This window comes from Rhipicephalus microplus, chromosome 5, assembly GCF_043290135.1.
Source record: "Rhipicephalus microplus isolate Deutch F79 chromosome 5, USDA_Rmic, whole genome shotgun sequence".
NCBI classification, from domain to species: Eukaryota; Metazoa; Arthropoda; class Arachnida; order Ixodida; family Ixodidae; genus Rhipicephalus; species Rhipicephalus microplus.
In genome coordinates, this window is record NC_134704.1 from 187,040,602 (window position 1) to 188,194,034 (window position 1,153,433).

Here is a 1,153,433-nt window from a genome sequence, read left to right on the forward strand (position 1 = left end):
TTGCTTGAACTACTCAGAAATGCAGCTACCACCCGCAGGCGTTGTGTGGCGCGTGACGATGCATACCCGTATAAGCTTGTGAATAATAATAATGGCAACGTCGATTAATTCGCAGCACGTTTCGTAACAGCCCACTACGGGGATTTTCGTGTGGTAGGGGAACTGTCGAGGTATTTGCCGCAAACGTAGCTCCCTCTTACATTTCATTACGCAATCTCCACGTAAACCGGATGTCATAGTTCGCTAGGAACTATTAGCAGTAATTTTTTTACCAGGAAATACAACCCACAGTGCTCCGAACATCCCCCCCCCCCCCAAAAAAAAACATGTTTGAAACTGCACACGTTACGTACCGAATCATGGCCTTAACGCTAGATCAGACCATCCGTTGTGCAGGTACCTGTTGACTAATTGAAGAATGACAAAGAGAGCATTTTCTTAAAATGTAGATTGTTGTGACAGTGCGACATAGGCATCATGAATACTTATCGCCAACCTAATTCGAAAATGTGCCGTAGCCAATGGAATGCACGTTTTCAAGTAATTTGAAAAATCGGATTGGCTATGGACAGGTGACTTTAATAGCATTCATACCTACTGGGGTTACCATGCATGCTCGGAGACCCAAATGACCCTTATCAGTTTGGCCTGCAGACACTAACTCTCTCTTCTCAATTATGTCAACATGCCCACTACAACCGGTAATTCCGTGCAACGTGGCACAAATCCCGGTTTGGCATGGAGCAGGATCATGAAGACACCGGACTAGTGCAATTGAGGTGAAACATTCGGCAGTGATCACTGCATATTTGAAGTGACAATTTCCTTACCTAATCGACAAAAAGGTCTCAGGTGGGGGTACAGCAACACAATACCGTTAGAGCTCACAGACTGGGACGCATTTCACGGGGCCACTGCAGAAGTAAAAACGCCTACACTTGACATTGAAACCGTTTTCTACTTACATCACTTAGAGAAACTACCAAAACAGTTCAGCGCAATGTTGACAGCACACAGATGGATCAACACCTTGTAGCCCGCTGGGACAGAAGGCATGTGATAGTTAGGAGATGGAAATGGAACAGATTAAACAACGTCTGAAGTCCCACATAGAAGAGATCACGCGACAAGCGCAGAAGTATGCGGAAAAGTTAGCCACCGACATTTGGCTGGATATTTGTGAGCGCGTAGACACGTGAGCTCACAGACCATCAGAGCATGGTATCTTTTTCGCACTTTGCTGGGGCATACCAAATGAAAGAACAACCTAAAAGCAATACAGCTCAAAAATGGAATTGACTTGCAAACGTTGGCAGAAGAAATTGCCGAACATTTCATTCCAACAGCTACGACAATTCTTGTGCTCATTCTCTTTCGGCATCAGCTGACAACACCTCTTCAGATCTCGGCCCATCTTTTCTGACGGGAGAGCTGCGAATGGCTATCGACGCCCGTGAAAGCCAGTCCTGCATAGGCCGGGACGAGAGAAGCAATAAGATGGTGAGGAATTTTCCCGAAACACAACTGACGTTTGTTCTCTACACCATCAACTAAGCTTGGGAAGCAGGATATATACCCCCAGGGTGAAAAAGGACCACTGTATATTCCGAAGCCCATTAAGGCACCAAACAAAATGGGGAATCTTCACCCAATTTTATTGGCGTCGTATCCAGGAAAACGTCTGGAGCGCATTGCGTCAAGGAAGACAGGGCTTGTACCGTCGACCAGCGCGCCATTGGTTTCCGAAAACACACGTCTGCGCAAGATGCGATGCTTGCTTTGCAGGATGCGTACACCAAACACAGCATCTCTCAACTGCGCGCTGTATCAGGGGTGCGTTTCACTACGTAACCCACGTAGCGGTTCGTGAGGGCCTCTGGAAAATTTGACCGGGGCAGAAGCTATACAACTACGTCAAAAATTTTCTTACCGACCGCACAGTTGCTGTGCTGGTAAACGAAGTAAAAGCACGCATGTGGTACTTCCAACTAGGCGTACCGCAAGGGTCAATTTTGTCACAGACCCTCTTTTGCATCGCTTTCAATGGTCTGACGAGGTAAGTGAGGTGCTTACTATACCTTCATTTTACAATATATGCGGATGACATCAACCTCTTGACCGGAAGGGGTTCCCCTTCAGAACTACAACGCACTCTACAATCGGCCATTGATGCTTTTGGTTGATACCTTGAAAAAAGAGGGCGACTGTATCCAGTCTCAAATCTGGCATTGTCACAAACGGAAAACTTCCAAATGCTCAGGAAGAGCAGCCACTCGTTACGCTCCTTAAATAGAATCACCGTATTCCCCGGAAGTCCTGCATAAAAGTGCTGAGCTTCTTTTTGCAGGACAACGGTAAGTCAAAGGAGTGGCTCCGACATAGAACAGGTGTACCAAGTACACCGTCTTGTGAAACACACAATGCGAAAGCTGAGCGGAATCAAAGAACACCAACTCAGGCGCATGACTAACTTCAGCTATTCCCCGCGTCATGCATGAATTTCCTTACATTGACCTCACCAAGACCCGAAAATCGAAGCTTCAGACCTTGCTTCATCAAATTTTTTGCACGATACTGGGTACCCCTCATTCTGCAAAGTCTGGTAGGGTTCAAGGAACAGCGATCCTACCAAACCTCGACAAGTTGGCTCGAATTCACCACGAAGCACAATTGACGCGCTTTAAACATTCATTTCAAGGACGCGCCCTGCTTCGTGAATTAGGCTACGACATTTGAAGCAAACTGGCCTCCATGGGTAACGCTCGACCAGATCGCCGTCGAATCAGTACCACGGCACATGGATCGAGATATTCAAACAGGACGACGCCAATCATGAGTGCAACATCTCCAAGAAACCACAGGAGAGTGAATCTTGTACATGGATGAATATCTGCGAGGGCTTTCGAACGGCTTCCGATTGACTGTCATAGGGCTTCCATTACCGCATGAGTACGCAATGCATTGCAGAAATTACGACCATAGTAGAAGCAGCTACCATGCCCAACACAAATGCTCGTTTTTACTGATGCTCACAGATAGCCAAGCTGGCTGTCGAGCACTCGTCACAGGTGATATTCAAGACGCCCATTAGAGCCAACTTGTGAAGCACTTAGCTGAAAAAATATCGCTACGTGTTCGTACACAGTGGATACCTGGTAACTCGGGTATCAGAGAGAATGAAGTGACACACGCCACGTCTTGCATAACTCTCCCAGGCCCTTCTCTGTGGTGGCCGGATTCACTGAAGCGCACCGAATTATTTGCTATGGCTTTTTCAGAGAGACGCGAACGATTAGATGAGATGCGTAACAATTGCAGGGTTTATCCCGAAACCCCTCACTTCATAATGAGAAGCGAAGCAGCCAGAGTAAGGCGTGCCCAAGCTCACTATTTGGCGACACCTCACATTCGCACTTCAAAGGCGCGTTGCCAGAATTTTTTTTTTTGGTGGGGAGGGGCACCACCTTGATTTCGGTAAGGGCACTATTTTAAAATGACCATATTTGGCTCTTTATGCAGGCGAAAAAAATATCACTGCATTTCAAGCTGCTTGAAGATAATTATGGGGCGAAGCTTTCGGAGGTTATTATTGTAATTAAAGTTGAGATAGTACTGAGACTGATTGTGGTTGTGATACTCATTTCTTTTTTATTCAAAGAGATATTGCTGAGACCAATTGTGATATATTGGTGATTCTTCTTTATTGCTGATATGAGGTTACGAGTTCCGGGTTACGTTTTGACTTCATAATCAAAGCTTCATTAGCTAATGTCTCTGGTGTAGAACTTTCTTGTCCGTATTACCGTCTTGCAACCGCTTCAAGTTGTCTCAACTGTGCGTCAGCTTGGCGTTTTTGCCGCTTAGCCTTTGCTTCCCTAGCCCTAGTCTGTGGTGTAGAACTTTGTTGTCGCCGTCGCCGCTTTGCATCCGCTTCCTTTGATACTCAGCACGTCGGGTTTTCCTGCGTTCGTCTTCGTTCATGTGAGAGAAGAGAATGTGGGGTATGGAACGTGGTTTTATATATATATATATATATATATATATATATATATATATATATATATATATATATATATATATATATATATATATATATATATATATATGTATATATATATATATATATATTGCCACCATTGATGAACGAGTCGCTGTGGCTCATACCCGTTTTGGGGCTACGAAGAAAAAGATAACGTTTTCGCTGCTCTGGTTCGGGTGAACTCCTGGCTGCAGGTCTTGTTTTTGCTCGCGACAATACTGGTGGAGACTCTGGGTACGTGTACTTCGGCTGTGTCGGCCATCGTGGAGACAGCTACACCTCCCAGAGCAAGAAGCAGCCGCCGCCTGCGTGGGTTACCCCCTGAATTTGGTCCCTTGACATCGACACCCAGAAAGATGGCAACTCCGATGACAAACGAGGCGGCCCAAACCAGCGATGCCCATGGTTCACTTCTCGCCCATGTTTTTCATGCACCACAGACACCAAAGCCGTTCCATGAAGATATCTTCGAGGATGTTGATGACTGGCTCGACCACTTTGATCGGGTTGCCTGTATCAACGAATGGGACGAGGTTCGCAAGCTGCGCCGAGTTTACTTTTACTTGGAGGATTCTGCGAAGACGTGGTACGAGAACCACGAGGGCTCCTTTGCAACCTGGCAAGAGTTAAGCCGTCAGCTCCATAACGCCTTCCTGAACACCGAGAGGAAGGAGAGGGCAGAACAAGCCATAACCTGCAGAAACCAGCGGCCGAACGAACGAGTATGCATGTTTGTTGAGGACATGCTTCGGCTCTTCAAGCGAGCGGACCCTGCCACGCCCGAGGAAAAGAAGGTGAGGCATTTGATGCGTGGAGTAAAAGAACAGCTTTTCGCTGGGCTCGTGCGCAATCCACCAACGACAGTCACCCAGTTCATCAGTGAGGCGACCACTATGGAACGTACGCTGCAGCAGCGGTCATCACAATACGAACGCGAGATCCCGGTCACCGCATGCTCTATTGGCTCTCACAGCGAGAGACAGGCCCTCGCAGACTTCATTCGAAGTATTGTTCGGGACGAACTGCGACAGCTTCAGGTGGTGGGATCCCATTAACCTGTGTCTTCCCTCGTGCATGTAATCAGACAAGAAGTCCAGCAGGCCGTCACACCCCTGACCCCAATCACACCACCGATTCCCGAGGCGCCAGTCCTGACATACGCAGCGGCATTGCGATCCCCTGCGCCACCGGCTACAGATCCTGCTATGCGGCCCAGGTACCAGGCTATGCAGTCATTCCACACCACTGCTTCGAGCCCGCCTCACGGCTCAAGGTTCCCGAGCACACCCACCTATCTGCAGTCTACCTCAAGACAAAGTGGTAGCAAGGCAAGCACGTGGCGCACCTCGGATAACCGTCCGCTCTGCTGTCACTGCAGCGAAGTGGGTCACATATACAGAAACTGTCAATACCGGCCTCCTGTCAAACTGTCAATTAGGTCTCCGCGGCTTTCATCCTGATGCTCGATGCCTGCGCTACGGTGAGCGCCCCCGCGAAATTGAAGCCTATCTCACGGGCCAGCGAACACCTTCGACTGTTCAGCACCACCAGTTGAGATCACCGTCACCTCGCCGGTCTACGTCACCCAGTTTGCCCTCATCGTCTTCCGCTAATTTGAGGAGCCGGTCACAAAGTCCCCGCAGGGGAAACTAGGAACGGCGACTTCTGGGGGTGAAGTCGCGACCCGGTTTTGTAGTGTTCTCTGACAGCAGAAAGATCGTTTCTGCCGAAATCGCCGTCTTCGTCGACAATCATGCTGTCAACGCCCTCGTCGACACCGGCGCCGACTATTCCGTAATGAGCGCCGCACTGGCATCTGAACTGAGGAAGGTTACCACACCATGGCAAGGACCTCAGTTGCGCACGGCAGGGGGCCATCGGGTGATGCCTAGCGGTATGTGCACGGCGCGCATTCGTATACGTACGTCGACATTTGCAGGCTCTTTCCTCGTATTGCGCGTGTGCTCTCGGCCAGTCATTCTTGGAATGGACTTCTTTCGTGAATACGGCGCCGTCATCGACCTCCGTGAATTACTTGTGTCGTTCGAGGATCCTTTTTACGCTGCAACTGACAGTACACAATTCCGGAAAAGAGCACTTCGTGTTACCAACGATTCTCTGACTCTCCCACCTCGAAGCAGCCTCTTTGTCGAAGTAGAATTGGGGCAGGACATGTCTGACGCGGTAATTGCAGAGGCCAATTTGTCTCTCCTTATTTAACGACAAATCTGTGTTGCGCGAGGAATCATTCAGCCTAGCAATCGGCATGTTCACCTGCTGGTCACGAACTTCAGCGACGAATATCACCACCCAACGAGACACACTGCCATTGCATATTGTGGAGAATTTGCCAATGCCGATGGTTCGCCCACGTTAGCTTTATTTTCATCGAGTGGCCACCCTGAATAGGCGTTCGCGAGCACTCTCGACGTAGACGAGAGACTACCTTCGTCTCAACGTGAAAGCCTTTTGCGTTTACTCGGCTCATTTCAAGACTGCTTTACCACTACGTCAAAGGTTAAAAAGACACCACTTGCTCAGCACCGTATCATCACGGAACCCACCGAGAGACCCATCCGACAACACGCCTATAGGGTGTCGCAAAAAGAGCAAGACGCTATACGTGACCAAGTCCAGCAGATGCTTCAGGACGACGTCATCCAGCCATCAACCAGTCCCTGGGCTTCGGCAGTTGTGCTAGTATAGAAGAAGGACGGTACGTTGCGTTTTTGCGTTGATTACCGTAAACTGAACAAGGTCACCAAAAAGGACGTTTATCCTCTACCCAAGATAGATGACTCGTCGGACCGTATACGCAACGCTAAATATTTTTTTCCATGGATTTACGTAGCGGCTTCTGGCAAATCGCAGTGGATGAGCGCGACCGCGAAAAGACTGCGTTTATTACTCCCGACGGCCTGTACGAGTTTAAAGTGTTGCCTTTCGGTCTATGCTCAGCGCCAGCTACTTTCCAAAGAATGATGGATACGGTTCTCACAGGGCTCAAATGGTAATCATGTCTTGTTTACCTTGATGACGTCGTGGTCTTTGCAGACACGTTTGAACAACACGTCCTACGCCTTCGTGTAGTACTTCAGGCAATCAGAACAGCGGGGCTTTCTCTCAAACCCGAGAAATGTCACTTTGGATATGAAGAACTGAAGTTTTTTGGTCACGTTGTGAGCCAAGACGGCATCCGCCCAGATCCGGAGAAAACCCGTGCTGTTGCCGCCTTTCCCGTGCCCATAAATAGGTGAGACCTACGCCGATTTTTGGGCTATGTGCGTATTACTGGCGCTTTGTCAAAAACTTTTCGATGATTGCTGAACCCCTCAACAAGCTTAGAAAAGACGATGCCTCGTTTTTTTTGGGGTCCCGATCAGTGCAATGCGTTCGACACCCTCCGGAACCTCCTCCGGGCTCCGCCTGTACTGTGTCATTTTGGCGAAAGCACCGACACGGAATTACACACTGACTCCAGCAACGTTAGACTAGGAGCGGTATTAGTTCAGTGGCATAATGGCATAGAGCGCGTGATCGCTTATGCGACCAGAACGTTATCTTCAGCAGAGAAAAACTATTATGCAACCGAAAAGGAATCCTCACTGTTGTTTGCGCCATAACAACGTTCCACCCATACTTGTATGACTGCCAATTCAGGGTAGTTAGTGACCACCATTCCCTTTGTTGGCTCGCAAATCTCAAAAATCCCTCAGGTCGTCTAGCACGATGGAGCCTTCGGCTACAAGATTTTGATGTCACCATCGTCCACAAACCTGGGCGGAAACACACCGACGCCGACTGTCTCTCACGAGCACCAGGCGAAAATGCCAACACTGAACTTGAAGACGACGACGCTTTTCTTTCTGCCGTATCAGCAACCCGCTTGGCTGAGCAACAGTGTCACGACTCGGAGCTCATTCCGCTCATTGACTACCTGGAAGGACGCAATTCCCACACTCCTCGAAGCTATGCACGCTCGCTATCCTCCTTTTGTTTCCGCGATGCAGTGCTTTACAAAAAGAACTTTCATCCTACACAAGCTATGTATCTGCTTGTTGCGCCAACTACGCTTCGTGGTGACATTTTACGTGCGTGTCATGATGAGCCATCGTCCGGACATTTCGGCTATACGCGCACGCTGCAACGGATTCAACGCTCCTACTATTGGCCACGTCTCGCAAAGACTGTGAAGCATTACGTTCGCACATGTCGTGACTGTCAGCGACGTAATGTTCCACCTTTACGACCAGCGGGACTACTGCAACCAATAGGCCCACCAAAGGCGCCATTTCATCAGATTGGCATGGACTTGCTGGGGTCAATCCCCACGTCTTCGTCTGGAAACCGGTGGATTGTTGTCGCTACCGACTTCTTAACACGCTATTGTGAAACGAAGGCGCTTCCAAAAGCAACCGCAGCAGATGTCGCCCAAGTTTTTTGAACAGCATCGTCTTACGTCACGGTGCTCCAGCTGTCGTCATAACTGATCGTGGGACAGCTTTCACCGCAGAGATGCTGCAGGAAGTCTTGCGATTAAGTGGAACGGAACAACGTAAAACAACGGCTTACCACCCGCAAGCAAACGGGCTGACTGAACGACTCAATTAGACAATTTCAGAAATGCTGTCAATGTATGTGGACATCGATCACAAGAACTATGACGCCATACTTCCTTATGTAACTTTTGTGTATAACACTGCTGTGCAAGAAAGTACCGGTTTCACACCTTTTCGCTTATTCCACGGTCGCGAGGTCACGACGATGCTCGACGCCATGCTCCTGCCCGACAACTTAGGAACATACCGCACCGATGCCGCCAAATTCGCGCAGTGTGCAGAAGAGGCCCGTCAAATTGCTCGTCACCGTATTCAACATCACCAAATCGCAGACGCACGCCGCTACAATCTTCGTCACCGTGAAGTTATTTTCAAACCCGGTGATGAAGTCTGGGTGTGGACCCCTATCCGACAATGTGGCCGTTCAGAAAAGCTTCTTCGCCGCTACTTCGGCCCTTACAAGGCCGTACGACGTCTCAGCGACGTCACATACGAGGTTCTCCCAGAAGGCACTTCGAGACATTCCCGTTTCACCCCGCGAACTGAAGTCGTTCACGTTTCACGGCTGAAACCATACTTTTCGCGCTGTGAATCGCCAGTGAGTGACTGACTTTATTCGTCTCTCCCTTACATTCTTTCCTATTTTTCTTATTTCTCATTTAACTCTTGGCTCCACAACCAACTATGTTATTCCGCCTTACGCCATTCATTTTGCTTGCGTGGTAATTTTCATCTCATTTTCTTTTTTTTGCCTTCATGTACAGCATCGAGACGATGCTTCTTGGGAGAGGGGGTAATGCCACCATTGATGAACGAGCCGCTGTGGCTCATACCCGTTTTGGGTTATGAAGAAGAAGAGAACGTTTTCGCTGCTCTGGTTCGGGTGAACTCCTGGCTGCAGGTCTTGTTTTGCTCGCGACAATATATATATATATATATATATATATATATATATATATATATATATATATATATATATATATATATATATATATATATATATATATATATATATATATATGTTCCTTATAAGTTGAAGGTTACATGCATAACGGTTACCTCCAACGCTCTCTGTTGCTTATAAGCTGAAGATTACATGATGTTAAGGACAGACGGGAGACGGCGGGCATCGTGAGGTCCTAAGGAGCTTCACCCCTAAATAATTGAGGGGAGGGGGCACGTACACAGTGTTTCACCCTCTGGCCACGCCCCTAGAACTACATACAAGGCATGAAGAGGTATCTTGCTTGCATGGCCTGCGGTGGCTTCCCAGAAAACGCTTACGTTCTGTGGGACTGTCTGGATGGTCATGCGGCTAGGTGCGAGCGGTTCAAGCACATATCTTTAAACCTAAGACCTGCTACTCTGGAGGAGTGGCTGGCGGACTTCTTTCTAGATATCATGAAGACACTGCTTGAAAAGTTGAAACTTCTAGGTTTTTCTGTTGGCTAGGCCTTTATTTAGTTGTTCCGGACTGAAGTTCACTTATTTTTAATAAAGTTGCTCTCTCTCCTCTGCAAAAACTCAGTCCTCTCTATATTACTGTACCATGGTGCGACTGAACATTAGTTACATACAGCAACATACCCACTCGTTGGCTCCACATGGTAAGCTGAAACTCCAAATTATGGCCTTGAAACGGCGAGGTGCTTTTAGTGGAAACCATAATTGCCTTCTAAAACAGCCTCCTGCCACTGTAGTACTTATTGTGCGCGTCTCTACGATATTGACACGCAGGTTCGATGTCGAGTTACTGCGAGGGCAATGGTGAATAGTTCGTAAAAAAAAAGGCAGATCCCACGTACTGTGGGAAAAGATGCTATGCGAAGCACGATTGACGAATGTATATATGCCACCTAAAGTCAGCACAACGTTACGAAGGGGAGGGGGGGCGTAAATGATGCCATACATGACTTCCATGCCCCGATTTTCATGTTTTTATGTGATTTGCCTTCGTCGTCTATTCACACCACGTGATGCCAAATTTAGTATTCCGTGAAACGATATGTGAAGGTAGCGAAACGGCCGTAAGCATGCTGTGAGCCCAGCATGTAGTCATGCTTTACATTCATCGCATGTCATGACTATTATGTTTGAACGTGTTATTTAATTTACCTTCGTCATCCATTCCCATCACCTAATACTAAATCTCGTGTGTGCAGAGATAGCAAAACGGCTGCGAGCGCGCTATGAGCGTAGCATGTAGTTATCTTTTACATGACACGCATATCAAGATTAATATGTTTGGACGTGTAATTTACTTTCGTCGTCCATTCAGGCCATGTAATACGAAATTTAGCGAATTTGGTATATGTAGAGCTAGAGAAACGTCCCTGAGCACGCTGTGAGCATAGAATGTAGTCATGTTTTACATGACACCCATATAATGAATATGTTTTAACGTGTCATTTACCTTCGTCGTCTATTCATGTCACCTGATACCTAAATTAGTATAGGTGGAGCTAGCAAAACGGCTGCGAGCACGCTATGAGTGCAGCATGTACTCATGTTTCACATGACACGAGCGTTATGATTATCATGTTTAGACATGTTATTTACTTTCGTCATCAATTCACGTCCCATATTACCAATTTTGGTACAAGTGAAGCTAGCGAAACGGCCGCGAACGCACCGTGAGAGTGCCGTGTAGTCATGACTAGTCATAACATGATAATCATGACAAGCACGTCCCAATTTTCATGTCAAGGTCAGTCGCTTGTGCTCGCCCTGCAATCATGTCATATCATATCAGCTTTGCAAAATGTCATGTGAAGGAAACCACGGCAAGAGCAGCAACACCTTAAAATGTAAATCATGACATTCATGACATATATACAATGATTTTCATGTTTTGACTAGACAATCATGTTCTACATACAATCATGTTATGCCATAGCGATTTTAATATTGATACCATTATCGAGACGGCCAGGAGAGATAAAAGTTGTGGGTGGCCAGATAGATAAATACGCTCTAAGTCGCCGAATTACGCTAAAAAATGCTGCGCATTTCTGAAGTTGACATTCCTTTCTCATTACGTACACACGCACGCACACGCGCTCGTGCGCGCACGCAACGTGGCAGTGTATTGCGTTGGCAGATTTCATTCAATTTTGTTAGTCAGGCGTCAAGTTATAAAGGAGAGGTTGTGAGTGATGCACGTGATACTGTTGAACTATTTTTCTTCAGAGATGTGTACAGCACTCAAAGGAACCCGCTGTGGGAAAGCATACTGAGAGTGTCGAGCACCGGATACGCCGGTGTAGATTGTCCGCGCTGCTTTTTTGTACATGTCCTTATTTGGCGGATATGTCCTTGCTGTAAATGGCATGATCTATTCGTAGACTTGTTAGTTTTTTACGCTTCACATAGCCCGTTGCGCGGCTCATCGGTGGTGCATTACTAATCAAAATATTGTAGCGCTATTTTTTACGAGGACAGTAAAGAGAAAATCTTGACAGGGCTGTCCTCGTCAAAAGTAGAGCTACAATACAAGGAGATTTTTTATGCTTGTTGTAGGCGGCCTCAGTCCTCAAAAATTCACAAGGTGTTGCTAGCATAAGATCTAGCTGTCTAGAGGCCTTGGTTGTCCACATAAATACTAATTCACGAGTTAATCAAACGTCTGATGCTATCATTGCGAAATATAACCGAAGTACGGCTTATAAAAATCATTTGATAGCTGTCAGTTTTACGTTATATTTACGTTAAAGATTGCTGAAAGTTTTTTTAGTAATCGAACTTGGTTTGGTCTTATACATGGGTTCTGTATTTTGCCGCTCATTCGGCGCTCAGATAGCACAGTGCTCTTAGCTTTTTTTTTCTTAGGCGACAGTGTCCTAGGCGTGTCACATTCACTTTTATCGCCTACTCAGTGCCATGCCCCCGTAGCTTTTTGGACGTGAACATTTTTGAAACTATTGTCCAAGTAATGCACCGAATTGAAAAAAAAAGTTTGAAAGTTTTTTAACATAAGACAGGTATTTATTACAAAAACATACGTTTGGGAGTTAGCAGATTTCTCGAAGGGTCCCTATGAAAGTATCTATTGTAGCAAACATCTATAGCTGCTGTTAATATACACACTGTAATCAGATCGAACCGAAACAGAAGTGTCTAAGTTATGCAGAACAAACATGTAGAATACAAATAAAAATGCCAGCAAGTTAAAAAAAAAATTCCAACAATACCTTGTATAAAACGCGTCTTCAAAAAGAAAGAAGTAAGAAAAGAAAAAGAAAATTGCAAGCAAGCGCGCTATACATTGTCAATGAGCAAGTGCTTTGGGTTTTTTAGAAATGCTCTCAACTGCGTTGTACTGGTTAGGTTGAAATCAAGCTTATTCGAAAAAAACGTACCCGTAAAATTTAGCGTAGAATGACCCTAATTAGCAGTTATCTTAGGCAGGATAAAATGGCGGCGTGATACGTCATAGTAGTGCGAGGCGAGTGGTGAAGCGAGACTGTTATCATAAGGAGTTCTTCATTGATTAATTGATGCATGAATGACGCAATCAAAATATGCACTGCAGGTTTAACAGTCTTTAAGTCCACCATGATTATAGGCCAATTTTTATTGTATGAAAGAAAAAAAATACGAATTGAGAAAATGTAATTGTAGTGGGTTCTAGAGCGACGTATTCGTTTTCAATATACGTGCAGTGAGATGCTTAAGAAGACTGTTCAAGCGAGAGACGCATGGCGTGCTTGTGCCTCACATCGACGGTAGTGTTGCGCAGTCACGCAAGACATTGCGGATTCCTTACATCGTTTGCTAGGCTGTTCACAGTCAGCCAAAAGTATGTCCAATCTTACGTTAAAGAAATGGCACAATACTAGGTCAGCGATGCATCTTGAATATTACCGGCGCTTCCCATTCACGTATACAGGAGAGGGAGGTTGAAGTTTCTTACGAAAACTTTAATTTTTCATTTTATATGTATGTGCACGCACACACGAATACGCACACGAACATACATAAAGTACATGGTTGATCCCGACGTCTTAGGATTTGGTTCAACACAAAGGTAAAACGTCTCGTTACAGAAGTAGCCTAATGCATACTGTAAAACGATATAAGAAAAGTTATGCATTGTCTGTTTGAGTTTGACAGCTGAACTTTCGCACTGTTTTTCGTAAACGCGTTCGTTGACGCTTAAAGATACATCTTCTCGACGACTAATGTGCATGTTTAATGACTGAATAATGATTAAGGCAGGTCGCCACCTTCAAACACCCAATTTTATAAAGAAATGAGCCTTTCGAACATAACATTTTCGCATTCCTGGACTGTTCTTGAACATTTAGGAAGAATAATTATAAAATTTTCTTGAGCCGTTCAAAAGTTATGACCGTTTTTTTATCCCCCCCCCCCCCCTTGAATGCACTCTAAACCGAAACCGGATGTTTCAGACTGCACAACGCCTTCAATATGGTCATTAATGTTCTTTGTGAAATTGATATGTATGTGGGGTTTAACATCTCAAAACCTACATATGGTTATGAAAGATGCCGTATTAGAACGCTCCGGAAATTTCGACCACCAGGGGTTCTTTAACGTGCACCAAAATCTGAGCACACGGGCCTCCAACATTTTCGCCTACATCGAAAATGCAGCTGCCACAGCCGGGATTTGATCCCGCTACTTGCGAGTCAGCAGCCGAGCACCTTAGCCACTAAACCACCGTGGCGGGGCAGTGTTTTTTTTTGTTATGCATATTGGTAGTGCTAAGTTGCCGAGGTAAATTTTTTTAAACCCTGTGGCACATGACATTGCCGATTTGTTTGAAAATGTCTACTATACGTCTAATAGACTTTGTTGTTTAGGTTGCACTCGTTCTTGCACGATTTTCTGTGCTTCTTTGTACACTACATCCACCTCTTGGACTTAGTTATGGCCTTTAAGAGAGAAAGTTGTAGTACTCCGCAAAATATGGCGAAGTATAGGACAAAAAAAAAAAACAAGCATCAACGCAAGATATAAAATTATTATATGAAGCCTGGACCTGCTCTGACGCACGTGAATGAGTGTCAGCTACAGACACAACTCGAGCTTGAAAAAACGTATATGCTCGAGAGAACTGAAGTGGAGATTATGACCCTTCAATGTTTGCCCGAAGCAATGATCCTGGCAAATTTTATAGATATTGACCATTTTTTTTTATTGTGAACATTCTATTCAAATCTTTAGAGCCAAGTTTCTCAAAACCTCAGTTTTTGGCATCCTACACTTCCGCGAAGAGTGATAAATCTTTTAGGGGCGAAGCTCCGTATCACGTGGGTCTGTCGTTCCTCCACCTCCGTATGTATGTATGTATGTATGTATGTATGTATGTATGTATGTATGTATGTATGTATGTATGTATGTATGTATGTATGTATGTATGTATGTATGTATGTATGTATGTATGTATGTATGTATGTATGTATGTATGTATGTATGTATGTATGTATGTATGTATGTATGTATGTATGTATGTATGTATGTATGTATGTATGTATGTATGTATGTATGTATGTATGTATGTATGTATGTGTATGTATGTATGTATGTAGTCACCGGTCGCACGTACCCGCTCTAGAGCCGGTATTTGCCACAGGTGTTGCGAGATGTGAGATGGTGGTACTTGGAGTGTTCACTAGATGAACGCACGGATGGATGGATGAACAGACTAGCAGACAGACGTACGGATGGATGGACGCACGAACGGACGGACACCCGGATGGACGAACTCATGGACGGACGCATGGACAGACGGACGCATGCATGGATTGACGCACGAATGGTCGCGCGGACGGATAGAAGCAAGAACGCACGGACGGATGGAGGGAAGCACGGAACATATGGCTTCTACAAATGTGTTCAGGTGTATATTGTTTGACCATATGAAACGAACCACGATCCGAGCAACCTGCATAGACGTAGTATTTGCAAATTGTTCACTGCAACCTATACAGGAGCCGCTCACCCTGCATTTCACGGACCATGAAGCTGTCATAATGGAGGGACATCGCAAGCCATCCATCGTCTTTAAAACAATTAAAATTTGCTTTGTATATACACACACAGAGTTTCTCATGTATTTACAGGATGATCGACTGGGTGAATTAAACATGGGAGATTCACGGTTTTACCTATGATTCTCTCCGGAGCTTCATCCACTTCTCATTATTCACCCCGTGGATATGCTGTGATTTATTGAATTATTATATTTCATGAAACTTTCTTACTGTTTTTTATAAGTAGAACTGTGCATTCAAGCAGACTTACTGAAATTCAAGCCGTAATTTTTTGTACACTGGCTAATTGTATAAAAAACAACATGGCCAAATACCACCTTTTTCAGTCTCTTCGCGATAACATGCCATAGCTTAGAGATGTGGTGATTGTTGAGGTTAGATGGTCAGAGTACTGTCTTCTCTACAAACATGCCAGGTCGCGTTTGAATTAGACCAACCCTTTTGCAGTTATGACTGTTGGGGCAGCATGCTCATTTTGGCATAGTTTAATTTTTAAATTTTATTTTTTTAAATTTTGCAGTTTCATCATGAAAAGTTCAGTTTACCTATGTCTTGCAAGTCAAAACCCTAGTTTTAATACGGAAACTGTAAGACGTTTTTTCTGACGGTGGTGACCTACCTTAAAGAACACTTGGGGTTGTGAATGGCGTTGGTAGCTCTAGTAGTTAATGGTAAAATTTGAAAAAAAATCGGTGTGACTACCAGAAGAACGCGACTATTTGTGTGCCAAACATGGACTAAGGTCACCTACACTCGATGTTACAGTTAATGAACGCCACACTGCCCGATTAAAGGGAAACGCAACGCGCCTCACGTCTACCCTCTTGGCCAGCCACGATGGCGAAAGTAAGCGGGGAACGCGAAGTTAAATCCAGGCAAAGCAAGCGCGGAGCTTTATGCATTCCAGAATTATTGTTAGTATGGGTGAATGCTATCAACCGTGCCACTATTTGGGTAAGGTCGTCACCTGGCAATGTTAAATGCGAAGCATTTTTCTGCGAACTTGGGCGACTCTGAGCGTATCTATTGATCTATCTAGCCGCCTACAACTTTTGCTCTCCTGGCCGTTTCGATAATGGTAACAATACTAAACTTGATATGGCATAACATGACTGTATGCACAACATATTTGAGTAGCCGTGACATCAAAATCATGGCATGTATGCCATGAATGCCATGATGTACGTTTCTCGGTCCTGCAGCTCTTGCGGTGGTTTCATTCACATGGCATGCTGCCAAACCCGGTATGGTATGACATGATTGCATGCTGAACACAAGCGACCGACCGTAACATGAAATTCATGACATGCGTGTCATGTAACAACATGACTACATGCCACGCTCATAATGCGCTAGCGGCCGTTTTGCTAGCTTCAGGTATACCAAATTGGGTGTTACGTGACGTCAGTGGATGACGAAACATATGACTGGTACAAACATGATAATCCTGACACGCGTGTCATGTAAGAACATGAAAACGTACCACGCTTATAGCATGCTCGCGGCCGTTTCGCTAGCTCCACATATACTAAACTTGGTATCACGTGACGTGAATAGATGACGAAGGTAAACGACACATCCAAACATGATAATCATGACACGGATGTCATGTACGGCTTTATTTACCTCTACTTCGTAATGTTGTGCTTATTTTAAAGTGACATATCAACATTTCTCATTCGTGCTTCGCATATCACCGATTGTGCGCGGGATCTGCCAATTTTTTTTAGGCGTTGACAAAGCTGCAGTTCTTCTGAGAAGGCATTGAATGGAACAGACGCGTAGAAAAAACGCGTTGGAGGAAATAATCGTGCATTCCACGGTCTTGATGCACTATTATACTTAACCAAGAGAATTGTAAAACGGCAGTGGTAGATTTAAAAGGCGTGTTTTTAAATCGTACAAAGATTGCTACTACGGCTCAGTTGATAGCGTGTTCAGCAGCTGTTGTCGCTTACCAAGAGGTCTTGGGTTCAACTTCCGTCGACAGAACGTTTTATTTCCCTTTGAAAGTTAATTTTTCAACGTCATTTACGTGGAGGAAATACGTCAGTCAACTTTGGTGGACCCGCCATAAAACACTTTCATGTTGAAAGTAGTTGAATCATGGCTTATCACAAAGTATTTGTAGCTATGCGCCAGTGCTTTCATACAAGGTCGTCGAACTTCACAAGCGCACAGCAGCATACACAAAAAGGAGAGACAGGACAGGTGTTTACCGTATACGGTCGTCATCACTTATGCCTAGTTCACACTGAAACATCCGCTTTCTACAGCGACCGAAATTCCCCTGCCGCCGAAACGCAGCGTCGTTCGCACTGGACGCGCCCCGCGCCGCCGAATATGCCATCTACTACGGGGTGAACGCGGGATGGATGCGCTGTCACCCGGTTGTTGTCGCGGCTCGCAAACGCCACTACGCTATACGGTGGTGTATACTTCGACGATTCTCGCACGCAAGAAGCAAGAAAAGACAGTACTGCTTACTTTGCTGGCAAGTGGCTGTCTTGTAATGCACGAAGAGCAGAAAAACCACCAACGGTAGCGGCGTTGGTGGGTTTTATTTGCTCTGCAAGACCGCAACAAGCTCGGTCACACCAACAGCAAGCTCGGTCACCTCTTTCACAAAATATGGAGGTGAAGTAGGCACAGAGTAGGTTAAACTCCCGTTGGTTTCAACAATCAGTTACGTGCACTGTGGCATAACAAGTGAGTAGGGCTTGGCCGTCATTTTTCAAAATTCCTTGACTAGCGCTCCTATTGGTCTGCGGTGACCGATTCGGCGGCAGACGCCCTAAAAATCGGTCCGAGAGTGTTCGGCGCGGAGAGGGCCCTTTCGGCGGATCTCGCCGCTGCCGAACCGGATTCGGAGCACTTTCGGCGGCCGGAATGCTCAGTGTGAACGCGGCCTTATAGAGGGCACACCGAGCCATGCCTTTTGTGAACCGAAGACATGAGCTACTCACGTGATGTGTACATGTTGTAAGCTTTGCTACCTTTTCTTCAATATCTGTATATGAGTTTAAATGCTGCGATACATATCAAATTCTCATTTGATATTGAGGTATTACTGCCTAGAGGAGAGCGCTGCACGTAGACGCATGCTGCAACATACGCTTCCTTCCACGAACGCTGTGGTGGTGGTGAAAAACATTTATTGAAACTATGTACTACTGAGAAATAAAAGTGGCTTCAAGGGCCAGCCCTGTGTAAACTCTATTGGAGGAGTCCCTTGGTAGAGACCCCTGTTGTTTCGCAGCGGCGTGGGCCCTGGTCACGAAGGCTCTTTGACCCTCTGTGGCCGAGCAGCCTCCCAGCTCTCTCGGGTAGGGGGTGAAGGGGAAGTGATTTTGGGGACTTCCGGGTTACATGGTCGTTCCCACACCATGTCAAAACTATCCGTAAGCGCATGATCACAGTGCGGCCGTTCCCCGGAGAAGGCTTGATTGAAATGCCTAAATAATGCCAGACTGGGCTCGTGCATTTGTAACTTCTAGGTACCGTGGCGCCACTGAGCGGTGGCGACCGGAAGCTCTGTTGAGGTGAAGCTTTGAACCTGCTTCAAAACGCAGACGCTTCTGCTTGTTTTCACGCGTTTGTGGTCATTTTTTAACGTTGTGAATGGTCTCGGTACTGCTGTAACCCTTACAGTTTCTCAAGTTAAAATGAAAATAGAAAGATAAAGAGCCGTCTGATTTCACTGCGAGCCTTGATGCTCAGGGAGGAAAATTAGGCCTACCGTTCTTATTAGCGCCCCAAAAAGCGAGCAGGGTTGAAGAGGGATAAATGTAGCGAGCAAATAACCAAGACCCATGAATTTATGCAGCACCCGATTTCTGCCCGAGTACAGCAACATCCAGGTTTGCAGTTCTTGCGCTTAGTTATTCTGCTCAATACGATACAATTTTGCACATATATATCTTCCCAATATGCTACGCGGCATTTATTTACTTAGTAAAAGATGTAATTGCTCTCTACTTTCTCAAAAAACTTAAAACTAAGGGTCACCGAAGCGTGAAGTATTTGCCGAAAGCGTACTTTCCGGTATCGTCTCTGGCGGGGCGATCATCTCAACGGTCGTATAGTCGTTGAGATGTATAGTTGCATCCCCATTAGGTCGTGAAAAATGTGAATAGGCATAGAAGCCAGCTTATCCGGCTTATTCGGGCCCTTTGCCGGGGCCGGGAATCTGATCCTGTAACATTTGTACATCGCTGTGATCTTGCGAAAGAAGGTGAGCGGTTTAGGTTCTGGATTGTCAGGCGATGGAGGACGAGGAGGTGCCCCGTAATCAAGTACGCTAGCTGAGGCATCGCCAGCCTCGTTACCAACAAGTCATGCGTGAGCTGGGATACAGATGACTAAACGTGTGTTCGCGTGGTCCGGATAATAACACGCGTTCAAGATTCGAGCAGCGCGACTGAGGATGCGATCTTTTGTAAGATTTTGGAACGCACTCTTCGAATGAATAATTGTGTCTTAGATGCAGGGTCCACTATGGCAGGAGTTATGGCGACTTCTTCCGCGTGAGTAATGTCTGGGGCTCGAAAAGTGAGCCCTTGACAGGGACGTTTTTATGGACTGTGGCAGGCGTGTACCAGACACCTTGGTGAGGGCTAGATGCGTCCGTGAAGACAGCAAAATCACACCCACAGCGTCCTTGCAAGGCTGTAACTCGTGCAATTCGCCTGCCTTTGTGAGTTTACCTAGTCATGTTTTGGGGTAGAAGCTGAATAACCAATGCACCATGCCAGTCCTCTGGAGTCATGGTCCACTCTTCTACCTGATAGGCGTAGGATATATGAAGGTGGCGTAAGCGACGTATTCCAGTGTGTTACCTCGTACGCCGCTGGTAGTGGTTGTTGAGATGGTCCTTTTTTTACTTCCCCGTACGTGTTGGTCTTGCCCAAATCTGCAAGGCGCTGGTTTTACGTCGAGATCGGGAGGTCGAGGGCGCGCTTGTATATCTTGCGGAGAATGGATTCGAGTGTGCTCTCATCCCATTGGTGCGAACGTAGGTAGGGTCTCGAATAAAGGATTCGGCTAGTCACAAAAGCGTTGTCGAGGCGCAGGGCATTGCGGCTTCTGAGACCCCCTCGCTTGTTCGAGACCTGGAGAACCGTGCGGGCTACCTGATCCCCGACCGTACCTAATTCCTGACCGGACGGATGTGTCGGCTTTTCGGCTCTTGTGTATAAAGAGCGCCAAGACGCGAATTTTTTCGCGTTCCTGGATTGGCCCGGTGCGTAAAAAATTACCATTTTTTTAAATCAATCAATCAATCAATCAATCTTTATTTATTAGCATAAAAATGTACATTGTGAGTAAGTATGCAGGAGGAGGTCTCAAGGTAGTAAACCGCAGGCGGGACCTCCTATGTTAATACAATGAAAAAGCTAAAGGACGAATAACAAAACAGCAAGCCACAGTACATTTCGAACTTTCTTTTTACAAAGCACGATATAGAAAATTAACAAAATGCAGCTCTTATACGTTCAATAGAGACATTTTCAATTTTCTCTTAAAAACATGAATGTACATTAATCTTTCACATTATGTACTAAGAAATTCCATAATGAAATTGATGAAAAAACAATGCTCATTTTCCCATAATTAGTGTGAACTTTATGTAATAACAGGTTATGGGCGACCGCGAATCTAGTATTATAAGAATTATCCAACAAGGTAATAGGAAATATGTCGATAGTGAGGGTGCGGTGGAAAATTTTGAAAAACAAAAAAAAACACACTATAAACGCATATTTCGGAGAAAGGTAATATGTTAAGCTGGCGAAAAATCGCATGTGATGGCGCTTGACGTGAAGCCAAAGAGAGGTCTGACGTGTTTTTGGAGAGCTCCGGAATGACAGCTACAGATAAGTGTTTTTGCATGTTTCCAGCTTGCCTCTATATGTAGCGTTATGAGAACGTAAGGCGCTAGCGTAAGGCTTGATTAGGTCTAGTACGGTGTACGGTTTTTTTTTTATTGGTATTTTGTACTGTGTCTTTTTTTCTCCAGCCACCACGTGGCTGAAGCCTGCGCGTAGACCGACCACGTGCATGCGCAGGTGCTGTGAAGTGTAGCGTATTTATTTATTATTGTGGTTCTTTTTGGCTTAGACCAGTGTATTTTAGTACAGTTTTCTAACACGTGGGCATCGGTAAACTGAGCTAGCCATGGTCAAAAAGACCGTAAAGTGTTCCGAGTGCGGGGTAGGGCGGAAGGTGGAAATTAGTGCGGAGGAGAAAGCAGAAGATGACGCCAAGTGTAGACAGTGCGAGTTCGAGGAGAAAATGAAAAATATGATGGCGGTCCAGAGTGGGCTCATGGAGAAAATCGCAGCGCTGGAGAATGCATTGGCGAAGGAGCGAGAGAAAACGTCAGCCATGGAAGAAAGGCTCCGGGCAGCCGAGAAGGGCCTATCGAAGGTCGTGAAAGGGAACGAAGACGCAGGTGACGGCGGAAGCATTATGGCGACGACCCCCCGTGCGGGAGAGATGAAGGAAACAGGCATGACAAAGGCAGATACATTGGCCACAGGGCCCAGCTACCGGGAAGTAGTTTTGAGGGAGGGAGGGAGCAAACCAGCAGCCGTGACTCACGCTAGTCACCTAGTCAGCAGCCAGGTGCAGGTTTCAGAAGGAATGTCTGAACAGGTCATCATCGCCGGTGACTCAAATTTGGTCCGATGCGCAGCGGCAATCAAAGAAAGGGTGAAAGGCGACAAGAGAGTTGCGATAGGGACGTTCCCAGGACAAACGCTGGGGACAGTAATGAGTCAAGCGGGTGAACAACTCGCAGCTAAGGCTGGCAATCGTAACCTCGTTGTAATTGCGGGAGGGTTAAATGACGTCCTGAAAAAAGAATCGTCAGGACTAGCGACGGCCTTGGCGAGAGGGGTGGATGACATGCACACCGTGTCCCCCCAGGTGCAAATTGTAGTATGCACAGTCCCGGAAGTACCGGTGCGCAACGTCAACCTGCGAAGAGCGGTTGTCGACGCAAACAAGGAGATATGGCGGATTAGTCGAGAGAAGGGTTTCGAGGTAGTGGATTTAAACAGGGAAGTGCACAGGTGGGGTGGATTCCAAAGAGACAGGATTCATTTCGATAAGAGGCTTGGACACGAGGTGGGCTGGCGACTGGCAGGACGCGCAGTAGCTTTTTTGGGGGGCTCACGGGCCCTTCGGAGTCCGGGGTAGCTCGTAACAGGGAAAGCAACCAGGAGGACGCTTTGACAGGTAGAATTGCGAAAAACCAGAAAAAAGGTAAAAGAAAAAGGAAAAAGGCGCGTGTTGCAATTAGTTACATAAACATGCAGGGTGGCAGAAAGAAGGCAAAATGGTTAGAGATTGAGGAGCAGTTAAACAAAGAACAGATAGGCGTGTATGCGGTTACAGAAACACACCTTAGAGACTTGGAAGAGCCACCACATATTAAAAATTATGTTTGGGAAGGGTGTAACAGGACCATATCGGAAAGGAAAGGTGGGGGTGTAGGAATGCTAATTCACCGCGGAGCCAAATGGGTTAGAGTGAAACAGACGTGTTCAGAGCACCTCTGGGTTCGGGGCACAGTAGGTGGAAAGGAAACGTGGCTAGGGGTAGCCTACTTGTGGACGGGGAATAACTGCAGAGAAAAGAATCAGGAGATAGTGGATTGCATGAGTGCGGATATTAAGGAATTTGGTAATGGGGCCGAAATCATCCTTCTAGGGGACATGAATGCCCACATACATGACCTTGACGGATATTCAGACACCAATGGGAAGTTATTACTAGATCTTTGCGAGCAACATAGTCTGGAGATAGTTAACACGGGGCCTAAATGTGACGGCCAGATCACATGGGAAGTCGGAAACAAGCAATCAAGTATTGATTATTGTCTCATGACTGAAGGAATTTACCACAAACTGACAGAAATGAGGATAGACGAGGAAGGCATTAACAGCTTGGGTAGTGATCATAAACGAATAACATTACAAATGGGATACGAAACTGAAAATATGAGCATGGAATCAAAGTCTGGCAGCTCGTATTTAAATGACAAACAAATAATAAATATAGCCGCAAGAGTCGAGGAAGAAGTAGGCGAAATACCAGGCAAGGACTGGGAGTATAGTGAGCTGTTACATCTAATGACGAAGGAGATAGGGAAAGAGAAGAAAACTGTTTGCTGGAAAGGAAAAAGGAAGCCAAAAAGTTGGTGGAACAAGGAAATCCGGGAGGCGATCGAGAAGCGACGCGAAGCCTCACGGGAGCATAGAAAGGCAAAAAAGGAGAAGCGGCCGCAGGACGAAGTCAAAAAAATATGGGAAATATATTTAGAGAAAAAACCCCTTGTACAGAAATTGGTAGAGCCAAAAATTAAAGGTGAAAGTGAACGCTGGATGACAGAGATACACGAAAAAAAGGAGGCCGCGCCTAGGATTTTTTGGAGCCACATAAAGGCGCTAGGTAGGAAGTCTGTCACAACGCAACAACATATTCTAGATGAAGGAGGAAATCAATTGGAAGGGTACGAAGCGCTAGGTTACATCCAAAAGGTAACAGCCGATTCGTTTCAAAAGAGCGTCCAGGGGATCTCCCCGGTGAGTAAAAGTGTGGCGGAGAAAGCAACAGAGGAAGAGCTAGTACTTGATAATTTCAACTGGAAAAAGGCCGAAGGAAAAATTCCAAAGCGCACTGCCGCGGGTTTAGATGGGATTCCCGTTAGCCTCATTAACGAACTAGGACATAACACTAAAGAAGCATTGTTAAAAGCAGTAGAAAAAAGCTTAAAGGACGGACAAATACCGGACAGTTGGCGACAAAGTAGAATGAACTTAATCTATAAAGGCAAGGGAGAAAAGGACAAGATTCGCTCGTATAGACCACTAACCATTACATCGGTACTATACAGGATGGCGATGCAAGCAGTAAAAATGAAAATAGAAACATGGGCCGAACATAACGATATTTTGGGAGAACTTCAGAACGGATTTCGAGTCGACAGGCGGTTAGACGATAACCTGTTTGTTCTCACTCAGTGTATAGAAATATCCAAAATAGAGAATAGGCCCTTGTACGTGGCTTTTCTAGACATCACTGGGGCATACGACAACGTTAATCAGGAAATTTTGTGGGATATATTGAAAGGAATGGGCATGGGCGACGACTGTATACAGCTTTTGAGGGAGATATACCGAGAAAATACAGTTTGCATAGAGTGGGAAGGAATGCGTAGCAAAGAGAACGTTGAGGTTAGCAGGGGTCTGAGACAGGGATGTCCTTTGTCCCCGCTGTTATTCATGCTGTACATGGTGAGTATGGAAAAAGCGCTAGAAGGTAGCAACATTGGTTTTAATCTGTCACACAAACAGGGCGGCATGATGATTGAGCAGAAGCTTCCAGGTTTATTTTATGCGGACGATATCGTCTTATTTGCGGACAGTCGAGATGATATACAGCAGCTGGCGAATATATGCGGAAGGGAAGGTGAAGCTCTTGGACTAGGATTCAGTGTAACGAAGTGTGGATTGATGGTATTCAATGATCCCTGTGATCAGACGGTGTCCATACAAGGCCAAGAAATACCGAGGGTAAGTGAATACAAGTACCTTGGAGTATGGGTAAATGAGAGTGATAGATACATGGAGGTACAGGAAAAAGCCTCGGCAGCAAAAGGAAAGAGGAATGCGGCAATAATGAAGCACAGAGCATTGTGGGGATACAATAGGTATGAGGTGCTTCGAGGTCTGTGGAAGGGTGTAATGGTTCCAGGGCTTACTTTTGGGAACTCAGTGGTGTGCATGAGGGCAGAGGTGCAAGCGGGAATGGATGTAAATCAAAGGACTGTGGGACGCCTCGCGTTGGGTGCTCACGGGAAGACGACAAACGAGGCTGTAAAGGGCGATATGGGGTGGGCAGGTTTTGAGGCGAGGGAAGCGCAGAGCAAAATAAGGTTCGAAGAAAGGCTAAGAAATATGAAGGAGAGTAGATGGGCAGAGAAGGTGTTCCGTTATTTGTATAGGAAGAGCGTGGACACACAGTGGAGAAAAAGAACTAGAAGACTCACTAGTAAGTATACGGCTGGTATTGTAAGCCGTATGTCAACAAAGAGCGTTAAGGGAAAAGTCAGGGAGGCGGAGAGGATTTACTGGATGGCAGCTATGGAGAAAAAACCGGCTTTGAGTAACTACCGAAAGGGCAAAAATGAAATAAGGAGGGAGGCATTGTACGATAATTCAAGGGGAAGCGCTTTACTGTTTGAAGCGAGATCGGGTTGCCTTAGAACGCGTAGTTATAAAGCAAGATTCAGTAAAGAAGAAGAACAATGCACATGCTGCGGGAAAGATAAGGAAACGGCGGAGCATGTTCTGATTGAATGTGGAGATATCCACCCAGGTGTACGTTTGGGCACGAGCCTACAGGAAGCCTTGGGTTTTAGGGACAACAATGGAAAGCTGAACACACCCGCGATTGAAATAAGTAAGAGACGGTTAGAGTATTGGTGGCAGAAAATTAGAGAGAAAGGACAAAAATAAATATTGGAAAAATAAAATATGGACAGTGTGCCGTAAATGGCAGAGAACTTAAGCTGAAAATTTACCTTTTTTTCCATTAAGATAGAATTTATCGAAGTAGAGGCATTAGGCCAACATAAAAAAAAAGGTTTTTTTTTTTTTGTCGAGCCTGGTGGCATACTTGTCACCACCCCGTTATAAAGGGGACGCTCATAGCATCCATCCATCCAAGTTATGAGTCAAATTGCTTGTTTTTGCAATACCTTTAACGGTCAAATGTACACTGAATATGAATTACCCCATGATGTAATGCAATAACTGAGATGATTGTGTATGAATGCATGATACAATGCCTTCAGAGTTTTGATGTTGAAACACATTCGTGACTTGACCAATGCCCTGATACCGTGCGAAATCTTTTTACAAAGAGAATTGATATGTTGCTGGAATTTCAGATGTGTGTCCAATATAACTCCTAAAAAATGACGTATGATCACTTAAAGAAATCACTACTGAGTTCACATAAAAATAAGGAATGAATGTTAGTTTTTTGTTTTGTGAATGAAAAAGGATAAAACAGGTTTTGGAAGGATTAATCAGCAATCTATTATAGTTGCACCAGTCAACAAGACAATTAGGGTCAGCTTGAAGTCTTGACAAAAGAGTCGCTGAATCTAAGTAATGAGAAAAGAAAGTCGTGTCATCAGCGTAAAGTAAACAAGAAGAATAATTAAGGCAGCATGGTAAATCATTTATGAATATTAAAAATAACAACGGACCCAAAATTGAATCTTGCGGAACACCTCTTGTAATGGGGTTGGGACTGAATGTAAAATTTTCGACCGAGACCACCTGAAACCTATTAAGAAGAAAGCTCTGTAATAGCGTTAATGCGGGACCAGTTATGCCATAGTACTGCAGTTTGCGAAATAGGATCAAATGATCAATACTGTCAAATGCTTTAGTAAAGTCGACGAAGACAGATCCTGCGACGTCACCATTATCAATGAATGATCTGATTTTGTCAGTAAAACAAGCAATTGCAGTATCAGTGGAAAGACCAGCCCTAAAAACAAACTGACAAGAAGAAAGTATGTTAAGTTTGCTTAAATACTTAGATATTCTAATTTCAATTAGTTTTTCCAAAATTTTATCTAGGAAGGGAAGGACAGATATGGGCCTGTAATTGCACATGGTGAGGGGATCACCTTTTTTAAATACTGGCACTACCTTCGCAACTTTTAATTCATCTGGGAAAACACCGTTCTTCAAAGAGCGGTTAAAAACGTGGCTTAATATAGGCGCTGCAAGAGATCTTACAAGTTCAATGTGCTTTGAATGGAAGTTGTCTAACCCAGCTCCGGTAGCTTTTAATTCAGAAATAATTGAGGAAATTTTAGAAGTACATGTAGGAAAAAGAAACATTGACTGAGGACTGTGAGAAAACGGAGGTACATAGTCTGAGGAGACTGCAAGGCTAGTTGAAAAGTGTACATTAAAGGCGTTGGCCACGTCACTTGTTGCAGTGAGGGTGACGTTGTCGACACGAATAGAGGTCACTTTTATGCGCGACTGAGTGGAATTTGAAAATTCATTTAAATGCTGCCATTTTTTCCGAGTTATGTCCACAATTATGTAGTTCCCGCTCATAATAACTTTGGTTAACCTTTTTCAAAAATGTAGGTAATGTGCTGGAGTAAGTTTTATAGCGTGATTTCAAGCATGAAATAAATGGCTGACGCTTCGTCTTTTTATATAGGTTCTCTTTTTTGCGAAGAGATCGTATCAGTGATTGTGATAGCCAAGGGCACCGTGGAGCAAAGTAGCGCCTGTTAGATGATTGCAATGTAGTTGAACGCTCAACTGCTGAATAAATAGCGTCGTAGAACCTGGTCAAGGCCTCTTCAGGATCATTCGCGGCATATACACTGGACCAATCTTCATCGGCAATGAGCATGCAATACTTGTCTGAATGAAAGCGATACTTTTGACGTATTATGTTGCTACGAGTGATGACCTGTTCAAAATATAGGAATACAGGAAAGTGATCTGAGATGTCACTCTCAATGACACTAGCATGACTAACATCATCAATGTTTGTGAGGATGTGATCGATTGATGACTGTGAGCCGTTATCAGAACAGCGTGCTGGTACAGATATTAGCGATTTAAACCCAACAATTTAAAAACAAGTCTTACACTCGAGAGCAGAATGGTTAGACGAATCAAGTAAATCAAAGTTCATATCGCCCATAATTATTATATTCCTGCGCACAGCAGTAAGTTTATCAAGCAAGTGATGAAGCGCATTACAAAAAGCAGAGGGGTCACTGGAAGGGGATCGATAGACAGTAGCAAGAATAGTTTTTCGTTGATTCTGACAAAGAACCAGCAGATCAATTTGCAACCAAAGAGATTCACATTTCGCCATATTTAGGTTTAAATCATTCCGACTTTTACACAGAATGTTGTTTGATATAAAAATCGCGGAGCCATCATGACGATCATCAGTTCGGTGAGGATATTTGCTTACATAACCGGGAAAGCCATAAAAGTCCCCATGACGAGGTGATAACAAAGTTCCGGAGCAACATATAGCCGAGAACTGATGATTAAGGGAAGCTAGTAGAGCGGTAATACTGTCATGATTTTCAGGAAGGCTACAAGCATTGAAATGAATCAAAGAAAAACCCCAGTTCTGCAAAGAAATGTTAGTAAAGTCGCCCGGAAGAAAATAAGCCATTGCGTTTTCTTTTTTTCCAAGCTTACGTTATTTCACGCCTATGTGTTGAACACATGTAGATCAACATCACTGACTATTCTGTGCACCACACTATCGAGAGTTTGTCTCGCCTTAATAACACAATTGTCAGTCCACAGAAAAGCCCACTTCATTTGTTTCTTGAGTGCAAGTGCTATAGAAAACAGCCGCTTATTTTCAGACGTCAGGTACATTAACGTATATTGGCTTTCCTGCGCTGCCGAAAAACCGAGCAAGTCTGTTTTTGGGCGGAACTTCGGAGCTTTCTTCAGAAACTTTGTGCGCATGTCGCTTGAGCAGAAGCACACAATGATGCTTTTGTTATTTATGTCGTGCGTTAGTACTCTGTGTACAGTATCGATGTCCTTAGGTTTGATAGGACAACCGACCTTTTCGCCGAGAAGCTCGACAATGTTTCTGCAGTTCTCGCCTTGCGTTGTTGGAACACCTCTTATTTCCAAATTATTGAGGCGAGAGTACTGTTCCATATGTCTAATCTTTTGCAGCAGCATCTGATTATTTTCTTTTACGTGCTTATTGTCAGATATGAGACTGCTTTTTTCCGACTTCGCAGCCTCAAATTTGCTGCTCATGAAATACATGGCTTTCTTGATGTCGTCGATCTCAGATTGCAGTTTGTTCACACTTTCAGAGTGACACCCAGTCACTGCATATTTTACAGATTCCAACGTGTTATGAACGGTAGCTAATTTTCTTTCAATTGACACATTAAGGTCTTCAAACTCTTTGGAATGCAATGCAATGGTAGGAGCCATTTCAAAACGAGCGATCAGAACACTGATGTCACGGGGGAAAATAAAATAAAATAAAACGTAGAAATGAAGCACTCGAATCACCTGTGTAGGAAAGGTAGACGGATTTGATGATCGGAATACAGCAGTACGCAGGCTCTGATTGCTCGCTCAAATGATGCGGCTGGATGGCCACGGGGCGGCTTAAGTATCCTGAATACAGGCACAGCAGCGGCACCAGTGGCGGAGACAGCAGATAGCAGTAGTTGATAGAATCTATTTGCTTACGTAACACGTGTTGAGGTTGCCGGATTGCCGGTTCACCAGGAGGGCTATATAAAACCGACCCGTAGATACAGCAGCGCGGCGAAACACGTGTTGAAGTTGCCGGATCGCCGGTTGACCAGGAGGGCGATATGTAACCGACCCGTAGATACAGCAGCGTGGCCTGTGTAGGAAAGGTAGACGAATTAGATGACCGAAATACAGCAGTCCGCAGGCTCTGATCACTCGCTCAAATGATTTCGGTCGTGTGTTTGGGTTTGGAGCGGAAACATACATACTCCTATTTTGTTGGAGAACACTCAAGGCCGCAGCGATGGGCGTAGTCCTTCACGACTGATACTGCTTGCTGCAGGCAACAGCATCGGTGCTCAATGCAGCATCGGGTGCTCAATGTAGCCAAGAGAATCCTGCATTGCCCAGGGTTCGTCAGCGTGCAGAGCATACCACACACAGCAGTGGGGGGAGATGAGCCGTGACGAAGGCGAATAAAGGAGAAGAGAGAACCGCTTCTTGTGTTGTTCCTGGAGTATCCAGATGATATGGGCCTTGCTGCTTGTCTAAGATGTGGAGGCGCGTGTACAGTTCTGTCAGGACCTAATGAATATACCAGATTGCATTATGCTCAATATCTGTTTGGAGCAGATGGGCAAGAATGATTTTGTGGGTAGCGTTGCTTAATCCCACTTAGAGATTCAAAGCGAAGACTACCTGATCATTACTTGGATGATCAATCATCTCAATAGTGTCACGATGGAGTTGCGGGGGTATGTACTTAGCAGAGCTATGTGGACGAAAACCGTACGTAGTGTCGGCAAAGGTGCGCTCGGCCTCGATATAATTGGAAAGCTGATTCCTAACCATTGTTTCCAAAAGCTTTCCCATCCACGAGGTTAAGAAAATGGGTTGTAGACTTTCAATGTTTATAGACTTGTTTGGTTTGGATTTAAACGTTACCAAAGCCGTTTTCCCATCAATTGGTAGGGGTTCGTGTACCTTACCGAGTTTGATTGAAGTAGTCAAGGAGGTGATGGGAGACTGGGTTTGGGAGGTTGGCTAAAAGCTTCACCCCCACTAAATCCCGACCCGACGCTGTTCCTAGCTTCATTTTGGACAGTCACACCTTCAGATCGTGGATTGAAAGCAACGAATAAATTCTGTGTACTCCGAGTCTGAAAACTCTGGTTCGATGGGGTACGGCCGGTGACAGAGATATTCATCCATAACGGCCTGTGCCATTTTATACACGTCACCCGCGTAGGTGTGAAGCGCGCATTGAAGATGTTTTTTTTGCGTGCCTGTGTGCATGTGGTTAGAGTCGCATAGGAACCTGAAGAAACGCCACGTGTTGCTGTTTGAATATGCTTGGTGGCATTGTTGCAGCACTCAGTGCAATCGGAGTCACTGAGCTGGGCCTCGTACTAGGCTGCGTCCTGAGTGCGGGGGCGGCTATGCGAATTTCGAGCGGATGGTTATGCTTTTCTCGGTGCATTCGGCGGGCTGGGCTATGCCGAGCCTCCGAGAGGTGCATGAGATAGGTATCCACCACCCGAGGGTCTTCTCGGAGCTCAACCCTCTGCTTGGTTTGGCGAAGCGACGTTATAAGGAAGTGGGACCAAGAGGCGTAGCCTTGTTGAGCTATGGGTTCTGGAGTCATGCATTCCGAACGCAATTTGTCCCTCTCCGGAAGTTTTGCCTGTTGGTGGGGACGGGTAAGGATCTATGTCCACATTGTAGTGAGAAGAATGCAGTGGTCACTGCTGAGCGCTTCCTCACTGTTGAATGAACCATTCTGCATGCTTGACGTGCTTGATAAGTGTGAGACATGTGCCTCGAGTTACAGAGCTACTAATGCCAGTTGGGTATTCAGGGTCTGTTAGAATAGTGAGGCTCGGGGCCAAACTAAGTTCTGCCAAATTTCTGCTACGGCGATCCTCCTTATGGTAACCCCAGTGAAGACTACGGGCATAAAAGCCGCCTACAATGTTAAGTGGCTACATACCTGCCGTGGTAAGAGCTTCGAGAACTGTAGATGTTTAGAATATGTAAAGGCGGGCCCTGCTTCCGAAGCGAGAGGCGAATCATTATAACATAGGTGTAATGCGGATTGCAATTGATATCTACAAAGGGGGCGGGGTAATTTCTGTTCACACAGAGTGCGGTTTTCGCATCCCTTTGGTACCCGGTGTAATTTATAGGGACAGGGGCTTGCCGGACTCCTTAGGGGCCACAACCGCACGCAAATGCTACATGTTTCTAGGTTGAGCCCGAGAGTAGCCCACTAAGCGTGGGCCTCAAGTTTCCGACAATTACATTGCCAGATTGTGAAAGAATCCGAATTGGCATGGACGCCGCGTCAACTACCAGAGTGCAGGTATACTACCTCAGTCATCTGAAAAAGAGGTCGGGGCACTTGAGAATGAGAAACCCGCTTAAGCTTAGGATGGTGAGCGCAACCAGGTAGTTGGGTCGTCTGGGCAACTATCATGCCCGGAATGCGGTTGAAAACGGTTAGAGTGAGGCAGCCAATTTATACTAGATCGAGGTCGCTATGAACGCCACCTTGGCCTCTAAGCTGCCCTGACGCGCCACAAGAGGGTTGAGGTGCTCCGCAATGTCCCTGCGTTCGTAGGGGGCACTATCCATGGCCTCTGGTGCCTGCCTGTGATTGGTGGAGTGCACGTTTGAAGTACATACGCGCGTTGGAGAAAGCGTGAGTAATTAGGAGCAAGACCATATGGAGTGCACAGGTGGTGCCGCTTAAACGAGAACGACGACGCTGAAGAGCATCAGGTACGAGACGCGCCACGAAGTGAATAAAAGAACCAATAAGTATAGACAACAGAGATTCCAGGGGCAAATCACTGGGCACCACACAACTCCAGCATCGCCAATTAGGACCGGACAAGTGGGCCAGAGCTCGAGAGAGATAGTAAGTCGGTGAGGAGCAGGGGAGCTTGAAGAGGACGTAGTGAGTGGAAGGTTGTCACCGGACCGGGCGCTGAAGATGGGCCGTCGGGTGTCGGACCCGAGCATCGGTGCTCGGGTCCTCCTGCCATTGTGTTTCTGCTCGACGGGGTCCTGACCCTCTGGTCTTGAACTCCAGCGTAGGGCCTGAAGACTTTGATGCCAACAGGCGAGCAACAGCCGTCGGGCTATGGGCCCGAACTGGACGTCCAGCCGCCTCGCCAGGTTGCGCCTGGTTTTTCGACGCATCGCCAGCAGCAGGCGCCTTGAAGCTGGAGTGACCGCGTTCCAGTTTGCTTATCGTCTTTGAACTTCAAGTGCTAGTTAGATTTCGCTGATATTTCGCTGATATAGATTTCGCTGCTCAAGTAACTAGGCTGTCTGACCGGATTAGCGACATGGAAGGTAGATCCCGAAGGAGTAACCTGATCTTTTATGGGCTTAGTGATGTGCAAAACCAGGGGTGTCATGGTAATGAAAAGCTGATCGTTGAACTCTGTCACGAGAGTCTGGGCATGAATAATAAAAGTCGTGGCACCGAACGTCGAGAGGGGAAATGGCGACCGATAATAGTGAAATTCGCACTCTTCAAGGATAAAGAAGCGCTCCTTTTGTCTAGAAGTAAGATGAAAGGCACAGGTTACGGCATCACTGAAGTCTTCGCCCCGGAAATTCGCTCAGCCAGAAGACACCTTATGGAATTTTGTAAAGCGCAGTACTCCGCGTATAAGCTCATTTATGACAAGCTCATCTGTGGCCGTAAAACACACGTTTATGATAAGGCTAAGCAGTTGGTTGTCGAACGTCAGACCTAGCAACGAGTGCAGAAGCAACCAAGGCCAAATCAGGGTATTAAGGAAGAGCTCTCGCTTCTTTACACTAACATTTGCAGCCTGATGCCTAAACTGGATCCGTTATGGACCTTGATCTCTTCATCTTCTAGCAACGTTGTTCTATTGACGGAAACAACGCTAACCTCTAACACACTTGATTCCGAGATTATTCCTGTTCTACCAGATTTAGACATCTTTCGCAAGGAATGCTTTGGTGATAACCGGGGCGGGAGGTAGTGGGGCTATTGCCTTACATCATTGTAAGGCAATTGTCGGCTCACTAATTCAACGCCACAAGAATTTTAAGAATCCGTCCAGTACGAGCGTTGTTACAAATATTTGTCACACACTGCAATCGCATTTTCCCTTCTCTCGTCCCGACGAAAGCGCTGGAAGCTAAGCAGGGAGAGATGGAAGGGCCACAGAGAAACGTTACGCGCACGCCATGACCTTTAGCACATTTTCTTTTTTTTTTTTCGAATGCGTTGTTTTATTCAGTGTGATCGCGCACGCGCACGCGTGGACAAGTAGCGGCCTCTCACGGCGATCTTTGTAAGGAAGAGCGCGCCATGTTCAAATCAGCCAATGGGCTTGCTACGCGTGATTTTCAGGTAAATTGCGTGATTTGTCGATAGGAGAGAAAACAATGTTCAGCTGATTTTGATTATATATTGTGAGTTCCAGGCCGCACGCTGCGCTATAATATTTAGCTCGCGTGTTGTCGGGAGACTCTACTACCGATCGGCAGGGTTTTCTGACCATGCTGAAAAATTATTGCAGGGCCCCTTTAAGTGCTCTTTTTTGAATGTATAAACTTCTCCGAAAATGGTTTGTACGGGCTGCCACGCCACTTAACCGCGCATGTTAATCGGCTGTTGCTGTTGTCCGCCAAGCGCCGATAGCTCCTTTCTCTCGCGTTTTGACGAATCATTGTTAGAACTAAGAACAACGTATCCCAACAGCACCGACGAAGATTTCGAGGATTTGAATTTTCTTGCAACAGATTGGAGTAATGTTGCGTTATGTCTTGCACAAAATAACATGGCTAGCGAATTTGTAAACACATGTTTGCTTTTTGGCCTCTCAAAGCTGGTCACTAAATCCACCCGAATAACCCAACTTTCGTCAACCATCTTAGATCTCATTTTGACGTAACACCCCGATAAAGTGCCTCCTTACCTATATCAGTGGTTTTAGCGACCACAACGTCATCCATGCACCATTCTCTCGCAACATTTTAAGAGCAGAAAATCCAAAAAGTACTTATGCCGTATGACAAGGCCAATAATTACAGCATTAACCGCGAACTTTCTGTTATTCACGAGAAACTTGCCCTTACGTATCGGCAGCAATCAGCTGAGAGCATTTGGATTCTATTCAAATCCGAAATGCCGCGTTTAATGAATCTTTATATCCCAACCACCATTATAAATAAAAAAGCGCGTTCACTCTAGTTTAACAAGTGTCTAAAGGGCCTAAATAATGAGAAAAAGCGATTATTTTGAGTTGCTAAATGAACTGATTCTCCTTCGGCCTGGCAAAAACATAATGAAGCCTTTGAAAAGTAAACTATTTAAAAGCACGCGCAACGCGTGACCGCTATTCCACTACCATACCAAATATGCTGCGGTCTAACCCGCGGCGTTTTTGGAAAGTGATTAAGCCTGATAATAAAAAGTGCCATTTTTCTATGTGATAACACGGGGACAGCTATTGCCGATTCCGAAGTTCCCGATGCACTGAAACTAGTGTTTTGTTCAGTGTTCACAAAAAAGTACAAATGCATTACCACAATTTCCATATTTCAATTTTCCTTCACTGTAGTGTAATTATTTCAGGGCAGAGGGCATTGTTAAGGTCACGAACTTCTTAAGGTGCTCTTAATCATGTGGTATAGACAAAATCCACGCGAAAGTGCTAAAAAGTATGACGTATGTGTGCAGCTTCATTCTCGGTATCGTTTTCTAGCACTCACTTGACACAGGTACAGTGCCAAATGACTGGAGGATTAGGAAAGTCATTCCAGTGTTCAAAAAAGGTGACCAGTCTTCCCCTGCTTACTACCGTCCCGTTTCCGTCACCAGCATATGATCCAAGATCATGGACTACGTCATCTACTCTCACGTTGCTCATTTCCCCAGCTCGGTTTACTTCTCTCATCCAAATCAACATGGTTTCAGGAGAGCTCAATTATGCGAATCATCTACACTAGCTCTATTCACTCATGACATTCATTCGAACTTAGCAACATTCCAACCGGCTCTCTGTTCTTAGATTTTGAAACGCCTTTGATAAGCTTCCTCATTGTCGTCTTTTGTTGAATTTATTGCGCCTAAACATTCATCTGCTTTTTTTTGCAACTGGATTGAGCGTTTCTTATTCAGCCGGATACAGTTCGTATATGCTAACAACCACACATAATCCACTTTGCCCGTTATGTCAGGCGTGCCCCAAGGCACTGTCCCTCGGCCGCTCCTCTTCCTAATCTACATCAACGACGTACCACCTACTGTAACCTCTTTATACATCTTTTTGCTGATGATTGTGTCATGTACTGCCCTATCAACAACTTCTCCGACGTTTGTACTCTTCAGGAAGACTTCTTTTGTATTAGAGACTGGTGCTCCACATTGCTCATGTCACTGAACACCAGTAAGACCGTGCACATTTCATTCCATCGTCCATCCAACTTTGCACCCTTTGTGTACAAGAATATAACTAATGTAGAATAATATTATTAACGAATCATTTTATTAGCTAATAACTAGTACAGCTTTTTATGTAATGTGCCTTGTGTAATGTGCAGCTTTTATGTAATGTGCCTGTGCTAATGTACCTAGGACTTCACCTGTCTCAAGGTGTGTCTTGCACGGATAATGTAACCCAAATTATTGATTGAGCTAACAAAATGTTTGGGTACCTTCGCCACAATGTTTTCATGGCACAGTCACATGTAAAATTACTTGCCTATAAAACGCCCGAGCGACCTAAAATTGAATATGTCTGTGCTATCTTTGACCCCACACCAATCTTATCTCACAAAAGCTCTCCAATCGGTTCACAACCATTCCGCTAGATTTACTCTTTCCGTGCACTCGCATCACACAAGCGTTTCGTCTCTAACGTCTAAACGGAAGCTAGTACCTCTTGCCTCTCGTCCCCGCATCTCACGCAAACGCCTCTATCGCAAATTTTTTCAAACCATGCCTGTGGAAAGCCGGTTGATTCCACTGACTCATCGTACACCCCGAACAGGCCACGTAAACGCAGTAGTTCCACCCCATACCCACACCGCTAGATGCCATAAGTCGTTCTTCGTCCAAACTGCCCGAGACTGGAATGGCCTTCCAGAAGATGTTGCACTTGTTCGTGATGCAGTGCGATTTTGAATTACTATCGAACACATAATCTTATATATGCATAAGAAACTGCTGTCTTTGGACTTATCTTTGTAACATAGAATATCTTTTTTTTGTTGCCCCAATCGGTATTGGCATTTGTGTTCGTATTTGTATTTACAATTCGCGTTTTCTTATTGTTCTTCATTGTTAATTGTGTTTTTTTCTTGTTTTTACATCTCTTTACTTCTGATGCCCACTTCTCATGTAATGTCCCTAGGAAGCCTTGAGAAATAAATGAATGAGTAAATAAATAAATAAATACTTATAAATAGAACCGGCATTATGATTTGGCATGCGCAGTGAGTGACAGGGCTAAGCTGTTCGTTTTTTATGTAGATTTTTGAGCGCGGTGCGAAGCGTGACTAGCACGTGAGAGATATTAGCATTGGCCGACCGCATGGGTTTGAAGGGAGAGGAGTGTAGAGTATAATATGAGGAGCGGATGGAGCGAGAATGGGAGGAGTGGGCTGCACAGGGAAAGGCAAAGAAGGATAGGTTCAAAATGAAGGCTCAGGAACAGCTGTTCGAGCTGAAATAAAGGCTAAGACTGAAAAGTTCGAATCAGAGCTCAGGATTGGGAGGCAAGAACTCGAGTTAGAAAGGAGAGTGGTTGAGCGGCCACTTGTACTTCTGAAGGCTAGGAAAACGTTAGTTGAGTGAAACTGTGAGCACGTATTGAATGTTAGACTTACTTAACAGGCTGTTGATACTGGCTCAAAAAGCAGTTCATTTCGAAGCGAGTAAGATTATTGCGGTGAGGTTGACCCTAAACGTCATAAGAGCCTTTCGCTCAGGTGGAGGAGTACCTGGGCATGGGCAACCGAAAAGCTTTGAACAATGTTGTGGAGCAGGACGAAGTGAAGCAAAGCTTCGGGAGCCAGCAACCAAAAAGTTCCGTTCAGAATGCGGTGTGTCTCAGAAACTTTCAGCGGCTGAGCACATTCCAGAATGTGTTAAAGCTACCTTTCAATAGCTTCATTGCAGGAACGCTAGAACGTCACTAGGATGATGGCAGCAAATGCCATAAAGGCTCCCAAATGGTGACCACTGATTAATTTTTTTCAGGAAAGGTAGCAACAGACATCACGTACATTGTCCAAGATCATACGTATTACTCGCTCATAGACAGAGATAATTTCAGTTCACATCTTTGTGCCACATTCCCTCCTCAAGTTTTCATATCGCACTGTTTCACTGTCAGCCATTGTCAGCGCAAACCACACTTCCAGCGTTAGAGAAAGTTCAGGACTGCAGTAGATCATTTTCATAAAATTGCGCAAACTTCATGAACAAGGTAGATTATCCTGGAACCTACGTCACCGCTATAAATAACGCTAGAATATTCAATTTCAAGTGTATAAATGCCGACGCGCTTCGCCACTTGCCAGTTGATTGATGACCGACGCTCTGTTCACCGCTATCAGTACCAGTGGGCATCGCTGTATTCAGACCATCAGCCGATCAAGCAGTTTCATATTGTTATGTCCAACCCGATCCAGCAAATCGGGTTGGACCTCTTGGAGCTGGTCCCAACGCCGACTTGAGAAAATAAGTGGATTGTCGTAGCTACTGACTATCTCACCCTCTACGGCGAAACAAGAGCCCTGCCCAAAGGGAGGGCCGCTGAGGTAGCCAAAGTCATCGTTGAGAACATCGTCCTTCAACATGGCGCCCCTGGCGTTTTCATCACCGACAGAGGTACGACGTTCACTACTTACCTGACTCAGGCAATCCTGATATACAGTCAGACAAGCCACCGCCGTACAGCCACATACCACCCACAAATCAGTAGCCACACCGAGCGTCTAAATAAGACCATCGCCGACTTGCGGGCCATAAATGTTGGCGTCGAACACTATACAAGGGATGCCATTCTTCCGTACGCGACCTTCGCATAAAACACCGCAGCGCAGGAGACGACGCAGATGACGCCTGAAAGTTGGTTTACGGAAGGTAGCCCGCAACGACGCTTGATGCCATGCTACCAAATTTCGCTGACGGAAAAAAACATCGACGTCAACGTCTACCTTCAGCGCGCTGCAGAAGCTCGTCAACTCACCCACCTGCGCATGAATAATTAGCACACAACGGACAGTCGCTGTTATGACCTTGGGCGAAGCTTCGTGAAGTACCAACCCGGTGACCGAGTTTGTGTGTGGACGCTGATGCACCGAAATGGAGCCGGAAAAAAACTGTGATGGTACTTCAAACCGTACAGAGTAGCCCAATGTCTCGGCTCCCTCGACAACTAAGTTATTCTCGACGGCACTACGACCTCTCAACGGCACCGCACAGAACACCTACCAGTTTAGAGAACGGAAACTGTACCTTTGGGCTGTTGTATCAAAGTAACATGCAAATACGTAGCGGCGGCGTACTAAACTGCAATACCGCGAGGCGAGATGGCGCTAGCAGTACTATCATCATCAATAAACAGACGTGTATTTTTTTTTGCTGCAGGTGGGGGGTCCGCGGCTGGTTCGCGCTGCTCGCTTCCTCTGTTTTTTTTTGTTGCCCAATCGCGTTTGGCGTCTGTAATTATCGCCAGGGGACTTAGCTGGCCTCGACTGGCAAAAACAACGTCAATCAAGTAAGGTTTGCATCGTTTATTGCGAGTGTTCAAGCCGGTACAATCAATGTATACGGTCGGGTCCGAACAAAACAAGTCACTCATACATATCGAAAGCTTTCAACCCATGTGTAAAGACTCTTGAAAGCTGACAAGCATATGCATATAACTGAACATCGAAATCGCTGAATGAACGTCGCTCTCATTGTGTTGCAGCGCTCGAGTTTAATAGCGTGGCTTCAGGACATGGGGGCCATTCTGCCGTCAGATGCGGCGCTTGCCCCATAGTGTTGATTTTAAGTGGATGCATGATGTGGAATCGGAAAGGAAACTTGTACGTTGCCGATAGATAGCTCACGCAGTTAGAGCAATTTAGTTTTGCTAAATTTGTTAAATAAGCAATTGCAGATGCGTGCATTTCTGAATCTTTCTCACTCTGCAATGCTACATTGAGTACTTCACAATTCTGCAATGTCGCGTCGTGTCGAGAGCGTAGGCACTAGTTTTAATACTCAGTCGTGAGCCCATATCATAGGTAATGTATATTTAGGGGATGGGCCTAAAAATATTTCAGGCTTGCTACATTTATTGTTAGGGTTAAGTTACAAAGTTACCTCAGCTAGAATTTCTCGTCGCAGGTAATGACTAGTCTGCTGAGTATGCAGCGAACATGTATGCTAAATGGACACTTATGAGGTGTGTGCTCACAGATCGAAAAGACCCAATTCTAAGAAAATAAGCTTCAAGTATGCATTGCACAATTTTGTTATCTGTACATATTTGTTGGTAGTATTACATCACACTATCTGCTCAGCCTTGAGCACAATCTCTTTTTTTGCATAGACATATTCGTAGAACTTCAGTACTCTACTCTCTTACGAAGGCTGACGAGGTGGTCGAGAGGTTAAGGTCAGTACTCTCTTACAAGCAAGCACTCCTGAAATCAATTGGTGCTACATGATGTGAATCTGTTCGAATACTGGATCAATAAAGGTCACATTTATTACACACTTGTTATTGTGTTTACTTTTTCAGTATACTTGTGGTTGAAAATGAAGTTGTTTTCTCCCTGCTACTTTTAGAGGTTAAGACTTGAAATACGTACTATCTTGCAGTGTGGCTGTAGATAAGTGAAGATCATGTATGTTTCAACTACCTGTGCCATTTCCTTGAATTTTTTCATGACCATAGTGCACAGAATTTCCCTTCTTAGTGGTAGACACTATAGTTATGACAACTTAATTTAAACAGAAGCAGATGTGCACAAAGAAATCTGGAACGTTTTTCTGAAAACAAAAACAGTACCACATGCAATGAACACAATCTTGCTCCTCATGACAGCATTCACGTCTTTGAGGAAGCTGTGCTGCAACTGCTCATCACCTTTATGATTTATTATTTTAGGAGCCCATTGAACATTTGTGCAAAGCTAAAGCAATTGAGTGCAGTCTTATGAGCTTTGCTGCATCGTTTTGCAAACTTGTATGAGCTCAACACAGTTAATTAAGACAAAACAGTTCTGGGTGTTGTTGGTAAACTGTCACAAGGCACAAGTAAATGTCGGAAAGCCTGTTAATGCCCATCACTGTGGGTGTGTTCTTTATGTAGTGCAATTAATAATTTCCGACAATTCACATGCCAACTATGAAGTGATCCTGAGTCCTACAGTAGTGGGCAAATTAAGTTGATTCTGGCTTCCAGGGGTTCAAACAAATGACACTGTAGCCTCACAGGAGACAAGACTGCTTGTCGAAACATTTGCTTTGACCCCTTATGTTAACATATTTTTCATATTTTTCAGCTTCTATCTTTTAAGGGTCAGTTTAGTCCACCTGCACCAATCCGAACTGGTTCACAGCTGTGCACGAGAAGTTCAGAACTTGTGCGGCAGGAGTTCAGCGGTGCGGCATCACAAGTGAATGACAAGGTGCCGACAAGGTGGAATCCTTATTTTTGTTTGCTTAATTTAATGAGGTGCAAACATCTTGGCAGAACACGAAGCATTTATAGGGGTGGGTACAGCACCTACGTCTAATGCTATGTTGTTTGTTAAGCTGTGCGAGCGGCTGCACAAAACCAGCGCCGTCAGAGCAGAAGGTACCGGAAAGTCATGAAATAGTTTTGGTGCTGTACCTCTCCTGTGCTTTTTGAAATGAATGGCAATACTTAGAAGATGCCGTTGGTGCACCACTGAAACGAATGGCGAGGTGCAGCCCTTTGTAAAATAGATCATGTGGTACTGGTGAATCGAACAAACCCTTAAGCACACAAGCGTCTTAGCGTTTCACCCCCATCGAAATATGGCTACAGTGGCTGGCATCAAACGGTGTGTTGTTGAGCTGAGCAGCGCCACACAATCTAACTAATAGTGTTACAGTTTCAGCATTATTGAAGTGTAGATTCGATGCCATGGTAGGCAGGCAATGCTTGTAGCCAATCTAAAGCCCGTCTCCACGATATGCGCGGTAAAACATTCACAAATACAGCATTACATGTGTGAGGTTAGAGATGACCTGTTGTAGTGGACATTCAGATGTTTCAACGTGCTTGCACAGTGGACATTCGGGGGTAGTCATCCTGCCATTGCATGGCAGTCTGGAAAAACAAGTAACATCAACCGATATCAATGCATGTAATTTTCCAAAGTAAAGAAATAAACTCAGTTAATTAGTAAACAGCAGTATTTTATACATATATGTTGTGGTACCTCATAACACGTATATCACTCAGAGCTGCTTCTTCACAAGGCATGTCACGTAGCAGGTTCCTTGCTCATTGTACACATTTGCTTCCATGTCAGGTGGGCCAGGAGGCTGTGGCAAAAAAAGAAGTATTTCTCATTTATGTGACGCTTCCTTTGTCACACTATAGCAAAACCAGACCCATAATTATGTGATGTTTCTCAAACGCGACTGCAGTAAATTATTAACTAGTAGGTTTTTGCACTAATATATGGGCTAGCTAAGAAGACGCATGCGAGGCGACAGTGATTTATTTGCCTTCTTTTATTGCAACGGCCTAGTTGGTGTTACCTGGTGATAGAATTTCAGAATTAACTATTGAGTTAGCGACTCGTTCCCACGTGAAGCCATGCACGCCGCAAGTAACGCACGTTTTTCCGGTTACAGATTCAGACGTTGAACATTTTTAAAATTTAATACTTCAATGCGCTACCACCGTGTGACGCCTACGCAGTCATTGGCAAAAAAAAAACTACATATGTTGAAATGAACCAACTAGCCCCGCAAGCAACAATCCTTAAAAAACTAAAGTGGTTTCTACTCACCGGCCCGGGCTTGCAACGAATGTTCATCCGATGAAAGCTTCAACGGTTGCTTCATTCCCCAAAAGTCACTCGAATTCCCTTCGCGAAAGCATTTGAACGAGTCAAATAAAGAGAATGAGAAGGAATGTGTCGGTCGGCAGAGGCTCGAAATATTTACAGCGAAACGAAACAGTCTGAGACACATCCGAACGTACCACGAGCCGTTACCTGCCGTCGCAACCGTTGGCCGCCGCAAACTTTGAAATGAGGATAATGATGTCGATAGGCTCCTACTGGCATCGAGTCAGCTGGATCAAAAATTATTACAAAAAGTTCATGACGCAGCACATGTTTAAGAAAAACTACTTGCGAGAAAAACAAAATGTTTTTTATGTGTAGCGGTACGCAAACATGTAGTATTTGATCATTTTAAAATAAAACTTGGCCCCGACGAAGGCGCCTCTACAAGAAAGTGCAATAGCGCGAGTGGCGAGAGAGGTTTATAGATCCACTCTGGGTGTTTGAAGCAGAAACGCGCCGCGGTTGATTTTTTCGCCCCTTACAGGTGAGCACTTGAACTTGAGAGTTTCCGGGGCCTGGGCACCGTGCTTGACCTGAAGTTGTCCATGTCGTGCGCCTGAAGCCATTTCATGTGCGAACAAGGGGACTGTATTTTGTTGTCGTTGCTGTTTTTTATTGCTTGTACCTATTAGGGTCAAAACTCCCAAAGGCGTGGGTCATGCGTCTCTTGTACGCAGTAGCCATTTCTTATTTTAATCTTTGAATGTCCGCTTGATGGCAGTAATTTTATATAAGGAAAATATTGTAGCAATGCTGAGGCAGACAGGCTAAAAAAAAACAAGCAACTTTATTAGGGCTAACTTGTGCCCACAAGTCTAATGATTATGGTCGTCGAGTCCGAGTAGCCGAGAGGCACAGATTCAACTAACTTCCTCTTCCTCGTTGTTGGAGCGCACGAACGCGTGACGCATGCCAGCCGGGTCTCGCTGGTGCTCTTGCCATGATGATTGCGGCGGCTACTTGAACGTGGCCAACCTGTCGCGGCATTATCCCCCTCCTCAGACGCATTGCCCCGATGCTTGAGAAAGTGAAATGATGCATGCGCCCTCTCACTCGTTTTCTGACGATCTGTCATGATAGGGCTTCATGCGGACTACGTGTAGCACTTCCGTGGTATTGCGGCGTCTTGAGCTCACGTGTCCCGCGGATCTGACTTGATAAGTGACGTCGCTGATACGGTTGAGTACTTCATAAGGGCCGAAGTATCGACAAAGAAGCTTTTCAGAGGGTCCGCGGCGGCGCACTGGGATCCATATCCACACTTTGTCACCGGGATGATAAAGTGCGTCACTGCGTCGCTTGTTGTACCGACCAGAGTCGACGCGCTGTTGACGGCGTATTGGGTATCTTGCCATTTGTCGTGCTTCTTCGGCTTTTTGCAAGAAGTCATCTAAGTCAGGTGGATAGCTGTTTTCGTCCTGTAGTGGTAACATGGCATCCAGTGGGGTGGTCACTCTTCGGCCGAATACTAGTTCGAAAGGGGCAACGTGGGTTGTTTCTTGAACGGCTGTATTATATGCGAATGTTACGTAGGGTAATATTTCATCCCACTGTTTATGTTCAACATCGACATACATTGATAGGATGTCGGTCAGAGTTCTGTTGAGGCGTTCGGTTAAGCCATTTGACTGAGGGTGATACGCCGTTGTTCTTCTGTGATCGGTATTTGTCATGCGCATCAGACATTTCATGAGGTCTGCAGTAAATGCTGTGCCCCGATTCGTAATAACGACGATGGGCGCACCATGTCTGAGCACTATGTTGTTCACAAAGAACTTGGCGACTTCGGCAGCTGTCGCACTGTACAGAGAGTCAGTCTCAGCATAACGGGTCAGATAGTCTGTAGCTACGACAATCCATTTCTTGCCGGCACATGATGTCGGGAAAGGTACTAGGAAGTCCATGCCGACTTGTTGGAATGGGGCATCCGGAGGGCCAATTGGATGGAAAAGGCCGGCTAGTTTTACGGCTGGAGTTTTGCGCCGTTGACATTGACGACAAGTTTTCACGTAGCGCTGCACTGATGCGAGCAACTTAGGCCAATAAAACTTCAGGCGAATCCTGGCGATTGTTCGGCCCACACCCATGTGGCCGGATGTTGGCTCGTCGTGGCATGCATGCAGAATTTCCTGTCGCATGGCTGTGGGCACGACTAGTAAAAACGTTTCGCCATTAGGTTCAAAGTTACCCCTGTAAAGGGCACTTCCTCGAAGGCAGAACGTGGAGAGCCCTTTGGAGAATATGCGAGGAACTTGAACGTCGAGACCCTGCAGGTGTTGTATAAGCGCCAGCAAATCCGGGTCATCTCGTTGTTGTTGAGCGATTTCGGATGCGTCGACAACGCCTAGAAACGGGAAGTCTTCCTCTTCAGGTACACTTGGATCGACGGGAGAGCGTGACAGGCAGTCGGCATCACTGTGTTTCCTTCCAGATTTGTATACGACCGTAATGTCATACTCCTGCAGCCTAAGGCTCCATCTGGCTAGTCGACCTGACGGATCCTTGAGATTTGTTAGCCAGCATAGAGCATGGTGGTCACTGACAGCTCTGAACGGTCTACCATAAAGGTAGGGTTGAAACTTATTTATTGCCCAGATGACTGCGAGGCACTCTTTTTCAGTAGCAGAGTAGTTTGCCTCAGCTTTTGAGAGTTTGCGGCTGGCATAGGCTAAGACTTTCTCTTGACCATTTTGCCACTAGACCAGGATGGCGCCGAGGCCGACATTGCTGGCATCGGTATGGACTTCAGTGTCGGCTGTCTCATCAAAATGGGCAAGTATTGGTGAACCCTGTAGCCGTTTTCTTAATTCATCAAAAGCTTTCTGTTGTTCGCTTTCCCATGTGAAGGGCACGTCGTCTTTCGTTAGTTTTGTAAGAGGTTCCGCAATCTTTGAGTAGTTTTCCACAAATCGCTTATAGTAGGCACACAAACCCAAAAATCGACGCACTGACTTTTTGTCTTTGGGTGTAGGGAACCTCTGAACAGCGGCTGTTTTTTCTGGATCAGGACGAACACCGTCAGAACTAATGACATCAAATCAAATCAAATCATTTTATTTTCCCAGAAAGAAACAGGTTCTGGAGAGGTTCACTGGCTAAAAGCTGTTTATGGACAGCTTGACGAGGCCATGAACATGTCCCATGGACATGTCCATGGGACATGTCCATGGACATGTCCAAGAAATCTCAGCTCTTCGAAGCAGAAGTGGCATTTTTCGGGTTTGATTGTCAAGTTTGGTGACCGGATGGCTTGTAATACAGTGCACAGTCGCTCTAGATGTTTGTCGAACGTTGCAGAGAATACCACCACGTCATCCAAATACACTAGGCATGACTGCCATTTCAATCCCGCGAGGACAGTGCCCATCATTCGCTGGAACCTCGCTGGCGCGGAACAGAGGCCGAATGGAAGCGCTTTAAATTCGTAGAGGCCATCTGGTGTTACGAATGCCGTTTTTTCACGGTCCCGCTCGTCTACCTCTATTTGCCAATATCCGCTTTTCAGATCCAAGGAGGAGAAAAACTTTGCGGATCGCAGCCGATCTAGTGTATCGTCAATACGTGGCAAGGGGTAGACATCTCGTTTAGTTACCCTGTTGAGTTTTCGGTAGTCGACACAGAATCTAAGCGTGTTGTCTTTCTTCTTAACGAGCACTACGGGGGATGCCCATGGACTATTCGAAGGCTGGATAACATCATCCGAAAGCATTTCCTCCACTTGCTTCTTAATGATTTCCCGTTCGTTCTGTGACACTCGATATGGATGCTGGCATATAGGCCTCGTGTCGTCTTGCATTATAATTCTGTGTTTCCTAATTGACGTGCGCTGGACCTTCGAGGCAATTGAAAAGCAATCAGAGAATTTTTTTACTAAGGCGTAAATCTGTTTCTTTTGACTGTCCGGAAGGCTCTGGTTGACGGTCACGGATGTGTCGATGTTGCAGGCCACTGGTTGAGTGGTTGACGTGGTTAAGCTGCATAGTTCTGTCGCCATACAGAAGTCGTGTAAATAGGCAATAGCCGTACCTTGAGCGATGTGTTGAAGTTCATTGGAGAAATTCGTAAGTAGGACATCTGCACGGCCATTCGTCAAGTGAACAAGACCCCGAGATACGCAGACACCTTTTTCAAAAACAGCCCTACATTTGTATCCGCTATGCCTTCGCGGTTGTAAAATGCGTCATTCTCTACGAGCACCATTATACTGCAGCGTGGCGGCACAGTTACGTCATCATGAACAACGCGTATAGCAGTTAGGCGTCGCTCCTCAGATTCCTCTACAGGTATAGCTCGTTCAGTCGAAAACGACACGCTGGACCTACGCAGGTTAATTACGGCGCCATTAGCTCGCAAAAAATCCAGTCCTATAGTGAGGTCTCTTGAACATTCTGGTAGCACAATGAAATCAGCAACGTAAATAAAGCCCCGTATTTCAAGTCTTGCGGTGCATCTGCCAAGGGGCGTAATAATGTGACCACCTGCCGTGCGTATCTGCGATCCACTCCACTGTGTGACAACTTTGTTTAGCTTCTTCACCATCTTGTGACTTATCACTGAATAATCAGCACCGGTGTCGACTAAGGCATTCAGCTCCCATCCTTCTATTCTCAACCGCAAATCTGAAGTAACGCTTTCGTGGTTGCACCCATTTACCGGAAATACACCGTCGTCGCCCTCAAGCCATATTGGAGGATCTTCGTAATTGATGTTATCAGCGGCCTCACCTCCACAGGTCGCTTGCTTCAGTTTTCCGGGAGTAGACTTGGAGAGCGATGACCAGGCTGCCTTGAAGGTGCACGTGGGCTGGATGACCGGTAGCGCATAGGCGATGGTGACCGTGACCGACGTTGGTGTAGAGGTGGCGAGTTCTGGCGCGTGGACAAGTACTCCTTAATTTCCGCTGGTCGTTCGCCGTTTCGGGGGCACGGTGCATACGACGGGAAGCCTCTAATTACAGCCTGTCGGTAAGGGCAGAATCTGTACAAATGACCCGCTTCGCCACAATAGAAACAAAGAGGCCTACGCTCGTGATCACGCCAGACGTCACTTTTCCTGGGCCTAGGCTCCACATAGCGATGCGTGCTACGTGCTCCTGGGGGCAGATAGGTAGCCGTTGGTTCCCGTGGACGAGGTGCGCTGCGTGCTGTAGATGGGAGAGGAGTCGCCGCCATCGCAACTGCTGCATTGTTGTGTACTGTGGGTTGTCGGAGAACTTCAGAGTACGTTCGGATAGGTCGAACCGGCTGCAGCTCACGCTCTGGTTCTCGTATGACCTGCCTTAGTTCGTCACGAACAACGTCTGTAACAGATAGTGCAGTTGGAGTCTGGGGCATTTGCAGTCTGCTCAGTTCTTCCCTAATAACTGATCTAATCAGCTCTCGCAGGGCTTCAACTTCGTTTCGCACGCCTCCAGAGAATACTTGTGCAGATGCACAGTTAAGATTCCGGTTGTACTGCCGAGCGCGCTGTTCTAGTGTTTTTTCGATGGCCGTCGCTTCCGAATAAAACTCAGCAACAGTGCTTGGAGGGTTGCGGACGAGAACGGCGAACAGCTCTTGCTTCACTCCGCGCATTATATGGCGCACCTTCTTATCTTCAGCCATGTTGTAATCCGCACGCTTGAACAGACAGACCATGTCCTCAATGTACATGGCAGCACTCTCGTTTGTCAGCTGGTTCCTGGGATGAAGAGCAGCGTCCGCTTTTCCTTTTCGGTCTATGTTCGCGAACGTAGCCACCGCTTGTCGTCGAAATACCTCCCAGGTAGACAACGAGGTTTCATGGTTCTCAAACCATGTCTTTGCGAAGTCTTCCAGGGCGAAGTATACGTGATGGAGCTTCTCTCTTTCGTCCCATCCATTCAAGCTTGCCACTCTCTCGAACAGGTCCAGCCAATCTTCAACATCCTCGTATGAGTCACCGTGGAATACTGGCGGCTGGTGCGGTTGGCTAATGAACACTTGTGCCGGTGTTACCTGGGTAGTCATAGTGGTGGCATCCATAGTTTGAATTCCCCTTAGTGTGAAGTGAAGAGGACCAAACTCAGGTGAGTCACCTCGAAGACGGCGACTTGCCCTCTGGTGTACAGGAGTCACTTCCACGGGGTTGATACGCTGGTCGTCGGGGCTACGCTGTCTTGAGCTCGCGGGGCTTCGATTCATACCCCAGAAACTCCACCAGAAATGTAGCGATGCTGAGGCAGACAGGCTTAAAAAACAAGCAACTTCATTAGGGCGAACTTGTGCCCACAAGTCTAATGACTATGGTCGTCAAGTCCGAGTAGCCGAGAGGCACAGATTCAACTAACTTCCTCTTCCTCGTTGTTAGAGCGCATGAACGCGTGACGCATGCCAGCCGGGTCTTGCTGGTGCTCTTGCCATGATGATTGCGGCGGCTACTTGAACGTGGCCAACTTGTCGCGGCAATATGATAAAAAGTTGTGAGACGGTGGTACTTAGTGTGTTCGCCGATAGTCGGTCGCTGGGCAATACTAAATAAAAGGAACACCCAAGAGTTTAGCCTCGTCGCTGTTCTTGTTCAACCTCGCTTTGATTGAAATACCACCGAGGCTAGAGGAGATACCGGGCCTGAGACACTCATTTAATGCGGGTAATATTACTCTATGGGTAACCAGGGGTAGTCACGCCCATCTGGAAGAAACACTTCGACAGTCAGTGAATATTATCAAAGAATTGGCAGGCGAGGCGGGACTTTCATGCTTTCAGCCCTAGTCTGAGCTGTTTGTGGTTCGTAACAAACCCAGAAGGCTACATGCGAGGCACTGTATTCCGCCACAGCCATTGGAGGTAAAAGTGGGGTGTAGGTGAGTAACTGAAGTTGAAGCGATTAGAATTCTGGGCCTATATTTGCAAACTAACAGGAAGAATAGGGTGGTTTTAGAAAAACTTCAGACCACGGTCAATGCTAAGCAGGACAACCGCTAACCGTAAGAGCGTGGTTAACGAAAAAGATCGCTGTAAGCAGGTACAGGCGTTTGTTCTAAGCAAGATTACTTACGCGACGCCTTATAGAAATTTGGATTCTACAGAAAAAGACATGGTCGAGGTTATGATCCGGCAAGTTTGCAAAGCAGCGCTTGGGTTGTCTAACAATGTGCCTACAGAAATGCTGTTTGAACTGGGAGTGCACAACACCCTGAAAGAACTACAGGAGACGCACATGCAGCACGCTTGGCTTTCGACAACCGTAACAGGCACGATTATATTTGAAGTGATAGGCATTGGGGCTAATGCTTCTGCTGGGGACAGTAAAAGTCAGGTGCGGCGAGAATTACAAAAGGCCCTGTGCGAAAATCTTTGCCCAAAAATATGCATCTAATTCCCCATAAGCAACGCAGGCAGGCAAGAGCCATAGCTTTACATGTTGAGTACGGCGAGCCCAAAGAGGCAGTCTGTATAGATGTCGCGGAATACAGGAAAAAAGACACTTTTGTGATAGTGATCGCGGACAGATGAGAACGCTTTATCGCCTTTGGATTGGTGAAGACCCACTCCTCAGAAACTGCACAAAAAGCGGAAATAGCGTTAGCTCTAATTTTTAGTCGATCTTGATTCTCAGTGATTTGAAGACAGCCATCCGAAATCTGGCGAGAGGCAGAATATTGGTAACCACCGCACGATTGCTACACGGGGCCTTGAGACAAGGAATTTGAGAAATAGAACCTGTCTTCGTAGTGGCACACTCTGGGAATCTTGGAAACCAGGTGGCTCACCGAAATGCTTGAGGTTTCGTCAGATAGACAGGTGAGCCGCACGTTCCGGGAAGGTCTGCGATAGATAAGCTGGTGTCCTTTGATGACATTACGAATTATTATAAACTAGGACGAAGGCTTTGTCCACCCTCGCACAAGCGGCTGACTAAGGTGCAAGAATCTGTCTGGAGAAAACTGCAGGCACGATCTTTTCCCAATCCTTACGAGTTGAACAAAGTAAACTCAGAGGCGACAAAGCATCAATGCAAATGGTGCCGGGGAGTTGCAGCATATGATTACAAACTTTGAGAAGGTAGCATGGTGCCAACGCTATCAGATATTATGCGTGATCCCTCTCTTGAGCGCTGATAGGCCGTTTTGACCAGCTGAGACTCAGTCGTCCAGGCAAAGGTCGTGGAGTGGGGCCCACAGGTCGCCATCAGCATTGGCCTGAAGGCCATCTAAAATAGAATCGTCCGCAGTTGCTTTCTAAGAAAATGAAGTTTGACCATCCATCCATGGAGTGTTAACTAGATAGAACAATGAATGAACGGACATACAGATAGATGGACATGCAGACGGACGGATGGAAGGACAGACATACAGACAGGTGGACATGCGTTCGGACGGACAAATAAACATACAAACATACAGGCACACAGACAGACAGACAGACAGACAGACAGACAGACAGACAAATAGACAGACAGACAGACAGACAGACATACAGACAGACAGACAGACAGACAGACAGACAGACAGACAGACAGACAGACAGACAGACAGACAGACAGACAGATGAACGGGCGGACGTGGTACCAGCGGGTGATTCACGGTTTGCCGTTAAATTCCTTCGATGCTTCGCCGCACTCATCATATTCAATCGGTGGATATCGTGTGATTTTTTACATGTGGAGCATGCTATACTAGGGGCTAGTCATGCGCCATCACCGTCCGCAGCCTCCTCTCCCCCTCCGCCAGCCATCTGTGCATCCCTTCTTCCTCTCAACACAGCGCGCGCTGCGCTCGCTTCTCCCTTACGCTCGCCGCGAGACCTTTATTTTTACGTGCGCCAGCTGTATGCTAACGCGTGCATGCGCAGGCCGGGGCCGGCGCTCGCTATAAATAACCGAGTGTCGGGGCATGCCGCCCTTCGTCGGTTGGCTTGTGCAGCCGCTCCACGTCCGATGTCGCTGGTGAAAATGTATGCTAACGAATCCGCACACACACTTACTGACGTCCCTTCCAATAGCGTCAGGCAATGTGTCGGTGACACCGCTAACGAATCCGCACACACACTTACTGACATCCCTTCCAATAGCGTCAGCCAATGTGTTGGTGGAACCGCAAGCGATTCCGAGGACACTTCGTCAGGGGACAAGACCGCACTGAGAAGAGCTCGCGGTGCGGAATGCAAACGTCGGCATCGAGCGGAAGATCCCCAGCTCCGAGAACGTGAAGCAGCTGCGAGACGTCAGCGTCGAGCGGAGGATCCCCAACGCGAAGCAGCTGCGATACGTCAACGTCGAACGGAAGATTCCCAGCTCCGAGAACGCGAAGCCGCTGCGAGGCGTAAGCATCGGCAAGAGAATCCGGATGAAAAAGTCACGTGCAAGCGTCGACGCCGCGAGGCCGATCTCGATGCCGCCCGCGAGTACGAGCGCGCCGCGATAGCGGCGTGGCGAGCCAAGCAGTACGCCACGCCCAAAGCTAGCTCCAAGCGCGACTTCTTCGACCGGAGCTTCGGTCACAGCTGTAAGGTGTGTGATCGACTTTCGACAACAACTTGACGCGGATCAGCAACATTCAGAATGAACTGCATCGTTCCAAAGCGTTGTTGGTTCTTTGCGATGCGTTTTGAAGCAACGCTGACAAATTTGCCGACTACCTCGCGTGTGCGACGTGCAAGCAGTCGCTAATTACCGGTAGAATTTCATCGCTCAGCGTGAGACCTTCGACCGCTGTAACCAGACCCACTCACCCTTCACTTTACGGACCATAAAGTCATCTTTCTCAAAATACCCAAAGCGCCTCATCAATAAACATCGTCTTTCGCAGCATACGTGCGTGCGTGTTCACTCGTGTTCACTCATAACACACACGCATGTCGTAAATTACAAACCACATTTATCGCAGTTCAACATATATGCTGCGCATGCTAACCAGTGTTCCCACTCGAGAAACTGTGGTCATTTTTGTTTATTTTTATTATTGTTCTTTCATGTTTTGCTAATGCATCGGGACGATGTATTTTCAGAGGAGGGAAACGCCGCATTCCCTCGTCAAGTTTTGTTGTCACCCCAATTCACTGTCAGTAATTCTCGGCGCCAACTGCGTCTACAGTGCTCGTGAAGCTTCCGGACGGCAAGAGATAATTTTCTTAATATTACACCAACTTCCTGAACATTGCAGATTACTCTGTAATGTACGTCACTACTAGCGATACCACTAGAATATTCGACACAGGACAGGACAAACAACTTTATTTGGTCCCGAGAGGCAAGGCAGCGGGCCAACTATGTAGGTCCCCACCCAGCCGTTGGCTAGTCCCATGTCGGAACAGAGAGGCCATACCTCTACGCTCGTTCACGGGCCCTCTGGACAGCCTGAAGCTGGACGTCTTGTCTGGGGTCTGTGATTGCCGTCGTCCAGTCTTCTTCTGTTTTAAAATCCTGTAACGCAGGGCACTGCCAGAGCATGTGACTCAAAGAGCAAAATTCACCACAATCTGGGCAAAGTGGATCAATATCCGGATGAAGCATGCTCAGAAAGCCCCTAGAGGGGTAAGACCCCGTCTGGAGCATGCGGAGCGTGCTTGCTTGTGATCTGTGGAGCTTATGATGGGGAAAGGGAAAAGTCTGTCGCTCTCCTCTGTAATGAGATGTTATCTCGTGAAAAGTAACGAGAGGATCACTGTGGACGAGCTCTCCCGAACCCACCCACCACCCCGTCGCGGCTTGTGAAACCTCGCGCACAGTCGTGGGCTATCTCGTTTGGGTTCAGGTGACCCGGCAGTACGTCTGGTCCCATGTGAGCGGGAAACCAGACTATGTGATGAATAACGTCTGAGGGGGGTTTGCTGTGGAGAATTCTGGCTGCCTCTGTGGCTATCAATCCCGATGCGAACGCCCTAACGGCCACTCGGGAATCGGTGTACACCGTGGTGCGTTTCGTGTCCAGTAATGCCAGCGCTACAGCAGCCTGTTCTGCTACATCGACCAAGGAGGTCTTCACTGAAGCTGCCGAGACAAGTTCTCCCCTGTCATTGACTACTGCCACGGAAAACCCGCTGCCGCCGGCGTGGCGCGCCGCGTCCACAAATGTCTCTATTCCGGAGAGGTTCTTTATGAAAGCCCTAGCCCTCGCCAACCTACGACCTTTATTGTGTTGGGGATGGATGTTTCGTGGAAGAGGGTCAACAATAAAGGAATTCCTTGTTTGATAATCAAGCTGCGTAGTTTCTCCCTGATTGAAGATAGGACGGAGGCCTGCCGCATCGGGCAGTTTTCTTCCTGTTTTGAAACTCGATAACCGACTTATTTGTGCTGACCTTTGCGCTTCAATTAATTCCGATGTGGTGTTGTGCACTCCCAACTTCATGAGTTTTTCTGTGCTAGTCGTGATTGGGACGCCGAGCACCTTTTTGACACTTTTGCGCATGAGCGTGTCCAATTTATCCCTTTCCGTTTTGGTCCAATTGAGAGCCGCCACTTTGTATATGATATGGCTCATGAGGAAAGCGTGGTGGGCCTTAAGGAGGATATCCTCGCCTATGCCGCCCTTCTTGTTGGACACCCGCATAATTAATCTCAGAATGTTCTCTGTTTTTGTGGTGAGATGGGCTATAGTCTTTGCGTTGCATTCCTTAGAGTCTAATAAAAGCCCCAGAATTTTCATAGAATTGACTCTAGGAATTGTGCGACCATCCTTGGTGCAAACGCTAATGGGCACCTGATCGAGAGGGGTGAGTCCCCTAACACCTCGTCTAGCCTGTCTGTACAGCAGGAGTTCCGACTTTTCCGGCGAAAGTGCCAGTCCCGTACCTTCCAGGAAAGACTCTGTAACGTCCAGAGCCTCCTGTAGAGCTTGTTCAACCGCCGCCTCCGATCCTCCGGGACACCAGATTGTAATGTCGTCAGCATATAAAGCGTGTCCGACATTAGGAACTTTAGAAAGGCTTGCCGACAGCTTGCGCATGGCTATGTTGAATAGAAGGGGGGAGATAACTGCCCCTTGGGGAGTACCCCTTCGTCCGAGTTTGAAAGGCTCCGAGACTGATTGTCCCAGTTTTATTGCCGCCGTCCGACTCTCGAGGAAAGATTCAACGAAGGAGAAGAATTTAACTCCCAGGTTCAAAGCTGATATCTCCTTAAGAATATAGTCGTGTTTGACAGTATCGAATGCTTTAGTGAGGTCCAGTGTGAGGACCCCTTTTACATCTTTGCTTGGAAAGTCAATTATTTGTGTTTTGAGGAGGAGCATGACATCTTGCGTGGAAAGTGAGGGCCTGAAACCTACCATATTATATGGAAATAGGTCATTCCTCTCGATGTAGCGCGATATCATGTTGTGTACTGCATGTTCTGCTACTTTGCTAAGGCAAGAAGTAAGGGAGATCGGGCGGAGGTGATCTAAGCTGGGTGATTTACCTGGCTTGGGGATTAAGACCACTGTGGCCCTCTTCCAAGTTTCTGGTACGACGCCCTCCTACCATACCCTGTTTATCTCCTTCACTAAGGCCTGAATGGCTTTATCATCCAAATGTCTTAAGAGCCGATTCGTAACTCCATCGGGACCTGGGGCAGACCTTCCGTTTAGGCTATGGAGCACTTCCCTGATCTCAGCTTCCGAGAAGGGAGCGTCCAACTCTGGGGAAGGCACACCCTCATACCGGTGGGGGACAGAAGTTGAGCTCTGGCTAAGCGGGAGGTACTTGTTGGCAAGTATCTGAAATTGGGAAGCTTCTGAGATGCCTGCCATTTTCTCCTTATTAATAAGTCGGTCTATGGCTAGTTTCTGATTGCCTTTGGATTGTCCATCATCTAGGAGGTGTTTGAAGAGGGTCCATTTGCCTCCTTTGCGCATTTTCCCGTCCGCAGCCGAGCAGGCGTCCCTCCATTGTTGTTTATAAAGTTCGGAGCAGTGCTCCTCAATATGCCGATTGAGCTCCGCAATCTTTTTCCGTAGCCTGCGATTTAGCCTTTGTTTTTTCCATCTCGCGATGAGAGAGCGTTTGGCGTCCAGGAGGTGCGCTAACCTTGCATCCATCTCCGGAGCATCAAATTCTGTTACTATTTCTTTGGTGGCCTTCTCGACATCCTTCTGGATTTGTACAAAAAGTTCACTGAAGGTGTCATGTAGTGACTCATCTTCACCTCTGATTTGCCTAAAAAGGTCCCAATCTGTATATTTATAGGTTCTTGGGGGTGGTGCTCTTATTTCCATCCGGAGTTCTATGATGCTGTGGTCGCTTCCCAAGTTCTCCTGTAAGTTGGACCACTCGACCACCGCATTTCTAGTGAAGCTGAGATCAGGCATCGTGTCTCTGGCGACCGAGTTTCCCAGCCTCGTGGGAAAACGCGGGTCGGAGATAAGCGTTAGGTTTAAGTCTATACTGGCTGCAACTAGATTGGGCCCTTTCTTTGTCGTCGTAACATAGCCCCAAGACGGATGGGGAGCGTTGAAATCCCCAGCTACTATTAAAGGGTGCGATCTGGCGGCAGTCGCGACCCTATGAAGGAGTGAGCGGATATTATGTTTATAAGCCGAAGGAGGGCTATACAGGTTAAAAACGAATTGTTGCTTCGGATTTTGCCATTGGAGATGATTTCAATTAATTGTGCCTCGAGACCGGATCTCTTATCCGAGTCGCAAATTTTGACTTCGTGCTGCTCAAAGGAGGTATCTTTCCTGACCAACGTGGCGATACCTCTGCCATTTGCGCCTTTTTGGCTAATCGAACGGTAGCCCGAGAGGACTACCTTCTCGCTAAGTGTTTCCTGCAAGAGCAGGACGTGCGGCATTGACGCTAGAATATTCGATGTAAAGTGTATAAATGCCGATGCGCTTCGCCACTTGTCAATTTATCGACGGCTGACGCTCTGCTCACCGCTATCAATGCTAGCGGCCATTGCTGTAGTCTGACCTTCGGTAACAAGTTCGGTCGAATAAAAGTTTCATCTTGTAATTACAGTCTCCTTCTTTCGTGCACGTCACGACCCCGTAACAATAGTGTAAGCGGTACTAAATGCAAAGCATTTCATGGGTATCTATCTATCTATCTATCTATCTATCTATCTATCTATCTATCTATCTATCTATCTATCTATCTATCTATCTATCTATCTATCTATCTATCTATCTATCTATCTATCTATCTATCTATCTATCTATCTATCTATCTATCTATCTATCTATCTATCTATCTATCTATCTATCTATCTATCTATCTATCTAGTCGCCTAAGACCTTTAGCTCTCCTGGCCATTTCGATAATGGTATTGATACCAAACTTGGTGTGGCATAACATGACTGTATGAACTCTTCGGCGTCCGTCTCATTGCCATCATTTTTTTTGCGGGAGCATTGCGTCTAACGTTGCCGCAACCTCGCGTTCGTAAAGGAGAGTGAAGGGTGTCTTCCGAGTGGTCTCCTAACGAGCCGTATTGTACGCGAACGTGACGTAGGGCAAAATGACGTTCCAGTTCTTGTGCTCTACATCTACGTACATGCTTATCATATCAGCCAGGGTCTTGTTGAGGCGTTCGGTGAGACCGTTGGTCTGGGGATGATACGCCGTTGTCTTTCTGTGAGCGGTACCACTTAGCCGGGAAATTGTGTCCAAAAGCTCAGCCATGAACGCAGTACCTCTGTCAGTGATGACTACTGTGAGAGCACCATGTCTTAAGACGATGGCTTCGATGAAAAATTGCGCCGCTTAAACTGCCGTTGCCCATGGCATAGCGCCTGTCTGCATATATCGGGTCAGGTAATCCGTGGCGGCGATTATCCACCTGTTTTCAGTGGCAGACTTTGGCAAGGGGCCCAGGAAATCCATGCCAATTTGTGCGAAAAGTGTTGCCGGCACTCGGACAGGCTGCACCTGGCCAGCCGGTTTGATGGATGGTGACCTGCGACGCTTGCAACCTAGACATGTCTGCACGCACGTTTTGACAACTTCGACAAGTCTTGGCCAGTAATAGTTCTTGCCTTATCCTCACCAAAGTTTTAGGGGCGAAGCTCCTTATAGCGGCACCCGTTCGTCCCGCATCCCGTCGTAGTATGTAACCAGTCTTACGCTTTCACCTGCAAGGTGGTGCTGGTGGGAAATTTTTGACCTCCAAAGTGGTTCCGGTGAGAGATTTCTTCTATGCGTTGTTGAACAATAAACGATAGTGCTCAATGCACATGTTAATGGCTGCTAAGGGGGAATGAGAGACAGGACCATTCGGCCTTTAGGTAATGCGCACGCTGCGATCTCCATTAGCAACTATTGGCATGTACATTGAGCACGATCTGACAAGAAAGGGTTGCTACGTTATACTCGCTGGGTGTAAGCTCCTTGGTTTTAGAAAGGTTTAGCGAGCGTTGGGCCGCATAGCCATGAATAGAGTGAACTAGTATATACCATGAACTCGAGGTGTTTAAAGGTGGGAAGTAAACCCGAAGCGCAAGCCGGAAGAAAGTGTGCATGTGCCACCTCCCGTTTAGTCCTTGAAATGTCCGTTGGATGGCGGTGCTTCTATAGGGAGAATATATGATGAAACGATGCGAGATGGTGGTACTTGTAGTGCTGAATAGATGAACGAACGGACACACAGACAGATGCATGGATGGACGCATGAACAGACGCAGGCGCGGATGCATGGACGAACGCAGGGACGGACGCACGAACAGACGCACGCACGGACGGGTGGATGGACGCATGGACGGACGGAAGCAAGAACGAATGGACGGAGGAATGCTTCGCCCCATTCCCCATCATTCACTCCGTGGATATGCTGCAATTTTTTTTTTGCGTAACCCAAGTGACCAGCGGTAGGTTCGTCGTGGCAGGCTTGCAGTATCTTGTGGCGAAGCGAAGAAGTAACGACGAGCAAGTAGCTGCTGCCGGCGGGTGAAAAGTTCCTCTTATATAGAACGTCATTTCGTAAGCAGTACGACGGCAGCCCTCTCGCAAATAACTTCGGCACGGTATTAGTTCACCCTTGCAGGTAATTTATGAGTGGTAGCACTTAGGAACGTCACGCTGGTGTTGAGAAAAGGCGGCAGTGTCCACAATTTCCAGAAAGACCGTGCAGTCATTGTAGTTGTCTGGGGATGCCGTCTCAACAGGAGACCGAGAAAGACAGTCGGCATCGGTGTGTCGTTTTCCCAACTTGTAGGCAACAGTGAAGTCAAATTCTTGGAGCTGAAGACTCCATCGTGCAAGACGGCCAGACGGATCTTTCAAGTTGACTAACCAACAGAGAGAGTGGTGATCGCTGATAACTGTGAATGGGCGGCCGTACAAATACGGACGAAACTTCAAGACTGCCCATCCCATTGCAAGACATTCTTTCTCCGTCGTAGTGTAGTTAGCTTCCGCTCGTGACAGCGTCCTGCTGACGTAGGCGATCACTTTTTTGTTGTTCTCCTTCGGCTGTACGAGCACTGCTCCAAGACCCACATTACTAGCGTCTGTATGAAGTAATGTTGGCGCGTCTTCATCGAAGTTGGCCAGCACAGAGGGTGTTTGCGTGCGCTGACAAAGGTCGTGAAACGCCTGCTGTTGGTCTTCGCCCCATATGAAGGGGGTATCTTTCCGAGTAAGCTTTGTCAATGGCCATGCGATGCGTGAAAACTTAGCAATAAACCACTGGTAATAGGCACATGGTCCCAAAAAAACGTCGCACTGATTTTTTGTCTGATGGTGTCGGGAAGTTCACCACGGCGGCAATTTCAACCGGGTCGGGTCGAATACCTTAGCTGCTCACGACGTGACTGAGGAATTGAAGTTCGTGGAAGCCGAAGTGGCACTTTTCAGGTTTTAGAATAAGACCGGCCAAGCGTATTGCTTCAAAAACTGCTTCGAGGCTTCGTAAGTGTTCCTCGAAAGTCGCCGAAAAGACAATCACGTCGTCGAGGTACACCAAGCAGGTTTGCCACTTAAGCCCCGACAGGACCGTGTCCATGAGATGCTGGAATGTTGCTGGCATCAAACACAAACAGAAAGGAAGTACCGGAAATTCATAAAGTCCATCGGGCGTAACAAAGGCGGTCTTCTCACGATCTCTCTCATCCACTTCAATTTGCCAGTAGGCGCTTTTCAGGTCCATGGACGAAAAGTAGCGTGCGTTGCGTAGTCTATCCAATGAATCATCAATACGTGGCAGAAGGTAGACGTCCTTCTTTGTGATCTGATTGCGCTTCCGGTAGTCGACGCAGAAACGCAAGCTGCCGTCCATCGTTTTGACGAGTACTACAGGTGATGCCTAAGGACTGTTAGATGGCCGAATAACACCATCTTCTAGCATCGTTTTCACCTGTTCTTGATTTGCCTCACGCTCCTTTGGGGCGACTCGATAAGGATTTTGCCGGATGAGTCTGGCGTCAGAATCCGTGATGATGCAGTGTTTCGTCAGTGCCGCTTGACCAACTCTTGATGTGGATGAGAAGCAGCCATGGAACTTGTTGATGAGCGTAAGAAGGCGGTCTCGCTCAATGGGAGATAACGTTGGACCAACGTCGACAGGTTTCGGTGTAGTAATAGTAGGCACTGCTGCTTCCTCCACTAAATGACAATCTTCTGTTTGAGAGAGCTCGTCAAAATAAGCAATAGCCGTGCCTTTAACTATGTGTCGGCGTTTTCTACTGAAATTTGTCAATAAGAGTTCAGCGCATTCGTCAATAACAGTGATGATAGCCCTGACAACAGAAATACCGCTAGTGAATGCGAGCTCCTTGTTGTGTTCAGCGATGTCAGTACTGTTTTGTAAGATGCCACAGTGCACGGATACGAGGGAACAACTTCATGGCGGCAGTATGATGTCGTCTTCGGCAATACGGAAACGAGGTGGCTAGTGTTACTCATCTGTAGCAGTCTCCGAGCTTGTAGCGAACGTTACGCTTCTGTCACGAATGTAAATCACAGCCCCGTATTCGCGCGATAAATCCAGTCCCAATATGAGCTGTTTACAGCACTCGTGAAGAATGACGAGCGTGGCGACAAAGGTGGAACTAGCGATGAAGAGTCAGGCCGTGCACTTTCCAACCGGTGTCATCAACTGACCTCATGCAGTTCTTATACTGGGTCCGCGCCATGGCATCTTCACCTTCCTCAGTCTGTCGGCTAGCTGCAGGCTTATTATAGAAAAGTGGCAGCCGGTGTCCACAAGAGCTGTACCTTGGTGGCCGTCAATGTGAACGACGAGGTCAGCGCTGATAACGTCGGTTACGTCGGCAGTTGTTCTATTCCTCGTATTAGTCGTTGCTGTAGTTGTCTTCGGCATCGGTAGCTTCGAGCTGTCATATGTCTGTAATGGGGGCTGTTCGGAGGTCCGATTATTGGCAACCCTACTCTCCAAGGTCACTGCGTCTAGTTTCCCTGTCGCGGGCTAGGGGACCTGCCCCTGGTGACGTCGGCAAAACTGCGACGATTAGGTGAAGTGCCCCGTGCAGGAGATGGAGAACGTGACCCAAGTCTCATCTGATTCTGCGGTGGTGTGTTCATAGGAGTGTCGTTGTACGTGTGTCAGTCGTCGCACGTTGGGTAATCATGTTAGTGCGGAAACATCGAGTACTGAGCGCCGCAATAACGGCAAACTCTGTAAACGTGCCCAGCTTCGCCACAATGAAAGCATACCGGTCGACGGTCAGCGGTACGCCACAAATTGGTTTTCCTTCGCTGGTAGGTAAGGGGGGACCCACTATTGATCCACGTTGTGGGCTTCACATTTTGGCTAAACAGCATTCGTCTTGTCGGCGAGATCGCTGCGTTTGGGAAAGTCGTCGGCGCTGAGAGTGGCTGTGTTTTCAAGGTTGGTAGTGGCCTAGTCATTGGAGTCCACTGTGCCGAAGGCGCAACGACGGGGCGTTGGACTGCATCAGCATAAGTCAAATGTCGTCGCACATTATCATAGCCGGGTGAAGAAAGAGCCTGACGGACCTCATGCCGGACAGCATTAGCGACAAAGAACAATGCCGGCGTCGGTTCAGTTGCTGGAATTAAACCAAGCTGCCGAAGCCTCTCCCTCAAAATCTCCTGAATGACTTCCCACAGAGAGGCCTGTCGTTGTCGCAGAGGTTCGCTGCAGTCGTAAAGGGACTACTCACTCGAAAGTTGACCGGGTTCTGCTGGTGGTACCGTTCCTGTAGGGCCTGTTCCATAGCTGTGGCTTCTCTTGTGAACTCAGCTACTGTGGTTGGTGGATTTCTCACTAGCCCAGCAAACAGTTGCTCCTTCACGCCTCGCATTAGATACCGCAGCTTCCTGTCTTACGGCATCTCGAGATCCGCCCTGCCGAAAAGACGGGTCATGTCCTCGGTTTGGTTTTTGGAAAAGCCATCATAGCTATCCAAGCAATCAGGCGCTGCTGTCTGCTACGACTCTCAATGTTGCGCGCCCGCCACACCGCAAGTGGCGCTGTGCGCCCCTTTCATGGCGCCCCTTTCTTGTACCTACAAGAATAAGAGGCCAAATTAGAGGGAAGTGGACTGGGCTTCAACCTCTCTTTAGTCAAACGAGGAAAACTTATTGATCAGGCACTGCCAGCATAAATGTACGCAGATGATATAGTGCTAATGGCCAACAACAAGGAAGATTTGCAGAGATTGATGGACATCTGCGGTAATGAGGGAGATAGGTTAGATTTTAGATTCAGTAAAGAAAAATCAGCAGTCATGATTTTTGAATGAAAACGAAGGTAGTGAGCTTAGAATACAGGAGGTCACGCTAGAGATAACAGATAAATACAAATATCTGGGTGTATGGATAAGCAATGGGACCGAGTACGTGAGGAACACGAAATATACGTGACGACTAAAGGTAACAGGAATGCAGCAGTGATGAAAAATAGGGCACTGTGGAATTACAATAGGTATGATGTTGTGAGAGGAATATGGAAAGGGGTCATGGTTCCTGGGCTGACGTTCGGCACTGCGGTCTTGTGCATGAGGTCAGAAATTCAAGCAAGATTGAAAGTTAAGCAACGTGGAATAGGTAGGCTTGCTTTAGGAGCTCACGGGAATACACCAAATCAGGGAGTACAAGGTGATATGGGATGGACATCATTTGAGGGCAGGGAAGCTAGCAGCAAGATAAAATTTGAGAAGCGATTGAGAGAAATGGGGGAGGAGCGTTGGGCTAGGAAGGTTTTCAGCTACTTGTACATGAAGAATGTCGATACAAAATGGAGGAAGCGAATTAGGAAGTTGACGGGTAAATACTTAGAAAACAGCAGGTGGCCAAACCAAAAAGAACTATCGGTTAAGAAGAACGTGAAGGAAACGGAGACTGACATGTGGAGAATGGGCATGATTAAGAAATCCGCACTAGAGATCTATCGAACTTTTAAGCAGGAAATTGCCGAGGAAAGGATCTATGATAATACGCGGGGTAGTTCTCTACTGTTTTAGGCCAGGACGGGAGTATTGCGAACCAAGACATATCGGGCCGAATACGAAGGGGTAGACACAGTATGCAGCGCGTGTGGAGAGGAAGAAGAAACTGCCGAACACTTGATAATGTTCTGTAAAGGGCTTCACCCTATAGTTCAGGATGATGGCGCAGAGTTTTTCACGGCACTGGGGTTTAGGGACCGGGAGGGCAAAATAGACTTTAAGCGGGTAGACTTAACTAGAAGGAGGTTATCTGATTGGTGGTTAAAGTCAAGGCACGAGTGAAAATTAAACTCTTTACTGCAAAGTACGAATCCTTGAACTCACTTTTTAAGGGGAAAAATAAATATAGTTTTTGGTTCATTAAATATTACGGCTTGGTGGCGCAAGCCACTGCCCGATCTAAAGGGTACAGCCATATCCATCCATCCATCCATCCATCCATCCATCCATCCATCCATCCATCCATCCATCCATGGCACCCCCAATAGGTCCCGCACGGTGTGTATAGAGTGCTCGCGTTTTGCAAACGTAGCGTCGATGTGTGCAGCGTGCGTGCGCGTCAACGCTACATGGAGTATATTTGGCCCTTCATAATGCGCTCGCGGCCATTTTGCTAGCTCCACATATACCAAATTTGGTGTTACATGACGTCAATGAATGACAAACTATATTACTGGTGCAAACATGATAATCCTGACCCGCGTGTCATCTAGGAACATGACTATATACCACGCTAATATCGTGCTCGTGGCCGTTTCGCTAGCTCCACATATACTAAATTTGGTATCACGTGACGTGAATAGATGACGAAGGTAAAAGGCATATCCAAACATGATAATTATGACATGGAAGTCATATACGACATCAATTAGCTCCACCTCGTAACATTGGGCTGAATTTAGAGTGACATATATCAACCTTCCTGGCTCGTGCTTCGCATATTATGGATTCCCACTGTACGTGGGATCTGCTAATTTTTTTTTGTCTGAAAAACCAGGTTGGGATTGTAGAAGCACTCGTCCAAATAAGCAGTATCGAGTCAGAGGTGAGCTCGCTTGAAGATTGCGATGCGGCCAGACAAAATGTTCATTCTGAGAAGGTGAACAGGGTTGTCCACCGTGCAAGATTGGCTGTAGCTGAACTGAAGATGATAACCAATTGCAAGGGCATCCAACTTTAGGAAGCAAAGGAATCGCTGCGTTGCCCTGAGCGCCTCGGTTTGCAGAAGGCACTCAGAATGTGTGTTGGTTAGTTTGTAAGACAAACGAAGACGTACGGGTGAAGGAAGATGTTTAGAGATTTTTGTCGCGATGTGAGCGGAGGAACGCCTCGTGCTTGGATTGCATAATCACAGCCTTGCGGCTAGGAATACGGCTGAGCATCCATGTGGTCGGCGGCGGTGCAGACATGCATTCCAGCAAACGCACTTGAAACCATATTTCTCGCAGGTGTTTTCGCAATTGTGGCAGCAAAAACAACTGTGGCTGTGCGCCTGGTTTGGAACGTAATAACTTTAGCGTTGAGTTCCAAACCGGTGACTCTTTGAGGACTTTCGTCTTTCTAAAACAGACGTAAACATTTTGTACACATCTGAGTTTGTTGTGGACTTGTGTCTGAAATGTAAAATAAGGTGATCGATAGTAACCGAATGCTATGTGTGATATGATACTAATAGAGTTTGGGCAGATTAATTTGGTACATCTAGTATTGGGAATTATGGACATTTGGACAAATGTGTAGTGGGGCACATCTATGTGGTGAATTTGAGGTGTAGGTCAAAACGCGCCCGTAAGGGCAGTTTCTTTTTAGCAACGCGAAGCAGTTCTATGCGAACGTCGGCGACTTTAAGCATATCTATCTAGCGATCTATCTAGCCGCTTACGTTTGGGTGCTCTTGTGGTCACCCCCTTGGCGGGAAACAAAATTAGCATAAGAGGGTAGATGGTTTGATGAATATGACGCGCGGATGAAGACATGAATAATGTCACAATCCCGCCTCGTAAGTCGTCAAACATTTCCCGCCAGATAATGACACATACCCACGGGAGGGTATGTGTTGCTGCTATGCGGGTATGTGCCACAGGTAATTGACACTTATTATCTACCCAGGAACGACGAGAACACGCATGGGCATTTTTAACGTGCGAGCATTAAGAAATACCCGACATTGGTAGCATCGCTGCAACGAATGCAAATAAATGTCAGGGTCCCAGATGGAATTGAACGCAAGCATTCTGCGTGGCAATGAAGCGTCTTACCACATAGCTACGTCAGGTCTCGAAACCACTTTTCACATAGACGTTAATGTTCGTGGAACGTCAATAATGGTTTCAGTGCGGCCTACGAAATTTTGTAATGATTACATAGGTACTCCTTTGATATAACCGTCACGTCGGGTTACCGTCAAGTGTGGTTAGTTGCCATGCGCTGAAGCTAATTTATGTACCAGTGTCGAGGCCCAGCATCCTTGTGAGCGTCACCACTTCATATCAGCTTCTGGTGTGGCTTATACGCATGTTCCGGTTGGCATCGTCGCGCAAGTGCGAACAAGTGGTCATATAAACATCTGCAACTCTTCAACATATGTCTGTGCGTGGAACATTTGTACATATATTTAGCGTCGTTTTTCGACGTGTCGTCCAATAAAAATGCAACACGGGCACCTTCCCTCCGCATGCTTCGCATAAGGTCGATTGCCAGGTACGTGGGATCTGCTGAATTGAAAAAAAAACTAAATTTAATTGAAAAGTGAACCTGTGTGATGAGTGCCGTGCACGTTTGAAGTACGCGTCTTTGAGAAAGCGCGCGTCATTGTGAGCAAGACTATATGAAGTGGACGCCTGGTGCCGCTCAAACGAGAACGACGACGTTGAAAAGTGTTCGGCACGAGGACACGTGGCACGAAGTGAAATAAAAAAAAACGATAAGAGAACCAATGAGCACAGATCACGGAAATTATAGAGGCCAATGGCTGGGCACTACACAACTCCAGCGTCGCCAATTAGGACCGGACAAGTGGGCCAGAGTTCGAGAGAGATCATAAGTCGACGAAGGGTAGTTCGAAGAGGACGTGGCGAGTGGAAGGTCGTCACCAGACCGGGCACTGAAGATGGGGTGCCGGGTGTCAGACCCGAGCCTAGAAGACTTCAACCGGCCGAGACCTCCTGCCGTTGTGTTCCTGCTGGACGGGACCATGGCCACAGACTCACTTTCGGACCTTAATCAATCAGTTGGTGAAACCTTTCTTAAAATAAGGAGTTAAAGATATATACTTCGCAGTCGGCTGGCTTTATCTGCTTTTAATGCAGTCAGGGGTAATACAGGGGCTATGGCTGTGCCTGAGAAAAGCCACTTTAGATACTTATTTATTGATAGAGGATTATTTATGAGTGTAAAGACAGACGCTCTCCAAGGGTTAATTCACAGTAATCCAAATCATTCTATTCTTTGCATCATTGCGAGAAAACGTGATTGTTTACCTATCTTTTGCTGCACACTAGATTGTTTGTTCATGGAAAATAAAGCCTACGAACTTTCAATATTGTCACAAAGTGCAAAGGTTTTCGTTAAATCCACCACAAAAAAAAAATTATATCACAACCTGGCAGCCATCGTTTTTTAGACTTTAGTTAGATAAGTGGGCTCCTAACATTATTGGGCGTCAAACATGAGCCTGCAGAAACAACTAATTTATCTCTCACATTGACAAACGGGCACACGTGAAAAGTCACACCACCAAGGCGTAGACTAGCACCGGCTGGCGGTAGGAGCCCGGACGTCGGCTGTGATCCGTGGCTTCCCGAAAGAATGATGCCCGCCCCCCGCTTCTGAGCGAAAGGAATGCGCACGTGGTCTTCAACTGAAGGATGTCCACTGCCTTGCTCGAGCCAAATGATTGATTGAAAATCATTAGTGGTCCGTAGACAGCGAAGCCCGTGAGGAACCAATGAGAGGTCGTGGACACCCGTTTTCTGTCATGTCTGCTTGTCATTCGGGATGGGCCGACGGTCGTCGAGGTTTATTATTGTCAGCCATGTCTGCTGAGCTGTTTTGTTTTCTTTTATTGTGGCGCAGTCACTTGCTCACGCACAGCTGTGTTTCTGGCGGTAATGTTTGTGCGCTCGTACCTGTAATTGCACGACGTTGTGACGTTGCGCATTCCTGACTGCCAGCTTTTGTTGTGCAATCTAAAGTAGAATTGTGGGCATCGCATGTGACTAAAAGTTGATTGGACGGGTAGTAGTCTATTATAAAGAGCCCACAATAGTCGGCGCACCCTGCAGTGCCACGCACAGGGAACTTTCATGTGCTAAAGAATTCGAGAATCTACTTCTGCTACCATTGGCGTACACTCTGCAGTGCGAACGTTTTCGGTATTCGCCAATTCATTAGGTAAGGACAATTTCGTTATTTTTACAAGGTATTACGAGCAGCCACGCTGTTATGATCGGTACTTGTAATACGATCATCCACTGAAGCGGCGCAGTGGTTACGGCGCTCGGTTACTAAAGCGAAGGTCGCGAGTTGAATTCCAGCTGTGGCCGTCGCAGAGGCGAAGGGGCAGAGGCCCTCATACCTCCCTATATTAGCTTACCTTAAAGAACACCGCATAGTGCAAATATCTGAAGTCCTTCACTATGGCTTCTATTAAATCCTGTCAGCGTTCTGAGATGCATAAAAAGCCCTAGGTACTATTTCCTAAATTGCGAATGCCTTCAAAAGCCCTAATAAAGAAAAAAAGAAAGGACGGGAGCAAAACACAGTGTGGTCATGTACATACAAGGTGACATACTTTAGAGGAGCAAAGCAAAAATGGCGCGTGACCCATGAGTATGCCTTATTCCATCTCCTATCACGTGCGCAGTTCTTAAATATCGTTCATTGCGACACTAATTTCGCAGCACTGCCACTACACTTCGTGACAGAACGTTCCTTGTAGCTCAAGTGCAGTGCTTTGTGGAAATCTAGGTAGGTTTGTTTATTCAACACCGAAACTGCTTGAAAACTAAAATTATATCCATGACGAAGAATTAAGGAGAGTTTCAGGTTAGCTTAAAGGCCTCTGCGACACTTATAGAGAATGGTAGGAAAACACTGCTGATCGGTAGTCGAGTCTCCAGAAAATACGCGAGCCTTGCATAATTGGGCCAAACAATACAGCATGGCATGTCGTTCAGAATTTGCAGTTAATTCTCTGTCTGCTGAAAATAACTCCTTCTTCTCTTTACAAATGATACAATAAAAGCCTATCCAGATTTCTGGGCCCTATACACACGTCCATGGATCACCAGAGTCAGTCATCAATGGATTAAATCACAACCACTCAGAATAAAATCATACCGTCTCAGTTTGAGTTAGCCCGGGTGAGTAATATTGATTATTTGGAGTCTGAGTGAGTCAGCTTGACAAATATAATAGTGAGCTGGTGTCCGGGTGAGTTTGCATGAGAAAAACTTTTGCTAGTCTGAGTCCGAGTGAGCAATAAGCTCAAAGTGTATATCCTGACTCAGCTCTACACTGTTGTGCCGATCTGTGGTACTATTGCTCAAACTAGGCATTACTATAAGCTTTACGTAGGGTCACGTGTATACTCACGCCGACTCGCGCGTACTTTAACGCCCCAGCGTTCATAGGTCAGCTAAAGGTTGATTGATCAAATGCGCGATTTAGTGGGAAAAAAGCAGCCACGACCTCCTTCCCGCCTCACCGGAAAATATTTTCCGGAATTCCGGAAAAAAATCTCATATGAATTATCTTTTTAAATAAAATTTAGTTACTGAATTGCAACTAATCCAACCTCATTATAAAAGGTACGAGATCAAAAGGTGGAAACAGAGCACCGAGTACACAGATATTGATGTTTAAAAACATCGACAGCATGTTAGAGGAAGCGAAGTGTTTTCAAACGGACTCATAATACGCGCGCACTAAGACTCACTCTCACTCAGATAGAGCTGTGAATGTCAGTGAATCCAAGTGAGTAATATCTTAACGAGTCCGAGTCCTAGCGAGTCCCGCTGAGATTGTGGTGTACTGACGTCACATCTTCATTTTGTCGCTTGTCGCCCACACAAGTAGAGGTGGCTTTAAAACAAGTTAACAGCCAATAAATAAAAGGACTAAGCGTCAATAGTCCTACGTTCATTTTACCAGCGCGGCGTCCGACTGATTTACAATTCAATTAAAATGAATTTGAGTAAGTATAATTCATGAAAATTTGGGCGAATCTGTGTCCAAGAGAGTCCTTAAAGCAAAATATATTTGATGACATAGGCTGAGTGGGTGCCCCGTTTTTCGCTGCCCTGCGGATGGAGGCGGAAATGTTGTAGGCCTGTGTGCCCTGATTCAGGTGCACGTTAAAGAAACCCAGGTGGTATAATTTTTTGGAGCTCTCCACTGCGGCGTCTCTCATAATCATATGTTGGTTTTCGTACGTTAAACCCCCCATATTCTATCCACCTTTTGCCGTCATATGCCCATATCTATGGCTGTTGGTCAATTTTCTGTGTAGTTACCGCTGCCGCAGAATGCCGCCACATACTCCCCCGTGACAACAGTGAGAGTAATCGGCGCGTTCAGAGAAAAACAAGGACTAAAGGTGGTGACGCGCATTGTGAAAGATCTTGCTCTGGCTCGTACGAAAGGAAAGAGCAAGCGTTTGAAGCGTGTAACAAGCACCTTCACAGTAGAACAGCGCCGGAGAAAACGACCGACCAGACAAAAAGATCAAGTACGCTAAGCACACTAACAACTTAAAGCAATGTTTGCACGAAAAAACACTGCCTTCGAATAAATCGAAATGTGCAAGGCAGTCAAAACTATGACAGTACATCACGTGTTGACTCGTACAGTGCGAGCGCAATAGTTCCAGCAAGAAATCTGACATTGTTATTTGAAAGAACAACCGAAGGCAGGCTGACACAAGATTTCTGCCCTTTATCTCTAGGGCTTCAACAACCTCCCCTGTTAATCTGTCAATTGATTTGTGCATAACATGAGTGTTTTCGAATCGAAGTGCGCAACGGTGGTGTACAGTGGGTACATATTTGCACCGATAACAGTTTGTGTTGTATTTGTGCTCTTTTTATCTATGTTAAGAAAGCTTCTGACGCCCTAGAAGGCAAAGAGATCACATAAAATACATTTTTCATTGCTTTGTACATATTTGTAGCTTCTTTGTGCCCACAAATGTCTTTCTTCCTTCGGTAACCGGCCGATAAATTTTCGCCAGCTTATCGGGAGCGGTGAACACCTATTTTCCTCCCGCCCTTTTCGCCACGTTTTTCAAGTTGTGCAAAGCGAATTCACGTAAGAAATAACAGAGACGTACTTTGTGACGTGGTCTTTTGCTGCTCAATGGTTGGCGTTAGTGCCTTGCGTCTTAGCAATAAGCATTTTTTCCGCAATGGTAGACATAATTTGTCGCGTTTTCTCTACATTCGTTGGACTACAAACAAGGTCGGCACAAGTACTTCATAAGAGGTGAAGGCATGATCTTGCTATGAATTTTCGAATATTAAATGAAAGATGCTGCGCTTGACAAGCCTAAAATGCGACTAATAAAGCTACAAAGCTGTTTTTTTTTCTTCGATGAAAGGCCCAGCAGATGTATTTAGCTCAAAAACGAAGCCATAAATCAAGGAAACGCTAAATTTCGGCAGAGGACAGGAACCTTTACAATCGACGTTATGTGAAGCATGCGGAGGAAAGGTGACTGGGTAGTAATTTTTGATTGCGCGAGAAGTAACGAAATGACGCTAAAGAAATGTACAAATCTAGTACACACAGAGATATGTTGAACAGCCGCGTATGTTTTGTGTAAGTTACACTGGCTATGGTGAAGCAGTTTCGCGTGGCTTACGGTGAGCAGTTCTGTGCAAGTGCAAGGTTCAGTCACGTCACACGCCTCACAGCTGTTGTACCATAAACCTGGGAGTTGGTGGAGTGACTTATCAGAAGTGGCCTGGTGCTTCACTTGTGTAAGACGTCATTGAAATGATAATAACGTGATTCCTATTACTCGGCCAAGAGCACTGACTACTACTGACTCACGCGAATCATCATGCCTATCACCTAGCCGCGCAGTCATAACCTGCTGATACGGATATAAAATGAAACGCCTTTCAACGAAATGAAACTTGACACCCATTACTTGACCAATTATTTGGCCAAATGATCACAAGTGACCATAGCGTTACATCACCATGGTTCTCCCTTATTGGTAAGGTCTCTCGTTAGCGGCTCACATTCATGTCCGATGAAACGGCATTCCAAGTTTATCATTTCGATCAGCATTGACGCAAATAAAGCCACAATGTTTGATACGCTTTGCTACATTGATGGTGTTCATCAGAAAATAAGTGAATTTGAGAACGGCTACATACGCACATTTGGGCCAACGTTTTTCATTGAAGGAATATGACGCACCATTAACGGCTGTTGACCTGGAGGTCATCGTGTGAGTGGGGGATATTTTGTTGATTGCCATAGCTCAAATGAATAGAAGTCACAAAACGCAAACCAGCCTAACTGCCCATAAAGTAGTGCTGTTTTATCGATTAGCTCAAGGAGTGACTACCTAAATGTGGCTTGATGATTATCGTGACTCGTTTCATGAGATGAGTCCCTCGACACTATGGACGCACAAAAAAAGGGTGATGTCTCGTGAGTGAAAACACCTATATTATTTGGCTTTACAAGACACGAGGGCGATTTCGAGATGGGTTTGTACTATAAACAACGTCAACATGTTCTCCATCCTTAGTGCCGTATTGGCGCAGAAAAAGTGGCGCCTGTCAATGCCGCGCAATCTAAGCGCTTGACAGTGGCACTGCACAGTGTGCCACGTTCACCAGCAGCGAGCGCCTGTGCTCTTTTTCCGTGACCCTTTGCGGGATCAGCAGCACTGCATAGCGCAGCTCGGTGATGTACTTGTTCACAATGCTTCTAAAGTTTTAGCACACTTTCTTGCGGAATAAAGGAAGAGGTGTATAGCGGCAGCTACTTGTTGAATGTTTAGAGCTGGTTAGAGCTGCTTATAGTGTGCGCGGTCATGGGCAAGAACACTGTCGAAAAAGAAAAACAGCCTCTGTTTTTCTGGCTTCTCAGACTCAACCAGGTTGGCCACGTTCATGCAAAAGAGACACGAAACACTACAGTGGCTTCATTAATCATTCTCCATGGCAGAACGCTGTTGGCCGACATGCAGGCGAAGATGTTGATACTAACTCCTTTCACCTTTCTCGTTTTGTGGTGTGCTGACACGCCTGCTTTAGCACAGACGGATTATCTCGAACATCATATATTGTAGTTGGTTTCGTCGATGTACTATTGTGAGCAATATTAGCTCGAACACGCGAGTGTGTGGCCAATAGTCTTCAAACTGAAATATCCTCATACGAGGACGGTACTGCTGGAACAGGAAGGGAAAGGAGGGTGCTCTTCCGGTGACTGTTGGCACTCCCGCGAACGACAGCTGATAGCATGCCTTTGACCGCTAGCAATAATAAGAGGAAGAGAAAATGCACCAAAAATTAAGTGAAAGTAGACCATGAAAAGGCTACGTCACAGACATATTTTTCATAGCTGCATAGCCTGCTGGGTCATTGGTTGTGGCTGTGCAAGGTGATGTTAGCTCATATCGCTGCTAGAAGCCACTGACATGCTATCAGCTGCGTTTTTCAGCAACTATGTCGAAGCTGGAGTGTCAACAGCAACAGAAGCGCGCTTTCCTTTTCCATTTTGTTTCTGAAAGCGACGGCTAAAATTCAACCGATGTATAGGAATCGAGGCTATTCGGCCCACGATCGCGTGCTACCTTCGTATTTACAAGTGCTCCTCGACTAGAATTTTGTCCTTTACTTGACTGAGTTGAGCGCTGCGCCGCTGATCAACCAAAATTTGCGCTGCTCATCTCATGAATAGCTGCAGATTATGACCTATGTACAGTGACTAGGTCTGCCTAAAGACGGCGCTCCCATTGACTTTTTCAAGTAAAAGTGAAGCGTTGAGTGAAAGTATACGTTCTAGAATACGGTGTTTAGAGCTCGTATTGCTCACGATTGAAGGTGGATGACAAGATGGTGCTGAGAGGTTTCTTCGTTTTTCTTCAACGGCTTTTTGATCTATTTCAGCGCAAAGGTTGGATTCTCATGTACAGTTCTCTTCATGCCAGTGACAAAAATAGTATGAAAATGTCTGAGTGAGCCTCTGTTTCTAAGGAGGCTTCCTGGTCTGTTGGCCAAATTGATGTCAGTTTTGACATTTTTACCGAGCGTTTCGACGAGTAGTATCACATCTCCACGTTTCCTGCTGGCATCGATGAATCTAGCTTAGTCTGATCTCACAAACCCTCCTTCTTCTTCTTCTTCTTCTTCTTCTTCTTCTTCTTCTTCTTCTTCTTCTTCTTCTTCTTCTTCTTCTTCTTCTTCTTCTTCTTCTTCTTCTTCTTCTTCTTCTTCTTCTTCTTCTTCTTCTTCTTCTTCTTCTTTGCGGCTCATCGGCATCTATGAAGAGAGGACCCTGCTTTCAGGGGACACTCGCGTGTTTGTTTGCCAAAGACACTTCTTGTTCTGCTTGCTCTCTTTCTTGATCTCCAGATCGACAGCCGCTATTGGTGCTTCATATCATTTCAATGGAAAACGTGGGCCCAAATATGCGCATGTAGAATTTCTAAAATCCCTTACTTTCTTATGGACATCATCAGTGTAGCAAAGTGCATGAAGCATAGCGCTTTCATTTAAATCATTGCTGATCCGAATATTATACTTTGAACGCCGTTTCATTGTGCATGAATGCGAGCCGCTGATGAGAGCTTACCGATGAGTGAGAGTTATGTAGATGTCATGCTAGTCACTAGTAATCAATTCGCTCAACTGAGTAATATGTGACAGAATTCTACTCTTTAAATAGTAGGTTTCCGAACCATGTAATGATAAAAGAAAGCATGAGAATGAACTCTGATGGTATCGTCGTTCTCAAGAAGTGTAAGCCTCGCTATTCCATATCACCGGATAAAAGATTTGCTTCACTGCAAATATTCTTACAGCCATAAGGGTGCATTTTTTGAGCCATGGGCAACACCTTTTTAGGGTGTTTAGAAACACCCTGAAAACGTACGGTGTAAAGAAACGTTACACCCTATGTCTAGAGGTGTTAATGAACACCCCTAAACTATGGGTGTTAGATGAAGTTACACCCGTGCGAGTGGGGTGTAACACTCAAATCACCCTTGAAAGGATGGCAGCTACATGAATAAGCATACTTGATCAAATGAAGCGCAATTGGTGGGACAACAAAAGGAGAGACACAGGGGGTGACTCTTCGTCTTGTGTGTTGGGGAGAGCCGTTCATAGCACTTCACTCCATAAATTATGCATCACCAACTGGCCCAAGGCTCAACTGTTTTAAGGGAGAAGCATATACGAACCTTCTTTGTGACTGAAAGGGAAGGAAGAAGATACTAGTGTCACCTACTGTATTTATTATACCTGCATGCATTCAGCTGATAAATTAAGGTGCCGTGGTCTTGAATTAGCTGCATAACACCAGTGTATATATGTGTAGGTAGACGGGGCCAAAAACGACAAAGTGGGATGCAGCAGCCACATACACACACTTACATTCACACGCACACACACACGCACGCACCAAACCACAGTAGTGCAAGCAGTAAGCTGTAGCGTAAGGTTCAACCGAACATATCGGCGAAGCAAAAAACAATTTAGCCCATATGTTCACACCTGCCTTTAATTATAGAAAAACTGCAAGAAGTCTGACAAACAGAACTCTGACGGCATTCTGCAAAATTTGGAAATGTCTCACGTGACCAAGTATTTATTTCCATACTAGAAGTTCATTGTTTTTAATACAATAATTCCCCACAACTTTCAAAAACATTTGCCCTAGTCGGGCAAATGACAGAAGTATGGCGCTGAATGACACCTATACAATAGAAAAAAAACACGTAGAAAGAGTAAGGGAGTGATATTATATACCCATTATTATACCGGGTGTTCAAAATTAAGCTTTATGATTTTTTTAAAATTAGGCGCTCGAAGGCACGTGAGAACCACTTGTGCAAATAAGTTAAGCGGCCAGGGGGACAGAAAGTTAGATGATAATTATCGCTGTCAGCAGCCCAATTAACTAAAATTTAATAATTAACTTTTTACTGGCTGCGGTAAGTTGGCATGTTTATATTGAAAAAATGTAGGCAGTGGTGTTTGTACACAGTTTCAGTTGGAAGATTTTTTCTAGCACGCCTGTGTTCCGAGATATCCGGCTCCAAAGTTTAATTGTCTTTCGCACGATTACGCATGCAAGAGGGTGAGGGTCCGCGCAAAGCTCCTCCCTAAAGTGACGCATCTGTTGCGTGTGGTGTTTAGTGTGTGAAGAGGGTGGAAGCGTAGGCATAGGTGATAGCAATTACCCTTGCCCTCTTCGGCCGTCGAAATCAAAAATCGAAGAACGCTTGCAACCAGTGTCGTAACACGCAACTGCAGAGCCTCTAACGATAGTGGCAGATACCATGCCGAGATAATGGTGCGAGCGGAGAATCTGGATGCCAGTGCGCGTGCGTAATAATCACTAGAGAAGCATGCGTGGTCGTTGCCTGGGCTACGCGAATAGCGTGACTGCTGATGTCCGAGTACTGTAACTTTTATTGAAACAAGAGCAACAACTCCACCAATAATAACTGAAACAGTTTTATCCTTGCTAACGCATATTTCCTGCTGCTACATAAGCATATTTCGGTCATGCACAAATCTCATCGAAACTCTTCACCTCTCAAGACGTCAATGCCCCAAAAAGTGTTCAAAATGCCTGCCTTCGGCAGCAACGCAAAGCATGAACCGCTGTCGCGTCGACTCGATGACTCGGCGCAGTACTTCTGCAGGAATACTCGCACAGGCAGATGTTATCCTGTCCTTCATGTCATTAACATCGCTGGGCTCTGTTACGTAAACTCGATCTTTAACGTAGCCCCAAAGGAAAAAGTCGAGCGGAGAAAGGTCAGGTGATCTTGGTGGCCAAAACATCGCTCCTGCGCGCCCAATCCACTGTTGTGGAAAACGTCTGTCCAACCAGTTCTTCGCCCTGGTAGAAAAATGTGGTGGTGCTCCATCGTGCTGAAACCATACTTGGCGCAGGTCATTCAGGGAAAGACTGCAGACAAGATCATCAATGACAACACCTAATATTTCTTCTGTGTACATCTTTCCGTTCAAGTTGTCCTCAAAAAAGTGAGGTCCGATGATCCTGTCCCCGAGTATGCCGCACCACACATTCACACTCCAGCGAACTTGATGCTTGTGCTGCCTCAGCCAGTGTGGGTTTTCTTGTGCCCAATAATGGGCGTTGTGAAGATTAACACTTCCATTTCGGCAAAACCGAGCTTCATCAGTCCAAATTATTCTGTGCAAAAAGTCATTTTCTTGATCAGTTTTGATGAGGCCCCAATTGCAGAAGTCAACTCGCCTTTCAAAGTCCGCCTCATTTAGGTCCTGATGAAGGTAAACGTGATATGGATGGAACTTGTGCTTTCTTAAAACATTTGTGACTGTTCCGATGCTGCGACCGCACTGATCGGCAATCTGTCGGATGCTGAGCTCTGGCATCGAGGTTACGCACGCGACAACGTCGATTTCAAAGTCTTCATCGACGATTGCCTTCCTGGTCCGTCTCGGAAGGTGGACAGAGCCTGTTGTGCAGAAGCGTCGAAACAGGTTTGTGAAAGTGGGCCTTGTTGGAAGGGGACGGTGTGGGTGGCGAGACGCGTAAAGCTCCATTGCTAACGAAGCGTTGCCATTCATTTCAGCCATTGCAAGCACCACGTCTACTTTTACTTTGGTAGAATACCTCACGCCAGAAGCAGCCATATTAGCTCGAAAGGACTCCACGTGGATTTCCTTGGTAGACCTTCAATGCAGAGACGCTGTGCTCTAACCGGAGGCACCCTAGTGCAGGACGGTCCTGCTAACGCGTTCACAAGAAGATGTCTCAGTGTGATCTAAAGTCACGAAAAAACGTCGCGAAAAATGGTCTCCTGTTATCGCGTTCATCAGGATCATGCGTAAGGCTCATGGCGCACCGCGCTGTCACATTTTGATTTCGCCGGCCGAAGAGGGCAAGGGTAATTGCTATCACCTATGCCTACGCTTCCACCCTCTTCACACACTAAACACCACACGCAACAGATGCGTCACTTTAGGGAGGAGCTTTGCGCGGACCCTCACCCTCTTGCATGCGTAATCGTGCGAAAGACAATTAAACTTTGGAGCCGGATATCTCGGAACACAGGCGTGCTAGAAAAAATCTTCCAACTGAAACTGTGTACAAACACCACTGCCTACATTTTTTCAATATAAACATGCCAACTTACCGCAGCCAGTAAAAAGTTAATTATTAAATTTTAGTTAATTGGGCTGCTGACAGCGATAATTATCATCTAACTTTCTGTCCCCCTGGCCGCTTAACTTATTTGCACAAGTGGTTCTCACGTGCCTTCGAGCGCCTAATTTTAAAAAAATCATAAAGCTTAATTTTGAACACCCGGTATACGTATTATATGTCACAGTGTAAATTTTGACATTAAAAATGAGAACATTTGACAAGGTAGTGTAATTGTGGTCGGATTATTGTAATGTCAGTGTTGGTATATTTCTAATTGCAAAACCACAGCTCGTCACTGCTGCTTGCACAATCATCTTCAGCTGCTGAGCTGAGATGACTGGTGCCTTCAAGAGAAGTGGGGCGCAGCTGTTTTTTCTGTACAGGAAATTCAATTCCGGAAGCCTAAAATACATACACAAGGAACAGGGACCAACATTTCACAAAAAGTGCAACATACAGTACACTGAGAAGAAATTTACACCATAAAAAGTGTAAAATGGGTGTACGCATTCATAAACCCATATGAACACCCTTTTTACACTCCATTTTTAAAGTTTGAGGTTTTATGAACAAAGCACCTTCAAAACACCTTATTTACAGCCTTATATTTGAGGCGTTATGAACAAGGCTACAAATGATTGAATGAAAAGCGGAGTTTAACGTTACAAAACCACCATATTGCTACGTGCCAGTGCATGGAGTTGAAGAAGACAAAGCAAATAGACTGGCGCGAGCTAATCTGTGTGCTGGCGCTGCTCGCCTAACCGGCTGTAAATACATCGGTGACTACCCCTCTAAGTCAGTCTGATTCTCGTAACATATTTGGTGGAGTTGTGCGATCCCCGTCCTCGCCACGGAACTCCGAAGTGGACGCTCATTCGCGGCTTACAACATGACCACTCAAGACTCGGCTACATCCTCTCTGGTCGCCCGCCCTTCTGCCCAACCTGTCAACCCAGCGCCCGCAACAACTTTCGTGACGCTTCCCGCGCTCAAAGACCCCAGCGTGTTCTCGGGCAGCGAGGGTTCTGACGTCGACCAGTGGCTACGCCTCTACGAATGCGTCAGCGCCACTTACAGGTGGCATCCCACTACTATGCTCGCAAACGTCTTCTTTTATCTCGACAGAACCCCTCGAGTTTGTTTTGACAACCACGAGCATGACATAACAAGCTGGGACAGCTTCAAGGCAAAGATCCGTGAGCTCTTTAGCAACATCTCTGGTCGTCGTGAAGCTGCGAAAAATGAGTTGTAGACTCGCGCACAATCTTCCACAGAGCTCTACATAGTTACATTCAGGCTGTCCTTTCACTATGCCACCAAGCAGACGAAAATATGTCCGAACCGGAAAAAGTTGCGTATATCCTAAAGGGTATCGCCGACTATATGTTCAACTTGTTGATATTCAACAATGTGTCATCTGTTGATGCGATCATTCAAGAATGCCGCCGGTTCTAACAAGCTAAAAGCAGACGCATCTCCCATCAGTTCCAGTGCCTCCCGAACACCACTAAGACGTCCTCGTGTCTCGACACATATCATCCACCAGACACCTGTGACAACTTGACGCGAATCGTCAGGCGGGAGCTTGAAGCGGCTGCTCCAGCTAAGGTGGGACCAACGTCCCCTGACCCCTCTCCGCCAATTACGTTGCCTCTCATTCAAGCAGTCGTCCGGCAGGAAATCGCCAGATTGGGAATTCACTCTATCTCAACGCCTCCCCGTACCGACTACCAGCCCCGATACATTCCTGCACGTCCTTTCCCAACCGGCTCTCCCTCAACGTTCCATAATCCGTCCGCATGGCGAACACACGATTACAAGCCGATCTGCTTCTCGTGTCACAGAATCGGGCACATTTCTCGCCATTGCAGAAGTCGCTGGGGTCCTCCTGCACAACCTTCCTCTCGTTCCTTCTATGCACGTCCTGCCTATTGCCATGAGACCAGCCGCGACCATTTTACCCAGGAACCTGCTTCTGAACAGCGATACTTTCGCTCACCATCCCCCCAACGTCGCCAGTCTCGTTCTCCACAGCCCCGCTGACCATCTTACCCCGCCATCCCACGAGGTTCCCCGACAGAAAACTAAGCGTTACAGCCCCCGGAGCTGGCGTTGCATCGCTCGGACTGACCGAAAATCCTCTTTTGACAATACCGACAAAACGGAACCTCATAGACGTACAAGTAGACAGCGTACATGTCACTGCTCTTGTCGACACCGGCGCCCAACTTTCCGTGATGATGAGTGAATTTCGCCGCAAGCTCAAGAAGGTTCTCACACCTGCGACCATTCAGTTCGTCCGTATTGCGGATGGTGGGATAGCATCTATCGTTGCAATGTGCTCCACTCGTGTGAGCATTGCGGATCGACACACAGTTGCTCTCTTCACCGTCTTTGATAAATGCCCCTACGACGTAATCTTAGGTCTCGACTTCCTGTCCGCGCATTCTGCCCTCATACACTGTTCGACCAGTATGCTCCGTCTACACTTGCCCGCAATAGAACCTCTTGCACAACGGCCGAGTCGCCTCTGCACAGCTGCACACGCGCGCCTCCCTCCACAGACACTGACCCACATAGAGCTTGTCTCAATACCATGCCCGTGTGCTCAGATTTGGGTGCACGTTAAAGAACCGCAGGTGGTCAAAATTTCCGGAGCCCTCCACTACGGCGTCTCTCATAATCATATGATGGTTTTGGGACGTTAAACCCACATATCAATACCATCAGTTCCCGACGGTGACTATGTTCTGACCCCTATCACCGATGTCCTCATAAGCCGTGGCATTACATTACCGCACACCATTCTGTTCGTCGCAAGAAATTCTACGTGCCTCCCAGTTGTGAACTTTAGCTTGACACCTCAAGTTCTGCCACAAGAGATCTCTTTGGCATTGCTCTGCACGTTAGAAGACAATGCGGTAGATGTTTTCGCGATGTCCGCTCCTTCTGACCCCCACGCTCAACATCAATCTGCCACTTGCTCCGACAGCACTATTACTTCGATGATCGCTTCCAACTTAACGCCGCAGCAGACTGATGAGCTCCACCGCGTTCTGCTGTCATGCATCGACGTTTTTGACATCAGCGGCCGTCCGTTGGGGAAAGCTAGTGGTATGAGCCACCACATAAACACTGGTAATGATCATCATAGGCGTCCATATTGGGTGTCAGCGGCCGAGCGTCAAATAATCCAAAGTGAGGTCGACAAAATGCTCGTCAAGGACATCATTGAGCCATCCTGCAGTCCTTGGGCTTCTCGTGTACTGCTTGTCCGCAAGAAAGACGGTGCATGGTGTTTCTGCGTGGATTATCGACACCTAAACAAAATTACCAAAAACGACGTCTACCTTCTGCCACGAATAGATGATGCGCTCGATTGCCTCTATGGGTCCCACTATTTTTCCTCCATAGACCTTCGTTCCGGCTACTGGCAGATAGAGGTAGATGAAATGGACAGTAAAAAGACGGCATTCATCACCCCCGATGGCCTATATTAGTTCAAGTTCATGCTCTTCGGCCTTTGTAACGCTCCAGCCACCTTCGAACGAATGATGGACTCTCTGCTCCGAGGATTCAAATGGTCCACCTGTTTGTGCTACTTGGACGACGTCATCGTCTTTTCACCAACATTTGAAATTCATATAGAGCGCCTCTTAGCCATCCTGGGAACCTTCCGTCACGCTAGACTGCAGCTAAACTCATCCAAATGTAACTTTGGACGCCATCAAATCACAGTGCTTGGCCATTTAATAGACGCCAACGGTGTACAACCAGACCCGGCCAAAATCAGCGCTGTCAAAAACTTTCCTGTACCACAATCTGCGAAGGATGTACGCAGCTTTATCGTACTATGCTCCTACTTCCGACGCTTCGTGAAAAATTTTGCGCAGATAGCTAGGCCGCTTACGCAGCTCCTCAAGAAAGAAGTCCCGTTTTCATGGGGCTCCGAAGAGGCTTCTGCGTTCTCGACTCTCGTCGCTCTTCTCACTACTCCTCCGATTCTGGCTCACTTCAACCCTGCTGCCCCTACAGAAATTCGTACAGATGCAAGTGGGCATGGCATTGGTGCAGTGCTGGCTCAGAAACAACATGGCCATGATTGCGTTATTGCATATGCCAGCCGCCTCCTGTCCGCCCCTGAACGTAACTATTCAATAACAGAGCGTGAGTGCTTGGCTCTTGTATGAGCGGTGGCGAAATTTCGACCTTATCTATACGAACGCCCATTTTCGGTAGTTACTGACCACCACGCACTCTGCTGTTTCAACTCTCTGAAAGATCCATCAGGCCGCCTTGGTCACTGGGCTTTGCGCCTGTAAGAGTTTTCCTATTCGGTGGTCTACAAATCTGGCCACCTACACCATGATGCTGATTGCCTCTCCCGGTACGCTGTCGACGATCCCGAGGACACTGACGAGCCCACAGAGAACTCTATCTTGTCAGTGTCCGACTTCCTTAATATTGGGGAAGAACAGAAGCGCGATCCAGAGCTGCTTGACATCATCAGCCGTATGGAATCCTCCACAAATGATGCTTCCGTCCGCTACTTTGTCATACAAAAGGGTGTGCTATACCGTTGCAATTTCCGACCAGACGGGCCCGACCTTCTCATTGTTGTGCCTAAGCATTTGCGCCGCTGTGTTCTCATCGAACTTCACGATGCTCTCACGGCTGGACACCTTGGCGTATCCCGAACGTACGAGCGCGTCCGGCGCCGTTTTTTCTGGCCAGGCCTTGCTCGTTCGGTACGCCGATACGTCGCCACGTGTGACCTATGCCAACGTCGTAAAACACCGTCGCTGCTACCCGCTGGCCATCTTCAACCAATTTACATACCCGCGGAACCATTTTAACGTATTGGGTTAGACCTGCTTGGTCCTTTTCCCACATCAACACTGGGTAACAAATGGATAGCCGTTATTACAGACTACGCTACACGCTACGCTATTACGCGAGCTCTACCGACCAGCTGTGCAACAGACGTCACTGACTTCTTGTTACGGGACGTTATATTGATTCACAGTGCTCCAAGACAGCTTCTCACAGACCATGGCCGTACATTTCTATCCCAAGTCATCGCCGACATTCTGCTTTTTTGTTCCACGCAACACACACTGACAACCGCTTACCACCCTCAAACAAACGGCCTCACGGAATGATTTAACCGCTCTTTAACAAATATGTTCGCTATGTACGTGTCGCCCGACCACCGAGACTGGGACCTTGCTTTACCATACGCAACTTTCGCGTATAATTCATCCCGTCACGACACAGCGGGTTTTCGCCGTTCTACTTATTGTACGGAAGAGAGCCGACTTTACCACTAGACACAGTCATCTCAGCTCACACCTCGTCCACCAGTGAGTATGCCCGCGACGCGATTGCGCGAGCCGATCATGCCCGTCAGCTCGTTCGCACTCGGCTGATGGCGTCGCAAACCAACCAATGCCGTCGGTACGATGCGGAACATAGAGACGTACATTTCGCTCCCGGTACCCTCATTTTATTGTGGTCCCTTCATCGTCGGCTGGGCCTATCCGAAAAATCTCTGTCTCATTACACGGGACCCTACCGTATATTGCGTCAAGTAACACCTGTAACCTACGAGGTCAGCCCCATCTGTCCATCATCATCTACTATGCGGCCCTGTGATATTGTACACGGCTCGCGGATCAAGCCCTACAAGAATGCGTCAGATAACAACCTTTAGAGCACCGGGATGGTGCCTCTGCCGCCGGGGGTCATGCTACGTGCCAGTTCATGGAGTTGAAGAAGACAAAGCAGATAGACTGGCGCGAGCTAATCTGTGTGCTGGCGCTGCTCGCCTAACCGGCTGTAAATACATCGGTGACTACCCCTCTAAGTCAGTCTCCTTCTCGTAACGATATGATTATGAGAGACGCTGTAGTAGAGGGCTCCGGAAATTTCGACCACCTGGGGTTCTTTAACGTGCACCCAAATCTGAGCAAACGTGCCCACAATGCTACAAATGCGCAACATTTTCGGGCAGTTTTGCTTATACTGTTAGTATACATTAACCATCTTGATACTAGCAAGGCTCTTACTACTAGCTGCTTGCGGGTCTAGTAATGTTCGAAGCAGGAAGTGATGTGACAGAAACGTAGTTTTCATAAAGCACGCAAACTACTATAAGACGGAAGATAAAATAGGAGCGCCACTTGTCCAATAGAGTAAGGCCCAATTCTCCTGTATCTGTTTCTTTCATCCATGTCATATGCGTGATTAGTCAACACTCACAAAGTGCACTGATTTGCCTGAACAAGGTAATGTTGCGCACATTGGTGTAGCCATGCATAGAACACAACCCCTCCCTCCGTTCCCTATAAGATAGAAGCTTTTAGAGCTTCTCGTGCTCACGATGTTAACAAAGCGCTAAACGGAACAACGTGAGAGCGGTACTCACTATTTCACTTGGAGTGCTCCACAATATGAATCCGCAGGTCCAGTTTTCAGGATGGTGCACCTTCTCAATAATCAGCACTGGCAGAACACACAGGTCAAACACAGAGCGCAGGCACATTTCAAACTATACAACGACTCATAAACTCTAACGATTGAGAAGCCACGCGCACCACACGCACACGCACACACAGGAAAGGATATTTCGCCAGCACACGCAGTGACATGCAACACGACGCCGTTCCCTTTCCCGCGTTATGCGCCCACTGCGCGCGCACAGCAATGCCGGGCAGCCGATGTTGCCTAGGCGAGGAGACTTCATGGCACTAGTGACGCTCTCCCACCGGCTAGATGCGGTTTAACGCTGGCTCCGGTCAACTACTGATTGTGCGGGTGCCGTTTTTTTTTCGGCAGCGATCTGTTGTGCTATAGTCGTTCTTTTCCAGTGAATCTGAATCGCAGTGAACAATGTGACGGTGCAGAGCAGCCAGCACGAGCTGCTAGTCGAAGCGCGCATTTATAGGATTCAGGAGCAACATTTAGCACACCGTCACCGAGCTAATGTGGTGAATACCGGTAAAAAAGCGAAGCTGATGGCTTTTGCTTAGCTCCATGAGTCTTTAGGGAATGCGCTTTTATGGTCACGCAGGCAATATTTTATCAGCACTTTCATTTCGATAAAGACATTGCTCCTCGCAACATTGCATGCATCGGCCGTCACACTATTCGATGAGAACATATTGCCACGTGCTTGCTGCGAGGAAGACGAAGAACACAGCGCATACCGGCATCGCACTCTTTGCTGCTGACTGTGGTATTTATTCATTACAATTTAAATTACAAAGATATATTAACATGTTAGAAATTTGGTTTCAGTCGATTTCGTTATCGTTAAATGTCAACAAAAGCGCGCTCATGGCGTTTCCGCTTGCAGAACCAATTTCAATTTCAATTCTATATAAACAAAAACCCATCCAGCAAGTAGACTCTATAAAATATTTGGGAATCATTTATAATGACAAACTTAACTGGAGTCCACATATAGAGTATATAACTACCAAAGCACAGCGGGCTTCAGGCTTACTACACAAGCTAAGTAACCGGAAATATGGGTTACGGAGGCACACCTTGATAACGTTGTACAAGATGTACATGTGCCCCATCATGGAATTCGGCTGCATATTATTCTCGGGTGGCCCTGCTTATAAAACGAAACCTCTGGTTCTCTTGGAGCGAGAAGCACTGCGAATGTGTCTGGGACTCCCTAGATTTGTGGCTATCAACGTACTGTACCAGGAAGCGCGCCTGCCTACACTACTTTGTCGATTTCGAATTTTGACCGTACAAGCATATTTAAATTTTATAGCTTACCGGCAAGAAGATCTCAATATGCTTTTATCGCAAACCCAGACGCCTTCTTTCTTGCTCATTGGCCACGGTTTCACACACCTCAGATAATGTTTGTACAAAAAAATCTACAAAGTATAAATGTGAACATTAGAAATGTAATTGAGACTAATGACTCGAATTGTCATGTTATTATTGAGTATGATGATATATTCCCCCGAAACGCCAAATTACAATCCCTCAAATTTTTAAATAGCATATTATTAGATTACTTGGAGCATGCAAAAACTAAAAATATAATAGCCACAGATGCTTCCGTAAATAATCAAAAGGCAGGTGTAGGCATTGCCTCTGATTTGCTTGACTGGTTCTTTTCAGTGAGACTGCCCGATTTTACTCCAGTTTTTGAAGCGGAGCTCTTGGCGATTACTTTAGCTCTTCGAAAACTTCCATCAAATCAAAACAATGCAATAATAATGACGGATTCTCTTTCAGTTTGTGCAGCTCTGACAGCTTCAGAGAACTCTCGAATTCTAAGCACATTCAAAACATTAGTACCGCCGCAGTTGAGACTCCTGAGATTACTATGGGTTCCGGGTCACTTTGGATTAAGATTAAATGAATTGGCCGATTCCTTAGCACGAGCCGCACTTGATGGGCCAGTTTTGTCCATACTGCCAGATGTAGAATATATCACGGCTATAAGATATCGAAAATCAGCAATCTCCACTGATACGATAGAAAAAGTAATTACATGGACAGACTATAACCACCTCATGTTTCCATGGCAACCCCGCTGGAGTCAGTCCAGAAAGCTCGAAGTCTTAATTACTAAATTTCGATGTCGTGTCCCCCCCCTAAACCTGCATCTACACAGAGCTGGTCAGACAACATCACCCCTCTGCGCATTCTGCGGAAAAATGGAATCACTAGATCATTATTTTTTGTATTGTCGCCGCTACGAGATACTTAGAAAAAGGTTACTAGTTATGCCATTTCGGAAAATAGGCCTTAGATTGACGGCGGAAACGGCGCTAAGCTTTGGAGCCTCAGCTTTGGGACATTGCCACAGGGATGCTTTCAATGCCGTTTGCGATTATATCCAGGCAACCAAGCGTATACCTTTGTGATCTTCAATCAAAAAAAAATATTTATTACTCTCAAGGGCAGAGTGAAGTAAACGCAGCTGAGTGGTAAACATAACACCACAAATCTCAAAATTGCTCAACTTGATTTTTTTATTAGTCTTATTATAATACCAATTCATTGCACATAGTTAAAATGATCACAGAAAAACTGCACTACACTTTCTTGGCCAATCCCCCTGAGTGGGTATGAGCCAACTTCCCAGGGAAACAAAAACAAAACAAATACCGGCATCACACAATGGACAGATTATCAGCACCTCAAATTTCCATGGAAAGCCCAGTAGAGTCCGTCAAAAAAACTTGAAACTATAATCTCCAGATTCCGGTGCCGTGTTCCCCCATTAAATTTTTACTTACACAGAGCTGGTCTGACACTTTCCCGCCTTTGTCCGTTCTGCGAAGAATCAGAAACTATTGAACATTATTTTGGCTCATGTCATAACTATGCATTAATTAGGAAACGACTTTTAGATATTCCATTTGCGAAGCTAGGTTTAAATTTAACCACAGAAAATGTTCTAAGTTTTGGTGCCTCTGTTTTGGGAAATCGCCACGGAGATGCATTCGATGCGGTGTGTAATTTTATTCAAGACTCTAAACGTTTTTCAACATAAAGCCCACGTTAACAGATACTCAAAAAAAAAACCGGGTTGAAAAGTAATTTTCAATTCTGGATAAATCCGTGACATACCAAATAAATCGCGTTTGGCAAAACCAGCTGTCTGGTCGGCTCCCAAAATCATGTTGTAGCTATTAGTGTCTACTTTGTTGTTGATTTTTTTCTCTCACTATCTAAATCTTTGGTTTCTTTCTTTTTTTAAGATACTGTCTTCACTATACGACTCCCCCCCCTTTTTTTTTCGTTGTAAGCAATAATGAAGTTATCGTTCATATGAGACTATATGTTTTCTTGGCCGATCCCCCAGAGTGGGTACGAGACATGGATTAGAGGATACAAACAAACAAACAAAAAACAAATACGGGCATCTGCAAGCTTTTATGCAGAAAGCAATAACGAGAAAGAAAAGGAACGCTCTGATGCACAGTACATAAAACAACCAACCAGCTGGTACTTTCTGAACCTGTTGAATACTGCTTCTGTTTGCATGTCGCGCCAATATATTTGTACTTAGTTTGCAGTGCTCGGAACAAGACCGCGGCTGAAAATATTTCACCAATGTTGATTTCTCACTACCATCAAAATCAAGGCTTTTACCGAAGCATGGCTTCTCGGAAAGTAACATATATTTAAAAGAAGCGGATACACAAGAAAGAGAGAGAGAGAAAGAACTGGAGAATGCGTTTTGGCTCCCCTGGGGAAAGCTTTGTTCACAATTTAGTCGACAAGGCTCCCGTCATTCTGAGCAAGGGTGCGGTCACCAAAATATCTTCATTTAGCAATTTTCTTTATGGTCGGTGTCCTCTTCCTAATTTTCCTGACGCGCTTTTAAGGACACAAGAACAAGAATGTTCGTTACAGTAATTAAATAAAACGTACCAGCTAAAATACATCACGTCGATGTTCGTTTTTAAGAGACTTGATGGCCCGTTGACGTGGTGGCTATGGCAAACAACTGGGCAGATGTTTTTTTTTTGCAGGCGGCGCGCGTTTTACCTCAAGCTTTAAAAGCTTCGATCTTATGGGGTACGGGGGAGGGGGGAGTGTTCCATGCATGACTAAGCCATTGCACGCAACGTTACCTTGTTCAGGCAAGTTAGTGCACTTTGTTAGTGTTGACTAATCACGCAAATGACACAGATGAGAGGAACAGATACAAGAAGATTGGCCCTTACTTTACTGAAGAGGCGGCACTACTGTTGTATCTTCCGTCTTATAGAAGTTTGCGTGCTTTACCAAAGAAAACTGCGTTTCGGTACACTACTTCCTGCTTCGATTCATCACTTGACCCGCAAGCCGCGAGAAGTAGGAGCCTTGCTGGTATCAAGAGGGTTAACGTATCCTTAAAGTATAAGCAGAAGTGCCCGAAAATGTCGTGCATTTGTATATCGTTGTTCATAACACTCCAAATAAAGGGGTGTAAACGGGGTGTTTTGAGAGTGTTTTGTTCACGAACACCTCAAATTTTAAATCACGAGAGCAAAAAGAGGGTAAATATGGGTGCTTTTAATGCGTACACCAGTTTTACACCCTTTAAGGTGTAAAAGTTTTGCTGTGTTGTCAAAGACATTTTGTCAGGAGTACCAGCAGATAAAAAAGTGGTATTAGCAGTGTTATTATGTGCTGTGTACGAGGAAAAAAGCTAGTAATGCCATAAATGATGTGTTCTATGAACACTAACCAACTTCGTTGGCAAAAAATAAGAGCCGAGCTGTCTCGTTGTGCCATGACAACAATCTAAGTGGCGAACGAATAGGAGTGGTAAAACGTAGAACTACCAGACAGGATGTATTTTTTAATGCCAGGACGCATAAAGAAGCGAGTTGTTCCATTCAGGGTAGCTGTGTCAGAGAAGGGCATCTGGCAACAGGCTCTTGCAAGTTATTTTCTAGACAAGCTGACCCTGCTGGAGATAATTGATGCTTTCATAAAGAAAGATTGCAACGAACGTGTTACATTCGTAGAAGTCAACTCTGTTAAAAGATTTATGAAGTCTCGCCTGATGTAAAGTCTTGTAATACTCTTTGCCGCAAAATAAGTTTTCAAGTTGCGTTCACTGATGCATTGATACATTTGGGGACGTAGGATTTAGCGCGGAAGCAGGCACTACCACTGAACATCTTTTTAGAATCTCTAAACTTGCACGTACCTGCCTTCCACCTTTGTTGAAAGAAAGAACGTTTCGTATCTCAAACGAAGGGTTTTGAATACGATCTTCTTTAGTGCCAGTTTTGAGCAACTTATATATATATATATAACTATATATATACGACTAAAAAGTATTGGCGCGTCATAAACTCAAGTAGTGAACAAACGATAACCCTTATCAATGACTCTGGAGACGCTGTAGCCCCTGAGCAGTGCGCTTCATCTCTCAACATCTCTTTCACTGGCAATTTCTGTCGCACTACTAATGTTCCTCTGCCACCTAAGACATGCTATAACTACCCAATCATATTCCCAATTATGATAGATTCTGTTGGTGTAGAAAACATAATTAAGTCCCTCAAACTTTCATCCGCCCCGGGCTGCGACCTGATTACCACCAAATTTTTTAAAGGTACCTGTGCCTACTCATCCATTATTCTTACTAAAATTTTTCAACAGTCTCTTCACGAAGGCGTATTACCAATCGAATGGAAGATTGGCAAAATTGTGCTATTTCACAAGTCCGGGGACAAGCATTCCCCATTAAACTATAGCCCCATCTCACTTACTAGCATTCCATGCAAAATACTGGAGCACATTTTGTACTCTAACCTTGCAACCTTCCCTGAGTCTAACTCGTTTTTTACGCGTCACCAACATGGCTTTAGGAAAACATTCTCGTGCGAAACCCAGCTTGTAGCTTTTACACACAAATCAAACGTTATTCTCGACCAAACTAGCTCTGCCGACTGCATATTCATAGATTTCTCCAAAGCTTTTGATAAAGTCTGTCACAACTTGCTGTTGCACAAACCAAATGAACTTAATATAGATCGCAGGCTTCTAACATGGCTCGAATGTTTTCTAAAAAATCGTTCTCAATTTCTTTCAGTTAATAATGTAAGCTCTGAACCAAGTGCCGTTCATTCCAGCGTACCACAAGGTTCCGTACTAGGCCCACTGCTCTTCCTTATATACATTAATGATTTACCGTCCTGTATTACCTCCAATATTCATTTATTTGCGGATGACTGCGTAATCTTCCGAGAGATAACTCGTGATGGCGATATTACCTCTCTTCAACATGATCTTAACTACATTTCTCTTTGGTGTAAAACATGGCTCATGGAATTAAACAATAAGAAATGCCAATTTTTACGTGTTTCGAAAGCGAACCATCAACTTCCAAACTATTACCTTGATAACACCCCTCTTCAATCCGTGACAAATTATAAATACCTTGGGGTGCATAGAACAACTGATCTGACCTGGACTGTTCACTGTAATTACGTCATTGAAAATGCTAACCGAATGTTAGGTTACCTCCACCGCAACTTTTCAACGGCCCCTTCTTTCTTGAAACTTCTTCTTTACACTACACTAATACGACCTAAACTCGAATATTCCGCTGCAGTATGGGAACCTAGTCATGCCAACCTAATACACTCTCTTGAAATGGTACAAAATAACTCAATTCGTTTTATACTTTCTAATTACAACAGGACAGCTAGCATAACAGCCATGAAATCTAGCCTCAACTTACCTTCACTTTCATCCCGTCGTAATATGTTTCGTCTTCACTTGTTTCACAAGCTGTTTCATCACACATCGCTGCGGGACGGTGTTATCTTGCCTCCTAGTTATATCTCACCCCGGCTGGATCATTCCCATAAGGTCGGGTTGCCTTCTTGCAGGACTCGCGCCTTTTCTCAGTCTTTCATACCTCGCACCTCTGAGGACTGGGACCGGCTTCCCGCATCAGCGGCAACCATTGTAAATCACCATCATTTCAAAAGTGTCTTAGCTAGTTATGCGTAATTACAGCCAACAAAGTATTGTATTACCCGATGCTTTGTTGTTCCTGTACAGTATTTATTTTCTTGTCGTTTTTCCTGTCTTGATGTAATTCTCATCATTCCCGGGTTTTTGTTTGCCATAAAGGCTGTTAGCTAACCTGTATAATTAAGATCTTCTGCTCGATGTAAGATTCGCCGCTGCATTTTGTAAAACTTTTTGTCTTTTCTTTCTCAACCACTCCCCTCTGTAATGCCGTTTGGCCCTGAGGGTATTGCAAATAAATAAAAAAATTATATATATATATATATATATATATATTGTTAAGGCGTTTATTAGCCGGCAACGAGCGAGAATATACAATGGCGACAGTCACAGCCAAGCACGGGCTCTTAGCGCGAGCGGCGTCTTTGTTGGGTAGCCCCACTAGAAGGTACTCAAGAGTTCGACCCATTTCCGAGTTCGGAGGCTTCGCTACAATTACCCCGGGGTCGAAGAGGGAGCCACCTGGCGACCTAACAGCTCGTTACTATGAGCGGGTCATAATAAGCCTTCAGGCGCTCCACGTTGACGATGTCGCGCCCACGGCGGCGCATGTCCGAAGATTGTTCAACGGGTTCGATCAGATAGTTGACGGGTGAGGTGCGCTCGATGAATCGGTAGGGGCCTTCGTATTTGGGACGTAGCTTGGAAGAGAGGCCATCTGCAGAGGTCGGGATTGAGAGCCATACAAGCGCACCAGGAAGGAACGTGGGCTCAGAAGTGGTGGAGCCATCATGAATACTCTTCTGCCGCTCTTGCTCTTGCGTCGTAAAAGTCTTGGCAAGCTCGCGACACTGTTCAGCAAGCCTGGCTGTCTCGGAAATAGGTGTACACTCAGATAGATCCGGCATGTACGCAAGTATGGTGTCCATGGTGTGCGACGGGTGCCTTCCGTACAGTCGTGCTCCGAGGGGCGGTGTCGTGCTCTGAGGGGCGGTGTTGTAGGCGTAGGTGACGAAGGGCAGTATATTATCCCAATTAGTGTGGTTGGCAGCGACGTACATAGAAAGCATGTCGCCGAGGGTGCGGTTAAAGCGTTCGGTGAGGCCATTCGTCTGTGGGTGGTAAGCAGTAGTTTTGCGGTGAACAGAATGGCACTCCGTCAGAATGGTTTCGACGACTTCCGACAAGAAGACACAGCCTCGATCGCTGAGAAGCTCTTGGGGTGGTCCGTGGCGCAGTATAAATTGATGCAGCAGAAAGGACGCAACATCGCGCGCAGTAGCTGCAGGGAGAGCGGCGGTTTCGGCGTATCGCGTTAAATGGTCAACGGCAACGATGGCCCAGCGGTTACCAGCCGACGTCAGAGGAAGTGGTCCATACAAATCGATACCTACGCGCCCAAAGGGACGGTCAGAGCAAGGTAACGGTTGCAGACCGGCGTGCGACATGTGGGCTGACGATTTACGGCGTTGGCAAGTGAGGCAAGAGCGAACGAACTGCTGCACATAGCGGTACATCCCGCGCCAGAAGTAGCGTTGTCGAATGCGATGGTAGGTTTTGAATACCCCAGAGTGCGTGCATTGCGGATCAGAATGAAAGGATTTACATATCTCTGACCGCAGACTGCGGGGTATCACTAGTAACCACTGCCGGCCGTCGGCGTCGTAATTGCGTCGGTGTAGAAGGCCGTCACGGATGGCGAAATGGCGAGCTTGACGACGCAAGGTACGCGTGGATGGCGTTGCGGATGGATCAGAGAGCATGTTGATGAGCGGGCCGATCCAATTATCCTTTCGCTGTTCGGTAGCGATGATGTCAACATCAATGGCAGAAACAGCAGCCGAGGATACTGAGCAGAGCACATCACCTTCAGGCAGAGGGGAGCGCGAGAGGGCGTCGCCGTCAGCATGCTGGCGTCCGTTGCGGTACAGCACGCGGATGTCGTAGTCTTGTAAGCGAAGAGCCCAACGGGCGAGACGGCCTGAGGGATCCTTCAATGATGAAAGCTAGCATAGTGCATGATGGTCGGTGACGACATCGAATGGGCGACCATACAAATAAGGTCAAAACTTTGTAAGAGCCCAGACGATCGCCAGGCACTCTTTTTCCGTGACGGTGTAATTTTTCTCGGCTTTCGTGAGCGGACGGCTTGCATATGCTACGACATATTCAGGGAATCCGGGTTTTCGCTGCGCCAGGACAGCGCCGAAGCCTACACCGCTGGCGTCCGTGTGCACCTTCGTTGGGGCTGTGGGGTCGTAGTGGCGTAGAATGGGAGGCGACGTCAACAAATGGCGGAGCTTCGCGAACGCGTCGTCGCACTCGGATGACCACGAATTGAAGGGCCCGTTACTTCCAAGGAGCTTCGTCAGCGGTGAAATGATCGCGGCAACATTTCGTATGAAGCGTCGGAAGTATGAGCACAGGCCCACGAAACTACGCAGTTCTTTGACAGATGCAGGTTTAGGGAATTCGGCCACAGCCTGAAGCTTGGCAGGATCAGAAAGAATGCCGTCTTTGGACACGACGTACCCCAGTATGGTGAGTCGTCGTGCTGCAAAGCGGCACTTTTTCAGATTTAGTTGCAAGGCGGCATTGCTCACACGTGCGAAAACTTCTTTCAGACGTTGGAGATGCGTGGAAAAATCCGGAGCAAAGACAATGACATCGTCGAGGTAACACAAGCACGTGTACCATTTCACGTTGCGCAGAACGGTGTCCATCATGCGCTCAAGTGTCGCAGGTGCATTACATAAACCAAACGGCATTACGTTGAACTTGTACAAGCCGTCTGGCGTGACGAAGGCGGTCTTTGGTCGAGCGTCGTCAGCCATGGGTACTGCCAGTACCCCGAGCACAGATCGAGAGAAGAAAAAAAAATCGGCTCCATGAAGGCTGTCAATCGCGTCATCGATGCGTGGCAGTGGATAAACATCCTTGCGAGTGGTCTTATTGAGCCGTCTGTAGTCCACACAGAACCGCACAGAACCGTCTTTCTTCGCAACAAGAACAACAGCAGACGCCCATGGACTGTCCGAGGGCCGAATAACGTCACGTCGGAGCATATCGTCAACCTGATCATTAATTACTCGACGTTCAGCAGGCGACACGCGATATGAACGTTGCCGTAAAGGTGGATGGGCACCAGTGTCGATGCGATGCGTAACAACGGACGTGCGACCGAGAGAACTTCGCCCGACATCGAAAGAAGAACGATATTCTTGCAACAGGTCCAGAAGTTGGGAACGCTGTACGGCCATAAGGTTGTCAGCGATGGAAGGGCCAAATACATCAGCAGATGACGAATCAGAAGTAGAAACAGCATTGATGGTACACGACCTGGGACCGCGCGTGTCATCGGGTACGTCCAGGTCTTGTGCGTCGTCGACTGGTTCCTCTCTGCCGAGACATTCCCCTCGAAGCAAGGTAACAGCGTACGGGGACGGGTTGGTTACAAAAATAGCAGTGTTACCCTGGCTGACCTGCACGGTCGCGAAAGGTACTAGCAACCATTTCCTGCTGCAAGCGTGGTCAGATGGCGAAACAAGTCCAATGGTGTCGGAAAGGCAAGCGCAGTAGACAGACGCAGCCGTCGTCGAGTTTGGAGGCACTGTTGTATCGTCTTTCGTTAGAATCTTGCTCAGTGTCGGGGCACTGTCTTCTGGCGTCAAATGCGAGAAGGGTGAGAGCTCCATTTCGGCGGCGGCACAATGGATGACGGCGTCATGGCGGGAGAGAAAGTCCCATCCCAGGATGACGTCATGAGAGCATGCCTGAATGATGATGAACTGGGCGACATACAGAACGTCCTGGATGACAACGCGAGCTGTGCACCCTGCTGTAGGATGAATGCCGTGCAAACTTGCAGTACGGAGGGATAACCCAGAAAGTGGCATCGTCACTTTTCAAAGTAAGCGGCAGAGTTTTTCGTCCATAACTGATACGGTAGCTCCAGTGTCAATAAGAGTCGATGCACAAACACCGTCCACAAGCACGTCAATGACATTCGAGGGGCTGCTCTGAGGGCTTTCGCATTGCGATAGCATCGCAGTCCTTGCCTCGTGGACTGCGACGACTAGTTTTCCCGCTCATGAGCTGCCGCACTTGGCCGCATGGGAGACAGGGAACGCCGTCGTGGAGACGGCGATTTTTTAGATGGACCTGGGCGAGATCGAGGTGGCATAGACGGCGGTTCTTCGCGATAAGGACGGCTGAGTTGGCCAGCAACAGGTGAAGAAATTGGAGCCGGCTGTACGCGATGGCAATAACGGGCCACGTGACCGGCGTAACCGCAGGCAAAGCAGACGGGCCGGTTGTCGGGTGTGCGCCATCTGTTCACCGCGGTAGGTCTCACCCATGTCGCAAGGGCTGATGGACGGAACGGTGGCTGCATGGTGAACTGAAGCTGAGGCTGAGGGGTTACATCAACATACGTATCGGGCACACCCGCTGCAAAGGACGGAGGTTGAGCGGTAGCTTCGGCGTAAGTCAGAGGGGTGGTTGCTGGAACGACTTGGGGCGGCCTGGTGACCACTTGCGCATAACTCAGGGGCGCAGGCGCCGGAGGCTGTGGAGGGTGGTACGCAGGCATTACCTCCGCTATTTCCTGTTCAATCGCTCGACGGATGGGAGGAAGAAGGGTAGTAGGCGATTGTAGAACAGTCGGTTGGTGGGCAAAGGGCAGGAGCGAGAACTGATGCGCGATTTCCTCACGGATGAAGGACTTTAGGTCTGCCATCAACGCCACTTGGTCACAACTGGCCTCCAAGCCAGCAAGCGTTGCAGATCGTGGTGGGGAGCGTCGGGTCATCGAACGCTGCCGGCGGAGCTCCTCGTAGCTCTGGCACAGTGTTATGACCTCAGCCACTGTGCCGGGGTTTTCGGCGAGCAGCATCGTGAAGGCGTCATCGTCAATGCCTTTCATGATGTTTCGGATCTTGTCAGACTCGGATATGGTGGGATTAGATTTGTTGCATAGGTCCAGGACGTCTTCAGTATAGCTGGTCAATGACTCACCAGCCTCCTGAGCACGTTCACGTAAGCGCTGCTCGGCTTGCAGCTTGCGAACAGCAGGGCGGCCAAAGACGTTGATGATTGCGGTCTTAAAATCGGACCAGGTGGCAAAATCGGACGCGTGGTTGTTGTACCACAAACTGGCAACACCCGTAAGGTAGAATACCAAGTTGGTCAGGTTGCCGTCCTCGTCCCATTTGTTGGGGACGCTCACGCACTCGTAAATGGCGAGCCAGTCCTCCATGTCAGTGCCATCAGCACCAGTGAAGATGGGTGGATCGTGCATTCTGGGGACACCGACAAGGGGGTGGCATTGGAGGAGGCGTTTGCTGGGAAGCGACGTGGTACATAGTAGATAGCAGGGTACGTGATCATAGCTCCAAAGGCATAGACAGGGATCGCAGCACCTCCACCAAATTGTTAAGGCGTTTATTAGCCGGCAACGAGCGAGAATATACAATGGCGACAGTCACAGCCAAGCACGGGCTCTTAGCGCGAGCGGCGTCTGTGTTGGGTAGCCCCACTAGAAGGTACTCAAGAGTTCGACCCATTTCCGAGTCGGGAGGCTTCGCTACATTATATATATATATATATATATATATATATATATATATATATATATATATATATATATATATATATATATATATATATATATATATAAGTTGTTGAAAGTTGTTTAAGTTTAAAGTTGTTGAAATCTTTATACTTGCTCATGAATTTTTAGTATTTGTTAATTGTTCATCACACGACTTTGATGCGAAGTGTTTCAATGTTTTCGCGGTCGTACAGGAGTGCTTTTGTCCGCTAGAAGTAACATTCGAGGTTCCCGTGCAGGAAAGTATTAGGTTTTTAGACGTTACTTTTACCTTCAGTGATGACTTACAATGCTGGTGCTACAGACTCAGGGCAAATAAACCATTGTTGTCATATGGCTCATGCCCTTCAAAATTATTTAAAAGAGGTTTTGTAAAAATGTGTTTCACCAACGCACATAAGAATTATGCGTTCACTCTACTGACAAAACGTTCAGCCAACAGGCTTTGCGTTTTCAGAATGCTGATTATCAGCTTTTGGTGTCAGTTGCTGAGGGTGCTATTGAGGGAAGTGTGAAAAGGTAGTAACCCTGAAAAGATGCAAGAAACTTATGAACGGGAAAAAAAGTCACACCTTTTTTAAGAGGGCGAAACAATGAGTGCCATTGCAACATATTGGAATGCTCTACGAAGCAAGGCTAGCATATTGCAATGTTACACGATGTGATACTGGCAGTTAACTAATTTAGATTCGATCTCACGTAACTCTACAAAACACTGGTGTAAGAGAACACGGCTGCCTGATGTACTATCGTGAGTATTATGAGCTCGAACACGCGAGTGCGCGGCACATAGCCGCAAAACAGAGATTACGCGATGCGTAGATGGCGGTGCCAAAACAGTAGAGGGAGAGGAGGGCGCTCTTCCAACGACTGCCGGCTCTCGCACTGGATATTTGCTGTGAAATGGCAGCTGATCGCGTGCCATCGGCCGCTAGCAATGATAACACTAAAATGCACCGATAGTAAAAGTTAAAGATGCGCATGAAAATGTTGAGCGAACACCATCTAGATGCAATAAACGCATGACCTTTGCATCACGGCAAGCTACGTCACAGCTGACATCTTTGTATCTGCGCAGCCTGATTAGATGTGGCTGTGTACATTGATGTGAGCTCATGACAGCACTAGCAGCCACAGACATGATATAAGCTGTATATCGCAAGAACAATATCGAGGAGAGTGTGTCAACAGCAAGGGGAAGTGCGCCACCCTTTCCACTTTGTTTCTTAGAGCGGCCGTTGCGAATTAGCGGATGTAGAGTTCGAGGCTATTCGCAACGCGCTCGTGTGTTCAGGCTCATATTGATCACGATTTTACACTTTTGGCCCTGTTTTTCAGTATATGCCTTATCGCGGCAACCATAAACAACCGCCCCCCCCCCCCCCAGTCCTCTTTCACTCACGAGTTAAGTGCGCACACAGACAACCTCGGCCGGAAAGGCTATTCGCTGCGCAGAAAGAGAAGACTAGCGCGTCCTTCCCCATGTAAAGAGAGTTTATAAAAATGTGTCCAATTTCTGTAAAAATCGGTGATAGGTGCTATTTCCTCGCTCTGGTCGCAGTTGCTTTTTCTGTAACGGCAGGCATCTGAACAGGGATGAACAAAACATTGCGAATAGTAATTACCTAAATGATAATTCACTTTTTAATTAGTAGAGGTAGGCAGATAAGTAAAGGAGAGCATGAAGTCTTTCATGCGGAGAACCCATTACCGCTTAGACATTTCGGAAAAGTGTCCTCTAGTAATAACTGCGAATGAATTAAATTTTCCTAAATTCTGTGGTAAACCAAAATGCGTAAGAGCGCTACTGCCATATTCGTCAAGACGTCTAAAATGAGGAAGCGTATATGAACCTTCAAACGCCTTCATTGTGAGGATGTGTGTGCTGCGCCTGCAAAACAGTACGGATGATGCACATACGTTATTGAAATGAGAAGGACTGCAGCTATGTAACGACTGTTTTGAACAATGACGTCATTGTAGTCGTCTGCTTGTTGCGCTCATTCGTAATTTTTTTTCAGTTTCGCCGCAGAAATAAAGACAATTTCATTAGTTCGCAATTATTGCTAGTGGCCGCTAGTGGCAATGGATCCTTCGCACGAACGACTTCAATTCTCCTTTTTGACTTGGCATCCTAACTCCGCAAATTTAAAAGCTAATAATTTAACTTTTCTGATTACTGTTCTACGGAACGTCTTGAGCCATCCTAAAATGTCCTCCATTACAAAAAAAAGCAACTGCAAATAGAGTGCGCAAATAGCGCCTGTTGCTGTTTTTTAAAGAATATTGGACACATTTCTTGAAACACCCTGTATACATACATATACATATACGTGAATGATGGCGGTGTCAGTGGCAGCGGAGACGACAACGGCAAAAGCCAGCCGAGACTGTCCACATATTTGCTACGTAATAAAACGAAAATTCCTTCCTTATATTCACCGGTTGTCGTGATACCTCACGATAATAGCATCACGTAGTAAAACTGGTGTTGTTTCTCAATGCCTGATATGCTGATCAGTCTTTGCAGACCGTCCAAACCTGGACGGTCTGCAAAGACTGGAAAGGTCCAAACCTGGAAAGAAAATTGTTGCGGACTGCCAAGTAAAACACATGAATAAGTTTGTTGAATGAGTGACATGACAAATTTATGGCATTCTCTTATCTTGCGAAAAATAGTACTTAGGGCAATCAGAGAGATGGATCAACGATATGTTGACAGAAATAAATTTGGAAAAATGCTGGTAATGCTTTTCTCGTGCCACATTGTAAACAACATCAATGTTCTCCTATCTTGAAAAGACCAGGATAATATCTAGAAGCAAATGTGAAATCACTCGTCTTATAATAGATGCTGAACAGATTGATGCACTTGAAGATGAGTATCAGCCAGCCGTCGATAGCACATTCAGAAAAATAAAGTACGGTATCTGCGCAAGTTTTGAGAATATATCAGTGTATGTGTTCGTATGTATTCATTTTTATGTTGTTCCTTTATTCACGTGCTCACATGAGTGTGATTTGTCAGACAAGTGTAAAACCTTTCCTGGTTTCCTAGAATAAACTATGTTGGCAGTTAGCGCTCTGTCTGTCTATATGTGCTTTCATTTGTTCCCGTCTTTTACGTGCGCTACAAAGAAACTGACTGAAAATGAAGTACCGACAATCCCGCATTAAATCTCTTGTGGACTTTTCAAGGCGTCTTATTTGATATGCATGTCAGCCGGCCAATACTGTGCGTGTGTGATCATTTCAGGCAAGTCACTAGGGATGAAATCGCTTGGCCGAGTGATAAGTATCACGCTATTACCGTTTCAAAGACATCGAGTTTGATATATACGTCGCTAGGTTTAAGCAGTGCGTGTGTGGTTGATACACGTGACAACGTTGAGTGAGTCGCTAGTGATCAAGCCATTAGGTCATGTGGTAAATGTAAGGAGCTAGAAGAATACGCCTTAATGGGCTATATCTTTAGCCAGGAGCGCCGAGTGCGAGCTGTTGGCCTCAGCGCTATGGTTCCTGTGTCAGTTGTCGCTGACTGCTTTCAGTATCGATAGACCGGCTGTTCAAGTTCTACTTACGCCAATCAACCCGGTTTCACAGAGTGGAGGTGCCGGATAACAGCCTGAAACACCACAAAAGGAAACTACCTGCCACCCCAGAAATGGCTGAAGGAAACACCCAGAAAGATATGTTCCAGTCACCGATGGTCATCATGCCCACTGCGCGATGCGTGCGCGATCCACCTTTTTTTTTGACGCTACTGATGCACAAGACGTTGAAGATTGGTTGCAGGCATTTCAAAAAGTAGGCGCGAGCAACACGCGTGATGATCCTTCGAAGCTGCGATATGTTCCCTTCTACCTTTAAGACGTAGTGAGTCTCTGGTTTAACAATCACCACTCAGAATTCGCCACTTGGGGTGCTTTTATATTACGCATTGCCGAGGTGTTCGGTCGGTCTAAGGTACGCAAGCTCCATGCCGAACAGCGTCTACGGGGACGCGCAAAGCTTCATGGGGAAGGCTTCACAAGCTGCATGAAGGACCTGCTCGACTTGTCAAAGCGCCTTCACCCGTCATTTACAGTAGCAGACAACATCAAACACATATTGAAGGGGATAGACGATGACGCTTTTCAGATGCTGCTGACCCGTGGACCGTGTCCGAACTTGGCACTATTTGCCAGAGCTTCGAGGAGTTGCGTAAATATCATGCCATGTCAAGGCGGCCAGCGGTTACCGACGAAATTCTCGCGGCGTTGACCCTCGTTGGAAACCACAATGCAACAAAGTCAGAAATGAAATCATATGTGCGCGGGCAGGTGGCACGACAACTTTCGCGCCTGCCGTATATATCGACACATAACCACCTTCTGAGTGTCACGGGCCCTCCATGAGGCAGCTAATTCCGGCGCAGGTCTTTGAGGCACTGCCATCCACCTTTCAGACAACACATGTCACTGCACCATGAACTTACACTGCTGTTGCTTCAAATACACCGCAACCTCTACCCTTGTTGACTTCTCCACCGGTGTGAGTGCCTTCAATACCCAGTACACTACAGGGCTACGGCAACACATAGCGCACAGCTGATAACCATCCCAGCATGACATGGTACCCAGGCCATGTCACGCGCTTCTGTCGAGGGTGCGATCCAGCTGGCACAAATATACTTCGACTACTGCATCCGCACCCAGCACGACGCTTGACCAGACCAACCGTCACAACATGAACGACTACCAGGTGAGCGTGACCCACTACCAGAAAAACAAAACGGCCAACCTGCTCCCGACTACCACATATTTCCTTATCACGCCGCCATTCTCTGTCACCTCTGCCTCACCAACCAAGAACGAAAAACGTTCTGCCGCCCCTCCGAAGGCATGAGCTGCTTCGTCGCCTCAATGCGTTCTCAAAGTGCTGGTCGAAGGCTAACGAACTCTCGCACTTTTTGATACCGGAGCTGCCATTTCTGTCATGAGCCGAAAACTGTGCCGCTCTATACTAAAGCTCAAAACGCCGCCATTCTTGTTTTACCTTCGCACAGCGAGCGCGCAACGAATTTGATCTGTTGGAGTATGTACGGCTAGAGTCACCCCTCAGAAAATATTTTACGAAACAGAGTTTAGAGTGTTGGCCACGTGTTCGCAACTTCCTATCGTGCCACCATGCCGCTATTGACTGCAGTGCTCAGGTAGAAATTTCTGTGTTCGCCATTGCCCCGTCTGCCGACACCGACGACTTAGCATCGACAAGCTTCGTGTGGCCACTGAGACTGACTTCCTCCTGTTAGTGCCGTCATTGTCCCTGTCGGCCATGCTGACGTTTCCAGTACTGCTGTTATATTCAGAGCATCTACCGTTTTCGGTCGTCGCCACGTCATGTCTGTGCCATGTGCAATCTACCGCCCAGACAAGCTGCGACTGCAATACTTGTTTGTAATTCCCGCTATTGCCCTTTCACCTTACACCATCACGAGACACTTCTTGATGTTCACCTTGTAGACAAACGTTCTATCGAGCCTATTGAATCCCATGACACTAGCCCAAAACATCAGTTGGATGCAGTAACTCCTATTTTTCATCGGAATCACGTCTCTCTGGATGTATTCAACCGTTCCATTGAAAGCGAACTCCCCAAGATCAAGGGGCACAAGTTATAGAGCTTCTTCATGAGTTTAGACATTAATTCAACTTCTGCAGACGCCACTGGATCAAACCAACACTATCACTCACAGTATGACACGCGAACGCACACTCGCTTGTGACAACGCACATACCGTGAATGAGTGTAGTAAAAATGTTTCTAACAACCAAAATCGAAATTGTAAGTAAAACAGACAGCGAAAAACAACCGACAAAGACCAAGATGTGCGTAGCGTTAGACGAACGTGAGCGCGTGAGCTTCGAACCAGCGACAGGCAGATGAAGAACGCGGCCAGCTAACAAGAGCGCTAGGCGTTTGTCCCCAGGGGACCGAACGGACGGGCCGTTGTCTCCAACCCAGTCGGGACAAGCGTGGTGTGATTCTGGGGCGAGTGGCGGCACCGGGCTTGACCTGACATGCTGTCTTGCTAGGAAGCGCAGCCACTATTACACAGAACACACAACACAAGCGCTTAACCTGGGACCTCGTCTTAACGTCTCTTTCACATATTCAGGAAGAACGACATCACCCGTGGAGTTTTATTTATTTATTTATTTATTTATTCATACTGCAATCCCTATTACAGAGATTTTAGCAGGGTGGTTACAGATATAATTTTCACAATGTTGGCACTCAAGATTGCATAAACCAAACAAACAAACAAAAAAAGTCAAGACGTGGTCCCACGTTAAGCGCTTGTGTTGTGTGTTCTGTGTAATAGTGGCTGTGCTTCCTAGAAAGATGGATCCATACCAACTGGCCCGATACAATTGTTTACTGACATGCTGTTCCTGTAGCGGGCGAGCACGCACGCCCGGGTGAGTGGCTTATCCTGTCCAGACTAGGGTCCGGCCCAACCAGTCATAGAGATTGTGGCCACGGTACCACGTCGGAGCCGGCCCGGCACAGCCGCCAATTGAAGGTGCCACCTCGGTGTTGCGTCGGCTGCAGCGTTGGGCCACCTGGTTCATCACGAGCAGCTGATAGTCTGATCGTGAGCTCCCGTGCACTTGGCAACCTTCCCGTGGTGAGGATGTGTCGTCGACGCCATTGTGTTCAGCGGGAGCGTGAGGAGCACCTGACGAAGTCAAACTTCCGAGTAGTGAGGACGCGTGGGTTGCTCGCGTGCGCGTAGACATAAGGACTGTAGGACTGAGTTACGAAGACAGTGTGTTGTACAAATATCCACAAAATTGTGATTGTTTCATGTGTGAAGTTGATAAATGTTTTTGCTGTCCTTGTCTTCGGTTTCTTGGTCTGAGGGAACAAGAACCATCACACTTGGCGAGCCTATGTCAGAATGGCCTATTAAAATTTAAAGCCATTGCTCAGACAGAGCCTTTGTCATAGACAGGAAAAAATGTATTGCACTTGGCCGACATGTATGGTTGGAGAACGAGGAGCTCAGATAGTGGGTTGAGTGACGGTGCGATGAAGCTCGAAATCAGCGTGCTGAGGAGCGCGAGATCGCGAAAGAAAAGGCTGTGCGGCAGCAGAAGCTGTTAGAGCAGCAGCAAAAGGTGCAGGAACAAGAGCTGGAGATCCTCAAGCTGAAGCTTCTACTTCAGGAGAGCGCAAGCAGGGTACAGCAAATGGTGGCTGATGAACAAGGAGGATCCATCATGTGCACCAGAGGAATACGAGAGGTCTGCAGTCCTCATAAACTGATTGCACAATTCAATGAAGCTCGGGACGACATCGACATGTACCTGCAGCGATTTGAACGGGTCGCAACGTGTCAAGGGTCGCCGCGTGAAAATTGGGCTTTTTCGCTTAGCCTATGCATGAGAAGAGAAGCGGTAATAGTCATAAGCCGGTTAGATTCAACAGCTTCGCTGAATAATGATCAGCTAGAAGCGGCGCTTCTTCAGAGGTTCCGCTATGCTGCGGAAGGCTACCGCGAAAAATTTCGTAAAGCGAAGCCCGAAGAAAACGAGACTGCTCTGCAGTATGCTGCAAGACTCTCCGGCTACTTTGACCCTTGGGTTGAAATAGGAAAAAGGTAGACAAGCTTCGATAGCTTACAAGACTCGATGATAAGTGAGGAATTCACGAAGGGTTGTTCTCCGGCACTAAAGATCTTCCTCAAGGAAAGAAGTTGCAAAGCCCCCAGTTCGCTGTGCGAGAGCGCCGACAACTTCATGGAAGAACAGGCGCTCACAAACTTAGAAAGAGAACGCATTCCCAAAAATCCGGGGCAATCTGTGTCCAAGCCGGAGTCCACGAAGAAGACGGACAAGCCGGCAAGTCACTGTTTTCTGTGTGACAAAGCAGGTCATTGCGCAGCTGACTGCTGGTACCGAACGAAAGAAAATACTTCCAGCCGATGTTGAGTTTGTAAACAAAAAGGACAAGACAGTGACAGATGTTCGGGTAGAAAACTCTGAAAGAAACAGGCATCATGTATGCTGTCGAAAAAACGTGAATATTTGACACCTGGGTAGCATAAGAGTGGCTACATTGTTCTCAAAGGCGGCGCAACAATATCCATTTTCAATGCGACATCAAGTCGACGATCCGCGAACGTTGGAGCCGCTGACATGCCTGCTGTGGAGGGGTGTCTAGAAAACAGACCAGTTCATGTACTTGCACTGCACTATGGTGGTGCATGACAGCAGCTGCAACACGGTCGTCTTGAAGCAATTCTTGGTTCCGAAGGAGAAGTTCACGGGAATGACGAGCCCAGCCTTCTTACTTGAGCACACCTTGCGATACCACCCAGAGGCAAAAGTCCTTTTGCAATGTACTTTGTTCACTGGGAAAGTACCCTTTAAGTGAATGACCGACCCATTATACGATGTATTTTTGGGCAACATCAAGGGTGCGGCATTGCTGGATGCGTTACCTATGAAGGAGTCAGCAACACAGTATGACCATGGCGATGTGGAAACAAGGCATGCACCATGCACTCTAGCTAAGGGAATGCGGTTAATGGTGAGCAGAATGTATCTGGAAATTTGCAAGCAACCATACAAAGAATAATTGCGGAGGAAGCATATGAACCACCAAATGAAGACATAGAAAAATGGCCCCAACCTGTAGAAGTTCTCGTGGGAAAAACAGGAGAAACAAAGAGGCATACTTCTTTACCTGTAATGACACTGCGTGCTTTACAAGTGGGAAGTGAGGCGCTTAAAATATCAAGTGGATGACGAAACTTTGCGAAAGTGTGTCGAGGTGGTTGGCAAGAAAATCGTGTCGAATGATTGAGAAACAGTGTTTTTCATTTGGGACGGCCCCTTATTATGTAAGCACAACTTGCAAGATGGAACTGATTTGGAGCAACTTGTTTTACCACGATAGTTGTGTGAGGTGGTGCTGAAACTAGCCCACGAAGGAATCTTAGCCGGCCATCAAGGTATCGCAAAGAGAGTAAGCAGGGTCACTGGAGACTTCTGCTGGACTGGTGTCCCATTCGACATAACTCGTTTCGTGAAACCTTGTGACATCTGTCAACGAACGGTTCCATGCTACCAGGTGGGACTCGCTCCCTTGGGCACCATTCCTATCATTGGGACACCGTTTACGAGAGTTGGCATTGATATTATCGGCCCATTGTAACGAACATCTGAAAAGGGCAATCGCTACGTACTGCAATAATAGATTTTGCGACGCGATACCACGACGCAGTAGTACTTCCCTCCATTGAATCTAGGCAGGTTGCGGATGGTCGCCTGTAAATGATTGATTTGTGGGGTTTAACGTCCCAAAACCACCGTATGATTATGAGAGACGCCGTAGTGGAGGGCTCCGGAAATTTCGACCACCTGGGCTTTTTAACGTGCACTGAAATCTGAGCACACGGGCCTACAACATTTCCGCCTCCATCGGAAATGCAGCCGCCGCAGCCGGGAATCGAAACCGCGACCTGCGGGTCAGCAGTCGAGTACCTTAGCCACTAGACCACCGCGGCGGGGCAGGTCTCCTGTAAATGTTCCCTCGCCTTGGCATACCTGAAAAGATCATCAGTGATCGCGGCATGTCAGCAGTTCTGAAGGATTTAGGCCGATAACTTTCATTCAAAGAACTCCTTACTACGCCATACCATCCGATGGCCAATGCTTTAATTGAACGTTATAATGGGACATTAAAACGCATGATAGGGCGCATGTGTCTAGAGCGTCCGAGAACCTGGGACCATTACATTGGTTCGTTACTGTTCGCCTACCGAGAGCTTCCACAATGTAGCACTGGATTCTCTCCATTTTAAATAATAAATGGGAGATACGAGCGAGAGCCAACGGCTGTTCTCAAGGAGCTCCAGACGAACGCTCGGCTCGTTGAAGAGACCAAGACGACATACACGCATATGGTGGAGCTGCGGCAACATTTAGAATGCACCTGTGCGCTGGCAGACAAAGAATTGAAGACGGCGTAAAAGTTGCAGAAAGGGTACCATGACAAGAAAGCGAGAAAGTGCGAACTTGCCCCGGCCTGGTGACCAGGTGCTGGTGTTGCTACCAGCCGATGCTAACAAGCTGGTGCTTTCCTGGAAAGCTCTTTTCCTGTCATTGAAAAATGCAGCAAACTGGATTACCTCGTAAACCTGGGACAACAGGTTACGCTCTTTCATATAAACATGTTGAAGAAGTATGACAAGCGCAAGCCACTAAGCCGACGTACGGTTGCAGGCGTCACCACGACGCTGCCAAGTGACAAAGATGAGGTCCGGTCCGACGAACTGCCCTATTTCACACTAAAACAGACACAGGACTGGACGAATGTTCCCATAGTCGTCGAGCTCAATGCTGATGCGCGGCAATAAGCCAGAGCAATTCCTAAAGAATTAAGAGACGTTTTCTCTGATGCACCTGGAAAGACTGACATTGTTCAATATGAGTAGAAGCTTACATCAAAGGCTCACATACAGGTGCGGCAGTACCCGCTACCTTTTGCTGTCAAAAATGGAGTAAAAAAGGAAGTGAAAGACATGCTGCAGTTAGGTGTCATTGAAAAGACAACGTCAGCCTATCACTCGTTCATAGTTATCGTCAAGAAGAAAGATGGCACCATACGTTTGTGTATTGACTTTCGACAAATGAACAAGGTCATACTTCCCTACTGTTGGCCCTTTCCTCGCACAGATACCATGTTCGCTAAGCTTAGAGGTTACAACTACGTCTCGCGCTCTGATTTTATTAAAGTATATTGGCGATTACCTATGGTCAGTCAGTCGAAAGAGCTCATGAGCTTCTCATATGAATCTGGCTTGTAGCACTTCATTTTCCAACTTTACGCTCTTCGGCATCAAGACAGCGCGGGCAGTATTAATCGGTTAATGCGAGTAGTCCCCGAGAGGATTGCCAATGGGCTAAATTACTTTGAAGATGTGCTCGTCACTGCTGAAACTTAGAAAGAACACTTGGTAACCCTAAAGAGCTTGCTTGAGCATGACAGAGTGGCTCGTGTAACTATAAAACCAGCGAAATGTGAGGTCAGCTGTCCGGCTATTACTTTTCGGGGCCACATTGCTGGGCAAGGTATGGTGCAGACAAGTAACAGCATTACTGATAAGATCGAAGCAGCTGGGCCGCCAAACACCAACAAGGAGTTGAAAGCCTTTCTCAGTCTCTCAGGTTATTACCACGTGTTCTTCCCCTATTTCGCTGAGTTGACATTTTCACTCGCGGAAGTTACAAAGAAAGGCCACCCCAATAAGTTATTAAAGGGTGAAGAACAAGAGAGAGCATTTCGACACGTGCAAAATCTATTGTCCACGCAGCCTGTGAGTAAATCACCCGAGTTGCATAAGCCATTTTTTTGCGCACCGATGTGTCTTCGCGGAGATTAGGAGCAGTATTGCTCAAGGAACACCAAGGCCTTCGGCATCCAGTTTTCTACGCGAGGAGTAAACTACTACCCGGCGAAGCAGCCTACTCCACAAGTGAAAGAGAAGGCCTTGCCGTAGTCTTGGATGTTCACAAATACCACATTTTTCTTTATAACCAGCCAATCACGTTGTAATGTGACCCCCAACCAGTGACTTATATTCAGTAAGCTAAGCACCTAAATAATCCAGTCCTGTGGTGGAGACTTCTTCCCATGAAATGTGACCTTCACGAAGAACACATTCGTGGTGTGGACAACGTTGGTGCTGACTATACGAGTCGTGCGGCTTCTACCAAGCAATGCATTATTGCCATTGTACACATCTTTTATATGGTTGTCGTCACAGTGCAGTTCGTTTTTTATATGTCTTGCAATTGAAATTGTGTTGAAGTTTTGTTATATTCGGCGACTGTGTGTTACGTATATATTAAGAGTGTACAACGCACTGGAAGTTGGAAGGAGTGCAGTAAGAGTGCTTCCCACAACCAAAATCAAAACTGGAAGTAAAACCGACAGCGAAAACCAACCGACGAAGACGAAGGTGTGCGCGGGGTCAGACGAACTTGAGTGCGTGATGTTCGGAACAGCGAAGGGCAAAGGAAGAACGCGGCCTGCTACCAAGAGCGCGAGGCGTTGGGCCTCAGGACACCGAATGGACAAGACTGTGTCACCAAACCAACCGGGACGAGTGTGACGTGTTCCTGAGGCGAGTGGCTGTTCCGAGCAAGGCCTGACATGCTGTTCCTGTGGCGGACGAGCATGCGGGCCAGGGCGAGCGGCTGATCTTGTCCAGACTCAGGTCCGGCAAAACCAGCACCGAGATCGGTGCAACGGTGCCACGTTGGAGCCAGTCCGGCACAACTACCAATTGAAGCTGCGACCTCGGTGTTGCGTCGGCCGCCGCGTGGGGTCACCTGGGTCATCAGCACGAGCAGCTGATGGTCTGCTCGTGAGCTTCCGTGCACTTGACAACCTCGACGTGGTGAGCTTGCGTCGTCGACGCCATTGTCTTCTGCGGGAGCGTGAGTGGCACCTGACGAAATCAGACTTTCAGTAGTGAGGACGCGTGGGTTACTCGCGTGCGCGTAGACATAAGGGCTGTAGGACTGAGTTATGAAGCCAGTGTGTTGTAAAAATAGCCACAGTGTTGTTATTGTTTCGTGTGTGAAGCCCATAAATGTTTCTCTTGTCCTTGTGATGGGTTTCTGTGCCTGAAGGCCCAAGAACTACAATTAGCAACAGAACGCAATATTATTGAGGAACAAGTGACTGACATGCTTCGCCACGGTGTTATGACAATCTCCTCAAGTCTCTGGTCTTCGCCTGTAGTGCTCGTCAGGAAAAAAGATGGTTCAAATAGATTTTGTGTGAATTACAGACGCGTCAACAAGAATACGTGGGAAGATGTCTACCCTCTTTCTCAAATCGACTACGCCATCGATTGCCTGCGAGAGGCCGAATACTTTCTTCATTAGATTAGCGTTCAGAATATTGGCAGGTTCAAATGCCAGTATGTTACCCTCCTTAAACAGCGTTTGTCACGTCATATGGCCAGTAAAAATTTTCAGTATTGCCATTATGTCTGTGCAATGCGCTTGGTAGATTTGAATGAATGATGGGAGGCAATCTACGCCGCCTGAAGTGGCAAATATTTCAATGGTAGCCGGATAACATAGTATGGTTCTCTGCAGATATCCATACGGGCGTGGACCATTTCCGCACGATACTTCAGTGCCTCACCAAAGCAAACCTTCAGCATAACATGAAGAAATAGCACTTCGTGACGTGCCAACTCTTTAAACTTGGCCATGTGGTCTCAAAGGATGAAATACTTCCAGACCCGAAAAAAACGTCGTGTGGTTTCCGAGTTTTCCTTTCAAAGAACTTCGTAGTTTCGTTGGCTTGTACTCTTATTTTTGTCGTTTCGTCCATAACTTTGTATTGGTCATAGCACTGTTCACGAAATAACTTGGTCAGCCTGTTAACCTTTTCAATTGACCCAGGCATGAAATAGCGCTTCCACCACATCACGCTGCCTGCTCTCACCACCACCTATTGAACGCCATTATGACTATAACTCCCCAACCAAAGAGCACACGACGTATTCGTGCAACGTAAGCCTGCTATTCCAAAATACGTCGTCGCAATATTCTAGCTGCGCACTCGCAAAAGTGGAAACTGACTACTCAGTCACCGAGAAAGAGTGCCACGCGATTGCGTGGGCGTTAAGCAAGTTTCGGGCTCTGTGGCACCGTCAGGAGTGCCATGAAAAACCACTTTCTTCTTTTCGCACAGGTCAGAAAAGACTGATTTTTTAAGGCGCACAAAAGTGACGCTCTTTGCTTTGTAGTGCTGCCAAGCCCTCAGTGTATTTTGCGTTGCATTTGTGAATTCTTTAAAATTCCTCGCGCACTGCATGCTGTTGCTTAGCGGTGATACCACAAAAAATCCAGGCGCTCACACGCTCGACGGGATCTTAAAGGGGGCTAAAAAATAAAGTTTCAAACGAACAATAAAATAAGGATAACGACAGTTGAATCCAGGCTGGTAGAGATAGAAGGTGCACTAGCATCGCTAAAACAGCACCGTCAAAAAGTGGAGCAGTGTGAACAGAATGTCGCCACATTGAGTAAGGACATCAGGAATTTGAGCAAAAAACAAAAACAAAGAAAAGCTAGGAAACATGGAGAACAGAAGCCGCAGGATTAATCTTATCATTTATGGTTTGGAAGAAGACAGCGAAGCAGAAATCTAGAATGAGTGGTAGCAAAGGTGCGTTCGCACACAAATTCGGAGTCTAAACAAGATAGGTCGAGTGTGTACAGTAAATCGTGCTCAAAAGAAAAGGGCAAACAGCACAAGGCCTGTGATTATAAGGTTTCGCAACTTCACAGAAAAGATCACCATTTTACGTAATTGGAAGGAGCTTCAGAACAGTTTCAGATCTATATACGAAGACTTCTAGGCCTCAGTGCGTGACGTACGCAATAAACTTTGTCAGTCCTCCAATGCAAATCGCGACGGCGGCAATAAAATAAACTTGATGATGAACATAAAGCAAGCTCCATTCAATTAGGTCGCGAAGGCTCGAGCGAGAAGCGGTTGAGAATCTACTGCCATGAACATCAGCATGGGAAGTTATGGGATCTGCGTTTGAAGCAATATGTGTGGAGGAAACAAACACTTATAGTGAAAAAAGAAGTTTGATTCAAAGCCGAAGCAATTGATCGGTTTTAAAAATGAGATTTCTTTTTCTCAACAGTGTTATGTATGTGTAATGAAAAAGGACTTTATGCCGTTTTTTATCTCGAAAAATATTTTTTCTAGCGCCGCCTGCCCATGCTAATATGACTGAGCGCAGCCCTTGCACTGCATGGTTATTCGTGGTAAAGCTGGCTCGTAAAATTCGTCTGCTAAGACACACCCCCTCGCCCGTTCTAGTTTTCTGTGCTTGCTTGCGTTCTCCGTTGTGCGCCAAATTGATAGGTGCACTTTATCGTGGGGGAACGTCTTCAGTGCAGTGTCCAACGGGCAGTGGAACGATGCGAATTATATTGACGCTAAGCGCTTTCGTCGGTAGATGCGGAAAAGATGTGCTGTGCAAGGATGCACTAGCCACAAAGGTATGGCAAGTAACCCATGTCTGCTAGATAAGAAACAAGGACGATGGTTGGGAATGCACTGCTCGCTGGACTTTCATCCATCAGTATTCCTGCAGGACGGTTTCTTTCTTGAGCATCTGGTGCCTACCATTCGCGTTATCGGTTAGCAGATTGCCAAGTTGTCTATCGCGGTACAATCCGCATGAATTCATTGGCATGCGTAGCGGTAATTCATGAGAGCATAATGCAAATAAAAGGAAAATCTAACGCAGGGAATGATTGATTGATTGATTTGTGGGGCTTAACGTCCCAAAACCACTATTTGATTATGAGAGACGCCGTAGTGGAGGGCTCCGTAAATTTTGACCACCTGGGGTTCTTTAACGTGCTAACGCAAGGAATGTCCGCAAATTTCTTGTTCTTATTACCATTTTGTGAAGTGTAATAAGTATCAGTTATTGTGGCCATTGAACAAAACTAAAACGCCATCGTTTTAGCGTGAATCGGCATTTCGTCCTGTTAAGCCACAAGATCACAAACATTAAGCATGATAAAACATTCACTTGTGTGTGAAACAAATAAGCCATGTGCACTCTGCAGATATCGTATGTATACGCTGTAGCGCTATCGGTTGCCTTCTTCCATCGGCGGAAGATGCCACGAACGGCTGATACCAGTTCAAAGATTAGGTATCCTCGTAAACGGGAGGCAAAGTGAACGGTAGTACATTTAAACATCACTATTTGGTCATGAGTTCGTATTAGATTAGCTGGCCTGCACGAGTGCACTTGAAGTGTACTCGCGCATGGCTGACTTGCCGACGATCGCCTTAGCGCGAGTCCTTAGGGATCAGGGGCCCATTAAAAGTAACTTGAGAGCGAATTTCGCGCTAGTACTTGCAAAATGACGTCACTTGTTTGCCAGCTATTGCATCACATCTACTTTATTTGAAAAAAAGAAACTCTCATCGGCAAGTAGAATTGGTAACATCAACAGCGAAATACTAAAGAATACACAATTGATTATTAGCGCAGAATTTCAGCTGCTCTTCTCTCAATCACTTTCACAGGGACAGGTGCCAAGTTATTGGAAACTCGGTAAAATCACTTCATTGTTCAAAAATGGCAGCAAATAATCCCCCTTTAACTACCGGCTCATATGGCTTACAAGTTGCCCATCCAAAATTATGGCGCACATTTTATTTACCGACATCATTAATCACCTCGAACAGCACAACTTCCTTCACCCTTCCCAACATGGTTTTTGAAAGGACATGTCGTGTGAAACGCAACTTTCTGCCTTCACCCATGACTTCCACACAAATCTTGACCGGAACATTCAAACTGACATTATATTTCTTGACTTTGAAAAGGCTTTTGATAAAGCTCCTCACCACCTCCTTATGATCAAACTTTCTTTGCCTAATCTCTAATATATTAGTGAGCTGGTGTCCGGGTGAGTTTGCATGAAAAAAACTTTTGCTAAACTCAGTCCGAGTGAGCACTAAGCTCAAAGTGTACATCCTGACTGAGCTATACACTTTTGTGCCGATATGTGGTTCTGTTTGCTCAAACTAGGCATTACTATAAGCTTTACGTAGGGTCACGTGTATATTCACGCCGACTCGCGCATACTTCAATGCCCCAGCGTTCATAGGCTAGCTAGAGGTTGATTGATCAAAGGCGCGATTTAGTAGGAAAAAGGCAGCCACGACCCCCTACCCCTTCGCGCCTCACCGGAAAATATTTTCCGGAATTTTCGGAAAAAAATCTCATATGAATTATCTTTTTAAATAAAATTTAGTTACTGAATTGCAACCAATCTAACCTCATAATAAAAGGTACGAGATCAAAAGGTGGAAACAGAGCAATAGTACACAGATATTAATGTTTAAAAACATCGACAGCATGTTAGAGGAAGCCAAGTGTTCTCGAACGGACTCATAATACGCGCGCACTAAGACTCCCTCTCACTCAAATAGAGCTGTGAATCTCAGTGAATCCAAGTGAGTAATATCTTGGTGAGTCCGAGTCCTAGCGAGTCCCGCTGAGAATGTGGTGTACTGACGTCACATGTTCATTTTATCGCTTGTCGCCCACTAAGTAGAGGTGGCTTCAAAACAAGTTAACAGCCAACATATAAAAGGCCTGGGCGTTAATAGCCCTACGTTCATTTTCCCAGCGCGGCGTCCGAATGATTTAAAATTCAATCAAAATTAATTTGAGTAAGTATAGTTCATGAAAATTTGGGCGAATCTGTGTCCAAGAGAGTCATTAGAGCAAAATATATTTGATGACAGAGGCTGAGTGGGTGCCCCGTTGTTCGCCGCCCTGCTGCAGTGGTGTAGTGGTTAAGGTACTTGGCTGCTGACCCGCATGTCGTGGGATCGAATCCCTGCTGCGGCGGCTGCATTTCGGATGGAGGCGGAAATGTTGTAGGCCCGTGTGCCCAGATTCAGGTGCACGTTAAAGAAACCCAGGTGGTATAATTTTTTTTTGAGCCCTTCACTGCGGCGTCTCTCATAATCATATGTTGGTTTTCGTACGTTAAACCCCCCATATTCTATTCACTTTTTGCCGTCATATGCCCATATCTATGGCTGTTGGTCAATTTTCTGTGTAGTTACCGCTGCCGCAGAATGCCGCCACATACTCCCTCGTGACAACAGTGAGAGTAATCGGCGCGTTCAAGAGAAAAACAAGGACTAAAGGTGGTGACGCGAATTGTGGAAGATCTTGCTCTGGCTCGTACGAAAGGAAAGAGCAGGCGTTTGAAGCGTGTGACAAGCGCCTTCACAGTAGAACAGCGCCGGAGAAAACGACCGACCAGACAAAAAGATCAAGTACGCTAAGCACACTAACAACTTAAAGCAGTGTTTGCACGAAAAAACACTGCCTTCGAATACATCAAAAGGTGCAAGGCAATCAAAACTATGACAGTACATCACGTGGTGACTCGTACAGTGCGAGCGCGACAGTTCCTGCAAGAAATCTGACATTGTTATCAGAAAGGACAACCGAAGGCAGGCTGACACAAGATTTCCGCCCTTTATCTCTAGGGCTTGAACAACCTCCCCTGTTAATCTGTCAATTGATTTGTGCATAACATGAGTGTTTTCGAATCGAAGTGCGCAACGGTGGTGTACAGTGGGTACATATTTGCACTGATAATAGTTTGTGTTGTATTTGTGCTCTTTTTATCTATGTTAAGAAAGCTTCTTCTTTGGCATATGCCTGACGCCCTAGAAAGCAAAGGGATCACATAAACTACATTTTTGTTGCTTTGTACATATTTGTAGCTTCTTTGTGCACACAGATCTTTTTCTTCCTTCGGTAACCGGCCGATACATTTCCGCCAGCTCATTGGGTGCGGTGAACACCTATTTTTTTCCCGCCCTTTTCGTCACATTTTTCAAGTTGTGCGAAGCGAATGCATGTAAGAAATAGCAGAGACGTACTTTGTGACGTGGTCTTTTGCTGCTCAATGGTTGGTGTTAGTGCCTTGCTTGTTAACAATAAGCATTTTTTCAGGCATAGTAGACATAATTTCTTGCGTTTTCTCTACATTGGTTAGACTACAAACAAGGTCGGCAAAAGTACTTCATAGGAGGTGAAGGCATGATCTTGCTATAAATTTTCGAATGGTAAATGAAAGATGCTGCGCTTGACAAGCTTAAAATGCTACTAATAAAGCTACAAATCTGTTTTTTCTCTTCGATGAAATGCCCAGCAGATGCATTTAGATGAAAAACGAAGCCATAAATCAAGGAAACGCTAAATTTCGGCAGAGGACAGGAACCTTTGCAATCGACGTTATGTGAAGCATGCGGAGGAAAGGTGACTGAGTAGTAATTTTCTATTGCGCGAGACGTAACGAAATGACGCTAAAGAAATGTACAAATCTAGTACACACAGAGATATGTTGAACAGCCGCGTATGTTTTGTGTAAGTTACACTGGCTGTGGTGAAGCAGTTTCGCGTGGCTTACGGTGAGCAGTTCTGTGCAAGCGCAAGGATCAGTCACGTCACACGCCTCACAGCAGGCGCACCAAAAATCTGGGAGCTGGTGGAGTGACTTGTCAGAAGTGACCTGGCACTTTACTCGTGTGAGACGTCATTGAAATGATAATAATGACACGTGCGGTTCTTTTGGTTTACGAAGGAAGACGCTATCACTTTCTGTTAAGCGCAACGCAGGCCGCGTTTATCTTGTATGCCACTTTGGAACGCGTTACGACGCGTGTATAAAAAGCCGGCGCAGTGCGCCACTGGGGGTCTTTTTTTTTTCCGTCGGCCGACGACTGTTCACGCCGCTGTTGCTGTGAGTTGTGTTTGGCCCTGTTTTGCTGGGCACAAGTTCGCCCAATAAACAGTTCGCCTGACACCGCCCTGACTCCTGCGTGCTTCCTCTCAAGTGCTGCGTGTATCACAACCTCGTGACATCTGGTGGAGGTGCTTCTCTGTCCATGTACCGTACGCCCCCGTCCAGCCGTGAGCCAAGCCCAAGCCGCCAAGAGGACGACGCCGACCCGGTCGTTCGAGTGAGCCGAAGACAACAAGGACTACCGCCCGAATACCTGCCGCTCCCCGACAAGGACAAGAAAACAAAGGCTGCTACGAAGCCGGCATCCACGATGACGGAAGCAAGGTCTTCGGCAACCGTGGTCGTCAACCAGCCCAAAAGAACCGCACGAACTTTCCCGACGTAGTCGCAGTACGCCACCTGAGCAGAGTTTTTACGACAAAGCCTCGCCGCCGACGCGACATAGCAGCACCGGACCAAGCCGACGCAGCCGTGATCCGACGCCCCGACCTAACCGGAACGCCAGACGACGAACCACCGACCTCGACGTGATCATCGACGGCCACAGCGTCACCGCCCTAGTCGATACCGGCGCCGACTACTCTATCATCAGTGGTCTCTTCGCCGCTAAGCTCAAGAAGGTAAAGACTGCATGGGAAGGACCGGATATCCGAACAGCAGGGGGCCACCTTATAACACCGACTGGAACCTGCACGGCAAGAGTCACGATTCACAGCCAGACGTATTCTGTGAATTTTGTGGTCCTGCAGCAATGCTCGCGAGACGTCATTTTAGGCATGGATTTCTTGGACCAGCAAGGCGCAGTAATCGACCTAAGATCCAGGTCAATCACGCTGTCCACGGATAATGCAACGGCGTCAGACTGCAACGTCGCTCACAATGCCTTGAATGTGACAGAAGAGCAGGTAACCATCCCGCCACTGTCGAGCGTTATCATTTCCGTCGGCACCAAAGCGTCTACCAACTTACAAGGTGTCATTGAAGGCGACCAGCACCTGCTCCTAAACCGTCTGACGTGCGTTGCAAGAGGCATAGCGAAGCTTCATAACGGCGAAGCCAAGGTAATGGTGACGAACTTCAGCAACGAATATAGGCACTTCAATAGGGGCACGACGGTAGCACATCTAAGCGAATTTGTGGAAGCGAGCAATGCCTTCGCCCTCACTGATTCTCAGGGAGCCGCAACGTCGACAGCAGTGTCCGCGCCCGCCTTCGACGTCAATCAAAGCCTTTCCAGGCAGCAACAAAAGGAGCTCAAAGCCTTACTCCACCAATACAAGGACTGCTTCTCGTCATCGTCGAGGCTTCGTCAGACCCCTCTCGCGAAACATCGCGTCATAACCGACGAATATGCCCGTCCGCTCCGTCAGAGCCCCTACCGAGTTTCTGCACGGGAACGCGAGGCCATCAAGCAACAAGTCGACGAAATGCTGCGTGACGACATCATTCAGCCGTCTACGAGTCCGTGGGCATCACCCGTGGTGTTGGTGAAGAAGAAGGACGGAACCCTACGTTTTTGCGTCGATTATCGTCGCCTGAACAACATCACGAAGAAAGACGTGTATCCCCTCCCACGGATAGACGATGCTCTGGACAGACTCTACAACGCCAAGTATTTTTCGTCGATGGATCTCAAAACCGGCTACTGGCAAATCGAAGTAGACGAGAGAGACCGAGAGAAGACTGCCTTCATAACACCAGACGGCCTATTCGAGTTTAAGGTCATGCCCTTTGGTCTTTGCTCGGCGTCTGCGACGTTCCAACGGGTTATGGACACAGTACTCGCAGGCTTGAAGTGGCAGACTTGCCTCGTCTACTTGGACGACGTAGTCGTATTTTCTTCCAACTTCGACGAGCACCTCCGGCGCCTTGAAGCTGTTCTTCGGGTAATCAAAGCCTCGGGACTTACCCTGAAGCCAGAAAAGTGCCGCTTCGCCTACGAGGAACTATTGTTCCTTGGCCACGTTATCAGCAAGTTGGGAGTGCTCCCTGATCCACAGAAAACAGCTGCGATCGCCGACTTTCCTGCACCCACCGACAAGAAAGCAGTACGCCGATTTCTTGGCCTCTGCGCTTATTACAGGCGCTTCGTGAAGAACTTTTCGCGGATCGCCGAGCCACTGACGTACCTCACGAAGGCCGACGTCGACTTCAAATGGGAAACGCCGCAAGTCGAGGCATTTCAAGAATTAAAGCGACGCCTGCAAACGCCGCCAATACTGGCGCACTTCGACGAAGAAGCTGACACCGAAATTCACACGGACGCAAGCAGCACAGGGCTCGGCGCCGTGATCGTGCAGAGGACCGACGGACTTGAAAGGGTCATCAGTTACGCTAGCCGGTCACTTTCGAAGGCAGAAGCCAATTATTCCACGACAGAAAAGGAATGCCTTGCCATCATCTGGGCTACATCAAAGTTCCGCCCCTACCTGTACGGCAGGCCTTTCAAAGTCGTGAGTGACCACCACGCCTTGTGTTGGCTAGCTAACTTGAAGGATCCATCAGGGCGCCTCGCACGGTGGAGTCTCAGACTACAAGAATTTGACATCACCGTCGTCTACAAGAGCGGACGAAAGCACTCCGACGCCGACTGCTTGTCTCGCGCCCCTGTCGATCCGCCGCCCCAGGATGACCAGGACGACGACTCTTTCCTGGGACCCATAAGTACCGACGACTACGCGGAACGCCAACGAGCTGACCCGGAGCTCAAGATCCTCATGGACTACCTGCAAGGCAAGACCGCCGACGTGCCGAAAGTATTCCGCCGAGGAGTGGCTTCGTTTTTCCTGCGAAACAACGTCCTCCTGAAGAAAAACTTCTCGCCGCTCCGCGCCGACCACCTCCTCGTGGTACCTTCAGCGTTACGTCCAGAGGTTCTGGAAGCATTACACGACGACCCGACAGCCGGACATCTTGGTGTTTCCCGCACACTGTCACGAATACAAGAGAAGTACTATTGGCCTCGCCTCGCTGCCGACGTCGCCCACTACGTAAAAACATGCAGAGACTGTCAGCGACGCAAGACGCCGACAACTAGGCCAGCCGGACTTCTGCAACCCGTCGAACCACCTCAACGGCCATTCCAACAAATCGGCATGGACTTACTGGGGCCGTTCCCGACGTCAACTTCTGGCAACAAATGGATTGTCGTAGCGACTGACTACCTCACCCGCTATGCCGAAACAAGGGCCTTGCCCAAGGGCACTGCCGCCGAGGTCGCCATGTTCTTCATTGAGAACATCGTCCTCCGCCACGGAGCCCCCGAGGTCCTCATCACCGACAGAGGTACGGCCTTTACGGCTGACCTAACGCAAGCGATCTTGAGGTACAGTCAGACAAGCCACCGCCGAACCACCGCGTACCACCCACAGACGAATGGCCTCACCGAGCGTCTAAATAAGACCATCGCCGACATGCTGGCCATGTACGTGGACGTCGAGCACAAGATGTGGGACGCCATACTCCCGTATGTAACCTTCGCGTACAACACGGCCGTGCAGGAAACGACGCAGTTTGCTCCATACAAGCTCGTCTACGGACGGAGCCCAACAACGACGCTTGACGCCATGCTACCGGTCGGCACCGACGAAGAAGACCTCGATGTCGCCAGCTACCTGGATCGCGCTGAAGAAGCTCGACAGCTAGCCCGCCTGCGTATCAAGAGCCAACAGACGGTCGACAGGCGCCACTACAACCTTCGACGACACCACACCGAATACCAACCAGGTGACCTTGTCTGGGTCTGGACGCCGATACGACGACGGGGATTGTCTGAGAAGCTCCTGCGACGCTACTTTGGACCCTACAAGGTAGTCCGACGTCGTGGTGAACTGGACTATGAGGTCGTGCCCGATGGCTTAACGTCATCCCAGCGACGCCGTGCACGACCCGAAGTCGTACACGTGGTGCGACTTAAACCTTATTACACGCGCTGATTAGCTGTGACGCATTGTTAATGTAATTTATTGCATGTACTCTCTCTTATGTTCTGTCTCTAGCATCGGGACGATGCTTTTTCAGAGGGGGGTAGTGACACGTGCGGTTCTTTTGGTTTACGAAGGAAGACGCTATCACTTTCTGTTAAGCGCAACGCAGGCCGCGTTTATCTTGTATGCCACTTTGGAACGCGTTACGACGCGTGTATAAAAAGCCGGCGCAGTGCGCCACTGGGGGTCTTTTTTTTTCCGTCGGCCGACGACTGTTCACGCCGCTGTTGCTGTGAGTTGTGTTTGGCCCTGTTTTGCTGGGCACAAGTTCGCCCAATAAACAGTTCGCCTGACACCGCCCTGACTCCTGCGTGCTTCCTCTCAAGTGCTGCGTGTATCACAACCTCGTGACAATAACGTGATTCCTATTACTCGGCCAAGAGCACTGACTACTATTGACTCACGCAAATCATCATGCCTATCATCTAGCCACGCACAGTCATAACCTGCTGATACGCATATAAAATGAAACGCCTTTCAACGAGTTTAAACTTGACACCAATTACTTGGCCAATTATTTGGCCAAATGATCACAAGTGACTATAGCGTTACATCACCATGGTTCTCCTAAGCTACCTCGTTAGCGGCTCACATTCATGTCCGATGAAACGGCATTCCAAGTGTATTATTTGGATCAGCATTGACGCAAATAAAGCCACAATGTTTGATACGCTTTGCTAAATTGATGGTGTCCACAAGAAAATAAGTGATTTCGAGAACGGCTACATACGCATATTTGGGCCCAGGTTTTTCATTGAAGTGATATGACGCACCATTACGGCTGTTGACCTGGAGGTCAACGTGTGAGTGGGGGATATTTTGTTGATTGCCATAGCTCAAATGAATAGAAGTCACAAAACGCAAACCAGCCTAACTGCCCATGAAGTAGTGCTGTTTTATCGAATAGCTCAAGCAGTGACTACCAGAATGTGGCTTGATGATTATCGTGACGCATTTCATGAGATGAGTCCCTCGACACTATGGACGCACAGAAAAAGGGCGATGTCTCGTGAGTGAAAACACCTATATTATTTGGCTTTACAAGACACGAGGGCGATTTCCAGATGGGTTTGTACTATAAACAACGTCAACATGTTCTCCATCCTTAGTGCCGTATCAACGCGATAAAAGTAGCGCTTGTCAATGCCGCGCAATCTAAGCGCTTGACAGTGGCACTGCACAGTGTGCCACGTTCACCAGCAGCGAGCGCCTGTGCTCTTTTTCCGTGACCCTTTGCGGGATCAGCAGCACTGCATAGCGCAGCTCGGTGATGTACTTGTTCACAATGCTTCTAAAGTTTTAGCACACTTCCTTACGGAATAAAGGAAGAGGTGTATAGCGGCAGCCACTTGTTGAATGTTTATAGCTGGTTAAAACTGCTTATAGTGTGCGCGGTCATGGGCAAGAACACTGTCGAAAAAGAAAAACAGCCTCTGTTTCTGGCTTCTCAGACTCAACCAGGGTGGCCGCGTTCACGCAAAAGAGACACGAAACACTACAGTGGCTTCTTTCAATCATTCTCCATGGCAGAACGCTGTTGGCCAACATGCAGGCGAAGATGTTGATACTAACTCCTTTCCCCTTTCTCGTTTTGTGGAGTGCTGACACGCCTGGTTTAGCACAGACGAATTCTCACGAACATCATATATTGTAGTTGGTTTCGTCGATGTACTATTGTGAACAATATGAGCTCGAACACGTGAGTGCGCCCCGCCGCGGTGGTCTAGTGGCTAAGGTACTCGGCTGCTGACCCGCAGGGCGCGGGTTCGAATCCCGGCTGCGGCGGCTGCATTTCCGATGGAGGCGGAAATGTTGTAGGCCCGTGTGCTCAGATTTGGGTGCACGTTAAAGAACCTCAGGTGGTTTAAATTTCTGGAGCCCTCCACTACGGCGTCTCTCATAATCATATAGTGGTTTTGGGACGTTAAACCCCACATATCAATCAAAACACGTGAGTGCGTGGCCAATAGTCTTCAAACTGAAATATCCTCATACGAGGGTGGTACTGCTGGAACAGGAAGGAAAAGGAGGGAGCTCTTCCAGTGACTCTGGGAACTCCCGCGAACGACAGCTGATAGCATGCCGTTGACCGCTAGCAATGTTAAGATGATGAAAAAATGCACCAAAAATTAAGTGAAAGATTACCATCAAAAGGCTACGTCACAGCCATACTTTTATAGCTGCATAGCGTGCTGGGTCATTGGTTGTGGCTGTGCTCGGTGATGTTAGCCCATATCGCCGCTAGAAGGCACTTACATGCTATCAGCTGCGTTTTGCAGCAACTATGTTGAAGCTGGAGTGTCAACAGCTAACATAAGCGCGCTTTCCTTTTCCATTTTGTTTCCGAAAGCGACGGCTAAATTTCAACCGATGTATAGGAATCGAGGCTATTTGGCCCACGATCGCGTGCTACCTTCGTATTTACAAATGCTCCTCGACTCGAATTTCGTCATTTACTTGACTGAGTTGAGCACTGCGCCGCTGATCGACCAAAATTGGCGCTGCTCATCTGATGAATAGCTGCAGATTATGGCCGATATGCAGTGACTAGGCCTGCCTAAAGAGGGCGCTCCCATTGACTTTTTCAAGTCAAAGCGAAGGGTTAGTGAAAGTATACGTTCTAGAATACGGTGTTTAGAGCTCGTATTGCTCACGATAGGAGGTGGATGACAAGCTGGTGCTGAGAGGTTTCTTCGTTGTTCTTCAACGGCTTTTTGATCTATTTCAGCGCGAACGTTGGATTCTCATGGACAGTTCTTTTCATGCCATGACAAAAATAGTGTCGAAATATCTGAGTGAGCCTCTGTTTCTGAGGAGGCTTCCTGGTCTGTTGGCCAAATTGATGTCCGTTTTGACATTTTTACGGAGCGTTTCAGCGAGTAGTCTCACATTTCCACGTTTCCTGCTGGCATCGATGAATCTAGCTTGGTCTGATCTCACAAACACTTCTTCTTCTTCTTCTTTTTTGCGGCTCATCGGCATGTATGAAGGGAGGACCCTGCTTTCAGGTGACACTTGCGTGTTTGCCTGCCACAGACACTTCTGGTTCTTCTTGCTCTCTTTCTTGATCTCCAGATCGACAGCCGCTAATGGTGCTTCATATGATTTCAATGGAAAACGTGGGCCCAAATATGCGCATGTAGCCGTTTCTAAAATCCCTTACTTTCTTATGGACATCATCAGTGTAGCAAAATGCGTGATGCATAGCGCTTTCATTTAAGTCATTGCTGATCCGAATATTATACTTTGAACGCCGTTTCATTGTGCATTAATGCGAGCCGCTAATGAGAGCTTACCGATGAGTGAGAAGTATGTGGATGTCATGCTAGTCACTAGTAATCAATTCGCTGAACTGAGTAATATGTGTCAGGATACTACTCTTGCAATAGTAGGCTTCCGAACCATGTAATGATAAAATAAAGCATGAGAATGAACTCTGACGGTACCGTCGATCTCAAGAAGTGTAAGCCTCGCTATTCCATATCACCGGATAAAAGATTTGCTTCACACCTTCACTGCAAATATTCTTACAGCCATAAGAATGCATTTTTTGAGCCATGGGCAACACCCTTTTAGGGTGTTTAGAAACACCCTGAAAACGTACGGTGTAAAGAAACGTTACACCCTATGTCTAGAGGTGTTAATGAACACCCCTAAACTATGAATGTTAGATGAATTTACACCCGTGCGAGTGGGGTGTAACACTAAAATCACCTATGAAACGATGGCAGTTACATGAATAAGCATACTTGATCAAATGACGCGCAATTAGTGGGGCAACAAAAGAAGGGACACAGGAGGTGACGCTTCGTCTTGTGTGTTGGGGAGAGTTGTTCATAGCACTTCACTCTATCAAATATGCATCACCAACTGGCCCAAGGCTCTACTGTTTTAAGGGAGAAGCATATACGAACCTTCTTTGTGGCTGAAAGGGAAGGAGGAAGATACTGGTGTCACCTACTACATTTATTATACCTGCATGCATGCAGCTGATAAAATAAGGTGCCGTGGTCTTGAATTAGCTGATAACATCAGTGTATATATGTGTAGGTACACGGGGCCAAAAACGACAAAGTGGGATGCAGCAGCCACATACACACACCTACATACCCACGCAAACACACACGCACGCACCACACCAAAGTAGTGCAAGCAGTAAGCTGTAGCGTAAGGTTCCACCGAACAAATCGGCGAAGCAAAAAACAATTTAGCCCATATGTTCACATCTGCCTTTAATTATAGAAAAACCGCAAGAAGTCTGACAAACAGAACTCTGACGGCATTCTGCAAAATTTGGAAATGTCTCACGTGACTAAGTTTTTCTTTCCATACTAGAAGTTCATTGTTTTCAATACAATAAATCCCCACAAATTTCAAAAACATTTGCCCAATTCGGGCAAATGACAAAAGTATGGCGCTGAATGACACCTATACAAAAGAAAAAAACACATAGAAAGAGTAAGCGAGTTATATTATATACCTATTATATATCTATTATATGTCGCAGTGTAAATTTCGACATTAAAGTGAGAATATTTGACAAAAAGTGTAATTGTGGTCGGATTAATGTAATGTCAGTGTTGGTGTACTTCTAATTGCAAGCCCCGCCGCGGTGGTCTAGTGGCTAAGGTACTCGGCTGCTGACCCGCAGGTCGCGAATTCGCATCCCGGCTGCGGCGGCTGCATTTCCGATGGAGGCGGAAATGTTGTAGGCCCGTGTGCTCAAATTTGGGTGCACGTTAAAGAACCCCAGGTGGTCGAAATTTCCAGAGCCCTCCACTACCACGTCTCTCATAATCATAAGGTGGTTTTGGGACGTTAAACCCCACATATCAATCAATTCTAATTGCAAAACCACAGCTCGTCACTGCTGCTTGCACAATCATCATCGGCTGCTGAGCTGAGATGACTGGTGCCTTCAAGAGAAGTGGGGCGAAGCTGTTTTTTCTGTACAGGAAATTCAATCCCGGAACCCTAAAATATTGCACAAGGAACAGGGACCAACATTTCACAAAGAGTGCAACATACAGTACACTGAAAAGAAATTTACACCATAGAAAGTGTAAAATGGGTGTACGCATTCATAGAACCCATATTAACACCCTTTTTACACTCCGTTTTGAAAGTTTGAGGTTTTGTGAACAAAACACCCTGAAAACACACTATATACACACTTATACATGAGGTGTTATGAACAACGCTACAAATGATTGAATGAAAAGTGGGGTTTAACGTTCCAAACCATATGATTATGAGAGACGCTGTAGTAGAGGGCTCCGGAAATTTCGATCACCTGGGGTTCTTTAACGTGCACCCAAATCTGAGCTCACGTGCCTACAAGGCTACAAACGCGCAACATTTTCGGGCAGTTTTGTTTATACTGTCAGTATACATTAACCATCTTGATACCAGCAAGGCTCTTACTACTAGCTGCTCGCGGGTCTAGTAATGCTCGAAGCAGGAAGTGACGTGACAGAAACGTAGTCCAATAGAGTAAGGCCCGATTCTCCTGTATCTGTTTCTTTCATCTGGGTCATATGCGCGATTAGTCAACACTCACAATGTGCACTGATTTGCCTGAACAAGGTAATGTTGTGCACACTGGTGTAGCTATGCATAGAACACAACCCCTCCCCCCGTCCCCTATAAGGTGGAAGCTTGTAGAGCTTCTCGTGCTCACGCTGTTAAGAAAGCGCTAAACGAAACAACGTGAGACCGGTACTCACTATTTCACTTGGAGTGCTCCACAATATGAATCCGTAGGTGCAGTCTTCAGGATGGCGCACCTTCTCAATTATCAGCAGTGGCAGAACAAACAGGTCGAGCACAGAGCGCAGGCACATTTCAAACTATACAACAACTCATAAACTCTAACGATTGAGAAACCACGCGCACCACACGCACACGCACACACAGGAAAGGATATTTCGCCAGCGCACGCAGCGACATGCAACACGACGCCGTTCCCTTTCCCGCGTTATGCGCCCACTGCGCGCGCACAGCAATCCCGTGCAGCCGATGTTGCCTAGGCGAGGAGACTTCATGGCACTAGTGACGCTCTCACACCGGCTAGATGCGGTTTAACGCTAGCTCCGGTCAACTACTGATTGTGCGGGTGCCGTTTTTTTTTTTGCGGCAGCGATTTGTTGCGCTATACTTGTTCTTTACCAGTGAATCTGAATCGCAGTGAACAATGTGACGATGCAGAGCAGCCAGCACGAGCTGCTAGTCGAAGCGCGCATTTATAGGATTAAGGAGCAACATTTAGCACACCGTCACCGAGCTAATGTAGTGAATACCGGTAAAAAAGCGAAGCCGATGGCTTTTGCTTAGCTCCATGAGTCTTTAGGGAATGCGCATTTATGGTCACGCAGGCAATATTTTATCAGCACTTTAATTTCAATAAAGACATTTCTCCTCACAACGTTGCATGCATCGGCCGTCACACTATTTGATGAGAACATATTGCCACGTGCTTGCTGCGAGGAAGACGAAGAACACAGCGCCTACGTGCATCTGCAAGCTTTTATGCAGAAAGCAATAACGAGAAAGAAGAGGAACGCTCTGGTGCACAGTAAATAAAACAACCAACCAACTGCTACTTTCTCAACCTGTTAAATACTGCTTCTGTTTGCACGTCGGGCCAATATATTTGTACTTAGCATACAGTACTCGGAACAAGACCACTGCTGAAAATATTTAACCAATGTTGATTTATCACTACCATCAAAGTCAAGGCTTTGACCGAAGCATGGCTGCTCGGAAAGTAACAAAAAATTGGAGGAAGAGGATCCACAAATGAGAGAGAGAGAGAGAGAGAGAAAGAACTAGAGAATGCGTTTGGCTGCCCTGAGGAGAGCTTAGTTCACAATTTAGTCAACAAGGCTCCCGTCATTGTGAGCAAGGGTGCGTCAAGGTCACCGAAATATATTTATTTAGCATTTTCTTTATGGTCGGTGTCCTCTTCCTAATTTTCATGACGCACGTTTAAGGACACAAGAAGAAGAATGTTCGTTACAGTAATTAAATAAAACGTACCTGCTAAAATACATCTCGTCGATATTCTTTTTTAAGAGACTTGATGGCCCGTTGACGTGGTGGCTATGACAAACAACTGCGCAGATGTTTTTTTTTTTGCAGGCGGAACGCGTTTTGCCTCAAGTTTTAAAAGCTCCGATCTTATGGGGTACGGGGAGGTGGGAGTGTTCCATGCATGACTAAGGCAATGTGCGCAACGTTACCTTTTTCAGGCAAGTTAGTGCACTTTGTTAGAGTTGACTAATCACGCAAATGACACAGATGAGAGCACCAGATACAAGAGGATTGGCCCTTACTCTACTGGACAAGCGGCACTCCTGTTGTATCTTCCATCTTATAGTAGTTTGCGTGCTTTATCAAAGAAAACTGCGTTTCGGTCACACTACTTCCTGCTTCAATTCATTACTTGACCCGCAAGCCGCTAGAAGTAGGAGCATTGCTGGTATCAAGATGGTTAATGTATACTTAAAGTATCAGCAGGAGTGCCCATAAACGTCGTGCATTTGTATACTCTTGTTCATAACACCCCAAATATAAAGGTGTAAATGGGGTGTTTTGAGAGTGTTTTGTTCACGAACACCTCAAATTTTAAATTTGGAGTGCAAAAAGGGTGTTAATATGAGTGCTTTTAATGCGTACACCAGTTGTACACCTTTTCAGGTGTAAAATTTTTGCTGTGTTGTTAAAGACATTTTGTCAGGAGTACCAGCAGATAAAAAAGTGGTATTCGTAGAGTTTTCATGTGCTGTGCACGAGGAAAAAGCTAGTAATGCCATAAATGATGTGTTCTATGAACTTTAAGCAACTTCGTTGGCAAAATTTAAGAGCCGAGCTGTCTTGTTGTGCCATGACATGACTCTAAGTGGCGTACGAATAGGAATGGTAAAAAGTAGAACTACCAGACTGGATGTATTTTTAATACCGGGACGCATAAAGAAGCGAGTTGTTCCATTCAGGGTAGCTGTGTCATAGAAGGGCATCTGGCAGCAGGCTCTTCCAAGTTATTTTCTAGACAAGCTGACCGTGCCAGAGATAATTGATGCTTTCATAAAAAAAGATTACAACGAACGTATTACAATCCTAGAAGCCAACCCTGTTAAAAGATTTACGACGTCTCGGCTGATGTAAAGTACTTGTAATACTCTTTGCTGCAAAATAAGTTTTCAATTTGCGTTCACTCATGCATTGATACATTTGGGGACGTAGGATTTAGCGCGGAAGCAGGCACTACCACTGAACATCTTTTTAGAACCTTTAAGCTTGTACGTACCTGCCTTCCACCTTTGTTGAAAGAAATACCATTTTGTATCACAAACAAAGGATTTTGAATAGGATCTTCTTTAGTCTCAATTTAAAGCAACCTATATATATATATATATATATATATATATATATATATATATATATATATATATATATATATATATATATATAATATATATATATATATATATATATATATATATATATATATATATATATATATATATATATAGCCAAGCTAGGGAGAAAGTTGTAGAAATCTTTAGACTTGTTCATGAATTTTTAGTATTTGTTATTTGTTCATCACACGACTTTGATGCGAAGTGTTTCAATGTTTTCGCTGTCGTACAAGAGGGCTTTTGTCCACTAGAAGTAACATTCGAGGTTTTCGTGCAGGGAAGTATTAGGTTTTTAGATGTTAATTTTACCTTCAGTGATAACCTGCAATGCTGGTGCTACAGCCTCAGGGCAAATAAATCGTTGTTGTCATATGGCTCAGCCTCTTCAAAATTACTTAAAAAAGGTATTGGAAAAATGTGTTTCACAAACGCACTTAAGGATTATGCGTTCTATCTACTGACAAAACGTTCAGCCAGCAGGCTTTGCGTTTTAAGAATGCTGGTTATCAGATTTTGGTGTCAGTTGCTGAGGGTGCTATTGAAGGTAGTATGAAAAGGTAGTAACCTTGAAAAGACGCAGGAAACTTGTGAACGGGAAAAAAAGTCACACCTTTGTTAAGAGGACGAAACAATGAGTGCGATTGCAACATATAGGAATGCTCTACGAAGCAAGGCTAGCAAAACGCAATGTTACACGATGTGATACTGGCAGTTAACTAATTTAGATTCGATCTCACGTAACTTTTCAAAACACTGGTGTAAGAGAACACGGCTGCCTGATGTACTATCGTGAGCATTATGAGCTCGAACACGCGAGTGCGTGGCACATAGCCGCAAAACAGAGATTACGCGATGCGTAGATGGCGATGCCAAAACAGTAGAGAAGAGGAGGGCGCTCTTACACCGACTGCCGGCTCTCGCACTGGATATTTGCTGTGAAATGGCAGCTGATCTCCTGCCATCGGCCGCTAGCAATGATAACACTAAAATGCACCGATAGTAAAAGTTAAAGATGCGCATGAAAATGTTGAGCGAACACCATCTAGATGCAATAAAAGCATGACCTTTGCATCACGGCAAGCTACGTCACAGCTGACATATTTGTATCTGCGCAGCTTGATTAGTTGTGGCTGTGTACATTGATGTGAGCTCATGACAGCACTAGCAGCCACAGACATGATATAAGCTGTATATCGCAAGAACAATATCGAGGAGAGTGTGTCAACAGCAAGGGGAAGAGCGCCACGCTTTCCACTTTGATTCTGAGAGTGGCCGTGTGAATTAGCAGATGTAGGGTTCGAGGCTATTCGCAACGCGCTCGTGTGTTCAGGCTCATATTGATCATGATAGTACAATTTTGGCCCTGTTTTCAGTATATGCTTTATCGCGGCAACTACAAACGAGCCCCCCCCCCCCCCCCCGCCTATCCTCTTTCGCTCACGAGTTAAGCGCGCACACAGACAACCTCGGCCGGAAAGGCTATTCGCTCTTTAGAGAGAGGAGGCCAGCGCATCCTTCGCCATAAATAGAGAGTGTTTAAAAAAATGTGTCCAATTTCAATAAAAAACAGTGATAGGCGCTATTTCCTCGCTGTTGTCACAGTTGCTTTTTCTGTAACGGCAGGCATCTGAACAGGGATGAAAAAAACACTGCGAATAGTAATTACCTAAATCAATAATTCACTTTTTAATTAGTAGAGGTAGGCAGTTAAGTAAATGAGAGCATGAAGTCTTTCATGCGGAGAACCCATTACCACTTAGACATTTCGGAAAAGTGTCCTCTAGTAATAACTGCGAATGAATTGAATTTTCCTAAATTCTGGGGTAAACCAAAACGCGTAAGAGCGCTACTGCCATATTTGTCAAGACGTCTAAAATGAGGAAGCGTATATGAACCTTCAAACGCCTTCGTTGTGAGGATGTGTGTGCTGCGCCTGCAAAACAGTACGGATGATGCACATACGTTATTGAAATGAGAAGGACTGCAGCTATGTAACAACTGTTTTGAACAATGACGTCATTGTAGTCGTCTGCTTGTTGCGCTCATTCGTCATTTTTTTTCAGTTTCGCCCCAGAAATAAAGACAATTTCATTAGTTCGCAATTATTGCTAGTGGCCGCTAGTGGCAATGGATCCTTCGCACGAACGACTTCAATTCTCCTTTTTGACTTGGCTTCTTAACTCGGCAAATTTAAAAGCTAATAATTTAACTTTTCTAATTACTGTTCTACGGAACGTCTCGAGCCATCCTAAAATGTCCGCTGTTACAAAAAAAAAAAAAGCAACTGCGAATAGAGCGCGCAAATAGCGCCTGTTGCTGTTTTTTAAAGTATATCGGACACATTTCTTGAAACACCCTGTATACATACATATACATATGCGTGAATGATGGTGGTGTCAGTGGCGGTGGAGACGACAACGGCAAAAACTAGCCGAGACTGTCCACATATTTGCTACGTAGTAAAACGAAAATTCCTTCCTTATATTCACCGGTTGTCGCGATACCTCATGATAATAGCATGACGTAGTAAAACTGGTGTTGTTTTCTCAATGCCTAATATGCTGATCAGTCTTTGCAGACCGTCCAAACCTGGAAAGAAAATTTTTGCGGACTGCCAAGTAAAATACAGGAATAAGTTTGTTGAATGAGTGACATCTATCACAAGGCTTTGCCACGTGCCGAGTCGGAGATGTTTTAGCAGTGTTGGCCTCGGACGCGCGTAGCTTAAGCAAGGGCGTAGCTTCTGAGGTCATGCTTTCGGCCCCATTTTCAGCTGCTTTGACAGACAGTGCCAATGATTTGGCCTCTTCTAGCGCTAAATCCCCTTTTTCCAACATCTGTTTCTTCAAAGCCACGGAGCGTACTCCACAGACGATGCGATTCCGCAGCATGCGGTCAAGAGACGTTCCGAAATTGCAGTTGTCTGCTATTCGACGAATAGCAACGAGAAACGCGCTAATGCTTTCGCCTGGAAGTCGCGAGCGATCGAAGAACTTGTAGCTTTCTGTTATCTCGTGCTTCTTAGGGTCATAATATTCATTCAACCTATGAACGACTTCCTTGTATGTCAGTTCATTTGGTACACGCGGGGCTACCCTGCTAGCTAGCACCTCGATTGTCTTGCTAGACAATGCCGAAACTAGGAGTGCTCTCTTATTAGCCGGGTACGTTACACTGTTCGCCTCGAAATACGCTTCTGCTCTGACGAGTTAAGGCTTCCACTCATCTTTCGTTTCGTCGTAATACGGCAACTGCAGGGAGGCCATCATGGTCGTTCCTCGTCCGTCTACACCAGGACTTGTAGTCCGTCAAGTACCGTGGGTAGCGAAAACCGACTTCGTCGCCACTGTTACATAGCTACCCCGCTCAGCCACGGCAAGCATACGCAGACAACCGCAGACTAGGGCAACGAGATGAACCTCTAGTGTTTCTTGCTAGCTTCTTTTGCAGCTTCACCTACGAAGCCGGGAGAGGGGGGAAAGAAGGGTGGGAACGGCAATCGATTCAGCCATCGACAGAAACATGAAGGGGGAAAAGAAGGGACGTATTAATGGGAGAGTTCAGTTCGCAACAGTAAGAATGACTGTAAAGTATAGTTTAGACATCCTTGAGCCTAAATCAACCATTTCTTCACGTGTGCGGTGCCCGCACAAGGAGCGGTGACGATCAATGTGTCATGCTTTCAGCAGCGCAGGTTGTCACCGTAAGCTCCCTTCGGAGCGCAGGAGCTGGTACATCTCTGACTCGTATGTAAGAACACGCAATTTTGAATTGTTAATTTGGTATGCGTTAGTGAACTAACACACTGCCATACTTTTTTCAGCGGATTGCATTAGTAATTTCTTCGGCGGTTTTTTAGTTCCAGGTGTCGATATAAGCGATTGCCCCGCCGCGGTGGTCTAGTGGCTAAGGTACTCGGCTGCTGACCCGCAGGTCACGGGATGGAATCCCGGCTGCGCCTGCTGCATTTCCGATGGAGGCGGAATTGTTGCAGGCCCGTGCGCTCAGATTTGGATGCACGTTAAAGAAACCCAGGTGGTCGAAATTCCTGGAGCCCTCCGCTACGGCGTTTCCTTAATCATATGGTGGTTTTGGGATATTAAACCTCACACATCAATCAACTTCTTCAGTGGTTTCTTATTTGCACATATTGATATATCTACAAATATGTGATCTGGCACGCCGGATGTGTATTGCTACATCGTCGTTGCACGAAAGAAAGTACTAAATATTCACTCGTGTGCGCGGATATCTACCGAGCAAGATATTTTAAATCATTTGTACATGTTGACCAGTAGCAAGTGCGAGAACCGACTATAAAAGGAAAAAAAAAAAGCTATCGGCAGCAACAGCCGACAATCTGTGGCTGCTCCTCCAGTCAATTTCAGACTTTTCAGAGTTAAGATGTGGATGCTTCGAAAAACATTGCGCTCTTAGTAATATCCGCAAGTCATTCGGTGCCTAGAAGCCGTTCGTCACCATCGATTGAAGATGTAATTGTTCTTTGGAAAGGAATATTGCGTCAATCTTGACTGTGCAACATGCAAACATGAAGTTGAATGGTGCGTTCTTCGGATAAATAGTCATTTTTAAACCCAAAACCTACGTTCGGGCGTGGCGTAGTGGGTAGTGTACTCAATAAGGAAGCGTTTTACTTTTTTTATTGTGAATGTGTGCTAGTTTACTTATATATTTATATATATTGGCGAATGGGTACCCCCGTTTAAACCCTGTGAAGCAATTTTGCGCAGACCGCTCCAGCGTCCCAGTACCTGTTGGGGGAGGTGCTGGTACCAGCGCCATACTGGGCTTTAATCAGGCATGGCGCTGGACGCTGGTACCCAGTGGCGCTAGTTTTTGCAATAGGGACGTGTCTAAGTGTCCTCACTCGTAATCTACTCACTCATTCACTTTAAATCTTGAAATACATTTTTATCATTAAGCAGCGACGTCGTACATAACGGCGCAGCTGTTCGCTGAATGTACTTCTTTGAATATATGCCGTCCATAGTTTTCATTTGTAGAGTTGTATTATGTGTGTTTTTGCCTGTTAGTCTCTGTTTTTTTGTATTTTGAAATATGATGTCTTATTTAGTCATCAGTGCAGTTATCCTTTATTGCAAAAGCAATCATATGGACAAACTCGGCTGTACATTGTCGTCTGCGTAGATGTCATGCACCGTATATGTATACGTATTCATATATGTGAGAACGTAAAGAAAGAAACTCCAGCGCGCGCAATCGAACGTGGGACAACTGCGTCCTGAAAACGAGGCGATGACAATTGAGCCACCCCGCAAATTTTGCTTCCTTCATTGCACTGAGCTACCCCGTAAACGTCGTTCACCGTTGAGGCGGCAAGCCATTTATATCTACCACTCACCGCTGCTGTGTTTTCGGCACTACAAGAAAGATGGCGCAATCAGCGCACGTCGCCACATCGTTCAGCGGCGCTCGCTTTAATCTCTTACGCGTAGTTTGCCCGGCCTAGAGAAAGAGAGCTACGCTCCTCGTGTGCCCTTATCTCGCGGTGGCGAGGAGGGGAGGATCGTACGCCTTGGCTGGTTTCGGGCTTTACGTGGAACAATTGTGCTTTAGTTGACGGGCACACAAAGGTAACTGCAATCATTGCAGTCTCCGTTCGCGAAAAGCGCGCGCTTTTCAGACTTAGTGAAGTAACAAATGAGACGCGTATTCGCGTGCATCAATGTCTGTGAGTATGTTTCTTGCGTAGTTTGTGCACGAGAAACGCGGGACACGTTTCGATCTGCTTTCCATTCTGCGCATGACCTTTCAAATTGTTGCTATGGCGCTCAATTCTTCGCCTTTCCGGCAAAGCTGTTACACTTTTGTTATAATTTTTATTACTTTTATTTTTTTTGCTTCAGTAGAAGTGTACATACGTAGTAACCAATCTGTATCCTTTTCAACCCACGCCTTTGAGAACCTGTTAGGGCTTACATTATGAATATATAAATAAAGTAAAACTTGTAAAACAGATTTCCGACGTTGTCACCGTCCATCACGCCTTCTATTGTTTAGCTTCTCTGACGGAGCCTTCTGGCTGTCTTGGACGTTGCACTCTGGGCCTCTAAAAATATGTCATTCGTGTCGTCTGCCGATCTGGCCGAAACGATTCTGACGTGGACGCGCCTTCTAGATCACCAGTACAGTCCAGCGAAAACCTGCACCCGGAATGTAACGTTCCTATCACTGCCACTCCCATCACGACCATGTTATCTTCGCATTTCATCGATTCCCACTGTACGTGGCATCTGCCGAAAATGGCAGATGCCCCGTACAGTGGGAATCGATGAAATGCCAAGCACGAATGAGAACGGTTGATATGCCGTTTTAAAATACACAACGTTACGAGGTGGAGAGAAATGATTTTTTACAAGCACCCCGTGTCATGATTTTAATGTTTAGACATGTCGTTTACTTTCGTCCTCTATTCACATCACGTGATACCAAATGCATTATAAGTGGAGCTAGCGAAACGACCGCGAACACGCTATCTGCGTGGTATGTTTTCGTGTTCTTACATGATACGAGCATCAGTATTAGAATGTTTGCACCAGTCATATATTTGTCATTCATTGACGTCACGTTACACCAAACTTGGTATAAGTGGAGCAAGCAAAACGGCCGCGAGCGCATCACGAAGGGCCCAATATACTCCAATGTAGCGTTGACGTACGCGCACGCTGGGCACAGCGACGCTACGTTAGCAAAACGCGAGCCCTCTATAGTCTGACACCAGATGTGACCGGTGCGACCAGAGTCGGTCGGCGCGTCCCGAACGGCAACCGGTGCAAAATGCGACATGCTGCATTTAGCGCCGATGCATTACCCAGACAACACTGCGTCTATGTACTTCATTTCGTGACAGAGGAACGCTAGACGCACTGAAACACGCATGCGTCAAAGCAACGCAGCGCGGCGCGGGCCTGCGAGTATATGGCAGGACCGGTGACTGGCGTGGCATTGCCGGCGTGACCTGACGAAATGAACACCGGTGAGCACGCGCACCGCGTCACGTAGAAATGCATCGACGCCTTGACTGTGGCATGTAGCCCCACCGCGGTGGTCTAGTGGCTAAAGTGCTCGGCTGCTGACCCGTAGGTCAGGGGATTGAATCCCAGCTGCGGCGGCTGCATTTCCGATGGAGGCGGAAATGTAGGTCCGTGTGCTCAGATTTGGTGCACGTTAAAGAACCCCAGGTGGCCCACTTTCCGGAGCCCTCCACTCCAGCGTATTTCATGATCATATGGTGGTTTTGGGACGTAAAACTCTACATATCAGTCAATCCATCATTCAATCACTGTGGCATGTAGTCACGTTCTCACATCACGCATTTCATGATTATCATGTTTGCACCAGTCACATACCTTCGTCATCCATTGACGTTACGTAGTACCGAATTTGGCATATGTAAAGATAGTGAAACGGCTGCGAGCGCACTATGAGTGTGGAATGTAGTCATGTTGTTACATGACACGCATGTGGTGATTATCGTATTTGCATGTGTCATTTACCGATGTCGTTCGTTTGCTGCGCGTAATACCGAGTTTGGTACATGTGAACCAATCGAAACGGCCGCGAGTGCATCTTGAGCGTAGTATGTAGTCATGTTGTTATATGACAAGCATCTCATGTTTATCATGTTTGCACCAGTATACTACCTTCGTCATTCGTTCACGTCCCGTAATACCAAATTTGGTATAAGTGAAGCTAGCGAAACGGCCACCAGCGCACCATGAGCGTGGCATGTAGTTATGTTGTTACATGACAAGCATCTTATGATTATCATGTTTACACCAGTCATATTCCTTCGTCACTCATTCATGTACAGTAATACCGAATTTGGTATGTGTGACGCTAGGGAAACGCCCGCCAGCGCATCATAAGCTTAGCATGTAGTCATGTTGTTACATGACACGCATGTCATGATTTTCATTTAGGGTCTATCGCTTGTGTTCGCCGTGCAATCATGTCATGCCATACCAGTTTTGCAACATGCTATGCGAATGAAACCACAACAAGAGCTGCAGGACAATGAAATGTAAATTATGACTTTTATGGCATCTATGTCATAATTTTCATGTTATTGCTAGCCAAACACGTTTTTCATACAGTCATGTTATGCCATACCAAGTTTTGTGTCGATACTACTATTGAAAAGGCCAGGAGAGCTAAATGCCGTAGACGGCTAGATAGATAGATAGATACGCGCAAAGTCACTGAAGTTCGCTAAGAAATGCTGCGCATTTAAATTATATCCAATCATCTTCGTTTTGTCAGCAACGGAAGTCGTTTGTCCAATTACCCGGACTACCGTGGCTTACAAAATGTCCCGTACGCCCTTCTGACAGTGTAGGCATGGATCTATATGGACCACGTCCTACACCAGGGCTGGCAATCGATGGATAATTGTCCCCAGGGACAATCTTACGAGATACGCAGAAACAGCTCTGCTACCTTCAGATGCTGCTTGGGACGTACCCAACTTTATGTTACAACGATGCGTCCTGCGTCATGGTGTACCACGCCAACGTTAATCAGCGATAGACGGCGAGTGTTCTTGCCCGAGGTTCTTCACAAACTCCTTCGTGCAAGTCGTACGGTTCACTGCACCTCTACAGCCTACCACTCGCAGACCAACGGTCTAACGAAACGTTTCTGTCGAAACCTGGGAGACACGCTCGCTATGCATGCATGCCCATTCTGACCACTCAAATGGTACTTTGGTGCTACCGTGTGTAAGCGGCGGATAAAATACCGCGATGCAGTCAACAGTAGGCTTTTCACATTTATTTCTCCTATAGGGCCGTGAACAATGCGTCCCTCTAGACACCATTTTGCCGTATCGCCCGGACGATTTCGAATTAAGTCCTGTTTCTGACATTTTGTGGCATGCTGAAGAGTGTTGTGAAAGGGCCCACTCCTTCACATGGGACAGACAAGCTCCCGAAAATGAATATCATGACAACGACCAGCAAGTCCAGAGTTTCGCCGTAGGCGTGCTCGTCTAGCTATAACTGTCTTTCCTCTCTTCTGCCCTGTCCTCTCAATTGGCCCCAAAGTGTCACGGTCGTGGAACGTCGCAGTCATGTAACATATGTGATCGATCCAGTCAAAACATCCACACACAGGCGCCGCATCGGTCGCGAGACAGTTCACGTCAGTCGCCTTGAACCATATCACGAGCCCTTCTTTCTGACATCACCTTGACACGCCAAGATGGCTTTCCTTTGACGCCGGGGTATTGTAAGGAGGTAGATAAACAACACGACGCACTGGGTCACATAATTAGCCGAGCACGAACTGTTGGCCCCATAGCTGTAATTCGCTTGTCGGTTGTCACCGCCCGCTTTCAGCATCGGTAGACCTGCTGTGAAAGTACTACTTACGTCAATAAACGTGGTTTCATACACGTCACGCTATTATTCTTTCAAGGACTTTCATTTATTATGCATGTCGGCAGGTATAGGTATACGTGCGTGGATGATAGGCGTGATGACGTCACGCAAGTCACTAGTGATCAAGCCAATAGGCCGTGGTATAGGCATCACGTCTTCACTATTTCAATGAAATTTTATTTGATATGCATTTCTGCAGGTTAGGAAAGTGCGTGCTTGAATAATTAATAGGCTTGATGTCGTCGCTCGAGTCACTAGTGGTCAAGCCATTAGGCCAAGGTATATGTGTCAGGTTCTTACCCTATCAAAGACTTTTCATTTGATTTGCTTGTTCGTGTCGGCAGGTTATGACCATGAGCGCGTGAGTGAAATAGATGACGCCAGAAGAGTCACTAGTGGTCCAGCCACTAGGCTGAGTGATAGGGGTTAGGTTATTGCCTTTTCAATGGCGTTTTGATGATATCCATATCGGCAGGTTCAGACAGTGCTTGCGTGGGTGATCGCCGTGATAACGTCATGTGAGTCACTAGTCATCAGCTTAATAGGCCGAGTGATAGAATTACGTTATTACTCTTTCAAAGACGTTTGATTTGATATGCATGTCGGCAGGTTCAGACAGTGCGTGCGTGGGTCTTATGAGTGATGACGTCAGAAGAGTCTCAGTGATCAAGCCACTAGGCCGAGTGATAGGTGTCAGGTGGTCGCACTTTAATAGATGTTTCGTATTATATGCATGTCGGCTTGTTTAGACAGTGCGTGTTTGGGTGATAGACGTGATGCCTAGCACCAGGGCTTGATGTGCCCAGATGTCTGATGTGTCCAGTGTGCGCTGTGTCCAGGTGTCTTCCTTTTGTACTTCAATGTTTTCGCGCAACTCAGTTAGGATGAATCACCAACTCGCCCAGCAGTCCGTGCTTATCAATACTATGTGCGTAAAATGTTCGAACTTGCTATGCACCCACTACGCAGTCTTGTGAGAACTGAAATCACTTGATGTTCAACCTTTATGAAGTTTCATCAAAAGCCATGGGTACTCAAGCTTATCATGCGTAAGTATCGTGGCTAGGAATGATCTATAGTGTGACTGCTAAAATTGGTGTCTATACAATTGCGATATTTCTGGCAAACCGGACATTCGAAAATTGTCTATTGTAAACGTAACCCACTTTTCATTCTACAACTATTGCATTTTTATTAACGCAATAGTTCCGATGGAGGCGGAAATGTTGTAGGCCCGTGTGCTCAGATTTGGGTGCACGTTAAAGAACCCCAGGTGGTCTAAATTTCCGGAGCCCTCCACTACGGCGTCTCTCATAATCATAGAGTGGTTTTGGGACGCTAAACCCCACACATCAATCAATCAATATTAACGCAATAGCGTTAAAGAGCTTTTTCCGCAAAATATTCGGCATCAGTGTCTTTTGTTGTGAGTGAAAAAGGATCATCTTGCCAGTGACCAAAAATTGTGAAATATGCGATTAAAGCAAACGATAAAACTTTTTCGCTTCGACTTAGGTTTGAAACCAGGCCATTTGCGTGGCAAGCAAGTGTTCTACCACACAGCCACGCGTATGGTATAAAGTAAAGTGAGAATAACTTCCTCTGGTAAAATGCAAGGAAAATAACTTTCATATGCTTAGCAAACACACGCATTCTGTATAGGGGCTTTACACCACAACATGTAATATCGCAGTAATATTTCATGGTGCTAGTGTACATTTTCATCAGACATCACAATATGTGATTACCAGTGCTACTTCATGGTTTAAAACCAGCCAACCATTACAAAAGGCACACAGGTTATTGCACGTATTCCCTGAAGACTACGCAGCTGGTGCATAGCAAGTTTGAAACCATTTCACGCACAATATTGCTCGTGGTTTAAAGTTTGATACCTTTTTTAAACAGAATGAAGCCATGTGTGAAAGCTTCCCTGAGGCTAGATACTTTCAATTTTCTCAATTATATTGTAGCATTTCATAATTACATCCTTAAGAAACATTCTACAATAAAAAGTAGGCACTAAGTCGTTGAAGTACGCACAAAGTAGAGAATATCGCTTTCGCGTTCAACTCTGAAAAGCTGAACTTTATGGTCCCTCAGTTTTTTAAACACTAAATCCTTAATGTATTAGACGAGTTTAATATGTCGGCTTGCGTAAAGGTATCCACAGTGCTTACGGAATAAAACATGACCTCACATTATTTTGTCTAAATACGTGTATGTGCAGTTCATCGACATAACCACGCGATGTGGCGACATCTGTAAAGTAATGTGGGCTCTGATGCCTGCCTTCCAGTCGAAATTACACATGTATCACCTGAATTGTAGGTGGTGGAAAAAAATTGTGGCCTATTTGTAAATTTTCCCGTTTCAATCCGTGAGCAGTGCACTCTGCCTTCAGGAACTGAACTAGGAAAAAAAATAGACTTCGTGTCCTTATAAAGACACACGTAATTATAAAAACAAAAGGAAAGTAGGCAAAGACACGCAAATTAAAACGCGGGTTCATAGATCTCACAACATCCTTGGAGATGGAGATATCCAAGTGTTTTTCATTTGGTAATTGCGCAACTTGTACATATTTTGGGGTGATTCCTAGAGTGTTAAAGCTAAAAAAAACACAAAAAAGATACAATTAAATCAGTCCTTAGTTTAGAATAACTAAAATAGCATGAAAGCCATGGTGTATAGTTTATTTCCACCTAAAACGCCTGGAAGAAATAGAAAAAAATGAAGGGCTGTCTTATCGCCTAAACAAAATACCTTAATCACGTAACCAAGATTACTATGAAGTTATTTAGAAACAAAGCGTGCAATGTGCTATGTTTTGTCCGTTATAATATTCGTGAATGACTTGCACAGATAATGAAAGTGATAAACTTGCCTTAAAATTTAACCGAGATTTCTATTTCATAGAGCCTGTTATTACAGATAACCTCCACCACGTGCATTCGTACTGTTTTTGAGAGAAGGAGGTGTGAGGGAAAGTTTGCCCGGAATCTGAGGTGTCCATATTTTTGCTCACGCAAAGATAACAATGGCTAATCTAGCGGCCTCAACATGCCCACACCTACCCAAAAACCACTGCCATGTTGGTACACAGTTGTACGCCATACCCTAACGACGATTCCTGAGAGCTGCATCAATATTTAGTGTAAATAGCAGCTGTAGTTGAAAACAAAATAGAAGTAACAGTAATGAAAAGTGACGAAAATGATTCACACCCATGGCCCCAGCGAGCGCAGAAGCAACAATAGTGCAGACGGATACAATGCAGACTTGACAGTGTATCATACATTACCCATGAGATCAAGGATTTACGCGCTTCGCACTGCAACTAAATTTTCCCAAGCTTATTGGCGAACAAAATCTCGTTTGCCCAGAATGAATGGCGCAATATCATTATTTTACGACTGAATCATTTTGCGAACTATATTCTTCGTCGTCAATTGAAATGGACCGCGGCGCTTTTGTGTCTGCTGTGTCGAAGAACTGCTGCGTGCAGAAAATGTTCCCCGAATTTTTCACCCCTCCGACTGGCACTCTTTTACACGTTTTGCCATGTGCACCCCTTGCGAACGACAGCGTGTTGTCAGGTGGGTTTTCAGGACAATGTAGCTCAACTTGTCTCTTGGGGACAGGAAAGCTGCAAGTGCATGACCTTTTCGAGAGGCATACGGTGAAGCTGCAATCACGGCTTCGTGTACAATGGCTAGCTACTGCGACACGTTCAAGCCGGATTTTAAACTCACTTCTGAAGTATTTGCAATAATAATAATAATAATAATAATAATAATAATAATAATAATAATAATAATAATAATAATAATAATAATAATAATAATAATAATAATAATAATAATAATAATAATAATAATAATAATAATAATAATAATAATAATAATAATAATAATAATAATAATATTAATGATAATAATAATCAATGAATCAATCATTTATTTGAAGCGTCCAGGAACTACCATAAGGTATTTCATGCTTTCAGAGCTTTTTCAAACAGTCATTGGGTAACTGCTGCAAGTACGCTTCCTTGATACCATCTACGGCATTATTAATAAAAGATTTGGGGCAGTAGGCTGGCTGGAAAGAATAAATCTGCTTGGCCGATTATTTTTTCTTCGCAGGCGACACCCTCCTACCGTGCTCCTACCGTATACGACTGGCGCTTGGACTGTTTGGACCTCGGTACGCAGCTTCCCTATATTGTCGCTAGGTGCTGCATAAATTGCTGGAGTCGCGAATATTACGAGCAGAAAAAAATCTGCATGCTATCAAAAAGAACGCCAAGATCAGTGATCTCATAAACCTTCCTTAACGATACAGGATATATGGCCAGTATGGAAATGACACGTTTGTAGTTTAGCGATATAATAATAATAATAATAATAATAATAATAATAATAATAATAATAATAATAATAATAATAATAATAATAATAATAATAATAATAATAATAATAATAATAATAATAATAATAATAATAATAATAATAATCCAAATAAAAGTATGATAGAACAATGAATCACTCATATTATTTTGACATGGTCGACAATATTTGGCCACACTGAAGCAACTGGTAGTGTCCTGGTATAGACGGTTTCGCCAGAGCCTGCCGGTCTCTGGCAACATTGTGCGTTCACCAGAAAACCATCCCAGGAAACATCCGGTTTAGCTTGTTCTTGCGTTGTTTTAGCCTTTGTTGATGGCCGTGGCTGCTTGTGTTCCGATATTTTATGCAGATAGAATTATTCTGACGAAGCATTCGCAACTCGTGCACAGCTTTGTCAAGCCAGGATGCAGTCTGCAAGCCTGAACAAGTTTTACTTGCTAGTCTAAAGGTTCTGTTTTGATCACGCCAGAAAACTGGATACCCGTTAAGAGAGCGTACGCTTAATTGTGCTTCACACTTCATTAAAGGCAATGTAAAGCTCAGCGCACACAATTGGCACAGAGACGACACTCGGACTATAGATTAGTTTAAGGTCCCGGACCGGGATTACATCAGTCGCTGTCGCCTCTCACTTGTGGCAGATACGCGTACCGACGCGTGAAATGGGTAACAAAACGTGAAAGCGAACGCTGAAAATGTAATGCAAAGGTGTTTCCGGTATACTTTGAACGATAATAACGATACGTACTGTTTGAAACAACATGGGTCACAAAGTGACCATGCTCTACATGAATCGCTGCACAGTGTACGTCGTGGTGTCCACGTTTCGTTGTCATTGCATTTGATTTTCCCTTTTTTTAAAGTGACGCCGGCAAGTCGGCACTCATCTGTGCGAGGAAATGAATCATCACCTGTCTTTCTGCCGCTATTTAATATCACTACATTCTAGCTCTTTTATTTTTTGGTGTGAACATGGCTTAGTTGGGTTCAACTTGAAAGTTTGATTCATGAATAGGTTACTCGTGAGTAAACGATAATAGTTCGCGTGACCAACCCTTAGTAGATGTCATCGCATAACCAGTACATTTTGTATTTTCTCGGTCACACGAACTCTTCGGATCGCGAGCAATTCCGAACACCAATGATCTCTACAAAGAGTGCCCGGTGTGACACAGGCGCACAAATAAGCGTTTCCTCTTAAGGTTGTGTGCTTAGACGAAAACACAAATACGTTCGGGGTTTGACAGCAGGAAGGCTTTCCGTTGTAGTCGAAAAACTGAATTGAACAACTTCACTCTGGATCGGGCAACTCTTCTCCTGCATGTCGACGATGTGAGGGCGCTTTGAAGACGCGGAAAAAGAAAGCACAGGTGTGCGCTGTCTATCCTCTGTCCACTTCTTGAAAGCGCATCCACATCGACATGCAGAACCAACTGGCTCAATTAAGTTCGCTGACAGGCTTCCCTGCAGGCACGGCCACTGCCAGAGGTAACACGAAGGAGGGGGCTGCGCTCGTCGGAACGTCATGGCAGATATTTTGTGCGGCAACCGTCGGCCACGCGAGTCGTGTTAGCGGCAGCAGTGGTCGCACCTGCAACTGCCATGCACTACATCGAGCCCCTTCATGTAGCCGCTAGACGTGGAATCAAATACATTTTATGAAATGCGCCAGAAATAATAGAGCAGCACACAAAAACACACCGCGAAAACACCACCGGGACCATTGAATAAGCATTACCGGAAAGGTCCCACCGGAAGTCTGCTGGGGTAGCCGTTCTGCGCGAGCCAGTTTGTTTACTAACACCGAAGCCGTCAATTTATCAACCGCTATACCCGGATGTCTCATTGCGCATTTTTGAGCGTATGTACGGGTATCCACATTTTGGAAGCAAACGCACTACAGTCCTATTGTTCAAAAGATATGCTCGCAAGCAATTTTGTTTAATAAGTGGCTGCTCCACAGAGGGCTGTATACGTAGTGTACAGTAGAGCTTATCATTATGCCAGCCCTTATTCGCAAAAACACCACAGTCTAAATGCATGTATTTACGAGGTAATGTTTAAGGTGATCCTTATGAGGCACTTTCGCATTAGCGATGTCGTGCAAGGAAAGACACGGCCACCTTTGTGTACGAATCATTATATATGACAATCCTCATAAAAGTGAGAGAGCGCGGTCCTATATGTATTGATAATTCCATATAAGGGAGTACTTTCAAACATAAAGATCTACTTGATATGTTACATATGTTTTGGTCATAAGGCCAGATTTGACTTTTTATATGGACCAAACGTGCTATATATGGCTGTACTTGGCTCCTAATATAGATCAACCTTACTATATATGGCCGTATTTGACTCCATTATGGACCTACCACGCCAGATACACATCCATGTAATGTAAATAGAAGATACAAATGCTAACATATATAGCTTTATGTGGCCATATATGAGATTTCTGTAAGGAATGTAATTCTTTTGATGGTGCCACAAAGGGACGGGAGGGGGGGGGGTTTGTTCAGACATTTACTGGATGACATCAATTGCTAAGTCCAATAAGAGGACGCTGATACGTAAGCTGGTCCGTGAGGTGTGGCGAGACTCAATAGAGGAGGAGGTGCTGAAAGATTTCGTTGAGAGATACCTGCTGCTGCAGACCTGCTAGGATACATCTGATGTTATTTTGAAATATAGTGGGGATGAGAATAGATATATAGATTAGAAATTTGCTGAAAATGATATAAAGATAGGGCTGCAGAATGTCTGTTAATTACATGTGATACAATCTTTAGATTAAGTTGTTTTGAACATTTTCGCTCATTTTTTATTTGTTTTGGATACAAATATTGTATATATTGAAATATACTAGCTGGTGTGCTATCTTTAAAATTGTTTTTCATCATCATGAGCTTGACTACGTCCACTGCAGGACAAAGGCCTCTGCCATGTTCCGCCAGTCAACTTGGTCCTGTGCTTTCTGCTGCTATTTATATATGCGCAAATTTCTTAGGCTCATGTGCCCAACTAACTCTCAGTCTCCCCCTATTCCGCTGGCCTTCTGTGGGAATCCAGTCAGTTACCCTTATTCACCAGCTGTTATCTTGCCTACGCGCTACATTCCCAGCCCATGTCCAATTTCTCTTCTTGATTTCAACTACGATATCCTAAACCTGGTTTGTTCCCTGATCCACTCTCCTCTTGTCTCTTAAGGTGACAGCTACCATTTTTTCTCTATTTCTCGCGGCACTGTCCTCAACTGAAGCTGAACCCTCTTTGTAAGTTTCCAGGTTTTTGCTCCGTAGCTAAGTATTGGCAAGACGCAGCTGTTATATGCCTTCCTCTTGAGGGATTGTGGCAATCTAGCTGTAACAATTTAAGAGTGCTTGCCAAATGTTCTCCACCCCACTCTTATTGTTATAGTTACTTTTGTCTCATGGTTCGGCTCCATTGTTATTATCTGCACTGAGTAGACAGTCTTTTACAACTTCAAGTGCACCACAACCCATTTCGAAACACTTTTCTCTTCCGGCATTGTTGTAAATTACTTTCTTTCTTTTCAGATTAATTTTAAGACCTATCTTCCTGATCTCCTTGCCTAATTCCATAATCATGAGTTGCAATTCATCCCCTGAATTACTCAGTGATGCAATGTCATCGGCGAAACGCAGGTTACTAAGGTACTCTCCATTAACTCTTATTCTTAACTATTCCCATTCTAGGCCTCTGAAAACGTCCTGTAAACACACGCAAAACAGCTTTGAGGAGACTGTTATCCCCCTGCCTTACACCCTTCTTGAGTAGTATTCTGTTGCTTTCTTTATGAAGCACTATGGTAGCAGTTCATACCCTGTAGATTTCTTGGAGGATATTTTTATGTGCTTCATCGACGCCCTGATTCCGCAGTTTCTGCATGACTGCTCTTATTTCTACAGAACCAAACGCCTTCTTTTAATCTATGAAGGCTCACTCTAATATAAGAATTCCTCTATTACCTGATTGATAGTATGAATATGGTCGATTGTTGAGTAGCCTGTTCACACTACTTCTTGTTTATTTGAATGATTGAATTGTAATGTTGTCTCAATTCTGTTGGCAATTACCTTAGCAAATAGCTTGTATACGACGAAGAGCAAGCTGGTCGGACTGTTATTCTTGAAGTCCTTGTCATCTTCTTTCTTATGTATTAAGATAATGTTAGCATTCTTCCGAGATTCTGGTACTCTTCCCGTCAGGAGACACCTCGTAAAAAGGATGGCTAGCTTTTCTAACACAATTCGTCCTCCATCTTTCAGCAGATCTGAGGTTACCTGATCCTCACCCGAAGCTTTGCCTTTTCAAATGTACTCCAAGGCTTTTCTGACTTCTATCACTACTGATGGGGTGTCACCTGGGTTACTGCTAGTTCTTATATTAAGGTCGTGGTTGTCCTGGCTATTCTACAGATCTCTGCTAAACTCCTCCCCTATTTTAACTATCCTATCCATATTGGTAGTTTTTTTACCTTCCTTGTCTCTTAGTGCATACATGTGATTTTGCCTATTTCAAGTTTCTCAGAGCATTCTATTTCTCCTTCGTTTCTTCGTTTTTCAGAGCGTGTTCTATTTTCTTCATGTTATACCTTTTTACATCAAATACCTTGAGCTTAATGTTTAACTTCAAAAGCTCTACCGACTCCATTTTGTCTGTTGCACTTGATGCTTTCATGCTTTGACCCTTCTTAACAAGGTTCTTCGTTTTCTGGGACAGCTTGTCAGTGTCCTTTCTTACCACCGTACTTGTAGCTTCTCTTGTACACTCCATAATAATACTCGTCAGAATATATTTGATTGCGTCAGCGCTAAGGCTAGCTTCCTCGATTACAGCCGAGTAGCTGTTCTGAAGGGCGATTCTAAATTCATGTACTTTCCCTCTCTGTGCTAGGTCATTGAGTAGTTAGTTTCTTGCGTATCTGTTTCTGGCGTTCCTTATTGAGGTCTAGGCCAATTCGAGACCGCACCATTCTATGGCGAGTGCACCGTACCTTGAAAAGCATTTCCACATCTTGCATGATGCCTGGGTGTGCACTCAGTATAAAGTCTATTTCGTTCTTACTTTCGCCAATCAGGCTCCTCCTTGTCCACATACGGTTCCCTCGTTTTCAGTAGAAGGTATTCAAGATCCGTAAATTATTTCATTCTGCCAATTATACTAATAGCTCCCCTCTGACACTTTCAGTACCGACGCCAAATCTCCTACTGCCTAGTCTCCCGCCTGCTTCTTTTGCTACGTTGGTATTGAAGTATCCCATCAGTATAGTATACTGTGTTTTTACTTCATTCATTGCCAGTTCCGCGTCTTCATGGAAGCTTTCAACTGACGCGTCATCATGGCGGGATGTAGGTGCAAAAGCCTGTACCACCTTCATCGTGTATCTCTTAGTAAGGTTAATTACTATACTTATTACCCATTCATTATTGCTATAGTATTCCTCTATGTTGCAAGATATGTTTTTTGTGAATAAAGAATCCCACTCCGACTTTTCTTTTATCAGCTAATGAACGTGCCCTTTCTGTAGCACTGTATAGGCCTCATCAGTCCTTCTAACCGCACTGACCTCTATACAACCCATTTAACGCCCTCTAGCTCTTTGAATAGGACAGCTAGACTCGCTTTACTAGGTAAAGTTCTAGCGTTAAACGTTGCCAAGTTCAAGTATTAATGGCGACCTGTCCAAACCCAGAGATTTTTAGCACCCCCTGCTGTGTTGCAGATCTGACCGCCGGCGTGGTCGTTTGGTTCGCAACCGCTGAGGACTGAGTGCCGTGACTTATTTCACGTATGCATGATGAAGGTACAAGCGACCTTTTTTGTTTGGTCACTTGGTATTGTCAATTGTGTTTATGTCACTGTTTTTCAATCTGCACTGTTAAAAAACGCATGCTACAAACAATTTTTTTCTCTAATTGCTCTTTATTATTTTTGTAAAACCGCCACACTGGCCTTTCGTCTATTATTGCTATGCTTTTAGCCTGTGTACCTTTCTTGTGGTTTTTCAAGAAAAATGAAGAATTTGATTATGAAATTGTCGATCGGCATCAGTGCCGATGGCGTTTTAAGTAAAATGGTAAAGGGGTACGGCAGGTTTAACACCCCAACAAAATCGAATTTGCAATATGGACACCGAAAATCCACTGTGCTTTGAGGAACAAACCCGTGGAAGCCGAACGTCGAGCGGCCACACCAGGCAGTTTAAATGCCGGGCTGAAGTTCGCTGTGCGCCCTCTGGCAAAAGCAGTGTGCGCAAGTAAAACAGAGTTTTTTCTCATATTGCGTTTTCTGTAAATTTTTCAACTTCACTGTACCTTTTCTCAAAAAATTTTCAATCGATTACGATGGAACTTTCTATGCATGATCTCCAAGTTAGAAACAATCTACACTAAAACAATCGCTAACTTCATAAAAATTGAAGCAGTAAAATTTACCTGTCAATACACGCCCCCATGGCGTTGTTCAAGCAGTATTTCTTTATTTTATTACAAAAAACTTCATGAGAATGTATAATTTTTTTGATTCAGATGTAACCTATGAGTCTCTAAAACAAAACGGCAAAATAAGGTTAGACTCTCTTCGGTAGTTGCCCAGAGAAGGTACTTTGAATAAGTGAACGCTCTTTAAAATTTGAAAGTGGGTTATAGGACGGATAAGCAACCTAGGCATAAAAAAGTGTCACTCGATACCCATGGCATTTTTCTGAACGCGTCATATTTTATGGGAATTCTTGCAGCTATTTATAAAATATTACGCTAAAATGACATATGCGAATTCAGATTAGCGTTGTATTGATTTCTTTACGACGAAAAAAAAAAAGAGCCGATACAAGGAAGGATTTTTCCAAGAAGAGTTGATACTTGGAACTACTCTTCTCATGCCAAAAACAGGGCGATATCGTAGGGCTCGAAAATCACAAATTTCGCTAACACCGTGTTTTGGGAGCATCACTGAGCCTGTCACCTTAATTAGGTTAACGCATTATGCTGAGGTACGGTCTTTTTGCACTCGGTGATAGGATTTTGTCCTGGCCTCTCTATTCAAGATACTATGTTCGAGATTGAGCATCACCTACGTCGTCGGCGAAAAAAGGTCACTAACATTAAACGAGACAACCGAGAATTAATAATCAGGGCATGGGGCATTCCCCTTGCAACAATCTAGACTTCCCAAGCCTCCGGCCGTTACATTAGGACTGCTGCAGACGCGAACGTACCCTAACTCAGTGGTCATGAGTAAAATCAATTCGCACAGCGGGATTTTATTCTGTTATAGTAAGTATGGGGCTTCCTCGATTTTCATCAGATACTTAAAGTGTAACAGCGCTTAAAAATTAAATGGCGGATAAAAAAAGGGCGGGACAAGCGGTGACTTCCAACAACATTTGTCTCGTTCTTTTTTGTGCACCATGTATATTTTGGCGCTGGTAGACCTTGAGTATGCTAAACCAACTAGATCAGCCTCAGTAGCACTTTGTAATTCACAACATGCTATGGTGCTGCTCGGTGTTGGTCGAAGATGCTTCTGCCGGTGAACAGGGCGGGCAGCGAATGCCGCAGAGTGGCGTGCTGGCCGACCAACGCTCTTCAGAGGGCCCGTGTGGCGGCATAGGAGCTTGGCCACTCTATTCCAAGGTGGGAGCTGCCAGCGTCAGTAGTCCACTAATGTTCAGGACGTAAATAAAATTATGCATACTCTACCAATCGGTATGTCGCTTATAATGGATTGAAAGATTTGGTTTTTCGTTCCATGCGCGCGTAGTTTAAAAATTTTTCGTAAGATTTTTTTTCCGCTGTAGCCGGTCTCTGTGCTACACTTCTGAATGGCCACGGTGACTTCTTTTTATCATAAGCATCACGAGCACACACAAGACATTGTGACAAATTATCAGGAGCCGTCATTGCAGCTGCCCTCTAATCAACGCTCAATTACTCAATTACTGTAAATAGTCAGAAAAAAAGCTAAAAAACAGTACAGACTATAATATTTGAATGCATCATGCCCTCTTTGGTTTAAGGCACAAAAAAGCATACAGTGGTTTTTCGCAAGCGAAGCGTTGCTGCACTGTCAGCAGAAAAAAAAAAGAGAAATTGCATCATCTCAACAATCGGGTTGCACGAAAAAAGGTAAAGCCATTTAATGCGCTCAATTTTACACTATCGCAACTATCTTTGCGAGAATTGCGTTATGATGGCTTTTCTATGTTCTCCTGATATAAAGAGTTACATTACACAACCTTTTTATTATGCGCCTTCAAACTCACGAGAATGCGTGTATAAGTTGCGACATCCAACATAAAATGCCACGTACAGTCACATCCGACACATAATCACAGATAAAAACTTTTTATAGCCACTCTAAATAAATGCAGAAAAGTTTTTCGATGTTAGCGTAGCAAGATTTTTCGCGCCCGTGCAAGTTAACTTCTGCTAGCGACTAAACGCGAGCGATGCGCGTTTTCACTTGATCGCTTCAACCGCTCATTGCGCGTCGACCCAATTGTCCGCTTTTCTCGACAAACTATTGTTATGTGAAACACGAGTGCCAAAATAAATGCTGTTCTGGTGAATATGAATATCATCACGAACTTTCGTAAGCTTAAATGCAAGCACTCAATTGCTAGCTACGGCGCAGTTACAACTATTCTTTGCGCCCTAGGCCTAATTATGAATTTGCAGCGTTGAACTTCGGGGAACAAAAAGGTGATGGTTCTAAACTTGCTGTCGTTATTTGCAGCAGACGTCACAGTATTGCCGTGCTGGAAAACGCCACTGTCGCACATAATACCGCTCAATACCCCACCTCTTCATTCAGAATAAGCAAAAACTGATGCCGCCGAAATACGCATGATAGCTGCCGATTTGAGTACACTCTAAAAACTGCTAGGAGTATCGCAGGAGTAAAAAAAAATGCACATCCCACGTACAGTGGGAATCGATGATATGCGAAGCACGAAAGAGAAATGTTGATATGTCCCTTTAAAATCAGCACAACGTTACGAGGTAGAGGTAAAAGATGCCGTACATGACTTCCGTGTCATGATTATCATGTTTGGATGTGTCGTTTACCTTCGTCGTCTATTCATGTCACATGATATCAAATTTACTATATGTGAAGCTAGCGAAACGCCTGCAAACGCGTTATGAGCGTGGTATGTTGCCATGTTCTTACATGACACGCGTGTCAGGATTATCATGTTTGCACCAGTCATATATTTTGTCATTCATTGACGCCACGTAACACCAAATTTGGCATATGTGGAGCGAGCAAAATGGTAGCGAGCGCATCATGAAGGGCCTGATATACTCCAATGTATAGCGTTGACACGCGCGCAGGGTGGGCACAACGGCGCTATGTTAGCAAACGAAAGCACTCTATAGTCCGACTTCAAGGGCGATCAGCGCACGTCGGCGCGGTCCGACGGCAACCGATGCGAAATGTGACATGCTGTATTTCGCGCCTATGCGTTACCGAGACAACCATTCGTATCTCTCTTTTCGTGATGGAGGGACGCTGGACGCGCTAGAACGCGCATGCGTCAAAGCAACACAGCGCTCCGCGTGCCTGCAATCATATGGCAGGACTGATGCCTGGCGTGGCAAGGCCGGCGTCACCCGACGAAATGAACGCCAGCTAGCACGCGCACCGCATTACGTTAAAATGTATTGGCGCCTTGAGTGTGGCATGTAATCATGTTCTTATATGACACATACTCATTATTATTATGTTTGAACCAGTCAAATACCTCGGTCATCCATTGACGTCACATAACACCAAACTTGGCATATGTAAAGCTAGCGAAACGGCCGCGAGCGCATCATGAGTGTAGCATGTAGTCATGCTATTACATGACAAGCAGATCATGACTGTCATGTTTGTATGTGTCATTTGCCTATGCCGTCCGTTTGCGTCGCGTAATACCAAGTTCGGTACATGTGAAGCTGTCAAAACCACCGCGGGTGCATCAAGAGCGTAGCATGTAGTCATGTTGTTACATGACTCGCATCTCATGTTTATCATCTTTACACCTGTAACTTACCTTCGTCATCCATTAACGTCCCGTATTATCAAATTTGGTATACGTGAAGCTAATGGAACGGCCGCCAGCACATCATGAGCACAGCATGTAGTCATGTTGTTACATGACACGCATCTTATGATTATCATAGTTGCACCAGTCACATGCTTTCGTCATTCATTAACGTACCGTAATACTAAATTAGGTATATGCGACGATAGCAAAACGCCCGCGAGCGCATCTTGAGCTCGGCATGTAGTGGTGTTGTTACATGACACGCAAGTCATAATTTTCAAGTTCGGGTCTGTCGCTTTTGTTCGCCCCGCAATCGTGTCATACCATACTAGTTTTACAATATGTCATGTGAACGAAACCACCGCAATATCTGCAAGACTATGAAATGTAAATCGTGACATTAAAGACACCCACGTCATAATTTTCATGTTTTGATTACTCAAATATGTTCTTCATACAGTCATGATATGCCATACCAAGTTCGGTATTATTATCATATTGGAAACGGCCAGGAGAGCTAAATGTCGTAGGCGGCTAGATAGATAGATAGATAGATAGATAGATAGATAGATAGATAGATAGATAGATAGATAGATAGATAGATAGATAGATAGATAGATACGCGCAATGTCGGCGAAGTTCGCTAAAGAATGCTTCGCATTTAAAAGTCCTAGAGTGTTCTACTCTCCCAAAGCACCAGATAGCGTGAAATTCATTTTCACTCTCCATGAAACGAGAGATTAAAACAACTTTCCGCTCTTCCTCTTTTTGAGAGAATGAAATGTTCATATACTCTTCTTGAATGAGAGAGTAAAACGCGGTTATATTCTTGCTTTTGATTACTTCTAGATGTGTCGACACACCGTGACTGATTAGCACTACATAATAACCACACATATATGAAGTGAAACTTACTGCATTTGTTTCTTGAGATGTTAGAGATGCTTAACAAATAGAACAGCGTTCAAGCGTGCGCCGGTGGATTTCAGTGCACTAGAAGGCACTGAGAACTCTTGATATCCAAGTTTTAGTCTTCGATCTCTGTAGTGAAATAAGCGAATACTATCTCACTTTTAATAGGTAACGATCGAAACTCAACACAAACTGCTATGAGGTTCTCCTTATATTAATATTGATATTTTCCATTACGACCATCACACACGGGCGATAATGCAGTTAGCCCAACGTATGGTATACAGCTACGGTGAAGTATGGTGGCTTGAGTCGTAGAACGTGAACAAGAATGACCAAATATACGTCAAAGGGGGTAAAATAAAAACTCAATTGTTCATTATACAGTTCAGATGCGTGATGTTTTGTAGACAGAAATGACTAACTACTTAGCGAGTCAGCGCAAATGAAATTCATATAATATTGCCACCATTGATGAACGAGCCGCTGTGGCTCACACTCGTTTTGGACGGCGAAAAAGAAAACATTTTCGTTGCTCTGACTCCCAGATTATACCCCGGTATTGGATTGGATAAACTTTTATTTGGTCCTCCAAAACACAGATCACTGTGTTGCGGGCAGCTCCCACATGGGGACTGAGATGCCAAGCTCCTTAGCCGCCTCGCGTGCTTGGTGGACAGCCCAGAGCTGATCTGCCAAGGACGAGCTGCGGATTGCCGCCTCCCATCTGGCAGAGGTGATGTGCGATAAATGAGCGAATTTGGTGCACTGCCAGAGCATGTGTTCTAATGAAGCTATTTCCCCACAATGTGGACAAAGATTACTTCGGTATAGGTCAGGGTACATGATGTGTAACATTTTCAAAGTAGGGTACGTCCGCGTTTGCAAAAGCCTTAATGTATGTGCTTGGGGCCGGGTTAGATTTTTGTGAGGTGGAGGGAAAATCCTTCTAGACAGGTAGAAATGTTTAGTGAGCTCGTTATATGTTGTAAGAATTTCCCGGTTATCCCCTTCACCGGTAGAACGCATCCCCAGGGAGGCGCGGTTGGAGAGTTCTCGCTCCGCCTCGTGTGCTGCTTCGTTGAGATTGGGAGGGGAATCATTGATTTGTCCAAGGTGAGCTGGGAACCAACTCAGAAGATGATGGGTTATGTTGTTGCCTTGCAGTATTTTCAGCGTTTGTTCACAGACCGTCCTTTTGGCGAACGCCCGTAGTGCTGCCATGGAATCACTGTAGACGATTTCAATGTTATCCATCTTGAGTGCTAAGGCGATGGCCACTTGTTCCGCAATGATTGGGTCTTTCGTCCTGACCGTCGCTGAGTTGATGACATGACCAGCCCCATCGACTACCACTGCCACAAACGCTTTCCCATTGGCGTAGGAAGCCGCGTCAACAAATACGACCCCTCGTTCCTCGTTTGAGACTTGACGAAGTATAGTCCTGGCCCTCACTACTCTTCTTCCGACGTTGTGTTCTGGATGCATGTTTCTCGGTATAGGAGATACCGTGATAGCCTCCCTGATGTTGTCAGGGATATCATTGTAATTGCGTCTGATTGCTATTGGGTGTTGGCCCAGCTCCTGCAGGATCATTCTCCCCGACCTTGTAGTAGATAACCTTGCAAACTGTGCTCTCTCTTGGGCTTCTGCTATTTCTTCGAGCGTGTTGTGTATGCCAAGCTCAAGCAGACGCTCGGTGCTGGTATGTATGGGCAGGCCCAGGACCTTCTTGATAACTTTCCTGAGGAGCACATTCAGTGTCTCGGACTCTGCTCTTGACCAGTTGTGCATTGCTGCCTCGTATGTGAAGTGACTTAGAACAAACGCATGCATCAACCTGATGAGGTTGTCTTCCTTGATCCCATTTCTTTTGTTGGCCACTCTGCGTATTAGGTGCACCGCACTGTCTGTTTTCCGAGTTAACTTGGCTATAGATTTGCTGTTGGCGCCGGTAGACTCTATCAGCATTCCCAGGACTTTGATGGAGTCGACCCTCTGGATGGCATTCCCTTTATTTGTATGGAGGTGGATGTCTATCTGGTTTAATGGCTTCCATCCCCTGGGCTTCGGTCCCCGGCGTGCAGTCCGATAAAGCAAAAGTTCTGACTTACTCGAGGAGCACTTGAGCCCGGAAGGGCGAAGGTAGTCTTCTACGGTGTCAATCACCTCTTGCAGAGCGCTCTCAATCTGCCCCTCGCTTCCACCTGTGCACCAGATGGTAATGTCATCTGCGTAGATGCTGTGCTTCAATCCTTCAATGCTCGATAATTTCTTTGACAGTCCAATCATGGCAATTTTGAACAGCATTGGTAAAATCACTGCCCCTTGTGGCGTGCCCCTTGCTTCTAGTTCGATTGCTGCGGTCTCGATATCTGCAATCTTCATCACGGCTTTCCGATCTGTAAGAAAGGACCATACGTAGTCATAGAAGGCTTTCCTTAGACCAAGCTTGGAAATTGCTTCGAGTATGAATGAGTGGTGGATGTTGTCAAACGCTTTTTCTAGATCTAGGCACAGAATGGCTCTCACGTCTCTGGTTTCATTGTCAATGACCTGGTGTTTGGTAAGCTTCAATGCATCTTGTGTGGATAGCCCTGCCCTGAAAGTCATTGCAGAATTATTGGCCATTGTTCTTGCCCTACGCAAATTGCCCTCAAGCGAATCATTAGCAGTTATCATTACAGATTCGTCATCAGTTTGTAATGCACTTTCTGCGGCAGTAAATTCAGAGCTGATGAATACGTTTCGGCATTTAGCACCGAAAAACGTAAAAAAACTGCATTTGCTATGAGTACCAGGCCACCGCGGAATATATTTGAACGAAATGGCGGGCTCTTTAGAAGCAGTATCCCTGGGTGGGCCCACCATCCCAGTTTTGCTAGATACGGCTTACGTAACAGCGCTAAGGTTCCGAAAAGCTTGCCTGCAATGGGGAAAAGGTAATTCGGATACATTCAAAGATTTAGAGCATTAGAGGTATTGCTGGAATAAACAGTGGTGTGTATCTCGCCAGTTAGAGGTCCCTTATACCAGATTGCGCTGTGCAGTTCCACAACTAAATTATTACCTTAACAAAGCTCGGCTCAAGGCGTCACCGCTATGCCTTTGGTGCAACGAAATTGAAACAATTGAACATTTCTTTTTATTCTGTCATCGTTATTCTTATCAGAGAAAAAGATTTTTAGTAGCCCCAATACAAAAGCTAGGAATACAAGTAAATGTGCCAGTAATTTTATCACTTGGCGGAACTTCATGTTGTTACTGCCACAAGGATGTATGCTCCGCTGTGTTTGATTACATCAACTTAACTAAAAGATTACCGTGCTAGTGAACCCCTACCTTTTCAGATCTTAAGTTTATAATTCGTAGTTATGTCTTTCAAAAACAAAAGATGGTTTGACCGCTTGCTCAGAAAACATTTTTGTTTTTTGGTAGTATTATTTTAAGCTACTTCTTAGATTGGCTTTATTTTTATTTTAGTTTCATTTAAGTATCCTGCCGCCCAGTTCTTGGCCCACCCCCTTTGTGGGTAAGCGCCATTCATCAGAGGTCATCAGGATCAGCATCAGCATCAGCATCTCGCTCAGGTGAACTCCTGGCTGCAGGTCTTGTTTTTGCTCGCGACAATACTGGTGGAGACGCTGGGTACGTGTACTTCGGCTGTGTCGGCCATCGTGGAGACAGCTACATCTCCCAGAGCAAGAAGCAGCCGCCGCCTGCGTGGGTTACCCCCTGAATTTGGTCCCTTGACATCGACACCCAGAAAGATGGCAACTCCGATGACAAGTGAGGCGGCCCAAACCAGCGATGCCCATGGTTTTCTTTTGGCGCATGTTTTTCATTCGCCACAGACATCAAAGCCGTTCCATGGAGATATCTTCGAGCATGTTGATGACTGGCTCGACCACTTTGATCGGGTTGCCAGTATCAGCGAATGGGACGATGCTGGCAAGCTGCGCCAAGTTTACTTCTACTGAAGATTCTGCGAAGACGTGGTACGAAAACCACGAGGGCTCGTTTGCAACCTGGCAAGAATTTAGCCGACAGCTCCGTGACGCCTATCGCAACACCGAGAGGAAGGAAAGGGCTGAAGAAGCCACATGCTTCAAAAACCAGAGCCAAACGAATGAGTATCCATGTTTGTCGAGGACATGCTTCGGCTCTTCAAGCGCGTGGACCCTGCCGTGCCAGAAGAAAAAAAAAGGTGTGGCATTCGATGCGCGAAGTGAAAGAACAGCTTTTTGCTGGGGTCGTGCACAATCCACCGACGACAGTCACCCAGATTATGAGTGAGGCAACCACGATGGAGCCTACTCTGCAGTAGCGGTCGTCACAATACGAACGCAAGATCCCGGCTCCTACATGCTCTATCGGCTCTGGCAGTGAGAGACAGGCCCTCGCAGACTTCATTCGAAGTATCGTTCTGGACGAATTGCGACAGCTTCAGGCAGTGAGATCCCATCCACCTGTGTCAGCCCCCGCAGATGTAATCAGACAAGAAGTCCGGCAGGCCATCACACCCCTGTCCCCAATAACACCGCCGATTGCCGACGCCCCCGTCCTGACATATGCAGCGGCATTGCGATTCCCAGCGCCACCGGCTACAGATCCTGCTATGTGGCCAAGGTACCAGGCTATGCAGCCATTCCACGACACTGCTTCGAGCCCAACTCTCAGCTCAAGGTTTCCGAGCACACCTACCTATCTGCCGTCTGCCTCAAGACAAAGTGGTAGTAAGGCAAGCACGTGGCACATCTCGGATAAGCGTCCGCTCAGCTATCGCTGCGGCGAAGCGGGTCACGTATAGAGGAACTGCCAATACCGGCAACTATGTCTCCGCAGCTTCCACCCACATGCTCGATGCCCGCGCTACGGTGAGTGCCCTCACGAAATCGAAGCCTGTCTTACGGGCCAGCGAACTCCTTCAGCTATTCAGCTTCACCAGTCGAGATAACCATCGCTTCGCCGGTCTACGTCACCCAGTTTGCCCTCATCGTCTTCCGCTCCTTTCAGGAGCCGGTCACCAAGTCCCCGCAGGGGGAACTAGGAATGACGACTTCTGGGGGTGAAATCGCGGCCCGGCAAACTGTAAAAGACCCTCCTTCGATGCAATGACCGGACGAGGACCAGTCCGGTTTTGCTGTGTTCCCCGACCGCAGAAAGATCGTTTTTGCCGAAATCACCGTCTTCGTCGACAATCATGCTGTCGATGACCTGGTCGACACCGGTGCCGACTATTCCGTAATGAGTGCCACACTGGAATCTGAACTGAGGATTGTTACTCCAGCGTGGCAAAGACCCCAGTTGTGCATGGCAGGTGGCCATCTGAAGATGCCTACTGGTATGTGCACGGCACGCATTCGAATACGTACGTCAACATTTGCGGGCTCTTTTCTCGTATTGCGTGTGTGCTTTCGCCAGTCAATCTAAGAATGGACTTACTTCGTAAATACGGCGCCGTAATTGACCTCTGTGAATTACTTGTGTCGTCTGTGGATCTTCTTTGCGCTGCAACTGACAGTACACAATTCCAGAAAAGAGCACTCCATGTTACCGACGTTTCTGTGACCTTCCCTCCTCGAAGCAGCCTCTTTGTCAAAGTAGAATTGGGACAGGACGTGTCTGACGCGATAATTGCAGAGGCCAATTTGTCTCTCCTTATTTCACGACAAATCAGTGTTGCCCGAGGAATCATTCAGCCTAGCAACAGCCACGTTCACCTGCTGGTCACGAACTTCAGCAACGAATATCACCACCTAACGAGACACACTGCCATTGCATATTGTGAAAAACTTGCCGATGCCGATGGTTTGTCCCACGTTAGCTTCATTTTCATCGAATGGCCACCGATCACGGGGCCTTCGCGAGCACTCTCGACGCAAACGATAGACACCCTCGGCTCAACAATAAAGCCTTTTACGTATACTTGGCTCATTTCAAGACTGCTTTGCCACTACGTCAAAAGTTAAACAGACGGCTCTTACTGAGCATTGTATCATCACGGAAACCACCAAGAGACCCATTCGACAACATGCCCATAGGGTGGCACAAAAAGAGCAAGACGCTATACGTGACGAAGTCCAGCACATGCTTCAGGACGACGTCATCAAGCCATCGACCAGTCCCTGTGCTTCGCCCGTTGTGCTAGTGAAGAAGGACGGTACGTTGCGTTTTTGCGTTGATTGCCGCAAACTGAACAAGGTTATCAAAAAGGACGTTTATCTTCTACCCCGGACAGATGACTCGTTGGACCGTATACGCAGTGCTAAGTATTTTTCCTACATAGATTTGCGTAGCGGCTACTGGCAAATCGCAGTAGATGAGCGCGACCACGAAAAAAACGGCGTTTATTACTCCTGATGGGCTGTACGAGTTTAAAGAGCTGCCTTTCGGTCTATGCTCAGCACCAGCTCCTTTGCAAAGAATGATGGATACGGTTCTCACGGGGCTCAAATGGCAATAATGTCTTGTTTACCTTGATGAAGTTGTGGTCTTTGCAGACACGTCTGCATGACACGCCCAACGCCTTCAGGCAGTTCTTCAGGCAATCAGAACAGCGGAGCTTTACCTCAAACCCAAGAAATGTCATTTTGCATATGATGAACTGAAGTTCCTTGGTCGCGTTGTGAGCCAAGCCGGCATCCGCCCAGATCCGGAAAAAACCGGCGCCGTTGCCGCTTTTTCGCGCCCATAAATAGGTGAGACCTACGCCGATTTTTGGGCTATGTGCGTATTACTGGCGCTTTGTCAAAAACTTTTCGATGATTGCTGAACCCCTCAACAAGCTTAGAAAAGACGATGCCTCGTTTTTTTGGGGGTCCCGATCAGTGCAATGCGTTCGACACCCTCCGGAATCTCCTCCGGGCTCCGCCTGTACTGTGTCATTTTGGCGAAAGCACCGACACGGAATTACACACTGACTCCAGCAACGTTAGACTAGGAGCGGTATTAGTTCAGTGGCATAATGGCATAGAGCGCGTGATCGCTTATGCGACCAGAACGTTATCTTCAGCAGAGAAAAACTATTATGCAACCGAAAAGGAATCCTCACTGTTGTTTGCGCCATAACAACGTTCCACCCATACTTGTATGACTGCCAATTCAGGGTAGTTAGTGACCACCATTCCCTTTGTTGGCTCGCAAATCTCAAAGATCCCTCAGGTCGTCTAGCACGATGGAGCCTTCGGCTACAAGATTTTGATGTCACCATCATCCACCAATCTGGGCGGAAACACACCGGCGCCCACTGTCTCTCACGTGCACCGGTCGAAAATGCCAACACTGACCTTGAAGACGACGACACTTTCCTTTCTGTCGTATCAGTGACCCGCTTGGCTGAGCAACAGCGTCATGATTCGGAGCTCATCCCACTCATTTACTTCCAAGAAGGACGCGATTTCCACCCTCCTCGAAGCTTTGCACGCTCGCTATCCTCCTTTTGTTTCCGCGATGGAGTGCTTTATAAAAAGAACTTTCATCCTACACAAGCTATGTATCTGCTTTTTGCGCCAACTACGCTTCGTGGTGACATTTTAGGTGCGTGTCATGATGAGCCATCGTCCGGACACCTCGGCTATACGCGCACGCTGCAACGGATTCAACGCTCCTACTACTGGCCACGTCTCGCAGAGACTGTGAAGCACTACGTTCACACATGTCGTGACTGTCAGCGACGTAGGATTCCACCTTTACGACCAGCGGGACTACTGCAACCAATAGGCCCACCAAAGGCGCCCTTTCATCAGATTGGCATGGACTTTCTGGGGTGATTCCCTACGTCTTCGTCTGGATACCGGTGGGTTTTGGTCACTACGAACTACTTAAACGATACTGTAAAACCAAGGCACTTCCAAAAGCCACAGCAGCAGATGTCGGCCAATTTTTTGTTAACAGCATCGTCTTACGTCACGGTGCTTCAGCTGTTGTCATAACTGATCATGGGACAGCTTTCACCGCAGAGATACTGCAGGAAGTCTTGCTTGAGTGGCACGGAACATCGTAAAACAGCGGCTTACCACTTGCAAGCTAACAGGCTGACTGAACGACTCAATAAGACAATTGCCGAAGTGCTGTCAATGTATGTGGACATCAATCACAAGAACTGGGACGCCATACTTCCTTATGTAACTTTTGCGTATAACACTGATGTGCAAGAAAGTACCGGTTTCACGCCTTTTCGCTTATTCCACGGTCGCGAGGTCACGACGATGCTCGACGCCATGCTCCTGCCCGACAACTTAGGAATATACCACACGGATGCCGCCAAATTCGCGCAGTGCGCAGAAGAAGCCCATCAACTTGCTCGTCACTGTATTGAACATCACCAAACCGCAGACGCGCGCCGCTACAATCTTCATCACCGTGAAGTTATTTTCAGGCATGGTGTTGAAGTCTGGGTGTGGACCCCTATTCGACATCGTGACCGTTCAGAAAAGCTTCTTCTGGCCCTTACAAGTTCTTACGACGTCTCAGCGAGGTCACTTACGAGGTTCTCCCAGAAGGCACTTCGAGGCGTTTCCGTTTCACCCCGCAAACTGAAGTCATTGACGTTCCACGGCTCAAACCATACTTTTCGCGCTGTGAATCCCCAGTGAGTTACTGACTTTATCGGTAACTTCGCTTATTTTTAGGGGCGAAGCTCCTTAGAGCGTGGGCTGTGCGTCCCCTGTATGTAGCCACCTCTAGTTTAGTTCTTGCAGTGTTCACTAGATGGCGGTACCGTCCCCTGTATGTAGCCACCTCTAGTTTAGTTCTTGCAGTGTTCACTAGATGGCGGTACCGTCTCCTGTATGTAGCCACCTCTCGTTTAGTTCTTGTAGTGTTTTCTAGATGGTGGTACTTGTAGCTGATGATGAAAAGATGCAAGTTGTTATAAACTAGAAAGCGGTACTTGTAGTTGATGAAAGACGCGAGATCTTATAAAATAAGAATGATGTCACATATGGCGCGTGTTATTGGTTGAAGGTAATCGTTCAATTTAGTGCGGCGACGTACGCTAGGGGGAGCGATGTAATAAAATCGAGTGGGCAAAATGTACAGAGGATTCATGGTTTACCAGGTTTACCTCCGGAGCTTCGCCCACTCATCATCATTCACTTCGTGGATATGGCGGCACCTTTTTTTTGTTCCATCTTTTCCTTACATTCTTTTCAATTTTTCTTATTTCTCATTTAAGTCTTGTTTCTACAACCAACTACGCCTCACGCCATTCATTTTGCTTTCATGGTAATTTTCATCTCATTTCCTTTTTTTGCCTTCATGTACAGCATCGAGACGATGCTTCTTGGGAGAGGCGGTAATGCCACCGTTGATGAACGAGTTGCTGTGGATCATACTCGTTTTGGACGGCGAAGAAGAATAGAACATTTTCGTTGGTCTGGTTCAGGTGAACTCCTGGCTGTAGAGTTAGTTTTTTTTTGTTTTCGCTAGCAACATTACGTGAAGATCACTGTGAGCCCGACGTAACGACCTCTTTCCACATCCTTGTGAAGGTAATAGCGGGACTTCCGACCGCCGCCACCTGAGTATGGTGGTGGCGGTTGGAAGTCCCGCTATTGCATGGTGGTACAACACCGAGTAAAGTTTAAATAACTAAGAGGGTCTTGCCTGGCCTCGCATGAGTATCGCTATTTTAACAGTCTCAATGGTGAGCGTTTGTGTGGCCGTATTCACACAGACGAAGTTGAAGTTTTTCGCCGTAAGTACAGACTCCCTGTCCGTATGTACGTCACTGACAGTTTCATTTCAATCAGATGCCTTAAGGACATTCCTTACGCTAATTCCTACACTGCTTAAGCCCCTAAAATTCTTATGGGTACCTGGGCATTGCGGGTTAGAGTTAAATAAAATGGTAGACTAATTAGCTCGAATGGCATTAAATGGCCCAATACTTTCTGTGCTTCCAGTGCTGTCCAGTATAACGGCGATAAGATAGCGAAAATTTGCACTCAGGGCTGATGCCATAGAATCAGTAACACCATGCACTGAATTTAGACATTTGATATATCGATGGAAATCCAGCTGGTGTCATACTAGACAGCTGGGAGCCACGCTAACAAGACTGTGATGTCATGTGCCCCCTTTGAATCTATATCCACACAGGGCTAGTCTGGGAATATCTCCCCTATGCAGCTTTTGTACAGACCTGAAATCAATAGACCATTGTTTTTTGTCATGTTGCCGTTACAGTCTATTAAGAAAACGTCTCCTTGTCATCCCATTTGCTAATCTTGGACTGCCCTTCACCATTGAGAATATACTCTCCTTTGGTCTTCGGTTCTTGGCTACAGCCCCAGAAATGCCTTTAATGCCGTTTGTAGTTGTCTTCCTGAAACAAAACAAATGCGCCTCTAAATTCCTATTTGCATATTTGTTATTGTAATAATATTAGGCAAATTCTAAACATTCATTTTAAACGTGTTCAAAATTACTGCAAGTTCAATTCGAGATATATATTACTCTGTGTGGTCAAAATGGCAAAAACAAAAATATTGCACACTTTCTGCATTTACGTGTGCTTATCTTCCTTCTGTTAAGATTAGGTATTATTCGCAAGGCCTTAAATTTCATACACTCAATTCTTGGCTAATGCCTCTGAGTGTGCAAGAGCCATAGTAGAGGCATAATCACCAACATCATTATCATCATCATCATCATCATCATCATCATCATGAAATATTTAAAAATCTTTGCCCTTTGGCTGTGTCCTTGACGAAGCTTGATTAGCGCATGAACGAGGTTGTTTGATGGAAGCGTATTTTGCTTCGAATAAAAGTCCGCGGTATCGTGTGCTGTGAACATTTAGTGAAAATAACTATAGAGGAATACGTTTGCAGCGTTCCGGGGAAAAGACAAAGGGGGAGTGTAGAAGGAGAAGCAGGGGGACGTACCTTCACTGACCGAGTGAGAGGTTCATTATTAAATATGCATTGAGAATGCCATGCGTGAAATAACATTGTTACGAAAATTTCAAAGCACATGCAAGGCCGAGGTCCATGCTTTGCTACATACTTACAGGGACAGAGAATTAACACCTTTATTTGTGACTGGCCACCCATCGTTTCAATATTAACTCATCCCGGCTCTCACTCACCTACATTGCGAGACATCTGTAACTTTTTCTTGGAAATGTTCGGCTTACAACAAACAAGTGCGTGTAATACCTTAAGGCAGGGTGCGATTTTATAAGTGAGTTTCATTTGGCTCTGGTGCTTTGGCAATAAAAGCGATGGCTGTAAAGTTTGCAAGAGATTTCAAAGATAGACATTCTGCATTGTGTTTGCAGTGAAATGATACGAACTCCGCAGTTTTCGTCGCAAACGTTACTAGCAGTAATTGCTTGTTATCGCGGTCCGGTAGTAAAAGGTATCCACTATAATCCTCGCTTGTGATTTTCACCAATTGTCAGAATAAACGTGGCAGACAACCACCTCGGCACATAGGAGCTGAGTTTCGCGCCAGTGCCCGCTGTCTGTCATGTATAATTATGTAAACCACATTCAAAATTTTGAGCTGGATACCTTACAGGACACACATGTTATAACAACTATTTCAAATATATCCGTGAAAAAACGCCGTAACATCAAACCTTTCAATGCAAACATGCCCGCTTGCAGCAGTAACCAGAAGTTAACTATTATATTCCAGTTAGTTAAGCGACAGGAGGAATAGATTTGTCCCTTTGCTTCCCTCTGGGTGTATAACTTATATAAAAGCGTGGATTGCACGTTCTTCACGGTTATAAATTTTAATATAGTCATGAAGCCCACTTCGATCACACGGTACTGAATACTATGCACGAATTTCCTTCTGCTATACTTGAAAATCTGTACTTCATACGTTATTTCTAACAACTACATAAAACTCCACCCCTTTTCGTCACCTTATTTTTGACAGAGCAATTCTTTGGCCTAGCGGAATCACGACTGTTCAGCAAAAGCGGCTCACGTGGCCCGCGCTATAGAACCTCTTCGACTTGAATACTTGCCTGAAATAAAAAATACGGGCTTATTGGTCATGTCTGTTCACACAGTTGAAGTGATTTTGATGTGTGTACAATTGACAAACGTATTTACAAACTTACACCATGGCGAAAGGGTGTTTTCACATCAAAAGAGTTTTTTTATATTCTCTGGGGTTTGGAATGATGGATACACTCTACTCACTGAAAATAAAAGTTTGTGGGAGGGAAAAAAGCGAGGAGGCGGAATAAGTTGCAGGCCCCTCCGCAACAGGCACCTAAGATCAATAACCATTAGGTGACATATAAATGCGAAATCCGTCGCAATATTTGTGAAAAGGCGTGAATAGAAACGTTGAGCCTATGCATGGCTCATAGTACTGCTGAGGATGAGAAGATAGGACTACAGAGCAGCAACGAAGGGAGGTCATTAGACTCACTACACAAATATACTTGGCGCTTCGGTGTAACTTGGACCCAGACTCGGCAAAATATCACGCAACTATACTCAGCGAGACTCACTCTCTCTGTTTGTTCTCAACGAGACTCGGTTGGACTTAAGCTCACCAAACAATAAAAAGCTCAACTCGCTCGGACTCACGGCTTGATCTGAGTCAGAATTAGCTGTCTCATAAATGTGTGTGTAAATCGACGTGTGCAAATAGATGCGTCTATTCGCGTATGAATTCATCACTACAAAACTTGGGGGACGCTTGTGCCCTGCCTTGGAACGCGTTGTGAAGTCGGGCCTCGAGAGCATCGCCACCAACCATGCTTTAGGGAAACCTGCTTGCCATGCACAATACCTTGAAGAAGTTGTTTGAATATGTTTATTATTTAGTCAATGTTATATATAAGACACTATCGCTAGCGGTCAACGCCATTTGTCGCTCACGAGTCCCCAGAAGCCTGTGCAATGTTGCTGACACTGGATTTTTTATGAAACGAGCTCCTTAAACCTACCACTTTAAACTATAACATCAATCGTTTTTACAGTGGTGCTCTTTATTGTCAAAGTTTCCTCAGAACGATTGGCGTAATGGGGATCACGTCTATAACCAGGCGTGTGCCACAGATAGCGGCCGAGGCGAACTACTAATCTCCCTTCCACTCAAAATGAAGAAGTTGGGAAATTGTGGAACATAACTTATTGGATACACCGGTACTCTAGAAATGAAGAAGTAGCCTGTCGCAGGCTCGAACGTCTTGCGTGCCACTTACTTTGCAATCAGAGTGACATGAGCATTTCGCTCCTGGTTTTAGGCAAAAATATGCCACCTGGAAGCACAGTGGGCTATCTAGAATGTTTACGATTGGCAAAGTCATGCTCTCTACGCAGGCAGCTCATCGGGAGCTCAAACGAAATTGGCGGTGTGAACGTCCACGTCGACGTCGTTCCAATCCAGAAGCCTGTGCAAGCGGCATCGAAGCACAGCGCAAGCGGAAAACACAAGAACCAAAGCTTTCATTCAGAGAAGCTAAGGTGAGACCTGAAAGTGTTGAATTGGTACCTGAGTTTAAAACAATGGATTATGAAACAATGGAAAATATTTCGCTGTTACGTAAGCCTTCGTGACATAAAGTCAGCAAATCGGGGCTATAATATTTAAACTTAAAATTGACGAAGGTGCCCCGCCACGGTGATCTAGTGGCTAAGGTACTCGGCTGCTAACCCGCAGGGCGCTGGCTCGAATCCCGGTGGCGGCGGCTGCGTTTCCGACGGAGGCGAAAATGTTGTAGGCCCGTGTGCTCAGATTCGGGTGCACGTTAAAGAAGCCCAGGTGGTTTAAATTTCCGGAGCCCTCCACTACGGCGTCTCTCATAATCATATAGTGGTTTTGGGACGTTAAACCCCACATATCAATCCAATTTGACGAAGGTCTCTAATTGATACCATTAACACGCGTGCAAGTGCCCACATGGTCGTATTGATAAGTAAAGTTAAATGAATTGAGCCACTGTCTGCGTCGCGCGTTCAAATGTGCGGTTGGGAGTCTCAGTTTTTCGATGAAGTGGTCATGGTGTCTGCATCTAAAGTCTGCCACGAAGCAGTTATACTGTGTGTACTTCGTGTGAAAATTTTGCCAGCTATGGGTCGAAACAAAGTTTTGTGCTATCATCTATCAGTTATTCAGCGGTTGGATTGCATAACTCTGTGCACGTGGTGATATTCTTGATACTATTGCTCGTAAATATACTGGCCAAGCAAGGGCTTTTGATGAAGCCTCGTTCAATATACTACAGCGTGGTTTTGCATTAACTATTGTTATTTCTAAAAAAGAAAACAAACTTAGCTAAGTGCTTACACAGCCAGAAAGTAGGGCACGATGAAAAGGTTCTCAAGTGCGCTTATCGTCCAGTACATCCAGAAAGACAACAAAGCTTTCAGCTATCGTTATCGAGGCCCCTGTCGCAGGGCCCTCCACGCCGTAGTCTCAGCGAATTCCGCCACTCCACTCTGCTTCAGGACGACGGCCGTTGCCGCGGCAGTAATGGGATTCCTGACAGCGCTGCTTGCTCGGTGGTACGGGGTTCGGGCCTGTTGCCACCTCGCCGGTGCCTCGCACCCGCCGCTGCGTCATGCCACTTTGGGGCAAGTCGCCTCGGAAGCAGCCGAAAAATGGGGACACAGAACAGCCGCACATTTCCCTGTCGAGAACGTTTCGCTCGGCTATGCAGAGTTCCATGAACAGGTGTGTTATGTGTTCATTTCTAATTAATTAGTTCCTGACAGGCTCTTACAAATATTTTTGTAGCCATACCGTTTCACTTGCCCTGAACAAGAAGAATTGTAAGGGCAAGATTTAAGACTAGCTCTCGACATCCACATTGAAGTGCTCCCATGTCATTATAATAATTACACGTTCTTAGGTTATAGGCATATGCTCCATTAATTTGTCTTATATGTTTGTGGGATGCTTGCGGTAGTATACGGCATTAGTGGAGTGGCCTACCAAACGTTTTATTAGCGACTGAACAGACTGATTCAATGGACATACAAAATCATTTACTGAATCAGCATAGGCATAGAAAACGAAACAGAGAGCATTAACCGAAAAAAAAAACGCTTTCGGAAATGATGAAAGTAGTAAAATCAATTTCCTACTTTATGTTTGTGTATTTTCATGATATCAAAACGTGAACAGCACGGCTTTAGGGAAGAATTAAATAGCGCTACTAAACGACGTTTTATCTTCAGCATTTCAGTAGTGTTTGCTATGTAAGAGTAGCTAGTTGGCCTTGTGGGTGTAACATGTTCCCTAAGCTAGGCATGACACTGAATTGATGAGGGCATCGTCAATTAGGTACCTTACTTAACTTCACGAAGTTTGCTATGTGAACGTGGAACGCAAGGGTTATACACCTACGAAAAGGAGATGCTGTAGTTCGCAGAACATTTTGCGACAAAAATACGAGCAATGGCTTGGTGAAGTTCTCGTATAGTGGGCATTGTAACCCTTCCCAAAAATGTGCTGCTGACTATCGAATGTGCCTGCAAATCGCTCACCACCTTATGCTGTTTCATGGTTAAATTATTTCACTATATGATTCGTCATCTAGGAAAAAATTTGCTTTGTTTGTGAATGCTTACGTAAATACAAGAAATTGAGAACTCACTTACCTTGCCAAGCGTGTTTGCAATTTGCATTATTGTGCTACCATTCGGAAGGAAAACAATTTTCAATGACTGCCAACACCACCTTTTCATTTTGTACATAAATATTTCTAGACAATTTTGAGTATTGAAAAACGTTAAAGAAAGCACTACGTTTTTCAACTTGATCACTGAACAAGAAAAAAAAGCACTCAGAATTTCGGTTAAAGTTACATAATCAAGCCAAACCCAGAGTTTATGTCAAATTGATCACTTGAAAACATTAGCCAAGGAAGTGAGCAAAATATTTATCACAGATGTCGTAATACCTACAACAATTTTATGCACAATTATAACTATGTTCGAATTTTCTGCTTTTTTATCTAATATGTAATGCTAAAAACCCTAGGATATATGCGTAGATTAAGCGCAAATACTTGCAAACTTATCTTGCATTTGTGACCCAAAAAACTTGTGCTGTGCTTCCAGTACAATGTGTGGTTTAATTTTAGCACGTTACACTATTAAATTACTGTTTTCCATTGAGAAGCTACTAAATTTGCCTTTTTTTTCAAGTGCGACACATTTAAATCAACTCGATGCAGCGGTTACTCACTAGAGATATGTCCACGCTTGATATGTGTTTGAACACTTGAGCTAAAGCTTATCAGTACCATCAAAGTCAGCCACTAAATTTTCCACTAAAAAGTGAAAGAACTTGAGGGCATTAAGACGCAAAGGAAAAGAAAAAGTGGTGACTGAGGTATTTCCATAATACGAACAAATATATGCAAAAATACGCTATTCGGGAGAGGGCAATGCAGCCCCATCAAATCACACATCTCTATTGTGGAATGTCCCCGAAGGCTGCGCTTGCCTAGGGATGCATTGTGACTATTCCAATTTTAATTTATTTTGTTCTACCCCGCCGCGGTGGTCTAATGGCTAAGGTACCCGGCTGCTGACCGGCAGGTCGCGGGTTTGAATCCCGACTGTTTCGGCTGCATTTCCGATGGAGGCGGAAATGTTGTAGGCCCATGTGCTCAGATTTGAGTGCACGTTAAAGAACCCCAGGTGGTCGAAATTCCCGGAGCCTTCCACTACGGCGTCTCTAATAATCATATGGTGGTTTGGGGACATTAAACCACACATAGCAATCAATCAATTTAGTTTGTTTGTCGTCCAAGAAAATAACTGGGCAATTAATTTGACAAATTTCAGATATCTGTAACTAGGTTACAGTAATATCATTTTTTTCAAACAGACTTGCAGAGTAGTAGCCATTATATTTGTTCTGCAGCGCACACACTGAAGTTCGGAAGTACATTAGGTGCTGACGTTGTTTTCACGACTATAACCTGCGCCATTTTGAAGAAGAGGCGAACAGGTGAGGAATAAAAAAATAAGATATCCACGGGGTGAATGATGGAGAGTGGAGTGAAGCTGCGTCCGCAGGCCGCTGCCGCACCACTTCGGCTTCTCGTCCTCATACGCCGAGATCTTGTCGGCGAAACCACGCAGCTTCACGGCACGCTTCTGCCTCGCGCGCTCGCATATCGAGGTTTTGTCTTCGAGCGCGAGCTGTCGCCGCTTTGCGCGCACGACGTTCTGCAGCCATGTCCATCCACCGACCTTCTGAACGCGTGCGTGCGCCAAAAAGTGTTTTAATTTTACTACACCGCCCCCCCCCCCCTAGCATACGGCGCCGCCGACGAAGATGCGATCGCTAATGTCTTCCAGTGACGTCATTCCTATTTTCTCGCACGCTCGCACATTGGCGTTTCGTCTTGGAGCACCAGCCACTACCGTCTTGCGCGTATCATACTTTTTATCGGCAAACCGTGAATCATGCGCTGGCCGCGTCTGTCCATCGTCTGTTTGTCGGTCTGTTTGACGCACAGACGGACGAATGCATGAACAGATGAATGGACGAACGCAAGGACGAACGAACGCATGGTTGAACGCCGGGAAGGACGCATGGACGGTCGGACGGGTGGACGCATGCACAAACGCAGGGACGGGCGCATTGACGAACTCATGGACGGACGCTCAGATGGACGCACGAGTAGACGCACGAGTAGACGGAAGGATGCACGGACGAATGCAGGGACGAACACATGGATGGGTGCACGGATGGATAGATGGACGCACGGATGAACGCATGGAAGGGCGCTCTAATGGATGGACGCAAAGATGGACGGAAGCAAGAACGAACGGATGGCCAGAAGCACTGACGCAGTGACGGGTGCTTAGCCCCACTCATCATTATTCACTCCTTTAATGTGCTGTGATTTTTGTTGTTTATCATACTACAAGTAACGTTTTCTAGTATCATACCGTTTCCATTTTTCTGCGTAGATGCATTTCGTTCTATATACAAGTACTGCCCTCTACGGCAAGTTCAAGAACTAACGGAAGGTGGCTACATTTAATTACAACGAGACGCTCAGCCCACGCCATAAGGCGCTTCGCTCCTTACAAAGGACACTAGTTTGTACTGAAAAAAATCAACAAATGCTATGCCTTGTGGGTGTCAGTTTCATGCAAAGCATCCGGCGAGTAGTCACCTACGCAGTAACACAGCTGTTTTGAGCGTGCAAGCAGGTCATACGGCACTTTTAGAGCACACAAAGAAAACATGGGGAGAAAAAGACATGGCACAAGCGCGGAGGTGCAATCATGATTATTTTGAAAACAGGTGATAACACGCTACTTTTCAACCATAATGCTTACACGTTCTTTGCAAATTTAACAATATTCACGTATGTAGTGTGACTCCTTAGAGAACAATGCAGTGAATGGTTTGGAAATACAATTAATGGTCAGTATATTGCTCAGTTCAGCCTCGTTCATTTTACATATTAGCTTACCTCTCTCCGTGTTTTTTTCGTGCGCAAAACTTCAGTTTGTCTATGCAGCATTCTTGGCTTTGAAACAAGCTTCGCGAGATGAATAGACCTATGTTTATGAGTTTAAGTAGTTGTTTGCACAGCATGGGCTTACCAGGAACGTTGGCGATAGTGCCGTTTAAAGGGTTACTTATGGTCTGGCGTAATGCCAGAATTCCCGTTAGAGCAGAGGCGTCAGTGTAATTGGAACAGAGGAGACATTGTGTTGCCACGATACGAATATCACACGTAACTTTTTCCGGAGCCCTCCACTACGGCGTCTCTCAATCATATGGTGATTTTCAGACGTTATACCCCACATATCAATCAATCAACACGTAACTTTCATAAGCGTATTCGTGTGGGTCGAGCGCCACTTGAAGATATCTTGGTGAATCGCAGAAACAAGAATTTAATTTTTGGTATATTGCTGGAAAAGCGGAAGCGATATTGGAACCATGGCTGACAGGAACCCGACATCACGCCCATACCATCAATATAGAAGTATGTATGTACTGTTTGTTGCTTTGTTAGAAGATTCGGTGCAGCGCACTGCAATGAGCAAGAACGTTACGCTGCTATTACGCCTGGATTGCTTCTTTTAAAGCAGTTTTAAGACCTCGCGTTGCACTGTGTTAGAATGCCTGACTGCCACGCAGATCCGTAGGTTCAGTTTCTGCTAAAGTTGTCTAGTTTATTCCTTACATTCGTCGGCTCAGCGATGCCGATGTTGGTATCTTCTAATGCTATCTTATTTAAACTATTAATATTTGCTCTTGCCGTCGTGGGAACACAAATAATGAATCACTTGGGGCGCATACCAGCACACCGTAGCCCGCGGTGTGAGGGTACGTGCCACTCGTGTCTGGAGGAAAGCGTTGAATCGCGTACGGGACAATCTTTTCACGCCATTCACATCAAGACAAGACAGTAGAACTTTTCAAACTATTTCACCCTCCTATAATACCAATATCAGTCTACAGCAGGCTGAGGAGGAGATCACCAGAGAACCTAGACGTATGCGAATAGATAGATAGATAGATAGTTAGATAGATAGATAGATAGACAGATTGATTGATAGATAGAAAAAAAGAAAGATAGATAGATATATAGACAGATAGATAGATAGATAGATAAGTAGGTAGGTAGGTAGGTAGGTAGGTAGGTAGGTAGGTAGGTAGGTAGGTAGGTAGGTAGGTAGAACAAATGCTTCGCACTTGGAACACATCAACAGACCCACACAAAATTTATTTGAGTTGTGCTATCTTCAAAGTATGGCTGAAGGGCAGTTCAGTTATTTAGAGACTAATCAAGCAGGAAAGGTCACGATCTGGGTCATAACTTTCTAGTCATTCTTCTGACTACCAATATTGTAAATGGCCACATAAATTTGATAAATGAGCCAATTCATAGAGATAAAAAAACGTAGAAATACGTGAGATGGGGATGAATGGTTGTCCTTGTGTGTATGAGTGAGCTGTCAATTAATCTCCACAGAGAAAAGAAACGCCGAGGTCTTCCAAGAAAATTAAGGACCTGTAAACTTAGCCTTTAGGAGTTGAACGCAATAGCCATATACTGTTCCGGGTGTCTACTTAGTGCATACTTTTTATTGCACAATGTTGTTGTTGAAGCTTAAATTGAAGATAACTTGAATGTATTCGATTAAGTTTAAGTTGCTTGGGTCAGTGAAGCTTTCGGATATGTTTAATGTGTAGCACGCTTTAACCACGAGCACGTATGCACGTGAATTCCTCTCAAACGTCCACCAACTACGAACGATCACCTACTACATGGTCTTATGCCTAGTTCACACTGAAACATCCGCTTTCTACAGCGACTGAAGTTCCCCTGCCGCTAAAACGCAGCGTCGTTCGCACTGGACGCGTTTCGCGCCGCCGAATATGCCATCTACTACGGGGCGAACACGGGATGGATGCGCTGTCACACGGTTGTTGTCGCGGCTAGCAAACGCTACTACGCTATACGGTGGTGTATACTTCGATGATTCTCGTACGCAAGAAGCAAAAAAAGACAGTACTGCTTACTTTGCTGGCAAGTGGCTGTCTTGTAATGCACGAAGAGCAGAAAAACCACCGACGCCAGCGGCGTTGGTGGGTTCGTTTTGCTTTGGTAGACCGCAACAAGCTCGGTAACGCCAACAGCAAGCTCAGTCACCTCTTTCACGAAATAGGGAGGCGAAGTAGGCACAGAGTAGGTTAAACTCCCGTTGGTTTCAACATTAAGTTACGTGCACTGCAGCATAACAAGTGAGTAGGGCTTGGCCGCCATTTTTCAAAATTCCTTGACTAGCGCTCCTATTGGTCCGCGGTGACCGATTCGGCGGCAGACGCCGCAAAAATCGGTCCGAGAGCGATCGGCGCGGAGAGGGCCTTTTCGACGGATCTCGCCGCCACCGAACCGGATTCGGAGCACTTTCGGCGGCCGGATTGCTCAGTGTGAACGCGGCCTTAAGGGAATACGCGTAATGACGCCTGTACCTTTGTAAAAAGTGGCCGGCTAAACCACGTAGTTGTTTTGATGATAGCGTGTGCTGATGTCCGACGGCAATGTGCGCTTGTACCACGCAATATTACTGCGATAATACATATTGTATTGTGAAGCCTGCATGCAGCACACGTAGGTTTGTAAAGCAAGAACGTTATTTTCACTGCATTTCCAAGCACAGGAAGTTTTCTTCTTGTGTTTCTAAGCAGTGACGAGGCTGTGTGGTAAAACAACTGCTTGCCGATTGAACGGCCTGGGTTGAATTCTCGCTCGGAACCGGAAATAATTGTTGTTCGTTTTCATTTATTTTGCATATCGTTTCTTTATTTTTCCGTCACACGCGAGATGAAGATTTTTCATTCACAACCAGTGATGCCCATGCTGACACCGACGCCAACATGGTAATTTTTGCAAAACAAACTCGTTAATCTCACCGCGTTAATAGTGCTCGTCTGGTGGTTCATAGCTGGTTCGGACTATCTGATCTTTCGAAGATAAATACCTGCCATTGTGCGCGTTTGCGTTTGTGCGCCCTTGTTCTTTTTTACCGTGCCACTGACTTTTCGCCGACCGTCTTTTGTCACGCATAATTATCAAGTATTTTATTTTGTGGTAGTTTGAAGACCTACACAAATGATGGGCTGAGGAGATCGACTGAATCTGTTCTGAATGTTGAAGGTGTTCATCATTATTTCGTCACTGTGGCGAAAATGGCCACATTTCATAGGTTTTAATGATTCCTTTTTGTTTTAAGTAACGTTATCGAGGCAATGTAACATAGGTTGATATGTATAGGGCTTAACGTTCCGAAAACAACATATGATTATGAGAGACGTCGTAGGGAAGGACTCCGGAAATTTCGACCACCTGGAGCTCCTTAACCTGCACCAAAATCTGAGCACACGGGTCTACAGCATTCTCACGCCCATCAAAACTGCAGCCGCCCCGGCAGGGGTTCCATCCCGCGACCTGTGGGTCAGCAGCCGAGTACCTTAGCCACTAGATCATCCTGGTGGGGCAGCCAATGTGACATTATCATTTCATTTCATTCCATTTCATTTATTTATACTGTTAGCCCAGAAGTGGGCCGTTACAGGGTGGAAGTACAAACAATTATTTGCGAAAAAGAAGTACCGTACAGGTCTCGAGATAATTTCTCGGTATTATTGTGAGCAGCAACTCGAAGTTATACATAACAAGAAATGGAACACACATGCGATGCAATACATACGCGCAGAACAGCACATGACGCATTTGAGGCGGCACTTTTGCACCGCGCTGAAGATTTGAAAGACAACTACTACAGTCTCATACAACCAACAAAAAGTACACACGCAAACCACTGTTATTCAGAAAATAAACGTTTTAGATTCTGTTCAAACGATGTAAGCGAGGAACAACCAATTATAGACTCTGGCAGCATATTCCAATCTTCAATAGCACGTGGAAAGTAACTAAACTTAAAGCAATTGTTACGTGGGACTAGGGGTGGTATGTACATATTATGGCGATGTCTGGAATGTTCTTGTGTGTTGACCTGGAAGCAATCTTAACAGTTTAGTTTAAAATGATTATGAATTAACTGGAAGAGGAATTTCAGACGCTCAATCCTCGTCCTAAGTTCAAGACTATCCTGTCCAGCTTTTTTACAAAGTTCAGTAGGTGAATGATGTTGGCGATATTTATTAAAAATAAATCTAGCACCAAGTCGCTGTATTTTTGCTATTTTATTGCAGTTTGTCTTTGTGTAAGGGTGCCAGACAATTTTAGAATATTCGATAATAGGTCTGACAAGGGTTTTGTAAGCAAGACACTTTATATCAGATGGGGCGGTATAAAGGTTACGTCTAAGGCTATACAGTGCCTTGGTAGCCCTGGAGCATACATTATCAATATGAGTGTTCCACCGGAGGTCAGGCGTGAACCATAACCCAAGATATTTATAGTTTTGTACACGCTTAAGGAAAGCATTGCCAATCTGGTAGTTGTAATCTAGAGGTGCTTTCTTTCTAGTTATAGTCATAAAGACTGTTTTTTCTGTGTTCAAACTCATTTGCCATTCTTCGCACCAATCCTTTATTCTTTGAAGATTGTTGTTTAGATTACCTTGGTCATGTTCAGTCTCGATTCTGCTATAAACAACACAGTCGTCGGCAAACAACCTTATCGGGACCGTAACCCGGTTTGGTAGGTCATTTATATATAACAAAAATAAAAGGGGACCCAGCACGCTCCCCTGGGGAACTCCGGAAATAACTGCAACTGCTCTAGACTGTTTATTTTTTATTTGAACAAACTGCTGACGGCAGCTGAGGTAGGATGAAAACCATTTTGTCAAGTTGTTATTTTGAAACGTTTTGTCAATTTTAAACAGGAGCTTTGTGTGCGATACTTTATCAAATGCTTTTGCGAAATCCAAATATACCACATCAGTTTGACCACGCAAATTGATAGTTTTTGAAAGATCATGAACAAATTCGATTAACTGTGTAGTTGTAGATAAGCCTCGGCGGAAGCCATGCTGCTTCGAAAATAATAAGTTGTGCGTATCAAGATAGGACATCAGGTGTTTGTTAATAATGTGCTCGAGTATCTTTGAACAAGTATTGATAAGCGAAATAGGACGGTAGTTGCGCTCGTCCCGTGAGGAGCCACTTTTGTGAACAGCGGTAATTTTAGCCCGCTTCCACGCTAGTGGAAAAGAGCCACTGCGCAGGGACGACTGAAATATTTTTGCAAGGAAGCGAGCCGCCCATTCAGCGTATCGGTACAGAAATTCGTTTGGTATACCATCAGGGCCGGGGATTTTTCGTGTATTTATATTAAGTAAAAGATTTAGGACACCCTCTTCGCTAATTACCACATCATTGATCGGCCGCTGCAATGATGACGTAGAAAACTCGGGCAAAATGCCATTATCATGAGTAAACACAGAAGCAAAAAAAGAATTGAAATCATCAACACGTTGTTGAATAATTTCAGGTGGCCTCGGGGAGCTTGCTGGGGTAGTTATAAAGCGCCAAAACCTTGAGGGGGCTTCCTTCAAGTATTTCGTCAATGTCACATTGAAAAACCGATCCCAGGATTGTTTAATCAGACGTTTCAGTTCTTGTCTCATTGAAGAAATGCAAGCTGTTCCTTCAGGGGTACAATTTTTTGCACAAGATTTTTGTTTCCGTTTTAGTTTTCTTTTTGTCTGAATGATTTCTCTGGTAATCCAGGGATCGGTTTTACAAATGCGTTTTCTAATCCTGGGTACATAGCTCTCTATGCACTTCCCTACAACAATTGAAAAGAAATGCCATAGCCTATCAGTGCTGCAGTCAGTGTTGTAAAGGACCTGAAATTCATCAAAGGACCTTTCAAGATAGTCCAAAATAGACACATCATCTGCCGCCATAAAATTCAATAGAGTGCTCAATACATTTCAATACATTACAGTACAATTCAATACATTATATATTCATATAAAGCTGAGTGATAGTACCTTGCAATGGTATGACAACATACTATACCAGGGTGAAATATGAAAGAATAATTTTGAAAGGCGTAATTTATTGAACATTGCATGGAATATTTGTGTGGTTTTGTAAAGTAGTGCAGCCAGCATGCATAAAAAAAAGAAAAAGTAAACCAAAATATGAAAATTGGCCCTGTACCTTCATGTTTTAATGCAAATGTCGTCGAAAGACGATAGTTTTGCACCTGGAGAGAGTGACTAAAACGTTTATTTTGTGTTCTGCGCGACGAACTTGGTTAATTGTATTGTGGAGGCGCTGCATTATAGCGCCTCGATCCGTGCAGTGAAGGACAACGAGGACATCGAGGTACGTGAGACTCGAGGGCCATCTGGCAGTTATCTTCAAAAACAAAGGAAGGCATGCGTGCTTGACTCGGAGGCATTAAGGTGTAGAACGCAAAGTGACGGGCAGGTGCCGCCATAGTGTCGTCTTAGCAAAGCATTGGAAGCACTAGCCTTTTTGTGCACAGCGTCGCATTGTCAGCGCAGCGTGAAAAACGCTACGGTTCTTAGAATTACTTATCTTTTTCTTTTCTAGTATTAAAACACACATACAGAATATTGACAAGTTCTTATTGTGTCTCAGATATGCGCAATGATTACTTTTTAACTGACAATCACACAAGTATGAAGGCTGAAACTTGAGCAATATTGGTGGGCGATCCGGATGGGGCTAGATTTAGTCGTTTGGGGTATCGTTTTGACGGGCAAACAGACAAACAGACAAGAATAGGTTTTTTCTTTACGCATAAGTAGAGTGCCTCGAGGCGCTCGTCTGCCTCCATTTCGTTCAGAGTGGCGACAAGTGCGTCGTCTGCTACAGCGGTCGCCATTATTTGGCCCAATCCTCAATGCGCGATCCTAGCGCGCGTCTTCACGGCCTGTTGCTCTCTAGTAATGACACCTTGTGCTTGAACTGCCTTAAAAATGCAAAATCGTTCAGGAATATTGCTAGTTGCGAGTTTTAAGGAACGCACCTCAACAAGTAAACGAAAGTTTCACGCCCGAACGTGTTGCAGAACGTGTCGATCCTGACTGGCGGCCGGCCACTCGGCTGCTGGCTGCGCCTGACTGGGGCACAGCTGCAGACCTCACTATTCACGTTTGTACCATGTGGGTTGATACGTTCATGCGCTTTTTTTTAAGCACTACAGGCTAGCTTTATGAAGCAAGCTAGAGATGCATAACACTGTGCATTGGACAACAGTAAGGAAAAGGTATAATTGCGTTAACTATAGGAAGGATAAGCGGTGAAACAATACACCTACCTGTAAGGCACAGAATATGTGCTTTTATAAATGTCTGATGTCGGTCCAGCTCGAATTCTCGAGGTCAGTGGCGCAGTAATTAGACGCGCATTATCAAATCCCCGCATTTCTTAATGTGAGCGCGCAATGCATATAGTGAAGCGTTGACTAGCAAGAAACGTTAGAACATTAAGAAACCATAGAATATCCACAAAGTGGATGATGATGAGTGGGGCGAGGCGTTGTCCGCCTGTCCAATCCGTCTTTGCGTCCGTCCGTCGATCCATCTGTCCATGTGTCCGTCCGTGTGTCTGTCTGCCTGTCTATATGCGGTGCTGGCTACGCCGGAGGGACGCGGGGCTGCCCTAGAACATAAGGAGCTTTGTCAATAAAACGTGAAGACAGCGCCCCAAGATTCCCTGCAGCGGTGGTCTCGTGGCTACGGTACTCGGCTGTTGACCCGCAGGTCACGAGAATGAATACCGCCTGTGGTGACTGCATTTTAGATGTATGCAAAATTTCTCTAGGCCCATGTGCTCAGATTTGGGTGCACGGTAAAGAACCCCAGCTGTTAAAACTTTCGGAGCTTTCGACTATTGCGTCTCTCGTAATCATATGGTGCTTTTGACACGTTAAGCCATTGGCTCCCACATATTGGACGTTTAGATGAGATATGGAGCGGGAATAAACTAAAATGAAATATATTGGAGCACGAAAGCTCTGTTCCTTTCCTAGTTTCAAACTCCCTCAGACAGGTTTTCATTTGTACCTGCGAACTGCGCTATTAGCACCAATTATAATCAAAATAGTTTTAGGTCAGCTTGGATGTAACTATACATATGCAAATGAGGTTCTGTGCAGATGTAGGCAGGCGATGTATGGTCATGTTGGCGCAATAGATAATTTTAAAGCAATCACAGAACCGTACGCGGGTGTGCGACACTATGGGAAAACCCTGTATGGTGAGTGTTCTGGCTTTTCCATCGCCTTCTTCGTGTTGTTGCCGTGGGATCGAATGAAAGAAAAGCAACCAGTAAAATAAAATGTCGCCGCTTTCACTGCAAATAAATTTAAATACCACAAATGTCGGAATGCACTTGCACGTATCTCTACGCATCAAACGCGAAAAGTATCGGTGTATATTATTTAGTGCATCATATTGAGTCAGTGTATATATACATATACACCAACTGTTGTGTTGGTGGGGCCCTTGTGTTGGACTAACTGTGGCATACAGTCAATTGACGACCACATTGTTCTATTGTACAACCAGATTCCGGAAGTAATTGAATATGCCAGGATGGCTAATAACGATAGAGAATTTCGGAAGCGAATAACGATTGTAACAATCTAAACACACTTGTAGGGTGCATGTGTTGAAGATGGGCTTGGTATGAATAATATCTTTTGTAATCATTGTTTTTAAATGCGAAGCATATCTTAGCGAACTTCAGCGACTTTCAGCGTATCTATCTATCTATCTATCTATCTATCTATCTATCTAGCCGCTTATGTTTCGATGCTCTCGTGGTCACCCCTTTTACTTGGTGGTAATTAAAATTATCATGGGAGGCTAATATGGTTTCACAAATATGACGCACTTGTCAAGACATGGATTATGTCACAATCGCCGAACTCTTCCCGTCAGACAGTGACACATATCCATTGGCGGGTATGCGCCACTGCTATGCCGGTATGTGTCACAGGTGATTGATTGATTTGTGGGGTTTAACGTTCCAAAACCACTATTTGATTATGAGAGACGCCGTAGTGGAGGGCTCCGGAAATTTCGACCACCTGGGGTTCTTTAACGTGCGCCCAAATCTGAGCACACGGGCCTACAACATTTCTGCCTTCATCGGAAATGCAGCCGCCGCAGCCGGGAATCGAACCCGCGACCTGCGGGTCAGCAGCCGAGTACCTTAGCCACTAGACCACCGCGGCGGGGCCTGTGTCACAGGTGATTGACGCTTAGTATCTACCTAGGAACAACGAGAACACGCAAGGGCAATTTTATCGTGCGAGCGTTAACCGCCACCGGTAGCATTGACCAGACGAATGCAAAGATTAAATATCAGGGTCCCATATGTAATCTGATTCAACTGTTCTGCGTAGCAATAAAGTATTTTATAACATAGCTACGCAAGGTCTTGGAACTACTTTTCAAATAGACGCTAATCTTCGTGAAACGTCAATTGCAGTTGGAGTTATGCCTACCCAAGTTTATATACATTACATATGTACTTCTTTGATAAAGCTGTCACGTTGAATTAACGTCAATTGTGGTTAGTTGCCATGCGCTGAAGTTTATTCATGTAGCAGTGTACATGGTCAGCATCCTGAAGCAGCCCTTCATTTCCGCTTCTAGGGTTGCTGATACGCATGTTCCAGTTGGCATTGTTGCGCAAGTGCAAACAACTGGCTATATAAACTTCTGCTACTTTTCAACATTTGTCTGTGCGTGCAACATTTTATATATATTTAGCATAAATTCATGACGTGTCACTCAATGAAATAATTTCAACACGGTAACCTTCCCTCCGCATGCTTCACATAACGTGGATTCCCAGTCACGGGGGATCTGCTCAAGTTCTACACTTGTTTTTCATATTGCACTCAATTTGTATGAATTTTCATATGTTCATAGTGCTGATATTACCTTTTGTATTCATTGCTAAAGAACAGCTTTGTTTTAATATTTAACAGATTTTTTTGCTGTTGTTGTAATGTTTCTGGTTTATTTATTATTTATATGTATGTCTTTGAATATATCTATGTAGTGTTTTGCTGTACCTGCCCGAGGTGCCTCACGAAGAGTGGGCCAGTCAGGAGACACTCTCTCCTTTTGTTGTTCATAAAAATTTTGTGAAAATGCCCCAAATAACTAAGTAAGTAAATAAATAGGTAAACAAACATTACTGGGGGGTTGTAAACGGCATGTAGCAGTTAAGCGGTATGCGAGTTATCTCGGGCCGACACATGCAATCAGAACCTACTATCGGGAGCAATGTGAACTTGAACAGCGAACTTACTATTTGTAGTTATTTCTCCGCAAAAAAAGTACAACTCGAAGCAAATCGTTGCGGTTAATTATAGACGTGACAATTTCATAATAACATCTTCATGAACAAAACTAAACAAAGTTAGGTGTCAGGAACAGCGAAAGTACTATTTCCAAGCATAGCCCAAAAAGAACACCACATTTTTGATAATGATTCAAATAGCATGAGAACACTTGAGGTTACCAGTTATTTTAACGTTCGATCATGTTAAGAAGCAACAAGTACGCGCACAAACACAAAGTCAAAACCGCGCACATAACTAGTAATAGTCTAATCTGTGACTGTGTTACTAGCAATATACATGGCATTTCGAAAATTGCCCTCAAGTACCCAGCGTAGCAAAAGAAAGATTATAGGAAAAGCCACAAAGTTTGCAATATTCACGCTAAGTACACGAGAGGCATTCGACGGCTGCAACCTGTCCCTCTTTAATCTCATTGTCAATAAAGGTTCTCTTTTAGGATCGCTTGGAAAAAGAAACACCTTCCATTCAATTCTAGAATGGTTCGTGCACTGTGTGGCACACAGCATGCAGTTGCGGCATTTGCGGTATTTGCGACAAATTAGACGAGCGAAAACGCATGCATGAGGCACCGCGTGCACGTTTAAACAAGCGCGGCGTGAGCCAAAACAAGGTGGACGTGCGCCACGAGGTGACGTCGGTCCTTTCAAAGAATGACCAGACTTCGAACACTGGCGTGTGCATCGAGACATTCTACCCATAAGCATTTTAGGAAATGATGTAAATAGCAGCACAGAAAAGATTCACCAACCAAAAGGTAATAATGAACATAGTATAGAAACCTTTTAGGGGCGAAGCTTCTTATGGCGTGGCTCGTGCGTCCTTCGTTGTCATTGTGCGTAACCCCCTCTCGATGGACGCACGGACTGACAGACAGACAAGCAGACAGGCGGACGAACGGACGGACGTACGGATGGAAGCATGGACAGCCACACAGATGAACGAACGGACGGACGGATGGACGTACGATTGGACGCTCGGACGCATGGACGAACAGAAGCAAGAACGAACGTACGGATGGAAGCACGGATGACGCTTCACCACACTCATCATCATTCACTACGTGTATATGCTGTGATTTCTTTAACTGTCGCATTAACGCGCACAATAAAATTTACTTCGTCTAAACTAGAGTGAAGCCCTCACATCCTAATATCTCATGCTATCCGAATAAGTGGAAGCAAACCTTACAGCTTTAGGAGTTAAAAAGCATTGTTTTTTTTTGTCCTTAAACATTGGTACTTCACTGGACAATACGGGCGTTAGAAGTGACATTTGTCTGTTTAGTACGCTTTTCTATCACCTACGCTTCGTCAGTGAGTAGAAGTTGTTCGTAGGTTGAATTAAAATAGCAGATCCAGATCAAGTTTTTCCCCTCTGCGCGGAGCAATCTCATTCCAATGGCGGATTGGGAGAGTGAATTGTGTGTTCCAATAGTAGATTGAGAGCAACCGCAGATCAGGGATTGCTCCGTGAAGCAATATTTCTTGCTCCGTCGAAATTAGTGGATTTAACCAGAAGTTCAAGTGACGTATTCTGTGCGCCCGCCTTTCATCAAATCACCGGTGGATGTCCGGAAACGCTTTGCACTCTCTCGCAACCTCTTGTGCTCCCTCGCTAGATTTTCGCTCACCAATAGCTCCCGTCGAGACGCTCGGGTTCCAATCGCCGATTTAGCGAGAGCAATCCCACTCAGATCTGTGCGCTTCATTCGCAATCCGGTCCAACGCTCGGGTATACCATTGGAATTCAACATGAATGTACTCGTCCTTGGGAGGTGCACTCGTGGAAGCTGGCCAGGCACACCTACGTGGCAAATAAAATTCACTATTTCGGCAGCTCCCAACAACCACAATTCTCGGCATTGGACTGCTTCTGCAGAATTTGCAACCGCGGATACTCATGTATTTTAACGCAAATCATTTTTATTACTTTCGCTGTGAAAAAAAAAATACGCCAAACCCCAATTTGACTTGTCTCGCATATCACCTCACTACGCGACCCTGCTCTAATGTCACGGCCGAATGCCTTTCTTGGTATTAGGATCACACGCATTCAGCTAAGAGAAGATAATGGGACCAAAGTTTGATAACACATTGTTTAGATAATACAAATGAAAAATAAGGAAGTGCTAAAAGCCTCACATATCATTGGGCCCCGAAATTGATATGTGAGGAACGTAGAAGGACTCACTAAAATTTACTAAATGTCATAAACACAACGTTCAAATCCCCGTTAGTATTCTCGGCAGCGCTCACCTGGGATCAGCTTGTATGATATCTTGATTAACCAAAACAACACCTTACGAAAACGTTTGCTCAGCGCGACTCACAGAGACAGAGTTTGCTCTACACGAGAGCAAGTCAGTGTGAGTCGACTCGGGAAAGAGTTCACTGACCTTTTCTCAGAATTATCTACGCTGTAAACACATACTGCAAGAGGGAACTACAGCGCGAAAAACTAGGACGCAGAAAAGAGCAGAACCAACACGTGTTCTGAACTAACAATTGTCTCTTTATTGCCAAGGCAATATATCTACAAGAAAGCAGCCCTCCCGCTTGCGTGAAATCTCACAGTCAGAGCGAAGGCGAGGGAAGCATCTATTTAGTTGTGATATACTGGCGATAGCAAACAGCGCCTTCCAAATACGTGATCTTCATTCTTTTGAGGAATGATGATTGCAGCTTTTACCTGCAGCTGTCCTTCATCAAACTATTGATGAAAAAAATATTAATATTATTATGCTTACACACGATAAATCTTTTTTTTTTTGTTGGTAGCGAAAGCTTTTTCTATCAAGCGTACGTTTCTTCCCGATGCCTGCTCAAAATGCAGCAAGCGCAAAAGATTGGAGAGCGATCGCTAGCTGCACAATGCAGAGCCAAATCGCTCCCTTGCTTCGGGCGAATATTTTTGTTGTGCTTCCCGGGGTGAGTTTGGAGGCACCGACAAGTCTGTCCGATGTACGTACTTAGGCTGGAAAAAAAGATACGTGGTGTAAAACACCTTCAATGCATTATACAAACTGATGGGTGTGTTTTGTGCTGCACAGGGCTTGTTTGGGTCCTTCAATATGAGCAACTCTGTTCATTTGGTCCAGCATATTAGTGGCCGAAAATGTCGCAGATTGTGCAAACTTGTGCATAATAAAGACTAAACAATACCCTGTCCAACACAAAACAACGTCACCAGCTTTTAAAGTGAACTGCGGGTGTTGTGTGCTAGGTCCCTTTCCCTGCAGAAGTACGTACATTTGCAAGAATGGTCGATGCCTCTAAACTCATCGCAGCGAGCACGACAACGAAAATCGTAAGAAGCAAGAGAGCAAAGTGATTTGGCACTGTGCAGCAAGCGATTGCTCTCCAACATTTTGCGCTTGCAGCATTTTGAGTAGGCATCGGGAGGAAACTGTTCGCTTGATAGAAAAAGCTTTTGCTACCAACAAAAAAAGAAAGATTTATCGCGTGTAAAGATGCCGTTCTCCCTCCTCAAATGAATGGAGATTATTTCTGCAGGGCGCTCATTATTATGACGAGTTTCAACCCTATAAAATACAGGCTCTCATCGTCTTTGCTTTGATTGTGAGGTTTTGTGCCAGCGAAGAAGGCTAAATTTTGTTTATTTATTGACTTCAGGCAAAAATAATGCGGTGCTTAGCTGAGCGCTCACCTTGGCTTTGTTCCTTTCTGCGTTATTCTTTTTTGCGTCCCCCCAATTTAGGTATGCTAACACCAAGTTGTCCCACGTCGTGCTTCCTTGCGTACTATAAGATCTATACAAATTTTATTTATCACACCAGGCTGAGTGTTCATACACGACCTCCTTTTAAATGTCAAGCATTTCTTAGCGATCTTCGGCGACATCTATCTATCTATCTATCTATCTATCTATCTATCTATCTATCTATCTATCTATCTATCTATCTATCTATCTATCTATCTATCTATCTATCTATCTATCTATCTATCTATCTATCTATCTATCTATCTATCTATCTATCTATCTATCTATCTATCTATCTATCTATCTATCTATCTATCTATCTATCTATCTATCTATCTAGACGCCTAGGACTTTTAGCTCTTCTGCCCGTTTCGATAATGGTATCAATACCAAATTTAGTGTGGATTAACATGACTGCATAAAGAACATGTGCGACTAGTCATCACATGAATATCATAATATGTATGTCATGAATGTTATGATTCACATTTCATGGTCTTGCTGCTCTTGCGGTGAATTCATTCACATGACATGTTGCGAAACTGGTACGGTATGACATGACTGCATAGCGAACACAAGTGGCAGACCCTAACGTGGAAAAGATGGCATGGATGTCATGTGTGACGTCCGCGCAAACACGGACTGAACTCTGGTCCTTTCAAGACTTTTTCGCTCGTTTCTTAAACCCACGCATAAAAAAAAGGAAAAGAAAACCTTCGGTGTAACGAATGGGCATTCCGGAGTGGAGCACCGGAAGGAATAATTCTAGTGTTCTCGCCCCCCCCTCCCTGCAAACACGAGGACCAGGCGGCGCGTTGTCGTCTACGGACAGTGTGACAGTGTACGGTGGAGGTAATCCGCGCGCACCCTTCAGATTTGTGGCGTGGGGGAACAGGAAGGGAGGTGGCAAATTGAGACTTTGCGCGGTTTTATTAATGATTGACTGTATCATTTGTGTCGTCGTGTGTTTACTCTGTATTGAGGCACCCTTGTATTGTCACAGTTACTTCGCTTATGTATCCTGTTCCGCGTGTCGCGAGTATTTGCTGATGTGTTACAATGTCGTGTAATAGAGATGTCGTTCACGGACAGTATGTGTGTACGCCATTTGCACTTGCTAATAAATTAAATGAATCAGTAAACTGAAACAGGTCGCAGCGTCGCTTACTCCCCGGCCCCAGCACGAATCCCTGTTTGTGAGAAGTGATTGAGACACATAGCCAAGAGGGAACCAGAAAGACAAGGGGTTGAGTGGTCTTCCCTCTCTTTGGTAAACGGTGGCTTAGCGGGGGACGTCTCAAGTGGTGGCAGCGGTGGGATTACTGCTGGGGCAACGGTACGAGACTTCACCCTCGTACTAGGGAAGGAGAGGCGGCAAAATGAACGAACAGGCTACCAAGATGACCGACAGAGGCGACCCACTAGAAATGAACGCGGTAATTTTAGCGGGCTTGGTTCCATCATTTACGGGAGGTGATACGGGCCGGGATATTGGGGTCTTCTTGAAAATTTTGGAGCAGGTTGGTCGCTTGGGTAGATGGCGGGATAGTGAGCTGGTCTGCATAGCACGATGCAAGATGGTAGGCGCGGCGCACGATTTTGCGTGGTGGGATGATGGCGTCGCTGCGGCTTCGACTTTTTCTGAGTTTAAATATTTGGCCCTCAAAAGGTTCGATACGGAGCCACTTATCTTTAAAACGGAACGGTTTTTAAACGCGAGGCAGAAGGAAGATGAGGAGGTGAGGTCATTTGCAAGTCGCTTGCGCATCCTCGGCACCGCCACCCTGGCGAGCTCCGATAGTCAGGATCCGGTGAAAGCTTCACTGCGCCGCGTAATTGTAGCCGAACAATTGCCCTCGCAATTTTTATTAGGCCTGAGGGATCCGGTCCGCAGATTTGTTCTCTCCCGAGACCCAAAAACGTTTGACGAGGCCATTGCCATAGCGGTCAAGGAGGAACAGAATGAGAAAGTGTCGAGGAACCATTCGTTACCCATTCGATACGTAGAAGAGGACACGGATGTTCATGAGATGCATAGCCGCCTTGACCGCTTCGAAAAACTTGTGGAGGGCTTGGCAGTACGCAATAAGGTGAAACAGAATTGGCAGGAAATCCCGAAGCAGCTGCCTTATCCCAGCGGGTGCTATAACTGTGGCAGGTTTGGTCACTTTTGGCGAGAATGCTATCGGTAGTGGCGACGAAAGTTGAATTCGACGGGTGGCAGCCGCATTCACAAAGACAAGGAGATGGTGACAAAATTCGAATCTGGAATTCTAGACGCAACTCCTCCTCACGATGGTGACGCGCAGAGGTCAATCGCGATCGTAATTATTGGTGAGGAAACAAGCTCCGTAAAAACGAGTCGCGGCTCGCCGTGTGTGGATGTGGTTAATGTAATTTCCGTGATCGAGGAGGATGTTCCGCCATTGGGCGAGTGTGTGTTTGGGGGGAACGCTGGCACGCCGGTGCCACTGGGTGAAACAAAAGTTGTCGAGGTTGCAAGAACGGACAGAGACGGTTTAGCTGCGGTTTCTATCTCGAAGGTCCCACGAGACCATGAGGCATTACCAGTAGGAGTAACAGAGATGGAGTTGGACGAGAATGAATTTTCTGAGGATGCAGTTGTCGGAGTCTTGGCCGACAAGGTTGTAGGCCGTACGTTAGAGGGAGTATATGAGATTGAGGAATGCCTAGATCACAACGGGGTAGTTTTTGTGGGGCCAAAAAAGAACTGCAGCACACTTGATGTACACCGCAGCAGACCTCGGCATGCGCAGTGGTGGTCTTGTCAGCTAGCTTCGCACATGACTCACTTCGCGACTGAGTTGAGTAGGGGGAAGTTCGGACCATCCAACGAGGGTCCGGGACTCGGAGTCGGGGAAGAGGTCTGCATAGGGGTAGACGCTGAGTGCTCGGGGATCGGCTAGGGTCATAAGAGTCCGCAATGTTGTATGCCATTTTATGTCCTATAATTTCTACTCGGTCATTGTGCATGTGTGGAATGAAAGCGTATTGAAATGTGTGTATCCTCTGTTTGGTTGTGCCGAGAGTGGACAGTGCAAGCAAAGTGTGTGTTGTGCTCGCATGGTAGTGAACCTTCCGCACACATGACTGAACGCTGCGTGCCAAACCATCCGACGAGCAGCCGTGACCGGTGTGCGTCTTGTCCACGCGTCATCCACGAGTTTCTGCGGTGATTCTGAAGGTTTCAAGTGTGTTGTGCGCGGTAGAAACACGGAATCAAACGGCTTCGTGGTGGGTGATGATTCAGCGACAATCACAGATTGGTTCCTTTCGGCGACGAGCTGCCGCCAGGGCTGAATCACAAGTGTGCTGTGTTCGCTTACCGTATTCCTAGGACTGCCGCAATGTCTCAATTTCGCTGCGCAACCCGAAGGTGCTATGCGCCCGCGTTTCTCGGGTTTGCATTTCCCCGCTGGGAAAATTCTTCTGCAAGATGAAGGGATTGTGACGTCCCCGCAAACACGGACTGAACCCTGGTCCTTTCAAGATTTTTTCGCTCGTTTCTTAAACCCACGCAAAAAAAGGAAAAGAAAACCTTCGATGTAACGAATGGGCATTCCGGAGTGGAGTATCGGAAGGATTATTTCTACTGTTCTCACCCCCCCCCCGCGCGCAAGCACGAGGACCGGGCGGCGCCTTGTCGTCTACGGACAGTGTGACAGTGTACGGTGGAGGTAATCCGCGCGCACCCTTCAGATTTGTGGCATGGGGGAGCAGTAGAGCACCTTTTGTTGGTTCGGGGAATGCGACCCTGCCGCAGCGCCTGTGCCGGGTCCGGTCTGACTTCTGTCAGCCTCCGTGGCTCCAGGACTCATTACTGCGTTCTGCGCGGATGGCCATCCGCGGCGTTGAATGACGAATAAGCGGCGGCTACGGAGAATTTCGCGGGAGACACCGAGCTGCATGGAAACGTTGAGACTTGGTCTGGACATCGGCTCATCAAGTACCGGAAGCATCGGGACCATTGTTCGCCCCTAATTAAAGTGTCTTCGGACGGCTCGCCCATCTCTCTCCCGGAGGCTTGAGTTTGAACATTGTTACTTGCTCGGCTTTGCTAGGGAGAGGGTTTTCCACTAGTGCGGGCCGCGGGGGCGGCCGTCGAAGATGATACACTCCGACTGACAAGAAAACATGCCGCGTCGATAGTGGCGATTGGTTTGGTGCCCTGGTAGGGCGGAGTCGGGTCCTACAAAAAGGGACTACGAGACGATACGAGGGAGTCAGAGAGACGATGCGATGAGCTCGTGATGGTAGAGAGACGAAATCGAAAAGGAAGATAACGGTGTAAAGAGATAGCGATGAGAGGTGATGAGATGACGTCTCAAAGGCAAGGACGGTACGATGAGGAATGAAAGTTAGGGATAGGAGGCGAGTGAATGGAACGTTACGAAAGAGGGCTATGATGGAAATCACTGAGAGGCACGACGAAGGCGACGATGACGAAGACTATGAAGACGCTGACGAAGTGGACAATGACCCCAGGAAGAAGCCCTGAGCCCCGACTCGAAGAACCAGCTCCGAGGCCCCCGTCAACATGGACCTTTCGTGAGACGGACTTTATACACCTTATCTAGATTAGCTTTGCGGGAAGGGAGGTGGCGAATTGAGACATTGCGCGGTTTTATTATTAATGATTTTGTCATTTGTGTCGTCGTGTGTTTACTCTGTATTAAGGCACCCTTGTATTGTCACAGTTACTTCGCGTGTCACGAGTATTTGCTGATGTGTTACAATTTCGTGTAACAGAGATGTCGTTCACGGACAGTATGTGTGTACGCCATTTGCACTTGCTAATAAATTAAATGAATCAGTAAACAGAAACAGGTCGCAGCGCCTCTTACTTCCCGGCCCCAGCGCGAATCCCTGTATGTGAGAAGTGATTGAGACACATAGCCAAGAGGGAACCAGATAGACAAGGGGTTTAGTGGTCTTCCCTCTCTTTGGTAAACGGTGGCTTAGTGGGGGACGTCTCACATGTAACCACGTGACTACATGTCGCGCTAATGCTGCGCGTATGGCCGTCTCGCTAGCTTGACATATACAAAATTTGGTGTTACGGGACGTGAATGGATCCCGGAGGTATGTGGCTGGTGCAATCATTATTACCATGAGATGCATGGCTTGTTACAACATGACTACATCCCACACTCATTATATGCTCGCGGCCGTTTAGCTGGCTTCACATATACAGATTTTGGTGTTACGTGACGTTAATGAATGAAGAAGGTATGTGACTGGTGCAAACATGATAATCTTTACATTCTTGTCATTTAAAAATATGACCACAAACCACGCTCATGATGCTCTCGCGCCCGTTTCGCTGGCTTTACATAAACCAAATTTGATATTGCGTGCCGTGAACGGACACCGAAGGCAAACGACATGTTCTAACATGATAGTCATGATATGCGTGCCTTGTAAGAGGACTGCATGCTACGCTCATAGCCTGGCCGAGATCGTTTCCCTAGATCCTTATATAGCAAATCTTGTATCATGTGACTTCAATACACGACGAAGGTAAATAATACCTCCAAACATTATAATCATGATATGCGTGTTATGTCAAACATGACTACATGGTACGCTCTTAGCGCGCTCATGGACGTTTCTGTCCCCTGCGTATACCGGTCATATTCGCATGATCCGCGTATTGCCGTAACGATTCCAAGTTGCAGTGTTTGTAAGCCTTGAGCTGCACGCCGCTCCTAACAGAAACAGGAAATTGTTTTTGGCGCAAAGTTGAGGAAACGTAAATGAGCTCTCTCGATCGCTTCGCAAGGTTTACCAGCGGAGGCGAGAAAAAAAGCTGTCGTTCAATTCCGCCACACCGCATAAATGTATGTCTGGTCATGCTTATCCTTCTACTTACTTCAGGTAAGAGTTGGAATTGTTCCGAAGCTGAAATGCATAACCTCCAACCATACCAACTCAACGCGTCGAGAGCGGTCTCACCCAGGGCCCGGCCCAGCCTGTCGTGCCGGCCGTTTTGGTATATATGTCACCGGCGCTTCTTACTTCGTGTACACACGGCTTTAAAGTATGAAAATACCTGTAAAGTATAGTTTAGACATTCATAAACCTAAATAAACTGTTTTGTCTTGTGTCGATGTTCGCACAAGGAGCGCAGACGATCGAACGTCACGCTTTCAGCTACGCAGGTTGTCACCAAAAGCTACCGGCCGCACTTAGCGGGTACTTCTCTGACTGATATGTAACAACACACAATTTTCAGTTGGTAATTTGGTTCGCCTTCGTGAACTGTTTCCTATAGCATACGTTTTCAGCGGATTGCATTGGTATTTCCGTGGTTGTTTTTTTAATTGTTGGTATTGATGTACTTGAATATATCCGTACACTGGCACGCCAGCTATCTATCTATCTATCTATCTATCTATCTATCTATCTATCTATCTATCTATCTATCTATCTATCTATCTATCTATCTATCTATCTATCTATCTATCTATCTATCTATCTATCTATCTATCTATCTATCTATCTATCTATCTATCTATCTATCTATCTATCTATCTATCTATCTATCTATCTATCTATCTATCTATCTATCTATCTATCTATCTATCTATCTATCTATCTATCTATCTATCTATCTATCTATCTATCTATCTATCTATCTATCTATCTATCTATCTATCTATTTATCTATCTATCTATCTATCTATCTATCTATCTATCTATCTATCTATCTATCTATCTATCTATCTATCTATCTATCTATCTATCTATCTATCTATCTATCTATCTATCTATCTATCTATCTATCTATCTATCTATCTATCTATCTATCTATCTATCTATCTATCTATCTATCTATCTATCTATCTATCTATCTATCTATCTATTTATCTATCTATCTATCTATCTATCTATCTATCTATCTATCTATCTATCTATCTATCTATCTATCTATCTATCTATCTATCTATCTATCTATCTATCTATCTATCAGCCTACGCTTTTAAACTCCCCTGGCCGTTTGAATAATGGTATCAATACTGAACTTGGTATGACATAACATGGCTGTACGTAGAACATAATAAACTTTTCATAAGGTAAAAATAATGACATGTATGTCATGAATGTCATGATTTACATTTCATGGTCTTGTGGCTTTTGCGGTGATTGTGTTCACATGACATGTTGCGAAACTGGCTTCGTATGTCATGATTGCGTGGAAAAAACAAGCGACAGACCCTAACACGAAAATTATGGCATGCGTGTCATGTAGCAACATGACTACATGCCACGCTCATGATGCGCTCGCAGCCGTTTCGCTAGCGTCACTTCTACCAAATTTGGTATTACGGTACGCGAATGGATGACGAAGGTATGTGACTGGTGCAAACACAATAATCAAGAGATGCGTGTCATGTAACAACATGACTACATGCTACGCTCATGATGCGCTCGCGGCTGTTTCGCTAGCTTCACATGTACCAAACCCGGTATTACGAGACGTGAACAGATGACAGGTAAATGACACATCATAGAATGATAATCAAGGCATGCATGTCATGTAACAACATGACTATATGCCAAACTCATGATGCACTCGCGGCCATTTCGCTAGCTTCACATATGCCAAATCTGGTATTATGTGACGCCAATGGATTCCGAATGTATGTGACTGGTGCAAACATAATAATCATGAGATGCGTGTCATGTGAGAACATGACTACATGCCGCAGCAAAGGCGCCGCTATATTTCAACATGACGTGGTGCGTGTGCTCGCCGGCGTTCATTTCGTCGCGTCACACCAGCGTTGCCACGGCAGGCGGCGGTCCTGCCATATACTCACAGGCGCGGGCCGCGCTGTGTTGCTCTGATGCATGTTCGTTTCAGCACGTCCGGCATCCCTCCGCCACGAAAAGAGGGAGACGCAGTGTTGCCTGGGTAATGAATCGGCACGAAATGCAGCATGTCGCATTTTGCGCCGGTCGCCCTCTGGCCGTGCCGACGGGTGCTGGACGCGCTCAGCGTCAGACTATAAGTGTTCGCGTTTTTCTGACGTATCGTCGCTGTGCTCAGCGTGCGCGCGCGTCAACGCTACATTGGTGTATAATGGGCCCTTCTTGATGCACTCGCAGCCCTTTTTCTAGCTCCACACATACCAAATTTGGTGTTACGTGCCGTCAATGGATGACAAAATATATGAATGATGCAAACATGTTAATTCTGACACGCGTGTCATGCAGGAACATGACTACATAGCACGCTCATAGCGTGCTCGCAGCCGTTTCACTAGCTGCACATATACTAAATTTGATATCACTTGACGTGAATAGATGACGAAGGTAAACGACACATCCAAAGACAATTGTCATGACACGGAAATCATGTACGGCATTATGTACTTCCACCTCATGACGATGTGCCGATTTCAAATTTACACATACGTCTTTCTCATTAATGCTTTGCATGTCATCGATTCCCACTGTACTTGGGATCTGCCAATTTTTTAGCTTCTGATTTTTGTGGTAGAAGGCGGAAACATCACCACACATGGGTCAGTTATGATCAAAATAACATTTTAACGGCTATTAGACTCTTTCTAACTGAATATATACGATCTTCACAACGACCTCGGCACACGAAGTACGGCCGTAAGCCTAATGGCCGTTTCGGCTACTGCTTCGGCTGTCGTACGCGGAATGTCAACGAGCAGGACCGTGAATACTTTCAAACGAGTGACGAAATCTACAGTGCTCTGTGAGCAATTCAGATGCACGCTGTTTTCTACATGGGTATTAATAATGGTATAGCGAGTCACTGTGATTGCCGTAACAGATCTGTGAATACGCTAACAAGATTTGCTGCAAAACGTGCCAGATAGATGGATCCAAGGGAAGCCCTAAGTAATTATATGCTAGCATTCGCCTCTAAGGCCAGGGCGAGCACGAAGAAATAAAACTCTGCGTTTTTAAACCACGATAGTAAAATTTCGGATACGTGAATTTGTTTTAATATCAAGAAAAATACATTTACTCTTGTCTTTTAGGTATGTTGGAGCGGGTAGCATGTCACACTCGGGATGTGAAATGAATTGAAGTAGTGGGTTCAAAAATTTAAAAAAAAGTAAGTGCGCTGAAGTCAACTCCGGCGCACTTATTTTTGCTTCAATTTTTGCTATTTTCTTGTTTTCACTGGGCTCTTGTTTGAGCCTTAAATACGATGTGTGCATGACTGAAATTTTTAATAACAGTTTGAAAGCTAGATTTCGCGCGATCTGGGGGGGTGACAGTGTGTGGCCCCACACTAGTCCAGTAATTAGGTATGACGCATGGACAGTGCCACTGGGTTTTGCGATAGGGCATGATAAGCAAAACTGCTCTGCCACTACACTGTCTGCTTGAGCTAGTCCTTATCCACTCGCGCTTTACTCTTTCAGAGGAGTCACATCAGCACAAACCCGCGCAGTCATATTCTTTCGCTTGACGAGTGAGTTTCTCGCATGGCATTTGGACCATGCTTGTGACCACGGTTTCTGCGTTCAGCGGTAAAGATCAGCCGGCGGCCACTACCTCCAATTACTCAGGGCAGTCACCGTCATCACACAGGTGATTTTTCAATGCTGCTTCGGTGGAGAAGTCAAGAGACCGTGCTACCTCTTTGTAAGTGCTTGGCCTCTCAGAGCTTCCAAAGCATACCTTGTTGTAAACGGAACTACTACGATCCATGATTGACAATAAATCTTCCGCTTCAAGCTTCGCGAGACTTCTGCTTTTATAGCTGCCCACCTCTCTGCCTTCTTCTAACTGAGCTCATGGCTCTAAAGTAAAGCTATCGCGAGTCCCGAAGCTAACCTTGCAGTAATTTATTTCCTTCAGCAAGCACTACTATCCGAGCAAATACTCATCACTTGCTCGACCCTCTGCATGTTCAACTGCCCCTTTTCGCTACCGCAAACTTTAGTCGCCACTCGAGTTCCACCTTCTCTAATTTAAGCTGCCGCTTCTTATCGCGAGTCTCACGATCTAGCAGTTTTTTTTGCGTGTCTCTCGCTCGAGCTGCTCTACCCTATTCATAACCATTTCGAACATTTCTTTGTTTGCGTTCCGCTCTGCAGTCCATTGCTCTCGCTCTCACTCCATCCACTCCTCATACCATGCTGTGAACTCCACTCCCTTCAGTACCATTCTATACGCCATTTGCAGTAACTTCCACGTGTTCAACATGGTTTTCACCACGTCTAAAGATCAACCAGAAAAATAAACGGCTGTGTCCTGTCGCGGATGCCAATATGTCATGCAGGGAGCTTCTTTTTAATGTTTTAGTAAGACCTCTCTCGGTTCAAACCTCCGAGAGTCTTCATGATGGACAAACGCGTTTGTAACAACAGAAGCCACACAAAATATTTTTTAGAAAAGTAAAAACACAAAATGCCCCACAACACCGAAACACTTAATAGATAGTTGACTGGACGTGGTAGAACCTCCTTAATTAAAAACAAAACACCAATTCAGTTAATACCACTAAACTAAAGAGTCTAAATGCGGGTGAGCAGCGGATTGCTGAAAGATGACAGTTCGGTCTCACCAACTCGTTGACGGCTGGGTGACGCTTAGCAAGCCGGATCGCGGTAGCTCCGAATTTAGGTCGTGGGCTGGCTGGTGATGAGACAACGCTGGCTGCTTGCGATGCGTACTGAAACCAGACCGAAACGTGGTGGTTCTGGCTTTACGAGTGGGCACGGGCTGGTGGTTGGCGATGCGCGAACGCTTGCTGGTGGCGACGCATCGAGGAACCAGGGTCAACCTGGCCAGGCAGCTGGACGCACAGCTGCGACCCGTAGCCCAACAGCTGTTGCTCGCCTGTCGGAACTGAAGTTCGCAGGCCCTGGGCAGGAGCTCAGAACCGCATGGATAGGGTCCGCTCGAACGGGAACGTGACGGTAGGAGGCCCCGGCCGGTTGAAATCTTGGAGGCTTAGATACGGCACTCAACGCCCCATCTTCAGCGCCAGGTCTAGTGAAGACCTTGCTGTGCCAACGTCCCGTTCGAACTCACCTGCTCTTCGCTGCTTAGGCTTCCGCTGTCCCCGAAGTTCATTAATCGGCTTCAGTTCAGTTCAGTTCAGTTTATTTACCTTAAATGCCCTGTTTATAGGAGTTTTACTTGAAGGGTGGGGTTATGATACAATGAAAACACTACTTGAAAAATAAACATACTAGAAACAAAAACACGCTGTGAGTCATCAGGTCGTACCAACAATATCAACCGATTTGGCGAAATAGGGGACACTGCGGTATTGAACATATGGTTGTTATTTGTAGATACAACACGGTGGGGAAGGGTATTCCAATCTGACGCTGTTCGGCACTGAAAAAATGAGGTGGAGAATGTAGTTGTGTGTGAACGTGGTTTTAAAACCTGAAGCGGATGACCAGTGCGTTGTGATATCCTTGCGGGTGAAGCGATGTACGGTATGCTATTCAGCGAACTATAAAACAATTTATGGAAGAGACCAAGACTGTACAATGCCCGAGTGATTGTAATTCGGATTTTTCATTCTAGGCGGATATGCTTGCGTCATATGAGTACGAATAATGAATGTATCTTGCTGCACGATTCTGGAAAGATGTAAGTTGTTAACGAGGTATGCCTGATGCGCGTCCCAGATTGGTGAAGCATATTAAACTTTTGGTTTATGTAAAGATGTGTACGTTAACAGTCTAACCTTCTGTGGGGCTTGATGTAAATGACGCCGCAAAAAGCCCAGTAAACAATTAGCTGACGATAATATATGGTTGATGTGTGTGCCCAAGTTAAGGTCAAAATAAATTAAAGCATTTAAGTACTTGAATGATGTGACCGTTTAAATTTGGCCGTTAACTATTGTGTAAGAAAAAGAGATGGGGTTGTGACTACGGGTGGATGACATGTGTTTAAATTTTTTTTTATTGAGAGTCATTAACTCCGGTAATAAGGGCTGCAGCGCGAGCACGAAGGTGCTAGAAGAAACGTGAAACGAAAGGCGAGGCAAGGAAAGCGAAGAGGACAACATGAGCGCTCGTGTTGTCCTCTTTGCTTTCCTTGCCTCGCCTTTCGTTTCACGTTTCTTCTAGCACCTTCGTGCTCGCGCTGCAGCTCTTATTACCATGAATTCAAACCAACTAGCCCAAATAGCCGTTCTTCGTCATTAACCACCGGGCACACAAAGACTGCACATGGTTAAGGTTCTATTGCAAGGTATCTGCATCAGTAATATTGATGGTATGATAAATATCGCAATCACTTGCAAACATCCTAATTTTACAAGTTGCATTAGAGGGTAAGTTGTTATAAATTAAAAAAGAAGCGGGCCAAAGACAGACCCTTGGGGAACACCTGAAGAGACTGGAAGGAGGACGGAGGCTTGATCGTTCACACTTGCGAACTGCGACCGGTTGATTAGGAATGCCTTGAGCCATTTAGGTTTGTTAGTATTTAGGTTTACAAAGAAAAAATTATGTAATAAGTGTCGGTAGGAAAGTTTGTCAAAAGCCTTTTCATAGTCGACAATAATAGCGTCTGGTTGTTTGTTGCAGTCGATTCGTATGCAGGTCGTGAATGAAGAGAGCCAGTTGTTTTTCACAAGAAAGGCCCTTGCGAAATCCGTGTTGTGCAGGATGGAAAAAATGATTAGCATCTAAATGGTCCATAATGAGAGAGTGATTGACATGTTTCATGATTTTGCTTGGAAGAGTCGTAGGGAGATGGGGCGATAATTTAAAGAGTGAATGAAGCCTGTCCCTTGCTCTGTAAAAGGGAATGACCTTCCTCACTTTCCAGTCATGAGGTAAGCAGCCTTCGAAAATTGACTGAGTAAACAAAAGACGCAAAAATGCAGCAGCTATACCTTTAGTATTTTTTACAGCTTTCAGTTAATACCAACAATACCGGCCCAGGAGGAAAGTTTTAAGCTATCAATCACATTTGAAATATCATCTTAGCTGAACGTGATGGCTGTCATGCCAGATGATATGTCGCCAGGCAGTAATGACAAAGGAGTAGTAGTATCAATAGTAAAAACTGAAACGAACGCGCTGGTAAAAGTTACGGCACAGACAGCATCAGACGTAATGTCGCCCGAATCGTGAGCAAGTGTCGCGGTGCAAACATGACGTGAATTTATTACTCGCCAAAAATATTTGGGGTTTTCTCTAAGTTTTTTGGGTAAGTTATTGTTAAAGAAATCGTGCTTGGATTTTAGAAAAGTAGATCAGTAAATTTTTTCAGCAGAATAATACTTTTCCCAGGCGTCAGCATTCGTGCACTGTTTAGCAGCTCGGGAAAGCCTTTTTCTTCTTATTTTTTAGACGCTTCAAATGGTTAGTGAACCACGGGCTCTGACAATTTTCATGGATGGAAGTTTTTGGTATGTGTTTGTCTGCCAAATTAATAATTTTACATTAGAGAACTCCCGATATTCTGCAATGCATTTTTCATGAAGTCGAGACTCTAAATAAGATAGAAAGGTAGTTAATTCGTCTTTAATGGCTTGGAAGTTTCCTCTGTCGTATAAACAAAATATTTTGCTACATGTTGCACGTGAAGGTGCAGAAAATGAAAATGGGGCGTGAAGAACTTTGTAGTCACTGATAGGTGGGAAAAAGGTTAACGATAATTAGCTTTCTAGATGATCAGTTAGTATAAAGTGTAAGATGCGTGAACAATCATGCGCAATACGACTAGGTAAAAAAATAAGCTGTGAAAGATTAAAGTTCAAACGGACATTCATGAAATCTCTAGTTTCTACGTTAAGTGTTTCTCCAGAAAGTGGATCTTGACAGTTGATACCAAAGAAGTCAAAACCGTCAAATAAAAGAATATGAGCATTAGGATGCGCGGCTGTCACCTGGCACAAAATGCTGTTGAACTTACGAGTAAAATTGGGACTGTTAGCAGGGGTTTATAACAGACGCCCAGTGGGACTGCCTATGGGAATGAGCGGAGAAGAAGCCAGGCTATCTCGAGGTCGGAAAGAGGCGTGATTTTTGTGTAAGGTATTTGTTTGCTAAATGGTATTAATACTTCCCCACGTCGTTTATCTAGAAAGCGACGACGATGAACTTTAAATGTTAACATGTCTGATAACACTTCATTTCCACTGCATGTCACCCGTGAGGCATTGTTCTGTTAAAACGAGTGAATTACTGCTAGATGAAGAAACTAGGCTTGATATAACTTGACGCTTTGGAAGGAAGCTACGGGCGTTACTGAAAATAAGAGACAAGGAGAGGTTATTCGTAGTGGCAATATGACGAGGGTTGTGTGGACCTTTGCGGTTCTTTGATTGTTACTGAATTTCTTTTACGCTGCTGGTCAATATATCATATTCATATAGCTTGGACGCTATGACAAGTGTCTTTAAGCGTAGTTTGAAAGGCGTTTCTTTATTTTCGATGAAAGCAGTAAGATGTTTGCGAGCATTTCGGACGTCTGGTGAAAAATCTTCACCAATTGTGCGATTACTCCCCTTTAGCAAACTACCGTCCACCAGTACTTGTACCTTAGTTTTCTATGGCACTAATTTGGCAATTATTCATTCGTTACGGCCAGGCGAGTGCCGTCCGAGCCGGCGCACACGCTCAATTTCAATAGAATGAATGTTTATGTTCTTATGCTCCCGGACGCTAATAATGCATGAAAAGCTTTTCGGACTGTGTAAAAGTTTCATAATGGTTGGAATCGAGAATTCCGTACAGTACTAAGTTATTTCTATGTGATCGGTTGTCAGCATCATCTATGCGGCTTTCGATATTAGATACTACGCGACCAGTTTCGGTCGTAGCAGCATGCACCACTTCTAATTCAGTTTTTAAGGGTATAGGTACCTGGTAGTGTTGCTTAAGTTCTGTTATTCGCATATTTAGTTGCGTTAAAGTTTTATTGGGGCTTAAATCTCAATTATTTAGGCCTTGCAACTCCGAGATTAGTTTGTTTTGTCTAGCTGTCAGCTTTTGCACCTCAGCGAGAACGTCGTTCTTATTAGGCCCTGGTTTGATTTCCACTTCTGACAGCAATAGCAAGAACGGGATGAAATGCACACATTCACCAAACAGAGCAAGGCAGCACTGAAGGCTCGGAAGCTGCACCAAAGTGTAATAGCTGGATTTCTTACCGAAAATACTGTGTTTTGCACTAACCTGCACGGCCAAAACGAGCATGTTAGATGTCAGTGTTGTGGCGCAGCTACCGAGCCCACAAAACAGCCGCAGCGGTCTCTGCTCTTTTATAGTTGGCGGGTTCGATAGTGTTCCTTTCGATGCGGTATTCTACGATGGCTGGTGTATCCAATAGTTGGGTGTCGATCTAGAATCTTCCGGCGTTTTTAAGACAAGTGGAGCGGCATTCTGATTTGGGCAGTGGTAGAGTGATCGTGCATGCTCCATCGGTGCCACAGAAGATGCAGTATACACTGTAGGCAGTGATGCGCGGCAAAAAGGGACGACGATTATCTGCACGGCAAATCCTAGCATGTTAGATGTCAGTGTTTTGGCGCAGCAGGGTTGTCGCGTTAACCACTGATTGGCCCTTGGAATCTCCGTGTCTGCTGCCCATTGGTGGTGTTTTTGTTTATTTTGTTCACGTGATGCTATGCGTCCTCGTGCACGCGACGTCTTCACTACCATCGTCGTTGTTGTCTACGCAGCCCTGCCTGAGCATTGCGCCATTTCTACGTGACGCACACTTTTCAAAGACGTGCACTACACGCGCTTACCACACGTCACAGTAGCTTATGTCAAATTGTATGAAACATTAGATGCATGTGCTGACGTCTCATTTACTGTACTGTGTGGTCAGCGTGCTGTGGCCGTTCTCTCTATTGCGCCGCTGCGCATTTTGCCGTTCCGCACAGTTCAGACGAAGTTCTTCTTCAATTTTTATCCCACCTTTTCTCGTAGCTTTCAGAAGTTTACCTTCAAAATTCAAGTTCAGCGAGGTTGGCTCATGTTGAGTAAGCCTTCCACTTTTATCTGGAAGACACAGTAAGAACGTGGTTCGAGAATAGGGAGTCTGTGCTTCAAGCGTGAAAACTTTTCTGTGGCGCATTCCTGCAAACGTTCGCGAGTGTCTCTAGCGAAGAGAAGGCCGCTGGGTGGCTAGATGCCTGGGCGCAGCTACTCAATAAAAATGACACCATTTTGACGGGAGAAAGGGACCGGCTCTTTCCCCACGCTGTTCTCGACAAGTCCGAGGAGAGGGTCCTTCTGCTTATGCTAGGAGTGAAGCAAGAACTCGTCGCCGAGCTGATCATAAACCCCTCAAAAATGGCCGCGGAATTCATTTCGGATGCATCTACGATAGAGAGGACGCTCGAATAGAGGACGCGGCAGTACAACCGTAGTTTCTCCTCTACAAGCTATGCCAAGAATGGAGCGCATAGGAACTGCCTACCTGCATGCGACGCTCCAAGCGATCGTGCAAGAAGAGCTGCGAAAGTTGCCTCCTTTAGCGCAGCTTTGCGTGAACTCAATCACGAACGTCGGACTCCAGAAGATCCAGCAATCGCTCGGTGTTCGCTCGGTGAAGATCCAGCAATCACTCGGTGCCTTCAGAGCAGCAGCTGCAAGTCATGAGCTATGCTGTTGCAGAACGCCGACACATCCCTTCTCCACACCCACGTCATGACGCCACCCCGTCGCACTCCCGTCGCCAGACGCTATTGCCGCCACCACCACCAACATGGTACCCTTCGCCAGCGGGCCAGCACAGCGCGCCGAGGAAAACCGACGTTTGGCGTGCCCCTGACAACCGCCTGCTCTGCTACCATTGCGGCCAGGCCATGCGCACCAACCGCCATTGCCAGTACCGACAGATGAATCTGCGGGGCTTCGACTTCAACGCTCCGTGTTCCCAAAGTAGCGAATGACCGCATGACATTGCCGACCACCTCGCGAGAGCACAGTCGACGCCCCGAAGATCTTATTGTTCTCAGTCACCAGGCCGCTACGCCTCACCGCACCGCAGGCCTGCTTGGGGCCGATCTCCGAGCCCTTACCCGCAAAACTAAGGGCAGCGACCAGTGGAGGTGCGATTGCTGCCGGACCAGCACCGCAACTAAATCAAAAGCATCCGCCGCAAGACGAAAAAGGTCTTGACACCAAACCTTCGCAACGAGAAGACGTAACGACGCGACGTGGAAGCATCGGAACAAATAGGCGTAGCCGTGATTCGACGCCACGACCCAACCGCCACGAACGACGACGAACCAGCGACCTCAACGTATTATTCGAGGACCACCTCGTCACAGCTGGAGCTGAATATTCTGTCATCAGTGGGCCTTTCGTGACGAAGTTGAAAAAAAGTAAGGACTGCATGGCAAGCCCCAGAAATACGGACCACTGGAGGTCACCTAATAACGCCGACTAGTGTCGGCCAGCAAGAGTCACCATCATTACCAATACTTATCCTACGAGCTTTGTACTCTTACAAAATTACTCCAGAGATGTGTTACTTGCGATGATTTTTCTATATCAACATGACGCTGTCATCAACCTGAGGTCTTAGTCAATCACACCTCAGAAAACATGCTACGCACCCCAAAATGCCAAAGAATCGCGCATTGCGTTTTCTAGAAGAGCAGATCACCTTGCCGCCTTTCTCCAGCGTCGTCATTTCTGTTGTCACTAAAAAAGCCGTAAACCTTAAAGGCGTCATTGAGGGATATCAGCACTTTTTTTCTAAACTGTCAGATTTGCGTCGCAAGAGGCTTAGTTGAGCTGCGTGATGGCAAAGCAAAGATGGTGCCGACAAACTTCAGTCACGAATACAGGCACCTCAACCGTGGTACGAATGTCGCCTACATCAACAAATTTGCGGAGGCCAGAATTCATTCGCCCTTTTCGGTGCTGCCGACGCTACCTCGAGGAATGAAGGTTTCGAACCAAGTTTTGACGTCAACCCAAGTCTTTCAAATTGCAAGCATGACCAGCTCAATTTCCTGTTCTTGCCATTCAAGGACTGCTTCTCGTCATCATCGAGAATTCGACAAACCCTGTAGTCGCGAAACATCGCATCATAACAGAAGAAAGTGCCCGACCAGTTCGACAAAGCCCGTACCAGTTCTCGATGTGTAAACGTGGCGCCATGAAAAAACACGCCGACGAAATGCTACGCGAAGACATCATTCAGCCACCCAAAAGACCACGGGAGTCACCCGTGGTATTAGTGAAAAAGAAAGACGGAACCCTACGTTTTTGCGTCGTTTACCACCCCCTGAACAAAATCACAAAAAAGGACGTGAACTCTCTTCCACGTAGAGACGATGCTCTGGACCAACATCATAGCACTAAATACTTTTCCTTGATGGACGTCAAAACGGGCTACTCACAAATTGATATTGATGAGAGAGATCGACCGACGACCTTTATTACATTAGACGACATCTTCGAGTTCAAGGTCATGTGATTTGTTTTTTGCTCAGCGCCTGCGACGTTCCAGCGCGTTATGGACACTGTGCTCGCTAAATTGAAATTGCAGACTAGCGTCGCGTACTTGGGTGACATCATCGCGTTTTCCTCGAGCTTCGACGAGCATCAGCGGTGCCTTGAAGCGGTACTTCAAGCTATCGACACTTCTGGACTCAGCCGGAAGCCATACAAGTGCCGCTATGCATACGAGACGCTGTTGTTTTTGGGGCACGTGATTAGCAAGTCTAGAGTCTGCCCGGACTCGCGGAAAACAGCCGCCATCGCTGATTTCCTGCAGCCCTCTGTCAATGCACTTATTACAGGCAGTTGGTGAAACGTTTTTCGCAGATCGCCGAGCCGCTGACTCACCTCACAAAAAGTAACGTTGAAATCAGGTGGGAATCAGCACAAGAGGAAGCATTTCAAGAACTTATACGACACCTCCAGACGCTACCAATATTTGCGCATTTCGATGAACATGCCGAAACAGAAGCACACACCGACGCAATCAGCATAGGACTCAGCGTCATCCTTGTGAAGAGGACTGACGGCGTAGAAAGGGCTATAAGTTATGCCCGCCGGTCGCTATGCAAGGGCGAAGCGAACTATTCCAAAGCAGAAAAGGAGTGTCTTGCCATCTTCTGGGCAGCGTTAAAGTTTCGCCTCAATCTCTGTTGCAGGACTTGAAAGTTGTGAGCGACCACCACACCCTGTGTTGGCTATCTAACTTGAAATATTGTTCGTGTCACCTCGCAGTGTGGAGCCTCTGACTTTAAAAATTCGACATGAGCGTCGTTTACAAGTCTGGATGAAAACATTCTGACGCCGACTCCTTGTCTCGTGCCCCCGTCGAACTACCACAGCCCGACGGCCTGGATGAGGAGAGCTTTTTAGGGAGCTTTATAGAAATCGCGCAGAAATCTTTGTCTCTGAAATATTTCAAAAATTATATCAAAGCTTACCTTTTATCCTGTCCTCAAGATTGATAAGTTCTGCATATAGCAGTCATATGTTTCTCTGGTTTAGTTATTTGTAGTGTTATGACTCCTTCTTTATTCCTTTACAAGTTTGTACTCCATTTACTCTGTACAAAAACAATGTAACGCATGCATTATTAGTGTGTTATCTTGCATTTCTTCGACCATGCTCTGAGTGGTGCTTACGGGTACTTGGGTCAGGCAGAGGATATCTGCCTTTTTCCCTTGTATCCGAGACATACATTTGTCTGAAATAAAGACAACAACAACAACAACAACAACAACAACAACAACAACAACTACTACTACTACTACCGACGACTTCGCCAAGCAACGACGAGCCGACCGCGAACTCAGAAGTCTTGTAGAATACCTCGAGGTGACAGCACGACCGTTCCAAATGTTTTCAAGAGAGGACTTGAGTTGTTCTTTTTTGGAAACGGAGTTCACCCCCTCTCCAAAAAAAAAGACTTCTCGCCCCTTCGAGCCAGGCACCTCCTCGCTGTTCCTTCAGCAGTGAGACCAGAAATATTGGAGGCCCTACACAACGACCCGATGGCAGGACACCTTGATGTTTCTCGCACGCTCGCGAGGATACAAGAAAGGCACTGCTGGCCACGCCTTACGCCGATGTCCAACGCAACACTCCACCCACAAGTCCAGCACGCTCTCTTCAGACGACCGAACCACCTCGCAGATCGTTCCAACAAATCAAGATGGACCTACCGCAGCCGTTTCCGACGTTGACTTTGGTAAACAAATGAATCGTCGCAGCTACCGACTACCTTGATTGATTGATATGTAGGGTTTAACATCCCAAAACCACGATATGATTAAGAGAGACGCCGTAGTGGAGGGCTCCGGAAATTTTGACCACTAGGGGTTCTTTTACGTGCACCCAAATCTGAGCACGCGGGCCTACAACATTTCCGCCTCCGTCGGAAATGCAGCAGCCGCAGCCGGGCTTCGAACCAGCAACCTGCGAGTCAGCAGCCGAGTACTTTAGCCACTAGACCACCGCGGCGGGGCCTACCGACTACCTTACCCGCTACGCCGAGACAAAAGCCTTTCTCAAAGGTAGTGCATCTGAATTAACCAAATTCTTCATCAAATAGAGCGTCCTGCGTCACGGCCCTCTGGAGGTCCTCATCACCGACAGAGGCATGGTGGTTACTACCACCCACACACTAATGACTTCACCGAGCGCCTAAACAAAACTATCGCCGACATGCTGGCCATGTACGTCGACGTGAAACACAAAACGTGAGATGCCATTCTTCCATTCGTGACGTTCGCATACAACACCGCCGTAAAAGAAACGACGCAGATGACGCCGTACAAGTTGGTGTACGGAAGGACCCCGGCAACGACGCTCGAAGCCTTGTTACCCAACGTCACCGATGAAGAAAACTTCGATGGGAGCGAGTGTCTTCAGCGCGCGGAAGAAGCTCGAGAACTCGCCCACCTCCGTATAAAGAACCAACAGACGACGGTTTGCTGCTGTTAAAATCTTCAACGACACTTCGTTGAATACCAGCACGGTTAACGTGTTCGGGCTTGGACGCCTAAACGCCAACGTGGACTCAGTGAAAAACTATTGCGACGGTATTTTGGACCATACAGGGTAACTCCAAGGCTTGGTCCACTCGACTACGAGGTTGTTCCCGACAGCGTTAATAACTTTTAACGACGCCGATCGCGACCTGAAGTTGTCCATGTCATGCGCCTCAAGCGGTTTCGTGCGCGTTAACAAACTTAAATAGTGTATTTTGTTGTTGTTCTTGATGCTGCACCGTTATTTATTGCTTGTTCTTTCTTGCATTAGTTTTTGTACACTCATCATCTGTTAAAGCATCGCGACGATGCCTTTTTCAGAGAGCGGCAATGCTATGTTCCTTTCTTCAAATGTTGTTATTGCCCTGTTACATCATGTTCAGCGCAAACTACACCTATAGGGTGTCAGAGAGTCTTCGAGGCTGTAGTAGATCGTTTTGTCAAGGTTGCGCCCTCTTCGTGAAACTTTGTGATTATTCTTAAACCTATGTCACCACCTGCGATAACACTAGAATGTTCGATGGCAAGTGTATAAATGCCGACACATTTCGCTGCTTCTCAGTTGATCGAAGGGTGGCACTGCGTTCGCCGCTATCTGTAATATGACGTTCCTTTTACGGGGCCACAAGTTAGGCCCGAATGAACATTTCTTATTTGGCGAACAGTCTGCTCCTTTCGTTCACGTCACGACCCCGTCACAATATAGCCACGTTAGTATAAAATTGCATGGCCGAAGTGTTCAGTTAGACCATGCATGAAATAACCTCGGAACACGCTTCGTTTCCGATGTCAAAAGCAGTACACAATCGCATAATCTTGTCCCGCGCCTTCTCAATCGCTAGCCAAGCTTTCATTTTTTGTGTATGCGTTCCATATGTCGCAAGAGAACACACACGTGTGTGTGTTGGACAGTTTTCAGCTATTTTATAATGTCTACTATAAGTACACTGGTTAGGTGCCCACTACACCACCATTTGTTTTGCGAATCAGCGAAGGACCCAGTATGCGTCCGTAAAGAAACATGTAGACCTATGCAGCTGCTCACTTTTTTGACGCTTTTGCAGGTAATGATGCTTAAGTTTGTCTGAGCGCTTTCTAGTAGTGGGGCCTCTAAAACATCTATTTACTAGTTCTGCACCTGGCGTAATTTTACTCTTTTGCCTCGCAACATTACGTGCTTTTGTGTTAGTCCTCACACTTCAGGACATTCATATAACGTTTTTGCCGAAACAGTTTCAAGCTATGAGGTACCTCTGTGGTTGAACACCTGGTTATCATGAAGCGCGTTTGGGCTAAATTGCACGCAAACTGCACATTTTTATATACATCTTATTTTCATCCTCTTTGATTTGTCGCTAACAAACGATGACTGCGACCACGAAATTTCGGGGAAATGGCATCTCGTTAACACCTGCATTGAGCAACTAATGGCAGATATGACGGTCCATCCATTACAGAGTGCTCAGATATAATTTAAATCTTGTCGGAAGTTTTCAACGTAAAAACAATATCTGTAGAAACACCGTTACGAATTCTTGGATTACATTTACGACACCAAATTTACTAAGCCTGGGGGCACAATACCCTTGGGAACAGCAACTGGAAAGTTTGCTTGGCCACGCAAGACTTTGCCCAACAGTTGAATAGATTTGCTCAAACCCCTAAGTACCGAAGACTCTCAGATAACCAATGTTGCCAACAGGAAAATTTCCTTTCATATCATTTATTGCTAGTTGGGTAGGAACTTATTTCAATCAATCAATCAATCAATCAATGAAGCTTTATTTTCATAAATAGATATATGCAATTACAGGGATTATTTGGACCGATAGCCTAAAGTGGCTAGTGGACGGTCCAATACAATGTGCAACATAAAAAAGTGTACAGGTCAGCTCTGAGGTAACAACAACAACACAGTAATACATTTTTTCTTGCAGATATGCATACTTATTAGCTTGCAGCTAGTTTCTATACATAGGCACTTATTAAAAAAATACAATGAAAATCGAATCACACACACATGCTTACATGTCTTGACTCCACAGAAAAAATGATTTACATGCCATGCTGAAATTACGTGCCGTTTTAATCTCTAGGGGGACCGTGTTCCATATTTTTGTTCCACTAAACTGTATCAGTCTTTCTCCGTAAACATTAAAACATTTGGGCAGATTGAAATTACCATTCGAAGCATGTCGCGTATTGCGTTTAGGAATTGAAAAAAGATCAGCAGGCAAAGGTGAATTTCTATTAATTATGTTATTTACTGAAACAGCAATTTTGTAGTCACGCAACATCGGAACCGAGAGAATGCGTTGTGATTGGAAAATATTACTTACTGATTCACCTTGGCTTATGATTTATCTACTTTTTTCTCAAAAATAATTTACAAACAAATCAACATTTGTGCTGTGGTGAAAGAGAAATTATTCTCCCATCTAGGATTCGCTATATATATTCTCTTTTTTAAGCTACCCGATTCTTGGCCACTCTCGAAGGGTAGGTGTGAGCCAAAAAATTTAGGATGTACCTATACATCTACGTCTAATTGATCAGCATCAGCAGACCGGCATTGGCAAAATGTGTCAGAGCCCGTGGTGCCTTAAGAATGCGTAGTGGGTGCTGAGAAATTGGGGAAGGAGAAAAACTTGTCGCAAAGTGGTGGGCGTCTTTTCAAAAGATGCTAAACTAATGTCATAAAAATTTTCAAACTGTATTTTGAACGTTTATTGGGCACTTACGCCAACTAAGAAAGCCATGGTGACTGATGCTTTCTGAGGTGAGCAAAAATTTGGAATTAGTATTTTCACTCTTACTCTAGATTGGTCTTTTTCCCTTCGCCTTCCAGATTTTGTGCCCACTTTTGTAGAAGAACATTTGGCGATCACTTCATTGCTCTGGAAATTAACAGTATTAATATGTCCTGCAGTAACAATGACGCATTTCTTATCGGCGCATACTTGCCTTTAGGTAAACGAGAACTCACATATTCTCAGTGCATTGAAATACATTATTCGTCTTCGTATAAATTTAATCAAGTTTGTTTGGCTTGCTGGACAGGAGGGTTGATTGGTGGTTGAAATAGAGAATGTGCTAGCAAAGACATATCTGAATGGTTTGGTTACTGATGTTTTGTCATACCCATTTATAATTGGTGCTGGAATAAGAACAAAAAAGATGCTAGAATCAATTTCTGCTTTATTATTAACGACTGCATTATAATTTCACCACATCACACATCGTTGGAACAGTAGAATATGTCAAACAAGAGACCTCAAACAAGTTGCTATGAATAAGCTACGTTGTCAGACTCAATATCTTAATTTTAGTTTACACAGAGCTAGTTTGGCAGCTGCTCCTAACTGTTGTTTTTGCAGAGTACATGAGACAAGAGCACCTTATGTCATTTCCTGCAACAGATACTCGACTTTGTGAAAAACTACTTTAGGAGCCATGTGCCGAGTCCTTAGACTAGGTCCAAATGCATCAAATGTGCTTTCATTCGGGGCTTTGCGCCTTAGCCACAGTGATGGGAAGGTTATCAATGCCTCGGAGGAGTTAATCAAAAGTTGAAAAAAGTTTTATATCGTAGAACCAACTGATACTCCTGTTTTCCTATTTTGCGTTTTTTAAACTCCTGACGATCTTTCCCTGAATTACCCACCTCACCGTTACTGTCGGTGTTTTTATTATTACTTTTTCAGTGTTTTCAATTTTGCTGGAAACCAGTTAATCAATAAACAGACGTTATCTATTCAAATAATTAAAACTTTATATTTAAAAATGCCTGATTCTTGATGAATGCCCAGCGTTGGTGTGTGCCAATGTACTCTACTCTACACTAAGGAAAGTGCACTTCCAGTAGGCATTCGAGGATAGCTCAGTTTACATGCATAAAGCTACATTTCCTTGTGCCATGGTTGTGACGCTGTCCACCGAAAAGCAAAACCAGGTTAGCAAAGGAGGTGCCGAGGTGAACGGGGGCCAATTAAAATAACGAACGAGTGGTGCTGAAATCGGAACAAACTGGACATGTTTTACTGGATGTGAATAATTCTAGTGTGCCTCGTTTATTTTATCCCATGTTGTGGGAGCAAGCAATTTTCCTAATGAAAACAACTGTTATGATTTGGGATTCAATTTTCGTCTCAAAGTGTTTCTTGCCAGAGTGACCAACTTTTAAGTGCTAAGCATAAAAGACGGCCAAGCTGTCGTCACTTGGTGTAACACAGGCAAACTCACGCATGAAAATGTAAGAGAGGAAGCAAGCGAGAATGATAAAGAGTCAAAGAAAAAAGAAGTATGCATGAGATCAGAAATCAACAATTAAACTAAGAAACCGGAAGCAAAAAAAAAGAACAGCTCCACACTTCTTTCAGTCTTGGCACCAGTAGTCGTAATTTTTGTAATAATGCAAGCGTCTGAATGCAATAAGTGTTTATTTGTTCTGCCAGTTCGCAACCGACAGTAGGGCATCTCAACTCTTCTACCCAGGTTGAGCGCGTGGCTCAAGGTCTGCTCTCGTTGGAAGTGGAGTCGGGCTCACGAGTTGCCATTCTTTCCCCCACTTGCCACCGGTACATCGTGTGCCAGTTCGCCGCGGCCAAGGCAGGACTCACTCTGGTAGGAATTTAAGCAGCGTGGCAAAATGAAGATATCCGTAAATCACGCGCACGCGTACAAGTCTTCCATCAAGTTCTCTAGGTTGTAAATTATTATGTGTGTTTCCAAATGTCTCGCTATCTGTATTTATCCACAATAATGGGGAGAGTTTTATACGACCGAAAAAGTCCCGAACAGGACGTTCTTTTCTGAAAAAAATAACCAAGGCAATGCAGTAAGAATGACAGTGAATTTGGTAGAGTGATAAAAATAAGAAATTTGTGAAAAACAAGAAGAATCAACGTGCACAGGGCAGGGTGTACTGGAGGTAACTGAGAGAGGCATCGGACGCAAACATCTTGGTACAATGATAATGATGATGAATAAAGGAAGTAGCTTGTAATGACACTTGAGGGGAACGAGACATTTATTTTCAAGGCAAGGTGTCTACAATAGTATTAGCTAGCACGAGTGAATTGTTTGGACTGGTGGCGTTTTATGACGGCCACTTTAACAAAATTCTAAATCATCGTTGCATGTGCTGGCATGCATTCTGCAACAAATTTCACTGACTGGTTTAAAATTCAGTCAGAGTCACGTGCGGTGGTATTTTATGCGTTTCACTTTTACACGAGTTCTATTAGCCGACTCCATGGAGTCATATTTTAAACATCAAAGCTGTACGTGGCTGGGTTCAAGAAGATAACAGTAGAGCAGGTTTCGTGGCATCTCAACACCAGAACGCCTCACCCCGCCTAAGCGTCTTTCAAATACTGGGTGGTGGCGGCACATAGTTGCCTCCTCGGGAACTGTGCTAGCACTGTTATCAGCAGTTGCTCTTTTGCATGGAATGGGGGCGTGTTGCTCGCTCAGGGAAAAATAGCGTGACAAATATGATGTCACAGTGCTGCTGCAAAAAGTGCCGCTGCAGCTAGTGGCTTCAAAAATGGTCTGAACTTTGGTGAAAAGGGTCTGAATTTTCTTGTTCTTTGTTTTTCTTTGAGGTGCACAAACATGTGATGGTTGCTAACAAATAGGTCACACAATACAGTTTGCACCAGAGACGCTCATTTTACGTGTTCAATCAAGAACCGAACTCATTCTTCGAAACGCATTGATCGGGATTACACACTTCACAAACTATATTAGCCCAATAGGTAAGCTAGAGTGTATGTTTAGCATATAATTTGATTATATAATTCCTCATAATCCGAAAAGATTGCCACATGGCTATTGAAGGACAAGTTAGCAGATCATCTAGCTCACCTTGAGATAAGCGATATATATGCGACTGATGCATTTTTTGTCAAAAGAAAAGGCTAGGGTTGGCATCTTCTCTTCTTCCATTGACTGGTCATTTTTTATTGGACTCCCAGATTACAACCCTGTATTCACTGCAGAATTATTGGCTACTGTTCTAGTCCTACGTAAAAAGCCCTCAATTGAAGCAGCAGCAGTGATAATTACAGACTCCCTATCAGTGTGTACTGCACTCTCTGCTGCAGTGAATGTTAAACAGATGGACAGGTTTCGTCATTAATACCATAAAACGTAGAAAAACTGCATTTGATATAGGTACCAGGCCACCGTGGCTTACATTTGAACGAAATGGCGGACTCTTTAGCGACAGTATCCCTGAGTACAAAAAGCATCCCATTTTTACCAGGTACGACGTAGGTGACAGCGTTAAGGTTCAGAAACGTTTGTTTGCAATGCTTAATGGGAAACTTTTCTGGATGAGTTTATAAAAAATCCGAGCATTTAAGACGTCGCTGGCATAAACGGTTGTGTGCATAACGTCAGTTACAATTTGATTATACCAGATTGTGCTGTGTAGTTACACAGCAAAATATCACCTAAGGGTAAACTCAAGGCGTCCCCGTAGTGCATTTTGTGCAGCGAAATCAAAGTAATTGGACATTTCGTTTCATTCTGTCACTGTTATTCTTATCCCAGAAAAATATTTTAAAAAGCCCCAGCAGAGAAGCTAGGAATAGTGACAAAAATATTTCAGTGCTTTTATAACTTGGCGGCACTGCATTAGGTTACTGCCCCAAGGATGTATGCTCTACTGTGTTTGACTATCGTGTTACGGGAGGGCACACAGAGAAACGAGGTCACAGTTGAGATATATTCGCATGGCGCCAAGCATAGGCCGATAGGGCAAGCGATAGCACGCCCCACATCCCAGAATCACGTCGTCTTTCTCGCTGTCTGTCTTGCTTCTTCAGCCTGAGGTAGTCTCGTAACTTAACCCCCGGGTGCAGAAGCACCGTCTTGGTGCTTTCTATGGTGTTGAGGAGTGGTGGAGCTTAAGGCGGAGGACATGTACAATGTTTGTAGACAGTGGAGCGGAGGGAGATGATGACTTCAGCGGGGCTATCTCGTAGGTAGCGTTGGTCACCTGGCGCAAGACGCGGAAGTGTCCTGAGTAACGGGAAAGCAGTTTCTCAGAGAGACCAACATGCGGAGTGGTGGTCCGAAACAACACAAGAGAACCCGGGGCAAATAAGACGTCGTGATGAAGTGCGTCATAACGTTGCTTCTCTTGCTTTTGCGATGCTAAGAGGTGCTTCCGAGCGACTTCTCGTACTTTGCGAGCTCTAATAATAGTGTCAGGGGTGTATTCAGCAAGCGAATCGACAGCAGTCAGGAAGATGGCGTCGAAAGGTAGAGTTGAGTCGCGGCCAAATGAGAGATAAAATGGTGAAAACCCAGCAATATCGTGGCGTGAGGAATTGTATGCAAATGTAACAAAGGATAATGCAACGTCCCAGTTTACGTGGTCAGAGAAGACGTACATGAAGAGCATATCAGTTAAGGTCTGGTGCAGTCTTTCGGTAAGCCCATTTGTTTGTGGATGGTAGGCTGTCGTAAATGTATGCTTGGTTTCGCAAGAGCGAAGCAGGTCATCAATAACTTGAAAGAGATAATAGCGTCGACGATCTGTGAGGAGTTGGCATGGAGCACCATGATGGAGGATGACATCGTACAGAAGAAAATCGGCAAAATCTGTGGCACAGCTGGTTGGCAAAGCCCACGTGATGGTGTACCGGGCTGTATGATCCGTAGTGACAGCTATTTGTTTGTTTCCGGAGGTAGACTGAGAGAAAGGGCCTAGGAGGTCAAGACCAACTCGAAAGCAGGAGTTAAAAGGAAGATGAAGTGGCTGGATCAGTCCGGCAAGACTCATAGGGTTTTTTTTTCGACGTTAGCACTCGTCGCATGCGACGACGTAGCGGCGCACGGAGCGATAGAGCCTGGGCCAGTAAAATCAATGCTGAACGTGGTCGTAAGTTCAAAAGAAACCAAAGTGACCAGAGGTGGAGGTGTCACGGAGCTGGGCGATGACACTTGAACGTAGATTGGAAGGCACCACAAGCAGCAGTTTGCGCCCATTTTTGTTGACATCGTAGCGGTACAAGGTGTCTTCTTTAAGAACACACAGTCGAGTAGACGGATGGGGTGTCGGAGAGTTCAGCTTCTCAATAATGTCACGCAAGACGGGATCTTGGCGCTGTTAATCACAAATGTTGCACAAAGCAGAGTAAGAGCACACATGGCGGCGCTTCATCTAGAGCCTCGGGGGGGTCCACTTGATGGCCGGAGAAGCAGTCAACGTCATGGTGTAAACAGCCATATTTGTAAGTCACTGAGTAGTCTTGGTCGCTGAACACTACTGCTCCAAGAATATTGATACATGTATGGAACTCTGGCTCCGGCAAAACTGAAACAACACCCAAAAAAAGGAAGACGACAACCAGGTTGTTGTGGGTTGGACTCTCGAGCTTCCCCCGTTGGCCTGCATGACTGCACGCTAAATCTTTAAGCAGTTAGCAAGACCAGCTGTCAGTGAATAAGTCTTCCCCGTAACATCTTTTGGTGGAGGTGCGGGGTAAGCAGTCAGCATCGCTATGCAGCTTTCCAGATTTGTACACAACCGAGAACGTGTACTCCTGGGATCGAAGTGCCCATCAGCTGAGTCTTCCTGTAGGGTCCTTAAGCGTCGACAGCCAGCAAATCACATGACGGTCCGTGATGACTGCGAACGGACGTTCGTATAAGTACGGACGGAATTTTGCAATGGCCCAAACGAGGGCTAAACATTCCCGTTCAGTGATGGAATAATTTGTTTCCGCTTGCGAAAGAAGGCGACTAGCGTAGGCTATCACATGGTTGGTGCCAGTCTGTATCTGAGCGAGTATAGCACCTATGCCATGGCCGCTTGCATCGGTACGAAGCTCTGTTCGAGCCACTGAATTGAAATGAGCCAACGCAGGTGGTGATGTGAGGGCAGTAATCAACGACGCGAAGGAATGTTCTTGGTTCTTTCCCCAAGAGAAGGCCACATTCTTTTTGAGGCGATCCGTGAGGGGACTAGATATATCTGCGAAGGTGAAGACAAAGCGGCGGAAGTATGAGCAGAGCCAAATAAAACTGCGAACTTCTTGTGTGGAACACGGAACCGGGAATTCTCGGACTGGATGGACTTTGGCAGGGTCGGATTGAACACCAGTGGCGTCAACAAGGTGGCCGAGTAGTTTAATCTACCGGCGTCCAAATGAGCATATCGACAAATTCAGTTGAAGACCAGCGCAACGAAAAACTTCAAGAACTCGTGAGAGACGAGCCAGGTGGCTTTCAAAACAGGGCGAGAAAACGATTAAATCGTCAAGATAGCAAGGGGCAGGTCGACCAGTTCAAACCGCGGAGGAGAGAGTGCATCATACGTTCGAAAGTAGCCGGGGCATTGCACAACGCAAAAGGCATGACCTTGAATCAGTAAAGGCCTTTGGGTGTGATGAATGCTGTCTTTTCGCGGTCGTGGTCGTTGACTGAATTTGGCCAGTATCCAGATGGAAGGTCAAGCGACGAGAAATTGTTGGCGCCGTGGAGGCAGTCGAGCGCATTAACGATTCGGGTTAGAGGATAAACGTCCTTCTTAGTGATCTGATTCAGGTGGCGATAGTCGACGCAAAAGTGCCAGGTGTTGTCCTTCTTTTTTACTAAAACCACAGGGGAGGCTCAAGAACTCGATGAAGGCCCAATGACATCTTTGTTTAGCATTTTCTCGACCTCCGCTTGTATAACTTGGCACTCCGTATGTGACACGCGATAAGGGCGTTTGTGGAGTGGACTGGCATCGCCGGTGTCGATGCGGTTGGTTACGGCACTTGTGCGGCCCAGGGGACAGTCGTAAACGTCAAAGATATCAAGGTAAAAAAATAGAACACCCCGGAGCGCTGCAACTTGGGAAAGTAAAAGGTCGCCGGATATCATTTTGTCGAGGAACACCATATAATGCGAGGTGATGACAGGTTTGGCCATGGTATTAGTGTCAGGAGTAAAAGAACAAATCGAACATTCATCAAGGGTGGAAAGATCGGCTAAAGTGATAACTTGGGGAAGAACTTCGGTCCACGTAGAGAAGTTGAGAACTGGAAGCAGCGCCGTGTTGTTAGCAACAACCATTATAGTGTGCGGTAGTGCGATGTGGTGCGTAAGGGTCAAATCAATGAGGGAAGCCAACAGATAGCCTCCATCAGGAACGGACGGAAAAGTTGACACAGAAATGTGCATAGCAGCCTGGGGCGGTAGCCGTAGACTTCATGGCACGGATCGTAGCCGAGCGCGACTTGGAGGAGTGAAATCGGTGCACAAAGGCAACTCGAGCCGTAAGATACCGGTAGAACAATCGATGATGGCGGAGTGGGCAGTTAAGAAATCAATTACAAGGATGACGTGTGTGGGCAAGCATCGAGGACTGCGAAGAGAACGGAAGTGTGGGGGCCGGCAACAGTAACGCGGGCAGTGCACATGCCAAGCACCGATGTTTGACTTCCGTTGGCCACTCGAACAGTAGAGAACATTGCGCGTGTGAGAACCTTTTTCAGCCAAAATTGAAGAGTGGAACTCATAACAGATATGTGGGCACCAGTGTCAATTAGAGCTGTACCGGCGTGGTCATCAACGAACACTCGAAGTAAATTGCGTCTTGAATTTGTAGTCAGTTGAGAGTTTTCGCTCCGAGCCGTCGACGCAGCGCCACCTCCAGGAGCTGCACTTGTCAGTTTCCCGGGGGATGACCAGTATAAGCCGGTGACGGAGAGTGGTGGCGTTAAGGGGAGCGTGATGGCCGACCCTGAGGTGACGGCGAGCGGCTAGACCAGTTTCTTTGGATGACGACGTCAGCGTAGAACGGTTCGGAGCGTGAAGATGAATGGCGAGGTGAAGGGTCCTGAAGATAGTCATTCGGAAAAGCGGGTTTCGAATAGCGTCCACGGTCCTAACGGCGGTCGACATTAGAAAAGCTTGGCCAGAAATACCACCTGTTGCTGCAATGGTCGGAGATGTGCTCAACTAGAGAGCAAGAAAAGGAGATGGGTCGATCATCGTGTGTGCGCCACTCAGATGGATTTCGATAGCGTGGTGGAAACCGAGGAGTCGAGCAGCCGCAGTGATAAATGGAGCATGGTGGTGGTCAGGGTTGTGGATGGGAGTGCTCATGGGCAGTGGCATGAGCCTGGCAGGCTGGGGAACCTGGACGCCCAGGTTATCAAACTCCTGACGTACGACGGCTTCAATAAGCGATACTGTTGCCCAGTTGTCTTGCGCAGGGGGCTGATAGGAAGTGGGTGCCATGACCTCCAGCTCCTGGCGAACAATCCTTGCGATATTGGCAGGAGGCGCAAGTGAAACGGGCACTACAGAATTTTCGCAAGCCGAAGTCGCAGTGGTGTTTGATAGTCTCGTGAAGTGGTGGGTTATTCTTCTGCTTTTAGCTTGTTCAAATTGTCGGCATTCAGATATGATGGAGTCCACAGTGGTAGAGTTCTTACACATTAGTATGTTGAAAGCATCATAAGCAATGCCTTTCAACACGTTGCTGATTTTTTCCACCTCAGACATGTTTTTGTCAGTCTTCCAGTACAGTGCCAGTACGTCTTGGATGTACGTGACATACGACTCCGTCATTGATTGAACACGCGACGCGAGTTCCTGCCTGGCTGCCATCTGACTAAAAACTGACCGACCGATCAAGTCTCGAAGCTTTCGCTTCCATGTATTCTAGCTGGTTAACTCTTCTTCATGCGTCTCATACCAGACGCGTGCCGTACCCCGAAGGTAGAATAGAAAGAATAGAACATTAGCCAGTGTAAGCGTCTCGTCCCACCTATAGTGCTTGCGGACACGCTCGAATAATGCGAGCTATTCTTCGACGTCTGTGCTGTCCATCCCGGAAAACGTGCCAGGGTCAAGAAGATGGGGGAGGGGGATTACAGTTGAAGGAGCTGGCGCGGATGGCGAGGCCTGAGTGCCAGCTTCAGGCATCGCGGCTGGACAAAGCTGGCGTCCACTGCGGAGTTCCAGAGCCGGGCTGTGTGAATACCCCGCACCTTCCACCGAAAGATGTTACGGGGAAGATTTATTCACCGACAGCTGGTCTCGCTAACGGCCCAAAGAGCTCACAGTCATGCAGGCCAATGGGGGAAGCTCGAGAGTCCAACCCACAACAACCACGTTGTCGTCTTCTTCCTTTTGGGTGCCATTTTAGTTGTGCTGGAGCGACAGTTCTATACACGTCTCAATATTCTTGGAGCCTTAATGTTTAGCGACCAAGACGCCCAGTGGGATCCTTTAGTGACGAGAGCCAGCAGAGGGCGTGGTGATCAGTTGTGATGGTGAAATGGCGACCATGTAAGTACGGCCGAAATTCGCCAACCGCCCAAACTAGAGCAAGGCATTCCCGTTCGGTGATCAAGTAGTTCCGCTCGGCCGCAGAGAGCAGACGGCTGGCATATGCGATAACGTGGACGCAGCCGCTTTGACGCTGGGCCAGAACAGCACCGATTCCGGGGCCGCTAGTATCAGTGCGGACTTCTCTTAGGGCAGATATGCCAAACTGGGCCAGAATAGGTGGTGTTGTAAGCAACGCGATGAGATTAGAGAACGTCGAAGCTTGTACATCGCCCCGAGGGAATGAAACATCCTTTTTCCGCAAGTCCTTAAGAGGTTGGGCCACGAACGCAAAATTGTTTACAAAACGTCGGAAGTAAGAACATAGACCTAAAAAGCTGCGGACTTAGTGCTACACGGAACGCGGAAGTTTCGCATAGCTCTAACTTTATCAGGATCAGGGCGTACGCCAGAGGAGTCGACGAGATGGCCCAACATGGTTATTTGCTGGCGTCCGAAGTGGCACTTCAATGAGTTCAGTTGCAGTCCTGCGTTACGAAAAATAGAACGGATAGAGAAAGCCGGTCGAGGTGTGTCTCAAAGGTCGGGGAAAATACAATGACGTCGTCAAGGTAACATAGGCGAATTGACCACTTGAAGAGGCGCAAGAGAGTGTCTATCATTCATTCGAAGGTGGCTTGAGCATCGCATAGTCCGAATAGCATGGTCTTAAACTGGTAAAGACCATCAGGGGTCACAAAAGCAGTCTTTTCGCGGTCTATGCCGTCGACAGCAATTTGCCAGTACCCTGAGCGAAGGTCGATGGAGGAAAAATACTTAGTGCCATGAAGGTAAATCAGGGCTTCGTCAATGCGCGGTAGCGGGTAGACGTCTTTTTTAGTGATCTGGTTCAGATGTCGGTAGTTTACTCAGAATCGCCAACTGTTTTTCTTCTTTACAAGAAAAAACAGGGGAAGCCCTTCGACTAAAACATGGCTCAACTATATCTTTGGCGAGCAACTTATCGACTTCTTTATGAATGATCTGACGCTCCACAGGAGAAACGCGGTACGGTCGTCGATGTACTGGAGATGCACCGCCGGTGGCAATGCGTGCTGCACTATGCTGGTTTGACCTAGTGCTTGGTCAAAGAAGTCGAATACGTCCAAGTACGATTCTAGGACGTGATGGAGCGTGTCAGTTTGATATTGCAGAAGGTTCACTGCAATCATTTTTCCCATATTAGAAGATGGACTCTCTGTTGAAGAACAGGCTTGCGTGCAGTTGGCGCTACGCACATTATTGGGGTACAAAGCAGAAATGACGCGATCCTCAGAGGGTGGCAGTGTGGCGAGGGCTATTCCTCACGGAAGCACTTGTGGACACAGAGAAAAGTTCTGCAAAGGGATGCAAGCACGGTTTTCCCATAACGTAATGATAGTGTGCGAAAAAAAACACTGTTAGTTAGAAGGACGGTTGTAAAGGGCGTGAGCACGTAGTATTCATCAGGTACAGGTGGCGACGCTGTTACGGCAATGCAGGTAACTGTTTGCGGTGACAAAAGGACATGCTCAGCAGAGTAGATACGAAATTGGGGCGGATTGGGCGTATCAGTCGTACATGGTAGGTCAAGTTGCACCGTGCTAGCTGAACAGTCAATGAGAGCTGAATAGGTGGACAAAAAGTCTAGACCAAAGATAACATCAGTGGTGCAGTTGTTGAGAACAGGGAAGAGGACGGAGGTTTGATGGCTGGCTATAGTAACGCGTGCTGTGTAGACAACAACGACGGTAGCTGCACTACCGTGAGCAACACGAGCACAGCGTGGAGGTGCTGGAGTAGAGACTTTCTTTAAGCAGTGCCGAATATGTGAGATCGTAAGAGAAATTTGGGCGGCAGTGTTGACTAAAACTTTAACAGATAAACTTACCACTTTTACATCAATCAATTTCTGGTTGGTCGGGAGGGTCAAAAGATAAATTGTGGGGCAAGTCGTAGCAGCAGCGTCACCTCCAAAAGCGGCACCAGTAATTTTTCCGAAGGAAACCGTCGGGCGAAGGACGGGGATGGGGAACGGGGTGGCGGAGGAGACCACGAGAATCTTCGTCGCCGTGTAGGCGAGCGACATTACTGGGCATCGGTGTGGCGGTCATGTCGTAATAAGCTGAGTCATCACGGCGGGGCGGTTCTTGGCCAGAAGGGCGGGCTGATACGTCGAAGTTCGTGAAGTTTGGGCTTGTGCGTGAGGGTGAGGTCCGCGTGCTTCGGCAATGACGTGAAAGGTGTCCCACTGGTTTGCACCGGAAGCAAAGTGGCCTGTCTTCAGGCGTCCTCCATGCGTTTGGATCTCGGTTATGTAGAGCAGGACGTCCGTAGTGCTAACGAGTGTTCAGAGCATGTGGATGACATCGGGTCGGCGCACGAAACAGATCGCCTGAAGGCCCACGTTTGCCATTTCTTCGCGCACGACGCTCTGTATAAGAGATATTGTGGGCTGACGATCATTCGGTGTCAGTACTCTCAAGAGTGCTGGTGACATGACTTCGATTTCGCGTCGAAGGACCCTTGTAATGTAAGCAGGCAGTGGATTGGGCTGGTTATCAAAACGAAGGTCTTCGCAAGCTGACGTTGCAGCGGGGTATGGAGTACGGGTGAAGTGGTGGGCAACGCAATGGCTTTTAGCCTCTTGAAAGCGTCGGCACTCGTTAACGACGTGTTGAACTTTCGAACAGCCTTTAAATACAAGGAGGCTAAAAGCATCATCAGCGATGCCCTTGAGTACGTGCGTAACCTTGTCGGCTTCGGTCATGATGGTATCAGCCTTATGGCAGACGGTCAAGACATCTTGAATATAGACCAGGTAAGACTCCGTGGATGCGTGGACATGGTTACCAAGTTATTTCTTAGCGGCCTGCTTGCAACAGGCAGTTTGGCCGAACAACTCACCCAACTTCGCCTTACACACGTCCCAGCTGGTGAGCTCTTCCACGTTGTTGTTCAACCTTGCCTTGGTCGTAGCTTTCAAGTAAAATACCAAGTTTTCCAGCATGATGGTTGGGTCGCGCCTGTGGTTTTCACTCACAAGCTCGTACAGTCGAAGTCACTCATCGATTTCTTCACCAACAGTGCCCGAAAAGTTGCCAGGATTGCGGGGTGGAGTGGTCACAATGACCACAGGTGAGGTGGGCGCCCTTGATGCGCGAGGCATGGCTGTTGGAGCAGCATCCCTGTCGGTAGACATGTTAGAAGCGGCAACTTGGCGTCCGCTGCGTAGCTCCGTCGTGATGTGCTACCCCGCACATTCCACCGAAATGTTACGGGAGGGCACACAGGAAAACGAGGTGACAGTTGAGATATATTCGCACGATGCCAAGCCTAAGCCGAAATGGCTGATGCTGATGCTGATGACCTCAGATGGATGGCGCTCACCCACAGAGTGGTTTGGGCGAAGAACCAGGTAGCAGGATACTTGAACGAAATGGAAACGAAGGCAAAGCCAATCTGAAAAATTAGTTTAGAGATAATTCGGCCAATAAACAAAAATGTTTGCTGAGCAAGCGATCAAACCATATCATGTTCCTGACAGACATCGCTAGGAATTATAAACTAAAGATCTGAAAAGGTTAGGGTTCACTAGCACGGTAATCTTTTAGTTGCATTTATGTAATCAAACACAGGGGAACATATATCCTTGTGGTAGTAACCAAATGAAGTACCGCGAAGTGATAAACGTACTGGTAAATTTACTTGTATTCCTAGCTTTTGTAATGCGGCTACTAAAAACCCTTTTCTCTGATAAGAGTAACACACGGAAGAATAAAAAGAAATGTTCAGTTGTTTCAATTTCGTTGCTGAAAATGCGCTGAGGTGACGCCTTGAGTCGGGCTTTGTTAAGGTAATAATTTAGTTGTGGAACTGTACAGCGCAATCTGGTATAAGTGATCTCTAACTGGCGAGAGACGCCACTGTTTATTCCAGCAATACATTAAATGCTCGAAATCTCTAAATTTATTCAAATTACCTATTTCCCATCGCAAACAAGCACTTCGGAACCTGGGCGCTGTCACGTAAGCCGTATCTGGCAAAACTGGGATGGTGGGCCCATTCAGGGATACTGCTGCAAAAGAGTCCGCCATTTTGTTCAAATATAATCCGCGGTGGCCTAGTACCCGTAGCAAATGCAGCTTTTTCACGTTTGTTGGTACTAAATGCCAAAACATATTCATCAGCTCTGCATTTGCTGCCGAAGAAAGTGCATTACATAGTGGTAACAAGTCTGTATTGATAATTGCTGATGATGCGCTTGAGGGAAATTTGCGTAGGGCAAGAACAACAGCCAATAATTCTGCAATGAATACAGGTGTATAATCTGGGAGATGAATCGAAAATCACCAGCCAAAAGAAGGAGAGAAGATGCCAACTCCAGCCTTTGCTTTTGACACAGTTGCATCAGTCGCAATGATGTTGCTTATTTCTAAATGAGCTAGATAATCTGCTAACGGGTCAGTTAAGTACCTATGTGCCAATTGTTTAGAGTTATGAGAAAAAATCCTCAAATTGTAGGCTAAACATTGACTTTAGGCTGTGTATTAGACCAACATAATTAATTTTTACATTCAGTTGCTGTAACATCGCTTGTGCAAATATTATTTGCGGGGTGTGTAGTCGCGACCAATGTGTTTCGAAAAATCAAGTTGGTTCTTGAATGAAAACCTAAAATGAGCGTCTTAGATGTGAACTGTATATCTTTAAAAATGCTTGCCCACTAAGAACTTTTAATCTATTTACCAGAGAAGGTAGGCGAGCTTCCATATACAACACGTTGTTGCAACCAACTTTGGGAGACCCAGACACCAACGCAGGCGAGAGCGCGCCCACATCTTTGAATAACGTCGTCTTTCTCGCTGTCTGTCTTGCTTCTTCAGCCTGAGGTAGTCTTGTAACAATATCAAAGAAGCAAAAAGATTACCATATTCTCATTATTTTCATTTATTCAGATTCTTATTCAGTAATGCGTAGTTATTTCTAGCAGGAAACACAGATGGCTTGAGCGCTTACTGAGTAATTATTTTCACATATTCGCAGCTTTATCTCTACAGCAATTTCTATGACTGGCTTTAGTTTCATTACTTTGGCATCTTTCCGCCCGGTTCTTGGCGCGTCCCTCTTGCAGGTATTTGCGCCATCCATATGAGGTCATCATACTCATCATTATACTCACATAGGACAATGTCGCCAGATTAAAGATTTTTTGTGGATAAATAATGTATACATGCTTTAATAAATGTGGTAATTTTTGTTGAAGGGAGGCTCTAGGAGGCTCACACGCAAACATGTGAACTGATCTTATTATACAGGCTTGGCGCGAAGCCGTTCTCCGAACTAGGGCAGTACATGTTGTGTCTATTCCATTTCTCAACCTCTTCTTCTCCTCCTCTTCTGTAGGTAGGCTTTCTAACGCTCAAATAATTATTTATTTATTTATCCATTTATTTCATTGAATATATTTATTTATTTATACCGGGCTCTTTCTTTTCTCCTCGTAAGAACAACAGCTCTAAAATCGGACGAGGACAAGGGCAGACAACACAAGCAATGAAATCGCAACTAAAAATCTAGCGCAAGGCACGTATATAAAGCAGCCGACTGAGTCACTTGACACACCATAACGCCTGCGCAGCAGTGCAATCAGGATTTACAAAAATAATTATTCATGCCGAAGTAAAACATTTTCGGTTTACCCAAAGAATTACGTGTAGTGTTTTATCATCCTTGCTTTTTTTTTCCTGCACTCAACAGAGATATTGTGCAGCCCAGCACATTTACAAATTTCAGAATGAGCAAACTAGTCAGCATAAAAACACTTGCAGACATCGCACTGCAGAATATTCGCCTTTGAGCCTATATTCAAAAGAACTAGTTACCCACAAATGCACGAATCTACAAACAACACCCGACTTAGAGTCAAGCAATGCTAAATGAACAGCATGCTGCGCACTGCTTTGCATAGTGCCAATTCACAGAGATTTAGACCGGCCAGAGCTTTCTCATGATATTGTTGTACCTTTTTTAGGTTCCCATCAATGACAGATGTCACATCCACGAGTTAGACTCAGCATTGAAAAGGGTGAGTGAGTATTGATTTCCATCAAGAGTGAACAGCCGAGAAATACAGCGGGAAAAAAAGCCAACAAACGCCTTTATTTATGACCGTACTTAAAAATGTTCTTCGTTGGGAAGTATAGGTGTAGAAATGTGTAAAAATAAAAAGCTTCACAATGAAAACAATAGTATATAGGTATATAAAGAAGACGGTTGAGAACAATGTTACACGTACGCGATGCTGGACGCTTCACACACAATAATACTTCTAAGCATGCTACGTTATGCGCAAGTTTGTTTGATTGCACCTAAAGTAAATATCATGGCTCGTTCATGTAACCTATATGGTTTGCAGCTGGAATGATTTGTATGACAACAACAAAAAATGTCCCTGTCTTTCGCACTTTAAGCTGATCTCTGCGGCTGATAATTAGCGTTGAGTTAACACCCTGACGATAAGCCTAAAACCACTCTTGCTTGTCGCGCTGTGAAAGCATATGCAAGGTTTTGCACTTCGGTTCTTTTTTAAATGCGGAGCGATTCTTATTCGCACGATGTCCCACGTCGTGGGTCGGCGGCGGTGTCCACACTCAACCGCGTGCGCTAGCGTCTTGTGTCTCCTGCTGCATGCAGGCATCTCGTGCCGGCCAAGGAAGACACGCACACAACTGTCGCTCCCCTCTCCCTGTATCGCTTCGCAAGGTCGACTCAAGCAGCGTCTTCTAGCAAAAAAAAAAGCGAACTGCTCGCACTGCAGAACCGCTCACTGACCACCCCGTATATGAAGGCACTGGTTCGCGCATTTGAAATTCAGTCAAGGGCGTCTTGGCTTTCGCTTGGCGTTGGAGGCTACGCTTTTTTTCATTCAATAATTAGGAATAATAAAGACGAAATAACAATAAAGCATTATCAAAAAATACCCGATCACGCAACATTCAAAAGATAACTCCTCTCTTCATTGTGCGACGCATTTATAAGAGTTCTCCCCGTGCCAATATGCGGGTTACTCTTTTTTAGATGCTAAGCAGCTCTTTGACTAGCCTGTGTAACGCTGTCCTTTCATCCACACCACTTGCCTTGCCGCAGGTGTTGGAGCGGTGCCAAGTAGCTCACGCCCTCCAAGCAGTGCGCCATGACGACGCTCTTCCTTGCCTGCCACGCACTCGCCACTTGTCAGCTATCTCTCACTTCGCCCTTTCTACCGCTCACAACGCTCGAGCCGATTCCTCATGCGGGCATCGTCTCACCCGCGCCCCCTTTCTCCATCTGTAGATTGGTCTCATTGGAGTTCTGTGCCTTTTCGTTAGTACTGAACCATTCAGTAACTTCATTTCCGGCGGAACACAGCATGTGGCGGCAAAAAGAAACGGTTTGGACAACTGCATCGCGCTGGTGAAGCCCTGCCCAAGGGTCGACTTGTTGGCGAAGCTGGCCTTCATCAGTGCGGAAGGGTGCGTCGGCAGCTGGTGCTGTGCAACGAGTTGTGTGGAAGTGCCCTTTAACTGGTTATGGGAACTCATTCCCATCAACCGATAAGGTGCGTGTAGATCAGTCGAATCTGTGTTCTGCTTCGTTGCGTTGATCCAGAACCATAAAGTGCCGCCATTGCTTGCGGAACACAGCACGCTGACGCAGAAGAGAAATGGTTTGGGGAACCACACTGCGCTGGTGAAGCGCCAACGGCGGGATCAACCAGACTTACCACGTCAAGCGTGGTGGTTTTGGCTAGCTGGTCAGCTGCCATCTCGTAATAAGTTCACGTGCTACGTGATGTCAAAGCAGGCTCATCAAGTGTGTGCCACCCTCATCGCCATGGCTACTGGTGGCGCTGACTGACACTCAAACAAGGCTATGGCAGTAAGGCTCAGGTCCGCCGAGAAAGCACTAGTGAAGGTTAACAAAGGAGAGGCAGACGGAGAGCACAGTAGGACACTGGCAACCAGAACGGCGTAGAAAGAAGAGAGAACAGTTTAGAAAAAAAAGCAGGTTCAGGCGTTTCAATGGTCACAAGACGGAGCTTCAGCGAAGTAGAGGTGAAATGAGACAAAGGAGCTGGCGTCAAAGGTGCAAGTAATCTCTAGGTGCGGGACACTCTAGCTGAAAAGTCACAGCACGTGATACTCGCTGGGGACTCGAATTTAAATCGATGCACAGATGGAATTGAAGAGAGGGTAGAGTTGACAAGAGTGTTTCGGTAGGAATGTTTCGAAGACGTAAGCTGGAAGCAGTCATGAGGCAAGCGAGCTCAAAACTCACAACTAAAGCTGATGAACGAAACCTCCTAATATTTACGGGTGGTGCAAACGATGTATTAAATGAAGCTTCGGCAGGACGAGCAACCCCACTGGCGAAAGGGGTTCATGACATGCGTGCCATCTCCCCTCAGGTACAGGCAGTGATGTGCATGATACCAAAGGTAGCGGTGCGTGACGGCAACCTGCAAAGAGTGGTTTCAACGCAAATAAAGAGATATGGCAGATGAGCAGAGAGAGAGGCGTTGAGGCAGTTGAATTAAAGAGAGAGGTGCATAGGTGAAGTGGTTTTGAACGAAACAGAGCTCACTTCAATTAGAGGCTAGGTCATGAGGTGGGTTGATGACTTGCAGGATGAGTAGCAGCTTATTTAGAGGGTACGCGAGCCCTTCGGGCTCCAAGATAGATAGTAACGAGGAAAACAACCAGGGGAACTCTTTGAAAGGGGGTGTAGGCAGATACGATTTCAAAGAGGCACCAATATCCAAGACACGTAGAGTTCGGGGCCGAGATAGACGTAGCCACGAGGGCCGAGCCTTTTCAGACGTAGGGTATATTAACATGCAGTGTAGGAGGAATGGCTGAAACGGGGAGAGATAGAAGAACAGCTAATAGAGGGGAAGCTGATGGTATATGGGTTTAGAGAAACACATATAGGGGCATGAAACAACCACCTAACATTCCGAATTACGCGCGGGAATATTGTATTAGAACAGAAGGCAACAGAAACAGGGCGGTATTGGGGCATCGATTCATAAAAGTACAGACTGGCTAAGGGCCAAGCTGGAGTGCAGGGAACATTTATGGCTGAAAGGGAATGTGGCAGGGCAGATGAAGCTTCTGGGTTTTGTATTCTTGTAGGCAGGGGCAAAAGCCAGAAAGGAAAACCAAGAAATGGTGCAGTGCATAGAGCATGACATTGACGAACTAGCAGAAGAGTGCGAGGTAATTATATTTGAAGGTATGAATGCACACATAGAAGATATAAATAAATACATTGACCCAACAGGCATATCGATAATTGATATGTGTAAAAGGCATGATTTATTTATTAGCAAGAGCGCCATGAAATGCGAAGAGCTGATAATATGGGAGGTGGGAAGGCTGCAGTCGATGATAGATTACCTAATGATGTCTCATACAATGTACGATTGCCTAAGGGCGATGACCATAGATGAATATTGGTACACAAGCTTAGGTAGGGATCACAAATGTATGAAGCGGAGTTTTGGAGGAGAAATGAAAATTAAAAGGAAATATTATGAGCAACAACACGGTAATGTTTATTCAGAAACGCAAATAGAAGTAGCAACTCAGGAGATTGAGAAAACATACACCGAGGATACTAAAACAGACTGCCCGTACAAAAATCCAACTTGATATTTTGAGCTAGAGCTTGTTAAGGTACGAGTCAAATCAACCTGAACAAGAAGACACCATACCAAGAGCTGGTGGGAGGAGGAAGTCAAGAGAGCCATAGTAAGATGTGAAGAAGCCCCCAGAGAACACGGGTATGCTAAACAGAGGGGTGAACAGGAAGATGATGTCCAAAGAAATTGGCATAACTTTTTGAGCTGCAGAAGGGAAGCGTCTGCTCTGGTCAGTGAAAACGTTAGAAGAAAGGAGGCTTAATGAATAGCGGAAGTAAACAAAGAGGATAGAAAGGCAGCTTGAGAAGTTTTCGAACCATGTAAATTGTCTGACTTATAAGACAAGCATAAAACAGATGTATATAACTACAATTTAAGGGGTCAGACTTGAGGGGATGAGACGATGGAATATATGAAAACAATGATGACCGAAACATTTGGGAACCAAGAAAGCGCTGCATGCAACGTACCAGATGAAGATGGACCAATTAGCGCAGTACGCCACTGGGACAACGAAAGTGGAAAAGAGCAGAAAAGAGGGTTTCTAATAACACATCAACAGGTCCTGACGGCTTCTAATCATGCTAATAAAGAAACTAGGACCAAAGTATAAGCAAGCAATAAGAGAAGCAGCGAGCAAAGCAATAATGAAAGGTGAAGCCCCCAATGGGTGGAATCTAAGCAGGGTGAGCATAATCTATGAAGGAAAGGGAGAGAAAGCCGACATATACAGCTACCATCCTACAACAGCGACATTATTCGTTTATATATAGGCTGGTGATGCAGATAATTAAGGCTACAGACATGAGTGGAGAGTGAGGGTGTGCTGGGAGATCTACAAAATAGGTTCCGCAAACAAAGGAGCTTGGAGGACAATCTGTTTTGATTAATGCAGTGTATTGAAATAGCGGAAAAAGAACCGATGCTCCTGTGGCTGGCATTTCTAGATATCTTGGAGAGCTTACGATAGTGTGATTCAAGAGGACGTGTGAGAAATACTGGACACACCAGATGTGGAAGATGGAATAACTAATCTTCTGACGGATATCTATAAAAGTGACAAGGTAGTTTTTTAATGGGAGAAACAGGTATATGAACCTACAGAAATGCAACACTGGCTTTGCCAGGAATGTCACTTGTCACCTTTGTTATTTATGCTTTCTCTACAGGAACTAGAAGCCACATTAGCGGAGAGTCAACTTGGGGTCAGCCTCTCTCTTGCCACGCAAGGAAAACACATTGAACAGTCATTACCAACATTGATGTATGAAGATGATATAGTACTCTTAGCCGACAACAAGGGTGATCTGCAGAGATTGATAGACATCTGTGGTAATAAGGAAGATAAGTTAAATATGAAGTTCAGTAGAGCAAATTCGGTAATCATGATTTTTATGATGACAAAGACAGTGAGCATAAGATAGAGGTAGTGACGCTAGAAATAGTGCATAAAGGCAAATATTTAGGCGTATGAATAAATAATGGGACTTAGTACATAGGAGAGCACGAAAGAGACGTAACAACTCAGAGTAACAGGAATGCAGCTTAAATGAAAAATAGAGCTCTGTGGAACTACAATAGGATTGACGTGTTGAGAGGGATTAGGAAAGGTGTCAAAGTCCCGGGTTTGACGTTCAGCAATGCGGTCTTGAGCATGAAATCAAAGGTTCAAGCAAGATTATAAATTAAACAACGTGGCATAAGTAGACTTGCCTTGTGAGCACAGGGGAATACCTCAAATCATCGGGTACAGGTTGACATGGAATGGACATTGTTTTAGTGCAGAGAAGCTAGGAACAAGATCGAATTTCAAGACCGATTGAGGAAAATGGGAGAGAAACATTGGGCTAGGAAAGTTTTCAGCTACTTCTAAAAGGAAACATTGGTTAAGAAGAAGGTGAAGGAAGCGGAGAGAGACACGTGGAAGATCGGAATGCTCACGAAATCATCCCAGGAGACCACGGTGTTAAAAGAGGTTAGGTGGAGCGACGCTCGGCCTCCGCCACGCAGCCTCCCCGCCGAACACGGAGACGCGTTTCGCATTTTTTTCTGACAGGCAGCACTGGGTGTATTGAGGCTTCCGGTCAACCGCTTCAACGGGGGCCGCGTCGCTTACAAAGCTGCATTTGCGACAATTCTTCAACTGCTGGCCGTTCGTTTTTTATCAGGGTAACCACACATATCACTCTGATTTGAAAGTAAATGCACAACATCAAGAAAATTCAGTGGCGGTAGCCAACAGATAGAAACACATAGGAAATGTAGCTTCTGCGAACAGTGATGATGAGTGTGCAGGTGAACACGAATTTCGAAAATATTTTAGCTCGTGCAAAAATAATTCCACCATGACAAATTGGGTGAGACAGCCGTGACGAACTGGCTTAGTAATCACTGGGCTAGCAGCCGAGCACCTTACCAACTGATCCACCGTGGCGGACCCGAACTGGGTTAGTCAAATAGAAAAAGATATTCACTGAAAAAGAAAGTGCTGTTGTTTGTGTGTGTGTGTGGGGGGGGGGGCTGACGTTGACGTTTCACTAAATGATGGTTGTCAGAAGGAAGGAACACTCTTGACAATGGTAGGTTAGAAATTGCTCTCATGGGCGGTCGTTGTGCATGCCCCATATCGGATAATGCTTGGCACGCGTAAACTTAAGTTTACACGCCCTGGCTGGCATGTGGTTATTCTGATGGTGCTTTTCGTTATTCGTCACAGACATGCTGTTTAGATCTTTGTGCCCTGCTGTGGGTGCACAAACGTGAAATGGTCGCGCTCGTTTTCTTTTCAGCTTCCTAACCATTTGCTTCCCAGTTTCTTCTTTCGGGAATGAAAGTAGAGATTGACACCATATTCCGTGACGTCACTGTCTGAGCCGTTAAAACTAACTCGCCAAACCAGACGAGGCCCCATTCGTGCGCATACGTTCCCCAGTCGAAACTCCTGCCACCCAAATGCTAGCCTATTTGAAATAGCTTATCCTTGTTCATCAAGTCCTTATTTACAAAACTTATATTGTCCAGATGGGCAAGAAGTGCTTTGTGCGGTGATGCAACTCGGGCTACGAATCGTGCTCAGAGAAAGTTTCCCTTTTCGCTGCTCCGAAGGATAGTGTCCGCTTGAAAGTGTGGCGACATGCTATTCCACGGAAGGATCGCGAGTTGCAAACAACAGATTTTTTTGTGAAAAACATTTTGATGCGCGATTGGTCACCCAATTCAGGGAAGCGCTATATAAAGGAAACGTTCTTGTCAGTGCTCTGAGGATGGCGGCTTTGGCAAAAGACGCCATCCCAACAATATTTTCTGGATGCCCGAGCCACCTAACCAAGACTGTAAAGAAAGGAAAGCACCTGCGACCCGTGTTTGCCTTCTCGCCAAGAAACGCTGTGTCAGTGGTGGAGCTTCATCAAGCTCAACTCTTGCGTCATCGCTGGATAGTCGAGGCTCCAATACCACCCTCTCTGGAATTGCCGAGGCGATCTCAGTTTTCTGTGCCACCACTGCCAACTGCAGCACCGAGGCCACCGTGTTCGAGCCAGATGCAGAACCAGGTACTGGTGATATCCTTAAAAACTTAAAATATCCTTAAATTTTGGCAGTGGCGGTCGTGGCAGCAGGAAGTCGAGTCCACTGAGCAACGTTCTTCCTTTCCGCAGGTGCTCACTGGTGCATATCGTGACAGTTGTCTGGTTCGGCTCTTCGGGCTATCGGGATATTTCTCTGAATTTCTCGACCCGTCTACTTGGAATATCTGGTCAAGCAACGTCACTACCCTGTCGCTACAGCCACAAAGAACGAACTTTCTGCGCAAGCACGGACTGCGAGGACACCTACTGGAGACACTACTTAGGCTCAACACTGTGCTCGTGTAGCCACATTTTGGCAGTGGTGGTCGTGGCAGCAGGAAGTCGAGTCCACTGAGCAACGTTCTTCCTTTGCGCAGGTGCTGACTGGTGCATATCGTGACAGTTGTCTGGTTCGGCTCTTCGGGCTATCGGGATATTTCTCTGGATTTCTCGACCCGTCTACTTGGAATATCTGGTCAAGCAACGTCACTACCCTGTCGCTACAGCCACAAAGAACGAACTTTCTGCGCAAGCACGGACTGCGAGGACACCTACCGGAGACACTACTTAGGCTCAACACTGTGCTCGTGTAGCCACATTTTGGCAGTGGCGGTCGTGGCAGCAGGAAGTCGAGTCCACTGAGCAACGTTCTTCTTTTGCGCAGGTTGGTTGTGCATTAATTGCACCGCTGATTTTTGTTTCTACTCTTGTTGTCGCGACTGCTGCTGCCAGTGGTTATTGTGCTGTAGTCACTGTTACGTTTATATGATGCCGTCAAATGCTGAGCTGTCACGCGAAGTGCAGCAGCTTCGAGCCGAAATTGAACAGCTTCGTGAAAGTGTCTCTGCCATCAGCACTTTTTATGAAGAAATGAAAAAGAAGCATGAGCTTACCTCAGCCGAAAACAAGTCTCTTCAAAAATCAAATGATGAACTGGCTGCTAAACTGGCTGACATGGAACAGCGTTCGCGACTTAACAACGTTGAGATAAAGGGTGTGCCATTAAAAAAGGGGGAGGATTGCGCCACCATTCTTCAGAAAATGGGTGATGTAATTGACTGTCCCATAAAAAAGGATGATATCGACACTGTGCATCGCGTGCCAGCAAAAAAGGACACGAACATAATCGCGAGGTTTTGTTCTCGGGTCAAGAAGGATGAATTTTTGCGTAAAGCACGCAGGGCACGTCTAACAACCGAGTCACTCGGTTTTGCTCAGTCACAAGGTGCAAATGTGTACGTTAATGACCACCTCACACCCAACAACAAAAGATTGTTTGCACAAGCGCTCTCACTAAAGAGAGAAAAGCAATGGAAGTTTCTGTGGGTGGACAATGGTCGCATCAAGGTGCGAAAAACTGAGGACAGCCGAGTTCACGTCATCGCCAGCGTGCAGGACCTCTCAGTAATGAGAGAATAGCCACTGTTAATGACCAAAGCGACTGTTACCTAAAGAGAAAGATGGCAGACAAAGATTACGTGACACTCGAAAAATTAGGCGCATTACTTTCCACGAAAAATAATGGCTTGTCCTTCCTTCATCTCGACGCACAATCTGCGCGAAATAAAGAAGACCAAATAACCGCCCTTATTTCAACTATACGCTCTGAACCTCATGTTCTTATGATGACGGAAACATGGTACAGGGATGAATCTGAGGTTCTAAGATCACCCGGCTATGAAACCTTCTTTTTGAATCGCCCAACAAAAATAGGAGGTCGTGTTTTGGTGATGACTAAAAACTCAGTAAAATGTAGGCTGGTTCACGAGTTTTCGCATGTCACTATTGATTATGAAATATTGACTGTACAAAGTGACGGTTTTGTTTATGGTGTTTTATACCGCCCTCCTAGTGGTAACAAGTCGAACTTCTTAGTATTCTTAGATACATACTTGCGTTGGGTTGGAGACACTGGTAGTACACTAGTTCTTGCAGGTGATCTCAATATTGATGTTGCAAAGCCATCAGAAAGTCAGTTAGAACTTTGTCAAGTTATTGAATCCAATGGGTTTTCTAATGTTATCACCATCCCAACCCGCATTGACAAAAACACTGCGACATTAATAGATATGTTCATTACTAACATAGAAGCTTCGAAATGTTTGTCCGGCGTACTAAGCGCACCCATCAGTGACCACCTTCCTATATTTATGCTGATAAACGAAACCGCAAACTGTGCGCCAGCCCAACTCAGAGAACCGATAGTTATTCAAGATATTAATGAATATACACTGGCTGCATTTCGCAAGGATATATCGTTAACCGATTGGTCAGGCGTGTATTGCGAGCAAGAACCTGAAGCCGCCTATGATATTTTCCATGACAAACTGATAAGGGTGTACAAGAAATGCTTTCCGTACAAACAGCTCAAGCATACGCGCAAAGCCAAAAAACCATGGCTGACTAAAAGTTGTCCTAATGAAATAAAACGTAAAAATAAATTGTTCGAAAACTTCCTGAAAAACAAGAACGAAGAAACGCTTAAACGTTTCAAAGCCCAGCGACATAAAGTAAACAGCCTGTTGCGTTACAAAAAGAGAACGTACTTAAACAGCATCTTCAACAAAGATGTAATGAATAAACAAGACTTGGCTTGGTCTAGACTAAACGAATTTCTTGGCCGTAACGGTGATGACTTCAGGCCTACTGAGCTTGTGACAGACGGTGACGTTATTTGTAAGGATGATTTAGCAAACTTATTCAATGACTATTCTGTATCGCTAGCGAAGGAACCGTACAATTCAGCTTGTACCACATATTTGTCTGACAGTATATCTGAGAGCGCGTTTTTGGCGCCAACAACAGCTGGTGAACTTTCACATGCTTTTTCGACTGTGAAAAACAGCACGTGTTATGACGCATATGACGTACAGATTAAGCCTATAAAACACGTATTAGATATCATTGCTGAATTATTAGAGCATATCTTTAATCTTGCTTTTTCCACCGGAATTTTCCCACAAAAGTTACAAGTTGCAAAAGTGGTTGTGCTGTACAAAGGAGGAGATAAAAATGCACTAAACAATTACCGACCGATATCTATACTTCCAGTAATTTCAAAAGGTCTGGAAAAACTAATTCAAAAGCGTATGGTTTCTTTCCTAGATAAGCACCACATAATCACTCCTTCGCAGTTTGGTTTTATCAAAGGCCGTACGACTGAACATGCTCTTTTAGAACAGAAAGAATTTATACTAAATGGTTTTGAACGCGAACTACACACTTTAGGCATCTTCGTAGACTATTCAAAGGCGTTCGACACAATAAATCACATTACGCTGCTAAAGAAATGTGCACACTATGGATTTCGAGGTGTTTTCTTACAACTCATTGAATCATACCTAATGTACCGGCAGCAGGAAGTAGTCGTCGGCAATTGTACCTCCAATTTACTAAACATTTCAGCGGGTGTACCACAAGGTAGCATATTAGGGCCTCTGCTTTTTTGTATATACATAAATGATATTGTAAAAATTGACACGTCTGTAAAATGTATTATATACGCTGATGATACAACCTTGCTTCTTACTGCTGAAAATTATACAAACTTAATTAATGACGCAAATGAGGTACTGGCGAAGTTGGCCACGTGGACATGCGTTAACTGTTTAAAACTTAACACATCAAAAACAAAAGCTGTATATTTCAGGCCGAAAAATAAACAAACCCCTTGTCGTGTCCCATTAAAACTTGGCAGTTCAGAACTTGAGATAGTACAGCGTATTAAGTGTCTGGGAATAATTTTCGATCAACACATGTCTTGGAACGCACACACTGAAAAACTATGTGGCACTATATCAAGGATTTCGGGCATATTATCCCGGGTGCGTTTCTCGCTACCTAAGGCAGTTAAACTTCTCATCTATAAATCCCTGTTTTTATCTCACGTCAACTACTGTCATCTGGTTTGGGGTACGACAACTCTAACAAATATCCGCAAACTGCACGTCATACAGAAAAGGGCTGTTCGTGCCGTTGCAAATGCTCCATATCGCAGTCACACCACTCCCATATTTCACGACATGAGGCTGCTACCTCTACCTGAATACTACCGCGCAATGCTTGTGAAACGCTACCATGTAGGATTAAAAGGCGACAACCTTTTAGGAACCATTGCCAACCTAAACCACCGCAAAGTTCTTTATAACACGCGTTTCAATCACACATGGCTTATCCCGCGCACGCGCACTAACTACGGCAAAGAAATGCTGCGCTTCCTCCTGCCGTTTCACTTGAAAGCCATATCGTCTTCCATTTGAGTGACTGTTCTGATTGTAAGTGTAGTAAGCGTATGGGCAGATGCCCCATAATTTTTTATTTTTTTTCTTATTTTTTTACTTTGGTGCTAATCTTGCGATCTTCTTTTCTTGCATCGTTACACTCTTATTGATATCGTTTGTGTAAGGAAATAATTACGGTCATTTTTTTGAGTTTATTACTTTTCAATCTTCATGCTTTATTATGCTTATGCTTTATTATTATGCTTATTATACTTTATGCTTTATGCTTGCTCAAATTTTTGTACATTGTCACTGCAATAAATGTGTTGCCTATGCTGCCCATTTGTAAGGGGTCGTGGTCCCAGTCAAGCCCATTAGAGGCTTTTTGACCACGGCTCTCAGCATCCCGAATGTTGAAATAAATAAAGTTCAAAGTTCAAACTTTGCATCGGTCACTCTGCCAACTGCAGCTTGGGCACATCACAAAATAAATATCGATGGCCAGAAAACGGTAGTGTTTTCAGAGATTCACGTGTCTAATGCTGCATTATATCTTTGCCGCGAATACAGTGTCTTGTGCTGTGGGAATTGCTGCGGAAGTCGAAGGGTACAACTACTATGCTGCTCCTGTTAATCACATATATCCAAGAAAAGTCGCGAGCTTCGATGAGGCACTGAATATCAACATCGCTTTTTTGGGCAGGGGAACAGCAAAAGAACAACTGGGATTTCATGGAAATATCCCCAACATAGCCGATATTGAGACGCTGATTTTCCTTGTGCACAACGTTCGTTTATGCAGTGGAGGGCCTTACTCTAAAGAATATCGGAACGCACAGCCTTCCAGCGCTTATGTTGATGTAACAAGCCGCTGGAGACACAACCAATGTGTCCTTCTGCTGCAGTCGGACGCAGCTTCATGCCAAAGATGTCAGAGGCTTCAAACCACAGTTCGTCTTCACTAGAAGCGCAGACTAGACAAGGAGAAACAAAAGCGGCCTATGCGATATTTCCGATTGTCGAATGTTCGAAAGACTGATGTGGTGACTTTCAGAAGAGCGCAGTATTCATTAAAGAAATCTGTTGATTGTCTTAAGAAGAAAGTGGGTTTTTTGACATCCCAACTTAAGTCCTGCCAAGAAAAGCTGTCGACACTGTCGGAAGGGTCCCTTGATGACAAGCTCAGGGCTTTAAACATTCCTGAAGGTGAAGCGTGCCCCTGTCGGAAAAATTGCCATGGTGGATACTGGAAAACATGGTGGACGTAGTGGAAATATTAGTGGGCATGGTGGAAATTACGATGGGTATAGTGGGACGTAGTGGAAAATATGGTGGATATGCCTGGACATACTGGGTGGTATGGTGTACAGATGATGGGTAAAGTGGAAACGATGGTGGAAAGCAGAGGCTAGATAGTGGGCAATAATGGGACACTCTGCCCACCATTGCGATAATGCTGGGAAGCCCTAAGCATGTGGTGGGTGGTGCTTATTATGGTGGGCCACATGGTGTGCCAAGCTGAGAAACTCTTCCCACCATTGCGATAATGCTGGAAAGCACTAAGCGGATGATTGGTGCTGCTTGTTATGGTGGGCCACATGGTGTACCAAGCTGTAAAGCTCTGCCCACCATTGCGATAATGCTGGGAAGCAGTGAGCAGATGATGGGTGGACTTATAATGGCGGGCAATTAAAGTGTACCAAGCTGGAATCTGTACACTACACGGTCTACCACCATGATTTCCACCAAAGGTTAGGCCTACCGACCGAGCCCGTACAATTGTGTTATCCGTGCTTCCGCGTTTCAGAATACACGATTTCGACGATTAAGAATGACAATACAGTGCAGTCATGTCATCAAATAATCTAAATGAAGCATTTTGCATTGTGTATGGTGTCCGCTCAAGAAGCATCAAACATCGATGCGACGCGATTCAAGCACTCCCAGAGAACGTACGTCTCTTCTCACCGACAGCTGCCGGTCGCACTCGCCGGCACTTCTCTAGCTTTTGTGCGAGAACTCAGACGTGGCAATTCGTATGCTTGGGGAACCAATATGATAGCGTAATGTTTCCGGCACACTGCATTCGTTTTGGCCAAGCCGTTATGTAGTTGTCGCTTTAGCGAAAGAGCTACAGCCTTGCGCTGGCACGACCACCCTCTACATTGCGCGAAAAGCATCCCAATACTCAAATAAATTAGGCGGGCGTATCGATGGAATGAGCCTAGAAGCGTCATAAAGCGTGAGCAGATGTCGCCCTTTAGAACAAGCGCGAAACGGATATTAAACTTGGCAGACCCCGCCGGTAAACTGTTGCTCCTCCTCAGTCCCCTTGGGTTTTTTTTCTTGCAGTTGTTAATTGTAAAAAATAGCACTGGTGTCATTAACACAGTGACAATCATTACAGGCAGCAGTTGCTTGTGTTTAATAAATGTGCAATTTTTAGTAGCAGGTGCAGAGCTCGTCTATGTCGTGTACACGACAAACATAACTGAAGTTGAACCGTAAGTTTGTATACCAACCAACCAACTAACAAACGCACATCTACCCTCATGTTGGTATGGCGCAGTGGTTAGTGTCTCCGAATGGGAATCCGCAGGTTGCACGTTCGATCCTCCGTGGCACTCTGTTTTTTTTTACAGGACATGTGTTTTTTATACCATTTTTATAGAATTCTTTTTTATTTTTTGTGGCAGCTCGTCACGGTGATTCTGACGTCATTTCGCGCTCAAACGTTGCCGGCACTGCAGCACCCACCATACCCACCATGCGCCATGGTGGGCGTTTCCCACCATTCACCCACTACATTAATCCACTATAATGGTGGGTGGTGGTTTACACCATGCCCACCATTCGTTTTTTTTTCCGATAGGGCGACTGTTATTAAAGAATGTTTAGCAGCTGCGAAATGCACCAGCAAGAATAATCGGCGCTACAGCGAAGAGTGGCTCCTACTTTGCCTGCTCTTGCACATTCATAGCCCGTCAGACTATTCCTTTCTGCGTGATAACAACGTATTGCCCCTTCCGTGTCGACAGTGCGGATATACCTCTCCATGGTGCGTGTGAAATGTGGTTTTGACACTCGTTTTTTTTAGTGCGTTCAAAAAAAAGCTCTCAACAAAAGACGCTTTTCGAAGACATGGAATTCTGGTGTTTGATTAAATTAACGTTCGCAAAGAGTGGCGGGTGAACTCCAAAACAATGACTTATTCTGGACATGCAGACTTGGGGAATAAAGCTGAAGCGCCGAAGCAGCTAGCCGATCATGGACTTGTGTTCGCATTCCGTTCTTTTGGTGAGAGCTACTCCCAACCCATGGCTGTTTTTGCAAGCCATGGCCCTACAAAAGGAACTGTGTTGTCGAAGCTTGTATTGAAGGCGATACTCCTTTTTGAAGATGCAGGCGCATTTGTCAATGATGCGATTGTGTGTGACGGTGCCATGACCAATCGATCCACGTGGAAGCACTTTGGTGTAATTGGTGCTTTAAATGTTGCAAAGAACTATTTTGTTTATCCTGTGTACGAGGAACGAAATGTTTATGTTTTTTCAGATGCGCCACATCTAATCAAGTGCGTGCGAAACCAGCTTCTGAAGCAAAAGCTATTGTCTCTAAACAGCAGCCGCGTGATGTGGTCACACTATGACAAATTTTACGTAGTGGACACCAAGGCCGAAGGCATGTTGAGGGTTTGTCCAAAACTTTCTTTCTCACATGTAAACCCAAGCAACACCGAAAAAATGCGCGTGAAGTTTGCAACGCAGCTGTTTAGCCTCAGTGTGACAAAAGGTTTGGAATTTTACTCACAGAAGGGATCGCTTGGGTTATGCAATGTAAAAGGGACAGTTGATTTTACGGTAAGGATGAATAACCTGTTCGATGCCTTCAACCGCAAGCACTCAAAGGAAGGCCTCAGAGAAGGAAGCGAAGATTTCAGCATCCTAGAATCAACATTGCAATGGCTGGAGAAAGATGTCAAGCTAGGTAAAGTAAATCCTCACAACTTCCTATCTCAATCAACTGCTGAAGGTATGCGAGTAACAATACTTTCTACAATTCAGCTTTCAAAGTATTTGTTAGAACAGTGTGGCTGTGTTAGAACAGTGGAGCAGCAGCGACCGTTCAGTTGATGGAAGAGACTTGTTAATCATACGGTCAATGCTGGCAGAACAGTCGGGGTACGAGTTGGCGTGGGGTTTCTTTACATCCACCGACAGTTGGAGTGACCGTATGGTAAGAGTACTTTGTTCTTGAAAGCTTGCCAATTTAAGTCCTGCAGGCAGATATATGGGCTGCGCGGAAACGTTCACAGTCCACAAATCGGCACAACCATCGACGGTGAGCTCGAGGCAACGAGGCACAATAACTTTTTCTTAAGTGCGTTACTGAAGTTTGGCTCGGCTAAACCGTAGTAACAACCCGCACAAGAACGCGAAGAGTTTACACGCGCAAACATTGCGGTATGTGGGGCCAAGCAGACGTCTTCAGACACGGAAAACACTTCCAAGCAGTCATCAACGGTATCTTTCGTCAATGGAGACGGCAACACGGGACGAAAAATAATCTCACCACTACCACAATCTAGAGTTGCACCACGTTCCCGCAAAAAATCTATACCTAGAATGACGTCATGGGTCGCTCGTGCAAGCACCGTTAGTTCAGCTCGAAACGTTTGATTTCCTACAGAAAGTAAAACAGAACAAACTCCAACCGGGCTCAACGTTTCTCCCCCTACGCCGCGGAACGTAGCACTCCGATTCCAAGCAAACATTACTTTCGTCCCAAGGCGATTTTTAAAAGACATGCTCATTATAGAAACGGCAGCAACGGTATCAACTAGTGCAACAGTACTCACATTGTCTACAAAAACACTCACTTTGTTCCCAACCATTACAACACAAGGGGGTCTTGCGGAAGATCATTTTGCGGCCTTGCCCCCATTGGTCGCACCAGTTAGTTTCCCAGTGGTGGTGGCGTCCCCGAGTGGCGACGCGGAGATGGGGATCGCTGTTGGCGTGCGGGTGGTGGGGTAACGCTGCGGTCGGAACAAGGCGAGTCAGCACGTGCTGCGTGTTGCTGTTGGAAAGAGCCCTGAAATGGTCGAGACTCACCAGCAGGTACATAGGGCGTGTACACGTTGAATCGTGGAGCTCGCTGCTGGCGACGGTAGCAGTACCTAGCGATGTGTCCAGGTAGCCCGCAGTTGTAGCAAGTACGGGTGTCGCGCCTAGTCGTCCCCGGCGAAGTAAACCTCGTCGGTTAATAAAAGCTGGGCGATGATGGTCGAGGAGTAAATCGCTGTGACGCAGCTTGCCTGCGTTCCTGGTTTTCGAGTGGTCGTTCACTCCTCCGTTCGAACCGATTGGTGTAATTTGGGCGAGGCTCAAAGTAGCTCTGTCGCATCCGAGGTACCAGTGGTTCACAGGGCCGTTGGTCGAATGCACACCGATGGCAGACACCAGCGGTGTCCACAGCTTGCCGTTGAGCAAGTTCTTCCTTAACCACTCGTCATATAAGAGAAGAGATGTCGTCCAGCGATGGAAGGTTGACACTTGCAATCGTGGGCACATTCTCAAGACGTCCAAATTTCGGTAGGACTCTCCTCCTCTTTAGCGCTTCAAACGCTCGGCAGTGTTTCCTTAGGTCGGAAGGTGTGTGTAAGTCTTCCTTAGTGATAAGAAAATTGTACACGTCTTCCGCGATTTCCTTGAGCAGATGACTTACCTTATCTTCGTCACACATGGTCACACTCACAATTCCGCAAAGCTTCAAGACGGCCTCGATGTAGGTGGTGCATGTTTCGCCAGGTAACTGAGCTCTGCGTGAAAGCGTTTGCTCCGCCTGCTTGACCTTAGCTGTAGAGTCACCAAAACACCTCTTCAGCTCGTCCACGAAGATGTCCCATGTGGTAAATGCACTCTCATGGTTGTCGAACCAAAGAGACGCGGTGCCGACGAGAAAAAACACCACGTTCTCGAGCTGCTTAGCAGTGCTCCAGCGGTTGCTGCGACTCACTCTTTGGTAGTGCTTGAGCCAGTCGTCAACATCGTCGTCCGGTTGCCCCGAAAAGGTCCACGGCTGACGTTCCGGCATGCCGCAGCGATCTTGTCCTGACGGGTGAGCGTGTTGCTCATCAGCAACGAGGTTGTTAAGGCCTGCTCCCGCGTCCTCCATGTCTGGTAGCTGCGGTGGCAAGCCTGCCTAGCGTCTGCTCCGTCGCAAAATCGGTAGAGCTGGGTCGTCCAGATCGATGTACCCGGCACCTTCCACCAAACTGTTATGAGTGACTGTGTTTATTTACAGATGAAGTGGAATGGCGTTGGTAAATAGCAGCGTACTTCTGAGACAGGCCTAGAACGCTTTTCACCCAACCACACAGTCCAGGCGCCGCTCCACTACTCTTCTTCTTCTTCCGCGCCCCGTTGGCTCGCGCATCTTCGTTTCAATATGTGGTAATAGCTAAATTCAACCAGGACGTCCTTGAAAAATTCTTTGGCATCATACGCAAAGCAAACGGTCAGAATGACCACCCTTGTTTACCTACGTTTGTGCAGTTATATAATATGCTTTCAATATATAGCCTTGTGAAGCCGCCAAAATTTAGCAACTGCTAGGTACAGATTAGTGAAGAGCCACGCCTTTTGAGCCTTTCTGACCTAACGTTAGCATTTTAGGAATATGCTCCTCTAGAGTCGCGTCGGGAGGGACTGAAACAGAAACTAGACAGCTTAGTGGAAGAAGAAGCTGAGTGTGAGAATGTCTTTTCAGATATATCCTCGTCAGATAATGTGACCAACTGTATAATTTATTATGTGGTAGGATTTTTGTGCAGGAAGATATTGAAGAACACCGCTTGTCAACAATGCCGCAATGGCTTGGCTGCTACTAGTAATGCAGCGTCGAAGCCTGAAGCTGCATTAGTAGCCCGCAACACGCGAGGGGGACTGGTACACCCGAACACTTGCCTGTTTATGTTCTTAAAGGAAGTTGAAGCAATATTTTGCAAACATGCTGGAGAAAAGCACGCATATGATATGACAATAGACTATGTAGTAGAAAATTCCATGTTATCATTTCCCTGTCATGAGCACAAGATGGATATTATGTTGAAAGTGCTTCATTATTATGTTGGAGTCAGGATGAGGCAATACTGTAAACAACTGCGGAAGGTTGAAGCAGACAAGACGCAGAAGCTACCAAAGCTTTCGAAGCTTGTCTGGTCTGTTGTGACTTTTATCCTCTCAGTGCATGTTGTGCTGGTACAGATGATGCACTGTCGAATGAATAAAAAGTTTTTTTTTCTTTTTACTACCACCATGAGTACTATCCTACATTCTTTCGTATCATTTAGCCGCACCACACAGTACTCGAGCTAAAGCCACTTTTTCAGGCAAAAATGTGTAAAATTCGTGGATCGTGCCAATACTGTGATAAAATTTTTGGCGCACCGTAACCTATATATCTTGCAGTCTGTTTATTTTGAATATATCAAAGAGCGGCCATCGGTCACAAGCTGTCGCCCACTTTATTGCATTCGCTTTCAATCCTGCATTTTCGACCTGGGAGCGGCGCGTCACGTGCTACTGCGCGCCTTGAAAGACCTAAATAGAGTTATTATATTTCATTGCATTAAAGCATTCGTTTTCTCGCAGATGTTTACGGAATTTGCAAATAGTCGGTTCGTAATAAAAGATTCTGTGGGGTCGCTTGATCTCATATACGAAATGCCCCTTACGCATGATACCTGCTCTTTATATGATCTGACCGCAAGTACACCAATTATTCTTTCAAGGGCAAATGAAGGGTGAATTAAACTCGCGCCACGCCACACAACTGCATATTTACTTTTGTAGACAAAATGCGGGAACGATCGCCTAGCCCACGGTGTTGCCGAGGCCGAATGTGATGTTTATGAGCTTCACGCCGCATGCTGAACCGTCAGGCGTGAAACACTACGAACTCTTTATATTTAACATATGATATTACACTCCCACATAATGCTCACAGGGCCTTGCGATATCGCTAAACACGCTAAAACACCGAATGTTAGAAGCGTCAGGTATGCGCTCGGTATGGCCAGGCGGCCTCCATCCCGCGCGCGCCTCCTTCTGGCAAGAAAGGGAAAGAGGTCTCTGATTTTTCCTCACTCAAATGCGCCGTCGCTCCACCTAAACTATTCTAAGACCGTACAGAAGACCTACCGAAGTTTCAAGCCGGAAATTGCAAAAAAATGACCTACGATAGTTCTCGGAGTAGTTCTCTGCTGTTCGAGGCCAGGGTAGTATAGCGGACCAAGAAGTACCGAGGCAAATACGAAGGCGCAGACACAGTGTGTAGTTCGTGTGGAGAGGAGAAGGAAACAGCTGAACATTTCATAATGTTATGTAAAGGGCTCCACTTTATAGTCCAAGATAATGGCGCGGAATTTTTCAAGCCAGTGGGGTTTAGCAATAGTGAAGGCAAAATAGACTTTAAACGGGTAGAAATAACCAGGACAAAGCTAACAGATTAGTGGCTACAAGCAAGGCGCGAGTGAAATTCGATCATTATTCACAGTGATAGTACTTAACTTTATGGTTTGGTGCTATGAGCTACTGCCCGATCTAAAGGGCACAGGTGAATACATCAATTCATAAACTTAATTGGCATATGTAAAAAATAAAGTGGCTTGGGGGTAGCCACCGCGGTAGCACATTTGGTAGAGCATGGAATGCGTTATTCGAAGGTTACAGGTTCGGTTCCTGCCCACGGCAAGTTATCTTTTCACCCACTTTCTTTCTTCACTACAATTGCATTACAATTTCGTCTAATAAACTCCTCAATAGTTTTCTTGGCATTATTGTCTGTTATATCTGCTACATCTCACTCATCAATATTGTGTCAAACACAGAAAAACGAGCTCTGGTGTATACGCTTCTTTCGTTATATATATATTGTAAGCACATTCCAAGCATTTGATCGTTCTCACTTGCACATACCCATCATCATCGTTCTCACTTGCACATACCCATCATCATCGTTCTCTCTCTTGGTGTGGTTCTGAGCCGAGCCAGACATCGCAGAATAAACGCTTCGGCTCGCCCTGCCTGCTCGCCGTACCTAGTCTGCCTGCGTCTTTCAGAGTGGTGGAGGTGCGGGGTAAGATCCCGACGTCCTCCTACGTTCATTTCCCACCTGGAGCTCCGATCTGGTCGCCGATTGCACCCAGCCACCCACACAGGTATGCAGACATCGGACCTAACGCCTAGCCCTAACGCTACAGCCCCTACGCCGGCGGCTGCCCGCTCTTCATCTACTGTCACCAGCCCTCAGCGCGAACCGCCCGTGTTCGCGGGTCTTCGCGGTGACGACGTCGAGGAATGGCTTGACCTTTACAACCGTGTGGGTTCAGCCAATCGATGGACCGAAGCAGAGAAACTGAGCTACCTTCCTTTCTATTTGACCAGCGTAGCCAAAACCTGGTATTTTAATCACGAAACTGACTTCGTTGATTGGTCGACCTTTGCCAACAAACTGCGACAAATATTCGGATGCTCATCGGGTCGTTCCGAAGCCGCGAAACAGAAGCTGGCTGTGCGTCTACAACTGGCACATGAGTCGTACACTTCGTATATCGAGGATGTTTTGGCCCTCTGTCGCCGTGCGAATAAAGACATGACGGAAGATGAGCGCGTTCGCCACATCCTTAAAGGAATCGGCCCAATCGCATTCAACGCCTTGGCTGTTGGCAATCCCGCTACGGTTAACGACGTCATTTCGACATGCCAACGCCTTGACCAGTTGCAGTCCCTTCGGCTTCAACAAGACAGTGATCCACGCCTGATGCCTCCCTCTGAATTAAAAACCCTTATCCGCACAATTATCCGGGAAGAACTTCGAGACCTTGAACAGCAGCGGTCCACTGTCGCCTCCGCTCCGTCTCCACCATTCGACCTGCGGAATCTTGTTAAGCAGGAGTTAGCGGCAATGGCGACACCGACATCCCCGGTCGCTCCGCCAGCACGCCCGATGCCCACATACGCCGATGTGACGCCCAGGTCGACACCGGCAGCACCGGTTGTTCAAACGGTAATGCCCACATATGCGGAGATCGCTGCGATTCCGCCTGCTCCCGGGGCATCTAGCTCTACGGATACTGCTAGTAGCCATTTGGCTGCTATGCGAGGTGGAATGACTGCTGCACCCTTGTATCCTCAGTGGCGTCAATCCCGTCCTGTTTGCTTTTACTGCGGTATACGAGGCCACATTTCTCGTTACTGCCGTCGCCGCCAGCAAGAGGAACGACGAGGCTATGCTGAGTTCGAACGAGACCGGTTCCGAAGACCAGATCTTTATGCTCCAGACACCTACCCGTCCGCGCAGTACCGGTCTCCGTCTCCTCCAGTATCCCCTCGTCAACATCAGGAATACCGCTCCTCCAGACGACGCTCTCCATCGCCCTATCGCCGCTCCGCATCGCCACTTCGTCCAATCATCTCCCGTCCTGTTGACCAATCTTCGGAAAACTAAGGATTGCAGTTTTTGGAGGGAAAACTGCGTCCCGTCGACCAACAAAAATACCTCCTGTTCGCCCAGCTAATATGTTGTCAGTGACTATTGAAGGTATTCCTGTGCAAGCTCTCGTTGACACCGGTGCAACCACTTCTGTTTTGCGTAGTGACTTGTGCTCGCGCCTCCGTAAAGTCAGAACGCCCTATGTGGGACCTGTGTTGCGTGGGGCAAATAACGTGCTGATTCAACCTGACGGACAGTGTACGGCTCGTGTTTCTATTGATGGTATACGTCACCACATCGAGATGATTGTGTTGTCCACGTGCATTCATGAACTTATCCTTGGTTGGGACTTTCTGCATTCTGCTTCCGCTGTTATATCCTTTAAAGAGAACGTCATTCACATAACGGATACAACGGATGCGCCCATTCCAGTTTCATCACCCTCGATCTCCAACTTGGTCATTGTTGAAGACTGCGTCCTGCACCCTGGTCACGAACACGTGATAGCTGTCGCATCTACCCAAGTAACCGACGGTGATGCACTTGTGGCTCCTTCGTTTCGCTGCACCTCCCGTGGAATTCTCGTCGCCTCTTGCCTCCTCCGGTTTTCCTCTGGCTGCGCTTTTCTGCCCGTTTCTAACACAACTGCAGAATCTGTGCTGCTGCCCAAGGGAATGACAGTGGCAAAGATTGACTTCTCTCCATTGACCTCCATCGCGACACTCTGCCCGTCTTCGTCACCAGTACCAGCTCCAGGTTCACGTTCTTTCCCTTTTCGACCTGTCATTGGTTCAGACCTCACACCAAAACAGTCTGAAGCACTATTGGCCCTTTTGGCTAAGCACAAAGCCTGCTTTGATAGCTGTACCACAACACTGAGTCAGACTTCCGCGGCTGTACATCGCATTGAAACCGACGGTTCTCGTGTGATACGCCGTCGCCCATATCGGGTTTCGCAATCAGAGAGAGAAATAATTGAAAAAGAAGTGAACGAGATGCTATCGCGAAATATAATACGACCTTCTTCGAGTTCCTGGGCATCTCCAGTCGTTTTAGTTAAAAAGAAGGATGGCTCTGTTCGTTTTTGCATTGACTACCGCGCGTTAAATAAGATCACACGCAAGGACGTATATCCTATGCCTAGAATTGATGACGCTTTAGACACACTGCAAGGGGCGAACTATTTTTCGAGCCTTGACTTACGATCAGGTTACTGGCAAATCCCCATGAACGAGGCTGACAAAGAAAAAACTGCATTTGCCACACCGGACGGCCTTTATGAATTTAATGTAATGCCATTCGGCTTGTGCAACGCTCCAGCCACGTTTGAGCGAATGATTGATACTGTTCTTCGTGGCCTAAAATGGAAGACCTGCCTCTGTTACTTAGATGATATCGTTGTTTTTTCAAGTACCTTTGCCCAACATCTTCAACGATTAGACGAGGTGCTACAATGTCTCTCCAAGGCTGGCCTTCAGATAAATACAAAGAAGTGTACATTTGCCAGCAAAAGCATCAAAGTCCTCGGTCACGTCGTTTCCAAAGACGGAATCCAACCAGATCCCGAGAAGATCGCAGCTGTGCTACAGTTCCCTCGACCGTCCAACCAAAAGACGTTGCGCAGCTTTCTTGGTCTCGCGTCCTATTTTCGTCGCTTTATACGCAACTTTGCTACCTTAGCGGCTCCGCTAAATAAGTTATTGGCCACTGGTGCTCCTTTCTCATGGTCCAACGACTGCGAATCTGCATTTGAAATTTTGAAAGAACGCCTGACTTCCGGACCAGTGCTGCGCCACTTCGATGAGAGAGCGCCTACCATACTCCATACTGACGCAAGCGCACAAGGCATTGGAGCAGTCCTTCTGCAGCGTGATTCCACCTCTAAAGAGCAGGTTGTGGCCTACGCTAGCCGGACTCTGTCAACAGCTGAGCGGAATTACACCATCACGGAGCAGGAGTGCTTGGCTATCGTATGGTCGATACAGAAATTCCGCCCGTATCTCTACGGTCGGCACTTCACCATCATCACCGACCACCACGCACTCTGTTGGCTTTCATCAATGAAGAATATGTCAGGACGTCTTGCGCGCTGGATACTGCGCTTACAAGAGTACGACTTTACAGTTACGTACAAGTCTGGCAAATGTCATCATGATGCCGACGCGCTGTCCCGGTGCCCACTTTCGCTCTCTCGTGACAATACGTCCACCGCATCGCGTTCGAATGACTCTGACACCCAGCTTGCCTCACAACACGTATCGCTCGCATCGCTGGATCCAATGCAGCTATCTTCGAACTCCGATTTACGTTCACTTCAGCTGGCAGATTCCTACTGTCGGTCTTTCATTGATCGCCTTCGCGGTGTCACTAAACCACCCAACAGCCGCTTGCGACGCCAGCTTCGACAATTTCGCCTTCAGGACGGTGTGCTTAAGCGCTACATTTACCATCCCACCGGTAACAAGTGGGTGCCAGTTCTTCCCCGCTGCCTTCGTCTTCGAGTTTTGGAAGCATTCCACGATGATATTGCTGCCGGTCATCTAGGCTTCCACAAGACCTACGATCGCATCAAGACGCGCTGCTTCTGGCCTGGCTTGTCCACAACGGTGGCCAAATACGTGGGCTCGTGCGCGTTGTGTCAGCACCGCAAGCGATCCACATCCCCGCCTGCTGGTTTCCTTCAGCCTCTTCCCTGTCCCACCACACCATTCGAATTTGTCGGAATAGACTTGTATGGTCCTTTGCCGTTGACACCTTCCGGTCACCGTTGGATCGTCACTGCAGTCGACCATCAAACAAGATACGCCGAGACTTCACCTCTTCATTCTGCTATATATATATATATATATATATAGAGTGGGAGTAATAATTCAATGGGCCAGTTAGTCTTCGTGAAGGTATGAGATATGGCACAACGGGAGCGTTGTCAACAAGGAGAAATATATTTATTTCCCAACAGTTTCGGGAGGGGTCCTCCCTTCATCAGGGGATCAGTTATAGTGACATGAGCTTCCAAACTTCGTTGCTACCGCGTCCCTCTCGCCTTGAAAAATGTTTGCGAGAGTGAGAGGGAACCAAAAAAAAAAAGGGGGAGAAAAAAGACGAAAAAGATATATATATCTGTCTCTGTGCACTGGTAGTGCAAACAGCCCTGTAACGCAAAGTGCCAATGCTGCCGCTACCTACTGTATAGCTTCCATACTTCGCAATGGGCACACCGAGGAAGCTCACATGGTAAAGCGAACAAATGCGAGTGACCTTAGAACCAAAGCAACAAGAGTTTCGACCATTCGTAAGTCACTTACACACTTCTCACACTTTGTCGCTTCCTGTGATGAGCGTTAGCCGAAAGGGTGACCGCATGCTTTGCGGTGAAGGGGCAACAAATGAACGCAGGGAGTGTTCAAAAGACGAAATTCAAAAATTATTTCTTTTCCAAAACAAAAACTAAATTTATTAGACTTTCTCAATTACTTGGATATGAAGTGGTCTATCAAACACCACATCGCGAGAGACTCTTTGGGGCCGCTTTAGTAGGAAATGTGAGGTCAAATATTCGACACGATGCATACTTCTGCCACTTCACAATTTTTCCTAAAATATTCAGAGTTTATTTTGTTTTTAAACACTTTTGCACTATAGTAAGCTTTCTAAAAATCACAATAATATTAATATTGCTCAGAGAGAGTTCTAGCTAACATAGCAAAAATGAAAAATATACTTTGAGGATTTTTTAGACTTTTAAAAAGCCTAAGTTCTAGGTAAACGCAAAAATTTCTGAATGCTTAAGTAGCACGACTGAACCAAACCTCTTTAGCAGCTCAAGCAGTGTTTCAAAGTTTTACAAACAAACATAAATTCTACATACATTTTTCTATAGTGTACATTTCGGCAAAAGCAAGCGAACTTTAAGGGGGCGCTATGGTCCTGAAAAAAGTTTTTCAAGCTAAAATGTTTGACCCTAATACTCAATTTGGTATACAGAAGCAGTGTAAATTTTATCGGCCGAATGTGCGATTGCCGAGCGCCACGTCTGGGACACTTGGCATGGAATGACCCATATAAATATATATAGGTATATATGTATATACGTACTTTACTAATCAAGACAAGCGTGCGCAGCACAGTGCTTACCATAGATTCATAAGCGAAACCTCCCGTGGATAAAGGCTGTCACATAGTCTTGGTGGCCCTTGCGCGGTATCTACAATCAACGATAACTCTTATATTCTGGTACCCGAGCGACGGCCCTGTGTGGTATTATTAGAAAGTATACATGATGTCGCTCTCAGTGAACAAACATTATTGAGACATAGTGCAGGCATTTGCATTGGAAATGGAGTGCATTAAGGCGGAAGTTGTCCCCTTCCCGAGTCACACCAGAACCTACTACTCAAGACTCGTGTTACTGTGATACAACACGGGTTACACCTTGCTGACGCCCATAACTGCAATCCGAGCACGATTGCCGCAAATTTGGTAATTTTATGCTGCTTTGCGTTTGTAGCAGATATCATGTGGGGTCGATTGACTGCCGAAGCCGCAATTCAAACAGCCGCTCAGCGGTAAATGTTTCATTTGTTGTTTGCCGATGCCAGAGTGGCAGAAATCAGCGATCATCACGCATATCCTCGTGTTCACTGCCACACTCGTATTTCAGAACAAATATTAAAAGAAAAAGGGCCACCGTGTGTTTCTTTTTATGATTATTGTAAAGCTAGCGTGCTCTTCGCGGGCCGACGGAGCACACTGAGGCATGGAGCAGCAGTGCACTGCAGTTGATCACCACAGGGATGTTGTGAGGTGGGTTCACAAGTGCACGTGTTTGCAGGAGCAGAGCCGCCACGGTGATGCGATCTCCAATGATGGCTCCGGCTGCGCACATCCAAACATGGCCGGCGTCGTACAGATTGTGGTCATAAGAGGGAAAAGAAGAGAAAAGTGAGCCCTGTAACTGTCTGCATCAGCGTGCGACACCTCAACAGTAGCTCACAAGGGATGGGGGTGAGGAGGGATTAAAAGGATATGATTAAAGGTATAGAGAGAAAGAGAGATGCGCTAGGACGACGAGCAACGACATATGAGAAATAGGGGAGATAGGAAAGATGGAAACACGGTCACAGGAGTCCGAGGGTTGGGCACCACTTGTGAGAGCTCTTGTCGCCGACAGGAGGTGGCGTAGGGCTAATCCAGTCGGCCAGAGCTGCGCTGACGTCGTCGTAGGGGACCGGCGGCAGGAGGTAGCTTAGGACCAGCACAGGCACTGCGCCGTGTCGCCTATAGGCAGACAGAAATTGGGTGCTTTTTTCCTCTTCCTTACAACCACTACCACCACCACCACCAGCCCAGTCAGCCAGAGCTGTGCTGTCGTCGGAGATTGCGAGGGCACAACAGCTGGGCACGGAGTCCAGCGAGGGAAACCCGGTGTCGTACACCATCGCGCCATCGGTGAGACACCGCGATGTCTCAGTAGCGGTATCTACATGCATGTAGATGCTGGAGAAAATCACGTTGATGAAACATTCCTAACATCCGAACTAATTAACATCGCACTGTGGAGATTGCAGATGAAGAGCGAGAACACTCACAAATAGTTCCAGTTTCTTGTGAGCAATGCGTTCATGGGATTGGCGAGCTCATTGGCCATCTGGGGGTTTTTTGGTCCTGTCGTTCAGGCTGCAACTAAAAAAAAACTTATGATTGCACTCGAAAACATTTGTTGCGGGCGTTAGTTGACGTTCGCGAGGCTGTTCTTTCCACAACGTTCCCGCCAGCAGCAGACGATCTGTACTCAAAAGCAGAGGCTGCTGCAGCGTGGTTAAGAGCAAAGTGAATGAAACTGACGTCAAACGCGAGAGGGCACCACTCCATGATATCGAGGTTCATCGCCACTGTGAAGTGTATCGCTTTTTAAAGACGATAGTCTTTCTTGGGTACCTTCGATGCCAAAGTTTTAGTCTGTCTGTCTGTCTGTCTGTACATTTGTTCGTTTGTCCGCGGTAACCATACCCCAAACGGCACCAAACGATACTTCAAACGGCCAACCCCATCCGCAGCGCCCAACAATGTTGCGTTAGTTTCAGCGTTCGCACTTGTGTGATTGTCAATTAAAAAGAAATTATTGTACATATCTGAGGCACCATAACACGTCTATGTTTTGTAAGTGTGTCTTTATACAAGAGAAGGCACGAACAAATAATTCTAAGGATCATAGCGTCTATCACGCTACGCTGACAGTGCAAGGTGATGCTCAAAAGGCAAGTGTTTGGAACGCTTTGCTAAGACGACATGGTGGTGGCACCTGCCCGTTGATTTGCGTTGTACACCATATCGCCTCAAAGACTGGCACGCATCATTCTCCGTAGGCGCGCACTCCTTTTTTCGTTTTCGAAGATAACTGTCAGATGGCACTCGTGTCTAACGTGCCTCGATGCGCCTTCGCTGCACGGATCGAGACCCTCTAATGAAGCTCTTCCAGAATACAATTCACCATTTTTCTAGCGCAGAACATTAAGTAAATGTTTCGTTCACTCTCTACACACAAAACTATCGTCTTTCGACGACATGAAACATGCAGATATGGGGCCATTTTTTATCTTGTGTGTTAGAAATTTTGATTTTGTCCGTGTTTTTAAAGTATGAACTCGTCCCATTGCGATAGCAATTATATCGACACTTTCGGTTGCACCTTGTCGCCAGCGAGGGCGTTGGCGTTGCCGTCATTTGCCGCATATGTATACGCATCTCTATATATGAAGACAGAAGAAAAAAATAATCAGGAAAGACACTCAAGTACACGGAATCGAACGTTCATTTGATTTATTGATTTGTGGAGTTTAGCGTTCCAAAACCATCCTATGATTATGAGAGATGCCATAGTGAAGGGCTCCGGAAATTTCGCCCACCTGGGGTTCTTTAACATGCGCCCAAATCTGAGCACATGAGCCTACAACGTTTCCACCTCCAACGGAAATGCAGCCGCCGCAGCCGGGATTCGATCCCTCGACCTGCGGGTCAGCAGGCGAGTACCTTGGCCACTAGACCACCGCGGTGGGGCCGGAATCGAACATCCTACCTCTTTCTTCTGAGTGAGAGGAGTCAGCTAGTTAGCCAAGAAGGAACACCTCCTTGAACGTTAAAACGGCCAGCTATTTATATGTACCACTTACCGCTGTCAATGGCCATCTTGAGGGAACTGTGGTGTATTCAGCATAACCTACGAGATGACACAATGAGCGCGCGTCGCCAGACCACCACGACGTGGCGGCACGCACTCTTATCTCGCACAAATACTTTCCCATGGAGAGGGTCCGTGTGGACGTTCACGCGTGTGCGTGATTATCTCACGGCGGGGATATTCGTACGTCTTGGCTCTTCACCGCAACAATTCTGTTGTAGTAAGCGGGCGCACAATGCTCACTGCAAGCGCTGCGCAGTCATCGTTTGCGAAGAGGACGCGCTTTTCAGACACAGAGAAGTAACAACTGAGACGCTTATTCGCTTATATCTATATCTTTGAGTACGTTTCGTGCGTCATTTGTGGATGAGAAATGCGGAGCACGTTTCGATCTCTTCGCTCTTCTTTGCGTGACCATTCATTTTTGTTGTCATGGCGTTCATCGCTTTGCCTTGGTGGCAAAGCTGTGATTTTTCAGTTTTTTTACCGCTATGAACGCGAGCAGTGCTTTGTAGCCGCTCTATTTTGGCGTCCAAGAAACGCACTTTTCCCTTTTTTTGTTCTCATGCGTGCACCTTTTGCACAGTACATTTCAAACTGCAATGCTTTTTATTGAGCTTACTATTTCGCAACTGTTGTTTTCTATTTTATCTAATTTGGTATGTATATGTACATATATCTGTGTATTCCCACCACGGAGCCTGTAAGGTATCTTGAAATCAAATCAATAAATAATGTTTGAATGTAGTGCCGGGAGCACGGCCTACAAGACTATTCAATGTGTTGAAGTAGGTTGATGCTACTTTCTGTTTGGCGACACTGAGGCGATGCGCCACGTTGCTAGGAGCTTTATTAGAGCTGTGTCCGGTAAGTTGAGTGGGTAATCCTTCTTTCTATTCTACAGGCGTCATGCAGAGTACTCCTGGTTGGTCGTGGTTTCAAAAAGCAGGACTACTCACAGTGGGCTCAGGACTTGGCTGGGGAGCACAGAGCGCCTCTCTCTCTAGAAAGGTGGGAACTACGTAAATATTTTTTTTATTTTTTGTTATGTGTCCTTCACGAGTTGTATTTCACGTGGCTAAAAAGAAGGTGTGAGGAGAGAGCGTGGCAGAGAGAGAAACAAGAATGAAAAATACAGGGATGCTAATCACATGAGCAACCCTTTCGCTTTACCACTAGTAGGGCAAAGGAATTAGAAACGAAATTTCACACACCTTCCAGGAAAAGAAAGGCTGAGTAGTATGCAAAGCCGCTACGACGCGACTTAATGCTACATTAAGAGGAGCTGTTTATTCAATGCCGCAGATATTATTGGTTGCTCACCAATCCGCTTTGCGAGCCCTCGGCTTCGCCACACTCATCCTCATGTCTTCATTCTTGCTACTACGCTGCATTTGTGAGAAAATATTCAGACGCACAACTGCGTTATGCACGGGTAATGTCGAAAGACGATATAGCCTTCCGTCTGAAACGAGTAAACAAAATCTTTATTCGATATTTTACGCAAGGTATTTGATGAATGAGATTCAGGAGGTGCTACGTGAGACATGAGCGCTGTCTGGCGGCGATCTTCGAAAAGGAAAAAAAAATTACATGGCCTCCGATGTAGCGGGTGCGCCCTTTCTGAGGCCATAATTCGGAGAATGCAGAGACACGGACAGGTGGCAGCACCGTATTGTGATGGCCAGCGCCTCCTCTATTTTATCAATTCCAGCTTGATGCACACAATCCAGCTGTTTACCACCCTCTTTTCTAGCCCTTTCCTGCTCTCACCCATCACCTAGCCTTCGTGTTTGCTGTGAGGTTTCGTGGAAGGGAGCCCCTCATGCAGTGCCTCACGATGGAAATAATAAAGCAATTTTTGTTCAGTTGTGTACAGATCCATGGTGTGGCGTCTTGCATTCCTCGTGTTCACTGTTGACAGTCACGCTGGCTCTGTAGAAGATGCAGTGTCTTGAGATAGCGTGTCGCCGTTTAAGGCATTACGCAGCCAACCGACGGGGACGCGTCACGGTAACGCTGATGCATAACTGGAGCTGTGAAGCGGCAGTGACATTGCTTCGAGCCACTAAGAAGGAGCACGATGAAACAAATTTTACAGACGTATGACATTGCAGAGGAAAACACGTCTTTCACATCTCCGGGACAAAGCGCACGAAAGCACATGTGATGCAAGCAGCGCTACCTCTCATGCAGCGTCGCATCACGACCACTCTCTGAACTAAGGTGGACGGACGGCTCCAGTTGGGAAGCACGCGTTTCCACAGGCATTGAATGAAATGAATGGCAGTGGCATTAAAATTGCATTGTGTAAAGGAGTCTCTTCGCAAAGTGTAGGAAACATCCGCTTTTTTGTGCAAGTCGTAGCATTGTCAGCGCGGTGTCATAAAGACCATGGTCTCTACAATTGCGTATTTATATTTTTCAGTATAAAAACACACTGTCAAATACTGGATTGTTGATATTGCTACATGTAGGCTGCCAAAATGCATATTGTCAATGGGCGTGCCTTGACATCTTTGGGGACCCGAGCGGTTTCCACCCAGTTGCACGACAGGAGCTCCCTACCCGTGTTCAGTCGCCAACTGAATCGTACGTCTGCTACATAAAAGGAATGGTCACTATTTGTCAGAAAGTGAACGAGGCAATGCCTGAAGCTCACAAAGTTGGTCACTTTTAAAGGGGATAGCAGACGGGACTTTCAATTTGCTGATATACACCATAGTCTCGACTATCGACCCCATCATTAAAGAATGTCGTCATTTCGAAACGGCGAAGAGCTATCGTGTGCGCCCTCAATTTTCTCGGTTGCCAAACATGGCGACTACGTTCAGCTGCTCGAAATGCACTGCCACACCGCTCTTTGAGCGGAGTATAACATGAATCGTTCGGCGGAAACTTGAAGCGGCAAATCCAGCGCCGCTTTAGCCCTCTTCATTCAATCATGGCACTATACCAACAACCCCCGTGGTCTCCGTTTTCCAGGTAGTTGTACGAGAATTCACCAACCTCGGGTTCCCTGTCTTTTGTTTCACCTCTCGTTCATCCTTCAGACCAAGGCTCATAAATGCATCTCGAAGTGACCCGATCGTTTCCCCAAGACCTTGCAACCCAACGGAATGGCAAAACTCACGACGACAAACTGATCTGCTTATGCTGCCAGCGCATAGGACATGCCTCCCGATACTGCCGTGCCACCTGGACGTCACCATACAGGAACCAATTTTTCTCCCCTTCTCGCCCATAAAATTTTCGCTGGTATTCTCCCGGACGTACGAACCGTGCTTTTGAGACACCTGACAGCCGCCTTCTTGAGCTTTCACCGTCCTCTCGACACCATCATTCTCCGTCGCCCCAACCGCACCGCCATCCCTCGCCGCCCAACTTTGCTTCGTAGCCGATAAAAACCTACATGGTGCAGCTCCTAGAGGTAGTGCTGCGTCACCTGCGTCTGAACAAAATCCTGTGTTGACGCTTCCTGCGAACACGACTCTTATAGATGTGCATGTGGACAGTATTTATTTGACGGTCCCAGTCGATACTGGCACTCACGTGTCCATAATCAGTGCTCATACTTGTCACCCCCTAAAACTGTACTCACGTCTTCCACTACAGAAGCTGTACGTGTCGCCGAAAGTGGAACTGTTCCTCTAATATGAATGTGTACAGCTCGCATAAACGTAGATAAACATCACCGTCCGCTATGTTCCTCTTGTATTAATTGGGCTCCATGACTGCCCTCATGACCTCATCTTAGGGATGGGCTTCCTATCAACTCATTCTGCCCTGACAGACTGTTCCGCTTATACTTGTTGCTTGGACCTTCCTCTTCAGCCAAATCCTCACCCAAAACTTTAACGTGGCCTCAGTGCCAAAGACTTCATACGCTTACCGCCTAATGCCGCAACATTCCCCGAATTTTCCACAACTCCGTCCGTGTTAGATGAGGATTACATATTCACTCCGATTCCTGATGTCCTTCTGGCACACGACATTACTGTCTCTCGCTGCGTCACAACTGTAGCCGCTAAACGGGTATATCTCCCCGTTATATAATTCAGCTTCATGAAGCAAGTCTTCCCTCAAAGCATCTTAATCGCCACGCTGTGGTGCTTAGCTAATGACCCCGTCACAACTTCTGCATAAGACGTATACTCCAATTTCCCTTTTGGCACACCCGATGCCATACGCATCGACATAGCACTCCATCCCATAACCACCCCAGACTTCCCCCTAGCGCAATGAGCAGTTCGTTCTCATACGCCTTTTGGCTTCCTACCTTCGACCCTTGACGATTGACCACTCAGCCAAAAGTTCTTTTGTACAGCACTGCATCAACACAGGTTATGCTGTTACCCTTTATCGTCCAGTGTATCGGGCGTCTCCATCGGAGCGCAAGATTATTTAAACAGAAGTGCACACAATGTTAAGTAGAGATATTATTGAGCTCCCATCAGGCCCTTGGGTGTTACCCGGCGTCCTGTTTGAAAAAAAAAGAACACATGACGTTTCTGCATCAGTTACCGGCATTTACTTCAATTACAAGACACTGTGCTTTGTCCTGCATTTATGACCTTCTCGATTGTCTTCTTGGCGCACGCTACTTTTCATCTATTGACCTACGTTCCAGTCGTTGGCAGATTGGCGTGGACGAGAAAGACTAATAAAAGACTGCCTTTGTATCTGTCGATGGTCTGCAGCAATTAGAGGTTATGCCCACTGGTCTATGCAGCGCCCCAGTCACGTTAGAGCGAACAATGGACTCTGCTACAAGAGCTGAACTAGTTAACGCGCCTTTGCTACCTAGACGACGCCTTCCTATTTTCACTTATATTTTAGACCCACCTTGGGCGTCTATTGGCCATTCTCGACGTCTTTCACAATGCCAGCCTCCTGTTGAACTCATCGGAGTGTCATTCCGGCCACCGAGAGATTACAGCGTTGGGCTACCTTGTTGATGTTTCTAGTGTGTGGCAGGACCACGAAAAAAATTGTTTCATCAAAAGTTTCCCAGTACATCAATCCGCAAAAGATCTCCAGACTTCTGTAGGACTCTGTTCCTACTTCCGGCGGTTCGTGAAACACTTGGCGGCAATCGCTCGACGACTTACCGATATTCCAATGAAAGGCGTTCCGTTTTCGTGGGGGCCATTCCAGCTGCCGCCTTCTCTTGACTCATCACAATTTTTGAGATGGCACCTACATTGGTCCACATTGAGCAATCCACCAAGATTAAAGTCTGAACTGCGGCTGGCGGTCACGGGATCGAAGCCGTTCTCGCCCACCGCCAATACGGATTCAACTGCGTTATAGCCTACGCTAGCCGTCTCCTTACACCTGTTGAGCGCACCTATTCAGTCACGGAGCGAGAACCCCTTGCTGTTGTTTGGGCGGTTACCTATTTCCGTCGATATTTATATGACACTCACTTCATCGTCATGGATCACCACGTGCTCTGCTGGCTTTAATCATTAAGGAATTCCACAGGTCGACATCGTCGCTGGGCTCTGCGACTAGAAGAGTACATCTTTCAGTAACATGCAAGTCTCGATGCCTGCATCAGGACGCCCATTGCTACTCTCACTATCCGGTCGGCAAGTCGCACACCATGCCCGAAAACGGCGCTTCGTGTGCTCCATTTTTCCAAGGAGCCACATAGCCTGTTATAACCGGCCCCCGCGGCTGAGCCGCGCCCCGAAATGCACGAACAGAGTGGCCAGGGCAAAAAGCGAGCGTTTATTGTCCGGCTTGGGTTTTTATAAGAACGAAAGGTAAGTGAAGGGGAAGAGGGAGATAAGATGGAAGGCGCGCGCAGCGTAAACTGGCAGCGCTTGTTTAGCGGTGGCGAACAGTTCGTGGCATTCCTTCTTCCTTAGAATCCATAACGCTCCACTGGCTTCTTGATACGTGTGGAACGTCTTAGCTCTGGGGGCGGGTGGCCCGGAAGACCGGGGCCAGTAGCCGTTGGAGCTTCGCAGTCTTGTACTGGAGGGTCCGGGCTTATCTGAGGACTAGTGAGAGCCTCTGGACTCGACGGTTCTTCGATGCTTCTCCGCCTGAGCTGGTCCACGTGCCGGTGAACAAGCCCGTTCTCCGTGTCGACAGACACAATGCGTGCACCAGAGGTTGACCGGACCTTCCCAGGTGTCCACTTGTCACCACGGCCGTAATTGCGAAGGTACACAGGATCTCCTGGTGCGAAGTTCCACTCGGCGCTGTCAGCAGAGTGGACATCCTCTGTTGCTCGGCTCCTGGGAGGAAAACACATGTCTAATCGGGTGCGGAGCTGGTAACCCAAAAACATTTCTGATGGTGAGCGCCCGGACGGAAGCGGCGTGTTTCTATAGCGGCACAATGTTCTTGCCAGCGCCCTTGACAAGTCTGCGTCCCCACACTTCTTTAGTCCGTCTTTGATGGTTCGCACCGCACGTTCAGCGAGTCCATTACTTTTTGGATGGTACGGGGGTGCCCGCACGTGAACTACCCCGTTCTGTTGCAAGAACTCCTTGAACTCCCATCCGGTGAATGGCGTGCCATTATGAGACACTACTGTGTGTGGCAGACCGAATCTACTGAACAGCGTTCGCAGGGCATCGACTGTGTTGCGCGAGGTCGGGTGAGCCAGGGGAATGGCCTCAATCCATTTACTGTGCGAGTCCACGACGACAAGAAGCATCTTGTTTTGGATCGGACCCGCGAAGTCGACATGCAATTGCGACGATCTTTCCTGCGTCTCTGGCCAGCGAATGGGTGCTTGCGCGGGTGGCATGGGCAACGCCTGTACGCAGTGCTGACACACAGCGGCTAAGCGCTCAATATCGTGGTCCAAGCCAGGCCACCAAAATTTTGACCGTGCAACTGCCTTCATTGCAGAAACTCCTTGATGAGCTCCATGTAATAACTTCGGTAGCTTCTTCCTGGCTTCCACCGGAACCACAACACGATGACCCCAGTGAAGCAAGTTATGCTGCACGGACAGCTCGGTACGCCTTTTGTGATACTCCCGCATCTCTGTGCTTTCTTCCGCAGTGCGTTGTGGCCAACCTTGGATGACGTATCTGCACACACTTGACAGTACGCCGTCTGACTGCGTGAGGGCTTGAAGCTCTTTCATGGGCACCGCCGGCTCGTCCCACTGGTCCAAGACGAGGACGTACTCGGCCGCATCCTCGTCGTCCTGCAGCTCCTGTTCAAGAGATTGCGGTAACCGGCTTAATGCATCCGCGTTGAGCATAAATTTTCCCGGCTTGTACTGCAGTTTATACTTGTATGCACCAAGTAGTAGCGCCCATCTTTGTATTCTGGCTGCCGCCATGACGGGGGTCTGACGGTCGTGCCTTAACAGACCCAGCAACGGCTGGTGATCCGTAACCAGAGTGAACTCTCGGCCCAACAGGTAGTCCCTAAACTTAGTAACACCAAATATCAAGGCTAACGCCTCGCGCTCGATCTGAGAGTACTTTCTTTCGGCAGTTGTCAGCGTTCTCGATCGAAAGCCTACGGGTCGCTTCTCGCCTTCAGTGTGATGAAAAAGTGCAGCACCAACTCCGTATGGGGACGCATCACACTCGAAGAAGAGCTCACGGTTCGGATCAAAATGAGTGAGTATGGGTGCCGCGCACAACGCATTTTTCACCTGGACAAAGGCTTTCTTTTCGTTGGTGCTCCACGTCCACTTAGCGCCCTTTTTCAGCAGTTTGTACAACGGCGCTAGAATGGTAGACAAGTCGGGCATAAACTTGTTATAAAAGGTTACCATGCCCAGAAATGAGCGTAGCTCACAGACGTTCTGTGGAGAGGGGGCTAGCCTGATAGCATCCATGTTCTTTTCCATGGAATGCAGTCCGTTTGCGTCAATACGGTGACCTAGATATATAACAGAGGGCTCGCTAACGCGGCACTTATCAGCACGAAGCTTAATGCCATGTTCACGGAAGCGCTCGAGCACAGCCAGCAGATTGCGGTTTTCGCTGTCACCCTCTTCCGCTATCAACACGTCATCTAGGTACGCTTGCACCCCAGGCAAGCCCTGTAGGATTGATTCAATCCGCCTTCGAAATATCGCCGGTGCCGAAGCAATCCCAAACGGGAGGCGGTTGAAGCAAAAGAGGCCCTTGTGGGTGTTTATCACGGCCAATTTGCGAGACTGATCGTCTAGCGGGATCTGGTTGTAGGCGTCGCGCAAATCCAAAATGCTGAACCGCTCCCCCCCACCTAATTGCGCAAAATATCCTCGATAAGAGGCAGCGGGTATTGTTCCAGCTCGCATACTAAGTTCAAAGTAACCTTGAAGACACCGCAAATGCGAACTGTGCCGTCTTTCTTTAAGACTGGAACAATGGGCGTAGCCCATCCCGAGTGCGTCACTGGTGATATAATGCCAGCTGCCACGAGTCGATATAATGCCTCTGAAACTTTATCCAACAGAGCGTAGGGTACCTTTCTTGCCTTGAAGAACTTTGGCGTCACTCCAGGCTTGATGTGAAGGCGCACCAGTGGGCCTTTCATGAGTCCTACGCCCTCCGTGCACAGGTCGGAGTAGCGGTCCGACGCAGCAGGCGCGGGCGGAGACTCTGGGCTCGCCCCGAGTGGTGGCGCAGCTACGTGGAGTACTGCTGCGCCCTGCTCTTGTAGTTTCTGCAGAAAATCACGACTGCACAGGAAAGGACCTTCGCAGTCCAAGACGATTAGGTTGCAGTCAACTTCCGCCGATTTGTGGCATAAACGCATTGACAGTACTCCGAGTACGGGTAGCTTCCCCAAATAGCACGCCAGCTTTATCTTCGGCTCCTGCAACTTCGGCCATTGATGACGGTGGGCTTTGTAGGTTGCTCTAGGAATGACGCATACGAGCGAGCCGGTATCCACGTCCATCTTCAGCTTTACACCGTTCCACGTGAACGTTTCCTGAATCGGTGGCACCAATGAATTCTTCGATGTTACGGACCAAAGTTGCGACGCGTTGCTATCACTGTCGGTGGCTTGGGCTGTTACATTCAACGCGTTGTCGATCCTTTGGCACATGCGTGCCAAGTGCCCTTGTTTTCCACATTTGTAACAGTGCCTCCCACGCATTGAACAGGTAGCGCGCTTATGATTACGCTTTCTGCAGCACTCGCATGGCTTTCCATCTTCGTTTTTCTTCTGGCCTCGCGGCACTCAGCGTTGCTCTTTCATTGCCGACACTGTTACCGGGGGCGTTTCTCGATTTATGTTCTCCGCATCTAACTCTGCCCTTTCTGCCGCCAACGCAAGTGCCTCTGCTTCTTGTAATGTCAACTCAGGTTTCGCGAGCAGCTGCTTTTGCAAATTTCTTGAACGTACCCCGCACACGATACGGTCTCTAAGCATCCTATCCAGCTTGGACGAGAAGTTGCAGTTATGCGCTAGGCGCCGTATTTCCACAATGAATGCGTGAACAGACTCTCCTTCCTGCTGGTTTCGGTGGAAAAACTTGAAGCTTTCTGAAATTTCGTTTGGTCGTGGGTCATAGTACTCGCTTAGAACTTTCACTACCGCATCGTAGCCGAGTGCGTTTGGCTTCTGCGGTGCCACTATACTGCATAGTACATCAATCGTTCGCGACCCAAGTGCGGCTACTAACAAGGCTCTTTTCCTGGCATCATCAGTGACTTCGTTTGCTTCAAAATAAGCCTCAACTTTCACGAGGTAGGCTTGCCACTTATCTGTGTCGTCGTTGAATTCCGGGAGGTGGTGACTCATGGCTGTCGATGTGGTGGCTGCTTGCCCGCCTTCAGGAAGCAGCTGGGACTCGTTCTTTGTTGAAATCCTCGTCGCCACAGTTATAACCGGCCCCCGCGGCTGAGCCGCGCCCCGAAATGCACAAACAGAGTGGCCAGGGCAAAAAGCGAGCGTTTATTGTCCGGCTTGGGTTTTTATAGGAACGATAGGTAAGGGAAGGGGAAGAGGGAGATAAGATAGAAGGCGCGCGCAGTGTAGACTGGCAGCGCTTGTTCAGCGGTGGCGAACAGTTCGTGGCATAGCCGAATAGCAACGCCGTGATGCATCCTCAAGCGGCAACATCGAGCGCCTTGGGTCCTCACACACGCACTGGTCTCAGTGCTTGTTTGCACTTCAGAATGGCACACTATACCACCGCAACATCCATCCAGATTGCACATCTCTGCTGCTTGCTATGCCTGAACACCTCTACTCGATTGTACACCACGAACTTCACGTCGTTCCAACTGCCGGCCACCTCAGCGTGGCCCGCACGTACGATGGCATTCGCCACCGCTTTTATTGCCCAGGTCTCGGATGCTCTGTCTATAGATACGTCGTGGTGCGTAAGGAATGTCAGCGTCGCAAAACATTGTCGACGCTTCTGGCTGGTCACCTTCAACCACTCGACATTTCTTCTGAACCTTTCTTTGGCGTCGGCTTTGATCTACTCGGCCTTTCTCCCCTGTATTTTGTTGGCTGCAGGTGCATAGCTGTGGCAACAGACTGCGCCACACGTTACACCATCACACGCGCTCTTCCAACAAACTGCGCCACAGATGTCGTCAATGCAACATGATGCTCCACGCCAGCTGCTCATCAACCGATGCTGCTCATTTCTATTAAGAGTTATAGCGGACACCCTGCACTCATGAGAAACAGAGCACAAGCTCACTACCTCACTACCGGACTCCACACAACTGCATTTGTAGCTTCTCTTTTTTTACGCTACTGAAGTTCTACAATGACTGAAAAGCTTGTAAACGAGTAGCGTGTTGAATTGTTTGATGAGCTGAAAGAAATACAAGAAAAATTATTGGAACTTGAAAAGCTTAAACAGAAAATAAAGACCTTGAGTAATGATCGAGGCCGTTGTAACGGCAAACAAGTAATCTAAAGTGCGAACTGCCAAGGTGGCGCGAAAACTTGAGGAACATGAAGCGTATCAACGCTCTAATAACCTGGAAATTGAGGGTGTTCCTGTTGACGCAGAGCCAACTTCAATCATTAAATAGATTGGTTAATCAAGATGTCACAGAAGAAATTCAAGAGTTGGACATTGTTGTGTGCCACAAAGTGCTGACAGCCAAGAGTAGTGAGCCTAACATAATTGTTTGAAATGTGTGCCGCATAAAGAATAACGGTTTTCTTAATAAAGAGTGAAGAGAATATGTTACCAAAATGCTTGGTTTTGATTAAAATGATCCAATGATCCCCAATGAGCACTTGAATAGGCAGAGCAAGTAGATATTTAGTGCTACGAAACAAAAGAAAAGTGAGGTTCGTAGGAAATATGTGTGGACCAATAACTAAAAAGTAAAGGCAAGAAGTATTATAACATCTCCAACTCTGAATATTTTCAACATTGCTAACATTAGCAAGATGATGACCTAACTTTATTTCTCTCAAGAAAGTTTTTTGTTAAGCAAAGTCGTGGCTTTATATGACCAATGTGTCTATTAAAGGCGATAGTCTTTCTTGGGGACCTTCGACGGAAAGGTTTTGGTCTGTCTCTCTATACGTTTTTCTGTTTGTCCGCCCTTATTGATACCTCAAACGGCATTAAATGGCCAAACACATACGCATCTCCCACCAATATTGCTCAGGGTTTAGCGTTCAGAGTTGTGCGATTGTCAATTAAGAAGCAATTATTGCACATATCTAAGGCACCATAACAACACGTTGTTGTTTTGTCTGACTGTCTTTATACTAGAAGAGGCACACACAAGTAACTCTCAGGACTGTAGCGTTTATAGCGCTGCGCTGACAGTGCAACTCGATGCTCAAAAAAATTGGCAGACCCCACGTACAGTGGGAATCGATGATATTCGAAGCACGAATGACAAATACTGTTATGTCACTTCGAAATCAATACAACGTTACGAGGTGGAGGTAAATGATGCCATACATGACTTCCGTGTCATGATCATCATGTTTGGATATGTTGTTTACCTTCATCATCTATTCTCGTCGCGTGCTACCAAATTTAGTATATGTGAAGCTAGCGAAACGCCTGCAAACGCGTTATGAGCGTAGTATGTTGTCATGTTCTTACATGACACGCGTGCCAGCATTATCTTGTTTGCACCAGTCATATATTTTGTCATCCATTGACGTCACGTAACACCAAATTTGGTACATGAGGAGCTAGCGAAACGGCCGCAAGCGCATCATGAAAGGCGTAATATACTCCAATGTAGCATTGACGCGCACGCATGCTGGGCACCGTGATGCTACGTGAGAAACGCGAGCCCTCTATAGTGTGACCCTAGGTGCGACCAGCGCGACCAGCGTCCATCGGCGCGGCCTGACGGCAACTGGCACGAATTGTGACATGCTGCAATTCATGCCGATGCGTTATCCAGACAACGCTGCGTCACCCTCTTTTGGTGACGGAGGGACGCCAGACGCGCTGAAACGCGCTTGCGTAAAGCAACGCAGTGCGGCGCACACCTGCGAATATATGGCAGGACCGGCGCCTGGCGTGGCGTGAGAAAATGAACGCCTGTGAGCACGCACACCATTTCACGTGGAAATGTATTCTTGCCATGACTGTGGCATGTAGTCATGTTCTCACATAACACGCATCTCATGATTAACATGTTTGCACCAGTCTCATACATTTCTCATCTATTGGCGTCACGTAATACCAAATTTGGCGTATGCGAAGCTGGCGAAATGACGTAAGCATATAATGAGTATGGCATGTAGTCATGTTGTTACATGACACGCAAGTCGTGATTATCATGTTAGGATGTTTCACTTAGCTACGTCATCCTTTCGCGTCACATAATACCGAGTTTGGTACATGTGAAGCTAGCGAAACGGCCGCGAGCGCATCATGAGCGTAGCATGTAGTAATGTTGTTACATGACACGCATCTCATGTTTATCATGCTTGCACCAGTTTTATACCTTCGTAATCCCTTCACATCCCGTAATGCCAAATTTGATATATGTGACGCTAGCGAAACGGCCGTGAGCGCATTATGAGCGTGGTATGTAGTCATGTTGTTACATGACACGCATGTCATGATTTTCGTGTTGGGGTCTGTCGCTTGTGTTCGCCATGCAATCATGTACGACCATACCAGTTTTTCAACATGCAATATGAACGAAACCACTGCAAGAACTGCAGGACCATGAATTGTAAATCATGACATTCATGACATTCATGTCGTGATATTCAAGTTATGATTTCTCAAATATGTTCTTCATACAGTCAAGTTAGGTCATTTCAAGTTTAATTTCGATACCATTATCGAAAAGGCCAGGAGAACTGAAAGTCGTAGGTGGCTAGATAGATAGATAGATAGATAGATAGATAGATAGATAGATAGATAGATAGATAGATAGGTAGATACGCTCAAAGTCGCCTAAGATCGCTAAAAGAATGTTTCGCATTTCAAAGGTAACTGTTTCGAACGCTTCGCTACGACGACACGGTGGTGGAAACTGCCTGTCGCTTTGCGTTCTAAACGTTATCACCTCCAACACTGGCGCGCATGTTTTTCCGCGGGCGCGCATGCCTTTATTTTCGAAGATGACTGCTATATGGCGCTCATGGTTAACTTGCCAGAAAATTTTTTATTCAGAAAGGCAAATTGATATAGCCACTAAAGAAATTGAGAAAGTAATCACTGAAGATAATAAAACAGTGTGGACATACACGAATCTAATTAGACTGTATATTAATATTACTGTACTACTTTTTTTGAAATGAATAATAAACTGGAACTGAAACTGAAACTGTTTGAGCTAGAGCTTGCTAAGGCACGTGATAAGTCACCCCGGAAAAGAAGACACAAACCCAAAAGTTGGTAGGATGAGGAAGTTAAGAGAGCCATAGCAAAACGTCAGGAAGCCTCTAGGGAACACAGCCATGCTAAGAAGCGAGGTGAACCGACAGATGGTGTTGAAAGAAAATGGGAAATTTTTCTAAGCTGTAGAAGGGATGCATCCCTTCTGATCAATGAAAAGATTAGAAGAAAGGGAGCTCAGTGGCTGGCAGAAGTACATAAAAAAATAGAAAGGCAGCTGCGAAATTTAGAAACCATCTAAACTCTATATGATATGAGATGAGCCTAGAGCAGAGATTTAAAACTACAGCTCAAGGTGCTAGGCTAGAAGGGGACGAAGCTATTGAATATATAAGAACAAGGGTGACAGAAAAATTTCAACAAAGAAGTGCTTTATGCACCACAATAGGCAAGGATGAATCAAGTGGCGCAATGGCTCCATTTCCACAACGAGAGTGGGAAAGGGCTCAGAAAAGGGTTCCTAGTAGTACATCAACAGGCCCAGATGGCATTCCAAATATGCTGATAAAGACATTAGGTCCGAAGTCTAAGCAGGCTTTTAGAGAGGCAGTAAACAAAATAACAATCAATGGAGAAGTTCCTGATGAATGGAAACTTAGCTGGATGAGCAAGATCTATAAAGGAAAGGGGAACAAAGCTGACATAAACAACTACAGTCCTATAACAGTGACATCAGTGGTATACAGGCTGGCGATGCACATTATAAAAGAAAGACTGCAGGCCTGGATAGAGGATGAGGGGGTGCTGGGGGAACTGCAGATTGGGTTTCGGAAACACAGGAGGTTGGAAGACAATTTGTTCTCACTGACGCAGTGCATCGAAATTGCAGAAAAGAAACACAGGCCTCTGTGGCTAGCATTTTTGGATATCAAGGGAGCGTACGATATCTTCGTTGAAGAGGAATTGTGGGGAATAGTGGACACACTAGGCGTGGAAGATGTAGTCACTAATCTTTTAAAGGATATTTATAAAGGTAACAAGGTAATTATAAAGTGGGAAAAACAGGTATCCAAGCCTGCAGAGGTAAAACGGGGGCTTAGGCAGGGGTGTCTCCTGTCACCCTTGTTATTCATGATGTACCTACAAGGATTAGAGGCCAAATTAGAGGGAAGTGGACTGGGCTTCAACCTCTCTTTTATCAAACAAGGAAAACTTATTGAACAGGCACTACCAGAATTGATGTACGCAGATGATATAGTGCTAATGGCTGACAACAAGGAAGATTTTGTAGAGATTGGTGGATTTCTGCGGCAATGAGGGAGATAGGTTAGATTTCGGATTCGGTAAGGAAAAATCAGCAGTCATGATTTTTAATGAAATTGAAGGTAGTGAGCTTAGAATGCAGGAGGTCACGCTAGAGATAACAAATAAATACAAATATCTGGGCGTATGGATAAGCAATAAAGCCGAGTACCTAAGGGTACACGAAACATACGTGACCACTAGAGGTAACAGGAAAGCAGCGGTAATGAAAAGCAGGGCACTGTGGAATTACAATAGGTATGATGTTGTGAAAGGAATAAGGAAAGGGGCATGGTTCCTGGTCTGACGTTCGGCAATGCGGTCTTGTGCGTGAGATCAGAAGTTCAAGCAATATTAGAAATTAAGCAACGTGGAATAGGTAAGCTTGCCTTAGGAGCTCACGGGAGTACACCAAGTCAGGGAGTACAAGGTGATATTGGATGGACATCATTTGAGGGCAGGGAAGCTAGCAGCAAGATAAATTTTGAGAAGCGATTGAGAGAAATGGGGGAGGAGCGTTGGGCTAAGAGTTTATTCAGCTACTTGTACATGAAGATTGTTGATACAAAATGAAGGAAGCGAACCAGAAAATTGACTGGTAAATACTTAGAAAACAGCAGGGGGCCAAACCAAAAAGAATTATCGGTTAAGAAGAACGTGAAGGAAGCTGAGACCAATATGTGGAGAATTGGCATAATTAAGAAGTGCGCACTAGAGATCTATCAATCATTAAGGAGGAAATTGCGAAGGAAAGGATCTATGATAATACTCGGGGTAGTTCTCTGCTGTTTGAGGCCAGGACGGGAGTATTGCGAACCAAGACATATCGGGCCAAATACGAAGGGGTAGACACGGTAGGCAGTGCGTGTGGAGATGAAGAAGAAACTGCCGAAAACTTGAAAATGTTTTGTAAAGGGCTTCATCCTATAGTTCAGGATGATGGCGCAGAGTTTTTCAAAGCACTGGGGTTTAGGGACAGGGAGGGCAAAATAGACTTTAAGTGGGTAGAATTAACTAGAAGGAGGTTATCTGATTGATGGCTAAGGTCAAGGCACGAGTGAAAATTAAACCCTTCACTGCAAAGTACGAATTCTCAACCTCACTACTTAAAGGAAAAAAAAAATAAATCTAGTTTTTGGTTTATTCAGTATTACGGCTTGGTGGCGCTAGCCACCGCCCGATCTAAAGGGTACAGCCATATCCATCCACCCATCCATCCATCCTCGATGCGCTCGTTCGCATCTGCTACATGCTCGAGGCACTCTAGCACAGCGCTTCCAGAGTATGATTCAATGATTTTCTTGCGCAGAAGATCAAATAAACGTTTTTTTCACTCTATTCGGACGCCAGAATATCGTCTTTCGACGAGAATAGCAGTGTAACATGCAAATTCTGGCCAATTTTATGATTATGTTTCGCTTAAACTTACATCTTCTGAGCTTGAAAAACACATATATATTTTATCTAAACGCTCATAGTTTTAGAAGTTAGCAAGATATACTTGAAGAGTTGCTTCAAAAGACCGAAGCCAATGTTGACGTGCTTGTTTTACTCAAACGTGGTTTTCTGATAACGATTTTCTCCTCCTGCTTGATATACGAATATCATGGACTAAACCACACTTACGCTAGGGGTAGTTGCTTACCTGCCCATGTAAGCATTAATCTTGACTCGCAAATACTTTCAGGTTTCCCGCAACGCAATCAACACACTGATCGCTTCACCTATAGTCTAAAAACGGTAATGCTTTCATTAGTGTACAGACCACTCTGCGGAAATAAAATAATTTTTTATATGGATGAATTATCTTCTTATTTCACGGAAATGTGCAAACGTTTTGCCACTCTAGGCGATACAAACATTGATATGGTGGCAGGAACTATTACAGAATATAAGCAATTAATCTACTCTTACGCATGCCCAATTATCAACACCCTGCCAACACGATTCACCTCCTCTGATGATACCTCATGAGACGTTTGTATGACCAATGCTGATGTACCTTATGTAACAGCCTGTATCCAGTCTGTTGAAATAAGTGATCATCTCCCACTTTCTTGTCTTTGTTTTTTTCCTGCTCCAAGAAATTCAGGCCGAAAATTTTCGTATCACCTAATAGATGCAATGAAGCAAGCCAATTTTTGCTCCCTTATTAATGAAATAAATTATAAATAGCAAAGTCTTGAATGTAATCGAAGTAAAGCGTAACTTATTGCTACTTACTATAAGGCCTTCCCAATACATAGCGTTAAAAACGCCTTAAAAATAGGAAGTCAAGAATAATGCTATGCTTTTTTTTTCAAAAATTAAAAACAAATAGAATGTACCACTTTTATATAGGCGCGAGACATTAATCAGTTAGGTGAATTTTAGACTTATCGTCGTAACCAAGTACACTCAGAGCTAAGAAAAGCAAAGGAAAAGTAGTATTCAAAAGTTTTTTTCGGGGATATATATACACGCACGAAATGATTGGCTAGAAATTGAAAAGTGGTCGGGAAGAAATGATACTTTTGAAGACGTGCGAATATCTTTGGTAAATGACACCCTTACAGACGACGAAGCAGTCCTTGCCCTAAATGCTCACTTCCTTCAATGCTGTAATAGCACTCACTACCTCTCAAAATACTGACGATCTAAGACTCCTTGTAGTGATACAAACTGTGGCCAATTTTCTGCTGTTATTTCCTGAGACTACGAGTGAAGTTTAAGAGGTTACTGGTAGTCTTCAGTGCAATGCAGCTGCAGGATTAGATGGTATATCGGCCTCCCCCGTAAACTTTGCATAAGATATCATTTCTACATACCTAGCCCACATTTGAAGTAGAATGTTCGAGTACGGAATCACGTCCGGACGTGAGGCTTGTACCCACACATATAACTGGATGGTTATCACCGTATTCAATCAGAACATGTTCCATCATTTACTTTACTCTCCACAGCATGTGTAATGTTTTCTTTATTGAATCTTTTTTTAAAGTACGCGTTTTAAGTAAACCCGATCTCCATTCGAACAGTAAAGCGCTTTACCTTGAATGGTCCCAAAGCTTGCCCCGTCTTATTTCATGCTTGCCGTTTCAGTAGTTACTGAGAGCGGGCTTCCTTTCCATCGCTGTCGTCTAATAAATCCTCACCACCTCTCTGACTTTTTGCTTATTGCTTCTTATTATCGTGTCAGCCACACAGCAAGCCGCAGACTTACTGGTGAGCCTCCTATTTCTTTTTCTACACTTTGTGTCCCTGCTCTTCCTATACAAATACGTGAACGTTTTTGCTTCCCATCTACTATCCTTTTTTTTCCTAAATCTTCTATTGTAATCTCCTTTTGCTCTGAGCTTCCCTTATTTTAAAGCCTCTCCATCCCGTATCCCCCTTTACAGCCGCATTCGTCGTCTTCCCATGAGCGCCAAGGTAATATGTTCAACAGTTCTTTGATTTACATTCATTGCTGATTGCACCTTTGACTTCATGCCCGGTACTGCATTCACAAATGTAAGCTTTGGAACTATTACAACTTTCCACGAACTTAAAAGCACTTCGTACCAATTGTGTCCCCATAACGCCCCGGGCTTCATTATTGCATCATTCCTCTTTTCCTTTGCTGCTGAGGTTTTTTTTCCTGTACCTTCGTATATATATTTCTCTCATTTGCCCATAATCCGAGATACTTGTACTCGCTTCATCATCATCATCAGCCTGACTACGCCCACTGCAGGGCAAAGACCTCTCCCATGATCCGCCAATTAACTCAATCTTGTGGTTCTCGTTGCCATGTTATACCTGCAAACGTTTTAATCTTATTGACCCACTTAACTTTCTGTCTGCCCTTCATGCACTTTCATACTCGTTTGCCCTTGGTATTTCTTGTCCCTGTATTGAGACTGCCTGGATTTTGTGATTATCGCATACCATCACTCTAAATTTTTTTTTGCCTTAAATCCTAGACCTAGAGCCTCGCCTTCCCTTTCACATATATCTATCAGCCGCTGTATATCGTCTTGACTGTCCACAAATAAACCGTTATCATCTGCGTAAAACAGCCCTGGAAGCTTCTGCTCAACCATCGCGCCAGCCAGTTAGTGTGGCAGATTAAACCAAATGTTGCTACTATCCAGCGCTTTTTGCATCATCACTATGTACAGCGTAAATAAGAGTAGGTAAAAAAGGAAATCCCTGTCTCAGCCCCTTGGTAATTTCAACGCTGTAATTGCTACTTGATCCTTCCTACTTTATGCAAACTGTGTTTTCTCGGTATATTTTTCTCAAAAGCTGTATACAGTCGTCACCCATGCCCACTTCCTTCAATGTGTCTCACAAAATTTGCTCATTAACGTTTTCATACGCCCCAGTGATGTCAAGATAAGCTACGCAAAAGGGCCCCTTTTTTATTCTGAATATTTTCATACATTGAGTGTCATCAAACAGGTTTTGTCTTACCTCCTGTCGATTTAGTGATATAATCATGGTTGACAGTGGAAGTGCGTCAGACTGGCTGGTCGACGTTTCGATAAAAGGATCTATCTTTTTTAAAGGCACCCTGTCATCCTTGGTGTGTTAGTTTTAAAGGGGTTCGTTACATTATCTCCTGGTGGTAGCGCGTGTCACTGTTGATGATCACCATTTGAAAAACGAAAAAAAAATAAAGCAGAGGAGTGCTGTCCTCGCTTCCCTGCAAGTCAGGTGGTAGTTATTTGAAATTGTTCTTGGAAAGTGGAAAAAGAAGAAAAGAAAAAAAAGAAAGAAAAAACGCAAAGTTGGAGCGGTGTCCTGCACAAGTGGTGGCTGCGTCGGACGTGAAGAAACGAAAGAGCTTAAAGCTTCGGAACCGGCAGATGGTCGCCGCGTCCAGCTGCCACAAAAGGTTGCCGACGATAGTGGCGACGTCTGTTACCGAACACCTATGAATCCGACGCACAACAAGAGAGCAGTTACAAACAGGGGAGAAGCAGGCGGCGTAGTTTTAAACGCCAACATGTTGAAGGTAACCGATACCAGATGGAGTCTGAAGAGTGCGTGTTCAATGGGGAAGGTCATTGCCAAAAAGATGCTTTCAGTATCCTTGTAGGTGGCCCGCTCAACAGAATCGATTCAACAATTTGGCAGCATATCGGCTGATGAAAAGGGAAACGCGGCCACCAACTTTGCAGCACACCGCTCCAACTTCGCGTTTTTATTTCTTCTTTTTTCTGTTCTTTTTTCCACCATCCGAGAACAATTTTGAATCACTACCACCTGACATGAAGGGAAGCGAGGACAGCACTCCTCTGCTTTATAGGTTTTTTTTTGCTCTTCAGACGGTGAATATCAACAGTTACACGCGCCACAACCAGGAGTGGACGTCACCACTAAATCCTTTGAAACTAACGCGCCAAGGGTGAAACGGCGCTTTTGAAAAAAGATAGGTCCGCCTATCGAAACGTCGGCCAGCCAGTCCGAGGCACTTCCATTGTTAATCTTGATTATTCCGCTACATTGTTTGTATGTTTCAGCCCCCAGCTAGATTTTGGATTCGCCTGTCGATTTGGAATCCATTATGAAGTTCTCCCAAAATATTTTTTTGCTCTTCCTACGCTTCTAATTTTAATTTTACTGCCTGCATCGCCAACCTGTATACCACTGATGTTAAGGTTAGCGGTCTAGGGTGACTGTTGACCTTTTTTCCCTTGCCTTTATGCAGTACGTTCATTCTGCTTTTCCGCCAAGTGTCTGGTATTTCTTTTTGCGGTAAGCATTTTTCTACAAATTTCAGCAGTGCTTCTTCAGTGCTATGTACTAGTTCATTAGTTAGGTGAACGGGAACCCTATCTAAGCCCAGTGTAGTGCGGCCAGGAATTTTTCCTTTGCCTTTCTGCCAATAGAAATTTTTAAGTATTACCTCTTCCTGGGTTGCACTCTTTTTTATACATTTACTTCCCGGCGAAGTCCTCTGGGCGACCTTTTTAAACGAAATGGCTGCTAACTTTCGGACATAACCTAGAGCTTCGTACCCTTCTAATTTATTTCCCCCTTCATCTACCATATGTTGTTGCATTGAGACAAACTTCCTACCTAGCGCTTTTAGTTGGCTCCAAAATATCACGGGTGCGGCCTTCTTTTCGCGAATATTTGTCATCCACCGTTGGCTTTCACCTTTATTTTGGCATCGACCAATTTCTGTACAACAGTTTTTTCTTCTGTAAATATATTTCCCATAATTGGTTGATTTCATCATGTGGCCGCTTCACCCTTTTTGCATCTCTGTGCTCCCGTGATCCCTCGATTCGCATCTCAATTGCTTCCCGGATTTCTCTGTTCGACCCACTGTTTGTCTTTCTGTTTCCTCTACAGCAAATAGTTTACTTCTGTTTTTCCATCTCCTTCGTCATTTCATGTAACTGCTCACTAAATTCACAGCCTTTCCCGGTAGTTTTCATGCTTCGTCATCTGACCTTGCGCCTTCATTTGTCATTTGTGTGTCATTCAAATACGAGTTTCCAAAGTTTGTTTCTATGTTCTGATTTTAAATTTCATATTCTATTTGTAAGTTAATGCATTTATTATCATTACCAAAGCTAAATATCCGTCAAGGCCCTGTATGTAAGCATTCATGTCCTTTAGAAGGCTAATATCGGCCCCATGGCTACACGGTTCTGCTGATACTGACACTACCAGGTGATTATACAGTGACCAGTACACACATGCTGGTTCCGGCCCGTGGCAAGGTCCCGACTACTTCCCCTGCGCAGACGGTCGACACCGCTCATTGTCATCATCGTAGCGGTGCTTCTATCACCTACAGGAGCGCCCTCAAGCCTCTTGCCTACAAAAGGCCGCGTTAGCTATCAGCCAGTGGGATTTGTGGCCAGGCATCTGATGCTAACGAAGTCTGCTCGCTTCCTTTAGGCACCAGAATCTTTGAGGAAAGATCACGGTTGTGCTGATACTGACACTACCAGGTGATTATACAGTGACCAGTACACACATGCTGGTTCCGGCCCGTGGCAAGGTCCCGACTACTTCCCCTGCGCAGACGGTCGACACCGCTCATTGTCATCATCGTAGTGGTGCTTCTATCACCTACAGGAGTGCCCTCAAGCCTCTTGCCTACAAAAGGCCGCGTTAGCTATCAGCCAGTGGGATTTGCGGCCAGGCATTTGATGCTAACGAAGTCTGCTCGCTTCCTTTAGGCACCAGAATCTTTGAGGAAAGATCACGGTTGTGCTGATACTGACACTACCAGGTGATTATACAGTGACCAGTCCACACATGCTGGTTCCGGCCCGTGGCAAGGTCCCGACTACTTCCCCTGCGCAGACGGTCGACACCGCTCATTGTCATCATCGTAGCGGTGCTTCTATCACCTACAGGAGTGCCCTGAAGCCTCTTGCCTACAAAAGGCCGCGTTAGCTATCAGCCAGTGGGATTTGCGGCCAGGCATTTGATGCTAACGAAGTCTGCTCGCTTCCTTTAGGCACCAGAATCTTTGAGGAAAGATCACGGTTGTGCTGATACTGACACTACCAGGTGATTATACAGTGACCAGTCCACACATGCTGGTTCCGGCCCGTGGCAAGGTCCCGACTACTTCCCCTGCGCAGACGGTCGACACCGCTCATTGTCATCATCGTAGCGGTGCTTCTATCACCTACAGGAGCGCCCTCAAGCCTCTTGCCTACAAAAGGCCGCGTTAGCTATCAGCCAGTGGGATTTGTGGCCAGGCATCTGATGCTAACGAAGTCTGCTCGCTTCCTTTAGGCACCAGAATCTTTGAGGAAAGATCACGGTTCTGCTGATACTGACACTACCAGGTGATTATACAGTGACCAGTACACACATGCTGGTTCCAGCCCGTGGCAAGGTCCCGACTACTTCCCCTGCGCAGACGGTCGACACCGCTCATTGTCATCATCGTAGCGGTGCTTTTATCACCTACAGGAGCGCCCTCAAGCCTCTTGCCTACAAATGGCCGCGTTAGCTATCAGCCAGTGGGATTTGCGGCCAGGCATTTGATGCTAACGAAGTCTGCTCGCTTCCTTTAGGCACCTGAATCTTTGAGGAAAGATCACGGTTCTGCTGATACTGACACTACCAGGTGATTATACAGTGACCAGTACACACATGCTGGTTCCGGCCCGTGGCAAGGTCCCGACTACTTCCCCTGCGCAGACGGTCGACACCGCTCATTGTCATCATCGTAGCGGTGCTTCTATCACCTACAGGAGCGCCCTCAAGCCTCTTGCCTACAAAAGGCCGCGTTAGCTATCAGCCAGTGGGATTTGTGGCCAGGCATCTGATGCTAACGAAGTCTGCTCGCTTCCTTTAGGCACCAGAATCTTTGAGGAAAGATCACGGTTGTGCTGATACTGACACTACCAGGTGATTATACAGTGACCAGTACACACATGCTGGTTCCGGCCCGTGGCAAGGTCCCGACTACTTCCCCTGCGCAGACGGTCGACACCGCTCATTGTCATCATCGTAGCGGTGCTTCTATCACCTACAGGAGTGCCCTCAAGCCTCTTGCCTACAAAAGGCCGCGTTAGCTATCAGCCAGTGGGATTTGCGGCCAGGCATCTGATGCTAACGAAGTCTGCTCGCTTCCTTTAGGCACCAGAATCTTTGAGGAAAGATCACGGTTGTGCTGATACTGACACTACCAGGTGATTATACAGGGACCAGTCCACACATGCTGGTTCCGGCCCGTGGCAAGGTCCCGACTACTTCCCCTGCGCAGACGGTCGACACCGCTCATTGTCATCATCGTAGCGGTGCTTCTATCACCTACAGGAGTGCCCTGAAGCCTCTTGCCTACAAAAGGCCGCGTTAGCTATCAGCCAGTGGGATTTGCGGCCAGGCATTTGATGCTAACGAAGTCTGCTCGCTTCCTTTAGGCACCAGAATCTTTGAGGAAAGATCACGGTTGTGCTGATACTGACACTACCAGGTGATTATACAGTGACCAGTACACACATGCTGGTTCCGGCCCGTGGCAAGGTCCCGACTACTTCCCCTGCGCAGACGGTCGACACCGCTCATTGTCATCATCGTAGCGGTGCTTCTATCACCTACAGGAGTGCCCTCAAGCCTCTTGCCTACAAATGGCCGCGTTAGCTATCAGCCAGTGGGATTTGCGGCCAGGCATTTGATGCTAACGAAGTCTGCTCGCTTCCTTTAGGCACCAGAATCTTTGAGGAAAGATCACGGTTGTGCTGATACTGACACTACCAGGTGATTATACAGTGACCAGTCCACACATGCTGGTTCCAGCCCGTGGCAAGGTCCCGACTACTTCCCCTGCGCAGACGGTCGACACCGCTCATCGTCATCATCGTAGCGGTGCTTCTATCACCTACAGGAGCGCCCTCAAGCCTCTTGCCTACAAAAGGCCGCGTTAGCTATCAGCCAGTGGGATTTGCGGCCAGGCATTTGATGCTAACGAAGTCTGCTCGTTTCTTTTAGGTGAGTTTGAGTCTTGTAATCAACTTAGCCTTATGCTTTTTGGTCGCAAATCCCACCGAGTGATCACTGTGTAAATAGACATAGGTATTGATATTTGCACATACCGTGTTCGAATTGGTTGTTTCGTCTAATTAAGTAGACACGTCCAAACACATTCACCTGTGTGGTTCCGGCCGAGAACAATCTGCCGTTCTTTGGGTGTTGTTAGTAGGCTTCTTGTTGTCCTGTTCTGCCTGTCGCATCTCATTGTTCGCGCTGGAGATGTTGAGACTAATCCAGGACCGGATAAGGTGGATCAGCTACTAACGTTCCTGAAGAAGCTGGCGTCTTCAAACGAGAAATTTCAAAGGGATGTAACAGGTAGGCTGAAGAATATGCAAGCAGGCATCACAAATGTAAAAAGACGAATATCCAGTCTAGAAAGAATACCCAGAGATATAGACATCCTTCGGGAAGGTGTTGCTGCTCTAACCTCAGCGCTAAATGATGTAAAAGCTGACCTCAAGAGCTCTGACGTGCCGGCACTTCGCCCCATCCTTGAAGAAGTCAAACCTCATCTCCAAAATGCTGGCTCAAGACAGTTTGAACAAGCTATTATTGCAGTTGACAATATAAGTAACTGGTTTAGACGAAATAATCTGATATTCAAAGGAGTGCCTGAACAAGGAGGTGAAAAATGGGACGACACGGAAAAACTTATAGACGAGTTCGTTTTGCGTAACCTTGGCCTTAACATTGGTGAAATTGAACGTGCACACAGAATAGGTCAACGAACACCCGGTAAGAATCGCCCAATTATTGTGAAGTTCTTGAACTTTAAGGACAAGAGCACCATCTTGCAAAGTGCGTCAAAACTAAAAAATCTTGCATCTCCGTCCGTTTGGATGGAAGAAGATTTCTCACCACGAATTCAACTTATTAGGAAAAGTCTTCGGGACTTCGCACGCACTGAACGTAAAACTAACGAAAAGTACAGGTTGCGGTTCGATAAACTGTTCTTGGGTAACAAACTCTATACCTATAATATCTCGAGCGATGCGGTAGTGCAACTTTCGTGGCGGGATGCGTCTGCGCCAACTACGGGACCCAAACGGCATTGCAGAAGTAGAACCTTATCTTTCATTGTGTCGAACTTCAGAAGCATTTTTCATAAACAGGACCACCTGTGTTCTTTTATCGAGGGCTGCTCATCCGACATCGTACTTGGTACAGAGACATGGCTGTCCCCAGATGTGGCTAACTTTGAGCTAGCACTGTCGAATAATTTCCTCGTCTTTAGAAAAGATAGAACGGCCTCTCGGGGCAGTGGTGTGTTAGTTGCTGTAAAAAACAGCTTTAACGCTCACATAGTTGAAACAGAGGCTAGCATTGAAATTTTATGGGTCGAACTACAGTTATCGTCATTTGTAACCTGTACTGTCGGAGTACGTTACCGTTCGCCAAACTCGCCAGCCGACTTCGATGAAAAACTGAATGATTCGTTCAGCCTCATACAATGCAGTTATCCCTTGTCCCCGAGTTTTTTGGCAGATGATTTTAATTACCCAGGCATAAACTGGCGGACGTGTACACCCGAAGGCAGTGCAGGAAGGTCTGACCGTCAGGAATTTCTTGATGTACTAGCCTTGTTCAATTTGACACAAATGGTTGTACTGCCGACTCGCGGTGATGTTATTTTAGACCTTGTATTGACTACCTAGTCCGATCATGTACTTGTGAATGTTTTAGACAGTATCAGTGATCACAATGTGCTTCATTGTGAATATACTTTAGAGATTAAAAAACCAGAAAAGCCAAAGAAAACAATCTACATCTGCACGCGTGGTAACGTTGATATGATTATAAATCAACTGTCGTCTTCTTCTTTGGAATTTTCGCGCACCTTGTCGCTGCGCACAACTAATGAGAACTGGCATCTCATACAGACGCAGCTAAATGAACTAATAGAAAAGTATATTCCTAGAATTGAAGTGACAACGTCAACCCAGAGCGCCTGGTTTAACTTGCATGTCAAGCGCATCATAAATAAAAAAACGACTTTACTCGAAAGCCAAACAGTAGGGATCCGATAGTGATTGGGAGCGTTACCGTGAACAATCCAAGCAATGTAAGACAGAAATCGAAGCAGCCAAAGACAAGTTCTTCAACAATGATATAACAGCGCTCTTAAGAGAAAACACAAAACATTTTGGAAGGTAATTAACCCTAAACCATCTTCTTCATCACAAGTGTTTATTTCCAAGGATGGTGTACTTCTTTCACCATCATGTGTTGCAAAGGAGCTAAATAATTTTTTGGTTCAGTATTCACAAAGGAAAATCCCATTCCATCTTACCTTAAGTTCACGACTCTAGATTCGGTCATGAACAATTTTATTATTTCACACCAAGGTATTGAACGAGCTATTGAAAGGCTCCCAAACAATTCGGCACCCGGCCCGGATGGCATCTGCCCTAAAATGCTAAAAATAACAAAGCCTGTTATTTATCACATTCTAGCTTCTTTTTTTCAGCATTACATTGATAGTGGTAGCGTACCAGACGCCTAAAAAATTGCCCACATCACTACCATCTTTAAATCAGGTGACCCCTCTATTCTCAGTAACTATAGACCAATTTCACTAACGAGCATACCATGTAAACTGTTAGAGCACATTATATCATCTGCAGTTATGACATAGCTAACCACGAGCAAGTTCTTGTTACCAAGTCAGCATTTGTTTCCAGCGTGGCCTTTCATGCGAAACTGAACTATTCGAACTAATAACCGATATTCACGAAGTGATACATAATAAAACAGACGTCGATGCTCTCTCTATAGATTTCGCCAAAGCCTTCGACAAGGTCCCCCATAACCGCCTAAATATGAAACTAAGCGCCCTCAACATCAACCCTAATATCTGTGAATGGGTTGCTAATTTCCTGTCCGATCGCTATCAGTCTGTTTTTGTTAATAATACTTTGTCTCCATTAGTAAAGGTAAAATAAGGTGTTCCGCAAGGTACCGTGCTAGGGCCAATCCTATTCTTCATTTACGTTAATAATAGAAGTAACCAATTGTCATCCCCAATCACACTTTTTGAAGACGATTGTGTAATATACATACAAATTGCTAGTCATATTGATGCGAGTGCGCTGCAGTCTGACATTAACCAAATCACGCGATGGTGCTGCCAATGGCAAATGAAAATTAATGTTTCAAAAACAAAGTATATTCAATTTACAAAAACTACGAAACCTGAGCTGCATTCTTACATGATAAACAATAGGCTAGTGGAAAATGTGAACACAATAAAATACTTAGGAGTTCATCTTGCGCACAACCTCTCATGGAATGCTCAAGTTGAGGCAATAGCCAGTAAGGCATTAAGAGCTCTAGGATTTATTAAACGAAATTTGCTCTCTACTAACCAATCCACCAAACTTCTGGCATACACAACCTTAGTTCGCTCGAAAATGGAATACGCCACTCTTATTTGGAATCCGAACCAGCAATACCTTATTCATAAACTTGAGGCCATTCAAAAAAAAGCAGCCCGCTTCATCACAGCAAAATATTTTCGGCTATATAGCATAACAGCTATTAAAACATCATTGAAATTACCGACTCTCGAAATACGTAGGCTTATCGCACTGCTGTCTCATTTCCACAAGCTTTGTTTCAGTGAGTAATCTTTCTTACATTCACAGATTACACCAGCTCATCGCATTTTTCCACGTGTGGATCATGCTTACAAAATACAGTCCATGTTGCCCGTACTAAGTTCCTTCGTGACTAACCATTGTTTCTTGTGATTTATCATTGGAATAAACTACCAAGTGATGTTGTAACTGTGCGTGATCACAACACGTTTGTCCGCAGATTAATAGAGATGTGGAAGGTAGAACGGTAACATTTTGTGGCTTTCTTTTGTTTAGTCTAGTGCCAATATTACATCACTTATTGCACACATCGTTTCATGCCATACTGAGTGCTACATTACTATGTCTTCTTTGGTGCGAAATTTGTTCCTGCATTTACCTTTTTATTATTATTTTTTCGTGTTCTGTGTAAATATTTCTGTTTTGCACATAACCCTGCTGTGTTGCAAGTACCCCCCCCCCCTTTGAAATGCCCAAATGGGCCTTTAGGGTATATGAATAAATAAATATGTCCAAATTCTTTTCATTGCAGTTATTCCCCGTTCACAAGTAAGCTACACCTTGCCACGTTTTCTTCCCTCTTGTCACACAGGTCCCGTTAAGTAGGGAGGCAATCGACGGGCTGATTCCAAGGGCCGAAGTATCGGCCCCCCGAACCGCACCACGAAAGCGTGGACAATTTAGAAGTGGTCCTTTTTGGCACGCCAGCGGACGCCGGCTGTGGCCCAAAGAACAAGTCAGAGCCGAGAGTTGATAACCAAAACAAAATTATATTCTCAAAAATGGCAGATCAAAAAAAACAATACACAAGTATGCACACTCCACAATAGTTGCATACAATATGTCACCAATCAAACAACGTACTACACAGTACAATCAGCCACACTCGAAACAACGGACACAGACAACAATACGCACTAAAATGCAGTCGCATGCATTGAACAACCAAGACACTTAAAGACTAAAGAGATAGAAAACCTATTCTGTCCAAAGTTCTTGGAACAAAAGTCTGGATGACACTCTTCCGAGAGTCACTCACTCAAAGTCCAGCGTTGTTGTCGTTCCGCTGCCCCTGAAGTTTCTCTTCCAGAAAACCTCGCCGAAGTTTCTCTTCCAGGAAACCTCGCGTCTTCAATTAGCCACTCTCCAAGCTTCAAACTTCTTCGCCGGAAACACGTCGGCTTCACACACGCAGCTGTTGCCACGCGTCTTCGTTCGATAGCGGTAAACACACGCTCTTGCCTGTAGCTCGAGCCTTCACCCCTCAGGTGGAAATCCTCTTCTTCTCCTGCTTTGTCCCTACGGACAAAACCTTCGCCGACTACACGGCGGCATACCCAACGCACTCTGGCGCTAACTTCCGTCTTCTCCTGATCTCTCATCTCGGCTGCTCGTTTAAATACCTTCCGCGCGACATTCCAGAAAGTTCTCATTTTCGTCGGCGCAATACGCAGCGGAGGCTGGGGAAAGGCGCGAGACTGTACGAGGGCCGTCCCGACAGATGACTCAACCCGGCATAACACGCCCCTTTCCTTCTAGAAATTTCGAGTGCTTGCTCGGCCACCGATGTGGGGTGAGGAGGTCCGTCGGCGAAGCCACGCTTCCGAGAGGAGAAGCGCGCACCCGGGGAGCCTTGGATGTTTGTTTTCTTTCCTTTTCTTTTTTATCGTTGACCTCGCGGCGTCACTCCGGCGTTTCGTCGCGAGAATTTGGCGGCGCGCCCTTTTTGAGCGCTCGTTCTGTGACACCCCTATTGTGCCCGAAAACCTAGAGGTGCTCTGAACACGTTTGCTTTTTTTTGCTTTGCTATTATTAAGCGCCCCGCAGTGGTGGTCTAGTGGCTACGGTACTGGGCTGCTGACCCGCAGGTCGCAGGTTCGATTCCCGGCTGCAGCGGCTGCATTTCCGATGGAGGCGGAATAGTTCAAGGCCCGTGTGCTCAGATTTAGGTGCACGTTAAAGAACTCCCGGCGGTCGAAATTTTCGGAGCCCTTCATTACGGCGCCTCTCATAATATTGTGGTGGTTTTGGGACGTTAAACCCCACATATCATCAATGCTATGGATAAGCATTCCAACAACCGGCCTTCCTTTCTGATATAATCCTGTTGCATCCTTCCCAAGTTTAAAGCAGAATCTGTAATGGCTCTTCCAAGTCTTTAGGGTGTGTTTCCGTAACCGCATAAACACCTATCTGTTCCTTGTTTAACTGCTCCTAAATGTCTATATTGTCACGAGGTCGTGACGTGGCCGAAGACAGGAAACTTTGTGTTGTAATTTAACTGTTTATTTGGGCGAACCTGTGCCCGGTAAAGGGAAAGTCTAATTACAGCAGCAGTCTTGCACAGATAGCAGTCTCGGACTGATAGCGGCGAACGCAGCGTCGGCCTTCGATCAACAACTGACAGGCGGCGAAGCGCGTCGGCATTTATACTCTTGCCGTCGAATGTTCTAGCGTTATCGCTGGTGGTGGCGTAGGTTCCAGAACAATCTGTACCGTTCGCACAGTGGGCGTGATCTTATCGAAATGGTCTACCACAGTCTGGAACCTTCTAGAAACCTGCAGGCGTGGTTTGCGCCGAGAATCGTGTGGTGTTTCGGAACGATAACAAAAACTTGGGAAATGGAACGTGGCATTGCCCCCTTCTGAAAAAAGGCATCGTCCCGATGCTTTGACTAAAGATGAAGGTACAATAATAATGCAAGAGAGTACAATGAACAAATTACAAAAAAACACTGTTTCAGTTTGTTAACGTGCATGAAACGGCTTGAGGCGCGCGACATGGACGACTTCAGGTCGCGATCGGCGTCGTTGAGAGTTCGTGATGCCGTCGGGGACAACCTCGTAATCAAGTGGGCCGAGACGTCGAACCACCCTGTGCGGTCCGAAGTCCCGTCGCAGAAGCTTTTCACTTAGTCCACGTCAGCGTATCGGCGTCCACACCCGAACACGTTCACCGGGCTGGTATTCCACGAAGCGTCGTCGAAGGTTGTAACGGTGGCTGTCGGTCGTCTGTTGATTCTTGATACGGAGACGCGCAAGTTGTCGGGCTTCTTCGGCGCGTTGAAGGTACTCGCTCACATCGAGGTTTTCTTCGTCGGTGACGTTGGGTAACATCGCATCGAGCGTCGTTGCCGGGCTCCTTCCGTAGACCAATTTGTATGGAGATATCTGCGTCGTCTCCTGCACCGCCGTGTTGTATGCGAAGGTCACATACGGAAGAATGGCGTCCCACGTCTTGTGTTCGACATCGACGTACATTGACAGCATGTCGGCGATCGTCTTGTTAAGCCACTCGGTGAGGCCGTTGGTCTGTGGGTGGTACGCTGTCGTCCGGCGGTGGTTTGTTTGGCTGTATGCCAAGATCGCTTGAGTTAGGTCGGCAGTGAATGCCGTTCCTCTGTCGGTGATAAGGACCTCCGGGGCGCCGTGACGTAGGACGATATTTTCGACGAAGAACTTAGCTACCTCGGATGCACTGCCTTTTGGCAAGGCTTTTGTCTCGGCGTAGCGGGTGAGGTAGTCGGTAGCTACCACGATCCACTTGTTTCCGAAAACCGACGTCGGGAACGGCCCCAGTTGGTCCATACCAATCTGCTGGAAAGGTCGGCAAGGTGGATCAATTGGCTGCAGAAGTCCCGCTGGCCTTGTCGGCGGTGTCTTGCGTCGCTGACAGTCCCGGCATGTTCTCACATAACGAGTGACGTCGGTGGTAAGACGCGGCCAGTAGTACCTTTCTTGTATCCTCGCGAGCGTGCGAGAAACACCGAGGTGCCCTGCCGTCGGATCGTCGTGCAGGGCCTGCAGGAGTTCTGGTCGCAGAGCTGAAGGCACCACAAGGAGGTACTTAGCTCGAAGCGGTGAAAAGTTTTTCTTTTGTAGAAGACCGTTTCGTAGAAAGAACGACGCAAGTGCGCGCTTGAATGCCTTCGGGACTTCGGCGGTCCTTCCTTCGAGGTATTCTATTAGGGTCGTAAGTTCCGGGTCGGCCCTCTGTCGTTCAGCGAAGTCGTCGGTAGTTATCGTTCCTAAGAAATAGTCGTCATCCGGGTCGTCGGGTAGCGGTTGGTCAACAGGCGCACGAGAGAGACAGTCGGCGTCGGAGTGTTTTTTGCCGGACTTGTAAATGACAGTAATGTCATATTCTTGAAGTCTCAGGCTCCATCGTGCGAGGCGACCTGAAGGGTCCTTCAAGGTGGCTAGCCAACACAATGCGTGGTGGTCGCTGACAACTTTGAAGGGTCTGCCGTAGAGGTAGGGGCGAAATTTCGATGTAGCCCAGATGATGGCGAGGCACTGATGTCACGAGGTCGTGACGTGGCCGAAGACAGGAAACTTCGTGTTGTAATTTAACTGTTTATTTGGGCGAACCTGTGCCCGGTAAAGGGAAAGTCTAATTACAGCAGCAGTCTTGCACAGATAGCAGTCTCGGACTGATAGCGGCGAACGCAGCGTCGGCCTTCGATCAACAACTGACAGGCGGCGAAGCGCGTCGGCATTTATACTCTTGCCGTCGAATGTTCTAGCGTTATCGCTGGCGGTGGCGTAGGTTCCAGAACAATCTGTACCGTTCGCACAGTGGGCGTGATCTTATCGAAATGATTACTACAGTCCGGAACCTTCTCGAAAACTGCAGGCGCGGTTTGCGCTGACAATCGTGTGGTGTTTTGGGATGATAACAAAAACTTGGGAAATAGAACGTGGCAATATAATATAATGAACTGTGGTTCAAATCCCGGTGCCGCGCAGTTCCCAACCGGATTTAAAAGAAAAAATCCGCGTGTTGATGGAACTGCATTAAAAGGCCTGGGGTGCGGCCTCACCGGTAACCACCGCCGGGAACGCACTCCCTCACCAGAGAAGGTTTGGCCACCCTGGTGCAGCATCTGGCCACTACATCCCACATGCATACGTCAAATAACTCACGGCCCTCAGTACCCAGCAGCTGCGAAGCAACTGACCACGGAGGCGGTCACATCTGCAATGCAGCAGAGGGTGCTAAGAATCTCTGGATCCGGACAGGGCGCCATTGGAACCTGAACTTGGCAACGTTTAACGCTAGAACCTTATGTAGTGTGGGAAGTTTAGCTGTACTATTGGAGGAGCTAGAGGGTGCTAAATGGGATATAATAGGGCGCAGTGAGGTTAGGAGGACAGATGAGGCGTATACTGTGCTACAGAATGGGCACGTCCTTTGCTATCGGGGCTTGGCAGACAGAAGAGAACTGGGAGTGGGGTTCCTAATTCACAGAAACACAGCTGGCAACATAGAGGAATACTATAGCATTAATGAAAGGGTGGTAGGTATTGTAATTAAACTGAATAAAAGATACAAAATGAAGGTAGTACAGGCTTACGCACCTACATCCAGCCATGATGACGCTTCAGTTGAAAGCTTCTATGAAGACGTGGAATCGGCAATGGGTAAGATAAAAGCACAGTGTACTATAGTGATGGGCAACTTTAATGGAAAGGTAGGGAAGAAGCAGGCTGGAGACCAGGAAGTAGGAGATTATGGCATCGGCACTAGAAACGCCAGAGGAGAGCTACTAGTAGAATTCGCAGAACGCAATAATTTGCGAATTTTGAATACCTTCTACCGAAAACGAGAAAACCGCAAGTGGACATGGAGGAGCCCTAATGGCGAAAATAAGAACGAAATAGACTTTATAATGACTGCACACCCAGGCATCGTGCAGGATGTGGAAGTGGTTGGCAAGGTACGATGCAGTGACGATAGAATGGTACGGTCTCGAATTCGCCTAGACTTGAAGAAGGAACGACAGAAACTGATACGCAAGAAGCCAATCAATTAGCTAGCACTGAGAGGGAAAGTACAGGAATTCAGAGTGCCACTGCAGAACAGGTACTCGGCTCTTAGTGAGGAAACCAACCTTAGCGTAGATACAATGAATGATAATCTGACGAGTATCATTACGGAGTGTGCAGTGGAAGTTGGAAGCAGGGTAGTTAGACAGGACACTGGCAAGCTTTCCCAGGAAACGAAGAATCTCATTAAAAAGCGTCAAATTATGAAAGTCTCAAGTACAACAGACAAAATAGAACTGGCAGAGCTTTCGAAGTTGATTAATAGACGTAAAGTATGCGATGTAAGAAGGTATAACATGGAGCGAATTGAACACGCTCTGAAAAACGAAGGAAGCGTCAAAGCAGTGAAGAGGAAACTTGGGATAGGCAAAAGTCGGATGTATGCACTAAGGGACAAAGAAGGCAAAATAACTACCAATATGGATAGGATAGTTAAAATAGCGGAGGAGTTTTACAGAGATCTGTACAGTAGCCGAGACAACTACGACCTTAATACTATAAGAACTAGCAGTAACCCAGATGACACCCCACCAGTAATGATAGAAGAAGTCAGAAAAGCTTTAGAGAGCATGCAAAGAGGCAAAACTGCTGGTGAGGATCAGGTAACATCAGATCTGCTGAAAGATGGAGGACAGATTGTGTTAGAAAAACTAGCCACCCTGTTTACGAGGTGTCTCCTGACGGGATGGGTACCAGAGTCTTGGAAAAACGCTAACATCATCTTAATACATAAGAAAGGAGATGACAAGGACTTGAAGAATTACAGGCCGATCAGCTTGCTCTCTGTAGTATACAAGCTATTTACAAAGGTAATTGCTAACAGAGTAAAGAAAACATTAGAATTCAATCAACCAAAGGAACAAGCAGGATTTAGAACAGGCTACTGAACAATTGACCACATTCATACTATCAATCAGGTAATAGAGGAATGCTCAGAGTATAACCAACCACTATACATAGCCTTCATAGATTACGAGAAGGCGTTTGATTCAGTAGAAATATCAGCTGTCATGCAGACACTGCGGAATCAGGGCGTAGATGAAGTATATATAAACATTCTGGAAGAAATCTACAGGGGATCAACTGCTACCATAGTGCTTCATAAAGAAAGCAACAGAATACCAATCAAGAAGGCTGTAAGGCAGGGGGACACAATCTCCCCAATGCTATTTACCACGTGCTTACAGGAGGTTTTCAGAAGCCTAGAATGGGAACAGTTAGGGATAAGAGTTAATGGAGAATACCTTAGTAACCTGCGCTTCGCCGATGACATTGCATTGCTGAGTAACTCAGGGGACGAATTGCAACTCGTGATTACGGAGTTTGACAAGGAGAGCAGAAAGTTGGGCCTTAAAATTAATCTGCAGAAAACGAAAGTATTGTACAACAACCTCGGAAAGGAGCAGCGCTTCGAGATAGGTAATAGTGCACTTGAAGTTGTAAAAGTTGTCTACTTAGGGCAGGTAATCACAGCAGAGCCTAACCACAAGATTGAAGTAACTAGAAGAAAAAGAATGGGGTGGAGCACATTCGGCAAGCACTCTTAAATTATGACAGGTAGATTGCCGCTATCCCTCAAGAGGAAGGTATATAACAGCTGTATCTTGCCGGTACTTAGCTACGGAGCAGAAACCTGGATACTTACAAAAAGGGTTCAGCTTAAATTGAGGACGACGCAGCGAGCATTGGAAAGAAAAATGGTAGGTGTAACCTTAAGAGACAAGAAGAGAGCAGAGTGGATTAGGGGACGAATGGGGGTTAAGGATATCATTGTTGAATTAAAGAAGAGGAAATGGACATGGGCCGGGCATGTAGGGCATAGACAGGATAACCGCTGGTCCTTAAGGGTAACTAACTGGATTCCCAGAGAAGGGAAGCGGGTTAGGGGGAGACAGAAGTTAGGTGGGCAGATGAGATTAAGCAGTTTGCGGGTATAAATTGGCAGCAGCAAGCACAGGACCGGGTTAACTGACGGGACATGGGAGAGGCCTTTGTCCTGCAGTGGACGTAGTCAGGCTGATGATGATGATGATGATGATGAAATGTCTATATTGCCTTTTTTTGCAACTCTCCTTGTCCATGTAACTAATTTCAGCAAGTGCCTTTTGCTTTCTTTCATGTTTTCTTTGATGTTGTGCAATACCACCTGTCAAAGAGTTCCCGTGGTTGTTTTCCGCATCCTGCACACTGAGGGACCCGCGTGCCCCCCAAAAAGCTGCTGCACCTCGTGGAAGTCGCCGACCGACCTCATGACCTAGCCTTCTATGGAAGTGGATTCTGTCTCGTTGAAAACCACGCCACCTATGTACCTCTCTGTTTATTTCAACTACCTCAGAACCTATATCTCGTCTCATATGCCATATCTTTTTGTTTACGTCGACAACCGCTCTTTGCAGGTTGCCGTCACGCACAGTTGCATCGTGCATATCAGTACTTGCACCTGAGGGGAAACAGTGCGCATGTCATTGACCCCTTCCACCAATGTGGTCGCTAGTCTTTTCGAGCCTTCATTCAGGACATCGTTCAAAACTAACAAAAAATAAACTCCATCCGCAGCGCTTACCAATATTGCGCTGGTTTTAGTGTTCATACTTGAACGATTGTCAATTAAAAACAATTATTGCGCATATTTGAGGCACAATACCTACTCGTCAATATTCTGTGGTGTGTCTCTTTATACTACAGAAGGCATACATAAGTGATTCCAAGAACCGTAGCGTTTATCACGCTGCGCTGACAATGAAATGCTATTCACAAAAAGGCACGTGTTTCCAACTCTTTGCTAAGAGGACACGGTGGTGGCACCTACCCGTTGTTTTGCGTTCAACAATCTCCTCTGAGACGGGCGCGCACGCCACGCGCTTGCTCTATCAGAGGCCATATTTCGTTTTCTACGATAACTGCCAGGTAGAACGTTTGTCTCACGTGCCTTAGGGAGCCTTCATGTGCGCGCGTCTCCGTGTTATAGGGTGGGGAGAACTTTGATCTTGGTTGCTTACAACTGTAGAAAACGGCCGCCATACTTGACGGTCTGCCTTGTTGGCGCTGAGCCCTCGCTCATTTACATCGAAGGCAGCATGGCTTTCAACGAGAAGGGGGTGGTTCATTTTTATAGTTGAATAGCTGAATGGTTCTTTTCTGAAGTAAGTCACGGTCTTGTAGAACAGGAAAGACATGTTGATTCGAATTTTATATAAAATACTGTAAAAAGAGTACGTTTTTCTCTCCAGGTAGACTCACCGCATTGGTGGAGTGAAGATAATTAGGGAGCCTATATTCGGGTGGGGGCGAACCTCGATGTCACTGTGAACGGACTTCAATGGGCATACCTGAAGCAAATTCACCTTGTCACTGCAAACACCTCAAAAGCCTTTTAGGGCATGGCTCGAGACCGTGCTGTTTGTATGATGATACCCATAACGTCAGAGAAGGCAGATCAAGCAACCGGGTAGCTCGCGATGTTCTCGGTAAACCGTATAACTCCGCTAGCCTGTTTCTCATGCCCTAAATATTGCTTTTTTCCGTGATAGAATTTCCTGTAGCAAGTTTATTTCCTGCGAATGTATATGTACAATGTACTACTTAAAAACCTTACAAGTTGTAAGCATTGCCCCAAAATAGTAGGACACTCTATCATATTACAACAACCCTGCCCCTTCTCTCACAAGTCTGTAAAGTATACCGGTGTCACACGATCACTCTTTATCGCGATCAAGCCTGATCCGGATGGAATTTTCGCGATCACGATTGGCTCCTTTAAGCTAGTTGCAGGAGGTATAGCATCTCACACTTGAGAAATTTGATCCCGATGAAGCCTGATTGTGATCAGTATTTCAACGTGTGACACAGGTATAAGGCTAGAACAAAAGCAAAGGGTAGCAACAAGAGACAAACTAAGTTTTTCCAGGTCACACTATATTGCAAACAGCATTCAAACGGCATCTGGTCTTAATTTCTTCAAACCATCCTGCCTCCGTTGCTGGAAGCTTGTGTCGTCCCAGTGGGCCTACAATAAAGAAATAAGGTGAAGAGTCATACACGGCGCTGACCACGTATACGGTGTCGATACATATTTTCTCTGCAAGCACTTAACAAAAAATCAGTTCACAATAATAAATCATCTGTGTGGCTGGTTATAAAACATGGACGACCAAATTAACCATGCAGCACATACGACTATTTGAGTTATGGGCCATCTACTGACTTGCTTTGTGCAAATACACTGCACCGTTCAGGACCAACAGACAAACAGAAGAACGGACGGACACGAAAAGCAATTCTGTCACATTCTATATTATTAAAGCGAAATCCTTTTTGCAAATATTGAGCAAGTATTAGAGTGGTTGCGCGTGTCATTGAAGGGAAGAATGAATGCAACATGGAAAGCCACACAAACTTTAGTTGTGTTGCAACTGTGCAAGACTAAAAAAGTCTACAGGGAACGCGTTTGCCGGCTCGTCTGTCTACCTATCGAAATAACGTTCCACAGCGACGGATGTGGAATTGCTGGAACGCGAAAATCTGTCAGCAAAAGTAGACGCGAACGCGAGCGTCTGTAGGTGGTTTAGAGGCCTGGCGTTTTCGGCGAAGAATGCGGCGACGGCTTCGGTAACAGATAAAGCGCAGATAGTGAATGCATGCAGGACCACAAGTTCGACTAGTCATATCATTCGATTGGTCAACTGCGCTTCGACTACGGGGATAAACAAGCATACTCAAGTTTACAAGCTTTCGCTCGCATAGCCCGGCGTAGCCGAACGAAGCCTGATTCGTTTTTATACTGTGCACGTTGTCGTGTTTACTTTGCTCAAACTGCTTTACGTCGCATAGCTAAGTCAGTAATTTCACGAAATATGCGGCGATGTACTCAAACTACACGCAATACAATGGATACTCGCCTCACAAACACGGGGAGACGTATTCGGCTCGAGGCAATCTCGCTTCACTTGTGTATTCCTGCGTTCTCATTGGCTAGAGCAAGTCATCAAGCAGAAAAGTCTTGTGGTGATCTTGAATTGCAACACGTAGCACTCTGGCATTTACACTTCAAAGTTCTTGTAGGTGCACTTAGTGCGAGGATGATGCCGTAGGGGATGCTATGTCTACAATGTAGTCAAACGCAGGTCATACCGCAGCTTGCACACCCGCGCCAACATGCAGCTGGTGCTGTGCGGTGGAGAAGGAACGCCTGGCCGCGAGAACCAACATGGCGCTTGTTGCCATGGAAACCAAGACTGGCAACACTGTGTTTTAGCGGGCGCGGGCAAGTTATGGGTCAAGGCTGTATCACTTAAAACGTGGAAACGCGTGCAAATGAGGGCTCCTAAGTGCCTCGATGCACTCGTTCACCTTCACTGATCGATCAAGGCAGTCTTACGCAGTGCCTCCAGAATACCATTCGCCAAATCTCTCGCGAAGACCATCAAATTAGCGTTTAGTTGACTATCTACATACGCAATACCATTGTATTTAGACGACATTTGCAGTGAAACATGCAGATACGGGGCCAATTTTTTTCCTGAATCTGTTTCCCCTTTCTTTTCCGCCGTTCTGGGTGCCGGTACCACACTGTTTTCACCATCGGCTGCTCCTTTGCTCCTTTCACCCATCTTCACTAGTGTCTCTTCGGCTGACCTAAGCTTTTTTTTCGTAGAATTCGTTTTTTCTTGATCTGTCGCCTACGCAGTCTACAGATCGGCGATTTTCATCGTCAGATCACTATGGGCAACCATGATTTTCTCCATCTTTTTCTCGGCCTCACATTATCTACAATTGGCGTCAGCTTCATTGTCGTTCACATGAGCTCTACCCCCTATGTTATACCCACTTTTCATCCTGAACATTTACAGTGTTTTCACCATGTTTTTTAACAGCCATTTTGACATGAATTCACCAGTGTCCACGAGTAGCAGAATTGTTCCGCTCAATAATTACAGGACGCGGCGTAGGGCGAACGCTGCCATAAGTAAAAAAAAGTCTAGGTTCTATTTCAAAAATTTTGCGTAGTCGGTGTGCGTTCACTCCCACCCAGTGGGGACAGAGCTCTAATGTTCCGTCTGCAAATTACAGTACATTGGACAAACCGAAGCGCCCTTCAGATATCGCTTTAACAACCACAAATGTCATGCTGCCACCATTCCTAACCTTCCGCTATCAAAACACTCATATGATAGTATTACAGCTACAATTCTTCAATCGGGTTTCCGTTCCCACCACGAGAGAGAACTTCGAGAATCGTATTTAATCTATAAGTTTAAAGCCGTCACTTGAGGTATGAATGAAAGCGCTGGCAAACTTTCATTTTTACCCATTTAGCTTCCTAAACACCCTTGACTACCACCGCTATTATTGCCGCTATGCTTTCACGCAGATAGATTAGTTCCCTGTTTCAGCTTTGTTGTCGGATCATGACAAGATGTTATACCCGCGTTTATGTTTATCGATAACTTGCTCGCAGTTGTACCTATGACGTGTATTGATGTTTGTGCCAGTGATACACACGTTATGTGGCTTCATAATTTTTTACTCATTGTTAATGATTTTTTATTCGTTTCGTCTTCGCCCGCTTGTAATCTCATTTTTTTCTTGTCTTATCACGCGCAGTGTTTCCCACGTGCTTTTAACAACCGCTTGTCAGCCAATAACAGCGCTATGATACGTTACTGGCCTTTTTATATTGCGTTACCGTCGCATGTTCACATCACTCCGACGAAGGCCGGTCCCGCGGCCGAAACGTCAGTCCTTTACAAAACAATTTTTCCTACGTGCTTGATTTTTTTTTAACTTTTACTTCCTGGTCCTATGTTAGCACTTCATTGTTTTCATTTACTATGGATCCCGGTAACAGCACGAGGAAAAATATCAACTGGAGGTATTCGTCAACCCCAATTTATACGACGGTATTGGGCGACTCCCAAGTCAAGTACCTTTTCCATCACTTCGACCCTAACCGCACCGCTACTCCAGCTTTTGTGTGGCAGTCTGGAGCCTGCATAACTGACGCGCGTGTGCTCTTAGACTTTGTCCCATCGTCAACTACGACCCTCATCCTCAATGTGGGTACCAACGACTTGACCTCTTCTACCGGACGTGTAACCTTCGAAAACTACCGTGACCTGCTTCACATCATAGCCAAGGAACGACCAGGTATCACTCGTGTGTACGCCAGCCTGGTCTTGCCGAGAGCTATGAATCGTCATTATGGCCAGCGAAATGATGGACTTGTTTGTCACTGCAATCGCGAGGCCTGCACTTTCAATAGCCTACTGCAAAACTTCTGCCGGCGTTCCAGTCACGTGTACTTCATTGGCCATGGATTTGAATGGTTGCCTTCCGCTCGCGTTCTCGCTGCTGATGGCATCCATCCCAGATTCGAGGGCGTCGCGTTAATGGCTGCGCATCTCCAGAGAATGTGTTTTGGCAGTACAAATGCGTTTTCCTCTTTTTGGAAAGACACGGCTTCTTGCCTGCCGATAGAGCCAATGCGCTCTCGGCGGTCAGCAAGCCAGCCGCTCAATGGCTCAAACTTTCTTAGTCTCAGTGAATTCCCTGCCCTAACTGCAACCGCATCACAACTTTCTCCTCCAGCGCATCTTGCGCCAGGAACTCAACTGTCATCGAACCAACCGACCCACCACCTAAGCCTCCCTGCTCCCGTGCAAGGTACAACGGACTTGAACCCTTCAGTGCAACAACTGGCTTCCGCTACCGTGTCCCCAACCAGCCCGCCAACCAATCAACCAGGCCCTCTACCCGATCAGCGTCCACTAGAACCAGACTACGACCTAGACCGCCCCAACCAGCAACGCAAAGCACTACGCGGACCAGTCCCCGAAAGACTCGGAGACCGAAATACAAAGCGACAAACTGACTAGGTGAGCCTTGTGCCAGAAAAGCGAATACCTCCCTTGCTTCCTTAAAGTTGAGAAAAACCGTGGAAAAGCGCATCCGAAACGTACTGCAAGTTTCAACCCTCAGTGCATATTTATCGGCTCGTGTTGCACCCAGGGGACTTTGTATTTCTATAAAAGCAGCCACAAGTCTTATGTCCGCTAAAAATATCGCTCAATGGCATAAAATCCTTACAAAAGCCTCTTTGGATTTTACCCGCACTGTTCAAAACCATTACCAGCATGCTGTAAAAGACTCTCTAAACACGGAACGACAACTGTACGCGAGTGCTGACCTCAGTATGCATGAAATTGCTGAATTGTAAAGGTATAAAGTGAACAAGCTAAGTGAGATTTACGACAAGAAATGTAAAAAGTTGCTCCGTGACGGCGTGGACCGCTCGTTGTTCCCAAAACAGGCAATAACCGCGGTCCCGACAAACTCGTTTCCTGAGCTGGATAATAGCACGCCGCAGTCCACCAACGTAGTGAACCTTTCGCCTGTAACTCTAAATAGGGACGAACTCCGCATCTTGTCACGGGGCCTCACCTTTTGTCCTGCAACTGGTGGATATGACGATTTTCAATTGGCTAAGGATTTAGAGAATTTTTCACGTAACATGCGCCTACGAGAATATTTCCATGACCATCCGTCCACTAGCGACAGGCAGCCAGTTGTGTTTAACAACAACCGTTGGACCCCTCCGGCCCAACGTGACAAATATCTAGATATGTATATTGAAGCCGTCCAACGCGACGTGCTTAAAGCCTACGAAAAGCAAAAGCCGTTTAAACCAAACATTTCATTTGAGGAAAGGAAAGCTATTTCATCACTGGCTAAACGCAGTGATATCGTGATAAAGCCAGCCGACAAAGGTGGTGCCGTTGTTATATTGAATAAAATGGATTATATAAGCGAAGCGTATAGACAGCTTAACATTCCGTTTTTTTATAAGCACCTAGAATATGATCCTACTGAAGAGTTTAAAGCAGCTGTCCAAGATACCGTCAACGATCTCGTAAAAGCTAATCAATTAGGTGACAAGGCAGCACGCTCCCTCGTCCCGCTCAGTCCCGTCCCTGGCAGGTTCTACTTGCTGCCCAAAATACGTAAAGAAAATTGTCCTAGACGCCCCATTGTTTCGGGCATTGGCACTGTTACGGAGCGACTTTCCCGCTACGTTGACGTAATAATCAGTAGCCTTCCATGTAAATTCTCGTCCTATCTCAAAGACACAAATCAATTTTTGTTGGACATTGATGAACTCGTGATACCAGATAATTCCGTGCTCGTGACATTAGATGTGGTTTCACTGTATACCAATATACCCCATAGCGATGGCATCCAGGCAGCAATTCAAGCGTACGAAGAATTATCTGATGAAAAGCCCATTGGTGATGATACATTAGCTACCTTACTGAAATTAATCTTACAGCTTAATAATTTTGAATTTGATGGTTCGCACTACCTTCAAGTAAGTGGAACATCAATGGGCACTCGCATTGGACCTAATTGCGCTAGCCTTTTCATGCCTGTTCTGGAAAATGATTTTATGAGAAGCCGCACGTTAAAGCCTCTTTATTATAAGCGATTTATAGATGACATTTTTTATATTTGGCCCCATAGTGAAAATGAACTTTTATCTTTCATAGCTGATTTCAACACTGTTCACCAATCTATTTTGTTTTCGCATGAATACTCTCGTTCTACCGTTAACTTTCTGGACGTCACATTTTGCATCTCTGACAACAAACTAACCACTAGGCTTTACAGGAAACCTACAGACAGGCACCGTTATCTTCACTTCAAAAGTTCACATGTTAAACATTGGAAAACCAGTATACCGTACAGTCAGGCGCTCCGCTTTAAGAGAATTTGCTCTGAGCAGTCAGACTTTTATGCAAACTGCGTAGAACTCCGCGAATCTTTGATCCAGCAGGAATACCCACCCCGCATTGTTGAGGATGCCGTCAAAAGAGCCGATGCGCTAAATGGCACGGATTTGTTCAGCGCTAAAAAGCAACCATCCTTTCAGGCACAAAGTAATTTAGTTCTAACACACTCAGCATCGGTGCCAAACGTTTCCTCAATTCTCAAAAAACATTTCAACATACTAGAGCAGAGTGCTCATCTTAAAGTAATCTTTCCATTGCCACCTCGGGTAGTCTTCAGACGGTCTCGCAATCTGCATGACATGCTGACTTCATCTAAAACAAGGGTTCCCGATAATGTTGGTTGTCGACCTTGCAAAAAACCACGATGCAAGGTTAGCGCGCATATGACGACGTCACACATTGCTAAAAGCACTGCTTCTGATTTCTCCTATAAAATTAAAGTGAATTTTACGTGTTTCACTTACATGTGCATCTATTTGCTCGAATGTTCCGTCTGCTAATTACGATACATTGGACAAACCGAAACGCCCTTCAGATATCGCTTTAACAACCACAAATGTCATGCTGCCACCATTCCTAACCTTCCGCTATCAAAACACGTGTACATTCCGGGCCACTCATTTGATAGTATTACAGCTACAACGCTTCAATCGGGTTTCCGCTCCCACCACGAAAGAGAGCTTCGAGAATCGTATTTAATCTATAAGTTTAAAGCCGACACTTGTGGTATGAATGAAAGCGCTGGCAAACTTTCATTTTTACCCATTTAGCTTCCTAAACACCCTTGACTACCACCGCTATTATTGCCGCTATGCTTTCACGCAGATAGATTAGTTCCCTGTTTCAGCTTTGTTGTCGGATCATGACAAGATGTTATACCCGCGTTCATGTTTATCGATAACTTGCTCGCAGTTGTACCTATGACGTGTATTGATGTTTGTGCCAGTGATACACACGTTATGTGGCTTCATAATTTTTTACTCATTGTTAATGACTTTTTATTTGTTTTGGTCTTCGCACGCTTGTAATCTCATTTTTTTTCTTGTCTTATCACGCGCAGTGTTTCCCACGTGCTTTTAACAACCGCTTGTCAGCCATTAACAGCGCTATGATACGTTACTGGCCTTTTTATATTGCGTTACCGTGGCATGTTCACATCACTCCGACGAAGGCCGGTCCCGCGGCCGGAACGTCAGTCCTTTACAAAACGATTTTTCCTACGTGCTTGATTTTTTAACTATATATATATATATATATATATATATATATATATATATATATATATATATATATATATATATATATATATATATATATATATATATATATATATATATATATGTCTCCTAAGCAGTTTGCCGAGCCCAGTGCGCTGCCAGGCGACGATGTGAGAATATGTGAAACACCAGGGCTCACCACAGAGTCTGCTATGTCAACACCTTAACGCTGCCCTCGGTTTTCTGGCTCGGTTTTCTGGTAAACGGTGTTTCCCGTAATTGTACTGAGATATTTACAGTAATGTTTACTTTCCACTGAATGAAATTCTTGACAGGATTCACCACGATATGGCTCTGGTTAGGATATTTTAAGAGTGCTCCTAAATTAATAAGAAGGATGACTTACGAAACATTTTTTTTTCACTTTGGGGTGCGCTTTGTTAGGTTAGAGGAGTCATTTCAAAACCACAAATCAGTTTTTTTTCTGGAAGGGTGCATCATAGGTTGATATTTTGCAGCATTGAAAGAAAATAGTGTGGATATGCACGCCACTGCTTTTGCCCGTTATCGCGCTGCAGCGTTCCGAGTCATGCTTTATGCGATACAACCGGCACGGGGTCCGCAGCAAAACGAGGAGCCGCGGCTTTTTGCATTAGCTCCACAGTTCTTCATAATTGACGATCACCATACACGGTGAAAACAACATCGTTGCTGATAACCAATAGGCTGACGTTGCGCACTGGTTCTCCAACTCAAAGCAAGTTTAAGAGCGCTGGACTACAATGAGTGTTTCACGTGCTAGAACCTATAAGACCGTGCAAGTAAAACATTACACGAACGTGGATGACACTTCAATTCTCGACATGCTGGGGTATTCATTTGGTCATCTAGAGCACGCAGCCGAGCGCCATACAGTTGAAGATTTGTGGCAACGTTTTAAAGATATTATTTAATATTGCATCTACAAATTCGTTCCTATAGTAGAGTAAAACAGACTAAAAAGCGTAATACGTGGATAACACGAGATAATATTCTCAAAAAGTGAAAGTTAAAAAGGCTTCAGAGGAAAAAAAACGATGGCTCCGAGGATATAGCACGTGTACGAAAAGAATTGAAGAAGAACTTGTTGGAATCTGAGCGCGCTTTTTTTTTTGATCAAAAGTTGAGTTCACTTATCAAACATTAACCTCGAAAGTTCTGGCTTTATATGTCCGATCGGCGCGATGAAATTGACCAGATAAAAAGGGGAAATGAAATCGTGACGAAGAATGTTGATATTGCAGGTAGGTCTTAACATTATTTTCAGTCAGTTTTTACAAGGCACAGATGTGACACTGAAACAGAGGATGTAATATGCCACTTATCTGAGCCGATGCGTAAGATTACTATCAGTCGAGAAGGAGTATTGAATAGTCTATTGTCTCTTGATTCCAAAAATGCATGCGGGCCTGATGAAATACCCACCCCTTTTTTGCAGCGTTATGCGGAGTTGATATCTTACTACTTGAAAGTTATTTTTCAAAAGTCTATATGTACTAGTTCAGTGCCATCGGACTGGCGCACAGCTGTAGTTGTCTCTGTGTTTAAGAGTGGTGATCGGTTATCCGCCAATAATTACCGTCCCGTATCGCTCACATCTATCTGCTGCAATATATTGGAACATGTCATTGTCAAGCAAGTCATCTCATTCTTGGAAAATAAAAATTACTTTTATCCTTATCAGCATGGCTTTAGAAGTAAAGTTTCGACTACAACACAACTTATCGAAACTATTCATGACTTTGCGACAGCTTTAGATATGAATGAACAAATTGATGTCATCTGCATAGATTTTGCTGAGGCCTTCGATAAGGTTCCTCACGACAGATTACTGTATAAGCTTCATTGCGCTGGACTAAGTCATCTTTTACCTAATTGGACTAAAGCCTACCTAAATGACAGGAACCAATTCGTGAAAATTGATAACTCTATGTCTAGCTCACTAGAAGTGTTTTCTCAGGTTCCACAAGGCTTGGTTCTTGGGGCCTTATTGTTTCTGATATATGTCAGTGATATCGCAGATATAGCAAAACCCCATGTTAAGCTCAAACTGTTTGCTGATGATTGTTTATTTACGCGCGAGTGACTGGTAGGAAGGACCAATTGAACATCGTCGATTGTCTAAAGGAATTACACTCATGGTTTGAAGCTTCAAAAAGGAAATCAATTATTCGAAATCTACCGTCACCCACATTTCTAGGAAAAAAAAACTATAATTCCATTTAAATACTGTATCGGGAATCATACCTTGTTGACAGTTAATGCGTTTAAGTACCTAGGTTTCACAATAACGCATAACCTAAAGTGGCACATACATATTGATAATGTTTGCTCTAGGGCCTCACAAAAATTGTACATATTAAGAAAAAAACAGCAGGGAGCTAATATGGACGTAAACCTTCTTGCTTTTAAAACTTTCTTACGACCGATTCTGGAATATGCCAGTATTGTCTGGAGTCCCCATCAAAAAGTCCTTGTAAATAAACTTTAATGCATACAACTGCTTGCAGCTCGCTTTATATGCACGATATATAAGCATAACGACTCAGTCACAGAAATGTTACAACTATGTAATCTGGAGACGCAAAAATAGATTGAAGTTTCTTTTTCAATTATTAGAAGGCGAGTTTAAAATTAACAGAAATTACTACATAGAACAACATTTGAAACGAAGCGAGAGGGCAAACCATACACGCGTACTGCAACCTTATTTTGCACGAACGAAGGCATACCGTAATACTTTCTTCCCCGATGTCATTGAAGATTGGAATGGGTTACCGAGTAACATAGTCAATGCGGGTGATGTTACTGAATTTGTGCATAAACTTGATTTACATTTGTGTGATTTATTGTAAATATTATTACGATTATTATTCATTGCATTGCGAATTAGGGTGTGTGTTTTTCATTTTTCGTTTGGAATGCAGAGCTTTCACGGATTTGTTTATATGTATACCTGGTTTATCATTAGGAGATGTATAGTTACATCCCCAATTTTTTTGTACAGTGTGTCGTACCTTTCTAGTAATGACCCTCAATAGAGGGTTGACAGTATTTCTAAATAAATAAATAAATAAATAAATAAATAAATAAGGTCTGAGTGCACTCACGTGATATTGTCACGGGGTCATAAGGTCAATGAGGGTAGCAGACAGTAGGTCGAAGATGAAACTGTTTCTTCGGCGAAAATGTGACCTTTCAACAATTTTTGAAGTACAACGATACACACTGGCACGGATAGTGGTGAACTGTGCGTCGGCCATCGATCACGACAAAAGGTATGGCACCGGAATTTATACAGGTGCTATCGAATGTTCTAGCGTTATTTCTAGTGGCCCCATAGGTTCCAGAATAATCTGTAATGTTCGCGAAGTGGGCATATCTTAGAGAAATGATTTACTACAGTGCCGAAGCTTCTCGAACACTGCCGGCGCGGTTTGCGCTGCGAATTACGTACAGTAACGTGGCAATATAAATATTTCAGAAAGCAGTGTGGCATTGCCCCCCTCTGAAAACGGGGGGAAATGTCCCAACGCTTTAACAAAATATGAAAGTACAATAGTAACGCAAGAAAGTGAAAATGATAAATTACAATAGAGCAATAACAACAACAAAATACACTCTTTGTGTTCGTTCACACGCGTCACACGGCTTGATGCGCATGACATGGACGACTTTAGGTCTCGATCGTGGTGCCGTCGGTGACAACGACACAGTCAAGTGGGCCGAGATGTCAAACTACCCTGTATGGCCCGAAGTACAGTTGAATATGTTTTTCATTAAGTCCATGTCAGCGCATCAGCGTCTATACCGAAACACGTTAACCCCGCTGGTATTCGATGGGGTGTACTCGAAGATTTTAACGGTGGCTGTTGGTTGTCTGTTGGTTCTTAATGCGGAGGCAAACAAGATGTCGGGCTTCTTCAACGCGCTGAAGGTACTTCCTCAAATCGAGTTTTTTTTTTCGTCGGTGACGTTGAGTTACATGGCGTTGAGCGTCGTGGCTAGGGTGTTTTCGTGGACCAACCTGTACGGCGTCATCTGCGTCGTTTCGTGTACCGCGGTGGTGTTTGCGAAGGTCAAGTACAAAATAACGTCTTCCCATGTTCGACGTCGACGTACATGGCCAGAAAGTAGGTGATGGTCTTGTTTGGGCACTCTGTAAGGCTATTTATTTGTGGGTGGTACGCTGTCGTACAGCGGTGGCTTGTTTTGCTGTATACCAAAATCACCTTGGAGGTCTGCAATAAATGGCCTACGTCTATCAGAGGTCAGAACCTTCGGGGCGCAGTGGCGCAGGACGCGATGTTTTCGGCGACGAAGTTAGCTTAGATGCACTTCCTTTGGGCAGGGCTTTAGCCTCGGCGTAGAGGGTAAGCTAGTCGACAGGTATACGATGATCCATTTGTTAGCGACAGGCGACGTCTGAAACAGCCCGAGTGAGTTCATACCAATTTGCTGGAATGGTCAGCGAGGTGGTTCGATAAACTGCAGAAGTCCTGCAGTCCTTGTCGGCGGTGTCATGCGTCACTGTCAGTTTCAGCATGTCCTCACGTAATGAGTGACGTCAGCGGTAAGGCGTGGCCAGTAGCACCTATTTTGTATCCTCGCGACTGTGCGAAAAACAGCGAGGTTTCCTGCAGTGGGATCACCGACATTGTCTTCGAAGAAGTTAGCCAGTCACTTGGAACCTCTGAAGAACCACAGCCTCAACCAGAAGCTATGAGCTAGGCCAATGCAGTGCATTGCAAAGGTCTTTCACGGCCCCGTCAGGACAGTGCCCCACCGGAGGTCCTCCACCAAATACTGCCGTCACACTCCCCCCCCCCCCCCCACCTTGACGCCATACCGCCCACCTGCCAGCCACAAATACGCTTCTAGGAAAGCTGACGTCTGGCACGCCCCTGACCACCGCCCACAGTGCTGGAGTGGCGGGCTTCGAGAATTTCGACCACCTGGGGTTCTTTAACGCGCACCCAAATCTGAGCACACGGGCCTACAGCATTTCCGCCTCCATCGGAAATGCAGCTGCCGCAGCCGGGATTTGATCCCGCGACCAGCGGGCCAGCTGCCGAGTACCTTAGCCACTAGATCACCACGGCGGGACCATTATAATTTTTTTCGTATCGTCCACTTTTTTCGAAAGCTAGAAAACGTTCACCCTGCAGAAAGTACGTCGATAACAAGTGAATCGTTCAGTTGTTTTGAAATTTGCTGTAAAATTTAATGAAGCGCGCGTGGAGCTGAAATGAATAATAAAAATTCTGCATAGTTGCTCTTACCTAATTACCAATTAATCGCAAGATGAAGTTACTATAACGAGTATAGGAGGCGGTAAACCCGATTTTCTTTCTGTTTTCTTCCAGTCATGGTGAAACGCTTTCTTTCATATACTTGGTTCTGCTTGTGTCAAACACCCTGCACACTTATTATCTGTGATTGTCTAATACGGAACTACCTTGCTGTTTGATTCAAGTATATCGTTTTCCTTTTTTACGTTATCGCATTTTTTAGAGTTACAAGTAAGCGCGTCAGCAGAACTGGATGTTGCAATGATGTGAATAGCAATCCTGTTGTGCAATAACCTTTTTTCCCTCTTACAATAAATCTGGGCAGTTTGGTGGCAAAAGTTCGTTCTCTCGGAGTGTAAAAGGCAAATTATTGTACGTTTGCGGTTAAGTTGCTAATGAACTCTTGACTCAGGTCGATATGCAAAATAGAAAAATCCCGTTATTTTTATGTCCTCATCATATTGTTAGTGCTGAATTGGTCATGGTGTTCTCATAATGCTTCACGATAAAACATTCACAGAATATCCATGGAGTGAATGATGATAATTAATAATGGAATAATTGGAAGCGCAAACCAACGAGACACAAGATAAGAGACAAACAAGCGCAGATTTGATCCGCGAACTGCGCTTGTTTGTCTCTTCTCCTGTGTCCCGTTGGTTCGCGCTTCCAATTATTCCATTATGAATTTGTACCAACTAGCCAGCCTGTCAACCCTACTGGAAATACGATAAGTGGGGCGAAGCGTCCGTCCCTGCTTCTATCCGTTCATGTGTCCGTCCGTGCTAGCGTTCGCCTGTGCATCCTTCCATCCATCCATTTGTCCGTTCACTCGTCTGCCTGTTTCTCTGTCAGTCCATCCGTCCGTCTCTATGCCTGTCAGTCGGTCTATCTGTCTGTCCGTCCGTCCATGTGTTTGTAGCTTACACTAGCACCATAATTGATTGATTGATTTGTGGGGTGTAACGTCCCAAAAGCACCATAAGATTATGAGAGACTACTGAAACGTTCCGTATGCGAGTCCAATAATTCCATACGTTTCCATAAAAAATACATATGTTTCCCATATATTTTCCGTACATTTCCGTAAGATTCTTACGAAACATACAGAATTATTGGACATTATTGGAAATTTTTGGAGCCCTCCACTGTATAGTGGAGGGCTCCATAAATTTCGACTACCTGGGGTTCTTAACGTGCACCCAAATCTGAGTACATGGGCCTACAACATTTCCGCCTCCATCAGAAATGCAGCCGCCACAGCCGGGATTTGATCCCGCGAACTGCGGGTCAGCAGCCGAGTGTCTTAACCACTACACCACCATGGTGGGGCTCACACTAGCACCACCTGATGAGTGAGTCATACAAATACGTGGTTAAGAACCGGTCACAGATATGCATGGACAGACCCCTGGCTTAAAGCATTTCACCCTTCTTATCGCAACTAGCGTTGTTGCTGCTGTACTTCTGTCAAGTGATGCTGTATTACGAATACCGGAATATGCTTATGGATAAGGCAAGGCTGTGTCCTGGTGTTTGTGCCATTATGCGAAGGCTTTTAATTAAAGCTCTTCCAATTAGACGGCAACCCGCTAGCTGGTCGCCAAGCAGAGCAGCGACAACCATCAGTTACAAAAGCGTGAAATAAAAAAACAATGATAGCTAGCGCACCTTATAAAAAGCGTTAGAAGAAAAAAAAACCCTCTAAAACTAGTTTTGGTATCTGACTACATACATTGAGTAGAAAAGACAAAACTTTCAGGATTGAGACAGATATTTCATCCAACGCACACAATACTGGTCGTAATTGAGAGATATTCAGGAAATACGTTCGGGAGATATGCATTCACTGCTTTCTTTTATACTTCTATGGGTTGGACAGGGCGGTTGATCATGAACTAGTGAGCACTGCCACGAAGAAAGTGTGCAGGTTTGTTGATAAATTTTTAGGTATAACGAAGTGTGATCGGCAAGGTTTTGTGTCGCAGGCCACTAATTTGCTCTCGATCTTTTAAAATGCCTTGATCCGCTTTTATTGACGAAAGAAATGCCAGAAAGCTCATCCATCTAGCTTCTTGATCTTATATTCACCTTAGTGAGTAACATACCTGCTGAATGCATGAGCCACGCGCTGTTAAACAGCTGTTGCCATACACGTCTGCTAATACGTACTAGTAAAAAAAATTATTGTTAGTACGTGTTTCACTAATGCAAATAACCGTTCCTGTGTTCGTTTAATGAAAGCCAGCTTCCACAATCAGGTCACTAGGCTTAATTCAGCTGGATATCGTGAGTCACTCTTGGTTTTCGTGGCCGAAAGTATCCGTAGCAAATGCAGGTTCAAAGATGGCGAAAGAATTGGTGCAGCAGGGCGATGTAAGAGCAACAAAAAAGAAGAAAAACATCAGTTGTCCCTTACATGCACAAGGTCACCCACCGCCTGAAAAAAGGGAAGAAAAGCAGGGGAGTGTGCATAGTTTCCTTTGCACCACACAAGTTATGACAGCTCGCTAGGCAGGCATGTGCCGCTAGGCAGAAGAAACAGCTGTGCAAAACAAAGCACAGAATACGTTTTGCCAATTGCATTGGCAACGTTGCTTACAGGATCCCACTTTCGTGCGGTGCCAGTTATATTGGACAAACTGGAAGGTGCCTTAACAACAGATTGCGTGAGCATGCGTGTGACGTGCGCAGCGGCTACAATGCTTTTCTGGCCCAACATGTCACTAGATGTGGCTGTTAAGTTCAGTTTGACAACACAGTCGTAGTTTTTTAAATACAAGGAACAGCGCACAAGAATTATGATTGAAGTTTCAAACGTAGCACGTGAATACTTGACTTGCATGTGCGAACCGTCCGAAGCCCTGTCTGATAAAAAGCTAGCGTTTTTGGACAGTCTGCATGCTATAGGAGTTAAGTATGCGCTGTAAGGCAAAGTACGAGTTGGTAAAGTGGGCAGATAGATACATATATATTTTATCGGTTTCCTTATTTCGGTTTGTGATTCGGTTCTATCATATATGCTTACTGAATGTTTTATCTGTCAGTATATATTTCACAGCTCTCCGATTAATTGGCAGTAAATGCTTGTCCCTGTCTATCCTGTCCGCGTCTACGTATCGCCCTCTTATTTAAAAAATCTTGAAAGGAGATATGTTGCCAGGTCGCACGCGTTGAAAGGCGGCTGCATAGTTGCTTTATTTTGCCAAAAAAAAAAGAAAACAGTGTCCAAACACCATTGAAAGTGTGCCACAATGCATGACGTGACGGCCGAATGGTGTCAACGTATCGTTCCATTGCTTCACGAAGGACGTAGATGATGCGCGAAAGAGGACGGCGCATGTCAGGAACGTATACACATGGAAAACAAGGTGAAGGACACTATGTTCTCATCGATTCGCCCGCGACGACTTGGTGCTCCTCAGAGAGTACATCATTATTTAGCTTGTGTGCAGTCTTATCAATATTCGAGTTTGGCTAGGGGTGGAGTTTAGTTTCGTTAAAGTAAACAAGCGCGTTAGAAAAATTGTTGCGTTATGTGCGTGATTGTATTTTTTCGCACATGCTTGTTTTCTGTGCAAGTAGTAGTGATACCAATTCTTTGAAATGAAATGCTGTTATCTTTCGCCCCGAACATTTTTTATTTTGCCCGTATGTATATACACGCAAACGAACGCGCGCGCGATGGTCGCGCGTGCATGCGTGTGTATGTATTTTCGTGGGTATATACTTATATCGTGTCTGTGCATTCGTATCGTGAATGCATACATGTGCTTTCAATATTAACTACTGCCAAAACGAACAAGCGAGCGTTTAGAAGCACTATACTTTAACTATTAGAAACCTAATAACATGCATCTGCGATCAAAACGAAAGGAGCGCTCATTTTACTATCAAAACTACAATTTGCCTTATCTCAAGATACACTGGCCTAAGCAGAGCTCCGTTGTGTAATCAAATTAACAGCATGCGTATAGAGCTTTTCACAAGATGACAGAACTTATGATGAGACACATGCGATTGGCAGGACATGTCGTAGGGTGGTTACCTCAAAAACTTTTAGGACGTTGGCCATAGCAGTGTAGCAACGCAGTCCAAAAGAACTAGCATCTTTTATACAGGCTGCCGATAAACACGCGCACTTGCTTTCCTCAACAACAGGGTGGTTAAATAGGCTCTTCAACTTTAACCAATTTGATGCAGTTCACCAAAGAGGCTGAATTTTTGCGCGCACAGCGCAACTATTTTCCCTATTGCGCCAGTGAAATAGTTTATGTCGAAGAGAATGAGTCGATTTACGGCCAACATCCTTTCGCATTCAACGAAGCAACACAAATATGCATGACCATAACGTAAATGCGCATGACTGAAATATGATTATGCAGTATTTTTAATAAAATTCCAGGTGTTCGCAATGTCACAGGTGTTCGCAATGACCTTAATTCGTGCACGTATTCAAGGGTTTTGTCGCGTAGGCTGCTCAAAAGGAGAAGTGATAAGCTCTCTTCAATTCGTGTTATGCTTGTTCTGTGATCGTAGTTTTGTTATATGAATCTAGCAGCTCTATTTTAAATGGACCACGCTTTGTTACTTAGATAAGTGTAATGAGGTGCGCCAACCGAAGAAGAGAATTTGAGCTGAGGGCAAAATGATGCTTTGTAAGCGACAGCACATAGACGTGGGTGTCTTGCGTTGATTGCGGCGAAAGTAGCCCAAGGATCGTGAGGCGTTTTTGCTGATGTTTGTGATGAGGGCAGTCTAGGAAAAGTTAGGTGTTGACGTTAGATGCCTAAATATTGAAAGAAATTAACGCTAGATACGTGATTGTCATTACTAAATTATGAAAAGTCTGACTTAGATGTTTGAGAGAGAAGGACAATAAGTTCACTCAGATTGAAGAAAATAAGCCTACAATGACACCAATTGCTTATAAGGTCAAGGTCGTTTTGAAATAATACGTAATCACTGATACTAGGCATTTCTCGGTAAATTTTATAGTGGTCAGCGAAAATCGCTCCTTCGCGGATTTTCCCTGGTATGTCGGTAATATATATGAGAAAAAGTAGAGGACCAACAACACTGTCCCGCAGCACATCTGAAGAAACGGATGAAAGGGGAGAGGAAAAATTATTAACAATTGTGGATTGCTGTTGGTTATTGGGAACTTAGTTCCATACCCTTGACAGAATTAAAGAATTCAGACACAAGGAATATAGTTCAAAGATTGGTTGACAGAGAGCAATGATGAGGTCGAAGGCTTTGAAAAATACCGGTGACAGACAGTCAATTTGTAGGTTGATATATGAGTTAAGACGCAACTCAGTGGGGAGTTAAAAATCTGTGTTTCGTAAAATAGCGCCCCTCCAAATCCACGTTGTTTCACAAGGAAAAAGTTATTTTCCGCGTAGGGATTGTCGATAAGGGAGGCGATTATATGCTCGAGCATGTTACAGCATTTCTATGTAATAGAAATCGGCCTGTAAATCTTAGAGGTGGTTTCAGGCGATGATACAGCCACTCCGAAGCTTCATGATGAATACAGGAAGCTACCAGCTCCGCTAAAACAAAAATGTTACGTGAAAATGACACGAAGCATAGCTGTTCACTATCTGGACTTACGCTGATGCGTATAACATCGACAAAGATTGTAGACAGCCCACACAGCGAATAGACAGCAGTCATCTTAGTAGTCTTCTTTGCGCAGAGTGCCTCATCATATATAACTGTCAGCTACGTGGCCAAATTATCCTTCATTTATCTATGAAGCTTATCTTTATCGGAAGAAAAAGGCGCAAAAAACGAGTAACCAGACAAAGCAGGAAACTTACAGAGCACTCAATATGTCTTTCGTTGTCTGGTTTTATGTTTCTCGCACTGTTTTCTTCCAATATGTCACAGCAACATCCCCAAGCACTCATTTGAGCTTATCTATGTAAATGAATTGTTTCAATTATTTAGCAATACTTATAGTATCATTGTATTGTAAGGCACCAAAATTATCATAAATAATTTTTCTCTCTTATACACTATTTGTTAGCATTGCCTTCCCTCCTTTTTGTTTTCTTTTTAAAATGCTTTTTTTGTTTAACAAGTTCTACTGCCACACGTTTTTGGCTGATCTCCGTTGTAGCTTGTGCACTTCTTTCAAGAGTGATCATACTCAGCATCCTCCTCCGAAATTCACATTACCGCAACCAGTAAACAGTGCGTATAAATAGCTTGCCATTGTGACGCGTGGAATCGTGGCTCCGTTGCCGGACGTAGCGCAGCTTAGCGAGGGATCACTGGTTAAAATCCACGTTCGGGCGTATTAGATTTACTATTCTGATTCAATTTAGTTGGGTCTTCCCTATGTAGGTACGTGTATGTGTACGCGCATAATGACACGGAGCAAACTCGGTGATATTTGCTATCGCAATAACTTAAAAAAGAAAGAGGATGAGCGCGGGCGATCCATTTTGATTCTGTTTTCGAAACGGGGCTTTGTAACAATAGGCATGGAAATTTAAGTAGTCAGGCATCACTGAAAACTTGAGAATGTTTAAAGCCTCAGAACAGCACGTCATAAACAATACCAAAGTTGAAGTTTGGGAAAGCTCAAATTTAGCTCACACGAATGACTTTTGTGTGCAACGTGGTGGCAATAAAAACATTTTAAAAGACCAGCAACGTCTCAGTTTATTGTGAGCTTCACAGCTTCCGGAGGAATACTTGAGTACATAAACGAGTTGATAAACTTAATGAGTCTTATTCACTCCATAAATGTTCATAATATTTAAAAGTTCCTATTGATTTGCCTAATTGGATCGAAGCCTTTCAAACATGAGTACACAGAAGAAATTCGCCTTTTTTAGTTCAGACCGCGTACTTCTAGCTGTTGTATGCAATTAACTTTCTAACAACAACGATGATGGCGTAAAAAGCTCGAGCTTTTTTTCCCTTAAGCTCGCCGTAACAACATTACAAAATGATGCTCAAGGATGCTGTAGTCCTGTGAGATGCTGTAGTCCTGTGAGCTTCACTTACGTAAACGCCATTTCACCGTGTAAAATTTCTGCGACACTCAGTTCATGTGAATGTGCTCTCGCTATAAAAAAACTGTTGACAGTCAGTGCTAGATCTATGCATACATGACTACGTTTCATTTGCGCTGTGTAATCGATTGACGTGAAAGGATCGCAGAATTAAGATAAGGGACATCAACATTTTGTACGTATTTAAGTTTAGACGACACAAAGAACTTCAATTCGAAAAAGTGTTGAGAAAGATGGTTGCTTTGATTATAGAAGTTTTCAATAGCTGTATTTTGGGTGGTTTTACGAGGATTCGTAATATCTTGAACTTGTAACTTAAGGAGTCCCTTCGATAGTTGGCAAATATTTAGCACAACAATTTCGGAGCATGAAATAAGCCTTTAATTTGTTAAGTAAGACATATTTACAAAATGCGGGGGAATGTACTTGTAGTGTTATAGATATACCCAATCAAGTGTCCTACATAAGGGCTTTTTGTGGGCTACTTGGTACATGGTCAGATGTACTAGTGAGGCTGAAGAGCGCAAGAAAACTAGAAGAAGAAGCGTTTCAAACACACTGCTCTAGCCTAGGTGGTTTTTGTGTCTTCTTTTTGGTTCCTTCATTTTTTTGTGCTGTATATACTCAGTTTACATCAAGGTACCCTGAAGTGTGATTCTTTCACAGTGAAAAATTTTTTGAAGTAATTTCAGTAAAAAAATGTTACATGTGTTTATTATGCGTAAAGGGGTCCCAAAGTTGAACACTGTAGTGCGACCTCCTCTTCAAGGCATATAATGGTTAAATATAGTGTTTGTAGCTACATAAGCACTAATCGTAGGTATGAATTAAACACTACACGTTTGCTGCAGAACTGCAATTAGGTACACAAAATGAAAATAAATATACACATAAAACAAAATAATTAATGTGAAATGCTAACCAGTAGAACTGGAAAAAATACAAAATGCCATACTACAAAAATGAAGAAAATGAAACAAAATTAAGCTATAAAGGGGCAGTATCACTAAGCAGTTTTAATGTGGGATTTTAGTTCTCCGCTAAAGCGGTGCGAGTGTCTTGCATTTTTATAGAAGCCGGTAGTGTATTCTATGGTGATGTTGATGAGAATTTCGCAGCATGTTTACAATAATTAGTACCTACTTCAGTCAAGAAACATTATTGTTACGCGGAAATCCAGTACTACCTTGGGCAATGAAAGCAGTAGATAAAAAGCAAATTGGAGGTAGTACCTTGGCTATGTTTTCATAGAGACGTTTAGTCGACAGTTTAGTCGCAACATTTTAGTCGCAATTCAGTCGCACGACATTCAGTTGCAATCGGGAAGCTTCGAGGTGGTTAGAATGTTTCTTATTGGAGCCTAAAGTCCGTAAGCCACAATATTATCATTAGAGACCACGCAGTAGAAGGCTGCAGAAATTTGGAACACCTGGGCTCCTTTGTGTGCACCTAAATCCAGGTTCAAGAGCCTTAAACATTTCCTCCTCCATCAGAAATGCGGCCGTCACGTCCGGCATTCAATACCGCCACCTGTCAGTCAGCAGCCGAGTGCCTTAGCCACAAGACCTCAAGGGCCGGTGATGTTATCATGAAGTAGGCATTTACTGCTAGAAGAATGGAAAATGTTCGTAATAAATTCATAAATTGCTGCTGTAATACTTGAACAGAAACCAACTGAAAGGTATAGGTGTTACCCAAGCACATTATGTCATAACTATTTTGAGAATGAGCCAATGAGTAATACAGTGACCACAGTGTGGCACGTATGAAGTAGGGACAAGTTTTAATGAGAGCGCACATACCCTATGTAGTTTTCTTATTGATGTGAGAAATGTGATTTATGTATTTAAAGTTAAAGTCAAGAGAAATATGAAGAAAAAGTGAGCATCAACTGAGAGAAATGTAGACCGACCGAAACTATAAAGGAGGCAAGGATTCTGAATATTTTCATGCGATGAACGTAAAACAAATTTTGTCCGTTGTGTCAAGAGTTAGCCAGTTAGAATAAGACCAACTTGATACATTTTTGATGTCGGAACTTGGCTTGTCTATGAAAAGTGAAATGATTTTGTCTCACGTAGATATGGTAGCGCCATCACCTTACAGAATGGAATTACTAGAGAAGAGGCATGAAGATCAATTATATAAATAAAAAGAAGTGATCCAAAATCAATCCTTGCCTATTACCAATATTAGCAGTTATATTTTCAGGATATACATTAGAAGTAAACAGAACTTGAACGCGGTTATGTAAATAGACTATTAGTAGCGCTAAGGCCGGTCCACACAGACGGCTTCAAGATTAGTAAAGAGAGTACTCTGACTTAAGCTGTTGAATGCTTTATCCATGAATGCTGATCCTGCAAATAAACCTTCGTCAATGATTTTCAAGTTGATTTGTTGGATGAATGAGTGTCAGATCAGTAGAGGAATTATTGTGAAAGCGGAAACTTGTTGTTTCAGGTACCCTTCCCTCAAGTACATTATCTCATTGGACAACACCGCGGAAAGCAGGTGAGAAGTTTCTGACAGAAATGCATGCTGAAGTCGAATTGTAAAAACAAAAACAGCATATCTACGAAGGGAATGATGGTGAGTGGGCGTTGTGCTGTTACCGCTTGCTCGTTTTTGGCGTGTGACGTCACATCCAATAGGTGGGGAACACACGCGTTAGTCAGGCTACCTTCACCCCGTGATATTCCCCGGATCGTATGTTACCGACGCCGTAGGCCACCAAAACCACCCGCAACACAATAGGGGATGGCGTTCCTACTACGTCAGTGACCTGCACCTGAGGTTGATGTGCACAGGCCAGGGTTCTAAGTGCCACAATGATGGTAACAGAGGATATTAGCAAGAACGTACATCAAGAAAGCTGGGTAAGCAGAAAGAAATGTACACGTCTCGGCTATTATACGTGATAACAAAGAAACCTTTATCCGCACGATGGACACGACGGGGACGTGCACTCTCTGCGTGTTCTGATAAATTTTGTGCCTCTCCTTGCTAAATTTGATTCGGGCGTAGACGTGTGAGTCTACCTTCTACATTTCCAGGATTAGTCAGTCACCTGGGTAATGCAGAAAAAGTGCTACAAGGGGCAGGTGGCAAAAAAGGTCAATGTTGTAGGCAATGTTCTCGCTGAAATTGCGTGGAAGAGAAAGACTGTTCGTCAAACGTGCTACGACGTTGGCCCTCTTCACGATGCATTCAAGAGCTGGTAGCTTTAAAGGCTTCGGATGTTTTTAAGTTTGTCGACTCGCATAGTGCAGACAAGCAATGCTAAAAAAAACATTTCTTCCGCACATGGGGTATCGTCTAGGCCTTATCCCAGGAGCATATACTATTGGACTACAACCAGGCGTGAATCCGGATGTCATAACCGTTACTTGACGACAGCCAATTCTGCTCCCGGGAAAGTTACAACACGAAATTCAGAGACTCGTGGGCACGGGATCAATTAGAAAGTGGACGGCCCTATTGACTGGGTTTCAGGAATAGTCGTAGTAACGAAACAGTCGGGAGAACTGAGACTGTGAGTTGGCCTCAGAACATTAGATATAAGGGCGTTATCCGTGAGCGTTCACGCTACGTACAGTTGATCAAGCATTAGGCTCTCTGGCCGGTTCGAAATAGGTTTCCATCAAGTCTCACAATTATGGACTGTGAAGAAGTAACTGCGGTCTTGACACCAGTCAGGGGGAGGCTGTTTTACGGGACTACCATTCCAAATTATGTCCGCCCCGGAGTATTTCCAGAAAAGGATGTCTGAATGCGTGTGTGGCCTCGCATGCGTTTTCAACGTCATGAATGGTATTTTAGTGTTTTGGGATACGAAAGACCAGTATGACGAACGTTGAGCAGGCGTGATATCAAGCCTAGCTAGGACCAACGTGACAGTGAACAGGAATAGGTGCCAGTTTGATCTTAATGAAGACAACTTTACGGACCATATTCTGAATAAGAAGAGAATGGAGCTTGATCCAGCGAGGGTTATTGCAATCAATAATCTAAACATGCCGAAATTGTCACCGAACGGAGTAGCTTGCTCGGCATGACCTATCACCTAGGTCGCTTTTCGCCTGACCTGCTCTAAAATACTATTCTAGTGCATGCTCTACTGGACGAAGATAATGGGTCTCGGGGTGGGGCCAAATCAAAGCGCTGAATCAAATGAATAAGACGAAATGACTGATTTATTTTGCGCAGTGTATAGCCAAGTATGGTTCAACACTTCCTACCGTCCTTTCAGTGATCGCATCCTCTTTCGGACTTGGAGCTGTCCTTTATCAAACGTAAACCGATGGACACTGTTAGCTTCGAGAAGGTACACTGATATCGCAGCATTCTTCGCAATGTGACGTCAATACAAGGACTCGCCGGCTCGACCACCATATTTGGCCCTTTTCGGCGCCCATTTTGTGTGCGCTCTTTAGTGATACGGTGGTAATTATTCCTGGGTTTCGCGATTCAAATCTTTGAAGTTACAAGGTGGAAGCTCTCATACCTAGTGAGAGTTATTTATGCCGAAGAAAATTTTGATAATATAGCTTTGAATAGGCGAAATTCCACCCAAATGGGAAATTTATTTCACTGTGAAAATCATGACGCAGGACAGCAAAATATGAGTTTGTTTTCTCTGTATACTTCAAGAAATCTGATCTATGACAATGTGCTCAGTGATTTAAGTAAAACAGAAGTAGGCAAAAACTGTCGAATTTAAAAATGTGTGCCAAAGTATTAAGAATGAAATTAGGACATTTTAAGTTCATTAACTGTGTTGTAGTTTACCATGAATATTACGACTTTCTTTACCGAAAAATCTAGTTACTTAAGCAACTGGCACTTTCTCCAATAGGATACTTCACATAAATCTGTCTGTCATAAAGAATTACTTAACGTACTGAGAAAATGACCCAAAGGAACGTGATGGCACCCAAAACAATTTCGAAAAAGCTGTGATCTCCATTTAGTCGCATCATACGCATGAATTTGTTAACAGTTACCATGGAGTCGTGAACCCTAATTTACGTCAAATGCTGGTCCGGGGTATTACTACTGACAATATCTGTGGTTTAACGTTCCAAAACCAAGATATGACTATGAGAAACACCACCATAGTGGAGAGCTCCGTAAATTTCTACCACTTCGGGAACTTTAACGTGCGCCTAAATCTAAGTTCATGGGCCTCAAACTGTTCGCTCTTCATCGGAATTGCAGACATTACTGTCATGCCACGAAGGGTAATGTTAAATTTAGGTGTGAACATTGCAGATATCAACTTTCGGAAAACAGATACGGAGGTCAAAATGCGCTTCTTCAATGACGCCAACAGCTAGCGATATAGCCCGCATAATATTTAAACATCCTTTGCCTTTCTGAGACGACGACTGGCCTCACAAGTCATGTCCTCCTACAGGCTCATGCTCAAGGACGATAACCTCAAAGTAAAAACTGTGTAGGAGGTGCCTATATAAAGTGAGACTTAAGAGCGTATTCGTACGGCAGCTACGGTGCCGCACGATGACACAATCTTATAGCAACAAAAGTTTTCACGTTTGGCCTCAAGCACACCTAACCATCATGATTTGGGTGAAATGACTCACCAAAAAAATTGGGATAAAACATGACAATAAAGAACTTCAGCACTCAGCAAATATGCGCGACGAAAACTTGCACAAAACGATAGTTATAGACCAAAACGACGACATAGAGACAAGAAGGACACGAAGGGCACGAACGCTCGCGTTATTCTTGTCCTTCTTGTCTCTGTGTCGTCGTTTTGGTCTCGCGCTATAACTATCGTCATGCCATACCAACTAGCCCAAGCTGCCACACTTCTAACTTACATAAAAGCTGCGGTGGTTTTCTAGGGGGAGCGCAGCTGAGATGTTTTGTGAGAATCGATACTCCAAGTGCAAGGTGCTTGGCACATCGGCGAAAACGATACCTGTATATCCGCGGATGTGTTCAATGCAGGTAACCGTGCAGGTCAAACCTTCAGATGTGTTAAATTATCGGTGAACAACCTAACCTGATGGTGCAAAGATGGTGCTTTGCGGGTGCAAATCACAAAATGCTTATGCGGTAATAGTTTTGCTCTATACCCGCAGAAATGTATTCTTGCTTCGAGCCCCGTCGGAGGCCGAGGCCGGGATTGAAATCCATCCCGAGCAGCGAGACACAAACCTGATTCCAATTTTCGTACGAACGTGCGCGGACACCAATAACAAAAGGAAAGAATTGTTAACACATAATTGGGTGATTCCACGTAATATCGAACAAAACATGGCTGGTCAATCTCGTAATCTTTTCAAAATTTTATATTTTTCAAAATTTATGTTTATATTTTTATTTTATATTTTTATATATTATATATTATAATTATAATTTATAATTTTATATTTTTTCAAAATTTTATATATTTAGTTGCCTCATTCATGGAAAGAAGAGGTGTAGAATCGGTTTTCCTGGTTTTTTTTCAAAGCACATTAATTCAATAAGGATGAAGAGGTGGAGCGCCACGCTTACCTGCGTCGCTGTTTTTTCTAATTTGGAAATAAATTACACAAATTATAATCAAGGTACAAACCTGCAATTTTTTGAAATAAATATAGACCTACTAGCCCTTACGATCAATTAAATTACGAGTGTTTGCTTAGTGTGTGTTTTTAAACGAAAATTCTGAAATTGGACCTCGAGAACATTTTTTTTTCTTAGTTTGGAGGCCTTTATTACAAAAAGTGCGTATGACAGGGCGGTCCGAATTCCGCAATATTTTCTCAGCGTGCCTATTTATAGCAATGCCAAAGCTTATAATAATACCTCTTTTTAATCAAAACATATATTCTCTCTAACTGTACATAAAGAGCCTGCAAAGAAAACTGCTGACAACAATTAAAAACACATTTTTAATATTTCTTATACTTTTCTTACTTATTCTCTTACACATCAGCTTTCATAATCAATAAAACAATTTGCATTATATGATTTCACTTGCACTTAGGTCCCGTCAAAAAAGCGCTTGCGCAAGGATAGGCAGCGGTAGATTGAGCTTTCAGCCCGTTATTACCAGTACGGAATGCAGGCGCATACCTCAATTTTTCAGAAGGCAAGCAGCACTCAAATAGCTGTCAACTGCTCTGAGGACGCCAATTCCGAGATGATTAGGGGACGGGAGCGGCCATGAGTGCGGGATTACCGAGCAAGCAAGTGCACACAATGCATTTTCTGGTGTGAAGAGTGCCCGTCGCCTTCGTGCCTTTGTGCAAGACTAAGCACATGTGGGTCTGAATATTGAACGATATTTGTAATCGCGTACGACTTTTCAAATTGGCGTGACAATATTTTGAGCAATTAGTTCGTTCCCTTGCAAATTAGCAGTGATTAATACGGTAGTGTATGATTAGAAATTTATGTTCCACGCGTAGGGTTAAATGAAGCACTGCGGCATGAAGCTGTGGTGCAGAGGCCATTAGTTCTGCGAAACGTTTGTGTCATTGAAATAAGCTTCTTTTGCTTCGAATGACAGGGTGCACAAAAATTTTGCTAGCAGCTATACTTTGCCGCCGTAATACGTAAAGCAGCAGAGCAATGCGCGAGCCCTATCGGAGGCATATGAAGTGTGAGCAGCGCACTGTGCGCACGGCCAGTACAAGTCGTCTGCTGCCGCCATATGAGATGGGGGGCACGCCCAGTTGTCTATAGTTCGGCATTTTTCTTTTTTTGTTTGGCTCCTGGAGTACGAGCTTTATGGTTTTCACTGAGATCAAACACAGTGCCGTTTTTCTAGCTAAAGCCGCTGTTACCCGCGTGTTGTAAGCGAGCGCTCGCAGCATCCCCACAAGAGTTTTCAAGTGCTTTCCGCTGAGGAAATGCAGTCAAACTGAATATGGTCAGGGAATGTGGGAGCTGAATGTGGTCTGGGAACTTGAGCTACAGAAAGCGAACCTGTGACTTCGGCCGATTGCCCCTGATTACGCATCAAGAACGTGCGTTAGAATCCTACCATGCCCAAGTCATATCTGTCACTTAGGACGCTTTTGTTTAAATATACAAGTTCGAAATACATAAAGCGTAAACAATGTCTGCTACGTGTTTAATGTTAATAGCGCATAGCTGATATGCAAAAAAAGGGCGGGTAAAATGGTAATTCTTCAATTACCATGCGTGGAAATTACCCCCGACTCTATCGCAGCCTATCCGTGTGAGGACAGGAAAACGAGCCCTCTTTGCTCCCGAACACGCCGGACTGTGCGCGCTTGCTCGCTCGTTAATCCCACACTCATGACCACTCCCGTTGCCTAATCATTCCGAAATTGGCGTCCTCAGTGCAGTCGAGACCTGTTTCAGTGCTGCCAGCCTTTTCAGAAACTGAAGTATAGGCGTGCTTTTCACACTAAGAGGACAGGAAAACCCATCTACCGTTGCATATATCCTTGTGCAAGACCATTTTCTGATGGGCCGTAACTACAAAAGTAACTATATAATACAGGATGTTTTGTTGACTGTGAATGGTAACGTGCAGTACATTAAGTAGGAAAAGTATAAAAATATCAAAAATATTTTTCTTTTGTCGTAAGAAGTGTCTACTGCATCGTCCTAAAGTTAGCGCGCTCATATATATTGATTGAATATGTTAACAGTATAAGCCTTGGCATATTTATAAATAAGCATGCTGAGAAAGCATTGTGGGATTTTGGCCGCGCTGTCATAGGCACTTTTTGTAATAAAAGTCTGTAAACTAAGCAGAAAAATGATTTTGAGGTGTGGTTTCAGAATTTTCATTAGAAAATCTACATTATGCTTGGATTCAAAATTTAATTGAATGTAAGCGCAAGTACGTCAGTACTTAGAAAAGAATTTTAAGGTACGTAGCGCTGATATATTTAGTGTAATTCATCGTCAAGCTTTAAAAAAGAAAAAAAAACGACAGCAGGGCAGGTAAGCGTGGCACTCCATGTCTTCGCATTTGATTTATTTACATGAAAAAAAAATTGCAGCAATACCAAAGGCGGATCTCTTCTTTCAACTGATGTGACAAGAATATGTAAACTTTCGAAAGAAATTGAGGAGGTCGACCAACCATACTTTCTTCAATCCTAAATACAATCACCCAAGTGTTTTATGCCAGAGTCCACCAAGATTTCAGTGATGTATTTTCGTCACAGATACTACGCGGTTAAAATAATGCTACAAAATGAGGAAGAAAAAATATGCAAGAAAAAATTGCCCCGCCAAGTGTCGACCCTTTGACTCTTAGAGAAATGACGGAGAGCACTCGTAACTCTACCGACTGAGCTAATGAGGCTTTTTTCCTCTATTACCCTTTCAATACATTTTAAACACACACACCCATATACACATACACATACACAAACACATACATACATACATATATATATATATATATATATATATATATATATATATATATATATATATATATATGACACATCACCTACAAGAGGCGTAAGGCTGGCTGTATTCGCTTATGCACCTTTAACACTTTAAATGGTTCTAATAAACTAAGCGTTTCATTGCTTGCCCCTCAGTGTTCCAGCACTTTTCTCACCTCCATTACCAGTTCAACAAAAAGGGCGTTAATGCGCGGTGCGCTTGCAACTTCCGGTCAAGTCCGCTGATTTTTACGGAGTAGAAAAAGTTACTCCGTGGAGTTGATTTCGCGTTGGAGCTGCCCCACATCTGCGAACGAAACATACAGGGAGCACTATCCATCGGCCAATGGAAGATACTTGCTCCACATGGAGAAGAAGAAGACCGGAAGTACTTCGAATCTCCATTGGAAGCACGGTGGGCACAATGACGCTACGACAGCAAAACTTGAGCTCCGACGCGAGGCGCAATCGATGCGACCGGCGTCCGTTGGCACGCGCAATGTTGGCACCGTTTTCAGGCACGGGGCGTTTGCAACTTCCGGTCAAATCACCAATTTGTGTAGAGTAGAAAAAGTTGCTCCGTTAAGTGGATCTTGTTATGAAGCTGCTCCAGATCCGCTAAAGGAACATACAGGGAGCACTCTCAATCTGAATGGGTGAGACTTGCTCTGCATGGAGCAGAAGAAAGTATTCCCGGAAGTGCTTCGAATCTGCCAATGGATGACACCATCAGTCAAGTGATGGACGAAATTGGAGTTGAGGATCGTTTGTGAACACGGAATACGTCCAGCGTTGCTGAAGTGCAGTATGCGTGAGCGTTGGCATGAAATTCAAGAGTGCACACAGTGAAATCTAGGTTTTTGCGATGTTGTAGAAACGAACTCTCACCAATTGGCGCCCAAGACGCACCATTCGTGTATAGCAAAGTGGGAGAAGAAACGTTGTGCTGCTATGAAAAGAGTGGCAATTGACATGCTGGTTGCTGAAAGATGAAGCAGAAAAAACGCTGGAGAAATTCTCGTCCAGCTGACAAAAACTTGTATTTACAGACTTCACAGAAGTTACATAAGAACAGACATCAAAGTTACAAAAAAAGCAACAATTTGGAAATCGACCGACTTCGGCAGGGTGACCCTACGGGATTCGGAATAGCCGATGGTGCCTAACACCTTAAGCCCAGTTCAGAACGCTTGGTGGAACTTCGGGGCCTCTTCTTATTTATTCCCTGAGTGCTCCGTACTACGCAACTTTCTGCGAATTGTTGCCTGTTTGTCCTTTTATTGGACAGTACATTCGGTCAATCAAAACCCGTGATGAGGACGCAACTTTCATGCCTGTGCGAGGGCTCACACCCTCACTCGAAATACCAAAGCGTAAATTAAACAAAAGTCGTAAAAGTGATAGAGGCTTGGGAAAGCTCCACGGTGCGCAATTATCTAGACTTAGAGCTACACGTACTGGGCTTCGGCGGCCATAGAACAGCTTCCCCATAGCACATCAACTTCTTGACAATGGGGCACAATCCGCTTGGCCTCTGTACGACGTAAGAGGAGCTGCTCGCCGACCACACGTGGCTCCCCTTACGAGCTCATTTGCAAGAATCAACGCGGGAGCAGTAGAAGACATGTCACTGCGACAATACGCACCAAATCGCCGAATGCCGCGACCTAAGCCACACTTTCACGTGTCGCCAGCCAGCCCGCTTCCGAGAGCTACCAGAGCTAAGCCGGACCAGAACGAAAGGTTGTTGGCCAACTCCGCGTTTTTGCGGCACGCGCTGCCTTGAAACGGTGTGCGTGAACCCATCATGTGGCTGGGCCGCAGCTCCATTGCTGTGAGGAGTCACCGCACCGCACTGGGTCTCGCAAAACGCCCATTGAAAGCGCCGCCAGGCAATCAGGAGGTCGTCGCAACGACGTTTTTTATATTTTTATACCTATTACCCACATTTGGTTTCTTTTTCCTGTGTTACCAGGAACTAGAAATGCTCGACCGTTTCTGGAGCTGCTGAACTACGCGGGGTACCATGCTGGCGTCGACTGTCTGTGCGGTCACGGTAAGTCCGGTCGGACATGCTTCTACTGAGTGCATTTCAAGCAATGCTGCGGGCCATTGACTCGCCTCCCCAAGATAACGACACAAAATGAATAAAAGCAAACTAAATCTGCCGCGCAACCAACTCTTAAGGCTCATTCACACCGAAGGCGGCGCGGCAAAGCGGGATTTCCGAAGTGGCGAGGCGGCGAGTGCGTGAACCAGTTCGGACCGCATGGCTCCTTCGTCTGGCTGCGCGGCAGAAGAAGCGGGCATCTCGCAATTTTGCGCACGTGTGACTATGACGTGTCAGTGCTTCTCCCGAACGTACACCCGCGCCACCCCTGCGCCTCCGCTGCATGGCGTTCTGATTGACTGCAGCAAAGCGGCGAGCGTCGGCAGGCGGCAAAACATTGCTCCGAGAGCGATCGGCCTTGCCGCCTGTTTTTTTTCTCGCTTTCGCCGCCTGGAGAGGATATTTTTCCCGCTTCCCGCGTTGCCGCTTCGCCGCTTTGACCGACCCGCTTTTGGTGTGAACGAGCCTTTAGGCCGCGTTCACACTGAGCATTCCGGCTGCCGAAAGTGCTCCGAATCCGGTTCGGCGGCGGCGAGTTCCACCGAAAGGGCCCTCTCCGCGCCGATCACTCTCGGACCGATTTTTGCGGCGTCTGCCGCCGAATCAGTCACCGCGGACCAATAGGAGCGCTAGTCAAGGGATTTTGAAAAATGGCGGCCAAGCCCTACTCACTTGTTATGCCGCAGTGCACGTAACTGAATGTTGAAACCAACGGGAGTTTAACCTACTCTGTGCCTACTTCGCCTCCCTATTTCGTGAAAAAGGTGACCAAGCTTGCTGTTGGCGTGACCGAGCTTGTTGCGGTCTTGCAGAGCAAAACAAACCCACCAACCCCGCTGGAGTCGGTGGTTTTTCTGCTCTTCGTGCATTACAAGACAGCCACTTGCCAGCAAAGTAAGCAGTACTGTCTTATCTTGCTTCTTGCGTACAAAAATCGTCGAAGTATATACCACCGGATAGCGTAGTGGCGTTTGCAAGCCGCGACAACAACCGGGTGACAGCGCATTCATCCCGCGTTCGCCCCGTAGTAGATGGCATATTCGGCGGCGCGGGGCGCGTCCAGTGCGAACGACGCTGCGTTTCGGCGGCAGGGGAATTTCGGTCGCTGTAGAAAGCGGATGTTTCAGTGTGAACTAGGCATTAGTGCGGTCATACACACACCGTGCTGTTTTAGATGCGGAGCATCTAATACTCGAGGCTTGTAGTGCGGCGCCGTCCGCAAGCTTCCTCCTCCTTCTTCCGCCATCTGTGCATCCCTTCCTCCTCTACACACCGCGCGCGCTTCACTCCTCCACCATCTGTGCACCCTTCCTCCTCTACACACCGCGTGCGCTTCTCCTCTTCACGAACATTCGCTAGCTGTATAATGTAGCGCGCATGCGCCGTCGCGCTTCGAGAACATCGGCAGCTGACGCGCGCGCATGCGCCGTTGCACTTCTCTCCCTTCTCGAACATTCGACAGCTGACAGTGCATGCGCCGTCGCGCTGTATATATACTCAAGGTCGGTGCTCGCTCGCTCAGTTGCCGCTCGTCGGTTGGTTTGTACGGCGCGTCGACGTCTGAGGTCGCAATGATCGACGTCCCTTCGACCAGCGCCGGCCAAAGTGTTGGCGGAACCACAACCAAGTCGTCGTCCAACCCTTTCGCACACGTGTCGTACGTGTTCACTCATTTAACACCCCTCCTACAACCACGTTAACCAATTTAGCCAGCGACCCAAGTAAGTCGCAATTTAACACCCCATTTCACAACCAAGTAAGTCGCACTTTAACACCCCGTTAACCAATTATATGCTCCGCATCCTCCTCAGTGTTCCCCCGAGGGAAGCTGCGGGCAATTTTTTTCTCCATAACCGATGATATTAGAAGAAGCGAACGTCGAGTATCAGTGTTTAGCGTGTACTTGTTGATGTCGTCTTTGTGCGAGTATAACGATAGCTCTGATAGGCAAATGTTAGGTCATTTGGTTTACTACAACGGTTAAAATATGATCGTCGGTGTTGGCCATCGCGTGCCATGGTGTCAACGTGGCTGCGTTTACGTCAAACCACGCTGTAGGTGCGAAATTCATTTATATTATATGAGATCCCATATATTACTATACAGTAAGCAGTACATCAATGAAGATACGTATAAATTTTGTGTTTGACCGTTTCTTATGACAGGGATCTGCGATGCTTATACAGTGAAAGCTGTTAGAGATGGAAACGAGGGCCGGGTGCGGCGCCGTTGTTGTCACTGGTTTCCGTAACCACTTTCACATAAAATGAAAAAAACACTTACTAGATATTAACAACGAGGAGAGAGTGGGATTCTAACCTACGTCTCTTGCGTATATTAGCAACAGTGTAAGAATAACTTAGGCGATGACACTGCGCCCAGCAGCGCGTCCAGATTGTGTTCGCCACCTGGCTTGTTTCCGCTTGATGCGACAGGTGGCGCTCAAGGTGGGTGGGTCATAGAGTAACGGTCTATGGTCCCTACATGTCCATATACAGTTACTCTAGTGGGTGAAGGCGCTCACTCGGGAGTGACTCCGATCCACGTGTATAAGGTTAGTGCTGTGGAGCCTCGCTCGTTTGTTAGGTTCGATATACACATATACATAGATGTCAATAATTTATTACACTGTGACGCTGCTCTAACAATATTAATTTCCTGGGTTTATGTACGATTCAATTGCTAACAGTGTTTTTGTCATATAAATTCTCCACCAGCAACAAGCGTTGGCTTGTAGAGCGGTTGCATTTTGAAAGGACAGCACTCAAAAGATCCTTTCGGTGAAATTTTGATGTCGGTGTCAGCAACAAAAAAGCAGCATTGTATATGAGAGAAAACGGAGGTGTTTGCATTAGGGATACCACCCTGAGGGCAAAGACACGCTAGCTATTAGCAATGTGATAGTCTACGTGTGTTTGTGCGTGTATTCGAGTGCATGTGTGCCTGCGTGTGTGTTTGCACGTTCAGGGATATCGCTCTAACGTTCTGTTTGCTTAGAAAAATGAACAAAAAACATTGTCAGAAAACTTTCAAATAATGTATGACGGCACTTACGCTCTATTAGGAACTTGAATCGACACACTACCCTTGCTAGTCTTGCAGCTGTTCGCGCCTTGCAGACCCCTACATTTCGGCGTCTGGCATTGTAACCAGCATTTTATAGTGGGAAAAACTTCACTGAGTCTCGAAGGTCGACCCTGGGTTAACTCGTAATGCACCCATGTCGGTATTGTCGGGCCAGTGCCATTATTCATACTTTGCGATATTTAATGAAGCCGCGAAGACTTCAACTTCAAGTTGCCGGAGATAGCAGATGACGAAGAAGAAGGCGTGATCGTGGGCTACTGTCTCAACAGTCAGTGCTGAGAAGTGCGTGCCGCACTGTAATCATCATAGATAGATCAGTGTTTGTCGTATATAAAGACATTCTGTTGCTTGTCTCGCGGCGCCGTCTTTCAAGTGGCGCTTCACTTCAAAGGAGAGAAGAAGAACCACCTGGCTAAATTTATGCGGTGCTATCAGTGCACTAATAAGACCCACTGCGCGAACGAGTGGCGGCGGAGGTCGGTATGCACGACATGCAAAGGCAGGCATGCTTCAACAATGTGCGACTCCGATTGCCACGCGAGAAGTGAGAGGTCACTCAACAAAGTTTTTGAAGTTGCTAAGCTTCAGGAAGCAGAGGGTCTGCAGTTGACTGCCATAACAAGTTGTCAACTGGATGAAGCCACCAGTTTGCAGACCTTCTGCTCTTGGATTGTCGGTTCCAACGATACATCCTACATCAGAAGCATCATCGACAAAGGCAGTCAACGTAGGTTTATTGAAGATGATCACGTGAGGCGCAAGGGGCTAAAAATTAATAGACGACCCTTGCCTATCGTGTCTATAACGTGTCTATCGGTGAAGTCGTCTGCGGAAGATGCCCCTTCTCGTGTGAGAACATGAAAAGATGTCGAGGTTCGCCTGTGGAGCTAGTTTAACAACAACGAGCACGTCATCAAACTCAATGTAGAAAAAGTTGTTTGAAGGGGCCCTGAAACACTTCTTCAAGAAAAATAGAATGAACCCTCTGGAAGAGCTTATTGTCTCACGAATTCAACGGCACAAAAATTTTTAAACTCTCTCCAGAGTGAGTGGAGTTATAATTATTCATTGCATGCTGTGATCGAATTCTCTCTTCTCTCGTTCCAACGAAAGTGCTGGAAGCTAAGCAGAAAGGGACGGCAGGCGCAAAAAAAAAAAACTCACGCGAGCCTCTTAACCTTGAGCAAGTTCTCTCTTTTTTACGAATGTGCGGATTTTTCACAGTGATCATGCGTGCACGCGTGGTCAAGTCGCGGCCTTCCGTGGCGATCTCGGTAACGACCGAGTGCGCCAAGTTCAATTCAGTCAATTGCTGATAGATGGGCTTCCTACGAGTGACTATTAAGTTTATTCCGTGATTCGTAGAGAGAAGAGAAAGCGATTTTATGATGACTGATAATATTTTGCAAATTGCAGGCCACGTGCGGCGCTATAGTATTTGGCTCGCGTGTTGTCGAAAGCCTCTACTATCGATCAGCAGCGCTTTCTAGCCATGCTTAAAAAGTGTTGCAGGGTCCTTTAATAAAGAATAGGCGCTCAAAAAAAAAAGAGAAGACGACGATAAAGTGCGAATGGGTCTTCGGTCTCTGAGTCAGTTTCTCGCGTTCTTAACATTATTTTCGGTGCATAAAACACCGTGCGGACACGTCGTACTCTCGCTGCATGCATCGAGGGGCTCTCTATTCAGCAGCTATTGGTGAGGAACGATGAACGCCGAGGCGAAAGTAGACTGCAAGCCAGTGGCGCGATCGCACCTAACTTCGACGAATGGAGTGACTGAAGGCCAAGCGAGTATCCCGGCGAGCACCAAACACCAAGGCCATTCGAGAAGCCAGATCTCTTCTCATCACGCCCGATTCGTACAGTCCCAAGTTCAAAGGTATGCGTGATCGTCTTTCTTCGAGTAACAACAGGCTATCGATGGTAGATGCAGAAATCGAAGAATACATACAGGAGGATAAGTTCGAAGCCTAATTTGCGACTGCCGCAACGTACAACAACGAGGCAGTCAGCATGCTTGCCGAATGAAATCATCGCATAGGGGCACTGGAACGAGTATAGAGAGATCGTAGTACTCCTACGCAAACGCCACATGTGCGACCTAACGTCACGGAAAACGCTTCTGTACTGCACACTTTTTCGAAAGCTACGCTGCCCGAGCTCGAAATGCCTACGTTTAAGGATGACAGAAATCAATGAACTGGATTCTTGAAACATTAAAACAGGCATTTCACCTAAATACAGATCTTTCGTCTGCAAAGAAGTTTTTTTTTACCTGCGGCGGTGTCTCGCCGGAGAAGCTGCAGTGGCCTTAGCAGGACGTCTAAAATCTGAGTCTTGTTATAACGATTCTATCTATACTCTCAAAGAGCACTTTGGTGACAGAAAGCGAATTGAGCAGCATCACCTAAGCGCTCTAAAAAACCTTACTCATGTTAAGCAAGGCACAGACGCGTGAGGTTTGAGATGTTCGTACGATGCTACACAGCTGCACATCCGTGGCCTTAATTTTCTCAACGGGCCCACTCTAAGCTTTTGCGCCATGCTTATCGACACACTGCAAAATGCTCTGCCGCATGAGATCGTCCTTGCGTATTTTGAGAGAGCGACGAGCTCAAACACTGGAGAGTGATAAATCAGACGGCACTCAAATATTACCTGAGTCAGCTTCAGAAACGGCATCCGCTGATGCAAAGTTAAAACAGCTACTATCCTTCACTCGTGTCAAGTTAGAAAGTCGTGAACAATGCATGATGCCGAGCGAAAAGCATGGTGAACGACCTGAAACGACAGTAAGCGGTGCCACAGCTATGGTTTTGCACAATTCATTTGTGATGAAAGTGGACTTCTTCTTCTGCCACTCGAAGAAGCATGACACGCATGCTTGTGACAGCGAGATGTCCCTTGCTTCAAAGAAAAGAAACTCTCCAATGACAAGAGAAGTGTCCCTGCACGACCAGAGGTCACCAGGCACGGGCCTGTGAAGTTAAGAAAACGTGATAATTTTGACCTGGGAGGCATGAAGCAAGCATGTGCGACCCATCGTACTGCAAGTCACGTGTTGGTGCAGAGGCATAAGGAAATTGCACAGCAGTCATCGTTTCCCTAAAAACAGCACTTTCGAATTCCAGCGAGTTTTTTTTGTGAAGTAAGCAGAGTGCACAGAACAAGAATACTGATCTATATCTGCAGACTTTTGGTGCAATGATCATCCTAATAACAAGCATTGCTGTGTCAGATGCATTCTTGATTGTGGAAGCAGAGGTCCTTCATAAGAAAAGAAACAGTAGTCATGAAGATGAACGTCAAGATAGTAGGAGATACACCGATATCAGTCAACACGTTTGGTAGCACGTCTACTTCTCGAACTGAACGTCATGAAATAGTTGAAATACTTTTACGCAGTCAACAAGGCACCCTGCTCTACCTTATACACGGTATTGCGGTTCCGGGGATATGTCACGATATCATTGCTCCATCAGCTGACAGCCATTTCGTGCAACAGTTGCGTTTGCGAAGCAAGTTCCTGGCTGATGAGCTTAATGCCACGTTCCATTTCCCAAGTTTTTGTTATCGTCCCAAAACACCACACGATTCTCAGCGCAAACCGCGCCTGCAGTTTTCGAGAAGGTTCCGGACTGTAGTAGATAATTTCGATAAGATTACGCCCACTGTGCGAACGGTACAGATTGTTCTAGAACCTACGCCACCGCCAGCGATAACGCTAGAACATTCGACGGCAAGAGTATAAATGCCGACGCGCTTCGCCGCTTGTCAGTTGTTGATCGAAGGCCGACGCTGCGTTCGCCGCTATCAGTCTGAGACTGCTATCTGCGCAAGACTGCTGCTGTAATTAGACTTTCCCTTTACCGGGCACAGGTTCGCCCAAATAAACAGTTAAATTACAACACGAAGTCTCCTGTCTTCGGCCACGTCACGACCCCGTGACATCTGGTGGAGGTGCTGCTTCGTTCATGTACTGGACGCCCCCGTCAAGCCGTGAACCCAGCCCAAGTCGCGGAGAAGACACCGCCGCCAACCAGGAGCAGCGAACAAGCCGCCGACAGCAAGGGCTACCACCGGAGTACGAGCTTCTACAAGACAAGGCGCGGAAGACCAAGGCCCTGACCACGACTGCAGCGAAAATGACGACCGCAGCATCCCAGCCCACGATGGTCATGCATCAACCCAGGGAACCACCAATTTTCCATGGGTAATCGTTCGAAGACACGGAGTCCTGGCTAGAAACATACGACTGTGTGGCCGCCCTCAACCACTGGGACCATGACGAAAAGCTGCGTCGTGTGTTCTTCTATTTGGAAGACACCGCAAGGACCTGGTTCGAAAATCGGGAGTCCACGCTCCGAACGTGGGATGTTTTCTGCGGCGCATTCCTGCAAACGTTCGCGAGGGTCGCTTGGAAAGAGGGGGCCGCTGCTTTATTAGAGACACGGGTTCAGCTACCATATGAAAATGTCGCCATTTTCACAGAAGAAATGACCAGACTATTCCGTCGCGCTGACCCAGACATGCCTGAGGAGAAAATAGTTTGTTTCCTCATGCGAGGGGTCAAACAGAAGCTCTTCGCGGGACTGATGAGAAACCCACCGAAAACCGTCCAAGAATAGCCGAAGCGACCACTATCGAAAAGACCCTGGACATGCGCACCAGACAGTATAATCGTCGCCTGACCGCAGACTGCGCTGCTGCTCAAGAAAGTAACTCCGGAGACCTGCGTGAAACGATCCGAGCGATCGTGCGGGAAGAGCTGCGCAAGCTGTTGCCTTCAGCGCAGCCTCAAGTGGATTCAATCGCTGACATTGTGCGAGAAGTTCGGCAATCGCTTCAAATTTCCCACGCAACATGAAGTCTCCTGTCTTCGGCCACGTCACGACCCCGTGACAATATGCTCGTGCGAGTTGGTGAACAGCCAGCACTTAGTGTGCTCATCGAATCTACCTGTGGAACGTTCTGACGGGTGAAGTTATTCGCCGCACGGAAGGTCAAAGGCTTACAGTCGTCGACGCGTGCTTCGGATAGACATTGCAAGGACCGATTTGTCAGAGAGGTTTTCTCAACCGGAGCACTAACTTAATGTTTTATGTTATGCGAGTCGTCATCAGCGAAGATGAAGATCAAGGACTTCATAAATTGGCAATCGCTCTGGGAGCTTGAAGCTATGGGCATTGGTGACCTTTGTGAATCGTCTACAAGCAAGCCTCTGGATGACATTAGAAAGACCAACCAAAAGCCCAACGGCAGGTACTCTATTTCTTTGCCATAAAAGGAGGAATGCAAACACCTCATCGGTGAAAATCGCGACATTGGTGTCAACCGTCTACAGAAAGGGAATAGATTATCACGAGAAGGAGGTTTGCTTGATCACTACGATACAGTCATACAATATATGTTGTATGGTCACGCAGAACTTGTGCCGAAGGATGTGATCGATCACCATCCGGTTTATCACATGCCACACCGGAAAGTCATGAAAGATGAAGCAGTGACCACCAAACTCAGGGTTGTGTTTGACGCATTGTCTCATGCAGCAGGACTGCTCTCGCTCAACAACTGCCTGGAGAGAGGAGCAAACTTAAATCCAGAGCTTTTGCGTGTGCTACTTTGTTTTCAATTGCTTTTAATCGCCCTTAATTCGGACATTGAAAAAGCATTCTTGCAGATCGGAATACAGCCAGACAGCGACGCCTTTCGGTTTTTTTGGTACGACAAGACGCCAAAAGATAAGTATGCTAATGAAGCTGAGTGATGCATGACGCTCTTTCCTTTCGGGTCAACGTCAAGTCCATTTCTGCTGAAAGCTACTATCCATAACCACCTAGACAACGCTCATACTGAAGACCAAAAGCTGGCGGCGAGTCTGAAAAAGTCATTTTATTTTGATTACTTGCGCATTAGAGCAGATACGTTGAAAGAAGCCTTTCAAGTTTATGAAAGAACGAAGGAAATCGTGAACAATGCATGAATGAATCTTCAGAAATGAAAAAAAAAACGAATGATGATACGCTGCAAGAAGTTTTTATGAAAAAAGAAAAGCCGATAGATGAAGGTTTTGACGACACTAGGGTTGGGTTGGGCATGCGCTGGAATACAAATTGCGACAGTTTTGCGTTTACTTTTAAGTCGGCAACAGAATACTTAACGTCCACAAAGGCAATTACAAAACGTCATCTTCTCAAGACTGCATCCAGGATCTATGACGGTCTTGAAGTACTCTCGTCCTTAACAGCGACAGTCAAGCTTCTATTTCAACTATTGTGGGTCCGGAACGTTGTGTGGGACGAAGCGTTGCCCGAAGAAATTGGCAAACCTAGGAAAAAATGGTGTGCGGACGTTCTACGGCTTGAATTGATTTGAATTCCGCGCTGCTTAAGAAGCCGTATCTGTGACAAGGAATCACAGATACGGCGGAACTTCAAATTTTTATGAATTCTAGCCAAAATTATGGTGCATATGCTTATCTGAATGCAATCAACCTGCGAGGCAAGCCTACCACTACATTTACAACGGCAAAATATAGAGTTGCACCAATGAAAGTACATATTGCGGAAGTTGTAGCTATAGTGGGTGCAGTGATTGTAGCATGGATGCTGAATTGCTTTTAATCTGCGTGCGATTTCTGACATCTTTCTTGTTTTATGTGCACAGATTCTACCATTGTGCTCAGCTAAATCCGAGGAAACGGGGGCAAGCTGAATCAGTTTACCAAAATAGAGTCAAGGACATTTCAAGTGTAACAGTCTCAGAAGAATGCCGTTACCGTCCTGGAGAAGAGAATCCCGCAGACTTGAATACTTTTGACATGTCTGCAAAGACTTTTTTGGGGAAGCTGCGTCTCGTGCAGCGGTCCAGAATGAGTTCAGCGGTCGCACTAGCGAGTTCAAAATTGCCTACAGAACCCATCATAATCTCAGATGGAAATGAAAATGTTGCCCTAGAAACTCAGCCTACAATGTTTCAGCCTGAAATGTTTATTGTTCTCATTCAGGCCAGAAGCAATGATGACACGTTCATCGATTTAGCAAGATTCGGCGACTTATAGAAGTTACCAAGCGTCACGCTCATGGTTTTACGCTTTCTTGAAAAGTGCCGACATCGGAAAAAAAGCGCTCAAGGCAGAATTTATGCAGCATAAATGAAGAACGTTGAAGAATTATGGATCCGTCGAGTGCAGAAAAATGCGTTCAAAGAAGATATTTGCCAATTGTCACGCCGGAAAGTGGCTAACGAGAATCGTGTGCTGAGAGTTTTACATCCATTAATTGTTCCCAAAGGAGAACTTCGCGTTGGCGGAAGACTTCAAGAGGTGGACGGCACTTACGAAAAGAAGCCACCCGTTATTCTGCCATGTAAACATAAGTTGAGCGATTATTTGTGGCAGACGCACATTGCCGTCTTTTACATGGTAATGTGTCAAGCACAACAATACAAGCGCGACAAAGATTTCAGGTGATTTAAGCAAGACAAGAGGCCAAAAAAGTAATGCTGTCCTGTTTTTGTGCAAAAGCTACAGTGCGAAATCTGCTGATGTCAAGTATGCGCCTACACCCGTAGACAGAATAAAAATGTATCTACCGTTTGAAGTGGTAGGCGTATATTTTGCAGGCCCGCTTTATGTCAAGCAAAAGAAGCCGGTGTCTGCAACCACGAAGTCATTCATAGAGCATTTGCCTTGTGCGAGTACCATAGCGGTACATTTTGAACTGACAAGTGGCGTGTCATCAGTGATTTTTCTCCTTGTATTTAGCACGTCTATATCACGAAGATGAGTTCCTATTACTATATACTCTGACAACGCCCTGTCATTCACGAAGGTGTCGAGAGACTTGCAAGACATCTGGAGCGTCATAAATGGATCTCCCTTCGCCAATTTCCTTGCATCTGATCGCGTCGAGTGGAAGTTAGTTGCACCTAGTGTATCGTGGTGGGAGTATGGCGGCAGAGGTCGCTACGGTCAGTGAAGTGAGCACTTTTCAAGACTCTCGGAAAGTAAACGCCTGATAGCGAACAGTAACAACAACGCTGGCAGAAGTGGAAGCCGTGAATAATTCGAGGTCACTGACATATATGTATGCGGACACAAGAGAACCTACTCCGACTTGTCAAGCCAATGTTTTAGTTGGAAAACTTTTATTGACAAAAACAGTTGACCACAGCAAAGAGTACCAGAAACAGAATTTTCAGACAAGCCAGGACGACCTACCTAGAAGATTATGGTACAGGAGCAAGCTGCTCAAGCACCTGTGGCTTCGTTGGAGGAAGAAATATCTGATTGAGCTTCTTTCGATTCATCACTACCCAACAGCGTCAGATAAAGGTTTAAAGGTGCATGACATAGTGATCGCTGAGGAACCGAATACCTCATGATGTGTTTGGCTTCTTGAAAAAATAACGGAGGTATTTCCTGGACGAGATAGACTGGTACAAGCCCGCTGAGTTCAAACTCAAGGCGGGAAAATGACTAAGCCCGTGCAGACACTATACCCACTAGAGATATCATCAGTTTCAGCTGGTCGGGAGAATGTAGGAAAAGAAGTTATTTAATAAAAAATGGGAGCTCAATAGGAGAGAAGACGACGACGAAGTTCGAGTGCGCCTTCTGTGTCTGAGTCAGTTTCTCACGTTGTTACAACCCATAGTCATGCCATATATTTGCCACGACACCTCAGACACAGCCATGGAATGCAATTTCGGAGCTAACTTACGCAAGTACAATTACCAGCTGGCAGACCATCAAGCTGTGCCTCAACAGTGCTGTGAGAAAGTCATTACTCTGCTTATATGATCAGATCAATAACGAAAGATTGTGAGTGCAAGCACCATACGCAGAAGGGAAGTGCAAAGATTGGTCGCGGTCAATACCACTCTCAGATGGACACTCGAAGGCGCTGTTGGGAACACGAGCATCATGAACGGGACACCCGGAGTGATGACCTGCATTCTGTGACTCGAAGCAAATGCAGCTGAAGCATTAGACCAAAACGTACGGGAGTCTCTTCTAACGTTGGAGTCTACTGAAATCGCACCAAATGAAGCAGCTTGAAGGCATGCTGACGCCTTGTCTGTTTTGCAGAGTGACATCGGAAAGAATAAAACACAGTACCAAATAGCCATGCCACGTAAATACCAGGATATAGAGCTATTGGAAGATCCAGGTTCCGCTCGAGGTTCGACCAAGCCGTGTACGAAATGCTAAAACGTCTGCCCTGTGAAACTCAAAATGCCCTCCTTTCTCTGTAAAACGCTGTTTGGTTTTCCGAATATATCCCCACTGAAGAGAAATAAGCCATTATCGTTTCGATTCTAAATCAGGGAAACACACATTCTTAGTCCCCAATTACAGGTCTATCGAACTTGACAGCTGTCTGTGCATGTCTTCGAAAAGACTTTGATATGTGGGGCTTAACATCCCAAAACACCATATGATTATGAGAGACGCCGTAATGAAGGGCTCCGGAAATTCGGTTACCAGGGTTTCATTAACGTGCCCCCTTCTCTGAGTGCCTGAGCGTACAGCATTTTCGCCTGCATCAAAAATGCAGCCGCAGCAGCTGGGATTCAACCCCGCCACCTGCGGGTCAGCAGTCGAGTACTTTAGGTACTAGACCAACGCTGCGGGGCACTTTTAGAAAAGATAATGAATAGAATACTGATACACTTTCTTGAAACAAACAGAGTACTTGAGTCACAGAAGTGCGAGTTTAGAGAAGAAAAATCTATCACGGACCACCTTATTTGTATCGAGGCGGAAATACTTCTTGCTTTTGTTATACTAGACAGAAAGAAAATAACTAGTTATGTTCTTTATGTCTTCCTGGACATGAAGAAGGCCTGCGACACCACGTGGCGCTTCGGTGTACTCAGAGACTTCGCACATTTAGGAGTGCAGCAAGGAGGTGTATTGGGTTGTACAAATATTATAATGAAAATTATTTCCTTGCGCATGTTCATCCCAAGAAATATGTTCTGTAGAAGACATGTGGATGACGTAAAAACCAGATATAAATCATGCAGCCTTTCAACAGCGAACGGCAGGTTCAGTTGGGTTTGAACATGCTTTTGAAATGGGCAGATCAAAACGAATATAATCTGAATCCCCAGAAAAGCACTTTGTGCTATTCTCCACAAAGAGAGGCATTATCCTGATTCGAACATTCACCTGCATAGTCAGTGCCTGTCTGGTAAAGTGAGCATACGTTCCCAGGCCTAATAGTAAACACTAAACTAATATTCATACAAGATATTATGTACATGAAAAAGAAGTGCTTGAAAACCCTGAATAATTTGAATATACTGTCACGTACTTCAAGGGGTAATGAGAAGAAGTGTCTCATGAATCTGCAGAAAAACGTTATATGTACGCTCGTAGATTACGTAGCAATATTGTATCAGTCTGCAACACCAACTACCCTAAAGATGCTTGACCTTGTACACTATCTTGGAATTTGTTTTTCTAGGGATGCTTTTTGAATTAGCCCGTAGAAAGCCTGTACGTTGTCTCGAACTAGTGGTCACAACATTTCCAAAGATCCTACCTATCTATTTTATACTTCCTGAAACTAACGCGAACAATGAACACCCAGTACACTTCATGATCAATGACTTGTTCAGTTCTGTTCTATTTGAAAAACGTCCTGACATGAGACAGCCCTGTGCACTTCGTGTGATGAGTCTAGCCGAAGAAATGGGTGTGCCAATTGGTGAACACCCTTTGGCTGCTCCCACTGTATATGTACTGCCATAGCAGTAACACCTCATATATTGTGATATGTCCTCGTTGAAGTCACTAAAAGCGCACCTATGGCACTTATTTATACACACTTCCTTGAATTTCAACATAAATATTTTTGTCCGAATTTCTTCACCGATTTTCAGAAACTCGCACTCAGTGCCCTAGGTGGTGGTTGTTTCATCTTTTTCAGATGTAGGTATTCTGAATACCAATAAGAACATGTTCGATGCAGAGTCACGCGATGTTATCGGCCAAAAACATATAAAAGAACGGGAACTGTCAAAATTTGTTATATATACTGATTCTCTAAGCGTGGTAACAGACCTGCAATCCTTTGAAAGAGCACACAAATCCTATCCTTGTCTCTGTATATTCCTTTCTATGCACGATCTGTGCACACCAAATGCACATCAATAGTCTTTTGTTGCCTCCTGGGTGTCATGACATCCCGAGATTCGAGGACACCTGTTAGCGTATCAGCTGGCAGTTCCCGTCATGAGAATGCCACCGTTCATTCACTTATAGCTGTCCTTGCACCTGACCTCAAACCATTCAGTAAACGAAAGCTCAGTAAAATTATGCAGCATTTATGCTATAGGCGTACAAGAAATAAACTTTACCTCATCGAGCCACATAACGTGAATTGGCCACCAATATCTAAGTCACGCTGTTAACACTTACTACATTAAAAATAGGGCATACACACAGCACACACTCACATCTTTTAATCGGTGGTGATCTACCTCTCTGTATAACGTGCTGTGAACCCCTCGCGGTGCGTCATGTTTGAACGCAGTGCAGTGAACTTGATGTAATTAGAAGAAAACACTTTATTTTCGTTCCCCTTCCCGCCATGAAATTCCCATGCACGCGTCGATGTTTCTAGGTATAGCACCATTTCTTAGTTATCAATCATTGTTCCCGTTTTTAAAGGAAGTAAAATGTTTTCATGTCATATTTTCAGGTATCTCTGCAGCACAACCTCTCTGAGAAGAGGTCGCTACTGCGATGACTACACTCCATTAAGCACTTGCCTCACAGCCTTTCGATACAACGGCTTAGACAGTCGAGACACTTCTGCTATTGCCATACATGTCCACCATGGTTCTATTACCACAAGCTGTCGCCATTCATTTACACTAGCCACATTTTTATGACTTCTATGTTTTTACCCATTTTATCGCGAGGAATATTCAGGCCCCTATAGACTCCGTGCAGTGAGACTGACGCGCCGCCGTGCGGTCGTCAGAGAAGACAAATGTTGAGGGCCCGAGCAGAACGAAACACTCCCCCAACGTTCACTAGCTCGTTGTTTATCTTAGTCATGAACTGCTGCTTAGTAAATTATACCAAAAAGCACACGACGTGTCGTGCGAGACAACGTTTCAGAGTTTCTCGACTTGTTCCTGCTTTATTGGGCTGTGAAATAAATGGATCACGGCTGTGGATCGTAAAAAGTGTTTAGTTCCCATTTCTTCTTCCGTCTCGCATGCTGCCGATACGTGCTTGAATTGGTCTGAGAGACCCTCTGCAGGTGCGATGATCTGCCATAAAGATGGTAAGAAAAGAAATGCATGCAAGAAATCTTATTTGAGATCAAGTCGGTTGGGTCGATTTAATAGAACCTAATAGTTAGTACCTTGCCGTCTACCGTTCCAGTTTTGAGGAATGCAAAGCGAGGTCAACTTGTGCTTTTCTGAGCTGATGGGGCCATCAGTGAAGGAGCGAACTAAGTTACATAGCACTCTACCGTAAACACAAGTAGCCACCGAGCAGCGTGTGCGCACTCAATAGGATCGACCTGGTAGAACAGTTGGTTGGTTGCTCCACCGCGGTGGTCTAGAGGCTAAGGTACTCGGCTGCTGACCCGCAAGTCGTGGGATCGAATCCCAGCTGCGGCGGCTGCATTTTGGATAGAGGCGGAAATGTATGCCCGTGAGCTCAGATTTGGGTGCACGTTAAGAACCCCAGGTGGTCAAACTTCCGGAGCCCTCCACTGCGGCGTCTCTCATAATCATGTGGTGGCTTTGGGACCTTAAACCCCACATATCCATCAATCAGTTGGTTGGTTGGTCCTTCTTAAACTAGCGCAAGGCACGATGGGAGATCGGCCATGAAATTCATGGGGCCTTGTTATAAATAAATAAGTTTGTTTAAAAATCTCAAAATCTTTAGCAATAGAATGTTTTCTAAATAACTAATTAGCTTAATTCATAAAAATTTGTAATGTCGTTGAAGAATAAGTTTCCATTACATAACATTAGAATTCAATTCGTTTCGTGTCGCGTAGCAAACCGCATATGGCATTCCAAACGCTCCTGTGTCTAAAACCAAGTGCTGTAGCTCCAAAAGAAATGAACGCCGGAAGTAATGAATTGAATCTCATCTTTCGGATTTAGTTATTTAAAAAGCCTTTTTGGGTGACTGTTGAACAATCTGCACGTTAGGGGAAAATTGATGCAGGGCGTAGAGTGTAGCAGAACTATACACGGTAAGAATCGATGCTTTGCGAATGCTGTAGCGACGGATGCGCGTGTCGGTGTTTGTTTCGGAAAGCAACATAAAAACGCAAGAGGTTACAGTGAATGAGAGACACGTGACGGTGGCCAAAGTGGCCGTGTCGTCATCGTCATCGCTTTGTAAGGTGAAGCGAAAGACGGAACAGGGCATGCGCCGTTCTCACTGAACTGAATCTTCTAGCGTTCTCTTTTTCGCCCACGCCTCAAGCTCTTGTCATGAGCTGCGCGAGCAGCGAGGTAAAGACTATGATCATGATGAGCAACGATGATGCCGCGACCATTTGAAGCAAAGCACTTCGTGAGACTCGGTGGCTCAAAATCGCCTTGGCATGACGCCGCAACGAACGAGCACGGCAGTTTTCATGCCTAGTGACCGTGAAGCCATCGATATTTCTAAAAGCTCCGAGTATTTCACAAGTGCGCGGGTAGTGGGCAAGCACCGATAATAATCTTAGTTCGAAAGAATGACGGATTACCGCGATAGTTATGCAGCAAGCCTGATGCATTACGGACATCTGACACACGCGTTTAGCCGTCATTCCTTACGACCGGCAGCAAAGCGATCACTAACGCAAAAAACGTGGCCAATTTCGTGAAGGTTTTCCCATTCATCCATGGTGGCATCGAGGAAGATTGTCCTCCGGCGATATCTTTAAATTCTGCTCGAGGAACGCACCAACCTGCCGGCCACGGGTGCTTGTGCCACCATAGCTATCAAAGCATTGAGACACTGCTTTCTGCTACGACTCTCAATGTTGCGCTCCCGCCACACCACAAGTGGCGCTGCGCGCGCCTTTCAAGGCACTCCTTATAGGTCTCGCACGGAGTGTATACAGCCAATTATCATAATTATTGTTAACATGACCTGGCGCTCTTTGACCGTTGAGTGGCCCTTGCGCCACAAAACACCAAAATTAATCACCAAGACACTGCTAATTTTAGTACCTGAGGGTGCGCTACGTAAAGTAGCGTCAAGAGCTTGCTGATTTTGGGTCCAGCTGGTCGGTTGCGAGAAGCAGCATTGGCATTCCGTACGATCCTTCTGATCAACATCGGAGCCAAGAGTTTGGCAGTGCAGAAGCGCTGCGCGTCAGTGAACGAGAGCAGGGCCAAAGGTCTTCATTAAGCGATTGACTGAATAAAGAAGTGCAGCAACGTGCTGCTTCAGAAGCAGAGCAGCCTGGCCAGTGGACGTGAACGGCAACGACAAGAGCGGAGCACCCAATGCATCAATGCGTTCGTCGCAAGTAGCGTTGGCGACGAGACGGATGCGGCTCTAACTCGCAACGTCACTGGGCGACAAATATTTAGAAGTTGAGGCCTGGTTTGTGTCTTTCGGGGCCCACACCTTTTTTAATGGCAGTAGTTGCGTTCAGGTATTCTCTGGGCGGATTCAGATTGATCTGTAATGCAATGGGACAGTGTTGGAGGATCGGATAGCCCTTGCGAGTTGAAGCTTGAGACTGAAGTGCTAAAACTCAAACTTGAGCTAGAGAAGACGAGGTCATCACGTGCCTTAACAGAGGAGCTGGAAAACTGACAGCAACAGACCATTATTAGATGCTACGAAAAATAGTTTAAAGCAGTCATAGCACCTATGCTTACTAATGATCCTAGTATTCCCGCTTGGTTCAAGAATGCGGACGCTACTTTTGCGGCATTGAGCATGACTGAGGAAATTCCGGGCACAAATATATTACCATTTTTAAGAGACAAAATGCATACGTTCGTTGCCAATCAATGTGAGGCTTGGGGGAATGGCATATTAGGTTTAAAATTGAGAGTGGTAAATCAGCTGCGGATGACTCCGATCGACCGCCGAATGTTTGTGGAAATACGAAGAGAGGCAGGCCAGTCTGAAAGAGAAATAATGGTGCGCCTGGGGACTATCCTCCCTTTGTACCTGAGAAGTAGAGAGGAGGGCTCGTTTCGAGTTCTTCAGGAAATGTTTTTAGCTGACAGGCTAAAGCAGGTCATTCCAAGTGATCTTCGCTCACTGGTAACTCAGCGGGAAGTAAAGGGCTTGTTGAAGCCGAGGGATTTAGTGGAGTTAGACATCAACTTCGAAAAAATCCTCGATAGCAGCAGACAAAGCAGTTACCACAGGGTAGCACCATGAAACTTGAATTGTTATCCGTGGGATAAATTGTTTACTAGTGCAAATTTCAGGCCTAATTCAAGAGCGTGTTTTGGCTGTGCAGAACTGGGTCACTTTACAGAGATTGCGAGCTCTCACGTGACATTTTTGCTAGTATAGCAGAAGTATTATGTGTAGCTCGCCAGTCTGAGCGCTCACTTGAGAGCCGAGTGACACTATCGCGACACTCTTCCGCTATGAGAAACTCACTGGTGAGACATCCACCACTTGAGGTTCTTGTAGGAAATAAACCCTCATTCAGCCGCGTTCACTCAGGGGTGGATGTCATGGCGGTACGCGTGTATGCAGCGTCCGCTGAAATGTTGCGCTAGATTAGTGCCACAATAAGACTTACAGACGCTTTTTTGAAAGTGTTACCATGCGTCTGCTGTATGTATCTCTCAGTCTTCCGACATAGTCAGGAAGCGCTGCTCAGCCTGCGAAACTGCGATGCGCAGTGACTGATCATCTAACTGCGTGTGTGTCCGTATTTCTCACTCCAGCTGATTATGAATGTCTGTGTTATTATGGACAAACACCAATGAATGATATAAAGGAGTACGATACAGGGGTGAACTGCGTTACAGAATATAGTAGATCAGAGTAGTATTCACCGATACGTGCGCTAGAGCATGTGCCTAGAGGTTTTAGCACTAGCGCTAACACCGTACAGCGCACAGTGTAGAAACTGGACCCCCGAACAAGGGAAGCGCGAACAACCAAGTCTGCGTCAGTTTTCGATCAGCCGCAGTTGGAAAGTTGCAATTATTCTGTGGAAGATACTAATGTACACAGCGAGTGGCTTGGTCTGTCGGTAGAAAACATCTCGATGGGGATAAGGAACGCTATAAATCATTTCCCAATGTGCAGAAAAAAGAGTCAAACGCCAAAACAAGTGATGGCAAGTTACTGTATCAGGAGCAATTAGGCGGGAAGCAGTCTCACCAGTAAGTAGTGCACTGTGGCGAAGCTTTAGCGCTCGACAACTCTTGAGGTGGTAACTTCTCAGAAAAGAAAACAAGAAAGCGCGTTAAATGCGACTAACATTGGAGTTCATCGGTGAAAAGTGTGGGTTCTGTGCCTAGCGTATTCACCGTTTAAAAGTACTCAGGACAAAACCATCGAGCATGCGACTCAAGTGAAGTGGAGCCGTAAGATATTTGAAGAATGTAAGTACCGGGTGTGTGGAAAGTAATTTTGTTTTGGGTTGTTTATTTTAGGTTCAAAGCAGTTTTCTTACGTGATAAAAGCTTCTTTTAGTTACTAGTCTAGTTACTAGTTTTAGTTACTAGTCTTCCGCTTTGCTTGAGTGTTAACGAATGGCATGTTACCAACGGGTGGTGACGTTGTGAGAAGCTTTTGGTGCAAAGTCAGTTTTCTAACGGAAACGACAATTCGAGTGTTTCTCACAAAAGGTTCCCGAGCCCTTTGCTGTGTTTTCGCAGATACGTACCTGTAGCGTTTAAGTGTGTTAGAGGCCATTGCGTCAATACCTGGGTTGACAGCAACCGACCCCGGCCAAGCTTTTTGTTTGGCCACGAACACATCGAAAACGGAAATCAGAGCTTGCTTCTCTCATCACGAAGGACCAGTCGCAATCCTCAGTAAGAGGCTGAGTCAGTTGCAACGGGCGACTTTCACGGTTGAATTAGAGGTGTATATGACATAGAAATTATTCATCGCAAAGGCGCGCTGAACATGGTGCTAATGCTGTTTAGCTTTTCGGATGATCCTTGCGCTGCGCTATTTAGTGTGCTGCTTGTTGGGCTGCATTTTAGTGCCAATAGGATGATTTGTCTGTCTAATATGTGTAACGCGTTCGATGTAACAACCGAGGCGACACGCTGCTGAATAAGGAATGACCGACTGGTCGTTTATTCATGATGCTTATATAGCTTCGTGGGCAGCGAGGGGAAGAGAGAGACAAGGAAGGAAGTGGCAAGCGGTATCCGCGCACATGTGCCATAGCCCGTTCTGATACATCTTTTTTTCATCCAATTTGGACCCATAGTACCAAGCAAACAAACAGCAAACCAAAGAAACAAGTGAACTAGCTCGTCTGACGAAAGTCTTCTTCGTAGCGCAGGCGATGTGGCTCGGTCCGGGATCTCGTTGACCTGTGAAGTGTTGGCAATTTGGATGAGCCTCCCGTTGATTCTGTTTGCTCGGTTTCTTCAGAAACCCTGGAGCTTTGCGGGTTTGAACAGTGGTCAGCCACTGCTGCGTCACACGTGCCATGTGCCGGTTCCGAGCCTTCGGTGGGTGGTCTTACGCTATTGGGTGGCTCGAAGTCTTCCAGACCACTCTCGTAGCCGTTCTCGTTTTTGCAGCGTTCGTGTGTTGGCAGCAGAGGTTGTCTATTTTGCTTCAATTGCCCTTGACTTTCCGTTTTGACCAGATATGAACGTGGCGCCACCTCCTTAAGTACTGTTGCTTTGCGGGACCAGTTCCCATTCTTGATCCGAACAACATTGCCTGCATCAAGGGGCGATAATGGCTTACCCTGCAGTGATTGCCGATGTTTCAATACAGGGCACTTTCTATCGGCGTTAAACTCAGGGACCGTTGACCAAAGACGATGAGCCTGCAGCAACTCTCCGGGCGACCGTCCATCTTCTAAGGGGGAAGATCGATAAGCCAAAATGCGCAGCCAGAAATCCTCACGGCCCTCCGTAGTTTTTTTGAAAATTCGCTTCACAATCTGTACGCCCTTTTCGGATAAGCCGTTTGAGCGGGGGAAACTTGGGCTACATGTTATATGTTCGAAGTCGAACCGTTTGCAAATGGAGCAAATTCACTCGAAGAAAATTGGGGCTTATTGTCGGTGCATACTTGCGCAGAAATGCCCTAGCGAGAGAATATGGCGGTTATCTTAGAAATAGTTTCCGCTGCTGTTGTTCTCACCAGTTTTTCAACATCTGGGATGTTCGACTGGTCGTCATACAACACGACGTAGGAGCCCCAGCAAACTGAAACAAGTCAACTCCGACCCGATACCACGGTCGTTTCAATGTAGGCCGTGATAGAAGGGCTTTCTCGGCTGGCTGTAGGCGTATTTTTGACACACCTGGCATGTTCGTACTAGGTTCTCAATGTAACTGCCTAGTCCTGGCCAAAAAGCTAGCCTGCGTGCCCTGGCCTTGCATTTGTTCTGTCCCATGTGGCCCTCGTGTATCCACCACAGAATTTCTGATCTCATACTTTTCGACACGACGATCTTGCTCCCCTTTAGCTGTACGCCGTCCACTGCCGATAACTTCGATGTGAATGGCTTTAGTTCCCCTTGAATTGTCGCACCTGCTTTTAGTTGCTCTAACACGCTCCCTAAATACGGGTCGACATGGGTATCTTCTTGAAGTCGTTGCCTTGTTCGTCTGCTTACCAGACTTGAAACCATCCGAATTGCGTGGACCTCCATGTCTTCCGCTTCATCAGCGGCCCCAGGCAGCGTGGCAGTACGGGACAGCATGTCTGCGAGCACCAGGTCTTTCCCAGGGATGAACTGCAAGACATAGTCGTATTTGAAAAGACGGATGAAAAATCGTTGCAGTCTTGGTGGCATGTCTGCAACACTTTTTTGGGCGATGGCAACCAGAGGCCTGCCAGCGCTTCCTTTTCAATTTGAGCATAGAGTGTTTCACTCTCGCTCAGAACCCGCGATGCGTATGTGACTGGGCGCCAGTCGTTTCTGTGTTTTTGCAGCAAGGTGGCACCAATCCCGCTTTTAGAGGCGTCTGCAGTTATCTTCACTTCTTTTTTTGAATCAAAGAGCGCTAGTATCGGTGGGTTCATCAATGCGTTGCAGATCTGAGCCCACTCGTCCGCGTGTGCTGACGTCCATTCGAACACCACGCTTCCTTCAAAAGGCCCCGAAGTAGTGACGTCCTGTCACTAAGCGAGGGTACATACTTGCGGAAATAATTCACATTGCCCAACATTCTGCGAACTGCCTGTTTATATTTCGGTTGCTGTATAGCGTGTATGCTCTCGATTAAGTCTGGAATGGGACGGACACCGCTCTCGCTGATCACGTCACCAAGAAATGCTATCTGTGTCACACAAAACATACATTTTTGGATGTTAAACGTCATCCCAGCTTGCTCCGCTCGCTTTAGTACGGCTTTCAGCCGTTCATTATGCTGCTCTGTAGGGTCCCCCCGGATTAGTATGTCATCAATGTATACACGCACGTCCGTCAGGCCTTCAAAATTTCTGTTAAAGTCTTCTGGAAGACCTCACTTGCTGAAGAAATTCCAAATGGCATCCGAAAGAACCTGTAGTGACCAAAGGGTGTTGCGAAGGTGCACACTCGTGACGTAGCCTCGTCCAACGGTATCTGATGGAAGCCTGCGTTTGCGTCTAGCCGGGAAAACTACCTTGCGCCAGAGATTTCACTTTCAATGTCCTCTCGAGATGGCATAGGATAATGTTAGCGCTTTACGCTTTTGTTTATAACCCTTGGCTCTATACATAAGCGAAGATGGCCATCCTTTTTCCTTACTACAACTAAAGGGCTTACCCAATCGGTAGGCCCGTCCACTTTCACGATGATAGAGGCCCTTTCCATGCGGTTCAGCTCCTCACGAAGCTGGTTCTTGATCGCCAGCGGTACCCTCGGGGAAGGCTGCACTACCGGAATGGCATCCGGTCGCAGTACCATCTTGTTCTGTCGCTTTACACAGCCAGTTTCGCGAAATGGGTGTGGAAAATCCAGCTGGGGAGCGTCTTCTCTTGAGTCTACCGCATTCACTGTGGGAATCAGTCCGAATTCCTGACATGCCTTGAGACCAATGATGGCACTGCGACCTTTCTTCACAAAAAAAATGCAACGCGACGTTCTTGGCCGTTCAAATTCAGGACTTCCCTTGATACTCCCACGTGCTTGATAATGCTTCCGTTATATGCAGTAAGAACTGCCGTGCTTTTTCATGGCTACACGCCGGAACAAAGACAGAGGTAGTAGGTTGGCTTGTGAGCCAGTATCTACTTTATATTTCAGTTCTTGGCCGCCTATCTTGCCGCGCACTGTCCAATCTGCTCCCACACCATCCGCCACGCCGCACACGCTGATGTTCAAGATATCGAAATTATCATCCGCCTCTTGTGCATCATCCACTTGGTCAACCCGACGCTTTCTGCAAATCGCCGAAAAACGATTCTTTTTCTTGCACACGTATTAAAACTTTCCTTGAGCTGGACATTCTTTTGGAGCATGGAATCTTCCGCACTGACGACATCAAGACTGGTTTTTGCTGGCTTGTTGTGTTCTTCTCGGGTACTCCACTTGCGGGTTTCCTTCGACCACTCTGCATTTTGCTGCGCAGATACTTCGGCTGCTTTGCACATTTTATCAGCTTTCTGCAAAGTAAGGTCCTTCTCGCTTAGCATTCTCAGTCTGAGATTTTTATCGCTGATCCGAAATATCACTTGGTTCCTTATCATGGACGTTCAAGGTCCCCAAAATTGCTGGGTTTCCCTTGCTTCTTGATGTCCCTTAAAAATCTTTCAAATGGTTCTGCCTCCTCTTATACTCGAAGGCGGAACACATGCCATTCATAAACTTCATTGCCTTGCTGGACGCAGTACTCTTCAAACTTTTTGACGAAAGTTCAATATTCTTCTTTGTTCTCACCTTCGGAAAACGCGAAATTGTACACGTTCAGGGCATCGTCACCTGCGGTGCTGAGGAGTACGGCCGCTTTCACAGCTTCGGTTCTTGGCTTTTCTATCGATGTGGCTGTGAGGAAGAGCTTCAAATTTTGTTTAAAGTGCAGCCAGTTTCTTCTTGAGTTTTCGGAAAGCTGCAGCGGTGGTGGGGGCTTGACGACATCCATTCTTCCGCCGAGACAAATCCTTCTGACACCATGTAACGCGTTCGATGTAACGAACCGAGGCGACACGTTGCTGAACAAGGAATGACCAACTGGTCGTTATTCATGACGCTTATATAGCTGCGTGGGCATCGAGAGGAAGGGAGAGACAAGGAAGGAAGTGGCAAGTGGTATCTGCGCGCATGCGCTATAGGTGGTTCTGATAGCCCGTTCGCAGGTACCTGTAGCATTTAAGTGAGTTAGAGGGCATCGCGTCAATTCCTGGGTTGAGAGCAACGAACCCCAGCCAAGCTTTTTGTTTGGCCACGAACACACTGGAAACGGAAATTAGAGCTTGCTCCTCTCATCGCGAAGGACCAGTCGCAATCCTCAGTAAGAGGCTGGGCCAGTTGCAACGGGAGACTTTCACAGTTGAATTAGATGTGTATATGACATAGAAATTATTCATCGCAAAGGCGCGCTGAACATGGCTGCTAATGCTGTTTAGCTTTTCGGATGATCCTTGCGCTGAACTATTTAATGGGCTGCTTGTTGGGTGGCCTGTTTAGTGCCAATAGGATGATTTGTGTGTCTAATATGGTTGTGTGATTTCTTTTTCATCCAACTTTTGAAGTAGTCGTGAATTTAATGGTCGTGCAAAAGCTGGCGTCACACGCTTAAGTGTTATGCGTGGTGTTCAGGGGTTAGAAGAGAGTAACAGTTTCTGCGTGACATGAAACTGTGATGTTTGTCGTATCAGGTTCTCTTTTTTTTTGCTATTGCAGTTGTTGCATTAGGAAATGAATGCCTAACTGATGGAGCTGCTTTAGGTGTATTAGGTGCGTCAGTATGAATAATTTTGTGGATGAAATAGGATTGCGTTTGTAAAATGAGCTCATTATATTTTTTCCTTTGTGCTTGATGCGATCCGTTGAGACTAATATTTGCAAAGCGCTAGGTCCATCACTTTCTTGTAGTGTGTTAGGAGAGGCCTGGAGAGTGCATGGAGTGGGTCTGACGCGTTAGAACAATGATATTGTGGTGTGGTGAATTTAGTAGACAACATACCCCAGGACTCGGCACGGTTCGTGAGCCCTGTTTCAAGCTAATGCAAACCTGTTCGCACTGTTGACTTCATAAAGGTTGCGTCTCTGTTGTTGTCCGTAGCGAGATTATTTTCTTTCGGATGGTCATGTTGAGTAGTATGTAAATGTATTTCTGTGTATCTGTACAGTATGACCCGAAAGTCTACCCTTTGAGATTAAAGTAAGAATTAATTCATGCATGTGCGAGCGTGAACCGAGAGGAAGTCCATTTTATGAGCGAACACACACACACCGACACACACACATACATATAAATATATATATATATATATATATATATATATATATATATATATATATATATATATATATATATATATATATATATATATATATATATATATATATATATATATATATATATATATATATATATATATATATATATATATATATATATTGTGAAGAAGAAAACGCATCGCTGGCAAACAACATCGCCACCGCTTGGGTACTGGGTGCTTGGCTTCGCTCGCTCGACTCGTGCTGATCATCGCCAGCATCTGCTCGACCGTTGCTCTTGCCCGATCGTGTTTCATCGTAGGACCACCGTCGCAACAGTCGCCAATAAACCTTTTTTTCAATTGGTGGAGGGTGCTGACGTTCCCCGTCACCTGAACCTGGGTGCTGCCATTCGCCGTCACCTCAACCTGGAGCTGCGCAACCGAACGCTACCTACCATCATGGCTACCAACAATGCGCAACCTGGCTCTTCCACTCCATCCCCCAGCAACCCCGGCGTTCTTTGTTTGCAAGAGCCCAAAGTCTTTAGCGGAGCTGATGAGACTGACGTGGAAGACTGGTTCGCTAACTACGAACTGGTGAGCGCAAACAACAAGTGGGATGACGCGGACAAATTGACTAACGTCATCTTCTACCTCACTGACGTGGCCGAAATGTGGTTTAACAACCACAAAAATGACATTACGACGTGGTCCATCTTCAAAACGTTGTTTGCTGATGTTTTTGGCCGACCCGCTGTCCGCAAGTCCAGAGCCGAACAACGCTTGCGGACTCGCGCACTAAAACCAACGGAATCTTTCACAAGCTACATTGAAGACATCATTGGACTTTGCAACCGACTGAACACCACCATGCCCGAGTCGGAAAGATTCAACACATCCTCAAAGGGATAAATGACGGTGCATATCAGCTGCTCCTCGCCCGTAATCCTGCCACCGTCGCGGAACTTGTTACTTTGTGTCAAAGTTTCGACGAGTTGAACAAGCAGCGCGCCCTGACTCGGCCATTTTCCTCACACGCCGACTCGCTCTCCAGTCTCACTTCCGTTTCCGACTACGCACCAACCCTGCTAGAGATTAAAGACTTCGTGCGTGAAGAAGTAGCTCGGCAACTGTCGTTGATTCCCTTTACGCAGCAGCCGCCGTCCTCTCGTCTGCCCTCACCACTCCGTGACGTTATTGCCGAAGAGGTAGCTCAGGCTGTTCCCGTCGCTGCCCACCAGCAGCCTGTAGCCGTGACTGTTCCCCATGCGCCGGCTATGCAGCCCGTGGCCGCGCCTCTTACTTATGCCCAGGTGGTACGCAGCAGACCCCGCCAGCAGCTTTTGCCACCCATGCCTGCAGTTGCTCCCCACTCTACCCCTCTTTCGACACCTTGGGCTGCACCGCGAGCCAGCAATTCCTGGCGCACTGCTGACAATCGACCGATCTGCTACGCCTGCGGTACTCCAGGACACGTGGCATGATATTGTCGTCGTCGTTTCCAATCTCAACACAACGCTACTTGGCCGTTACCGTATGACCCGCTGCCCACGCACCTACCTGCTCCCTATCCTTCACCGCAGTATGACTACACTTATCTTCCCGGATCTCAGTTGCCCCAGCGCCCAGCTCCGACTCACTCTTCCCGCTCACCGTCTCCTCGCAGGCGATCACTGTCCCCAATGCGTCCCCGATCCGCTTCCTCCAACCGCGAAAACTGAACACCGCAGTTCCAGAGGCAAGAACTGCGCCGTTATCGAAATGCCCAAGTCCTCGCACTTCACCTGCTAACGTCGTCGCCATATCTGTCGATGGTGTTTCTACCTTTGCCCTCATCGACACAGGTGCTGTCGTTTCTGTTATAGCCGCCCAGCTCTGCCGCTCCCTACGCAAAGTGACCACGCCGCTCTCTGGACTATCGCTTCGTACGGCTAGCGCACAGCCAGTCAGACCTCTCGGCACCTGTACAGCCCGCATTTTCATCCAAGGCTCTATGTACGTTGTCGAGTTCATCATGCTTTCGGTGTGCTCGCATGACGTTATCCTCGGGTGGGACTTCCTGTCACAACATCATGCCGTCATCGACTGCGCACGCGCTGAAGTTCAATTTTCGTACCTGTCTGACGAACCTTTGCACGAAACTCTTGAGCGGTCTCCAAAACTCGTCGTACGTGAAGACACTGAAATTCCGCCAGCCTCTCTTGCCGTTGTCCCTGTTTGCTGCAATGACCATAACGACGCTACAGTAATGTTTACACCTTCCGACATTTTCATGAGCCGCAGAGCCGTTTCCTTGCCTTTCGCTACACTCGACGTCACTGCGGGCCGAAGCAATATTTTCGTCCACAACCCCCTTTCTGCACCGCTTACGCTACTTGCCGGCGAATGTCTCGGTCGAGTGGAGTACCTCGATTCCTCTTTATTCCTTAACATGCCAGACGAATCGTGCAGTAGTGCCTCGACCGAACTTCATGCCCTTTCCCCACTGGAATGCTCATCGAGTGACACCTTCTCGAGTTTCATCGCCGACACCTTAAGTGCCCATGAACGCGCCGAGCTTCTTAATCTTCTCCAGCACTTCGCGAATTCATTCGACGTTTCTCAGCCGCAATTGGGTCGGACTTCCGCAGTGCACCACTACATTGACACCGGTTCGCACCAGCCATTGCGTCAAAGACCGTACCGTGTCTCTGCTGCAGAACGTCACGTCATCAACGACCAGGTCGAAGAGATGCTACGCCGTCGCGTTATACAACCATCGCACAGTCCTTGGGCATTTCTTGTCGTTCTAGTTCGAAAGAAGGATGGATCGATTTGATTTTGCGTCGACTACCGGCGAATAAACAAGGTGACGCGGAAAGACGTCTATCCATTACCGCGCATCGACGACGCCCTTGACAGCCTCCAAGGAGCCGAATTCTTCTCCTCCTTAGACTTACGATCTGGATACTGGCAGGTTCCTATGGCAGAAGCTGATCGCCAGAAAACTGCGTTCATTACACCAGATGGCCTGTACGAATTTAACGTAATGCCATTTGGGCTTTGTAATGCTCCTGCCACGTTTGAACGACTCATGGACAGCACACTGCGTGGACTGAAGTGGTCTGTGTGTCTATGCTACCTCGACGACATTGTCGTTTTCTCTCCCGATTTTCCTACACATCTGCGTCGGCTCCAACTGGTGCTGACGTGTTTAACCAACGCTGGGCTCCAACTGAACCTTAAAAAGTGCCGCTTCGCCGCGCGAGAGCTGTCCATCTTAGAGCACATCGTGTCTAAGGATGGTGTTCGACCCGACCCTGCAAAACTGCGAGCAGTCGCTGAGTTCCCGAAACCTACTACACTGAAAGAATTACGCAGTTTTGTCGGACTATGCTCGTACTTCCGGCGCTTCGTGCGAAATTTTGCGTCGATCATGTCACCACTTACCAACCTCCTACGCGGTGATGCAGACCTTTCATCCTGGTCTTCTGACTGCGACGTCGCGTTTGCCACGCTCCGTAGTCTGCTAACATCTCCTCCGATTCTTGGGCATTTCGACCCAACAGCTGCAACGGAAGTTCACACAGACGCTAGTGGGGTAGGTCTAGGCGCCGTCCTCGCCCAACGCAAGCCGGGCTACTCCGAATACGTCGTCGCTTATGCGAGTCGCACACTTACTAAAGCTGAGGCCAATTACAGCGTCACTGAAAAAGAGTGCTTGGCGCTAATGTGGGCGCTTCGCAAGTTCCGCCCTTATTTGTACGGTCGCCCATTCGACCTCATAACGGACCACCATGCACTTTGTTGGCTCGCCACATTGAAAGATCCTTCTGGCCGCCTAGCTCGGTGGGCACTGCAAATCCAGGAGTACGACATTCGTGTCATCTATCGCAGCGGACGCAAGCATTCTGACGCCGACGCCCTGTCGCGTTCGCCTTTACCTCCCGACTCGGCCTGCGAAACCACTGGTACCAACTCCGTCGCATCTCTCGACCTCGACTCCTTTACCAGTGAACAACACAAGGACCCGTGGATCGCTTCCCTTTTTAACTGTCTCTCTGGATCGTCAACCACTGCGGTACCACGATCTCTCCGACGTCAAGCTGCTCATTTCGCCATTCGTGATCGGCTGCTACACCGACGCAACTACGCCCCCGAAGGTCGTAAGTGGCTCTTGGTTGTCCCGCGCAGCTTGCGATCACAAATCTGCGCCTCCTTTCACGACGATCCCCAATGTGGTCATGCCGGAGTTTTCAAAACTTACGAACGAATTCGCCATCGCTTCTACTGGCGCGGAATGTATAATTTCGTTCAAAAATTCGTTATGGGCTGCCCTGACTGTCAACGCCGCAAATCACCGCCTTTCCACTCGTCCGGTGCGCTTCAACCGCTTCCGTGCCCTGCCAAACCTTTCGATCGGATCGGAATTGATCTCTATGGCCCTCTACCGACAACATCAGATGAAAATCGGTGGATCATAGTCGCTGTGGACCATTTAACACGCTACGCTGAGACCTCCGCCCTTCCAAGTGCCACTGCGCGGGACGTAGCATCCTTCATCCTTCATCGCTTCATACTACGACATGGTGCACCTCGAGAGCTACTAAGCGACCGAGGTCGAGCCTTCCTATCAGAAGTCGTCACGTCTCTGCTTTCTGAATGCCATGTTGTTCATCGCAAGACCACTGCATACCACCCGCAAACTAACGGGCTCACGGAAAGATTTAACCGCACCCTTGGCGATATGCTCGCCATGTATGTGACATCCGATCATACTAACTGGGATCGCATTCTTCCATTCATCACGTTCGCATATAACACCGCGGCACAGTCTACCACTGGATTTTCACCTTTCTTTCTTCTTTATGGACGCGAACCATTTCACACCATCGACACTCTCCTTCCATACCATCCTGACGCATCCGATTGCCCATCTGTGTCCGAAGCTGCCCGTAATGCCGAAGAGTGCCGTGAACTCGCACGCACCTTTACGTCACAAGAACAACAGCGCCAGAAAGAAAACAACGCCGACTCTTCACAAAGCCCCAGCTATTCCCCGCGATCATTTGTATGGCTGGCTGTTCCTTACCAAACCCCCGGCATATCCTCAAAACTCGTTCCAAAGTACGAGGGCCTATACCGCGATTTGGAGCAAACCTCGCCGGTGAGTTTTCTCATCGAGCCACTTTCCCCATCTGACGACATGCGCTGGCGTGGACGTGACATCGTCCACATCGCCCGCCTTGAGCCATATCATAGCCCTCTGCCTCCAGACTCTTAGGTCGCCACGATGGCTCTTTTTCGGCGGTGGGCAAATTGTGAAGAAGAAAACGCATCGTTGGCAAACAACATCGCCACCGCTTGGGTACTGGGTGCTTAGCTTCGCTCGCTCGACTCGTGCTGATCATCGCCGGCATCTGCTCGACCGTTGCTCTTGCCCGATCGTGTTTCATCGTAGGACCACCGTCGCAACAGTCGCCAATAAACCCGTTTTCAATATATATATATCGTATCGCGTTACGTGTTCATCGAGTAGTCAGTCACACCCTTGAGGGAGGAGGAGTTAGTAGCAAGTATGGAGAGCGGCGTGATGTTGTGTGGCCCAAGCTGGGTGGGTTAAGCTGAGCGCGGAGCGAGTTTCCGACCCGTCAAATAACGACGGTTCCGCGAACTAATCGGTTCCACGAAGAAAAACGTAGAAACCCCGCGCACGAAAAAAAAGGAGAATTCATTGTTCACGCGGATCATGACCAGAGCTGCCAAAGTTGCCCCCATTTTGGGACAAGAAGGGGAAAGCCTTCCCGGAAGCGCGTCTAGCAAGAACCAGGTGAAGCGCGGTTCGTCTGGTTTCAGGTTTACTCATGTGCATCGTTTGAGAATGCTGTAACAATATGGAAAAAGCTTTCGACCCCCTGGCCGACTGAGACATAGTTGTGGTATGTTTATTCACCTTTGCTAACTATACAGCTTTCCGACCACGCATTTAAGATTGTCCCTTTCCTCTCAACACTCCACTATACGGCATCACCGAGTGTTCATTGAAAGACGGGGTGCCTCGTTGTCATATGCACACATTGTCATCGCAAAGGGTCTAACGCAGTGCTCACCGCGTGCTCACCACGTTTATGGCGGCTTGTACGAAGGGACATTTAATGCGCGAGCGGAGGGAGCTCGAGCCTGGTAAACGGCTACCGGTAGACGTCAGGTGATAAACGGGCTAAGATGGAAGAGAGTGTGACGACACGCGTTGGGCAGAGAACCTATCACCTCGCGTGTTTTATTTTAACCTGCGTTTTACCAATGCACTGTCCGTTATGAAACTGCTTTTGCAATTGGTTTTAGTGATGATAGTCGCCCCGTGTGGTTGATTTGTGTGGAGGCCATTTGTTTGACTGAGGGTTGAAAAGAAGATATTTGGATATGACTTGGAAGAGCGGAGGCTTGGGCTTGGACTCATGCAGACGCCTAGTGCTGCAATAAAGCGTCTCTTTACTGGACAACGTCCCCTCCTTCACACTGCCGCCAAGCACTCGGATCATCTGAAGGCACCCATTCCAAGCCTCAAACACCTTCCCTCTTAGCTAGTGTAGAAGCTAGTCGAGGAAGAGAAAATTAACTGACTTGATATGCGAAAAACAAAAACAAAACAAACGTGCTTTTTGTACATGACGTCAGCGAAGACACGTGTACGCATTTATGACTTCTCCCAGAAAAGTATTGTGAAGAGAGAAGTAGGATGTGCCAGAAGAAGCCCTTGAACATTTCTCTTCTTTTCTTCTCTCAGAAAATTGAAGTCTATGAGTTAAGCTCTGCGTGTGTGCCGTCATTTTGTGATTGCGTTGTGTGCACGGAGTAATCAGTGGAGGTCGAAATTTCTCTATATACATTCGTAACAGCGGAAGAAACGCTGACAGGACCATGTTTGCCGGCGATGTAGATGAATTCAAGCACAATGGTTTACCAATAGTGGCACTGTTACTAAGGGTATGTTGTAACACTGCAATAGTTCAAATCGCCTGATATTACCGGAGAATCTGTTTTCTAACTTGATTGATGATGCGCAATAAATGCTTGCTAGTTAAATAGTTTGGTAAAATAAACTAATAGGTATGCTCATACAAAAACATTGAGCAAGTGCTGAGATGAGTTTCTCTCCTTGACCTACTATACTGATGCTGTGCTCCTGAAATATTTTTTGTGCGTATTCTGTCGTAACTACAGCTACCAGTGAATTATGAATTGGCGAGATCAATGATGGTGTTCATATTCGTCATAAGAGCAATTCGCTCGTGCTTAAGGTAAACATATAATCAGCTACACTATTTTATTTTGAGACAATGACACTTAGCTCCTCTGAGAGGGTTGGTCTGTTTACAAGGTATTGTATACCACCCAGGAGCGTGATGGGTTTCTCCGAATTGCTGTCCTTGGGCCAAGGCCACGCGTCGCGGCTGAGCAGTGCAAGTCCTGATCTTCACTCGGCGGCCAGTATGCTCCACTCATCGGTAAGTGGCGCTCGACTGTAGACTGTAGCTAGTCACCTAGTCAGCAGCCAGGTGCAGGTTTCAGAAGGAATGTCGGAACAGGTCATCATCGCCGGTGACTCAAATTTAGTCCGATGCGCAGCGGCAATCAAAGAAAGGGTGAAAGGCGACAAGAGAGTTGCGATAGGGACGTTCCCAGGACAAACGCTGGGGACAGTAATGAGTCAAGCGGGTGAACAACTCGCAGCTAAAGCTAACAATCGTAACCTCGTTGTAATTGCGGGAGGGTTAAATGACGTCCTGAAAAAAGAATCGTCAGGACTAGCGACGACCTTGGCGAAAGGGGTGGATGACATGCGCACCGTGTCCCCCCAGGTGCAAATTGTAGTATGCACAGTACCGGAAGTACCAGTATGCAACGTCAACCTGCAAAGAGCGGTAGTCGACGCAAACAAAGAGATATGGCGAATTAGTCGAGAGAAGGGTTTCGAGGTAGTGGATTTAAACAGGGAAGTGCACAGGTGGGGTGGATTCCAAAGAGACAAGATTCATTTCGATAAGAGGCTTGGACACGAGGTGGGCTGGCGACTGGCAGGACGCGCAGTAGCTTTTTTGGGGGGCTCACGGGCCCTTCGGAGTCCGGGGTAGCTCGTAACAGGGAAAACAACCAGGAGGACGCTTTGACAGGTAGAATTGCGAAAAACCAGAAAAAAGGTAAAAGAAAAAGGAAAAAGGCGCGTGTTGCAATTAGTTAGATAAACATGCAGGGTGGCAGAAAGAAGGCAAAATGGTTAGAGATTGAGGAGCAGTTAAACAAAGAACAGATAGGCGTGTATGCGGTTACAGAAACACACCTTAGAGACTTGGAGGAGCCACCACATATTAAAAATTATGTTTGGGAAGGGTGTAACAGGACCATATCGGAAAGGAAAGGTGGGGGTGTAGGAATGCTAATTCACCGCGGAGCCAAATGGGTTAGAGTGAAACAGACGTGTTCAGAGCACCTCTGGGTTCGGGGCACAGTAGGTGGAAAGGAAACGTGGCTAGGGGTAGCCTACTTGTGGACGGGGAATAACTGCAGAGAAAAGAATCAGGAGATAGTGGATTGCATGAGTGCGGATATTAAGGAATTTGGTAATGGGGCCGAAATCATCCTTCTAGGGGACATGAATGCCCACATACATGACCTTGACGGATATTCAGACACCAATGGGAAGTTATTACTAGATCTTTGCGAGCAACATAGTCTGGAGATAGTTAACACGGGGCCTAAATGTGACGGCCAGATCACATGGGAAGTCGGAAACAAGCAATCAAGTATTGATTATTGTCTCATGACTGAAGGAATTTACCACAAACTGACAGAAATGAGGATAGACGAGGAAGGCATTAACAGCTTGGGTAGTGATCATAAACGAATAACATTACAAATGGGATACGAAACTGAAAATATGAGCATGGAATCAAAGTCTGGCAGCTCGTATTTAAATGACAAACAAATAATAAATATAGCCGCAAGAGTCGAGGAAGAAGTAGGCGAAATACCAGGCAAGGACTGGGAGTATAGGGAGCTGTTACATCTAATGACGAAGGAGATAGGGAAAGAGAAGAAAACCGTTTGCTGGAAAGGAAAAGGAAGCCAAAAAGTTGGTGGAACAAGGAAATCCGGGAGGCGATCGAGAAGCGACGCGAAGCATAACGGGAGCATAGAAAGGCAAAAAAGGAGAAGCGGCCGCAGGACGAAGTAAAAAAAATATGGGAAATATATTTGGAGAAAAAATCCCTTGTACAGAAATTGGTAGAGGCAAAAATTAAAGGTGAAAGTGAACGCTGGATGACAGAGATACACGAAAAAAAGGAGGTCGCGCCTAGGATTTTTTGGAGCCACATAAAGGCGCTAGGTAGGAAGTCTGTCACAACGCAACAGCATATTCTAGATGAAGGAGGAAATCAATTGGAAGGGTACGAAGCGCTAGGTTACATCCAAAAGGTAACAGCCGATTCGTTTCAAAAGAGCGTCCAGGGGATCTCCCCGGTGAGTAAAAGTGGGGCGGAGAAAGCAACAGAGGAAGAGCTAGTACTAGATAATTTCAACTGGAAAAAGGCCAAAGGAAAAATTCCAAAGCGCACTGCCGCGGGTTTAGATGGGATTCCCGTTAGCCTCATTAACAAACTAGGACATAACACTAAAGAAGCATTGTTAAAAGCAGTAGAAAAAAGCTTAAAGGACGGACAAATACCGGACAGTTGGCGACAAAGTAGAATGAACTTAATCTATAAAGGCAAGGGAGAAAAGGACAAGATTCGCTCGTATAGACCACTAAACATTACATCGGTACTATACAGGTTGGCGATGCAAGCAGTAAAAATGAAAATAGAAACATGGGCCGAACATAACGATATTTTGGGAGAACTTCAGAACGGATTTCGAGTCGACAGGCGGTTAGACGATAACCTGTTTGTTCTCACTCAGTGTATAGAAATATCTAAAATAGAGAATAGGCCCTTGTACGTGGCTTTTCTAGACATCACTGGGGCATACGACAACGTTAATCAGGAAACTTTGTGGGATATAGTGAAAGGAATGGGCATGGGCGACGACTGTATACAGCTTTTGAGAGAGATATACCGAGAAAATACAGTTTGCATAGAGTGGGAAGGAATGCGTAGCAAAGAGAACGTTGAGGTTAGCAGGGGTCTGAGACAGGGATGTCCTTTGTCCCCACTGTTATTCATGCTGTACATGGTGAGTATGGAAAAAGCGCTAGAAGGTAGCAACATTGGTTTTGATCTGTCACACAAACAAGGCGGCATGATGATTGAGCAGAAGCTTCCAGGTTGATTTTATGCGGACGATATCGTCTTATTTGCGGACAGTCGAGATGATATACAGCAGCTGGCGAATATATGCGGAAGGGAAGGTGAAGCTCTTGGACTAGGATTCAGTGTAACGAAGTGTGGTTTGATGGTATTCAATGATCCCTGTGATCAGACGGTGTCCATACAAGGCCAAGAAATACCGAGGGTAAGTGAATACAAGTACCTTGGAGTATGGGTAAATGAGAGTGATAGATACATGGAGGTACAGGAAAAAGCCTCGGCAGCAAAAGGAAAGAGGAATGCGGCAATAATGAAGCACAGAGCGTTGTGGGGATACAATAGGTATGAGGTGCTTCGAGGTCTGTGGAAGGGTGCAATGGTTCCAGGGCTTACTTTTGGGAACTCAGTGGTGTGCATGAGGGCAGAGGTGCAATCGGGAATGGATGTAAATCAAAGGACTGTGGGACGCCTCGCGTTGGGTGCTCACGGGAAGACGACAAACGAGGCTGTAAAGGGCGATATGGGGTGGGCAGGTTTTGAGGCCAGGGAAGCGCAGAGCAAAATAAGGTTCGAAGAAAGGCTAAGAAATATGAAGGAGAGTAGATGGGCAGAGAAGGTGTTCCGTTATTTGTATAGGAACAGCGTGGACACACACTGGAGAAAAAGAACTAGAAGACTCACTAGTAAATATACGGCTGGTATTGTGAGCCATATGTCAACAAAGAGCGTTAAGGGAAAAGTCAGGGAGGCGGAGAGGATTTACTGGATGGCAGCTATGGAGAAAAAACCGGCTTTGAGTAACTACCGAAAGGGCAAAAATGAAATAAGGAGGGAGGCATTTTACAATAATTCAAGGGGAAGCGCTTTACTGTTTGAAGCGAGATCGGGTTGCCTTAGAACGCGTAGTTATAAAGCAAGATTCAGTAAAGAAGAAGAACAATGCACATGCTGCGGGAAAGATAAGGAAACGGCGGAGCATGTTCTGATTGAATGTGGAGATATCCACCCAGGTGTACGTTTGGGCACGAGCCTACAGGAAGCCTTGGGTTTTAGGGACAACAATGGAAAGCTGAACACACCCGCGATTGAAATAAGTAAGAGAAGGTTAGAGTATTGGTGGCAGAAAATTAGAGAGAAAGGACAAAAATAAATATTGGAAAAATAAAATATGGACAGTGTGCCGTAAATGGCAGAGAACTTGAGCTGAAAATTTACCTTTTCTCCATTAAGATAGAATTTATCGAAGTAGAGGCATTAGGCCAACATAAAAAAAAAGAAAAAAAAAGGTTTTTTTTTCGAGCCTGGTGGCATACTTGTCACCACCCCGTTATAAAGGGGACGCTCATAGCATCCATCCATCCTAGCTCACTACGGTGCTAACTCTGTTTAGGTTCCAACGCTGCTCCGCTAAAAAATAGTCAGAGCAGTAAGTATTCAAATAGCAAAACTTTTTCAGGTAGCATTAAGGGTAGCACTTGGGGGACCCTAGGCTGTCGGTAGAGTCTAATTGAAATGTCATAACACTGAGCTGATTGAGCTGGTCTGTATTCATGTTAGAAGAGTGGTCGTGCAAACACAGACACACAAAAGAAGTCGAGAATGGTGATTGTGTTGCTTCGACTTGTGTCCTCGTTTGCACACCCAGGTTTTGTCATTAGATTACGATGATGATCTGAGTTCATTAGGTGAATTTGTGTACACCTTAGTGCATCTGCCAAAAGCTCCTATTTTAGCAGCAAACTTGGCCCTTGAAGCAATAGAATGCAACAAGTTTAGATTTTTTTGTTTCACAGTGTCTGGGGCAGTGTTTACACAATTTTCATGAGGGCTTAGATTGACATTCTCTAAACTTCATTTTCACTAGGGTACTTTTCTGAAAAAACTGAAAATTTGCAGTAATTTATTTGAAGTTATTGCTTTTCTTGCAGCCAAAATGGTCAGAATCTTGTATTGCTCTCGCAATTACTCTTGGCTTGTTTTTGCCGCTGGCGTCGGCGTTTGTCGACAACGCCTTTCGCCGTATACGTATACGTATATATTATACAAAAGCGCAAGAACGAAAAACGTCCAGAAGAAGACTCCAGCGTTAAGAATCGAACGTTGGACCTCTAGTTTCTGAGCACGTGGTGTTATCTGCTAAGCCATGAGGGAACACCCCTTGGCCACTGAAATGACAAGCTATTGATATCTACTGCTCATCACTGTCGCTGCCAATCTCGGGAGAGGTGACGTAGGAGGAAGAAGAAGGTGTACAATGAGAACAGAGGAGAGATCGGCCTTGAAAGCGGGTTTCTGGCCTGCTACTTCTCACGGGGGTAAGGAGAAAAGGGAAGAACAAAGGAGGGTGTAATGAGGGGTGATTGTGGTATAGCACAATGAGTCACTGCTCACAATGCCTCGTTGGGTGTAGTACCCGCACAACCGTCTATACACTATACACTAGCAGATTCTCTAAAGACGGGAATCTTAATCTGTATTGCTTAAAAATGCGAGCAGGCACTATAAACTGCGTTGGGCGTGATCCACACGTTCCCAAGCACTTAAAAGTTTCTCTTACGAAAAGGGTTGGCAGTGTAGGTCGTCTGTGAGGCACTTAAAAGATTGTCTTTCAACTGCGTATAAAGGGCACACACACAGGATGTGATTAATAGCTGCTGGCGTGTTACACAAGATGCAGTTAGGTTTCGGCTTTTGTCATATCATGCATAAGTATCGAAGCCTGTATGCAACACCCAGCCTCAGTCTATGTAGTAGCGTTTCTTGTTCTCTCCTTAGACGGAACGGGAGGCGAAAAACACGACTAGAGTCAAGCCTGTAAATGCACTTGTGGTGATAATCCGGATCATTCTATAGTCCTTGCTTAGATGTCTTCATACCTTTAGAACAGCAATGCGGTGATGCCATATCGGGAAAAGTAAGTTGATATCACTTCGCCACTATTGCGCGCCATTTTCGCTCCTGCATCACCTTATTTATTCCCAGCTATGCCACAAACACTGGGAATCTATTAGAACTCAACGGTATGTTCGGATTGAAATGCCTCATTTAACATATTCATTATGCACACACCTGAGGACTGTATGCAGTGTCTTGTTTCACGTAGTTTCTGATGAGCTAAAGTGCCGGTGACGAGTCGCAAATTGATGTTTAGTTCGCTGGACTCTGCTGTGAAATGTAGCACGCAGCTTGTCGGATGCCGGTCAGCTCGGTGGCAGTAGATGATGTCCGGTGTGCTATTTTGAAGTGTTGAGTGATTCCCATTTGAGGCACAGTGAAAGCTGCTGCTGAGTAGGTCTGCGTGACAGGGCCATCTGCTAAAATGTGTACTGTATATTCGTACACGTAATCAATATACGACGAAGTGAAATGACGTATTTTCAATATTACGAGCGAGATGGTGCAATGAAGGTGCTCGGCAGTCAGCTCGTCGCGATGAGCCGACGTGCGCTAACCTTCCACGCGTACAATGCCCTGCGAAAGAGGAGGTGGGTGGGAGATTGTGCGCGCGCTAATCCATCGTTGGGGAAGAATCGCGCGCCTTCGGCTTTAGGCCGAATGATTGCGTTGCGGTTCCAGGCCCAAAAAACTCAATTCGCTCACGCCACAGTTTCAGTGCCAGCGCAAAGCAATATATGCGATATATAACGTTTGCGAAAAGAGTGCGGCTTTCATACACAGCGTGGTAACAACTGGGAAGCTTGTTAGTTTACTCACATCTGTATCTGTGATTACGTATCGTGGGTCCTTTTTGTTTACCCATTACGTTAGGTGTCGAGCTGTAAACGTTGTAGTTCACTCTTATACTGTGTGTTTCGTTCTCGTGCGTTATTTGTGCATGAGGAGCTCACTCCATGGTTTGGTCTGCTAGCCGCTCGCAGTGGTACATTCCAAGTTGTTGCTACTACATTTATTGCTTCACCCTTGCGGCAAAACTGTCACTTGTATATTACGTATAACATCCCCAGAGACCAGAATATTTTTGAAATATAACTGCATTGGCTTAGGAGAAAAATATCGGCATGTATACAAACCAAGTATTTTTTCGACGGATACAGTGATTTAGAATGGTCCGTTGCATTTCGGAATGAGCTTCTTTACAGGCCCTCTGGCCGCCCGTTGCATACACACTTCGCCACCGATGTTGTAAGCAGGAGCTGGTCTACGGTGACTGTCATTGCAGTGCGCCCCGCCGCGGTGGTCTAGCGGCTAAAGTACTCGGCTGCTGACCTGCAGGTTGCGAGATCAAATCCCGGCTGCTGCGACTGCATTTCTGATGGAGGCGAAAAGGCTGTAGGCCCATGTGCTCAGATTTGGGAGCACGTTAAAGAACCCCAAGTGGGCAGGATTTCCAAAGCCCTTCCATACAGCGTCTCTCATAATCATATGATGGTTTTGGGACGTTAAACCCCACATATCAATCAATAATAGCGGCGCTTCTGAACTTCTTGCACTTTGGTGGCTTTCTTGAGTGAAGTGCTTGTGAGTTTTTGATACGCGGATATGCGATCATCGAAGCGGGTAACAATAATCAGAGTACCTATACGAATGCGGAGAGACGCGGGCGGCGCCGAATGCAGACGCGTTCGCGATGACTCCGTACGCCGATGGATTTTTGATCGAACCAAGCCATCCTTGATTCTTTATTACCATTGGATCATCTCCAAAATGTCACCTGGATTGTTTGAGAATCAAATTTTGCCTGGTAGGCCAATTTTCACTCCACCTAAACAATTTATTCTGAATTGTGAGGTGAACCTACATTAGGATTTGCACGACTTCGCCAACCCCGGCTGTGCGCCGTGGACGCTTGCCACCTACGGCGTCGGAATGCCGCTAGGAGCACTGATGAAGGGGGAGTTTATCTCCCCCGAAGAAGCCGCTAGTAGCGGATGGATACGAGCCCACCATAAACGAAACGCAGCCACAGCGCCGACCGCCCAGGCCGCGTTGGCGAAGAGTGGGCATGCGGGCACCCCAGCTTGCGCCAGGCCATTCAACCCGCTTAAAACGTTCGTGGCAGCCGGCCGACTACATGCGTTACCGAAGACTTAACTTCGCCTAGTCATCCGACGAGGTGGACAACTAAGCATACAAGCGTGCAGTCAACACAACATTTTCAACGCACTAGCCATGGCCGCGCGTTTACCACCGCACGCCACAGAGAAAGACATAGTATGTGCCAACGCCACACAAAATATCTTTGCACTCAGCACTCCTCTAGAAAACAACGCACTTGCCTACTGCAGTTTGAAAGAAATCATCCTACCCAAGCGACGATACTACGTCACTGCATACTTCGTCCCGCTATGCAACACTTGCCGTGTGGCGATACGAGGAGTCGACGCCGACTTTACTGACGTTGACCTCGCGCGCATGATACACACGGCTCGCAACCCAAAGGTGCTCGGAGCCAGAGGCATTATGAAGACCACTGCCATCATCCTTCTCGACAACCACAAGGTACCGAACTACATCTACTGCGGCCCCATCACGTACCGCTGCACACTCTACAAACGACAAATAGGCACCTGCCGCAACTTCTGCCACGTGGGTCACCGCTAGGCCGTCGGCCCTCACCCAGCCCAAAAAGTGTGTGACCAATGCGGCTATGGGCCCCCTGGCCCAACCCACGTCTCTGTACCACCGAAGTGCACACTGTGTGGTGACGCTCACCTCACAGGCAACCGTACCGGCTGGAGCCGATACCAAGTACCCTACCTCGGACGATGTCGCAGTCAACGCCGACGTCGACACAACAAGCAACGAATAGCTCAAGAGGCAACCATGGGACCAAGCCCCGAAACTCACGACCAGCTTACGACCACAGCAGTACCCAAGCCAAGCAGCTCACGGGCCCCGGACGCCTTCAAACGCACGTGGGCCACCAAGGTCATGGGGAAAGAAGATACCCGCGCCCCTCCACGCTCGAAATCATTGTCACAGCCCGTAGTGAACAAAATTCAATTTCTCGAACGCGAGAACGCTGGCCTACGCAAAGAGCTCACTGAGATTAAGACGCTACTACAAGTGGCCCAACCCCTCGAGCCCAGCAAGAACACAGCGAATAGCGCTGATAAGTCGCAGAATTCACCGAGGCACTGTACGCCAGCGGTCATGACGCACCTGAAGTCGCCACCTGGCGCCGTTCCGGCTACGGTACGAGGAGCAAAACGTCGCGCAGCTCGCGAGAAGGCCGACGAAGAGCCTCTAACGATGTCTAGCAATATGGCTCACATGACAGCCTTGTTAGAGCAGTTGCGCTCCGACATCTTAGTTGAGTTGAATTTTATAAGATTGCCGAACAATGAACTCTCCGCACGTCTGGTAATTTGAGAAGCCGACAGACACCACATGATGTAGGGAGGGCAAATATACAATCAGAAAACATGGCCAACTCAAGCAATATAACCATCTGGCAGTGAAATTGTCTCAGCTTTCCTAAAAGAAAGGACGCCTTGCTGCAATTACTGCACTGTACAGATGAAAAGCCTTCTCTTCTCCTCCTTCAGAAAACGCTCACTGATAATCTATCACTCTGGGGTTACCGGGTTGAGCACGCTTTTCAGAAGGGTAAGCAGGGAACGCCACATTTATATCAAAGAACTTAGCTAACCTGAAACATGAAGTCCGCCCTGATTTTAAGGTAAAACTTATCATGATCGAACTCATACGATGCTCGAGTCTTAGGCAATCGGTCTTCATCTTAACCGTTTACAGCTCACCAGCTGTATAAAAAGAAACTTTCAAAGCCCTCTTTCAGAAAACGAATAAGAAAGTTGGAAACCACCCCCTCCTGATTGCTGGAGACTTCAATGCTCCCAATCTAGACTGGAGATATAGTCGCGTCCCTGCTAAAGTGAAAGTGCTGGCTGCGGAGATATCGTACTACTGCCTATTGCTCATCACCGACCCCACCATCCCTACTTGCACAGGGACGTCGTCTACTAGAGACACAGCGCCTGACTTCGTCCTCACGAGAAATACTCGTAACCCCACATGGCTTAACACACAAATGAACCTAGGTAGTGATCACTACATTTGTAGCATCACCCTTGGCGTTTCCACTTCCACACCTCGTAAATTCGAAGTCGTAGAGTGGGATCACTTCCGCGATATAAGAAAGAATGTTTAAAACAGTTACAGTACTATTTGCGATCTCTTCACACGTCTCAAAGACGGCGCAGCAAAGGTAGCTAAAATAGAAACTTCACGCGAAATCTAACGCATGAACCGTCATCTCGCTCACCTAATGGAGGAGCAGCAAGCAAATTAGGTGAAATTGAAAACACAGAAGTTCAATGAATGCCTTCGTAAAAACATTGTAAAATTAAAAGAAACAGATTGAGAACCACAGCCGCACGCTGGCTAAACAGCAATGGGATGAAGTATGCAAATGCGTAGATTCACAATGCGCAGAGGCTCCAGATAGAACACACTCAAAGGTCTTCTAGGTGAGAAACCCACGACATCAATTCAACAGTTAACTATAGACAAACTAATACAGAAGCTTCGTCAAGCTGATTTGACCAACTGTTAAATCACTAATGAACTCGCAGCTCATTACCTCTGCACTGGACAGAGCTCCGAGGCAGATTATCTACGACCACCTTCACAGGAAGGTGACGACCCACTTGGCTCTCCCTTCACGTGCGCGGAAATAGGAGCAGCTGTCGCCAACCTAAACTTCAACTCGACCGCAGGACCAGATGGCGTAACTAACAAACTGCTTAAAAGTCTAGTATATGAGAACATATAACTTCTCACAAAGCACATGAACGAGGTGTGGTAGACCGGTGAAGTACCGCTAGAATGGCGAGAAGCCGCTGTGGTTGTCATACCAAAGCCTGGTGAACCACTCGAAATAGGCGCGCTTCAACCCATATCTCTTACTTTGTGCATAGGCAAAGTGGCCGAGCACACCGTACTCAAACGAGCAACCCAATACGTCGAGGAACATGACCTCCTACCATTCAATTAAATTGGTTTTCGCCCTTTCATGTCAACACAAGACGTAATGTTAATGCTAAGCTACCAAGTACTCTCTGGTAAGAAGTAGGACACCAAAGCAGTAAAGCAGTCCTAGCACTAGATCTCAAAAAGGCAATCGACAGGGTTAAACACGCACACATCCTACGTTCCATAACCAAAGCAGGCCTCAGCGCCCGCTTTTACAAATGCATACGCTCCTTCTTGAGAAACCAGAAAGCAATCATCCGACTAGGATGGTTAGGTTCTAAGCTGTAAGAACTAGGCCCAAGAGGCCCCAACAAGGGTATATCCTCTACCGATATTTATTCATACTTGCCTTGAGTGCCCTCTCGCATGAACTCGGCACGCTCAACGGCTTCGGCCATGCCTTCAATGCAGATGACATCGCCATCTGGATTGAGGGCAGCGTTAAAGGTTTGGTCGATCGCAGGTTACAGAAAACAATTGACATAATTAGGACTATCTCGACCAAACAGCCTTGCAATTGTCACACGAAAAATCCGAATTACTTTTTTGCAGGCCCAAATGGGGCCCTAAGTGGCTCACCCTCACACCTATTAACTTACCGCAAGTCAACTCGGTAAAAATTCAGTGCACAATACTGCAGAAGAACGGCAGAAATAGTCTCAGCATAGAGCGCACAGCGGCCAAAGCAGAATCCGTGTCACATTTACTTAGACGTGCCGATAATAAAAAAGGCGGACTCACTGAGCAAAACTTACGGCGCCTCTATCCCGAATTTCTCATGAGGCATAGCAACTGTGTGGCTATAGCTCACCCATTAAACAAAAGTGATGAAAAGAAATTAACTCTCATCATTCGCGAGGGCATCAAAGAAATACTAGGACTGCCCGTTCATACCAATACTAAACATGTCATGGCCCTGGGCGTTCACAACACATTCAGTGAAATCTGCGAAGCTCAAAATGTCGCTCAACTAGCCCGACTACTATCTTCCACAGAGGCAGGCACACAACAATTAGCTCACCTGAAGCTCACGTCCCCTTTTTCTACACAACAAGAATTGACCCTGACCCACTCGATCAGGGACTGCATTCGAGTACCTCCACTGCCACGTAACATGCACCCGCACTACAACCAGGATCGTCGTAGAGCACGCCGACTCAGTCGCTTTTGTAGAAGCCGCAAAATATCCCAACTATAAGCACATTGTAGCAGCTGTAACTTCGGGACAAGAATATCCGCTCATAGCACTTACGCTCCTAAACTCCAACACTGACCGCGCTGAACAGATAGCAATCACTACAAACCCACACTAAATTTTACACCTATTCCTGAGCCGCAGCCAGGGCCTACCGTGTGAGCTTGGTCCGTAAAGAAACAGCCCGAGTGTTCTCATGTGCCGCGTGGACAAACACTAAGCATTTAATTTGGATCCTGGCCATATGGGCTTTGACGCCCCCCCCCACCCCCCTCCTCTCCAATGCCACTGAATTCGCCTACTCCCACACACGAGACCTTACTCGCCGCGTCAGAAGAGAGGTTGGACCAAAGCCTAAGGGAAAGAAATGGCTGCGGAACCAACTGCAGACCTAAAACAAAATCAGTCAGCACTATCATCTCGAACGATGAGAGTTTCCGTTACCACACCCTCGACTCAAATGAGCACAAGCATCATTATTCCGTCTCCTACAAACGAGCCAACTGAAGACCTCTAACGAAATCGGTCAGCACTATCATATAGAACGGTGAGAGTTTCCGTTACCGCACCTTCGGCTCAAACGATCAAAAGCACCCTCTTTCCGTCTCCTACAAACGAGCATATCCCTCACTGGCAGTTTATGTGACATTCATAAGTGAACAAAGACCAGGACAGCCCTGATGCTGCACCTCGCGATGCAACTTTCAACATATGCTGTGGCAATGCCCCGAGATGCGCACGGACAATGCGCCTCTAATCACAGAAAAGAATTGGAATGCTCTTTTCACAAGTCTCCACGAGGACGGCCAACTTCGGGCCGTCCTGAGAGCTCATGACACGGCCATCGAGTTTAACCTCACGGTCCCTTCTAGGGCACGGCCCGCAAGCAGGGTTCCTTAGGGGATCATCGCTTCTTCAGGACCAAATAAAGTTATTCAGTGAGTCAGTCGGCAAGGACCCTTTCAGCTGGGGACGTTTTCCATAAGCCATATCAAATGGCGTTTCCCCGGAAGACGTATGCAGTGCCGTGTTAACCGCAAAAGCGGCTGACGGGAGGTGGACGTCACAGTCGGGCTTCCTTTTTGATTGCCAAGCTTTTCTTAGCAAACTTCAGTGACTTCGAGCATATCTATTTATCTGGCCGCTTATGTTCGGGTGCTATCGTGGTCACTCCCTTAGCTTGGCCTGAACCAAAATTAGCATGGAAGGCTAAGATGGTTGACGAATATGACCCACTGGTCAAGACATAGATAATGTCACAATATCGTCGCGTGCTCGTCAAACACTTCCCACCACACAGTGGCGAGAAGTGTTTGACCCGCCAGCGGCACATACCCATGGGCGAGCATGTGCCGCTGGTATGCGGGTATGTGCAACAGGTGGTTGACCCTTGGTACGTACACCCAGGAATAACGAGAACATACATCGGCTGTTTTAACGCGCATACGTTAAGCAATACCCGACATTGGTAGCGTTGACCCAACATAGAATGAATTTCAATGTTAAGAAACACCTGACATAGGCAGCGTTGGCCCGCCGACGAATGCAAATAACAAATTTTAAGGTCCCAGGAGGAATCGAACCCAAGCATTCGGCATGGAATTCAAGCATGCTACCACAGTGCAACGCCACGTCTCAGAACTACTTTTCAAACAGATGCTAAGATTAGTGAAACGTCAATAGTGGTTGCAGTGCTGCCTACCCAATTTTATAAATATTACACACGTACTCCTTTCATACAGCCGTCACGTCGGGTTAACGTCTATTGCGATTAGGTTTCATGCGCTGAAGTTGATTTATGTGACAGTATCCAGGGCCAGCATCTTCACGTGCATCAGTGCTACATATCAGCTTCTGTTGTTGCTTATACGAATGTTAGAGTTGATATCCTTGCGCAAGTGCATACAACTGGATATATGAGCATCTGAAACTCTTCAAAATATGTCTGTGCGTGCAACGTTTGCGCATATATTTAGCATTATTTCGTGACATGTCGCTCAATCAAACAATTACAACACGGTCTCACCTTTCTTCCGCATGCTTCGCATAACGCTGATTCCAAGGTACGTGGGATCTGCCAAATATTTTCTCTACTCGTGTAATGAAGCGAGTCGTGCCTCGGTGTTCTGGTAGGTGCATCCTGTAAGACCATTCGCCTGCGGATGAAACGGGCATGCGTAGTGGTGCGGCACACCTGGCTTGCCAAGGTACTTTCTTAGTTGTTGGTTGCCAAACATGGTAGCTCGATTGGGTACTAATTTCTTTGGCAAGCTAGGTCTCTATTTGAACCTGTTCTTCAGAAAATCAATAAGTGACATCAAGAGACGGTACAGCTTTCACTTCCATGTATTATGAAAGGTAGTCCACTGCTGGAAGGATGTAGCAGTTTCCAGTTATGGTGTTGGGTAGGGGTCTAATGTAGTCGATGCAAACTGTTTCAAAAGTAGAACCGGTATTGAAATAGGTGTCAATTGACCCGGTTGACGCCCCGGCAGTCGTATAAGCTGCTGAAAGACTTATAAACTGGTGACGTAATAAAAGACGCTACATTTTATCTGCGGCCACTAGAAGCATGCCTGTGTTTTGCGGAGCGCGGCTTGTTGGCCGCTCTGTCCGCCTTTCGGGGTGTGATGAATGACTCGCATAGTTTTGGGTGGAAAGACCTCAAAACTACCAAGAGGTAGTGTTCTTCTTACCTATTTTTTCCCACTTACGCTGGTACAATGTTGCGTTGTGTTTCACGAGCGTCGAGCTTTTTCTCGTGACAGTGATAGAGGCAATGATTGATGCCAACTCTTTGTCTTCGTATTGAGCTTTAGAGAAGCTGAGCTGGTTGAAACATATGCGCGTTTCCCCTGGTTTGCGACACGCTGTCAAAAGGGTTTCGTGAGAGGGCATCGGCGACGTCATTAAGGCCCTACGCCTTGATGACGCTCGTGGGAATCGTACTGCTGCAGCGTTATTACCCACTGGGTGATCTTGTGTTTTAGTTTCTGCTTGAAAAAAATCCATGCTATTGCAGCATTATCAGTCACCACTGTAAATTTGCGTTTGAAAATATACTGCCGGAATTTACCATCGAAACTCCAAGAAATTCCAACTCAATGCAGAGGTAGTGGCGTCTGAGTTTTCGGCTAGTATATACGACACATTGTATGCCATCCCAGTCACGCTGCACTAGCACTACCCCAAGTCTGACTTACTGGCATTAGTGTGCACTTCTGCAGTCCAATACTTATTTAACTGACCTATTATTGGGCAGCAAGTGAGCTTTTGCTTCGTTATTTCAAAAGCAATTTTTTGCAAGGCACCCCATTAGAACTGTGCGTTCTTTTTAAAGACACCGTTCAAGGAAGGGGCGATCGAGGCAATGTGTGGAATAAACTTTCGCAAATATGAAGCCACGCGTAAAGAAGACTGCACGTATTTCAAACAGGTTGGTGTAGGATACTCCAACACAGCGGCGAGGCGCTCCGGCAGTGGTGGAACGCGGATAGTGGATGTAAAAGAAGGTATTAAATCTTTGACTGACCTGATAGGTGCTTCTCATGGTTTAACCAGAGTCCCGCCTCTTACAGCTGGTGCAGTTCTTCGTCCAAATTGCGAAGATGTTCTGCCTCTGTCTTGCCACCAGAACGTCGTCGAAGCATTCCACACTGGCTTGATTTTGCAGAGGTCCTAGAACTGTGTTCAGCGCCCGTTGAAATTTTCTAGGAGAACTTCAAAAAAGAGCACCGCACGGTCCCGTGCTAGGCTCTGGCCCACTAACTTCGAACTCGGGTCGGGCCTGGGCCTTAGATAGGCTCGTATTAGGCCCGGTTATCATATACAGGGTGTTTTGAGAAATGTGTGCAGTAATGTTTAAAAAAAATTTACAGAAAATAGTCATCTGCGTGCTACCTGTGGTGTTCCCTTTACTGTCTCAGAAAGCACCTTCAGATGTTTGCAAACATTATCTACGACAATGGTTAACGTAATAAAAAAATTTAACTTTGTACACAATTTTAAACAAAAAACTTTACTTTGAAGGCGTTTTCGAGGTGAATGATAGATGGGCTGCTAGGTGCGTTCGTTTTTGGTATCGCCAGCTATATTATCTACATTTCATCGCTTCCCGGTAATTACCAGTGGCCGCCTTTCCAAAATTTCTAGTGACTAGAGACAATTCGCAAAAATAATTTTAAGTCGCCCTTTTGACTCAACCATATACTTTTATTGAAAAAAGGTAATCCCTAATTTCTATATTTACTTCCATATTAATCTGTCTACACACATTGTACCGTCTCGTTCATGAAGCAAAACATGCTGCGCTGGGTACTGGTGAAAAACAGAGCCAGCTTTATTTCATACGTGTACATATATAGGATTTGGAAGGGGCGTGTTTTTAAGCCAATAAAAGATAAGCTCTTCGAGTTAAGCGTTAAATAGATACAATGCGCTTTCTTGGCACACGTGGAGTGCTCGGCTCCCAAGATACGATACATCTACCACTGTTTGAAAAAAAAAACAGAACGGGGAAAAAGAACAAGCGAAAGTTGCGAGGCATAGTAGTTCAAGGCGTTAGCACAAAGTTCTTACGTGAAGGCGCTCCACGTTGTCTGAGCGACTTTCTTAGGGCTGTCGAGAACGAGACACTTGGGCCATTGGGCTGTGTGGGCGCAAATGAAGCTGTTCATTCTTTACGTCGATGTGATGTCACGTTGCTTTGCCTAGACTGTACCTAAAAGTCGTCGTCGTCGTACTGCTAGTCGTTACGTTGAAAAGGCTCCCACGTGAGTAGCAGGTGCTTCTGGTTGCGCCTGAACATAGTGCCGTATCCTGTGATGACTGTTTACGACCTGGGGTGACCAGCAGAATTGAGTTCTTTAGCTTTCGTCACTCATATACCTTTATTATTCCGTACCGTATCTCCCGGGCTCATGTGTGCCAACGGTCTCCTAGAGTGGTCTGCCTGAGAGCGCTAGAGCACCTCGTGCCTGGTGTTGCCTTGAACGTCAGGAGTAGTTGTGCAAAGCCGTCGTCCCATCAGCAGCTCAGCGAGTGATGCGCTGCACTCGAGTGGGGTGGTCCTGAAAGCAAGCAATCCCAACCAAATATCTTGTTTTGCTTCATTTGCTTCTTTGAGGATGCGCTTGGTGATCTGAACCCCCTTTTCCGTCAACCCAGTAGAGCGTGGGTATTCTGGGCTAGACGTTACACGCTTCAAATCATACAGTTGTGAGAACAATCCTAATTCACGCCACAAAAATTGAGAGCCATTGTCAGAGCAAACTTCCAACGGAATGCCGTGCCAAGCGAAAATTGCGCGTGTTACGTCAATGATTGTTTTGTCCGTGGTATCTTTGAGGAGTTCGACTTCGAGGGAGTTTGTCAGGGCGTCGTAAACGCACAGGTACGACCTCCCATCGTATTAAAAATGTGTGGAATGCTTCCAGAACAAAAGTACTCAGCGTAGGATGTTTGGCTTTGTGAACGAGACAATACACATACGACGATGCCTTCTTCCAAAGTGAAAGGACCACCACAGAAAAGACGCAGGTGCCTTCTTTTTGTGATCTCTAAATATTAAACAATATATTTCTTGAAAATCACTGTATATGAATATAGTATGGCATGCCTACTCTGTTTCGTTTCGTTGTTTTGTGAGGCATAACACCCCAAAGTTACTCAGGTTATGTAAAATGCCGTAGCTGAGGGCATCGCCTAACTAGGCCACCAGGAGTGAATTACATTCACTGAAAGCCGAAAGTACAAGACACTGGCACTTTTCTTCGTCGGAATGCTACAAATAATTTCAAGAAACACTTAATATAAGTTTACACCGTTATATGGAGTGAAAGGCCCTCTTGCACTGTAAAAAAACTTTGGCAGGTGGTTCTGCTGATAGAGAAACGGTGCACTGCTTACGTTATATATGTTGTATGGGATGTGCGCGCTCGTATCTATCCGGTAAATTTTCAAATGTACAGATTTACTGGCATGCCAGCCACCCCTTTATCTACCTCCATGCTCCATAGACTCGTCACCACGTCTCGCGAGTCGTCAATATGTGCAGAGCTGTTGTTGGTGCTCTTTAAGTGATAGATGCGGAGTGGTCTCTTATCATAGGCGCGCCAACTGGTGCGAATGTGCTGATTTTTCGCACTAACAAGGTAGTTTCAAACATTTAGCACTTGACGATTAGTCAAAAAACTTTAGCAGTTAACTGGGATGCTCATCATGTAGAAGAAATATTTGCTCATATTTACGGCCACCTTAGTGTTTTTCGTATTTAGACATTCGTTCAAGTGCAAGTGTTCTCATGATGTTCAAAAGCGTGGAAACATTCTCGCGGGGGAAGTAAGAGCTCTATTGAGGAAGGTCCTGATTACGGTGTTGATTTGCGGCGATAGCCTTTGAAATATGAGGCTTATAGGCACGGGTGTATCGGTACCTTTTACCGCATAAATGTCCGACGGCACTTGCGCAACCCTGAGTTCAAGAATTTTTCATCCACACAATATTATTCTCACAACTTTTACCGTTTTGGATATTAACGGATAAATAACACACATAAAAACTGGACCCATGAGCCCTCATTCTAATAAAAAATGCATACAGATTGCATGCGCGATTGCACGCGCTTAGCTTGTTTTTCCGTAGTGTCTGCAGAGGACCTTCTTGCTTGCGTAGCACAGTTTCCCCAGGCTGCATACACTCTAAGCCAAAACGGAGCAACAGGGGTATAGGGGTTGCTCCTTTCAGGGAGCAATTGCATTGCCACTCCCATTACTCTCCTAAAAGGAGTAACTGCAGAGGGAGGAACCGTTGCTCTCCTTTCAGTTCCTCCTTCAGGGGATGAACAGTTGCTCCCTCCAGTTCCTCCCTGCAGACCAACAGTTACTCCCACCAGTTGCTCCCTGCCGACCAGCCATTACTCCCACCAGTTGCCCTTCTAAGAGCAACAATTACTCTTTACCGTTCCTCCCACGTGTTCGCAGTTACTCTCTGAAAACCAACTGCACATGCTTCCAGTTACTCCTTGGGGAAATGAGTATTTATCTCGAGTATGCTTGTCACACGCTTAACACATGGCGATAGCTCCTCGGAAGAGCACTGCTTGGGTGCTTCTAACACGAAAAGTGGACAATATTGAAAGGAAAATGAATGCTTTATTGTTCTTTTTATGAGGCGACGTGTGACAACACGTAAAAATAGACTTCGCCACACCACAGCCAGCACTAAACAAACACCATAATACATCAAAGGTTTTCTGCGTCATCCGTGGAAAAACAATCTTGAATTTCTAGCATAGGGCAGTCTGTGTCATCATTGGTGAGAGAAGGGCAACTTCTCCAATTCTGAAGAACTCAAGTTTCGCAGCTGGTGTTTCCATCAGGCTAGCGCAGCAGAACGTCACTGCAGGCATATGTGAAGCATCTCATTGCTGCAAGAAAAAAAATAGAAGTGTGAGTTTAAACATGCCAGAATCAATTCATAACAATGAGTCACACACACTGCAGCAGCGCTTACATTCTAGGATGTCTACTGCAAAACGAAATGTGAAAAAAAGGAAGGTTCGGCCAAACGTTACTTGGCAAGCCATATAAATGCTGATGTGGTAGACGCTCTTCACATGATGTCTCAGACAGCAATATTCTGGAAGAAAATGTGCAGCACCTCAACATGGCATATTTGTAGCAGTTAAAGATACCCTTAGGTTCAGTTAACGTGTTTCCTATACACAGCTGAGTGACATTTCTATGAGCCCATTCACCAATGGGCATTCTAAATGAGGTCATGTGTGTGGCAAATAACACGTACTGTCCGCTCATTTTAAAATACTTATTTAGCTAGTGCACATAGTTGCTCTCGATTCTACTCTTCTATCATACGCTGCTGCGTCTTGAATTGTGCAATACCTGTAGGCACAAGCCAAGCATGCAAAGCCTGCTTGAAAGCAACCATTTGCAGAGGCTACATGATAATCTTCAGTATATTTCTTTGTACCTGACGCAAACGGCTGGACAAAACTATAGACAAATAAATGTAGACTGTGCTACCTTCAAAAAATGCTTTAAATTTAGAAAACTAGGGTGCATTTGTTCACTCTGTTGACGAGTCCCAGCCACGAGATATGTAAACAAAGCAATATATCTTAAGGCATGCACAGATATTCTGATTCTTTGTTTGACAGTGTCACAGATAGCTTGCCAATACATATATATTTGAGAGCAACAAGATGTGAAGCTTTTATTAGTTCAACGTCTTGTGACGCCTGTCGCACACCATTGACACAATACTTCCGTACAGGCCAGATCCGTCTGTGTGTGCGCCTATTTCTTCTACAGCCAAGCTTGCTGAAGAGGGTCGAGAGCTTGCAAAAACCTTTACTGCGTCAAATCAAGAGCGACAAAAAAGCATTCGCGCTGACGCCAGCACTACTGCGCCCACGTTCCTCCCTGGAGCGCTCGTCTGGCTCTCGATCCCTACCACTGCAACTGGCCTATCTTCAAAACTATTGCCCAAATACGAAGGCCTGTCACAGCCAAACAGGTTACTGCTTGTTAGACAAATTGGAATAAGCACACCATGGTTTCCAAAAAAAGCATTATTAGAAGTTAGCTCCCGGTGTGAATGTCTGCCTATTTATTTTGTACTGCCTTCTACATGTGCCACAAAGACATTTGTTGAGGATGTGCTACCAGTCAAGCCAAGATCGCATACTCGGTGAATGTCATGGAAATACAAACATTAGAAACACTGCCACCTCTAGTAAGAGCATAACACTTCAGTATCTTGGACTAGTAAAGAGGTGCACAAAAAAGTTAAGCCCACTCTTGCGGAACTTTGAACGCGAATATTTCAGTGGGGGAGGTCAACATGCTGTGGCACTTTTAAACCCACGAAACATCTGCAGAAAACAGGGTAGAGGCAAGTCAAGAAACGCTGTTATGAAGGCCTGTCCATGGACAGCTTTGTGAATCTAGGCCCAAGTGTTATGCTTTGTGCAAGCCAAAATTCATGTAAATAGGGCAAGCATACTTTTAGGAGTACCAGCGTAAACAAATCTTGGCAGTTGGCTTTTTAGTACAAACAGCAATCCCTGCAATGAAAACATAAACATTTTATCTTAACGGTAACAGTGTAAGCACACACACGGGCCAGCGGAGCCAATGCGAATTGTCAGTGCCAGTGTAACCATGTGGCATAATGAACTATTCTCTGGCCAACACATGCACAGTTTGCCCCTAAAAAGCGATGCTTTCATATACGTAGTACAAAAAGTCTGCACTTACCAAAATTCACTTGCTTTCGGTACTTTAGCATCGTTGGAAGCATCTTTATCTGCAGTATAACCAAATTTGTGTCATATCCGTGAAAAAAAAAGTAAAAGACATGCATCAAATATTGTTTCATTTGGTAGCAGTGAAGTCAGGTTAAGAACAGCCAAGTGGGAATCAGCCTAATTATGTGCATGCGGCAAATCCCAAACGGCGTTATTGAGGTTGTCGAAATTTTCGTCGATTGGTATTAACGTCGATATGTGACTTCAACGGCATGCCAAGTTTTCACAGCGCATAAAGATTTCATGATGCAGAATAATGACAGCGCTAACGAGAACATACAGCATTTATGATTGTCTTTTACAATATTCAGTTTTGCTAAGGTTTTGCATCACTAAAAAAATCTGAAAGATTTGGGTCATTCTTCCTCCAATTGTTTTGTCAATATGTAAACTGCTCGCTTGATGGTGCGCTTATAAAATAGTACGTTCAGCGCAGAGGTGAAGCAAGTGACGCAGTGATGTGGGCAGATTTTTTTTTTAGGTGTGCGGGGAGGGGGGGAGTCCGCTTATCTGAATAGGCCGGGCAAGCGAATATGGTCGTCAATTTGGGCTCCCTACGCCCGGCCTAAAAAAGTTCAGTGCGCAATCGCCTGGCTATGCCAGTGAAGTGATGCGACAATGATTTGTTCACTTACTGATTTACATACACTTTACATTTCTAAAAAATGCGGCCCAAGGCCCCAACACTCAGCCGTTAACATTACATAAAGCCAATCGTAGAAAAGTGCCAGTATGAATGCAGCTACAACCCCGCCCCAATGTTTTTTCAAGCGAGGTAATGTTGCGGAAATGAACTTTTCACTGCAAAAGTACACTGGCACTGCAGTGGTGACAGGGGAAGCAGGAGGGTATGCAGGCGGTAATAGAGGTAATTTAGTCCGATACGGCTAGCAATGGATACGGTGAATAAGAGCAAATCATTTCTCTTTCAATAGCGCAACCACTCAACAATGTATTGTAAGAGCATTAAATGTTGCTGGAAATGCCACTCACCTGCACGCTGATGCATGCACAGTCCTTTGTCCGACGAGCGAACAGGCTTGCAGATAGCTGAAGACGTGTTTACGATGTGTTTGTTCCACCCAGCAGCAAAATCCACAACTACTTCGCGCTCCATAAAGATAAATATACACTAACCTTCATCACGAATAAGTAGAAACGCAAATATGCGACACACACACACACGATCAAAACATAGCTCACAAGCTCGCACGTCCATGTGCTCGCCAACCACAGACCATATGAAAATGAGTAAGTAGTGCGAACGCGAACCTAGTTGCGCCGAAAAAAAACGTCGAGCAGTGGCAGCACAGGCGTCAGTGCAATAATTTCAATGTGTTCTTCTAATACAGTTATAAAAAAACTGAGGTACATTAAACTCATAAATAAGTATAAAAAGTTGAGTGTAATTTTTATTTAGTGCTAGTCAACATAAACACTGAATAAAAATTACTTTGTAACTTACATTGTTTGCTACACTAGCGCCACAGTTCTCGTGCGGGCGCAGATGGCGCAGGTTTGTCATTCTGCCCTCAAACTACACGGTGAAGCGTGCTACTAAGTGTACGGCTGATGAAGAGCACGTCTGGGTCCACTTTTTTTTTCTTCTCCGATATATCTTGGGGGGGGGGGGGGCTCCTTATGCACGTGTTTCGGTGCTTGATCGACTTTGACGCCCTTACTTCGCGGACGAACGGCGTGTCTAGGCTTTTTTTATCGTTGTTTTGCACGTGTTTCGGCGTTCGGTCCGCTTTGACGTGCCAACTCTCCATTCTGCTGCTGCGTGTGTTAGGTATTTGCCGTACTGTATTCTCAGGCCTTCTGTGTTCAGCCAGCGCTGCTATCTTATTATCTGCGGATGCTAAAATAAATCACTGTTTTGGTTTGGTGAAGTTTGGCACACAGAAAAAACAATAATCTGGCCCATGAATATCAATGTGGGCGGCATGCATATTTGTGTGCGGTGTCCTGCCGGGGAGTAACCGTTGCGTGACGAGAGCATTTACAGCGGTTCCTCCTTCCGTTGCTCCCTTACAAACTCAAGATGAATACAGTTGCTCCCCCATTCTCGAACAAGTCGGCCATCTTGTTCCGCTTGGTCTTTTCGGAGAGTAACAGTCGGTCTGAAGGAGTAAAAACAGCCGTTGCTCCCATTTTGGCCATTTTTGGCTTAGAGTGTAGTTGCTTCATTGGGGACCTGAGGGGTCACATGCACTGCACAATTCATGTTTGGTAAAAACTCCAGGAATATTTGTCGCTTGGCTCGTCGAAGCATCTCCGGCGAAAATGCAGCTTCTGGTTTGCCCTCCAACTTTTCTTCTGCAACATAGCCACCGCTTTTTTTTTTTTGCAATACATTTTCTTACCTTACATTGCCGCTTCAGTGAGCTGAAATTCTGCAACCACTTCGCTCCCCTGTTCGCACCGAGACCTTCAGTCATTGACGATTAGGCAACCCATTCTCCTGCTTCTGATCTCTGCGGGGGATCACGTTACGAACACCCGATACGCCGCGTTCGGCGGGGAGTGCTAAAGAAGCCGCCAGCTGGTTCAATTCGTCGCTTTAATGGACAGTTGCGGACAGCTACGTAAGGTATCTGTGAAATATCCTTGCAAAATATCCATGTATATGTGAAGTATCTTTGAAGTATTCTACATGTCAGCTATGTGAAGATACCGTGAAATATCTGGTGGGGGACTCGCTCAGGCTTCCTAGCCGCTATCCGTCTCACACGCTAATTCTCCGAACTATACAGGTGCGCTTCCCTAGGCGAATGTTGGCGAAAAGGGGATGTACAAAGTGCACGCATCTCGCTATTTTTCCACCTATTTCTCATTCCGATGTGATACTTTCACTGATGACACTGCTGCAGTTTTCAGCCTCGACGTTTATGTCGACTGTTTTATTTTACCTGTTTAGAAGTGACAGGTCCATTTTAAATACGAAGCATTTCTTGCGAACTTCGGCGACTTTGGTCGTATATATCTAGCCGAATACGGCTTTTTTAGCTCTCCTGACCATTTTCGTAATGGTATCAATACCATAATTGTTATGTAATAACATGACGGTACGGCGAGCATAAGTGAATAATAATATAATGTAGGTCTTGAATGTGTGTTATACTTTTCGGGTAAAGAAAATTGAATTGAAATGAATGTTGTGATTTACATTTCATGGTCTTGCTGCTCTAGTGGAGCTTTCGTTTACAGGACATAATGCAAAACTAGTATGGTGTGACATGACTGCATGGTGAAAATAAGTGGCATCCTAACGTGGAAGCCATGACATGCATGTCATATGATGACTACACGTGCCACACTAATGTTGTGCTTGTGGCCGTTTCGCTAGCTTCGCATTTACCAATTTTTGTAATACATGAAGTGAATGGTCGGTCGACGAAGGTAAATGACACCTCCAAACATGATAATGCTGACATGCGTTTTGCGTAAAACATGACTGCATGCTACGCTCAAACTGCGCTCATGGTCATTTAGCTAGCTTTATATATAGTCAGTTTGTCGTTAGGTGGCCTCAGGTAATCATGAGGGCACATGACTGGTCTAAATATGATAATCATGACATGCGTGCCATGCAAAAACAAGACAACATACAATGCTCACGGCATGCTCACGGCCATTTCACTAGCTTCACATTTACCAAACTTTGTCATACGTGAAGCGAATGGTCGATGAAGGTAAATGACACCTCCAAAATGATAATGATGACATGCGTTTTGCGTAAAACATGACTACATGCTACGCTCATAGTGCGCTCGCGGTCATTTAGCTATAGCTTCATATATAGCCAGTTTAGCGTAACGTTACGTCAGGAATTGACGGAGGCATTTAACTGGTGTAAATATGATAATCATGACATGCGTGTCATGCAAGATTAAGACAATATACCACACTCAACGACGTGCTCGTGGCTGTTTCGCTAGCTTCATATACACCAAAATTGGTGTTACGTGACGTGAATGGACGAAATGTAGATATGATAATCATGACGTGCGTTTCATGTAAAACAAGACTACATGATACGCTCATAGTGCGCTCGCGGCCATCTAGCTAGCTCCACATATACAAAATTGCGTATTACGGGAGGTGAATGGACGAAGTCTAAACTAGATAATCATGACATGCTGTCTTTTATAACATGACTACATGCTGTGGCTATAGCACGCTAGCGCCCGTTTCGCTTGCTCCATTTATACAAAATTGGGTTTCAGCTGACGTGAATATGTAGGCCCGTGTACTCAGATTCGGGTGCACGAGAACCCCAGGTGGTTGAAATTTTCGGAGCCCTCTAATACGGCGTCTCTCATAATCATATGATGGTTTTGGGACGTTAAACCCCACAAATCAATCAATCATCAGGTGACGTGAATAAACGGCGAAAGTAAATTCTCTCACAGCCCTTTTGCTAGCCTCACAAATACCATTTTTGTTATTACGTGACGTGAATAAACGATGAAAGTAAATGACACGTCAGAACATGATAATCATCGATATGCGTGTTATGTGAAACGCGGTTACACGCTACGCTCATAGTGGGCTCGCGGCTGCTTCGCAAGCTCCACATATACCGAAATTGATATCAAGGCGACGTGAATAGACGACGAAGGTAAATGACCCGTCTAAACAAGATAACCTTGATATGCGTGTTGCGTAAAATATTCCTACAAGCGAAGCTCATAGTGTGCACACGGCCGTTTCGCTAGCTCCACATTCACCAAATTACGTATCACGAGATGTGGCTAGATGACGAAGGTAAAGTACATGACTAAACATGATAATTATGACATGCATGTGATGTAAAACATGACTACATGCTCGCTCGTAGTGTGCTCACGGCCGTTTCGTTAGCTCCACACTTAACGTCACGTGATACTAGATTAGTAATCACATGACGTGAATAGACGACGAAGGTAAATGACGCACCAAATCATATTATTGATGGCCTGGAAGTCACATATGGCATAATTTACAACTACCTCCTAACGTTGTGTTCATAATAAAGCGACACGCCAACCTTCCTCATTCGTGCTTCGTATATCACCAATTCCCACTGTAAATGGAATCTACCGCAGGTAGTGAATTCGAATGAGTCCTGACTGCGGTGGCTGCATTCGCGATGGAGGTAAGAACACTGTAGGCCCGTTGTTCAGATGTCCGTGCACTTTAAAAAACCCAGGTGGTCGAAATTTCCGGAACCCTCTAATACGGCGTCTGTCATATTCATATGGTGGTTTTCGGATGTTAAACCGCACATATCAATCAATCAGTAAGTATCTGCCAATTTTATTCTGTTCGTGGATCTGGCAACCTTGGCGTCAGTTATCCATCGCTCGCTCCCCTCTCTCTTCCCTCAAGGCAACCCTCCAAGCAGCATTTACACGCTCATTCCGCCTGTGCGCTGCCTCTTTTCCTACGCTCCCCCTTTCTCGCCTTGCAATTCTGATAAAGGCAGCGTCTATCCCCCTTTTTTCCCTCCAAGAATCCTTCCCCGCTGCGTATGCATCCTCAATGAGCATGCACGTCCTATATCACTGCTTTTTACCGCTCTCCTCATCTATAGCCTCACAACGCCGACGCGGCCGGTGTCTCGTAGTGAGTTTCTTGATTGAAAAAACTGACTCCTCACGCTGCACCGCCGCTCACTGGCCACAGTGTATATACTGGCCCTGGATCTTAAACATAGGGATAGTGCCTGTGGAAGGTTTTCACTTTGCATTGCTGAGCAATGAGAATTCGCTGCGTGCGCGTCAACTAAAAAAAGTCAAAGCTTTGCCGCAAAGGCGAAGACATTAACGTGAGAGCAACAAATGGTAAGGTCACGCACAAAATTGAAAGCAGAACGAAACGTGCCCCGTGTTTCCATGAAGATAGCGACATCTTTTGCGTGATTTTTGTAATATTTTCGTTGACCATCTTACGGGGAAAATGACAGATATTTTGGCACGACGATACTACCACGGCTAAAGACAAGAAGCTCCACTTCCTCATGCGGCGTGCAAAGTAAGAGTTGTCTAAGAGTGTAGACAAATTCCTCGCCGAGGCCATGACGTCGAGAAAGCACTTGAGGTGCGCACGAGACAATATTACCGTCGTTTTTCAGCAGCCAGCTACGCTGAAGCCCACGCGCTCATCACGGCTGACCTGCCTAAGACCATCCGACAGATCGTGCAGGAGGAGATACGGAACCTCTAGCCTTCGTCGCAGCCCCAAGTGGATTGGATTGCCGACACCATCCGCGAAGAAGTTTGGCAATCGCTTGGAATTTCTGAAGCTCCACAGAATCACCACCAAGCGGTGATCTACACTGCTGCACGCCGACGCTACGCTCCCCCTTCACGCCCACGTCAAGAGGCCGCACCATCGCAGTTCCGCCGCCAGCCACCGCCGCCGTCGACGGTATACCGTTCACCCACCGGCCAGCGCAACGCTCCGAGGAAAACCGACGTGTTGCGTACCCCGACCACCGTCTTCTCTGCTACCACTGTGGAAAAGCTGGCCGCATCTCGCGCCACGGCCAGTACCATCGGATGCGACTGCATGGTTTCGCGGTAGATGCACCTAGCCCACAGCGGGAAATAGACCCCGCACACCACCGACTACCTTGCAGCATTGCAGTGGACACCCTTAGTATCTTCTCGTTCACCATCACCTGGCCGCTACATGTCGCCCAACCGCCAGCAGTACACTGGCCCGACCCGGTGCCAGCCTGCTGTCCCTTAACCTGGAAACTAAGGGCAGCAACTGCTGGAGGTGCGGCTGCTTTGCGATGAACTACCGAAGATCCTCCGATGATGACGCCACGACGGCACTCTCCGAACACGACGTGAAGCTGGCAAATTCCTGACGATGAAACATCTTTGCCCCGCCGTAGTGGTCTAGTGACTAAGGCACTCGGCGAGTGACCCGCAGGTCGCGGGAGGAAATCCAGGCTGTGGCGGCTTCATTTGCGATAGAGGCGGAAATGTTGTAGGTCCGTGTGCTCTGATTTGGGTGCATGGTAAAGAACCCCACGTGGTCAAAATTTCCGGAGCCCTCTACTACGGCGTATCTCATATTCATATAGTGGTTTTGGGACATTAAACGCCGCTTAACAATCGGCGACGAAATTTCACGTACTGAAGACAGACCTGACGAAGCAATATAGAAGCAGCGGAAGCAGCCGACTTAGCCGCGACCTGATGCTTTGACCCAGTTGCAATGCCAGACGGTGAACTGGGGACCTTGACGTTCTTATTGACGGCCACAGTGTGACTGCTCTCGCTGACGCCGGAGCTGACTATTCTGTCAGCATTGAAGTGTTTGCCACGAAGTTAAAGAATGTCAAGCATGCCTGGGAAGACCCAGAAATAACAGCTGGAGGCCACCTAGTTACACCGGAGAGAATTTGCACAGCTAGAGTCTGTAATGACAACTTAATTGACCTCTCAAGCTTCGTATTAGTACAGTGGTGCTCGAGGGATGTGATCCTTGCAATAGACTTCTTGAGCCTTCTCAGTGCAGTGATTGATGTCAGATCCAAGGCAATAAGGCTATCAACAGAAGAAGCCCTACCGCTGTATACGACGCCCTGCAAGGAGAAAGTGGATATACTCGAATATCAAATAGCCATTCCCCATTGATCCAGCACCAACATTCTCCTCGGCTCTCAGAAATTTACATACCTGTAAGGCATCATGGAGAGAGATCAGCAGCTGTTGATATTGTCGTCACAAGAGGTATAGCCAAGCTGAGATGAATTAAAGCAACAGTGACGCTCACAAGCTTCAGCAGCGAGTAGAAGCACATGAGCAAAGGCACGACAGTTGCCTGTTTTGGAAACATTGTGGAAGCCAGCAACTCTTTCAATGTTGCCCAGTCTATTGAACCTGTTCCGACGAATCGAGGACTCCACGAGAACTTCGACGTCAATGCGAGACTTCCAAGGCACAAGCGGGAATGGCTGAGAAGTCTGCTCCCGCATTACGAGTTCGATTTTCCGTTGTCGTCGAACATTCGGCCGACACCAGTAGCAAAAGGTCGCATCATAACAGAGGAAAATACCAGACCACTCCGTCAGAGCCCGTACAGAATTTGGACACGGTAGTGGAAAGCAATAAAAAACAATGTCGACGAAATGCTACGCAACGACATTATACAGCCTTCTAAGAGTCCGTGGGCGTCACCTGTGGGGCTAGTGAAGAAGAAGAATGGCATCTTGCGCTTCGGCGTCAATTATCGTCGCCTGAACAAAAACACAAAGAGATGTGTATCCTTTCTCACACATATACCGAAAATTCGATCGACTCCACAACACGATATACTTTTCTTCAATGAACCTCAAAACCAGCTATTGGAAAATAGAAGCTGACGAGAGACCTAAAGAAAACCGCCTTTATGACACCAGACAGGCTCTTTGACATAAAGGTGTAGCCTTTTGATCTTCGCTGGGCACCCGCAACTTTCCAATGTGTTATGAATACTGTGCTAGCTGCAGTAAAGTGGTAGATTTGCCTCGTGTACTTAGCTGACTTCCTCCTGTTTTCCTCAAGCTTTGGCAAACATCTCCGAAGCCTTGAAGCTGTACTTTAAGCAATCAAGACCTCAGGACCTACCCTTAAGCCAGAGAAGGGCGGCTGCGCCTGCGAGAAACTATTGATTCGGGCCACGTGATAATGAAGTCTGGTGTATGCTCGTACCCACAGAAAACAATCGCTATCGATGCATTCCCTCCACCCAACGACAAGAAGGCCGTCCGTCGATTGCTCGGCATCTGCGCCAATTATAGGCAGTTCGTTAAACGCTTCACCCAGATCGCCGAACCATTTACTATTCTTATGAGGTCCAACGTGGAATTCAAAAAGAAAACGCCGTAGGAGGAAGGCTTTCAATAAGTCAAACGACGCCTGCAGACGGCTCCATGGCAGGCACATTTCGACGAATTCGCCGAAACAGAAATAACTCCCGACTCAAGCAGTGTAGGGCTCAGCGATGTTCTTGTGCAGAAGACTGACGGACAGGAAAGCGTCTTCAGCTACGCTAGCCGGTCGCTATCAAAGGCGGAGATCAACTATTCTACAACAGAAAAGGGGTGCTTTGTCACCGTTTAGGCTACCTAAAAGTTTCACCCCTGCGTTTAAGACAGGCCGTTCAAAGTTGTAAGCGACCACCACGCGCCTTTTGTTGACTAGCTACCTTGAATACCCCATCGAGTCGTTTTGCAAGGTGCAGCTTGATGCTGCAAAAGTTCAAAAGTTCCGTCGTTTACAAATGCGAAAGAAAGAACTCCAACGCCAACTGCTTGTCTCGTGCCCCCGTCGCCACAGCACCGCAGGACAACCGGGATGAGGACTGCTTCTTGGGAACCGTGAACGCTGACAGCTTCGCTGAACGACAACGAGCCGACCCAGAACTCAGAACTCGAGGGCAGTGCTGTCGTTGTCCCAAAGATATTTAAGTGAGCACTGACGTCGTTTATAATTCTAGGCGCGTCAAGCCAAGTGTCTTCTCGTAGTGCCTTTCGCATTCCGACCAGAAGTACTCCAGGCCCTGCACGATGACCCCACGACCGGATATTTGAGTGTTTCCCGCACGCTCAACAAATTGCAGGAAAATTATTACTGGCCTCGCCTGGGTGCTGACGCTGCTCGTTACGTGAAGATTTCCTGAGATAGTCAGCGATGGAAAAGACCACCGGCTAAGCCAGCTTGACTTCTATGGCCCATTGAACCACCACGCCAACCACTTCAGCTAATCGGCATGAACCTATTCCGACTGTTTGCTGCCTCGACTTTTGGAAAAAAAATGAATGATCGTCGCTACCGAATACCTCACACGCTATGCCAAGACAAGGGCCCTTACTAAAGGCAGTGCATCCAAGGTAGCCAAATTCTTTGTTGAAAAATTCCTTCTACGTTACGGCGTGCCGGAGGCCCTTATCGCCGTCAGAGATACGGCCCTTACGGCAAACCTAAGTATGGTAATTTTGAGGTACGGCCAGACAAATCATCGCCGGACCACCGCATACCGCCCACAGATGAATGGCTTCACTGAGCAGCTGGAGAAGATAATCGCCGACGTACTTACCATGTACTTCGATCGAACATAAAACGCGGGATGCCATCCTTTCGTACGTGACCTTCAGATATAAGACAGCAGTGTAAGAGACAAAGCAGATGTCACGATACAAGCTGGTTGACCGAGGTAACCCGACAACAACCTTCGAGTCATCGTCTACCTTCAGTGCGCGGACGGAGCCCGTTAACTCGCCCGCCTGCGCGTCAAGAACCAGCAGGCGGCCGACAGCCACAGTTACAATCTTCGACGACGCTTGGTGGAATTCCAGCTTGGTGAACGTGTTTGAGTAGCGACGCCGATACGTCGACGTGGACTCAGTGAAAAACTTCTGCGACGGTACTTCGGACCATAGAGGGTAGTTAGGTGTTCTGGCTGACTTAATTATGAGGTTGTCCTCTCCGGCATCACGAACTCTCAATGGTGGCATTCACGACCTGAAGTAGTTCATGTCATACTCCTGGAGCCGTTTCACGCGCGCTAATGAACTTAAAAAGTTTGTTCTTTTATGTTTTTTTTTCTATAAATTTTTTATTTTGCCGCTTGGACTTATTTATTTTAGAGCTTTTTTCTTGCTTTATTGTTGTTATTTTAATTGTTCATGTATTTCCTCCGGAGTTCAGTTTTAGGCATCGGGGCGACGCTTTTTGAGAGGGGGGCAACGCCACGCGCGTTTGTTATTTACACTTACGTTTCAATTGGTTTTCGGCCACAAAGCCTGTCTGAAATGCTCAGCGCAAACTGCACCTTTTTGTTCTACAAAGTACACAATTATAGTACATCGTATTGATAAGGTTACGTCCATTTCGCGGACACTACAGATTATGGAGGAACATATGCGGCCACTAGCATTGATGCTAGAATGTTCGAAGCCACGTGTATGAGTGCTGACGCTCTTCACCGATTGTCAGTTGATCGACGGCCGATGCTCTGCTCGCCGCTATCAGTGCCGTTCTCTTGCTGTAATCAGACTTTCTTTTCACATACCCACAGGCTCGGCCCAAATAAGCGGTTTATTATTCGACCTCGAGTCTGCTCCATTGTCCACGTCACGACCCCACGACAATATATATGCATGCCACAACAGAGAAAGAAAGAACCTTGCCCCCCACCCCCTCCCCGCTCACAAATAAGTTGGTACGCTAGCCACTGCATGAATAAAATTGAGCAATGGCCATACTGTGTAGACAATGTTTAAGGTCGGGAACTCTCTTCCAAGGGTACCTGCCAATATCCTTTCGTAAAGTTCAGTTTTGAGAAATATTTATGACTTCCCACTTCTGCAAACATAACGTCAATTCTTGGAACTGATTTGGCGCCGCAAACGAGCACACTGTTGATGCGACGGAAGTCAATGGATGCACGATATCACTTGTCCAATTTTTTGACCAGAACAAGGAAAGAGTTTCAAGGTGACTCCGTGGGCTCAAATATGCCTATAGTCTTAGCATATCGGTCACTTCTTTCTCGACGGCATCTTTAAAGGCGAAAAGTACAGGGTATTGTAGCGTATAGACAGGTTCGATTATAGTTACTTTAAGGCGACAATTTCAAATATTTGTCTTTCCTGGGACTTCCGAGAAAATATTTTGGTAGTCTTCCAAGAGATATTGCAATTCAATAAGTTGGTCTGAACTGAGAGCAGCAGATCTTCAGATGCTCTGAATCCCAGATGTCTTATTCACTGCGATATTTGGTATAGAATTGTCGGTCACGTTTTCTTCTACCAAAATAAACAATGATACCTCTGCAGGTACGTTCGGTAGGCTTTCCTCCTGTTTTGAGCATGTTTATATGAAAGAGCTTTTTTGTTTGTGCGACGTCAATTCAGTAGTCAAAGTCATTCTTCTGCGTGGTGAATACAGAAGCTCCCTTCCAGTGCACAAGGAGTTTGTTGTGTCACATTAGAAGAAACAAAGCTCGGTCACGCACCTTGAGACGTCGATGACGAGTCTTTCTATTGTAACACTTTTTCTTGAGACTCTGAGCCTTTTCAAGTCCATTGTGCACCACCTGTAAGGTTTGCGACATATGCTCTTTGAGGTCGAGAACGTAATTGTACAGAGCTTTGATATCCTTATCGAACTTTTCTTTAGTCTAGAATTATTGAAGTAATAGCAGTAGACCACATGCTTTGTGACCATACATTATATAGCTCGGAATGCGAGAAATGAAGAGTTCTTTGTGACACTCATCTACATGCAAATAGCAGAAAAGCTATGTGCCGATCCCAAGGCTTCGTCTGTTCTTGGCAAAGTTTACGGAGTGTATCTTTGATAGTTCCATTGAACCTTCAGCCTATTTGTCACAAATGGGCAGGTATGGAGTTGAACTCAGGTGTTTGACTTGAAGTAGGCTGTTTACCTCTTTCATCACTTGCAAGTTATACTATAACGCCCGATCACAAAGAATTTCATTCGGAAATTCTACACGTGAAAACATTTCCACAGGCCGTTTGGCTTTGTTTGCTGAATCATTAGCCAGCAACGGTATCGCGTCTGGATACCGAGCGGGAAAATCCACCAGAGTGACGTTACACCTGTTAGTCTTGTGGGAGGTTGGAGAAAGTGGGCCAATAATATCGACGTCCACATGCTGAATTGACGTTTTATGAGCGGCATATGGCCAGTGGTGCTTTGCTCGAACTTCCTATTGAGAACGTCTATTCGAACGCACCACACGTTTTTGCGTAGATTTGATGTAATCTTGAACACCAGGCAAGAAGAGAGAGTTCATTTGCCTTACGGTAGTCTTCTTGACACCTTGTTGTCCGGAGAGGGATTTTCATGCGCTTTTGAGAACTTGTGCTCGTAACGGTTTCGCTACTACCGCTTGTCTGATTGTTTTACTAGTACAGAACAGATAGGAGCGGTATAGCACATCGCGTATGTAAAACAAGAGATATATTGGTTCCTTGTCTTTGATTGTTACGCTCACCTTAGCTCTGCAACCTTCGTAGCTCTTGTAAATTACTGCACTTGTTGAAACTTCTCTCGTGAAGCCTCAATAAGGTTCATTCCTTCCTCCTCATTTTTAGGGGCCTTTTCAATAGCCCCCAGAGGCATTGAATGGACCTTCTCCGCGTTGTTACCTTCTTCTTTCCGAGGTGGGCACCCAGAATCAACCATTCTTTTCTTTTGGGTTTTATCCTGGTAAGTGTGGTACCGAAATCTTGGCACATTTGTGATAATGACGTCGTGAAGTGGGTTCTCCAGACATTTCGCAACAATAGCCTCTGAAAAGTTTCATGACGAGACCTGTACCTTGGCTTCAAGTGCCTCATTGGTATTGCAGTGGGCCAACAGTAGGATCGGCATTGTACCCGTCAGCGCCGTATCCGGGACTAGCGACCGTCGTACGACAACGCTGTTGCTGCCTTTATCATGGATAACAGTTGCCGCCTTCTCAAAGAATAATTTTTGCATAACTGGCTTGTTTCACGTTCGTTTCGAGAAGCGTTCTTACCTCGCTTATGATGTCTTAAGCTCGTGTCTTGACTCCTGTTGGGGGTGCGTCTTCCCCGGGAGACACTTCTTTGTCTGCGCCCTCACGTCTGCAGTCATGCACATATCACCACTACTCCGGCAATACGTACAGTTGCGTTGGTTAGGTCGTATTCGACAGTCGGATGTCTTGTGCTCCTATTTGTCACAAAAAACGTCGCATTTGTGTCTTGCTTGAACTATTTCCATCTTTTTCTTTTGTGCCACGTTCTTGCGGCTGTTGCTTGAACACCGGCAAAGTCTTCTAACCCTGCGCTTCCATGAAGTGATCTGCGGTTTCAGTGATCTCCTCAAGTGTCTGATAGTTTCTCTCTCTCTAAAAAACAATGTTCGATTATGGTAAAAAATCTGAAGGATTTCTTCGCTAACAATAATATCTCGTACAACCTAACGTTTTTCATCGGTCGGTCATTTCAATCACATGGTCAAAGAAATTTGACAGCCTCGTGGTATACTGCTGCTGTTCAGTTTGCACGTTCTGGGCTAGCACAAGGAACCGAAGGAGAAGAAGAGCGTGAGCAGAGGGAGACGTGCGGACGCTCAAGTGAAACCAGAGCGCTTCCGAGTGCATCTCAATAAACAAGTGTACTTTGCCTTGTACCTTAACGACGGTGTTGAGTCTGATGACAGTGTCCGGAACGTTATCATCCTAAAATTTGGTGCCGAAGAACCGGGATTGTCAACCAGGAAACTACGGACGGCTACCAAGCAACAGCAGCGGCATGGACCGACTAAAGTCAAAGCGGACGTCGTGGCGAGCACATAAGATGAGGATAATGAACGAAACAAGTGATCTCGTCGCTCATAAGTCTGACTCGTAGGACCAGCTCAATTCCATATATGAGAGGCTGAAGGCTAATAAAGAAGAGCTTAAAAACTTGAACAACGAGATCGAGCAGCGTGTACCTGACGAAGAGTTCAATGCCGAGTATAACGCCGTCTTACAATATGAGGACCGTGCTACGCCAGTACTCGCAGAAATTTTCAGCAAGAAGCATCGCATGTTAAGGACATCAACTGGAGCTCAGACAACAGTTGCCCAGACATTCCCAGCACCATCAGACAGAACTGCAGTCAAATTACCTAAACTGACAGTAGCTATTTTCTCTGGAGACCTGTGCAAGTGGACCAAACTTTGGGAAAAATTTGGCCATATTGTTTAAAGTAACATTCGCATCACTGCCACAGAGAAGTTCTGCTACCCACGACTATATTTGAAAGGAGACGCTGAATCAGTAATTGTGGGCCTTCCGATGACAGAAAGTTGCTACAATGGCACCATCAGCATGCGACAGAAGTGATTTGGGGACAAGATGCGCCTGGAACAAGAATATTTTGCCAAGCTATGGATGTTGAGCCCTGTCCGTTCATCAACAGACACCAAAGCGCTACGCAGCTTGTATGACCAAGTTCTCATTATTATCCGAGGTATAAAGACTTTCGGTGTGCAGAAGTCGCCCTTTTTGTCTATGTTCTGCGACATCCTACTGTGTGCTCTTCCACCGGGTATGGTTGGGCAGTACCATCGATTGTGTGCCGTCCAGTTGGCACATTACACTAGATGTGAAGCTGTACTCATGGAACTAGACCATATGCTCAACCTCTTTTGTGTTGAGCTGAAAAGACTGGAGAAGAGTGATTATAAGGATGCCAGAGGACGAGAATGTGGAACACTCCGCGTGGCAAGTCAGTCGGCGTACTCTCAGCGTGAGGATCCAACGTCATCTGTGCTTCACAGCAACTTGGTATAGAAAAAAGTGACAACTGCATCTTCTGCCTGTTCAGTCATCATGGATTGGAAGCGTTCACAGCTGAGTTGCCCCTGACGCAGAATAAAGAACGGCTTTCCGACGACAAAAGGTGTTTCCACTGCACCACCAAAGGACATCGCGCAAGGGACTGCAAAAAAAGATTTCCTGCTCCAGATACTAAGCTCAACACGCCACAAGCATGTGCGATGCCGAAAGGCGTCCGTGGAAGTCAGACTATGCTAACAAGAACGACGAAAGAACTACGGCAGTCTGCGCATTACTTGGAAGAAGACCCGTCTAAGAAGGATCAATACCTTGCGTTTTTTTTTCAGGCTTGCAGAGCTTGGGCCATGAATGATGACACCTGCCACTACATACGAGGCGTTTTTGATAATGGCAGACAGAGGAACTTTATAATTGATGATCTGTTCATGCACCTACAGCTGAAAAGCATAGAAAAAACGCAAATAGCCATCAATACTTTCGCAAGTACATCAGACCAAGAGGCTGAGCCACCATATCGTAGAACTACGACTGAAAAGCCAGTTTTCCGATGCGTAAATAGCCCTAACAGCAATAGAGATCCAGAGCATCTGCCAGGTCATCACGGAGACAAAAATGGACGCAGTCTTAATCACTTCTTCAAGAAGCTAGAAAAAGAGTCCCGGATGAGCTAAAATGCCGACCTAAGAGTGGCATCGGCGTACTGATTGTGTGCGATCAGATGTAGAAAATGTTGACAGGCGAAGTTTCGTGGTGCGAAGGCAACGATTTGTTGATCGCACTGAACTCCAAGCTTGCATGGACCTTCCAGGGAAGTACATTGCGCTTGGTGTCTCGACCAACTACTTCACAAATGTAAAAAGACCATGCTACTGATTCCGAGAAATTTAGCACCCCTTTTGGGAACTTAACTTGAAAACATAGGAATTACCGACACGACAAACAAGCCACCTGAATTGAACAACACCGTGATGCATTTTGAGAAAACGATTAGCTTTATAAACCTATAATATAAAGTGGCCCTACCTTGGAAGGATGGCTTCGAGCTTGCAAGCAGCCGAGAAGTCGCCGTTACTCGACTGGACAAGTCTCGACTCCAGGAAAGGACTGCTTCAAACGTATGGCTATAGCATAAAAGAGTACTTTCGGGTGGGACACACCGAAGTAGTCAGTGATGTACCTGCAGATTTGACGAAGATTTTTTACATGCCGCACAAGGAAGTCACCCGTGAACAAGTGCTGACGACGAAAATTAGAGTGGTTTTGACACTTCCTCGCATGCCAAAGGATGCAAGTTTCTTAATGACTGCGCTAAAAAGGTGTCAACTTGTACCAAGACTTCGTGCATACACTGCTGCGCTTCAGAACGCACCTGCTGGTAGTGATTGCGGAGATAGAAAAGGCGTTCCTTCAGATTGCGATTCGGGAGGACGGCAGAGACACCTTCCGCTTTCTCTGGTTTGCAGACGGAGGTTTATCCAAGCGCCAGCTTCAAGAGTGGAGGATGACACGAGTGCCTTTCGGAGCTACACGTAGCCCACTTTTGCTCACAGCTACTATTGTCGACCACGGGAAAAGAACACCGGCTGCCACGTCAAAAACAGCACAAACTCTGGCCGAGTCGTTTTACGTAGATGACTTAGTCCCGTAACAGGTGCCGATACAGAAGAGGAAGCCGGTAATGTTTACTGAAAAGCGCAAACAATAATGAAATCATCACGGAAGACGTTGCGAAAGTTGAAATTTTCAGGAAATTTGATGCGAACACTTGAACACCAAGAAGAGTCTACTAGTAAAGAGATGGTCGTTATTTACGAAACATTGGTCAAGGTCCTGGGTTTCGTGGAATCCTTCAAAAAATAAATTCATTTTATCGGTTTGAAACATACTCCGGTTTTTGACAGCACAGGCGACAAACAACGACTTCTCTTGCACTCATCATAAAGAATATTTGACCCATTGGGACTTGTACGACCATATACTATTGCCATATAAATATTGTTCCAGAAGCTGCGGATACGAGGGATTGGCTGAGATGACGTTCTTACCAATGACCTGCAAAAAGAATGGAATTATTGGGTCATCCAGCTGCCGCAACTGCAAGACGATGTTGTTCATCGCTATCTGGGTGGTGGAGCAAGGAAGCCCAATGTGCTTCAAGTACATGTTTTGTGTGATGCCAGTGCACCGGCATATGGAAGAGCAATATACGTCGTGCCATGTCCTGAGAAGCCGAAATTTTTTATTGCAATGTAACGTGAGGCACCCATTAAGGAGATAACGCTGCGGCGATAGGAGCTGCTGGCTACCTTAATCGGCTCAAGAATGTTGGCGTGCGTGAAAAGCGGTTTGAGGAATGTTCAAGTTGACTACACAATGTTGACAGATTCCGCAATTGCGTTGCCTTGGATAAAAAGTTACGTCAAAAAGTGGAAACAGTTCGTGGCTAACAGAGTCAATGAAATTAGGTGCTCACAGATCCAACAAAGTGGAGATACTGTTCTGACTGGACAACTCAGCTGACCCACTCACGCGTGATGTGACGATAGAAAGACTGCTGTGCAGCTTTAAATGGTGGTATGGTCTTGAGTGGTTAGCTAGAACGATATCTGAATGATACTTACGGTTAAGTAAACTATACAGAGTGGAAGCTACGAAGGGTAAGTTGCAATAGTCCACGTCACACTAGTGGCATGCTTTTCAATACGGATAATCGGCATTCAAAGTTACAGCTGGCTTCAGCGCTTACTCAGAGTCACTGCGTGGGTTTTCAGAATCACTGACCGATGCAGAAAAAGGACGAATCACACTGCACATGTCGTGACAGCAGAAATACTGAATGCTGAACAGTATTGAATAAGATGATGTACAAAACAGGAAGGCTTTCTTGCAGAGCTCACCGCTTTGACCAATGGCCAACCAGTCGAGTCTACATCTGGCATTGCTGAGAATCACCCTTACATAGACAAATACAGAATTCTTCGGGTGGGAGGCTGGTTATCGCCCATGCATTCTACACAATTATGCGAAGCACCCAATCATAATGCTGTCAAGCCCCCACTTTTCGCCTCTTTTGGCAAACAGTGTCCATCTTCACGTCATACATGTAGGCGTTAGAGATACATTTACTGGATTAGAGAACACTACTAATTTGTCGAACTCGCACTTTGGTAAAGAGAGTGCTGCGTGGCTGCATTATATGGAATCGTTTCAGTGTCGGCCCAGGAAGGGCTGAGACTGCTCCGTTGGCAAGTCATCGAGTGTCACCAACGCACCCGTTTGAAGTTGTTGGAGTCGATTTCGCCGGCCCTCGTATCCACGTACGGAAAAAGGGGACAGGAAGTGCTACGTTGCACTTTTTATGTGCACCGTATCTAGAGCCATGCGTCTCGAGCTTGTCTCTGAAATGACATCCGAGGCTTTCCTGCTGTGCCTACGATGATTTACAGCTCGGAGATGATTACCAAAGATCATGATTCTGACAACGCATAGACCTTTCACAAGACATCAGGAGACATAGGGTGACTGCGCCGAATAATCTCTAAAGAGGACGTCGCTGGTGACCTCAGCACCAACGGCATTCTGTGGAAGTTTATTGCATCAAACGCTCCTTGGTGGGGTGGATGGTGGGAGCACCTCGGGCAGTCAGTTCAGCTCTCGCTGCAATAAATTATCGGCAAAGCTCGTCCACACTGTGAAGAAGTATCGATAGTGCTGGCTGAGGTCGAAGCAGCAGTAAACTCCAGGCCTCTGTCTTTCATCGGAACAGATGCAGGAGAACCTCGCACTTTAACACCAGCTCAACTTCTCCTTAGACGAAGGTTGTCTTACATACCGTATGCAACCACTGAGGAAGTCAACAGTAACTTCAAGCGAGCTGACGCCATACGCAGACACAACCAGAGGAAGCTACTGGTTAAAAATTTCTAGAAGCGTTGGAAAAAGAAATACCTGTTGCAACTACGATCTGCCCACTTTGCCGGCACGAGATCAACTACAGCATTGAAGCAAGGGTACGTCGTTTTCGTTCATGCCACGCCAGCTATAGAAGTTTGCAAGGGTCACGAAAGGGGACCGCAGTGCTGACGGTCTCATTCGTTCCTGCAAGCTCAAGTGGCAAGGCAGTCACTTTGCGCCCCGCCGTGGTGGTCTAGTGGCTAAGGTACTCGGCTGCTGACCCGCAGGGCGCGGGTTCGAATCCCGGCTGTGGCGGCTGCATTTCCGATCGAGGCGGAAATGTTGTAGGCCCGTGTGCTCAGATTTAGGTGCACGTTAAAGGACCCCAGGTGGTCTAAATTTCCGGAGCCCTTCACTACGGCGTCTCGTATAATCATGTAGTGGTTTTGGGACGTTAAACCCCACATATCAATCAATCAAGGCAGTCACTTTGCGATAAGGCCGATAGAAAGACTCAACCCACTTGAACTATGTGTTTAACATTGCGTGGCCGGGATGGTTGTTTATTTTGCACGTTCCGGGCTGGGACAAGCAACTGAAGAAGAAGACCGCGAGCAGAGGGAGACGTAGGGACGCTCAAGTGAAAGAAGAGCGCTTCTGAGCGCAGCTCAATAAACAAGTATATTGTGCCTTGTACCTTAACGACAGAGTTGAGTTGGATCGCCGTGTCTGGAATGCCATTGTCCTAAAGCTGCTCCGTCGTCTCCTTATCTGGGTGTTTCTCGGTCGGAATTTTTCCTGATCCCCCTCAGCCGTGCAGGCTAAGCGTTGACTTGCCTTTTTAGCCTTGTCGTAGTTCACTGATTCTGCAGTCGACAAGGGACCGAAAACATACAAGAGGTCACCATCTAAACACAAGCCGAGTGCTGTGGCCCACTTGTATTGCGGGATCCTTGAAGACGAGAATCAAGCTATGGGGGTTGACGACCATCGACGACTTGCTTCCGGCTGGTCGTGCACCAGCCTCGCTAGGCTATTTCCAGATTCGGCCAATTTGACTTCCAATACTAGGAAGCGCTTTTCCATTTCCAAGTGTTCGTTCGTAGCCTCTCGCTCTGCTTGCCTTTCGACGCGTGCCTTTATCGTCTGCTTGTCCACCAAGGCTTTTAGTTACATGCCCTCCTGAAGGATGCGCAGACCCACTGCTACAAACTATAACGAAGACATTCAGAACAACTTCAGTTTGTGCCCGTTTTACAACACAGTTTCGTCATGTCCTAGCGGACGCGAATCTGTCGTGTGTGGGAAAAACCAAACAATGGAGAAAAGTAAAACACAATTATGTGTTATTAAGCGAGCAAATTTTCGAAAGGCGGTACATATATACACCAAAAAAACGATGATTGCATAAACACACTGTCCAATTATTCAGATACTAGGACTCGCTCTTCAATCTCCAAGCGTTCGTTCGTAGCCTCTCGTTCTGCTTGCCCTTCGGCACACGCCTTTACCGTCCACTCGTGCACCGAGACTTTTAGTTATACGCCCTGCAGAACGATGCACAGACCCAATGCTACAAACTATGATGAAGACATTCCGAGCACCTTTACGGTAATGCCCTTTTTACTACACGGTTTCGGTACAGCAAGGTACTACAATTATGCCGAGCGAGGTAGTGTCCGGAAAAATACAAAGAACAGTTCTTCTCCCAGTTTGGTCGAAGTAAGAATATGAATATACGCTACGATGAGGCGCCAGTGATGTCTGGGTCGATATATTGGCGAATATTAGCGTAGGTGCTGCGTGGAGACACGATCGCACTGTTACTCGCCAGGCATCACCTGGGAACCACTGCCACAGTGACGTGGCACAGCAGGCGTCGTCCTTGCCGGATTACGAGGTCATCCCCAGGTCCACAGACTCGGGTCCAGAACCAAACAGCCTTGAGAGCCCCACGAGCTGCTTCGCCCTCACGTGTTCCTCAGGCTTTCCAAGCGCAAGCCACATTGACTTCTTTCTTTTCGTTAATCTTGTTGTTTTGGTTTCAAAAAAGCTTATATGGTTTCGGTTTTGCTTCACTTTACTTACACTGGCCACACATCAGTTTATATGTTTCCAAAATCTCCTCTACTCATAACTAGTGTCGTGAACCTTGCCCCTTTGTTGGTGTTTTTGTACCAGCCCCAGGCTGCGTGTGGGTCATTTAAGTCTCCCACTTACCACCAACCACTTAGAATTTATTCTCTTGCAAAGTTGGTGTTTGAACAATTTGCAGTGATGGAGATGATCTCGTGAAGGGCTGTATAGATTAGCCAGGTACACACTCTGTTGATATTTTCGAGTCGGTTGTATCTTGTGTATGCTGTGTTTGATACCAGAGTACCGATCTTGTGAGCTTGAGCTGTTTTTGTGTTCTACACAAGAATCACCATTCGAAGTGTGTGTGCGAGAGTACTGTAGCCAAAAAGTTAGATTTTTTTCTGTGTTCTTTTTTGACAACGCGATCATGTCCAGATTGCTTGCTTTAATATATTCTTGCAAATTTGCTGAAAGGGTTCTGTGAGAGCTATACCTGCAGTCCCTAATGTGGACAGTAGGGAGTTGACTACGCTGTTTACATTTAGGAGCCTTAATGATGGCAGTTGCCTTCCTCCTGGTGTCTGTCGTTTAGTGCTGTCGATCAAAGCAGAGTCCTCCCCCTACGTCTTGCGTTCCTTGCGTTTAGTTCACGATCGTTCCGCTAGCCACTCATAAGTTTTCGAAATTCTTGAAGCATAGGTAGCAAAGTTGTGTTGTTGTTGGATGAAGCCAATCAACTTCGCTTCGAGTGTGGTTACCATACGGGCCAGAAGCTTTACCTTCCCTATAATTTTCGTAACCACTGTCTCTGTGGTTATGTCTACTGATGCGAGAGGTTTCGTGTTGAGGGTTTCTTCTGAAGCTAAGAAGAGGCGTTGTTCGACGAGGTCGAGCATTATCGCTTTATTGCACTTCTATTGGAAATGCGCCGTATGGACGGCTCAGCAACAATGGTGCTTTTGCCTGAGCTAATCACGGAGACCACATGCATTTTGAGGTTCAAGTTTCTCGGCGGCTACTCAAATTTGTGAACAAGAGCACTGGCAACCAGTAAAAAGGTGCATTCAAGTAAACTCCTTCATATTCTTGGTGGTGAAGTTGTGTGCTGAATGCCAGCAAATTGTGGTCGTTCGACTCTTAGCAACAGATCATTTTTCTTCAACTCTATTTTCTTTGCCGTCCTGGCCCGTTTATTTTGTTGACGTATTTACGTAACAGAAATCCATCATGCAAGTATTGGTTGGCGCCCGCATATAACAATTTTGTGTGAAAAAGTGCGACTGGCATTGCTTTTTCGGTGAAATAATTTTATCGAAGTTCAAAAACGAATTAGAAGAATTGACGAAACAGACAGCCTAATTAGAAAAAAACTAACAAATGGTGTGCATGGTGTAAAGCACCACTTACTATTATATAAGGCTAATGTGATGGGTGAATGCTGGAAAAATGTACACCATGGCTCATGGTGGGATATCCATGTTGCAGTTTCGTCAACGATTGATCACAAAATAGCGTTAAAATATCCTGACGAGTGGTTACGAAAATAAAAAAATGTATAAAAACAATGTAAAAAGCACCTGTAACAAACAGGCCACCACGCAAATTCAAACATACAACCTTCGACACTCACGATTGCGTCATGCCGGCATGACGAAGGTCACCTGTTAAGTAGCAAGTTAACATACGAAGTGATCGTTCAATTTCAGTTTAGTTTGTCGCCTACTCGACATAGACAAAATTTGCACCTGCTACGAAAATTTGCGCATTTATTAAGCACACTCATCTACTGCCTGTAACGATCGCCACTGTGATATTGGTACCAGCGCTATGTTTTTCTTATAATTCACAAGCGCAAGAAAAAAAAAACCCAAGTGGACTGGGGAGCAGTTACAGTTTACCCGTGGTTACTGTCAAGTTTATTAACTGTTTTTGGCTCGTTAAAAGAGTGATATATGCTCAGACAATATGATGCATATAGGTTCATTCGATAGATACGCCCACATAATTGATTAAGTATTGTGATGTTTTTACGCATCGTAGATTGCTGTCATACCAGGGCCCTGCTGTACCTTTGTCGTTATAGTTTTTTTCGCCCCCTATATATGAAAATATCTAAAAGGAAAAAGGGGGTAGCTCGTACCACCAGGAGGTATAACGGGCTCAAGCGAATCTACATATCGGCTTGGCCAAAACGAATGCAGTGTGCCGAAAAGACTATGATATTATATTGTTTCAGTAAGCATACGAATCGCCAAGTCTGTCTTCTCGCATAAGAGCCAGAGAAGAGCCGGCGAGTGTGAACGACTGCTGTCGGTGAGGGGAGGTGTACGTTCTCTGGAAGTGCTGGAATCGTGTAGCATCGATGTTTGTCGCTTCTTGCGCAGGCACGGTACACAATAAAAATGCTTTATATAGGTTATTTGATTCCTCGGTTGTGCTGTATTGTCATGCCTATTCTTCAAAATCATGTATTCTGAAATCCAGAACCATGGATAGCACAATTGTACGAGTTCGGTCAGTAGGCCAAAAATTTAGTGGAAATGATGGTAGTAGAACATGTAGTCTGCAGATCCCAGCTTGGTACACTGTATACATTGATTGATATGTGGGGTTTAACGTCCCAAAACCACCATATGATTATGAGAGACGCCGTAGTGGAGGGCTTCGGAAATTTCGACCACCTGGGGTTCTTTAACGTGCACCCAAATCTGAGCACACGGGCCTACACCATTTCCGCCACCATCGGAAATGCAGCCGCCGCAGCCGGGATTCGAACACGCGACCTGCGGGTCAGCAGCCGAGTACCTTAGCCACTAGACCACCGCGGCGGGGCCACTGTATACATTGCCCGCCATTCTAAGCCCACCCATCATCTGCTCACTGCTTCCCAGCAATATCGCAATGATGGGCACAGCTTCTCAGCTTGGTACACCATCTGGCTCGCCATATTAAGCATCACCCATTTTCTGCTTAATGCTTCCCAGTATTATGGCAATGGTGAGCAGAGCCTCCCATAATCGCCCACAATCTGCCGCTACTTCCCACCGTTGTTTCCAACTTACCTGTCTTGTGTACATCATTACACCCAGTATAACCCGGCCATAATTCCACCATAATTTGCACTACGTCGCGGTATATCGAGCCTAATTTTCACTATACCCACTATTATTTCCACTACGCCCATAATGGTTTCCAGTATCCACCATGGTACTTTTTAAGATAGGGAGACAGTAAGGCCAAGTAAAACATGGTGGATTGCAGTGGACAGTAGTGAGTAAAATAGAAAAATGTAGTCACATCAATTCTTCTTCCTTCATAATCAAACAAGTCAACTGGACGAAAAATACCCAATTTCGTCGTTTTTAGATGCTTTGAGCAAAAGAAAAAAGGACGAAGGAAAGTGCGCGAACACTCTTCCCCCTTCTTCCTTCGTGTTTCGCAAAGAGGCTGAAAGGCGAATTCATTTCGAGTAGGTGAGCCGGCAACAATACTTCATTTTCGTCGGTTGGGGAAAAAGCCACAACCTTCGAACCACGCGTCCCATTCTCAGAGCGTCGAGGTGTGTGTTTAATATATCTGGGAGCGTTAGCCAGCGCCACTTGTAGCACATGTGGCGAGACTGTTCTTTCTTCGCAAGAAGGAGTCATAGGTCACGTGATTATCGCATGTTGTGGCTGCCGGCTGATGTGGTGCTCGCTAACACTACGAAGTATTAAGCACACGTAATTACTAAACGAACTACAAAGTAGACTTGACAGACCATTTTCTTGAATATTCAAGGAACGGCTTTGCCAAAAAGACGAATCAATGAATGCGATAGCAAGAAGTTGGAATGTCCCGTGAATAATGGCAAGCCGATCGAAACGTGCCCCAGTTATCTCATGCACAAATGACGGACGAAACATATTGACAGCTACACATGAACGTACATAAGGTTCTCAGTTGTTACACCGGTGTATCTGGAAAGCGCACCCTTTTTGCAAAATTAGAGTGTGCAGCCAATGCAGTGACCTTTGTGCGTCCGGTAACAACAGAATCGTTCCAGTAAAAGCCCAAGGCGTACGATTCTCCTCGCTGCGAGATAAGCGTGCGCACGCGTGGCCTTCCCCCCCTTCCCCCTGCGAGGCAATGTAGGTGCGAGAGATGAACGCATCAGCGCGTGTGACCTGGTGACGCTAGAGTAACTGTGATTGGGACCATATATATTTACTCTAGGTGACGCATGCTCATTGCGCCATGTCGCACGTAATGCTGAAAACGCAATATTTCCCCGAAGCTCACCCACGATAAGTGTTAGATATAAATGGTTTACTGTTTGAACGATGAAAGAGGTGACTCGTTCGCTAACGCCTCGCACTCATGAGGAAGGGGTCGGACGTAAGTGCTCACGCACCGAAGTCTTTTTCTGGATCATGTTTTTTTCTTGCGTTTTCATATATATAGATAAGTATATGTATACGGTGAAAGACGGCAGATGCTAATGCCGGTGGCTAAGTCTAACTGAGAGTGTCTTTATATTTGCTATCACCTTAAAAGATCGTCGTATTTGGAACAAAGCATAAAATTACTAAAACGTTACGCGCTCTATGTTTGTTTTACTAAGTAAAAATCAACGTTCACGCTAGACGAATCGCAGTACAAAAGTTGAACCTGAGCCAATATTTCGTATTAACGTAAAATGTGTGACCTTGTCTTTTTGCATTTACCACGTGCAGTTTATGTAAAAATCGATGTTAAGTTTATGAAGTGTGTTGATGGCTCGAACTTCTACATGTGCAGGGGTCTACTGGAATACCGAAGATCATTCCTCTGAGTCACTTCAACTTGGTGAACGCGGTACATCTGTTCCGCCACATGACAGGATTTGAAGCAGAGGTGAGGAATAATTTTTGTGGGAAAAAGTAAACGTTCAAACATTCGCTTCTAGCACCATACTCTACTGAATTCTGCATGCCAGACATTCTTTGTGGACGGCCACATTTCTTGAAAGCAAGGAAACCTGAATAAACAAAAGCGCGTAACACATCTGCGATGCTTGTTCTATTTTTAGGCAAAGTACGCTATCGCTTTCTAGTCCTAAAGGTGAGACTTAAGCAACCTTCAAGTCTTTATTTTTTGTTTTCTGCGAGTGAACGTTTTAATGTTCTAAGTTGAAGGGTGTGCCCGTAAAAAATCTTCGCGCGTGGTCGCATATGACCCGCGCCCACCCACTGTAAGTAAAAACTATCCGAGTGAGGAGTTTATGTGGCTTCTAGTCTTTCAAAACAATCGCGCGTTTAAAATTACCACATCGTGTTGGAGTAAAAGGCTGTACGTTCAACTTCAAACTATTAACCAAAATACTGCTCTGCATCTTCGGCAATGTGCCGGCCAGCGGCCAGTATGAGTGCGTGCCCAGGGCAGGTGGAAAAAGCGTTGCATAGATTCTCTTTCACATAAGACAATATCTGCTGGAGTAAAGGGCTAAACGTATTGTCCGCTTCATTCGCAAATCATAGTCAAACATCTAGCAAGAAGGCGAGTACAGATACGAGGCAGACGGAACCACCGAGCGGCCGCTGGTGAGCTCGGTGGAAACCCGGGCGGTGATTAGTCTTTTTCCTTGAAGTTACATCGGTGTGTTTTGTTACAGCGGCCAATTTCTTTGACAGGTGAATGTTGTAAAACTCTCGAACACGTTATATAGAGTGGTATTATAAAGCACTTGGAAAGAAACAATTTTTGTGTACATTTCAGCATGGTTATAGGTTTGGTCTGTCATATGTTACACAACTGTGCGAAATTTCTCATGATGTTTTAAGTTCATATTATAAGGGTTATCAAGTCGATTTTCTATTTGTAGACTTTGAGAAAGCTTTGCACCGTTCTATATGCTCTTTTATTACATAAATTACTTTTTTTAGGTCTTCCTGCATCATTTCTTGGTTTGTTGAGGAATTATTTACCTTCTAGAAAACGTTGCCGAGTATATAAATCATCTTCTTTATACGTCAGCATAACGTTTGGGGTGCCTCAGGATTCGGCATAAGGTCTTTTACTCTTTTTTGTCTTTATTATAGACTTGTCGAAAACGCTAACATTAAACGTGAGGCTGTATGCGGATGATTGTGTTATTTATAGATCAATACACAGTATGGACGATATTGGGGCTTATTAACGTGATCTTGACACTGTGGTAAGGTGGTGTCAGAAATGGAAGATTTGTTGGAATGTAAAAAAATGTTGCTTCCTTCGTTTTACCAGAAAACGCAAACATTTTCACTCGTCCTACAGCTTGGCCGGAGCACTACTTGACCATGTTAAACATTTTAAATACCCAGGTGTATACTTGTCTGCTGATTTTTTTTTTGGAATAAGCACATGGGTCACACAACTGGACAGACCAACGGTGTGTTAAGCTTTATTGAACGCAATTACAAGTCTGCCCCAAAAAGTCAGAAAGAGGCCTGGTATGTTGCAAATGTCCGACCTGTCCTTGAATATGCCTGTACAGTGTGGGATCCTCATGGTGAAATACTAATCTATTAACATGAACGCATACAAAACCAAGCAGCTTGGTTTGTCAGTAATAATTACAATTGTAACTCCTGTGTTACGTGCATTAGGAATAACTTAGGATCGAAGCCTCTCGAGAAGCGCAGAAAATATTTGCGATTAAAGTTTTCTATTCTATACTCTGTATTTAAATCCAAAAGTTTATACATGTTGCGCCCGTGCTATATGCCACATAGAAATGATGACTATAAAAAAATCCGCGCGCTCAGCAGTCGTACTGGTGCCTTTGCAAATTCTTTTTTTCTTTTTACCGTTTGCGAGTGGAATAATTTGGCTGCAAAAGTTGTTGATCTTCCATCGAATTTTTTTTTGTTCATCACTACAAAATTAGTGTTTTTGTGAATGCGCTGGAGCTGCTTCGCAAATGTATGCCAATTTCGACGGCATAAGCGTGCGCTTTCGTCGACTGTAGTACTACTTTTTTTCCTCACCTCCATACAATAATGCCCACTTGCGCGATGTAGGTTGCACTAATAAAAATATAAATAAGACACTAAAGGTAGCAGACATGTATTTTTCATTTGTCTCTAAAAGGATGACGAAAATCGCACACGACATGCATTCTGTGATCACCAGTTGTCTTTCATCACGCTCCTCGAAGAGCCGTTGTGACACCATCGGTGAGGAGGCGTGGCACCGCTCTTCTTTGCCCGCGTTCCTGAATACTGTTTGTGCAAGTAATGAACATGATTGAGCTGCCTTGGTTGGTGGAATGCATAGGCATATTTTTTCAAACTTGTGCATCATCAGTGCCAACGCGGGTAGAGCCAACAAGAAGGAGTGCCAGCGAATGATTTTATAATAAAAAGCGGTCAATTCATTGTATAATTGATTATTTGATTGATTGACTGATTGATTGATTGATTGAATGATATGTAGGGTGTAACGTCCCAGAACGACCATATGATAATGGGAGACGCCGTAGTGGAGGACTCCGGAAATTCGACCACCTGATTTCATTGACTGATTGATTGACTGATTGATTGATATGTGAGATTTAACGCCCCAAAACCACCATATGATTATGAGAGACACCGTAGTGGAGGGCTCCTGAAATTTCGACCACCTGGGGTTTTTTAACGTGCACCCAAATCTGAGCAAGCGGGCCTACAACATTTCCGCCTCCATTGAAAATGCAGCCGCCACAGCCGTGATTCGATTCCACGACCTGTGTGTCAGCAGCCGAGTACCTTAGCCATCAGACTACCATGGCGGGGCATGAAATGTAACTCATGACATCCATGACATAAATATCACAATTTTCATGTTATGGCTAGTCATTTATGTTTGTCATACATTCATGTTATGTCATACCAATTTGGTATTGATACCATTATCGAAATGGCCAGGAGAGCTAAAATTCGGAAGCGGATAGATAGATAGATGGATAGATGAATAGATAGATTGATATATATATATATATATATATATATATATATATATATATATATATATATATATATATATATATATATATATATATATATATATAGATAGATAGATAGATAGATAGATAGATAGATTCAAAGTCACCGAAGTTCGCGAAAAAATGCTTCACATTAAGAAGGCGCCATTGGGGAAGTTTACAATAAAAGGTGTGTGTTACTCACTTTGACTTCCAATGTAAATAATTTCACGCCTGTGCTTAATCTTTATTGTTCATGAATGCGAAAACCTTGGCTTTCCTACCGACACTAAAAGGCAGTGACTTCCAGTCTAAATAACTTCACGCCTGTGCTCAACCTTTATTGTTCATCAACGCAAAAACCCTGGTTCACCTACCGACACTACATGGCAGGAGAAAATGCTGTGCCTATATATACCGGATTGTTGAAGTGTGGTTGTGTAAAGCCAAAAGTTTGTTCTAATAAAGAAAAAGAGCGCACACGGGCGAGAGAGAAACAATTTCATATATCCCATCTTAGGGAAAGGGGCTATGTAACTTGCAGTCTGAAATAAAGTGAATTCAGGGATAAATTTTGTGGCGTAAGGTAAGGAAGAGATATGATCAGGTTTGTAGTTTACGCCAGAGCACCTCCAACGTGCGGGAGAACTGACGCTCTGAAGACGATAGGGTTCAGTGATCGAAGCGGTAGCGCCCGTGAATGTCGTTGTATAAATGATTTTTCTTAGATGTACTTGCAGTATATATATCGTTGGCTTCTTAAACGTCACCCAGGTGAGCTTGCGCTCGGATCGTGAATGCTGGAACGCTTGCGTGGGCCGCTTCATTAACAGTTAGGCTTGAGTGAGCAGGTGTTCACATTAACACAGCAAGTTGGGATGAAGGATTACGGTAAAAAATGGCTAGGGCTGTTCTGCTAAGCCTGCCCACTCTGAAGTTGTATATGGCAGTTTTCGAATCACTCACTATGATAGAAGAATGAGCAATCGTAGCGGCAAGTGCAACCAATACCTCCTTCGCCTCTTCCAAAGACTTGAATGGAGGCTGCCGTTGGAACACTGCCGCCGGAGTTAACTGTTAACGCGAATTTCCGCCGACAAGGATGCTCCGTGGCATCGACACAGACCACATCAATGCGGTTCAAAAACTTTTTTTGAAGATATTTAGCTCGTACTTGTCATCTATGCTCTTGATGAAGAGGATGCATATTTTTAGAGATAGGAGAAACATGAAAGTTCTCGTATAGCTCGTGGGAAATATTTAATGTCTCCTTATTATTAGGTGCTGGAGTAATACCTGGAAAGTTTAATATATGCCTAACAGTGTGGGTGTTTGTTAAGCGTTGGTTTTTAGCTGTCAGGTAGGCTTCTGCGAGATCGCTAAAGGTATTGAATGTACCTGTACCGAAACGTTTTTTCTATAGAAGCTGTACTTGGCATTCTGAGAACGAACTTGTGGAACTTGCGTATCAGTGAATTCACCTCATCGTCCTCAGGACTGGTTAGACGAAAATATGGGATGGAGAAGGTGATTTCCCTGATGGCAAATGCTTGTACAGGTCTTAACAAATATGCCTCACAAAGACCTCCACGCTTAATGGACACTCTTCCTATAAGTCTCCTTGTGTAGTCTATGCTGGTAACAACCGTTTGAAGCGTCTAGGTATCGAGTTGGTTAAAGTGAATGTACAGGCCTAGTAGATGTATTTTTTTTACGACAGCAACTTTCTTCCCATTCAGGTTTATCTGAATGCTTGGTTTATCGCGCCTATTAACAAAGATAAGTAAAAGCTCAGATTCAGCTGGCGAGAACTCGATGTTCATAAGCGTGGCTGTCGTAGTAACCACAAATGCAGCCTCTTGTAAGGTATCTTGAAGGTAGCCATCGGGTCAACTTTTCATTCGCTTAGTACTGCCATCGTCATATAAAAAATATTGGAGATATGGTAATTTAGCTAGAGCCTCAGAAATAAACCTCATAGCTAGGTTATAAAGCGACGGCGACAGGAACAATCCCTGAGGTGTGCCAAAGTAACGCGGGGTTAGTGGGGGATAATCGGTCATTGAAAATGATAATAGCCGTGCGGTTGCTGAGGAATTTGCTGGTAGAGTCTTACATTTTCTTGCCACAGTTAAGGTTATCCAATTCGCGTAAAATAGAGGCATGAGATATGTTGTTAAACACACCGCGCAGGTCGAGCCCTAGAAAGGCTTGGATGTCTTTACTGCCACTGGGAGTAAAGATATCATGATGAGCTTCAGCATGGAATCCTGGCAAGATAGTGATTGGCAAATGCAATCATCTCTGGTGGGAACAACCGATTATCATCTGTGTACTAGTTCAGGCGAATAAGCATCACATGTTCGAGAACTTTGCCCAAACATGACGTTAAAGAAATTAGTCTAAGGCTAGGTATATCTGAGGGCTTATTATATTTAGGAATAAAGATGACCCTGGCGGTTCTTCATGAGCTAGGAAGGGAGCCGGTAATAAAACAGTGATTGTAGTAGTCTCTGATTGCGGTGATTGATTGGTCATCGAGGTTTCGATGTAGCTTATTAGTTACTTTATCAACTCCAGGGACAGATGTAGTTTTACGAGAAAATAAAGACTGTGCAACTTTTGTTTGTGTTATTAGGGTGTCAAAAAGTTTATTGACCTAGCAGGCATAATATGGATTCGCGTGGGCTGAAATTAGGGAGAGGTGCTATCATGCAAGCTCCTGAAAAAGATGCGGGATATTACCAATGTGTTTCTTCAATAACCCAGATATGTAATGATTGCCATGCGCACGCGATGTCGATGGGTCGAGCAAATATGCCCCAGCGATTGCCAAGTTTTCTAACTACTGAGGTTGCCGTGCATGCTTTCGCGCATTAGGCCCCATTGTTGACTGGCTAGCTGGGTTGCATATGCGTGTATGCCGTTATCAAGCCTAGCTAAATGGATGCGAAGCCTGCGGTTGTAAAGATGTCTTTTTCGTCGTTTAATAGCAATTTCTTCGCTTCGCACATATAGAGTTGCTTCCATCAACTGTGTGGAACGTAGTATCTGCAAGCATAGCTCTAGTATGTTTGCCAACTTCCGCTGGGAGTTGGCTTGTCTATTTTTGTAAATCTTTAATGGAGGTGGGAGAATTATTCGCACGAGTTTGCCGAAATTCCTCCCAGTCAGTCAAGTTTAGGAGGTTTGATGTTAAAAGGTTTATGAGAGAAACTAGGAGAGATCCAAACGACGTGGTCGCTACCAAAATTTATTTGAGTGTTCTTTCATTTAGCTGAGCTAACCCGGGAGCTCATGTTGAAATCTGGTTATGTGTTTTTAGACACGCTGTTCTCTAGCGGGTAGGCATGTCGAAGTCATTGTGCAAAGTGAGGTGATGATTCTGCTTGTGGATAAACAAGCTTGTCCTTCAGGCGTATATGTAGATGTTGACCACAGCTGATTTGAAGAATTGAAGTTGCCAACAATAAGGAGTGGGTTTCTCTGGGCTTTCTGTTTAGCACAAGAAACAAGGGTGGTAAATTGGTGGTGTCTAGAGCTGAGACTGCTGTATATATTGAGGATGTGAAAAGGAGCTGACCTCGTTTTTGTAGGATGCAATTTAAGAAGTTGTGGTCAATGTCGATACCATTCAAATATGAGCAAGTAATGGTTAGGTGCTCTTGAGATAAAATTGCGGTATTAGGGCTTCGCATATTGTGCACTAGAATGTGCTGTAACTGGAGAGTTTAATGTGACCATGCGTTTTTTTGTAAAGCAATGACTGCAGGTGCTTGTATGGGATAGGCAATGTATTCTTGCAGACTAGCTTTCTTTCTGAAAAGCTCCTGCAGTTCCATCGCTACACAACTCTTTCGGAGCACTTAGGGGCGCGGCCACGAAATTAGTCAAGGCTTTTGATCATTTGACTGAATCGATCATCAACGTTGTTAAATTTTTCGTCCAACTGGCCGCAGTAGAGAGCAGCTTTGAAAGTTGGAAGTGACTAGAGCGGGACGCGTTTTAACTTCCGCGAATGCGAAATATGGCTTTGTATGAATCTTCGAGTAGCTTGGAAAGTCTCACCTTGTTTTTCTTGGAGATCACTTGTTGCCACACAGCACGCTTCGCAGTGGCAGCGATGCCGTCCTTAAAAAGTGAGGCTTGAAATGCGGCATCGTACATGCGTGTTTGCCACCACCGACGCAACTACGTAGACCTTAAGGTAACCTAGCTCGCGCCGGGAAAACGTAGGAAGGCGACCACTGAGGGCAAGGCTGCAGGCCTTGAAGATGACAAAAAAGCCCCCAGTGCATGATGTCCTACAGCTGATAAGCCGTGAAAGCGATGAAATCGTGACTGCCGACCTTGGAAATCTTCTTGAAGGCCAGAAAAAGACAGCTTTAGTCGACACCGGTACCGACTTCTCTATTATCCGTCAGGACCTCACCGACAGCCTCAGACAAGTGAAGACGCCGTAAACTGGTCCTCAATAAGAACGGCAGGGGGCCAGTTATTGATGTCCTCAGGCAGATGTACAGAAAGAATTGACATCAGAGGTTCTACATTCACTGCGTCACTCCTAGTTATCGTCGCATGCTCCAGAAATCTAATTCTGGGTATGGATTTTTAGGAGAAGATGGCACCGTCATCAACACCCCAGAGAGTTTGATTACTTTCTGCAACAGGTCGGGCTTACCCGATTTTCCCAAGGCGTGACCAAATCTACTGCGTCTTATTGATGATGACGTAGTCCTCCCTTCTAAGTCATGCACACTTGTTTCTGTGGCCGCCTCTGCCAAGTTTGATGCCGAAAGAGTTGCAGACGAAATAAGCTTGCTTCTCTTCACCAACGGTATTTCCGTCGCACGAGGTATCGTCAGAGTTGCTGCTGGATGCACAGACTTGCTGCTCACCAATTTTACTGCTGAGCGTCGGCACCTTCAAAAAGGCATGGCTGTCGCTTACTTCGACGATGTCATAGATGCCGAAGGCTGCTTGGTGGTAGTCGATGGGGCACCAAAACTCGATTCAGCGCCTGTTATGGACGTTAGTGTTACTTTGCCCAAAGACGAGCAACGTAGACTCCTTGACCTATTGGTCGAATTCCAGACGGCTTTTCGACAACATCGAGAGTTGGCCGGACGCCTCTAACCAAGCATCGAATAATTACTGAGGAAACGGTGAGGCCTATTCACCAGAACCCATATCGCGTGGCTCCAAAAGAACGCAAAGCGATACAACAGCAGGAAGACAGAATGCTTAAAAATGACGCCATTCAGCCTTCACAGAGCCCGTGGGCATCGCCCGTGGTCCTCATTAAAAAAAGGGACGGCAGCCTGCGCATCTCTGTGAATTACCAGAAGCTAAATCAAGTGACCAAGAAAGTTGGTCACTTCCCCACTACCCCGAATCCACTACCCCGTATCTGTCGTCCGTAGCTGTCGTCTAGAAACCCGCGCAGGTCCCAACGACTCAGTTCAACTAGTTTAGCATGGAAATGTTTGGCCCACTACCTACTGCTACTGCAGGCAACCGCTGGGTTATCGTTGTGAGGGATTCTCTAACCCGTTATACCGAGACAAGGGCTATCCAGAAGGTAAAGCAGCGGAGGCGGCAAGATTTTTCATCGATATTATTGTACTGAGGCGTGGTACACCAAACTTCACGTTCACAGACAAAGGAACCGCATTTACGACATCTCTTTTGGATCACGTCCTGATGCTGAGTGGAACAACGATTCGTAAGAACACCGCCTACAACCCACAAACGAACGGGCTCACAGAGCATTAAAAAAAATTATTGAACATATGCTGTCGTTGTACGTGGATGTTGAACACAACAAATGGAATAAAATCTCACCTTACATAACGTTTAAGTACAACACAGCCAAGCAAGAAACAACCCGCATGACCCCGTTCAGGTTCGTTCACGGATGAGAAGTAGGAACCATGTTAGATGCGATGTTACCGCATGAAGGTGACGATGGAGACGAAGGTGTTCTGGACAAGCGAATGAGCATAAAAAATAAAGTGGACAACGTTTAACGTTGAAAGAAGTTTCCAAGCATTGGAGGTGTCTGTGTTTTACCTACAAGCTACCGCAAAGAAGAACGCTTGAGTTTTTACATGAGAAGCTCATATTCAAAGATCAGCATACTTGTTAATTTCCATTTTCCCATTTCCTGCGCAGAACTGTGAAGATGCCGTTCATTGAGAGAGGCAGTAACGGAACTGTGCTTTTTTTTTCCTTTTCCCCTTTTCAAAGTCACTTCGACGCGCCCAGCGGGCGTGAGAATCCGATAGTGTTACCCTACTTACACAGGGTAACACACAACCTGAAGAAGGCTGCCAACTGCCACAGAGTTGGCATTGTGTTTTCTGCACCCAAAAAAAATTGGAGGTTACGCTCGCGAATTTTGAGCGGCGAAGAGCGCAGTAGCCTGTGTAGCAAAAAGCATGCAGACCCGATGGCGCAATGCGATGTGGCAGTGGTGTACGAGATTCCGCTTTCCCATCCCAGCTGCGGCGGCTGCGTTTCCGATGGAGGCGGAAATGTTGTAGGCCCGTGTGCTCAGATTTGGGTGCACGTTAAAGAACTCCAGGTGGTCGAAATTTCCGGAGCCCTCCACTACGGCGTCACTCATAATCATATGGTGGTTTTGGGACGTTAAACACCACATATCAATGAATTCCGCTTTCCTGAGGTTTTTATTATGTGGGTGACAGAGGCCGCTGCGTAAACGACAATTTACGAGAACACCAGCCGTATACGAAAAATAACAAATGGCGCGATTCGCCTTCCCACTGCGCAGCCTGTGGATGTGCTATTTCAGCAGACTAAGATACTGGGTTATAGCAGAAACACGTGTGCTCGTGGAGTGTCGAAGTGTTCTTTATTACCATGAAAAGTGATAGCTGTGCAAGTGAGGACTCGATAACGCTCTACAGTGCAGAATTGTGATTTTTGTTCAATAATGTGCCTTAGCATGTAATATTGTGCCAAAGGCAGCGCAGTAGCTCAGCCGCAGGACCCTACGGGAGTGTGCGCTCTTTACATATGTTCTTCTATGGCTAACTCGTTTGAAAGCGTCGTCGCGCATTTATAAAAACGCTGGTTTAAGAGTAGACGGCCGCTGCAACGACTTTATTCACACATTATCTTTCGGTCGAGAGTGGATCATGCCCCGTAACGGTGGTCTAGTAGCTAAGGTACTCGGCTGCTGACCCACAGGTCGCGGGTACAAATCCCGGCGGCGGCGGTTGCATTTCCGATGGAGGTGGAAATGTTGTAGGCCAGTGTGCTCAGATTTGAGCGCGCGTTAAAGAACCCAAGGTGGTCAAAATTACCGGAGCCCTCCACTACGGCATCTCTCCTAATTTTATGGTCGTTTTGGGACGTTAAACTCCACATATCAATTAATCAATCAATCAATCAATTAATCAATCAATCAATCGAGAGTGGAGCACGTAGACGGGTATGTGAGCTGCCAGCAGGATGCTACCTAAATAGCAAGATAACACATGCGTCAGCGACAACTACGTTTCTAAAATGAAAGCGCGAAGCTGCTTTTAGAACAACACCTCGCACCCACGCTTTTTTTACGATGTTAAAGACGGGCCGAGCAATTCCTCTCTGCTCTAGCGTTCAATCGCTGGTCTAGCAGGCGCATGCACCTGTTAGCTTATCGCATGCGCCTCGAAGCGAAAGAAATGGGCCCACTTAAGCCGTGCTTCTCGTTCCCGTTCACTTGCGGTTACCCGCGGGTGGAACGTACCATGCGCTGGAGGGTATTCGAGTTTTAAAGGCGACATGACTATGACAATGACGGCGATTTATTGATATGTGGGGTTTAACGTCCCAAAACCACCATATGATTATGAGAGACGCCGTAGTGGAGGGCTCTGGAAATTTCGGCCACCCGGGGTTCTATAACGTGCGCCCAAATCTGAGCACACGTGCCACCAACATTTCCGCCTCCACCGGAAATGCAGCCGCTGCAGCCGGGATTTGATTCCGCGACCTGCGGGTTAGAAGCCGAGTACCTTAGCCACTAGACCACCGCGGCGGGACCGGACACAACGAAACTGCGTCGAGTTTGTCAATATAAGTGCTGTAGCAGTAAAACAGCAAGAGACAGAGGAGTAAGCTGCGCGTCTAAACTATGACAGGCCCGTGCTTCGATTCGCAATAATTTACGTGACTTAGTGCAAGCTGCCAGAATTTGTCGGGTCTCCTTTTTTTGAGCCCCATGATGGATCTTTTTTGAATAACAAAATAGCTTCAAACGACTGTGACACTTGCTTGGCATATCCGCAATAGAACACAAAAATTGTTGTTTTGATGACGACCAGTAAACCCGGACCTTACAACTAACTTCTATGGTCTTTCATGAATAAATGGGTACGTGCGAAGGAAAAATCATGTGTACGCAGAAAACTAAACATAGCATCAAATCATCCAGGAAGTTGAGGAGCCATGCAATCAGCACGTGTTCCTACGCCGCAGATGTTGCTGTGATCGGAAACTCTGTCAACACGCTTATATACTAGGCGACAACTTTTCTCGACAGCACTGTGCTAGCTACAGAACAAAATCACATGCTTAGACGTGGTGCTTATGTAATTTGATAATTTTCTCATTCTGCTTTGCTGAAATTTACGCTGCTTTGCTATAACACAAGAGGAGTTACGAGAAGACGCAGGTTGAATACCATTGCTGTTCACAGCCAAAAACCTTCATTTTTTTTTCATTGCTTAGACAGGCCACTGCTTCAGGACATCCGTTTTCCATCCTAAACATGGCTTCCACGGCGTAGTGGGTCAGTGTGCGGCAGCAGATGTGCTGTTTATTTTTTCAAGAAATATGCACCCCTAACAAGACACACTGAGCAAAGTAAATATTTAGCCCATTCATATTTTTGTGTATATTGAAGTTAAGTGAATTGAATTGTTTATTTTCTACATAATGCATGTCGAGGGACGGTACGGCTAAAGGCAGAAATCACTGCCTAACAGTGGCCCTACCACATATAGCTTTATTATTAGTATTGCCTTGACAAATTTGTCACTAGCAAACGAAAGAAAATAAAGAAGGACACGCCGTGGATAACGCGGAAAATCATACAATCGTAACGTAAAGTTAAGAGATTAAAAAAAAAACACCAGACTTGCTCGCAAGGCGCAGCACAGTCACTGCGAAAGCTAGAAGAGCGCACTTTCAGGGCCTTTTCTAAGCATTCATTGGCTAATTACTGCAAGCACACTTGCTTGATACTCATTACGGCATCGTAATAAATTTTTGTGCTAGTAGGCCGGCATTGGCTATGCTATTTTGCATAATTTTTTCAGAAGTGTGGTATCAGCTTAACACTTGCAAGAAAATCTGTGCCAATTGTTCATGAAGTGGCTGATGACGATGAGAAATTATGTATGAGGTGGATATGCGCAACAGTTATTAGGTGAACAAGATCAACCTTTTGTAATGGGTTGGAGCATTGGACGACCCACTCGTTACGCTATTCTCACTGTGCGACGGCTGGTTGTTTTTAAAAACGCTTTATAAGTCGTATTAACGTATTTGTTTTCTCGATATCAAGCCTGGCTAAGGCAAGTTTGCAAACAAGTGCCAAGCACCAGCGTATCTCTTTGGTGTAATATTGGGCTGGTACCCAATGGACTCTGGTTCGCGCTTCACTGTGTCATTGGTGCTTGGCTTTTTTTTTCTAGTTTGTGCGATGTGGCTACGGACACCTGCGGCGGTGGCGCACAACTACGATGGCGCATGACCCGAGTTTAGATGTCATAACAGCTTTCGCTGAAAATCGAGCATTTCTGCCTGTTATAGCAGAGGTTAACAGAAGCCTTGCAAATGCATTGCATCGTTCAAAATAATCGTATTTCATTATAGTGCTTAAAAACTTTAATAAAACCATCCTATTATTTGAGGGAAGGAAAACAAAACACTGTCACAGAATAATGTTAAAGGCGTTATTATAAACGAACAAAGAGTCATTACTGAAAAATTCAAGGCCTACTTCAACAGTGTTTTATTTAGTTGCAACTGATAGCGTCCTTGCTGCCCCACTTGACGTCCCGGCCATTACAAATTCTTCAAGTTCTCTAAGTTTTATTGACTACCATGGAGTGCTTTCAATGCTACTGAACTTGAAAATTAAAACTTGCTCCCGCCGAACCTCTTGCAAAGTACCTTGACAACATATTTCATGCCTCCTTGTCGTGTTCCAGTTCGCTGAAAGACGGACCAGCCGTCTCGTGCCCATCTAAGAAAAAGTGATCGTCTCCGTTTGGATAACTATCGTCCCGTTTCACTAACAACTTCTTCCTGTAAATTATTAGAACATGTTATTGCAATAGCACTGAGCGAGTTTCTTGACGACAGAAAAATTCTGACCACCTCGCAACACAGTTCTACAGTAATACAACTAGTCACTGTAATTCATACTTTTGCTTCTCCTCTTGACAATAATAATCAAATTGATGTAATTGTTTTGAATTTTATCAAGGCTTTTAATAATGTCTCTCATTCCAAACTAATAATTAAGCTAAAAATATGATATTCCTTATTAGTTTTTTTCTTGGATAGCTGAATACAGAAAAGATGGAGAACACTTCGTGGGTATAGGTGGGCACCACTCGGCCTCTCTGCCAGTCACTTCTGAAGAACTGCAGGAAAGATTACTCGGTCCATTGTTGTTCCTCCTGTACGTCAGTGACATTGTTGATGTTGTTAAACCAAATGTCTAAATAAGGCCCTTCTGCGACGATTGTGTATTGTTTAAAGAAGTTACCCGTGTTAGTGAGCAAGGTGACTTAAACTAAAGCCTCAGTTGCATTTTTCAATGGTGCTCGCATTGAAATATGACCTTGAATGTAGGAAAAATTGTTCTTTCACCAATTTCCCGAAAGAAAACATTCCTGTGTTACAATTATATGCTGGGCTCCTCTACACTAAGAGAAGCAAATAACAATAAATAGTTAGGTGTCACAATTTGAAATAACCTTTCCTAGAAAATATATCTTCCTCTGCCTTCAGAAAACTATGCTTTCTTAAATACAAACCAAAACACAATACAGTCTCTTTTAAACTTCTTGCGTATTATCATTTTACCAAAGCTCGAGTAAGTCTGCATTGCACGGGACCTTTACGCAAAATGTAACATGATAAAAACCTTGAATGAATCCAAAGGCAGGCGATTTTATTTGTTTATTCTCAGTTTTCTACTTTCGCCTCACCAACTGAACTGATGCCGTCGAATGATATCCCCAGTCTTGAATCACATCGAAAAAAAAAAACTGCGGCGTGACATTCTCTCACAGCTCGCACTCGATCCAACAGCATAATGGAGTCTAATATTGATGAGGCCTATTTGACAACATCACCCAAATGCTTTAACTCCCTATTTTGCCCGAACTGACCATCTTAAATATTGTTTTTTTTTCGCTCAATAATATTATTCAGTACACTAACGCACTGTATCATTTGTTTTTCACACTTTCATTGGATAATGTGGGTTACGTAAAAGTGTATAGGTCAAGACCTTGGTTCAACTAACAAGATTGTTTTGCTCTTTGATCGTGTTTTGCATACTCTGCAAGGACCTCGCGCCCGAAGTATGTAATAAAAAATATGATGGATCAGCGTGATAGCAAAATCAGCTGCAGTCTGCCGCACTACTCGCGGAGCAAGACGAATGTGCGCACGTGCCACCGCATAGCCTTCTCTCCAATGTCAAAATAAGTTGTCGCCAAGTACAGTTTAGCACATTGCGCAAGAGCATGGTGTGATAGGAGCATTGTGTGATAGGTATTTCAAACTCGCATATTTCATTGTCTTGCATGCAGCACACTGAAACTTATATGCCTCCATTAGGTTCATCACGATACGTCCGTCTAATTCTATAATACGTCTTCGCTAGAATCCGTGAAATATTTATGGTTGGAAGTAACGTTCGCCTTACCTACAGCGCTTTATACTGCATTCCACCCCAAAATTTCCACTCTCAATACCTGTTGTATACGTTGCTATAGTTGTTTTTTCACAAAAATTTATTTTCACAAAAAAAAAATGAAACTAGCACTCACAAATTACACAGCACGTAAGGAACGACGCAAGTCTGTCGATTTTCGTTAAATTATTTTACAATCTCTTGAACTGTATGATATATCAACCTAATAAAGGACCTATTGGCAGAGTCTGTGTATGTGGCAGTGCAAATGCAGTAACGTGTTGTCGTAATGCAGTCAATAACGTACCAAATGCGGCATCAGGCCTGCGTACGGGAATACTTCTCTATCAAAAAAAAAAAATGGGAAATTTGTAAAATCCTTAGTGGGATGGTATTCACGCAAAATTCAAGGAATCAGTTGTAGTGCGTCTGAAATTAATAAAGCATCCATATTTTCGTACTCTTCAGCTGTTCATACGGGGCCACAGCATGAAAATAACCTGTAGATATAGTTCTATACAGCAAAGCTGTGGCGAATTCTTATGTGGTTGCATTTAGCTATGGCGCTGTGCAGGTGAGGCTACGGAAGCAGAAATGTACAAGTGCATATTAAATCGTAACTACCCCGTACACATTTCTGGCTAGTTCGGTTTTGACCTAAACTGTCAAGGAAAATAGGTTCGAATTGTTCTTACAGACAATTTGCTTGCCTATGAAAGAAAACGCTCTGCTGAAATGCTTGTGGTATTACTTGGGACTCCAGAACATATTGACATAGCACAGCTGTTCTAATTCACCCACCATGCACTCGCTGCAGCAACTCAGCAGCAGCTGTTGCTTAGCGTTTGAGCGAAAGTTCAAAATTTTAGCCGTTTTTCAGCGCAACAAATGACATTTTTGGCTAAGTGTACTCACTCAAAGTGCACTTAAGTTGCCACGTGTGACAGGGGGTTAAGTCTGTTGAAGTGTCCTTTTGCGTATTGTTACCCATGGCAGAAAAAAATTTTGAGAGGCACACGCGCTCGGTGTGCCACTCTTTGGCCACTCTCCGATCAAAAAATATCAGTCGCAAAATAAATCCAAGAAGTTTCTATATCCATTGTATTAAACGTAAGATTAAATTACGATTGTTTGCCGGGATCTTTGAATTAAATATTATTTTTTCTCATAGGTTGTACTATTCGCGTATAATACTGAGCCGTTATAGGTCAGATGCATTACCACGTTCCATTACAAAATGCTTCTGATGGCTGAAAGTTGTTTATTGGTCGTATTTATAGCAATTCTTATTGCAAATATGTAATCAGTGTTGATATTTTCTTATATAATCGGGATTGCTTTGATATATGAGCAAGGAACCTTCTGATAAGAAAATGCGCATGATCAGTTTGTGTTCTCATTGCGTTTCTCTTTTTTTTCCGTTCTTTGGAAGGCTACTTCTGCATTAAATAAGTACTTACCGACGTTTCTAATTTTGTATTCTCTGTATTATCACGCAGCGAAGCGTGATGTGTTGTGCAATGCCGCTGTACCATGCATTCGGGCACGTCGACTTCGCTATCTGCAGCATAGCAGAGGGCATGACCACCGTCTACCTGCCCCCCGGAACCCCTACCACTCACATTTTGGCGTGCATTGAACAGTACAGGTAAGTAACTTGCCAATTGTGCAACTACCTCAGGTCACCTGTGGATTTCTAAGATAATGGTGACAGCGTAGTTGCTTGCCCATTGATATTACATCATTTTCGGTTCGCTCTAGTGGCGTAGCCAGGGAGTGGCACATCAGGCACGTGCCCCTCTCAAAATGTTTCTGCCATGGGTAACAATACGCAAAGGACACTTCCACAGACTTAACCCCCCTGTCACACGTGGCAACTTAAGTGCATTTTGAGCGAGTACACTTAGCCGCAAATGTCATTTGTGCGCTGCCACACGAGAAACTTGAGTGTCACTCGCAGCAAAATACACTTGCCAGCAAGTGCGTTCGCCGACCTTATTTCACTGCGGCGGAGTGTGTAGCATCAGTAGCACTCTTGCACATAAAGAGGCCATCGCATGAAGCGGCGCTTATGGTATACTTGAAGAATTGTTCTTGTTATCTGGAATACTTGTTTCAATTTAGGCAAGTCATACTGCAACAAAACAACCTCGCTTCTAGCTTGCAGGCAGTTTGCGTCCGCGTACGCTAGGGGAAGGCGGTAGCCATGGAAAAAAACGAAAAGGGGGATGGGTCTGCAGAGGGACATGCGGATGGACCGTGCGAGAATGGCCGCCACCGTCGCATTGTTTACCTTTTCGCACACTTTCATGTGCGTTGGTAAGTCGTCCTTCAGACATTTACGATGGCGTGTGCCCCTCGTGCTTCTCGAACAAAGACAATGCGCTCCGACTCTGAGGCGCGGGCGCTCATACGCCTGCGAGAAAAAAATTTCACCGGGCCAAGCGGAATTTGAAAATATATGCAGCGTATGCCGAGAAGCTGAAGGCGCGTGGACTTCGAAAAAGCACCAAGGAAATCAGAAAGAAGACTGAAAATATGGGAAGCAAATACAAGTAAGTCTTTAACCTGTCAGTACGCATAATGCTCCCTGAATCATGTACTTTCATGCTTGTTGTATTTACCTCACCGGTGTTCGTGAATGTATATGTCTGATGGTATTTATTTGGCAGTGTTTGAAGTGTCCGTTCTGTCGACGCATCTAAATTGTAGCATTGAAGTAGGTGTGGCAAGACGCTGTTTTTCAGTCTAGCATAGTTTATTTGCTGAATGGTGTTTATCGCCGGTTCATTGCTACATTGCCTGTAAACGATCGACTCTGCAGAGAGCGCCAGTGAACGTTTTTTTGTGTGTTCGGAGTGCCAGCATTGAAGGATTCGACGACATTAGCAGGGTTGTGTTTTAGGGGCGAAGCTCCTTAGAGCGGCACCCGTTCGTCTCTCGTAGTCGTAGTCGTAGTGTGTAACCAGTGTTACATTTTGACCTGCAAGGTTGTGCTGGTGGGAGATTTCTCCTGTGCTTTCTTGAACAATAAAAAGTTCACAGCGTGCGTGTTAACTAAAAGCCGAAGTCTCCTGTTTCTCATTCCCTATTAGCAGCCATTGGCATGTACATTGACAACTGCTTACGAGAAAACGTAATGAGGAAAGAGAAATTAACCGAAGAATCAAAATGAGAAATGAGTGAAGTGCATCGGGCCAACCCTTTAAAACAATGTCCGGAAATATGCCGCTATCATTGAAGCGAAAAGTATACCAGCATCAATTTGTGCCAGCTCTGACGTATAGTGCTGAAACATGGAAAGTAATAAAGAAACTATGAAGAAACTGCCAAGGACCACGCAGCGTGCAAATAAAACCTAAAGTGATAGGAATAACAATCAAAGATCGGAGAATGTGACAATAAATAAGGGACTGTACTGGAGGTGCAGTTGATGATGATGATGACGACGATGACGATGATCCTCTCATCATGCTGGCACTCACCCATGAAGGCGGAATGGCCAAGAACCAAGCGGCAGGATCTTTAAGTGAGTGGGTTATGTATCAAAATTATCCATTTGGAATTAGGTACCAGCAAGCGGTCACTCAATCAGATAGGCTCGTAGCCGAAAACATTAATAACAATATACGCACAGGATAATCTTTCTATTTCCAATATGTACGTGAACACAGCATAGCAAACTTACCTCTGGCTATAACGCAATGTATTTCCAAAAGATAAAATTCTGCAACATTTCTTTTATACCTAGCTTTTCAGTTTGATCGACAAGGTATCTTTTTCCTTTGATAAGCAGGTCAGCGACAAAAGAAAAAACAATTATCTGTTGATTCTTATTCCTTGAAATATAGACAATACACAACCTAAGATCAATGCTTCACATACAATTTGGTGATATATTTCCTTATAACGCGAAACGATTGGCACATAGGTACTTAAATGACCAGTTAGCAGATTATCTAGCTCGCCTACAGAAAAGCAATATTATTGCGACTGATGCATCTGTGTCAAAAAAAAAAAACACTGCGGTTGGCATATTTTCTCCTTCCTTCGACTGGTCCTTTCCGATTCGACTCCCAGATTATACCTTTGTAGCCCCGCCGTAGTGGTCTAGTGGCTAAGGTACTCGGCTGCTGACCCACAGGTCGCGGGTTCGATTCCCGGCTGCGGCGGCTGCATTTACGATGGAGGCGGAAATGTTGTAGGCCCGTGTACTCAGATTTGGGTGCAGGTTAAAGAACCCCAGGTGGTCAAAATTTCCGGAGCCCTCCACTACGGCGTCTCTCATAATCAAATGGTGGTTTGGGACGTTAAACCCCACAAATCAATCAATTATACCTTTGTATTCAATGCAGAATTATTGGCTACGGTTCTTGCCCTACGCAAATTACCCCCAAGCGAATCATCAGCAGTTGCCATTACAGATTCGTTATCAGTATGTAAAGGACTTTCTGCGGCAGCAAATGCAGAGCTGATGAATAAAATTCGGCCTTTAGTACCGAGAAACGCAAGAAAACTGCATTTGCTATGGGTACAGGGCCACCGCGACTTATATTTGAACGAAATGGCGGGCTCTTTAGCAGCAGTATCCCTGAATGGGCCCACCATCCCAGTATTGCCAGATACGGCTTACGTGACAGCCCTTAGGTTTCGAAATGCTTGTTTGCAATGGGAATAGGTAATTTGAATAAATTTAAAGGTTTCGAGCATTAAAGGTATTGCTGGAATAAACAATGGTGTATCTCGCCTGTTAGAGGTCGCTTATACCAGATTGCGCTGTACAGTTCCACAACTAAATTATTACCTTAACAAAGGTCGACTTAACGCGTCACCGCTGTGCATTTTTTGCAACAAAACTGAAACAAGTGAGCGTTCCTTTTTTATTCTGTCGTCGTTACTCTTTTCAGAGAAAAAAATTTTTAGTAGCCCATTTACAAAAGCTACGAATACAAGTAATTCTACCAGTACTTTTATCACTTGACGGCCCTTCATTTCGTTACTGCCACAGGGATATATGCTCCACTGTGTTTGATTACACCAATGCAACTAAAACATTACCGTGCTAGTGAACCTTAACCTTTTCAGATCTTTAGCTTATAATTCGTAGCGATGTCTGTCAGGAACAAGAGATGGTTTGACCGCTTGCAAAGCCAACATTTTTGTTTATTGGCAGTATTATCTCTAACCCTACTACTTTTCAGATTGGCTTTTTTTTTCATTTTACTTTCATTAAAGTACCCTGCCACCTGGTTGTTGGCCCATCCCCCTCTGTGGTTGAGCGTCATTCATATGAGGTTATCATCATCAACATCATCAGACATAACAGAGACGCTGTGGGTCCAGCTTTATGTGAGTAATCATTCAGATGAGGAATTGTACAGCTAATCAGGTGATTGTAAATTCAAATTGCTGAGATACACACCACAGTTTGTTCCAGCCAAATCTAAGATGTATGAAGTATCTCACTTTATTCTATATTAATACATTTGGAAATCAGCACCGTGCAGAGCAGTGAGGCGGCTGGAGATGCACGCTTGGGCCACGCTGGTTGGTAAAACATATGAACGCTGTGTGCGTGTTACTTGTTCGTGAATATCGTAGCTTAAAATATTCGCGATCTCGCTCAAATCAACGGAAGTGGCATTTTTAGACTCCTATTAAGACGACAGTGATGATTTGTTTTCGCACATGGTTGCACAGGAGACCACTACTGATAGTGTACGAAATTGCAGAAAAGCACAGTCGTGCAGCCACTCCGTTTCAAAAAAAAAAAAATCAAGCAATTAGCGCAATGCAGAGAGAAAATGATAGCTACAATTTCTCAAGAAAATTGCGCATTTTTAGTCTTTTTTTCTATAAAATTTGGGCCACCGTTACAGCAGACATATACTGTGAAACACTCACCGGAGTAAAAAATAAAACAAATATTGATGACGTCACAAATTGTCATCGAGAATCGTTCTTTTACGTGACAATGCACATTCTCGTGTCATAGTGTGAACCAACCGTTAGACCCAATGGAAAGATCAAACATTTCGTTTAGGAACACTGATTGCACGCGCTGCTGTCCTACGCCAAACCTTGAGAAGATTGCGCCTCCTTTTGCTTGAAACAGTGGCTCGGGGTACGGCTTGAAGACAGCCGCAAATTCAAGATACCGTTCGCAACACGTTCGAACACTAGGTGGCCATCTTTGATGCAGATTGACTGAATAAACTGCTGCGACGGGACAAAAAGTGTTAAGTTAGCAGTGATTCTGTGGGAAAGTAAAGTAGGTTTCCACTAAAATAATCCATCAATAAAATCTTTTGCTAATGAATATTTTCTTGTTTGGAACCAAATGGTTCCAAAATAGAAACTTTTTTAATGATTTCTGAAGTTTTTATGCTTCGCATTAACAGAAGAATAAATTAGAATTTTTTTGTGCCAAGGGTGCATAGTCATCAAAGACACTGCTTGAGCGACGGATAACGGCAGAAGCTGAATTCACATTTCAATTTTACAATATGTCTTAACTGTCTGCCTCATTCTTAACATGGCCCCGCCACAGTGGTCTCATGGATAAGGTACTCCGCTGCTGACCCAGAGGTCGCGGGATCGAATTGCGGCGGTGGTGGCTGCATTTCCAATGGAGGCGGAAATGTGGGCCCATGGGCTCAGATTTGTGTGGACGTTAAAGAAACACAGGTGCTCGAAATTTCCAGAGCCTTTCACTTTCGCGTCTCTCACAATCATTTGGTGGTTTTGGGACGTGAAAGCCTACTTGTCCATCCCTATCACTCTTAACATGGGTGTCATAGAAAACTAGCGCCCCACTCGTGATGCACTCGCGGGCGTTTCGCTAGCTTCACATATGCCAAATTTATTATTACGTCACGTTATTGCACGGTGAAGCTATCTGACTGGTGCAAACATCGTAATCATGATACGCGTGTCATGTAAGAACATGGCTACGTGCCACACTCAAGGCGCCAAAACACTTCGACGTGACCCGCCACGCGTGTGCGCCGGCATTCGTTTCATTTCGTCACGCTGGCGATGTCACGCCAGGCGCACGCCGCGGCGCGTTCCTATGACGCATGGGTGTTTCAGCGTGCCCGGCGTTCTTCCGTCACGAAGCTAAGCAGAAGCGGTGCTGTATCGGTAACGTCGTCGGCGCGAAATGCAGCATCACACGTTTCGAGCCGGTTGCCACTGGGCCTCTCCTAGTATCAGACAACAGAGTGCTCGCGTTTTGTTAGCGTAGTGTTGCTGCACCCAGCGTGGGCGCACGTGAACGTTACGTGCGCTCGCAGCCATTTCGCGAGCTTCGCATGTACAAAGTTTGATATTACGGGGCGTGAATGCACGATAAAAGTATGTGACACGTCCAAACATGATAATCATGATATTCATGTTGTATAAAACATTACTAAATGCTACGCTCATAGCGTGCTCGTGGCTGTTTCGCTAGGTGCACATATACCAAATTCGATATCAGGTGACGTGAATGGATGACGAAGGTAAATCACACGTCTAAACGTGATAATCATCACGTTAAAGCCACGTATGGCATAATTTACTTCCGCCTCGTATTGTTGTGCTGATTTTAAAGTTACATATCCAGCTTCCTCATTCGTGCTTCGCATATCAGCGATTCCCACTGCACGTCGAGTCTGCCAATTTTTGACAAGGTTTTCAAAGTAAGACAAAAACTATTCACTAAACAATCACTGACATGGTACGTATGGAAGACAGCCAGCTCGGCCCTCGACGAGTGCTCGCAGGATTTCGTGAAAAAAGCCATGACGGCGGCAATGCCTGTGAAATCTGAAATTGAGAATCGTAACAACACTGTCTTTATTCCATTTTTTTTTAAATTTTAGCCGTGATATTCTTAACCCCTGTTTGTTCCGCTAAGATTCCACTAAGGTAAGTATTGCGAAGATTCACTAATATATATACCTTTATTTTGAGGGTTAGTGGCAGAATATCATTCATTATTTGAGAATGCGTGCCGAATGTGATCCACTTCATCCTTATTCTAGTTGATTCACCCTCATCGTTCGGCGACGCAGTTTCTACCTCTCGAAGACACGTCTCGCTTAATAAAGAGATGAGTGCTTGCTCACTTCCATCTTTTAAAACTGTGACAGTGTCCATTCGAACAAGCTCGGTATATAAATGTAACTTTTTGTTTTAGCGCTACTGTAGCTGCACATTGCCTTGGAACAGTTTTCCCATTCACAGCAATCTATACTCAATGTGAAAGAGAAGTGCTGCTAAATATGCGCTACCGCAGGCCCATTTGCCACCTAAATATATGTGATACTCTATGCCAAGTTTGACACGTAGAGTGAAGTACGGTATGTCCACCCGATCGCATGCGCTGTCCAAGGTATTCGAAGCGTGCACATTTCCTGTGGACTGAGTAATTCATAAAGCAGGTAACGACAATCTGTGCACCCGATTTCGCACAGCTTGAACATACCGTACACTATCACTGTTTTTCACTTCACTGTATAACCCTTCCATTTTTCCACCAGGTTTATTGTTGGCGCATAGGGTCGTAACTATGGCAACTGTTGAGATTTTTATGATATGATGGGGGGGGGGGGGCATGGAAATCATTGGTGTCTCTTTTGTCCACTATCTTAGAATACAAAAAAAACTAATTCGAGTAGAGGGTAAGACAGAAATGGTTGAACGAAAATCGCTTCAATAAATCATCAACAATACCTTGCGAAGATTTTGACCTACGAGCTTGCTTTCAGTGAGGGCCATTCTCCACTGACTTCAGGCGGGTTCAGAGCAATGGAATGTCCAAACGTACACTAATATGAGACTTTGCTTGGTGGCTGCGGTTGGGTAGTGATGTGGTTGGGTAGTGATGTGGTTGGGTTGGGTAGTGACGAAGTAGTGATGAACTCCGCATGTAACTAGGGTGGCGAGGATATAACACTGCTATTTCTGTGAATATGTCTTGTGGATGGCTTTCTAATGAACTTGCTCTAGTGACGTTCTTTTAATGGCAAAACTAGGTACTTTCCCAAATGGATTGACTTTTATCGTTCATGCAAATGTAATATGCTTGAATGTGAACTTACGAAAAATGTACAAATGCTTATTGCTTGCAGCAACCTACGCCAGTATTCTATACGGGTGTCATGGAAAGTCATGAGCGAATGTAAGGTTGCGTGACAGAATTGTGGGAACGCTAAGTAAAGGTTCACTTGGCTCTACCATACATTCAGTTTATGATCATATCTTGCGGCAGCCTCATTTTGAGCAGAAACGGGTGTAACTGATCCTATCATGATGTGATCTGTGTTAAGTTTAGCAATAAATAAACCTTCAGTTAATTTGAAAGCAAAGTAAACCATCTGAAACGTCCACAAGGTCTGCATCTCATAAGCTGTACAAGTCGAGAAGCCTTATGAAATGACAAATCATGTAGCGCACGCAAAAGAAATGCGCGATGTTTCGATGCGAAGCAGCGAATTTCGACTCATCGGTGACACGCCACATTGTGTATGATTTTTTCGTTTTTGTAGGCAGTCTCTGAGTGATAAGGCGGCGTTGAATGTCATGCTTGAGGCTGCGTAGCCGGACATCGGAGAAGCAGAACAGCTGATATGATTCACAGGTTTTAGTCACGTCCGTTTCGTCGTAGCAGAAAGTAAAGTCTGACGCACACGCTTGCATTGATATATCAAAGCTGCAATAAAATGAAGCTTCGTAATGCCGATTAATAAAAGGTACCATGGCTAAACACGGTACAACTTGATCAACTTAACCCATAGAAACGCGCTCGATGCCAATCGCTTGCCGCAGTGTTCTCTGGCTGGTGCTTTTCGAGCATCAGAATAATCTCAATACTTAGACACAAACAGTCACCCTTATTATAAAAAATGCATTACAAAATACTTTCCTCTATATTTATGAAAAATTACGTCGTAACTGCTCTTGCAACTCTCTTTTGATACATTCTGACATAAAAATTTTAGGTGCATTCAACACCCCTAACTTGTAAAATGCACACTAACTTATCCGACTGCTAAAAGAAAAGTGAGTGGTTCTACTATACGTGCACATAATGAAACTCGCCACGGTTTGCTTTTTGCGTCATCTACGGCCATCGCTAGACCTCGAGAGTTACCATGGCTTGGCTAGGCCAGCTGAGTCATTGCTGAGATTGCGGCGGCACTGGAATAACGCACTGCGATGGCTCCTGTCACCGAACATACTGGCGCACATCGCGTCCCGCGTGAAGTCGTCAGACCTTTGCCATCGGATACGACCTCACGTCACAGCATATGGTGACGATAATGTTTTTGCCTCTTCTCGATCCTCTGTAACAAGCCCCGCCGCGGTGGTCTAGTGGCTAAGGTACTCGGCTGCTGACCCGCAGGGCGCGGGTTCGAATCCCGGCTGCGGCGGCTGCATTTCCGATGGAGCCGGAAATGTTGTATGCCCGTGTACTCAGATTTGGGTGCACATTTAAGAACCCCAGGTGGTCGAAATTTCCGGAGCCCTCCACTACGGCGTCTCTCATAATCAAATGGTGGTTTTGGGACGTTAAACCCCACAAATCAATCAATCCTCTGTAACAAGAACACATGAACTTTGGCAGACCCACGCTTTTCTGTGATTTTTTGTGTCTGGCGTCTCGAGGATTAGCTCCTTTGGTGTAGGCTGCAAGCAAGCTGTGGACTAGGCCCTCGTCTTCAATACACTTCTGCCTTTCCCTACAGTCATCTTGGCCCTCTTATACCGTCTTCTGTCGCTCATCAAATTGCCGGGGCTATCTTCAATTTCATGGAGTACAGAGAAAAAATGTTTAAGGTCCATGTCGAAGAGGTTGCCAGCCGCGATTAGAAGACGTGCTGCGGGCTGCTGCACTTATGAACACCTCGGCACATGAAGGCGAGATGAAATATTTGGCCGACGCCGAACTGCAACAAGCTCTTAATGATCCGAAGAACGCGACGTCCCTGCCGTCATGATCTCCCGTGAGCAACGCGGCGTACATACCGGCACCTGATACCGATTCTTCTGTTCTCGCCGTTTCGCAGTTTCACAGTCTTGGTAAAGAGCCTCACTTGATTCTCGCCGCGTCCACCAATTCATAAGTCAAACAACGCGACTTCACAAGTTGGTGTCAACAGCGCCGCGAGTTTTTCGTAGAATATGTGACTTTTGTAATGTACAAAGCTGTACGATGCTAGTTTGTATTGATGTACGCGTTCAACGCATACTCGATCACACAAAAAATGGCACGTCCAACACAGTAGTGTGAGAGAAACTGGTCGCGCACTGCGATCTATTGTCCTTGAAAAAAACGCATGAAATCGGTCGGATGCTCGAAGCTGGCCAGCCCAGCATTAAGGTCCTGAAAGGCTCATCACATTGAAAGTGTTATTCATAGCCATTCCCTACCGCAGACGTTTTCTGAAACTACGGTGTCGTTATATAGGCACAACTTTCAGGTGACATCAAGCCTCAGATGTGTGACCACTGCGGTAGCAGTGGTCACAACGTTCCGAAAGTGTCAAGCCCGAAATCATTATGCGAAAACAAGAATACATGGAGAAAATTTGCGTCTTCGCGCCGGAAATCTCCACCTGTTCAGCGAGTTCATTCAGGGAAAGCCATCGACTTCGCAGCTGTACATCCAGAAGCCTCTGCAAATTTGGACTCTGAGAATTATTGTGTCATCTACGAATTAGTTTTGTGTCAAACGAAAGTGAGAAAGAGCTATGAAGAGGGTTCCTAGTAGTACATCAACAGGCCCAGATGGCATTCCAATTATCCTGATAAATGCATTAGATCCGAAGTCTAAGCAGGCTTTGAGAGACACAGTGAGCGAAATAATAATCGATGGTGAAGTCCCCGATGGATGGAAACTTGGCAGGATGAGCATGATCTATAAAGGAAAGGGGCACAAAGCTGACATAAACAACTACCGACCTTTAAATGTGACATCAGGGGTCTACAGGCTGGCGATGCAGATTGCAAAGGAAAAACTGCAGGCATGGATATAGTATGAGGGGTAGCTGTGGCAACTGCACATAGGGTTTCAGAAACACAGGATGTTGGAAGTCAATGTATTACCACTGACACAGTGCATCGAAATAGCGGAAAAGGAACACAGGTCGCTGTGTTGCTCGTCATTTTTGGATATCAGGGGACCGAAAGATAGCGTGGTTCAAGAGGAGTTTTGGGGAATAGTGGACACAATAGGTGTGGAAGATGTAGTCACTAAATTTATAAGGAATATATATAAAAGTAACAAGATAGTTAAAAAATGGGAAAAACAGGTATCCAAGCCCACAAGTGTATAACGGGGCTCAGGCAGAGGTGTCCTCTTTCACCTTTGTTATTCATGATGTACCTACTAGAATTAGAGGCCAAAATATGGAAAGTGGACTGGGCTTCAACCTCTCTTTCGTCAAAGTAGGAAAACTCATTAAAAAGTCACTACCGGCATTCATGTACGCAGATTACAGAGTGCTAATGGCCGACAACAAGGAAGATTTGCAGAGATTGATGGACATCTGCGGTTATGAGGGAGATAGGTTCGATTTCATATACAGTAAGCAAAAATCAGCAGTCATAATTTTATAATAATGAAGGTATTGAGCTTATAATACAGGAGGTCACGCTAGAGATAACAGATAAATACAAATATCTGGTCGTATGGATGGGACCAAGTACCTAAGGCAAAACAAAATATACGTGACGACTAAAGGTGAGAGGAACGCAGCGGTGATGAAAAATAGGGCACTGTGGAATTACAAAGGGTATGATGTTGTGAGAGGAATATGGACAGGGGTCATGGTTCCTGCTCTGACGTTCGGCGTTGCGGTCTTGTGCATCAGATTAGAAGTTCAAGCAAGATTAGAAATTAGGCAACGTAGATTAGGTATGGTTGCCTTAGGAGCTCATGGGAATACACCTAATTAGGGAGTACAAGGTTATTAGGGATGGACATCATTTGAGAGCAGGGAAGCTAGCAGGAAGATAAAATTTGAGAAGCAATTTGAAAAAAGTGGGAGAGGAGCCTTAGCTTAGGAAGAAATTCAGCTACTTGTACATGAAGAATGTCGATACAAAATGAAGGAAGCGAACCGGAAAATTAACCGGTAAACACTATGGAAACAGCAGGGGTCCAAACAAAAAAAAATATTGGTTAAGAAGAAGGTGAAGGAAGCTGAGACCGATATGCCGAGAATTGGCATGAATAAGAAGTGTTCACTACAGATCTATTGAACTTTTAGGCAGGAAATTGCCAAGGAAAGGATCTATTATAATACTGGGGGTAGTTCTCTACTGTTTGAGACCAGGACAGCAGTATTGGAAACCATGACATAATGGGCCAAATACGAAGGGGTAGACACGGTATGCAGTTATGCAGAGCGTGTGAACAGGAAGAGGAAACTGCCGAACACTCGATAATGTTTTGGAATGGGCTTCACTCTATAGTTCAGGATGATGGCGCATAGTTTTTCAAAGCCTAGGGGCTCAGGGACAGGGAGGGCACAATAGAATTTAGGCGGATAGAAATAAGAAGGAGGTTATCTGATTGGTGGCTAAAGTCAAGGCACGAGTGAGAATTAAACCCTTCACTGCAAAGTACGAGTCCTCAACCTCACTATTTAAAAGACAAAATTGAATCTAGTTTTTGTTCACTAAGTACTACGGCTTGGTTGCGCTAGCCAGCGCCTGATCTAAAGGGTACATCTATATCAATCCATTCATCCATTCATCATATGTAAAGGTCACCCATGAGAGTTCTCCAGTGAGTAAAACTATGAAAAACAATGCAACTCAGGAAAAGGCAAAACTTGAGAATTTCTTTTGGGACAAGGCCGAATAAAAAACTCTCAAGCACATTACTACGGGCTTCGATTTGGCTGCCGTCTGCCTCACCAATAAACTAGGACATATCACTCAAGAAGCACTGCTGAAACCCGTACAAAAGCGCTTACAGAAAAAAAGAAATACGAGACAAATGGCGGAAAAGTCATAGGAAGTTATCTATAAAGACAATAAAAAAAGAATCACGTTCGCTCGTATGGATCACTATCCATTACATCTGTCTTATAAAGGTTGGTAATGAGTAATGCAGGTAGTAAGCTAAAAATTAAAACGTGTGCAGAGTAAAATATTATTTTCGGAAAGCTTCGTAATGAATGCTGAATTGACAGGCGGTTAGACGATAACATGCTTGTTCTTGAATATAGCCTACGTAATGAATGCTGTCGCAGGCCCCTCTGATATTCCTCCAGTCAAATCCGCCCTACCATCTTCGCTGCCTGAAAAGCAATGCAACAGCTACCAACTGAACAATACGTCAAATCGCCAAAAAAAGCATTGTCCTATTCCAAAAAGACTGCCACCTCAAAACTTTTCGCAACATCACCAAGACCAGCACAATGAAATCAGCCAGGTTAAGCACCTTGGTATTTGACACGGACAACTAGAGACGTTGGATGAACACACACGGCGTCAAGAAAGACGGTTACAAACGACTCAGCCAAAGTGACCACATATTCAATATGTCTCACTCGAGACATAGAAAGCTTCGAATTGAGGACATTTTCCCAAAGGACGTCTAGTAAGTTTTATTCAGCAGAGATCAATATTGAGACAACTTGACATACGACGACAGAATAAGCGCAAACCAACACCCTGTATTCCGGACGGACGCGGAAATCACCACAATAACCTTGGTCAACAAATACGCAAGCGGGTGGCACCACTTGTGTACCAATCAAGAGAAAAAGCAAGACGCCTATGGAAGTTATGCTGCTGGTGCTCCAAAACCTTCACACCACGTTCATTTTTCGCAAGAATACAAGCAGTGTCATCATCAGTTTTCACGCATCAGTTTCCAACAGCACATTGAGTGGCTTGAGGCGGTTCTTCTGGCTATACGCACTGCCGGTCTCTCTCTGAAACCGGAAAAGGGTTATTTGGGTATGAGGAGCTCCTATTCCTTGTTCACATTGTCAGCAGCAGTGGTGTTCGCCCCAACCTGAGAAGGCTATGGCATTCGCATTGTTCCCGATACCGAGAACCAAGCATGATGTACGCCACTTTCTGGGATTTTGTGCTTATTACCGCCGGTTTGTGCCGAATTTTCAGAAAATCGCTGACCCTCTACAAATTGTCTATGATGACGTCGCCTTCGCCTGGGGTCCCAAACAATCTGACGCTTTCCGCGACCTTCAACAACGCCTACAAACACCGCTGATTTTCAGTCACTTCGGCACCGAAGCAGACACAGAATTGCGCACTGACGCGAGTAGACTTGGCCTTGGAGCTATTCTCGTGCCATACCAAGAAGGCGTGGAACGTGTCATCGCCTTTGCTAGCCGTACGATGTCATCTGCAAGGAAGAAGTACTCGACGACTGAAAAAGAATGTCTGGCGGTTATATGGGACATAACGAAATTCAGGCCCTACTTGTACGGACGCCTCTTCCCAGTTGTCAGTGACCACCTCCTTTTTGCTGGCTAGCGAATCTGAAAGATCCTTCGGGCCGTCTCGCAACATGAAGCCTTCGGTTATAGTAATTCGATATAAAGATGGTTTACAAGTCTGGCCAGAAGCACACTGACGCTGATTGTCTTTCCTACGCACACTTCGAGATCACTGGACAAGAGAAGGATGAAGACTTCAGCTGCCTTGCTATTCTGGCATCATTAAACGTTGCTGAGCAGCAACGCGAAGATTTAGAACTACAAGCACTGATTGAATACATTGCGGGACGTCGCCCCAACCCCCACGTCAGTTCGTGCGTGATTTGTCATATTTCTGTCTACGCCAAGGCATCCTCTACAAGCGCAACTTTCATTCAGCGAAAACTGTTTACCTCCTCGCAATCCTGCTGCTCTCCACGATGATACTTTGCTTGTCACGACGAGCCATCGTCAAAGCATCTTGGCTTCACGCGTACTCTCGCGGAAGCTATGCAAGCGTCCAAATGTGAATTACCATTTTCGTCTAAAATAACATAGTTCGACATCGAACTGGAAAAATTACGAGCTATACGAAGGCGTGCTGCACGACGTTACAGACGCAAAAGATCAATTAACGACCTGAGAGAAGCAAGACGGCTCCCGAAAAAGATTCAACGACGCATTTACAAGCTGGAGAGCGAACGCTGGAAAGCATTCTGCGAATCTCTAGACCCTCATAAATCGCTGTCATATGTCTAAAGAACAGTTCGGGGTCTTCGCTCCTCTCCGCAACACCGGCACCCTTTTCAAGCTTTGGCACTCCATCATGGAAAGACAGAACTCGAGGTGGCTGAAGAATTTTGCACGAGAGTTGCCGGGAATATTACGAACGAGAGCATCGATGCCGTGATCGTTCCTGAGACGCTATTACCAGAAATGGACATTCCATTCACCATGTAAGAACTGGAAGGTGCATTAGTCGCTTCTAAACGCACGTCATCGCCAGGTCCTGATGGTATTACTTATAGTGCGTTGGGACACCTTGGACAATAAGCCAACAGAGAACTTTGAACACGCTTGAACAACTCCTGGCTCAGCGGCAGTGTTCTCCAAGAATCGAAAATAAGTCGATTAATATCACTTCTGAAATCGGCAAAATCACCATTAGACTTGACCGCGTATCGCCCTATTGCCCTCGCAAGCTGCCTCGAAAACGTGATGGAAAGAATGGTTCTATTTCGTCTCGAGTGGTACTTGGAACGATACACCAAATACCCTTCTTGCATGGCAGGCTTTCGTCGGGGCCGCTTCTCCATCGACTGTGTCCTTGACTTATCGTCGTTTGTTCAGCAAGAAAAAAGTCGCAAGCGCATATCAGTGGCACTCTTTCTTGACGTGAAAGGTGCATATGATAATGTAGCTCACGATGCCATCCTCACTTCTCTCGCAGCAATGGGCTTTGGTGGACGAATGTTTCAATGGATAAAAGATTATATAACTGGCAGGGGTTTTTTTGTGCAAACAGATGAAGGTACAACTGCTGAACATTACACCTACTGCGGAGTACCTCAAAAGGTGTTTTAAGCCCCACATTGTTCAATGTTGCCCTCACAGGTCTGGTGAAGGTTCTGCCAAAGTCGGTGTGCCTATCCATATACGCCGATGATCTTTGCCTCTGGAGTGCTGCAATTACACGCCCTCAGGTGCGTGCACGAATACAGCGGGCAGCAACCCTCACGACAGCCTACCTTCAGAAACAAGGTCTAACTATATCAACTGTGAAGTGCGCGTTGATGGCGTGTACACGCAAACCAATGACGCCATACCCTGTTTACATGAATGGGCCGAGTGTCAAATATGCACGGACGCATCGTTTCCTTGGCATAATAATCGATAGATGTCTTTCGTGGAGCCCACATTGTGCGTACTCGAAGAAGAGACTGCTATCTATTGAGCATATAATAAAATTCATGTGCGCGAAAGCATAAGGAACTTCTTTGGCCTCCATGCTACAGCTGTACAGGGCCCTATTTCTGGGTCTATTGCGCTACAGCTTGCCGGTACTGACTAACACTTGCAAATCCAATACTCATTCATTGGAGAGTTTGCAGGGTCAGGCACTGCGTATCTGCCGAGGACTGCCCCGATGCGCTTCTACTTATGCCACAATCATGCTTGCCAAACACCATCCGGTCAGGACATATAGAGTTGCGGATTGCCTCAGAGCACACATTCGACATGCTAGCCGTGTCCCCGACCACCACTTGGCCCTTCTACCCTCCGGAAGACCACGTGCTACGTATTCAGACGTCATAGCCAAGCACCTAAACAGCATTCCATCAGGATATACGCCAGCTACGAGAATGGCATGTCCTTTGTAGTGCCTCGACCAGCCGCAAGTACGTCTAGAAATTCCGGGTATTAAAAAGAAAAACAATCACTCCAGAGTAGCGTTGAAGCAAGCAACACTGCTATTATTACATGAGTTGTACTTGGACCGAATTCAGATATACACTAATGGGTCCGTCTCGTCCAGCAGCTCATCAGGTGCCGCTGTAATTCCGGCTGCAGCATTGACAATCGAAATTAAGTTGTCGCATATGACTACATCTACGGCATCAGAGCTTGCTGCTATAAGGGCTGCTTTACAATATCTCGTTCAAGACAGTTCAACAATATCTAGTTCACGATAGATATCTCGTTCGTAGCCAATCCTTTGGTTCGGAATGCATAGTTTCCATCCACAATTTTCTTCAGCAGCATGTCCATAGCTCTGCAGTCGTGATAATGGGTGATTTTAACCTTGTTGACATAAACTGGAGTACCATGCACCACACCTCACAGCGATCAGAGGATTTATTTGATTTAACGTTAAATTTCAACCTCCATCAAATTGTTTCATGCCCAACTCGTGTTCAAGGAACAGCCACAAGTGTACTAGATTTATTACTTATTATTAGTCACCTTAGCCATGCGGACACTCAAGTTGATGTTGTAGAGGGCATTTCAGACCACAGAGTGCCTGTTTGCCGGTTAACACTTGATCACAGATTGCACCTACAATCAACAGTAAACCATGTCCCAGACTTCAGTAAAGCAGACGATGCCAGCGTACTAACTTATTTAGCCCATAAGTTTTACGAGTTTGTGGAATTGAACTGTGATCCCGCCACAACTGTAAATGAACTTTGACTAAGGTTCAAGCACATTGTTCTGCACTGCATGAATGAAGACATAACCCCTGGATCACAAGAAAAATTCTACACGCAAAGCGGAAAGTCAAACGACTTCGGAAAGCGGTAAAAAAAAACAGTGCTGCAGTGCGAATGTATCAAAATTAAAAACACCTATTTCACACTTTAAGGCCAAAACAAAGCAAGCAAAACAACATTAATTTGAAGTAACGCTACCGTCATTCATTACTGTTAACCCACAAAGGTTCTGGAAGCATTTCAGCCCCAGAAAAAACAGCAGCCCTGAACTTTCATTGCAACAGAAAACGGCGAATTCTAATACGTACAACAACTATTTCCACTCTGTTTTTACAAAAGATGACGGCAAAATTCCACAGCTTGAACACATGAATAATATTGGAATCAGCCCTATAGATGTAGTTGATGAAGGAATATTTTCTCTTTTGCTCGACCTAGACCCCAAAAAATCTTCGGGACCAGATGACATCCCCAATCCCTTTCTTAAGCGATTGGCCAAATTTTGCAGCAAATACCTTGGTATGGTTTTCCGCAAATCTCTCGCCGTAGCAAAACTTCCAGACGACTGGAAAAAAAGCTAAAATAGCACCGATTCCCAAAGCAGGAAATAGCGATAATCCGTCAAACTTTAGGCCAATATCTTTAACCAGCACGTCATGCAAAATATTAGAGCATATAATTTTGAAACACTTAACCGTTTTTTTAGAAGGTAAAGGCGTTTTGTCATCTGCAAGCACGGGTTTCGCAGCGGATTATCGACTGCCACGCAACTAACAGAAGTTGTTCATGATTTTGCATTATCTATTAACAACTGCACGCAAACGAATATCATACTGTTAGACTTTGCTAAAGTGTTTGATTCCCTATGTCACAACAAATTAATTGCAAAACTTCGAAGTATTATTGGAGATGGAATATTAATAAATTGGGTTAAGGACTTCTTAACTAATCGTTCACAATATGTCCTGTATGACCAAGTACCATCAGAAAACTTGCCTGTTACGTCCGGAGTACCACAAGGCTCCGTTTTGGGGCCTTTGTTATTTGTTGTTTTTATTAACGATATCACAGACAATATCTCTTGTACCATTAGGCTTTTCGCCGACGACTGCATTATTTACAAAGAAATTAACAGTCATTCAGATCACCTTGCACTAAGCAATTCTTTACACCATCTTTCCAACTGGTGCGACATGTGGCAAATGTCGATTAACCCCCAAAAAACAGTGTGCATTACAATAACCCGAAAAAAAGAAGCTATTCAGTATGACTACAGCATTAAAGGCACCAGGCTTGAAAAAGTGAATGCGCACAAATATTTAGGCGTCACGATAACGTCAAGCCTCAGATGGGATGCGCACATTTCTAACATTACTTCGGTTGCTCTGCGCAAGCTCTTTCATCTTCGCAGATGCCTTGGGTTGGCCCCTCACTCAACCAAGCTTTTAGTCTATACTACTTACGTAAGACCGGTATTAGAATATGCTAACACAGTATGGTTTCCTTATACAGTCACTAACATTCAAAAGCTAGATAATGTACAGAGGAAGGCAGTAAGATCCGTCTGGAACAAATATAAGCGCACTGATTTTCCTACAAATATGTTAGCAAGCTCTGGCCTCCAAACACTTGCGATTCGAGCAAAGCAAGCACGCCTTAAATTTCTTTTTCAGCTACTTCACAACCATTATAAAATTGACCCATCATTGTACATCCGTCCGTCAGACTCCCGCGTTATTAGGCACAAACATTCACACACACTGGAAGAGTACTCTTACAGCAATGACACGTTCAAGCACTCCTATTTTTCACTTGCCATAAGGAAATGGAACTGTTTGGATTCCTCCATAACTAGTGCGAAATCGGTATCTGACTTTGCACTAAAATGAGAAAATATGTTCTCTTAAATGCGGCAATACTCGCATTACCAGAACCATTTTGCCACCAGTGAAAGCGTATTAGTGGAGTGTACAAGTGTTAACTGGAGTGTTTGGAAGTTTGCCATGTGTTTGCTATGTGTTTGCCTGTGTACCACTGCACATCATGCAAAATTTCTCTTCTTTTTGGTGATGGTTTCTTTGTCTTTGCAAATGTAAACAATTTGTATATTTTTTGCTCTTATACTTTGTGATGACTGTCATTTCACTACATTCCTGTTTCTGTTTTCTGCGCTGTTAATGTACCACCTGCATGTACAATCTGTACGCCCACCTGCTATGGTCTCGGAATGAGACTGGCAGTATTGCAAATAAATAAATAAATAAGAGCATCCAGGAAAATGGGACATATTCTGTGATTTGAAGGCAGCGCTTCCGAGTTTGCAGACTTCCATGTGTAGGAGGAATCATGAACAATTGGTATATGAAATAAGACATTGCCAACATGAAGCTCTAGCACGAGGGCATGATATTGTCGCGGTACAAAGCGAATAAAACACAGATACACCTTGGGACGACGAAAGCAGCGTGTCCTCAACAGCTCAGTCACAAGATCGTCTTCTTCAGCCTCGAGAGAAGCTAGAGGCCCACTACTTCGTGCCCACTAAATGCCCCATCATTGTTATCGTCTACATGTAGACACGCGTCATTTGCCTCTCTCCCAAAGAGCATCGCCCCGATGCGCAGTCTGTAATGCAGTTTTTTTTTCTAAATTAAAGTATCATGCAATCACTCGCTGACGTAGGGTTTCATGCGGCCTACGTGAACGAGTTCAGGATGGTGCTGGCGACGCCTTGTACTATACGAACAGTCGGGAACAACTTCGTAAGTGACATCGCTCAGTCGTCGCACAACTAGGTACGGTCCAAAGTGTCTTCTTAAGAGTTTTTCGTATGGGCGTCTTAAACCATACTTTGTCGCCAGTTTGGTAGACGACTGTTCTGCGGTGAGCATTTTATCGGCCTGCATCGTAGTTTTGTTGCTGGCTGATCCGTAAACGTGCAAGTTGCCTAGCTTCTTCTGCGCGTTCTGTAAACGTGTCGGCGTCCGGGATGATGTCGTCGCCTTCTTGCGGTAACATTGCATCTAACATGGTTCGTACTTCCCGTCCATGAATGAGGCTGAAAGGTGTCATGCGGGTCGTTTCTTGCTTGGCCGTGTTGTATGCAAACGTTATGTAAGGCAAGATTGTATCCCAATTTTTGTGTTCGACGTCAACGTACATCGAAAGCATGTCTTCAATGGTTTTGTTTAGACGCTCTGTCAGCCCGTTCGTTTGTGGGTGGTATGCGGTGGTCTTACGATGCGTTGTTCCACTCAGCATCAAAACATGGTCCAAAAGAGCTGCTGTGAATGCGGTTCCTCTGTCTGTGAGTACGACGGTTGGTGCACCAAGCCTCAGTACAATATTCTCGATAAAAAATCTTGCCACCTCCACTGCTGTACCTCTCTGGATAGCCTTTGTCTCGGCATAACGGGTCAAATAATCCGTCGCGACGATAACCCATCGGTTGCCTGCAGTAGAAGTAGGGAGTGGGCCCAAAATGTCCATGCCGATCTGGTGGAATGGAGTCATTGGGACCTGTACGGGTTGCAGGAGGCCAGCTGGTTTTGTTGGCGGTGACTTGCGTCGCTGGAAGTCGAGACAGGTACGAACGTGGTGCTTCACGGCTGTGGTTAGTCTTGGCCAGTAATACCTTTGCTGTACCCTGGCCAACGTTCTTGTGAAACCCAAGTGGCCACAGGTAACCTTGTTGTGGCATGCTTTCCGTACTTCGGTGCGAAGGGCTGCTGGGATGACGAGCAGATAGGCAGATCCCGTCGACGAAAAATTTCTTTTATAGAGTACTCCGCCACGTAAACAAAATGATGACAACGCTCTTGCGAAAACTCTTGGCGCCTTCGAGATCTGCCATCCAAGTGGGTAATTAAGCCAAGCAACTCAGCGTCGTCTCGTTGTTGCTGCGCAATGGTGGTCGTGTCGAGGACACCGAGAAATGATATTTCCTCCTCCTCGGGTAGGGTTGCCGACTCAATGGGTGAACGGGACAAACAGTCGGCGTCCATATGTCGCTTCCCTGACTTATGTACGACTCCCATGTCGAATTCCTGCAGCCTGAGACTCCAACGCGCTAATCGGCCGGTAGGGTCTTTAAGATTAGTTAACCAACACAGTGAGTGGTGGTCGCTAATTACTTTGAAGGAGCGGCCATATAAATACGGACGAAATTTCGTAACCGCCCATACCACGGCGAGACATTCCTTCTCAGTCGTGGAGTAATTAGCCTCAGCACGTGTTAACGTTCTGCTTGCGTAAGCGATTACCCTTTCTGCGCCATCTTGCTGCTGCACAAGCACAGCTCCCAGACCAATATTGCTAGCATCGGTGTGAAGCATCGTAGGGGCTCTCTCGTCGAAGTGGGCAAGGACTGGGGGTGTTTGTAGTCGCTGGCGAAGATCGTTAAAAGCAGCTTCCTCTTCGTTATTCCACTCAAAGGTGACGTCTTCTCTTGTTAGGCGAGTTAGTGGTGATGCTATGCGTGCGAAGTCCGCGATAAATCGTCGATAATACGCGCAGAGGCCGAGAAAGCGTCTGACGGCCTTTTTATCGGTCGGCATAGGGAACTGTTCTACGGCTGCGATTTTTTCAGGATCGGGACGAATACCAACATGACTGACGACATGACCAAGAAATCGCAGCTCTTTGTAGCAAAAGTGGCACTTCTCAGGCTTCAACGTCAGGCCCGCGGACTGTATGGCTCGTAAGACCACCTCAAGTCTTTCAAGGTGCTCGCCAAACGTCGCGGAAAACACTATGACGTCGTCCAGATATACTAAGCATGTTTTCCACTTCAACCCAGAAAGCACGGTATCCATGAGTCTTTGAAAGGTAGCAGGGGCTGAGCACAAACCGAATGGCAAGACCTTAAATTCATATAACCCATCTGGTGTCACAAAAGCGGTCTTCTCGCGGTCTCTCGGGTCCACCTCGATTTGCCAATATCCACTCCGCAAGTCCATTGAAGAGAAGTATCGAGCATGTCGAAGTCTATCGAGTGAGTCGTCTATACGCGGTAGTGGATATACGTCTTTCTTGGTCTCCTGATTTAGATTCCGGTAATCCACACAGAAGCGCAGGCTGCGGTCCTTTTTCTTAACGAGGACTACAGGCGACGCCCACGGGCTCTGTGAAGGCTGAATGGCGTCACTTTTAAGCATTCTGTCTTCCAGCTGTTGTATCGCTTTGCGTTCTTTTGGAGCCACGCGATATGGGTTCTGGTGAATAGGCCTCACCGTTCCCTCGGTAATTATTCGATGCTTGGTTAGAGGCGTCCGGCCAACTCTCGATGTTGTCGAAAAGCCGTCTGGAATTCGGCCAATAGGTCAAGGAGTCTACGTTGCTCGTCTTTGGGCAAAGTAATGCTAACGTCCAGAACAGGCGCTGAATCAAGATTTAGCGACTCGTCGACTACCGCCAAGCAGCCTTCGGCATCTATGACATCGTCGAAGTAAGCGACAGCCGTGCCTTTAGGAAGATGCCGGCGCTCAGCACTAAAAATGGTCAGCAGCAAGTCCGTGCGTCCAGCAGCAACTCTGACGATACCTCGTGCGACAGAAATACCGTGGGTGAACAGCAGCGAGCTTATTCGGTCCGCAACTCCTTCGGCGTCAAACTGAGCAGCGGCGGCCACAGAAACAAGCGTGCATGACCTCGGAGGGAGAACCACATCGTCATCAGTAAGACGCAGTTGGTTTGGTCGCGCCTCTGGGGAATTGGGTAAGCCCGAACTGTTGCAAAACGTAATCAAGCTCTCTGGTATGTTGATGACGGCACTATATTCCCGTAAAAAGTCCATGCTGAGAATTACGTCTCTGCAGCATGCGGCGATGACGACGAACGACGCAGTGAAAGGAGAACCTCCGATGTCAATTCTTGCGGTACATCTTCCCGAGGGCATCAATAACTGGCCTCATGCTGTTCTTATATGAGGGCCCGTCCACGGCGTCTTCACTTTTCTGAGGCTGTCGGCGAGGTCCTGACTGATAATGGAGAAGTCGGCACCAGTGTCGACTAAAGCTGTCACTTTCTGGCCGTCGAGAAGAACACTAAGGTCAGCAGTCACAATTTCATCGTTTTCACGGCTTATCGGCTGTATGGCGTCGTGCTGTGGGGGCTTCTTGTCGTTATCTTTATGGCCTGCAACCTTGCCCCCGGAGGTCGCCGCTCTCAGTTTCCCGGCGCGGGCTAGGTGACCTTCTTGTATTAAGGTTCGCATAGGTGCGGTGGTGCGACAAAGGCGAACGCGCGGGGGACGGAGAGCGGGACTGACGTCTCGGACCAGGAGGGTGAGCAGGCATTGCCTTCTCTGCAGTCGTAGAGCCGTCCTCGAAGTGATAACGGGCTCCATAGAAAGAGGTGTTGTCACGGCGCGGAGTGTAGTCGTCGTTGGCACGTCGACCGTCAAACCAAGGTCGTTGAGGACGGAATGAATCACCTCGATGCCAGCAATGACGGGCAATATGTCCTGCACCTCCGCAGTGAAAGCATAGTGGACGCCTGTCCACGGTGCGCCATGCATCTGTTTTCCGGGTCGGTGGTCGCGTCGATGCCCATGAGGTGGCTGTGGATGGCTGGATGTATGGCTGTAGCGTAGGTGGTTGATGCAGTGTCGGCTCTTGCGGCGTATACGAAGGGGCCATCGGCACCTGGTGGTACAGCGTCGGCATAGCGGGCGGTGGACGTCGGAGAGCGGCAGCGTAGCTCATAGGACGCTGCTGAGCATCAGGACTAGCCGTAGACAACGCTTGGTGGATTTCATCGCGTACGACTTCAGCGATCGATGCGATGGGATTTTCAGCAACAGGATTCCGCAACTTCTGCAGTTCCTCGCGAACTATCTCCCTAATCAAATCTCGCAAGCAGCTCTGACTCTCAGACGTCATGGCGATAGGATTGATTGGGACATTGCAGGACATGCGGTCATATTGCCTGCAGCGTTGATGAAGGGCCCACTCGATAGCCGTAGCCTCCTTAATGAAGTCAACCACGGTAGTCGGAGGGTTGCGCAGTAGCCCAGCAAAAAGCTGCTCCTTGACACCGCGCATGAGGTAACTCAACTTTTTATCTTCCGTCATGTGTGGGTTAGCTCGTTGAAAGAGACGAGTCATGTCCTCGGCAAACATTGCAACGGTTTCGTTGGGTTTTTGAACCCGTAGCTGCAATAACTGCTGCGCACGGTTCCTTCTATCGATATTGGCGAAGGTATCGACGAACTTCTCTCGAAAGTTGGGCCAGAAGCTGACAGATTGCCTTCTCTATTCTCATACCAAGTACGAGCACCGTCGTCAAAGTAGAAATATGCACGTGAAAGCTTTTCCTGTTCCGACCAATGATTTACCTTGGCAACACGCTCATAGTGGTCAAGCCAGTCGTGAACGTCTTCATGGGCACCGCCACTAAAGCGATCGGGAACGAGGGGTTGAAAGAGGGTCACCTGAGATGGGTGCATCGGAAAGCTGCCTTGGGGCACCTGTTGCGAGCTTGCGTTGGCCATTGGTTGAGCTGTGCGGTGCCTAGCAGGTTCCGGCGAGTGAGTCAACTCTGGCGCGAGGCCTCGCAACCGTCGACTGGAGCGATGCACCGGTGTTTCTACAGGTGACAATGCGTTTGGACTCGATGAGCGGCTCCCAGCGGGCGTGTGGAGCATCAGACAGGGTTGCGGCCCAGCGCCTCCACCAGTGTCGCGGTACAACGCGAATAAAACACAGATACACCTTGGGACGACGAAAGCAGCGTGTCCTCAACAGCTCAGTCACAAGATCGTCTTCTTCAGCCTCGAGAGAAGCTAGAGGCCCACTACTTCGTGCCCACTAAATGCCCCATCATCGTTATCGTCTACATGTAGACACGCGTCAATATTATATATCAATGGCTGCCTGGATATATAAGTATTACCGGAAATCAATGAGCCGATGATGCAGCCCGCTCAGCCCATGAAGGAACCCGTGTGGTCCCGATTTCTTTATCAACGAATGTTGCAGCAAGACAACTTTACCTACTGGCTGGAGATCTTACACGCACGTTCTGGTCGTCTACCAGCTTCCAAAGGTGTCAATTTTATGAACTGGATCCTTCGCTCAAGATAAAGCTACCATAACAACTTTCCCGCTCCAATGCGAACCTGTTATGCCGCCTTTGGTTGGGTGTTGCATTCACAACGGTGTACTCCTCTCCCATTGGTATGGCAGACACTTCTACATGCGACTATTGCGGAGCTGAAGAGACCATTGAACACGTCCTGTGCAGCTGCGCTTGCTACGACACACAGCGATGTCAGCTCCGGATGGTTTTGAATCAACTTGACCCCAGACCATTTTGTGTGCAGAAGACTCTAGGACCTTGGGCATCTGCCTCAGTTGCGCAGAAAGCGACTAAAGCACTCCTACTTTAATTAAAGTCAACAAACCTGAGCGACCACCTGTAGACTGTGTGTGCTCCCCCGAGTGTGCTCGTGATTGTGTGTACCTTCTTATCTCTATGCAACCTTTTTTCTCCCCTTCATCCCTTCTCCAGTGCAGGGTAGCAAACCGGATGTGGGTCTGGTTACCCTCCCTGCCTTTCCTAGCATCTTTATCTCTCTCTCTCTCTCTCTCTGGCGCGGACCCAGAACAAATACTACTGGCAGAAACTTACGAAAACCAAGCGGCAGTATGTCAGGACATGCACAGTTTCTCAGCGCCGCAAAATCCAGCGACGAAACCAGGCGGTCTGCTCTAGCCTTTGCGACTCCCTGACGCACCTTTTGAAAAGGTCAGCGTAGATTTACTCGGCCCATTTCCGAAGTCCACGGCTCGTAAACGCTGGATTGTGGTTGCCACCGACTACTTGACCAGATACTGTGCAACACAACCCACCCAGCGAGCAACTGCTTCCGATGTGGCTGACTTTTTTATAAAGAACATTGTTCTCCGCCATGGTGCTCCCACTGTCGTCATCACAGATCAAGGTACTGCTTTTACGGCACAGCCGCTGCGAGAGATCCTGTTGCTGAGCGGCATGACGCACCAAACAGCAACTGCATACCATCCACAGACTAACGGGTTAACCGAACGCCGTGACAAAGCGATTGCAGATATGCTTTCTATATATGTTGCTAAATATAACAAGAATGCGGACAAAATCGTCCCGAATATAACAATTGCCTACAAAACAGCTCTGCAGGAAACCACCTGCTATGCTCCTTTTCGTCTGGTTTATGGCCACGATGTCAACACAACGCTTGACACAATGCTGCAACCTACACTGCCAGATATGATTACTCCGGACGGAGATGTATTTGTTCAGTGAGCCGAAGACGCCCGGCAGCTGGCGCGCTTTAGCATTTGATTAGTTCACGCCATGGCTCGCCGTGGCGCTGAAGTCACCCGGTCGGACTGTCATGGTGGATGGACGTGTTTTTTGAGCGCTCCCGTGGGGGAGGGGAACGTACATTTAAACACGCAAATTTTGTAGTAGAGCTTAGACTGTCTCTTTATCGTAGGACAAAGCTCGAGTTTTGTAACTATAGAGTGAGGCAACTCATAGGGACAATTTGTGTCAGAAAGACATGGTTAAAAAGACTGTACAGTGTTCAGAATGTGGGGTGGGTTTGAAAATGGACCGAAGTGTAGAATCAGATAAAGAAGAGGCTGACGCAAAGTGTAGGTAATGTGATGTCGAGGAAAAAATGGAGAAAATGATGGTTGCCCCCAGTGAACTGCTGATGAGAATCACCGAGCGGGAGACTGCGTTGGCGACAGGGCAAGAAAAAACTAGGGCAATGGGAGAAAGTCTGAAGACCGCCGAGGAAGCACTAGCGAAGCTGAACAAAGGAGCGGCCTACGCAGAGAACAGTAGGAAAGCGGCAACCAGAACGGCGGAGGAGAAAGAGAAAGAGAGTTTGGAAAAAACAGCTTCAGCCGGTTCAATTGTCACAAGGCCCAGCTTCAGCGAAGTAGTGGTAGGGCTGGAAGGGGACAAAGCAGCCAGTGTCACAGGTGCAAGTAACCCCCAGGTGCAGGATGGTCCAGCTGAAAAGTCACATCATGTGATAATCGCCGGGGACTCGAATTTAAATCGATGCACAGAAGCAATCAAAGAGAGGGTAAGAGGTTACAAGAGAGTTGTAGTAGGGGTGTTCCCAGGACGCAAGCTGAAAGCAGTCATGAGGCAAGCGAGCACAAAACTCAAAACTACAGCTCATAGACGAGACCTCTTGATAATCTCAGGCGGTTTAAATGATGTCTTAAATGTAGATACAGGAGGACTAGCAACCACAGTGGTGAAAGGGGTCGATCAGATACGCGCCAGTTCTCCTCAGGCACAGGTAGTGATATGCATCATACAGAAGGTACCGGTGGTGACAGCAACCTGCAAAGAGCGGTTGTCAACGCAAACCAAGAAATATGGCGGATGAATCGAGAGAAAGGCTTTGAGGTGGTGGAAATAAAAAGAGAGGTGCATAGTTGGGGTGCTTTTTCAACAAGACAGATTTCACTTCGATGGGCGGCTAGATCATGAAGTGGGTTAGCGGCTTGCAGGACGCGCTGTAGCTTTTTTGGGGGGCACGTGGGCCCTTCAGGGTGCAGGATAGTTAGTAACGAGGAGAACAACCAGGGAGATTCTTTGACAGGTGGTATGGACAGACCCGATTCCAAAGAGGCACCAGTATCTAAGATAGGTAAAGTCCGGGGCAAAAGTAGACGTTGCCACGAGCGCCGAGCGTATTCAGACATAGAGTATATTAACATGCAGGGAGGCAGGTCACTGTGGAAGTACAGAAAAACAGGCCACTGTGGAATTACAATAAGTATAATTTTGTAAAAGGATTACGGAATGGGGTCATGGTTCCTGGTCTGACGTTCGGCAAAGCGGTCTTGTGCATGAGATCAGAAGTTCAAGCAAGATTAGAAATTAAGCAACGTGGAATAGGTAGGCTAGCCTTAGGAGCTCACGGGAATACACCAAATCAGGGAGTTCAAGGTGATATGGGATGGGCATCATTTGAGGGCAGGGAAGCTAGCAGCAAGATAAAATTTGAGAAGCAATTGAGAGAAATGGGGGAGGAGCGTTGGGCTAGGAAAGTATTCAGCTACTTGTACATGAAGAATGTCGATACAATATGGAGGAAGCGAACCAGAAAATTGTCTGGTAAATACTTGAAAAAACAACGGAGGCCAAATAAAAAAAAATTGTCGGTCCAGAAAAAGGTGAAGGAAGCTGAGACCGATATGTGGAGAATCGGCATGATTAAGAAGTCCGAACTAGACACCTATTGAACTTTTAAGCAGGAAACTACCAAGGAAAGGATCTTTGATAATACACGGGGTATTTCTCTACCGTTTGAGGCCAGGACGGGAGTATTGCGAACCAAGACATATCGGGCCAAGTAAGAAGAGGTAGAAACGGTATGCAGAGCGTGTAAAGAGGAAGAAGAAACTGCCGAACACTTGATGTTCTGTAAAGGGCTTCACCGTATAGTTCAGGATGATGGCGCAGAGTTTTTCAAAGCACTGGGGTTGGGAATTGGGAGGGCAAACTAGACCTTAGGCGGGTAGAATTAACTAGAAGCAGGTTATCTGATTGGTGGCTAAAGTCAAGGCACGAGTGAAAATCAAATCCTTCACTGCAAAGTACAAATCATCAACCTCACTCTTTAAAGAAGAAAAATAAATCTAGTTTTGGTTCACTAAGTATTATGGCTTGGTGGCGCTTGACACCACTCAATCTAAAGTGTACAGCCATATCCATCCATCCATCCATCCATCCGCGGCAAAATCAAGATGCTCGCCGGTACAACACCCACCACTGCGAAGTAATATATAAACCCGATGATAGTCTGGGTTTGGACTCCTTTACGTCAGCGTGGACACTCAAAAAATTGTTATGTCGGTACTTAGGACCCTAACAAGTTCTTCATCGCCTCGGGGAAGTGAACTACTACGAAGTTTTCCCAGCATACACGTCGCACCGTTCTCGTAGAGCACGCTGCTCAGATGTGGTTCACGTCTCCAGGATGAAGCCTTACGATTCGCATTGACTGCAAGTCAAGAACTTTGTGACGTGGCACTTGCTCAATACAATTTTACATTTTTTATCACTTCTTTTTTTTCACTTCGCTTTTTTTCTTTTCAAGGACACAGACTTTTGTGATTACCCTTCTTTGTTTTTCGGAGCATCGGCAGTCATGAGATGCTTTTTTTTTCTTTGGGAAGACGGTGATGCCACGCTGTCTTGGTGGCAGAAGAGGAGAGCGAAGAAGTGAATGGCTGCTGCGGCTGAGTGAACAGTCGTCCACTTCGAGTTCCGGTCTATCGCTTCTTCTCTCCACAATATATATATATATATATATATATATATATATATATATATATATATATATATATATATAGCAAGAAGTTTCTTTATAGATTTACCATTCGGCCGTTGCACGGCCTTCGTCAGAGAATGAAAAGTGAACAAGGAAAGCATATGCCACTTTTAAGGGCCACTGATATCTCAAAAAACCATCAGGAGTTCTAAATCAAACATTGGTGACAATTCATTTTGATCTGTCACCTCGTGTAACAAGATGAATGCTACAACTCAAGGCACATATGAATAGAAAGCCTTCGCATCAGTCAAACATATAAACCAGTGAAACAATGGTGAGGCCACGAAGGAGACACGAGAGATTAGGGCTGCATCAGAGTTAACCGAGTTAAGCCGTCTGTAGTCCACGCAGAATCGCCATGTACCATCCTTCTTTCGGACAAGAATCCCAGAGGCAGCCCAAGGGCTACAAGACTCTTGGATGACCTTTTTCTTTACCATCTCTTCTACCTGTTGAGCAATGACTTTGCGCTCCGCAGATAAGACACGGTATGTTTTTTGCCGGATTGGGTGATTGGATCCTTTGTGAATCCCGTGGCGAGTACGCGACTCGGGTACACTTATTTTCTCTTCATTCTGTGCAAAGTCAAAAATAGTAGCATGCTTCGCAAGGACTTCGACTGAACCTTGATATTTTTTTGATGATAGCGACTTGTTTACCATGCTCAGAAAGTTGGCTTCCGTAGAGCGCGTTGAACGAATAAAATCTACGCTCTTGTCGCATAAAGATGCAATAAAACTGCTCGCGGTTTGTTCGAAGAGGGCAAGTCACAATTCGTAAGATAGCATGACAGGTTCAATTGAATAGTTCAACACCCATAAGACCGATTGCCTATCACTGATGGATCGAACATAATGTGGAACAAGCACATTTTATTTTGGCGCAATGGAGAGGAATGGGCTTCACGAAAACATCAAACGTTCCGGTGTCTGAGCCAGAGGCATCAACGCGAACGCTCTTCAACGAGTTTGGCGGCAAGACAACATCCTCAATGACGGTGATAGATCCTTGACAGCGCTTCAACTTGTCATTAAATGCCAATAGCATAATCTCGCCAGCACCGCAATCTACAGTAGCACCACACTCGCGTTGAAAATCGATCCCTAAGATGATGTCATCAGTGAAGCTGGTCAGGACAAGGAATTAAGCCTTGAACACCTTGTCGCCCAAAGTGACACTGACAACACACACACCGATCGCGCACAGCGTCTCCCCGTTCATTGCACGAAATGATGCACAACTGTCCCAGCGAAGCATCATTTATGTCCTAGCCACAATTTGAAGTTAAGACTCATCACTGAAACAGCTGCACCAGTATTTATCAAAGCCATCGTAGGAAGTCCATCAACAATAAGCATGGCGGCCTTATTTTGCGTCATGAAAAAGGCGGAGACATAGGCTGATGTAGTGAAAAATGTTCCGTGACCTCACCTTCATTGGCCGCACCACCTAGTTTCCCGGAGGTGGGGAGGTGACGCGTCGACCAGGAGATGTGAACAGAACCGGCATGTTGCAGAGGGCGTCAAGCTTCGCACGGAGGAAGGCGAGTCGTTGCGGAAATTTCGGTGAAAATTGCGTCCCCTCAGTATCAGTATTGTAGCAGTATATATATATATATATATATATATATATATATATATCTATTGTGAGCATCATTACTCGTTCTATCTTTTTATCTGTACATACTCATCATCACCACTCTAGTTTAGGTTGCGGGGCACATACTCGAGACAATAAAGAAGAGTCTTGAGGGTACTGGACGCCATCTTACAAGTGGTGGATAGTGCTGCCCGATTTCTGCGTCCTCTGGCGCTCTCGGACAACCCCAGCGTCTTATAGAACACATCCCTGGAGCTCCGTTCAGGCCAATGCTTAAACGACCTGGGTTTGGTAATGTCGCAAGCCGAACAGCCGAGCGCACCAACTGCGCCACCGCTCCCACCGCCAAGAAACCCTTCTCACCAAGTCACCAGCCCGCCAAAGGATCCTCCGCTGTTCGAAGGGCTTCCGGATAAGGACATGAAAGACTGGCTCAAGGAGTATGACCGCGTGAGAACAATCAACAACTGTAATGAGCCTGCAAAACTCACCCAAGTTGCATTCTACTTGAGCGGCGTCGCAAAAACGTGGTTTTTAAACCACGCTACAGATTTTTGACATGGCCCGCCTTTACGCGCCAGCTCCGCCAGATTTTCGCCAACCCATCAGTGCGCTTGGATATCGGTAAGAAAAGGCTTGGTGCACGTGTTCAACGCCCCGGCGAGTCTTACACTTCTAACATTGAAAAAGTTCTCGCCCTTTGCCGCCTCATCGACAACCATATGGCGGAAAACGACTGTGTACGGCATCTGCTAAAAGGCATTGCGTCTGTCGCTTTTAATGCGCTTGTGGTGCAGAATTCCCAGACCGTAGCCGGTGTTGTAGCTACCTGTCAGCGCCTCGAGGAGCTTCAAATAACTCGGGTGCAACTCGATATGCCTGATCTCAGCTCGAGTCATGACGGAACAGAGCTGCGTGCATTGATCCGCTCTATCATAAGCGAGGAACTTCATGCACAGTCTTCACCTCGCCACCTTGATATTCGAACGATGCCACCTGCTACTAGTTTACGCGACGTCGTGAGTAAGGAACTGGCCTTGATCACTGGCACACCTATCCGAGCTCACATCCCGTACCCACACCAAGTTATGCTCACGTTGCGTCAACGACGCCTGCGCTCCACCAAAGCCTGGCCTCGATGACTGTCACACCTGTTCCGAGTTCATATTCTGTGGCCATGCGAACTTATGCTCAGGTTGCTGCTAGGACCACTGATCTCCACTAGGGTGCTGGATGGCGCTGCGAGCTCTCCGGCGTGCGGCCGCCGGAAGTTCGAGCGCTCGTCCCGGAAGTCGGACAAATGGCCGCCGTTCCAGCATAGCGCGTGCTACGTATGGGCTGGTTTCGCGCGCATTCCGCTAAAAATGCCTGCTTGTTGCGCCGTCAACTGCACCAGCAGACCAGAGAAGTCCTCTGGGAAAACGTTCCACTTGTAAGTATTACAGTATTCTGTGCGACGTGCGTGATACGCAGCGAAACGCAAACGTCATATCAGTGTCGTTGTTAAGCTGTGGCTCTTGTTACGCAGGTTCCCATGCTCTAAGCCAGATTCATACCGGCGTTGGGTGGTAAACTTATAAAGGGACAAATGGACTCTATCCCCAGGTAGCAGACTATGCAGTGACCACTTTACTGACAACTGTTTTGACAGAACGGGCGCACGAACTCGGCTACAGCCTGACGCCGTGACCACCTTGTTTTCTTTCCCGAAGCACCTGGAAAAGGTATAGTACGACATCTCGGCATTTTGGTATAGCGGCTCGGAAAAAAAAGCATACTGTTCGGCCATCGCAGTTCGTTCGTTTAGCGTTCTACAGTTGATGTTACGTTTATTAGACTCTGAAATCGCCTGAATTGGCGCTACCTTCTTTCGTAGTTCATCTGCTGAGTCCCTTTAAAAATGACGCCCTACAAATTAGCTCGGAGCACAATAAAATCTACATGTAGCTGTGAGAAGCTGTGGTTGAGGAATTGTTTGGCAGACTTACTCTGAAAACTATGTACTGTAAGCAATGAAACGGAATTGGAAAAACATGTCCATTACGTTACAAAGCACGAGGTCTTGAATTTTAAGTGCCCAATTTTTTCTTTCAATTTCTGAAATGCTCCTCTCTGCGTTATATATCTCAGTGGTGCTATGATAGCTGTCTAAGATGCTAGTGGTATAATTCAGAAACTGCTAGACTGCTATAATATGCTTGACGCCAGCATAGTTTTTAACTTACAGCATTTTGCACTCGCAGTAATAAATAAGCATAACTGTGAATGAAACATGGCTGTTTCAGAGGACTGCTGAGAGAAAGCCGCCTAAACAGAGAACTGCCATTGTGGATGTGACCCCAGTGGAACAGCCAAACGACAACACTCCAACCACGGTGCAAGAGAACTCAGCCCATGCAAGTTGCCTTTTTTTGTACTACGCTGCCCGAGTGCAGCTACTTGGTCCGTCCTCGGTTGAATGTAACTAGTCCGATGTTAGTCAGGCCACTTTCTTGCAATCTCGTGGTAACCAGCACGATAACTTTGTATACATTATGCACACCAGGATAGCATCCAATTTGAATCAAGTTAGTAGTCCTGGTATGTTCTGTAGTCATAGCAGAACATTGGTTTTATTCATGGCTGCAGCACCAGTTTTTCTAATCCAGGGAAAATATTGAAATTCCTGTCTGATGTGGCATTTCTCGAGTGCACCGGTAAATGAAGGGGACAAAGTTATTTTCTAAACTCCCCTGTGCACCTGGTTGCTTATTTTCTGCGTTAAACCACGTAAGCTACGAACAGATGCCTGCTTTACAAAGACCGTCATATGATGAGTGGTTTTTGTGAAAGGTGTCTTTTTCAACAGCTTTAACTTTCACTGTTTTGTTTTCAGGTCGCCGAGCACAGCTATGCAGTTCTTGACACGCCAAAAACACTGAAGAGGAAACTGGATGCTTGCACACATTCAGCGGCTACAGTGAAAAGAAAGCTGAAGCTCAGCCTTGAACGAGAACGTCGGTTAAGAAGGAAGGTCAGCTCATTTAATGAAATAATTGATGACCTCAAGCACAAGCAGCTCATTTCAGAAGATGCCTCGGCAATGCTTGAAAGGTGCTTCACGGGGATCCTTTTGGAAGTTACGAAACGGTTGCTCAAGCAAACATCCAGTGAAGGCGACAAGTCGTCTGTTAAGTTAAGCCGAGACAAATATTGTCCTGCACTGCGGGCATTTGCACTCACGCTACAGTTTTACTCGACCAAGGTATATAACTATGTCAGAGAAACATTTCAATGTTCCTTGCCACATCCATCGACTATAACTAAATGGTATAGCTCCATTAACGGAGAACCTGGATTCACAAGCGAAGCAATCAACGCCATCCGAGCAAAAGCCAATGAGGCTAAGAAGAACAACAAACAGCTTCTCTGCAACCTTGTTGTTGATGAAATGGCCATTAGAAAGCACCTTGAATGGGACGGCAAAAAATTTCGAGGCTACGTGGATATTGGCAATGAAGTGGACGATGACAGTAACGCAGTTGCGTCTGAAGCCCTTGTTTTCATGCTCGTATCTCTGGACTCCCACTGGAAGGTACCGTGTGGATATTTTTTGATCAATGGTCTTTCAGGAAAAGAGCGTGTGAACATTGTGAAGCTCTGTCTGATAAAGTTGCATGAGACAGGAGTGCACATGACATCATTGACATGTGATGGTCTCCGTTGTAACTTTACAATGTTCAAAGACCTGAGGGCTTCCGTTCAAGATGCATCAGCGATGTCAACATCATTCCCTAACCCTGTAACACAAGAAAAGGTGTACTGCCTTTTAGACGCATGTCACATGCTCAAGTTAGTTAGAAATGCTCTTTCTGTTTTTGGGTGCCTCAGGGACGCATCAGGCGCATTGGTGAGCTGGGACTACATTGTCCAGCTACACGAACTTCAAGAAAAAGAAGGCCTGCATGCAGCAACAAAACTACGTGCTGCACACATTCAGTGGCAGAAACAGAAGATGAAAGTCAACCTTGCTGTCCAGACTTTAAACAGTAGTGTGGCGGACGCCATAAATTTTTGTCGTGGAGACTTGCAACTCCCATAGTTCAAAAAATTCAGAAGGAACTGTGAAATTTATTCGAATGTTCGATAAACTGTTTGATTTCCTCAATTCACGCAACCCAGTGGCCAATGGTTTCAAAGCGCCGCTCCGACCTAGCAACAAGAGAACCTGGATGAACTTCTTCGAAGAAGTCAAGGAGTACATTCAGGGGCTGACTGACGGATCAGGTGTTCCCATTTTCAGGACGCCCAGAAGAACTCCATTTCTAGGATTTCTGGTGACCATTGAAAGTGTCATCGGTCTGGCATCCGCGCTCCTCCTCTCGGACAATGCTCCACTCCGTTACTTTCTTACTTACAAGCTTTCACAAGACCACATTGAACTGTTCTTTGCCGCTGTGCGTTCTAAAGGGGGCTGGAATAACAATCCCACAGTCTCACAATTTGTGGCGGCATACAAGCGACTTGTCACACACAACCAGGTGAAGGGTGGGCGAGGGAACTGTGAGTCTCTTGAAAATACGCGCATACTGTACGTGAGCAGTCAGTTTTGCTCCAACGATGAGCTCGACATGGCCACAGCAAAGCGAAGCGGCACACAAGACCTCATGCAAGGCATAGACCTACCCGACGAGAGCGAGCTGGATGTCATAGTTGAGGATCTCCCTGCACTGTCTCCGTACCTTGGAAACGTCGTTGGTTACATCGCAGGGTTTGTTTGCCGAATGGTCAAACGTAAAATACCTTGCGCAGTATGCTACTCGGCCACCATTGCCGAGACATGTGGTTCGGCACTCCTGAACACAAAAAACCGTGGAGGTCTTTTCAAGCCGTCGTCATCGACAACGTACATCTGTCAGCTGACTGAAAAAGCTGTTCGACTGCAGGAGAAGGTTCACGACGGAGGCCTTCCAAAAAAGAATGCAGCTGACACTGTGACAGCCAAGGTTATGGCAGAACTTTCGGGAGTGCTGAGCACGAACAAGCTCTATCCGGAACTGCATGGCCATATGTTCGAATCAGCAGTTGACTCCAACCACTTTGTGTGTCTTGTTAAATGTGTCATCGGCTGCTACGTCAAGATTAGGATGCACCATGCCGCGAAGCAAGCTACTGCAAAGATAACAGGACCAAACATCCGCAAGCGACTTGCAAAGTCGCTTGCGGATGTGGCACATTGTTCTCGTCACCTTCTTACGTTTCATCTCGCATCGACCATAACTTCAAAGTCCATGTGCCACTCTGCCATACCAACATATACTTCCACTCCTACGTGCCGAAGACTTCATCCGAATGGAACCACCTTCCTGCCTCCATCGCCAGCAACCCTGATCATGCATCATTCAAGACTGCCATCTCTAACTTGTAACCACTCCTCTCTGTAACGCCGCAAATGGCATTGAGAGTATTTAAATAAATAAATAAATAAATAAATAAAAAGTTGATTATTTTCAGTCACCAGTGAAGTGACGTGACGTGTCAGTTCTTAAGTGCTTCAAGCGACTTGCAGAGTTGATTATTTACAGTCACCAGTGAAGTGACGTGACGTTGCAGTTCTTAAGTGCTTCAAGCGACTTGCAGAGTTGATTATTTTCAGTCACCAGTGAAGTGACGTGACGTGGCAGTTCTTAAGTGCTTCAAGCGACTTGCAGAGTTGATTATTTTCAGTCACCAGTGAAGTGACGTAACGTGGCAGTTCTTAAGTGCTTCGAGTACAATAAACACGTGAAATCTATCTTTGTACATGTATGCCTGTTTTGCTTTCAATGGTGAGGCAGGAAGCATACTTAAATATTAACCTGCATGCACTATTGCCAACCATCTCCAGGCACTGCATTGTCAGTAACAAGGACACGTGCACAAACGTTCTGAGTAAATGAGTTTTTCGTACAATTGCAGGCCTCTCAACTCGAATGAAGCAGTTCCACGCGTCCTCCTTTATCATTCTTTAAGGGTTACACTAAAATGTCCAATTGAAGCCGTAACCACTAGGCAAATCTAAATCTGGATAGACCAGTTTGCATTAGGCACTGCGTGTGCGCAATGGGTGGGTGTCCCTGAAAACTAGCAATAAATGTGTTCATAAGCTAGAAATTTTCCTTCAAGAGAAAGGGCGACACCTTTTGTCAGGCAATGATGAGAAAGCGCGTTTTAAAAGAATTTACTTTGACCTGCTGGTTACACACATATGCTTGAATTCATATTGTAAAGGGTTCCGATGTACTAACCTTCAAAGGTAAAACAGGAGCAAGCTGTGCACAGCCATTTCAGGATTTTTTTTTGCCGGCACGTAGCAAACATCAAATCGGTTATTCTGTTTCAGGCAGCTTCCTCCGCGTTGTTATCGAACTCGCTTAGCTAGTTGATTTTCCGATAATCCAAGGCCTTTCACGGCTGTTGATTTATTGTTTTCGACAAATACAAGCCCCTTCATGACTATTAATTTGTTGTAAGACGTGCATCCTAACACGAATCATAAAGTCCACTCGCCAGCATAAATCCCGTTCGAGCTGCGTCATCTCCTCTCGAACCGATACCTATGTGACATTTTCGTTCTCCTTCGCAATTATAAACTGCTTCATATTAACGTCGCATGTTTCGGTATAGCATAAGTTGTGATCTGAACGCGATGTGTATCACCAAAATGCAATTAGGTGAGAAGAAAATGCAAAATGCGTCAATGGGAATGCTGATTAGCGGTTGAGAAGCGTAGCAGACGCTCAACTTCCGGGACGAGCCATTGAACTTCCGGTGGCCGTGCGCGCGCCAGGCCGTGACAGCGTCGAAGCGCCATCCAGCAACTCTAGTGGAGATCAGTGGCTAGAACACCTGCACCCCAGCAAAGCCCAATGCAGCTAGCAGCGCTCGATGTGCATGGTTCGCTCAACTCGTTCGCACCGAGACCATCTTCCCAGCCTTAAAACACCTGGCAAACTACAAGACCGACTTGCTTTTATTGCGGCTTGTGTGGGTATATTTCAAGGTTTTGCCGACGCCGTCAACAAGACAAAAGACAAAGCCACGATGACTATGAACGGGATGACTTCTACCCCACTGGACCACCCTGTCGCCGACTGTATCAGAACAGCACACGCCGGTCGCCGTCTTCGCAGAGCTTTGCCTCAGTTGGCAGTTCCCGTTTCTCACGTCGTCGCTCACCTTCACCGATGCGGCGTTCCTCGTGTTTCCTTGACTTTTTACTTCGATTCCCGACCGCCAACTGGAAAGCTAAACAGTGCAGCTTCGGGAGAAAAACCTGCATCTTTCTAACTTCGTCAAACTGCTCCGGACCGGTTATCAATTGTTTTGTTGGTGTATGTTGAAGGTATACAGACAGAGGCACAAGTAGACACGGGCGCATCACTTTCCGTAATTCGTGCAGATTTTTGTGCCCGCTTGAAAAAAGTTAGGACGCCATACGATGGCCCTCCCCTGCCGATATCAAGGCATTTGCTAGGACCAAGAAGTTTCAAACTTCGCCATTATAATTATGCATAATCGAGTGAAATTCTCTTCCACCTAACATCGCCGAAATAAGAGATCCTTCCATATTTAACTCCATGCTTCAGGGCTATTTGCATAGTGAAAAACATGGCTGACCTGTGTCTGATTGCCCTCGTTTCGTCTGCTGTTTTTGCTCCCGATACTTATTCAGTGTTATTCGATGTAATTTTCTTAAGTGTTTTCATTATTATTGTACTAATGAATATGTACTCGATTAATGTTGGTGAACGTACTTGACTTGATGCTGTGATTCGATTTACTCGCTGTTTCCTTTTTATTGTTACTTTTTGGTATTCTGTTTTCCGTTCATGTTGCTTGAAATGTATGTATTCACTTAAATCCCCCCCTATGTAATGCCCAATTGGGCCTTTAGGGTATTGAAATAAATAAATAAATAAAACCACTGCTGCTTTAAGTGATACCATGAGTCCTCACTTCACTGCTGAGCAAAAGAGAGACCTCTCAGACATTCTCTAAAAGCACAGCTTTTCGTTCGACGTACATTCCAAAGTTTTGGGCGGCACCTCTGTTGCAGAGCACAGCATCGAAACTGAAGGCAGCTTTAGTGTTCGCCACCGCCCATACCGTCTGTCCTCGGCGGAACGACAAATGATTCAGGAAAACGTCGCCGACATGCTCAAACGGTATATTATTCGACCTTCATCCAGCTGTAGGTCATCTCTTGTGGCGTTGGTCCGGAAAAAGGATGACACTGTCCGCTTTTGTGTTGTGAACAAAGTGGTCAATAAGATAAAGAAAAAAAATGTATATCCGTTGCCACGCATAGATGATGCCCTATACTCTCTACAAGGCGCAGAATATTTTTCCAGCCTCGACCTTCGAACCGGGTATTGGCAAATACCTATGCGCGAAGCAGACAAGAAAAAAACAGCGTTGCAACGCCTGACGGGCTTTACGAGTTCAACGTCATGTCTTTTGGCTTATACAACGCTCCAGCAACATTCGAGTGCATGATAGTTACTGTCTTACGTGGTTTGAAGTAGAAAACCTGCTTATGCTATTCGGACGACATCGTACTTTACTCTTCTACTTTTCCTCAGCACCTTAAGCGTTTGGACGAAGGTCTTACTTGCATTTCGAACGCTGGGCTTCAGCTCAATACAAAGAAGTGCCACTTCGCCAGCAGGAGCATCAAAGTATTGGGTCACCTTGTCAGCAAAGATGGCGTTCGACCCGACCCCGACAAGGTTGCTGCCGTAATTATTTTCCACGTCCGGGCAATCAAAAACAATTGCGAAGTTTCGTGGGCTTGGCGTCTTACTTCTGCCGCTTTATTAATCACTTTTCTGCCATTGCAGGGCCGTTACACAAGCTTCTGACGTCAGGAACAGCCTTTACTTGGACTGACGAGTGCGAGTGTGCTTTCCAAGCCCTTTAACGTGCTTTGACATCAGACCCCATCCTCCGTCACTTCGATGAGAGTGCACCCACGAACTTCACACAGATGCCAGTGGCCACAGAATTGGTGCCGCCCTCCTCCAGCGCGACGACAGTTCACGTGAGTGAGTAGTTGCATATGCCAGCCGCGCACTAACACCTGCGGAGCAGAACTACTCGATAACAGAGCACGAATGTTTGGTGTTGTTTGGGCCATACGGAAGTCTTGACCTTATTTGTATGGACGCCACTTCACTGTGATTACCGACCACCATGCCCTATGCTGGTTGTCCTGGCTGAAGAATTTGTCTGGACGACTTGGTCGCTGGATACTCCGTTTGCAAGGGTACACTTTTGATGTTGTGTACATGTCTGGCAAGCAGCATCAGGATGCCGACGCTCTCTCTCGCTGCCCTCTGCCACTTTCATCTCTAACTACGCATCCTCGACGGCCCTCAGGTGATCAAGCGGCTTCCTCTGCATTCACGTTATCACCCCTGGAAGTTGCGGGGTCACTATCTTTAAACAGCAGCGCTCAGTTTGCCGCGTGCCAACGCGACGACCCATACTGTAACCGCATTATCGGGTACTTGAATGACTCGCCTTCTCCCCCTAATGCCAGACTACGTTGTCAGCTTCGGCAGTTCAAGATAGACAACAATGTCCTGCAGCGCTATACTTACAATGCGGATGGGCATATGTGGGTGCCAGTACTTCCCCGTTCACTGCGAAAACAAGTCCTCGAAGCACTCCACGACGACCCTTTAGCTGGACACTTGGGATTTCAGAAAACCTACAACCGCGTTAGGAGCCGTTTCTTCTGGCCTGGTCTTTCTACTTTTGTGCCTAATTATGTCGCTTCTTGTGCACTTTGTCAACGCCGGAAATGACCAACTTCTGCTTCTGCTGGATTATTACAACCCATTACATGTCCCGATACACCTTTTGTCGTTGTCGGAATAGACTTCGTCGGACCAATTTCCGTAACACCAGCGGGCCACCAGTAGATCGTCACAGCCGTCGACCACCTCACATGATACGCGGAGACCGCTCCTCTACGCACTAGCTCCGCCTCAGACGTTGCCGCCTTCTTTTTAGAGGCCATGATGTTGCGGCATGATGCACCTCGCACGTTGTTGAGTCACCGGGGCAAGGCCTTCATGTCGACAATTCTTGACGAAATTCTAAAAACTTGTGGCACAGTTCATGAGACCACATCCGCTTACCACCCCCCAGACAAATGGCCTGACAGAGCGACTCCAGTGGACTCTAACCGACATGATATACATGTACATCAGACCGAACCACGATAACTGGGACAAAATCTTGCCGTTCGTAACGTTTGCACACAACGCCGCTATTCCACGAACCACCGGGTATTCACCTTTCATAGTCATCTATGGTCATGCGCCGACATTCACTATTGACGCCTCTTTCTTCAATGTAACGACAAAAACGTCCACGGCTACGCCAGAAACTTTCGTCACCAGGCTCGCTGACGCATGGCAACGTGCTCAACTCTACACGGAGGCCAGTCAACTAGACCGCAAGCAACGCTATGACAGCTTTCGTCGAGACGTCACCTTCCTTCCTGGAGATGAAGTACTACTTTGAACGCCTGTTCGCGCACCCGGATTGTGTGAAAAGTTTCAGTCACGCTTTCTCGGACCTTACGTTGTTAGTGAACGAACGTCTTCCGTCAATTATCTTGTCACTCCCGTCGAGGGTTCCTCGGAACGTCGTTGCCGTGCATCCAAGATAGTTCACGTTTCACGCTTTCAACCCTTTGTTCGCCGTACCTTTTCCGCCTAAGTCTCGGCCGGGCCGGCTGCTAAAGTGCGCGGGGAAAATAAGTGTTAGCATCATTGCTCGTTCCATCCTTTCATCTGTACATACTCATCTTCACCACTCCAGTTGAGGTTGTGGGGCACATACTCGAGACAATAAAGAAGAGTCTTGAGGGTACTGGAAGCCATGTTACAATATATATATATATATATATATATATATATATATATATATATATATATATATATATATATATATATATATATATATATATATATATGTATATATTGCAACGAGCGAGGTCTCGTAAAAAAGCGGGTTATTATTCAAGAAGCGTTAGCCGCAACAAGCTGGTACAGGCAGGAACCCGGCAAGCACGAGCCACACACACGAACGTAAACTTCTTCTTTTACGCTGGCACGGAGCTGGCGCCACTATGCTCCGTTACAATCATTCCCCGCGCAGAAAGGAGCCAACCTGGCAGCCTAGGCATATGACATGAGAAGGGGGTCATAGCACGGTTTGAGGCATAATACGTGTACTGTTTCACGCCCGCGACAGCGTTGCTCCGAAGGTGGATCAATGGGCTCAACTTCAAAGTTGATAGGAGATGTTTGTCGCACCACACTGTCGGGGCCATGGTATTTCTACGAAGGCTTCGGGGAAAGACCGGGAGGTGTAGATGGGACCTAGAGCCAAACCAATATTCCTGGGTTATAGTGGACACTAGACGCAGAGGCATCGTGGCCAGTTTTCTGGCGCCATCGGTCTTGTGCAGTAAATGAGCGAGCGAGTTGACGATGCTCTTTGGCATAAGCAGCTGCTTCGGAAACAGGCGTCGCTTCGAAAACATCAGGCCTGTGAGGGAGAATGATGTCCATGGAGCTTGATGGCTCACGTCCGTACAGGAGAAACAAAGGAGAAAAGCCAGTGGTTGTTTGTGGCGCAGAGTTGTACGCGTACGTCACAAAAGGGAGCCCTTGGTCCCAATTAGTGTGGTCGTCAGACGCGTACATGGCAAGCATGTCTTCAGGGTTACGATGAATGAGTTCTGTCATGCCATTGGTTTGAGGGTGGTATGCCGAGGTTTTCCGATGGACAGTTGGACATTCATTTAGCAGCTCGTCGACGACGTTCAAGGTAAACACGCGTCCACGGTCACTCAGTAATTCACGAAGTGCGCCGTGTCGCAAAATCAGATGGTGAAGAATAAAGGACGCAACGTCTTTCGCAGTGATAGCATGAAGTGCAGATGTTTAAGAGTAGCGTGTCAAATGATCAACGGTACAATAATCCACCGGTTGCCTCAAAGAGTGTTGAGTAGAGGACCATAAATATCAATCCCGACGCGGTCTAATGATCTCGTTGGGACGGTTAAGGGTTGCAAAGGGCCAGCAGTACTGTGAGAAGGCGTCTTGTGGCGTTGACACGTGGTGCATGACCGAACGTACTGGCGAACGTGACAATACATGCCGTGCCAATAGTATCTTAGACGAAGGCGAGAGTAAGTCTTGAATACTCCAGCATGGCCACACTGGGAGTCATCGTGAAAGGCAGCGCAGATGTCCGAGCGCAAACGACGAGGGATGACAAGGAGCCACCTACAGCCGTCCGTCCCGTAATTGCGGCAATACAACAAGCCTTCTCGGAGAGCAAAGTGTCTTGCTAGACGAGAGAGGGAGCATGAAGTCGATACTGACGAACTGTAAGAGAGGACGTCGAGCAAAGAATTGATCCTGGGATCCTTGTGCTGCTCGGATGGCATGTCGGCGATGCTCAACAATGATGAATCGCAGATAGCAGTTGGTAAGCAGGCAAGGTCAGGAGGCAGTGGAGAACAGGATAGGGCATCGGCGTCTGAATGTCTGCGTCATGAGCGATAAATAATACGGGTGCCGTATTTCTGAAGGCGTAAAGCCCAACGAGTGAGGTGGCCAGTAGGATCTTTCATGGAAGCTAGCCAGCATAAGGCATGGTGATCTGTGACAACGTCAAACTGGCGTCCGTAAAGGTTAGTGCGAAATTTTCCTATAGCCTAAATGATAGCCAAGCACTCCTTTTCCGTGACGGAATAGTTGGACCCTTCGGTAGTTTGTCTACCTTCGTTAGGGTACGGCTGGCATAGGCGACAACGTACTCGTAACAGCCATCCTTGCGTTGAGCGAGAATGGCACCGAGGCTGACACCCCTAGCATACGTGTGAATTTCAGTGGGTGCATTGGGGACAAAGTGGCGGAGAAGTGGCGGAGACGCGAGTAGCAGGCGCAGCCCCGCAAATGCGTCATCGCAGTGGGAATTCCAGCCAAAGGGGTCCGTGCTACTGGAGAGAAGCTGAGTCAGGGAGCAATTATAGATGCGAAATTTTGAATGAAACGCCGAAAATAGGAACACAAGCCTACGAAACTAGGGAGCTCCTTTAGGGTAGCAGGATTGGGGTACTCGGCAACGTCATGCAGTTTGACAGGGTCTGGCGACATTCATCCTTTTGAGACGATGTGACCGAGAATTGCGAGTATGCGGGAGCCAAAACGACATTTCTTGAAGTTTAGTTGCAAACCGGCTGCTGTAAGGCACTGCAGCACTTGTTCCAGACGGGAAAGATGAGTTTCGAAATTTGCCAAAAATACTGTGTCGTCCAAATAGCAAAGACAGATGTGCCATTTAAGTCCCCTGAGGACACTGTCCATCATCCTTCAAAAGTCGCAGGCGCATTGCAAAGACCGAAGGGCATTACATTAAATTCATATAATCGGTCAGGGGTCCCAAACGCCGTTTTTGGACGGTCTGGTTCGGCTATTGGCAGTTTCAAATATCCAGAGTGCAGATTCAGTGAAGAGAAAAACTCCGCACCTTCAAGGCAACCAAAGGAGTCATCAATGAGTGGCCGGAGATAAACATACTTGCGTGTTATCTTGTTCAGTCGACGATAATCCACGCAAAACCTGGTGGAGCCATTTTTTTTTCGCACGAGGACCACTGGCAAAGCCTGAGGACTGTGCGAGTGTTGAATAACACCACGTTGCAGCATCTCATCGACGTGTTGAGTGATGACATCACGCTTAGCCTGCGAGACGTGGTAGGGGCGCTGACTAAGTCGATTATGATGACCGGTGTCGATATGGTGAGCGACAACTGACGTGCGTCCCAAGGTAGGTTTTCCGTGGTCAAAGGAGGAGCGGAAAAGGTCAAGTTGAATGAGCTGATTGCATAGGTCTTGCGTAAAACCGGTGTCTACGCTGCACAACATAACGTCTTCGTCAGGTAGTGAGGGCGTGGTGGCAGCTTTAACAGCATCCACGGACATCGGCGTCGTATCAGAAGGGGCATCGAAAGAAAAGAAGTCATCATAAGAGTAAAGACTCTCAATACATTCGCCATGCAATAAGGTAGCAGGACAAGGGGACGGATGTTGCACACGTACACGGCACTGGAGCCTTCGGCAACTGTTATGACGGCAAACGGGACGACATGGTTCTGGCGACGAGTGCATTTTTGCGACAGCACAAAAAGGGCAGTTGAATCGGGGACGGAGTTGCACAAAAGAGATACAGCGGCGACCGAAAAAGCAGAGATGATGACGTCAGCGGCAACGATCACCTTTTTGGGTGTGCAAGGAAGGTCTCAGAATGTCGTGCTGATTGAAAACTAAACGATTTGAGCACGAGCGCAGTCGACAACCGCATGATTACCGGAAAGAAAGTCATACCAGGGTGATTTTATGAGACGCAAGCGGGAGGACGACAATTTCAACAATGTAAAGCCCCCCTTGAATCAAAACATGAGCAGTGCATGTGGCAGAAGGTTGTACATGCTACGAACTCACTGTGCGTAAAGAAATTTCAACCAGTGGAGTCATCACTTCGTTTAATTTGCAGCATAACACTTCACTGATTACACAAATAGCGGCACCTGTGTCGACAAGAGCACTTGTGGCGAAACCGTCCACAAACACGGCGATCTCGTTAAGGGGCGAAAAATGAGGCCTTGCAAATTTCGTCGGTGGCGCAGGTCCTGGCTAAGGAACTGCGACTGTTCGTTTTCCTCTTGGGCGTGGTTGGAACGGCGAAGCATGAGGGAAGGAGACCGAAGACGGGGTGAAGGAGATCGACGTCGGCTGAAGTCTGGCCGACGTAAACGGGGGTCAGGTGCATCAGGTGTCACATGCGATTCTCGATTCTTATTGCCGAGGTATGTTGGCGGAATGCTGAGCATCATTTAAATAGAGTCCAAGGCGATGACAGTAGCGCGCGACATGCCCAGGAATACCACAGAGCAGACGGGCTGGTTATCCGGAGTACGCCAAGAGTTTACAGGCGCTCGAGGTGGTGAAAAGGACCGATTTACCGATAAACCGAAACTGGTGACCTGTAGTAGTTGGTGGCTGAACTGTATGAAGAGAGCGGTGGTTGGACAGGAGGTCGGCCGACGGCTTCTGCATAACTTATCGGCGCAGCAAGTAATATTGGGGACGCGGGCGAATAGAGAGCCTCGGCAACTTGCGGCTGAATAGCACGGCGAAGTGAGTGGTCCAGTGCAGTGGGTGTCTCGTTGATCGTGGCGACAAAAGAGAGCTGTCAAGCAACTTCTTCCCGGATGTACTGTTGAATTTGAGGCATTAACACGCTGTAGTTGGGCCCACTGCTTTAGCCTTCCAAAACCGAAGTATCCGCGGTATGTGTGTTAGCGCGACTTGTAGAAATTCGCTGCTTGGGCAGCTTTTTGAAACTTTAGCATAGCTGAATCACCACCGGGACGGTCTGTGGGTCTTTGGCCAAAAGCATATGAAAAGCGTCATCATCAATGCCTTTCAATATATACTTTAGTATGTCAGCCTCTGTCATCCTCGCCTACAGAGGCTGATCACATCCTCAATGTAGCTTGTGAAGCTCTAACCCTTTCGCTGAAATTGTCACCGCAGGCCAAGTTTAGCGTGAAGCTTGAACATGGCTGGACGACCGAAAAACGAGGTCACAGTCTCTTTGAAAACTGACCAGGTTGGGATGTCGGCTTGGTGGTCGGTGTATGATAGGTTGGCCAAATCTGTCAGGTAGAAGATGACGTGAGTAAGCTTCACAGGGTCATCCCACTTGGTTATCGCACTGGCACGCTCGTACTCTGCCAACCAGTCTTCGACATCATAATCTTCATTGCCGTTGTATCACGAGATCATGATCTTCAGTGCCGTTGTAGAAGATGAATTACTCGAGCTTTGACCTCTGTAAAAGAAGTAGCACGTTCATTGGTGGTGTCTTAGCGAAGGGGGCTGAGAGCAGCAACCAGAGTGGCAAACCATTCCGGCCACGACTGTCGCTTGATGCCTTCATAGTTGTGCCATGTCTTGGCTACCCTTTGGAGATGAACTATGGGAACGAAAAATTCATGATCAGAGCAGGCAATGCGAGATCCAAGAGCATTTACTACCTCAAACCACACGTGGGCGTTGTTTTGCGAACCGGAGAATTCCGGAAGATCCGAAATACCCGGAGGTCGTAAGGTGGCAGCCCGGAAGCAGGTACTAAACGACGCCAAGTGTTGCACTTGTTGGGCAATTTGCGTAATGACGTGCGTGGGCTCCGCGATGATGTCTGGTTAAGTGCCCAAATGGCCAGGATCCACGACAGCGGATTATGCAGTGGTAGCAGTACCCACGGTGGCACCAAGCATGTCTAAACAATGCCTACAGAGCGTCGCGTGGATTTTTATTCATTGTAACCATTCTGCGCACGGGATGCAAGCCACGGAAAGCGTGGCCGACATTTATAGATGAGAGCAGCCCGCGTGCATACTTAGAGGAACACGCTATCCTACCGCTGCCAAGTTGTACCTTGCGACTAACGAGGAGGCATGGATGTCGTCCGCGGAAGGTATGAGAGGTAGTTGCAGCAGCGGTCGAGTGGCTGGTTCTATCGGGAAGAAATCGAGAATGGCGTTCTCTCATTGTAGAGATGCACAACGGCGACGACCCGCGAATACAGGATGGTTCCGCTAAAAGGTTTAGTTTTCGTTTAAGGCTGTGCCATTGTAACGAATAAACCAGACAGAGACAACGCGCCTTGCTGCAGGCCGGATGTTCTATTTTGTTCGTTTCTTTCTTTAGATAAATAGCACGCACTCACTTTGCGGGACTAGCCAAGAATGCAACGTTGAGACTCAATGTTATTTTAGCTAAGCTATGAATTTAAAAATCAAAGATAAAGGGTAATGGCAATAATACGTAGAATATTGAATTTAACTAAAAGTATTATGTTTTGACCTTGTTTTCCAGATTGACGTAATTACCAGATGGGAACAATTTTAAAAACTTAGGTTTTAACTTAATGTAACAAGGAATAATTCCAAATGTCTTATTAAAGTAGTACTCGTTGAGTAGTTGTGGTGAAATTAAACACGGCATCAAAGGCATCCCTGTGGCAGAATCACCTAAGTTTAGATCACCTAAGCCATAAACATTTTCCTGCGATAAGGTCTAGCTCATTCCGCAAATGAAGTAATTAGAAGTAGAGTTCTAATACGAGAGTATCTTGAACATTACACAATAATTTCCAGTTACCCGGAGAATTGGCAGAGGGTTGGTATTCTCAGACGAGCCCTGGACCAGTAAAAGTTTAATAGGGGGAAACGATATTGAAATCTGGTGTTCGTCACTTCTGATTGTCGAAAAATGCTCCACTGCGATTTTCAAGAATATTTTAGGTGATTATCTTCTGTACACGTGGTTATTTCTTCCATCTTATCTGTGTGAATAGCTAATTTTCTTAACCTGATTAACGGTGGATTATTCTACCAGTGGGAGAACCAGATTTTTGGGGAGACTTGGCGATGAGTGGGCTGAACCGTCAGCCATTTCATTTATATTAACCCACTGTAACCTGGGATATATGAATTTCAGGTACTTCAGCTGAGACGGGACTAAAGATCGTAACGTCGTGATGGCACGAGAAGTATGACAAGTTGTCAGAGGTATGCATACCGAACGCGAATCAGGAATTATTACTTCCCTGTTCTCATTCAACGGAAGTTTTCGCAGTGCCATGATGACTGCCATGAGCTCCGCTTCAAAAACAGGAGTAAAATCGGGTAACCTAACTGCAAATGACTAGCCAAGCGATTGCGATCCTTGCTTGCTTGCTTGTTCCTTTTTTTTTGTGGCTCTCACCCACTAAGGGGGATTGGCCAAGAAGCCGGTGGTTAATGCAAGTAAATACCTATAGATTTTCTAGATTAGGGGAATATGATTACTGTGTTTTGACTGTGAAATTAATTTGGCGCAATGTTAAAAAAAAGAAAAAAGGGGGGGGGGGGAGAAATAATAGAATTTGTTGAATATCTGTGGTGGTGGTGTCTATTTGCAAACTTTCACCACCGCTGGTCAATGCCCCTGCGTCCTAACCCTCGCTAAACCTTGCTAAAAGTAAGGATGTTATGTTGAGCGAGTTTGACGTGGCAACCTTCTCTGGTTAAATAGAGCTCAAAGTTTGTCCCCCTGCTACAAGTTTTTAAAGATGATAGTCTTTCTTGGGGAGCTTCGACACAAAGATTTTGGTCTATCTGTCTGTACATTTGTCTGTTTGTCCACTCTTACCGGCATCAGATATTTGAAACGCCCGACTCCATCTGCAGCGACCACCAATGTTGCTCAAGGTTGAGCGTTCATGCTTGCGCAATCATTCATTATTAAGCAATTATTGCGCATATCTGGGGCACCATAACAACACGCATATGTCCAGCTTATGCATCTCTTACTAGAAAACGCATACACAAGTAATTTTAAGGACCGTAGCGCTTATCACTCTGCGCTTACCATGCAACTTTTGCACAGAACGGGAAGTGTTTATAACGCTTTGCTAAGACCAGATGATAGTGGAACCTACCCGGCGCCTCGCGTTCTACACCTTATCACCTCTGAGACGGGCGCACACGGCCCCACGTTTTGTTTTCTAAAAGAAATTGCCAGATGGCACTAATGGCTCACGTATGACATGACTTGATGCGCTCTTGAGCCTCCACTGCCCGCTCTAGGCACTCTGATGCAGCGCCTCCGGTATACCATTCACCAATTTTCTTGCTCAGAACATCAAATAACTGTTTTGATCACTCTCTCCACACGCAATACTATCGTCTTTCGAAGACATTTGCAGATTACATGCAGATACGGGGCCAACTTGTTTGGTAGGCAATGAAATCAAGGCAGACTTTTGTGGAGATTAAGTCACCGATACCTTTCTCTGTAAGGAATTTCATCAGAAACAACTATTATTTTATTTATTATTAACGTGCGTGTGTTTTCTTCTCAATTAAAGAGGATGCGCGTGTGCCGCTTCTCTATTTCGGCCGGGGAAGTGGCTACCTACTACTACGATGACGACTGCAGACATCGCGGACGCACGACCCACGGCTTAGGGCGCTTCGCCTCCAAAAGAGGCAATGGAGCTTTGGCTCTTACGCAGGGTCAGCGCGAACCAGAGAAGACGAAGTGAAGATGAAAGAAGACCAGCCGGCCTGCAGCAGGCGCTTTGGCTTATTTCTCTCTAACACACACACACACACACACACGCACTCACAGATATATATATATATATATATATATATATATATATATATATATATATATATATATATATATATATATATATATATATATATATATATATATATATATATATATATATATATATATATATATATATATATATACACACACTTCGGACAACTGCTTACGAGAAAACGTAATGAGGAAAGAGAAATTAACCGAAGAATCAAAATGAGAAATGAGTGAAGTGCATCGGGCCAACCCTTCCTTTCAAACATTGTCCGGAAATATGCCGCTATCATTGAACCGAAAAGTATACCAGCATCAATTTGTGCCAGCTCTGACGTATAGTGCTGAAACATGGAAAGTAATAAAGAAACTATGAAGAAACTGCTAAGAACCACGCAGCGTGCAAATAAAACCTAAAGTGATAGGAATAACATTCAAAGATCGGAGGATGTGACAATAAATAAGGGACTGAACTGGAGCTGCAGTTGATAATGATGATGATGACGATGATGATGATGATCCTCTCATAATGCTGGCACTCGCCCATGAAGGCGGAATGGCCAAGAACCAAGCGGCAGGATCTTTAAGTGAGTGGGTTATGTATCAAAATTATCCATTTGGAATTAGGTACCAGCAAGCGGTCACTCAATCAGATAGGATCGTAGCCGAAAACATTAATAACAATATACGCACAGGGTAATCTTTCTATTTCCAATATGTACGTGAACACAGCATAGCAAACTTACCTCTGGCTATAACGCAATGTATTTCCAAAAGATAAAAATCTGCAACATTTCTTTTAAACCTAGCTTTCGATTGCGCTATCATTAAAAGAAATAGATTTCCTTCGGCATGTTAGCACACGTGCTGCTCATGGTGCGTTGTGAAGATGACTATGTGGTTGTTAGGTGGATTCTGTTTTGTTTGTTTTGTATTTTCTTTTTTTTTGTTAGATACTGACCAAGTATATATTGTGCGGTTCTGGCAAATAAATCTTGTTGTAAGTTCAGTGCCGCTGTCTGTCTCCTTCTTTTTCTAGTCTCTCGTTATTGGCGCTGTTTTTTATGTGAATCATGTCGTACCAACTCGCCCAAGCAACCACGTTAGCTAGCTTTTCAGTTTGATCGACAAGGTATCTTTTCCTTTGATAAGCATGTCAGCGACAAAAGCAAAAAAAAAATTATCTGTTGATTCTTATGCCTTGAAATATAGAAAATACACAAACTAAGATCAATGCTTCACATACAATTTGATGATATATTCCCTTATAACGCGAAACGATTGGCACATAGGTACTTAAATGACCAGTTAGCAGATTATCTAGCTCGCCTAGAGAAAAGCAATATTATTGCGACTGATGCATCTGTGTCAAAAAAAAAAAAACACTGCGGTTGGCATATTTCCTCCTTCCTTCGACTGGTCCTTTCCGATTCGACTCCCAGATTATACCTTTGTATTCAATGCAGAATTATTGGTTACTGTTCTTGCCCTACGCAAATTACCCCCAAGTGAATCATCAGCAGTTGTCATTACAGATTTTTTATCAGTATGTAATGCACTTTCTGCGGCAGCAAATGCAGAGCTGATGAATAAAATTCGGCCTTTAGTACCGAAAAACGCAAGCAAACTGCATTTGCTATGGGTACAGGGCCACCGCCACTTATATTTGAACGAAATGGCGGGCTCTTTAGCAGCAGTATCCCTGAATGAGCCCACCATCCCAGTATTGCCAGATACGGCTTTCGCGACAGCGCTAGGGTTCCGAAATGCTTGTTTGCAATGGGAATAGGTAATTTGAATAAATTTAAAGGTTTCGAGCATTAAAGGTATTGCTGGAATAAACAATGGTGTATCTCGCCAGTTAGAGGTCGCTTATACTAGATTGCGCTGTACAGTTCCATAACTAAATTATTACCTTAACAAAGCTCGACTTAACGCGTCACCGCTGTGCATTTTTTGCAACAAATTGAAACAAGTGAACGTTTCTTTTTAATCTGTCATCGTTACTCTATTCAGAGAAAAAAGTTTTTAGTAGGTCATTTACAAAAGCTACGAATACATGTAAATATACCAGTACATTTATCACTTGATGGCCCTTCATTTCGTTACTGCCACAGGGATATATGCTCCACTGTGTTTGATTACACCAATGAAACTAAAAGATTACCGTGCTAGTGAACCTTAACCTTTTCAGATCTTTAGTTTATAATTCGTAGCGATGTCTGTCAGGAACAAGAGATGGTTTGACCGCTTGCTCAGCCAACATTTTTGTTTATTGGCAGTATTATCTCGAACCCTACTTTTCAGATTGGCGTTTTTTTTTAGTTTACTTTCATTTAAGTACCCTGCCGCCTGGTTGTTGGCCCATCCCCCTCTGTGGGTGAGCGTCATTCATGTGAGGTTATCATCATCAACATCATCAGAAATAACAGAGACGCTGTGGGTCCAGCTTTATGTGAGTAATCATTAAGATGAGGAATTGTACAGCTAATCAGGTGATTGTAAATTCAAATTGCTGAGATACACACCACAGTTTGTTCCAGCCAAATCTGAGATGTATGAAGTCTCTCACTTTATTCTATATTAATATATTCGGAAATCGGCACCGTGCAGAGCAGTGAGGCGGCTGGAGATGCACGCTTGGGCTACACTGGTTGGTAAAACATATGAACGCTGGGTGCGTGTTACTTGTTCGTGAATATCTTAGCTTAAGATATTCGTGATCTCGCTCAAATTAAGGGAAGTGGCATTTTTAGACTCCTATTAAGACGGCAGTGATGATTTGTTTTCGCACATGGTTGCACAGGAGACCACTACTGATAGTGTACGAAATTGCAGAAAAGCACAGTCGTGCAGCCACTCCGTTTAAAAAAAAAATCAAGCATTTAGCTTACTGCAGAGAGAAAATGATAGCTACAATTTCTCAAGAAAATAGCACATTTTTAGTCTTTTTTTCTATAAAATGTGGGCCACAGTTACAGCAGACATATACTGTGAAACACTCACCGGAGTAAAAAATAAAAGAAATATTGATGACGTCACAAATTGTCATCGAGAATCGTTCTTTTACGTGACAATGCACATTCTCGTGTCATAGTGTGAACCAACCGTTGGACCCAATGGAAAGATCAAACATTTGGTTTAGGAACACTGACTGCACGCGCTACTGTCCTACGCCAAACCTTCAGAAGATTGCGCCTCCTTTTGCTTGAAACAGTGGCTCGGGGTACGGCTTGAAGACAGCAGCAAATTCAAGATAACCGTTCGCAACACGTTCAAACACTAGGTGGCCATCTTTGATGCAGATTGACTGAATAAACTACTGCTACGGGACAAAAAGTATTAAGTTAGCAGTGATTCTGTAGGAAAGTAAAGTAGGTTTCCACTAAAATAATCCATCAATAAAATCTTTTGCTAATGAATATTTTCTTGTTTGGAACCAAATGATTCCAAACAAGAATTTTTTTTAATGATTTCTGAAGTTTATATGCTTCACATTAACAGAAGAATAAATTAGATTGTTTTGTGCCAAGGGTGCATAGTCATCAAAGACACTGCTAAAGCGACGGATAACGGCAGAAGCTGAATTCACGTTTCAATTTTTCAATATGGCTTAACTGTCTGCCTCATTCTTAACATGACCCCGACACAGTGGTCTCTTGGCTAAGGTACTCCGCTGCTGACCCGCAGGTCGTGGGATTGAATCCCGGCGGTGGTTGCTGCATTTCCAATGGAGGCGGAAATGTAGGCCCGTGGGCTCAGATTTGGGTGGACGTTAAAGAACCACAGGTGGTCGAAATTTCCGGAGTCCTTCACTTTGGCGTCTCTCACAACCATATGGTGGTTTTGAGACGTTCAACCCTACTTTTCCATCTCTATCACTCTTAACATGGGTATCATAAAAAACTAGCGCTTTTGGCTGTATGGTTCACAGCATTATCAGGGAAATAGCTTTCAGCAAACATTCGAATCAGCAAAGTGTATAAAACACTGGCCAACTCTAAGTATACCTACTAAGTGCACTGAGTCATTCTGTTAAAAATTAACATGCATTTAAAAATGCCTTGTCATATGTCTTGTATTTTACATGCAACAAATATTATTACAACATTACGCCATTATTTGAACTCTGTTAAGTAAAAGCGCACAGTCTTGAGTATCTGTAAGGGGCAAACGTCTTGACAATTTGAACAAACTGGTATCCACAGCGGCTAATTCAAACTAGAAGCCCCTTGTTTTCGTGATGACATTTTGAGAAATCAAACCAAAATAACCTTACAAGAGGTGGAAAACAACCGAACAGTAGCATTTCTCAGCAGATGAGATTTCGGATGCTGAACTTGAGCCTTGATCAAGCTACGAATAATTGTCATGAAGTCACAGTGGAAGGAATGAAAGCGTATGCAAATTACTGATTATTTTTTATTTTTATATTTGTCTGTCATATAAGCAAACATGTTTTCAAGCATCAATTTTGACATAAATTTCAACATTAGGACACCTTCTGGCGTGCATATCGATGCTGGTTTTGGCGTATCATCATCATCAGCCTGACTACACCCACTGCAGGGCAAAGGCCTCTCCATGATCCGCCAATCAACCTGGTCGTGTTCTTCTTGCTCCCACGCTATACCTGCAAACTTTTTAATCTCATGAGCCCACCCAACTTGCCCTCCCCTTTGGGCATTTGCCTTCTCTGGAAATGCTGTCAGTTATCCTTATTAACAAGTGGATACCCTGGCTACGTGCTATTAGACCAGTCCACGTTCAATTTTGCATAAAATGCAAGCATTTCTTAGCGAGCTTCAGCGGCTTTGAGCGTATCTATCTATCTATCTATCTATCTATCTATCTATCTATCTATCTATCTATCTATCTATCTATCTATCTATCTATCTATCTATCTATCTATCTATCTATCTATCTATCTATTATCTATCTATCTATCTATCTATCTATCTATCTATCTATCTATCTATCTATCTATCTATCTATCTATCTATCTATCTATCTATCTATCTAATCTAGCCGCCTATGACTTTTAGCTCTCCTGGCCATTTTATTAATTGTATCGATACTGAATTTGGTATGGCATAACATCGCAGTACGGCACGCATAATTAACTAATTATAACTTGCCTATCAAGCCACGTATGTCATAAATGTCATGATATATATCACACGGTTTTGCTGCTCTTGCGGTGGTTTTGTTCACATGACATGTTGCGAAATTGGCATGGTACGACATCACTGCATGACGAACACAAGTGACAAACCCTATTTGGGAAATCATGACATGCATGTACTGTAAGTTATGATTCATGACTACGCGCCACGCTCATGGTATGCTCGCAGTCGTTTCGCTAGCTTCACATATACCAAGTTTCGTGTTACGGGACGTGATTATATGACGAAGATATGTGACTGGTGCAAACATGATAATCATGAGATGCGTGTCATGTAACAATATGACTTCATGCCACACTCGTGATGCGCTTGCGGCCGTTTCACTAGCTTCATATACACCAAATTTGGTATTATGGGACGTCAATGGATGACGAAGGTATATGACTGGTTGAAACATGATAATCTTGAGACGTGCGTCATGTAAAACAAGAATACATGCCAATCTCCTGATGCGCTTGCGGTTGTTTCGCTGGCTTCATATCCACCAAATTGGGTATTACGTAACGTGAATAGATGATAAACGTATGTGGCTGTTGTAAACATGATAATCGTAGAAAGCGTGTTATGTAACAAAATGACTACCTGCCCCAGTCATGAAGCGCTCGCCGCCGTTTCGCCAGCTCTACATGTAACAAATTCGGTGTTACGTGACGCAAACGGATGACATGCGTAAATGACACGTTCAAACATGACAATCATGACATGCGTGTCATGTAACAGCAGCAATATCTGCTACACTCATGATGAGCTCGCGGCGGTTTTTCTAGCTCTACATGTACCAAATTCAGTGTTACATAACACGAACGGATGACATATGTAAATGACACGTCCAAACAATGATATCATGATATGCGTGTCTTGTAACAACATGAATCCGTGCCCCACTCGTGATGCACTCGCGGGCGTTTCGCTAGCTTCACATATGCCAAATTTATTATTACGTCACGTTATTGCACGGTGAAGCTATCTGACTGGTGCAAACATCGTAATCATGATACGCGTGTCATGTAAGAACATGGCTACGTGCCACACTCAAGGCGCCAAAACACTTCGACGTGACCCGCCACGCGTGTGCGCCGGCATTCGTTTCATTTCGTCACGCTGGCGATGTCACGCCAGGCGCACGCCGCGGCGCGTTCCTATGACGCATGGGTGTTTCAGCGTGCCCGGCGTTCTTCCGTCACGAAGCTAAGCAGAAGCGGTGCTGTATCGGTAACGTCGTCGGCGCGAAATGCAGCATCACACGTTTCGAGCCGGTTGCCACTGGGCCTCTCCTAGTATCAGACAACAGAGTGCTCGCGTTTTGTTAGCGTAGTGTTGCTGCACCCAGCGTGGGCGCACGTGAACGTTACGTGCGCTCGCAGCCATTTCGCGAGCTTCGCATGTACAAAGTTTGATATTACGGGGCGTGAATGCACGATAAAAGTATGTGACACGTCCAAACATGATAATCATGATATTCATGTTGTATAAAACATTACTAAATGCTACGCTCATAGCGTGCTCGTGGCTGTTTCGCTAGGTGCACATATACCAAATTCGATATCAGGTGACGTGAATGGATGACGAAGGTAAATCACACGTCTAAACGTGATAATCATCACGTTAAAGCCACGTATGGCATAATTTACTTCCGCCTCGTATTGTTGTGCTGATTTTAAAGTTACATATCCAGCTTCCTCATTCGTGCTTCGCATATCAGCGATTCCCACTGCACGTCGAGTCTGCCAATTTTTGACAAGGTTTTCAAAGTAAGACAAAAACTATTCACTAAACAATCACTGACATGGTACGTATGGAAGACAGCCAGCTCGGCCCTCGACGAGTGCTCGCAGGATTTCGTGAAAAAAGCCATGACGGCGGCAATGCCTGTGAAATCTGAAATTGAGAATCGTAACAACACTGTCTTTATTCCATTTTTTTTTAAATTTTAGCCGTGATATTCTTAACCCCTGTTTGTTCCGCTAAGATTCCACTAAGGTAAGTATTGCGAAGATTCACTAATATATATACCTTTATTTTGAGGGTTAGTGGCAGAATATCATTCATTATTTGAGAATGCGTGCCGAATGTGATCCACTTCATCCTTATTCTAGTTGATTCACCCTCATCGTTCGGCGACGCAGTTTCTACCTCTCGAAGACACGTCTCGCTTAATAAAGAGATGAGTGCTTGCTCACTTCCATCTTTTAAAACTGTGACAGTGTCCATTCGAACAAGCTCGGTATATAAATGTAACTTTTTGTTTCAGCGCTACTGTAGCTGCACATTGCCTTGGAACAGTTTTCCCATTCACAGCAATCTATACTAAATGTGAAAGAGAAGTGCTGCTAAATATGCACTACCGCAGGCCCATTTGCCACCTAAATATATGTGATACTCTATGCCAAGTTTGACACGTAGAGTGAAGTACGGTATGTCCACCCGATCGCATGCGCTGTCCAAGGTATTCGAAGCGTGCACATTTCCTGTGGACTGAGTAATTCATAAAGCACGTAACGATAATCTGTGCACCCGATTTCGCACAGCTTGAACATACCGTACACTATCACTGTTTTTCACTTCACTGTATAACCCTTCCATTTTTCCACCAGGTTTATTGGTGGCGCATAGGGTCGTAACTATGGCAACTGTTGAGATTTTTATGATATGATGGGGGGGGGGGGGGCATGGAAATCATTGGTGTCTCTTTCGTCCACTATCTTAGAATACAAAAAAAAACTAATTCGAGTAGAGGGTAAGACAGAAATGGTTGAACGAAAATCGCTTCAATAAATCATCAACAATACCTTGCGAAGATTTTGACCTACGAGCTTGCTTTCAGTGAGGGCCATTCTCCACTGACTTCAGGTGGGTTCAGAGCAATGGAATGTCCAAACGTACACTAATATGAGACTTTGCTTGGTGGCTGCGGTTGGGTAGTGATGTGGTTGGGTAGTGATGTGGTTGGGTTGGGTAGTGACGAAGTAGTGATGAACTCCGCATGTAACTAGGGTGGCGAGGATATAACACTGCTATTTCTGTGAATATGTCTTGTGGATGGCTTTCTAATGAATTTGCTCTAGTGACGTTCTTTTAATGGCAAAACTAGGTACTTTCCCAAATGGATTGACTTTTATCGTTCATGCAAATGTAATATGCTTGAATGTGAACTTACGAAAAATGTACAAATGCTTATTGCTTGCAGCAACCTACACCAATATTCTATACGGGTGTCATGGAAAGTCATGAGCGAATGTAAGGTTGCGTGACAGAAGTGTGGGAACGCTAAGTAAAGGTTCACTTGGCTCTACCATGCATTCAATTTCTGACCCTATATTGCAGCAGGCTCATTTTGAGCAGGAACGGGTGTAAGTGATCCTATCTTGATGTGATCTGTTTTACAAAGTTTAGCAATAGATACATCTTCAGTGAATTTGAAAGCAAAGTAAACCATCTCAAACGTTCACAAGGTCTGGATCTCATTAGCTGTACAAGTCGAGAAGCCTTATGAAATGACAAATCATGTAGCGCACGCAAAAGAAAGGCGCCATGTTTAGATGCAAAGCAGCGAATTTCGACTCATCGGTGACACGCCACCTTGTGTATAATTTTTTCGTTTTTCTAGGCAGTCTCCGAGCGATAAGGCGGCGTTGAATTTCATGCTTGATCCTGCGTAGCCGGACGTCAGATAAGCACAACAGCTGATATGATTCACAGGCTTTAGTCACGTTCGTTTCGTCGTAGCAGCAGGTAAAGTCTGACGCACACGCTTGCATTGATATATCAAAGCTGCATTAAAATCAAGGTTCGTAATGCCGATCAATAAAAGGTACCATGGCTAACCACGGTACAATTTGAACAAATTAACCCATAGCAACGCACTCAATATCAATAGTCTGCCACAGTGTTCTCTGGCTGCTGCTTTTCAAGCATCAGAATAATCTCATTACTTAGACACAAACAGTCGCCGCTATTTTAAAAAAAGCAATACAAAATATTTTCCTCTATATTTATGAAAAACTACGTGGTAACTGCTCTTGTAACGGTCTTTTGATACATTCTGAAATAAAAATTTTAGGTGCGTTCAGCACCCCTAACCTAAAATGCACACTAACTTATCCGACCGGTAAAAGAAGAGTGAGTTGTTCCACCATACGTGCACATAATGAAACTCGCCACGCTTTGATGTTTTGCGCCCTCTACGGTCATCGCTAGACCTTGAGAGTTAGTTACCAGGGCTTAGCCAAGCCGGCTTAGTCGTTCCTGGGATTGCGGCAGCTCTGGAATAACGCACTGCGATGGCTCCTGTCGCCGAACAATCTGGCGCACATCGCGTCCCGCGTGAAGTCGTCAGACCTTTGCCGTCGTACACCACCTGACGTCACAGCACTATGGTGACGATAATGTTTTTGTCTCTTCTCGATCCTCTGTAACAAGAACACATGAACTTTGGCAGACTCACGCTTTTCTAAAATTTTTCGCGTCTGGCTCTCGAGGCTTAGCTCCTTTGGTGTAGGCTGCAAGCGAGCTGTGGACTAGGCCCTCGTGTTCAATACGCTTCGGCCTCTCCCTACAGTCAGCTTGGCCCTCTTATACCGTCTTCTGTCGCTCATCAAATTGTCGGGGCCATCTTGGATTTCACGGAGTACACAGAAAAAATGTTTCAGGTCCACGTCGAGGTGGTTGCCAGCAGCGATTGGAAAACGTGCTGCGGGCTGCTCCACTTATGAGCACCTCGGCACATGAAGGCGAGATGAAATATTTCGCCAACGCCGAACTGAAACAAGCTCTTAATGATCCGAAGAACGCGACGTCCCTGCCGTCATGATCTCCCGTGAGCAACGCGGCGTACACGCCGGCATCTGATACCAATTCTTCTGTTCTGGCCGTTTCGCAGTTTCACAGTCTTGGTAAAGAGCCTCACTTGATTCTCGCCGCGTCCACCAATTCATAAGTCAAACAATGCGACTTCACAAGTTGGTGTCAACAGCGCCGACAGTTTTTCGTGGAATATGTGACTGTTGTAATGTACAAAGCTGTACGATGCTAGTTTGTGTCGATGTACGCGTTCAACGCATACTCGATCACACAAAAAATGGCACGTCCAACACAGTAGTGTGAGAGAAACTGGTCGCGCACTGCGATCTATTGTCCTTGAAAAAAACGCATGAAATCGGTCGGATGCTCGAAGCTGGCCAGCCGAGCATTAAGGTCCTGAAAGGCTCATCACATTGAAAGTGTTATTCATAGCCGTTCCCTACCGCAGACGTTTTCTGAAGCTACGGTGCAGTTATATAGGCACAACTTTCAGGTGACATCAAGCCTCAGATGTGTGACCACTGTGGTAGCAGTGGTCACAACGTTCCGAAAGTGTCAAGCCCAAAATCATTATGCGAAAACAAGAATACATGGAGAAAATTTGCGTCCTCGTGCCGGAAATCTCCACCTGTTCAGCGAGTTCATTCAGGGAAAGCCATCGACTTCGCAGCTGTACATCCAGAAGCCTCTGCAAATTTGGACTCTGAGAATTATTGTGTCATCTACGAATTAGTTTTGTGTCAAACGAAAGTGAGAAAGAGCTATGAAGAGGGTTCCTAGTAGTACATCAACAGGCCCAGATGGCATTCCAATTGTCCTGATAAATGCATTAGATCCGAAGTCTAAGCAGGCTTTGAGAGACACAGTGAGCGAAATAATAATCGACGGTGAAGTCCCCAATGAATGGAAACTTGGCAGGATGAGCATGATCTATAAGGGAAAGGGGCACAAAGCTGACATAAACAGCTACCGACCTATAAATGTGACATCAGCGGTCTACAGGCTGGCAATGCAGATTGCAAAGGAAAAACTGCAGGCATGGATATAGTATGAGGGGTAGCTGTGGCAACTGCACATATGGTTTCGGAAACACAGGATGTTGGAAGTCAATGTGTTACCACTGACGCAGTGCATCGAAATAGCGGAAAAGGAACACAGGTCGCTGTGTTGCTTGTCATTTTTGGATATCAGGGGAGCGATAGCGTGGTTCAAGAGGAGTTTTGGGGAATAGTGGACACAATAGGTGTGGAAGATGTAGTCACTAAATTTTAAGGAATATCTATAAAACTAACAAGGTAGTTATAAAGTGGGAAAAACAGGTATCCAAGCCCACAAAGGTATAATGGGGCTCAGGCAGGGGTGTCCTCTTTCACCCTTGTTATTCATAGTGTACCTACAAGGATTAGAGGCCAAAGTAAGGAAAGTGGACTGGGCTTCGACCTCTCTTTCGTCAAAGAAGAAAAACTCATTGAACAGTCACTACAAGCATTGATGTACGCAGATTATATAGTGCTAATGGCCGACAACAAGGAAGATTTGCAGAGATTGATGGACATCTGCGGTTATAAGGGAGATAGGTTCGATTTCAGATACACTTAGCAAAAAACAGCAGTCATGATTTTATGATAATGATGGTAGTGCGCTTAGAATACAGGAGGTTACGCTAGAGATAACAGATAAATACAAATATCTGGGCGTATGGATGCGTTGGCACCGAGTACCTAAGGCAAAAAGAAATATGCGTGACGACTAAAGGTAAGAGAAATGCAGCGTTGACGAAAAATAGGGCACAGTGGAATTACAATGGGTATGATGGTATGAGAGGAATATGGAAAGAGGTTATGGTTCCTGCTCTGACGTTCGGCATTCCAGTCTTGTGCATGAGATCAGAAGTTCAAACAAGATTTGAAATAAGGCAACGTGGATTAGGTAGGCTTGCCTTAGGAGCTCACGGGAATAAACCTAATTAGGGAGTACAAGGTTATATGGGATGGACATTATTTGAGAGCAGGGAAGCTAGCAGGAAGATAAAATTTGAGAAGCGATTTGAAAAAATGGGGGAGGAGCGTTAGCCTAGGAAAAATTCAGCTACTTGTACATGAAGAATGTCGATACAAAATGAAGGAAGCGAACCGGAAAATTAACCGGTAAACACTTACGAAACAGCAGGGGGCCAAACCAAAAAAAATTTTGGTTAAGAAAAAGGTGAAGGAAGATGAGACCGATATGCCAGGAATCGGCATGAATAAGAAGTGTTCACTACAGATCTATTGAACTTTTAGGCAGGAAATTGCCAAGGAAAGGATCTATTGTAATACTGGGGGTAGTTCTCTACTGCTTGAGGCCAGGACGGGAGTATTGGAAACCAAGACATAATGGGCCAAATTCGAAGGGGTAGACACGGTATGCAGTTATGCAGTGCGTGTGGAGAAGAAGAGGAAACTGCTGAACACTCGGTAATGTTTTGGAATGGGCTTCACTCCATAGTTCAGGATGATGGCGCATAGTTTTTCAAAGCCCTGGGGCTCAGGGACAGGGAGGGCAAAATAGACTTTAAGCGGATAAAAATAAGTAAAAAGAGGTTATCTGATTGGTGGCTAAAGTCAAGGGACTAGTGAAAATAAACCCTTCACTGCAAAGTACGAGTCCTCAACCTCACTATTTAAAAGAAAAAATTGAATCTAGTTCTTAGTTCACTAAGTACTACGACTTGGTTGCGTTAGCCACCGCCTGATCTAAAGGGTACAGCCATATCGATCCATCCATTCATTCATCCTATATAAAGGTCGGCCATGATATTCTGCCGTTGAGTAAAACTATGAAAAACAATGCAACTCAGGAAAAGGCAAAACTTGAGAATTTCTGTTGGGACAAGGCCGAAGAAAAAACTCTCAAGCGCATTACGACGGGCCTAGATTTGGCTGCCGTCTGACTCACCAATGAACAAGGACATATCACTCAAGAAGCACTGCTGAAACCCGTACAAAGGTGCTTACAGAAAAAAGAAATACGAGACAATTGCGCGAAAGCCATAGGAAGTTGATCTATAAAGGCAAGAAACAAAGAGTCACGTTCGCTCGTATAGATCACTATCCATTACATCTGTCATATAAAAGTTGGTTATGGGTAATGCAGGCAGTAAATTAAAAATTAAAAATGTGTGCAGAGGAAAATATTAATTTCGAAAAGCTTCATGATGAATTCTTAATCGACAGACGGTTAGACGATAAAATGGTTGTTCTTAGTATATAGAAATGTCTAAATTGGAAAACGGGTCCTTATATGTAGCTCACCTAGACATCAGTGGGGCGTATGACAAGAATATTCAGGAAATTTATGGGATATAAGAAAGGAAGTGGGCATAAGTGATGTCTGTATACAGCTTTTTGAAAGAATTATACCAATAAAATAGAGTTTACCTTGAATGGGAAGGAACAAGTAGCAATTACAGCGTTGAAATCAACAAGGGGCTGAGACAGGAATATTCATGTCCCTGCTTTTATTCAGGATGGACAAAGTGCTTGAAAAAAGCAACGCTGGGTTTATCTGTCACACAAACAGGCTGGTGCGATGGTTGAGTAGAAGCTTCCCTGTCTGTTGTATGCAGACGATATTGCCCTATTTGCAGACAGTCAGGACGATATACAGAAGCTGGAAGATATATGCGAAAGAGTAAGCGAGGCTCTAGAACTAGAACTCAGTCCAACAAATTGTGGATTGACGGAATTCAATGATCAAAATGACCAGGCGGTCTGACTACAGGGCCTAGAAATACCGGTGGTAAGTGAGTACAAGTACCTAGGGGTATGTGTAAATGAGGAAGACAAGTATAAGGTGGTACGAAAAAAAAAACACCGGCAGCAAAGGGAAAGAGGCATGCTGCAATAATGAAGCACCGAGCGTTATGAAGATACTATAGGTGCGAAGCGCTTAGACGTCTGTAAAAAGGCGTTATGGTTCTAAGGCTTCCATTTGGGAACACAATGGTGTGCATAAAGTCAGAGATGCAATCAAGAATTGATGTAAATCAAAGGACTGTGGGACGCCTCGCATTAGGCGCTCACGGGAAGACGAGGAATGTGACTGTAAAGGGAAATATAAGATGGGCAGGCTTCGACGTAAGCAGGATGAGATTTGAAAAGAGGCTTTAGAAAGTTAAAGAGAGTAGATGGGCAGGGAAGGTGTTCAGATATATAGAAAAAGCGTGCAGACAAAGTGGAGAAAAAGAACTAGGAGGTTTACCAGTAAATATAAGGCTGCACTGTAGACAAAGGTATGCCCAGCTGCGAGAAATTTGTAATGATGCCCCCACTCTGCTGCGGTGAGCTCATTCGAATGGGAATATACCAGAGCATCTACATTCGTTTTCCAAGCTTTTTCTCTGGTGGGTGATGGACGAACAGGTGGGAGAAAAAGGTGGCCCATTTCCTGATTGTAGTCTGGTGGTTACTCCGCAATTTCTCCGGGGCATCGCTCGTCGGCTTTCATTGACTGTTGGGGGAGTGGCGTACGCAGCCTCGCTGCCGGGCGGCCGTCGTTACCCAAAAAACAACATGGCGCAGACAAAGACGCTGCCGTGAGGATTGTGGGAAGCCTTCGGCCGCGTTAGGGTTAGGGAAATCGTTATGTGTACTTTATGAATATGACAGGTGGCAGCAAAGGTTGTTATTGACAGAAGGTAGTTGTGAGAACCTTGATTTTGTGATGGTTCGAAGCAGCGAACGACACCGTGATCTCGTGAGTGTTGAACACACTGGTGCAGCGCAAAACTGGTGAGTAAGCTTTTCTTGAATTACCTGGGTTATTGTTGTCAGTAAGTGCTGGGTTTGGGTAATGTTGTGTTGATAAACCAAACCTGTGATCCATATTAGGCCTTTTTTACAGGACGTCAGTAAAAATTCTGAGGAATTCCTATAATGCGTTGCTTGGAATACGTGTTTTTTTACGTAACTTTGGTAAATTGAATCATGACACTGTAGTATTTAAAACGCTGATTAGGTATGCAGCATAAAAAAATATGATAGTTTTGCTATGGCCGCTGGATCAAATTGCACAAGGTGCAGCCTTCTGCGTGGAGTCACCGAGTGTTGGGGGATGAAGGGAGAGCGTTGTTCACAGACCCAGCCGCAACGTTTCAGCGGGGCGCTAGTTGCATGGAAGATTCCAGTGAGGTGCACTAGTGGGAGCGCGCCTGTTTTCACAGTGGTGTGAGTTTACGGGCAACAATAGCCAACAGTTCTGTTAATTGTAATTTGTTATCTCTCTTACAAACTGAAGCGTACGTTAGTTGTATAGTTTGAGCAACAGCATTTTGTAGAACTGCTCTGTTCCTGTGTTCACGTCACACGAAAAAAAACGAAATCCCGACTTGGCCCATCATGAATTCCTTCATATGCTGAACGCCGACAAGCTTGGCTCAGAATAATCTCCAGGCAAGGTACTGGAGGAAACAAAACGAGGTGGGTACCCAGTGACCATTCTTTGGTTTGTTCCCGGCACTTCATTGAAGATGATTTTAGGAGAGGCAATAAACTGTCATTGCTCTTACAACTACTGTCCCAACGCTGTTTCTGAATTACCCGTCATATATTCAAAATATAGCCCCTCCTAGGATAAGGAAGCTACCTCGAAGAAAACTAGCAGATGGCAGTACATCAGTTTGCATGAACGATTGTGCCCTAAGTGGCCTAGATGAAAGCATGCATGGAGATGTCGAGCGTGATTTCGCCAGCGAAGACGAACATGATGCAGCTGCGGGATTGTTAGAGGCGACATCTGACTTTGCGCTGCCCCCTGAAAGCGAGCAACAAACTAGCTTATGTACAGCTAAAATGACCCAGACATACTTTGATCTGAAGTGGACGATGAAAGAGGGGAAAAAAACAAATATCCTGCAGCCGAAAATCTCCCGCCTGAAGAACTCACTGCACACATGGCAAAGTGAGCACGATACGGTCCAAGAACGGTGACATGCTCTCGAAAGCAACTCAAAAGTTGCCTCTTTTTTAAATTTAGTAAAAGCAGCAAACGAATGCCACAAAACAGCAGAATGTATCAAAAAGAAAGTCTCCGATTTCTTTACTAAGAAGCCAGCTTACAGCGAAGCAATTCTTCTGCAGTGTGTGCCCTGAAAAGCATGCTCAAACAAAGGATACGAGTATATCAGGACAAGAAGCCTATTGAAGTTGCCTTGCCGTGCCACTCCGCAGAAGTACGTCAGGCACTCAATGGGTGGAATAGCTGTCACATTGTTTATAACAGAACGCCTTAGCGCACTGCTTTTGGTGCTACAAGTCGAAAAAGAAGTCTTTTGCTCTTTAATAAATGATGATAACGTGCCCTGCCCTACGGTGGGGTTTGGGCAGCCCTCAGCACACGAACCACATCTGTGAAGTTTTTTTTTTCTAAAACTGCTGCTTCAACCACTGCTAGCCAACTGGACTGGCAATGTCAACGCCACTGTGCACCACCTTGTAAGGTTGACACACAAGCCCCTTTCGAAATAAGTTATGTGCCTTTGAAGCCAGATGGCAAATCACTAACTCCATTTTATATTTACTTTGCAATGTGAAAATATTTAGTCGTGAAATGAAACACGTGCCAACTTCGAACAACGAGTGAGTTTTCGAAAACAAAATTTTGTTTCATTTTACGCACAAAACATTGAATTTTCATACTTTTCGCATGTACGTTGCAGTATCCAAATAGCAACAAAAGTTTTGCGATTGAAGTTGGTGAGAACATTGCGCAACACTCAAATAGCCCGAAACTGAACAATAGCGCTTTCGGGACTATTTAAAAAGAAAAATTAGAACACATGTAGCAGTGCCATGAAGCGAACATGAAACAAACTTCGCCATTAACGCTTTCTAGCTTTCAAGTATGAGATCATGTTTAGCCACGACTGGTCCGTCACTCACAGAAAAAAGAATACCCTCTACGTTGTAGGAAAAGTACTGTTGAGGTGTAAAGATTGCACTGAGCGGGCACGAAGCTTGACATGTCCGCTTGGACGCTCGCAGAACTTCTACGCGGACGCAGCGAGCCTGCGAGCGCTCGACACACGCAGCTTACCCAGCGCAGACGATCCTTCAGCAGTAGCACTGCGGTGGCAGTCAAGTGAACTAGGCTACTCCCGTGGTTTTCGGCACCCGCAGCAGGCCGACTCTGTGCGCTTTGATTCAGCGGCCGTGGTTTTAGGTTGATTTTATCAAAAAATAATGTGTGTTATAATAAACCTAACTGGTTAAAAATCTGTTTTGTGTTGTCATTACCCATAAACGGTAATATTTGTCCGCCTTCCATACCAATGAACGCCAGGTCGAGGTCTACCACTACGGACAAATTATTTTGATCTATCATGTCAGCCAACCAGCCAGGCATGACTAACTGAAATCAGCTTAGTTTTTTTATAAATGTACTGAATTGAGGTAGGGCAATGCGTTCGGTACAGACTTTTAAAACGCATACCCGCACTCATATTGTTGAAAAGCATCTGTTCAGTGTATAAGCGGTGTCTGAGATATTAATCTAGAAGTATACTGGCTTTTTCGGGAGACGTGGTGCTCTCAGCAGAAAAAAGAACGGGTGTAAGAAACTGACGAGAATAGGAGCGAAAAATGCGAAAGAAAGGGAAGGGTTGCTTGGCAGAAGGAGTCGTGGGGCGCTCGACCAGCATGGACCTGTAAGTTGAATAAGCTGGTAGGCTGTCCCTTATTTCTGTCAGCGTGTGTGAATGTGCAGTTGGCTCGAGTGGTGTAATGTTTGTACGTGTTATTGCTCGTTTTTCTTGCTACGTTGTAGTCAAAGTTTTTTTGGTTTGTGCTTGAGGCTGTTTGTTTTGAAGAAATACGTGCACATGCGATGACTACAATGGAAAATGTTCACTACGAGAAGTATCAAAACAGATACTTGTCACTGTGCAAATTAAAAAAAATAGTGGCGACCTATCTTGGAAATTATTCTGCAAAGGAGATGAACCTACGCTTTTCTTAAAGACAGGCCACCACCATGCAAACTGGAAAAGCCTACTTTTGTAGAAGTCTGACGACGAGCACGCACTAAAGTTCGACTGTAACCTGCATTAGTATTTGAAAAAAATAAAAAAATAAGCGGGAGGTGAGTATCTTATGCTGTCTACAAGAGCACCAAAATTTCTTTTCATTGTTTCAGCAACGGTATCATTTAGAAAAACATAGGACACTTTGGCCAGTTGTGAACCTTCTTCGCGTCACGTAGGTGTGTTTTATCATGCAGCGGCTCTCTGACAGCGGAGTTCATGGAATGTCTTTTTGATATTGAACACTCATCCTGTTTGTTTTATTTTGTGTGTGGGTAATCGGTTTTAGAAGTTGGTTGTTCTCATTGACTCCCACACTGTATAAGATAATAATCACTAGTACTCACATGAGACCTAAAATAAAATGACCATGTTGAATATATTCAAAGGGCAATGGAGAAGCTTGGTTATTTGCGACGGAAGCTTTTGAGTGCCACACCACCCATCAAACTTCTCGCATAAAAAAACTTTTATTACACCAGTACTAAATGAAAGCCTCAGTGTAGGATCCCTTCCTTTTCTTCTGAATAGAATTAGTAAAAAATTGATCCGTGTTTAATTGTTATATTTGGCATACATCACCTTCACTTCTAACTAAAGCGTAGCTAAAAAAAACTACACGTGAGAAGAAGTATGAACAGGCTGAAGCTTTTTACCTGAATTTTCATAACAAAGCTGGCATTAAAGAAACAGTTGGCATTAAACAAACAAGTGAATGTGCTGTGCGCTCATATCATTCAATGATAGTTGTAGATTACCGTACATACAGATTCAGGTATTCATTTTTCCCAAAACTATGCGTGACTGGAATATTCTATCACCTGGTAATGCAGAGTGTCCAATAGTTGTAAATGCATTTCTAAATGCTCTCAAGAATTATTAACAAATGTTTTTTTTTATTATCGCATAATAATGTGCCCCAAAGATACAAAACGCTGCCCTTATTACCGGTACGTTTCAATCAGAAAACTATGTCACTTGTTGAAATATTTTCTTTTCTTTTTCGCAAATTGTTACAAAAGCGTTGAATTGTATGCTTTTTTGCATAATATAGTATGCTTCCGTATGGCTTCTTGCAAATACTACCACGGTCACTATGTTGTGTGATGCTAGTTATGTTTTTGCTGTGGAGAGTTCTGCATGCCCATTCCTGCTGAATACCTGGTAAACAGGTCAGCAATACGTAATAAATAAAGAAATACATAAAAAATAAATTCACTGAGTGTCCTTAGCTTCAGTGTTCTCAGTTTTTGTGCCTCTCGCATGATTTGCAGTTGTCAAGTATAATGACATTTTTTTAGCTAAATTATGCAGGAAGCAATCAGCTGAACTCTTGCATCGTCAATGAAACTGATGGACGGTCTTTCGGGGATGGTGAAATGTTGTTCCAGGTGACCACGCTTTCTTCGTTTATCGTGCATCGTTTTGTAGCATTGAGGGGTTCATTTCAAAGCGTGGTGCTCAAAACGTTTGTGCTGTTAATATCATGTGATCTATCTTCTTGTGGCCTTTTTTTGCTTTTTGCAGGTTTGTTTCTTGCCTTCTTTTCCAAAAGACTGGGTCAGCAACCAGTAACTGCTACCTATTTGTAATGATTAAAACAATAATTACTCAGGTGTTTTCTCAATTTCATCTGCTATAAAGCTATGTTGAAAAAATACACAGCAACTCTGCAGCGCTTGCATGAGAATTGAGACTTTCTTCGCCTAACCAATGCGTGAAACGATCAGAATGCAGTAAATGAACAAAGGAGGAAGCGCCTAAAAATGTACTGATCCACCTTAATGAAATTCTGCACGGAGGAAGAAATTGCATTCTTTAAGTACCCCGGAGGTTTCTCAAGTAAAGCTCCGGATAGCCGGAGTGAAAAACCCGCGAAAAATTCTCCGGGGTGCCACGTCATCACTCCGGCTATCCAGAGAACATGCCAGTTAAAAATTGGCGAATTCCACTTACAGTGTGAATCGATGATATGCAAAGCCCGAATGAGGAATGTTCGTAGGTCACTTTAAAATCAGCACAACGTTACGAGGCCAAGTAAATTATGCCGTACATGGCTTTCATGTCATGATTATCATGTCTGGACGGGTCATTTACCTTCGTCATTTATTCACGCACCTGATGCGAATTTTGGTACAAGTTGAGCTAGCAAAACGCCCGCGAGCACGCTATGAGCGTAGCATGTAGTCATGTTTTACACGACACTTATTTCAAGATTATCATGTTTGGACCTGTCATTTACATTCGTCGTCTATTCGTGTCGCGTATTAGCGAACTTATAACGTGTACAACTAGAGAAACGGCCACGAGCACACTATGAGCGTAGCACGTAGGCATGATTTGCATGACACGCAATCGTGACTATCAAGTTTGAACGTGTCATTTACCTTCGTGGTCTATTCACGTCACGTGGTACCAGACATAGTATATGTGGAGCTAGCGAAACGGCCACGAGAGCATCACGAATGTGGCATGTAATCATGTCGTTACATTACACGCATGTCATAATTTTTATGTTAGGGTCTGTCGCTTGTATTCTCTATGCAGTCATGTCATACCATGCCAATTTTGCTTCATGTCATGTGAACGAACTATCGCAAGAGCAGCAACAACATGAAATGTAAATCGTGACATTCATGACATTGATATCAAGATTTTTATGTTATGACTAGTTACTTATGCTCGTCACACAGTCAGGTAATGCCACACCAATTAAGGTATAGATACTATTATCGATACCAATTGCAGATCCAATAGTGTTTTCTACTCATCCTTTCCAAAAACTATAATAGAGTGGAACAGCTTAAGTGACCAACTGGTTAGTATAACAAATAATGATTTATTTTTATCTATGCTGTGAAATTCTTCTTGCACTATGTATGTTCTGTGTGTATGAAAATGTATTTATGATTTATAATTATGTTCTGATAAAGTTGAAGGTGTATTCACGCGCATTTATGAGTTTTGGTACAAATTTATTTGTACGGATTGTTTTTTTATCCCCGCCTCCCTACGTAATGCCTATATGGCGATGTAGGTACTCTGTAAATAAATAAATGAACTGTCGAAGTGGCCTGGAGAGCTAAGAGTCGTAGGTGGCTGGATATATAGACAGACAGACAGACAGACAGACAGACAGACAGACAGACAGACAGACAGACAGACAGACAGACAGACAGACAGAACTGTTACGGAACCGAAGGGTTTCGTAACCGCAAAGGCTATTTCTGTTTTTATAAAACACGACGACATTTTCCGTCCCTTTCGGTACAAAATTGACTCGGCGCTGTGTCTGTGTGCCTCGTCTATCCTTTCATTCCGTCTAGGGCACTGTTTCTCGCTCAGAAAAGCATCGCTTGTAGCACAGCACTACGTCAAATTCCACACACATAAAAAAGAGGTTCCGCTATCAAGTATTGTTTATCCCCTTCACCATCATGCAGCGAGACACTGCTGCACCCCGCGAGACAAAATTCTGCTGAGGGCAATGTCCAGACCCCTGCTTTTTTTCTAGTTTACCAAGCTCAACAAGAGGATACAAATCAGATTTGTTACCAGAACTTGTTTTTTTTATATATAACTGTGACCTAGCCTACTACAAGCATGTCCACAGGCGAACAAAAAGGCAAATATCGTGAAAATCGCATTACCTTGTGAGCCAGGTCAGCACAAATACACGCCGTGGCGTTTGATTCAGAAAAAAAATAACCACGAAAGAGCCCAGCGCGATGCTTGTTTCGCCTCAAAACAAGCACGCGTGTGAAAACGCGCCGCATTCGGGTGGCCACTAAAACCAGCGGGCAATGAATGCTTTACAGAAGCAACACTGCGCATTGCTGTGGTGGCAGGCACCACGTGCCGCTCGTTAGATGTAAAATGGTAAAAATATGCTTGTGGCCCTTCGTTTTTTGTAGATATTTTAAAAGATATGGGTTTTTTCTTGCTCTAACACATGCTTTACCCCAACTTCATTATTACCCTTGTTAGCAGGTGAGCAGCGTGTTTCTGCTTTGAAGCTCGTTCTTGACTTGACCAAGCAAGACAGCCGGAGCATCTATGAAACGCGAAGGCCGACTTGGGCGTTCTGAAGTCGGCTGCTTGTTTCACGCCGACTTGCTCAAGTCAAGAAGTCGCCAGCCAAATAACATCTCTGCATTCGGGGGTTAGACTCTCTTCTCAAGCACCCAATAACTGAACTGCTAAGAAATTCGGAAATCATTTTTACTTATAGAAAAACCGCAACACCACAACCGAAACCGAACCGAGTGCGCTTCTACGTTGTGACAAAAAGATTTGCCTGACGCTGCCGAAACCTGCCTGATTGCACAGAATGCCCGCCAGATGGCACTGCATGTCCACGTCGTCCGTGGCGATCGGCTAAAACGCTTACGCTGTTATGGCAAAATATTTGGCGAATCGCGCGTTGCTCAGAACGCATTACCCCTTGAAACTTATAGCACGCCCACTAACACGGAAAAGAAATCGCACGCTCAACCAAGGAAGCGCTGGCCAAACCCACACAATCAATAGCTGACAAAGAGATGCTGCAGTGGCTCATCAGTTTGTCACTTCCGCCAGAAAAAAATCTACGTCACACACACACTGTTGCCATTATTTCTGCTAGACGAGACAAGACGAGCGTTTCGAGGGAAGCTATAAAATTCATTTAAAAGAACCTGCAAAACTCTCAAGCCTGCATTTTTGACATGAATAGCACAAACGAGCCAATGAACGTACCTAGTGAATTTTATTGAGATCTACTGAAAATTTTGTTGATAATTGAAAAGATCAACAATTGACATCTTGCTGCAATATAGACCTACGTGACCTCGAAAAATTGTCGTATTTGGCCTTTAAGGAAACGATGGAGCATGTTCTGATTGAATACGGCTATATCCACCTAGGTATACGTGTGGATACGAGACCACATGAGGCTTTGCGTTTCAGGGACAAATACGGAAGGCTGAACACGTCCATGACAGAAGCAAGAAAGAGGGGGCTAGAGTATTGGTGGCCGAAAGAGATAAAGGACAGGAATAGATGAATGATGACGTCATCTGCCTGAAGAGGCAAAATGATTGAACGAAAATTATATTTTTTGTTATATGTTTATTTCGAAATAGAGAAGTTAATAGGCCAACATAAGAAGAAAGGTATCTTTTTGTTTTCTTCTTGCAAGCCATGTGGTTCACATGTCAGCACCCCATTATAAAGTGAACGCTAATGGCTCTCATCCATCCGTAGTTGCATGTGGCCAATGACGTGTGCACGTGCGCATGTCGTGTGTGGTTGGAATAAACGGCCGCTAGGCCAGCTTAGTCTTTCCTGAGCTTCTGCGGGCTGCGGGCTCACTCACTCCTACTTCTCGTGCAGCGTGCGTGTCGGCACACATAGCTTCTTGCTTGCAGTCGCTCTTGCCGCCGGACAGCGCCCGCCGACACAACAAGTCGTCAACTAAAATAATCGAAATTTCGATCTGAAACCATGGTGCACCTCACCTTCGAGAGCACACTCACGAACGTTGTATTGAAGGGGCCCTGAAGCATTTTTTGAGCATTGTCAAAAAACTTTCCCGGGTGGTACGAGACCACGCGAGCCGAGTGCAATAGCACGGCACGAGGCTATTGCACTATTGCACGAGGCACTATAAATTCTGAAATGCAGCTGAAAGTTGCCTTCTCCTCTCTACTGGAAAGTTGCCTTCTCCTCTCTCTTCTCTTCTCTACTGACGGATAAAGGTAGAATCAATCGTCACAGCCGTTCTATGACCCATTTGCTGATTTCAACATCGCGAGATAGGTCGTTGCAGGGATCGCCCCGGGAAGCTGTGACAAGTCTTGTGTGCCGGCTCGAGCATAGAGCGTGCGCGTGCCAGCATACAGTTTCTTAGTGTTAACTACAGAGAACTCTCACTGTGCAATCATCCAGTGACAACGAGAATGATAGCCAAAATATAGATTTGCGAAGCCTTCGTACTCTCGGGCCTCGAATCGCACTTTTGGTTTCGTTTAATGCAGTGTTTTGGTTTTATTTCGAATAAAATAACAGACGGGTATAATTTGATGAGCGCACTTGAAATGATGAGTGACTTGAAATGGTGAAGCTAAAATTTTAATGTAGTGACGGCCCACTGCTGTACATTTGTTGATTTTAGTTGCATGAGAAGGCCACTTCCAGCCAACTGAAGTCAACTGGTGCCAATACTGTGAAAAAAGTTAGACAACTCCGAGTTTCACCCATAGTTTTCGTGCTCGATACAGCGCTGTGCTTGCAGCTTTCGTAGACACTAGCGCCAGAGTGCTCTTTAGTGCAATTATAGAAAGCTGTATGCGTGCGAGCGCATTGTAAAGGCTGCGTATTCGAATAAAAAAAAAAACAAGTGCTAAAGGTCACGATGCGCGCCACGTTATTCGTTCACCCGTGCCATTTCTCTTTGCGTAGCGTTCAGCGCTTTCATTGGGACCGAGACAAGCGAGAATGCGATTGCAGCGCGCGACAAATTTTAAATGCGGATCTTTTCTTGCTCACGGGTACGTCACGCGTCCGACATCCGTACGTGAGTACGGATGTCCGACATGACAATCACACTACGCATGTATGACTTTCTTCCCTCTGTCCAACCGCTGAAATCTACTTGAGGGAACTAGATGCTGCGGCGAGCGAGCGTGGTTGAAGCCATCGGAAGCCGCCGTTAGTATACTGGAAGCCACCACCATGAACCGTTGACTGCAGCCGGCGCGAAGGCTTTTTTTTTGTTTTTAATAAAATCCCAGCCTTTAGCGCAGTAAACTGTGCAAATAGACTAAAAATGTCACGAGAACATTTCGCACATGAGTACCTCAAAAATATTTTGCTTTTTACGCACTCTGCGAGGAAATAGTGGAGTGGATCCTCCTTTTTTAACGAGGCGGGTTGACAGTGTTTTTTATATGCAGTTTCCCCACTATCGAGACCTCAAATATGCGACAAGTGGGTCAGTAACTCACAGAGCAACATTCGGACAACGTCTCTAAAAGAAGACTTTGCAGGGACCATTTTGCAGAGTCGTGTTTTGAGCACTGGGTTCCAAAAAGTCATCTTCGAACTGATGCTCGTCCAACGCTGTTTTCTTTCCAAGATCACTTACACAAGACAAACCTTTGCGCTCATTGCTCTTTTTGTGTGTAAAACAAATTGTGTGACAATTTTAATTCTCATAGTGACTGATGAGTAATTGTACGGGTGCACGTTATAGCATTCCGCCGCACTCAGAAAGTGTCACTACGGCGTAATTCATTTTTTTGTGTGTAGCATTAGTCGGTGTTCTAAGTAATGCCTATTAGTAGGGTCTGTTGTATGCACTAGTTGTAAAAACAGCACTCCTCCGTATGCGAAAGGCGTCGCTACGGGGTTTGTCATTTTTCGTGTAGTGTTAGATGAGCGTGAGTTTGCTATGCTATAAAGAACACAAAAAATACCATCAAAACCACAACTGCCACTTGATAACGTTTGAATTCCGCGCCTAAAACGCCTAGAAGAGACCAGTTTCCGGAACAGTGAAGGGACCTTCCGGTGGCTTCAGAAGCACCCGCACGAGAGAGTAAGGATGCATCGTCAAGCCTTTTTATTGGAGGTCAGTCTGTCAAAAAGCTGGGAATTATTCTCCTTACTTCTCGCCTGACCAATATTTGCGCTCGCTCCCCCGTTGCGCATGCACGTTCTCTATCATCATTCTCCTGCGCTTCTCGTCTCCTGCTTCGCTCCACCAACACAAGAGGCATCTGCGAACCTACGCTCGGTCCCCCCTCTCTGTAGGCACTCATCCCCGTGGCGACCCACCAAGCCGACGCAGGCAGGATCTTCTTGAGAATTTTTTGATTGAAAAAAAAAGAGTACTCGCGCTGCAGTACCACACACTGGCACTATAGATCTTGATCTCCAAGGTATACTTCAAGTGGGAGATTTCACAAGCACGTTGTTGAAGCATAAACATTTGCAGCGTATGCGTTAACTAGAAACTACACCATCGTACGGGACCATAGGTCAATGCAGAGAATAGCGGGAGTTTTCAAAACATCGTTCACATGATGTCTGGTAACGCACTAATGAAACAGCGTGATAACACGCAAGGTTAAGCGCAAAGACAACACCGCAAATTGGTAAACACCGCCATTGAAACAACTCTGAAGGCTTGCTCCTCGCGATGCTCCGAATCACCCCATAGTGCCGTTAGAGAAGATGGTGTAATTTTTGTGACAGCGCTAGTACAAGATGAATTCTAAAAACCTTTCCGCCAGTGAATTCTTGAAGCGATACACTCTTTTAGAAAATCCACTGTATGACTGTTTGAAAAAGTTCTGCAGCGCTCCTTTAAGGGGGTACTGACACACAAAATTTGGCCTCGAGTTTTTCTGCTGCAATGTGATGCTGTTGGGCTGTTAGTCATGACACGACACATTCTTTGCTGCAGCATGCGACAGAAAATTATTTACAGGCCCCTCATTGTCGATCAGCTTCTGTTTTGGTTTGAGAAAGCTCTAAAAACTGGGTGCAACTCTCGCCACCTAGCGTGTGCAACTTTTGACCAAATCAGCATACAGAACTGTGATGCACTTCCGCACGATCCGCATCAAGAATTACTTTCGAATAGGAAAGGGCACTGGAATGTCGCCAAACACAAAACTTTCTAAGCTTGCACCAGGGCCAAGCACTCGCAACCAGGCGCCGAGAAATATAAACTTAGGGAACTAACGCGGCAAAATAAAAATGGTGGCTATGACGTCCTCATAACTAGTTTTGTTGACCGCAGCGTGGTGACGTGAGGGAAGTAGTGGTCACCTCGGGGTCACCTTCAAGGTTGTCTATTGCGCTAGGAATCGGTTGCTCACGCGAACTTCAATATAAATTAAAATACCTTCCAAGCTATATTCGCTGTTATTACCTCGCAGATGATACACGAATGTTCAGGAGAATAGACCCCGCAGGCTATCTCGGCCCCGAAGTTTTGTGTCAGTACCCCTTTAAGCTGAAATAACGTATTATTGTTTGCTGTATTTCTTTACATCTGCTTTATTTTGTTTCTGGCACACGATAATATGACAAGGATTTAACGTTCAATAATTACTGTTTTAGGTAACAATTACACATACATATGTCTGGTCGCAAAAGTGTGCCAAGAAATCCGACGAAATTTGTTTTCGCAAGAAAGTACGTTAAAGAAAATGTAATTTAGAGGTTTCGGAACCAGCCTGGTTTTTTTCCCAGGAACACCTGTGCCGCCCCTTACCTGCCATTTCGGAAGAATTGCGAAAACTTCACGATCATCATTGGATTTGAAGCCTGATTGTAAGTCGTTGTAACGTACAAATGTGCGCTGGCTGGACCACAGGCGTCCTGCATTGTTTACACCCATTTTTAAACTGTCCCTCGACAAACAAAAAAGGACCCAGAGGATAGGAACAAGTATTCTGTAGCGACGTTCTTGGAAGCTTCTTTCTGCATCCTTCGTGGGAAGTCTTGCAAGCCCTTACGGCATGGATGCAGCTGGCCCCTTTTTGTTGTATTTCTATTTATGCGGTTCCACGGCCTCTGCAGCTCAAGGTGATCATTACCGCGTCGTCCGTGCATAGCTGACTGCGGCACTCGAATAAAGGAAGCGGCGACAAAGGTAAATTGTACGGAAGACCTTAAGTTACGCATTCTGAAGCTCTACCTTGACCTCTGGTCGTGAGATGAAGGAGAAACTACGGCGACAGGGAAGGTCCGAGGCTCTTCTACAAGGCATTCTAGACACTGCGCTTTCGCCATCAGGAACGGCGCCCTTCATCTGAGCGTTAAAGTTCCTGGTCTTCGGAGAGCTTTAGCGTTGCATCTCTAAATTACGAACTCGAGTATTTTCTTTGTACACTTTGCTGAAAGAGAGAGTTTTGCGTGTCGGTGAGCAACGAGAGCAGGCGTCTGGCTGACGGACTTAGGCCAACCGACGAAGGAAAAAATCATACATATCCATGAAGCGAATGATGCTGAGTGGGCAAAGCTTCGGGGGATCATTCGGGTAACCTTGAATACACCATGTAACATGCAAATGAATGGCAACGCTTGTGTACAGTACATAAAATTTTCTTTTATTCCTCGTGCATTGTACCGAGGTTAGGAGTTTCCTTTACCTTAATTAAGAAGGCTTTATGAACACTGAAATGCAAAGAGCCTTACCATGCCAAATAATCGAGCGTGTTTCCGACATCTGTTTTTGCCGCTTCGGTTCGCACCTTGCCGGTGCATTCTGGCACTCCCAGAAGCAGTTCAAATCGCCGTATAAAAGTATTCCAACGTTTTTCACTGTCTTCGGCTATGCAAAGTGGCTCTGGTGGCTTGACGTTTTCCATGGCAGTTCCCCACTGATTGGGGCTGATGCGATGGGTCAAGGCGACACCTACTTCTGACAGCAAGTATCAGACATAGGGAGCTCAACCTGAAGCTTACGGATTGACGACACCGCCACGCCTGGCTCTGGGGGCAAGCTTCGAGGAACTTGAGGCTTGCGTGGGAGAGTGCAGTATGTTCGCCGTTATGCCTCCGCCTGGTAGCCAGTGGTGGTAGCCTGAAATCCACCCCAGTCTGTGTCTGTTTAACGTACAGGCGTGAGCATAAATGTGCGAACAACGGGAACGCGTGGCCGAAGGCATCGACGCGCCATCTAGCGACAAGACACCTGCTGCGGTGCGCATGCACGTCCCGTCGCATCAATTGGCCACTCATGTTGCTCTCTCCTACGAGCTAGTTGCCGAAACGACACTAGAGTGTCGCTATCTTTGCTCCATCAAATTTGTGTTGTTTTTTTACGCGGAGGCTGCGACGGCACTGAATCCAGCACCGGGAGCGCGTAATTACTGATGCCGGTTTACTCATTACAAATCTTAGCCAGCCTCGCAAAACATGTGAAGCCAGGTTGCCGTTGTCGCGTTCGGTGAAGTTGAACTTAAATGAGCCTAATTAGGTGAATCTAACTGTAGCTGAATTTATTTCAGCTTAGTTGAGAAAGGTATGACGTTTTAAATTTGGGCGTAAGTAAGCATAAGCCCAATCCAGGTTGCTGTTTTTATGTTCAGCGTAGTAAAGCCTCCATTGGCCCATATCAGTCGAGAAAAGTACTCGTACCACCAACTACAATAATGCATAGTTCGTAATGCTGTCTTTTTATTTCGCCAAGCAATATGAGCCAAAATGAGGCAAATCTATCGCGGCCATTAATCCAAGTGGACTTTCCCATTAGCCTAAAAATGCCGAACCCTGGAAGATACTAATGACTCTTTACTGTCTCAATACCAATCCAGGTAATGTTTTTGTAATTGGCGGTAGTTAACAAGCGTTCGAGTTATGGTTGCATAATTAGCCTCGTATTCAATCACACATGAAACATTCTAGAATTTTACGTGGCATAATTATGAATAGATAACCTAATGATGCAGCGCGAATGTAAATGATGCAGCGTGAAGGTAAGCATAGAAAGCTCTGCATAAGTGTGGTTGATCATGGCATCATCAAGGTAGTGTGAATATATGTAGGTGTATTAAGTAGTTCCCAGAACAACTCAGCCGTTGTTACTAACACAGTGGAACTGCAGAGGTCTCAAGAACCACAAGAAGCGGGCTCATTTCCGCCTCTATCTTGAGACCTTTGAGTTCCTTGTTGCCGTGGTTGCCCTTCAGGAACCCGGCTCGGACGTCAAACTCACAAATTACACTACATTTCAACACAACCCGGAGACATGTATACTTGTTCACAAGCAATATACCGCCCAGGAAGTCACACTCCCCACAACACCGCCTTTCCCATACACAATGGTGTCGGTGCTGCCTATAAGGCGATCTGACCCACCTGTTCATATTTTAAACATTTACTGTCCCCCAAAGCTTAAGAACGTCACGTTCAGCGAAACTTTCACATAAGCTATGCAGGTGGCAGGACGGGACCCCCTCCTGATCGTCGGCGACTTCAATGCCCCAAGCAGGTTATGGGGTTACCCACGAGAGGACACGCGTGGAAGGAAGCTTGCGGAACTTCTTTCTACACTTGGACTCACCCTCCACACTTATCCCGCCAGCCCAACACGTGTAGGCAACTCTGTTCAACGAGATACTTGCCCGGACCTCACAATTACACGCAACATACGCCATGCCGACTGGCTGAACACACAGGACACTCTCGGTAGTGATCATTGTGTATTAAACACAACTGTGTACATGCGTCCCTTAAAACGCCCACTTACACAAGCTCGTATCCCAGACTGGACAACTTTCCGCACCACTCTACCTATTGTAGACCCTCTCCAGTCGGGATACGACACCTGGTCTAAATCACTGACGTCTACACTGAAACAACACGAACAGCTGATAAAGCTCACGGAAACTCAAACGGACGTGGACAACCACGTCCTCCATCTTTGGCAGGCCCGCCGCAGCCTCACCAAACGATGGAAAAAACAGAAACATAACAGACGCCTCAAGAAACGCATCCTAGAACTCACGGAGCAAGCTGCGGAATATGCTGCTCAGCTAGCCAACACTAACTGGGTGGACAGGTGCAACACGGCTGCACGCCAGATGTCTGGTCGCAACACGTGGCGCCTGTTTCGCGCTCTCATCGATCCAACACAAACACGCACGGAAACTCAACGTCATTTACATAAGGTCATGCACAACTTTACAGGAACGACAACACAGCTGGCAAACACGCTCAGGGACCGATACCTGTGCACCACCAAGGACCCCCGGACGGCCGCATACTCCTATGCAGGCAAAAAGAACACGCAGTTGGACACCCCGTTCCAGCTCCACGACCTCCAGGCGGCCTTACGCAAGATGAAGCGTGGCACTGCACCAGGGCGTGACCAGGTTACGGTCAAACTGTTGGCCAATCTTCCCGACGCAGCCTACGCCACGCTCCTCAAATACATCAATAGCATTTGGGACGGAGAAACTCCTCTCCCTCTTGAATGGAAATCAGCTCTCGTGACCTTCATCCCGAAGGCAAGTAAACCTATTGACGTGGAGAACCTTCGCCCCATCTCCCTCACGTCTTGTGTCGGCAAGCTGATGGAAACGATGGTGCGCGACAGACTCTCCGAGTTTCTAGAAACAGAGCACACTTTTGCGGACACCATGTTTGGATTCCGCCCTCAGAAGTCAGCCCAGGATATACTTCTACAGCTCCACCATGACATATTAGATCCTGTTGAATGCCCCCACAATGACAAGGTAGTCCTGGCCTTGGATCTTAAAGGAGCATTCGACAACGTGAAGCATGAGGTAATCCTTGACCACCTCAGTCAGACCAACTGTGGTTATAAAACATTCAATTATGTTAGACAGTTTTTTACAGACCGTCGAGCCTACATACGCATACAAGATGATGAACATGGGCCTTACGTCATCGGCTCGAGGGGAACTCCTCAAGGCGCGGTCCTCTCTCCCCTCCTATTTAATATAGCCATGCTTCATCTTCCCCCCAAATTGGCTTCTTTACCAGGGATACATCACGCTCTTTACGCGGATGATATCACGATCTGGGCCACGCAAGGTAACCTGGGTCACATGGAGTCATGCCTGCAAGCAGCAGCGACTGTAGTCGACGACTACGCAACCTACTGCGGACTCGAGTGTGCCCCGGCTAAGTCCGAATTTGTGCACGTACGTCCCTCCCCTCAGGACACAACTCAGCTCCATATCAGTCTTCCCTCGGGACCGATCCGTGAGGCCAAGGAGATCCGCGTCCTTGGCCTCTTCATACACCACCAACGCAAGGCCGACACCACAATAGCCAAACTTCGCACGGTGGGAGACCAGGTGGGCCGTATGGTCCGCCGGGTCTCCAACAAGCGGGGCGGATTACGAAGCAGGGATGCAATGCGGCTTGCCCATGCTTTCGTAACGAGTAGAATACTCTACTCGACTCCCTACTTGCACCTACGCAAACACGAGGATGATCAACTCGAGGTCATCCACCGTAAAGTTATCAAGCGGGCTCTCGACCTCCCTATCACCACGTCCAACCAGAGACTTCTGGCCCTAGGCGTGGTGAATACCTACCGGGAACTTCGAGAAGCCCACCTCGTTAACCAATACACGCGCCTTGCACAGACCCACTCCGGTCGCCGCCTCTTGGACCGAATACACATCAAACACGATTACTATATTGAGAAAAGGGTGAGAGTGCCAGAACCTTGGAGACGCGCCCTCCGGGTCCGACCCCTTCCCCGCAACATGTCCAAAGAAAACCACAGTGGTCGCCGCCAGGCGCGCGCGGAAGCGTTGCAGCGACACTTTGGTCAAGAGGAACACGTGTGCTACGTGGACGTTGCCGGCCCGCACCATGGGGGTGGTATACTGCCGCAGTCATACACAACGCAAACACCGTAAACGGGCTCACTTTCAAAGCCTACAGCGCAACACACGCGGAGGAGGTTGCCATCGCTCTGGCTCTCACCTATCCCTCTTCTAAACATATCATCACCGACTCACGAGGGGCCTGTCGGAACTATCAGCTAGGGTGGGCTTCACCGCTTGCTCAGCGCATACTGGAACCTAGCTGCCGATACGTTAATCCAACTCCGCGAAATCTGGTTTGGGCACCCGGTCACCAAGGACTCAGGGGTAACGAACAGGCCGATCAGGCCGCCCGCGCACTCTCTTCCCGGGCTATCTCCCTGTCTTTGGAAGCCTACTCGCAATCAAACAATTCGGCCCTTTCATTCAAAGATATTACCAGTTACTACAAGGAGGAGCACCGGCGCTATCCAGACCCTTGTAAGGGACTGCATCGCGCTGACGAGCGCCTCCTTTTAAAACTGTTTACCAATACTGTACTGTGCCCGGCGGTGCTAAAACATTTCAATTCATCCTTTGATGGCACGTGCCAGTTCTGTGGTGAGGTGGCTGACACCTTTCACATTGTCTGGGCGTGCCAGTCTAATCCATCTATCCCCCCCAACCCCAATCCCACGAGAGAGGACTGGGAGGCGGCCCTGCTCGGCTGTCAAGACCTGAAGGCCCAAGAGGCTCTGGTTCAACGTGCGCGGGCGGCGTTGCTTGCCAATGGAGCCCCGGAATAGGGGTTCCACCTAGTGCTGTGAGGGTAGGAGGCCAATAAGGCCCCAACCCAATCACCTCTCTGTAACCATTTAATGGTTATTAAATGTTTTCACCACCACCCAAGTAGTTCCCATCAAACACAATGCAATTCATTGATGTGGAATTGTTATGAGCTCAGAAAATTAAAGCTGAGGAAGATAATAATGAGTGATCACGAATGATTGTCTCGTTAAACTGAATTATATATAATTACCCTTGAACTATTTTTAACTATGTGTCTGTACTTAGTGTGCTTGTTTCATCATTATGCTAATAAACCGGTACAAATCAATGCGCGAGCCCTGCGCTGGAACCAGCGTCGTTGCAGCCACAATTCTAAAAAAAATGGCAGATCCCACGTACTATGGAATCGATTATATGAGAAGCGGGATTGAGTAAGGTAGATATGTCAATTTCAAATCACCACAACGTTACGAGGTGGAGGTAAATTTGCATTAAAGGGCTTCCGTGTCATGATTATCATGTTTGTGTCGTTCGTCATCTATTCACGACACGTGATACCATATTTAGTATATTTAGAGCTAGCGAGACGGCCGCGAGCACTCTATGAGCGTGGTCTGTTGTCACGTTCTTACATGACACGCGTCTCATGGTTATCACGTTTGCAACAGTCATATAACTTCGTCATGTATTGATGACATGTAACACCAAATTTAGTATATGTGGAGCAAGCGAAACGACCTCAAGTGCATTACGAAGGGCCCAATATACTCCAACGTAACGTTGACGCGCGTACGCTGGGCACAGCGATGCTAGGTTAGAAAAACGTGAGCACTCTATAGTCTGACGCCAAGCGCAACCGTCGAGATCAGCGTCTGTAGACGCGGCCCAGACGACAACCGGCGCGAAATTCCACAATCTGCAATTGGTGCCATGAAGGCGGAAATGTTGTAGGCCCGTGTACGCAGATTTGTGCGCACGTTAAAGAACCCCAGGTGGTCAAAATTTCCGGAGCCCTCCACTACGGCGTCTCTCATAATCAAATCGTGGCTTTGGGACGTTCAACCCCACAAATCAATCAATTGCAATTGGTGCCAATGCGTTATCTAAACAGCACTGCGTCTGCGTCTTTTTTGAGACAGAGGTATGCCGGACGCGCTGAAAGCGCATGCGTCAAGGCAACGCAGCGTGCCTGCGAGTACACGGCAGGACCGGCGCCTGGCGTACGGTGGCAACGTACCAGTTTGGAACAAGTTTTGCCTAATGGAACGTTTTTTCACAATTTGCGCTTGTTTTTCTAGCTTGTTTTACGTCATTATCACACGCGTATACTCATCTGATGTTCATTGCCGTTCTATTCCTATTAAAACTATTATTAATATTTTGCCATTGTTATTCCTGTTAGGACTCATATAATAATTGACATTTAGTTCATGTAATTGTTTGTATGGAAATTGTACCAATTCATGTATGTATTCCTTTTAAGCTCCCCTTTACACAATGCCCTCTTGGGTCTGTAAGGTATTTTGAATAAATAAATAAATAAATAAACGTGATGTGAACAAAACCACCGCAAGAGCAGCAACACCATAAAACGTGAATCATGACATTCATTACATGCATGTTATGTTTTTGATCCTATGACTAGTCAAATATGCTCGTCATGTAGTCATATTATGCCACACCAAGTTTAGTATCAATACCATTATCTATACGGCCGAAAGAGCTAAAAGTCGTAGGCTGCTAGATAGATAGATAGATAGATAGATAGATAGATAGATAGATAGATAGATAGATAGATAGATAGATAGATAGATAGATAGATAGATAGATAGATAGATAGATAGATAGATAGATACGCTCAAAGTCGCCGAAGTTCGCTAAGAAATGCTTCGCATTTAAAAGAAACAAGGGCATCATATCCACGAAGGAAATGATGGATTTCGTTCTTGCTTCCGTCCATCCATGCGTGCGTCTGTGTGGCCGCCCGTGCGTCCATCCTCCCGTCTGTGCGTCCACACGTTCATCTGTGTGTCCGTCCCTGCTTTCGTCCATGCATCCGCTCCTGCGTCCGTCCATGCGTCCATCCATCCGTGCAGCCATCCGGGCGTTCGTCTATGCATCTCTGTGTGTGTCCGTTCTTCCACCTATTCAACACTCCAAGTACCACCATCTCGCATCTTTTCATCATATATTCCTCATATAGAAGCACTGCCATCCAGCGGACATTCCAAGGACTGAACGAGAGGAGGCACACGCACACTTTCTAATGGCTTGCGCTTCGTGTCTACTTCCCACCTTTAACCACCTCGAGTTCTTGGTATATACTAGTTCACTTTATTCATGGCACTGCGGCCGAACGCTCGCTAAACCTTTCTAAAACCTAGAAGGTTACGCCCAGCGAGTATAACGTGGCAACCCTTTCTTGTCTTCTGTGCGTTGTCGAACAATGAAAAATTCGCAGCGTGCGCGTTAACTAAAAACCGAGTTCTCCTGTCTCTCATTTACCCTTAGCAGTCTTTGACATGTACAATAGGCACTATATTTTATTGTTCAACAGCGCACAGAAGAAATTCCTCACCGGCACCACCTTGGAGGTCAAAATGTTATACTTTTTACACACTACTACAACGGCTACGAGGGACGAACGGTTGCCCCTATAAGGAGCTTTGCCCCTAAAAGAACAACAACAGCACAAATTTAATAATGCAAAAACAGCGACACCCAGTTGTCATTTTGGCTATGAGCCCGTCGGAGAGAGTGACATGGGAGGCCAACTGATACGACGGAACGCTCACTCGCACCGCAGGAGGCGTCTCGTCGCCAGAGAGCGCATAAATGCCTCCGGCAAGGCGATCCCGTGTTCTGAACACTTATGCTCACGCCTTTAAATCCCAACAAAGCCCGCCGCACGCACTGTTTTTTCGAGGCAGAGGACGTCAAGAAATCGATTATTAAATGATTGTATCATAATATACGTTTCGGATCGGCTTGGCGATGTTCCTGTGCCGCTGCAGCTTCGCTGGTGAGAGCTCGTTTCTATTATCTTTATTTCAAGGCAGAAAGACAACTTGTTGTCTGGAACGTCTTTCTTCTTCATCGTCAGCAGCCACAGCACAAAGTACACATATTGCCTTACAGATGTGTATGGGGTGCCTCACTTTTCAGCGGGATGATGACTGACATAGTGGCTGCTTCATTTTCATCGTCATCGCCATCATGTATAGTGCATACCTCGGATGTGCTGTGCTGTGATGGTAAAAAGAGACGATGTAGCCTGGAATGCGCTTGCTCTTCATCGTCATCAGCATTATTGTCATCGACGGAAGACGGCAAACATGGCTTCGCCCCTTAAAGGAAGTTATGTGCGAATATATAGTGCCTATAGTCGATGAGATTACATTTCATAGAGGCACGGATTGTAGAATCAGGAAGAAAAGTAAAAGAACTAAGATGAATGTACTGAGGGAGACAATCAAGGCTTAACAGAAGACACTGGCAGCGTGAAGGAGGGCGCGGCGACGATCTATTCAGCCCCATTCAGCAGTGATTGCGAGAATGGACGAGAGGCCCGTAGGCCAGTCACAATACTAGTGAGATGAACTTTTTTTTTCACCTGTTCAGATGAACTTTGTGTAGTGGCAGGTAGCGATCTCAAGACATTGCGTAGGCTAACGACTCTATTTTCGTTTACTTATGGTGGTTTTGAATTGTCGTAATTACTTTCCCTATATGTTCTGTATTGCATATTGTGAGTGTTTGATTTCATTGCTACAATAATGTTTAGCGCGTCTTGCGTACGAGTAATGTATGTGTATGCAGTTTGTAACTCCTATAGCATGTCATGGTTCAGCGAAACGGCAAAGCTGGTTGGCTTTCTTCATCCCTACCCCCGCATAAACTTTTCGAATGGACAATTGTTGAATATTACCAGATTTCAGCATTAGTAAACAAGAAAGAATCGTATATAATCGTTTCATTTATGGCAGTGAATTGGTTTCTTTTATTAAACACGAACGTTCAGGTTCACATGAAGTTATTGTGAGCGACAATTAGGCAGTGTATTTTTTCTCACGCAGGTGCACAACGTTACAGGGAACACCGACACTCTACCACGACCTGCTTCACTGCCCGGAATTCGGGCGCCGGGACATTAGCAGCATTTGCGAAGGTTTGCACGAGTTTCTGTTCTTTCTCACGTCAGGAGCAATAGCAGCGCAACGGCTACAAATTTTGACGCAGGGCTCATTGGAGCAACAAGCTTGCAGCGACCGGCTCTGGAGAACATCGCTGACAAGCTTCGTCTTCGTCGATTGGTGGTGAGTGCTATAAGTGTATAGCGGCACGTATAGTTTGACTCGCTGGTAGGGGAAGAAGTTTGAACAGGGGAGCTGTTACATGCTTATTTCCAGTGGACCGCCGCATGTGTTTACCGAAAGCGTAGACCCGAAGCAGCCGCAGAATTGAAAAGAAATTAAAAAAAAACTTCCAGGCTAGCGCGGAAGGCGCAGCACAGTCAAAGCGAAAGCTACAAGAGTGGCATTTCAGAGCCTTTTCTAAACGCTCATCGGATAACTGGTACAAGCACACTTGCTTGGTACCCACTTTGGCAATACTAATGGTAATTTCTGGGTAATATAGGCTGCAATTCGCTACGCTATCCTCCGTCATTCTTCTGAGAAGTGTGGCATCCGCTATACACTTTGTTTGTTCCTATCATTCTGGCGCTACCCACCATGGGGGATCGGCCACGACGGAGCGGTGTCTTGCTATTTAAAAGAAAATGTTCATTAATTCAAAATGTTAGGTTTTTAATAAATATCCTTGATTTTGATAATGTTTCAACGATGAACTTATAATTATATTCTTCTCGTCTCCCGAAGGAAATCGCAAACGGCTTCGCAAACACTCCTGTGGCTAAAACCTAGCACGGTAACCCCAAAGGAAAGAAGTACCGAAAGGAATACATTTAATGTCAACCTTCGAAGTGGTTCGTCTAGAAGTCTTTTACATTGATTGGTGAGTAATCTGCACGTTGGAGAGAAATGATGAAGAGACTCACACTCAGTGCATTGCAGGCATAAAGGTTACTGTACCATACCAGACCTGTGTAGGTAAAATTTCAGTGGGAGGACTAGGCATCGTATTTTGGTAACTGCGATCTCGGTCCTTATAGAGGATGACCATCGAAATACTTTGTTGGTTGTTTGGTTCCTCCACACTTTGGTACAACCCACCTAGGGGGATCGGCAATGAATACGACGGTGCCTTGCTTTTTCAATTAATTCACTTCTTGAAAGGGAGGCTTGGATTAACTAGGTAATTTAGGTAATAATTTAAAGGTGTTAAATTTTAAGCAAACAAAAAACCTTGAAAAGGAAAACATCATAATCATACACACAAAAAAGATCAAAACTTTATACATAAAACAAGTGAATTTACCGATGTTTAGCAATTCATTCATTCAGATTCTAGTAGAATATTTGTAACAGCGCTAAAAACGTTAATGTGGCTAAAACCAAATGCGACTGCGCCAAATGAAAGATTCACCGGAAGTGTCAAGTTTAAGTCCAACTTTTGTATGGGTTCTTCAAATGGTCTTTTCCTTTGACTTTTGAGTTTTCATCATGACAAGAAGAAGTGCTCTATTCCCTCTCATTACAATAAAGGCACAAAGGCGACTGTGCCAGACCCAACCGGTGAAGGTAAAAGTTCAACGAAAAGACTGGACAACGCAGCCTTGTAATTACTATTTCTTTTTTTCTTGATGAACACCACTTGTTTTTCCAAGGGAACTTTAGGTGTCGATAGTCTGATAAAAACAAAGGAGATTTTTCAAATTTATTCGCCACTGTGCGTTTTTCAAAGCGTGCTGCTGTGATATATTCCGAAATAGGCAAAATAGGTAAAACAGGGCAATCGAGGGAAGACGCAGCCATTGCATCTACATGCTCATTGAGAGCTAAACCTCTAAGGCCTGGTACCCAAGCCAGTCGAACGAGTCGCTCATGTCTAGGAATGAGCGAGTAGAAAGTTTCGAAGGTACGTGAAATTGTTGGTGAACTTAAGGCAGAACAGACCAAAAGACATTCTGTTAAAGCAATCCCCGCTTATAGATTTTGGGGCAGTTTACGCAATGCTAGGACTATTTCCATTAGCTCAACTTGGTAAATACAGGTAAAGTCATGTAATCCACTTGAGAAAGCCCAATCTAGAGAGAATTATGCGATTCCTACGCGAGCCTTCTCTTCATAAACAGAAGCGTCACTCGCTATCACAATGGATGTTTCTAGATTGGCCAAATGATCTTCCAAAATGCCATTTATATACTGATATGGTAATTTTTTGCATTCTTGGAATATATATCGTCAATTACAAACGTAATTGCATCTACAGTGTTGAGTACAAGTATTTTCGAAAGGTTAAATCTTAAGGGGTTCAAAAGTTTCTGTATATATACTTGAGGGCACCGTAGTTTAGACCTTCGGTGGTTGGAAAATGAGTTCTGCTGGTTAATGAACACATACTGTGACCTCCTCTGAGGTGATGCGTAAATTTTAGGCAATGTTCGTACTGTTAGAATATGAAATCTTTTGATAAGAGAAGGCAGGCGAGATTCTCCCTATAGGATATTGTTCGCAACCTATTTGGGTAGCCCTGGGCATAAGCGTAATGATTCACGTTCTAACAGAATCAGTGGTCGAACATCTTCTTCTTCTTCTTCTTCTTCTTCTTCTTCTTCTTCTTCTACTTCTTCTTCTTCTTCTTCTTCTTCTTCTTCTTCTTCTTCTTCTTCTTCTTCTTCTTCTTCTTCTTCTTCTTCTTCTTCTTCTTCTTCTTCTTCTTCTTCTTCTTCTTCTTCTTCTTCCTTCTCTCTTCTTCTTCTTCTTTTTCTTTTTCTTCTTCGTCTTCTTCTTCTTCTTCTTCTTTTCATCTTATGGCTCTTACCCAATGCAGGGAATTGGCTAAGTGTTAGGTGACTTTTTTTTTTCTTTCTTCGCTATACTACTTGTATATGCTACGGATAGGTTACACCAGAAATAATTGCTGAATAGTAATATATAAATCTCTAATAAAATGAAGAATTTAGCTTTATATTCTTTTAGTCTGAATAATAAATTCCACTATGGCGTAGTAAACATCCCTGTGACTGTAGCGCAGAGTAGAGGCGCCGAATAATAGAACAACTGAATCGAATGATTCCAGACCCAAGTTTCGAAGAGGTGGTGCTGTGAATCTTCTTCTCAATGACGTATACAGGCTAGAGGATAGAAAGTAATGATTGATTGTTTCCTCCTCCTTGCAGAAAATACACAGAGGAGACAACGCTTAACCTGCTCATGCAGGTAAAGGTTGATGAGGTAACCCGGCAGGAATGTTTGGTGATTGCCCCTTCCATCATTCTAGACCGCGATATCTCATCTTTCCAGGAAAATATCAGATGGTTATAATTTTTGAAAGTTAGGTTGAACATTTTTCGAAAGTTAAAGTGTAGAATCGTGCAATCGTAATGTATGTTGCCCATGGGAAAATTGGAATGATTGTCATCAAAAGCGCCGCCTTCGCTAAAGAATCAGCACTGTCGTTTTAAAACAACCCCTTGTGTCCTGGTACCCAAATGAAGTGGAGACATTGTAGGTGCGCTGGAACTGGTATTTTGAAAAGCTTTAGAAGAGGCGTTTCACCAGATGCAGAGAGAGAAGAACACACGTATAATGAGTCAGTGATGATTGCAACTACTGTATTTAAACTGGGTAACTTTCAAAGAGCAAATATAATGGCCATTAATTCAGCTGTAAAAACTGGTATAAAATCTGGCAGTCGTAAAGAAAAAAGACCAGTCAGGTTAAGGGCAGGATATTTCTGTGCCAGCTTTTTCCGCAGTTTGGGATGCATCTGTTGCAATAACCACATTCGTTGGGAGATTGTTTGGATGCTCTTGTAATAGGTCATTTAAAATCCCCTGAGGTAATATTTGACGTAGTTCGGAAAAATATCGTGGTAGACAATGTTGGTGAATTTAGGTTCCATGGTCAGAGGACGCACATCACGAATTTGTACATTCAGGGAATCGAGTAATGTGTGTGCATATATAATTTGTGGCTTGCGGAATTTACGCCAGTGCTCGGAGAAAAATATATCGTGATTGGAGATGAAAATCATTTGAGTATGGTTAGACAGTGTGTCCTACAACCGTAAGAAAGTCTGCACCGTAAGTAGGTTAAATCGGTTAAAACAGGGGTGTTGTCTCGCTTCCACGTATAATACTGCATTCGCCACATATTTTGAAGGCCTAAGCACAGCCGTGAAGCCTCTTGCTCTAATAGGACTAGTGGCCGAAGCTAGTATGCTGGCGCACCGGAAAAAATAAGACAGCCGAATCCCAATATCAGTCGTACGTACGTTTTGTAGACCATCAAAAGTGCTTTTCTCTTCATACCCGATCTGCGGCAGCTCAGCCTGCGCAATACACCCATTGCTGATGCTCCGTTTGTTGTGATATATTTTTTAGTGGTTCGTTATATATTATTCCGAGGTATTTTAACGATTCCACTTGCGAGATATCCTGCAGCTTGTAAGTCAGAGATATTCTCATGGGATCGTTATTCAGAAAAACTAAAATAGCACACTTATTGGTATTAAGACTTGACTGCAGTCCATCTAGCCACTTCTCAAGTTCACTCAAGTAGGACTGTATAGTTTCGTAAAGGCGATGTATGTCAGGAACCATACTAAGAAAGCAATGTCGTCCACATAAACATAAGTCTGCACCCCTGATCGAATAGGAATAGTACACATCAAGGTGTTGAGTAATGCTGGTGAAAGTACTGATCACTGTGGTACGCCTTGGATTTGCTTGTGCTTGAGGGAAGAAAAGCCATCTTTAACGCAGTAAAACTTCCTTTCCTTTAAAAATTCTGTCACCCATGCTACGATATAAAAAGGAAGTCCATGGCAACGTAAACAATTTATTACCACAGAATGTTCGACACTTTTGTATGCTTTATTGATGTCTGAGGTAATTTACGCAGCGTACTGTTTTTTATGCCGGGCAATGTGAACCCGACTTTCAAGGTCTACGTGCGCATTCCAGATTGAATGTCCAGATCTAAAGCCAATTTGCCTAGTGCTCAACAGCTGTTGGTCATTTACAAATATTATTAAACAACCATAAAGGACCCTTTCAATAAGTTTCACTGCATTTGATGTTAATGCTATTGGTCTTATACTGTCGATATTATATCCAGCTCCTTGTTTTTTAAGCAGTGATATAATTTTAGCAATCTTCCACTCATCAGCTATCCATGTCGTCTTTAGGAAGTAGTTCATTAGGCTTAACAGATCCTTGAGGTATCCTTGATATAATATTTTTAGCATTGAGTTTGTGATTCCATCAGTCCCTGGTGCTGAGTTCGGCAACCTCAACATAGCCTGATCTAATTCGGAAATCGATACCGCTGCGTACTCGAAAATGGCAGGTGTATAAACCTATGGCGGAAGGCACATGGTAAATATTTTTATAACCTTTGAGCTAGCTGATTAAGCTTCCTGTAGTGCTTTCGAGGTGTAAACCACTGAGTCCACATTTACTGGCATTGGAACTTTCTTTGTAATACGTAGGAAATTGAACAGTGCTCGATTATTTTTTGACTTAGATAAGTGTTGAAAGAGATTTTTATCATATCCTTCTTTCACGCGAGCTACCGTACGTTTAAATGTTGCCGCAATGAATGGATAATCTTTCCAATTTTGTGGGCTCCGATTTCATATAGGACGTTTCCATGCCACTTTTCTTCTTCTGTAATCCCGTGTACACTCAGTGTTCCACAATCGACTGGGTGGGGCCCTCTTGGTTGACGCCGATGTAATCACTAATGCCGAAGTGTTTTTTGAGAATTGTAAAACAGAAAGAACGTTCTTACCCAGGTCTACATTTAGCACCGGATGCTGCCCTAATGTAGGTGCCCAAAAAGTCTTTAAACTTTTTATAACTCAGCAGTTCTTTAGCTTTACTTTCAAAAGATTTAATGATACACTCTACTTCAAAGTGTACCGGAAGGTGATCACTGCTTGAAGCGAAATTAACTGGTCTCCGGGACTTCAGCGGAACACCTGTGCTACAGAACGTCAGATCTAATACTGATCGTGCTCGATCACAAACAAACGTAGGCTGCCTCATGTTTAGGCAGGTAAAAGTTTTATGCGTAATCCAGTCCCACCGAAGAGTACCAGCAGAGTCTGTTCTGAAACTCCATGACACGTGTTGGGAGTTCAAATCGCCAGTGAGAATTACGTCATTCTTGCAGCTACTTAGGACGCAGTTCAATTGTTGTGTATTGTGTACACCTGAGGGAAAATATGCATTTATAATAGAGAAAGGGCGGCATCCTGGCATGTTGGTGTCAATTGCCAGAATTCCACACTCAGAAGACATAAACTGAAAAGCCAGGCTTGCTGTGTGGCAAAATTTGTTTGATAATATTATGATTACGCCACCCCTAGTGAAGCGTGATGTAACCTAATTAATCAAAATCTTATAAATGAAAAGTTTAATGAGGCGTAAGCCAGGTTTCTGGCAATGTTATACCGAGATTTAACTGATTAACTGAGCAAAATAAAACTGTTGAAACAGAAAACAAAGAACATTTCCACTGCAGAACTTTTAGAGTATCTAAGGTGATGCGTGAAAGATTTTGGCAACGAAAGTTTCCAAAATACATCCTTTAGGAATGCGGGAGAGATTCGAATCACTATTTTTGTTATTTTGAATTGGGGCACGTAGATTTTACTGTGGACCCAGTTCGCTTCTGACGCCTACCATTATGGTTAATTTCCATCTCATCCTGAAATTCTATTTCATTCGCGGTGAAAGGCTCCGGGACAGAAGGCTTTGGATTCGCCTGACGTACCTGCTGCAGTGCTGAATTAGACACCTTTGCGGCGGCTGATGTTGTTATGCAAGACGTCAAATTGGTCATCAGTGCTACAGCTTTAGAAAGTAGTTGTGTCGTCGGTGAGGAAAACACTTGCGAGACACACTCAGTTACAGTTGGTATTATCTGATCTAAAGCCTTCAAAATTGCTTTTTCAACTGCTGACTCAACAAGTTGCAAACGTTTGACCTCATTTATGCCTCACAGCAACACCAGCATATTCAAAGGTCTGATCTTTGACCACAGCATTGGCTTCTCGTCGTGAACAATTTCACCTATCCATTATTTTTAGCAGCTGGAATTCGTTTGACTTTGCCTGACAATTCATGTATTCAGCTGTATTATCTCCTCTACATAGACAGCACTTTTCTATCTGAGCAAGCATATACTGGAGGGATGGTTAGCATCACAGGCTCGGCATCGGGAACCTGATTCGCAACCCCCTAGGCTGTGGCCAAATCACCAGCAGTTCCGACAATGAAGAGGACAAGAACCTAGGTGCTCTACACGAAAGATGAGTGGCCATATTTTCAATCCACATGGCAAGAAGGGCCGGCAAAGGTAGCAATAACCGATTCTGTGGGAACTTTCTCACCATTCACTACTTGAATACACCGGTATATGGCTATGACGCCAAGATCAGACAACTTCTCCAGAGCCTTGGTTGGTGACAATCGAGAGCCAACTCCTCGAACGATTCCCTTCGTACAAGCCAAATGAGGCGGAAAGAACGCACTAATCGGAACTGACGCAAATGCCTTTCACTTTAGGAGGTCCGTAACACATGATGGATCTGACGATCTACATACCACACCACCTCTTCCAAGATGATAGATGGTAGCGCAGACAACGAACACGGACAAGAGAAGGCACATAGACACAACACAGCGCTGTGTTGTGTCTATGTGCCTTCTCTTGTCCGTGTTCGTTGTCTGCGCTACCATCTATCATCATGCAACCATACCAACAAGCCCAAGTCGCCACCCTCATTGACCTCTTCCAAGTTGTCGAACGTTGCTTATCATTTGAAAGTGCGATGTCATGGTCTGAAGCTCCACTTGGACAGCTTTGCTTTTGGGTAGTTCAGCCTGATAAATGCCTCACTCGAAGAAGGCACCAGCGCAACAGTGATGCTGTTGAAACTACTGCGAAAAAAAGTATTCCAACGGCAGTTCATCGTTAGGCAGAGAGGCTGACCAAGGGCTGTGCCCTTGGCCAGGAGACGAGTTAGTCATTGGCACGGTCGCAGTTGTCTAAACGATAGTAATCAATATGCTCAGAAATTCACACCGGTCAAATTCACCCAAGACTCGGACAAACCACCGGTCCAAGTCCTAGCTCAGCAGCCTCAGCTTCAGCCAGAAGCGCTCCTCGAAGCGCTTCTCGACATGGTGCCTATCCTTCTTGCACTGGCGGACGACGATAAAAAAGTTACGCCCGAAGTGGGCATGTGCCACAGATAATAGGTGGTCAAAAAAACATTTTGTAACGGGTTGGAGCATTGGACGATCTACTCGTTACGCCATTCGCATTGTGTCACGCCTGGTTGTTTCTTTGCTGATATAAAACGCTTTATTACTGAAATTAATGCGATTTATTTCCCAACATCAAGCCTGCTTAAGGCAAGTTTGCTTTTCCGTACTGAGCGCTGGCGCGGCTTAGTAGTAGGGTACAGTGCTAGCACGCAGTGGACCCTTGTTCGATCCCCACTGTGTCTTGAATGTTTTTGACTTATTTTTTTTCTTATTTTTTGCGATATTGGTTACGTACGCCATCAGCGGTGGCGGCGGACAACGACGGCGCCGCGCGTGTGCCAAGTTGTGATGCACAGCTGCTTTTGCTGTAATATAAAAAGATTAAAAAATGCGGATGGTGGAGCAGTGTAAAACTGCGCCCCGAGCTCGGAGAGCCTGTGCCTCAACTACCAAGCTATACACATTCTCGGAGGGAAGCTTCCTATGCCACGGGTCGTGCGTCCGCGATTTAGATAGTAGTAGGTAGCACCTCCACGGCTGAACTAAAGGAACGGCACGCGCACGCCCTTATCAATGGAGGATGAACTCCGCACACGTTAATATAAAATGAAAGATTGTTTTTTCTGACAGAATAACTTACAGAGAGAAAGAAGTATTGGCGACTTAATCTCCAATAAAATTGGCCTTGCATTGGGTGCCTACTAAAAAAACTAGTTTCTGAAGGACGCATTTTGAGCACTATCTAAGCAGAAAGGGTTGCCACGTTAAACTCGCTGGGCGTAATCTTTTTGGTTTTAGCAAGCTTTAGCGGGGGTTGAGCCGCAGTGCCATGAATATAGTTAACTATCCATGTACTAGAGGCGGTGAAAGGTTGGAAGTAGACAGGAAACGCAGGCCATAAGAAACTACGCGAGTTCCACCTCGTGTTTAGTCCTTGGTATGTCCGCTAGATGGCAGCACCTATATATGCTGAATATATGATTAAAGAATGCGAGATGACCATACTTTTTTATTTATTTTTTTATTAGAATACCCTCAGGGCCCGTAGGAAATTACAGAAGGGGTGGGTACAACATTATATAACACACAAGAAAAAAAAAGACAGAAAAAAAGAAACAAGTGTCAGATGCGCAAATCACGAAGGCAACATAAATCAACTAAAAATGTATAAGTAAGAATTCAAGCACATACAAGACAAAGATAGATAATGGAAACTGCGTATAGTTACAAACATTGCTGAGAAATTGCAGTCTTGAATAACAAAGGGTCTGTTATTGTTACAACGGAAGAGGGAAGGTGGTTCCAATCAGCGGCTGTTTTCGGTAAGAAGGCTGCTGAAAAGAATTTGGTGCGGCAAAACGGAATGGCAACCTTATGCTGGTGATCAATGCGCGATGAGTGGTATGACAGTTGTGAAATGAGGTCTCGCTTCATTGATGGATTGTGAAAAAATATCTTATGAAAAAAATGCAGTCGCACCAGTTTCCTCCGGACAGTTAAATTGGGCAGGTCAAGGTTAGATTTCATTTCTGATATGCTAGCAGTACGGGAATAATTAGAACAAATGAACCCAGCTTAGCGGTTCTGAACAGATTCTAACGCGTTGATTAAATTTTGCTGCACGGGATCCCATATAGCGGACGCGTACTCAAGCTTTGGGCGAATTAGTGACCGGTATAGTGGAATTTTGAGGGACAGCGGAGCGCGAGAAAAGTTGCGGCGTAAGTATCCTAGCGTTCGGTTAGCGTTATTACAGATGTAGGTAACATGCGTGTGCCAAGATAGATTGTTGGTAATGTAAACGCCGAGGTACTTATATGAAGAGACATGCTGGAGGGGAACTGCGTTAATTCTGTAGGTACAGGGGGAGAAATAGATCGCCGGGTTATTGACATGCATTTAGATTTGTTAGAGTTGAGAGTCATAAGCCATTTATTGCACCAGGTTGAGACAGTGTTAAGGTCTGACTGTAGAAATTGGTTATCTGATTCATTGTTTATTTCGCGGTAAATTACACAATCGTCTGCAAATAGCCTTATAGTGGAGTTAATGCTGTCGGGGAGATCATTAATATATATAAGGAAAAGTAAAGGGCCTAATACGGAACGTTGGGGTACGCCGGATGTTACTTTAGAAAGAGGTGAGTTATAGTCATTAGTTGTTACAAACTGAGTGCGATTAGTCAGAAAGCATTCAATTCATTTAAGAATGTTCGGGTCAATGTTTAAGGCACTAATTTTCAGGAGGAGGAATTGGTGAGGTGCTTTATCGAAAGCTTTTTGAAAGTCAAGAAAAATGCAATGCACAAGTGAGCCGCGATCTAAAGCCGATGCTATGTCATTAGTAAAATAAAGAAGTTGGGTTTTACATGAGTAACTTTTTCGGAATCCGTGTTGGTAGGGAGTAAAAAAAGAGTTTGATTCTAGGAATGAGACAAGGTTGGAGTAAATTATATGTTCTAACAATTTACAAGGAACACTGGTTAGGGAAATTGGTCTGTAATTGAGAGGAGACTGTGTGTTACCAGACTTGTGCAGAGGGACCACCTTCCCCACTTTCCAGTCAAGCGGCAAAGTGGAGGTCTGAATAGATTGCGAAAAGATTAGGGACAAGTAAATTGATGAATACAATGCAGTGTTTTTTAGAAACTTTGAGTTGATTTCATCTACGCCACAAGAAGAGGATAACTTAAGCTTGTGAATTAAATTTTGCACTCCAACGGCATCAACGGTAACAGGATACATGGGTAAAAAATCATGACTAGGCATTTGTGGCAACGCAGAAGCAGAACAACTTGAAAAAGAAGTAACAAAAAAATCATTTAATGCAATGCAACACTCTTCACAGCGAACTGGCTGCCCGTCTGAGTTCGTAAGCGAAATGTTTTTCTTTTCCCTAGGTTTAACAGTTTTCCAAAACCTAGAAGGGTTGGTTACAAGAATTGAGGGAAGGGTAACATTAAGAAAAACGCGCTTGGCTTCCTTGATAGCTGCTCTGTATTCGGAAAGGACAGATTTGTACACGTGCCAACGGGCGAACGAATTAGTCTGCTTTGCCTGACGGAACAACCGTTTCTTTTTATTCCGCAATTTTTTATGTCAGTTGAGAACCAAGGGGGGCGTTGGCGACCCTTGATAACGTATGTGGGAATGTATCGCGTGATTAAAGATTCAACTTTCATTTTGAACAAGTTCCAGTTTTGTTGAACACTGCGATCAAAGAAGCCATTAGCAAAGCTCTCAAAATTCGATTCGAGTTCACTGTTGATTGAGTCATAATCGCCGCGTGAGTAGTCTCTTATTGTTTTCCGATTGTTTGACCGACGCCTTAATGAACCTGTTAGATTGAAGTGCACAAAACAATGATCACTTATGCCTGGGATATATGAAATAGAATGGACAAGGTCTGGTACAGTGGTGAGAATCAGATCAAGAACATTTGATGAAGTGGGGCCCATTCTTGTTGGCTGCGTTACGAGTAGGGTAAGGTTAAAGTTTTCGCACAGTTCCACGAAATGTAAACAGTCGGCTGAAAGTGAGCTTAATGAACAAGAAGGAAGTGACCAGTTTATTTTCGGGTAGTTAAAATTGCCTAGAAGAAAAACAGGTGTATGCGGGTGCCTTTTGACAATATCATTCAAAGCATCAAAGCATCATTCAAAGCTCGCAAAACACTGGCGTCGCACTCGGAGGGCGGTAACAGCCACAAATTATGACATTTTGATAGTTGACATGGAGGGAAACACAGACAAATTCTAAAGGTGATGCTATTACTACTTGGCTAGAAACTATATAATCAGCTACGGCTATAAGTACACCACCTCCTGGCGATTCTTCTCTATCACATCTGTAAATGGTATAATTATTTTCACAATCGAACAGCTCTACACTTGCAATGTTAGGGGTAAGCCAGGTTTCCGTTAACACTACAACATCGGCGGCGCAGTCATCAAAAATTGAAGATAATGCATCCCGTTTGTTAAGAACACTTCGTACGTTAGAATATAAAACTGAGTAGTTACGATAAGTGGCCGAGGGGTGAACTTTGTTAGGATAAGAGCGTATCTTCGTCGGCATGCGTAGCGGAGGACGAAGCTTCTGATGAGTTCTGCGCATGTGTATGCGGCTCACAAACGCTGTCGGTCACCGGAGAGTACACAAAGCACTTTTTGTTGATGTAAAGCTTATTGTACTTGACGGTATACTTCTCGCCACTCGCCTTGCCGAATTCAAAAAGCTTCTTGCGCACGCTTCTTGTTGCGCGGCAGAAATCCTTGCTGATTGACACATGAGACTCGCGAAAACTACTTCTAGACTGCAGTATGCTTTCTCGGAACTTAAAAGAAGCAAATTTTACGATCACTGGTCGAGATTTGCCAACTACGAATCTGCCTAGCCTGTGCGCGCGGGATATGCGGTCGTCGCTACTTCCCAAGTTTAGCTTCAGAGCTTCATTGAGGATTTGGCAAACTTTTTCTTCTGATTGCGCCCACGTTTCCGAATCGCAATCTTCTATTCCATAAAAAATCAAGTTTTCTCGGCGAGAGCGATCTTCAAATTCGTCAAGGCGCTTGTTAACCGAAAGTACCTCTGGTACCCGTTGATGATTTGGCTCGCTGTCTGAGACCCGGACACATTCCTCAACTTCGCATAATCGGTTGTCTAATTCTGCCACTTTTTGTTCAAGAGACACTTGCGCCTCTCTAACTTCGTTAATGGATTCCATAAGTTCTTCGTGTTTTGCGTCTATCTTAGAGTGCAGCCCCGTAATCAACGAGATTAACTCGTTGTATTGCTTCCCCATATCTTCTTTTGGCGGGCCCGGGATTTCCTCAACATCACCGGACATAGCCAGAAGCCTAACGACATGAACGCACTCGCAAATGGACATAAGCAAAACTTGTGGGCATGGAAGCATCAGCAAACAAACATTGTTTGTTTTTTTAGCATAGAGGGAAACCGGTGAACTAACCTGCACAATATAACAGAAGGGTGTCAGATGCGTGTACATCTTCGCTGAAGTTCCATGCCCACTAAAGGGGCGGCCGAAGATCCAGCTCCTTATATAGCTGCCAGTTGATGCATCCGTCAATGCTGATAACTGTGGGGGGTCGAGCACCGGCAGGCATTCCAGAACGCGCAATCCGGAAGGCTGGCAAGCGGGAAAGTCAGGTGATCGCAGGGTTTGGTTGAAGCGCGTGTCCAGGAACGCTACCGGGTGCGCAGACGCGGCTCCGGGCAAAGGACTGGTACATGAGGCAATGACGGTCGAGATCTGCACAATATATCAGAAGGGTGTCAGATGCGTGTACATCTTCGCTGAGTTCCATGCCCACCAAGTGTTAACTGGTGGGCATGGACACACCAAGTGTTGGAGTGTTAACTAGATGGATAGACGAACGGATGGATGAATGGACAGACAGACATATTCACTGACGGGCACACGGATGGATGAATGGATGGACGCAAGGATCGACTGACCCATGGGCGGACGCACGGACGGTCGCCCAGACGGACGCATGGATGGACGGAAGGAATAACGAACGGTAGGACGGACGCTTCCCCCACTCATGATCATGTGTCCCGTTTACACGCAGTGATTTTTTTTTTTACTGGCGTCCACCAAGAGCTTCAAAGTGCCATCAAAAAGAGCTTAACCCATGATCATCAGTACACGACGGCTGGTTTGTAGAGATTGATTGATTGCCATGTGGGGTTTAAAGTCCCACACCCCACATATCATTATGAGTTAGCAGACAGCTCTGCAGCTGCTGTGCCAGTTGTCACGGGATAATATAAGCCGGTGGCGATATTTGGTCTGGGTGAAACCCACGCACCATTGCGTCGCAACAAGCGCCTTAGTATGTAAAGGGCTTCCCCCACTGTTTAGAAACATAAACTAGAATATATAGTGTCAAATATTTTAAAATAACACTAAAGGCGAATATTAGGTAGATTATGATTGCAGAAATAATGCTCCAAAACACTCGTAGTGCTACTTTTCTGCCAAAGAAGAGCTTATTTTGAAATGACATCCTGTTTTGGTGGTTCACATTGCGTTAGCACAATTCCAATTCCGTGCCTGGAAATTGTCTTGTCGCGTCACTGCTGCCATGCGCAACGTTGGCCGGCTTTACTACGTGGCCGGCGAAACTGATGAATAGAGAGTTTAGTGAACTAAATAGGGGACAAAGGAAGAGGGAAAGCAAGCAGCGGCGGTGAGGCGAAACGCATGTAAATCCTTAAACGTGGTGGGTAGTGCCACTGCGCATTTCTCCTGAAGCCTTAGCACAGCAACGCGCGTTCTGATATCAGGCACGAACAATTGTAATCACTTGTGCGTGGTGTTTGTAGTGGTGCATTGAAAGTAACGCAGAGTTACATGGGAAAACCTCGGGAAAGAATGACTATGTTGCGCCAGGTCGTAAAGTATGGTATAGCAGAGAGAAACTGCGGCCCGCTGACTACACTGAATGACAGGAGTGGTTGTTTGTACCCGTTGTAGCATTTGTAGTACTGGGCTGGCCACTATAGCAATGCGATAGTATCTCAAAGAAACTATTGAGTTCGTGTATTTGGATACATGTGAAGAGTCTATTTGTATCACAGTGGTAAAACACATTTCCTACGTATCGATTGTATTGGAATCTTGCGCTAGACACGCTTATCTCGCCACTCCTTTGTCAGAACTCAGCCGATGTGCAACGAATAGTGAAAAAATTGTATCCAATTAGCTAGGTAATAGAACTCCGCCAGTCAGAGATGCATGGAGACCAGAGAAGGGTCCTTCTCAGACACAGTGTGTTCTATGTGGCTGAGTTTGAAGTGTTCGACGCGACTAACGGCAGAATCGATGAGGTAGTGCTGAGACACTTACACCTTGTTCAAGACTTGTGAAGCACCGCCAGTTTTTCTCTGGCATAATAGGAGTATTTAGTTTTTACAGCACGAAGTCACGTTTCCCTACAATAGTACGCAGCCTGTTCTACATCGCCAGTCATCAACTGAAACTGAACTGGTGCTGTGCAAATGACAGTGTATTTTAGAAGATGCTGTTATTGTAATTAGCGCAAAGATTCTCATAAAGACAGATCTATCATGTGTTTAAAATTAGGGCACACTTCACTTTATATAAATGGCGTAAGTTATTGAGTCTAGTGATACTACTGACTGGCAGTTTAAATATTTGCACCATTATTGACAATGTCACAGTACCCTTCATCAATATACACAGGAAAAATCTACACCCATGTATGTTTAAAATATTTTAGTGTTTTTATTTTTCCATCTGCATTCCTGTAACTGTAATTCACAATACTTTTTGGTCTTTTGCAAAATTACTATGAAATTATCTTGTGATAACTTTCTAAAAGTATCTCATGATCGTAATTTAGGTGTGGTGATTTTATGTAAGGACTGCGTCGATAGGAACACGACCAAAAATGAAGTGTTGTGGTACCCGACGAACTGTGAGCACTTATCAAGGACTGCTTCTTGTTTGATATGTGGAGTTTAACGTCCCAAAACTATCATATGATTTTGAGACACGCTATAGTGTAGGGCTCCAGAAATTTCGACTACGTGGAGTTTTTTAACGTGCGCCCAAATCTGAGCACACGGGCCTACAACATTTCTGCCTCCATCGGAAATGCAGCCGCCCCAGCAAGGATTGTAGCCCACAACCTGCGGGTCGGCAGCCGAATACCTTAGCCACTAGACCAACGCGGCGAGGCAGGGACTGCTTCTTAGTTTACTGTTTTTTTATAGCGTTCATTATCGCCCTTGGTAGTCTGCAGACTATAACGCTCACCCTCGTATTCTAGAACGCCGCTTCACTCAAAGCTCCACCTTGACTTGAGAAAGCCTATGAGAGTGCCATCTCTATGCAGGCCAAGTCACTGTATATAAATGATAATTTCCTGCTATTCTTGAGTAGCGCAGCGTCATTTTCAGCCGAACAGCGGCGCAGTGCTCAACTTTGTGAAGTGAAACGTGAAAGTCGATTCGAGGAGCGCTAGTGAATACAAGAGTAAGTGGAGTCCATGCTTGTGAGTGGGGTAGGGGTGGGGAGTGTCAACTCCAGTACGCACGGTAGAAGCAGGGTGAGGAGAGCATATTCGCCATGCACATGCGCGAGACGAGCGTCACCATCCAGTAAAGCTAGAGGGGGGTGGAGAACTAGCTGGCAGATAAGGGATGTGGGACGAGCCCGGGTTTTTTTTTTTTTTTGGTGCCACGCGAGAGATCGGTTGTGGCGTCAGTAGCGCTTGGCGCGATGCGTGTTTACTCCGTGCGCGCTGCAGAGGCGAAGCCTCGCCGGTTTTGGGGGCGTCGGCTATAAGGTGAATCGATGGCCCGTATTCTGCAATGAGTTGCGTGTGAGTTTCATTCATCGCTGTTATGTTTCGTGCTGGCTTTCATGGCGTTGTTTCGCTGCGTACGTTCCATTGACTGCTAGTCTACGGGAATTGTTTCCTCCGAGTTTTTGGGCCTCCTGTGTGCGTTAGTACCGTGTTGAGCCCGTCCGGAAGGCTGTTCGTGTGTGGCAAAAAATGCTGCCCTGGAGAGTGTGCGTCATGCTTTGACGTAGAAAATCGGTGCGCGGGGCCGATTTAGTATTTCAAGGCGCGCGGGAATCATCATGATAGTGATAGCAGTAAAAACTAAGAGCTCGCCTATGCGCGTGCGCATGCACGTACCACGTGGAAAAGCTCCCAAGCCACGGGGACAGCTCGGCTAGCCCCAGAGAGCAGAGCGCAAGGACAAGTTCGGGCCACGCCCCGGCTGCTCGTTCTGACCCTCCGTGTCCGGGCCTCGTCTCGGCGTTGAAGTCCTCAGGTGCGTCCTGGACTGGGCATCGCCCCACCTCGCCCCCACGTTGGTCTGAAGTGGTGTTCGTCATGGCCAGCTGCTGTTCTGGTCTCGGAGCAAGACGCTGTCTCAGGTCTGTTCGCGGCAGACGGGCGGTACGCTGTTCTCGGTGGTGTACAGGCAAGCCCAGGCGTTGACCACCGTACTGGGATGGCCCTGGTGGTTATCTTCTAGACCGGGCCCCGCCTCGGTACGAACTCCGCAAGCACAAGGCACACCACCTCCTGACTACCAGAGAGCTCAAGGTCAAGCGCAACGTTCACGCCCCAAGAGTAGAATGTGAGTGGACGAACAAGAACAATAACTCCCTTTCGCGTAGGACCGTGAACGCGTGTATATATGTGTGAGTTTATGTTGTGTGTATCCCTTTGTCCGTCTTCGTGTATATAAAAGCCTCTCGTTGTCCTCGAACTTCCTCTGTCCTCATCTGGCTAACCTGCGCCCACAGTTGCCCACAAATTTTGGCGAGCCTGCCAGGATAGATCGGCCTTACCTCCTTGCCGACAGCCAGACGGGCGGGACGAACCGATGAATTTAGAGAAATCGCACGTGATTGGAACGGACATGGGTCTAACAGGATTGGCACTGCAGGAATGGGTTGACGCGGAGCGCGTTATCGAAGGGACCTTCGTGCGCAAGTTTGCGACGAGCAGCGAGAAAAGATAGCGCTAAAGGAAAGACGGCTGCAAGCCGAGGAGCGCGTTTTGCTGTTGAAGCTAAAGTTGCAAGAGCAGAAGACTGGTTCGAACGTGGGAGAGATAGGGAGACCGGTAAACGATGACGCAGCGTCCCCAGCTGTAATGGATAGCTGTGGCCCGCACAAGCTATTGCCACCGTTCAGCGAGATGCGAGACGACCTCGACGCATATCTGCAGCGTTTTGAGCGCGTCGTGGGGTCTCAGGAGTGGCCTCGGAGCAAATGGGCCTTTTCGCTCAGCTTGTGCCTGACGGGAGAGGCGTTATCCGTGATTAGTCGACTTGACTCTGCTTCCGCCACCGACTATGATCAGGTGAAGGCAACATTGCTGTTACGATTCCGGTATACGGCTGAAGGATACCGCGATAAATTTCGCAAGGCGAGACCAGAGGACAAGGAGACGGGGCTCCAATATGCTTCTCGCATAGCAGGTCATTTCGACCGTTGGATGGAGCTGGCAAATGTCGAGAAAACATATGACGCTCTTCGCGACGTAATGATTTCAGAACAGTTCATGAAGGAATGCTCACCCACCCTGAGGGTATTTCTGAGGGAGAGAAACTGTAAGAAATTGCACTCTTTAGCGCAGAACGCAGACGGCTTTCTGAAAGCCCAAGATTTGTTCAATTTGGGCAAGGACAAGCTGTATAAGGAGAGCTCAGCAGATGCTCGTAAAGCAGAAACTGCTAAGCGCCAGTTTAAGGGCCAAAGTCTCTGTTTCTTGTGCAATAAGGCAGGGCACCGTGCGTCTGATTGTTGGTCTCGGACAAAAAATAACCAGTCAGCAACAGGCTGGTCGAGTGGCAGAAACGGTTCGTCTGTGGAGACAACTCGAACCCAGGAAAAGCAGTTGGCGTCGTGCACGCTGTCACCCAAAGAAGGAGACAACGCTGACACATCGGAGAAACCGGATGAAGGGTACGTCGTACTCCAGACTGGGGAGACTATCCCGGTCGTGAATATGACGTCGACGCATACCCCAACTGTGGCTGATGTCGGAACTCTGCCTGTAGTGAGAGGATTGCTTGAGGGCAAAGCTGTATCTGTACTTCGAGATACGGGATGCAACACGGTAGTGGTACGAGAAGGGCTTGTCCCGGAAGAGAAGTTTACGGGCACTACAAGTCCGGTTTTTCTGCTCGACAGAACAGTGCACAACTTGCCGGAGGCAATCGTTTCTATTGACACACCGCTCTTCACCGGTGTCGTGCGAGTTAAATGCATGAAGAACCCTCTATACGATGTCGTGCTAGGCAACATCGAAGGTGCCCGATCTACAGTGCTAGAATATTCGCACAAGCCCCAACATTATCGTGAGAGGCATCGTAATTACAGCGAAGGGAAGGTAGTCAGAAAACTCGCTAACTCGCCCGTACCCATCATCGCGGACGACACGCGAAGTGACGTCGGAAACGATTCAGGCTACTTACCAATGACAGCAGAGACAACTTGCACACCTCATAGACCCGCAGATCAAGTACCACTAGGTGATAGTGCTGCAGCAGGGAAAGAAACACGCGCCACAACCAGGCTACCTGTTCTGAAAGCCACTGCAACAATCATAGATAAAGTGACGCTTGAGGAATACCAAAGTAATGACCCATCGTTACGGCATTGTTACGAGAGTCTTGGTAAAAAGTTAATATAAAGAATCGCGAAACCTGCTTCTTTCTTGTAGATGGTATCTTGTATCGGAAGCACAAGCTACTCTCGGAGAAGGAACTCGAACAACTGGTCGTACCGAGACAACTGCGAGAGACTGTGCTCAAACTAGCCCATGAAAGTATCCTCGCCGGACACCAAGGGATATCCCGAACAACTGACCGTATTCTTGCAGAATTCTTCTGGCCAGGTGTTCATCAGAAACCAAGAGGTTTGTGAAGTCCTGCGAAATCTGTCAGCGGACTGTCCCGCGACATTTGGTTGGTCGGGCTCCGCTAGGTACCATGCCAATCATTGAGACCCCGTTTTCACGTGTGGGCATCGACATCATCGGTCCTTTGTCACTGACATCTTCCAACGGCAACAGGTACATTATAACCATGGTGGATTTCGCAACGAGATATCCAGACGCCATCGCACTTCCTTCGAGTGAAAGCAAGGTCGTGGCAGAGGGACTAATGGAAATGCTGTCGCGAGTTGGTCTACCACGCGAAATTGTAAGCGACCGCGGGACAAGCTTCATGTCGTCGGTTATGAAGAAGTTCAGGCGGCTACTATCTATCAGGCATTTACCGACAACCCCTTACCATCCGATGGCAAACGGGTTTTGTGGAACGATTCAACGGCACGTTGAAGCAAATGCTCCGCCGAATGAGTCGGGAAAGCCCGAAAAATTGGGACCGCTACCTCGGCCCCCTCCTTTTCGCGTTTTGGGGAGATGCCACAAAAGAGTACCGGATACTCGCCGTTCGAGTTGCTTCATGGCCGATACGTTCGCGGCCCAATGACGATTTTGAGATTGCATTGGATTGGATAAACTACGATTTAGAGAGACTTGTGGACTAACCCAAAGTGGATGACGCGACCAAATCAACCTACGAATACATCGTAGAATTGTGGGAACGTCTGCAACGAATTTGTGAAATAGCATCTCAGGACCTTGCGAAGGATGTTCGTCAGAAGACTTACTATGATCGCAAGGCGAAGAAGCGGGACTTAAGAGTGGGTGACAAAGTTCTCGTGCTGCTACCCGCCGATCACAACAAACTGATACTAACATGGAAGGGCCCCTTTACTGTGACAGACAAGAAAAGCCCATTGGATTATGCTGTGGACCTCGGTCACAGAACAACTGTCTTCCACATCAACATGCTCAAAAAGTACGAGCTGCGGAATGCCTCGGACACGTCAACGACGACAGCCGCTGCTGTAACGCCAATCCATCAAGTAGAGTCCACTCTTGATGGACTACGATTTCCACGTAGAATACACTCAGGGCTCAGATAATGTCGGTGCCGACTTTCTTAGCCGCCCATCTCTTACTACTGACTAGGCTGTCCGATTACTCGTATAGCCACACAAAGAACTCATGACGCGGGTAACACGTTGTCTACTCTATGAACATGCCTACCCTTCTTATCCCACCGTTTCGCTGTTCTTGAACTGGGCGGAAGATGTGGTACAAAATGCTGCCCTGGAGAGTGTGCGTCATGCTTTGACGTAGAAACTCGGTGTGCGGGGCCGATTTAGTATTTCAAGGTGCGCGGGAATCATCATGATGGTGATAGCGGTAAAAACTATGAGCTCGCCTATGCGCGTGCTCGTGCGCGTACCACGTGGAAAAGCTCCCGAGCCACGGGGACAGCTCGGCTAGCCCCAGAGAGCAGAGCGCAAGGACAAGTTCGGGCCACGCCCCGGCTGCTCGTTCTGACCCTCCGTGTCCGGGCCTCGTCTCGGCGTTGAAGTCCTCGGGTGCGTCCTGGACTGGGCATCGCCCCACCTCGCCCCCACGTTGGTCTGAAGCGGCGTTCGGCACGGCCAGCTGCTGTTCTGGTCTGGGAGCGAGACGCTGTCCCAAGTCTGTTCGCGGCAGACTGGCGGTACGCTGTTCTCGGTGGTGTACAGGCAAGCCCAGGCATTGACCACCGTACTGGAATGGCCCTGGCGGTTATCTTCTAGACCGGGTCCCGCCTCGGTACGAACTCCGCAAGCACAAGGCACACCGCCTCCTGACTACCAGAGAGCTCAAGGTCAAGCGCAACGCTCACGCCCCAAGAGTAGAATGTGAGTGGACGAACAAGAACATTAACTCCCTTTCGCGTAGGACCGTGAACGCGTGTATATATGTGTGAGTTTATGTGGTGTGTATCCCTTTATCCGTCTTCGTGTATATAAAAGCCTCTCGTTGTCCTCGAACGTTCTCTGTCCTCATCTGGCTAACCTGTGCCCACAGTTGCCCACATCGTGGTTATTTTGAGTCGAGCAATAAAGGTGGTTCTTCTCCTCAGTGTTTCTGGCTCGACCCTGTGAATTTAGGCTCACTGATCCCCCTGCGCGAAGGCAGGGCCTTCAGCTCTAAAGAGGACAACTCAACAAAATGACACAGAAGATGGGGTGAACGGAATAAAGAATAAATGAGTTTAGAGAAGGGGAATATATATGATATACACAAATTTGACTCAATCTTTCCGACTCGCGCTCAAACCAACACAATGCGCAGCCGACCGAGAAGTCCGCCGAGGAAGTCGAAGCCCAAGAGATGCGCAGATTCAACACGGGCATCAAGAAGAGTGGGGTCTCTCAAACTAACGTAGTAAGGCCGGTTGGCTCCGGTGGTAGCACAGCTTGAGAGGGCTAAGTGTTAGTTGCGATGGTATCATGGGTAAGCAGGGCTGCCGAACACAAACCGCACACTGGCGAATCAGTTGGCAAGATCGCAAGAAGCGCACGAAGTGACTCAGCGGTTGCGGCTAACACCGTGTCTTTCGGGCCGACGGCAGAGGCCGGCTGTGTCGGAGGAGATGTGGTCATCGAGGTCATAGAGACGACCAGTGCAATTGATGTGGGCTGCTGAATCAATCCGCCGGCATCAGCGAGAGCGTCCTGAAACGAGTGGCCCTTTACGATAGCCACACTGCCCCTTGTCGATGGCGTTGACAGCGGTCGTGGCTTGCTCCAACGCTTGGCGGCACGTCGTGGGGCCATCCGAAGAGGCATTAATGAATGCAGTCTTGAGCTGAATCTGCCAGGAGCGGCCGCGTGGCTCGTCCACTAGGTGGCTATCACTGCTGCTGAGGTGGTGTGGAAATGTCGTGGCGCATGACTTCTTGGGGTGACTGCCACCGCAACGAACGCAGCGTATGTTTCGGGAGCAGATCACCGCGGCATGGCCTAAACGACCGCAGCAGGTACACTGAAGTGGCTGAGGCTGACGAGGGTGGACATGCCTCCTGAGTTTGTAAAGGGACACCTCCAGCGGAAGTGTGGTGCCCTAAAAGGTGAGCGTGAGGCACCTGCCTCGGTGGACACTGCAGATGACAGGGACGCAGAAACCAAGTTGGTCGTGATGTCGTCCATGTCGAAGTTTGCGTCGACGCCGTAGGTGGTCCCCACGCAGGTGTTATCCACCCTCACGTGGATGTCGCAGGGCCGGCCAACCTTATCAAGGGGTTAAGGGTTCACGAAGAGTTTGATGTCCACTCCAACGACGTTGAGTTGAAAATTGATGCGCACCCGCCGAGTGGCCGGGAAGCAGGATAGAAAGGCCGCGATGGTGTCGTGGGTTTTAGTTTAAAGGTTGGCCTACCCCCCAACGCTGCGAAACAAGATTGTGCCACCGCGCTCTCTCACCTCTGCAGGAGGGGTCGGGGCTTTGACATGGACAACAATGTTTTGTCGGCTTTCGGCAGAGGTCAAGTGCCGCTGCTCTCCCCTACTGCTGCCGACGGGTACGGGGTCTGTGGCACAGCCACCGATGGTTTGTCGGCTTTCGAGTGAAATGAAGTGATGCCACTGTCTTCTACTGGTGCCGAAGGGGACGAGGGCCTTGACACGGGCACCGGTGGTTTGTCGGCTTTGGCGGAGGCGAAGTGTCGCCGCTCTCGCCTATACTACTGCAGAAGGGGACGGGGTTGTGGCGGGGAATTCGATGGTGTGTCGATGTCCTGTTCGAGAAAGAGTCCGGGAAAGGTGGGGAAGCGGAAGCTGGGGCCTACAGGTTTCTCCAATTTCATATCCGAGGTGTTGGACGTCACCGATAGCGGTGTTCGGTGTTCCCAGGAGGAACTGGAGGCGGAGAATACTTTTGTCTCTGTGTTGCTCTGGGATGGTTCTCCTCCACAGGAATTCATGGCCGTGGCGTGGGAGGAGGAAGGACCAGTTGTTACGTTCCTTTTGCTCGGAGCCTGAGAGAGTGTGGCAGTGTCATGGCTGCCGGTCTTCGAAATCGTGGTTTGGTTTTGCAGCGCGGAGGCTGTTGTGGTTAGTGCAGCTACAGCTAAAAGAGCACCGAAGTTGATGTCGAGGTTGCCAAGACGGCTTCTTTTTGGTTTGCATTTTTGTGGCGGCTTCTCGGTGGCATGTGTAGCCCTTAGAAGGGCTGCGTGCAAAAGAGCGTGAAGTGGCAAGGAAGAAGAGAACGGGAGAGCAGAAAACACACGTCCTGCTCATTGAAAGCCCACTCTCCTCTCTGTAACTTTAGGCTTCCAGCACGTGCGTTTCTGTAATTGTATTTTCGAAATACATTCATGAGTATCTCTTCCAGCCATCATTTGTACGCATACACAGGCGCCCCTCAGAATATTGTCACGCACTAACAGCCGCAGAGACAAGAGAAAAACAGCGGGGCAGGAAGACACGAGCGTGTATCTTGAACGAAGCGCTAACACACACACACTTCGTCTTTGTCTTCTTCACCTTTTTCGCCTGGCGGAGTCTCGCTGGCTCGCAACACCAGGTGGAATTATTTCCTCTCCCATTAGAACTTTGACTCGATGCTCATACACAAGTGGACACCAGAACTCTTAGGAAAAAAAGAAGAAACGATACTTATAGTTCACAGGCCTTATGCGCGTGAAAGAAAATGTAGTCTGTGGTTGGCCATGAAAAAAATAACACAGTTCACAGTTCAATCGAGACCCAACGGAAAATGTCAAAAAATAGAAGAAGTTTGCTGCCCGGGCACAATAAGACGAGTATCATCAGGTAAAATGTGGTTTTAGGTGAACGATGTGCACAATCTCTGTTTGTGGTGAATGGCACTTGGTCATTGCCGAGCCTCCGTCTTGAATAATTGCATAGTCGATCTCATTCAACCGCCGTAATACTTTGTAGGGCTCGAAGCACTTGCTGAGGAGTTCCTCGCTGAGACCTCACTGTCTAGCAGGAGTGCAAACGCACACTTTCGCGAGGTTGATGGGTGACTTGTCGATGGTGGATATTGTATCTTCGGGCGTCTGACGATTGCTGTGATCTGATGTGCACGCCAGCTAGTTGATGTGCTTCTTCGGAACGCTGAATGTATTCCTCCGCGCAAGGAGTTAACTGCTTGTTCTGGTTAATGTCACAAAGAATCATGTCGTCTAGCGTGGTTTGCACGTCTCGACCGTAAACGAGGCAGAAGGGTGCGAACCTTGTCGTTTCCTGAGTTGCGGTGTTTTACGCAAATGTTACGAACGGCAGGTATTAGTCCCACGTTTTATACTGCACACACACGAACATAGAAATTATGTCCGTCAGCGTTTTGTTTAGCCTTTCTGTCAAACCGTTACTCAGGGAGTGGTATGCGGCTGTTGTAAGGTGATTTGTGTAATTGAGCTTGAAGATGTCGTCCAACAGTTTTGCTGTAAACGCTGTCCCTCAGTCAGTGAAGATGATTCACGGGGCGCCCAAACGAAGCACAATGTAGAACATGAAAAACTGGGCAACTTCAGATGCTGTATCACGTGGCAGGGGCTTGGTCTCAATGTATATCATTATTGAATCAGTTACGACAATGATGTACTTGTTTCCGGAGTAAGACAAATGAAACGGTCCAAGGAGTTCCGTCCCAACCTTGTAAAATGACGCACGTGGTCGGTCGACTGGTTGTAGGAGGCGTGCAGACTTTACAGGTGGTGACTTGCAACGCTGACCTTCGCGGCATCCTTTAAGGTAGCCTTTGACAGAAGCTGTAAGTACGCTAGAAATATAGCCGTCGTACCCGGTCGAGCATCCGTGAGTAGCCCAGATGGCCAGATGTCGGATAATCATGGCAGGCTAACAGGATGTCATCGCGAAGGTCAAGAGTATTGACTAGAAGATTAGATCTGCTGTCAACAATAGTTTTTTCTTGTATAATATGCCGCCTCGGAAGCAAAATGACGGCAACGTACGTGAAAGAGGACAAGGAATAGACACGGTGCTGCTTTCTAAATGATCGATGATGGGAATTACCTAGGGGACCACTCGTTGCTTACTGAGGAAGTCCGCCCCACTGAGAATCCTCTGGAAGGCACTTTTGTCTCTTACAGCTGTATGGTTAGACTCCAGAGGTGCTCGTGATAGCGTTAGGCGTTTTCACGCTTTCCACCTGATGTTCATACGATGGTGACATCGAACTCCTAAAGCCACAGACTTCATCGCGGTAATCACCCAGATAGGTCTGGGAGGTTAGCCAACCAACATAAAGCGTGGTGATTAGTCCCAACTTTAAATGGATGCCCGTAGAGATAAGGCCTGAATTTCGTAATCACGCATATTACCACGAAGCTTACAACACTAGGTGGAAATATTTAGTTTAGTATTGCCAAAAGTTGGGCAAGTTGGTATCAGTTCATTATTACATATGAAGCAGCGCACGACCACAGGCACAAAAGGAACGATAGGAGCGGTGTACCTATCGTTCATTATGTGCCTGTCGTCGTGCGCTGCTTCATATGCAATCAGAAAATATATAGGCTGAATGCACCACATTGTCTCGGAGCTACACAGGAACAGAATCTGTGACATTGTGGTGGTTGTGAAGAACAAGTTCCGTACAATTGTATTCAATGAAACACTAACAACGAAGAAATTAATACGAGCTGTGTTTCGTCTGCTTCTTCGCGCAGCTACGCTTCAACAGAGAGGACAGCATATTTAGCTCAGCCGAAGGGCCTCAGCCTTGATTTGTGTTAGCAAATATTGTTCTTGAAGACTGCTTTTCTGTTGTTTAAAATGGTTTAATGCATTCTTTTAGTGTATATCGGTCATTCTCTTGTTTTACAGCGGAAGCAGTTATGAGATCGCAACTCGAGTCACGTGTGGCATCGTAATATTTCGCAGCCACCACCGCCCATGTCCGTAACCACTGTCGCACGAAATAAGGAAAGAAAAGACAGTAATGAAAAAACATGAAAGACAGAGTTTTGGTGTCCCGGGTGTGCTGCGTGCCAGCTCAATATTTTATAACTGTGTCACGCCGGTGCTTCGGATTTGTTCGAAAAATTGTCTTAGGCAGGCTTGATGTCGAGAAAAGAATCACGTTTATACGAGTAAAGCTTTTAAGAAAAGCAAAGGAACAACCCGGCATCACACAATGTTATTGTGTAATGATCGGGTTGTCCATTGCTGCAACCCATTACAAAAACATTTTCTTAATCACCAATTGAGTGTTGCGTTTACCCACTTAAGGTATGATTCCCCATAGTCGTCAGACACTGCGTGAACAATTGGCACAAAATTCCTTACAAGCCTTTAGCGGATACCACGCTACTGAGAAGAATGATGAAAGATAGCACAACGAATGCTATCCTACTGTCCAGAAATCATGCATAATAATGCCGTAGTGCGTAGACAGAAAGTGCGCTTGCAGCAGTTACCCATTGCGTGCTTAGAAAAGGCTCTGAAAGGCTGCTTTTATAGCTTCCGCTGTGACTGTGCTGCGCCTTCTGTGCAGGCTTGACGTTTTTTTTGCGCGCACGGCAAGCGGCAGGGTAGGGCCACATTCATTTTATCTCAGTTGCACGCGCAGTCGTAAAAATGTTTTGATCAACAGGTTTCCCCTAAAACTTGACGTCTTGGATCTTTCACAGCATAACTTGTAGCGAGAGGGATAGTGTGAGACGCGAGACGGCATCGTCAATGCGGCTGACGGTGCCGTGTCGAATCTCCCCACTTTATTCCTGAGGTTGAAGCTCAGCAGTTCTGTTGCCTTGGAGCTCGAGTAAGGCACCAGCTGCAGGAGACACCTAGCGCGCTGGTAAAAAGAATTATGACGATGATGATGCACTAGAGGGCTCCCGACCCTCCTAGCGCTTTGCACAATCTGAAAGGTATATAAAAACAAATGGAAAGAGACTATATACACGAAACACAATCCATAAGGTGTCCGTTTGGGAAGCCCAGGTTGTCAACGTGAAGGAACGATCAGTAACCAGTGGGTCACTGATTGACGACACTGGGAGAATCGCAGCGAGCGAGGGTCATGACGAAGGCACACTGTTGGATGTCGAGAGTGCAACCAACATGGTGCTAATGGGCGAGAGTGCAACCAACATGGTGCTAGAGGGCCGTGAAGTTCCGTAGTACGGCACCGCATAACTTGCGCCAAGATGGGCTGTTGCGATGGTGGCGATTATTGTGCGCACATAGATACATTATGTTAGATATAGAGTTCATCATGGCCGTAGCACGTCTAGGCCACTTGGTTTAGCTGTACGTCAGTGTGAAAGTTGCCAAGGTGGGCAGGCGATGCAGGTGTCGTGGCGATGGTGCTGTTAATAGCTCTGAAGGTAGCATATTACAGGTGGCAGCTGCCGTCTTGTCTACCATGTAGAGTGCAGACGAGCCGTGAGTTTTGGGCTAGAGATGTATGTAACGCGACCAGTCGTTGTGTGATGATGAGCTGTGTTGAAAAGACTGAAAGTCGTGTCCTTTGTAGTTGCAGATTCAGTAGGCGGAAGACAACGCACATTCGATGTGGTAGGCGGGCTGTCTGCCTGCGTCTTTGGTAGGGCATACGTGGCCTCCTCTACCTGTTTCGGGCCGGGCAGGTTGTCCTCTGGATTTTCCTTCATCGTCACATCATCGCACTTGAATGGTCGTAGATGGTTGGTGGCGTAAACCTCTGCTGTCGCAGCCTTTGAGGACGATCTTCGTTCCTGCTGCCGAGATAGGCTAAATGGCAAAGTCTAAGAAAAAGTTGGGTTGGTTGGGCAACTTCGATTACAGAGCTTTCACAAATGGGGGATGAATAGTGGACGTGACGATGCTCGTGGTCGTGGCAGGCTCCAGGCCGTGCGGCATTGTATTCAACATGGAGCCTGACATGTCAGGCGGGTCATGGGTCCTAAAACTGAGACAAAAGTATGAATCGCGAGCATGCCTGAAACGTTTTTGTCCGAGGACGTCGAAGAAATGCACTTCGTGTCCCTGGTCGATTGCAGCATGAACGCCCTGAACCTCATCAAGTGGACAGTCAAGCGCGGAAATCGCTGTGCGAGTGGCCGAGCGAGATGTGAAAGGGGACGTCCAGAATAGTGAAGTCTCGGTCGAGGCAGGGATAAATGGCCGGTTAATACAGCTCATTGTGACTCAGGGGAAATCGGGAAGACGCGGGTCCCCGGAAGCGGGCGGTAGGTGAGGCCGTTGGAGGCTTTCAGCGTGTGGCTGCGGAGTGGAGCTTGAATGGGCAGGGAAGACATGCATCTCTACCGGAAGAATGTCGAGTAGAATGGCGTGCCTCTGCTGCTGGTCCATGCCGTCATCCAGCGCGAGGGTGGCGTCGAGATGCAGGAACCGCACTCATGGGTCGCCGGATCGAAGCGCTTTACTGGCAGGCTCAGTCGCCGAAACATGGCAGCGGCCGCTCGTCGAAAGGCGCGTTCTCTAGGTCACCTATGGTACCAAAAGGGGAGAGACATGACGATGTCGTGAAGGTGGCCGATGGGCCATGCCAAATCTCACCACTTTATTTGTCGGCTGAAGTGGAGTGGTGGCGGTTTTGTTTATTTGATTGTTTCCCTAGATAAATGGCACGTACCCACTTTGGTGGATTTGACAAGAATGCAACGTTGAGACTGTCAAATGTTATTTAGGTAAGCTATAAAATTAAAAGCCAGAAATAAAGAAATGAAATGACACTAATACGTAAATTGTTCAATTTATCTACAAGTAATAAGCTTTTGAGCTTGTATTTCTGACTGCCGTATAACCTGATGTAAACAAGTTTTACAACTTACTTTTTAACTAAATGAAATGAGAAATAGTTTTAAATACCAGAATAAAATGGTACTCGTTGAGTATTTATAATAAAACTACACACGGCATCAAAGGCATCCCTGTGGCAGTATCCCAAGCCTGAGGCACCGAAGCTTAAAGCATTTTGCTCCGATAAGATCCAGCCCATTTTTTCAAAAGGAGTAAATAAAAGTCGAGTTCAAACACAAGAATACTTTTAATATGACAAAAAGTAATGTGAAATATTTTCTACTGCTCCGCAGAATTGGCAGAGAAGTGATATCTTCAGACCAGCCCTGTACTCGGCCAGGCACCTTGTAAGCCGTGGAGTTCCGCAAGGCGCCGTCCTGAGCCCCATGCTTTTTAACATAGCACTCATTGGCCTTGAAGCTGAGCTTCCCGACGTTGTCAGAATCAGTGCGTATGAGGACGACATATGCATATGGGCATCTGGAGAACGCTACCACATCTGCGAGGAAGGCTATAACAAGGCACAATAATAACATCTAAGTACTTACGTCGTCAGGGCCTGGAACTTTCAATAGCAAAATATGCTGCATTGGCATTTACGAAGAAATCAATGACGCGGTACCCAATCTTCGCTCACGGAGCAGTGATTCCCGTGGTCCAGCACCACCGCTATTTAGGGGTCGTCATTGCTCGCAACCTGTCCTGGTCAAAGCATGTGACTGTGCTGCGAAACAAACTAATCAGTTTTGTGTATGTTCTTCGTGTTATAGCAGGAGTGAGATGGGGCCCTTCGGAAAAAAGTCTTCTGCAGTTATACAAGGCATTGTTTGTGGGCTATATAAGGTACAGCTCACCTGTGCTTTCCAGCATGCGGGCAACGTGCCTTCGTACTATAGAGAGCATTCAGGAACGAGCGCTGAGAATATGTCTTGACCTGCCACGGTGCACGTCCACCTCTGGCACTATAGAGGAGTCACGCACCTACCCTATACAGGTTTACACGTCCTGTGAGCCTCTTCGAGTGCACTTTTGTTTGCTGACCCGACATGCACAGCACCCGTTGTCTTCACTACAGGTGGACTGACCAGGCTGTACCTATTCGCCATGCCTCGATACGCATAGGCACATGATCCCTTCAGGCTTTGCACCTGCCGTAATCCCTGTAGTGCCTCCATGGACGTCAACACATTGTTGAGATCACTGATGAGCGAATGCGCGGCCACTTACTGGTCGCTACCAGATCACTGGCACAAGCACCTGCGGGAAACAGACCCCGGTATGACTTTTCGTCTTCCAGATGAAATCAGCCGAAGACATGCTAATATACTGCACCGAATTCGCTTGGGCGTCGCCTCCACTCGCCACTACACCCACCTAATCGGCCGTGCGGACGGCCTGAATTGTGAACGTTGGCAAGTGAGCGAAACGATAGCTCACATATTTTGTGACTGTGCATTTTACGTGGCGGAAAGAAAAATGCTAACTGCAACGTTGGCAAGCATTGCACGAACACCATTAAGTGAAAGCCACATATTGTCAGCAATGAACGACCAAACAGTGTGAAAAACTGCTACAAAGGCTGTTCTAGACTTTATATAAAGCACTGGACTAGAAACTAGACTATAGGGTACTATGCTAAGTGGCTACTGTACCTACGCACCACCTCTTCTTGTTCCCATCATCACCCTTCATCCCTCTTTCCTTCCTCTTTTCGTTATACCCTGTGTAGAGTAGCAGGCTAGAGCGAACTAGCTCAGGCCGACCTCTCTGCTTTCTAATACATTCTCACTCTCTCTCTCTCTCTCTCAGCCCTGTACAAGTAAAACTTGTACAGGGCTGAGAAACAAAACATTGAAATCAGGGGATCGTCACATTTAACTGTCGAGAATGGCTCAATTGCCACATGCATGGTATTTTAGGTGATTATATTCCGTCCACGTGGTTATTGCTTCTATCCTACCTGTGTGAATAGCTGATCTTCTAAACGTGATTGCGGTGAAGTATTGAACCACTGGGAGAACCAAAACTATTGGGGGATCTAGCGACCAGCAGGCTAACGCGTTGGCCATTTCATCTAATGTTAATCCACGGTGACCTGGGACCCATACTGATTTCAGGTACTTCAGCTGAGACGGGACTGAAGATCAAAACTTCGTGATAGTGCTAGATGTATGAGAAGTTGTAGGAGCTGTGCAAAACGCTAGCGAATCAGTAATTATTACTGCCCTGTTCTGATTCATCAAAAGTTTTCGCAGTGCCATGATGAATGCCATGAGCTCTGCTTCAAAAGCCGGAGTGAAATTGGGTAGCCTCACGACAAATGACCAGCTAAGTGATTGGGATACTATTCCTACGCCTGCTCGTTTCTCATTGACGGAAGCATCTGTAGCCATTATGTTCCGTCTTTGTGTATGTTACAGGAAATCTGCTAACCTGTTCTCCAAAAATTGCCGGCGTCCGACACGCTAGGCGCATCAACTCTTTCTATTCTCGCATAGCTCGAGCTACACATGAAGTGCCCGAGAGGCGCGGCGCGGTGGTCAAGAGAATGATAAAAATGCTGCACTACAAAGTATTTATACTCTCTTTTTTGACACAGTGTACAATTTTCGTAATCAAAAGCCGAGCATCAGCAATAAACATGTCGTGCTCATCTCTTGAAAGGGCGGCAAACAAGCGGCAAGTGCGGCGTTCTTTGAGAGAAAGGCGTCGCTGTACAGCCTAGAGGTTTTCATGCTAGCGGCCCCACAGGGAAAATCGCCGTCGTCCTGCTACCTCTATCTAGCTCGTTATAGTGAAAGTAGCAGGTGCCACAGCAAGGACAATGACTATTGAACAATTTTCAGCCGTGGCCTCCGACATGGTGACCGTTTATGGCTCAACAAAGCCCCGTTAGATGGCACCATTCATCTATTTTACACCGGCGAAAATGGAATTTTCGAACTACTCGCACCCCTGCCCATAGTGATGCCCGGTGGCCCTGTTTTTTATAAATCAAAGAGAAACAGACAAGCAGCAATATGTTGCTTCTCTTCATGCACCAAAGGCTCTACTTTTTATTCTAGCTAGTTTGATTACTCTTGAGTCATTTTCTCCCACTAACCTGCTTGCCTTTTCCGGGAAACAAGTCAGATACCCCTGATGACCAGCGGTTATCCTGCCTACGTGCTACATGCCCGATCCGTGTCCACTTCTTGATTTTAACTATGATATCCCTAACCACATTTTGTTCCCGGATCCACTGAGATATCTTCTTGCCTCTTAAACAGCATCTACCATTTTCATTTCTAGCGTACGTTGCTTCGTGCTCAATTCAAGCTGAACCGCCCGCTTTGTAAGCCTTCTGGTTTCTTGACGATAGGTATAGCGCGAAAATAGAACGACGACAAAGAGACACGAAGGAGACGAGCGCTTTGTCGTCGTTCTGTCCTAGCGCAATTACTATCTCCATGTGAAACCAACTAGCCCAAACCGCCACGCTTCCAGGTTTCTTCTCCGTAGGTAGAGTACCGACAAGATGCAGCTGTTATATACCTTCCTCTTGAGGGATAGTGCCAATCTACCAGTCATGATTTGAGAGGGCTTGCCGAATGTGCTCCACCCATTTTTTATTCCTTGAGTTATTCCACCGTGTGGTTCGGCTCCGTGGTCTTTACCTGTCCCAAGTTGACGTAGTTTATTACAACTTCAAGTACACTACTACCTATCTCGAAGCGTTGTTCTTTTCCGAGGATGTGGTACATTACTTTCAATTTGTGCAGATTATTTGAAGACCTGCCTTCCTGTTCTCTTTGCTTAATTCAGTAATCGTGAATCACCACTTGTTCCCGGAGTTACTCAGCAATGTAAAGTGATCAGCGAAGCGCTAATTAGAAAGCCACCTTTCATTAACACTTATCCCTAAGTCTTCCCATTCTAGGCCTTTGAATTCGTCCTGCAAGCATGGTAAATATTATTAGGGAGATTGTATCCCGCTGTCTAACAACTTTCTTGATTAGTGTTCTGTCGCTTTGCTTAGGAAGCACAATGGTGGTATTAGATTCTTTATACATTTATTCTAGGATAGATGCTTTGTTGACGCCCCGATTCCGCTGTGTCTGCATGAATACTGGTATTTTTTAAAAAATCAAATACCTTCTCGTATTCTATAAAGGCTATGTATCGTGGTTGGCTATAAAATGAGCATTTCTCTATTACCTGATTGATATTATGAATGTGGTTGATTGTTGAGTAGCCTGTTCGAAATTCTGCTTGTTCCTTCGGTTGGTTGAATTGAAATGCTGTCATGATTCTGCTTGTAATTACTTTTGCAAATTGCTTGTATACGAATTGTATGCAAAGAAGGCATGCGGGTGAGGGAGAGACAATTTAAGATGGGCAGATGAGATTAAGTTTGCGGGTATAAAGTGGCTGCAGAAAGTACGCGACCGAGTTGACTAGCGAAACTCGGGAGATGTCTCCATCCTGCAGTGGACGTAGTCAGGCAGATGACGAATAATTGTAGTTTGATGATCTGACTTCATATGGATCATTTACAATATTTCCCACTCATGACGCCCGTCGTGTGGTACATTTATCTGAAGTTCTCGGTAATTGTCCAGCGCAGCTGTTGAAAATATTTCAGTTTTCTATGTTTTGATTATTAAGCACTCACTCTACTATATATCGTTATTTGTCTTTAGTGGTCTTTATCAAGCGCTAAGGGTAAGGAAAGTGTGACTGAGAAGAACAACTGTGAGGGTTACGAGTAGAGAAACAAGGAAGTAGAAAATAAAAGAAATGAAAATAAGAAAAAAACAAACAAATGAAGATGTATTAGACATGTACCGAAAGCAGGAAGAAATAAAAAAGAAAAACATCTCAGCATATCTACGAAGTAAATGATGATGAGTGGGGCGAAGCAATCGCCCGTTCGTTTGTCTGTCCATCCGCCCAACCGCTTCTCCTACACCAGAGCACGCATCGGACGGACGCTTCGACACACTCATCATTATTCACTCCGTGGATATGCGGCGACTTTCTGAGTATACCAGCGCCAGCTATCCTGTTTATTCGTCAACTATATGAAAACCACTCACCCCATCTAGTGATAATATTTTCAAGGACACACACAACACCATCTTGTGAGCAATTGTAAAACTAACTAGAAGTGATTACTACAACATACTCATACAGAGGAGAGAATGACCCATACCCAATAAAGCTTCGCCCTTCAAGCGAATAAAAAATAAAAAAAAACTTAATATTTTGTGAATTTTCGGAATGATAACCAGGACAACCTGGGCACCCATCAGTTCTGATTTAGCTTTGCCATTGCTTGTTAAAGTTTCGCAAATTATTTTTGGAGGTTTTCATTCCTAATTGCCTTACAGCAATCTAGATGCTGTGAAGCTGCAGTCAGGTACTTGTTATGGGTGGGAAGAGGTGCAATTTCGATATGCGAGCGCGAAGTTCCAATGCTCACTACTGCTGCCTTTTTTTCCCACTTTCCGCTGATTCAAAATGACACGTGTGTACCATGGAAAAGTAAGACATGAACTCGCTTTTGGTACTTCGTGCCGTATTTCACTTCTTTCACCACGTAGGTTAAATGTGTAAAAGTGTGTTGGCACTGAAGAGGGTTGCAAGTAATGCCGTTAGAAAATTAGTCTGTAAGAAATAGTAACGTTACTGAAAGAAATGTCGTAAGGAGAAAAAGTATTTAAAAGTGTTGTCACGTGAATGTACAACCACCCATTTTAGTAACCTGAACGCGCGAGCGGGGACCATCCAGCTGATAAGCGCATTCAAACGAAGCATGACGACGAAATGCGTGCAATACGCACAAGTTTCTAATGAACAGTCACATACATGCACAGGCTGTTAAGGCAAGGGGACACCAGGACACCGTAAATCGGCGTTTACAGACTCGGTGGACAAGGCTCACCTGGTCAGGTTTAAAAAAAATGGCGGCTGTACGTACCGTTGTGGAATTCACCATTGTGGACACTAATACTTTTGAACTATTTCTGAAGGAACAGTGCCGACTAACATATGAAGAAAAAATACCTCACTTCCCCAAGAAAATTGTGAGAAATTGCGAATTGCGCCTAGAGTACACAACTTAGTTATTTTAATGGCGTAAATTCTTGACGAGACGAGGATTTTTCACCTTGATCAGCCAGCGAATGGTCGAGGGTGAGGTGCGTGCTTGATTATCATATATAAGTACGAGTGAGAGGACGGGAGAGTTTGGCGCAGGAAGGAGAGAGAGTAAATGGCGGGGGAAGGAGCGGCAAAGCACTGCACCTATTCTCTCCTACCACGGCAGCTGAAGAATAAGGATCAGCCTGTTGCGTCGCGTTGTCGTCAATGGGCGAGCGCATATGGGCAGAGTCGACAGTTTCAGCCACTTTTTTGAGGATGGTGCGGATGCTCCGCCCATCAAAGTGGTGGCACCTAGTGTTTCAGTGTGGTTGCGTGGGGATTAGCGCATGTCCGTGTGCTTTCTCGTGCCTGATCTGTCTGCGATCTTGTGTGAGGGGCACTTTGCCTCATGTTTCTTGTGATCCGAGTACGATTCTTTGGTGTACACGTGTGTCGCAGACGGTTTTTTAGTGGTATGACGCCGCGAAGATGTGTGCTGTTGTTCAGCTCGAACCCAAAAATATACGCTACATTGAAACACAACATACTGTCTTGTGATCTACAGTTTCAAGAAGGGTATAGCGATGCGTATAATTTGTAACAGAGCACTTATTTTGTTACAAACGAGCGCTGAAGCAGAAGCGTGGAGCCGCCTCCAGGCGGCAGCATCAAATCACCCTGCCTAGAGCCCCTCCTTCCCAAAGTTCCCTTCACGGGCACGCACAACGAAAAAAATTGGCAGATCCAAAGTACAGTGGGAATTGATAGTATGCAAAGCACGAATGAGAAAGGTTGATATTTCACTCTAAAATCAGCACAACGTTATGAGGTTGGATTTAATGATGCCGTACAGGACGTACGTGTCGGGATTATCACGTTTCGATGTGTCGCTTATCTTTGTCATCTACTCACGTCAATAGATACGAATTTTAGTTTATGTCGAACAGACGAAACTACCGCGAGAACGCTATGAGCGTGGTACGTTGTCATGTTCTTACATGACACGTGTGTCACGATTATCTTGCATTGCACAGTCATATAGTTTGTCAACGATTGACGTCCCGCAACACCATATTTAGTATATGTGGAGATAGCAAAACAGCCGCGATTGTATCGTGAAGGGCCCAATATACTCCAACGTACCATTGACGCGCGCGCATGATGGGGACAACGACACTACGTTAGCAACGAGCATTTTATAGTCTCATGCCAGGCGCGGCCAGCGTCCGTCAGCAAGGCTCGATGGCAACCGGCGCGAAATGCGACATGCTGCATTTCGCACCAATGCGTTACCCAGACAACATTGCGTCTCCCTTTTTTCGCGACGAAGGGACGCTGGACACGCTGAAACGCGCATGCGTCAAAGCAACGAAGCGCGGCGCGCGCCTGGGAATATATGGCAAGACCGGTGCCAGGCGTAGCAACGCCGGCGTGACGCGATAAAATAAATGCCGGCGAGCACGCGCACCGCGTCACGTCGAATGTATTGACCTCTTGATTGTGGCAGGTAGTCATGTTCTCTGAGACGCATATTAAGATTATCATATTTGCACTAGTCACATACTTTCATCATTCATTGGCGTTCAGTACCAAATTTGCTCTATGTGTAGCTAGCAAAACGGCCCCAAGCGCGTCATCATTGTGGCATCTACTCATATTGTTACACAATACATATGTCGTGGTTATCATGTTTGGATGTGTCTATTACCTATGTCGATCATTCGCGTCGCGTAATACCGAGTTTGGTACGTGGGAAGCTATCGAAGCGGCCGCGAGCGCATCATGAGCGTAGCATGTAGTCAAGTTGTTACATGACACGCAACTCAGGTTTGTCATATTTGCACGAGTCACATACCATCACCATCTATTCGCGTACTGTTATAGCAAATTCGGCATAGGTACAGCCTGCGAATCGGCCGCGAGCGCATCATGAGCGTGGCATGTAGCCATATTGTTACATGGCACGCATGTCATGATTTTCGTTTTAGGGTCTGTCGCTTGTGTTCGCCATGCATGCATGTCATACCATATCAGATTTGCAACACGCCTTGTGAGGGAAACTAGCGCAAGAGCTGCTGGATAATGAAATGTAAATCATGACATTCATGACATCCCTCACATGATTTTCATGGTATGACTAGTCAAATATGTTCTTCATAGAGACATGTCATACCATACCTGATTTGTGATACGCCATGTGAGCGAAGCTAGCGCAAGAGCTGCTGGACCATGAAATGTAAATCATGACATTCCTGACGTCCATCTCATGATTTTCATGGTATGACTAGTCAAATATGTTCTTCATAAAGACATGTCATACCATACCAGATTTGCAACATGCCATGGGAGCGAAACTAGCGCAAGAGCTGCTGGACCATGAAATGTAACTGATGACATTCATGACATCCATCTCATGATTTTCATGGTATGACTAGTCAAATATGTTCTTCATAGAGACATGTCATACCATACCAGATTTGCAACACGCCATAGGAGCGAAACTAGCGCAAGAGCTGCTGGACCATGAAATGTCACTCATGACATTCTTGACATCCCTCTTCAAGATTCAAGTACGCCAAGTTCGCTTAGAAATGCTTCGCAATTAAAAACTTCACTGCAATATAAGCCAAACTATTCTTGGGCAAATTTTAGCGCAGTTCAGAGCACATATCATCACTGTGGCATGAGTGGCATTTGTCTGGCTCTCCCACTTCGGAGTACGATACTCGCTACATTAACAAAGCTGCACTCTGACCTGTGAAATCCACGAAGAGCTGATGTTTCTGCGCGCTGCCGGCGCCTAGCGTGGACTGTGCCAATAGGAGGCTACAAGCGAGTGATGACGCTGCTGTTTGTTATATAGTTCGGTTTATCTGATAAGTTATCATTTACATCAGTTATCACTTTACTACATTGAAATTAGGCACTGGCATGCATCTTATACGTGCCACTCTATGTTTCTGACGAGAGTGAGGTTGGCTGGTTACGACTCGCTTTCCTAAGCCGCTTCAGTCGACGCCTTCAAAGTGGCGACCGGCTTGAACATGTGCGAATATACAGTTCAAACACCGTGCTGCGTGGCAGTGCTCTGCGGGCCCAGCGCTAGCGGTGTGGCCGCGCTTCGAAGCTTATCGATGCAGGCGCAGACTAGCTTGGAGGCGGGGATTCGTTTTGATAAAGAGCGCGGGAGTGCACCGCGCCTGTTTTGCCATGAAGCAAACTTAAGGCACCCGAAAAACCACGAATATTGCAGGAAAACGGGCTTAGCTTAGCGGAACGTGTTTCGTAGTTACGGTATTTAAGACGTGGGCGATCCTTGTTCTTTCAGTACCAGAATACCGCTTTGATGTATACATTGTAGAAAACTCTATATTATTAGTTTTGTTTGGTTTGTGGTGTTTTAGTCCGCGAAAGAATTTCACCGCTCAGCGGTGCTCTCAGAAGTTTCTAGTACTGGGAAAGCAGAGCGGCTGGTGCATTGAAGACACTTGCGCTGGTCTTTGGCTTGCGTCTCGTCGGTGTTACCCGGGTGGCTTCTGCATTCTTGAACGCGATCGGTTGGACGGACACACGGACGGATCGACCAACGAATGCTTCACCCTACTTATTATCATTCACTCCGTGGATATGCTGTGTGTTTTTAGGGGCGAAGCTCCTGTTTAGAAAAAGTTTATTCTTTCATAGGACGAAACAAACCTAAGAGACAAGCGTCTGTATAACAGGTACAATAACAAACAAAAGACAAAGCACAACATACACTACACATTTAAACTAAAGTGTCCAAGTCCGTAGCATGTCCATAGTCCGTTGTACTAATAACTGTACATATACTACGTAAATGCACTAATCACAATATGGACAATGTACATGATGATATATGTACAGAATTCTCCTTATGGCGTGGCTTTTGCGTCCCTCGTAGGACGTAACCACCAGTGGCACATACCCGAAATAGGTATAACATTTGACCTCCAAGGTGGCGCCGGTGAGAGACTTCTTCTGTGCGTTGTTTAACAATAAAAAATAGTGCCTAATGTACATGCCAATGGCTGCTGATAGGGAATGAGAAACAGGAGCATTCGGCTTTTAGTCAACGCGCACGCTGCGATTCCCATTAGCAGCCATTGGCATGTACATTGAGCACTATCGGACAAGAAAGGGTTGCTACATTATACTTGCTGGGTGTAACCTCCTTAGTTTTAGAAAGGTTTAGCGAGCGTTGAGCCGCAGGCTCATGATTACAATGAACTAGTATATACCATGAATGAATTCGAGGTGGTTAAAGGGCAGAAGAAGACACGAAGCACAAGCCGTAAGAAATTAAGAGCTGAATCCTCTTGTCTCTCATTTCACATTAGCAGCCACTGGCTTGTACATTGAGCACTATCTTACAGGAAACGGCTGCTACGTTATACTCGCTGGGCGTTACCTCCTTGGTTTTAGAAAGGTTTAGCGAGCATTGGGCCGCAGGGCCATGAATACAGTGAACTAGTATATACCGTGAACTCAAGGTGGTTGAAGGTGGGAATTACACCCGAAGTGCAAGCCGTAAGAAAGTGTGCGTGTGGCACCTCTCGTTTAGTCCTTGGAATGTCCTCTGAATGGCGGTGCTTCTATATGAGGAATATATGATAAAAAGATGCGAGATGGCGGGACTTGGAGTGTTGAATAGATGGACGAACGGACACACAGACAGATGCATGGATAGACGCATGAACGGACGCAGGGGTGGATGCATGAACGAACGCAGGGACGGGCGCACGAACAGACGCAAGGACGGTCACACAGACGGACGCATGGACGGACGAATGCTTCGCCCCACTCTCCATCATTCACTCCGTGGATACGCTGTCACTTTTTTTTGTTAAACTTTGCAATAAATAGCGCCTTTGCCGCACGTAAATTTTTTCCGTTGTGAGAAAAGTGCTATGTGTTTCCAGCTCTAGTAGCTAGCGTGCACGGTTAAAAAATACTATCAAGTGAACAAAACAGCCAACGCTTTTGTCTCAGTGTTGGCGTTTCACAGCGGCATCTCGGACACACATTTCTAGATGCTCTTGAGAGGTGCCCAGTCAGCGCATGGTTGAGAGTGAGGCACAAGTGGACGGGAATGTGGGGCGCAGCGAGGAAAGAGAGTGAACAGCGAGAGGAGTGACGAAGCACTGCGCCTATCCACTACTACACACTCTCGCACAACATGCTTTGGTTGCTAGGGGCGAGGATAAGCCGGCGCACCCACAGCTGTCACTATATTGGAGAGTCCTGTGGACGGATCTAGACAGACGCCCGACAAAGCCCGACTGAGAAATCCATAAAAGGCCTCGAGAAGAAACATACAGTATGATAGCACTAGTGGCGGCCAGCTGGCTAGAGAAAAAACTCAGCATATGCACGGAGTGAATTATGATGACTGGCACGAAGCGTCCGCACGCCCATTCGTGCTTCTGTCCGCCCGTCCACACTTCCGTCCATCCGTGCATCTGTTCGTATGTTGGTCCGTGCGTGCATCCATGTGTCCGTTCATGCGTTCGTCCATCTGTCTATCCGTCCATCTGTTCGTGTATCCTTTCACGTCTGTCTGTTCGTCCGTACGTTCGTCGATTCAAGCATACGTCCATGGCTCCGATCGCATTCTAGAATGCAGGCGGCACGCTGGTAACACCGATGAGATGCGAGCCAAGGAAGCCGAGGGCAAGCATCATCAACGTGCCGGCCGCTCAACTTCATCCATGCGCCACCAACGGTCCGCCACATACGGTGACTATCCAGGAGACTGAGTGAGGCACTACTTCCTCGCGCACCCGGGCACAACCCGCGCTGCAGCGATGGAAGAGTAGTGGTACAGTGCCATCTAGAATATCATCAATCAACTGCTGTTTGTATTTAGTTCTGCGTGATAACGCCGTCTATTATATAGTTCGAGCGATACTTCCTTACTTTTTTATCGTCTGTTCTTCTCTCGGGTATGCCAGACGCAAGACAAGGTTGATTGATTTATTGATATGTGGTTTGCTTCCCATAGCCGCCACATGATTATGAGAGACAACGTAGTGAAGGGCTCCAGAAATTTCGACAACCTCGGGTTGTTTAAAGTGCACCCCAATCTTACCACACAGGCCTACAACATTTCCGCCTCCATCGGAAATGCAGCCGCCGCAGCCGGAATTCGAGCCTGCGACCGGCGGGAAAGCAGCCGAGTACCTTAGCCACTAGACCGCCACGGTGGGTTCAGGACTAAATTAGACTAAGGGGAGCTTCGCCCCTGTAGGTGACGGGTGCTGGTGATATTATGCCTTAAAAGGAAGTATGTGTTTGTCACAATTAAAACAAGAATGCCGGTGGCTCGTCGCGCGAGATTCTAGAACGTTGGTGTTCTTCTGGCTGCCTGGACGGCACGACCACTGCTCTACTTCGGCATCTTGCTTCCATCTTCGACTGTATATCAATGTATGCTCATTAAATCAGCGCCGACTGATCGTCTACATCGAGCGCTGTCACGTTGCCACAAATTGGTTTACATGGACACACGGACAATCAACTGGCGCCGCGCAACTGCCACCAAGCTCCGCGGCCATGATGAAGCTGGCGCAAGCTGCAATTCAAACCGCCACTGCGACCATTGTGGACGTCTTGCCACGGTTCGAAGCAATTATGGCTGCCTTAGATCGTAACATCTGAATCGAACAATTCATGTACGAGGTATTGGAATATCGTCTTCCACATGACCACAAAGGCCGCCTTACGTACTTCTTATAACGCCCTCGCCCTTGCGACGATCTGCGAGACGCCGTGCTCCAGTTTTAAAGAATCAAACGTGGTCTTTTTTTGATAAGTGACACTGCAGTGCATGGCTCATCACCTTCCAGGAGGCGCCCAGTACTACAACCAGTCCAGACTGTTCCCCTGCACATAAGCGATAACACAGATGACGAAGCCAACTTTTGTGCGTCGATCGACCCTTTGATGGGGAAACCCGCAAATCTGGAGTCTACGGCTCCTGCCTTCGATGTGCCGGTGGTGAAACTTCAGCCATTGAAACTCTCTTCGTGAAATATTCAACGCTAGCTGCTGCGCCGATCGCCGTCAAATTTGCTGCAGAAACGTGTTCAGCTGCACCATCTGTTCCGGGCAATTCGACTATCCCAGCCAAGCTAACTGTTCCACCTCAAAAGATGGTGCCTGTCCCAACATCTGTGAAAGCCCATGACAACGCTCCCACCATGAGCCGAAAGCCCACTGTCGCGCTGCATGCCATCAACTTTCCCGACACATCAGTGCCTGCTGCTGCTCGAACACTTGTAGACTGCGAGCCTGATCACGAATTTTCCTCCAATGCCTCAAAAGGCAGCCAGGGTTTCAAGGTCTGCTTGTGACGATATCATCTGATATTTCTGAGGAGCCAAGTGTCACGCTCTGTTGCCAACCCACAACACCGACGCTATCCAGTGTTGCGGACAGCCATTTCTCTTTACCGTCACCTAATCATCTTCAAGTCCGGAGTGGCAGCATCACCTATATGCACAACGAACGCCTCACACTCCGACCAGAATGCACATCGCGTCGCCGACAGGCGCACTGTTGTAGGCGCTGAAAAAGCCGCAACGCACGTCAACTGATGGTACGTAGAAAACGGCATTCTTATCACTTTTACCATCAGCATTTTCAACGCACCTCTCTGCTTTGCTCGCTGTTACTATCGACGCGCAATCTACCTGGTACTCGCCGGCTGCGTTGTTCCTAGTGACGCCCACTGGAACTGTCGGACTACTCCTTACGCCTTACACTCTCCTTACGCCTTCACACCGACCATTCCGGCCGCCAAAAGTGCGACAAATTCAATTCAGTGGCGGCGAAATGCGCCAAATAGGTCCTCACTGCATCGATCACTCTCGGACCGACTTTTGCGGTGTCTGTTGCCGAACAAATCACCGTGGACAAAAAAAAGCGCTAGACAAGGAATTTTGAAAAAAAAAAAGACAGATCTCACGTACAGTGAGAATCGATGATATGCGAAGCACGAAAAAAACTGTTGATGTGTCACTTTAAAGTCAGCACAAAGTTACGAGGTGGAGGTAAATGATACTGTACATGACTTTGGTGTCATGATTATTATGTTTGGATGCGTCGTTTACTTTCGTCATCTGTTCGCGCCACGCGATGCCAAATTTAGTATATGTGGAGGTAGCAAAACGGTCGCGAGCACGCTATAAGCGTAGTAGGTTGTCATGTTCTTACATTACACGTGTGTCAGGATTAACATGTTTGCACCAATCATATACTTTCGTCATTCATTGACGTCAGGTAACACCAAATTTGGTGTATGTGAAGCTAGCAAAACGGCCGCAAGCGCATCATAAAGGGCCCAATATACTCTAATATAGCGTTGACGCGAGAGCACGCTGGGCACACCGACGCTACGTTAGCAAAACGTGAGCAATCTTTAGTCTGACGCCAGGCGCGACCGGCGCGACCAGCGTCCGTCGGCGCAGCCTGTCGGCAACTGGTGAGAAATGCAATATGCTGCATTTCGCGCCGATGCGTTACTCAGACAACACTGCGTCTCCCTCTTTTTGTGACGTAGGGACGTCAGACGCCCTGAAACGGGCATGCTTTAATGCAACGCAGCGTGGCGCGCGCCTGCGAATATATGGCAGGACGGGCGCCTGGCGTGGCAACGCTGGCGTGACGTGACGAAATGAACGCCGGCGAGTTGGCGCACCGCGTAACGCCGAAATTGGCGCCTTGACTGTTGCATGTAGTCACGTTCCCACATGACACGCATTTCATGATTATTATGTTTGCACCACTCACATACCTTCGTCATTTATTGATGTCACGTAATGCCATATTTTGCATACGTGAAGCTAGCGAAACAGCCGCGAGCGCATAATGAGTGTGGCATGAAGTCATGTTGTTACATGACACGCATCTCGTGATTATCATGTTTGGATGTGTCATTTACCTATGTTGTCCTTTCACGTCGCGTAATACCAAGTTTGGTACATGTGAAGCTAGCGAAACGACCACAAGCACTTCAAGAGCGTAGCGCGTAGACGTGTTGTAGATGAGCGTTGCACGTAGACATAGACATGGCATGCATCTCACGTTTATCATGTTTAAAAAAGTATCATACCTTCTTCACGATTCGTGTCCCATAATACCAAATTTGGTATTTATTTATTTATTTATTTATTAAAGGTACTTTCAAGGCCCGAAGGCACTACAGAAAGGAGTGGTTTGAACAATCGTAAGTGCAGTTAAAAAGTTAAAAAAAAAAAACAGAAAACAGGAAAAAAAAGAAAAATTCTACAGGGCATCATGTATGGCGAGCTTGAAGTCTTTTTGGTCCGTTATACAGGCGATGGAGGCGGGAAGGTGGTTCCAGGCGGCGCTTGTCCTTGGCACGAATGAATCATTATATAGTCTGGTGCGACAGGATGGTAGGCCCACCTTAAAGCGATGATCCATCCTTGGTGATATGAAGCGAGGTGGATGAAACAGGGCGTCCTTCAAATGGCTGTTATAATGATAGATTTTGTGAAAAAGGTTAAGGCGAGACAATGTGCGGCGCAATGAAAGATCAGGCAAGTTTAGGGTGCTCTTCATGGATGTGACACTGGAATGACGTGAATAATTCGATAAAATGAAACGTGCTGCGCGATTCTGAGTGGTTTCGAGAGATTGAATGAGAATGGCATGAGTTGGGTCCCATATGGCGCATGCGTACTCTAATTTTGGTCTGACCAATGTTTTATACAGTGTTAACTTGAGTGACGATGGCGCAGAGGAAAAGTTACGGCGCAGATAACCAAGCATGCGGTTAGCGTTGTTAATCACATATTCTGTGTGTTTATTCCAGGAAAGATTAGAAGATATGTGAACACCAAGGTATTTGTAATTGTCAACAGATGGTAATGGAATGTTATTGAGGGAATAAGTACGCGGACAGTGGGTGGTAGTGCGACGTGAAACTTGCATGCTCTTGCATTTAGATATGTTAAGTGTCATGAACCATGTGTTACACCATGCGAATATGCTATCTAGGTCGCGTTGAAGGTTAAGGTGATCGACATGACTGGTTATTTTCTGGTAGAGGACGCAGTCGTCTGCAAAGAGTCGGACAGTAGAAGAAGAAACACAAGAAGGAAGATCATTAATGTAAATTAAGAAAAGGAGTGGCCCTAAAACGGACCCTTGCGGTACACCAGATGATACTGCGGAATTAGGTGAACAAAAATTATTAGCTGTCACGTACTGGCTGCGGTTAGAGAGGAATTCTTTAATCCATGTAAGTACATTGGGGTCGATGTTAAGCTGAGTAAGTTTGAAAATGATTAGTGCGTGTGAAACGGAGTCAAATGCTTTAGCGAAATCTAAGTATATGCAGTCAGTATCAAATTCAAGATCTGCGTTAATAAACAAGTCGTTAGTAAAACACAGCAACTGTGTTTCGCATGAAACTGTCTTACGGAAGCCATGCTGATAAATGCTAAAGAAGGAATTAGATTCAAGGAATTCAATGAGGTGCGAGTATATGACATGCTCTAAGATTTTCACTGGAATGGATGTTAACGATATGGGACGGTAGTTATTGGGGGAATGTACATCACCAGATTTATGCACAGGGACCACCTTCCCAGTCTTCCAGTCAGATGGCAGTGTGGACGTCTGTAATGACTGTTCAAAAAGTTTTGACAATATTAAAGAAGAATAGACTTGAGTACACTTCAACATTTTTGACGAAATGCAATCTGGACCAGCTGATGATGACACTGTCAAGTTTCCAACAAGTTTTTCGACACCAACTGCATCAATGATAATAGGGTCCATTGGCAAGAAATCGGTGCTTGTTAACTGTGGAAATATAGTTGGGATGCTGTTCTGAAAGTGTGCAGCAAATACATTACTCAGAACGTTGCAGCACTCGCTAAGAGCGACTGGGACATCAGACTGTATTAATTGGATATGTCGCGTTGTAGTTACGCTAATGATGCTCCAAAACTTACGTGGGTTAGAGCGCAGCAGCGAAGGAAGAGTTTCATCGAAAAATACTTTTTTGGCTTTCGAAAGCGCAGTACAGAATTCTCTGTTAAATGTCTGATAAAAAGACCAATGGTCTGTTCTGGCTGTTGATTTGGCGCGTCTGAATAGTCGCTTCTTTTTATTGCGCATGCGTTTCAACGTGTTATTGAACCACGGAGAACGAGGATTCGATGAAACTTTTCTCTTAGGTACAAATCGGTCAATTAGGGCTAGCAGTTTGTTCTTATAGTCTAGCCAGTTCTGTTCAACAGATCGCTGCTCAAAACCAGCAAAGAATAGGTCAACAAAAGATTGTAACTCTGTATTCATTCCATGAAAGTCCGCTTTGCTATAGTCTTGGATAATTTTTGTTCTTTTCTTGATGGAAACCCGTGCTTTTATTGTGAAGTGGATTATGCAATGGTCGCTAATTCCCGGTAGATGAGTGAAGGGTGAAGCTAGGTCAGGTGTACTGGTAAGTACTAGATCTAATACGCTAGCGGAAGTGGGAGTAACGCGAGTAGGAAAGTCAACAAGCTGGGTAAAGTTGAAGTCGTGACAAAAATTCAAAAATTCCCTACTTTCACCTGAGTTGTGCTTTAAGGTAACCGGGTCTCTTTCCCACATGATGTCGGGAAAGTTGAAATCGCCAAGAATGAACAAAGGTGATCTCGGGTATCTGACGAACAGCTGATTGACAACATCATGCAAGTCATTGCAAAAGGATGATGATGCAGTTGGTGATCGATAGCAAATACAAAATATTATTTCGCGAGAATCAATGAGCACGCGGACACAAACAAGTTCAAGTGAAGACATAACAGGAATAATATGAGAGGCAAGATTATCGGCAACCGCCAGCAGAACACCCCCACCAGACCGGTAATCGCGGTCGCATCGGTAAAATTTGTAGTGCTTCTCACAATCCAATATTTCTTCATTTCTTACTTTTGTAGAAAGCCAAGTCTCTGTCAGACCAACAATATCAGCGGAACAGGAATCAATAGCAGAAGACAGTTCGACGCGTTTATTCAGGACGCTGCGCACATTAGAAAAGAAAAAAGAAGCGTTTCCTGCGCAGCAACGAGACGGGCGTAGCTATGAGGTGCTAGAAGTGTCAGCACGTGCAGGTAGAGAGGGTTCTTTGTCCTTAGCTTGGGGTGAATTGATTTCGCGAACGCTGTCGCTTTCTGCGCAGTAAACGTAAGTTTTCTTGTTCATGACCAGTTTGTTAACGCGTAGCAAATACGGTTGCCCGGCTGCCTTAGCAAATTCCATTAATTTCTTCCTTGAATTTCGCGTGCTTTTGCAAAAATCTTCGCTAGCTGATACACCAGTTCCTTTGAATTTTTGTCTCTGCATCAGGATAGCATCTCTAACCTTAAATGACGAAAATTTGACGATAATTGGCCGAGCTTTTTTAGCGGCGTAACTTCCTAACCTATGTGCTTGGGAAACTTCGGAGTCAGAAATGTGCATGTCAAGGTGTCGGGAGAGTAGATCACGAACATGGCCTTCAGACTGAGCCCACGTCTCATTAGGGCTGTCCGATATACCAAAAAACAATACGTTCTCTCGTCTGGACCTGTCTTCAAGATCGTCCAGTCGGGCACTGAGTGTCTGGCCTTGCACCTTGACAGTTTCAGCGATTAGACGTGGCACATCACTGACTACTGCAGAACCGTCGCATGACTCGACGAAAGCTTCCACCGCCGACAACCTTTCCGTTAAATCAGCAACAGTTTGCGCTAATGCCTCCTGTTTAGTCTTTAGGTCGGCAAGAGCTTCCATTAGCTCATCGTGACGGTGATCACCTTTTTCAGATAGCTTAGCGATCGCGTCTAGTATTTCTTTGTTAGTATTTGCAGGGCCAGGGTTTAGTTCAACGTCTCCACAACATAGTAGAAGCTTTGTGACATGCACGCATTCGCACACACATTCAAATATGACACTTGGGCACGGTAGGAGCAGCAGACAGACGTTACTGGTTCGCTTACAGTAGAGAGAAGGAGGTTTACTGACCTGCACAAAAAGCAAAATCGGATTTCTGAGCGACCGCATCGTTGCCGCTCCACCGTGCCCACTGAAGGAACAGGAGAATTCCGTGGTCTTTATATGCTCTTGCGTCGCTGCAGTCGCCCGCAGTGTTGTGGACCAGGTGACGATGGAAAGGATGCCACCGTCAGATAGTGGCAGATGACGCAGGGGCGTGTTCATCCAGATCGGGGCCGCCAGCAACACCGGTGAAGAGTAGTTGGCACGCGCTGGATTCGCACGCGATGGTAATGTTCCAAACCAGGCGACTAACTGCACAAAAAGCAAAATCGGATTTCTGAGCGACCGCATCGTTGCCGCTCCACCGTGCCCACTGAAGGAACAGGAGAATTCCGTGGTCTTTATATGCTCTTGCGTCGCTGCAGTCGCCCGCAGTGTTGTGGACCAGGTGACGATGGAAAGGATGCCACCGTCAGATAGTGGCAGATGACGCAGGGGCGTGTTCATCCAGATCGGGGCCGCCAGCAACACCGGTGAAGAGTAGTTGGCACGCGCTGGATTCGCACGCGATGGTAATGTTCCAAACCAGGCGACTAACTGCACAAAAAGCAAAATCGGATTTCTGAGCGACCGCATCGTTGCCGCTCCACCGTGCCCACTCATATAAGTGAAGCCAGCGAGATGGCGCCAGTCCATCATAAGCGGGGCATGTAGTCATGCTCTCACATCACACGCATCTCAAGATTATCATAATTGCACCAGTCACGTACCTTCGTCATCTATTCACATACCGTAAAACCTAATTTGGCGTATGTGAAGCTAGCAAAACGGCCACGAGCTCAGCATGAGGGTGTCATGTAGTCATGTTGTTACATGACACGCTTGTCATGATTTCTATGTTATGACTTGTCAAATATATTCTTCATACAGTCACGTTATGCCATGCCAAGATTGGTATTGTTACAATTATCAAAATGTCTATGAGAGCTAAACGCCGCAGGCGGCTAGATAGATAGATAGATAGATAGATAGATAGATAGATAGATAGACAGATAGATAGATAGATAGATAGAGATAGATAGATAGATAGACAGATAGATAGATAGATAGATGGATAGATAGATAGATAGATAGATAGATAGATAGATAGATAGATAGATAGATAGATAGATAGATAGATAGATACGCTCACAGTCACCGAAGTTGGCTAAAAGATGCTTCGCATTAAAAAAAAACGTCAGGCCCTGCGCGAAAGGCGCAGCATGGTCACAGAAAAAGCTTGAAGAGCGAATCATGTGGTAACTGCTTCAAGCACACTTGCTTGATACCCACTACGGCAATAACAATGAAAGTTTTAGGGTAGTAGGCCGGCATTCGCTATGATATTCTCGTCATTCTTTTAAGAAACGTGCTATCCGCTAAACTATTGCGGGGAATTCCGTGCCAATTGTTCATGCAGTGGCTGAAGACAATGAGGAACTGTGTCAGAAGGGCTATGCGGCACAGTCAACTCGGCAATGGGAAGTTACTTATAAAACATTGCGTTGTAGGATTCCGCAAATAAATTACTATTTGCTTAAAGTTGGTCTTAAGGCGTCACCTTTATATCAGGTTTGCGAAGAAATAGAAACGATAGATGATTTTTTTTATTCTGTCGCTGATATTCTTATCAGCGAAAAAGATACCTGGTAGCTGCACTTGCAAAATCAGGATTACATATAAATGTGGGAGTTTTTTCATCGTTTGGCACCATTAAATTTGCTTATAGCCACAGGGACGTCTGCTGTGCGGTACTTAACTACATAATTGAAACGAAGTGATTGCCTTGGCAAAGTTCCTTTTATATACATTTATATATCATTCGTTTTAGACCCACCATTACCTCTGTCTCAAATCGCATCTGATAGCCTTCATACTCCTTTTTCGATATACTCCTTTTTCAATTTTCGGCTTTTCTTTCTTTTTTTTTTGTCAGGCGAAAATTACTTTTAGTTAAGATCCTGCCACCTTTAAGGCTTTTAGTTAAGATCCTTCCACCCAGTTCTTGGCCGATTCCCCTTTGTGGGTGTGCGCCAAAGTAATAATCATTACAATGATCATCATCATCATCACCATCATTATCAATAGCTGAACAGAAACAAGCCTTTCTAAAGAGTTGGAGCTTTGGACGAGCCACTCATTACGCTATTCGCATTGTGCGAAGGCTGCTAGTTCTTTTGCTGTTTTAAAACGCTTTATAAGTCGTAATAATGCAATAGCGTTCCCGACGTCACGCCAGCCTATGGCAAGTTTACCAACAAGGTCCAAGCATCGGCGTCACTCAGTGGTAGAATACTGGGCTGGCACCCAGCGGACCCAAGTTCGAGCACTACTGTGTCACCGGTACTATAGGATTCTTTGGCTAATTTCGCGCGATGTGGTTAGTGACACCGGCAGTAGTGACTGCGGCAGCAGCGGCGTGGGCAACTAAGGCGCTGCGCGAAACCCGAGTTGTGATCTCGTTACAACTTTCGCTGTAAAATGGCAGTGAAGCTCTGTCATGTCGCAGTGCACGTAACTGAATGCTGCAACAAACGGAATTTTTACCCACTTTCTGCCTACTTCACGTCCCTATTTCGTGGAAGAGCTTACCGAGCTTTTTCTTGGCGCGACTGAGCTTGTAGCGCTCTTGTAGACCAAGACAAAAGCACAAACGCCACCGACATCAGCAGTTTTTCTGCTCTTTATGCATTACAAGACAGCGACTAGCCAGCAAAGTAAGCCGTATTGCTTTTAAATGCGAAGCATTTCTTAGCGAACTTTGGCGACTTTGACCGTATCTATCTATCTATCTATCTATCTATCTATCTATCTATCTATCTATCTATCTATCTATCTATCTATCTATCTATCTATCTATCTATCTATCTATCTGTCTATCTATCTATCTATCTATCTATCTATCTATCTATCTATCTATCTATCTATCTATCTATCTATCTATCTATCTATCTATCTATCTATCTATCTATCTATCTATCTATCTATCTAGCCGCCTACGACTTTTCGCTCTCCTGGACGTTTCAATAATGGTATCGATACCAAACTTCGTATGACATAACATGACTATTTGAAGAACATATTTGATTACTCATGACAAGAAAATTAGGATATATATGCCATGACTGTCATGACTCACATTTCATGGTCCTGTAGCTCTTGCAGTGGTTTCGTTAACATGGCTTGTTGCAAAACTGGTATGGTATGGCATGCAGGCGTGTCGAACACAAGCGACCGAGCTTAACATAAAAATAATGGCATGCGTGTCATGTAACTACATGACTACATGTCACGATCATGATGCGCTCGTGGCCGTTTCGCTAGCGTCATATATACCAAATTTGGTACTGCAGCACGTGAATGGATGACGAAGGTATGTGACTGGTCCAAACATGATAAACTTGAGGTGCGTGTCATGCAACAACAAGACTACATGCCACGCTCATGATGCGCTGGCGGCCGTATCGCTAGCTTCACTTATACCAAATTTTGTATTATCGGACGCAAACAGACGATATGGGTAAATGACACATCCAAACACGATAATTACGACATGCGTGTCATGTAACAACATCAATACATGCCACACTCATGATGCGCTCATGGCCATTTCGCTAGCTTCACTTATGCCAAATTTGGTATTACGTGACGTCAATGAATCACGAAGGTATGTGACTGGTGCAAACACGATAACCATGGGATGCGTGTTATATAAGAACATGACTACATGCAACCGTCAAGGAACCAATACCTTACGACTTGACGCGGTGCGCGTGCTCGCCGGCTTTCGTATCGTGGCGTCACGCTGTCTTTTCCACGCCAGGCGCCGTTCCAGCCATATACTCGCAGGCGCACGCCGCGCTGCGTCGCTTTCACGCGTGCGCGTTTCAGCGCGTCCGGCGTCGCTCCGTCACGAAAAGAGGGAGACGCAGTGTTGTCTGGTAATGCATCGGCGCGAGATGCAGCATGTCGCATTTCGCGCTGGTTGCTGTCAGGCCGCACTGAGGGACGTTGGTGGCGCCGGACGAGCCTGGTGTCAGACTATGGAGTGCACGCCTTTTTCTGACGGCATAGCGTCGCTGTGCCTAGCATGCGCGCGCCTCAACGCTACATCGGAGTATATTGGGCCTTTCATGTTGTGCTCGCGGCTGTTTTGATAGCTCCACATATACCAAACTTCGTGTTACAAGACGTTGTTGGATGACGAAACGTCGGACGTGTGCAAGCATGATAATCCTGACACGCGTGTCATGTAAGAACATGACAACATATCACGCTCATAGGGTGCTCACGGCCATTTCGCTAGCTCTACATATACTACATTTGGTATCACGTGACGTGAATAGATAGCGAATGTAAACGACACATCCAAACATAATATTCATGACACCTAAGTCATGTACGCCATCATTTACCTCCACCTTGTAACGTTGTACTGATTTTAAAGTGACATATCAACCTTTCTCATTCGTACTTCGCATATCATGAAATCCCACTGTATGTGGGATCTACCAATTTTTTTGTCATGAACTTTAGGCCAGCACTTCGCGGAGCACCTCTGCCGGGTGCTTCAGAAACTATCGCGCAAGCGCATTCACAGCTGTAAGCGGGGCCTTTGTCGCGTAGTCTGCTTGAGTGCGGCCGCTTAACCGAATCGCGCCAGCTTTGCGGTGAAGCAAGCCTTACTCTTGTTATGCGAGCACGCACATTGAGAAGATGGCGTGGTTTTGGAGAAGCGGAGTCACTGTGCCATTTTTGGAAGCAATCTTATAAGTATTCAACCTCGCCCCATACACGAGCAAAGCTTTCATGTCATGCACGCTGTCACTGCCAGAAATAAGTGATTCGGCGAAACAGAAAGAATATTCCCACAGCTCACACGACTTTTTGATCAGTCCAATGTTGGGCGCCGACAAACGCACAATAAAAATGGCCTCCTATCTACATGTCTCACTGCAAATGTCGTCGAAAGACGATAGTCTTGCCACTGGAGAGAGTGAAAAAAACGTTTATTTGATGTTTTTTGCGATAAAGTCGGTTAATTGTATTCTGAAAACGTTGCGTTAGAGATTCGCTATCCGTGTAGCAATAGCGAAAGAGCGCATCGAGGCACGTTTGACACGAGCCCCATCTAGCACCTGTTATTGTAAGCGAAGGAAGGCGTAAGGTTGCGTGCTTGGGAGGCGATAAGGTGTAAAACGCAAATCGAAGGGCAGGTGCCAGCACCGTGTCGTTTAAGCAAAGCGTTGGAAACAGTTGCCTTTTTAAGCGTCGCGTTCAACGCCACGTGATAATCACTGCGGTCCATAGAATTAGTTATTTATGCCTTATCTAGTATAAAGCCACACAAAAGAAATAATGACGTGTTGTTATCGTGCCTCGGATATGCACACTTATTGCTTTTTAATTGACAATCGCACTAGTATGAACGCTGAAACTGTATGGTGCTGCATATAGGGCTGGCCGTTTAGGGTATCGTTTCATGTCGTTAGAAGTACCGTTATGGGCAGACAAACAGACACGTCGACAGACAGACAGACAGACAGACAGACAGACAGACAGACAGACAGACAGACAGACAGACAGACAGACAGACCAAAATGTTTTGCTTCAAAGGTCCCCAAGAAAAACTATCGTCTTTAAATTATAACTGGGTGTACTACGCCAGGTATTAAATGTGAACGCTGTAGCAATGCACCAGCTGCAACCCACTGATATTGAAAAGAACTCGTCGAAGAGTGCTTAGACATAATTCATTCTTATCTGATCAAGAAACAGAAAAGTTTTGTTCAAGCTTATCTGAAAGTAAAAATAAAATGTTGCGACATTTACAAATGCCCTTAACTCTAAAAATGTCCGAGTTTACAGAAGATCTTGCAGGTAAATCGGTGCCCTAAATAAAAAATTGGCAGGCTCCGTATCACGGAGATTCTGTAAATTTATTTATTTTTTGTATCGCCACACACAACCATTTTCTCCGGGAAGATGCCTGGCTAACACACAATGTGCAGACGGCATCTTTCATCACCCTGCAACTAAAAGCAATCACAAGTATAAGGTAACAAATCACTACGTGTGAAAAGAACAATATATCACACGACGACCCATCACTGCTGCCGACGAGTCCAAAAGTGACAAAGGCGTGGCTTCCGGCTTCCCGGATGCTAGCGCACACTGCAAAAAATTGCGCGCATTTGCGGACAGAAAACCGGACATAGTGTCCAGGAAATAAACACACCCCATCCCATTGCCAACATCAAGGGTATAGCACACGTATAAGTATCAATGACTTCACCACTTTACGAGTATTATGGATACCGCTCATGTTTACCAATGATGTTTTACTGAATAGTGCAAAAAACAAGTGTCTTCTTCGTCAACAAAAAATTGACGAAAACAATCATCTGCAACACGGATGACCTCCAGAAATGTGTACTAATATGGCCGTCGCATACCACCATTGCATTCATCGCCGCGACGTGGACAGCACCGCTTTTATTCTACGAAACTGTATCTGTTCTCAAACGGCAGTTTAGGTAGGCATCGCGGAAAAAGGAACCGTCCGACCGTGGCATGCACACCGACATCGTCACTCATCCGTCGGCTGCCACTACTCTGGTCACTAGCCTGACTACCCTCCTCAAAGGCCAGGACGCACACACGGAACGGAACCAGGCTGGCGTTTCTCTCTTTTTTTTTTTGGTCTGCATTTTGGAGGTCAGTGCCTAACTTCTCATTTACTCGTCGTTTGGGTTACAGCTCGTGCCACTAATGATCTGTGTCATGCAGTATCCACGCATTATCTCAGATTAGGCCGCTTCGTGTAAAGTCGAGGCCATATACGCAGTGCTCCTCTGTCGATGTCGGTTTCGCGCGGCTTGTATCATGCATGCTTTTTCTGAGACGGAGTTCGTACTACAGCATTTACGGAAATCGCGAATTGATTGTGTTGGTCGTGTTTACATTTCGAGCGTGACATTTTCATGGCGCGCTGATTACTTGTCCACAACAGTTGCATTGCTCAATGCCGACAATGTTCGGGCTTGTCAGCTCCGTAGTGAGCCGTGTAATGTGTGCGCCTCCCTTTATGCTGGCGGCGTTTTGTGTCCTTAATAATATCGTTTTGTGTCCTTAATAATATCGTGGTTTTGGGACATCAAACACAGGAATTTTATTTAAACATCTGTTATTCCCCAATGCGGTTAGGAACAAACTTTTTGTGTAGAACAATGATAGGATTTTCAGTATGTGAAAAACATGGTCCATATTGGGAATTTTTTTCATAGAGAGATATCATTTAGTGAATGATGATAGTTGCTATTAGCTTATTATCATAGTTTTTCTGTGGGCAAAAATAAGATGATATGTGTACAGTGCCAAATAATTTTTACAGCTGGTGAATAAGTCACAAAGATATAGCTTTTTGTTAAGGTTAAGTTTAGCAGTGAGGTGGTCCTAGTAAAAAATTTGGTGAATAACACATTTAGTTGTAACCTACATTGATTGCTGTCAGAGAAAGTCGCTAAATTGCTTTTTATTTTAGGAGATGAAAACTTTTAGATGTGGTCACTGAACTTTGTGCTTGTCCGTATTTATACCTTGAAGCAATGCGTCCTTGTGGTGACTAATAGCTGCCAGGCATGAGGAACATTTAGACAACGTATCAAATTTGTCCGGGCTTACTTTAATAGTTTGCTATCTAGTACTAGCCTGCATAAGTAAACGAGAGATCCAAACTGTTTTAGAGCGCATTTAACCACATGCCGCTATCTTCTGACAGTTCGAATAGTGTGCTTATGCAACACTGGTAAGTGGTACCGATACATGCAAGAACCTTTAACTTTGCGATAAAATTTGGAAGCGGCAAAACACCACAATTAAGAAAAGGATTTTTTGAAATAGGAAAAAAAGGCATATATTTTTGTGATGAACCAATACAGCAGTATTAAAGTGATAATGCCTGCTAATAACGTGACAATGTGGTACTACCTGCCGTGGAGTATTTTCAGCAAAGTTTAGACGCACAGATGAAAAAACGGAATACGAAGACGCTGCTAACAGCTGGCGTTTATTAAAGATTCTACATATTATGTGCCTGGTGTTATCTCTAGTTAGAGATTGCTGGTCAAAGATTGTAAAAGTGAAAAAACATTTAAACTATAGCGGGGCACTTGTAGTTTATTCGTTTAAGGTGAAGCTTCATTAAAAAGTTGTGTTCTCTCTTTTCAGTTCTGTTTGAAGTTTGCCGGGTAAGACATACCTAATATCTTTAATGCTACTTTCACCTTAATAGGAACAGAGATGATACCTTAATGTTGTAATCAACCTATTTTAATTATTTGTTATTTTATCTATTATTTTTCAAATAGTTCACATATTTTTTTAATTGGAAGTAAAGCTTATCATTTATTTCAGCAGAAGCTTTTACATTCAGAAAAGGTATGCCTTTTTTGCACACTCTCAAGTCTATGCGCTTGTGTCATTACTAGCTTTTAAACAGTAAATTGGTTTACATAATGGGTTGCAATAGTGACAACTTTTCTATACTGAATTAGAACGCTCTTGTTCTTTTCAGAGAGAACTGAAATATTAAGAGAAGTAATTCGCTCAGGTAATTGGTGTGAAGATGTTTATGAAGCCCATATACACTTCTTTTATATTTTGTTACATATATTTGATTCAGCACACTCCTTATAAACATGCTGTTTTTTTAAATTCTGTTAGTGTTATACTTGGAATATTATTATTCACAGTGCAGCAGATGGCTCAAAAATAGTTTTAAAAAGTGTGGTTTTAAGGTATTCTGATAGACTAAATCCAAATACAATACAGTGAATCTCATGATTATTGGAGATCGATTTCATGTGAAAGATTTAATGGCAAGCTGTCTTGGCTGCATTTTTTTTACTCCTTGAGTCAATTGTTACTAAGTTGATATATATTTTTATGTAAACAATGGAGCGGATAGCATATCAAGAGCTTACCAGATATGTCAATTGCACTGATGCCTCAAAAGTAGCTGATGGTACAATATTATGCCTGCACTCACATCTGTGCTTCTAAGAGCACATACTTCAGGTTTATCAAAATCAAGTACATGCCAAGGGGCCATGATGCGCATATCATAATTTCTGCCAGGTAAAACAGCGCTTCATTGTAGCTTGTTGAGTCATATATGAGTACATATATATTCTTTATTACATTTTTTAAACAAGGATAGCCAACATTGCAAACATACTCGACACTGCTTCAATACGATGCTTGATTAGCCTTTTCAGGGGCATTTACAACCGCTAGTGTGGCTATGTAAACCACCTGAAATTCCAAGGTTCAAATGCAGCCGCAACTGATATTTACTTTTCTTTTCACTGAAATTTTTCGCTCATTGCAAAGCTGCAATTATTGGCAACAGATGCACTGTTGTACTGTCTCCTTAATGCTTACTCAGAGATTTCAGAGTGCATTCTTGCTGTTCCTGAGTTAACATAGGTAGTGAGTCGTATGTGGGTCATACCCGCATCCCATAGACAGTGGTGTGCAGGTATGCACACACGTGACTGATGAAAAAAGTTTGACATTGTGTTAGACAAGCATGTCACATTATTCATGTCATGGGGTCATAACACAGCAGTTACAATGTCACACTATTTATTTTCTTCCAGGTGCTGCTTCTATTGTTCTTGGGCCAGCTGTCGCCTTTCATGCCAGCGCTACTATGACTGTTGACGCCACAAGCACCTTGGTGACCCGATGTTGCAGGAATTTGTGTCACCACTTTACCAGGAAAATATCAAGCGCCATCATTTTTGCTGCATCCTCCGCTGCTATTTCTGGACGGTTCTGCGTTCAGTCCAGCAGCATGGAGCAGTGACAGGTGATCAAGCCGCTCATAATCACACCCAAATTTTCGTTGCATGAGCTATAGCACTAAAGTCAAAGTTTCATACTCATTGTTAATGTTTTTCCTACATAAGTGAGTGTGAAACAAACCCGTACCATGTTGATGATGTTTACTTTGTTGTCATTATCTACTTTAAAGTTTGCTTTCGACATCGCCCATTGAAAACATAGGCTTCGATAGGTGACCTTCAAGACCCGCAGTTGTAATTTCTGTGTTGAATGTTACATTGGTAACCTCGAGCCATAGTGAGTGCAAACATTTAGTGCTGGCAACTTAGCAAGAGTATTGTAAGCATCACTGGCGCATTGTTAGTGTGTGACAGCATACCAAATTAGTCAGCTAGAGCACAAGAAGTCCAAATGGCACCCACTAGGGCATTCAAGTTTTTGTTTGTTATTTTACATTACTTCAGTAGGATGAGTGGCAGTGCCATGAAGGAGTTTGTATAAAAAGTCAGCAACTATACCTTGATTTTGAGAGCACATGCTTAGGCTGCTTTTTAACTTGTATTATCAGAACCATCATCACCAACTTGTATAACAATTAAGACGTTTATTCTGTAATGAGTAGCAGCTTTCCTGTTTCAAGGCAAGGCCTCTAGCTGGAAGTTCGTAACATCATTTTCAAATATGAGTGCGGCTTTCAGTCTTTTTACATGACACTTGACTTGCTGGCCTTTTTGATTATATACATTTGTTACTTGACATGAGATCTTATTGATGCATTGCTTCCATACCTTGATAGGGTTTCTCTCTAGATATTTCACTAACACAGCTAAACATTCTTCTAAATTTCCTCACATGGGTAATACACACACTTTCTTTTGTGCAGACTTCCGCTTACATCTGGTAATAATGACAACTTTTCTTCTGCTTATGTGACATCTGCTGTATACCAAGGTAGTGGGGTCAGTGGAGGCCTGTAGAGCCAGAGGGGTGCCCCAAAAGTGTGTGCCCCCCCCCCCCCCCCGAACTCGCATGTTGTGGATTGTCCTACTTAGCACAAATAATCAAGGAAGTATTTTTTCACGGCCATGAACATGTGCCTTCCTGGCTATGGGGCTGTCTCTTTATGAGCTCGTTATTTCTTCTTGCTCGTTCTTCATTATTTGTTCTTACCTCGCATTGTCTGCATGCGTGGGAAACACAGGGTTTTTCAAGAAATGTGTCCAATATTCTTTAAATTGGAGAAAGGAGGTACTTGCGTGCTAGTTTCAGCATTGCCTTTCCTGTGACAAAAGAAAGCTTCAGATAGGCACAAACACTTATTGCGGCACTAATAATAGCAAATAAGACAATTACCTTTTTACCAGTGGTAGTAGCTGGTCGGGTCACATGAGCAAATTCAAGTCTTTTCTACGACAAGTCTACAGCCACTTTGAAATTTTGGAAAAGCGGCCACTGATAATCACCATGGAGTGATGCAATCTGCCTAATTTAGCTGTCGAAACGAAAACCGATGCCCCAAACTGCACATCTACCATTCATTTCGACAACGCCCTCAATGATGACACTGTTTCTCTAGCGGTAATCAACCGTCAATTTAGACACTTTGCTTTGTGCCCACTTATCGACACTCACCTAATCTTTTCCCCCAATGCAATAGAAACAGTGTCGTCATGAAAGGCATTGTCGAAGTGAATGGTAGATACACTCTTTGGTGCATCGATTTCCGCCAGGTTAATTGAGCAGAATGCATCGTTCTGCGATGATTACCAGTGGCTGCTTTTCCAAAATATTAAACTGGCTATGGACTATTTGTGGGAAGAGGTTTGATTCGCCGTTTCGACTCGACCGGGTATTAGCACTGGGTGAATAGATAGTTGTGTTAATTTCTATAATTACTGCCATAATTATTGTTTGTACCGATCTGAAGATAAGATAAAAGGTGTCAAACAACATTTTTTTTCTAAAGAAGTTTTTGGAATGCACTCAATAAAACATATTTCTGGCAAGATAATAAAGTTATCTCACTTCAAAATAATGACCTAATTATATACATCAATTCATTGAGGGCTTTTCATACGAGCAAATTCGAATAAAGTTGCCACGTTTGGGTTTTTTCCGGGAACATGGTAAGTTTCAAGGACACAAATAAAATATGTGCTGATTAACTGTCAACATACTACAAATTAAAAATAATTTAAGCACTGATGTTATAGCAGATACTCTGAAAAAAATTTTGAGTGTCACTTTGTTTGAAAAACCTCTGTATTCCGCATGGAAAAACTTGCCTTGGTGGTCGGACTAATAATATGCACAAAACTTCATTTTCAAGCTCTATGGACAAGCTAATCATAGGTGGAATTACTAGAAAGTATTATTTTCAAATTCAAAAAATACATTTTCTTGAAGTATGTATCTGCACCAGCTTTTCGCCTACCTAACTAGAGCGACATGACACACTCTCAAGGGCAATCTTCAGCAGAATACCACTGACCTGGAATACATAGAGCCAATTTGGTGCTCTCTACAGAGTACTTGAAATGGCAATAGGTTTATCATCTGCATTTTGTTACCAACGGAGGGGTGCTACAAGGACTGGGTTCAGTGTAGTGATTTCCAGAGGAGCCATGCAGCTTTTTAGGTATAAATTCAGACATCCTGCTTTCCTGGGGAGTTCTGCAAATGCAGTAGGTGTGTTTTAAACACTTATTAAAATATTTAGTCATATACAGTACATATATCTTACAGTATGCTTGTAGCAATGATGCAGTACACTGATAAGTGCTATCGTAAAACAACCATTTCTTACTTTTCCGGCTCTCAGGAGAGCACCCTGCTCCCTGAGACCCAAAGCCTGTCTAATGAATACAGAAACGAAAAAAACTTTAAACTAAGAACTGGTAGCCAATGCGATAGTCTCGTTAATGTTGTGCATAAGGAATAATTGTGTACTTTGTACTTTTTAACGGCTTGATGGCTCATCTGGGAGTCATGACCAGTGGCGTAGCCAGGAAGGCAGGGAGAGCTGCTTAACTCTTCCCCCTCCAGCACAGTCAAGGTATTTTTTTATCCTAAAGCTGTGGATTGTCCTTCTACCGTGACCTGTTTGTGACCGCCTAGTTAGTTGACTCAGCAGAAGGTGCTAGTGTGAGTGACAGACAGACAGACGGATTCACGGTTACCGATAAAACCCTCTGAAGCTTCGCCCTACACATCATCATTCACTTCGTAGATATGCTGTGATTTTCTTAGTTCTGTATGTGCATACCTACACGCACACATACACACACACAAGAATGTACATAAAGTATGACCGAAGTTGCCTTCCCTTCACTCAACACCCCTAAGCGAAAAATATCTTTTTGCTATGCTACTGGTCTCCACACTCTAGCGACATTCATTGTAGTGCACCAGTGTTCGCAATTGAAATGCAGATGATAGCCCCATTCCAATTTCAATTGCTCTGCATCAAGCTTGCTGTGTGTACCTCAGGTCTGTGAAAGTCTGTTGAAAAAGGCCCTTGCGAGTGCTTCATGCGGCAGTTAAGTAGAGGTAAAGCTGGTGGAGACACATTATTAAAAAAAATACTTCTCGAATTTAAAAAATAATACGCTTTAATAACTTCTCCTATATTGTGGTAGTACGTAGAGCTTCAAAATGAAATATTGTGCATAATTTTTGTCCGACCACAAAAGCCAGCTTTTTGATGCTGAATACAGAGCTTTTCCCCAAAAAAGTGAAATTCACAATTTTTTTAGACTATCTGCTAAACTTCAGTGTATAAATTTTGTTTAATTTGTAGCATGTCAAAAAGGTTACCAACACATAATTTGTTTGTGTTTTTGGAATTGCCATGGAACCACAAAAAATCCCAAGCCTGGCAACATTATACAATATTGCTCGTGGGAAAAGCACTCGAAAATTTGATATACATAAGTAAGTTATTACTGTTAGTTAGATCTTTTCATTACCTTGCTTTATTTATTTATTTTATTTATTTATTTATCACATACTGCGGACCAAGTATGGTCCATGCAGGAGAGGGCAATACAGATCAAAATTCTTCTACATACATACACTTCCGCTGCAGTACACATTCACTGCAGAACAAAATTCATGTACATTAAAAATTCGTGAAAAACAAGGGACAAATACAGGCAAAGAAGCAGACTTAAGCGACAAGAAAAGGGAATAGTTTCATCTCGGCGTGTCGAGCATAGGGGAATCATGGGGCAGAGCATTCCAATCAGAGACAGTTCTCGGGAAAAATGAATACTTGTAAACGTTAGTGCGTGCAAATATAGGTGTAATGCTACGACTATGTTTATGACGTGAAGCCCTGGTTGTGTCCTGTGTTATGTAATCTGGTGCATGCAATCCTGATCTGGAAAAGTATAAAAGGCGGAAAAGGTTAAGCTGTGCAGTTTTCCTTCGATCGGCCAAAAGTTGGAGGTTCGCATCCTGCAACAGGGCTGACGGCGAATCGCGACATCTATACCGGTTGTATATAAATCGAGCAGCTAATCGTAGTATTTTTCTATTTTCTGTATATTACCAGCTGTGTGGGGGTCCCACACAATGCTGGCATATTCAAGAGAGGGACGAACTATGACTTTATAGGCTCTAAGTTTTAGTGAACTAGAAGAACGACCCAATTTATATTTTAGGAAGCCTAATTTTCTCCTGGCAGCAAAACATATACCATCAATATGTGCTGTCCAGCTAAGCTTCGATGTAGTCGTTACGCCCAAGTACTTGAATTCTTCTACTTGCCTGATAGCGTATCCACCTACATTATAAGTAAACTCCCGTTTCCGGATTTTGTTACTCAGACATAAATATGCAGTTTTCTCAAAATTAATTACCATTTCCCACTTTTTACACCATTCTTTTATGTAGTTTAGGTTCTCACACAAGTCACGCTGGTCAGAGATAGAATTGATAGAAACACTCAATAAATGCCATTTATTGAGTGTTTTCCAAAACAACTTCTGAAAAAAAAAATGTTTTTTCACGACTTTTAACTCTGTCGGCATCATACTACAGACTCTCATAACTAGGGAGCAAAATTTTTGGCAACAAAATTAAATCACCAGGACGAGTTTCAGACTTCAAGAACCATGAAAAATTTTTCCGCCATAATCGTGATGGTAAAAAACACTGGGTGATTTTCTATGGCGTAATCCTAATCATTGTATTGTTTAATACATTGAATTACTCCTTTGATCCTTTTGCCTCAACTAATATTCCTAGCCAATATTTCGGTGTGTTTATGAAGTTGTTTATGCTTTCAGCCATTTCATTCTGTATGAATGTATTAATATTTATTATGTGTGATAATTTATTTTTGTGCTAAAAGCCCGTGCCTTTAACAAGGCCTATTAGGAGTCCTGAAATAAATAAATAATTGTGCTCGCAGTGTTTTTTTGCACTGTACTCGCCTGGTGTGGTTGTGCAGACCAAACGTTTTTCTTCTTTTTCAGAAAAAAAAGTCTGCACAATACTGTCACAATCGGAAAACAACACAGGTGCTTTGGGTATAGGGAAGTTATGACACTCCTACTTCGTATTTTATATTTTAGATACAAAGCTGCCGAAATAAAATAATTTTTTGACAATTTTTGTTCACACAATTTGTAGCATGTCTGTACTGTATTTCATTTTATGATCATGGGAAAATAAAATTTGATATAAGTGAATAGAAAACTTGTCCTTGTTGGTTTTTAAACACTTGAATTCACTTCGTAAACGTTTTAGCATGTGCAGGTGCAGTCAAATATTCCCAGGTGACACTGCCACAGAATTAGTTGGAATAGTGACCTGAGAAAGTTTGATGGGCCTTGTACTTGCAGAAGAAGTATTTGCTGATTACGTATGCCTCATGGTGAATCTAATGGAAACACGTTTGTTATTTACGCACATGAAGCATTAGTATTATGAAAAATGTGTGAGAAATGACCCTACGGAGAGGTGTTGTTCCGCAGCAGCCGCTACTTTATTTCTTCATTGCGGAGATCTCCGTGAAGGCTGAACAGGCTGTACGTTCTATGTGTTCTCTGTGATCTCTGGTGTATTATCTTCGTTTTACGAAAGTGGTTGGCAGCAGGTTACCTACGCATTTTACGTAATCAAGGGAAAACATTTTTCAGTGCACCGCGTGACAAAATACATCAGCTTTACGTTTTTTCTTCTCTTTTACGGAACGAGGATAGAAACAAAAACTTAGAAGGCTCATTTACGGTCTTTCCTACCGTTTTATAAAAACGCTGCACAAGAATGTTGTTATACATCCACCTCCGCCATTCCCTCCAGTCTGTGGTTTTCATGGTCAGTTCCGACGTGGAAAAAAGGATATTTTTCAGAGTGTCAGCTGGCTCAACTGTTGTACCTAAATATTTACATTAGATTATTCACAAGCGGGCGACATCACCATAAGCCTCGATAAACGCCGTCATCCTGAGCGGAAGGAACGCATACAAGGCGTCGCATGTCTGAACGTTCGCCCTGGCTCCCTCCCAGCAGTCTTGTACTGACGACAACAGTTTCTTCGAAGACAAGCCATGTGGGCTGTGGTACCACAAGGCTGCCTTCATGTTTCCTCATATGTTCTCGGTGATATTCATGTCTGAGGACTGTGGTCACCATGCCAGCACGGCAACTCCACCATCTTTCAGGAAAGAGGAAGTCAGCTTTAACGTGTGTACTGGGGAGCGGAGTTGTTGAAAGATGAAGTTCCCATCTTGAAACACCTGCCCCAAAAATGGCAAAGACACATTGTCTAGAATAGAACAGTAGCTCTCAGCTGTGAAACAGCTATGCACCCTGACAAAAAGACCGAGCCCATCATTTGTGATTGCCCCCCACCCCGCCAGACAGTCACCGAACTTCGGCCACTGGCGGCTACTCACTATATGTACCGCAGAATATGTCTGCAGGAAATTTACAAGTAGAGTTCATTAACGGGCAAACATGGCTTTATGATGCTGAAACATTTAAACACGGAAAAGACTAGCGCGACAAGGTACTGACCGAGCCAATTATAGAGAATTTTTGTGTGGTTGCCTTGATGACATTAGGCACTGGGGCCCGAAATTCGGGATAGCTACTCATACAATTTATTGGGCCATTGGTGTGATGAAAAAGACTCTTAGGGCAAAACGAGGTTCCCATAAAAATAGAGACAGCGAGCTTTAGCAGCCGATACGGCTTAGATGCCTTAGCCACCAACCAGTTGGCATGCGGGTCGTCTACAGAGCTTTTCGAGCGTGCTTCCCGAAATCCGTGAGTAACAAGTGCGTCAACTTTAAAATTAAAAGTTGCCTTCTCGGGTTACCTCATGAGTTGAAATCGAAATACGAAGAGATTTCAATGTACACTTTTTAATATACATACACTTTTTATCACGCGTGTCAAGAAAGGCACTTGAGTGTTTTAGATAACATTGTTTGGTGTTCAAGACAACAACGAAAGTTAGAGGGGCTGTTCTCAATGTCTAACGAACTCCAATGAATTACCTTCTTGTTAGATATCACTCGCAACTTGAAATAACTAATCAAAAGATTGTTTTGACAGTATTTTGCTGCTAACTTGAAATCAATAAAGTAATACCACTAACTGCACAGTCATATCACAGGCAACTAGCGCTGATAAAAGCAGAAGCGGAAATTCACACCAACACGACTGCTTCTTGAAAGCTTCAAAGCACTGCTTCACAACCGTGGGTTCGTGAGGCGCCAAACTCGTGTTCTCTGATTCCGCTGCGCCCTGAACCTGAGCTGGTCTACGAAAACCACGCGTTTCCAGCTTGAGCCAGACAAGTGGCCGCGATTTCCAGCAAACTGAAGCAGCTTCACTTTGTTCTCAGCTCGCCTGAGCGACCTTTTTTAGGCTTCCAAGTCCTCTTTTGTGAAGGCGGCGCTTCGCGGTTGTAGCCGAACTGTGGTTCAGTCCATACTCCGCCTCTACGACTCAGACTTCTGTTTTCGGCTGTTTCGCTACGGATACTGCAATTTCCAGGTCTTCGGTCTTTGTAGTCACCTGCTGACGAGGATGCCGAAAGGCGTCTCCGATGCGTCCTTCATTCTGGTACGCTTGAATGATCCGGTTGACAGTTGCAAGAGGACAGTTTCTCTTCGCAGATGTAGCATGTTGAGAATAGCACGTTGAGAATAGCACGTTGAGTTTACGCTTTCTAGACTCGTAAATGGGACTCTTTAGCCATGAATATATGGGGAGCTTTCATTGGTGCACTTCAAGTGCGAAATGTGGAGTGACCTATATCACAGGAGTGCCAATCGATGCAGATGTTTCCGAGGTATAGTGCTAACAAGGCATTCATAAGTGCACAGTGCACCATGACAAGGACACAAAACACACACAGCTCTTGTCCTGGTGCGCTATACCCATATGAATGATGAATCTTAACCAACTAGCCTGGCAAGGTTTCTTAGCAAGGTAGTTGGAAAAATTTAGCACTTGACGAGAAGCGAAAAATATTTCGCAAATAACTGGAGTACCGATTGCATAGGACAAATTTTACCATGAAAGTGTTTTATGCCGGGTTTCCATCACGGCTCCGCTGACGTATTTCCTTCACGGATATGACGTTGTAAAATTGATACTAAGAAAAGGGAAAAAAAGAATTAGAAGAAACAAAGTCACGTAGTGTTGAACCAACCTTCAGAAAATTATATTTTGACAGTTTATAGGTGTAAAAATTTAAACTTTGACAGCACTATCGAAAGGCATTATTCTGTAAGGGAGCAGCATCTAGATTCGCATTGTATGGCGCTAACCACTATGCCACAAAACGTACGCTGTCGAGACCGATAATGGGAACCTATTTTTTGCACAACGTACAATTATCGCGCCTCAGAGCTCCACAACATCAGCGTTTTCTTCTTCAGTAGCAGGTTGGCGTGAAGCGCGCACGTAGGGCAAAGCATTCGGCGAGCTTAGAAGGAAGTTGCTTCTCGCGTTTTGATCAGCACTTCCTCCACAGAGCATGATTCCTTCCCACGCTCGCGCTTGACAAACTCGACATTCGGAAGATCGCGATGGTCACTTCGCTAGCTGCCGGGGTCGTGTTTACGAAAGGAGCACGCTGCTCACGCACGAAAAGAGAATTGTGGCAGTTGTTCACGCTCGTCCTGCGTATACTTGTGCTTTCACTTCATGCGCCTTTCTAATAAAACAGCGCGCTTTAGCTATCAAGCTATGGCAGTTGTTAGGGCGCGCTCGTCCTCTTCAAGCTCGTTTAGTTCGTGCTTTTGACTTGAGGTGTGGTCTGCAAGTTTCAAGTCACCTACCGTTCTTCGTGTGACTTTGGAATTTGTTGCTGTAGCAATCATTTCTTCACCATTGTGGCAAAACAAGGCACATTAAATGTTTACCTACATCTGTGGAGACACATTTCACTTTCTTGTTATACTGATTCCGAGTAAGAGCACTTATATTCACAGCCAACTCCATTTTGGTTGTATTCCGAAAGCAATCCTTCAGCATCCTCATTTGTCCAAGCCAGTGGCGTTACTAGAGTTGGGCAAGGGTTTACAAGAGCCCTGGGCGCCACTTGGGAAGGCGCGCCGAGACAAGGTGTTGCTAAGTCGAGCACTGCCCAACATGCAATCGGGGGCATCCTGACGACCCCAACGGGACACTAGTGCCCCGCATCCCGTAAAAAGGTCACCCTCACAGGTTTAAAACCAGTGGGGCATGGCACTACACTGTTTCAATGACCACTGCCTGGCTTCATTTTCACCTGGTACCTCCCGAGAGGCTAGAAACTTCTTCTACCAGTTAAATATGGCTTCTTTCTTTCATTCAACTAAACACAATCTTCTGTGATCTCAGTGCTCCTGGGAACCTTTGGCTCATATAAGCAAGGAGCCTGTGTCTTCTCCGTTGTAGCATGCGAAATTTTCTGTCTCTTCATCCTGATGTAATATCATTGTAACTTGCTCTTCTATACTTCTATTTATAGAACAGTCTTGATCACTCACCTTGTTGTTAACTCTGGAGGACACGAAGAGTACAGTATTAGGCACGGCCAATGGTGTGAGCCTATCTCACAGCCTCTTCTGCGCAGCGTGCCTTGCAGGCTGCTTGACGTGCCTTTCTCGTTGATAGTAGCCCCTCTGACCATTTTGTGCTCATCACTCTTGTTCACCTTCTCAAGAATGCGAAAACCCTTCACAAAATGCCAAATTAGCACTAATAGCACCGTAGATAATTTTACTATCTCGAATATGAAAAGTAGTCGTGGCAGCTGAATGCTCCACCCTTGAGACCTTCTACGACCGCTTCAACCTTATCACACACTTAATATTGATCACCTGAATGCGCATCAACCAGCTTGAGGGGATAGGGTAAGCAAAAATATCAGAGGAAATGGTTAGTTCTCTTTTCCGGAATTTTACGTTTGCAGCCTTTCACGAACCAGAATCAGTCATTTGTATGTTCTAGAGCAAATTTTTCTTGTATTCCAATCGCACAATTCAAAATTTATGCGGCGGCCTGCTTCACTCCCCTTAGTTACGCTTCACCTGAGGGCACACGTGGGCATCTAAAAACGCGCCGAATTGATGAGCAATAATTTTTTTGACAAGTTTAGTGCGAATAGTATTTGGTCTGGTACTAAGTGCTCCATCTGCCGAGTCGATGTTTAACCGCAGGAAAAAGTGCTTTGGGGGAGTTCTTTGCACATGTTGATTGCGCGGGTTTCGTTCGTTGTTCGCAGAGTTTCAAACGTATCATGTTTTAGCCATTACAAGAAATGTAGGCAGCTTAAGTACATGCGAAAGGCTGTCTGGGTCGCATATTTCCGCATGGTATCAACGGATACCAATCCATTCTATAGATATTACCTTTGCCCTAAGAACGCTGATACCTGGTGCTAACTCAACAAAGTCCAGTTCAGTGGTGAACCACACGTTCACAAAGAACATCTTCCAGCATCTGTTCTAGAGGCTGTTAGGCCAATTTATGATGAACTTGCTAATCACGAATTACTTGCCAAATGCCTCCATTGAAAAACTAAATTTCTGTGAGTCGTTCAACAATGCCGTGTTGGAGCGAACTCCAGAAAACGAGATTGTTTAACACCTAACACGGAAAATAGGCAGCGTGGACGCTGTAATCACTTCTGATTATGACAATATAGCTCGTGTGAGTGTGCTGAGCTCGTTTGATATTGCGCAAGCTCACTACAAAGTGCAGGGCCTACGCACTTTTGACCTGCGTCGACAGTACTTCACTGACAGGGTTGCGAAGCAGGTGACAAAAAAAGCCCACCAGGCCAGGCACCTCAACTAAGAAAGTTGATACTGTTGATGAGTATATGACTGGTGCCTAACAAGAAATTGTCCCCATATCTACATGTTAATTTGCAGGTATCTTCGGAAGACGATAGTCTTGCGTGTGAAGAGAGTGAACAAAACTTTTATTTCATGCTCTGCGCAAAAAAATTGGTTAACGGTATTTTGGAGGCGCTGCGTTTGAGAGAGAGGGAAACAACATCTATTTACTCATCCGGCGTGCGGGAAGTCACCGGCCACGCAGGGCGCGGGTATTGCCTATCTGAAGACTGTGGCAAATAGAGTGCCTCGAGCGTGCAGTGGAGGTGAACGAGCGCGTCAAGCACGTCACACGTGAGACACGCACGCGATCTGGCAGTTTTTTTAGAAAACGAAGCATGTGGCTCTGAGCCGGGTGTGCGTGCCCGTCTCAGAAGTGATAAGTTGTAGAACACAAGACGACGGGTAGGTGCCACCACCATCTCGTCTTAACAAAGCGTTGGAAACACTCCCCGTTCCGTGCAAGCGTCGCATGTTTAGCGCAGTGTGATAAGCGTTACAGTCCTTAAAATTACTTATGTATGCGTTTTTAGAAGAAAGCGCACATGCAGAATATATGCGTGTTCTTATGGTGTCCAACACATGCCCAATAATTGTTTTATAGACAATTGCGCAAGTATAAACGCTAAACCTTGAGCAACACTGGTGGGCACAGCGGATGGGGTCGGCCGTTTCTTTATTTCTTTATAATACCTCAAAGGCCCCATTCGACGGGGGTTACATGAGGGGGTATACAATTCACAAACAGGTGATTTGTTCGACGGCTTCTTTGAAATGGACGATTCTGGAGTGGAGCACGACGTCAGTACGCGGTGCCGTAAAGAGTGGACAAACATACCTATGTACAGACAGACAGACAGACGGACAGACAGACAGACCTATGTACAGAAAGACAGACAGACAGAGAGACAAACAGACAGACCGAAATTTTTGCGTTGAAGGTCCCCAAAGAAGACTATCGTCTTTAAAAGTGACAGCATATCCACGGGGTGATTGATGGAGAGTGGAGCGAAGCTGGGTCCACATGCCGCTGCCGTTCCGCTTCGGCCTCCCGCTCTCGTACGCCGGGATCTTGTTGGCACAACCACACAGCTTCACGGCACGCCTATACCTCGCGCGCTCGCACATCGGGCTTCCGTCGTCGAGCGCTAGCATCCGCTGCCTTAAGCGCACTCCACTCTGCAGCCTTGTCCACCCTCCGACCTTCTGCCCGCGCGCGCGCACGCACGCACGGATGAATGGATGAACACACGGACGAATGTACGAATGGACAGACGCACGGATGGACAGGCGGACGCACGGATAGACAGGCGGACGCACGAATGGACGGAATCAAGAACGAATAGACGACCGTAAGCACGGACGAAATGATGGATGCTTTGCCCCGCTCATCATCATTGACTTAATGGATATGCTGTGATTTTTATTAATTATCCTACTACAAGTCCCGTCCTCTAGTATCGCACCACTTGCATTTTTCAGCGTACATGCATTTTGTTATATGTACAAGTACCACCGTCTACAGCCGGTTCAAGAACTAACGAGAGGTGGCTACATACAATTACGACAAGACGCTCAGCCGACGCCTTAAAAAGCTTCGCTCCCAAATTGTCCTTCAATTGTTGGTTATTTTGTGGTACTTTTGAAATAAAGCATATTTTCCATTTTACACGCGATTATTTCAAATTATGTTTTTTGTACCTATGTACCTTTTTCCCAGCAAGCACTGTATCTATAAACATAGACTTCAGCCAGTATTTAAAGAATGTGCTAGAGAATATACCGAAGCAGAATTATGTCCGTGTGCGCAAGTACGTTCTTCAACATGACATCTAATACTAATTAACAGGCTATAGTTAAGTACCTCAAGAAAAAATTACAACAAATTTAGCATTACAAATTGGAGGGGATAATTCTGCTTCAGCAAGAAGAGGAATGGCTTAAGATCACGATGATAGTAAAATAATTACTGTAACTTCTATGGCTATGAAGAAAATGTACAAAAAGTTCGCCTAAAGTGCTTGGCGGATGAAAATAGGGCTTACGCTATTTCCTTAAAAGAATAATTCAGCTCGCAACTGAGAGAAGAAGTTTTAGTTCTGTGGTGGCGCCTGCATAACACATGAAGTGGTGTGGATGGGAGCATATATGTTACTAAAATACCCGAGTATACGTACGCAAATTTCATTCGCAAATCAAGCAACAATCATTGCTCTGCAAAGACAGGTGCTGAAAAATTTTTGTTGTACTCATTTTCTTTAGAGTCAAAGAAAAAGTGAAAAGAAGAGACAAGAAGGTTCTTGCGTATTTTAAGCCTGCTCTTTAGTCAGTTTTTTCGCTTTTTTTTCAAGTAGGTATGTTGTGGCAAATGCGACAGTGTTTCTTTTCTGTTTGGAGCAGTTTGTCTTGCTTGGGCTTTTCTTTGTCAGAAAAAAATGTTTTGATGTTATTTCTTCGAATCATAAATGTTACAGTACGCATATGTTTTGTCAGTTCTTGCACGATATAAATTGCCGCTGTACGTTTTAACTACACCAGCGATGAAGAACTGAAATCTTGGGTAGACTTTACAGTGAGGGCCAACTGAAAAGACGTGTCTCCCGTTTGGAAAAATTAGAGTAGCTACCATTAGGAATATTTAGACAAACATTGCGCTTTGAGAAATATGGGTCTAGAGATCTATGTGTCAGCCAGAATATGCTATGCCAAAGAAGGCAGAGTTTGGAAAGAAACGGTGGCGCACAGAAAGATTGGAATCCGCCGTATTTTACTGTTAACCTCTTCGACTGTCTCCTAAGGTTCTTGACGATTTGCTTGCGCAGCGGTTATCCTGGCATACAGTTGGTTGTTAGCACACGACCCAGTTTATGGTGGTGGTCACACCTGTTGGTATAGAACGCACTTTCTCTCTCTTTCATGCTGTGTACGGTGCATCTTTTTTCTGTATGCTGTTTTATTGTATGTATCTGAGCTGCTAACCGGAAGGGGGGCAAGCCAGTGTTGCTGTTTCTGGTGTATGGCAATGATAAAACCGCCTGCCCCGTGCTACAGATGGCGTATGGATTGACGGAGACGGCTGGACCCATGGCCATAGGCCTTCATACAGAGGCCGGCTACCAGCCTTTGCCGCACACAGAGTGCCGCTTGTGTGACAATGAACTACAAGTGCGTGGACCCACGGTGTTCGCTGGCTATTGGGATCACCCTGAGTCAGGTCTTTTGCCGGATGGCTGGCTACCCACAGGGTAAGGAAGGAAGCCTCGTATTTGGAATCAGCTTGCTAGAACAAACCAACACTTGAAAAAAAAGCGCTATAAAATGTTTTTGGACAACAAAAATAGAGCATAGAAGCTACGACACAAATCAAATTAGCAGAATGCTTCATTAAAAAAGATGGTATAAAAAAGACAATCGAAAAGATTACATTGTTATGGGAAGGAGACCGGCTCACAAGAGTCAAGACAGATATATTTACAGCTGGATCAGCGAGCAGAGCCTGCCACACAGATTAGCTCGCGCCAGTATATCATCTTTGTCCTCTTCCTCTTCATGCCACTAGCACGTAGCAGTATAATTACTTCAGAATAACCGAATTATCGGACCTGCTTTGAGCGTTGTAGGGGTGTCCTCAATTCCATGATCAGCAAGTGACGCTTGAGTGAAAGCTTGAGTAGTTCCACATATTTGGGATTAACCATAAAAAAGATTAGATTTGTTGCCCAATTTATTAGTCAACAAGCATCATCCACTTTCTCCAATACTTTAAGCGTAAAATCTCTCATTTCACCAACAATTTTGCCTACAATGTATATTTCATTGCCGCTATGGTTGGCAAGCATACATACCAATAGATGGCATGTATACAAATTTGTAGCCATGCATTTTTTGGGTAATGTACTAAACAGATAAATACATCTGCACTTTGATAAATCTAAATTATGTACATGCATGCCGGTCGAATGTACAAATACAAAGAAGGGTCTCTGTAACTCTGTAAAGCCTTTTTTTGCTGCACTGTCTGTGTGTCGAACAAATTACATTCAATCACGTCAGAACAAAGGCCAGCTCAAGAACACCATACCATTGTGTATATCGGTTTTGCCTCTACACGTTGTATTTTACTTTTCTCGCCATGTTCTAGTTCCCGCTGCGACAAACTCCAGCGAAGCTTTCTTTTATTGCATTACTATTGCTGACCAACCTTCATTTTCGGTTTTCCTAAAACAATCGCCTCATCTAGCAAGGTTGCGTAGAAAGAGAAGTTAATAACATTAATTGTTTTAGCAATATTAAATAATATTGCACGGTTGATAAACTTTTAAACATGTTTTGTGTGTATTTTAATGAATGATTTCACACAAAAATAAGCTTCAACTTGATTACTTTCGATATGTACGATTTTGAAAGGTCATCCCCTATTGAAAACTTCAGGCCAAGCAAATCTTGGTTTTTTAAAAGCAAGTGGACGTTGCACTGGCTGGTGTAGACAGAAATATCACCTGCATGCGCTTGTCTCACTTTTTTCAAATTCTCCTTGGCTCCCAGTTCATTACAAGGAGCGCATACATGCTCAGCTTTGCGCAGCACCGTTCACTGCCCTAGCGGAAAGAGAGCAAAGCTCTGGCCACTCGGACGGGCTGCGCTGGCTGGTTTTTCCCATTGCGCGCATGGAAAACGTATTCCTTAGAGCACTTATCTTGCATTTCGCACGCTCTGGGCAGCGCACCTTCGTCATTATGGAAAGCAGGCACGCACTACTGCTGCATTGTGAGCTGCTCCAAAGTTTAAACATGACGTATACCTGAAAACTGCCCGTAAAGTTCTACCGTTTGAAGTGCAACAGTGCGACAAGCAAAAGCGTCAAGAGTGGATTATGGCAGTTCGATAATACTCCGCAGTCTCCTTACTCTGAAAATTTTTTCGACGTGCACAGTACTACACATTAATAATTATTTGAAACAAATGCTATCGCCGGACTCGTAATAAGAAAAAAGCGTGTTTGTGAACCGAAACTACAGTAAATAGACAAGCGCTGTACATTTCGCAATTAAGCTCTGGCTTTCCGAGAAAACCATTGATAGAGTGAAAGCGATGGACTTTGCTAGCCTAATGAACCTAAAATACTGTACTGTGAGCCCTGCAAGTGTTTTATTCAACTGATGGCTGTAGACTTTTCGTCGCCCCTCAGTGTCAACCAATTTGTCTTGCGGGTTCACGCTGAGCGTTTATACCTACAGGCCTTGCAAGCAACACACATCGATAAGTAAGAATGACGAGGTATTGTGATGCTAGGATCGAAGTCATGAGTTCGATTCCCGCACATACCAGCTGCATTTCCACAGAAGCGAAACGCAGTAACAGTGAGCTCTGATTTCAATGCAAGAATGGTGGATAGGACGCGATGGTGTTGCATATTTCAAGCGTACGGTGGTATAACGCTCAAGGTAAATAGATGTGACGCTCACTGTGTGCACCCTCTGCCTGTTGTGGTCGTGCCTTATGCACTTCCTATAGATTTAGGTGCACGGTAAAAAGAAAGGAAACCTCAAGTGGCCGAATAAATCGGGAGTTTCAATCCATGGCGTGCCTCCTAATGATATGATACTTTTACCACGTAAAATATTATGCCCTTGCATGCGTCCGAGCCACGAGTGACAAATAGCTGCCGCTATGAAAAGGAGTTGAAAAAGAACCAAGGCAGATGTAAAATTTTCGTCAGTTTCGCAAAATTTGACGCGGCTATCAGGGACAAATATCGTCATAACTAAAGACATGATCAATTCTAGTGTCTATTGCGTGACATGAGGGCGACCAAGAAAGCTGTAAAAACAACCTAATCAACATTGAAATCAATGAACACGCTAAGTGATCAGGTGTGAGTCTTAGCAGGTGTGTTTTAGTCTCGTAATAACCGGGTATATTCGCATACGCTCATCATCTTCTATGGTGGTGAACACCTTAAGGTGCCCCTCACTATGATGAAGCATTTCGAGCACGCAAGATAAATATGTGCTGTGGGCGCTCACGATCTTGTTAGCCAAGATGTGCAACGCTAAGCACTCCGCGAAAAGGTGAAATTTGAGACTGAACGCCGCTTATCCTTCATACCACGGGCGCGTTCCCACGACATGTTGGAGATGATGAACAAAACAAAGAGTGGTCCTGCGTACATCGAAGTAGTACGTGAAACTGCGAAAATTATTCGAGAGAATGTGGCTAATTTCTGCAATATGTTGCTTGAATTTAATCATGAAGGTTCATAGAAGTATCACAAGATAAAAACGGAAAGTGTGTGCGTTATTGTTTTATACCCGTGCCACACGGGCAGAAAAAATGGCATTTACTCCCGAATGTCTTCAGATTTATTGCCATTCGCGCGGTGCCACACGGGCGAACAAAATTGCATTCATCCGAATGCCATTCAAATGCCATTCGAATGCCATTCGCCTCCAAATGCCTTCGCCAGAACTCAGTTGACTGAGAAATGCCTACTCTCGACGACACAGCTCGCGAAGTGCGATTTACCTGAAAGTATATAAGACAAATCATATTGAGCTAAAAATGAAATTTCCCGTCTTTTATTTGCACTGAAGTCTTAAAAAGGTGCTTTGAACGTTGTACGAAGAAAATAAAGTGTTGATAATGAAACGCTTGTCAAGTTTAGCGAAACTTTGGCAAACAAGCATGCAACACTGGTATTTTCATCGCCATCGCCATCGAGTTCACTTTCTCCGTGACTCAGGTTGAAATGGTTTGATAAGAATTGAAGTTCAATGTCCTGAAGCTGGCGCATAATAACTCGTCTCTGCTCCAAAATTATTCGCTCTTGAGCACGATGCTTTGCACGGAAACACACAAGTGCTGCCGTGAAAAAAACGAACTCTGCGAACATCTTGTTCTGAGAGATGCTACAGGTGCGATTCGACCGGCGCCATTTTCTATTTACGCTGTGGATCTGACTAGTGTTGACTTAGGTTGCTACGGTCGGCTGCAACGTTGTAAAACAAAGCAAGAAACTAAAACTTAGGACAGCGTAATACGCTCATTTCTACATTTATTGATTATCTGTTGTGTATGAAGCTTGTAAATGCTTCTTAATTTTTTTTGTTGCTATTCACTCAATGCTCACTTGGAATGTGCTATGATCGACATCATCAAGTCAAATGTCATTCGCTTTGGACGTGTAGCAGCGCCGGTGAAACAAATGTCATTCGGGAACTGAAGGCCTTCGCCACCAAATGTCATTTTCTATGCCCGTGTGGCACGGGTATTAGCCTCCTACTGAGCAAGGTGCGACACTAATGGTCAAACATTTATTAACCATTAAATGGTTACGGAGAGGTAATTGAGTTGAGGCCTTATTGAGCCCCTCCCCTCACAGAGATAGGTGGAAGCCATACTGTAAAGCTTCATTGGCAAGCAACGCCACCCGCGTCCATCTAAGCAGGTCCTCTTGTGCCTTCACTTCCTGACAGCCGAGCAGGGCCGCCTCCCTGTCCTCTATCGAGAGGTTGGGGTTGGGCGGGGGGTGGAATTGATAGATTGAAGGCTGACAGTATTATGAAATAAATAAAAAAATAAAATAAAGTATACGGTACAAGAAACATGCATAGTCTAAGGGCACATAAATACTTTTTTTTGTGTGCGCATCCTTATACTTTCAAAGGACCTGCAAAAAATAAAAAAATATCATTGAACTTACGATACGACCTTGTTAACATCAGATGAAAACCTCGCGAAAAGTGAGACTTTCATGAAACTTAACACACGGCATTAAAATGGTGCCAGGTACTGAACAGGGCAAACGTAGGATCAGTCTTTTTACACTAACTTGCTACTAAATTGGGAGCCGCTCGCGATAAACTTGACATTAAAGCAATACAAATCTGAATGCCACATACAAATGAACGCAAAAGCGTGATGATAGTTTGTCGACATACGCCGAGAAGACATGGATGACGCAGCAAATTTGTGTTTTTCGGCAACATACACCTAACATCCACACCGTTACCTCACTTTTATTGTCGTACAAAGGCAGCTGTTCAACATCGACAATCACTAGCACTCGCTCAAAGACATGGTGTTTGAATTGCTTGGTTCCGCAAAGGTTGTCAATAAATCGATCGCTCTTGGTTCTGAAAAGATTCTGACCGTGAAGACATTTTCATAATCTTTTTAAACCTTCGGAGCAAGTCACAAATGACGCTGCACGTGGATAGTTACCAGATAACAGTGCGTGCCGAGCGCGTGAACGCACTGAGAGAGCGCAGGCAGAATGCGAGAGTGACCTAATTTTGCTAAAAAGGCGGTAAAATGAGTGCGAGACGCAGTGCCCCCTGGCCGAGGTTGGGAGGCCCATAGTTGGTGAAGGAGAAAAAGTAAAATGTATAGTGGCGATCAACATTTTGAGGCCGTTGGAGTGCGTGGCGAACAGCACCACGGCGCCTTCTCACGGCTACCAGAGAAGCTTGAGAGTGCCCACTGCGCAAGCGCATCGTTTTCTATCTGCAAGCCTGTGCTTTCTCGCTCCGTTCAACTCTGCGTACATCTGAACGCCAGTTAAAATCGCAAGATGGTGCTTTTGCAGACGCCTAAGAAGAACGTAGTGATTATATAACGATAACTATATTTAGGTTGTAGTGACAATGCTCGGTGTGCGCCGTCCACGCCTAGGTTCCAGACGCTCCACGGCGGCGAAACCACCCACAGTGCGTCACGTTTGCAGCGAAAGCTGTATATGGCTGGGGAAAATGAAAAACGACCAGGCAGTGGTGTCACGAGAGGTCTCCAATAGGTGTGTTATCTGTAGAGGCCGTATTTGTAGCGCCTGAAAATTGAGGCCTAGGTGTCAAGTTGCAAAGAAAATTACAGTTTTAGAACCTCAAGTGCTGATTATAGGTACAATAGGTTTTTACAACAATTGGAACTTTTAAAGAAATAAATGCCGGACCTGTGTAACCGATAGAAAATCAAGAGGACCAACTTTATGATGGCGTGAAGGCACCAATAATGGCATGGACATGCAATTTTTTCCCGGAAAGTTTCCAGAGCTTGGTCTCTCTCTTTATTGGCCGGAGTGGTGACCTAAGTGCCATTGCCAAAAAAAAACAATTTCTTGGGTCTTTTTGGTTTTGGCATGCCTCGCGGAACCTCACAGGAGCAAATAGTCATTGTGCTAATAAGGTGCAAGTGTGTTTTAGCCTCGTAATAGCCGGGTTTATTCGCATACACCTAATTTCTTCTATATCGTTGAACTTCTTATATGTTCCCTCACTAAGTTCCCTAACTGGGCAGTTCAAGCACACGAGAGAACTATATGCTGTGGGCACTACGATCTCGTTAGCCAAAATATGCAACGCTAAGCACTCCAGAGAAAGGTGAAGTTTAAGACTGAACGCCACGTACCCTTCATTCCATGGGCGCACTCCCCACAACAGGGTGGAGATGACGAATGTTAGAAAGAGTGCTCCTGCGTACGTCAAAGTAGTACGATACACTGCGAGAATTATTCTAGGCAACGTGGCTGATTTCTGCAATGTGTTGCTTGATTTGAAATATGAAGGTTCATTAAACTATCAAAACATACAAACAGAAAGTGTGTACATTATTTTTTTAACCTCCTATCGAGCAAGATGTGACACTGGTTGTCAAACATTTATTAACCATTAAATGGTTACACAGAGTTGATTGGGTTGAGGCCTTATTGGGCTCTTCTCCTGACAGCGCAAAGTGGATCTCGTATTGTGGAGCTTCATTGGCAAGCAATGCCACGCGCGTCCATTAAAGCAGGTCCTTTTGTGCCTTCAGTTCCCGACAGCCGAGCAAGGCCGCCTCCCAGTCCTCTCTGATGCGGTTGGGGTTGGGGAAGGGGGAAGATAATGATTGATTGATTTGTGGGGTTCAACGTCCCAAAACCACCATATGATTATGAGAGATGCAGTAGTGGAGGGCTCCGGAAATTTTGACCACGTGGGGTTCTTTAACATGCACCCAAATCTGAGCACACGGGCCTACAACATTTTCGCCTCCATCGGAAATGCAGCCACCGCCAACGGGATTCGAACCCGCGTCCTGCGGGTCAGCAGCCAAGTACCTTAGCCACTAGACCACCGCGGCGGGGCGAGGGAAAGGATAGATCAATTTGTCTGGCACGCCGGGAATATATGAGAGCTGTCAGCCACCTCTCTACGCAGCTGGCACATGTCATCAAACGATGAATTGAAATGTTTTAGCACCGCCAGACACAGTACAGTATAGGTAAACAGTTTTAAAAAGAGGCGGTCGTCCGCGAAATCCAGTCCCTTACGAGGCTCCGGATCGTGCCGGTGCTCAACCTTTTAGTAATTGGCAAAATCTAACTGAAAGGGCCGAATCGTTGGATTAGGAGTAGGCTTCCAAAGCGAGAGAGATAGCGCTGGAAGATATTGCGTGGGCGGCCAGAACAGCCCGTTAGTTTCCTCCGAGTCCTTAGTGACCGGGCACCCAATCTATATAACGTGCAGTTGAATAGAGATATCGGCAGATAGGTTCCAGTATGCGCTGAGCAAGCGGGGGATTTCACCATTGTTCATAGTTCCGACAGGCCCCTCGCGAGTCGGTTGTATGTTTTCAAGAGAGATAGGTGAGAGCCACAGCGATAGTTATTTCCTCCGCGTGTGTTGCACTGTAGGCTTTTATAGAGAGCCCGTTTACGGTGTTTGTGCTGTGTATGCCTGTGGCCGTATACCACCTTCATGGTGCAGGCCGGCAATGTACAAGTAGCACACCTGTTGCTCTTTACCAAAGTGTCGCTGCAATGCTTCCATGCGCACCTGGTGGCTGCCGCAGTGGTTTTCTCCGGAGATGTTGCGAGGAAGAAGTCGGATCCAAAGGACGCACTCCAAGGCTCCGGAACTCTTATCTTCTCCTCACTATGGTGATCGTGTTTTACGTGTAGCCAGTCCAAGAGGTAGCGACCGTAGGGGGTCCGCGCAAGACATTTGCATTGGTTAACGATGTCCGCTACGGGAAGTTCTCGGTAGGTATTCACCATGCCAAGGGCTAGATGTCTCTGGTTGGACTAAATGATAGCGAGGTATAGAGCCCGCTTTATCACTTTAGGGTTAATTACCTCGAGTTGGTCTTCATCGTATTTACCTAGGTTCAAGTAAAAAGACGAGTAGAGTGTTCTACTCGTTACGATAGATGGGAAAGCCGCGTTGAATCTCTTGTTCGTAATCTGCCTCGCTTTTTTGAAGACGCGGCCCACCTGGTCTCTCACCGTACGAATTTTTGCTAATGTGGTGTCGGCCTTGCGTCGGATGTTGTATGAAGAGGCCAACCATTCAGATTTCTTTAGCCTCATGAACTGGTCCCAAAGAGAGACATGGGTAGCTGACTTTTGTCCTGCGGGGAGGGACGTACGTGCACAAATTCTGACTTAGCCGGGGTGCACTGAAGTCCGTGGTAGAATGCGTAGTCGTTAAATACGGGCGCTGCTGCTTGCAGGCATGACTACATGTGTTCCAGGTTGCCTTGCGCAACCTAGATCGTGATAACATCCGTGTGAAGAGCGTGATCTTTCCCTCCCTGATAGAGAAGCCAGTCAGCGAAGAAGAAGCATGGCTAAATTAAATAGGAGTAGAAAGAGTACTGCGCCTTGAGGGGTTTCCCTCAAATCAATGACGTGAAGCCCATGTTTCTCATTTTGTATTTGTATGTTGGTTTGACGGTCTGTAAGAAAGAGCCTAACACATTTGAATGTTTTATAAGCACAGTTGGCCTGACTCAGGTGACCAAGGATTACCTCATTACCATTTCCTCATGTTCGAATGTACCTTTAAGATCCAATACCAAAACTACCTTGTAATTTTGGGGACATTCGAGAGGAACTAATATGTCATGGCGGAGCTGAAGAAGTATATCCTGCGCTGAACAAGGTTTCCGCAAAAGTGTGGTAATTTTTTAGAAAGTCGGAGATCCGCTCGTGCACCATCTTCTTCATCAGCTAGCTGACTCAAGAACTCAAGGAGCCGGTGCGAACGATCTCCAGGTCAATAGATTTACCGGCCTTAGGGATGAATTTCACAAGAACTGATTTCTAGTCCATACGGAGAGGAGTTTCTCCATGCAGAATGTTATTGATGTATTTGAGGAGCGTGGCGTAGGTTGCATCGGGAAGATTCGCCAGTGACCATAATCTGGTGCCCCGCTTCATCTTGATTTAGGTGGCCTGGAGGTCGCTGGGTCTAGAACAGATTGTCCAACTGCATGTTTTTCTTGCTTTCGTACGAGAATGCGGCCATTCCATGGTCATTGATGGTGCACATGTATCAGTTCCAGAGCGTGTACGTGTGCAGGCTGTATTGTGGTTTCTCTTAAATAGCCTTATGTAAGTGACGGTGAGTTCCCATGCATGTATGCGTTGGATCGATGAGAGCGCGAAGCAGGCACCTCTTGGTTTGGCCAGACATCTGGCGCTCAGCCATGTTGTACCGGTCCACCCAGTTAGACTCGGTGAGCTGAGTTGCTTATTCCGCAGCTTGCTCCGTGAAATTGAGGATGCGCTTATTGAGGCGTCTGTTATGTTTCTCTTTTTTTGCATCGATTAGTGAGCCTGCAGTGGGCCTACCAAAAATGGAGGAAGTGGTCGTTTACGGCACTTTGCGTTTCCGTGAGCTGTATCAGCCATTCGTGTTGTTTCAATGCAGACGTCAGTGATTTGAACAAGGTTTTGTATCTTCAGTGGAGAGGGCCTACATTAGGTAAACAGGCGCGGAATGTTGTCCAATCTGGGACTTGCGCTTGTATTAGTAGGCGTTTAAGGAGGCAGTTAGATGGCTGTGTTTATTACACAATCATCATTACTGAGAGTGACCTGTGTGTTCAGCCAGTCGGCATGTCGTATGTTGTGTGTAACTCTCAGGTCCGGGCAAGTATCTCGTTAAACAGAGTTGCCTAGACGCATTGGGCTGGTGGTATAAGTGTGGAGCGTGAGTTCAAGTGTGCAAAGAAGTTCCGCAAGCTTCCTTCCACGCGTGCCTTCTCGTGGATAACTCCACAGCCTGCTCGGGGCACTGAAGTCACCGACAAGAAGGCGGAGTTCCCTTACTGCCACCTGTATAGCTTGCGTGAATGTTTCACTGAATGTGACATGGTAAATGTTTAAAACATGTACAGGTGGGTCAGATCACCTCATGGACAGCACCGACACCATCGTGCAAAGAAAGGCGGTAATGTTGGAAGTATGACTTCCTGGGTGGTATATTGCTTGTGAACAAGTATACATGTATCTCAGTTGTGTTGAAATGCAGTGTAGTTTGTGAGTTTCACATCAGCGTGGGGTGCCTGAAGGGCATACGCGGGTACTGGCAACTCATATGTCTCAATATAGAAGTGAAAACAAGCCCGCTTTTCTCGGTTCTTGCAGTCTTTGCAAGAACCGAGAAAAGCACTTTTACCATGCTGCACTTTTACATGCAGCACTTTTACTGCATGTAAAAGTGCTGCTCCGTGACTCTGGCTCACGATTCAGGGTTGGGGGTCATGATCGGAGATGGAGGGTGGGGTTGCGTTGTTAAGACTACTTAGCCCATTGGTGCCCAGGGCTGACGTGCTGGAGTCTTTATAAAAGCACACTAAACGAGAGTGACTTTGTTAAATTTTGAAGGGCGGTCAATATCCCTATTGAGGCCTACGCGCTTGAGGACGCGTGGATTGTCTTGTATTTATTTTTGGATAATTCGAGATATGCCTTGTGTCACCTGTGCGATGACAGTCTCCACCTCACGCGCGATGGCGTCATTGATAATTTTGGTAAGGCTAGCCAAATATGCATCTATTGCAGCCACATTGGTTTTCAGGGCTGTGACGCGATTCTCTACCATAGTAGAAATTTCCCTGTCTGTTTTGTTTTACTCGTCACCGCTCAAGGAGGGCTGAGTAGTGGGAATGTGTCTGAGCTAGTTAAGTTCGCTAGCTAGTTTTTCGTTCTGAGATCCCAAAAGGGCGAGTACGCGCCAGAGTTTCTGTGTTTCAGCTGGGCTTGTGAAAGACGAGGGTAGAGCGGAGTGAGAGGAGGTGACTCCTGCCGTATGCCCACCTTGGGCTGGTTGTGTGCAGCATTGCCAGATGGAGCACCGACAGCTGGGCATTCCGCCACACCAGGTGATAGCATTGCTGTTGCTGCTCTGCCAGGAGTTGGCGCCTTGCCATTCGACAGGCACCTAAGTTTTGCTCTGGTCCCCGATGAATTTGACCCAGGCTGATGAAACCTGATGAGTTTTCCGATGAATTTGCGGGAGCTAGTGAGGTGCGGACGCCCGCAGACCATGCACAATCTTTTGCGTTCGTGGGGGGCCTTCTCCTCCGTACTAGGGCCCACGTTTTGACCATAGAGGCTGCATCTTTCGTTAGTCGGGTTGGGACAGATATCAGCCCCAGTGCGCCTGAGTGGTAACATGCTGGCACTGTCTTTCTGCATTCCTTGACGGGAGTCAGTCCTGTGTTGTAGCCAACGTTTTTAGATACTGTCAGTTGGGTAAGCGCCCACGATGCCAGTGGCGAGGAGTGACCCCCTCCCGCATTCCGCGCAGCGGCGGCGCTGCTGTCGCTATAGGATTGGCAAACGAGTGTCGTCTTTACCTCTGCATGCGAAGCAGTGGGAAATTACTTTTTAAATGCGCGGATTTTTGCTAAGACAGCTAGATTAGGACCGAATGAATACTACCTATTGATAAATAAGGGCCACGCCTGTACCAAAAAAATGTATGATTATTTCTTTGCCTGCAATGAAAAAAAGCGATGGTGTGGCCACCGGGTCGCACACAGGGCTTGTGCTGTTCTTTCGTCCCCTTCCCCCCTAAAAATCTTTCCGCTATTGTTTATAGAGCAACAAGTGACACTCCACCACTTTTGTCTGTCCGGCACCTTCTTCAGATCAAGGTGGTGACCCTATCTTCCGAAAAATTTCTGCTTCTGCGGAAAAAATCTAAGCGAACAAACGAGTTGTAATTACATATTGTATAAATTGCCTGTAAGAATATATTTATAATTGGCAGTGCTTTTTTTAACAGCTCAGGGAAAATTAGACAGGCCACATGGGCAGTCGTGCGCAAATTAGTGCCACAATCCTGCTGTGCTTTATATCGGCGAGCTTGCAAGCCTCACATCTGGTACAGCTGACATAAAGGCTATAATTTTTAGGTGATGATGCATTTAACACACAAACTCCTTGAATTTAGCTGAAATTATCCGAGTTAGGAGGACCTTCTAAGTGATGGAAGAATAATTTCTAAAGAAATAGAACGCAGTGCAATTGATGACGTATAGTCAGTATTTACATAACTTTTATTTCAAAAAGCCCTTTCACCCTTTCACAATTTGTATTTGACACGTGACACGACGATCAAGCACGCTGGAATGAATTAATAGTAGGTTAATAAACATGCCGACCAGTAACGTGTCTGGCTAGCTAGTACCTATGTCTCCGAGGGAAACGCGATCGGCGGCACTTCTTCAGACTACAAATAATCCTGCAGTTCTCGAGACCTGGACAGCTGCTATTACACGAGAAGCTTACCAGGTAACAGTCAAGACCTACAGTTTAAATCTGAGGACCTAATCGTTTGCTGCGAGCACATAATAGGCGGAAACATTGTCAAAATTTCACGTGGTTAGTTGGCACTCAAGCCCGGTGTGGTTCCTCAAATTTTTCTTGATATTCCTGCACACTTGTCTAAATCAGCGGCGCTACAGCGCTAAACGGAACCCTGAAAACTAGAAGAAACCGCGAATATCTAGGGCCGTGTGTCGGCAATTGGTGGCGATGTATCTGACGTTAACATGAAGTAAAGCTATGTTGATGAATTTACTGGAGTCCTCTCCGATCCAAAGTTATGTCCAGAGGTAGCAACTTGGTTGCCTGCAGCACAACACCAAATAAAGTTCCAATCCAGGAATGTCAAGCTTTTTCAGGAAGTTCTTTTTTTTTGTCACAGTTCAAAAGAAAGGTAAGGTCGAACTCGACAAGATAGTGGATTCTAACATGTTTCACCTTTTTCCTCAGTTGTAAGAGGAAACTTGTTCCCGCGTGCGCATACAGCAAACATGGTTTGGGAAGCCAGCATAAACTCACGAGCTTGCAGGTGGTATCAACTTTTCTCAGTTTTGTTGATCACATGAAGATATGCTTGGGCTGTCATAGCAGCTCATTCCCTTCAATTTGGACCGCAACGTCAGCCCTGAAGATCCGGGACGTGTGAAAGAGCGTTTTCAGACTGTCCCGGAAAGACATGCTCACCATGCAGAAACACAAGAGTTGGCGAGCTCGGTAGAAAAAAAAATCTACAAAACCAACAAAGCTTTACCAAAAATTACGCTTGACTACTAAACTAACATGGTTATTAGGGCCACAGGTTCAGAGAAAAGGTGATGAATGACATTCGTAAATGAAAACACAGCTTTCGAAAGGTTCTATCAGTCAAGTGGACTAATTGATAACCAGCCTTCCTCCAGCACAACAACCGATGCCGCTGAGCTAAACCTCTTTGAACCCTAATTCACAAGGCATTTCATTATTAATTTGTTTAGAGCGTGAAAATGTCAGCAGAGGCAGTATGCTCACCTTTCACATTAACTTATAGGCAGCAGCGAAGCTCCATATTGTGACGGAGATTAAGTAAAGGAAGAGTAAAAACTCAAGCAGCTGATAGGCGCACGAGAGTGCCTATCAGCCATTGCGATTCTTGCCTGTGTGTTTTCCTCTGTAAACGCATTTCGTACAAAAGTATCTAACCCCTTAACTTATTGGTGGAGGTGCTCGGTAACCATCAGGCAACGGAGCTCCGCAGCGGACATCGCATTGGTTTTCCAGCCATGGCCAATGTTTAGCCCTCCGCGTCAACATCAGCGTCTCCCACGAAGATGGCGTCGCAACCGTACGTTTTCACGCCTTTTAAGGATCCCAGTACATTCTGCCGTAGCGATGGCGTCGAAGTTGACGATTGGTTATCCTAGTTCGAACGAGTGAGTGTGCCGAACAGATGAGATCCCACACTTCAGTTGGCCAATGTACTGTTTTACTTGAGAGGCACGGCCAAGGTGTGCTATGAAAACAATGAAGAGGAACTCACAAGCTGGGACCAATGCAAAGAAAAGATGTGAGAGGTGTTTGGCTAAACCGCCAGTCGCAAGATCGCCGCCAAAAAAGAATTGGCCTGCCGTACCCAATCTACCACGGAATCCTACCTCGCATACATTCCAGATGTGCTGGCCCTCTGCCGAAAAGCTGAAAGCGACATGACAGAAGGTGACAAGGTTTTGAAAGGGATTGAAAGGAATTGCTGACAACGCGTTCAATCTGCTGATGTGCAAGGGCTGTTCCACCGTGGATGAGATCATCAAAGAGTGTCGTCAGTTTGAGCAAGTGAAAAGTCGCCACATTATGCCAACATTCGCCCGACTTCAAAGCACCGCTGCAACATCGACTTGCGAGGACCAGTCTGCAACATAACATCTGTCGCCGCCGGGGACCTGACGCGCAATGTTCGTCGCGAACTGGAAGCAATGGCACCCTCGGCCTTCTAATCGCACAGTACCGATACCACTCCTGTTACTCTTCTCTTGTTCACGCCATCGTGCACCAGGAGCTTGAAAAGATTTGAGTGCATTCCGTGTGCCATGTCACCGCGCCCAGAGTCAGCGAACGCCCTATCGTGATGCCTTCCTCCGACCGACGGTTTTCTCCACGTACTCACAACCCTGCTGAGTGGCGAACTGCAGATGACCGCCCCATATGTTTCAACTGCCACCGCGTCGGACATATTGCTCGTTATTGCCGCAGCACATTGTCCTCAGCACCTCGTGCAACGACCTATATGACCCATTTCAACGGTACCACCCACACGTTTTCACCTGCAGCCCAAGAGTCCAATGCCGTTGAAAATTCTTGAAACACTTGGTACAGCCGCTCGCTTTCCTCACGCGAGCACCAGTCTAGTTCGCCGCAAATACGTCACTTAACGTCCCGTTTGCCGCAGCCACGGAGCATCTCGTCCCCCGTGGCTTCCGGTTGCTTCGTCTCGGAAAACTGAAAAATGCAGCCCACGGAGGTGGTGCTGCATTGACGACTTCCGCAGCAAATCCTCTCTCCGTTGCCCTCAGACGAAAAGTAATAGACGATGAAGTAGACGGCGTACCTGTACAAGCACTTGTAGACACCGGCGCAAGCATTTTGGTCATGAGTTCAAGCCTACGCTCACGTTTAAAGAAAGTTGTGACACCAGCGGCTGCACAAATCCTCCGTATGGCTGATAACAGCCTGCCGATGGTTCTCGGTCTGTGCACTGCCGCTTAAGTGTAAAGGATCACACTAGTTCTGTCATTTTAGCCGTGATTGACCACTGCCCTTATGACCTTATCCTAGGTCTGGACTTCTTGTCAAATCATTCTGCTCTTATCGATTGTGCTACCGGCGTCCATCAGCTAGAGCTGACTCAGTCGCGGAACTCCACACTGCGCCGCTGCGCCTGTGCTCTCTTCAGGATGTGTGACTGTCACCTCAGGCAGCCATCTACGTCGACCGCATAGCCACAGGTTCCCAATGGTCAATATGTCCTTCTTCCTCTCGTCGACATCCTTTTGAGCCGCGACATCGCCATTCCCCATAAACTTGTGATTGTCACTGACAACTGTACCTCGCTCCCACTTCTCAATTTTAGCTTGTGCCCTCAAGTGCTTTTTCGGGACACGGTCTTGGCCAGCGCATCTAATGCCGATGAAGTCGAAATAGCGGCTCTCACAACTGAAATGGATTTGCTTCAGTGTTCTGTCGCTAACAGCACCTATTCTCTACCAAATCGTTTCTCGAAGATGATTACAACCGACCTCAATCCTGCGCAAGCCAACGACACCCATCGCCTTCTCGCGTCATACACCAACATTTTTGGTTTCGACGACAGATCTCTAGGGCAAACATCTACCGTTCAGCACCGTATAAACACTGGTGACGCCAGTCGTATTAACCGACGCCCCTATCATGTCTCCCGCACTGAGCACAGAGCTATCCAAGCGGAAGTTGAGAAAATGCTGATCAAAGGTGTCATAGAACCATAAAGTAGTCCTTGTGAAGAAAAAGGACGGTACATGGCGCTTCTGCGTTCACTATCGCTACCTCAACAAGATCACGCGAAAATACGTATACCCGCTACCACGCATTGATAACGCGTTGTACTGCCTGCACGGTGCGACATATTTCACGTCTATTGACCTTCGGTCTGGCTACTGTCAGATTTCTGTCGTTGAAATGGACCGCGAGAAGACGGCCTTCATTACACTGGATGGTTTATACAAGTTTAAGGTTAAGCCTTTTGGACTATGTAATGCCCCTGCCACATTCGAACGAATGACGGACTCTCTCCTGCATGGTTATAAGTGGTCTACTTGTCTTTGTTACCTAGATGATGTGATTGTCTTTTCATCTACTTTTGATAGCCACCTGACCCACCTCGCTGCAATTCTCGCAGTCTTCAGAACAGCGGGGCTACAACTCAATTCCAAGAAATGTCAGTTTGGCCGCCGTCGGATTGCCATTCTAGACCATTTTGTAAACGCTGATGGCTTCCAACCAGATCCCGAAAAGACCCACGCCGTCCGTAACTTTCTGGTGTCTCGTTCTGCATCCGATGTCCGGAGCTTCATCGGCTTATGTTCGTACTTTCGTCGTTTCGTGAAAAACTTCGATGTTGCCAGGCCACTTACAGATTTCCTGAAAAAAGATACCGCATTATCATGGGGCCCTGAGCAGGCTCAATCGTTTATCGCTCTCATCAGCTACTTAGCTACGCCCCCCATACTTACCCACTTCGATCCTTCTGCTGCCACTGAAGTTCGCACCGACGCCAGTGGCCGCGGTATCGGCGCAGTTCTCGCTCAGCGGTACCACGGCATACAGTGCGTGATAGCTTACGCCAGTCGCCCGCTTTCTCCCCCTGAGAGGAATTATTCCATTACCGAGAGAGAATGTTTAGCTTTATTTCGGGCCGCCGTCAAGTTCCGGCTATATTTATAAGGTCGCATGTTCTCCGTCGTTACGGACCACCACGCCATCTGCTGGCTGTCTTCTCTGAAGAATCCGACTGGACGTCTGGGTCGCTGGGTTCTGAGGCTCCAGGAATTTTCCTTGAGCATCAGCTACAAATATGGCCGTTTGCACAAGGACGCAGACTGTCTTTCTCGTCATCCGGTGGATCCTCCTGATCCTGTTGCGCCTGACCTGCAGAGTATCATATTGACGTTTAGAGACATCAGCGCTATCCGCATTGAACAACGACTGGATGAGTCAGCGTGCATTATCATAGAGGTCATTCAGTCTGACGGCCATGACACTGAATCCCGTATGTTCGTACTGCAGGACGGCATCCCCTACAACCGCATTATCATAGAGGTCATTCAGTCTGACGGCCATGACACTGAATCCCGTATGTTCGTACTGCAGGACGGCATCCCCTACAACCGCAACATCAGCACTGAAGGCCTTGAGCTTCTGCTCGTCATTCTTAGTCATTTACGGCCTGCCATACTTGAACAACTTCACGACGCACCAACAGCTGGACACCTCGGTGTTTCCCACACATACTACCGCGTGCGACGTCGGTTCTTCTGGTCAGGAATGTACCGCAGCGTGCGTCGATATGTCGCCACTTGCATCCTCTGCCAGCATAGGAAAATACCTTATTTGCTGCCAACTGGGTATCTTCACCCAATTGAAGTCCCCTCTGAACCATTTCACTGCAGGAGAATTGACCCGCTTGGTCCTTTTCCGACGAAGACACTGGGAACTAAATGGGTCGCCGTCGCCAGATTATGCAACCATTACGCGATATAAAAGGCCATGCCAACCAGCTGCGCTACTGACGTCACGGATTTTCTTCTTCAAGACGTCACCTTACACCACGGTGTACCCCAACAGCTACTTACGGACCATGGCCGCTCTTTGTTGTCCAAAGTTCTCGACGACCTCCTTCGATCGTATGCCACAGCGCATAAGCTCTCTACCGCTTACCGCCCACAAACTAATGGCCTGACTGAACGCCTCAACCACACGATCAGAGAGATGCTTTCGATGTACGTCTCCGAACACCATCGTGACTGGGACACCACGTTGGCCTATGTGACATTCGCATATAATTCCTCTCGACATGACAACACGGGGTTCTCACCTTTTTATCTTCCGTATAGCCGCGACCCCATATTGCCATTTGAAATCACCTTGCCTCTCAAGCGATTTGCTTCCGAGTATGCTCGTGAAGCCACTGATCTGGCTCACATGGCTCGTCAAGTCGCCCAGTCTTGTCTCACTAGGTCACGGGATATGCAAAAAGCCCGCTACGACTACCGGCATCGTAATATAACGTTTGTGCCTGGTGACCGTGTGCTCCTCTGGTTACGGTGTCGGTCTCTCCGAAAAACTTTGTCGCGATACGCAGGACCCTACATAGTCTTACGTCATGTTAGCGACGTCAACTACGATATAGCACCATTGCACTCCAATACATCAAGTTTGTCACTTGTCGAAATTGTCTATGTTTCGTGCATAAAACCTCACTTCTCTCGCACTTCTCCGGACTCACGCTGAGACGGTGCTTCAACGCCCGGGGGTCCTGTCACGGAGATGAAATAAATGAAAAGGAAGAACTCAAGCAGCTTATATACGCGCGAGAGTGCCAATCAGCCATTGTGATTCTTGCCTGTGTGTTTTCCTCTGTAAATGCTTTTTGTACAAAAGTCCCTAACCCCGTAGCAATATTCCAAAGACGAGCCAGTTAATTAGCCACTCGGTTTTGTAGCGCGACCCTCTGGCTGATACTATATGGTAGCGTAGACAGAGGACACCGACAAGCGACGGCACATTCAAGAGAACACAGCGCTAAGTTGTCTTGAATGTGCCTTCTCTTGTCCATGTCTATTGTCTGCGCTATCATATATTATGATGGTACCATACCAACAAGCCCGCATCGCTAGCCTCTGGCTGACTTCGCTTTCAAGCTTTCATCGCAGCAAAAAGAGCAAATTTTAAAAAGAAGAAGAACTTACTGGATGAGCTCAGCATTCCAGGTTTGGAACATTGTTTGATCTTGTAATGCAGAGAACCAAGATTCTACCTCTGAACGCCACTCAGGATCGAAGGGGGCACCAGTAGCTTCGTCAACACCTCTGTTTCTTATGTTAACGTCAGACACATCGCCAGCACTTGCCGACATACGGTCCCTGAAATTCACGTATCTCCCAGTTTTGGTGGTTTCCTTTAGCTATATAAAGCTGCTGGTTTAGACAAGTGCCCAGGAATATTTGGGAAAATTTAAGGAAACGAACCGAGCTTAGGTGTCCACATACCACATCGAATATTCACGTTTTCCCTTATGATGTGCTCGTAGCAAGTGATTGGGTCCCTCTATACGAATTGTAAGTAAAAAATGTTTGTCTTGACTGTTACCTGGAAGGCCTTTCGCGGAATAGCAGCTCTTCAGGCCCTGAAAATTCTAGGGTGATTTTGGGGGTTGAAAGAATTATTACCAATCACAAGTGTTTTCCCAAAAGGCATGGCCACTTCAACAGCCCGAAACGCCGCAAGTCGGCATGTTTACTATAAAATGAGGTGTTTTAGAACGGCACTCTTTTATAAAATAGGAGAGCGGTCACGACAAGTCAAGTGGTTGGATAGTTGGTTCCTCATCACCTTGGCGCAACCCACTCAGGGGGATAGGCCATGAATGGGATGGTGCTTTGTTTTTAAATTAATTCACTTCTTGAAACAGAGGGTTGGATTAGTTAGGTAATACAGGTAATATTATGAAGATGTAAACTTCTAAACAAAAACCTTTAAAAAGAAAACATAACAAACACACAAAAAAGAAAAAAATATACATAAAACAACTGAAGTTACTTCTTTTAGCATTCCATTCTTAAGGATTCTTCTAGTAGATTTTTCTTTTGAGTTTTAAGTTTTCGGCAGGACAAAAAAAAGTGCTACAAAGATTCCCTCTCGTTACAATAAAGACACAAAGACGACTGTGCCAGACCCGACCTGTGAAGGTAAAAGTTCAATGATGGGACTCGACAACGCAGCCTGGTAATCACTATTTCTTCCTTGCTTGATGAACACCACTTGTTCTTCAAAGGAAACTTTAGCTGTAAGTAGTCTGATACAAACAAAGGAGATTTTTCAAATTTATTCGCCACTGTGCGTTTTTCAAAGCGTGCTGCTGTGATATATTCCGAAACAGGCAAAATAGGTAAAACAGGGCAATCAAGGGAAGACGCAGCCATTGCATCTACATGCTCATTGAGAGCTAAACCTCTAAGGCCTGGTACCCAAACTACTCGAACGAGTCGCTCATGTCTAGGAATGAGCGAGTAGAAAGTTTCTAAGGTACGCGAAAAACTTGCTGAGCTTAAGGCAGTACAGACCGAGAGACAGTCTGTTAGAACAATCACCGCTGATAGATCTTGCGGCACTTTACGGAATGCTAGGACTATTGCCAGTACCTCAGCTTTGTAAATAGGTGTAAAGTCGGGTAATCGAATTCAGAAAGCCCAATATAGAGATAATGATACGATTCCTACGCCAGCCTTCTCTTCATTAACAGAAGCGTCAGTCAAGTGGTGATGGCGGAACCAGCCTGTATACCCAGGCAACCAAACGTCGTTTTTTTCACAGGCTGCGTAATACCTCCTGCCTGTCTGAGTAGCACTCATCTTCTTCACTACAACAATGTTAAACCACTAATTCACTCGACCATGCTTGATTGTCGTGTAACCAGTTTGGTACTATTTCCGATGACCAAAATATAACCTTGCCTTCAAGCTCCTGCCGCTGTAGTCGGACCAAGCGAACTAAAAGAAAAAAAAAATTGGGAGATTCCACCTACAGTGGGAATCGATGATATGCGAAGCACAAATGAGAAATGTTCATATGTCACTTTGAAATCACCACAAATTCACGAGGTGGAGGTAAACGATGCCGTACATGACTTCCGTGTCATGATCTTTTCGCGGTCATGTGATACCAAATTTAGAAGATGTGGAGCTAGCAAAGCAGGCGACAGCACGCTGTGAGCGTGGTATTTTGTCATATTGTTAGATTACACGCGTCTCAGCATTATCATGTTTGCACCAGTAATATATTTCATCAATCATTGACGTCACGTAGCACCAAATTTGGTATATATGGAGCTAGCAAAATGGCCACGAGCACAGCGTGAAGGGCCCAAAATACTCCACGGTAGCATTGACGCGTGCGCACGCTGGCCACAGCTAAGTTACGTTAGCAAACCGCGAGCACTCTATTCTAACGCCAGGCGCGACCTGCGTCCGTCAGCTCGGCCCGGCGGTGACTGGCCCGAAATTGGCGCCGATGCGTTACATTGACAACACTGCGTCTCCCTCTTTTCTTGATCGAGGGACGCCAGACGTGCAGAAACGTGCATGCGTGAAAGCAACGCAGCGTGGCGCGCGCCAGCGAGTATAAGGCAGGACCGGCGCCTGGCGAGGCAACGCGAGCGTGACGCGACGAAATAAACACCCGCGAGCACGCACACCGCGTCACTTCGCGATATATTGGCGCCTTGACTGTAGCTTGTAGTCATGTTCTCACACGACGCGCATCTGATTATTATTATGTTGCACCAGTCACATACCTTCGTCATCCACTGACGTCACGTAACACCTAATTTGGAAAATGTGAAGCTAGCGAAACGACCACGAGCGCATCATCAGTGTGGCATGTAGTCTAGTTGGTACATGACACGCATGCCATCATTATCATGTTTAGATGTGTACTTTACCTATGTCGTCCGTTCGCATTGCGCAATACTGAGTTCGGTACATGTGAAGCTATCGAAACGGTCGCGAGCGCTACATAAGCGTAGCATGTAGTCATATTTTTACATGACACGCATCTCATGTTTATCATACTTGCCCAGTCATATGCATTCGTCATCCATTCACTTACTATAATACCAATTTTGGTATATGTGACACCTGTGAAACGGCCGCAAACGCATCATGAGCTTGGCATGTATTTATGTTGTTACATGACGCGATGCCATTCTTTTCATGTTAGGGTCTATCTCTTGTGTTCACCATGCAATCATGCATTACCATACCAGTTTTGCGACATGCCTTGTGAATGCAACCACCGCAAGAGCTGCAGGACCTTGAAATGTAAATCATGACATTTATGACATGGCATGATTTTCATTACTAGTTAAATATGTTTTTCATACAGTCATGTTATGCCATACCAAGTTTGGTATCGATACCAATAACGAAATGGCCAGGAGAGCTAAAATCGTAGCCATATAGATAGATAGATAGATAGATAGATAGATAGATAGATAGATAGATAGATAGATAGACAGATAGATAGATAGATAGATAGATAGATAGATAGATAAATAGATAGATAGATAGATAGATAGATAGATAGATAGATAGATAGATAGATAGATACGCTGAAACTTGCCGAAGTTCGCTAACACATTTAAGGTACATTTGACGCTGCCGCGGGAAGCCGGTGGCAGCGGTGGCTCAGTCTCAACGCTACGCCAGTGCCGCTCCTGCGAGCGGATACGAGTTTGTGCTGCCACCATGGCGAGCTTTTCTAACTGACATTATCAAAAAACGTTGCTTGTAGTGGACGAAACGCGGAACGTTCCTTCAAACCAACAATTTACCTGCTGCACGTACATATAAACTCTGATTACTTACATACAACGACATTTGTGGGCATTACCGCTTCGGTCGCCGAATCCTACCACCTTTACAGCGTCAGTTTTCCCGCAGGCGTGAGGTCCTCTGGCGTAAACTACAAACCCGAACTTTTCGCTCCTCAACTTACGCCACAAAATTTATCCCGGAATATACCCCAATTCAGACTGTAAGTTTTCTACGGTAAGGAAAACGGCCCTTAACCACGTTAGGTTGCAATTTCGAAATCACTCCCCTCCTCCAAGCCTTCGTGAACGAATAGGTAGTCAGGAGCAGTGGAAGGCTTCCATGTGCAGCTACAACCCCGACCTTTAGGAGGCTATCTTGAGGTGGTAGAAGAGGCCTACCACAAATAGAATCCCTCGCCTTCTCGCAGCACCTTTCCCTTAATATGGGATAAATAAAGTTGTTTCTCGCTGTCTCTCTCCTCGCACGAAAATCAGGAACGCTGCAATGGAGTTTTCCAGCTTGCGCGCATAGACTAGTTCACCACCACGCCACTGCACACTATGTTTCAGGGACGCAGCGGTTTCATGTTATGCACAGAAACCCCGCCGCGACACATGTCACCGGTGAACTTTAGGCAACGGTGAAGTGGTAGTGGTCCTTCGCTGGTGTTGGTTAGAAAGCCCGACAGCAGTTTTGGAACCACCTTGTTTTCTGCGTGCCAGAGGCGATGATGTTTTGCTCCCACTTAGAAAAAATGGTGATGTCCTTCATGTGCTGCCTTCTGACAAGTTGGGAAATGGTATAGCCGAGCTCACCTCCTCTAAACGCTGTCTTAAGGGCTACCTTGTTGCATGGCAAGACCACGATCACGTAGTTGCCTGGATTCATCCTGACTGTTGATTTCGGTGTCCTCTAGGAGACCATTGAAGAAGTATTGTATGGAGCTTAAGGAGATGGAGTGGGAGCGTCTCCAGTGGCTAGATTGTTGAGAGGACTTTTCAGCGCAGACTCTCCTCCTGCGTTTCTTCGGTCGTGACGCCGGCTCTCGACCAGTCAAAAAACATCAGCCTACTCCGCCAAATTGGTGGATAGTCCGTCATCTGGTTCATTTTGAAATTTGGCATATGTGAAGCTAGTGAAACGGCTACTTCTCACACATCAGCTGTGTGAGAAGTAGTGATGCTGTTACATGACCCGGATATAGTGAGTTTAATGTTTGGATGTGTCATTTACTTATGTCATCCATTCGCGTCGCGTAATATCGAGTTTGGTACTTTTGAAGCAAGCGAAATGGCCGCGACCGCATCACGAGCGTAGCACGTAGTCATGTTGATACATGTTATACGCATCTCAGGTTTATCATGTTCACACCAGTATCATACCTTCGACATCCATGCACGTGCTGTAGTAGTATCAAATTTGGAATATATGACACTAGCGAAACGTACGCGAGTACATCATGAGCGTGACATGAAGTCATGTTGTTACATGACACGCATGTCATGATTTTTATATTAGGGTCTGTCGCTTGTGTTCGACACGCCATCATGCCTTGCCATACCAGTTTTGCAATATGCCATGTGAACGAAACCACCGCAAGAGCTGTAGGGCCATGAAATGTAAATCATGACATTCATGACATACATATTATGATTTTCATGCTATGACTAGACAAATATGTTCTCCATACAGTCATGTTATGCCATACCAACCTTGCTATCGATACCATTATAGAAGCGGTGAGGAGACCTAAATGTACTAGGTGGCTAGATAAATAGATGAATACGCTCAATGTCGCCGAAGTTCGCTAAGAAATGCTTCGCATTTAAAATCAGAAAAATAGGTCTGAAAATTGATATGCACAAAACTAAAGTATTGCGCAACAGTCTCGGCCAAAAACAGCACTTTGCGATAGGTGGAGACATGCTAGATGTTGTGAAGGAATGTGTCTAGTTAGGACAGGTGGTAACCGCAGAGGCGAAGTGTGAATGTGAAATAAGGTTAAGTAAGGGGTGGATCACATTCGGCAAGCATTCTGTAATCATGGATGATAATCTGCCACTAACGCTCAAGAGAAAGGAACAGCTGCATCGTGCCAGTACTTACCTACAAAGCAGAACCCTGAAGGCTTACAAAGAAAGTTTAGCTTAAATTGAGGACGACGCAGCGAGTGACAGAAATGAAAATATGTGTAACCTTAAGAGACACGAAGAGAGCATAGCGTTGTAAGGGCACAAACCAGGGCTAAGAACATCATAGTTAAAATAAACAAAAGAAATGGTGAGGTTAGTGAAAGACAACTTCAGAAAAGTTTAAGGAATGTCTCTTCTAGATTATGACGAAATTGGCACGGTCCTGGAAGAAATCACAGCGATCGTAAATAGTAGTCCACCGACGTACTCGTATCTTGCACCAGAGAAACCAGAAGTTTCAACACTTGCAAATTTCTTATATGGCAAGTGATTGATGGCACTTGCCGGCTTGAAAACTGCTGCCGTGGTGCCAAGCTCTCATGCGGAAACGCTTAAAGCTGAGATACAGCCACATAAGGTACAGAAAGAACTGTGGAATCGCTGGTATAAGGAATATTTATTACTCCTTAGAAGTGCTCATAATAGGCCCGTGGTGGACACTACTAGTATTGCGGAAGGCTACATAGTGATAGTGCGCGATGATGCTATGCCGAAGTTGTTTCGGAAACTCGCACGCGTTCCGAAGATCATTACGGGAAACGACGGCATTGTGCGTGCATGTCGCCTAAAGCTAGTGGTCGGCTTAATTGTAACACGGCGTATTCAATATTTGTATTTCCTAGAAACTTCCCCCTCAGCGAATCGTGGGCCAGGAGTGTTAAAAACAGTGAACATTGCGCGCGCTAAAGGAAGAGAAGAACAAGGAGGGCAAGTGGGAAGAGAGGTTTTTTGGCTTCTTGGATGGGCGCCGCAATAAACGGCAGCGTCGAGACTTTGTTCTCATCTCCAGGCGTATTATTCTGTGAAATCCGGTTATCTACGAAAGAAGTCTTCAGATTTTACATGCGCTGCTTGTTGTACTGCATTGCAACAAGCGCTCCTCTGCAGGGCTTCACTTGTTCATTCGTGTAAGTTCTCAAGGCGAGACTTGTCCTGCACAAACAAACCTGGGAAGAAAGCTTGCAGCTGTGAAACAAAAATACCTGGTAGAGGAGCCCCTGCATAGAGTTCCGTGTTCACTGATACGTCGTCAATAGGGACCACGTTCATGACTGTCTTTGTCTTGAGTCTGCAGCAGGTGTTACTTTTTTAAAGCTTCTGCGTGGCACTGACAAGGTACGAAGAGGCCGTTTAATCTTTACCTATCAATCCATTTGGCTTTCTCCTTCAGCAAACATTCGGCATTCCCAAACTCAAAAGCTGGTGGTGTGTCTTACTGATCTGCAGCGATAACTTCATTTCAAAGCTTGAGTGGTGCTGTTAAAATTTGTGCACCTGCAAATCGTTCGGCGTTGTTTAGCCCTTAGCTGATGTGCCTTGAATAGCATCTTCAATAGATATCGGACGATCGACTGCTGCCTGAATAGTCTTATGGTTGTCTTCTGGAAATAAACTAGTTTGTATGTATGACCACACTAAACAACTAAGCAGTTCGTCCCTTAAATTTTGATTAGGAAAAGTACTAAACTCATAAGTTTACATAAGTCTACGTAGCTCTGCGTTATACTGAGTACTGGTCTTTTATGACAATTGCAAGTGGCGTTGAAATGTGGCTATTTTGCCGCTAATGAACAGTTTGGGGAAAAGTGGTTTCGCATTAAGCCTAGAAGTTCTGCGAAGGGATTCTTTGCGGTGTCCAAGGAGACGTTAATGACTTCAACAATGTGTATGTCATTCTTGGTATCATTTTGGCGCGCACACAGTGGACGGCAGAACAGAAAGCTAGGAGACAAAAAAGCGCGAACTCATTTGAAATCTCTAGGCAATAGCATTCACTCCCACTTAACCGAACACTGCAGCAGCTGGTAGTGTTATCCTGTTTAGTGTGACACGATCATTTTGTTAATTCACAAAGACAAGCTAAATAGGGAATTATAGAAGCTTTTCGTGCCAGAAAGTGTGCAGATAAACTCGCAAGCAGCCAATCCATTGCACTAACTGACAAGGAGTTCACAATTTGAGCCATACATGACTTGTATACAGTGTGCTGCACGTTGTTGATACCACTTATTTGAAAATTAGTGTCAATATGTGTTCTCGTTCTTTTTTTCCTTTTCTTTCGCACATGCTCCTTTTAGCTACCCTGGGGTATATATTTTTAGTATTTCTTTCAATAAACTGAGTTGTGAGTTCGTGCTTGTTCGTCTCGGCCTTCTGTTCTCCCGTTTACTGTGTGCGTGCCCAAACGATACCAAAATATTGTCAAACCAACTCGCCAAACTTTCCATTTTATTACATTGTGTATGTCTGTGATCTAACCAGGCTTATCAAAGTATCAACCTTATGAAAATTCGAGACTTTGTTTGCACGCAAAACTGCATCGAGGCGTTTTTCACAGCTAGCCTAATCTGCTGAAGAGTCATCGACAAGATCTACTGGCATCAAGGGCAATGACATTATTAGTTTGGCTGGTCTTATGTGGCCGTTCACCAGCGTTCCTGCCTTCCCTCGTCGCCAAGAACTATGCCATGTTCGGGAGCTCTTCAGGACATCAAGACGGCGATAATATTTATTCAGGCTTTATTCACTAGACAGATACATAACGATAACCAAGAGTGCCGAAGGAGAAGTTCCCCCACTCATCCGTACGCCAAGCGATATTATTCAACTTGTGCGCGAAGTGCTGCGATATGGCCCGCGGCCCGCCTGGCTATCACGCGAGCACACGCGTAAAAGGCGTCTATTCTCCCGTTCCCTTTGTGGGGTTCCTTTTATATATATATATATATATATATATATATAAGGGGGGATTATAGGAAGTATCACGCAGGCTCTGATAGTATAGAAAAAGGAGTAATTCACACACAACGAACGTTTCAGCACAGTTTAGTCCGACGTTTCGACCGTGGGACCGGCCTTCGTCTGGGAAGACGAAGGCCGGTCCCACGAAGGCCGGTCCCACGGTCGAAACGTCGGACTAAACTGTGCTGAAACGTTCGTTGTGTGTGAATTACTCCTTTTTCTATATATATATATATATATATATATATATATATATATATATATATATATATATAGTGGGAGTAATAATTCAATGGGCCAGTTAGTCTTCGTGAAGGTATGGGATATGGCACAACGGGAGCGTTGTCAACAAGAATAAATATATTTATTTTCCAACAGTTTCGAAAGGGGTCCTCCCTTCATCATCCCCTGATGAAGGGAGGACCCCTCCCGAAACTGTTGGGAAATAAATATATTTATCCTTGTTGACAACGCTCCCGTTGTGCCATATCCCACTATATATATATATATATATATATATATATATATATATATATATATATATATATATATATGTATATATATATATATATATATATATATATATGAGATCTAACAGACAATAATGCCAAGGAAGGTATAGGGGAAGTTATTAAGCCAATTGTAAGAAAGAAAAGTGGGTGAAAAGAAAAGTTATCTTTTCACCCAGTTTTCTTTCTTCTCATTTACATTACAATTGGCCTAATAAATTCCCCTATACCTTCCTTGGCATTATTGTCTGTTAGAACTCAAAAATATTGTGTAAAACACGAAAAACGAGCCCTTAAGTATACACTTGTTTTCCTTGTATATAATATATATATATATATATAAATATATATATATATTGCTACGGAATTAGCCGGGCTGTAGTATGTGCTGGGGAGGTAGAAGAAAAAGAAGGCGCCCCGCAGGGGCGCCTGCGCAAGTAGGCCTTTGGTGTGTAGCGACACCACGGACTCGAGCTAACGGGGGAGTTTCTACTCCCTCCCACGCCTAGCCGTGCGTGGCTTTGCCGTGTCCGGGGAAAAGGAGATTCTGGGGGTTGAGCCGACGCTGGGTGATTGGACCTTTAAGGCCCCCTGGCAGAGGCAACAATCTCTTCAACCAGCCAATAGAAACGTTTCCCCACTTCCACGTCATTCACTGTGAAAAAACCGGAAAGCAAGCCAGGACCGTATCTCCTTTCGTAGTTGCCAGTTGTCTTACAGAAACTCTCGGGGCTGGATACAAAGTAACGAAAATGGCTATTGGAGACCTTCTAGAAATTCGGGACAAAGCACAATTTGTAAAGCTAGACAGCCTCTCAACGTTTGGTGCCCTACCGATCACTGTAACACCACACAGATCTATGAACATCACTCGCGGAGTGGTATCTGACGCAGACTTACTTGACTTGACCGAAACTGAACTTTTGGAAGGGTGGAAGAGCCAAAATGTCAATAATGTACAGAGAATTTTCATTAGAAGAGATAATAAGGAAATACAAACGAAACGCTTAATACTCACGTTTGCATCCAGTAAACTACCAGATTCCATTCAAACAGGGTACACGAAAACATCTATCAGGCCGTATATACCAAACCCTCGTCGTTGCTTCCAATGTCAGAGGTATGGCCATGGCTCTAAAACCTGTCGTGGTCGCCAGACTTGTGCACAATGTGGAGTCCTAGGCCACGTGTCTGAGAACTGCAAACAACCGCCACACTGTGTAAACTGCGAAGGGAAGCATGTCGCATATTCACGCTCCTGCACATACTGGAAAAAAGAAAAAGAAATAATTACATTAAAGGTGAAGGAGAACATATCATTTAAGGAAGCACGGCGAAGAGTCGCTCCATTCTATGGACCTACATACGCTGATGCGGCGCGTCAGGGGACCGCCGCACCAGCCCTCGCCACTCCTTCGGCCCGCGCATACGGAGCCGGCGGTTGTGGCACCTGCCCCCAAGGCGGCTGTAGCCCAGGCTACACCGCCTACTCCCAAACAGAGACCGGAGACTTCAGAGTCCTCGGGTCTCAAGGCCTCCCCTCACCAGGCGAGGCCCGAAATGCGAACAGCCCGCTTGTGCGGGCGTCCAGTGCCTCGGAGGAGGCAATGGATACGTCGGTACCCTTGGTGCCGAAAGAGCGGCGTGGCTCCTTGGAGCGCGCCAAGAAAACCAAAAAGCAAATAACAGGGCCTGGTGACGGCCCTGTTAAGTGAACTCAAATTCTCCGTCTAAACAGCCACTCGCTCTTCGTACACACAGCACTATTTTACATTCACCATGAACACTCAAATTATACAATGGAACGTCAGGGGCCTTCTCAGAAACCTTGACGACATCCAAGAACTCTTACACGAACACTCACCAAAAGTGCTGTGTGTACAAGAAACACACCTTATTTCAAAACACACAAATTTTCTTCGTAAGTACGTTATTTTTCGAAAGAACCGTGATGATGCCATGACATCATCTGGAGGTGTTGCCATCATAGTGAATCAAGGAATTGCATGCACACACTTACAACTCCAAACATCCCTTGAGGCAGTGGCTGTTCGAGTGGTTCTTTTTGATAAACTGATCACAATCTGCACTATTTACATTCCTCCTAGCTATCAGCTGCAAAAACGTGATTTACACTATTTAATTGACGAACTTCCGGAGCCTTATGTTCTCCTTGGAGACTTCAATGCGCATAGCAGGCTATGGGGGGACTCTCGTTGCGACGCGCGAGGTCGACTGATTGAACAGTTCCTTCTCTCGTCGAACGCATGTCTTCTAAATAGAAAAGAACCAACCAATTATAATCTCGCACATAACACCTACTCCTCCATAGACCTAAGCATAGTATCTCCATCTCTTGTGCCTGTACTCCAGCGGAAAGTCGTCAGTAATCTGTACGGAAGTGACCACTTTCCCGTAGTTTTGAGCACAACTACAGCAACTGAGTGTCCACCCCGTGTTCCCAAATGGCTCATAAACAGAGCCAACTGGGAACGGTTTTATACCATCGCTCGTATAGATTGGAGCGACTGATGTACTTTAAGCATTGATGTTGCTGTCGACTACTTTACAGCTTTTTTGATTGATGCTGCAACAAAATGCATCCCACAAACAAATGGACACCCTGGAAAACGGCGTGTGCCATGGTGGAACTCTGAATGCCGAAACGCGCGCAAACGTGGTCGCCAGACTGCAGGTTAGTGATGATGTTTCATCTGTCATATGTGACGACCTTTTTTTTTTGTCCAGCCGACATGCCCATGTAGCTTAAGCAGAATCTGTTCTAATGTACGCGAAATGCTTCTCTCTTTGCTTTTATTGTGTGGCGACGTCGAGCCGAATCCCGGCCCTGACGTTCAAAAGTTGCTTGCTGAGCTTTTGGATGGTCAGAAAAGCATTCGGAAAAGGCTGGATGGCATTGAGCTGAAGCTAAAAAAAAGTGAAAGAAGTTGCTACGACTGTAAATGAGGTGAAAACAATGGCATATAACTTGGAAAAAAGGGTCGTAAGCTTGGAAAGCAAGCTAGCTGACCTTGAATATAGAAATAGGCGGAACAACTTGATTGTCTTCGGTATACCGGAAACAACTAATGAAAGTTTCGATGAACTCAACGAAAGTGTGTTGAAGGGTGTGTTTACCGATATCCTGGCAATACAAGTGTCGTCTGCGGAAAGAATTCACAGAATTGGGCGCAAACAACTACCTAAGCCTCGCCCTATAATTCTAAAGTTCATTGATTATCGTGACAAGGTTGCTGTGCTTAAAAGTTGCTTCAAACTAAAGGGTACAGGTTTCTCCATTTCCGAGGACTTCTCGGAAGCTACACGACATAAAAGAAAAAAACTTTGGGAAAGCACGGCGGAAAATCGAAGGGCAGGCGAAAAGGTGAAATTAATCTACGACAAAATCCGAGTTAACGGTGTTCTGTTCGTTTGGGATGCAGACCGTAACGAACGAGTGCCACTTCCAGGTAATATCGTTAAGAAATCTCAGCAGTGAACCGATGCACAATCAGGCAATTCACTTCGCTGCATTTAGTTTAACGCCCGCAGCATCATCAATAAACTTGATGACCTGGAAAGTATCACAATAGCGCATGCACTCCATCTGATTGTAATAACAGAAACCTGGCTACATTCAGATATTAAGGACGACGAAATAGTGCCCCCAGGATATGGCTTTTATAGGAAAGACAGACCATCTCGTGGTGGTGGTGTGGCCATCCTGTTTAAAAACTACCTCAATTTGACTAGGCTTTCCGATAGAGACGGCATTGAAGGTGTCATTATTAAAATACACCTTGAGGAAATGAACCTGGTTGTGGGTGCATTTTACCGCCCTCCGTATGCCGAAAAGGCGTTTTTTGATGGTATTAATGATTTTCTTTGTTCTTGCAACACAAGCACTTCTAATATACTGTTAGCTGGTGATTTTAATATTCCTCAAGTTAATTGGGACGCGGACTTCCCGGAACCGCTTTCTAGTGCTGCTGAGCCCTTGGTCGACATTGTTCTTTTTCATGACTTAACACAGTTAGTAAAACAACCCACCCGTGTTCAAAGTACCGCACAATCTATTTTGGATCTGTTTCTTGTGAGTGACAGAATCCTTCGTCGAAATCCTGCTTTGTGCGTCTATGACGGTGTATCCGATCATCGATTGTTATCTTTGAGCATTCCACTCCACGTAAGGAAAGAAGTGAAGGAAAAGCGCGTAGTGCCAAATTTCACTCGTGCTGATGACGTCGCCATTCTTGACCTGTTAGATATATCGTTTTCAGATTTCGGTGATATGTATGAATCAAGTAGTTGCTCTGTCGAAGATTTGTGGGGTTTCTTCAAGAATCTTGTTATGAAATGCGTCTCAAGTCATGTCCCCTCAAAGATTATCAGAACGCAATCTGCTCGCCCTTGGACGACGAGGGAAGTAGTGCGAGCGGGACGCAAACTGAAGAATATGCGCAAAAGACTGCGCCAGAACCCGTCATCTTCTCATGTATCAAAATTTTCTAATATGCGTTTGCAGTTAAATGAAACCATAAAAAAGGCAAAAGACTACTTTTTAAACATATCTTTGAAAAACTTCTTGCTTTCTGCTCCTGCGAAGTTCTGGCGACACTTGTCACCTAGGAAGCAACAGGCATATAAAATCCTCATTAATTGAGAATTGGTAACTGATGAATCACTCCTTGCGTCATCGTTTAACAAGTTCTTCTGTTCAGTCTACACAAATGACGATGGGAAACAACCAAGTTTTGCAATTTCTCAGGACGTACCCAAAATTTTTGACTTAATGATAACTGAAGAGGGTGTCTTATCACTGCTGCTTAAAATCAATATAAAGAAATCACCAAGAATTGATTGCATACCGAACGCATTTCTAGTAAGGTATGCAGAATGGTGTTCAAAGTATTTATCTATTATATTGAAAAAAAAAACATTGTCCACTGCAGAACTCCCGAGAGATTGGAAGCGCGCGAAGGTTGTTCCGATCCCTAAGGCGGAAGATCCTTCACTAATTACGTCATACAGACCAATATCTTTACTGTGTACCTGCTCAAAATTGCTAGAACATATTATTTTTACGCACTTGTCAAACTTTCTGCAACAAAATAAATTGATTGATTGCCGCCAACATGGTTTCCGTAAGGGAATGTCGACGGTTACCCAACTCCTTCAGACAATACATAAGTTTGCCTCAGCCTTAGATAAACAGAGTCAAAGCAATATAATTTTTTTGGACTTCCAGAAGGCATTTGATCGCGTCTCGCACCATAAGCTTTTGTTAAAATTAAAACCCATATTACAAAATAACTCGCTTCTCTCATGGATAGAGTCATACTTATCGTCTAGGAATAAATGCGTATCAGTTGGCGGCTCGTGTTCACGCCCGGCGCCCGTGCAATCAGGCATTCCCCAAGGGTCGGTTCTCGGGCCTCTATTCTTTTTAGTTTATATAAATGATATCGTAAACGATATACCTGTCAAAATCAAACTGTTCGCAAACGATTGCATCCTTTATCAGGAAGTAAACACACCTGCCGACCAGGCATTGTTAAGTAGTGCCCTGGACAAACTGCATATTTGGTGTGAAAAATGGCAGATGTGCATCAATACTACAAAAACCGTCGCAATGACAATTTCAAGAAAGAAGGCACCACTTACTTTCCACTATTCAATAAATGGTCGCTGTCTTAGTGCTGTAAATCGTTATAAATACTTAGGTTTAATAATCACTTCAGACCTCCGGTGGAATGAACATATCACTTTTCTAGAAAAGAAAGCCATGAGAAAGCATGGATATCTTAGAAGATCGTTACGACAGTCAACGCAAGAAATAAAACTATTAGCATATAAAACCTACATTCGTCCCCTTTTGGAATATGCCTGCGTGTTCTGGGACACATACACAAAGAAAAATATTGATAAACTAGAAAACCTACAAAGAAAATCTGCTCGATTTATCTTTCGCTCATACAATCGCCTTACGTCAGTCACTGCTTTGCTTCAGACAGCGAACTTGGAAGCATTACATTTGCGGCGATATCGCGAAAGACTAAAATATATGTATCTGCTCTGCCACCATAAGCTTGGCATTGATTCAAGTGCATATATAGAAAAAGTTGTGCGACGACCCACGCTGGCGGATCACTCAAAAAAATTACAGGAATTTTCTTGCAGAACGAACTTGTACATGGGCTCTTTTTTCCCACGAACTGTACGCGAGTAGAATCGCCTTCCTGGTGAGATTGTGGAGGCGGCGACAGTGGCGTCATTCTTATTGGAGCTAAAAAATTCATAGCATGTCTACCTGCCATATTTGTAATCTTTGTTTTTTGACGTTGCGTTGTTAGTTTACAAGTGATGTCAGTACGCACTTATACAGGTATTATGCTATGCGCAATTGCCTGTCATGCACTGTATATTTTTCTTTTTACCGCGTTAAAACCTGTGTGTCCGCGACATTCTCTGTGCGTATTATATTGTGAAAACGTTCAGCGTGCTATATTTATATGTTAGCCACTCCTGCTTATGGCTTCACGTTGAAGCCAGCAGAAATCCTGTAAATAAAAATAAATAAAAAACTGCAAAACAGAGCATGGAGGCTGCTTCGGAACTCACCGACAGTCAAAAATCTTGACACCTTCAAGAAAATAAAGTCTCAAGGCAGGAGAACGCGTCGGCAGGCCAGAAGAGAAAGCTGGCAGAAGTTTTTGTCAGGGATCAATTCATACACACAGGAGGCTAAAGTCTGGAACATGGTCGGTAGGATAGCAGGAAAACAAGTACACACGCTTCCACTCGTAAATAGTCAGGGTGATACCTTGAAAGATCAGGCAAACTTCCTCGGTGCACACTTTGAAAGGGTATCCAGCTCGTCCCACTGTACTGACACTTTCCAAAAATACAGAACAAGAATAGAAAAGCAGAAACTCTAACACAAGTCCACTAGATACGAGGCATATAACCAAGCTTTCAGTCCAGCTGAGCTCCGAACATCTCTAAACTCCTGCAGTACTTCTGCCCCAGGTTCTGACCGTGTGGTGTATGAAATGTTAAAGAACCTACCAGCCGAAACACAAAAAACCTTACTTTGTTTGTACAATGCTATCTGGTTCTCTGGCACTATCCCTACCTCCTGGAAAGAGGCTATTATTATTTCCATTTTGAAAGAGGGCAAGGACCCTTTTTTAGCTTCAAGTTATAGGCCTATAGCACTTACAAGCTGCTTGTGCAAAGTCTTCGAAAAATTGATAAACTGCCGACTTGTACATTTTCTTGAAACAAATAATTTGCTCGACCCATTTCAGTGCGGGTTTCGAGAAAGAAGATCTACCACAGACCACCTTGTTCGTATCAAGGCACAGATCAGGGACGCCTTCGTCCATAAACAATATTTTCTCTCTGTGTTCCTCGATATCAAAAAGGCTTATGATACAACATGGCGTTTCGGAATTCTAAGCGACCTGTCCCACCTTGGCGTGCGCGGAAGAATGTTTCACATAATCGAAAGTTACCTGTCAAACCGGACATTCCGTGTCCGTGTGGGCACGGCTCTTTCCCAAACATTTGTCCAGGAAACAGGCGTGCCACAAGGTGGTGTACTTAGCTGCACACTTTTTCTCATAAAAATGAATTCCTTGCGCTTGACCATCCCTCGCAATATGTTTTATTCTACATATGTCGATGACGTCCAGCTTGGCTTTAGGTCTTGCAATCTGGCAATGTGTGAGCGGCAGGTTTAGTTAAGTTTAAACAAAATCTCCAAATGGGCAGAGGAAAACGGATTCCGACTGAACCCACAAAAAAGCACGTGTGTCTTGTTCTCTCGAAAGAGAGGCATGCAATTAGAACCCGACATTGAACTTAACGGTCAACGTTTGTCTGTTAACGCGGAGCATAAATTCTTAGGATTAATATTGGACAACAAGTTGACCTTCGTACCGCACATCAAGTATTTAAAAACAAAATGCTTAAAACCCATGAATATTTTAAAAGTGTTGTCACGTAGTACGTGGGGTAGTGGCAGGCAATGTCTCATGAATCTGTATCGTAGCCTCATTCGCACCCGCTTAGATTATGGGGCCGTTGTTTATGAGTCTGCAACTCAAAGTGCTTTGAAGATGCTGGACCCCGTGCACCATTTGGGCACCCGCCTTTCTATGGGTGCTTTTTGCACCAGCCCCGTCGAAAGCCTTTATGTTGAGTCAAATGAGTGGTCGCTACATCTGCAGAGAACTTACATGTCCTTTGTTTATTTCCTTAAGGTGAAAGCAGATAAGAAGCACCCCTCATACTCTACTATTAATGATGTGTCGAGCTCCATTCTGTTTCAAAACAGGCCTTCGATGAGGCAGTCCTTCTCAGTTCACCTGAAAAGTCTAGCTGAGGAAACTGGAGTCTCACTTCAACACAGTTGAATGGCTCCTGTAGCATATCCGCCACCGTGGCAATGGCAGACTATAGACTGCGATGTGTCCTTTCTTGAAGTTACAAACATGCGCCTATTGCCCATATCCGAACATACTTCCTGGAACTTCAACACAAATACACACGTCGTGAGTTCTTTACAGATGCCTCGAAGTCCAACTCCTCTGTGTCCTTTCCTGTTGTCGGCCCATCCTTTTCGGATGCTGGCCCTCTACATCCAGGCACAAGTCTCTTCACAACGGAAGCTTACGCGATACTTGTGACAGCTAAACACATCAAACAATTACAAATACAAAAAGCAGTAATTTATAAAGACTCCCTCAGTGTGGTAACAGCTCTGCACAGTCATAAAAAACAAAAAACTCGGTCCTCGTCTCACTTTACTCCATTTTATGCACACTCTACACACTCAACCAACATGTTGTAGTGTGCAGGGTACCAGGGCACCGAGAGATTCAAGGCAACGTCAGGGCGGATCAGCTCGCTGCATCCGTCCACAAAAGCACTGACCTTACACCCATATCAATCCCGGCCCTTGATCTTAAGCCGTCTCTCAAACGAAACCTCAGGGTATACTGGCAGAGCAAGCGGGATACACACACACAAAACAAACTACACATTATTAAGCCACACCTTGGTCATTGGCTGCCAGTATCAAAATAGCGTCATACAGAGCTAATACTAACGAGACTCAGGATAGGACACACATACACGACACACACATATCTTTTGTCCGGTGGCGATCCACGACTGTGTGACAGATGTGGTGAAGCATTGACAGTCCTTCACATGTTAATTCAGCGCAAACACTTACAATCTCTAAGAAAACAGCACTTTCCGTTACCCTACCAACAACATTTACCTTTACACCCTTCAATGTTCGTTGGTAGGGAACCGCTTTTTAGTTATAAATCATTGTTAGCGTTTTTAAAAGAAATTCATAATTTTCATATCATATACCCGGGCATTCCGTAGCACGACCTCTCCAGAGAGGTTTTTGCCGCGGTGGCTACACAACAAAGCACTTGCCTCACGGCCCTTGGACGCAAGGGTACGAACGAGTGAGGCACTTGTGCTAATGCCATACATGTCCGCCATCGTTTTTATCATCACCAACTTTCGTCATCTATTCGCACCACACACACCTTTCACGGCATGGTCATGGTTTTATTACTTGTATGTTTTTACCCGCCTTACCGCGAGGAATTTTATGGCCCTTATACGGCCGCTAATCACAATCATTGTCCACATTCCTTATCCCACGAACTGGCGCTCTTTGGCCATCAATTGGCCCTTGCGCCAAAAACACCATATATCATCATCATCAGAGAAAGACGACGTTGTCTGGTGTGGCCTGAGGACTCCATCTTTACCGCTACTGCCGAACTTCATCCTCAACATGTAAATAAATCCACCTATCTTTTAATTCAGCCGTAACAGTTTTGTGGTCGAGGTGCTGGGTAAGCCCCGCCGCAGTGGTCTAGTGGCTAAGGCACTCGGCTGCTGACCCGCAGGGCGCGGGTTCAAATCCCGGCTGCGGCGGCTGCATTTCCGATGGAGGCGGAAATGTTGTAGGCCCGTGTGCTCAGATTTGGGTGCGCGTTAAAGAACCCCAGGTGGTCTAAATTTCCGGAGCCCTCCACTACGGCGTCTCTCATAATCATATAGTGGTTTTGGGACGTTAAACCCCACATATCAATCGACGTGCTGGGTAATCAACCAAGCAACACGACGCTTCAAGCGCCTGATCTACGACGAAGCCGCCGCCTTGCTGGACTGCCCCCGTTATCACTGGCAGCTGAGATGTCTCACGGCGAAGAAGGAAACCGGATCCCCGCAGCTGCAGACCTTTTACCAGTCCCAGTAGCACCGCTAGTACCAGGTTCGCGTGCGGCTGGTTTCTGGTTGCGTCAGGATCTGATAGTGCCTCGCACATTCAGTGGCCAATCTGGCGAGGACGTGGATGCCTGGCTCACACACTACAAACGGGTGAGTAAATCCTTCCAGTGGGATGCGGCGACCCAACTGACCGATGTAGTATTTTTATTAACGGACACAGCACTCGTGTGGTACGAGAACCACGAAGATGCCCTACAGTCATGGGATCACTTTGTTTCCGAAATAAGAGCGTGCTTCGGAGACTCCGTAGCTAAGAGAACGCAGGCGGAACAAACGTTACTGCAGAGAGCTCGGATCCCAGGAGAGACGTGCACGACCTACGTCGAGGCAATATATAAGCTCTGCAAGGTTGTCAACCCTTCTATATCAGAGGAAGGCAAAGTTGGCCACCTGTTGAAGGGCATTGCCGAGGACGTGTATCAGTTCCTCATCAGCAAAGACAGCTTTGCTACGGTGACCGACGTCATAAACCACTGTCGCACATTCGAGACCCTGAATATGCGACGTATCACCCCCAAGTTCGGTCGCGTACCTAATGTAACCACCATGGCAAGTGTTGCGAAATACACGCCGCTTGAACTCGCTTCGACAATACGCCAGATCGTTCGAGAAGAGCTCACTCGACACGCTCGCCCGACACCGTACGAGCCTACACCCGCACCACCTCCCTCTCGGCATTCTGTCTCAATTGCCGCAGCAGGCAACGATGACTGCAACTACAGGCCACCCTCACCACCGAAGTCACAGCGCAATAACTACCCGCTGCCGAGGTACGAAGACCGCTTCAGCGACCCCCATCAGCCAGCCAACACCTATTACGATTCGAACGAAGATGCACCCGTAACACCACCACGTCAGCGCAATGCCTTCCAGGAGTACAAAGCATACCGCCAAGCCCCTGTGTGCTACCGTTGCGGTATCGCCGGGCATACAGCTCGGTTCTGTGGTCGACAGAGAGAACCAACATCGCGATATCGTTCCCCATCAGAGTTTCCGCCAGCGGCACTGGTCACAACAACGGTCATTGGCTCGCCTATTCTAGGAGTACCTCACGACGGGGAAATCACCGTGGCAGTTCTCCCGCTTCTGACCAAGTTTGACGCCTCCATCTGGCCGACTGCTTACACTCGATGTTATTGACTGCTTACACTCGGCTTTGTACTTTTCTTCAATAAACCTACACTCAAGATATTGGCAGATACATACGCACCCTTCAGACAAGGAGAAGACCGCATTCGTGACGCCTGATGAACTGTACCAATTCAATGTGATGCCGTTTGGGCTTTGCAACGCCCCCGCCACTTTTGAAAGGTTTATGGACTCTGTCCTTCGTGGTCTTAAATGGGAGGTGTGCTTATGCTCCCTGGATGACGTCGTCATTTTTGGGCGTACCTTCGATGAGCACAACGTCCGTTCAAGCTTCGTTTTAGACTGTGTCGGAAAAGCTGGCTTGATTTTGAACTCTAAGAAGTGCCGGTTTGATGAAAGACAAGCTTTATTCCTCGGTCACCTAGTTGAAAAAGATGGTGTCAGGCCGGATCCTTGCAAAATCGAAGTAGTCGGCACAGTCAAACCACCCTAGACACTGAAGGAACTTCGCAGCTTCTTGGGCCTATTTTTCTACTTTCGCCGCTTTGTGCCCCGATTCGCGGACGTAGTACACTTACTGACAAGCTCGTTGCGAAAAGTCAGCCCATTCGAATGGACACCTGATTGTGATGCCGCCTTTTCTGAACCGAAATTTTTACTAACACCTGAGCCTATTCTTCGTCATTTCGATCCTTCTGCTCCTACAGAAGTGCAGAGTGACGCAAGCAAAATTGGCATCGGAGGTGTGCTTGTTCAGCGCATTGATAATGCAGAGCATGTTGTTGCTTATACGAGTCGATATCTAAGCAAGACTGAAATGATTATCACGGTGACAGAGCACGATTGTTTAGTGGCTGTATTCACCATTCAGAAGTTTTGATGTTACCTCTACGGCCGTTCATTCACGGTTGTGACAGATCATCATTCATTATGTTGGCTTGTTACCCTCCGAGACCCTCCTGGCCGTCTTGCTCGATGGGCTTTACGCCTTCAAGAATTTGACTTCAGCATTTCGTACAGAAGTGGACGATGTCATTCGGACCCTGATTGCCTTTCTCGCCTACATATGACCACGATGGAGGACAGTGCAGATACCCTTGACATCTGCTTTGCTGTGGTCTCTCACACGTTTCCTGACGTCAATATCTTCATACGAGAACAATTGAATGATTTATTTTTAGACACATTGTTCGTTGACGTTCGGAATGTCAAAGGCAGTGGTCGCTTTCGCATTTGTGATGGACTGTTGTGCAAAACAAATTACTCACCAGCCGGCGCACGTTATTTACTGGTTGTACGTCAAAGTCTTCGATGCGACGTTCTCCGTACTATGCACGATGATCCAACGTCAGGACACCTTGGGTTTATTCGCATCCTGCATCGAGTGCAGCAGTGCTTTTACTGGCCCCAAATGCGAGATTTTACAAAACAATACGTCTCGAGCTGCGAGAATTGCCAGCGCTACAAACGACCTACCAGTGCACCACACGGCCTTCTTCATCCCGTAGATCCACCTACTACGCCTTTCGAGCAAGTGGGCATCAACCTATTGGGCCCGTTTCCGCGATCTTCGAACAACCACTGGATAATAGTGTGCGTCGACCACCTTACCAGATACGCCGAAACCGCTGCGATACCATCTTCTACAGCTGATGGCATCGCTGCCTCTTTGTTACACTCCGTTGTTCTTCGCCATGGTCCACCTCAAGTAATCATTAGTGACTGTGTTCGCCAATTCATCGCGGACGCTGTGGAAGAATTGCTTCGCCTCTGCACTTCACAGTTCAGACATTCGACACCATACCATCCCCAGACGAATGGTCTTGTAGAACGTACCAATTGAACTCGTACTAACATGCTCGCAATGTACGTCGCGTCCAATCACAAAAACTGGGATGAGATCTTACCATTTATTACTTATGCATACAATACAGCGAAGCTCGTGACCACAGACTTTCCGCCCTTCTACCTGCTCTACGCTCGATCACCACGCAGCTCCCTTGATACAATCCTCCCATTTAAGCTTCATACCGATGAGTCCGTGGCCGAAACATCGTGCCGGGCTGAAGAAGCCCGCCAAATTGCTCGCTTGCGAACACTGGCATCACAAGATTGCTCCAAGCAACGATACTATCAACGCCATGATGCCATTTCATTCCGTAAAGGTGAATTCGTGTGGTTGTGGACCCGCCAACGAAAACCTGGTTTATATCAGAAGAGTTACCGCAGTAGACAGGCCCTACGTCATTGTAGATTGCTTGACTGACTTGACGTACGTTGTGGCACGCTTGACGACACCTTCTTGTCGGTCACATTGAATGCAGTTGGTGCACGTGGCTCGCCTCAAGAAGTTTCATCCCTCCAGTGACATAAACTCGCCCATTGGGCTTCGTCTGTGAACGGGGGATTGCTACGGCATGAGCCGGGCTGTAGTTTGTGCCGCGGAGGTAGAACAGAAAGACGTCGTTGTCTGGTGTGGCCTGCTGAAGACTCCATCTTTACCGCGACTGCCGAACTTCATCCTCACCCTGTGAATAAATCCACGTATCCTTTAATTCAACAATATATATATATATATATATATATATATATATATATATATATATATATATATATATATATATATATATATATATGTATAGGATATGGCTCTACGGGAGCGGTGTCAACAAGGATGAATATATATATTTCCCAACAGTTTTGGGAGGGGCCCAATCGCCGACGGCGGGACTCGAACTGGCGATCAATGAATCGGTTTAATATGGAGGCACAATGTTTCAGCAGAGAGGCCCGCCGTTTCTGCCACTACGGGTTGTTGGGAGCAGGCGTCTATTACGTCGAACATGGTTTCTCAACACTCCCGCTGCGCCGCTTCCTGGCTGCTGACGGCTTACATGCAAGATTCAAGGGAGTCGCGCTGCTGGCAAGGCACACGAGGGTGCAGCTGCGATGGACGTCGGCGGCATGGAGATCGGCGGCAATCGCTTGCACGGAAAAGTCCAGTGCCAAGCCCCCTCAACAACAAGGAGCCGAGCGACACACAGAGCAATCCAGAGCCCCAGCAGTGACGATGTCGCCACTATCACCAGCGAGGCCAGCGAGCCAGCGAGTCCCACCAGTGAGTCAGAGATTGGCGGCAACTGCTTGCACGGCAAACTCCAGTGCCAAACACACTCAAGATTAGGGAGCCGAGGGACACAAAGAGCCGTCCAGGGTCCCAGCAGTGACGACGTCGCCACTCCCACCAGCGAGGCCTTACAACACCCGGCGGACAAATGCAGCGAAGACCAAATCGGCGGCTTCCAAATGACACGGGGAAACAAAAGGTACGGGCAGTCTTAAACACGCATGGTCCCATTCATTTCTATCGATTAGGAAAATCATTTAAAAAGGGGTGTAATACGAAAAACACGCGAAACAACTAACCAAATATCTATCTCACGAAATTGCACCTAAGGGCCTCCGCCTAGCCTGCAACCCCTAATTGTCTACACTCAGTGAAGCAGAAAGGGGGAAGTGGAAAAAAATATTACTAGAAGCGTCCTTGCAACTTACTCGGGTCATTGCGGACCATAGTGAGCGTAAGGCGACCGAATACAGTGTCACGGGGGCCACGCAGAAATCGGTATCTAATCTCGGAGAGCATGAGGCAAGAGAACTGGAAAGATATGAACTAAAAAGAGAGGCGAAATTTCAGTAGTAAAAGATAGAAAATTCAATCGGAACTGCAGAAGCTCCACTGCTCTGCAACAGAAAAATAGGAATGAGGCCGTACAAGAACGCCAGGGACCACCCGCACCACAACCTAACTTTGAGGAGAAAAATGGGAACTCAAAACTACAGGCCAATCCTAATCAAAACACCCTTACTCTCGAATATGACGCTGACACTCACGTGTCACGTGATAGCCAAGAACAGCCAAAAACTTATGAGAAAAATGTCCTCAATCTGTCCAACACAACGCTCACGCCCGCTCAGCTTCAACTTTTGTCAAGAGGCTTAACTTTTTGTCCATCATCCGGCAGATTCAATGAATTTGAACTGTACCATGACCTCGATAACTTTGTGCGTAATCTCCGCCTCCGCGAATACTTTCATGATCGCAAGGACTGTACGGACGAGAATAGATTGATTGGTGGTGACGAATCATGGTGTCTAGGTGAGCAGAGGGACAAACATCTCGATATGCATATATCAGCAGTTCAAAAAGTTATCATCAGAGCGTATGAAAAAAATTGGCCATCTCGAAACAACATATCAAAGTCAGAACGAAGGGCACTCGATAAACTACGAAAAAACACTGAAATTACCATCAAACCGGCTGATAAAGGGAGCTGCATAGTAATTCTAAACACGTCGGACTACTTAAAGGAAGGGGAACGACAACTATCAGGCACAAAATTCTACAAAGAACTTCCAATGGACCCAACTCCCGAATTTGAAAGGGAGATAAATGTAACCCTAAATAATCTCCGCCTGGACGAGAAAATTACCGGTAGAACGTTAAAGGCAATGTTACTGGCCCATTCTGTTCCCCGTTGATTCTATTTGCTCCCCAAAATACACAAGGCAGGCAATCCGGGACGTCCGATAGGATCCAGTAACAGCACATCAACAGAAATTATATCAGAATTCATCAAGTTTTTAATAAAAAAACAACCCCCCAAATTTTTCCTATTACCTAAAGGACACAAATCACTTCATCTGCGAAACTTGAAGTCCCGACATCCCAGGCGGTACTTTTCTGGTGACCATGGACGTCTGCTCACTGTACACCAACATACCCCACCATGACAGAATAGCGGCTATGGTTTCTGAATATGTAAAATCTGACTCATCAACGAGTGTAAGTGGCGAGGTACTGTTTACACTTCTTGAAATTGTACTAAATTATAACCATTTTGAGTTCAATGGCAAGCATTTCCTTTAGGTCAGTGACACTGCAATGGGCCCGAAAACGGCCCCAAACTTCGCGAGCACCTTTATGGCTTCACTTGAAATCCCATTCATTGAGCGACGCACCTTGAAACCTTTCTACTACAGAAGATACTTAGACGATATTTTTATGATATTGAACCACGATGAGGGAAGTCTTTTCCGCGTCATAGAGGATTTTAACGAGTACCAGCCGTCAATTAATTCACGCACAAAATTTCCAAAACTAGCATTAACTTCTTGGATGTCACTGTCACGGTCAAAAATGACCGCTTGTCAACAAACCTTTACAAAAAGCCTACAGACCATCAAAGGTACCTACATTTCAACAGCAGTCACCCAAAGCATTGAGAAACGGGTATTCCCTTTTCTCAGGCCTACCGGCACCGAAGAATCTGCACCGATATGCGGGACACGCAGAACACCTAAAGCATTCCTTATTGAAACAAAATTATCCGGAAGACATTATTGACGATACAATACTACGTGCTCGCAACGTGGAAAGAAGTGATATAATTAAGGGACCAAACAAAGTATCTAAAACGAGTTCTCAAACGAACCTTGTACTAACTTACTCTTCATCACCGCCACGAATCAAAAACATACTTTCCCGCCATTTCAACATAATCAAGCAAAGCAAACGACTAACTTCTATTTTCGCGAAGCCACCTCACGTGGTGTACCGCAGGGATAAAAATCTGCAGGAAATTCTTGTCAGAGGAAGAACAAACACCCCCAAAATTCAATGAGGGTGCCATCCCTGCGGAAAAGCTCGATGCAAGGTATGCCCACAGATGGTAACAGCACGTGAATCCAAAGCGAACTTCTCGGATTTCGAATTCTGCATAACTGAAAGCCTTAATTGTGAGTGACTCCAGTAACATAATATACATGCCACATTGCAACATCTGCGGACAAGAATATATCGGCGAAACAGACACGTCATTTCGTCTGCGGTTCAATAATTACCGGTACCACGCCACTTCACTGCCGAAGCTACCATTATCTAGACATCTGCGCCTGCCAAACCACAGTTTTGAAAATATCAGCGTAACTCTTTTGCAGTGCGGTTTCTCAAACAGACGCGAGCGCGAACAGCGTGAGGCATATTTTATTTTTAAATTTCGAACATTAGCAGCCGGCATCAACAAAGACCGCGAAGACTCTCCTGCCTCCGAGAAGTAAGCCAGGAAGATATTGGTGACAAAGATTGATAGCTGGAGACCATGCTTTTTTTTCTGACTGACTCGTACGTGTACACTGTCCTTTCTTTTTTTTTCACATGCACATACAAAGTGGTTCTGTTCGCCTACCACTTGATGACCATTGAAGAGAAACGGACGAAAATGAAAGATAGCCGACCAACCCATTAAGGGGAAACCCTTTCCTTACGCACGCCGTCACGGACCCCTCCCGCCACCACGGCGACAATCTTGGGTGGCCCGACACACGCCGAGAACTGACCAGCACGGGATTAGAACCGGATGTGGACGTACACGGACATTTGGTTTTGTTCTCAGTGTTGACAGTGGTTCTTCCTCTTTTTTCTCTCTTTTTTTCTTTGTTTCTTTATTTCTTTTTTTAGTTCTCTCTCACTCTCGCAAATATCTTCCAAGGCGAGAGGGACGCGCCAGCAACGAAGTTTGGAAGTTCATGTTAGTATAACTCATCCTCTGATGAAGGGAGGACCCCTCCCGAAACTGTTGGAAATAAATATATTTATCCTTGTTAACAACGCTCCCGTTGTGCCATATCCCATACCTTCAAGAAAGAGACTAACTGGCCCATTGAATTATTACTCCCACTATATAAATATGTATATATATAAATATATTGCCGCGAACGTAATAACAGACAGCGACGAAACGACGTCTTGCTTGCCCTCAGACCAGGACGCAAAAGCCCTCTTCTTTCTTCACTTCAAAGGGATTCCGCCTACAGTTGATGGCTCATACCCATTACCTGTGACATTACTCCCTCTCCTCGAAAAGCATCGGCTCGATGCTGGTAATGAGCGATGAGAAAAAAAAAGAGAAAGAAAAGATGCTACCATGGAACCCAACGACTCCGTCGTAAGGGAGAAAAAAAAATGGGCTGGCGTCCTAGAAGTACTCAATAAAGAAAGGAGTAAGTACACAAGACAATAAAAAAAACCAAAGGGACAAAAAATAGTCATTAGATGGTAAGTTAGTCCACGTTCGATGGATGACGCGAGAAATATGGCTTGAGTCTTGACACGTGCACCACATCACTTTGTGGAAACCGACGGGAACGTCTTGAGGCGCCCTCAGGGAGAACTTCATACGTAACGTCACTGAGTCGGCGCAGAACTTTGTAAGGGCCGAAGTAGCGCCGAAGCAACTTTTCATAGTGACCACGCTGTCGGATGGGAGTCCACACCCAAACTTCATCGCCTGGTTGGAAGGTAATCTCTCGGTGTTTAAGGTTGTAGCGGTGTGCGTCGGCAGTTTGGCGCGCCTGAATACGGCATCGGGCGAGTTGACGGGCCTCCTCGGCGCGTTGAGCGAACAATGCAGCGTCCGTGTTGAACATGCTCAAGTTGTTGGGAAGGAGCATTGCGTCGAGCATTGTGGTGACCTCTCGACCATGAACTAAGCGAAATGGGGTGAAACCTGTACTCTCTTGGACTGCTGTATTGTAAGCAAAAGTTACGTAAGGGAGTATATAATCCCAGTTCTTGTGATCAACGGCCACATACATTGACAGCATATCTGCAATGGTCTTGTTCAACCGTTCAGTGAGCCCATTTGTTTGGGGGTGATAACCCGTGGTTTTCAGATGTTCTGTACCACTTAGTCTCAGCACTTCTTGAAGCATCTCTGCGGTGAAAGCTGTACCACGATCAGTAATTATCACAGCTGGCGCTCCGTGACGAAGTACGATGCTGGTGACAAAAAACTGTGCAATTTCGGCTGCGGTAGCTTTGGGCAGAGCCTTTGTTTCGCTGTAACGCGTTAAATAATCGGTGGCAACCACAATCCACCGGTTTCCAGACGAAGAGGTGGGAAATGAGCCGAGCAAGACAATGCCAATTTGATGGAATGGTGTCTTCAGCGTGGCGATAGGCTGTAATAGTCCTGCTGGTCGGACAGGCGGAGTCTTACGGCGTTGGCAGTCGCGGCATGTGCGGACGTACTGCTTGACTGTCTTCGCGAGGCGGGGCCAGTAGTATGAGCGGCGAATTCTTTCCAATGTGCGCGTGTAGCCAAGGTGTCCGGATGATGGTTCGTCGTGACAAGCATGTGAAATATCGTCCCGAAGTGAGGTCGGCGCAACCAGTAGGTAAGTAGCCTGGGTATGGTCGAAATTTTTCTTATAGAGGACTCCATCCCTGATGCAGAACGAGGCCAGCGAACGTGCAAAGTTTCGAGGAAGGCTGCGTTTTCGGCCTTCGAGGTAGTCAATCAGCGGGCTTAGCTCCATGTCGTCGCGTTGTTGTTGAGCCAAGTCGGTTTCTGACACAGAGGAAAGGAATGTATCGTCCTCTTCAATGTCCGCGTTCGTACTTCGAATTGGTGCACGCGAGAGACAGTCAGCGTCAGTGTGTTTGCGTCCTGACTTGTGAATGACTGTAACGTCAAATTCTTGCAGCCGAAGGCTCCAGCGTGCTAGAAGACCGGAAGGGTCTTTGAGGTTGGCGAGCCAGCATAAAGAATGGTGGTCGCTAACTACCCTGAATGGTCGACCGTATAAATAAGGGCGAAACTTTGTTATAGCCCAAACAACGGCTAAGCATTCTTTTTCTGTTGCAGAGTAGTTTTTCTCTGCAGATGATAGTGTTCGACTTGCATAGGCAATCACGCGCTCTACGCCATTTTGCCATTGAACCAGTACAGCTCCAAGTCTGACGTTGCTGGCATCCGTGTGTAGCTCTGTGGCAGCGTTATCGTCAAAGTGCCCGAGTACAGGTGGGGCTTGGAGATGGTTTCGTAGCGTGTCAAAGGCGTGATGCTGATCATGACCCCCTAACAAACGGTACGCCGTCTTTCGTAAGTTCATTTAGCGGTTCAGCGATTTTAGAAAAGCCTTTGACGAAGCGTCTGTAACATGCGCAGAGTCCCAGAAATCGGCGGAGGTCGCGCTTGTTCGTTGGGACAGGAAATGCGGCAACAGCTTTCGTTTTCTCAGGGTCTGGGTGTATACCGCCGTGGCTGACGACGTGACCAAGAAATTTTAGTTCCTCGAATGCAAAGTGGCATTTCTCAGGTTTGAGAGAAAGTCCAGCTGTTCGAATCGCCTGAAGAACTGCCTGTAAGCGCTGGACGTGCTGCTCAAACGTGTCCGAGAATACGACCACATCGTCAAGGTACACAAGACACGATTGCCATTTTAGCCCAGAAAGAACCGTGTCCATCATTCTTTGAAAAGTAGCTGGTGCCGAGCATAAGCCGAAGGGAAGGACCTTGAACTCGTAGAGTCCGTCAGGAGTAATGAAGGCGGTCTTTTCGCGGTCGCGCTCATCAACAGATACTTGCCAATAGCCGCTGCGTAGATCCATGGAAGAAAAGTAGCGAGCATTGCGAATGCGGTCCAGCGAGTCGTCCATTCGTGGTAAAGGATACACGTCTTTCTTCGTGATCTTATTCAACTTTCGGTAGTCGACGCAAAATCGCAGAGTACCATCTTTTTTCTTGACTAACACAACAGGGGACGCCCAGGGACTGGTCGATGGCTGGATGACATCGTCCTTGAGCATCTGCTGGACCTGTTGGCGTATAACGTCTTGTTCTTTTTGCGAGACACTGTAGGCATGCTGTCGAATGGGTCGCTCGGTAGGCTCGGTGATGATACGATGCTTGGCAAGCGGTGTTTGGTTAACTTTCGAAGTCGTAGCGAAGCAGTCCCGAAATGAGCCGAGTAGCTTCAAAAGACGTTCCCGTTGTGCAGACGGTAGACCCTGGTTTACGTCCAGAGTGCTTGCAAATGTCATGGCGGAATCGTCGCACGACGAAAGAGCAGATAATTTTGAGGGACCAGGGACGTCGGCAATATCCTCAAGGTATGCGATCGCAGTGTGTTTGGTAAGATGGCGATACTCCTCGCTGAAATTCGTGACGAATAGACAAGCCTGCTTTCTGCTGGACTGAAAAATACCTCGGGCAACGCAGATTTGTTGTGCAAAAAGTAGGGACAAATTTTCTTCTGCAATTACAGCATCGGAGACGTCTTGGTCACATTCAACGTTGATAAAAAGGCTGCTGCGGGGAGGCAGAGTAACAGATTCGGAGGATACACGTAGGGCAGCCTTCGATGAGCGGGCGTTTTCCGGTTCAGGATGGAACGGGTCCTAGAACGACACCTGCAAGTCTCGTAGGTCAATAATTGCGCCGTGTTCGCGAAGAAAGTCCAGCCCCAGAATGAGTGGACGGGAGCACACAGGTAATACGAGGAAAGACCCTGTGAACGTCGAAGCATGGACTCGAACACGGGCTGTGCACATTCCAGTAGGCGTGACGAGGTGGCCCCCTGCCGTGCGCAACGGTGGTCCTTGCCAAGGGGTAGTTACCTTCCTCAGTTTGGATGCTAGGGTGCTGCTCATAACTGAATAATCGGCGCCGGTGTCGACGAGGGCAGTGACGACGTGATTATCGACGTGTACGGTGATGTCGGCGGAAACAGTCTTATGACTTTCGGAAACGACTGGAAAGTCAGAACGGTCTTCGTCGGATCTTTGCGTCGAAGGAGGCTCTTTGACAGTTCGTTTGGACGCGGCTTCACCCCCAGGAGCCGCGGTTTCTAGTTTCCCCTGTGGGGACTCGGTGACCGGCCTCTGAAAGGAGCAAAAGATGACGAGGGAACGCTAGGTGATGTGGGGCGGCGAGGTGATGGTGATCTTGAAATGGGGCGTTGACCAAGGCGAGGAGCTTGCTGGCCCGTAAGGTACGCTTCAATGTCGCGGGGACGCTCACCGTAACGCGGGCACCGAGCATCAGGGTGAAAGCCACGGAGACCAAGTTGGCGGTACTGGCAGTTACGGTAGACGTGACCCGCTTCGCCACAGTGGTAGCAGAGGGGTCGGTTATCGGACGTACGCCACACGCTGGCCTTTGTGGCGTTCAGCCGCGATCCAGACGAACGATAAGTTGGTGCACTCGGAAACCTTGAGGCGGGTGGTGGAGTCGAAGAGGTGCCCTGGAATCGATGGCTAGCCTGATCCATTCTCTCCATGGTGGGATCAGGGCCATGTGGTGCAGGAGATCGCAGAGCCGCCGCATAAGTCAGTACAGGGGCCTTAGGCCTTGTTGGCGCGAGTGGGGTGACCACCTGTCGGATCTCATTTCGGATTAAGTCTGTGAAAGCACTTACGGGTGGTTGGGGTCCCGCTGCTTGGAGTTGGCGCAGCTCGTCCCGCACGACGCTTCTTATGAACTCAGCGAGGGCATGCCTCTCGCTGTCAGCCCCGATAAAGCATGCAGCAGGGGTCACGTCGTGGCGTTCATACTGTGACGACCTATACTGGAGAGTACGCTCCATTGTGGTTGCCTCATTTATGAACTCTGCCACAGTCGTCGGTGGATTGCGCACGAGTCCGGCGAAGAGCTGCTCTTTTACCCCACGCATTAAATGCCGCACCTTCTTTTCCTCGGACATTGCAGGGTCAGCACGCTTGAAGAGTCGCAGCATGTCCTCGACAAACATCGAAACTCTCTCGTTGGGTCGTTGGTTCCGAGACGAGATAGCCTGCTCTGCTCTTTCTTTCCTTTCAGTGCTGCGGTACGCATCACGAAACTGTCGGCTGAACTCATGCCAAGTCGCAAAGGAACCCTCGTGATTCTCGTACCACGTTTTGGCAGAGTCTTCTAATGCAAAGTAAACTCTCCGCAGCTTGCGAGCTTCATCCCATTCGTTGATGTTGGCAACTCGATTGAAGTGGTCAAGCCAGTCGTCAACATCTTCATAAATATCTCCATGAAATGAGCGTGGTGTTTGCGGCGCATGAAAAACATGCGGGAGAAAAGAATAGGCGTCGTTGGTTTGACTCGCCTGGTTGTTAGTAGAAGTTGCCATCTCGTCTTGAGAGAGGGGACCGTACTCGGGAGATAGTCCTCGCAGGCGGCGACTGCTTCTTGCCGTGGGAGCTGTAGCTGTCTCCAAGTAGCTTGGTGTGTCAGCTGAAAATCTGCAGCCAAGGCGCATTTACCCAGCACCTCCACCAGTGCCGCGAACGTAATAACAGACAGCGACGAAATGACGTCTTGCTTGCCCTCAGACCAGGACGCAAAAGCCCTCTTCTTTCTTCACTTCAAAGGGATTCCGCCTACAGTTGATGGCTCATACCCATTACCTGTGACAATATATATATATATATATATATATATATTCTAGACAGACACATAACGATAACCAGATAACCAAGAGTGCTGAAGGAGAAGTTCCCCCACTCATCCGTACGTTAGGTGATTTCACTCAACTTGTGCGCGAAGTGCTGCGATATGGCCTGCACCCCGCGTGACTGAGTATCACGAGAGCACACGCGTAAAAGGCGTCTATCCTCCCGTTCCCTTTGTGGGGATCCCTTTATATATATATATATATATATATATATATATATATATATATATATATATATATATATATATATATATATATATATATATGCTATTAAGATTGGTTCGTCACTAATTAATCAGCTGCCAGCTTGGTTACCATATAACAAAGATGCTTTGCAAAATCTTGTGCGTGACGAGGATAAGAGCTTGAAGTACAATTGACCTATGAAGTGAATGTTACTCTGAGGCAGTATGCTAAGAGCCTGCCTGATTAGTTTGCCTTCGCAACTCTACAAAACGGTCCATGTGCTGGCAGCGCTGGTAAAAAAAAAATAGATCCGCCTAACAGCGTTACCGCGGCACTTTCGCTTGGTGTAGTGCTGAATTTTCTTTGTTGTGGTGTCGGATCGCGTTGCTTTGTCCAATGCGAAGGGATGCTGGCCGCAGTCCACCTCATTGTCATCAGCATAATAGACTACAATGGCGAAACAGCCGCTGTAATTGCACTGAGCGGGCAAACGTAGAGCCTATTTGGTGCAGATGACTGAGGCACAAAAAACACGTGTTCATTCATAGGTTTTTAAATACACGGAAAAAGAAACTTACTGAAAAAATGGTTCTTAGAAAAAAAAATTGTGACGCTATGAAAGAGAGCACGAAACGAAACGAATAAAATAAGTTATACAAGTACTAACAAAAAATATGGCGCAAAAATACATTTAGACGTCGCGCTCACGGTGAATGGCAGTGCCTACTGCCCCAAAATGATCAACTCATACCCTTTCAAAATAGATCATGCATAGATATGTGTGCTTTAACGTCACAAAGCCATCATAACATAATGAGAGACGCCGTAGTAGAGGGCTCCGGAAATTTTGACCACCTGGTGTTCTTTCACGTGCACCCAAGTATGAGCACACGGGCGTACAGCATTTCTGCTTTTATCGGAAATGCAGCCGCTGCAACCGGGGTTTGAACCCACGACGTGCGGGTCAGGACCCGAGTACTTTAGCCACTAGAGCATCGCGGAGGGGCCTTTTAAAATAGAGGCGTGAAAAAGAATGATACACAAAAAAAGTAAGTTTATCGAGTTACAAAAGTACATCAGTGCATAGTAACAATGCAAGTAAAAAATAAGATAAAGACCACTGCGACAAAAATGGCCAGATCCCACGTACAGCGTTAATCATTGATATGCGATGCACGAATGAGGAAGGTTGATATGCCTCTTTAAAATCAGCACAAAATTACAAGGCGAAGGTAAATTATGCCGTACATGACTTCCATGTTATGTTTATCCTGTTGGGACGTGTCATTTGCCTTCATCATCTATTGACGTCAACTGATACCAAATTTGGTACATGTACAGCTAGCAAAACGGTTTCGAACACGCTTTGAGCGTAGCATGTGGTCATGTTTTACATGACAAGAATATTATGAATATCATGTTTGAAGGTAACACGTACCTTCATCGTATATTCACGTCCCGTAATACCAAACTTGGTATATGTGAAGCTAGCGAAACGGCGGCGAGCGCACATAACGTTGACGCGCGCGCACTCTGGGCGCAGCGCCGCTACGCTAGCAAAACGCGAGAACTCTATAGCCTGACACTCTCATCATGGCCGCCTGTGGTCTGATACTAGGCGCGGCCAGCGTCTGTTGGCGAGGCCCAGCTGCAACCGGCGCGAAATGCGACATGGTGCATTTCGCACCGACGACGTTACCTACACAGCACTGCGTCTGCTTAGCTTCATGACAGAAGGACGCCGGGCGCACTCAAACGTGCATGTGTCAAAGCAACTCAGCGTGGCGTGCGCCTGCGATAATATGCAAGGCCGATGGGCGCCTGGCGTGACATCGGCGGCGTGATGCGAGGAAACAAATACCGGCGCGCACGCGCGCCAAGTCACGTCGAAGTGTTTTTTCGCCTTGAGTGTGACACATAGTCATGTTCCTACATGACACGCATATCATGATTATCATGTTTGCACCATTCACAAACTTTCGCCATCTATTCACGTAACGTAATACAGAATTTGACATATGGGAAGCTAGAGAAATGGCCGCGAGCGCATTATGAGTGTGGCATGTAGTCATGGTGTTGCATGACACGCATATTATGATTATCATGTTTAGACGTGTCATTTACATTTGTCATTGGTTCACATCCGGTAATTCCAAATTTGGCACAGTGAAGCTAGCGAAACGGGCGCGAGCGCATCATGAGCTTGGCATGTAGTCATCTTCTAACATGACACGCCTCTCATGACTATCACGTTTCACCAGACCTTTGTCATCCATTGACGTCCCGTAATACCAAATTTGGTGTATGTGCAAAAAGCGAAACGGCCGCGAGCAGATCATGAGTGTGGCATGTAGTCAAGTTTCTATATGAAATGCATCTCATGATTATCATGTTTGCACCAGTAACATAGCTTCGTCAACCTTTCACCTCCCATAACAACAAATTTAGTATAGGTGAAGCTAGTGAAACGACTCCAAGCATACCATGAGCGTGGTGCATAGCCATGACACATGACCTACATGACATGCATGTCATGATTTTTACGTTAGGGTCTGTCACTTTTGTTCGCCATGCAGTCATGTCATACCATTCTAATTTTGCAACATGTCATGCGAATGAAACCACCCCAAGATCAGCAAGACCATGAAATATAAATCATGACATTCATGACGTACATATCATGATAGCCACGTTATGACTAGTCAATTATACTCGTGAGACAGTTTTGCCAAACCAAGTTTGGTATATACCATTATCGATACAGACAGGAGAGCTAGAAGTTGTCGGCGAATACACAGAAAGATTGATAGATAGATCATCATCATCATCATCAGCCTGACTACGTCCACTGCAGGACAAAGGCCTCTCCCATGTTCCGCCAGTTAACTTGGTCCTGTGCTTGCTGCTGCCAGTTCATACCCGCAAACTTCTTATTCTGATCTGCCCACCTAACCTTCTGTCTCACCCTAATTCGCTTGCCTTCTCTGGGAATCCAGTTAGTTACCCTTAATGGCCAGCGGTTATCCTGTCTACGCGCTGCATGCCCGGCCCATGTCCAATTCCTCTTCTTGAGTTCAATTATATTATCCTTAACACCCGTTTGTTCCCTAATCCAATCTGCTCTCTTCTTGTCTCTTAAGGTCACACCTACCATTTTCCTTTCCATTGCTCACTGCGTTGTCCTCAATTTAAGCTGAACCATCTTTGTAAGTCTCCAGGCTTCTGTTCCGTAGCTAAGTACCGGCAAGATACAGTTGTTATATACCTCCCTCTTGAGGGCTAGTGGCAATCTACCTTTCGTAATTTGAGAGTGCTTGCCAAATATGCTCCACCCTATTCTTATTCTTCTAGTTACTTCAATCTTGTGGTTCGGCTCCGTGGTTATTTCCTGCCCTAAGTATACATAGTATTTTACAACTCCAAGTGGACAATTACCTATATCGAAGCGCTGATCTTTTTCGAGGTTGTTGTGCATTACTTTTGTTTTCTGCAGATTAATTTTAAGACCCACCTTTCTGCTCTTCTTGTCTAACTCCGTAATCATGAGTTGCAATTCGTCCCCCGAGTTACTCAGCAATGCAATGTCATCGGCGAAGCGCAGGTTACTAAGGTGCTCTTCATTACCTCTTATCCCTAACTGTTCCCATTCAAGGCTTCTGAACAGCTCCTGTAAGCACACGGTAAATAGCAATCGGGTGATTGTGTGCCCCTGGCTCATACCCTTCTTGATTGGTATTCTGTTGCTTTCTTTATGAAGTACTATGGTAGCAGTTGATCCCCTGTAGATATATTCCAGGATGTTTATATATACTTAATCGACGCCCTGATACCGCAGTGTCTGCACGACGGCTGATATTTCTACTGAATCAAACGCCTTCTCGTAATCTATGAAGGCAATTTATAGTGGTTCATTATATTCTGAGCATTTCTCTAATACCTGATTGATAGTATGAATGTGGTCGATTATTGAGTAGCCTGTTTGAAATCCTGCTTGTTGCTTTGGTTGATTGTATTGTAATGTTTCCCTAAATGTGTTAGCAATTACCTTTGTTAATGGCTTGTATACTACGGAGAGCAAGCTGATCGGCCTATAATTCTTCAATTCCCTGTCATCTACTTTCATATGTATTAATATGATGTTAGCGTTCTTCCAAGACTCTGGTACTCTTCCCGCCAGGAGACACCCCGTAAACAGGGTGGCTAGTTTTTCTAACACAATCTGTCCTCTATCTTTAAGCAGATCTTATGTTACCTGATCCTCACGAACAGATTTGCCTCTTTCCACGCTCTCCACAGCTTTTCTTACTTCTTCTATCATTACTGGAGGGGTGTCATCTGGGTTGATGCTAATTCTTATAGTAGTAAGGTCGTGGTCGTCCCGGCTACTGTACAGATCTCTGTAAAACTCCTCCGCTGTTTCAACTATCCTATCCATATTAGGAGTTATTTTGCCTTCTTTATCCCTTAGTGCATACATCCGATTTTGGCCTGTTCCAAGTTTACTCTTCACTGCTTTGACGCTTCCTCCGTTTTTCGTAGCGTGTTCGATTCTCTCCATGTTATCTTCTTACATCGCATACCTTACGCCTATTAATCAACTTCGAAAGCTCTGCCAGTTCCACTTTTCTGTTGTACTTGAGACTATCATGGTTTGATGCTTCTTAATGAGATTCTTTGTTTCCTGGAAAAGCTTGCCAGTGTCCTGTCTAACTACCAGGCCACCAACTTCCACTGCACACTCCGTAATGATACTCGCCAGATTATGATTCATTGTGTCTAAGCTGAGGTTGGTTTCCTTACTAAGAGCCGAGTAGCTGTTCTGAAGCGAGACTCTGAATTCCTGTACTTTCCCTCTCACTGCTAGCTCATTGATTGGCTTGATATTGATTGATATTGCTTGATGATTGACTGGCTTTGATTGATAGATAGATAGCTACACTCAAAGTCACCGTAGTTCCCTAAGAAATGCTTCGCATTTAAATTTCCTAACTTTCCAGTACTGTGTGGTAGGCGCACCACAGTCACAGCAAATGCTACAAGAGTGGCCTTTTAGAGCCTGTTCAAAACACTAATTGGGTTACTACGGCAAGCACACTTGCTTGGTGCCCACTAGGCCATTGAAGTTCGCTAAGAAATGTTTCGCAATTTAAACTCCAGTCCTGTGCTGTAGGCGCCCCACAGTTACAGCAAAACCTAGAAGAGTGGCCTTTTAGAGCCCGTTCAAAACACTCATTGGGCAACTACGGCAAGCACACTTGCTTGGTGCCCACTAGGCCAATAATATTAGGCTCTTGCATAGTAGGCCGGCGTTCGCTACGCTATTTGGCGTCATTCTTCTGAGAAGCGTTGTATTCGCTAAACACTTGCAAGAAATTTTTGGCAATGGTCCATGCAGCGGCTGACAATGACAAGGAATTAAGGCTGAAGTAGGTATGCGCCAATGTTATAGGGAAGCAAAAAAAAGGTTTTTAACTGGTTGGAGCATCGGACAGCCTACTCGTTACGCTAATCACATTGTGCGGCGACTGGTTGTTTTTTTGCTGTTCTAAAACGCTTATAAATTGTATTAACGCGATTGCTTTCCCGACATCAAGCCTGCCTAAGGCAAGTTTGACAACTCACAAGCATCGGTTTTGCTTAGCGTAGAATCCTGGGCTGGCACCCAGCGGACCTGAATCCGAGCCCCACTGTGCCATTGGTGCAAGGTCACGCCTGTCTAAGGCAAGTTTAACAAGTTACAAGCACCGGCGTAACTCATTGGTAGAATATTGGGCGGCTACTTATTGGACTCGGGTTCAAACCCCACTGTGTCTATGGTGCAAGGTTTTTTTTTTCGAATTTCGCGCGATGTGGTTACAGACACTAGCGGCCGCGGCGGACAACATGCAGCTGCGCGTGACCCAAAATGTGATCTCAAAAGTGCTTTTGCTGTAATATAGGTGGTAAAAAAACAATAAATTGTGATTGCAATGTGTTTTATTTGCAGTTTTGAGCGTGATGCAGCTTTATAGCGTGTTTGTTAACGCTTTGCGGAAACAGTTTGTATCTCTGATAGCGACTAGAGACGCAGGCAGGTGATTGCACTCTAGACAAGTTTTTCACAGGAATGAATATGAGTAGGTAAATGTGCGCTGTGAAGGTATGTGAACTTTGAAAGGGTGATCGACACGTGGGGAGATATAGGATGCGGGCGCGATGTGCCGGGACTTCATCTCATTGTTAGGTTAATACATTTTATGAAAAAGCAAAGACGGGATAACCTCCTGCGAGAATAAAAAAGGGAATGCCAACTGTTTGTTTGATGTTAGTGAAGCTAGCAGTTCAATAGTGGTTGTGGAGGATGAAGCGGCCGCTTGATATTGTACATTTTCAATCGCGTTTGTCAGACTAGGATGACCATAATCCCATATCGAGCATCCGTATTCAAGGTTACATCTATAACATAAATAACGTGGTGCTGTTGTTTTGGTTCCGGGGGAGCTAGAGAACAAATTCGTTTTAAATAACGAAGTGTGCGGTTAGCCTTGGATATAATGTATTCTGTGTTACTTTTCCATGAGAGATTGTTAGTAACATGCACACCGAGTTATTTATTCAATATCACTTGATCAAGTGAAGTATTATTAGGTATGTATGTAAGGCATGCTGGATTATCAAGGAAAATTTTCAAGGTTTTGCATTTAGACGTTTTAAGGTCCATTGCCCGGAGCTTACACCATAATGAATTGTTATAAGATCACTCTGAAGGGTCGAAGTATCTTTATGCCTTTGAATTTTGCTATATATAACAGAATCCTTGACGAGAAAACAAATAGAACTTGTAATTTGGTTATGATGTATATTGATGTATAATAAATAAGTAATGGTGCTAAAACAGAGCCCGGAAGTACGCCTGAGACAACCGTTACTTCATAAGACTTCTTATCATTAATGCTGACATGTTTCGCTCTGTTAATAGAAACTCCAGAATCCAATTGAAAACGTAAAGATTATGGTTTAACTGACTGACTTTTAATAGAAGTATGTGGTGCCTGACTCCGTCAAAACTCCTTTGCGATATCTAAAAATATGCAGTCTACTGTAAATCTGTCGTCTAGAAATGCGTGAAGATCATTGCAAAATATTGCTAGTTGCGTTTTTTATGAGAAAAACCTACAGAACTCATGCTGACTGCAATGAAAAAACTTATTCGATTCTAAAAAATGGTTAGATGGGAGAAAATGACACGTTCATACATTTTACAAGGAAATGAAATCAATGAAAAAGGTCTATAGTTTTGAGGGTTCTGTTTCTCACCGGTTTTTTAATGTGAAATCATCTTGCCTGTTTTCTAGTATTTAGTGAAGAAAATACTGTTCAGTGAGTTTGTGAAACTAAAGTTTAGCACAATAGAACTATATTCGGTGGTAGTCTGTAAAAATATGGACGTAATGCCAGGGGCACCACAAGAGGATGCTCGCTTTAAATTGTTAATGATGAAGCTGATACCAGACGAGTCAAGTAAAGTGGGTTCCATTGAAACGTAGCTAGGCACAGTGAAACGTGTACAGTTGCTAGGGTGAATATAACAAAATGAACTGCAAAAGATACTTCGGGTGTGGAAGCGCACTGGCTGCTTGTGATTGTCTCACCTGATTCATCAGTAAGAGTTATAGTTTTATTATCCCGGTTCAGTTTCACGACGTTTCAAAAGCGTTTTGGGTTGCTTTGAAGCAATGACGGAAGTATAATTTTATAAAATTTGAACTTTGATTCTTCTGAAGCGCTGGGTGGTGAAAATGTACCACTTATCAGCAGATGATGATTTCTTCGCGGCACAAAAGAGCCTATTTTTCTTTTTGTTAGACAGCAAGTTGAGGTGCCTTGTATACCATGACACGTTAGATGAATGATAAAGTTTCCTTACAGGGGAATCCTTTTTTAATACATGCAGTGCTTCGTATATGAAACATGCCCATATTTCCTCGACCAACGAACTTTTGTAAGAAAGACAAAAGCTGTCGAGAAAGGGGGAAAGCTCGGCGTTGATAGTGTCAAAGTTGGCTTTACTATAATACCTAATTAGTTTAAAGCGATTGCTTTTTTTAATCTTCGGTACAGAAATTGAAAAATGTAGCATGTCTTCGTCACTGAATCCGGGTAAGTGAGTTATTTCATATGTAATATCTGGTGATGACGTGAGTATCAAATCTAGTCAGTGTGATGTGCTGGAAGTAACGCGGGTAGGCACACTTACTGATTGTGATATATTTTATTCCAAACAAGTGGTTAGAAAATAACTAGTGTCAGCTGAAGCAGGCTCTCTAAACGGGCATGAATGAGACCATTGGATCAACGTAAAATTAAAATCTCTTAGAAGGAAAAGAGGAATACCTGAAGATAGTGCCAAAATATGACCCACAAAATCATGAAATTTCTCGCAGAAAGAGCCGCTGGAATCAGGCGGGCCATAGCAAATGCCGAAAACCATCTTTTGAAAAAAAGTCGTCTCGTAGAACCAGACTACTTCTAATCTACAAGGGGTTTTCGGAAGTGTACATCCAAAACATTCATTCACAACAATGAGGACCCCACCACCCCCTTTTTCAGAGCGTTCACATCGAAGTACAGTGAAAGTTGTTGTGGCACTGAAAAGCCAGGTTTGAGATGATATATTTATATTTGCATCCGTGTCAATAAATAAATCACTTAGATGGTCTCTTTTCGGCATAAGGCTGCGAATGTTAGAATAAAGGCTTGAAAGCACTGATGGTCATGATGAGCCACCACCTCTCTATCTCTCCTCGCCAGTGTTAGAATATGGATGACCTGATCTGGTCGCTCTTGAAGTAGAAGCAACCGCAAATGATGGGGAATGTGCCTCGCAGAAAGTGTTGGCGCGGGCATCACACAAAGCACTTATTCTCTGCATATAATCTTTTGTACAGCAATGTAAACGGCGTTTTTAACCCATTCCGAAGTCTCTCAGCTTTTCACAAGCCTGAAGAGTTGACGCAGAAAAGTGTTCACAAATGCCGACGCCACAACCCCGTAAGTTAGATTTCTCAGACAGTAGTAGCATTTTTTACTTGGAATTCGAACATTTAGCAATGAGCGGTCTATTTTCACATGCCAAGTATCTGCCTATTCTGTTTACTCGGGCTCCGTCTATGGGGGATAAGCGAACATCCAACCTGTCACGGACCATCGTGATAATTTTTTTTAGACTGGCGCGCTTTCTCGTCTGACACGTCAGGTAAGCCATAAAATAGCACATTATCACATCTAGACCGTTCTTCAGCCTCGTCAAGCTGGGCTTGTAGCTCGATTTTCCCGTGTTCCACGCGAATTAGTGATTGATGCGTGATAGATAGGTATTACTGTACATTTGGAAGATCGTTAACCCTTTTTTTTCTACCGTTTATAGTCACACTGTATTGTCGTCTACAGCAGTTGCAACCGTCTCATGGGAAACATTAAAATCAGTCAATGCCTGTGACTTCGTGAAACGGAAATTGCAATGGAGAGAAAAGTACAGCGCCAACTAACAACTGTTTGATGACAGTCTAACAAACGGATAGGAAAAAAAGAAAACAATTCCGCGCATGCGTGCACAGCCAACAAATATCGGAAGGTGTCATGGTTAAGGCAATAATCTATCAAAAAACCGCATTTCCCTGGAATTCAGCTTTATGGATCTTCTCACGGTCATTAGACAGTTGGTAGTTGGCGCTGTTTTTTCCTCTCCTCTGCTTTCCCCGTTTCGCGCAATTTTTTTTGTGCCTCAGTCATCTGCACCGAGTAAGCACCAACTTGCCCAAGAACAAGTTCTTTTGAAACATCCAGCCTCATCGGTGGACGGGATCAGATTTACTACTACTACTACTACTGCTACTCCTCCTCCTCCTACTACTACTACTACTACTACTACTACTACTACTAATATTAATAATAATAATAATAATAATAAAATAACAACAACACTTTGCTCTCAAACTAGACAACAAGTGAACTGCTTTCAAAAATCTGTCCCCTATCGACGAACTAACAATTGATTGATTTGTGGGGTTTAACGTCGCAAAACCACCATATGATTATGAGAGACGCCGTAGTAGAGGGCTCCGGAAATTTTGACTACCTGGGGTTCTTTAACGTGCACCCAAATCTGAGCACACGGGCCTACGACATTTCTGCCTCCATCGGAAATGCAGCCGCCGCAGCCGGGATTTGAACCCGCGACCTGCGGGACGAACTAACAAAAAGAAGCTGTTAAGGTCTGGCCAATCTGAGAAAATAGAAGAGCAATTTGCGAGGCCATGACTACGATGTTATGCAATTCATGCTCTACAAATGCGCTGACACACACTATTTGCAAACAAGGCGAGTTTCAACTGAAAAGGCCATAGGATAACATTTAGGTAACTTAGGTAGCTACGAATAACATCGCGAACTTCATTTGGGTATACGCTGTGGCTTATCGAAAGCGCGAGGCGCTATTTCTTTTCACAAGAGCTTCGTATCTCGGAAAAAAGAATCAGATCTGTCAAGTCACGGAGCATGCGGTTTGTTAACTGATACAGGAAGCGTGCAAATCCGTAATGCTTTTGTCTTCCTAACGCGGTGACAGTGAGGCTTGCCTAGCAGCACAAGGGAGCGGCTGCGTAGTGCTGCCTTATTGTCGATCAATTACCCTCTTCGATTGGACGTTCCTGAATTCCACGAGAATTTACCGGTATTGCGATTATGGTAAGCAAAGCCTTCATCACTCTTCACTTTACAGGGCCTACACACTAAGTCAACATAACACAAACATTCCCAATATTTGATAGCGTATTCCGAAACTCATGAAGTTTCGCGTTATTAACGCCCTTCAGTTTAGTTGTTCAGACTAACATTGAACCAAGTGGTTCTTTACTTTTCGGCCACAAATATAGATGATTAGCCATTCAGTGGTTTGTAAAATGCTCTTTTATTACGTAATGTGCTGCCCCCCCCTCCCCACTTTGGTTATGACACTCGACCGCTAACGCGAAGGTCCCGGCAGTGGCAGCTGCCTTTTTAATCGAGGCGAAAATGTTTGAGGCCCGTGTAAATAAATTTCGGTACACGGCGAATAAAACTAGGTTGTTGAAATTTTCGCCACTTTCCACTACCGCGTCTCTCGTAATCGTATCGTAGTTTTGGGGCGCTAAGCCACAGGTATTATTGAGTTTGATTTGCTAGGTTCACGAAGGCAAATCTTCGTACTCTTTTATTTAGTCACTATTCGAGGGTGGTGCGGATGTTTGCTTGTGGATGGGAACATGCTTCTGCTCTCCTTGCCCTTTATTTGGACGTTGCACCATTCGACTTCACGCACATCTCAAGCTCCCCTCTTAACTTCTTGCTCAAGGCTACGTTCACGCAATAGAAGTAATTATATAATAATAATGTTTAGTTTTTCTCAATAGTTTGATAATGAACAGCTGCAGGTAAAAGCTGCTCTCCTAAAAAGGCAGCTTGACAAAGGCCCACAGCCACCTTGTAGCACGACAGCATTGGCAAAAAGTCAAAATTACGAACTAAAAAACAACAAAAAAGCAAATAAACAAATTAGGTTCATATTCCAAAAATAAAAATAGCAACACTGATAACATTATAGCAACTGGAAAGAAAAATTAAAAACTTAACATGTGTACCGCGTAATCGAGTCTGTGTGCAGTGTAATAAATCTGTGCCAGCTTTAACATATTTATTAAGTAACGTTGGAACTATGTAGGATAACTTACCTGAGGAATAGTTTGTTCTCGAAGATTTTATTTTTCAAGTTTCTTTACTTCGTGTCTCGAACAACGTAGTATTTTGCTGCAAATTTGAGAGGTCGTACAAGAAACGTCGACTCTTTTAGAATTCACGCCTGCTTGCCATTGCTATTTTGATAACGTAGAGACGATGTACGAGTAGTATTCCAGCCTGTTGAAACGATTCGCTTGTGGGACCATCATACGACAATGTGCAAATTATTCTAATATACTTCGTTTTTATCAGATACACTTTTAGCAAGTTCCCATTAGTTGTAGTGATTTGTAAAGTAAGAACTTTACCTTGAACGGTAGAAAAGGTTTGCTACTGTACACCATATCCACTAGCGAGATAACTGACCCAGCCCACTGTCAATGTGTTCGTTCCAAAGCATGTTGCTCGAAATTGTAACTCCAAGGCTTTTTGAACGATTTACTAGCTGTATATGAGTATCGTGATAAGTAAGATGCGCGTTTTGATTAGGAGGCTTATTTTTAAATCAAAATTGTACCGCCTTTGCTTCACTGGTGTTTATGTTTAAAATATTACAGCATGACCAGAGCTTAAGTTTCCCAAGAAACTGGGTCATTTTTCTTCAAGCGCGATACTACCTTCAGCTGAAAGATACCAGCTGACGTCATTTGCATATAAGACGTATTTAGAATCTGGATAAATACGAACAAAATCATTTATGTAGGCTACAAAAAGAAGGGGTCCAAGGATGTTTCCCTTAGTTAGGCCTCAGCTCTGAGAACTATCTATATAGTTAAACCACATGTTTGCAATATTTAAGGTAACTTTTTATTACGCCTCGTTCTTGACCAGGAATTCCATAGCATTGCAACTTTTAAACAACGTGGAATGCTGAATGTTGTTGAATGGCTTACTGAATTAACATACCGAGAACTGCTTGTTTGTTTTCCAACTCAGATAACATGAATTCCTTTTGTTTTAATAGCGCAATTTCCGTATATCAGTGTTTCCTGACACCAAACTGAGTTGGAAAAATCAAAATGTGTTTTTCTACAAACTGGTACAGTTGACGATGTATAAGCTTTTATAACCTTTTCGAAAACACCGACAGAATAGATATGGGTCTGTAGACTTTAACATCATTTTTGTCTCCTTTTTAACAAAACATTACCTTTTGCTATCTGCATTTTTTCGGGAAACCTTGCACTTTAAAAACAAAGATTGATTACGTGAGTAATGTGAAAAGAATAGGTAGCTAAACCATATTTAATGGGCCTAATCTGCACACCAACAACATCACAAGACCCCGCCGCCGTGGCCTAGTGGCTCGGCTGCTGACCCGCACGTCGCGGGATTTAATCTCAGCTGCAGCGGCTGCATTGCCGATGGAGGTGGAAATGCTGTAGGCTCGTGTGCTCAGATTTCGGTGCACACTAAAGAACCCCAGGTGGCCGAAATTTCTGGAGCTTTCCACTACGGCGTCTTGCATAACCTTATGGTGTTTTGGAACGTTAAACTTCACATATCAATTATCAATCAATCAACATGACAGATGAAGCGTTTTTAAATTGCGAGAAAACGTAATAAACTTCTTCGTCCAATACAGGTTCAAAAAATAAGGAGGATAGATTTGGATATGATTGAAGCCACTAGGCATATATTTATGTGTAATTTTGACTAAGTGGTCATTGAATATATTTACAAGTTAAGCTTCTGATAGGCTGCACCCTGTTATAGTCAGATTTTCACCACTTGACCGTGCTGTCCAACAGTTAAAAATCAAGTCCAGCTTCGTCCACGAGGTGTGAGTCTTATTTGCGCTTGTTGAAATATCAATTTGTATGTGGTGCGATCTGATGCTGATGCTGATGATCTCTGATGAATGGTGCTTACCCACAAAGGGGGATGGGCCAAGAACCGGGCGGCAGGATACTTAAATGAAACTAAAATGAAAATGAAGCCAATCTGAAAAAGTAGCTGAAAAAACAAAAATACCACAACGTCTTTTTACAGGAGCAGCAGCCCTGGACGTCGCGCCGAACTGAACGTTAGACTACGAGCACAACAAACAGTCCTCTACTTTTTCACAAAATGGCACATACTCGCATTGGCATGGCTCAACCTCGTTTCCCGCTTGTGGCAATATCAATGTTAAAGTCCCCTTCTAATACTGTAAAATACGCATTGTTTAACAAGAAACATAAAAGCGTCTCACAGAAACAAATGAAGCCATCAAGAGTGCTGCTTCTTAGGTGAGTTGGAAATTCATAGCTAGACAAGCAAAGAGAAGGAGGAGATAGGATAGGGCACTAGACTAGCAACTAGTTTTCATTTAAAATCCGCTTTTCATATTTACATCCTTGGCCACCTGACACTTTCAGTGCATTGACGAATTCTAGAACAGCCTTTCTTTCTCTGATAACATTAACGACGGTGAGCCGACACAATTATCCCCTTGGATGATTATGGTCTTTGCTTCGATGATTTCGCGAGTACACTTAACTTTGTGGCGGCTGAATAAGATGCATCTTGAATACATAGGTGAACAACCACAGCCATTGCATTGTGTGGACAGGTGCCCATCTTTGAATTGAGCTACGTTTTGTTCGTGCTCGCGCAGTCGATCATTGATACAACGGCCCATTTGGCCGATGTATTTCTTGCCACATGTCAGTAGCGACATGTACACCACGCCTATGACGCATGCCGCGAAAGAATGGCAGTGTTCTGTCTTGCATTCTGCCAGCTTTCTAGAGGCTGGGTCGGTTATCTTACAATAAAAAAATTGTTGCTAGACTGGCGCCCTGTCCTGTCTCGTCCTTTTCCTTCATTGTAGGAGTTGCGCCACCGATATTTTGTGAAGTCATCGAGGTTTCTATCTTGTGGCCTATAACACACAGAAAAAAAAGATATTTACTGGCTCAAACTGTAAGCTTTTAAAATCATCACACATAACACAAAATTGAGAAAGCAATTTCTATTACGTGCCTTTCTTCAAGAGTAACATGACACCGCCCCCAAGACACGTTGGGCGATTTAAACGAACAGACTGGTAAGAAGTGAAAGGAAACGCTTAATCCTTATCTTTGAACCACGTTTCAGTAAACAGTATGACGTCCAACAAGAATGAAAATACTTGGGGTAAAAAATTGAAGGCCGTCTAGTTACAGGAAATGAAAAATTTACTCACTCAAATGGGCGAATTAAAAGCGCCGAAACGAAGACGAACCAAGTGTACTAATAATAACATTCTCACGGCAGTATCCGTACCGAGATGCTTGTGGTAAAGCTTGCTGTATAAATAATTTTCGCGCCCGTAGCGTCATTTTTTTCTTTACCTACTCTTTACAAGGCATTGCGTACTAATGCTCTTTTTTCTCGCTTCAGCGACCAGGCGGAACTCACGGAGCAGAACCTGCTGCGGATTCGTGGGCGTATCAAGGATTTGGTTATAAAAGGTGGTGTCAACATTAGCCCCGAGGAAATTGAGCTTGCTCTGGTTGGTACGTTCCTTCTAGCTGCCTTCTAGACGCATAATATGTGGGCTGCTGAGATAAATACTGCGCACCACAAACAAGGGCCAACTGATAAAAGTTGACTTTAGAAAAAATAATTCTCAAGCGTTCGTGAATGATAGTTACGCAAGCGGTTAGCATGCAACGCTTGAAGACTGCGTGTCAAGCCTTATAGTCGCTGATGCGCAAAGGATATCAAAAATAGAGCGCAGTGTCAGGGTACTTCTCGATAACTTGCCGTGAGCAGTCCTGCTCACGGCAAGGTATTCTTTACCCACTTTTATTTCTTGTTTATTTGATATTGGTTCCAATAACTTCCCCTATATATATATATATATATATATATATATATATATATATATATATATATATATATATATATATATATATATATATATATATATATATATGCGACGCTACGATGAATGAGAGACGTGGCCTGGCTCATACGCCATGTTTATTCTATTCTCTGACTCCTTCCTCCTCAGCTTCTACCAACCATCACTACATACGTCACACGATTCCCCCTCCCCCGAAAGCTGGCACCGGTTACAAACTACAACAAATTGAAAACAAAATAATGGCCAAATTCACAGTTTCACGTCCTGACGGAGTTCTACAATCTCACTAAATATAAAAGGCCGAGGGAGCAGTCCGGTGATTTTTATGACGACTCTGGTGGACGAGCTTGACTGTTGCGTTCCGGACAGAGTGGGCTACACATGGATACTGACAATACTGCTTGAACTCCTCTGGGGACCGAGCAAGGATGGAGCGCATTGTTGCATCGGCAGCTCGAATGTCGTCGGGGTTGTATTTTTCGTCGCGAATGGTGTAATCCCGGTGCTTGTTGCTTTCGTGGTGTTTGACAGACTGTAACAAAGTGCCCGAGTGCTTGCGGTGTGCAAGCAGTGCTTCCGCGTCTTTCTCGGCGTTTTCTGTGGTGGTGCAGTCGGTGTAATAGCTGAGGCAGGGAGTGTCTCTGGTGACTTTTCTTTGTGCGAAAGTGTCTGACGTCCTGAATTGGTGTTTGGTTTCGAGATCTTATTTTCCAATGTTCTTTCATTGGTGAGTGCGCTTCCGTTGAATTTTGCGTTCGTCGATGCCCTCGTTGCAGTTTCTCTCGTTGTAGCATGGGTTTATGAACTTGGCTTTGCTGAGGCTGCTCAAGAGATGGCTGTAGTGGCGCCCCTTCTGGAATTGGGCATTCATTTCCTTCGAGGTTTGATGCGTCCTGTAGACAGCTGATGCTCGGTGAATTGGTGTCTTGTTTGTCGGGCATAGTTGGTAATGCATCATCATTGCTAGCTGGCTCTTCAAAGGCTTCGGTGACGTGGTTCATTACGTACGCTTCCGAAAGACAACTGTGTACGAGGTTTGATGTATCATGTACTTCTGAATTTGTTCGATTCATGAATTGGTGAGCTCTGCATGTGGGCACCACCGGTGACATGACATTACTAGGTTTGAACTGCAGATTTTGGCAATTCTGCGGTGCCGTATAAATGACAGGAAGATCTTCAGGGGCTTCTTTTTTGCTGTTCACTGCGAGTGGTCTTTGCGCCTGGTAGCGTGCGACGTTCAATGCGTCTGAGCGTTCTGTTTTGCTTCGACTGTCCAGTGTGTGTGCACAGCACGGTGATGAATGCACATGTCCGGAAAGAGCATGGCTTGACAGGGTATTTTCTTGAAGCGTGAGGTAGTCTACCGAGGTTGCGGCGTCCTTATGAGGCGAATGGTGAGCGATAGGAGCGCTTGAAAAACCGTGTGACGAAAACCCAGGTGGTGGACCCCGTATGCGAGACGAAGAGTGCAGGGCGTCAGGTGGTTCAGCAACGTCTGGTGTCATATGCTGAAGCGATGACTTCGGAAATGCCGACTTTCGTGTACAAGAAAAACGCGCTTGACGGTTGGGTTTTCCCCAATGTATGCATGGCCTTCTGTAAGTAAACGCATGTGCCACTTCGTCTTGAGGCACTTTTCCATTCGCGCTGGACTTTCGAATGCTTGAGGGCTGCTTGGGAAATTGACGATAGTGTGCAGTTGTCTCTAGATGGTTGGCAATGAGTAAGTCTTGGTCATAGTCATTAAAACAAGTAATCATATCCTCTTTGATTTTTCGCCATGACTCGTCGTTCTCGAATATGTGAATAAGGTGAAATTTAAATGCCTCACCGGTGACGTAGTCGCTGAAGTTCGTAACCATCTCCCGTTCCGACCAAGATGCTGTGGTAGCGTGGAGTTCAAACAGGTTGAACCAGTCCTGTACGGGTCCGTCGTCCGCTGATCCGGTGTACCTTGGGATGTCGAGGTCAGCCAATGATTCTGTCATGGTGCTGGTCGTTGTCCTCCCAGGCGATGATTCGGTAGTCAATGTACGGTCAGGGCGTCTTCTAGGGAACTGCGTCGATGATGAGTGACTGATGAAGGGGCAGGCAGGTCTCCATCCTGTCGACTCGTGTAACGCTACGATGAATGAGAGACGTGGCCTGGCTCATACGCCATGTTTATTCTATTCTCTGACTTCTTCCTCCTCAGCTTCTACCAACCATCACTACATACCTCACATATATATATATATATATATATATATGAGGAACAAGAGCAGTGCGCCTTATTGGGCCATCTCATTAGCCCCAAGTCTCAAGCGCGAGTTGTTGGTCCTAGCGCTGCGATTGCTGTGTTGGTCGTTGCCGCCCGCTTTCAGTGTCAATACCCTTGCTTCGCGAGTGCTGCTTACTCCGATAAACCTCGTTTCAGAGTGGTGGAAGTGCGGGGTAATTGAACCTGGAACTCCGCAACATGAATCTACCTGCTGCCCCCCCCCCCTCAAAAATGGCTGACTAAAACCCCCAGCTAGGTACTACTGAGACCTTGATGGTCATCGTGCCAGTGCGCTAAGCGTGAGCGATCTACCTTTTTTTTCGACGTTACCGATGAACAATACGTCGAAGATTGGCTGTCGGCATTCGAAAAGGTAGGTGCCAGCAACAAGTGGACGACCTTTCAAAGTTGCTGTGTGTGCGCTTCTACTTGAAATAAGTGGCGAGTCTCTGGTTTAACAACCACCACTCGGAGTTCGACACTTCCGAACATGTGTTCGGATGGCCCGAGGTAGCAAATTCTCGGTGCCGAACAGCGCGTATGGGGACGCACACATCACCACAGGGAAGGCTTCGCAAGCTACAACGAGGATGTGCTCGACTTGAGCAAGTACCTTGACCCTTCAATGAAGGAAGCAAGGAAGATCAAACACATCTTGAAGTGGATAAATGACGACGCCTTCCGGAAGCTGCTGGCGAAGGCCTGTTACGCCGGATAGCCCAGACCAAACGTCTTGGCTGTGCAAAGGCAATCTGTGTCAAGGCCAGTGAGTGAACCCACCTGAAGCCTTCTCAGCGACGTCACCTAGCCTAGTGGCGCCAGTGTGTCTTGCGCAATGCATGTCAAGCTCTCTTCACGCGCGGGTCAGGTTCCAACCAGTTGATGCATGGTCGCTATTCAGTTCGGCAAGTCTTACACAAGGCGTGGCAATCTCGCTCGTCCTTGGATTAAGACGCCAACCAGTGGCGGGTGCCGATTGGATGATTCTAAAGTGACCGAGCGGCAGTTCATATTGGACGTTGCTGACCTAAGGCATCAACCTGGGGCCTATAATGAATCAAGCGGCGCTTCACCAAGCAGCCAACGTATGAGTCAGAGAGAAGACATTGGGGCTCTTCAGATCCCTAAGCTGTGGGTCCCAGTGCCGAAGAGTTAACGCCTCTTTTCCAATGCTGTACATAAACCTTGCCTCAATTCACTGTCGTCTTGTCCACTCATCTATCAGCTCTGCACAGAAGCAGTCGCAAGCTGAGAAACACACGCTAAAAAACAGCCAGTGACCTCGGCAGCAGCGATTTTTGAAGCAGTGGCGCTTTCGAGACCATGTTGGCGTCGCGCCTTCGTAACAGGGCCCACGGACCATTTTCGAACTCGCCACTCTTTGCCAAATCTACAACACCTACAACCTACAACACCACAACACGTTAGTGGTGGAAATCAAATTATATGTGTGCGAGAAGTTGGCCCGAAAACTTTCGTGCCTGTCGTATCTACCGACAAAGGAACCTTCTTCTGAGTGTCATGCACAGGTCGTCAGGCAGGTCTGGGAAAAACGCCATCTGGGACAATTGAAGAAGGGGATCAGGACCCGATCGTCTGCTTACATCGTAGGTCTAAGGAACAACGGAACAACTGAACAAGCCAGCGCCCCTGGCTCACACACACACACACACACACACACACACACACACACACACACACGCGCGCGCGCGCGCGCGCGCGCTATATTTTTACGGAAAAAGAAACTATTATTGGAGCCTCTCTAAAAATAGTCTATAGCATGCAGTTCTATCCGAAATCTCTCTCTAAATTAGAAGTCTCTTGCCGTTTTTTTGCTTGGATTTGGACTCCGATCATTCGGGGTGACGTGCCGTCTGTCCCGTTGGCGTCTTCATTGTGAGTTGGCCCACGCCATCTCAAGGTCTTCTGCCGTCGTAGCAGCAGGAGGGTAGTGGTCACTCGGAAGCTCCGCACTAGAGCAACAGCTCTCAGCCGCCGCGTTCGTCTCAGTAGCACAGCTGGGTTGTGCCAGCCACCCGGAATGGCAGCAGGACCAGCGGCCCACAGCAAACGGGAACTTGTAACCACTCGGGATGGCAGCCGGAACAGCGGAACCTCGCCTGGTCCCTGGGCCAGTCATCCAGCCGAAGTCCAGGCCTCGTTCACCGGTTGTCTAGCTGTCAGGAACGGCAGCCGCAACAGCAGCGGATCACCTGGTCCCTGGGCCAGTCACCCAGCTGGAGTCCAGGACAGTACAGCGCCTTAAGAACGTCTCCTAGTTCTGCGGACCGGACGTCCAGCCAAGAACCATCTGTCCTTGTCCGATTCGCTGCCTCGAACGTTGTCACGCGCTTCCCGATCCCGTGCGCTCTTCTTTGTCGTCTTCACTCTTCTGCCCATTTTATCACAATGAGGCACGTGGCATAGTGCTGGAGCTGTTTCGTTCAGCAATTACACATCTTGAACAGGTCCTTGGTGTTAGGCGCTATCTTCTTGTGGTATTCAGTGGCGTCGTACATGGTCATGCGGTGCAAATACTAAGTTTAGCGCGGCTCGTAGCAGCGCTGCTGCTCACCGTATCAATCGTTGACTTGCTTGGGCTTGAAAAAACATAAACTCGAGACCACACTTCCAGGATGTGTTTTAGGTGCATGTAGGACGCGAAGTAGGGCTCCATGTGCGTTTCTCCATGAAACAGGTCCTGGGCATACATGGTGCCACATGACGAAGAGTACATGTGTCTGTCATCTGGGTCACGATAGCGGGACGTACTTGCCAAGCAGAGGCCCAGGTTGTGGGAACGGGAGCTTTGGAGTTGACGCACACGGTGCATCTGGGTTTTCCCTTAGCCATCAAACTATCCATTGCGCACATTGTAGACGAGTCTTTGCTCCGAAGCACCGTGGATTGCGTGAAAAGCGGCAGGTCTTTTGGCATGTGCTCAAGCCTAGTTCAACTAGTAGTTGGCATTGAATTCGGGAGGCCATCGGAGGGCAAAGTTGTCGCCTGCTTCGACGTTGATGCGGTAGTAAATCTGAGACCGGCTGAGAGCGAAGTTGCGGCCTGCGGCGACGTCAAGGCGGGAGAATTTGATAAGCCTGATAAAGACGAAGTTGATGCTTGCTTCGACGTCGAGGCGAAAGGGATCGAAAGGCCGACTGAAGACGACCCCGTGGTGGGCTGCGATGTGTATGCGAGAAGCATACCAAAAGCGGTGGCTGTAGCTGCGATGAATATGGGTTGGTTTGGTGGCTGCGGCTTGTTGTGCGTCGAAATCTTTCTTGAGCGTAGACGATTTTGTCCTTGAACTCGCTGGTGGTAGTCAGGTTTGCTTACAACTCTTCATAAAGAAGGGCAGTTTGGATATCCATGTTCAAGTCGATGAGTTTGGCGTTCTTCGCGACGATGAGGTTGAGTACAGCTTCGATCGTCTCAAGAGGGGTTGAGGAGTCTTCCAGCAGGGCATTGAGCCATAAGAACTGTTGCGTGATGACTTTTAGGACGAAGCGGCGCTGGGTGATTAGTTGATCCATGGGCAAGAGTCGAGGTGCAGACGACTGGGAGGGTTTGGGCATAAGAACAAAGTGTGACAAACGAAGAAAGGGACCCGGACCTGATCGTCCGCCTACATCAAAAGTCAAGAAAACAACTGAGCTAGCCAGCACCCCTGGCTTGTGCTCACGCCCTTCTATCCCTTCTTTCTTCTTTATTTGCAACAATACAGGTGCAGGTCTTCGAGGCACTGCCATCCGCCACTCAGACAACACCTGTCTCCGTGTCATTGACTTAGGCTGCTGTTACTGCAAGTCCACCGTGACCTCTACGTTTGTCGACTTTTCAATGGGTGCGAGTACTAAAGACGCCTAGTACACCGCATTCTTATGGCAGTCGCTGGCGTGAAGGTGATAAACATCACATATGTTACGCGTGCGGGTACCCAGGCCATATCACGCGCTTATGTCGATGGCACTTCGCAGCCACTCTGCTGGCGCCAAGATATACCAACTATTGCTTTCGGGCCTTGTTCGACGAGTGAGGAGACCCGCTGGCACAACATGAGCGACTACCAGGTGAACGTGAACCACAACCACTTGACTCGCCCTCAGGATTTCGTGCTGACCGGTTGTGCCCCCGCAGTCTCCCACGACAGCGCAGCTTTGGCCGACTGGCTCGCATATGGTATCTCCTGCCGCCGATAAATGATCTCGCTGAGTGGTGCCCTGTCCTCGGACTCTTGCGACCATGTCCATCTATCTTTTCTATCTCCTCCCTATTTCCGTCATTTTTGCCGTTCGCTGTCACTGCGCCTCGCTTTCCCCTTCCTCTCTCTATCTCTATACCTTTCGTCTTATCCTTTTAATCCCTTCTTTCCCGCATCCCTCGTAAGCTACTCTTGAGGTGTCGCACTCTGATTGAGACAGTTACGGAGCTCACTTTCTTCTTCTTTTCCCTTTGAGAACCACATGAGAACTGCTACCACTTAAACTAGACCGCAAATCTGCTCCCAATTACCAACCGCTCTTACCTCGTCGCTCATTCTCCCCATGCCGCCGTTCTCTGTCACCTTTGCGTCTCCGAATAGGACTGGAAAACTGACTACCACGCTGCGGAGGCATAAGCTGCCTCGTCCTGAATATGTGTAAGTCCTCGGTTGTCCCCCGGCAGCGTTCTGAACGTGTTTGCCGAAGCTTTACTAACTCTTGCTCTTGTTCATACCGGAGCTGTCTTTTTTGTCATGAGCCAAAAGTTTTGCCACTCTATATTAAAGATTACGACACCACCACCTGGTTTTTCGCTTAGTACAGCGAGCGCGCAAGCAATTCGACCAGTTGGAGCATGTACGTCTGAAGCCACCATTCAGAACATAATGTACCACATAGAGTTTCTAGTGTTGGCGACGGGTTCGCATGTCGTAATACTGAGTTGAGACTTGTTGTTGCGCCACCACGCCGTAGTGGACTGTGCTCAAGCTCAAGTGGAACTTTCTTTGTTCACTGATGTCCCGTTTGCAGACACTGATTGACTTGGCGTTCGCAGTCTTCGTGTGGCCACTGACACCGACGTTCCTCCTCTTAGTAACGACATTATCCCTGTCGACCACAATGACTTTTCTGGCACTACTGTTGTGTTCACGCCGTCTGCCATTTTCAGTCATCGCCACGGCACGTCTCTGCCATCAGCCATTCTGCAGCCCACTGAAGATGCGCCGGGAATACTTATTTACAATCCCAATCGAAGACTGGAATACTTGTTTACACTCTCACTTTTCACCATCACGAGACACTTGGTCAAGTACACCCTGTAGCCGAACATTCTCTCGTGCCTGTTCAATTTCATGACACTGCCCAAAAACTTCAGTTAGGTGCCGTAACTCATAGTTACAGCATCTATCTACAGCAACCAATTACAGCAGAAAACCGTTCAAATTTTCGAATTTATATTTATTCTGTGTTTATTTTCCAGAGCAGGGAATCAAACATAACAGTTTTTAAAGCTTTTTTGCATTGGTGCATTCTTGGAAAATAGGACGTTACACCGCGTCTTTCAATAAATGGGTAATAGTCGTCAAGGACAATCTTACGAGATTCAAACGCTACATTCAGCTGCTATTTGGGACGTAGCCAATTCAACATTTCGACAATTTGTCCTGCGTAACGGTGCACCGAGCCATCTACTCGGCGATAGAGGGCGCGGGTTTTTATCCGAATTTTTCAAGAACTCCTTCACCGCATCTTAACAGCATACCATTCGCACACCAACAGTCTATCGGAGCGCTTCAGTGGAACTCTGAGAGACATTCTTGTGACGCATGCCGATTCTGACTAGTCAAAAGTGAATATGGTGCCACCATTTGTAACATGTGCAGATAAATCTGCGACGCAGTCAGCTACAAGCTTTTCGCCTTTCTTTTTTTCTAAATGTCCGTGAACCATGCGCCAATTTCGAGAGCATTTTGCCTTATGGCGTGGACGCTTCCAAAGTGAGTCCTGTTTCTGAAATTGTGCGGCATGCTGAAAAACGTCGTCAGTAGGCCAACTTATTCACTTCAGATAGACAAGCCATCGAAAAAAAGCGCCAAGATCACCACGAACGAAAAGTCCATAGTTCGCTGTAGGTTCGCATGTCTGGCTCCAATTGCCATTCCACTCTCCCTGCTTATACTCCAAGATTACCCAAAGTACCACAGTCCTTACCTCCTCGTGGAATATAACATATGTTTTCGAGCTAATCAAACCATCCACAGACAGGTGCTGCATCGGTCGCGAGACAGTTGAAGTCAGTCGCCTTAAGCCATGTCATGAGCCTTTTCTTCTGTCATCACCTTGACTCGCCAGCATGTCTTCTCTTTGTCGCAGGAGTGTTCAAAAAGAAACAAGAACAATACGCCGTGGTGGGTCATCTAATTACCCAGCAGCCTCGAGCGCGAGCTGATGGCCCTAGCGCTGCGTTTACTGTGTTGGTCGTTGCCACCCGCTATCAGTATCAATACACCTGCTGTGCTAGTGCTGCTTACATCAAGAAACGCCATATATATACGTACGTTGCTAGGTTATAAGAGTCTGGCATGGCTTCGAATGTCATAAAATTAGGGGAAAATAAATAAACGCTTCTAATAAACTGTTTAATGGTGACATTTTCATCGGACACAAATCTCCATCAGGCCTGATGAAGAACGTCACCAAGAAAGAGATTTTAGGCTCGTATATTTATTTTTCCTGAATATATATATATATATATATATATATATATATATATATATATATATATATATATATATATATATATATATATATATATTATCAGCCTGATTACGTCAACGGCGGGACAAAGGCCTCTCCCATGTGCCGCCAACTAACCCGGTCTTGTGCTTGCTGCTGCCATTTTATACCCGCAAACGTCTTAATCTAATCTACCCACCTAACCTTCTGACTCCCCATAACCTGCTTGCCTTCTCTAGGAATCATTAGTTGCAATTTGTCCCCAGAGTTACTTAGCAATGCAATGTCATCGGCGATGCGCAGGTTACTAAGGTACTCTCCTATAATTCTTATCTCCAACTGTTCCCATTCTAGGCCTCTGCAAACCTCCATTAAGCATGCGGTAAATAGCAATGGGGAGATTGTATCCTCCTGCGTTACGCCATTTCGATTGAAATTATGTTGCTTTCATTACGAAGCACTGTGTTAGCAGTTCATCTCCTGTATATTTCTTCCAGAATGTATATATATGCTTCATCGATGCCCAGATTCCGCAGTGTTTGCATGAATTCTGATATTTCTACTAAATCAAACGCCTTCTCGTAAGCGATGAAGGCTATGTATAGTGGTTGGCTGTATTCTGAGCATTTTTGTATTACCTGATTGATGGTATGAACGTGGTCAATTGTTGAGTAGCCTGTTTGAAATCCTGCTTGTTGCTTTGGTTGATTGTATTGTAATGTTTCCCTAAATGTGTTAGCAATTACCTTTGTAAATGGCTTGTATACTACGGAGAGCAAGCTGATCGGCCTATAATTCTTCAATTCCCTGTCATCTACTTTCATATGTATCAATATGATGTTAGCGTTCTTCCAAGACTATGGTACTCTTCCCGCCAGGAGACACCTCGTAGACAGTGTGGCTAGTTTTTATAACACAATCTGTCCTCCATCTTTCAGCAGATCTGATGTTACCTGATTGTCACCAGCACCTTTGCCTCTTTGCATGCTCTCCAAGGCTTTTCTGGCTTTTTCTAACATTGCTGGTGGGTTGTCATCTGGGTTACTACTAGTTTCTGTAGTATTAAGGTCGTGGTTTTCCCAACTATTGTACAGATCTCTGTAAAACTCTTCCGTTTTTTTAACTATCCCATCCATATTGGTAGTTATTTTGCCTTCTTCGTCTTTCAGTGCATACATTCGATGCTTGCCTATCACAAGTTGCCCTTTCACTGCTTTGACGCTTTCTCCGTTTTTCAGAGGGTGTTCGGTTCTCTACATGGTATACTTACTTACGTTGGATACCTTTTGCTTAATAATCACCTTCGAAAGCTCTGCCAGTATTATTTTTTCTGTTGTACTTGAGACTTTAATGCTTTGACGCTTCCTAATGAGATTTTTCGTTTCCTGGAAAAGCTTGCTAGTGTCCTATCTAACTACCATGCCTCCAACGTCCACTGCACACTCCCTAATGATACTCGTCAGATGATCATTCATTGTATGTACGCTAAGATTGGTTTCCTCAATAAGAGACGAGTACCTGCTTTGAAGCGAGACCCTGAATTCCTGTACTTTCCTTCTCAGTGCTAGCTCAGTGATTGGATTCTTGCGTATCAGTTTCTATCATTCCTTCTTCAAGTCTACGTGAATTCGAGACCGTATCATTCTATGGTCACTGCATTGTACCTTGCCAACTTGCCAACCACTCGCACATCCTGCATGATGCCTGACCGTGCATTCATTAAAAGTCTATTTGGTTCTTATGTTTGCCATTAGGGCTCCTTCATGTCCCCTTACGGTTTCCTCGATTTCGGTAACAGGTATTCAATATCCGAAAATACTTGCGTTCTGCGAACTCTACTAGTAGCTATCATCTGGCATTTCTAGAACAGATGCCCGTATCTCCTACTGCCTGGTCTCCAGCCTGCTTCTTTCCTACCTGTGCACTAGAGTCTCCCATCAGTATAGTATACTGTGTTTTTACCTTACTCATTGTCGATTTCACGTCTTCATAGAACCTTTCAACTGAAGCGTCATGATGGCTGGATGTAGGCGCGTAAGTCTGTACCACCTTCATCTTGTATCTCTTATTGAGTTTAATTGCGATACCTACCACCCTTTTATTAATGCTATAGTATTCCTCTATGTTGCCAGCTATGTTTCTGTGAACTAGGAACCCCACTCCAAGTTCCCGTCTGTCGACCAATCCCCGACAGCAAAGGACGCACCCATTATGTGGAACCGTATAGGCCTCATCTGTCCTCCTAACCTCACTGAGCCCTATTATATCCCATTTAACACTCGCTAGCTTCTCGAATGGTACAGCTAGAATTTCCTCATTATATCAGGTTCAAGCGTTAAACGTTGCCAAGTTCAGGTTCCAATGGCGGCCTGTGCGGATCCTGAGATTCTTAGCACCCTCTGCTGCGTTGGAGGTCTGACCACCGCCGTCGTCAGTTGCTTCGCCCCTGCTGGGGACTGAGGGCCGTGAGTTAATTGACGTATGCATGTGGAAGGTAGTGGCGAGATACGGCACCAGGTGGCCAATTCTTCTCTGGTGAGGGATTGCGTTATCGGCGGTGGTCACCGGTGAGGTCGCACCCCCGGCCTTTTAATGCAGTTCCATCACCACGCAGATTTTTTTTTATCCGCTTGGAAACTGCGCGGCACCGGGATTCCAGCCAAGGACCTTTTGCATGCGAGGCGGATGCTCTAACCATATATATATATATATATATATATATGTATACACGCGTGTGGGCCGCACGCTACAAAATGGAGACACGTCGTGGTCCAGATGCCGCGCGTTTATTCGAAAGCACGCACACTTCCTCTTCGTGGGCTTCTTGTAGAATCACCTTCTTAATGCGTCACACTTCCCCCTCCCCTCGAGAAAGTCACAGTTCAGACGGTACAAAATAACGCCGCAGTTTGCTAACATGCACCACGTCAGAGTTTCTACCTAAGGGTAGCACGGAGCGGTTGATCTCATAGTTCACTGTTGAGACTTTGCGTAGAATCTTGTACGGTCCGTCCCTGACGGAACTCAGTTTGCCGTTGTTGGGATGCCATGGTGTCTCGTAGAGGACAAAGTCACTGACTTTGAACTCAATCGGAAGAAATTTTCTATCATAAAGGGCTTTGTTCTTATTGTGGTAGGCGATAGAATGGGTAACTGCAGTTTTTCGCGCTTCTTCAACAGATTCTCCTCGTTGTTCCAGTACAGTAGGATAAGATGGAATTCCATAGATCAGGAAGGAAGGTGCGTAGCCGGTCACTTCGTAGGGTGTTCTGTTGTATTCGTCAATTACCCCCGAAAGCAGCTTAGTCCAAAACTTCTGTGGTTCGTCATTGATCTTCCATTTAAGTCTTGTTACGATAGTCTTGTTTGTCCGCTCGTTCATGCCGTTGCATTCTGGATGATGAGATGAGGTGAATAGTTGGTGTATACGATTATGTTTTAAAACTGCTTAACTTTTTCTGCAGTAAATCCTGTTCCACGATCTGAAAGGAGCTTCCGTGGTTTTTTCAGAAGAAAAAAAATGTTTTAAGCATGAATTGTAGGCGTCGCTGTTTTCAATTTTATGAGCAAACGCCCATACGTAGCGAGTCGCATGATCAATAACCAAGTGTAAAAACCTTTTTGACGAGCCATATCAAGAAAATGCTCCAATGGTGTCTATTACAAAGAGGTAAAAAGGCTCTTCAGCTGGAGGCAGTGATTCAAGCGTCCAAAACTTTTTGTTTTCATCTTCATGCATCTCTGGCATGTATCACAATGCTAAATGTAAGTGGAAACATCGCTTACCATATTGCGGCCAATAATATTGTGGAGACAGGAGTGATAGCGTTTTCTTCACTCCGACATGCCCAAAAAGTTGATGTGCATTCTTCAGGATGGTTGGGCATAGTTCGTGGGGCACGTATATTTTCCGCAGTCCTTTTTTTTGACAATGATGATGTTATTTTTCAATGAATGCGTTCCTTTTGGACGCTCATTGTTGCATCGCTGAAGGTCGTCGTGTGATAGAAAATTAACTATCGGGGCTCTGGATAGCGCATCAGCTTCGACATTACTTGCGCCCTTTTGATGTTTGATGTTCACATCATACATTGACAGTTTTAAAGACCACCGGAAGAGACGACCTTGAGGATTTTTAACCTTATTCAGCCACTGGAGTTCAGAGTGATCTGTTTCAATAGTGAATGACTTTCCATGAAGGTAGCAATGCCATTTATCAATGTTATCTACAATGGCAAGACAATCTCTTTCTGTAATAGCATAGTTCACCTCGTGTTTAAGTAGTTTGCGGGAATGTTAGGCAACATGATGTTCTTAGCCTTTGTCATCAGGTTGTTTCAGCACTGCACCGATGCCTTCGCCAGATGCGTCACAGTACACAGTACATGGTCTTGAAGGGTCGTATATGTGAAGCACCGGTTCTTCAGTTATCCGCTCCTTCAGTTCACGAAAGACTTGCTCGCACGCCTCTGTCCACACTCATTTGCTGCCTTTGTGGAGTAGTTTTGTGAGTGGAAGAGCGACATCGCTGAAGTGAGGGATGTACTGACTGTAGGTGTTTACAGTGCCCAGAAAACGCTGGAGATCTTTTTCTAGGTTCGGAGTCGAAAATTTGAGTATCGCAGCCACATTACTTTGCTTAGGTGTCACTGTTCCTTGTGAAATTTTGTGCCCCAGGTATTCAATGCTGCAGCGTGCAAACTGGCACTTTTTTGTTTGAGTTTTACGTTCTCAGTTTTGAGAGCTTTCAATAGCGCCTCAAGGTGTCGTATGTGGTCATTAAATGTCTCTCAGTATACGACCACTTCACCAAAGTAATTACTAACATCGGTGAGCTGATGTATCGCTATTATTGATTTTATGGCTCTTTTAAATGTAGCAAGGTGTCGTATGTGATCAATAAATGTTTCTGAGTATACGACCACATCGTCAACGTAACTACTAACATTGGTGAGCTGCTGTTTTGCTATTATTGATTTTATGGCTCTTTTAAATGTAGCTGTAGCGATCTTCAGCCCAAACGGCATTACCAACCACTCAAAATGACCATCAGGCGTGACAAATGCAGTTTCCTGAATATCGTCAGGATGCATTTCAACATGCCAGTATACCGACGTTACGTCCAATGTAATGAAAAACTCTGCCTTTCCCAAGTGGTCAAGAATATCACCAATACGTGAAATTGGTTGAAAGTCAGGTACCGTTATGGCATTGAGTTTCCGGTAGTCAATACATAAACGAGTGCGTCCTTCACCTTTCTTTTCTGCTAAAACGACAGGTTCGGCGTACAGCGATAATTAAGGCTTCACAACGCCTTGCTTGAGGAGAGCGTTAACTTGTTTGTTGATCTCCACTTTGTCTGCCTGTGAACATCGGTATTGTGCTCGACGAATAGGGACAGCATTGGTTAATGCGATCCTATGTTTCGCAGTAATGATGCACCCAATATCTGTCTGAGATTTTGAAAATATCTCGTCATTTTTGCTTAAAGGGAGTAGAGCGCCGCAGAATCATGCTCTGATAAATTTTCTGAAGTCAGGGTTCACATCATTGAGACTTGAATGGTTTTCTTTTCATTGTGATGCGGAAGTTTCATATTCTCACGTGCTTGTGTCACTGACGTGCTTTCCAGATTGACAGAAAGATTGAAGTACGAAGCGCTGCCTAGGCCAAGAAATAATTGCGTTCTCATGCCTCGCAGCACATGTACATAAACTTTCTTTATGACGTTCCCAATTTGTAACTGAATGTTTACGCGACCCAGAGTTCGAATGCTTGATGCAACTTGCTGGAACATGATGCTGGAGTCTCTGATCAACTGGAGTTTTAGCTGTTTGTACACATCCTCGCTGATACAAGTAATTGTCTCTCCTGTATTGAGAATTGTATTTACTGGCTTTTCGTTGGTGAGAGCACTGAAGTGTAATAATGAAACTCTGGGTTGCCCTCCTCGTTTCCCCGTTCAGTATCAATAGCGGACACATTGCCGCGGCATGGACATTCGTTGTGCCAGTGAAAGTGTCGTGGGAAACCAGCAGCTGAGCAGTATCTACATTCGTTTTGCGGGGCACGCGGTTGAGGAGTTATTGTGGGCTGCTGCGGTCTGCTGAAGAGACGTGGAGCTCTTGATGCTATACTAGCGTTTTGAGTAAAGGAAACTCCTCTCACCTGTTTTAAAGATGTCTCGACTCGTTGAGCAGCGGTGAGCCACTCTAATGACGAGTTGAAAGACAGTCCGGTGGGCGCCAGTTCCACATCAGGAGGAACACCATCAGTCAGTCCAGAAATGATGTGGCGCTCTTTCAGGTCAGCCAACGAACACAGTCGCTTTTTCTCGTCGCAGTAGTCCTTGATGGACTGCCCTCCTTTCAGTCGGTAGTGAATGAAGAGGCGGAAGGCATCTCCGTCAGTCGTAGCAAAGCGGGCTTGCACGTCACGTTTGATATTGTTCGAAGTTGTCTCGCCGTTGCCGAAAACTCTTCCCCTTCAATGTATTCGTTGAAGTCACTGACCCGATCGCGGTGAGTCCATGACGCTTCGGCTGCCTTCATGTCGAAAAGAAGAAGCCACTTGTCGATGGGGACGTCTTCTGGTGTTCCCTTGAGCTTCTGTATGTTGAGTGGAGGCTTTGGCTTAGGCATGGCACGTTGATGAGGTCGATCCTGTCGACTTGTGTGACGCTACAAAATGGAGACACGTTGTGGTCCAGATGCCATGCGTTTATTCTAATGCACGCGCACTTCCTCTTCGTCAGCTTCTCCTAGAATCACCTTGTTAATGCATCACACACACACACACACACACACACACACACACACACACACACACACACATATATATATATATATATATATATATATATATATATATATATATATATATATCTTGTAAAGAAGCTTCCGAACACTGAAATTGGTGGAACTCTCAGGTGCCTTCTAGTGGGTCTACCCAAAAGGGATGCCGCTCGCGCTGAGGGCCCGTGCTTGGCCGTTACTGTCGCCATTGTGCTTGCTCGCTGTGGGCCGGCTAATAAACGCCTTAACATTTTGGTGGAGAGTGCTGTGCCCTTCAAACATCTTCGGTTCACATTCGATGCCCTTGGAGCTTAGATCCCGTACCGTGCCTTCAACCATGCAACAAGACGCCGCCTAGCAAACGCTTCCTCCTGCGCCGACGCCATGTTCTGGTGTCCCCCGCATCCGCGACCCACCTGTCTTCACCGGCGCGGATGGCACCGACGTTGAGGACTGGCTCGCCATGTACGAACGCGTCAGCGTCCCCAATCATTGGGACGAGGCAGATAAAATCGGCAACCTGGTTTTCTACCTCGCGAGTGTGGCCGGCATGTGGTATAACAACCACGCGTCTGATTTCGCAACCTGGTCCGATTTTAAGACCGCTATCACCAACGTTTTTGGCCGCCCTGCCGTTCGTAAGCTGCAAGCCGAGCAGCGCTTACGCGGACGCGCTCAGCAGGCCGGTGAATCATTCACCAGTTACATTGAAGACGTCCTGAACCTATGCAAGAAATCCAACGACAGCATGTCCAAATCAGACAAGATCCGGAACGTCATGAAGGGCATTGCCGATGATGCCTTCACGATGCTGCTTGCCAAAAACCCAGGCGCAGTAGCTGAGGTCATCACGCTGTGCCAGAGCTACGAGGAGCTCCGCCGGCAGCGTTCGATGACCCGTCGCTCCACACCACGAGATGCAGGACTTGCAGGCTTGGAGGCGAGCTGTGACCAGGTGGCACTGCTGGCAGACCTCAAGTCCTTCATACGTGAGGAAATCGCACGGCAATTCTCTCTCCTGCTTTTTGCCCACCCACCGGCTGCTCAACAATCGGCCACTACCATTTTCCCCCCCATCCGCCGAGTGATTGAGCAGGAAATAGCGGAGGTCATGCCTGCGTACCACCCACAACAGCTTCCGGCTCCTGTACCCCCAAGTTACGCCCAAGTGGTCGCCAGGCCGCCTCCAGTCGTTCAAGCGCCCGCCCCACTGACTCACGCCGAAGCTGCTGCACGACCTCCATCCTTTGCAGCGGGTATGCCGGCTACGTATGTTGACGTGACCTCTCAGACTCAGCTCCAGCACCCCCTGCAGCCTTTCCAGCCACCGTTCCGTCCATCGGCTCTTGCGTCATTGACAAGACCTACCCCGGCGAACCGATGGCGCACATCCGACAACCGGCCCATTTGCTTTGCCTGCAGTTACGCCGGCCACGTAGCACGTTATTGCACTCGCGTACAGACGCCCCATATCTCGTCGCCTGTTGCTGGCCAGATCAGGCGTACCTATCACGAGGAAACGCCGTCTATGCCACCGCCAAATCGCCTAGCTTCATCTTCTCGTAGGTCACCGTCTCCACGACGTCGTTCCCCGTCCCCCATGCGGCCAAGTTCAGCTGCTCACGAGCGGGAAAACTAGTCGTCGCAGTCCCCGAGGCAAGGAATGCGATGCTATCGCATTGTGAAAGCCCTCAGAGCCGCCCATCTAATGTCATTGACGTGCTTGTGGACGGTGTTCACGCATCTGCTCTTATTGACACAGGAGCTGCAGTATCTGTTATGGACGGAAAATTTTGCCGCTTGCTTCGTAAAGTGACGACGCCAATTTCTGGATTGTTCCTTCATACCGCCGGTTTGCATCGTATCCATCCTACAGCAGGGTGCACAGCTTGCGTTGTCGTTCAGAACGTTCTGTATGTCGCCCAATTCATCATCATTCCCGCATGCTCTCATGACGTCATCCTGGGGTGGGATTTTCTCTCCCGCAACGACGCCGTCATCCATTGTGCCGCCGCCGAAATTGAACTCTCCCCCTTCTCGCATTTGAAGCCGGAAGACAGTTCTTCGAAAGTGAGCCAGATTCTCGTGAAAGACGATACCATAGTGCCTCCAAGCTCCACGATGGGTGTATCTGTCTACTGCGCTGGACTCTCCGACACAATTGCACTCGTTTCGCCATCCGACCGTGCTTGCCGAAGGCAAGGGTTGCTAGTACCTTTCGCGACCGTGCAAATCACCCAGGGCAACGCCTCTATTTTCGTGACCAACCCATCCCCGTACACTGTTACCTTGGTTCGAGGGGAATGTCTCGGCAGAGTGGAACCAGTGGATAACACACAAGTCCTGGACGTACCTGATGACTCGCGTTGTCCCAATTTGCGTACCATCAGTGCTGTTTCCACTTCTGATTCATCATCTCCTGATGTATTTGGCCCTTACATTGATGACAGCCTCACGTCGGTACAGCGTTCCCAGCTTCTGAACCTGTTGCGAGAATATCGTTCTTTTTTCGATGTCGGGCGAAGTTCTCTCGGTCGTGCGTCCGCTGTTACGCATCGTATCGACACTGGTGCCCATCCACCATTACGGCAACGTCCCTACCGTGTGTCGCCTGCTGAACGTCGGGAAATTAACGAGCAGGTTGATGATATGCTCAGACGCGACGTTATTCGGCCCTCGGACAGTCCATGGGCGTCTCCTGTTGTTCTTGTTGCAAAGAAAGATGGTTCTGCGCGGTTCTGTGTGGACTACAGACGGCTCAATAAGATCACTCGCTAGGATGTTTACCCACTGCCGCGCATCGATGACGCAATTGACAGCCATCACGGAGCCGAATTTTTTTCTTCTCTCGATCTGCGCTCGGGGTACTGGCAAGTACCCATGGCTGATGACGCTCGACCGAAGACTGCGTTCATCACACCCGACGGCTTGTACGAATTCAACGTCATGCCGTTTGGTCTATGTAATGCACTTGCGACCTTTGAGCGCATGATGGACACCGTTCTGCGCAACTTGAAATGGCACACGTGCTTGTGTTACCTCGATGACGTTGTTGTGTTCGCTCCAGATTTCCCTACGCACCTCCAACGTCTGAAAGAAGTTTTTGCACGTGTCAGCAATGCCGGCTTGCAACTAAATCTGAAGAAGTGCCGCTTTGCAGCACGGCCACTCACCATCCTTGGGTACGTCGTGTCCAAGGATGGCATTCTTCCTGACCCAGCCAAGCTTCGGGCCGTGGCCGAATTCCCCAAACCTGCGTCCGTCAAAGAACTGCATAGTTTCGTGGGCTTGTGCTCATACTTCCGACGCTTCATACGAAACTTTGCCACGATCATATCACCGCTGACGAAGCTCCTTGGAAGTAACGGGTCCCTCAATTCGTGGTCATCTGAGTGCGACGACGCGTTCGCGAAGCTCCGCCATGTGTTGACGTCTCCTCCCATTCTACGCCACTACGACCCTACGACCCTGACGGAGGTGCACACAGACGCCAGCGGTGTAGGCCTCGGCGCTGTCCTGGCGCAGCGCAAACCCGGATTCCCTGAATATGTCGTAGCATATGCAAGCCGTACGCTCACGAGAGCTGAGACAAACTACACCGTCACGGAGAAAGAGTGCCTGGCGATCGTCTGGGCTCTTACAAAGTTTTGACCGTATTTGTATGGTCGCCCATTCGATGTCGTCACCGACCATCATGCACTATGCTGGCTTTCATCATTGAAGGATCCCTCAGGCCATCTCGCCCGTTGGGCTCTTCGTTTACAAGACTACGACATCCGCGTGCTGTACTGCAATGGACGCCAGCATGCTGACGCCGACGCCCTCTCGCGCTCCCCTCTGCCTGAAGGTGATGTGCTCTGCTCAGTATCCTCGGCTGCTGTTTCTGCCATTGACGTTGACATAATCGCTACCGAACAGCGAAAGGAGAATTGGATCGGCCCGCTGATCGACTTGCTCTCTGATCCATCCGCAACGCCATCCATGCGTGCCTTGCGTCGTCGAGCTCGCCATTTCACCATCCGTGACGGCCTTCTACACCGACGCAACTACGACACCGATAGCCGGCAGTGGTTACTCGTGATACCCGCAGTCTGCGGTCAGAGATATGTGAATCCTTTAATTCTGATCCGCAATGCGCGCACTCTGGGTTATTCAAAACCTACCATTGCATTCGGCAACGCTACTTCTGGCGCGGGATGTACCGCTATGTGCAGCAGTTCATTCGCTCCTGCCTCGCTTGCCAATGCCGCAAACCGTCAGCACACACGTCGCCAGCCAGTCTGCAACCGTTACCTTGCCCTGAGCGTCCGTTTGGGCGCATAGGTATCGATTTGTATGGACCACTTCCTCTGACGTCGGCTGGAAACCGCTGGGCCATCGTCGCCATAGATCATTTAACGCGATACGCCGAAACCGCCACTATCCCTGCGGCTACTGCGCGTGATGTCGCATCCTTCCTACTGCATCGATTCATACTGCGCCACGGTCCACCTCAGGAGCTTCTCAGCGATCGAGGCCGTGTCTTCTTGTCAGAAGTCGTCGAAGCCATTCTCACAGAGTGCCATTCTGTCCACCGCAAAACTACTGCTTACCACACGCAGACGAATGGTCTCACCGAACGCTTTAACCGCACCCTCGGCCACATGCTTTCGATGTACGTCGCCGCCAACCACACGAATTGGGATACTATACTGCCCTTCGTCACATACGCCTACAACACCGCCCCTCAGAGCACAACCGGGTTTTCACCTTTCTTCTTGCTGTACGAAAGGCACCCCTCACACACTATCGACACAATACTCCCGTACACGCCGGATCCATCTGAATGTGCACCTATTTCTGAGACAGCCAGGCTTGCTGAAGAGTGTCGAGAGCTTTCCAAGACATTTACGACGCATGAGCAAAAGCGGCAGAAGAGTATTCGTGATGGCTCCGCCACTTCTGAGCCCACGTTCTTTCCTGGTTCTCTTGTATGGCTCTCAATCCCGACCTCTGTAGCTGGCCTTTCTTCCAAACTACTCCCGAAATACGAAGGCCCCTACCGTGTCATCGAGCGCACATCTCCGGTCAACTATCTGATCGAACCAATTGAACAAACTTCGGACATGCGCCGTCGCGGGCGCGACATAGACAACGTGGAGCGCCTAAAGGCTTACTATGACCCGCTCATAGTGACAAGCTGTTAGGTCGCCAGGCGGCTCCCTCTTCGACCCCGGGGTAATTGTAAAGAAGCTTCCGAACACTGAAATTGGTGGAACTCTCAGGTGCCTTCTAGTGGGTCTACCCAAAAGGGATGCCGCTCGCGCTGAGGGCCCGTGCTTGGCCGTTACTGTCGCCATTGTGCTTGCTCGCTGTGGGCCGGCTAATAAACGCCTTAACAATATATATATTGCCACTGCCACCACCGTTCGGGGATGGCGTCAAGGCCTCCTTGGCGGCTGCCGTACACGTTACCGGTATCATTTCACAAGGGACGCCATTCACGCGTCCTTGGCTATGGGTTCTGCCGTCAGCACAAGCCGACAAGTGAACCCTCTGCGGGAAGCCACCGGTACGTGTCTTCGTGGTTCGTCGGCAGTGCGGGTTTCTCAACCCACGAACGCCATTCACGCTTCTTTGGCGATGGAGTCAACAACCCGGCCGCTGCTTCAGCTGCCCATCGGACCATCAGTGGACGGTGTCCATGCCTCCTCTGTGGTACCAGGGCATCACTCAATGAACACTATGGTATGCTACCACTTCGCAGCCGTATTACGCATGGGCTCCTGTCCTTTGGGAATGCTGTTCAAGCTTCCCACGGCCTGCATTCCCTGTCCGGTACTCTTCTAACACATGAGCCACCAAGAAACGCTGTTCATGCTTCCTTGAACGTGCGTGTCACCACCGTGAGTAATACTAGAACCATGTACTTCACGGACGCGAACCAAAGCGGTTCAGAAGCCTCATGCGACAGTGCCGTGGAGCTGCGGCGTACCATCGCACTGCTCCACGCCGAGACTAACAAACTGACAGCGTTGATCGTCGAGCGAGCTTCTACAATGTTGCCAGCTTTCTGTGACATTAACGCAGTGTTGAATGTAGCTGCCTCATACGACCTTGAGGCAAGCACACCGGAGCAACGCAGGGAGCTTCGGTCTTCTCTGATCGAGCTCTCACACCAGATCGCCTGCTTCGCATCGGTGATCTCTGCGTTGCCACCTGCCACCTCAAAATCACCAGCCGGCTGCGAACTACAGGAATTTCACGGGGTCCGGAACGACGCCGACAGCTGGGTGACAACCGTCAACGAAATAGCAATGCGCGAGGCCTGGACGGAATTTCAGAAATGGACCGTGGCTGTAGACCATCTTCAGGAAGATGCAGCGGCGTGGCACCAGTATGAAGGCTTCAAGCAGCAGTACTGGGTGGAGTGGAGCTCTAAGCTCATAGCTGTCTTCGGACGGACACTCACCGATCTGCCTTCCACCAGCCAATACAACCTGACCGGTACCAAGGATGGAGTTCAAGAAATGTTCCATCTCGAGGCTCCAGCTGAGCACTCCAGTTCTCTACATGAGCTTCCATACTCATCGGTGGTACTGAACCCAAATTCGTGTCAGCCATCGGCCATCCCGTCCTTTTTCGTGGGGAGAGATACAGAGGGGCACAGGGTAGCTGGACCCTCTAGACCCTCTTTAACATGAAGAGACAGAGATGGCGGTGCAGAGGCTCTTGCGTCAAATCACGATGCCCGGGCATCGCAGCCTGTCCAGAACGCCGACGGCAATGAAGACCAGTGCCCCAAACTTTGCCAATGGAATTGCCTGCTAAGCGTGCTGCGAGCGCCACGAGATAGCCATGGTCACCGACCACAGTGTTCGAGAGCCCCGCAAGGCGAGTCATCGCGTCCATGAGAGGGACCCCACAGACGCAGCCAATAGGATGACAGCTTCACAGAATGTCCTGCCACAGATTGCAAGACCAGCCGTGAAATATGTATTCTGCCACACATCACAGAAGTTGCGTACCCACTCTCGACACGAGTCAAGGCACCTAGCTCGTCTTCTGGGATACGCTTTCGGCAACCCTCGTCCGGCATTTTACGTCAGCCGCTCATTTTGCTACCCGTCCGAAGCGCGCTGTCAGGTGCATGTTTGGCTGCTTTCCGCAGAGAGCCTCTGCATGGTCGAGACCGACCAAAACGATGCAGCAAGTCTCAACCTCCCGATAGACTTGTGGCAGACTCCGGCACCCAGTTCCAGCGTGGCCGAGGCCGACCTCCGAGATGCAGCCAGTATCGACCACCACATCTACGTCTGGCAGATACCCGGACCAAATCGCAGCATGGCTGAGAGCGTCGGCTGCAACAGGACAGCCAGTGCCAGCCGCCTGAGTCCGCGGCACTTTTTCAAGAGACATCGTGGTGTGCAAAAGAGCGACCAGCTCGAGGCAGCCAGTGCCTTCCACCAGAGACGCTTCCCCTGGACCGTCGCTCGCGGAAGTTGCAATGTGGTCTGGGCAAACCACCACGATGCAGCCAAGCCCGCCCACCCAAAACTTTGCCACCAGCTCCGCCCGCGCGCAGTCATGGCTGAGTGTCATGACCAAGAAATGCGCTGGCGCTTCGGCGCGCGGGTAGCTAGAGCAAAGAAGAGCGAAGTCAGAATAAGAACAGCTGCCCAGGATCGGGTGTTGTCTCATGTTCTCGGTCTCGCTCATCACAATATATATATATATATATATATATATATATAATATATATATATATTGCAATCTGTGTGACTGGCGCTGCTCGCCAAACCGGCTGTAAATACATCGATGACTATCCCTCCGAGTCGGTCTCCTTCTCGTAACCAGTTCCACCTAATAGTGGAGTTGTGCGATCTCCATCCTCGCCACGGAACACCGAAGTGGATGCTCCCTCGCGGCTTACAAGATGACCAGTCAAGACTCGGCTACATCCTCTCCGGTCGCCCGCCCTTCTGCCCAGCCCGTGGACCCAGCGCCCGCAACAACTTCGTGACGCTTCCCGCGATCGAGGACCCCGGCGTGTGCTTGGGTAGCGAGGGTTCCGACGTCGACCAGTGTCTACGCCTGTACGAACGCGTGTGCGCCACTTACAGGTGGGATCCCACTCTTATGCTCGCAAACGTCATCTTTTATCTCGACGGAACCTCTTGTGTTTGGTTTGACAACCACGAGCATGGCATAACAAGCTGGGACAGCTTCAAGGAAAGGATTTGTGAGCTTTTTGGCAACATCTCTGGTCGTCGTGAAGCAGCGAAAAATAAGTTGTCTGTTCGCGGACAATCTTCCACGGAGCCCTACATCAGTTACATTCAGGCTGTCCTCTCACTATGCCGCCAAGCTGACAGAAACATGTCCGAACCTGAAAAAGTTGCGCTTATTCTTTGCGCATATTCGAAGACACGTCTTCGTGTCTCGACACATATCAGCCACCAGACAGCTGTGACAACTTCACGCGAATCGTCAGGCGGGAACTTGAAGCGGCTGCTTCAGCTAAGGTGGGAACAACGTCCCCTGAGCCCTCTCCTCCAACTACGTTGTCTCTCATTCAAGCAGTCGTCTGGCAGAAAATTTCCAGCGTGGGAATTCCCTCTATCTCACCGCCTCCCCGCACCGAAGACTAGCCCCAATACACGCCTGCAAGTTTCTTCCCAACCGGTTCTCCCTCAACGTTCCGTAATCCGTCCGCATGGCAAACACACGATGACAAGCCGATCTGCTTCTCGTGTCACAGAATCGGGCACATTTATAACATAACATACTGCAGACCAGAATTCGGTCCTTGCAGGAAGGGCACTCATAGGACACTAAAAAAATACAATACCAAACTATCAATACAGTTAGTACAAGATATGTGCAAATATTTACACTCAACTTAGTAGAGGCACTTAGACTGCATTCTAAAAAATTCAGTACTGTAGTTCCATCAGAAGTAAGTAAACTGAAGTAAAATATACAAAATGGAAACACAACACATAACGCGTGTATTACTCTAAAAATTGGTCATTCATTATATGCCTAGAATTTCACTCCAACATACAAAATCATACAAAATCAAAACGCAACATACAAAAAACATACGAAATCAAAACACAACATTTAACGCAGGCATTGTGGTAACTTACACGTCATTCTTTTCATGCCTAGAGTTCCACTCGGACACTGTCATGCGACAAAATGAGTGTTTGTAAATATCTGTCCTAGCGAAATGAGGGGTCAAAGCATGTGTGTGATCGTGACGTGTACGCCTTGTGGACAGAGGTGTTACATATAATGCGGGGTCGATGGATAATTCACGTTTAATGAGTGATTGTAGGAAATTGAGGTGGAGAATCTGCCTACGCGTTTTGAGGAGGGGGATGTCATTTTCTGTCATCAGCTGTGTAGGGGAATCGGTGTGCTTGAACTTGGTGGAAATGAAGCGAACAGCTTTTCTCTGGACTTTCTCTATTATTTTAATGTTGTGTTTAGTGTTGGGATCCCATGTAATGCAAGCATACTCTAACTTCAGTCTAATGAAAGTAATGTAACTCAGTAGTTTAATGTGGGTGGGTGATTTTTTAAGTTTGTGTTTCAGGAAACAAAGTTTCCGGAAAGTTGAAGAACATATGCTATTAATATTATGTAAATTCCACGAAAGGTTGTTTGAACATGTTACTCCCAGATATTTGAAGTTTTCAACTTCTTATAGCGGTGAGGCGGCCAGTGTGTAGGTGTATTTTAACGGGCTTTTTTTTCCTTGTGATACGAAGACAGAAAATTTTCTCTTTGTTTAAAGATATGCCTGATTTGTCACACCACGCCTGCATGTTATGCAAACTGATCTCGAGGTTGGTTTGGTTATGCACTGTAATTATTTCCTGATATAAAACGCAATCGTCTGCAAATAATCTGATTTGTGTGCCAGGTGTAACAACGTTGATAATATCATTTGTATAGACCAAAACAACAATGGCCCTAGGACGCTACCTTGGGGTACTCTGGATGTCACTGGAAGACAGCTCGAGTCGTAGCCCTCAATAGTGACAAACTGCACGCGATCCGAAAGATAAGCTGCTATCCAGAATACTATAATGCTAGGAAGATTGTAATCTCTGAGTTTTTGTATAAGTTTACAGTGAACTACTCGATCGAACGCCTTGATAAAGTCTATAAAAAGAGCGTCGATTTGGCCATTATTAATCAATGTTCTTGCAAAATTATGAGTTACAGTTAACAGTTGTGTCGTAGTGGAGTAGCCTTTCTTAAAGCCATGCTGGCAGTTCGTTAACACTAAATTTCTCTCTAAAAATTTGGTCATCTGGTTGGCGATGATATGCTCGATTAGTTTACAGCAGGATGAAGTTAAAGATATGGGTCGATAATTTTCTACAGATAAACGATTGCCCTTTTTAAAAATTGGCACTACCCGAGCTGTCCTCCAGTTTTTGCGTACCTGAGTAGACATCAAAAAAACTCTGAACAGTATAAAAAGAAATCTACCGATACATTCCGCCTAGCGCCTAAAAAAGAGATTTGGGATACCATCTGGGGCACATGATTTTGTTGTCCACAGGTTTAAAAGCATTGACACAATACCATTGTACGAAATAAAGTCCACCTGGTACGGCTCAAACACAGTAGAATGAAACACGTTACCTAAACCTGTCTGGGAATAAACACTGTGGAAGTAAGTGTTAAAATGTTCGGTGACATTTCTTCCCACTGCACAAGTCTCTGGGGTCCTCATGCACAACCGTTCTCTCTTCCCTTCTAAGCACGTCTTGCCTAACGCCATGAGACCAGCCGCGACCATTTTGCCCAGGAACCTGCTTATGAACACCGCTACTCCCGCTCTCCATCCCCCCAACGTCACCAGTCTCGTTCCCCACAGCCACGCCGACCATCTTCCCCTGTTTTCCCACGAGGTTTCCCGACGGAAAACAAAGTGTTGCAGCCCTCAGAGGTGGCGCGGCATCGCTCGGACTGAAAGAAAATCCTCTTTTGGCGATACCGACAAAATGGTACCTTATAGACGTACAAGTAGATGACGTACATGTCACTGCTCTTGTCGAAACCGGCGCTCAACTTTCCGTGATAAGGTGTGATTTTCGCCGCAAGCTCAAGAAGGTTCTCACACCTGTGACCACTCAGTTCGTCCGTGTAGCGGATGGTGGAATACCATCTATCGTTGGAATGTGCTCCGCTCGTGTGAGCATTGCAGATCAACACACAGTTGTTCTCCACACCATCCTTGATAAATGACTCCACGACGTAATCTTAGCCCTCGACTTCCTGTCCGCGCATTCTGCCCTCATAGACAGTTCGATCAGTACACTCCGTCTACAGTTGCCCTCAACAGAACCTTTTGCACAACAGCCGAGTCGCCTCTGCACAATGGGACACACGCGTTTCCCTCCACAGACACTGACCTATATAGAGCTCGTCTCATTACCACCAGTTCCCGATGGTGACTATGTTCTGACCCCCATCACCGATGTCCTCATAAACCATGACACTACATTACCGCACATCATACTGTCCGTCGCAGGAATTTCTACGTGCCTCCCAATTGTCAATTTTAGCTTAACACCTCAAGTTCTGCCACAATGGGTCTCTTCGGCGTTGCTCTGCACCTTAGAAGACAATGCGATAGATGTTTTCGCGATGGCCGCTCCTTCTGACCCTCACGCGCAACATCAATTTACCACTTGCTCCGTCAGCGCTATTACGTCGATGATCGCTTCCAACTTAACACCGCAGCAGACTGATGAGCTTCACCAGGTTCTGCTGTCCTACATCGACGTTTTTGATCTCAGTGGCCGTCCGTTGGGGAAAGATACCAGTATGAGCCAACGCATTAACACTGGTAATGAGCATCCTATTAATGAGCCGTCCATATCAAGTGTCGGCGGCCGAGCGTCACATTACCCAAAGTAGTGTCGACAAAATTCTCGCCAAGGACATCATTGAGCCACCCTGCAGTCCTTGGGCTTATCCTGTAGTGCTAGTCCGCAAGAAAGACGTTGCATGGCGTTTATGCGTTGATTATCGACACCTCAACAAATTTACCAAAAAAAGACGTCTACCTTCTGCCACGAATAGATGATGCGCTTCGTTGACTTTATGAGTCCCACTATTTTTCTTCCATGGACCTTCGTTCTGGCTACTGGCAGAAAGAGGTAGAAGAATTGGACCGTGAAAAGACGGCATTCATAACCACCGAAGGGCTATATCAGTTCAAGGTCATGCCCTGCAGCCTTTGTAACGCTCCAGCCACTTTCGAACGAATGATGGACTCCCTGCTCAGAGGATTCAAATGGTCCACCTGTTTGTGCTATTTGAACGACGTCATCGTCTTTTCACTTACATTTGAAACTCATATAGAGCGCTTCTCAGCCATCCTGGCAATTTTTCGTCGCGGTGGCCTGCACCCTCAACTCGTCCAAATGTCACTTTGGACGCCATCAAATCACAGTGCTTGGCCATTTAGTAGACGCCAACAGTGTACAACCAGACCCGGTAAAAAGTCAGTGCCGTCAAAAACTTTCCTGTACCATGATCTGCGAAGGATGCACGCTGCTTTATCGAACTATGCTCCTACTTCCGACGCTTCGTGAAAAGTTTTGCGCACATAGCGAGGCCGCTTACGCAGCTCCTCAAGAAAGAATTCCCGTTTTCATGGGGATCTGAACAGGCTTCTGCGTTCTCGACTCTCGTGGCTTTTCTCACTACTCCTCTGATTATGGCACACTTCAACCCTGCTACCTTTACGGAAATACGTACAGATGCAAGTGGACATGGCGTTCGTGCAGTGCTGACTCAGAAACAACATGGCCATGGTTGCGTTATTGCATACGCCAGCCGTCTCCTATCCGTCCCTGAACGTAACTATTCGATCACAGAGCGTGAGTGCTTGGCTCTTTTATAGGCGGTGGTGAAATTTTGATCTTATCTATACGGACACCCATTTTCGGTAGTTACCGACCACCACGCACTCTGCTGGCTTAACTTTCTGAAAGATCCATCAGGCCGTCTTGGTCACTGGGCTTTGCGCCTGCAAGAGTTTTCCTATTCGGTGGTCTACAAATCTGGCCACCTACACTCTAATGCCGATTGCTTCTCCCGGTACCCTGTCGACGATCCTGAGGACGCTGACGAGCCCACGGAGAACTCTATCTTGTCAGTGTCCGACTTCCTTAATATTGGGGAAGAACAGAAGCGTGATCCGGTGCTGCTTGTTGTGCCTAAGCATTTGTGCCTACGATTGTTGTGCCTAAGCATTTGCACCGCTGTGTTCTCACCGAACTTCACGACGCTCCCGCGGCTGGACGCCTTGGAATATCCCGCACGTACGAGAGCGTCCAGCGTCGTTTCTTCTGGCCAGGCCTTGCTTGCTCGGTACGCCGATTCGTTGCCACGTGTGACCTATGCCAACGTCGTAAAACACCGTGGCTGCTAGCCGCTGGCCATCATCAACCAATTGACATACCCACGGAACCATTTTACCGTGTTGGGTTAGACCTGCTTCGTCCTTTTCCCACATCAAGATTGGGAAACAAATTGAAAGCCGTTATTACGGACAACGCTACACGCTATGCTATTACGCGAGCTCTACCAACCAGCCGTGCAACCGATGTCGCTAACTTCTTGTTACGGGACGTTATATTGATTCACGGTGCTCCGAGACAGCTTCCCACAGACCGTGGCCATACATTTTTGTCTCAAGTCATCACCGACATTTTGCGTTCTTGTTCCACGCAACACACACTGACAGCCGCTTACCAGCCTCATACAAACGGCCTCACGGAACCGCACTTTAACAAATATGCTCGCTATGCACATGTCACCCGACCACCGAGACTAGGACCTTGCCTTACCCTACGCAACTTTCGCGTATAATTCATCCCGTCACGACACAGCGGGTTTTCGCCGTTCTACTTATTGTACGGAAGAGAGCCGACTTTACCACTGGACACAGTCATCTCAGCTCACACCTCGTCCACCAGTGAGTATGCCCGCGACGCGATTGCGCGAGCTGATCATGCCCGTCAGCTCGCTCGCGCTCAGCTGATGGCGTCACAAGCCAACCAATGCCGTCGGTACGATGCGGAACAACGGACGTACATTTCGCTCCCAGTACCCTCGTTTGACTCTGGTCTCCTCATCGTCAGCTGGGCCTATCAGAAAAACTTCTGTCTCATTACACGGGACCCTACCGTATATTGCGTCAAGTAACACCTGTCACCTACGAGATCAGTACCATCTATTCATCATCATCTACTATGCGGTCCAGTGATATTATAGACGTCTCGCGGATCAAGTCCTACAAAGATGCGTGAGATAGCGACCATTAAAGCACCGGGACGGTGTCTCCGCCGCCGGGGATCAAGCTACGTGCCAGTGCATGGAGTTGAAGAAGACAAAGCAGATAGATTGGCGTGAGCTATTCTGTGTGGCTGGCACTGCTCGCCTAACAGCCTGTAAATACATCGGTGACAAACCCTCTGTGTCAGTCTCCTTCTCGAGATTAAGATCTGGCAGTGCAACTGTAACTCACTTCAGAAACGCAACGCAGCACTAACGCAACTATTGCTAGCCTGTAAAAAAAAGCCGCATATAATATTGCTACAGGGATGTGGACAAAGCAAAACTGCTCAAAGCATTGGCATACAGGGGTACAGGGTAGCCAGGCCGACCCTGCACTCCGAGCAGAACCAGACGCGAGGAATGGCTACCTACATCCGGAAGGATATAATGTTCGCCAAAAAAGACGCCTCCGTATACGAAAAAGGCCTGGAAAAGGTCCTGGTGGAAATCTTACCACACAGGGCTGTTAAAAGAATCATCTTTGTGCTCAATGTTTACTGTCCTCCATCAGATAAGAAAAGAGATTTCAAAAGAGTGCTTACCTCGGCGGTAACAATAGCGGGTGACAATCCTCTCATAGTAGCGGGCGATTTTAACGCCAGGAGAACCGAATGGGGATACTCAAAAAGCGAAGGCAAGGCACCAAGTTAGCAGAAAGCGCGAATGCGCTGGACCTGCAGCTGATAAACAACCTTGCCCTCCCTTCAAGAAGAGGCAATTTGGTACAGCGGGACACAATGCCAGACTTAACCTTCACCAAGAACGTCAAAGCTACCTGGGATAACCTCGCCAAAGTCTAGGTAGCGACCACTGCATCCTGGAAATTACCGTTGATAACGAGGTGAAAGCACTAAGAAAATTCAAAATCACAGACTGGGACCAGGTCTGTAAAATACGGGAGCACAATGGCAATACAGAACTATCATATGAAGCCCTCTGAAATGAATTAAAAATGGCAGCGCATGAGGCCACCAAAGAAGTGGAGACTGATGAATTCATCCAGGTCATGGACTCTCACCTGGTCAGTTTACTGCAGAAAAAGCATGACCTAAAAGAAGCGTGGCGTAAAAACAAGCTCAACAGACACTTACGCACTAAAAACGCGGACCTTGGCCGCGAAATTGAATCTCACGTCAAAACGCTCTGCGCCCAGCAGTGAAACAACACATGCGACGAAGCGGATGTCAAAATGAGAAGAGAAAGCAAATGGGGGCTGCTCAAACACCTTATGGCGGACAGCGACAAACCCACCCGTGGCGGCACCCAGCTGCAAATTGAACGATTGGTGCACAAGCACGCCCAAGATAGTGGTGGATCCCAAGCTCTCCTCAAAACGCTAGGCCAAAAATATCTCCCACTGGAAAGCAAAGCAGCAGCCTGGGAAAACGAAAATCCCTCATATGGAGGTTGACCGCAAGAAAAGCTAAACGAACCATTCAGCGAAGCTGAAATACGGTATGCTCTACAGCCTCTCAATGGCAGATCGGCGCCAGGGCCAGATGGCATCGAGAATAAACTGCTACGGAATTTAGACGATAAAGCAAATGCTATCATTACTAAGAAGATAAATGAGACATGGGAAACGGGTACCGTGCCAGAAGAATGGCGTAGTGCCAAGGGTTCGCTCATCCAGAAACCTGAAAAACCGCTGAGCATCGATAAGTTAAGGCCCATATCGCGCTCGTCTTGCGTTGGAAAAGTAGCTGAGCATGCAATACTAAACCGTATCACGGACCACATTGAGAGCAATGGGCTCTTTCGACTCAACATTATTGGCTTCCACAGGGCACTATCCACACAGGACGCCATGTTGATGTTAAGAGAACACATATTTACGGGCTTCTCCACACGCCCCAAGCCATATTAACCCGAGACCTCACCAAAGCCTTTCACACCGTAAAACATGAATACATACTGGGCGAAATATCGCACATGAACCTAGGCGAGAAATTCTACAACTACATTAAAGGTTTTCTGGCGAACCGAACCGCCACGCATAGTAGAGCAATGCGTTGAAACCGAACGACTCGGAAATATCGACACCTCACAAGGGTCAGTGCTCTCGCCATTGATCTTTATTGTGGCGATGCACAGGTTGTCGGAGAAGCTCGCTCAAATCCCATCCGTGCACCATGCCTTAAACGTGGATGATATTACCATATGGGTCCCATGTGGCCACTCATATGGCGCCTTGGAAGGAATCCTTCAACAAGCACTGACTACAACTGAAGAATTTCTTAAGCCAACTGGACTCGCATTCTTCCCCACTAAATCTACTCTAACGCTCTTTCACCCTCGACGAAATTCGGGCGAAAAGAAGCAGCAAGTATTGCTCAAAGCTGAGAACAGCTAAACGATACCGCAAGTATATACGGTCAAGGCACTAGGACTAACGTTAAGCGCCAAGAAGGGTCACGACAAGAAAGCACTCAAGCGCCTGGAAGAACAGCATGAGCGATTTTGCAAGAGGCATTGCTAGAATCGCCAACAAGAGAGCAGGCCTCCTAGAAGACAACATCATGAAGGCGTATCACGCCTTTCTCGTAAGTCACGTAGCATACGCGTTCCCGTTTCTGAAACTTACGAAGGCTGAAATCAAAAAGGTCCACTCCATGCTCCGCAAGGGACTCAAAACGGCACTCGGCTTGACCAATAGCACGAGCAACGAGAAACTTGAGCAAATTGGTCTGCACAACACAGCCGAAGAAATTTTTGAGGCTCAGAGAGTGGCACAGATCACACGCCTCTTGTTGACGCAGGCAGGCCATCTCACCCTACGAGACGCAGGCATTTGCCCAATTTTTCAACCAGAGAAAAGAACACAACTTGGTAATGACGTGAGGAAACACATTAGGATTGAGCCGATCCCCCGCAACGTCCACCCTACGTTCAAAATAGGGCGAAGGAAGGACAGAGCGAGGGCGCTCATAAACAAGGCAAAAAAAAAAAAACACAACAGGCACGTGCTATTCGTAGATGTCGCCCGCTTCTATGGCAGGGAGGCGTTTGCCATAGCGGTCGTTGATATAAACGGAAACCTCATAAACGCGGCAACAGTCCAAACAAGCCATGTCCACGAAGCAGAGGAAACGGCGATCGCGCTAGCCTTGCAAAGCTGCCAAGCCTACTCCACAAAATACACTGACTCTAAGTCGGTGGCACGAACATTCGCGGCTGGCCTAGTAGCAAGAAGTAGTGGAAAACTCATCGTTAACGCAATAAGAGTGTACGAGAGCAAAGAAACCCTTGTTAAAGAAGAGAAAGCTCAAATCTACGTATCCTGGCTCCCAGCCAACATGAAACAGTTACCGGGACTTGACCACTGCAATCCCAACGAAGAGGTCTACCGCCTGGCGCGTGAGCTCACACGCCGCGCCGCGGACAACGACCCCTCGATCAGTGAGCGGTACGAGAATCTCTGCAGCTAGGACAAAGCACTCACATACCACGAGGTCACTTCACATTACCGGGGCCAAAGACGTACCTTCCCCGCACCATACCCAAAACTTAACAGAGCACAAGCTCTAACTCTCAGAAGATTGCGAACACGTACGTACATAACACCAGCCACCTTACACAGAGTCGACGCCGACACACCACCCACATGCTCCCTTTGCAACCATGCCTATTGCAATTTCGAACACATGCTCTGGCTGTGCCTTACCCATAGCGCAGCACAGCTGAATACCCAAGAGGCGTGACAGGAAGCCCTCAAGAGCAATCAATACAATCTGCAACTACAGGCGGTCCAGAGGGCCCGGGACATCGCTACAAGCCTTCGGCTGCCAGCGCCATCCTGGGCGGAGCCTCCATGTTGAATTAAGGGTCGGAATGGCTCTTTCCTAGCCTCCTCAGATATGTTTAAATAAAGTCAATCTCTCTCTCTCTCTCGTAACAATATATATATATATATATATATATATATATATATATATATATATATATATATATATATATATATATATATATATATATATATATATATATATATATATATATATATATATATATATATGGTCATGAATAGAATGCGGACGAGAGTTTGAAATAATGTATGCGATTGTGACTTTTGTTACATAGATGAATATATACAAATACAGACAGCTTCCAGGTCGCATTTGATTGGTCTCGCGTGCCGTATCCATGCAAAATCATGAACTTCGTTGTATCATCCCGAGGCCATCGCCAATGTGTAACCTATTCGAAAAGACATTTCGAGGCGTTTAAGAGTAAGTCACTTCAAGAGTTTTGGCGATCCTTAATATAAATGTGGGTGGAAGTAGGTTTGATGTCCCATTAGGCAAGTGGTGTAGAGTTTGTAAGGGTGCGTGAGGTTGTCGGTGAAGTGTCTAATAAATTTGTGAAACAGTAAATTGACCTCGCCTAAGGCTGGTGTACTATCTCTGCATCAAATACATAATAATTGGGCCCACAAACGCTAATGTTTCTCTCGATTAGGCGTATCCTGGAGGGCATTTAAAAATCAACATACTTTGGGCAGGTAGCGTTCATATTTGTAAGTGTGCGATGATCTTAATAAGCTGCGTCGTGTACTACAGAGCACGAGTCGGTGGAAGAGGCTAGCGTGGTCGGTGTGCCCGACGAGAGGCTGGGCGAGGAACTGTGTGCCTGGGTGCGGCTGGCACCTGGAGCGCGGAACAAAATCACTGAGCAGCAGCTTCGTGAGCACTGTAAGCGCAAGGTGAGTACATAATTTTCACATTTGGCATTGTTGCAGAACTGACGTTCCGTACCATGAGCTGTGTGTTGTTCTCGTGTAGAAGTATGTATGATTCGTTCCAAAATCTATATTTTTCAGTGTACACGTCTGGTGGTGAACGTCGAGAGCATTGCTCTCACTGATGCCTTACTCACAGGTTTACATGACAATACCTCAAAACTCATCTGTCGTTAAAGTTAATCACATCCATACTTCTCGCCTAGTGTTGTTCCACTTGTTTCTTGTTGATTACTCAATTCTCTGCACAAGGCTGAGCTATCCCAGGCACAAAGTGATTTAGTAAGTACCAACAACCGCGTTGCATTTTACCATCGGTGTCTTAATAAGTCACCTATTATGATGCACTCAGATGAACTTAATCCCTAGCAGCAGCAGAAGCATCATCAATGTAAACAGCTGAGTGGGTTTGCGTGTTGCGCTACGCATAGTGGGTTAATTTGTAAAAGGAATAAACATGGCGTAGGGGTCACCTAACTATTATTACAAAATGCATTCAATGACTGTTTGAAACGGGCAATGTTACACAATGTCGTTCAATTGCTGACGACATGGTTTAGGCACCCTCTGAGAACCTAAGCAGAGCAGCAGTTTAAAAAGGTGATGCGCACGAGTCTTCAATAAGCTATCGTGATCTGCTCCTAAAGGCGAAGCTGAATCGTGCTCGAATTTTCGATAATAATTCCTGTGAGTGGCTGTCAATGCAAAATGAAATACTGAGTATCTATACATACATTTACGAGAACGAAAAGAGGGTCACTTATATATAGACACATACAGGGCGCTTCTGCGGTGAGCCTTTCGGGCTGCCAAATCACGGGCGATCGTGTGTAGCTATTAATGGCTGTGAGGCAATAGCGATAACGTCTGACTTGTGCAAAAAAGCCAATAGTGCCAATGTGGATATTTTGAAACCATTGCGATCACCGGGGGAGTGCCCTAAGGGGCCAAGTGACGTGAAGGGTAATTTTGGTGGGCTGACAAGTAATGCACGTGAATGCCAAGGAGCAGTAGTCCCGTTACGTTGACGACGAAACATAATGGTCACTCACTAGGCGTGGAGAAGTGCGGATGTCAGGATGACAGAGGTTGTGCAACTAGTAGTAAATGATCACTCGTAGCACAAAAAATGTGAGACACAGGACAAGGAATTTGACGAAGAGAAGTGCTTACTTTGAACAGGATTTATTTCGAAGAGCGTACACATATATACTCTCTAAATGCAAAACAAAACAAACGAAAAAGTCAATAAGCACAAGACTGTCATTCGCGAAAATCTTAATATCTCAGGAAGAGCAATTTTTTTCACAAAGCCCAAGAGTGGGAATGCTCACGCAGTTCAGCCATAATCTACAAATCGTCTCTACCTGAGTGCCTTTGTGGTTCATTTCTATTTTACAGAGAAACCTGTTATGAGAACGACACGGATCACGCGCAGCGTTGCAGTTGTCCGCCACCGTCCCCGCCCGTGTGTCCTAACCACTATCGCACACAATGACAAAAAAAGCTTCAATAGAAGTCACCAAGAACATGCGGTGACATAGTGAATTTTAAACCCGAGCCCAATGCGTGCCAACCCCGTATTCTACCACTCAGCTACACTGCTTCTCGGGAATCTTCCACAAACTTGCCTTAGGCAGGATTGATACCGGAAAAGGAAGAACGCTAACATGAGTAATAAAGCGTTGCAAAACAGGAGAGGAACAACGACGCGTCACACAATCTGAAATGCGTAGCGAGTAGGCCATCCAATCCTCCAAAACTTTACCAAATGTTTTTATTTATCACCCATTAAAAGGCCACTCACCAGGCCCCATAACAAATTTTACTTGGACCGTAGAAGTTGTGTGTCTGATGAGGACCAGTTTGTCAAATTTTTTCAATAAGTTCATAATGAGTTGACAACACGTTTTTTCGAAGCGGCGAGAAACGAGGATGAGAGGAGGCAAGCTCGAAAACCTTGCCGCTTCACTCGCGTAGGCTTCACAAGCCAATTTTGTTCCCTAGTCTCTCCACCATTTAACCAAGAAATCACGTGCGTATGACGTGCCAGAACAAGTCCAGCCCCCAGACACACGAGCGGCGTTTTTTTTGTTGTTGTTATTGTTGTGGACCAGCGTGGTGTACTGCCCGCTTCTGCGGGATTGCTTGGAAACGCTGACTTGAACCCGGTGGAATAGATGAGTACAATGAGTGCGCAAGCTTGTAGGAGCGTTATTTTTGCTTCCACGGCTATTGTCTGCTGGATGCACTGACCGCGGGGACACGAACGCATGTGAAACGCCGGTATATCAGCCCCGCATCTCGTTGCTACTCACAAGAAAAAAAAGAAAAAAAGACACGCAAATTCGCTTACTGCGTCTCCTTTTTTATCTACAGATTTATTTTATTATTTTCTTCAAGCTACAATTTGCATAAAACTAGGCATGTCATGTTAAATAATTTTCGCCATGTCACGTGCCACTGTTGGCAACGTCAGGGCAAAGTCGTCTACGAAGAGGACCAGCCTCACTGCACTTAGAGAAGTGTGGAAGTTTGGGCTAGTTGGTATGACATGGCAATGGTTATAGCGCGAGAACAGGACGACACAGAGACACAATGTCGTTGTTCTGTTCTCGCGCCATCACTATTGTCATGTCATACCAACTAGCCTAAGCTGCTGCACTTCGAAGGTACATTTCTAGCTAATCGGGCTCTTTTTCGTGTGTTTCTATTCATCATTCAGTCCTCATAACTCTCATTGCAGTCTCAATTTGCCATGCGCGCACCTTTACCTTCTGAATTCGCACCAAGCACCTGCCTCTGGACGTTAAAGCCTTGTTTGGAGATTGCCACCCCTCTATCGGCCATGACATACGGGTGTGCGAAATTATTCGGTCAGAATGGCACCGACAAGAGCGCACGTACCGTGACGCCCTGTATGTCCAGCTTCAACAAACAGATCTCACACCGGGAGTGAAGAAAAGAAAATGGCGGGAGCACTGCGACCAAATTGAACACAGTGCAAACAGCTTGTGGTCACGTGAGCTCACAACCTTCGTGCGCAGTGCCCAACCAAGCCCCGGCAATCGGGTGTGGTCCACTCCTGCAGTGATGTCGTCCTCTCAGACTACGTACACAACACCCTCACCCTAGGTCCGAAGTTCACCGTCGACCGAGAGAGGTCCGCACCCGAGCTTCTTTCAGTGGTGCGCTCTGTTGCTGGCCGTGCCTCACTAGTTAATAGCACTCGTGTCCTTCGTGTCCTTCTTGTCTCTTTGTCGTCGTTCTGTTCTCGCGCTATAACTATCGTCATGACACTGCACTTTCGTGTACGTAGAGCCATTCGTGCCTGCACGTCATGCCCTCATTCGTTTGGCGATCACCCACGAAAGGAAGGGGGAGCAGCGTTAATCTTTTTCCGTGGCATGCAGTGTTGCGAATTTGGCAGACGTGTTCGTGAACGCCCCGATCTACAAATTGCGCTGGTCAGCTCAAAATTGTCAAACCTTTTGAGTAGCTCAATCGCTATACCACATAGCCACTTATGCGTAGTTCTTCATTATAGTCAGCCACTCAAAGCAACACAAAATTCGTTACAAGTATTGGCGGATACCACACTTTTCTGAAGAATGACAAATGATAGCACTGTGAATGGTGGCCTAATATGCAAAAAACTCCAGGCCTGCGTGGTAGGCGCAGCACAGTCACAGCGAAAGCTAGAAGAGTGGCCATTCAAAGCCTTTTCAAAACAGTCATTAGGTAACTAATGCAAGCACACTTGCTTGGTACCCACTCGGGCAATTATATTAAGCTTTTGGGTACTAGGCCCGCATTCGCTATGCTATTTTTTGTCATTCTTCTGAGAAGCGTGGTATCCGCTAAACACTTGCAAAGATTTTTTGCCAATTGTCCATGCAGTGGCTCACGACAATGAGGAATTAAGGCTAAAGTGGGTATGCGCCATACTTATTAGGGCAACAAAAACAATATTTTGAGATAGGTTGGAGGATTGGACGGCCCAATCGTTGCGCTATTTGCATTGTGCGACGACACGTTGTTCTTTCGCTGTTGTAAAACGCTTTAGAAGTCGTAATAACGTGATTGTTTTCCTGACGTCAAGCCTGCCTAAGCCAAGTTTGAAAACAACTCACAACTACCGGTGTAGCTCAGTGGTGGAATACTAGGCTGGCACCCAGAGGACCGCAGTTCGAGCCCCACTGTGCCATTGGGGCTAGGTCATGCCTGCCTAAAGCAAGTTTGACAACTTACAAGCACCGGCGTATTTAAGTGGTAGAATACTTGGCTGGTACCCAGCGGACCCGGGTTCATCTCCTACTGTGTTTTATGCGTGCAAGGTTTTTTTTTAAATTTTGCGCGAGGTGGTTGCGGACACCGGTGGCGGTGGCGGCGGCAGACAACTTGCAACTGCTCGTGACCTCAAAATTGATCTGATACGAACTTTCGCTGTAAACACGAATACTTGTAGCATAGTTGGTATAGAACAAGTGCGCTTCTAGCATTTACCCAAAAAGTTTTAAGAAAATCCTCTGCAGGGCTGCTCTTCAGGCTTTCACTGTGACTTTGCTGCGCCTTCCGCGCAGGCATGGCTTTTTTTGCAAATAATTTAGGTGTCATAGAAAAGTGGTTCTCATTCGCACGTGTTGCAAGGGGTGCACGTCAGGTGTTGGCTACTTGGCTGTTTTGTTTGTTTTTCTGCACTTCGAGAGTATATACGTGTATGCTCCTCAAAAGAAATCTTGTTGGAAGTAAGCGCTCCTATTCGTTGTTTCTCTTGTCCTGTGTCCCATATTTTTCGTGCTATAAATGATGCGTTACGTTTTACCACCACACTCCACATCATACTCTTGGTAGAAAATATTGCGGCGATGTATGGAAGGGACATATGGCCTCACTTGAGTAGTTGCTATGTTATAGTAGACAGTGGGGTGAACTCTTAAGTGTGCTACGGCGCAGGAGGTGGCACTGCCTACGCGTCGCAGACCAACCTTCCTTCCCCTCCCCCTGCACCACCAACAAAGGTGCGGACAGGAAGAGGAAAGATGAACTGGGCGCAAGTATACAGAGGCGAACGAGCAATAAGGTTCTTTGGTATCGAGACTATCAGCAACAGGCTTATTGTCTGTGTCCCTCACTAGTACCGACGATTGGTGGCCCGTGCCGACAATTACTGGCCTGACAGTGGCTGCGTTACACATAAAACTTCCTCAATTTTGGACCAGCGACCACGCTCTTTGGCTCGTTCAAGTAGAAGCTCAGTTCACCACTCGGTGCATCACCACGGACGCCACCAAATATGACCGCGTGGTCGCACTCAATCCACCCGCGAAAACGAGTGGGAAGAGCAGCATTCTGCTTGCCCCACTAGCAGAAGATGCGTATCGAGTGCTAAATGAGAAACTGGTTCTCCACCTCACATCTTCGCAGCCGGAAAATCTACTGAAGCTACTACGTGAGGCCGAAGTAAGCGACTGTCAACTGTTGCGCCGGATGGAGCAGCTAGCAGACAGTGTAACAAGTCTCCACGGCCACCTGGTACGGGAGCGTTTCTTGCAAGATTGACCTCGACTGTTCAAATAGTCGTCATATCTTCCGGAGAAATAGAGGTTCACAAGATCGCCGAACTAGCTGACCGACTCTTCACTGTCACTCCATCAGCAGTTGCCACAGTGCTTGCCAAAGCCTCGCCGAAGTCTTGCCGTCTCCCAGCTTGCAGTAAGATTCGAGCAGAAATTTATCGTGTCGCTCGCCCCGCCGCAGCACTACAGTCAAACAGAAGGCAAACAACACGGTCGTGTGCTAAAGGACAGCGACAGTTGTGGTGCTTTCATCATACATTCGGTGAAACTGCACGGAACTGTTGGCGGCTTTGCGAGATATTGGAAAACGCACCGAGCCCGCACTATGGTCGAACAGTGCTACCAGCTTAGCAGAAAGTCACCCATCTGTCTTCTTCCTCGCTTAACGCGATAAAGCCACCTGATTCCTCGTCGGCACTAGGGCAGAAGTGAGCATGCTGCCGGCGTCGTCAGCCTATTGAAAAGGCCCGAACTTGTCGTCATTGCAGGCTGTAAATAACACGACGATACCGACGTACGGGCACTGCTCTTTTTTGCTAGGTCTGGGCTTTAAGAGGACATTAACGTGGATAACTGAGGTAGCTAACGTAAACAAATTTCTATCCTCGGAGCAGGCGTCTTGCGTCCCTTTAGACTGCTTTTAGATATACTAAACCGGCGCTTACAGGATCCTGTCTCACAAGACATCTGCGGAAGGTCATCTGAGTATCCGCCTCTCAGCCTTACGCTCCTGATACTACCAGGTAACGCCCATTTTACGGCTATCATAGGCGAGTTCCCCGAGCTGATGTGGCCGCCAATCGGCGGTGTCGTCAAGCATAATGTCTTTCACTTATTGATTCTGGTTTACGCACACCCACACCACCCGTCCCTCCCAGAAGCGAAAATCAGAATCGCAGAATTCATGCAAATGCTCTATCTCGGCATAATGCACTCATCAGCTAGCCCTTAGATATTCCCACTACAAATAGTGCCAAAGTCTACACCTAAAGACTGGCGGCGCGGCGGTGATTATCGAGCCCTCAACCAAGCAACCATACCTCACTGTTATCCATCAACTACTTCATAGTCCAGGTTTGGCCTGCATGTTGTATATTCATTGTTTTGTTTTATTTCATCTGGCTGCTTCTTACCTTGACACTGCCTGGATGCTCCCTGCACCAGCGTTACTAGATTCTTCCAGTTGTCAAACTCCGCCTGAACCGCCCCCGAAACATAACGCCTCTCCGTTTACTGTCATGAGGTGGTACTGCCGCCACAGTCAGCACGATTGGCAGGTCGACTCGCAGCTAAACCTGGCTAAACACGCAGCCTCTTTCTGCAGTTCAACGCGGTAACGCATGTTGTCCGTAGGTTCTTCATGCTCTTTCGGCTAAAACTTCTCATGTATAATATATAAAATGTTTGCTATTCAGAAAACCAGAAAAAGCTGAGTGGGCGACCCGTTTTGCTTACGATCTTCCGATTACCTCGTACTGCGAACACTCGGCTGCAGGCTCGCTACGAAATGGCTAGAATATTTCCGCCTAACGTTTACACGCTCCGCCACTCGCAAGCGTGGTTGCTTGTGCTTGTTGCTGAACAATGAGCGTCTTAATAAGGCGGACGACCAGCGAGAACTTGAGAAGAAGACAAAGACTAAAAGCGCTTGACTTACCTTTACTGCAGCCTAGCACCTAACTTTGCAGCGGCCGCAGCAAACATAAGTATGAACGGCCTGAAAAACATTGATTTCACGCACAAGCATGAGTAAATCACACATTCAAAGAACACTAAGAATCTTATCAGGTTTCTGTATGATTTAGCACAGTAGGCACGCCTTTTTGTTTGCTATTGCCACTTTTTCGCTACGTCCCAGATGGCGGTCCACATCGTGCGAGTAGAAAACCATGCGGTTGTTGACGAAAACGTTCAACAACTGGCACGTAAAGGCATTAGCGTGCTGGTCACAGCCAAGTCGAGAAAGTTGGTGCTCCCCCAAATCTTCGAACACTTTCCAAAATCTGTCCTCACAGAGACCCTTCTTCACCAGACAAACTGTAGTTATCTTGTTTGTTATTTTCATATATTTCAACATCTTCTGTGTTGGATTCTTTAAAGTGCTTCTCTTGAAGCTCCTGTAGGAAGGTAATTAGCTGTGAGAAGCAAGCACTGGCGTAGCGGAGCTGATGTCTTCTATGCAGAGATGGCATGTTGCATGCTTGGTGAACATGTGTACGACGTTACCATACAGGTATTATACAACAGCGTCCGCCACATCACCCCTTTAATACGCATGGTCACTTGGTCCTTGCTCAGATGCATCAGCAAAAGCAGTGGTGATCCTCATCATTTTGAATCGCACTATGTCGTGCAGGCGGAGTTTCTGTTCGTGGTGGGCATTCTTTGTGCTCCCGTGTGTGTGAGCAACACTAATGAGCACAGAACATGTGTACCTTGCACACTACCATGCAGACTTCTCTTTATCGGTGTGTACATGCTGAAGAGGCGGAATATTTGACTGAAGTTGGCAACAGTCGGGTGAGAATCGTCACCTACAAATGAGCGTTCCAGCCCGAAGTGTCGCTGAAACACTATGTATGGCTTTGAGTTGCACAGATATGTGCTAACAAAATGCACAAAGCAAAAACAAAAATGACCCGCTTATCTGCAAGGGTCTTAATTTAACTTACCCGTAAGGACAGAGAGGGCACCTAGAGTGAACAAGTATTAAATGATGTCTATCGTAAACAACTCCCAAAGACTGTGTTGTTTGCAGCGACGCAAAAATCTCCAGGTTATTTTAGACTGAATTTTGTTCTTTTATGTTGAGCATCTCGAAGAAACATTTTAAGATATGAAAATATTATTTTCATCATGTTGACATGCTGAACAATGCGAACACTCAAAAACGTTCAAGGCCCAATTAGGTGAATCAGGGTCCAGTAATCACCCGTATTTCTTTCGAGTGGTGCCTCACTCCTCTCGATGGTAGCTTGATGTTCAAAGCTTCGAAAAGGTCATTAATCATCCTGGTGAATGTTTAGGTGCTTTCAGAGTTTTCCTTGCCTGGCACTTTGGCTCTTCTGCACAGCTTAATGCCAACTCCTGTTCTACGGCTGAACAGCTGTTAAGAAAGCGCAGGTGTGTTCAGAATAATGAGCAAGTAACACGCATAGACTTTAGTAGGCAAAAGCACCTGGGTGGCAAGAATGATACTCATCTTCTGAACGTTGTTAGGCGCATAATGGGCTTGCGTTAGTTTTGGCACGACTCGTAGGTCTTTTTTTTTGTGTCTAACAGCGTGACATAGTGGCCAAAGTTGATCTTATGTTAACCTACCTGGAAATAGGAAATCTTATTCAAAACATTTGCAGCTTAGTTTTTTTACCATACGATAATATGCTTCATCAGATAGGTTATGATGCATTTTATGATGTTTGGGACATCACAAATGAACTACCTCCTCTGAGAAAGCTTCCAATGTCGCTCGATTTGATGACATGCAGAGTCCAGCTTTTCCGATATACCAAGCTGGGTCCACATTGAGTGGTTATTCCCAGCTCCGTCACATATGATAGCAAGAACTAAGGCATTGCTTCTGTGCAGTTCAAGCACAGCACACAGCACGAATACTGAAAAAAAAAAACTTCCCATTGGCTGCTACTTTTTTGCGAAGTTGCTATCGGCTGCATCCAGTACCCAAATAGTGGCACAAACTTGAGATCTAGTCCATGGTAAATGAGTTGATCTGTGGCTCAGGTTGCTACGTCACCATAGTCAACGAACCCGTCCATTTTGCAGGGCACCTTATTAAAGGCCACAGACTGCTTGAGCTTTACCATATCGACAAGTAGAACGCCACACCTTCAGATGTGGCTCTTACCCTGAAAGTGCTGCTTAACGATACTTGGTGCAACCTAATTACACCCGAATTTGCATGGGATATACCAGTAAGGATTTGATGTAGACGGGCTTTAGTAGGAAACGGCAACAGCTGCATGTCTGAAATGAGGGTATAAGCTTTTGGGCTAGAAATTTACAGCAAGAGGTGCGTCGTTAGCCGTTGGTTTTCATAACGCCTCCCTTTTTTATCTTCGCTCTTGCAACCATTATGGCCGTTTTGAATGCCAGTTGCTGCTTTTCAGGGAGAACATGAAGCATACTTACAATGTTACCTTAACCCTTTGTAGGGCAGGATATGTTTTTTTTTAAAAAACCAGAAAAAGGTTGTCTTATTTTACAAACCAAGCCAACAGAAGTAGTTTGAAAGAAATTTCAAGGATGTACAACGAGTACTTTATTTAAAAAAAACTGGGACACGTTTGTCCCACTGGCGCTAAATTAAAATTCAAAAAATGGGACGCATTTGTCCCAATGCTCTTTGAGGGCTCCGGGGTTACATTCGGGTGGCGTGAAATGTCCAAAGCACGTTGAACTAATGCTCCTTGAGGGCTCCTTGGTTACCTTCGGCCGGCATAAAAAGGTCCAAAACACGTTGAACAAAGGGGCACATTGCACACAGAACACAGAAGGTTGGTGCGCGCTTCTTTCTTGGCAGTCGAGCACCAACGACACCGCCTCCTTTTTGCAATCTTCTGAGGGTGATGTCCAGCTCCCAGAAATCGGACTTCATCAGCAACGCCTACCATTTTCTGGCCATGTTTGGCACCTTTTTTGTTGACTCGGTACGGGCGATTGCTGGACCCTTTGAATGTTTGCCCGTTTATCAGCTGGCGACCAAGGACGAGCCGGAACCAAAGGTAGTTCATTTCACTGACTGCTTTAATTTGAAGAAAAACATTTACTATTGCTGCGTCCAGCAGAACGTAAAAAATTCGGTACCACGACTTCTTAGATCGTCGAACCACCGGGTATGCGTTCCTTCTTTGGTCAAACTTGTCGAATCCGCCCATCCAGGTATTGTAGTCGGAGACTGCTTTTGGGCACTGGACGGATATAGATGAGCCATTAGAAAGCTTTTGAACAACGTCCTCAGTGTCGCTGGGGTGATGAAAGTTGGACAGCACGTGTACGTTTTTCGTGTCCCGCCACTAATAAGCTGTGATGCTCCCTTTCGCACGCCAGATATACTGTCCCTTCTGTAGCTTGTTATCCCGTTTGATTTCGTCAGGTAAGTCCTTGCGGTTTGGGCGAACCGTTCCTGCGGCCAAAATGTTCTTTTCTTTCAAGGCCTCCATTAGGCGTGTGGACGTGAAAAAGTTATCGAAATATAGCTGCGTGCCAGCCTCTACTCGGTCAATGAGGGAGAGCACAACATGCTCACCGAGACCTACGTTCGCAGGTCGGTCTGCACCTTTACCTTCGTAGACCTGAAATTCAATCAGGTAACCTGTCTGAGAGTCGGCTCTGCACCACACCTTGTATCCCCGCTTAATAGGTTTAATTGGAAGGAACTGCTTCAGTGAGGACCGGCCTTTAAATCGTATCATACTCTCATCAATGGCTTGGTGCGCTGATGGAGTGTATTGTCTCTTGAAACTTTCATTCAGTGCAAGAATGAGAGGACGCACTCTTGTCAATCTGTCGTACCCTTCTTCACCTTTCTTTTTTTTCCTTGGTTAGGTCGGTGAGGTGCAAACAGTTCATAATGGCTTGAAAACGACGGAACGACATAACCTTTGATATTTCAGGACAATTGAAAAAACTGTCTCTGCTTCAGTACAGGTACATTTGATGTCTGGGGTTTGTGCTCATCAGCAGAAGTATGCCAAAGTATGCACGGAGTTCATCAATTGTAAGCCCTTTCCAAAGCTGTCGGCCTTTCTGTTTGGCAAAGCGGTTTGTCTCACTCACCAGTGTGTTCATGATACCTGCGTCAAAATAAAGAGCAAAAGCTTCACAAGGTGTCGTCGGGAGATTTGCACTGTATTGTGGGTCCCAAACTTTTGGAACACAAATGACGGCATCCGGTTCGCTGCTATTCCATGCCCCAACCTCCTCCTCTTCGACTTCTGCTTCGTCGCAAATTCTAGGCACTTTCTTCTGCCTCCTTTTCTTTCTTGAATAGGTAGCCTTTCGCTTTTGTGGTTTCCTTGTTGATTCCGCCGCTTCGGCTTCACTGCTTTGCTCATCTGAATCGGGCGGAGCGAGCTCGGGTGCGAAGTCTTCATATGTATCTCTGTCGGAATCACTCGACGTAGGGTCGTCAGGAAGGCTAAAATATAATTCCAGCGCTTCCTCTCGCGTCAGCAATCGTTTACCTGCGTTTTTACAAGCAAACAGAAAACAAAAGAGTTGGTGAAATGTTTCACTACACATCGAATGCAGGCAGCGGTGGCAGTAGGCTTATCCCATCGTCATGCAGTTTTTGCCCTGGCACCATTCGAAAAAGCTTTTAGGAGTAAGTATTGCTTCTATTGTTGAAAACACCCGATTATTACTTGCTGGAACTATTTCTTTCGAAGCACAGAAAAGGGTACACTCACTTGTCATCTTGAATTATTCTTTTCCGGAGACTCACAATGCGGAAATTTGTGCCGCCGATGAAACGGAAAACACAATTTTGAAAATAATGTACACCTAACGCCACCTACTGTATAGCTTCCAAACGAGATTTACCATAAGTGTAAAAACCTCGATGTAGATGACAGCACAGAAAAAATAGGCTTGATGCGTCCCATTGTTTTCACGAGAAATTCTGTGGGGAACAAAAATTGGGACAAATATTTCCCGTTGCCCTACAAGGAGTTAAGTAACGTTACAAAGTTGTTTTTTCATAGCAACCATCTCTTTGTTCTGATTTTCTCTCTGTAACGAGGGCAGTGGGCATGGAGCTCGAATATAGAAAAGGAAGAAGACTTCCTGTGATGGCAGGGTTGCGTTCAGTTAGCCCTTGCGCTAAATAAAGCTCTCGTTTGCCGAGTCAACCCCTGCTTGTTCAACAACCCGTTTCAAATGGTGGAAGTGGTGGGTACATCTGGTCCTCACCCTGGAACTTCGCAGCCGCACACTCCAACGACCTCCTACAATGACTGATCCGGGGCCATCTCATGCTGCTACTCCAGATCTCGCACCTGTGCCTGTCTTCTGCGCTGGCGCTCTCCGGCAGCGCGACCCCCCCATATTTGGTGACACAGAGGTCCAAGATGTGGACAACTGGATCGCCGAGTATGAAATGGTGAGCGCCGTCAATAAGTGTAACGCATCCGATAAGCTCACAAATGTGAGTTTTTACCTTACCGACGTGGCAAAACTATGGTACAGAAATCATCAAAGTGATTTCAGTACCTGGTCGGAATTGGCGAAAAACCTCGCGGAAGTCTTTGGCCGTCCTGCTGTCCACCGCCTTCGTGCTGAACAGCGCTTGCGGGGCAGAGTACAAAGAGCAGATGAAACTTTCACGAACTACATCAAAAATGTGCTATTTCTCTGCAAGCTCGTCGATTCGGCTCTGGACGAGGCAGGCAAGATCAAGAACATCATGAAAGTAATCGACGACGGTGCATTCCAAATGCTGGCTGCGAAGAGTCCCCAGACGGTCGCCGAGGTGATTCAGCTCTGCCGAAGCTATGATGAGCTGCGTAGGCAGCGCGCTTCTACACGTTGCGCTGCTCATGACACCGCGGACATCTCATCCCTCGACTATCGCCATGACACCGCCGACCACTCTGCGTTGATGCCAGTCATAAAGCAATTCATACGCGAGGAGGTCGCCCGGCAGCTATCTATAATCACAAGAACTACCGAGCCGATGGCACCCATGTTGCCTTCGCTTCGCCAGGTCATTCAATTGCAAGTTGCCGAAGCATTGCCGCCAGCTCAGGCTCCACCAACTGTTACCGCACCACTAACGTATGCAGCCGCACTTGCTCAGCCACGTGCGCCAGCGTCTCCGGCCATCTACGAAGCTACTCGCCACGTTTATTCGTCGACGCCACCTTCCCGCTCGCTGACCATCCCGTCTTCGGCTGTATATGAAACAGGTCAGAACGTTCATATGACGCCGCCGCCTGCACGACCATTTAGGGTACCTTATTCAGCAAACAGTGCCCCTATCGTCGGCCAATGGCGCACTCCGGATAATCGGTCGATATGTTTTTCATGTGGCATCCCAGGCCACGTAGCTCGTCACTGCCGTCGTCGCAGCTTCCCTTCTCACGACATTGCAGGGGCCTCACATTACATGCCCACCATGCCCACTCAGCCGCGATATGCCGTTCCTGCCGATTCACCTCTAGACGTACGTCCCGGTCGCCGACCATCCGGCGCAAGCCGTTCACCTTCTCCTCGTCGTCGATCTATTTCTCCGATGTTACGTCGCAACAGCCCACCGCGAAGGGAAAACTGACGGGCGCAGTTCCGGAGGCAAAAACTGCGTTGGCAACAAAAATTTCAAGACCTAACTGCTGTCCCCCGAACGAAATCGAACTCTATATTGATGGCATTAAGGTGCACGGACTTGTTGACACTGGAGCTGCCGTATCTGTAATTAGCGAGAAACTGTGCCGAAACTTGAAGAGAGTGACCACACAACTTACCAACCTATTTTTGCAGACTGCTACGTCCCATCATATTCAGCCTTCAGCTTTGTGCACTGCACGAGTCGTCATTCAAGGTGCGATGTACATCGTCACATTTGTAGTTTTATTCCGTTCTTCGCATGACGTTATCCTTGGGTGGGACTTTCTTTCGTCAAATTCTGCTTTGGTCAACTGTGCTCGTTCTCAACTCGCGTTATCTGTGCCGTGCTATGACCCCGACGATGGTGCTTCGTGTAGAGTGTTTGCTGCTTCTGACGTTGACATTGCGCCTTTCTCAGCTGTTGTTGTCTCGCTGTCGTGTGCCTCCCCTCCGAAATCGCCTGTGTTGTTTATGCCATCGGACCCATCTGCGTGCCATCGAAATATCATGATTCCGTTTGCCGTCGTCATTTTTCGCAATGGTAACGCTGCCATTTATGTGTGAAATCCCTCGGACAGCCCGTCATCCCTACTACGTGGAGAACGCCTGGGAAGCTACGAACCTTACGAGTGCATTCTTCCGGCTACTATACCCAATTCTACGGTTTCGCTCCCAATTTGTGCTGTCACTTCTACCAACGCGCCTAATGATGCTCTGGACGTATTGTCTGATGCCATCGACTCTGAGCTCGCACCAACTCAGCGCGAAGAGAATATAAATCTTCTTCTCCACTTTCGTTCTTCATTCGATCGTGACCAGTCAGACTTAGGCCGAACCTCCGTGGTCGTTCACCGTATTGACACCGGACAACAAGCCCCGCTAAGGCAGCGCCCGTACCGCGTGTCATCTGCTGAACGCCGTGTCATCGACGAACAAGTGAACGACATGTTAAACGTGGCATTATGGAGCCCTCCAACAGTCCCTGGGCTTCACCGGTTGTTCTCGTCAAGAAAAAAGACGGATCCATCCAGTTCTGCGTTGACTACCACCGACTCAACAAGATGACGTGCAAAGACGTATACCCTCTGCCGTGCATCGATGATGCTTTGGACTGCCTACAATATGGCGCGGGTTCGAATCCCGGCTGCGGCGGCTGCATTTCCGATGGAGGCGGAAATGTTGTAGGCCCGTGTGCTCAGATTTGGGTGCACGTTAAAGAACCCCAGGTGGTCGAAATTTCCGGAGCCCTCCACTACGGCGTCTCTCATAATCATGAAGTGGTTTTGGGACGTTAAACCCCACATATCAATCAATCAATCAATTGGACTGCCTACAAAGAGCAGAGTTCTTTTCTTCGTTAGATTTACGCTCCGGCTACTGGCAGGTGCCCATGGCAGAGGGTGACCGCCCGAAGGCAGCCTTGGTAACACCGGATGGACTATATGAATTCACCGTTATGCCCTTTGGCCTCTGCAATGCGCCTGCCACTTTCGAAAGGACGATGGATACCGTCTTACGAGGTCTGAAATGGAAAACGTGCCTCTGTTATTTAGATGACATTGTGGTATTTTCAAGTGACGTTGCGACCCACCTCAGCCGCCTCGAGCAAGTCTTTAGGTGCTTTTCCACGGTGAAACTTCAACTTAACTTGAAGAAATGCCTCTTCGACACTTGCAAGCTTGTAATTCTCGGCCATGTGGTTTTTAAGAACGGCATTCTCCTGGACCCTACGAAACTTAATGCAGTCGCGGCGTTCCCAAAACCAACCACCATCAAAGAGCTTCGAAGCTTCATCGGCCTATGTTCTTACTTCGGCGCTACGTCCGCAATATCGCCTCCATTATCGCCCTCTTGAGCAATCTTCTTGCCGGAAGTTCTGATTTGTCAGCCTGGCCGCAGGCGTGTGATGATGCATTTCAGGAACTCCGACGGCTCCTCACCACGCCTCCCATGCTCCGACATTTCGATCCGTCTGCTCCAACGAAGCTTCATACGGACGCTAGTGGTGTCGGGCTAGGGGCCATACTGGCTCAACGCAAGGAGGGCTTTGACGAGTACGTCGTTGCCTATGCCAGCCACAGCCTCAGTAAAGCCGAGAAGAATTACAGTGTAATTGAAAAGGAGTGCCTCGCCATTATTTGCGCAATCGGAAAATTTCGACCTTATATATATGGACGTCCGTTTGATATTGTAACAGACCACCATGCGCTTTGCTGGTTATCTTCACTAAAAGATTCTAATGGTCGGCTCGCTTGTTGGGCATTGCGGTTAGAGAAGTTCGATATCCGTGTGTAAGGAAAGGACTTAAAGACGCCGAAGAACGGCAAACCAAAACTGAAGAAGACGAGCGGAGGGCAGGTGGCACGAAGGCGACAACAAGAAATGAAGAAGAGAAGAAGGCACGTGCGATTACGAGGCAACTGTGCACCAATCAGCTGATGACCAGTGGTGGTCCATAGAGGTGGCGTGCCACGATTGGGCCACGAGCGACCATTACGTGGCAGTAAGCTGTGTGGCTGGGGACGAGCCGGAGCACCGGCAGACGGGAGACAGCGGGCCGAAGCGTCGGACACAGGCGAGCAAGGTTCCGGCCAGGGAACGCGGCCGTCCACGCTGCTGCCGTCCAACCACCAGCTGGTGCGGCATTGCCGGCACGAGTATTGCATCTCGGGGCGCGGCCTGGCCTGCTGTTCTCTTCCTTGCCTAGGGCATCGCGGATCTTGGCGAGGCGTCTCCACGGTCAGCCGTTCGACACAGCGATGAACGTGGCCTGGCTACTGGTCACGGTCGCGTCGAGCATCGCGTCTCGGCGCACGCTCTTCGCTGGACGGGCTGGCCATGCCCCGCATGGAGCATCGCGTCTCCGATGCGGGTTGACTGCTTCGTGGCTGCACCCATGCCATCAAGCGCCGGTGTCACCAGAGCGTCGCACATAGGCAAGGGAGGACCGAGACGTTCTGCCGGGCGAGACGCGGGAGTGCGCACAGAACAGCACAGAACCAGGTGAGGTCCAGGGTGGCCGAGGATCCAGGTGCCAGGGAAGTTGCTGGCTGAATCTAGGATCGCCGAGCGGTGCCGAGTGATGCGCCAGACTCGGACGTGGGTCACGAGCTCTTGAGCAGCAGTGTGCACCCGAGGATACCTGGCGGTGCCCTGGCCAAGAAGAAGGAACGTGCGGAAAAAAGAGCTCGAGGGTTGAGGCCACGAAGGCAGAGGAAGCGGTGCGCCGCTCGAGAGGACGAGTTCCTGGCAGCATTCCTGAGCCGGACGTGAGACCCGTACGTGTTTGCCAGGTCGAGCTCCGGTGTGTCTGTTCAAGGTCCGAGGCCGAGACCTGCTGAACAGCTCCTGCCTGGGTGCAGTGGCTGGGAGCAGGTTCGTGGACGAGGCCTACCGGGTGTGGTCGTCGTGAGCCGTGGCCTGATCCTGGACCTCCGGAGTTGCGACCCTGACTGCTCGGTTGGCCGCGACGTCCGACAGAACGGCGCTGCACACGGTAGCGTATCTGTGCGCCTTCAGCCGTTCCACTCATGCCATGAAATAAAAAGTTCATGTTAATCCTTTCTCGTCCGCTATCAACAAACATAGTGACGAACGTTCCTTAATTATCACACCGTTTTATCTACCGTTCTGGCCGGAAGCATTCCGAAGCCGATGCCCTGTCACGTTCGCCATTGGCTTCAGAGCCTGTCGGCTCGCCTATCTCCACTAGTGCTGCCTTGGACATCAGCATTTCAGACATGCCTTCCGAGCAACGCAAAGATGCTTGGATTTCTTTTCTTTTGGACTTTCTTTCAAACCGGACGCCCGCTCAAGTTTCCAGGACGCTTCGCCGTCAAGCAGGACACTTCGCTATTCGGGATAACCTGCTTTACCGCAGAAACTACAGCTCGATCGGCCGTAAGTGGTTGCTCGTCATCCCCCGCCATCTGTGCTCAGACATCTGTGCCACGTTCCACAATGATCCGCAATGTGGCCACGCTGGTGTGTTAAAAACATACACCCGCTTGCAGCTGCGGTACTACTGGCGCGGTATGTACCCTTTCGTTCACCGTTACGTAAGGTCTTGTCCTACGTGCCAGCGACGCAAAATGCCCACTCAACACGCCACAGGTCCCTTGCAGCCGTTGCCATGTCCAGCACGACCTTTCGATCGTGTCGGAATCGACCTTTACGGACCACTTCCCTATACTTCGAGTAGCAACCGCTGGGTGATGGTCGCTATCGATAGCTAACGCGGTACGCTGAAACAGCTACGTTACCTTCTGCTACCGCAAAAGACGTTGCGTGTTTTATACTGCAAAACCTGGTTTTAAGGCATGGAGCACCTCGGGAGTTACTAAGCGACCACGGCCGCGTTTTTCTCTCTGATGTCATCAAAGCGTTGTTGAGCGAGTGTCGCATCATACACCGTACTACCCCAGCCTATCACCCGAAAACTAATGGGATGACAGAGCGTTTTAATCGTACACTTGGGGATATGCTGGCCAAGTACGCTTCATCCAACCAGTCAAATTGGGATAGCATACTCCCTTTTGTGACATATGCTTACAACACTGCAACGCAAAGCACCACTGGATTTTCGCCTTTCTTCCTTCTTTATGGACGCGAGCCATCATCAACAATGGATACCATTCTTCCTTATTCATCGGACCCTTCAGAGATTACTACCGTTTCTCGAGCAGCAGGACACGCTGAAGAACGTCGGAAGCTTGCTCGTTCGTTCACGTCACATGACCAGACGCGCCAAAAACATCGCCACGACGCGTCAACCTCGCATATCAGCTTTGCTCCGAACTCACTGGTGTGGTTTTGGATTTCTTCTACTCCTCGAGGACTCTCCCACAAGCTTTCGTCCAGGTACCATGGCCCTTATCAAGTTGTACGCCAAACATCCCCTGTCAACTACCTTGTCTAGCCGCTGGATGCATCTCTGGACAAGCGCCGTCGGGGAAATGAAATCGTACACATCTCTCGGCTCAAGCCATACCATGACCCTTCTGTGTACACTTGTCCTTAGGTCGCCAGGATGGCTCCCTCATCGGCCGGGGGTGATTGTAACGAGGGCAGTGGGCATGGAGCTCGAGTATAGAAAAGGAAGAAGACTTGCTGTGATCGCAGGCTTGCGTTCAGTTAGCCCTTGCGCTAAATAAAGCTCTCGTTCGCCGAGTCAACTACTGCTTGTTCAACAACCCGTTTCATCTCTTTAGCGTCGCTCGGATAACCTTATGACGCAGCTTTTTTATGTATTTGCTCTTGGGTCTTGGTTTGCGCCCTTGACAGTTCTTTGTGCACATAAAAAAACTCTCTATCAAGCGCTTTGCATACTGCACACGTAGAATTCAAGCTGAACATGGTGCACGTTTTACGTCTCCATGTCTCACTATCTTTACTGACTATCGACAAGGACAATATTTGTGAGTAAAGTTTAGCAGAAAAGCCTTGACCTGACTTTAGCTTTTCCACATGGCTGAGCAGGCACGTTAAGTCGCTGAATGAGTATACCTTCATACTTGAGCTTTCTGTGTAGACAGTTAATGATAAAAACTACCCATTTGCATTGACTGACAAACAAAAATCGCTTGAGAACGCCACTGCGTTACCAGTTCGGAGGACTGTTTTCTACTTCCAGTTTGTACAGGACAAAAGTAGAACAAAGGAGTTCACTCTACCAGCTTTGCACCCGCCGTCCTTCATGCGCCAATGTCGATAGCTCTTCAAAGAAGGACTGGGGGTTAGCGAGTGCGACGCTGCCAGCCATAGAGAAGCCTCTTTTTTCATACTCGAAAATGTCTGGAGCTATATTTTCTTGTTTGGCGTTGTCCCTAATATTTCGATGCTAAAGCTGAAAAGATAGCCTCACGGCAGGTGCTTTGCGTTCTCACACATGTATTGAGAGATATTTTGGACAGTTGTGAAACAAGCGAGGTAGGGCGTCATGCTTGAGGCTTCATTTGTCTCTTGGAATAAAGAAGATGCCACCGCCGATCGAAAGTGAAGGTAGCACACAACACAAGAGTTCGCGAGCACTCTGTCACTTCTTGGTATCATGTGTTGTCATAATTGAAGCCACGAAAAGTCGTTAGGTGGTTTGAAAAAGTGCCTCTTCTCAGCTGCACTCCTGGTAGAGTCGTAGCCGCTTACGCAGCCGGTCACAGGCAACGTGGCATTACTTCTCACTACACACGCAAAGCAGCCATTGACATCCTTAGACTATGCACGGGAAATCAAAGCGAACGCCCTCATAATAAGAACATAACCAAAACGCCATTGTCGTTGTTAGCAACGTTGGCCGTGCAGTCCGGCTCCTCCATGGGCTCGCGTCTCAACGAGCCGGGCAAATAGAGTTGCGCGTGCCGGAACATGGCACTCAATGGAAAGCATCACGCGCAGCGGCGGAGTTTAGGAACTGAAAGAAATATTACCTTTGCCCTGCACGGCGTTGGTCCTTCACGTCACGCTACTTAAGAGACCGGTAGGGCCTTTCGTAACAACTAGTTGGCAATGGCGGGATTAAAGCGGACCTGGGAACTCAAGCCATCTGAAGCGTGAACAACGCAATGGAACCCGTGACGGCGGCTACGTGAGTGTTGGTCGTATCCTTTTTGATTTTTGTCAAGCTTTCAAGGATACTTTAGAGCTTGCAGCTAGTAGGTTTTTTATAAACATGCTGCCCCTTCGCGTGCTCGCACTTGGTGATACCTATAAAAAAATAGATAGAAAGAAAATTTTGAAGTCTGAGCTAGCAGTCATGTTAGTGAATTCCCTACGCAAGCCTGATATGTTGTTGCTATGCGCGGAATCTCTAGTGAACGTGGGGACACGGAAGCCGCACATTGTTGATGCACTACTTGTCTCAGATGTAGGCGAGAGCGAGCTTCTAAAATTCTGGGAATTTATTAAACAGCGGCAGGCCAATGAGCAAATGAGCGGGGCTGAAGCGAAACAGCTTCATGCAATCGAGGAAAAGAGGCGTTGCGATGAAAAAGGCTATTACTTGAGATTTAACTAAAGCGCCCAGATCTTCAGATCGTGCTGGTGGAACTTTCGACTGTTCACTATGCAGAGTGAGCAGAAACACATGATGAAGCGGGCGCTGGAAGCACTCAGCGCAGAAATGAGTTGACTTATGAATTAGGCCTCCAGTTCTACTCGAAAGAAAACAGGCTTTGCCCTTTAGTGAACTGCCACACAGAGATTTCTTGTAGCAGAATCATGAACTTGAACTGGCTTACTACAGGGAAGAGGTGAGCTTGCTCCTGGATAGCTTAATTGATATAGCACAAAACGTGATCGTGAACACAGATAGTGATTGCCATACAAAAAGCGTGGAAAAGGTGTCCTTGGTTGCAGAGGGTACTTCCATAAAAGTAATTTGACAGTTGGAAATTGAGCTGGAGGACGGCATTCGCAGTGAGGTAGGTGTCTTGAGGAAGCACCGCTATTCATACGACTTGAAACAATTCTTTTAGTTTGAACACCTCAGCTGTACACTTGAGAGAGATTGTGCAAAACGTTTGGGTGTTTTGCAGAAGAAATTCAGACGTGCAGGTTAAAGAGCTCGTTCGAAAAAGTCTTTATATGTCTGGTTTGGTGAACGTGTAAAAAGAACTGGCCGCCTAGTTTGGGACGTGATCTCTTGAGCAGGCGGTAGATTCTTCCCCCTTTTGCCTGCCAACTTTATTGATTGTTTAGGATCAGCCTGGCAGGTCTCAGAGGGAATTATCTAGCCCTGGCGGGCATCACTGCCATAGCACTTCTTTATAGGGCGAGCCCGGAAGCCAAAACCATGTCAAGGCCACAAAATAAGCCACGGCTGACGCTGTGTGCCAAGAGCTATTCCGGACGTCTCTGGAAACAGACACTTCGGATTTCCCCTCAGAGGAACCTTCTGCACAGTGGCTGCAAACGCTTGTTCTTCGGGTCAATGTTAGCTCAGCGGAGATGATGTTACGTACTGCTGGCGTCCCTCACAAATACACCAAGCACGTCCGGACGCCGAGTGCGTTCACGAGAGAAACTGGGTGCGTCCCTCAGAGACGCTGGATACGCCTGAACCGCGGAGCTTCGCCCTTCTCATCAATCGTCTCGGCACCTGTAAAGCAGGCATATCTAGCATCGGCCATTTCCTCTCCACGTAAAGTAGGTACGTTCTAACTTCAAAGTGTTGTTTCCTTCTGGCTGCCATCTGGCTTGCCACCGCTTCAATGTTTCCTGCCCGACACTGGCCCTGCTGACACACTACCCGAGACACCGCGTGGCCTCTTTTAACCACCCGTATTCACGATGTCATGGTAGAGTTTCATGGCGCGAGACTTTTCTGCAGCATCGACCTCGTACGCGTGCACCATCAGATTTCTATGGCCCCAGAAGCAGTGTTGTACAAGTTCCTGTACAACAGAAATGAAACCTCTTTTTTTCCTAACTTAACAAAAAAGGTCCTGTTCAAGTTCTGTAGTGGCATAAACGCGCTTCAGTTACATTTAGAAAATAGGAACATATAACCCTATTATAAACCCTGGGTTGGTGGATGCTGGAATCTTTGTTAAAAATGGCGGAAACAATACTGGATATGGTGGAAATACTAGTGGACATGGTGGAAGCTGCAGTAATCATAATGGCTGATGACGCTGAGAGTGGAAAAAATGCTGGCAGATATTGGTGGTGGTGGCGAGCCACTGGTGGTGCCTGTGAAAAGTGGTGACTCATGGCGACGACTCAAAAAGTGTTTGCTGGATGGCTTGGTGAACAAGCTTGATGACAGTGGCGTGGTGGAAAATTGGTTGATGATGGTGGCATTATGAAAGAGCAGATGACAGTATGTGAAAAAACTTATTGTAGTATTTCAATCAGCGCCGCTCATTATGCTTTCTGGCATATTTATTTTTATTCCTGCGGTGTCAACAACGCTTTATTTTTTTGGTGCATAAAGAGCGGCTATGATTGTTTATGTTTCTTGCTCGTACTTACATCAGTTTGAAATGTACGATTTGTTGCTTTGTTATGATGCTTAGAACAGTAGAGGTGCCGCTGTGAGCAGCGACAATAAATGTGCTACGTAGCCGCGCACTTGTCGAGAAATAAATCAGCTTCACTTCACAATTGCCCCTTTCAACGGTAGACCAGAATGCAGGGGTCACTTAATGTCGGCACACTAGAAACGCAACTCGGGCGATTCTCGCACACTAAATTACTTGAGCCGTACATTTAGTTTAACGAAGAGCGTGTGACGCTAAAATGTATACTCTTTTACTTTCGACACGCGTTGAGACGAGCCCCAGCAAGTTTGATTTTAACGCTTATGTTTTAGCACGAGGATTTGCACCAAAAGTGAGCCTTGCCGACTGAGCCCATGAAAATGTTATCGGCTTTTTTCGCTTTCAGCATACAAAATTTTGAAGAGCAAGTGTGGTAGTGAAGCACAGCCATAGCATCACTTGACCTACCAGATGCATTTTTTTTATTCTGTACGGTGTCCACGAAAGAAACGACACGCATCGATGGGACGTAGTTCTAGCATTTCCAGCGAACGTACGCCTCCCTTCAACGACAGCCACTGGCTGCACTGGCCGGCAATTTTCTGGTTCTTATGTGAAAACACAGATTGTCAACGTGTATGCTTAGTGTACCAAAATGATAGCATAATCTTTCCGGCACACTACATTTGTTTTGGCCACGCCGTTATATAGTTGTTGCTAATCAAGGAGCTACAAAAGTGCGCTGGCACAACTGCGTGAAAAACACCACAATACTGAATCAAATGTGTGGGCGAATTTATCGAATTAGCCTGGAGACGTCATACAGCATAAGCAGATGTCACCACTTGGAACCGGCGAGAAACGGATATTAAACTTGGCTGTAAGCACCGGTAAACTATACTTGCTCCTCAGTTCACTTGGTATTTTTTGTTGCGGTGTTAAATTTTAGGAAAATAATAGTGCTGTTGCCATGATAGCAGTGGCAATTATTACAGGTAGCAGTTGTTTGTGTTTAATAAATGACCTAATTTTAGTAGAAGGTGCAGATTTTGCCTATCTTGAGTACGCAACAAAAAATTATAGGTGAGTTTGAAATACGACACATTTCTTACCAACCTATGGTTCATATGTCAGCATGACATTGTAATTAGTGTGTTTAGCTGGGATTCCGAAGGTTGATTGATTTGTGGGGTTTAGCATCCCAAAACCACCATATGATTATGAGAGACGCCGTAGTGGAGGGGTCCGGAAATGATTCCGAAGGTTGCCTGTTCTATTCGTGGTGGCGAGTTTTGTCGTTTTTAACGCCACTTTCTACATCGCTTTTTATACACCTATTGGTATTCATTTTATTTGTTTTTTAGTGACAAGTCGTCACAGTGGTTCTGACGCCGTATCGCGCTCCAGCATAACCGGCACTTCAGCATTCACCATACGCGACTTACACCATGCGCCACCATTATTTCCTGCGCCATACTCTACCAAAATGGTGGCTGGTAAAATACACTATACCTATAGTGGACATTTTTTTCGATAGGAATGTCGTGACAATACCGTTACATTTTTTTATATTTAAAATATCATGGTACTTGCTGAAACGAAATGAAGTAACCTATTGAAAGCTTACATCAAGCTACATATTGCCACGCGTGTTTTTTATTATTCTGAATTCTGATTCATTCGGTTTTGGCCTCAAAGCCTGTCAGGAAAGCACACTGGAAACAGCGCCTGATTGTTCGAGAAGGTTAGCAATTATCCAAAATTCTTCTGCTAAGGTCGCGAGCAAGACGCGAACACTCGATATTGTTTCGCAGCTCGGGTGATGGCCTGTGATAAGCCTTTAATATTCGACGGGGCGTCTATAAAAGTCAACGCGGTTCGCCGCTTGTCATTTGAGGGACGGCTGACGCTCAGTTCACCGCTACCGTCACCAGTGTGTCTTGCTGGTAATTGAGTTTTAGTTGACAGACCAAAAGTTGGGCCGAATAAGCAGTTCAAACTTCGACCTATAGTCTGATGTCTTCCCTGGCATCAGAACCCCGTGACATTTGGGAGAGCTGCTCCTGGATCAATATACCGCACATCCTCCTCCAACCACGTGCCAAGTCCACGTGATGAAGAAGACACCGACACCAACCACAACATGTCACTCAGCCATGGCAACAAAATATACCACTGCAGCACAGACTTTTGCCCGACAAGACTTGTACGACCAAGACCATGACGACAACTGCAGTAACGCTGACAGCCCTGTGCGACCACGTGCGGCGATCATAATGCAGACACCCAGACAGCCACCGAGCTTACATGGTGACCTACGTTCGAATGGCCACTCTCAATCTCTGGGACACAGAAGAGAAGCTTAGTCGTGTCTACTTTTACGTGAAAGACGTGGCAAGGACCTTATTTGAAAACCGCTAGTCTTGACTTCAAACCTGGGATCTTTTCTGTGGCATATTCCTGGAGATGTCCTGGAGAATCGCCTGCAAATGAAGGGTCACGGCGTTGCTTGGGACGACAGTACAACTGCCAAACGAAAACGTGACCATCTTCTTTGAAGAGACGACACACCTGTTTTATCATGCCGACACCATCATGGCGGAGGAGAAGCAGCTCTGATTCCTGATTCGAGGAGTCAAGCAAGAGCTGTTGGCGGTACTTGTAGGCAACCCGCCCAATACTGTCAATGAATTCCTTGCCGATGCCATGACGATAGACACTGCAGTTGAGATCTGGTTAACGAAGTACAACAGCAGCTCACCATTTAACGACTCCGAAACCCACGCCTTCAGCTCCAAAGACCTGCGCGAGTCCTTTTGAAAGATCATGCGGGACGAGCTGCGCAAGCTTTACCTTCACCGCAGCCTTAACGTAACTCAATTGCTGAAGTTGTCCGTGAGGAAGTTCGGTGATTGCTCGGGATCCCCGAGGCAGCCCAACCTGAAGCGGAAACTGATCTACGTCACGGCCTTGGAGGACCATCCACCAGGCCGATCCTCTAAGGCCGCGTCAAGAGGCTGCCCCCCCCCCCTAGAGTTCTGCCGCCGCCACTACCGACACCAAACCCACTGTCACACAGGTCCCGTTAATTAGGGAGGCGATCGCCGGGCTAATTCCAAGGACCGAAGTATCGGCCCCCCGAACTGCACCACGAAAGCGTGGACAATTTAGAAGTGGTCCTTTTTGGCGCGCCAGCGGACGCCGGCTGTGGCACAAAGAACAAGTCAGAGCTGAGAGTTGATAAACAAAACAGAATTATATTCTCAATATTGGCAGATCAAAAACAATAGACAAGTATGCACACTCCACAATAGCTGAATACAATATGTCACCCACCAAACAACGTACTACACAGTACAATCAGCCACACTCGAAACAACGGACACTGACAACAATACGCACTACAATGCAGTCGCATGCATTGAACAACCAAGACACTTAAAGACTATAGAGATAGATAACCTATTCAGTCCAAAGTTCTTGGAACAGAAGTGTGGATGATACTCTTCCGAGAATCACTCACTCAAAGTCCAGCGTTGTTGTCGTTCCGCTGCCCCCGAAGTTTCTCTTCCAGGAAACCTCACGTCTTCAATAGGCCACTCTCCAAGCTTCAAACTTCTTCGCCGGAAACACGTCGGCTTCACACACGCAGCTGTTGCCACGCGTCTTCGCTCGATAGCGGTAGACACACTCTCTTGCCTGTAGCTCAAGCCTTCACCCCTCAGGTGGAAATCCTCTTCTTCTTCTGCTTTGTCCCTATGGACAAAACCTTCGCCGACTACACGGCGCAATCCCTACGCGCTCTGGCGCTAACTTCCGTCTTCTCCTGATCTGTCACCTCGGCTGCTCGATTAAATACCCTCCGCGCGAGATTCCAGAAAGTTCTCGTCATTTCGTCGGCGCGACACGCAGCGAAGGCTGGGAAGAGGGCGAGACGGTTCGAATGCCGTCCGCGACGGATGACTCAACCCGGTGTGACCACGGCCCTTTCCATCTAGAAATTTTGAGTGCTTGCTCGGTCGCCGTTGTGGGGTGAGGTGGTTCGTGGGTGAACCTACGCTTTCGAGAGGGGAGAGGGAGCGTGCCCGGGGAGCTTGTTTTCTTTTTTTTCTTTTGACCTCGCGGCAACACTCCGGCGTTTCGTCGCGACAATTTGGCGGCGCGCCCTTTTTGAGCGCTCGTTCTGTGACACTGCCCCCCACTTTAAGAATATTATCTCATAATATTCAAAACCACAAAACGAGCGCGAACAGACACCACACTCTCACAGACTGTAACACAATCCATCGTTCATGACACTTCACATTCACAATAGATCACTCAATACAACTGTAAAATGTAATTCAATCTCACAACACGTAGAGTATAGCCACAGGTACATGAACACAATGCTCCATCACATATTCCAAACAATACAAATATACAAAGCTCTCATTACCACAATTGTACAATACTATACATCACATCACCGCAACTAACATTTTGATTCGCTGGACACCAGATAACACAATAATAACACAGCCTATTGCATTCACTGTTGTCAGACCCTTCCAAAACATTCAAACTCGGCTAAGGTAGTCGGCACCAACGTTCTCGCTTCCCTTGATGAGATCGACTCGGAAATGATACTCCTGCAGAAGCAAGCTCCACCTCAACACTCTGCTGTTGAGTTGTTTAGCCTGTTTTATGTATTGGAGAGGCTGGTGGTCAGTTTGGACCAAGAAAGGAACTCCGTAGAGATAAATATTAAACTTCTGTATCCCCCACACCAGGGCTAGACATTCTCTTTCGATGGTGCTGTAGGATGATTCTCGGGGAAGTAGTTTGCGACTGGCGTATGCTATAGGATGAAGGGTCCCTTCGTGTGACTGTGAGAGCACAGCCCCGAGGCTGGTGTCGGAAGCATCGGTGCGGAGGATGAATTCCTTGGTTAAGTCTTGGAGGCGGAGCACTGGAGGGTTCCAGATGCATTCCTTGAGTTTCGCGAAGGCTTTATCGTGTGTCGTCGTCCATTTCACTAAGTTGCTTTCACCCTTCTTGATCAGTTCTGTGAGAGGGGCGCAGATCTTGGTAATAGCTGGTCAACCCGAGAAAAGCGCGTACCTGTCGCTTCGTCTTTGGAGCGGGTGCAGCTTGGATTTTGTCGAGAGTTTTCCGAGTGGAGCAAGCATGTTTTGTCCAATGTGATGACCAAGGAAATCAATCTCATTCATTCCCAACTCACACTTGCTCGGTCTCACGGTCAACCCGGCAGCCTGAATTCAAGCGAAGAGTTGTCTGAGAGTGGATAGGCGTTCCTCCCAGGTCGTGCTTGTTATGAGTACGTCGTCGTAGTAATGTTCAACGCCCGGGATTTCCCCAGTGACTAGTCGCATCAGCCGGGCGAACACGGTGGGTGCCGTTTTGATCCCGAAAGGCATGTAGCAAAACTGGTAGAGACCGGATTTTGTCGAAAACGCAGTCTTAGGTTTCGACTACTGGGAGAGTGGGATTTGCCAGTAGCCTTTAACAAAATCTAACTTAGAGAAGTATCTTTTGTTTGTGGCACTGGCAAAAACGGCATCTGCTCTAGGCATGGGCTCTGCATCTGCTATTACGAGGTTGTTCAGGCGCCGGAAATCGACTACAAACTGCTTGGTTTTGTCCGGTTTGTCCACAAGTAACAGTAGGGAATTATAGGGCTATTTCGAGACTTCAAATATGCACAGTGTTTTCATTTGCTGTACCTCGGCCTCGATGTCTTTAGTCGTAGCAAACGGTAACGGGTACTGTTTGACGTGGACTGGGGTCTCCGTCATTGCCTCGAGGTGGCACTCCACTCAGTCTGTCTTGCCCGGAACATTCGAAAATATTTTAGAGTGCGCTGTCAAGGTTTTCTCGAACGCCTCCTTTTGTTGGTCCGTCAAACTTGGGCAGATCCTAATGTCAGTAATCCCTTCTGTCTGCACGAACTCCGGCACCGGTAGTTCCTGTTCATCTCTATTGTCAATAACGCCTACGATGACTTGGCATTGATGTGGCGCATCTCGGTTCGTTTCCCGCTCCGCATACTTCTTCAGTAAATTGGCATGAAAAATTTTCGGCCCGCTCGGCGTCTCTATGGAGTAACCGAAGTCCCCAATTGTCGCCTGCACTTCGAAGGGCCCTTTCCAATGCAGCAAGAGTTTATTTTTGTCAGTTGGGAGCAGGATGAGAACCTTATCCCCTGGTTGGAATATTCTATCCCTTGATTTTCGATTGTAGTGCTTAGCGTAGCGTGCTCCCGCCCTTCGGAGTTCTTCGTGAGCTAGGCGGCACGTCTCTTCTAGACGATTTCGGAGATCCAATACGTACTGGTAGGTTGTCTTCAGCTCATCGTCCAGCTCTTGGTTCGTCCAGACTTCCTTTAAGATCGCCAGGGGTCCCCGGACATGTCGGCCGTACAGTAGCTCGAACGGTGAAAAGCCGAGATTTGCCTGGGGAACCTCTCTGTACGCGAACAGCAACGAACCGAGGAATCTGTCCCAGTTTTTTGGTTTCTCCGCACACATTCGTTTAAGCATAGTCTTCAGTGTGCCATTAACTTTTTTTACCATCCCGTTGGCCATCGGGTGGTAAGGGGTGGTATGGAGTTGGCGCACCGATAGAAGTCGTGCCACTTCCTTCATTAATTCCGACGTAAAATTCGAGCCCCGATCACTTAGGATTTTCCTCGGTACACAAAAACGGGAGAACATCTCAACGAGGGCCTCTGCGACTCGTTCGGTCTCTATGTCAGGTAGTACAACTGCCTCTGGGTAGCGCGTGGCGCAATCGACAAGCGTCAGGATATTGCGGTTTCCTTGACCAGACAGAGGTCTGATAGGGCCTACTATATCAATAGCTACCCTTTTAAAGGAGACATCTATGACGGGGGACTGGCCGAGTGACACGTGTGGCACCCTTTCTTTTGGCACAGTTCGCTGGCAAATATCGCAAGACGCCACGAACCGTTTCACGTCGGCTGTGACACCTGGCCAGAAGAATTCTTCCTGAATTCTGTCCTTGGTTTTCTCGGCTCCCAGGTGCCCAGCCATTATCCCATCGTGGGCTAGCTTCATAACAGCCTCTCGGCGGTTCTTCGGCACCAAGAGCTGCCGTATCCGTCGACCACTCCTCTCCGTATAGTACCTGTGGAGCAGTTCATCTTCCTGTTTGAACATTATCGCGCATTTACTATTACGGCATCTGAGGTCCTTGTCGATTTGCGCAAAGCAGGGTATTAACGACTCGTCCTGGATTTGTTCCTCAGCATAGCTGAAGCTCGGGTCCTCCTCGGAATTTGGTGCAGGGAGGGGCTGGAATGGCTTCGACTGGGCTTTGGTCTGTGCTCTGGTCGCAACTGCGACTACGTCCTCGTCGGCCGTGGCTGGTTGGTTGTGAGGATTTGCAATCGATGGTGGACCGATCTCTTGGTCCTCTTCCAGTGGTTCGAGCTGTCCGGCGAACGGGCGCCCTCGATGTTCCCCACGATTACGTCGTACAATGGATCATCCATACAGAAGGTAGAAACAGTTCCACTGTAGAAGGGCGTCTCGATCTTGACCTTGGCCTCAGGCAGCCTCATGACCGAACGGTCGATGGTGTAAATCAGGCTGGTCTGGCCCGTGAGTTCATTGTCGCGAAATAGGTCTCTTCGTACTATTACAGTGGAGCACCCAGTGTCTCTTAAAACGTCTACCCGCCTTCCCGCCACTTTTCCAGCCATCACAGGCATTCCCTTCGTAGCACCTGTTTGCTGTTTTGTCATTACAGCACCCACAATAGGGATTTTCTCAGCATTTTTCAACTCTACGAATCCATCGTTGACGTCGTCAATGGTTTTTGGTGCCACTTGTGCACAGGATACCTGGTGAGTTTGACTCGCTCCGTTACGACATGCGTCTGCCTTGTGCCCAGTCTGACCACATTTGAAACATTTTACAACCGTGGGGCTCGTGAAGTTAATTCGGCAATGGTTAGCATGGTGACCCACTCGGTTACACAGAAAACATCACGGAATGCTCTCCGGTGCACGCTTCTTTTCTTCGGCAGCTGATTTCTTCAAATCTTCGGGACAATCTTTCTTGACCTTGGCCAAATTAGTGCCACCTTGCGCTTCCAAGAATTCATCAGCTAATTCAAGCATGTCCTCAAGTGACTTAACTTTCCTCTCTTTCAAGTACAGCGACAGGCTTGGGTGGCAAATAGTAAGAAATTGTTCTCTAACTAGGAGCTCTCTAAGTTCATCGTACTCCTGCGCTGTCCCTGAAAATTCAATCCATCTGTCGAAATAATGGCGAAGTCGGGCGGCATACTGCGTAGCCATCTCACCATCAGCTGGCTTTCCTGTCCGAAATATGTCCCGAAATCCTTCCACAGTAAATCTAAATCGCTTCAGCAAAGCAGTTTTTACCTTTTCATAGTTGGCTGCATCGGTCGGCGTCAGCCTACCGTACACGCTGAGCGCTTCACCACTCAAGCAAGTACTCAAAGCAGTTGCCCATTGATGTTCCGGTCAATTCTGGCTCCTTGCAATCGTCTCAAATCTGTGAAGGTACGCGTCAAGGTCGTCCTTCCTTTCATCAAAGGCTACGAGCAGCTTGCTTGGGTTCAAGCGGAAGCCATGATCTTCCCGTTCGCTGCTTTCAACTCTAGCTTGGACGGTAGTTTCACTTCGCTGTTGCAAACGGAGCCGCTCGAGTTCCATCTCGTGCTGCCGCTGCCGTTCCCTTTCCTCTCTTCCTTCTTTCAGTTGTCGCTCCTTTGCCTCCCTTTCTTCCTTCAGCTGTCGCTCCTTTGCTTCTCTTTCTTCTCTCGCCCTTTCAGCGGCCAACCTCTCTCTCTCCAACTCAGCTGCTTTTTCTTCCTTGGCTCTCTCAGCTGCCAACCTCTCTCTTTCCAACTCAGCTTCTTTTTCCGCTTTAGCTCTTTCGACCGCCAACCTTTCTTTTTCCAGCTCAGCTGCCTTTTCTTCTTTGGCCCTCTCTTTTTTTTCTTTTTCCTTCTGAGTGACCCACTTCCGTAGTTCGACGCCAGAAAGACCCATCTTCTCACCAACAGCGACTAACTTTTTGAGATCCATTGTAACTCGCAAATAAGACCTTGCCGCGTGCAAAAAGTATCTGCCTAAATCAGTCTATCGGAACACTCCCCTGCACTCGTTAACGAGAAGACTGAGCAACACACAAAATCCTTCCGATAGCAGTATCAACCACTCGAGGCTCATTCTCACTACTTTGGACACACTGTGCACCAAAAAGTCCTCGTTGCGGACGCCAGATTAATTGTCTCACAGGTCCCGTTAATTAGGGAGGCGATCACCGGGCTAATTCCAAGGGCCGAAGTATCAGCTCCCCCGAACCGCACCACGAAAGCATGGACCATATAGAAGTGGTCCTTTTTGCGCGCCAGCGGACTCCAGCTGTGGCCCAAAGAACAAGTCAGAGCCGAGAGTTGATAAACAAAACAGAATTATATTCTCAACATTAGCAGATCAAAAACAATACAAAAGTATGCACACTCCACAATAGCTGAATAAATATGTCACTCACCAAACAACGTACTACACAGTACAATCAGCCACACTCGAAACAATGGACACTGACAACAATACGCACTACAATGCAGCCGCATGCATTGAACAACCAAGACACTTAAAGACTAAAGAGATAGATAACCTATTCAGTCCAAAGTTCTTGGAACAGAAGTGTGGATGATACTCTTCCGAGAATCACTCACTCAAAGTCCAGCGTTGTTGTCGTTCTGCTGCCCCCGAAGTTTCTCTTCCAGGAAACCTCACGTCTTCAATAGGCCATTCTCCAAGCTTCAAACATCTTCGCCGGAAACACGTCGGCTTTACACACGCAGCTGTTGCCACGAGTCTTCGCTCGATAGCGGTAGACACACGCTCTGGGAGGTAGCTCGAGCCTTCACCCACAGGTGGAAATCCTCTTCTTCTTCTGCTTTGTCCCTATGGACAAAACCTTCGCCGACTACACCGCGGAATCCCTACGCGCTCTGGCACTAACTTACGTCTTCTCCTGATCGCTCACCTCGGCTGCTCCATTATTTTTGGTGCGAGATTCCAGAAAGTTCTCGCGCGAGATTCCAGAAAGTTCTCGTCGTTTCGTCGGCGCGACACGCAGCGAAGGCTGGGGAGAGGGCGAAACGGTTCGAATGCCGTTCGCGACGGATGACTCAACCCGGCGTGACCACGCCCCTTTCCATCTAGAAATTTCGAGTGCTTGCTCGGCCACCGTTGTGGGGTGAGGAGGTTTGTGGGCGAACCTACGCTTCCGAGAGGGGAGAGAGAGCGTGCCCGGGGAGCTTGTTTTCTTTTTTTTTCTTTTGACCTCGCGGCGCCACTCCGGCGTTTCGTCGCGAGAATTTGGTGGCGCGCCCTTTTTGAGCGCTCGTTCTGTGACACCCACCAAACCACTCACCTGCAGCTGAGCGCTACGCTCTTAGAAAAAGAGATATTTCGTGTGCCCGTGGGAAACAACCGCTCCGCTACCACAGGAGGGAAGCCGGCCAGCTCTACCATCACTGCCCGTACCACCACATGAGCCTGCGAGAATTGACTATCAAGGCTGCACCTCAACAGTGCACTCAGCGCCCACATGGCATCACCGACTACTTCGAAGGGGTGCAGTGGACACCCCGACAACCTTATGGTTCACCGTCCCCAGGCCACTACGCGTCACCACATCGCAAGCAGCATGCGAGCCCAGCTCGGGGCCGATCATAAGTCCTTATTAAGAAAACTAAGAGCAGCCACCGATGTATATGCGGTTGCTCCACGACGAACTGCCGAAACGCCTCTGCCGCTTACCATGACGCCCCGGCGAAAATTCCAGGGCTCACCGTACCTTGAACGTAGCTCCAAGCTCCAACTTTGTGATTTGCATATAACGTGACAACCCAACGTCTAACCAATAGAACAAACGGACGTAGCCTTGTTCCGACGCCAAGATCCAACCGCTACGCACGACGACCAAACAGCGACTTGGACGTATTATTCAACGACCACTGCGTCACTGCTCTCGTCGACATTAGAGTCAACTATTCTGTCGTCAGTGGACCATTCGCAGCAAGGAAGCAGAAAGTCAAAGAAACTTGAAAACGTCCTGGAATCAAAACTGCTCGATGCCATTTATTAACGTGGGCTGGAGTCACCATCAATAATCAGCGTTATCCTGCGAGCTTTCGAATTCCATAACATTGCTCACCGAGTGCCCTACTTGGGATGGACTTCTCAGCTTAACATGGCTTTGTCATTGGCCTGAGGTTGGTTTCAATAACTCTAATCTCAGAAATTGTCCTGCTAACCTCCCCTACCCTTCGCCAAAGAATAATGCATTGAACGTGCTGCAAGATAAAGTCACCATTCCGCCTTGCTCTCGTGTAATCGTTTCCGTCGGCGCCGAGGCATGCGCAGGCTTTGAAGGCTTTATCGAGGGCAACAATCATCTGTTGCTCATCCGCCAGATTTGCTTTGCAAGAGGCGTGGCCGAGCTGACTCATAGGGAAGCGAAAGTGATGGTGGCAAGCGGCAGTCGCGAATAGAGGCACCTCAGCATTTGGTATGACGATTGCCTACATGAACAAATTCGTCGACACCAGCGACTCTTTTGCCCTCTCTCATACTTCCAGACCTGCCTCGACGAGTCGACGTTCCTAAAACGACTAGGATATCAACGCGAGCTTTTCGAAGCACGAGCAAAAGCATCTCCCAATTATACTCCTGCAATTGAAGGATTGCTTCTCGTGGTAACCGAGAATTCGACCGATTCCAGTTGCGAATAACCATATTGTAACAGAACAATGTGTCCAGATAAATCGCCAGAGCCCCTATTCAGTTTCGACTCGAGATTCGAAGCCGTAAACAAGCCAATTGACGATATGCTACGTGACGAGATTATTCTGTCGTCGAAAAGTCCATAGGCGTTTCTGTGGTGTTGGTGAACATAAAGGACGAAGTCTTACGTTACGGCGTCGACTCTCGTCACTAAACGGAATGGCGAAGAAGCATGCGTATTCTTTCTCCCGAATATACGACGTCTTGGATCGACTTTACAACGCAAAGTACTATTCATCGGCGGATGTCAAGACAGGCTACTGACAAATCAAGGTATATAAGCAAGATAGAGAAAAGACTGCCTTTGTAACACCAGATGGCCTGTTAGAGTTCAAGGTCATGCCTTTCGGTCTTTTCTTGGCCCCACCTATCTTCCAACACCTTATAGACCTAGTACTGGCCAGCTTGAAGAGTGTGGGGTCTCGAAATAGAGAAAGCCGGGCTCTTAGAGTGAGCAGACACAGGAAACACGGTCGGAGCAAACAAAATAATACATACATTTATTTAGTGACTTTCGATTGACGATATTGCCACGTTCTGTTTCTCAAGTATTGTTATCGCCCCCAAACACTCCCTATTGTCAGCGCAAAACGCACGTGCAGTTTTCGAGAAGCTTCCGCACTTTAGTAGATCATTTCGATAAGATCACGCCCACTCTGCGCACTGTACAGATTATTCTGGAACCTACACCACCGCCAGCGATAACGCTAAAACATTCGACGGCAAGAGTATCAATGCCGACGCGCTTCACCGCTTGTCAGTAGCTGATCGACGGCCGACGCTTTGCTCACTGCTGTCTGTGCAAGACTGCTACTGTAATCGGACTTTCCGTTTACCGGGCACAGGTATGCCCAAATAAACTGTTAAATCCCAACACAAAGTATCCTGTCCTCGGCCACGTCTTGACCCCGTGACATCTGGTGGAGGTGTGGGGTACTTTGTGTTGGGATTTAACAGTTTATTTGAGCGAACCTGTGCCTGGTGAACAGAAAGTCCGATTACAGTAGCAGTCGAATTATTATAACACCAATTGTGATCAACACGCTAATACATCCTTACACAATTTTAAACAACGCTCAAGGACATGACAAACAAGGCGATATCGCTAACGCCTGACTCACCACGTGGGTCCACCGCCGACGGCTCGATGTGCCGTCCACGGCAGACCCACCGCGAGAGAAAACCAACCACTCGCGCGAAACGCCACCAGCCCAAGAGCCCAGCTAATTTCTTGCGCGCCGCCACCAAGGCTTGCCTGCCGCGAGGCATCATTGCCGGTGCTGCCACTCTGCAAGCATGATGATGATGATAGCGGTTGATCACGATGGATGGATTGATATGCATGGATTGATATGGCTGTACCCTCTAGATCGGGCGGTCGCTAACGCCACCAAGCCGCCATACTTAGTGAACCAAAAACTAGATTTGTTTTGTTTAAATAGGGAGGTGGAGGACTCGCACTTAGCAATGAAGGGTTTGATTTTCACTCCTGCTTTGACTTTAGCCACCAATCAGATAACCTTTTAGTTAATTCTACCCGCTTAAAGTCTAATTTGCCCTCCCTGTCCCCTAACCCCAGTGCTTTGAAAAACTCTGCGCCATCATCGTGAACTATACGGTAAAGCTCTTTACAGAACATTATCAAGTGTTCGGCAGTTTTTTCTTCCTCTCTACACGCTCTGCGTACCGTGTCTACCCCTTCTTACTTGGCCCGATATGTCTTGGTTCGCAATACTTACGTCCTGGCCTCAAACGGTAGAAAAATACCTTGTGTAATATCATAGATCCTTTCCTTGGTAGTTTCCTGCTTAAAGGTTCATTAGATGTCTAGTTCGGACTTCTTAATCATGCCGATTCTCCACATATCGGTCTCAGCTTCTTTCACCTTTTTCTGGACCGACAATTCTTTTTAATTTGGCCCCCCGTTGTTTTCCAAGTATATACTAGACAATTTCCTGGTTCACTTCCTCCATATTGTATCAAAATTCTTCATGTACAAGTAGCTGAATACTTTCCTAGCCCAACACTCCTCCCCCATTTTTCTCAATCACTTCTCCAATTTTATCTTCCTGCTAGCTTCCCTGCTCTCAAATGATGTCCATCCCATATTACCTTTTACTCCATAATTTCGTGTATTCTCGTGAGCTCCTGAGGCAAGCCTACCTATTCCTCGTTGCTTATTTTCTAATCTTGCTTGAACTTTCAATCTCATGCACAATACCACATTTCCGAACGCCAGATCAAGAACTATGACCCCTTTCCATATTCCTCTCACAACATCATACCTATTGTAATTCCACAGTGCCCTGTTTTTCATCACTGCTGCATTCTTGTTACCTTTAGACATCACGTATATTTCGTGTTCTCTTAGGTACTCAACCCCATCGCTTATACAAACGCCCAAATATTTGTATTTATTTGTTATCTCTAGCGTGACCTCCTGTACTCTAAGCTCACTACCTTCAATGTCATTAAAAATCAAGACTGCTGTTTTTTTCTTACTGAATCTGAAATCTAACCTATCTCCCTCATTACCGCAGATGTCCATCAATCTCTGCAAATCTCCTTTGTTGTCGGCCATTACCACTATATCATTTCCGTACATGAATGCTGGTAGTGCCTGTTCGATTCCTTGTTTGACGAAAATGAGGTTGAAGCCCAGTCCACTTTCCTCTAATTTGGTCTCTAATCCTTGTAGGTACATCATGAATAACCAGGGTGACAGAGGACACCCTGCCTAAGCCCCCGTTTTGCTTCTGTAGGCTTGGATACCTGCTTTTCCCACTTTATAACTGCCTTGTTACCTTCATAGATATCCTTTAAAAGATTAGTGACTCCATCTTCCACACCTAGTGCGTCCAGTATTCCCCATAAGTCCTCTTTAACCACGCTATCCTATGCTCCCATGATATCCAAAAACGCTAGCCACAGAAGCCTGTGCTCTTTTTCTGCTATTTTGATGCACTGCGTTCGTGAGAACAGATTGTATTCCAACCTCCTGTGTTTCGGAAACCCATTCTCGAGTTCGCCCAGCATTCCCTCCCCCCCACCCTTTATTTGTGCGTGCAGTCTTTTCTTTGTAATTTACATCGCCAGCCTGTAGACCACTGATGTCACTGTTATAGGACGGTAGTTGTTTATGTCAACTTTCTCCCCTTTTCCTTTGTGTATCTTGCTCATCCTGCTAAGTTTCCATCCATCGGGGACTTCACCATCGATTATTATTTTGCTCAATGCCTCTCTCAAAGTCTGCTTAGACTTCGGACTTAATGTCTTTATTAGCATAATTGGAATGCCATCTGGGCCTGTTGATTTACTACTAGGAACCCTCTTCTCAGTCCTTTCCCACTCTTGTTGTAAAACTGGAGCCCTTGTGCCACTTGATGCATGCTTGTCTATGGCAGTGCATAAAGCACTCCCTTGTTGAAATTTTTCGGTCACCCTTGTTCTAATATACTCAATAGCTTCTGGCCTAGCACCTTCTAGCCTAGCACCTTTAGCTGTAGTTATAAACCTCAACTCTAGGCTCGTCTCATTTCTTAGGGAGTTTAGATGGTTCCGAAATTGTGCAGCTGCTTTTCTATCTTTTTTTATGTACTTCTGACAGCCACTGAGCTTCATTCCTCTAATATTTTCATTGATCAGAAGGAATGCATCCCTTCTACAGCTTGGAAAAATTTCCCATTTTATTTCAACATCATCTGTCGGTTCAACCCACTGCTTAGCATGTCTGTGTTTCCTAAAGGCTTCCTGACGTTTTGCTATGGCTCTCCTAACTTCCTCATCCTACAAACTCATGAGTTTGTGTCTTCTTTTCTGGGGTGACTTGTCACGTGCCTTAGCAAGCTGTAGCTCAAACAGTCTAATTTGATTCGTGTATGTCCACACTGTTTTATTATCCTCACTGATTACTTTCTCAATTTGTTTAGTAGCTATTTCTGTTTGTCTTTCTGAATAAAAATTTTCCTGTAGTTGCTCATCTTGTCTCTTTCCCCCTTTCACTGCTCTTTGAAAACTTAGCTTGATACGTTTGTGATCACTAACCAGATTTCTGGAGCCACCTTCATCTATGTGCATTCCCGTCAGCTTATCATACATCCTATGTGACTTCAGTGCGTAATATATTGTCGACTGCAGCCTTCCTACACCCCATGTTATTTGCCCTCCACTCTTATTGGTACTGTTGGAAATGATCAAATTATGTCTTTCACACATATCTATGGTCATTTTGCGTGTTGGGTTGGTATAACCATCTAAATCTTCTATTGATGACTCATTTCATTGAATTGTGGGAATGAATGTCTCAAAACTACTATTTGATTATGAGAGTCGCCGTAATGGAGGGCTTCGGAAATTTTGACCTACTGCGGTTCTTTAATGCGCACCCAAATCTGAGTACACGGGCCTACAACATTTCCACCTCCATCGGAAATGCAGCCGCCACAGGCGGGATTTATCCCGCGACCTGCGACTAAATCTTCTATTTGCCCATTCGTATCTCCTAGTATAATTATCTCGCACTCTTCTCCTAACTCATCAATGTTCTTTGATATACACTCTACCATTGCCTGGTTTTCCTCTCTGGCGTTTGGTCCCGTCCGCAAGTACACCAAACCAAGGAGTGTCATTTGCCCTGCCACTTTCCCTTTTAGCCATAAATGTTCCTTGCACTCCTGCTTGACCTATTTGCTGTCTGTACTCTTATGTATGAATGCCCCAATACCAGCCCCCTTTCTGCAGCCTTCGGTTCTATTACAATAATCCCACGCGTAGTACGGATTGTTAGGAGGTTGTTTCATGTCCCTAAGATGTGTTTCTACAAAACTGTATACCATCGGCCTCTCCTCTCTTAGCTGTTCTTCTATCTCTTCTCACTTCAGCCTTTTCCTGCCACCCTGCATGCTAATATACCCTATGTCTGAATTGGCTCGGCGCTCGTGGCTACGTCTATTTCTGCCCCGGACTCTACATATCTTAGATATTGGTGCCACTTCGAAATCGTATCTGTGCATACCACCTGTCAAAGAGTCTCCCTGGTTGTTTTCCTCTTTACTAGCTATCCTGCCTCCGAAGGGCCCGCATGCCTCCCAAAAAAGCTACTGCGCGTCCTGCAAGTCGCCAACCTACCTCATGACCTAGCCGCTCGTCGAAGGGAATTCTGTCTCGCTGAAAACCACCTCACGTATGCACCTCTCTGCTTATTTCCACCACCACAAAGCCTTTCTTTCGACTCATCCGCCATTTCTCTTGGTTTGCGTTGACAACCGCTCTTTGCAGGTTGCCGTCACGCACTGGTACCTCCTGTATAGTGCGTATCACTATATGTACCTGAGGAGAAGTGGCGGGCATATCATCGACCCCTTTCGCCAGTGTGGTCGCTAGTCTTGCCGTATCTTCAGTGAGGACATCGTTTAAAACACCTGAAATTATCTCGAGGTTTCGTCTATTAGCTGTATATTTGAGCTTCGCGCTCGCTTGCCTCATGACAGCTTCCAGCTTTCGTCCTGGGAACGTCCCTACTGCAATCCTCTTGTGACCTCTTACCCTTTCTTTGATTACTTCTGCGTATCGATTTAAATTCGAGTCCTCAGCGATTATCACATGATGTGACTTTTCAGCTGAAGCGTCCTGCACCTGGGGGTTGCTTGCACCTGGGACTCTGGCTGCTTTGTCCCCTTCCAGCCCCACCACTACTTCGCTGAAGCTGGGCCTTGCGACAATTTAACCAGCGAAACCTGTTTTTCTTTTCAAACTTGCTAGCTCTTTCTTCTCGGCCGTTCTGATTGCCGGTGCCCCACTGTTCTCTCCGCTGGCCGCTCCTTTGTTCACCTTGGCTAGTGATTCCTCGGCGGAATTCAGCCTTTCTCCCATTGCCCTCATTTTTTCTTTGCTTGTCGACAACGCAGTCTCCAGCTGGGTGATTCTCAGCAGCAGTTCACTCTGGGCAACCATTGTTTTCTCCCTTTTTTCCTTGATCACACATAGCCTACACTTTGTGTCACCCTCCTCTCCATTTGCTTCTGCACTTGGGCCCAATTTCAAACTCACTACGCATCCTGAACACTTTACAGCATTTTAAACCATGTCTTTATGACACTAATTGTCTTTATGACTTGTCTCACTCGCTAAAAACAAATTTCGATCCATGCCCTACGAAAAAAAGAAAGTCTAGGCTCTACTACAAAAATTTGCGTGTTCATTTCATCATTCATTTGTAGAGTTTAACGTCGCAAAACCACCGTATAATTATGAGAGACGCCATAGTGGACCGCTGCGAAAATTTCGACCAACTGCGGTTATTTAACGTGCACCCAAATCTGAGCACATGGGCCTACAACATTTCCGCCTCCGTCGGAAATGCAGCCGCCACAGCCGGGATTTGATCCCGCGAACTGCGGGTCAGCAGCTGAGTACCTCAGCCACTATACCACCGTGGCCGGGCAATTTCATGTTCAATGTACGTGCGCCTCCCCCACGGGGTGGCCAAAGAAAAAAAACGCAAAGAAGCAAATACACACACACATGCACAAACTAGTCAATACCTGATGACTGACCCTTGGAAAAGCCGCACTATGTAATAAGTGCTGCAAAGATTTTAACTGCTGCCTCATAATTATAAAGGCAAGCTCAAAACATGCAATACCACTTATCTGCGCAGTCGATCGGGAGCGCTCAAAAAACACGTCCATCCACTGTGCCAGTCTGATTCGAACGTCCACCGCTCGTGTACACAACGCCACCTATCGCTCAATAGCCGTGACCCCTAAATTATGGCTTGTGCGTGACACATGTGCGCCACGCGGTGCAAACAACTTTACAAGAAATTGTCAGTACCTCTCCATTCTCACGATTTTAATTCAAACCATAATCTGAAAAGAAAAATCCGCTTCACAAGCTCTAGCAAACAATGACAACACATGTCTCTAAAAAATATCTGTGCATGGTGACACCGTCACCGGTCGACAATGCTACACTCTGCGGCTCGACGACTTCACCTCCCTTAGTACCCGCCCCCGCAACAGACGTTGCCGTCGGCGCGACGAACCGTCACTCGCGCCGATACATCTACCGGTTGCGACGAGCACTCGCGAGGGTGGCGTACTGCATGAAGTTGCGCAGGTCCCTGAAATCTCCATCGCCCGACCTCACGACCGCTTTTCTGGCCAGCGGCACTGACGATGTACAGAAGACAACCAGCCAGGGGTTGCATCACTCCCACTGCGTACATTCTAAAACATTCGAAAGTACAATGCAGCAGGCCGAAGGGAAGGGAGCTTCGGGCTCCTCGCCCACGTGGTACGATTGTCAGAATGCTAGCTAATACATCGGCGGCTATCAAGACGCCCAATAAAATAAAACAAAAATTACTTTTCCTAACATGTGCATCGCAAGATAAAAAAAGAGAGAAAAACAGAGTGAAACACCTCAACGCCACAATCCACCTAGTTGTCACACGTGCGACAGGCGGCTGCACAGAGACTTAGGCCTAATGAGTCGATTGTCAACAACCGGCATCCAACCTGCAGCCAGCCTAGGCGTAGAAGAGGCAGCCACATGGAAACATGCACTCTGCACGGTCTCCCTATCGCTCGCCGCCCACAGCAGCTTTCCGAGTGATCGTCGTCCATCGACCCGGACGGCGTCAAACCGCAATACCAGTCAGCAACGATGCCCGGCTCCCTGAGCCCGAAAAAAATAGCAGCTGTTTACAGAAAATAAACCACCCACGAGGCTGCCATACTCACTCGCTTTGGGCCTGGCCTAAAATCCACGTGCTCTAAGCTTTGCTCACCCCAGGATGCAGACCGCATGGCTCTCGTCCCAACTCAACAACGTTCTTGCAAACCAATCACAACAACATAAAAAATACTGGCGAGCCAAAAAAAGGAAACTCAACGTGCCGACAAATATAAACTCGTCACAAATCTAATCTCCTTGCTATCAACAAAGCACACTACCGACGCTAGCAAGGATTCCCCCTAGGCCTACTCTACCCCGGCTCTAACAAAGGCATGCACTGAACCACGAAAACTGTCGTCCGATGCTCCAAGAGCTCGACGCTGGGCTGCCAGTGTGGGGCCTCGTTGTGAGAGAAAGAGAACCAGTACGCTCTTGAAGTGAACTGACATAGCAGACGTGATCGGTCAAAACCTCACAACACATTTATTTAACTACTTTTTGGAACGTCGATATCGTCAGCCGAATTAGCATAACATCAATCGGTATAATCACGCTAAAACATCCTTACACAATGTAGAACAACACTCAACGACAACATGACCAACAAGGCGGTGTCGCCAACGCCTGACTCACCACAAGGGCCTCCGGCAGACGGCCCGCAATGCACGGCTTCTAATGTGAGAAACAACCGTTCGCGCAGAACGCCACCAGCCGAAGAGCCCAGCTTACTTCTTTCGCGCTGCCACTAAGGCTTGCCTGCCGCCAGGGGTCACTGCCGGCGCTACCGTTCTAATAACCATGATGATGATGAAAGCGGTTATCACCGCTCGCGTACACAGCGCCACCCATCGTTCAATACCCATGTTCTGAATTATGTTTCTGCGCGAGAGACTTGCGCCACGCGGCGCAAACAACTTTACGAGAAAGTGTCAGTACCCCCACAAGTGGCAGGATCGCCTCACCTACCTGGACGACGTCGTGGTGTTTTCCTCGAACTTCTATCAACACCTTCGGTTCCTTGAAGCTAAACTGCAAGCAATCAAGACGGCAGGACTCACCCAGAAGCCGGAATTAGAATGCTTCACATACGAGGAATTTCTTTTCTTGAGCCACGTCATCAGTAAGCCTGAACTTCGCCCTGAACCACAGAAGTTAGCTTCCATTGCCGCCATCCAGCTGCCCACCGACAAGAAGGCCGTGCGTCGATTTCTTGGCCTGTGTGTCTATTACTCGCTCTTTGTCAAAAGTTTCACCCGCTTGGTCGATCCGCTCAATAACTTTATCATAAACGACGTGGAGTTCATAAGGAAAGCACTGCAGATGGAAGCATTTCAGGAACAAACGACACCTGCAGCTGCCTCCGATATTTGCGTATTTCTAAGAAATTCGACGAGAGAGAAATACAACCGACGCAAGTAGTGTAGAGCTCAGTGCCATTTTACAGAGGGCTAATCAACTAGGAAGAATTATCAGATACGCTAGCGGATTGCTATCAAATTAAGGAAGTCCACTAATATACAACAAAGTAGAGTGCCTTGCCATCACTTTGGCTACATCCAAGTTCCGTCCTTACCTTTACGGCAGACCCTTCAAAGTTGTGAGTGATCACTACACCTCTTTTTGGCTCGCTAACTTGAAAGGCTCCACTGGTCGCCTCGCACGGTGGAACCTTAGACTTGAGGAATAAGGCGTTACCGTCGTTTACAAGTGCTAAAGAAAACACCCAGAAGCCGGCTTCCTGTCTCACGCCCCCGTCGAATACCACCACAGGACGTCCTGAATGCGATGCCATGTTGTATGCGAAGATCACGTACGGTGTTAGAATTCGCACTGACACCGACGCTCGCGTGGAGCGCCGAGGTCACGGGCCGCCATGGTTGTTTTGTAGCACGTTTTCAGCTCGCGGCTGCTTCTGCGCAGAGCTGATAGACGAGTGAACAAGAAGACAGCGAGTTATGGCAAGGTTTGTGTAAAGCATTGAATAGAGGCGTTACACATTCGGCGTTGGGGCCGATAGCTTAGGAACTCGAATAAAAGAGGTGTCTCCGGATGCTCTAGCGAAATCTTTTCTCTTACACATAGGTCGGCTGCTTGGCATCGGGCCTCTTGGTTTTTCATAGGCCCCGGGTTAAACCTTACGTCAGCAACATCCAATCAGAACCGCCTCAGACCGTGGCGTCAGAATCCTCCAGTGAGGAACCACCACTGGGTTGCACCCATGGACGAGTGATATTGTCTCTCATTGTGTAAGACTCACGAGACTAGATGGCGTCGTTTGCATCATCGGGCTGCTATGGGGCCCGTGAGTTGAGGAAGCTCGCCATGCGATGCGTAACACACACCGACGCCGCCGGGCTAAATGTCATCGTTGGGGTGATGGCGGGTCGTTGGACCTCACACTGGTTGCCTTTGCAGGAGCAATGGCATTCGTTCTGGACTCCCAGGCGTAACAACGGAAAGATGGCATCCCACGTCTTGTGCTTGGCGTCGACGTACATGGCCAGCGTTTCGGTGATTGTCTTATTTAGACGCTCATGCAAGTCAGTGGTTTGTGGATGGTAAGCGGTTGCAATGTCTCAGGGATACCAATGAATCTGAATTTCCTCTGTGACGATGTCGGCGACTTACGAAACTTGAGGCTGGCTGGCACGACGGGAATATTCGGTGGAGTTCTTCGCACACTACAGTCCTTATGGTCGGACGCAGAGCATTGGAGCATAGTGGTTGTGTCTCTTCAAAACCTGGAGTCAAGCGGCAATTGGGCTGACGAGTACGCATCTCCAGCGTCTTCTCCAATGTAGTCGCTCCTGAGGAGAATTACCTAGCGGTTCTCAAAGGGTTTTTCATAATTTCCGCGAAGAGCTCTTGTATGACCCCTCTCAATAGGAAACAAACTTTGTTGTTCTCAGGCATGTCCATGTCAGTGTAACTGAGCAGATGGGTCGTTTTTTGTTAAAATTGTGACATTTCGTTCGATAGCTACACCTCAATCTCCAGCAAAGCAGCAGGCCTCTCTTTGCTAGCGGCACTCATGAAAGTTTCCAGTGATGCAACGCAGAAGAGATCCCACGTTTGAAGCGCAGACTCTTCATTTTCGAGCCATGTGCTTGCGGCGTCTTCAAGGTAGAGGTACACGTGACGTAGCTTCCCTTCCCCGTCTCATTGGTTGAAGGTGGCCACGCGGTCGCGGGTCTCCAGCCAGGTCTCTGGGTCACCAACCGATGATCCACGAAAAGCTCGAGGCTGCAATGATTGATGGTTGACGATCACGGGCTCTGACGCAGTGGTTGTCGTTGTCCCCACAGTCAAGATGATGACCTTGGTTTTCCGAGCCTTGTATACAGAGGCCCATACTCCGGTAGGAGAGCTTGCTGTTTGCGGCTTTTTTGCTGCTCCTGGCTGGCGTGGGTATCTTTGCAGCGACAGTGATTGGGTTCACAGCTTGAGGGGAGCGTCCGGTACATGAACGAAGCAGCACCTTTAACAGATGTCACGGGGTTGAGACATCTACAAAGGAAGCAGACAGTAATTACGAGATGAAACTGTTCGTTGGGCTAAACTTGTGGTTCATAAAATGAAGGTCATATTACAGCGATGCCCAATGGCACTGATAGGGGCGAACAGAGTGTCGGCCATCGATTAACTGACTAGTCGCGAAGTACGTCAGCATTCATAGAATTGACGGCGAATGCTCTAGCGTTATCGCTGGCGGTGACGTAACTTCCAGAATAATCTGTAATGTTCACGAAGTAATCTTAACAAAGTGTACTACTGCAATCTAGAGACTTCTCGAACACTGTAGGGGCGGTTTGCGCTGAAAATTACTGAAAGTAAATTGAGGCGATAGCAAAATTTGAATATGGAATGTGGCAGTATTCACCAGCACAGGCTTGGCTGTGTGGTTGAAGAGCCGCTTTCCACACTAGCGACCCGGGTTCAATACCCACTCAGACCCAAACGATGTGGTTTTGATCCCCACTCACACAAATGACTTTTATTTGCATTTTTCGTGATTTTTCGGTCACGCAATATTACGATTTTCGCACAGAATCAACAACATCGATGTCAAATTCTCTGCGAGGCGAGCTCTTCAACACTATAGCATTAACAAAAAGTCTGCCCCTGGCCCATTTGGCGTCACCAACAAGTCTCAGGAACAGCGACTAGGCCTGCATTGAATCACTAACAGACTTTGTTAACGAAGCATGCGATTCGGGTGAAGTTCCCCATGAGTGAAAACTCTCTCATGGTTTACTAATACTGAAACTATGTAATACTAAAACTGAAACTTGGTAAATCTGCAAGCCTAGAAAACTTGCGGTTAATCTCGGTAACATCGTGTGTAGGAAAGGTTGCCGAGCACGCAATCATCAACACGCTTGAGCATTACTTGGGAGGCAACAAAATATTGTGACGACGTCCAAACAGTGGTCTTGCGCAGAGTCAACGAAGTGAAAAAACAGCGCGTAACACAGGACACAGGACAGAGAAGAGACGGACGAGGCGCTGACTTACAACCAAAATTTATTTCGTACAGGGGTGTATATATAGCACACGAAACTTGAAAAAAGAGGGAGAGAAGTCGAGTGACATGAAAGAGTAATTTTTGTTATGATTGTATGCGTATAACAAATAAACTGTGATTGCGCAATCATTCGCTTGTCAAATACGCCAATTCCCTGGTGAGGAGCGTTATCGAAGGTGCACTGACACACATATCGCCTTTCTTGATTATGCAGAATGCCTCATAAATCTCACGTGTCCTTTTATCTCTGTAGCGTCGAAGTATCTTGCATTTGTCAAACAATGCACGGCATCCACAAATGGAGCTGTGCGCAGCTAAGTGGCTGCCAACAGAACCCCGCATTAGATTGCGGTGTTCCCTGAGGCGGTCATTTATACAGCGGCCAGAATGCCCGATGTAACAGCGGCCGCAAGAGAGGGGAATTTCATAAATGGCACAAAAACAACATTCAACAAACTTGATTGCGTGTTTTTTATCACACACGCGAGGCCCTCTGTCCTCTCTGTTCACCTGATGGCACATACTAGAGAACTTATTTCTGGCTGAAAAAACAACTCTGATTCCAGCTTTTTGTGCTACCTTTTTTAAACAATGTGACACCTTATGCAAGTAAGGAATGACTGCTGTTCTTGAAAAAGAACTTTTTTCTTGACCACTAGTCGGTTCGGTTAGCTGTTTGATGTCTTTTAAGATACTTTCAGCTATGGAACACAGTATGTTATCCGGGTACCCTGCCTTGCGCAATCTGCACACCTGTGACTCAAAACTAGTACACAATGTGTGATGGCAAGACCGCATCAGGGCCGCCTTTAGACAGGATTTTGCAATCGCTCGCTTTACAAGTTTTGAATGCGCAGAACTGTAGGGTAGCAAACTTTTTTTGGAGCGGGGGGCATACTGCCAGCACACGTGGTCGGACAAAAAAACTTCAATGTCAAGGAACCGGAGTTTGTTAGCAATGGGGAATTCAGTGGTTAGTTGCAGTGAGCCCAAGCAAGTGCGAAACACATCAACAATTTGATCAGCACGTTGCTGAGCTTCAGAGTGGTTGGACCGGTACAAAATCAAGAAGTCATCAACAAATCTAAACACTTTCACGGCGCTCGTCAGTTGTAGGCAATTAATGAGAGATCTGTCATATTTGGCTAAAAGAATGTCACTTAGGATCGGGGCGAGACAGGAACCTATGCAAACACCTTCTTTTTGAATATAAAGTTTGTCATCATGCTTTATAAATGTAGAACGTAAATAAAAGGTCAACATTTCTAAAAAGTTTCTGACGCTAATTCCGCACGAGTCCTGAAATTTGACGTTCCCATAGCGGTCTATGCAGTCGCTCACCTCTGCGCACACCTGGTCCATCGGCAGGGAATAGTATAAGTCTTTTACGTCGACAGAAAAGAAGCTCACTTCTGAAGGGCACTCTTGTTGAAGAAATTCGGATACTATTTGAGGCTTTCTGATGAGGCAAGGGTCTTCCACAGGAAGGACAGATAGGGAACGCTGCAGGTACCTTCCCACCAGGCGCTGCCATGTGCCCTGTTCCGAGACAATGACGCGGAAGGGAACTTCCGGCTTGTGCGTCTTTGCTGAAAAGAACACTGAAAGGTTCACACCCCTCGCTGCTCTCACTGATGACGCCAGTTTTTGAAGGCCAGCCTCTTCACAAAGTTTGCTAGCTGTTGCCTTGACCTTGGAAGGTTTTACATTCGCGACTTGGAAGTTTTCGGTGACAGCAGCGTCCGCCTTTTCTTTGTAGACGGTTGTCAGAAGTGAGCTTCTTTTCTGTCGACGTAAAAGACTTATACTATTCCCTGCCGATGGACCAGGTGTGCGCAGAGGTGAGCGACTGCATAGACCGCTATGGGAACGTCAAATTTCAGGACTCGTGCGGAATTAGCGTCAGAAACTTTTTAGAAATGTTGACCTTTTATTTACGTTCTACATTTATAAAGCATGATGACAAACTTTATATTCAAAAAGAAGGTGTTTGCATAGGTTCCTGTCTCGCCCCGATCCTAAGTGACATTCTTTTAGCCAAATATGACAGATCTCTCATTAATTGCCTACAACTGACGAGCGCCGTGAAAGTGTTTAGATTTGTTGATGACTTCTTGATTTTGTACCGGTCCAACCACTCTGAAGCTCAGCAACGTGCTGATCAAATTGTTGATGTGTTTCGCACTTGCTTGGGCTCACTGCAACTAACCACTGAATTCCCCATTGCTAACAAACTCCGGTTCCTTGACATTGAAGTTTTTTTGTCCGACCACGTGTGCTGGCAGTATGCCCCCCGCTCCAAAAAAAGTTTGCTACCCTACAGTTCTGCGCATTCAAAACTTGTAAAGCGAGCGATTGCAAAATCCTGTCTAAAGGCGGCCCTGATGCGGTCTTGCCATCACACATTGTGTACTAGTTTTGAGTCGCAGGTGCGCAGATTGCGCAAGGCAGGGTACCCGGATAACATACTGTGTTCCATAGCTGAAAGTATCTTAAAAGACATCAAACAGCTAACCGAACCGACTAGTGGTCAAGAAAAAAGTTCTTTTTCAAGAACAGCAGTCATTCCTTACTTGCATAAGGTGTCACATTGTTTAAAAAAGGTAGCACAAAAAGCTGGAATCAGAGTTGTTTTTTCAGCCAGAAATAAGTTCTCTAGTATGTGCCATCAGGTGAACAGAGAGGACAGAGGGCCTCGCGTGTGTGATAAAAAACACGCAATCAAGTTTGTTGAATGTTGTTTTTGTGCCATTTATGAAATTCCCCTCTCTTGCGGCCGCTGTTACATCGGGCATTCTGGCCGCTGTATAAATGACCGCCTCAGGGAACACCGCAATCTAATGCGGGGTTCTGTTGGCAGCCACTTAGCTGCGCACAGCTCCATTTGTGGATGCCGTGCATTGTTTGACAAATGCAAGATACTTCGACGCTACAGAGATAAAAGGACACGTGAGATTTATGAGGCATTCTGCATAATCAAGAAAGGCGATATGTGTGTCAGTGCACCTTCGATAACGCTCCTCACCAGGGAATTGGCGTATTTGACAAGCGAATGATTGCGCAATCACAGTTTATTTGTTATACGCATACAATCATAACAAAAATTACTCTTTCATGTCACTCGACTTCTCTCCCTCTTTTTTCAAGTTTCGTGTGCTATATATACACCCCTGTACGAAATAAATTTTGGTTGTAAGTCAGCGCCTCGTCCGTCTCTTCTCTGTCCTGTGTCCTGTGTTACGCGCTGTTTTTTCACTTCGTTGACCATGTACCAACCGGCCCAAATAAGCACTTTAGTACTTGCGCAGAGGTTGAGGTACCACCAGCAGGCGGTTTTCCTTTTTTCAATGGAACACGCAAGCCAGTTGTCTGTTAGTTTCGTAGTCACTTACAACACATGCACAAATACTATCGTTGTTCTTGCCTCAAGCACGTGACATTGGCCTCCCTCTGGAAGGGGAATTGTCCCTAAGTGCAACTTAGGTGCTCTACCAGGCGTGTGGAGTGGTCGCATCAACATGGCAACCATGAGCTAACTAGATAAACGCGGTTTCATGCACACGACGTGCACGGCTTTGGGTAAATGCTTCCGGTGTTTTGTACTGCGATAACTGTTAGAAATGACCTTGTATTGCACGTCGTTCATGTGCAGAGTGATTCTGTATGAGCCAAAGTACCATTTTAGCAGAATGTCAGACAGTCCACGTTGACGTATCGCAATCCAGACCCGTACTTTGTCACCTGTTGTGTAGCGGGTGAATTTGTGCGGGGTGTCGCACCATTGTGCATCTTGATGCTGCTGATAAAAAAACTGCGCACGCGTGCAAGCTGTCTGGCTTCTTCGGCGCGCATAGTGAACTCGTCAGCGTCTGTATGAATATCGTCACACTCATGCGGCTACATGGGGATCAACGTTGTCATGACTTCGTGACCATGGATAAGAAAGAACGGTGTTATTTTAGTGGTTTTGTGCCCCGTGGTATTGTAAGCAAAGGTCACGTACGCCAATAACTGATCTCAGTTTTTATGTTTCATGTCAAAGTACATGAGAGCATGTCTGTTAGGGCTTCATGAAGGCGCTCTGTCAGTCAGTTTGTCTGCGAAGGTTATGCAGTTGTTCCCGGTGAGCTGTAGTGCTGAGTCGGAGAACCGACTCTAAATGTTCTGCGGTGAACGGAAGTCCTCTGTCTTTAATCACTGCTGCCGGAGTGCCATGCCAAAGAACGATATTTTCAATAAAAACTGAGCGGCTTTAGCTACTGTGCCGCGCTGAATAGCTTTAGTCTTCTTATAACGAGAGGTGCAATGAGGGGCAGCAATAATGAATTTGTTCTACGTGGTGCTAGTTAAAAATGGCCCCACGAAATCCATCCCAATCTGGGCGAACGGCTTCACTGGGGCTTTGACTGGGTGTAAGAGACCGGCTGGCTTAATGGGAGGTTTTTCCCGTCTTTGTTAGTCGGTGCAAGTTTGCACCTGATGTTTTACAACAGCGAGTAGCTTTGGCCAGTAGTACTTGCATCACAGTCTTCATAATGCTTTAGTATAGCCGGCACACTGCTCGAGTATCTATGACCGGAAGTGGCTTCATCGGGGCATGTTTTCATAATTTCTTTCCTGAGGGATACAGGCACAGCGAGCAAGTGCGTGCTGCCAGTTGGATAGAAGTACAGAACAGCGTGCCACAAACAAGAAGGGGGCAGTCCTCTAGCAAAATACTGTGGCACGTCTTTACTTCACCCTTCTGAATAATCAATCAGCGGTAAAGGCTCAGGGTTATTGCGCTACTCTCGTGGAATAGTGGTCATGTTGGCGACTCCCAAGAATGCCGCGTCGATGCTCTCGTCTTCGGGAACGACAAGCTTGGCTGGTGGCCATGAGAGACAGCCGCCGTCGATGTGTTTGTTTCCAGATTTATAGATGATGGTCATGTCTTTAGGCCTAACACTCCAGGATGCTGAACGCCCGGATGAGTCTTTAAGGTGAGTTAGCCAGCACAGAGAGTGATAATCGCAACGACCTTGAAGGAGCAGCCATAAAATATGGTCGAAATTTGATCACGGCCCACACTACGGCGAAGTACTTCTCGGTAGTCGCGTAGTTCTCCGTGCGAGAGAGAGTTCCGCTGGCGTAGGCTATTAATTTTTCACACCCGTCTTGCTACGGAACCATAATGACGCCCAGACATACATTGCTGGCATCAGTGTGAAGTGCTGTAGGGGCTTCCTGGTCGAAGTGCACAAAGACTGGAGGTGTTTGCACGCGGTGCTGTAGTTAATTGAATGCCATTTGCTCCTGTTCACCCTAAAGGAGTGGGACGTCCTCACATGTGAGTAGTGTCAATGACGCCGCAATCGACGAAAAGTCCTCGATGAATCTTTAGTAATACGCGCACAGCCCTCAGAAGCGTGTCACGTACTTTTGTCACGTGGTGCAGAAAAATTCGCTAGGGCATCTCTTTTGGCTAGGTCAGGTCGAATGCCTTGTGACTAATGACGTGGCCTAGAAAGCTTAGTGTATTTAAACCAAACAGACGTTTTCCAGTTTCAAAGTAAGGCCGCACGAACGTACGGCTTGAAGGACAGTAAATATATAGCTTAGATGCTCCTCAAGTGTTGCTCAGAGTACAAAAACATCGTCCAGATAGACCAAGCCAGTTTGCCACTTTAGGCCTGATACCAGAGTGCATATGAGACGCTAAAAAGTGGCTGGTGCCGAGGACAACCCAAAAGGGAGCACTTTAAATTTGTAAAGGCCATCGGACGTCACAAATGTCATTTTTTCACTATCTGTTTCATCGACATCTGTCTGCCAGTAGCTACTTCGCAGATCAATTGATGAAAAATAGCGCACTTGGCGACGCCGATCGAGCAAATTGTCTATGTGAGGCACAGGGTATACGTCTTTTTTGTTAATAGGTTCAACAAAACATGCATTTGTTTGTGTTTGCCACCACTCGACTAAGGACTGTTTATATTTCTATTCTTTTACTCACACTTCTGGCAGTTCCTGTTCGAATATGGTACCCGTGTAAGATAACACGTGATGTTGTAATTTTCTGCGTACTATAGTTGCGGTATGTTTCTGCTTTGCTGCCAGGGTGGCACGACCAAGTCAGGGATTTACTTAGCCTTTAGTCGTGTCCTCCAAGCAATCTTGTTTTGCCTTGAATAAAGCAAACCAAACGAAACCAAACCAAACTTGGGATACTCTATGCAGAAGTGTGAGCTACCGTCTTTTTTCTTGACCCGGACCACAGGGGACATCCGAGGACTTTTCGCAGGTTTTATTGCGTCATCGTCGAGTATCGCCTGAACTTGCTTAAGAATCTCCTCACGTTCTTTGGGAGCCACACAATAGGAAATATGCCGAATCGGTCGCGTGTTGTCTTCAGTAATGATTGAATGCTTGGTCAATGGCGTGTGCTGCACCTTCAAGGTACACGAAAAGCAGTCGTCGATTTGGTGTATCAGTTCAAGCAGGTGCTTCATATCAGAGGACGGCCGCGTGGAGATAATGTCAACCGACAAAGTAGTCGAGGGCGGAAGAGTCGCGTCGTCTGGTTGCAAGGCGAAAGAATGCCCAGCTTGGTCCACATCACCGTAAGAGGCAATTGCGGTGCCCTTCTAGATTTGACGGCACTTGTTGCTGAGGTTTGTGAGGAGTACTTCGGCTTGTCCATTAGTAAACGCCAAGACACCTACAAACCACCTACGAAGTCTTAGATTTCAGAGCGCCAGGACGCCATGTAGCAGAATAAACACCACATTCTAGATGGGTATTCTAAGTACATGAAGGACATCTTCGGACTAGACACGCAAAATACCTACGACAACATCTGGCACAAATACATCCTTCTAACGATATAGGCAATGGGACTTGAATAAAAATATGGGGTTACATGAAATAATTCCCAACAGCACATACATCAAGATTGACGTTAGGTAAAACCAACTAAGATGTGGCTCAACCGAGTGATTTTTGAACCCCTCAAGGATCGCCGGCACATCCTGTCCTCTTCAATCTGTGCATGATAAGCCTGTCCAAAAAACTGAGGACTATCAGCAACATTCACCACATCGTTCATGCTGATGACCTTACTATATGGTGTATTGGCAGTAGAAAAGGATAGGTACAAAAAGCACTTACAGAAGCGGTGCAGAAAGTAGAAGAATACTTGACGCTTTCTAGTCTGAGGTGCTCCCCATACAAACTAGAGTTCACGAGAGATGTTATGCAGGCTTGTTGGTAACTCCATTTCAGCAAGTGTTCTTGTAGCGCACGTCAAAATAAAAACTGAAGACCATAATGATATCGATAGCGCTAACCTCCAACATGGTTCAATCCCAGAAACTAGGGAAGATTTATGCAATTGTCTGCCAAGTCCCAGTCTTGTGATCATGTGAATAAACAAAAATCCTAAATATAAGTACAGGCGTACATATCAGATGGATTCATCCGACGACTTTTACACGTAGTCTTTCAATGTTTTTAGTCATACGCGAGTGGCCTTGTCCACTGGAAGGTACATTCGAGGTTGCCGTACAAAGAAGTGCTGGGTTTTTAGATGTTCATTTTACTTTCAGTGATGACTTGTCATGCTGGTGCGACAGTGCCAGGACATATAAATCATTGTTATTGTGTCACTCAGCCCATTCAAAGTTGTTTAGAAGAAGAGTTGTGAAGTCCGGCGCAGTATGCGCAGTACAGTCACAGCGAAACCTTGAAGAGCGGCTTTTCGGAGCCTTTTCAAAATACCTATTGATTAACAACTGCAAGCACACTTTTGGAACCGACTAGGGCACTATAATAAACGTTTCTGTAGTAGACCGGTTTTCTTTAGGTTATTTATTGTCATTCTTCTGAGAAGCCTAGTATCCGCTAAACACTTGCTAAAAATTTCATGCCATTTGTGACTGACGACTATGAAGAATTATGACTGAAGTGGAAATGCACCACAGTTGATAGGAAAACAAGAACAAGCTTTTGTAATCGGTTGGAGCATTGGACGACTCACTCGTTACGCTAATAGCATTGTGTGACAACTGGTTGTTCTTTCGGTGTTGGAAAACGCTTTTTAAGTCGTATTAACGCGATTGCTTTCCCTGCATCAAGCTTGCCTAAGGAAAGTTGACAAGTCTCGAGCACCGGAGCAGCTCAGTGGTAGAATACTGGGCTGGCACTCAGTGGACCCGGGTTCGAGCCCCACTGTGCCATTCGTGATAGGTCATGTCTGCCTAAGGGAAGATTGACAAGTTACAAGCACCGGCGTAGCTCAGTTGTAGAATATTGGGCTGGCACCCAGCAGACCCGTGTTCAAGCCCCACTGTGTCATTAGTCCAATGATAGTGTGGTCGCGGACACCAGTGGTAGCGGCGGCGGACAAAATGCATCTGCGTGTGACCCGAGTGGTGATCAATTATCAGCTTTCGCTGTAAAACGTGTTTCAGCAACGCACTGGAAAAATTGTGCATTTACTGTACCCACGAAGTGATCAGCCAGCAGTCTTTGCGTATTCAGGATGCTGGTTATTTCAGACAGCTTTTGATCTCAGTCGCTGAAGGAATATTGAATGAATTGCGAAAAGCCAGTAACCGTGAAAGCAGCCAAGAAACATGTGAACGAGAGAAAAAACTGTCGGCTACATAGACCTGCTGTCGCACAACCTAAATGAAATATCAAGCGGTCACACTAAGACAGCTACACGCATTCTTATTAATCACATCACCGGTAAATGTGTGATGCGATATAAAATATTTGAATGGTGTTTGCAAGGCATGCAGAAGTATGCATGCTAGAGCATATATTATCTGAGAACGTGGTTCACTTAGCCCTGGCATTTGCCGGCAGATGCCAATACCCTGTACAGGACGTATCTATAAAATTATTTCTATGCCGAAGAGCAAAAAAAAACTGGCAGATCCCACATAGAGTGAATATCGATAATATGCGAAGCATGAATGAGGAATTTTGATATGTCACTCTCAAATCACTACACCGTTACGAGGTGGATGTAAATTATGCCGTACATGACTTCCGTGTCATGGTTATCACTTTTGGATTTGTCCTTTACCTTTGTCATCTATTCACGTCACCTGATGCCACATCAAGTGTATGTGGGGCTTGCGAAACGGCCGCTAGCACGCTATGAGTGTGGTATGTTGTCATGTGCGCACATAACACGAGTCTCATGATTATAATGTTTGCACCAGTCATATACTTTCGTCATTCACTTACATCACGTAACACAAAGTTTGGTATATGTGGAGCCACGAAACGGCCTCGAGTGCATCATGAAGGGCCCATTATACTCCAACGTACAGTTGGCGCACCCACACGCTGGGCCCAGGAACGCTACGTTAGCAAAACACGAGCACTCTATAGTCTGACGCAGGCGCGACCGGCGCGACCAGCGCCATCGGCGCTGCCCGACAGCAACCGGCGCGAACTGCGCCAGTTGCTGTTAGGCTGCATTCCACGCCGACACTTCATACAGACTGCACTGAGTTTGCCTATTTTCGAGGGGGGGTTGTTGGTTAAAAAGTTTGAGAGTTGAGAAACAGTGCCTATTTTCGAGACGGAGAAACAATTGACGCGCTGGAATGCGCATACGTCAAAGAAAAGCAATGCGGCATGCGCCTGCGAGTATATGGCATGACCGGCGCCTGGCTTGGCAACGCCGGCGTGACGTGACGAAATGAACGCCGGCACGCACACATGCCGGGTCGCATAGAAGTGTTTTCGCGCCTTGACTGTGGCATGTAGTCATTTACTCACATGACTCGCATCTCATGATTACCATGTTTGCACCGGTCATACGACATCCATAGACGCCACGTAATACCAAGTTTGGCATTCATGAGGCTAGCGAAACAGCCGCGAGCGTATGATGTATGTGGCATGTAATAATGTTGCAATGACATGCATGCGTGATTATTATGTTTGGATGTGTCATTTCCCTATATCGTCCGTTCACGTCATCTATTACCGACTTCGGTATATGTGAAGCTAGCGAAATGGCCGCGAGTGCATCATGAGCGTGGCATGTAGTCATGTTGTTACATGACAAGCGTCTCATGAATATCATGTTTGCACCAGTCACATACATTCGTCATCCATTCACGTACCGTATTACCAACTTCGGTATAAGTGATACTAGCGAAATGTCCGAGAGCACATCATGAGCGTGGCTTGTAGTCATGTTGTTACATGACATGCAAGTCAGGATTTTTATGTTAGGGTCTGTCGCTTGTGTTGGTCCCGCAATCATGTCATACCAAACCAGTTCTGCAACTTGTCCTGTTAACGAAAGCGCCGCAAAAGCAGCAAGACTATGAAACGTAAATCATCATATTCATGCCCTACATGTCTTGATTTTCATGTTATGACTAGTCAAATATGCACGCAATACAGTCTTGTTATGCCATACCAAGCTTGGTATTGATACCGTTATTCAAATGGCCTGGAGAGCTAAAATTCGTAGGCGGCTAGACAGATAGACAGACAGACAGGCAGACAGACAAATAGATAGATAGATAAATAGATAGATAGATAGATAGATAGATAGATAGATAGATAGATAGATAGATAGATAGATAGATAGATAGATAGATAGATACACTCAAAGTCGCCGAAGTTCGCTAAGAAATGCTTTGCATTTAAAAAGAAATAGATTGATTGATTGATATGTAGGGTTTAACGTCCTGAAACCACCATATGATTATGAGAGACGCTGTAGCGGAGGGCTCCGGAAATTTCGACGACTTGCGCTTCTTTAACGTGCACCCAAATATGAGCACACGGGTGTACAACATTTCCGCCTCCATCGCAATTGCAGCCACCGCAGCCGGGATTTGAACCCGCGACCTGCGAGTCAGTAGCCGAGTACATTAGCCACTAGACCACCGCGGTGAGGCAAAAAGGAACAGGAGGCGAACAGTCCAGCTTCGGAGCAACCTTAAGCTAGTCATCCCGTGATGCCTGAGCGGTACGGAAGGCATGAGGCTAACCTTATATGGCTTTTAGTTCCCAAGACAGGTTCCTTCACGACAATACGCGTCTGCTACTGCTAACAAGCACATTGAAGCGACAAACTTTTTTTCATAGCCAACAGTGCAGAACGTCGATCGAGTGCGTAGCTTCAGTTCGTGGTTCATGTAGACCATTGGGCGTATTTATTGTATGACAGAATGAAGCGAACCGCGGCGTATACTGTCTCACAGGGCAATGTCACAGACTTCAGAAACGTATTCCGTGTTTAGTTGGGCGTCATAGTCGTCTGTAGTCTGCTTCACATCGTAAATGTTATTAACAAACTATTGTGCTTTGATTAAAATTGATTTTCGAAGTGACTGCCCAACTGGGAGATAATTTTTTTCTGGTGGCAAATTGCACGGTGCTGAAAATACAGTGTGAGACCTCTTAACGTGTGCGGAAGCAAGGGGCAGTGGAGCTGAGAGAAGGATTTATACGCGACTTCTTTGCGCAGTTTTAATTTTATGCCAGAGATGGCGCTGCCTTCCCAGAATCACAGTGCCACTAAGCGATGCTTGGGTAGCTTATGCGATGGCACCTTGATCACAGAAGCCAATTGAAATGCAATTTGCGAGAGCACTATGACTGCAAAAGGCTAACACTTTTTTTTTTGCTTTTACCTTCCAAAAACGGATACCCGAAGAGATCAGGGTGCTCTAAGGCTCTTTTGACTTTTTTTCTCAGAGTGAAAGACGTGGTGGTGGAGAGGCCTCGGTGACTCCGTGTGTGAGTTCGGCGAGCTGATCTTGTGGCAGATTCTGCCAAACCTTGCTTCACTAGTCCTCGTCTTTTCTGTGCGCGTTGTCTATTTTTTTGCACTGTTATGTGTAAGAACTTTGATGAGGGCCGCTGTGTAAGTAGGTAAATAATAAAACCAGATTATTTTGAAGATGCAGTGGTCAAGAGGCTCGCAGGCCGCGAGTGCACATAGCACAAAGTTGCAATGACCTGTCGTCACCGACCTCTTCTTGCTCAAACAGTTCACACACTTTTTTTTCATAAGGTGAAAACCGTCGAATTACGGCCCTCTTTAGGTGTACATAGCAGTCATCAGCCTGTGGACTCCCCAGTAGGTGTGAGCTTAGTTGTGTTCTCAATAGAATGCTTTTTAGGTAGGCAAATAAGCCTCCGTGTGTGATAATACAACGTGCGTTGTTATTATGCTTTCTTCTTACACGCTGTATGGTAACATACGTCTTGCTCCGCCTCGATGGTGTAGTGGCTAAAGTACTCGGCTGCTGACGCGCAGCTCGCAGGGTCGAATCCTGGCTGCTGCGCCTGCATTTTCTACGGAGGCGAAAATGCTGTAGGCCTGTTTGCTCACATTTTGGTGCACGTTAAAGAACTCCAGGTGGTGGAAATTTTTGGAGCCCACCACTAAGGCGTCTCTCGTAATGTTATAGATGTTTCGGGAATTTAAACGCCAATTATGAATCAAGCGACTTGTGTCTTGGCTTCACTGCTTCTGCTTTATCTTGTGTCAAAACATAGTTATCGTGGGACTTCTGCTGGTGCAGGTGAACAGCCTGAAAGTGCCAAGGTACTTTGAGATCGTCGATGACTTCCCTCGGACCAGCGTGGGGAAGATCTCCAAGCGAGACATACGCAGCACGATGACAGACAACCTACGAGGGAAATCCTAGGTGCCCACTGAAACGAACGCTACAAGGCATAGAGGAGAATTTTCACGAAAGTGGTGAAAGAAGCCCACTAAGTGATAGATAGCTGAATTAGACTTGATCCAAGAGCGACTTCAAGCGCACGTCGAACTAAGTGATTCACCTCAATATATTGTTTTACCCTCTTCCTTTCTGGAGTGTTTATTTTGCTTTAGCAGTGCTCTCTTCTTTGGGACAGCTGATGCCTTTCCTAGCTTTCTGTCACTCTCTCTTAGCTTCAAAAAGGGGCAGGCAAGCGCATCACATTCTCCCACTACCCTCTGTTTTCCACAATGTCCTTTATTGCACGTTTTTCTTTCCCCTCCTCCAAACTTGGATATGAGGGAGAGTGAGCGAAGTTTACAAGGATACAGCTAAGGCAGTTTCTGTCTCAAAGAATACTAGCCCACACACCGAAACATCGGTTTTGGAACCTGCTCAATAATTTTTTTTCTCTAATCGCTCCCTATTCTTTTGCTGGTATTGAGCCTTCAGAGAAGCTGCACAAGTTATTATTCTTATTATTTCGCAATACAGTCAACCCTCTTCGGAGATAGCTCACAGAGACGGTTCTGTAAAAAAGAGAAAGGGACATCATGCATTTAGGATTCACTAATACAGGCCTGAACACTATAAAGTGGTACACTAGTAACCCTTTACCTTGATATTCACCTAAGGTCTGTTCATATTCAGACAAATTCTTTTGTTGAAAAACTCACATCTTCAATGCATTCTACACTTCAAATACAGCAGCAAAGAAGGAGAGACGGAACCGATTGGTGCGAGTGATGTACGTTTGGATTAACGTAGTGTGGTTAGTTCTTGAGCTTTGTTTATTTGGTGACACTAAGTATACTTCTGTGTTATCATTTTGTTGACAATTTAGAATTTAAACTAATAACTCCATAGGAGTTTTTCTGCTTCCGCGTTTCTATCAACTGCAGGTAAGAAGTACAGAGCGTTTGTGTGGTGAACTCTGCCCTTCTATACCGGGAGCAAATAAATTGCATTACATACTTCTGAATTTCGTCCAATTGTTTCTTTTAAAATTTTTATGAGGGCTTTATATCACCGACGCGTACTCAAGAACTGGTGTTACAAAGGCTTTGTAAGCAGTAAGTCTCGCATGAGCCGTTGCATCCTCAAGCTTTTTTCGCAAAAATCTTAGCCCTCCCCCGTATGCCTTAGAACAACAGACATTGCGTATGTGTAGGCACCACGAAAACTTTTGCGTTATGGGTAATTGTAGATATTTCAATTCCATAGTATTTATCAACACTTGTCTCCAATGGTATTAGAAATTGATAGACGCAACTTCTTTGTACCGATATATGATTGTAGAATTTAGAATAATCATTTTCTTTTACACTTCTTACGCCATTCGCTCAATGCCTGTCAAGATCTATAATTTCAACTTGGTCTTCCTTGTTTCGCACTGTAGAATAGAATAGTCATCTTCGCACAGTTTAAATTGCACACCTGGCTCCTTACTTGCAGGAATTTATTGATATATATGAAAACAAATTCCGCCAGCTGATCAATGTTAATAATGATTAGTGGGGCGAAGATGCAATGATTATCGAAGAAACCATGAAGCATTTGTCCAATCATCTTATTGTCGCGAAAGGAAACGATGAAAAGGGTCAAGACGTAGCAAACGGCTGCTTGATCTCAGTCCCAACACTAAACAAATTCTTTCTCAGCCTCGTCTATCCCTAGCGCATGATATTACCCTTTGCCCACGAAAAAAAAATACTTCGGCTCGATACCGTAGCTCGAAACAAAAATGAAAGCTGAGGTGAGAAAGTTGGTCACGACTTTATTACTAAAGGAAAAATTAAAGTAGCTGCAAAAAGAGACACAAAGGCTTGACTGCGAGTGCGGTACCACAATATTTGTAGCTTGCAGTCGGCGTGAATAGTAAGGTTTCATCCGGGTGACGTCAACCACGTCAAAAGAATGTGATGTACGAGAGTGGTGCAATGCCTCCGCTGGCACAACTTTGTAGTTCACGTCCCCATTGCCATGCGGAATGCGGTAGGGCCCAAATAACAGCACAATAATTTTTCTAATCGACCATGTCGTCGTATTACCATCCAAATCCAGTCTAGAGTACCAATCTTCTAGGCCACCGATCTGTGATGGTTGTTGTATCGGTATGCATGTTGCACAAAACAAAATGCTTTTCTGCGCAAGATTTAGTGCTGCATCGGTGCGCTGAAGGAAGACGTTTTTAACCGAAAAGGTTGTGGCAGACGGAGTTGGCAGAATTACGTCAAGCATCGTGCATACATCATGGCCATAAACGAACCTGAAAGGTACAAATCCGGCGATTTCCTGGAGAGCTGTGCTCCAGGCAAATGTTCCTTATGAGAGGACATCGTCCCAATTCTTGTGATCTGAGGCTACACATTGCAAGCATATTTGCAATTGTTTTGTGGAGGCGCTTGGTTAACCGATTCGTCAGCGGGTGTGTGATCTTGCTGTTTATTGTGTGGTACAATCAGTTGCAAGAAATAGCAGAGAAACTGTGCTCTGAAGGCTGTACCACGATATGTGATGGCAACAGCTGGGGCACCATGGCGGAAAACGATGTTTTTGACAAAGACGTTGGCCGCATCGGAAGAAGCAGCTTGCTGAACGGCTTCAGTTTCGCAAAATCTAGTCAAATATTTGGTAGTGACAACAATGCAGCATTTGTTAGCTGTTGACTCAGAAAACGGCTCGAGCGAATCCATGCCGACCTTTTCGTAAAGCACGTGCAGAGGCTGGAGGAGACTGACTGGATTCATAAGGGGAAGTTTGTGGCGTTGGCAAGAAGTACAAGTTTTGACGCACTGCTTTACGGTTTTTGCGAGTTTCGACCAGTAGTACTTATGTTTAATCCTCACCAAATTGCGCGTGAAGCCTAGATGCCTGGACAATGGCTCATCGTGGCATGCACGTGAAGCGTCGTGGCGTAGAGGAGCAGAAATTACGAGCAGGAAGTGGTTTGCGTGGGATGAAAGTTGTACTTGCAGAGGACGTGGTCGCGCAGACAGAAAGATGACAAGTCACGCGTAAACTGACAGAGAGGCTGTGGGCGACGTTTTTCGAGGTCTTGAATTAGTGGTTGTAGTTATGGGTCTTCGTGTTGCTCTTGGGTTATATTGTAAGAGTCTAGATTGTAAACAAAACCGCAGTCTTCGTTGGAAAACTTTGTAGGGGTGTCGACGGGGTCACGGTAAAGGCAGTCGGTGTTGACGTGTTTCTGACCAGAATGGCACCCAATTGTCAAGTCGAATTTCTGCAGCGGAATGCTCCAACTTACAAAACCACCTGAAGGATCCTTGAGATTCGCCAACCAGCAGAGAGAGTGGTGATCACTGATTAATCGGAAAGGCAACTCTGTACAAGTATGGCCGGAACTTCGTAATAGCGCATACGACGGCGAGGCTTTATTTTTCGATTTTGAACAGTTTTTTTTCGGTAGAAGACAACGTGCGGATAGCATAGGCGATAACGCGTTCGACGTCATCTTGAAACTGCACGAGAATGGCTCAAAGACTAAGATTGCTAGCATCAGTGTGTACTTCCTTATCTGCTTGTGTGTCAAAGTGACCAAGGATAGTTGGGTTTTGAAGATGTCGCTAAAACTCACGGAAAGCGTCAGATTGTGTTGATTTCCAGATAAAGGCGACGTCGTCCTTGATTAGTTGTTGCAAAGGTTTAGCGATTTTAGAAAAGTGTGGCACAAACAGCGGTCTCTGCGCACAAATGCATAGAAATCTGCGCACATCTTGCATTGTCTTTGACATCGGGAACAGAACAATGGCAGTGGTTTTTTTTTAGTCAGGATGCACACCTTCATTGCTCAGAGTATGGCTCAAGAATTTCAGCTCCTCCTATTTGATGTGACACTTTTCCAGCATCAGGGATAAACGGGCACTATGAACGGCATGAAGTATAGCCTGAAACTGCTCGATGTGCTCTTCAAACGTCGTGGAAAAAACATCTACGTCTTCCAAGTGCACTAAACACAAATGCCACTTCAGGTCAGCTAACACTGTGTCCATAATTCGCTGGAACGCAGCTGGAGGGGAACAGAACCAAAAAAGGAGGACCCTGAATTCGTAAATGCCGTCACGGGTTATAAACACCTTTTTTTCCCGCTACCGCTCATCAACTTCAATTTGCCAGTACCCGCTACGGAGATTCATTGAACAAAATAGCGCGCATGTCGCAGGCAATCTTTCATAAACACAATGTGTAATCGTTTGCATGTCGATGAAATTGAAACGGCGGTTGCGTTGACATGGGGCTGGTCCCTGTCGATGGAGGCAATGGTGATGATGGTTTTCGTCAAAGCACCAGTGGGTGCATATTTTACAGCTGTGGCTAAAAGAGCGCTCGAGGAAGTCGCAGTTGAAGCGCGTCGGTGCCGCCAACCGCCGGTGTCGACAACTTTTGGCGCTTGTTTGCTGCTTCCCACACCCGATCGGATTTGAAGTTCTCTTGTAGCCGCTTTGTGCCGCCTCTGCTTCGGGGGCTACCAATTTGGGCTCTACGAGGCTGCTTTGCTGCGCCTGCGCGAGACGTCAGCGCTGCCACTACCTCCAGATCAATGCTGGTGTTTACTTGCGATTGCTGCTGACGCTGGCGTCGTTCTTCGGTCTCGCAAACTCTCACTGCGATGCTTTATGGGGGGCCGCATAGCAGCCGCGTCGCGAGTTTTATGCCATTGCCTTCAGCTCTAAGTGGTTCATGATGACCATCTGCGTGGTGATTTGCTCTTACTGAGCTGCCTGTTAATAAAAAGAAGGCGTAACAAAATCGCTCGCACTCGCGTTCTCCTGAAAAGCTAGTGGTAACGGCGCGCCGAGGGGCTTGCCCCAAGCAAAAAGAATTTCGCCTCTAATAAGAGTGGTCCATGGACAGATCCCAGCGGGACGACAAAGAGACCGCCAAGTCAGAGACATCTATTTCTTATCTATAGTTCCAAGTCGTTACGTGTGCTTCAATCCAGTCTATAACAGTGATATTGAGTACGACTGCCTTCAACTCGTAATTCGGCTCAATAGGGGCAACTTATCGAATGCGCAAGGTAAATGTTGTGGCTATTACACCAGTCTACTTCCAGGTAATATTATCCTCAGCGATCTCATAAATTGTCTATATGTGTTGTGTGATAGTTTAGAGGCCCGTCTGGAATTCATACTGGTAGGGGTAAAGTGAAGAATTATTTTATGCATAACAAATGTTGGGCTTAGCAAACATATGTTCCTACAGTTTATAAAAGATGGAAGAGAAATAAATGAACCGGTAAATTATCACTTTCAAATTCCTCCTTTAAGCATTGGAATTATTACCGCACTGCACCAGTCGTGTGGCACCCGATTGAGTTTCCAGTGATTTTTCACAAATGAGTGTGAAATATTGCAAAGCCCATTCAGCATATCTCAAGAAATAGGCATGGTATATCATCTGGTTCGTTCGCTTTTAGCACTTCTAATTTTGATAATTATTGTACCGCGATGCACGCATCCCCTTCCAGGGTAGATTGAATTTTTGATGGGAGGATTTCCGCATTCCGATTAGTGGCCGCCACTCGGTTCCCCGCGTCTCGTCACGGCTGGTTCAGTGAGACACGTGCGCGGCATTTTCTCGGGCAAAACACCCAGGCGTTGCGTGGCACAGTGCCAAACCCACTCGTGAAATGGCTCTAGAATGTTAATATTTCCAAAGTATCTGAAAAGATAACTCTTGTGGCTGGTAAAGATCAAGCGCGACAAGTGGAAACCGATTGATCATTCGTGTTTGTGCCACGTAAGTTATGTCATATCAGCCTTTCGATAGTTTAAATATAAAGCGCTCTTATACGGGCGCTTTTGATCGCAGTCGAGCTTGATGCGACTGACGCTCTTACGCCAGTTGAAGGAGGACGCCAATCAATGTTTAGAGATTTTATCTTGCTCTGGCTCAATCGCTATCAACAGTGCACCGGATACAATGCATGTTCAGTTCTTGTTTAACTTGTTCATTTTGGATAGCACAAAACGCGTTGTTCTAATCGCTTGTTGTACACAAGCTGAAACTGCGTGAAGATGTGCGCCTAAGTTGTGCACTTGTTGCTACCGGTACCTTCAATATTTTTTTTGTAACATCAGGCTGAAAGCACTTAACCTGTCAGTTCATTGTCAAGGAATATTTTCTCACTGTCTCTATTTTTTGATAAGAAACCTACACTCATTCACTTCTTATTAACCAGCAGCCAATTCGTTTCACCTGCAGCAAACCTTCGGCCGGGTTGGTGAAGCAAAAAGCGCTTTTACCGGCAAATCGCCGGATGCCGAAAATGTGCCTAATTTTGACATTATATGGCACAGGGCATAAACGAATCACAAAGGAAGAGTAATCAACGTGAGCGATGACTCACAACTGGTTGCTTTATTCAAGCACCACAGAAAAGCAAATCGCAGAAAGAAAAACAAGCCCCGCCGCGGTGGTCTAGTGGCTAAGGTACTCGGCTGCTGACCCGCAGGGCGCGGGTTCGAATCCCGGCCTCGGCGACTGCATTTCAGATGGAGGCGGAAATGTTGTAGGGCCGTGTGCTCAGATTTGGGTGCACGTTAAAGAACCCCAGGTGGTCTAAATTTCGGAGCCCTCCACTACGGCGTCTCTCATAATCATATAGTGGTTTTGGGACGTTAAACCCCACATATCAATCAAATCAGAAAAAAAACAAAATATGTAAGCGCAACTTATGCACGTGATAAAATTCTATATATGTAGCATGCTTATGTTTTTTCTCCAAATACGTCAACTCGCAATCAACTAATGCAATGGGCGCTGGGCTAACGCACGTGCCTCCATTTTCGCAGATGGCAAAGGCTTGCGCTATTTCTCCTAAGGATGTCTCAGTGTGTCTGAGAATGGAGGTCGTGTGGCGAACTTCCGGGGTGGAACCATAGGCGGCACATTGAGCGGAAAAATGAGAGAACGCTGCACCCTTTGAATAGCTATAACACTTACCGAGGTGGTTGTTGAGGCAGCGCTCTGTTTATCTACCATGAACTTTACCACATGAGAGCGGTGAGGAATAGACGTTGTTAAGCACGTAGTGAACAGTGAAATCATTGAGGGCACTCTGGAACTGAATCCGGTTGCAATTGAACGGATTCATCGTTTAGGAAGGCCGGATCCAAACAAGACACGACCTGTAATGTAATCAAACTGCTTGACATGAGAGATAAGAGCAGTATACTGAAGAACGGTCATAAACTGAAAAATACTAATTTTTCAATTGGGGAGGATTTTTCAAAAAAAGTACGAAATGTACGTAAGAAACTGTGGGAAATCGCCAAACCGAATTGCGATAAAAAGGAGAAAGTTGCATTAGCATTTACCAAATTGTACATAAACGACAAAGCCTATGTCTGGGACAGTGATAAAAATGAACGAGTACCACTACAAAAAAACGACGCCATGAACAGGAGCCGCCCAATGACACGGCTCCATGCATTGGCAATAGGGTCATCACACTAGGCAAGAGTAAGCACCAAACGAACCATTCCATACCCTTTAACAAACATGGCGCACAAAATAACATAAACATTTGCAAGGAATGACAGCTGCGAATCATCAATTTAAATGCACGAAGTGTCAATAACAAAACAGAACAGTTCGAAATTCTGTTACTTCAACATGACCCTCACATTGCGGTAGTCACTGAAACCTGGTTGCGCAGTGATGTAAGTGACGACCACGCTTTTCCCCCTGGTTACAATATATACCGGAAAGATAGGGGATCTAGGGTGAGGGGCGGGGTTGCCATTTTGATCAAGAGATCAATAGAAGCCGTCTTTGTTGATAATCCTTTTGGGCTTGAGTGCGCATGTCTTAGATTGGCTTGTTGGGGCTTCAGTTTCATTCTTTATGCTCTTTATAGACCGCCGGATGCCGGAAGTGATTATGTTGCCACATTACGGGATCACATGGTCCAGTTCCAAAATAGCAAAATAATACTGATTGGTGACTTCAACTTCCCAGGAGTCAACTAGGAGCGGTTCCAGACAGACTATGAATCCAACAAACAAATACATATTTTGTTTGATATAATGCTTACTCACGACTTGATCCAATTAGTTAAAGAACCCACTCGTGTCAACGCTACATCCAGTTCTGTACTAGATCTTGTATTCGTTCACCGCGACTTTAGAGAGAGTACAGTAACAGTAGAAAAGGGCTTGTCAGATCATCATCTTGTTTGTACCTCTCTGCCATTGGGTCGGTCTGTCAGTACTGATAAATGTTCATCACGCTCTTTCAAGAATTATTCACAAGCTAACGATGAATGTATAATTGAGCATTTGGAATATTCCCTTGATGATTTTGATGGGAACGACGTATGCGCCCTTTGGAATAAATTTAAAGAAATGTGCCAACACTGCGTACAAAGTTTTGTGCCAAACAAGCGCAAACGAGTCTATTAACACACGCCTTTGGTAACCCGGAAGATAATTCACCTTAAGCGAAGAATTAAACGCTTAAAAAAAGACATGTACAATCGCCCGTTGTAGAAGAGATAAAGAATACTTTGGCACGTGAGGTTCGTGGCTCCAAAGACTATTATTTTAAAACATTGTTGCCTAATTTTATTAAAAACGACCCCAGTAAATTTTGGAATTATATTTCTGAAAAAAAAGCCGGTGAAGGAAATTGCAGAGGGTGGTTCTGTTGTTTCAGACCCGCAGGCAATTGCTCAGCATTTTAACTAGTACTTTCAAAGTGTATTCTCTGATTCTTGCGCATGTATGTTGGCGCATACCGCAGTGTATCGTCCTAGTGATGTTGGCTTTATTTCTTACTCTGGTGTGTTATCTATGCTTTTGAACCTTAATACAAAAAAATCATGTGGTCCCGACAGCATTCCAAACATATTTCTTCGTCGCTATGCTGAGTCACTGGCTAAATTTCTTGTTGTTTTATTTCGTACTTCTTTAATGTATGGCGAGCTCCCCGAAGACTGCAAGATAGCTCTGGTTGTACCTATCTTTAAAAAGGGCGACCGCCTATGTTTTCAAATTTACCGTCCAATATCACTAACATATTCTTGTTGCAAACTAATGGAATACATTGTCGCCAGTCGCATTCTTGAATATTTAAACGACCATATTATTCTAACAGGTTTCCAGCACGGGTTCAGGAAAGGGTACTCCACCGTCACACAGTTAGTTACAGTATTTCATTCGTTTGCACACATCTTAGACAACACCGGTCAAATAGATGCAATATTTCTAGACTTCAGTAAAGCATTCGATAAGGTACCACATGACAAATTAATTCTTAAGATGCGAAATATTGGCCTCCCCGAAATTCTGGTCACATTGGTTGCAAATTACTTGACAAAATGCAAACAACTGGTCATAATAGATGGAATAGGGTCCGGCTATCTTGATGTCACTTCGGGAGTTCCTCAGGGAAGTGTGCTGGGTCCATTGCTTTTCATACTGTATATAAATGATATTTTTAATGAAATTACAACTGGTAATTTTTACCGCTACGTGGCCCTCCTGGACCGGATAAGACCGGAATAAGAGACCTGAAATCATTATGACGTATACTACACTAGTGCTTCCACGAGCCCCCAACGAACGACTTCGTCGACACAACTGGCAACTGGTCAGGAGATTCAGTTCGTGGCTCGGGAGTTTACCCTCCGGCTGCTGAAATTGTGTCATCAGAGAGAGGGCGCCTTTTATGTAAACCATCTGACCGAGGCTCTCCCGGCATGAACTGTGCTCGTGGCCGATGGTGTACACCCGAGCTTCGCCGGAGTGCCTCTCCTAGCGTTGAACATCTACAACCTGCTCCTCGACCTACGGCGGCCCGACATGAACAACTGGTTGGACCACGCACTACAGCCGAAGGCGTACGAGCTTCGAGACACGGCATCCTGCTCCTAGGCGCTCCGGCAGGACCCTCCCGGTGACATCTGTCGAGGCGGCGAAGGGCAGAAAAAGAACCAAGCGGCCGCGCAAACAGCCGCTACCCCATCTACAGGCCAGCAGATCCTGTCGGGACCCCCATAACGGAATACGCGACCGCCATCACGCGTACCACAGCTGTCGACACCGCCTGTGAGGCACAACCCAAAAATGGCGACGAAGGTTAATCCGGGCCAACAACTACGGCCAGCTGTACCACAATCAACAGCAACCAGTGGCAAGATTCAAGCATCCCCCAGCACCAAAAATCAATAGCCAACATTAGTCAAGAGGAACCAGCTACCAGCAGCAGCCAACAGCAGTCGCCTACAGGCCAGCTTGTCACGGGAGGCACAACGGGATGGAGCTCCAACCCAAAACAGGTACGACTTCCGGTTACCTTGCGGTTCTATTCACCGCGTCTGTGCAAAGTGACATACTGGCTGTGCGAATGGGCAAACATTGTCCACTTCAGATGCATTAGGCTACAGAACAGGTCCAAATATTCTTAAATTTAGAAAAGTGGTTGATAAACGAATACAGCATGAACTTCACGTGCGTAGTCTCGAAGAATATGGACTGGCGGGTACGGCTCCAAAGGGGTTGCGCTTGTCGCTAACATCATCGATGCATAATTTTGACAAAGGAGAAATGAAACAGTGGAACAACATTCTCGATCACGCCACACAGGATCTAACTAATGTCACTATATTGAACACTGTAGAAAGACTCTGAACGCACTGACAGAGGAGAACGGGATATAAGAAATCACTTTCCTCTTTCGGAGCGGGAGGCTAAAGAGCTTGCCATATTTGAGCACAAAAAACGAAAAAAATAGAAAAACTTAAGAGAAAGAAATTTGTGCGGGAATGTCTCACCATAAGCTATACTCACTGCTGCCTACATGAAAAAGACCAGGCGACCTCACGTTCAGAAAGATTTTCCACCACATTTCAAAGAACTAAATGTCATTACCTTTCAGATAAACAACTTAACAACGAAGAGCTGAGTGTACTGTCACGGGGACTTACATTCCACCCTAGCAACAGAAAGTACGATGAATTCTCGCTTCTAAACGACCTAGACGACTTCGCACAAAATTTACGATTGGAGGAATATTTCTTCGATAAACCCCAAAAAGTCAACCCATTATTTTGTCGGGTAATCGGACGGCAATGGACTCCAGACGCCAACAGAGATCGACATCTAGATCTATATATAGACGTGGTTCAGAAAGATGTCATACATGCGTACAAGGCGCACAAACCAGGTAGGAATAACATATCAAGGAAAGAAAGAGAGGCACTACTCGCGTTGAGCAACCGCGAGGATCTCGTCATTAAGCCAGCAGACAAAAAAGGTACGATTGTTGTTCTGAATAGATCGGACTACATCAAGGAAGGCAGGCGACAACTAAATGACGAACAATTTCACTAACACCTCGACTCAGACCCTACCGCCGAGCACAAAAAGATTATTGTAACAACCCTAGAGGATCTCACATGTGAAGGTGCGAATATTTCAAAACTTCAAAAGGCATCTACTACGGTACATTTGGCGCCTGGTCGTTTTTACATGCTGCCGAAGATCCATAAGGAGGGAAACCCTGGCAGACCCAATATATCAGGCACGGGAACTTTAACGGAACCCATTTTCAGTTATATTGACTCTTTAATCAAAGACATACCACCCACACCTGAGTGCTTCTTGTGTGACACAAACCATTTCCTTCGGAAAATATTGGACGTGAAAATTCCAGAAGGTGCATTCCTCGCAACAGTGGATGTTAATTCACTCCACACAAATATCCCACATGACGATGGCGTAAGGACACTTGTTGAATTGTATGGCACCCACAACCCTACTGCATATCCATGCAAAAAAGTAATTGAAATCTTAATGAGACGTACTCGAATTGAACAAAATTGAATTTAACAATGGGTACTACCTTCAAATCAACGACACGGCAATGGGTACAAGAATAGTCCCAAACTACGCTAACATATTCATGCACCATATCGAGGCCAATTTTCTTTCATCTTGTGATATCAAACCTTTAATATATTAACGGTACCTAGACGATATATTCCTGATATGGGCACATTCGGAAAACGAGCTGCCCAAATTCATACAGGCATTTTACCTAGTATACCCCAGCATTTATTTTACACACTCCTACTCCAACACTGATTTATGTTTCCTTGATGTACTTATTAGAATGCACGATGGTGCGTTGATAACCAGTGTATACAGAAAACCCGTGGACAGGCAACAATACCTGCTCTTCAAAAGCTGCCACCCGTGACACTGCAATACTAGCATTCCCTATTCAAAGGGCACACATATGCACGAAGTACTTCTTCATCAAGAATACCCGCCAGCTATCAGTGATGACGCCGAAAAAAGCGGAAAATCTAGACCACCAAACTCTTCTACACCACCAAAAAAATGCCGACCAGCACCGTAACAAAAATTTGCTCTTAACATTCACGAGCAACCCGCCAAACATCAAGAAGATCCTAAGAAAACAGTGTAACATATTGGAACAGAGCGTGCGAATATCCACAATTTTCATTTCCTCTCCTTCTGTGGTATCCAGGTGGCCGAAAAGTATAAGCGATCATTTGATTAATTCAAAAATAAGCGTGAAACCTCAAACAGGGTGTCGCCCTTGCGGAAAAAGCAGGTGCAAAGTATGCAAACACATGCAGAGACCGACAGTGGCGGAAAGCACCAACTGGGATTTTGGGCACAGGATTAGAGCTGCACTGGACATTTACTCAGATAACGTCATATACCTTCTTGAATGTGGGGTGTGTAACTTGCATTACTTGGGCCAGACAGACACACCATTTAGAATTAGATTCAACAACCATCGGGCACATGTACGTTTCCTGCCAGGCCTTCCCCTTTCAAAACAGAATACATTAAAAGCCACAGATTTGATGAAATCAGAGTTACGCTATTGGAAAGCAATTTTCATACAATGAGAGAGCGGGAACAATAGGAATCTCACTTTGCCTACAAATTCAGCACGATCAAAAATGAAATAAATAAACACCCAGGCACTCTGTCAGCGTTTCGAGCACTAAAAACGCAATCGCCTCTCTTTATTCTGTACTCAGTCCCTAACCGCCTATCACAACAATATTATTACCCCCTAACAAATCTTTTGGTGTATAGATCTGACAATAGAAAAATGGTTTGCCACTTTAAGCAAATTCGGAACGCACAGATAAGTGGTCCCGGATGTCGTACAAGTTCCACCTTTTTTTTCTGTCTCTTTTTTTCTTGCCTCTATCGGTGGGACCGCTTAACCTCTCCCACCGATTTGTCGTAAACTTCAAAAGAGGGCAAGTTGCCAGCGGATTGCACCGGAGGGTGAAATAGAAAAATGGTGGTCAAAATGTGCCCTTGGGAAAGGGTGGGTGCTCGGGTGGTCCAGTTGACAAAGATGGCATAGCTCGTTTACGTTAACATTTGTTGAGGTCTTGTTCCTTCGCAACCCGCCATGCCCCTCTTGCTTCTTTCTAAAGTTTCTTCCTTCCTTTTTCATTTTTGTGGTTGATATTTTTCTTCTGTCCTCTTCCCTCTTGTCTCAAGAAGCTATAAGATGGCACGAAATTGTGTAAATAGTATTATGCTTTGAAAAATACGGGGCTCCCATCAAAACGTTGGCTCAATAAACAAGTTGTTATGCGAAAGCGCATCTACTTTTAGACTGAGCCACCGAGAAGCGTCTGGCTTTATTTCTTTATGGCCTGTTTACATACAGCATTCACAAGCAAATATACGTCAAACACAGGGCAAACAGGGATAAAAGATAAGAGGTTAAAGCGTCAAAGTTCACAGGCTCTTTGAAATTTCTTCATCTGTAGAAGGCTTTCTACTCTATGAAGCCATTCGGGCACATATTTTTGAACCTTTTGTGATTCCACGAATGAACAGACAGACTGAAAGCTGTATTGCCTGATCGGACGTGAATTACCATCAGCACGGCACACCGCCAATCTACATTGCCATATACTATAAAGCCCAGTAACATAACTAGGTTGAAAGGGATTCTTTTCTCATTTGGTACTGGGAGAAATCTGATACCGCAGGCATCAAGAAGCAGATTCTTTTTCAAAGTCCTTTGGATAACACGCAATAAAAACGACTGCATCCCAGAAGTCAAGGAAAACATGTTCGATTGTTACCGGCTTCTTCCAGAGAAAGAATTATTAACCCAAGAAACGATTAAGCCTGATTCTTTCATTCATGTTTTCACTGGCGATGTTTCAGCATGAAATTTTAAAAAAAGTTCGCTCCAGGTCAGACTTTCAATTTTTCTTACATGGCTTAAGACATTCTGGGCTGAGCCTACACGGTATAATTTTCTATATAGAGGAAAAAGAAGAAATGTTTCTACTAGATGTTTGCATAACTTTTACGTGACACTGTACTGAGACACTCTAATGGAAAACGTGTTTTTAAGAAGTGACTTCAATAAACTACTGCTTTTAGGTAACCTCTAATGCTCGCGTTCATCTTAGCAGATGCCACCACAAATTCTGGCAACAGTCTTCCAAGCTTAAGCTGTATAACAGTACGTAAGAATAGATATCGATTAGTTTGGAAAAACATGACCCGATTAACTGACTAACGAAGGTACAATGACACAGATCAAGCTCACCAGAGCGAACTCACCTGAATAGGCTCGTCTACTTGTTCGTCGCAAGTAAGAACCTCACAATAAAACACAAAAATTCGGTGAATTTACTGTACATTCACACGTGAACAATGCTATACTTGAAAGACATACCAGAGTTTATTGGCTAAAAAATGTTCCGAAAGGTCGCTCTGCAAAAAATTTATGGCTGCAAACCTTTAGGTTGCTCAGCTTTTTGTCGTATAAAGCTCCACGGCCCGACGCCGTATAATGGTTCACTGTCACGATAATCTTGCAATGGAACGCTTAGGCACTGCACAGAAGTAGTAGTTCATGAAATACAAGCCAAAAATTCTGGAGTCCCAGGCCATTCACCCTGCCAGTAACCCACGCACTTGCTGCAATTTACCGAACTGCCACTCATATTACAAAGAAGTTTCACGCTTTTTACGGTTTCAGCGACACTTTCATACTCTTTACAAAACACAGCTACATCATCTGCATATGCCAGTACCCGTACTTCAGCATCTTGCTTTTTCTAAATCTATCTAAATCTTTTGCTTTTTATCAAAATCTATCAAAATACTTTTTCTAAATCTATCTGGATCATCGAGATGTGATTGCTTGTGGCATCACAGCTTTCCAGTACACTTCTTGCCTTGTGAATGTTTGTGAATATAATGCGTTTTTCACTTCCACATGCCTGGTGGTCACCTACAATGTTCACAATAACTGTCTCCAGTCTACTTGCTAACACTTGCATCAAAATGTCGTACTCAATATTTGATAGACTGAGCGTCTTGACTTCACGTATTGTAACGGCGTCTAGGGTGTTCGAGATTATTATTGTATGGGATCGCACCCAAGAAGGTGGCCGAACCTTGATGTCTAAAGTTTCGTTGAAAACCACTGCTAGAATCGGTGCTAGTTCCGAGTTTTTATTTCTTACAAAAGGTTGCCGTTAACCTGTCAGGTTCACTACCATCAGGTAGTGGAGTCAATGATCTAGGAAGTGTGATGAAGAAAGGAATGTTTTCAGATGCGCTATTGTAAAAATTAAAAAACAACGAGACAGCACGCGATCTTGGGCCAGCTTTTTTATTCTGTCGTCCTTCCTCAGCTTCGTTTTAACTGCCCGCACGCCCGAACCCCGACGTCCTTCTTCGTCTTCACACTATGCAGAACGGATGAATGTTGTTCTAGGAAAAAAAGCAATCTATGCTACAAATAAGCACTTTTAAATAACTAGTCATGTTGGAAGTTGTGTAGCATGTGTTCGGGTTCAAGCAATGGAAGATTTATATAATTGGTACGTAGTAGTGAATCAATGAAGGCTGTCCATGAACTAGTACCATTGAAATGATGAAGACTCAACTATTTTTTGTCCAAATGGGCCTAAAAAACTAACAGACATATTGTAGAAACAAAGCATGCTTCACGATCATAACAGCAGGCACACTCAACTGGCGTAGATAATCTGATTGCCGGTGAAACGCTTCTTTAACTTACATAATAGGGCTCGAACCTTCTAGCATGATCGCAGATCGTTCCGTAAGCTACCAAGAAAGCTATCACTGGAGTGCATTGACAAGCTGTACGCCGTATCAACGCTATCCCAGGCATGAACTTGTGAAGTCACCGGAAGTTTCCTTGCTTGTCCCGGAAGCTACCGTGTGCTGTTATTTGCCATGTGCAAAAGCAGTTTTTGAGATCATATTTCTTGGTGTTTATTAAGCGTAACTTTTTAGAAATTGCTAAACCATGAGAATGGAGCTTACCTACGGCAGCTGCAGATGTAAATAAGTTTTGTCTAAGTGCTGCTTTTAAGAAGAACAACTTTTTAGCGTTACGCGAATGAAATATCTGTTCGTTCTAGTTTTTCTAGAAACGGCTTTTGATTATTAGGATTGATTTCTTACAAAACAAATGGCACAGAAGTGCCCCTTGGCAAAGGTATTCAGTTAAATATAACCGATAATGCAACACATCAATATTCGTTATGTCAATGTTTTACAATAGTACATATTCATTGTAATTTCCACATGCTATGTGATAGCGTTTGCTTGTGTTGCATCAATGACTGCCCGCGCGCTTCTCACGCTCTTCTCATCAATCAATGACAACAATTTCTAAGATAACAGGAGGTGCTACAAGATATGAACAGATCAAAACAGCGAATCTTACTGCTTCTTAAAAAGAGCACCAAGCGTTACAATCAGTCCATAGATATTTCTCACTTTAATATAGTATTAGTAATATTGGATACGTAATGCCGGAGATATCACTCGAACTTCACGTAGAGCACAGTCATAGGAAAAAAAAATATTACTTCCAAGAAATTATTCAACATAACTGTGTGTTTTAGGTCTAGATTTTATTTTTTTCTCTAGACATCTCTTAGCACATGCGCGTGCGCTCCTAATGGACTGTTGCTGTTTGGTATAACTGCTTCAAGTGCTGCTTCATCACTTTGCCGTTGACGTTCCTCGGCAGTCTCTCAACAAATGTCAGACCACCGTGAAGGTGCTTGTAAGCTTCCGTGTTTTCTGCAACAGAGAAAAAGACAGGATATCTTTTATGTCACCAAACATTAGCACGTATTCTTTCCTCGCGACCGCACTGTCTATACCATGTGTCAGGAAATCAAAAACTTGCGTGATGGTCGCCGTTCTGTAGCGAAGGATTTCAATTCAAAGCGTAATGACACCATTTCGGTAATAAAATAAAACATAAGCAAGAGGTATCACGTCAAGAACAGACAGCTGGTTGCAAGCATGACCTAAATAGCAATACCAGGGTAAAAATTCGCTTTTCAACTAAAACAACTACCTGGTTAGTACACCTTACATTGGTCAATGTAAATAAAAGAATGTTTCAAAGGCCACGTGCTAAGCAGAAACCACCCTGTTTTGTACGTTACGGTGTGTATGCTTGTTAACGTAGGGCCCAACGAGCGAGGTTTCCTGTGAGATTCTAGAGTGAGTCCAGTCAGCAAAGCATGTGGTGATCGATGAGTACACGGAATGGGCGCCCGTATATGTACGGGCGAAACTTGGCGGCTTCCCACACAAGAGCGAGACACTTACGCTCGGTGATTGAATAGTTGCACTCGACGGTAGATAGCAGTCGGCTTGCATAGGCTATAACACGGTGACATCCATGTAGGTGGTGCAATAACATTGCTCCTATGCCATACCCACAAGCGTCAGTGCGAGCATCGGATGAAGCCGACAGATTGAAATAAGCTGAAATTGGTGGTGTTGTAAGGAAGCACGTGAGTTGGAAACAATATGAGTGTGACGGATAAGGGACGTTCGTCACTATGTTTGCTTATAGCGGACGAGAAAGGATTAACATGAACTTTTTATTTCATGGCATGGGTGGAACGGCTGACGGCGCACGGATACGCTACCGTGTGCAGTGCCGTTGAGTCGGACGTCGCGGCCAACCCAGCAGTCAGGGTCACAACTCCTGAGGTCCAGGATCAGGCCACGGCTCACGAGGACCACACCCGGTAGGCCTCGCCCACGAACCTGCTCCCGGCCACTGCACCCAGGCAGGAGCCGTTTGGCAGGCCCCGTCCTTAGACCTTGAACAGACACACCGGAGCTCGACCTGGCCGACACGTACGGGTCTCACGTCCGGCTTAGGAACGCTGCCAGGAACTCGTCCTCTCGAGCGGCGCACCGCTTCCTCTGCCTTCGCGGCCTCAACGCTCGAGCTCTCTTTTCCGCACGTTCCTTCTTCTTGGCCAGGGCACCGCCAGGTACCCTCGGGTGCACACTGCAGCTCATCAGCTCCTGGCCCACATCCGAGTCTGGCGCATCACTCGGCACCGCTCGGCGATCCTAGATTCAGCCAGCAACTTTCCTGGCACCTGGATCCACGGCCACCTTGGACCTCGCCCGGTTCCGTGCTCCTCTGTGCGCACTCCCGCGTCTCGCCCGGCAGAACGTCTCGCTCGTTCCTTGCCGATGTACGACGCTCTGGTGACACCGGCGCTTGATGACATGGGTGCGACTACTGAGCAGTCAACCCGCATCGGAGACGCGATGCTCCATGCGGGGAATGGCCAGCCCGTCCAGCGAAGAGTGTGCGCCGAGACGCGATGCTCGACGCAACCGTGACCATTAGCCAGGCCACGTTCATCGCTGTGTTGAACGGCTGACCGCGGAGACGCCTCGCCGAGATCCGCAATGCCCTCGGCAAGGAGGAGAACAGCAGGCCAGGCCGCGCCCCGAGATGCAGTACTCGTGCCGGCAACGCCACTCCAGCTGGTAGTTGGACGGCAGTAGCGTGGACGGCCGCGTTCCCTGGCCGGAACCTGGATTGCCTGCGTCCGACGCTTCGGCCTGCTGTCTCCCGTCTGCCGCTGGTTCGGCTCGTCCCCAGCCACAAAGCCCACTGCCACGTGATGGTCGCCCGTGGCCCAATTGTGGCACGCCACCTCTATTGGCCACCACAGGTCATCAGCTGATTCGCTGACACTCACGCGCACATTACACGCGCCTTGCCCTACACTTCCGTCGTTGTCGTTTTCTTCACTCATCACAATGAGGCTTGATCAGCGCCCCAAGAAAAGGGGGCATCCTTCTTAAGGAGGTTCATGAGTGTGCGTGCAATAGTTGTGAAATTCTTAACAAAGCATCAGAAATAAGAGCACAGCCCCAGAAAACTACAAACGTCAATTGTAAATTTTGCAACAGTAAATTCCGTAACAGCGCAATTTTTTTCGGAATCTAGATTGACTCCTGCGGCATGGATGAAGTGGCCAAGTAGGTCATTTTACGACGAGCGAAGTGCTATTTCGAAACGTAGAATTGAAGTCCGGCTCAATGAAAAACGTGAAGAATTGCCGGCAAACGGTCAAGTTGGGCGATGAAAGTGGGCAAGAAAACGATAACGTCGTCTAGGTGACGTAAGCAAATAGACCATTTGAACCCTTGGAGCAATGATTTCATTCTTCTTTCGAATGTAGCTGAGGCATTACAGAGACCAAAGGGCATCACCTTGAAATGATACAAGACCGTCGGGAGTGATTATTGCGGTTTTCTTGTGGTCCATCTCATCGACAGCGATCTGCCAATAGCGGGATCAAAGGTTGATAGTGAAGAAATACGTAGCATCGTAAAGGCAGTATAGGGCATCGCCGATTCTAGGCAATGGGTAAACATCTTTTTTCGTAATTTTGCGGAGATGCCGATAATCTACACACAAATGCCATGTTCTATCCTCAATTCTCACCAAGACGACATGAGAGGCCCAGGGGCTGCACGAGGACTCGATTATGTCTTTTGCGGGCAGCTTTTTGACTTTCTGTTGTACGACTGTATGCTAGGATGCGGAAACACGGTATGGACGTCGATGAGTGGGACTCGCGTCACCAGTATTACCGTGATGAGTAACAACAATACTTTTGCTTAAGGACATGCTGGCGAAGTCTGAAAGGCCATCATAGGACTCCAGAACATGACGGAGGGACTCGCATTGATCAGGACTTAGGTCTGATGGCACCATGCGTTCAACGTCGACGCCCGATGACCATGATAGAGTTGGATCATGGTCTGAGGTGCAGCAATCATCCACTCTCAAGGGCTCAACAGTAAACAGTATGGTCTTGTAGGGCAGTAATTTTGGTCAAAACAAACTTTAACAAAGAATTTGGGCAGTGAGGGCGGAATCGATAAGAGGAAGGCTTGTGCGGTTTCCACCAATTTGCAAAATCGTGTGCGGGACAGCAACGCCATGCGCAAACATCACGGCACAGATTGGCGCAACTATGTACAGGTGGAACGGTCGACATGTTTAATATATTTTGCAGGAAGGCGTACGAAATTGATGCAGCAGAGACGGCTTTGAGGTGGGTCGGTCGGATCGAAAAGTAGAGGCATACCAAGATCAAGACAACCGGCTGAACAGTCTATAGGCACCCGGCAATGCAGTTTACGACATCTGATGGTAGCGCCAGAACACACAGTCTAGCGGGTGGCGCAGCAAAACAGAGTCTTCCAATGCGTAGCCTAGCGAGTAGACGCAGCAAAACCGAACTTGCACGTGCATATCATTTTCTTTTTTAGTGGTGAGCAAGAGGTCACGGCTGATTATTTAAGCGCCCAGGAAGCGTTCTTTGCAAACGTGCCAAGAAGGGCACTGACACTTCAGCGTGTCACTCTGTTCAGCGAGCGTTCCATTTTCTAAGTATCCCTGGCGGTCGGTACCAACAATGCTGAGGTGGCCCAAAGAGCTCCGTTGCGCCCTCTGGTTCACTGTCCGGTGCCTATAACGGCGGAGAGAGCAGTTAGATAATCAATACCTAAAATAAATCACGAGGGCGATTTCTGATAATGGTGAAAAAAACAGCATACTTTTATCTGCATGAAGCTAGGTTATCTCAAGCTTCTCTATTCAGCCTCGCACAAGTTGTGTAAACTAACCACATTATTTATATGCTAAGAAACTGCCGCTTGCGTTGACCACAATAAACGCTGGACAGTTACGCTGGCACCATCTCAGTCGCAAAGCAGGGCCTTCTCATAATTATTAAGCTGGTATCCGAGTTCACGCGCCGGTCACTTTGAGTGACAGATGCCCGTGCTAAAGATCCGCTACGCCCACCACGTTTGCTCTTGCCGAGGTGCAGTACAATTAACCTGTCTGCTTTATTGCACAGACATGTACACACTCACGCAGAAATAAAAGTGATATCGCCGAGCGGCAACAATGTCTCGCATTCGATTTCATCGCGCTCACGACGTATCTGATCGCAGCCGCGTCGCCACCATGACGCGAGTGCCTCTGGAAAGCACCCCTCTTTATATTTATCTTCAATATTCCATAGAAGCGAAATGAGCAGCACGGGATTTCTGCGTGTGTGCCCTTGCGGCCTTTGAGGGTGGAACTTTCTATTCTGCAGGTTGCACGAAAGAAGTTGTCCGAAAGGGACAATACGCCTACGAACACATCTGAGGGAGGCGAGTGTTAAGTTGGCTAAAGATAGCGCGACAAACACTGACGTCGCTGCCCAAATGAAATGTTGACTGAGTGGTGGCGCTAGCGTGCTCGCACGCGGTGTTTCTTCTCCCACGTGCATTTCCAACACCACGCGCGTTCCTGTAGCCATTTTAGGGGCGAAGCTGCTTATAGCGGCACACGTTCGTCCCGCGTCCCGTCCTAGTATGTAACCAGTCTTACGCTTTGACCTGCAAGGTGGGGCCGGTGGGAAATTTCTCCTGTGTGTCGTTGAACAATAAAAAAAAATTCACAGCGTGCGCGTCAACTAAAAGCCAAATTCTTCTATCTCTCATTCCCCATTAGTAGCCATTGACATGTTCCAGTAGGAAACGTTAGTAGAAGCAGAAGTGTAAGTGTTAGCTAAAAGCCGACTTCTGCTGTCTCCCATACTCAGTAGCAGCCATTGTTTACCTCCGTGATTGCTGTTGATTGCTGTAAACGCCGTTGATTGCTGAAAAAAAAAACCAACGAAAGACGCCAGATGTTTTCTAAAAGCAAAACGAAAAGACGCCAGATGTTTCTAAAGCAAAACGAAATACGCCAGCTCCTTAACGAAAGACACAAGGTGTTTTCTAAAGCAATGGTTTTATAATCAAGACCATATCGCGATACAGGTTTGCAGTTGACGATGCTTGTTGCCTTCGGTGTGTGCTCGTATGGATAAGGATGCCGAAAGTAGAATAAACTTTTTCTAAACACATATATCATGAACTCGAGGTGGTTAAAGGTGGGAAATAGACCCGAAGCGCAAGCCGTAAGAAAGTGTGCGTGTTCCACCTCTCGTTTAGTCCTTAAGATCTCCGCTGGATGGCGGTGCTTCTATATGGGGAATATATGATGAAAAGATCTGAGATGGTGGTACTTGGAGCGTTCGATAGATGGACGAACGGACAAACAGACAGATGCATGGATGGACGCATGAACGGACGCAGGGGTGGATGCATGGAAGAACCCAGAGCGGACGTACGAACAGACGCACGCACGGACGGGTGGATGGACGCATGGACGGTCACACAGACGGACGCATGGACGGACGGAAGCAAGAACGAATGGATGGACGAATACTTCACCCCACTCTCCATCATTCACTCCGTGAATATGCTGCCAATTATTTCACCAACGCTGCTATCACGCGCTCTGGACTGTCTGCATGCCACGCCTGCCGTAGAGTGAGCTCAGAGCTGGTCGTCTGCCCGAGACGCTCAGGTCACCCCGCCTTACACCCCAGAACGTTGGGGGATCTAATGCTGCCGCGGCGGCCACTTTCTCGGTAGAATCAGAAATATGTGCACGCTAAATAACCTCAAGTAGTCGTTTCCAGAGTCCCTCAGTACAGCGTTCCTCATAATCATGTCATCGTTTTGGGATGTATAACAGATTATTATTATTATTATTATTATTATTATTATTATTATTATTATTATTAATAATATTATTATTATTATTATTATTATTATTATTAATATATTATTATTATTATTATTAGCCCCGCCGTGCTGGTCTAGTGGCTAAGGTATTCGGTTGGTGACCCGCAGGTCACGTGTTCAAATCAAGGCTGCAGTGGCTGCATTTCCGATAGAGGCGGAATGCTGTAGGCTCGTGTGCTCAGATTTGGGTGCACGTTAAAGAACTCCAGGTGGTGAAAATTACCGGAGCCCTCCACTACGGCGTCTCTCATAATCAAATGGTGGTTTCGGGACATTAAATTTACATATTTTCCCATTATTATTATTATTATTATTATTATTATTATTATTATTATTATTATTATTATTATTATTATTATTATTATTATTATTATTATTATTATTATTATTATGCTTCCGGAAGTAAAAACCTGGAAGATGTGCGTGATGCACCGAGTTAGGGCAACGACGAGATGAAATATCTGAAAGTATAGCACGATGGCTGATCATTTTATTTATTGGGGGAAGGGGGAAAAACTCATGTTATTCTACTTTTCGCAGATGTCTGTTCCTATGGCCTGTTCTAAGCTATGTATCTGAAGCTAGAGATTACGTCAGTACAGCTTTGTAGTGTTATTTATGACTTCGGCAATATCTAACAGACAAACGCAGAAAGCTTGCCCCTCTCCCTTCCCAGAGTGTTACAGGCTTATTCTCTTCCTCTTCGCCTCCTCACTGCTGCGTCTCTCGCGGGATTTCTCTACCCTCGACATCAGTGCATGTTTCCAGTGCGTCCTTTTTACCAGAGTAGTCCTCGCAAGCGCTTCTGGTTTGGATGCGGTCGAGTGGGCCGGTTTTGATGAAATACTAACTGCTTCCTAATGATCCTTGGGAGATGGGGAAATATTCCTGAATCTATGACATAATCCAAAGACGACAATTGCCTTGCGTTCATAAGGCTTAAGTGCAGATTTCCATGAAGGCGCAATTGTGCACATGTGTTCTCTGGTGGTGTCATCGATTGGCAGATTCGGTGTAGCCTACGAAGTCTGTGCCAGAGCACTTCACTCTGGCGCAGGGAAACAGAAAGAAATATGCCAATCGAAGACACGCACTCTCTCTTAAGCAAATAGAAGGGTCAGAATTGAACGTGATGCGCGCGTCTCTCTTCTTGCATGCCTCGCCGCGGTGTTCTAGTGGCTAAGGTACTCGACTGCTAACCCACAGGTCACAGGATCGAATCCCGGTTGTGGCGACTGCATTTTAATTGAAGCGAAAATGCTGTAGACCTGTGTGCTCAGATTTGGGTGCAGGTTGAAGAGCCCCGGGTGGTCGGAAATTCCGGATCCCTACGCTATGGCGTCTCTTATAATCATATGGTGGTTTTTGCATGGTAAAACACGTATATCAATCAATGAATCAATCAATTAATCAATCAGTCGATCAATCAATCTTTTCTTGTATGAGTGGGCATGCTGGACACAGCGATTCTACGCTAGCGAAAGGTGAGCTCCAATGCTAGGCGTAACTGACGCGACCGGCGTTCGTTAGCGCGCCAAAATTCGGCACCATTTCAAGACATTTCCGGTCGAGTCGACCGGTTTTGGCGTAGTACAATAAGTTGCTCCATGGAGTAGATCTAGCTATAGAGCTGCTCCAGATCTGTCAATGGGATATACAGGGAACACTCTCAATCTGCCAATGGAGTAGACTTGCCCCGCATGAAGCAGAAAAAAGCATTACCCGAAGTGCTCCAAATGTGCCAATGGATGACGCCAAGGGTGTCCGATAGGCTTCGGACAAGGTAAAATAAAAATTATTTTTCAACGATGAGATACCGGTTTTAGAGCAACCCGCGAAAATGTCGAATAATCGATTGAAAGTTCACGTCGAAACCAATCAATAGAGTAATGGCTAAATTTATGAACTATGAAAGAATATTAGAACAAAAATTTTAGTCGACCATCCCAACTGCTCCCAGCGTGGCGGTGGGGAGGAGGCAATGGCAGGTGCCACGCCATACTGTGCCTGGCATTGGTGGCTGCCTGAGGTCATCGTAGTGCCCTTGTTGCACTACATTTGTAAACAGTTGCTTGTTTGCGTTATATTTTGAGGCTTAATGACAAGCTTCTTGTAAAGTTATGCTTTCTGTTACTTTGATTGTCGATATTTAATTTTTTTTCTTTTTCTATGTTGCACACGTTCGACACTAGGAGGGGTGAACACTATCGCAGTTCCCGCAGTGGGCCTCAGCCTCCACCTTGCGGTTCAGGGTCTCTGGAGAGTCCAGCAGTGGCGCACTTTGGACACGTGAATTGGCCACGGTAATTGGGAACCATAGCCGAATCTCTGGCATTTCTGTAATAGCACCGTGGGCTCGGGATATATTCCGCTCACTTAACTTATGATAACCTGTTGCATTTGTTTCGCGATGTGCAATGGGGGCGAATGTGAGCAGAGCGTTTCCTGTAGCAAGTTCTTTGTCAATGCGCTTGATTCTCACAAGTTTACCATTTATCACTATTTCGCTCTTCCACATATCCAAGAAAACTTCTTCGGCTAGGTGCAAGAGGTTATCGTCAGAGACTACACCTTTGAAGGTGTTCATGGCTCTGTGGAGTGTATCCGAGATAGTGCAAACTCCAGCTGCAAAAAGGTCGGGAAGCTTTTCGCTCGGGAACTTATGCTTGGCTACATATATTATATCTCCACTTGCCATTTTTTTGACCTTGTAAGCAATACCTATTTTTTTCTGTGATGCATCTGGACACCAAGAATGAATGGCTAGATGTCAGTTGCTTTCTTAACCGTGTTTCTCTAGTGAATGACGTGCTGCTTTGAAAAGTTATTTTTTCTGTTTTGTAAGAAACTGAGTGCATTGGTTAGCCCCTGCTTTTCGGGGGCATCAAGTGAGAAAGCGTTCGATATATCCATGAACTGAGGGGTGTAATTAACAACCCAGTCAACCACCCACCACCCAGGCCATCATTGCATGGAACGCTGCGAGACGCGACAGAGATTCGAACGTCAACTGTACATGGTCAATATAATCAAATTTGGTTTACCGTAGGTAAGATGGCCACACAAGATCTAGGTTTGCCGCCACGAATAATGGAACTAGCTTGAAAAGAGCAAAGGACAGTAAAGTCAAAAATATTGAAAAGGACGAAAATAAGGCGGATATAGATCAAAGGCTACAGCCGATTTCCCCTGGCTGGAACATTCCAAGGGAACACGCCTAGCCTGTTTCAAGTAGGGCTGAACGGGTGTGTTGCCTCTGCGGGGGAGCCTTGAAGATCCAATAACCCGGCATTGGCTCAATCTGCTGGTACCCTTCTTCCAGGGCACTGCAAAGTCTCACACAGCCAGGCGAAAAAGGAGATGAACATCGCCCCCTCCCTCCATTTGCTCATGTCTGTGGTGACGCCACTCACCAAGCACCTGCTTGCGCAGCTGCGCCGGCAATGATTGGCTGCTCACTATGCTACGTGGCTAAATCGAAGTTCACAATGGCACCACTCTTTGCGCCGCCAAGGCATTTATGGCTCATTTGCTATGATCCTCACGTACAAGAGCGTGAGAGGTAGGTGAGAGGTTTAGTAATAACGTGAATTTATTGTTACCGGCAGTTTTCGCTATAAGCTTTCTAAATTCAATAGCCCCTTGCGGCTCATCTTTGTTTCTTACAGTCTGTTTTTACTACTTTTTTTTCCCCCAAGAACCGGATAACTCCTATCCAATCTCTCCGTCGGAGGCTAGGGTTCTTATAATCACTGCGCGCTACAGAACATGGTAAGTCTGCATCCCTACTGTTGGGCGTATGTGTGAATTTTCACGAAGGCGCAAAGGTCCACGTGTGTTTGATAAGAGTCTGATTAGCTTCCGCTGTAGTGGCATTATATCTGTGAAGTTTTTCAGGTTTAACGCTTCGTGGTTTGTATATTTCTTTTTCTTTTTACCTTACTGAATGCCTTATTGCATAGTTGACTACAAGACCATTATAAATGAGTTTCTTATAACCTGGTAACAACTAAGTATATATCAGTAAGGATGATATAGAGCGAAAAACGACAGTGAAATAGTATACCAGCTTAATAAGGGCGAAATAGTTCCTCAGCTTCCAAAAAGAATTGACGAATTTTAATCTGGCCGTTCAAGAGGCATCAGCGCAATCTCCACACCCTAAGAATTAGGGCAGTGCCACGTACCGACGAATAAGAATGTAGTGTGAATTCACTTGGAGCGCCAGCCATCACCCCTAATGACCCCTTAACGTGCTGCACTTTCAAAACACGAAAAAAAGGCAGTGATCAAAGCTAGGGTAATTTCTGTCGCTTATTTTGGTGGAGATATCTCATTGTTTGATGCAGAATATTGCATAGAAAACGTGTATATATGGCCTATCTATAAAAAATAAAGTGTCTTCATAATACTGCTGCCGCTGTTCGCACGTTAACATTGAAGCCCAAAAGCCTAGCACCTTACAATCCCACGCGCGCTCCTTACAACGCCGCCTTGAAGTTACTTTTAAGCCCGGTAAACCTACTTGTATGCGATTCTATGGAGTATCCGTCATCTTTATTGGTTAGTAAAAAAGGCGAGGGCACAGGAAGGTACGACGACACGACTGCTAGGCATTCAACTTGTTTTATTAAGCATTATCAGTCCACTGTTACTGTATATATAGCATGTGTGAGCGCAAATAAAACAATAGTTCTAAGTTAGCACTGTGTGTGTGTGCGTTTCTCTTTTTGTGTCGTTGTTATGGTGCGTTATACCCTTATAAATGATGAACCCCAACCAACTAGCCAAGCAACGAGTCTTAGCAAGCATGTGAAAGACGAAGCATAATATGTAGTGTGTTATGACATGCTCAGATGTGCCATTACATCCGCTCAAAAGCCTAGTGAAGAGTTATTTATGAGTTAAGTACTATATTTAGGTTGACATCACTGAAAATTGTAAAGCTTACATAGTCGACACTTTTTTTCCTTTAAGCCCCCGGAAAAGAGATTGCTGTACCTCTTTCTCTTTTCGTCTTTTTTGTGTGCTCAAGACGTCTAACTGTGAGCACCCAGTACAGGCCGAACTCAGGTTCTCCTTTTGCAGAATGTCGAGGTTCTTCTTTTTTCTTTTCTCACTTGATCTTTTTTTTTTTCGACGTTGCACGTCAAAAAGCAGCACGTTTCATAGAATTTTTTCTTCACCAATAATTTCCCGCAAACAGCTTTAATGTAGGATAAATGTTTAGAAAAATGCCATAACGAAATAAGTGAAGTCTGAAATATTCATTCTCGATTTGGTCTGTAAACAAAGAGCACTGTATCCGCACAATGCAAAACTGATGAAGAGCCCTTCCGATACCCATGAAAAACTCTAGCAGCCCTGTAACGTGATCTATTGCAGCCTTAGCTGCATTCATTGGACCATACAAGCACTTACTTGCGACGTACGCCTTCAGCTCGCTGGCTGTTTCCGCTGAAGCGGTGGTCGGATTTTTCAGCACTACAAAAGCAGCCGGCGCGTCTCCGTATTCTGTGCGTGGTATGGCTACCACCGCCGCGTCAGCGACGCACTCGTGACTCTGTAACAGTGACTCGAGCTCGGTGGAAGAAACCTGCTGGTCGAGGCACTTGATCATGTCTTTCATGCGGTCCACGAAGTAGAAGCGGCCACTCTCGTCATAGTACACGATGTCTCCTGCAAAACCGGAATATACATTCCTCTGTTTTTGCGACGTCTATAGTCGGGAACAGCTTTAGAACACAGGAGAAGCACCGCCCAGATGACTTAAGCGCAGCAGCCAATTCGCTTCGTGACTAAAGAAATAGCCCCAATGAAAAAAAAAATGCCCCCACCTCCCCGAAGGCATTCGTGAGTAATTTTGAATGCATTGCATAGCGTCTATAACGGCGTTTCACCCGTGAGAACCTAGAGTTAGAAAAATAAGTTTTCCTTTTTTATTACACCGTGCAGCCAATAGCGCCTAGCAATAGCATTAGCCAAAACGCCGGTGCCTTCAAAAGTTCTACGCGACTATAAGTCGGCTGCACTGCACAATTTAATAACCGAGAATGCCACTTTTGGCAAGCTGCATGCTTTATGAAAAAGTGCTGGTGCTACAGTTTCACATTGTCGTATGCGGTCCAGGTGTCAGTAAATTATAAAGACAAGGTTTGTCGCGCCATAGAGGCAATTCACAAAAATAAACTAGATATGCATCTAAACTAAATATATACTAGTCGGCATGACCGTGTGACTATTAGTGCTATGTATCTATCTACATATATTATCACGTGCTTGTGGGAAGAAAGGCGTTAGTAGTTGTGAATGCGCCATGAAGGGCTATGCAAAGAACGAAGAAGAAACACTCGCTTGCGCAATTTCACGTCGTCTCTCTAGTGGAGATGATGGAGCCTACAACGTGATGCAGGACAGCCTTGCTCGGACCATTTAACTTAGTCCAGAGCCTCAATCCTCGTTACCACTCCAGTGCACCTATTGAGTCGGCGCCTACCGCGCCTGAATCTGGAGTCCGCACGTGTTCTGTCTTTTACCAGCATGACAGCTCTTACCACATCCACAGTTGTCCTTCAATCGCACACACCTCTATCCTTCCAGGTGAATCTTGAACATCCTCGCGTTCCTGAAATTTTTCGTAGGGAAAATTATGCGGATGTCAAGGATTGGCTCGAACAGTTCGAGCGCGTCACTGTATCCAATAACTGGAGCGAACAACAGAAGCTTTGCCGTGCATATTTCGCATTGTTAAATAGCACTCACACGTGGTAGGAGAACCATGAGGCTACCTTTCATACTTGGGTATATTTCTGTCGAAAGATCCTTCATACATTTTTGAAATCAGACCGACAGGATCATGGGCAGCAACTGATTAAGTCACACGTGCAAAACCCCAAGAGAACGGCCGCATGTACGCACAGGATATGATCCATCTGTTTTGACAATCTGATCCTGACAAGCTCGAGGCGGAAAAGGTGTGTCACCTAATGGTGGCGTCAAGGAACCAGTGTTCACTGTACTTGTACGAAATCCGCCTACAAAAGTAGATGAATTCCTAATAGAGGCGAGCGAGTCATCGAGTGCGCCCTGCAAGAATGATGCCGGCCTTTTGACCGCCTGCCGAAACGCATGGCAGCAAGTGCCACAGCTCAGAACACTGCCGTCTGCGAAAATTGCCTGCGACAAATTAGCAAGAAAATAATCCGTGACAAACTTCAGGTCCTCTGTGTTCCTCCTACCCAAACATGTCGCATATTTCACCGAAATTGCCCGCCAGGAGTTGAAGCAAGCTTTTCACCACCCGCGCCAAGTTGTGAGCTATATCCATTGAGCTGTGCTGATGTGTTCCGTCGTCCTCCACTGTCATTTGAGGCGACGCCTTTCCATCCATGACCCGCTGCCCTTCCTTGGTCCGAACTAGATTTTGTAAGATGACCACCAGTTTGCCGAACGAAGATATAGAGTATGGCCAGCCGTCGACTTATTTGCTTCCGCTGCCGGGAACCAGGTCACATTGCCCGCTATTGCCACCATGGTGATTCGAGGTTCGGCAACTTTTCTATTCCCGCTTCTTTCCGCTTTGAAGATGGTCGCGCCCTGGACGTCGATCAACTGTCGACTGACCAAGCAACTGCACCGCGTCTCTGGCGGTCTCCGTGATCTGGGCGTCAGACTTTCCCAAACGATCAGAGCTACGTGGGCGTCACCGAAGAGCTAGTCGACCAAAGGTCGACTAGCCCGCGCCGCCAGAGAAAACAGCTGCTGTGACCTCCGGGGGTAAGGTTGCCTATCGTAGAGACACATAAATGTTCCCCCTACCACCACAAGAAGATATGACGACGACGAATACTAATGCCGATGAAGTTGTATACGTGCCAATCTTGGCGTTCTCCTAGACGGACATCTCGTCACAGCACTGGTTAAAACCAGTGTCACGGAGTTGTCATTCCAGAATCGGGATGATTCCGGAATCATTCCACCTTTTCGCGACTCTGGATTGTAATAGATTGACGGCAAAGCATAAAGGAATGGAATGGGAATAAAATTAAGCATATTTTAGCTGGAATGGGGAATGGAATTACGTATTCTATAAAAAAAGGAAATTCAAGTCCTGTTTTTCAAACTTCAAAAACATTTATGAATGAGAGTCTTGAATTTAACAATAAACGAGCATTTTTCAAATGGCTTGGCTTCTTACAAGCACAATACATTTATAAGCAACGCGCCTACTCCAAGTTTTTTTTATAATCGCTGCGCTCCGCTGAAGTGTGTCTATATTTTTGCCTAACCACCGTACTGAAAATATACAATGGCAGCACGCCCTCCCCCCCCCCCCCCACCCGCTCCGCGCCCTCTTTTCACCTTGTGATATTTTTTCGCTCTTGGTGGCTCCCCAGCTACTGTCCTCAGCCATCTGCTGTGTTCACACCCTTCACGCCTGTGTGCTGGTTTCTGTCACCGGTTGCCGACCAGGAGGCATGTTTTCTCTCTCGAACTGATTTTTATAAGAAAAAAGAGAAAATCGACACCCGTAACGGTTTATCCTTAAGAGGACTACTCAACAGGTCGGTGCAGGTATGTGATAAATGAAATAAAATGCATAGAAGGGCGAATATGAGAGAAGAATGAAAATAGGACGCATCTGATCCGCCTCCTTCAGCACTCGCACGAACCACTGCAACACGCAACCGTCTGGAAAAGCAGTCAAGATTGGGAGAAGTTCGACCACGTCAGGGGGCTTATACCGCGCCGTGGAGGCGCGCTAGATGTTATGAGTGCACGATAAAGAAATGCTTCTCCATATAGTGATGTGTAATAACGCTAGCGCGATGCTTCTGTCAACTGGGAGCTCAGCTCCGACTCACCCCTCCCCTGTTTTGCTGTACGGTCCCCCCTGTCACACATAAGCGCCTTTGTCCAAAACTCTGTCGACGAAGGTCTTAAGGTCAGCGCAGCACACGGTCGTACACAACGACCTGTGTGTGCTCCCTCTGCGCAGAGGTAGATAGAGAATAAACTATTGAAAGCATTGTATCCGGAAGCTGCCTGTAGTAAGGAAGTCCACGTAACCACGCCTACGGTGGCACCTCCCTGATTCCCGAAAAAAAAAAAATGGCTGCGTGCTTTTATGTTACACTGCAAACGTCGTCGAAAGACGATAGTCTTGCGTCTGAAGAGAGTGTACGAATTTTTTATTTGATGTTCTGTGCAAGAAAATCGGTGAATGGTATTCTGGAGGCGCTGCGTTAGAGTGCCTCGAGCGTGCAGCGGAGGCGAACGAGCGCATCAAGTCGCGTCACGCGTGAGACATGAGCGCTATTTGGCAGTTATCTTGGAAAGCAAAGCGCGTGTGCCCTGCACGCCCGTCTGGGAGGTAGTTAGAGGCAGAACGCTAGATGACGGGTAGGTGCCACCAGCGTGTCGTCTAAGCATAGCGTTGGAAACATTTTCCTTTTCGTGCAAGCGCCGCATGGTTAGCGCAACGTGACAAATGCTACGGTCCTTAGAATTACGTATGTATGCCGTTTCTACTAAGAGACACACATACAGAATATTGACGTGTTGTTATCGTGCAACAGGTATGCACAATAATTTTTTTTGATTTACATTCGCACAACTATGACCGCTTAATCTTGAGTAATATTGGTGGGTGCTGCAGATGGTGTTGGCCATTTGGAGTATCGTTTGGCCACTTTGGTGCCGTTTAAGATACCGTTACGAGAGAAGTCGGCTCGTGTTCCCTCGTTGTCGTTGTTGGCGTCTCAGGGCGTCCCTGGGCTGGCGAACGCCCGTAATGGCAAGCCAGCCCCCGAACAAGGTGCTAGCCTTCGACGTAGTCGTCCCCGAGGGGACTAGTCCCGAAGACGTCATTGACGCGACGTCTTCAATAGTAGGAATCGAAGAAGTGTAGTGCGTTCAGCACTTTGGAGGCCGCAACTACCAAGTTACCGTCAACAGTAAGGCCGCACTGGCCCAAATCGTAGACGCGTCGCACCTTATCCTCCGAGGAGAGCGCGTTGCCAGCCATCGTACCCCTTGGGCCCCAAGTGACCCAAGTGACTGTCCTGTTTCTGCCGGGCCGCGTACCCAGCGAAGTCCTCGCACAAGCACTCTCTCCCTACGGGAAGGTTCTGCACATCACCAGAGGACTCATGGGATCGCGCCCAAGCGTGACCACTGGGACGCGATACGTCCGCATGGAAATGAAGGCTTCGTCACCGGTGCCCAACTACCTCAAGGTCACGGGCCATCGAGTAACCTGTGACTATAAAGGCATCCAGCGAGAGTGCCGTCGATGTGGAGACAGTGGGCACTTCCGCATGAACTGCACAGGTCCGTTTTGTGGAAGGTGCGGCGTTTATGGCCACGACGGGAAAGGCTGCTCACTGCCATGTCACCGTTGCGGGGACCCGCAAGCCACCGTGGCCTGTACCATCAGGCCATCGTATTTCGAGGCGGCATCCAAGGTTTTCCCTCCACTTAAACCAGGAACGCCATCTAAAAACAAGTGCGACGATTCGTCAACGCGAGCTGCGGTAACCGACCACGACCAAGGTGCGGCAATCGCGACGCTGCACCAGACGACCACTGCGTCCCCAACGATTCCGGACCTGGTAATACCTCCAGGTACTGAAAACCTAAGTTCCCCGCGTACCGTGGCCATTTCTGAGGAATCGCAGGTCAAGCGCTCGTCAAACGAAGCGCCTCGTGAGGACGGCGTCTCGGATAGAAATATTGCGTCTGACGCTCCTCACGTTGCTGCTCTGTCGACAACAACTTCAGGTGTCATCGAGGAGTCTACATCTCAAGACGACGACGCCTGCATCTACGAGAACTCTTACAGCACCGCGAGTGAGACACCCCTACAAATTGACGAAGACACCAGCCCCAGTGACATAAGCCAGGACAGCGGAGACGCCTTTGTACCATCCTCGCTCAAGAACCCGGACTCCAAATGCCACGGGATAACTACTCGTGACTTAGAAGCCCCCACCAGAGACAGAAGTCCCCTGCGGACTTCGACGCGATCCCGTAAGCCCCGAGCCTCTGGTGGATTTCCTGGCCCGAAAAAATGACTCAGCCACTTGCGGGACACCGGCTTCGCACCTGATAAAGGAACCCCTGCATTTGCGTGATCCTGTACTATGTTTTCATTTTCCCCATGGCTCTTACTCTAAAAGTTATTACTTTTAACGTTCGAGGTTTCCGCATTCCACAAAAACAGGCTGAGTTATTGGCTTTTGCACGTTCAGTGCACTGTGATTTGCGGTTCGTGCAAGAAACAAATTTTTTTCAAGCTTTCTGATGTACTCGCTTTCAAGCGCGCATTCAATAATGATTATTTCTTTTCGTACGCCAGCACGCGTTCGACTGGCGTCGGAGTCAATATTTTTAACCGAGGTCTTTTGCGTGACCATCATGTTTCCTTCGATGCCTTCGGACGCGTGCTGGCGTTTGACTGCACCTTTTTTTCGTTAAGAATAAGATTTGTTGCCGTGTATGCCCCAGTGGCACGCGTGAACTCAAACGCGTTCTTCCAATCTCTTTACGCGTTCCTTTTAAATTCCCAACATGTCGTACTTTTACGGGATTTCAATTGTGTCTTAGAATCACACGCAGACGTTCGAGGTTCGGGTCGCGGCTGGTCAAACTGGAATGCCAGAGAACTCGAACGTCTAGTGCAGCAGTTGGCATTGAGTGACATTCATCAGAGTGTGCATAGTAGTAATTATACCTATACTTGGCGTCGAGCAACGTCGAGCAGCCGAACTGATCACGTGTATGCATCCCCCAGTCTCATTACCTACGTTCACGACACCGGGGTAATGTCATTTCCAATGACACCAGTGTACATCAGCGACCATCGGCCAATTATGTTCTCGCTCCGCCTGCCAGCGGGGACGCCAGCGATTCACAGACCATGGCGTCTCAATTGCCGCGTCCTTCAGGACTCTCAGGCTACGGAGAAATTATCCCGAGCGTTACGCGCATCGCTCATTGGGGCGGATATAATTGATTGGGATCGCCTCAAAGAACAGTGGCGCCATCATTGCAGTGCGTCGGGCAGAGGACTTTGCACCGTATGTTGAAAATTGCGTAATTGTTAATCCAGAAAATACGCATTGCCAATTGAGATCCCAGTCCTTTCACTGTAATGTGGGCATGGCAAGAGAAGCTCGTTGAAAAGTACCAACGTATTATGCGCGCTTCTTCACTCTCGGCTGCAGCTTGGCGCTGTAGACTTGCATCGTGTGCACTTCCTGAGGTGCTAAGGTATGCAGGCAGAGCTCTGCTTTGTCCATCAGGCTCGCCTGCCCACTCGCTGAACTCTCTCGCCCCAGCTGCTGCGGGTACGCGCGACTTTCAGGAATTCACTCAACACTTTCAGTCAATAGCTCAATCTGGTGCTAATGTCTGTTACCCAGGATTCGTTTCTTCGCATCCTCTGCTAAAAGATTTACCTCATGATTCCAACATATCAAATGACGTCCTGCTATCACCGCCATCTGATCACGAAATCAAGGGCGCATCAGACGCAATGAGAAAAGGGATCGGCCCCAGGGCCTGACGGACTCCCTGCAGAGTTTTATGTACAGTTCTGGCCTATCATTGGTCCAACTATGTCACGCGTCATTCGCAAGTGTTTCCAAGATATTACACTTCCAACCTCTTTCCACAAAGGCCTTATAACACTACTTCCCAAGAAAGATCCAATGTCCACGCGACCAGAAGATTGGCGCCCTATTACCCTGCTCAATGTAGATTACAAGCTCTTGGCCAACATTTTGGTGCGCCGAATCAGCCCATTTCTCGCAACATTAATCGCTCCCCACCAGGGCTGTTCTGTTCCGGGCCGAGAAATACACACCCATATGTGGTTAACGCGTGACATCATTCAATACACCAATAGCCAATGTGCGCAAGTACTGTTGGTTTCATTAGATCAAGAGAAAGCTTTTGCTTTCATAGAACATGGCTACATACTGTTTTACATGCATACGGATTGCCGGATAAGTTAATTGACCTCATCCACGCAATGTACACTAATTCAGAAAGTACCCTTTACTTAAATTACCGTGAGAGTCACGCATTTAGATTCACGCGTGGGGTCCGTCAAGGGTGTCCCCTCTCCCAAGTGTTATTTATCCTTGCGTTAGAACCCTTCTTAAGGGCCGTTGAGCATCACCCGCAGATTCGTGGCTGATGATATTACTGATGATGCATATGCAGATGACATTACTCAATATGTACATAATGAACAGTCGCTGAAGCATGCTCTTGATACATTCCATGATTCGCAATTATCTCCAGTGCAAGGTTAACCTTTTCTAAAAGCCAGTATTTTTTATTAGAAACCCCAGCGGTCGTATCAACATCACGTCGCCTTTACAGTGGTCTCCTGAGATTTCAAAACTCGGAGTTACTTTCACTGCATTTGGTATACAAGATAGCATCTGGTCATCCGTTGTACAAACTCTTTCAAGTGATATCAGAGCAGCCAGGTACTACGAATTCCCCCTCTTGGAACGCCGATACTTAACTCAAACGGTGTACCTAGGAAAATTTTGGTACCTTTGCCATTCTGTTAAACAACCGCTCCACGTCTGCAGGAAAGTGCAAAGCTGCATCAGTTCATTTTTTGGTCTGGTGGCACAGAATTGTTATCGCCTCAAGCGTTAGCTCAACTGCGAGATCAAGGTGGTTTTGCATTCCCTGTCATTTCCGTCACGGCTTCTACACTGTGCCTCCGCACTCTATTGCGAATACTAAGCAATGATGGCATGTCCGCTCAGACACTGGCTCGCTACCATCTGGGGACATCACTACGTGTCTTCTTACCAGATAGCCAAATAAACCAAGGTCCCCAATCAACTGCATCACCAACTTTGTTTCGAGCCTCCTTGGCAATTCACCGACGTTTGGAAGCTACGTGCCCAGAGATAGAGGTGGCCGATTCTAAAGTGGTGGACACAATGGCCGCCCTTCTACGGCCCTTGGTGCCCCAGCATCGTCAATCTGTATTGAACCGCGCTTGGAAACCAATAACTGCCGCAGTGTTGCCAGGGCACCTCAGAGACTTTGTCTGGAGGTTGGGCTGGGGCTTGCTCCCCACGCGAAATCGGTTGCAGTGATGGCAGGTGGTTCGCACTTCCCCTTGCCCCAACTGCGTCATGGTAGAGACCAATTGACATGCCACGTTTGAATGTGTGGTTTCCCGCCTTTTTTGGCGTGCGGTTAATGCTGGTTTTCGGGGACAGGGTGTGCGAACTTTCGTGTCCAACGGCTGATTTCCGCGTAGCCGCTTCCCTGCTCTGTTATTAGTTGCGGGGCTGTTCAGCCTTTGGAGAAACCGATGTGAGGCCGTAGCTGCCAATTGCCGCCGGCGTGCTTTGTGGCCGATACTGGAGAGAATGAGACGAGAGATCCTCGCGTTCCTCTCCGAGGAGCTTTTCTTCCTCGGGGAGCAAGAGTTTCTGCGGCATTGGTCATGCCCTTTCGTCAAGGTGAAACACGGAAGGATACAACTAACCTTTCGACGAACTTTGTGCTAAGCAGCGCCCGTTGAGTTGTTTTATAGGATTTTATTTGTTACATATCGTGTTTCATTGCATCTATTGTATTGCTATACCATTGTATCAAGATATAGCATTGAGTTCTTGTGTACATATGTGCCAACATTGTCATGTATATTAGAGCAAATGTCTTCACTGTAATGTAGTGATGTTAGTCGTGAAATATAGATGTGCCGAAGCGTATGTGCCTTGTTACTGGAATGGTATGAAGCCTTTGTCTTCTGTACATGCTGTAAATAATTTTTTCTAAACACAAAGATATAGTTGTACAGACAGACAGACCGAAATTTTTACGTTGAAGGGACCCAAGAAAGACAATCGTCTTTGAAACCCATGCACCCAAGTAAACCTACGTTTGCTCTGTTTAAGGGCGGTGTGTGTGTGGCGGGGGGGGGGGGGAGGAAGGGGCGCCACTTCTATCGCACGTGTACGCGGCTGGAGAAGCACTACTATCATTGAGAAACTTACTATATAAAGAGTGGCCACTCGAGCCTTCTCACTGCCCCGCAAAAAAAGGTGTGACCAACCGCTAGATGGCGTACCCATCGTCAATTTAACTTTTTTGTTAAGACTCGTAATAGCCTCCTTAGGAGGACAATGGATGCCCAAGTATAGCATAAATTTTTTCCAAACAAGAAATTTCAACAATTTGTGCAATTTTCTGTATCTGCTCAACTAGATGTGCCGCTGAGTACATTTATAGCCTAACAAGAAAACAGTAAAGTATGACTAGAAAATCTTGTCTTTCTGCCCTTGCTTTGCACAAAGGGGCACATTCATGTGGTTTAGAAGTACAGTACATGTATTCCTTTTGAGGACGCACGGGTGTGAAGGGTAGTCATTGTTTCGTCGGCACTCACGCGCGTCGGACGCAAGGATCATGTTCTCCGTAGAAGCGGCGTTTGCGTCACATACTAGCCACAGTAACAGGATGACCAATGTCCAAGACGCACGATACGAGCTTATTTTGCCACCACTGCTCAAAGGACGCGTCGCGCAAAACACTGTGTTTTTACACGGTGATGGGCATGGCAGACCGTATCGAGTAGATTTACGAGACGCGCTTGGTCCTACAGGACTGCTTGACAACACAGCTGGCACACACGCTAAGGGAGCGATACCTGTGCACCACCAAGGACCCCCGGACGGCCGCATACTCTTATGCAGGAAAAACGAACACGCAGTTGGACACCCCGTTCCGGCTCCACAACCTCCAGGCGGCCTTACGCAAGATGAAGCGTGGCACTGCACCCGGGCGTGACCAGGTTATTGTCGAACTGTTGAACAATCTTCCCGGCGCAGCCTACGCCACGCTCCTCAAATACATCAATAGCATTTGAGACGGAAAAACTCCTCTCCCTCTTGAATGGAAACCAGCTCTCGTGACCTTCATTCCGAAGGCAGGTAAACCTATTGACGTGGTTTAACCATATGGCGTAGTAGCGCAAATTCACGGGGACGAAGAGGACAAGAAAACACGACACTCGCTACACTCGCAACTAATTTTTATTTCAGAAGCAGCACTTCATATATAACCCATAACCCTAGCGACACAGAAAAGAACTACGAACACTGAATCATTGCCAACAGAAGCTTTGCGCAGACTCAAGCGATAGTACACGGCAGTTAAGCTTAGACACTATCGCTTGAGTCTGCGCAAAGCTTCTGTTGGCAATGATTCAGTGTTCGTAGTTCTTTTCTGTGTCGCTAGGGTTATGGGTTATATATGAAGTGCTGCTTCTGAAATAAAAATTAGTTGCGAGTGTAGCGAGTGTCGTGTTTTCTTGTCCTCTTCGTCCCCGTGAATTTGCGCTACTACGCCATATGGTTAAATGATGTCTCACCAACTAGCCCAGCTCTCAACCCTATTGAACTATTGACGTGGAGAACCTTCGCCCCATCTCCTTCACATCTTTTGTCGGCAAGCTGATAGAAACGATGATACACGACAGACTCTTCGAGTTTCTAGAAACACAGCACACTTTTGTGGACACCATGTTTCATTTCCGCCCTCAGAAGTCAGCCCAGGATATACTTCTACAGCTCCACCATGACATATTAGACTCTGATGAATGCTCCCACAATAACAAGGTAGTCCTGGCCTTGGATCTTAAAGGGTCATTCGATAACGTGAAGCATGAGGTAATCCTTGACCACCTCAGTCAGACCAACTGTGGTTATAAAACATTCAATTATGTTAGACAGTTTCTTACAGACCGTCAAGCCTAGATACGCATACAAGATGAGGAACAACCGCCTTACGTCATCGGCTCGAGGGGAACGAGCGCAACAAGATTAAAAGCTCCAAATTTCATTTCTTCAACGTAAAAATGCACAACTTTCTCACAACCAATCCAAGAAAATTTTGGATGCACCTCTCCGACAAAAAAGTGAAAGTGACAAAAATTAAAATCAAGGACGCGGACGTGACTGATGCCAGCTGCATAGCAACAGCATTTAACGACTACTTCTCTTCTGTTTTTTTGCGAACGGGTGACACCCCTCCTGATTTCCACGCAAACAATCTCGAACTGCCAGACTTGATTATAACAGATGAAGGCATCTTGTCAGCTCTACTTCACCTAGACACAAAAAAATCAGCTGGGCCAGATGAAATACCTAATGCTTTTCTTTATCGGTACGCCGAGTGGTGTTCCAAATACTTAGGCTTAATATTTAGGGAAAGCCTGTTACAAGGCGAAGTTCCAGTAGATTGGAAGAAGGGTAAATTGGTACCCATTCATAAATCAGGTGATAAATATGACGTGAAAAACTACCGCCCTATTTCGTTGTTATGTACAGCCGGCAAGGTTATGGAACACTTCCTTTTCAAACACTTAAGTTCATTTCTGGAGAGTAACCATTTTTTTCCCCAAATCAACACGGTTTCCGGCAAGGCTTTTCAACCACCACACAGTTAATTCACACTACTGATGACTTTCTAAAAACACTTGACAAAGGCGGACAAATAGATGCGATTTTTTTAGACTTTGAAGAAGCTTTCGACCGAGTTTCCCATTCCCATTTGATGTTTAAAATTCGCCGAATCCTAACCAACGAAAGAATTCTTCGATGGCTTGATTGTTATCTATCCCACCGACACCAATACGTTCGGATAGCAGATAAAAATTCTTCTTCCGCTCCCGTGCATTCTGGGGTACCACAGGGCTCCGTCCTAGGACCACTTTTGTTTTTAGTTTATCTAAATGACATGTCATCCGAATCTACTGTGCAGTGTCGTTTTTTCGCGGACGACTGCGTTGCGTACCTGCCCATTCAATCAAGAACAGATCACGCCACCCTAAATGAATACTTATCGGTTGTTACAGCATGGTGTAACTCCTGAAAAATGAGCCTCAACATAGCAAAGTGCGTCAAGATGACCATAACACGTAAAAAAAATCCCTCGGAATTCACTTACATGTTAAACAACACTGCTATAACAACCGTTAACCAGTACAAATACCTTGGTCTGACAATCACTTCTAATTTGAGCTGGAAAACTCATATTGAAGGTATAACATCAGCAGCACTGCGGCGATTGTGGTTCTTAAAGCATCGCATGAGGCACTGCACCAGCAAAACAAAACTAGTTGCTTACACTACATTGGTACGCCCATTGTTAGAATATGCTGACGTTGTATGGGATCCACACACACAAACTGAAATATACTTACTAGAACGAGTCCAAAATAAATCCCTTCGGTTTATTTACCACGCGTATAGTAGACACTGTTCAGTCACTGAACTCCGTAATAAATCCGCCCTTCCCACATTGGAGTCGCGTAGAAAGCTACATCGCTTAAAATTCCTTTATAACATAGTCAACGGACACTCAGGACTCGCCTTTAACACTTACATGCAGTACAATACATCGCGGAAAACTCGGAACAAGCATGATAACACCATAGTGGTGCCACTTACAAAAACAAATTCTCGGCGATATTCCTTCTTTCCACGAACAATTTCCGACTGGAATGAACTACCTCATGACGTCACCAGCATCGCAGCGCCCGACGCATTCTTATCAGCTGCCACTGCCTGTCTGTAGTAAAAGCTGTCTGGTCGTATGTGCAGATTTCAATTCTTTTTATGATGTTTTTTCACTTCGTGTTAGGAACAAAATTTGGATTGTATTTTTGATACCGCTCTTGTGTTGCTCCTGTAACCCGAGTATTCATGTTCCACGCAAACCTGTTATGTGGTGATTTTATTTCTGTGCCGTGAAGAATAGTGTTATAAGTGGCTGCAAGTATGAAAGTTTGTATCACTCCTGCCTTGGCCACCAAGAGGTGGCTGGCAGTATGCAATAAATAAATAAAAATAAATCAAATAAATAAAAACTTCTCAAGGCACGGTCCTCTCTCCTCTGCTATTTAAATAGCCAGGCTTCATCTTCCCCCCAAATTGGCTTCTCTAGCAGGAATACATCACGCTCTTTACGCGGATGATATCACGATCTGGGCCACGCAAGGTAACCTGGGCCACATGGAGTCATGCCTGCAAGCAGCAGCAACTGTAGTCGACGACTACGCAACCTACTGCGGACTCCAGTGTGCCCTGGCTAAGTCAGAGTTTGTGCACGTACATCCCTCCCCTCAGGATACAACTCAGCTCCATATCGGTCTTCCCTCGGGACCGATCCGTGATGCCAAGGAGATCCGCGTCCTCGGCCTCTTCATACCCCACCAACGCAAGGCCAACACCACAATAGCCAAATTTCGCACGGCTGAAGACCAGGTGGGCCGTATGGTCCGCTGGGTCTCCAACAAGCGGGGCGGATTACGAAGCAGGGATGCATTCAGCTTGCCCATGCTTTCGTAACGAGTAGAATACTCTACTCGACTCCTTACTTGCACCTACGCAAACACGAGGATAATCAACTCGAGGTCATCCACCGTGAAGTTATCAAGCGGGCTCTTGACCTCCCTATCACTACGTCCAACCAGAGACTTCTGGCCCTAGGCGTGGTGAATACCTACCGAGAACTTCGAGAAGCCCATCTTGTTAACCAATACACGCGCCTTGCACAGGAACACTCCGGTCGCCGCCTCTTGAACCGAACACACATCAAACACGATTACTAATTGAGGAGAGGGTTAGAGTGCCAGAACCTTGGAGACGCGCCCTCCGGGTCCAACCTCTTCCCCGCCACATGTCCAAAAAAACCATAGTGATCGCCGCCAGGCGAGCGCGAAAGCGTTGCAGCGACACTTTGGTCAAGAGGAACACGTGGGCTACATGGACGTTCCCGGCCCGCACCATGGGGGGTGGTATACGGCCACAGTCATACACAACATAAACACCGTAAACGGGCTCACTTTCAAAACCTGCAGCGCAACAAACGCGCAGGAGATTGTCATTGCTCTGGCTCTCACCTATCCCTCTTCTAAACATATCATCACCGACTCACGAGAACCTGTCGGAACTATCAGCTAGGGTGGGCTTCGCCGCTTGCTCAGTGCCTACTGGAACCTAGCTGCCGATACGTTAATCCAACTCGACGAAATCTGGTTTGGGCACCCGGTTACTAAGGACTCAGGGGTAACGAACTGGCCAATCAGGCCGCCCACGCACTTTCTTTCCGGGCTATCTCCCTGTCTTTGGAAGCCTACTGCCAATAACACAATTCGGCCTTTCATTTAAAGATATTACCAATTACTACAAGAATGAGCACCGGCGCTATCCAGACCATTGTAAAGGACTGCATAGCGCTGACGAGCGCCTCCTTTTAAAACTTTTTACCTATACTGTACTGTGGCCGGTGGTGCTAAAACAATTCAATTCATCCTTCGATGGCACGTGCCATTTCTGTGGTGAGGTGGCTGACACCTTCCACATCGTCTGGGCATGCCAGTCTAAATCCCTCTACCCCCCCCAACCCCATCCCCACAAGAGAGAACTGGGAGGCGGCCCTGCTCGGCACTCAAGACCTGAAGGCCCAAAAGGCCCTGGTTCAACGGGCGCACGCGGCGTGGCTTGCCAATGGAATAGGGGTCCTGGAATAGGCGTCCCACCTTGTCCTGTGAGGGTAGCAGGCCATTAAGGCCCCGACCCAGTCACCTCTCCGTAACCATTTATTGGTTATTAAATGTTTGGTCACCACCACCACCACCACCACCACCACCACAAGACTGCTGCCGGATGTGTTGGCACTGGGGGCCAACCAGATAAATCATGTCTGGGCAGTCACCATGAACAACGTGGACGCTATGAAACGCTTGCTGTACGTGAAGGAGCTGAAAGTCGAGGGTCGACGCTGCATCATCGTAGACCCCCAGGACCAGCAGGTGTGGCTGCGTCTTCATTGGCTGCTGTATGACATCAACGATTAAGACGTGCGAATGGCGTTGGCGGCTTTTGGGAACGTTTTCCAAGTCAACCGGGAGCATTGGCGTGTTCAAGGAGTCAGCCACAAGGTGTTAACCACACGGTCTGTGCTTCTTAAGCTGAAGAGTGGCGTGAGGGTTGAAGATCTCCCACATCAAATTAGGGTGGCTGGTGAACTGGCACTGTGAATGAACCTGGTCGGCCAATGCAGTGTCTGCGCTGCCAAGGTACCGGCCATGTTAGAAGAGAGTGTAAGACCCTGATGCTCACGTTGTCGGCGGTGTGGCCACAGCGAAGGTGAGTGAATGCGCACGTGCTCATCGGCTATCGGATCAGCTGAAGGTGAAGACACAGCAGAGTCGGTGATGACCGTGACCGAGGCTTAAGACGCGGCGAAAGGCGCAGGGGACGTGGTGAACCCAGATGCTTCAACAGGTACAGCCACACCGACTGGGGGTGATGGACCAACAGTACAGACATAGCATCTAGGGAGGTTACTCAAGAGCCTGCCGGCCAAACCGAGGATGGATTCACAAGCACCTCTTTGAAGGAGCCTGAGCTAGTGGAGTTAACTGAGTTTCCAGTGTCATGCGAGAGTATCAGTGGTGGGGTGCCAAGCAAAAGACCCCGCGAACAGTCTGCATGGTGGCGTGAGGGGTCCAGTGAAAAGCATGAAGAGGGGCCACCTGCGAAGGTGACTTCATTCCGACGCAGCAGCACAAGGCTCTGTCCTGACGTGATATCGGACAAACACTGGCCACATTTGTTTTCCTGTGCCATGGGTCCACCTTGAGACTCGGAATATTTCTAGCTTCATGCTAGATGCTAAAGGTAAGCAACCTGCCCCGGGCTAACTTCTTCACTGTGTATACATAGCTTTTGCACTGAAACTTAGAGTGGCTACGTTAAATGTTCGAGGTTTTTCCGCCAAACGGAAACAGAGCCAAGTACACAGGCTTCCCGTGGATCATAATCTGGATGTGATAGCTGTACAAAAAACAGAAGTAGACGGCAGGAAGAGACCCGGGGCATGGTGCTAAGGTTTACGGCACGTTACTACGCAATTGTAAGTCAAGCAATAGGCACGTCTGCAGGCTGTGTTTATTCATCAAGAAGTTACTGGGTCTGTTAGTGCAAGATACCTTCTTTTGCCCATCTGGTAGATTGGTTTCCTGTGATTTTGTATTGAATAAATGTCAGTGGCGTATTGTGTGTATTTATGCACCAACCATTTGCGAGGAGCGATCACTTTTTTTTTCAAGTCTAAAGCAGCACTTCACTTTGGAAAGGAAATGTGTATTGCTTGGTGATTTCAACTGCGTCCTCGACGGGCGAGATCTATCAAACGGACGCGCCATTTACAATAAAAGTAGTAAGACGCTAGGGGACATATTTACTGAATTCGAGTTAGAAGACGCGGGAAGCTGTATGAAGGGAACGCATGATGTGCGTTTCACACATTTTCAGGGGAATAGCCATGCACGCCTTCATCGCATATACGTGTCGCTTGAATAAATAGCCCACTGCAAGACATATACTGTCTACTCAATACACTTCAGTTATCATTGTTTAGTAAAATGAGATATGGGAGAGAAAAAAAAGGTGGATTTTTTTCATTGGAGCTGTGGAAGATGAATTACACTTGGATCACTGACAAACATTTCTTAGGTAGAGTAATGAACTGCATCAATGAAATAAATATGAATGATGAAACTAATTTTGCAGAACAATGGGAAGAGTTCAAGCAGCGAACAAAAATAAAGGCTATTGATTGTTATTCCGCATTGAGTTACGAAAGGGAAAAGAGAGAATGAGACCTTCGAAATACTTTGGAAAGACTAATTGACTTGAAGTGCAAACAACCGGTAGAGTATAAAATTGACGTACGCATTATTAAGCAGAAAATTGCATTGAATGACGAGGAACGCTACCGCGGTGCACTCGTCCGTGCTAGGGCTGAGGCTTTAGCGGCTGGAGAGACGCCAACCAAAAGAGCGTTAGGGGTTGAAAAAACGAACGTTCGATGGAACCATATAAAAAAATAGAGAAGTATGTTCACGAAGTAACCAATACCGACAGCATTGTATTCGTATTTTCAAGTCATTTTGAAATCCTTTTTGCGTGCAGACAGGTAAACCTAGAAAGGTTCAAAGAATAATATTTAGGACGCATGCCGCAAGTAAGTGAGGAAGCGAAAAACGCTTTGGAATTATCTATATCTGCATCTGTAGCATCTGTAGAACGGGCGATGGATAAGTTAAACTCCAGGAAATCTGCAGGACCAGATGGTCTCTGTGCCAAGTGGTACAAATGTTTTAAAATTGAATTGTCTGCTATACTTGCAGGTGTCTTTAACGATTCATATGGGGAAAAGAAATCCCCACCGTCCTTTGGTATATCACGTACCGTTCTGATTCCGAAAACAGACGAGGTTGAAAAGCTCAGGCACGTCACTACTACAGGCAATTCGCACTGACAAACGTAGACTAAAAAATAATAATGAAAATTTTGGGGCTAGACTTCAGTCAGTAATAAAAGATATCGTCGGTCTACACCAAACGTGTGGAATAAAAGGTCGGTCCATTGTAAAAAAGGCTTATAAAATGCGGTCCGTGCTTGAATGTGTTGACATCATTCAAGCACGTGTGGCCATACTCCAGCTGGATCTGCCACCACCCGGGAAGCGTTTGATTGCGTTGCCCACGCTCTTTTGTTTGCAGTATTTGAGCACATTAATGTTGGTATGGTAATTTTTAACGGTGTAGGCATGACATATCGAAATAGTAGTACAAGACTAATTATCAACAAGACATTGGGTTTTCTTATTAGAATTGAGCACTCAGTGCGTCAAGGTTGCCCTGTTAGTCCACTGTTGTTTTGCTTCTATATTAAAATTTTATGTCGATCGAGATTGGAGAGTGGCATCATTAATGGGTTTAGAGTACAATATCCAGAGGTCAAACTACTCGCATACGCTGATGATGTTGCGATTTGTAGCACTTCTTTTGAAGGTAATGAAAAATCAATCAGAGTTTCTAAATCTTTCACCGACGTTCCAAGAAGCTTCTTGGAACGTCGGTGAAAGATTTAGAAACTGGCGTAAATGCCTCGGCTCTTGGCATGTATATAGGCCTTCAACCCCAAAATTTTTCGCAGCCATTAATTGGACAAGAACGTCAGTTATATATCTCGGAGTACCGCTCGAGTCACGCAAAAGTACTGATGAATGTTGGACACAGCAAACGAATCAAGTTGAAGAGAAAGCGAGTAGTTGGAATGCAACTTATCTGTCCATGTTTGCTAGGGCTACTGCACGCAACTGGTTTTTTGTGTCTAAGCTGTGGTGTATGATGCAAGTGCTTTACTGCTCCCGGGTCAATTTGCGAAAATTGCATCGGGTGTTTGCAATATCTGTGTGGGGGCTAACTGGGAAAGGTGCAGTCGCACGAATTCGTTTAGACAGGTGAAGTGTGGTGGCCTTGGGCTAGGGCATCTGTTTATCAAGCAGTTAGTAAACAGGTTTTTCTTGTTCTCGAGACAAGAGATCTTTTTCTACTAACAGTGTGTCAAACAAGACTAAGTATACTATTGACTGAGTTTTTTGTGAGCACTCATGTTACCACAGCGGCTGTGTAGGGATACACGAAGGAAGTTGTGGCCAATGTACAGTTTTTGTGTGTTCGTTTTTCAACTGACTACCTGTGGTCTGTTAGTAAGAAAAAAACTGTACAAATATTTATGTCACACTATGTTCCCCATCCCACTGTACAGAGCGCTATATACTGCACGCAAGGGTCAAAATGTACTTAAACGAGTTAAAAAAATTCCGGCAGTTTCAAGTGCAAAAACTTTCTTTTTTTTTAAATTACACACCGGAACACTTCCTGTAAGAACTTTCGTAGTGGAGCGTGGGTTTTATATGCCTTGGGGAGCTCGCCCCGCCGCGGTGGTCTAGTGGCTAAGGTACTCGGCTGCTGACTCGCAGGTCGCGGGATCGAAACGCGGCTGTGGCGGCTGCATTTCCAATGTAGGCAGAAATGTTGTAGGCCCGTGTGCTCAAATTTGTACACACATTGAGGAAACCCAGGTGGTCGAAATTTCCGGAGCCCTTCACTATGGCGTCTCTCATAATTATATGGTGGTCTCGGGATGTTAAACCCCACAAATCAATCAATGCCTTGGAGAGCTCACTGTATAATCTGTAAAAAACCGGAAACTATTGACTATGTTTTCCTGCACTGTTGGAAAGGAGTTTACTTTCGGGAAGTATTACAAAGGACAATTAAAACAGAGTTCCCGTTAGACCCTTGTGGGATCGTGCATTTGACAATAAAGAATGAGGATTGATTACTTTTCAATTTTATTATGATGACTGCCTTGCACAGTATATGGAGCTCTAGAATGGCTGGATTTCATTGTGACCAAGACAGGAGACCAGCAAGAGAGTATTTTAAAGAAAGCATCTCGAGATTACTCGAGGTAGTAAGAAAAAATGAATGTGTACCTTTATGGGTAGAAAGGGCAGAAGCCCGACTGACCATGAAGGAATTCTAGAACGAGATGTGTTAGAGTAATGCTTGACGGCCTTAGTTATTTTTAAGTTTTTTCTATTATTAGTTGTGAATTGTAATATATTTATCTTAGCAACACGTTTGTGAAGTTTAACCGGAAATAATCAAAAAAGGGTGTGAAGGGTATTGGTAAAGACGCTCACTTTCGGAGCATGAGGGCGCGTACTATAATCCCAGCGTCGGAAAGAAAAAAAATGTTATTTTATTTCTGCTGAAGTCAATATTGGGTATGATAAACCACTCGCGGCGCTGAAAGCAGCGCACTAGCTGGGCTGCAGGGCCCAACGGAAGTGTCCACTTTTCATGAATGTGCATATTTCACATATGTGCATGTATTTCCAATATGTGCGTCACGCAGTTCAACCACATGATGACAATCAATATGTCTGCTTACGTGTTAAAAAGTAAAAAGTGTCATTCACACTCATTGGTGTCTACATATCAACATCCGGACGATTTGAACAAGACCGACTACGAGACAAACTGACAACAACTACGGGCTCATGAGTTATAACTGGAGACTTCAACGCACGTCACTTAATCTGAGGTAGTTCGACGATCAACGCTAAAGAAAGAAACCCCGTGTCATTCGCATCTAAGCATGACCTGTTTCTTAATTGATGGCAGTCCTACATACCTGCGGGGCCTTACGTACAGCAGTTGCCTTGATTTGACTCTGGTATCCAGAAATTTCCGGTCGCAAGTGCACTGGTTTTCAGACATCGAAACGCATGGGAGTGACCACATTCCAACCAATATGCGAATAAGGGGTCTTACTAACTCCTCTCCTAAGACCAAAACACGAAGAATTGATTGGTCCAAATTTCAGCGAATCATGGAAAATACATGCCGTAAAGACCCTGACCAGAACTTGGAGGATGTCATCAAAGAGGCGATGAGGGGAGCTTCCTGTCCCCTCCCTTTCACCTGCAAGCGTTCAGATTTCAATGTTGAACTGGAAAAAACTGTGCGCACTTCGCCGAAAGGCGGAAAGGAGATACAGACAGACGAAAGCAATATGCGACTTGAGGCTGGCACGACGCATACAGAAAAAAGTCCAACGACGTTTAGACAAACTTGAACTGGAACGCTGGAAATCATTCTGCGAGTCATTGGATCCCCGAAAGCCGTTGTCACGCATCTGGAGCACAATTCGTGGCCTGCGCTCGACTCCCCAACAAAGAAATCCTTTCATGGCTTTAGCCCTACATTTAGGCCACACACAACTGGAAGTGGCAAATGAGTTTTGTACGCAAATTGCTGGTGTGTCCACCTTGTCCGCTGGCACCATTAGGAGTGTTATCTTTTAACTCCGCATCTCCGAAATGGACAATCTTTTCGCGATAGCAGAACTCGACGCATCTTTAGCAGCTTCACGACAATCATCTTCACCAGGACCCAACGGCATTACCTACGCCGCTCTAGCCCACCTTCAACAGGAGGCAAGGGGACAGTTGTTATGCTATTAAACCACTCATGGCAGTTGGGCATTGTTCCCAGGATTGTAAGATAAGTAGACTTGTGCCACTACTCAAAGCAGGAAAGTCACCATTTGATTTGACATCATTTCGCCCTGTTGCCCTAGCAAGTTGCGTAGGAATAGTCATGGCAAAAATGATACTTACATGCCTAGAATGGTACCTCGAGCGCTACAACGTATACCCAAACTGCATGACGGGTTTTCGGCGAGGTAGGTCATCTCTTGCCAACGTGATTGATCTCACAACATTTATCCAGCAACAGAAGAGCCTCAAGCGCATACCATTGGCACTCTTCCTCGACGTCAAAGGGGCTTATAATTACGTTACACATAAAGCCATCCTAGACTAGTTGGAAGCTGTCGGCATTGGTGGTCGAATGTTCCAATGGATCCAGGATTATTTGACAAGAAGGTCCTTTTTTGTACAAAACTCAGATGGAACTACCATCAATTACTATACCTCCCGTGGCGTCCCTCAGGGCGCCGTATTAGGTCCCACTTTATTTAACCTCGTGATAATAGGACTTCGTAAAATTTTGCCAAGTACTGTCCTCATATCCATATATGCTGACGATATTTGTCTATGGACTTCGGCTGTAACTCGTCTACAAGTACGTGCAAGAGTCCAGCAGGCTGCCACCCTGACATGCTTATATCTCCGCCAGCAACGTCTTTCCGTCTCAACGGAGAAATGTGCATTGGTTGCGTTTACTCGCAGAGCCATGACACAATACCCAGTTACCAACAATGGACAAAATATTGCATACCAGAAGAACCATCGCTTCCTGAGTGTGATTATTGACAGGGACATTTCGTGGAGTGCCCACTGCAATTACCTGAAGAGAAGGCTAACTTCCATCGTTCATATTATGCGGTTCGTCTGCAGAAAATCTTGGGGCACATCGATAAGGTCAATGATGCAGCTATACAGCGCACTGTTTCTGGGGTTTTTGCGCTACAGCTTGCCATTAGTGGCAAGTACGTGCAAGACGAACATCCGCACTCTCGAAAGTCTGCAAGTACAAGCACTACGCGTGTGCTTACGATTGCCGCGATGCACCTCAACCTACGGGGCAATTATGATCGCAAGAGAGCATCCCATTCAAAAATAATCACCACTGACAATTTGAGAGCCCACGTAAGACACCTCTACCGAGTTCCTGGTCACCATGTTGCAGTGTTGTCACTTCAAAGACCACAAGCGATGTTTTCAAAGATTATTTCTGCCCATAGAGAATGCCTTGCTTTTGGCTTCATTCCAGCAACAAGACCAGCGTCACCTCCATGGTGCCTACGACAACCACAGGTGTGCCTCATTATTCTGGGAATAACGAACAAGAGCAGTCATTCAACAGTGGCCCTACGACAGGTGACATTGTCACTACTCAACGAAAAATACGGCCAAAGGACCCACATTTACACCAATGGATCGGTCTGGTCTGACAGCTCCACAGGTGCTGTTGTCATCCCGACATACCAGGTCACTATTAAGTTCAAACTGTCACATAGGAGAACATCCACAGCAGCTGAGCTTGCCGCCTTACGTGCTGCGATACTTTATAACGCGGAAGCCCGACCTCAAAAATTGGCTGTGTTCTGCAAATCCAAGGCATTTCTTCAGAGCTTGCAGACAGCTTTACGACAAAGGGAGCATCAACAACTAGTGAATGAAATAAGAGAAGTGATTCACGAAGTTTAATCGAATATACACGACGTGGTGTTCTAGTGGTTACCGGGACATCGTGGTATTGTCGGTAACAATCTTGCTGATATTGCTGCCCGATCCACCCACGCGGACGCCCAGACAACACCGATTCCATTGTGGAGAGCTGACGCCGCAAGGGGCCTTCACTCGTTCGCTAACACCATGTCGAAAACTTGGCTGAGTGACCCCAGTGTCAGGAACCGCCGCCTACACAAATTGGACCCATCGAGAAAGCTTCAAGTTCTTTCGGACCTCTCCCGCCAGGATGCAACTTTACTGAGCCGCCTGTGGTTAGGAGGGCTTTTACAAAGACGTACTCCTTCGCATTGGAATGGCGGATAGCTCCTAATGTGAATCGTGCGACACTGACGAGACAATAGAACATCTACTGTGTTCATGTGAACGTTTTGCGAACGAACGCACCTTGCTACGCGACACGTTAGAGACAATAGACAGTGGACTTTTTTCCGAAGAGAAGATCCTTGGTTAATGGCTCTACGCGTCGCAGGCCAGCGAAGTGACGTGGGCATTGCTAAGTTTTCTAAAGACGACCAGACTACGCGACCGCTTGTAAGCGTGCAATGGACAAGGTCACATCTACACACACGTTGCCCTTCACTTCTATCTCTCTTCTTCTTTAATCCCCTCACTACTTCTCCCAGTGCAGGGTACCAAACCGGACGTGCGTATGGTGGACCTCCCTGCCTTTCATTTCTTCTCTTCCTCCTCCTCCTTCTCCTTCACTTTCCATGTAGGTATGTGTCTCTAGGCTACTATAGTTTACTACCACACAGACTCCTGCGTACAGCGGTTTACGCTTGAGCAGCTCATGCTTGTGAAGTGCAACACATAGTTAGTAGACGCCCATTGGCTTATCTCACTTCTTTTAAAAACAAACCCTTGAAGGTGCCGCACAGTCACATTAGGGGTTTCAAAACTAACGCCAAATTGCTCATTCAGCTCTTACATTTCATTGCTAAACATTGATAAATAAGACCAACAAAATTAAGTTTTTTTTTGCACCTTGTACTGCTTGCGACCGTTACCTCAGCATTTAGAACCTTTGAGGATGGTTCAGCACTTTTTCTCACGCAAGACTGGTGACCAAAAAACTCATGACCGATTGCCGAACGTGTTCGGAAGATAAGGAATTAAGGAGATCAAGACTTGGAGATCTGTCTGTCTGTCTGTCTGTCTATCTGTCTATCTATCTATCTATCTATCTATCTATCTATCTATCTATCTATCTATCTATCTATCTATCTATCTATCTATCTATCTATCTATCTATCTATATAACTATCTATCTATTTATCTATCTATCTATCTGGCCACCAACGACCTTTAGCTCTCCTGGCCATTTTAATAATGGTATCAATACCAAACTTGGTATGCCATAACATGACTGTAAACTTATTTGACTAGTCATAATATGAAAATCATGACATGTATGCTATCAACGTCATGGCTTACACTTCATGGACCTGCAGCTCTTGCGGTGGTTTTGTTTACACGGCATGTTACAAAGCTGGTATGGTATCGCATGATTGTATGGCGTACACAAACGACAGACCACAACATGAAAATCATGACATGCGTGTCATGTAACAACATGACTATATGTCACGCTCATGATGCGCTGGCGGCCGTTTCGCTAGCTTCACTTATACAAAATTTGGTATAACAGGACGTGAATGGATGACTAAGGTATATACTGGTGTAAACTTGATAAACATGAGTTGTGTGACATGTAACAACATGAATACATGCTACTTTCATGATGCGCTCGTGGCTGTTTCGCTAGCTTCACATATGCTAAGCTCGGTATTGTGCGATGCGAATGGACAGCATAGGTAAATGACACATCCAAACATGATAATCACGACATGCGTGTCATGTAACAACACGACTGCATGCCACCCTAATGATTCGCTCGTGGCCGCTTAGCTATCTTTACATATGCCACATTTGGTATTACGTGGCTCCAATAGATGGCGAAGCTTTGTGACTGGTGCAAACATGATATTCATGCGATCCGTGTCATATGAGAACATGTCTACAAGCCACAGTCGAAGAGCCAATACATTTCGACGTGACGTGGTGCGCGTGCTCGCAGGCGATGCCACGCCAGGCGCCGGTCCCGCCTTATATTCGCAGGCGCGCGCCGCGCTAAGTTGCTTTGACGCATGCGTGTTTCAGCGCACCCGGCGTCCCTTCGTTACGAAAGCAAGGAGATACAGTAATGTCTGGGTAACGTATTGGCTTGAAATGCAGCATGTCACATTGCACACCGGTTGCCGTAGGACCATGCTGACGGGCGCTGGTCGCGCCGGTCGCGCCTGGCTTCAGAATATAGAGTGTTCGCGTTTTCATAAGGTAGCGTCACTGTGGCAAGCGTGCACGCGCATCAACGCTACTTCAGAGTATGTATATATTGGCCCTTCATGATGCGCTCGCGGCCGTTTTGCTAGCTCTACATATACCAAACTTGGTTTTAGGTGACGTCAATGGATGACGAATGTATATGACGTGGTCTAACATAATAATCCAGACACGCGTGTCATGTGAGAACATGACAACATACCACGCTCATAGTGTGCTCGCGGACGTTTCGCTACCTTCATATATACTAAATTTGGTATCACGAGACCTGAATAGATGACGAAGGTAAACAGCACATCCAAACATGATAATCACGACACGAAAGTCATGTACTGCATCATTTACCTCCACCTCATAAAGTTGTGCTGATTTCAAAATGACATATCAACCTTTCTTACTCGTGCTTCGCATATCATCAGTTCCCACTGTACGTGAGATCTGCATTTTTTCTCTTTTGGGGTATTCTGTGCTACCAGCGCTAACACCATGGCATAGCGCACCAGCGCCCTGACAATCTCTTGTTTTTCGCTTGAATCGAACTCCATGGAGCTGTTGGGAATTCTGTGCGAGAACGGACGGAAACAATAAATGCGGCGTGCTTGGTTCGCTCCGCTCACTCAGCTGGTGGGGATCAGCTTACCTGCGCTGATCTCCAGAGCTCTCGTTGACAACGAGATCCGGACGTGACTTTACGGTTTGGCGACTTCCAGTCACTCGCCTGCAGCCTATCCCGATAAGAACGGTGGGCTCGGTAGCTGTGCGAAAGCGCAGTCTACTAATCCGTTCGTCTTCACTATGCAGATACTCACCGTTCTCACAAGCTCGCTCCTGACGGCTTTCCTGCCTACCGGACAAATGCCGTATCCCGCCCCCAACGCCTTTGTGAATGGCTCCCACAACTGGTGCCATCTCTCGACCGATCTTCACTTCATCGTACCGCCGCCAGATGTCTCGATCTACGTTCCAGCCTGGCCATTCTCGTCAAAGCAAACTTCAACGTCACCGGCTATAAAAGAGTGCCACCCGTCTTCGCCGCTCTGTGGGCTCGGTAGCTGTGCGAAAGCGCAGTCTACTAATCCGTTCGTCTTCACTATGCAGATACTCACCGTTCTCACAAGCTCGCTCCTGACGGCTTTCCTGCCTACCGGACAAATGCCGTATCCCGCCCCCAACACCTTTGTGAATGGCTCCCACAACTGGTGCCATCTCTCGACCGATCTTCACTTCATCGTACCGCCGCCAGATGTCTCGATCTACGTTCCAGCCTGGCTATTCTCGTCAAAGCAAACTTCAACGTCACCGGCTATAAAAGAGTGCCACCCGTCTTCGCCGCTCTGTGGGCTCGGTAGCTGTGCGAAAGCGCAGTCTACTAATCCGTTCGTCTTCACTATGCAGGTTGGTAACACCCAGGTTCTCTTTTGTAAAAAGTCAAGTAATTATTCTCTAGTACAGCTGCCGAGCCCGCAGTGCTGTGTTGCTATTGTTGTCGAATGTTTTCAAGTGCTGCGCTCATTACTGCTTTTGGGAGGGGATATTGAAACCAACCCGGGGCCTCCAGATACCATACATGCTGTACTCACCGAGCTGAAAAATCTTTCTGTAGCACAAACCAAATTGATCGCGGAACTTCAAACTGTTAAAGATCATCTGCGATCAACTGACGCAGCACTGAATGATGTATGCAAGCGTCTGACTAATCTGGAAACGCATTACTGTCAACTTTCAAGCATGCGCAGAGAGCTAGATGACACAAAAACCTTAACCACTGATATCACCCGGCATTATCATAACTTTCAATCCCGTGCAGACGTTAGCGAAAACCATTCCCGCCGAAATAACCTGATATTTTATGGTATTCCTGATCCTAATCCCAAAGAATCCTTTGCCGATTCAGAGGCAACAGTCATTCGGTGTATCACTGAAAACCTTGAACTAGAAATACAGCCTTCACAAGTGGAACGCGCACACCGCCTTGGTCGCCATTCGCCTGACCGCGTCCGTCCTGTAATTGTAAAATTTAGTTCGTTTAAGGTCAAACAGTCGATCTTGTCGGAAGGCAAGAAATTTAAAGACACTAACTACAGCGTTGGTGAGGACTTTTCCCCTGCCGTCCGACATGCACGAAGACACCTTGTCACTTTTGCCAGATCAAAATCTACAGCATTTAAATTAAGCTTCAAAACTTTGCTCATAGGATCTAAACGCTACGTCTTTGATGAATCTTCCCAGGCAGTGAAGGAAGTAACCTAGCAATCACTGCATCGTCCGTTAGCTTCAACTAATCCGCAACCAACGCAGCAAACTACCGTGTCTCTTTCCGTAATCTTCACCAACATTCGCAGTTTCATTTCGAAACGCGAAATCGTCTCTAATCTTGTTTCATCATCCAGTAGTAACTTGCTTTTATTAACAGAAACATGGCTTAATAGTGACGTAAGCGATCAGGAAGTTCTAGCTGACTTACCTAATTTTCAGATCTTCCGTAAGGACCGGGACGGCAGAATGGGAGGAGGGGTGCTCATTGCTGTTAGCCAGGACCTACCCGCAACTTTTGTGAATATTTCGTCAGACTTGGAAATAATATGGATAAAACACCAAGCTGTACCGCAATCAGTTTTAATTGGCGTGTGCTACAGGCCCCCACATAGGAATCCTGACTTTCCCGGCAAGCTTAATTCGGTGCTAAATGAACTTTCAACAAAGTACCCTAATGCCCATATTATCTTGTTTGGCGACTTTAATTTCCCGAATATTGACTGGCCTAATCTAACTGTTAACGGAGGGCTACAGAGTGAGGCGAGTGAATTTGTTAATGTATGTCTAAATTTCAACCTAGCTCAAGTTGTCACCAAACCAACCCGCGTTACCCAAGACTGTGAAAACATATTAGACCTAATACTAACCAGTATTCCTGATAGTGTAACATCTATTTCCTACTTGTCAGAAATAAGCGACCATAAAGTAATTCAAGCCGACATTTTAATCACTCCTCCAAAACAACGAACCACCAAAAAAACCATACGACTATATGATAAAGGAAACTACACTGCTATAAATGATGAATTAAACTGTTTTCTTCCAATATTCAAAGATAATTTTCTTTATCGCACGGTGCATGATAACTGGAAGTTATTTAAGGATAAATGTGATACACTGGTCGAAAAATTCATCCCTAAGCTCAGTTTCCGTGCCTGTTCCCAAAAACCATGGTTTACTAAAACGCTCAAAAAATTAGAAAATAAGAAAAAACGCCTTTTTCGTTCCGCCAAGCAGCAGAATATCGAAAACGCATGGTTAAAATATTATGCTGCTGAAAAAGCTTACCTCACGGCAATACGAAACGCTAAGCATTCTTTTTTTCACTCTCATTTACCGAAATTGCTTGCTAGTAACCCTAGGAAATTTTGGCAGGTCATAAATCCCAACCACTCGTGCACTATCACTCTCACTAATGAAGCAGGTGACGTGGCCACTGACTCGGAATGTGCCGACCTGTTTAATAGAGCTTTCTCATCGGTTTTTAGCACAGAAACTGACATTCCACCCCCACCACAGCCTACCGTAGTCAGTACTTCCATGCCGCCCATTCTTTTTGTTGAACCAGGAGTTTTGGCAATCATTGATAAACTTAAATTATCTTCATCATCAGGTATCGACAACATAAATTCAAAATTTCTAAAGAACACTCAACAGATCTGTGCAAAATTTTTGTGTCTACTTTACTCGCAGTCTCTTTCCACGGGTGAGCTTCCTAGTGATTGGAAACATGGAAATATCACCCCAGTATTCAAATCGGGTATTAGAGAGTCACCCCTCAATTACCGACCAATTTCATTAACTAGCATTCCATGCAAAATCATCGAACATGTCATCTACACCCGGATTATGGACTTCCTAGACTCAAATAACTTTTTCAATTCCGCGCAGCATGGCTTTCGTAAAGGTTTGTCGTGCGAGACTCAACTGGCTATGTTTTCGCACGACTTGCATATTAACTTGGATTCTAACGTACAGACTGATGCCATATTCCTGGACTTTGCGAAGGCATTCGATAAAGTACCACATAAACGCCTTCTGTTGAAACTTTCCCGCTTAAACTTACACCCCGACGTCCTAAAGTGGATCCGTGAATTTTTAAGAAACCGCACTCAAGCTGTCTCTGTTAACAATGCTACCTCTACTTCACTTCCGGTAACATCTGGTGTCCCGCAGGGGTCGGTTCTGGGCCCGATTTTATTCCTGATATTTATTAACGATCTTCCATCTCATGTATCCTGTAAAATCCGAATGTTTGCCGATGATTGTATTATTTACCACACTGTTTGTAACGCTTCTGATCAATTAGCTCTACAGAGTGATCTTAACAATGTAAAACAATGGTGCGATGAATGGCTAATGGAACTTAACCCTCACAAATGCAAAGCCTTATCCTTCACCCGCCGGCGTTCTCCACTTGTTTTTCCATATTCCATCAGTAATATTCCAGTTGAAACTGTTAATTCCTTTAAATATCTGGGGGTCACACTCTGCAACGATCTTTCATGGGGTTTGCATATCATGAAAGTCATATCATCGGCAAACAAAACATTGGGATTCTTGCGACGTCATCTACGTAACGCACCTAGAAATGTAAAATTATTAGCTTACAAAAGCCTTGTTAGAACTAAACTTGAATATGCTTCCCCAATCTGGAGCCCGCATCAGGCCTATCTTGAAGACGCCCTTGAGTGTATTCAAAACCGTGCCGCTAGGTTTATCAATAATTCTTACTCCAGTGACGTCAGCGTATCTTCACTTAAGGCAGAACTTCAACTGCCCCTCCTTTCCCTCCGCCGCCGTATCGCCAGTCTTTCGTTATTTCATAAGTTTTTTCACAGCTCGATGCGCATGCCACCTTATTTTGTTCCCCCAGCGTACATCTCTCAACGAACTAATCATCCACTTCAAGTCGGACGCCCACGTGCACGCACCGTTACTTTTTCAACATCATTTTTTCCTCGCACGGCAGTTGCCTGGAATGGCCTTTCAGGCGACATTCCTGCCATTACTTGTACTTCTACCTTCACAACCAGTATCACTAATCATCTTTCACTTTAGGACAAACGATTGTTTTCTGCTCAATTTTTATGTACCCACCCCTTATGTAATGCCCCGCAAGGGGTCTTTAAGGAAATAAAATGAAATGAAATGAAATGAAATGAGAACACCAGTCGCTTTTTGGTGACCAGTCGCAAACGATTGCGCGACCGCTGCTAGTCGCTGGTGTGCACCAGCCTTCACAGCCTGGTTTCTCAAACAGGCGCGAGTGTTAACAGCGTGAAGGATATTTTATTTTCAAGTTCAGAACATTAGTACCCGATATCAACGAGGACTCCGGGAGACGCTCCTGCCTCTGGTAGGTCAGCCAGGAGGAAATTGGCAGCAAAGATTCATAACAAGAGACCATGCCTGATTTCTTACTGACTTGTACGTATACTTATCTTTTCTTTTTTCTCTTTTTCTTTATAATGTAAGAATTCATTGGACGTCGTCTTCCTCATCTGTCAATAATCATCACTCTTCGCCCCGTTCCTCTTCATCGTCGGCGCCATCTTGCTGTTGCTTGAATAAAGCGTCAGCTGAACCGTTGTATTTCAAGTGGTGGAAGGTGGTTCCCGATCTCTTCGACCTCTCTCTACCTCCTGGAGTCAGCTCCTGGAGCTCCGTTCGGGACGTCGCTTACGCCAGCAGAGCACCATGGCACAAGAGCAAGCCCAACGGAACCACCCGCCGGCGCAACCACCAGCCGCCAATCCGAGCCCAGTCAACAACCCCCTCGGGAGCCTCCAATCTTCTCCGGTCTGCCTGGCGAAGATGTCGAAGCCTGGCTCGACAACTATGACCGTTTAGGTGCCTACAACAACTAGAACGAGGCATCAAAATTAGCACGCGTGCCAGTTTTACGTCTCTCAGGTTGCCAAGACGTGGTTCCTGAACCATGATAGCGCATTCCGCCATTGGTTTTGCTTCAAAGACCAGCTCCAACGCATTTTCGGCACACCGACCATCCGTTCAGAAGTTGCTCGTAAGAAACTGGCAGAACGCGTTCAACATTGCGGTGAGTCCTACACTTCCTATATTGAGAATGTGCTTGCACTTTGCCGCCGTATCGACGACAACATGCCAGAAGGTGATCGTGTCCGGCACACTTTGAAGGGTATTGGACCTACCGCTTCCAAAGCCCTCGTCGCGCACAACCCTTCGACGGTTTCCGACGTCGTCTCTGTATGCCGGCGTCTTGATACCTTGCAGTCAATCCGCCTGCTACCCGACTTCTCTGAGAACCCCCTGACAATTAGTATGGAGCTCCGATCCACCATTTGAGCCATAATTCGTGAGGAATTGCAAGCCTACGGTTTACCTCCTTCTAACAACGTTCCAGCTCAACCCGCCTCTAGCGATCTGCGTGGCATTGTTAGGGAAGAAATGTCAGCGTTTCAAAGCACCCACCGTGCTCCATCATGCCCCCAACCCGCTTCGTATGCACATATCGCTTCAATGCAACCCTCGCCGTCTCAAGTACCACCACCTGCGCCTGATCATGAACATCTCGCACCTCTAGTCGCCGGTCCACCGAGCCCAACCTACCATTCTTCCTGGCGGGCCCCACAGCCTATTTGCTACTACTGTGGAATTCGAGGACACATTTCCCGGGTCTGTCGACGTCGGCAGCAGGATGATTGTCGTGGTTATGCAGCTTTTGAACGAGACGACACATGTGCTCGAGGTTACTACCGTTATGCCGACAGTCGTTCCAACCACCGATCACCGTCTCCTGTGCGCATTTCCAACATGACCAACTATACACGTGCATCCCGACCACGCTCCCCTTCGCCACTCCGACGCTCTGTTTCACCACTTCGGCCTGTCTATCAACTGGCTGCCCAGCGATCAGAAAACTAAACAGTGCAGTTTTTGGATGGAAAACTGCATCGCGGCGAAATGACTCAAGTCCTCCTAAACGACGGTCAAACATGTTATTGGTAACTGTGCAAGGTGTGCGGGTGTTGGCTTTGGTGGACACGGGAGCAACTATTTCGGTTATGCGTGCCGAGTTGTACTCTCGATTGCGGAAAGTGAAGACACCTTACCTTAGATCATCTTTTATTGGGGCCAATTGAGCAATAATTAGACCATCGGCCCAATGTACAGCGCGTGTCTTCATTGATGGTGTTCGTCATCACATCACCTTCGCTGTCTTAATTTCATGTGCTCATGAACTAATTTTAGGTTGGGACTTTCTCTCATCAGTATCTGCATTAATTTCTTGCCGTCAAAGTGTAGTCGAAATGACCAAGACCGATCACTGCAGCAAACGCGTTGACGAAAAACCATTGCGTTTCTTCACAGTTTCCGAATTCATACTACTCCCGGGTCAGGAGCAACTCATCACCATCACTTCTCAGAATATTGCCAATGGTGACGCCCTTATCACCCCTTCCAGCAGCTGTCTGGCTCGTGGCGTTGTAGTCCCCTCCAGCCTGGTGCGGTTCAAAGACAGTGCTGCGATAATCCTTGGCCTGAACCCTACCTCAGAGCCTGTCCTCCTACCCCAAGGTTCTACAGTGTCATGTTATGTGGATACCCAACCGGTATCCTTGGTCTCTCTTGACGCCTTGACAGCACAGCCACAACAGGCCCAGTCTGTTACTTCCTCCTCCTTTGCTCCCGGGATAAATCCTGACCTTTCTGCTTCTCAACGTGAGGTGTTGCTAAATTTGCTAACGAAACACCAGGACTCCTTCGACGCCAAGGCTTCGGCACTTGGACAGACCACAGTTGTGCATCATCGCATCGACACTGACGGTCAGACTGTTGTACGCCGTCGTCCCTACCGAGTCTGCTTGGTCTAGCGCAAAGTCATCGAGGAGAACGTGACCGATATGCTAAACAGAAACATCATACGACCCTCTACCAGTTATTGGTCATCACTCGTGTTAGTACAAAAGAAGGATGGATCAGTACGATTTTGTGTTGATTACCGCGCGCTCAACAAGATTACCTGAAAAAATGTATATCCGATGCCCCGTATAGATGATGCACTTGACTCATTGCAAGGCGCCTAATACTTCTCCACTCTTGACCTTTGGTCCAGGTATTGGCAAATACCAATGGACGAAGCAGACAAAGAAAAGACCGCCTTTTCCACGCTGGATGGTCTTTACGAGTTTAACGTATTGCCATTCGGCCTATGTAATGCTCCCGCCACATTTGAAAGGATGATCGACACTGTTCTTCGTGGCCTCAAGTGGAAAACTTGTCTATGCTACCTCGATGATATTGTCGTGTTTTCTTCCACTTTTTCTGATCATCTGCAATGCCTAGATCAAGTGCTCCCATGTCTCTCTAATGCTAGACTTCAACTAACCTTAAAGAAGTGCCAATGTGGCAACACAGCTATAAAAGTTCTAAGACATCTCGTTAGTAAATATGGCATCCTGCCCGATCCTGACAAAATTTCCACAGTCTTCAACTTTCCGCGACCCTTTCGCTCCAAAGAACTACGCAGTTTTCTTGGACTCGCATCGTACTTTCGCTGCTTCATTCGCAACTTTGCCACTATTGCCGCTCTTCTCCACAAGCTGCTTCCCAGTACCGGTTCCTTCGAGTGGAATGATCAATGCGAAGCGTCGTTTCAAGAACTCAAGCAGGCACTGACATCCCTACCGATGATTTGTTATTTCGATGACAGGGAACCTACGATATTACACACTGACGCTAGTCGACAAGGAATTGGCGCCGTACTCCTCCAGCACGACCATGCCTTTCGCGAGAAAGTTGTCGCGTATGCAAGCCGCACCCTGACCTCTGCAGAGAAGAGGTACTCAATCACCGAACAAGAGTGCTTGGCTTTTGTCTGGTCTATCCAAAATTTTCGTCCATACCTACATAATCGACATTTTACTGTTGTGACAGACCACCCTTCTCTTTGCTGGTTGTCCACAAAACTTGTCGCGACGACTTGGCCGCTGAATTCTCCGATTACAATCTTATGACTTTGACGTCATCTACAAGACTGGAAGACAACATCAAGATGCCGACGCTTTGTCACGATGCCCTTTGCCGCAGTTTTCGGCGCACGTCACATCCCCTTGTCAAATCGGCTATACGGAGGACGCCTCGTCGATATCAGCCATTTCTTCCCTACCTTCATCCACCCGTCCGTCAGTACTTACTACTCACCAGCGAGCCGATTCTTACTGCACTGACATCATCGGTCGGCTTACCGGCGCTTCATCTTCCCCTAATGCCAGGCTCCGGAAACGACTCAGAATATTGAAGTTGGAGGACGATGTGCTATATCGATACATTTTCCACCCGGAAGGCCACCGATGGGTTCCCTTCGTACCACGCGCACTACGCACTCAAGTTCTGCGCACTTCCCAAGACGACCCGACGTTAAGACACTTGGGTTACTACAAAACATACGAGCGCATCCGCAGTCGATTCTTCTGGCCAGGTCTTTCCACGACGGTAGCTAAATATATTGCCTCGTGCGCACTTTGCCAACACCGCAAGCGGCCCACAACTGCTCCAGTCGGGACCCTACAACCACTTCTTTGTCCATCAGAGCAGTTCTTTGTCTTCAGAATTGACCTCTTTGGGCCCCTCCCAACTACATCAGATGGCAAGAGATGGATCAGTCACCGCCGTTGATCACTTAACCCGGTACGCTGAATTGGCCTCGATCACTTCAGGAACTGCTTCGGAAGTAGCAACTTTCTTCTTGAATGCTATTTACCTACGTCACGGAGCCCCTCGTGTTCTTTTGAGCGACCGGGGCAAGGCATTTCTTTCAAGCATGCTCAGTGAAGTTCTTCAAGCACCAAAAAAACAGTTCATAAAACAACATCTAGCTATCACCCGCAAACCAATGGCTTAACGGAAAGATTTCATCGCACGCTGTGTGAAATGCTGTTCATGTATATCCAACCGGACCATCGCAATTGGGATGCCATACATCCCTTTGTTACGTATGCATATAATACGTCAGTTCAACGAACTACAGGCTATTCTCCATTTTTCCTATTATATGGACGCCAACCGACATCACCACTCGATGTTTCATTCTTTTCTGGCCCCGTCAACTCTTCACTATTCGTTTGCGACCAGTTTCTCTCCAGTGTTGCTCGATGCCATCGTCTTGCCCGTGTAAACACCGAAGCTAGCCAAGAAGATCGCAAACATCGTTACGATGCCACTCACCACATCGTTCTCTACCGCCCTGGTGACGATGTACTTCTGTGGACTCCTGCAAGAACACCTGGCTTATGCGAGAAGCTTGAGTCACGCTATCTTGGCCCCTACAAAGTTGTCAGACAGACCTCACCGGTGAACTACCTTGTCGCACCTGTCCCCACTCACCAGCGCTGCCGCGGAACAGAGATTGTGCACGTTTCGCGTCTCAAGCCTATCGTATGTGTTCCCCAGCATATTTCGCGGCCAGGCTGGCCGCTTCCGTCCACGGGGAAAATTAGTGTAAGAATTCATTGGACGTCATCTTCCTCATCTGTCAATAACAATCATCAGTCTTCGCCCCGTTTCTCTTCATCGTCGGCGCCATCTTGCTGTTGCTTGATTAAAGCGTCAGCTGAACCGTTGTATTTCAATGTCTTTTTTTTCTTTCACGTGCACGTGCGAAGTGTTTACGCTCGCCTACAACTTTAAGTCTAATGAAGCGAAACGAGCGAAGATGAAAGGTAAAGAGCTGACCGACTCATTAAGGGGCACTCTTCTCTTACACGCGGCTGCGCTAGCCCCTTCCGCCACTGCGGCGGCAATGTTGCGTGGCCCCACACACGTCGAGAACTGGCCAGCACAAGATGACAACCAGATGAGGACTTACACCGACATTTAATTGTGCACAGTCTGGTTTTGCACTCACCATTCACTGTTTTTTTTTTCACTGTCGCAAAACTCTCTCAAGGCGAGAGGGACGTAGCAGCAACAAAGCTTGAAGGTCTACATTAGTCTAACTCATTCTCTGAAGAAGAGAGGTCCTCTCGCGAAACTGTTAGGAAATAAGTATATTTATCCTTGTTGACAACGCTCCCGCTGGGTATATCCCATATCTTCACCAAGACAACCTGGCCCGTTGAAATAAAACTCTCCACACACACACACACACACACACACACACACACACACACACACACACACACACACACACACACACACACACACACACACACACACACACACACACACACACACACACACACACATATATATATATATATATATATATATATATATATATATATATATATATATATATGGCTCATAACAAAACGGATCCATTGTCTACAATGATCCATGCATTCATTTCCCAAAAGTTTCGGGAGGCACCCTCCCTTCATTAGAAGATTAGAAGATAAGTTCAGCTCATTCCCTAACCTCTGACGCAAACAGGGCCCATCCCAAAACTGCTGGGAAATAAATAGGTGCATCATTGTTGCCAACTCTTCCATTGTTTTGTAACCCCTGTATTCACGAAGATAAAATGGACGATTGAAAGAAAAAAAACATGGCAGATCCCACGCACAGTGGGAATCGATGATATGCGAAGCGCGAATAACAGAGGTTAATATGTAGCTGTAAAATCAGCACAACGTTATGAGGTGGAGGTAAATGATTCCTTACATCACTTGCGAGTCATGATTGTCTTGTTTGAATCTGTCGTTTACATATGCCATGTGTTCAAGTCACGTAATACCAAATTTAGTAAACGTGGAGCTAGTGAAACGGCTGTGAGCACGCTATGAGCGTGGTATGTTGTCATGTTCTTACATGACGCGCGTGTCAGGTTATCATGTTTACACAAGTCGTATGTTCTCGTCATCCATTGACGTCACGTAACACCAAATTTTGTATATGTGGAGATACCAAAATGGCCACCAGCGCACCATGAAGGGCTCAGTATACTCTAAAGTAGCGAAGACGCACGCGCACCCTAAGCACAGCCACGCAACGTTAGCAAAACGCGAGCACTCAATAGTCTGACGCCAGGCGCGACTAGCGTCCGTCGGCGCGGCCCGACGGCTAATGGCGCGAAATGCGACATGCTGCATTTCTCGCCGATGCGTTGCCCAGACAACACTGCGTCTCCCTCTTTTCGTGACGGAAGAACACTGGACGCGCTGAAACGCGCATGTGTCGAAGCAGCGCGGTGCGACGCGCGCCTGCGAGTATATAGCAAGACGGCGCCTGGCGTCGCATTGCCGGCGTTACGCGTCTAAATGAACGCTGGTGAGCACGCGCCAAAGCCACATCTTAATGTTTTGGCGCCTTGACTCTGGCATGTAGTCGTGCTCTCACATGACACGCATCTCATGATTGTCATCTTTACACCAGTCACATACCTTCGTCATCCATTGACATCACGTAATTCCAAATTTGGCATATTTGAAGCTAGCAATTTGGCCTCGAGCGCATCATAATGGTGGCATGTAGTCATATTGTTACATGACACGCATGTCGTGATTATCATCTTTGAATATGTGGTTTACCTATGTAGTCCGTTCATGCCCGTAATATTGAAGGGGGTACATGTGAAGCTAGCGAAACAGCGGTGAGCGCCTCATCAGCGTAGCATGTAACCTATTGAAAATCCTGGGTTAGTGGATGCTGAATTCGTTGGTGGATATAGTGGAAATATTTGTGGATATGATGGAAACTGTAGTGGGCATAATAGGAGATGACGGCGAGAGTGAAAAAAATGATGGCAGACTGTGGTGGTGGTGGCAAGTCAATGGTGGTAACGGTGGAAAATGTCGGCTGCTGGTGGCAAGAAAAAACATGTTTGGTGGAAAGCTATGTGAGCAGGGTGGACGACAGTGGCGTGTTGGAAGCTTGGTGGACGATGGTGGCATGATGAAAAAGCACATGAGAGTATGCGAAATCACTTATTTGTAGTGTTTTGTTCTTGTATGCGCAGAGATATATGCTTACGGTAAAAAAAATGTACAACGCTGCTCATTACGCTTTCTAGCACGTTGATTTTTTTTATTCCTGTAATGTCAACAACGCTTTAATTTTTGTGGAGCGTAAAATATGCAGCCGTTTTTCGCGCACCTACTTACATCACTTTGACATCCGCGATGTGTTTCTTCGTTGTGATGTTTAAAAGACTAGAGGTGTCACTGTGAACAGTGACAATAAATGTTTTACATCGACGTGCAGTTGTCGAGAAAAAAATGAGCCCCAGTTCGCTATTGTCCCTTTCAATGTTAGAGCACAACACAGTGGTCACTTGATGTCGCACCCTAGAAACGCAATTCTGGAAACGCTTGCACACTATATTGCTTGAGCCGTACTTTTAAGTTAACTGAGTGCACGCGAATATGCGTAAACTTTCACTTTCGACATGCATCGTGACGAGCCCCAGCGAATTTGACTTTCACTGTTCAACCTCTATGATTTCCACCAAAGGTGAATTGTACCAACCCAGCCCGTACAAGCGTTATCGGTGCGTCTGCGTTTTCGAGTGCACAGTTTTGACGAGTAAAAATGACAATATAGCACTACTGCGGTATCATTCACCTTAAATGAAGCCTTTTTTACTGCGTACGGTGTCCGCACAAAAAGCGACAAACATCGATGTGACGTGCTTGCAGCACTTCCACAAAATTTACGCCTCCACTGATCGACAGCCAACGGTCGCACTCGCCGACACTTCACTGGCTCTTATGCGAGAACACAGAATCGTCAATTCGTATGCTTACTGAACCAATAAGATATCATAACGTTTGTGGCACATGGCCATCGTTTTGGCCAAGCCGTTATGTAGTTGTTCCTAACGACAGAGCCACAGCGGTGCGCTGGCATGACTGCGCTTTGCGTTGCGCGAAAAACATCGCAGTTAATTGTGCAGGCGTGTCTATCTAATGAGCATAGAAGCGCCATAAAGCATGAAGAAATAACGCCTTTTGGAAAGAGCGAGAGACGGGTATTAAACTTGGCAGTAACCACCGATAAAGTCTACCTGCTGCTCCGTTAATTGAGTTATTTTCCTTGCGATTGTTAATTGTAACAAATACATAGCGCTGTAGCCATTATCGCAGTTAATATCGTCACAGGCAGTAGTTGTTCGTGTTTACGAAATGTGCACATGTTAGTATCAGGTGCAGATCCCGTTCACTTCAAGTAAGCGACAAAAACTGAAGTTAAACAGTGAGTTTGTGAGTTAATTACTTCTTTGACACCAAATTGTCGTCTGTCGGCGTGGCGCCGTAGTTAGTGTACTCAGACGCGAATATGAAGATGGCTGGTTCGATTCCGCGCTGTCGCACATTTTTGTTTTCACGGGTGCTTTCTAAATTGTTTTAATACAGTTATTGTTATTATTTCTTTAGTGGCAGCTCGTCACGATGGTTCTGACACTGCTTGGTGCTCCAGCACTGCTGGCTGTAGCGCGCCATCCACCATCCGCTCCACCATACGCCACCATGCATCATGTGACCCCAACGTTTCCACCACCATAATCCATCAAAATGATGGATAGTGGAATTCACCATCCCAATGGTGGACGTTACTTCATTAGGTTAGTCATGTTGTTACATGACCCGCATCTCATGTTTATTATGCCTGCATAGTATCATACCTTCGCCATCGCTTCACGTCCCGCAATACCAAATTAGGTATAAGTAAAGCTAGTGAAACAGCCACCAGCGCAACGCGAAGGTGGATTTTAGTCATGTTGTTACATGACACGCATCTCGTGATTATCAAGTTTGCTGCAGTCACATACCCTTGTCGTCGATTCACGCACCGTAATACCGAATTCGCTAATACCGTAATACCGTAATACCGAATGTTACGCTAGCGAAACGGCCAAGGGCACATCTTGAGCGTGGCATTTAGTCATGTTGTTACATGACACGCATGTCATGATTTTCATGTTAGGGTCTGTCGCATGTGTTCTCCATACTATGCTATACCATACCGGTTTCGCAACCTGTCATGTGAACGGAACCACCGCAAGAGCTGCACGACCATGAGCTATAAATCATGACAATCATGACAAACATGTCATGACTTTCATGTTATGACAAGATAACTATGTTCTTCATAATGTCATGTGATGCCATACCAAGTTTGGTATTGATACCATAAGGGAAACGGCCAGGAGAGCTAAAAGTCGTAGGCAGCTAGTTAGATAGATAGATAGATAGATAGATAGATAGATAGATAGATAGATAGATAGATAGATAGATAGATAGATAGATAGATAGATAGTGTGGTAGTTCTTGAACTCTCAGACACAGAAATCCAAGACAAGGACAAGAAAAACATTGATCGACTTCACACACAAAACAATCACAACACGGTGGCTACCTGTACAACACACTGGCTTCATAACTCAGTCCTACAGTCATTATGTCTACGCGCACTCGAGTAACCTACGCGCCCTTTGTACTCGGAAGTCTAATTCCATAGGGTGCCACTCACGCTCCCGCTGAAGACGATGGCGTCGACGACGAAACCTCGCCACGGGAAGGTTGCCAAGTGCACGGGAGCTCACCAGCAGACCATCAGCTGCTCGTGCTGAACCAGGCGGCCCCACGCTGTGGCCGACGCAACACCGACGTCGCACCTTCAATTTGTGTCTGTGCGGACCGGTGCCGACGTGGCACCGTGGCCAAGATCTCGGTGACTGGTTGTGCCGGCCACGAGTCTGGACAGGATCAGCCGCTCGTCTTGGCCCGCACGTTTGTCCGCCAAAGGAACAGCATGTCAGGCCCGACCCAAAATCGCCACTCACCTCAGGAACGCGCTACGCTCGTCCCGGTTGAGTTGGTGACACCGGCTCGTCCGTTCGATCCCCTGAGGCCCAACGTTTAGCGCTCTTGATAGCTGGCCACGCTATTCCTCTGCCCGTCACTGTTACGAAGCTTCACGTGCTCACGTTCGTCTGACCCCGCGCACACCTTCATCGCCATCGATTGTTTTTTCCGCGGTCGGTATTACTTGCAGTTTCAGTTTTGGTGTTGGGAAGCACTCTTACCACAGTCCCTTCCAACTTCAAGTACGTTGCACACACGTAGCACACGCGTAACACACACTTCCCGAATGTAACAAACGTTCAACACACTTTCATTGTCTAAAGATGTAAAAAAACTAATTGCAATATGATAAAAACACGATTACAAATGTGTACAACGGCAATACGTCAATGCTCGGTAAAAGCCGCACGACTCATGTAGTCGCCACCAACGTTGTCCACACCATGAATGTGTTCCACGTAAAAGTCAAATTCCATAAGAAGGAGACTCCGCCGCAAGACTCAATTATTTGGGTGCCTAGCTGACTTTATATAAATCAATGGCTGCTGGTAAGATTGCAACGTAAATGGCTTGCCATAGAGAAACATGTGGTATTTGAGAAGAGCCCAGACTATGGCAAGGCCTTCTCTTTCAATTGTGGAGTAGGCTGCTTCGCGGAGTAGTAATTTACGGCTCGCGTAGGAAACAGGGTGCAGACGGCCTTGGTGTTCCTGGAGCAATACTGCTCCAAAGCTCCGCGAAGACGCATCCATGTGCAAAACAAAGGGCTTATGCAAGTCGGGTGATTTCAGCCCAGGCTGCGCGGACAATAGATTCTGCGCTTGTTGAAACGCTCTCTCATGTTCTTCACCCAATATTATTTTATCGGGGTGGTCTTTTTTTGTATGTTCAGTGAGCTGAAAAGTCAACTCAGCGTAATTGGACAAAAGTTGCGGTAATAACCTGAAATGCCGAGAAAGGCTTTCAATTCCTTCTTGGTGCTGGGCGGCAGAGCTGCTTGGATCTTATCAGTAATTTCTTTTACTCGTCTGCAGCATACCTTGCCCATCAATGTGGCCCAAAAAAGTGGTAGTCGGGCAGCCTACCTCACATTTCGCCGGTTTTATAGTTAGACGAGCCGCTCTGACGTGCTCAAATAATCTCTTAATGGTTACCAACTGTTCTTCCTAAGTTTCACTAGCGACGAGCACATCGTCAAAGTAATATATCACATTGGGAATCCCCTCGGTGACGACTCGCATTAACCGATTAAATACTGCTCACGCAGTCTTGATGCCAAAGGCATAAAGTTGAAGTGGTACAAGCCAGATTAACACGAGAAGGCCGTGAGCTCCTTCGACTTACTGGCCATAGGTATCTGCCAGTATCCCTTAGTAAAATCAAAATGCGAGAAGCAATTGCACTTCGCAAGCTTAGTAAACCTCGTATCTGTGCGAAGGAGCGGCTCACGAACCGGAAGTATGACCTAGTTCAGTCGTCAGAAGTCAATACACAAAGGTATGGTGCTATCTTTCTTCTTGACGACCACTATGGGCGAGTGGTAGGCTCACGTTGACCTTTCAATGACACCTATCTGTAGCATGTCCTTCACTTCCTCCTCGATGGCACTTTTGACGGCAAAAGGTACCGGGTACTGTCGCGCCTGTAAGGGAGCCTCTAATGCAAGCTTCAACTCACATTGAACAATGTCAGTCTTCCCAAGTACATCTGAGAAAATGTCTATGAATTTTTAGAGAACCGCTGTGGCTTGCTGTCGTGCATCAGCGTTCAGCTCCGATGCTATGGTAATACTCGTCCAGTCCCGTGTCTGTTCTAGTGTGATATGGGGCACTTCGTCGGACTGAATCTCGTCTGTGTCACTTGGCAGCGTCGTAGTAACGCCTGCCACCGTTCCTTGGCTTAGTGGCTTGCGCTCTTCATACTTCTTTAACATGTTGATATGAGATAGTGTAACCTTGTGGCCTAGGTTTACGAGGTAATCCATTTCACTGCGTTTCTCAATAGCAGGGAAGGGGCCCTTTCTGGAAAGCACCAGCTTTTTAGCATCGGCTGGTAACAACATCCTCACCTGATCACCAGGGACAAGTTCTCACTGTCTCAATTTCTTGCCGTAGTAACTTTTCTGTAGCTTTTCGCCTTCATCAATTCTTTGTATGCGAAAACACAGGTGCGTTCTAAACGTCACCGCAGCACCATCATATGCGTGCATGTCGTCTTAGTCTCGTCATAGAGGCGAGCGTTCGTCCAGAGCTTCTTCAGAATAGCCATTGGCCCTCGCACGTATCTCCCATATAATAATTCGAATGAAGAGAATCCAAAGTTACATTGGGGAAGCTTTCGGTAGCTGAACAGTAACAGACCGATGTAATGGTTCCAGGTTTTCGGACGCTCTTGAAACATGCATCCTATCATGCGTTTTTATGTCCCTATAAAACGTTCAGTCAAACCATTGACCATCGAATGATAAGGCGTAGTAGGCAGTTGTTTGGATGAAAGTAGTCGGCTGATTTCCTTCATAACTGCTGACATGAAAGACGTGGTGCAATGTCTGATGATCTCTTTTGATATGGCCACGCGAGAGAACATTTCCAGGAGACCTTTCGCAACCTGCCTCGATTCAAAGGAGGGAAGTGCTACTACGTCGGGGTATCGCGTCACAAAATCTATCATTGTCAGCGCGTAGCAACTGCCGTTTTCAGATGTTGGTGACAATGAGCCGATATTATCAATGCCAACTCTAGTAAACGATGTCTCGATGATAGGCGTGGTGCCCAAGGAAGCGCGTTCCACCAGGTGGCGTGGCACTGTCCGTTGACAGATGTCGCAAGATTTCACGAAGCGCCTTGTGTTGGATTGGACAACCGGCCAGTAGAAGTCTCCAGTGAACCTGCTATGTCTTCGTGATACCTCGATGGCCGGCTAAGATGCCTACGTGGGCTAGTTTCAGCACCACCTCACACAAATGTCGTGGCGCAACAAGTTTCTCCAAATCAGTTTCATCTGGCAAGTTGCGCTTGCGGAATAAGGTTCCGTCCCGAATGAAAAAAAACGTTTATCGATCATTCGACACAATTTTCTTGCCAACCGCCTCGAAACACTTTCGCAAAGTCTTGTCATCCACTTGATATTTTTTAAACACCTCACTTCCCCCTGTAAAGCAGGCAGAGTCATCACAGGTAAAGAAGTATGCTTCTTTGCTTTTTCCTTCTTTTCTCACGAGGACTTCTTCAGGTCGTGGCCACTTTTTCTCGTCTTCATGCTATGGTTCATACGCTTCCTCTGCATTCGATCTTGGTTGGGTAGCGTGCAAATAGCCAGTTACATACTGCTCACCAATGACAACATTCATTTGGCTGGAGCCTGTGCATGGTGCATGCCTTGTTTCCTCGTGGCCATGGTCATACTGTGGTGCTGCCTCATTCATAGGTAACGTATCCGGCAATGCCGCGCCCTTGATGTAGCCCAATATTACGTCCTATAATAGGTCGGTCACACACCTAACTAGTACTTCCCTAGTAAACAATGTACATTGCAACAGGACTTTTGCTTATGGGAGGTATCGCAGAGTGCGGTCCAGTAAGTACTGGGCTCGTCGTTCCCGTTGAATTCTCCATCGGAACCAAGGATTGCCGCACTACGACCGTGTTGCAGCCGGTGTCTTGACGTACATGCACTGGTCTGTTCTCTAGGAACATCTCCACAATAAGCATGTCAGCAACTCCAACGTTCGCGGATCGTCGACTTGATGTGGCTATGACGATGGGTATAGTTCCACCGTCTTTGAGAACAATGTAGCCTCTCTTATGCTGCTGAGGTGTCAAATCTTCACGTTTTTCCGACAGCATAAATGACGCCTGGCCTTTGCCAAGTTTTCTACCGGGGCATCTGTCACTGCTGCGTCCACTTTGTTTACATACTCCGCATCGGCTGAAAGTATTTCGTTTCATGAGGGAACAGCAGTCAGCTGCGCGATGGCCTGCCTTGTCACACAGGAAACAGTGACATGCAGGCTTCTCCGTCTTCTTCACGGAGTCCGGCTTGGATACCAAAAGTCCCGGATCTTTGGGAATCCGTTTGTGAGCGCCTGTGATTCCATGTAGTTATCGGTAGCCCCGCACAGCAAACTCAGGGTTTTGCAACTCGTTTTCTTGAGAAAGCTCCTGAGTGCCGGAGAACAACCCTTCATCAATTGCTCACCTATCATCAGGTCTCGCAAGCTAGCAAAGCTTGTCTCCGTTTTTTCCACTTCAAGCCAATGGTCAAAGTAGCCGGAGAGTCTTGCAGCATACTCAAGACCAGTCTTGTTTTCCTCAGGCATCGCTTCATGAAATTGTTTTGCGGTAGCCTTCCGCAGTATAGCGGAATTTCTAAAGAAGCACCGCTTTCAGCTGATCATAATTCAGCGCAGCTGTTGGATCTAACCAGCCTATGACTGCTAGCGCTTGACCTGTCATGCATAGGCTAAGCGAAAGAGTCCGATTTTCATGTGGCCACCCTTGACACGTTGCCACCCGTTCAAATTGCTTCAGGTACGCGTTAAGGTCATCCCAAGTTTCATGGAAGAGCGGAATCAATTTATGAGGACTGCAGACCTCTGTCATTCTTCTGGCGCTCACGCTAAATCCTCCATGTTCATCAGCCACCATTGGCTGTACCCTGCTTGCGCTCTCCTGAAGTCGAAGCTTCAGCTCAAGGATCTTCAGCTCTTCTTCCTGCACCTTCTGCTGCTGCTCTAACAGCGCCTGCTGCCGCTCAGCGTTTTCTTTCGTGATCTCGCGCTCCTTAGCACAGTCATCTCGAGCTTCAATGCACTCTCACTTAACCCACTCTTTCAGCTCCTCGTTCTCCAAACCTAGCTGTCAGACAAGTGCAATAAATTTCTCCCTGTCCATGAAAAAGGCTCTGTTTGAGTAATAGCTTCTGATTTTAAAAGGCCATCCTGACAGGTTCGCCAAATGTTATGGTTCTTGAGCCCTCATACGCATAATTCCAAGACAAAGACAAGAAAAACATTTCTCGACTTCACACAGATAACAATCACAATACTGTAGCTATCTGTACAACACACTGGTTCCATAACTCAGTCATACAGTCTACGCGCATGCGAGTAACCCACGCGTCATCACTACTCAGAAGTCTCATTCTGTAGGGTGCCACTCCCGCTCCCGCTGAAGACGATGGCGTCGACGACGCAACCTCGCCACGGGAAGGTTGCCAGATGCACGGGAGCACACGAGCAGAACATCAGGTGCTCGTGCTGGACCAGGTAGCCCAACGCTGCGGCCGACGCAACACCGAAGTCGCACCTTCAATTGGCGGTTGTGCGGACCGGCACCGACGTAGCACCACAGCCACGATCTCGGTTACTGGTTGTGCCAGACCCGAGTCTGGACAAGATCAGCCGCTTGCCCTTGCCCACACGCTTGTCCGCCACAGAAACAGCATGTCAGGCACGGCCCGGAACGCAATTTGCTTCAGCAATACGCTATGCTTGTCTCGGTTGGGTTGCTGACACCGGCTCGTCCATTTGCTTGCTCGAGGGCCAACGCCTAGCGCTCTTGCTAGCTGGCCGCACTATTCCTCTGCCCGTCGCTGCTCCGAAGCTGCACGCGGTCACGTTCGTCTGACCCCGCACACACCTTCGTAATCATCGGTTTTCTTCCGCTGTTAACTTCCAGTTTCGATTTTCGTTGTGGGAAGCTCTCTTACAACAATAGGTAGATAGATAGATATATATAGATAGATAGATAGATAGATAGATAGAGAGATAGATAGATAGATAGATAGATAGATAGATGTATCAGTTGTGTACATCTTATGTACAGTTTTGTATACACATACAGTGCGTGACATCGACAGCGTTGGTGGCTGCGAAATCCAGCTGAGAGTGTCCGTTTAATTGCTATCACATTGATATTTTGAGCGAGCATATATCATCATTATCATCATCATCATTATCATCCTGACTGCGTCCACTGCAGGACAAAGTCATCTCCCATGTTCCACCAGTTAACTCGGTCCTGTGCTTGCTGCTGCCAATTTATACCCGCAAACTTCTTAATCTCATCTGCCCACCTAACCCTCAGTCGCCCCCTAACCCGCTTGCCTTCTCTGGGAATCCAGTTATTTACCCCTAATAACCAGCGGTTATCATGTCTACGCGCTACATGCCCAGCCCATGTCCATTTCCTCTTCTTGATTTCAACTATGATATCCTTAACTCTCATTTGTTCCCTAATCCACTCTGCTCTCTGCTTGTCTCTTATAGTTACACCATAATATATATATATATACTGTAAGATGGCGGCGAGTACACTCAAGACTCTCCTTTATTGACTCGAGTATGTGCCCCACAACCTAAATTTGACTGGTGATGATGAGTATGTACAGATGAAAAGATGGGATGCATAAATATGTATATCTATCTATCTATCTATCTATCTATATATATATATATGTATATATTTGTCACAGGATATTCACAGTGCTCAGTACAACACAGACGCCGTAAACGAAGAGAAAAGTGGAGGGTACCACTTCGACAGATGAAGCCAGCTGTAATGCACCAGCGGCCTCTGCACGGGCACGTGCTTCGAAGCGCGGCCAGCCAACACGCGTGAAGAAGAAAATGACGGTGTCCGAGACAGACGCTCGCGAGGGCACGGAGATTCAGTTCCTGTTACCTGTTGTGCTTTTCTAGTTTTGGGCGCAACTTCACCTTTAATAAACCATGTAAATAGAACATCCTTGTTGTAAGTTTGTTACAATACATTGTGACGACGTCAAAACAAAGGTCTTGCCGCAGATGTGCCATCAAGGGCTTTGCATAGCCCTTGACGGCACATGCACTCCTAGTATCGCCTTTCTTGCCGCAAGCTTGTGATATTTGGCTCCTTCCAAAAGAGGCATCGTCAAGATGCGCACCTTAGGCACTCTACCAGGTTTATGGAGTGGTCACCCCAATACAGATATTGGGAGCTAGCTAACTAGATAAATACAGTTTATACGCATGACGTTCACGACTTCAGAATAATGGTTTCAGCGCTTATAACTACAATCACCGTCAGGAACAATCTCGTAGTTCACGTCGTTCAGGCGTCAGTTATGAGCATTGTACTTGAGTTCTTCTCACAGCCAGTCCAGAAAAAAGACTTCCCGCAACTTCCGGTTACCAGACCGATGACGTGGTACCACCGAATGCAGGACACCGAGTTCATGAAAACCATACGTGGCCTATTACGATGGTGCAGGTCCGCGTCGACAGAATCGATAAGCTCATGGCTGTGGTGTAGACGGGAGACTCGCGTTCTGCTCTTCATCGCCGATATGCCCCAGTCGCCGTCGAGCCTTCGTCTGAATCAACCCTGCGTGGCCTCAGCTGGAACGCATTGCCTGTCGGAGCACTTGGGTTGCAGATACACACCAAAAACTGAAGCAGCATCCTTGCTGCCGTTCCAGTGCTCTATGACTTGCATGCAAAATTTAGGGAGCTGACTACCTACTGTTTAGTGACGTTCAGCTCATTACTAACCGTGGCAGGATAAAGCTCCCCTCCGAATCAGAGCATTTTCTTGGCCTCAAAATACCATGTTAAAAGACCAGTGGATGGCTACAACGACAAAAAGCGTCAGTGGGCAGCCGGAGGCATATATACCAACTGCGTGGAATCCATTCGCCGAGGCTGCAAGTGCTTCGCTCGATAATTCTAAGGCTGCTAATGACACACTTATGCAAGGTCCGTCTGCTTATATGAAATCTGCTCACCGCGGCTTGCCCAAAGCTCGCGACGCACCGCAAGCAGATGAAGCCAGCATCACCCCTTACGGCATCAATCCGGCGTGTGTCTTTGCTAGCAATGACGGGCACGTCAGCATGGCTCCAAGCTTACCAGCTGAGTGCCGTGTGGATTACAATGAGGCAGTCTTCACCAACGGGGACTGCGATGCGCATCGGCCAGACGGCGACCATCTCACGCGAAGCAGCAAGACAACCTTTTCATAAAACCCTCGCGTCTGCGGCTTGGTGTACAGATATGGTGGCGTTAACCTGTATGAACACCACTGTACGGAACCACCAGACATCATCCTGCTTCCTCGCGGCCAACAACAGTGAGGTGACAGCAGCACAGAGCTTGCGACGTCAAACCATTATAGCCAAGTAATGCAACCTGTCGAAACTCGCATGTATACTTTGTTATGCAAGAATTTGTCTGCTCTCCTAATAGGCATACGACTGGCTCGACGAAGACAATGGCTTCCACCAGAGCAGCGCCATTGTTGCCCGACTCTCAAAGCAAGACGCCATGACTGGCACGACAAAGTCAATAGCGTCGAACAGAGGCATCATCACCTTACTTTCAACTTAAGACGCACTTTAGCCGTCATCAGCCTCTGCGAGTCTGCCTATTCCTCGCGCCAGAGGCATTAGTTCTGCCTATGCTGGTTCATAGCCTAGGTCAACTTCATGTTTACACTTTCGAAGAGACACCCTGTGTCAGTAAAGGGCCACCTTTGGCAGCATTGCATGCACGCAGCGTGGCTGAGTGGAATGGTGACAACAGCACTGCTCAGGTATAGTAGCCCGGTAGAGGAAAAGTTTCAAGAAGTGACAAAGAGCTGGCCCAGCGTACGGGCTTTGTTTCAATGTATTTATTTATTTATACTAAATGCACATTGATTAACAAGGGGCGGAAGAGGACAACAAGGGATAGAATGGCGCGAGGTCTTTTTATTTGCAGCGTTCCCCGACTAACCACTTGTAGATAGATATATGCGTATTCTCTCAAGTCTGAGCCTTCTGACTCTTCCTTCCCCGTCACACATTTGTTGAAGCTGTTACATTACAGTCATTAGCACAGTGCACCACAGCGGGCGCTCACTTGCAGCCTTTAACATGGCGTTTCAGGATTCTACTACATATTCTCTTGTCGCCGCACCTCCTGCCCTGTCTTCCAAACCACCGGCCGCAACTAATTTCGTGACGCTTCCCGCCGTGAGAGACCCTGGCATATCCTCAGGCTGCAAGGGTTCCAACGTTGACAAATTGCTACGCCTCTGTCCAATTATATGACTGTAGTTATACTTTATGTTACCCTGCGAATATTTTGCGATATTTTTAGGGCCATTCCATGCGCTAGCCGCGCAGCCGCAACGCAAGTGCCAGTACACCTGTCGCACCTAAGCAGAGGGTTAAAGAGTATCGCCAATAGGCTTATCTTCCCCACGCTTGCGTACTGCAGGCGTCCCAGCACATGCGGTGTGGCTGTGTGGGTAGCGCGTGGAACGGCCCTTGATTGATATGCTTGGTTTAACGTAGTGACGCCGTATTGAAGAGACGCCGTAGTGAAGGGTTCCTGAAATCTAGACCACCTTGAGGTTTTTAAAGTGCACCCGAATCTGAGAACACGGGCCTAAAGCACGTCCGCCTCCATCAGATATGCAGCCGCCGCAGCCGCGATTCGATCTCGCAACCTGTGGGGCGAACGGCCCTTACAGACTATACAGAGCGCGAGAGTACCCAACGTGTACAAAGTACCAGTGAAAGTTGTTCAACCTAAAGAAGTCCTAAAACACTCACCAGAATACACCTCGTGACCGACAAGTATTTTCACAATAACCGAATTTTGTACGCGCCTCGTTTATGCCTAAGGCATAACTGGCGGAAAGAAGCCGGGCCGCGCACAAACGTTTTGGGCCTGGGCTGGGTACGGGGCATAATTATAAGCAATGGGATGGCCTTCGACGGGACGGAGCATCAGGTTTTTGGGCTGAGCCAGGCCGGACCCAGGCCGGAAATTTTGACCAGTGGAGTGCTCTATGCTGTATCATTCCAATTTGGTGACTATAGGTGTTGTTTTTCACATCAATTCCCACACCTCGTTTGAGTGACTAGTGTCAGTCACGGTTTCTCAGGCCTTGCACTGTTTGGCAGAAGACCTAAACTGTGAAATATCGCCTCACTCCCCTTGTAGCTCCAGCAGACCACTGTTATCGAACCGGTGAGGTTGCCCGCGTCTCTTGCATTAATCACTTCATGCGATGTTTCTCGTTCTCTTGACATGCAGCGACAGGCCGGTCGCTTTCAACATTTTCGGAATGAAGAATTTCTACCAATCCTGCAGTTTTAGTGCTCTCTTCCAAATTTGTGAATGCAGTTGATTTGATGTAAATGGAGGAGAGGCCGACAACCCTCCACCAATGAATGAAGGTAGACTAAAAAGCCTCTTCGAGTTGATAGACAACGTAGCATTGCAGTTACAAAGCTTTCCATCTCCACTCGAGGCATACTACTAAACTGAAGCAAGCCATAAAAGATGCAGATGGGGAAGGGAGTCCATGAGGTAAATTGTGTTTCTATGAAGAAAGGCCCTATTTAAACTCATCAGGTCTCAACCATCGTCGAGTACGATAATAAAGAACATTACCAGTTTTACACCAGCCATTTTTGTCCATAAAAGCGGCTGTCAGTTCAGTTTGCTTGTAGTAGCCTCTCATGACGCTCGGAGCCCTGAAGTATAGTTCCCCGTTTTCGTGTGGCCCAAGCTTCCTTCCTGTCTCCAGGTTGATTACCTACATTCACAGCACACTGTTACACGCTTCGTGATATTACAACATCTTTATTCCAGCAGCGTTAAATAAAGTATTTCTGACCAAAAAAAAACACTCGCACACAGGGGGAAGAGGCAGATCTGCTCCGCCTGACTAGTGCTCAGCACCTGACTTCACACTTTCTAGAATGCAGCACCCGACAGTTTGTTTCCGAATTACTAAACTACGCTTCAGGTTGTCTTACAGTTCCACAACTTGCGAGCTCACTATTTGCTGCCTAATAGTATACATTGAAGAAAAGTGTGAAAGGGGAGAAGTTGGTATTTTTTATTTTTTCATATTTTCCAGCCCAACTTTGATTCATTCGGTGGTTGTAGCTGCCATTCCGGGCTTTTCAAAGAGCCAGCTGTAGAATGGCTTGCATTTTTTGTCTTAACCTAGAATGATGGAATCGAGTATGGCATGATATGAAACGCGGGATGCTTTAGAATGCGTGGACGTCATTTTTGTCGTAACGCATAACCAAGCCATCTTCAACCAAGCCATCTGTATACGCCACAAATGACACACCCAATTCAAAGCTGCTGTGACGTTCACATTAGGTTTAGCCAAATCTGTTGCAATAGGGTGGTTTACAGCTAGTTGCTGCAATGTAACATAAATGACCTAACGCGCAATGACCAACACTAAAATCGCAAACAAGACTTCTTTTGTTCTCGCGTTCACAGCTATAGGCGCTCTTAAAGCTGTTTTGACCAAGACCGTTTGCTCGTACAGAATAATATATTAGAGACTTCACTTCACTTCACTTCACTTTACTTCACTTCACTTTATTACCTTAAAGACCCCGGTGAGGGGGTATTACATAAGGGGTGGGTTAACAAATGGAGGTTACAGAGAGTGATCTTCTGACAAACAATATGTATTTATGTTTTGGCAAACGTTGATGAACACACGTGATGGCTGCAATGTAACGGGGAAGGCCGTTCCAGTCCACTGCTGTGCAAATAAAAAATGAGGCAGCAAAAGTAGTAGTGCGAGCGCGTGCGCGTGCGATTGAATAAGGATGGGTTGTGCGGTGAGATATGCGCGTCGGTGGGATGATGCAAGGTGCTTGATTGAGGGAACTGTGAAAAAACTTGTGAATCAAACAGAGGCTGGCGATGCGGCGACGCACATGTGCTTTATGTTCGTTTGGACTTTTTTATGTAGTAAAAAGTGCTAAAACTTGAAACAATTAACCATATACAGGCCACAAACGCCTTTTTTTCTTTGTTACACATTGCCGGCTTATCGTATACTTCCTTCAAGGATTACGCTGCATTGCCCGAAGGCGTTATAGCACGGGGTTACAGGAAGCAAGCAAACAAGTCTTCATTAGAACAGCACACTTGCTCTTGACGTAGCGGGTTCCACTGTACGATACTTTTGGCAAAGAGACAGTTTGCCGACAAGTTCTTCTTGACATGGTACTCACATATTGTAAAAGGATAGTCGTTACCTTCAGAAACGTGGTCGTTTCTGAAGGTAACGACTACATTTCTTCAGGCGTGGTCACAGCACTGCAATGTGGCACCAGCGTGACTCTTCCTCATCGTACGTGTGGTGCTGGGCGAGGGGCACCAAGCTCATGACAGCGTACATCAAAAGGGCCACCGTAGTAACTCAGAAGGTCCGCCTAACTGCTCGCTCTCCTATCGGGGTGATTTGCGGCTGCTGCCGCCGTCCTCTCCAAGGAATATATTGGTACCGCGTATACGGTTTTCGTCATCTCGTGAAGCGGCTTACAGAACTTACAACATGGCGTTTCGCTTCCCGGCTAGGAAGGACAACACATGGCGGACATAGGTGTCCAGCCGTTCTGACACTTGTTGGAGGATTAAGAGAACGCTGCTTTCTTGGCAGCCCAGGCGTCGGTCGCAACACTCCCAAAGCAGCCGCGGACGCTCACCTATTTTAACAAGGCGGGGTTGAATTCCGGTACACCCTACAGTTGCAACAGTGGCTACATGGTTCGAGCGTCCGCTTCTAGTGTGGCAGGTACCGGGTTCGATTCCTAGTGCCGACCGGGAACTTACCGGTCATGGCGTAGGATGGGTAACTAGAACTGCTAGGCTTTGATGGCAGAAAGCGAGTATGTGGTCTGGAACACGCTTGTTTTTCTTCATCATGAGTGTAACCAGTATCGTTGTGACGTATAGTGGGCATTATGCATATTGTTGTCTATATAGCAGTCTCATGTTCTGGTTTCATACCTTGTGGTATTAAGAATCTGTTTAACACTGTAAAAACATCAATTTTGTTAACCCAGTATTGAACTGTGTTTTTCATGTAGTAATGGCGTATGATATTGTGTGTATCAATGCTCTGAGTGGGTGCATTCAGGTGCTGGGGCCGCGTCAGGCGGAGCACTTCTGTCTTTTTCTCTTGTATCCGACACATACGCTTGTTTGAAATAAAGAACTGATTGATTGATTTATTTTGTCTCTTACCGAGAAATAGAAATGTCGAGAAGTAAATTCAGTAATTAGAAGTTTTAGGTCCGAGTGAGTATCAAATCAACTCCGTTTGCGTGGCAAACAAATGTGTCATGACACAGCCAATATTTTGCTTGGCAATACAGCGAAAATAGCTTCCTCTGGTTGCAAAAGAAGTGAAAATAAATTTCTCTCTTTACAACACACGCATCCTGTTTGCAGATTTCACACGGATACACGTATCAATGCAACTACAGCGTACATTGAAATCGGGCAACAGATCATGTGGTTATGAGAATGACTTCGATTAATAAAGCTGGCCAACCATTACAAAAGCCTCTGACGCTTCTCCACGCATTTTCTGAAGACTGCGCAGTAGGTGCGTAGAAAGTACAAACACATTTCATGCTAATGTGGTTTAAAGCCTGCAGCTATATTTCACAGCATACAGCCGTATGCGAAAGCGTTACTGACACAAGCCACTTTCATCTTTTACAACTACACAGAAGTAATCCAGAAGATAAGCTTCTCGAATATCATAAAGTTAGATTCATGCGCTAGGTGGCTGAAGTACGCAATAAGGACACATTATCAATTTTGCATTCAGCTCCTGATGGTGGAGCTTAAGGTTCCACGCTTATCTTGGCCGTGATTTACGGCATATTACAGCAGCTATCTTCGACTACGAGGCGAAGGCGCTAAATGGTACTATTAGATGAATGCATTCTGGCTAAAATCGTTAATTTGTGAGCAACTGAGTCATCGAACCACTTACTCCTTTTTTACAACCTATTATAGCCGTCGGCATGTTTCAAAAAGCACCTTTTAATTAACACTCTTACATTCATTGAAGTAGCCATTTAGACCTGTATCCATTTAGCCATTGTTTCCATTGTAGACCTGTAGCCATTTAAACCTGTTCAATAAAATCAGATTGAACTCTCAAAAATGAAGCGGACAACTTGAGTGTGATACAAGCGAGCGTTTCATGAAGGCTTTCATACCATGAGCTGTACCATAGGTCCTGGGAAGCCGATGTTGGCAGCGCTGATCTCATCTGTGGGTGGCGCGCAAAGGACGCTACAAGATTCCGACATTCCGTACAGGTTGCGCAGGCAACGCAAACCTGGGAAAGCGGCCAGCAGACGGTCAGCCAGAGAGGACGTTAACACCGTGCCGCCCACGTTAAGCTTGCGAATTGATGGGAAGACCGTGCCGGTCCGCTCGATATCTGACAGGTAGTAGTGAAGGCGGGTCGGCACACTTGCCAGCGTCGTCACCTGCATAATAAAGCAGTATGACAGTTGTATATATATATATATATATATATATATATATATATATATATATATATATATATATATATATAGTCGTTACAACCAAGGAATAAACATTCATCGGAGTGACGTCGAAGAAGGCTGGTCCCGCGACCGGAACGACAGTTCTTTTCCTTAAAGGATATTTTTCAACATTCATTATATCAATCAATCAACAGTTCATCTTATCACCTATAGATAATCGTCATGAGCGCTTCGGTCTGAGTAATGGGGCTCAGGTTCAAGTGTAAATAAAGGGTTTGCTTGCAGCGTGACCTTCTCTCACAATGCACACACACACACACACGTCAATCTAATATATATGTATAGTTCAAAAGCTTAGAAAGGATACTGAAAAAAAATTGTTTAGAAAAAAAAGCGTCGTTCCGGTAGCGGGACCAGCCTTTTTCGAAGTCACTCCGATGAATGCTGGTCCTTGGCTGAAACATATATATATATATATATATATATATATATATATATATATATATATATATATATATATATATATATATATATATATATATATATATACACGAAACTTTCACGGAAGCGTCATTACTTAACGTTTTCACCTGGTGGACCTGCCTTCCTCTTTTTCTCTGACGAAGGCTGGTTCGAAGGCTGGTCCACCTGCTGAAAACGTTAGGTAAGGACACTTCCGTGAAAGTTTCGTCGTCTCTTTCCTGCATACAATACGTCGGGTCCAGCGTGAATGACGTTCAAAGAATCTACTATTCTACTATATATATATATATATATATATATATATATATATATATATATAGTGCCGAAACGTCAGTCAGAATATACCGTGCAAAACCCACTTGCGTCGTACTCTATTTTTCCTTATTCTACCGGGGCCAGCGTTACTTTTTCGCTGCAACTATATATATATACATACATACATATATATATATATATATATATATATATATATATATATATATATATATATATATATATATATATATTGAAATGACTTTCAAATTGATCAACAAAGTGTCCACAAACGAGTGTACTATAGACGTTGTGGTTCACGCTACAGCTAATAAAAAAAAGCGTTCACTTATCACGAGGACGCAGTTGAGGGCTCGTGCCATAAGCATCCGAGCGCTTGTGCAGTATTCAGACATTATCTTTCGCTCGGTTTGTGAATATGACTGGACACAAGGCCCCACTTCAGAGGGCCTCATGGAAGGACCTCATTCTTATAGTGCCAAGACAAAATCAGATACGCAGATATCAAATAGTCATGGTCTGTAGCCTTTATTACAATGGTACCCGATTGGGCAACGGTACTAGAAACAGGTCTGTTCCGCAGCTCCGCGCTCGCGCCGTCATAAGCGGCTGACGCTTGAACTATGGCACTGCTATTTCGTTTTTCTTCACATGCTGTGCCGCGCGTTGCAATGCGTGAGCTGCCGCTCAAACACGGCATCAAGTTTTCAGCACTAGCTTGCATTTTCACGCCATTATTTAGTGAACTGTTGTCTCTTACGAAAGAGTTCCAACTTGTGACGAAGGAGGCCAACGACCAGTGTTTTCTTGTTTTGCGCCAGGATGCAAAAGCGTTTACAGAAATGACAGCGCCCATGCTTTCTTCAAGCCAACATGGGATCCCGATGAGTTTTAAAATATGGGGGACCCTTAACACTCACCTTTAAAAGTTGAACGCGATAGCGATATCCTGTACCAAGTGCGTCTATCAAACTCTTAGTGCATGAAAAATTTTCTAAGTCTCTATGCACCCAAATTGCGGCCTCAAGCGAATTGGCGCAGTAACCTGTGTGTCTAATGTAGTGGGTGACCGGCTTTAAACAATCAAGCCAGTATGATAATCGCATGTTCTGAAGAGATTTTTGCCGCACTCGAAAACAAGTAGCTATCACAAGGCTGCGTTGCCGGGTACCAAATCTAAATTTCTATGAACACAGGTCTGCTCAGGCACCTTCGCCACTGTGCGCATTCTGCGATGAACTGGAAACAATAGACCATTTCTTTTTGACCTGCAGGCGGTTTAACAAATTACGAAAAACCCTATCAGAAATAACTTTGCGTGGTATTGGTATAGACTTATCTCTGCCTGTCATTTTGTCTTTTGGAGCTTCCATTTCTGGTTTCTCTAATGGGACAGTATGCGCGGCCTTCCGGGACTATATTGATGAAACTAATAGGTTGACTAATTAAGTAGTTTCATTATCCTAACATGTCTACATAACTATATACGTATAAAATCAGATTATTGCTCTATTCTAAGAATAAATTCGTTTATGTAAATATTTGCATGCACTACACTAAGCACCTCACTTGCCTAGGCTATCGGTAATCTTTCTGTTATACCTCCATTATTCCAAATCCGAACAGTAAATTTTAAAACCACTCGATTCTTGGTCAATCCCCCACAGTGGGTATGCGCCACTAACAATAGGAGAACAACAAGAGCATGTTCTGACACCCGATGGCAATGTACGCTTGTACCACACATTATTACAGCAACAATTCACGTCGTACTGTGAAGCAGCTATACAGGCCGCGTGTGATTGCAAAGCATGAAAGTTGCTTTCGCTGTATTTTTAAGCAGATGAGATTAGTTTCACTGTATTCACAAGCAGACGCGTGCCTTGCACCAAGAAAAACACTGTACATAGACTTCCTTGATTGATGTAACGATGCTCACAGCAGTATAGCGATAACTAAAAAGTGCCGCCACATCCACGAAGTGAATGATGATGAGTGGGCGAAGCTCCGGAGATAAACCTGGTAAACCATGAATCCTCCGTACATTTTGCCCACTCGATTTTATTGCAACGCTCCCCCTAGCGTACGTCGCCGCACTATATCGAACGATGACACGCGCCATATGTGGCATCATTCCTATTTTATAACACCTCGCATCTTTCATAATCAACTACACGTACCGCCGTCTAGTTTATAACATCTTGCGTCTTTTGGATGGATGGGTGGATGGATGGATGGATGGATGGATGGATGGATGGATGGATGGATGGATGGATGGATGGATGGACGGACGGACGGACGGACGGACGGATATGGCTGTACCCTTTAGATCGGGCGGTGGCTAGCGTAATACTTAATGCCGTCAGCTACAAGTACCGCCATCTAGTGAACACTGCAAGAACTGAACGAGAGGTGGCTACATACAGGGGACGCACAGCCCACGCCTTAAGGAGCTTCGCCCCTAAAAAGAATGCCCCTGGAAAAACATACGAAAGAGAGTGAAGAGACCGACAGGAGATCAATAGAATCGTTTTTCTCCAAGTTACACATGAGCATATTGCTTGTGGATATGTGGCTGAAAGACAAAGGCATATTTATACCATAAACGCATGAAGCTTCTTCACTTCGGGCATGGCACCCGCTTGAAATGACCATTTCTTGCCAGGGCGTGGCCCGTTGTGCCAACCCCTGGCTACGCTCCTGCACGGACGTAAACTGCACTTTGTGTAACGAAACGGAAACGATTAAACACGCCATCATATACTCGATTGATTGATATGTGGGGTTTAACGTCCCAAAACCACCATATGATTATGAGAGACGCCGTAGTGGAGGGCTCCAGAAATTTCGACCACCTGGGGTTCTTCAACGTGCACCCAAATCTACAACATTTCCGCCTCCATCGGAAATGCAGCCGCCGCAGCTGGGATTTGAACCCGCGACCTGCGGGTCAGTAGCCGAGTACCTTAGCCACTACACCACCGTGGCGGGGCCATCATATACTTCTTGGATCCTATATTTTTTAGTACGTGTTACAAAGAGCCTTGAAGAAAGATCTGCCGATAACACCTCAGGAATACGTTATCTATAATTACAGATTGAGGGTGGTCTTCTATACGATATCTCACTCTCACTGGGACTTTACAGCTTTTGGATAATACGCATGGCCATGAGGCTTATGGATCCTAATCAAAATCTTCTAGAACGTTGAATGAACCTCCAGATTGTATGAAGGTGTTTGATTAATTAGTGGGAATTAAATATTTCTAAACCACCAAAATAGTGGAATGAACCAATGTGGTTTTATGAAGATAAATTTTGTACTTTGAAATTAAAATGTTATAAAAAACAGGCACGTGGCTGTGCTGTACAACACCCGCTTTCTGCAGAAACGCCCCGGGTGAGATCCCCACTGTGACTCACAAATTTTAAATTTTATTTCATCTCAATATTTAAATTTTTACATCATATCCAAGATTATAATATTTCACTCACAACCAACTAGGCCGACGCCGACACCAGAATTTCTGTGAAACGAGCTCTTTAACGCTGTCGCGGGAAGAGTGGGAACAGATGCCGAGCCGCAAGAAAAGGCAGCTCTCTCTTAAGTCCAAGGCATGTGAGACATTTTGAGGTGAATGACATTGTAAAATAAAGCACAATAAAAATGGAAAATAAATATGTCTACCTCGAGAAAAAGAGGCGCCAGGGGCATTGCATCACATTTTTCCCGGTTTGCCAGAGTGCATCGCCACAAGCGTTGACCAGGACAAGCAGGTCACAAAAAAAGGAGAAAACGTGCGGGGATGACTTCATGCCAGAAAATTAAGCAGGGTTGTCATGAAGTCGGTTGAGTGATTCTTGCAACGACAAACCCGCGGGCGTCACCGACGTCACGTCAGCTACACCATTCGCGTTCAATGAAGTGACGAACGTCTCGTTGCCTTCCGCGTTTCAGCGCCAAGAATTATTTATGACTCCGTGTCAGGGATACCGTGTAGTGTTTTATACGACAAAACTCTTGCTACGGGAGAACTGCTAGTACAAAAAACTGTGAAAGAGGTGGCAGCTGCATAAATATTGGCTACAACAAAGTGCACAAGGAGCCGTTGCGCACTCTGGCCACTGTGGCCCATTTGGGAAGTTTAGGTAGACAGCCCGAACATCTGTGGAGGCATACCACCAGCCGAGAATGTGCCCACAACCATTACTGGTCAACATAAACGCTGAACAGTGTTGGTAAAGTGGCCCAATTGCTTTCTCTCCTTGCGCCAACGGAGACCATTGCGAACCTGCAAAGGTTGTGAACACCAAAATAAAAAAGGACCGCGACCTCTGAAAGAGGTTTGCATGCGTGCGACTGCCACAAAAAGGAACGAAGTGGGGATATCTTGGCTCCGAAGGAACAACTTTCCACAGTTTCAAATGAGGAAATTGAAGGTGCCCTGGCTGAGCTTCCTCCTTCGATAAAGCTGTCATTCATGACATCGCTGAGGTAATGAGTGCTGGGTAATAAACAAGCGAAAGTATCCGAGAAAGATAGGGGACGCGGTCACGCTTGGAAAGGTGGTGGCTTGTCTTGCGGGGGAAGTCGTCCAATCTCGCTGTCATGTCCAGAATACTTGGTGGTCAGGTTGGTAGCCATTTTTGAGTCATAGTGAGGGCTTTTGCTCTTCTTGTGCCACTTGTAGCATGAGGAGTCTGACATACGCCTGATTTCTTAAACTCTCGAGGTTTTCTGAAAATCTGCGCACTTAATGAGAGGGGTGTTTGTCCTCTGCTCCTGGTGTTGTGTCCGAAGCTTCTGTGGGTGCTGCGCGATCATTTGCTGCTCGTGAACTTGAGTGGTTGCGTAGTTTTTCGCGCGTGCCTTGCTCGGAGGTGTATTCGATCTGCTTGAAAACTCCGAGGTCAACAATGATCCCTCTTCCTCGTTCGTTCGTCGAAGATGACGATGATGCAGAGATATCCGGGTTGTATATCTGACCCCGCCAAACAGGAGCGCGTCGGCTGCTTTGTAAGGTGTCGAAAGCTTATCCACGTGCACTCGTATAGGCAGCGGAGTTTTTGAGTTTGTCTGGGCGTCGTGAACAATTACGTCCACCGAGCTGATGTCTTCGTTTGCAAGATTCTGAGCAATGGCAGTGTACTTGGAGCTATCGCTGCCCAGGTGCATCTGATTGGAGCTCGCAGAAGCCTCAGATCTGCATGAAGACTCCAAAATCGATGACAATGCTTTTTCTTCCTCGCTCGACGTGGATGACAACGATGTCGAAGCATCTTCGTACTGTCGGCCAGTGACTTCGCCAAGGACGGGAATATCGGCTGCGTTCGAAAGCAGTGGAGACTCGTCCGCGTCTTCTGTGGCCGGTAGGGGATTTTTGGTGTCCGTTCCGGCGTCACGAACGATGGCACACATCTTACTGACGTTTTCGGCGCATGAGTCGGCCAAATAGCGGCGTTAATTGAGTCATCGCCATAAAGATCGCTGCAAAGTTTCCAGACAACTGGCCCATCTTGGTGTGTCGCACTTCACGAGAGTCCTCGTTTCCGCCTCTTTCCTGCATGATGTGCGTAGTGCTGGTTCTGTGCTATGTGGGACTCTTACATCCAGCGCAGGTCTCTGGCGTCAGGCGAGATCTTTTTGTGATGTTCGGTGGCGTCGTAGACGATCATGGGGTCCATGAACGTAGTTGAGCGTGGCTCACAGCAGCGCTTCTGCTCGCACTCTCGATCTTCGACTACCTTGAACTTCAGGGAAGACGAACTGGAGACCCTACCACCAGAATCAGGTCTCAAGCACATGTAGGACAAGAAGTAGGGCTCCGCGGGTTGTCGTGTTGTTCACGTACCATGTCCTGGAAGTTCATGGTGCCGCGTGACGGATAGTTAAGCATTCGCCCTCTTGATCTTGGAAGTGGGACTGCTTTCACAAGCTGTGGCTTAGGCCGTGAGAAACCGGATCCTTGGAGTTTAGGCGCATGGTGCATCCGGGATTCCCCTTGGCGATCGAACTCTCTACGGCGTACTTGGTGACAAGTCCTTGCACTTAAGTGCCGTGTAGCGGGTGGAAAGGGATGTCTTTTTCAGCACGTACCCAAACCTCGTTGGAGTTGTACCTGGCGGTGAAGTCGTGAGGCCCGTCGAAAGCGAAATCGCAGCCTGGGGTGACGAGGAGGCGAGAGGAGCCGTAAGGGTTGTCGATGGTGAAGTCGTGGCTTGGTAAGCGAGAGGAGTCGAGAAGCCGGTCGAAGGTTGGGTTGCGGCCTCCACTGACGTTTAGAAGAGAAGGTTCAGGAAGCTGGTCGAAGGCAAAATTGCGGCGTGCGATGTGGATGCGAGAGCGGTCGAGAAGCTGGTTGAAATCAAAGTTGCGGCCTGTTGCGACGTTGGTGCGAGCCAATAACTCTGCGTTTCTAAAAAACCTTCGACTACGAGCAAACTGGATTTATAAAGTGTTTCCATGACAGGAAAGCAGCTAATTAGTTGGGTAATTTTACAAGCCAATGAACAGCGGAAAGAACATGAAAGTTGCCCAGCTGATTGCAAAAAAGTAAACTGCGCCTAAGACGAGCCACCAGAATAGAATGACGACCGCGGATTAACAAATCGTCCTGTGAACTTCTAGTCTTCTGTATAGTATTTAGCGCACTTTATTGTTCTAGTCATGTCTTACTAACTAGCACTCAACACAAGCTTTTCAGGCCGGCCAGTCCCACCCAGAAACAGTGCTTGAGGGACTGTCGAACAACGAATAAGTAAAAAATAAATGAATAAATAAACGTTCGCCCATAAAGAAAACATCCTGAATTTTAGTGGTAATTATATAGCAAATGTTGTACAAATTTTGGTGTTTGAAGCAGTTGAGTTACTGCGCAAGCGTCAATGGTGAATCTTAGCTCACATGGCTGGCCAGAGCTGCGACGACCACGCGGATCATACGCACTGCAGCAGACGACGCGTGCGGCTTGAAGCAAGATTAAAACCTCTATACATCGTAAAAGTACCGACATCTGCTCTGCCCCTCGCTGCCTTCTCTCCGGCGCGTTGCTTTTTTCTTTTGCTTGTGACAATGGTGCCCTCTCTAACGTGCCACGAGCTTGCAGTTTGCTTTCGTGCTGGTGGCACGCCGCCACTGCTGCATTAGTTACAGCCGCTCATTTACAGCTGTGGCCGTGTACCGTGCCTCGCATACGGCCTTATGCGATGATTCTTCCGCGTTTATTTTCTCAGCAAGACTGTGTGCGCTCACCATCAACACGGCAGAAGAGCTGCTGAAAATTATGGGCAAGCTGTGGTGAATTGCACGTCGTTTAAACTTCTTTTGGGAGCGTAGTTTTTTCTTGTGTATCTGGCGCTGATATACATAAGTGTACTTTGAGAACAGGTTGAAATTAAATAAGTAAACTCGGCATGATGAATATTGAACTGGTAAGAACTATATAAATCATGGCTGCGGTGTCTTAAGCCACGGCGTTTGGGGATTAGTTCCCGCGTGTACAAACTATCTCGATATTTTATAACTTCAGCATTGTAAACAATGTTCATAAAAGTGCTCGTTCAAAACTTAGTGACGTTTCACATGCTACCTCTCCTATGCCGGTCCAATCACTTGTGCACGCAGTACGCCGTTTTGAGACGTTTGTCCTCTGCGGCGCAGTTGGCAACTATTGCCTAAGCGTTTACATCTCTTCATGGGCGTTGCAGATAATGCAGGTGATAAAGGTCGTTCTTGCACATGGAAACTATTTCGAATTGCTTGACTTCAAGATGGTGCTGTGACCTAAAGCTCAGAAAACGTAGTCGCGTCAACACTGTTTAAATCACCACTCGCCCATTTCTAGCGATGTGTTCTCTGAACTCAACGCACAATATCACTGTAAAGCAATGAAAAAGCTCGACACACTGTCATACGTGCTGCAACAAAGCATTTTGTTTCAAGGGCCAGTGGTTAATTTGGAAAACAGCCACGATAATTATGCAATTCAAAACTATAACCTTTTTTGACGGAAATGCCTTACAACATTCTGCACTTTGCATGCGGTGAACAAGCAATACATCGGCGCTTTGGCGCATCTAACATGGCGCCGAGCAGCGAAAACCGGTTCTTCGCTGCGTTCACCCAAAGAGACAAGAAGCTCCGGCGGGGAGAGAAGGAAGAGGCACAGATCAAAAGAAGGCTGTACGCGTGGGTGGAGAGAGGAGGAGTGAAAGAAGGATGAGGAAGGAATGAGAGAAGAATATATGCATTCAACTCTGGCATACGCAATAACACGTGTTGGGCCATCCTGGTGTTCAGCGATGTCGGTGCCGACTCCATGCCCATTGGTCTTTTTTCGAACTTTAGTAGGGGCGGATGGTTTGAAGTGGGCCGGTATTGCTGGTGAAGTGAGAAGGTTGATCAGCATCGAAAACGCATCCGCTTGGTTTTGGCAAAACGACCGACATGGTCTTTCAAAGAAGGTCATTGAATGGAATGGGGGCACGACACCGCAAGCCACACCTAGCTCAACCCGCTTCTGACTTTGCAGATGCTGGTGTGCTTCATCGCCACCGATGTGTGCCCATCCCTTCAAGACAAGCTCGGATCAACCTACCCCCCTGCGCCCAGGAACTTAGCCTGGGAAACTGGCCCGCCCCTTGACGCTCCGGATCCTGCTGCTCCGCCAAAACCAGCCCAGTGGCCCCCCTACAGCTGGCAACCAAGCCCATCGATGACATCACCGGTCACATGGCCGGTGTCACCGCTACAAAACCACTCTGCCGATGCCGTCAGTTTGGGGCACGACACCGCAAGCCACACCATGCTCAACCCGCTTCTGACTTTGCAGGTTAGTTATCTAAACAATTGTAAATCGTGTAGAAGCAGTAGTCGCTTCCTTATTGCTGTGTCGTGCCCCAACGACTTTAAATTGCGCAGTATATTGGACTTGTGCGTTGACGCGAGTGCTTTTGGTTTATGTTTTCAATTAATACTGCTGCTTTCTGGCGACGTGGAACTGAATCCCGGCCCAACAAAGAGCAGTGATATAGCCGCAATCTTGGATTCTATCAAACGCGTCGAGGACAATCTAGAAACGATTCGATTAGAGATAGACGGCCTTAAAACTGCCCAAGCAATCCAGGAAAAACAAATTTCCTCAATTAGCAACCGACTCGAAATCCTAGAAAAACTAAAGCCCCAAACCAGCAACCCTAGCAATAACAACGATTCATCCCAGATAAGCCACGAAATTTCTGTGCTCAAAGCCGCAACTATTGACGCCAGCAACCGCCTACGACGGAACAACCTTCCCTTTCTTGGCATAAAAGACAACATGGGAAACATGGGAAGAGTCAGAGCAAAAGATATCCACGTTTTGTGCCGACAAGCTTAAACTTACTCTGGAACCGGGTGCGATGGAACGCGCACACCAAATCGGGACCTTTTCAGAAAACAAAACTCGACCCATCATTGTAAAACTAGCCCACTACAAAACGAAGGAGCGCATTCTGAACTGCGGTCGCATGCTTAAAGGCACAGACTTCGCCATTAGGGAGGACTTCGCAGCTGCCACTCGCATGGCGCGGTCAAAGCTGTTGCAGTTCATCCGCCCCCAAAAATGCGCATTTAAACTGAGTCTCGACAAACTTCACGTGGACAAAATGTGCTACATGTATGACCAGACTTCCGACAAAATTGTAGAAATCAGCAAAAAACAGACTGTGCGTGCTATAGCTGGTGAGTCATTAGGTATGAGTAGCAAAGCCACCGAATGACGCCCCTCTGTCTACTGTACCTCTAACCCTCGACCAAGCCGATCATCAACGCTAAATCTAAATGTTGCCTTCACTAATATACGAAGCATACTGCCTAAACTAGACAGACTACACAGTTTTATCCAAGATGTAGAAGCTGACATTGTCATGCTAGTAGAAACATGGTTACACGAAGGCGTACTCGACAACGAAATCCTCCCGTCTAACATGGACTACACTTTATATCGCCATGATCGCACTAATCGCCGGGGTGGAGGCGTGCTCATATCTATTAAAAACAATCTAACATCTTCTCTTATCACTCATGACGACACATTAGAACTAACCTGGGTGCGAGTGTCAAACGTTGCCCAAAAGGCGATTTTTGGCATCTGTTACCGGCCGCCTGAGTCTGAACCTGGCTTTTCCATCCTCCTTTCAAACTCACTCATCCGGATTAAAGACAAGTTCTCGGACGCCCCTATTTTTCTTTTCGGTGATTTTAATTTCCCTCAAATAAACTGGCCTTTACTCTCAGCCCCTAGTGCATCCCCGTCCAACGAATCAAAGCAATTCCTTGATCTGACGCTAGATTTCAACCTACACCAAGCAATAACATGCCCCACAAGAGGTGATAATACTTTATATCTTCTTCTAACATGAAGCCCGGATGACATAAAGCGCACAATAGTACTCCCCGGGTTTAGCGACCATAACCTTATCCACAACTGCATATCTCTACCTCTGATCAGAAGGTCGCCGATTGAAAAATTCATAAATGATTACAAACGAGGAAATTATGACGCTATCAACGACAAACTTGGTTCTTTTCTTGACAGTTTTCGCGGATCATATCAAACCCGCTCAGTAAACGCCAACTGGCAGATATTCAAAAACACGATACTTAACTTAGAAAAACAGTATATTCCAACCATTCGCGTAAAATCAGATTCCACAAATCATTGGTTCAACAAACAACTGAAAAGTCTTTTAAATAAAAAGAAACGTCTTTATAGGACCGCCAGTCAATGCGATTCCCCTTTAACATGGGAAAAATATCACCTGTGCGCCAAAAAGTATCTTACGGAACTACAAAAAGCCAAAGATAAATATTTTTCATGTGACCTATTATCTATCCTCCGCTCAAATCCCACTAAATTCTGGCGCATGCTCTCTCACAAAAATCAAAGTACCAACATAGATCTTCTAGACCCAGACGGGGAACCAATAGACGCAAAACACGTTGCCTCCGCATTAAATGATTACTTTTCATCAGTATTTTCTACCCCTAACATTACACAGTCAACACGAATACCTACCCGTTCCCCCGGCGCTGTATCCCCCGAAATAGCATTTAACCCCGAAGGAATCGTTAAAATAATCACCGGTCTTAAGATATCTTCAGCGCCAGGTCCTGACCAAATAACCCCCAAACTTTTAGTTAACACCGTCACAGTGGTTAGTCAGATTCTTTGCCTCATCTTCATGCAGTCCCTTGAAACAAGCGAAATTCCAGACGATTGGAAGATAGGCCGAATAGTAGCCGTCTTCAAAACAGGAGAGCGAACGAATCCAGCAAACTACCGCCCTATTTCCCTGACAAGCATTCCCTCGAAATTACTAGAACACATTATATCTTCTCACATCGTGACTCACCTTGAATCAATAAATTTCTTCTATAATCACCAGCACGGTTTCCGAAAGCACTTCTCATGCGAGACCCAATTAGCCGAGTTTACCCACGACCTACTAAAAAGCATGGATGATAACCTGCAGATTGATGCCATATTCCTAGACTTTTCTAAAGCTTTTGATCGCGTACCACACAACTTATTACTTAGCAAAATTAATTCCCTTGGCATTGCACAGAATATTGTCTCCTGGGTTAAACACTTCCTCTCCAACCGTAAACAATTCACCTCTGCTAATAATCATAACTCCTCTAAAACTCACGTATCATCAGGCGTCCCTCAGGGTGCGGGCTTATCACCTCTTCTATTTTTAATATTCATAAACGACCTGCCAACAAACATTCAAACAAAACTTCGACTATTTGCGGATGACTGTGTCATATACTCCCCCATTCACAACTTTGAAAACAGTACTAAACTACACCAAGACCTCGACACAGTTGCGCTATGGTGCCAAGACTCATCAATGCCGTTAAATCTAACCAAATGCAAATCGATGTCATTTTCCCGTAAACGCACCACTGTTCATCATACATACTTTATCAATTCGCTTCCTCTCGATTCGGCTTTGTCATACAAGTATCTCGGAGTGCACATGTACCCATCTCTTTCATTTGCACCACACGTACAGTCCATCTGCTCAGACGCTCTGCGCACGCTTGGTTTTCTGCGCCGTAACCTGAAATCAGCATCTCCTGACGTTAAAAAACTAGCATACTTAACATACGTACGGCCAAAGTTCGAATACGCATCGTCCATTTGGAATCCATCCCAGGCATACCTCGTTAGCGAACTAGAAGCAGTTCAAAACCGCGCTGCCCGCTTTATAACCTCACAGTACTCCAGAGAAATCAGCGTCACCGCCCTAAAACAATCAACTGAACTGCCATCACTCGCGTCGCGCCGCCTCATCTCGCACCTGTGCCTCCTCCACAGTTTCTTTTTCCGACCCCAATCAAGACACGAACTTTTATAGCCCCCAAACAGAACTTCTTCCCGCATTAACCATTCAAACCCCATTGCACGAATCAACGGCCGTACATCCGCAATGAGCGACTCCTTTTCCCCCCAAGCAATAACACTTTGGAATCACTTTCCCGATACCATTGTTGCCACACCTGACCGCACATCATTCCGCGCAAAATTGGAATCCCACATTGATTCTACCCATTAACCCGTGGCTGTAAATATATTCTACCAATGTACTGTATGTATAATTTGCTTGTGCCTAGTTATTTGTACTCTAATTCCCAGCCAAAGCGTTTCTTTTGTGTGTTATTTGATTCATTTTTGTTGTCATTTTTGACCAAACTACCATATTAGAACTGTACTGTTTATAATAATTTGTTCAACTTGAATTATACACATTCACAGCGTATTTTTTGCCCCCCCTTATGTAATGCCCTCGGGCCTTTAAGGATGCAATAAATGAAATGAAATGAGCACCAGAGCAAAATTGCGCATAACACGTTGGAAGTAAAAGCACAAACCAACAAAACTTCACACATCTTTAGTAGAAAGAGCTACAAGGAAGTTCTACGCAGCGCCTAAACCTTGGGACAATCTGGTCGTACACCCGTATCACTTACAAGATGACCGATCACCGTGATTGGTTGAGTGACCGAAGTTGCACTTTTTGCAGTTTGGCTGCGATCTCTCTCAATGAAAAACAATAAGAATGGTCGACGAAAGAGATGAATGGCTTTAAAAAGCTTGGAAAAAGACAATGACATTGTGGAGCAGCAACAGCAGATATGCTATTCATAACCGCACTGAATAGTGTGGCTATAAATCACACGCTTCAACGTTGTGGGTGCGTTGCTTAGTCAAAAAGCCATAACCTTGAACTCATAGAGGCTGTTCGGTGTGACGAAGGTCGTTTTTAAAGGTCTGCTTCGTCGACAGAAACTGCCAGTTCCCCAAGCACAGGCCTATGGACGAAACAAACCGCGCGCCATGAAGGCAGGCCAGGGCTTTTTTCAATGTCTGGCGATGGATATACGTTTTTGCTGTTATCTTGTTCAAGGCACGGTACTACACCCAAATCTCCAGCTGTAATCCTTCTTTTTGGCGAAAACAGGTCCCACCCATGAACTTGAAGAGGCCTCTGTGATGGCTTTTGAGGGCATCTTATTGACATCTTGATGTATGACCTGGCCTTCCGAATGAGAGACACGACATGATGGCCGTCAGGCCGAAGTGATAATATCGATATTTGTTTGATTATGTATGAATTACGTCTGTCCTAAAGCGTGGTTGTCAGAACGTGAAGAAGTTGCACGGCTTGACAGGGCAGAAGGTCAGGGGCAAGTACTTGTGCTCTGTCGTCAATAGGTTGACTTGCTAGGCTGGTTGCGAGAGATGACGAACCATCTTCAGAGTTAACATCACGATGTCACATGTATCGAGCGCTGACACGTGGGCCAACGAAAGGCCTTGCAGGGAATTTTGTGTCTAGGTACTAAAGTTGAAGAGTCGGAGCTAGTAGTTGTGTTCGACTACAGTCACGTGGTTATCAATCACACCTCTTTTGGGGGCCAAGAGAACGTCAACAAACAGGGACTCTATGTACTCACCGTCGGAAAGAGGAAGAAAAGTCGTCAAGACCCCAAACGTGGTGGCTTGTGGTGAGAGTTCAACATAAGTGACAGAACACAAGTGGTGTGACAGAGAAGCTCATACAGGAGCAAGCTGCGGCAGTTCAGATAGGATAACGTCGGGGCACAGTCGATGAGAGTGGCATTGTCGGACAATAAGACCCAGAAAAAGATGGTTGTTTGCGCCCTAAATGTTCAAGTGTTCCTTCTGTGTGGTTTGTTTTATTTGCTTGCGCAATTTATTTCTGTGAAGTAATGAACCGACTAGCCCCCCAAGGCGTCCTAACTAATCAAAGAATGACGTCATTGGGGCATTACTGAAAAACAGTGAACAAAACAGTTGTCGGGTGATCGGCACTGGTGATGCGTGCTGTGCATATTCTTATGATTGCAGGACGTCAGTGACCCCAATATTACAAGAAAAAGGTGGTGTAGAAATCGAGTTTCAGATTAACAGTGCGAGAATAACACAAGGCGTACACAAAGAAGACATGACAAGCGCTGACTTCTAAATGATATTATATTTAGAAGAAGGCTTCTATATATACCATATAGCGAACAAACTAACAGTGAAGCAAATATACGAAGTAACATCAGCAATCGCTGTGTTTGCTACGCCAACCCTCGCACCCCAAAAAGTATGCACAACCATTTATCTCAATCAGCCACTCTGCTGAAAAATCGAGCACTCATAACGGAAATATGTGCCCCAGTAGCGATAGGTACAGGAATAGTTACGCAGTTCACGTACATCAAATTTCGGTGTATAAGCAGTACCAGAAGAACATTGCAGGTGAAGGTAGGGGATGCAGCATTACCTCCAAGAGCAGCATCTCTCAGTTTTCCTGACGGACATTGAGTGACGAGGTCGGACGTCGTCGCTAAGGAGACGGGCACGATGGGCGACGGGCTTGTTTCAAACGGGACTGGTGGCTTCGGTACAATGGTGAGTAACTGTGTGGCTTAGCAGAGGCAGAGTAAACAGTCCGGAAGGCTGGGAATGATCGTGGTTATAGGCGTATGGCTCAGGAGGCTGGAAACGGCAGAAACTGTCAGCATGGCCAGCAGTGGCATTTTGGGTTCGGTACGAAGACTAGCAGTCGTTACAATTGTGCGTGATGTGTCCCATGCAGCTGCTGTTTAAAGAGACTGGCCGACTATCAGCAGTCCGCCGTTCCGCCGAATTGCGAGAGTGTGCATAGAACCGTTCTTGAAACGGTGACCACGACAGAAGGGGCCACCTTGTGGGATAATCGGTTGTCCGAGGCCGGGAAACGACGCCTACAGTAAAGCCCCAATTGCCTAGTTCCTCCCACACAAATGACTACACCAGGAAAATCGAGAGTGCGTGCAATCCAACGTGGCCATTGTTGGGATAAGCAGGTGTAATAGCTTTTTTTCAACTGATTATTCATCTCAATGACAGCTGCAGATGAGAGGTCAGTACATATTCGCATCACCCTGTTCGGTTGCCGAGTGAATGACTTAATGATACGCCGGCTTTTCGCCCCTTCAAAACGGTAGAATTTTGTTGACGGTCACACAATTACGGCGCAATAATCGGTTTAACGCGCCGTCAACTATTCCTATCAGCTTGAGGCCAACTTTATTGGGCTCTGGCATGTCGCTATGCACCTTACAACAAAGGGTCATCACGTCCTGAATGTACAAGATACACGGCTCAGTAGATGTCTGAACAAGGATAGACAGCTCTTTGCAGATGCTTTTCAACCCTTAAGTAGCGCAGTTTTTTCCTAACATCACCACACCTTCTAATGTCTTCTTAAAGATTCTCGTACCATAACTTTGACGCACTTTTCAGGCCGAACAGCACGTCGACATGCATGAGTCAGGTCATAGCGATTGGTCAGACTGGTACGTTCGTGGTCATCAATCAACGCCTCGACGTCGACTTCATTCGTACGCAGAATATCGCACGGTTTTTCAGATGCGTCAGCACGTACGTTGGCAGTGCTGTGACTCAAGCAGGCTTTGAAATGGCCGGGCCGACGTTGTCGTGGACGATAGGCAAGCGGTCGCGGCATCTGACTCGTTTTTCTTCTCGAAAGCTCCAAGACGACGACCACTGCGGAGATGAGTTGTGCAGCATTTCGTCAATCCACCACTTTCACCAATGTCACGGGAAACACGAAGGCACAAAGGAAACTTGGCACAGCAGGATAATTTGCCTGGGTGTAATCTTTATATCGCTAGATAGTGACTTTTTGTATCTCTACATGTAAGAAATGGGGCAGGTTAGAGAAAGCCCTTTGTGATTGGAAATGCCATTTTCGATGAACACAAAAGAACCTTTCAAACGTGATTGATTCATATGTGAGGTTTCACGTCCTAAAACCCCCAAATGATTATTAGGGGTGCCGTAGTGGAGAGCTTTAGAAATTTTGACAACCGGGGGTTCTTTAACGTGCACCCAAGTCTGAGCACATGGGCGTAACACATTTGCGCCTCCATCGAAAATGCAGCTGCCGTAGCCAAGATTCGATCCCGCGACCTGCGGGTCGGCAGCCGAGTATCTCAGCCACTAGACCACAGTGGCGGGGCAGCCTTCTAAATCTAATGTAGTACTTACTAACACTAGGTCAAGTGAAGACGATGATGTTGTAGCGATCCGGGTGTCATGAGTCACTAGTTGATTTAACAAAAACGCCAAACCCATGTACACAAGCAACACTTAGCTAGCGACATCAAGAACATCTAGCGAATTGCCGTTTCAATTTGTTCTGAGAAAGTTAGTCCTCGGCAAGAATAATTTTCGTCTTGTATTTAGTATGGTAACTCCAACTCGAATCATTCGATGTAGTCAGGTGCCATAGTAGGAGGCCGATACCACCCTCATACGGTTATACGTTTGTTGGGGTACGTTCATTTGCACCAGGTTTATTCATGGCCAGGAATACCAAAAATCATCAGAATTTGATTTTTTTATTGCTACCACTATGCCACCACCTCTTGACTTTATGTCTTAACGGACAATCTCTATATTGAAGCGACAACTTCGAATCCCATGGTTCCAGTGTGTCCATGCTTTGGTTATTATTAGAATGTTAGGCTCGTATGACAAGTTTAGATTCTCAAGTTGATCAAACTTGCTTGACACACTTCTGGCTTTCAACGAATTGATTTTAAATATTTTAGTACTGGGATGTCATATCAATTCCACAGGAAAAGCTGTTATGAGATCACAACATAGAGCACGTGCTGCCGCTGTTTTCTGCCATCATATGTTCGTAGCTGCTGTCACTCAAAATAAAAAAAACGAAGTAAATAAAAAATCCAAATACACAATAGCATTAAAACCCACATCCACTGAACACCAGCCCAGTATTCTCCTACTGAGCCACACCAGTGCTTGAAACTCTGTTGTCATTGAGATGCCTAATCATGATGATTATGATGATTGATATATTATGATTTCTTGTGTAGAGGGTATCCTGAAAGTGTTCTTCTTGCAGTTATCCAAAATATGTTTGAAAACGAGGCTCTAGAAACGATGCTTTTCAAGCTTTCTCTTTGACTGTGCTGCACGTTCCGCGCAGACCTGGCGATTTTTAAATGCGAAGCAGCTTTTCGACTACCCTGTACGACGCTGTTCCTTCGTGCGCCCACGGATGTGCCGCAACGCACTTTCCTCGCTGCAGGTGTTGGAGCAGTGCCAAATCGATCACGTCGCATCTGCACGCTGATGTCACGCTTCACTCGCAGTGCGCGCACCCACAGCTGCCATCTCGTCCGTTCACCGGCAACACCTGCGGCTACTGCCACTCGCTACACCGCCGACTTGGCAGGTCATCAGCAATAAATGTGACGCGCGCCTAACGTACGCGTTCAAAGATGTAAGTACGTGTAACATCTCTCTCTCTCTCTTCACCCTCTTTACTACTCTCTACGTGGTCTCTATCAAATCGCCGAAAGTAAAGAAGCCGAACTATGAAAAGGCTGAATGTCAGATCGACGAAAATACAAAATTGCGGAAAAGTGAAGTGCCGAAAAATCTAAATGTTGAAAAATGAAAACACCGAACAGACAGAACGCAGAAACAAGGTTGAGTGAATTTTATTGAACCATGTGAAAAATAAACGATGCGCTTTGTGACCACCACTTGTTCGTTTTGATCCGTGTCACTGGCCACTGACGCGAACCTAGTTGTTTATGTTGTTCTGCAAGTGTACCAGCTTCAGCATAATAAAAATGTAAATTTTTGTATTTTTTACCTGTTGTGAAGCTAGGCATATCAGTTGGACAGGACGACTCCTACGGGTCAGCAGAAAAAAAAAGAAGAAAACGGTGCTGTCCAGCATTCTTAGTACAAAAGCAGCAACTATTTGAGATAGTGTTTTTTGTTTTAAAACAGAAGAAAAACCTGTTTTGGTGTTCCCGCAGAAGACAAAAACAGAACTTTGGTGCAAAGACGAATTTACGTAGATGCTTAAAAAAGTATACGCTCTAGACACTGCTGGAGGTTAGAGGTGCTAGGCGAGCGTAATGCTAGAATTATTACCGACATTCATGAATGAGATACTTGAAAAGTCATCCAGAAAAAGCAGTCCACGTTAGCCATGCTCCGGATATCTCTAGAGCGACAGTTCTCAGCACTCAAGAGCGGATCAAAGCTTTGGCATTGGCGTCGGGAAAGGCGCCAGTAAAGCTTGTGCAGCGAGTCACGGCATATGTACCAGCGTCTTCAAGGCAGCACCCTTATAGGAATGAAGCCTTTGGCAATATTGGGGGAAGGAAAGGGAAAGTGGACTGCTTACATAAATTATGCAGGAGCTCGACCTAGAGGGTGAATCTTGAACAACCATAGATGGCCGATAGCCGTGAGTTTTGAATGGCTGAACCATATGCGCAGAAAACATGGCTATTGGAAACGAGGGCGAACGCGCATGCATATCCTGCAAAGCTGGTGGAACGTTCATTTCCTTCATCTTTCTATTATACATCATATTCGTGATGTCAGCATTTTGATGCTTCGATGTTTTGATTTTTTGGGCATTTTAAATTTTTGACTTTTATTATTGTTGGTGTTTTGAGTTTCCGGTACTGTATATTTCGGCATTCCAATAGTTCGGTCTTTTGATTTTCGGCGTTTTGAATGCTACCCTTCAGAACACTCGAGCGCACAAAAAGTGGTAACACTCTTTCGGCTCGATTACATGCAATAGAGAGGACGCTGGAAGACTACGCTCCTACGCCCGCCGAAACACCCGTCGAAGGGATGAGACCAAACCCGGCTATCGCCGGCCTTCCCCGATCCCAAGGCCGTGGTATTCAAGCTAAAACGCGCGGCAGCTCCGTTCCAAGGCCCGTGTTGATTCTGATGAAACGACATGACCTACGGCTGCCATCGCTTCAAACGATCTTCCACCGCTCGCTGCTGCACGGTAGCGCCCTTCAACTCGTGACGCCACCCGTGTGAAACGCTGCTGCTTCGCATCCCATCTGCTTTCCTTTCTAGGAAGATGGTGTGAATTTTCGTTCACTCACGCTTGCTTGTAGAACTTCATGTGTAATTGAGGTTGACGGAAGGTTTCATGGTAGGCCTACTTCTGCCACATGGGTGTCAAGTGTGAACTCTGCCATCGACTTGCAGTTTATCTAACGGTAGTAAGACTTTTGCTCCTTTAGCGCTTTCGCTTGCCGCAAAGTGCCTAAAGTGCGCGCGCATGCCCCTAATCTTTTGGAAAATCTCTGCAAACATATAAGGATGTAGTTTATAACAACAAAATCTCTGCAAACATATAAGGATGTAGTTTATAACAGCAAGATAGTATTTCTTTTCCGCTGTTGTAAAAGAACCGCATCATGATTGGCTTTTCTTGGTTAGTTTTACGCGCTTGCCTTCTTATGAGTTACAAACATAAGGGGAGGCTGCTGTATGCGCAGAATGGAATACTCTGATATGCATTATTCTTAAGCCAAAACTGTATTCGACTACAGCTTCTGATTAGTAGTCCAGAATCATGAAAAAAGGCGAGCCAAACATTATAACGCAGCCTGCAGCCAGAAAATTGCGAATAATACACAAAAGTTTTTTTAAGTTAGTGCCTCATCTCTACAAATACTCTATATACGAAAATAACTGTATTAAATACCAAAAGTTCACGGTGTGATATGAGCATCGTGAACTTCGCAGTTACAGTGTACGCCTAGGGATGCCACCGTTGCCTCGCGATCACAAGTGGAAGCAAGCCGCACGTTTGAAAGGAAAAAAATTGGCACCGTATCTGCATGTTTCACTGCAAATATCGTCAAAAGACGATAGTCTTGCGTCTGGAAAGAGTGACCAAGATGTTTATTTGATGTTCTGCACAAGAAAATTGGCGAATTGTATTATTTAGGTGTTGGAGAGTCGATCTATGCAGCGAAGGCGAACGAATGCATCGAGGCGCGCTAGACACGAGTGCCATCCAGCAGTTATCTTCGAAAACGAATGAAGGCATACACGCCTGTGTTGGAGGCAATAAGGTGTAGAACGCAAAACGATGGGCAGGTGCCACCACCGTGACCTCTTACCGAAGCGTTGAAACACTTGCCTTTTTGAGCATCGCATTGCATTGTCAGCACAGCGTGATAAACGCTACGGTCCTTACAACTACTTTTGTGTGCCTTCTCTACTATAAATACACATATACAATATATTAAAGTGTTGTTATGCTGTCTGTTATATGCGCAGTAATTGCTTTTTTATTGACAATCGTACAAGTATGAATGCTGAAACTTGGGAAATATTATTGGGCACTGCGGGAGGGGTTGGTCGTTTGGTGTATCGTTTGGTGCCATTTGGGGCATTGTTAAGGCGGACAAACAAACAAATGTACAGGCAGACAGAGAAGTGCATGATAATTGGCAGACAAAATTTATGCTTCGAAGTACCCAAAAAGACTATCATCTTTTAAAATACTTGACCATCTTACCGAAGGGTACCACGACGAGATGCGAAGCAGCAGAGCTGTGCACAGTGATGACCCGGTTAAAACGTGTGACGACGCGGGTGCTGGAAGAACGGTTTCAAGCAAAAGTTGGTGTAGCGTTTACTCGAGTAAACGTCTGTTTCAAACACAATAACACGGGAGGTGGGACGCGTTAAAGACGGTGGTGCTCGGCTTCTTTGTCCTGCGTCTCGTTGATGTTAGCTGCGCGTCGTCTGTATTCTCGAACGCGATCTGTGTTCTTGACTCGAAGCTCGTTGATGTCTATTGTATTCCACTGCCGACACTTGGATTTGGCTTCCCTGGCAAGCGCCTCGTCTTTGTTTACGCTATCATTCGCGAACCAGATCGGCTTCACTAACCCTCCCAACGCCAGTGACCTGCGGAAAAGGTAGGGACACATTAGGGCGAAGCATGCCGTGACGGCGTCCCACCCGTCGGCGCGATGGCGCAAGAGGCAGCGCAGAGCTGTCCTCATTAGAGAGTAATAGCTAAGCGGCTCAGCGGGCCAGCGGGTCCAGCGGAGGAGCGGAGATGTCAGCTGCGCATGCGGGGCACGCCGAGGAAGCCAGCGTCTTTGCGGAGAGGGTCGCTACCCGCTCAGTTCGTCTCCTCAGCGCAGCGGACGAGGGTGCGAGCGTGTTCAAAATGGCAGCCCCTAACACAAGCGGCGGCATGTCTTCAGCGGCACCTCCAAGCGCTGCGGAGGCTCAGCTGCTGTCGAAAAGGCACCGGCGGTGTTTTACTTTTGAAGATCATCTGGCAGTTTTGAGAGATGCAGCAGCGATGAAGCCCTTTGGCGACGATTTACCGTGGATCCACATGATTGGCATTTTGAAACGTTTGCTCGGCTGGGAAATTACTCTCAGAGGCCTAAAGGATCGTGTAGATCTTTTAATCGGTTATTGGAGGCAAGAAGACACCATAAACTTAAGAAGGTAAGTACCAATTTTCATGTATTGTCCGCGCAGATAGCATTTATTCCGCGCGAGAGCTGTCCAACGTGCACGGCAACGCCGGCGACGCTTAAAGCCGTTCACGCCTCTGACAAACATAGTCGCACTGTCAAAAGCAAACTCTGGTCGTTCATGTCGAATCTATCAAGTGGCCGCTGTGTGCTCTGTAGCTTGTAAGCTGCGAATTGAGGCTTACACTTGCTTTAGATTCATGTCCTTAAGCTTCAACAATATTGTATTCATTCGATTCGGCATCGTTTTTTGAGAGCCATCGACGTGCCGCTAGCGTGAGCGGGTATTTAGAGACTTGTTTTATAGAGAAGCAAGCCTCCTGTAACATGCTCGCATTTTGCTTTGCAGGTCGGAAACGGAAGAACAATACGCCAAAAAAGAGCAGATACTGCAGGACCTGTCGGATTATATAAGGTATATAAATTATGTCCCCAGAATAGCACCTAGATGTTCAAACAGCTCTGGCCGCAAAAGAAGTCACGCAGTGGCGTCCTGTTTGGCGACGCCGCCAGAACAAGTTCGTGCAGCTGAAGATCAAGGTGAGTGTACTAGTAAAGCCTCATATCTCTGAAATCGATAAATTGGTTCTACGATCATAGGCATTTGTATTCAATATTTTGCGACACTTGAAGTATCTGGCATTCTATAACGTGCTTGCATATTTGCAACCACTGAAAAAGAAATGAAGCACTCTTTCTGCCCTGCCTGCCAACTCTATTGATTCGCATAGTGACAGCAATAAAAATCAATAGTTTGCAGTGATCCCGAGCAGCCGGTGCATTATCATGTATCGCCTAACTCATTAATGAAGTTGTCAATCCATGAATTTGCATAACTACAGTGCGCATTGTTCATTTGTAGTTTTGAGTAAAAGTAAGTCTGTAATAGTTTGTTTTACTATTTAACATTACCTAGAACATGCGAAGTAACCATTCAAAGTGTGATTCACGTGTGAGGTCACAATATTCATTCATTACATTCGTTAGCAATTTGGACGGCTATGTATTATTGTAATACAGGAAATTTATTCTCTACTGGGGGTTCCCTGTGTGCCAGAGTTGTAATGGAATGTGCTAGTGTGCTGTTATCTGACATCTCCCTGTTTTCTATTATGCATTACAATCAGGACATGCTGCACAACTCCTGCTCTCAATGACCACCCCGCGCAGTCCTGCTGCTGTCGAACTCACTGAAAAGCCGTGCAACGAGGAGGAGGAGGAACAGCAACACCACCACCAGCAGCAACAACAACAGCTGCAGCAGCAGCAGCAGCAGCAACAACAGCAGCAGTAGCAACAGCAACAACAACAGTAGCAGCAGCAGCAGCAACAAGAGCAGCAGCAGCTGCAGCGGCAGCCACAACCACCGCCTGCAGCTAGGCAACGGGTTCCTGTAACGGCGAGTAGAGGTAAATCTTGAAGGACTCTTTATCCACCTCGTAGCATGGGGCGATATTGCCACAAGGCGCAGTACAAATGGGCAACATGATGTCTCTGTAGAGTCTAGAACATTGGGCTCCCTGGTTTCACTATATGCAAGACCAGCTAGCCCAATACTTTACATTCATTGCTGGAACACTGGTAGCATGTGAACATTACGTTGAAAATGAACATGGCATGCAGGCATAGACACATGAATGGTTGTCGTTAGTGTTATTTTTAGACAAGTGTGACAACTCTTAAGAGTAACTTAGGACAACACTGTGATGCGAGTCATGGCAATGATTTAGAATCTGTATGTACTACAAGCAAGGTAAAAAGAGTGATTGCTTTCTTTACCACGCATAAGTGGGAGTTTTGGATGAGGTTAGCATACTACAACTGGAAACTTTGACCTTCTCTTTACAATAAACACTTGTATATAGCAGTAACTGAATAGTTTTTATTTTGTTGTTACACGAAATGTCAGGATCCTAGCAACAACTGCGGTGTTATCAATTCTTGGGGATCACCCTGCTGAAGCACAAAATAAATTATCACTAAATGATGTGCGATAGCATATAGTTGAAGGCTGATATGTTTGTGTTACGAGTCCATCAAATTAGCTTTCTATGACATGTGATATGCTTATGTGAAGCGACTTACTGAGTGACCTCATTTTCCAAAATTTGCAGGAATCAGAGGCCTACAAAGCATGGGCTTACAATTGTTGACTATGCGTCAAACGCATGAACTCGAGATCCGGCAAAGAGAACTTGCAGTCGAAAACAGAAAATTGGACATTGAAGAAAGACGACCAGCTCTGGAGGAGCGCAAGCTGGCACTTGCCGATAAAAGCACGAACTTGAGGTTACAAAACGCCAGCAGGAACGCCTGGACTTTGTGAAGCACGTGGAACAGATGTTCGATAAACTCAGCCAAGAAGTGACAGACCTAACAAAAAGAATGTCTGGAAGCAGTTGAATAACAAAAAAGTGGTTTGTTGCACACTTTATTTTTTTATTAAGCGAAGGGATTCCCCAGGGCCACATTGAAAGCTGTCCCTAAAGTTAACGGGCATTTAAGTACAGTTTCAAGGATGGTGGTTGCAGATCAAAGTATTGCGAGACGTGTGAATCATATAGGCAAGTATGGCAGTTTGCCAGCAATACGATCGCTTTGTACACCCTTGCAACATTCTGGCGGAAGATATTTTAGTTTTTTCTACAAAGGCAAAAATCCAGCAATTTTTCTGAAGCCCCATTCTACGGCCTGCCTCACGCTGCTCAATGCCTTGGTAAACGCACATTGCTCCGGTGTCAAAGGTGCACCACCGTAAGGTTTCAATAGTAGCAGCCGCAATGGGTAAGCAGGGTCCCCGTAAAGACAGTAGTGGTGTCCCTGCACTAGCTTATCCAGTTTAGTGTACACCTGGCTGTTGCCAAAGGTACCCGAAACAATTGAGATAAGATAATGCGTTAGCACTACTACGCCTGCTGATCAAACATTGGGTGCAGGTGTGGTACAGAATATAAAAGTAGCAGCAGAGCAGGCGAGATGCCCTAGGAAGCTCTCAATGCGTCTGCTTATTTTACTAAATTCTTTTTATCTTCTTACAAAATTGTTGTTCAACAGGGAGGAAGCAGTAAAGGTATATAAAAAATTTAAAACAGAGAAGCCCATTAAGGCAACACCAAAGAATACAGAAAACAGCGTTGTTCACACATAAGTGAACCTAAGGCATGCTATTTCATTACAGTGGCAAGTCATTCGTACCAGTGGGAAAACAATCTAAACTCATCAATGACAGCATAGCACTTAATGAGAGACGCAAGAGTATAATAAAGGTGTTCATTTCAGATATAAAGTTCACGCCTCAACACTACCTTTTCCTTGCCACGTCTTCTTGAATAGCCTACTCCGGTCTTACTTAGTTCAGCTAATTTCTTGAGGCTGGCTATAGTATTTCTTATTTTCGACAAGAATACCACACTAAGGCAAAATTCATGAGGGTTTCGTGCTTTGGGCACTTTCTAGTGACTAAATAAAGCTGCAGTCGAATTGCGCTGTGAGAATTTATATGCATGCCTGAGGTACCTTTCTTGGATTAGGTGAATGCCACTTAACCTGGTGTACTCCAAGCTAAGTGACAATGATCCAATATGAGTTTGAATGAGCTGTAAGTTAGCACCATAGTTTGTGTGGAAAGAATATATTTGAAACAAACTGTAGCCCTAAGAATTTGACCTATTTTGTTGGATATACTTGGCGTATATGACAGTTCCACGGCAACATGAAGGAAAATGTGACTTCCAGGCATATGAACTACCCCTTACTCACCAGCATTGTGCTTGCTGCCTGGATAACATCCATCCAACTGACAAATGATGCCATTCAGGCAGATTCTCGATTGATACTTAAGGGCATGAAATCTTTTGTGCCTGCTAAAATACAGCTGCTGCTGCCTATTTGGTCGGCATATAGCACGTGCAGTGCCATCAATGAAGCCCCAGCAGTTGGTAAAGGGGCCTCCTTTAGCGCAAATGGCCTGAAAAAACTAACACAGAAAAGTCAACACGAATACCACAATTCCAATTTGCACAAACGCAGCTTCCATTCTGCTGTCACTGCTCCTTACCTTCGAGAAATTCTCCAGCGTGGCAATGTTCAGCCAGCTGTGAATATTCACATCATCCAGCAAGTGAAAAAACTTCTCATCGATGTGCCTCAAGACCTCCATCGTCAGGGACGATATTGTCGAGCTGTGTCACCCGAAGAAGTTCTCGAGGTCTTTAAGTCGGTTCGCATAGGCCAGCCATCGAAGAGTAATGCAGAGGGCTTCATCTCCTAGGATAGGCACTCTCTGAGCAGTAATAACTGTTTCTGGAATGCGCAAAGCTACTTGTACCTTCACTATGTCCTCTTTCTCAAAACGAAAACATGTTCGGAACATGCCTTTGTCCATAGCGTCAATGTTGAGCAGGCCACGGGAGGAAAGTGATTCACGGAGAGTCTCGCCTAGCACCTCTAGTGCTACTAGATCTTCTATCTCCGACCATTTCAGTAGAGAGAGAAGCAAAGAGTCTTGCAATACGCTTCGCCGCATAGCGCCAACAGCAACGAATCGCAAGACACAGCAACAAAGGTGCCGCTAAAAACACACCCACTCAATTGCTTGGCTTGGCTTCACCTGCAGTCTTTCAGCGCCGACTTTTTTATTCGAACGTAGAACAGTTCGTCATGCCTTCAAACCACTGCAAACATCGAGTCATGCAAAAAAACGAAAATTTATTTCCACATAACACCAGCTATGTATAAAAAATGCCTTTCGTAATATTCTTTTCGCTATAACTTCAATTTTATTCGGCAGGTGACGCAGCAAAGACTCTACTCGATCGAGAGTAACTTCAACGTTGTTCAATAGATAGCGTAGCAATGCGATCCACTGAAACGAGAAACTCGACTCCTTTTTTTTCGTCTTGCGCTCCGCTGCCCTCTCCCCTCGTCCGCTGGACCCGCTGGCCTGCTGAGCAGCTTAGCTATTACTTGCTATTGTCAGCACTGTGAAATTCTCAAGGTGCGCGCCCAACCATCAGCTTGCGGCTTCTTCTCGCCGAGGGATGCAAAGAGGTGGCGCAGGTGAGATAATGCCTACGTGACGTATGGGCTCGAGTGTTGCGAGCGGTGGAGAAGGTGAAGCGAGCGAGTGCTGACACGCGGCGAGCGCGTGGCAGGTGAGGGATAGATACGTCACCGCGCACTGTTAGGAGGGCGTGAGCTACTTGGCACTGCTCTAACACCTGCGGCGAGGGGAATGGTGCGGACGGAGGGACAGCGTTATACAGTCTTGTCAAAGAGCTGCTTCACAAAAAAAAAAAACGAGCATGCCTGGCGCTGACGATGGGCAACTTCATGTCCTTCGTCATACCACCCTCCCTCCCCCCCTGCGTAACTTTCAGCGTGCTCGCAGCTATGAAAGGAGAGGAAAGCACCTGAAGCGTAATCTTTGCACTTCTGCTCATACTTGGAGGAGTTTAAGCATTTTTTTTTTCTTTTGCACCTGTCTATTTCTGCGGCAACATATTTTGGCGGCATAGAATCAGTTCTTTCAATGCAGGTGTCCAAAAATTACTGAAAAAATACTGTAGGGATCTTCTTAAGCAATTTGCTGTTTTACTTTTGCGAACAAGCACCTTGCTTATGACCCCAAAAAGTTCATTATGAGCCAAGGATTGACTAAGTGTTCATATGCTGCAAGTACTGTAAGTGCTGTAAGAGAAAGTGCCAGCGGATTGCAGATGTTTGCAATATTCGTAACAGAAACTATGACACAAGCTCAGAAATACGTTGAAATCAAGAGCTTGAAAAAAAAAGCCCAAAGATTTCATTTAATCTTTGAATCCCTTCACATGGCGGGCCAAGGGGTGCAATTTCGAATTTCTTTGCTTGTTTGCTGCACAAAAACAAACTTTTGACATTTATAAGTCAATAGTCAAGTCAACCACGCACAAACTTCATGTGAAATGAATGTACACCAAATTTCTGTTTGTGAATGATTGAATAGCATTGCAATGCCAATGCCTAATAGAAGAAACCAACTGACCTTATACTTGTTAACGTAGTAGACAAGCTCGTCGAAAGAAATGCCGGGGTTCACGATGACGCAGGTGGATCCGATACACGCCGCCACGATAGTGAAGAGAAAGCCCGAGGCATAAGTGAGAGGATACCAAGCCAGAAGCACGTCATTTTCCTTTTCTTCATAGGTAAGGACTGATCTGCGATGACAAACGGTGCCGTTAACGTCAGATATGTAGTTCCCAACCGACAAAACATGAAAATGCAGAGAGCAAAAAAAATGACAGTAAAGAGGACAGCGGAGCTTCGGTGATTTCCAGGCAACTCCGGCGATTTCGCAAGCTGAAAGAATCTGAATGCAATTGGCTGTTCACGTTTTTTTGCATATTTCCATCATTTTCTGCCAAATATAGGCTGGAGTGATACGCAGAGTTTTTCACATGAATCTCTCGAAAAGTTTACTGCAATTATTGGCAACACTATTTGTGTGTGTGTGTGTGTGTGTGCGTGTGCGCGCGTGCGTGCGTGTATTTGTGTGTGTATGTGCGTGCGCGTGTGTGTGTGTCAACATTTATGTTAGACCGAAAGAACAAACGTTTCGTCAAAGAACATTGTATTGGTGAGTTATGGCAGTTTTATTATTGCTCCTACGAAGGCATCATTGATTGTTGTTTGTATTGGAAGAATAATTCCTGTTGGATGAATCTAGTTTTTTTAGCGGCTTACTTAGCGTTGCATTAAAAAGCATTGCGTTCAATATGCTGAATATCGTACGGAGACTCCGAAAATTTGCACGTCAGAAACTGTTATCTAGCCTGAATAGATATACAGAAACTGCTTTCCACCTGCTCTGAAACAGCTTCTCGACCACGCGTATCGTGATTTGTAGGATTTGTTTGATATGAATGCGTAAAAACAAGTTAATAGATGAATAGATCGAGGTTACATTAGAGATGGTCGCAAATTGGATTTTTCTTTTATTAAGGTTGGGGATGGGGGGTATGCGTAACAAAATAAGGACACAACTGCAATGCGGCGCTAGAAAAAAAAGAATAAGTACTGTCGGAAAAAATTCTCGAAAACAGCGTTAACCTCCAATAACTAAAACGAGCCGTTATGACACGTGGCATAGGTTAAGTGACGTGGCGGCACTCTGACGTTATTATGACACCAAAATTCCGCAACATGTGATGTGATAAAGATCATCAGTGACGTCGTCCCATGATGATGATTTTTGGCGTGATCAAATCGAGACAACGCCAGAAGCCTTCGACACGTAATGCAGAAAGCCATAATTCGCATTTCACGAAACCCATAAGGCTTTCGTATTGACGGTATGTGCGCCTGTCATACTTCATATGAGCACTGTCAGCTGGCGAAACTTGCGTTTCTTTTGCTTATTTTTGATTTTATATTTTGATTTCATGACTGGGTTCCCAATATTATTCGGTTTTGTCTTCTGTAATATACATATACAAATATATATATATATATATATATATATATGAAAGTAGATGTGCTTTCACATAACAGCTGTTTATTGTACCGACGTTTCGACGGGAACCCCGTCTTTTTCAAGGCATAATAATATTTACACGCGTTCTGTGTCTTATAGCCTGTCGAGACAGAAGAGAAAGGGTCAAAAGAAAAGTAAAAAAAGAAAAAAAGAAGAGAGAAAGAAAAAAAAGAAGAAACAGCGAAGCGGGAGGAGAAACAATAAATAGAATATAGAAAATCTAGGAGAAGAAGCAAGACCGACACGGCGTAATTTAAAAGGGGCAGCATCTCAACAGAGTAGGGCAGAGGTAGATGAGCAATGTCATCATTGTCAACAATACCTGCCCCGCACCCACTTTTCTCCAAGCGGGCAGTGTACCGCCGTTCTTGTATTTCACCTTTCAGTGTAGTCCGCTGGCGGCTCGTTCCTCTTTGAAGTTTAAGACAAGTTAATGGGGAGAGCTTAAGCGCTTCGAGTGCGTGCTGGTGGCGTCGGGAGGAATGAAAAAGCCGGTGATTGATGCGCCGCCATCGATATTCATTATATGCAATGGCTCCTTGTCAGTGAAGGAACAGAATGTGCGTTAAAAATTAAAGAAGAAAAAAAGAACAGGCGGGGGGGGGGAGGGGGGAGACTGTACGACATCCGGGAAAGTCACCACACAGCTGCGGTTCACTGGGAAGACATGCGCGCATGTATGAAAAAGTTTACGAAACCACCTAGCTGTCAGCTCCTTGTCAGTGAAGAAACAGAATGTGCGTTAAAACCTAAAGAAGAAAAAAAAGAAAAGAAAAAAAAAGGGGGGGGGGAACCGTACGACATCCGGGACCACTTATCTGTGCGTTCCGAATGTGCTTGATGAGGCAAATCATTTCTATGTTGTCAGATGCATAGGCTAAAGGCTTTGTTAGCGGGTAATATTATCGTCGTAATGAAACCGGACTGATTAGAGAGAGGCGTTTGCGTCTTTTAGTGGTCGTAACGCTGACAGAGGGCCGGGGTGTTCATTTATTCCGTATTTTATCGTGTTAATTTTGTAGATTAAATAATTTTCCCGTTGTTCCCATTCTCTGATTGTTCGAAAGTTGTTTTCTAGTAGTGTAACCCTGACGTCATCAAAGCTGTGTTCATTCAATGTGCAGTGCTTTGAAAGTTGAAGGCCTGGCAGAGATCGTACATGTGCCCGATGGTTGTTGAATCTAATTACAAACGGAGTGTCTGTCTGGCCCACGTATTGCTTGTTTATACCCCACATTCCAGGAGGTATATGACGCTGTCTGAGTCACAGCCTAGTGCACCTCTTATGCTGTGCTTAAAATCCGAGTGGGTGCTTTTCGCCACTGTCGTTGTCTGCATGTGTTTCCATACCTTGCATCTGCTTTTTCCGCAAGGGTGACACCCAATTTGAGATTTGACACCTATCTTTGAATTTATTAAATGATCCTTTATATTTTTCGGCCGTCTGTATACAACACAAGGAGGAGAAGTGAAAATTTTGGATAGTCGCACGCTCTGTCCCACTATGTCAAAGTGTTTTCATAGGACCTTGTTTATCTTTGGTGGGTTGCTCGTGAAAGTTAATAGCAAGTTTTTGTTGCGGTGTTGGTTGGCGTTTTTCTGGTGGTTAAGAAGAATCTGGTGGTCCAGATTTTCAGCTTTTTTGATGGCGTCATCGATGATAGCTGGCGGGTATTCTTGATTAAGGAGTACTTCGCGCATATGTGTGCTGTTTTTGTGGAAGTCCTCGGTGCGGGAGCAGATTCGTCGGAATCTGTGTGCTGGGAATAGGGAATGCTGGTCTTGCAATGTCGCGGGTGGCAGCTTTTGAAGTGCAGGTATAGTTGCCTGTCCGTAGGTTTTCTGTATACGTTAGTTACTGACGCACCATCGTCCACTCGAATGAGTACATCAAGAAAGTTTATTTCATTGTTAGAGTAGGAGTGTGTCAAATAAATGCTGGGATGTTCCTGGTTGAAAGCCTGTATGAATTTGAAGAGTTCGTTTTCCGAATGTGTTCAAATTATGAATATATCATCTAGGTACCGTTTATAGAATAATGCTTTGATATCACAAGATGAAAGAAAATTGGACTCTATGTGGTGCATGAATATGTTAGCGTAGTTTCGGGCCTTTATTGTACCCATTGCCGTGCCGCTAATTTGAAGGTAGTACTGGTTGTTAACATCAAAGCTGTTCAATTCAAGTACAAGTCTTGTGAAGATTTTAATTACTTTTTTGCTTGAATAAGCGACAGGGTTGTGTGTGCCATACAATTCAACAAGCGCCCTTACACCATCGTCCTGTGGGATATTTGTGTAGAGTGAGCTAACATCCAATGTTACGAGAAATGCACCGTCTGGAATTTTCACGTCTGCTATTTCCCGAATGAAATGGTTTGTGTCACGCAAGAAGGACTCATGTGTGGGTGGTAGGTCTTTGAATAAAGAATCAATATAACTGGCAATGGGTTCCGTTAACGTTCCCGTGCCTGATATAATGGGTCTGCCAGAGTTATTCTCTTTAAGAATCTTCGGCCGCATGTAAAAACTACCAGGCGCCGATTGTACCGTAATAAGTGCCTTTTTAAGCTTTGAATCAATGGCGCCTTCACGTGTGAGATCCTCTAGGGTTGTTACAATGATCTTTTTTGTGCTCCGTGGTATCGAAAGATCACTGTAACAACGCTAGAGGATATCACACGTGAAGGCGCCATTGATTCAAAGCTTAAAAAGGCACTTATCACGGATAAAATCGGCGCCTGGTCGTTTTCCCTTGCTGCCGAACATTCATGCTCCAAAACGCGGTATGGGCCCTCGTACTTTGGAACGAGTTTTGAGGAAATGCCGGGGGTTTGGTAAGGAACAGCCAGCCATACAAGTGATCCCGGGGAATAGCTGGGGCTTTGTGAAGAGTCGACGTTGTTTTCTTTCTGGCGCTGTTGTTCTCGAGACGTAAAGGTGCGTGCGAGTTCACGGCACTCTTCCGCATTTCGGGCAGCTTCGGACACAGATGGGCATTCGGATGCGTCAGGACGGTATGGAAGGAGAGTATCGATGGTGTGGGATGGTTCGCGTCCATAAAGAAGAAAGAAAGGTGAAAATCCAGTGGTAGACTGTGCCGCGGTGTTATATGCGAACGTAATGAATGGAAGAATGCGATCCCAGTTAGTATGATCGGATGTCACATACATGGCGAGCATATCGCCAAGGGTGCGGTTAAATCTTTCCGTGAGCCCGTTAGTCTGCGGGTGGTATGCCGTGGTCTTGCGATGAACAACATGGCATTCAGAAAGCAGAGACGTGACGACTTCTGATAGGAAGGCTCGACCTCGATCGCTTAGTAGTTCTCGAGGTGCACCATGTCGTAATATGAAGCGATGAAAGATGAAGGATGCTACGTCCCGCGCAGTGGCACTTGGAAGGGCGGCGGTCTCAGCGTAGCGTGTTAAATGGTCCACAGCGACTATAATCCACCGATTTTCATCTGATGTTGTCGGTAGAGGGCCATAGAGATCAATTCCGATCCGATCGAAAGGTTTGGCAGGGCACGGAAGCGGTTGAAGCGCACCGGACGAGTGGAAAGGCGGTGATTTGCGACGTTGACAGTCAGGACAGCCCATAACGAATTTTCGAACGAAATTATACATTCCGCGCCAGTAGAAGCGATGGCGAATGCGTTCGTAAGTTTTGAAAACTCCGGCATGACCACATTGGGGATCGTCGTGAAAGGAGGCGCAGATTTGTGATCGCAAGCTGCGCGGGACAACCAAGAGCCACTTACGACCTTCGGGGGCGTAGTTGCGTCGGTGTAGTAGCCGATCACGAATGGCGAAATGAGCAGCTTGACGTCGGAGAGATCGTGGTACCGCAGTGGTTGACGATCCAGAAAGACAGTTAAAAAGAGAAGCGATCCACGGGTCCTTGTGTTGTTCACTGGTAAAGGAGTCGAGGTCGAGAGATGCGATGGAGATACCAGTGGTTCCGCAGGCCGAGTCGGGAGGTAAAGGCGAACGCGACAAGGCGTCGGCGTCAGAATGCTTGCGTCCGCTGCGATAGATGACACGAATGTCGTACTCCTGGATTTGCAGTGCCCACCGAGCTAGGCGGCCAGAAGGGTCTTTCAATGTGGCGAGCCAACAAAGTGCATGGTGGTCCGTTACCAGGTCGAATGGGCGACCGTACAAATAAGGGCGGAACTTGCGAAGCGCCCACACTAGCGCCAAGCACTCTTTTTCAGTGACGCTGTAATTGGCCTCAGCTTTAGTAAGTGTGCGACTCGCATAAGCGACGACGTATTCGGAGTAGCCCGGCTTGCGTTGGGCGAGGACGGCGCCTAGACCAACCCCACTCGCGTCTTTGTGAACTTCCGTTGCAGCTGTTGGGTCGAAATGCCGAAGAATTGGAGGAGATGTTAGCAGACTACGGAGCGTGGAAAACGCGACGTCACAGTCAGAAGACCAGGATGAAAGGTCTGCATCACCGCGTAGGAGGTTGGTCAGTGGTGACATGATCGATGCAAAATTTCGCACGAAGCGCCGGAAGTACGAACATAGTCCGACAAAACTGCGTAATTCTTTCAGTGTTGTAGGTTTCGGGAACTCAGCGACTGCTCGCACTTTTGCAGGGTCGGGTCGAACACCATGCTTGGAGACGATGTGCCCTAAGATGGACAGCTCTCGCGCGGCGAAGCGGCACTTTTTAAGGTTCAGTTGGAGCCCAGCGTTGGTTAAACACGTCAGAACCAGTTGGAGCCGAAGCAGATGCGTAGGAAAATCGGGAGAGAAAACGACAATGTCGTCGAGGTAGCATAGACACACAGACCACTTCAGTCCACGCAGTGTGTTGTCCATGAGCCGTTCAAACGTGGCAGGAGCATTACAAAGACCAAATGGCATTACGTTAAATTCGTACAGGCCATCTGGTGTAATGAACGCAGTTTTCTGGCGATCAGCTTCTGCCATAGGAACCTGCCAGTATCCAGATCGTAAGTCTAAGGAGGAGAAGAATTCGGCTCCTTGTAGGCTGTCAAGGGCGTCGTCTATGCGCGGTAATGGATTGACGTCTTTCCGCGTAACCTTGTTTAATCGCCGGTAGTCGACGCAAAATCGAATCGATCCATCTTTTTTTCGAACTAGAACGACAGGAGATGCCCAAGGACTGTGCGATGGTCGAATAACGCGACGGCGTAGCATCTCTTCGACCTGGTCGTTGATGACGTGACGTTCTGCAGCAGAGACACGGTACGGTCTTTGACGCAATGGCTGGTGCGAACCGGTGTCAATGTAGTGGTGCACTGCGGAAGTCCGACCCAATTGCGGCTGAGAAACGTCGAATGAATTCGCGAAGTGCTGGAGGAGATCAAGAAGCTCGGCGCGTTCATGGGCACTTAAGGTGTCGGCGATGGAACTCGAGAAGGTGTCACTCGATGAGCACTCCAGTGGGGAAAGGGCATGAAGTTCGGTCGAGGCGCTACTGCACGATTCGTCTGGCATGTTAAGGAATAAACAGGAATTGAGGTACTCCACTCGACCGAGACATTCGCCGGCAAGTAGCGTAAGCGGTTCAGAAAGGGGGTTGTGGACGAAAATATTGCTTCGGCCCGCAGTGACGTCGAGTGTAGCGAAAGGCAAGGAAACGGCTCTGCGGCTCATGAAAATGTCGGAAGGTGTAAACATTACTGTAGCATCGTTATAGTCATCGCAGCAAACCGGTACAACGGCAAGAGAGGCTGGCGGAATTTCAGTGTCCTCACGCACGACAAGTTTTGGCGACCGCTCAAGGGTTTTGTGCAAAGGTTCGTCACACAGGTGCGAAAATTGAACTTCAGCGCGTGCGCAGTCGATGATGGCATGATGATTTGACAGAAAGTCCCACCCTAGGATAACGTCATGCGAGCACACCGAAAGGACGATGAACTCGACAACGTACATAGAGCCTTGGATGAATATGCGGGCCGTACAGGTGCCAACAGGTCGAACTTGTTGTGCGCTAGCTGTACGAAGCGATAGTCCAGAGAGCGGCGTGGTCACTTTGCGTAGGGAGCGGCAGAGCTGGGCGGCTATAACAGAAACGGCAGCACCTGTGTCGACGAGGGCAAAGGTAGAAACACCATCGACAGATATAGCGACGACGTTAGCTGGTGAAGTGCGAGGACTTGAGCATTTCGACGACGGCGCAGTTCTTGCCTCTGGAACTGCGGCGTTCAGTTTTCCCGGTTGGAGGAAGCGGGTCTAGGGCGCATTGGGGACAGTGATCGCCTGCGAGGAGATGGGGAGCGGGGAGAGTGAGTTTGAGGATGGTGTGACCGAGACTCAGGAAAGTTAGTGCATCCATACTGCGGTGAGGGATAGGGAGCAGGTATGTGCATGGGCTGTGGGTCATACGGTAACGGCCGAGTAGCGTCGCGGAGTGGTTGGAAGCGACGGCGACAATATCGTGCCACGTGTCCTGGAGTACCACAGGCGTAGCAGATCGGTCGATTGTCAGGAGTGCGCCAGGAATTGCTGACTCGTGGTGCGGCCCAAGGTGTCGAAAATGGGGCGGAGTGGGGAGCGACTGAAGACATGGGTGGCAAATGCTGCTGGCGGGGTCTGCTACGTACCACCTGGGCATACGTAAGGGGCGCGGCCACGGGCTGCATAGCCGGCGCATGGGCAACAGGCATGGCCACAGGCTGCTGGTGGGCCGCGACGGGAACAGCCTGAGCTACCTCTTCGGCAATAACGTCGCGGAGTGGTGAGGGCAGACGAGAGGACGGCGGCTGCTGCGTGAAGGGAATCAACGACAGTTGCCGAGCTACTTCTTCACGCACAAAGTCTTTAATCTCTTGCAGGGTTGGTGAGTGGTCGGGAACAGAAGTGAGACTGGAGAGCGAGTCGGCATGTGAGGAAAATGGGCGAGTCAGGGCGCGCTGCTTGCTCAACTCGTCGAAACTTTGACACAAAGTGACAAGTTCCGCAACGGTGGCAGGATTACGGGCCAGGAGCAGCTGATATGCACCGTCATTTATCCCTTTGAGGATGTGTTGAATCTTCTCCGACTCGGGCATGGTGGTGTTCACACGGTTGCAAAGACGAATAATGTCTTCGATGTAGCTGGTGAAAGATTCCGTTGGCTTTTGTGCGCGAGTCCGCAAGCGTTGTTCGGCTCTGGACTTGCGGACTGCGGGTCGGCCAAAAACGTCAGCAAACAAGGTTTTAAAGACGGACCACGTCGTGATGTCGTTTTTGTGGTTATTATACCACATTTCGGCCACGTCAGTGAGGTAAAATATGACGTAAGTCAATTTGTCCGCGTCATCCCACTTGTTGTTTGCGCTCACCAGTTCATAGTTAGCGAACCAGTCTTCCACGTCGGTCTCATCAGCTCCGCTAAAGACCTTGGGCTCTCGCAAACGAAGAACGCCGGGGGTTGGAGTGGAAGAGCCAGGTTGCGCGTTGTTGGTAGCCATTATGGGAGGTAGCGTTCGGTTGCGCAGCTCCAGGTTCAGGCGACGGCGAATGGCAGCACCCAGGTTAAGGCGACGGGGAATGTCAGCACCTTCCACCAATTGAAAAAGGGTTTATTGACGACTGTTGCGACGGTGGTCCTACGAAGAAACATGATCGTGCAAGAGCAACGGTCAAGCAGATGCCGGCGTTGATCAGCACGAGCCGAGCGAGCGAAGCCCAGCACCCAGTACCCAAGCGGTGGCGATGTTGCTTGCCAACGACGCTCTTTCTTCTTCACAATATATATATATATATATATATATATATATATATATATATATATATATAAGAGAAAGAAGTGTATATCTAAGGGCTCTTTTTTCCGTGTTTTTAACACAATAATAATGAGATATAACAGACAGTAATGCCAAGGAATGTACAGGGGAAGTTATTAACATTAATGGAATGTAAATAAGAAGAAAGAAAAGTGGATGAAAAAATTACCAACTGTAAGCAGGAATCGAACCTACGACCTTCGAATTACGCGTTCGATGCTCTAACCACTGAGCTATTACAGCGGCCCTCTCTCCATCCACTTTTTTGGGTTTATCTGTGAATTTAGAAGTAGGAGCGACAGTCAGCGCCATCTATAAGCCAAACAACGAGTGTGAAAACACTCTTATGCGCATGTTTGGCGTCACGTAGCACGTGAACTTATTATGAGCGGGCAGCTGATTAATTGTCCCTCTTATACAACCTAAACACACCAAGTCTGCCAGTACGAGACCCTCGTTCAATGAAATAAGGGAACGAAGTGTATACCTAAGGGCTCGTTTTTCCGTGTTTTTAACACAATAATAATGAGATATAACAGACAGTAATGCCAAGGAATGTACAGGGGAAGTTATTAACATTAATGGAATGTAAATAAGAAGAAAGAAAAGTGGATGAAAAAATTACCAACTGTAAGCAGGAATCGAACCTACGACCTTCGAATTACGCGTTCGATGCTCTAACCACTGAGCTATTACAGCGGCCCTCTCTCCATCCACTTTTTTGGGTTTATCTGTGAATTTAGAAGTAGGAGCGACAGTCAGCGCCATCTATAAGCCAAACAACGAGTGTGAAAACACTCTTATGCGCATGTTTGGCGTCACGCAGCACGTGAACTTATTATGAGCGGGCAGCTGATTAATTGTCCCTCTTATACAACCTAAACACACCAAGTCTGCCAGTACGAGACCCTCGTTCAATGAAATAAGGGAAAGAAGTGTATACCTAAGGGCTCGTTTTTCCGTGTTTTTAACACAATAATAATGAGATATAACAAACAGTAATGCCAAGGAATGTACAGGAGAAGTTATTAACATTAATGGAATGTAAATAAGAAGAAAGAAAAGTGGATGAAAAAATTACCAACTGTAAGCAGGAATCGAACCTACGACCTTCGAATTACGCGTTCGATGCTCTAACCACTGAGCTATTACAGCGGCCCTCTCTCCATCCACTTTTTTGGGTTTATCTGTGAATTTAGAAGTAGGAGCGACAGTCAGCGCCATCTATAAGCCAAACAACGAGTGTGAAAACACTCTTATGCGCATGTTTGGCGTCACGTAGCACGTGAACTTATTATGAGCGGGCAGCTGATTAATTGTCCCTCTTATACAACCTAAACACACCAAGTCTGCCAGTACGAGACCCTCGTTCAATGAAATAAGGGAAAGAAGTGCATACCTAAGGGCTCGTTTTTCCGTGTTTTTAACACAATAATAATGAGATATAACAGACAGTAATGCCAAGGAATGTACAGGGGAAGTTATGTACAGGGGAGCATCGAACGCGTAATTCGAAGGTCGCAGGTTCGATTCCTGCTTACAGTTGGTAATTTTTTCATCCACTTTTCTTTCTTCTTATTTACATTCCATTAATGTTAATAACTTCCCCTGTACATTCCTTGGCATTACTGTCTGTTATATCTCATTATATATATATATATATATATATATATATATATATATATATATATATATATATATATATATATATATATATATATATATATATATATATATATATATATCTACGGGTGACGTGCAAGCGGCGCTCACTTGATTGTGCTCACTCTTTGGCGTTACTGAATTCGAGGAAGAACCTTGAAATCTTCATTCTCATAATGAATGCTTGCAAATCACAATTGTGCAGCTTTTTGGAGCCTTTATTTATTTATGTAACACGAGCCAAAATTAGAGCAACGATGACTTTGAACCACAAAGATTTATCAGTCAGTTACAGTTACGATTGTTACGTGAAAGTTCAGAAAGATTCATCACAAAGAATCCTTAGCACTGCAGCGTGTTAGTCACCTGTCAATTTGTAAACGAAATTGTGTTATTCACTGTGCCTGAATGATTAGCAGCTTTGCCCACGTTAATGCTACGGTTCATTGATTAACATTTTTAGAAGCATATCTTGCAACAATTTGGAGAAAAAAGCCAGCAGCCCGACACAGTTTAAACAATATTTTTCCACTACCCTGCCTTGAAGCACACGAAGCCTCCTCGACATAAACACTGAGCTGATAGTAGTGAGTGATCGCTGCTTCCTGCTCCTTTTAACTTGTATACTAGTGGCCGCAGGCAAAACTCTATATTTCGAACGTAACGCATGTTATTATCTGGAAGAGAAAAAACACGTGCATCATATAAGTCTCTATGAAGCTGCTTGAAAGTCACGCGCCACATATACACTGTTTTCGGAATGAACTACTATTCTAATAATCGTTAATTACCGTGCGCTCTTTTTTGTGATCATCATTTTCCCTATTTCATTACACTCCGCCAAGGTTCCAAAATCACGCATCTCTATTGAATTTGGCGGCGTGTCTGTTGGAGCCCAGGCAAAAAATGGTGCCGATTGCAGCACGCGCCGAAGGCGGTTGAGGAAAATCGAGAAGGAAACGTGTGCGTAGAGGCGAGTGTTGTTACTTTCCTGAAACGAGGTGCTTTAGTTTTAGCAAAGAGCGTGGAAAGCACTTAAATTTTCGTGCAAAGCGTTGCATTATCAGCGTAGTGTAGTAAACGTTACGGTCACTAGAATTACCCATGTAGGTCTCATCTTGTACGGAGAAACACTCCAAAGAATATTTACGGGCCTTAGATATGCGCAATGCTTGCTTTTTATTGGAAAATTGCACAAGTATGAACACCGAGACATGAGCAAAATTGATCGGCCCCGTGGATGTGGTTGGATTTTGGCGGTTTCGAGTGTCCTTTAAGGAGACAGATATTCAAGTCGACAGACAGACAGACAGACAGACAGACAGACAGACAGACAGACAGACAGACAGACAGACAGACAGACAGACAGACAGACAGACAGACAGACAGGCAGGCAGGCAGGCAGGCAGGCAGGCAGAGATAGCAGAAATTATGTGTCTTTGTATCCCAAGGAAGACTATCGTCTTTATTAAAGCTGCAGCTTCAGAGGTCTTGCGCCGCACAGTGTCGCTCACGAGGCGCGCTTACTCGATGTGATTTGGGGCCACATTGTCAGCCTGTCTAGGGGCCTTCGCAGTAGGTTGTGAGGTGGCGCCACACCTGGTGTAAGTTGCCTACACCTGTAAACTGCATGCAATTAATGACAGAAAGTACCAGTGTGGCGCTGAAACACGATTGCAAGCTTACCAAAAAGTAGTGCGTAGGCCGGGTATATCAAAATTCACTGTCAGCAAAGTGCTTGCAGCACACGGTCAATGAAGGCATAGGGTGCTTTCGCTTTCTTAGTTTGACTATCCACTTCTTCCTCAGCTTCGGGTTCTTAAGATGGTTCGGAAATGTAAAACTCTTTTCACGGGTGGGTGATCATATAGAGAGACAGAGCAGTACCCCACAATTGCGCAGCACTCACTGCAGAGACAGCGGCCGCCGTATGAAGAAACAAAGCGCCGTGCTTTTTAGATGAATGTTAAAAGCGGACACTCACGGTTGTTAGATCAGCCTCGGTAGGCACTACACGCAAAATAACCAATTGAACTGTGCCTTTTCCGAGTTTTACCATGACGATGGTTTCTATAAGGATCCTCGCCTTCAAAGCGCGCAAATCCTCGAACTAACGCCATACAGGTGCGGTTCGCAGCGCTGCCAGCAGTACCACGCCAGGCTAATAGCAATATAAAGAAGCTTCTGTTATTCCGTTTAACACAGCGACCGAAGTACACGAACACTGTCTAGACTACTTCAAGCCTCCGCACTTTGTCAGCCTACTCGCTGACGTCATCACACCTAGCAGGTGTTGAGCAAACTAAATGTTTTATTGCTTGCGCATCATATTACGCTAGTCTTTGCTTGCTACTATATATATTAAGAAAAAGAATATTGGGCAGAAACTGGTTGAGCAAAAGGTAAAATTGAAAGTGAACACAAGATGACGGAGATTACCGAAAAGATGAAGGCCTTGCCTAGAGTATTTTGGAGCCACTTGACAGCGCTACTTAGGCAGTTTGTCACAGTGCAACAACATATAGTAGATAAAGGAAGAAATAAATTGGAAGGGTATGAAGCACTAGGTTATAGTCGAAATGTAACAACAGATTCGTTTCTAAAGGTCACCCAGGGGACTTGCCCGGGGAGTGAAAATACGAGAAAGAGTGCGACTGAGGAAGAGGTAGTAATTCAGACTTTCATTTGGAAGAAGTTCGGAGAGATAAGCCCTAAGTGCACTACCCAGGGCTTAGATAGTGTTCCCGTCCGCCTCAATAACGAAAAAGGACATGTCACTAAATAGGTGCTGCTGAAATATGTATTAAAGTGCTTACCAGAGAAGGAAATACCAGACACTTGGCGGAAAGGTACAATTATTCAAATATATAATGGCAAAAGAGAAAAGGTTAGCATTTGATCGTATAGACCACTCACCACTACATGTTTGCTATACATGTTGGCGATGCTGGTAGTAAAATTAAATATAGTAAGATGGGCAGAGCAAAAAAATATTTTGGCAGAACTTCATAATGAATTTCAAATTGACAGGCACTTATACATAACCTGTCTAATTGTACTCAACGTATAAAGTTATCTAAAATAGAAAATAGGCCGTTATACGTAGCTTACCTTGACATCACTGGGGCGTATAACAACGTGAATGAAGAAACGTTGTGGAAGATATTGAAAGAAATGGGTATGGGGGACGACTGTATACAGCTTTTGAGAGAAGCATACCGAGAAAATGCAGTTTGCATGGACTGGGAATGAATAATTAGCGATTGTAGCATTGAAATCACCAGGGATGTCAATTGTCCCCACTGTTATTCATGCTGTACATGGTGAGGATGAAAAAAATGCTAGAAGGTAGCAACATTGAATTTAATTTCTCACACAAACAGGCTGGCGCGATGGTTGAGCTGAGGAATCCAGGTCTATTTTATGCCGGCGATATCGTCCTGTTTGCGGACAGTCAAAACAATATACAGTGGCTGGTAGATATATGCGTCAGGGATGGAGAGTCTTTAAAACTACGATTTAGGGCACCAAATTGTGGATGGATGGTATTTAGTGACTAGTAAGACCGGGCGGTCTCAATACAAGACCAGTGAATACCGAGGGTAACTGAGTACAAGTACCTCGGAGTATGGGTAAGTGAGGCAGATGAAGGTACAGGAAAAAGACATTAGCAGCAAAACAAGACAAATGCTGCAATAATGAATCCCACAGCCTTATGGAAATATAATAGGTACAAAATACCTCGAAGTCTGCGGAAAGACGTATTAGTTCCATTAGAAAAATCAGTGGTGTGCATGAAGTTAGAGATGCAATCAAGAATGGATGCATGTCAAAGGATCGTGGGACGTCACGCGTTTGGTGCTCACGAGAAGACGACGAATGAGGCTGTAAAGGGGGATACCGGATAGACAAGCTTTGAAGTAGAGGAAACTCACAGCAAAATTTTGAAGAGAGGCTTAAGGAAAATGAAGGAGAGCATATGGGCAAGGAATGTGTTCAGGTATTTTTATAGGAAGAGCGTGTACACAAAGTGGAGAAAAAAACTAGGTGGCTCACCAGTAAATATACGGCTGGTAGTATGGGCGACACGGCAACAGGGCGAAAAGTCAGAAAGACAGATTTATTACATGACAGCGACGAAAAAGAAGCCAGCTCTCAGTTAATACACCGAAAGGGCAAGGATCAAATAAGGTGAGAGAGGTTTTGTGGAATATCAAGGGGAAGCGCTTTACTGCTCAAAGCGAGGTCGGGATGCCTTTGAATCCGTAGTCATAAAACGAGATTCAGCAAAGAAGAACAATTTGCATGGCCCCGTCGTGGTGGTCTAGTGGCTAAGGTACTCGGCTGCTAACCCGCATGTCGCGGGATCCAATCCCGGCTGCGGTGGCCGCATTTCGATGGAGGCGGAAATGTTGTAGGCCCGTGTGCTCAGATTCAGGTGCACGTCAAAGAACCCCAGGTTGTCGAAATTTCCGGAGCCCTCTATTACGGCGTCTCTCATAATGAAATAGTGGTTTTGGGACGTTAAACCCCACAAATCAATAAATCAACCAACAATTTGCATGCAGTGGGGGAGTTAAAAAATCTACGAAAGATGTTCCTATTGAATGCAGTAATATCCACCCAAGGAATACGCGTAGGTAGAAATAGCCTATATGAGGGTCTGGGTTCCAGAAACAAGCATGGAAACCTGAACACATGCGTGATAGAAGCAAGTAAGAGACGGTAGAGTACTAGGGGCCGAAATGTGGAGATACAGGAAAGAAATGGTGGAAAACTTAAGTCATTCTGCCTGAAGGCGCAGAAAAAGGGGAAAAAATAATTTTAAATGCGAAAGATGACTTCGTGAACTTCAGCGCATCTATCTATCTATCTATCTATCTATCTATCTATCTATCTATCTATCTATCTATCTATCTATCTATCTATCTATCTATCTATCTATCTATCTATCTATCAATCCGCCTACGGCTCTTACCTATCCTGGCCATTTCGATGGTGGTATCTTTACCAAAACTTTTGTTCCAGAACAAGATTCCATGACAAACATAAGTGATGAGTCATAACATCAAATCGTGAAATGTATGTCATGAATGTTATAATTTACATGTCCTGGTCTTGCTGCTCTCGTCGCGGTTTTGTTCACATGAGATATCGAAAGACTGGTATGGTGCGACATGACTGCATGGCGGAATTATGTGGCAGGCCCTAACGTAGCATAAAGACATGCGTGTTATGTAACACGAAGGCTTAATGCCACGCTTATGATGCGCTTGTGGCCGCTACGCCAGCTTCACATATGCCAAATCTGTTATTACGTGACGCGAATGTACCACGAAGGTAAATGACACGTGGAAACATGATTATGATGACAAGCGTGTCATGTAAAACAAGCATACTTGCTACGCTGCGCTAGTTTCACATAATCCAAATTTGGTATTATGTGACATGAATGGATTACACGTCCATGCATGATAATCATGATGTGCGTGCTATGTGAAACATGACCTATCCACCTATCCATCCACGCCGCTTAATAGATCATGTCGCTTGATAGATCATGTCAGTGCGCCACGTAGATAATCTCTAGTGCACAGTGCTGCGCGCGCCGTAGTAGGTGGCGCTGTGCTCTCCGCAAGCGTTTGTGTGAATATATGCCATAAATTTTCATTTGCGTGTGTGTGTGGAACCATGGGCCGGAGCTGTGTTCTAATGTGCAGAGGACGGCAGCCCAAAGGTTTGTTTTTTTCTTTTTCGATTAACCCGATGCGAAGAACCAAATCGCATTGTGTGGTGCAGCGTGACGATGTAGAATTCAAGGTTGAAAACTCGCAAGATAAGAGCACCTACATAATTTAGATGCGAGCAAGATCCGGTGGCGTCCTCGGTTCCCTGCGCGTGCTTGTCCTTTCCCCTTTCGATCATCTCCGACACTCCCCCTTCTCTCGACTCGCAATGCGCCTCGCAGGTAGCGCCTTCTGGCCTACGTCGCTTTCCCTCTCTCTCTTGCCTGTAGACATCTCTCTCCACGGCGTTTACACTTCCATTCACATGCGCGTGCCCTCCCTCTCCATTCTTGCATGCCCCCTATATCTCACCTCGCAAAGCTGACGTAGCCAGCGTCTGCTAGCGATTTTCTTGATTATAGTACCGACTGCTCACGCTGCCCAACCGCTCACTGGCTACCTCCATATAATGGCGCTGGATATTGACCTCCGAAAAAATGTCGAGTGGATATTTCTCGTGTGCCTTGTTGAACAATAGGACTATAAAGTGTGTGCGTTTTAAATAAAGTGTGCTGCGCGCCTCTGTCCAATTGAAGTCTTCTGTCTGTGATTTCCAATAACAGCGACTGTCAATGTACAGTTGGAAACAGTGGTCTATCACTGTGCGCTTTGTGCCTCTCCAGATTTCTCTCCTGTGCAACGCCGCGATAACTGCCAACATCGACGCCGCCGCCAGTATAAGGGTTAGCATCCACTGCTTAGCATCTACACATGGTTATCTTTAGCGCGAGATAGTGTTAATTTTTATAATAGACGAAAAGAAAGCAATTTGCGCTCCTTAAGCTTCATCTATAAGAGTTGAACACGGTAGAGATATCCTGTCCATTTTGCGTGCTCCAAACATTCACTACATACTTTTACATGTGAAACAGTTCCTCGACTAGCACGTGTAATGCTATCCCGCGCGTTCGTACAAAACCCCTCACTACAGGCATTGGAGAGGTGCCAAAAAGGTCAAGTCACAGCTGCGCGTTGACGTCCCTCTCTCGGTCACTTTTAGCAGCTGCCGGCTCCTCTGCCCACTCACAACACACTTCTTTCTCGCTTTACCCTCTCCACCACGTGCATGGCTCGACCACACGTCGGTTTGAAACAATCTTTTGGCTAGTTCACCTACGGTAAAACTTACTAGGAACCCAACGCGCCCCCTATGTTTTTGCGTTCCAAACAAATTTTTACTCGAGTAACCGCCGCAGCGAGTTTTGCATGAAACCGTTCTTCAAGCATGGGCCTCGACGCCTGTTTCAACCGGATCAACGCCGTGCGCACCTCTTCTCTTTCGCATCCCATCAGGGTTCCCATCGGGGACATATGTTTTTATTATTTAATGTGACTCTGGACGTTTATGGTATGATAGTTCAATGTAACTTTTTCAAGTTGAAATAGGCTTGTGGTGGGCCTCACGTTGTGAATATCGCACAGCCAAAAACTAAGCCGAATTTCGCATAATAATATGATAAGAGATCAAAAAGGAGAATCGTCGTCCATGCGTTTGCAGCACCAAGTTACAGCCAGGTGGCACGAAGCTGCAATACAAGTGTAGGTTTTCTTTTGCCTCCTTCATAAATGTGCGTCCGCTTGGGCGCTGCGCACCACACGTATCAACTTAACAATTTTTCAGGTATCGGCCCGCACCATTCTTGTCGTATACAGGTGTGCAAACGCCAATTCAAGCCAATGTATTTGAGAACAACGTCTTCTACACAGACGTTGACGTGAGGGCCATCGAAGCGCTCATTAAACTCACTGGGCTAATGCCGGATGTATTGCCAACAATTTCTTTCTGACTTCCAAGCATACGTGTCTGAGAAGAAAAAAAAAACGCCAGGCCTACGCGAAGGCGCTGCACAGTCACAGCGAAAGCCAGAAGAGCGGCCTTTCATAGCCTTTGCTAAGCAAGTCAAGTTCCTTGAAGATGTGGCCCACACGCACGCTGGGAGACTCGGCAAGAGCCGGATAGTTTTCATGAAATGCTTCTTTAATGACAGGTTACGATTGATATGTTTACGACAAAAAAAAGATGAAACAAGAAGAGTTTGATAGTGGAATTGTGAATAAACTGAACTGTAATAGTATGAAGTTGCGCATTTGATCTGCAGTGAATTTGTAAATGTCGTGAACTATACCGAAAAATGATTTCAATACTCAAAGCTCTTTGAACCTTTGACAAACTCCTGCAGCGTGTCAACAATCTTCCCATCACTGTGGCCAAGAGACAAAGCTAAGAAAGAAAGCACATTTTGCGCATTTAGGTCTATTCTATGAATGCGGCAACCGCATTCATAGAATAGACCTTACGCAAAAAACACCTAAAGTGTTTTTTGCGTAAGGCAGAGTATCTATTACACGAAATGACGTAATGTTGACTCAATTACTCCACAAACAGTACAATGAGGGGAGGCTGCGAGACCAGCTCTGTGTATATATAAATTTAGCTCCGGTGTTACAACGTAGTCTAGTGATTGCGATTTCCATTCCTCGCGTTAAACATATTTTACTATTCCAATGATACACGAAGAGCTTGAAAAAAACTCATTGGATAAATTCTGCAAGTACACTTACTGAGTACTCACTACGGCATTAATAATAATAATTTCTGTGTAGTAGACCAGCATTCGCTTTGCTATATTTCGCCATGCTTCTGAGACGCATAGTACTTACTAAACTTTTGCAAGGAATTTTGTGCCAATTGTTAATGAAGTGGCTGAAGACGATGAGGAAACTATGCCTGAAGTGGGTATGCGCCACGGTTAATAGGGGAAAAAAACAAGCTTTTGTAATAGGTTGGATTATCGAACGACCCACTCGTTACGCTATTCGCACTGTGTGATGCGTCGTTGTTCATTTGCTGTTCTAAAATGCTTTACTACTCATATTACCGCGATTCATTTCCCGTCATAAAGCCTACCTAAGGCAAGTTAGCGAACAAAGACCAATCATCGGCGTGGCTCAGCGGTGGAATAGTGGGCTGGCACACAGCGGACCCTGGTTCGAGCCCCTCTGTGCCCTCGATGCTAGGTTTTCTTTTTATTTCGCGATAGTGGTTATGGACACCGGCAGCGGCAGAGATGGCGACGGTGGCAGACGACTACGGCACCACGCGTGAACCGAGTTTTGATCTCATCACAGCTTTCGCTGTAGGAATACGCGAAGGTCCTTTGCGTAACATGAAAAAAATTACGTTGTTCTTCTGAAAAATTTAGTACAACACTCATCTGAAAACATAGTTGCTTGTAGAAATGACAGAATATTGCCATAAATAATGCCTCAAAATTTGTTCAAGCTGTTTTGTGGTCAACGTATGTCACCGCTCGACTCTCTTACCCTTGATTGAAAGAAATTTCAAGTTTACTTTTTTATCTGCATCCGCACTAGTTATCCTATTTTCACAGGGACGGCGTTTCACCCTGTCACTACCATAATATGGTATTGCTATAAGGTGGACAGGTGGGCAAGTTGGTAATTCATGATTGTTAAGCGAACTTGGAGCGTGGGAGTAAAACAGGCAGGAAGAAAAGAGGAGGCACACTGCATGCGCGCTCAACTAACTACTAGTTTATTCTTACGTTAGAAGGACATATGATTACACAAGGGTGCGCATGTCAGCAGAAATAAGATGATAGTGTGAGCAGCAAGCGCGGCATTGATTCGAAGTACTTGTCTACGAACTATCTGTATATTTAAACTCACAGTCAAGTAGTGATAATGACAAATGGCTGATACAGTGATTCTTATTTCTAGAAATGTGATGTGCTTCAAAAATTTCACGCGTGTTCCGAAGAATATGCCAGAAAAGTACACTTGTTTTTTTCAAACAATGGCTGACATCTGCAGGGATTGAAATGTGAAGCTAAAATAGAAAAAAGACTACGTTTCAATGAACCAAAATGCTTCCTGAGGCATACATTCAAACATCGGGTGGTTTGGCCGATGTACAAGCGACCTCACGATAAAGGTATGCTTTACACCATTCCTAAAAAACCCTTAACAAACTGTTTCGCATGTTTTTGCAAACATTCCCTGCTTTCAGACGCACCTGCACCCTTCTATGCCCCATGGCGCATATACGGCCCAATTTATTGGGTGCACGAAAAACAACGCGCAACCAAACCAGTCCTCCACAATTTTTAGTCGATGCGCTATTTTATGAATAAAAGAAATTACGACCACGCGTTTGTTTCCTTTATTGCATTCTGCAGAAATATACGCATGTCTATCACCGTTTCTCGCCATATAGAGAAGTCTCTCACACACCGATGCAAATAAATACGGCGGGTACCCAGCCCCGAATAATCATCCTAGCTGTGCTTAGAAACCATGGTGAACCATGTGGATGCAGCTTTTTTCAAGCACTGAATGAAGTCGCAACAGTACAAAGCCTTGTTTTATAAGTTTGGAATGGCCGGACGAGTAATCTAAAACAAGTTTTGCGGATCGAGGGTTATATTGCCAGCAAAAATGTTTGCCTCCGAAGAATAGACAAAGGTCTAGAAATTGCAATTTACGATTACTCGGAACCTCAGAGGTAAACTGGAGACCCATGCCCTTTGTGTCGAAGCATGCCAAAATAGCGCCATAATTCACTGCAGAACATTTCTTTACAAAAATCAGATAAACATCGACGTATCTGAATATTTTGGTTCCTGACTGTAGTTTAGTGCTTAAAGCGGTGTCCACCTTCCCCAGGAAAATGTTGCTTAATGTAGGAGCCACACTGGAACCCATACACACACCCAATTTCTGCTTGTACAGGTTTCCAAGCCACGCGATGAAGGTCGTGTTGAGGTAAAACGTCAAAATTTCTAAAAAGAACGCAGACGGAACTCCTGTACTATTCCTGAATAATAGTTCATCATTGTCTTCCACAATGCACTGCTCAACGCAGTTTAGCAACTAATTATGCGGCAAAGAATAATATAGGTCGACTACATCAACACTAAACGCTGTTACCTCTGAAAACTTACAGTTGTTCAAGTGTTCAACCACAACATTCAAGTTGTTTGCGTAAAAAGGGCCGTTCACGTGCAACAAGTATAAGTGCTTGTGCAGATACTTCGACACAGCCAGTTTCCACGAGTCCCTCTCCGAGATAATCGCGCGTAACGGCATTTCTGGTTTGTGCGACTTTATGGCAAAAAAATTTCTAACTCTGCGGATTTGGCCTTTGACACAGAACAGCCGAGCTTTTTCAGGTGCACTCTAATTAACAGCAAGATTGCTCTGGCTTTCATGGCATTGCTTTTTACAGAGAGAGGCTTGAAATTTCGTTCCAAAGCTTCCTCGGCCTTGCTGAAGAATTCCTGCTCACCAATAACGACGAAGAACCCTTCCTTATTAGAAACAAGTACCCTTAGCTGCCTTTTCAGGCAAAACTCTACGACAGGTACCACATGCAATGCCCTACTAAACTTGATAACATTCCTCAAAACAACATGAACACTTTACGTCACACACCTATGTCGTTTTTCCTCCTTGGCTAGCTTAGAGACGGCCCTGGCGGTGGTAATTACATATATGTCCTTCTAATTTTGAATAAACCAGTTGTTAGTTGAGCGCGCGTGCTGCGTGCCTCCTCTTTGCTTCGTGTCTGTGTTACTCCCACACTCCCAGTTCGCTGAACAATCCTGCTATGGTAATAGGCATAATTCAATGATTGCAGATAGACTAATTCCGCGACTGTCTTGTTTTGCACCAACGCTTAAAGTGAGCACGTCGTTTTGTTAGCTGCTTTCTCGCCATTTCCATTTGCATTGTAACGAAGCAAAAGTTTGCTTAAATCAGCTTCGTTTCATAAACCCGGTGTCGTCCAAAGCCACGTGACAATACCTAAGTTTCACACCGTACATCAGTTTCACACCGTGATCACAACATACCTAACATGCGATCATGTCGTAAAGCTAAAAGAAAAATTGGCGTGTCCCACGTATGCTGGGAATCGATGATATGCGAAGCATGATTAAGAAAGTTTGATATGTCTCCTGAAAATCAGAACAACGTAACGAGGCGGAGGTGAATGATGCCGTACAGGACTTCCAAGTCTTGATTACCTTGTTTGGATGTTTTGCTTACCTTCGTCATCTATTCCCGTCACGTGATACCAAATTTATTATACGTGGAGCTAGCGAAACGGCCACGACCACGCTATAAGCGCGGTATGTTGTCATGTCACACATGGTATGTTGTCATGTCACACGACACGCGTGTCAGGATTATGTTCGCATAAGTTATCCATTTCGTCATTCATTGACGTCGCGTAACAGCACATCTGGTGTATGGTAAGCTAGCGAGACGGCCGCGAGCGCTTCATGAAGGACCCAGTATACTATAATGTAGCGTTAATGCACACGCAGGCTCGGCACAGCAGCACTACGTTAGCAAAACGCTAAAGCTTCATAGTCTGACACAAGGCGCGACCGGCCCGACCGGCGCTACCAGCGTTCGTCGGAGCGGCCCGACGGCTATTGGCGCTGAATTCGCGCCAATACCTTACCGAGACACTGCGTCTCGCTCCTTTCGTGACAGAGGGACGCCAGACGCGCTGAAACGCGCATGCGTCGAAGCAATGCAGCGCAGCGCACGCCTGCGAGTATATGAAAAAACCGGCACCTTGCGTCGCAACGCCGGCGTGACGTGACAAATTCTCATGATCGCATCTCATGATTATCATGTTTGACATACCTTCGTCGCTAATTGACGTCACGTAATTCCAAATTTGGTATATGTGAAGTTATCGAAACGGTTGCAAGCACATCATTAGTGCAGCATGTGGTCATGTTGTTACATGACACGCACGTCGTGATTATCATGGTTGGATGTGTCATTTACCTATGTCGTTTATTCGCGTCGCGTAATACCGAGTTCGTACATGTGAAGCTAGCGAAACGGCCGCAAGCGCATCATGAGCGTAGCATGTAGTCATGTTGCCACATGACACACGTGTCATGTTTATCATGTTTGCACCAGTAGCAAGCCTTCGTCATCCATTCACGTCTCGTAATACCAAATTTGGTATTAGCGAGGCTAGCGAAACGGCCGCCAGTGCTTCATGAGCGTGGCGGCTGTTTCGTCATGTTGTTACGTGAGACTCATAGTCATGTTGTTACGTGACACTCATCTAATGATTATCGTGTTTGCACCAGTCACATACATTCATCATTTATTCAAACGTACCGTAATACCAAATTTCTTATATGTGAAGCTAGCAAAATAACCGCAAGCGTACCATGAGCGTGACGTGTAGTCGTGACTCATGACTTACATGACATGCATGGCATGATTGCTACGTTAGCGTCTGTCGTCTGCGTTCGCCATGCAATCATGTCATACCATACCAATTTCGCAACATGCCATGTGAGGAATTCACCGCAAGAGGTGCAAGACCATGAATTGTAATTCATGACATTCATGACATACATGCCAGGATTTTCATGTCATGGCTAGTCAAATACGTTTTTCATATAGTCATGTTATACCGTACCAAGTTTGGTATCGATACCATTATCGAAACGGCCAGGAGAGCTAAAAGTCGTAGGCGGCTAGATAGATAGATAGATAGATAGATAGATAGATAGATAGATAGATAGATAGATAGATAGATAGATAGATAGATAGATAGATTGATTGATTGATTGATTGATTGATTGATTGATTGATAGATAGATAGATAGATAGATAGACAGATAGATAGACAGATAGATAGATAGATAGATAGATAGATAGATAGATAGATAGATAGATAGATAGATAGATAGATAGATAGATACGCTCAAGTTCGCCGAAGTTCGCTAAGAAATGCTTCGTATTTAAAAAAACGATCTGCATGCCTGAAGCTAACCGTAATGGGCAAGGTTCATGAAGTCACGTGGGTAGTGCGGATGCTTGAAAAAGTCTAGGTGTTGTTTATTAAACCGATAACAGCCCCACAAACTTCAGCGCCCTAGACAGGTGGCGCTCTGTGACAGTGTAATGCACAGCCAGTGATCACATTCCCCTTCGCAAGGAACTTGTGCACACAGCACGGTCAGTAAAAGATATGGTACGGCAGTTAAGATAGAGTCACTTTTCCTCTGAGTGTCTGCTCTTCGCTGCTTTAGCAACTCTTTTCCTCTGCACTATAGAGATGGGCATTTCATTAAAAACACACAAAAAAAAACTAGCAATTAGCCCCGAGAATGAACACTGGCGTCGCTGTAGTGGCGCTGAAGTGACGTCACGGCAAGTGCTCGCCTGCTCCGCCACTGACGCATGCCGACGGTCGCTTCTTTCGAAGCCCACCGTGTACCGAATCTTCCACAATACGGTGGTGATTTCTTCTCAATTTCATGCAGTATATTACCGAAGGTACAAAGTGAAAGTATTTATTGCTGTTAGAAGTTCACTAGGCTGCAGAAAATATAGAAACACTTTGAAAATGAAGGTGCAGGACAGCGCGACATTAGTTGATTTTACCATGCACGTACTTGACAAAATCAATGCTAAGAAACTATTCGTGCTAAATGACCATGTCTTCATTACAGCTTGGCATAGACTAGGCGAATAAACATTTATTGTGCCAAAATATAACAAACTAAATTTGGACGTTTTCAGTTTACTCACAGAATTGCGATTGCAATGGAAGGTATGCAAGTTACGTCTGCCTCTGCAAATAATGTAGCTTATTACACAGAATTCCGCTTTGGAATGAAAGAGACTTTAGACTGATCTGTCTTTCATACACAATTACCTATAATTGTAAGAAAAGAAAGTAACGCTGCAAACCACAGAACGATTTCCATAACTCTGAGAAATCGGAGTACTGGGATCTCACTTGCACATCTCTTCTCAACAGTCATCAGAATTACGTTGTCACATACCTTGATTTACGACAACAGCTGACTTGATCAGCTATCACGCCATAAGCTGCAATGCTCACTTCACGTAGGAGCACTGCTGATAGCAACCGTTTGCGAAACAAATGCCAGAAGGTCCAAATCAACAGTTTCAATAACACATCCCGCTTCGTGGCCCACGTAAAAATGAAACGCTTTTTGCTTCAGTGAAGCAACGATTTGACTCGAACGTCATGTTCCTATACAGCTTGGTGATGTTCTGCGCCATGGAAAACATTTATTCATGAGGTCGCTATCTAAACTGGTACTTACAAGCGTGACAGAACTATTGCTAGTATGTTGCACGTAGACACTATCAGAAATCAGTAGCAGTTTCTGTAACTAACCTCCACTTGTTTTTCTAGCGAAACGTAGCACCGAAATTATTCCGAAAACATGAAGGTAAATAACGTGCTGAAATTTGAGTACCTACACGCAAGTAAATCTGAAGCAGCAGCTGCGATGGCATTCTCGGGCGAGCGCACTTGATTTTAATCTAAGCATGCACCCACTGCAGAAAAAAAAACAAAAAAAAAACAAGAAGTTAGCCCCGATGCGTCCGCTACAAATACAAATTGTGGAAGTGAAACAATCTCATCTTTTTAACAGAATCCACCGTGAGCAACGCAATCTCAAATGAAAATACGATGTCGTATACAATACAGAAGCGCGACATGGTAGCGAGGCAGACAGGAGAGTCATTGTGATCACCTAGAATTTTTAACGTGCTGCACATGCATCGTCTTGCTGTTAACCTCCGTTGCAGGGCGGCTACCGTGCTCAAGAATCGAACCTATCTTGTTAGTAAACAGTGCGACACCATAACAAGTCTTATCAAAGGGTGTACGCTGGAGCGCAGACAACGTTGGCAATTTTAGTGAAAAAAAGTTTTGTTTTTCATTGTTTAACCTGGTACATCGATGCTGGTTCCGTCGTTTATTTCAAGCTTGAGACAATATATAAGTAGTTATAACAGAAGAAAAGGAAAGTGCGGACCCGTAACTGTCTCTCCTTACAACGACACCTCAACAGGTCAGCACAGGAATGGGGTATGGGGAATAAAAGATATAGGGAGGGAAAGATTGGAAAAGAGAAAAAAAAAGAAAGTCGAGGGTCATTCGTTCTGCTTTCCGCAACGGACTCATAAGCCCCCATGCGCCATGCACAGCTGACTAGGAAAGCTCCCAAGGGCCGGAGAGGTATCGTCATCGAGAGGAGGACAATGGTCAATTGGCGCGTCGTACAAAGCGCGTGAAGCACTCGCCGAAGCGCGTAATCTCTGTGCGGAAAACATTGTGGTCCGTAGCACTCACTTATACGAGTCCAGTGGACATCGATGGGGAGGCACTAATGTTCCTTCAGTTCACAAGCGCTCAAATAGCGCAGAAGTCTTGAGGAAGGTGATGAGGGCAGCTTGCGCGCGCTTCATCAGGCATGCGTGCGCACGGGGAAAAAGAATCACATCAACAGTGCTGGTGCAGAGTCTCAGTTTGCTGTAAGCATCGAAGAGTGATCTGCGCGCGTCCGAATACTCCTCACACTGGAAGATAATGTGATGGAGTGTTTCGGGCTGTGGGCAATGACGGCAGTTTGGGTCTCCACGTCCCGACTGTCTGTGAACCCGTTCCGCCGTGCGGTAGCAGCCGATGCGCAGGCGGAGAAGGAGAACACGCTCCTCTCTCGAAAATCCAGTTTTCGGGAGTGGGCGTGGTGGCTGCCCTGCCGCAACTCGTGGGTCCGGGTGGCGAGTGGTGACGGAGCACCGTGTGCGAAGCCTTGCTACGTCGAATGTGCTCACCGCTGTAGTCACAGGGGTTCCCGGAGAGTGTGCTTCTTTGGCCAGCTCGTCGGCCGCTTCGTTGCCGGATATTACAACGTGCGCCGGTATCCATTGCAGCACAAGATCACACCCTAGGTCCTGCACAGCTTCGAGCTTTCGCGCGATGCGCGTGGCAACCGGAGGTCTGCGGGCGTCCTGCGCGAGTAGTTGGAGAGCAGCACGTGAGTCCGAGAGAACGGCAGCCGACGGAACTCTCAAATGAATGAGGGCATCTGCGGCGAGGTCAAGCGCGGCGAGTTCGGCTATCGTCGACGATGCCTCGCAGGCGAGGCGGCACTGATTGTGAAGCTCCAGCGAAGGCACCACACACCCAGCCGCGGCACACCCGTCGTTCAACACTGAACCGTCAGTAAAGACGAGGAGTCGTCCCGCGAGAAGTTCGTCAAAAGTGGCAGCAGTTTTGTGCCGAAGTGCACACACTGGCATCGTCCGCTTGCTTGCCAATCCCGGTAACCGTGTCCGAATCTTGAGAGGGCGATGGTGGCAGGACGGGGCACTATAGTCATTCACATCCGGTGAGCTCGGGATGAGGGCGTAGAATGCCGCAGCGCATTGCCCCATCCGTGAGTGCGGAAGTGAGGAGAGCCAGAATACCAGCTGCTGTCCGTGGCGCGAGCGTTTCATACGCTCTATGTGATTTAGCGCTCGAAGATCGGGCCGGAGTGACAGTGACATCTATGCCGCCTCAGCAAGTGTTGGGCCGATTTGAGATGATCTGAGCAAGCTGAAAAACTGGCGAATCGCGATACGATGCGCTGCGTCCAGCGTCTCCCAGTTGGAACGCGTAAGCGCTGCGAGAGGAAGGCCGTACAAAATGCGCGCCGCAGCCATTCTGTGTAGATGCGGAGAGCTAGAGACGGTGTACATCCATTGCCGCGAGCAAGGAGCGCTCGAGCGGCGGAGGCGACCCTTCGCGCGTTTCAAAGGTGGTCGCTGACCGCTGGTGACCAGTTGAGGCGTTGATCCAGCTGCACTCCGAGGTAGGTCACTCGCCTCTTCCAAGGAATGGGGATTGTTTGGAGAGTGAACTTCGGTGTGTAGCGCAGGGCGCCATAACTGGGGTGCAGCATCACCTCCGTCTTCACCGGTGAAAGCGTCATCCCCCTGCCCGTGATGAACGCGTCAATAGAATCCAGGACGGTTTGGACACTGGTGCGAATACACCGGCCACTGGGCACAGGTCCCGTCGCAAACACCGTAATGTCGTCCGCGTAGACCGCCATGCGCACATCACAGGGAAGAGCACGGGGAATGTAATCGTCGATGGCAGCCAGGGCGAGATTGAACAATAAGGGGCGGAGTACACTGCCCTGCGGAACACCGACACTCACGGGACGAGGCTCACTAAGGACTCCACCGACGCGCACACGCGTGGTTCTGCCGCCGAGGAAGGAAGCGATGTACGTGAAGAGGAGACCGGTCACTCCGAGATCGCGCACCGCGTTCAAGATGGTGGGGTGTGGCAGGGAGTCGAATGCCGCCTTGATGTCTAACAGGATTAGGTACCCGGCCTCTCCTTTGTGCTGTGCCTCCTCTAGCGTTGCGATGACGTCGGCAAGGGCGTCAGCAGTAGCACGCGAACGGCGGAAGCCACACTGCGAAGGCGAGGAAACATCCAGTGCCTCGGCAATCCATTCAAGTCTCCTCAGTGCCATGGCCTCAAAGAGCTTGCCCGCTGCGGAGGTAAGAGAAACAGGGTGATAGGACGCTGGCTCCGAGGCGGGTTTGGCCTTCTTGAGCACGGGGATGACGATGGCTTCGCGCCACTCTTGCGGTACTATCCCTGTGCGCCACACGTCGTTGTAGGTGGCCAAGAGCACTGGGAGCTGGGACTGATCGATGTTGCGAAGCATCTCGTATGTCACGCCGTCAGCACCTGGCGCTGAGCGCCGTTTGCGCGACGCCAAAGCCAGGCGCAACTCCCCGAGATTGAAATCCTCAGTGCATAAAGCACGTATTTGATTGCGCATGCTGCTGGTGAGGAAAAAGCGGCGAGGTTGGTACCACTCTCGGCGATGGTGCAGCGGGAGTTAAGGAACCTCGGGCAAGCTTTCAGGAGCGCTGAGGCGGAGGGTGTCAGCCAGTAGCTCGGCCAATTGCTGGTAAGTGAGACAATGTGCAACAGCAATGACAAGAGCTGGGAAACGTAACTCGACGGGGCAGAGGACGGCACTGAATATCCTCCACGCATGCGCGGAGCGTCGCGGGTCGTCCAGCGTGACGCATAGACTGCCCCAGGAGCGGTCGCGTCTTTGCCGTGCGTGTCGGCGACACACGGCGTCAAGGCGATTATAAAGTGTCCAGTGCTCCTTGCGGTCACTTTTAGTCGCATGGCACTGGAGCCTCCGGCAAGCCGCGCGTAAATTAAGAAGTTTTATGTCCGGAGCTGGTGTTCCCACTGGCACTGTGCCCTTTCGCGAGGCCGCTTCGACGCAGCGGGCGACGTGCGAGAAGTAGGTGACACCGGAAGGTGGGGAGGCAGCCGAGAGTTGCCGAAAACGTGGCCAGTCAATGACAGTGTATGTGCGCGTTCCCGCGCTGCGCCGATCAAGTGGCTCTAAGTGGAGGGGGTAATTATCTGAGCCCCACGTGTCTGCCTCCCTCTTCCATTCGTACCGGCAATGGTCACTCACAAGTGAGAGGTCTATGGCACTGCTTTTTACGCCGCGACGGACGAAAGTCGGACAGCCCGTATTTATAATAAACAAGCCTGTCGCAGCAATGGTATCCAACAGGTCTCTGCCTCTGCAGATTTGTGGTTCCTCCCCCAAGCCGTTTGGTGCGAGTTGAAGTCTCCACAGATCACACAGTCACCTTGTAGGCATCGCACCAAATGGGTCACGAATGCCGTGTCCCACCTGTGAACAGGATGGACATAAACACATGCCACTGCCGTGTCGCACTGCCCGAGGCGCACCTTAACCACCACACATTCAACCTCACTGCACAAGGTGTCAGAAACATCAACAGTGCAATGTGAGAGTCCATTGCGCACGTAGATGGAGGCGTAAGAGCGGGCGGAAGGATGTGTGGGGTCGCGGCACACATCTAAGTCGCAATCGCGCACTTGACACCTCGCTGTACAGTGGTAGCTCGAGTAACCAGTGAGTATACATTCGCTTCCGCGTACATAAGCCGCCTGTAGTGCGACGATGTCGTACTCGTTGAGCAGCAAGTACTCAGCGAGCTCACTGTGACGGCGGCGCAAAGAACGACAGTTCCACTGAAGGATGCGCGGCCGCCGTGCACAGTTTTTACTCGCCATGCTGTGTCAGAGCTTGTTGCGTAGCCAGCGCTGCTATGCAGGGCGGGCGAACCGGACAGTCGCGAGGGAGGAAGTCCAACGCGGCACGAGCTGCGGCCGCGAGCACCGAGATCGCTGAGGAGTTCTCTGGAGCAGTGGTGGTGTTCGTTGATGCATCAGCAGTAGAGCCACCAGCGGCCGCCGCATATGAAAACCCTTCTCGAGTGGCAGAATTGTGTGCCAAGGGGTTGTTCTCGCGAACAACTGCAAAGGCCCCGCGGCGTGTCATGGGGCGGGCCGATTGCGCGCGGACCTCTAGTAGCTGACGCTCTTGTTGCCAGCGAGGGCAGCGGGGTTCTGTGGCCAGATGGGTGGCGCCACAGAATATGCAACGCGGGCGCTGCGCGGTGCAATCGGCACGCGGATGTGGCCCGCCACAACGCACACAACGTTCATGTGCGGTGCAGGTGATGTCCGTGTGGCCGTAGTGACCGCACCGTTCGCACTGCACAGGACGAGGGCGGCGAGCACGAACCAGGCGTCGTTGTTTGTAAAGTTTGATGTCCTGTGGAGGTTTCCGTCCAGAGAACATGATCACGACATTGCGTCCGGATCGCGTGCATTGCAGTACAGGGAGCTGCGATGCGATGTTGTCGCGTAGTTCCTCCTCCGTGAGTGCTAGGTCGACATTGTGAATTATTCCACTGCAGGTGTTGGTTGACGCCTGCCTGGCACGCACGGGAATCTCGCAGATGTCGGAAACTGCGAGGAGGGGCGCGAGCGGTGCTCCCGTGGCAACGTCGACAGCGATAACATTGCGGCCGAAGTTAATTCGCGCGCGGTGTGCCCCCTCAACTGCCGCTAATTGTGCGGAGATTGCCTCTTGTGTCGCAGACCGAAAGGAGGTTTTCCTGGCGGTTGGCCTGTAGAGAACGGTCTCCAGCTGGGAAGTAGACCCAGGTCTCACAGGTAGCTGAGTGGGTGGGGTACATTTATGGGTTGAAACCGCAGGTTTTTGTACCCCCTGGTTCTTCTGCCGTGTGTTGGTAGTAGGAACCTGTGGTTCGCAGAGTTTGGTGCCGTTTGGAGCCCCTGTGGATGGCAGTGAACAAAATGGTTCCTCGGGCGGCGCCAGCACACAGCTGTTGCGAGCAAGGGGGCGCGGCTGCGTTTCTCGAGAGGCGCTGGATTTGTTTACATCCCGGCGTAGCTGATTAGGCGGTCTTGAAAGAGGTGTACTCGGGAGCGAGAGGAAAGCTTGTTTTTTTCCCTCGGCTTGTGGGGTAGAGAGGGCTTCCTTTCCAGGTGTCCCTGTGTCATCAGTCACCAAAGGGGAGGAGGAGCCCTGCTCCTTCTGTTCCGGGCTGCTTTCTTCTACAGAGGTGTTGGGAGAGGAGGCCGGCGTGTTGTGTGACCACGACGAGGAAGAGGGGGGGGGCGACGTTTCAGTGATGGGGGAAGAACCACTGCTGGCTGCGTCGCTCTTCTGAGGGGAGGGAGACAGCTCACATTCTGTCTTTTCTGGGTAGCCAACCTCATTACTGCTGCTGGCTTGAATTCCTGTCTCCTGGCACGGAGGCCGGTTCTGCAGGATGGCGGGCGTCCCTAAAATGGCGGCGGCTGCTGTCTGCCTTCTTGTGACTGCGCGCTTTTTCGGTAGGAAGTTTTTCGCCCTTCGTGCGCGGAGCCTAGGACCAGCGTTGCTCGCGGTCTGCTGCGGAGGTTTGGACAGCAGGCTTGTGGCTGCCTTGAGTCTCCCTGCCCTGGTACGTGCGCTGGAGGTAGGTGAGGGACGCGGCGGGCTTGGTCAGCCGGCCGTTCCTGTGTGCAAAACCTGTGCCGCGGTTTTGAGCAGTAGGTCGCAGGCCTTGGCTCTTTCTACCAAGTCGAGAGCATAACCTGACGGGAAGCCCTCAGGTAGGCCGTCCGCCATTAGCGATGGGATTGAGGGACCATCCAGGGTGGTGCCATAGAAATTAAAGTAAACAAGGATAAAAAAAGAAAAAAGGGGGCATTGAGAAATCACATGCTAAATCTTAGAGTCCTAAAAAGGGCTGCACTCGAGAGTGCTACCACAAAGTGAATGCCAGCAGCACAACGGCGTTCGGAGTGATCTCGGGCCATGTATACGCCCACCTCAACATAATTCGAAGAGTCCGTGCCGTGATGTCACGCAAGTTCCCGCCAGGCGGCTCCATTCCAACTTATTGGGGCTAATTTCCATCGCCTATTAACCTCCAAAATGAAATATTTTTTATTATAGTAATGTTTGCTAGCCGAACGAAAACTAACGTGCTTACTAAAGTATTTGGGCTAGTTCATAATTCATAATTCTTCAAGTAAACTCAGGACAACCTCGAAACTGTTCTAAACCCTCATACATTCACACTTTTCCACACAAGAAACACACACAACACACACCACAGACAGCATTCATCAGCGAACACTGACCTTAAAAATGAAATCATTCATAACGGTAGCGTGCGTTATCAGAAAAGAAAAGGATATTCTTATTGATGATTGATTTGTGGGGTCTAACGTCCCAAAACCACTATTTGATTATGAGAGACGCCGTAGTGGAGGGCTCCGGAAATTTTGACCACCTGGGGTTCTTTACCGTGCACCCAAATCTGAGTACACGGGCCTACAACATTTCCGCCTCCATAGGAAATGCAGCCGCCACAGCCGCGATTTCATCCCGCGACCTGCAGGTCAGCAGTCGAGTACCTTAGCCACTAGACCACCATGGCGGGGCAAAGATATTCTTAATAAAACTTGCTATTGGGCTAGTTGGTAAATTATCATAGTGTAAGTAAATTTAGCACAGCTTCACACTTACTTTAAACGCTTGCATATTCACACTTTTCAAACAAGAAACACACACCACACACAGTATTTGGCATCGAACACTCACCTTGAAAATGAAATCATTTATGAAGGCAAGCCGTACAGCAAGTGAAGTTGTTAATAAAAATCGTTATAGGCCAAGTGCGTAATTCGCCATACTGTAAGTATATTTAGCTCAACATCATAATTACTGTAAACATACGTTCAAAACCTCCAACACAAAGAACACTCGCCACAAATAGCAATTGTCACTGCACATTGTCCTTTAAAACGACATCATTCATAATGACACTGTGTGTCAGACCAGCATAATGTATTGTTAATAATAAAACTTGTCCTTGGGGTATTTGGTAGTTTGTCATATTGTTAGTATTATGAAGTATTTGTAGTGTTGGTTGCGACAGCGTTTGTTGGAGGGAATGCCTCGCAAAACGAACGGGCAGAGTCAGTAGATAGACGATGACGATGATGATGCCACAGAGTGGCCATGAGTGGCCATGAATGGCCAGAGTGGCCATGATTGATGGTTATTATGATCATGCAGGGATGAGAAAGATGTAAGCAACAAACATTCACATTTATTCCCCACCATTCAAAGCGGACAACTTGACCGCCGTAAGTCAAAGGGATGGACAACGTCGAGTAAAATGTTTTATTCGAGAAACGTAGACAATCTCGGTGGTTCGTTAACGGTGGTCGGTTGGGGCGATAAGTGGCGTCACACGATAATTGACCGGTGAAATCTGCTATAAAATTATGTATTTTCTGATGAAGCGTGGTAGGAATTGGTCACAGAGACCAGGAATACGAATGGGTGTCAAAAGCAGCACCTCGTCACCAGGTTGGAAAGACACAACGTGATTGGATGCGTCATAGATGATCTTCCACTCGTGCTGTCTCGTTTCAGTATTGATACGAGCGTGATGGTGGGGCTGGGCCAGGCGTGAAATGTATTCTTCGCTAGAAGACTGACATGAATCGCCATGGCTGTTAAAGAAGGAGACGTCAAGAAAGGTAGTCGGGTTGCGCCCGTACACGAGGTAAAACAGCGAGTAGCAAGTTGTTCGCTGAACTGTGGTGTTGTACGCGATGGTCAGGAATTGTGAAAGAGCATCCCAGTTTTTGTGGGTGGCTTGAACGTAAACGGCTATATTTTCAGCAAGGGTTCGATGAAATCTTTCTGTGAGACCATTTGTCTCAGGGGATTAGCTTGAAGCTGTCTTGTGAGTAGTTCCAGAATCGCGCAGTACTTCATTTACCATTTGTGGCAGGAACACTTTGCCGCGGTCACTAAGCAGTACACGAGGAGCCCCATGACGCAGGATTATGGTGTGAAGTATAAAGTCTGCAACTTCCACAGCTGAGCCTGTAATAACAAAGGACGTCTCAGCGTAGCCTGTCAGGTGGTCCACGGTGGTCACTATTCATCGTTTGCCAGCAGATGTGACGGGAAGCGGTTCGTAAAGGTCAACACCTACAACCTCGAACAGCATTGAATGGCACGGAATTGGCTGTATAGGTCCAGCAGGTGCAGACGACGGGAGTTTTCAACGGTAGCATGCGTATCAGGAACCGACGTACCGCGCTACGCTAGAAGAAAAGCCAGGCAATAACATCATCGAATGCGGTCAAGAGTTTTTTGAAAACAAACATGACCAGCAGTCAAGTCATCGTCAAAGGCTCCGAGCATCTGAAGACGAAGAGAGCGTGGCAGTACAGGAACCCAGCGCTGACCGTCAGGATGGTAAATGTGGCGGTAGAGAACCCCATTGTCCAGCTTAAAGTGCTGGAGTTGACGACAAAGTCGGGCGTTTGGTGGGTGAGAAGCTACCGAAAGGTAATTCGTCATGCGCCTGCAGTATGAATTGGGCCGCTGGCGGGAAATGTTGGCTCGTCTTCCTTAAAGAGTCGCCCTATTGATGCGAGCGTATGAGCTTTCATAGATGAGGCGGTTGAGTTTTCACGAACGCTGATATGGGTAGTTAGAAGTGGGCAACGAGATAAAATGTCGGCGTCTTAATGTTTTCTACCTAACTTGTTGTTTATGGCAAAGTCGTACTCCTGCAAACGTAGTATCTACCGACTCTAGTGTCCGGACAAGTTCTTTAGTGTAGAAAGCCAGCAGAAGGCGTGGTGGTTCGTAACGATTGTGAAGTGACGGCCGTAGAGATCGGGACAGAATGTCTGCACCAACCAAACCACCACCAAACGCTCTTGCTCAGTTATCGTGTTGTTCGTTTCGGCAGGGGTGAGTACGCTACTGGCATATGCAACAACTTTCTCTAGGGAAGACTTCTCGCATATTAGAACGGCTCCTATATCAACGCCGCTAGCATCGGTATGGAGGATAGTCGGTGCGGCTTCGTCAAAGTGGCATAGCAGATGTTCAGACGTGAGGGCTTTTTTCAACAGGTCGAATGCTGTGTGAAATCCTTGAGACCACAGAAAGAAGACGTTGGAAGGAAGTAGCTGGTGTAATGGAGCAGCTATAGAGGTGAAGTTGTGAATAAACTGGCGAAAATAGGAGGAGAGGCCAAGGGAACTGCGAAGCTCCTTTGGTCTTTCGGGACGCGGATGGTGAAAGACTGCAGAAATCTTGTCAGGGTCGGGCCGACCGCCACCTTTGCTAATGACGTGTCCTAAGACCTTGATAGATTTTCTGACGAAAGAGCATTTCTTAGTATTTATTGGGTGCCCGGCGCAGGCAAGGCACGCCAGAACTTGGTCGGATCGTTTTAGGCGCTCAGGAAACGTTCACGAAAAGATAAAAATGTCGTGCAGTTAGCAAAGGCAGCTTTTCTATTTCAGGCCGAGCAGCACGATGTCTATCATCCGCTCAAAAGTCGTGGTTGCGTTGTAGAGCCCGCAAGGCATCATGTTGAATTTGTATATCCCGTCGGGGGTTGCAAACCCCGTTTTTTCCTTATCGTCTTTATTCATCGGAATCTGCCAATACCCAGAACTCAAGTCAATGCTTGAAAATATTTCCGCGCCTTGTAGGAAATCAAGGGCGTCGTCAATGCGAGGCATAGGGTACACGTCCTTGCGTGTGATCCTATTGAGCTCTCGGTAGTCCACGAAAAACGCACAGAGCCATCCTTTTTATGTACCAATACAATAGGAGACAACCAAGGGCTGAATGAGGGACGGATGACTTCTTGTTTAGGCACGTCAGCATTCTTTTCTTCTATAATTTTTCTTTCAGCTAGAGTCATGCGGTAGGGTCGGTGGTGTACGATAGATGTAACAACTGTTTGAATTCGATGTGCTCCAGTAGTAGTGCAGGACATCTTAGACGAGCAAGTATCGAAAGAATTTGCGTGTTTCCGTAACTATGCGAGCAGCTGCTGCGTCTGTGAATTTGCAAAGTCACTGTTGATAGCACAGAGAAAGGCGGCGGAAGAAACATGCTCACCGAGGGAAGGGTTTTGGATGCGATGGTCTGAATACGAACGGGCAGAGCCAGTACATGGACGATGATGATGATGATGCTACAGAGAGGCAATGAGGGAACGAGACAAGCAGATGGCGATGATTATTATCAAGCAGAGATGAGAACGATGTAAGCAACAAATGCCCACAGTATAATTACCTCAACATCAGTCTTTCGACACACTCACAGATCCGCACAAATACGCATCAAAAACACACACACCCAGCATTCGACATCGAACTACTTAACGAACTTCAAAATAAAATCGCTCATAAAGGTACTGTTCGCAAGCCGAAATGAAAGTAACGTTCTCCTCAAAACTGGTTGTTGGGCTACTTCGCGATTTGTTCTATTGTGAGCAAACGTATTGAAACTTGCTTATTTCTCGAAACACTTACACATGCGCACTCTTCCTCGTAAGTTACAGACAGCACACGCAGCAATTGTCATTGCAGCTTGTGATTTAAAATGAATTTGTTCTTGACGGTACAGTGCACAAGCAACGTCCTCATCAGAAAATCTTGTTGGGCAACTTGGTCATTGGTTTATGTTGTAAGTAAATCTAACGCAACGTTAAATACCTCTAAGGTCTCACACATACGCAATCGCAATCTTCTACTGAAAATACACACACCACACTCAGCAATTGTCATCACACATTGACCGTCATACCGTGCGCAAGCCTGAAAAATCAACGTTTATTAAGCTTTTTCTTTCAAATATGTTTTAATTATTCAAATTGTGAGGTAACTTACCGCACCTTCCAAATCCCTCTTAACACTCACATATTCACACTCTCCATCACTTTGAAATAGGCAGCACAAACAGAAATTGTTATCGCACATTGACCTCCCGCGTTGACAAGTGAAATCATAACGCACCGTGCACAAGGCCAACTAAAAGCAACGTCCTTAGAACTTCTTTAGGGGCTATTTGATAATTCATCAAATTGGAGTAAATGAAGCGCGAATTGGCAATCTAGCGCAAATTGACACCACGCACAGCAATTTTAACGGTCATTGACCTTCGAAATTGAATCCCTCATATCTGTATTGTGCGCAAGCCCAACAGAATTCAATATGCTTAAATAAAACTTTTTGTTGGGCTTTCTGTCACTGGCCTCAATGGGAGTAAAGTTATCGCAATTTGGCAATATCTCGAAGCACTCTCACTGTACACGCTTTCCTTCAAGAAACACACACTACACGCAGTATTGTGTGTGGTGTGTATTTATTGAGTGAAAGACTGTGTGAGTGTTTCTAGGTATTTACAAGTCTTGCTAAATTTATCCACATTAAACAACCTTGTACTCTTCTGACTGTCTTGTCTTTGCGTTGAATGTCACTATATATATATGAATACTTATTGAAACATAGAGTGTGCTCACAGTTTAGCTGCTGCATTATGATGCTTCTAGCCAGTTACTTTATTAATTGAATTTTCTTTTTCACAGAAAATTAGGTTAGTGAAAGTGGATATTTGTCGCTAAAGGGGGAGGTAACCCATGTAATCTTCTGACGACAAATATCATGCACGGCACCAAGCGCATGCGTAATATTCTGACTTTGTGCTTGAGCCCTTAAGTAATAAATAGGAGTTGTCATCCAAAGTTAATTGTTCGTTCTTTTTTTTGCTACGTTGAGACGACAGCGCTTCTTTCATGCCTCGTGTTACACTCATGTTTGCCAAATAATACAATGCCTCAACGTCACAAAGAATGAAGAAACGCCCTCGAAACTGGTCTCGACTTCATATAATAGTTTAACATGGGCTCAATGAGTTGATAATAAATGCAAAGTAATGTCATTCATTCTCGCATACAAACTTGCTATCTTCATTTTCATCATATCTAACCCACCTGCCAACTATCTCGCCGTTCACCTAAATCTGCGTCACACTTGATTTGGCAGGCAACGGATGCTGCCACGCACATTACTTATTCTTACTTTTGTTACATTTGGTTTTATCCCACATAGGCTGTCAGGAATACTCAGCGCAGATTTCGCTTCGTCGTTCGAGCAGGTTCTCAATTATTGAAGATTGTTCTGTTACGATTGGCTGCAAGACGCCAAAAATTGAGATTAGTCCAGAGCTTGCGCAACGGCTAGTGATAAAGTTGAATTATTCGATGGCACATGTATAAATGCTCACTCACTTCGCCACTTGTCAGTTCATCAACGGCCGATGCTCTGTTAGCCGCTATGTGTGCCAGTGTGTATTGTTGTAATCTGACCTTCTATTTCCCGGCCACACCTCTGGCCAAAGAAGTAGCTTCATGTTGGACCTACAGTTTGCTCCCTTCGTCGGTAAAACGGCTTTGTAACATGTGGTGAAGGGGTTGCCTTTGTCATGTACTGGACGCTCCTCTCAAGCCGTCAACCCTGCCTTCGTTGCTGAGAAGACACGGACGGTAGGCACGAGCAGTGAGTTAGCTGTATGCAACAATGTCTACTATCGGTGTGCAAGCTTTTACCCAACAAGACTCAGAAGACAAAGACCTTAACATTAACCAAGGTGACAATGAAAGTGTCTGTGCCGTCTGCACCGATTCTGGTAAACCAAGAAGCAGCCAATCTAACGCAGTTAGCCACTCGAAGAACCGGAGAGCTGCAGATTTAAAAGTTGAACCAAGTCACTCTTGTCAACGACTGGACCAACGATGACAAACTACGGCACGTTTATTTCCCCCTGCATGGTTCAGCTCGCACATGGTTTAAGAACCGAGAATTGACACTGCAAATGTGGTATCTCTTCTGAACGACGTTCTTCACGAGCGTCATGAAAAAGACTGTCTAGAAGGCGCTTAGAAACGTCGTCCACAAGGAAATCGCCACAGAAATCCTGAAGACATGTCTGCATTGTTTAAGCGAGCTAATGCAATTTTCACTGAGCTGACAACCCACTTTTTTCGGCCCGCTCATTCTTGCTCGACTCAAGAGGACAAAGTGAGCTGCTTATCAGGAGGGTCCAAAAGACCTTTTCACTGGATTGGTCAGGAACCTGCCAACGACGGTCGCCGAATTCACTTCGAAAGTCATCATCAACATCATCGTCATCATCATAATCAGCCTGACTACGTTCACTGCAGGACAAGGGCCTCTCCCATGTTCGGCCAGTTAACCCGGTTTTGTGCTTGCTGCTGCGAATTTATACCCGCAAATTTCTTAAACTCATCTGCGCACCTAACCTTCCGTCTCCCCCTAACACGCTTGCCTTCTCAGGGAATCCAGTTAGTTACGTTTAATGACCAGCGGTTATCCTGTCTACGTGCTACATGCCCAACCCATATCCATTTCCTCTTCTTGATTTCAACTTTGATGTCCTTAACCCTCGTTTGTTCTCTAAAAAACTCTGCTCTCTTCTTGTCTCTTAAGGTTACACCTACCATTTTTCTTGCCATTGCTCGCTGCGTCGTCCTCAATTTAGGATGAACCCTCTTTGTAAGTCTCCAGGTTTCTGCTCCGTAGCTAAGTACCGTCTAGATACAGGTGTTATATACCTTCCTCTTGAGGGATAGTGGCAATCTACCTGTCATAATTTGAGAGTGCTTGCCAAATGTGCTCTACCCCATTCTTATTCTTCTAGTTACTTCAACGTCGTGGTTCAGCTTCGTGGTTATTACCTGCCCTAAGTAGACATAGTCTTTGTACAACTTGAAGGGCAATATTACCTATCTTGAAGCGCTGCTCACTTTCTAAGTTGTTGTACGTTACATTTGTTTTCTGCAGGTTAATTTTAAGACGCACCTCTCAGCTTTTCTTGTCTAACTCCGTAATCATGAGTTGAAATTCGTCCCCTGAGTTACTCAGCAATGCAATGTCATAGGGAAGAGCAGGTTGTACTTTCAATGAACTCTTATTTCTACGTGTTCCCATTCTAGGCCTCTGAAAACCTGAAAGCACGCGGTAAATAGCATTGGGGAGATTGTATCCCCCTGCCTTACACCCTTCTTGATTGGTATTCTGTTGATTTCTTTATGAAGCACTACGGTAGCAGTTCATCCCCTGCAGATTTCTTCCAGGATGTTTACTTATGCTTCATCAATGCCCCAATTTCGCAGAGTCTGCAGACTTCTGATATTTCTACGGAATGAAACGTATTCCCGTAATCTATCAAGGCTACGTATGGTGGTTCATTTTATTCTGAGCACTTCTCTATTACCTGATTGATAGTATGAATGTGGTCCATTGTTGAGTACCCTGTTCAAAATTCTGCGTGATGCTTTGGTTAGTTGAATTCCAATGTTTTCTTTACTCTGTTAGCAATTACTATTCTATATAGCTTGTATACTACAGAGAGCAAGCTGATCGACCGATTATTCTTCAAGTCCTTGTCATCTCCTTTCTTATGTATTAAGAACACGTTAGCATTCCTCCAAGACTCTGGTACTCTTCCTGTCAGGAGACACTTTGTAAACAGGGTGGCTAGTTTTTCTAACACAATCTGTCCTCCATCTTTCAGCAGATCTCTTGTTACCTGATCCTCACCAGCAGCTTTGCCTCTTTGGATGCTCTTCAAAGCTTTTCTGACTTCTTCTATCTTTACTGGTATGGTGTCTTCTAGGTTTCTGTTAGTTCTTATAGTATTAAGGTAATGGTTGTCCCGGCTACTGTACAGATCTCTGTAAAACTTCTCCGCTATTTTAAGAATCCTATTCATATTGGTAGTCATTTTGCCCTCTTTGTTCCTTAGTGCATACATCCGATTTTTGCATATTCCAAGTTTTCTCCTCACTACTTAGACGCTTCCTCCTTTATTCAGAGCGTGTTCAATACTCTCCATGTTATACCTTCTTACATCGCATATTTACGCCTATTAATCAACTTTGAAAGCTTGTGCCAGTTCTATTTTGTGTGTTGTACTTGGGACTTTCATGATTTGAGGCTTCTTAATGAGATTCTTTGTTTCCTGGGAAAGCTTGCCAGTGTCCTGTCTCTCTACCCTGGCTGTAACTTCCACTGCGCACTTCATAATGACACTCGTCAGATTATCATTCATTGCATTTATGCTGAGGCTAGTTTCCTCACTAAGAGCCTACTACCTGTTTCGAAGCGAGACCCTGAATTCCTGTACTTTTCCTCTCAGTGCTAGCTCATTGATTGGCTTCCTGCGTATCAGTTTCTGTCGTTCCTTCTTCAAGTCTAGGTGAATTTGAGATCGTACTATTCTATAGTAACTGCATCGTATTTTGCCAACCGCTTCCACATTCTGCACGATGCCTGGGTGTGCACTAACTAGAAAGTCTATTTTGTTCTTATTGTCTCCATTAGGGCTCCTCCATGTCCACTTGCAGTTTCCTCGACCTCAACACACGCATACGTCAATTAACTTCTAAAGTTTCTATAATAAAAGACGCTCATATCGCGCACACAGCATTGCAGGGGATACAATGGCAACTTCTCGGCGACAAGATACGCAGAAACTCCAGCACTAGGAACCTCAAACCTTTGTGAGACAATCAGACCGATCGTGCAAGAGAAGCTGCGCAAAATGCTAAGTTCAGCGCAGCTTCAAGTGGACTCCATCGCGGACGTCGTATACCTGGAGATCCAGCAATCTCGAGCGTTCCGGCCAGTCATGGGTGGCCAGGCATGAGCTATAGATATTATATGTTCATAGGCGTACCAGCCGGGGTATAGTGAAAGCGCGAGCTCCCCCCCCCCCCTTGAGAAAAGTTGGAGAAGTTGAGGCCCCCCTCCCAAGTTCGACAGCGGTAACTCTTGGCCGCACGCTGGGAAACCAACAAGTAAGGGAATGTTTTCCATCAGAACAATAATCACTCAAGTGTGTTTTTACGGGAGAATCACCACGTTACGAGGCTGTGTTACGATTTTGTGAAGTTTTGCCAAAATTTACACTGTGAGGACTTTCCTTGTAAGCGCTTTGCGGTGCAGGTCACGAAGCGACGTTTTCGCATCTTGAGCTGTAGTAGTGCCGAGCAGGCCAGTGCTGAACAGGGGCCCAATAATATTACACCACTTGTTCATGCTTTCATTCTGGTGCCACTTGCTTGTGTAGTTATGGACTGAAATGAGAAGATTTTTTATAAACCGGTCAAAGCATTTGCTGCTTCGGCAAGATAATTTTTTTCCAAAACGACATAACATCACCACTCTCTGTCGCAGCTGTTGCGATCCGATGAGTGCGACAAATGATTTATGGTGTCCAAGTTTTTTCGTACTGAAACGACAAATATTGTTTCCACTTTAGTCTGTGATAAACCTGATCCACCTTGCTTATGGTAACTTTGAGCCATAGCGGCCGCTTGTAAGGTCGCTACAAATAAAGCAGTAGACTCCAGCTCAGTATAGGAAGCCCATGTTTTAGGCCGCGTTCACACTGAGCATTCTGGCCGCCGAAAGTGCTCCGAATCCGGTTCGGCGGCGGCGAGATCCGCCGAAAGGGCTCTCTCCGCGCCGATTGCTCTCGGACCGACTTTTGCGGCGTCTGCCGCCGAATCGGTCACCGCGGACTAATAGGAGCGCTAGTCAAGGAATTTTGATAAAATGGCGGCTAAGCCCTACTGACTTGTTATGCTGCAGTGCACGTAATTGAATGTTGAAACCAACGGGAGCTTAACCTACTCTGTGCCTACTTCGCCTCCGTATTTCGTGAAAGAGGTGACGGAGCTTGCTGTTGGCGTGACCGAGCTTGTTGCGGTCTTTCAAAGCAAAACGAACCCATCAACGCCGCTGGCGTCGGTGGTTTTTCTGCTCTTCGTGCATTACAAGACAACCACTTGCCAGCAAAGTAAGCAGTACTGTCTTTTCTTGCTTCTTGCGTACGAGAATCCTCGAAGTATACACCACCGGATAGCGTAGTAGCGTTTGTGAGTCGCGACAACAACCGGGTGACAGCGCATCCATCCCGCGTTCATCCCGTAGTAGATGGCATATTCGGCGGCACGGGGTGCGTCCAGTGCGAACGATGCTGCGTTTCGGTGGCAGGGGAATTTCGGTCGCTGTAGAAAGCGGATGTTTCAGTGTGAATTAGACATTAAATTTGCCCTGAAATTGATCCGCCGGACCAGGGAGAAGGTGAAAGACCATAATGTTTTGCACTATTGATGTTCAGTTAACCAGTTGGTTTTCACTCAAGAAGAGTTGTCTTCTACAGCTAAAAATATATCTCAAACAGCAAAGAAGTACACTCGTGCAGGGCTGCTTATTTCTTACCTTTCCCTTTTGTTTTAGTACGTATGATGCCACGGATATGTGTATGTGAACAAACTACTAAACGCCGTTATGATGCCACTGGAAATCTTGTAATATATCCATAATCCATCTCGCCAGATGCTATAGGTAGCCGCTGATTATTTGATTGGCAGCTGGCCTACTTTAACTATTTTTAAAAGGAGATGCTTCCCGGGTTCATGACGTCATGAAACAAGCGGGCAATTTTGTGGCACACAGCAAATTTCAAATGCCGGAAAACCAATTACAAACAATATGTTGTATGGACAATAGTTTATTTTCTTATTTGTACGTGATTGTGGATAAGTTGATTGTGCGTCATCTGTTGCCTCGCGTAATAAGCTTGTGCTCAGTGCATTACAAAGATTGTTAACACCAATCGCTAACAGCTAACGTCCATTTTGGCAGAAAGCAACGAGGAATACTTTAACTTTATATTTACCAAAATTTAGTTCTTTCGAAGGAAAGTGTTGTTTACGCCATTTGGGCGTATTTATGCAGCTGCCCAGGGGCCCCTTGAGAAACATTCATGCAAATATAATGAGTGTAAACAAAGTAGTACACCCCTAACACCACACAATATACATTAAAAATGGCTTGAGAAGTTGATAATAGCTTAATAACAGTACTAGAACAACAGCAATAATACTATTCTATGAATGTTCTAGAAACAGTGTTCAGACTATTAGCAAATAATGTATATCATGGTACCACACGCCGGAATATATGCAAGAATGTGTAATACTTCTTATGTAAAATACACTTGCGAAAAAATATAACAGCAATCATTCCTTGAAAAAACATGGTTGATCCCTCCTTGATGAAAATCAGCATATAACGCGAAATTGAAAAGCGCCTTTGTAGGGTTTACAGAGGTAATTGAATGCTTACTCTACGTTGCTAAATGAGGGTTCGCCCAACGCATGTTTTGGTGTTTGGTAACTATAGGCTCATTCAACGTGCACGTAGCCATGTTAACGCTTGGTACATCTCCATACCGACGACTGCAATTCATGATTATTGTAATAAACAAACTATTGTGGTATTCGTGTATGTATATATATAGATATATATATATATATATATATATATATATATGTATATATATATATATATATATATATATATATATATATGCGAGGCTATGATGAATGGGCGACGTGGCGTGGCTCATACGCCATGTTTATTCTACTCTCACTTCTTCCTCATCTGCCTCTACCAACCATCGCTTCATACGTCACACGATTCCCCCTCCCCCCGAAAGATGGCACTGGTTACAAACTATAACAAATTAAAGAAATGAATGAACAAAACAATGCCCAAATTCACAGTTTCACGTCCCGACGGAGTTCCACAATCTGACGAAATATTCAACGCCGATTGAGCAGTCCGATGAATTTTATGACAACTCTGGTGGGCGAGGTTGACTGTTGCGTTCTGGCCACCTGAAGCACACCTTGAACGTAGAAATTACTCATGACACAGCGATTCTTGTCAAGAATGAACAAGGGTCGAAGTACTTGTAGCATTTGAGAGTCGGATGTCGTAGGCACGAAGTTCCCAGTCGTAGACGCTGCTTTCTGTGTCGTGGCTGAGACAGAACGAGTGCTTGCAGCCTGCATGTGCGAGAACCGAAGCTGCTGATATGGTGCCTTTGTTCCTTCATTGTACACGTGGTAGCTGCATGTCTCTTTCGTAGCTTTTTTCTGGTCTTCTCTCAGTTTGTTGAATTGTAGGCACGGCGTTGAGAACTGGTGCAGAAAACTTTGTCGACGTTGCTTTCTGCGAAGATGGCTTAGGCATCGACTTCGTCTTTGCTTGTTTAATTGATGTTGTCTCTGATGATCTTTGAGCCACAAGTGTACTCGTGAGGAGGTTTCACTTGATCGTTGTTCTTGTTCGAGTAGCCGTGGTGGTTTTTGGAGTTCGTGGAGTTTCCTTTGTTGAAATTGCTCGTCTTCTTGTGAAAGTTTGTCAGATGGGCCTCTTTCAGGAACATGAGTCTGCTTTTCTTTAGATGGTGATGTGATCAGTAGATTGTCGGTAGTCGACACTGTACTGCTAGGCTTGTCCTGCGATGAAAGCAGGGTGACAGGCTGATGAGAACGCTCCCAAGATGGTTGTGAGTTATCCTTGATTGTAAATGCTTCTGTCAGTTGACAATGCGCTGGCGTTGGAGGATTCGAAATTCCTGCAGTGCTTTGACTCACATGTGTGTTGTCACTTGACGGTGAGAGCACAACAGACATGGATTCAGGTGGTTCTGATGGCGTATGTTTTTCTTTTTGCGGCGTAGTTAGGCTTAAAATGTCTGTCGAACGACCCTGGTCCGGAACGTCAGGGTAGGGGCTGGTATTGTGAGGACTCACTAGCTCGTCACGCGTGAATTCCGTCGCACGCTCGAAACCGTCTGGGCCTTGTGTGTGACACGAAGCATCAAGAAATTCGGGTGGTTCAGTAAAATGTGAAGTGTTGTGGTGCAGTGAACACGTTGAAAATGCCGATTTCCTTGTTCTTGGAAAAGCCGGCTTTAGGTTTAGTCTTTTGCAGAAATGGTCTAAATTCCTGCCGGTATACGGAGGATTTACCTTGTCTGTTGCGACGTGCAAGTTACTAGGCGGTGTTCGAATGCGTGACGTTTTTTCGGAAGAGTCATATGATGGTACAATGGTGGTATATTTTCTCTGAGGTCTCGTTTGAAAAATAGGCTTACTGCGGGAAGACTTCGCGTAACTGTGATGGGTCAGTTGAAAAGCCTTCCACAGATGAGGTATGAACAGGTCTTCATCGTATTCTTTGAAACGAATGATCATTTCTTCTTTGATCTTTTTCCAAGACTCATCGTTCTCGAAGATGTGGGTGAGGTAAAATTTGAATGCCTCACCTGAGATGTAGTCAGTAAAGTTGATGACCATTTCCCGTTCCGACCAAGATGCAGCGGTAGCGTGGAGCTCGAACAGGTCGAACCAGTCCTGTAAAGATCCATCGTCCGCTGCTCCGGTGTACTTGGGAATGGGAAATCGGTCGATGATTCCGTCATGATGCTCGTCGATGTGTACTGCTAGATGCTGGTTTGGTAGTTCACTTATGGTCAGGGTGTCTTGCGGAGAACCTTGTGGATGATGAGACACTGATGAAGTAGCTGAGACGTCTTCATCCTGCCGACTTGTGTGACGCTTATGATGAATGGGCGACGTGGCGTGGCTCATACGCCATGTTTATTCTACTCTCACTTCTTCCTCATCTGCCTCTACCAACCATCGCTTCATACGTCATATATATATATATATATATATATATATAAATATATATATATATATATCTTTTCTCCACTCCAAGACACCGCATCGCTGCAGTTTCGCGCCCAGACAGAACCATCACCCCCATCGTCGTCATACCACCCACCAGCCGGCCAGTGGTACAGGCCAAGAAAGAATGACGTTCAGCAAACACCCCACCACCGCTCATTGTGCTAACACTGTGGGGAAGCTGGCTACACTTAACGCCGCTGCCAGTACTGACAAATGGGGCTACGTGGTTTGAGCTCCTAAGTGATGTGTCCACAGCGAGGTGAACGACCTTAAGATATCGCAGACTACGTCGCAGAAGGGCAGCGAACAACCTGGCAGCCTTACCGTTCACTGTTGCCAGTCCGCCACATGTCCCCGCAACGCTGCCAGTACGCCGGCCCTACTCGAAGCTGCTCTCAGAGCCTATATTCGAAAAAGAGGCAGCAACCAATGGGGTGTGGTAGCTATACAACGAATAGCCAAAGATCTTCCACCACTGCAAAGGACGACACCGCAACAAAATCGAACTTACCCGCTGCGAGACAAAAAAGCACGAATAAAGCTCAGAGTAGAAGCAGCAGAATAAACCGACGTAGCCGTGATTCGACGCCACGACCCAACGACCACTCGCGACGACGAACCAGCAACCTCAACTTTAAAATCGCGGGCCACCATGTCACTGTTGTTATCGACACAGGTGCACTATTCTGCCATCAGTCGGTATAGAGTCACCTAGCCTTAGAGAGTAAGGACCGCTTGGAATGAACTCTCAATTCGAACTGCTGAAAGCCACCCGAGAGCGCCAGTTTGAGTTTTCACAGTCAGAATCACGATCAACAACCGGACTTCGCGCTTCGTTATCCTACAATATTGCTCTTGGGGCGTGATACTTGGGATGTACTTTCTATCTTATGACAGCGCCGTTATCGACCTGATGTCTGCATCCATAACACTGCATCAAGTCTGCATCAGAAAAAGTGCTGCCACCACATTAAACCGCAGTACCGCGCATTGAACCTAATTGACGAGAAGGTCCCCGTGCCTCATTTCTTCAGCGTCATGATTTCCGTCAGCACCGAAATGCCGAAAACATCGACGGCATCATTGAAAATGTTCAACACCTATAAATTACAAAATTTGCGTCGCAAGAAGCATGGCCGAGCTGCATGACGGCAAAGTAAAATAGGGCTGACAAAGCGTCAGCCACGACTATAGGCACATTAATTTTGGTACGATGGTCACCTACATCGACGACTTCGCCCCGCCACGGTGGTCTAGTGGCTAAGGTACTCGGCTGCTGTCCCGCCCACTACGTTATTGAATTCCGGCTGTGGTGTCTTCATTTTAGAAGGAGGTTAAAATGCTGTAGGCATGTGTGCTCAGATTTTTGTGCAAGTTAAAGAACCCCAGGTGGTCGAAATTCAAGGAGCCCTTCATTACGGCGTCTTCTATAATCATATGGTGGTTTTGGGTTGTTAAACTTCAGTTATCAATCAACGTTATATCGACAAATTCGTGGACGCCAGGAATGCTTTCGTTCTCTTCAATGCTGCCGAAGCTGCCTCAACGAATCACAGTTCTCTACCAGGTTCATCATGCGTATACTCGAGTCTTCGGAAGTGTGAGCAAGATGAGCTTCAGGCCCTGCTTCTGATATCTAAAGAGCACTTCCCATTATAATGGAGATTTCGGCAAACCGCTTTCGCGAAACATCGCTTTAAAACAGAACAAAGATGGTGGTGGTGGAAAACATTTATTAAGAAAAGCAGAGAGAGTTGCACTACAAATGCACTTGGGTGGTCTCCTTATTCCAGAAGTCCACTGGAGGTCATCGCTGCTCGGGCGCGGGCCAGCAAGGAGCGCGGAGCGTCGCGGGTGGAGCAGCCGAGCAGGAACTCCTTCCAAGTCTTTCTTGTGGGTAGGGGCAGAGTCCTTCAATACTTTTCTGGTCACGAAACTTCTCCGTAACGCTGAGGGAGAGCTTCATATGGGGATCAAAGCTCCCGCGCGGTGGCGCTACGAGTCTGGGGAAGGCGGCTTGGACGGCGGCGGCCGCATTTGCAGCGTTTGCAGTGCGTTGGAGCGCGAGCTCACTGGTTTGTTTGTTGTGTGGTATAGCTGTCTACACTCATCACGGACGGCAAACTATGTGAACTACCATGCCTCTGACGTGCTGCGTACCTGGTTGCCGCTCTGGCTATCGGAGTTGTACAGAAAAAGCTTCGCTGTTCTGCCTCCAAAGTGACCGCGAACAACGCGACAGGTGGAAGCGAGCCATTCCACGACAGGAGACGGGCGCTTTCAACTTCGAGTCGAAGGCCGTTCGTGTGAGCGAGAAACATTTCGACACCACGGACATTATTCGAGCCGATGAGTTCAGAATAAGTGGACAATCTGTGCTTCTGCAGCGCGAGAAGCCTAACTCCGCGTCGGTGCCATACCCCGGATATTTGAAAACCTGCCGGCGTATCTTACGAAGCCCAAGCCACGGTCGCGCTCACAGCGAGAAAATCCGCCTGCAAAACGTCGTCGCGTTTTGTCGCCGAACAACGATGGCACTGCAGCTTCTGTGAGCTCCAGCACAGAGCCCTGCGATCCTGAAGCAGCCGGAGATGATGGTAAGCCTCCATTCGCGTTGCCTTGTTTTCTTGTTTCACTATGTTGAGAGCCTGTATTGCCTGTGTGCTGCGTGATGTCGCATTATATTGATCCATATTTCTTCGTTTGACAGGTAGAGTGATAAGCACTGGAAGCTGCACAGAGATGGCATGCCAGACAGAGGGAAATGTCTGCTCCATCTCAGAGCTCCACGCAGTTAAAGACCAGCTTCGAAGCACTAAGCAGCAACTTCGTTTGTGCCAAGTGAAGATTGCGAAATGGACAGTGCAAGCGAATAGGAGCAGAAGATCGCACCAAGACGTTCAGAAGCTTTCGGCTCGCGAGAAGCTTATTTTTGACCACTGGCTCATGAAAGCCAACGCGAAGTCTGCAACAGCTGCGCGGTAAGTTCCAAATTTCCCATCACACACGTAACATTGCTATTGGATTGCCCCTTTTGCGTTTGAAAATGTTATCTCAAGGTGCAGCCTTCATTTATTCATCATGTATTTGTATCTGTTGTACCGCAAAACAATATGCTATTGATGCAGACATTGGTTTGGCCGTTTTGTGTAGTGTTATTTCTAATTTCGGGAAAAATTGCAGGTTTGTTTGGGCAAATATACCTTCTTCAGTTTTTATAACACTATTCTCATTATTTTTTGCTTTGCATGAATAGTTTCCAACACGCTCATTGTGGAAAACAAATTTGCAATTCATTTTCTCCAGGTACAAAAAAGAGTGGATTTATGACTGCTTGCTGCTAAAGATGAAGTCCACAGCAGTCTACACTTTTCTTCATGAAAATGAATTTTTGCCCCTTCCAAATCCCCGCACCCTCTATGGCTACCTCAGAAATCTGAAAGCTGATTTTGGCTTCGACAGCACTTTGTTCACGGTTCTGTGTGAAAAGCTAGAAGCAGTTCCAGAAAGAGAGCGTCGAGGTAAGAAGCAGTACTCATTTTTATAATTGTATTATATTCAGCAGCGCAATTGAGACAAGATGTTAACTTACCCAAAACTTTCCAGGAGTACTCATGTTCGATGAAATGAGCGTCAGAAAAAAGCGTCCACATTCGCGAGTCGGATATGGCACTGCTGGGCAAGGTGGATTTCGCCGAACACACACGACCAGGTGACCATGGCAAAGACGGCGACCACGTGCTGGTCTTTCTGTTTCGGCCTTTTCTGGGAGGGTGGTCACAAACTGTGGGCACATTTTGTGCTTCTGGTGCTGCCCCAGGATCAATCGTGGCGAAGTTCCTTTTGCAGTGCATCGTTCACCTTACAAACGCTGGTGTTGTTGTTGACGCAGTGACCTGCGACAACTCCACATCAAACCAATCAGCCTTGAGATCTCCGGGTACGTCTTTTCAAATTTTATTTAGCTGTGGTTAGTGATGTAGTAGAAAAACAAGTGTACTATTAAACTGTTTTTCTCTCAAGGTGTCAACGGGGACATGCACAAGCTTCAAACGTGTTTTGAACACCCGTGTGAGCCCTCAAAGCAAGTCCACGTTGTAATTGATCCACCGCACATATTTAAGTGCATCATAAACAACTTGCTCAAAGTGGGCAAGTTTTTAGTAAGTGCATGTGAATGCCTTGACCTGTGCATAAACTATTCAGTTTAAAAAAAAATTGTCACTAGTCCTTATGTTGCAGCTCCCTCAAGGACAGGAGGTGTTCCACTGTCACTACAAGAACTTACTGGACTATGAATAAGAACAGGCTGGACTCCGGGCTGTACCGAAGTTAACGAAAGCCCATATTTTCCCCAATGCGTTCCAAAAGATGAGCGTGAAGTTGGCTGTCCAGGCAAGTCATGCACGCAGCTATGTTCAGTGCAAAGTGTATTTCAAAAACATCTGCTCACACGTTTTGGGAAGTAAACCTAAAATCCTTTTTTCCACACATTTTACAGCTGTTCAGTGAGAGTACTGCTTCGGCCATGGAGTTTTATAGCGAGCAGGAAGACTGCAAGAAGCTCCATGGGTCGGCTCCAACATCGCAATTCACAAGAACATTGAACAAGCTGTTCGACTGCCTGAACTCTCGGAGGCCAGACCATGTTCGATTCAACGAAGCACAACACATTGCTGTGAGATTATTACATGTGTTATGAAGTGTTTTTCGTGTACTATAGATGAAGCATAATTTTATTCCAGGTGTTGAAGGACAGCATTGCATGGCTGGACAACTGAGAGAAATACATCAAGACATTACCGACCCAGAGGCAAGTCTGCTTTCTGAGTAAGCAGACATGTGGAGCCCTCAGACTGACACTGCATAGCTCAGTTGCACTCATCGAGAGCTTGCTGTTGTCTGGGTTTCGTTACGTTCTCGTTGGGAACTTCGGACAAGATCCTCTAGAGGTAAACATGATGACTTTTATGTGTATAAATGTGCTATGAATTTCTCATTGTTGCGATAAATTGATTTTTTCTTTCTAGAGGTTTTTCGGCATCGTCAGGCATGTTGCTGGTGATGGAGGGCAGCCGACTGTGCAACATTTTTTGTTCATCTATCGGATGCTCTCTGTAAACAACCTAGTTCGGCTGCCAAAACGGGCCTTGGTCGAGGGAGATGGACCCCAGCTGTTGCTCAAGCTCCAGGGCCTCTTTGACAAGGGAAAACCTGCCTCCAGTCAGGTAACGTGCCCCTTGCTTTTATTTATTAGCTCTAGTTTTTTTTTTCAGGAGCAGTTTCACTACACAAATGACCAAATAACCAAATGAAACATAATGTGTTTTTGCATTTACGAATCTCAACTTATACATTGAATGATTTGAAACTTGGAATGTATTTTGCAGATTGACATGTTGGCGGTCCTTTTTGATGACGTTCTTGAGGAGCCGGGAGAGGCAGTGAACAATGCATCCGTGCCTGACGTTACGCTCTCCACCAAAGAGTGCATTCTTGATTATCTTGCCGGTTACGTGGTAAAGAAGTTTTCAACGATAAGCTGCACTGACTGCGTGAAAACACTCAAGAGCCAGACACGAGAGCCAACTGACCTAATCCAGAAGAAGTCAAGAGGATTCCTGCAAGTGCCCTCATCCCAGCTTCTCAGCCTGTTGCGCATTGTGGAGGGACATGTTGAAGAACTGACTGTGGACACAGTTGCATGTGCCGATGTGTATGCGAACATTGTTGACCAAGTTTTGCTCGACAGCCGCATTGCTTCTGCTGGTGTGGGCTGTAGGTTGCACTATGTGGGTACCACAGCAGAGGTTGTTCATTTTTTCTTGAGGTGCCGCCTGCACTTTTACACCAGGGAAAAAAACAAGCTGACACGAGCGACGCGGCGAGCAAACTGCCCAGCAAATGGTGGCAACAAGCCCCATGGGTAGCAGATGTTCTGTTTGTCATGTTATGTAAAGCCCAACTGTTGTGTTTTGTGTTTGCCAGTGACAAAAAACACTTGCACATTTGTGTTCCTAGTTGCTTTTGTGACGTTGTTTATTTCCTTTATCCGCCATGCTATTGCCGTGAACTTGTATGAATAAACACTTGCACCACAGCCGCGGCGCGTTTTCTAGTCATTTGCATGCGCTTGGCAGCTGCCTGCGACGATCAGCAAGTGGCCAGTCAGGTTACTGTCATCTGTGTGGCGGAACCAAAATCCACGGCGGCGACATTTTGATTATCCAATCAGGTATTTTGAATTTGCAAAGCGGAGCATGGCTAGCTTTGGCTGTATTTCTTTTTTATTTTTTTTAGTGTCCCCGCCGCGGTGGCTCAGGGGCTAGGGCGCTGTGCTGATGATGATGAGCCCAAGGATGCGAGTTCCCAGCCGCTTTTCTGATGGAGGCGAAAAGAGAAAATGCCTGTGTTTTACAGATTCCCGCGCATGTTAAAGATACCTGGGTGGTTAAAATTATTCCGGAGAGCTACACCAGAGTCCTTCGATGCTTGAAGGACTCTGGCTACACTACGGCGCGCGCCCGATTGCCTGCATAGCGTCAGCGCGTTAAACCTCATAACCAAGTAATCAATTAACTTGTCGTTTTGGTGGGACGAGTGTGTCAGACACTGACCATACGAGTTTTTCTGTTGACACCCTATACCTATGTTGACAGCTGGGAAAGTCGCTCAAGTGTGTAGCATTTACTCCTACGCGCGCTCATTATGCTGCTTCCATTTCGTGAGCGTTTTTTTTCATCATGTTGATGCTCACTTTCCAAACCTAGGTTATTTTTGTACATTATTAGCGCGCTATAAAATCGCGCAGACACAGCGCTAACCCAACGTGCTGTACGTTTGCACACCTATTTGCTAAGCGCAGCATGTCGCCCAGGGCTGTATATACCGATTTAAATCTGGTGCTAGTTAACTCAAATGCAGGAAACTGCAAAGACTACTCAAAAATTGAAAACGCCAGATGTCCTCCTTCTCAAAGCGAGAACGTAGCGGCCATGACTACCGCAACGAACGAACGCTGCAACATATACGACTCAGTAACACGCGTGGCCTTGCCTCTATTTCACAGCTAAGCTAAGCGTCAACTGAATCAAAAACACGCACACTTCGCTCGCGTCGCTCGCGTTTTTACAGGTCGCGTTTTTACAGGTGGAAATGAAGAGCAGATGAAATTAGGCGCATTGCCGACGGAGAAACAGCCGGCCCGCAAGCGTCGCCGGCCGCCGGCGAAGCCTTCACGCTAACAGGGGCGATCCTAGCGGCAGCTTTTGTCCCTGAATTAAACTTCGGCCGGAGTTTCGTGACCAGAAAAGCATTGAAGGACTCTGGTAGGGGGAAGAGGGACGAAAGCCCGTACCGAGTTTCGATGCGCGCACACGAGGTAGTGAAGAAACAATTCGACGAAATTCTGTGCGACAACATCATTCAGCAGTACAAGATTCCGTGGCCTCACCCATAGAGTTAGTGAAAAGAAGGGCGGAAGCCTTTGTTTTTGCGTCGATTACCACCGCATGAACAAAATAATTCGTTGAAAAAACATGGTTGATCCCTGCATGATGAAAATCGGCATATAACGCGAAATTGAAAAGCGCCTTTGCAGAGTTTACAGAGATAATTGAATGTTTACTCTACGTTGCTAAATGAGGGTTTGCCCAACGCATGTTTTGGTGTTTGGTAGCTATAGGCCCATTCAACGTGCCCATAAAGAGTACGCGCTCTTTTCCATGATTTTGTTGAGGTGATGTTAATCGACGTATAGACGACAGCCTATACCGACTCCTCAGCGCTAATTACTTTTAGTCATTGCACTTTAACACCGGCAATATGGGCAAAATAAGTCGACGAGTGAGATCGAGATAAGATTGCCTTTATCACACAAGACGGCCTCTTTGTGTTCAAGGTCATGCTATTTAGTACTTTCTAGGTGTCTGCGAGGTTCAAGCGTGTTATGGACAACTTGCTGGCTGGATCGAAGTGGAAGACTTGCCTGAAGTACTTGGACGATGTGTTCGTGTTTTCCTTGAGCTTCGGAGTATCTCCGGCGCCTTGAAGCAGTGCTTCGAGCTATCAAGTGTTCTGGACTCACCGTGAACACAGAAAAGTGTCATTTCACGTACAAGAGTTCTTGTTTTTAGGACACGTGATTAGCAAGTCTGGAGTCTGTCCCGACCCGCGGAAAACAGCCCCCATAACCGATTTCCCGCCACCCACCACCAGAAGGAAGTATCACAGTTCCTTAGGATTGCGCACCTGTAGCAGGCATTTCGTCAAAAGACTTTCACAGATTGCCGAGCCACTAACTCACCTCACGAAAAGTGGCATCGTATTCAGGTGGGAAGCCGCACAAGAGGACGCATTTCAGCAAATGAAACGACGCCTGCAGACAACGCCCATACTTGCGCATTTCTACGAATTTGTCACAAGAGATGTCCCCACCGACGAAAGCAGTTTAAGCCTTCTCGCCATCCTGGCAAAGCATTCACGGCCTTGAAAGGATTATCAGTTATGCAAGCCGCTTGTTATCGAATGCTAATGCCAACTATGTAACACAAAAAAAGGAGTGTGTTGCCATCATCTGGGCTGGGTCAAAGTTTTAGCCTTACTTATAAGGCAGGCATATCAAAGATTTAGGTGTCCCCTACGCCTTGTGTAGGCTAGCTAACATGATGAGCCCTTGAGGTCGCTTCACACGGTGGAGCCTATTATTTAGGGAATTAGACTTTATCGTTGTGTACAAGTCCGGAAGGAAACACTCCCGACACCTATTGCCTGTCTCACAGCCCCATCGATTCGCCACTGCAAAATGACCGTGACGTTTCTTGGGAATCATGAGTTTCTTTTCTTGGGAATCATAAGTGCTGATGAATTCGTCGAGCGACAGCGAGCTGACCTGGAACTGTGAGGCCTAGTGGAATACCTCGACGGTCAGACCAGCGCCGTCCCAAAAGTATTTAGGCGAAGACTAGCGTCATTATTCTTGGAAAAGTACCTCGTCATAAAAAAAACTTCTCTCTGACCCGAGCCAGCTATCTTATCATGGTACCTTCAGCAATGCGACCGAAAATTTTTCAGGCCCTGCATGACGACCTCACGGCTGGCCTCCTCCGTTTTTTTTTCCGCACCCTCGCGAGAATACAAGAGAAGTACTACTGGCCACGCCTTTTCGTCAACGCTGCTCGCTACGTATGGACACGCCGGGATTGCCAGCGATGCAAGACACCACCAATAGGACGAGCAGGCTTTCTTCAGCCGATTGAACCTGCTCCCTTATCGTTCCTCTGAGGCCGTTTCCGACATCAAATTCTGGAAACAAATATATCACCTCAGTTACAAATCACCTCGCCAGCTGCGCCGAAATAAAATCCCTACACAGTGGCAGTACCACCAAAGTAGCCTAGTTCTTCGCTGGAAACAATGACTTTCGCCATAGCACCCCAGAGGTTCTCATCACCGATCGATGTACAGCCTTTACTGCTTTTTGACTCTGGTAATTATGAGTCATAAGCAGACAAGCCACCGCCACACCACCCCTTTTCACCCACAGACAAACGGTCTCACCTAGCCTCTTACTAAGACCAACGCCGTCATAATGGCCATGCACCTTGAAGCCGAACAATACACATGTGAATTCACCTTTTCGTCTGCAACCTTCGCGTACAACACCGCCGTGAAATAAGTGACGCAGATGCAGATGTCGCCATACAAATTGGTCTTTAGAGAGAACCCGGGCTCCACGTTCGACGCCATGCTGCCAAACGTCACTGACAAAAAAAAACTTCGACGTCGCCGCCTACTTTTAGCTCGTCGAAAGACCTCGTCAACTCACTCAACTGCGCATCAAGAATCAGCAGACGACTGATCGCCGCCGTTAATGTACTCGACGAAGCTATGTGGAATACCTGCCCGGCGACCTCGTTTGCTCATGAACACCGACACGCCTAAGTTGTTTCAGATAAAAAACTTTTACGATGTTCTGTGGTACAGTCACAGAACACAAAATTTGAAAAAACATCCACCAAATTAGAAAAAAAACTAGTACCAATGCCACAGTGGGGTTCAGACCCGGGTTCGCTTGGTGCCAGCCCAGTATCCTACTACTGAGCCACGCCGGTGCTTTTTTCTTTTCTCTTTAATACATGTATATTGTGCAGTCAAACGTTGTCAGATGCACGTATACAATAAAATGTTTCAAATTTATGCTTGTGTGCACACATGCGGAAGACACCATTTCTCACAGTAGAACGATCCTTCAAAAATCCGGTAAACAAATATATATGTCCAGACGTCTTAACCACTCCAAAACAGACTCGAAAGACTCTACAACAATACGCGCATCGGCTGCTGCTTCCCGAAAAACAGCCTTTGTCGAATGAGGTGGCTTAGCATGTCTTTCAATCATGCGGTTCCTCAATAATGAATAAAGACCCGATAACATAATAGAATTGTATGGTGCATTATTGGTAATGAACTTTTAGTACGGTAAGAATCAAACAACATGAGCTTTAACAAAAATTTTTTTGATGGTTATTTAAGGACGTGCCAGAATCGACAGGCATCGCGGCAATGAATAAAACAATGCTCGATCGTTTCAGGCTCGTTGCACAGCCTGCATCTTATAGACAGGGCACGTTTATAACTTTTTCATGAAGCAACCTCTTTACTGGTATTGTTGAGCTAAATAGCTTAAAGAAAAACGCTTTCTCTTGTGATGATATACACATTTTATGCACATGGTGGAACACATCATGACCAGGTCGAGATGAATTGGTTCAGGGAAAAGCGTGCTGGAGAGTGTAGCAGTGAGGGCCGTTCTGCCTACACTGTACAGATATTCTAAAGGGAATATGGCTTTGAAAAACTGCATAGCCTCAACAATTTATTTCGAGAAACTCCACAATTGTTAGTTTTCAGCAACCCTTTTATGACGAAAAGAAAAGGGTAAGCAAGACGGTTCCAGACAACCGCCCCCCCCCCAAAAAGTGACACACAACCTTAAAGAGAAAAAAAATCGCATCACCATTTGTCATACAAAAAATGCATAAGACCAAGCCCCTACTTCTCAAGCAGAAGAAAACGGTTGTCTCATCGCATGGCTTCCAGTGAAAATTTTCAAATCGAGCAGGCAAATTTAATGTGAATTGCCTTGATATGTACGCGGGAGCAATGCAATACTTGTAGAATGTTCACAAGCTTTGATGCTAAAAGGATGATGCATGTTTTGGGTTTCTAAAAATGAAAAGATCCTGTTCTTTCCAAGTCAACGCTTATCGACGGAGGCTGGTTATGGCAGACGTCCAATGAGGGTCACTATTAAGGTCGTTATCAAGAGGCACACCAAAATATTAACTGGAGCTCCATTCCAACAAATATTTGCGAAAACCGAGGCCATTACCTCCCTCGTGCCCAGCCAGAATCCCCAGGTTTCGTCAAATTTTATATTGCCTCCAGACAATTCACAAAAACGCATACTGGTGTTTACTGCTTCTTTAACAGTCAGTTTCTCCATGCAAAAGAAGGCAATGTCAAGTGCGTAGTATAGTGCTTTGATTTCCTCGAATTCATTTTATTGAATATATATATATATATATACATATCAGAATTATATTGTACACCTAAGCCAAATTGTTCCTCGTATACTGCAAAAAGTGAAGCTGAAAGCGGACACCCTTGACACACTGATGACTTCACCTCTATTGAACCTTAAAGCTCGATTCACAGTAATCTTTTTGTCACTTTTTATAAAACACTGATATGCCATTGTACAGTGCACCTCCTTACTGGGGATGCCTGAGCAGTCGAAACAAAAAGTGATATTGCACCTTATCAGAAGCTTTAGCAAGGCCAATTTAAAGAAGAGCTACCTTATTCATGCTATCGTCAATGAACTCAAGGACTGATCGCGCTGCATGGGTATTCGTCTGTACAGAACGGCCTCTTGTTACACATGTTTGATGGGTGCTTACAGATTTAGTGTTCACAAACCTGTTCCAGCAGCCTGTTCATGACGATTTGCGTAATTATCTTATAATCAACGTTGAATAAAATAAAGGTTTATGTCCAATTACTCGTTTTGCTGCTTCACTATCGCTGCTTTTCGGTATCAAATCAGTATGGGCCTATTAAAAAGAAGAAGGGAGTTCCACAAGTTAATAGGCTTTTTTAAATGTGCCTCAAAGAAACGAACGAGATTTTCTGGAAACGTCGTGTAAATTCTTCGCTAAGAACATCAGGGCCTAATGGCGTCTCTCACAATCATATAGTGGTTTTGGGACGTTAAACCCCACATTACAATCAACATCAGGGCCTAGAGTTTTGTTTCTCCACAAAGTTGGGATCACGATCTTCATTTCCTTCTTAGTTATCGATCCATCAATGCTGAGGTAATGATCTTCCTGTAAACATAGCGTGAAGCAATGAGTCGTCCAGCTTTTTTTATAGTCACCCGTAAGCTCAGCCATGTTGAACAGGCTTTTGTAATTATGCTCAAAAGCGGCAGTTATTTGCTGTGTATTTCTGTATATGAGCTATTTGACTCAAGTTGTAATGTCCACTTGGAGAGTGCGTATCGCTTTTAATCCTCAAGAGCTCTTTTTGTGGGCTCATTTTCAGTGAAACCAATAACACGAGGACGAATCATTGCTACTCTGTGTGCTTCTTTTTCGTATTTGTGTATTTGTGCTCGCAGTATATTTATTTAGTCCCGGTACAGCCCCGTCTCTTGGCTTTCAATAACATGCAGACTCTAAGTAAATTGCAAAGATAATATTTGTCATCTTTCTTCCTTTGTGCTAGCTCACAATAGACACTAACCGCTTCATTCTTACCTTTTTCTGTGAACAATTCCCATTGAGCAGAAATTAACAGCTGCCGATAATAGTTTACTACATGAAGCAATTCAATGACTGTTTTAACAAAACATTCATCATGCAAGAGCTGTACATTCAGTTTTAATATTTACCAATTTGGTAGAATCGTGCGAAATTTTCTAGGACCACATGCAACTGACAATAAACAATGGTCTCTGAAATTACACGTATGGCTTGGAACATGTTGCCAAACTTGCCTTCGGCAGGTGTGATGTCGGTAAATTAATCGCATCATTACGACTTTTAAAGCGTTTTATAACAGCGAAAAAACAACCAGTTGTCGCACAATGCGAAAAGCATAACGAGTGCGGTCGTCCATTGCTCCAACTCATTACAAAATCTTGTTCTTGGTCACCTATTAAATGTGGCGCATACTCACTTCAGGCGTAATTCCTCGTTGTCGTCAGCCACTGCATGAACAATTGGCACAAGATTCTTTACAAGTGTTTAGCGGATATCATTCTTCTCAGAAGAATGATGAAAAATAGCATAGCGAATGCTGGCCTACTACTCAAAAGTTTTTATTAATAATTGCGTAGTGGGTATCAAGCAAGTGTGCTTGCAGCAGTTACCCAATGACTGGACAAGCTAAATTTCTGCCAACACGGGTCCGGTCAGGCTTTTTCTCTAAGGTGCGCTTTCTGTGTTGAGCCAGAAGCTATGGATCATTACTTTTTGACGTGTATACGATTAACTACAGCTTGTAGATCTAAGTTAGCAAATCCTTTACCTGCTATTCAAATAAATTGATCCATGCGCGTGATTTTAGCTTTTGGAGCCTGTATTTATAGGTTTCACGGTGCGAAAGTTTGCGAGGCACTGCGGAATCATCTCAATGAAACGAAAAGACTAACGAACTCACATTATTCTTCTGTGTCGACATACGCATCACTTCTCGCTTTTTATTTCTTTTTTAAGCTAGGTTCTGATCTAGGTTAATATCTATTACTAATACAAAAAATTCATGGTAATTACTGATCAGTGATCATCACATTTTCACTTTAAAAGTTGCAACGTTTTCAATTTGTAAGTTCTTTTACTCTAAAGTAGAATAATACTTTATAAGACGACTCAAATATTGGCAAATCCTGCACAGTAGGTATGAGTCACAAGTGAAGGGCAACAAGAACAAGAACAAGGCTGTTTACTCTGAAAGGCCGCTCTCCTAGCTTGCGCTGTGGCTGTGCTGCGCCTTCCGCGCAGGCCTGAAGTTTGTGTTTCTTGGATTGCGTCAATACAAAAATACTATCTAGTGTGAGACAAATCACATATTTTTGCCGATTTCAAATTTTTGAGGGGAAGGTATGAAGTCTATTTCACCCCTAAACATTTTCGTACACAAGTAATTTCTTATAAAAACACGAAACATTTTAAAATTGCTTAAAAAGTGTTCCAGCTAAAATAGGTAAACATTGCGAACTTTGAATATCTTTGGGTTTTTTTTGGAAGGCGTAGCAGCTAGGTAAACGCAGAAATGTCAAAAAGGTTCATTAGCACAACTAGACAAAACCTATTGGGTAGCTGAACTACTGTTTTGAATTTCCGCTTAAAAATATTGATTTTATATACATTTTTATATTGAGCACACTTTAGCAAAAGCAAACAAATTTTGAGGGGGCGCCATGGTCTTGGAAAATATTTTCTAGCAAAAACGTTTGACCGTAATACTCAATTGAGTATACACAAAGCGGGTAAATTTGATCGGCAGAGTAAGCGATGGCAGAATATGCGATGTCTAGATTCCGGCTTGGTGAGCCACTAAGGTATACTAACAAAATATTTCGTACACGTGAGCTAACGGCTGAATAAATGTGTTTGCGCTAAAGAGGTTGACTTTATCAACTTCTTCAATTTACCGAGTGCAAACACAACTTGCATAATATCAGAATTTTAAACACTATCAGTCTGGCAAATAACAAAATTTTGTAGGTTGCGGCAGCTTATAGGTAAGTGAGGCCAAGCCTGTGTATGAAAAAAGGATGCTTCGCAATGTCATTTTGTGCTCAACTTGCGAACACTGCAAAGAATACACGAAAACAAAAACATTGGTGAAGTGTTCAGTTGGATACTTTATATCTGTAGAACTAGTTTTCACTAAGCCTGATATATTCAGGACCACTTGAACACACTAAAGTGTGTGGAATCTATTATCATGAAAAGGGTAAAATAGCTTTTTGTGCCATCTTGGCTATAAATATGAAGTGCACTCTCACTGAATTGTGACACTCCTTGACGAAACGTTCTGGCATGGCAAATATATATGGCAAGCTTTTTTATGATCAACTATAGAGAGGGACTGGTTAATTGCTTACCTGGTCATATGAAGATTGGCGACGAAGCTGTAGTGAGATATCTCCATTCCTTTGGCGTGACCAGTTGTACCAGATGAGTAGAAGAGTGCTACTGTGGTTTCTTTTGGGTATTCTACCAGAACTTCACAAAAATCTGGTTCACTTTGTTCCGGAAATTGGCTTACAGAAATGAAGCCATCTGCTTCGCCAGTAACAAAAAGACCCTAGAAAAAAAAACCCGTTGTTAATGCTTCTTGGCTTCTCTGAAAACTCTATCCGAAAATTTGCATATTATGCCTCAATTGTAAGTATTTTAGAAACATCTGCATGTGCATCTTTTCAAAGAATAATAGAAAAGAAGCGCATCATTTTGTGTCCGCCAATAAAAAGTGCAGACACCGGCACCGAAAGCTTTCTGCATTACAAAATATTTTCCACCCGGACCAAGTGAGGATCTCTCTGACCTTCTTTGGCAGAGTTACAACGTCAGCTGATGACGTCACACATTTCGACAATCTGTGACGTATTTGATGACGTAGGTTTTTAAATCACTCGCGTTGACGCTGATTGCCATACTTCTCATTATTTGGACATCTGGTCCATAATACAGCGAGAAATAGAAGAGGAACCGAAGGTGCGATACAAAAAATCAGTGTCGAGACATAAACCTGGCTGGGCGGCCGTTCGACTTAAAGGCGCATGCGCGAGTCACGTTGGTAAGCACGTAGCACAATTACAAAATACATTTTGTTATCTAGAGTTGACTATCAAATCAATTCGTTGCCATAATAATTCACAAAGAACGCTAACCACTGGATTCCACCTCGTTCTTATCATTATAAGCTGAGCATACGCCTGAAGTTACCTCATATGCAATGTTGCTTTTAATGAACTCGTTTTCGGTAAAGGCCTTTTCAACAATCTCTTGTCCTCATTTTTTTTCTGCCTCTAAATTTTGGCAGGCCGTGCTCAATCTGGCCGAGAAACACGTTTTAGTGACCACATCTGTCACTGCCATCACATTTTCACCGGCAGCACAGCCCGCCGGGAGTTCGCAATCGGGATGTTGTTGTTGTTGTTGTTCTCCTATTGTTAGTGGCGCATACCCACTGTGGGGTATTGGCCAAGAATCGAGTGGTTTTAAAATTTACTGTTCAGATTTGGAATGATGGAGGTATAACAGAAATATTACCGATAGCATATGCAAGTGTGGTGCTTAATGTAATGCATACAAATATTTACATAAACAAAATTATTCTTAGAATAGAGCAATAATCTGATTTTATACGTATATAATTATGTGGACATGTTAGGATCATGAAACTTGTTATTAGTCGACCTATTAGTTTCATCAATACAGTCCCGTACGGCCGCGCATACTGTCCCATTAGAGAAACCAGAAATGAAAGCTCCAAAAGACAAAATGACAGGCAGAGATAAGTCCATACCAATACCACGCAAAGGAATTTCTAATAGAGTTTTTTGTAATGTGTTAAACAACCTGCAGGTCAAAAAAATGGTATATTGTTTCCAGTTCATCACAGAATGCGCACAGAGGCGAAGGTGCCTGAGCAGAACTGTGTTTATAGAAATTTAGATTTGGTATCCGGCAACGCAGCCTTGTGATAGCTATTTCTTGTTTTTGAGTGCGGCAAAAGTCTCTTCGCCAGGGATATAATAAATGGCAATATTCTGTAGAGTTTGTTAGTGCTGAACCTTTAAAGACTTGCATAAGCGTAAGTCTGTGGAATCGAGCAGCAGTCACATAAGCGGATGATGGACAGAGCGGTAGAATTGGTTCGCTGATTGACGACTTAGCTAAAGAATTGGCTATTTCATTCAGAAACAAATCTTTATGTCCAGGCACCCAAACTAATCGTACTTTTCTCACATGCGCAGGTATTAGTGCACGGAACGTCCTTGTTACGTGATTATCAGCACCAACAGAAAGTGCTGCACAGAGAGATAGGGAATCTGTTATTATGACAGCTGATGTAATTGCTGTATCCAACTTGTGTAAGGTGAGCACTACTGCCAGAAACTCAGCCACAAAAACGGGTATGAAATCGGGTTGTCGAAGGGAATAAATCCAATTTAAAATCGGGCTGAAAATACCAACCCCTGACTTTTCGTCGTACTGCGATGCGTCTGTAGCAATAATAACGTTCGTTGTAATACAGCGCAGGTGATCTTGTAGTAAACCACCCGAAATATTATGGGGAAGTAATTTGGCATTACTAGGAAAAATGTCGTCGAATTGAATTTCCACAGAGGCTGAATTATCACGACTCGGCATAATGTCGCATATACGTACGTTTGGAGGCTCCAGTGAATTTTGCACAAATATAATTTGTGGCGTGTGAATTCGCGGCCATCTAGCAGCAAAATATTATTCCGTTGTAGAAATAAAGGCTGTTTCTGAATGTCGTATAGGTGATTCATAAATTCTTAGGAATGTCTGAACAGTCAGAAGGCGAATTCTACAAGAAAGCGGAGGGACCCTCGATTTGAGATACAACACATTGTTGGCAACTGTTTTGGGAAGGCCAAGGCAAAAGCGCAAAGTTTCTCTTTCCAGAAGAATTAGAGGCCGCAACTTGTAAGCTGGAACTCCAGAAAAAAGTACACAACCAAATTCCAAAACGGGACGAACATACATGCGATATATCAATAATAATGTGTCTCTTCTCATACCTATGCGGTAGTTGCTTAGCCTGCGTAATATGCCAATGGCCCGCACACCTTTTCCGGCGATATATTCGATATGAGGTCACCAGTTAAGCGATGTGTGCTAAATTACTCCGAGGTATTTAGCAGATTCCACCTGTGGTATATCCTCATGATGGCAAGACAGAGAGATGTTCACAGGGTATTGCAGCGGAAAAACAAGGAGGGCCCATTTACTCGGATTAAGCAAAAAGCTGTTGCCATCGAGCCAGCTCTCCAATATATTAAGGTAAGTCTGCAGCTGTTCATATAAGGTCTGAATGTTATCTGCCATTGCAAAAAAATGCGATATCGTCTGCATAAACATAATTTGTTATATCCTGTTTACGTGGAACGATGCTCATAAGTAAATTAAATAGCACCGGAGCAAGCACCGAGCCTTGCGGTTCTCCCCTCGTTTGGGTATGAGTAGATGATGAAAACCCATCTTTAAAAGAATAAAATTTCCTGTCTGCGAGACAATTGTGAACCCGCGCTACTATGTATGATGGAAAATCAAGGTATTCTAATCTATCTATCAAAATACAGTGCTCCACGGTATCATATGCTTTAGCAATGTCTAAGGTAACTAAAGCAGCATATTTTTTATGTAGCCGAGCTAATTGAAGCCTACTTTCTAAGTCAACGTGGGCATCGCCAATTGAACAACCAGCCCTGAACCCAATTTGACAGGAACTTAGAATTGACCTCATGGTAATAAGTTCATTAATTCGTATATTGATGATTCTCTCAACCAATTTCACTAAGTTTGATGTCAGAGCAATCGACCTTACGTTATCCAACGAGTCTGCATCATTTTCATTTTTTAGCAACAATACAATTTTGGCAAGTTTCCATTCTGGAGATATCCATGCGTTCCCTAAAGAATAATTCACCAGTTCTAGCAAAAGATTAGGCGATTCCTGGAGTAAAGATTTCAACATAGAGTTCGTAATCCCATCTGGTCCGGGAGCCGTCCTCGGTAAGCATAATACTGTCTGATTCAATGCAGCTAAAGAAACATCTGGAAATTCATGCAAGTTTACCAGAACGGACTGAATAGCCTAAAAATTAGCAATGAAACGGCGTTCTAAACCTTGCGCCATGTCTTCTAGAGAGGTGTTCATTTCTACCGGCGTCTAGACACATGACTGCAACGTTAAAGGTGCTGGCAGTACTTTTCTTGTCCGAAGATAAGCGAACAAAACACGCTTATTTTTTGATTTAGAAAGATAATCAAAATGTCTACTGTCGTATTCTTCTTTCGCGCGGTTCACTGTAAGCTTAAATATGCCAGCAAGGAATTGATAGTCCTTCCAGTTTGTTGGGCTCTCATTAAGAAGAAGTTTTTTCCAAGCAGCTTTTCGTCTTCAATAATCGCGCGTACACTCATCGTTCTACCGACGAAAGGAGGATCGTTCATTGGATGGAATGGAAAGTTCGGAATTTTTTCTAGATCCCTCCAGCATTGAGCCGATCGTAGATGCAATCTCCTTAGTACTGGCATTTCCAAGCTTGGAAATGGCAGAACGGAGGCAGGCTTGAAATTTGCAATTTTTGATGTATGTGCGTTTTGGCTGATGTAAAGTTGTTGTTGGACAAGTATTGTCAAAAACTACAGGAAGACAGTCACTGTTAGTTGCCGAATCCAGAACAGCCCATGACGAAACCTTGATTGCATTGGAGCAAAACGTTAAATTCAATACTGAGCTAGTTTGACCTCGGACAAATGTTACATGACCTTTATTCAGACAGGAGAGGTTGTGATCAATAGCCCATTCCCACAGTCGCCTACCACAAGAATCTGTCCTTGTACCCTAAGACAAATGATGTGAATTAAAGTCTCCTGTGAGTACAATTTCCTTTCTACATGCTACCAAAACGCTGTCAAGATAACACGTGCTTTGCACACCGGAGGGGAAGTAACAATTTATAATTGAAAAATGGTGGTATCCGGGGAGACACAAGTCTAATGCTAATAATTCACAATCGAAGTCTAACATTCTGAAAGAAATTTTTTCCCTATGGCATAATTTACTTGATACAAGGATCATTAAACCACCACCACGTGATGGGCGATCTAATCGAAAAGAACGAAAACCTGCAAGATGGAAACTTTTTTCTGGTGTGAGCCAAGTTTCTTGGAGAATTATAATATCAATATTAAAATTATTGCAAAAGTAATGTAAGTCGGTTGAGGCTGAGAATATAGAACGGCCGTTCCAGTGTAGTACCCTCAACTGACCTATGGTGTTGAGAGCACCACAGAGGCGCATGTCGCGCCCTTATTAGCATCTTCACGCGAAATAGCTGATTCATTCCGTTTAGATTTGGACTTGAGATCGGTGAAGATAGGAGATATGGTACGTTTGTTAGTTCGTATAACGAGTTAGTTCCATATCTGTAGCAGTACTTGTGCTCGGCTGAGGCGAATGTTGGCCCAAGTGCACCTGTGTTCCTGACGGCTTAGCCTTGCCTGCAGATGCCGAAAGTTCGTCCAACACTACATTGCGTAGCTGTGTGGCGTCGATGGTAATGTGTAATACTGCAGGCTCTGTACTAGTCTGTACTGTTCGTCCAATCTGACTTGAAAGAGTTTGCACTAAACAGTTGGAAAGGTTAGATATGAGTTTATCCATTGCCTTACTCACTGCCTTTTCCACAGCAGTTTCAATAGCCTGCGATAGGTTTGAGTCCATATTGGAAGTGCAGCGTGCTGTAATACCAGAGTATCCAAAACCCTTGTCTATAACTATGTCAATGGCTTCCCTTCGAGAACAGTGGCGGTGGTCAATAATTTCTAGGATTTGAACCTCCCGGGAACGAGCGAAACAGTCAGAGTTGTCGACGCAGTGACTGCCCCCACAGAGACAACACTTTTCCGCTGTTGCAGTACACTTGCTTGAAGGATGGCTCTCTCCGCAGGTGCTACAACGAACGTTAGATTTACATCCTCCCGCACTGTGGTCGAATCTCCAGCAGTTCTTGCACTGAATCGGACGAGAAACGAGGGGTTCTACTCGGAAGAACAGTGGCAATAATTTGATTTCTGACGGTCATTTTGCGCCCACAAAATCGCGATGACAGATTCGGTTGGTACGCTCTCTTTGTCGACTAGGCGATCACACCGGTAAATTGAAACTACGCCTGCTCCAGAGGTAGTAAATGCGTGTGAATAACTTCATGCAATCTGGATGTTAATGATCACTGCAATCACAGATGGCACAGGCACAGAGATGGGTATATCACGCGCGACGTTGTTGTAATTGGTGGTCACACACATTAAGTAAAAAATATGCTACATAACGAGCGGAACAGTCAGAGTTGTCGACACATAACAATAATTGTTTGGTTTGAAAATCCCAAAACCACCATATGATTATGAGAAAACACATTGAAGAGAGTTCCTGGAATTTCGAGCACTTGCCTTGTTTAATATGCACCTATATCTAAATATACGGCAATTCCCGCTTCCATCAATAATGAAGTCGTGACGACCGCAATTCGTTTGCGCAACCTACCGGTCAGCAGCCGAGTGCCTTAGCCTATAGACTACCATGACGGGTGTGCTACGTAATACATAAGAAGTTGGAAACTGTCTGATTAGACGTTTTCAAATGAACCTGCTAGTTTTTTAGTCCAATTTTTCACCCAGATTCCTTGCTGAAACACGATCTTTTATTTTAGCGTTCAGTCCAACACAATAAATAGCGCGACCTATTTTTGTGCTGAGTGGCAGCAATTTAAAAAATGCGCTTTTCAATTATTACAGAAGAAGACAACAGTGCATGTATTGTTCGCGGGGGCGCCACTCGTGAGGAGTAGCGAGAAACAGGAGTTTGAAAGGCGTGAGCTAGAGTCGACCTGAGGCAGTCAGGTGGCATTGGCCGAAGAAGGGTTCGTGTCAGCCCGTTACGGTGCACCATCTGTCACTGGTGCACTGCGAACGAACACGGACGAAGAGTGACGACGGTGCTTGCGGTCGCGGTGGAGGCCTGCATGCGGGTGAACCAGCAACTGCCTGCACCGCCGAATCACGAAAGCTGATGCGCAGCATCAATACTCATTGATTTCTGGGGACAAGTCAGGCCATCCTGGCGACCGCGACGTGTGAGTGGTGCTTGTCGAGTGGTGCGCAGTCTAAACGCATCGTATAGGCCTGCGGGAACCGTCCGCTGCACGTTCTTGTACAGTAGAGACGGTTGTACCAGTAGATATCACGCACGTGCATGTAGGGCTTCCCGTTCATATGTCTCCATCCACGTCTATAAGTGTCGTGTCTTTGTCTACGCTTCATCTCTTGCAGGTTGAGTGCCTGAGCCCACACTAAGATGCCACAACGTGCACTTGGAGTATTATACAGTGCATATCTAGTAAATGCGTGTGAATAACTTCATGCATTCACATTAAATATCGAACTCGATGGACACAGCTTGGGTGATTGTTCACAATTTATTTCAAAGATTTCGTGTCACAATTACGTTATTCGACCCTTACTCTGTTTTATATAAGAAGCCCCGCCGCTGTGGTTTATAGTGACCAAGGTACACGGCTGCGGACCCGCAGGTAGCGGGATCGAGTTCCGGCTGCGACGGATGAAATTTCTATGGACCTAAAAAGCTCTAGGCCCTTGTGCTCAAATTTGAATGAACATTAAAGAACGCCAAACGGTCAAATATTCTGGCGCACTCTACTACGGCGTCTCTCATAGTCATATGGTGGTTATGGAGCGTGAAATCTCACTTATCAATTAATCAATGAGTTCTAAGAAAAGGCTGTCAAATTTCTCGCACGCGAATGAACCATTGCCTGAGCCCATCCTAGCGCCCTCTCAATCGCTTAATAATCGTTATTTTGAGTACTTAGCGAGCGTTTGTCGACGTAAAGTCGAATTTTGGACTGAAAACCCTGATCAAAAATTGTGATAAAAATCTATGGACTACTACCCAAATGCGTGAAGTAGCTGAGTACAACATTCACAAGGCAGAAACATGGTAAAGAACCCTTCGAAGAACCCTTCATGTGCTTTATGCGCGAGAATACAACTAGATATCACAGGCATCAGCCTGCAGCCAACTTCAATGGGGTTGACTCGAAGATAGTAAAACAGCCAAAAAACACCAAGCTGGCATCACTAAACAAAAAATCGCCGTGCTATTCATTTTACTTACGGCATCCCATCGCAAACGAAAGTGCTAAAAGAAAAAACAGATGGTGCCAATAAAAATGCACAGCCGTCCCGAGTCACGTGGCCTTTCGTGAGCGATTGGATGCTTCACCTGTAGCTCGAACAAAGTCTCTTCGACGTGTTGGTTTTGCTGCTATCTTGCGCACCCTGTTCCAAACGTACGCGGGTGAGTGAAATGATATAGGACGCAGTGTCGTCGATCGTACGATATTTTTCGTACTTTATAAATCCTGAGTCAAGTGAGTGATTGCTTCCCAAGCTCTACCTTCAGTTATATTTCCTAGCTTACACTTGCAGGTGAGAAATAAAAAGGCTTGGTCAGTCATAACTCATGCCGACTTCAGAAACTTCATCACACCAGTGAAGTCATCCGGCCAAGGACAACGATCCCGATGTTCAACAGCATTTTCTCTTAGAAAACATTGTGCAGGAGAGGTCTCTCTCTTATTACCCTAGTCCCGAAAGTACGCTCGGTGCCATACCTTTGGAGCAGTATGGTTTCCTGCCCCGCACTAGCCTGTTTTGACGGCATAAAAACTGTTTATAATCTGTGACCTTCACACGCCAGCGCAGAATGTGTACAGATGAGTCAATGGTGACTTGTCACTTCATTGTATTTGTGACACTTTTTGTACGAATCACCACATTAGGCATGCAGCTTCTTATGCAGTGGGGTTAAGCACTAAAATCACAGGCACTGTTTGGTTTGTTTGCTTGTGTTGGTAGTCTTTCTCTTCCTCCAACCACTCGCTCATCTGAGGCCATAAAATATATTGATGTTTCGAGAAGGAGATCTACCGGGAAGAGTAGACACATATTGTGACGACGCGAGATAGACGAGCACATGAAGCGCCTGAAACAAATACGCTTTACCAATGACAGGAAAAAGACCCCAACGTCGTCTTCGTCTTTTGCCCTAGGACAAGAACACTCGCGCTGCTTCGTTGCTGCCACCACTGGCACCTACACATGGCATTATTCTTCCTTAAAAATACGTCGTCCTAATGGTAAATGTTTGGGAGGCAAGGCGAAACCAAAACTGCACAGTTAGTCACTGAAAGTTAGGCTTCATTCGTAAATGTTTGGGAGGCAAGGCGAAACCAAAACTGCACAGTTAGTCACTGAAAGTTAGGCTTCATCCGAAGCCCGCGGACAATTTCTGGTGAATGTCTGCGGCCCTTCTAACACTGAATGCTGTCCGGAACAACCTCGTAGTTGACGTCACTGATGCGTCGCAGAACATTGTAGTCTCCGAAGTATTTTCGCAACAGCTTTTCAGGGAGCCCACGCTGCCGAATAGGTGTCCAGACCCATACTTTGTCGTCCACGATGTATAACATGGGTTTGTGCCGGAGGTTGTAGTGTTTGGCATCGTCGCCTTGTTGTTTCGTGATTAGCAAACTGGCAAGTTGTCTGGCTCCTTCCGCTAGCTGGGTAAACTCTTCGGCGTCCGTCTCATCACCATCATTTTAATGAGGGAGCATTGCGTCTAAGGTTGCCGTAACTTCGCGTTCGTAAAAAAGACTGAAGGGTGTCTTCCGAGTGGTCTCCTGACGACCCGTGTTGGACGCGAACGTAAGGTAGGGCAAAATGGCGTCCCAGTTCTGGTGCTCTACATCTGCGTACATGCTAATCGAGTGAGCCACGGTCTTGTTGAGGCGTTCAGTGAGCCTGTTGGTCTCGGAATGATACGCCGTTGTCTTGCTGTGAGCTGTACCACTTAGTTGGAAAATGGTGTCCGAAAGCTCAACCACGAACGCATTACCTCTGTCGGTGATGAACACTGTGGGAGAAACGTGTCTTTAAATGATGGCTTCGATGAAAGCTTGCGCCGCTTCAGCTGCCGTTGCCCGTGGCAGATCGCCTGTCTATGCGTGTCGGGTCCGATAATCCGTGGCGACGATTACCCACCAGTTTCCAGTGGCAGACCTTGAGAGGGGGCCCAGAAAGTGCGTGCCAATTTGTTCGAACGGTGTCACCGGCACGTGGACAGGCTGCAGCAGGCCTGCTGGTTTGATGGATGGTGGCTTGCGACGCTGGCAATTTAGACATGCGTGCACGTAAGTTTTGACAACCTTGGCAAGTCTTGGCCAGTAAAAGCTTTACCTTATCCTCGCCAATAATCTTGTGTAACCCAAATGACCAGCGGTAGAATCGTCATGGCAGGCTTGCAGTAGCTCACCTCAAAGCGAAAAGGGAACGCCGAGCAAGTAGCTGCTGCCGGCGGGTGAAAAGTTCTTATAAAGAATGTCATTTCACGAGAAGTACGACGGCGGCCCTCTCACAAATAACATCGGTACGCTATTCTTTCGCTCATGTAGGTAATTTATGAGTGGCAGCAGTTCAGCATCCTCACGCAGCTGTTGTGAAAATGTGGCAGTGCCCACAATTCGCAGAACGGCCGTGTGATCTTCTTCGTTGTCCGAGGATGCCGTTTCAACAGGAGACCAACAAAGACAGTCGGCATCGGTGTGTCATTTTCCGACTTGTAGGCAACAGTGAAGTCCAATTCTTAGAGCCAAAGACTCGATTGTGCAAGACGGCGAGACAGATCTTTCAAGTTGACTAACCAACAGAGCGAGTGGTGATCGCTGATACCGGTTACTGGGCGGCCGTACAACTAAAGACGACACTTTAGGACTACCCATACTATTGCAAGACATTCTTTCTCCGTCGTAGCGTAGTTAGCTTCCACTCGGGACAGCGTCCTGCTGGCGTGAGCGATAACCTTTTCGTAATTGTCCTTCGACAGTACGAGCACTACTCCGAGACCCACATTACTAGCGTCTGTATGTGGTATTGTTGGCGCGTCTTCACCGCAGTGGGCCAGCACGGGACGTGTTTGCATGTGCTGACGAAGCTCGTGAAATGCCTGGTCTTGGTCTTCGCCCCATGAGGAAGGGAATATCTTCCCGAGTAAGCTGTGTCAATGGCCATGCGATGCACGAAAAATCAGCAATAAACCGCTGGTAATAGGCGCAGAGTTACAAAAAACTTCGCACTGATTTTATGTCTCATGGCAAAAGGAAGTTCGTGAGGTTAGCAATTTTATCTGGGTCGCGTCGGATCTCTTGGCCGCTCACAACGTGACCGAGGAATTGAAGTTCGTGAAAGCCAAAGTGGCACTTTTCGGGTCTTAGAGTGACACTGGCCAAGCGTATTGCTTCAAAAACTGTTTCGAGCCTTCGTAAGTGTTACTCAAAAGTCATCGAAAAGACAATCACGTCGTCATGGTCACCAAGGAGGTCCGCCCCTCAAGTCCCGACAGAACCATGTCTATGAAACGCTGGAATGTTTCTGGCGCCGAACACAAACCGAAAGAAAGTACCTGAAATTCATAAAGTCTGCCGGGCGTAACAAAGGTCGTCTCGTCACCATCTCTCTCATCTACTTCAATTTGCCATTAGCCGGTTTTCCCGTCCATGGACGAAAAGTAGCGTGCGTTCCGTAGTCTATCCAGTGAATCATCAATACGCGGCAGAAAATAGACGTCTTTTTTTTGTGATCTGATTGAGCTTCTGGTAGTCGACGCAGAAACGCGAGATGCCGTCGTTCTTTTTGACGAGTACTACAGGTGATGCCCAAGGACTTTAGACGGCCGAATAACACCATCTTCTAGCATCGTTTTCACCTGTTTTCGAATATTCTGACGCCTTTTTGGGGCGACTAAATTGAGTTTTGCCGTATGGGTCTGGCGTCAGAATCCTTGATGATGTGGTGTTTTGTCAGTGCCATTTGACCTACTCCTAATGTGGATGACAAGCAGCCGTGGAACTTGTTGATCAGCGTGAGAAGTCGCTCTCGCTCAAAGGGAGATAACGTTGGACCAACTTCGACAAGTGTTGGTGCAGTGATAGTATACACGCTGCTGCTTCCTCCACTGAATGACAATCTTCTGTTTGAGCGAGTTTGTCGAAGTAGGCAATATTCGTGCCTTTAACAATTTGTCGGCGTTCTCTGCTGAAATTTATTAACAAGAGTTTAGTGATTCCTTCAATAATAGTGATGACAGCCCTGAAAACAGAAATGCCGCTAGTGAATGCGAGCTCCTTGATGTGCTCAGCGATGCCAGTAACGTTTTGTAAGACGTCACAGTGAACGGATATGAAGGAACAGCTTCGTGGCGACAGTGTGGCGTCGTCACTGGCAATACGGAAACGAGGTGGCTAGTGTTCCTCATCTGCAGCAGTGTCCAAGCTTATAGTGACCGTTACGCTTCTGTCACGGATGTCAATCACAGCCCTGTATTCGAGCAAGAAATCAATTCCTAATATGAGCTGCTAGCAGAACTCGTGAAAAATGACGAGGGTGGCAACAAAGGATAAAGAGTCGGGCCGTGCACTTTCCAACCGGTGTCATCAACTGACCTCCTGTAGTTCTTATATTGGGTCTGTTTTATGACACCTTCGCCCTTCTTTGTCGGTCGGCTAGCTATATGGTTATTATAGAAAAGTGGGAGCCGGTGGCCACCGCAGTCGTCACTTGGTGGCCGTCAATGTTAACGACAAAGTAAGCGCTGATAACGCCGGTTACGTCGTCAGTTGCCCATTCGTCGGATTAGTCGTTGCTGTCGTCGTCTTTGGCTTCGGTGGCTTGGAGCTGCCATGTGTCTGCAATGGTGGCTATTCGCAAGTTCAATTAATGACAACCCCTCCTCGCGAAGTCGATGCGTCTAGTTTCCCGTCGCGCACTAGGGGACCTGCCTCTGGTGACGTCGGCAAAACTGCGACGATTAGGTGAACTGCCCCGAGCAGGATATCGAGAACGTGACCTGGGCCTTATTGGATTTTGTGGCGGTGTGTTCATAGGAGTGTCGTTGTAGGTGCATAGAGTGTCGTACTAGCGTAATGAGAGTAGCGAGGAAATATTGAGCACTGATAGTGGCCATTACGGCAAACTCTCTAAACAGACCCAGCTTTGCCACAATGAAAGCATACCGGTCAACGGTCAGCGGTACGCCCCAAATCGGTTTTCCGACGCTGGTAGGTAAGCGGGGAATCACTATCGAACCACGTTGTGGGCTTCACATAATGACTATACGGCCAATGCCTCCTAGAAAAATTCATGCCTGGAACGTGAGCCTCGAACGTGCCTCCCTACCCTCGCATTTCACCCTCCCCCTACGCTACGGAGGCGAACGCCTTTGGCGACCACCCCTTGCGAACGTAGCGAGGCTCTCACAGTTACCTCCGAGCAGCTGTGATGTCACGTGACGAAGCGGTACGGTAATGTCACGTGACGAAGCGGTACGAAGGCGAGTGGTCTAACGTGGCGAACGGTCGCAACACGCGGCAAGATGCATGACCTCAGAGATATTGCACTGGCAGGAAGCTCCCAATTAAAAAGAGAGTGACGTTCCAGGCATAGTTTTTCTAGGAGGTGTTGATACGGCATTCGTCTTGTCGGCAAGATCGGCAAGGTTGGGAAAGTCGTCGGCGCTGAGAGCGGCTGTGCTTGCAGGTTTCGTGGTGGTCCAGTCATTGGAGTCTGCTGTGCTGAAGGCGCGACGACGGGGTGTCGTACTGCATCAGTGTAAGTAAGATGTCGTCGTACAACATAGCCGGATGAAGAGAGAGCCTGACGTACCTTATCCCGGACAACAACAGCGACAAAAGACAATGCCGGCGTCTGTTCGGTTGCTGAAAGGAAACGAAGCTGTCGAAGCTCCACCCTCAGAGTCTCGTGGAAGACTTCCCGCAGAGGCCTATTGTTGTCGCAGAGGCTCGCCGCAGTGGTAACGGCACTATTTACTCGAAAGTTTACCGGGTTCTTCCGGCGGTATCGTTGCTGTTGGGCCCGTTCAATAGCTGTGGCTTCTTTCGCGAACTGAGCTGCTGTGGTTGGTGGATTGCTCACAAGCCCAGCAAACAGTTGTTCCTTCACGCCTCGCATTAGATAACGCAGCTTCCTGTCTTCCGGCATCTCGGAATCTGCCCTGCCAAAGAGACGGTCATGTCCTCGGTGATCATAGCAACGTTCTCATTTGGTTTTTGAATTCGAGCTTCTGAGAGACTCCTTTCTACTTCCTGTCGAGACTAGTAAAGGTGTCAATAAGCTGGTTGAGGAAGTCGTCTCACGTAGCCACGCTTCTTTCCCTGTTGATGTATCACGTTTGGGCGTTGTCTTTCAGGTAGTAGAAGTACACATTCATGAGTTCGTCTTCTGGGGTGGCCCACCGGCTGTACTTCGCGCAGCGTTCAAACTGGTCGATCCCGTCTTGTGCATCTTCATATCTCTCACCAAGAAATCAGTCAGGAATTATGAAATTCTGAAGTGTCATGTGCGGTGGAGCTGCAGTAGCATTGTGGATGAAGGAGTCAAGCGATTGCTGCCAGTTTCTAGCAAGGAATGTAGGTCCGGAGCCATGCCTCGCTCAAGGCGAGTGAAATGGTAAACTGGTGTGTCGACGCGTGCTGGCGAAACCGGGTTCAAATGTCGGGTCCGCGAAGGAGTGCCAATCATAAAGACTACCCAGCACTTCCACCAGTGTGACGACTTGACATTGCCGAGCACACAAAGCGCCTAAAACAAATACGCTTTGTCCTGTCTTGGCGCCTAGAAGACCTTGGCTCATACCCACAAGGGGGATTGGCCACTCCGTACCTTATAATAGAAATATTTTATACAACGCCTGTTAAAAAACAGATTAGATAAGAACAATAATAGTGTTCCTTTGAAAAAACGTTAAAAAGTGCTGAAGAATTCGATAAACCAGAATATATAAAACAAATTAGCAAAAGTGAAGAAGGGGGCTAAAGCATTGAATATATCTGGCAGTAACACTAGCAGCGTAACCTTCCGGTTGCCTGAACGAATTGATGTAGCGCTGACAGAATAGCACTGTGGCCCGCTCCCAACTGACTGGCTCCAAACGATAAAAGGGTGGATGTATTACCTGGAAATTCGTTTTGATGAGAATGATGGTGAGCCTTTAGCCTCGACCACAAAGGGCGATCGGCCAAGAACCAGGCGGCAAGATCATCAAGTGAGTTAGTTATGAGTCAGCTATTCAAATAGTCTCGTATCTGCAAATAATATTAACAATAGACTAACAAGGTAATCTTTTTGTTGCCTTTATGTAAGCACACACGGCGGAGTAAACCTCCCTGTGGCTATAATCTAATGTAATTCCTCCGAAGGATAAAATTACTGCCACGTTTATTTTTGAACCTAGCTTCTCAATTGGTTCGACCAGGTTCTTTGATAAAAATATTAATTAGAGGATAAAAAGAAATGACCGATTGATTCTGATTCCTTAAAAAACAGACATAACGGAGACGCTGTGAGTCCAGCTTTATGTAGGCAATAGTTCAGGTGCGGAATTCTGCAGCGTAGTCTGGTGATTGTAATTTCTAACTGTCCAGATACACACCACTGTTTGTTCCAGCAAAATCTTAGATTTATGAAGTTTCTGACTTTATCCAATGATAATTTTTGTATTTCCTTGTGCAAACAAGCATTTATATATCTGAGTGCGTTACATGGGCGAATTCAGGAAAAATAGGTAAAAGTGGTCCGCTTAAAGATGCTTTGGCTAAGCAGTCTGCATTCTCATTTGCAGAAATCCCGCAGTTGCCAGGTACCTATAGCAAGTAATTTTTTTTCAGGTTTGCTGGTAATAAACTGCTAATCATACTCAATAATTTCAATCTTTTGCTGAATTTGTGCTGTGCCATAATTTCGATGCCATTAACACTGAACTGTCCACTTTTCTTGACATTTTTCTAGACAATTTCGACAATCGTACAGTTGAAGCTAACTGGAACTTATTCCTGCGAAAAGTCGACGAGCTAACCAACAAATACATCCCGCTTCGCAAAATCTCTTCGCATGCCAGAGCTCCATGGTACAATGCCTACTTAAAACGTCTATCAAACCGCAAGAAGCGCCTTTACCGTAAAGCGAAACTGCTGCCCACGAACGCTCGGTGGGTTGCATACAAAGTAGCCAACAATTCCTATGTATCCGCTGTCAAAAATGCAAAATCCAACTTTTTCCAGAGTATTTTACCTAGCCTGCTTCTAAACAATCCTCAAAGCTTTTGGCGTGTAATTAATCCAAGCACGACTGAGTCAATTAAACTGCTGGACCATAATGACGAATCCATTCCCGACAATGAGTGTCCGGTTGTCCTGAACAGGTTTTTTTGTAGTAATATTGTGGTTTCTTCCAGTACATCTATTCCTTCCCCAAAGCTGCACGATTATCCACTCATGAATTCAATTATTATTGACACTCGGGGAATTTCTAAAATAATACAGTCACTTAAGCCCTCTTCAAGCCCAGGTGTCGATCTTATAACTTCTAAATTTCTTCAAGGTACGGCCTCGTATTCTTCAATTCTTCTTACCAAACTTTTTCAACAATCCATTGACAGCGGGTCCCTACCCATCCAGTGGAAAATCGGTAAGGTGGTCGCCGTTCAGAAATCAGGTAGCAAAGAATCTCCTTTGAATTACCGCCCTATATCCCTTACGAGCATTCCTTGTAAAGTCTTGGAGCATGTCTTGTACACAAGCATCGTAACGTTTCTCGAATCCAATTCATTTTTCACGGATGCACAACATGGTTTTCAAAAGAGATTTTCATGTGAAACCCAATTACTGTCTTTTACACACCAGCTTCACCGCATTCTTGACCGTCGTTCCAAAGCGGACTGTATTTTTTTAGATTTTGCAAAAGCCTTTGAGAAAGTGTCTCATAATCTCCTGCTCCTGAAACTTAGCAAACTTAACCTTGATCGTGATGTGTTCAAATGGCTTGAACACTTTTTGTGTGGCCGTACACAGTTTGTTGCAGCCAACTTATATAATTCCCCAGAATGTTCTGTTAATTCGGGCGTACCCCAAGGCTCAGTCCTGGGCCCCCTCTTATTTTTAATTTACATCAATGACCTCACTGATTGCGTTTCATCAAACATACACCTGTTCGCTGACGATTGTGTGATATTTCGTGAAATTAACGACACAAGCGATGTTAGTATTATACAAAACGACCTTAACGCTATTTCAAACTGGTGCAGTCTTTGGCTAATGAACCTTAATATTAAAAAGTGTAAAGTTTTACGCGTATGTCGAACTTCAACCACTCCCGCCTCGTACCATCTTAATAATGTTCTACTCGATGGCGTTTCATCTTACCGGTACTTAGGTGTGCGCATTACTTCTTGCCTGACATGGTCCGTTCACATAAGCAACATTATTAACAATGCAAACCGTATGTTAGGCTATCTTCGTCGCAATTTTTCTTCTTCACCTGCCTCTCTAAAACTACTGATGTATAAGAACTTGGTTAGAATTAAATTAGAATATGCTGCTTCAGTTTGGGATCCCAGCATGGTTTATCTGATCAAAGCCCTCGAACTGGTCCAAAATAACTCTGCCCGGTTTATCCTACACGATTACGATCGAACAGCAAGCGTTACAGCTATGAAAAACTCGTTGCAGCTGACTTCCCTTTCTTCTCGTCGTAAATTTTTTCGCCGGTGCCTTTTTCATAAAATCTTTCATAATAGCCCCCACCTTCGTGCTAATCTTTTTCTTTCACCGTCCTACGTGTCCTCTCGCATCGATCATGCGCACAAAGTTGGTATACCTATATGCCAAACAATTACGTGTTCAGAATCTTTTGTCCCACGCACCAGCAAAGACTGGAACCAGCTTCCTGGAGCGATTGCTGCGATTACTGACTATGAGCTGTTTCGCGCTGCACTAACAAACATTGTAAACTGAGGTTAATTATTACGTGTGTCTTTTTCGTTTTTTTATGTTCTTGCGTGTTCTGATGTGTTTTGTAGCTAGAATTGTATACTAGGATTATTTAAAATATGTACACCAGATCTCTTTTGGTCTACTTTTGTGTCCTAACTTTGTTATCAGCTAAAATTGATTATTCAGTAAACGTTGAATCCTGTACTCCCCTTTACTCACCTTCTGAATCCATTTTTTGTAAACCCACTACCCTCTTCAATGCCTCTGGCCCTGAGGGTACAATAAATAAATAAATAAATAAATAAATAAATAAATAAATAAATAAATAAATAAATAAATTCAATCTTTTGCTGAATTTGTGCTGTGCGTACTGAGAGAGAATCGGATAGTATGACTACTTCTGATTCGCTTGCAGGTAGTCTATAAGAGCTTAGATTCTAGCAAATAAATTAGCGATGAATATAGGCCTGTAATCTGGTAATCCAACCGAAAAAGACCAGTCGAGAGAAGTACAAAGATGCCTACTCCAGCCTTTTCGTTTAATATAGATGCATTTGTCGCAATGATGTTGTTTATGGACAGATGAGTAAAATAATCTTGTAACTGATTATTTAAATAATGAAGGGGCAGTTGTTGTGCAACAAAGGGGAAAATATCATCAAATTTCATTTCAATTTTTGAATTAGGCATCTTCGTTATGGCAATCTGATAAACATTTACATTCAGAGGCTCTAGCAGCGCTTGGACGAACGTAAACTGAGGGCAGTGTAGTCTAGACCATTGTGTTCTGAAGAATGCGGTTGGTTCTTATATAAAAACTTAAGACGCTTGTCTCAGAGGCGAATTGTATATTTTTAAGAAAGTTTGAACTGTAAGTATTCTAAACCGAGTTAACAAAGGTGGAAGACGCGCTTCCAAAAACAAAACATTATTTGTCACAAATTTGCGGAGTCCAAGACACAAGCGCAGAGCTTCTCTTCCTAATATTATTAATGGTCTCATCTTGTATGCTGCGCTGCCAGAAAATAATACGCACCCGAATTCCATAACAGGCCACACACACATCTTGTAAATTATTATCAGTGAAATCCTTCGCAATCTATCTTTCTGTTTCCCAATTTTCGTAACCACCCCAAGGCACGGGACGCTTTACAGCCAACCTCGTCTATAAGGCTTTTCTAATTTAGCGTCCCATTATATACGATGCCTAGGCATTTCAGGAAATCGACCTGGGGAATACAACAGGGGGATACATCAGGGAAATGTTCACACCATCTCTAAAAGAGAACGACAGAAGCGCACTTTTTTTACGTTTAATGACATATGAATATTGCCAAGCCATGCTTTTAGCATGTTCATGTAATTCTGTAATGCCTGATACGATGAGTGCAGATCACTGTTTTTTGCCAAGAAAGCAATATCATCTGCATACAAGTAAATTTGAATATCCTGATGAGTGGGAATGGAACTTAGTAATATGTTGAAAAACAGGGGAAAATATTGAGCCCTGAGGTACACCTCCTATCTGCTTATATCTTGGAGAAAAGCATCTACCCAAGAAGCAATAAAATTCTTTGTTTTTCAAAAACTCTGTAATGCATGATGTTATATATTTTGGAGAAGCGATTGTCTTGCATCTGCTGCATTAGGATAGGATACTCTACTTTATCGTACGCTTTAGCTAAGTCGAGAGTTACTACTGCACAGAATTCGCGCCGATGCCGAGCCAGCTGTATGCAACTTTCCAAATCCACATGTGCACACCAAATGAAGTATCCCTATCTAAAGCCAATTTGTCTGGGAATAATTGTTGTATGTTCATTGATATAGTTCATTATACGGGCATTCAAGACTCTCTCTACAAGCTTGACCAGGTTAGACGTAAATGAATTAGGCTTTATATTGTCCAGAGTAAACTTCATTCCCTGTTTATTAAGTATCGGAATTATTTTGGAAAGCTTCCAGTCTGCCGGAATCCAAGAAGTTTTCAGTGAATAATTAACTATACTATGAATTTCATGTGGGGATATTTCATATAGCACTTTTATCATTGTATAAGTCACCCCATCAGGTCCAGGAGCAGCGCGCGGACCTCTTTATCACATCCGCTAGTTAAGCTGAAGATACCTTCTGGAAATCATAATCCACCCTTAATTTCACCATAGGCTTCAGCATAATTGTCGTAAACTTAGTTTGCATGTCTTTAGCAGTATTTTCTAAGAAATCAGAGAGTTCGCGAGGAGAGATTCTGGCGGAATAAATGCTTTATGCGTGTGAAATCATTTTTCTCGCACGCAAAAACCTGAAAAGCGCTTTCTCATTTTTGGACTTAGACAGATAATAAAATATATGCACACTATTGCCTTCTTTTGCATTGAGCACTATACGCTTGAAATCAGCGGCCATGAATTTATAATCACTCTAATTTTTGTGGCATCGGTTAATTAACAGCTTTCTCCAAACCAATTTTTGCTTTCTATACCCGTTGAGAGATTCTAGATTTCGCCACAGGGTTAAAGATCTCGCTGTGTTCGAGTTTATAGTAAACGTTGAATTTTTATTGATTGTTTCGATAACGCACATAAACTCAAAGCTCTAAGGTCTTCCTGCATTTCCTCGCAAAAAATTAGCGTAGATTTTAAGTCGTTGTAATTTAGCATAATTTACGAATGAGCCCACTTTCCCACCCATACTGAACTTCGAGAACGTAAATTGAAAACTAATGGGAAGGAGGTCGTTGTTTGTAGCAGAACCTAAGATATTCCTTGAGGATATGCTAAAAGTGTAGTTCGCAAATGTTAAATCAATAGTCGATTTAAAGTTGCCTCTTACAAATGTAGCAACGGGTGAGTTAAAGCAGAAAAAGTTATTATCAAGCCTCCATTCCCACAAACGTCTTCCACATACATCAGATCTGAAGCCCCAAGACACAAGGTGTGAATTGAAATCACCACAGAGTAATATTCCTTTTCTGCATGAAGCTACCATATTATCTAGGCATCTCGTGTCCTGAACTCCTGCAGGAAAGTAAACATTTGCAAAAAAAGGCGAGCTGTCTGGTAGTGTTTTGTCTAGCACCATAATGTAGTAATTCGTATCCATACACTGATACGATATCTTGGCTGTGTGACTAGATTTCGTTAATATTCAGAAAGACAGACCACCACCCCTACTCAGCTTATCCAGCTGGAGTAATCAATAATTTTTCATGTAAAACGTTCACCCTTAGTAAGCCAGGTTTTCTGAATGGCAATTGTGTCGGGAGAGACTTGCGAAGCAATATAATGTAAATCTGTAGTGGCCGACCAAATAGACCAGTAATTCCAATGCAGAATTTTTAGTGAACCTATTTTGATGCAATACCAGCAGTAGAAACTGCCTGATCCAGAATATATTTTTCAAGAAATCATTTTTTGAAAGGTTCTCAAAGAAGTCCTGCTTTGACAGGTATTTCTTGGATTTTGGGTTCTGAGGAGACTTTTTAGAAGGGGGAAATCTGTTACATTTCAAAATCTTTTGAGATTCTGTGTCCATATCTGTAAAGTCTCCTGAATCATCTGTCACAAGTTCTGACTCAGCCTGAACTATATTTTTAGAAGGTCCTGCTCTCGGAGAGTTAGATCTATGAATAACTGTCAGGTTTTCCTTCTCCGTGCCTCTTGAAATCAACAGAGCCGGCAAATTTTGATTTTGCACAGAAACTGTACCAATGATTTGTGTCAGCTGTTGTGTTAACATATTAGCCAAGGCTTCAAAAAGAGTAGCTGCCAGACGCTGCAATGCCTTTTCAGTGGACTTTTCAATAGGCTCAGTTATCAATTTTGCGAGCGATGCATCCATTGCAGCTGTGTGCCGGGATGTTATGCCCGCGTATCCTTTCGATCTTTCATGCATTTCTGCCACCGCCTCCCTCCTAGAGCAACGCCTGCGTTCTATAATTTCTAGAACACCCATTTCTCTTTCTTTTGCGCCACATTCAGCAGAGTCTGTAGGGTGTGCTCCAATACACAAGCAGCACTTCAGGTATTCATATTTGCAATCGCGGCAGTCACGACTATTTCCGCACAAACGACATCTAGCCTGTGATCCGCATCCTTTCGTGCTGTGGCCAAATAGCCAACATTTTGAGCACTGAAAAGGTTTCGTAGAAAGTGGCCTTACTTTGTAGATTAGTGGCCGTGCCTTGATTTCTGTTGGTGTGACTCTTTCTGCAAAAGTTACTATAACCGAATCAGTAGGCGATCAACCCCAAGGTCAAACCGCTGGTCATTAGGGGAACTTATTGGATTCCCAGAGAAGGAAAGCGGGTTAGGAGGATACAGGAGGTTAGGTGGGCAGATAATACTTAAAAGATTGCGGGTATAAACTGGTAGCAGCAAGCAAAGGTCTGAGCTGACTGGTGGAACCTGAGAAAGGTATTTGTCTTGCAATGAAGGTAGTTAGGCTGATGATGATGATGAAGCGAGAAGCACCAGACATAGCGATTAGCTCACGCCAGCCTGTCTTTCTTGTCCTCTCCTCTTCCTTTCCATGCCACCAGTGCGTACCAAGACCCCCGGTGGTGGAGGCACCGTCTTGGCGCTTTAAAGGAAGTTATCTGACGCACCATTGTAGGAATTGATCCGAGAGACAGACGATATCACTGAACCGCACAGCAGGTGAACATAGAATGAATGGGGGTTTTCTCATAGGTGACAGGTGTTCTTGACGCAATACATGGCAGAGTCTCGTATAATGAGACAAAAGTTTTTCTGATAGGCCTACCCGATGGTGAAAAGCGTAAAGTAAAACGAGGGTACGAGGAGCTAAATGGACGTCTCGATGTTCCGCATCGGTGCCGCTTGATCATCCACGACACCACAAGCCAAGCACGGGTGAGCTGAAGGGCATGATTGGCTCGCGCGTTCGCATCGCGGGCATACTCGCTGGTGGACGAGGTATGAGCTGAGATGACTTTGTTTAGTGGTAAAGTCGACTCCCTCCCGTATGATAGGTAGAACACCGAAACGTCTGCTGTATCGTGATGGGATGAACTATACGCGAAAGTTGCGTCGTGCGAGGCATCAGTCTCCGTGGTCAGCGACACGCACATACCGAGCATATTTGTGAGAGTACGAGTAAAGCGTTTCGTGATGCCGTTGGTTTGAGGTTGGTAAGTGATGGTCAGTGTGTGTTGCGTTGAAAAAGAACGCAGAATGTCAGCAATGACTCGGGGTAGAAATATAAGGCCATGGTATGTGAGGAGTTGTCTCGGGGCACCGTGAACCATACAACGTCCCGTAACAAAAAGTCGGTGACGTCGGTTCCACATCTGGTCGGTAGAGCCCACGTAACAGCATAGCGTAATCTATACCCGGCTATTGATTTGTTTTCCATTGATAATGTGGAAAAAAGACCAAGCCGATCTAACTCAACACAGTAAAATGGCTCTGCGGGTATGCTGATTGGTTGAAGATGGATGCAGGGTAGCAGAAACGGTGTTTTACGACGTTGGCGTAACTCATACGTGATATCGTATTGACGTAGCGAGCGAGGAAACACTGGCCAGAAGAAACAGCACCGTACGCAGTCATACATGCGAGATACGCGAAGTGTCAAGCTATGAGACAGTCGTGAAATTCGGCGAGTACACAGCGCCACAAATGTTTAAGCACAACAACGAGAAAGTCAGGGCTATCAGGTCTAAAATTGCTGTGGTATAGGACAGCCTTTTTAAGAACAAAGAGGTGGACGGAAGCCGTTTTAGGGAAGATTCCATACGGCTAGTCATATGAAGCACTATTTGATACCGTATAAGTTCTTCCTTAATGTTAAGGAAGTTGGACCCTGACAAGATAAAGTGAGTGCTACGTGGGCGCGTTGATGTTCTCAGGATCGTCAATCAGAGAGAGGCAATCGGCTTCATGGTGCGGCTGGTCAGATTTGTAGACGACCGAATAGGAAAAATCTTGCATGCGCAAAGCTTAGTGACCAAGGCACCCTGATGGATATCTCAGACTTCAGCCGTAAGTGCGCGTGGCGGTCCACAACTACCAAAAATTTTCGTCCGTATACGTAAAGCCAGAATTTCGCAAGCGCCCAAATGAGAGCCTAGCACTCACGCTCTGTGAATTAATAATTACGTTCAGTGGTGAATTGGAGGTGGCTGGCGTGTGCAATAACGCAATCATGCCCACGTTGTTGCTGAGCCAGCCCTGCACCAGTCCTATGTACGCGTCTGTATGGATGTCCACAGGGGCAGCGGGGTTGAAGTACGCAAAAATCAGAGGAGTAGTGAGAAGAGCTATGAGAGTCGAGAATGCAGAAGCCTCTTCTGAGCCCCATTGAAACTGGACGTTTCGCTTGAGGAGTTGCGTAAGATGCCGCGCTATTCGTGCAAACTGTTTCACGAAGCCCCGGAAGTAGAAACATAGTCCTTTAAAGTTGCGTACATCTTTCGAAGATTGTGTGCCCAGATAGTTTTCGACGGTGCTGATTTTAGCCGGGTTCAGGTATACACCTTCTGTGTCTACCATATAGTGAAGTACTGTGATATGGTTCCGTCCAAAGTGAAATTTAGACGAGTCCTTCTGAAGGCCAGCGCGATGGACGGAAGATGGCTAACACAGCTGAGTGGCGCTCATATGACTTTCAAATGTTGGTGAAAAAACGACGACGTCTTCCAGGTAGCACAAAGAGGCGGACAATTTGAATCTTCGGAGCAGGGAATCTATCATTCACTGAAAGATGGCTGAAGCCTTACAGAGGCGAAAGGGCATAACCTTGAGTTGATATGACCTTGGCCACCGGGGGAGCTGAATGCCGTTTCTTCACAGTTCATTTCATCTAGCTCAGTCTACCAGTAGCCGGAACGGATGTCTATGGAGGAAAATAGTAGTAGGGCATATAAAGGCAATCAAGGACATTATCTAATCGTGGCAGAGAATACATGGTTTTTCCAGTAATTCAGTTTAAAAGTCGGTATTTGACACAAACTCCATGCGTGGTCTTTCTTTAGGACAAACACGAGAGGAGAAGCCAAAGGGCTGCAGAGTGGCTCAATGATGTCCTTAGCGAGCATTTTCTCGACTTCCCTGATGCTCAGCCACTGACACCCGATAGTTAAATCTATGAATGCGATGCTCATTACCAGTGTTTATGTGGTAATTCATACCAGTATCTTTCTCCAATAAACGGCCGCTGTGGTCTAAAATTCCGATGTAAGACAGCAGAATTCGGTGGAGCTCGTCAGTCTGCTGTGCCGTTAACTTGGAAGCAATCGTCGACCTAATAGCGCTGTCGGAACAATTGTGAAATTGATGTTGATCATAGGGTTGATAAGGAGTGGCCAACTTGAATGAACCTACCGCGTTGTCTTCTAAGTTGTCGAGCAACGCCTAGGAGATTCCTTGCGACAGCAATTGAGGTGTAAAACTAATGTTGACAACTGAGTGGCACGTGGAGTTTCCTCCGACGTACAGAATAGTGTGTGGTTATATAATGGCGAGGTTGATGAGGACAATGGTGATGGGGTTCAGAACATAGCCATCGTCAGGAACTGGTGGTACTGAAGGCGAGCTCTACGTAGGTCAGTGTTTGTGGAGGGATGTGCACATGCCCCGTTGTGCATAGGCGACTAGGCCGTTGTGCAAGAGGTTTTGATGTGGGCAAGTGTAGACAGGGCGTATTAGTCGAACAGTATATGAGGGCACAATGCGCGAACAGAAAGTCGAGGCCAAGGATTACGTCATGGGGCCATTAATCAAGAATGGTGAAGAGAACAACTGTGTGACGATCCGCGATGCCTACACGAGCGGAGCATATTCCAACGATTGATGCTATTTCACCATCTTGAACATGGACGAATTGAGTGCATGGTCATGTGTGTGAGAACCTTCTTGAGTTTGCGGCGAAAATCACGCGTCATAACGGAAAGCTTAGCGCCGGTGTTGACAAGAGCAGTCACATGCCGGTTGTTTACTTGATTGTCGATCAGGTTTTGTTTAGTGTGTACGGTCCAGAGAAGGCGGGGGAAGATAATTGTCGAACAGTGGAGAACGAGACTGGCGACGTTGGCAGATTGTGAGCGGGAGTAGCAGTGTTCAATGTCAAGTTCCTGGGCAAAATAGTCGGGGCTGGTCTCATGATAATAAGCAGGACGAGCATGGAAGGTAAAGAGAATGCTTGAGCAGGAAGACTTCAGCGACTTTTGCAGTGGCGAGAATTGTGCAAATTTGGTGACAAGACAAGCAGATGGCCTTGTCATTGTGTGTTTTCCATGTGCACGGATTACGGCACTTTGAGGGAGAGCCGCTTGGGAAGACACGTTTAGACATGTACTGGGGCAGGAAGTTAGCACGGGCAGGCGGTGAAATAAAGCTAATAACCAATCTGGTGATTTTCTGCCAGACGAATGCTTCAATGAGGGGCAATGTGAATGACGGAGAGGGTTCAGAGGACGTTGGCCCCAGCGTAACTGGAGGAGCTGCTTCAAGTTTCCACGTGACGAGTCGCATAAGTTTATATCAGATGCCTGGTGGACAGCATGTGTCGAGACACAAGGACGTCACGGTGTCATTTGGAAGGCACTGAAACTGATGGGAGATGTGCCTGCTGTAAGTTTGTTGGAGCCAGCGACATTCTTGCATAATGGCATTGTTGAATACAAACATTGGTATTCAACAGTCTACATTGTTGAATACCAACAAGGTAAACGTGTCGTTGGTGATACCCTTGAATACACGCGCGGCTTTTTCGGGCTTGGACAAGTTCTTGCCGGCCTTGTGGCATAGGGCGAGGCTGAATGTAGCTTATGTAGGGTTCGGTAGAAGTAAGTTTGTGCACGGGTTGATAACTCATTCTTCGTGACTTGTCGACGACCAAACCGGTTTCGAAAAAGCACACGGAACTGTTCCTCGAAGCTGTTCTAGCTAGTAATGTGATGCTCACGGGTGGTAAACCAGACACGAGAGGGTCGGTTGAGGTAAAATAAGACGTGCACGGGCATGAGCATGGGGTCCCACCTAAAGAGGCACTGACTGGTTTCTAGAGGCATAGCCATTTGTCAATGTCGGAACTCTCACGGCTTGAGAACGCGCCGAGGCTTTTGAGGGCAGGAAGTGTCACGAAAGGTGTTGCGGCCACTGGGTTGGCAAGCAGGGCAGGAGGCGTGGCGACCCTAGAGAATGTAGTCGAGTCTTGATTGCACTTGTTGAAAGCCGCGTGAGAGCATCTGCTTCGGAGTTCCATGGCAAACACGGGAATCACACCACTACACCAAATACGTTTCGAGAAGGACACGGACTCGGAAGAGTAGACACAGATATATTTACAGCCACAAGAGTGAGCAGTGCAAGCCATGCAGATTAGTTTGCGCCAGTCTATCTTCCTTGTCCTCTTTATGTTCATGCCAGTGATACGTAGCAATATGAACAGCGAAAGTATTCTACCTCGGCATAAAATGAGTAGCCATACACGATAACTATCATACTCATGAACAGGGACTTGCCACAGAAATTGGATGAATCAAACTGCTGACCGCTTCTGCATGGTCGGCAATAACTGTGAACGAGAGAAGGGGGAGTGAGAGAAAGGAACAGAGACACAGAAAGAAATATGTAATGGCACAAAAGTTCTTCCAGAGAAAAATTCTTCACGAGTCACGATTCACACCCGCGCACCTTCGATAACCACTTGGCCATCCAAGCGCACGAGCACAGAATAGCGCATTTTTTAAGCTATAATGTAGCAAAGGGGTGGGTAAAATAAGGGAGCGTTACGAGGATATACAGAGAAGGAGAGAATGTAGAGCGTAGCGAAAAAAAGATTGACAAATAGAGAGAAAGATGTAAATGCATAAAAAAAGAAAGATCAACAAAGGAGACATCAATAAATTGAAAAAGAGAGAGGAAAAAGTCAAAGTGGAAGCCCGCATCTTATTGAGTAACGACGAGATGTCGGAACACCTCGCGAAACCCCCCATGCGCGCCAGCTGAGCGACGGCTGCCGACGGAGACCACGCGAACTATCCGCTGTATAGCGCATAGACTTCCTGTGCCTGATCGAGTCCAGAAAGTCATGAGGCATCGTAAAAGAAACTGCGGACTCTTGAGGTGGAAGACTTGCTTATTGAAGCTAGATGTGTTATTTGACGAGGAGTACGAGTGGTGATGGGCATGCGCTTCACTGCATCTGAGTTTGAGGGACTGAGTGTAGTTTGCCTCAACTTTTACGACAGATATTTACGCTAGATAACGCATGCAATGCTTCTTTTCTTTCCGGTCCTTGCCCAATATCTACTCGTTCTGCGTAAATTGAACTCCTGAATCACAACGTATTATTCTAGTGCTGCTGAACTGTGCTGTACCTTGAGGTGTAGTTTCGAACTGACCGCCAACATTTTTAGTGCCAGTTGTGAACTTGTGAAGGCATGGGTTGCACCACCATCACTCATTTGGAAGAGAAGTTCATCTGCAAACCACCACAAGAAACAAGAGAGTAATTAGTATATTTGAGAACCAGAAAGTTAGTGCGATACCTCTGTATTCCCATGTATAATGATGACTCATGACACTTGTGCAGTTAACTTGTTGAATTAGGGCACATTTTGATAGGTGTGATGTACGTGATTTCTAAAAAAAGTAATTTCGAACCTATGAATGACAATTGCAAAGTGCTATATTATTATCCACATACAGTGTGATGTCTGCTGTACACCAGGCCTTGAGCACGAAGTCGAAAACGCCAAGCTGGCAGTAAAGTCCGCAATGAACCGTTCATTGTGCTTTTCACATGGCTTTCACGAAAATGATGATGATACACAGTTATGTTCCTCTTACGGGCAGCCATATATGAGTAGTCTTAGATACGTAATCTACGGAACACAACACCCTCTACAACGGCATGCGCACACACACAAAAACCATATAGTGCAAGGATCATGTATGTGTTGCAATCTACTTGCATGAAATATCTTCTAAAAAGTTACACGAGTATAAAATTCAGGAGATCTTTGACAATCAGGTACGCCACCTTTTCGCTACAGGTTACCCTTTTGTGGTGCTCACAGCTGTTGGCGAAACCGTGATTCAGAATAAAAAAAAATGAAAAGTGCGGCGTGTAAATGTGAACTTTTGAGGCCGATTGTGAATTAGGATAAACAATAACTGACACATACTGATCCACAGAGAGTTAGAGGGAATTTTATTGATAGATATTGCGACGTTATTGCCAAGAAAAGTGGACATTACCAACGCGCCTGCAGGGACTGAACCACGATTTTCAAATTACGGGTCTCATGCTTCACCACTGACTCACGGGGGTGGTCATTCCTCTGTCCATTCTGAAGGGTATATATTGACCAATTCCTGCCTCAAGTTTTGTTATCGCCCTTAAACAATGTAAGCTATGCATTGCACAAGCTTTGCTGAATGATCCATGCCCTTTCGATGCAATTTGGCGCACAACACTAGCATTACAGTTTGTTCTAAGAATTACGTGGCAAATTGCAATAACAATATAATATTAGCGGCACATGTTCTAATGCCAACGCGCTTGAGCACTTGATAGTGGATAGCCAACGGTGAGTACGCCGCTATCATTGCCAGTGTGTATTGCTGTAATCCGATTTTTAGGCTCTCGGCCCGAAACTCGCCCAAATAAACAGTTATTTTATTCGAAATGCCTTCTTAGCCTAATAAAGGGCATTGAGTAAAGGGGGATATCAGTAAATACACTGCAAAACAATACAAACATAAAGGGAAAAGAGCAATACAACGAACAAAAAAGCAAATAACTGATAAATAGCAAGGTGCAACAAAGTTGTACAGAATAAAAACGCCACAAAATCAGGTTATCTCGAAGAGATTCACAATTAGAGATGGATACGGTGTAATCTGGATGGCTGTTCTAATGTGCTATGGCTCTAGCTAATGTTTATTAGTTAAATGCCTGTGTGTCATCATGAATGCGCATTAAATACGTGCGCTGTGAATCCGTCTAGATGTGCGAAGAGGGACATGCCATGGCAGACAGTGGCATGTGTTGCTGTAGATGTACCTTTGAAATAAATAAAAAAGGCTGATCACGCGGCGTTGATATAGTGACATTAAAGCAAGGACTTATTTTATTAGGGTGATGCCTAAATGATAGTCGTAGTTACCAGCTATGGTTCTCGCTGCCTATTCTGCACGGCTATTCTGATGCGGTGATCAAATGGATGAAGCATACTCTAATTATGGATGAATATAAGTTATATATGATAATTCACGAATGTTAGAAGGAGCATTGCGCAAATTTATGCGCAGATAGCCGAGAGACTGGGAGGCTTTTGAAGAGACAGGTGCTGTGTGCGTACTCAAAGGTAAGCCTGACGAAAGGTCTACTATTTTTTAATTGTGCAGACTGAACGTTTTTTTTCATAATCATTATGATCAGCCTGACTACGTCCACTGCAGGAAAAAGGCCTCTCCCATGTTCTTCCAGTCAACTCGGTCCTGTGCTTGCTGATGCCAATTTATACCCGCAAACTTCCTAATATCATCTGCCCACCTAACCTTCTGTCTCCCCCTAACCCGCTTGCATTCTCTGAGAATCCAGTTAGCTCCCCTAATGACCAGCGGTTATGCTGTCTACGTGCTAAATGCCCAGCTCATGCTCATTTCTTCTTCTAGATTTCAACTATGATATACTTAACACCGTTTGTTGCCTAATCCACTCTGCTCTCTTCTTGTCTTTTAAGGTTACACTTACCATTTTTCTTTTTATTGCTCACTGCCTCATCCTCAACTTAAGCTGAACCCTTTTTGTAAGTCTCCAGGTTTCTGCTCCATAGCAAAGTACCCGCAAGATGCAGCTGTTACATACCTTCCTCTTGAGGGATTATGGCAATCTACCTGTCACGATTTGAGAGTGCTTGCCAAATGTGCTCCACTCCAATCTTATTCTTCTAGTCACTTCAATATCGTGGTTCAGGTCCGCGGTTATTACCTGCCCTAAGTGGACATAATATTTTACAATTTGAAGTGCACTATTACCTATCTCGAAGCGCTGTCTCTTCTGAGGTTGTTGTACATTACTTGTGTTTTCTGCCGATTAATCTTAGGACCCACCTTTCTGCTCTTCTTGTCTAACTCCGTAATCATGAGTTGCAATTTGTCCCCTGAGTTACTCAGCAATGTAATGTCATCGGCGAAGCGCAGGTTAGTAAGGTACTCTTCATTTACTCTTATGCCTAACCGTTCCCATTCCAGGCCTCTGAAAACCTCCTGTAAGCAAGCGGTAAATAGCATTGGGGAAATTGTATCCCTCCGCCTTACACCCTACTTGATTGGTATTCTGTGGCTTTCTTTATGAAGCAATATGTTAGCAGTTGATTTCTTGTATATTTCTTCCAGGATGATTATGTATACTTCATGGACGCCCTGATTCCGCAGTGTCTGCATGACTGCTGATATTTCGACTGCTCAAGCGATTTCTCGTAATCTATGAAGGCTATGTATGGTGTTTTTTTACTTCAGAAAAAAAAATGATGAAAGGTCAAAATTAAGATATTTATTCAATTGTGTCGCTGACACAACGGAATTATCAATAGTGTAGAGAAAAGACGAGTTTGTACGCTTCTTAGTGATCAAAATTAAATTGCATTTGAGGGCGTTTAGAGACATCTGCCAGACTTTTGACCACCTGTAAGTTGAATTAAGGTCATTTTGAAGAACGGTATGACCACCAATAGATACAATATTGCGGTAGAAGACGCAGTCATCTGCAAACAAGCTAGCTGAAGATGAAAGGTTATTGGACAAGTCAATAATGTATATTAAAAAGCGTAATAAATTCTGTACACTGCCCTTGAGAACACCACACGTGACATCGCAAACGTTAGATGAAGTGCCGTTAATCACCGTAAATTGCTGACGGGTTGTCAAGAAGTTGCGGATCCAGTACAGTGTTAATGATCGATGCAGAGAGAACACAATTTAGAGGACAAGCGACAATGACGGACTGTATCAAAATCTTTCGCCAAATGAAGAAAGAGGAATCCTTTTGATCGTTGCCGTTCATATTGAAGTGAAAGTCAGAGGTGAACTCGAACAAGAGAATGTCACATGAGAAGCCTGAAGCCATGCTGATTAGGGAGAAAGAAGTTATTTGATTCAAGGCGATCATACATATGCGAAGATACATGTTCAAGTAGTTTGCTGAATGCGCATGTTAGAGAAGCGGCTCGAAAGTTACGGGCCGAGTGCCTGTCACCGGACTTGAATACGGGGACTGCCTTGCCTATATTCCAGTCCTTAGGCAGCTCACCATATAGCAAAGACTTGTTAAAGCTAGGACACAGACAGTGACTTCAAATATCGCCGGCGCTCTTCAGTATTTCAGAGATACTGTTAGCAATGCCTGATGGAGTAGAGACTTGAGATTCATTGGGAAGTTCGTGATACCTTATGCAGTGGCGGTGATGAAAGTCATGAAAAGGAAGGACTGATCAAGGACAAATGGCGCAATGAAACCATTTTTTTTTTGTAAAAACTGAAGCGAAATATGCATTGAAGGCAGTCGTGGAAGCTTCATCAGAAAGCAGAGTTTGTTTAGCATCTCGTAATATAACGCGATAAAATTAGTTATTGAAAAGAGAGATTATTTGCCGGAATTCTTTAGGATTGTATTTGATAAGTTTGGGCAAGTCCTGCGAATATTATTTCTTCTTCGCTGCGCCTAAGGCTTCACAGTTCTCATGCACGTACACCTTGTATTTTTACCAGTTGTAAGGAAAAACATAGCGTTTAGCATTTATATACGAACGTTTTTTTATCCCGTAATGCTCGAAGCTACTTTGTAAACTAAGGTTTAATCTTATTGTTAGATATAGAGATTAGAGTTGTGAACTAGTCAACAAGCTCTAATATTGTCCTTGAAAAGCAATCCAGTTGGCGTTTACGGTCCGTGAGGCCAACGATGGCAGAAAATACTCGCGATAAAAAAATTTAGGTCGCTGTTAAATTGTTCCTAGTGACCACGGTTATAATGGCGAATAGTTTTAGTCACTGCGCCAGTAAATATGAAAAGGCAAATTTATTTGGAAATCAATGAGCTTGTGGTCACCTAATCATTCTATGCGTACAATTGCTCCATTAGTTTCACTACATTATTGAAAACCGGGTTCCGTATTTTGGTACCACGGTGAGTGGATGATCATCTGGTGACAAATGGTAGTCGAGAGTTACTTTCAAAAGCGTTTATGAGCTGCAACGTGTCGTAGACATAGTAGACTAATCAAAGCGCGGGTAAATAGAACCACTAAAAAGGTATATCATATCAGCTGAACACAGTTGTGTAGGTCACTCTATGTTATCCTTCAGAACCTCGGGTAATTAGGGATTTGCATTCGGCGGATGTTAACAAGATTCTATAGGTATTTTGGCATAAGCTGTAGTGCATACAGTCCAAGTTATTTCTACGAAAAAGTGAGTATCACGGTGAAATGATGAGACTGTATTATTCACCGCTATTAACACGCCACTTCCTCTTCTATTGACACGGTCACAATGATATATCTTACAGTCGTCCTCATCTGGCAACCATTCTTCGTTAGTCACTTCAGCATAAAGGCAAGTCTCCATGAGTATTATAATATCTGCACCACTATCATCTAGGTAAGAACACAACACATTCGTTTTTTTTGTAGTAGACTTTGAATGTTGGTGAAAGACACAAATATAGATGGTGCCTTCACTATACACCAATTACGCGTGCAAGCCTTAACTTCTAGCTATGTGGTAAAGAGCACAACAGTGTTGTTAGAATGATCAAGAATGTAGGTGTGCGTGTCAATGCGCAGCATATCGACCGATAACTTAAAAGGTTTGTTTTGAGCCTTCGCGTTTTCACAGAAAATTCGTCACGTATATAGAAATTGATTCCTTAAAGCTTGCGCGCGTTTGACAAAATCAGCTATTATGTTTTTGAAAGATGTACATTAGCAATGATATAGAATGAACGATTTGTTCTTTAGAATGAACCAATTGATGAGCACTAATAATGTATACATTTTCAACAAAATGTCTCTCAAGAGCAACCTCGAATTCACTCAAAGTACTTTTTGCACTACCTCAGTCGGTAATTTATCCCATAATTTAATAGCATCAGGAAAGAAGGAAAACTGGAAGACATGTGTTTGAACGCATATTTGTTGTATGAATGTACTGCTTGTCACTCTTGGAAATCTTTTGTAAAAGCACGTCAAACAATTATCCTTGTTTATTTCCACCACTGCGTGTAAAATCTGGAAAATTATTTTCCATCTCTGTTTTCACCTTCCTAATTTTAGCGTTTCTAATTTGCATAATTGCAACATTTCAGTTACAGAATCTTTTCTTACAATATTTCGAGCAGATAAAGCGATGAGACATTCTATGAATGCTTTCTCGTTTATTTTTTAAAACCATTTGATTTATACTCCACACAGTGCCTGCGTATTCAACTTCGGACGGACGTATGTTTTGTAGGCAAAAGCTTGATATCTTTAGTGGTTTTGCCTAAATTGTAACGTAGGAAGTACAACTTTTGATATGCTGACTAAAAATGTTTTCGATATGATTATACCAGTTAAGTTATCTGTTATATCATACCCAAGTATTTAACACTAATACGTTCAACACAATAATATACCTATATGTTACACGCAACAAAAGCAGTTCTACGTTTTTTAATGTGTGTAAGTTGATCTCTTAATGTTAATTTCTATAGCCACTTTAGAACACCATAAGGTTAAGGTTTGCGAGCACTGATTGATTTCAAGTAGATCTTGTGTACTTGAAAGAGAATAGGTAGTCACCTGCGAATAGCTTAATATTTACTGGTGGCTGGGCTTATCATTTGAAATATCATTTATGGATAACAGGAAAAGTAGAAGCCCCAATAAACCCCTGAGGCACTCCCGGGTACATCTCGCGATTTTCTGTAATAGCATCTCCCACTCTGACTGCTTGTCGTCTATTGCCCAAATAAGCTTCGATTCATATTAGAAGGTTCGCACTAATACCGACGTCGCGAAGCTTGAACAACAGTTTACGGTGTGAAACTCTGTCGAACGCCTAAAAAAATCTATACATATAACTTCTATTTCCATGCAGGCATCTACAGAAATACACAATTTATGAATATTTTTGATCAGTTGTGTGACATTTGAAAGGCCACTGCGAAATGCATGCTAAAAGGGGCAAAAATTCATTTTGTTCTAAATGTCGAAATATTTTCCCACTGTATGTTCAAATAATTTGCGACACGCCGACGTAAGTGAGACAGGCCTGTGATTGTTCAGGGTTGTTCTATCACCACCTTTAAAAGCTGGTACAACAATTGCTCTAGGTGAAATTTTTAATGATTGTCTAAAAATAATTTCTAGGTAGTATGAGAGCCACTCCGCAAATCGTCGCAAAAATTGATTCGGTATATCGTGAGGTCCACATCACTTTTTGTTTTGTCTAAAAGAAGTAATTGATTGAAAATGTAATCTCGTGTAATATTTATGTCATATTCCTGAAGTGTCACTGTAGCACCAGATTCATATTTCTCTTTGTCCCCTGGTTCTTACAGAAAATCGATTGGAAAAATTGATTGAGTCTTCCAGCTATATCTGACTTTTCTGTGATTACTTCTTTTCCGTCTACTATAAGACCAATTTCCTCATTCGCTTCCTTGAAGAACAGTTAAAACTTACGAGGTGAGTTTTTTAGAAAGTTAGCGTGTGGCTTTGAGGAGCTTCTTACTTTTCTGAAGCAACTTTGGATTGGAGGAAGAGGATTTTCAGGTCCTTGGTTGCCAGGAAACCGTGTCCCAACAATAACAAACGAAGGTAACTATGCACGTTTGCTTGATTCTCTTTGCACGACCCAGTAATGTCTCATGTGAACTTATCATTGTGTACGAGTGCGGTGCAGAGAGTCGCTAAAGTCTAGCGATTCAAGTTTGATTTGAGTGATGGAAACAAGCTATTACCTTCGTAAAAAGTTTCTTGCCTTTCTCTGCCATCTAGTACTAAAATAATTTGCTCGTTACCTTTTCATCTACTGGTTTGCGTAATAGGCTAACCGTAAATGTAATTACTACTACGTAAATATGACGCCCGACTGAGGGCCACTGTTCACTTCAATATCTAATTACGAAAATTTTTAGATACTCTTCCAAACGCCGACCAAATAGAATACATCCTTCAAAAGGAGGTCCCGATACAGCCTTTGACTTTGGGACCTCCTTTTGTATACTAAACACATCTCACATTCTTGTATTCGCACCAAGAAAAATTCTGAAATCTAAGGCAGCGCCTGTCTACTCTTCTAGAGTTAGAAACATTTCGTGTTTTACTTTAATACACTCCGACCAGCCGCGACGTGCACGCTTAAAGTAACAATCCTATAGAAATAGCCAATTAGTTCGCAAAACAGGTTCGCGCAACTCGTCAGTTCACAGAAAACGTCAAAGTAGCAGTGCGAACACTCGAAATCAGCAAAGCTCCAACACATCGGACACTAATTGAAAACCAACAATGTCAAGTTTGAGCACGACAGGAAGAGGTTAGGAGAGAATAAACGCGGGAGAAGGAGGCTCATCCAAGGCGCTAAGCTGATATAAGCTCGCGAGGTCAGAAGTTCAAAACCACGCCAAGTGTGTTTTATTAGGCTTTCAGACAACTGAAAAAAGGAGAGCTACGTGTCAGGTGGCGTTGGAAGCCGATAGGTGGTGAGGTGGTGTTTTACAGTGCAAAGTGCAACAGAACCCCCTACTTAGAAATAGGGCAGCAGCCTAGCATACAATCACAAATATTGCTTCAAGTGCAGATGCCACATTATTCCAAATCCTATATTTACTTATAACGCGTGATAAAGCAATTGTTGAAAGAAAACAAGACGTATGGGGTGTGGGCCCACTGGCGACCACCTGCCAGTAATGCACTCCCTCACCAAAGCAGGATTGACCACCCTGCTGCAGCACTTGGCCACTACATCTCATGAATACAGCAATTAACTCTTGGCCCTTAGTCCCCAGTGGTTGTGAAGCAACTGTTGAAGGCAGTGATCAGACCTGTGACGCCACGAATTGTGCTAAGAATACCTGCGTCAGGACAGGCCGCCATTGGAATATGAACTAGGCTACCTTCAAAGCTATAATTCTATCTAGGGATGCTATTCTAGCTATCCTATTCGAAAAATTAGAGGGTGTTTAAAGGGATGTAATAGAGCTCAGCGAAGTTAGGAGGACACCTGAGGCTTATGCAGTGCTGAAGAACGAACACGTCCTATGCTACCGTATGTTAGTTAGCTTAAGGAAAAGGACAAAGGGTGGAGTTTCTTTTTCACAAGAGTAGCGCTGGCAACATAGAAGACTGCAATAGCGTCCGTGAGAGGATGGCAAGTATTCAAAGTATATTTAACAAAAGGTACAAGATGAAGGTGGTACAGGCCTACGCGCCTACATCGAGCCGTGATGTTCATTTGGTTGAACGCTTTTATGAAGACGTAGAGCCAGCCATTGATGAAGTAAAGACATAGTACACAATTTTCATGGCCGACAATAATGCCAAGTTGGCAAAAACAGGCCGGAGACCATGCAGTGGGGTATTATGGCCTCGGCTCTAGAAATGCCAGAGGAGAGTAATAGTAGAGTTCAGAGAACGTAATTGTTTGCGGATGTTCAATACCTTCTTCAGAAAACAGGCTAAGCTTAAGTGGGTGTAGCGACAGTTTAAAAGTGAAACTTCAAATCAAATATACTAATTTCTGTGTGCGCACGCAGGCATTGCACAGGATGGTAAAGTAGTTGGCGAGCTCCGATGCAGTGATCTTAAAACGGTAAGAGCTCTCGTGTTAAGCTTGGTTTAAAAAAAGCAAAGACAAAGCCGATGCACAAGAAGCCAAATATTCAACTGGCGGTGAGAGCGAACGTAGAGGTATTCAGTTTTGCTTCCGAATAGATTCGAGGCACTAAATGAGGTAACTGACGTTATCGTTGACACAATGATCAATTATTCATAGGTATGTAGGGTTTAGCGTCCCAAACCACCATATGCTTGTGAGAGATGCCTGAGAAATGGGCACTGAAAATTTCGACCTCCTGGGGTTCTCTAATTTGCGCCCAAATCTGAGCACACCGGCCTGACGAATTTCCGCCTCCATCGGAAACACAGCTGCCGCGGCCGAGTACCTTTGACACTAGTTCACCGCGGCGGGGCAATGAACGATAATCTTACTAGTATCATCAAAGAGTGCGGACTGGAAATCAAAGGTACATTCACTTGACAGGACACTGGCAAACTATCTCAGGATGCCAAGATCTTTTTAAGAGAAGGCGAACCATTAAAGCATCAAATGCAACCGACCAGATAGAGCTAGTAAAGCTTTCGAATTTCTTCAATAGACCTAAGGTAGCCGGCATCAAAAGGTTTAACATGGGTAGAATTAAGCAGGCTGTAAAAAGCGGCAGTACCCTAAAAGTTGTAAAGGCAAACGTGCGCATAAAGAAACATTAGACGAATGCATTAAGGAACAAGGAAGGCAAAGTCATAACCAGTATAAATAGGATAGTCGAGGTGGTGGAGTAGTTCTACAGAGACCTTTACAGAAGCCAAAACAACGAGGATGATATCATGAGAAACAGGAATACTTCAGAGGAATTTGAAATCCTACCGGCAATGCCAGGGGAAGTAAAGAAAGCCCTAGAAGGAATGCTAAGAGGCAAAGCCGCAAGTGAGGACAACTAACCTCCTGGAAGATGGCGAAGAAACTGCGTTAGTGTCTCTTGACGAGAAGGGTACCAGAAGTTTGAAGAACATTAACATTATCTTAATTCCTAAGAAAAGAGATGCCAAGGATTGAAAATATACAGGCCGATCAGCTTGGTGTCCGTTCTCTGCAAACTATTCACAAACATAATAACTAATAATAATTGCCAACATTACAGTTGAATGAACCAAAGGGCCGAGCAGAATTTTGTACAGGCTACCCTTTATCATACTGTCGATCAGGTAATAGAAAATGGCCAGAATACAACCAACTCCAACAAACAGCCTTCAGAGATTACGTGAAGGCGTTCGACTCAGTCGAGATATCAGCAGTAAAGCAGGCACTACGGAATCAAGGCATGAAAGAATCCTACATAAACATACTGGAAGAAATCTACAGTGTATCCACCGCCACCATAGTTCTCCTTGAAGAAAGCGACAGATTAGCAGTAAATAAGGTGTGAGGAAAGAAGAGAAGATCTCTCTAATGCCTTTCACAAGACATATACAATAGGGTTTGGAGACCTGAGATGAGAGTTAGGGATAAGAGATAATGGAGAGTATCTCAGTAACCTGCCATTAGCTGATAACATTGCACTGAGGAGTAACCCAGAGGAAGATTTATAAGTCATCATTACAGAACTAGACACGGAAAGTAGAAAATCAGGTCTTAAAATAAGTATGCACATAGTAATTGTAACGTGCAGCAGTTTCGGCAGAAAACAGGGCTTTACGATGAGAGGGGAGACGCTGGAAGTTTTAAAGGGATATGTCTTCTTTGAACAGAAAGTAACCGTGGAGCCGAACAATGATAGAGAGTGAAACAGTTATAAGAATAAAGGTGGCGTGGATAACATTTCGCGAGGATTCTCAAATCATGAAGGGTAATCTGGCACTAACCCTCAAGAGGAAGGTTTAAAAGTTTATAACAACTGCATCTTTCGAGTTCTTACCTGTGGAGCAAAAACCTGGAAGCTTACAAAGAGGGTTCAGCTTAAATTGAGGACAACGTGAAGAGCGATGTGAAAGAAAATAATGGGTGTAACTTTACGAGACAAGAAGAGAGCAGAGTGGGTCAGAGAACAAACCGTGGTTAAGTTTGTCATAATTGAAATCAAGAAGAAGAAACGAACATGGGCCGGGAACCTTGCACGTAGGCAGGATAACCACTGGTCATTGGGATAACTGACTGGATTCCGAGTGAAGGCAAACACACGAAGAGAAGACAGAAAGTTAGGTGGGCCGATGAGTATAAAAAATTCGCTGGTATAACGTGGCAACGAGAAGCATAACACAGGTTTGATTGGCGGATCATGGAAGAGGCCTTTTCCGTTAAGTGGGCGTAGCCAGGCTGATGCTGTTAACGATGGTATTGCCAGTGTGGTGATGATGGCGCTGGTGGCAACGTTTTCATCAACGCCACCTGGGCATAGTCTGTCATCTATGTCTTTATATTCATGACGGATGTTTTTCAGCAGCACGTTTGCTTTGCCACAGCGCCGCTCCGTGATGATACTGACAGCTCCCAAACAAGTGCTGATTGTCTTTGATGACACATTTGATTCATTCAGGTTTCTGGTGGAAACAGAAATGATGACGTTGAAGAAGGCTTAACCATGATGCGCTCCTTTGTGACGTTCTGTGCATGCTTCCCCTGAGTCATCAGGGTAGGCAGCAATTTTTTTCTACGTTAGCGTCATCGACTCAAAATTTGGGATGACGGTGGTACGATGTTTGTTTACATATTCCATCCAAAGTAACACATCGCTATGGAGCAGTGCCAGAGGATTGGAAAACTGGTTGAATAAGTTTGATTACTGATAGCAATTCTTGCAGCTCCAACACTGGCTGACGTTATAGATGACTCACAGCGGCATGGATTTCAGGGCCTCGCCAAGTAGCTCAACTTCTTTCAGCTTCGTAGCGCCCACTGGTGATGGAATAGTCGACTCCTCTGCCGACGAGAATGGTAATGTTGTGGCCGTCGAATAATACGTAGAGGTCACTGATTCATGCTCGTGCGTAGCGGTTATACTGTGGCATCGAATCATGGCTACGTCGGTTTTCTCTGATGCTTCCGCGTGGCGTCGACAGGTTTTCTTCCAGCTGCGAATTCTCGACTTCAAGGCTCTGTCAGGCTTGCTGCGTGTTTTTCAGTTTTTGTCGCATAGCCATCATTGGCATCGGCGGACGGTCTTCAGTAGTTCATCGTACAGGAACCACACCTCCATCAGTTGCTGCTATAATTTTCCGGATATGGGCTTACGAAATAATCGCTGCTGCGGCTGCAGTGCTGCTGTCGTCGATGACAGGAACGGTACGGTGGAGGTGGTGGTGAATTCGATGAACGTAGCCCATTCGACGATCGAGAAGTAGTCGGGGATGTCGCAGGGCAGCTCGCCGTGCTGTGGTGGGGGGGGGGGGGGGGGGTGCGTTGGCGCTGAGGTCACGTAGGTTCATCTGGCGCCACTGAAAGCGGTGGTATTTGTCGCCAGCTTCTCCGTATTGGTAGCAGAGTGGTCGGCTCCCAGAAGCACGCTAAATATGGTTAGTCTTCGGAGGGGAGTGCTGGCTGGCAGGTGGCGGTGGCACTGTGTTCGACGACGGAAATGCGGTGGCGCAGCCTTTTGACTTGAATGTGGAGGCAAAGCGCAGCGTTGCGGCAGCGCATACGGTGGCTTGAAGATGCGGCAGCGCTGATTCCTATCGATTGCTGTATTTCCTCTCTGATTGTGTCTGCAATTGATAAAACATCTGGCTGATATGATGAGAACATTTGGCTAAGTTCTTCGTGCACTACGGCTCCTATGTTCTCGCGCAGATCGTCAAAGCAGTGAAGTTTGATCTAAGCATAGCCTGGCGTAGAGCGGTGCTTCAATTGTCGTGTGTGCATTTCCAAGGTCCAAGCTTCCAAAACAAATTGGACCTTATTAGATAAGTTCTGAATCAAAATTGCAACTTGAGCGAGTTAGTACGGATTCATCTTGATTTTAAGAGTGCACTGGAGAACAAGGACTAGAAAGCTAAGGGCACAACACGGGTGCTCCTGCATTAGTCCCACGAAACGCTCCTGCTTGACGCCTTGCATGAAGAAGCAAACTTTCACTTCACCAGGCATTTCAGCGTTGGAAAGGCGGAACAATTTTGAGATCACCGTCCTGAAGAGTGGCATAATTTCATTTACAGCAGCACACGCGTTTTGAAGAGAGGATGAGCCCTTCCACTGCGGGCCACACTTTCGAAAGTGGCGAGGGACCTGGCGCAAAAAACAGCCCAAGTCGGAAGGATCGCTCTTGATTCTTGAACCATGCCAAGCAAGGTCTTTTTAGGCGAAATAAACATGCTTAAGCCTGTATTAGTTGCTACTGTGACTGAAGGTAGCGACCCGGTCGTATTCTGCTAACCACATTTCGGATCTTCCATTGTTGACCAGCGAAATGCTAGTGGCTCGTCAGGCTGACGGAGCAGAACTCTTGTAGGCGGCCGGAGGTGGTCAATATTGCTACGATTGAAATCGAAGTCTTGGTTTTACTGATTATTTTGCGGCAAAAACCCGTGTTGTTAAGTAGCCTCTGCTCCCTACACCAGGTTCGACTTAAAGGCGTTGCGTCCTCTTATTCACGGCTTGGGCTTGGGTCAGCGCCTCAAGGCACATCCGTATCGTGAACGAAGTAGCACTTTCACCAGCACATCCACGTGGTAGTAACTTTCACGAATACAGCAGGCGTTATGTCTATCATGAAACTATTTGGCCTAAGTTGTGGCAGGTAAGCTTGGTAACATTAGAGTAATACACACTGGCATTGACAGCGGTGACCGGAGCGTCGGCTGTTGATCAACCAACTGGCCATGGTGAGCGAGAGTCCCTAAGTACATTTAGTGGTCATGAAGCTTCGGCGGAAGTATGATGTAGATACAGGAGCAGCCAATTGGGGTGCCCTCGTCCACGGCGAGACATCGATTGATTTGATTGATATGTGGGGTTTAACGTCCCAAAACCACTTCATGAATATGAGAGACGCCGTAGTGGAGGGCTCCGGAAATTTTGACCACCTGGGGTTCTTTAACATGTACCCAAATCTGAGCACATGGGCCTACAACATTTCCGCCTCCATCGGAAATGCAGCCGCCGCAGCCGGGATTCGAACCCACGCCATGCGGGTCAGCAGCCGAGTGCCTTAGCCACTAGACCACCGCGGCGGGGTGGGGCGAGACATCGAAGTGGCCGCCCTGCTGCAATTGTACCGCTTGCGCCACAGCTGTGAAAAGTTACTAAATGCAGCCGTAAAGGTTGTTGAATACGCCTTCAGAGTGATCTTAGCTTCAAGGAAATTCGGGAAAGCTCTAATGCAGTGAAATTTAGCCTTGGATCAGACATTGAAGGCACAATTTCGACGGCATGCTGATTCCATTGTAATATATGCAACCTCTACAAAAGCTTTTTTTATGTCGTAAGCATATAGTGAACATTTCTGTACAATCCAGAGTTTTCAAGCAACCGTGGTGGTTTTTAAAGTGTTATTACAGTGCAGTGGTTGCCACTTTTTGACAGCGCACATAAAACCTTTCCGGCTACGTATACAATCGGTGTTTCTAAAACTTCAAATTAACTTGCTCTCATTAAACCAATGGCCACTTTGAGTGAGTCAGTGCTTTTAATTTAGCAAGTGATCAGGATCAAGCAATATTTTATATGACGTTTGGCTTGTTTCCGTGTTTTTTTGCGGTAATTTATCCTTACAGTGCCATAACGTGTTCCAAGTTACCTTAGCCATGCATTGTTGTTTTTTGGTATTTTACTCGGTTCTCTAGCTGACACGTGCTGTGCTTTTCCTGTCTTTTTTCTGCTTTTTATTATTGTTTTACTGCGAAAGTGAAAGCCTTACATGCCTCCTTAAACGTGAAAATTAACCGAGTGTGTCCCACGCCGGAAACGTTAACATGTGACGCCAAAAGTTATCTTCTCGAGCTCATGACGAACTGATATCAAAAATTAACTTTTAATGCTTTCACAGCTTGCGCAAGTTTTGCACAGCATTGTTGTGCAACCATTCTTGCACCATCACCCTATAGCAAGCATACATTCGCAGCGCCGAAGTGTTTCTCAAATGCAACGGTTGTGTGCTTGGAATTTTTCAAGCTGTGAGGAGCTGCACGTACGTTTGACATATCACCTCTAGACATTTTGTTAACTCAGTGCTTTCATAAACAAAAACTGGGAGCATTTTACTGATTGGGCTTTTGTATTACTTACTGGCATGGCACAATGAAGAGGCGGTCGTATGCTAAATTTCATTAAATGCGCCATTATCTATTGCATTTATGTCAAAATGGCGAACGCGCAGTTTTGATGCAGCCTAAACAGTCTCCAGCTTTGTGACGGTTCCCGTCGATGCTCCGTAAGCGGGCGAGCACTGCATATTTTTGCACTGTACAAATAGGCCATTAGGCCGTGGAAAATATTCGGCACAGCGGCAGCAAAAGTTTCGGAACGTCACGCGGTTACTTCACAGCAGCACCTCCAATTATTCGCGGGTCTACGCGATCAGTGTCATTCTCATCGAAGTGGCTTTCTCACATGCACACAATCGTGGAAAGAAATGCGAAACCACCAGTTTCTTGTCGCAGCGTTGCACGCTTCCACTTTTTCCGCCAATCACTGTATACGTAGCGAGAACTCAAAGGCTTTTAGGGGCGAAGCTCCTTATGGTGTCACCCGTTCGTCTCCCGTTATCATTCGTATTCATCAGTGGCACGTACCCGAGAGAGTGGGTATGTGTCACAGGGAATAGATTTATAGGGGCGAATTTCTTCAAACCGTGGGTCGTGCGTCTCGATGTATGTAGTCGGTAGACACCTCTCATTTAGTTCTTGGCATGTCCGCTAGATGGCGGTACTTGTACATAATCAGTATATGATTATAAGATGCAAGATCATGCCCCGCCGCGGTGGTCTAGTGGCTAAGGTACTCGGCTGCTGACCCGCAGGTCGTGGGATTGAATCCCGGCTGCGGCGGCTGCATTTCCGATGGAGGCGGAAATGTTGTAGGCCCGTGTGCTCAGATTTGGGTTCACGTTAAAGAGCCCCAGGTGGTCGAAATTTCCGCAGCCCTCTACTACGGCATCTCTCATAATCATATAGTGATTTTTGAACGTTAAACCCCACAAATCAATCAAATCCCACTCATCATCATTCAGTCCGAGGATATGTTGTGATTTCTTTCGTCATTTCTTGCGTAGCTGGATGGACAACCAGGTACCCAGCAAGTATACGGTATCCTTCCCGATCTACAGACACAGCACACTAAGCACAATAGTAATCATATGGTAGAAAACTACACGATGTCACGCCAAGATATTATGCACCCACTCCATAGCGGCAGCAGCAGCCAGCGTTCTTCCGGTCCACCCAATGCCCTACGCGGTGATGCAGCGCTTCCCCGTGGTCACCGCTCAATGCGCACAAAGCTCTCCCATAAATTTACGGCCAAGCTACACGACAAGGAAAAGCATTGAAGAACTCTGGCTGGGTCACATCAGTTTTGTCCAACAGGTGTGCATCTTTCCACCCTTAATTCTCACTGGGAGTCGTGCGAGCTATGGAATAACATCGAGTGTTCGCGTAAACCACACTCTTAACAGAATGATCTACAATATTGAAGCTTCTAGAACTCTGAGACACTACTTACGCCGAGAAAATCTGAAAGTTTTTGTGGGTGTAAAGAAGACAAACAAAAACAACACGCATGACAGTATTTTCTGCGCCCGACAAGCTGCCTAGGTTGTGGTCCCGCAACTGCGGTGGTAGTGATCTCGGCTGCCAAACCAATTGCATTCATATTTGTACCGCAAAAATGAGAGGAACGGAGACACGGAAGGAACACCTGAAAAGGACTGTCGCTAGACATCAGCTAAATTTCTATTGAAAAGGCCAAAAACCATCGGGCATTGGCGCATGCTCACAAGCACAGTCTGAGGTACTTTCCTATATTTTTCACTTCCCGTGGTACCACCCTGCATGCGTAAGATTTACTCTAAAATACTCACTTTGTTTCCGGATAACGAAACTGACGTCACTCTAACATTTTCCGCATTCTCGAAGATCGTGAAGTCTTTTGTAATTTCTCGCGGGGCCTTATTTTTGCTTTTTTCAAGCACACGTGTATTGGCGAAATCAGGAGCACAACAAAACTTGAGGCAATGATCCGCCAGATAACCACCCACTCCCTGCGCATACACCGGCGTCAACGGCCGAATCCTGATTTCGCAAATACATATGTGCTTCGAAAAAGCAAACATAAGGCAATGCGAGAGATCATAGAAGCAATCATGATCAGCGAGAATGAGAGAAAAGGTGGTTTGGCGTTGGTTTTATTAACCAGAAAATAGAGTTTTATATGTGAAGCATTTCTTAGCGAACTTCGGCGAACTTGAGCGTATCTATCTATCTATCTATCTATCTATCTATCTATCTATCTATCTATCTATCTATCTATCTATCTATCTATCTATCTATCTGCCTACGACTTCCAGCTCTCCTGGCTATTTCGATAATGATATCGATACCAAACTTGGTATGGCACAACAGGACTGTATGAAAAACACATTTGACTACTCATAATATGAAAATCCTGACATGTATATCATGAATGTCATGATTTACTTTTCAAGGTCCTGCAGCTCTTGCGGTGGTTTCGTTCACATGACATCTTGCAAAACTTGTATGGTATCACATGATTGCAAGGCAAACACAAGCGACAGACCCTAGCATGAAAATCATGACATGCGTGTCATGTAACAACATGGCTTCGTTCCACGCTTATGATGCGCTGGCGGCCATTTCGCTAGCGTCCGATATACAAAATTATGTGTTACGGTACGTGAATGCATGACGAAGGTATGTGACTGGTGCAAACATGATAATAATTAGATGCGTGTCATGTAACAACATGACTACATGCTAGGCTCATGACATGCTGGCGGCCGTTTCGCTAGCTTCCCTTATACCTACTTTGGTATTGCGGGGCGTGAATGGATGACGAAGATATGATACTGGTGCAAACATCATAAACATGAGATGCGTGTCATGCAACAACGTGCCTACATGCTACGCTCATGAAGCGCTCGCGGCTGTTTCGCTAGTTTCACATGTACAAAACTTGGTATTACGCGACGCAAACGGACGACATAAGTAAATGACACATCCAAACATGATAATCCCGATATACGTGTCATGTTACAACATGACTACATGCCACCCTCCTGATGCGCTCGCGGCCGTTTCGCTAGCTTCACATACGACAAATTTGGTATTACGTGACGCTAATTGATGACGAAGTAATGTGATTGGTGCAAACATTATAATCATGAGATGTGTGTCATGTGAGAACGTGAAAACATGACACAGTAGAGGCGTCAATACATTTCGACGTGACGTGGTGCGTGCTCGCCGGCGTTCATTTCGTTGCATAACGCCAGCGTTTCCACGCCAGTCGCTGGTCCTGTCATATACACGCAGGCGCGCGCCGCACTGCGTTGCTTTGACGCATGCGCGTTTCAGCGAGTCTGGCACCCCCCGTCACGAAAAAAGGTAGACGCAGTGTTGTCTGGGTAACGCATCGGCGAGAACTACAGCATGTCACGTTTCGCACTGGTTGCCGTCGGGCTGCGCCGACGGACACTGATCATGGCTCGCGTCAGACTGCTCGCGTTTTGCTAACGTAGCGTCGCTGTGCCCAGCGTGCGCGCGCGTCAACGCTACATTGGAGTATATTGGTCCCTTCATGATGCGCTCGCGGCCGTTTTGCTACCTCCACATATACCAAATTTGGTGTTATGTGATGTCATTGAATGACGAAATATATGACTGGTGCAAACACGACAATCCTGACACGCGTGTCATGCAAGAACATGACAACATACCATGCTCATAGTGTGCTCGCGGCCGTTTCGCTAGCTCCACATATACTAAATTTGGCATCACGCCCCGCTGCGGTGGTGTAGTGGCTAAGGTACTCAGCTGCTGACCCGCAGGTCGCGGATTCAAATCGCTGCTGCGGAGGCTGCATTTCCGGTGGAGGCGGAAATGGTGTAGGCCCGTGTGCTCACATTTAGGTGCACGTTAAAGAACCCCAGGTGGTCGAAATTTCCGGAGCCCTCTACTACGCTGTCTCTCATAATCATATAGTGGTGTTGGGACATTAAACACCACATATCAATAAATAAATTTGGTATCACGTGACGTGAATAGATGAAGGAGGTAAACGACAGATTCAAACATAGTAATCATGACACTGAAGTTGACACTGACCAAAACTGGGTGCTGCATCAATGACTGACTTAGGGAACCTGCGCGAAAAGTAACTGAGAATGTTCCTTAGGTAGCGTATCTTGTTGCTTATATCTATACTTTTGCTACAACTGGGCTATGCTATTCTGCGAGACGTTGATTATGCGCACAAGCAACAACAAACATTGGCCGCTTGTTTTCGGTGCTACCACATTAAAAAAAAGGTAATGATATTATCAGTAATACGCCTATATCATCGTATCTGTCTGGATGTGACTACATGCGTGCGTGACCTTGTTAGAAATTGGCTTTTACGAATGAAGTGCGTGTGCACATGCGTTGTCCTTACGCGTGAGCAAGCACTGTTCGCGCTTGTATATTTTGTACGCGTGGTTAAGCAGTTAAGAATGATTGATTGATTGATTGATATGTGGTGTTTAACGTCCCAAAACCACTATAAGATTATGAGAGATGCCATAGTGGAGGGCTCCGGAAATTTTGACCTCCTGGGGTTCTTTAACGTGCACCCAAATCTGAGCACACGGGCCTACAGCATTTCTGCCTCCATCGGAAATGCGAAAGCAGTTAAGAATTAAGCAGTAGTTAGTAATCATCAGCGCTTTTCGCTTCTTTCTTTATTGTTCATCATAATTTGTGCTGAAGATTTCTCGTGAACTGCTTTGTACAAACTAAGCCTGAAAATTTTTTACTGAAATTCATATTGCCTGCCTTGTTGTGGTGAAGAGGTGGCATGACAAGACAATTAGGCCTTTAGCTCAAAAAGAACTCCGTGTGCATTACAAGTATGCTCACTTCTCTGTAAGCTACGAACAAGTATAAACCGCAGAATACAAGTGGGCGGAAGCTCTCAATTTCATGCTACAGCTTTCAAACTGCAAGAATTATTATGCAGTAGACAAAGCCATTTGAACTTGAAATGGAGGGAGCATGAGCAGCAAGGATGGCAAAAGACACCCCCTTGGTCAGACAATGCTCGGTAATCAAAATAATTACAGGCATACAATGTCCAATTTTCCCTATAGTAATAAAGTTCGGGTATTTCCCAAAACTCCACTAAAATAAATTACATTCCAAAACTGATAAGCCGTGGACAAGAAAAATACTTTCTTGTTACAGAAACAATAAAATTCTGTGTCTGTCTGCCTCTCTGTCTTGTTACGCAATAACGTATATAACTCATATGGCGTGGCAGCACTTTCATGCCGAAATACATGGCGCCTTCCTTCACTTGGAATGTTTACGGTTGATTCGCAAGCAGACAGTAGCCGTAATAAAAAAAATGTAAGCTCTCGCGTATGCAGAGAGCGGCCCTTTCAGTAATACGCTAATTGTAACACTATATGTCAACGATGAAAATTCGCGTCTCCTGTTAATGTTCGCAACCGAAACAGAACGGACGGTCCGTTGTTCTACACTTCCCAATCGCTTTACTTGACTGATTTTCTCATTGCTAATATTTGTTTTAGAATTTTGGTATTTACAGTCATCAGCAAGCTTAACACGAGAACTCCGACACGTGACCCGGACTAGTTTAACTGATGCCAGCCTCGAAGCATTGGGCACTGAGTGCGAGATAGTAGTACATCGTTATGTACAGGCAAAATCTCGGTAGATAACCCAAAGCTAAGCAGTGCTAGCGTCTATTAAAATGTTTCAAAGCACACAGCGAAGCCTTTATGTCGAACTTCTTGTCGACGGTACGTTTACGACGACATGTTTCCAATCAAATTTCTGTTCTGCAGCATTTGGGTAGGGCACTCTGTCACCCGTGCATTTGCCGTTTTTAGAGATTGGAGCTTTGTGGAACGCCCAGTGAAAGGCGATTTCATATTTAGAGTGAATGGGTGAATAGGTGGTAATAATCGCCTTCCTTTCAAGAAGTAGGCAGGAAGCATAAATTTAAAAATGTGGGACAGTGAATGAATAGTGTGCAAATATATTTTAAAGCAGCGTGCGCGTCAGTAAATCGCGATGCCGTAAAAGATCAATTTGGGTGGTGATGACGCATAAGAACTTACCGTGATTCAGTATTGGATTACAAAGGATGACCGAAGCACCAGTGAATGTGAGTGCGAAAAGCGCTGTAAGGTTCTCGGCGCTGTTACCGAGGTGCACTGCTACACGATGATCTGGTCCTAGGCCATGTGCTTGGAAGCCTGCCGCGTAGCGCTTCATACGCGCCAAAAATTCCCCTCGGGTCAGGCTTATCTGCTCGTCTACCTGCATGAGAAACACGACAAGTGTTTATTCATGGCGTAACGTTGAGTTGAGGACCACAAACGTTACTTTCTAGTGCAAGCTATAACAGTTCAACGTGTAGTGAATTTCTACAGGAACACGAAATCAAACATCGCAAGGTCGCCTCCACAACAACTGTGCCTTTCATGTAGGTGGGCTGAAACGCCACGTGAATGTTTTGTTGGCATATTTCAGTTTCAAAACAACACGCTTTCGTGCCAATTAATCATGTTCACATTGTACTGAACTTTAATAAATACCTGAGGATTGCCTACCTAAAACTGGCTTCAGTATTGTTGTCACTCGACTTGCTTTACACTTTTGGCCTGTGGTGGTATAAAAAAATAGTCGTTTAACGTAGGCAGGATCAAGTTGAACGACAAAATCCAGTCTTCACCTGGGGTAGCAATATATAATTTGTGTACTTGGGGCCACTGGCAGAGCAAGTGACCTTCTACGCACAAAGAAGCAGCGAGAAAAACCCATTGTCTAAGACCTGCAGCTTGAGCAAGTGCGCTAGCTATTCGTGACTTCAACTAAGCGCTCGCCACCAGGCAGCCACACCGGGAAATGGCGCTAACAGGGTCAACCTAAAAAGAAGATATGTTACGATGTTTCTCACATTGAGAAGCAGCCACTTAGTACCTCTATTTTCGCCAAGCCGGGCACGCGAGCCCGAAAGAGATGAAAGCGTTATCCAAAATTCATTGAAGAGCACCGCGTTGAATGGCATCGCTGTGAAAAGATGGCCACGCTTCGGTATATAACTTCTTGAAAGATGCAGAAGACAGGCGACAGAGAATGGCGCAAATCAGAAACTTAGGCATGGGAAAAAGGTAACGGACACTGCAGTAGTTTGTTCTAACCAATCCGCCCATGACGACCTAAATCTCCTCCATGAGTAAACGATTATTTAGCGTGCGTGCATTTTTAAATGATACCCACAATCTCTAAACATGGTGTGTAATTTTGTTAACAAAAGCAAGTGTTTCAGAAAATTCGTGCCGTTACGTGTTACGTGTGTCACTCTAATTTTCGCATATGCTTGTTTTTTTGCAAGTCACGGTGATACTCATTCTCAAATTCAGCTAATTTTGACTTCAAATGTTTGTATATGCATGCACACAAACGCGCGTGCGGAGCGCGCGTGTATGTTTCTGCTTATATATATATATATAGCGTGCATAGTGTGCGTATCTAGTGTGCGTATCTGCTTTCAATACCAAATATGCCACCAACTGGAACAAGCGACTGTGCGGGAGTACACGACCTTATTCTTTGAAAACTTCATAACAATTACAATAGAGGCTACGATTTGCCGTGTCTCGAGGTACACTGGCCCAGGCATAGCTACGTTCTGCGATCAAGAGGACAGGCGTATTTTGCTTTTGACGAGACAAGAAGACTCAATGAGATACATGCAATCGGCAGCACGAGTCGCCGCATAGTTACCTCGAAAACAATTAAGGCCTTACCTGTAGCACTGTAGCAACGCAGCGCAAAAATGGTAACTGAGCTTTCAGACAGGCCCGCTACACACGAGCAGTTACCTTCTTCAACATCACGCTCGCTAGATAGCTTCTTCAACTAAAAGCAAATCTGATACCATTTACCGAGAAGGCTCAATGTTTGCGCGCTCAGCTCCACTATTTTCACTGTTTCGCGAGTTAAATCTTTATGACGAGGAGAGTAAGGTTTTCCGGGGCCAACTACCTTTCACCTTCGACGAAGCAACGCGGTCGGATGCCACAGTCAAGAAACCTCAGTACTGCGCCAAGCGGAAGTGCCGCGTTGACACTGTTGCGCTTCCATTTTCATGTTTTGAACCACTGTTCCCCGGAAACAGAGCATATTTTACAGTTGCGAATTTGAAGAAGAAACATCATGCATTACGGTGTCATAGTATCGATTTAGCCAAGTTTTATAAGCTTCAAACCAGCTCCTATCGAACATATCTTTTGATCGCCTATCAGTTTTCCTGTCGAATCACTAGAGGCATGAGATGTATAATTCACTATTGACGGCCAGTTTTTTGTTTAGTATTACAATTCTGGTTAAAAATAGCCAAAAGCAACTCCAAATTGCATAGAAATGTCAAGCGAGGGTGTTTATTTGCTTTTGGAAGTGAAAAAAGAAAACATGACGACGTTTAGATTTAGATTGAACGCAAATAAGAGCAAGCATGAAGTTTCTCTGTGCGACATAAGACTTTCAAATTTAAAAGGACTGCAAGAGCGGGTGCATTCGAAGCATAATTCTAAAAGTACTTACGACGGCTAACTTTTCTGGTTGCATGGACAAAAATTTGCTGATCGCACTGTAGACAGAGCATATTGGAATGTCGATTTCGGGATACGGCGAATATACAACTCCATCCTCTATGCGTGCCTTCATGATTGCAGTGTGAAGCTGTGAGATGTCTTCTTTCAGGTCCGCTTTAATCCGCAGTTAGAACGAAAAGAGTGCCGATATGAAGTACACTATAGTGGGCTCTCTGATAGTGAAGCCTTCGGGTTTTGCGGCCACTCGAATAAATGTGGATGCAAAGGGACTTGCGTTGGCGTTTCATTATCTCCTGCTTTTGCAGACTCCATGAGTTTCATGGTTGAACGGCCATCGGTGATGCGAGCAGTACATCTGCACTCGAAGATTCACCGTTGCCTCAAGGTCCTTTCCCACTCTTAGAACTTGTGGTGTACGCACCTCAGTGAAGAAGGAAATTCAGTTGTTTCAAAGGTGAAAAATAGTCAGCAGCCTGCCCTATTCTTTACGCACGTTCGTTACAACCAGGTTCCAAACCACTGTATATCTATATTTTTATACAGGAAAGTATAACATCCAGACATCTCAATTGCTACATCATATCAAAGAAATACGTTTTGAGAGCGAGGAGAAGGGGTGAAGTAATTAGATAACTATATTTCATTTGCTCAATATGCTCAGTCCTACAACATCTGATAATCACATATTTATATTAGCGTTTCTGATTTTTACCATAAGTAGAAAAATTAAGGGAAACCGATAGCGGTATCCAGTCTTTAGTGCGTACTTCAACCACTTAGTTCATACTTTTTATTGTATATTTTTACTAGAAAAATTCAAATTGTTAATACTACAGTGCAATCGATAAAGTTCAAGTGGCTTGGGTCATTGACGCTTTCGCAAATGACTGCATTCTGTATAATAAGCAGCACGTTTTATACCATGAGCAAATGTGCTCGTGAAATTTTTTCACACCTATACGAATCCACCAAAGGGTCCTAAATAATGCACACGGTAATTTATGAGCCTTTTTTCAAATTATCGCAGGCTTTAAACCATGAAGCCCTTAAGGTAACTACATGTTTTCCTCTGAAGGCAATGTGGGCTTGTATAACACGCAATAATACTGCGATAATACATGCTGTATTGTGAAGCCTGTACACAAGACATGTATGATTGTCAAGCATGAACGTTACTTTTACTGCATTTCCCAGGAAAGGATGTTATACTAACTGCATTTTTAAGCATATGCGCAGCTGCGTTGTAGAAGCCCTGCTTGCCACGCGAACAACCTGAGCTCGTTGCTCACTTGGACCCGGAAAAGGTTTAATAATATTTTATTTTATTCTTGCTCGCTTTTTCCGGTTATTGACAAGATGATGGCTTTTCGCTCACAACAAATAGCGCCAGAAGTTTTACGAAACAAACTTTCTAGCTCTATAGCATGAAAAATATTGCATGGGTCGCACACGAGCGCGCACACACAGTTATTTATTTATTTATTTTATTTTTATTTTCAGATTTACTGCCAGCCTTTGAAAAAGGCCTTTGGCAGGAGCGGGCAGAACAAATAAAAGAATGCGAGAACATACGCAAATACGTCCACAAAACAACCGCAACAATGAGCGGGAACAAAATAAAACAAAAAAATATACAATTACGCAATCAACAAAGTGACAGCAGGTACTTTTAACAACTTGTTTGGTACCAAGCCAGACCTACACTGACAAAAACTATTAGCATATAACATAATATGACGTTATTGTGTTGAACAGCGTACCACAGGCGCCGATGCATGCATGCGAATTAAATGACACATCGACTGGGTTAGGCAATGAATAACCCTGGTTTCTTCATTTCACTCTCTCATATGGCTTCGAGTGACAAGGTGCCACGTTCGTAAGGGTGCTTTGACAGGAACGTATAACGCGCCTTGCGGTCAGCACGTTTCCTGTCGGAACAGCCCCGTACGCTGCAGAGCACGACACCACAGTTTTTGAGTACAAGCTTTTAGTTCTAATATATTTTTAGCCAGTTTGTTAGCAAGCGACTGTTAAGGAAGATTGATAATTTATTCACATCACTAACGGCGTTCTAAATTCAAGTGTAAGCGTCGTAAGCAACGAATGCGCTGGAAAGGGTGTCCTTATTTCATTTCATCTTATTCACTGAAGTAGTATTTTTGACGGGCTATGTCAACAGTGGAATGAAGACATATTTATTAAACGGAAATGTGCGTAAGACAAACACACGAAAACAAATCTTTGCTATACTATAACATAATATGACGTTTAGACAACCATGCATATCACTGCTCATTAAACTGGGTCAAAGAGTGCCTCAGTCCAGAATTTCTTGTCACCACCATTTTCTCTGAACGACGGAGTGAACGATTTTGAAAATCCATTCAGCGCTGTTTCTCTTGATGGTGACACAAAACGGCATGATATTTGACCATTTATTCACTGCTGTGTTGACAGTTGGTGAGTAGCAAGCGTGAGTTTAGATCGAAGCGGGTGGTCACGTCTGCACGAGTGCTGTCATGTTCCCTTCTAACCCCATCTATCGGCTCTTACGGCCACGGCCGCTTCGCTGGCCGAATGCGTTTGCTTGGACAACTGGCTGGGAAATGACCAGTTTATGGTCATGTGATCAAACAAGGCAGCGTGTAGGTGCCGCTGCGGAGAATCCTCTGCACCGTTGGAAATCTTTTTCTGAGATTATCGCCAGATGGCACTGAAATCTCACGCAGTGATGAGTGCTTCCATGCCCGCTCTGTCACTAAGAGTCAAAACATCTTTGGAAGCTGCCATTATTACTCCCGCTGCATACAGATGTTGCTCCGGCGCATAGTGGTGCACTAACGTAACACGAATAGTTGCAGTCCTGGAGAACTCAACATCCATGCAAAACATGCCGAAGAAAACCGGCACGTGAGCTCTACAGCTTGGTGAAGACGCTGCAGGCACTGCAATGGCGGGAGAAACAGTACAAAAGGTGGCAGCACCCTGAGCAGAGGCACGCGCAAGGATGAAAAAACGTGCGCTTTTTCATCCAGTCACCGGGGCAGTTGTGTGGAGGGCTTTGATGTGCGCGCTTCCTTGATACATATATACCTGGCGTCCTACAAGTAGGACGCTTAATTTCTTCATTGTAAACCAAACTTTTTTTTTCTGTAAAAAAAGCTTGCGCAACAGGGCGTGTGTTGGCGATGCCCAGCCCTTCTCACGTACAAGCCTAGGCTATTGTCGGGCCATCAGTAGCCTAGTGAGCACAGTCGCGAAATTGTTGTTTCATGTGCGTGAAGCAGAGCACCATGCCGCGAAAGAAAGCGCAAGTAGTATAGATAAAATTGTTCGTGATTCTGCCAATATGTTTGTGTAATGTTTGTCATTTATTGAGTGTGCAGTAAAATATGTATGACTGTGATATGCGGTGAAGCTTATTGTTTACGGCCTGTCCAACATTGGTGTCCTACATATAGGACCCTAAGCACATGGGGTGTAGCACGGTGTATATTTGAAACACATATTATGTCGTGCCCGTGAAGCTTGTCGTAACGCTATAACAATTATATGGGTGTATAGTACAATCATGTTCCTATTTTATGTACACTTAAGAGGTTACCTGCAGTTCATTTCACTCATAAAAAAACCCGCAGATGCTAAACAACATCTTGAATCGTATGGCCACTGGCGATGATGTGTCTTCAGTTGTCACGATCCTTCCGCCTGACAATTATGCTGGTGCCATTACAGGGCATTAAAGCGGTAATGAAGAAGGCATGCAGAAACAAATAAAAACAAAGTTTCGAGGCTTTTATGATTACAGAGTCGACACCGAGTAACAAATCGTTGTATGCCATCGGAAGAACGATATCATGGCTTCGTGATGTCGAATGATCATGGGCTTGAATCGCAGTAACTGGGGAAAAGATAATCTAGTTAGAAGAGATCCAAGGTGACAGCAGAGCTGCCTTCTTTGATTGCCAAATATAATGCCGACATGAATGAGATCGACCGACTGGACCAAAATATTGCAAAGGGCCTCACTGTCACGAAAGAGTATGAAGTGATAGTCATCACTGCCAACGTATCTTCTTGATGCACGTTTTAGCAACGCATTTCAGCTGTATAGAAAGGGAACAGACAAAACGTACCTGATTATTCTTAAGGGCAGTAGCAATGTCGCACATAAAGTACGACATTCTTCTACGCAATGGCTCTAAGCCATTGCGTGGAAGAAGCAGCCTATCTAGGTTGTAAGCACAAAGCTGATTTGACCGCACTGAAAACTAGGTGATCCCTCAAGGAAAGAAAACGAGGCGCGCTCATCGGCCACCACACGTTTTAAAAAATGTGACGTCACAGTGTATGCAAAATGTTTCAAGTTAAATCGTTCAACTAAGTAAGTATTGCTACACGGAGTACACGTTCCAAAGTGACAGAACAGGATTTATGTGCCTAGTGTCCTATATGCAGGACGGTGCGAAAATCATTAATAGAAAAGTTTTCTTGGGAATATAAGTTTTATTCTTTTCTCTGAAACCCTAAGAGCTATCATTTTGCGAAAAAAATTCTTTTGTTAACATCCTAAAATTCAGGCGTATATGGGTTACGAGCGCGGTCATAATTTGAAAGAGTAGACGCTGCCTCGCAGCACGCGTCCGCCGTGCTATTTATTGCTCGACCACGATTGTTTCAACGGGCACGCAGCGCCTGCTGCCTTGTCACCCGTCTGATTTGTAGCAAGTGCCACAAGGTTACTTCGTTTTGCGTGCCACACTGTCGATGAACCATTTTACATGGATGGAAAATGTTCCCTTTCCCATGTGATTTTAAAAGAAAACTTTTTTAGGGTGGGAATAAAGAAGGACAAGTTGCAGCCGAAGAATTCTTTTCGTATAGGCAGTGTTGTGACGTCAGTCGCGGGGTTTGTATGCATGCTCTCAAGCTACTGCCAGTTGCGCATGCGCCGAGAGATAGCGTGTGTACATATACTGTCAACAGTATCCGGAGGGTGTTATTCTGTTTTGTACTGTTTGTGTTGAGGCTGGCAGTGTGCGCCTCAGTAATAAAGATGTGATTCCATGTGCCCGGTGTCGGGATATAACAACTGGCGACGAGGATGGGAGCCGCCGCAGGCTTCTAGGAATCCCACTCTAACCAGCTTGAACTGAGTATGGCGACCACTGTCGGTAAGTTACCCGAGTTCCAACAAGAGGAAGGTAACTTCGAGGTATACCTGGAGCGGTTCGAAGTATTTACCGTGGTCAATGACATCGCGGAAGACAAGAAGCTTCCAATCTTTCTCACGGCTATAGGTGAGAAGGCCTACGTCACGCTTCGGAGCTTGCTGCTGCCTAAAACACCAGCTAAGACGTCATTCACGGAAGTTGTTGACGTTCTGAAGAAGCATTATGCTCCCAAGCGCTCCGTGGTCACCGAAAGGTATCATTTTCACCAGCGAAAGCAAGAGCCGCATGAGACTGTCGCAGACTTTATAGTCGAATTGAAGAAACTCGCGGCAAGATGCAAATTCGGTGCCTTTTTGACCGAAGCATTGCGTGACCGGCTCGTCGCTGGAATACGTACCGAGGGAGTACGGTGCAGGCTATTGGCAATGCCAGACGAGGAAGTAACGTGGGAACGCGCATGCAGCGTAGCCATGGCCATGGAAGCGGCAACACAAGACACGAAAGAAATGCAGCAAACCAGTTCTAAAGGAGCAGCTGTAGAAACGGAGGACATCTACTGGTAACGGAAAATCTCACAACCGAGTAAAGCACCTTCGAGGGAAGCGCCGACGCAGTCCAGCTGGGACAAGGAAAATTGGGCAGCGAAAGAACAAACGAAAAGAATGTGTCATCGTTGCGGAGGAAAGCATTCACCCGTGAGTTGCCGATTTCTGAACATACCCGTTATAGGTGTACAAAAAGGGGTCATGTTGCTAAAATGTGCAAATCTGAGCTTGTAAATAGAGTAGAGAGCGAAGAATGCGAGAAAGAAAATACTAACGAAATGCTATCTCTGTATAATACGAACCACAAAGAAGGTATGCCCGCCATTGTAATCAAGGTTTGCATAAATGATGAAGTGATACCCATGGAACTTGACACGGGCGCAGCGGTGTCAATAATGTCAGAAACAGAGTGTGCTAAACACTTCCCAAACGCCTCTTGCAGGCAAGCAAATGTCAAACTAGCCACGTACAATGGCACGACGGTCCCTACTGTTGGTATTATGGATGTAAAGGTGCAATACCAAGACCAGTGTTTCGAACTGCCACTTGTCATAGCGAAAGAAACGCAGGGTGCTAGAATTCCCACGTTGTTTGGCCGAGATTGGCTTTCTAAAATCAAAATAAATTGGCAGGAAGTATTTTCAGTAAATGTGGTGGCTAAGGAGGCATTGCTTGCTGAGAAATTCCCGAAGTGTTTGGCGCAGGTTTTGGTACAATTAAGGGATTCGAATGCAGCATTGAATTGAAGGATGACGCGCGCCCTGTCTTTATGAAAGCGCGACCAGTGCCATACGCTTTGCGCGAGCGCGTTGAACAAGAATTCGTCAAGCTAGAAAAAACTGGAGTCCTATATAAGGTCAGACATAGTCCATGGGCAACGCCTCTTGTGATTGTTCCAAAAAAGAACACTCAAGAACTGAGATTATGTGGCGACTATCGCGTCACAGTAAACCCAGCCATCAAGGTCGATCAGTATCCCTTGCCACTTCCTGAAGACATATTCGCAAATCTTCAGGGTGGAACTGTGTTTTCTATCATAGATCTCTCAAAAGCGTACTTGCAACTCGAACTCAACAAACAAGCGCAGGAACTGCTCACTATTAACACCCACCTAGGTCTGTTTAGATTCCGCCGCTTGCCGTATGGCGTAGCGTGCGCACCAGCTATTTTCCAGGCGGTCATGGACCAGATACTGCGTAATCTGCCTGGAACCGCGTGCTACTTTGATGATGTAGTCATCGCTGGTGAGAACGACGGGCAGTGTTATGAAAGGGTGGAGCAAGTTTTTCAACGCCTAAGTAAACACGGCGTAAAAGTGAACGCAAGGAAATGCAGCTTCTTTCAGCAACGCGTCACATACTTGGGACACGAGATCGACAACTACGGCTTACACCCAACAGCGGAAAAAGTTGAAGCTATCAGAAAAGCGCCAAGGCCCACTAACGTGAGTCAGTTGAAGGCCTTTTTAGGTTTGATTAATTACTAAGGAAAATTTTTGCCAAATTTAGCATCGATCTTGGAACCACTGCACAACTTGTTGCGAAAAGAAACTACATGGCACTGGTCACGCGAATGTAATGAAGCATTCGAAAGATGCAAAGAACTGTTGACTGATAAGACTGTGTTGCAGTTGTATGACGTAAAAAAACAGAAATCTGGATCACATGTGATGCTTCTGATTACGGGTTAGGGGCTGTGCTATCGCACTTGGTGAACGGTGAGGAAAAGCCGGTTTCTTTTGCTTCGCGGTCATTATCAGCGGCCGAACGTAACTATGGGCAGATTGAGAAAGAAGCACTTAGTATTGTGTTTGCTGTAAAAAAATTTCATAAGTACCTTTACGGACGGCCCTTTAACATAATAACAGATCACCAACCTTTGACAATTTTGTTTGACCCTAAACGGCAGGGCAGTGCAGTAGCCACGGCACGAGTGCATCGTTGGCTGACATTTTTGGCCGACTACACCTATAGAATCAAACACAAACCAGGATCAGCTATCCAGCATGCAGACGCATTGTCTCGTTTACCGTTACCTGACACAGGTAGCAAGTGCGAAGAAATCTTCTACTTTTCAGCACTAAACGACTTGCCTTTAACGTCAAATGATGTCAGTCGAGAAACAGGATGCGATAAAGTGCTGAGGGCTGTACGCGATATGATCTGGCATGGATGGCCCAAGACCGTGTCGGAGCAGCTAAAGCCGTTCTGGGTACGCCGGCTCGAGCTCAGTGTAGACAACGGGTGCGTTATATGGACAAGCAGAGTGGTAGTACCGGAATCATTGCACAAGAATGTTTTGCATTTGCTGCACGAGCAGCACTTAGGTATAACCCGAATGAAAGCATTAGCGAGGTCAGTAGTATGGTGGCCGGGAATGGACAAAGCCCTCGAAATCACAGTGCGCAAATGTGCAATATGCCAAACGGTTCTCCCTGCAGCTCAACCCGTACCCTTGTCCTCGTGGCAAATATGCCGGAATCCGTGGGAGCGTGTGCATTTAGACTTCGCTGAAGAAAAGGGAAGGATGTTTCTCCTCGCTATCGACACCTATTCCAAATGGCTTGAAATTAAGATAATGAGTGTAACCACCGCGGCGAAGACCGTTGAAGTAGTGCGTTCATAGTTCGCGGCGCATGGCCTTCCGCTGGAGGTAGTGACGGACAACGGGCCGCAGTTTCGGGCAACTGAGTTCAAAGAATTCCTTAGAGCTAATGGTGTGAGGCACACAATAACGCCGCCGTACCATCCGCAGTCTAACGGTGCGGCGGTGCGCGCAGTTCAGACAACAAAAAAAAGCACTGCTCAAACAAGTGCTAGAAGACTCGGAAAAGGGCACAAACAGAACACTGCAACACTGGATAGATAACTTCGTGTTTTGTTATCGAACCACACCTCACACTTTCACGGGAAGAACCCCTGCTGAATTATTTGTGAGAAGGAAGCTGCGGACCCGATTGTCGCTGCTGCGCCCGGACGTAACAAATCAGATGAGAGCTAAGACCGCAGAAATAAAAAAGTCTGCTGACAGGCTCCGAGGTTCACATTGAGTGTTTGCTGTTGGTGATCGTGTACTGGTGCGTTCTGTGCGTGGGCAACTTGTGAACTGGTGGCCTGGAGAAGTGACGTGTGTGAAATCTTCTTCGACGTATTTAGTGCATGTGCGAAACAGTGTGGTTTGTGCACGCGGACCACTTGCGACCATCGGACATCGAACCGACGGCACAACAGGACCCACCACCGGAAGTGGAACTACCACATGGATCGGACATCACAAATGCTACATCGACGACCAACCAAAGCTCAGATTCGTCGTCACCCACGAGACTGACTTCCCGAAAATCGTGAGCAGCCGGTTCCCTTACGACGTAGCACAAGGCAACGGCGCCCACCTGAGCGCCTGACTTATGATAGTTTCTAAAATTGTGCGTGAAGGAAGTGTTGTGACGTCAGTCGCGGGGTTTGTATGCATGCTCTCAAGCTACTGCCAGTTGCGCATGCGCCGAGAGATAGCGTGTGTACATATACTGTCAACTGTATCTGGAGGGTGTTATTCTGTTTTGTACTGCTTGTGTTGAGGCTGGCAGTGTGCGCCTCAGTAATAAAGATGTGATACCATGTGCCCGGTGTCGGGATATAACAGGCAGCATGAATATTTAAATTTGGTGAGCTTTCTTTCTGTCTTCTGTCACTTTTCCTTTGCTATGTCGGGTACTTTCGGAACTGCGTGTATAATACTAGTAACACCGTCACAGATTGAATATTGCAAGATATGGGATGGTTATAACACATGTGTTTGTGCGCGTACTTGTTGCACCTTGACACGATCGAACAATGAGAGAACTCGTAACCCCAAGTGTTTTCATGGCACTTGAATTTTTCCTCAAGTTTGGTGTTATTTTCCGGGTGCGCTTTGGTATAGTACAGTCACTATCGCCGACATCTCTTTTCGTTTCGTTTTATGCATGAAAGTGTGATAATTAAACTTCCGTGTTTTTTACTTATTTATTTATTAATACTGTAACCCTCACTTGAGGGTCATTACAGGAAGGAATATAAACAGAAAACAAAAACAATACACAATGACAAAACAGACATTACGTTTCATGTTGCCGGTAGTACAATTCTAGCGAACACTCAAACTCTTTGACATTTGCGCTAGTAACAGCGTACTCTGGAAGTCTATTGCACACTTCTATAATATACGGAAAAAAAGAATTTTTAAAGCCATTCAGACACGCCCAAAAAGGCCTTATTGGGTGACTATGGTTCAACCGAGCTCCTCGTTTGGGTGCAGGTTGTATGTATGTGTCTTTATTTATTTTGATTTCGCCTCTTATAATTTGAAACAGAAGTTTTAACCTTTGATTTTCGCGGCGCAATTGCAGGGGTTCTAGCGCACATGATTTTAACAAATTTGTGACGGATTCTGTCCTCCGGTACCGCGAGCAAATGAAGCGCACTGCTAGCCTTTGAATTTTTTCTATTTTATTTCTGTGACTTACCTGAAATTGTTCACTCCTTTTTGTGTTTTTTGTGGAGAAAGAACTACAAATAGAAAATTCGGTGTGATTTTATGCTCACATTGCTCCCGATAGTACGTTTTGATTTCATCTATCAGCCCTTGATAAACCGCGTGCGGTTCAACTGCTGCATTCCGTATGCATCCGCTCAGGAACATTCAGTATATACACTAACTCACTGATTTTCACTAGTATACACAAATACAATTGGCATTTCAATCGTAGAGATACATGCATGTGTGTTCAGACATGTGTAGAATTTGAAATTTATTTGTGGGCAAAAGTGGTAGCTTTTTTTCATTGGATGCTGTTTTTTCATTAGATCCCACAGCACCAATGAGAGAGTGACGAATAGCCAGTGCACTCAACGTACAGACTTCTTTCGGTGTATCGCGCACCAGCAAGGAGATCACATTACTCAGAAATGACTAACTGCCTCAATAAGACCATACGACTGCCTGTCTAGGGCTGTATGAATGCTTATTTGCTTATGCATGGTTATATCTAAGCTGACTTAAAACAGGTTTCAATGCCGTTGGGGCTTGTGCACCTGCTAGCTAATAGCGGTGTTACCATGGTGTAACATCAGAACCTGCCTGAGGAATCCCGCAATAAAGAATGGGATGGAAATGTGGAGCTCCAATTTATACCGTTTTAGTTTATTACCACTTCATATATAATATAATTGATGATGATGATGATGAGTCCGGCTGATGAATAAAATGTCGATATAATCTAACCGTGAAATCCTTCAGTCAGTTGCTGCCTTAACATTTTATAGCTACTTATATTCTCACCTGATTGGTAGTCCTTGCGCAGCAAACCATATCCACGGAGTGAATGATGATGAGTAAGGCGAAGGTTCCATCCGTCTGATGCGTGCGCTACTGTAATGGGAGCCGACGGATGGACAGACAGGCGGATGGGCGGACACAGGGAAACATGCATGGACGAATGCTTCGTCCTACTCAGTACTGTTCACTCCCTGAATATGCTGCGACTTTTTATGCTTCACTATTTCATTTCATTAAACACATTCGTTGCACGCTCGAACGGAGACATTTATAATACACGTATGAGTAGCGTGTGCCACGATTCGAATAATTTCAGCTGGAATAACGTCAGACGTACATCAAATATTCTGCGCCTTAATTGTAGGTCCATCGTTGCACCGTTTTTTGTTTCGACCGTTCAGGGAATGATACCTTTTTATCACTGCCTTCTAATACAGTGTGTTCGAAATCTACAACTTGCCTTGATAAAACTAACTGGTCGTGCTTTTGGGAAAAAATACAGCATATGCACAAGGTGAATGATGATGAGTGGGGTGAAGCTTCGGAGTGTTTTAACGGTAAACCAAGAATCATCTATCCGTCCATCCGTCCGTCCGTCTGTCTGCCTGTCCGCCTGTATGTCTGTCTGTCTATCATCGTATTAGGCGGCCACGTACCACGAGCTAGGAGGGACAGACCCGCGGCTTTAGGAGCTTCACCCCTAAAAAACGAACATATCCCCCCGCAAGGTATGGAAGTGAATAGTTATGTCTGCAGCTGTGCACAACTCAGCCGCAGCCAGCAGTGGCATGGCTGCACCGCCAGTCATGATCGATACGTTCTGCAACACTTCCAGGCGCGAAACATTCTATTACTTGTGAATATGCGTGCCTATAAACTCATATTTGGCAACATTCGTGAAATATTTTGCGTTTCTGAATGCAGTTCTAGCACAAAGTGGCTTTTCTCGAGAGCGACAGACCACGAGCATTGAGGAGAGGGCCGAGCAATAGCGAGTGCTGTTGCCGACGACGCACATGCCTCTCCCCTGAATGGAGCGGAGGTAAAGGAGCGCATTGGGGCTCTTTAAAGCAGCGCCTCCAGAAATCACAATAATTGATTTTCTTACTCAAAGCACGACATACATGTTCTATTTTATTCTGTTTCTCCACACGCAAGACTATTGTCCCTTGAACCCATTTGTAGTCTAACATGCAAATAGGGGGCTAGTTTTTGTTAGCAGCGTTTCAATTTCACCCTAAAGAGCTGCCATATAAGCATGGGAGACCAGCGCTGGGTATATGGCACGCCTAAAAAAAGCACGTGGTGGATATTCCCGGCACAACTCTGCTGCTTGCGCACAGTCAAGCTGTTGCAGTGAACAGCGCTGAAAGTACGTGCGTGTGCAGCTGCTGTGCTTTATTTTAGAACGAACTGCTCGAAAAGACATGGCGCCAGTAATACAGCACTGTGGCTCAGAAAAATAAATTTCGTCAAAAGCTACTCTCAGTACAAAAGTGCTAAAAAACAGAAGTCCTATGCACATGGCGTCGCCCCGCCGCGGTGTTCTAGTGGCTAAGGTACTCGGCTGCTGACTCGCAGGTCGCGGGTTCGATTCCCGGCTGCGGCGGCTCCAATTCCAATGGAGGCAGATTTGTTGTAGGCCCGTGTGCTCAGATTTGGGCGCACGTTAAAGAACCCCAGGTGGTCGAAATTTCCGGAGCCCTCCACTACGGCGTCTCTCATAATCATATGGTGGTTTTGGGACGTTAAACCCCACAAATCAATCAATTATGCACATGGCGTCGAAGGGACAATGCTTTGCCTTGATTGCGTCTGCCTTGCCCTCATATTCTGGTTGTGTGCAGGATTTTGTGTTAAGATAGTGCAGGCTTACATGCCCACATTGATAAGCCCATGCTGCGACAATACCACACTGCCCACAACTGTGATAAAGCTAAACAAAGAAAAACAGAAGAAGTTGCAGCTACGTCATTTTGTTCGGCATCGTATATACGCCCTGTTCACGGTATGTATGCATGCAGAGGTTGATCAAGCGAACCACCGCGTCAGCATAGCAGGTGTTGTATCCCGCTACTCTGCTGAGGGATCAGAATAGATTGCCGACTACGGCAGCCACACTCCAACGTTGTTTAAATACAAATTAAATATATGTGCATAGTGGAGAGGTCACAATTTTGATATCCACACTAGAGCATGCCTCTTGATGATGTCTTGTTTTGCACCTAAAAGCCTAGTGATTATCAACGTTTAACATACGCCTTTAGTTTAAGCCGACACAGGCAAGCGAAAAAACTGAAACTGTGCGTTACGCCAACTCAACGACGTGTAAAAATCAAATACAATGGATAACTCTCTACCAAGGTATAAATTCACGCGTCACTTAGCTAGGGCAGCCAACGAAAAAGAAGCTTACTGCAGTGGCTGACTCCAGAAATCTAATGGCACAATCCACTCCTCCAGCAAAAGCAAGTGTACTTGCTCCACGGCCGAGAATCTGCATTCCGCTTGTAGATTCGAAGCAAGCTTGCGTTTTCCACTGGCCAATGAGGAGCAACCCACTCCACGTGACGGAGCGTTCCAGGTGCTCTATCTTGCAGAGACAGATTTCGCCGGAACACCGTGATAGCGTTGCTGTCATTTCCGCTACCATTGGCCAGAAAAGCTGTCCTCTGCGTTTTTTGAGGTGGTTTCGGTCTAGTCCCTTAATGCACCTATTTACATTTCTAAAATGTCATTTGACTCTACTCGACGTGCTGCTGTTGGTTCGCTTCTCGCATTGAGTGACAACGACAGCACAAGTTCAGCTAGCAGAAGCAGAAGCGAGGACGACCAGCCACACATGCTATTCAAATAATGTATAAAGAAATGTTTCTTGGACCACCATGTGCACGGCCGAAGATAATCGACTACGTTGAGGAAGTTTTTGGTTTAGTCACGTATGCATAAAAAAACTTCCGGAGTGACCTCACGCGGAGCATTCACGTGTTCTAGTCGCAAACCTGGCTTGGCGCGATCCGAGTGTTCAAACCAGGATATCGGCAGCCGCTCCGGATCTACCAGTGGGATTCGACATTACCTTCAAGTAGTCCGCTGTTTGATTCGTAACAAGAACCCTCTCTTCAGCACAAATGGAGTAAAAAAAGAGGTATCTCTGCAGCAAGACTTCACCGTGAAAGTATCTTCTATAACAGCAAGGAGGCGTGGTGAATGCGCCCCCACTCAAATTTTGAGAACGAGGCAGCCATCCTTTATACGCGTAACTTTTCACAAATATTGTGGACGAGTTACCTATCGTATCAATCCCTGCACGGGCTGACATCCGATGGAGCTTGGTGAGGGTGGTCAAATGAATGAATAAATGTTAAATGTTGTTTGTCTTAAGATGCGCAACTCTACGCTCAGCGGGCGAGATTTAAAAATACATATGCCGTGTGCTGCACAAGACGCTCATTTAATTTCCGGCAAAGCGCTGTTTAAATTTGACTATACAGCTCTGGTTTCGACTGGTGGCCGTCTCCACTATCGAATAGTTAGAGCAGATAACCTCCAATTCGCTTAGAAAGCAGCCCGACACCTTAAGACAGGACAATGAGAGCAGAACATACTTCGCTTACCAGACGTTGGTTAGCCTGACCGCTTTGATGTAACGCAGCTTCCTCTCTTATTTATATGATTAAGCAGGGAAAAAATTTGGCAGATCCCATGGACAGTGTGTATCGATGATACGCGAAGCAAGAATGACGGAAGTTGATAAGTCTATTTGAAATCACCCTAACGTTAAGAAGTAGAGGCAAATAATGCTGCATACCACTACCATGTCATGATTATCATGTTTGGATGTATCGTTTACCTTAGTCATCTATTCACGTCACGTGATGCCAACTTTAGTACATGTGGAGCTAGCGAAATGGCCGCGAGCACGCTATGATCATGGTATGTTGTCATATGGCTGCATGACACGCCTGTCATGTTTATCATGTTTGCACCAGCCTCATACCTTCGTCATCCATTCACGCCCGTAATATCAAATTTGGTATAAGTGAAGCTAGCGAAAGGGCTAGCGCATCATGAGCGTGGCATGTAGTCATGTTGTTACATGACACGCATCTTATGATTATCATGTTTGCACCAGTCACATACCTTCGTCATCCATTGACGTACCGTAATTCGAAATTTTATATATGTGACGCTAGCGAAGTGGCCACAATCGCATCATGAGCGTGGCACGTAGTCCTGTCGTTACATGACACGCATGTCATAATTTTCATGTTAGGGTCTGTCGCTTGTGTTAGCCATGCAATCATGTCATACCATACCAGTTTTGCAACTTGTCATGTGAATGAAACCACCGCAAAGGCAGCAAAACCATAAAGTGTAAATCATAATAATATTGACATAACCTCTGATGATTTTCATGTTATGATTAGTCAAACATGCTTGCCATACAGTCATTTTATACCATACCAAGTTAGGTAATGATACCATTATCCAAACAGCTAGAAGAGCTAAAAGTCGTAGGCGGCGAGATAGATAGACAGATAGATACGCTCAAAGTCACCGAAGTTCGCTAAGAATTGCTTCGCATTTAAAACAACGGATACATCCTCTCTTTTTCTACATGTTGTTGCATTCAAATACGCAGTAGTTCCGCCAGCGGCCTTTGGTTTTGTTACGGTGATGCGCACCCGCACCGATTCCACCACCCGCCCCTGTCGTGTGCAGGAGCGGCTGAGAAGTGCGCGCTTTCACTGCCAGCGGCCGTATAACGAACTGCTATTCCATGTTCCTTATCCCGTTTCGGCCCCCATTGCTACTCCCTGATTGGTCGTTCAACCTGTCAGTCAAGTGACAAATCAGAAGCCAAATTGTGATGTCGAAATTGGAAGCAAGCGCTCAATATGCTAATAATAAACGCTCTTTTACTGGTTGTTCAAGCTGTAAATCAAGTGACGATTGGGAAGCCAGAATTGAGGTGACATCAAAGGGACAAGTATGCGCTTAATATGGAACAATAAACGGAACCGGTTCCACGCTACGGCGGAACAGCTAGTGAATGGGCCCATGACAAACGGAATAGGAAAAATGATGGTGCCGGCTGGGCCAGCGACCTTCGCTGTAATATTTGGCTTCATGAACGTGGCCTACAACAAGTGCCGCAGAGATGTTGAGGTCGCGTTTGGCATGCCAGACAAACAGTTTGGGCATCACTTTCGCCTGAGTAAAGCAACGGTGTTGTAATTGCGCGACGAAATCGCCGATAAACTCGTGGTCTGTGCTCTTGTTGGAGCGGGAAAGGTGTGCGCCCCGCGTTTCTTCGCCACCGGATCCTTCCAGTCGTCGGTGAGAGGTGAGGAGTCTGTAGCGGTGATGCAGTCCGTGATGAGCATCTGTTTGCGACGTGTGGCTCGAGCGATCGTCAACGCCGGACCCGCAACAAGTGGGTTGAATTCCCGAGAACGGCGGAGGAGAAGGCAGCCGTGAAGGAGGAATTCCTTCGGTTTGGATTCCTACCCGGCGTAATCCGATGCGTTGACGGCAACTTCGTCGCATCGAGGAGCGAGCAGTTGTGGTGCTGCGAAAGTTATTTTGCTCGCTACGTCATGTTCGTAAATAGCGGTGTTACCATTTCCTCCTGCACATTGTTTTTGTCGCAGTGAAACGTGACTCACACTGCTCTTGGTTTTCCCAGATTTGCGTCATGGACATGCCTAACCTCGCCTTGGACACACTGTGACCGGCATTAGACGACGACAGCCACATCTGCGTGCATCCGCGAATCTTACTGGCGAGTACACTCTCGGTGAGAATGAAAGATATTCTCTTCCTTTTACGTGTGACCGCCAGTTTCTTGTACATCAGAAGATTTCCTCGCGGTATTGATAACACTTCAGTGCACTAACAAGTGGCTGTATGTTGCACGCTACTGGTGCACAGTTTCTAAGCTGTAGCTTAACAGCTGTGGTATTGTCAAGTGATGCGCTATGTCAAGAAAACACCATTTTAGTAGCCATGTTTCGCATAATACGGAGTAAATATCAGGCTAGTCAGGTACCACGGATTCAGTTAGGATGACTATGCCCTCGAGCATTGGCTTGTGGTGCTGGTGAAAGATCGTCCTCACATGGATAGGGCAGAAGTACAACTCTGCACATGCTTCCCTGCGTTTCACAGTGGAACATTGTACTGGGCCACTGAAGAGCCGTTTTTGCTGCGTTCAGTGGCATTGTACCACTCCCCCCCCCCCCCCCCCCACTACTTACCGGAACGTTCTTCCAGTATTGTTGCTGCATGTGCAGTGTTGCACAACCTTTGATTTGAAGGTGTCATAGGCTTTGGCAGTCTCAGCGATGACTGTGGTGACGAGAACAGCCAGCACGGCAGCTGTCTCGATGATGGCCTCCAACCTCCAATTACACGGGGAAGTCAGCCCACTGAGTGTACTCTCGTCGGCAAGCTGTCGGCAACTGTTTTATCAGCTTGTTTGGCACGTCAAGGCAGCAACACCTGCAGTAACCAAGAAGAATGCCCAGCAGACGGCACCGCCTGCAGCAGCAACCGAATTGTTGAAATATTTGTGCTGCGTTGCATGAGCTTGACCATCCGTGGTTTTAACATCCACATAATATGAAGTAAACCGACGTTTCTTGATATACCCCTCAGGTGCTCTCGGAAACACTGCTGTCAGCAGTAATGGGACACACTTCCACAAGCGAAGTAGTGTGATATTTCATGTGATCAGCTGCCTTGGTGTTTCCAGAAACTTAGCAAGAAATTATGAATCAGCAACAGAATCAAGCTCACTAAGTGGGAAAGAATAATTTGTGTAACGTATTTATCATTAAATATATTGCGTAAGTTTTATGAGCTGAAACCACGGTATGATTACGAGCACGCTTCACTTCAGGTCTTTGGAAAAATCGAACAGCTTCGGTTTTTTAATGTGCATTTAAATGCAACGCAGACCTCTTGAATTCCACCTCCATCGAAGTGAACCTCAGAAGCTTTGATCATACCCGTGTGATCCGGGTTCACAATAAAGCACTGTAACTATAGTGCACTAGTATAGTTTTTGTCGCTGCTGCCATCCTGCAGCCGCCGACAATTGCTACCGTCGTCTGCATCATCGCTGCTCACTGTCTTCTCCCTTCCTTTCTACGCAACGCACACCAACTACACTCACTGACCTTCTGTGGCAATTCCACCACACTGCTTGTTTGGAAAGGGACCACCCATACTGAAACTGATAGTCTTGCATTTCAAGTACATTTTGCTCATTTTTAAATGATCAAGTTAAGAGAAAGAATAAGTACGCAGTCTTTTTTTAAGTCAGAACTTCGCAAAAAATTTAATTTATTAATGCTCATGCCAATGCTAAGATGGCATACACTTTCTGTAAATAAATACACGTAGCAAAACTACGGTGTCTTGTTTTCAAAGCAAATGTCTATCACATTGCACATATTACAAAAAACATCATGCTGAATGAAGCACTGTGTCAAATGAGTATTTAGTACTAAAATGCTATATGTATACTTGATGCCAGGCTTGTCTGATGAAATGAAGTCACATGACATCTGTTGTGTGCATCATCATTTCTGATGGTTGACGAGCACACGTAAAAGTAATAAGTGAAGATACCCTCATATGAGTGTGAAAAGGTGAATAATTGAACACTCTATATGCACCACACTTATATTGAGATGCTTACTTGCAAGTTGAGCAACACTAAAGAAAGAAAAGTTGAAAGTGAAAAATTGATGATGCCCATGGTAGTTACTGTGGTGGTAACAGCAAAGGCTGAAAAGGTCGTGGCACAACGACAGCAAGGTTAGCCGAACGCAAGCTCCTAACTTTATCCAAAAGGCTAGATTATGTCGACAAATCACGTGATGTATTGCAGACCCTGTACTGCACAAGTATGCAGGAAACACAAGTGATGTTTCACCTGTTAGAGTTGGACGGGCAGCAAAACGTGGTATTTGTGATTGAATCGGAAAAGAAGGCAATTACCAAGATTGAAAAAGCCAACTTCTTTTTGCCCATTTATAACACAGCCCACCCACAAGACTTCAAACAGATAGGCGTCACTTGGCTTCTTCCAAACCTTGGCACAAGCACCTCAATGTAGCATTGTTAAGTATGACCTTGCACAACAGCCTCATATGCAAAGTAAAAGGATTGCAGAACTTCGTAGGTGTACAGCAAGAATCCATTAGTAGGTCATTAATCAATTTTTATGTAGCAGCAACAAACAAAGCGAAGTTGCAGGGAGTATGTAACCTGTGTCGTTCGGGTGTTGCACCAATTTAAGCACACCAATAATGTTTTTTTGTTTGTCCTATGGAAAGTTATGCTCCACCTGTCAATGGTGGGCTTTATTTCACTTATTAATTAATTTCAATAAGCAGTCATCAAGAGAAGCCATAAAATCCTAATGGTTGTCCAGTAACCTAGCAAAAGTTTTGTGCCTAGCTGATATAGAGACACAACACAACAGCAACAGTGTCTGAAATGCAGGCTGCAATATCGCGACAGGTATTTCAATGACCATTGCAAATCTGAATTTTCGTTTCATTGATGTCCCTATTTTTACGCCAGAAATATTGTTCCTTTTCATACACCTTGAATATATATGTAAGAAGCTGGGGCTTTGAGAATGTTCTGCTCTGTATAGTAACATTGGTCATTCTTTGTTATCTGTCTTTACCGCGCATTAGTTCGCTGTCTGCCGAAAAATTATGCTTTTATGCAAATAGTGCAAGCCAAATAAGCTAAGTAGGCACATCATACTTGTCTCTTAGATTGACCTTCTGTATTACCAGAGTGTACCCAGAATAGACCAATTAGCTAAGTAATCTCCACTTCAAAAACAAAGTGCATCAAACATGATGACAACTGTACGCAGTGCTGCTCTCTTAACAGAACTCGTACTTGCCAACGAGTCGTAGCCCTTCTGCTCGATAAGCACAAAAAACAGGCATGCAGCTGCTGGGAAACCGCACCGAGTTGCTTCGTAAATGTTTTCCCCTTTTTTCTTCCCAGTTCTCGCCGCAACGCGGTAAAAATAAATGGGAAGCATATATCATAAAAATCATTACCCTGCTAAAACAATTATGCTCCTCAAATCTAATTGTTAAATCATCGCAAATGAAACACCGTGGCCTGCAGATAAACATGAAGAACTGCCATGAAGGAACTACGACTAACCTTAACGCAATCAAACGAAAAATTGGCAGCATTGAGGCCCGTTTGACTGATATCAAAAAAACTGTGAACAATCTATCGGAATTCCAAAAAACTTTTGACGTAGTGGCTGATTCTGTGCAGGAAGTTAAGGCGAATGTTTGTGAAACAAATGAAGGTCTTGCGGATGTCGTTGATGACATGAACAACCGAATGAGGCGTAACAATCTTATCATTAAAGGCCTTCCGGAAGAAGGAAATGAAGGATACGCATAATCGCAACGTGTTGTCAAAGAGTTTTTTTCAACCCAACTTGAAATCGTAGATGGAGACATTGAGAGAGCCCATAGACTTGGGAAACCCCGGCCTGATTTTCACCGTCCCATTATTGTTAAGTTTCGTAACTTTAAATCAAAACTGGAAGCCCTTGGTAACGCCTCGAAATTGAAACATCTTGAAGGGCCCAAAGTCTGGCTAGAAGACGATTTTTCACCCAAAGTACAGCTAGCCCGAAAAAAGCTGCGCGATTTCGCGAAATCGAACAGAAAAAGCACCGAGAAATACACAGTGCGCTTTAATAAACTGCACATGCACAACTCCACTTTTTGTTATGATGCTGCAAATGACTGCGTTGTCAAGGTAGCCTCAACGAAAGCGCCCGCCCCACAATGAACTTCTAAAGGCCCTCTTTACAAAACTATGTCAAGCAAACCCTTATCCTTACTCGTTGCAAATTTTCGTAGCATCTATAGCAAAATTGACGCCCTAAATGCTATTTTGTTCACGTGTTCGGCTGATATATTTGTAGGCAGCGAAACATGGCTATCTGAAGACGTTCTAAACATTGACCTAACACTTCCCTCGTCATTTGCGCTCTTCCGCAAAGACAGAGCGGGCTGCCGAGGGGGAGGAGTTATAATCGGTGTGAAATCTGGTTTTCACCCATCTCTTATTTCCATTCCCTGCCCTCTTGAAATCGTTTGGGTTTCTTGCAATTTTGAACATGTTCACTGCGTCATCGGTGCCTGCTACCGGCCACCTGATAGCCGGCAGGATTTCGTAGAAATTCTTAATGATTCGATCGATTCCATTTTCCTCAAGTTCCCGAGTTGTCTGTTAATTCTTGTCGGTGGCTTTAATTATCCTGATATTGACTGGGCCTCCCTAACCATTCATGCTCAACGCAATCGCCATGAACAACTAAGCTTTCTGCGCTTACTTCATTTTCATAATCTCGAACAACTCGTACATGAACCGACGCGTGGCGACCACATACTAGATCTTGTCCTTACAAATAACCCACAGCTTGCTAAAATAAACGTACTGGACAAAATCAGTGACCATAACGCCGTACATTGCTCGTTGTCATTACCACGTGCCGACAAATCTAAAGTGAAGAAACGTATCTTCAACTACAGCCGAACAAACACTGAAAAACTAAACGGTTTGTTGCAGAGCTTCTCTGAAGACTTTGAACACAACTTTGCACATCGTTCAGTACAGCATAACTGGTGTTTGTTCCACGATAAACTAAAGGAAGTGGAGGAATTGTGTGTACCTAAACTATCAATAATGAAAGAGTAAATGACCCTTGGTTTACTCGAGAAGTAAAAAGAAGCTTAAATAAAAAGAAAAGAGCCTACCAGAAAGCCACTAAAACGAGCGACCCCCACGACTGGCTTAAATACAAGAGTACATCCAGCGCGTGCGCGGATGCAATTCGCAAGGCCAAAAATGAATTTTACAATTGCACGCTCCCAAACCTTTTAAAAACAGACCCTAAAAAATTTTGGAATGTTATTAATCCAAAGAACAACAACTCTGCCCCACCCATCACAAGTGAAGATGGCAAGACCTTGCCTGTTGCAGCATGTGCTCAAAAACTGAACACCTACTTCTCTCAAGTTTTCACTGCTGAACGACCACTAGATAGCTCTCTTGATTTGCCGTCACTAACCGTTCAACACCCGTTTTCCGCTATCGTAATCACTACGCATGGCGTAGCCTGCGCAATAGATCGTTTGGCACTCAAGACTAGCCCCGGACCAGACGGAATTAGCGCAAAACTTCTAAAATTAACAAGTACCTTTTCGTCATACTTTCTTTGTTTGATTTTTCAATAATCACTTGATTCAGGATTTATACCAGATGATTGGAAATCAGCGCAAGTGACCCCAATTTTTAAGTCTGGTGACAATACAGTTCCCAATAACTACAGGCCAATTTCACTAACATCAATCTGTTGTCACTTACTCGAACACATATTATTCACGCATATAATGAACCACCTTAATCTGAATAAACTGTTCCTAAACAGCCAACATGGGTTTCGTAAAGATATATCTTGCCAAACACCACTCTTTGAATTGGTAACTGACCTTCATTCTTCTCTAAACGTGTCCCGTCCTGTTGATGCAATTTTTGTTGATTTCTCGAAAGCCTTTGATCATGTGCCACATAAACGTCTGTTCCTGAAAATTCGCCAACTCCAACTCGACCAAAACACAACACGATGGATAGAAGAATTTTTAACCAATTGTTTCCAGACAGTCAAGTTAAACAATCATATTTCTAACCAAACACGTGTTTCATCTGGGGTCCCTCAGGGGTCAGTGTTAGGTCCTCTTTTATTCCTGATTTACATCAATGACATAGCATGCAGCCTAAAATCACCAATTCGCTTGTTTGCGGATGATTGCGTAGTGTACAGAGAAATATCTAATCCCGACGATACAATTATCCTACAATCTGATCTTATTAGGCTAGAGGAATGGTGTAGCCGCTGGCAAATGGAAATAAATGTAGAAAAAACCAAACACATAATGTTTAGTCCTACCCCCGAGACAGTTCCCGCTAACTACAAAATAAATGATACTCCAATAGATTCAGTTCAATCGTTTAAATATTTAGGTGTGTTCTTTACGGCGAATTTAAAGTGGACGTGCCACATAGAACACATATCTACTAAAGCCCTTAAAAAACTCGGCCTTCTCAAAGGGCGCCTACATTTAGCCACCAAGGAAACCAGGTTTCATGCATATAATTGTCTTATCCGGCCCTCACTAGAATACGGTTCAATCATATGACATCCTCAGGGCGCAAACCTAACTAACCTTTTGGAATCTGTCCAGAACAAGGCAACCCGGTTCATCACGTCCTCGTACTCACGTTACCAAAGCGTATCTTCTTTAAAGAATTCACTTCATCTTCCCTCGCTTGCCATGCGCCGAAAGTTGGCTCGACTATCTTTTTTTCATTCGCTGTACCACAGTAGCACGCCGTTTTCCCAGCTTCATATCATTCCACCACCTCATATCTCCGCCCGGGTAGACCACACTTTCAAAGTTAAACCAATTTTCGCTAAAACAGAAAGATATAAAAACTCTCCTTTAGTCCTTGCAATCGCAGAATGGAACGCGTTACCTGCTCACATCGCAGAACTGTCCGATTCATCATCTTTTCAACGTGCACTCAAAACCTTTTTCGAAGTTCTTTGATGACGCATAAATCTCTATTTTGTTTTTCTTCTTCTTCTATGTTTCACTCTGTATTTTTTTCTTTTTCTTTTTTTTTGCACACTGTTGTTGAGTGTACTGATCGCGCTTTTTTGTTCTTGTTTACTGTTTTAAAGTGCATTTCGCGTGAACCCCTTTTTTCATTCAATGTAATCTATTGTTGCTTGGCGTTGTTTCTGGATTGCACTTTCAGTTTCTCGATGCAGTAGACATGTATACCATCTCTGCCTTCATTTATGTTCTGTACCGTACTTGTGATCATAACCCCACTCTATCCCCCCCTATGTAATGCCCATTCGGGCCTTTAGGGTATTTAAATAAATAAATAAAATAAATAAATAAATGTTTTACACAACAGCTTTGTTCGGCGAGAGTTCAATGATGGAAAAATCTACCTAAGATGCAGTAGGTAAATACGAGAATGCGCACTTACGTGTTATGCATCGTGCGCTGTAACAACGCTCGCTCACGCACGATCGCTCCATTAATTAAAAAAGTGTAGCTTACGGTTTAATAGAAGACAAAAGTGCAGGCTTCTCCGGTTTATACTTTGTTGTTTGGTACCTGTAATAACAACAGCGAAGTAATTATATCGCGATCCCAGTATGTTTGGCTTTGTTTACTCTTCTTACGAGAAGAATGTCACAATGTATTCTTGTTCTTCGCAGCTTGTCATAACCTTCAGCGAAGGAAATACTCCCCAGTAGTAGCAAATACAGTCTTCACGCAGATTTATATGCCACAGAACACAAAACACCACTCGCAGAGACGATCAGCTGTTTTTTACACACAGCAGCCGTTGTTTGACTTAGATTGAATGCGAAAACGACTAACATGTGGCTTCAACTCTCAAAACACAAAATTTTACCATTGACGTTTGGCAACAGTATTTATTTTCATTTTTATTTAGAAATACTGTCAACCTTCTATTGAGGGTCATTACAAGAAAGGTACGACACACTGTACAAACAAATGGGGGATATAGCTATACATCTCCCAATAATATACCAGTTATACATATATACAAATCCGTGAAAGTTCTGCATTCCAAACGAAAAACAAAAAACACACACTCTGATCTGCAATGCTACGAATAACAAGCACAATAATATTTACATTATATCACATAAATGTAAATAAAGTAAATGCACAAATTCATTAACATCCCCCACATTGAATATGTTACTCGGTAACCCATTCCAATCTTCAATGACATCGGGGAAGAAAGTATGACGGTACGCCTTCGTTCGTGCAAAATAAGGATGCAGTACTTGTGTATGGTTTGCCCTCTCGCGTGGTTTACCAGGTTGTTCTATTTAGTCATTTCTGTTAATTTTAAACTCACCTTCTAATAATTGAAAAATAAACTTTAATCGATTTTTCCGTCTGCGCTTGTGAAACGTCTCCAGATCACATAACTGTAGCATTTCTGTGACTGAGTCGTTCTGCTTATATCTCGAGCATATAAAGCGAGCTGCAAACCGTTGTATGCGTTCAAGTTTATTTACAAGCACTTTATGGTGGGGACTCTAGACAATACTGACATATTCCAGTATGGGCCGTATGAAAGTTGTAAAAGCAAGAAGTTTTACGTCCATACTAGCACCCTGCAGTTTTTTTCTTAATGTGTACAATTTTTGTGAGGCCCTAGAGCAAACATAATCAATATGTGTGTGCCACTTTAGGTTATGCGTTATTGTGAGACCTAGGTACCTAAACGCATTAACTGTCAACAAGGTGTGATTCCCGATACAGTATTCAATGGAATTATCGTTTTTTTCCTAGAAACGTGGGTGACGGTAGATTTCGAATAATTGATTTCCATTCCCGAAGCTTCACACCATGAGTGTAATTCCTTTACACATTCGGCAATGTTCAATTGGTCCTTCCTACCAATAACTCGCGCGTAAATTAAACAATCATCAGCAAACAGTGTTAGCTTAACATGGGGTTTTTCTATATCTGCGATATCATTGACATATGTCAGAAACAATAAGGGCCCAAAAACCGAGCCTTGTGGAACCCCAGATAACACTTCTAGTGAGCTAGACACAGAGTTATCAATTTTCACAAATTGCTTCCTGTTCTTTAGATAGGCTTTAATCCAGTTGGGTAAAAGTTGACTTCGTCCAGTGCAGTGAAGCTTACACAGCAATCAGTCGTGAGGAACCTTATTGAAGGCCTTAGCGAAATCTATGCAGATGACATCAATTTGTTGATTCATATTTAAAGCTGTCGCGAAGTTAAAATTAGTTTCGATAAGCTGTGTTGTAGTCGAAACTTTACTTCTAAAGCCATGATGATAAGGATAAAATTAATTTTTATTTTCTAGGAATGTGATGACATGTTTGACAATGACGTGTTCCAATATTTTGCAGCAGATAGATGTGAGTGATACCGGATGGTAATTATTGGCGGACAACCGATCACCACTTCTAAACACAGAGACAACTACAGCTGTGCACCAGTCCGATGGCACTGAACTAGTACAAATAGATTTTTGAAAAATACCTTCTAAGTAGTAAGATATCCACTCCGCATAACACTGCAAAAAAGGGGTGGGTATTTCATCAGGCCCGCATGCTTTTTTGGAATCAAGAGACAATAGACTATTCAATACACCTTCTCTTCTGATAGTGAGCTTCCCCATCGGCTCAGATAAGTGGCATATCACATCCTCTTTTTTAGTGTCACAACTGCGCCTTGTAAAAACTGACTGAAAAAAAAATGTTAAGACTATCTGCAATATCAACATTCTTCGTCACGATTTCATTTCCACGTTTCAGCTGGTCAATTTTATCGCGCCGATCGGACATATAAAGCCAGAACTTGCGAGGTGAATGTTTAATAATATAACTCAAATTTTGATCCAAACAGCGTGCTTAGATTCCAACAACTATTTCTTTAGTTCTTTTCGTACACATGCCATATTCTCGGAGCCATGGTTTCTTTCCCTCCGCAGCCTTTTTAGCTTTCGCATTTTCTGAATAATATCTCGTGTTATCCACGGATTGCACTTTTTAGTCTGTTTTACTCTACCAAGAACGAATTTGTCGATGCAATATTTATTAATATCTTTAAAACGTTGCCACAATTCATCAACTGTTTGGCGCTTGAATACGTGTTCAAAATGACCAAATAACTACCCCAGCATGTCAAGAATTGAAGTGTCATCCGCGTTCGTGTTATCTTTTACTTGCACGGCCTTATAGGTTCTAGCTCGTGAAACACTCAGTGGAAAAGTAACAGAGACCAATATATGATCAGGAATTCCCTCATCAACACAGATATTATAATTGCATATTTTGTTTGAAAGGAACGCCGGGTCCAACACTAACTGAAACGAAGATAACATTCTTGTATATACGCGCACTATTTGGGTTAAGTTTTAAGCGAACATAATTTACAACATCTTTTCGCCACTATCAATCTCTACGCGTCCGGGCAAAAAAGCGTCCCAGTTAATCTAAGGCATAGTAAAGTCCACAGTGAGAATATAGTTTGTTTATGTGAGCGCTAGAAGCATTTAAATAATTTTTTTTAATTTGCTTGCGACGATTATTTGTTACTTGCTCGCGAATAAAATGAATAGAATATACAGCCCATTTACGGCTCTTAGCTAGAAAGTTACAAAGGTCTTACGATTTTCTTCTTAAAAATGCTCAGAAAGAACTAGAAACGTTTCCACTTGCGTAAAAAATGAATTGAACATATGGCCCCTTTCAACTTTTTGCCAGAAAGTCGCTGAAGTTCTCAAATTTTTCGCCTCGAAATAGCCAGACAATACTAGATATTTCTCTAGATTTCCATGTAAACTAGTCCAACTGCCGCACGTGTCTTGTTTACGCACTATGGGCGGCAACGAGTGCTCTTCTTTGGCAAATTCAAAAAACGTAGCACTTTCGGCGTGGGCGGCACCTCGAGCGTGACATAACAGAGAAAACGAAATACGGAATAGAAGTACGTTATACGGCCCCAGTGCGGCCGTGGAAACCCCGACGTTGAGTTAATTCCCTATGCTCTGCACTGCTTGACGCAAGGGGGGAGAAGGCAACTCTTCCCCCGAGCCTTTCTTTTCTCACAAAATTCATCCGGATAACTTGAATCTGGGGAAGATTTCGCCTCGCTTTCTCCGTAAAGATCTCCCTATGCCAAGGTACTACCTAATAACACGCGTAACATTTTTATCCCCTCGAAAGTGTGTTGTCTATAAAGTATGATCGCGAGGTGTGTACGATCGTGTACCTCTGGCACGCTGTCGCTCTTCGTCTGTTCCGGTTTTTAAGACCATCGATCGCTGGTTGCCTGCTTGCTTCATTTGAAGGGCCTCTCAATTTCTGAAGTCGATCGCGTAGGCGAACGTTTTGCATGTGGGTATGCACTTGAAATAAGTAGCAGATCTGAATAATGCAAGCTTGGATTCTGGACGCCGGGACATGTGTTCACAAGTGAATAAGCTGCGGAATTAGAGCTAGTGCACTTGCACAGTGGGCTGTTGGGGGTCGAATACCGTGTACAAATATACATTCCCACCACTGAAAAACATAGGGCGAAACATAGGTTTTGAGTAGCATCCTTGTTACTCAAACCATTATTTCTTCCCCATGAAGATGTATTCTTGTCACTGTAATGTTGTAACCAGCAGTGGCAATTATTTTAGGTTACTAGCCTGCATCGAACGACCTGCTCAGGTTTTGTTTTTTCAATTAATGAAGGAATCGGCACTTCCGTTCACGTGCCCGAGATTTTTCACATTAAAATCACAGGCATGAGCAGTATATCCAAAACGTTGTTACACGGGTACTTTTTATAACGATCAGGGTCGACCTGGACCAGATTTCTTGATCACGATATATAATCACTGCTGTCACTTGGTTCAAATAATTCAGATCGAGTTTGGCGCAGCAGTCGTTCAAATCGTGATCCGGTAACTAGGTCACAGTGCTCAGATTGCGAATAATAGGGACCATGAATTAACAGACAATACAGTTCAAGCCTGATCGCGATAAAATTTGCCCGTGTGACACGACGATAAGTGAAATGCTTTAATTCATGCCAATTCGCTGAACACTAATACATAATGATGAAAAAAGGCATCTGGTGCCGTGTTTGGAAGTTCTGAAGCGGTAAGCGGAAGTAAAAAAATGGCAGCATATCCCCGGAGTGAATGACGGAGAGTGGAGCGAAGCATTCGTCCGTCCATTTGTTCTTGCTTCCGTCCGTCCATGCATCCATCTGTGTGACCGTCTATGCGTCAATCCGCACGTCCGTGCGTGCGTCTGTTCGTGCGTCCGTCCCTGCATTCGTCCATGCATCCGTCCCTGCGTCCGTTCATGCGTCCATTCGTCCGTTCATGCGCCCATTCATGCATCTGTCTGGTTGTCCATTCGTCCATCTTTTCACTCCAAGTACCACCATCTCGCATCTTTTCATCATATATTCCCCATATAGAAGCACCGCCATCCAGCGGACATTCCAAGGACTAAGCGAGAGAGGGCACATGCACCCTTTCTTACGGCTTGCGCTTCGAGTTTATTTCCCACCTTTAACCACCTCGAGTTCATGGTATATACTAGTTCACTGTATTCATGGCACTGCGGGCCGACGCTCGCTAAACCTTTCTAAAACCAATGAGGTTACGCCCAACGAGTATAACGTAGCAACCTTTTCCTGTCAGATAGTGCTCAATGTATATGCCAATGGCTGCTAATGCGAAATTAGAGACAGGAGAATTCGGCTTTTACTTTTTTACGGCTTGCGCTTCGTATCTGTTTCCCGCCTTTAACCACCTCGAGTTCATGGTTTTATACTTATGGTTATATACGTATAGTTCATATACTAGTTCGTTGTATTCATGGCACTGTGGCTCGACGCTCACTAAACCTTTCTAAAACTAAGGAGGTTACACCCAGCGAGTATAACGTAGCAACCCTTTCTTGTCAGATAGTGCTCAATGTACATGCCAATGGCTGCTAATTGGGACTGCAGCGTGCGCATTAACTAAAAGCCGAATGTTTCTGTCTCTCTTTCCCCCTTAGCAGCCTTTGGCATGTATATTGAGCACTATCTTTTATTTTTCAACAACGCAAAGAAGAAATCTCTCACCGGCATCACCTTGGATGTCAAAATATTATTTTTGTTGCACACTACAACGGCTACAAAGGACGAACGGGTGACGTTATAAGAAGCTTCGCCCCTAAAACAAGCACGGACGTTAAGTGACGACACGGCAGCGCTACAAATCTCGTCGGCAGATCATGTTCGCTCCTCACCGTCCGCCAGCAAAATCAAAAAACCTCGCACGCCAGCCACGAAAAGATAGACAGCAAAAGGATCGCCTAGTGATAAAATGCCATCGCGCGCGTGTTCCTAGGTAGTGCCTATAGGTATAGGGAGATCTTTAATGAACAGGCACGGTGAAAACTTCCCTACATTCAAGTTACCCTGATAGATTCTGTGAAAAAAGAAAAGCTCGTGCTTTTCCCGCATCGCTCACTTGCGTTTGGTCTCGCCATGCGGTGGTGTCATTGGCAGTTTTCTTTTGTCGCCTTGTGGTGGTAGCGGCATTGGCGGTCGCCTGCCATCGTTTCCAGTTTATGGCACCAGCTTCTTGGTGTCGAAAAAAACTCTTGATCTAGCAAAGCAATGACACTCTCCTTGACGAGTGCGTTTCCTCCTTGATTCTCCTTTTTTGCCTTTGGCGCACGCTGCACCCGGTGCCATTTTTGGCCTAGGCTACCATGGACGTGCCGCCCAATTCAAAAAAAAGGCACGTGATTTCGTGACACTTGCGCACCCCACTAGTGTAGTGACTTCGGAAAAATTATGACCATAAGATAGAGAACAACGCAATGAATGCTTATTAGAAGATCAGTCTCTTCTGAAAGCCGTGTATACGTGGCGTGCTAATTTGAAAGCAGCTTCATGAAGAGTTTCATGACGCCGGTTTTTTTTTTTCAAATGATGACATGCCTTACGTTCGCATCATATATAGTTTTGCTTCTGGAAGTTGCCTATATAGAAGTGAAATAGGGCAAGTAGCAGAAACAGCAACGACGTGCTACTATCATTTCGAGGTTCATGTGTCTCTCTTAAGGGGGCTTCCTGTGCTTTACGGCAGGGTGGTGGAAAATATTTTAGGAAGTGTATTGCGTCTCAGGTTTTTTTTTTCTCGAAATTGTTGGGTTATATATGGCTCAGATTAGTCTTAATGGAATGGCATACAGAAAGCAGCTCTATCAATCATATACGATGTATAAGCTGGTTGACAAAATGACAAGTTACCAGCACGCCGCAGTGCTAAAAGACATAGATACAGCAGTTCTTTGAAATCATACAGAACAATCATAATCGTAACTGGCTGCTGAATCTTTTCGGCAAACCTCAGTGATACTATAATTTGGGCTCGTCTTACTTTATTAGAAATAGGTCCCCCGAAACGCAGAAAGGTGATTTTAAAGCAATAACTGAGCGAACGAGCACTTTAGACCTCTGAATCGAACTTGATATAACCAGAAAGTGAGTACGATTCTATAAACACCATATTCACGTCACCCGTATGTGCGAGAAAACCAAATATTACGTGGCACCCAGTCATGCGCGCGCTGACATCCGAATTCAAAATAATATATTCAACTGAAAAAAAACGAAAGTTTCACCAGCTGACGCTGCTCATCAGCAACATTACGGGTGTGTTAATTGTTTCAACGAAAGCCCTAAATCTGTCATCAAACGCGAAATATAACTGTTCCAACTCGCGTCATCGGAAACAGGTGATGCGCAAAATCGTTATCACAGAATATGACAGAAATTTATGACTTGTCGCAAAAGTTGTGGTGTCTTAATGACGTGACGGTGCCATCACCTGACGTTACTTACGCAACGTAACATAATGACTTATTTTCGCTGCAGGAAGTTCATGTTTTTTCTCGACTATTTTTTCGGCAGCACTAAATTGTATTTATATTTTATAGTGCCAGATCGCACATGTCTGTTTCTTTTGCGGGTGAATACCCTCCAACTTCATAAAAAAAATAAAACCACTTAGGAACCATGACCTATGTCCCCTCGATATACTCGTTTATTCACTTATTTTTTGTATTATTTTCAACAGATCCTAACAATCACGATGAATGCAATTCAGAAGCTCTATCATACCAGGTAACTGTTCTCTGCTGAAAGCATTTTCTGTAGTTCATTTCATACTGACTAGCGATCTCCGATGTGCGAGTTTATGGAGCCTCAGCAGAATATTCAGCACAAACCGGAAAATCCTATTTTCATGCAGCGCACAGTTACCGCAAAAAAGTATGTTTGTCACGCAGGAGAAATACTTAAAACACTACAGTGTTCGGTGATGCTCTCACACGAGGTATAAGAAAAGCATTGTAGCTTGCAAATAACATTTCTTTCACTACACTATGTTCTCCCAGCCGATGTAGTGCATTGACTGATTCTAAGAAAAACTATCTCGTTTATTTTGTACATCGTAAAAAACAACATGGCCATTTGTATTCTGTTTTGACAGTTATAGACGCAGCCAGAAGGCATACCACCCGCACACAACGCAGAAAACAAAGTGCGCGCAAAGTTCACTACGTGAGCTACGCACAGCCCCGGCGAAAAATGGCACCAGAAAAAAAGGAAAAATATCAGCACAGCGCATGAGTGGCGCGTCTTCACGTGCAACCGCAAAGGAGATCAATCATCACCCAAAAACAGCGGCGAAGACCGGGAGAGACTAGGAAGGGGAAGGAGGGAAAGAGAAGGATGCGCGCGTGGCAGCGGGTACAGTGGATGGCAGTACTTTGCCAAGATCAGGGGGTATTTGGTGTAGAATCTTTTGCTTTCGTGACGGCCTCCTCGTTCCGTGGCTGAAAGGGCTGGCCAAGACGATGGCTGTTCTTTTCGGCTGCGGATTTGTTTTGTCCCGCCCTTCACGGCGATCATTTTGTGCGTGCCGAATTCGGCCGCACAATCTCGCGAGTTTGTTGCGCTTCAACCACACCATAACAACAATCTCGAACCACACATTTGAGGAGTCCGCACGTGTTGAGTAGTGCGTTTGGACAGGCATAAGATGGGTGAGAAAATGAATCACAGAGGTGCCGGCTGGGTTTGTCCTGTTCCTTGAGCGCTTCCGATCTACTGCGCAGATAAGTGGTTTTGCTAGTTTTGAGCTTCCCTTTAAAATTATTAGGGCAGCAGTTAAAACCTTTGTAGCACTTATATCATTATACGGCTTTTTCGGGGGTCAGCCACCAGGTATTTACTAGTTAGTGCGTGTGTTTGTTTCTTTGTGTTTTTTTTTCTTTTGCCACCCCGTGGGGGAGTTGCACGTACGTTGAACACGAAGGTTTTTGTAGTAGAGCTTAGACTTTCCCTTTTTAGAGCAGGGATCGCGTTTTGTAATCATCGAATGAGACCATTCATAAGGACATTTGGTGTCAGAAAGACAACGTTGAAAAAGCTGTAAATTGTACAGAATGCGGGGTGGCTTTGAAAATAGACCCAAGTGCAAAAGCGAATAAAGAGGAGACTGACGCCAAGTATAGGCAACGTGAAGTCGAAGACAAAAAGGAGAAAATGCTGGGTGCCCAGAGTAAACTGCCGATGAGAATCACCGAGCTGGAGACGGCGTTGGCGATAGAGCGAAATAAAACGAGGGTTATGGGAGAATGAAAGGCTGAAGTCCGTCGAGGAAGCACTAGTGAAGGTGAACAAAGGAGTGGCCGACGTTTAGAACAGAAGGGCACCGCCTACCAGAACAGCAGAGACGAAAGAGCAAGCAAGTTTCGAAAAAAGAGGTTCAGTCGGTTCAATGGTCGCAAGACCCAGCTTCAGCGAAGTAGTGGTGGGGCTGGGAGGGGACAAAGCAGCCGGCGTTCCAGGTGCAAGTAACCCCCAGGTGCAGGACGTGCCAGCTGAAAAGTCACAGCATGTGAAAATTGCCGGGGAATCGAATTTAAATGGATGCACAAAAGCAATCAAAGAGAGGGTAAGAGTTGACAAGAGCGTTGCAGTAGGGCCGTTCCCTGGACGCAAGCGGGAAACAGTCATGAGCAGTGAATATATATATATATATATATATATATATATATATATATATATATATACAAGATTTTTCGTACGTCATTCGCGCTGGACACGACGTATTGTATGCAAAAAAGAGACGACCAAACTTTCACGCAAGCGTCCTTACTTAACGTTTTCAGCTGGTGGACCAGCCATACTCAGAGAATCTCACGAAGGCTGGTTCATCAGTGAAAAAGGTTAAGTAAAGACGCTTCCGTGAAAGTTTCTTCCTCTGTTTCTTGGATATATATATATATATATATATATATATATATATATATATATATATATATATATATATATATATATATATAATTAAGAATGAAGGAGAACCCTTACAAAAATATGATAATTGTTTACTCTACGTTTCGGTCGTGGCACGGCCTTCGTCAGGAAGCCTGACGAAGGCCGTGCTACGGCCGAAACGTAGAGTAAACAATTATGAAATTTTCGTAAGTGTGCTCCTTCATTCTCCATTATGTTTGCACCGGACCCACAGATTTTCTTTTTTGAATCATATATATATATATATATATATATATATATATATATATGGGAAAGTTTTTCAGTGTTTTGTTTTGAATCAATAATAATGAAATCTAACAGACGATAACGCCGAAGGAAGTATAGGGGAGGTTAATAGACCGAATCGTAAAGTGAATGTAAAGAAAAGTGGATGAAAAGTTAACTTGACGTGGGCAGAAAGCAAACCTGCAACCTTCGAATAACGCGTTCGATGCTCTACCACTTAGCTACCATGGCAGCTATCCTCCCAGCCACTTTCTTGGGTATATATGTGAATTTAAACGCGGGAGTAATAAAACAACCCTAAAAGACGGCATGACACCACGTGAGACACCGAGTGGCGGCGAGTGAACTTCCTTGCTACCTAAAAACAGCCTCTGACATGAATGATTGCGTGGCTGAAAGAATACACCTATTTCTGCAGGCCAATAGGAAGCACGGCGCAGCGTCCTGGGAAGGGGGAAAAGGTGTTTTAGGTGTTACATGGCTTGGTAAGAGGCATGAACAGCAAGCGGGCCGACAGCAGGTGAGGAAACAACCCAGACTTGGTGGTAGAACGTGATTTCCGCCTCCTCAAGGAACTCCGCCAGGCTCCGTAGTGCTGACAGATGGGGGGAGTGTGGCATAGTGAGTGCAGGGACATAGCTGAGAACCACGGAGATTTATCGGAAGAGAAGGCATGACGCTGTGGCTTGCAAAGCCACCATCGGCAAAAAGTTCCAGAGAAAACTCACGGCGTGCGTAGCTTCCACTGTTCTTTCCGCAAGCCAAGGCACCAGAAGCGTGTGGAATCCCGGCGTCAGGCCATTAACGTGTGCAGTAGTGCAGGGCAGGCATCGCCAGTTCCAGGCCAGCGCAACCAGTGACGGCCGCACGGCCAGTTTGAGAGTCAAATTAGAATTTAAAAAAAAAGTCAAAGAAGGAAACTTTAGAAAACAAGAAACAGGGAGATAACAAAGGCAGCACAAGCGACCATTGCTTTGCAGGCGCTGCTCCGTGCTCCCTACCGGTTGCAGAAATACACCCCTAATTCTTCTTTTAACCTCTACCAGAGCCATAATTCGTAAACAGCTGTAGAACGAGGGAGACAAAGAACGGCGGGAGGAAGGATGAAGAGCCACCGCAAGGGGGTGGTTTATCTCTCTCTCATCACCGCAGAGTAGATGAAAAGATTTCCTTAGCAAGTGACAAAACAAAATGAAAACCGAATGGTTCTTTCTACACAAGAAACGGACGTGGTCCAAGTTCAGATGGTCCTGCAGTTAACCTGCGGAGCCGGGCCGTACAAACCCGAGAATAGATACATATACGGCCCGCTCTAGCTATGGGAAAACTTTGGCCACAATAAAAAGCTATAGCTACCCTCTTACACCTCTCTCTCTCTCTATATATATATATATATGTATGTATACATATATATATATATATATATATATATATAGAGAGAGAGAGAGAGAGAGAGAGAGAGAGAGGTGTAGGAGGTGTCATATATATATATATATATCCATAGGGAAGAAGACGCACGTACGAAGTGATTTTATGGACGTTTCGGCCGTGGGTCCGGCCTTCATCAGATTCTGATGAAGGCCGGACCCACGGCCGAAACGTCAGTAAAATCACTTTGTACGTGCGTCTTCTTCCCTATACGGATAATCTTTCCTGGACCCAACGTCACTTTTGTTTTTGGTATATATATGTATATGCGATCTAGCAGCCAATAATTCCAAAGAATGTATAGAACCTTTTCATAAATACGCGACCTGACGGTGAGCTTTTCGTCAGTTTTGCTTTGCTAAGAAGCGTGGGATAGCTAGCGCCATCATGAGGGTATGGAAAGCGAGCCGCCAAGTGCATGAGTGCTTTGATGTTTATGTTGGCGGCTTGTTCTCTGTGTCATACGCTGCAATCGCACCGCTTTCTAGCTTGAACGAGCTCTTAGTACTCTTCAATAAGCTTTCTGAGCTGCTTCCGCTTCACAATGAGCAATATTTTGTACCCTTCAACGGGTTGGACGGGCAGCTTGGCCTGTTATAACTGGCAATGCATAGATCCGGCCTCCAAGAGACTCTCATTGGCATGCCCTTTTGACGCTGTCCGCGTACTCCAGAAGCGCAAGAGGTGCCCGTGAGCGCTGCAAGAAACGCGCATTAGCGCCGCTGGGACACACAGCCTGCGTCGTCTGCTGCAGTTCCCTCACAATGTCGGCAGAGTGTAGTTCGTGTCCCCAGCACTAGGGGAGCCCTTTTTCGGAAATGTTTTATAGGGGAAATTATTAGAAGCCATGTAAATTAAATAAAAAGGAAGAAAAGTGGGTGAAAAATAACTTGCTGTGAGCAGGAATCGAAAGTACGACCTTCTAATAACGCGTTCGATGCTCTACCACTGAGCTATCACGGTGGCTAAACCCCCCTCCCCCGACCACTTTATTGGGTTTCTACATGAATTTAAACGTGGGAGTGTCAGACAGCACCACCTGTAGCCATGGCGGCGAGTGCGGCACCCTATTTTTTGAGCCTGTATGGCGTCACGTAGCAGGTGAACTCATTACGATCTGGCAGCTGACCTAAAGTGTCTCAAAAATAACTCTCACGTTTAAATTCACACATAAACCTCATAAAGTAGTTAGGGGATAGTCGCCGTGATAGCTCAGTGGTAAAGCATTGAACGCTTTATTCGATGGTCGTAGGTTCGACTCCTGCTCACGGCAAGTTATCTTTTCGCCCACTCTTCTTTCTTCTTACTTACATAACATTCGCTCTAATAACTTTCTCTATACATTCCTTGGCATTAATGTCTGTTATATCTCATCACTATTGTGTCAAAACACGGAAAACTGAGCCCTTAGGCATACACTTTTTTCCCTTACTCATTAACGAGGGTCATGTACTGGCAGACTTGGTGCCGTTAGGTTGTGTACGGGGGACTATTGGTTAGCTTCCAGCTCGTAATAAGTTCACGCGCTACGTGACGCCACGAAGGCTCATAAAAAGAGTGTGTCCCCCTCGCCGCCATGGCTACAGGTGGCGCCGACTGACACTTCCACGTTTCAATTCCCATATAAAACCAATAAAGTGGTTGGGGAGATTGCCGCCTGATAGCTCATTGGTGGAGCATCGAACACGTTATTCGAAGGTTGTTGGTTCAATTCCTGATCACGGCAAGTTATTTTTTTCACCCACATTTCTTTCTTCTTATTTTTATTACATTGGTTAGGATAATTTCCCCTATATATTCCTTGGCATTTATAGTCTGTTACATCTCATTATTATTTTGTCAAAACACGGAAAAACGAGCCCTAGGTATAAAATTCTTTCCTTTATATATATATTACACATTTAATGTGGGTAAAGGGTATTTTAGTGTCCACGAACAGACGTCTAGTCCAACGGTTCATGTAACTGAAGTAATGTTTGCTTGTCTTCATCGTGCGCTTACTTACCAGCTCATACGAGCTGCGTTCTGAGAGCGCGGCAACGTCGCGTAGCGATAAGGATATGTCAACACTTCAAAAGAGGGGTGACGGCTGCTGAGTTCACCGATCTAGGTGCAGTGAGACTCTCAAACAAGTGAGTCTACATATAAGCAGAGGATGCGTTGACGGATAAGGCTGCTGTATGCGCACAAAAAAGCACCGATATTTCTTTCAGTGCATGCAGAGAAGTGCTCCTGACTTCATTTCATAACGTGCGATCGTACATTATAAAAGCAGCCACTGCAATATTACACTTTTGCATTTATTTTTTATTTATTATTTATTTATGAAACTTTATATAAGGGGTGGGCGACATAAACAAGGCGATAACAAAAGTGATCATTGAGGTACAGCTGAGTCTGCTTCTTGGATGGCATTCTTTAAGAAAGCTGAATCGCGGATGACTGCCGCCTCTTGCGGAATGCCATTGCAGTCTCAGGCGGTCCATAAAAAGAACGACTGGTGAAATGGTTTGGTAAACACGTGGCTGAATCACAGTGTTTGGATGAGCTCGATGAGCTGGGTGTCATGCGTGGCTGATTGAAAGAAGTTGTGCAAAAGGCATACCCATGCAATACGGCGACGAAGAGTGAGGGTATGAAGCTTTAGCTGTTTTTTTAGCGTGGAGATGATGGAGTAACGGGAGTAATCTGAAGCAATGATTCTGTCTGCTTCTTTCTGGACATACTACAGAATTTCAATTGGTTTTGTGAGGATCGAAGACGGCAGATGCGCATTCAAGTTTAGGTATGACAATAGCACTGTAAGCGAGTATTTTAACGGAAGGTGAAGCCGTGAAATTATTATTGTCTGTGTAACCATAGGCATGGTTAGCGGAGTGAGCCATGTGATCATTATGGTCACCTCATAATAGGTAGCTTGAAATATAAACGACTAGGTATTTGATCTCGTTAATTGCAGCTTTGTGACAGTTGTTGATAATGTAAGTAGCCAGAGTGTATTTGCTGTGCTGATGTAAAAACATCAGCAATGTTTCATTCGTATTAGGTGACATCAATCAGGTGCTACACCACTGCTGAAGACGTAAGAGCACACGCTGTAGCATAGAAATACCGGCAGAGTTATGTATTGCCTAGCAAATGACACATATGATTGTCGGCAAGAAGACGAATATTAGATGCAACGGAAAGTGGAAGTTAAGTTCTTGATGGTTCTGCGACAATCACGTAGATATTCGACGATGAGAAACTCAAACGTTGGCAGTAGTGGAGGCTGATTGGACAAATTCGTTTATAAGAACGGATAATACTATTGTAGCGAAGCCTCCGAACGCTGAAATGGGTCTAACTCTTGAATACCTTCTAGTGGGGCTACCCAACAAGGACGCCGCTCGCGCTGGGAGCCCGTGCTTGGCTGTGACTGTCGCCATTACATATTCTCGCTCGTTGCCGGCTAGTAAACGCCTTAACAATTTGGTGGAGAGTGCTGCGATCCCTGTCTATGCCTTTGGAGCTACGATCACGTACCCTGCCATCTACTATGTACCACGACGCTTCTCAGCAAACGCCTCCTCCAATGCCACCCCCTTGTCCCGGTGTCCCCAGAATCCGCGATCCACCCATCTTCACTGGCGCTGATGGCACTGACGTGGAGGACTGGCTCGCTATTTACGAGCGCGTGAGCGTCCCCAACAAATGGAACGAGGACGGCAAGCTGACCAACTTGGTATTCTACCTTACGGGTGTTGCCAGTTTGTGGTATAACAACCACGCGTCCGATTTTGCCACCTGGTCCGATTTCAAGACCGCAATCATCAACGTCTTCGGCCGCCCTGCTGTTCGCAAGCTGCAAGCCGAGCAGCGCTTGCGTGAACGTGCTCAGGAGGCTGGTGAGTCATTCACGAGCTATATTGAAGACGTCCTGGACCTATCCAACAAATCTAATCCCACCATGTCCGAGTCTGAAAAGATCCGGAACATCATGAAAGGCATTGACGATGATGCCTTCACGATGCTGCTCGCCAAAAACCCCGGCACAGTGGCTGAGGTCATCACACTGTGCCAGAGCTACGAGGAGCTCCGCCGGCAGCGTTCGATGACCCGACGCTCCCCACCACGAGCTGCAACGCTTGCTGGCTTGGAGGCCAGTTGTGACCAAGTGGCGTTGATGGCAGAACTAAAGTCCTTCATCCGTGAGGAAATCGCACGTCAGTTCTCGCTCCTGCCCTTCGCCCACCAACCGACTGTTCAACAATCGCCTACTACCCTTCTCCCTCCCATCCGTCGAGCGATTGAACAGGAAATAGCGGAGGTAATGCCTGCGTACCACCCCCCACAGCCTCCGGCTCCTGCGCCCCTGAGTTACGCGCAAGTGGTCGCCAGGCCGCCCCAAGTCGTTCCAGCAACCGCCCCTCTGACTTACGCCGAAGCTGCCGCTCGACCTCCGTCCTTTGCAGCGGGTGTTCCCGCTACGTATGTTGACGTAACCCCTCAGCCTCAGCTTCAGTCCACCATGCAGCCACTGTTCCGTCCATCAGCCCTTGCGACGTGGGTGAGACCTACCCCGGTGAACAGATGGCGCACACCCGACAACCGGCCCATCTGCTTTGCGTGCGGTTACGCCGGTCACGTGGCCCGTTATTGCCATCGCGTACAGCCGGCTCCAATTTCTTCACCTGTTGCTGGCCAACTCAGCCGTCCTTATCGCGAAGAACCGCCGTCTATGCCACCTCGATCTCGCCCAGGTCCATCTCGACGATCGCCGTCTCCACGACGTCGTTCCCTGTCCCCCATGCGGCCAAGTGCGGCAGCTCATGAGCGGGAAAACTAGTCGTCGCAGTCCCCGAGGCAAGGACTGCGACGCTATCGCAATGTGAAAGCCCTCAGAGCAGCCCCTCGAATGTCATTGACGTGTTTGTGGACGGTGTTTGTGCATCGGCGCTTATTGACACTGGAGCTGCCGTATCAGTTATGGACGAAAAACTCTGCCGCTTACTTCGAAAAGTGACGACGCCACTTTCTGGGTTATCCCTCCGTACTGCAAGTTTGCACCGCATTTATCCTACAGCAGGGTGCACAGCTCGCGTTGTCATCCAGGACGTTCTGTATGTCGCCCAGTTCATCGTCATTCAGGCATGCTCTCATGACGTCATCCTGGGGTGGGACTTTCTCTCCCGCCATGACGCCGTCATCCATTGTGCCGCCGCCGAAATTGAGCTCTCACCCTTCTCGCATTTGACGCCAGAAGACAGTCCCCCGACACTGAGCAAGATTCTAACGAAAGACGATACAACAGTGCCTCCAAACTCGACGACGGCTGTGTCTGTCTACTGCGCTGGTCTCTCCGACACCATTGGACTTGTTTCGCCATCTGACCGCGCTTGCAGCAGGAGAGGGTTGCTAGTACCTTTCGCGACCGTGCAGGTCAACCAGGGCAACACTGCTATTTTTGTAACCAACCCGTCCCCGTATGCTGTTACCTTGCTTCGAGGGGAATGTCTCGGCAGAGTGGAACCAGTCGACGACGCACAAGTCCTGGACGTACCCGATGACACGCGCGGTCCCAGGTCGTGTACCATCAATGCTGTTTCCACTTCTGATTCGTCATCTGCTGATGTATTTGGCCCCTCCATCGCTGACAACCTTACGGCCGTACAGCGTTCCCAACTTCTGGACCTGTTGCAAGAATATCGTTCTTCTTTCGATGTCGGGCGAAGTTCTCTCGGTCGCACGTCCGTTGTTACGCATCGCATCGACACTGGTGCCCATCCACCTTTACGGCAACGTCCATATCGCGTGTCGCCTGCTGAACGTCGAGTAATTAATGATAAGGTTGACGATATGCTCCGACGCGATGTTATCCGGCCCTCGGACAGTCCATGGGCGTCTCCTGTTGTTCTTGTTGCGAAGAAAGACGGTTCTGTGCGGTTCTGTGTGGACTACAGACGGCTCAATAAGATCACTCGCAAGGATGTTTATCCACTGCCACGCATCGATGACGCGATTGACAGCCTTCATGGAGCCGATTTTTTTTCTTCTCTCGATCTGCGCTCGGGGTACTGGCAAGTACCCTTGGCTGACGACGCTCGACCAAAGACCGCCTTCATCACGCCAGACGGCTTGTACGAGTTCAACGTCATGCCGTTTGGTCTATGTAATGCACCTGCGACCTTTGAGCGCATGATGGACACCGTTCTGCGCAACTTGAAATGGTACACGTGCTTGTGTTACCTCGACGATGTCATTGTCTTTGCTCCGGATTTCTCCACGCATCTCCAACGTCTGAAAGAAGTTTTCGCACGTGTGAGCAATGCCGGCTTGCAACTAAATCTGAAAAAGTGCCGCTTTGCAGCACGGCAACTAACCATACTGGGGTACGTCGTGTCCAAAGACGGCATTCTTCCTGATCCTGCCAAGCTTCAGGCCGTGGCCGAATTCCCCAAACCTGCATCTGTCAAAGAACTGCGTAGTTTCGTGGGCCTGTGCTCCTACTTCCGACGCTTCATACGAAATTTTGCCACGATCATATCACCGCTGACGAAGCTCCTTGGAAGTAACGGGCCCTTCAATTCATGGTCATCCGAGTGCGACGACGCGTTCGCGAAGCTCCGCCATTTGTTGACGTCGCCTCCCATTCTACGCCACTACGACCCTACAGCCCCAACGGAGGTGCACACAGACGCCAGCGGCGTAGGCCTCGGCGCTGTCCTGGCGCAGCGAAAACCCGGATTCCCTGAATATGTCGTAGCATATGCAAGCCGTACGCTCACGAGAGCCGAGAAAAACTACACCGTCACGGAGAAAGAGTGCCTGGCGATCATCTGGGCTCTTACAAAGTTTCGACCTTATTTGTATGGTCGCCCATTCGATGTCGTCACCGACCATCATGCACTATGCTGGCTTTCTTCATTGAAGGATCCCTCAGGCCGTCTCGCCCGTTGGGCTCTTTGTTTACAAGACTACGACATCCGCGTGCTGTACCGCAACGGACGCCAGCATGCTGACGCCGACGCCCTCTCGCGCTCCCCTCTGCCTGAAGGTGATGTGCTCTGCTCAGTATCCACGGCTGCTGTTTCTGCCATTGATGTTGATATCATCGCTACCGAACAGCGAAAGGATAATTGGATCGGCACGCTCATCGACATGCTCTCTGATCCATCCGCAACGCCATCCACGCGTGCCTTGCATCGTCAAGCTCGCCATTTCACCATCCGTGACGGCCTTCTACACCGACGCAATTACGACGCCGACGGCCGGCAGTGGTTACTCGTGATACCCCGCAGTCTGCGGTCAGAAATATGTGAATCCTTCCATTCAGATCCGCAATGCGCGCACTCTGGAGTATTCAAGACCTACCATCGCATTCGACAACGCTACTTTTGGCGCGGCATGTACCGCTATGTGCAGCAGTTCGTTCGCTCTTGCCTCACTTGCCAACGCCGTAAACCGTCAGTCCACATGTCGCACGCCGGTCTGCAACCGTTACCTTGCCCTGACCGTCCCTTTGGGCGCGTAGGTATCGATTTGTACGGACCACTTCCTCTGACGTCGGCTGGTAACCGCTGGGCCATCGTTGCCGTTGATCATTTAACGCGATACGCCGAAACCGCCGCTCTCCCTGCGGCTACTTCGCGCGATGTTGCGTCCTTCCTGCTGCATCGATTTATACTGCGCCACGGACCACCCCAAGAGCTTCTCAGCGATCGAGGCCGTGTCTTCTTGTCGGAAGTCGTCGAAGCCATTCTGACGGAGTGCCATTCTGTCCACCGCAAAACTACTGCTTACCACCCACAGACGAATGGCCTCACCGAACGCTTTAACCGCACCCTCGGCGACATGCTTTCTATGTACGTCGCTGCCAACCATACTAATTGGGATAATATACTGCCCTTCGTCACCTACGCCTACAACACCGCCCCTCAGAGCACGACTGGTTTTTCACCTTTCTACTTGCTGTACGGAAGGCACCCGTCGCACACCATGGACACGATACTCCCGTACACGCCGGATCCATCAGAGTGTACACCGATTTCCGAGACAGCCAGGCTTGCTCAAGAGTGTCGCGAGCTTGCCAAGACTTTTACAACGCAAGAGCAAGAGCGGCAGAAGAGTATTCGTGATGGCTCCACCACTTCTGAGCCCACGTTCCTTCCTGGTGCGCTTGTATGGCTCTCGATCCCGACATCTGCAGCTGGCCCCTCTTCCAAGCTACGTCCAAAATACGAAGGCCCCTACCGTGTCATCGAGCGCACCTCACCCGTCAACTATCTCATCGAACCCGTTGAACAATCTTCGGACATGCGCCGCCGTGGGCGAGACATCGTCAACGTGGAGCGCCTGAAGGCTTATTATGACCCGCTCATAGTAACGAGCTGTTAGGTCGCCAGGCGGCTCCCTCTTCGACCCCGGGGTAATTGTAGCGAAGCCTCCGAACGCTGAAATGGGTCTAACTCTTGAATACCTTCTAGTGGGGCTACCCAACAAGGACGCCGCTCGCGCTGGGAGCCCGTGCTTGGCTGTGACTGTCGCCATTACATATTCTCGCTCGTTGCCGGCTAGTAAACGCCTTAACACTATATACAACTGAGCTTAAGATATACAAAGATGAAAACAAAAAAATGTACAGTCTCACTTTTCTACTTAAAAAGAAAGTTAGTGCCGAGACTGTTTTAAATCCCATTTATCTCTGGCCTGCTTGGTCTATCGGTGTCCTGACTGCAGCAAAGGCTAGATCTACGTACATAATGTGGAGCCTCACTGGTCCGGCGGCAACGCCGATTACAGCCCCTACTGCCCAGCCACAATCATAAATGCCAACATCTAATGCCACAAAGGAAATCGGCAGTGGCCGTAATTTAGTCATTCCTTGATCACGGGGGCCAATTAGAGCCACATTATTTGTAGGCCGCAGCCCCCCGGGCTGGGCAAAATTGGAAAGCCAAACTGCCCAGAAAACGCGCGGCTTTTCTCGTTCCCCATCCACAAGTGGGCGCAAACAGTGTGAGTAGCGGATGTCTCACGTGCGCCATTTATCGCTCACACAATCCGCTCGTCAACGGCATCGCTAGCCAGCAAAGCGACAAGGCAATGCGGAACGGGGTCTCGCCTCTGCAAAGTGTACCGTCGCTAGCAGATGTGGCTCATCAGCTCTGCCAGTGCGTCAGACCCGCCCAGGGTGGACTGTATCTTGAGCACAAGTTGCGTCTCTCCGCGGAGCTTGAAAACAAGACCACCACAGCCTTGGCTCAGACTTCATGCCAGAGGGGGGGGGGGGCGTGCAACGGCCTGCGTGGCGCCATCACGTGCAGCCAATAGCGCTGCTCACGTTGCACAGAAACGCAGTGGGAGGTGCATGACACCGGCCTGCGCTCCGAAATCGGACCCCTCTCGGCATTCGCGCGACCTAGCGGTTCCTGCCTAGGTGCGACGTAGCCTTGAGCAAGCAACGCACTAGAAAAGCCGAGCGGCCGCCGTCTGTGTGTGAACTAACACTGTTCGCTTTCCTGCGAAAAGGAACACGCTGACCTCCTTAGGGCGCAAAACCATCCGCAGCCTTTCAGTATAATTACTTTGATATATATCAAAAATAAGAAAGGCTTGAATACGGTACCTTGAGGCACGTCAGACAGGACTGGGGAGAGGTTTGGGAAGAGGTTCGTAGCAAGCAGAAATTTTGTGCGGTTTTTGAGAAATGCTTTGATCCAGCTGAAAACATGCCGGTGAACGCTTAGACGCGAGACCTTCAGTACACTCTTAGTCGAATCTTGGCTACAATACACGCAAGCAGGCAAGAATTCAAGTCATTTATAGCCGCTTATAGTCAGTTCATTACGTGGTTCCGTAGTCTTGTCTCAGAGGAAGCGGCTATTTTCTAAGTGGCCCTGAGAATAGGCGAAACAAATATTAGCCGAGATTTCAATTGAAAGTTTTCCTGACTATAGGCGTAGCCTGCAGTGGTTTTGTGTGAAATTTCCGCAGGCGGCATCACTCTGAAGCGTTTTCGGCAAAGGAAGTATTCGTTTTACGACTTAAATAGCATTTTCTTGCTGATGTTGTGATGGATAATATGATTACAGGTAATTAGAAGAGCAACAGTCTCACACTATTGTACATCTGAGAGAATAACCCGCATATCTCACTAATCACTGGAATCCGACTCTGTACCATATGCACATGAAATAGACATCTCACCTATTGGACCACACCACCGCCGCATGAAGGCGAGCAGTTTTTGCTGAACTTTACCCTAGTGCTTAACTTTTACCTGTCCTTGGCGCTATCAAAAGAATAAAAAGTGTTGAAGCAGCAATTTGCGTAGATCTTGAACAAATTAAATCAACACAGACTGCCCAAGAAAAATATATAGCTGAGATTCTGAGCCGCTCCGTCTCATTAGATTCATGCCAGCCAAACCAAAGTCCCTCGACCGCTGTTAACTTTTTTGGCCGACTGGATCATGCCATCACTACCCTAAAAGCCGCTAACATTGACACTAACAACCGTATGTGCCGAAAGAGCCTTCTTTTCTTTGGCATTGATGATTCCGATAAAGAACCTTGGAGCGATTCAGAAAACAAAATTCTAGACCTGTGCAAAAATACTCTCGACCTAACCTTAAGCCCCAGCAATATAGAGATTGAGTTATTGATATGTGGGGTTGATATGTGAGTCACATGATATGTGAGTCACATCCAGACAGATACGATGATGTAGGCGTATCACTGATAATATAATTACCTTGTTTTTTTATGTGGTAGCACCAAAAACAACCGGTCCTAGTTTGTTGTTGCTTGTGCGCATAATCAACGTCTCGCAGAATAGAGTAGCCCAGTTGTAGCAAAAGTATAGATATAAGCAACAAGATACGCTACTTTAGGAACATTCTCGGTTACTTTTCGCGCAGGTTTCCTAAGTCAGTCATTGATGCAGCACCCAGTTTTGGTCAGTGTCAACTTCAGTGTCATGATTACTATGTTTGAATCTGTCGTTTACCTCCTTCATATATTCACGTCACGTGATACCAAATTTATTTATTGATATGTGGTGTTGAACGTCCCAAAACCACCATATGATTATGAGAGACGCCGCAGTGGAGGGCTCCAGAAATTTCGACCACCTGGGGTTCTTTAACGTGCACCGAAATCTGAGCACACGGGCCTACAACATTTTCGCCTCCATCGTAAACGCAGCCGCTGGAGCCGGGATTCGAACCCGCGACCTGCAGGTCAGCAGCCAGGTACCTTAGCCACTAGACCACTATGGCGGGGTCAGCATTGTAGAGCGTGCGCACCGCCTTGGAATATTCTCTGCAACAAGAAAACGCCCTATAGTAGTAAAACTATCTCACTTCAAGACAAAAGGAAACATATTGGTATGCGGGCGGAAGCTGAAAGATACATGTTTCGCAATAAGAGAAGATTGCCCCCCAAGTACGCGCCTTGCACGCCCTAAATTGTTAAAATTTGTCAAGCCACTAAAATGCGCATTTAGGCTGAGCTTTCACAAACTACACGTAGGTAGCAGATGCTACTTTTATGACACTGCAACCGATAGCGTTATCGAACACCCCTCAGGTCCAAACAGAACTACACTAGCAGCCCCGGAAGATACCCTATCTGTACCATCCCAGTGACAAAAAAATGCTGTCCTCTCTTCCTCCAAAAATCGATCTCATTCATTCCTTAACATTAGCGTGCTTTTCACCAACATCCGCAGCACAATCCCAAAATGTGACGAACTCGAAAGCTTCATAGACGATACCACAGCCAATGTCGTCTTGTTAACCGAAACGTGGTTAATCAAGGATGTCAGTGACTGCGAAGTTTTTCCATCCAACTCCAATCTAATAGTACATTTACGTGACGGACATGACAGGTGAGGTGCAGGAGTACTGATTCTGGTTAGGGACAACTTATCGTCTTCATTAATCACTCACGACGACAACACAAAACTAGCATGGGTATGCGTGCACAGTACAAATGGCAAAATAGTGTTTCGAATATGCTACCGTCCAACAGACAGTAGCCCCTCCTTTTGCGAGTAGTTACGTTTTTCTCTAGAACAAATAAAAAAAGATATACCCAAGGCACCAATCTTCTTTTTCGGAGACTTTAATCATCCCAGCATTATTTGGTGGTTACTTTCAGTAGCCAACAAATCACCATTTAGCGAACCCAAACAATTTCTTGAATTTACTCTGGGCTTTAATCAGCACCAAACAGTTACATGCGCTACAAGGGGCGACAACAGCCTAGATCTCTAATTAACATGTAGCCCTGAAAACATAAAAAATATGACTTTGCTCCATGCTCTCAGCACCATAGCCTCCTTTATATCAACATTTCTCTGCCTATAAAAAAGAACACCCCAACGCAAAAAATTAATCACCGATTACAAGAAAGCTAACTTCGACGCATTTAACCGCGAACTTGCACTCTTCTTCGACGACTTCCGACTGTCATACACTGCCCGCTCGGTCAAAACCAATTGGGAATTACATAAAAACACGATGCTAAACTTGAAAAATAGGCATATTCTCACTATCCTTGCAAATAGAGACACAAATACCCAGTAGTTTACGCAACCCCTCAAGCGCCTACATAACGAGAAAAATGCCTTTATCGGAAAGCAAAACTTTTTAATAACGCCAGGGTTTGGGATAAGTACAAATTCGCTGCTAATCAATGCATTACGGAACTGAAAGCCTCCAAAGACAAATTCTTCTCAACTAACCTCTTATCAATCCTACAGTCTAACCCTCGTAAATTCTTTCAAATCATCTCCCCACCAAATCGTCAAACGCATCTCTAGCTGTCAAACGTAGACAACGAAATAATCTAAGCTAATAACTGTGCTACAGTTCCTAATGATTTCTTTACGTCAGTATTTTCACCTGCTCAAAGCTTTAGTTTTACCCAGCTACCGCTCCACTCGCCGACCGGAATACCTGATATCCAGATTAACGTTGATACAATATATAAGTTAATAAACTCTCTCAACTTATCCTCCTCAGCCGGTTGCGATCAAATCAGTAGCAAACTACTTAAAAACACAATTTACCTGTCAAGCGCAATACTAAACTTACTTACTGTTCCAACAATCAATAAACACTAGTGAAGTTCCCCACGATTGAAAGAAGGCACAAATCATTCCCATCCATAAGTCTGGCAACCGATCATAAGCACCTAATTACCGCCGAATTTCGCTAACCAGTATACCATCTAAACTGCTAGAACAAATTATAGCAACCAATTTATTGAACTACCTTGAATAAATGAACTTCTTTCATGTGCACCAGTATGGTTTCAAAAAACTATTATTGTGCGAAACTCAGCTCTCAGAATTCATCGATGATATCCTGCAACATATAGACGATCATCTACAAATGGACGCCATCTTCCTTGACTTCTCGGAAGGTCTTCGACTGTGTCCCACACAATCACCTGCTTGCAAAATTATCTACTCTTGGAATTTCCCCGAAATTGATTACTTGGATAGAACATTTCTGAAAAGGATGCGTACAATACACAACTGCCAACTCTCATGACTCGCAAATTTTTAGTGTTACATCCGGTGTCCTCCAGGGAGCAGGCTTATACCCCCTATTGTTTTTAATCTACGTCAATGACCTGCCATCTAACACAAAAACCAGACTTCGACTTTTCCCCGATGACTGCGTCATCTACAACGCCATTCACAAGCCTAGCGACTTCACATGATCTTCAGGAAGACATTGACACTATCGCTGCATGGTGTGGAAAATGGCTCACGCCTCTTAACCTTAATAAGTGCCAATCCATGTCCTTTTCCCGTAAACGCAGCACCGTAATTCACGCATATCATATCAATTCCAGGGAAATAACTCGAACAGACGGCTATAAGTGTCCAGGTGTTCAGTTGACATTGTCATTGTCATGGGTCGCTCACATTCAAACAATATGAGCACATGCTTCACGCACACTTGGATGTTTGCGCCGAAATCTCAGATATTCATCACCCACTATTAAAAAAACTTGCATATCAGACATACGTTCGGCCTTAATTGGAAAACGCTTCATCTATCTGGCACCCCTCACAAGCATATCTCACCTATGAATTGGAATCTATCCAGAATCACGCTGCTCGCTTCATAACGTCCAACTACTCGCGTAAATTTAGCATCACTGAACTCAAACGCACACTTGACCTTCCATGTCTCCAATCACGTCGAATCCTCCCGTGTCTCTGCTTGCTTCACTCTTTCTATTATCACCCACTTGCCAGGCACCATCGACTTAAACCCCCGCCCCGAATCTCGCGCGCCTCAGCCACAGCAAACATATCGCCCACATTCAGTGCCGCACATCATCGATGAAAGATTCTTTTTTCCCCCATGCAATAACCCTGTGAAATACCCTCCCTGACAGTATTCTTTCGTCCACCGACCGCATGACTTTTCGCAAAAAATAACAATGCACCTGACCTAAATTGAAATGAATTCCTATTTAAACCATGTAAGTAACTAACTTTTAGTGACTCATGCATTGGCTGATTACTTGTGTATATTGCTGTTTTATTTCCAGTGAACGCTAGTTGTTTTTTTTCTGGTTGCTTGTTTCCTTTCTCAGAGACGTTTTTCTTCCTTTCTTCGTACTTTCTTCCCTTTTTGGCACTTTTGTGATTAAGAGTCCCTCATATATTGTTTGCCCCCGCCTTTTGTAATGCCTCCGGGCCTTTAAGGCTTCAATGAATGAAATGAAATGAAATAAAATATACAGGGTGTTTCAAGAAATGTGTCCAATATTGTTTAAAACTTAGCATAAGGCGCTATTTGCTCGCAGTCTTGACAGTTGCTTTTTTTTTTGTAGCGGCAGGCATCTTAAGAAGGTGGAAGATATCATTTGAAACGATAATTAGAAAAGGTAAATTATTCAACTTTTTCTTTAGTGGAGTTCGGCAGTTACATCAAATAGAAAAATTGACGTTCTTAATGTACAAAGCCCATCGCCACTTTGACTTTTCAGAGAAGCAGCCTATAGCATTACTAAAATTATTAAAATTCTACTAAATTTTACTGTAAAAACGAGACAAAAAAGCGCAGCAAGGCGATCACTACGATGGTGTCACTGTTCAAAACACCGGTTACCGGGGTGCAGTCCTTCCCGGTTCGATAACGTATGAGCGTCATGCGTGCTGCAATTGCGAACGCAGCCCACAGACCCACACCATGAAGTCGGTTGATATAACAACACTCCCTCATTTTAGTTGCGTTCTTTCGCGTTTCGGTTTCGACTTAGCCGCATAATTGTGGAGACATTTATTAAATAGCAGTTATTACTGGGGGCCGCTTTCCCAAATCTGAAAGCAGCAATTGGTTTTGCGCAGGAAGGACTTTCATTCTGCCATGTGACCCAACTGCCTAAGTCCATCTGTTAAAAAGGTAATTATTTTAACTTCCTTATTTACCGTTGCGAATAGTATCTTCAACCCTCTTAAGATGGTTGCCACTACAGATAAAGCAAGTGTGAAAACAGTGACCAAATAGCACATTTTTTTTTTATTTTTCAAGAGCAGTGGACAACTTTTTTGAATCACCCTGTATGTGTACCAAGTAGTTTTGAAAACCATCGGTGGCACGTCGAGTTTTTTTCTTTTTCGTGTCATACGCATTTGTTCGCGCTCGTATATGGACAGCGAATCATTCGTAGGGCTTCATAAACTCGAGAAAACCACGGTGAACACTTTGTTCTCCGACTTCGGTTCATAGTTCACTGTTCCCCAAGCACAATCAACGTATCTTCTTGCGTCGTTTTAGCGCTGCCCCGTAAACTCGCTCACCGAGAATTTGCAGGTACCAGCGCGAAGGGGCTGTCTTCAACCCTGGCCACCTACGTATGTTTCTCGCAAATCGACGTGCTGTGAGCGATTTCGCTTATTTTAGTCGCGAGATCATGCGGGTCAGTGACAGAAATCTATTCTTAGCTGTTTGAAGACAACGCTCTTTCGCACGTAATTGTTACATATATAGTTAAGCGTGTCGACTCTGACATTTGCATTTCGTGCGCGCGAAGTTCCGTAAGCGGCACGTTGAGGCAGCTGTGCTTTTTTAATATTCCGAAGATAAGTTATTCCCCAAAGCTGTATTATTGCACAATAATGTGAAATAAGCAAATTTCATTCATTTTTAGTAATTAACTGATCCCATTTATGGAGTCTCTTGCATTATTCAGCATCTCATAGCTGTTCAAGTGAGTGCCGAAAGGCACCATATTCTCCAAAAAACCAGCTACGGACAGGTAGGTCTCCTTCCTTAAAAAAATGCTTTTGCACATTGCCTTCTCGAACGGTCGCGTGTAGTTGGGGTCAGAAAATTGTGCAGAAAGAACGCGAAAACCTTTATTGTTACTGCACGCAATTTGTCTTTAGAAAATGAGGATTTTTTATATCTAGAACATTATCTTCACAGCAGTAAGCTGGTTGCCTTGAACGTGTTTCAATGTTACAAACGCATGCTGCAATGTTAGAGCTGTAGTTTGTATTCAAAAGAGGGAGCAAATGTTGGTGGCATAGACTTTCCTGCTGACTTATGCACCTGTATTTGGTGTTTAATTTATATGTCAAACTACACAACCTATCAAGAACCACCAACCCACTGATTTTCAATGCTGAGCATTATATTTCTCGCTTCCTTCTGTTTATTTTTTGCAATGCTTGCGCAAAATCATCTGTTCAACTTGATTCGTAGTACACGGGTAGCAACAAACATAAACCAGTGTTTCAGTAAGCTGCTACGCATGCACAAGTACTTTTTTATGTAGACCATGACAATTTTCATACCTCTGACAATTTTCATACCTCTAACGCGGACAAAGGAAAAATTTTTTGTAGTTTTTTATTGAAATCAAACGATTAACACAGGGATTTTACAACTCAGTGCTTGCCCAACGCAGGGACAATTATGATATCTTGAATAAAATTATCCGTAAGGCACTGGCAAATGTTTTCGTCCTTGGTGACTGTTACGAGCGTCATTATTATTGAAGTTTTTCGGCCTTTGTGAACGGGACGAAAATATTTCGACGCATTCCAAGCAAGGGTGTGCCGTCAAGACGGATTAATTTCCTCTCGGCAAAACATGAACGAGGGGTTCGGGACTGGTTCGCGCAGAGAAAACGCACGAGCCAAGAGAGGCCATTTTGAGCTCGACTCAAAAAAGGCCATTGTGTTTGCTGCGAGCAAGGATTTCGAGGCAGACAAGGAGGAAGCTGGGCTATTTTCGAGGTCACCGAGGCTTTGGAAATCTCGGAACCCGCATGGTACTTGCAGTTCAGGCTGAAAGCTAAAGCCAGACTGGTTGTGGCTGCACCTTGTGAGGAGAAGCGGGGCCCCGGATATGCGCTGCTACGCCACAGCTTCTAGCAAACAACCACGAATGGAATGTGGGGTTGAAGGAAAGAAAAGGGCAGTATCTGCTGCAGCACTTCCGGGAACCCGCCTAGACCACGAGGGATTACTCGACCACTCCTTGTCCCCCCCCCCTTTTCTCCATAGGATCAGCTGAATAGGGTGGCTTATTTTGACGGTATGCTGGCCCACAACTACATTGTCCTACCGAAACAGTCAGGCAAGTTTGACACGTGTACTGGCGGCCGGTTTTTCGAACCTCACCCAGCTGTCAGAAGAATCTTGTGAACCAAAATCATCGGACGTGCGCGAAACTTGGTGACGTGTACGAAAACATCGGTGCAGTGCTTTTGTAACCATATTTGGGCATCGTGTGGACTGTGCCCTTTCCACATTATTTGCGTGGAGTCTTTCGTCTCCTTCGTTGGGGGAACACCTAGACCATGGAGCGCCGCATTGGCTGAAGCCGCGGACAGTGCGCCCAGCGTAGGCAACGCGGGGCTGTATAAACGGAAGACTCTTGTGTATTTTCAAGCGCTACTGTTCAACAGTTCTCATGTACAGATCTTGACTTCTACTTGATCACTTGATCAATTCTTTTCTAATTCTCAGTTACTAACCATGTAAATAAATTATTGTTGTTCTTTTTACGAGCACCTCACCTGACTTGTTCGACGATGGGTCCTTGGACGGGGGCCCGCTACCAAACTGAGACCCGCGGGACCCGGAGTCGCAACACTATCTTGAAGAAAATCAGGTAATCAAATAACTTGCAGTTTCTGGCGAAGCTGCAAGTCATTGGCCAACTTGTTTTAGCAAACCTAATTTTTTATGGTATTCACAAATGCGCTATTGTAGATCATAAAAAATAGACCATGCACACAATCTAGGTTAATTTAGCCAAAGGCGATATAATGCTATAATAGTTAATTTTAGCGAACACACATCGAGATCCGCAATCCTATTTTGTGGCCGTAAATTCAAAGCATCAAAGTACAGTGTGGGAGAGCAATTTTCTTCTGCAGTACTTACTGCACCAAAACACATTAATGGATGTGCGAAATCTAAAACAGCTCCTTTTTCTCTGCGGCTTGCAACTGTATACATCGGGCCGCACCGTTACATTCTTAACGAATCTTCTCAAACGGTTGAAGAATCCACCATCTAGCAATCACCTCAATAAAGTAAAAATCCCTCTCACAGAAAAACCACCCCTTTAAAGGATCTGTCCTTTTCCATCATTTCCACAAACGTACGTAGCTTCTTGCCCCAAATAGAGGCAATGCCAATTTTTGTATCGTCTTCCGCAAGTAACCTGCTGGTACTCAAAGCATCCTGGCTATCTTATGATGTAAACTACATCGAAACTCTACCTGACTTGCCAAACTTCAATAGCTTCAGGAAAGACCGCGGAAGCTCCCGAGGTGTTGTCAGTGCTTCTAGCCAGACTCCACCATGGTGCGTTGTTGGTGTCGTGTCCGACCTAGAATTATTAAGGCTTTTGTGTCGCACTAGACCAAGAACAGTCTTACGTGGGGTTTCTTACCGACCCCCACGAAGTAGCCCTCACTTTTCAGGTAACTTTAATAATATTAGCACTAGTATAAGTGGCTCAAGTATTGTTTCCCTTGATGCTGTCAGAGAACGAATACACGCCCTGTGGAAAAGACGATACAGTCGTTTTACCCATGGTCGATCCAACCGGACGTCCTTGTGTGCTCCCAACCACAAGTTTCCATTACGGTAGGCCGTGCACTGGTAGACATGCTGGGTAACAGTCTATGCACTATGACCACGAGAAAGATCTCGACGCCAACGCCGACGCCTTGGAATAAACAGCTGACTTATGCATGCTGACCTTTTGCAAGCCATTCGGCTCTCTTCAGAAACGGTGCAGAATCATTGCAAGTGAGACGACTGCAAGCTAGACTGTGCAGACTGTGACTCCGCCAGATTCAAGGCCGCCAGCCCCTCGAACCCCAAAGCCTTTCGGTGGGGTGCCCTACAAAGACGTTGATGACTCGCTAGACCAATAAGATCAAGTTGCGGTCGCCAACGAGTGGGACGAGCACTGAAAACTGTGGTATGTGTATTTATACTTGGAGGATTCGGCGCGTATTCGGTTTGAGAACCACGAGGCGGCCCTGACAAGATGGCCAGTGTTTTGATGGCAGCTGCGCTACATGTAATCCCTATCGGAAAGAACAAGCAGAAAGTCTCCTAGATTTTCACCTTGAAGACCAAACGAAAGTGTGGCCATGTTCATTGAGAAATAGTCTCGTCTGTTCTATCAAGCTGATTCCGCAACGATGGAAGCAAGAAGGTACGCTTTCGGATGTGGGGCGCCACGAAGCAGATGTTTAGAATTTTCAGCTTAGTTTATTTTATCACGTACAGTTGTACACTAACTGGCTGGGACAGAGGAAAAAAGCTGTATGAAACAACTTGACAAAGCCCATATTCCCGGTAGCTGGTGGGTTTCGCAGGACTTTTGCGAAACCCATAAGCTACCATGGTGAAATTCTTTTATCAACCAATAACGATGGAGCGAATGCTAAGACAGAGGTCCTCCCCATATAAGCCGCTGAACTACTTTCCATGTCTATTAGCACCAATGGCAATAATGAACGTAACGAGCGTGAGAGACCTCGCTGAGCTAGGCTGTGGCGTTGTACGCGATGAGCTGCAAAAGCCTCACGCAGTGCCTTCACAGCCTCAAGTGGCTGCTCTGACAGACGCCGTGCGTGAAGAAGTACGGCCGCTGATACGACCATTAGTGGCATCTTTAGCTGAAGCTCCTATTTTAACGTATGCGGAAGTGGTGCGTACTCTTTCGCCTGCAGCCAGCTATTTTCCCTGACCTGCCAGCCTGCAGACAATGCAGTACTTCTCGGGCTCGCGGCACCATGAAAACCGAAAAGCATCCTGCCTGCAGATGTCGCAGTACTTCTTGGGCCTGCCACACTATAAAAACCTACGATCTAATGTGCGGAAATTTAGAGTGGAGTGCTTCCGGCAATCGGCCACTCTACTACCGCTGTGGTGAGCCAGGTCACTTGTACCTGGAGTGCTGGTGCCCGCAAATGAACCTGCCTGGTTTTCGGCCAGACGCTTGTCGGCCCCGGGATGGTGAACGACCCCCCGCTGTCGCAGAGTACTTGGTGAGCCTTCTGTCTTCAAATCTTTAGCAATGCCGATCCAACGCTCTATTTCCTGGATGCCCTACATCTCCGGGTCAATACTCCACATTCACGAATGTTGTTACGACACGATCGGCTAGGCCCCAAGCCCATGCCAGGGCAACTTGGAACAGCGGCCTCCGGCGGTGGGACTGCTTTTAAGCTACTGACAAAACATCCTCTTGCGACCCGCTTGGCGGCCTGCGACAATTCCCTTCAGGAGACACCTCTCGTCGCAGACCAACCCGTTACTGCTGACCTTGTCGCTCTTGTCGACAATCAGCCGGTAACGACTCTGGTCGACACTTGTGCCGACTACCCAGTTAACAGTGGTGAACTTGTGGCTGAACTCAGGAAGGTCACGGCTATTTGGGGGCATAGACCAAACGTCCGGACAGCAGGAGGTGATCTCTCGACACCGATCTGGAGATGCACCACAAGGCTGCAGATCTGTGAGTCGACTTCCATTGCTTCTTTCATCGTGCTTCCCGAATGCTCTTCGAAAGTCATCTTTGGCATGGATTTGCTTCGCGAGCACGGCGATTTTATTGACCTTCGAGACGGCCTCGTAACGTTTGCTGCCTACTACGCCCCGAAACCTAGCGATGCCAATTCACAGAGGACTGCGCTTCATATTGTCGACGACAACGTCACACTTCCGCCACTAACCAGCACGTTCGTTACTCTACAGCGATACATGGATCATAGCAGTAGTAGTATCGCTGAAGTAAACTTTCCGGTTCTTTGTTCGCCAAGTCTGCGTCACCCACGGCGAATTCCAGTTTAAACGTAGGGTAATAGAGTTATTGTCACCAATTTAGTGAAGAATGAACATTTGGCCAAGCAAACAACTATCGCTCATTTTTGAAACCATTGAAGATGAAGCATATACAATGACAACGCATCCATGCGAAGCTGTTATACGCACAGAAAAATCAAATCCACTGCATTCTCCGCAAGTTTAGCGACTGTTTCGCGTCTAAATTCAAAATAAAGCAAAGGCTGGCAGTAACCACCGCAATCTACCAGGTCGAGGTGAATGGCCAATTCGTCATCACGCCTACAGTGAGTCACAGAAGCAACAAGAGGCCATACGTTCTCAAAAAAGCAGATGCTCAAAAACGTCGTAATCCAACTCTCGAAGAGTCCATTGTCGTTCCTCGTTCTATGTTCAAAGAAGAACGGCGCTCTTTGATTGTGCGTCGATTACCGCAAACTCTACCGAAACTGACTAAGAAAGAGGTGTGCCCTCTTTCGGGCATCGACGTCTCACTAGACCACCTCCAACGCGCCGCGTGCTTCTTCTAGTTGAATTAACGCCGCGGCTACTGGCAGATTGAAGTTCATGAACGCGACCGAGAAAAAACAACATTCATAACTCCTGATCGTCTTCATGAATTTAAGGTGCTACGACTCGGTCTGTGCTGTGCTTCTTCGACATTGCAGAGGGTGATGGATACAGTGCTGTGAGGTCTAAAGTGGAAAGCATGCCTCGTTTATGACGTCGTTGTCTTTTCCCAAGCGTTTTAGCAGTGACTTCAATCTGTCTGTGTCAATTCGCACGGCAGGCGTATCGCTGAAAGCAGAAAAATGTCACTTGGTTACGACAAACTAAAACAACTCGGCCGCCTTGTAAGCTTGATGGTATTCGGCCATGCTCAGACAAAGCATTGGATTTAGCACATTTTCCGCCACCTGCCAAACGTGAAGTGCGCTGGTATTGAGGCATCTGCACATACTATAGGCGTCTCTTGCAAAACTTTTCAAACATAGCCGTGCCCCTCATTCGTCTGACACAAAATGTTCCTTCCGGTTGGGGCCCTATAGAACTACGCCCTTTCTTCGAGCTTCAGCAATGTCTCCAGACTGAGCCCTTACTCACCCGCTTCAATGACGAGACTGACACTGAACTACACACAGACGGCAGTAACATCGCCCTTCATGCAGTCCTCGTCTAGTGCCAAGGCGGCGTCGAACATTGTATTGCTTATGCTAGCCGGATTTTATATTATGCGGAGAACTACACAATCACTAAAAAAACGTGCTTAGCTGTTGTCTGCACAATAGCTAAATTCAAACCGTGCCTGTATGGTCACCCATTCAGAGTTGCCACCGATCATCATGTGCACTGCTGGTTGGCGTACCTCAAATACCCTTCTGGACGTCTGGCCAGGTGGAGCTTACGCCTTCGGGAGTTCGATTTGACAGGCGTGTACAAGCCTGGCTGGAGGCACATTAACACTGACTGCATTTTCCGAAGTCTTCGTACGGCGGCGTCAGGTGATTAACTGGACGGTCGTTTTCTCGACGCTGTCGATGTATGCGACTTCGCTGAACAGCAGGAAAATGATTTCGAGCTTCAACAGTTTATCAAATATTTTGCAGGAAGCATTCCGCACCCACCACCAGCAAACGCACGTTCGCTATTATCGGTCTGTGTTTGTAGGAATACGCTCTGTAAAAGAAACTTTTACCCTTACGCGACTGAACACCTGGTCGCCGTCCTGCCAGGTTCACGAGCAGACGTCTTGTCGGCCCGTCACGATCAGTGTTCCTCCGGCCATTTGGGATTCACACGCACCTTGGACCGGATTTACCAACACTACTACTAGCCTGAGCTTAGTCGGGACGTGAAGCATTACGTGAAAACGTAGTGCTTTACGGTGTTTGCGCTTGTCGCACATCAGAACCCAGCCGGCGTTTTGAAGCCCATTGCCCTCGGACAAAATCATTCCAACAAATCTGCATGGACTTGCTAGGACCTTTTTGCAAAGTTCACGCCGGCAACCACTGGATTGTAGTTGCCACTGAGAACATGACGCGCTACTGCGAAACGAAGGCATTACAGCGTGTTACCGTGATTGAGATTGCGCACTTTTTTGTGAAATGGTCCTCCGTCTTGGAGAACCAGCAGTTGTCATAACTGATCGTGGCACAACGTTTACCACCGGGATAATACAAGACGTTATGCAGCTTAGAAGAACAGCTAATCAAAACATTACTGCACACTACGATTGATACAAAGCAAAGGCCTCATGGAGAAGTTAAACAAGAAAATCGCCGATATGCTACTCATGTAAGTTGACCAAGAGCACAGAAACTGTGATGAAATCCTCCCCTGTTTGCTTACAACACCACTGTGCAAGAAACAACTGGGTTATGCGACGTTTGGCTGAGACGGGCTGCAAGCCGAGAGAGGAAGACGGCGTAAGAAGGAAGACCGCAAGTTGTAATGCGGCGCACTTGCCGTAAGAAGGTGTACGAAGGAATGGCACACAGCGTGGTGCGTAATCGAGTATAAAGGCACGTCGGGAACGAAGGGGACGGAAAGGCGCATCAAGGTAGATGCGTGATAACAGATTATTGGCCGAAGCAGATAAGCCAGACTTTGGTGCTGGCTGGTAAGCGGTGAGCGGTGCGTCACGCAACGGCCCCTTTCCACGGAAGAGCACCAAGGGGGAAAAACATCTGCACACGATCAAATCCCGGCTGTGGCGGCTGCATTTCCGATGGAGGTGGAAATTTTGTAGGCCCGTGTGCTTAAATTTGGGTGCACGTAAAGAACCCCAGGCGGTCTAAATTTCCGGAGCCCTCCACTATGGCGTCTCTCATAATCAAATGGGGTTTTTTGGGACGTTAAATCCCACAAATCAATCAAACAACATCTGCACACGAGCTGGTAATGCTTTTTTTCGCAAAGTTTCTGCATGTTTTCGGCGTAGTGGCACTTTTGTTGAGTTTCACCAGCCGGCTGCGCTCCTGACGAGTAGTTTTGTGGTGCCTACAAGCGTCAAAGTACAAGGCGACCAACACCTGGAAAAATCCAGCGATGCCCCGCCGCGGTGGTCTAGTGGATAAGGTACTCGGCTTCTGACCCGCAGGTCGCGGGATCAAATCCCGGCTGCGGCGGCTGCATTTCCGATGGAGGCGGAAATGTTGTAGGTCTGTGTGCTCAGATTTGGGTGCACGTTAAAGAACCCCAGGTGGTCAAAATTTTCGGAGCCCTCCACTACGGCGTCTCTCATATACATATGGTGGTTTTGGGACGTTAAACCCCACATATCAGTCAATCAAAAATCCAGCGATATTCCTCTGTTCATCGAAGGTCAGCTGACACAGTGGTGGGTGTCCAAGTAAATGGTGCATCCCTTAGGGCCGTGTGCAGGGTCCGGAGGTCCCGTAGGCCGATGTGCCGAAACATTGAGGGCCTGGCGTGGCAAAAAACTGCCGGCGTCGCCGATTTCAAGAGCCCCAGGCCAGGGTCTTGGGCATAGGCGAAACAGCAACCACCCCCGGGAACCCCACAAACAACTGCCTAGCTCGCCCAGGCAAGCCTCTCATACGCAGAGTGTTTTGTAAACTATCCTATTGGACACAAAATTCACTGCGAGCACTTGCGACAGTTACAGTTATATATAAGTTCTTAATCGAGGCTTTAGCGCTACTGTGCCGACCGACACACAGGAGGGAAAGCCCTTCTCAGACCATCTGAATTTGCGTGCAGCAATCTTTTCATATGTTTCACCGTAAACGAGCATGGTTGCAAACTGATGCTCCAACGTTGAAACCTACCGTTTCGGTTGCACATAAGTTGAAGCCATGTGGGTGGCCGATGATCCGTGATGAAAATTAATTGAGAACCAGCCAAATAACAAGAAAGTTTTTTTTCTAGAGGCGAAACGAGACACGCGCATTATTCTTCTGTGGTGCTGAAAGCTTGTTCGCAAACCGACAACTTTCACCTTACGTACGAAATGTGGTGCTCATGACCGTGCTCGTCTTCCTGACTCAAGCGGCGGCGACTGCATTTCCGATGCAGGCGGAAACGGTGTAGGCCCGTGTGCTCAGATTTGGGTGCACGTTAAAGAACCCCAGATGGTCGAAATTTCCGGAGTTCTCCACTACGGCGTCTCTCATATACATATGGTGGTTTTGGGACGTTAAGCCCCATATATCAATCAAATCAATCTTCCTGACTCAAAACTAAACGCAGTCCTTTTTAGCTTGCGTCACACTGCACAAAAAAGTGTGGTCTGGGATTGCCATGACGGGCTTGACGGTGAGAACTACCTTCAAATTAAACGCAGCTTTTTTTCTTTGTCCCATTTTACGCGATTAGGAGCGTGTTTTTTCAGCGCGTCTGTAAGGGGGCTGGTGACCCGAGAAAAACACTTCATATAGTGTTGGTATAGTAGCCTACCATAAGGCCACGTTCCATTTCCCAAGTTTTTGTTATCATCCCAAAACACCACACGATTCTCAGCGCAAACCGCGCCTGCAGTTTTCGAGAAGGTTCCGGACTGTAGTAGATCATTTCGATAAGATCACGCCCAATGTGCGAACGGTACAGATTGTTCTAGAACCTACGCCACTGCCAGCGATAACGCCAGAACATTCGACGGCAAGAGTATAAATGCCGACGCGCTTCGCCGCTTGTCAGTTGTTGAACGAAGGCCGACGCTCCGTTCGCCGCTATCAGTCCGAGACTGCTATCTGTGCAAGACTGCCGCTGTAGTTGGACTTTCCGTTTACTGGGCACAGGTTCGCCCAAATAAACACTTAAATCCCAACACGAAGTCTCCTGTTTTCGGACACGTCACGACCCCGTGACAATAACCGTTGCTTTGCCTCCCCGCAGCTCTGCAATTCCTCTTGCGACGCAAATATTTCGGGTGACCAACAGATGCTGACTGCCTTCAACGAAGCCTTCCAAGTCAGGTGATTTATGAGCGCCGACTGAAATAATGACGCTTGAGCGAGGCGGAATGGTGACTTGTTCTTCCAGCACATTCAAGGCATGGTGTCTGGCGACGGAAGTGCGACAGGGCGGCGTTTTGGCGTGGACGAGGAGAAGCGTTGTGGCACACTGTACCGGCGTAGCTCATAGTTTCTGGCTCGGGCAGCGGTGTTTGGGGAATTCGAAACGATTGCCGAACTTCTTCTCGCACAATTTCGGCGATTGAATCCACTTGAGGTTGCGCCGTAGGCAACAGTTTGCGCAGCTATTCCCGCACGATCGCTCGGATCGTTTCACACAGGTTTTCAGTGTCACTGGCTTGAGCAGCAGCGCATTCTGGAGTCAGGCGACGATTATACTGTCTCGTGCGCATGTCCAGGGTTTTTTCGATGGTGGTCGCCTCGGATACAAATTCTTGGACGGTGTTCGGTGGATTCCTCATTAGTCCCGCGAAGAGCTCCTGTTGACCCCTCGCATAAGGAAACGAACTTTCTTTGCCTCAGGCATGTCTGGGTCAGCGTGACGAAATAGGCGGGTCATCTCCTCTGTGAAAATTCCAACCTTTTCATTTTGTAGCTGAACCCGGGTCTCTAGTAGAGCAGCGGCCCTCTCTTTGCGAGCGATGCTCGCGAACATTTGCAGAAATGCGCCACAGAAGACATCCCACGTTTGGAGCGTGGACTCCCGATTCTCTAGCCAGGTCCTTGCGGTGTCTTCCAGGTAGAAGTACACACGACGGAGCTTTTCTTCGTTGTCCCAGTGGTTGAGGGCGGCCACACGGTCGTATGTTTCTAGCCGAAATTCCGGGTCTACGATGACCCATGAAACGTTGGTGGTTCCCTGGGTTGATGAATAACGATCGCGGGCTGAACGCTCCGGATGTCATTGTCGCTGCAGTAGAGGTCATGGCCTTGGCCTTCCGCACCTTGTCTTGTAGAAGCTCGTACTCCGGTGGGAGACCTTGCTGTCCGCGGCTTGTTCGCTGCTCTTGGTTGGCGTCGGTGTCTTCTCCGCGACGTGGGCTGGGTTCACGGCTTGACGGGGGCGTCCGGTACATGAACGAAGCAGCACCTCCACAGATGTCACGGGGTCGTGACGTGGCCGAAGACAGGAGACTTCGTGTTGGGATTTAACTGTTTATTTGGGCGAACCTGTGCCCAGTAAACGGAAAGTCCAATTACAGCGGCAGTCTTGCACAGATAGCAGTCTCGGACTGATAGCGGCGAACGGAGCGTCGGCCTTCGTTCAACAACTGACAAGTGGCGAAGCGCGTCGGCATTTATACTCTTGCCGTCGAATGTTCTGGCGTTATCGCTGGCGGTTGCGTAGGTTCCAGAACAATCTGTACCATTCGCACATTGGGCGTGATCTTATCGAAATGATCTACTACAGTCCGGAACCTTCTCGAAAACTGCAAGCGCGGTTTGCGCTCAGAATCGTGTGGTGTTTTGGGATGATAACAAAAACTTGGGAAATGGAACGTGGCAATACCCAAAAAGTACGCAGCTCCGTTTTCGTTTCTGGCTGAGGGAAATCCTTGATAGGCACAATCTTTATAATAAGTGGGCTTCAAAACCCTAGACCCAAACTGTGACGTAGGTAGTCGACTTCCGAGCGACCTAGTTTGCACTTCTGGGATTTTCGGTTAGGCCAGTCTCACCAAGCCTACTTAGAACCTCCAGCAGATGATTAACGTGCTCTGGCAAAGTAGTGTGGAATACTGTGACACGTTCCAGATGTGGTAGTGCGAATGCCTCTGCTCCGGCTAGCAGCTGATCCATAGGTCTCGAAAAGGCGAAGGGGGCATTTTAAAGGCTGAATGGAAAAACCAAAAGGCGGAAATTGCTGAAAAAAGTCACGAAAGCAGCCAGTTAACTCGCACGTTCTCTCAGCGGCACTTGCCAGTACCCTCGCAGCAGATCAAGCGTAGAGATGAACTTCGCTTGGCTCGCCTTCTCAAGGCAGTCTTCTACGTGCGGTAAGGGATACACTTTGATAACAGTCAAGTTAAGTTTGCGGTGATTGATACAAGGCCGCGGTTCTTTACCATTCGTTTGTACAATTATCATTGGAGAGATGAAGGTTCCTTCACCTCGTTCGGCCACCTTGAGCGCCAGCATTCGATCGACTGCTGCTGTCATCAACCTTACAAGCCGTTGTGAACATCTGTACGCTTTACATTGTCTCCTACTGTGCAACGTTGGTTAGTGACCTTCAGCTATAAGCTTTATGTCGCGCGTCGTCGGAGTGGTACTATCGGGAACCTTTGAAAATCATTGTCTGTGCTCTGCTATAAATCTGCTGAATCAGTCAGCTATCAAGAAGTTCAGGAAGGAATATCAGGAATTTCAGCTGCTACTTCTTCGGGTTGATTCAACACTAAATTGGCAAGTTACACTCTCTCTACTTATAGCTGAATGGGGTTGCTGTGATAGGTACTTGTTTTCTACGACCTGGCAGTTTAACTACGCAGTTTGTGACGGACAGTTATTTTTATCGTCCCGGGGCATTCCCAGTGTTCCTCCAGCTTGTTAGCTTTAGAAGTACGCAACATGACCACACTTTGCTCCACGTGAAACTGGCGCATTCTGCCGTTTTAGGGGCGAAGCTCCTTAGGGCGTGGGCTGTGCGTCCCCTGTAGCCTGTATGTAGCCACCTCTAGTTTAGTTCTTGCAGTGTTCACTAGATGGCGGTACCGTCTCCTGTATGTAGCCACCTCTCGTTTAGTTCTTGTAGTGTTTACTAGATGATGGTACTTGTAGCTGATGATGAAAAGATGCAAGATGTTATAAACTAGAAAGCGGTACTTGTAGTTGATGAAAGACGCGAGATCTTATAAAATAGGAATGATGTCACATATGGCGCGTGTCATTGGGTGAAGGCAATCGTTCGATTCAGTGCGGCGACGTACGCTAGGAGGAGCGATGTAATAAAATCGAGTGGGCAAAATGTACAGAGGATTCATGGTTTACCAGGTTTACCTCCGGAGCTTCGCCCACTCATCATCATTCACTTCGTAGATATAGCGGAATTTTTTTTATCGTAACGCTTTTTTCTTTTGTCACCGCTTCAAGCATATTAGCTTCCACCAGAGCCTGTGTGTCGTACAAGCGCTGAAGTAGGTTGCAAGGATACTCTACTACAGTTGGATCACTACTCTTACCTTCCCAGTGTCCAGGAACTTGCCATAGCGTGAAGCACAGCGTCCTTCAGTACACAAGCTCCACTTGTCTAAAACCTGTACATGCATGTGCTACTGAACATAATGCTAAAAGCATAGTTGGTAACGCAGTGTCCCATTCGTTTTTTCGCTCATAACACAATGCTTGCAATACCTGCTTCATTAGAGAATAAATCTTTCTACACTGTTGCTTTATGGATGCTGACTAGAGCTGTGGTGTATCTTGATACAGCACTTGTTAAGAAAGGTGGTTGTTAACTCACTTGTGAAGACACTGCCTAGATTGTATTGTATTTAGCTCGGAAAACCCACGCGAGAATAGATCAAAAGAAGGGCATCTACTACTTCTGCCGATATAAGACAACGCACCGGCAATGCCTCAAAAATTTTAGTTGCAGGGAACAGCATCGTTGAAAGATATTCATATCCCGACTTCACCACCGCCAAGGGCTCCACAATGTCAACTACGACTCGACGAAACGACCCAGAGATTAAAGGAACTGCAGCCAGAGGCGCCTTTTGTGTCTCGTGTGGTTTGCCAGTTCGCTGACAAACATCACTAGTATGAATGAACTGCTTCACGTCTTTAAAACAGCTCGGCCAGCGATATTTACTCAGCAGTGTCACTTTTCTCTTGTTAATTCCAAGCTGACCTCACCAGACTGCTCGATGAGAAAGTTCTAGAATGTTTCGTGGTACATCAGCGGGACCACGATTTGGCCTACGCTCGTGCTTTTCATGCACAAAAGCTCACGATACAAAATGCTTTTTCATTCAAAAATTGAACCTTTGTCGGCGCCTTGCTTTTAACACTTCAGCGTCATTTGTCGGAGGGTAAATCAGATTTTTGTTCCTCTATCAACGTCGTTTCTTTGATGGAAAATAACACCTGAAAATCACAGCTCGTTGAAGTAATAAAAAACAACGCCTGCTCGCTTTCCTCGTAGGCAGATTCATGCGCGTATGAGCTTGGTTCCTGCTATTATCCGATTGACTGCGTTTTGAATCCTGGGCATTGGCACCACGTGGCGGAGAGTCTTGGTGGGGGGTCATTCTCACCATCGACCTCGTGAGAATCATTACCGGGTTCATATCGAGTGTGACGCCTGCATTCAGCAACTCTTTTTTCTTTCTGTTTGGTAGCAGTATGAGCACTGTAGCAGTACGCTACCCGAAGCTGCTGCTTCGGTTTTAATTTCACCAAACGCCCCTTTCATTGTTACTTTTTGTACTGGTAAGCTCAGGGTGCCTTCTGTGAATGCTTGTCCCAAGCACACACAATCATCCGTGAAATCACAAGAATTTGCTCGCGAAGAGTGAACTACGTCATACGTCGCACCTGTATCGCGCAGGACTCCACATTTTCAGCCATTAACTTCCATGTAGATAAGACTGGAGCAAACCTTCACCCTGTGCCATAACAAGCTGCACGGGCGAAATATTTGGAGCGCGACACCCCGTGGCTACGTGTCCTGGTTTCTGGCACTTACAGCATATGATAGGTTTCCGCGCCTCTAAAGCTTTGTATACATGCGAATCCAAAGAGTTTTGATTTGTGTATTGTTACTTTTCTCCAACATTCTAGATTTTTTTTTGAACAGAGTTAGAGCCTCGTCAGTATCGCGTGCTTTTTTTGCGTCAAAGAAACGGTGTTTTGTGCAGTAGTCATCTGCATATTCTGCTGGCTTGCGAGCCGTTTGTACATCTAGCTTATCGAAAATCCACTCAATTTTCCAGGAAGCGTTGAACAAAACTTTACAACCAGAACTTCTCAAACATTTTGCGTTTGCCATCGAACGCGTCAGCGCCTTTTAGCCAATTTTCAAGGAAGCTTGCTAGCCTGTACGACCCCTCTGAGTACTAGCTTTAGTTCGGCGTCCTTACTGATTTCCAAAGCTTCAGCCGGGAAGGTTCAGGTGACAACATGTACTTCGCTAACAAAGCCCTGTTTAAGTCCACGTAACATTCAGCTTCTTCGGCATTTAACCTCTCTAGAATCTGTGCTGCTTCTGGCGGCCACACACTGAGAAGTCATTGAGGCCAGGGCGTCAGCTCAAAGCCCATTCCAGTGCAAGTGCACCCAAAGTTTGTCAAAAAGAGCCACCTTTCACTACCACTAACAAAGGGCTGAAGAAAACCTCTCATGTCATAACTGATGCGTCCCGGCTCTGTCTCATTGGCCAGGGTGCTTTTTAGCTGCTTTAATTGACATTCGTTTAGTTACTTCACTTTTTCTCTCACTTCGCGTTTTCTTTGCACTTCATTAACTGATTCAGCAATCTCGTCGGCACCACAGCCTTCAATTTCGTCCACAATTTCAGGTTTAAGAATAGCATTGCTAACTTCTATGGCGAGCTCATCTGCTACGGCCAACAAATCTACTTTTAGCAAGCCATTCAAATCCACGTTCACTACCGTAACTGTGGCAAAAGTCCTTTCTAGCCACCTTTCCTATTTCCCTTACAGAAAATTATAACACCCAGCGTACTAGAGTACAAAGCCAAAGCTTTGCTGACTGCTGCCACAGAGCTCCCGGGGGTCCACCATTCCTCTACTGCCGCCAGCTGTTAGGTTTGGCTGAGACAGACTCCAAGCGGAGAAAGGAAGACGCCGTAGAAAAAAGAACGTAAGATTTAAGGCGGCATACTTGCCATAAAAAGCTGTGCAAAGGAATAACCCCACAGCATGGTGCCTAGTCTAATATAAAGGCATGCCGTGAACGAAAGGGGTGGAAACGCACATCAAGGCACATGCGTGATAACAGGTGTTTGTCCAGAGCAGATGAGCCAGACTTTTCTGTTGGCTCATAAGCGGTGACCGGTGTGTAACGCAACAGTTAACACCTTTCCGGTTGCTTCACGGCAGGGAGAGCACTACAATGCTGAATGTCATACTCCTACCAGACAGGCACTACATTAGTGTCAAGAAGACTAATGAATTTATCAGACTCGCGGGCACATCTCGCAAGCTTGCAGTCGAACGAATCAATAAGCAACAATGCATAGATGGACTCGCTGTGGCACAATATTCGTCATCGCCACGTTTCTTAATAACCTGGAGAACAAATATGGTTGTGTACTCTCATTCGACAACGGGACAGGTCTGAAAAATTTTTACACCGATAGTTTCGCCTCTATAGAGTCCTACACCGTCTCAGTTAAGTAAACTACGAAGTTCTTCGCGAGGACACGGCTTGTCAAATCCGGCCATTCATCACAAAACGCGTCGTTCGTGTTTAGAGAATGAAACCACTTACCAACGCTGACTATTCGTTGAACTCCCTTGTGTAGACTTGTGGGGATTGTAAACAATCATTTGTACACTGTACTGGTTATTGTATATGTTCCTTTTTTCATCTAGTAATTTTGTTGTGACATCACAACTATTTTTGGTAGGTACAGGGGTAATGCACTTAGTTTATTTTTGCAAGTAATGTCTCTATTGATGTTGCCAGGCTCGTATGGGCCGCTCTTCAAAAGAGACAAAACGAGCTTGCGAAAAAGACACTGAAGCTGTAATAGCGTTGGTCGATCGAGCCTAACGTCCTTCTGTGCTCTTAAGTACAGGTTTCTGTGACGGTACAACGTGAAAATATACTAATCCGGCTTCTTACAGCACACAGTGATACCGGTGTTGTTCTTCTCAGTGACTTGAACTATCCAACCGTCGACAAATGTGACTAAGTCTTCACTGTAATCAATTCAGAAGCAATCAACTTCATCGGCGTTTGCCTCAACTTCAACCAACGCAATCGATCGCCGAAGTGACAATCATCACGCAGGAAGGAGCAAATAATTTCAGTTTGATATTACCAAACAGTTCTGGCTGCTCATGGTCCATTAGTTACTTAAAAAAATTAGTAAGCACAATGTTATACAAGCACCATTTCAAATCGCGTTTGTCCAACACCACACATCTTTTAAGACCAATCGCCTATATGATAAAGCTATGAAGCAGTTAATGACGATCTAATCAAGTTCTTTTCTTCTCTTCAAAAGCCGAACGGTTTTTATCGGGCACGTGTGCTGATTGTATCGTCGCGAATGCGCGTCAGTGATGCGCAGTCTGTTTAAGTGCGTTCACCGGCACAAGCTGCGCCCCAATAGGCAAAATTGTCCTTCTTACACCGACCATGCTGCTGTCAGCGTCATTCATATGCTCGTGGCGCTAGCCATGCATGGTGTCAGAAGCGGCCCTTTGACCCCGGAAGAAACCGTCCCCGTGTCTATAACTTCATGCATTTCCTAAAGACACCGGAGCCATTGCAACTGTCCGGTAACGTCACGGAAAACTGGAAGTGGTTTAAGCAGAAGTTTGAATTATTTTGCCAGGCAACGGTGACAGTGGAGCAGCAAAAACGGAAGCATTGAAGGCAGCGCTACTTCTGAGCATTACCAGTGACGACGCGTTGGACGTCTCCAACAACTTCCAGTTCGAGCCGAACGAGGACAAGAACGACTACAGCATCATGGTGAGCAAGTTTGACGCCTATTGCGCTGAAGTTGACAATGAAGTGCACGAGAGACAATGTATTCCGTTCAAGAAAGCAGGCGGAAGGGGAACCATTTGAAAGATTTGTTCGTGACTTGAAAAAGCAAGCAGCCGAGTGTAACTTTGTCATATTGCAAAACAGGATGATGAAAGACCAAACTGTATTTAGCACGCACAATCCTAAACTATGCGAAAAAACGCTGCGTCATAACCAGTTGATGCTGCGAAAAAGCGGAGGAAATTTGCAGGGCAGCGGAAACGGTAGCACAGTGAAACGAAGTGTGGCGTAAAAGCGAAGACGGTGTGCAAGCGGTCTCGGGGCACCCGTCAACCCCAAAGAAAGGAAAACAGGCGAAAGAAAAACATCGCTGTCACCTGTGAAACCGCTGGAACAAACCCAAACGATGCCCAGCATTTGGAAAGAAATGTTGATTGTGTCGTAAGCCTAACCACTTCGCAAGTTGCTGTTTGTCGGCTGTAGTAAGTGAACCAGACAAATGTCAAGATAAGGACTTTTACATCCTAGAGATCGTAATGGCGAGACGCGAGAAGAATTTGATGGTTAAGGCTGAAGTTAGCAACTGCGGGATAAAACTCAGTTAACACCGGATCACAAGTAAGCTTGTTTCCTATGTCAATTTATCGAAAATTGCATGGGACAGGTTCTGTCCTGCGGGAATATAACGTCGGTACCATATGTTGTTTTGGAGCGTGTGCGCACGAAATAAAACTTCCGAATGCTACAGCTATGGTCACGTTTTTCGTTGTGAAGAATGGTCGGCAGGCTCTACTGAGACTCGAAGCAAGTGAAGCCCTGGGACTTGTCAAGCGTATTGTTTGCCTCGTTTATAAGACTGCAAGGGGCGAACTTCTAAAAAAATTTAGACATGTATTTGAATAGTGCCAACACATTTTATTAGTGAGCAATAATAGTTAAACATTTTTCAACACGTTACAAATACTTTTCACTTTGCTATACGGTACCCAAGCCGACGTCAAAATGATGACGCAGTCCTCCATTTCCCTCATTGGCTCTTCCCTTTCCCTCGTCTTCGCGACCACCCACTTTTTGAAGTCGCCGATGGAACGCCTCCATCCGGATTTGAAATTTGTACATATTTGCACCACAGGTTTCGGTCAGACTTTCAATGAGCAGCAAACCACGCGCGAAAGTGGAAATTATTGACGCAAGTTTTGACCACCACTCCTTTCCTTGCCATCTTTGATCCCAAACGAGATACCAAGATAATCTGCGACGCATCGAAAGACGGTGTCGGCGCAGCGTTATTGAAAAGCTACAATGATGAATGGGGGTGTGTAGCGTATGCGTCTTTGGTCATAGTAGTTGCGGAAAAAACTACGCACAAATCGAAAAGGAAGCCCTGGCGATATGTTTTGGCTGTGAGAAGTTTCACGAATTCGTGTACGGACGGACGGTGCGGATCGAAACTTACCGCAAGCCGCTAGTAGAGATTGCACGAAAAGAAATCGCAGACGTGCCGCCGCGGGTGCTAGGGTTCTTTTTGAGATGGCTAAATATGAATGTGTTGCAGTATACTCCCAAAAAAACAGCTTGTTCTTGCCGATATGTCGTCCCGGGCAACAGCGGATCCTGGACACGACAAAATTGACTCTGACAATGACGTCGAGGTTTATGCCGTTGGGTCTTTGGGCTACATGGTGACGCCGGAAACGCAGCGGCTGCTACGGTTATAAGCATCTCAAGAGCTACCCCCAGTCTGCAATGACAAGTTTCGCAAGCGGGCAACCAGTAACAGGTGAACTCAAGCCATTTTCGAAAGAACTGTCTGTTGTTAATCGAGTGATCTTTAAGGGTCGTAAAGTTGTATTACCGCAGAGTATGCGTCAGTGCATGCTGAGAGTTCATGTTGGTCACCTTGGGCTGCAGAAGTGTAAGGAGAGGGCTCCAACAATATTTTGGCCTGGATTAAACGGGGATATCGCAGCAGCTGGTAGACAGCTGCACGGCGAGCAGAAAATAAGCGTACCGGCAGCCACAGGAACCGCTAAGAGTGCGAGAAGTACCCGAATGTGCCTGGTACAGGTTCGCAGTTGATACATTTTCTTATGTTGGAACGTCGTACGTCGTTGCCTACGACGCCTTTTCAAATTTTCTGAAATCGAAAACCTCAAAGACACAACCTCAGCAATCACAATCACCGCTCTTAGCGCTATGTTCGTCCGGTGCGGGGTACCAGTAGAAGTTTGTACGGATAACGGACCCCAGTTTTGTAGCCACAAATTTACCACTTTTGCCAAGAGATAAGACTTTTAGCATGTAATCTCAAGTCCTCGTTGCGCGCAGTCGAACGGCTTGGTGGAGAAGGGTGTGCAAATTGTAAAGCGAATCCTGAAAAAAGAAAACTGTAGAGACGAGGGGAGATTTCTGGCTGGGTCTCCAAGCCTGTTGATCAGCACCCTTAGAAAACGGGCATTCTCCAGGTGAACTTCTGCAACGAAGGCGACTTGGTTCTAACCTTCCCAACTTTCACTTGGTGTCCCGGACAAATGTGACGAAGCACCGCCCAGACAAAGATTGCAAGTCTTTGAGAGTACTACAGAAAGGCACAACTGCCCGGCTTCAAGATGCTGCTGACTGGTCACAAAGGGCAAAGTTGGTTGCAGAAACTACTCCGCAATTCTATCTGGTAAAAACTTGGAATCGTTGCGTGCTGCGGCAACATTGCCGACATCTCCTCAGGACAAAGGAACGGTGTAGCAGTGGCAGTGATGACTACGACAAGAGTCCCAAAAATATAGACTTCCATTCACCGGATCCTACGAAAGCTTCAGAATCAATTGCTCAATCAGATGAAGCGACATCTCCAGAAACACCCAAGGGAACAACACTATTAGCAAGCAACGATGGTTCTTCGCCGGGCATCCCATCGCTGCCAGCTCTCGGAAGGTCGACGCGTACCACGGGGTCCCCACAGAGACTGCGTTATGACAAACGCTTTAACCAAGTGACGTAAGCTGTGGTGAATAGTGGTTGTTATCCAAGTGTTTATTTTGTTTAGTTCCACAAGAGAACATGTATCGGGCACCTGTTCTGACTGTATCGGCACGAATGCGCGTCAATGATTCGCAGTCTGTTCAAGTGCGTTCGCCGGTGCCATATAGGCCGAGCCACAATAAACACCGTTGTTTTTCTTCCACCGACCATGCTGCTGTCAGCGTCATCTATATGCACGTGGCGCTAGCCATACAAAGTTGAGAACCACTCGACTCAATACAAAACTAAAATAATTGAACTTCTAAATAAGTTGAACTTCTTCCACGCTAACTTTAAAAAAACATGGCGCACAAGACCATGTCAAAGATTAGAAAATACAAAGAAGCGGCTTTATTGTACAGCTGAAGTCATAGACACTGTTCATGCGTCGAAAAATTACCATGCTGCTGAGAGTTCTTATTTGAAGAAAACTCTAATTGATAAATATCAGTTTGTCACTGTTGAACCTCCCTAACTATTGGAAAATAAGCCTAATAGTTTTCGGAAATAAGTAATCCCCACAGTTCTCACACAACGAAAATTACAAACCAGCTCGATGAAGTTTTGTCTGATGATCAATGTTCTCGTGATTTTTTTTCTAGCCTTTTATCTGTTTATAACATAAAAAGTGATGCACTTTGTTCCTATTTAGTTTTCTACTGCCTCATTGATTGAAAAAAGCCACGTATTGCAACCTCTATCTGCGGTATATCATCTCGAATTCAAAACATCAAACTTTCTTTGTCATTGGGCGCTGATGAAATCCGGTCAATGTTTCTTGAAAACAATTAGTGCATTTCTGCTGCTCATCTATGTTTGTTATTCTCATAGTCTCTTTTCATCGCCACCTTAATCGACCACTAGAATATAGGAAAGGCCCTTCTAACGTACAGAGCCTGTAATAAAAACTTTCCTTAAACTATCAACCTATTACACTAACCAGTGTTTCGTGTGAGGTCATGAAACACGTCATCTAATTTCACATCATGAATATAGACTTGGTTCAGTTATTTATGCCTTCAATGCATGGTTCCCGAAGAGGTGTATCTAGTGAAACACAACTAGCAATCTACCTTCATGATTTACACTCTAACCTTGACGTCAACGTCCAGACTGATGTTATCTTTTAGATTATGCCATGGAGTTTCACAAAATAGCCCCTAAGAAAATATTATAACTTAGTGATTTAAATATCGCTCCTATATTTAAGAGCTGAGACAACCAGACAAGTAAAACTGTTATTTGAGGCAGAACAGGAGCGTAGGCCCCGCCAGTGAGAACAGCGACAACGTCCGGCTCGAGCGCCTCCTGTTTAGCGCTGGCGATGGGACTGCCGAGATTTGCATGAGCCACCACTTCATTAAATGTTTTACTTTCGCTGAAGACAGAGCCTAGTAAGTGTTCTAAGATGTCATGAGGATAAGTAGTTTGCAATACGGTCTTAGGCGATACACGTGTACAATTTCGCAGCCTTGGCGATGCAGTCCACAGTGGACGTCAGGTGTTCTATGAGGTAGTTTGCTATATGACGCGGTAAGGTTCATGGTATTCGCGGCCGAATTTCGTAGAGGTACCTGGCGCAGCAGTGCGAGGCACCTACAGTCACAAAAGAGAGTTTGGCAAAAACTCGTAGTGCCGTCCGTCGTCGTGACGGAATTTCTGTAGCCCTTTCTTATGTTGTAAGGGTACGTGTTAATTTCCCACATTCTTCTGCCAATCCAGCCACGTCAGAAACAGGTGTGCTCGCAAATGAGTCGGGTTGGTGCGCGTGAAAGAATGGGGTCAATTGGATATGATGGCTCTGGACCATAAAGTAAAACGAATGAAGAAACAGCCTGTCGTCGCTTGGGGTGCCATGTTATAAGTGTACGTTGTACCTACGGAAGAATAAGGTCCTAGTTAGTGCGGTCGGAGGAGACATACACAGAAATCATGTCGCCAAGAGTGCGGTTGAAACATCCGGTCAAGCCATTTGTCTGCTGGTGATATGCGGTAGTACAGCGGTGAAACAGATTGCCTTTAGCGAGAAGTTCTTGAATAACATTCGCGAGAAAGACGTGGCCTCAGTCGCTCAGTAGTGCACGACCCTACTGAAAAAACCTATATAATTTCATACAGGATTCGTATGCTTCAATACAGGGGTTACAGGACGAGAACCGGCGCATTCAGCATGGTATGGCCGATGGCACAGGGGTTACAGGGGTTAATACAGGAGCTGTGGGAGGACCAAATGGGGTATATAGGGCTTATACAGGACCCTCATGGTGCTATGTAGGAGCTGAATGGGAACTGGGCAGAATATATAAGGGTATGTAGGAGCTATGTAGGAGCTGAATGGGACCTGGGAAGAACATATAGGGGTATGTAGGATGTAGGAGCTATGGGAATGCTATGTAGGTCGCATCAAGCACAATATAGGAGCTAATGGGGCTGAATAGAGGCCATCTATAGGACTTGCATAGGGCTCAATGTCACCCTTGAGAATTAATGTAGAACATGAATAGAACTTATTAGACTTAATATCTAGGCAAGTATAACTTTTTCTCGTATTGAAGTACCCAAATTTTTAACTTCTTCAACTCTATTAGTTCGCTGTACACAACCTCAAGAAATAGCCAATTTTAATTAGTATATATCATGAGATCAAAGATATAATACAGCAAATTAGATAATTATATCATATAATTATCGAAGTAATTTCATTTGTGATCACCTTAGTTTTATGCATACTTACATTTGCACAATTTATGTTATGATATTTGTGCAAAAGATCACTCAAATGTATTTGTGCAATGAATAATCCTTTCATTAAACTGGTAAATAGTGAATAACTTCCTATTATATACACAATACACAAAAATATATCAGACAATTCAACCTGAATTAGATTCCGGAGAGATACGTACACCTATAGTCTCACTCACATGCCTGGCATTATCTCAAGGCACAAGGAGCCAGGATTACCAAGGAAAAGTGCGAATGATCTCTATGCACCTCGAATCTTGAGGCACAGCTCTGGGCTATCTATAAGGGGGCATGACACGGTCGATGGGCAAGGCCTCTCACTTCTGACGTAGCAGCTGCCCTCTGTGCTCTAAACACTGAAAGACCTCAATAATGCCATTCATCCACCTATACTTTCCCTCAATAAAAAAGCACATAAAACTTTATTATAAAAAGGTAAAGAAAGGTTTTGCAGTACTAGGTGGTTGAAACAAAACTACGTCAAATTTTCAGTTTAAGTTTTCACGCATTGCTTGAAATGGTCAATCGGAGAGTTTCATTGGCTTGGCACAAGCTTGCTCATTTAGGAACCGTACTTGGCTGTGTTTATTTGTCAGAATATGAATAAGAGCAAATAATTCTAAAACTTTTGTTTCATGTGCTTTCACCTGAGCCTTTGAAAACAGCTTGTTGTACGTACGTATGCATGTATGCATGTACGTAACCATGTATTTCCGGCAATTATGTATTAAAACAAAATTGGTTCAAATATTCAGTTCAAGTTTCAATGCATTTCTTTAAATAGTTCAATGGTGTTTGGGTGACACAAGCTTGCTTGCTCCTGAAATGTACTTGGCTGTACTTATTGCTTAAAAGTTGAATACGAGCAAATAGTTCTCAAGATTGTGTTTTGTGTGCTTCCATCTTATTGAAAACATCAAGAGCCTAAAAATGCAAATTTCTTAACTCGACTAGTTTTAGGTTTATTTTTTTCTGAAATAACTCACGTAAGACATGTATAACATTCCTTTGAAATTAAAAGGGTCTAAAAAGGACCATAAGTTTTTTAGCTCAATTACTTTTTGGTCCTTTTACATGAAGTAAACAATTTTTATTTTGTATATATCATGACAATAAAGTATATCCCAAAGTATATAAGATATATTCCCAAAACCTTTTAGTTACATTTGTAATTAGCTTACTTGCCCACATGTTCAAGTCCATTTATATAATTTCTGCTGTCTACACAAGCCAATTCATACAAATGTTGTATATGTGCTACTGATTGATGTTCCTTAATCCTAACGTAAAAGAGTGAATTATGCAACTATATCGGGCTAAATGGTTACATAGTTCAGAATACATGTGGAGGGTCTCTGGATAGGTAAAATAGCCTACAGCCTGCTATTGCTTGGTACATATTTTAGTGTTTGTGTCAGAGTGAAACTTATGTATGTCTATGCCATTTATTATTTTTATTTTATTTTTATTTTTATTTCAAAGTACCTTACAGGCCCCATGGGGGGCATTGAGTAAGGGGGGCTATACATATATACAAATAAACTGGAAAAAAATATACAAGACAGACAATTGAGCAAGGGGGAATACATATAGACATCTCAAAATGAGAAAAAGTACAAAAGAAACAATTGAGTAAGGGGCGCAATACTTATATACATCTCGAACTAAAACAAATACAAAAGAAACAATTGGAAAATAATAAGTCAAACAAAAAGCACCAACATGTACAAAAGTTCAACATGTACAAAAGATACACGCATAGTAACCGTGGGCGAAACACTGTATTTGCTGCGCATGCAGCGGCCACAAGGCAGAATCCTCGCGCACATGAATGTGACAATCACAAAAATGAACCAATACGGACCAATGAATTATGATACGGCATCTACTTGCTGAGGCTTGTGAAGTGGCTTGATAAGATATGACGGAATGTGTCAAAGTTTGTCTGGGATGCAATGTCGTCAGGCAAACTGTTCCACAGACGGATAGCACGTGGAAGTGCGGACTGATTGAACGCGTTTGTTGAGCCGTATACACGGGAATAGCTATGATTGTGTAGTCTACGTGAAGTGAGATATGGTTTTTGCAGACCAGTAACGGTGATTCGGGAAGAATGGGTAATTTTATGAAAGAATGATAGCAGGGCAATGTCGCGACGAATGTTCAAGAGTGGGAGTGAAAGTTCCTGTTTGATTTGTGATATACAAGAATGCGGACTGTAGTTATTGGCAATGAAGCGGCTTGCTCTATTCTGGATTCTTTCCACTGAGTCAATTAAGTATTTTTGATGGGGAGACCAAATCGAACAGGCATATTCTAGTTGAGTACGAACCAGTGTCAAGTAAGATAATTTGCGAATGCCTGATGGTGCAGCTTTCAAGTTACGTCTCAAGAAACCTAGTGATTTCGAGGCGCTGGCTGAGATTGCCGTAATGTGGTCGGACCAGGATAGATTAGGTGTCATTATTACGCCCAAGTACCAATATTGTGTTGCAGTCGATAGAATGGAATGATTAATACTGTAAGAGAATTCGGATATGCTAGGTTTACGTGTGAACGACATTACTTTGCATTTTGAGACATTTAGTGTGATCAGCCATGCACTACACCAACCATTAATTACGTCGAGGTCGTTTTGGAGTGACAGGTGATCTTCACTGTTCTTGATTTGACGGTAAATAATGCAGTCGTCAGCGAACACCCTGATGCAAGAAGAGACATGTTGCGGAACATCATTGATGAATATGAGGAAAAGTAATGGCGCGAGTACACTGCCCTGTGGTACACCTGAAGAAACGTCAGATAGGGAAGAAGACAAATTGTTAACTGTTGTGTATTGCTGACGATTCGACAGGAAATTGCAAAGCCATGATAATGTACGGGAGTCTAATTTCAGGGCGGAAAGTTTCGATATCAGGCGATAGTGTGCAACCCTGTCGAACGCCTTCGAATAGTCGAGGAACACGCAATCAGTTTGATAATTATTGTCCATATTTGCATGAAGCTCTGTGGTATATTCAAACAACTGAGTCTCACACGAAAAGCCCTTTCTGAAACCATGCTGATTTTTGAAAAAGAAATGATTGGATTCCAGATGCCTGTAAATATGTGAAGCGATGATGTGTTCTAGAATTTTACAACAAATGCATGTAAGGGAAATAGGACGGTAATTTTCGCATGAGGTTTTATTTCCACTTTTGAATATTGGAATTATTTTCGCCAGCTTCCAGTCAGACGGTATCATGCCTGTTTCGAGAGACTGCCGAAATATATGAAGTAGTATTTTGCTTGTGACCGTTACCGTATTCTTTAGCCCCTTTGAGTTGATTCCATCCACGCCGCATGAAGACGCCAACTTAAAATTATTTATGGCTGTAATTATGCCTTCTAATTGAATATCTATTGGTTCCATAAATTGGTAATCAAACTCGGCTACGTTGGGTATGTTGGTACTGTTCTCTTTCGTGAAGACAGAAGTGAAAAAGGAATTAAATGCTGTTGCACACTGGCTAGCTGTGAGAGGGACGTTGTTGCAGTCAAACAAAGAGATGTGTTGGTTTTCGCTGGAGGGGTTTATGACTTTCCAAAATTTAGCTGGGTTGTTTTTCAGTAGTGTGGGTAGATCATTAGAATAATACTTTTCCTTAGCCTTACTCAAAGCTGTGCAATGTGCTTTTATGCAGGTTTTACATTAAAGCCATGAAGAATAACTACCCGAGCACTTAGCATTATTGTAAAGCCGTTTTTTCTTATTCCGCATTCTCAGAAGCTTTTTATTGAACCATGGATTTGATTTACCATTGCTGATTTTAACCAGTGGAACATGCTTGTCAACTAACGTACACAAAACTTGTTTGAAAAGTAGCCAGTTCTCTTCTACGGATCTATTGTGGAAACACGGCAGGAGAGTGTTTTCGGAAAATAACCTTAGCTTTGTGTTAACTGCCTGATAATCGCCTTTGTTATAGTCTCGAATTTGTTTTGTATGTACACCGGCTACGGGAAGGGGTATGTTTATATCTACTTGGAGTAAATTATGGTCACTGAATCCGTCCAGGTAATCTGTATTACGTATTGTTTCCGGAGCGGTCGTGAGGATAAGATCAAGGGTGTTCGTACCACGTGTAGGTTTCAGAACAGTTTGAAAGAGGTTGAAATCTAGAGTTAAGAAATTCAGTTGACATGTGACAGGGCGATGACAGTGTGGCCCAATCAATGAGCGGAAAGTTGAAGTCGCCTAGTAAGTAAATGATATCGGCTTGGAAAATTTCAGAAGCGTTGTTTATACTGTGACGTAGCATATTAATGAAGGAAGAGTCCGAGTCCGGCGCACGATAGCAGCAACCTACGAGTATTTTGGAGGAAGGGACTGTACAAGCTACCCGAACTATTTCGAGGTCAGAATTAGTGTTGATAAAAAATGAAGCAATGGTTTTTCTTATGCCGACTAGAACACCGCCTCCTCTTTTACCAGTGCGATCACACCTATAGATTTGATAAATGCTGGCTGAGGTGAATATTTCGTCGTCACTGATACCAGGATTTAGCCAAGTTTCCGTGAATGCAATGATATCAGATTTACTGTCATCCAGAAAAGCAGATATCAAATCCTGCTTCGACATAATGCTGCGTGTGTTAGCGATTGACAACGACAATGAGGTATTAGCATGTTTCGGTCGTTGATTCTGCACGCGCGTGCAACGCTGTAGCTATCTGACAGATTCGATAACTGTGTTCGTCGCAGAGTCATAAATGTATGTCTTTGAAGCGATGCGTAGCTTGTCCACAGAGAGCTTATACGCACTTTTCTGCGTTTTCGCGAATTCAATCAGCTTCTTTCGGGACAGCCGAGTTTCCAGTGAAAAATCTTCTCGTATGGAAAATGCGGAACCTTTTAGTTTGTGTGCAGACGACAGGATTTATTCTTTATCTTTAAAGAAGGCTAATTTCGCTATTATAGGTCTCCGCTTGTCTTCTGTATATTTGCCTATTCGGTGCACACGTTCAAATTGCCGTTCTGTCACAGTGATGCCTAATTTCTCTGAGCAGAAGTCGATTATTTTCTGCTCAGATTTTGCCCAGTATTCCTTAGGTTCATCGTCCAGTCCAAAGAAAACAAGGTTAGAGCGCCGTAATCTATTTTCAGAGTTATTACACCGCGACAAAATTTCTGTCACTTGGCTTGATACTGTACGCAGTGCATTGGCACTTGCCTCGGTTACACCTGTGTTATGTGGTGACGTGGTAGTGCTTTCCAGGGCCGCGACTCTAGCCATGAGCAACTGAATTTCCTTGGTGGCTTCAATATGCTTCTCTTTCAGAGCTTTCAATTCAGCTAGTAAGGTATCCTGGCTTTCTTCAAGCTTGCGTATGGCGTCTAGAGCTTGTGAAAATGTGTCGGCTTCAGTTTTCGTCATAGGGCCCGGGTTAGATTCCACGTCACCGGCGAGAAGTAACAATGAAGAGCAGAAAGCGCGGCACTTCACAAAAGAAACATCTTTCATACGCTGTATCTTATCTATGAATTCGGGTGGGCATGACACCGCAACTATGACATAATTACTAGTTCTGTAGCAAATGGCACCTTTCAGGTAACTGACCTGTAAGAGCAACCATCGTAAGCTTGGCATGCTTGGCGCGATGTCGTGCCCGAAGTGGACGGCTCCTGGCTGGCTTATGAATCCCGCGCCGTCTGTGCCACCACCTGGTGCCGCGATTTCAGATTGCCAGATGGGGTAGTTTGTTCCCACCGGAACTGGCGTGCGGTTTGCCGAAGCAGGCGGCCGCTGAAGAGGGGCAGCGGGCAAGTCACAATTCGGATGGAGATGTACGGAAGGCACCATCCACGAAATGGCAGCCTGTAAGAGCAACCAACATAAGCTTGGCATGCTTGGCGCGATGTCGTGCCCGAAGTGGACGGCTCCTGGCTGGCTTATGAATCCCGCGCCGTCTGTGCCACCACCTGGTGCCGCGATTCCAGGTTGCCAGATGGGGTAGTTTGTTCCCACCGGAACTGGCGTGCGGTTTGCCGAAGCAGGCGGCAGCTGAAGAGGGGCAGCGGGCAAGTCACAATTCGGATGGAGATGTACGGAAGGCACCATCCACGAAATGGCAGCCTGTAAGAGCAACCATCGTAAGCTTGCCATGCTTGGCGCGATGTCGTGCCCCATTGCTGCCTGTTTTATGTCTCATTCATATGGCATGTGAAAAGGTTTAAAAATTTGAGCACTTTGTAATAAAGTATTCAGTCCTCGTAGCAAATTGCTTTCCACACAAAAAGATGAAAAACATGTTTCTATATTTTTACATATGAACTGGTCAATTCTGTACGAGTCAGAATCAGAGGACATGCTTCTACTCCATTACAGTTAATACATAAAATCTCGAAATTATTACAATGCAAGGCAAGAAAATATTAAGATAGCTTTGTACTATTGGTGCAACATACTCCCCAATCAGTAAATCTAATACATAATTCCAAAAATAAACATTGACACTCAGTACAGCTACTACAGGAAACCTCCAAAAACAAACATTGCCACAATGCAAGGCTAGAAAAATAGCTGCTGCTATTGAGGTTTTCTGCGGCTTACTACAAAATGGTGCATGGCTTCAATTACATACAGGCATATATCCACATTCCACAGCAATAGAATGCAGCTATCATGTAATTTATTTATTTGTTCATACACACACCACTGCCAAGACAATAGTTGCAGTTACAATGCTGTAATATACAAAAGCACAAATAACAAGGCCATCAAAATGATTATCATAAATGAAGATTTTAAAATGCAACAAAAAAATGAAAGTCAGCTGTTTACAAATCATTGGTTTGCCCGATACTGAAATGCACTTCAACTGTTCAGCCACCTCAAAGTATGACACAATTGCATAAATACCATGAAATAAGTTCATAAAAAAGCAATAAGAGTCATTTACACTTGTTACATTCACAATTTTTCAGCTTCATTGCATGCTTATGTTTTATTATTGCAGACATTGAAATGTGGGTGCTTACAAAAACGAATCGTTTTGCTGTGCAGGATCATTCACACTTATAATCACATTCAGGAACGTCTCTCTTTCATATATTCTAGTGTATGTACAACCTGACATTGCATATGGACTGTTCCTTACCGGTCACACTTGAACTGCTTTAAAAAATTTTGTTCTACTGATAGTTGAAATCTCGAACTACTCCACATACTGCTTTTCCAAAAGTTTGTTGAGCAAATTACAGAACTACATCACCTGTTAATTTGTTTTGTATTGCCGTATTCTTTCCTCAAGTTTTGTTATTGCCCTACTTTACTGCTAGTGATTCTCAGCACAAACAGCACCTGCGATATTCAAGAAGCTTCAAGACTGCAGTAGATCTCTTTGTCAAGATAACGCCCACTTCTGGAACATTGCAGATTATTCGGGAACCTAGGTAACTGCTAACGAGAATGCTACAATAGTCGATGGCAAATGTAGAAATGCTGATGCACCTCACCACTTGCTAGTTAATCATCGGCCAACGTTCTGTTTACTGCTATCAGTACCAGTGGGAATCGCTGTAATCTGACCTTCAGTTTATGGGCCACAAGTTCAGCCGAATAAACAGTTTCATCTCGCAATCACAGTCTGCTTCCATTGTCCCCGTCACGCCTCCGTGACATCTGGTAAAGGCGCTGCTTATTTCATGTGCTAGGCTCCCCCGTCAAGCCATGAACCCATTCCACGTCGCAGTGAAGACACCCACGCTGGCCACAAGCAGCGAACAAGCCGCAGGCAGCAATGTTTACCACCAGAGTACAAACCTCTACAAAACAAGGCTCAAAAGACCATAATGTCCGTAGTGCGAAAAGAACTTCGCTGAATGTTTCTGTCATGCCAGCCACAAGTTTCATCGATCGCAGACATTGTCAGACAGAAAATCCGGCTCTCAATAAATATCCCTGAGACATCGCAACCGCAACCCCAAGCCATGAGCTATGCTGCTGCTGCCCGACACTACACTCCACCTCGACGTCCACGTCAAGAGGCTGCGCTGATGCATTTTTGTCACCAGACACCCCCGCTGCCATACCGTCCACCCACCGGCCAGTGCTACGCTCCGGCAAAAACCGACGTGTGTTGTGCACCGACCTCTCTGCTACTACTGTGAAGAAGCTGGTCACACCTACAGCCGCTGCCAGTACCACCAATAAGACTGTGTGGTTTCGCTATCAAAGAGCCAGTCCACAGTGGGGTTAAAGAATGCGCGCCATCACTGACTACCTCGCAGCCACACAGAGGACACCCCGAAAACCCTTGCATTCACCTTCACCTGGTCACTACATGTCGCCTCACTGCCAGTTTTACACTGGCTAGGCCTGGAGCCGGCCGTTTGGCTCATATTCGGAAAACTAAGCACAGCAACCTATAGAGGCGCAGTTGCTGCAGGACGAACAAGCGAAGAACAATCACTGACGACGACAATACTGCTACACAACTTCAAGAACCCATCACAACCTCAACATAGTTCCGACGTCGAAACTTCGCGGCCAGAAGATCTGATGACACAAGGTCGAAACAGTGGCACAAACCATCGTAGCCGTGATTTGACGTCATGACCCAACCTCCACACCAGGCAACGAACTAGCGACCTCGACGTCCTCATCAATGGCCACAGCGTCAGAGCTCTCGTCGACATGAGAGCCGACTATTCCGTCATCAGTGGGACGTTCGCTGTGAGGTTGAAGTTAGGACTGGTTTCGGGGCTTAAGAAGGCCCGGGAACCCGTACAGCCGCAGGTCACCTAGTGACACCGACAGAAATCTTCGGCCAAGTTTATCGCTGAGAACATCGTCCCTTGACATGGCGCTCCAGAGCTTCTCATCACCAACAGAGGTACAGCATTTACTGCTGACCTGGCTCAGGCAATCCTGAGATAGAGCCAGACAAGCCACCACCTTACAACTGCATACCACCAATAAACCAATGGCCTGACCGAGCGTCTGTTTGGTTATAAGGTTCGTGATAAATTTCATACCCACTTCTGCTACTTTTGTGAACAGAGACAATATTTCTAAATAAAATAAATCAGAGGTCGGAAAAAAACAAAGCCCGAAGTGGGCTACCACCCTGATTTCAAAGCAAATCACTAATGAAGACTCTGGCAAGGAAGGGCTTGCACTTAACCATTGTACCATAAAACACCACCAAATATGTCAACACAATGCATGTCACATTTCATGTCAACATAATGCATGACACACCAATTGGGGATACCAACGACAAAAAACTACTACAGTAAACTCTAATTAAACGAACCCTGAAATGACAAAAAAATATGTTGCATTTATTAGGAGTTAAGTTTACTGATCGATCACCAGGGTTGCAACTGAGTTCATACCCAATCATATTAGTCGCATTTGTTCCTTTAAGCAGCAACTTATTTTAGGGGAGACACTGCTCTTAGATGTTTCTTATTTCTTGATTAAGTTTGATGAAACTTGACGAGTTTATGCATATTTGTGTGGTTATTTCAAATATGTAATTATTTCTCTTGTATTAAGTGTACTTTTTTAAGAAACGCAGAATATTTTTTTTCACCTTTTGGGTAACAATTTTTTTCTGAACTAAAAGAGCTACAAAGCAAATTAGCATATTACATGAATGTGGAATCAGATCTGAATGCAGCGCAACAAAAAGAGATTTATTTCAGAAAGTTATAGAAGGTTTAACATTTTTCAGTAAGCCAATTTCAATCTGGAGTTTCATCGACGAATGTTCAACATATATAAGTCTCCTTCTAATGAATTTAGAACATCAAAATTTGTTGAACTAGTCAGCTCTGATTACAAATTATTGTGGTATGCTAATTTGCTTTTGCAACTCTTTGTTCAGAAAGAAAACTGCCTCCTTGAAAGGCAAACAAAATATTCTGTATTTTTAAAAAGTACACTTTACAAAGGAAAATAATTATATATTTGAAGTAGGCACACAAATATACATAAACTCACCAAGTTTCATAAACATTGATCAAGAAATCAAAAAAAAATTTGAGTTCCATGTTATACAGATGTTCGTTTACTGAAAGTTCACTGCAGCTTGCACGTGCCAGCTAGGAACGACTAACTTTTACTCAGCCATCCGGAACTTCCTACAAGTATGGGTGGACAAATCTATCTTAGATTACTTTCAGGACCTTTCGCAAGACCACGAAGTGACTACTGTGTTTGGAGCAACACACTCACTTCTACGCCAGGCCATATGGTACGCCTCAATGTACGATGTTGTTCGAGCTGCTGTTCAACGTTTTTGGCCACAAAATGCTCATATAGAGACAAATAAAAGTAATCTATGAGTTCACATACTACCATTCATGACAAGAACGAACCTGTCATATCAAAAGCAGCTCATTCAGTTACTTGTGTCATATGGTTCGCAGCAATGTGTACCTGCCTTAACTGGATGTGTTTCTCATCTGCCACAGAGGTTTGGTAGTTATGATGCTCGACTGCAGACCAAGAGGTCACGGGATCATATTGTCACGATGAGTCACTAGTACTGGGGGGATTTATTGAACAACCGGGTGGCTAGCTCTAGGACGATGCGTCAGTCGGGGCTGGCTCTCGAGCAGAGAAGAACGCGATCTTCTTCTTTCCTCCAGATTTAGAGCCGCTCTTGCTGCCAACCCACTACGTGCTGGCGGCATTATCCCCCCTTCCGAAAAGAAAAAAAACAACAAGTACCAAAAAGAGGAAAGGAAAGTACATAGCAGCACCGCGATGCTACTACATAGTCACGTGAAAAAAAAATGGAAATTCGGATGAAGTGAAAGTAAAAATTGAAGAGCGTGCCTACATAGGAAACGTCAATGAACGAGAAAGTAAGTTCACAAAATAAACAAAAAACACAAAGAACGCTGTACGGTAAAGGAAAAGTTACGAACAACGCGCGAAAATGGCTTCATGCGCAACACATGAACGACGTCCGGCATCAGCCGTGTCCTGCTCCGTGCATGGGGTGTTGAGTCCGGAACCACTTCGTAGTTCACGTCACTGCCGCGGCGTAACACTTTATATGGGCCAAAGTACCGGCTCAGCAACTTTTCACTAAGGCCACGGCGGCGGACGGGCGTCCACACCCAAACTTGATCTCCGGGGCTGTAAAACACTTCTCTGTGGCGGGTATTATAGCGTCGTGCGTCTGCCTGCTGTTGCTGGCCGATGTGCAGTCGCGCGAGCTGCCGGGCTTCCTCGGCACGCTCTGCGAATTCTTCGGCGTCTGTTGCCAACTCGTCTTCGTCCTGACACGGTAGCATTGAGTCTAGCATGGTCTGCACTTCGCGGCCGTAGAGAAGTCGAAATGGCGTGAATCGCGTGGTCTCTTGCACGGCGGTATTATACGCGAAGGTCACGTAAGGCAAGATCCGGTCCCATGTTTTGTGCTGTACGTCGATGTACATTGAGATCATGTCTGCGAGGGTCTTATTCAGTCGTTCAGTAAGTCCGTTGGTTTGCGGGTGGTACGCAGTTGTCCTTCGGTGTCTGGTGTTGCTCAGTTTGAAAACTTCGTCCGTAAGCTGCGCCGTGAATGCCGTCCCTCTGTCCGTTATTACACTGGAAGGAGCACCGTGTCGTAACACGATGTGGCGCATGAAAAATTGTGCTACCTCAGAAGCCGTGGCTCGTGGGATCGCCTGGGTTTCAGCGTAGCGTGTCAAATAGTCGGTCGCGACGATCACCCATTTGTTGCTGTCCGCAGACATAGGAAAAGGCCCGAGAATGTCTATGCCGACTTGGTCGAACGGCGTGCAGGGTGCTTCAATGGGCTGAAGCAAACCAGCTGGCTTAACAGATGGTTGCTTTCGGCGCTGACATTCCCGACAGCTCTTGACGTACTTCTTGACGCTTGCCGAAAGTCCTGGCCAATAGTACCTCTAACTCACTCTGGCAAGTGTTCGTGAGTAGCCCAGATGACCAGATGTGGGTTCGTCATGGCAAGCGAAGAGGACGTCGTCTCGCATGTCTCGAGGAACCACCAGGAGGTAGGCACGGTTGTTCGAACGAGCGTTCTTCTTGTACAGCACACCATCTCGAAGGCAGAACGACGGCAACGAGCGGAATAAATGACGTGGTATGACTGTGTCCTGGCCCTCTAAATGATCGATGATCGGACGAATCTCTGCGTCATCCCGCTGCCGTTTACTCAAGTCTGATGAGCTAATGGCGCCCAGGAAGCCTTCGTCTTCCTCTGCTTCCTGACTGCCGACATGAAGGGGCGCGCGTGACAGTGTGTCAGCGTCTTCATGCTTACGGCCGGACTTATGGACGATGGTGACGTCAAATTCCTGCAGCCGCAAGCTCCACCGTGCTAGCCGTCCTGAAGGGTCGCGCAGGCTTGCCAACCAGCAGAGGGTGTGGTGGTCCGTCACTATCTTGAAGGGACGACCATAAAGGTACGGGCGGAACTTGGTGATTGCCCACACGACTGCGAGGCACTCTTTCTCCGTAGTGGAATAGTTCGCCTCAGCACGCGATAGAGAGCGGCTGGCGTAGGCTATCACTCTTCCGATGTCTTCTTGACGCTGAACGAGCACTGCACCGAGCCCAATGTTACTAGCGTCGGTATGGACCTCCGTGTCAGCATCATCGTCGAAATGAGCGAGAACGGGCGCTGATTGCATGCGCTGTCGCAGCTCATCAAAAGCTGCTTGTTGCTCGTTTTCCCAGACAAACGGTGTGTCGTCTCTTGTGAGACGAGTCACAGGTTCTGCTATCTGTGAAAAGCCATGAATGAATCGGCGATAGTAGGCGCACAAACCAAGGAAGCGCCGGACGGCTTTCTTATCGATAGGAGCTGGTAATTCGGCAACAGCGGCAAGCTTGTCCGGATCGGGACGGATTCCTTCGGCGCTAACTACATGTCCAAGAAACTTTAGTTCTTTATAGCCGAAGTGGCACTTCTGTGGCTTTAGTGTGAGGTCCGCCGATCGGATAGCCTCCAGCACGCTGCGCAGGCGCTGAAGGTGCTGCTCGAACGTGGCAGAGAAGACCACCACATCGTCAAGGTAGACAAGACAAGTCTGCCACTTCAGCCCTGTGAGGACAGTGTCCATCATTCGCTGGAAAGTCGCCGGCGCTGAACACAAGCCGAAAGGGAGTACTCGAAATTGGTATAGGCCGTCTGGAGTCACGAAGGCTGTCTTTTCGCGGTCTCGCTGATCTACCTCGATTTGCCAGTACCCGCTTTTGAGATCGAGAGAAGTGAAATAATGGGCATGACGAAGTCTATCTAGCGAATCGTCGATACGCGGTAGCGGGTACACATCCTTTTTGGTCACGTTGTTAAGCTTTCGGTAATCGACGCAGAAGCGTAGCGACCCGTCTTTCTTTTTGACAAGCACGACTGGAGATGACCACGGGCTGTTGGATGGTTCGATAACGCCATCGTCAAGCATCTCGCGAACTTGCGTACGTATCGCTTCACGTTCTTTAGCCGACACGCGGTAGGGGTGCTGGTGTATTGGGCGTGCGTCCTCGTACGTGATGATCCTGTGTTGAGTGATGGACGTCTGGCGGATCTTCGAGCAACTTGCGAAGCAAGACCTGTACTCGAACAAGAGCGCTCGCAGCGCAGTCTGGTTATCGGTGGACAGATCAGGATTGATGTCAATGTTGCTCATTGATGTGTCTGCGTTATCCACTACTTCTGACGTGAGACAGTTGGTTACGTTTGCTACTTCGTGGGCAAACGCTATCGAAGTGCCACGGAAAAGGTGTCGATGCTCATTGCTAAAGTTGGTAACGAGCAATTCAGATCGGCCGTCGCGAACGTGTATTACACTTCTCGCTACACATATGCCTTGCTGCAGGAGGTGTTCTAAATTTGTCTCGGCCACCACATCGCCAACACTCAAACCACAGCATGTTACGTCGACTAGAACACTGGCTCGGGGAGGAAGCGTCACGCTCTGTTCAGAAATACGGAGTACGTCGACACGCATTCCGTCATCCTGCACGTTGATTGCTCGCTGGGCTGAGAACGTGACGCGGCGCTCTTGCAGATCAATGATAGCTCCATTTTCCTGTAGAAAATCAACTCCCAGAATGACGTCACGGGAGCATTCACGTAGAACAAGGCAGCTTGCTACGAATGTGTACCCTTGAATCTGTACTCTAGTTGTGCAGGCACCCAGTGGAGTAACGACATGGCCACCAGCTGTCCGAATCGGCGAGTTATGCCATGGTGTGATTACTTTCTTCAGCTGCGTTGTCAGTTTCCCGCTCAGTATGGAATAGTCTGCGCCGGTGTCCACTAACGCATTAACTACACAACCATCAATTGTTGATGCTATGTCGAGTGAAAGCCGGCTATCCTTTGCAGCAACAGGTGATGTCGGACCAGTTTCTGTATTGTTCTGCGTCAATAGGAGGTCTTCAGCGCTTCGACGTTCAGCGACCCCGCCCCCAGAGGTCGCTTCGGCTAGTTTTCCCCGCGGGGGCTGGGAGATCGTGCGGTAGAATACCGCTGGGGCGTTGATGAAAATCGCCTCGGTGATGGCGAGCGCGACTGGCGCCCGGCAGATGGTGGTGCATGCTGCTGGGAGAGGTAGATCGGATGTCGCGTGGTCTCTGACCGTAACGGGGTGGCGGCGAGTACGCAGAGAAGCCGCGAAGCCCAAGACGGCGATATGGGCACTGGCGGTACAAGTGATCAGCTTCTCCGCAGTGAAAGCACAGAGGCCGGCGATCAGGTGTGCGCCAAACATCAGACTTACGAGGAGACGTGCGCCGATCGTCGATGTACTGAACTGGTTGCACTGAACGATGGGCGACAGAAGCACCAGGGACAAAGGGCAGGGGCGGTGGCGTGTACGTGCCTTCGTAGTACGGTATGTGCTGCACTGACTGTAGTGAAACAGCAGGAACAGGATGGACGAATAATGGCGGCGTTGCAGCAGGGCGTTTCAAGGCTTCCGCGTAGGTTGTCTCACGGCGGTATTCAGCAGGAGCTGGCACAGCTGTATCACGAGGCAAGGTGTCCCGGAGGGCCTGGTGCAGCTCATCCTTGATCACAGTCGCAATGGAGTTGACTGTAGGATGAGGTGTTACACCAGCCTTTTGTAACTCTTCACGTACTACATCACGGATGAGTTCACGTAGACAGTCGTTGTTGGTTCTAGTGGCGGTGAAAATGTCGGCAGTAGACATGCCACTGACTCTCCTGTCGTATTGGTTGGATCGCTGCTGCAGCATTTTTTCCATTGTCACGGCCTCGGACAAGAACTCCGCGACCGTCTTCGGAGGACTTCGCACGAGGCCGGCAAAAAGCTGGTCCTTGACACCGCGCATCAAGTGACGCAACTTCTTGTCCTCAGTCATTCTCGAATCGGCCCGTCGGAAGAGGTGCGTCATGTCTTCGACGTACGCGGTCACAGTTTCGTTTGGCGACTGGACGCGGGCAAGAATAGCTCGTTCAGCTCTTTCTTGGCGGTCAGTGCTGGCATATGTCTGCAGAAGTCTACGAGAGAATTCGGGCCACGTCGTCAGCTGCTCCTCCCGATTTTGATACCACGTGCGAGCCCCGTCTTCGAGATAGAAGTAGACACGACCCAGTTTCGCCGCATCGTCCCACTGATTCAAGTTGGCTACGCGCTCGAAGTCCGCCAACCAGTCCTCAACGTCTTCGCGCTCCGTACCATGGAACGTCGGCGGTGCCCATGGGCTTTCCAACGTATAGCGGTTCGGCGACGTGCTTCCCGTGCCGGTTGCCAAGGTTTGTACCGAAGTGCTGGTCATGTTTGTTGACGTGGTGGGAGCAGTATCGTTGACTTCCGGAGGCAATCCCCTGATTCGGCGGCTGGTCCGATGCACGGGAGTGTTGACTGGCACTTGACTCGTATTACGGCTTCCTGGGGGGGTCTGCAGCATCCGTGAGGCTACCCAGCACCTTCCACCAGTTTGTCACGATGAGTCACAAGTACTGGGGGGATTTATTGAACAACCGGGTGGCTAGCTCTAGGACGATGCGTCAGTCGGGGCTGGCTCTCGAGCAGAGAAGAACGCGATCTTCTTCTTTCCTCCAGATTTAGAGCCGCTCTTGCTGCCAACCCACTACGTGCTGGCGGCAATATGCTGCCCACGGCGGCTGCATTTCGATAAAGACAAAAACTACAGAACCACTTGCTTGGATCAAGGTGCACATTGAAGTACACCGAAGAGTCAAAACTTTTAAAGCCTTCCACTACAGCATCCCTCATAGTCATATCGTGGTTTTGAAGTGTATTTCTTTACCACTTCTGTGTCTGCCTGTGAAATTAATGTAACCCTAGTCACGTTCCACCATGTTAGGAACTGCACAAATGTAGTCTTCTTTGTCATTCAAAGAGACCAGAACACAAGCTTTGCCAATGTCGTTCATACTTAGAGGGAGGAGCGAATACACTAAAGAAAAAAAAACAGTCGGAAATGTGTGGCGGGAGTCCTGCAACGTTGTTGCCAGCAACTATCCTTGTGCAAAGAAGGACAGTCCCACCATTTAAAGCACAAGTTGAATCAGTCACCTCAAATATTCTTTTAGTAGAATAAAAGCCTCCAGTTTTGCTCTCGAACACAGAGCTGTTTTTCTTTCCAGCTTTGTATAATTCATTGTGAAAGATTGTGCCCAAAATAGAAAATCTGAAATGTTCTTGAACGATTGCAACTTGTCCACACCATGTCTGCAAGCAAGAAGACTCCTGATGACTGAAAGAAGGAACTTGTTTCGGTGTTCCAAACAACCATGCAGCTCCAATGTGCCGTGCGTGCTCAGTGATTGGGTTACCGAGCATGTTACTACAAAAACTGAGCACTTTTGATGGCAATAGAAGCCCTGCAAGCAATAACTGGAGCTCTTGTGCCATCACTACTCTTTCCAGCCCCTGCGCAGGCACAGCTTTTGCAGCACTAACAAGTTTTAAGAGGTAACCATTACTGTTTTCGAATGCGAAAGCAGAATGGGCCCACAAAGGACCAAACTGTCTCGCAGCATCAGCCAGGTGGAGAAGCTGATGCACATGAAAGCTCATACATCGCTGTCCATAGAGCCCGGCTGCCTGGGATACAAAGGATGTCAGAAGCCGTCCTGAAAAATAGAATAAACAACTATTTCTTCAATGATGCTATAGAATATTACAACATCTTTTTCGTGCAGCCTCTCTTGTTTCAAAGAAGTAACATTTACTACGCATAAGCCACCAGTGAAGAGATGAACATATTAAAAAAGCTGTATTTAAATACTTTCAAAAGTGGAATGGCCTAAAATAAACATTACGAAGCAAGCGTTTTGTTGAAATTTATAAATATCGCAAAAATGTCAAAGCTCGCCTTTAAGCGTCATCACGCACTGGTGACAAGAATTTCAAAATATTGTGTAAAGCATCACAGGTGTACACAGGAGTTACCTTTCAGTAGAAGAGGGGGGTGAAAGTTCATAGCAGCATCCCCTTTCAAGTACATCAATTTACGGGGCTGCCTTTGTGCACCCCCCCGCAGTCACAGACCCCCTTCCTCTCTATTACCTCAATGATAGGGCTGGCTTTGCACCCCCCCTGTGCACACAAGGGCATTGCGACTATTAGCCAATACATGCCTCACATTGATATGCCTTACGTATATGTCTACATAAACACATGCGAACCTGTGCGTACTACGCAAGGCCGAGCCTCTGACATGGTGGCTATTCACCCAACGACTGACAGATGACAGTAGTTTTGCATGAGGTCTATAGTGTAATAAAGAAATCACTTTTTTTCTACGCTGACTTTTTCGTCTCCACTAACAACGTCCCCGCTTGAAGAGGCCACAAAACCACCTCTGATATTTTTTCAAACATTTCAAACAAACACGTGCAGCAAGTTCAGGACGCCGTTACAATCAACGATTCTACACGTGGCAGTGCTACGAGCCGGCGGCATGCCATAAATTCAAAGAAACAATCCTTCCTTTTTTTTCGGGACTTTCGTGCCTCCGCGTAAGTGCCGTTCAACTATCTGTGATGCGCCAATCGAAACATGCTGTGATTGGTCGAGCAAGAGTCTACGACTTCCCATCATTCTGCAAGCAGCTGTCTGTGCTGCTTTCGTTCATCGTATTGCCAGTGCGCATGCACCCCCCACTCACGAATCAGCTGCGGAGGCTGTCTGGTACGGCGTGTCCCTGTACAACGTGTTGGCGATCCTTTGAAGGCATGCGCGCAACGCAAGGTTCATACTGGCTTGTCTCATATGGGCGCGACAGCTGCAATTCGCCAACAAGCACTGCCGATCACGCTAATTGAAATAAATACTTATGGCTTGTTCTGGTAACTAATAAATAATTATGAACGAACGTAATGGTGGCACAGATACAAAATGAGTACAAATATGGCTTAAAAAAAGATATACTATGCTCTTTTTTATTCGCGTTTAAATTATAGTATGCTTGTGTAGGGCACTACAAGTGAGAAGAAGTTAAATAAGCTAGAAATCTTACAGAAAAAAGTTCTCTGCCTATTCAATGATTATTATGGCAATGCAAGGGAGATTCCTAGCGGTCCATTATTCATAAAACATACGGTATACTCAAAGCAAGACAGGTGTATGAATATAAGCTATTACTTTACATTTATAAAAATAAACTCCACACTATTACGGCACCGGAAGGCGCACTCAAATACTCGCTCCATAGGCAACAATTTCGCGTTCCTGCTACTAGGACTGGATATAGCAGAGCCCTGATTGCATACCGCGCCCCTCAGCTTATAAATCATTTAGGTGAACAAATAAATTTTAACCTCTCATTAACGCAATTCAAATATCACATAAAACATCTCCTCACTAATTGAGTATATTAAACATCATGTTTCCAATAAACTTCTGGCTAGGTTCCACATATGCTCTCACCGTTAGGTACAAAACGCGTGTATATACAGTAGCATGTACGTACATATGGGCAGATGTATGTATTAATATTTGAGTGTATTATATAAATATATCAATACGTATGTGTTTTTCTTTAATATGTAATGAAAAGAGCCTCGATGTCTGATTGTGTGTCTATGCAGCCTATTTTTTTTACTTATATGCCACCTATTTTTGCTTTTATGCTATTTCTGTGTTTCTGTTATTATGCTGCTCCTTGTATTGTGATAGTTATTATTCAATGTAGCACTGTTTGCTGAAATTTTTTCGCGTAGCAAAGCCACGTCAGGCCGAATGGCCTTTAGCTTCGCTTCGTTTTTCTGTATTCTCTCCAGAAATAAAATCTGTTATTTCATTTCATTTGAAATCTCGACACAGAGGGCAACTTGCGACTGACCCTATCGCCACATCGTCTTCTCAGCTTTCGCTCTCCCTCTCCCCCAGTGGTGGTGAAGTGCTGTTGCATGCTTTTCTTTTGCTTCACCAGCAGCTACTCCTCAGTGTCGAATCGCAGTCAGAGGGGCGTGTTCTGAGCTCGTTCGCAAGGCCGCAAAACAGGCCGTTTTTCTGGACCTGGGGACCATAAACTAATCTTTTTATGCTTCTGAAAATTTCGTTCGTGACAAGCACACAGCTACAATGCAACTCACGGAGTCCCGGCCACTGCAAGTAGACGGTGTTTCAAGCAGCGCGTCAGTACTGACATATGCCAGGCAAGATTGAGAGGAGCAAGAGAGCGGTGCTCATCGAAAGGGTAAAGCAGCTTTAGGAGAGTATACCATGGAGGGAAGTGCAGAAGAGAACGAAAGGAATGGTCGTCACGGTTTCTATAATCAAACACGTCTAACTCCGCTATTGCAGCACCGTTTCAAAAAATTCTCACAGCTCCGTGTTTGTCATACACTCGTTCACATTTCCCCACCACAATTGAATTTCGATCTCTCGGTGGTTTACGAGCCCTCTAAAAGGGGTCTGCAACGCTTTTTCTTCTGAATTCTGCAGCACTGAAGTTTGTGTAGTGCTGAATACTGATGAACACAAAAAGAGTTGTCGAAATTGGAACACGGTAAAGGACGTTATTAGCCTTCACAGTTCAAAACCTGAGCAAACAAAAAAAAAACAATCCCTTTCCCATTTCACTCTGACTCTCCCATTAACATCAAAGGCCATTTCAAATCACCTCTTATAAAGACAGTCTTCTTGAAAACTTCATTATTCTTTCAATGGCACGATTGTTTTTTAATGTGAACTGAAGACAGTTTCGTAAAATGCAAGTGATTGTGCTTTCAGTTGTCAGCGTCTTCTTACCTGCACGATCAATGTGGTCAGATGACAGCTCTTGCAAAAGCAAGAGAAAAGTTGCCTTAGACAGGAGGGCGAAGTGGCGGAAATAATATGGCAGTAGCACAGGGTAGCAGCATGGTAAACAGTGAAATAGCAGCCAGTTTTGCCTATCGTGCGTCTTCCAATAGCACCTCTCTCGTAGCGTGCGAGGCAGCCGGGTGAAATGATGTGGAGGACGAATGTTCAGCAGGCGTTTGTTGATCACCCTCAATGTGCTTGGACGTCCTGTAGAGGGGCAGCAAACAGTTCTAGTCAACTTCTAGTAAGAAATTCTCCATATGATTTAATGGTCCCCTGAAGCATTCCAAAGGAAGCTTTTTATGCAACACTAAAAACATCATTACATGGCAACTTCATGAATTCATGTTACTGCTGCGGACAGTGACATAGTGGCCGCGGTGTCGTTTGCTGACCCAATAGACAAGAGTTTGATCCCATGCATAGCAGTACCATTTTGACAAAGGCGAAGTGCTAGAAGCGCAAGTGCTGCATGATATCAGGGCATGCTTAAAGAAGCACTGACCTCAAATTTAAAGATCAAGATATGCCCATGATTTGATCGCTTGGTATGAGTAGGCCTTTTTGGCCAAATTTGAATGGCATGGAATGCGAGGAAGTTATTTTAATTCGATGTCAAACAGCATGGAGAAGCTATGGAGAGAAAACCTGAAATATACTGCGCTGCAACATCAACACAAGACCTGCGTGTTCGGTGTGATACATTCCACAAATACCACCCTGAATGACGATACGCTAGTAACAATGACGTCGACGATCTGAGTGTGTTTGGAGCCGACTCCCAGCCATGCTCTCATTATTGGCTCTCCTTGCTGTGTTGAAGCGTGCGTGCAATTCATCGTGTTGCATCGACTGATTTGGCATGTGTTCCGCAGCATGAGTACTATCATTCAAAGTGACAATACGTGCCAGAATGTCAAGGAACTGCTGCGCAGTGACAACCGGCACGTCGAGGCGTGGAAAAAGAGGAAATAGCGTGGCGTTTCATGTCTTTCCAAGCCATGAAGCTCAACATAGCCAGTAGATTGATGCGCTAATGGACAGAGAGACTAGACGCCTAAGAATAGCCACATTTGCTCGCTTCACTTTGCGCCGAGCTGCTCCAGGGTAAATCCTGTGTTGGCGAATAAGGTGGGTTTCACTGGCAGTATGAGGCTCCTTCTGAGGGCCGGGGCTAAAGGAAGAGGGGAAGAACGAGTTGGCACTGCTTAAGCTAGCCGGCCGAAAATGCATGAAGAGGCTTTAGTCTACATATTCAGAAACACAGCTGGACTGACTGCACGTGCGCTCCTAGCAGACGAAACGCCAGTGTGCGTGACGCCACCATTTTTTGTGAAAGCAACATCAGCTATGCAGCGGCCTAGGTGTGGTCGCGAGGTAGCGCTGACAGCACTACAATTTTACGGGCTTTCGACTCTTTCTGAACCTCATTCAATAGCAGATATATAAACCAACATTACAGATATTCATTCGTACCTCAGATGCGTTTTAGGTCGCAAATCGCTACTGAAGGGACAATAGCTACTCGTTGACGCCGAAATCTGGACATGAGTAAACTTGATGTCAGTGCTCCTTTAAGAGCTCCAGGTAGTAAAAATTTCCAGAAACCTCAACTAGGCTTGATAATCATATGGTGTGCTTGATAACCATATGGTGATTCTGGCATGTGAAACCCCCAAAACAACATTCCTGTTACAGCTAGACATTACGCTAGGTGGCATTAGTATTCTTGTTTGAGAAGACAATGTGCTGTTTACATTTGAACACTAGAAGGGGCACTTTGGAAAAAGCCCTGGCTGGTTTCGTGGACCTAGATTGATTTATCCATAGACTACGTGCCATTGTTCACTACAGTATTTTCTACATTGGTCAAATGCCAGGCTTTTTTGAAATCCATTTCCATCATTTTCCAGAGGAAGCTTTCAAGAAAAAAAAAGTATCGTCCATTCAAGCACGCAAACCTTCAAATAGGGGAAGATGCCAAAGTGTACGTGAGACGGCATCATACTTACACATGTATGTCAAAACTTTGACAGCAATACAAAAGTGGGCCATATGCACTGTTCTAAAATATTTATCCGCAATACTTCAACCATGAGGTGTATGGTGCACTCACCCATGTAGTATGGCTCATTGCTGTTTGACGAGTCGAACCAATAATCAGCAAACTGCCTTGTTACGCCCAGCAGAACACTATGCGTATACTCCACTGTATAGCCCCACACAAGGTCGAAGTGTGGGAGTTTCACCAGTGGTGACACCCCTTTCAAGCCATTGACTGGGGTCTTTAGTCTGGATGCCAGCGCCATGTCTCTTCAGATGCCTGCTGATGTCCTCTCCACATCAGGTTCTGCATTCAAGTATATTAGGCACCCTGCAGTGAAATAAAGCAGAAAAAAGATAAGTATTTCACTGAGTAAATGCTATAGAGATTCCTTAAGGACGCAAGCACCACCAAACAGGCGCACAAGCTACTTGTTCATGGGAAAGTGGGTACGCCCCAACAACTGCCATGACAAGCACACTGCCTTCACACGTTTACCTTTGAACCTGTACCGTGCCAGCACTTTTGAAATCAAGCAAATTTTGCAAGGTGCAGCATATTCCAGTGTATTCAGTCGTGAATTTCTCCGTTCACCTTCGATAGTATCTGTGATTTCCACTGTCAAGTGTTTATGTGTGCATCTGTTGAACCAGCTGAGTGGTTCTGAAGTATCGTTTTTCTTTTGTTTTTTTTCACCCGTTTGCTATATGGCATGGATTAAAACAAAAAGAATCAAGTTGATTGATATGTGGTGTTTTTTGTTCCGAAACCACCAAATGATTATGAGAGACACCGTAGTGAAAGGCTCCGGAAATTTCGACCACCTGTGGTTCTTTAACGTGCACCCAAATCTGAGCACACGCGCCTACAACATTTCCGCCTCCATCGGAAATGCAGCTGCCACAGCCGGGATAAAAAAAGGAGGATTCAAGTCAGCTTCCTAGCTAACGTCCAGGATCAGTCAATGAAATTCACGGATGCATTTGGAATAAATGTTCATGAACACTCAATGAGCAAAGGCGAGGTTCTGTTGAGAATGTGAGCGGGTACAGTTTCAATTTATTAAAATGAGATACCTAATCTAGACAGTTAGCTTTCATCCCCACTAGAAGCAACAAATGATGACCATCTATCACCCTTTGTTGGTTTTAACAGTAGGTGTTGAATTTTACAGATGGCGATAGTGTTGTGAAGAGTTTGCGCAAAGGTGACCATAATACCGTAGGTATATGTACTGACATAAGCAATACCAGATGCAACACTAATACTACTGTTTAAATGCAGTTGGTGAGTGCAAAATTGTTCATGAAATTGACTGCTCAATAGAGAGAAACAATATCTTTAGCAACGCCATAGTGTCACAAGTTCGATCTCAACTGCAGTGGTTGCATTTCTATGGATGCAAAATGGTAGGGGCCTCTGTGTTCCCAGTGCAGGTTAGAGGAACATAAAATGGTTGAAATTTCCACAGCCCTCCATCACGGCATTCCTCCATTTCATATGGTTTTTAGGATGTTAAATACTACATGTACTTATATTTACTGTTAATATTATTGCGCTTTCACACGTCACATTCACCTCTGTACAAGCTAGAGGGTGGAGCACCGTACCTGGGCACCACCCGCGAAATTTTATTTTGTTGTGGCACAAAACAAAAAATTACCATTTCGAAAATGTGACTTTACTACCTTTCTTCCTTCCAAGAAATTTCTGGCTGCGCCTCTGTCGTTGACTAAACATCAATTTGGTTTTTCAATTCATATTGCTCACAATGCGTTTTGACAATATCGGCACAATGAGCACATACTGCTCAAATGCCATATTTGACGTACATTCTTTCGGTAGTACCTACACTGACTGAATTATTTTTTTCAAATTTTGTGCACAGAGAAGACACATGTAGGTGCATTTGTAAGAATATTCACTAAATGGCAACATGTTCTTTCTTGTTTGCACTCCCACACACTGAACGAGCAGTGAGCAGCTGCAAAGTCTACTTACGCCCCACAAACACTTTTCCTCATACACAACTATTGGGCATTCTTGAATTGCCAGAAAAAAACACTACTGATGATGCTCAAGCATTATGAAAGCTTGTTTAGGCACTCTGCTTTATGAATTTTTGTGCACTGACCCTTTTGGCTTTCTCCACAAGCCAGGCACCACGGGCAGCCAAAAAATCCGTTGAACTGAACTTGATTTCCAACTGCTGCCCTCGCTGGTGCATCAACACAGACACAAATGGTGTAAATCCTGCTGTGAATAACAGTTGAAGAGCATTTCCAAATAAGTTCGCCAGTCCTACACAAGGATTCAACAAACTTCTCCCGAAAGACCAGCATATTGGGGTGTTATCGTCCGTACCGTAAGCCTCCAAGAATAACATTCTTATATCTGTAGGGCGGAGGAAGTTCATTTATTATCATTTGTATGGGCCATATTGAGGAATTAGATGATTTGTATAAAGGGCTGCCATCCGTGTTCAAGGTAATAGTCAAATCGTTCTACTTCAACACACCCTTTTCTCACAAAGTGCGGTGCATCATGCTACTAGTGATGTCACAAATGAAGTGGCACCCGACTTCTGCCTGCGGCTTCAACTTGCTGAGGTTCTCAAACAAAACACCAGAGAGATTTTCTATAGTGCTGGAAAGTTGCATTCCAACATCCAGAATGGAAAAAAATGTGCCCCCACTTTTTACATCCGACACCTTCACAGTACTCCGGCAGACATTGCAAGTCAGGTGGATTTTGTCGCTAGAAATGTCGAGCAGCTTGCCACACTGACTACAGCAATAATGGTATTTGCTGACGGAATCGCATTTTGCGGACCACAATTTCCTCAGTAGGTATTTCGACTGCGGCAGGCCGCACTTTTCGAAACCGAACAAGGCTTCTACAAGTTTCAACAAGTCGTCCACAGCAGACCAGGAAAGACCGTGAGCCCCTATGAACGACATTATTAGAACGATAGCGACTGAAAGTGTGGTTGCTGATCCCGGAAGTGCATTTGTTCCAAAATCCGCGACGCATCTGGCAAGCAATTCTGATTCGTCGAACGAGGGCACAGAACTACGGTCGCTAGAAATGTCTCCTTCGGCTCCAGGGTTTTGGTTTCTATTTACAGAAGCGCCGTCTCAACAAAGATAGTCACCACTATCTTCTTCGGTTCCGGAGCTTGGGTCTTGATCTGTATCTCGGACAGGTCGACTGTCACCGTCTTCACTGTCATTTTCTGAATGATTGCTTTCGTTGTCAGGGCATTCTTCGGGGCTTTGGTATGCATTGTCACCTACACATGCGCGCTGTTGAAAAAGTCATCGCTTCCTTCTGGCACCTCTGTTCGTACTCCTATAGAACTCGTGTCAACAGAACAGCCGTCCGTGAGACAGCGATCTCCTGGTGATGCCTGGGACGCGTGAGAACTGTCTGGTGGCGAGTTCAAAACACCCGCGAGACGAGTCGTAGCGGTCGCCGAAGCACTGCTGGTCGACTGCTGGCTGTACCATCGCGTCGAACGGGGTACTACAAATTCAGTGTCTGGTCCTAAATACAGCTTTCGACGTTTCTTTGCAGTTAGTTGACTCATGACTAGCTAAGCAAAGCACAACTGAAGACCACGATACGATGGTGGAGGTAACGATACGGATGACGACGGATGAATGACAGCATTAACCGTAGTAGCAATATAGTCGGTATAGTGCCTGGAATGTAAACGTATGAAAAATAAACATAGTGGCGGAATGCAGACAATGTAAAAGCAAAACATGTGACGATCAGCAACCCACTAAATAAAAGTTGGCGCTGTCGTCGACAGTGGTGTTTAGATTCTTGCATTTGACGTGTACTTTTGCTATGTAGAGCACGTAACAGGTGTTCGTAAAAGTAGTCGCTTCAAGGAATGCACTATTTTTGTTATCTGCAAGTTTATCACTGCACAAACTTTTTTTAACAAAGGACGGGACCGAGAAATTGTCTGTCCATGGTTAGAGTTTCATAAATTAATGGTCTGCTCATAACTGTTATTATTGCCCACTGATGTGGCTACCTAAAAGTAGTTTCCTTCATAAGCCCATCATTGAATACCTCTGTATAAAGAGCCCGCTCCGAAACGAGAATTTTCCACCGGCAGCTGTCGATTGTCGAAATTTGTCATGTCTCAACAGCCCTTTCCGGAAACCTGACCCCAAAGTTTATCCGCTGAATCAACTAAGAGAGCCGGAAAAAGGATGAAGTAAAATCACTAAACACTACCAACCGTGTATATCCGTCTTTTCTCCATGTTTGCAGTTCTCTGAGCGCAATGCTTCAAGCCCACATATCCACTTTCCACGCGCTCGAGCCACCCCATGTCACACCTGCATTACTACCATGCAGGTCACTGCAGAAGCTAGGGGGGGGGGGGGGGATTCAAACTCCTGCCCACACCCCAAAAGAAATCTTCGGCTGCAGCCTGCGTCCTGGTTACAGGTAGACACCTCAGATAACCTGAGATAGTGAACACGCTGGAGATTGACGTAAGAAAATGTTGCCGCTTATAGTTGCTCTGAGCGCACATGCATATATTTGCATTAATTCAACATGTAAAGATGCAGACGTGATTGCTGGCCAATGTCGACATGCAACTCTTTCAAATTTAGTTATGCCGCAGGGCACCATCGATCGCTGCAGCATTACTGTTGGTCCTCCTTTGCCGATCTGAAGTACATGTACATGTTACATGAGTATACTCACGTGATAAAACGTGCTATTATTATTATTTTTTTTCGCTTTGACGACTTGTACGCGCAAGTACTCGAGAAAGAAATATTATGTCGTGACGAATGTGGTTTCTATAAAGGCAATGTTGGCTCTGATTTTCGCGTTCGAGTTGAAATTATATGCCGATATTGCAAGACGGGCTCATTACTTAGTAAACAATTGTATCGGACCAGTTGCTATGAATCCATCTGTGTAGAAAGCGCAGTCACTATTACACAGAACAAACAACACAAGCGCTTAAGAGACGTTAATAATGAAGAGCCCGCCGAATTATAAATGTAAGTCAATAAACAATTGTATCGGGCCAGTTGGCATGAATCCATCTTGGTAGGAAGTGCAGCCACTATCACACAGAAGACACAACACAAGCGCTTGTTGTGTGTGTCCTGTGTAATAGTGGCTGCACTTCCTACCAAGATGGACTCATTACTTATCCCTAAATTAGCCTAATACAATTTCGAAGGTGGACATTCACATGCCGTGTGGCATGCGCATCAATTCTTTCCCGTTGCTCCACTGCTGATCCCGAAGGTCTGTGTTTGAATCCGGATTTCTAGTAGAGGCGAATATGCTTGAGGCCCTTGTACTTAAATTACGGTGGACGTTTATGGATTCTTGTGGTCACCGCTAAGGCGCATTTCTCATTTGTCACCGTTTTGGAACGTTAAACACCAACATTTATTTTGTTATTGCGAGTGTTATCATTCCGCAATTACATTTCCAATATGCGAATGCCTATCGTTTCGATAATTATAGCTAGCCGTGCGCTTTTCTTTTTTATTGTGTCGTTTAGTGAATATCGCATAAAAGCAGTGCAGTGGTTTATAGGCTGGGTGCTTCATTATTTGATTGGTATTATCTTGTCGTGCCTGTATATTCATAAATAAGAATATGGGTGATGTGTAAACCACGCACGTCTACCAACGTCTTGAAAAATAAGCAAGAAAAAAAAGATGCAATCAAGTACATTTTATCTATTCCTCCAGTGTCCTGTTAAGCGGTAGATGTGGCGTGTGTTCGCATTTTGGCTTCGAGCAAACTACAAGTTTTGTAATGTTCTAGCTGGTATCGTAACTCATTTCCTTAAACATAACGCTACCTTATAACATGTTCGCCCCACAAACCCACCAACCACCTCTCAAAATAGAAGTAAAAAACACCCTCAAGAAGCAATACAGGTAAGTAAACTAAAAATACTAAGCGGACCTTTTGTGTTGAATGAGTTGTGATTACATTGTTCTACAACAGACCAAATCATCAAAACTCAAACACAACCCTTTCTTTTTAAAAACTTACTAGTATGTTTTGTCATCTAGTTACATCATTTTACGCGCACATTTACTTCAAAATACACATAATATGGTATACTTTTTACACATTAGGTGGCGCAACAAGCACTAAACGTTTTACAAGTCAGGTCGTTAGCATGTTCTGTTTAGCCAATCCAAGAGCAGTACTCTACGTTTGAAGTACTGGGTGTTTTGGATGAGTCCTGTGAGACGTGCCACGGCAGTAGTCCCTGCAGTCTTTCTTTTTGTTGTTTTTGAAGGCGAGTGTTGATTTTGCGCTCCCACTTAATTATGCTGGCAGCACCGAAGGTGGCCTACGTCGTTTACGACGATGGCTACCGGGATATAGTGAGCGTGAAGCTCATTAAGGACTTCAAGCCGGCGAGTGTGGCTGACTGCCAAAAACACAAAGAAATATATTGGAAGACCAATGAAGCAGGGCACGTCGACGAAGGGTATTATCGAGGAGACGTCGTCCTCCTTGGTGGTGAGTTCTGTCTTCTTTGAGGTGTTAATTTTGGTGGCGTTTAGGAATCTGTTTTACAATACAGGAAAAATGTGTGGCAGACGTCGCTGCTTGCACGTGTGTTATTCAGTGCGTAGTAAAAATAAGACGCGCGGAATCGCTTCTGTGTTTTCAGTGTGCCTTATTTGACCCGTTGGTGGTGGTTGCGCAACTACTGCTAAGTTCTTCATGCTTATTAGCCCACGTAGCTCTTTTCGTGTGCACGTGGTGGTCGTCTCAGGCACTCAATTTATGATTTGGGATACGGTATGACCTTGTGGGCTGCTATGCAAAGAGGCAAATCATTTTTCAGTTATACTCTAAATGTCATTGGAATGTTTCAGCAGTCTTTCAGTCCACAAACGCACCACAATTGGGCTTAATCAAAACACGTGTGCAGCAGGAAAAACAGCGAGCAAGTGATCATTCTGTAATGTAGATAACCAGAAGACAAATTGTGCACTTATTCACAGTGACAGTCATCCCGGTGGACGCAAAGATCAATTAGAATGTCCGTGGAATGTTATATTGTGCAGCTGGTAGAGTAATTTAAAGCGTGCGGTCCGTCGGCATATAGGCAGTTCAGGCTGGTTAGGTCTGTTCGGTAATGCGGGTATATACTATGTCTTGTAACAACGCCATAATTGTCATCATCTGCCTTTCAAGATCGTATTATTGATCATCTCCAATGCTAAAACAACTCTTACTGCTTATTGTTAACCTACATGAAACCCCACCCCTTATGTAATAAACTGAACTGAATGGTAATAAACTGAACTGAATGCCCAACTTGCGATCAGCTGAGCTACACATATTTTCTGATTATCTTGTTCTAGTTTGAACTTGATGCAATCTTTGCACCTAGACATTTCAATTGACAAGATCTTTGAACTGCTGCATGCTGAAGCTTTAAGTAAATGACAATGCCAAAATTATTTTGATGAGTTTAATGTAACCAGATATTTTTTATTCTCTGGAATAGATTGCAATGATAATAAAATAAAACTTCAAAAAGCTTCTGCGGGACAGTTAATAAGCATTCCTAAAACTGGTGTTGCTCACACAGACTGAATTACGCTCAAAAACTTTGACTAATTGTTTTGATGTGTATTCTAATAGCTCATATGTGATCACCTGGTAAATAATTGAGATTGTGCTATAACTAGGAACATGTGGTTTGTCTCAAGGCTTAAATACTTGCATAACTCTTACCATCAGCCATTGACTTGCATCATCTAGAAGCGAATGCATGTACAGTACAGCTTTCTTTCTGCAGAACCAAACTTTTGTGGTAGAATAGATATGTAGTTGTACTTTGCATGCATTTGTGGTCTTCATACCACATTGGTGCTTTAGTGGCCTGCTAAAATTTAATTTCGTTTGATAACTTCTGTAGCCACCTTCAGTGACCTCATTCAGAAGATGGGCAAGAAACGGCTGTCGGTTCCTGACACTGTCTTTTATAACGTAGAAAGTCAAGAAGAGACAACTGAAAAGGTAACATACATGAAACTTTTTGTTTTCTTGAAATCGTCCGTGACCTGCATCAGGCACCTGGGCAAGAAGTGACTACTGTATTTTCAAAAATAGGTGCTAATACTATGCTGCCAGATTTGGTACTTATAGCACTTATAACTGTATTGAAATGGCATATTTCTAAATTTCATGAAGCTGCAAAACAAGGACGAGATGTTTCCCCGTGACTGTGTTTGGCAGTTTTATAGCATACTATACTATGCTGCCAGATTTGGTACTTATAGCACTTATAACTGTATTGAAATGGCATATTTCTAAATTTCATGAAGCTGCAAAACAAGAATGAGATGTTCCCCCGTGACTGTGTTTGGCAGTTTTATAGCAATGGAAGTTGCTCAGAAGTTCTTTGAAAGGACAAAAGTCTTCGAGAGCTCTTCTTACGGGGCACTATGTGTAGATAATGCAGCTAGTGTACACTGAGCATCAATTTTGAAGTGGTGATCAAATTACAGCTTCTTGAATAATCGCTCTCCCAGTGGACAATTCCCATTTCGCGGTTTTATATCGAGCAACAGTCTTTTGATGTGTACGGCACACAGGAGATGCAAAGTCAAGGTTGCAGCACTCTTACAACCGATAGGTGGCAAAACATACTGAGAAACTCTCCCATTGCTTTCGCAACAGTTGAGAAGGCCAGAAGGAAAGGAGCATGCATGTGCAGTCTGTTGTGGCCATTGTCTGACAAAGAGGGGAGGGTGGTCCTTACAGGGTATTAGGACAAAAAGTGCTGTAGAATACTGGTTATAACTTGATTATTTATGAAAAAAGTCAATGATAACTGGTAATCAAGACAAGTAAACCTAATTGAGTTACCCAGAATGTTAGTTTTGGAAAAGTAATTGATTACTTGAAACTCGTGTATAAATCTGATCAGTGTACACTAAGCTAGGTAGGCATCATATGGCTGCTTGTTACACAAATGGTAACTTTGCCTTGCACAGAGTGACATTAGAGAGAATAGCAGGCACAGAGCAGCAACTTCCAGCATTTTCGTTACAATTTACATAGTGACCTATGTTAAATTTCACAGATATGCATTTGTCAGCTTTTTAGATGACATTGTGCGTTAGTGTTGTGGCTTTTATCCTACTATGTGGCAAAAGTTGGTATGGCATAGTTGTTTTTGTTGCAGTCATGGTGACTATGTGTTTATTGATGTTGTGATGCAGCTAAGAGTTTTTCTAGACACTTTAGCGCAAGTCAGGGGGGTGTGGAAATTGCACTGTTTAAAAACGAATATCACTGCAACTGTGGTGGTTGTGGTGGTTATCTGGACGCCTTGCAATGTGGGAGATGTTATACCCTTGTCACATGTCAAATCAAATGCCATTCACAAAAAATTACATTAAGCGGACCTAATTTCATTTTACCTGCGTGCTGTCCCATGATAAAAACAAATGTCATTTTGAAATGATGACCATGACCTCAGCCCTCCTGACCCATGGCTTTGGGAAAAATAAACATATAATAAAACTTGTATGTAACATGCGTGTATCCACAAAAATAAACTTTATGGGTGAAAAGGTCCACCTATAATAAAAAAGTGGCAGTTTTAAATAAAAACTTGCCACAGCTGCACGTCACACTCGAATACCGTTTGCCGATGGTATGACCGGGCATGAGTACAGTCAACGGAAGCAAGGTGCACAACCTACTTCCCCGCTGCAGAAATGAGACGGCAGCAACGATTTCGTGTAGTCACCACCTTGGTCACCACATGATTAATATCCACGATACAGGCACTAATGACAACAGGGCACGAACGAAACATGCCCTGCGTTCTGCTGCTGTCATGGAGAGTAGCTTCTTTTTAACGCTATGGCATTAGAGAGCTCGATTTGCAGAAATTCTGGCGTAGGCATCATTGGTTGTGAACGGAAAATCATCTTATGCGCTACTGAAAAACTGAGAATGATGCAAATAATATAAACAATAAAAATTCTTGAGACGCAGTTCCTTCGCATGGCAAGCGGATGTTCTACCACACGGCCACGCATCTGTTTGAAAATACAATGAACGAAGTTCCTCTGCTTGGAAATGCAGTGAAATCACTTTTTATACTTAATAAACACACACATCCTGTGTACATGCTTTACAATGCAACATGAAATATTGCAGTAATAATGCGTGGAGCAACCTGCCATTTCTAGCGGGCGTCATAACATGTCATTATCATAATGGCTTGGAGGTTTAAAACTGGTCACCCACTACCAAAGGCACATGCGCTACTGTACCTATTCCCTTAAGGCCACGTAGTGGGTGCGTAAGAAGTTCGAAAAGGTTTCATGCACCAAGTGTTCAATGCACGTAGTAGCAACAGGATATCCTTATCATCTTCAACTCCTAAAAACAAAGCTTTAGGGTCCCTTAATTCGTTTTTTTAACTTTTGCACCTGCTATCATGTCATCAAACCAGTAATAAGTTGAGCTAGTAAGGAACAAGATCTTCATAAATTATAAAATGTATATATACTGAAGTTATAGCCATTTCCCTAACAGTCCCTGACATTGAGACTACTCAGTCAGAAATCGAATGCGATTGTGTTGCAGAAACTCGTTCCACAGAAAAGGTCATTTTCATCAAATGGCATCAGTTTCCCCGTGTGACAGCAAAGAAAAGACATTGCAAACGAAGGACATTAGATTTGCTGTGTGACAGGGTGTTAAAATGCTCACTAGTCATGGCTGGAATATGCTACATATAATTTTAACACATGGTGTAGTAGCGCAAATTTGATGGGAACACTGAGGACAAGAAAACATTGCACTCACTAGTCTCACAAACAGTGGCGTGTTTTCTTGTCCTCAGGTCATCGTCGAGGTTGCGCTACTATATTATATGTTGAAATGATATCTCACCAACTAGCCCAGCTTTCAACCCTACTGAACTTCATATGCTAGGTAGTTGCTACAACCTGAATTATGTTTGTATCAATGGAGCGTGTATGTTTCCCGGCATATTTGTTCGTTTTCGGGTTCTAATCAGTGATGTTGGCTTTGAGGTGATGTGTTTATTTGCTAGCATTCAAAAAAAGAAAAAAAACAGCAACCAAGAACAAAAAGGCGCCGAAGAAGAACTTGTCGAACTGAGTCGGCTCGAAAAAGAGAGGAACATTACGAGGCAGCTCAAGAAAAAAAACAAAAGACTAGAGGAAAGAATAGAAATACTTGAGAAGAGAAACGACAAGCTGCAAGACATGCTGCAAAACGAACTCAGTAAGTTATATTTATTCTATGCTGCCTTTTAGAATTTTTAAGAAACTTTTTCATGCAGTCAGTGAGTGCTGTGGTTATGTGTACCCTAACACTTTGGCATCTTCATGTTATTTCGATGCTTTTTGTTCCACAATAAGGATGTACTACCTGAAATAGCCCTTCAGATTAATGTTGTACAGTCGACATCCGATTTCGTGGACACTCAAGGGATTGCGAAAGGTCCGGAAAATCAGGCAGTCTGGAAAAACGAATGCAAGTAAAAATACACTTTTTGAATAGGTATTTTTCACTGACGGAAAACGTCACGGCAGGAGTACAGGATTCTCGTTGCAATTCGGCAAGTGCATCAATTAGGTGGTTCCGAAAAGAGCCGTTTGTAACAAAAAAAAGCGAAACGAAAAAATTTGATGTGACTGACGCTACTGCATTTGTAAAAAATAGGTGCTAAAAGGACTCTCTTAGTTTCGTTTGCACGGAGTTCCACTTGCCCCGATTATGTTTGCCTCAATATCAGCTGATGTCATGCTGTCACTGTACACCTATGACGATGTCATGCTCGCGTCAACACCGAACTTGTTGCCCGTGTAGGCTCTGCCTCTTTGATATATGTGTCGGAGTTGTCGAAACCTTTAGTAACTTGAATGATTTCATCACCGGTAAATTCCGCACACAGCTCAAGAGTTTTGCTAGCGTCGGCAAAGCCCTCCAAGGTTATCCCGGCTGAAATCGAAACACCAGCACTGTGTGGGTCGTTGAAGCAACGACCGCAGTTGGAAGTTCTTTACACACGCTGCCCTCTCTAGGTGAGACTGCCGTCTCGGCGTACATTTTAAAGCTGGCGTGGCAAAAACAGTTCCTGAGAGTCTGTTGCGTTACCGCCTTTTATGAGCCGGGAAGCATGCCGACGGCAGACTATAGGTCAACAGCGTAGCTTTCCCGCCGGATCAGAGCCTTATTGTAAGATTAGTAACAGCACCATGCAGTTGTGGCCACAGGTTTGTCTAAGCCACGGCTGGCTACAAATTGGCGTGCGCTGGATTCCGGCATTTGCGGTGTCAAGGGTACGGCAGCCACGTCACAGTGGGTTCGAGGGTACAAAAAAAAACCAAAATAGTGGTGCTGATTGTGATATCAATTCTGCTGTTAGCAATAAAAAGTTAGCAGGAAAATCAGACGGTGAAAGCTATAAATGTCCGAAATTTTGGACTTTTTAATACATTGACTGTATGGGGAACTTGATGGTGCCACAGATTAGTCCGGGAAATCAGGCATGTCCAGGATTTCGGTAGTCCGAGAAATCGGACGTTAACTGTATGACCAGAGTTAAGAGAATCAAAACGATGCAGCCCTTTATAGAATCATACTTGTGTGAGAGAGTGGCCACTTAGTATGGAAACAGCTGTTATAGTTGCTGAATGGTGTTTCCTTCTGCGACAGTGCAGTGGTTACAGCAGCACTAGCAGGAAACAGCAGCCAGCAAAGCATATGTTCTGTATGAATGGACTCCACTCCTTCTACCCTTTTTCACCAAACTCTAGACGGCTCCAGCAAGGTAACAGAAAAAATTGTGGCTTCAGGCACGATGCCATCAGACACCACCCATCAAAGTGCATTCTTTCTTATTATATTCATATGTACCGGGGGGGGGGGGGGTGTTCAGGCGGCTTAGCAGAGAAGGAGCATATAACGTCACGACCCACCCTGCTGGAACTATTAGTTTTCTTCAAAAAAATTCTGTAACAAAAATGAATCTCTTTAGTAAGAATCGACGATTAGAGAGGACTGCCTTTGAAAACTATAAGGAACAGTTTGAATTGTCTGACACTTAGAGGAGTTGTTAGTGTACAACTGTCTCAAGATCAGGGCTGGGCAGTATCGCGATAGTATTTCAGAGATACTTTTCAGTGTCTGTGTTGCTGTATTGAGATACTTCCTAAAAATGTATTTGTATCTCAGTAGTGAAATACTTTTAAGATGTATCGCCCGTACCTCAATACTATCCAGGGCATGGGTATGTGGTTACTTTTTTTTCGGAAATGAGCTGAGACGTGTTTACAAAGGCAAAAAAACATATGCTGTGACCTTAGCATTGTGTGGCGAGATATGCACCCACCATTTTTGCATTTATTCTCAGGGGGTAACTGACTCCTACCTTCTTGATAGTGAGCTAGTTGCTTTTCTACCCGCATTTCATTGTGCATGCAGAACTGGAATGTGTTTGAATAATCACCTGCTTGGGAGCTTGCCAATAATGTTATGCTGCCATTTTGAATTCCAGCAGTGAGGAGCATTGAATATGGCACATTGAGCGCCAACCAACAGCGTCGTTTTTAAAAAATGTTCCCTCATGCCAATTTAACGAGCAGTGCTTCTTTTTTCTCGTTTTTTCCTTGTTTTTTTGTGGCATCTATTCGAAAAAGCGGAACTTATCGAGGAAGCCACAAACAACCCAAAAAAGTTGGTGCGTGGTGCCGTGTGCCATCAACGATACTTCTTTCTTAAAGCATTTCTGGAAGACAGCAAGTGCGGCCACACGCTTGCTAGTCCTAGTCAAATGTGACCAGCGCAGTTTGAAGTTTCCCGTCTACAGAAAAAAACACACAACTTCAAGTACCCGCATAGACTTGCTGCAACTGACAAACCAGAACATATCGGTGGTTGTCTCACTTGTTGCTAGAACCAATAGCATCTGCACAATGCAGACTAGCAGGGCTGCTGACCTACAGCAAGTGCATAGAGATCTCTTAGCATCCGGCTACTCGAACTCTGGGTAAACGCCAGCTCTTTCAGCCGCGAAGATCTGATCTTGTGTTCTCAAGACAACGTGCCGCTATACTGTACGTGTCTGATGCGTGCGAGTCAGGCACTAGTTCAAAAACCATTACGATGTCCAAGTAGTTCTATTCCTACTAATTGCATTATCGGCTGCTAAAGATGAAGGACAAAAAAGAAAGGTATCTTGATGCTTATTGGATACCTTGTAGACTGTGATTGTGTATATATCAGTGACACTGGAAATTTCGAACATCAGGTCAGACAGCATGTCAATGATGTTAACGAGGTAAAGGTGTCTTCCAATGCCTTCGCTAAACACCCTGCCCCGCCGCGGTGGTCTAGTGGCTAAGGTACTCGGCTGCTGACTCGCAGGGCGCGGGTTCGAATCCCGGCTGCGGCGGCTGCATTTCCGATGGAGGCGGAAATGTTGTAGGCCCGTGTGCTCAGATTTGGGTGCACGTTAAAGAACCCCAGGTGGTCTAAATTTCCGGAGTCCTCCACTACGGCGTCTCTCATAATCATTTAGTGGTTTTGGGACGTCAAACCCCACATATTAATCAATGGCAAAAGACCCTGAAATTTTGAGCAATAAAATAGATTAGCATAACGGCATAAGCTTAGAAAAAAAACTCTTCAGGACACCACTTGCAATCAATGCTGATTTAAACAACGGATACACATAACACATGGAACCATTGATAACACCTGGAACCTTCATTCTTATCTACACTCGCGGTTTTGAGTCACTTTTGAAGTCCTCATAAGCATATTTTCACTCCTTCTAGTTGTCACTCTGCACAAGACTCTCATTATGAGAGCTGAAATGTGTTATTTGTATTCCTTTTCATGGTTAGTGTCATAAATTTATCATTGTCTCACCCTAACAGGCTTCAGTCAATATCTCAACTTCACCCATCTTTTTGAGTGGAGTGTATACTACACTATGCATGGGATTAATTTCCTTTTGTTTATAACACGTTTTCTAGAGAATAAATTGGTAAGGCAACTTGGTTGGAGCACTTCAGAGTATGAAAGAGTTTTATGGCACCCGAGGATTTTAGCAAAAAGCACTTCGGTAAAATCGGGAAAAATATCAGCCTGACGCGCTGGTGTAGCTTTGAGCAAATACAATATAATTATGTTTGTAATAATCAGGTTGTAATATATTGAAGTTCTGAAAAAGTAATGCTTCGTTCAGGATGCAATTAAGAATTGTGCGCTCTTTATTTTTCACATTTGCTCTCTTACAGAAACATTGGCCAGCCGTTCATGTTGCGGCCACGAATGCAGCACATCTACTAATCATGGCGAATATGAACATGAGGCCACCCACAGGAGCATTCAAGAGAAGGTATGAGCATATTACAACGCATTAAGATGTTTCAAGTGCGAAAAGTGGCCGTCAGCACCAACAAAAGTGACAAATATTAACTTGTGATGCCATAATCGTGGCGTCAGAAATAAGTTTCCCAAATTAGTCGTGTCATCATGACGTCACATGATGTCATTGCTTGTTCTAAGGTTGCCTATCCCGGAGGCATTTGCGAAACAACTGGGAGTGCCGAAAGCTGTGTGGAGTCGTGGCGGGTCAATACAATCGACTTAAAGGAAAAGGAAGATTTTCGTTATCTGTTGTTTTAAAGCAGCCGTGAAGGGGAATGAAGCTGTGCCCATTTGTTATTTTGCTGCTTCAGTAATGATTAGACATGCCGATTTCAAAACATTTCGATGCAATATTCAGTCAACCGTGTGCATCATCACACAATGCTGCACAACTTATGAAAGAGGAAATATCTCTATGGTGGCACAATGGAACCAGTATGGTACTACAAACCTCACTCAACTATGGCTTGGCAAACATGGCTGCGCTGCCATGTTTTGTTAACGGAGACTTCTCATAGGTCGACTTGAAGTGATGTCAGCAGTACAGTTGAGGCAAATGTGCGAGCTGGAGAATCAAAGTTGTCGACCTTTATTGTTGGATTACCGGTCCAGAAGCCTTTTGTGCCAAGGAAGTGCATATTTTGAAATAAAATCATGTTTTTGTGGTCTGTATCAGGTAGCGCACTTTAATATACCCGCCTCAAGAAGCGGAAAGTCTCACGTCACTGTTGCCGAGCACAACGTTGCCCGGCTTTTTACTGTACGGTCTCCGGCAGTACTAACGAAACTAAAACACCAGGAGCCGCATCAGCAACAGCGGCAATCGATCAATTTCCTACAATAGGCTCCGAAATGGCAGACATGTTCTGGCTCAATTGGGCCCCCCTAGATGGCACGGCCTGTCTAGTTTAACCAGGAAAAAGTTGAATTTTCTAACCACTTGTGCTATTCTCCATTGTAACTCCCGGCGGTTCTTTTTTCATGAGAAACAACTCAACAAGCAGCAATTTTTTACGTCCTTCGATACTTGGAAGGTTGTTTATTTAGTGAGCTAGTTTGATTACGAGTGATTAATTGTAGGCAGTTTGTCTGACGTCATAAGGATCATTTCGCGAACATCCTACTGCGGCGCATTTGTTCCCGTGCATTTACCTCAATTTCTCGGTAAGTAGGGCACTGCTGTTGATAATACTGTCGTTTTAGATGACATACATTGAGCTTTCACTATGCCGTGAATTGTTATTTATTAATTAATCGTGTTCGAGTTAATGAGGTTTCACTGTATTGCACCAAAAACAAACGGACAAAAGCATAATGAAGTGAGTTTAGACAAGTTAGATACAATTATAAAACTGACAAAAACAAATTCGATTCAACTTGCGAAAAGAAAGCTGTATGCTTCAAAAGTGTAATATAGATTTTTTTTGCATTTTCAGGCAAGGCCATTGCAGTTCATGCAGCCATCGCTACACGCATCGCCACCGTCGCCACCACTACCGTCGCCACCACCACTATGGCCGTGCTCGCCATTGTCTCCCCAAGGGTGGTCAGCAACGCTGCCTTTGCCACTGCCGTAGCACTTACTGCTACCAGAGCCTCCGTCGCCTTCTTCAGAGCAGCCGCGGATGCAGCCATGCCCATTGATGCCACTGGTACCACACCCTGGAACCACTTCAAGTGGTTCCCAAGAACCTACCAGCCAGGTGTGTACTTTATAATTGAAATGACTGTTTCTTTGTTGTATTCGAAAAAGTTCAGGAGCCGGTTTAAGTGTCATATGCATAAACAGCTTCTGGACACCTCATGCACAGCATTCATGTGTTCCAGTCGCAGATTTGGCTTGGTGTAAGACGTTTTTAGATACTGTCAGTTGGGTAAGCACGCGCTCTCGCAGCCGTGAGGGTTGCCCCCTCTCGTATCCCGCGGAGGCGGCGCTGCTGTCGCTTTGAGATTGGTGAAGGAGCGTCGTCTGCTACCTCTGCATGTGAAACAGCAGGAAATTAGTCTCGAAATTGCGACAAGAGAGGTGAGGGTGCGGCGGAAGGGCGACCTTGAAAACCAAAACGCATGGGAAGGAGGCAGGTTGGGTAGCTTGCTTGATAGGTCCGCGAAACTCGCACGTAGAAAAACTTGGAAAGAGTGCCCGCGCGCGCAGAAGTCAAAGCATGGCCGCCTGGATCAGTGCGAGGGGGTGTTCGAACAATCGGCGGCCGTGGTCAAAAAATCATTTTGTTGCGCCGGCGAGTTTGCGTGGCCTCACAAACTTAGATATTTCGCCATTCGTCCCGCGCAAATTAACCGCCGTTTTCGTGCTTCCGCACGTGAGCGGAAGGCATGCCGATTCGAGTGCGAAGCGAGCGAGAACACGTCCTTAACACGAAACGAATATCTAATTATCAGAGTCGATGGGGCAGCGTACGCCCGTGCACTAGACGCAGACTATCGGATACAGTTGGTGGCCGACGATGTTGGCAAATGGTCTGGTCACTCCAGGCCGGTGATGCCAACGACAGTACCGGCGATTAAAACAGGGTAGATGGCCGACCGGTCTTCGAAAGATCGGTGGCAGTGTGAAAACGCGGGCCTCGTCTGTCTCAGAGTAGCGGGGGACAAAGGACGGAGGGGTGCATAACAAAAAGCAGTCGGCACTTTCCTTTCTTCATGGGTTGGGGAGCAGCGACTAGAGGGTCGCGGGGGCAGGGTCAGCGTTTAACAATAAGAATGAATGGGCACCTCGCCGATGCCTGATCGGTGGTCGAAATTGGTTTTCCGGGAAGTCGGGAGGCCGCTGACTGTTCGCTGTAACCGATCAGCGGCGCTCGGAGACGTTCGTTGTAAGTGCGATTTTGTGCCATTGAACCAATATATTATTTAAAGAACCCCAGGTGGTCGAAATTCCCGGAGCCCTCCACTACGGCGTCTCTCATAATCATATGGTGGTTTTGGGACGTTAAACCCCACAAATCAATCAGAACCAATGTATATTTTCATGGTCACGCGGATATTGTTTGTTTGAAGTGAAAGTTCGTTTTAAGTGGGGCCGTTATATGTGGGCTCGACTGTGCTACTTAGTGATAAATAAGGTTCAGGCCTGTACCTAAGAAATGTATGATTATTTATGTATGTTTTGACCATTACCTGCAAGACGTTTCATGGAATAGCAGCTGTTCAGTCCTTGAGAACAGAAGGGTAATTGGGGGTTTGAAGAAGTACTGCTGATCAGAAGTGTTTTCCTCATAGGCATAGCCACTTAGACAGCCCAGCGCACTGAAGGTCAGCATGCTTACTGTGCTCTTGTTTCTTCTGAATTCTGCAGCACTGAAGTTTGTGTAGTGCTGAATACTGATGAACAGAAAAGGAGTTATCGAAATGAGAACACGGTAAAGGACGTTATTAGCCTTCACAGTTCAAAACCTCAGCAAACAAAAAAAAAACAATCCCTTTCCCATTTCACTCTGACTCTCCCACTAACATCAAAGACCATTTCAAATCACCTCTTACAAAGACAGTCTTCTTGAGAACTTGATTATTCTTTCAATGGCACGATTGTTGTTTAATGTGAACTGAAGATAGTTTCGTAAAATACAAGGAATTGTGCTTTCAGTTGTCGACGTGTTCTTACCTGCACGATCAATGTGGTCAGATGACAGCTCTTACAAAAGCAAGAGAAAAATTGCCTTAGACAGGAGGTCGAAGTGGCGGAAATATCTTGGCATTAGCACAGGGTAGCAGCATGGTAAACAGTAAAATAGCAGCCAGTTTTGCCACTCGTGCGCCTTCCAATAGCACCTCTCTCGTAGCCTGCGAGGCAGCCGGGTTAAATGATGTGGAGGACGAATGTTCAGCAGGCGTTTGTTGATCACCCTCAATGTGCTTGGACGTCCTGTAGGGGGGCAGCAAACACTTCTAGTCAACTACTAGTAAAAAATTCTTTATATGATTTTATGGTCCCCTGAAGCATTCCAAAGGAAGCTTTTTATGCAACACTAAAAACATCATTACATGGCAACTTCATGCATTCATGTTACTGCTGCGGACAGTGACATAGTGGCCGCGGTGTCGTTTGCTGACCCAATAGACAAGAGTTTGATCCCATGCATAGCAGTACCATTTTGACAAAGGCGAAGTGCTAGAAGCGTAAGTGCTGCATGATATCAGGGCATGCTTGGAATGCGAGGAATGGCTTGGAATGGCATGGAATGCGAGGAAGTTATTTTAATTCGATGTCAAACAGCGTAGAGAAGCTAAGGAGAGAAAACTGGAAATATACTGCCCTGCGACATCAACACAAGACCTGCGTGTTCGGTGTGATACATTCCACAAGCTCCACCCTGAGTGACGAAACGCTAGTAACAATGACGCCGACGATCTGAGTGTGTTTGGAGCCGACTCCCAGCCATGCTCTCACTATTGGCTCTCCTTGCTGTGTTGAAACGTGCGTGAAATTCGTCGTGTTGCATCGACTGATTTGGCATGTGTTCCGCAGCATGAGTACTATCATTCAAAGTGACAATACGTGCCAGAATGTCGAGGAACTGCTGCGCAGTGACAACCGGCACGTCGAGGCGTGGAAAAAGAGGAAATAGCGTGGCGTTTCATGCCTTTCCAAGCCATGAACCTCAACATAGCCAGTGAGTTGATGCGCTGATGGATAGAGAGACTAGACGCCTAAGAATAGCCACATTTGCTCGCTTCACTTTGCGCCAAGCTGCTCCAGGGTAAATCCTGTGTTGGCGAATAAGGTTAGTTTCACTGGCAGTATGAGGCTCCTTCTGAGGGCCGGGGCTAAAGGAAGAGGGGAAGAACGAGTTGGCACTGCTTAAGCTAGCCGGCCGAAAATGCATGAAGAGGCTTTAGTCTACATAATCAGAGACACAGCTGGACTGACTGCACGTGAGCTCCTAGCAGACGAAACGCCAGTGTGCGTGACGCCACCATTTCTAGTGAAAGCAACATCAGCTATGCAGCGGCCTAGGTGTGGCCGCGAGGTAGCGCTGACAGCACTACAATTTTACGGGCTTTCGACTCATTTTGAACCTCATTCGATAGCAGATATATAAATCAACATTACAGATATTCATTCGTACCTCAGATGCGTTTTAGGTCGCAAATCGCTACTGAAGGGACAATAGCTACTCGTTGACGCCGAAATCTGGACATGAGTAAACTTGATGTCAGTGCTCCTTTAAGAGCTCCAGGTAGTAAAAATCTCCAGAAACCTCAACTAGGCTTGATAATCATATGGTGTGCTTCATAACCATGTGGTGATTCTGGCATGTGAAACCCCCAAAACAACATTCCTGTTACAGCTAGACATTACGCTAGGTGGCATTAGTATTCTTGTTTGAGAAGACAATGCGCTGTTTACATTTGAACACTAGAAGGGGCACTTTGGAAAAACCCCTGGCTGGTTTCGTGGACCTAGATTGATTTATCCATAGACTACGTGCCATTGTTCACTACAGTATTTTCTACAATGGTCAAATGCCAGGCTTTTTTGAAATCAATTTCCATCATTTTCCAGAGGAAGCTTTCAAGAAAAAAAAAGTATCGTCCATTCAAGCACGCAAACCTTCAAATAGGGGACAGTGGTGACACCCCTTTCAAGCCATTGACTGGGGTCTTTAGTCTGGATGCCAGCGTCATGTCTCTTCAGATGCCTGCTGATGTCCTCTCCACATCAGGTTCTGCATTCAAGTATATTAGGCACCCTGCAGTGAAATAAAGCAGAAAAAAGATAAGTATTTCACTGAGTAAATGCTATAGAGATTCCTTAAGGACGCAAGCACCACCAAACAGGCGCACAAGCTACTTGTTCATGGTAAAGTGGGTACGCCCCAACAACTGCCATGACAAGCACACTGCCTTCACACGTTTACCTTTGAACCTGTACCGTGCCAGCACTTTTGAAATCAAGCAAATTTTGCAAGGTGCAGCATATTCCAGTGTATTCAGTCGTGAATTTCTCCGTTCACCTTCGATAGTATCTGTGATTTCCACTGTCAAGTGTTTATGTGTGCATCTGTTGAACCAGCTGAGTGGTTCTGAAGTATCGTTTTTCTTTTGCTTTTTTTCACCCGTTTGCTATATGGCATGGATTAAAACAAAAACATTCAAGTTGATTGATATGTGGTGTTTAATGTCCCGAAACCACCAAATGATTATGAGAGACACCGTAGTGAAAGGCTCCGGAAATTTCGACCACCTGTGTTTCTTTAACGTGCACCCAAATCTGAGCACACGGGCCTACAACATTTCCGCCTCTATCAGAAATGCAGCTGCCACAGCCGGGATAAAAAAAGGAGGATTCAAGTCAGCTTCCTAGCAAACGTCCAGGATCAGTCAATGAAATTCACGGATGCATTTGGAATAAATGTTCATGAACACTCAATGAGCAAAGGCGAGGTTCTGTTGAGAATGTGAGCGGGTACAGTTTCAATTTATTAAAATGAGATACCTCATCTAGACATCTTGCTAGGAAGCGCAGCCACTATAACAAAGAACACACAACACAAGCGCTTAACTTCAACTAAACGTTTATTACAAATGTCGGAGTATATAAAGGGGAAGAAAAGAGAAAAAGAGCAAACTGAATAAAAAAGATAAAAATGGTAGACAACAAAAAACACACGTGCCAGTCCCGTACATCGCTATCCGTTATTGTCTATCACCCCATCCAAAAAACATAGTTCTTTCCGCGTGAGCGAGATAGAGGGTGCACTAACACAATCAAAATCATCGCGTGTCATTTCAGCCGCTTCTACTATCAAGCGGGTTAACAAATCTCTGTCTCGATACAGCACGCACGTGTTATCAAAATAAGGCACACAACCGCACTCCTTAAAGTGGATCGCCAAGTGACCATCAATACCCTTCTGCACTTTATTGTGGTGCTCCTTTAGCCTTTCATTGATGCATCTTTCGGTTGTTCCCACATAAACAAGTTGAAGTTAAACGAGTTGAAGTTTAGTTGATGTTAAGCGCTTGTGTTGTGTGTTCTTGTTATAGTGGCTGCGCTTCCTAGCAAGATGGATCCTTACCAACTGGCGCGATACAATTGTTTATCTAGACAGTTAGCTTTCATTCCCACTAGAAGCAAGAAATGATGACCATCTACCACCCTTTGTTGGTTTTAACAGTAGGTGTTGGATTTTACAGATGCCGATGATGTTGTGAAGTGTTTGCGCAAAGGTGACCATAATACCGTAGATATATGTACTGACATAAGCAATATCAGATGCAACACTAATATCACTGTTTAAATGCAGTTGGTGAGTGCAAAATTGTTCATGAAATAGACTCCTCTATAGAGAGAAACTATATCTTTAGCAACGCCATAGTGTCACGGGTTCGATCTCAACTGCAGTGGTTGCATTTCTATAGATGCAAAATGGTAGGGGCCTGTGTGTTCCCAGAGCAGGTTGGAGGAACATAAAATGGTTGAAATTTCCACAGCCCTCCATCATGGCATCCCTCCTTTTCATATGGTTTTTAGGATGTTAAATACTACATGTACCTATATTTACTGTTAATATTATTGCGCTTCCACATGTCACATTCACCTCAGTACAAGATAGAGGGTGGAGCACCTGACCTGTGCACCACCCGCGAAATTTTATTTTGTTGTGGCACAAAACAAAAAAATTACCATTTCAAAAATGTGACTTTACTACCTTTCCTCCTTCCAAGAAATTTCTGGCTACGCCTCTGTCGTTGACTAAACATCAATTTGGTATTTCAATTCATATTGCCACGTTCCATTTCCCAAGCTTTTGTTATCGTCCCAAAACACCACACGATTCTCAGCGCAAACCGCGCCTGCAGTTTTCGAGAGGGTTCCGGACTGTAGTAGATCATTTCGATAAGATCACGCCCACTGTGCGAATGGTACAGATTGTTCTGGAACGTACGCCGCCGCCAGCGGTAGCGCTAGGACATTCGACGGCGGGAGTATAAATGCCGACGCGCTTCGCCGCTTGTCAGTTGTTGATCGGAGGCCGACGCTCCGTTCGCCGCTATCAGTCCGAGACTGCTATCTGTGCGAGACTGCTGCTGTAATTGGACTTTCCGTTCACCGGGCACAGGTTCGCCCAAATAAACAGTTAAATTCCAACACGAAGTCTCCTGTCTTCGGCCACGTCACGACCCCGTGACATCTGGTGGAGGTGCTGCTTCGTTCATGTACCGCACGCCCCCGTCAAGCCGTGAACCCAGCCCACGTCGCGGAGAAGACACCGACGCCAACCAGGAGCAGCGAACAAGCCGCCGACAGCAAGGGCTACCACCGGAGTACGGGATTCTAGAAGACAAGGCGCGGAAGACCAAGGCCATGACCGCGACTGCAGCGACAATGACAACCGCCGCATCCCTGCCCACGACGGTCATGAGTCAACCCAGGGAACCACCAATTTTCCATGGGTCATCGTTCGAAGACCCGGAGTCCTGGTTAGAAACATACGACCGTGTGGCCGCCCTCAACCACTGGGACAACGAAGAAAAGCTCCGGCGTGTGTACTTCTACCTGGAAGACACCGCAAGGACCTGGCTAGAGAATCGTGAGTCCACGCTCCGAACGTGGGATATCTTCTGCGGCGCATTTCTGCAAAAAGGTTCGCGAGCGCCACTCGGAAAGAAAGGGCCGCTGCTCAACTAGAGACCCGGGTTCAGCTACCGAATGAGAAGGTTGGAATTTTCACAGAGGAGATGACGCGCCTATTTCGTCACGCTGACCCAGACATGCCTGAGCAGAAGAAAGTTCGTTTCCTCATGCAAGGGGTCAAACAGGAGCTCTTCGCGGGACTAATGAGGAATCCACCGAACACCGTCCAAGAATTTGTATCCGAAGCGACCACCATCGAAAAAACCCTTGACATGCGCACCAGACAGTGTAATCGTCGCCTGACTCCAGAATGCGCTGCTGCTCAAACCAGTGACTCCGAAAACCTGCGTGAAACAATCCGAGCGATCGTGCAGGAAAAGCTGCGCAAACTATTGCCTTCGGCGAAACCTCAAGTGGATTCGATCGCCGACATTGTGCGAGAAGAAGTTCGGCAATCACTTCGAAATCCCCATACACCGCTGCCCTAGCCAGAAACAAGAGCTACGCCGCTGCATTGCGCCACAACGCTCCTCCCCGTCCACGCCAAAACACCGCCCCGTCACGCTTCCGTCGCCAGACACCACCGCCGCCACCACCCCCACCGACGACCTACCGTTCACCAGCGGGCCAGCGCAGTGTGCCGAGGAAAACCGACGTTTGGCGCACCCCTGACCACCGCCCACTGTGCTACCACTGCGGCGAGGCCGGGCACACTTACCGCCGTTGCAAGTACCGACAGATGGGACTGTGTGGCTTCGCCGTCGATGCACCACGTCCGCAGCCAGGAGAACCACCACGTGACATCGCCGACTACCTGACAGGAACTCGGTGGACACCACGAAGCCCTTCGCGTTCGCCGTCGCCCAGCCGGCGCATGTCACCGCACCACCGACAGTACTCTGGCCCAACGTGGTGCCACAAACTAGCCTATCTTGCCGCTGTTTTGGACAAGATGCAGCAGGCAAGTGCGATAGTGTTCATAACTCTAAATTCTCGAGCAAAATTTATCGTTTCATATTCAGCTAGTTGCATTCATATCAGTACATTATAAGAAATCATTGATTAAACATGAATCCGTGTTCCTTTACATAATGCTCACAACTTTTATATCAAATTGAATGGTGTTTATAAAAAACATGGGTTTTAGCTAAACTTCATGCTCTTTTCTCGAAGAGCTGACAAAACGCTATTGCATGCTTACTTGCCATAAATTGGACTGTGTTCGAAATACATTGCAATTCTTCACCGGACTTCCAGTACACTTCACATTGGGGCAACATTTAATAACCATGGAGTGATTAATTAAGAACGGAAAGAAAGAAGTGGCAGGCCGGGATACTTGATATTGGCATTCGTTTTGCTACCCAGCGCATTATCATGCAAACTTCCTATAGAGTGGTTATGCGTCTTGCATGTTTGTCTGTAAACCAAGAACTTTGGGTAGAACTTTATTTATATTACAAATGGTTGCAGGACTGTGGAGGCTGTAGGGCTCTTTAGGAATGGTGGAATCCCTGGACATGTGTTCAACCTTGCTGCATCAGCTCCTTGGTGTTTTCACGGCATCTTTACAGATGTGTTGGGTGAGTAAAGCAAGCAGGTTTCAACACAAGGAAAAGTATAATAAGGCAGCACCTCTTGCTCGTGCCTTACATCCCAAGTATATCAAATATTTATCTTGCCTTGTGACCTGTAATTTTTAAAGACACTTCTTTTTGCTTTATATTTGAGTCTTGATGCTTCGACAGCAATGTATTTGTGTTTGACAGCAAATGTTCTTGAACAAATAACTGATCTCAATAATGCCAAACACCCTTCATATTTGGTCCTTAGCATAAGCTAGCACTTATCTGTAGCAGATTAAATTATTCATTTTTTTCTGGGATGATAATGGGCAAGTAGCAAAGGCAAGTTCAGATCGAAGTGGTTGGTGACGTCTGTTTAGGCTCTGCCATATTGCTTTGCAACCAGAGTTACTTGTGGCCACATATACAATAAAGCCACATGACGTGCATTCTAAATGAGATTACCATATCACATTTCACTGCATCTTTGTATGTGCCAAACAAATGCAGATATCATTAGCTTGCCACTATAAAGGGATCCTAAACCAACACAAGGTTGAAATTTAGTCGTGGTGTTGCAGCTGTGTATGACTCTACAATGGATACATAGCGGTGATAATTTGTCTATATGTTCTCGCAATAGTAATGTTACACACATTGTACGAGACAAAAGAGGTCCTCGCTTATTTCGCTTTTTTTCGCTATGCTTCTTTCTTGTCTCTTCTTGCCATGTGCTCCTCCTCACTGTACAAGGAGCAAGAGCAGTGGGCATACAAACACGTATTTAAAAAAATGTTGTAAGGGGAGCACTGAGAAGTTGAACACTTCCAAAAGTCTCAAAGAGGTAAAGGTATTGTTTCTAGCTACTTTTTGGGCACCCATAGCTAGTTGTGCTGCTGCAGTTAAAAAATAAGTTAAATGTTAAAAATTATTTGGAGATGGTTTGGCACCCATAATTACAGTTACATACAGAACTAGGTTTCAATGCGTAAGCAAAATCTGTTTACTCTAAATCAATCCTAATGATATCTGAAATTCAGGAAATATTCGCAGAAAAGCTCAGCAAAAGGCTAAGTGGTTGCCCCTTGAATGTGAAGGAGATACCCTTCTTCTAAAAGGTCAATAGACAGTCTAGTAGTCTCGATATTACATGCACTATAAAATATTCTGGTGTGGTGCTTTTCATGCATGTTATAATGAGAGGGGTTTTTAATAGAACTGTTGTCACTTTGCCCTGCATTGCTGAAATTCTTCACATAGTTATAATACATGAATCACTTTATGCCTTTTGATTTTATGTAAATGGTTTGCTTACCCAGTCGGTTTAACTTGATTTGGATAAAATCATAAATGCTCTAAAATTTTTTTACTATACAGCAGGTTTATTTTTAAAATACGCGACCATTGATGTGAACGCTGTTGGTGGCGTGCTTGATTAATCCTTCACTATCACCACTCTAACTACACCTGCTACAGTGCATAGTGTGACAAAAGTAATGGTACATGACATTACTGGCAGCATACACTTTTGTGTCTCAAAATAGGTTAAAAAGCCTGGTAAAAATGTGTGTACGTTTTTTTTTCGCTCCAACTAAATATTCTGGTCTACTCAAAGTAGCTTCCACTCTTTTAAGTTCCTCAAATTTTTAGGTGTTCAAAAGAAGTATCAATGCCATATGCTTTCTTTGTCAGCCTACTCACCACTCTAATAATGAGAATTACCCGACAACATTACCCAGTAAAATAAAGGGATGTTATAAAAAGTAATGTCAATTAAATTGTCAAAAAACGTTGCCAAGTTACGTTTTTGTTCACTTTTCTTTTCACAATTTTGTTAAATTTACTTTTGATAACATCCCCTATAGTTTGTTTGGCATCATTTTCTGCTAGTTCTCATTATAATGTGTTCAACAAAGACAACAAACCCTTACATTTATAGTTCTTTCCTTAACTCATGAATCTGAAACTGTGAATCTCAGTAATCTTAGCGGTGTGTGACTTGTTTTTTTTTTGATCAGTGGTGCATGTGTTCAAGTACATGCATTTAGGTGGGAGGGCGAACTAGTGTCTCCTCCTGTGATTATAGATTTTCTGAGAACGGACAGATGCATAATGCTGCCAAAGAAGTATAGGGATATTGGAAGTAATCGTAACGTAATTGCAATCGTAATGTAATTGCCAGTAGGCAAAAAAAAGGTGTCCCACACTCGCCATAATGGTAACAGGCAGCGCTGACTGACTCTTCCATGTATAAATGCACATATATACCGTACAAAATAGAAGAGGGATAGCAACCATGGTAGCTCAGTTGATAGAGCATCGGACATGTTATTCGAAGTTCGCAGGCTCGGTCCCTGTACAGGGCAGGTTATCTTTTTTTTTCCTGCCCCGCCACGGTGGTCTAGTGGCTAAGGTACTCGGCTGCTTACCCGCAGGTCGCGGGTTTGAATCCCGGCTGTGGCGGCTGCATTTCCGATGGAGGCGGAAATGTTGTAGGCCCGTCTACTCAGATTTGGGTGCACGTTAAAGAACCCCAGGTGGTCGAACTTTGCGGAGCCCTCCACTACGGCGTCTCTCATAATCATATGGTGGTTTTGGGACGTTAAACCCCACAAATCAATCAATATCTTTTTTTTCTTCTACTTTTCTTTCTTCACAATTACAACACTTCTATTCTTCTTGAAGATTTTCTGGTGTAAAAAAGGTACCTTATAATCTGAAGAGGCAAACAGAATGTGCCAGTGTACGAGTTAGCTCTTGTAGTGGTTACAAGTAAGATATGTTTCGAAGAATAAATCATTCTGCCACTTGCCTAAAGAATGGCTACAGGACATGGCGCTGGATACACTTTGTGATTTTTGAATCAAGCTATCTTATAATCTATTTTTATAAATTACATGGAATACACATGATGTATCACACACTTTAACGCCACAAAGATTATGCAGCGAACAATGTTATAAATGCGAAATGGCATAAGGACAAGGTGACAACTGCACCCTCAACGAGAATGTACAGAAAGGACAGGGTGCAGGCGTCATTCCTTCTGCCCGTGCTTTTCAAGTGCGAGCTGTTTTCACCTCGTTCTGACCAACTAACTAGATTGAGATGAGTTGTTATAGTGCAAGAGGATGCTCCACGGGAAACTAGGTTTGTCTCAAAGTCTGTTTGTGCCTTTCAACCTATATGGTGCCCGGTTCAAGAGTTCATGCACACCAGATCTTTTAAAACAGGAACGTGTAAAATGGACCGTGTATATAAAATAAAATGGACCATGTAAATAAACAGGATCGTGTAAAATGTCGTTTTCGTGTGCAACTGTAGTTGTGGTTGTGCTGAATGACCTTTCTTTATATACACTACATAACAAACTTGCTTCTTTAGAGTCGAGTGCATCTTCGGATCGATTGTAAATGTTTGCATATGCGAGGCCTTAAGTTTTATATGAAATTCCTCAGTGTGCCACGAGTAAATGTGTGTTCAGCGAAAATTTGTATATCATTATATACAACTCTTAAAGCCTCGTCTACAACTTTATACAGGTTGACCTTGAGCAGAAAACGACGAGCGGCAGCAGCCCCCAGAAAAGAGCAAGCACCCTCCAAGCTCCCGAAGCTCTCTTCGACAGGAACAGCAAGGTCACTGTGTGGCATTGAAAACCATTGCAAGGAGTGCCTTATCAGTACACTGTGCTGCTCTTTCATCGCAGAAGACGAAGTTGACCACGCCAGAGGAACTTCACGCTGTGTATTGTGAGTGCTTCAGTGGTTTTGTTTTTGTCCAGCCAGCAGTTAAGAAATCTTGTTTCAGATTCAGCCAGGATGGCTAGAAGGAGTCGGGAAGGCATCTTTAGACATTTGTCTAGCCGAGTAGTGCCAATTTTCGCACTGGTCCTGTTGGAGGTACTGCTACAATCACAGAAGCTACGTCACCTCTCTAAATGTACAGATGTGTCGGGGAAGATTAGCTGCATTAGGTTTTTCTATAACTGATAGCTGCCAACATTCTTCATTATACAGGAGTTTTGTTCCTCACTTATGGGCGTAAAGCCCTCTACAGAAAAAATGCAACACGTCTACTTCCAGAAGACTCCAAGGCCCTACTTGTAGGTTTTTTCGGCTTGTATCATAAGCACCTCGTTTGGGGTACATGAACATTTTATAAACATGTACAGCGAAAAATTTGAGTGGCTGGTCGTTTTGTCGTTATCTTGTTCCTCGCAGTATTCTTAAGCATGTTGTGCATTAGGTTGTCAATCTGGTTCATGTGCATAGAAAACATTACGAAGTTTCAGGCTACAGTATAAAAAGCCTGGAAGCAAGCTATCAATAATTTTTTAACAGAGTTGCTTAATCTGATACATGATACATCACTAAACTTTCGTGCGTATTCATCAATGTAAGCTCGTCTTAGTGTTATCCAAAATGAAGATGTGAGTCGACAGAAGGAAACATCTAGTGGGGTAATCAGGGTGAACAGTAGAAGTGCTTCAGACAGGCTGGCCGATGTTGCGTTAGGAGGACCTATTTTTTAGAAGTCACCTTGTCATCCTTGGCGTGTTAGTTTAAATGAGGTCAGTAATGACATCATCTTTTGGTGTAGGCGTGTGTGCCTGTTGGAAATGTTTGTCTTAAAAAAACCTATAACGCAGAAGAGTGCAGCCCTTGCTTCTTTTCAAGTTAGGTTGCGCTGATACAAAGTGTTCTCCTGTCGGAGGTTGGGGGTAAGGGAAGCAAAAAAAAGATAAATGATAGAAAAGAAGAAAAAAGAAGAAAAAAAGGGGAATGCAAAGTGAAAGTAGTGCTACACTGCCCCTACTTTGCATCCCCCTTTTCTTCTTTTTTTCTCTTGCTTTCTTTTTTCACCTTTTTTGTTGCATTTGCATTGTCCCATCTAGTGCATAAATGAATGACACATGGCTTTGCTATAGCAAAGATGCCTATGTGGTGTTGGATTGAACAGTGCATGGTACTTCATTCAGTTAATTACAGACTGATCAGTCTTGCAATAAGTGCTTCCTGTCTATCACCACACAAGTTCAAATGAAAAGTTTGTGCTTGGCTCTTAGTATGCTGGTATATAGCTTGTGTCTTGGACTACTCAAAATGAATGTTAGTTTGCTGCTGTTTATGGTAATGAATTTATCCAACATGAAAATATCTTGCCTTGTGAACTTTGTCGGACCTGCCTTTCTTTTTCTTTCCTATGCAGGCATTGTATGTGAGGGAGGCAGTAACAGAGAGGTGATAGCTTGAGCTTCGGTAGAATAAATGCTGGCAGTGAGGCAATTACGCATCAAACATCCCAGCCATTTTGCCAACCGTCCTAAATGTGTTTTGAAAAAAAAATATTGTGCTCGTTTACTGTATTTTTCTGAAAACAGCAAAATGCTAAAGTATGTCGCAGAGAACAAAATATTAGGCCACGTTGGTGCCTTCTGGACTTCCCAGGATGTCGTCTGGGTGTTGTTTGTAAAAAGTAAAGTGTTTCAAAAATACTGTCTCTTCTACACCAAATTCGGTCTTGGTATTAAGTAAAGGTGATTGTGTGTAGTGCTTGAAGCTCAGTAATATTAGTGCAATTTTTTCGCCACATCAAAGGCAAGGAACCAGTTCTCTTTATATGGCAAGTTATATGATTACAATTTTTGTTAAAGTAGAAATGAATTTTTGAAGTTTTCTTATGATGGCTGTTTTCTGCATTTGATGTACGACAGCTTCCGTTCCGAAGTTCCCCATGGCCCTCAATAGGGGACTTCAAAAATCATTTTCCTCATTTAAACAAAAATTGTAATGATAACACTTGCCATGTAACAAGAACTGTTTATTTGCTTTCAACTTACATATAAAAGTTATTTTCAATTAGACAAACACACAGCTCAAATTGCATCTCAATGTGGATAAAAACAATTATATAGTGATATTGGTAATCAGGACCTAACAATATTTTTTTTGTGAAAAATAACTTCTGTGCAGTGAATATTTGTGGCTCAAATATTCATACAAAATGCAGTATTGCCATACAAGAAATTCAAACGATAAACAGTTTGGCTGAATTCTTCAAAGCCTATGTAGCGGAAAAATTACACTAATGTTACTTGGCTTCAAATACTTTAAGAAGCATCTTTACTTAATATGTAGATCAAATTTGATATGGCAATAAAAAGCGGTACTTTGAAATTTTTCTCACAAATAACACCCGCACGACATTCTGCGAAATTCTGAAGTTACCCACGTGACCACTACTTTTTCTCTTCAAAACATTTCTGCAAATAACTATTTTCAGAAGAGTAAATTACCATCATTTTTTAAACAATACATCTGTGATGGTCGCCAGGCAGTATGGTTTGTATGTTTGGTGTAGAATAGCCCAGTGCGAAAAACAACAAATGGCTGAGCATCCTTTGACGCTCGGGCAATTTCGAAAGCATTTGTTTGTTAGCAGCAATTCAGTTAAGCCCTTGTCTTTATGCTTAGGCCCAGAAACAAAACACAAGTAACCAAAGTAGTCCTAAGAGTCATGTATTCTCGCTGTTCTAAGGCTTGTGGAGCCTAATTTAGTGCAAGCTTCATGATTTTTAAAAAATTCAGATTCAACCAACAGGTTTTGGAGGCACAGTGCATTTTCAGCTAACTTGTTTCACACGAGTTACTTAGATAAAAAGCGGAAAGTAGAGGTAAAAATACCATTTTAAAGGCATTGTAGGTAATAACAAAAAGGACTGCTTTCTTTTTTTGTGTGGCGCTTTGCCTGAACGCTGTACTTTTTGTGGTATAGTTCATTGTCTAGTGAACATAGGCCTTAAAAACTAACATTAGCCATGTTGAGGTCGATTTCTTGGTTATAGTCATAGTAGCCATATAAATAATTATAACTTCAAACTTGATTGTTCTTTTGAAGATTTTTTCCTTGGATAATGATATTTGAGACTCTTAGTCAATTTCGTTATAAGAAAACGTGATGTCATAATAGGGTCACTTTTTGTAGAGTCGTTCAGTTCTACCTTACCTTTTACATTCCTAATAGAGCAGTTATTTTCAATATCGGTATTTAAAATGGAATGAGCATGCTGTATGTAGTAAGGTGTAAGCACTTACAGATAGCACATGCACCCAACTTTTCTGTTGGCAGTTTATTTCTGTTATTCTTGATTTATATGTGGGGTTTCACGTCCAAAAACCACTATATGATTATGAGAGACGCCGTAGTGGAGGGCACTGGAAACTTCGACCACTTGGGGTTCTTTAACGTACACCCAAATCTGAGCACACGTGCCTACAGCACTTCTGCCTCCATCGGAAATGGAGCCGAGGTTTGATACCGCGACATGCGGGTCAGCAGCCGAATTTCTGTTACTCTTGCTCCGCTATATGTGTGCAGTTCTGTTATAGTTATCTGGCTTGCACAGATTTTTAATTGCACCTAGCTGCCTGCTCCTGCTTGCTTTCATGGTGATTTTAACCTTCATAAGTTGCATAGGTTTAACTCTCAAAATTGTTCAAGATGCCAATTTTGTGCACAAACTGTATAGTATAAAGGCAGCAGATGTACATGCACACACTATTAAATGAAATCGATTATCTCTACCATTGAAAATCGTGACAACCTAGTTATTTTCACTGTGATAAGCATGCTGTTTTTTTCGATGTGGCAGAACTAATTTATACACTAATTCCTTCTATTATTCACAAATGCATAACATGAAGGATTGTGTGCCTTAAATTTTCAGTTTCATTCTGTGTGTTATATTTCTTGTGCATGTAAACTATTGTGCTAACATGTGTCTCTGACATTATTTGTGCCAATTATTTTCATTTCCAGGTGCCTATGAAGGACACATAAGTTCTATCGCAGTGACCTTCGAAATTTACAGTGGTGCCGGAGCCTCAAGCAGCATTTCGCCTATCTCCACAAGGCATTCATGAGATAAACACAGCGCCACACTTTCACAGTGCTATGATTATTATTTATGTTTACACATTTCGTTCAAAAATTGCTGTTACACTGTGCCACCATCCTGTGGCTTAGGTGGAGCTCGTGAAATTGCGGTGCAGTCACCTCATTTGTGTACGATCAACACTGCAATGTCACTATTCGCAGCTGGAGCCTACAGACAAATAAAAAAACATATTTATTGTAGCAGGGCTGATGTGTATATTATTGCTTCTCTATTGATAATAATAACTTTAAAAGTTCTTTAAGTCTTGCATAGAACACTGCATTAGTGTGTTGCAATGTAACCACCATTTATGATCGCTAGCATGTTAATTTAGTAGTTTTGTAATGTATTTTATTTAAAAGGTAATTTTGCTTCCGCATCACGACAATTAGTAAGATGCCGATGATTCAATCCCTCATCATGCACATTTAAGAAATATTGTGATTTGTACACAGTATTGCATGTACTCAAGATGTGGACGTCTATTCAATTTACACATTATATTGCTTTGCACTAGATTCAGACGTAACATGCACACATTTCAGTAATTTCGGCATGATATGTCTTTCCATAAGATGCGGAGTCCGCATCATACGTCTTATGCGGAGTCCGCATCATACGTCTTCCATATTCCAATAATTCCGTATGTGAAGTCTCCGCATCTTACGGAACGTTTCAGTAGGGGGCTTAACCGAGCGACTAAATAAGACAGTCACAAACATGATCTTCAAGTACATCGACGTCCAACACAAAACATGGGATCGCATTTTGCCTTATGTGACGTTCGCTTATAACACCGCCGTTCAAGAAACAACCCGATTTACACCGTTTCGCCTTCTCTACGGCCGCGAAGTTCAGACGATGCTGGATTCGATGCTTCCTTGTGAAGGCGCCGATCAATTAACAACTGACGCAGAAGAATTTGCAGAGCGTGCCGAGGAAACTCGCCCGCTCGCCCGGCTACACATTGGTAAGCAGCAACAAGTCGATGCACGACGTTACAATATGCGTCATAATGACGTATCTTACAGACCGGGAGACCAAGTTTGGATTTGGACCCCTGTTCGACACCGTGGCCTCTCCGAAAAGTTGCTCAGCAGATACTTCGGCCCGTGTAAAGTATTACGCCACGTGAGTGACGCAAACTACGAAGCGGTTCCGGACGCTACGTCGTCACGATGGGTAGAACGAAAACAACCGACCTCTGACATAGTTCACGTGGTGCGCATGAAGCCTTACTTTGCGCGTTCCTAAAAGACCACTTTTCCATTGTGTTTTTTTTTATTTGTGCTCCGACAATTGCCTCATCATTGGTGAACTTATCGCGTCTAACATTTGATTATTGGTGCCCTTTTTCATTGTTTAAACTACTTTGTTTTGCGATTTTTTTTTCAATAACTTTACAGCATCGGGACGATGCTCTTTTTTTGTTGAGGAGGAATATTGCCACCTACTTCTAGTAGTGGGTCGTATGCCAAGGTGAAGGCTCACACCACAGAGAAGAAAGAAGTGCACGTGGGCCCCGCTCTGGCAAACAAGCCCAACCGACGCGCTTGGTTAGAGCCCTGTTGCTCAGACGTCAGTAAACCTTGTCGACACCCCCTGGAGTGACGTGACAATATTAAGCTTCAGACAAGGTCTTTTCACGAAAGCTGCCATGTTTCTACTCAAAAACAAAATTATCAGTCACAAGACAAGGATTGCACGATCAATACTAGGACTTGACATGAAGAAAGCCTTCGATAGTGTCCATAATACCTTCATACTCAACTTCATTTGGAACCTTGGTTTGGGTAGTAATTTTTATCAATACCTCGAAGAATGTCTCAGCGGCAGTAGCTAGTACTAAGGCCGAGGAATGTTCGTTTGTCGACGTGGCTTTCGCATCCAATGATCGAGCTTTCACAAGAATATTCGGAACGGTAAAGTTCAACTAATCCACTTGGTTTCCATCATAACCGCACACTTTGAAATCGCCGACCAATTAGCCATTGCATTGGCACTTTTGGACCCAATGAAATCAAGGATCCACAGTGACTCTAGGGTAGCCGTGCGAGCATTTGCCAAAGGTGTAATATATAAATAGGCTCTCACAACGCTTAGGGGAAAAGTAATCAAACCACACAAGGTTATTTGATTTCCTCCTTACATGTGAGGAATCAGCGGTGCTCCTGCGAACCTCAACGAATCTGCCTACAATGCTGCATGATGACTTGTCAACCATGCCGCCACAAGAAAATAAGATACTGAGCTTTCATATAGCAAGGGTCACCTTCTTTCGTACAATGAGCTAACGAAACATTTCTATTTTAAACGCATATTCTTCCCTCCGCACATAGTAAACTTTACAGAGCTTAGGACATTACACTCATGTGATTACAAGTAAAACCTATTCAAACCTGCTGGTAATTAACAGTATTTATTCTGAGTTTTGTGTTCCTACAACATGCTAAATATTCAGCGACATCATAGATCTTGCTCATATGCTCTGGCGTTGCTCCACGTCACGTAGTCACAAGAAAAATACTGAAGAATGATGGGACGCGGCTTTTTGCAGTACTTCATAAGAGGGACAATTATGAGCAGTCCAATAGGCCCACGAAGTGCCTGAATGGCTAGGTCTTTTGGTCCCAACGTGAGAGCGACCCGCTTTGGACTGACACACTAACACGACCTACTGTACTTTAATAAAATTCTTTCACCCATCATCCATCGCTGCACACATTGGGGTTCGCGGAGTTGGCATGAGCCGAAAGATAAGTGACTTGCACTGACACAACAAGGAGGTAAAATAATCGAGAAACCACAAGACACGTGGGCAAGCGCACGAACATTTACGTTCACGTGCTTATTTCTGTCGACACTCAGTAAGTGCTGTCAAGTTGCTTTGCTTTTTAAACGAAAGGACGTACATGCGCACCAGCTACCACACTCAATATAAAGGTCGGCCAACGCATGAGCGTACAATTAGTTTTTTTGCGCACCTCACAAGCTATTCAATGTCTGCAAAATGACATGTGCAAACAATAAACCCAAACGCTCCTTTAATGGGAGGCACAAGTTCCAGTTTGTCTGATGTCGTATATAGAAATCTGCTATCACGTGGGGCGAGCCGTATGGGGCAGAGTAAAATGTGCCTCTATGACTGCCTGCGTGAACACGCACGTATTGTACGTAATGGCGATGAAAGATTTTTTGCTCAGCGTGTCAGCAGGTGTGGTTGTCATGTTCATGCCGTTTGAAATTGCAGCCGTATTGCATCAGCACAAATATTGATCATTGCAGCAAAAAACAAATGGCACGGGAACATTACAAAAGCGTCAGCAAAGGATCGGTTGCTCTCTTTGATAACGAGCTTTAGTATCTGGCAAGTAACGCTACTGAAGCTTCTATTCCGCCTCGTGCCTTGGGTAAATAAATATTGTTCTTTGGTTAAATTCTAACATTGCCTTTTTTTTCTTTTTCTCTGTTTCTGATATATGCACTGTGCCATAAATTAATCGACGTTATGTTTATAGTCTTTGCTTCTTGTTTACTTCTCGTCCGTGTTTTCTTCCGCGCTGTATGCATCGATAACCAACTTACAGAACCATCCACTTTGATGAGCACACATCTGATCTCCTCTGCTAACTGGTGGTTCCAGTGGTAACAAAAATTGTGTCGTTGCCTTCAGTTTAATAAGGTGGCTTAGTGGCAGCAGCATCGCCTTCACAAGCATATCTCAGTAGTTCAGTCAGCGATTGTGGTTACGAACATTGGTGCAGTGATTGAAGTACTTTGTATTTTAAGATACAAGATAACTTAATGAATATATGAACAGTGGAGATACAGAAAACAGGTTAAAATTAAACTTGAATGTGCCTGGAGGTCCGTACATAATGCAGTGTCGACAGCGTTTTATCTGCAGAACTAAGATGTTAAAAGACCTGTACTTGAAAACATAAAACATACACTTTAAGCATGTGAAAGCCGAAAGCTTTTTATTTAGTAAGTAATGACGTGAGAAAGAGTGCTAAATGTGCTAGCTTTTAACATTGCATTCAATAAATAATTTTGGTAGAATTATATATATCAAAGTAATGTGCAATAATCTAGTGGGGAATTAGCGCTTTGCGATAGATGGAGAGATGCAGGAAGTTATAAAGGAATATCTTCACTTAGGACACTTATTAACCGCAAAGCCCGTTCATGAGAGTCAAATAACGAGAATATTAAGGACGGGGTGGATGCAATTCGTCAAGCACTTTGGAATCATGAATGCTAATCTGCCGCTTACACTAAAGAGGAAAGTAAACATCTGCATCTTGCCAGTACTTACCTATGAATCAGAAACCTGGAGGTTTACAAACAGAGCTCAGAGTAAATTGAGGGCGCCATAGCCACCACTGGAAAGGAAAATTATAGGCGTAGCCTTAAGAGACAGAAAGAGAGCAGGGTGGGTCAGGGAACAAACCGGGGTTAAGGATGTCATAGTTATAATCAAGGAGAATAAATGGACAAGAGCTGTGGACGTGGAACGTAGACAGGATAACCGCTGGCCATTAAGGGTAACTATGAACTTCCCGAGAAGGCGCACGCACGATGAGGAGACAAGAAGATTGGTCGGCCGATGAGAATTAAACACTCGCAGGTACAACGTGTCAGTAGAAAGAACAATAGTGGGTTCAGTGGTGGTTAATGGAAGAGGCCTTTGCCTTGAAGAGATGTAGTAAGGCTGATGATGATAATAACACTATACAACGAATTGATTTCGTAGTTCTGAAAACTGATAGTTCTGTTTAGTTATGCTCAGACATGAACAAATCATGCAACTTGTTTTACTTATGTTGCTTAAATCAACAGCCTGTTTTTGATATATTTCTAAGAGATTTGGTACATTAAAAGCCAGTGATTGTTTGCCTTAAGAGATGCACCATCGCGTTACCAACCATATCTCGTGGTTTCCTGTTTTCTGATGGCAAATTGATTTGTTTCACTGCAAAGACAAAAACTTTTGGTATGTTCAATTAGGAAAATAATGACTACAAGAGGTGGTACTGATAACTCAAAAAGGCGTTTATTACTTGATAGCGAAGAAAGCATTGTCGACCGGGACGAGAACAGAAAATATTAGTGACGCATCGCAACACCTTCTACTGTAAGATGAGCTTTCTGCGCGGATTTTTCAGAGTAGATGTTCCTCATTCAAGTCTGCTAAGGTTCGCTGGAGTGCAGAACAGTACATTATATCTATTCGTTTTGACATTACTAGGTCTAAAACAGCGGCACAACGACAGCATTACCAGAGCTCAATACAGTAGACTCGCAAAATAGTCAACGTTAGTTGTTCCCGTCATATGAAAAGAAAGAATGACGCCCACTGATTTATGCACTTCTGCTAGCTCAATTTGACTCTCACCAAGGCACAAGTTTGCTAGCTGGCAGACAAATCTAATTTTGGCCCTAAATATTATAAGTGTAGTTTTTCCACCATTCATTTTATGAAACTATTGCTCGGCCACTCCCAAAGACTTCCAACTGCTTTTTGAGGCGTCGGGAAAACTTTATTTATATTGCCGCCAGCACGTAGTGGGTTGGCAGCAAGAGCGGCTCTAAATCTGGAGGAAAAAAGAAGATCGCGTTCTTCTTTTTAGTTAATTATTATTTTCTATTACATCATTAGTTTTTTCATTAAGGATAAACATTTTAATATATCTCATATAGGATACTTCTAGATTTCATGGCCAATCCCCCATAGTGGGTATGTGCCAGTGCGAAGGGGCAACAACAACAACAACAATCTCTGCTCGAGAGCCAGCCACGACTGACGCATCGTCCTAGAGCTAGCTACCCGGTCGTTCAATAAATCCCCCAGTACTTGTGACTCATCGTGACAAACTGGTGGAAGGTGCTGGGTAGCCTCACAAATGCTGCAGACCCCCCCAGGAAGCCGTAATACGAGTCCAGTGCCAGTCAACACTCCCGTGCATCGGACCAGCCGCCGAATCAGGGGATTGCCTCCGGAAGTCAACGATACTGCTCCCACCACGTCAACAAACATGACCAGCACTTCGGTACAAACCTTGGCAACCGGCACGGGAAGCACGTCGCCGAACCGCTATACGTTGGAAAGCCCACGGGCACCGCCGACGTTCCATGGTACGGAGCGCGAAGACGTTGAGGACTGGTTGGCGGACTTCGAGCGCGTAGCCAACTTGAATCAGTGGGACGACGCGGCGAAACTGGGTCGTGTCTACTTCTATCTCGATGACGGGGCTCGCACGTGGTATCAAAATCGGGAGGAGCAGCTGACGACGTGGCCCGAATTCTCTCGTAGACTTCTGCAGACATATGCCAGCACTGACCACCAAGAAAGAGCTGAACGAGCTATTCTTGCCCGCGTCCAGTCGCCAAACGAAACTGTTACCGCGTACGTCGAAGACATGACGCGCCTCTTCCGACGGGCCGATTCAAGAATGACTGAGGACAAGAAGTTGCGTCACTTGATGCGCGGTGTCAAGGACCAGCTTTTTGCCGGCCTCGTGCGAAGTCCTCCGAAGACGGTCGCGGAGTTCTTGTCCGAGGCCGTGACAATGGAAAAAATGCTGCAGCAGCGATCCAACCAATACGACAGGCAAGTCAGTGGCATGTCTATTGCCGACATTTTCACCGCCACTAGAACCAACAACGACTGTCTACGTGAACTCATCCGTGATATAGTACGTGAAGAGTTACAAAAGGCTGGTGTAACACCTCATCCTACAGTCAACTCTATTGCAACTGTGATCAAGGATGAGCTGCACCAGGCCCTCCGGGACACCTTGCCTCATGATACAGCTGTGCCAGCTCCTGCTGAATACCGCCGTGAGACAACCTACGCGGAAGCGTTGAAACGCCCTGCTGCAACGCGGCCATTATTCGTTCATCCTGCTCCTGCTGTTTCACTACAGTCAGCGCAGCACATACCGTACTACGAAGGCACGTACACGCCACCGCCCCTGCCCTTTGTCCCTGGTGCTTCTGTCGCCCATCGTTCAGTGCAACCAGTTCAGTACATCGACGATCGGCGCACATTTCCTCGAAAGTCTGATGTTTGGCGCACACCTGATCGCCGGCCTCTGTGCTTTCACTGCGGAGAAGCTGATCACTTGTACCGCCAGTGCCCATATCGCCGTCTTGGGCTTCGCGGCTTCTCTGCGTACTCGCCGCCACCCCGTTACGGTCAGAGACCACGCGACATCCAAAACTACCTCTCCCAGCAGCATGCACCACCGTCTGCCGGGCGCCAGTCACGCTCGCCATCACCGAGGCGATTTTCATCAACGCCCCAGCGATATTCTACCGCACGATCTCCCAGCCCCCGCCGGGAAACTAGCCGAAGCGACCTCTGGGGGCGGGGTCGCTGAACGTCGAAGCGCTGAAGACCTCCTATTGACGCAGAACTGTACAAAAACTGGTCCGACATCACCTGCTGCTGCAAAGGATAGCCGGCTTTCACTCGACATAGCAGTAACAATTGATGGTTGTGTAGTTAATGCGTTAGTGGACACCGGCGCAGACTATTCCATACTGAGCGGGAAACTGACAACGCAGCTGAAGAAAGTAATCACACCATGGCATGACTCGCAGATTCGGACAGCTGGTGGCCATGTCGTTACTCCAGTGGGTGCCTGCACATCTAGAGTACAGATTCAAGGGTACACATTCGTAGCAAGCTGCCTTGTTCTACGTGAATGCTCCCGTGACGTCATTCTGGGAGTTGATTTTCTACAGGAAAATGGAGCTATCATTGATCTGCAAGACGCCGCGTCACGTTCTCAGCCCAGCGAGCAATCAACGTGCAGGATGACGGAATGCGTGTCGACGTACTCCGTATTTCTGAACAGAGCGTGACGCTTCCTCCCCGAGCCAGTGTTCTAGTCGACGTAACATGCTGTGGTTTGAGCGATGGCGATGTGGTGGCCGAGACAAATTTAGAACACCTCCTGCAGCAAGGCATGTGTGTAGCGAGAAGTGTAATACACGTTCGTGACGGCCGATCTGAATTGCTCGTTACCAACTTTAGCAACGAGCATCGACACCATTTCTATGGCACTTCGATAGCGTTTGCCCACGAAGTAGCAAACGTAACCAACTGTCTCACGTCAGAAGTAGTGGATAACGCAGACACATCAATGAGCAACATTGACATCAATCCTGATCTGTCCACCGATAACCAGACTGCGCTGCGAGCGCTCTTGTTCGAGTACAGGTCTTGCTTCGCAAGTTGCTCGAAGATCCGCCAGACGTCCATCACTCAACACAGGATCATCACGTACGAGGACGCACGCCCAATACACCAGCACCCCTACCGCGTGTCGGCTAAAGAACGTGAAGCGATACGTACGCAAGTTCGCGAGATGCTTGACGATGGCGTTATCGAACCATCCAACAGCTCGTGGTCATCTCCAGTCGTGCTTGTCAAAAAGAAGGACGGGTCGCTACGCTTCTTCGTCGATTACCGAAAGCTTAACAACGTGACCAAAAAGGATGTCTACCCGCTACCGCGTATCGACGATTCGCTAGATAGACTTCGTCGTGCCCATTATTTCACTTCTCTCGATCTCAAAAGCGGGTACTGGCAAATCGAGGTAGATCAGCGAGACCGCGAAAAGACAGCCTTCGTGACTCCAGACGGCCTATACCAATTTCGAGTACTCCCTTTCGGCTTGTGTTCAGCGCCGGCGACTTTCCAGCGAATGATGGACACTGTCCTTACAGGGCTGTAGTGGCAGACTTGTCTTGTCTACCTTGACGATGTGGTGGTCTTCTCTGCCACGTTCGAGCAGCACCTTCAGCGCCTGCACAGCGTGCTGGAGGCTATCCGATCGGCGGACCTCACACTAAAGCCACAGAAGTGCCACTTCGGCTATAAAGAACTAAAGTGTCTTGGACATGTAGTTAGCGCCGAAGGAATCCGTCCCGATCCGGACAAGCTTGCCGCTGTTGCCAAATTACCAGCTCCTGTCGATAAGAAAGCCGTCCGGCGCTTCCTTGGTTTGTGCGCCTACTATCGCCGATTCATTCATGGCTTTTCACAGATAGCAGAACCTCTGACTCGTCTCACAAGGGACGACACACTGTTTGTCTGGGAAAACGAGCAACAAGCAGCTTTTGATGAGCTGCGACAGCGCATGCAATCAGCGCCCGTTCTCGCTCATTTCGACGATGATGCTAACACGGAGGTCCATACCGACGCTAGTAACATTGGGCTCGGTGCAGTGCTCGTTCAGCGTCAAGAAGACATCGAAAGAGTGATAGCCTACGCCAGCCGCTCTCTATCGCGTGCTGAGGCGAATTATTCCACTACGGAGAAAGAGTGCCTCGCAGTCGTGTGGGCAATCACCAAGTTCCGCCAGTACCTTTATGGTCGTCCCTTCAAGATAGTGACGGACCACCACGCCCTCTGCTGGTTGGCAAGCCTGCGCGACCCTTCAGGACGGCTAGCACGGTGGAGCTTGCGGCTGCAGGAATTTGACGTCACCATCGTCCATAAGTCCGGCCGTAAGCATGAAGACGCTGACACACTGTCACGCGCGCCCCTTCATGTCGGCAGTCAGGAAGCAGAGGAAGACGAAGGATTCCTGGGCGCCATTAGCTCATCAGACTTGAGTAAACGGCAGCGGGATGACGCAGATTCGTCCGATCATCGATCATTTAGAGGGCCAGGACACAATCATACCACGTCATTTATTCCGCTCGTTGCCGTCATTCTGCCTTCGAGATGGTGTGCTGTACAAGAAGAACGCTCGTTCGAACAACCGTGCCTACCTCCTGGTGGTTCCTCGAGACATGCGAGACGACGTCCTCTTCGCTTGCCATGACGAACCCACATCCGGTCATCTGGGCTACTCACGAACACTTGCCAGAGTGAGTGAGAGGTACTATTGGCCAGGACTTTCGGCAAGCGTCAAGAAGTACGTGAAGAGCTGTCGGGAATGTCAGCGCCGAAAGCAACCATCTGTTAAGCCAGCTGGTTTGCTTCAGCCCATTGAAGCACCCTGCACGCCGTTCGACCAAGACGGCATGGACATTCTCGGGCCTTTTCCTATGTCTGCGGACCGCAACAAATGGGTGATCGTCGCGACCGACTATTTGACACGCTACGCTGAAACCCAGGCGATCCCACGAGCCACGGCTTCTGAGGTAGCACAATTTTTCATGCGCCACATCGTGTTACGACACGGTGCTCCTTCCAGTGTAATAACGCACAGAGGGACGGCATTCACGGCGCAGCTTACGGACGAAGTTTTCAAACTGAGCAACACCAGACACCGAAGGACAACTGCGTACCACCCGCAAACCAACGGACTTACTGAACGACTGAATAAGACCCTCGCAGACATGATCTCAATGTACATCGACGTACAGCACAAAACATGGGACCGGATCTTGCCTTACGTGACCTTCGCGTATAATACCGCCGTGCAAGAGACCACGCGATTCACGCCATTTCGGCTTCTCTACGGCCGCGAAGTGCAGACCTTGCTAGACTCAATGCTACCGTGTCAGGACGAAGACGAGTTGGCAACAGACGCCGAAGAATTCGCAGAGCGTGCCGAGGAAGCCCGGCAGCTTGCGCGACTGCACATCGGCCAGCAACAGCAGGCAGACGCACGACGCTATAATACCCGCCACAGAGAAGTGTTTTACAGCCCCGGAGATCAAGTTTGGGTGTGGACGCCCGTCCGCCGCCGTGGCCTTAGTGAAAAGTTGCTGAGCCGGTACTTTGGCCCATATAAAGTGTTACGCCGCGTCAGTGACGTGAACTACGAAGTGGTTCCGGACTCAACACCCCATGCACGGAGCAGGACACGGCTGAGGCCGGACGTTGTTCATGTGTTGCGCATGAAGCCATTTATTGCGCGTTGTTCGTAACTTTTCCTTTACCGTACAGCGTTCTTTGTGTTTTTTTTGTTTATTTTGTGAAATTACTTTCTTGTTCATTGACGTTTCCTATGTTGGCACGCTCTTCAATTTTTACTTTCACTTCATCCGAATTTCCATTTTTTTTTCACGTACCTATGTAGTAGCATCGCGGTGCTGCTATGTACTTTCCTTTCCTCTTTTTGGTACTTGTTGTTTTTTTTCTTTTCGGAAGGGGGGATAATGCCGCCAGCACGTAGTGGGTTGGCAGCAAGAGCGGCTCTAAATCTGGAGGAACAAAGAAGATCGCGTTCTTCTCTGCTCGAGAGCCAGCCACGACTGACGCATCGTCCTAGAGCTAGCTACCCGGTCGTTCAATAAATCCCCCAGTACTTGTGACTCATCGTGACAATATCATGGGTTAGTTACAAAAAAATCTTTGTCATGTGGGTACATCACAACCAAAACTTGATTATTAATTTTGGTCACATGATTTACGTATCCAGTAAAAAACCACCAGACCTGCACGGAACGCGCAGCACAGTCACGGTGAAAGCTAGAAGAGCGGCCCTTGTATAGCCTAATTCAAGCGTTCTTTAAGTAACAGTTGTGAGGAAACTGGCAGGGCAGCCACAACGCCATAAATCATCATAAATGTTAGGTAGTAAGGAAGCATTTCACGTGCCATTCTTCATTCAGTGGAGAAGCATGGTGCCCTTTACACAGGTGGTATGAATTTCATTCATTTTTTATACTGTTGCTGATGACAGTCAAAATTTATGGCTCAGGCTTTTGTAATGCGTCGGAGATTCAACAACGCACTCACCACCTAATTTGCATTTTATGACGCCTCATGATTGCTTTGTTGTTCTAAAACGCCTCATTAGTAACGAGGTTCACGAGGTGCCTTTACGGACAAAAGCCAACCAAGAGTCAGTTTACAGTGAAGTTTCAAGTACCAGCGAAACTCAGTGGTAGAATAATGAGTCAGCCCAAAAGGCACCAGGGTTTGAGTCCTATTGTGTCCTTGGTGTTTTTATTTGCAAAACGGTTCTTTCTTAATTTGTGCTCAAGTGTTCACCGACGCCGGTGGCGGTGGCGGACAACTACGACATACGCAACCGTTGTTTTGGTTACATAGCAGCTTTCGGTGTAAATAAAATGACCTAAAGAGGCTTCCCTGTGGAACACTAGAGGCAATGTTTTTAATTGGGGCACGGAGAAAATAATTGCAACGCACTGCTGATGATAATTTAAGTAGTCCTCAAGCATAGATTGAGCTACACCATGTACGCCAAAGCAATATTTTTTTTTTGAAAGAGTATAGCGGTTGAGAGATTCAAAGGTTTCTTTTGTAGTCGGAAAAACCACCAAGAGTTGCTTGGTTTTCATTATCGTATGAAGAAATATATTGTGTTTGTAAGAATATTGCAGTTTATTTTTACCTGCGAAGTCTATGCTGATGATCAGTAATTATGTTGTGTTTTATAATTTAATAAAACGGGTAAATACCACCCAGGCCTGCCAAATACCGCTCAATGCAAAAGTATTTTATGAGATCACAGTACAGAAAAACTATAAATGGATCACCTAATAAATAGGTGCATAAATATTGAAAAAATAATTAAACACTTATTCGCAGGTTACTCCGTTCTCAGCCCAGTCCACTGGTGCGCATCAGGGCTTGGCCGTCTTCTTCGTCGAGAAAGACCTGGATACCTGCGGGGGTGCGCGGGACAAATACATACGCCTTCAAAAAATCCAGGAACTCACAAACATCCGGCGGCAATAAAATTCCTATTGAAGTTCTCCGTTGCACACCTCTAGGCAGGAGTGTCGCTTTCCTGTCTCTTCTTCCGTATCTTCGGAACCAAAACTTTTGTCCTTATTGATTTTATTATTGATTGAGTGCGTCTCACACTCCTATCCGGCACATTCCTATGATTATAAATCACTCGTCACCAGAGAGACACCCTAAGGATCTTCAAAAATCAGTTTAGGTGTTGCAATACCTTCCTAAAAAAGGGGTGTCTAGCACAGTGTCATGTGATGTTTGCCCGCATTGGCACACAGCGGAATGGGTGTCGAAGGGGTGTAAACCACTCATCTGGCACCATCTGTAAGGAATGAAATTCATTCGCTGCGCTGGAGCACCGACTAAGGTGCTCGGCTTCTGACCTTAAGGTCACATATTCTATTCCGGCCGTGGCGGTAGTATTTTAATGGAGGTGAAAGGGTTCAGGCTCCTGTATTTTTTAATGGCACTGAACATTAAAGAACACCATATGGTTGAAATTCCCAGAGCACTCGACCAGAGCAAGTCTCGTAATTGTACGGTAATTTTTGGACGTACAACCACAGATAAAATTATTTGACGAAATCGAACGTTCAGGTTAGCAAAAAAGTGGCATGCATATGTTATTGCCGATGTTATTACTTGGGCGGGTATTATCGAGCCTGTTTTCTTTGCACAAACGCCACATGGTATTTGTTTGGGTAAAGTCAAGTTGCAACAAGGATGGCTTGGTTGGTAAAATAAACCGAATTATTGAAACCTCCAGTGACCTAGGCGTGAGTTCAATGTCTTGCATCTGAACTTCATATTGTGTGATCCGGCATTTTAGTTGGCATGCATATTAGGGATAAGGAAATAAATAAATCATGCACACAAAAAATGTGCCTACGGCATGCACACCATACGTAAAACACAATAATCATTGTAGTTTTCACATTGAGTCACATTGGCCTTCATGATTTGGTGCTTGATCTCAAAAATGTCTAAAATATTTATTGTATGCTGTGATACAAACATATTTGTATAAATTGGGAAAATGTTAGGTTTAATTATCAAAATATTCAGGTACAACAAAAATTGCATGTAATGCACACTTTTGCTACATCAACTGAACAAAGCTGCTAGAAAGAGTTCCTGATACAATAAAATAATTTGTTTTCTTATAATGTGAAGTCTCGTATAGGTTTAACGACATCGCTAATTCTAGCTACATGTCACGTGATATACAGTGCCGTACATGATGTGAGACGTAGCCGAAGTTCTGAAATTTTCTCATCTCTCGACGCGTCGAGGCGGGACTACAATGTTTAATTTACACGCTCTGAGAGGCATGTAATGCTTTCGCATAAAACACGAAAAATAACCGTCGGTTGCTCTGGCAATACGTGGCGGCGCCGTCATTAGAGATGCAAAAAACTACAGCATATCCTCGGCGTGAATGATGACGAGGGGGGCGAAGCGTGCGTACGTCCATCTGTGATTTTGTCCGTCTGTCCATCCTTGCAACTGTACGTCTGTCGTCCTTCTGTGGTTCTGTCCGTCCATGCGTCCGTCCATGTGTTCATCCATGCATCCGTTCATGCGTCCCTCCGTCTTTCTGTCTGTCTGTGCGTCTGTCTGTCCGTGTGTCCGTTCATATATCTATATTTCTGTCCATCCATCAATCCGTCTGTCTGCCTGTCTTTCTGTGTTTAGGTCCGTGCGTTCATCCGTCCATCCATCCGTGTTTCTGTCCATCCGTGCATGCGTCCGATTCCGTTCGAGAACGCAGATGCGCGTAGGTATCACCGAGTAGACTCCAGCCAAAGAATTTGAGCGAAAGCGTCTTCACTACACTCACCACTCTGCTTTGTCCATGCTCCACCAAGAATCCGCCAAGGTTGACAACTATCTAGGAGACTAAGGGAGGCACTCCTTCTTGGTGCACCCAGGCACAACCCGCGCTGTAGACAATCGGAGAGAAACGTTACAGCACCATTTAGAATCTCCTCACTTAACAGCAGTTTGTATTTACTTTTATGAAACGGTGCCGTCTATTATACTTTTGGAGAGATACCGCATTCCTTGTTTTCTCGCCTTTTTTTTCGGTTTCTCGTCTCTTCTTCTCTCGGCTACACTGCACGCTGCACAAGGTTAGACTAAGAGAAGATTCGCCCCTGAAATATATTCACGATGCCGTCGCCAATGACATTGTTGTGACACCAGATATGACTAAAATGCATGAAGTTATATTGATGGCAAATGATTAAGTCGTCACACAATATCGTTCCTTTGCACAGCCTCCATGTTCGTCCAACGATCATGGAGGCATCACTCAGTGTCGAGTGATGGCAATCGGCCCACCAATTTTGGAGGCTGAGCAAAAGCAATAGAGTGGCTGGTGGTTTAGACTGCCTCCTGTGATCTAACCGAAGCAAAACCACATTGGGTGCAAAAAACTAAGAAAGTAGCGGAAGGGTAAATTACATCGATGGAAGAAAAAAAGGCGCCTTTTACATTGAAATTACCTTGAGCGAATCGAGGAGCCGTGCCAAATTTTTGTTGCACTGCTGCGTAGTGTTTATTTTACTGTTTACTGGTTGGTTAAGATCAATCGGATTATGTTTCACGTTTATCACCGTAATTCTAAAGGCATCACTTTCATTTGCGTCACACATAGTTTTTTTTGTTTCCTGTGTTTTGGGTGAAAGAGAGCTAGTTGTAGTTTCATTCGTATCGATGAAAAGTGAAGAATTGCTGCCGGGTCTTTCATATTGCCATCTGGCACAAGCATCACTCGTACACATTTCCGCCACTGAGTGATGTTTCCACTATACCTTTCAAAAACCACAGCCTCACCATAGCAGCCTTGCTTGCACAGCAGTAATTCAGGAACTTTTTCTGACTTGAAGGAGCATTAATGAAGAAATATTGCACCTTACTTTTAGGCGCAATAGGTATCTTAAGCCAATTAATGCGGCAGCAAACCTCGTTTGCGTGAATGCGGGATGGTTATTTACTTAAATATGTCTTTAGAACCCCCACGCACAGTTATGCTTCAAAGCGCACCTTGCTAGGCAGACGACAACTTCAAACGCAGGTGGAACCGGCTTCAGAATATTTCCCATTTGGATGAAGAACACGGCTTACACATGCGCGAGTAATTTACGGACAAGAATTTTGTAACTGGACTTACACGATAAGTCTATGTGAGGTTATATCTAAAATATGGAACATGTGGACCGATGAGGTCTAATATGACCTATAAGGCACAATATGACCCTTTTTATTCAATTTTCATTATGCCCTTATTGGGTATTTTTATATATTTTCACATGTGACCATATCAAGAGATAAGTATAAGCTCCTATTAGAGATACCTATATGTTTTGGTATGAGTTTATTACTGGGCCGTTTTAAACACAAACATTATACAAGCCTAAAGCTCCTATACACTGTGTGTCCGAGGAACAATGCTGTTATAAATTAGGCCATGTTTCACTGGTACTTGGGGAGAATTTGTTGGCCTGAGCCACTTATATGGGTTTTTATCACTACTTCTAATAAAACCTCTACACACGGCAGCCACAGAGTGTATTGAAAGAGAAAATTCTAGCGTGAATCTCATACAGAAAGTGTCTTTCCAGGAGATATCACATCAAATTATGCAACCAGCTCTTGCAATCACGTGAAGTTATGATCTTAATATCATCCTAATTTATTAGATGCATACTGCCTTGCTTTTATTAAAATCATAAAGAGAGTCTAATTTATTACTTTTGTTACAAAAATGAGTTGCTGGGATAGACTCTGACTGTTTGAATATATCACAATTGACAATGATTCTACATGCATGTGAACCAACGAAATTTCCTTCGGCCACCTGATAAGTTTGTCCTTGTCCGCCATGCTCTCAACTGCTTTGCCTTGGAAAAGTCAGTTTCATGCTTCATCGTGTGAACTCCAAGCAACTGAAATAAACGAAAGATGAATTTTACATGAGCCAAAATTTTCACGCAACGCAGAAATAATGAAACCAATGGACCACTAAACCACCAATACGTGACTGTGCAACAAAGTGGTTAGGGGCCATACAGATATAAGCTTATAACAATTCGAGACCAATATTTAGGCGGAATGTGTTTAACGCGAGTAGCCTAATTATGGAGCTATAGGCAGGTATGAAAAGTGTGCGTACATAATAACATATTGGACAATCAGAATTGTGTTTCAAGCATTCAAAACAGCAGTAAAGCACTGAACAATGTGGCCACCATACAATATATATGTAATGTATAGAAAGTCGCAACAAAATAGGGCTGTTTTATTTGGAAAGGTCTTTCAAACGCTTAATATAAAATTTTCCCACTACGGGTCTTGACACTTGTAACTTGTTTTCTGATTATTGTATGCATGAATTAACGAAGTTGTATAGTCATGGCATGTGCAAAAATGTGTCTATGACTGCCACTGACCTATTCAAAAACCAAAGTGTTCGTGCATAAGGATGGCCAAAATAAATATAACGCGTCAGAGAACGTCAAACTGTGAATGTAAATTTTTCTTGCTGCACCGTTTAATGATTAAAAAGTGAGGTATACGCTGTACCCCTTACCAGCTTATAATTAGGTTTATGTAACATTATTGTACGCTCAAAAAGTGTGTGTTAAAACCGTTTTTTAGAAAAATATGTCTTTGTTTCAATGGCAGACATGCATATTTCGGTTTCATTTGCATTTTATTTTTCAAAAATGGAGGGTCATGTCATATTTTATGGAGCCCTTATCTTGTTTTTTTTGCTTCATTTGATTGCCCTCCTGTGTGGTACTAAACCCTTCGAGAGAATAAACTAGTTGTTCTTTCATGATAGGCTGAACAGGCAGCCATCGGCTTGCTCACCCCTCGTGATGACCGTGTGGCTTGCTCTGCTTCCTACAAAGGTACATAATTTGCCCAATCGAAACAAGAATGAGGATTAATATTCTAGGCAACCTAACTTTCGCTAAATTTCTTAATTTGATGTAACAGGCACGACAGAATGTAGTGATTACGATTGAAACTCGACGTAGTGATGTATTGAAGACTTAAAATTTGTTTTAGAGGGATGTTGAAACGTTTTCAGAAAATTTTTCACTGCGTGTGTATCAAGAAATTTGGCTATCATTCAATACTATACCTCGTCTCGTTTTATTTTTTGGTTTCATTTACAAGCTATCAATTCGCTTAAGCACACTTCCAGCTCGCGCTGCCCTCAACTTTACAGCTGACACTACATTAGGTCAGCGAATAAAAAGTCTGTGTCGTCGACAACACATGGCGATTCATTCATTATTACTACGCTATAGCTGACTGAAGTTTGTAGCATCATACTGCTTGTATTGCGACAACATAAAGACCCCACAATCATTGCTTACGCTTTAATTAGTTTTGTGGCACTGTATGACGAGGCACTCGTAGGGTAGTAAACCACTCGGAACACACCGTATTACACAGCATAATGTAACCACTGAACAAGTAATAAAGATGCCCCAGCTCCCAAAAGAGAATCGGGAAAAAGTGTGAATGCCTTTCTTGTGCCGTTTCCGTCAGACATTCCCCTTCATCAACTCCTACCATCACACAGAGAGGCACCCAGCCAGCGAACGGCCGAGAATGAAGAGCGCGCGCACGAGACAGTGGGACGCCAGCATTCTCGGCCTGGCGTTGACGTTTCACAGCCGCGTCTCCAGCACACATTTCCGGGTGTTCTTGAGAAGCGCCCAGCAAGCGATTAGTCGAGAGTGAGACACGAGCGGACGGGAGAGGGGGCAACAGAGAGGAGAAAGAGAAAACGGTGCAAGAAAGAGTGGCAAAGCACTGCACCTACCTTCTCCTACACTCTCTTGCAATCTATGGTTGCTAGGGGACGAGATTAAGCTGAGAGCCGAGCGAGATTTCAACAATAAAGAGCGCGTGTTTGGCGCTCCCATCCTTAATCTGATGCCCGCTCCACGTTTTTCGCGCGCAGCCTTTTAAGGGCCACAAATTGCGCCTCATAGTGGCAACCAGGAAAAAAAACTCCGCAGCAGGACGGCGTGATGGCATCCTCCGCATCAACGTCGGTGCCGACCCAGCATCAGCAGGCAGAGGCCAAGCCTGCACGCTCCAAAATTAAAACGCAGCCTCAAGAAGACAGCAGCCATCACACTGCCACCCTCTCCCCGGCTTTGAGCGAGGCAAAGGTAAAAATGGGAGCTTCCTTGTCTCTCGCCACTGCCGTGGCTTCTTGCAAGGGGTGCCATCCTCACAGCAGCAACACCTCCTCACGCCTCTCCACCACCGTGGTTGCCGAGCTGTCGGCGCCTGCCCCCGTGCGCACGTGCCTTCAAGCACATCTTTGCGCCCCGATGGTACCCACTTCATTGGCGACATTCTTCCGAGTTACCGTGCAGCCACCATCATGTTTCAGCCAATCGGGAAGAGCCCTAACTCTCTGGCTGCGTCGTAGGACGCAACCGCTGGCTTTCTCTCGGGGTTCCCAGCCACCCAGTGAATGCTTGTGAATTTTCGGTGCAACGTTTCTGCTGACAACACCCACCCTACCGCCGATCTGGCTGACCTACTTCAGGTCCGGATGATTTGTGAGACCAAGGTTCGGGCCAGACAAGTCGACCTGAACATCTGTGACGGCGTGGCATTTGGAGTAAACCCAACGATCTCCTTCGACGGCGTCACCGACAGCATCGCATCACCTTTGCCTCTATTGGCCGATGTCGGCAGAGGGAACTGCCTCAATCTCATCTTCAAAAAAGAGATATTTTCAAAAGAGATATTTTGCTACACGTAAAAAGACAAGCAAAAAATGAATTATAACATGCTTGGTTTATCCCTTTTTATTAATTGCGCTGGAAGCTCTCGTATATATGAGACAACTTTTCGAATGCATTGATAAACTCTTCTGCTAAATGACGAGAGTTGCATTAGTTTTAGATATTCAATAAATTGTCAGGTTAGCGCCAAAGTAGGCTATTTTTACCATGCTTTTTAGAAAACGTGGCTAATTCGTTATGTCACGCAAGAACTTACAACTACGAGGAAGTGACAAAATGTGCACACACTGACAGTGCCATGCAACTTAAAGTACATTCATTCTTACTTGAAACAGTATATCAACTTACATCTTTGTTTGTCGCTTCGTGTTTTGTTTATTTTTATGTTGTTCATGAAAACACTATATCCACCATTTTTATTTTTGTTTAAGGAAAACGCCAAAAGGCTGTTTTCTTATAGAGAGGCAAAATAGATTTTTAGCCTAAAAGTAGTTTCACAAAAACATATAAACACTATGCATTGCATGCAATAAATCACTTGTATAGTTTATTATCCCAGAATACTTGACATTTACCCCACAATGTTCAGCTTCAAAAGCGCTAATTCAAATATTCTCACAACTTTTTCATGAGTATTTCTGACCTACTGTAACATAGCAGTTGTGTTTCTTGCACACAAGTCGCAGTCAGTATTAATAATGTCCTCAGATATTACAAGGTATGCAGTGAAAGCTCAATATGACGAAACTTTATTACGAAAATTGTCCAGTTCAGTAAAGAATTATTCCTTTTCCAACAAGCACTTACGTGGTTCAGTGTTGTTGCTTTTTCGTGGCGATCCCACTCCGCCCAAACCTGCTTCACATTTAAAGCATCCTTTGCTCATGCACTACGCTCACTGCGCTGATCGTATTGATGTTAATTGTATTGCGCCAGAAGGCTGACGTTCTCCACTTTTTATTGCCAGGTAGTATTGTCGCCAAGTTAAATGTTGTATTGCACAGAACTGATAACGGTGTTAGCAAAAACCAGTGCTTCTGTTATAAAAGCCTTCACTGTAGTGGCAGTGTGGCAAAACTGATAAAAAAACCAAATTAAATTGCTGAGCCTCCTAATGAAGCGTTATTGAAGGTTTCTGTGAAGTGGTATTGCCAAGTAATGCAATTAGGAAGTTTAGCAGACTTGAAATAAACTGGGTAAAACAATGTAGGGTTATGATTAAGCAACTTTTTCTTTATTTGGGTACAACAATATTGAATGACTTGGAAGGCTATAATATACCTTATAGTTAGGGAAAGTTGTTTTACGTTCTGACTTGTTCAAAAATGATTATATCTTGACTTTGGGAATTTAGGACTGCACTTGTTCAGAAATCACTGGCGTATGTACAAATATATCCAAGATGAAACCTTAAATCTTCAATATTCAAGCAGTAAGTCTTTCTCTTGATTAATATGAAAAGAAAGTTATCGTGGGTTGACTAGAAAATTTAGCTCATTAACTAAGTCACTGTCATCCCGCACTTCTAATTAATCTCACAACAGTAGTCTTCAGAAAGCCATCGTCGTATATTCACGTCAGGTGACACCAAATTTTATAAAAGTTGAGCTAGTAAAACAGCCGCCAGCGTTGTACATGCGTAGTATTTAGCCATGTTTTTCATGACACGCGTGTCGTGATTATTATGGTTGGATATGTCACTTGCCTCAGTCGTCCATTAACTTCGCGTATTTCAAAATTTGACTTATGTGAAGCTAGTGAAACGGCCGCAAGGGCATCATGAGCGTCATTACAAGCATGTCATGATAATCATTTTTTTCATCAATAACATACCTTCGCCAACAATATACATCGCGTAACACCAAAATTGGTATATGTGAAGCTGGCGAAATGACCACCAGCGCACAATGAGTGTAGCATGTAGTCGCGTTGTAATGACAGGCATGTCATGATTATAATGTTTCAACGTGTCATTTACCTACGCAGTCTATTCACGTCACCTGATACCAAACTTTGTAAATGTTGAGCTAGTAAAACATCCTGGAGCGTGCCATGAGTTTAGCATATAGTCATGTTCTTACATGACACGCATCTCATGATTATCGTGCTTGCACCACTCCCATAACTTCATCAATCATTCACGTCCCGTAATACCAAATTTGGTATATTGAAGCTAGCATAACGGCTGCGAGCGTGTCATGATCGTGATATCTAGTCATTTTGTTACATGACACGCATCTGATGACTATGACGTTTGCACAAGTCATATACCTTCGTCATTCATTGATGTCACGTAACACCAAATTTGGTACTGTGAAGCTAGCTTAACGACCGTGAGCGCAGTATGAGCATAGCATGTAGTCATGTCGTTATCTGACACGCATATCTTAATTATCATGTTTTGACGTGTCATTTATCTTCGTCGTTGATTCGCGACATAACATACCTCATTTGTATAAGGGAAGCTAGCGAAATGGCCGCTAGTGCATCATGAGCGTGGGACATTGTCTTGTTCTTACATGACTTGGATCTCATGATCATCATACTTGGACCAGTCACACACCTTTCCTATGCATTCACGTCCCATACTACTGAACTTTGTATATCTGAAGCTGAGAAAATGTTGCTGAGCACATTGTGAGTGTGGCATGTAGTCATGTTCTTACAGGACACCCATTGCCACACCACGGTGGTATAGTGGCTAACGTAATCGGTTGCGGACCCACAGGTCGCGGGATTGAATCCCGGCGGTGGCGACTGCATTTTTGGTGGAGGCGAAAGTGCTGTAGGCCCGTGTGCTCAGATTTGGGTGCACGTTAAAAAACCCCAAGGGGTCGAATTTTCCAGAACCCTCCCCAAAGGCGTCTCTCGTAATGCTGTGGTGGTTTTGGGACGTTAAACCCCACATATCACTCAATAAACATGACACGCATCTCATTATTATCATGTTTTCACTTGTTGCGTACCTTTGTTATCATCTCGCGTGGCTTAATACCAAATTTAGTATATGTGAAGCTAGCGAAATGACAGCGACCGCATTCTGAGTGTGGAGTATAGTCATGTTGTTACATGACATGCAGGTCATTATTATCATGTTTGCACGTGTAATTTCCTTTCGTCGTTTATTCACTTCATGTGATACGAAATTGGTTATATGTAAAAATAGCAAAACGGCTGCGGGCGTTTCATGAGCGGGGCAGATAGTCATGCTGTTACAAGACACACATCTCATGATTATCTTGTTCGCACTACTCAAACATCTTCCTCATTTATTCACGCCCCGTAAAACCAAATATGGCAAATATGAAGCTAGCGAAATGACCGCGAGCGCACCATGAACGTGACTTATAGTTGTGACTTACCTGATTTGAATGTCAATATTTCACTGTTAGGGCCTCTCAGCTATGTTCGCCATGCAGTGATGTCATACCATACCAGTTTTGCAATATGTCATGCGAACAAGACCCCCACAAGAGCAGCAACACAATAAAATGTAAATCATGACATTCTTGTCTTACTTTTTATGTTATGCCTAGTCACTTTTGCTAGTCATACATTCATGTTATGCCATACCATTGTTGGTATTGATGCCATTCTCGAAAGGGCCAGGAGAGAGTTGTAGGCGGCTCCATAAAGATAGATAGATAAATAGATAGATAGATCGATCGATCAATCGATAGATAGATAGATAGATAGATAGACAGATAGATAGATAGCTAGATAGATAGATAGATAGATAGATAGATAGATAGACAGATATATAGATAGCTAGATAGATAGATAGATAGATAGATAGATAGATAGATAGATAGATAGATAGATAGATAGATACGCTCAAAGTCGCCGAAGTTGGCCATCAAATGCTTCGCATTTAAATTTCAGTGTGGATTTTCTTTAGCAGAAGAGGCATTTAAAGTTGCCGCTAGAGTCAGATTGTGTTTTTATACTTTTATGGTGAATAAGAAAGACGTTAATATTATCGCCTCAACTATCATCAACACAAAAAAGGCACGAGATTGGCGATCGACAACGTCATCTGGGACCCCTACTGAAAAATCCTATACAGATAGGACCCGTATCATAGGATGTTATTGGATACAGGTGATACAGGGATTACGGGCCATATGGGGCATACAGGGATTACGGGCCATATGGGGGATACAGGGCTTGTGGGGCATATAGGGTATATGGGCCATACAGGAGCTATAGGGTTTGTGGGTAATATAGATGATAGGGGTCCGAGGAATTTTCCGGTTCCTGCTGAAAATCATAATATAGTGCAAAAAAGAGAGAATAGTCACACAAAACCACACACCATATAATTTTAAGCAAGCATAAACTAGCCCAAAAACAAGTCCTTCTGCAGAACAACCCCGGTTACTTTGGGCAAGTAGTAAGGGTCATAAGTAATGTTTGCCTAAGCATGGTAATAAGGCTATGCTAGTTTATAAAGTGTAAAAAATATGAATATGCCACAATGGGCAATTTAATGGTGCTTCGAAAGTGCAGTAGATTAGAGGGGTGGAAGTGTTGTATGTAGTGTAGTGTCGGGACATTTGAGAAAAACAAGACAAATATTTTTGCATCCTCGAATTTATTTACATGATTAAACAATTTGCAAGGAGGTGTGTTTATCTTTCTCAGCCTGCTAGGTGCATGCATATCTGCTGGCTGATTCACAAATTTTGCAAAACCATTTGCACAGTACTGGGCAAATACATGTAGCACTTACTAAATACTTTACTTATTTGTTTAACTGTAAGTTAAAACATAAAGCAAAACACCATAAAGAGTGCTGACACAAAATTTTGTGGCTAATATAGCCTGCGACATCGATTCCCTTGAACATGCGTATATCTGCAAATTGGATGAACAATTATAGCTCATACGGCCAATTATATGAATATTAAAGTTTGCGTGCCTGAACCAGTGCTATATGCCGCATCTCGCATCATTGAATCACTGAAAGTGACCTGAAGCTGAGTCCGAACTTCCAGGTGCCACCATTGTTGCCGAGCTCAGAGTTGGCACGGCTACATTATTGACATCATAGTCGTTGTTGCCTTTTGGCCACACTTGTGCTAGCAGGCTACTATTCAGTGACTGCTGTGTCCATGCCTAATGCAAATATGTGGAACGTGAGGATGCCCCAGGAAAATCTTTGCACCCAAACAAGAACGATCAACTTGACGACGACATTGTGCTGCATATGCAGCAGCAAAAGATTGTGAGCACATAACGCAGGCAGCACGGAAGTGCGTCAGTGTTCTGTGTGTAAGGAGAAAGAAGAACAATACGCCATGGTGGGCCATCTCTTAAGCCAGAAGCGCCGAGCGGAAGCTGTTTGCCGCAGCGCCTTGATTACTGTGTCGGTTGTCACCGCCCACTTTCACTATTGATAGACTTGCTGTGCAAGTGCTTAAACCTGGAAGCCCCGTTTTATGTGTACCATTTAGCACACTAGCTGGCATTTGTTGCATTCCGTGGCTCGTGTTCTCAGAGCTGTGCCAAGATAAAACTAGCCTGTAATAAACAGACAGCAATTGTCCACCTGTCCCATGCTGCAGCAAGCAATCCGCCACATTGTGACTAATAGGCTGTCAACAATGTTAATATTGCAAGACAAAAGCTTGCGTCAGTACCTTTTTAAGCAATAATCCCTAGCCACAACCTCTGAATTTCTCACTGGCAGGGCCCCGTTCAGGGGCACCTGCTTGTCCTCTTGATGCACAAATACTCCAACACGGGGCTACTATGAGGCTCTTGTTCTGAAGCTGAAGGACACTCCACAGGAGCTTTGTGGCCTCCTTGCATCACGACCGCAGCCAAGCCCACTGCTTCTTCTTCTGCCTCTCAAATGAACCTGCAGGGGAAAAATGTCTCTGTGATCCTTTTTTCTTGTGTGGGAGTTAACATCATTACACTCACTCTCAAATTATTGCTTTAACATTTAAAACTTACTAGCATAACTACATCAAAGAATAAAGTTTCAATAGCAAAAATTGATCCAAGAGGTTCCACAATTTTGAATTCAAACAGGTAAATAGAAGGTCTCACAGAAGAATATGGGTGGAGCTCTAGGCACGTGCATGAGTTGTGATCTACGGCCTTAGCACAGCATTTAGAAGGGCACATGTCTTTTCTACAGAGAACAAAAATTGGGGTGAAAAATGTGAAGTAAACAATAAGTAAGGGTACGCAATATTGATATTTTTGAATATCTTTTGAATAATGTTTGCAATTCGACTCAGTTCGTACTGCAAATTTTGCTATTGGAACTATTATAACTTACCAGAGACAAAATAGGGTCAATGTCTGACTGAAAAGGACCCTCCAAATTTTTAATATGTTTCAGCTCATCACACTCGTATTCCCTGAAAGCTGCCTTTCTGGCTCTGCTACGGTCACAAATGTACTGACTCTAGAAAAGGCTGATTCTAACAAGGAGATGATAGGTGTGGCAGAGGCAAAGGCTATTTTATAGTGGTTTTTGACCTGAAATTTGATCAACTTTTCGGCTGCATGAAATCGCGCATATAAACACATTCGAGCATACATAAATTCAATTGTGCATTGCCTTATTCTTTATAAGGCAACTACGAAACGCCACCCTACCAACACTTATCAATTTTACCAAAAAGAAGACTTTCATCTCATAAGAATAAACTTTGGAAGCCTCTCCAACTTTTTTCTAGAATTTCACATGAAGTATTTGAACAAAATTCTAGAAGTATTCGAAAAATTTCAGAAAAAAATTCAATTTGCACACACACTTCAATATTAGAATTCACTTTGGCACACATACTATAACAATAAAGTTCAAGAGAAGTGGGAAAACCACAAATAGTTGAGCATTTTATCGCACACTCATGCCACAGAGAATTATTCTTCTTGTTCTTCAAGCACTTTGATGATGTTGAAGCAGGCAAAACCATATAAAGCATAGCCAATTAAGGGCACACTTGCACCAGAGAGACCTTTTCCTCCCGCTTTTCGAGTGCCTTGATGGTAACATTTAAGGTGCAGCAATTTAAAGGCCTCGATCATCTACTGTCATCCCTTAAATTGTTTTGAAATTCTTCTTATAAAGCGTAGCAGATGGCAGATATACAGGAATTAGGCATGCTAAAATGGGCATTTCTTTTACAAATTCAGTATAGTATAGACAACACTCTCTATGAAGAAATTTAAGTGGCCCAGCAACGCTTTTCGAGCATGGTCAGAAAATGCTGCCGAGGGTAGTCGAGGCACCTGAGAGCATGTGAGACAGACATAATAGGGCAACACGCAGCCTGTTATTCATATTTTATTATCAGTCACCTGAAAAACGCTGTTTCCCCTGAACAAATAAGGCTCCAAATTCAACTGACTGCGCTTCAAGTGCAATGTGTACAACCGAAACCGGAGGCTGGCACATGCCCGTGCACCTGTTCGTGATTACACTGAGAAGAAGCCCCATGTTTGAAGAAAAAAAAAGGGGGGGGAATAAAAATAAAACAGCTCAAGTTCAGAAGGCACGTTGATAAATAGGCATAGCTTCTTGTCCCTCAGTCATTCCCTCCTGCGTGGCTTTGAGTGAGCTCACTCGAACGAAAGGTGAAAGAAAGCACGTAAAGCATGTGACCAATTCCTGTAGTTCCGCTAGTACTTCACAGATTGCAAAATTTTTCCAACAGTCGATTTGGAATCAATACGTTTTTCTAATGAAGACATTTGATGATTACTTGGAAAGGCTTTTCAGGGCTTTTTCATTATAAGGCAATGCGAACATGTGCCTGTAACATGAAGGTAGGGACTCTTCAACCTGATATGGTTTTGTTATGGCACAACGTAGTGATCACAATTCCATCTTCCATTTTTAAACTTAGTCGACCTGTTCCAAAACTTTACCCACTGTACAAACCACACCTTTAAATCAGTAAATTATCCAAAAATGAAGAAAATGCAATTATTATGTGAGCAAATACAGTACATGGATATAAAAAAAGATAAGTGCAAGTAGCAGGAGTGTAAAAGGCATATTCAGGTTGCATAAGGAATGTCGTGGAACTGGTACAGATGAGTATTAATGTATCAACAGCAAACCAAAATTTTCAAATGAAAGCACAGCTGCCTACTTTGTTAATTATGGGGGCCGGAACTGTAAGCGGCAGTCCTCCCACTGGGTGCTGCCCCCCGAAAAGCAAAAAAAATCTGATAGTTAGGTCAGCCATAAAATAAGGTGATTCCACACAAGCTTGCAACCAAAGCTGACACAGATGAGCACTTAAACAGCATTAAAAAAGAAATGCCCAAGCACAGCCCCTAATGAACCCTTTGCAGCTACACGAGCTATCAATAGCTGTTTCTCTGAAGCATGCATGCTCCTGCACCCTCCTCTTAAAGAAGGCTCCGCCCAATAGCCAGCATGCTTCACACCAAATGCTGGTGCAAAAGCCCCCCAAAAAAATGATAACTCGGGACACAATGTCATGTGGAAGCCGCTACAGTGCTATGAGAAAAGCATGCAAGAAACTCATTCATTTCAAGGCTTTGCCTTTGTTTTGCTATGCATGGATGAGTCATGTCCATATTCCTTGAACCAGGGTGCAAATGACAACTATTAGCTCCCTTGTTTAATAATTATAGCAATTGAGAATCGATATTAGCAGTTACCTCTTTTGGATTCAATCTCGCTTAACTCTACAAAACAAAACGCTGGTTAAAGCAAATGTGAGTGCTCCCAAGAGTGAAGGGTTTTTGTGTTGTTAGTGACCAATGACGAAGTCTGGTGAGTCAACTTACGAGTCCGTAAAAATATGATTATCTTTTTCACCTATAGTTTCAGTGCTCCATAAAAGCAATATGTTGCATAATAGGTGCTCCAGCTGGCACCTTGCAGTGTCTCGTGGTAGTGTAGCGGCCTCCCTCCACATGGAATTGCGCCTTGAGCTCTCAATTTTCACAGCTCACACATATCTCAATGCACAAGCATTTGTGCACCGACTCAATATTTATAACAGAGAGGCCAGAACTACAAGGAGGGGGGGGGGGGAGTCGCGGTTCCTTGACATGCCCTCCTGTGAATTTCTTCCCGGGACATTCTCATAAAATATCTGAGGCGCCATCTCTTTGAATAGAGATTGCCTTACTGGGTTGCAGTCACTATATAAAGGTCTGAAATTGAAAGGTTGTAACTGGAGCACCAATTATGTAACACATTGCTGTTAAGGAGCATCGAAACCATGTGTGGAAAAGATCATCAACTGGAGCACCAATTATACAACATATTGCCATATTGCTACTATGGAGCATTGAAACCATGTGTTAAGAAGATCATCATACTTTAACGGGCTCGGAAGTCGACTCACCAGACTTGTCAGACTTGCATTGAGCCGCGAGTCTGAGTCTACTAGTAAGGCCTACGGAAAAAATATAATTTATGAGTGAGTGTGAATGATTCACAGATTTCTTTTTAACCTATGCAGGGTGCTGCTCAATATAAGCACGCAGAGACAGGGTAAATGCAAAAGTGGTTCAGTTGGTAAGGCAATGTGTTATGATATAGAAGAGTTCTTCGGTTGTCCAGAGAAGTGTTACATTATTAAGTAGTACCATCGATCAACTTACATCGCTGCCGAGAAAAACACTGGCCAGAAAAAATTTGAAACAATGCAGTGTGATGTTTTGCATACCAAACAGCTCCTAATAGCACCTTAATAGGGCATCAGTCAGTCAGTCTATGATGAAGATTTTATAGATGATGCAGTGCAGTCACTGAGGAGGTGTTTTGAAAGAGAGTCTCACACAGTGACACTGAGGAGTAACAAGTATTTACCGACTGCAGCAAGGGAGCCCCTGGTCAATACTGCAGTCTACATGGAGGGACTAGTCGGGCTGGTGATGAAATCATTGCTTGAAGGATTGAAAATTCTGGAGTGCCTGAGTTTCATGCTTGTGATGAGCAATACTTGATTGTTTCACAATCATTGTTAAACACATTTGAGTTTTCCAGTGATTTAACTAGCCATTCATTTAGAATAAAATATTGCAATGGCAATTATATGGACACTTTCAACAGCTGCTACCATTGAACATAAGGGCGCAGTTACGAGTGCTGGTGCGTGCTATTTGGACAAATATCACTACATGACTTATTTATGTGGTGTGCTCTCAGCACTTTTTATTCCTTGAGACTACCGACAGCACGAAAACACACTCACTCTCAGCAGCACTGACATTGACTTTAACCAGTGTTTCGTTTTGTGAAATTGAAGCTGAAGAGTTAAGTGCTAATTTTTGTATAGCATTCCCATTTGCTCGTATTTTCTTCAATGCTTCATGCTTGTAACAAAACTCTGAGCTCAGACTTTATCTTTGGACCCCAACCGGCATTTGCTGGCGTGCTAAACAAGGGGTGCAACAGGCAAAATACCATTTGAAGCAATTTTTGGAGCAGCAAAATGTTACTTTTGGAGCACTAAATTCCAAGTTCGGAGCTGGTGATGGAAAAAAAGAACATGCATTTTTATCATGACATAGCGAATTTGGAGCACTATAAAAAAGGCGGCTTACATTTAGAGAAAAAGCATGCAGAAACAATTCAACATAACCTAAATTATGTAGTGTGAGCATAGTATTTGCTACTATTTCAATGAAGGGAGTATTTTGAACCACCTCGCTAAGGAACCAATGATAAAGTCCATATCTGCGTTTACTGCACCTGTTAAATCAATTGACAAACTATGAGAATTTTAATCTCAATGTGCCGATATTGTGAGCTTAAAATTTGGAAGATTAGTAAAAACGAGAACTAGAGGTGGTAAAAAAAAATAGCGCACAATTTAGTTTATTTCTGTAGAGAAGCATAAATGTCACACACTGCTTCAAATGATTGCCAGTAGCTTATTTATACGTCGGTAATTATACTGGTACTCAGAATTTAACGGTGTACAAACGCATAAGTAACTGAGCAAAATGTTAAGTGTCCCAGTATCGCGAACAGCCCCTTGTAAATCTCAACACGATTTTTCGCGGGCGCCGGTCTAGCGCGACAAAGGTGACTCAAGCAGCTTTAAAACCAAAGTCAACAAATTTTCTAACCACTCACCACCCCCCTCCAACCCACCCTTTTCAGCATGGGGCTATGTGCCGCTTCGGCTACCTTGCAAGACGAGTTTGACCAGATAAAGTAACAACGGCGCATGCCCGTTGCCCCGGCGACGGTACTAGATATCAATCACCAAGACCGTGACAAGGACTCAGCTTTCAGCCAAAATTTGTTATGTGCCACTGCTAAGGTAATCAACGCCGGCATTTGCAGCACGTCGAGCTTGTTCGAGCCTTAATAAGCCATAGCCGCATTTCTGGCAAGAGAACTTACATTTTCCGCAAAGGGTTGGTGGCTACACCAACACATTTTTGTTTTAAAGTTCTGCCGTCTCGCGGATACGTATCTGTTGTGGTCAGCGGACCGATAGGCATGCAGTGTTGTTACTTTATCTGGTCGATCACGTCTCACCAGCATAGGGTGTGTGGCTAGATTACTTTAGGTATATTCTAGGCACTTTACTTCGGGTCTGCGCGCTTTGACTGATGGCGCAAATCTGCAGGTGGCCGACATGGCCTGCATTGCTCACCGCAATTAGTACACCTGCAAAAAAATTGAGGCTGGCTGGGCGTTTTGGCGCAGCGTGCTGCAATTTTAACAATTTCACGGGTTTGGCGCAGCTCGGTGCAACAATCGGGAGTTGTATCAAATTGGCGCGATTGGCGCAGCTGTTGCAGCCCTGCTAAAAGGACCTGATGTTAAACTGTTCAAGCTTTAGCAGTGCATTTTGGGGGCTGTTAAGTCAGCCATTAAAGTCTACCCGGTTACTGCCTAAAATTAAGGGGTAGCAACAATAACCTTTCTGCTCCATGTATCTACTTTGCCATTATTGAATAAGACAGCTCTGCGGGTGTTTGTAAACACTGCCTTATTTCAGAGCACTGTGTCGATTAGAGAATACCGGCAAATCCCAGACTTCCACGTATTTTTTACCCTATTGTCATCATTTTTAAGCATGTAATAATGATAGCAACCAGAAGTTTATACTAATTTGTTCAGAGCCTTGTCTTCTATTTACCGAACCAAAGAATGGTTTATTTTATTTTAAAAATTGCATTTTTTGCTCCTGTACATGATTTTGGACATTTTGCACACTTTCTTTTAGAGCAAATGAAAGTTATTCTAAAGGATAAAGTTCAGTTCAGTACACCACCATGTGTTGCTTGAGTATGTGCACAATCAGCATGACATCTTTTGCCATTTCAAAATTATCATACTGACATAACGAAAACTTCCATTTCGAGAAGATGGAGCTCTACTTACGCATTGAAAATTGCAGTTTTTCTGTGCTGACCTATTTTTTTTACTGTGCCACCTTATCTATTTCACTGTGTCTGACTTTGGTAAATGCGTAAACATTACTAGTTGGACAGCTTTTTCTTTTCGCTAAAAAATGCTAAACTTCATGCTTTTCGTCAATTTACAACGAAAATAAGCTACAAATATACCATATGTAGCAGGGCCATTTGCATTCAGGTCGCTTTTTTCAGTTGATTAAAAAAAGATACGCAGGTTGAGGACAATACTATAATATCGCAAGCAAGCGCCCCCACCTAAGCGAGTTCCATCCTCTCTCTTTCAAGATATTTAAAACATGCATGAACAACTGAGCAGGCACTCCCCCCCCCCACCGCCTTCTTGCCATTTCTGCAGTTTCCTTCACTTTCTTTATTTAGAAACGCAACGAGGTAGCAGAATCATAGTGAATTCATGCATATTTATTAAAGTGTATCAGTTTCGTTGGAAGCACATGCGACTTTTTCATTACAATCTTGATTTTTGATGCAAGACCAAGCAAGAACCCCCCCCCCCCCCTCGAATTCTCGTCCCCTTCACCATAGTGGGAGCACTTGCTCAGAACTGCACGGTACACGAAAATTGTGAAAAAAGAATGCCCTTTAATATCTAGTAAACTATGAAAAAGTACTTTTTTCTAATTTTTGATTGCCCTGCTTCCTTCATACACAAAATTAATAAGAGAACCCTTACAAATATTATTTAGTTCTGCACACCATTTAGCAATCGAATATGCTGCCCGCTGATATTGTGAACTCCTTTTCTGTCAAATTTATAAACAGAATTCAGAACTTATGTGAACACCTTGTATTACAATTTGCATATTTTTTGCTCTTAATTGCTTTGTACATAAGTTCTGTTTATTTTCCTCACATTTTGGTGTATTCAAGTTCAACCCATTCCTGCATGGGCCCAAAAAGGGGCCGGCAGTATTGTAAAATAAAATAAAAATAAGCTACTTTGAAATTCACATAAACTTGGTTCCCTGCACTGACAGACACACGTAGTTTCAACCCTGTTCAAGAAGCATGAAGTTGGCAGACTTGTCAATTCATCTGCCCATTGAAAACATCAATGCTATTGAAAGCTAAATTTCTTAACAGTACACACTTGCTTGATAGCTTCCTTTGGAAGCATGTGAAGCCCTGTCAAGGTGAGGCATCATTGGGAAAAACTGTGGTAGCGGCTCAAAAGTTGTAATACTGGTTGTGATAGAGCAATGGCTGAAGTGAAATATAGGCCGTGGTGGTGGTAGCAGCAGCTTCAGTGTTTCTGCCGAAGGTGCCTGACCTGGAGGATATGACTGAAACCAAGGGGGTGACAGATAATAGGTATTAAGAAATCATGAAAAAGAATGTTCACTACAATATAGAAATTTGCAACTTGGAGTGATGGACAGCTGAGCTTGTTGGTAGAGATTTATGTTGGACTTCTGTGAACATAATAAGCGAGAAGCGTAGCATGTAAAAGGTGTGTCGTGGGTAGTCCTTACATTCACAACATAGCTCAGGGGCTAAAGAAAGTGATAAAAAGATACAACATCAATGCATTATGGCCACCGATAGACTAGGTACTAGGCGAGATATAGTGTCATGCTGAAGAACAATGAGAGGGGACAAGAAGCTGGACTCACATTTGTTTCGTATACACACCAAAAATTTTGTTGATTACCATACAGGCCTAAAGTAACATGTTCCTTTTAGCTTTGGCCATACCTACATAGGGCAGATGGGCCAGTGTTAACTATAGATGAATGAAAAAGAAGAGAGCGCGAACTACAGGCTCAACAAAAATTCTATCTTTAAATTGTCGAAGGTGTGTTGAAAGCACAGGCCGACCAAAAAAATGTGAAGCTCACTGAATCACAAAATGTATTTGCACATATGGCTCATTCAGATTCTCATTTATAGCCCAATCCGAGTTTGAGGGACTCGGCTTGTGAGGGAGTTTGCCGACCTATGGCTAAAAGGGGTTCTGAAGTCTGCTATTCCTTTCCTCCAAAGCCTCTATTTGTTGCTCAATCCACTCGTTCCATTGTAAAAATTTTCTCTTTCTGGAGGAGGCTCAAACAACCTTCTAATTGCCAGAGCCATCCTACAAGGCTCTTTTTCTTTCTTGAATCGCTGCCTTCTGCGACTTTTTTTTAAAGAGTGGAGTGGGGGGGGGGGTCTTGGGAGTGTATATATAAACTTAAAATATTACCACTCAGTAGAGACGCTCTTAATGCCATAAAATCCAAAGTAAGCACTCCTAACAAAGCAAGCACCTCCCTACTTTCTTCAAGAGGTGCTAAATAAGTAGCCTTTTCTCCTTTACCACCATCTTCACTGTTTCTATTTGCCGAGTGAATGCGAAATAAAGTCGTGTATGCATGGGTATTCACGAAAGTGCTTAAGTAGACGCCCAGATGTGCATTTTTCATTATCAGTGATTCTTTCACTTCCACGTTAAATATTGACAAATGACTGAGCAAGGGCTTACTCTTCAAACCTTGTTGAATTATCATTCTCTCTCCAGGAGCACTTGCTGAGAATTTTTCGATAAACAAACATACTACGAAGTCTGTACTTTCCAGTAACACGTTCCTCAAGACTAGAGTTGCAGTAACTACCTTACTGAGTCATATATTACTTCATAGGTCGCCATGAATATTCACTTGAATATCATACTGTCTGCTGTGTTGCTGACCGCAACAGCTGCATGTGCTCCTTAATTTATAACTATGCAATAATTGTACATCACATTTGCAGACTGATGTTTATGCAGTGATTTACCCACATGAATATATGCAAATCGTTACAAAATAATTGCTTCATGATTGTAACAAACATACAGTCAGCATGAGTGTAACTTGAGAAGCTTGCTTTGGCATGCTGACACTCCTGAGATACATTTCAGCTCATAAAATACAATGCCTATATTTTTCAAAGTCAAAATGGCCCCCGAATGAAAAGCAATTAAAATTTCATGATGCAACGCATATGTGTTGTACAATTTCTTTAGTGTGCCTGTCCATCTTGTGATGTCACAGCTTTCAGTTCTTGACGCAAAGCACCCATGTAAGCATGCCTCGGATAAGTGTGAAGTGTGTGCTAGCATTCGATTTCAGGGTGCTGAGCAGTGCAGTGCAGCTTAAATTCATCGAATATTGAGCATTGTGTACAGCACCACTTTCAATACATGACAGCAAGGGACTGCAATAGTGTAGGAAATTAGAAGCATGATGCACAATATTTACAATGCAAACTGACTGGGAATGAAGCAAGTGTAAAACAATGATTTTGTTGACTGAACGGATCACATAATTTGGGAAAATCATTGGGTCAGAATTTTCGGGCTGAGTAATTCATTACCCAAAATATTGCAGTCAGCTCAATGCAGAACAGATGGTATACCATGGTTGGACACAGAGTGACACTCTAGTGCTGCAAACTGCGTGCAGTCAGTTCCTAAAATGCTGACTGGTCATGAAAACAAAACGATAAACGGGTGCCATTTTGACATTTTTCTGGCACTACCATGATGTACTCCAGAACTGAAGGTGCAATACAAACAGTGAAAGCATTCCAATGAGCGCAAAGAAAGTCAAGTGAACCTTCTCCAAGAAGAAGTGCATTGCTGCTGTGTTTGGGGAGATAAATGGTGGTGTTTCCTTGATAAAATAGGTGAGGCATAAACCCACAAAGACTCATGAGATTTGCCATCTGCATCGGCTCCTAGTTAAAGATATCCGTGGCACGCTGTTTCGCTGGCCACGCTTTTGGAGACGTAGACAGGGCTTTTCTTTCAACTGTGTTGAAATCTTGTCATTTGCACAATCATAGTCGGCTGTGCAGCTGTTGAAAATAGTGCCAAATGGAAAAAAATGTTCGAATTCCCCTGGAACAAAGATAGAAAATTGAAGTGAATTTTGTGGAAAGATATGGTGAGTGGTATAGCCTTTGGATGCCTAGCGTAAGGTGAGTAATATTTATCGACAATCCTGCATGGATGGTTTCGTTTGACACATTCGGTATTTGTGTACAGGCGCTCCAAGAAAAGCTCCATGGCAGGTTGACTACGTGCCATCAACTTATTGGCACGTCGAAAGAGAATCTAAGGCGCCAAGACTGAAGTACAAAAGTCGTTTGGATGTGTAGTTTTCATCATCACAAGCACAATCACTATCTACACAGCTACGACAAGCATACGGCATTTGCTTTAAAATGCACGGCCACTATGCAACGTGCAGCTGGCTCTGAGCTTAATACAGAAAATAGCAAGACAGAGCAGCCAACAGCCGCACGATATCATGCCAGGGGTGACACCGTGGAATCCATGGCACCAATTGCAGTGATGTATACACAATTAGATGTGGTTAAGAAGGTGACGACTTCGCACCAGTTGGAAAAAATGATGTGTCAGTAATGCTATGTAGACAAGAAAGGGCGCTCCACTTTTCTATTTATAGAACAGGTATACAATGTGTTGCTAGTGATTTCAACTGTTCCTCCAAGCATTCATTCCGTAGTAAATTTATTCATACCTGATCTGGTGCACATGCGAGCAGGACAGGTAACAAGGCTTAACAAACACGGTACCTGACTGTGAGGTGAGCATCGCCTAGACCAGCTTGTTCACCAAAACGATGCAATGCCGAAACGCCTAAGAAGCTCGACTTTACTAAATAAATGTCGATGTCATTCATGAACATTTGAACATTTTACTAGGCTGTCACCGCTGAACACGTAGTTTTAGTAACATATGATACTTATTGCACATGGTGAACGTTGATACAAGATACTATATATCTAACAATCTGAGACAGCGACAGAGTGTTTCAATTGCAAATGCAAAAACTGCTGAGCGCCCTCACTGAAGCAAACACGTAAAAATAAGCACATTAGTCGGTGATGTGCATGAATATGCAAGTGTAAAATTAGTTGAAAGACATGACAACCAAGGCCACGCCACTTAAAAGAAAACAAATAATTGTGATAGCACATACAGTCGGTCGTTTGCCACTTCAAATGAAAATATTATTTGGCAATCACAGCACATGCTTCTCTTTTGTGGTCAGTCGTAGGTGCGGCCGTGCTATTGTGTGCTAGAAATTTGCAGCATATGCGTCGGGTTACCATGAAGAAAGCGAGTGACACGGATAAACGCCAATACTCATGGAGTGATGCAGCACACGGAGAGCCATTGAAATGGTAGCTGGCGCAGACTGCATGCATCCCATGAGCCTTTGCCAGTTTATGCCTCACTTATTCATGGGACATGGCATGACCCTCACTGCAGTATTGCAGGTCTAACTCTCAAATGTCTACAGAGTGCAATTAAGAATAAGCAAAGAGAGATGTCATAAGACACTGCCTTTTTTTTCATGACAACATGGGGCCACAGAGGAAGCAGCGGGCAGTTCAGTCGCCCAACACCATACAGACTCAACTTAGCTATCTCTGATTGCCATATTTTTGCTAACATGAAATGCTGGCTAGGAGGCCTGTGCTTTCACCCGGTCCTGTTCTTCACTCTGCTGCTTGATGCAGACTCGCTCACTGAACTTCTAGGCGGAGAGTAAAGGGAGTTGTAAGGCAGACAGTTCTGATGAAGCCCTTGATCAAAATTTGTTGTGCTGAACACTAAATCATTGAGACCCTTACATTACTAAGTCAAAAGTGTGGTTGCTAACTATTAGTGCTGTTCTTTTTCTTTGTAAGAATCATCCTGGTAAAACTGACGTATTTACGTGTGGTGCCAGTATTGTTAATAATTATTTCTGTACCATTCTCCTTTCTTGTAATTTCACTGCAGCTTGGGCTATGCTAGGCTGCTGTATTGTGAATAAATAAATTAAAGAGTCGGTGCTACACACTGACAAATGTCTGAATCAAAATGGCAAATATGTACAGATGTAGCTGCTATATGTACCTAAACGTTTCAATTGAAGCAGTCTTCATTTTCGCTCTGGTTACTACTTCAAGACCGAACAGAACTTGAAAAAAAATGCAGCATAGAATGAGTGACCCTTGCCTAGCCAATAAGCACAAATGTACTTGAATGAGCGACTATTGTATACACGTGCGGCTTGTGAAAGCAACCAGGACATTGGAAGTTAGCATTTTGTATATGTTGTTAAAATCTGTTTTACTATTAAGCCACATTTACCTTCAAAGTTCTGATGTTCCTTTCACAGTCACTCTGGTAGAAAGGATTGTGTTGCACGGCGAGTCGTTTTTTCTCTCCATCTGCACGAGGTCAGTAAAAATCGTTTAATCAGAGAACACATAAAGTTGGAGAGCAGGCTACTATAAATAACCACACAGAAATGAAAACGTAGAATATTTGACTATTACATGCGAACAATAAATAAATGCAATGTAGTGCAGGTTCGCCATCAGGAATAGCGACGTCGACTTGTTCATATATTAATAACTCTACTGGTGTCACACCGGACATTTCCAGCCCCATCAGGGCCGACCCGAATGTGGTTTTGATCAACAGTGCCAGCTACAACTAATGTCACTGTGCAGCCGCACATAATACATTTTAATCCAGACTGGTCATGATTGCGATCGAAAGATCCCATGGGACACGAGCGCGCGATATCAGGTGCAGCATGCCAACATACACAACACACAGATAAAATGTGCCACATAAAAAAATAAAACACACACGCACTCAAACATGTTTTCGCGGTGCCTTCCTTTGTTCGCCTAAACGCACGCCAGCGAAAACGTCATGGAAAATAAAATGACACTCGCCTCAAAGAAGGTGGACATCCCTGTAATAGCAGCTCTTTTTGATGTCCTTACCCGGCTCACTTTGCCGATAAAGGCCTTTTTTGCCATATCGGCAACGCTCAGCGAAATGAAGCATTTCTCGAGGTTGTCCACAACGGCGCGGTAACCGTCTCCGCAAACGACGAACGTGACTTTTGGTGCACCCCGCATTTCAAATGACTCTTCACGGTTTTACTGAACCACATCTGTTTCACACCCGCCGCACAGTTCGAAGAGGCATAGAGGCTGCACACAAAAAACGTTTAAACCCGGTAGCACAAGACAAGCAACGAACCCCGTCGCACAACTTGCAAGCGCCATATTGACGACGAATGACTCCGAAAGGGGCTTGTCTTGGCCGCTTGTCATTAACCGACTCTCCTGAAGTTACAATGAAAAAAAAAACTCGAAGCTGGCGAAAAAGAGAAAACTCGTTGACACAATTTCAAATTCATAAATTCACGTTTTTTTGTGCGCACAAAAAAGCATGCAGTAAGTTTGATTGGCCTCCATAGTTTTTTTTCACGCAACCAAAAACTTGTATTTTGGCTTCCGTAGTGCGGCTGTCAGGTAGTGTTGACTTATGGCTCGTAAACATCCGGTCGCGCAAAAATGCAAATGGCAGTTAAGCATTCTGCAATGATCCCGTTGATTCTCATCGACGCAGTAACAAACTGGACCTACCTACAGCGGAGAGCATGTGAAAAAAAAAAGCTCTTTTGAACTTCACTAAGCTTCCCAGCGATTTATTGTTCAGCAGCATGCCGTGACGGCATACGTTAACTGGCGTACATAAGCATACATAATCGCCAAAAGAACGCGACCAGTAAACCCAACTTCGAGGACACCAACAGAAAAAAAACACATCAAAGATAAAATTCATCCGTGTTATTCTAGATTAACGACGAAAGCATAAAGTGCAGATCTGCAAGATGTTGACTTTTTTTTTTCAATACACAGGGTAATGGTAGAGATATTCTCGTCTGGGCCCCGTGATTAGTGTGTGGTGTTTAAAATTTTTCCCGAGCCGTAAGTATTACATAGATGAGTATTCAGCTGACCTTACTGCATATGTAAGCAATAATATATTCTTTATCTTGTATATGCATATGCCGGAATTCAGCGTAAGTAATAGTGAGAAAACAGCTTAGCTATGGAGAAGAATTATCTTTGGATAAGTTGTAAAATATGCGTAAAGCTCTGTTTTGAATAACGTGGAGCTTCTTTAAAGTGCTGCTAGTAGGAAGAACAATTAAAACCTGAGACAGATTAACGCACGAGACTGGCCGGCACATACCTCAGCAACTTTTATGGTAACCAAACACCTAGGGTTTTACATGGCTGGCACAATTTTTATGTTTCTAGAGCTGCAAGTCAGTGATTCCTGTCATAGCACATGCTCTACCCCGTGGCAAAAAAGTGATCCCTCTCGTATTAGCCACAACAATTTCTAGTGCACTTTTTCCAGTCACGCTCCATTTTTACTAACCAAAAATTCTACGAAGATTACGATATTACTTTTCTACGCGCAGCTTCTTGTTCAAGCAATGCTAACTGCAGCCACATGCACTCCGCAGTTGTAGAAACGTAACATTAATTCGCTACATGTTGCCACTAAAACTGCCAGTGGTCAAGCTTCACGCACACCACTATGTGCGTTCAAGGAGCCGCGAACTACGCGGAACGCCTACAGCCACTTTACGACAATCGAAGCCTGCCGCACTGCATGCGCACAAACTTCACCCATAAGGAACGAAAGCGAGGGGTTGGGAGACAGCCTGCGTGACTGAGGAAGAAAACGAGGCTGCAGTCGCTCTTGATATCTACAGACTCCGCGCTTACTCTCTCGTCTTCGATCAATCGGTTACGCCTCCAACGCAGACAGCGAAGCCGCATGACCCAGGAGCACACGCCTTGAGATCAGCTCTCACACAACTGTATTATCGGTGCCATAAGTGCATGGTCATCGGCAGGATTCTCTCTTGAGGGGTGCAAATGGCTGTTGTAGGGCGAAAGCACTGCCATAGCTTGGGTGGGTGCAAGTGCTAGTGAGGCTTGCGGGGGACAACTACCCCATTTTTTTCCTCTTACTGACGTCCATGCATAAGTGTGCAAAACAAAATGAGTAATAGATACTGACAATCTTGGTAATAATAAGTTAAACAAGAAACAACCCAGTATGCTTCTCTATGTGACTCCTAGCTGGCGTAGGATCTAGTGTTTCTCACGAGTGCTAATCAATATTAACATGCTGATGTCGAAGCGATGCACAAGAATTCACAAGTTATAAGACTCGATTGCCGTCATAATACGGAAAACAAGCTTAACAGAAAGTATTTCTTGGTTTTGTTTTATAAGTGTAAGACTTCCTTAAAGTAAATAAAGAGGGCTAACACTAGACACTTCTCTTGAATTCTTTGAAGAATGAATTCTCTCTGCAGTTACACTACACCAACGTTTATTTTAAACCATGCTTGCATGGCACTGCAAGATTACATTCCTCAATAAAATGAGAGAGATGTCTTCAAATGACGTTATCTAGGCCTTTAAAGAAAACTTGATACGGGCAAGCAGAAAATGCACATGTTTGTGTCACACAATTACTCAGATAACACATTTCAAACAATGGACATTCATGCACCACATCGTTCGAATTGAACAGCTAATGGTCACAATACTCTTGACTTGCAAACAAGAGGGGCTCAAGTTGTTGTTTTGAGCTTCCATGCATTGCTTTAAATGGTTCATCAGTGTGTTTGATGGCACAAGCTTTCTTCTTCCTGATACTTGGCTGGGCTATCTCAGAGAAGGCGCACAAGAGCATATAATTCTCCACGCTTTGTTTTGTGCACTTCCATCTGAACCATTGAAAATGGCTTGTTGCACGCTTTCGTGTACAGCATCATCCCCATAGGATAGATATTTGTAACGATACTCATGTAACAGCGCATGAGCATCTTGTGCACAAAGCAAAGCATGGAGCATTATTTGCTATTGTACACCTTCTCTGTGATAGCACAGCCACATATCAGGAACAAGAAAGTTTGTGCCACTAAACACTCTTGTCAACTATTTTAAGCAATGAGTGGAAGCTCAAAACAACAACTTGAGCCACTTTTGTTTGCAAGACGTAAGTACCGTGACCATAAGCTGTTCAGTTGGAATGACGCGGTACATGAATCCGTACAACAAGCTGTTTTCAAGGGTTCAGATAGAAGCACACAAAACAAAGGGTGGAAAATTATTTCCTCTTGTCCACCTTCTCAGTGATAAACACAGCCAAGTATCACAGACAAGAGTACTTGTGCCACGATAACATTCTCATCAACCATTTAAAGCAATACGTGGAAACTCAAAATGAAAAATTGAGCCCCTTTTGTTTGCAAGATATGAGTACCATTGCAAACAGCTGTCCAATCAGCATGATGCTGTACATGCAAGCATACAACGAGCCGTTTTGAAAGGTTCAGATAGAAGCGCACAAAACAAAGCGGGGAGAATCATTTTCTCTTGTCCACCATCTGAATGATAAACACTGCCAAGTATCACAGACAAGAATTCTTCTTCCACAAAAACACTCTCATCAACCATTTCAAGCAATACCTTGAAACTCAAAATGAAAAATTGAGCCCCTTATGTTTGCAAGACATGAGTACCTTTGCAAATAGCTGTCCAATGGGCATTATGCTGTACGTGCAAGCATACAAAAAGACATTTTGAAAGGTTCAGATGGAAGCGCACATAACAAAGTGTGGAGAAAGATTTCCTCTAGTCCACCTTCTGAGTGATGAACACAGCCAAGTATCACAGACAAGCATTCTTGTGCCTCCAAAACACTCTCATGAACCATTTCAAGCAATACATGGAAGCTCAAACTGAAAAATTGAGCCCCTTTTATTTGCAAGACAAGAGTACTGTTACAAATAGCTGACCAATGGGGATGACGCTGTACATGCAAGCATATAACAAGCCGTTTCGAAAGGTTCAGTTGGAAGCACACAAAACAAAGCGTGGAGAAATATTTGCTAATGTACACCTTCTTTGTGATAGCCCAGCCAATTATCAGGAAGAGGAAAGCTTGGGCCACTAAACAGTCTTGTGAACCTTTTCAAGTAATGCATGGAAGCTCAAAACAACAACTTGAGCCACTCTTGTTTGGAAGACATGAGTATCGTGACCATTAGCTGTTGAGTTGGAATGATGTGGTATATGAATGCGTACAACAGAAGTTTTCAAAGGTTCAGATGAAAGCGCACGAAACAAAATCTTGAGAAGTATTTGCTCCTATTTAGCTTTTGAGCAATAAACACAGCCAAGTACATTTCACGAGCAAGCAAGCTTGTGCCACCCAAACACTTATTCAACTATTTAAAGTAATGTGTTGAAAGTTAACTGAATATTTGAATCAATTTTGTTTAAGACAGGAGTAGCATTAGCAATACTTAGTTGGCCAGTGGTGAAGATACTTTCATGCAGACGTACAATAAGCTGTTTTCAAAAGCTCAGATGGAAGCACACCAAACGAAATTTTGATAATTATTTGCTCTTATTCTGATTCTGAGGAATAAACACATTCAAGTACCATTCACAAGTGAGCAAGCTTGTGCAAAGCCAACCAAACTCTCAGATCGACCGTTTCGAGCAGGGTATGGAAAATTGATCTGAATATTGGATGTAGTTTTGTTTCAACAACACCGGTATCGCAAAACCTTTTTAATGTGTTTGTATGTAATTATTTTGTACTTGTACACATTAAAGACTTCATCGATATCTTTCAGTGCGTGCGTTTAGACCAGAGAGTGCAATTGCTATATCATAACAGAGACGCCTTGCCCCTCGACTGTGACGTGTGCACTTTTTCCTCGAGGTCCAAGCCTCGTAGAGCTCATTCGCACTCTTCCTTGGTAGTCCTGCATTGCCCCTTGTGCTTTGTGCCTTGGTGCAATGACAGAGCACGTGAGCGAGGTTTGGTCTATCTTTCCTGAATATAAGGATTAATTGTCTTTTATCTTCTTGTGTATGTTCATATAATATAAAATTACTCACTCACTATTTTCTGTTAGAGATTTCTCATAGAAAGATTAAATTCATTGCACAAATACAACATTTAAAATATTGTTTTTTTCATTGAACAGCAATATTTGTGCAAATATAACACGTGTACAACTAAGGTGATCAAATGAAATAAAGTACTTTCGTAATTATCTGATATACTTATCTGTTATACTTTTGCACATATTTGCATCTCATAATATGAACTTGTTAAAATTGGTTATTTCTTGAGGTTGTGTACAGCCAACTAATGGAGCTGAAAAACTGAGTATTTTAGACATTTCAACACAAAAAAAAACAAAAATGTTATGCGTGCCTAGGTATTTGGTCTAATAAGTTTACTGATGTACTACATTGACTATCAAGATTGACATTGAGCGCTATCAAGTCCCATGTATGGCCCCCATTCAGCCCCATTAGCTCCTATATTGTGCTAGATGAGAGTCCTACATACCAAACCCATAATACCTATATAGCTCCTACATACCCCTATATGTCCTGCCCAGGTCCCATTCAGCTCCTACATACCACCATATAGCTCCTGTATAAGACCAATTTACCCCCATTTGGTTCCTGTACAGCTCCTGTATTAGCTCCTGTCACCCCTGTATTGAAGCATACGGATCCTGTATGGAATTGTATAGGTTTTTTCAGTAGGGACTGCCTGCGTTCCTTTCGAGCTACTGCCCACTTGCTCAGTTCCTTCAGTGAACCCCCTTTACATTTGGCAGATTGTGCTGAGTAACTCCATAACCTACACCCTGGAACTCCGATCCCGCACCCTGCCGTCGACCATGCAAGTTGACGCTGCCCAACAGACAGCGCCTCTCGCGGCCGTTACTTGCCCCGGCTTGGTTCACCAGCTAGACCCCCTGATCTTTTCGGGCGCCGAAGACCAGGATGTCGAGGACTGGCTGTCGTCCTACAAAAAAGTCAGTTGACCAAACAGGTGGGATGACGCTGCTAAGTTTAGCACCTTCAACTTCCACTAGGCTAATGTGGCGAAACTGTGGTACACAAACCACGAAACCAAGTTTGAAAACTGGGCCACCTTCAAGCAAGAAATATCCTCGGTTTTCGGTCGACCTACCGTGCGGAAGTTGCCCGCTGAACAGCGCTTGCGTACACGGGCACAAGAACCTGGTGAAACATTTACGGCCTAAATGGAAGACGTACTCGATATCTGAAGGCGCGTCTATGCCACATTGAGCGAAAGTGCCAAGATCCAGCACATTATGAAAGGTGTCGATGACGACGTATTTCAAATGCTCCTTGCGAAGTCTCCTGCACGGTCTTTGAAGTGGTAACTCTGTGCCATAGCTACGACGAATTGCGACAGCAACAAGCTCTCACGCGTCTTCCATTTCAGCCTAATCAACCACTCCCTACACTGGACGTCGTGCCTGACCACTGTCGCCTTCTAGCGCAAATGAAAGACTTTGTGCATGAGGAGGTCGCACGTCAGCTTTCCCTCCTGCCGTTTTGTCAGCGCCAAGAGCTCCCGCAGCAGCAACAAGAGCGAGCACCGACCCCGTAAGCTCCCATGCTCCGACATGTGCTTCAGGACCAGATTGCCAAGGCTATGCCAGTGCCCTTTCAGCAGCTATCTGTCGCCACGCCTCTTACTTATGCTGACGCACTAAAAAGGCAGCAGCCACACCAGCCCTCGCCGTTCAATGGACTGCCGCATGTCCCCGTTCCTAATCAGTCTTCCATCACATGGACTCCTTCCTTCGCTACAACAGCCTCAACTCAGCTGCATGCCACGTTGGCAGCGCCCCTCGCTGTGAATTCCTGGCGAACGCGCGATAACCGGCTAATCTGTTTTGCGTGCGGCGGCCCTGGCCATATCTCCCGATACTGCCGTCGTCGCGTGCCCGGCTGCACAGACCCCCGATCACGGAGCCACTACATGGACCGACCCCCTTTTGGTTATGAAAGTTCAGATAATCAGTCAAGCACGTCCTCTTGTGACTATCCGGAAACTTCGTCTCGAGCTCACCTTCACCCAATCGTCGCTCCTTTGTCACCCATGCGTCCACGACCAGTCCCTCAACATGGGGGAAACTAGACGTCGCAGTTCAGGAGGCAAGAACTGCGCTGTCAAAACGCTCAAGTCCTCGCAGTTTGCGGTCAAATATTGTCGAAGTTTTGTGGACGGTGCCCATGCATCCGATCTTGTAGATACCAGTGCCTCTGTGTCTGTTATCGACGCCAAGTTGTGCCGCAAGCTCCGAAAGGCGCCCACGCCGCTTGATATTGTTACGTGAAAATGACACGAGGCGTGTCTATTGAAAATCTATATTTAAACTGATGCGTATGGCGTCGGCTAAGATGGAAACAGCACGCACAACCAACAGAACACTTCCTCGTTGTCATCTTCTGACTGCTGATATGTCAGCTACGTAGCATTACCCCTCCGGTGGTAAAAGCGCCGTCTCGGTGCACATTAACTACGGTCTTCAGTAGGCAAGTGGTAAGGTTTTAGCCTGCTGACGTGCACAACATCACTAGGTGTGGTTGCAGGCAGGCTTGTGGTCTCAGATGCAGGAATGATCTCATAGGTGACGTCGGTTACCTGGCGGATGATACGGTAAGCACCCATGTAGCGAGACAATAACTACTCTGATAAGCCAACTTGACGAACTGGGCACCACAGGAGAACAAGAGGACCGGGTGAGAAGTGAATGTCAGCATGCCGGCTGTCATAGATGGCTTTCTGGGTGGCTTGCAAAGCCTAAAGTCTAGAGCGGGCGATCTGACGTGCGTGGTCGGCACGAGCAATTGCGTCGCGTGCATATTCAGTTGACGGCGTTGTAGTGGTTGGAAGTAAGGTGTCGAGTGGTAACGTCGGATCACGGCCATAAAGCAAATAAAAGGGTGAATAAGCAGTGGTGCCGTGGCGCAAAGAATTGCACGCGACGGTCACGTAAAGTAGCGCCAGGTCCCAGTCATGGTGGTCGGAGGACACATACATCGCGAGCATGTCCTTTAGGGTCCGATTTAGCCGTTCGGGAAGGTCATTTGTTTGGGAATGGTAGGAAGTGGTCAGCTTGTGGTGCGTCGAGGAAGAGCGCAGAAGATCGTCAATCACACGGAACAAAATTGCGCGGCCACGATCCGTGAGTAATTGGCGAGGAGCGCCATGGTGTAGGATGACAACGTGGAGCAAAAAGTCCGCAACATCAGTAGCGTTGCTGGTTGGGAGCGCTCGAGTGATGGCATACCTAGTCGCGTAGTCTATAGCAACGGCGACCCACTTGTTGCCCGATTTCGACTCGGGAAAAGGACCGAGAAGATCTATACCAACACGTAAGAAAGGTTCGGTTGGGATGGAGATCGGTTGAAGAAGTCCAGCCGGGGGCGCAGTAGGTCGCTTCCTACGTTGGCATTTATCGCAGGAGGACACGTAACGGCGAACGGATCGGGTGAGACCGCGCCAAAAGAAGCGGCGACGCACGCGGTCGTACGTCCGAGATACACCCAGATGACCAGCAGTTGGTTCATCGTGAAGCTCGGGCAGCACGGTTGAACGCAAATTTTTCGGCACGACAAGAAGGAGCTCAGGGCCATCTGGCTGGAGGTTACGACGGTACAGCGTGCCATTCAGGAGGACGTACATGCGAAGTGACGTGTCGTTCGGAGCAGATTCGAGACGGTCAATGAGTTGTCGCAGAGAAGCATCACGACGTTGTTCATCACGTATCTGAAGAAACTGGGACATTGACATGACGCTGAGGCTAGGCTCGATGTCTGGTTTGTCGGACTGATCAACAGGGTACCGGGATAAGCAATCGGCGTCCAGATGGAGACGTCCAGACTTATAAGCAACCGAGTAGGAATACTCCTGTAGGCGTAATGCCCAACGACCAAGTCGTCCAGTGGGGTCCTTTAGAGAAGAAAGCCAACACAGCGCGTGATGATCTGTGATGACACGGAAAGGGCGGCCGTACAAGTAAGGACGGAATTTCAAAACCGCCCAAACAAGAGCGAGACATCCCCGTTCTGTTATAGAATAATTGCGTTCAGACTTAGAAAGCAGACGGCTTGCGTACGCGATTACACGGTCGTTGCCCCGCTGAATGTGCGCCAAAACTGCACCAATTCTGTGACCACTCGCGCCTGTTCGCACTTCTGTGGGAGCATCAGGGTCGAAATGTGCAAGAATAGGAGTTGTCGTTAGAGCAGTGATTAGCTGAGAGAAGGCGTCAGCTTGAGGAGGGCCCCAAGAAAATGGGACGTCTTGTTTGAGAAGGTCAGTGAGTGGCCGGGCGAGTGCCGAAAATTTTTTCACGAACCGGCGAAAGTAGGAGCAGAGGCCCACAAAACTGCGAACCTCATGGACAGAGCGTGGGACTGGGAAGTTTGCTACAGCGCGTACTTTTGCCGGGTCTGGTCGTACGCCGGCAGCGTCAACAATGTGACCCAATACGGTAATCTGACGAAGACCGACGTGGCACTTGGAGGAATTGAGCTGCAGGCCGGCCCGTCTGAATATGGATAGAATAGTCGAAAGGCGTTCAAGGTGGGTCGCAAAGGTAGGTGAGAAACTGATCACCTCGTCAAGGTAACACAAACTTGTCGACCATTTAAATCCTTGTAGGAGCGTGTCCATCATTCTCTCGAAGGTCGCTGGAGCGTTGCAGAGCCCGAATGGCATGACCTTGAATTGGTAAAGACCGTCAGGGGTAACGAAGGCAGTCTTTTCTCGATCAATTTCATCTACAGCAATTTGCCAGTAGCCAGATCGGAGGTCGAGAGATGAAAAGAAGGTGGCGCCATGGAGGCAATCAAGGGCATCGTCAATGCGTGGTAGAGGGTACACGTCTTTGTTGGTAATTTAGTTGAGGTGGCGATAGTCAACGCAGAAACGCCATGAGCCATTTTTCTTTTTTACTAATACCACGGGAGATGCCCAAGGGCTCGTTGATGGTTCGATTACGTTTTTCGTAAGCATTTTGGCCACTTCTTTCTGAATCACTTCTCGCTCAGACTCTTACACACGGTACGGCCGATGGTGAATGGGCGCAGGGTCAACAGTGTTGATTCGGTGAGTGACAATTTTAGTCTGGCCCAAGAGACGATCGTCAGTGTCGAAAATGTCACTGTATGAGGCCAAAACTTGGCCGAGGGCGTCGGCCTGGTGAGGCGACAGCTCCGATCCAATCATGTTTTGAAAAATAGCATCGTCTGATCTGGGTGACCGTGAGCTTCGATCAAGAGCAGATACAGCGACAACACTGACATCAGCCTCTGTTATGGCAGTTAGCTGGGCTAGAGACATCTGGCAGGGCAACACTTGAGGGGTAAAACCAAAGTTAAGGAGCGGAAGTAACACACATTTATCCGCTATGGTCGCCACGGTATGGGGCACAGTAACACTGCGCATAAGCCGAACGTCAGTAATTGGCGTAACGATGTAATAACCTCAGGAACGGGAGGAGTCGATGACAAAGACACGTACGTGACGGCTCGAGCTGGCAGGCGAACGAAGGTGGTTGGGCTCAAGCGGCTGGTGAGCTTTGCAGAGTAGTCGGCAAAGATTGGTAGATCAAGGCTGAGGGTACCAGACGAACAATCAGTTAAGGCCGAGTGTGCCGAAAGGAAATCAAAGCCAAGTATGAGGTCATGAGGTCAGCAGGCTAGCACGGCAAAAAGGACCACGGCGTGACGACTGGCAATGCTGACACGAGCAGTGCACATTCCGATTACTGGTACAGTACCACCATCGGCAACACGTATTGCCTGGGTCGTAGATGGCGTCATATTTTTTTGTAAGCAGCAGCGTAGAGAAGCGCTCATAATAGACAGGTGCGCACCTGTGTCAATGAGGGCGGTCACAGGAACATGGTCGACTTGTACTTCAAGCCGGCTATGGTGCTTCCCAGGGAAGCGTCAGTAGAGGATTTTCTGTCGTCATTGGTATTGCAGCTTCACTTCTATAAGCTGCAATATCTAGTTTTCCTGCTGCGGTTGTCGAGAGAAGCTCGGCGAGGAAAAGCGCCGAAGTGGCGGAGAGCGGGATTGGCGACGTAGCGGCGACGGGGAGCGAGAACTGCGGTGACCGGACCAAGGGGCGTCAGGGTAGCGGCGACCGGGCAAAGTGGCGTCAGTGGAAGGCTCGTAAGATGACGACGAATAGAAATTGAAGGGTGCGACGACTGAACGTCGAGGGGTCGTCGGAACCATGAGCGCCGAGGTAGAGAAAGTCTGACGTGGTTGGTTTGACCAACGGCGGCGGCAATAGCGAGAAACGTGCCCAGGCTGGTGGCAAGAAAAACAAATAGGCCAGTCGTCGGGTGTTCGCCATTCCGAAGTGTTACGGAAGGGCATTGTTGGAGGTGAACGGCGAGCGTGTCCTCGGGAGTAGGACGGGGCTTCAGGGCGAGTCAAGGGACATGCTGATGGAAGTCCGAGATTCGCAAACTCCTGCCTCACCACAGCTTGTATTAACGCCACTGACGGCTGTTGTTGGCCAGAGGCGAGAGTTGCGAAAATGGGTGGCTCAAGAGGAGCCGGACAGGCGGCTTCGACTTCCCGACGAACAATGCGTGTGACGTTGTTATACGTGGGGGACTGGCGGGCGGCTTCACACGATGAGGTCGCGGCCGTGTTGGGTCGCTGAGTAATACGGCGGCTCTTGGCTTATTCGAACCGCCGGCACTCTTTAATGATGGCGTCGACGGTGGAAACGTTGTTGTAAACTAGAAGATTAAATGCGTCGTCTGCTATGCCTTTCACCACATGGGCCACTTTCTCCGACTGACTCATGTGCTCGTCAATCTGGCGGCATAGGGCGATGACGTCGTGAATGTACGCGACGTACGACTCCGTCGACATCTGTGCACGAGCCGCCAGTTGATTCCGCGCTGTGATCTGCCGCCCAACGGTGTCGCCAAAAAGGTCGCGGGTCTTCTCTTTAGAGGAGTCCCAGCTCGTAATCTCCGCTTCGTGCGTCTCGAACCACACTCGCGGTGGGCCATCGAGGTAAAAAAGCACATTGGCAAGCATAAGAGTCGGGTCCCATCTATAGCTTGCGCTGAACCGTTCGTACCGGTTGATCCATTTGTCGACGTCAACGCCATCCTGACCGGAAAATACACCGGGATCACGAGCAGGAGGTAGAACGACGTATGTAGAAGTCATGGTAAGGGCAGGTGGCGAAGACGATGGTTGTTCAACCTGTGACATGGTTGGACCTATGATGATGCGGCCGTTGCGGAGCTTCGTGATGAAGACGGGGAAGTACCCAGCACGTCCACCAAAAAGATGTTACGTGAAAATGACACGAGGCGTGTCTATTTAAAATCTATATTTAAACTGATGCGTATGGCGTCGGCTAAGATGGAAGCAGCACGCACAACCAACAGACCACTTCCTCGTTGTCGTCTTGTGACAGCTGATACGTCAGCTACGTAGCAATATGATGTCCTTACGTGCAGCAAATTTGACCTATAGCCGCCTGCACTGCCTGACTCAGAATTACGGGGGACCACTACATTGTTGAATTTATCGTCCCTTCCTCCTGCTCTCTTGACATCATACGTGGCTGGGATTTCCTATCGCGTAATCACGCCGCTATTGATTATGCCCACTCCAAACTTGAACTGCTTTCGTTGTTCGACCAGCCCTACGACCACGCGAATCAAGCTGCGCACGAGCTACTTGTCAAAGAGGACACTGACAATCCACCGACAACAGCTGTTTTGCTCCCGGTGGTCTCTGACGGCGTGCGTGATGAGGTAGC

At 45.7% G+C, this 1,153,433-nt stretch overlaps 5 protein-coding genes, 1 long non-coding RNA gene and 1 other non-coding gene across 9 annotated transcripts; 4 read left to right on the top strand and 3 right to left on the bottom strand.

The window, feature by feature from the left end:
• The first annotated feature begins 158,261 nt into the window (after positions 1 to 158,261).
• LOC119174058 (putative acyl-CoA synthetase YngI) lies at positions 158,262 to 743,044 on the top strand. The gene is made up of 16 exons (XM_037424838.2): positions 158,262 to 158,305; positions 166,730 to 166,873; positions 167,858 to 168,083; positions 211,421 to 211,549; positions 225,279 to 225,332; positions 255,294 to 255,400; positions 314,149 to 314,199; positions 356,202 to 356,310; positions 403,669 to 403,764; positions 420,299 to 420,447; positions 507,865 to 507,956; positions 508,028 to 508,104; positions 580,805 to 580,998; positions 647,904 to 648,019; positions 683,063 to 683,205; positions 742,755 to 743,044. The coding sequence occupies exons 1-16, from the start codon at positions 158,262 to 158,264 to the stop codon at positions 742,878 to 742,880; spliced, it is 1,857 nt and encodes a 618-aa protein (XP_037280735.2). The 3' UTR covers positions 742,881 to 743,044.
• LOC142817450 (uncharacterized) lies at positions 176,128 to 184,580 on the bottom strand. The gene is made up of 3 exons (XR_012895241.1): positions 184,491 to 184,580; positions 183,866 to 184,038; positions 176,128 to 179,513 (listed from the first exon to the last, which is right to left on the bottom strand). It is a non-coding gene; the product is annotated as an uncharacterized LOC142817450 (long non-coding RNA).
• Positions 552,819 to 557,167, bottom strand: LOC142818060 (uncharacterized). Its single transcript, XM_075896302.1, has 3 exons — positions 556,542 to 557,167; positions 554,108 to 554,174; positions 552,819 to 553,014 (listed from the first exon to the last, which is right to left on the bottom strand). Exons 1-3 carry the CDS (start codon positions 557,148 to 557,150, stop codon positions 553,007 to 553,009), a joined length of 684 nt encoding a protein of 227 aa, XP_075752417.1. The 5' UTR covers positions 557,151 to 557,167; the 3' UTR covers positions 552,819 to 553,006.
• A 16,820-nt stretch (positions 743,045 to 759,864) lies between the features above and the next one.
• LOC119174057 (putative 4-coumarate--CoA ligase 2) lies at positions 759,865 to 970,852 on the bottom strand. 2 transcript variants are annotated; one of them, XM_037424836.2, is made up of 9 exons: positions 970,618 to 970,844; positions 968,127 to 968,328; positions 946,387 to 946,490; positions 918,459 to 918,661; positions 855,861 to 856,035; positions 826,843 to 827,118; positions 823,238 to 823,382; positions 771,371 to 771,628; positions 759,865 to 760,057 (listed from the first exon to the last, which is right to left on the bottom strand). In XM_037424836.2, exons 1-9 carry the CDS (start codon positions 970,738 to 970,740, stop codon positions 759,930 to 759,932), a joined length of 1,614 nt encoding a protein of 537 aa, XP_037280733.2. In that variant the 5' UTR covers positions 970,741 to 970,844; the 3' UTR covers positions 759,865 to 759,929. The 2 variants fall into 2 exon arrangements, with proteins under 2 accessions (XP_037280733.2, XP_037280734.2); XM_037424837.2 differs by lacking the exon at positions 771,371 to 771,628 and having other exon boundaries at positions 970,618 to 970,852.
• On the top strand, positions 907,785 to 909,223 carry LOC142818061 (uncharacterized). 2 transcript variants are annotated; one of them, XM_075896303.1, is made up of 3 exons: positions 907,785 to 908,232; positions 908,311 to 908,508; positions 908,671 to 909,223. In XM_075896303.1, the coding sequence occupies exons 2-3, from the start codon at positions 908,389 to 908,391 to the stop codon at positions 909,208 to 909,210; spliced, it is 660 nt and encodes a 219-aa protein (XP_075752418.1). In that variant the 5' UTR covers positions 907,785 to 908,232; positions 908,311 to 908,388; the 3' UTR covers positions 909,211 to 909,223. The 2 variants fall into 2 exon arrangements, with proteins under 2 accessions (XP_075752418.1, XP_075752419.1); XM_075896304.1 differs by having other exon boundaries at positions 907,785 to 907,958; positions 908,026 to 908,508.
• A 4,937-nt stretch (positions 970,853 to 975,789) lies between the features above and the next one.
• LOC119173599 (uncharacterized) lies at positions 975,790 to 976,368 on the top strand. Its single transcript, XM_037424402.2, has one exon. It carries the CDS (start codon positions 975,790 to 975,792, stop codon positions 976,366 to 976,368), a length of 579 nt encoding a protein of 192 aa, XP_037280299.2.
• A 31,233-nt stretch (positions 976,369 to 1,007,601) lies between these two features.
• TRNAK-CUU (transfer RNA lysine (anticodon CUU)) lies at positions 1,007,602 to 1,007,673 on the top strand. Its single transcript has one exon. It is a non-coding gene; the product is annotated as a tRNA-Lys (tRNA).
• The last annotated feature ends 145,760 nt before the right edge of the window (positions 1,007,674 to 1,153,433 follow it).

Bases quoted from the DNA above. Each gene is read 5' to 3' on its own strand.
- LOC119173599 (XM_037424402.2), top strand. From the start codon at position 975,790: ATGGCGACCACTGTCGGTAAGTTACCCGAGTTCCAACAAGAGGAAGGT.
- LOC142818061 (XM_075896303.1), top strand. From the start codon at position 908,389: ATGCTCTCTGTAAACAACCTAGTTCGGCTGCCAAAACGGGCCTTGGTC. The intron at 908,509-908,670 runs GTAACGTGCCCC...TGTATTTTGCAG, and splicing joins GAAAACCTGCCTCCAGTCAG to ATTGACATGTTGGCGGTCCT.
- LOC119174058 (XM_037424838.2), top strand. From the start codon at position 158,262: ATGTCTCCGCAGCTTCCACCCACATGCTCGATGCCCGCGCTACG. The intron at 420,448-507,864 runs GTAAGTAACTTG...TTTCTCACGCAG, and splicing joins GCGTGCATTGAACAGTACAG to GTGCACAACGTTACAGGGAA. The intron at 683,206-742,754 runs GTGAGTACATAA...CTGCTGGTGCAG, and splicing joins GTGAGCACTGTAAGCGCAAG to GTGAACAGCCTGAAAGTGCC.
- LOC119174057 (XM_037424836.2), bottom strand. From the start codon at position 970,740: ATGAAGGCACGCATAGAGGATGGAGTTGTATATTCGCCGTATCCCGAA. The intron at 946,491-968,126 runs GTAAGTTCTTAT...GGTGGTTTGCAG, and splicing joins TAATCCAATACTGAATCACG to ATGAACTTCTCTTCCAAATG. The intron at 823,383-826,842 runs GTATGAAAGCCT...CTGTGAATGTAG, and splicing joins GACCTATGGTACAGCTCATG to GTAATCAACCTGGAGACAGG.
- LOC142818060 (XM_075896302.1), bottom strand. From the start codon at position 557,150: ATGCGGTCGCTCAGAAATCCGATTTTGCTTTTTGTGCAGTTAGTCGCC. The intron at 554,175-556,541 runs GTCAGTAAACCT...CTTTTTGAACAG, and splicing joins CGATTTTGCTTTTTGTGCAG to TCATTACAGACGTCCACACT.